Consider the following 1,064,511-nt stretch of genomic DNA (forward strand, 5'->3'; position numbering starts at 1 on the left):
TAAAGCAAGAAAATGAAGAGGTTAGTAAAATACATAAGATTTCTAACCTGAATAAAACCAATAAGCCCAGATGAGCAATCCTTTAGCTCCCACTGGATTTTGATTTCCAGATGAGCTGGTTTGGATGAGAAAAGATAAATTAAATGTGTATAAAACTGTGTTTCATTATCCAGGACAGGATCTCCCACAAAATACAACCTGGCCACTGTATGATCAGTGGGGCTACCACATATTTTCCAAAAATGCTGGACTTCTTAAGCAGGCAATGACCAAAAACTGCAGTTCTGGACCATTTCTCTAACAGGAGTAGTCCTGATTTCTTGTCATGTCTGATGTGGTCATTGCCCACAGCAGACACAAGCAAAGAACAGGCACTTTGCTGTTAACACTGCTTGGCTGGAAAAGAAATGGTACCTGCTAATGCCTTCAGTCCTACATGAGCCTTTTCTTACCCACATTCACAGTGAGCCAGGATGATCCTATATCAGCACAAAAAAATAAGACATGCTCACAGTGCCCTTGCTGGATGCATTTGAAGAAGAAACCCAGCTCTGGGACTGCAGCAGAAAATGCACTGACTGAGGAAAGCAGTGTGTGTAATAATGCACTTTTCCCAAAAACATGCCAGCAAAGACAAACTTGCCCCCAGCTTCTATCATGGCATGTTACATTTTATTACTGTTGAAAACTAGAGGTTGATGAAAGACCTTGTGCCATTTGCCCACTGCAAGATCAAATTCCTGTATTATTTCTGTTATTTCCTGCTTGTCCTTGTCTTAACAGAGTGTGCCCATTTTGAAGGGGTTGTCCTAAGTCATCAGACAGCCAGAGAAATGTGAGCTGCCTCATCTCAAAGAGCTGAAAATGGTGAAGTGAAACATTCACAGGTCAAAAATCAATATCTTTAACTCTTTCGTTTCTCTTCACTTTTACAGAAAAGCTCCCTTATCTACAGCTCCCTCCCACATCTCTCATGTGTCAAAAGCTCCAGTTCTTCTCTAATAATCTCTGACATTTTGTCTGAGACTATTTTTTGAGAATAGGACGATCAGGGCTCTAGAGAAAACAGGAAAAGTGTGTCATATATGTAATTTCGTACTAAAGAAAACATTTCAGAAGAACTGTACTGATTATGTGAGCAGTTGAAAATGAAACCACTGCAAAATTTCTAGTCTTTTGTGCCAGGGGACTGTAGAATGAGATACTTGAAAGTAGGATTTAGGACTCAGTTTGCAGCAGCACGTACATGGCCTTGACAATTAGTTTTGTGACATTCCCCTGTCTTCCACTGAAGTACATTTGGCAGAGGCATTATATTGAATATCACACTCCACTGTGGCCTGAGTGAAAGGTTTCATTAGAGTCCAAGCTTCAGTACACCCCATTGTCATTTTAAGGGTGACTTTATGAGAACAGAAACAGGCCCTGAGAAGCTGCAGGAACTTGATTCTACAAAGCCTTGAAGGGAATGAGAAATTGCTGATAAGTATCTGCAAAAAATGACAGTAAGAAAGGAGAACTTTTCTAGACAGGTTTCTTACGTGCTGTGCATGGATTTTCACCAGTGATTTTATCAGAAGTATCAAAATACTTTTATCAAAATACTGGCCCATAGGATTCACCTGAAATGGTTGTCCTGCTTTGTTAAGTATAAAATAAACCTCTGCTGTGATGACAGTCAAAACAGACAAAGTACTACAAAGTGCAATCTGTTTACAGGCATTTATATTTTTTGGATGGGTGAGAGAACCTGGAGATGATGGCAGGTGAGGTAGATATGTGAGATAGGTGGGGAAAGGCTGAGAAAGTTGGGGCTGTTCAGCCCAGAGCAGAGGAGGTTGTGTGGAGACCTCACAGAACCTTCCAGAGTCTGAAGCAGCTGATGAGGCAGCCAGAGGGGGAACCTTCATCAGGAACTGTAGATAGGACAAGTAATGGGTTCAAACTGAAAGTGGGGAAATTTAGGCCACATATATGGAAAAAATTCCTCACTAAGAGGGTGGTGAGGCCCTGGCACAGGTTGCCCAGAGAAGCTGTGGCTGCCCCATCCCTGGAAGTGTCCAAGGCCAGGTTGGATGGGGCTTGGAGCAACCTGGGCTAGTGGAAGTTGTCCCTACCCATGGCAGGGGGATTAGAACTAAATGGTCTTTCAAAATCCCTTCCAACCCAAACCACCCTGTGATTCTATTCTATGATTCCATATCTTCATTTAAGAACAATACAAGAATTGGCTCATGTTCCTTCAGTGATTATTTTAACACCTCTCAAAACTCTGGAGAGAGACCAGTGAAAGAGGTTAAATGGCAACAGCTAGAAAATTGGAGGACAAAGGGCCTGAAATTTGTGCCTGGAAAAATTAAGAAAAGACTGGTGTGGAATGTAAACAGTAAAGAGTAAAACTACGGGTTTATGAAAAATAGGTCTTGTTAAATAAGAGCAATAAAATTTTTTAATGGATCATTGGTCTGATTTATACAGAAAACTGTGCTAACAAAAAGCAAATCAAAACGTGTGCCTTAGTTTTAGACAACAGTGATGATATATAATAGAGCTGTAACCATAGAATTATAGAATATCCTGAGTTGGGAGGGACCCATGAGGATCAGCAAATAAACTGGCTACAAAATGTCTTACAACAGATAGAATGTGGTCAGAGTGAATCTTTCTCTGGGATCTCCTGTGTATCTCCAGGGGATTTCTTATTCACCAAATGCTGCTAAATTAGTAATGTGGAAGAAAACAAAAAATTATTTAAGGAAAAACATGCAGATGGCACATACTGTCAAAAATGAGGCACTTAAGTCAGTCATACAGACTAACCTGAACTGGTCTGGAAGGTGGAGAGCAACTGAGACACAACTACTTCACAACATCCAAAGGCATTATCTTACATGATCAAGAATGTAGGTCATGTGTCTGACTAGAGGAATCATATCCACGAGAACCATGTATTGAAAAGGGTTTTGGACTAGTCACTGAACAAGTCCATTTGGAGCTTATGCTGAGCATGTCAGTTGGGGTTGGCCCTGGGTGTGTAAGTGTTGCCAGGGAAGGATTGGGACACTGGTTGGTGGAGGTAGGGATGTTTGACTTCTTGGTCCATGTTGGACACTGGCCACTCAAATTTACAAATGGCTAAAAATTCATGAGCCATTAGTTGCCAGGAAGGAAGGGACATGGCTTTTCAAAGCATTTTAATCAGTTTTCTGAAACAGAACTTGGGATAGGTGGGTTGGCAGGAGAGCACAAGAGAAGCTGATAAGATAGGCTTAGACAGGAAGTCTTCCTTTAAAATGTGTGTCTGGACTTGGGCAGAAATCCAGTCTTGCTGCACTTGCCCAGTTCTGCCCTTTATGGGAGCTGGGCTTGGGCAGGAGAAAGAAGTACATAGAAAATACATCAAGATGTAGTTTCCTCCATGCATTTAAAAAAGGACACAGGACTTGTGGTTGAACTAACTTACCAAAGCAGAGGAATCTGACCTCACCCAGCTGCACAGACATGAAGAAACCTGGAATCTTTCAGGATGGGCTCAAGCAAATCATTATTTGCCCTGTGGGTGGGTGAGCATCGGATCATCTATCCCATTTACCACCATAATCCCACCATTGATTGGCAGCATGTATGGATTTTGCAGCCAGCCCTGTGCCTTTACACAGAGCAGGTACCAGCAGCCCAAAGCCCACTGGCACCTACAGTCAACCATATAGACACATATGGTGGGGTACACACATGTCCTTACACAGGGAGGTCAGGGAGCACGGGCAATGCCTCTGGGGTCAAAGAGCTTTTAGCACAAACCTCTGTGCTGGGGAAGGACAAGGCTTTGCATAACACAAATTCCATAGCCTACCCCGTGGGGTGTGCAGCCATCCTGTAAGTGTTCATTGCACAGAGTAACATCTGCACACACCCACACCTGCAGTGTGCCTGTGACCTGGTTATTATTCCATACAACTGCCTCGTTCTGGCAGTGGCAGCAGAGCTTCACCACAAAACTCACTTGCTGGAGGGGTTTTAGTTTTACTCTGGAAGTTAATCAATGCTGAACTAACTGCACCATCAATATTGATCAGCCTGCAAAGGCTTTGGCATTATAGCACTGCAATATCCTGTTACTTCCAGGCTGCTTTACATTAATTAGCCTGTGTGCATGTTAATGACTGAACCTACATGGCTTGGCAGGTTCACAGGGGGAGCCCAGCAGTGCACAATGAGGCTCTAAGCAAATAAACCTCATAGGACTTTTCTTCTTAGATGCAGAAAAAATGGAGCAATGTAACTCACAGGTCAGCAGTTCCTGCCATGAGCCCAACAGCATATTTGGCAGCTTTAAAGATGATACAGGCTGTCCATTTGTGAAAGCTTGCTTGACCCAGGGGGCCATTAGCAAGATCTATAAGCAGACTAGCCCCTCCCTCTGACTGAAAGTAAGTGCATTTAGTGCCCTGGGTTGACCTGTCACACTGAATCTCTGGTATCTTCTAATGCTGTGAAAGAATTCACTCACATAACACTCACCACTTTCTGGCTAATAAATGTCTCTTTGCTTGTGCTGCTGGTGTGACCCAGTGTGACCAGATGAGACCTACCCTTCTGTGTGTGAAGGGGGCCTGAGGATAAAATAAAACTGGTTTCACCTCTGTGTGTCATTTGCTCCCTGAGAACAGAGAGAGACACTCACGCCTGCCATTTTCAGTGCAGTCACCCTTCAGGGTAAAATGCAGCTCATCTTCAGACTACATTTATATTGTGAGTGTTCTGAAGTAGATTAACAGGAGATTGTTACATGTGGCTTTGGAAAGATCAAGGTAGCTTTAGTGATGCTTGGTGGCAGCTTAAATTCCTACAAAGAACCCTCTGAGTCTACAAGTAGCTGGACTAACACAATTTACACACCCTTGGGGTTAGGCAGATCCTCTTTATTGTGTAAACACCCATCAGGAGCTTTGTGGATCATTTCCTCAAATGTCGGTACCTAAATGTTGTGTAATCCCCCTTTAAGCATCTAAGAAGACAAGCAGATTTTAGGCTAGATTTTTTCATTATTTTAGGCTTGTCCCTTATCTAACATGCACCTCAGGTAATTTCCACCCTGGAGGTAGGGAGGTGAGAGCAAGTTCAGCAAAGTTAAGCCCCTTCATCCTCTCCCCATGTGGTCCTGGTGACGGATGAAGCCGCTCACAATTGGGGTTCACAGTGTCTGGGAAGAGCCAGGTTGGCAAAGCTGCTCTAGGCAGGTCCTGAGCCTCTTGTGCCAGCCCACAGAATGAGATCCTGGGTCCTCACTGAGCCTAAGGCTGCTTGCACCACAGGTGATGGAGAGGAAGGTAGGACACTAGTCAGTAAAGGCTTTGATGGTGTAGATAATTTGGGGGTAGGTGTGGGGATGTCTGAAAGGCCTTAAGTCCCAGTGTACAGAATTGATTTGATGTGTGTTTGCTCAGCTCACCATTTCACGCCTGAGAGACTTCAGGTGGGCTTCTTTAAACGCCTACAGAAGGAAGTTGTTCAAGGTAGGGAGTGATTCATGCCTTCCTGGAGGAGAGCTGTGATACACTGGGGTCTCAGGACAGAGGGTTGCATCTACACACATTTTTGGTCTAGCTTTCCCCAGAAACACACACATTGCTCCCACTGAGGCTGCACTGAACAGAATTGTGAGTCACAGAGAAGCTTAAGGGTTTATCTAACAGGAAAACTATTGCAGAATGAAAAGTCTAGGGTGGCTGTGATTGATGTGTTTTAACAATTACTGTGTCTTGTCAAGCTTCTTGTGCGGCGCCATTCCCATAATTAATGGGCAAGGACTTTTTAATTCTCCTCAGTGCAGCTCAAGTGCTGCCAAGACACTCCAAGTGTCCATAAAATATTGCCAAAGGAGTGGAACAGGGCTGCAAGGGCCAGCTCTAATGTTATTCCACCTCAGTGCTGAAGCCTGATACCATGTGTAATGCCCCAGCACTGATGCACCAGCCACAGCTGAGCCCACAGGGAGCCCCTCAGGGTCTCACAATTAATTAGAGATTCAGATCTGACTCCTGCTGGGGTGGCACACTGGTGACATGGTCACCATTCACCAAACACTAATCCCCACAGGTGTGCCCAACACCCCACTTATGTGCCTTATTGCCATGTAGGATAACATTTCCTTCATGACACATAAATGGGGTTCTCTCTTCTGGACCTGTCCCACTTTATACATGTCCTCCCACCATAATGAAGGAACAAGGGGGTTCAGGAGTGGGACAACAGACCTGTGGCTGCTCTATTCGGTATGAAGGCCAGCTTAGCACTTCTAACTCTTTGGCAGGGCCCTGGTTTTAAAATCTAGTTTTCAAGGCCAGCATGTTTGTTTTGTAATAGGCTCCAGACATCAGTTCTTAAATGTGGATGAGTCACTTGCTGTCTTTTTGCAGACAACAGTGACATAGCTCTGGGCACCACTGGCAAGCAAACATTTTTAATATTTTCAAGCTGTGTGGCTTCTGAGAGATGTTTACTGTCATCTTTTGATGTTAATACCTGTGTCAGAGTGATTGCATGGAGGCAATACTGGGATATGAAAGGGAATCCATGGTGCAGTGTAAGATATGCTCTTCTCACCGTGTGAGAGAGACAATTCTGTGGTAATTCATGCTGAAGGATTTCATTCTTTAGTTCTTTAAGCCAGCCAGAGGCACCTGAACTACAAATATTCTAGGTGTCTAATGTCCCTGCAGTAGAATCACTTTGAAAAATCAGATTTGCATAATACCTAAGCAGCATTACCACTGACAGTAGGTGTTGCAGTATTCTGTACACCTTAACTGGGTCCCAGATTTTTATGTATAGAATCACTGAATGGGTTGGGTTGGAAGGAACCTTAAAGACCATCTCGTTCCACCCCCTGCCATGGGCAGGGATACCTTCCACTAGCCCAGGTTGCTCCAAGCCCTGTCCAACCTGGCCTTGGACACTTCCAGGGATGGAGTAGCTACAGCTTCTCTGGGCAACCTGTGCCAGGGCCTCCTTACCCTGGGCTCAAGCAAAGAAAAATTTCTTTCCAATATCTAATCTAACCCTGCTCTCTTCCAGCTTGAACTCATTTCCCCTTGTCCTGTCACTCCAGGTCCTTGTAAATAGTCTCTCTACACCTTTCTGGTATGCTCCCCTCAGGTACTGCAATGCCACAATTAGGCCTTCTCTTTTCCAGGCTGAGCAATCCCAACTCTGAGCCTTTCCTCACAGCAGAGCTGTTCCATCCCTCTGATCATCTTGGTGTGTCCTCTGGACTCTCTCCAACAGCTCCATGTCCCTCCTGTGCTGGGCCCCAGGGCTGGAGCAGCTCTGCAGGGGGGTCTCACCTGAGTGGGGCAGAGGGGTAGAATCCCTTCCCTTGACCTGACACTCATCCTGCTTTGGATGTAGCCCGGGATACAGTTGGCTTTCTATAAAAATGCTTGCACACACACCTGCAAATGCAGAGCAGTGTCAGTGGATCCTCTAGGGAGGAGTGGAAGCCACAGAGAGGAGAAAGAACCCAGGAGAGTAGCGAGTGCAGCATCCCCATATCAGGAGCTAATGGAAAATGAATGTACACGCTATCAATATTGATTTCATACTATGCTGGTTTAGGCTGTTCAAGGTCAGTAAAATGTGATAAAGCATTTATTTTGTTATAGCTATGCCATGCATTCTCTGTCTGTTCAGCTTTGGTGTGGCCAAGCAGCCACTCAGGCATCTGTGAGCCTCATACAGGTCCTGATGTGATTCCAGCCACCACATGAAGCCCTTCATAACCATGATTTATTAATGCAGTGTTTGGAGTCCTCAGCTTGTCCTATACTTTCCAGGTTTCTCTTTGCTTCATGCAGATTAAGCTATGTGTGATATCAAAACACTGGTCAGCTGTTCACTCATTTCTCCTTCAGAGATGTAGAAGAACAAACCAGAGGACTTCAGTGTAGATTTACACACCAAAGCCCAACTTTTTATCAAAGTGATATTTCTGCTTATTTACAGGAGCCTTAACAGAACTCATGGCACTGTCTCAAAAACCTGTCTGTGTCCAGGAACAGCCAGTAGTTTCCAAACAAACAAATAACAGCAAAATTGAGGAACCTGCTCATTCTTTAGGACTCAAATGAGGATAATGGCTCAGCTCCTTCCTTAATCCCTGTCTTACATGAGATCTATGAAACTGCTGCTAGGGGAGAATTGGAAAAGGAAGAATAATTGTACGTGGTTTGTTTTACCCAGCTGTTGACACAAGGGATTGTTGAAAAACATCAAACGAGTGAAGAAGAAGGGGAAATAAAGATGATCCTAAAAGGTATCAAAACTGCTGGAAAATAATTCCATAATTTATTTTCATATATGAAATTTGGGAAACGTATTTTGGGTTCTGTGTTCTTCCCCTTATGTAAGATGATTGGAAAACTTCAGTTAGATCCCCTCCTGTGATGTGCAATGACCCAAGTACTGAGTAGAAAGAAACTGCACAAGATTAAGCCTTAGAAGCCTAATGTAAAATGAGATTTCTTTTTAATGACAGGATGTTATTAATATACAACATAGTTCAGGTTTATTGTTATAAAAGCCCAATAGTTTTGACCACTGATCTTGTGTGCACAGAAACCAGACTTCCAAGGCCAATATGCTCACAGAAAGCATGTGTGAACTCTGAGAGAAATAAACTGTTCAAGTAGTAAACGCCCCACAATTGTAATTTCCTTGTTAACAAACTCTGCAGTGTATTCTGTCTTGCCCATTTCATTGTCAGCAGGAGGATAAACTAAACTTTTGCTTCTTAATTTGTGAAGGTCTTGGCCACCTCTGGTTCTCAATTCCCATTGTTGTGTGGTGTTCAAACAGTAACCCCTAAAACTGTGGCAGAATGTGCAAATTCCACCCCACCCACCCCTGGTTCTCCACACACACTTCATGCCAAGGGTTGATCCTCCTCCTGGACAATCAAAATCAAGGATGTAATTGGTATAATTTATATATTAGTTATGAAATAGCCAAATTTCACTGCAGACATCTCAGCATTCCAGTTGCACCAGAGGGTTAAAATAAGGAAAAATCTTTTAAAGATCTGGTGAGGTGCCTGATTCAGTCTTCTGAAAACACAGTGAATCTGTGGAATGTATATCCTACCAGTGCAATCCAGCCTCTTTTTAAACAATTCCAGCAAGAGCCTCTTCTCTCCTCTGAGAGTTTTTTTCCTCTGCTCTATCAGCTCTCCATACTGGAATTATTATCTTCAGATATTCTGCTCTTGTCTTCCAAGGCATACAGTCCCCCTGCAGTAAACACCTGCATCAAAGGCAGCACTGGCAAATGTAATTTTGTGTTCAAACCAGCAAATTGGAGACATACTGCAGCTCTTGGTTCACTCTGAGAGATGCAAGCCTTGGAAAACCTGCTGTGTGTGACCACTGATGAAAAATGAATGAACCAGACAGGCTTGCATAGGGGAAAATGCAAGCACTCAAAAGAAGAACAAACATTCAATTAAAATCTAAAAATAATCAAATGTTAAAGATTCCTGAAAGAATTAAATCCTTGTGCTGGATTTTTGCCAGAGGTGTTGAGAGAACGACTTTATGATGGGTATAAAACAACTGTATCCTTCTGTGTGTTTAAGTTACCACTGTAACTCCAGTTGATGAACGTTTTGGGAGCTCTTGGATTAGTCACCAAATAAAAAAAAGTACATCTAAATGTACTTGCATAGCACATTTGCATAAAGGAACAGTTCCCTCCCCAAAGCTTAATTTTTTTCCTCTTGTCTAGCCTTTAGAAGTGAATCAAGGATTCTCTTTCACAAGTAGCACCTTTTTATTGTCAGTAAAACAAGACTGGTAGCAAAAGAAAACTCTAAATAGACCACATGAGGCCATTGGTGGTTCATGCTTTGAGATATGAATTCTTTTATTAGAGCTTTTCTGTGATGTTTTAAGACTTGCTGCAGGTTCTTAAAAATGAATAGGAATTGTTCTATTCTGAACTGTCAGCAGTTTGGAAACTGAAAACATCCAGGACATGTCTCAAGAAATCCAGTTGTTCTCTTTGATCCTAGATTAAAGGGCCTGTTGGAAATTTCAGAGCTATGTAGTTTCTTACACAGTTCCAATTAACACGACACTTGAGCTTTATTCTGTGAATGTACAATAATGTAGAAAACTCCTTGGAATTCCCTCATCAGCCATATTCTATTTAAAAATACATGTATTGGTTTTATATCAACATCCTCAGCCACATTCAACACTCCATTTATACCCTCAGGTTTAATTCACAGAACTTCAGCTTCACAGATTCTTACCAATAAAATCCCAAAATGCATGCATGGCTTGGTTTAAGAAAGATATTTTACTTGTATTTCATACACAAAAGAACTGATAATCAACAGTGGCTTAAAAAAATTAACACTACTGCACTTTTTCACAAGTGTACAAAAAAGAAATAATGAATTTACATTCAACGGTAAAGCTTAAAGTCCACTCTAATAATAGTTGCATTGACATTCACATACACAAGCACAGAATAAATATTTCAGGATTCTTATAAGAGCATACAGCATACATACAGTACTTGAATTTTACATAGGGAGTGTTAGTAGGGTCAGAAGTTCATAATCTCATAGAAAAGTTAAACTAAAATCAGAAAAGGTTGTGTGGGAGGTAACACCAAGGTACTGCACAGAGCTAGCAGGTTAATAAATCCATCTGTGTGAGGAGTTTGCTTCTGTTTCTTCATATTAGGACAGTTTGTTTGCAAAGGTGTATTCAAAGTGCAGATTAATGAAAAAAAAGAGAAGATATTCTTGTATTTATTAATACATGCAAGAGGCAGCCCTCAAGTCACCCGACAGAATAAAGCTGTTACTGGCAAGTGGCCGATATAATACAGATGTTTCAGGCAATTTTTCTAAAGCACTTTAATAGCAGCAATTGTAATTTATAATGGCTCTAGATTGACTTCTGTTTGGGTTAAAGGGCATCATATTTCTTTGACATTTACAGCTATATTTCTTTATAAATAAATATCTCAAATAACAAATAGCATAGTTAACGTTTCTTTTTTCTCTCTTTTGCATAAGTGTCGTGGAAAAACTCTGACTTTTTCAGAGACATAATGTGCAAAATAATGTTGGAGTGGAAATAGGGACACAGAGCATCACAGTTACATTCCTGGGACGTCAGCCCAGCCCTTCTTACACTCTGAGGGCTGGTCTTGCCAGGGTAATGCAGGGCTTTAAGGGACAATTTTCCCAATGGCTTGCTTGGTAAATAGATACAATTTATGGTATCTTAGAGAGCTGTAAATGTGAGGTTTCATTTAAAGCAGTGTGTACAATACGTCATGTGTAGGACTCAGTATTTCCACACAGTGACTTCTCAAGATCTGACAAGTCTGCTCATCTCCTTTCAGGTATTTTCTCCCCAGCCTGAACATCTTTGAACATTTGTGTTCATTGGGTGTTTCCTCTGCTGCATATTTACCAGCTCTTCTTGCGTTTTATAATCTGATCTCGTATCACCTAACTGACATCTGCACACAAATATTTCCAATCAGATAGAGGGTGCACAACATTAAAACTTTTAAACCTGTCCTGTAAGTGTCATCAAGACAGGAGCACAGGAACCACAGTGCAGAGTCCAACCTCTCACTGGCTGTACTGTGAAGATTCTCCTTTTCGGCGTAGGAGAAAGGAAACTTGTGTCTGCTTTTTAGATTCTGAAAACAAGCCAGAGTGGAGAAAAAGAGTTAACACCAGACTTAATAAAGCTTTTAAGACAAAACCTGTTAAGCAATTTAGACAGACACTGAATTTCCTGCTGATTTTCTCAAGTCTGTACATACAGGAAATTTTTTTAACAGTAGGAAGAAGTTGGGAGTTGCTACATAGGAGAAATCTGCCATTATTACAAAAACTGGCTAAGTGGGTTCTTTCAGTATAACCCCCTCACTGGTCACTGTTCTCAGTGGTGCTGTTGCCCTTTTCTTTTTTCTCCTGAGTCTTGTTTCCCTTCTTCTTTTTCTTCTTTTTCTTGGTCTCTTCCTTCTTGCCAAAGGTTATGAAGTCACTTTTGTCAATTTGGCTGTTTGGTGGCTCCTGCCGGATGGAGATGATTGCAGGAGATCCCGGGATAATGAATTTGTCTGGCAACTCACCAGGACCACCTTGTTTGGAATTGCCCGGTCCAAATTTAAAGGTCCAGCTGTTGCTGTTCACACCAGCTCCCACTGGGGGGGACACCTCTCCCGCCTCAGGTTCTGAAAAAGTCAAAACAGCAAGAAAAGCTTAAAGCATCATTAAATACAAGCCCTCAGCCAGCATCAGCTTCCCCTTTGAAAGCTCTGGCTTCAGCCCACAGTGGCTCCTGGTTGCCTGGCTGCTCATCTGGGGGTTACCCACTGATTCTTGCCCAGGCTGCTCAGTGTTAGCACACACTGACTCACTCAGTGCTCTGCTGGGCCCAAGAGGCTTTGGACTCTTGTGCCTTGAAACACAGTTGTTCTTCATTCTTCTTTTGAATTTGAGGTATGTGAAATAAGAGAGGGCTGTGATGCAGCCCACTGTAATGTTTTAAGGCAGGAAACACAAGCATGTGTGTTGCATGGCAAAAGAGTGTCAAGTCTTCTGGGACAGGGTTAGAAGAGTGTCCAGGGCAGCCTTGGCATTATGCACATCCATCTGGGGTATTTTAGCAAACCATCCTCTCAGCTGTGCCCAGGATTCCTCATGGAGGAAAAGAGTGTCTGAAGGGATCAGAGGATGGACCCAGGCTCTGCTTGGTGGTGCTGAGCAACAGGACAAGAGGTAACAGAAACTGATGCTCAAGAAGTTCCTCCTGAGCATGAGGAAGAACTTCTTTAGTGTGTGAGTGACCACACACTGGAACAGATCGCCCAGAGAGGGTGTGGAGTCTCACTGGAAGCAATCCTGTGCCATGTGCCCTGGGATGACCCTGCTTGAGCAGGGAGGTGGAACCAGATGACCCACTGTGGTCCCTTCCAACCTGCCCCATCCTGTGATTCTGAGCTGGTGCATCCCTCAGAGGAACCTGAGGCCAAGTAGCACATGTTTGTGTCTGTGTGTGTGCAATGTGGCTGAGCAGCAGACATGGCCCCAGAGCAAAACCAGGAGGGAACTGAACTGCCTGGGTAGAGACACTGCAGGACTCCTTCCATCAGGGTGCACAATCTGGTCTCAGAAATATCCATGGTCTTCATAGCTTATCCTGATATTTTTTACAGATCACAGCATTTTATAGAGGCCAATATAAAGTTCCGTCCCCAGATTCAGTTTTGCACTATGAAGCAAGTTTTAATTTTATTTCCATGATTTTGATTAGATTGAGTTAATGGGATTAAAATGTTTGCGTATGTTGCTCTGACAAGGACAATTTTCTAGCATAACGAATTGCAACAAAATCAGGTTCTTCCATGAGAGAAATTCTTAAAACCTGGTTGTTTTCTTTTCTCTGAAACTTTGAAAGCTTGCTGTAATTTATGTAACTCCCAATTTTGAATAGGAACGGCACAGCTATTTTAATATATCATTTTAAGTGTTTAAAGGACTCTAATCAGGGGAAGGCTCAATGTTTATGCACTGATGCTAAAGCCCTCAAATCAGATGAAAATATTCTTATCCACACCCTACAAATGCAGTATCAAAACACAGGACCTCTCACACTTGTAACACTCCCAGCCACACACAAACCCTTGCAATACCACACAAAAAATTCCAATACCATTGATTAAGTCTCAGCATCATGAATCAGAGCTGTCCAGTTGAAGAGGTAAAGATGTTTGGGGTAAGGAAGGAGGTGGGAACTGTGCTGATACAAGGATGGGTTGGAAAGCCATTTGAGAGGGACTCCATTCCCTTGGAAAAGGAGGGAAGGGCACTGAAAGAAGGAGAAGAAATGTCTCCTGCTGGTAAAAGAGGGCAGGAAGAGAAAACAAAACAGACAATATAGAGGGAGATCTCCAAGGTTTTGCCAGTAAACATCAGCTAATGGCTGCTCTGTACCCCTGTAGCAGAAATGAAGAATATTGCATTTGTTTTAGCAGCTATTTCATGAAATGAAGAGCATCTCCTCTATTTCTTAGTCTCCAATGATTCTTCATCTCCTGTAACACTGTTTGTACAATTTTTTATTTTATGAAATAAACTGTGTGTTGTGCATGCAGACACAACAGTCTCCTGGTTCAAAAGCTAAAAAAAAGCATATTCTGCTGCTTGACAACCTTTCTCTTGCCTGGCAGCAAAATAAACACGTCTGGGAAGCATGATTCCTTTTTTAAGCTTTTCTGTACTCACACAGGATGTCCAAAGTTACAGAGCCAAAGAAATGTGTATAGACAACATATTGGAACTATCCCTGAGACCATCTATGTAACAGGTTTGGCACATGGAATCTCTGGCATCTTTGAACCTCCACAGCACATGGAGGTGACATAACTGTTTTACAATGTGATATTTATTCAAGAAGAGACTGTACATTTCTTTTCCCCCTAATATCGTATTCAAGGATGAAGAAGTTTTAACTTTGAGCTTATGTCCTTTCCAGGAAGAGCTGAAGTTGTTTTAGTGACCTTAACCTGTCTAGTCTCAAATATATTTTTGAAGTTATTAATAATGTGAAAGTTCCTCTATTTTATTAGTTGTAGTTTTCTGTAAATTTCTTACAGCCTTAACTGTCAACTTCAGATTTCATGTTTCCTGTTAGTAACAGCAGTGTCCTAGAAAGTACTTTCATAATAAATGCATTAATATGAACCAGCTTTCATTCCTGCTTAATAAATTGTTTTGCTCAGGTACAATTTATATCACTTTTGTTTCTCTGAGATGATGAATTACAAAGGTGAATTTGTGTGTCTTGGCCTTTTTCCAAATTATTAATCAATTGGCTTTCTACAGCAATAAAAAAATGTGAGCTTTCATATTGTGCCTAATAAATTAAGCCCTATTTGACAAATAAATCCTTTCTTTTTTCCCAACAAGCCCATAGAACATTCATTCTAAACAACACTGGCCCAGACCCAATGCTCTTTTTCTGTTCCTGGCAGGAAAAAGACAGCTGAAGGTGACCTCAAACCATGTTTGACTCCACCCTTGCTCTGGCTGGGGAGAACCCTGCAGCAGTGAATAGCAGAAAAATTACTTTGAAGAGTACAGAGTGACAAGACTCTATGGACTGCAGGGCCACCTCAGCACAGCTGAAATGACACAGTGTGTGGCTGTGCCATTTTTATGTGAGCACAGAATCACAGAATCATGGAATGGACTGGATCTTAAAGATCATCCTGTTCCAACCCCCTGCCATGGGCAGGGACACCTTCCACCAGCCCAGGTTGCTCCAAGCCCCATCCAGCCTGGCCTTGGACACTTCCAGGGCAGCCACAGCTTCTCTGGGCAACCTGTGCCAGGGCCTCACCACCCTCATGGGGAAGAATTTCTTTCTAATATCCCATCTAACCCTGCCCTCTGTCAGTGGGAAGCCATTCCTCCTTGTCCTGTCACTTCAGGCCCTTGCAAATAGTCCCTCTCCATCTTCCCTCTCAGCTCCCTTCAGGCACTGGAAAGCTGCAATTACGTCACCCCAAACCTTCTCCAGGCTGAGCAATCCCAGCTCTCTCAGGCTTTCCTCACAGAAGAGCTCTCCATCCCTCTAATCAACTTACTAGGTTGGACACAAGATGTAAGACAATGACAGTGACTTTATGTTACCCATTTTCCCACACAAATACAGCGAAGTGCAAGAACCCCGGGTATCCCTAAGGTACAGTATCTCCTGCATGAAACCTCTTGCCAGACTAATTGGGTGCACAAACACATCTGCATCACTGAAATCTAATTCAGAGCAGGATATTGACCCTTTAATCTGGTTCTGCCTGGACAAATCCACTCCCCAGATGAAGTCAGCAACATCATGTATCCAAACACAACAAACCCATCACACCCACCCCGGAATCAGGGTTCTGTCAGACTGTGGGGCTTTGCTTCCCTTTCTGTGTGGTTTTCTCCCATACCCCAAATTATGTTTGTTGTCCATACAAACTAAGCATTTTAAAATTTTCCTTAATACTCACTAAGCCAAAGGAAACTAATTATCCCTACAGCTGTGTGGAGAGCTCACATACAAAAAAAACCACAGAGACAGACAGAACCTAATGAGTTAATAGCCATCATTTCCTACCAGTGGGGCTTCACCAGCCTCCTCAGGAAATTTCTCTTCTGCGTGATTTACCTGATAACATGTGTGTTTATCTGGATTGGCAGGCTGGAAGGTCACAGTTCAGCTGTACTAACAATGTTTAAGCATTTCAGATCAAGGATAAATGTCATCTACTACCTATTTCCAAAGCTTCCTCAAACATATCTTCTGTTTCTTATCAGCAGGAGTTCAAAACCAAAAACTTTCCACTTAGATGCTATTTTACATTTAATGGGATTAGTTGTACTTCTCTTGCATATTTTCTGGGTCTTACTGAATGCTTCAAAGTTGTTTATTAAACTTAGAGGAAAATCTAAATAAAGCAAACCTACCAGTTATATTCATAACACTTAAGACATTATACTTCTTTTCTTCCTACAGTACAGAGGATTGTACTGGGTTGTCAGTGTTCCTACATAAAAGTTCAGGGTCTGGTCATTTCCTAGTGTAACTCATAGGATTACTTTGGAGACTGCCCCTTCACTTTATTCTCAAGGAATACAGCAGATTTCATGTTCAATGACCAAATAATTAAATTTTTAAATGCTTGCATGCAGCAGAACCCAAAATCTAGGCTGCACCTGCAGGTCCTGATGCTTCTTTGCCTGTGTGTCTGCAAGCTAAAATGGGAGATGAACTTTTCACCCCTTCCATCTCTTACTCTCACCGAAATACAAGTGTCTCAGTAGACTTTAAATGGAACCCAGAGCAGCAGAGACTCTGCAGTCAAGTAGATCACATATTTAGATGGCATGAAATGACTTCTAGGTTGTCTTTCCAAATACTTCTTTTTCCATCCCGTGACTGCTGTCTGATCTGCACAGGCAGATTTACACATAAAACCCCACCAAACATACCCTAAAATCACCTATCTGAAAGCTTGAGAGAGTACAGTATGGTGTATAGCTATTTTTTTTCCTCTTCCAGAAGCATTTACTGGTCACATGCTGCAGCCCTCTACCTCTCACAGGACTCAAAAACCACAGAAATCTCGGTCAGGAGGCCCTCGTTCAACAAGCCCTAATTGCTCTGAAAGCACCTGATTTCCTACACACTGTCAGATAGAAACTGTCATATCACACTGAGAAGCTGTGGCTGCCCCATCCCTGGAAGTGTCCAAGGCCAGGCTGGACAGGACTCTGAGCAATCTGGTCTAGTGGGAGGTGCCCATGGCAGGGGGTGGAACGAGGTGAGCTTTAGGTCCCTTCCAATCCAAACCATTCCATGATTCTATGTGGATGTCATAGACCCCAAGATCCCATCATGGGGGCAGGTTGCAGGTGAGCTGTGTCACCTTGCTGAGCACCAAGCTCCTCCCCTGCCTGCTCCAGGCACTCCTGCTCTCAGCACACAAGGTTTTCTGTGGTATCTAAGTCTCCTTATACACTGTGCAGGGAGCCCAGACACCTACTACAAGGAACAGGTTTCCTAAAATTTTGCCTGTAGCAGTTGTGGGCACCTTCTTTTTATTTTTCTCAGAGATCCACAGAGTAAGACATCCCTTTTCTAAATTCAGCCACCAAAACAAAGGCACCCTCTGTCTAATTTAACTGTTGCTACAGTATGTAAAGAGAGAGACAGGCACCCTCAGAAGGCAGTTCAACCCATCTGGCTAAAATGCCTGGTTTTAGATGCACTGAATTTTCTCTGTTCCTCTCCTCTCTCTGCTGGAGCTGTATTACCTTTGCTTCTTTACAGATAAAGCCCAGCCAGAAAATTTATACTAGACAGCTAACTTTTGGATGGCTGGTGAAAAAGGAGCTGAATTCTACCCTCAGGAGCAAGCTCAGCAGCACCATGGCTTGGGGGGGTGTTGTACTAATGACCATGCCAGAATATTTCAAAAAAAAAGAAAAAGTTCCAAACTAATCTCTTTAACGGGGACAGCCACAAAAAATCCTGTGCAACTGTTTGCAAGATGAGGCCACTTTCTCAGCCCTAATCCTTTTATGGGATTTTCATTTGGGCAAGCACTGGCATGTTCTGTTCAGAAATACCTGTAAGAGCTCAGCCATGTTGTTAAGATTGCACCACTTCCACCCCTTAAAAGGCCATGTTTTAGTTCTGGCAGCAAAGACACCAGGACAGCTCAGAACCTGTGCTGCAGAACTCCAAAGCACAGGTCTGTCACTGAGATTTCGGGTGCTGCCTTCTCAGATGCAGAATTTGCAAATTCACTCAACTGAAGGGCTGGCTTCCATCAGCTTGTAAAACCACCCAGGCTGAGAGGTAATACTGAGTGATGGGTACAAACAGTCTGAAACTGAGATGCCTTCTAAATTTGGGGCAAAATGTCTGCTCATGGCACATGTCATCACTCAGCCCAGGAATCGATATCCCATCAGGTCTGGGCTAAGCCTGTAATTTCCATCTAACTGACATTTTTCTCTCTTTTGGGGAGGCCTTGTGGTTTTTTCCTGTCCCTGTATAGCCCCACAGCTCCAATCTGGTGTTTGCTAGGAACAGGTGGTGCTTGCTTCCCATAATGCGAGCTGCCCATATACTCTGAGCGTCATTACATGGGCTCTACCTCCCATGCCTCTGCTGCTTTCTTAAAGAACCTTTGTCAGAAGAAGGCTAACTCATGTTAGAACAGATGTGCCCCTGCTCAAGGGGGAGAAAGGGAGAGCATTTCTGTGCAGCTCTGTCTCCCTGCAGAGACATTTTTGACTGTGTGACACGCTCAGCCAGGACAGCAGCTTGTTTTCGCCCTGTTCCACCCCTCTCACCACTCACCACTTTGTCCCTGTCTTTAAATATCATTTAGGTAAAAGCTTTCAATCAAAACTGCTGTTACTATAAAAGCTAAGGGAAATATTTTTCAGTGTTCTTTCCCCACACAGCAGAACAGGGCGACCAAAGCCACTGTGAGACTTGGAATACCCCGTCATTAATCACAGCCCCTTCTGTCCGCAGGTCAAAGGAGCAAAAACACATTAATTAAATGAATTTATTTAAAACCGAGATCAGGCAATAAGCAGGAAGCAAATTGCAGAGAAAGCTAGTCATTAACCTGATTTCTCTCTTCCCTGCCTCCTCTGCTGATGCTGTACTGACTGCAGCCTCTGCCTCTGGCAGGCTTAATGAATATTCACCATGATAAAGAGTCTGACATTCTGCACTGATTCTGAAACAGCACATCCAATGCAAACCCCTCTCTGTGTCATTTGGAGGATCTCTGCGGACATTCTGGCTTCACTGATCATCCCTAAGCCTTTTTGGGATTAAAATGCCCATTTAATCTTTTTTTTTCCCCCCTGAAAAACGAAACAAATTAAAAAAAACCCAACAAACCCACAATAAAAGGAAGCAAATAAAAATCTGTCATCAGCATGATACAAAGACAGATATAGAACTGAAAGACAGAGGAATGATTCAGTCAGAACAAAATTGAACCGTTTTAACTACCACTTTGCCAAACAATCCCAGCCCTCTCTAGTGACTGTGTCAATTTGGAGTCTTAAAGAAACACCCAAATAATTCTCACTTTCTGTTCTCCCATCTGTTTGACCTGTTCTGCATTAAGGAATCAGAGACAGGAGGAATGAACCAAATGAAAACTTCTCCCCACAAAGAAGCCTGTAGCTTTAATCCAGTGCTTGGATTTAAAGGCAGTATTTATTAAAGAGGGTAATTATAGCACATATGTTGTAGGAGATCTGTAACCCCCCACTGCTCCAACATCCAGTCCCAAAGCAGGGGGTGGGCACGGAGGTCACTTCCAACTCACTCCCAGGTTACTGTCCATGCTGACACTGGCAATTAATGTACACAAAGATTATTTACCTCGTTATAAGAAACCAATCTTACATGGCTGTGCATTGAAGTAATTGTCTCAGCTACCAAATAGCTCTGCCAGCATATTCTGAGATATGAGAAAGCAAAATTTAATTTACTTCCTACCACAGCCTGTTGTGGCCAGAGCACAACAAAGGGTAAAAAATGGCTTCTCACAGAGGCTGAAGAAGCAAACAGAGCAGTTCCTCTCATTCTTTGTTCACTAAAAGAGGCTTTTCCTCCTATAAAAATATCAACCTTCTCAGCTAATATCCTTTTAGTGCTGTACCTGTGCCCAGTCCTGCTACCACAGGTAGAACTTGCCTTGGAAAGCACGAATTTTAACCCTTTCCTCAGCAAACTGAGGGCTAATCTGCTGCATCACTGAGACAGCATGTACACACACCCAGGATGCTCCTTGTCATCTTTTCAGCTCTAATTTAACGCTGGATTTTGGGGAGATGCAGCATTTGAATGTTTGTGTTGCATGCAGAGGTTAGCAGGGAGAGATTAGTCCTGCAATATAAGATAGATATATTTTTATCTGGGCATTTCCTCATGTCTGCAGGCTCACAGTGACTGTTTTTAAGAGTTCATAGCTGAAAATAACAAAAAAAACCCCAAACAAAACAAACCTCAAACCAACCAAACAATAAACCCCCAAAATATTTTCATCTCATAAATGTGCTGTTAATACAGTGTGGGCAGTCAAAGCACCAGCCCTTCTGCCCTTGTTTTAATGCAAACAATAAGGGAAAGAGCAGGGAGTAGCATAGGAAAATTGAATTTAGGGTTGGAGGGACTGCTCTGCCCCTCAGTGCTCTGGAAGGGAGAGGGTGGTGCGGGTAGTGGCTGGGGACAATGTACCCCTGAGGACCTGTGGTGGGTGCTGACCTCCATCTAAGAGAAAGCTTTTCTTTGCCTTCCTGTCAAACCAGGTGCTATGTAGCCTAAATGCCCTAATTAAATGTCCTTAAAGGCACTGAACTGAATGACTACAGCAGCAAGCAGCTACCCAGACCTCTGCTGAAGGCTGATTTTAGGAGTGCTCGGTGACACATCCCAAAAACGTGGACTTTGAGGCAGACCTTTAAAAATTAGGATGTCTGCTTTGTGGCTCAAATGTCCCTCTGGATGTGACCAGGAGAGGGGTGGCACTCTAACTGCTTCCATCAGGCTGCTGCTGTGGGTGGAGGCTGCCTCTGTTATATAAGGACATGAAATATTGCAAAGAGAGCAAAAGTCACCGCAGAAAACAAAGCTCTGAATGTCTGAAAGAACATGAAGACAAAACACATCTGGGCACTGCTTAGTCTCAAGTTATGGAAAGCCAATTCTGGTTACTGTGTTCTGTCAAATTTAAATAACAAATAATTTGACTCTTACATACAAGCCCTTTTATTTGAGAGACAACAGGCTCACAGAGCATCATAAATCCTGCCGTGAAGGTGAAAAGGAGGAAGCATTTCCTGGCTGCTGCTGGAGCCTGTAAGAGTACCCTGCAGCCAGCCAGCCCCCTCCTCCCCTTGCTCTCTGCTAGATGAGCTGTTGAATCGAGGCCAAGAGCACAGACTTGCAATCCCAGTCGACTCCTGCCACTGGAGGCCACTCTGCTCCTATGGGGTGAGCAGGATCAGCTCAGACTCCTGCCTGCAGCCACTGCAGCCACGTTATATCTCAGCCCCCATCTCCATGGCTGGCTGTGCTTGATTGCCCAAAGAAGGAAAAATGCAGGTTACTTGAAAGGAAGGGTTTAAGTGTTCTAGTGTTGGATTGTTTTTTACAAGGGCCTGGAGGGATGGGACAAGGGGGAATGGCTTCAAAGTGACAGAGGGTAGGTTCGGATCAGGATATTAGGAAAAAATTCTTTACTATGAGGTGGTGAGGCCCTGGCACAGGTTGCTCAGGGACGTTGTGGATCCCCATCCTTGGAAATATTTAAGGCCAGGTTGGATGGGGCTTGAAGCAACCTGGTCCAGTAGAAGGTGTCCCTGCCCATGGCAGGGGGTTGGAACAAAATCATCTTTAAGGTCCTCTCCAACCCAGGCCATTCTATGATTCTGTGATTTCCTGGACGGGCTCAGCTTGTTTTTATTTGTGTTCACCTTGGACAGTGAACACTGCTGAGAAAACTGAGTTTAATTCAGTCCTTCCTGCTTACCCTCAACAAAACTGTTTGCCATGTACCAGTCCCTACAGCTCTGAAAACCTTCGGCAGGTAATCTTACCTGAGCACAGTCCATATCACTGCTGGTGCACAAAGCCCAGCCCAGCTCCCAAAACCCAGTGCTGGAAGGCAAGAGAGAATCCCCACCATTTAACTGAGCAGAGTTAATAGAAAGGCAGCAACTATGGAAACTTGAAGCATCAATTTTAGCCTTTCAAGGCAGAATCTAATTTTAACCAACTAATTGGATGAAGTAGTAGTGAAAGAGAAAGGGACACATTTCTGTCAGTGCTCTTAGAGGCATCTATTTTAAACATGAATGAATGTGTGAGCTTCACCACTCAGAGAGGATAGAACAGTAATGGATCAGGGACACACGAGAAATGGTCTTAAAAGATAACTTTTTTTTCTCACTTTATCATCTACGTTTAGCTTACAGACTTCAGCCATTCCTATTGCAGATGGTTCCCACCCCTGCAGCCCAAACCATTGCAATCTCCAGACCAGATGATTACAGGGTAAAGCTTTCTGCTTCTTAAAGGAAAAAAAAAAAACACACAAAGCTTCAGAGAGTGGGGAATGCAGTTCCTTGTCTCTCAGAGGTTGAAGGTGGCTCTGTGCTCTGAACCTCAGAGCTGACACTTGTTCCCTGTGGCTCTGATCACAAATAAAGGGATCATTTTACTGGTATTTTATGGATGAAACCTGAAACTGGCCTTTTCTCTATCTGCATCATAAAAGGGAAGAAAGGGTACTATTACTGTTTAGTTTAATTTTGTTATCCTCAAGTGATTTCTTCATTTGAAAGTGAACTATACCAGACAGGTACACAAAATCCTTTAGCTGACCTACTTTGACTAGTTTGTCACTAAACCTCTGCAAATTCTCCTCCTCTGAAAGCCAATTAACTAAACACTATCCAATGTCTATTTTGATTCCCACTGATATGGCTGCCAGCCAGCAACCTGCCCTAAAAGAGGTCTGTCACTGTAACACCTTCCACAGGAAGGGGCTGAAAAACTAAAGATCCCACAGCCCTCAAAACAGACTTTGGCAGACACAGCCCTCTTTTGCTTCCATAATATATATGTCACATTAGCAGCTTCCTATCATCTCCTGTTAGGATCACATCCCATTATTATTCCTTTTCACTGATGTGGGATGAATGGAGCTAATAATGTTTTGCATCAGTTAAAAAGGAATCTTAATTAAATGTGATGAGTAAGTGCTAATACAATATGATAAGCCCCCTGGATAAGCATGCTGCACAATTCCTCTCTTTTTCAGAATCCCTCAAAACATTCTTCAAGAAGAAAATGGAGGTGACCTTGCAAAGGCTCCCCATATCCCTTCTCCTACTGCAGAAATAGGTTTGCTTTTTCAAGTGGTCACAAGTCCCCATTTTTCTTAGGTTGTAGGTAAATCTAAATATTGTGATCATTTAGAGTCATCTAGGTTTCTAATCCTTTAAAGCAGATTTTTTTGGTGCTGATGAGATGAACCAGCCTGACTGCTCTGGAAGTCTGGACCTACTGGAGTCAAGCTTTCTACCTGTTTGTCCTCCCCTGCAGCTAAAGGGTCTCTCAAAATTGAGCCACATGATGAAAAGTCTGCATTAGGTTTTTCAAGGGATAGGTACAGGTGTATTTGTCCTGAATTTTGACAGATCTGCGTGCAGATCCATCAAACACCAAAAACCAGCTCTGGCTGGTTTAAATGTGTTTATGAACCTCCTAACTTGTTCAGTGCTTGGTCACATAAAGTGAAATCAGGTGATGAGCTGTAAAGGCCATATGATGCTGATACAAAATTTAACAAAAAGATTAGTTGAGGGGGAGGATAATAAACAATTACGGAATATTAAGGTATGGTTATCTAAGTAAGGCTGAGATCAGAGTTGGCAACTGCTCAAAATGGATGGTACCACACTGCAACAGCCATTTTAACAGTTGCAGATGCCTTTGTGTCTTGTCTCTTAGACTACATTCTTAAATATTCATCAGATGGTAAGTATTAAGTCTGGGAGGCTCTTGGATGCTTAACACTTCCATCAAAAGTGGGCAGAGCTACCTCAGCTGATTTTTGATCACTATAACCTTTTCAGAACAGAGCTCTCATAATCCCAGTTTAAGAGTTGGTAAATTATGTGCTTTATATTTCAATTATTTTTATTTTCATTTTACAGCCCCAATAATGCTTTAAGTGAAGAACTGTTCCCTCAGTGGAACAACTGGAGAAATGGCTCAGACCTGTCCTTCCATGTAAAAGGATGTTTTACATTATACTCAGGAACTGCTCATTTGCTAATGAACCCTCTCAAGAAAGGCTCAAACAGTTGTAGTAACATATCAGAAACTTATTTATTTAATATTCCTGCCATTTCACTTCTCTGAAGGAAGTATTAAAAATGGAAGAACTGGCTTGAAATGAACAGGATGATCAAATCTGGGAAGTGAATTATTACACACAGATTGTAATGGATGTAAAATGGATGTCTGAGAGCAAAGAAAGGGAAATTAACTTCATTTCCACATTATTGCTTAATGGAGGCTGACTTAGGAAAAAATCCTACCCTGATTAAATTTGAGAAACTTTACATTTCTTATAGCTGTGATTCCTTTAAATGAGGAGGCAGGGAGAAAATCAAGGACAGACTGTATCTGGATTGATAGCACAGTTATTTTCCTTCCAGGAAACATGTCATATTCTCAGGTAACTAGGACAAGCTGTCAAAGAATAGAAACATTTAAAAGATCTTAGTGTTCACAAAGGCTAAAAGGTGATATTATTGCTTCTTGAATCCTTTGCTTCAAAAGGAATTTTAAATCACCATCAGGTGGGACCTACATGTAGAGTATTTTAAAACTATTTTAACACTGAATTAAACTTTATACTTTTGTTTTCCATATTGTACTTGTGTGTATTTTATACATACATTTAAATATAAAATTGGGTCATTCATTTCTGTGATAGATGAGGAGGTGACTGATTTCTGGATTATTACATATCAGAGTCTACTTTCCCAGCACCTCTCCTCAGTCCCACCACTACGAGGTCAGGCCATGGATTAAAGGGCTCATTACATTATGAACTCTGGATTTGGAATAATCCCTGAGTGGGCACTATGTCCTGGTCCATTCTGATCCATGCAGACCACTCAAGTTCAGAGTCCTGGTGTGTGATGCAGCTCATGTATGTCAGGTCATGTGATGATAAATGTATATTCCTGCAACACCAGGGAACACTGTTCTCCCACGTGGGGATGCCAGTCCCAGAAAAATCGACTCCCCCAGCAGCCCTCCATCCCTGGAATATTTAAGGCCAGGCTGGATGGAGCTCTGACCAACCTGGTCTAGTAGAAGGTGTCCCTGCTCATAGCAGGGGGGCTGGAAGGAGATGATCATCTTTGTCCCTTCCAACCCAAACCATTTTGTGATTCCATGGATTCTGTGTCTCAGCTTTGGTGCATGAGGTGGCCACAGCAGCAGCTTTTCATTGCAAAGGTGTGAGACCAGCACGTGCCAGAAGGGGAGCACAAAGCCAAAAGAGCTTCATTCTCAGACTCTGCAACCTGGCAGTTCCAGGAAGGGGGATTTTTTCCAGCTATTTCTCTCACTGGAAAGAGGTGGGAGGGAAAAAGGCAACTTCTGCAGCAAAATGCCAGCTGCCTGGACAGCAGCAAGAGCTGCCATTCATTAATCTTGATGTGCCTTGTCCCCACTAAGCACTAAGTGCAAATGGCTGTGATCCTTAAATTGCTTCATATGCTCTCTGTGATCCAGAACTGCAGCACAGAACCTCACTGCAATGTATTCCCTCTACACCAGACTTGAAGAAGAAATAGCTCGGGGTAGCCAGCGGAAACATAGACCATGACAACAAGGAGAAAAAAGCTCTATTTATATCTCTTCCTGCTGACACATGGAATAGCACACACTTCATTCAAGCATACACACAGCTGCTCAGTGGCTGGAATTTCTGCAGCAGCTCAGAGGCTGGAGGAAGTGCAGTCAAAGCACATACACTGTACCGAGGAGGAAAGATAGCAAAAGGATGCTTTAAAATGCTGTGCTTGATCTACTTCATTCTACCCACGAGGGAGGCACAGAATTCTCAATTTTATATTCAAAAACATGTCTGCATGTTTCCTGAAACTGGCACGAATATTTAATAGCTCTTCTTCTAAAATCAGTATAATCCTGCATGCAGATCTTCCACAAGCAGCTATCGACTATTTTTGCCTCAGCAATTATCCAATTTGCATCTCTAGTCAAACAGTGAACAGGCAAACAGATTTTTATCTCTGTGTCTGAGCAAATCTGCCTGTGGCTTAAAGCTTCAAGTGTCACTCTTCAGAAGGGGACAATACCTGGAGAGAGGACAAGTATTTAAGCTCAATAGCAAAGAGAAGGACCCTCCATCAGGATCTGTAGTAAGAGGACAAGGAGTAAAGGCTTCAAACTGAAAGAGGGGAAATTTAGGTTAGATACAGAGAAATTTTCCCCTGTGAGGGTGGGGAGGCCCTGGCACAGGTTGCCCAGAGAAGCTGTGGCTGCCCCATCCCTGGAAGTGTCCAAGGCCAGGTTGGATGGGGCTTGGAGCAACCTGGGCTAGTGGAAGGTGTCCCTGCCCATGGCAGGGGTGGGACTGGATGGGCTTTAAGGTCCCTTCAAACCCAACCATTCTGGGATTCTACTGACATGAGCCATACAGCCTTGCTTATAATACCTGAGAGAATCAAATAACAGAAATTAGTTATGATGGGTTTAGTCTTTTTTTTTTTTTTTTTGCAGAGGCCAGAGCTTTCCCTTTGGCACATATTTTTTAAAGATACAAACACAATTTAAAAAATCACGAGAGGGAAAACCAACAATACATCAATAAAACAACTGTTTGCTATCTACTGAAAATAATGTGTTAATTGCTCAGCTAAGAGTAGCTCAGCAATTCAGAGCCTCAGACTTTCACCAAAATACACCAAATGGTGCCAGGTGGGGTGGCTGCACCTTTAATGAAGGAGCTGAGATAAACTCATTGACCCAAGGCCACAGTGAGAATCTTCTGTTTTCCTTCCACCCAAAGTCTCCTGTTTGCCCAACTATGTCTGCAGCTGCACCCAAACCTGCAGAGCTTTCTTAAGGCAAAGCCCACTTCTCCCCCCTCCATAAATAACTTAGGTATCAGCTCATACTTCTCTCAAATATCCTCCCCACAGCTTTGATTTCATGCTTGTCTTCAGTGAATCTCCCATTTCCTGCCTCCTAATCCTCAACTATCACAACCCTCTCTGCAGGTTTTCTGCTGCTCCTCCAGGTAATTCTGCTTTGGGCTCAGTAAAAAAAAAAGCTGCATTAAGATAGAAAAATGCTGAGCAGGTGGCACTGCCATAGTCTAACACAGAGAGAACGGAATCAAGCTTGTTCCCTTGTGGCTGTTGTATTTTAATCACAATTAAATAATGAAAGAGCATAAACTGAGCCTGGATTTTCTCCTGTGGTTTTTTCTACCCATGTGGGATTTTTGTGACTCCAGTCTTTGCAATGCAGGATCATGTAAGGCCCGTTCACCCTGCCAGGTCACTTTACTTAAGTATCAGTAGTTTCGTGAGAATCTCAGATTTCACATGGGGATTGCAAAAAAAGTGAATTTTGGCTGCTAATGCACTAGAAAGTAAATAAAAAGAAGTCACTTGAGGCTTAAGTTTTGAGTGTTTTGGCAGCATTAGGACTGACCCAACACAATTTCATGGTCTGTTTATCCATTCTGTTCTCTACACCATCATGCATTTAATAACAGGTGCTTTCCCTTACCCAGGCATCTGGGACAAACAGAACATGTTATGCATATGCTGTTGCTGCAGAGAAAGCAACCACCTCCACAAATCTAATTCCAGTCAATGAAGAGCTCATGTCTGAGAACCACAGAACTGAGTAATCAATAACCATCTCTGCAAGACAGAAGAATATCAACCTATGGCTCCCTTCAAAGCTGTGCACCCGTTTCTGGGCTGTTTTTCAGTATTCCAGGATTATGCTGCTTCCCTAAAGGCTGTGCAGCCCAACACTGTTATCCTGCATAACTGTATCTGGCACTGACCTGAATATGTTTCTCCCAATTAGGCAGTGACATTCTCATCTGGAAACTCTGCTTGTACACTCAAACTGTTGTCTCAGCACAAAGGTGTACCCGAATTATTCTGAAAACCCAGCTGTGTGATGCCACCTGTATCTCAAAAACTGTAGTGATTAGCATCACTTGGAAGCTTTCACCTCTGGATTCCAGAATCTCCTGCACTTTATTCCTCCCAGCCCACGTGTTACAAAGTGATGAGTCTTTGTCAAGAGGTGGGAGGACAAATTCCACAGCACAAATAACAATTACATCTCTTTCCCTAACTGCCAATCTCAGCAGAGAAATGAAAGACTTATTAACACCTAAATAAGAAAAACCCAGTGGCTGTTAGCCTGGATTCTTCCAGGTCAAAAATGAAACACAGCAGGTCTGCAGAGGAGGTAGAATTTCTGCCCAGCACCTCTGAACAGGAGACCTCACTGCCAGGTGCAATAATTTCTCCCTTTCACAAATGCTAAATGTACCTCAACATCCAAATATCCTCCTTATTTTAATCCATGTTGTATATTTTTCATATTTACCAATTGCACGGTCTCAGATCACACGTCCTGTATGGAAAAAGCCTGCAACAGCTGCTTCTTTTCAAAGTAAAATAAAAGGCCATTCAAAGCAAAATCATCTCTTGTCTCCTCAGTTCCTCTGTGAAAGTAGAACTTTATATAAAGACCAGAAAGCAAGTTCTGCTCTACAGGAATATCTGTTCTCAGTATCTGAGCTGACCTCAACTGTTAACCCAAGGTATGAAGTAAATATTTGTGCTTCCAAAAGGCACAAAATAGTCACAAAAAAATTAATACCATGGAATTAACAAAGCCCCACGTTTTACCAGTAATTAATCTGAAATGCAAAATGGCCAGTTCTCTCATTTTTTGTGTGCTACATGATGGCTGCTGCAGTTTTTGAAGGCTCAAAGGCTGCTCCAGCATTACATAATCAAAGAATTAAACAAAATCAAATCTATAATCCCTATGGCTTTAGGAAAAGCCATGGGAAGGGAGGGGAAGGAAGAAAAAAATAATCAAACTGATGATATAGAAAAAAACAAACAAGAAGTTCAATTTTTTAAAAATCAGATGACCTTTGACTACTGAGCTCTGTACATGGGATTGGTAATAATTAGTTTTCATGGATCTTCTCAAGTATAATGTTCTGCACAGCTCAAAGGAAAGGTTATTGCTGTGAAGCCAAAATGGTAGAACAGAGATTTAACTTCTATTTTCTCCAATTCCTAGGCTGCACCTCAATAGTAGATGTACAGCCAGTCCAACACAATCTTGTCCACTTTTCCTAGAATCCATCAGCACGCTACCTAAATCCCAGGCAGTGGAATCAAAGACTGGCAAAATATTGGGGAAAAAAAAAATGTTTGGTCTTCCAGGCACTGTGAATCATTTAGGGAAGACATCAACTAGACTGGGTGATTTACATTCCATAAGTGAGCTAAAAATAAAATTTGAAAAGATACAGATAATTAGGGTGTCCAATTAGGAGTCTCCTTGCCACAACCTCATCCTTTTAGTTCTGGAGAGAATAGCCACTTGCTTGAGCAGCACAGAGCCTCACTTTCCACAGAAAGCACAAGACAAACATGCATGGAAGATTTTCACTCATTTCCAAGATTCAAAAGAAAATCTGGGGCTCTCCCACAACAGTAAGTGGATAACCCAATTTTTTTCAGCACAAAAAGAAAACAATGAGATCTCACAGAGGTCCAGGTCTCAGTGATCTTGGTCTAGGGCTGCTCCTAGAACATGAGACGCAGAAATAGTCTGTGCACTGCATGAACCACAACAGTTTCATGAGGAAGGGCATGACAAAACAAGGCTGAAACTCCTGGCCATGAGCACAACTGGCCATCTCTCCAGGGGGAACCAAAGCTCCTGCTCTTGGAAAGGAACCTCCAAGAGCAACAAGACTACTGTGGCTTGGGAAGGACAAGCAGCAAAAGCTGTGGTTCAAGGAGAACAAAACATAAGCATCATGTTTTCTGCTCCACAGTCAGATATTCTGTCTCCTCTTTCAAGTCAATGGTAAGGATGTTAAAAGGAACAGCTCAGTGCATGAAAATAATGCTGATGATCTGACAGTGGGATACAAGTGCATGGAAACAGCACTGGCACTCCAACAGGATGATGGAAAGAGAGAGGAAACTAGACATACGTGGATTACAAAAAAAAAATTATGGCCATCCAGATGGAGATTTCACCAGAAGTGAAGAATCAATACACAAGGATCTTCTCTATTCTGAAAAACTATCACAAAACCTGTAGCTAAAATGGTTAATAGTGTAGGAAGGAGAGTGGTTACAAGCAGGAACTCTGAACTATGAGGTTTTACTCTTTCAAGAACCTGATCTTGCTGCATTACTGCAAGTTAACAATCTGAAAGGCTTCCAGGATACCGGTAAGAAAGTACAGAATTCAAAAAGCAGCTGGTGACCCTATAAACTGCTTACTCCTTTCTTGCCCTTTGGCTTGGGCATGTCCATTCAGGCCCTCAGTCTCCTGTGGACTAGTGAAGTTTTCAGATGTTAGGTTTATTCACTACAGGACTCCTTCTGTGTTCTTCAAGCCAAATTTTCCTGTCTTGGGACAGCTTTAACCTCACTTAAATACACTGTAAAACTGAATCTGCAATGAAAGGGAGATGGTTGGCTACATACTTCCTACGCATTTCTAGGGTATGATTCTGTGATTTTTCTCTAGGCTTACTTCCTCATCCAATAAATGGTAATTCAGTGCCATTCAGATGTCTTGGAGTTCTATTATCTGCATATATCAATACATTTATTTTTCAAGCCCTAATGCCCTTAAGCACTTGCTCCCAGAAATGCCTTCCAAAAGGTGAGATGGTCAGCTCGTTCTGCCTGACAGAATACAGTCCTTGCATCACAGTCACCAAAGACTACCTTGGGCAGCTCACTTGTCCTCAGATGGTGGAAACAGCTGATATTTTTATCAATGGGTTGTCAATAGTGATTCTCAGCTTACCTGCAAAATTTTAAATAATTGCTTGGCTGTGGATTTGCTTTTCTAATTTTAGCAAATATAACAATTTCTTTTCTTCCCACTGTTCTTTCTACATGGTATTACCACAGCTGATGGCCATCTGCATTTTAGTAGTTTCAAGAACAGTGGATTCTGTTTTGACTTCATCTTGCTCTTAGAAACATATCCTCAGGGGGTGTGGGAAGGGGAGGAGGAACACGAGTTCTCCCTCCTCTCTTGTGAATATGCTCAGACAACACTACACCCACATGCAAGGCTTACTCTGCTGTGATAAATTCCAAGTAACAGTGTCTCATGCTTAGTGGAGCTCTTCTCAACAGCCTGGAATTGCCCACCAGCCATTAAATAGCTCTGATAATCCAACACAAGCACTTGGCCACGTTCTCCCATCTCGTATTGCTGCTTCTCAGCATCACTGATTGTATTGCAGCCAGCAGCACAACCCATCTGAACTGGAACTGGTCACTGAGCAGGATGCCCAGAGGGCAGCTGAATGCCTGGCAGCACTTTCTGATGAGGATATCTACTGGGAATGTCTGGATCTGCTAAATCCCACCATAGGTGCCATCTTCATCCTACCTTTCCATGTTACCATGAGGATTCCTGTACCTAGTTTGTTTTAGGCTGGATGGCTGCTGTATCCAAACTTAAATCTCTCCATCCTCAGAGTCACTGTTCATCTTTCCCAGCACAGGGCAAAGGTTACAGTCTTAACAAAGAACTCAGAAGTCATGAATCTGTGTATTTTCACTTCCATCTACAACACAGATGCCAGCATTTCCACATTTCCATAGGTTACTCGAATAATAGTGAAAAAGGAACTTGGTGAACATAATTCAGCTGATTGCTTTCAGCTACCTGCTTGAGGAAGTGACAAACTAAATGTAACACATAATTTTCTCCATCAGACTTTTCTTGAGCTCACAGGTCAGTGTGACCAGCTGGGATGACACCACTGACACCACAGGAGACTAAAGTTGAACCAAGAACCCATCCTCTGTTTTTTTTCCTGATTTTTAGTTTCTTATTTGTCTAAATTGTTACAGCATAGCTGTAACTCATTCATGCCTCCTCTCTAATTTCTAAAATCAGCGTCTCAATGCTGGAGTTCTATGATCTTCAAGCAGATTTCTACTCAATATTTTAGTTCATAAATACACTTCAAAGCCAACATATTTTAGAAGAAATAATTTTGTCAGGAGGTTACTATACTTCTCAAATCCCTTATCAAATGCTTTATTATTTTTGGACTTAGTATCTCTCTCACTGTTTGTGTTTTACTTACTTGGATAATGAAAGTCCTTATCTATCATTTCACTATCTGTTCCAATCAACTCTACAACAAGACCAGTTCTTATTTCCTCTTTGTACCTTGTTTTCACAAGTTTGATTCTCTACAAGCACAACAGCCCTTTGTTCTGGACATGCAGTTCCATGCTTTCACCCTGTGGTATCCCTAACCCTTTCTGTGCCAGTGTTAGTCCTCAGCAGCAGCTAACGGAGTTGAAAATTGATTTTTGACGAGCCTTTGCAGGTAGATCAGTTCCCTGAACCAGCTAACTCTGAGGAGAAACACTGCTGATTTGAGAGAGGACTGGAATATATGGCAAGAACTAAAAAAAAAAGCAAAACAAAAAATCCCAGCTTTCATAAGCAACCTGGATTGGAAGGGACCATAAAGCTCATCCGGTTCCAACTCCCAGCCATGGGCTTCCACTAGACCAGGTTGCTCCAAGCCCCATCCAGCCTGGCTTTGAACACTTTCAGGGGTAGACTTAGATGGGTATCAGCTGATATTGAACTACACAAAGCCCATCTATGTATCCTCACAGCCTCCCTGAAATGCAGGCAAGATCTTCCCTGCTTCAAGCCTCACTATCTTCCCTGCCAGCTGCCTCTGTGTTTCTTGGAATACAAGCTGGGTAAAAGCATGAAAGTACTCCATGCAGGTCCTAATTTGTCCTAAAGTTGAAAACTAATTCTTTTAAAAAATTGAAATTCCTTGCAGTAAGCCTGCAACACAGGCAGGACTACTGGCATCAGGACAGAGATCACCTTCCCAATGCTTCCTTCAAACTGCTTTCTGCAGCCTCTTTCCATCCTCCACAATTGTGGTTCACCACCACCAAGGAAGAAAATAAAAGGGAGGAATAGCAGCAAAAACCATCATGCCCATGATATCTGTGCATTACAGACCAGGGATTTTTATTTTGGTTTCCTAGCAACTCTGAAGGCCCACTCTGCATGATTTTGCACTGAGCACCAGATAACACAGGGTTGCTGCAGCTCTTTCAGAAATGCTTCAGAATCCTTAACTGCCTCTTTCCCTCCTTTAATGTACAAGTGAAGTACAGTCTAAGGCTGTCTGGAAGATTAATTAACATCTACATTTTACTTCTACCTACATTCTGTTCTCTGATGATTTTCCACTTCACATGAAGAAATGGTGAAGAGCTCTTAAACTAGTATTGAATCAAATTAATCAGGGGAAACGAACAAATGGAAAGGAGAATCTGCAGGTTAGAGTGAAGTTATCATCAAACAAGAACTCCAGCCAGAGCTGATCTCACATTGTAGCCATGAAGGACCCAGATGCAGTTTCTACAATGTCTGTTGAAAACACTTGCCATCTGGGAATGGTAAAAACAGGAAAACCAGGCAAGAATAACAAGCTTAATTCTAAACCTCGATGAAGACTAAGCTTTTAAAATTGTATTTGACACAGGATTTGAAGATTCATAAAGATGCATCAAGAAACAAACACTCAGAGCATCAGTATTTATGGCTGGGAATATATTTTCCACCGAGAACACAGACAAAGCTGGCAGAAACGCTCTGGGCTTCTCATCTCCCTGTCTAGCCAACATGCCTCAGAGAAGATCAGAAGTTGACCTGCATGGATTTAGTCTGCATGACCCACTGGCCTCCCTGCCAGGGCTGCCAATTAGTTTCAGTTGTGACAGTGTTTTCTCCCACGTGGCAACTTGCCAGCGGGGAACTGGATTAGGATCACCAAACTACTTGGCCTGTCAGCCCCGAAGTAAATGGTTCTCTTTCTCATGAACAGGTCTTCTGGAGGGGTTCAGCTGCAGTTTCAAAGCCTGTGCACTGGCATGGGTGGGCTGATTTACAGCATGGAACAACAGAAATGTGCTTTGTTCTGTCTCCAGACTTCGCTGCTGGAAATAGTTTTGCTGTTTAACTGCACCTGCACTCTTCAAAGGGGTAAAGGCAGGAATTGGACCACAGCATGTGTGGTCCTTGGGAAAGATCCTGTCACCTTTCTTCCCCCACAGGAAATAAGTTCAATTAAAAGCAAAACAGGATGGTCATGGTGCTTTATTTCTCCCAGCCAAAGTCTGGGAATAAATGAAGCAGATAATTTGACACTAATGTTATTCATTTATTTTAATTCTTCTGTTTCCAGCTACACATGTGGGAGACTCTGCTACCTACTTAGCATAAATTTGCAGCAAGATAATAATCTACCAAGAACAGGTGATTTTCACCATGAAGAGATGACTTTATGTATGATAACTAGTGAGAACAAATCCCCTGGAAACCAAAGGAGTAGGGTGGTGCTGGCACACTCCTCTTGCTGATAGTCTGTGCATGCTGCAGACCCAGGTTACTTTTTTGAGTGAGCTTATCCTCTACATGTGACTGAACACATTTGACTCCAGGCATTTGGAAAGGACACTGATTACCATTACAGTCTGTCTGCTTATATTGTCTGAGGTGACAACGGGAGCAGTTTGAAATGGTACTGTGAGGACAAAGTATTCAGTTGCTGCAGTTATTAATGATGACCACTTAAACACCACTATAGGCCTGCAAGTTGATTTATGGCTAAAACTACAGTCTCTTGCTCCTGGGAGCACACTGGATCATGGAAAACAAATACAGCACAAGACAGTGAAAAGCACAGAGCAGGAAGGAGGAGAAATGTACTTTGCAACCAAAAATCTTGAGATGTGTTTAGTGTCTGATGTTCCTTGGTAGTGAAAATTCCAGTTTGGATTTTGGTTCCTAAAAGCAAAGCTGTATGGTCTGCAGGCAGAGTCTGAAGGAAAGCTGGGGGAGGAATTGTTCGTTCTGTATTTTTCAGTATTATGATAGTATTTTTAACATATATTTTGCCTTTTTTTCACTCACTGTCTTTGTTCAAAACTCCTCTCATTTTATTCTGTCTTACAACATTCTTTCTAATGATTATGTGAAACAAAAATATCAGAAAATTTTATCAAGGGAACTAAAGAAAGCTCAAGACTTTCCTGATTGTTTTTGAGCACAGGCTGGTTTCTGGATTTTCAAGTGCCTCCCAAGGTATGAAAAATTTGAACGTGAAAAAAACCACTGAAATTGCTTGAAGATCAGAGCTTGCCTCTTGGAAATCACCAGCTGTTTTTTTTTCAAGGTTTGAATAACCTAGCTAGAATAAGCAGGACCAGGCAGTAGGCCAAGGAGGTGTGGTTACAGGATAAGTAGGCATAACCTAAGGCAAAATCCATTGGCCAGCTCTAGTAACCACAGGGACAAATGCAGAGAGGGAAGGGCAGAGGACCTCTCTTGTCCTTAATTGTCTAAGTGAGCCTAAGGAGATTAGCTGCATAATTAGGTATCTAATTAGTGCCACTCCCAGCCAGGGCAGTGGCCTTTCTTGTGTGTGCTTTAGTATTATACACCTGAGGTCTGACCTATAAATGGAGTTTGAACTCCTTTTGCAGCCCCTCAAATCCCACCTCACTCTGTGCAACAGGACAGCACACACCACGAGGGAGCCTGGGAATCCACTGACACAGGGTTTGCTTGCCAGCCAACAAATCTTGCTTCTTCAACAACTCCTTTTCAGAACAGTCCAAAAACAAGCAATGGGAAACAGGCACAAGACAGAAGTGGGACACTAATAGCAAATCACAGAAGGGCTTGGGTTGGAAGGGACCTTAAAGATCATCTCATTCCATACCCTGCCATGGGCAGGGACAACTTCCAACAGGTTGCTCCAAGCCCTGTCCAACCTGGCCTTGGACACTTCCAGGGATGGGGCAGCCACAGCTTCTCTGGGCAACCTGTGCCAGGGCCTGACCACTCTCAGGGAAGAATTGTTTTCCTAACATCCAATCTAAACCTATTCTCTTTGAGTTTGAAGCCATTCCCCTTTGTCCTACCCACTAGATGCCCTGACAAAGCACTTGTTCTGTTCCTAGTAGCAAACTCCCTCAAAATATAAGCAGTTTAATTTCATCATATTCAAACCACTACCAGTGAATTCTGTTCTAGCTCCTGTCTCCTTGATATCTTTGTTGTGGGATGAACTGCTGCTTTTAACTGTTTTGCTCTGGACACCTCTTTGTACCTGATCCCAGCCCTGCATGCTGACTGGGCTCCACACAGGCTGTACCAAGCCTCCCTTGTGTTCTCCAAACCTGTCCTGTCTACCTGTGCAAATAGAAGCAGTACAGTCCTTTTCTCAGTATAAACACATAGAAACAATTTCCACAAGACCACAAAGGGTTTGTGGTATGTTTTGGTTTTTTTTTTTTCTCCTAATCAACCCATTTATTTTGCTAGCTGCATGTGCATGCTAAGAGGGGATGCTTTTAGGGATGGCTGACTGTAATTATATAAGACAAGAGCAGAGAAGCTGCATTGAGATTCATTCCCTCCACAGCCAGAGCCCTGATTTTCTGAGAATTAAATCCCCATAATGAAGGGGCTGCCTTTGCGTGCTGCTACTGCTGTTTTACATCTCTCATTACACCCTCTGAGTGCACACGAGTAATGACCAAATGAATTCAGGGTTTAGCTTGTGAAGTAAATTCAGCATCTCTGGATCAACGTCACATAAATAGTCAGAATGTGTGCTGGAAAAACACACGTGGTATTGCTTTCTCTGCTTTGTGCAGCCCTCTTCTATTCTGGCAGTCCCAACAAGACAAGGATACAGCAAAGAGATCAGAGAGGTGCAAAAGAGAGAAATCATAGAATGGCTTGGATTGGAAGGGACCTTAAAGATCATCTGATTCCAACCCCCCTGTCATGGTCAGGGACACCTTCCACTAGCCCAGGTTGCTCCAAGCCCCGTCCAACCTGGCCTTGGACACTCCCAGGGATGGGGCAGCCACAGCTTCTCTGGGCAACCTGTGCCAGGGCCTGACCACCCACACTGAGAAAAATTTCTTTCTAATATCTCATCTAAACCCACTCTCTGTCACTTTGAAGCCATCCCTCCTTGTCCTGCCACTCCAGGCCCTTGTAAAAAATTTCTCTCCAGTGGCCCAGAGGAACGTGAAGCAGCCTGTGCCAACCCCTTTAAAAGCAGGAGCTGGGAGCTGCTAAAGGTCAGACTTCACAGCAAAGGGCCTATAAAGCACTGCAGTGAAACAGGAGGGCTGAAACAATAATTGCACAGTGCTCAGGGTGCCCTGACCTAATGGACTCTCTGTGGCTCAGCAGGCTGGAGAGGAGCAGGGAAGGAGAGCCCTGACACAGCCTCACAACACTTATTCTTTGCTCCCTCCTGCTGCAGTGAGAGCATTTTGGGCCAGGTGGATGCTGATCAACACCCCCTCAGAGTGATAAGAACAATTTTAATTTTTCTGTACTTTGTTTTTCCTCATTTCAAACCAGGAAAATGATCATGTCCTTTCCCTCGTGTTCTCTGCTCAGGTCAGTGGCCAGTTCCTCAAGGCCAGGCTTGTCTTTTGCTATTTGTATGGGCTTTGTGTAGCACCATCTGACCTGAGAGGCACTGCCACACTACAGCATTAACAGCAGACACTGAAGCAATGCCTGGTTACAAAAATAAACACATGAAAAATACATTTATGACCCCTCTGTACAGCAAAGTGCTGCACACAGGCAGACATCCATTAAAGGAAGGTTCAATATCACAGAGTGGTCTGGACTCCCTCAGCCTCTTCTCTCCTTCCACTGCTTGCAATATAAATACATTCCAGATCAAAATTTCTTAGAATTACTTAGAAACATCCTTATTTTACCCACATATTCTCTATCAGATAGTGAATTGTGTATTGCAAGACATAACAGGGTTGAAATTCCTCTGGGATCATAAATATCATATGTTGCTTTAACATTTACTTGAGTATGTTTTCTTCCTTAAAAAAAAAAAAATCTAAATAGAATAAAATTAAGCCCACAGCAGCAGAGAAAGAGGAAAAAAACAACCCCCAAACCATGCACACAAAAGCAAGGCACAACAGGGAGAAATAATGCAGCTGTAACCTCAAGTGGAAACAATTTGATTACCATCAATTCCCTGAAGTACTGACCAGATAAACACTTGTTTAGTTTATAAGTTCTGACAAGATCACAACCCAAGGTAGTACAGCTGCAAGGGAGTGATTTTTCTATTTATTTATTGGAACTGCTGAGAAAATAATAAAGATGTGAATCAAAATCCATGTCTTCTGTGTAGCTACAAAATAGTAGCAGTAGGCAGACATGGCAAACTCACTGGGATTGTTACCAAGATCTCAAAGAACTACATGCCCAGAGCTATGGACAGTTGCTTAGAATTGAAAATTGGACTTCAGTTTATTTACAAAATAATTTCCTACCAGATGTCTGAGAACTAATCACATCATCTGGCAAATGTTGTATTCCCTCTCTCTTTTTTTCTTTTGTTCATTTAAGAGAAACATTTTTATTTTTTAGGTGCAACTTCATCTATCCTCCATTTTGAGGAAGCCAAAGAGATTATTATAGGACAGGATGAATCAAGCAGACAAGGGGTTATTGCAGTTAAAATTTCTCCTAGTGCCTAAATATGGAAATTAGAGCCAGATAAACTGCTTTTGTAAAATCTCTTTATCACTCCTTAAAATGACAAAGTCTTGAGCTGCAGCAGCTTTTGTCCATGGTTTCACAAGACTTTTTTCATATTATTCAGTCACGGAAACCCTCTAGCCTTTTGCCCCCATTACTCTTATTTTATTCCTGGTTTTAGATATTTTACAGGTCCCCTGTGTTATTAACATTCAGCTGGAGTTATCAGTCTTACATGAACCTTCAAGAAATCTGCATTGGAACAATCACCCCACGTGGAGCTCAGAAGTTGGACATGGTCATCTCCAGATGGGAGAATTCAACAACTGGCTCCAGTCACAGACAAATGTGACCCAAGTCCAAAAGAAGGATGCACATACACAGGGGCTGGACTGAACTGTGAGATAAACAAATGCATTCTGCATTGCCTGGGCCTGATGAGAAAGGTTAATTCTTCTCACAAATATTTGCAGTAGGTGAAATCAAGGATTTGCCACAACATATATGAAGACAAACTCTTCCAAAACCATTCCCTTTGACAGTCAGAATGAAAACAAAGTCTTATTCAAATTCTTCAAGACAAACAGACCACACAGCTTAGAACTTTCCAGCATTAGCATTTTCCGAGTTCTGATGAGTCCTTCCTTTTTTTCCTTACACTGAGTCTTCAAGGACTAAGATATCACACACTATTAAATCTCTCATCCATGTCATCTCATTTACTTGGTACACTCTGCTGAAAAATAATGGACCCCTTGATAAAGATCACAAACACTATTTCAGGTCAGTCATGGGGCGCTTGCAGCAAAGACAAAAAAAACAAATTAAGAGAAAGTAAATTTAACTCTAGGCAAGTCATGACTGCAGTTGCTGTATAATATGATCTATCACCCCCTCCTTTCTTTGCTCACTCAGCTGAACAGAAATCTAAACTAAGCTATTAATTTACCTAGTCATGACTCCAAAAATTGGAAGCCCAAACTGCTGGTTCAACTGTGGTGTGGATGTGGTGAAGCAGATGAGTTCTGGTCAGAGCAGTCATCAGCTTTTAAAAATAATGATCAGCATGTCAAGCTGCATCTGTCATAAAAATATGTGGGGTATTTGACATGTTCTTTTGAAAAATCATTTTGATTTCAAAATACTGTTCTTCAGCCCGAGCAGCATTTGAAATTCTCAGTCCTCTTGAGCTTCCATCAGGCTGTCAGAAACGAGAAGCATTTATCCCTGAAAATTCTTAGTTCAGTATGAAATATTGAAAAGGTGATGTGGGGCCAAGCTGGTGATCTACATTCCAACATTCCTGGAATAACAACACAGGGGAGACACAGTGGACAGATGAGTAGGAAGAGACCAGAGTCACTGGATGAAAGGAATAAAAAAGTTATGAAGAAAAATAGGGAAGAGAGAGGTGCCTGCTTGGCAAACTAGACAGGTAACAGGAAAGGGGTGAAAATGGAGGAAGGAGAAGTGGAAAGGCCAAAAAAGCAGAAAGTATGCAGGGAATATCCTGGGAATAAAGTGTTCTGGGAGGAGGGGCAAAACTGAGGACTGCACATCATGTTGAAGGTCTCAGCAACCAGGAGGAAGAAACTTGAGAATTCAATGACCAAGATCAAAACATGAGATAAAAGGAAGGGATTTATCCTTATGTGGCCCTTGCAGAATATTTCTATTTCATTACAGTGTTGTTGCTCTGCATCTACAAGAGAAAACTGGCATGATTTCCTTCCCCAGACTCCATTGAGCTGACAGACACTGCAGCTTCAAATAATTACTTTAGTGTGCTTCATGGGGCTGATTTTTTTCCATGATACAAGAGGCTGTGAACCAAATCCCTATGATACTTTCCTATGGAGGCTTAGGAACTGATTAGGACCTTTATTTTGGGAATTTATTAATCACTGCCTTGAAGACTAATTTTCACGAGAAAGACAAATAATTTGGCTGTTCTTTATTTTCCCCATTCTGTCCTTTAAAAATACTACACAGTGTTTCTTAGGCCACTTATGGTATGAATTTTAGGGCTGGTATTTTGATTTGTAGGTATTTCTGGTTTTGAAAGTTGGAATTATGACATTCCATAGAAAATTAGTTATTCATTAAAAAATAGAGAGGGACTATAGATATACACAGCTGCATTTTCTAGCCCCTTCCATTTTAAACAGCTGCAGCATTCTGCAACAAACCAGGAGCCCAGTTTTAGATTCTGGGTTGCTAATTAGTTATCATCTTTTATAGCTTTAATCAATGAACTGCTAAAGCTAAGCCAGAGCAGTGTCCTCTGCTGTTCTTTGTAAATTAACCTTTAACAGTCTCCAAGAAACAGCTCTTTCAGGCTCTGCACATTCTTTGCAGTGACTGCCAGATGAGTCTTAATCAGACCCTTTTTCAGTAGATCAGGAAGGTCACTTGAAAAAGGTGAATAGAAACTCACTGACATTTAGGAAGAAATTGTCCTCCACTTACAGCCACAGTGTAAAGCTACAGCATATGAAATGCATTACAACTCAGGCCTCATCACTTTCTGACTTAATTTCTTAGGCTCTTTCTCTTTCAACTGAATTTTTAGAAGACTAATTCAGAGTCCAAGAGCCTTATGACAGTTCTGTGGGACCCTGTGAGCTTCCCCTGCAGTGTAGTGCCTGCCTGGTTTCAAGAACAGCATCTGCTGCAACGGTGAGAGTCAACCCCAACCAACCAAATGTTATTCATTCCTTCAGTGCTGGTGTCACACGGATTCCGAGGTGGAGACAGATCAAATGATTATTCCATGAAAAGAACAACCAGCTGCAGTGCAGCTTTCTGTCCCACTCCTCACAGCCCATTACCCAGCCTCACTGGGTAACCTCAGCCAATCTCCTTTCCAATGACCTGTGCTCAGTAGTCACTTAAAAATCCATACTGTGCCACTCCCAATGCTATCTGCCCCCTGTAGACCTTCTAATAGGTTTTTCCAATTGTTTCCCTCTCCCAGATCCTCTGTGCTCACCTTCCTGTTACAAGGTTTTGACCGGTGTCCCCTCTCACACTCTTAGATTTCTGTATTTCTTATCTGGGCCCTTCTCACACTGTTTCATTGGAACAAAGCATCTCTTTCTCATTCAAGTAGGATTTACTTGCTTGACATCCAAATCAATGTGTGAAACACAGAATTGTGTATGTCACAACTCACAGGAGATAATTATAATAATTTCTTCCCTTGTCAAGGCAATCTTGGACGTTTTTCTTAAAATTCTCACAAGAAGTCCTTTCCTTTCTTCAAAGCTTTCCCACAGTCATTTTGTTCACAACATCTACCCCAATCCAGCAGCAGAAAACTCACTAGAAAGAATTGACTTTACCTTTCAGATAACTTTGCTTATTTGCCATAATTATAGTTGCTTCACATTCAATTTTCAGTTTTCATCACTTATTCTACACCTCACGCCCCACCAATGGACCTCATCTGCATTCCAGCTGATTTGCAGCAGGAACCACCCTCTGAGAGCACACAAATCTCCTTCAGAGCAAATGTAGTTTCCAGCATAAATCCATGGCAATCTGACAATATAGAGGCATGGAATATCCCTAGCTAGCATGGAATGTGTGAAAAGGTCACGGTTAGGCAGGAGGTAAAGAATGGCAGGAAGAACTGAATAAAACCAGGAAAGCTGTAAGAAACACAAACTTCAGAGGATAAATGTTGAAAAGATTCAGACTCAGGATGATGGGATGCAGGGAGCTCTAAATATGTATAAAGATTCTCTTGATATGTAAGCATATATATACGTGTGTGTGTGTGTGTATATATATATATTTATATATATATATTTATATATATAGCACACAGAGTCCTCTTTAGACCTAGAGTTGTTCTCTAGGTTTCTTGGTTCATAGAATCATGGAGTATCTTGAGTTGGAAGGGACTTAAAAGGATCACCCAGTCCAACCCCCGGCCCTGCACAGGACATCCCAACAATCCCACCCTGTCCCTCAGAGCATTGTCCAAACCCTCCTGGAGCTCTGGCAGCCTTGGTGCTGTGCCCACTGCCCTGGGGAGCCTGGGCAGTGCCCAACCAGCCTCTGGGGGAAGAACCTTTCCCTGAGATCCAACCTGAGCCTGCCCTGACACAGCTCCAGCTGTTCCCTCGGGTCCCATCATTATAATATTCCCATGTCTTTTCAAGCAGCTATGAAACCTACAGCTAACCTGTCTCTCCTACTTATTTCCCTTAAGGAAAAGCAACCTATATTCCTATTGCTGTTTACTTGGCCAGTTCAAGGGATAAACACAAGCACCATGAATGCCAAGCATTGAGAACTGTCCATGTTGAGGTCAGTAGATTCTCACACAATAGAATTAATTGCTTTTCTCATAAGAGTGCTTAAAAAACCAAGGCTATCACCTCTCTTTCCCAGATAATTACCTGAGAACAGGAAACAAATATTACAGATATACTTAGAAAAAATGTTACCACTGCAAAATCAGAAGTACAAATCAGTGTACTTTAGGATGGCATTTGCCTAGGCAACTTTAATTCAATCCCTTGTGCATATTTGTAAGGCTAGACACTGAAATCCTAATTTCCTTGAAGTCAGTGGGCCATTTGTCATGGACTTCAGAGATGCAAGTATTTCACCCACAGCTTCACCTACACACAGATTTCAGATGCAGATTTTATCATGAGATCCTTTCCTCTGTTGTTTTCAGAGCTGTCTGAATGGAAGTATTTTATTTTCCCCTCCCTATACAGTGGTGTGTGGCCCAGTGCCTTATTTACTGCACACCCATAAAGCCTACATTGAATACAGGATTTGAATTTTCTCATGGCTGTTTTTCATCACAAAACCTTGTTATTCTCCCAAGTCTTACATGTGCTATGAAAGCATCTTTAGACTATTCTGTGAAGCACTTGCATTACCACTTCTGTTTTGTAGGTTGGAACCAGGAGAAAAGATATGCTAAAGCTCACTACTCTAAGTTCTGAATTATGCATAGTTCTGATTTATTCAGAAATCATCACTGTTTTATCTCTAGAGCAGTTTCTTTTCATCTTAGTTTCTGTTAAGAGCTCCCACCATTTCTGCACATTAAGCTCCATTTATTCTGAGTTAGGCAAACCAAAAACAAAGTTCACTCAGAATAGTGGTCACATATAAAAAGCCTGATAGAATCGTCAAAACTGCTGAAGGACATAGAGCAAAAATCAGAAATCTGTCTGCATTCCTTGGACTCACTATACAACCTGTGGGGGACAAAAAAGATGCTCCAGAGAGCTAAACTCAATGTCAGAGGGAGTTTGAGCCTTCTTGTCACACCTCATGTGGAAGTTTCCTGGCTGCAAACCTACAAACTATTGGATTGGTGCATAAGAAAATGCAAAGACAATTAAAAAATGCCAGATGAAAATTCACTGTCCCTTGCATGGGTGAACTATGTAGTAAAATCAACAGGAGTGCTGACAGTCAAATGAGGACCAGGCTTTGCTTGGGCAACACATATTTGCTGAAAAACACGGGATGTTTGAGTTCAGCTATGAAATAGGAACTAAGGGTTTACTGATTTAACCCTTGACTCGTTCATCCTTCTCAAAGTGGTCCTATGACATCATCTTTGAATGCTCTTTAACTCTCACAAGCATCTTATCCGTGGCTTTTCTGGATTGTTAAAGGAAAATGAATAGTTTAGTGACAAACTGATTTGGATTTATCGACTAAATGGAGGGTGTGTGCCCAGAGCAGACTTCGAAGTGGTTTCTAGTAATCAGAATTAGGGATTTGCAGCTGCCTCAGTATGCTGATGATAACAGAGACAAACAGGTTATCTAGGAGTTGTTCTGGACCAGGGGTGCTCCATTCATATGCAAATGTATGTCCAGAGCAAATGCACTTGTTGGCTCAATCGACTGCAATTGACCCCTAATTGAGTTAAATCTCTTCTGAAAAGCCTCACTCAAGTATGTTAAAAAATATTACAGATCTTGAATCTAAGCAAAAAAAAAAAAAAAGCAGCATTGAAAGACATTTTTGTGGGAAACCTCAGATAGGAATTTAAAACAGTGGTAGTGATTTCTTAAAAATGTGATGTACTGAGGCTAGAAATGGTAGCACAATCATTAATTCTGAGATTTCCCTATGAAACACCTGTTTGTTATTAAGGATCAGGGATATCTGTAGCTTTTGCTTACACAGAGTGGAGAAGAATATTACCTGAAACCCACTAGAAAACCAAACCAAAAACATACAAACAAAAAAAGGCCTAATTAATGTTATGTCAGGGTCGCTATTCCCTTGGGAGTGGACAAAAAACAAATGAGTCTTCATTGCTCAAGTGCCTCACTGCACCCTCATGGAAGGAAGGAGCAACAGGAGACAAGGGTTACTGCTGGTCCTCAAACAGAGAGATCTTCAGGTTCACAAAGTGAACCTAAAATGATAAAGCCCAAAAAAAAACAATAGCAGGGAGGAGCCCAGACAGTGGAACAGGGCTCTGGGACCCAAATGCCAATGGGCCTCCTGAGAAGACAGGACCATCCTACCCTTTGCATCTCCATTCAGAGGCTTGGAAATCGTAGGACCAGCAAGGAAACATCTGGGAGAATATTTGCATCTATACTGAACTTGGAATAAGGTAATACCCTAAGTGCTCAGTCAAGGATGGTTAGTGCAGCTGAAAGCCTGAGGGAACCCCTTGCAAAGGTTAGAGTGTACTTGTGGTGACATTTTCAGATGCAAGCTCAACAGTCACACACCCTTCATAACTTGCACAGGCTGTGTCTTGCTCCAAAGTCTGCACCAGAAGGAAGGGCACACAAACCCCAGGTAATTATAGCCTAGGGACCCATCATATATTAAATTAATTTCCAAATCTGCTTCTGCAAACAACCCTCCTGCAACACCACTGCAGGTTTTGCTGGGCACCATTAATTGGCTGATGTTTTAACTGTGATTGCAAAACCTGATGTTGCTCCTCAGCCTTTCATCCAGGTAAAATTCCCACTGAAGATGAAAGAAAAGTTTGCACAAAAAAAAAAGAAAAAAAAAAAGAAAAAAAAAAGGATTAAATAAAGCATCTCTCATATCTTTTCTGCTAGAGATTCCACTTGTCAGCATTTGAGCTGCCTCTCTGATATGAGCATTGCTCCTCATTTGAAGTTTGGACTGACAAAGTTCACAGAGCTGCCATACAGGGCTCACCAACCTATGCAGGGCATCCACCAAGTTTACAGTTCAATTTGGACATGACTGAAACCACTTATCACATCAGTGACAGGTTACTCCACTATGTCTCTATATTATTCCTGCTACAACATAAAAAATAGGAATATTTTATTGCTTTCCCTGTAAAAGATACATGGTCTTTTCCTCTAAACTCAATGAAGACTTTTACCAATTCTTATTGACCTCTGTGAAGTCATCAATCAGTGACTGAGTCAATGAAGCTACATTCTAAAACATGGGGTTTGTCAGTCATTTTGACAAATAAATAACAGTTTAGTTTCCATCACCATGTATTAGGGAATGAAAATAGCTAGCAAAAAAATTAGGTCTGACTTTTTCCACAGAAAATGAAAATGAGAAGAGACATTCAAAGAGACTTACTGGGTTCATAAAAATAACAAAAGGAGGGCTGATAAGCTCCTACCCCAGTTTTACTGTTCTTTTGAAAGTGAGGACAAATCAGCTCTACAATACACACACCTGAATACACACATCAGAACTGAACCATCATTCCATTATTCCATTACACAAACCAGTAACCTCCAAAGGCAGGGTCAAAGCTGGGATCAAGGATTCTTACCTCCAGTGCTCACCTGAGACTGAGTAAAGCAAAAGATGTATTTTATGCTTTATTGTTCCACTCTATTTAGATCCCACAGATTAATTGACAAAAACTTCCCTCCGAGGCACGAAACAGAGGGAAAACTAAGATGGGAGCATCAGGAGGTCAACTGCAGTTAATATTAGCTCCTCACAGGTATTCTGCATTTTCACACCCTTACCTGCTGTAGCACTGGAGACTGTTGGCCACTGCTGCTCAGGCCCTCCTGGTCCTCCACGCAGGACTGCTGCCTCCTCCATATGGACAGCACTGGATAAGCACAAATCACAGTTATATCACACAGCTCCCCCTGCCCTGGGCTTTAAAGCATTTCCCTTTCTCGCTGCTCTTCCAAGTTCATAAAACTCTTTGTCACTGTGCAACTGCTGCTACAGATTTAGCAAATTCTGCTGGAGCACAGGACAACCAGCTGCTTTGACTTGCTAAAAAATATCTCTGATTATTTACTAAAACCCAGTTGTGGCATAACCTATAAAACAAACATACCTGTAAGACACTTTGCTCTCATTGATTGGGAGTCTCTAATAAAGAAGTTACACACCTTTGCTGTTATGATCTATTAGCATTAAAGCAAATGATAAAAACTTGGTGGAGGTAGTTCTGAGCTCCTGTCTTTATGCTGTTTTAACAGATCCCACCTTCCTGGGTTACTTTCGGGAAGAAAAATACATTTTCTCAAATGCAGAAACTATTACAGCCAATTTTACAGTGTCACATCGTGAGTGCATGAAGGCACCAATTTTCACCTTACATGGAAGGAAAAGAAAAAATCTGCTACTTATAATGCAAAACTAGGCATGTATTTATATGCAGTTCCTTGGAGAGACAGGATTCAGTGACTGTGTCCCTGCCTCTGCTCATCTGCTTTTCAGCTCCCTTCCACACTCCCAGCTGAACTTCATGGGCAGTGTCAACCAAATGTGGCAGATCTCGAGGGTCCTACAGATACTAAATTCCTACAAATCTTATGAAAAATCAGCATTTTATCAACTGGGCAAGGCACACAGGCTCAGAACCTGAGATTTCAGATAAGGATGGGGGCTGCTGATGTAGGAGAACAGAGGAATACATGTGATTTCCCAGAAAGCCTCCATTAGCTGCCCTGCTTTGTGGGATGAATTGCTTTAAATAAGCCCTGACTTTTCATTGATTTTTCAAGTAACTTCAGCCAAGACCTTGAACTCTGTATAGAAAGGAACGTGGGTCCACAGGATCATGCTGGGAATACACAAGAGCATGCCTGACTCAGGACCAGCAGATAAGGTGCTCAGATGGGCAGAATTCCTGCTTCAGGATCCTGCCCCCCACACTGTTCATTCACTTTGCAGTAAGTGGTCAGGGATTACAAAAAAAATTGAAAGTCACAGAAGGAACATAAAAGAAAGAAAGCAGTTTCCCAACAGGCCACAGAGTCAAGCCTGCTCTGCCTTCTTTTCCTTCTGGTCCCTGAGGTTTAGGTTCCTTTTTACACACCTGGGAGTCACTCTGTGCCCTTACCCACATGAAGAACAGTATGACTGAATTTAAAATTTCAACCCTATGAAGATTCTTCAGCCCCATGGATAATGGATAAAGGTGATGCCTACAGTCCCATTGCACCAACAATTTTTGGAAAAGCAAACCATCCTACACTTTCTAATGCCACTAGACACTACTGCAGCCTTATGTTTGCACCTCAACCTGTACAGTTGTCTTATTAATCACATCAACTTACACCTGAATATAAAACCAGTTTTCTAATCTGCTCAGAGAGAGCAAAAATACTGTTTGATTTAGGATCTACAAAACCAAAAAAATAATTCTCTTTTTCCAGGGGTACTGAGTAACAAATTATAGCAGAGACTGCTTGCAATATTAGGCAGTGGATTTTCAAAGATGTCTAAAGAGATTTGTACAAAAGCCTCACTTACTTCTCTGAAAATCCATCTCATATCTTCAAAAAGTCCTTTCAACTGTATTAATCTTCTTGATTGCACCATGTGGTTAACAAACCTGCTGCAGGAGCAGCTACTTTTATGGTAATGAGTAAAATGAAAATGGAAAACGCAGCGGTGCTGCAGACTGCCTATTGAAACATCAGCACTGATGATTACAGGCAGCTTTAAAATAAACAAAAAGTATATAATCACAATTAAATGATTCAATAATAGGAGCAATTATGCCTTGACAATCGATGTATACAAAGGCAGGAGGTAAAACAACAATAAAAAAAGCACAGATCTACAGTACTGCAACAACAGCAAGTCAGGCTGACGCTGGAGCACTTGGAGATTGGAAGTGACAGCAGCAGAACTCATGTGCTTCCCATCTCAGCGTGGATAACATCAGTCTGGGGCATCAGAGGAACCAGAGTTTGTCCTTTTCACAGAGGACAAAGACAGAACTCCCCTCCCCTGGAGAACCACCACACGTACCTTTGCATTCCTGCCCTCAGAGATGCAGAATAGCGCCAGTCCGGGTTGGGGTGTTTGGGCTGCAGAAACAAAAGCCCAGGATAACTCTGTTAGTGTCAGTTAAATATGCTAAAAAGCACATGCATCTGGCTAATTTTGTCAGGAAACTCTAGGTGGATCTACTCAGTTTTTATGAATTGCCAAATCTTTCTATAAATCTAAAGAACCTTTCGAATGGGCACACAGGGAGCATCTCTGTAATAAGCTTGTTTGAATGCCAAGGCCTTGGGCTAGAGATGATCTCTGTGGAACACTTAATGCTGAAAACTGGTGGGCAGTTATTTCATACATTCATGAACATTTTGGGCATAGGATAAAAAAAAAACATCATCATAAATCCAGAAAACACATTGTTTGTTTACCTGATAAACCGAGGACACTCCAACTCCTGCACTGAACAGCTTCTGCTTGAGGGTGGGTAAATGCAGCCCCTCCTGAAGGGGACATGTGGGGCAGTGGCTGCTGTGAGGTGTCTGCTAGAATTTAGAGTACTGCAGAGGACTGCACTGGATGGTATCAGATCTGCAGACTGCAGCAAGTCTTTTATTACAGGCAGACATGTTCTTCCATAATACCAAAACCTACTAGATCCTCCATATTCATGAGAGGGCATAAGAGGCAGAAGGGGAAAACAGCCAGCAATACCCTTTGACCAACAAACCCCACACGTGCTGATGTGCTGCAGAGTGACCTGCTAAATGAGGAGATAATGAAGAAATCCTCTGTGGATCAAAAATTGCTCCAGAAAATCTTGTTCACGTTGTCAGGGGACCATCACTATAATTTTCAACTACAGCCAATGAATGCAAACTCAGGTCCCTTAAAATTAAGCCCTAAGGACATAGCAAGGTTATTTCTCAGGATGCTCAAAACACTATTCTGTAGGTGATATTGCACTCAGTGCTTAAGTTCAGGCACTGGAATTCAAAGACAGAACTTATGTCCAGAAACATAATGGACTACATTCATTCCTGATGTGTCTTGCACAGTGCCAAGCACACAAATAATATATGACAGTAATGGTTTAATTCTCTTCAAATTATTGGAGGCAGATCAGAAATTATTTTGGCCCCATTACTTGAAAGAGAAAAAGAAAGTGTTGAAGGTTCTGAATTATTTAAAGCCAACTCTGTCTTTCCTCTTGAGGTTTGGGGTATGCTCTTCCCTGGATCAATAGGTTTTATTCAAACAAAAATGGAGCAATTACAACTTACAGTATCACTCTATCACCAACCTTCCCAGGTCCAACATCACTCAAGAGTGAGATGCTCTTGGATGATGCACATACTAATATTCTTTACGGTCTGAGTTACACAAAAGGGAGGAGTCTGCTATTTGCAACCACACATTAAACATCTGTGCTAGCCATTTCCTTCCCATTTAGCCCCCTGTTCTCTGTCATGCTCAGGTTCTGCTGAGTTTAGCAGAAAGTGGTTTGACAAGAAGCCCATTATGCATAGTTCTAGTATTTTCTGATTAATTCTATTTTGGCACCAGTCCCAGGGATGTCAAAGCGACTCTAAAGTCAACCATGTAGTAACAGTCCATGAAAGAGGATAGAAAACAACCCACACTGATCAGATCCTCTCCTGAGCTTGCCTTCCTTGAGTATGAAGGGTGCTGACACCAGAAGAATTGGCTTTTCTTCTTCTGGGGATTTTTTATAGCAAGGGAACTGCTGGACTGAAGGAAAGCCCCTTTGTTCCATTTTGCAATTTGAGAGGTGCAGGTTCTGATTCATACAGGCTTGTAGGCAGTGTGAGGAGGAGGAATATTACCACAGTCCCAGGCAAAACACAGAGGAAGTGAGATTACATCAAATCACTGGAAAAGTCTGACATGGGTTGGGTAGAAATGAGAAAAGAGGAAAATGGCCACTCACAGGATACAGATTTTTGGGTTTCAGTTGAGAGCTTTCCAGCTCTTGGCTTGAAGACAAAAATCTCTGTTCTGTTTGCAAAGGGAACTTTCAGACACCAGTTCATAAATGGGTCATGATGGCAGGAGAAACTCCTCAGTGAGAAATTCATCATTTATCCATTTCACATGTATGGACCAAGACTCCTCATATAAGAGAAACAGCAATTAGGAGACTGTGGTACTTTCAAGGACTACTATCCAGAAGCTGTGGCATCTTGTAGCTGCTCCCAAACAGCTCTCTCTTTGCTATGACCTTAGGGAGGGCTGTAGTGCTGCTCCCAGGGGAGGAAAAGAAGGAAAGAGGGGGCAGGATGGGAAAAATATACTCTGCAGGCAAAGAGGTCTATTGCCACAGCTGATTGTTAGGGCTAGTTTTTAACTGTGAAAAGAAAACAATGTTTGTGATTTCTTTTTGAAGTCATTGCATGAAGAACAGGAGCATGAGGCACTTGGGCACCAGTCTGCCTTTGTGCAGACCTGTTTTCACCCAGTTTTACCACGTGCTCACTACTTGACTGGGTAGTTTCAGAGTTCAGCAAGAGAAACATTTGTCCCACACTTCTGTTACCACAGGTCAGTGTCCCTCAGCTGTCAAAATCAGTGATATTTCTGTTTTGTCAGCATAACTGGCTTCTCCTTTCGTTCTGCTACAGACTGTAATTCTTTTGGATCCTCTGGTCATAAGAGAAAAGTGGTTTCAATACATCTCTAAATGAGACTGGGCTATTAAAGCAAAGAAGCATGACCAGTAATACAAGTCCAGCACAGCAGAAGCAGCAAACCTGCTCAGTAATATCTTTCCCAAGCTCAGATGTATTGATTCTTACAGATCCACCAGGAATTCACAGTCTGAATGCTGGACTGGCTTATGCCTCTGGCTATGAACAGTCCACCTTTCCCAGACCACTCCCTGAAACCTGCCACATGTGTCCCACAGCACGTGGGCACTGGGACATGACATAATCTGGCTCATCTCAAAGCAGAGCTGAGTCCTCAGGCAGTCCCAGGGGACTGCACAGCAGCTCTCAGTGGGCTCCTCTGCAAAGCCCCATCACAGACTTGGCTGTGAGATGTGTAGCTGTGCCATAAACCAACACCACCAGGACAAGGTACAGTGGACAAGGAAGTGTGAGCACAGAGAGGAAGCACCAAGAGGAACTCTGAAGGTGTCCAGATGGTTCCCACTTGTACATCCCCACACTTTTACTATGTCACGCAATGCTGATGAAGATAATATTGTTCCTTTTACTGCCCCATTTCCCAACTCATTACAAGACTCTGCTTATCACAATTCAGCACATTCTTCTACTTAAAGGTAATTCTAGCTTGCCATTTCCCTCAGAGATTTTTGAAGGCCATGTAGCAAGTCCAGTAGTTCTGTCAATACCACTCATCAGTGAAGGTGAGAAAAATCACATGATCCAGCACAGAAAGAATCAACCATTCCCTGTTTCTCCCATCACCTCCTTTTTCTGATTCAGTGATAGCACACATGACCACAGTGTGAGATCAGTCAAAAATCTATCCAGGTGCCTATAGATGTGGTTGTCACCACACAAGGTGAACATCTCATGCCACCAGTTTGCTCCTGCTTGTTCTTCCAGGCACCAGGGTTACATTCTCCCAACCACATAACCACAAGCATTAATGCCACTAGTCATAAACAACCAACCCTACTGGGAAGTCTGACAAGCAAAGTGAATGCATAATATAAAATGGAGCCACCTTAAAAGCAGAAAGCCTCATGCAAAATGTCACACAGTTGTTTTCCAATGGCTTAATTGAAGAATCATATCATTGCTTTGTGGAGAAAAAATTTAGTTGAAAATATATTGTTACCAACATTATGCTCAGTTCTTTTTTTAGCTGATGCTTCAACACAGTAAGAATTTGTCCCTGGGGGGCAATTCCTAAATTTTTTAAATGTTGTTCTGATATGGGATTCACGTAAATCAATGCAAATGCCACATTTTGCTTCAGTGCTTGCTAGAACAAAGCCTGTCTGAGGTAGAGAAATGCAAATCAAACATTTACAAAGTTACCAGATGCTGAAATTGTTAAAAACATCCCACTCCACATCCATTTCTACACAAATGCACAACAGAATGACAAGGAGTATATTTATCGAATATATCCGCTTTGAAGCAACAATAAAAGCCTTTCAGAACTCTTGACCACATAAGGCTCTGCTTATTTTCCAGTGAGACAATGCTGACAGATGTGAGGAAACAGAGGCTTCTATTCCTGCCTTCCTTTTATAAATGTTTAAAATGGATTTGATAGGGAGAACAAACTATTTGAACACGTGTTTATCACACAAGAAATCAGAAAGGAAACTGGAAAAGAAGCCTGAAGATTTTCTTCCTGGCAGTGTTCAGTGTTTCATTCCTAACTCTGAGAAAACTGAGGCGAAGGGAACAGGCAAGATGCTTCTGTAAAGTATATTTAACGAGTTCCAAGAGAAGGAAAACACCTCTGCTTAATCAGGGCTGCAAATTTCTGCTGGCACAGCAGCAAACATCAAACCAAGCGTCTGACTGCCCTGAAGCACAGAGCACTGTCCCTGCTTAGCAGAGCAGGTTCAGACACTGCCACTAAGCAAAAGAACAAACATTTATAGTTAACCTTTTCAATGTCACTGTGGCTGGAGAATTTCTTAAAGGCTTAAGTCCTTGAACTGAGATTTTAAGATATTCCACCATTAATACCTTTAAATCCTCTGAGAGAAGTCTCTTGGAAGGACTGCTACAAACAATGCTGTGGGTGTACTAGGTTTAGACACTTCAAAATATGCTTGCATTTAAAGCAGTATCAAGATGTGTTCAACTCAAATGTTGCTTGGGGTTTTTTTCCATGTGTTTAGCAAGCTGGTTTTGAAGTAAAAAATGCAGAGAAAGAGCTAAAACCAGAGCAAACACCTGTAAAACTCCAATGAATCCCTGGGTCTTACCAGCACTGATGTGCAGCTCTTTTTCACTTTCTTTAAAAAGGTCCACAGAGCAACATGAAAGTTTATTTCTGAACATCACATGAAATATCATATTTTGTCAGCCACACGTGTCACCACACAAAAAAAGGTACAACTAAATGTATAATATAAAAAGTTTATATCTAGCTTTGTCAACTATCCAGACTGCCCACTCATCATTAGAAATGTGCCAGGCTGCCTTCTGGGGCAGAAAACTCCTGTTAAAACATGTTGGTTTGATTGTTATTTCCTGCACTGAAGGGAAAAAGTTGTCATGAGATGCAAGACATAAAGAATGAGCTTAACTGCACAGGATGTAAGAACAAGACAGAAAGATGAAAAGACAAAGCAAGGACCAGATGCTACCCAGACATCATTCAGCATCTTCACAGGAATATGAGGAAACAGATTCCAGACTAAAGCACTGAAACCTTTCCTCAAAAAGACAGATCAGGGCTGCAGCAGGGCCCAGTAATAAAATCACAGCTTCACACCCCCCCTTCACAGCTGTGTGCACTCCCCTTTGGAAGGGCAGGAATCCAGGCTCCCCATAACTTCACACCATGCCAGAAATGAAGCCACAGTATTTTTCCATCCCTGTATTTTGCCTACACTGCCTGTCTGGTCCCCCTGCAGTAGTTATCTGATGAGAGAGCAATACCCATTAACCCTGCATCACTGATGCTTATCACCAGCCTCCTGCCAGCAATAACTGTGTCCAAGGTTTTCTGTGCAGCTGCAATAATACATTTCTTCTTTTACAAAACACTCTTGGTTTGAGTCATACTTATAAACCTCTAAAGGACCGAACAGGTAAGCAGGGTGAACACAGAAGCAGAGCTTGTCTTGCAGAAACAAGCTTCCATTGCACCATCACAACACCAGCTGTAAAAAAGGAATAGTCACAAAAGAGGCAGAGCTTCCCCCAGTACAAAAAAATTCCCTACCTAAACTTACTGCACTTGATTTTCCCTTCCTCTGCATCCTTCTAATGACCCAATAAAGTCAGCCACAACTTACTGTAATTATTAGCATCTTTGACCTTACCAGTAAATATAAAAAGAACTAAGACCTTATTGCCCAGACTGTTACTGAGATGAATCCCAAATGACTTTGGAATATTTTGCTTCTCACTGTAGAAACAATCTTTCCAAAATATTAGCCTTTCTGAAATCCTGTGCACTATATGCACACATGGAAAACCCATTCACCTGGTCCCATCCTTGTCACTGAACAACCAAGAGGAAACCTATTTCCAAAACCTGTGGCTAAGAAAAAAGACCTGTTCACATTATCCAAAAATAGAGAGATTAACTTTCTAAATCAACATAAGGACAGTGATGCCTGGTTTTATGCTTCACAGGTGAAAGCACCGGCTTTTAAAGGCTGATTCAAAGTTCACTTTAACTAAAGAGAGAAACACAGTTCTCTGAAGGTCTAATAATACAAAGATCATTATCCTTAAAAAAGTAGAATTCAGTGTTGCTAAGCAATTGATGGCATCTTCAGTGCAAATGCTGAGCTTGAAACGGGGGAAAGACATGATTTTTAGTATGTAATTAGCTAGGAACTAGTAATTAGTGAATGCCATTACATTTGCCCATTTTCTCATGTACACATGGTATTGATGCATCTTCACAGAATGTCCTACCACAGGACAGATCAAGAAGCAGAGACCTAAGAAAAGAACTTGTGATGAGTAGGACTTGTAAAAACTTCACCTCTGTTTAAATCACACAGAACTGCTTGAATAATTGATTCCTCCTTTGGATCATAACTTCACACAGGCAGCATTCATTAGTTTGCTCTATATATCTCTCTACTTTTGTACTCCAAGTCTGGCCTGGCTTTGCTGCCATTGCCTAATCTGCACTGGTAATCAAAACCTGCTAATTCATTGCATTCAATGGAGTGATTCCCAAAATGTGATAGCAATCTGTTTGTTAAACTAATTTCCTTGGTCTTGCATCAAAAGTGAAGCCATTTTTAGTTATTGTTTCTCTTTCCTGTTCCCCTTCCCCTCTAAAACTCAGATGTAGAGTGTATATTTTGCTTTTTGATTCTTCAGCATACATGCTTATAGAGCATGTCTCACATTCCCTCCTACATCAAACACATTCCAGGAATTTTATTACACTCAGAAAAATTAAGGTAAAAAACTGTGCAAAAAGAAAAAATACTTCCTCCATGCCCTGTCCCTGTGATTTACAGAAAAACACTGCATTAATTTTAAATGCAATAATGTTGAATGGATGATCATTACTCTGTAAAAGCATTTTTATGTAAGACTTGCTAGACCTTCAGATTTGGGCATCTTTGCATAACTAAACAGTTGCAAAAGATGCTAAACACTTCATATGTGCATAAGTATAAAGAAATAAACAAATCAGTTCTATTTCCATGGCAAGAATACACAAGTCAGGCTCCTTTCTATCCCACCAGTTATTTCCCTACCTTTCCCAGCTCTGCAGGCACAGCACACATTAATATATGAAGTGCCACAATTGTAGGGTACAAACAACACACAGTAATTGCAATATTCTCCTTTTGTGAACCAGAATTAGTCTCTCCTGTGAGTGCTCCTGAGATCAGACCCAATATGTGCAGAAAGGAAACTGCACAGATCATGCAAACCACACACCAACTGCAGGCTGCCTGCACGCCAGAATAAAGCAACCATTAATTCTTCACTGTGGGAAAATATTGCAAAGGTTAATGCACCATAGGTATTAAGCAATTTTCAACAGCAAGCCAGCAGGTTGGAAGTTGTCCCTCTGTAACGTAATGATGGCAACTTGCTGTAAGTCTCTACAAAGATGTCACTGGGTTGTCACTGGTCAGAAAGTACAAAATGCAACACTGGGTAGAAGAAACATTATCAAAGGAGGGTCTGTAGTTTTCAGACAAATAAAACGTGCCCATATTAGTAAGAAAAGCATATTATTGCAGTGATCTAAATTCAACAGCCTTGTTTAGGTAGGAAATCAGCGAAGCAGCAAACATTTATAACTGCCATAATGTAACCTTTTAATTCCCAGGCTAATCACTGACTTTCACCATTTCATTCCTGCAATATCAGTTTTAGCATTAAAACTTCAAGATCACATGTGTCATTCCCCAGCACTCTGGGGCAGCAGGCAATTTTAGATCTGTAAGAGAAAAGGGAAGGACGCAATATGCTGCAAAAATGAGGTGAACCTCAAACAACAGATGCATATACTGAACTTACCAACTGGACCCTAAAGGTCTCAGTATTTACCTAGAAACAAAATGCATTGCACAGATTAGTTCCATTACAACCAAGTTTCATAGCTGGGTGTCAGTGAGCCCCAGAGGGAATATGGTCCATCTGAGTTTCCCATTTGGAACCTCTCCTTGAGTACAGATTTGCTCAGAGCACTGTGCAAACCCTCTGCCAGCTTAGCCTCACCTCATTAGGAGTCATGGAGTCACTTCTAAGTATGATCAGGTTTTGTGCACTCTGCCCACTTTGTCCTGTCAGATGCCTCTCAGTCATCACTGCAGAGGGACCAGTAGTTCCTGTTGGGCCACAGGTATTGTAAAACATGAAAGTGTCACTTCCTGATCCTGCAGTCAGACATGCCTTATAGCAGTAGGTCTTAGTGAGAGACCCATTGCCCCTCACTTCAATGAAATGGGGTTGTACTTTTAAACCTGGGGGCAGCCTAGCATCAATGTTGTTGTTGGCCTGCTTGTACAGTTCAGCAGGGCTCCGCTCTCTGACCCCACAGGACCCTGCACAGCAGGAGCTCCCATACAGACTGTATCTGTAGCACTTGATAATAGTAAGCCCAATGATTGTGAAAAGGAAAACGAAGGAGATGGCGCACAAAGCGATAATGAGATAAAGAGTCATCTCTGAGTAACTGCTCGGACTTTTAAAGTGTCTTCTTCTATCAGGGATGATTTTGGAAACTCTGTCCACCACGGCAACAGTGATGGATACTGATGAGGACATGGGTGGCTCTCCATTGTCTCTGACCTCCACCGTCAGGTTGAAAGTAGGTGTGGTGTCCTCCCCCAGTTTGCGAGTAGTCCTAATCTCCCCAGTATGGAGCTCTATCCTGAACAAACCTGGATCTGAGGTTTGCACCAGGTAGAAGAACAACCAGGCATTTTGTCCTGAGTCTCCATCAATGGCTATAATTTTGGTTACCAAATATCCAGCGTATGCCGAGCGTGGGATCATCTCCAGGGCTGCTGAAGTGTTGGTTGAGGTAGGATACAGAATCTGTGGAGCATGGTCGTTCTCATCCACCACGTAGATGTAGACAGTGACAGTGCTGCTCAGCCGTGGGCTCCCGGCATCCTGAGCCTGGACAACCACTTGGAATTCCCTTAGTGTCTCATAGTCAAAGGACCTGACAGCATACATGTTGCCACTGTCGGATTTAATGGAGACATAGGAAGCAACAGGTAGCCCTTCAATCTCCCCATCTAGTAGAGAATAGGACACATAGGCATTTTCGGCGACATCTGGGTCAGTGGCTTTGACAGTGCACAGGAAGGCTCCAAGGGGGTTGTTCTCAGGGATGTAAACTGAGTACACAGGTTCCTCGAAGCGTGGAGGATTGTCATTGATGTCTGAGATTTCCACGTGGATCACCTTCTGGGAGGACAGAGGGGGACTCCCAGAGTCAGTAGCCGTAACTGTGATGTTGTAGGCTGCTGCTTTCTCGTGGTCCAGTTTTCCCTGGGTGACTAAGGTGTAGGAGTTCTTGAAGGAGTTGAGTGTGAAGGGGAGGCCGGGGGGAATACGCAGGCTCACCTTCTTGTTCAGCCCTGAGTCCTGATCAGTGACACTCATTAGAGCCACCACAGTTCCTGTCTTTGCATCCTCAGGCACTGGGCTGTACAGGGAGGTCAGTTCCACCTCAGGAACATTATCATTGGCATCCACAATATTGACCAGCACCTTGCAGTGCCCAGCCAGAGAGACAGGGCCCTGATCAGTGGCTTGTACATAGATCTCATAGGAGGACGCCTCCTCATAGTCCAAAGTGCCATTAACCCTCACCTCCCCTGAATGTGGGTCCACAGTAAAGAGCTGCCTCACCTTCTGTGGGGTGTAGCTGCCAAAGGAGTAGATCACATCCCCATTAGAGCCCTCATCGGGGTCTGAGGCATTGAGTTTGACCACCAGTGTGCCAGGCAGGGAGTTCTCCATGAGGCTCACGGTGTAGGTGGAGCGGTCAAAGGCAGGAGGGTTGTCATTGGTATCCACAACTCGCACAGAGATCTGGGCCGTACCAGACTTGGGGGGGTCCCCACCATCCACAGCAGTGAGCACCAGCTCCTGCAGGGCACTCTGCTCCCGGTCCAGCGGCTCCTGCAGCACCAGCTCCAGGAGCTTGCTGCCACTCCGGAAACCTTTCAGGTCCAGGGCAAAGTGGCGGTTGGGGCTGAGCAGGTAGCTCTGCACAGAGTTGGTGCCCACATCAGGGTCCTGAGCGCTCTCGATGTGGAAACGGGCCCCGGGCACGGCAGACTCACTGATCTCCAGCCGGTAATCCTGGCGGGGGAACCGCGGCGCGTTGTCATTGATGTCCAGCACTTCCACCTCCACGTTGTGCACCTCAATGGGCTGCTCGATGACCAGCTCCAGGCTTAGGAAGCAGGCGGGGCTCAGCTCGCAGAGCGCCTCGCGGTCCATGCGCTCCCGCACCAGCAGCGCCCCGCGGCCCAGCTCCAGCTCCAGGTACTGCCGGCCGCTGCCCGAGGTGAGCCGCGCTCCCCTGGCCGCCAGCCGCCGCGGATCCACGCCCAGGTCGCTCGCCACGCTGCCCACGAAGGCGCCGTGCGGCAGCTCCTCCCGCACCGAGTAGCGGAGCGGCCCGCCCGCCGCCCGCCCGGCGCACAGCCCCAGCAGCAGCAGCGGGCCCAGCACCGCCGCCCCGCCGCCGCTCCGCCGAGCCGCCGCCGCCATGGCCGGGGCGGGGAGCGGGGTGCGGGAGCCGTCGAACCCGGCCCCGGCCCGGCCTCACTCCCCGGCGCCGCCCGCCCGTCTCATGCAAGCGGCGAGCGGCAGCCGCCGGCCAACCCCGGCCCCGCCGCCGCCCGGTCCATGCTCGCCGGCTGCCCGGAGAGCCGGCTCCGACCTCTCTCCCTCCGGCGGCTCCCAGGAGGAGGAGGAGGAGGAGGAAGAAGAAGGAGGAGGGACCGGGACTCGCCGGATCCGCTTTCTCCTGCTCCAGCTGCTGCGCGGGAGGAGGCGGGGGTGGACGCTAAGCCGCGGCTGGCGCCGGATCAGCACCTGGGCCGGGAACAGCGACACGGCGGGAGCCGCCCCCGCGCCCCGCCCGGAGCCCACGTGTTGCGGCCCCGCGGAGCTCCGGGACCCCTCGGGGGGCCGGGACCCCTCCGCGAGTCGGTGGCCGCGGGCTCTCGCCGCCGAGCCGGGAGGGGCGCGGCTCCTGTGCCGCCCCCGCCGCTCCTCGTCTCCGCCCTGGCTTCGCTGCTGAAGCTTTGGGGGCGCGGGGGAGCTGCCAACCGCATTCACTTGTGGACCTGCTGCTGCTGCTGCTGCAGCGCTAAAGTACACCCGCTTGAGAGGGTTAAATCAGCGCAGGGCTCCGGAAAAAAAAAAAGGGCCTCCAGCCAGGTCTGTGTGATGCTGCAGTAGGTTTGACGACCTCTTTCTTGGAGACCTGCCCCTCTCTGCTCCCTCGGAGATTCATCCTTGCTGCAGCACCATCCCCCTGCCCAACCTCTGTGGGCAACCCTGCGCTGCTTCCACCCTCCTCTACTCGGCTGAGAGAATTCTGCAAGTCACACCCATGAGTTACGAGCTTTTAAGGTGAGCCTCAGTTTCTCATCCAATACACAGGCTCAAGGTGCAGCTGGAGAGAAGATGGAACATGATCTGTTTTCCAGTTGCACTTTTTTCCTCCTCTACCCTTGTGATGCAGGGCTGACAAAAACCAAAGTCATGAAATCAAACAAACTCAGCAGTGGGGGTGAGGGTGCTGCAGCTGCAATGAGTTGTACCCAGATGCCAGCAAAGACAATAAACTTGAGCTTTCATTCATACAACACCTTAGTCACTAGGCTGACAGATTTAAGGAGACAAATCATAAGATACAGTCCTTCAGGTGAACAATTATGTTGTAGTACCTACTACCTAGTGCAGAAACTGCTTCTCTACTAGTATTTCCTTCCCCGAGGGTTTTTTTCCTTTCTTACCCCAAAAAAGTCTTTTGGAACATCCAAAAACTCCTCCCTGGATTGGGATGGTCTATCAAGGGGAGGGGGTGACCCCAACATTCAGCTAAAACCTCTTTCACTGCCTTTTGTTGGCCTGGGCACCACTCACGATGTGGGATGATTTCTGAGAGCACTACAAATCTCAAAAGTTTTTACTCTAACATATCTGATGCACAAACCCTGGAGCACAACTGCCCTAATTCTGACTCAGCACCACTAACAAACAGTCTATCAGCTTTCATCTGTGGCCACCGTTACCAGAAGAGACAACATTAAAAGCAGGATTACCACATATTGGCTGATGCTTCCTTTACTTCTCAGCCCGTTTTTGTGGCCCAAATATTTGCCCTCATATTAATTCTAATGTGGCCAGTATCCCAGTATCTCCAATTACTGCTGTCAGGCCACCTAACCCTGTTTATCTTTTTAAGTAGGATAAATGTAGGTCTGTGCAGACCAAGAAGGGCAGATAGAGATGCCAAGTGCCTAGAACACCTGGAAAACTGCCCATTTCAACCAGTTGTCAGGAGCCAAACACTTAAAAAAAAATCAACTTCAATTTTTTTTGGCTAGCTACCCACCTTCAAAACCACAATATTCACACATTCACAACAAAATGCCTTGACAGTCTCACAAAGAAAACCAAACACCGCTAACAACAAGAAAGCCCCACCCATGAGAAAACACAACACACTGCTAAAAGCTATAAAAGTAAAAGCTACAGCAGCTCTAACATACAGGGACTTTGCAGCTGTGTGTCAAACCAACTTGCAGTCATCATGTAAATCTGAAGCCTGGAGAGACACACCCTCAGTTTTCCTGACAATCACAGTGATTTCATTGAGACAATTCACAAATCACCTCTGCCCCACACCTCCCAGGTGGACACCCACAAAGTCCTCTAAACAAAGATACAAAACAGCAATAAAGGGCCCAAAACCAAAGCAATATTGGCAACTCCTAAGGCCCTGCCTTAAGGGCAGATGTTGATAAGGACTCTCCAGGAAATGGACAATGTCCATGCTAAGAGGTGGTGGAAAAATAAAACTTGTCTTTGTAGGTAACAGCTTTCTAGTCACAAGCTGATTTTACTCAGTGTGCAAATGAAACATCCAAAGGGGTTTAATACCAGCAAGGAATCTTTCACACTGTTTCTGAACCTCAGCGAGTTACTTTTGACAGACATTGGGGCCCTGCTACAGTGTATTTCAGCAAGGAAGGGCCGATGAACCCTCAAATCCTTTTCCACCTACTGTTTGCACATTCCCTCGCTTCATCTTTCCTCACATCCCATCTCTCAGTGCACAGCTAAGACTGGGCACATCCAAAGTTTTGCAAAACACCACAGAATGTAAAACTGAACAGAGATAATACACACACATTCCATAATATTCTCATTCCCATCCAACACATCCCTAAACCTCAGGTTCTTAGAAAAATTTTCTCCTGCTCTCAGAATTGTAAGATCTAGGGTTGTCTGGCCTTTTGCCGTTTTGTAAGTTTTATAGCACCAATAAAATAGTTACTCTGATATTCATTGTATATATTAATACTGTAGCTTGGCTTATTTACAGTAGCACTGTACAAATGTCACAGTCTTTCTCAAAATACTTGCTTTATGCAGTTTATGCTGACTGCACAGTTTACAGGTGATATATTGAAATGTGCTCTGTTCTGATTAAATGTTTCCAAAGTCTCTTTAAATCCATATAAAATTCATCATTTTCCACAATAATTTTAGTTATTTCCATCAGCTTCAGTGGTAATGCTGAGTCAGTTCTGCAGGCCAGGACTTTTAATTCAGGAAAAACTCCCATTGAGAAAATACATGAGGATCTGGTCTGTAGTAATACTGATCTTTCTAGAGAAAGACAAAAATTGAAACAGAGAAAAATATAATTTCTGTTTCAATTGAACTGAGGCTTGGGAGCCTCCTAGTTTTCTTTTTCCCAGAGTTTTGTTTTTTTGGAATTTCTTGAAATTTCATCTAATTCAAATCTTGAAACACCTTCAAATCTCACTAAAGACAAATGTACCCAGCAAGTTCAGAACAATGCACACAAGCAAGAGAATCAGAATTCATCCCTGCAGCAAAACCAGCTGATAAACCTGATAACCCCTGAAGTGATTGGATACTGCCTGTGTGCAGTATCTATATGCACAAGCCTCTGAGCTTTGCTGACATTCAAAAACTGCACCACTTTAATTGGCTTAGCTAAATTAAATGGTACAAGAACAAACATACAGGTGGAGCAAAGAATACACTGATTTTATCAAGTCCTGCACAAGAAAATTAAGCATTTCTCAAGACAGCAATACATTGATACATGTCTATGTAGTAATATAAACTATTTTAGAATGAAAAGTCCTCACATTCACGTGCAAGTCTTCCTTGAAACAGTTCTACATAGAGATAAGCCTGAATTAGCAGCAGTCTAATGCAGTGCTGCAGAAATATTTCTGTGTGCACATATTTCTCTTCATAGTTCTACAGTTATACACAGATTGTTCTGTAGGTATTTAGGCCCTTGAGAACGGGGGCCATTTCAAATCACACTTGCAAAAGTAGTTATTTTTCTGTAACAAGAATCACAAAAATTTGCTTGGGCAGCGTTAAATCTCTGTTAAATTTGCTTCATTGCAGAACACTGTGCAAAGTCCCTCCTCTGGCTAATTCTGAGTGTCACACAGCAAAAGGAGAGAGAAAGACATATTAGAAAACAGGGAGATGTTAAAAATACAAAGTGTAAAGTGAGGTACTCTGAGGTATTTGACATTTACTTCTTTGTAAATAATTTCACCTTCAGTAACTCATATCCCTTAAACATCAGATTCAGTGACTCAGGGCAGTGATGTAGCTCCTTTCTGAACTGGTGGGAAGACACCAGCTCCAAGCACTGGGCTCTACAGATTCCTGTATGTGCCTGTCAGCACACAGATTATTAGCAGCAATGAGATTGCTTTAATATGTATAAATACACACACAATTTCTGCCCACTGACACAACCCTGTGCAAAAAATATGGAGACAAGTCCACAGAATCCATATGGTTTAGCCATTAACAAACAGGTAAGTGGTGTCATTCTGTAGAAAAAACTAGATTTTCTCTAAATGCCTGCTTGTATGTTGGTGCCAGCAATTTGTCTGCCTTACTCAGAATTAAATCAAGACCAGAGAAAGGAACATCCATCAGTCACAGGCCAGATTATATCAACCAAAGTGGAAAACAATAATGAAAAATTGTAAGGGAATGACGAGTTTGTGGAGTTTCTTATATGAAGTTGTTTTGGGGTTTTTTCCAGTGAGATGGGCAACTGCAGCACCATCTTCTAGCCCAAAGGTATTAATGAGATCTAGGGGAAAAAACATTTTGATATTTTCAGGGGACACTCACACTTCTTCTTCAGTCCAACCCCACCTTTCACTTCATATTTTTGGGATTCCTACAATCTCCTGCACCCTACTTACTGCAGTCAGGTCCCTCCTCCACTGTTCTCTGAAGGAGACTATGTACAAAATGTTTTCTGGTGACTTCCCATGTCTCAAGCACTACCTGTTCAGGGAGATACTGCCTAGGATAAGGCAATGGAAAGGCAGGAGTGAGAAGGATTCACACCCCACAGTGTCTCCCTGCCTGACAAGCCTCCATCAGTCCCAATTTAGCAACCTGAGCTCAGAGATCCCAAAATATGAGAGAGTAGGTTCTGCAGTCAGACAGTCTGGACAGAGACACTGAGAAACTCCTAAACAGAGCCCTGCTTTCAGTGTATGGTCTGCATTCTCTGTATGGAATTTCCTGGGGACACGGGATTCCCACTTTTCCTAAAAATACTGCAAAATGCCTCCCTGAGGCAATGTAAACTACTTGTTTCTACACTCAACTTCTTTGCTCCTCTGTTCAAGTCATCTTCCACACTTGAATTACTTGTTGACAAGTCATCTTTTCATCTGGAACCTCCCTCTCCCATGTTTGAAATAGATAGGTCCTCCTATGCCAAATTGCTCAGTTGGATTGGCTCTGCTCTTTCATGTCTCTCCTTAAATCCATTTTCCCCATTGGTGTGACTCTAACTGGTGAGAATTTCTTTTTCTGTCACAAGCATCTGAAGCCAGGCTATTTAAAACATTGCTGTTATGGGAACCAAGGCTGCTAAACAGCCAGAAAAAATCCTATTTGTATTTAGGTCACAATTTCTTTGCAGTAGCATATTTGCTTGTTCTAGAAAATGGCATGTGAAGAAAAAGAAGTGGTGGGTTGGGGTATGGAGAGGGATTGGTGCTGTAAATCTGAGTTCAGATAAACCACAAAGATAAACAGAAAAAAAATTTCTTTTCTTCTCTTAATCACCAGAGTACATTCAATTATTTCTCACTTCTAGTCTAAAATTTAAGGCTGGATATCTCTGACTCATTCTGTTTGTCTTCTGCTATATTTTTCTGATGACTTAAAAATCCTTTCAGTAATTTATTGCCCATATTGTGCTGTTCTAAATGGAAGGACATTAACAACTTGGACACTGACAGAATAACTTTCACCTTTCTAAGGTCACCACAAGGCCTGTAAGTGCTACTTCTACTGCTTAATATTTTCTTGAAGGTTTTGGTTGGTGTCTTTTCCTTTATCTCTCTTTAGAGCCACAGTCTTCACCACACACATGCAGGCTGTGATTCTTCAGCTCAAGCAATCACCACTAAACTTCAGCTCAGTGAACTGCTTGTAAGACATATTGTAGTCAAACAAATCTCTTCCAAATGATTAGAATTTAATTCGTTTCTCAGCTCTGGCTACTGTCTCTCCCTGTACTTACATCCATGGGTGTTCCACACCCCTCTTTAGAATTTAAGAACTGGGATGAGGTGACAAGGCAGCTCTGACCCTCTTGAAACTTTATCTGAACATTTAACCAGGTCTGTACATATGAATTCATAAGTGAATATGAGCAACTGCCCAGAAATGAAGACTCAATTTAGTTTCTTGGTTTGAGGAGTTCTAACTCCTGTCCTCAGCTCCCTAGAAAATGCCTTAATCACAGGCCACTGGATGTCCTTTGCCTACTTATTTAAACAAGGCAAAAACTTGTGCCATTTTAGATCAGACAACAACAATATAACAAGTGTCATCCTGTATCCTAATACATGAGGTACTCACTGGGAAAGGACCAGGAGATGGTAGAAACCTGTTTATGCTCCAAGAAGTTTAATTAACTTCATACTAACCCACCTTGGGGTATAATCCACAGTAGAACTAGTTCCAGTGGTTCATAACTTTTGTGCTACTGCTTATACCCACACATCTGTGTTTGTTAGTGATGCTAAACCCTTTTCAGAGCAAGAGTTCTCCCATTTCACACTCATTTTGCCAGAACCTGATGACAACATACCATAGAATATGCACAACCAGTATCACTGTGTGTGCAATAACACCTTTTACTCTTTGATAGGTTTTGAATATTTTTTTTAATACAAATATGTTGAGCTCTACGGTTATAATGCAATTTTACTTGTGCCATGTTTCCCCTATCCAAAAAAAAAAATAATTATTAGTCAGATAGTACATGACCTGATTTTTTGAGAGCCCCATTCACACCTGTACATGAAGCATTTCTTACATTCTATTCTCATGTTCAGGAATATTTTGTGAACTTTACACTTCCTCTGAGAAGGTCTCAAATCTGAAGGGTCTATTTCCCAACTCTTTCTCTTAAAACCAATTATTCTGGAAGATTTTCTAGCTTGTCCAATTCATATATCTGCCACTAAGTCATATTCCTGAGAAACAGACACATTCTGGCATTAAGATACTTCACAGATTGCTTTATTTATCCTATTAAACAAGGTCTTCTACTAGACTTGGATGGTTCCATCAGTTCAAATCTTTACTAATGGCTCTTGAGCTCTCCTAAATGGACATCCAAATGGTATTGGTGGCTCTAAATCTGCCAGTGTTTTCTTATATATGATCTGACTCTTAAGGCAATCCTTTTTCCCCCTCTCTATTCTTTCTTAACTATTTGTTCCATATGTTTTTCTCTATTATTAGCCACAGCCTAACTTCAGCTTCCCATCTTCTATTTATACCACCATCCATTTTTTTCATTTTGGTTTCTATGCTTTTCTCCATCTTGTCTTCTTCCACTGAATATTCTCCCCCTTCCTTTCCATCTTCTACCTCTAGCACATTCAGTCATTTCCTACTCCATTTTCAGTCAGTCCTCCTACCTCTTTCACTTTTGCTTGAGTCATCCACCCACTTTCTCCCTTTATGTTGATTTTCCATATTTCTTTCCCCTCAGCATTCTAGCACCTTTGGATTTGTCCTTCTGGATAAAGTATGCTGTTGTCTCCTTTTCCCTCCATTTTTGTCTACAAAATTCAGATAAAGTAGGAAGCTAAGCAACAAACAGTGGCACAGAACCAATGGAAATGGAGATCCAGGTATAAAAATAGAGGGTGAGAATCAAAAGTACAGGCAAGGAGTAATATGAGGAACAGTCACCTTCTTCACTGCTGAGAAGGACTAAAGGCATTTTCTTTAGAGCCTGTCAGTGCCTCTCCTTAAGAGGCAAAAGAGGTCAGGTTTGCATTATAGAAGACTATACAAGTACCCAAGTATTCCCTCTCTTGAAAACACATCCTGACTTACATCTGTTAGTTGTATTTCTGCTCCCTGCTTACTCCAAAGTGCCTCTCAGAAGTTAAACCACCTAAACCTGAATCTACCTGCTTTGGACCTAACAAGGAGCTGGCAATCCTGCAGGTTTGGAATCACACTTTTAATGATGCCCTGAGTTTGCCTTTGAGTCTGTTAGAAGTGTTAACTGTCAATGCCTTCACACCTTGTGCTGGATCAGATTTTGCTTTTTGGGAGGTTGGTGTTTCCTCCTCCTCCATTTGCACTTTTCTTTCTTGCCCTCCTGCTCCCCTAATGACTTTTGCAGGTTTGTTATATTTCCTAATAGCATCTCCATAAATTTTCTTAATCCACAAAAGGACAAGTTACAAAATGATAAATTGAAGTCATAAAAGCATATCTTATGCTTTGGTTTCAATGCCTTATTTATGGAGCCCTGTATCTGGGCGATCATAGTCAGTTCAGGGCCACAAAACTGCACAAAAAGACATGGTGAAAATCTCCTTTTTTCAGCAGTTGCCCTGCTAAGGCACTAACAGGATTACTCCTTGAACAGAATGGTTAACTTATGCTTTGCTCAAAGATACTTTCAGTGTAACTTTCTTTTACAAGCCTGCCTAATCCATCCTTAGCACATCTTCAAGTTATCTAAAATGTTGCAGACCTTTCACTGACTAAAAACCAACAAACAAACAAAACCCCAAACCCAAAACATAGAAAAAACAAACACCCCTAAACAAAACCGAACCAAAACACAAACAAAAATAAAACGAAAATGAATCAAAACAAAACCAAACAAAACTTCACAACCAAACCAAACCAAACCAAACAGACCCCCCCCCCAAAAAAAAACAAAACAGAGAGAGACAAGAGACAGAACTGAGACTCACCTGTCTCACACTGCTACCACTCTCCTTCCTGGTATTTTCAAAACACCAGCTGAAGCAGGCATTAACCTATTAACCTATAACTGGGCTGCTAAATTCAAGTGCATTTTCTCCACAAAGCAGACCTGTGTGCAACTTCAGTCCCATGTGACAACTAAAATGTAGCTTAAAGTGTTTTGTGTTTATTCCCTATGCAGGAGTGCATTCCACTACACATTCACCACACTGCCTGCAGCCATTCCAGACAGCCCAAAACACAAGTAGAAAGCAAAGATGCACAACTGGAAAATGGATGGATCATCCAATGATTACAGCTAGGCTCTCTTCACGTTGCTCTCAATTTTTTCCAGCAGCTGAGTCACAGTTCTGTCCTTTCTTTCTCCATCACACATAGAATCATAGAACAGATTGGGTTTGAAAGGACCTTAAAGAACATCTCATTGCAACCCCCTGCCATGGGCAGGGACACCTTCCATTATCACAAGTTGCTCCAAGCCCTGTCCAACCTGGCCTTGGACACTTCCAGGGATCCAGGGGCAGCCACAGCTCCTCTGGGCAACCTGTGCCAGGGCCTCCCCACCCTCACAGGGAAGAATTTCTTCCTCCTCTCTCCACACCTCTACTCTGAAGCTGTATGGGAGGATCTCTCTGAGCTACAAGGGTCTGTTCCAAACCACCAAGATATTCTTACACAGCAGCAAGCTACAACTTGCTCCTGAAGCTAAATATGTAAAGCAGCACATAAAAGATGGTCAGATTTTCTCAATTTAAAATCAGACCCAAAATGCTCTTGTACTGAGCTGCACAGAGCTGCCCTAAATTTCTCAAATTAACAGAGCAAGTTCTACTTAATCAGAGTTAAAAGAGTAGCAATGACTTCCTTTTTCAAGGTTATACTTTAGAATTAACTGCTTAATTGCTCTTTTCTTGATGGTGGACAAAGTCAATTTCAAATTTGCAAGGAAATTAAATAATTAGATCTATGCTTTTAAAAATATAGAAGTGAAGCAAATCATCACCTCTACCTCTGGCTGGTGCACTCAGACATAAGTCCCATGCTTTCTGCAGCCAGAGGCTCAGTCAGAGAAGGCAGAACTGTCTAGATATCATGGAAATTCCTTGCTGTAGAATGGATGAGCAACCAAAGGAACAATGAAGGTGTTGCTCTGAGCTTCCAGAGTTCACCACCGAAAACACAGGCTGAGTACAGGTTGTATTCATCACACCTGCCACGACAGAGAAGCCACATTATGGTGTGGAATGAACCTCTGCATGTCTGGTTCCAGCCTTTCACAGTGGTCTCAGGATGAGTCTTTGTTTAGACTTGTGGTTCTCTGTATGGTGGGGAGGAAGAAACTTGACCCCAAGGACAAATAGAGTCATAGAACATCCTGAGTTGGAAGAGACCCACAAGGATCATTCAGTCCAACCCCTGGCGCTGCACAGGACACCCCTACAATCCCACCCTGTCCCTGAGAGTGTTGTCCAAACCCTCCTGGAGCTCTGGCAGCCTTGGGGCTGTGCCCACTGCCCTGGGGAGCCTGGTCAGTGCCCAACCACCCTCTGGGGGAAGAACCTTTGCCTGAGCTCCAACCTAAACCTCCCCTGACACAATTCCAGCCATTCCCTGGGTGCTGTCACTGGTCACAGAGAGCAGAGATCAGAGCCTGTCCCTCTGCTACCACTCATGAGGAAGCTGTAACTGCTCTAAGGTCTCCCCTCAGTCTCCTCTTCCCCTCTTTCCTCCTCTTGAGGAAAATCTCCATCACAGACTCTACACAGCTTTTAGCACAAATCTGAAAGACTTTGCTCAGCAATCTGGGCAAATACCCAACAACCCTCTGCTCTTACCCCCCTTGCAGCTGCATTTTTGGCTGCAGGTCTTTGCTGCAGTTCTGATACAAGTGCCATGTCTCCAGTACCCAGGCAGAAAACTAAACCCCTGCAACTATTTTAAAGAGCAGCTGAGAGCCATAAAGGAAGCAGGAGAGGATTAAAGCACAGGCCCCACAAAACACACTGAATCTGTGAGGATTTTTTTAATAAGACCCGTATGCTGCTCCACAGCTTTCTGTACTCCACGTGTCTGCACGGGAATGGCTGAGCAAGGAAAGTAGGGCAGGAAAATATTTCATTTTGTTTGCTGATTCTCAGCAGGCATTTCTGAGCTTAGAAGATTTTGACTTCAAATCCTATTACAAAAATCCTTTGGCCCAAACTCTGCTGTTCTTGGACTATTTTTAGCCTATAACCACACATATGATGGGCAAAATGTTAATACTGCAGATTCTGCTGATATTAACTGACCTCAGGACACGTCCCATTGATTTCCTTACTCAGCAGAAGCAGCATTTGACCCTGACTTACACTCTCTGCTAATGATTTTGTTTTATATTTGTGTTTCTCTTCAGGGTCCTGGCACACAGTGGGATTCCACACCCTCCTCCCTCCCAACTCTATCCTAAATAGAGATCCAAAAGCTTGTTCTATTTTCCTCTGTTGAGCTGGAATCTATGTTCCAGGCATCTCATACCCTTTGCTGTACTTCTACAATCTCAGTCATATTTAATAAGGTTATCACATTAGCACAGAGAACTGGATTCCAACTGTGCACTTACAAGTAGCACCTGATAATGTGCCAAAACAATCTCACAATAATTCTATGCAAAAATAAATAAATAAATAAATAAAAGCAAAAATTTAGCTTTCTCATTTCTTGTGAATACTTTATCAATAGTTTGAGTTCATTACCTGTAACTAATCTGAGTTTTTCCTGTCTGTAATCCATGGTATTTTGCTTGCACCCATTTATTTTCTTTCCTTTCATGTGCAGAGATTTGAAAAAAAAATATATTTACAACTATTATATAAAGATAGTGTGACTAAGTGTATGCACATGTGAAAGCACACAAAGAAAATACAAAATAAGGAATAACAGGAAAATTATGCATTAATTACTATAGAGGAGCTTATACAGAGTTTTAATCCAAATGAATATAGGGCAACAAAATGACCTAAAATAAGTTTTCAAGAAGATGGAGAAGAGAACTGGAGCCTTAAAATGCACAGCAGGGGAATACTAGAGAATTGGGAAATTAAGGAATTTTACCCCAGACTCCTAAAGGGGTGAGACAAAATGATGCAACAGATCCCAAATAGCACCTGTTCCTTAAGGGAATCAATGGCAAATCCCAGATCAGTCGATTGTCACCAGTGAATGAGACTGTGAGCCATGACAGCCAATGTCCCCTTTCTTCTGCACTGCACACAAGTGATCCTGGTCACCATCAGGCCCACAAGCTGATGCTTGGGAGTATGTGGGTGTGAGTGTGCAAAATCATTGGAAAATCAGTGGGATTGGGAAACTTCGGAGATTTTGCAGAAGAAAAACCACTTTTCGCTGCCACGAGATCTCACATTCAGTTCTGTTATATTAATTTCCTACATAACAATTCCAGATTCTTCTGTGTGAGACTGAATTTGCACACAAGGTCAGACCCTGAGAGGGTTCAGTCTGAAAGGATGAGACTCAGCAGTAGCCAGAAGATGCTGTGAGAAACCACCAAAAACACAGAAAACACTGTGTGGAAGGGCCCAGAGAAGAACAAGCAACCATCATTTTCATAACCCAGAGAGGCTTTAAGAAAGGGATGGGGGCACAGCTGTATTAACTCTCTGCTCCAAGTCCACTTCCCCACTTGCCTACTGACATCAGCACAGCTCCTGCACCCTTTTTCACAGTTCCTCCCTCTCTAGCACTCAGTTACTATTGCTGCTGGAGAACAGGACTGGCTCCAGGCAGCTGGGGAGGCTGCAAGGAGCAGAGCAGGAGGGAGATGAGATGGGAACAGTCAGCAGCATCTCTCAACTCATTCCCTGGGTGGGAAGAGCAGCAGGGACTGAGGCAGGGGCGAGCAGACCTTAGGAAATACAAGAACTGTAATGTCACATACAATATTAAAAAAGAGCTTGGCAGCAAGGCATGAAAAATATCCTGTGTGGCACAGGCTGACAGGCACATCTTGGGGTGAAACAGTGGCCAAGGTATTAAGAAGATGACAGAAAGCCACCAGTCACAGCTGCCCAGCTCAGGACCTGTATCCCCAGCTCAGCACTGCTGAGACAGCTCTGTCACATTCATCAGTGCAACAAATTCACCTCTGATTCACAGCACACAAGAGCATCTGAGAGACTTGAAAGGGGAAGCAAAGAAAAGGGAAGATTCTATATATGAGGTCAGGCAGATTATGACCTGAAGCCCAGAGGAAGGCCTGAGCAGCAATGGCTCTCATGCAGCAACAAGAAGGCAAAAAAAAGTACCCTGGAGCTAAAATGGAGCTTTAGAAATCAGGACAAGACAAAAGCAAGGTGGAAGCAGAAGCAGTTGATCATGACATAAAAGCAGGAAGTCAGGGGAGCTGGGTTCTGTTCAGTGTTACATCAGGGGCTTCATGATTTTTGGCAAGTATTTTCATTCCAAAGATGTCAGCAATATCTGGGCTCAAACAGCCACAAGGTTTAAAGCACTACTGAATACTTGGATGTTCTCAAGGAATAAGGTACATACACATATGTATAATTTATTATTTGTAATGGGTGCTGAAGGGAGGTAACTGTTTGGGGATTTTTAAGTAAGCATGAAGCAAATCTGTTTTCAAACTTCCCTTTGGAATTCTTAAAACCTCAGTGACACAAAATATTTATGATCTCAATTTAGGAAGAGTTCAATATTTGTTTCCTTGAGCACAAGAGTTCTTACTGAACAGATCAGAGTGGTTGACCTAATGAAATATTCCTTTAAAAGCTGGACTATATCCGGTGTTTAGCACAAGTCAGTGCTATAGTATTAATGCAGAACTACCTTATGCATTTTGCATGGATCATACACTGGGCAAAATCCTTCTGTACTGAGGGAAACCCACACTGTTTGTGCCTGTTCTGCAACAGCAGGCAGTGGCTCTGTGATGCAGAGGGCAGGGCATCCTGCCTGGTCCTCAGCTGCTCTTCCAGAAGGGCACAGATCTTCCAGCCTTACAAGGATACACCTTTTAGCTCTGTTAACCTCAAATAACACCTGACTTCCAGCTTTTAACGACTCAGCTGATCTCAGTGTACTCCTTCCATCATTGAACAGAGAAACCACAGCAGGACATGGGAGACTCTGAGTGATAAGCAGGGATGATGATATCAAATGTAGCCACTGAAATCAATCCCCTCTCCTTGTACTAATCAAAACATTGTCCTCCACAACCAGATAAACCTGCAGTGTCTCAGCACGATTCTTCTCACTTAATACTTTGTGAACTGTGCTTTTTGGAAACAGATTTTAGGATTGAGCATTTGGAATACAAACCATTACTGGCTACACAGTTAAGAAAAAACTAAGATAATAATCCAGCAACACCAGTGTTCCTCCTGGGCTTCTTTGTCACGCTGAACACTGGTTAAAACCACAAAGTTTAGAGGCCTTTCAATCCAGTTCACTGAGAAGGCCATATCCCCCCAGACCACTTATCACAGTGGTCAGGGTTTCAGTCTCCAGGCAACAGAGTCCAAGTTTGTGAGAACAAAAAAGGCAGCCTGATCCCGTGTCTGGAAAGCACACAGTGGGAACAGGAGACTGAGTCTGGTCCCTCTCTCAGGGGTTTATATATTTTAAATCACCATGAAATCTGAAAACATTTCTGGGAGTAGGAACCAGACGTCAGGAGAAGGTGAGGAAAGAGTTACAAGCACTGGGGAGGGCAAAAGGAAAACAGAAAGAGAGAAGAAAAAGATTTGGAAAGACAGGGAGGCACAAACCAATCCATATTTCTGTCCTTTGGGTACTTGATCCTTCAACCATGAACAGCACAGTTATTTTCTTGCTGTACATACAGCAGAAGCAATACTGATATTGTATTTTCACCAAAGACTTTCAGTTCTCCTTTAGTCCTTCATTCAAGAATTCTGGCGCATAAACCCACCCAGAATGGGAACTCTGCCAAATGATAATACTGCTGAGTTATTTCCTGGGGTTTATGCTGCTGCAATACAAAAGCCTGTACACTCTTCAGCCTTGCTAGAATCTCTCTGAAACAAAGCATCTTTGCTCCAGGTAAAAGTATTAAAAAGCTGCTAAATTTCTGAGCTATCAAATATTTTATCTATTATCTTTTATTGTGATACTTCTGTCTAATTACTACACTGTTGCATCATGCAATTACTTCAGTTAAGCTGTTCATTTATGCTCATCTTTGATACTTATTTGTTCAGTTCTCTGTTCTCAGTTTCTTACACTCCATTAATGCATTTTCAGTGACACTGAAACTAGTCCCCCACATGAAGCTTCATAAGCCTACTTGTTCAAGAACTAATGGCACATTTCCTACTGATGAACCTCCTCTGTGGGGTAACTGACCCTCAAGGCTTACAAGCCTCTCAAGTTTTAAGCCAAATTTCCTTTTATAGGAGATTAAAAAATAATCATTGTCCTTGTCCAGCCAAAACACATATCCAAACCTTGAAGACACAAATAGAGGACAGTGATGTAGTAAATACTCAATTAACCAAAGTACTCATTCCATTGTTTTTCTCCATTGATATACTTCTAAGGATTGGGGTTTTGATTAGCAATTCATCTAAAATTCACTCACATTACGATCCAATCATGTATTTCTAATGTACTTTTATACTTTTCCACTAGCAAATAAAATAGTACTTGTTAAATATCTCGAGCCTTTACCACTTATATTCTCATTTGATGGACTCTTCTTTCCTCAGTCACACATATTGCCCTTTGCAACATCTCTAGCAAATTCTGGCTGTCCTTTTTGAACATAGGTGGCAAAATCAGCACTTGCCATTCCTTGTAGGATGTTGTCAATAATCCCCCAGAACCACCACAAGTGCCTTGACTAATGCATTTTCTTGTTGGTGGGAACACCCGAGCAGCTCATGAGTTGTGCTGTGATCCACTTGTTTTCCACCCATTCACTAAATCCCACTTGTATTAAAATAAACTATTTAAATTCTAGCCCAAAATAGGATTGCATTGTTAAGGGATATCAGGACCATTCCTGCTGGGTCTCTGGAACCCAGCCCAATGCCCCAGGAATGGGGGACAACGCCCAGGCTGAGAGATGCAGCTGCTGCTCCCTCATTTGCAGGTTCAACCAGCAGCAAAGCTGAGCACGTGTCCCAGTGACACACAGACACACACAGGGCAGTGACACCTTCAGTCACACAGACTGACACAGCCAAGGGGCTGCCTTCCACCACCCAAGTATAGGACTCCCATTTCTAAACCCTCTGCACTGAAATTCTGGACCCTCCCTCGTGCCCTGGTCCTGGGCTGGGCACTGTGTTTGCTTGTTGGTTTTTTTTCCTCCCAATCCTTCTCAGTTTCAGCCCCAACTCTGGTCTGGGCCACACCTACAACTGCAATTACTGGGAGGTCCTGCCAGCTCTTGGCTGAAGCAGGGCTCTCTGCTGGCAGGACTCGGAGGGAACTGAGCCTTCCAGCTCTTGTGATTATCTACCAAGTAGAGTGAACAATAATTTCTCAAAAGCTTGTAACACAGCCAACCTTAGCAGCTCTTAATGGCTATCAAACATGACACAAAGACCACTTCCTAACAAATAACAAGTCCTTTTTCCAAAACATACTTCAACAAGGCTTTTAGAGGAAAGATCAGACACATTCTTCACGAAAAGCAGCACGGGCAGCAGGTCAAGGGAGGGGATTCTGCCCTTCTTCTCTGCTCTGGTGAGTCCTCCCCTGCAGAGCTGCCCCCACTTCAGGGGTCACCAGCAGAGGAAGGACATGGACCTGCTGGAGCCAGCCCAGAGGAGGCACCAAGATGATCAGAGGGATGGAGCAGCTCTGCTGTGAGGAAAGGCTGAGAGAATTGGGATTGCTCAGCCTGGAGAAGAGAAGCTTTGGGGTGACCTAATTGTGACCTTCCAGGACCTGAAGGGAACTTACAGGAAAGAAGGAGAGAGACTATTTAAGGGAGTGTGCAGTGACAGGGCAAGGGGGAATGTCTTCCCACTGACAAAGGTCAGGGTAGATCAGATATTAGGAAAAAAGTCTTCCCTGTGAGGGTGGGGAGGCCCTGGCACAGGTTACCCAGAGAAGCTGTGGCTGCCCCATCCCTGGAAGTGTCCAAGGCCAGGTTGGATGGGGCTTGGAGCAACCTGGGCTAGTGGAAGGTGTCCCTGCCCATGGCAGGGGGGACTAGATCTTAAGGTCCATTCCAACCTCTTAACATTCTATAATTCTACTGAAAACATAGAATTCCACAGCTCCAAGACTACCAATTGCAATTGCTTTCATTAAATAAAAAAAATAGTCATTATAAAGTTGCTCACACTGCTGAACTTCCATCTGTACCAGAGGTGAGAGTTCTCTCCAGATGGTTCATTAACCCATTCTTTGGTTTAGGCAAAATATCCCCCTATACAGAATATAGGTTTGATCCTTGAAGCAAATTTAGCTTGAACACAAGATGTAGACAGTAATTGCTCCTGGTCCAGTTTCTCTCTGTTAAAGTATTTTGAAAAACATTCCTTTTGGAAGAATTAATAGTACATTAAAAATTCATGATACTAAGTAACTGGATACTATTTATAATAGTAACTAAAAAGTGTCTTTCAGACAGAACACTTTTATATATAAAACTCTCACAGCTTTATTGGGAGCAAACGAGGGTTGAGAATTAGCAGCAGCCAAACATATACTTGGAACAATCTAATTATGCAGCATTATGGCCAATAAACAGAATAATTCTGCTACCTTTGAGGAGGTGACTGAAAGCCCTGGGTATAGAGAGATGAAATATATTATGAGATAATGTAATATACATTTGACTGAGATTTTTAATGTGTTTTAGACAGCCACAAGTTATGGAGATTTACCAGCCCGCACATAAAAAACTCTCATGCCAAGACAATGATTTATTTGGAGCCAGTATATTTTTTAACAAATGAGAAAACATATGGCAATATTGGGGGTTTTTTTGGGGGGAAACTACAACAAAATCTCAGCTATTGTAATTCCATTCTTCTACTACTTCTGTTCCAACATGATTTCTGTTCTACAGACCAGTTAGGAGAGAAGTGGGACACTTGAATTTATCTTCAGCTTTTTCAGGCTGCCATGAGATGGAACCCAAGACTCCTCAAAATCCTCCAACTCCAGAAGGGCTGATTCATTAAACAAATTATCATCTCCTTTCTATAATGGCAGAATAACATCAATGGTAGTCCTGAAAATCTGCAAGCTGACTAATCCTGAATGCTCAGTCAAATGTCTAATCTTGAATACTCCATCCAGTGTAAATCTTAAATTTCTCCATGAGTCTTACAACAGTGTAATCTCAGACAATAATCCTGTGAGGGGGCATAACAAGGCTGTGAAATGAGGTGAAATAGGGTTGCAGGTGCTCAAATGTTTCTTTATTCTCCCCACCCATACTTCACATTGCTGACCACAAGATTGTTAGAAGCCCAGTGAACGAATAAATTGTGATAAAATTAATTAGAACCTTGATGGCAAGTAGAGAAGTAAGCCTTCAAAAGGTTATTACAAAGGAAATTATCACCTCATATTTTAAAGGAGAGATTTTTGAATTATTCCAAAAACCTCCCTGTCAACTGGCAGAAGGGAAAAAGGAATTAAAAACTCCTTATAGGACTTCAGTTTGGAATGATCAGTGCAGTTGACACCATCACAATTAGCTCTCAAATGGTGTCAACGATACAGTGCAGGTATAAGCCTAGGTAAGTACAAGTTCATTTTGAATTATTAACAATGATGTCCTGTAAACAGGGTTTTATATTAAATCAGAAAAAAAAAAAAACCTGCACTTCTATTTTTCTTTTAGCTTATAGGTATTTCTAATCTGGCAGGCATCTCTACCCCATTAATTTGTCTGCCTCTTTAGCACTGCTTTTAACAGTTCACAAAATGTCATCCAGGAGAAACACAAAACATTACCACAATATATCCTCTCAAACGAGACCATTTGTAGAAAATTCAATTATTCAGCGTGTATCATGTATAAAAACTGACATTTCCTTTAACCAACCCCCTGATGACATCCATCATTGCTTCTGTCAATGAATCAGACTACAGGGATCATATATAATCCCTCTCCATCAGCTTTGCCTGGGTGCCAGAGTTACCTACAGGTTCAAGACAGAGCAACAGAACCTGTGCATTTCACAGCAGAAGGAGCAGAATCTCCTTGCAAAAGGTAACACAAGAGCTACAGATTCTTGTACAGCACACCACAAACTAAGAGCTCGAGTAGAGCCATTTCCACAGCTTCCCACTGAATCAGGATACTCCACGGAGTATTACCTTGTCTTCCCTGTTTACAGTCACCCTACAACCCTGAGTGCACATGACAAACAGCTGCTTCCAAGCTGTCACCAGTGTTGTTTTATCTAAGGAAGTCTCATTTCATAAGGGGGAGAGAGAGAAGAACATTAAAATTTTCTCAGCTGCGTGGAGCTGAAAATAAGGGCAAGATCTAGGCTTTGTGTGAGAGCTGAATGATTAGCATAAATACTTTCCAGTAAAGGAAAACAGCCATTCTACTGCAGAAAAAGAAAAAAAAAGATTCTTGCAGAAGAGAACTCAAGGCTACAATTAAAAGTACAAAGCTGGTTTCAGATACTAAAACTTTCCCCAAAGCTATGTTGTGTGGTTTTGGTCTCGTGCTTGATGGCAAAGCAAGAGCTTCCTAAACTTGTGTTACTGGGGTACAACCATCACTGTAGTTGCAGCTGGACACAACTGGATACAACCCAGCATTAGGATCCACAACAGAGGATGTCACCAGCTGTGCATCTGCCAGGGAAGGAATTCAGATGTTATGGCATAATTTTCATATTTTTTATAGAGGATTTTGAGCACCTATTAGGAAAAATACAGAACCCCTGTAAACACTTCAGCACAGCTTTTGGAATAAAGTGTCATTTTTGGAAAGGGTATAACAACTCATAAATATTTATATTTTGCCACACTGGAAAGAATCACAGAAAAACAAAGTTAGGTTGGAAAGGACCTCAGGAGACCTCTATACAAAGGGAGGAGGGCTAACCTGACAGGCAGATTAGGTTGCTTAGGATTTTTATCCAGTCAAGCTAGGAGTATTTCCATGGATGAAGACCCTCTCAGGGTCCTGTGTCTGTTTTCCAACACTGTCACAAGAAAGAATTCCTTTCTCACATCCAGCAAGTATTTCCTTTGCTGCAATTTATCATTTCCCCTCTTTCCATCATGCAATGCCTGTTAGGCAGTGGAGAACTACTGTTAATTCCCCTCTCATTGCTTTTGGGGATTTGGTTTTTGGTGAGGATTTGGGGGCAAGGGGAGAGCTTGGGATTTGGGTGGATTTTGTGGATTTGTGTGGTTTGGTTTTGTCGCCGGTTTTTTCTCCCAGTCAAGTTTAACTCCAACACTGTCAGTTTTCCAAGTTTTCCAAGAACCTCAGCTGCCTACATTAAAGAACACTGTCCCCATGCCCTAGACGATAATCAAAGCAATACAGAAGAGAAACACTTGGTGACGAACTATTAATTCATACAACAGTGGCAGCTCCAGGGCTTGATGGTTTTGGATTTTATCCAAAAATATCTGGGTCCTCTTTGAGCAGCTTGAGTGAAGAAATGTTTTTCACAAAACATTTCACAAAAATAGTTAAGTGCCTCACTACTAGATTAAGACTCCAAAATGATAATATTCTTCAGTGAACATTTGTATTCTGCAGCCATTTCTGACCACGATCAAACTGGAATCTTTCCACGTTCTGTATTAACTCAGGTTAATTTTTCCTGTAGTTTATCAAACAAGGTGAGATGCATTAAAGAGATTGAATGCCCTGTAGAGAAGCATGATGTTGTAAAAGAGAAGACAGGAACTCGCTAATTCTAATCCCCAGACAAATATATAATAAGATTAAAACAAAGATGAAAGTGCAAATAGCAGTCCTAAACCAACAACCCCAAACCCTTTGAAGCTATTCCAGCTGGCAACTTTGCTGGAAACAAGTCATTTGCTACGATGATTTTACTTCATCAGCCCCAAAAAGGTGAGACAAGGCGGCAGTTAAATCTCCTCTCACTGGAGAGAAGAAATCACTTCCTTTTTCCAGCAGATTTTCTTTCTACCAACATGATATTGAAAACAAAGAGCTTTAGAGTTTGATTATCTTTAGGGTACTCATGATTGCCCAACAGAAAGAAAACAACAAAAAACAAAATCAAACACACACCCCCCAACAAAACAAATCAAAATAACTGAAGGATTCACTTGGAGGAATATATATAAAATAGAATTGATGTAGGCCATGCTCCACAAGACTGTCTCAAGGTGTCTAAAACACACTCCCAAGACACATGGCCAACAGCCATGTAGTTCAAAAGATGAAGAGCTCACTCAGCTGTAAAACTTCCCTTGCTTCCTTGCTTCTGACCCCAACAAAGGAATTGGAAAAGGTTGTGGAACGACAGCACAGAACCTTTTGGAATCAATACCCTCAGGTTTTGTGAGGGAACATCATAAACTTTGATTTTTCAGACCGGTTGTGCAAAGAGGTTTGACTTTGTGAAGGCAGCTTATGCAGAATAAAGAAATAAAAAGCCACTAAACGTGGTGTCAAGACCCATCAGACTGGGGCCAGCCATGGGGGAGATGGAAGAACTAACAGATCAAAATATAAAAATCATTCCTTTGGAGAAGAAAGAACCCAAAGAACAAAAACTTGTTCATTTTCCTTAGAGAGGCTGCTCAAAGACCAGAGGTTACAAGCTACTTCTTTATTTCTTAATGTACCTTCTTTCTCTGATACTTAATTTCCACTTGCCTTATTGGTCAAGTTTGCTTTTATTCTACAAAATCCTCTGCTAGCACCAAATCTTTGAGCTGTTGCCCTGGCCACTTCTTTGCCTTACAAATTCTCAGCTGAATATTTTAACTCCCACGTGCCTGATTGCCTCCCTTTTCAGTTGGGATATTGGATTTTGTTGCCATTCTTTTGATTAATTGCGATTTTAAATAGCCCTCAGCAAGTCACACCTTTAGCAGAATTCCTTTTGTTACACTGAAACAAGCTACCTGCAATCCCAAAAATACAGCATTAGCACAGTTACACTGGGCAACACCAACAGGATACAGAGGATGCAAAGGCCAATGGTACAAAAACATGGCACACAATAGACCAATGGTCCCCTAGAGCCACCACCCCATCCTACAACAATTAATCTGTATTTTCCTCTATTTTCAGTATCTTGAGACTCACAGTGACTGTGTGACAAATTACTCCAAGGGAAAGGAAATCACTGTCACCAAGGCAGAACCAAAATACTGGGAGTTCATCATCCTCAGATCCCCACTACCTGATTTCCATCACTGATGTCTAAAAGAACTGAGAATTAGAAGCATAAGATTGAAGAGAATTTGGTTTGGCTTGGGTTGTTTGGGTTTTTTTTTAATAAAAACCTGTCAAGTCTGGAGTGGAATAATTGGATTGAAGGAAAGCAACTGCAGAGACAGGAATTTAGAACAGTAAAACCCAGCCTATGTGACCACAAGCCCATTACCCTGTTTGGATACAAATTTGGAGGAAGGAATAAAAGAGGGTACACGGAAAAGGAAGGAAAATACTCATAGATTTATCAAAGACAACTATTTGCTAGGCTGGTCTTCAGTTCTTTTCAATGGAAACACAAATCCATCTCATCTATTCTGATTTTACAAAAGCATTGAATACAGTGCTATGTCAGAATATTTAACACACAAGAAGTTGGGCTATTCTAACAACAATTGCAGAAGACAATCACATGGCATCATTCACTTCAAAATCTTGACACCTGTCACAGAAATGGATGACATCTAATAACCCAAAGTGCAGATTCCCATAAGTTCCTACCTCATATCAACTCATTTCAATTATTTAAAGCATTTAGTCTCAGCCTACAAACAGCACTGTCTAAACTCTTCTAAGATGAACAGGGTGAGTTGCTCTCAGCAGGTGGTTGTGACTTTTTAACGTCTAAGGCTCAAACATCAAGCATTTAGGTGGGTTAATTTAGAGAGAAGAATCACCATCTTGGGCATTAACCTTTCCCCATCCACCTCTATCCCAAATAAGTTCTGCAATAATACTTACACAACTGATAAATCAACATATTACAACCATGGAGAAGATAACTGCCCTCCCAAGAAGTATCAGATGATGTATTCCCTATGCCCTGGACTAGGAGGTATTTCTATGTATACAGAAGGTCCTTTGTCTGAAATATATGTAATTTTAGTCATATATTTGCAAGAAATATATATCCACAAACAAAAAACAGATGCTGAGAAGGAATATCGGTGTAATCAGACAAGTACAGAGGTGACCATAGGAAAAAAGACTGAAGGAGATTGACCTGTTTACTCTGGTCAAACAAAGCTTAAGAAAATATGTGGTTGCTTTCTAAACTGTGGAGAAAGCAAGACGCAGAGAGGGAAAGAACTACTTACACTAAAAGGGAATTGCTGGCACAAAACCAAATATCTACAAATTCAGAGCAAAGAACTGTTGGCAGGATGTCAAAACAGTGTTTTAAAGCCTTAGAGGAATAACTTTCCAGTAGGAATAATGGGCACAGCCTAGTGAATTTTGCAATTAAAATGATCATTTTTGCAATTTATATTTAAATCTTTGACTTTGAATATTTAAGATTAAATGGTGACATATACAGGAAAGGACTGGACTTGACCCAAATTGTGTTTTCCTTGTTCTGTGCTTTCATACAAGAATTACTCACATCTACCCTCCCTCAGCCCAGGTCACCATTCAACCTCATCCTTCCCTGCCCATTGCTGCCTTTGCCTTTTGCTTCTCTAAATAAACTCATATTACTCTCCACGTCCCCTCAAGGCCTTGTGTCAACCTACAACTTCTGCCACTCTCCTTTCCACCACCTCCAAAAATAATACTCCAAGCCAGACATCAGACAAGCAAAGTTTCAGCCCAGCCATTTGTAGCCTTTCCAGGACTCAGTGTTCTTTTGTTCAACTTCAGAGCTGCATCCTTCTCTGCAAAAGGCAGCTGAAGTGGTCAGAAAGAGGGAGATCTACAGCAGTTTCCCTTGCTGAATTTTCTTTGATATTCGCTCCTTCTAGGATTTTCTTGGTCTGACCCCAAGAGTAACTTCTGCAGCCAAGAAATCTTCTTAAAAACTGAATTCTTGCAACGTGGGCATAAGACTGCTGGTTCTAGGCAGGGTGTCATCAGCACAGACAGGAAAAAATGGGGGAGGTGCTTTCCTCTTACATTTGACTTTGTTATGGGGGCATATTCCCCTCAGGATGAGATGCAGGGAGGGCTTGGACACATGTCTGGTCTTCACTTAAGAGAGGAAACAACTGCTGCCTGCAGCAGTTTAGCCTGGATTGCCTGCCCCTGCTCCAGAGTTAAGTGTATCCATTTTTGTCACTGGAAGTGCGTGTCACATTGCACAGAATTATTCCACTCCCATTACAGATTCACGAGAAATATTCTCCATTGCAAGGTTTGCCTCTATTTCTGGATGTAACCTAAATATTGAATGTCAAGTCACAGAGAGGTCACTACGCTCCCAATGTGGAAATATCTTACAGGCCTTTTGTGCAGCACAATGGGCAACACAAGCAAATAAAAGGGCTGCAGCAATCCATGGCTACATCACAATAATAAGTCAGTGGACCACTGCTTACTTTAGTAACCACCAGTGCCTTTGTCTCTCATACAACACACCAGCGTACCACGCTTTCCATTTATCTGCCATTTATGCCCTGTTGCAGAAAGGCACAGCAAAATACTGAAAGAGATACAATTACAGTTTACTCTACTGCTATTATGGCCATACATTGAGCTATTTTTAGCTCTAACCCAAATAAAAAATGTAAAAGCAGAAAGGGTCTCGTGCGTCTGCATATGAAAAAATCACCCAAGCCTATAGTTTAATTCAGTAGCAAAAGCAGAAAAAGAACAAAGAAGTTAACCTAAATCTTGAAAATATGTTTAATTTCTAGAATTTCATTTCACTTTTCATAAAAAAACCTTTTTCTACCCTACGTGTACTGAAAACTGAAATCACTTCCTCAATTTAAAAAAACTCAACAAAATCAGGTAAAGGCATATTTAAGTTCTGCTAAAACTGTAATTTTGAAATACCTTCCAGTGCTTTGAATTATAACTATGAAGTAGCTCCCAGCACCTTTTAAATATTTGTTGCTTTCTTTTTGTTACATTTATATTCTTTGAGAGCAATACAGCAATCTCTCCTCAAAAGCTCAAAGGGTCACATAGATTTATATTTTTATCTCCAAATAAATCAGCCTGAAAGCACTTACAGACAACATCTAAAGTTAAATTTTAATTTTTTTAACTGAAATTTCAACTGGTAAATATGCATATGTAGTTAATTCTCCAGCTGGAATGCCACTGTAATTATCAGCACCAAATTAATAATAAATAACCAGTGTTATTTTGGTTTTAAGGGTAGATGGGTTTTCAGTCTCTGCCTCTGATCCCCTGCTCAGCTCAATTACTGCAAAGCCTTTGGACTTTCCATGTAGGTCACAGCTATGGTAGCCCATCCCTGTGTATTAGGAGCCAAGGAATTAAAATTGCCAAAGATGACATCTGGGATTTTTTTTCACCCACTGCCAAAAGCTCCTTAAAAAGTGTCTCATGCTACAAGTTTAAAAATTCATCTGAATGACTGAAATACAGTGAGATGTAACAAGATACATTTCAGTTGTTCTCATTATGGAGATCAGGGATACTTTTGCATATTTATTACAATTAAGTTCTTTAATGTGTTGGTAACCTGAGTTTCCAGATCTTTTTGGGAAGAAGGAAATGAGGTGTGCCAGTTTTTGACTTTATTTATATATATATAAATGTTGTTATATAAGTTTTGCAATTATGAACTACTCTCCAGGCAAGGTTACACCCCAAGACACCATCAAGATTCTTGCAGACACCTGAGTTAAGAGATTGCCAAAAAAGGTTGTTAACTCCCTGTTACAAGGGTTCTAACTCACCCTTTTTTCAGATTCTCAAAATAATTAGTGATACCCCCGAAGAACACCAATGCATTAGGAACAGATTCTTCTTTACATACTGCCAACTGTTGTTTGCCTGGACTCCACAATTTCTTATGGAAAGACACCAATTCTTCTGCTTTTGCAAGATTTAGGTATCCCACACACCCCTCCTTGCATGGTGAGAAACCCACAACACATGCAACCCTCTGCTGCTACAGAGAACAGAACTTTCAACTGATTCTGGCTTTGATTAACCAGGTAAAACCATCATGTGTAAATCAAATAACAAATATTTCACAAAATATATTTCCTTGTCAGTGGAAAAGGTTTCAGAAAAAAAAGTGGGAGGGATGGGGCAAAAAATACAACCCACAAACCTATTTGACCCTGTCAACAGAGAAATACAGGAAGGTGTGAGAAACTAATTGGAACCTCTTCTAGAGGGGAAAACTTACAATAGTGCACTACTTTGAAATTCAAGAGTCATAAAACCAAGTGTTATATAGTTGGATATGTGTTTGATTATCCAATGAAGTTACTGAACCTACCCTTACAACCCTTCAAACAGGGACTGGGCATTTATTTACATACATTTAAAGGTACATTAAATATTTCATAAATGGAAATAAGCATAATGGTTACAGACTCGGGACAAGCTCTGATAATTGTAAACTAGGTTAAAAACAATGGCAGGAAGCAGATCATACCATGTCTGTCTAACCTGGGTTCTTACAGCTTCCTTAGAAACATCTGGAGTAGCTCTTCCCACACACAGAGTACTGGCCTGGACAGAGCCAACAGGACTTAGCTACTATTATATACACTAAGGACTTTGACAGTCTGCAGCAAAACATCTCAAAAGTTCACAAAAATACACAGATGACTCACAGTACCTATTAAAAATATATAAGAAAACTGAGTCTTGGACAACTGACAGAGCAACACCCAGCAGATGAGACCTTGTAGCCCTACACTGTGATCACAGTAAAGATTCTTTTCTCCTGCAAAGTCACCTATGATGCTACTGAGAAGAAACCAGCTTGGTCAGAGGCTCAGAAGGACATTATTTCAGATTCACAAAACCTATGGATTGCTTGGAAAGAGAGATGAGCACTACAAATCAGTTTTCCTAAAAAGGTGCTAGAACTCCCACTATTCCACCTCAGACTTACCTTGGGCATTGTAAACCAACATCTTGGCTCAGCAAACTGCTCTCCCTCAATGAAAAAGTCTCACAATGTGGGGGTGGGGATTAAAAAATTGTTAAAAAAATTAAATCACAGGCTCTACACAGTGCAGCTTAGAACCACCCATGGATTAGAAACTTGCATGGACTCTTATCATGCCCCTACCCAGCTCTCTGAAGACTTGGCTTGACTTGCAAGGTATTTAGTTTTCACTTCTGTCTGAAGGTCCTGAGTGATTGTGCGGAAAAAAACCAAATCTCTATTGTCATCCCACGACCACATATCAGACAAAGAGATCCTTGGCTTTAGGAAATGCATAAAAGAAACTGAAATTTCCTCCAGGTGTCATGAACTGACACCTGCTTTCCTACAAACACCCTCAGTACATTCTGCATGGAACAACCCAGTGCAGACACAAGGCCACGTGCCTGGGAGAAAAAAAAGAGAAAGGCAGAAGTACTTACCACGAGGACAGCACTCAACCGGTCACTCTGGACCTGCTGCACTTGGATACAGGGCCCTGGCACCTGTAACCTCGAGCCACTGGGAACGTTCCCAGCATCACCATTTGGGATGCTGCTGTTACCAGGCCCGAGACCTACAGACGCCCTGTACAAGTAGGTGTGAGTGAGTTTACCCACGCCAGTGACCTCCAGCATGTCCGGTGGGAGGTGGGAGCCGGGCAGCATGTGCACACTGTAGCAATACTTTTTATAATCATCAGCTGGGCAGCAGCAGCCACAGCAGCAGCAAGTCCGGCAGCGGCACAGCCGCACGGCGGCGAGGAAGAGGAGGAACGCCGCGAAGACGAAGGAGACACAGGCGAGGGAAATGATCAAGTAGACGTTCGTAGCGTTGAGCAGCGGCACCCGTTCCCCGCTGTCATCGAAGTCGGGCAGTGCCTGGGGCAGGGTGTCGGCCAGCAGGATGCCCACGGTCACGGTGGAGGAGAGCGGAGGGTCCCCGTGGTCCCGCACCACCACAACCACCTTGTGCTTGAGGAAGTCGGTGGAGCGCATGGAGCGCGTGGTGCGCAGCTCGCCCGTGTGCGAGGACAGCTGGAACAGGGTGGAGTCAGAGGCCTGGGCCAGGTGATAGGAAAGCCAAGCGTTCTGAGCGTTGTCCTCGTCATCCGCCACCACTTTGGTCACCAGGTAGTCCTCGTCAGCCAGGCGGGGCACAACCTCCACGGCTATGGAGCCGTTCTGGCTGGTGGGGTACAGGATGGCTGGGGCGTTGTCATTCTGGTCTGAGATGTAAACATTCACTGTTATGGCAGCACTCAAGGCCGGTGACCCGTTGTCCTTGGCTTCCACTTGGAAATAGAAGCTCTTAAGCTGCTCAAAGTCAAAGGCACGTTTTGCATAGATGCTCCCATTGGCCAAGTTCACAGACAGAAAGCTGGTCAGGGCACTGCCTGCAACTGTGGAATTCCTGAGCATGTAAGAAACCCGTCCATTCTCCCCTATATCAGGGTCAGATGCCGAGACCTGGTAGATAAAAGCACCGAGTGGATTGTTCTCCTCCACAAACACATCAAATGCGTCAGCACTGAAGACAGGAGGGTTATCATTCACATCAGAAATCTGCACCCAAACAGTCTTCTGAGTGGTGATGGGTGGAGAACCCAAGTCTGTGGCAGTAATGGTGATGTTGTACTCACTGATCAGTTCTCGGTCCAGAGCCTCACTGGTGACAAGCCTGTAGTAGTTTTGAAGGGAAGGCTTTAACTGGAAGGGAAGGTTGTCAGGGATCTGGCAGGTTACTTTCCCATTCTCCCCAGGGTCCTTATCCAAAATACTCAGCAGAGCTATCACCGTGCCAGGAACAGCATCCTCAGGAATGGGACTGGAAAGGGATGTAATTGTAATCTCTGGGCCGTGATTGTTCACATCAGTGATTTCCACCAGCAGCTTAGCTGTGCTGGACATGCCAAATGCCCCATTATCCCTTGCCTCAATAAGCATCTCGAGAAGGGGTCTCTGAACAGCTAAAACGCCATTGACTGTCACCTCCCCGGTGTGGGGGTGAATTAAGAACATGCGCTGTAAGTCAGCAGAAGTCGTATTGCTAAATGAATACCTGATCTCTCCATTTGGACCTTCATCCAAGTCCGTGGCGTGCACTTGGACTACCAAAGTGCCACTGGGGGAGTTTTCCAAGATACTCGCCCTGTAGACCGAGTGCTCAAATTCTGGTGCATTGTCATTGGTGTCCAGCACAGTCACAATTACCGGGACATCACCGGACTTTGGAGGGTTCCCACCATCTTTGGCTGTAAGCACAAGTCTGTGAGTGGCTTGCTGCTCCCTGTCTAAGGCTTTCTTCAGCACCAGTTCAGGATATTTACTCCCGTCCCCGCGTATCTGCATTTCCAAATGGAAATGTTCGTCGGGGCTCAGAGTATAATTCTGGACACCGTTAGCACCTTCGTCAAGATCTTGGGCATTGGGGAGTGTAAACCGTGCCCCAGGTGACAGGAACTCAGGCACACTTATATGATATTCACTTAAGGGAAAGCTGGGGGAGTTGTCATTTATGTCCAAGACTTTAAATTCCATCCTATAAAGCTCTAGAGGGTTTTCTAACACGAGTTCATAATTCAGGAGACAGACAGACTTTAATTCACAAAGCTGCTCTCTGTCTATGGGCTCGTTAACAGTCAAAGCCCCCGTGCTGGCATTTATATTAAAATATTGCTTACTTGAACCGGTGATCATGCGAAATTTCCGAGCTGAAAGTGTAGCTGCATCTATTCCTAAATCCTTCGCTATGTTCCCAACAGACGCTCCACGCTCTGTCTCCTCGGCGATGGAATACACTATTTGCCCGTCCGCGGCGCAGCAAATAAGGCAGAAGACCATTAAATAGCCCCGCATGCTTCCTCCCCTGGCTCAGCTCCCCGCAGACCGGCTCAGCAGGAACATAATCCAGAATTTCAGCAAACACACCCCACCCCCCCCCCCAAGTTCCCGGCGGGAGGCGGCGAAGGCGAGAAGTTCTCTGCGGGCGCGGGAGGCTCCGCGGCGGCTCCGCTCCCCCCCCGCGCCGGGCCGGCGGCTGCCGTGCGGGGAGCGGCGGCAGCTCCGCAGCGCTGCGCCCGCCGCTCGCTGTGCCCGGCGCGCCGGCCCCGCTCCGTTCTTAGACGGGCGGCGGCGGCGACGCCACCCAGAGGCCGCGGCGACACCTGCGACACCGGGGGAAGGGGCCGCGCTCCCCCCGCCGCCGCTGTCCCGCCGGCCGGCGGCTGCTCCTCCTCCTCCTCCCCCCCACTCCTCTTCCTTCCCCTGCTTTTTAACGCCCCGACGGAGACGCGGGTGAGGGGAGCAGGGGGAGTGGGGGGTCGTCCGAGCCCCCGAGTGCGCGTCATGGATGTGTTTCCGTGAAGAGATGCAGAGCAGACCCCCCCCGCCCCGTCCTCCCTCGCTGCGGTCCTTGCGGGAGAGGCAGCGAGAGGATGCGCTGTCAGAGCACCGCGCTGGAAGGGAAAGGCGGATGAGAAGTGACAGGCATCGGCTAAACATGGGTCAACACAGCCCAGGCACGCTCCGGCTGAGCACAACATTTCCCAGAGGGGTTCTAAGAGCACAATTAAAGGAGGCAGTCGACTCTACCCCTGTTAAACTTCAGGAGGAAAAAAAAAGAAAAAAAGGAGAGAGGGTGAGGAGAAAAAAGAAAAAAAAAAAGGAAAAAGTCTCTTTCCTGCTTCACCTTCTGGACAAGGTAAATTAACACGGATTATAGGAGAGAAAGATCTCTGCTGTGACAGTCAAATCACCCCCAGCCACGGACGAGCTCCCATCCAGCCCACCAAAGCAGGATGAGGATGGCTCGGGTGGCGGGGGGAAATGGGAGGCTGCAGCAATCTTTACTTGTAAAGAAGTAAATATCGGTGCCAGAGAGATCTTGCACTTAGGGCATGCCCAGGAATTGGGAGGAAGGATGAGCTGATACCACACAGAGACTGCAGATCATGAGTGGGACAAAAAAAAATAACATCAAAGCTCTCTGCTCCCCCGACTTTCCGCATGCAGGGCACGGTTCCCAACTACCCCCCAACGCAGGTGGCAGAAGGCAGAAAATATTTCCAAATATCCTCCTGGAATGATTTTAAGCAGCAGCTTATACAGATGGGCCCCAAGCCCTGGCAGCACCTCCAACCTCCTCTGTTTCCAGCTTCCTTCTGAGCGCGGAAAAGCAAGAGGCTATAAATGTGTGACAAGGACAGATCTTAACCCTTTCACGGTGTTTCTTTATGCAGCTGAGCATTGCCGGGCAAGTGAAACAGAACACTTCAATTACACATAGCATCAAAACCTTTCAAAGCAGGAGAAAATCTGGAGCACGGCCAAAAGCTGTACATTAAATTTAAAAAAAAAAAAATCAATACATCTGTTTGCATCTTCACAACTCAGCAAAAACCTCCCAGTCAGGTTCCTATCCTGCCCACACTGAAGCAAGGCTTGGTCAGCTCCAGCATAACCGTCTGTGGATATTATAACTTTTAACTCCAGTAGGTTCTGGCAGTACCTGAATGTTGCATTTTATTTCCACTGCACTGATGTTACAACACCCCTTACAGCTCCAGGGGAAGCCTTTGCAGGGGGAGGAGAGGGAGGAAGGGGGGGGCCGGGTGCTGAGATTTGGAGCTGCAGGGCTGCTGTGCATCCACACAGGTCACAAATTTGTTCAAAAACCATTGCACACAGTATACAATGTAAGTACTCATGGTATGCTGTTTAACCCCTTTTTTTTCCTGATTGCTGACTGCAGAAACCCCCAATTCCCACCTAGTCACCACAGAATTGTCATCCAGACTCTCCCCACACCAAATCTGCCCTAAATTCCTCTTCTGCCAAGATATGATACCATCTACAATACCTGAAAAGTTTCTGGGTTTACTGCTGTGCAGTGAAGCAGTCATTATAAACGCCCTGAATCAATGCAATAACACCTAAAAAAGTCATAGGAAAGACTGATATATTTCCCTTAACATTGTCTTGCAGCAAGAATAAATCCATCTGTCCAGAAAGGCCAGGACAGCCACATGGTGATACCTCAGGTGCACACAGAGATAAAACACACAGCCTCCACTCACCCATCAGTCACTCGGTTTACAGTGAAGAAACACAACAATTTTGGGCCCAACATCCTCGTTTTGAACAGACAAACCCCCTCAAAGGCAGATTTTCCTCAAGTGTAATATCAGAACGACAAGCTGTTGTTATGCATATTGGTACCCAAAATACCAGCAGTGCTGGCAGAAACTGATTAATGAATGCCCAAAAATCAAAGTAATTGCACATTTACTTCTTTCCAAGGTGTACTCACCTTCCGAGAAGTATCTGGCAGCCTACAACGATACCAGTCTTTATTCTATTCATTTACTACTCATTAACCATGAAATAAATTCTTCATCTTTCTGCTACATCTCTAAGTTCACAGCATTGCCCAATGCTGTTTACAGGGCTCCAAGAGAGCCTTCAATTTGCTTTGGTTTCAACAACGTTTTTAAAGCTTACCACCCTGCTTTAGTATTTTGGCATCCCTTGTCCTCTTGTCCTTTTCCACTGTGGACAGCAATGTGTGAGGCAGCTTCACTGACCAGAACAACTCCCACTCCATCTCAAAATGCAGATCCCACCACACTGCCTTCCCAATCCAGCATGGGTGACTGCCTGATCCACCCACCGCTCAGGTAGGCAGGTCTGGATCACAGCCAAGATCCAGTGCTTAGTAATACTAAATATCCAGGGCCAGTTACACTGCAGACACTCCTGCCAAGAAGGGAGTAACACTGTTGTGCCCCGGGCACAGAATCCAGCCTTGCCCTCTGTGCAAAGCCACTGCTTTGCTCAACAGAATCCCAAGGGATGTTCCTCCCTGCCTGTTCGAGCTTTCCCTTCCACATTCAGCTGCCCCGATGGTCTCAAAGGTGCCTTTACACTCAGTTTCTCTACTCACACTCTTTTTGGGCTGCCTTTCCACCTAACTCTTCTTTTCAAGGTCTCCAATCTCACAGGGCTCCTCTCCATCTCAAGTCACTTAACCTAATTACGATCTTTTGTTGTATTAATGTACTCAGTTGCATTCAACGACTTTAATGTAGACACTTCTCTTGTAATCAGAGTGGATAATGCAAACCCTGTTTAAAACTCCCCGTCTCTGACCTCACGTGTGCCATCATTTTGCCATATCCAAAATATTCCCTATTCCCTTCCCTGGGGTTGACCGATTCTTAAAGCCAGTGTGACACGACTCACTAAGGAATTCAGCTTTCTCTGATCCCAAGAGCGTGGTCCTGGACCTCTGAGGTCTCATTCACTGCTACACGACCCCTCATCGTGTCTCACACCCCGATGTGTTCATAGAGCTCTTCCTCCACCCGACAGGCAGCCGCAGTGCTACACTTACACCACCTCAGAGCCCTGAACATCTTTTACGTGTTCTTTCTCCCTCCCCATCTCCCATTTTCAGCCAATCCGCCCCTTTTCCTGCAATAAGACATCACTAGTCCAGCCCTGTATGTTGTGCTCGGATCAACGGTGGCTGCCAGAAAGAACTATTAAGACAGCAAAGGCAAAAATCTAGAGGCGAATAGTAAAACCGGGTCACGTCGGGGCTGTGGAGCACACGGCCGCCCAACACGAAGGGACACTCGTGTTTGAACGTCATCCTTACGTCGGAGATGATTTTAAGGCGCAGTTTCCGCGGGGAATCCGTCAGAGGCGGTGCCTTCGAGGGAGGTTTGCAGGACACGTCCCGCTCGGTACCGGGACTTGGGAAAATCCCAAGGACGCCCGTTGATACTGAATTAGGACACTGCGCTTCTGCTGAAGACGGCAGAAGAGGCTGAATCCGTTCGGGGGAGCAGACGGAGCGACAGCCCTGCGGTTTTTCCTCCGAGGGGAACCGATGGCCGCAGCAGCTGTCCCCGGACCCACCGGCAGCCCCTGCTCTCATCTCCGCCTGGAAGATGAGAGCTCGCACAGCGATGGGAGCCCGACAGTAAATAGGGTCTGCCCACGGACTGAGGACGCTCGCAGTTATTCCTCAGACTGAGCCCAAATCGCAAGCGCGGAGCCACTGAAGCAAGTGCAGGGACCTCGCTACCGCCTCTCACATGGGGACAGACACGAGAGGAAAGACGGGGGTACCGCGGCGACCCGAAACACCGGGCTCCTCCCGATCGGGAGGTGTGGCAGGCAGTCCACGCTGTCGCCCGTGGGAGTCCCTCTCTGCCACTCGGAGCTCTCTTTCAGCCCCGCGCTTCTCCCGGTAGACGGGACGGACGGAATTGTGGGCAGCATCGCCAGGCTGACCCGCTCTTTTCCCGGCAGCTCCGAGCCCCTCTCCGCCAAGGCAGGCCGTGCCTGCCGGCAAAGTGGGCGGAGATGTCAGGATGCCCTTCAAAAAGCCACGGGAGCTCGCAGCTGCTCCGCGGGGACAACGGGAGCGGAGATGACTTTTAGCCATCCGGAGCCTGGGAGAACAATCTCGTAGGCAGAGGATTTCTAGAATTCAGCGAACTCTACGAAAATCCTCATTACACATATCAAGCCGCAGAAATACGGACTCACAACGTGCTATTCAGTGTATCGCAGGCAAGAACTTGTCTCTCTAACGCGAGGGCACAGATCAGTCGAGTGACTCCCAGTCAGAGACCACCGGACTTGGCGGCAGATACCGGGAAGGAATGGTCTAGTCCTGCTCGTGCGGCGGAGCAGCTCCGAGCCGAGCACGCGGTGTCTGCAGCAACTCCTCCGGCAGCCTGTAAAACCATCAGTTCTGAGGCTGCAAAACAACCTCCGGCCACCACGGCGGGCGAGCGCTGCAGCCGCTGCTCCTCCGCCTCTCCCGCCTCCCGGAGCCGCCCGGGGAAGCGCTCGGCAGCGCTCCCGAGCCGTGCGTCGGCTGCCAGGACTGCAGTGTGCCCGGTAACGTCGCTGTTAATCAGCATCACTCTCCAAAACAATGTGCGGCGGGAAGAAGAGACTGGGCTTGCAGCGACTGACAACCCTGCGCGAAATTGGTATCGTTTATTCAAGGCACTGCTGGATATTCTAGAGCTTTCTGTTAACGACTCCTGCCCAGACTACGCCACGAAGCAAAAGCATCCACGAGCTGTTTCTAAAGTTGAGCTTGCTTTCTGTTTCTAAAAGAAATACTGAAATATTTCCTGACAGTGTGCGTCCATAATAAACCCCGATAAGATCTTCAATTCAATACCGCAGTCGGAGAAACCAAGAGGAACCGAAGGGAAACCAAATCCTTCCCTGCCCAAACAATCAGCATTAAGAGATTCCACATCACCCTTAGTCATAACCCGAGGAAACCAGTCGCCTCCCACTTCGGTGGGCAAATGCTGATTTTCCATCCTCTTCTACAGAATGAGTTAAATCTGCTTATAAACTTAACTAGTTTTTCCTTTAGAAGATCGAGGTTTGCTGCGAACCATCACATGGTCCTGCCTTCCATCACATTCAAGTGAATAAACGAAAGAAATTGGCAGTTCTGTAGCACTGGGATAAACCTCACTACTCACAAATGAAGACAGTTCACCGCATACTTAAGAGGTGATGACTCAGTCCCCTTAAGCACATCAGCCACTGGCCACGATCAAAGAAGGCTAAATAAACAATCCCCAGCAAATACAGAAAGAACTCAAAGGCGGTACTAAGAGATCTAAAACAGGTGTGAGAAGGAAAGAGGAAATCGTGGGACACATTCAAACACTTTTCTGTGATCAACGGGAGAGAACCCACTCCTACGATACTTCTCAAAAAGGATATGAAGTTTTCAGCTTTCGTTGCTGTTTTTGGTGCATCTATAAACGCCATCCTTGTAACAGAAACAATGGCAGAAACAACGATCTGACATTTTATTTCTCTAGTCCATGTCCTTCGTCTGAAGAGCTTCTGTTAGTTCAAAACCCAACAAAGTATATGTTGTCAAGATATACGTACTGCGTTAAAGATATCACTGTCTTAAAAATATGGTGGTATCCAAACGGGAATCTTTGGTGAATTAAACTCGTAACACGAAATTATATAAAAGTCCTGCTTGTTATTACCCTGACAGCTTTGCAGACTTGGTTTTATAAGCTATAGGGAAAATTAAATCCGATAGAAGACATCTTCACTTTTCCCCGTAAATGTGTTCATTTTCTAACACTGAACAAGAAACACTAAACGGGACCCTAACGTCTCATCTCAAAGAGTGCTTTGAATCTGGTCTAGATGAGAACAGGGTCGACTCAGTGCCAGCAGCGCATGGACAAGATCACCTGCCTCGATAACGGTGTTCTAACAACCCAGTAATTCAGCAAGTACTCTCCACGCAGGGTTACTGAGAGAAACAGTATCGAATGTGTGTTCCCTTGCTTTTTCTGCTCTGCTGCTGGGAGAACCAAAATTTTTCAATCTACCATCCCTGGACCGTTCAACACCATAGAAACCCTCCCCTATAATTTTCCCTTAAACGCTCTTCCTGCCTCTCTCCGCTCACACCAAATGCGGACTGTACTTTCCACAGCACGTTTCTGGGACGGACAGGGTAGAAGAAACGCCACATCACTACAAAACATTAGGATCAGGTCATGTGGAAAGGTCGGGGAGCACCCCCTCCCTCAAAGAGTTTTCCATTTTTTCATAAAGCAGCCTGTTTTTCACTCCACTCCCCCACCGCACATTTTCACCGGATTTCCAGACACAGACCAGTACTCACGACCTCGACCAACATTTCTTTCCCTCGCTCCAGCCCAAATTTATCCCCTCATGTATTTCAGCTTCGTAGGAGCGGCTTCTGAACAAATAAGCCCACGAGTGAGTCGACGCGCATGTAAACACAATATTAATCAAACCAAGAGTAACCACACCTCCTTCAAGAATAGCTGCATTCAGCCTGAGGGAACATCCAAACGCCTCGGCAATTCCGGGGGGTTCACAGGTTGAAACACAATTAAAACAGGGAAACAAAATATCCGCTAACTCCCACCACTGCTATTTGACACCAAGTCGAGGGTAACAAAAAAAAATACAACAAATATGATTAAAGAAAACGTCCTACGAAAGATTAAAAAAAAAAAAAAAGAAGAGACGGTATGAAAATTTTGAAATTTTGAGAGGCCTTCAGGTAATCAAATAATGACATTTCAAAAGGCGAACACGCATGTCTAACGTGAATTATCAAGCCTACATTCAACACCACCACAAAGCTAAGACTTCGTCTTAAATATTTAACGGCAGAAAAGGTGTTTAAATGCACCGAAGATCCAGGAAAATTGTCACGTAAATAGAACAACCCAAGAGAGAAGAACTAAAATACAAGATGGCGAAGACGCTTACCACGATTGAAGTAAGAGGAGAAAGAGATGGCCCCGTCCCAGCAGAACCGTTTTCTGAAGCGGGACCGGGCGGCGGCGGGAAGTTGGGGCTGAAAACCATCAGGTCGCTCTTGGCCGCGCCGTCCGCCACGCACAGGCTCCGGCTGTGGCGCTGCGAGTACGACCAGCTGCCCACTTCGCTGGCGCACACCAGCGTCGTGGGCCCGGGCCCCGACAGCACGGCCGCCCGCGGCGCCCAGCGCGACGCCCCGTACAGCACCACGGCCAGCAGGAACAGGCTCGACACGCCGCAGATCGCCACCACCAGCCACACGTTCGTCGCCGCCGCCGCCGCCGACGCCGGCCCAGAGCCGCTCTCGCCGCCCGACAACGAGCGCGCCAGCAGCGACGACGAGCCCGCCGCCGCCGCCAGCGCCGCCTCGCCGCCCTCCACCAGCGACACGCTCAGCGTCGCCGTGGCCGAGCGCGCCGGCTCGCCGTGGTCCCGCACCACGATCACCAGCCTCTGCCGCGGCCCGTCCGCCTCCTCCAGCGCCCGCGCCGTGCTCACCTCGCCGCTGTACAGCCCCACGCGGAACAAGGCGCTCTTGCCCCGCGGCTCCCACAGCTCGTAGCGCAGCCACGCGTTGTAGCCCGAGTCCGCGTCCACCGCCCGGATCTTCGCCACCACCTGACCCGACGGCGAACCCCACGACGCCCACGCCCACAGCGTCCCCGCCTCCCCCGACACCGACCCGGCCTCCGCCCCGCCGCCCGACGCCGACAGCAGCGCCGGCGCGTTGTCGTTCTCGTCCACCACGAACAGCTGCACCGTCGCGTTGCCGCACAGCGACGGCTCCCCCGCGTCCACCGCACGCACCTCGAACTGCAGTACCTGCACCTCCTCGTAGTCCAGCGCCCGCAGCGCCCGCAACACACCGCTCTCCGCCTCCACCGACACGTAGCTCGACGCCGCAACACCCCCCACCGAACCCGACCCCCACGACCCCGACCCCCCGCCCAACGCGCCCTCCCACAACGAGTAGCTCACGCGCCCGTTGCCCGCCTCGTCCGGGTCCCGCGCCCACAGCCGCGCCAGCTCCGCGCCCGCCAAGTTGTTCTCCCGCGCCAGCACCGTGTACACCGCCTGCGCGAACGACGGCGCGTTGTCGTTCACGTCCGACACCGGCACACGCAGCCCAACGCGGCCGCCCAGCGACGGAGAACCGCCGTCCTCCGCACGCACCTCCACCTCGTACTCCGACACCCGCTCCCGGTCCAGCCACTCCCGCAGCACCAGCGAGTACGACCCCGACAACGTCGCCTCCAGAACGAACGGACCCGACGGCCACACCCAGCACCGCACACGACCGTTCGACCCCGAGTCCCGGTCCCTCACGCTCAGCAGGGCCACCACCGTCCCCAGCGACGCGTCTTCGGGCACCGGCACCGACAGCGACGTCACCCGCACCTCCGGCGCGTTGTCGTTCACGTCCAGCACTTCCACCACCACCTTGCAGTGACCCGACAGTGGCGGGGAGCCTTTGTCTCTTGCTTCTACGGGGATCTCGTAACTATCCTTTTCTTCGTAGTCTATCTTGCCTTGAAGTCTGATTTCTCCTTTGTTTTCGTCTATAGTGAACATTTCCTTAACTTCTGTGGTGACATGTCTACTAAATAAATATACAATATCGCTGTTGGACCCTTCGTCCGGATCCATGGCACTAAGTGTGATTATTAGAGTCCCGAGCTCTGAACCCTCCAAGATTTTAACTTTATAGACAGATTGGTTGAACTGCGGCGCGTTGTCGTTCGCATCCAGCACCGAGATCACCAGTTCCATCGTCCCTGTCAGAGACGGCCGGCCCCCGTCACTCGCCGTCAGCAACAACCGGTGCACAGGCATCGTCTCACGGTCCAGAGATTTTGTTAAAATAAGACCCAAAGACGCGCTCTGGTCATTATCCCCCTGATGATCAAGACTGAAGTGTTCGCTAGGGCTGAGTGTATAGGAGAGCCGAGCGTTCGCTCCAATATCCGCATCAGATGCGCCCTCCAGCGGGAAACGAGACCCAGGGAGAGATGATTCGGCGATGTTAAGGGCTTCTTCGATGGCACGGAAAATCGGGGCATTGTCATTAATGTCGGTGACCTCCAGCTCCACGTGGAAGACGCGCAGCGGCCGCTCCACCAGCACCTCCAGCCGCAGCGCGCACGGCGCGCTCTTGCCGCACAGCTCCTCCCGGTCCAGCCGCGAGCTCACCACCAGCGCCCCGCTCGCCCCGCTCACCTCCACGCTCGCCCGACGGCCCCCAGGCACCAGCCGCAGCCGCCGCGCCTCCGCCTCGCCCGCCTCCAGACCCATGTCCTGCGCCACACGGCCCACCACCGTCCCGGCCTTGGCTTCCTCCGGCACCGAGTACCGCACCTGCCCCGAGCACAGCGCCCACGCCGCCTGCACCGCCACCACCCGCAACACCGCACCCCACACACGCTCGCCCATCGCTGCCGCCTTCGGTCCCCTCCCTGGCCCTGCCTAGCTCTCCGCCGCCCCCCACATGGCCTTGCTAATATCTCCCCGGTAGGAGCGGGACGCCGCTCCGCTCTCCCGTTGCCGCGCCCGGAGCGATTCGCCGCATCCTTCCTCCCGCTGACGGCACCGTGACAGCGGCTCGGGGAGGAGCTGCCGCCCTCCCGTGTCTCACGGCGCCTTCGCGGCCAACAGCGGCATCTGGTGTCCGACCGCGGCTCCTTCCGTGGGCAGCCGCCTCCTGCCCACCTCCCGTTGCCGCTGCGGCTCCGTGCGGGGACGGACCGGCCGTGGCTCCGCCCGCTCGGCCGACGAGCTCCGAGATTTCCCTGCAGAACATTTCCCTTCCTTCAAAGCGGTAAAAATTGCTTCTTCTCTTCTCCTCTTCCTCTTCTCTTTCTCTTCTTCTCTCCTCTTTCTCTTCACCTTCCTAAAGGCACTTAAATTGATATGTACATCAGCCAAAATGTACATTAAACACCTATATCAACCCAGGAACCACACCTAGGAAGATCTTCAGTGAATAAAGCCTACCCCGCTTCTGGTCTCATGTTCCCCATGCATTGCTGAGGAGGCATAACTCAATTTCATCATTAATGTTTTCTTCTTGAAGGTATTTCAGCTATTTCCTCTGCAGAAGAAGACTTTATCCTCGATCTTCCTTCTGTAAAAGTACGCTGGTGTTCAGAACACAAAAATTCTCGTGGAATTTATCTGGGTCTAGTGCAGAGACGCTAAAACCAAATTGAAATTGCTTACCTTTTCCTGGCTCTGTGAGATGGATGTAGGTGAGGAATCCCACACACTCTCCTTGGTTTTCATACAATAAATCATAGGGTGAGACCATGATATTAGAAAAAAATCCACCTGCATCTGTCCACAACAGAATGGTTTTGCCTTTTGAAGTATAGGCCCAACAAAGTAAACCATCACTGCACACAAATTGCAAAGACTTTCAACTGCACAAGTGACTCTCTAACTCTGTCTAAACGCAACACACAGAGCAGAAATCCTCTCGGAAGGGTGAAATACCTCAGGGAACCTGAGTTCTCTCATCTTTGTATGTCCCAGGAAAAAATTTTCTGTAAGTTTTATCCCTCACTTGTAGCTGCACAATGAAGGACAAGTTCTTTGTTACCTTTAGGCAGACAGCAGTAAGGCAAAACAATGTGTCCATTACCAACGGAGATGAACAGGACACAGGACAGTCATCCAGGCATGATATAAGTGAAGACAACACCACAGTGCTGCACCACGGTTCTGGCAAGGTGCAGTTCATCTTATGACACGTTCCCAGGCTCCCACCTCACCCACTGACATAAGTACATCAGGTCGTTTTCCCTACAGATCTACAGACACTTTCTGCTACCCTTCCCCCAGGCTGGGCAGTAACTTGGAACAGATTAGTTCACACAGTTGTGAGTTGCTGGTTCTACCACAGAAGAATCAATGATGCAACAAGAGGAAAAACAAAACAAAACAAAAAACCCAAAACAAAACTGACCCCACACACACATACCAAACACTAAAAAAGTCCCCTCAATAGGTCATTTTTAATTACACCTGTTGCTCTCCTAACAGTTGCCTTGACTTATTTCTAGGTCTCCATTGTCAGGGCTGTGTTCAAGGATCACTGCTCAAAATTTCAGGGAAGCAGGGCTGAAAAAGCAAACAGGTTTTTGTCCAGCCTCTCAAATCTCAGCTGTATTGCCAGCACTTCTGTATACATCTCTATGAAGGCAGAAACAAATGAAAGCCTTACAGCATTCTCTCAAGGTAAAACTCACCTTAAGAGACCACAAGACAGTGAACCACAGTGATGAAGGGGCACAAATTTTGAAATCAAAGAGCACTATTCGGCAGCACGACTCTCACTGACATCTCCCGAGAAAGGCAAGCTAAGCCACGCTGTCTTGTGGGGGAATTGGGAGTTTCAAGAATCCCAGTTCGTAATCACATGATCATCATAAGGCACACACACAGTGAGACAAAAAAAAATAAAATCACAGTTTATTTTTATATTCTCGGGGAAGGGAAAAACTAAACAAAACAAAATAAAATAAACCCAAAGAAGTTTTAAAACCCCAAACATCCAAACAAATACAAAGCCTACAACTGCAAGGTACATGGAACCACCCAGGTCAGAAATCAAACTGAGGTGCTTCTACAAATACATCAATCCACCATAAACAAGTCCTCTAACAATACATCTTGCCCAATATAGCACTATGGTTGCACATTTTTAGTATCTACTTTGGTTCGTGTTCTTCTGCCAGTAGGTACCTTATATTAGATAGTACATTTAAATCATACTTAGAAGGGGAAAATGTGAAATACTTCTGTCTTGGCCATGTCCATAGTGATTCTGTAGTACTTCACAAACTAATATATGCCATGCAGGGTAAATAGGCAAGAACTTTGCATGATTTCTCTTTCAGAGGTGAACCAAAAAGGAGGACAGACTTCTGATTAAGAAAAGACTGGAAACAAGCATTTCCCAAGATCCAAACCCAAGAAATTCATTAGAACTGCCCTACCTCTAAGACAGGAAAATCTAAACAAATAAAGACACTCCACCCAAAATAAAAAAAGGTTGAAAGAGGCATTTAGGGTTGTGATGAACTACACGAATGGCAGTAAAACCAGACCTGATAATACCAGCAACATAAAATCAACACTGCAGTCGGGCAGAGATCTTTACCAGGAACTGTTCCATTAAATAGCTCATCAGGGGATCTCAAAGTGCACAGAGTGTGATGTATCAAAGATAAGAGGAGATATCACCCTACAGAGCAGAGCTAAAATACAGGCCTGCTGAGAACTACAGAAAGAGGTGATGACACACTCTGAAGACCTAAGAGGGAAAAGGGCAAAAGATTTTCAATGCAGGGGACTACAAAGTAGAGCAGACGAGAAAAAAGATGTGGCTTCAACAGAGACTGTGACTGATTCTGAAACAATCACTGAAGGTTCTGAAATTACATATTTGACATAGAGAAGAAAGTGATGTGGATATATCAGCTCCATTCTCAGTGCCAATCAAAAAGGTAAGTCTTATGAGATGACACAAGAGAAAAGGTATTGCATTAAAATTTCAAGAAATATGGAGTGCAGCAAGATCTGAGTATTTTGTACAGCTCCCCTTCTCAACATGGTAAGAGAAAGAGAGAAGACCATAGCCGGAAAAAAAACCCCTGCAGCCATGTAACACGTTACACAGCACGAAGACTAAAGAAAATGCAACAAGCAGCCAGAGGGTAAACAGCCGCCAAGTACCCACTACTCTCAAGTCGAGAGAGCAGAGACTGTCTCCAAAGCAGCGCCGGACAAGAAGGCGGGAAGAGAAGGGGCAGAGGAGGGGAGGAAGCCACTGACCGTGTCGAGGAGAGAGGGAGGCTCCGGTTGCGTGTCCTTGGCCGCGGCGCCGGGCGGCGGCGGGAAGTTGGGGCTGAAAACCATCAGGTCGCTCTTGGCCGCGCCGTCCGCCACGCACAGGCTCCGGCTGTGGCGCTGCGAGTACGACCAGCTGCCCACTTCGCTGGCGCACACCAGCGTCGTGGGCCCGGGCCCCGACAGCACGGCCGCCCGCGGCGCCCAGCGCGACGCCCCGTACAGCACCACGGCCAGCAGGAACAGGCTCGACACGCCGCAGATCGCCACCACCAGCCACACGTTCGTCGCCGCCGCCGCCGACGCCGGCCCAGAGCCGCTCTCGCCGCCCGACAACGAGCGCGCCAGCAGCGACGACGAGCCCGCCGCCGCCGCCAGCGCCGCCTCGCCGCCCTCCACCAGCGACACGCTCAGCGTCGCCGTGGCCGAGCGCGCCGGCTCGCCGTGGTCCCGCACCACGATCACCAGCCTCTGCCGCGGCCCGTCCGCCTCCTCCAGCGCCCGCGCCGTGCTCACCTCGCCGCTGTACAGCCCCACGCGGAACAAGGCGCTCTTGCCCCGCGGCTCCCACAGCTCGTAGCGCAGCCACGCGTTGTAGCCCGAGTCCGCGTCCACCGCCCGGATCTTCGCCACCACCTGACCCGACGGCGAACCCCACGACGCCCACGCCCACAGCGTCCCCGCCTCCCCCGACACCGACCCGGCCTCCGCCCCGCCGCCCGACGCCGACAGCAGCGCCGGCGCGTTGTCGTTCTCGTCCACCACGAACAGCTGCACCGTCGCGTTGCCGCACAGCGACGGCTCCCCCGCGTCCACCGCACGCACCTCGAACTGCAGCACCTGCACCTCCTCGTAGTCCAGCGCCCGCAGCGCCCGCAACACACCGCTCTCCGCCTCCACCGACACGTAGCTCGACGCCGCAACACCCCCCACCGACCCCGACACCCCCGACCCCCACGACCCCGACCCCCCGCCCAACGCGCCCTCCCACAACGAGTAGCTCACGCGCCCGTTGCCCGCCTCGTCCGGGTCCCGCGCCCACAGCCGCGCCAGCTCCGCGCCCGCCAAGTTGTTCTCCCGCGCCAGCACCGTGTACACCGCCTGCGCGAACGACGGCGCGTTGTCGTTCACGTCCGACACCGGCACACGCAGCCCAACGCGGCCGCCCAGCGACGGAGAACCGCCGTCCTCCGCACGCACCTCCACCTCGTACTCCGACACCCGCTCCCGGTCCAGCCACTCCCGCAGCACCAGCGAGTACGACCCCGACAACGTCGCCTCCAGAACGAACGGACCCGACGGCCACACCCAGCACCGCACACGACCGTTCGACCCCGAGTCCCGGTCCCTCACGCTCAGCAGGGCCACCACCGTCCCCAGCGACGCGTCCTCGGACACCGGCACCGACAGCGACGTCACCCGCACCTCCGGCGCGTTGTCGTTCACGTCCAGCACTTCCACCACCACCTTGCAGTGACCCGACAACGGGGGTGTCCCTTTATCTGTCGCTTCAATTAGTATCTCATACGAACGGATGTCTTCATAGTCCAGGGCACCCATGAGACGGATCTCGCCTGTCTTTGGATTTAAAGGGAAAAGGTTTAATCCCTTTTCCGGAAAAGTGTTGCTTGCACTGAACGTCACTTCACCATTGCTTCCCACATCGGGATCCGTGGCGTTCAACCGCGCCACCAGCGTCCCCTCTGCAGCGCTCTCCGGCAGCTGCACTTTATATACCGATTGGTTGAACTGCGGCGGGTTGTCGTTCGCATCCAGAACCGAGATCACCAGCTCCATAGTCCCTGTCAGAGACGGCCGGCCCCCGTCACTCGCCGTCAGCAACAACCAGTGCTCTGGCATCGTCTCCCGGTCCAGCGGTTTCGTGAGCACCAGAAACAGGGATTCACGGTATTTGTCACTCCGCTGCAAATCCAGAGAGAAGTGCTCGCTGGGGCTGAGCGTGTAGGAGAGCTGCGCGTTCGCTCCGATATCCGCATCAGACGCGCCCTCCAGTGGGAACCGGGAACCCACCAACGACGATTCCGCGATGCTGATATTTTTTCGGGCGGCGGGGAAGGTGGGGGCATTGTCATTAATGTCGGTGACCTCCAGCTCCACGTGGAAGACGCGCAGCGGCCGCTCCACCAGCACCTCCAGCCGCAGCGCGCACGGCGCGCTCTTGCCGCACAGCTCCTCCCGGTCCAGCCGCGAGCTCACCACCAGCGCCCCGCTCGCCCCGCTCACCTCCACGCTCGCCCGACGGCCCCCAGGCACCAGCCGCAGCCGCCGCGCCTCCGCCTCGCCCGCCTCCAGACCCACGTCCTGCGCCACACGGCCCACCACCGTCCCGGCCTTGGCTTCCTCCGGCACCGAGTACCGCACCTGCCCCGAGCACAGCGCCCACGCCGCCTGCACCGCCACCACCCGCAACACCGCACCCCACACACACTCGCCCATCGCCGCCGCCGAGTCCTTCCGACCCCGCACGGGCCCCGCACGGCTCCCAACGCCGCCCGCACGCACCGCCTCCGCTGCCCGGCCCCAGCCGCCCCCCCGCGCTCACAGCCGGGCTCTCCGCCGCACCCACAACGAGCCGCCCACACGCCCTTCCTCAGCCTGCAGCGACACCGTGCGCTGCTCCGCCGCCTCACACGCTCCACACAGCGCCAGCGCCGGCAACTCTGCCATCTCTTCTTACCCACCTTCTCTTTTTCTTATTTCTCTTCCTTCCTTTTATTTCTCTTCCGGTTTTAAGAGGTTTTTTCGTCTTCCTTTCCTACTGTTTCCTTTATACTATTTTCTCAGTTTTTTGTTCTCTCTCCTTTTCATTGTTGCTCTGCCGTGCCGTATTCTTTGAGCCGTTTTCCCTTCTCTTTCCAACCTTCTCTCTTCTTTATCCCCCCTGCCAGCTCCCCAGCCGCCTCCGGCGCCGCGGCGGAGGCCATCCAAGTCGGACCCATCCGCGCTAATTCCCGGGCAGCAGCACCAGAGTGCGGTGCTCTAACCGAGGCAGAGGCTGCTGGGGACCAACTTCGCTCAGCGTCCAGAGAGAAGGTCGGTATCAGATGCTCATCTACTGGGTTTTCTTTTCGTCCATTCTCTTCTTCCTTCCTTCGTTCCTTCCTTCCTTCCTTCCCTCCTTGGTTGCATACTGGATTGCTTTTTATTTATGTCATCTCCTTCCTTTATCTATCCTTTTCTTCTTCATTTTCTTCTGCTGTTACCTCTCTTCCTTCTCTTCTTTCTTATCTTTCAGTGGATTCTTTGCCTATGTCTTCTTTCCTCCTGATTTACTTGTCCTATTTTTTTCACCTCTTCTTCTAGTTCCTTTGTCTCATGTCTTTTCTTTACCAGAATTCTTTTCAAATAACCATTCCATAGTCACAACAGACATGTCCTTCCTGAACACCTCTCATTCCTCTTCCTTGCAATGATTCCTTCCTTTGATTCTTTTTTCTCTCCTCCTTTCTCTTTTTTTTTCTTTTTCTTCTCCCTTACTCTCCTTTCTCTTCTCCCTTACTCTCTTTCCTCGTTTCTTTTTGCCTCGCTGGGCCATTTCTTTGCTTTCCCTTCCCTTCTGATTCCATCCTTGTATCTCCTATCCACTTTTTTCCCTTAAGAAAATTCTGTAAAAACAGCTACACCACTGTCACCACAAAGCACAGACATGCCCGTTCACAAAAGCTTCATTCCTCTTCCTTTCCTCCTCCCACCCATCTGGACAGGGAATTACCTTTCTGCTCACCTCCCATCCCTGCACCTACAACTGACCTTCCCTTCAGGATGAAAGCCAAACATTGAGCCTTCAGTCATCAGGCAGCTCAAGGACTCAGCAGTAACACAGCAAGGCAGGCAGATGGCAAAGAACAGCTCTGCCACATCAGAAAAGAGTCCACCCACTTGGACATCTGAGAAAAACAGGTTCCCAGGACCAAAAACCCAGGAAAGTCTCTCCTTTGGGAACTGAAAACACATCCCAGCCAAGCACAATGACCCTTCAAAACAAGACTGAAAAAGCACAGGCCAACCACAGCTCCCAACCACTTCTCATAGACGTCTGTGAACAGCTTTTCTTCCTGACCCATGTCCCACCTGCACAGCCAAACAAACCCACCAAGGTGACACCAGGGCATTGCCACTGAGAACATCTGCTGCAGGCCCAACACAGCTACTCCAAGAAATACATTACTGTCAGTGCTCGATCCATCCTTGCTTCCACCTGCTCACCCTGTGCCAGGCAACAGCAGGAAAGGAATGAGAGCAGGTAATGCTGCTCCAAACCTACTGGCATTTCAATCCAGGTGACATGCAGTCCATCCAACACAAAGATACCAAACCTGAACAGGAACCAAGGTACACCTGTCTCTCACACAGAGCCTCTTCAGTTATCAGTGACTTACCTGCAGCATCACTGGTTCATTCTTCACAGAAAGAAACTCCAGCACAAGGAGTATTGATTTTCAGGGACATTGTCCTTAAATGCTACCAGCGATGGCCATTTACAAACAAGACCAAGACCTCAGACATGACTGAGGCAATGGCCTGAGAAGAAGGGCTGAATGATACACACTTCAAAAACCTGTAGTTTGGCCAACAACATTCATATCAAAGACAAACAATTAAAGGGATGAATAACTACACAGGCAATAGTAACACAGAGGACAGAGCATCAGGATATGCAGAACTACTCAAGGTCCTGAGAGGGTGCCAGGACAGAAGCGTGATGTGACTGGTCTTTACTCAAGGTTTTCCACTGGTATTCTCTATCCAGTGCCATGAGAAATGGCAACTCCACAGCTAATCTGACATTAGCCATTTCCTCACCAATTACACTGACCAAGTTCTACACAGCATCTCCATTTCCCTCAGGCAACACTCTTCCCCACCCAAACTCACCCTCCCCATCACACAGGCCCAGGCTCTACTTAGTGCCACATGCAGAATCACTGCCAAAATATCAAACACTGCTCAACATGCCTCATCTGTAACCCCCCCTCTGCAGGTGATCCAGGCCTTTCACATCCTCACCTTCCCTCCAGACCAACACAAAGGACCCATGGAGTTCTGCAAGGCCACACAGCACTTGGCAAGCTCTTCCCAGCTGCGTGAACTTCAGCATAAATGCTTTGCTCCTTTTCAGCAATCTCACATGGAAACACATCAGAGCTGTGTGGTAGAGCTCAGAAAGGTTCTGGGATTAGAGCTGTGACAGCTCTGACCCCAGTCCACACACATTTAGGTCATCAAGAGAACCACAGCAAATGCCAAAGCACAAGAGCACTCAAAAGGTCATCTGAGGGGGAGAATTTGGACCACATGAAGCCAGAGCTGGGCTGCACTGCAGGGTTTGGTGGGTGCCTGCAGATACAAGAATAAGCCATGTGTGAAAACAGGACACATCATCTCTACTGAGGCCACCTCTGCAGTGCACAAGTAGGGCAAGTTGAGCACATACAGATTACACCCACCTCATCACAGGTACGTACAAATCCCACCCGAGGAGGAGCAAGAAACCATCAGGACAACATCCAGCAGTTGTGCAAGCAACTCTGGATACCCACCACTACACAGGGACAGCAAGTTCAAGCACTCCCCTCCCACAATACCTTTTCCAAAACAAGTGGTGCATCAGACAACATTCAGCACTCTGCATCTCACCCCCTCTGACCAGCACAAGGCCTACATCAGGCAGGCAGCAGCACAAGAGACTGTCTCTGATAGGAGATCTTCAGAACCTCAAAGGACATTGTCAGAATGTAAGCAACACACACTGGTCAGGAAGGCTGTCACCTCCAGACTACTCTAGGCCCTGGGACTGGATCTTCTAAAAGAACACTCCATGCTCATATTGCCTCATGTTTTCCTCTAGGCATCCTTCCCCTCCCTCTGCAAGATGTGTTCTCAAGACAAACACCTCATCTCCCATTTCTGTCTTACAACATGGCCCATGCTCTTCCCAAGGATTTCCAGTTCTCCCACATGAGATCACTCCTCTTCCCACTGCTCAGGATCACCTTCCACATCTGGAAATGGCCAGGCCCTGCTCAGTACTACAGGCCACAGTTTTCTTACCCACCTCAACACACACTCAACTCACTCCTCCCCAGCAATAACAGCACCTTCAAAACACACAGATGGTGTCACATGCACAGGGCACAGCAGACCCTCTGCAGCTGACCTGTCACGTTTGGGATTCCTTCAGCTCTCTCAGGTGGAAAGGTGGCAGACCTGGGAGCAATACTCTTCCCAAAGCTGATGTCATGACAGCTCTAAATGGCAATGCCATTGATGTCATGCTCTGAGAGAAAAACTGAAACGTTGGTGAGAGCACCAGTGTAACACATGATGCTGACTATGTAAAAGCATGCTATCTGACATTTGGCAGTAAGTTCTTTTTCTCTGGTTTCAGGGAATTTGAATATGTTAGTCTGTTCATTGCACAAAAGAAAATTTCCACGGCTTTTAAATGATGTGGCTGTTAACACAAATTTGAAAGAATATAAAAAAACGGAGAGTGTACAAGACATTACTTCCCAGGAACACATGCCCACAACAAGCACAACAGTGGCAAGAAGAAAAGAAAAACAAAATTTCCATTTCTAACATACCTGCCTGAATACTTTATACTGAACTAAGGCTTTATACTTGCAAAAAGATCATACAAACAGGAAAATGTTACTCACACCTCCCCCTCTTTCCTAAGCAGTCTGGTGGTAGAACGAAAATGGAGAAATTCTGTCCTTGAAGCCCTAAAGGTCACCTTGCTTCACATCAATTTGTGAGCAAAATCAAAGAGGAGGAAGGCAGGTTTTCATAAGACACCAGACTAAAACCAACATGGTCAGCAAAGGCAATAAGGCAGCACAAAATACCTGGGGAACTGCAAACATCTCAACCTGTAGTTCTTCTCCTCCCTCAGTAAGATCGGGTGGAAATGCTATACACCAGCGAGCAAGTTGCCTGAAAAGCTGACACCTCGGCGCAACTCTCATGCAAAGGGCAAGACAACTCCCACCGTGAGCAGCAAAACTCACCTGTGGACCGTAACTGTTTAACAGTAGAGCAAGAACTTAGCTTCAGCCTCACCTAAGCAAGAGAAATGGAGCTACGGAAAGAACGCGGTGGCCGATGCAAAGGTGCCACTGACATCCTTAATCACCTGCAAAGCACCCACCGCCCTGCGACTGTAGGAGTTGAGCCCGGCTCCGAGTACTGCCTGCCCAGGGGGCGGGAGAGAAGGTACAGAGAAAAGGAGGAAGGGCCACTGACCGTGTCGAGGAGAGAGGGAGGCTCCGGCTGCGTGTCCTTGGCCGCGGCGCCGGGCGGCGGCGGGAAGTTGGGGCTGAAAACCATCAGGTCGCTCTTGGCCGCGCCGTCCGCCACGCACAGGCTCCGGCTGTGGCGCTGCGAGTACGACCAGCTGCCCACTTCGCTGGCGCACACCAGCGTCGTGGGCCCGGGCCCCGACAGCACGGCCGCCCGCGGCGCCCAGCGCGACGCCCCGTACAGCACCACGGCCAGCAGGAACAGGCTCGACACGCCGCAGATCGCCACCACCAGCCACACGTTCGTCGCCGCCGCCGCCGCCGCCGCCGGCCCAGAGCCGCTCTCGCCGCCCGACAACGAGCGCGCCAGCAGCGACGACGAGCCCGCCGCCGCCGCCAGCGCCGCCTCGCCGCCCTCCACCAGCGACACGCTCAGCGTCGCCGTGGCCGAGCGCGCCGGCTCGCCGTGGTCCCGCACCACGATCACCAGCCTCTGCCGCGGCCCGTCCGCCTCCTCCAGCGCCCGCGCCGTGCTCACCTCGCCGCTGTACAGCCCCACGCGGAACAAGGCGCTCTTGCCCCGCGGCTCCCACAGCTCGTAGCGCAGCCACGCGTTGTAGCCCGAGTCCGCGTCCACCGCCCGGATCTTCGCCACCACCTGACCCGACGGCGAACCCCACGACGCCCACGCCCACAGCGTCCCCGCCTCCCCCGACACCGACCCGGCCTCCGCCCCGCCGCCCGACGCCGCCAGCAGCGTCGGCGCGTTGTCGTTCTCGTCCACCACGAACAGCTGCACCGTCGCGTTGCCGCACAGCGACGGCTCCCCCGCGTCCACCGCACGCACCTCGAACTGCAGCACCTGCACCTCCTCGTAGTCCAGCGCCCGCAGCGCCCGCAACACACCGCTCTCCGCCTCCACCGACACGTAGCTCGACGCCGCAACACCCCCCACCGACCCCGACACCCCCGACCCCCACGACCCCGACCCCCCGCCCAACGCGCCCTCCCACAACGAGTAGCTCACGCGCCCGTTGCCCGCCTCGTCCGGGTCCCGCGCCCACAGCCGCGCCAGCTCCGCGCCCGCCAAGTTGTTCTCCCGCGCCAGCACCGTGTACACCGCCTGCGCGAACGACGGCGCGTTGTCGTTCACGTCCGACACCGGCACACGCAGCCCAACGCGGCCGCCCAGCGACGGAGAACCGCCGTCCTCCGCACGCACCTCCACCTCGTACTCCGACACCCGCTCCCGGTCCAGCCACTCCCGCAGCACCAGCGAGTACGACCCCGACAACGTCGCCTCCAGAACGAACGGACCCGACGGCCACACCCAGCACCGCACACGACCGTTCGACCCCGAGTCCCGGTCCCGCACGCTCAGCAGGGCCACCACCGTCCCCAGCGACGCGTCCTCGGACACCGGCACCGACAGCGACGTCACCCGCACCTCCGGCGCGTTGTCGTTCACGTCCAGCACTTCCAGCACCACCTTGCAGTGACCCGACAGCGGGGGTGTCCCTTGGTCTCTAGCTTCAATACGAAAATTAAATACATTAATTTCTTCAAAGTCCAGGGCACCCGTGAGACGGATTTCCCCCGTCTTTGGATTCATGGAAATGACATCACTTCCCCTAGAGGGAAAGAAGTTGGTTACGGTGTAGGTCAGCTCACTGTTACTTCCCTCGTCAGGATCCGTGGCGTTTACCCGCATCACCAGCGTCCCCTCTAATGCATTCTCCGGCAGCTGCACTTTATACACCGACTGGTTGAACTGCGGCGCGTTGTCGTTCGCATCCAGCACCGAGATCACCAGCTCCATCGTCCCTGTCAGAGACGGCCGGCCCCCGTCACTCGCCGTCAGCAACAACCGGTGCATGGGAATCGTCTCCCGGTCCAGAGGTTTCCTTAAAACAAGTTCAGGTTCAATATCTGGTTCATTCGATTTTTGTAAATCCAAAGAGAAATATTCGCTGGGGCTGAGTGTGTAGGAGAGCTGAGCGTTCGCTCCGATATCCGCATCCGATGCGCCCTCCAGCGGGAAACGGGAGCCGGGCATTGTGGATAACTCTGCGATGCTGATGTTTTTTCGGGCGGCGGGGAAGGTGGGGGCATTGTCATTAATGTCGGTGACCTCCAGCTCCACGTGGAAGACGCGCAGCGGCCGCTCCACCAGCACCTCCAGCCGCAGCGCGCACGGCGCGCTCTTGCCGCACAGCTCCTCCCGGTCCAGCCGCGAGCTCACCACCAGCGCCCCGCTCGCCCCGCTCACCTCCACGCTCGCCCGACGGCCCCCAGGCACCAGCCGCAGCCGCCGCGCCTCCGCCTCGCCCGCCTCCAGACCCACGTCCTGCGCCACACGGCCCACCACCGTCCCGGCCTTGGCTTCCTCCGGCACCGAGTACCGCACCTGCCCCGAGCACAGCGCCCACGCCGCCTGCACCGCCACCACCCGCAACACCGCACCCCACACACACTCGCCCATCGCCGCCGAGTCCTTCCGACCCCGCACGGGCCCCGCACGGCTCCCAACGCCGCCCGCACGCACCGCCTCCGCTGCCCGGCCCCAGCCGCCCCCCCGCGCTCACAGCCGGGCTCTCCGCCGCACCCACAACGAGCCGCCCACACGCCCTTCCTCAGCCTGCAGCGACACCGTGCGCTGCTCCGCCGCCTCACACGATCCACACAGCGCCCAAGCCTCCGCATCTCCTCTGCCGGCTCTGCTTTGCTCATCTTCCTTTTTCATGTTCTTTTTCTTTTTTTTTTTCCTTCTCTTCCTTACCGCCACTGGCAGCTCATCAGTCGCTTCCGTTGCCGCAGCGGAGACCGTGAGAGTCGCAGGCTCCAGCTCTAATTACGTGGCATCTGCACCCGAACGTGGTGCTCAGAAGGAGGCAGAGGCTCTCGGTAATGAGTGTTGTTCAGTGACTAGAGGTAAGTCACTGAGTACTGCTCACGTCCTTTTCTTTTTTCTTTCTTTCGCCTATTTGTCGTTTTCCATTCTTAATCATTTCCTTGTGTTATTCCTTCATATCATCTTATTTCTGTTTTTCTTTCTCTTGTCTCTTTCCTTCCTTTTTTCCCCCCTTCTATCTTGCCCTCCTCCCTTTCTGTGTACTGTGATAGCATCGGTGATGTACCAGTAAACTCGTTTATAATTTCTTCCTCTCTCTCTCTCTCTTTCTATTGCTTGCTTCTTTGGTTCTCTTTCTCTGCTTTGTTCCTTCCTTCTTTCTTAGTTTTCTCCTCCTCTTCTTTTCCGTGTCTTTATGCATACATACATCCCCTTCTCCTTCCTTCCTTGTCTCTGCTTTATCTCCTTAACCAACATGTTTTCAATCACTCTCGCCATGGAGCATGGACACACCCTTTGGAAAGGGTTCTCATTCCTCTCCTCTGCCACCTTCTCTCTCTCCCCACAAGGAACAACCTTCCTTCCCATCTTCAGTCGGTCCAAGACAGACAGAATGCCCCTTCACCTCCCCTTCTGTAAGGAAACCACACTCTTCAGGCCCCGTCCTCTCAAGGAAGACAGTCCACCACTCTGAAGCACAAGCCAAATCCCCAGGTACTTTGGCATCCGTGCAAACAGGCTCCCAGGAACACAAACAACCTGGAGGAGTCTTTCCTTTGAGGACTCAAACCCATCACAGCCCGGGACACCAATCCTTCAAGAAGGCTGAAAAAGAACAGGGCAGCCACAGCGTACAAGTACTCTTTATATACCTCCATAAAGAGCTCAGGCCTCAGTTTCCACCTCCTCTGTCAGATACACAGGGCAAGAACCTCCCTATCCAGGGGCATTAGTCCCCATGGAATATCTCTCACTCAGTACCATGATCCACCTGCAAAAGCCATGAAGGTAACACAGTATCTTTTTCACTGACAACATACCCTCAGTTCCCAAAACATTCACTCAGAAAAACACATTAGTGTCCCTCTTTCATCTACAATTGCTGCCACTTGCTCCCACTGTGCCTGGAAGCACAGGGCAAAAAAGGCATGAGAGCAGGTAGTGGTGCTTTGCTGGTCCATTTACAGAATCATTGGATATCTCAAGTTAGAAGGGACCCATCACGATCATCAAGTCCAGCTCCCAATCCAAGAAACATTTGGTCAATCCAAGATGAAGACACCATGACTGAAAAGGAATAAAAGTACAGCTGTCTCTCAGACTCATCTTTTTTCGGCAGGAGCGACTTACCTGTAACATCACTGGTGGCTTCTTCAGAAAAGAAACATATTCAGGGGAGGGAAACTGGTTCTGAGGGACATCTGCTTTTAATGTTATCAGAGATTTCTGTGGAAGATGGACAGGAAAAAATGACCCACATTAGAAATCACTGGAGAGAGCACAGTGCTCCCTTGTGCACTTTTATCACAGGGGAAGCAGGAGGGACACTGGAAAGCTAAGGACGTTCTCCCAACATCAGCCTCAGCTCAGGAGGCTGGAAAAGCCATTCCTCAAAATGATGGTCAACTGCTGTGAAATCTACCACCTGGCAGCTGACAAAACACAGCAGTCTGCATTTCATCCACTGTCACCAACTCATTGCCAATGTAAAAGAAGGAAAAAAAAACCTAAAAAGATGGAAGTTTTTGGTAAAAGGGGAGAAGAAAACTAAACGGTCCCATTCCACCATAAAAAAAAAAAAAAAACAAAATAAAACAAAACCTGTTTTGACAACTTCTTGATTATGGAGAGAACTTCTTCCACTCCCTATCAAGACAAGAGCAGATACATAAGCAAGAAGAGGTTCAGAGAATGCTGACCAAATGAGACGGATATTTGGAAAAGCTTCTCTTGGAAAAACACCATACTGCCAAAAGCAAGTCATCCAAGCCATGTATGACAGATGTCTTCACATCTGGCAGAAAAAGCATGGAAAACACCAAGGAATAGGGATATGCAGGGCTTCTGGAGGACCCCAAGCAAGCAACCCTGAGTGACAGGTGTCCTCACAAGGTTTTCCACTGGAATCCTCTATCCCAGGCTCTGGGAAATGAGTTTCCAGCTAAACATCCTCCTGTTCTTCCCCAGTGACACAGTGCTTGTCCTACACAGCACCTCCATCTCCTCAGTGAAGAAACTTCCCCACTCAAAGTCACCCTCCCCATGACAGAGGCCCCAAGTAAGACTCGGTGCCACTCAGAGGATCACAGCCCCAGCACCCAAACTGCCCCACCAGAACAGCATCCCCCAGCAATAAAACCCACTCTGAGCATGACCCAGGCCTTCCCACATCCCCGCTTTCCCTCATAATCCTCACAAAGAACCTACAGAGGGATGCAAAGCCACAGAATGTCAACAATCTCAGATGGAAACACCACAGGGCTACACATTAGAGATCTTTAGGATTCTGTGGTCAGAGCAACAGCTCTGATCCTGTTCACATGATTTTTTTTCTTTGAGAGAACCACACCAAATGCTGAAGCACAAGCAGAGTCATAATATCAACTGTTTGGGACAACTATGATATAATATATAATACCAGAGCTGGGCTGCTCAGGTGGGTTTGGTGTGTCTGATCAGGGTTAAGCATGACCAGGGGACACACCATTTCTACTGAGACTGACTCTGCAAGTGTACAACTACAGGAGATCACACACACACAGATCACACCCCCTTCCTCATCACATCCTCTTATAAATCTCACTTGACAAGGAGCAAGGAACCACCATGGCAAAATCAACAGCTGAGGAAGCTACTATGGGTGCACACAACTACACAAGGGCAGCAGGTTGAAGTGTGACCCTCCCACAACAGCTTTCTCAACACAAGAGAGAAATGGTTCATCAGACAATATTCAGCATTTTCAATCACATTTCCTCTTACCAACACATTCCCTCTGGCAATGATGCAGCAGCACAGATTACTTCCTGTGGTGGGAGATCTGCATAACTTCAAAGGACACTGTGGGCATTTCAATACCACACAGCATCTCAAGATCCACAAGGCCTCCAACTCCACAACCTAGGGCCTTGGAAAGTAACCTGGGCAGGAACACTCTGTTTGTCCCGCCTCACAGTTTCCTCTAGGCATCCTTTATTCCCCACTCTGGGACACGAGTTCTCAAGACAAGAGCATCATCTCTCACTCTTGTCCTTAAGACATGGCCCATGGCCTTCCCAATGATTCCCACCTTCCTTTCACAAGCCTTCCCACTGCTCCAGGTCACATCAGGAAATGTCTGGGCCCTACTGTGTCACTGCCACACCCACTTTCATAAACATGCCACAGTTCCTTTTCACTCCAGCATTTGTGAACCCCTTCATCCATGAGAGCACCAGGGAAAAACATACACATGTATCACATCCACAGTGTCCAGCACACTCTGCTGCTGACCCATCACGTTTTGCAATGCTTCAGCTACCTCAGATGGAAACATGGAAAACAGGGAGAAATACTTTCTAAAGGTGATGTTGTGACAGCCCTAAATGGCAATGGCATTGATGACATGATCTAAGAGAGAAACCAAAATGCTGATGAGATCAGCACTGTAAAGATGATACCAGCAGCACAGGAGAATTTGGTTTGGATTTTGGTGGGGAATTCTGATTATTTACATTTGTCTGGGGTTTTCCTTGTTTGGGATTTCCTTATTTCGTGTTCAGAAAATATTTCCAGCAGTCTTGAAATTATGTGATTTTTGCATACGCATTTTGTTAGAATATCAAAAGAGACTACCATATTTCATACCGTTTCTCTAGCCAGAAATGCAAATTCACAACAGAGAGGTAGAGCAGGACAATACCAAGAAAACTGTGAATTCTAACACTTACCTTGGGTCACACTCCTCTGCCTGAACGGGTAATAAGTAGAGCAAAAAGATATATAGAAAAAGATGGTAGTAAAAGTCTGTACTGCCTTTCCTACTTTCTTAATGAATCTGATGACAGAAACTAAATGCACAACTGTTTTTTCCACAGGGAGCCAAAAATTTGAAGTCTCAAAGGTAACTTTGCATCACATCTCTTGCAAGGGGAATGAATGGAAGAGGACAGTTTTTGATAAAAATCCAGACCTTATCCCAACACTGTCAACAAAGGCAATAGGACAATAAAGAGTGACTCGGGGACTGTCACTACCACAGCTTCCCTGTCTTGTATTTCTCATCAAGCTCACATTGAAACCCTACACATGAGCAAACAAGAGCATTACCTACAAAGCTGACAATTCAGCAGCTCTCATCAAAATAGACAGTGCATTCTAGGACACAACTCCCGCCCACTGCAGCAAATCTCAGCTCCAGGGTACCGTAACACCGTTATTTCACCAGACACACACACCAAGAGCCAGGGTTCTCTGGAAAGGACTGGGCGGCACATAGACAAGTCCCGTTAATATCCATAAGCACCCACGGCCCTCAGGCACCGGAGGCGGGGCCAGACTCCCAACAGCACCGGCCCAGGGGGTGGATCAGAGGGGATGGAAGAGAGGAAAGTTCTCATGAGAAGGAAGGAAACAGGGGAGGAAGCCACTGACCGTGTCGAGGAGAGGGGGAGGCTCCGGCTGCGTGTCCTTGGCCGCGGCGCCGGGCGGCGGCGGGAAGTTGGGGCTGAAAACCATCAGGTCGCTCTTGGCCGCGCCGTCCGCCACGCACAGGCTCCGGCTGTGGCGCTGCGAGTACGACCAGCTGCCCACTTCGCTGGCGCACACCAGCGTCGTGGGCCCGGGCCCCGACAGCACGGCCGCCCGCGGCGCCCAGCGCGACGCCCCGTACAGCACCACGGCCAGCAGGAACAGGCTCGACACGCCGCAGATCGCCACCACCAGCCACACGTTCGTCGCCGCCGCCGCCGCCGCCGGCCCAGAGCCGCTCTCGCCGCCCGACAACGAGCGCGCCAGCAGCGACGACGAGCCCGCCGCCGCCGCCAGCGCCGCCTCGCCGCCCTCCACCAGCGACACGCTCAGCGTCGCCGTGGCCGAGCGCGCCGGCTCGCCGTGGTCCCGCACCACGATCACCAGCCTCTGCCGCGGCCCGTCCGCCTCCTCCAGCGCCCGCGCCGTGCTCACCTCGCCGCTGTACAGCCCCACGCGGAACAAGGCGCTCTTGCCCCGCGGCTCCCACAGCTCGTAGCGCAGCCACGCGTTGTAGCCCGAGTCCGCGTCCACCGCCCGGATCTTCGCCACCACCTGACCCGACGGCGAACCCCACGACGCCCACGCCCACAGCGTCCCCGCCTCCCCCGACACCGACCCGGCCTCCGCCCCGCCGCCCGCCGCCGACAGCAGCGCCGGCGCGTTGTCGTTCTCGTCCACCACGAACAGCTGCACCGTCGCGTTGCCGCACAGCGACGGCTCCCCCGCGTCCACCGCACGCACCTCGAACTGCAGCACCTGCACCTCCTCGTAGTCCAGCGCCCGCAGCGCCCGCAACACACCGCTCTCCGCCTCCACCGACACGTAGCTCGACGCCGCAACACCCCCCACCGAACCCGACCCCCACGACCCCCACGACCCCGACCCCCCGCCCAATGCGCCCTCCCACAACGAGTAGCTCACGCGCCCGTTGCCCGCCTCGTCCGGGTCCCGCGCCCACAGCCGCGCCAGCTCCGCGCCCGCCAAGTTGTTCTCCCGCGCCAGCACCGTGTACACCGCCTGCGCGAACGACGGCGCGTTGTCGTTCACGTCCGACACCGGCACACGCAGCCCAACGCGGCCGCCCAGCGACGGAGAACCGCCGTCCTCCGCACGCACCTCCACCTCGTACTCCGACACCCGCTCCCGGTCCAGCCACTCCCGCAGCACCAGCGAGTACGACCCCGACAACGTCGCCTCCAGAACGAACGGACCCGACGGCCACACCCAGCACCGCACACGACCGTTCGACCCCGAGTCCCGGTCCCGCACGCTCAGCAGGGCCACCACCGTCCCCAGCGACGCGTCCTCGGACACCGGCACCGACAGCGACGTCACCCGCACCTCCGGCGCGTTGTCGTTCACGTCCAGCACCTCCAGCACCACCTTGCAGTAACCCGACAGCGGGGGTGTCCCTTTGTCTTTCGCTTTAATGTTTAGGTCATATGTGGTAACAGTCTCAAAGTCCAGGGTTCCCATCAGTCTGATTTCTCCACTATTTGTATCAATGCTGAAAATGTCTGAGGCAGAAGCAGGAACAACAGTACCAATTTCGTAAGTCACTTCTCCATATATTCCCAAATCCGGATCCGTGGCGTTCACCCGCGTCACCAATATTCCCACTAAGGCGTCCTCGGGCAAAACTACGTTATACACCGACTGGTTGAACTGGGGCGCGTTGTCATTTACATCAAGCACTGAGATCTCCAGTTCCATCGTCCCTGTCAGAGACGGCCGGCCCCCGTCACTCGCCGTCAGCAACAACCGGTGAACCGGAATCGTCTCGCGGTCCAGTGCTTTCATGAGTACCAGGAACAGGGACTTACTGCGCGAACTAGTATTTTCTTCCTCTATTCTAAAATACTCACTGGGGCTGAGTGTGTAGGAGAGCTGAGCGTTCGCTCCGATATCCGCATCCGAAGCGCCCTCCAGCGGGAAACGAGACCCAGGGAGAGTAGTAAATTCCGGGATGCTGATGTTTTTTCGGGCGGCGGGGAAGATGGGGGCATTGTCATTAATGTCGGTGACCTCCAGCTCCACGTGGAAGACGCGCAGCGGCCGCTCCACCAGCACCTCCAGCCGCAGCGCGCACGGCGCGCTCTTGCCGCACAGCTCCTCCCGGTCCAGCCGCGAGCTCACCACCAGCGCCCCGCTCGCCCCGCTCACCTCCACGCTCGCCCGACGGCCCCCAGGCACCAGCCGCAGCCGCCGCGCCTCCGCCTCGCCCGCCTCCAGACCCACGTCCTGCGCCACACGGCCCACCACCGTCCCGGCCTTGGCTTCCTCCGGCACCGAGTACCGCACCTGCCCCGAGCACAGCGCCCACGCCGCCTGCACCGCCACCACCCGCAACACCGCACCCCACACACACTCGCCCATCGCCGCCGCACACGCCGAGGCCTTACGACCCCGCACGGGCCCCGCACGGCTCCCAACGCCGCCCGCACGCACCGCCTCCGCTGCCCGGCCCCAGCCGCCCCCCCGCGCTCACAGCCGGGCTCTCCGCCGCACCCACAACGAGCCGCCCACACGCCCTTCCTCAGCCTGCAGCGACACCGTGCGCTGCTCCGCCGCCTCACACGCTCCACACAGCGCCCAAGCCTCTGCCCGACACATGCATCTCCTCTGACATGTCCCGCTCCCCTTCTTCTCTTTCTTTTTCTCATTCATTTTTCCTTATCGCTTGCTGTTCCCTTCAAAAATTCCTTCATTTTTTCCTTTCTCATTCTTCGTCTTTCTTCTTTTTTCTTGCTTCCTTCACTTCTCTCTTTTTTATCACGTCTCGTTTCCCTTCTTGTTTCTACTTTTTTCCTTTGTACTCTCCTCTCTTTCCTCCTTCACTTTCTTCTTCTTCTTTCTTTTTTTTCTTCTTCGTCACTGCCCTTCCCCATTCTTTACACGGTTTTCCCATCTCTTTCCATCCTCCTCTATTCATCAACCCCACTGGAAGCTCCTCAGTTGCCTCCAGTGCCGCAGAGGAGACCATCAAATCGGAGCCATCATCCCTAAATACGGGGCATTAGAGCCGCCGCGCATCGGAGCCTTCTTGAGTACCACCTCCACTCAGCATCTACAGGTAATGTCGGTGAGAGCCGGTCATTTCCTTTTTCAGTCTCCTTTGTGTTTCCATTCTGTTCTTCCTTTCTTTTGTACTTTCGTTCTGGCTTTATTTTTACTTGAATAAGTTCACGTCTTTCTTTATATTTTCTTCTTATTTCCTTTTTGTATTCCTGGTTTTACCCTTCGCTTGACTCTCTTTCCTTTCTCTTTCTTTGTTCTCTTTCCCTATATCTTTCCTGCTTATCCCTGTCTATGTTTTTTCAACCTCCTCTTCTGTTTCCACCTTGTCTCTTCTCTTTTTTCCCCGCCTTGATTTCTAAGCGCTCTCATTCTTCTTTGCACTGATTCCTTTACATCCTTCTTTATTTACCTCCTTCTTTCTACTTTCTTCCTCTTCTCCCTTTTGCTCTTCCTTTCCTTTCTTCCCTCACTGTGCCTTGTTGTTGCCTCCCCTCTCTTCCTTTTCCATCCTTCTGTTCAGCCTTTACCTTAGCAAAATATTTTTAAAATACCTAGAGCAATCCTACCATAGGCATGGACATGTCCTGTCTTTGGCAACAGATCTCATTTCTTTTCCTACCACCTCCCAACCCTTTGAATAGGGAATACCTTTCTCGCTGACCTCCTGCCCATACACCTGTATCTCCCCATCCCTTCACCATCAAGGCCACACTCTTCAGTCTCCAGCCCTCTCAAGGACCCAGCAAGAACACACCAAGGCACTCAGATGGCAAACAACAGCTCTGCTCCATCACAACACGTTCCACCACCATCTCTCACACAACCTGAAGCCAGAACAACTGAGACATCTCTGCAAACAGGCTGGAAAGAACCAACACACCCAGGGGAGTTTCTCATACAGGAACTCAAACCCATCACAGCCCAGCACCACAATCCTCCACAAAGACTCAAAAAGCACTGGGCAAAACTGCTCCTCACGGCTCTTCATGTACCTCCATCCTTCCTAATCCACTCTGTGACTCTTTGACTCTTCCCACATGCCAGGATGCTTTCTGCCTTTGCAGCAATTTCAAATACAATTCGAGTGATTAAAGGTTCTGTTATTAGAGGCATGAATAGCTCTGACCAATGTCCCCACAGATTGTCTTCTTCAAGAAGACCAAACCAAAAGCAGAAGGACAAAGTGCCAACAGGGTAGAAGAATTTCTACCATAGAAATTTCTACAGAGCTGGGCTGCTCTGTAGATGTGGAGGTTTGGTGTGTACATCCAGACACCAGAATGAGCTGTCTGTGGTAACAGGACACACCAGCTCTACCCAGACTCACTGGCCAAGAGCACAAGTAGGGGAAGAACAGAGAACAAAGATGACACCCACTTCCTCAACTGTCCTTAAATATCCTGCCTGAAGAGGAGCACAGATCCACCATGGCAGCAGCTGTGGAAGCTGTTACAGGTGCCCTACAATACCCACACACAGCAGGCTGAAGTGCTTCCCTCCCACAACAACATCCCCAAAACAGTACAAGAATGTTCATCAGTCTGCATGTTCCCAGCTCTTATCCAACACATTCCCTTTGGTGGGCTGCAGCAGCACAAGGAACTGTCTCTGATAGGAAATATTCATAACCTCAAAGGACTTTGTGGCCATTTCAAGCCCATATACTATCTCAAGATCCAGAAGGCCTCCAACTCCACAACCTTGGAGACTGGAAAAGATCCTGGGCAAAACCACTTTTGCCCATTTTACCTCCTGCTTTCCTTTAAGCATTGTCCATTCCTCCATCTGCAACATTTAGTTCTCCAGAAAAGACCATCATCTCCCAGTCCTGTCTTCTTATGACAGGGACCATGGTCTTCCCAAGGATTTCCAGTTCCCTCGTGTACACAAGTCTTCCCACTGCTCAAGGGCACCTTTCACATCAGCACATGCACAGGCCCTACTCACTGTCACTGCCACATTCACCTCTGGCACAAGTCACAATTTCACACCTCAGGGCTCAACTTTTGCTTACCCTCCCCAGCAACTGCAACACTGTAAAACCCACACAGATGGCATCCCATGCCCAGTGACCATCAGACTCTCTGCAGCTGATCCTTCGGGTCAGCGGTTTCAGGGGGAAATGTCACACACCTGTGAGTAACACTGGCTGCAGAGCTCTGCTCGGGACAGCTCTCATGGCAACGGCCACTGATGTCATAATAATAGAGAGACAGAACAACCCAGATGCTGAGGAGCACAGCAATGCAGTCCATTCCATCCCCTGGGGAGGAGAAATTGGCTGAGGGATTATTGTGTTCTTGTGGAAAACAGCAATTCCACACAACTTTTAAGGGTAATGTAAATATTGATAAAAAAATTAAAACACATGAATGTGCTCCTCCTGTCCAGCCACAAACGCAGTTTCAAAACTAAAGCTAACAAAACAAGGGGAAAAAAACAAACAAAAACCCCTCAAAATCAATAAGAAAGACCCCAAAACAAAACCTTCCCAGTTTTCATAAGGACACTACTGGGACAACCAAAATGGAGAAATTGCATTATGGAAATTGAAAATACATGAAACCACCAGTCCAAATTGTCACCCTGCCTCACATCTTCTGTAGAGCAAAATGTCAGAAGATGAGGACAGAGAAGAAACCACACGTGATACCACCATGGTCAGCAAGGCCAATAAGGCAGCACAGAGGGCTGGGGGACTGTCACCAGCACAGCCTCCTTGGTTTGCCCTCCTTCACCAAGCTTGGTTAGAAACGCTGGTCACACAGTCAGACAAAATCCGTGAAGGAAACACCACAGCACTGTCACTAAGAACATCCCCTTGACCCCCAACACATCTCTTTGGGGAAAGGGATTGTGGTCCCTCCTCCAGCCCTGCTGCCTCTCACCCACTCACGCTGGGCCTGGAACCAGCACAAAAGGTACCAGAGCAGGAAATGGTGCTTTGTTTACCCTATAGGACCAACACTGTGCTGATTTAACATAAAGATGCCACAACTGAAGAGAAGCTAATGCACACCAGTCTCTCAAACACACCCTTTTCAATTGTGCAACTTACCTGTAGTATCACTGGTTCCTTCTTCAGAAAACAAACATCTTCGGGGGAGAGAAAGAGATTTCAAAGGATATTTTCCCTTAACATTATCAGTTTCTGGGGAAGCTGGACAAAAGCAGTCACTTATGTTCCACAAAATCTGGACAGTGTGCAGTGCCCTTATGTATTTTTCTCACAGGGGAAGGAGGAAGCAGAGCTGTAAACTATGGTCATTCTCTCAAAGTGAAACTTAGCTCAGACACACAACAGAACACACATCCCCCACACCGATCAGAAATGGCCCAAATATCTGACACACTGTCACTGAGAGAGAGGAAATCAACCAACCAACCAAACAAACCACCAAAAGAAACTCAAAACTTTGGCAGTTTGACAGAGGAGAGAAGAAAAACAAAAGGTCCTGTTCGGCTGCAGTGAAACACAATTTTTCGGCAAAATCTTGAATACCAAGATCAATCTTTTCCCTGTCTATCAAAATTAAGAGCAGAGAGGTAACCAAGGAAAGGTTTAGAGAAGGCTTGGCAGCATGATCCAAATTTCAAAAAGCTTCTGTTTGACCAACAACATTCCACATCAAACCCAAGAAAGTAAGACAAACACAGCAGATGTCTTCACAAGCAGCAATACCAGAAACAACAACTGTGCCCTGAGAGACTCAGAACATCTGGAGGTCCTGACAGGATCCCAGGAGAGCAGCACTGTGTGCTGGAACCCTTCCTGAGGTATTCCATTATAATCTTCCATCTTGCACCCTGCGAACTGGGATCTCCACAGCTAAGCAGACATTCTCCTTTTCATCCCCAATGACCTTTCCACAGCCTCACCTTCCCTCTGGACTGGCACAAAGAATACATGGAATGCCACTAATCCACTCTGGGACTCTTTGACTCTTCCCACATGCCAGGATGCTTTCTGCCTTTAGAGCAATGTCAAATACAATTCGAGTGATTAAAAGTTCTGTTATTAGAACTGTGAACAGCTCTGACCAATGTCCCCACAGATTGTCTTCTTCAAGAAGACCAAACCAAAAGCAGAAGTACAAAGTGTCAACAGGGTAGAAGATTTTCTTCCACAGAAATTTCTACAAAGCTGGGCTGCTCTGTAGATGTGGAGGTTTGGTGTGTACATCCAGACACCAGAATGAGCTGTCTGTGATAACAGAACACACCAGCTCTGCCCAGACTGACTGGCCAAGAGCACAAGAAGGGGAAGAACAGAGCACAGAGATGACACCCACCCCCTCAACTGCCCTTAAATATCCTGTCTGAAGAGGAGCACAGATCCACCATGGCAACAGCTGTGGAAGCTGTTACAGGTGCCCTACAATACCCACACACAGCAGGCTGAAGTGCTTCCCTCCAACAACAGCTTCTCCAAAACGGTGCAAGAATGTTCATCAGTCTGCATGTTCCCAACTCTTATCCAACACATTCCCTATGCCAGGCTGCAGCAGCACAGGGAACTGTCTCTGACAGGAAATATTCATAACCTCAAAGGACTTTGTGGCCATTTCAAGGCCATATACTATCTCAAGATCCAGAAGGCCTCCAACTCCACACCCTTGGAACTCGAGAAAAGATCCTGGGCAAAAACACTTTGTGCCCATTGTACCTCCCACTTCCCTTTAGGCATCCTCCATTCCACACCCTGCAACATTTAGTTCTCCAGAAAAGACCATCATCTCCAGTCCTCTCTTCTTATGACAGGGACCACGGTCTTCCCAAGGATTTCCAGTTCCCTCACACAAGTCTTCCCACTGCTCAAGGGCACCTTTCACATCAGCACATGCACAGGCCCTACTCACTGTCACTGCCACATTCACCTCTGGCACAAGTCACAATCTCCCACCTCAGGCCTCAGCTTTTGCTTACCCTCCCCAGCAACTGCAACACTGTAAAACCCACAGAAATGGCATCCCATGCCCGGTGTCCATCAGACTCTCTGCAGCTGATCCTTCGGGTCAGCAGTTTCAGAGGGAAATGTCACACACCTGTGAGTAACACTGGCTGCAGAGCTCTGCTCGGGACAGCTCTCATGGCAACGGGCACTGATGTCACAATAATAGAGACAGAACAACCCAGATGCTGAGGAGCACAGCAATGCAGTCCATTCCATCCCCTGGGGAGGAGAAATTGGCTGAGGGATTATTGTGTTCTTGTGGAAAACAGAATTTCCGTGGAAGCTGTAAGGGTGTTGCTAATGTAAATACTGATAAAAATATCAAAACAAGTGAGTGTACACCAAGCCTGCTGTCCAGCCACAAACGCAGTTTCAAAACTACAGCTAACAAAAACTGGGGAAAAAAAAAAACAGCCGCCACATCAATCATGAAGACACCAAACTAAAACCCCAGGAAATCTCCACAGTCCCTTCCCAGTTTTCAAAATGACACGACTGGGCCAAACAAAATGGAGAAATTACGCCATGGAGATTGAAAATGTGTTAAACCACAAGTCCAAACTGTCACCCTGCCTCGCATGTCATGTAAAGAAAAATGTCAGAAGATGAGGACAGAAAAAAACCCATATGTGATACCCCCACGGTCAGCAGTCAGCAAAGGCAATAAGGAATAAGGCAGTACAGAGGGCCTGGGGACTGACACCACCACAGCCTGTCCTGCACACCAAGCTCGGTGGCAAATGCTACACATCAGCAAGCTTTGTCTCCAAAACTCAAACGGCGAGGCAACACAGGTCAACTCTCATCACAATCAGCAGCGATTTCATTCTATGGAAGAACAAATCATATCCACAGCAGGAAATCTCTGCTGCGAACCTCAAAGAGTTACCGGGATACCTTTATCCGATACAGATGAAAAGGTACAATTAACATCTTTAAGCACCTGTAAAGCAACCAACCCCACAGACAACGGGCGCGGAGCCCGGAGCCCGTCAAGGCTGGCCAAGGGGGGCGGGAGAGAAGGGGCAGAGGGAGGAGGGAATAAGTAGTCGAGAACAAGAGACTGTCACTGACCGTGTCGAGGAGAGAGGGAGGCTCCGGCTGCGTGTCCTTGGCCGCGGCGCCGGGCGGCGGCGGGAAGTTGGGGCTGAAAACCATCAGGTCGCTCTTGGCCGCGCCGTCCGCCACGCACAGGCTCCGGCTGTGGCGCTGCGAGTACGACCAGCTGCCCACTTCGCTGGCGCACACCAGCGTCGTGGGCCCGGGCCCCGACAGCACGGCCGCCCGCGGCGCCCAGCGCGACGCCCCGTACAGCACCACGGCCAGCAGGAACAGGCTCGACACGCCGCAGATCGCCACCACCAGCCACACGTTCGTCGCCGCCGACGCCGACGCCGGCCCAGAGCCGCTCTCGCCGCCCGACAACGAGCGCGCCAGCAGCGACGACGAGCCCGCCGCCGCCGCCAGCGCCGCCTCGCCGCCCTCCACCAGCGACACGCTCAGCGTCGCCGTGGCCGAGCGCGCCGGCTCGCCGTGGTCCCGCACCACGATCACCAGCCTCTGCCGCGGCCCGTCCGCCTCCTCCAGCGCCCGCGCCGTGCTCACCTCGCCGCTGTACAGCCCCACGCGGAACAAGGCGCTCTTGCCCCGCGGCTCCCACAGCTCGTAGCGCAGCCACGCGTTGTAGCCCGAGTCCGCGTCCACCGCCCGGATCTTCGCCACCACCTGACCCGACGGCGAACCCCACGACGCCCACGCCCACAGCGTCCCCGCCTCCCCCGACACCGACCCGGCCTCCGCCCCGCCGCCCGCCGCCGACAGCAGCGCCGGCGCGTTGTCGTTCTCGTCCACCACGAACACCTGCACCGTCGCGTTGCCGCACAGCGACGGCTCCCCCGCGTCCACCGCACGCACCTCGAACTGCAGCACCTGCACCTCCTCGTAGTCCAGCGCCCGCAGCGCCCGCAACACACCGCTCTCCGCCTCCACCGACACGTAGCTCGACGCCGCAACACCCCCCACCGACCCCGACACCCCCGACCCCCACGACCCCGACCCCCCGCCCAACGCGCCCTCCCACAACGAGTAGCTCACGCGCCCGTTGCCCGCCTCGTCCGGGTCCCGCGCCCACAGCCGCGCCAGCTCCGCGCCCGCCAAGTTGTTCTCCCGCGCCAGCACCGTGTACACCGCCTGCGCGAACGACGGCGCGTTGTCGTTCACGTCCGACACCGGCACACGCAGCCCAACGCGGCCGCCCAGCGACGGAGAACCGCCGTCCTCCGCACGCACCTCCACCTCGTACTCCGACACCCGCTCCCGGTCCAGCCACTCCCGCAGCACCAGCGAGTACGACCCCGACAACGTCGCCTCCAGAGCGAACGGACCCGACGGCCACACCCAGCACCGCACACGACCGTTCGACCCCGAGTCCCGGTCCCGCACGCTCAGCAGGGCCACCACCGTCCCCAGCGACGCGTCCTCGGACACCGGCACCGACAGCGACGTCACCCGCACCTCCGGCGCGTTGTCGTTCACGTCCAGCACCTCCAGCACCACCTTGCAGTGACCTGACAGCGGCGGCCAACCTTGGTCTCTCGCTTCAATACGGAAATCAAATATACTGACTTCTTCGAAGTCAAGGGCGCCCGTCAGGTGAATCTCCCCCGTCTTCTCATTAACAGAAATCACATCTTTTCCACTAGGCGGAAAGAAGTTCGTCACGCTGTAGGTCACCTCACTATTACTTCCCTCGTCCACATCCGTGGCGTTCACACGTGCCACCAGTGTTCCCACTGCAGCGCTCTCCGGCAGCTGCACTTTATACACCGACTGGTTGAACTGCGGCGCGTTGTCGTTCGCATCCAGCACCGAGATCACCAGTTCCATCGTCCCTGTCAGAGACGGCCGGCCCCCGTCACTCGCCGTCAGCAACAACCGGTGCACAGCCAGCATCTCCCGGTCCAGAGCTTTTGTTAAAACAAGTTCAGGTTCAATGTTTCGCTCATTAGATTTTTGTAAATCCAAAGAGAAATGTTCGCTGGGACTCAGTGTGTAGGAGAGCTGAGCGTTCACTCCGATATCCGCATCAGACGCGCCCTCCAGCGGGAAACGAGAACCCGGCACAGACAATTCCGCAATGGTGAGGTTTTTTCGGGCGGCGGGGAAGATGGGGGTATTGTCATTAATGTCGGTGACCTCCAGCTCCACGTGGAAGACGCGCAGCGGCCGCTCCACCAGCACCTCCAGCCGCAGCGCGCACGGCGCGCTCTTGCCGCACAGCTCCTCCCGGTCCAGCCGCGAGCTCACCACCAGCGCCCCGCTCGCCCCGCTCACCTCCACGCTCGCCCGACGGCCCCCAGGCACCAGCCGCAGCCGCCGCGCCTCCGCCTCGCCCGCCTCCAGACCCACGTCCTGCGCCACACGGCCCACCACCGTCCCGGCCTTGGCTTCCTCCGGCACCGAGTACCGCACCTGCCCCGAGCACAGCGCCCACGCCGCCTGCACCGCCACCACCCGCAACACCGCACCCCACACACACTCGCCCATCGCCGCCGCACACGCCGAGGCCTTACGACCCCGCACGGGCCCCGCACGGCTCCCAACGCCGCCCGCACGCACCGCCTCCGCTGCCCGGCCCCAGCCGCCCCCCCGCGCTCACAGCCGGGCTCTCCGCCGCACCCACAACGAGCCGCCCACACGCCCTTCCTCAGCCTGCAGCGACACCGTGCGCTGCTCCGCCGCCTCACACGCTCCACACAGCGCCCAAGCCTCCGCCCCGACACACGCATCTCCTCTCTCATGTCCCGCTCCCCTTCTTCCCTTCTTTTTTTCAGTCATTTTTCCTTATCGCTTCCTGTTCCCTTCCAAACAATCCCTCATTTTTTCTTTCCTCCTTCTTCGTCTTTCTTTTTTTTTCTCTTGCTTCCTTTAGTTCTCTCTTTTTAATCATGTCTCATTTCTCTTCTTATTCCTACTTCTTTCCCTTGGTACTCTTCTCTCTTTCCTCTTTCACTTTCTTCTTCGTCGTCATTATCCTGCCTCCTGTTCCCCATTCTTTATTCCATTTTCCCACCTCTTTCCATCCTCCTCTATTCATCAACCCCACTGGAAGCTGCTCAGTTACCTCCACTGCCGCAGAGGAGACCATCAAATCGGAGCCATCATCTCTAAATACGGGGCATTAGAGCTGCAGTGCAATGGAGCCTTGCTGGGAACCACCTCCACTCAGCATCTACAGGTAAGGTCGGTCAGTGATGGTCACTTCCTTTTTTAGTCTCCTTTGTTTTTCCATTCTGTTCTCCCTTTTTTTTTTTTACTTTAGTTCTGGCTTTATTTTTACTTGAATAAGCTCCCGTCTTTCTTTATATTTTCTTATTTCCTTTCTGCATTACTTTTTTATCCATTCCGGTGTCTCTCTCTTCTCTTTCCCTGTTCTCTTTCCTTATGTCTTTTTTTCTCCTTAACCCTATCCTATGGTTCCCCCCTCCTCTTATGTTTCCACCTTGTCTCTTTTCTTTTTTCCCCGCTTTTCTAAAACATTTTCCAAGTGCTCACAATGAATAAGGCGATTGGGAATAGGTCTCCACCTTCTTTCCACTGATTTCTTCATATCCTTCCCTTTTTTTCCACCTTTCTTTCTCTTCTCCCTTTTGCTCTTCCTTTCCCTTTGTTTTCTTTCTTCCCTCACTGTGCCTTGTCGTTGTCTCCCTTCTCTTCTGCTTCCATCCTTGTATCTTCTGTTCAGCCTTTACCTTAGCAAAATATTTAAAAAATACCTAGAGCAATCCTACCATAGGCATGGACATGTCCTTTCTTTGGCAACAGATCTCATTTCTCTTTCCTACCACCTCCCATCCCTCAGGCTAAGGAATACCTTTCTCCCTGACTTCTTGCCCATGCACCTCTATCTCCCCATCCCTTCACCATCAAGGCCACACTCTTCAGCCTCCAGCCCTCTCAAGGACCCAGCAAGAACACACCAAGGCACTCAGATGGCAAACAACAGCTCTGCTACATCACAACACGTTCCACCACCCTCTCTCACACAACCTGAAGACAGAGCTACTGAGATATCTCTGCAAACAGGCTTGAGAGAACCAACACACCCAGGGGAGTTTCTCATTCAGGAACTCAAACCCATCACAGCCCAGCACCACAATCCTCCACAAAGACTCAAAAAGCACTGGGCAAAACTGCTCCTCACGGCTCTTCATGTACCTCCATCCTTCCTGACTCACTCTCCACCTGCAGGGGGTCCTTGCCTTCTTCTTCAGGCAGGCACTCCCTGCCACAACAACACACCAAGAACCTCAGTATCTATGAGCATTAATGCCCATGAAATCCCTCACTCATCAGCACGATCCACCTGTCACACGGTCAAACAAAAGCCATGAAGGAAACACCACAGCACTGTCACTAAGAACATCCCCTTGACCCCCAACACATCTCTTTGGGGAAAGGGATTTTGGTCCCTCCTCCAGCCCTGCTGCCTCTCACCCACTCAGGCTGGGCCTGGAACCAGCACAAAAGGTACCAGAGCAGGAAATGATTCTTTGTTGGTCTCATAGGATCAACACTGTGTTGATTCAACAAACATAAAGATGCCACAACTGAACACGAGCTAATGCACACCAGTCTCTCAAACACACACACTTGAAGTGTGAGACTTACCTGTAGTATCACTGGTTCTTTCTTCGGGGGAGGGAAATAGATTTCAAAGGATATTTTCCCTTAACATTATCAGTTTCTGGGGAAGCTGGACAAAAGCAGTCACTTATGTTCCACATAAACCGGACAGTGTGCCGTGTCCTTATGTATTTTTCTCACAGGGTAAGGAGGAAGCAGAGCTGTAAGCTGCAGACATTCTCTCAAAGTGAAACTTAGCTCAGGACACACAACAGAACACACATCCCCCACACCGATGGGAAATGGCCCAAATGTCTGACACACTGTCACTGAGAGAGAGGAAATCAACCAACCAACCAACACAACCAGCAAAAGAAACTCAAAACTTTGGCAGTTTGACAGAGGAGACAAGAAAAACAAAAGGTCCCATTCGGCTGTATTGAAACAGATTTTTTTGGCAACATCTTGAATACCAATACCAATCCTTCCCCTGCCTATCAAGATTAAGTGCAGAGAGGTAATCATGGAAGGCTCGACAGCATGATCCAAATTTCAAAAAGCTTCTGTTTGACCAACAACATTCCACATCAAACCCAAGAAAGTAAGACAAACACAGCAGATGTCTTCACAAGCAGCAATACCAGAAACAACAACTGTGCCCTGAGAGACTCAGAACATCTGGAGGTCCTGACAGGATCCCAGGAGAGCAGCACTGTGTGCTGGGACCCTTCCTGAGGTATTCCATTATAATCTTCCATCTTGCACCCTGCAAACTGGGATCTCCACAGCTAAACAGACATTCTCCTTTTCATCCCCAATGACCTTTCCACATCCTCACCTTCCCTCATGACTGGCACAAAGAACACAGGGAATGCCGCAAATCCACTCTGGGAGTCTTTCCACATGCCAGGATGCTTTCTGCCTTTGCAGCAATGTCAAATACAATTCGAGTGCTTAAAAGTTCTGTGATTAGAGGCGTGAACAGCTCTGACCAATGTCCCCACAGATTGTCTTCTTCAAGAAGACCAAACCAAACAATGAAGCACAAAGTGTCAACTGCATGGAAGCATTTCTACCATAGAAATTTCTACAAAGCTGGGCTGCTCTGTAGATGTGGAGGTTTGGTGTGTACATCCAGACACCAGAATGAGCTGTCTGTGGTAACAGGACACACCAGCTCTGCCCAGACTGACTGGCCAAGAGCACAAGAAGGGGAAGAACAGAGCACAGAGATGACACCCACCTCCTCAACTGCCCTTAAATATTCTCTATGAAGAGGAGCACAGATCCACCATGGCAACAGCTGTGGAAGCTGTTACAGGTGCCCAACAATACACAGATAGCAGGTTGAAGTGCTTCCCTCCCACAACAGCTTCTCCAAAACGGTGTAAAAATGTTCATCAGTTTGCATATTCCCAACTCTTATCCAACACATTCCCTTTGGTGGGCTGCAGCAGCACAAGGAACTGCCTCTGATAGGAAATATTCATAACCTCAAAGGAGTTCGTGGCCATTTCAAGGCCATATACTATCTCAAGATCCAGAAGGCCTCCAACTCCACAACCTCGACACGTGAGAAAAGATCCTGGGCAAAAACACTTTGTGCCCATTGTACCTCCCACTTTCCTCCAGACATCCTCCATTCCTCTCTCTGCAACATTTAATTCTCCAGAAAAGACCATCATCTCCAGTCCTCTCTTCTTATGAAAGGAATCATGGTCTTCCCAAGGATTTCCAGTTCCCTCGTGTACACAAGTCTTCCCACTGCTCAAGGGCACCTTTCACATCAGCACATGCACAGGCCCTACTCACTGTCACTGCCACATTCACCTCTGGCACAAGTCACAACCTCCCACCTCAGGGCTCAGCTTTTGCTTACCCTCCCCAGCAACTGCAACATTGTAAAACCCACACAGATGGCATCCCATGCCCGGTGTCCATCAGACTCTCTGCAGCTGATCCTTCGGGTCAGCAGTTTCAGAGGGAAATGTCACACACCTGTGAGTAACACTGGCTGCAGAGCTCTGCTCGGGACAGCTCTCATGGCAACGGGCACTGATGTCATAATAATAGAGACAGAACAACCCAGATGCTGAGGAGCACAGCAATGCAGTCCATTCCATCCCCTGGGGAGGAGAAATTGGCTGAGGGATTATTGTGTTCTTGTGGAAAATAGGATTTCCACAGAAATTGAAAGGGTAATGTAAATATTGGAAAAAAAATTAAAACATGTGAGTGTGCTCCAAAAACAAAACAAAAAACCTCAAAATCAATAACAAAGACCTCAAAACAAAACCTTCTCAGTTTTCATAAGGACACTACTGGGACAACCAAAGTGGAGAAATTACATTAGGGAGATTAAAAATACATTAAACCACAAGTCCAAATTGTCACCCTGCCTCACATCTTCTGTAGAGGAAAATGTCAGAAGACGAGGACAGAGAAGAAAACACACGTGATACCACCACAGTCAGCAGTCAACAAGGCCAATAAGGTAGCACACAGGGCCGGGGGGACTGTCACCAGCACAGCCTCTCGGTTTGCCCTCCTTCACCAAGCTCGGCTGGAAACGCTACACACCATCACGGCAGCAGCGTTGGCTGCAAAGTGACACCTCAGGGAACTTCCCACGGCAATGGGCCGTGATTTACCTCCAGGGAAAAATAATTCACATCCGCAGCAGCAAATCTCAGCGGCAGACCGTAACCCCAAACGGATGCCGCTACACCTCTGCTGCTGGCAAGTCCTCCCCGCCCACCACCAAGAGCCAGGGGACTCCGGCAAGGAGGTGGAGGCAGATCAAAAGGTCCATTGATATCCTCAAGCGCCCGCCAAGTACCCACTGCCCTCGGGCCGCGGGAACTGAGCTCGGCTCCCGGCAACGCCGGCCCAGGGGGCGGAGAGAAGGGTCAAAGAGAAGGTGGAATAAAAAGACAAGAGCAAGGGATTGTCACTGACCGTGTCGAGGAGAGAGGGAGGCTCCGGCTGCGTGTCCTTGGCCGCGGCGCCGGGCGGCGGCGGGAAGTTGGGGCTGAAAACCATCAGGTCGCTCTTGGCCGCGCCGTCCGCCACGCACAGGCTCCGGCTGTGGCGCTGCGAGTACGACCAGCTGCCCACTTCGCTGGCGCACACCAGCGTCGTGGGCCCGGGCCCCGACAGCACGGCCGCCCGCGGCGCCCAGCGCGACGCCCCGTACAGCACCACGGCCAGCAGGAACAGGCTCGACACGCCGCAGATCGCCACCACCAGCCACACGTTCGTCGCCGCCGACGCCGACGCCGGCCCAGAGCCGCTCTCGCCGCCCGACAACGAGCGCGCCAGCAGCGACGACGAGCCCGCCGCCGCCGCCAGCGCCGCCTCGCCGCCCTCCACCAGCGACACGCTCAGCGTCGCCGTGGCCGAGCGCGCCGGCTCGCCGTGGTCCCGCACCACGATCACCAGCCTCTGCCGCGGCCCGTCCGCCTCCTCCAGCGCCCGCGCCGTGCTCACCTCGCCGCTGTACAGCCCCACGCGGAACAAGGCGCTCTTGCCCCGCGGCTCCCACAGCTCGTAGCGCAGCCACGCGTTGTAGCCCGAGTCCGCGTCCACCGCCCAGATCTTCGCCACCACCTGACCCGACGGCGAACCCCACGACGCCCACGCCCACAGCGTCCCCGCCTCCCCCGACACCGACCCGGCCTCCGCCCCGCCGCCCGCCGCCGACAGCAGCGCCGGCGCGTTGTCGTTCTCGTCCACCACGAACACCTGCACCGTCGCGTTGCCGCACAGCGACGGCTCCCCCGCGTCCACCGCACGCACCTCGAACTGCAGCACCTGCACCTCCTCGTAGTCCAGCGCCCGCAGCGCCCGCAACACACCGCTCTCCGCCTCCACCGACACGTAGCTCGACGCCGCAACACCCCCCACCGACCCCGACCCCCACGACCCCGACCCCCCGCCCAACGCGCCCTCCCACAACGAGTAGCTCACGCGCCCGTTGCCCGCCTCGTCCGGGTCCCGCGCCCACAGCCGCGCCAGCTCCGCGCCCGCCAAGTTGTTCTCCCGCGCCAGCACCGTGTACACCGCCTGCGCGAACGACGGCGCGTTGTCGTTCACGTCCGACACCGGCACACGCAGCCCAACGCGGCCGCCCAGCGACGGAGAACCGCCGTCCTCCGCACGCACCTCCACCTCGTACTCCGACACCCGCTCCCGGTCCAGCCACTCCCGCAGCACCAGCGAGTACGACCCCGACAACGTCGCCTCCAGAGCGAACGGACCCGACGGCCACACCCAGCACCGCACACGACCGTTCGACCCCGAGTCCCGGTCCCACACGCTCAGCAGGGCCACCACCGTCCCCAGCGACGCGTCCTCGGGCACCGGGACCGACAGCGACGTCACCCGCACCTCCGGCGCGTTGTCGTTCACGTCCAGCACCTCCAGCACCACCTTGCAGTGTCCCGACAGCGGGGGTGTCCCTTGGTCTCTTCCTTCAATACGGAAATCAAACATACTGACTTCTTCGAAGTCAAGGGCGCCCGTCAGGTGAATCTCCCCCGTCTTTGGATTGATGGAAATCACATCTTTTCCACTCGGGGGAAAGAAGTTCGTCACGCTGTAGGTCACCTCACTATTACTTCCCTCGTCCGGATCCGTGGCGTTCACCTGCACCACCAGTGTCCCCACTACAGCGCTCTCCGGCAGCTGCACTTTATACATGGACTGACTGAACTGGGGCGCGTTGTCGTTCGCATCCAGCACCGAGATCACCAGTTCCATCGTCCCTGTCAGAGACGGCCGGCCCCCGTCACTCGCCGTCAGCAACAACCGGTGCACAGGCATCGTCTCACGGTCCAGAGGTTTCCTTAAAACAAGTTCAGGTTCAATGTTTCGCTCATTCAATTTTTGTAAATCCAAAGAGAAATGTTCGCTGGGGCTGAGTGTGTAGGAGAGCTGAGCGTTCGCTCCGATATCCGCATCAGACGCGCCCTCCAGCGGGAAACGGGAGCCGGGCATTGTGGATAACTCCGCGATGCTGATGTTTTTCCGGGCGGCGGGGAAGATGGGGGCATTGTCATTAATGTCGGTGACCTCCAGCTCCACGTGGAAGACGCGCAGCGGCCGCTCCACCAGCACCTCCAGCCGCAGCGCGCACGGCGCGCTCTTGCCGCACAGCTCCTCCCGGTCCAGCCGCGAGCTCACCACCAGCGCCCCGCTCGCCCCGCTCACCTCCACGCTCGCCCGACGGCCCCCAGGCACCAGCCGCAGCCGCCGCGCCTCCGCCTCGCCCGCCTCCAGACCCACGTCCTGCGCCACACGGCCCACCACCGTCCCGGCCTTGGCTTCCTCCGGCACCGAGTACCGCACCTGCCCCGAGCACAGCGCCCACGCCGCCTGCACCGCCACCACCCGCAACACCGCACCCCACACACGCTCGCCCATCGCCGCCGCACACGCCGAGTCCTTCCGACCCCGCACGGGCCCCGCACGGCTCCCAACGCCGCCCGCACGCACCGCCTCCGCTGCCCGGCCCCAGCCGCCCCCCCGCGCTCACAGCCGGGCTCTCCGCCGCACCCACAACGAGCCGCCCACACGCCCTTCCTCAGCCTGCAGCGACACCGTGCGCTGCTCCGCCGCCTCACACGCTCCACACAGCGCCCAAGCCTCCGCATCTCCTCTGCCGGCTCTTCCCACGGAGCTTCTCTTTTTCTTATTTCTCTTCCTTCCTTTTATTTCTCTTCCGGTTTTAAAAATTTTTTTTTCCCCTCCTTTTCCTACTGTTCCCTTTTTACTATGTTCTCATTTTTGTGTTCGTTGCTCTTCTGGTCTTTCTCCTTTTCATTGTTGCTCTGCCGTGCCGTATTCTTTGAGCCATTTTCCCTTCTCTTTCCAACCTTCTCTCTTCTTTATCCCCCCTGCCAGCTCCCCAGTCGCCTCCGGCGCCGCGGAGGAGGCCATCCAAGTCGGAGCCATCCGCGCTAATTCCCGGGCAGCAGCACCAGAGTGCGGTGCTCTAACCGAGGCAGAGGCTGCTGGGGACCAACTTCGCTCAGCGTCCAGAGAGAAGGTCGGTATCAGATGCTCATCTACTTTATCCGGTTTTCTTTTCTTCCATTCTCTTCTTCCTTCCTTCGTTCCTTCGTTCATTCCTTCCTTTCCTCCTTGGTACATACTGGATTGCTTTTTATTTATGTCGTCTCCTTCCTTTATCTATCCTTTTCTTCTTCATTTTCTTCTGCTGTTACCCCTCGTCCTTCTCTTCTTTGTTTATCTTTCAGTGGATTCTTTGCCTATGTCTTCTTTCCTCCTGATTTACTTGTCCTATTTTTTCACCTCTTCTTCTAGTTCCTTTCTTGTCTCTTATGTCTTTTCTTTACCAGAATTCTTTTCAAATAACCATTCCATAGTCACAACAGACATGTCCTTCCTGAACACCTCTCATTCCTCTTCCTTGCAATGATTCCTTCCTTTGATTCTTTTTTCTCTCCTCCTTTCTCTGTTTTTCCTTTCCCTTCCCACTTCCTCTCCTTTCTCTTCTCCCCTACTCTCTTTCCTTCTTTCTTTCTTGCCTCGCTGGGCCATTTCTTTGCTTTCCCTTCCCTTCTGATTCCATCCTTGTATCTCCTATCCACTTTTTTCCCCTTAGGAAAATTCTTTAAAAACAGCTATGCCACTGTCCCAAAAAAGCACAGACATGCCCATTCACAAAAGCTTCATTCCTCTTCCTTTCCTCCTCCCACCCATCCGGACAGGGAATTACCTTTCTGCTCACCTCCCATCCCTGCACCTACAACTCCCTTCAGGATGAAAGCCAAACATTGAGCCTTCAGTCATCAGGCAGCTCAAGGACTCAGCAATAACACAGCAAGGCAGGCAGATGGCAAAGAACAGCTCTGCCACATCAGAAAAGAGTCCACCCACTTGGACATCTGAGAAAAACAGGTTCCAAGGACTAAAAACCCAAGGAAGTCTCTCCTTTGGGACCTGAAAACACATCCCAGCCAAGTACAATGACCCTTCAAAACAAGACTGAAAAAGCACAGGCCAACCACAGCTCCCAACCACTTCTCATACACTTCTGTGAACAGCTTTTCTTCCTGACCCATGTCCCACCTGCACAGCCAAACAAACCCACCAAGGTGACACCAGGGCATTGCCACTGAGAACATCTGCTGCAGGCCCAACACAGCTACTCCAAGAAATACATTACTGTCAGTGCTCAATCCATCCTTGCTTCCACCTGCTCACCCTGTGCCAGGCAACAGCAGGAAAGGAATGAGAGCAGGTAGTGCTGCTCCAAACCTACAGGCATTTCAATCCAGGTGACATGCAGTCCATCCAACACAAAGAGACCAAAGCTGAACAGGAACCAAGGTACACCTGTCTCTCACACAGAGCCTCTTCAGTTATCAGTGACTTACCTGCAGCATCACTGGTTCATTCTTCACAGAAAGAAACTCCAGCACAAGGAGTATTGATTTTCAGGGACATTGTCCTTAAATGCTACCAGCGATGGCCATTTACAAACAAGACCAAGACCTCAGACATGACTGAGGCAATGGCCTGAGAAGAAGGGCTGAATGATACACACTTCAAAAACCTGTAGTTTAGCCAACAACATTCATATCAAAGACAAACAATTAAAGGGATGAATAACTACAGAGGCAATAGTAACACAGAGGACAGAGCATCAGGATATGAAGAACTACTCAAGGTCCTGAGAGGGTTCCAGGACAGAAGCCTGATGTGACTGCCCTTTACTCAAGGTTTTCCACTGGTATTCTCTATCCAGTGCCATGGGAAATGGCAACTCCACAGCTAATCTGACATTAGCCATTTCCTCCCCAATTACACAGACCAAGTTCTACACAGCATCTCCATTTCCCTCAGGCAACACTCTTCCCCACCCAAACTCACCCTCCCCATCACACAGGCCCAGGTTCTACTTAGTGCCACATGCAGAATCACTGCCAAAATATCAAACATTGCTCAACATGCCTCATCTGTAACCCCCCCTCTGCAGGTGATCCAGGCCTTTCACATCCTCACCTTCCCTCCAGAGCAACACAAACAACCCATGGAGTTCTGCAAGGCCACACAGCATTTGGCAAGCTCTTCCCAGCTGCGTGGACTTCACCACAAATCCTTTGCTCCTTTTCAGCAATCTCACATGGAAACACATCAGAGCTGTGTGGTAGAGTTCATAAAGGTTCTGGGATTAGAGCTGTGACAGCTCTGACCCCAGTCCACACACAATTAGATCAGCAAGAGAACCACAGTAAATGCCAAAGCACAGGAGCCCTCAAAAGGTCATCTGAGGGGGAGAATTTGGACCACATGAAGCCAGAGCTGGGCTGCACTGCAGGGCTTGGCCTGCAGATACAAAAATGAGCCCTGTGTGACAACAGGACACACCATCTCTACTGAGGCCACCTCTGCAGTGCACAAGTAGGGCAAGTTGAGCACATACAGATTACACCCACCTCATCACAGGTACGTACAAATCCCACCCGAGGAGGAGCAAGAAACCATCACAACAACATCAGCAGTTGTGCAAGCAGCTATGGATACCCATCATTACACAGGGACAGCAAGTTTAAGTGTTCCCCTCCCACAATACCTTTTCCAAAACAAGTGGTGCATCAGACAACATTCAGCACTCTGCATCTCACCCCCTCTGACCAGCACAAGGCCTACATCAGGCAGGCAGCAGCACAAGAGATTGTCTCTGATAGGAGATCTTCAGAACCTCAAAGGACATTGTCAGAATGTAAGCAACACACACTGGTCAGGAAGGCTGTCACCTCCAGACTACTCTAGGCCCTGGGACTGGATCTTCTAAAAGAACACTCCACGCTCATATTGCCTCATGTTTTCCTCTAGGCATCCTTCCCCTCCCTCTCCAAGATGTGTTCTCAAGACAAACACCTCATCTCCCATTTCTGTCTTACAACATGGCCCATGCTCTTCCCAAGGATTTCCAGTTCTCCCACATGAGATCACTCCTCTTCCCAATGCTCAGGATCACCTTTCACATCTGGAAATGGTCAGGCCCTGCTCAGTACTACAGGCCACAGTTTTCTTACCCACCTCAACACACATTCAACTCACTCCTCCCCAGCAATAACAGCACCTTCAAAACACACAGATGGTGTCACATGCACAGGGCACAGCAGACCCTCTGCAGCTGACCTGTCATGTTTGGGATTCCTTCAGCGCTCTCAGGTGGAAAGGTGGCAGACCTGGGAGCAATACTCTTCCCAAAGCTGATGTCATGACAGCTCTACATGGCAATGCCATTGATGTCATGCTCTGAGAGAAAAACTGAAACGTTGGTGAGAGCACCAGTGTAACACATGATGCTGACTATGTAAAAGCATGCTATCTGACATTTGGCAGTAAGTTCTTTTTCTCTGGTTTCAGGGAATTTGAATATGTTAGTCTGTTCATTGCACAAAAGAAAATTTCCACGGCTTTTAAATGATGTGGCTGTTAACACAAATTTGAAAGAAAATAAAAAAACAGAGAGTGCACAAGACATTACTTCCCAGGAACACATGCCCACAACAAGCACAACAGTGGCAAGAAGAAAAGAAAAACAAAATTTCCATTTCTAACATACCTGCCTGAATACTTTATACTGAACTAAGGCTTTATACTTGCAAAAAGATCATACAAACAGGAAAATGTTACTCACACCTCCCCCTCTTTCCTAAGCAGTCTGGTGGTAGAACGAAAATGGAGAACTTCTGTCCTTGAAGCCCTAATGGTCACCTTGCTCCAAATCAATTTGTGAGCAGAATCAAAGAGGAGGAAGGCAGGTTTCCATAAGACACCAGACTAAAACCAACATGGTCATCAAAAGCAACAAGGCAGCACAAAGTCCCTGGGGAACTGCAAACATCTCAACCTGTAGCTCTTCCCCTCCTTCACCAAGCTCGGGTGGAAATACTATACATCAGCGAGCAAGAGAGTTGCCTCAAATCTGACACCTCGGGGCAACTCTCACGCAATGGGTAAAACACAGGCAATTTTATTCTAGGGCAGAAAAACTCCCACCGTGAGCAGCAAATCTCACCTGTGGACCATAATTGTTTTAGAGTCCCGCAGGACATTTATTTCAGCATCACCTCAGGAAGAGAGAAGGGGCTAGGGGGAGGACGTGGCAGGCGAGGCAAAGGTTCCACTGACATCTTTAATCACCTGCAAAGCACCCACAGCCCTGCGACTGCAGGAGCTGAGCCCGGCTCCGAGCACTGCCGGCCCAGGGGGCGGGAGAGAAAAAAAGGGCAGAGAAGGGGAGGAAGGGCCACTGACCGTGTCGAGGAGAGAGGGAGGCTCCGGCTGCGTGTCCTTGGCCGCGGCGCCGGGCGGCGGCGGGAAGTTGGGGCTGAAAACCATCAGGTCGCTCTTGGCCGCGCCGTCCGCCACGCACAGGCTCCGGCTGTGGCGCTGCGAGTACGACCAGCTGCCCACTTCGCTGGCGCACACCAGCGTCGTGGGCCCGGGCCCCGACAGCACGGCCGCCCGCGGCGCCCAGCGCGACGCCCCGTACAGCACCACGGCCAGCAGGAACAGGCTCGACACGCCGCAGATCGCCACCACCAGCCACACGTTCGTCGCCGCCGCCGCCGACGCCGGCCCAGAGCCGCTCTCGCCGCCCGACAACGAGCGCGCCAGCAGCGACGACGAGCCCGCCGCCGCCGCCAGCGCCGCCTCGCCGCCCTCCACCAGCGACACGCTCAGCGTCGCCGTGGCCGAGCGCGCCGGCTCGCCGTGGTCCCGCACCACGATCACCAGCCTCTGCCGCGGCCCGTCCGCCTCCTCCAGCGCCCGCGCCGTGCTCACCTCGCCGCTGTACAGCCCCACGCGGAACAAGGCGCTCTTGCCCCGCGGCTCCCACAGCTCGTAGCGCAGCCACGCGTTGTAGCCCGAGTCCGCGTCCACCGCCCGGATCTTCGCCACCACCTGACCCGACGGCGAACCCCACGACGCCCACGCCCACAGCGTCCCCGCCTCCCCCGACACCGACCCGGCCTCCGCCCCGCCGCCCGCCGCCGACAGCAGCGCCGGCGCGTTGTCGTTCTCGTCCACCACGAACACCTGCACCGTCGCGTTGCCGCACAGCGACGGCTCCCCCGCGTCCACCGCACGCACCTCGAACTGCAGCACCTGCACCTCCTCGTAGTCCAGCGCCCGCAGCGCCCGCAACACACCGCTCTCCGCCTCCACCGACACGTAGCTCGACGCCGCAACACCCCCCACCGACCCCGACACCCCCGACCCCCACGACCCCGACCCCCCGCCCAACGCGCCCTCCCACAACGAGTAGCTCACGCGCCCGTTGCCCGCCTCGTCCGGGTCCCGCGCCCACAGCCGCGCCAGCTCCGCGCCCGCCAAGTTGTTCTCCCGCGCCAGCACCGTGTACACCGCCTGCGCGAACGACGGCGCGTTGTCGTTCACGTCCGACACCGGCACACGCAGCCCAACGCGGCCGCCCAGCGACGGAGAACCGCCGTCCTCCGCACGCACCTCCACCTCGTACTCCGACACCCGCTCCCGGTCCAGCCACTCCCGCAGCACCAGCGAGTACGACCCCGACAACGTCGCCTCCAGAACGAACGGACCCGACGGCCACACCCAGCACCGCACACGACCGTTCGACCCCGAGTCCCGGTCCCACACGCTCAGCAGGGCCACCACCGTCCCCAGCGACGCGTCCTCGGACACCGGCACCGACAGCGACGTCACCCGCACCTCTGGCGCGTTGTCGTTCACGTCAAGCACCTCTAACACCACCTTACAGTGGCCCGACAGCGGGGGCGTCCCTTGGTCTCTCGCTTCTATACGGAAATCAAATACATTGACTTCTTCGAAGTCCAAGGCTCCCGTGAGGTGAATCTCCCCCGTCTTCGGATTGATGGAAATCACATCTTTGCTACTGGATGGGAAAAAGTTAGTCACGGTGTAGCTCAGCTCACTATTGCTTCCCACATCGGGATCCGTGGCGTCCACCCGCGCCACCAGCGTCCCCACTGCAGCGCTTTCCGGCAGCTGCACTTTATACACCGACTGGTTACACTGCGGCGCGTTGTCGTTCGCATCCAGCACCGAGATCACCAGTTCCACCGTGCCCGTCAGAGACGGCCGGCCCCCGTCACTCGCCGTCAGCAACAACCGGTGCACAGGCATCGTCTCACGGTCCAGAGGTTTCCTTAAAACAAGTTCAGGTTCAATGTTTCGCTCATTCGATTTCTGTAAATCCAAAGAGAAATGCTCGCTGGGACTCAGTGTGTAGGAGAGCTGAGCGTTCGCTCCGATATCCGCATCCGACGCGCCCTCCAGCGGGAAACGAGAACCCACCAGCGACGATTCCGGGATGCTGATGTTTTTTCGGGCGGCGGGGAAGATGGGGGCATTGTCATTAATGTCGGTGACCTCCAGCTCCACGTGGAAGACGCGCAGCGGCCGCTCCACCAGCACCTCCAGCCGCAGCGCGCACGGCGCGCTCTTGCCGCACAGCTCCTCCCGGTCCAGCCGCGAGCTCACCACCAGCGCCCCGCTCGCCCCGCTCACCTCCACGCTCGCCCGACGGCCCCCAGGCACCAGCCGCAGCCGCCGCGCCTCCGCCTCGCCCGCCTCCAGACCCACGTCCTGCGCCACACGGCCCACCACCGTCCCGGCCTTGGCTTCCTCCGGCACCGAGTACCGCACCTGCCCCGAGCACAGCGCCCACGCCGCCTGCACCGCCACCACCCGCAACACCGCACCCCACACACACTCGCCCATCGCCGCCGCACACGCCGAGGCCTTACGACCCCGCACGGGCCCCGCACGGCTCCCAACGCCGCCCGCACGCACCGCCTCCGCTGCCCGGCCCCAGCCGCCCCCCCGCGCTCACAGCCGGGCTCTCCGCCGCACCCACAACGAGCCGCCCACACGCCCTTCCTCAGCCTGCAGCGACACCGTGCGCTGCTCCGCCGCCTCACACGCTCCACACAGCGCCAGCGCCGGCATCTCTGCCTTCTCTTCTTACCGATCTTCTCTTCTTATTATTTGTCTTCCTTCCCTTTATTTCTCTTCCGGTTTTAAGAGGTTTTTCCCCCCTTCCTTTCCTACTGTTTTCTTTATACTATTTTCTCAGTTTTTTGTTCTTTCTCCTTTTCATTGTTGCTCTGCCGTGCCGTATTCTTTGAGCCGTTTTCCCTTCTCTTTTCAACCCTCTCTCTTCTTTATCCCCCCTGCCAGCTCCCCAGCCGCCTCCGGCGCCGCGGCGGAGGCCATCCAAGTCGGAGCCATCCGCGCTAATTCCCGGGCAGCAGCACCAGAGAGCGGTGCTCTAACCGAGGCAGAGGCTGCTGGGGACCAACTTCGCTCAGCGTTCAGAGATAAGGTCGGTTTCAGATGCTCATCTACTTTATCCGGTTTTCTTTTCTTCCATTCTCTTCTTCCTTCCTTCGTTCCTTCGTTCCTTCCTTCCCTCCTTTGTTCCATACTGGATTGCTTTTTTTTTTCTGTAATCTCTTTCCTTTATCTGTCCTTTTCTTCTTCATTTTCTTCTGCTGTTAACTCTCTTCCTTCTCTTCTTTACTTATCTTTCAATGGATAATTTGCCTATATCTTCTTTCCTCCTACCTGTTTTTACCTGTCCTATATTTTTCACCTCTTCTTCTAGTTCCTTTCTTGTCTCTTACATCCTTTTTTTCTTACCAAAATTCTTTTCAAATAACTATTCCATACTCACAGTGGACATATCCTTCCTGAACATCTCTCATTCCTCTTCCTTGCAATGATTCCTTCCTTTGATTGTTTTTCCCTCCTCCTTTCTCTTTTTTTCCTTTTTCTTCTCCCTTACTCTCTTTCCCTGTTTCTTTCTTGCCTCGCTGGGCCATTTCCTTTCTTCCCCTTCCCTTCTGATTCCATCTTTATATATTCCAACCATTTTTCTCCCTTAAGGAAATTCTTTAAAAACAGCTACACCACTGTCCCAACAAAGCACAGACATGACCCTTTCACAAAAGCTCTCACTCCTCTCCCTTTCCTCCTCCCACCCATCTGGACAGGGAATTACCTTTCTGCTCACCTTCCATCCCTGCACCTACAACTGCCCCTCCCTTCAGGATGAAAGCCAAACATTGAGCCTTCAGTCATCAGGCAGCTCAAGGACTCAGCAATAACACAGCAAGGCAGGCAGATGGCAAAGAACAGCTCTGCCACATCAGAAAAGAGTCCACCCACTTGGACATCTGAGAAAAACAGGTTCCCAGGAGTAAAAACCCAAGGAAGTCTCTCCTTTGGGACCTGAAAACACATCCCAGCTAAGCACAATGACCCTTCAAAACAAGACTGAAAAAGCACAGGCCAACCACAGCTCCCAACCACTTCTCATAGACGTCTGTGAACACCTTTTCTTCCTGACCCATGTCCCACCTGCACAGCCAAACAAACCCACCAAGGTGACACCAGGGCATTGCCACTGAGAACATCTGCTGCAGGCCCAACACAGCTACTCCAAGAAATACATTACTGTCAGTGCTCGATCCATCCTTGCTTCCACCTGCTCACCCTGTGCCAGGCAACAGCAGGAAAGGAATGAGAGCAGGTAATGCTGCTCCAAACCTACAGGCATTTCAATCCAGGTGACATGCAGTCCATCCAACACAAAGAGACCAAACCTGAACAGGAACCAAGGTACACCTGTCTCTCACACAGAGCCTCTTCAGTTATCAGTGACTTACCTGCAGCATCACTGGTTCATTCTTCACAGAAAGAAACTCCAGCACAAGGAGTATTGATTTTCAGGGACATTGTCCTTAAATGCTACCAGCGATGGCCATTTACAAACAAGACCAAGACCTCAGACATGACTGAGGCAATGGCCTGAGAAGAATGGTTGAATGATACACACTTCAAAAACCTGCAGTTTGGCCAACAACATTCATATCAAAGACAAACAATTAAAGGGATGAATAACTACAGAGGCAATAGTAACACAGAGGACAGAGCACCAGGATATGAAGAACTACTCAAGGTCCTGAGAGGGTGCCAGGACAGAAGCCTGATGTGACTGCCCTTTACTCAAGGTTTTCCACTGGTATTCTCTATCCAGTGCCATGGGAAATGGCAGCTCCACAGTTAATCTGACATTAGCCATTTCCTCACCAATAACACCGTGTTCTACACAGCATCTCCATTTCCCTCAGGCAACACTCTTCCCCACCCAAACTCACCCTCCTCATCACACAGGCCCAGGTTCTACTTAGTCCCACATGCAGAATCACTGCCAAAATATCAAACATTGCTCAACATGCCTCATCTGTAACCCCCCCTCTGCAGGTGATCCAGGCCTTTCACATCCTCACCTTCCCTCCAGAGCAACACAAACAACCCATGGAGTTCTGCAAGGCCACACAGCATTTGGCAAGCTCTTCCCAGCTGCGTGGACTTCACCACAAATCCTTTGCTCCTTTTCAGCAATCTCACATGGAAACACATCAGAGCTGTGTCTTAGAGTTCAGAAAGATTCTGGGATTAGAGCTGTGACAGCTCTGACCCCAGTCCACACACATTTAGATCACCAAGAGAACCACAGCAAATGCCAAAGCACAGGAGCCCTCAAAAGGTCATCTGAGGGGGAGAATTTGGACCACATGAAGCCAGAGCTGGGCTGCACTGCAGGGCTTGGCCTGCAGATACAAGAATGAGCCCTGTGTGACAACAGGACACGCCATCTCTACTGAGGCCACCTCTGCAGTGCACAAGTAGGGTAAGTTGAGCACATACAGATTACACCCACCTCATCACAGGTACTTACAAATCCCACCCGAGGAGGAGCAAGAAACCATCACAACAACATCAGCAGTTGTGCAAGCAGCTATGGATACCCATCATTACACAAGGACAGCAACTTTAAGCATTCCCCTCCCACAATACCTTTTCCAAAACAAGTGGTGCATCAGACAACACTCAGCACTCTGCATCTCACCCCCTCTGACCAACACAAGGCCTACATCAGGCAGGCAGCAGCACAAGAGATTGTCTCTGATAGGAGATCTTCAGAACCTCAAAGGACACTGTCACAATGTAAGCATCACACACTGGTCAGGAAGGCTGTCACCTCCAGACTACTCTAGGCCCTGGGACTGGATCTTCTAAAAGAACACTCCATGCTCATATTGCCTCATGTTTTCCTCTAGGCATCCTTCCCCTCCCTCTCCAAGATGTGTTCTCAAGACAAACACCTCATCTCCCATTTCTGTCTTACAACATGGCCCATGCGCTTCCCAAGGATTTCCAGTTCTCCCACACAAGAACACTCCTCTTCCCAATGCTCAAGATCACCTTTCACATCAGGAAATGGTCAGGCCCTGCTCAGTACTACAGGCCACAGTTTTCTTACCCACCTCAACACATTCAACTCACTCCTCCCCAGCAATACCAGCACCTTCAAAACACACAGGTGCTGTCACAGGCACAGGGCACAGCAGACCCTCTGCAGCTGACCTGTCACGTTTGGGATTCCTTCAGCTCTCTCAGGTGGAAAGGTGGCAGACCTGGGAGCAATACTCTTCCCAAAGCTGATGTCATGACAGCTCTACATGGCAATGCCATTGATGTCATGCTCTGAGAGAAAAACTGAAACGTTGGTGAGAGCACCAGTGTAACACATGATGCTGACTATGTAAAAGCATGCTATCTGACATTTGGCAGTAAGTTCTTTTTCTCTGGTTTCAGGGAATTTGAATATGTTAGTCTGTTCATTGCACAAAAGAAAATTTCCACGGCTTTTAAATGATGTGGCTGTTAACACAAATTTGAAAGAAAATAAAAAAACAGAGAATGCACAAGACATTACTTCCCAGGAACACATGCCCACAACAAGCACAACAGTGGCAAGAAGAAAAGAAAAACAAAATTTCCATTTCTAACATACCTGCCTGAATACTTTATACTGAACTAAGGTTTTATACTTGCAAAAAGATCATACAAACAGGAAAATGTTACTCACACCTCCCCCTCTTTCCTAAGCAGTCTGGTGGTAGAACGAAAATGGAGAAATTCTGTCCTTGAAGTCCTAATGGTCACCTTGCTTCACATCAATTTGTGAGCAAAATCAAAGAGGAGGAAGGCAGGTTTCCATAAGACACCAGACTAATATCAACACAATTGGCAGTCCGCAAAAGCAATAAGGCAGCACAAAGTCCCTGGGGAACTGCAAACATCTCAACCTGTAGCTCTTCCCCTCCTTCACCAAGCTCGGGTGGAAATACTATACACTAGCAAGCAAGAGAGTTGCCTAAAATCTGACACCTCGGGGCAACTCTCACGCAATGGGTAAAACACAGGCAATTTTATTCTAGGGCAGAAAAACTCCCACCGTGAGCAGCAAATCTCACCTGAGGACCATAATTGTTTTAGAGTCCCGCAGGACATTTATTTCAGCATCACCTCAGGAAGAGAGAAGGGGCTAGGGGGAGGACGTGGCAGGCGAGGCAAAGGTTCCACTGACATCTTTAATCACCTGCAAAGCACCCACAGCCCTGCGACTGCAGGAGCTGAGCCCGGCTCCGAGCACTGCCGGCCCAGGGGGCGGGAGAGAAAAAAAGGGCAGAGAAGGGGAGGAAGGGCCACTGACCGTGTCGAGGAGAGAGGGAGGCTCCGGCTGCGTGTCCTTGGCCGCGGCGCCGGGCGGCGGCGGGAAGTTGGGGCTGAAAACCATCAGGTCGCTCTTGGCCGCGCCGTCCGCCACGCACAGGCTCCGGCTGTGGCGCTGCGAGTACGACCAGCTGCCCACTTCGCTGGCGCACACCAGCGTCGTGGGCCCGGGCCCCGACAGCACGGCCGCCCGCGGCGCCCAGCGCGACGCCCCGTACAGCACCACGGCCAGCAGGAACAGGCTCGACACGCCGCAGATCGCCACCACCAGCCACACGTTCGTCGCCGCCGACGCCGACGCCGGCCCAGAGCCGCTCTCGCCGCCCGACAACGAGCGCGCCAGCAGCGACGACGAGCCCGCCGCCGCCGCCAGCGCCGCCTCGCCGCCCTCCACCAGCGACACGCTCAGCGTCGCCGTGGCCGAGCGCGCCGGCTCGCCGTGGTCCCGCACCACGATCACCAGCCTCTGCCGCGGCCCGTCCGCCTCCTCCAGCGCCCGCGCCGTGCTCACCTCGCCGCTGTACAGCCCCACGCGGAACAAGGCGCTCTTGCCCCGCGGCTCCCACAGCTCGTAGCGCAGCCACGCGTTGTAGCCCGAGTCCGCGTCCACCGCCCGGATCTTCGCCACCACCTGACCCGACGGCGAACCCCACGACGCCCACGCCCACAGCGTCCCCGCCTCCCCCGACACCGACCCGGCCTCCGCCCCGCCGCCCGCCGCCGACAGCAGCGCCGGCGCGTTGTCGTTCTCGTCCACCACGAACACCTGCACCGTCGCGTTGCCGCACAGCGACGGCTCCCCCGCGTCCACCGCACGCACCTCGAACTGCAGCACCTGCACCTCCTCGTAGTCCAGCGCCCGCAGCGCCCGCAACACACCGCTCTCCGCCTCCACCGACACGTAGCTCGACGCCGCAACACCCCCCACCGACCCCGACACCCCCGACCCCCACGACCCCGACCCCCCGCCCAACGCGCCCTCCCACAACGAGTAGCTCACGCGCCCGTTGCCCGCCTCGTCCGGGTCCCGCGCCCACAGCCGCGCCAGCTCCGCGCCCGCCAAGTTGTTCTCCCGCGCCAGCACCGTGTACACCGCCTGCGAGAACGACGGCGCGTTGTCGTTCACGTCCGACACCGGCACACGCAGCCCAACGCGGCCGCCCAGCGACGGAGAACCGCCGTCCTCCGCACGCACCTCCACCTCGTACTCCGACACCCGCTCCCGGTCCAGCCACTCCCGCAGCACCAGCGAGTACGACCCCGACAACGTCGCCTCCAGAACGAACGGACCCGACGGCCACACCCAGCACCGCACACGACCGTTCGACCCCGAGTCCCGGTCCCGCACGCTCAGCAGGGCCACCACCGTCCCCAGCGACGCGTCCTCGGACACCGGCACCGACAGCGACGTCACCCGCACCTCCGGCGCGTTGTCGTTCACGTCCAGCACCTCCAGCACCACCTTGCAGTAACCCGACAGCGGGGGTGTCCCTTTGTCTTTCGCTTTAATGTTTAGGTCATATGTGGTAACAGTCTCAAAGTCCAGGGTTCCCATCAGTCTGATTTCTCCACTATTTGTATCAATGCTGAAAATGTCTGAGGCAGAAGCAGGAACAACAGTACCAATTTCGTAAGTCACTTCTCCATATATTCCCAAATCCGGATCCGTGGCGTTCACCCGCGTCACCAATATTCCCACTATGGCGTCCTCGGGCAAAACTACGTTATACACCGACTGGTTGAACTGCGGCGCGTTGTCATTCACATCAAGCACTGAGATCTCCAGTTCCATCGTCCCTGTCAGAGACGGCCGGCCCCCGTCACTCGCCGTCAGCAACAACCGGTGAACCGGAATCGTCTCGCGGTCCAGTGCTTTCATGAGTACCAGGAACAGGGACTTACTGCGCGAACTACTATTTTCTTCCTCTATTCTAAAATACTCACTGGGGCTGAGTGTGTAGGAGAGCTGAGCGTTCGCTCCGATATCCGCATCAGACGCGCCCTCCAGCGGGAAACGAGACCCAGGGAGAGTAGTAAATTCCGGGATGCTGATGTTTTTTCGGGCGGCGGGGAAGATGGGGGCATTGTCATTAATGTCGGTGACCTCCAGCTCCACGTGGAAGACGCGCAGCGGCCGCTCCACCAGCACCTCCAGCCGCAGCGCGCACGGCGCGCTCTTGCCGCACAGCTCCTCCCGGTCCAGCCGCGAGCTCACCACCAGCGCCCCGCTCGCCCCGCTCACCTCCACGCTCGCCCGACGGCCCCCAGGCACCAGCCGCAGCCGCCGCGCCTCCGCCTCGCCCGCCTCCAGACCCACGTCCTGCGCCACACGGCCCACCACCGTCCCGGCCTTGGCTTCCTCCGGCACCGAGTACCGCACCTGCCCCGAGCACAGCGCCCACGCCGCCTGCACCGCCACCACCCGCAACACCGCACCCCACACACACTCGCCCATCGCCGCCGCACACGCCGAGGCCTTACGACCCCGCACGGGCCCCGCACGGCTCCCAACGCCGCCCGCACGCACCGCCTCCGCTGCCCGGCCCCAGCCGCCCCCCCGCGCTCACAGCCGGGCTCTCCGCCGCACCCACAACGAGCCGCCCACACGCCCTTCCTCAGCCTGCAGCGACACCGTGCGCTGCTCCGCCGCCTCACACGCTCCACACAGCGCCCAAGCCTCCGCATCTCCTCTGCCGGCTCTTCCTACCGAGCTTCGTCTCCCCTTCCTTTTCCGTATTGATGCGATGTGTTTCCATATATTCCTCTCCTTCTTTATTACTCTTTCTCCATCTGTTTTTTTCTTTCGTCTTTCCGGTCTGTATTTTTAATGTTTCCTTTTTTTCCTCTTTTCTCCTATTTCCTTCTCTTTTTACTCTGTTCTCTTTCCTCTGTCTTTTTCTTCTTTCTTCTCTTTCGTTTCCTGCTTCTCTACCCTCTCTCTTGCTTCCTTGCCCTGCCGTGTCCGATCCTTTTCTCCCCTTGCCGTTCGCTTCCCATGCCTCTCCCTTTTTTATCTCTGCCACCAAGTTACCGGTGATCTCTGTCGCTGTGGTCGAGACAATCACTGTCGGAGCCATCGCCTCTAATTACAGGGCATCATCGCCGGTGCGGGGGACAGTAACCAGTGGGGACATCATAGGAGATGAAATCCCCTCAGCTTTAGAAGAGAATGTCGGTGCACCCCGGTAATCTAAATATTCCTCCTTTTCTTTTCTTCTCTTTGTCACCTTCCTTCCCTAATTGCTTTTTTTCATTCCTTTTTCCCCCCTCTTTTTCTTCCCCCTTCTCTCCTCCCACCTCTCTGTGGACAGAGATATCATCGTAGTATGCTAGTAAACTCATTCAATGTTTCATCCTTCATCTTTTTCTCTCAGCTGATTTTTCAGTCTTTCACTGCTTTATTTTCTTTCCCCTTTTTACTCCTTCTCCTTTTTGTTCTTCTCCTGTCCTTCCCTAACCATCTCTTCTTCCCTCATTGCTTATTCTCTGTCTCTTTTAACACAGAATTTTCTACATGACTACATCACTCTCACCATGGGGTGTGGACACGTCCTTACACAAAACCTCTTCTTCCTCTCCCTCATCAATTTTCATCAAGGCTTGCACAGGGTTCCTGACTACTGGGGATACTGAGGTCCTTGACTCCAGACAGCATGTAGAGGAAATGTTAGTGCATGCTGGCAATCTCCTCTATCATCCCTTCTTTCCTTTCTTTTTAAAATCTCTTTCTTCCTTGCTTGCTTTTCACTTACAGAGGTTCCTTCTTCCCTCCTCCTTTCTCTTCCTTTCTTTTCCTTCTCTTCCTTCCATGCCTTTTACTTTCGTGCCTCACACTTCCCTCCATCTCTTCTGCACCTATACTTCTTTTTTTCCCCTTTACCAAAGTGTTTTCCAAACAAAATGTTTTCTAAGTGTTTACATCATCCTCTTCATGCAGCAGAGACCTGCCCCTTGACAAGAGCTCTCATGGGGGCCTTACCTGCCTCCTCATGAGGAACAACATTCCTGCTTTCCTCCAGAAAATGCAAAGCAAACAGACTGTCAGCACACCTCCTCTTCCCTTCCCTCCCCATCGGGAAGAAGGCCACACTCCTCAGCCTCCAGTGCCCTCACAGACCCAGCAAATAACACAGAAAGGCAATAATATGGCCAAGAACAGCTGTACTACACTGTGAAGAATACACTGCCCTTGGAATCAGAAGACCAAGCCCCAGGTACTTCAACATCTGTGCAAAAAGGCTCCAATGAGCCCAACAAACCCCATGGAATTCTCTCACTCAGCAACTCAAACCCAGCCCAGCCCAGCACCCCAATCTGCTGTGAACGCTGAAGAAGCACAGCACAACCACCCCTCCTGAGAACTCTTCATATACCCCGATGAAGAGCCAGAATTCCTGCCTCATTTTCCATCTGCTTCATGAAGGACAAGCTCTTGCTTCTCCTTCCAGGCAGACAAGCTCTGCCAGAACAATACAGCAAGAACTTCCACACTCAGGGGCATTAGTTCCTGAGGAACTCAGTACTATGATCAATCCAGCAAAACACATGAATGCAAAACAACAGCATTTTCACACAGAACATCCTCTCCACTCCCAACCCATCTACCTTCAGACATGCAGTAGAGTTTCTCCTCCATCTATCCTTGCTGCCAATCGCTCAAACCATGATGGAAGCAGCAAGAAAGAAATAAGAACAGGCAGTGGTGCTTTGCTGGTCCAACCTAGGAATTCTAAAATATTTCAAGGTGGAAGGGACCCATCCAGTCCAGCTGCCCATCCAGGCACTTTGGCTCCATCCTAGATGAAGATACCACGAGTAAACAAGAACAAAAGTACAGCTGTCTCTCAGACTCCTCTTCTTTAGCCAGAAGGGACTTACCTGTAGCATCACTGTTTGCTTCTTCAGAAAAGAAATATTTTCAGAGGAGGGAAACTGGTTTTAAGGGACATTTTTCCCTAACACTCTCAGAGACTACTGGGAAGATGGATAGAAAACAACTATGTACATTCTACAAAAGCCTTGAAATCACTGGAGAAAGCACAGTGCTCCCTTAGGCACTTCTATCCCGGGGTAGCAGGAGGGACACTGGAAAGCTAAGGAAGGACATTGTCTCAATGTCAAACTCAGCTCAGTAGAATGGAAAAGTCATCCTCATCCCACACACTGATGGAAAAGTACCCGAATGTTTGCAACCTCACAGCTGTCAAAACACAGCATCCCATATTAGCCAGTGTTACCAACATGTTGCCAATATTACAGACAGAAAAACAAGACTGTGAGCTTTTGGTAAGAAGAGAGAAGAAAACCAAAGAAACCAATTCCACCATGTGGAAACGCATGAAAAGAACAAACAGGGCGCAAGGACAGGCAGAACTGCTGGAGGTCCTGAGAAATCCCACGCATTGGCAATGTCTGCAGAGCCTCTTCTTGACATTTTGGACTGGAATCCTCAGTCTCACACCCTGGGAAATGGCACCTCCACATAGGCACACATTCTCCAGTCCTTCCCCAAAGACACAGGCTCTGTTCTACACATCATCTCCATGTCCCTCAGGCAAGACCCTTCCCCACTAAAGGAGTCACTCTCATCATGACACATGCCCAGGCTCCACCTGCTGCCACTCACAGGATCACTTCCACACCACCACAAACCCTGCTCTAAGCATGTCCTAGGTCTTTGCACACCCTCCCCTTCCCTTGCAATTGGCACAAAGAACACATGGAGGGATGCAAAGCCCCTCCCTGTCTGGCAGATGATCCTCGGCTGCATAAACTTTGTGGTTTATTCCTTTTCAGCAATCTCAGATGGAAACACCACAGAGCAGCCCATAAGAACTGAGTTCCTACGGATTTTGTGATACATATATGGCCATGACAGTTCTGACCCCAGTCCACATGGATTTTACACTTCCAGAGAATAACAGCAAATACCTAAGCACAATATGAACAGGACTGGAGAATTTGTACTATTGGAAATCAGAGCTAGGCTGCTGTGCAGAGTTTCACATGAACATCACAGGCATCACAATGAGCCACCCATGACAACAGGATTTTCTACCAAGGCTGAATTTTCACATGCACAAGTAGGGCAAGAAGAGTGAACCAAGATTACACCCGCCTCACCATGTGCCCTTAAAAATCGTGCCTGAGGAGGACCGAGGAACCATCGTGACAAGATCAATGGCTGTGGAAGCTACTGTAGATGCCCACCACTATACAAGGACAGCAAGTTGAAGTGCTACCCTCCTAGAAAACCTTTGCCAAAACAGGAATCCAAAAGTTCACCAGGAAATGGTCAGCAGTCTGCATGCAACACCCTCTGCACTGACCCCTTGTCTGTATCAGGCAGACAGCAGGCACTGTCTCTGGTGGGAGATATTCATACCCTCAAAGAACATGAGGGGCATTAAATCTCCATGGATTTACTCAATATCCAGAAGGCCTTCAACTCCATAACCTCAGGATCTAGCAGTGGACACCCGTGCCCATGCTGCCTCATGCTTTCCTCTAGGTATCCCTCATTCCCCACCCTGAGATAGCTGTTCTCAAGACAAGAACATCATCTCACATTCTTGTCTTCTCAGGACACGGCCCATGGTCTTCCCAGAGATTTCTAGTTCCCACAGACAAGTCTTCCCACTGCTCAAGGTCACACTTCATAATACCAGGACATGGTCAGGACGTACTCAGTGCCACTGCCACCTTCAGCTCACAATCTCCCCTGGCTTCCCCAGTCTCAGATGGAAACGTTACACACCTGGGAGAATACTATTCATAGAGGTGATGTCAGGGCCACTCTAAAGGCAATGGCCATTGATTGCATGCTGTGAAAGATCAACCCAAATGTTGAAAAACACATCAGAGCCAACAACAATAGCTACTGCATAGGAAAAAGGGGTGTTGGGTATGGGTGGGGTTTTTTGGGGGGTTCTGGGTTTGGGGTTTTTCTTTTAAAAAGAGAACTCCCAAATGTTTTTTAAGGGTGTGGCTGCTGATGCAAATATTAACATAACATGAAAACAGGCCAGTGTATGGTTGTGCCACCTCACTGGACAATCTGCCCACAATACAGTTCAGAAACACAAGAAAAGATAAACAAACCCTGCACTTTAGGTCACGCTCCTCTGCCTGAACACTTTCTACTACTAAGTAGAGTAAAAATATACTTGGAGAAAGAACACAGGGAAAGTGTGCAATGACTGCCCTGCTTTCACAATGACTCTGGAGGGTCAGCCAAACAGGAGAAATTACCACTGTGAGGAGAAAGACTGTGAAGTCACAAGTGTCATCCTGCATCCCATCTCTTATGGAGGAGAATCAAGGAGGATTGAGTTCTTGATAAGAAACCACATTTGATACCAGCATGATCAGCAACAACAGCAACAGCCACAGTAAACTGTACCCAGAAGACTGTCCCATGACATGGCCCATGGTCTTCCCGAGGACTTCCAATTCCATCAGACAATTCTTGCCACTGCTCAAGGTCAACCTTAACATCAGGATATGGCCAGGGCCTACTCAGTGTCACTACCACATTCACCTCTGCAACATGTCACTGTCTCCTTCACCACTTCAGGGCTCCCTCCAGCTTTTGTAGACCAGTGTCAGCAACAGGAGCACCACACAAAAAACACAGAGATCGTATCATGTAGACCATGTCCAGCACTCTACTCTTTCTAAAGGTGATGTCAGAACAACTCCAAATGGCAAAGGCATTGATTTCATGCTGTTGTAGAACAACCCAATCACTGACAAGCTCACCAATGTAAAGGATGACATTGTTTCTGTAGGAGAATTCAGGTTTCCCATTTTGTTATCAGGGGTTTTTTGTTGGCTGGTTGAGTTTGTTTTTTGTTGACAGCTCTCCAGGACTGTTGTAAGGACATGGCTCCTGATGCAAATATTCCAAGAACACCATAATAGCCCAGTGTATGTCATGCCACTTCTCTGGCCAGGAAGGGAAAACTGTTCCCATTAATGATAGCACATAAAAACCATACAGCTGATGTTATACACACTGTTCAGCAGACTCCCTGTAGTTGACTCTTCACATTTTCTAGTGCTACAGCTATCCCAGATGGAAATCTTACACACCACAGACCTCTGTTATGCACCTGAAGTGTTACACATCTATTTGTAGACATGCTGTCAGTGTAGCTGCAATGACACCAAGCAGTGATTTCATGCTCTGAGATAAATGCCTGAATAAGGACCACAGCCCTGTAATGGATACCATCTATACAGGTTAATTTGTGTGCTATTTAAGGGAATGTTTCCTGATCAAAAGTCATAACAAATATTGAAAGACTGTCAGAACAGGCCAGTGGCAATCTCCAACCATGAACGGATGTACATAGCACAATTAAGGCAATCGGGAAAAGAAAATTCCCTTTCCTTGGGTCATCATCCTCTGCCTGAACAGGTTATATTACTGTATAGAGAAAAAACATGCAGGGAAAAGAACATAGGAAAAGTCTGCAAAGCTTTCCTCACTTTCATAATGAATAATAAGTCTGCTGGGACAATCACAGGGGAAAACTACACAATGAAGAGAGAAACAGTAGAAGACTCAGTTGCCAGAAGAATCAAAAAGGCAGAGGACAGAGTTTTTGACAATGTTGACATCAGCACGGTCAGGACTCAGCAAAGGTAATAAGGCAGCATGTACTGCCTGGGGTCTGTAACAACCACAGCCTGCCAGTCTTGCACACCTTCAGCAAGCAACAAACAGTACAGGCTACAAAGCTGACACCTCAGGGCTCCTCTCATCGCAAAGGGCAGGGATTTCATTCAAGGCCACAATAATACACACCTAGAGCAGCAAAACTCAGCTCCTCTCAGGTGCCGAAGGACGCTTATTTCGACTGCCCCCTGTTCCCCTCTCCTCCTCCCCCAAGAGTCCTGCACAGGACCTGGTGGCAGATGCAAACATGCCATTGACATCCTTAAGCACCAGCCAAGAACCCTCCGGTCTCAGGCTCCGGGAACAGAGCCCGTGTCACAACAGCACCGGCCCAGAGGGCAGCAGAAAAGAGGTGGAAAAGGGAAGGGTCGTTGGGTGACTGGAATAAAAGCGACCAAGGAAGAGTCACTGACCGTGTCGAGGAGATTGGGCGGCTCCGGCTGCGTGTTCTTGGCCGCGGCGCCGGGCGGCGGCGGGAAGTTGGGGCTGAAAACCATCAGGTCGCTCTTGGCCGCGCCGTCCGCCACGCACAGGCTCCGGCTGTGGCGCTGCGAGTACGACCAGCTGCCCACTTCGCTGGCGCACACCAGCGTCGTGGGCCCGGGCCCCGACAGCACGGCCGCCCGCGGCGCCCAGCGCGACGCCCCGTACAGCACCACGGCCAGCAGGAACAGGCTCGACACGCCGCAGATCGCCACCACCAGCCACACGTTCGTCGCCGCCGCCGCCGACGCCGGCCCAGAGCCGCTCTCGCCGCCCGACAACGAGCGCGCCAGCAGCGACGACGAGCCCGCCGCCGCCGCCAGCGCCGCCTCGCCGCCCTCCACCAGCGACACGCTCAGCGTCGCCGTGGCCGAGCGCGCCGGCTCGCCGTGGTCCCGCACCACGATCACCAGCCTCTGCCGCGGCCCGTCCGCCTCCTCCAGCGCCCGCGCCGTGCTCACCTCGCCGCTGTACAGCCCCACGCGGAACAAGGCGCTCTTGCCCCGCGGCTCCCACAGCTCGTAGCGCAGCCACGCGTTGTAGCCCGAGTCCGCGTCCACCGCCCGGATCTTCGCCACCACCTGACCCGACGGCGAACCCCACGACGCCCACGCCCACAGCGTCCCCGCCTCCCCCGACACCGACCCGGCCTCCGCCCCGCCGCCCGCCGCCGACAGCAGCGCCGGCGCGTTGTCGTTCTCGTCCACCACGAACACCTGCACCGTCGCGTTGCCGCACAGCGACGGCTCCCCCGCGTCCACCGCACGCACCTCGAACTGCAGCACCTGCACCTCCTCGTAGTCCAGCGCCCGCAGCGCCCGCAACACACCGCTCTCCGCCTCCACCGACACGTAGCTCGACGCCGCAACACCCCCCACCGAGCCCGTCCCCGACCCCCACGACCCCGACCCCCCGCCCAACGCGCCCTCCCACAACGAGTAGCTCACGCGCCCGTTGCCCGCCTCGTCCGGGTCCCGCGCCCACAGCCGCGCCAGCTCCGCGCCCGCCAAGTTGTTCTCCCGCGCCAGCACCGTGTACACCGCCTGCGAGAACGACGGCGCGTTGTCGTTCACGTCCGACACCGGCACACGCAGCCCAACGCGGCCGCCCAGCGACGGAGAACCGCCGTCCTCCGCACGCACCTCCACCTCGTACTCCGACACCCGCTCCCGGTCCAGCCACTCCCGCAGCACCAGCGAGTACGACCCCGACAACGTCGCCTCCAGAACGAACGGACCCGACGGCCACACCCAGCACCGCACACGACCGTTCGACCCCGAATCCCGGTCCCGCACGCTCAGCAGGGCCACCACCGTCCCCAGCGACGCGTCCTCGGGCACCGGCACCGACAGCGACGTCACCCGCACCTCCGGCGCGTTGTCGTTCACGTCCAGCACCTCCAGCACCACCTTGCAGTGACCTGACAGCGACGGCCAACCTTGGTCTCTTGCTTCAATGCGAAAATTAAATACATTGACTTCTTCAAAGTCCAGGGCGCCCTTGAGACGGATCTCTCCCGTCTTCTCATTGACCGAAATGACATCTCTTCCACTCGCGGGCATGAAGTTAGTAGAGCTGTAGGTCACCTCACTGTTACTTCCCTCGTCTGCATCTGTGGCGTTCACCCGCCCCACCAGCGTCCCCTCTAATGCATTCTCCGGCAGCTGCACTTTATACACTGACTGGCTGAACTGGGGCGCGTTGTCGTTCACGTCAAGCACCGAGATCAGCAGTTCCATCGTCCCTGTCAGAGACGGCCGGCCCCCGTCACTCGCCGTCAGCAACAACCGGTGCACGGCCAGCGTCTCCCGGTCCAGAGGTTTCGTTAAAACAAGTTCAGGTTCAGTATTTGCTTCATTCGATTTTTGTATATCCAGAGAGAAGTGCTCGCTGGGGCTCAGTGTGTAGGAGAGCTGAGCGTTCGCTCCGATATCTGCATCAGACGCGCCCTCCAGTGGGAACCGGGACCCAGGGAGAGTAGTAAATTCCGCAATGGTGATGTTTTTTTGGGCGGCGGGGAAGATGGGGGCATTGTCATTAATGTCGGTGACCTCCAGCTCCACGTGGAAGACGCGCAGCGGCCGCTCCACCAGCACCTCCAGCCGCAGCGCGCACGGCGCGCTCTTGCCGCACAGCTCCTCCCGGTCCAGCCGCGAGCTCACCACCAGCGCCCCGCTCGCCCCGCTCACCTCCACGCTCGCCCGACGGCCCCCAGGCACCAGCCGCAGCCGCCGCGCCTCCGCCTCGCCCGCCTCCAGACCCACGTCCTGCGCCACACGGCCCACCACCGTCCCGGCCTTGGCTTCCTCCGGCACCGAGTACCGCACCTGCCCCGAGCACAGCGCCCACGCCGCCTGCACCGCCACCACCCGCAACACCGCACCCCACACACACTCGCCCATCGCCGCCGCACACGCCGAGGCCTTCCGACCCCGCACGGGCCCCGCACGGCTCCCAACGCCGCCCGCACGCACCGCCTCCGCTGCCCGGCCCCAGCCGCCCCCCCGCGCTCACAGCCGGGCTCTCCGCCGCACCCACAACGAGCCGCCCACACGCCCTTCCTCAGCCTGCAGCGACACCGTGCGCTGCTCCGCCGCCTCACACGCTCCACACAGCGCCCAAGCCTCCGCATCTCCTCTGCCGGCTCTTCCTACCGTGCTCCTCTTCCTTTCTCTTTTTATTTGCCTGTTTTGTCTTTCCTTGCTCCTCCTTCTTTCGTCCTTCCTCTTCCTTCTTTTATCTTTCTTTCCTTCATTAGTTATATCTTTTCTAGTTTCTTTTTTTCTGTTTTGCTCCTCTTTCCTCTTTATTCTCTTCATTCTCATTTTCGTCCTTGCCGTGCCATGCCCTTCCCTTACTCCCCTTTCCCTTCTCTATTGTTCCTCCTCTCTTCTTTACCCCCGCTGGCAGCTCGTCAGTCACCTCAGGTGCTGCGGTTTAGATCATCAAAGTCGGAGCAATCAGCACTAATTACGGGACATCAGCGCCGGGGCGTGTCTCCAAGGCGGAGATTGTTTGGGACCAATTCCACCGAGGTAAGGTCGGTGCGTGCTGGTCATCTCGACTGTCTCATTTGTCTCTCTCCATTCTTCCTTCTTTGTTTACCCTAATTTCTTCCTCGCCTTTCTCCTATTTTCTCTTATTTGTCTTCTGCTTTGCCTCCTTCCTTTTTTCCTTTCTACCTTCCTTTCTTCTTGTGTACAGTGATACCGTCAGTGCCATGTTACTGAATCAGTTTATGGTTTCTTCCTTTCATCTCTCTTTCCATTTATTACTTCATTCGTCTTTGCTTCTTTCTCTGCATTGTTTCTTCCTTCCTTCTCTTCTTTCTCATAGTCTTCTCTTCCCTGTCCTGCCCTCATTTCCTTACTTTTTGTTTCTCTCTTTGCATCTCATTTGTCTCTTTAACCAACTAGTTTTTCATACGATTATATCACTCTCGATATGGAGCACGGACCTGCCTTTTGACAAGAGCTCTCCTTCCTCTTCCCTGCTGACTTCCATCTCTCCAGATGAGGAACAAACTTGCTGCTTTTCTGCAGTTTATGCAAGACAGAAAGATTATCCCTTGTCCTTCCCTTCCCTCCCCTTTTGGAGTAACGACACACTGTTCAGCACCTGTTATCTCTAAAGAGAATCCACCACCCTCTGATAAACAAGCTCAAGCCCCGGATACTTTGGTATTTGTGCAACAAAAAGGCTTTGATTACACCAAACAACCAGAGGAGTCTTTCCTTCGGGGACTCGAACTCATCCCAGCCCAGCTCTCCAATCCTCCAAGAAGGCTGAAAAAAGCATCGGACCACCACAGCTCCCGAGAGCTCTTCATGTACCTCGATGAAGAGCTATTTTCCACCTGCGTGATGAATAGCAAGCTCTTGCTTTTCCTTTCAGACGGACAAGTTCTGCCAGAACACAGCAAGAACCTCTGTACCCAGGGTCAGAGATCTCCAGCTAGGCAGACATTCCCCAGTTCTTCACCAATGACACAATCCATGTTCTGCACAGCATCTCCTTTCCTCGGGGAAGACTCTTCCCCATTCAAATTCGGCCTCTCTGTGCCAAATCCCCGAGCCCTACTCTGTGCCACTCGGAGGGGAGGATCACTGCCACAGCACACAGATAATGCCCCGTCACAACAAAATAGCTCAGAAATTAAAAGAAACAAAAAAAGTTACTGTCTCCCCTTTCCCACCCCGGCAAAGCCGCTTGTGTGGCTGTCGGAGGATTTTTTTTACCACCACATGAAGATTCAGGGCAAAATCTTCCACCTGCTAACACAGTTCTCGTCTGCTCTCATTCACACCGGCCCCACGGCCACAGCACTTCTCTCTGCCGTCACCTCTGTAGCTCCTGTACACAAACTACGGTTCAAAACATTATTTCATACGATTGTCATACTGACCTTTTTGTGTTCCTGACGGACTGATCTCCGCGGTGCCGCCGGTAAACAAAGAAACCTGTCACTGAAGGTTGTCAGGCTTTCCGTGGACATTAATGATGCTTTGATTCCAGATCCATCCCTGATGCCATTTTTTGTCTGGCTTATGCCATCAAAGCAAAGATGAACTCTTCCTACTGCATCTTTGTAACTTACCTGCATTTCCTTTTCCCGACAAGTGACAGGGTTTTCTCCCCGAGGAAGACATTGAGACAGATAATGTTTCATATCCAAAATCCTGGTGAACTAGGCTTTGAAGATAAAGAGTTGTCTTCCCCTCCAGCACTTCTCTCGAGCAGTGCAGCCCACGGTAAAACAGCAAAAGGAGCCTCTGGCAGACACTGCTTCTGCTGAGGACTCGGATTTATTAAGCCCATTAGCACGTCCCTATGTCATTCCTTACGCCCACACGGGTTTTGTTCTTCTCTTCCATGGTTTAGGTCTGCAGACTTGCTCTCATTGCCATAGACCACAGGTAAACAGACACGAACAAACCCGTCCTACCAAGTAGAACAGCATTTGTTAACTTCTCCCAAGTGCAGGCACTTGAATTGATCTTTTTGATAACAGAGAACTGGTGAGAAAGACCCTGCACAGCACGATTTTTGCCAAGTTGATCTGGAGACACGTTCCCAACCTCTTGAATTTCCTGGAGTTTTCCGTCGGTTTGTTTTGATTTCTGTAGCAAAAGGAAATAAAGATTTGAGTAGAAATCACTGTCTTGACTCAAGGGAAAGTAGTAATGCTGGGGTAGATCTTCTATCAACAAATTAATCACATTTGCTCCAGATGAGTCCCAGACGAGAGGTGTTTAAGCAGGACAGATTTTGGGTTTTGGCTTAGTTTTTTTTGGCTTGTTTGTTTGGTTTTTTTGTTTCGTTATGTTTTGGTTGGGTTTTGGGTTTGTTGTTTGGTTGGTTGCTTTGGTTTTCATTTTTGTTGTGGGTTTGTTGCTTCGGTTTTTATTTTTGTTGTGGGTTTGTTGCTTCGGTTTTTATTTTTGTTGTGGGTTTGTTGCTTCGGTTTTTATTTTTGTTGTGGGTTTGTTGCTTCGGTTTTTATTTTTGTTGTGGGTTTGTTGCTTCGGTTTTTATTTTTGTTGTGGGTTTGTTGCTTCGGTTTTTATTTTTGTTGTGGGTTTGTTGCTTCGGTTTTTATTTTTGTTGTGGGTTTGTTGCTTCGGTTTTTATTTTTGTTGTGGGTTTGTTGCTTCGGTTTTTATTTTTGTTGTGGGTTTGTTGCTTCGGTTTTTATTTTTGTTGTGGGTTTGTTTTGTTTGGTTGCGTTTTTTTTCCTCCCACGCTTATCTTCTTGCTAAATTAATTCACTTACCTTGAATAAGTAGATCTTCTCTGGAGAAATATTTCATGCCATATTAACGGGGAGGAAAATGTAATGCTGAGGTCAGCAAATTTGATTGACAAGTATCTTTAGAGCTGTACCAGGGTCTAGGTTAAGCTTGCTGTATGTAAAATGTAGTAGGATGTTTTAAATCAGTAAAGCAGCTGTTACTGAGATGACCAACACTGGCGTCAAGGATACAGGACTCGGTGCCCCTTCTCCTGGGGTCTGAACACCTCTCTGTATCGTTTTCATATCCACCAAGTAGCAGCTTCTCTAAATGGTCCCCCAATGCCGGAGATCTGAGCTTAGCTAGTGAAAAACGTGCAGTGAAACAGATAAAGAATCCAGGATCACCTACAGGAAGAGTTGTTTCTTGCTTCCTCAAATCCAGACCACGAGAGATTCTTGTATTCTGATGAAATCCAGCTACTACCTGAGTAGCAGTGTAGTAGTGGATGACATTGGCAGATCCTTATGCACTGTAGCATTGCACTACTCCCACAGATGTCCAGTTAAGTTGTTTTTTATACCACCTGCATCTATATGATGAGAAGTCCCGAAGGTCACAAAAAAAAGCTGAGATGATCCTACAAAAAGCAACCGAGATGGTGGAAGGCTTAGTTTAGCTGCTTCAACTTCGGTCTGTCTCAGAGCATGACCAGTGCCTCTGACCGAGCAGCAAGACGTGAAGAGTGGTGATCCATACCGAGAATCTGTAAAGAAAAATCAATACAAACTACTCACCTTTACACCCTGAAAGCCTGGGCGTTGCTCTGAGCCTCCTTCGTTGGGCAGGAAGGGATGAAAGCCTAATTAAAGACCTGCAAAATAATAACCACGTGTTTCGACATCCGAAGTTCAGGTCATCCACCAAGAGCTCGCGGAGTGACGGCTGGACTCCCGGAAAAGCAGGTACAGCGAACACAAATCAGAAGGTTTGTCTTCCTGTCGTTCTTTAGACAGCAGAGAGACACACGGACTTTTCGAGGGATGTTTGGAACGCTCTGTTTCAATCCCCGATGAAATGACTTCAGTTACACCTCGAGACAAGAAATGGAGAATCGGCAAGAGACGGTAAAGCAGCAGCTGGGGGAAAATCGCTCCCGTGACAAAGGACACTTCCAGCTCTACCATCCCGAGTAGGAAAGTGCCGCACAGCAGCTCCACATCAGCCGGCTAAGGGCGACTGTCTCCGTCGTTTGGGGATCCGGAAAGAAAAGCCCGTCCCCTCCTGAAGGGCAGGCGAGCTCCGAAATCACAGCGTCGGATTTATCTTCGGGTCCTTTTCGCCTCTTTTAACGTAGTTGGGCGGTTAGAGCACGGCACAGAAAAGCCGGGGCCAGGTTTCAAAGCCTCCTGAGACCGAAAGCTTTGAAAACAGCATCTCATTAAAGAGCGCTCTAATCACTAAGAGAGGAGTTGCTCGCATGGGTCCCATCGCTTCTTCGGCGGGGCATTCCGCCCTCGGCAATGCCGCTGGGGGCCGAGGAAGGGGATGACCTGGTGACACCCACCAGGGTTTAGTCTTCCCTTCTGCACATCACCCTCGGCAACGGCCGAATATAACGGGGGCAGGCTCGGAGAGCATGGAAAGGACACTAAACCCGTCCATTTCCACCTCTGTCACGGGGATGCTGGCAGAGCTGGGGCCCCGGCCTTCCTCGGGAAGCTGCCGGCGATGCTCGTCGTCGCTCCCGCAGACGCTGCTGCCGCTCGGCCGGTGACCGGACCCGCCGCAGGACCCGCACAAGGGTCCTGCTCCTGGCCCCGAGCGGCCCCGCTCTCCTCGGGAAACCCAGCGCCTTGTCCGCTCCTTCATCCCGGCGAGCGGCCCGGCTCCCCCGCCGCCATCTGCGGGAGGAGAAGGGCGGCACCGGTCGGAAAAGGGCATTAATAAAATATATTAAATAAATAAATAAATATCAATAATAAAACAACATCAGCCACTTCCAAGGCGCTCCCCAGGGCAGCGCGTCCGCCTCGGGCTCCCACGGACCCTCCCGGTGCCGGGGCGCTCCGAGCAGCCGGCGGATCCCGCCTCCCTCCGCCTCCCTCCTCCGCCTTCCCGGCAGCTTCCCGGAAGCTCCCGGCAGCCTCAGCTCCACCTCCCGCCGCCGCGGCAGCTCCGGGACCGGGATCACCGGCGGGAGCCGCTGCCGTCGCCCCGAGCGGCTCCGGGCTCTCGCTCATCCCCCGCGGGCGGTCCAGACCCTGCCGGGCGGCGGCTCTTCCCTCGCTGTCTCCCTCTTCTGTCGCTCGAGGTTTCGTCCTCAAGTGCCCTGTATTTCGGCTGGAATTCCTCCGAGTGGCGTTTATAGGAGCCGGGATTTTCTCACGTGCTAAGGGGTTTAGGGGCATGGTGCCTGCCCAGTCCTGAGTTCTCCCTCTAAGGATATATATCTCCTTGTACATATATATGTATTAAGGATACAGATAAGGATATAAAGACAGAAGGAGGATGTCCTCCAGCACAAACGTTTTGGCTGCTCATCCCACGATGAGAGCTCATGCGATAACCCCTCCACGCCCCCAGCCTTGCTCATTTAACATAAGTGACATCCAAGCATTCACAGCGCCCCAGGGGTCCCCGTTTTCCCGGGGGACAGCCGGCCCCGAGCCCCGGCGGTGGGCTGAACCACAGAATATACTGAGTTGGAAGGGACCCACAAGTCCCTCCCCTGTGCCCCTGACGATCACCAAACACTCTTTGAGTTCTGTCAGCCTTGGTGCTGTGCCCACTGCCCTGGGGAGCCTGGTCAGTGCCCACCCATCCTTCTTGGGGAAGAATCTTTTTCTAGGATCCAACCTAAACCTCTCCTGACATTCAGGCCATTCCCTCGTGTCCTGTCCCTGGTCCCCACAGAGCAGAGATCAGTGCCTGCCCCTCCTCTTTCTCTCCCAAGGAAGTTGTAACTGCAGTGAGGTCTCCCCTCAGTCTCCTCCAGCTGAACACACCAAGTGCCCTCAGCTGCTCGTCACACGGCTTCAAATCAAGGTCCTTCTGCATCCTCGTTGCCCTCCTTTGGACACTCTCTAATGGCTGAATATCTTTCTGCAATTGTGGTGCTTCAAGCTGCCCCAATATTTCAGGTGAGGCCGTCCCAGGTCAGAGCAGAGCGGGACAATCCCCTCCCTGATGCCCTCCAGGACAGGGATGTCCCTCCTGGCTTCCAGGGCACTGCTGACTCAGGGCCAATTTGCCGTCGACCAGGACCCCCAGATCCCTTTCTCAGCACTGCTTTCCGGCCTCTCATTCCCAGTCTGTCCCTACATCCGGGGTTGCCCCTTCTCAGGTGCAGAATCCGGCACTTCCCGTTGTTGAATTTCACATGGTTGGTGTTTGCTCAGCCCTCTAATTTGTTGAGGTCCCTCTGCAGGGCCTCCCTGCCTTCGAGAGAGCCAGCAGCTCCTCCCAGTTTTGTGTCGTCTGCAGACTTGCTCAGCATCCCTTCGAATCCTGCGTCCAAGTCAGTGATGAAGATGTCGAGCTGCCCTGCCCGCCTCTTCCCTGCTCAGCGCTGGGAGGAGCTGAGCTGAAAATCCTCTGAGAAAACACATCAGTCACCGTTAGAGGTGGAGCATAAAACGTGGAGAATAATTTTTGTGGGCGGCAATTAGCACTGATCCAGAGGAAAGGCGGGCGAGATCGGCTTCCCCGCCCTGGGGTGGGGACACAGGGCACCCCTGGGACCGGGGGTCTCCCTGGACCAGGACCCTTTGGAAAGGATCTCGAAAGAGAGCCTGAGTTCCCAGGGAGCTGGCCGAGCCTGCGGGGCTGGAGAGATGACGCTGGGCCTGAATTCCAGTTCTCTGGGGATCCCTGCAGGATCCTGTCCGGGGGATGGGGGAAGCCCCGTGTTGTCCCGCTCTGGAAATGCCGTGCGGAGCCCAGGAGCTCCGGGAGCCCGGCTGAGCGATCCCATCGCCTTTCATTTGCTAAGTTCATTCCCCAGACACCATTAGAGCTGCCGCTCGGGAGCAGATGGTTCCCCTCCGTCCCGAGCTTCATCCTGGACAGATTGCATACAATTTATTAATAACCCAACAGATGCTCGGGCACTTTCCAGCTCAGATTATATTTCCTGATTGCTGAAATCCCGGCGCGGGGGAGCTGCTCATTTATCTTCCACCGTTCCTCTTTGTGCCTTACCAGCACCAGGGGGCAAAGGGTGAAATTCGGGGGTGTGTTCCCTCGCCCCAGCGTATAAACGTGTATTTATTATTCAGCGTGTAAACGTCCGGGGACTGAACGTGGTCTGATGCCAGCCTTGGTTCGGCCCTCCCAGCCTCGTGTCCTGGGGAGAATCGACTCTACGCGGTGCCGGGGTCGCCCCATTTCCCTCGGGCACAGCTCGAAGGAGCCGTCGGGACCCTCCGGTGCTGCTGCCAAGGCTCCCGTTAGCTCCCATCAGCAGCCCGGCCCGCCAGTGTCTGGCAGGAAGCGACGTGTCGTGATTCCCAGGAAAACATCAGGGACTTGTGCCCTTTACTTCCCCTCTCGGAGGTGCTTTCCGAACTGTAGGGATTGCAGTATCCAGGTGAAACTAAAACAACCCCATGAAAAAAGCCCTCGGCATGAACTCCCCCAGCCTTGGGCAGTACGGCCAGTGAGACGAGCAGAGCTGAGGGCCAGCAACCTCTTCTTCCTCCCGAACACGGGTTCTTAAGAAAGGAATATTTGTGTTTTAAGGAGGGGGATGTGTGAGGGAAAAATGCTTATGCCCTGGGAGACCCCCCTCCCGGAACAAGATAAAATGCTCTGAGCTCCAGAAAAAGCCATCACCGACCTTTCAGCAACACTACGTTCAATTTTAATGTATAAAATGGGCTTTTCTTTGCTCTGCGGGGAGAAGCACAAAAGCAGCAGGTTGTTTATCCTACTGAATAAACTAAATGCTGGTCTCTGAGGGATCTTATGCAAACCACTTACCTTGAAACACAACCCCACGGGAAAGTGAGCTATGAAGAGAGGCATGGTTAATGTTTTACATCTTCCAAGCAGCATCCAAGCGCCTGGTTCAGCACCAGTTACCATCAGGTACCACGGAAGGAAGGTAGGGGCTGTGGCTGTAATTAGGAATGCAGGAATCTCTTTTAAGGTAGCAGAGGATTTGGGGCTGGAGTTCAGTGAAGCATGGCGTGGGGGTTAACCCTAGGGGCTGGAGGCTTAAATTAAGTCTTGAGGCTGAAGGTTAATTGTTAAAGTGAGAGTTTGGAGGGTAAGTGCATTTGTTATTAGGATGCACTCCACAGTGTAGCTTTAAAATAAAAATAGGCAATCATTTCTGCTCAGTGGTAAAAGGCACTTCACTTTCTGTGAATGCAGGTGAGAGACGCTCTCAGCAATAACAGCAGAAGAATATTAAAGTCTGTTACATTTTTCATAGCCCCTGACATTTGCAATATAATTCCACTCCCTTGCCTTCACCACGCTCCCCATGCCAAACAGATTTAGTGCAGGGGGGAGTTTTCTTCATTTCAGCCTCTGTAAATAAAGTGAGAGAATTATGCAGTTGCAGGAAAAATAATTCCTTGCTCTACAGCACTAGGGAAGAGCTCCATGAAATGATGCCATGGAAAGGGGAATCAGGGTGTAAAAGCTGGAGAGGTTGTGTTAAGATGGCCAGAGAACACGATGAGAAGGAGGGAGGGTGGGCTACCAGAGACTGAGCTCTTTGCAGTTTCAGGTGGAATTCACATAATACCTTGCACCCTCCATCCATAGCAATTTTATTTCCTGTCCATAGGTTCCTCTAATAGCTCAGATTTCCTGAAATGTCCACCACAAAGGGAATGTGGGGAAATTCCAACAATGGTACAGGTTTCCTGATCAGATAATGACTTTTTATCCAGTTCTCAGTGTTCTGTCCATCTTTCTTCCTTCATTCAGTAACAACAACAACAAATATTCTCTCATGGCAGAAATTCTTAAATTCTTAAATTCTATTAAATTAGACAGATTTCTACCCATAGTTTTTTTCTTTCCTGTTGCTGCACACCAGCTGTGCAGGTCCTGAATGCCATCTCCTTTGTTCTTTCACAGACCTCCAAAATACTGATTTCCTTGATGGGTTTCCTAGGCCAGGTCACAGAATGAAGCAGAGAATGAGCAAAACCTGCAACAGCAACAAAACTATTTTCTTTCTTGATAAATGTTCTTCAATCACTCAACACTTTGTGTCACTGACAAACTGTCACCACAGTGAGTAAGTCCCGTGCACATTCTAAGGGAATGTTGTAATTATATGATCTGATGCTGTTTTGCCAATTTTCAGTCCTGACTTCCTCATTAATAAAATCGAGAAAAGGGAAATACAAGCATGGCCAAAATTACAAAATTGCCAAGTAGGACCTTGTAACAAAATGAACAAAGTCAGAAGCATTCACTTCTTAAATTTTTCCCTTTTTTTTTTTATCACAAGTGCCTTGTGAGTGAAAGGCTCATCTGTATTGTTCCACCACTTGGAGGACAGACACATCCATAATGACCAAATGGAAGTGTCCTCTGAAAGACCAGCCAGACAAACATGCAGGAGAGAACTCAGCTGGGAACTTCAGCTCTCCCCAGAGAAAGGGCATGTGGAAATGTCTGGGGAAGAGAAAAAGAGGTGAGGAACCAGGGCTCATGGGGTAGCTATTCCAAGTGGGAAAAATTAATTACCTGGTTTTGACTGTATAGATTTCTAAGCAGGCACTGGTAGTGATGAGTGTGCAGGGCTGGGCCCTGGGGGTTTTCCTTGTACAGTTTGACAGGAAGGCACAAGATTCCCTTGGCACAAATTTGCTGTATGGTACAAATCTGGTACAAGCGTCTGCCCACACAGAAAGGGTTGAATTATAAGTGATTCCAGAGGCTTGGAATTGAATTATAAGTGATTCCAGAGGCTTGGGCAGTTTGGAAAACTGCTGGAACCAGCTGGTCCTCTTCCACTTATGCTAGGTCACACCACAGTCTCAGCTAAAATTCCTCTCCCTCTCCCTCTCCCTCTCCCTCTCCCTCTCCTCTATGCCTTATAATACCCAGATTTCCAGCATTTAAGCTCAGGTGAATGATCCTGACACAGTCATGGAGACACTTTCCTCTGCTCAAGCAGTGCCAAAATTACAAGGTTGCCCAATATTTGCAGTGGGAGACCGAAAATTCGGGTGGGTCAGCAGAGCCTGGCTGGGGCAGGGCATGGCTGGGGCAGGGCACATCCAGTTTGCTTGATAGCTATGCAGAACATTGCCCTGGGCTATATGTTGTATGCAAATGTGATGCAAATATTGAAGTGTCCAAATTGCCTCATCTCCTGCTGTGGCCACAGCAACACGTCTGTCCCTTTTGGGTTAAGGAAAAGAAAAAGCTGTGAGCACAGAATCCCAGAACAGCGTTTGGAAGAGATCTCTGGACAACACCTAGTGTGTCACGTTGTGTCCCCTCCCTCTGCTCAGAGCAAATTGCCCAGGACTGAATCCAATCAGTGATTTTACTCCTCGTGTTCATTTCCTCAGGGTCAGCTTTCAGCATCTGGAGGCTGAAAAAAAGTGGATTTATTTGAAGAGCTTTGCTTGGTTTGTTTTGTTGGAGATGTGTCCGCATCATTCTTGTTTCAGAGGTCTTTCTGTGTGCATGAGCTTAAAAATGTTCCCTGTCTTTGTCAAGCCTGCTGCTCTCTGCTCATCTTTAAGGCAACAACCAGCTGTGTGTGTGCCAGAAGATTTTACTGGAAAAAAAAACCATAAAGCAGCAAGCAATCCAGTTAAGCCAATGAATGACAGCACCACAACCCCAGCCTTGAAAGCACTGAGAGCTGCATCCAGACTGATGCTTAATTTGCCACCGAAATAAATAAATAAATCAAGCCTTAAGCACCCTGAGGTTCATCAGGGAAACAAAAGCCAGTGCAGATTAGCAGACTCCTCACTTGTAACTGGGGAAAAAAAGATAACTGAAGCCTGGCTCACAACCTCAGCCTCTGTAACAAACACAGATACCACAGTCCACTGTATTTTGCAAACTGCAGAGTACCAGGGACTGCAAATTTCCATCAGCCACCATGGTTAGTCTTGCAGCATGGACACCTATCCCTGGTTTCTAGTTGTTTTTCTTCATTCCTCCACATTTTGGGCTCTTTTGGGCAGAAGCACACTCAGACCTGCCTCTCATGTCTCTGGTTTCTGCCCAGGGTCTTTGTCCAAAGGGCTCACTAGAAACCTGTAGCTTCAGGGATCCTGCAGCTGCTTTATTTGTTCCAAAGAAGATCACACAACTCTGTTTACCCGATTTTTTGCTATCACAAACTTCTTGTCAGGCTTAGCCCACTGCCTTATATACCACTTCTTTGCTTTCCCACTGAATCCCGGAAAGAAACCAGACACACAATCCTAATGAAAAGCTCGGCATGTAAAGAGAGGATTTATATTTCACTTCTAGTCTTTGCTATTGGTTTTACAAGTGATTGCTCATCAGAAACCAATTACCCCAGAAAGGCTTGGGTTTGGGTCCCTACTGATGTTAGCAGGATGAATAGCCTCATTTACAATCTCTCAACTGGAAAACAAAAAGTAATGATAATAAAAAAAAAAAAAAGTCTTTTCTAATTCTCTCTGCCTCCATTGTAATTCACAAGAAAATTAAACTAATAACTCTCTCTGTGAGCGTGTTATGCAGATGCCAGGAGTCAGGGATAAATGTATGAAACTATCCCAGGGAAAGTCCCCCGGGAAGGAACCTCTGAGCAGACAACTATTACGCCTTGCAACACTCAGAGCTTCTCCAGCAATGCAATCTGTGCAGAGGGGAGGCTGTTTCATTTTCTTTTCTTCTCCCTCCCCTCTTTTTCAATTGAATTCCATTTGCAGGCAGCAAAAACTTCCATGATTTTTCTGCTGGGCTCATTTCCCACTCCATCTCCATTTCCCATTTGTGTATAGGAGCCCTTTATGAAAAAAATTCTCCATGCCAACAGAATGAAGTTTTTCAGGAGTGGCTCCCAGAGTGGTCTTCCTTCCTAATTCCTTCAGTAGACACATAGGAAGGCTTGGGGGATGACACAAGAGTCCCCTCTGTATTCCCAAGTTCTGTGCTTTGATTTGTCCCTGCAGCTCACATCCAAGTTTTTAATTTTATTCTCTAAAATAAGTTGTAACATTAAAGCAAAGTCTGTAACTTGTTCCTGGTGATCTCCAAGGAAGGAGGAGCAGGAATGATCTTCTAGTTCCTCTCTGCTAGTTCCTCCCTGGCAAGACTGGCAGTGTCTTGCTGGTCAGTCGTGATGCCCCACGTGGATCCACCCCGTTTTTTGGACACCACAACACTGGACATGGGATGGCAAAGTAAGCACAAGCACATCAGACAGGATGGTTCTGTCCCTGCTGGGTGCTGGTGGGGTTGTGCATTGTGTGAGTAACATGGAGGACACACCATTTCACCAGGGATTTGGCAGTTTTGCGGCCAGATCTTCATGGATCTTCGTGGATTCACAGGATGACTGAAAGAGAGAGGGATGCCTGGAAGTGATTGGGTCAGCCTTCTGCTCAAAGCAGGGTCAGATTTGATCCAACCTTACTAGGAAGCCACAGCAGATATAAAGCTTGGGCCCAAAGAGAGGCAGAGAAAAGGGTCAGAGGGTGAACCCTGCAGTGACAGGAGGAGAGTGGTGGAGTCTGTTCAGATACCAAAGGGACATGACCATCATGGGGTGTGACATCTGACAGGCACTGAGGGAGCTAAATGGCTCGTGTCATGTGGCACAACCAGCCAAGAGGACTCTTGGGGAACATGGGAAAAGGATTCAGCCCCAGATGACCATCCTTTTGATGATCTCCTTACGTGCTGGGACAGCTGGCAGACTATCTTGCAGGGAGAGATTAAGAGGAAGGGGTGGTTTAGGTAAGCAAATGGAATATAATATTGCATTTCCTGGAAAGAGGGGAAAATAAACTTTAGTTTTAGGAACTGGTTTCAGGATTACATTCCTAAAGTTTGGTCTTCCAGAGGAGACTCAAAGCAAATGGCAAACCTGTTCCTCTGGTCTCTGATAAAATACCACTGTCAGACAAGTGTAAGGCTTTGTCTCCACCAAATGATATTAGAGGAAGATCAAGGGGGAGAGTGAGGACAAGATGGATCATACAGGTGGGATTGAACCCCATGTTAAACTCCTTACATTTAGATCCCTGTGTGAATATGTTCCATCTGTACTCTGGGAAGCTTTGGAGATTTAGTCAATAGAGATTGAACAACTGCAGAGCAAGTGCAGTGATAAATAAATCCTAGAGCCCTCAGCCTTCACCCTTGGCAGTACAAAAAAATCTTCCTGTTAGTTAAAGCACCAAGAAATATGGGCATGGACTTAGGAGGAGAATCATCAAACAAGCCAGGCTCCCCTGTGATGCTACAATCTAAACTAACCTCTGAATTTCAGACAGTCTTGGGCTGAAAAAATCCCTGTGTAGAGATCTGAGTTATTGTCTGCACCATGCTGAACTCCATTGCTTTTTTAGTGGAAGATTTGGATACAGAAATTGGGTGACTCATTGCAATTGAACAGAACAAATTCAGACAGCTCATCTTTTCTCTGGGTTCACATAACAATTTAACCCCGATTTTTTGATTTCCCATGCAGCCTGTTATCACAGAGCCTCTGCATCCTGGCCTAGCAGAAATCCTACTAATGCTCATAATAATTTTCTTGATTGATGGTTGCTTTTCCTGCTTCTTCTTCCTTTGTATGCTTTATTCTCTATGCAGGCAAAATGTATGATAAGATATTTCTGGAGCTATTTAATGATATTTTCTGTTGTAGGCATTACCCAAATGGACGGATTTGATGTGAAGACTTTAGTGACCCTTCTGGGAATCTTCACTCTTTCTTCATTTCTTCTGATGCATTTTTTTTTCACCTGTTGTTGCAGATATTCCTAGCAATGAATTAAAATTAATATCTCATCAGAAGTGCCTGCAGATCCTCTGGATGTATTTCTGATAGCTGACTGCACAAATGTTTTATTTTTCAATCCGTTTAACATGAACTTGTTTGCCCTGCTTCCCAGCGCTGGAGAAACACTCTGAATTCTGAATGCTGAAAGAAAAAAATCGCTGCTATTGTTTAAAACATGCAAAAATATATCATTTATTCAAATGTAAGTTTTGTAAGCCATTGAATTTCATGGGAGACGAATCATTAGTCAAAGTGCAGACTGCACTAGGGGTCATATTTAATTTATTTTCAAAGCCTTCATTTGTGCTTTTTGGTCCAGTGTGTCATAAGTTATTCAATACACAAAGGTGTCTACTTATGTCTCACAGTAATTAAGCTGATTAAGTCATATTATCACTAACAAGGAGCATTAATTCCACTTGAGTGAACGCTGCAAACAGAGCCAGTGACATTTCCACCACTTAGAGTGAAAACACATTAGAGGCGAACTGGGAAGCAAAAGCTTCCCTCAGCCCTGGCCTGTTCCTCCATCTGATCTCTGTGGTGGAGTTGGCAACTGATGTTTTCAGAGCAGTAAAGAAAGAAAAGGTGCAAAGGAGCAGAGCAAATCAGCACGTGACAGTCACGCAGATGTTTCTCAGTGTGGCAGAAGCTAAATTATTATGAGAGAAGCTAAAGGATATTCATTTCTACAAAACATGTACTGAGATCAAAAAAGGAAACAGGAGGAAGGGATCCAGCCAGAAACAGCAGAGTGCTCTGTGTGGTGAGGGCAGGGAGATATTTAAGACACTGAGACAGTTTGAAAAGAAATCAAAATGGACTTTGACCCAGTCTTGGCTAAATTAAGGTGTGTTTGTTCCAGCATCATCTTCAGGTGAGAAGAGAAGAGAAGAGAAGAGAATTTCTAGCATCTTTGGAGGCTGTGATTAACCACTGAGTGCCACAGACTGGGCTACATGCAAAACCCTCCAAGGTCCACGCACTGATCCCTGTGGATTTTAGCTCTGTCCTGCTGATACTGAGCCTTCTGGGATCTCAGACCACCTGTATCCATGGCTTTTCCCAGCCTGATCCAACTACAGTCAGGGTGCTGTGTCCCTGCTAAGGTTTCCTGGGAGATTCACTGGCTGCTCCTTGGCTCTGTGCGTGGCAGACAGGAGTAGAGCTGAGCATCAGCCTCTCTGGTTCTTTCCCTCTGGCCTCTTTTCTCTCTACCTCTGGATTCATTTTGTCTCTTTGGGATCCACTTTCAAGCCATTACAGAGATATAAGTAACGTTTCCATCCAAGCAGCCTATTCAGCAGCAGCAAGTTTTGTGCTGGTGCCCAGAAGCACTGTGTGCCTGCCTCCCATGGCCTGAAGCATTTTGCAGCCAACTGCACCACATGGCAGCTTTCCCGCTGTCCTAGAAGCAAATCTCAAGCTGGCTGGCAGGCCCCTGAAAGCCAAATTTGCCTCTGGATCTCCGAGAGAGCTGGAATGTATGAGAGGGGTATACAGCGAGCGTTCTGCTGTGCAGATCTCCAAAGGGGCTCTCGTGCCCAGTGCATTACCAGGCTCCAGAAACCAGCTAATGCTCATCAGCTGTGCAGGAGTGTAAGCACAAGGAGAGTTGTAAAAATAACTAGTTGTAGGGCAAAGACCTTGCATTTTTAATGAGACCCTGTCCCCGTGGGAGATCTTCAAAGGAGATCTCATCTATTAGATGGACGATTCTGACCAGACATGCCCTTTGAAGAGGGATAGTAGTGTGGTTGAATTAGATTTATGCAAGTGCTCTCTCCCCTGAAGCAAGTCCCTTTTTATTGTCCTTTTTGTCAATATGGTGATTGAAATGAAAGATTGAAACTGAGCTCTTGTCAGTGCAGGTTTTCCTTCAACTAAGCAAAAGGGGATCCTCAGGAAATGTGGGGTGTTGGGGCCTGAGCTGGGCACTGTTCAGCTCAAATCCCTTTTGGAAGAGACCTGACCTGAATATGCAGACCTGGGGGTCAGCAAGAGGCACAGATGTGTGTGTGTGTGTGTATCCAGTTCATCCCATGGGCTGAGAGGATGGTCAGGAGTAATGGAGAGGAGGGGGAGGCAATTTACAGTTGAAGCTCGGTAGTGGGGGTTAAAAAAAGCCAAGAAAATACACTGGAGAGTGACACACGCACAGGGAGGCGGCAAAACCTGTCCCCTTGCTTGTTCAACCCCATGATTTTCCAAAAACAGAGATGCAAAGTGTCACTTTCAAATGCCTGTGGTTTGGGGGGTCAGTTCTGAGCTCCATTTCCCTTTGGGAAGCCACACTTGGGAACCTGGCACAAAACACTGTCTCCATGAGTTTGTTTTGATCCTGGATGCCATGAGGCACTGGGTGTGCTGGGTGCTTTTGCTTTGTGAGCTGGAACACAGCAAATGCCTTGGCCCTGCTGCAGAGGGGCTGTGGCTGAGCCCCCACGAGCTCACTGCAGAGGGGCTGCAGTCCTCTCCCAGTGCCTGACCAGCACCACCTACAAATGCAGGGAAGATACTGCCAGAGCTAATCCAGGGAGAGGGGGAGATGCTCTCTGCCCCGCAGGGAGTCAGGTCCATTTGATGCTTTTATTACTTCTTGAGGCTGTTATTAATCTTATTGTATCACTTTACATAATTCCCTTGTTCTTTTGAAGCAGTGGAACAGGCTAATGCTGTACAGAGGTCTCAGGCAGTGGCTGTTTGGGGTTCTTTTTTACCCTTAGCACTCTCTAGAGACCCTTGAAGAATGCACTTGGCAGCATAAAATCCTTCATCCTACCGTCTAATTGGGACAGGGAATATTTCATCCACCCGCAGTCAGGCAGATGTGAGCTGGGACTGAAGTCACCAGCAGCAGTCAGGTCCCTTTCATGTCCAAAGCACTGTCCTCCTGGGCCCCTTTGGACTCCCACAGGGCCCCTTTGAGTGCTTCCTGCCCCCCACTTCCACTGAGGAGCAAGTTGGCCACTTGTAGACAAGGACTTTTCTGGGTTAATCCCAAAAGCCGCATTGCAGCCTCCCCAAGCCCTTGAGCAAGGAGGGGGTAAGAGAAGGACAGTCATGGAGTGGCCACCTCAGGACTTCATCCGAAGGTGAACTGCTTCCCACATCAAGCCCAGAGTAATCCCACCACCAGACACAGGCCTGCCTATCCCCAGGGAGCTGGTCCCTACGCCTGGCACACATCCAGGTTATCTCTGGCTCCTGAGGCAAGCTGGTGTGGGGTGAGCATCCAGGGCAAAGCTTAAATGAAGCAGAGAAAGCAGAATAATAGCAATGAGACAACAGTGCCAGATCCAGCCCCTCTCCCAGGCAGCTCAAAGCCCTGTATGCTCATGCCTTGGTGCAAACCCCTCTCTGCCCAAGCTGGAGCACGGAGCAAGGAGCTGTGTGACAATTCCATCTCCTTCCAGCCATGACCCCAAAGTACTCCTGAATCCCTGGGAGGAGGGAAGGCAGCCTTGAGCCCCCAGAATCCAGGGGAAGGAAATAAAATGAGCTTTTGGCATAAATGAATAAAATGCTGGTCCAGAACTCAGGAGGCCAGAGGGCCACACGTATCTCCTGGAGCTGGGAGCGCTGCTCCAAGGGCTGCACAGCCATCCCTGCTGTCATGTGAAGTTCAGGGACAGCCAGGAGCCAGGGTGAGCTATTAAAATACAATTTATTGGTACAAATCAGACATCATGAAACAAACTCAGTTTAGAAAGAGCTGTCATGTTCTGCACAGATGGATTGGAAATGAACTGTCCCGTGACCGGAGCGATTGGCAATGGTGACAGACAGACTGGGTGGACAGGTGCAGGGAGAGCAAGGCAGGGAAGAGACTGTTCTGGGGCTGGAGTCCTGCCCTTGAGGGCCCCTGACAGCCAGCTAAAAGTCCTCAAAGAGAAGCAGGGTGCAGTGGGAGAGGGCTGTCCAAGGCAGGAAGGGTCCCCAGTGCGGGGGCTCCTCCGGGCGTTCAAGACTTGGGGAAAACAGAGATCCAAGTGAGGGTGCAAGGAGGAGGGAAGAGGATGGTCACCTGTGCTGGGGCCACTCCAGTGGCTGGAAACTGTTTTTCGTTCAGGTGATGTTACCTTGGGCTAGAGAGTTGTCCAGCAGTGTGCATCTCTCACCTGCTTAAGCTAACAGCTCTTCTGGCCACCCAATCCCTGTGTGCCCATGCTGTTCCCAGAACAAAGGCTGGCTCTGTCCTGGACTCTGGTTGTGTCCTGGACTTTGGGTCTCCAGTCCTGCAAGTGTTTGGGTCAGGGTTTGAAGGGAAGCACCCATAAAGGCTGGGGTTTGCACTCACTTCCCAGAGAAGACAGACACCAATGGCTGCTCTGGACATGCAACACATCCCACTGGATCTCAGGGACAGAGCAATGGTCACTGCCCCAGTGCGTGGGGTCAGGCTTGGCTGAACCAGGCTTGGTCTGCATACACTTTCCATGCCTACTGGGACAGAGATACAGGCATGCAGCTCAGTACATTCACACAGCCAGACAAGACAAAGTGACAATGTTTACAGAGATGGACAGTCCCTAAGGGGACATGGGAATGGGTAAACTCAAGGCAGATTTGCTTAAATCTGGTCATATGGACCCCAAACAGCACCTGCTGCCAACACAGCTCTGCAGGATGAGATGGGAGAAATGCCCCCTGCTGCCCCCCCACCCCACCCAGTCCCTATAATTTTCAGTCTCTTGCTCCTTAAATCCTTTCCCCATGCTCTGGTGAGCCACTTTCCCAGCAGCCCTGCAGAATCCTGAGTGGTCCATACATGGAACTGTGTGCTGAGGGTGGACCTGGCAGCTGAAATGATGTGACAGATTCCCAGGATAGAGCCATCCAGGCTATTTCAGGTCATTGTTGATAACCACACTGTCATGCATGTCACAGTAAGTTGTCATCTTCTTCCTCTTGCCAAAGGTGGAGAAGCTGTTCTTGTTCTCCCTGCCTGGGAAGAGGGGCCCATCCTTGCTGGAAAGCAGAGTGGGGGTGCCGGGGATGTAGACGTTGTGCTGATAATCCAGGGCTGGGATGTGCCCTGGGTACAAGGGGTTGTACTGGGGGGTCCAGACGCTGTTGGGGCCTGCAGAAGCCTTCTGAAACTCTGGAGGAAAGATGAGTGTAAGACTGGCTCAGGGAGGTCACATCCACAGCTCAATGGGACAGTCACATCCATGCCCCAGGATGCAAGTCCTGTGTCAACAACCTCCCTCCCAGAGCCTGGACGTCCCTTCCAGCCCACAAAACTCTACCATTTCCAGGAACAGGGATGTGACACCCCCCCCACTGCACCTCTAACAAGCAATCAGAGGGTCTGGTCCTCCCAGCCCCAGTGCCCCAGTACTAACCAGAGACAGGAGTCACCAGTGTGCACAGCCTCTCGTGCTCCTTCTGGAGGGCTCTGCGGATTTCCCCCACGTCTTCCAGGCTCTGGGAGCTAAAGAGAAGAGGTTTGTTCAAAGTTGTATTGGAGACAACCTCCCTATCCCCACATCCCCCTTCCACCTGCTCCCTCTGTTCCCACAGTGCTGGATTTGGTACCTTTTCAGGGTAGGTCGCTGAGTGCTTGGAGGCAGCCAGTCTGTGTTGGGCTGCTTGACCTGGAAAACACAGAGAAGGGCAAGGCTGGTTACTGGGACTCTCTGTCAGTCAACCCTGGGCCCCTCTGTCAGTCAGACCAGACCAGCCCTACCAGCACAAGGCTTCAGCAGCCAGGGATGCAGGACCCCATCTCCTCTTTCCCCATGCCCTTTGTGGAGAACCAAGCAGCACTTTCCTATTTTTGGGAAACTGAGGCAGCGTTGAACCAGCCTTTTCCCTTCTGGACCTCCTGAGACATCAGGGTTGTTTGAGGCTTGCTCTTTGACTGTGTGAGGTTTAAGTCTGTCCTTCTGAGGAGGGACAGGGTATTTTCCTACTCCTGTTAGTCTTTAAAATCCCTGTTTTGCAGGTGCAATGGTGACTTAGCCCAGGTCTGAGGCACCAAATGGTGAGAGGTGCAGAAATTGGCTGCATGCCTGATGTCCCAGGAGGATTGCAAAAACTAGGGGAAAATCCCATTAAAGGAAGACAGTCCAGGAGTGCAAGGGGACATGTGGAGAGAAACTCTTGGCAGAGAGTCTTGGGCTCTCCTCGGAAGGGCTGGTTTATTAAAACTCAAACATAAGTGGATTAGACGCCTCATCACTCTCCATCCTTGTAATCGTGTTTCGGAAAGAGTCTTTCACCGGGAAAATTAGACATTCCTCATTTCAATACCTAACAAATGTTGACATCAAAATCCCACCCCCAAGACCCCCACTCCCTCCCTGCCCGCTGGCACAGCCCGGAACAGCGGCCAGGCCTGGGACAGGAGCAGTGCCGGCGGGACAGGGACCAGCCCCGGGTGCAGCCGCGGGACACTGCGGAGCTTCCCCGGGGGAAGCCGAGCAGCGCTGGAGCTCAGGCTGTCCCAGTGTGAGTTGCTCACCCACACGGAGGAGAAGCCACCCCCACCTTCCCACCTCCCCCGGGGCACCGGAGCATCTCTGTTGCATCTAATGGGTACAAAAGGCGGTGGGAAGGGATTTCCTCTCGCCTCAGCCGAGCCTGACGCTCCCCCGGTAATTAGACCCATCGGGAAGCTCGGTGGAGTTCCCGCTGCCTGACGGCTCCTAATTCCCGCACTGATCAAAGGCTCCGGTTATTCTCTGGGAGAAGCCGTGCCTGGTTTCTCCCGTGGCAGAGGCTGAGGGAGGGGGTTGGGGGGACCCGCGGAGCACCGGTAAGCACCACCGGGCACGGTGTTACCTCCTTGGAGACCTGGAGATGCTGGTCTGGCCGGGACCGCTTCCCAGGATCTTTCTCGTTGTTCCGTGGGGGGCTGCAGGGTTTGAGGAACATGAAGTCGCTCTGAGCAGACTCAGGACCAAGGCAGACCTTGTAGCAGTAGCCCGGGGGGCCGCCTGCAGGCACGTCAAGGCAGGTGGCAGCCGCGGTCCCTGCGGGGGGCTGTGCCGTCAGGTTGGAAGTCTTCAGGCCATCAGAGGAGGGTCTGGACCCAGGGCAGCAGTGGCAGCGGGGCGGGGAGCAGCTGTCACCTTGGCGGGAACGCCGCTCTCCACGGCGGCAGCGAATGGCTGTGAGGATGAGGATGGCGAGGAGGAAGGTGAAGGAGATGGAGCCCAGGGAGACAAGGAGGTAGAGGGTGAGTGGGGAGGATGAGGAGACCTCTGGGGGGAGACTGAACTCGCTGAAGTCGGAGAGAGTCTGAGGCATGGTCTCCACCACGGAAAGCAGGAGGGACACGGTGGCAGAGAGGGCTGGCTGCCCACCGTCCCTCACCTGCACCACCAGCCGCTGCCGGGTTGAGTCCTGCTCCAGGAAGGAGCGGAGGGTGCGCAGCTCGCCCGTGTCTGGTGCCACGCTGAAGAGGGTGAAGTCAGTGGCCTGGAGGAGCTGGTAGGAGAGGCGAGAGTTCAGCCCCGCATCCGCATCCACCGCCGACACTGTGCCCACCAGGTAGCCAGGCCTGGCTGATCGCGGCACCAGCTCGGTGGCCACGGAGCCGTTGCGTGGCAGGGGGGAAACGATGACCGGAGCGTTGTCGTTCTGATCCAGCACGAAGATGTGGACGGTGACGTTGGCGCTCAGTGGGGGGAAACCCGCGTCCTGTGCTTGCACCTGGATCTGGAAGCTGCGGATCTGCTCATAGTCCAAGGACCGCAGGGCATACATGTGCCCGCTGTCCGAGTTGATAGACACGTAGGTGCCCACAGGCATGCCATGGATGTGCCCATCGGCAATGGAGTAGGACAGGTAGGCGTTCTGTTGGCAGTCAGGGTCCAGTGCGCTGACAGAGCAGATGGAGGCACCCGGCGCGTTGTTCTCCATCACGTAGACGCTGTAGGAGGGCTGGAGGAAGCGTGGGGCGTTGTCGTTCACGTCGGACACCGGGACGGTGAGGGTGCTGCGGGTCAGCAGGGCGGGCGAGCCCATGTCCCGCGCCGTGATGCTCACGTTGTACTCGGGCACAACCTCCCGGTCCAGCGCCTGCGTGGTGACCAGAGTGTAGTAGTTGCGGAAGGAGGAGCGGAGCTCGAAGGGTACGTTGGGGCCAACCTCACAGCTCACGCGCCCGTTGTCCCCAGAATCCCGGTCCAGAACGCTGATGACAGCGATGACGGTGCCTGGGGGGGCATCCTCCAGCACGGGTGTGGACACAGAGGTGAGGGTCACCTCTGGCGCGTTGTCATTGACGTCGAGGAGGTGCACGAGCACTCGGCAGTGAACGGCCACGGCTGAGGGGCCACGGTCCTTGGCTTGCACGTAGAGCTCGTGGAGACTGGCCCGCTCGTAGTCCAGGCGGCCCTTCAGCAGCACCTGCCCGCTGCGGGGCTCTATGTGGAAGAGCTCCCGCACGCGTGGCGGCGCGTGCCCACTGAAGGAGTACTCGATCTCCCCGTTGGGGCCCTCGTCCAGGTCCGTGGCGTTGAGCTGGATGACCAGTGTGCCGGCGGGGGCATCCTCAGGAAGGCTCACGCCGTACGAGGGCTGGTCGAAGGCAGGCACGTTGTCGTTGGCGTCCAGCACGGTGACGAGGATGTGCGCGGTGCCCGAGCGCTCGGGGATGCCGCCGTCGAGAGCCGTGAGCAGCACCCGGTGCAGGCGCTGCTGCTCCCGGTCCAGGGCGCGCTCCAGCACCAGCTCCGCAAACTTGCTGGCGTCGCTGCGCGTCTGCACCTCGAGGGAGAAGAAGCCGTTGGGGCTGAGGCGGTAGGTGTGCACGGAGTTGGTGCCCACGTCGGGATCCTGGGCGCTCTCTAGCGGGAAGCGGGCACCGAGCACGGCGGACTCGGCCACCTCCAGCACGTACTCTTGCCAGGGGAAGGTGGGCGCGTGGTCGTTGATGTCCAGCACCTCCACCTCGACGCGGTAGAGCTCCAGCGGGCTTTCCACGAGGAGCTGTAGGTGGAGCAGGCAGGTCCCCCCGGCCTCGCACACCTCCTCCCGGTCAATCCGCTCGTTCACGAAGAGGATCCCGTTCTCCAGGTTCACCTCCAGGTGCTGCCTGGCCCCGGCCCGTGACACGATGCGGAACCGCCGCGCTGACAGGGTGGACACGTCCAGCCCCAGGTCCTCGCCCAGGTTGGCCACGAAGGCTCCGTGCTCCAGCTCCTCGGGCACGGCGTAGCGCAGCTGCCCGCCCGCCGGGGGCCCGGCCAGCAGGAGGAAGAGGAGGGAGCGGAGGAAGAGCTGCCCCCGCCCGGAGCCTACCCCGGCCCCCATGGCCCCGCAGCACTCCCGGGGACGCGGAGTCGCACCCGCGCCGCCGCCTCGTCTTCGCTCGCCCCTTACACTTCCGAAGAGTTTTAGGCTCCCGGGGGCGGCGGGGGAGGGCCCTGCCCCGGAGCTGGGGGGCCGAGCCGCGGCCACCAGCGGCCACTTAACCCTTTCCCCGCTGGCCCCGGCGAGGGGCTGCAATCCGGGTGCCGGTGCCACAGCAGAACCTGTTTACCGGAGCCGGACACACCTGGGGAGGAGATCAGCTCCGAGGAGATCCCGCTAACGGCGGTGGGAGCTCAGGAGAGACCGATCGCTGCCCGGGGCACCGGTATTACCCCACAGATGCTGTGCTCGTCCCCGCGGTAGATTAAGAGGAGCCCGGATCGCGGCGGCTGCCAAATCCCCCGGCCACGTCCCCCGCCGTGCCGGTCCTAACCTTTACCAGATGGTTAAGCCCCTCCAGACTTGATTACATTTCCCTGCACACCGTTTTCCTTGTAATGCGGAGTTTTTAATTACCGGAGCAGGGGGGATTACAGCCCTGGATAAAGCTGAGCCCATCAGCGCGGAGGCACAGAGACCCCCCCCCCTTCCCTGCCTGCTCCCACCCCCGACACCCCTCTTGCCCACAGCCCCGCGCCCCTAATCCCGCTCCCCCACCGGCTGCGCCAGTGTCAGCCCCATCGGGCTCTCGGGGCACGATCCCGCCGGCGACCCCAGGACTCACCCCCCCAGACCCCCAGCGGTCCCCCCACCCCGGGCACAAACTTTCCGCCCCCCGCGGAAGGCGAGGGGGAGGCGGGAGCGGAGCGAGCCGCGGGTCCCCCGGAGTGCGACAGACGGTGCCCCCCGCGCCCCCCCGTCCCCTCCCCGCCCCGGTACCGCTCACGGTCCCTCCGCCGGCCGATCCGTTCTCCCCGCAGACCCGTCTCCAGCCGCCGCCTCACCCGGGCAGCTCCGCGCGTCCCCTCCCACCGGCGCCGTCCCCGGGGGCGCTCAGTAACGGGACGGGGCGGCCGCTGCCCCCGCCCCGCGTCTGCTCAGGGTGCGGATAATCCCCTAACGATCTAGTTAAGGGCTCGGCGGGGCTCGGAGCGGCTTTAGCCGGGCACTGATATTTCACCGCCTTTGTCTCTGCCTCCCCTGTACCCGGTGGGAAGGGAATCGCCGGCCCCAACCGCTCCCCCCACCCCGCTCCCCGCGGGGACCCGCGTGGGAGGCAGGATCCAGGGGCGACCGGGAGACCGGAGGAGGCAGGAGGCGGCAGGGCTGGAGGGGTTTGTCGGGCTGGGGAAAGGGGATTTGGTCCCTGGGAGCGCAGCGGGACCCACACGGGACGAGCCGCGCTCGTGGGGCCGCCGGTCAGGGAGAGGCGCGGGCAGGGGCGGGCGGGTGGAAGCAGCGGCGCGGCCGGGGCACGCGTGGGCTCGGGCCGCTCACGGGTGGAATCGGGACGGCTCCCGGTAAGTGAAGCCTGGGCTGCATCGCAAGCGCCGGTCACTGCCAGCCTGTCCCCCGCACCATCTCCCACGCCGGGGCCACCCCTGGCGCCGTCGCTGTCACCCCCCGCCCCGATCTGTTTCTCTCTAACCCCCCCCAACCCGCGATCTGCCCCCCCAACCCCGCCCTCCATCACTGCCCAGCCCTCCCGGGGCTGGGACCCCGGAGGAGGGGTGGCGGGGGTAATGCTCCTCGGGGAGCCCCGCGAGGGCTGCTCAGGCCAGAGGGGGATTGGGAGGTGGGGGTGGAACTGTACAGAGAGATTTTCGGGGGTATTATTTCGCTCCCGCCAGTCCTTCCCCACCTCCTACCAAGTGCATTTTGCAAAATCCTTGAAGCGGCTCTGGTCCTATTGTTTGATTTAGATTAAAATATTCACCATCACCGCACGCCCCCACAGGTGCACCGGCAGGATCCGAACCCTCCCGGCTCCCTGCCCGATCCTTCCTACCCTTCTCCAGCTCTGTTCGGTGGTGCCCCCTCCTCGCCCCCCGCAGTTTTTCATCGCTGCTTCCTTGCAGTGGGGGGGGGATCGGTATCATGTCCCCTCCTTGCTTCCCCCCCAGGGGAGGTCACAGGATAGACCCATGCTGTTCCTTTTCCTCGTCTCCTCAGACCTTGGGGTCTCTTCCTGCCCCTTTCCCAGCCCCCACAATTCCGGGGGACCAAGGTCAAAAACGTGTGGGGGCTTGAGAGGAGGTACAGACTTGTTCGGTGGATTCCTTTCCTGAAGGAAATGGCACAGGCTGGGAGTGCTGCAGAGGGACAGGGGATCCAAAAAAGAGCCCTGTTTGGGAGGGCAACGAAGGAGTGGGATGAGGTGGACAGTGCAGCACCCCCACCATGTCCTGCAGATTTTAAGGCCCCTCTTGTGGTGCAGGGGTGTGTTCAGCTGCCAGCCCTGCTCTCTTGGGGTGAGGAATCAGGACACGGCTAGGAGCTTGTTTTTGGAAGATGCTGGAAGCTAGAAGGGGGATGTCTCTCTGAGATGCCTTGGCACGGGCGGGTGGGTGGCCGGTTGCCGCAGGTCAGCACTGACGTGCCTTGGCAAGGCCACCCGGAGAGATCAGGGTGGGATGCAGCAGGATATGCCGCAGGTTGAGCTGCCTTGGAAAAGCCATGCAGAGAGCAGGGTTGGGGGGGACCATCACCCAGCTGCCTGGGGGAACCAAACCTTGCCCAGCCACCACTGTCACTCCATTTTCCTGCCTGCTGCGTTCTGGGGCAGCACAAGGGGCTGCAAGAAACACTGTCCCTGCCAGACCACGCAGCCCTTCCCCCAGCTCCCCAGGGCTCCCGTCTGCCCAGCCGTGCATGTGGCTTCACTGCGCCCTTCTCGCTCCAAGCAGGAGCAGTTACAGTTTGTGGTGCCCAAGAGGGCAACCGTGGTGGGAGGGGGGTCTCTTGGTGGGAAGGAGAGCAGCCCTGGCCCCGCAGCTGGGGAGTCACTCCGGGGTTGCTTCTGCAGGGTCAGGTGCTGGGGGGGTTTGGTCTTTGAAGCCGCAATGCTCTGTGCAGCAGGATGCTGCTTCTTCCTCTCCAAACCTTGGTTCCCCCCTCGGGAGGAAAGCCCATGCCCTGGAGGGGATGGTGGCTGTCTTGGAGAGTTTATCAGGGCTGGTGGGCACTCTGCCTGCCCTTGGATGCTGGGATGCAAGACGTGAAACACACCCAACTCCTTTCAGAGGCAGGATGAAAAGCTAGGGGCATGAGCTGGAGGTAGGAAGTTCTTATTATGGAAAAAATCTTCGCTGTGAGGGTGATAAACACTGTCACAGGGACCAGACTGGGGCAGGAATTGCCATCCTGGAAATCCTCCTGATCTCTAGCTCTGAGCAGAGGTGGGTCAGGGACCTCCAGAGATCCTGATGGAACAAAACCCTGGTGTGATTCAGAAAGTCCCAATCTGTAGCAACCCACGCTGAGCAGAGGTGAGGAGGTCACCAAGGCAAGGGAGATCACTGCCCAAGAGCCCAAGGTCTGAAGGTGCAGGTCTCATGTTTGTCAGGAGCCATTTCTCTGCACAGACCCCATGCACAGAGGTGAATGGAGCAATGAGGGATGCTGGGACTCCATTCCCACTGGAAGTCCTTGTCTATGTGCTCTGGCCTGCAGGGTACTGGAATTGCTCAGCACCCTCCTCTTCCCCAGCAGCAGTGCAGGGAGACCTTTTGCACCAGACAGGATGTGTTCATGAAGTCCTGTGTGCTTTGTAGGTGAGAAGATGTAGCCGAGGTGACCAACTCAAGGGTCACTACTGATAGAGGACACTGGATTTTTTTGGAACAACTCCCCCAGTCCCTCTGCCTGGGACAGATGGCAGCTGAGATACAGGCTCAGCTCCAAGTGGACCCTCTGTAGCCATCACCTACTTTTGAGCATTTTCAGGACATGGGGCCCATTTGTGCTCAGCTTCTGGGGGAGGTAGTTCTGGCTCCCTGTAAGACACAGACTTCACTGGCAGCTCAGCAAGCCAATGTGTCACCTCCTGCTCCAGAGGAGGGGAATTTCTTGCAGGCCCAACCTGCAAAGAGAGCTTCTCTAATGGCTGGTGTCTTGTTGATCTTGAAATAAGAGACCAGGGACCCAAAGCAAAAGAAGGATATGCCCCCATTATCCTGAGAGTTGGGACTCATATTGCCCTGGGCATCCTCTGAGCGGGTCTCCCTAAAATGTCCTAAGGGAATGTCCCTTCTCTGCTGAGAAGGACTGAGAAGGAAGGGGAGATCAGTGAGCAGAAAAGTAAAGGTGAGCAAGAGTGAAATGATTGCAAGGGGGAAGAGCAGAGGCTCTGGGAGAGAGGAGGTGACACCTCTCCTCTGTCAGGCACCAGCGTGACTGATCTTGGAATATTACACACAGTACCTGTGCCTGAAGTTTTGAAAGAAGATTAAAAAACTGATTCAAGGCTTGGAAAAATACCATCCAGGGAGAAGCATAAGTGAAACTGCCTGAATTCTGTGCAAAAATAAGCCAGAGAAGGTTTGATGGTAAAGCCAGGCAGGTGTCACAAGGAGGAAGGCTGGGGACAACAGAGCAGTCTTAGGACTGTAGAGACATGGCTTGAGCCTGGCATCTTCATGTATTGGGCAGTGAGAGAGAATTGAGCTGCCAGGACTGTTGATGGTGGCCATATTTTTTGGTGTCTGCAGAACTGTGTGGAAAAAAAGATTCCCAAATTCCCCAGTATATCCCGATAAAATGGGAAGACTGGCCCCGGGGAGAGGGGTTCTGGTTGACCTCACCTCCTCCAGCAGAGAAACCTCTGCAGCTCTCCTCTCTGTGTGGGTGATTCTACAAGAAATTTGACCTGCTCTTTCCTGAGAAGAAGGTCCTGTAGCCACAAGGGAGTACCTTGTCAGCTCCCAAAGTAAGGGGTTACAACCCTGACACAGCCCAAACATAACCCTTACAGCTTCCCTTGGCAGAACTCATGATCCTGTGCTTAGATCCTGAAACCTCTCCTCTCCTCCCCTCTCCTTGGGCAATGTGCTAAAGAGCAGCTGGAAAAGTTGGAGCTGGGACCCCAACAAGGAGGCCAAGGGGCAGAACTTGGACTGGATGTTTACTTGTCCTCTCCCCACACACATCTTGCATCAACACCCAAACAATATCCCAGTGCCTGCAGTCCATGTTGGAGTCCCACATCCCTGGGATAGGCTGGTGGTTTCAGAAGGGAAAGGCAGGAAAAGGTATGTTTCCTTTGTCCCTATTTCTAGTTTTTAGCCATCTGATTCTATGGAATCAGATCCTGGATCTCTGGAGTAAAAATTCTAATTCTTCCAGTCTTGGACCGATATGGGAATATTTCCTGTTTCCCTGCCCCTCCTTTCACTTCATTTCTCTGTCCCCATTCCCAGGATACGGACCACCTCTACCTTCCCACTCTCTCCTGGCCTCTACCAGGGACTGTGTCCCCCCCGGGACACTCCCCAACATCCCCATCTTCTCCTGGGAGCTTTGCAGATCCTCCAGGTCTCCCTTTTCTCCCCCACCAGCCCTACTTCTTTCCTCTCTGTCTGGGAGATCACTCATCGAGGGTGTCGACGCACACGCACCCGACTCCCCCGGGAGGATGGGGAGCTGGAAGCTGGGGGTGGTGTTCTGCTGCGAGAAGGCAAAGCTGCCATCAGCAGCCGCTTTGATCTGGAGACAATTACAGACGAGTGTAGGACCCCGCTCAGCTCAGCCAATAAATAATGGAATTTGTGTGTTGACACAGACAGATTTCCCCCAAACTGTCAGAGAAGGGGAGATGAGTGAGTGAACGGGAGCCCGAGAGGCTGGAGGGAAGGGGAGAGAAGCAGGAAGGGGAAGGGATGAGGAGGGCCTGTGGGAGAACAGGGAGAAAGGAAAAAAGAGAAGTTTGGGAAGGCAACGCTGACGGGGGGAGCCGGGCAGGGAGGAGAAGGAGCCTAAGGAACACATATTTGTAGAGGGGAAGGAAAATCAAGACAGGAACTGTGGGTGGAAAGAGAGGGGGGGGAGTGCTGCATACGCAGCTGGAAGCAGAGGGGAAAAAAAAATCTGAAGGTGGAAAAGAAAGAGAAGGAGGAACAAAGGCATGGCAGTGTCCCCGGGGCTCCCTGGCTGCCTGGCAGATCACACGCTCTCCGAGCAGGGACCATATTCCCGCAGCCCTCCGCGGAGCGGCCCTGACCCCCCCGGGGCGCTCAGCGCCGCGGAGCCGGCGGTGGGGAGGCACGCATGAGTTGGTGAAATGGTGCCACTGGTGCGCAGCCAACAGCAGAAATTTGCTCTGAGATCACAAGTCCCCGAAAAACCTCCTGCGGACGCCCTGTCCCTGCGCTCCCCCTGCTCCTCCCCACCTCCCTCTCCCTGCTCCCTCTCCAGCCCGGAGCTGTTTGTTCTCTAGCTGATGATGGTTTTGTACTTTGCTTGCAACAAAGCAAAACCTCCCCTGTGCTCAGGAGCCCCACACTGAGCCCAGAAATCATCCATCCTTCCAGCAAGCCTCCAACCTGGCTGCGGCAGCAGATCCGACTGGGATGGGGGAGGCACCAGGGCTCTCTCCTTCCTTCCAGTTTGGAACACTCAAGAGCCTCGCTTGTTCAATTTTGATCCCACCTGTGGACTGAGCCAAAAACTGTTTGGAGAGTGGCCCAGCTTGCTGAGGTCTCCAGGTCAAGAACCACTTCACTGTGGGTGTCCCCTGTTTGAAAAACCTATGTCCGAGTTTCCCATCCAAGCTGCAGGTGGGAAGCAAAAACCTCCCAGCCCAGGGATTTCCCCCCTACAAGTCTCCACCCTGCCTCCCATCCCTTCCTCAATGGCCCAGAGAAGCTGTGGCTGCCCCATCCCTGGAAGTGTCCAAGGCCAGGTTGGACGGGGCTTGGAGCAACCTGGGCTAGTGGAAGGTGTCCCTGGCAGGAGGCTGGAATGAGATGAGCTTTGATGCCCCTTCCAGCCCAAACCATTCCAGGATTCTATGATTCCTGCTCCCTTCTGCAGCAACCCCAGCTCCAACCAGGGGCTGAACCTTTGCCCTTCCACAGGTGGGGCTCTCCTCTGGGGACACCTTGTCCCCCTGCATGAGGAAAGCAGGGCAGGTTACAGATTGGGCCAAGGGTTGACTGATCCAGGTGGCTCTCAGGGTGTCCATAGACTTGGAGGGGCAGGAATACTGGCTCTGGAGTTGTGTGGGATGGTGCCACAGCAGCAGATCAGCTGATGGAGCATGAAAGACCCAGAAGCCTCAGTAAAAAAGGGATTTGGTGGCACAGCCTCCTGGCACCACCGCACCAGGTCAAAGCAAGGCAGGAGGGTTTCCAGGGATATTGCCCATGGATGTTGTTTGGCTTTAACCATGGCAAATGGCAGGAATGGCTGCCTAACTGGGGCAGCAGTAGCTTGTGGCCTGAGCAGTGGGAGGACTGGAGTTCCTGCCAAGCTCTTAAACCTTTCGGGATGTAAAACTGATGTAGAGTGCTGAAAAGCCATGTCTTTTGCTAATAAAGTCATGGAAGCAGGGAATGATTCAGCTGGCCCAGGCAGAGCAACACACAGGGCTGGGCTGGGACCCCTTCTCCAGAATCACTCCAGGTCCCTGATTCCAGTCATTTTACTGGGATGGTGGGAATGCTGCTGCTGCTCCCCCAGTCCCAGGGACATGCAAAGAGTGAAGGGAAGGTGGGCTGGCAGGAGAGGGCAGGGTTGAGGAGTGCCCAGGAAGGAAGGAAAGGGGAAGAACAGCAGGATATTGGTGCTTAGCCACTCCATGAGGCCCCAGCCCTCCTCTCCAGGGTGAGGTCAGGGAAGAAGTCTGGGAGAGAGGAAGTGGAGAGGGCAAGACAGATTTGTTTTCTCTAGGGTCTGCTATGGACGCATCTCCAAACACTGCCATCAGTATTTAATAGGATGCAGCCACAGGAGGCCAGCTCAGGCTGAACATGGTCCCCAGCCTGGCTAGGACACCCTCATCCTTCCCCCACGTCCTCTGAGCCACAGGTCACGAGGAACTGCCCCATGCCCAAGGCACAGCCTTGTACCTCTGCCCAGGTGCTGGGAACAAGCACCAAGCTGGCTCCAGGTACCTCAAAACACTTTCACAGCAAGACCAGGCAGGACACCCCAGCCTGGATGTGGGAACCACGCAAAATGCCCCTCCTTACTCCACCAGATCCCAGTTTTAACCCGTGGAAGAGCTGCATCCCCTTTTGACAAGAGCAAATAGAGGACCCAGCAGGTGCAGATTACCTGGCCCTGTTTGCTGGGGTGGGAGGGGAAGCAGGAAGGGGAGGTGCAGAGCTGGGGCCTCCTTCTCTCCAATCAAAACCCCAAGTCCTGACCTATACAGGCACATCCAGCACCTTAAATTCATCATGGAGATGGTGAATAGTAATGAAGAGTCACAGAGACCCAACAGCTCTAGTGTTGGGAGCCACGAGCTAAGGGTTAACACCCCCCCAAACAGCAGTGGGAGTAAAGGGTTAACGTGGCTGGTGCAGGGAATGTTATCTGTCTCTTCTCTAAATATTATTTCCTCCCATGAAACCAGCTTTTCATCCTTGGCTAGAGGCAGCTCCCGCTGCTGGGAATCCAGCAAGAGCTTGTATTTGCTGCCGCACACACCACTGCTCCCAGCAAGCCGCCGAGACAAAGAGCTGCACTCCCCCGGCGTGAGCAGCCCCAGCACGGGGAGCTGGGGCCGGGGCTTCGGCCCCCAGGGCGCAGGTGGCCTCGGGGTGGGTTTGGGGAGGACAGGCTTTACACCCAAGAGGAATGTCGTTAATGAAAGCGCTGCACTGCGGAGGGATTTCCTCCCCGTCTCCAGGGACCGGAAGGGCCCGGTGGCAGGAGGCTGTGCAAGCCCGACCACCTCCCCAGGGAAGCTTTTCTTGGGGGCTGCCCATTTCATACCTTGCCCCTTGCGTGTGCCAGGATGGACGAGAACAGCGGGATGCTCCATGGGGAAACCAAGGCAGCAGCCCCTGGCTCCAAGGTCACAAGCTGGGAAAGAGGGAGGGTGCGGGGCAGCCCTTCCCAAGCAGTGCCAGCCGGGTTCCCGGCTGCGGAGAGGGGCTGGGTGTCTGCAGAGCTGGTGGCTGGGATAAAATGGCTGCTGCTAAATCTTCTCTGAAACATCCTAAACTTTTAATGTGTATGAAGCCACGGCAGCATCCCTTTCGCACCCCGGAGGGCACGAAGGCGCGAGCGGCTCCGCTCTCCCATTCAGCCGGAGCCACGTGCTGCAGCCTGCACAGCGCTGGGAACGTGGCTGGAATGAAAGTTGCCCTCCCAGCCCCTGTGCTCAGAGAGCCGAAGTCAAAGGATTGCCAAGTTAAAAGGGTCAAACCTCCAAGGACAGCTGTATCTGACTGGCTATATATCATTTCAATAGCATCTTCAACGGGGATTATAATCTGAATTGAAGCGGAAAGACCTGAGGCAATGAAGCTGTCAGCAGGCTAAGATTAAGGAATTAAAACAGCAGCACAACATTACAGGATTTGTTCTAGATGTATTAGAAAGAGCAGGCTAAACACTGCAGCCTTCCCCAGGCTGGAAATTTCATACGAGCACGGAGAAGGGCAAGCGCAAGGATTTCATCAATATACATAAAAAGAGAGAGGAGAGTGAGACAGAGCCACGAAAACTCAGCCATGCAAAATATAAACCTAACTGCAGACGGAAATGAGTCACACAAGGTTTGACTGAGGTAAATAAAAGCTGAAATGAAGTGGATTTAGGGGAGGGCAGAGGTGAAAAGACACTGACAGCCAGTAGACAGGAAAAAAATGGCCCTTAATATACTAAGGCTGATAAAATCTGGAAAGCAGCCCAGCCTGTCTTGGACTGCATGATGGAAATGCAGGTCCCCAGCCCTGAAGTCCCTTCCCCCTCCCAAGTTCTTACACCCTTCTCCAGAATTACTTGAAAAAACCAAGAATGATGGCAACTGCCCATCTAGGGCAGCTGGGAGCTGAGCCAGGAGAGGGGGGCACACGCCACGCCTTTGTCTCCATCGAGGTCCCCAGAAGGCCAGCCCAGCTTTGTGCTGACAGGAGACATCAGCAGCTCTTCTCAGTGGGCAGCAGAAGCTCTCAAAATAAATAAGGCATCAAACTCCCACCAAAGGACCCATTAAAAGAGTCAATTTATTTCTGGCAAATCGAACACACCTTTCTTTCATTGGCTCTATCCTAGACCAGTCGTGGGGAGGAATTTTCTCCCCTGCCTTAAAGAGAACGAAATTATGGGATAAAACACAAAGAAAAAGCAGGGAAGTCTCCCTTGCAGGTAAAACACACAGGAAAGTTTCAGCAACCCAGACTCCATGCAGCCACCAGCCCTGCTCAGCACAAGCCATGAAGATGCAGGTTGTACCGCTCACACCGCTTGCTGTGGCACATTTCCTTCCGTTACGATCCCAAAAAAACCTGGATCCCTCCCTGTGCCTCAAACACAGCCTGGGTGACAACTAGGGCCTGGCTGACAACTAGATTAATCCTGAACCAGGCCACCTGTGCAGAATGGCTGCACTTTATTGACACAAAAATGTACCCAGCAGAGCAGTTCCCGGCAGGCACATGGCCACAGAGCAGCTGAGCAGCCAGATCTAGGACACAGAAGGAGATGGGAAGCTAATGAGAGGCGGAGCTTGTTCTGCAGCACAGGTAGAGCATGGAATCACTTTTCGACTCCTCCAGCCAACTTCTACTGAGAGATTTACATACAAGTCCTCCATCAAGTCTTTGAAGAGTTATCCAGAGTTCCCTGGGTAAAAACAAACTGTTTAGAGAAAGAGGAGAGTCCAGAGCTGCTCAGTGATTCTTTTTGGTTGAGCCAAAACCAGAGAAGCCCATCACAGCTGCCATTTCATCATCCTCCTCAAAGGTCAAATCTTCCTCCGCCCGCCTCTTCTTCTCTCTCTGCTTCTCCTTCTTGTAGGCTTTGGCCTTCTCCTCCTGCAGCAAGGGACACAACAGCAACACAGTTTGCACCTCCTGAGCTGAGGGAGCTCTTCAGACACCGGGCACTGCACAGCTAAAGCCATGTCCTGCCTACGGCACCCAAGTTGTGCCTGAGGAAATAAACAGGCAGCAGAAATCCTGGCCTGTGGTCTCTGAGGAGAATGTTTCCCAGAGAATCCAGACCAGCTGGCCTCCCACCCCAAGAGTAGACCCACACACACGACGTAGCCAAAAAAAAAAAAGTGTTATGAAACTCTCTCTTCTGAGCAAACATCACAAGTTATGCCTGGAATGAAGGCTGAGGCAAGAGGGAGCTGGTTTGAAAGCAGAAGGCTGTTCCCTCATCCGACGCCCCGTGCCAGTGACTGTGATGCCTGTTGGCTCTCGGCCTGGCAGAGTGACAGCTGCTCACTGGAACAGAAGCTGAAGCTCTGAGCAGCTTTGGAGGGGGGGGTTGGCATCAAAGAGTTTGCGCTGCTCTAATCAAAGTGTTTTGCTCTGTGAGGATCACGAGCCCTGGAACAAAGCCAGGCTTGTACCAGGTGACACCAAGCATGGCTTCAGCTCCCATCTTACCAACTGCTCCTGTCATCCCCAGCACGCCTGCTGCGCCGTGCCCTGGAGAAAGCTGTGCCAGGAGTTGCTGCCCATTTCCTTGCTGCCATCCATGGACTTGGCAGCAGCTTTCCAACCCACAGCACTCCCTGTGCTGCTGGGGCACCTCCCTCCTACCCCCCCCAAACAGATGGGGCTCTGCTCAAGGGCAGAGGATGGGGCTGCTCTGTGAGCACCCCAGAGAGCTCCCCTGTGGTGAAGCAGAGCTCAGGGCTTGGGCAGGGAGACTCAAACAGGCAGTGATTTGTAATCTTGGGTTATTACATGGCTGCTGATGGAGGAGAAGCATCCATAGCAGCTCCTCAGCTGTCAGAACTTTGGTGGGCTTTCAAGTCAACTTGATTTTCATGTTTACTGACACCTAAGCCCTGGTTTGAGAGGAATCTGCTGTCTTTCACCTCCTCACACATCTCACACCACAGTACACTGCTCACAAAGCCCTTTGACACTCAAGGAGGCCACACAGAAGCAAGTGCCACGTGGAGGAGGATCCCAGCAATCCTAAGAACTGTGGAAGATAAGGGACAAAGACACGGGTCTGCTTTCAGAGCACACAAGTTCCAACACAACTAATGGGAGACAAAAAATGGGCTCGTGCCGCATTCAGTGGAAACCCGAACCACCAGAAGTTATCCTCCCACAGAAAATGGGGAAAACAGCAGCAAAAACCTTTAAAAGAGTAAATAATAAAAAAACAAAACCCACTCATAGCAGTAGACAAGAGTGATACCAAGAACAAGGCTTCTGTAGAACAAGATTAGGAAGCAGGGTTGATTTCCTCCCAAAATGTGATTCTGGGGAGCTTTGCTTCCTCAGTTTTTGCCCCAGACTCACCTCCTCACGGAGTTCCTTCATCCTCTCCTCGAAGTCATAGTCCTTCTGCTTCTCCTCCATCTTCTTCTTGTTCACCTCAAAGCGTTTCTTCACCTGGTCCAGCGTGGAACGCTCCACCCGCATGGACATGCCCAGATTTCTCTGGTCTGGAGAACAGGAGTGGGATCAGCTGTGTTCAGCAACACCTGCAGCCCTCAGTGCTCTGCACAGTCCCCATCCCTGACCCCAACTGAAACAGCACAGCAGCATCTTCCTGCCTCTCATCCATCCCCTCAAAGCAGCTTCCAGGCCTGGACTACCCCCGTGCACAAGGATTTCTTAGGTCAGAGGGTGTGGGCTTTAGGGGGACACCATAACCCAAACCAGCAGTGACCACAACAAGCCAAACATTACTTGTAACAAGACAAACACTAACTATTCTTTTAAGGCTCCCTATTTGGATGCTCCCTGTCATGTTGGTGCTCTGATGCTTCAGGAAATTTAAACTTGGACCAGTGGAATAAAAAAAGGTTGGAGTGTTGAAAAAGGAGCCATAATAGAACTGGCAGACTGGCATCTCTTGGCAGTGGGTGATGCTAAACGAGACATGAGTGGCACTCAGAGATCCTGATTACACAGGACATTGCTCACTAAAGCAGGAACAGGAAATATTAAGCCAGGCTGCAACTTTAGTGTCTCTTTAGAGCAGATTCCCAGTTTCTCACTCATGGGCAAGCCTAGGTTGGAGGGGCCATCCCCTGCAATGTCTCCAACTCGCATTCCTGGGTAGATCCAAACAGTGTGTTGACTCCAGCAGCCATTGCATGGGTTTGTCCCAGGGATGCAAAAGCACTTGGAAGCTCAAACTATACACCAGGAGTAATAAGAGGACTGCCAAGAACAAGCAGGTTTAAGCCAGATTTATGGCCTTGGATCAAAAGCTCTCAATGTACTCATACCAAGGTACTGTGCATCAGCCACTTTCCAGCCCCAGCTCAACCCTGCATCTCATCCCATCCACACAGCCATGCCAGGATTTTGGATTCCAGGCTCTCTCATATGGATTTCTTGCCAATCTCCCAACATGTCAAACAAGGCATGTCAACACCCTCCTCCCATCCACATAAAAGCACAGGGCTTTAACACATTGGGTTTCCTTTTCTGAGCTACAGAAAACCAGCCCTCAGATCTCTTCTGAACCCCCAGTTCTCAAACTGCCCCTTGTGCAGGTCTGGAGCACACCCCTCCCGGCCTTTTTGCAAAGGGGCCATTTGCTGACTTCCACAAGGAGCCAAAAACACCTCTAAGGGAAGGAACAACATGGGAAGTGTGTCAGTGTATCCTGTTGCTCCTTTAATTTCTCCACGTTCCCCCACTCTCTGAACATGCCAAGGAAAAGCAATGATCACAGTCAGTTTGAGGGTATAATCCTCTTTTTCAGGTTAAACACACTAAGGGAACAGATTGATAAACTGGGAATTTTGTCTTGTCTTTATCTTGACTTAACTGCATCATCACAGCAGCAGAGACAAGAACCAGAGTGAGGTACAGGACACCACCACCACACTGCTGGAGACAGCTCCAGAGTCAAACTGCCCCACTCCTGCCTCTGCTCATCCTCTGCCTCCATCCTCACAAGGTCTGATCTGGAGCTCAGGGACAGCCAGTTTTGAGCTTCACACTTGATTTCTATAAAGAGAAGTTTCCAATCCAAAAATGGGCCAGTGACAGACCTTACACTTCTCTAAAAATTTCATTACAGTTTCAGTGCTGTGAAAAGCCTCTCTCCAGATTTTCAGGAGACATAGGGATTTGCTGACCCTGGGAAGATACACCTAACCAGAGTACACCACCACTGTTTCTGCTGGGCTTATTCCATGAGAATGGTCCAGCACACTGGAAGGTGCCAGGAGATAAAGGCAGCACCTCCACAGCTCTCAGGAGCAAACAGTCCCCACATCCTGATGTCCAAAGCACTCTAATCCATGGATGTGTTCAGCCCTCAGATATGGGTGATGCAGGAAGGGAACAGCCCTCCAACTCAACCAACCAGAGGCAGAGAAATGATCCTTACGTTTTTTGCCATTGATGTGATCCAAGAAGTTAATGGAATCTTTCACCACACAGTCACACACATTACAGTAGTACCTGGCAGGAGAGAGAGAAAAGATTAACCCCAAAGCATGAGACAAACCCCTTCCCACAGAACAGCTATTTGAGACAATCTGCATGTCAATTGGGATATGGGACTTTTTTCCAGGACAAGAGGATCCCAGGGAAGAGCAATGAGCAGGGGCACACTCCAGATGGACAGAGACACCCCAGAGGGATCTGCCCTTACACCAACACCCCTCTGACACGATAGAAACCAAATTCTGAGCTGCTCTGCAATACCAGCCACAGCATCTTCCCCTTCCAGTCACACCCAGCTGAGTGGGATGGATTCTGTGACCTGTCCTCCCCCAGTTCCTTTACATCCCACTGCCTCTCACCTGGCTGCAAGGTGAGTCCTGCCATCCTCATCACCTCACAGAGCAACTCCCTGATCTGCTTTCTGCCCATCTCAACAGCTGCTGCAAAAGCCCAGCCAGGGGCTGCACTTCCATCCCTGGATGCTGTTCAGGGCTGCACATCTCCCTGGCACTGCTGGCCAGGGAGACACTAACAGGCTCACTCCTGAGGTGACACAAACTCAACACAGTCTTTTAGGGTGAGCTCAGAATCCTTTCAGCCTTTGGTGGAAAATGATCCACACAAACAGTGGCCAAACACCATTCCTAAGGACAGGTATCTGGATGTTTCTCCCATTCCCTGTGCACAGGTATCCAAACCAGAATCTCAGATCAGCAGCAGCCCTGGTCTCAGTGCAAGCAGGTCTGGCTAAAGAAACCCAAGCAGGTGGCAAAGATTTGCCTCCTTGTTGTTTCTACAGTTGGACAACACTGATATCAAGGAATAATGTCCAAAGGGGCTCATCCTGCTGGGTCTCTTCCATATGTTACCCCAGGAGACACAATTTAGGTGTAAACCAGTGCAGTCCCACTGCCCCAGGCTCCAAACACAGGAGGAAACCAGCTCCTGGTGCCCTGTGAGGGGTCCCTACTGTGACACAGCCCCCCAGCACAACTCTGAGACTCCAACAAGACCATGACCTACCCCCCCATCTCTGACTGAGGGGTAGTTTTGGTGATGACAATGGTTTTCCCCAGCTTGGATTCCAGGTCCACTTTGTAGTCTCGGTGCCGCAGAAGTTCCCTTTTGACGGGCTGAGCTGGTTTGCCTAAAACATAAACAAAAGGTCAAGCCTGACATGGTGGATTTGATGTTCCCCTTGGGGAAGAGGGGCCTGCTGGGAACCTGGGACCACCTGATCCATGCAGAAAGTGCACCTTTGTTTTTAAGTCAGTAAAGGATATAATTTCTTCCTACTAGAACCAGGTACATCTCTGAGGTATCTCCAGCTCTGACTCGGGTCATATTCTGAGAGCTCCTTCTTTCAGGGGCTGACTGTTCCCCTCCCTCCCCAAAGGTTCTCACTAATTCCTGTTGTCAAAAAATGCACTCAGTGGCAAACACAGGAAAAAGGACTGGAGCAAGCCAGTTTTTTCCCTTCTGGGACTTGACTTCTAGCTGCTCTCTCCCTCCCAAACTCCAGGGATTTGGGAGACTCAGTGCCAGCACAGCACAGCCTGCCTGGGGCCAGCACACCACGCACCATCTTTCTTTTCTCTCTCCTCCGTGAGCCGCTTCTCCGCCAGCTTCTCATATTCATCCTTGTCCCACTTCCTGCGGAAGTCCAGGTTCTTGGTCTGGGAGGCAAACAAAGTGCATTAACATTTATCATACAGTCTGATCACCTCTGAGGGGGGAAAGAGGTGGAATCACTCAGCCTGTGAGGCCACGGCAGTAAATTAGGGGCATTGTGTTATGTCCCCATGTCCTTTGTTTTCCTATCTAGGAATTATGGATGTGGCTTAAGAGAATCGCTCTCAGCGTGGCTCTGGGTACTTACAGAAGGATTTCAGAGCACTGAGAGAAGAAATGAGTTTATCTCAATAGCTCCTGAGACGATCATCCAGGCTTTTGCCTTGAAAACTAGACCCAACTGGGATTGAAAGTGCTGGATCTAAGACCTGGGAAGTGCCCCCTGACAGACACAGCACAGATTACACCTACCCCTTCCAAGAGTCAATTGAACCCAAGTTGCAAATAACAGATGAGGAAGCTGTGAAACACATCTGACCTAGAGAGTTTGATTAAAATGCAGGAGCAGGGAAGGCTGTTACAGGCATCAAAATGCAGACTTTGCCGTGAAATCAGAGGCATCAGTGTGGGACTTCCAAGTAGAGCAAAGGAAACCAGAAAAGGCTCTGAAACCCTGTCTGTCAAGACAGGGCTTGGAAGTACCAGAGAAGCATCTGTACAAAATGCACAGAAAGCTCCTGCAGCTTCCTACAGAAACACCTCTGAGGCACTGGGCCTTCAGCAGCTCCACAGAGCTCTCTCTGGCACTGACAGGGTAAGTTCATGGAATCATGGAACGGTTTGGGTTGGAAGGGACCTTAAAGATCATCTCATTCCACGCCCTGCCATGGGCAGGGACACCTTCCACTAGCCCAGGTTGCTCCAAGCCCTGTCCAACCTGACCTTGGACACTTCCAGGGATGGGGCAGCCACAGCTTCTCTGGGCAACCTGTGCCAGGGCATCTCCATCCTCACAGGGAAGAACTTCTTCCCAATATCCCATCTAACCCTGCCCTCTGGCAGTGGGAAGCCATTCCCCCTTGTCCTGTCCCTCCGTCCCTTGTCCACAGTCCCTCTCCAGCTCCCCTGGAGCCCCTTTAGGCCCTGGAAGGGGCTCTCAGGTCTCCCTGGAGCCTTCTCTTCTCCAGGTGAACACCCCCAGCTCTCCCAGCCTGGCTCCAGAGCAGAGGGGCTCCAGCCCTTGGAGCATCTCCATGGCCTCCTCTGGACTCGCTCCAACAGATTTCTTTTCTGTGCTGAGGACCCAGAGCTGGATGCAGCACACGTGTGAAGAGAGGCTGAATTCAAGTGAAGGCACTGACAAACACAAAGACTATTTTCTGGGGTGATTTTCACCCAGTCCCCAACGCTGAGGGCAGAAGTGACTGCACAAGAATCTCTGTTCCACCCACACCCACTCCAACCAAACCAGCTCAGGCTCTTCCCAGTGTCTGCCCCATCTGCACCTCAGGCCCCTGTACCTGGGATCAGTCATGGTTTAACTCAGCCACTTCCTGCCTCCCCTGAGCAGATAACTCCCATCTGGACAGAGCTGCATTTCCCTCAGCACGGCAGGGAGAGCCTCTCAGTTTCACATTAAAAAAAGGACAGATGTATTTAAAAACACCTCCGGGAGAGAAGGACCCCCACGCTCCCCCCGCCTTCTCCGTTCAGCCAAATCAAGAATCCAATCACAATCCAAAGGACACAAATCCCATTTGGAGCTACAGCAGCAGCACAGCCATTTAAGGTTCTCTCCTCTGGCAATCCTTCAAATGGAACGAACAACCACTGATAGGGATGAAAATGCCTTGGGGAGGCGTAGAAAAATTCTCATTTATTCCCAGAGCTTTCTTAAGCACTTTAAGGATGTCGTAACAGGTTTTATTAACCACCCTGAGCAAAAGAAAAGAAAATATCACAGAGTTTAAATTAACGTTTGGGGGTATTTTCCAGATTCTCCTGCATGCCAGGCATTATCACAAATCCCCCTGCAGAGGGGGAGGTTTATTTGCTGCTTCTCTCTCTCCTGTTGTAATAAAAGTAAAAGAGCCTTTTGCAGCTCTTTTACCAATCTGCCTCATCCAGGCATGGGGAAAGAAATTAAGCCCAACTGCTCGACAAGATCTTGCTTGGACAATACCTGAAGGGATGTTTCTGAATTGCTCTGGTGGAGGCAGGGGGGCTGCAAGCCCCAAAATCATTATCTCAGAGAGTATTTACCAAATTACTAACAACAATTAATAACCAGAAGTGCCCCACAGCTTCCTGTTCCCTCTTGAGATAGGCATCAATGATCTGCTCAGTATCAGCACCAAAGCCTATTAAATGATAGAGGAGTGTCAAGCCTGACTCAATCCAACAGGAATTCTCAGCTGGCAGCTGACAATAAACCAGAGGCCCCATCTTCCTCCTGGGGAGACATCCTGCTGCTCACCTCCATCACTGCTCACTTCATGGAACCACAGAGTGAATCCCAGAATGGTTTGGGCTGGAATGGACCTTGAAGATCACCTGTTCCAACCCCCTGCCATGGGCAGGGACACCTTCCACTAGCCCAGGTTGCTCCAAGGCCCATCCAACCTGGCCTTGGACACTTGCAGGGATCCAGGGGCAGCCACAGCTTCTCTGGGCAACCTGTGCCAGGGCCTCCCTTCTCACTTCTAGCAAGTGGCTTCAAGAAAGGAAAGATGGACCAACAAAAGCAGAAAAGGCAGAAAAACACAGCTGCTACACTGCTGGCAGCTTTGGGGTGTCACTGGAGGTGTTCAAACCACCTTGGCTGTCCAGCCAGACTGTACTCACAGCATCCCACTCGCCCACCCCATCTCAGCATTCACAGAATCACTGAGGCTGGAAAAGCCCTCCCAGCCCATGGATCCCCCCTGTGCCCAGTCCCCACCTTGTCCCCAGCCCAGAGCACTGAGTGCCATGTCCAGTTCTTCCGTGGACACCTCCAGGGGTGGGGACTCCACCACCTCCCTGGGCAGCCCCTTCCAATGCCTGACCACCCTTTCCAGGAAAAAATTCCTCCTGGTGTCCAACCTGACCCTCCCCTGGCACAGCTTGAGCCGTTTCCTCTCATCCTGTCCCTTGGTCCCTGGGAGCAGAGCCCGATTACCCCGCCCCGGCTCCCCCCTCCTGTCAGGGAGTTATAGAGCTGCTTCTCCAGCAGGACAGTGTGAAATCCAGCCGAGAAACAGCCAGGACGGCCGAGAAGCCACAGGGAGTGGGGAGACAGGGAGGGGAAGGAGGGAGACGCCCGCACGAGCCACTGCCCATCCAGGAGGTCCCTGGGGGGGGGTGGATCCCCAGGAGGCTGGGGCAGCTCAACCTCCTCAGGCTGGGACAGGATCACAGAATCACTGAGCTGGGAAAACCCCTCTGAGACCACCGAGTCCACCCTGTGACCCAACATCACCTCGTCACCCAACCCAGAGCACCGAGTGCCACGTCCGCCCTTTCCTTAAACACCTCCCGGGACAGCGACCCACCAACCTTCCCGATGGGCGCGATCGCGGCGGGGCCCTTCCAGCCCTGAACACATCGGGGCCTTTCACAGGGCCCCGAACCTCCCACCGCCCACACACAGAGACATAAAGAGCAGGCACGTGCCCTCTCCCACCGCACCCCTCACCCCCGAGGGAGCACCTCACGCCGCGGCCTGCCCGCGGGCCCCCAGCGCGGAACGGCCCTGCCCCGCCGCCCGCCCGCCCGCCCTCCCTCAGCGCAGCCCCCACGACCCTCCCCAAGCCCCGGCGAGCCCGGGAGGAGCGTCGGGAGGCGCGGCAGCTCCTACGCCGGGGGTACCCACCCCGCTGCCCGACGCCATGGCGGCCTGAGGGGGGACGGCACCGGGAACTGTCGCGCGGCGCCGTAAAGCGCGGCCTCCCGCCCGGTGTCACGTGCGCCCCCGGTGTCACGTGTCCCCCCCGCGCTCCCGGTGCCGCCGGTGTCACGTGCCGCCGGTGTCACGTGTCCCCGCGCTCCCGGCGCCCCGGTCCCGGTCCCGGCCATGCTGCGGATCGGCCCCATCGCCATCGCCGCCGCCGCCGCTTTCGCCCGCCGGGCACCGCCGCGGCACCGCCTCGCTGGGAACCGGGAGAGCATCCCCCGGTCCTGGCCGCCGGCTCTGTCCCGGGGCAGCGGCGGCGGCGGCGTAAGGGTGGTGCCGGTGCTGAAGACGCCCAAGGTAAAGGCGGGGATTGCGGGCGGCGCCGGTGGGTACCGAGCGTTCCCGCGCGGCCCCGCCGCTCACGGCTCGTTCTCCGTGTCCCGGGCAGGGCACCCGCGACCACCCTCCGGCGCAGGCGGCGCTGCGGGAGCGGCTGCTGGGCGCCGTGGTGTCCTGCTTCAAGCGGCACGGGGCGGCCGCCATCGACACCCCCGTGCTGGAGCTGCGGGTGAGGCGCGGGGGGAACCCCTCGGGGCGGGGCGGGACCCCCACGGCGGCTGTGGGACATCCCCCCCTTCTCCTTCCTGCGGGTCGGGATCCCCACCGGGGCTGTGGGACCCCCCTTGTGCTCCTTCCTGCGGGTCAGGACCCCCATAGGGGCTGTGAGACCCCCCTCTGCTCCTTCCTGCGGGTCAGGACCCCCACAGGGGCTGTGGGACCCCCCTTGTGCTCCTTCCTGCGGGTCAGGACCCCCACAGGGGCTGTGGGACCCCCCTCTGCTCCTTCCTGCGCGACGGGATCCCCATAGGGGCTGTGGGACACTCCCCCCCCCCGCTCCCTCCTGCGGGACTGGGGAGCTCCGTCTTCCCCCGGGGATTCAGGGCAAGTCTGAGGGAACTCCTCGTGTGGGGAGGGCAGGGGTGACAGTCCCTCTTGGGACCTGTGGGGGGTTGGGGAGGTGGGCCCAGGTCCGAGAGGGCTGGAGGGGGGATGTGTGTAATGGCCACCCCGGCTTGACTTGAGAGGCTCTGGAGGGGACTGAACTCTGTGCCCATCCCAGGGGACCCTGTGCCCCAGAGCCACCTGGTCACGAGCCCCCTCGTCCCTCCCCAGGAGACGCTGATGGGGAAGTACGGGGAGGACACGAAGCTCATCTACGAGCTGCAGGACCAGGGAGGGGAGCTGCTGGCCCTGCGCTACGACCTCACCGTATCCTGAGCTCCCCAGGGGATTGTGGCACCCCGAGGGGATGGTGGCATACCACCTTTGTGGGGTCCCCCTTGGCCTGCCCTGTCTGCAGGACCCACTGGGGTGTTGGACCCCCTTGTCCACCCTGCCTGGCTGTCACTGTCATGACCCCACCTCACACCAGCCCCCAACCAGGCTGGGACCCACAGCAAAGCCCCTCCCATGGGCTGCAGACCTGCACCAGTTTGCTCCTCTCTACTGGTTTTATGTCCTCCCAGTTACAGTCCCCACCTCTGCCCTGCCCATCCCACCTTCCCAGTGCTGTCTGGAGAAGTGTTTGCTGCAGGAGCCCATCCCAGGCCTTCTCCACCTGCACATCTCACCCAAAATCTCTCCTGTTCAATGTCTGTAGGGCTGTGCTGTGCACTGAATTCCCTCTGATCACACTGTGAGAGGGTGGAATGACAAGAGAGGGTCAGTGTGTGCATAGGGTTGTCCTGAGTGGGTCAGGAGGAGGAAATAGAGCTGTCCCAGTGTTGGAGGAGCTCAGCTGCTTCATTCTACTCATCTGCAGTCCAGTCTGATGATTTCCCTAAAAATCATAAAATATCCTGAGTTGGAAGGGACCCACAGGGAACATCAAAATCCAACTCCTGGCCATGCACAGGACACCCCAAAAATCCCACTATCATTGTGAAAAAAACTGGGGAGCACCTGGCAAAGGGAGAGGGAGACGGGGGGCTGGGAGGTTCAGCTTTGCAGCTCCAGGGATCTCCCTGTTCCCATCCTTAACTCCCTGGGCCCAGGTGCCCTTCGCTCGCTACCTGGCCATGAACAAGGTCAACAACATGAAGCGCTACCACGTGGCCAAGGTGTACAGGAGGGACAACCCGGCCACCACCCGGGGCCGCTACCGCGAGTTCTACCAGTGCGTGAGTGTTGGGGTGGCAGGAGGGTTTTCCTGGCTGGAGCACCTCCAGCTGCTGCAGAGCAGCGTGGTGTGCCCGGCCAAAGCCCCTCAGCTGTGCCAGGAGCCTCCGTTGCTGCTTCTGCCCCCAGGACTTCGACATCGCCGGGCAGTTCGACCCGATGATCCCCGATGCCGAGTGCCTGAAGATCGTGCACGAGATCCTGAGTGACCTGCAGCTCGGGGACTTTGTCATCAAGGTGAGGCCAGGCAGATTCTCTGTGCCATGGTGGGAGGCAGTGGTCATTGTCCCTGGGGTTTTACACAGCAGCACCTGTTCCCACTCTCAGGCCTGATCCAGGAGTTCATCCTGCCTCTCTGTGTCCTCATGCTAAAGGCTGGACCTCAGCTTGAGCTGGGAATGCCCAGAGGCTTCCTCAGTCTGCAGTTGGCAGAGTTCTCTCCAGGACTAATCACAGTCCCCTGCAAAATTCCAGCAGCCAACTAGAACCATAAAGTCACGGAATGGTTTTCATACCTCTGCATCTTCCCTTCCTGTGGGAAAGGCAGGAGGAAATGCCAGCAGCTGCAGATTGCCATACACTGGGACCAAAGGAATGACACTGGGGGGGATGTCCCTGAGCTAAGTGTGCCTCTCCCTCCCCCAGGTCAACGACAGGCGGATTTTGAACGGTGTGTTTGCTGTCTGTGGTGTCCCAGAGAGCAAGTTCATAACGGCCTGTTCCACCGTGGACAAGCTGGACAAGGTCAGCCTTGGGCTCATGGGGAGACGCTTCTGGTCTTGAGCAGGGCAGTGTCATGGCCCCTCTTGACATAAAGAGGGTCACAGCAGCAAAATTGTTGGCGTGGGTAAAGGATTCAGGGATCTCTTGGAATGAAACCTGGTGATTCCAGTGGTTTGTTAAAAATTCCTGTGAGAGAGAGAGAGATACAGATGATTAGTGAGATGTGCAGGATGACAGTCAGCAGAGTTGTGCTCATGTGGGCTGGTGGAGGCAGTGGTGAGGAGAGGAGTGGGAAACCCCACTGTGGGAAACCAGTGGGTGAGGAGAATGTCCTGCAGTAACAGATGCCCTTCTGTCCCCTCCCAGGTGCCGTGGGAGGAAGTGAGGAGCGAGATGGTGGGAGAGAAGGGGCTCTCTCCCGAGGCTGCGGATCGCATCGGGGAGTACGTCCAGCTCCACGGTGAGCACTGGGGGGCCGAGCCCTTGGGCTTGTTCTGGGGATGGAGGGTGCACAGGGCACACACACGGCTGGCTGGGGCCACTGTGGCTGGTGCTGCTGCCCTGGCACACCTGAGGCAAGTCTGGTTCCTACAGGTGGGCTGGACCTGATCGAGCGGCTCCTGCAGGACCCAAAGCTGTCACAGAACAAGCTGGCCAAGGAGGGGCTGGGGGACATGAAGCTGCTGTTTGAGTACCTGACCCTGTTTGGCATCACAGGGAAGGTGAGGAGGTGGGGGGGCAGGAGGGAGTGCTGCCCGGGTGAGCCCCCCAAGCACCCAGTGACGGGGCCGCCCTCGTGCCCTGCAGATCTCCTTCGACCTGAGCCTGGCCCGGGGCCTGGACTATTACACGGGGGTGATCTTTGAGGCCGTGCTGCTGCAGCAGGAGAACGAGCACGTGGAGGAGCTGGTGGGCGTCGGGAGCGTGGCTGGAGGCGGCCGCTACGACGGGCTGGTGGGGATGTTTGATCCCAAGGGCCGGAAGGTGCCCTGCGTGGGGGTCAGCATTGGCATCGAGCGGATCTTCTCCATCCTGGAGCAGAGGCTGAAGGTAGGTGCTGCAGGCAGTGCATTGGAGGCGGCCCTAGTAAGTCACCTATTGTTTATTAGAGATCTACAGCTCCACGGTATTCAAGGGAAAATAATTTTTGGGGTGAGGGTGGCTCCTTTCATGCCTGAGTGTCCATGCACAGAAGAAGACAGAGCCCTTTTCTGCAGCCCATCAGGATGCAGGTGTGGGCAGCTGAGGGCAGCATTCCCTAGGAAATGGCAAGGAAGTGTTAGAGGCAGCCCTGAGCTCTGGGCCTGGCTCTGAGCTTTTTGCCCCAGTCACTTTACTCCTCTCTTGCCTGTGAAGTTTCCTGCCCTGGAGATTGGGAAGTGATGAATTCGGTATTGTCTGTGACACTCTGTAATGAGGACCCCAGGAAAGCCTCTGAGAAGATTCATCCCTGTGTTTAATTCTGAGCTTGTGATTCCTGGCAGAGGAGGCCGAGTCAATGTGTTTGTACCTGGAGAATCAAAGGAGACCTTGGAAAGCTGTCCAGGTCCCATGTGGGAGGGAGGCCGAGGTCTCACAGGAGCAGCAGCACATGATCAACTACTGTGACACAATGCAGAGTCTCTGGGGAGCTCATTAAAGGTGCCCAGGTTGTCAGTCACTGAGTTAAGGTCTGGAGATGAGGTGAGGTGCTGTGAGCTGCAGATTCCCTCAGAGCCAGTCACTCCCACGAGCGTGTCTGTCCCTCCAGGCTTCTGGGGAGAAACTTCGCACAACTGAAACCCAAGTGCTGGTGGCCACACCCCAGAAACACTTGCTTGCTGCCAGACTGAAGCTCATCTCGGAGCTGTGGGACGCAGGGATCAAGGTAAAGGAACCACCTGGGCTCGGTGGTGTCATGGGTGAGGGAGGGAGAGCCTGAAGGAGCCGTAGCACAGCAAGACCAGCTCCATTAGTTGTGTTCTCTTCAAGATCTGGGCCTGTCTGAGATCACAGAGCCATTCAGGTTGGAAAATACATCAAAGATCACAAAGTCCAACCGTTAGGTCTAGGCAGGCACAGAAGAACAGCCCAGAGCACTGAAGGCAACCCCTTGCTGCAGGGTTTCATGGTGGCTGCTTTGCTCCAGTATCCATCAAAGCAAATTTGGGTTAATGATTCGTCCTTCCCACTCCCTGCTAGGCAGAGATGCTGTACAAGAAGGATCCTAAACTGCTGAAGCAGCTGCAGTATTGTGAGGACACAGGGATCCCCCTTGCTGCCATTGTAGGAGAGCAGGAGCTGGCAGACGGAGTCGTCAAGCTGAGAGATGTCCCAACACGAGAGGAGGTGAGAGGTCCTTTTATCCAGGTGTCAAAAGTGCTTCCAAACTCTGGAGATCACTGAAAGGCTCTGGATTTTCCCTCAGTGATGATGTTCCTTTGGGAAGCCATAGCACAGGTCTGTTGGGTGTCTCCAGAAAACCAGTCACAAACTGTGTTAGTATCCAAAGCAAGCCTTTGGTCCTTAGAACTGTGCTCTGTTCTAATGCTGCTACCTCCCCCTCTCTTTGCTTTGTAGGTTGATATCCCAAGGGAGAAGCTTGTTGATGAGATCAGGAGAAGGCTGGAGCCCTGAGGACTTCTCTGGCTAGAGCTGCTTGGCTGAACTGCTGTACAGCTGGAACCCTGCAGTGCCCTTAACTATTCACTGCCAGCTGAGGCCTGGTTACCATCCACCAGCCTAAGGCTCCTTGCCTGGGCTAAGGCAGCGAGAAGAGAGGAGCCAGAGGGTTTTAAAAGCTATGGGACAGCGCAGTCACCAGCTTAAAGTTCTGGTTAAGTGCTCTGGAGGACGGGTTGAGCTTGTGGGTTCCTAATAGTGGAGTCCCTGCACCTGTACAGGCATTCCCATCACTGCAGGTGGTGTTTCCATGGGCGCAGACTGGACATGGTGCAGCTCACAGAGGTGCAGCTCCAGCGGGATCATCAGGCTGAGCTCTGGAGTGGGGAGGGAGCATGTTGGGCACCCACAGGCCCAGGACATGGGGCGAGGAGGGCAGTGGAAGGGCCAGTCCCACTCCCAGCCCGCACCTGGACGCTGCACGGGGCTGCAGGACCAGCCTGAGTGGGGGTGATGCCAAAAAGTCGGAGAAGAAACTCTCTAGACTCGATATAGAAAGCCAAAAACCACACGTTTATTGCAGCGCTGGATGCATCGGAAAAAATCCCAAAGGATGCACCCCGAATCACACACGTTTCATAACTTTATACCATCCTCTAATTACAGATTCAAGGAGGGGCTGTCTCACCCCATTTTCCCCCAGAGGACGCTCCCCTCAGATTGTTTTTCTCTTGAGTGCTTGGTTTCCTGCCTTAGGGACCTGGTTCAAGGCCTAAACCCAGCCTTGCCTCGTCCGTTTCGTATCCTTTCTCGCTTTTATCAGTCTCTTCACAGCTGCGAGCGACCGCCTCTGTTTTACCGAAATTCTTGCTGGTAACGAATCTTGGCAAGAAATTCCACGCTACCCCTTGGGACCTTCCAACCTTTACTGAGAACATGTGAGCTCTACGGCTGACACTCTCCTTTTAAAGTGTCAAAACCACATAAATTCTGCGGCTAACAATTTCTAATAAAGTACTTAATTTTACGGGGGGCGGGAGGGGGGGGAAAAGCACGTGTCCCATCAGCGAGGGGGGCACACACGCGGACGCGGCGAGGGGGCCGGAGGCGCACGCGTGGAGGAACTCTGTATTTTTACGTATTAAACAAAACAAAACAAAAAAAGCCCCGAATTAAACAAACCAATTAAAAAAAAAAAACCCAACCCAATTATAAACCCGACCCGGCCCTCTGGCGGCTTTCATTTCCGGGTCGCGGCGCATGCGCAGTTCGCGGCGGGAGCGGGGCGGGCCCGGAGCGGCCATGGCGGCGCAGGAGGCGGCGGTGCGGGCACAGGCGGAGGCGGTGCGGAGGCTCAAGCAGGACAAGGCCGATCCCGACGAGGTGCCGGGGGGAGCTCCGGGGGTTCCCGGGAATGGGGTGCCTTTGGGAGAGGAGCGGCGCGGCTGGGAGCGGGGGTGCTGGGAAGACTGGGAGGGGCGGGGAACGGGGCGCTGCGGGTGTTGGGGTGGGGGGAGCGGGGGTTGCTGTGGTGGGCTGGGGTTGCTGGGCTCACGGGGAGGGTGCCGGGGGGAACTGGGAGTGCTGGGAAGTGGAGGGGGCTGAGGGTGCACGGGAGACTGGAACTGGTGGTACTGGTGTTAGATGGAAGGATGCCGGGGGTGTTGGGGTTGGGAAGAGAGTGCTGGAGGCGGCCGGTGCTGGGTGCACGAAACGGGAACTGGTGGGGATGGTGATGGGCACTGGGGAGACAGATGTGGGTGGTGGGGATGGAGATGGGCACAGGGGAGACAGATGTGGATGGTGCGGATAAGGGTGGACGCTGGGGAGACAGATGTGGATGGTGCGGATGATGATGGGCACTGGGGAGGCAGATGTGGATGGTGGGGCTGGGAATGGATACTGGGGGCAGATGTGGGTGGTGGGGATGGAGGTGGGCACTGGGGAGACAGATGTGGGTGGTGGGGATGGAGGTGGGCACTGGGGAGACAGATGTGGGTGGTGGGGATGGTGATGGGCACTGGGGAGACAGATGTGGGTGGCGATTGAGGTGGTGGGAATCAGGGAATGGTGGGGGTGCTGAGACTGGGGGGTTGTATCAGAAGTGGGAAGTACCAGAGAGGAACAGGGAGTGCCCCTCTGGTTGCTGAGGAAGTGGGAATAGTGGATGTATTGAGGCTGGGGAATCTGGGCACACTGGGAAGGCTGAGGCTGAAGGTACAGGGGAAGGCTGGGCTGGTGGGTGGGCTTACCCCCAGCTCCCTGCTTGTTCCCTTCCCAGATTGCAAAGGAGGTGGCAAAGCTGCTGGAGATGAAGGCCCAGCTGGGGGGAGATGAAGGGAAACCCAAGTTTGTGCTCAAGACCCCGAAGGTAACTGTTCCCAGCACACTCCTGTGCCTCTCTGTGTGCACATCCTCCCTCAGAACCCCCCCCACACCTTTGGGCAAAACCCCAGCACAGACACACCTGCCTTTGTTCTCATTTCTGTTTCCCTTTTGCTTTTAGCAGCAGAGGGGAGAGGGGTGGAAACATCTTTGACAGCACCCAGCCCAGATGCCAACTGGCTTAGATACTTTCTGGTGCTTATATGACAAGTTATGAATGCTGCTCACAAACAACACCATCACTCAGGTTATGGTGATGCCACTGACATAGGAGATCATAGAAATATGGAATGGTTTGGGTTGGAAGGGGCCTTAAAACTCATCTAGTTCCAATCCCCTACCATGGGCAGGGGCACCTTCCACCAGACCAGGTTGCTCCAAGCCCAGTCCAGCCTGGCCTTGGACACTTCCAGGGATGGGGCAGCCACAGCTTCTCTGGGCAACCTGTGCCAGGGCCTCACCACCCTCACAGGGGAGCATTTCTTCCTGGTACCTCAATGTCTCAAAACTGTCTCCCTTTTCCATTTCCTTTATTGTGTTCTTTGGTAAATGTATTTGTGGTGTGAGCCCTGAAAATTTGAAGGGTATTTCACTGTTTAAAGTTGTGGAGAAGGGGATTTTGCAGCTCTGTGAGTGCCAGGGAAACACAGTTGAGTTTCCAGCCTGTCTCAGCCCCATCAGTGGCAGCTGAAAGCTGCCCATCACTGAGCAACCTGTGAGTGGGGGGTTAGAAGTGCCTGGTCTCTGCTTCCTCCTGCCTGGAGGTCCTAGAGAGTGAAAGTGGAAGGTCTAGTTAGTTAACAATGATTTATTTGTTGTTGAGAGCCTAAAGGTGGTCACTGAAACAATTCAGTGACCCTTAAAAGCAAAGAAATGGGAAGTGAGCACATTGTGGTGAACCATATACAAGCATTTCACAGGTGTTGCATTTTAAAAGATGATTTTTCTCTGTGTTTGGAAATTTTAGAGCTGCTGATTGTTCCACACCCTCAGAGCATGCCTGTCCTCTGATTGTACATCTTGGGGTGGCTCGTTGGGCAGGGGTCTGGCTTATAGGTGTGAGTCAGAGCTGGGGGCAGGTCCTGGCTGCGCTGTCAGGCTCAGAAGCTCTGAACTCTGACTGTTGGATCTGTTTTAGCTCCTTTGTTTCCTGTATTGTGAAACTCCTGACTTAGATTTTCCTCTGCAGGTCATGGCAGACTCTGTCTGAGCTCTGTCCTGATGTTTTCCAATGTTTTTTGGTGCTACCTTTTACCAGTACCTGGCATCTGGACCTGGTCTCTCTGTCTCCGTTAGCAGCTTCTTCCTGTTGTTTCTGGCATCTCTCTCACTCCATGCCTCTCACCCACAGTGTCCTTTGCTCCCTCTTTCCTTCCCTCACCCCAGGGCACACGGGACTATGGCCCCAAGCAAATGGCCATCCGGGAGAGGGTCTTCAGTGCCATCATCTCCTGCTTCAAGCGCCACGGGGCAGAAGTCATCGACACACCCGTGTTCGAGCTGAAGGTGAGTGAAGGCACAGCAGGTTGGCTGAGCTGGTGAGGATCCTCCAGCTGGAAGTGTTGAGGGTTGAGTTTCCTTCTTCCAACTCCTAGGTACCCTCACTTTCTCTCCTGCTCTGAGGCTGTTCCCCTGCCACTGAAGGTGCTGTTTGTTTGTTGTTGTGTTGTAGGAGACACTGACGGGGAAATATGGGGAAGACTCGAAGCTCATCTATGATCTGAAGGACCAAGGAGGGGAGCTGCTGTCCCTGCGCTACGACCTGACAGTATCCTGCCACAGCCTGAGGGGCCTTGCCTGGCCTCCCTTTGGGGCAGTGCTACCCTGAGGGGGAGGGAGGACTCCAAATTGACGGGGAGAGCGTGAGCAGGCAGTGTGGTTCAGTGGGTGCAGAACCCTTGCTCTGTTATTTACTGTGTGGTGCTTCTGTTTGGTGAAGGAATGCTTAGAATCATGGAATATCCTGAGTTGGAAGGGACCCACAAGGGTCATCGAGTCCAACTCCTGGCCCTGCCCAGGACACCCCAACAGTCCCACCCTGTCCCTGAGAGCGTTGTCCAAATGCTCTTTGAGCTCTGGCAGCCTTGGGGCTGTGCCCACTGCCCTGGGGAGCCTGTTCAGTGCCCAACCACCCTCTGGGGGAAGAACCTTTTCCTGAGATCCAACCTGAGCCTGCCCTGACACCATGCCCCGTGTGTGTGGAGGTAGGGAAGATTTGTACTGAGTGGGGTTTCTCAGGGTACCCAGACCAGGCTGCTGCAGCTCACAGCCCACGTGAGACTGAGATCCGGCCTGAGGTGCTGCTGAAGATACCTGAAGGGGCACTTAATGGCAGCATGTGTGGTCTGTGTCCTGGACAGCTGTGGAGACCTCGGGGAGCAGTGACAAGTCCAGCTGTCTCTTAGCAGTTCTTCGCCCCACAGGTGCTGGGTTTTGAGAAGATAGTGAGGACCCAGCGCTGCCTGTGACTGGTAACTGGGGGGGGGGGGGATGATCCCTCTCTGTTCCCATCCTTAACCCTCTGTCCCAGGTGCCCTTTGCTCGCTACCTGGCCATGAACAAGATCACCAACATCAAGCGCTACCACATTGCCAAGGTGTACAGGAGGGACAACCCGGCCATGACCCGGGGCCGCTACCGCGAGTTCTACCAGTGTGTGAGTCTGGCTGATGGCAGGGGGGAGGCTGTGGGCTGTCAGAATGCAGGATCTAACGCTGTGTTACCCTTCCCTGTGGCTATGGAAAGCTCTGGAGGATTCACTAATCTTCTCCTTAGTGTGCCCTCACGAGCGTGAAAAACAGCTGGGGAGTGGGAGAGCAGGAGTGACAGCTGTGACGGGGTGTTGGTGTGGTGGGCAGCTTTGTCACAGAGCCCCCTGGTGTCACCACCTTCACCCTGTGGGGGAAGGCAGCTCCTTCCTCCATCCCACAGCACTTGCCAGCCGGGTGGAGGGGAAAAATTTCCTTCTGATCCCAAATCCTGCAGCAGTTCAGCTCTGGGTGTGTTAGCAGGACACACAGACCAGGCTAGGCCGTGGTATACACTACTTGTATGCTGTGTTCAGTCAATCCTCACTTCAAAGGAAGGGAAGAGCCAGAGGCCAAATTACAGAACAGGTAACAAAGCAATTTCCTTCGTGGCTCTCTCGTGGTAGCCCTGAGTAACAGCTTTGTTCTGCTGTACTGACACAGTCCCCAGGGGCTCATAGTGCAAACAGTTATTTTGTTTGAGAATGTTCCTGCTTCATCATACAATCTCTGGGGATACCTTCCAGCTCCAGCTTGGTGATTCCCATTTCCAAACGACTCAGGGTCTTTGCCTGCTGTCCCATCTGAAAGACAGTTCCAGGATAGCTCACTCCTAGGATAGCTAGAAATGGTCTTCTAATATCCAGGCTAAACTTATTTGTATCTGAGTACTTCTCCTTGTTTAAAGACTTCAGCTCTTTAAACACTAGCTGTCATCCCTTGATATGGATTCTTCCCCTTTCCTAGATGAACATTTGGGAAATGTTTAGAGAAATCTTCCCCTCCTTAGGCTACCTAAATCAAGCTGTTGCCTTCTTTCCCTGGAGTTATGGAGTTTTTTCCTTCTCTGCTCAGCCTAGGAGGTTTTTCTTCCTCTTTTCTTCAACATAATTCACCAGTCCCTGGTTTTTTTCAGTGAGATTTCACCTGTGCCATGTACAGTGGTAGCAGCACTTTCCTGACTGTACTTGCTAACTCAACTTCCACAGGGATTGCATCATCCCTTCTTGCACTCAGCTGATAAGGATTAACTGCTGTGATGTCATCTCTTTCCTCCTCCAGTTTATTTTGGGAGCTTGGTGAAGCCCTGTTGAAATTTACCCACTTAGTTAAAATTATTCCTGTACTCAAAATCTCACTGAAGACTTTGCATTTGGGGATTCCTGAATAGGAGTCAAAGAATGGCTCTCTTGTTGCTTCTGTGTTTTATTTCTCTCTGAACACTGATGTTGTCCTTATTGTTTTCCAGTCATGGGATATCAGCCTATTAAAGCATCTTGATGTTGGGCTTTAGTTATTCTGTGTGCTAGTTCATCTTACAGTCTCTGGTGGGGACCACTCAGGCTTCTTGATCTCATTTTCTCTCTTGGCAGTTGAAACTTTGGTTATGCCTCAGTTTTGCTTCTCTTGTCTTCTTCCCTGATCATTAACTTGATTGGCATGTGTGTTAAAAAAACCTCATCCTAAGAATCAAGGCAAAACATTTGGCATTTAGGTCATAGCAAATGAGAAGTAGTTTTCTCCTCCCCTTCCTGCTTCCTTTGTTCTATTTATTTACTGATGGCTCTGCTGGCTCCTTTCTGCATTGTTTTTTCAAGGGTCTCTGTTTCAGACTGTCACAGGGTCGGGGCAGCAGGTCACAGCATGCAAGCTCTTGGCAATGCAGTGGGCACAACAGCACTGCTGCCTTCCATGAAAGAAGGTCCTCACCCACATCCTGTCCCTTCTGGATCCCATCTGCAAGGGATGGTGCTCTCTCACATCCCATTTCTGTTGGTTTCTGTACACCAGCTGCTGTCACCAGCAGAGCTGAAGCTGTTTTGCTGCAGCAACGAGTTGCTCACTGCCTTTTCCTCTGCCCCAGGACTTCGACATCGCCGGGCAGTTCGACCCCATGATCCCCGATGCCGAGTGCCTGAAGATCGTGCACGAGATCCTGAGTGACCTGCAGCTCGGGGACTTTGTCATCAAGGTGATACTGGGGTTCTCTGTGCCATGGTGGGAGGCAGTGGTCATTGTCCCTGGGGTTTCACACAGCAGCACCTGTTCCCACTCTCAGGCCTGATCCAGGAGCTGATCCCATCTCTCTGCGTCCTCATGCTAAAGGCTGGACCTGAGCTTGGGCTGGGAATGCCAGGAGATTTCCTGAGTCTGCAGCTGGCAGAGTTCTTGCCAGTTGGACTAACCACAGACCCCTGCAAAATTCCAGCAGCCAACTAGAACCATAGAATCACAGAATGGTTTGGGTTGGAAGGGACCTTAAAGCTCATCCAGTTCCAAATCTCTGCCACGGGCAGGGACACCTTCCACTAGCCCAGGTTGCTCCAAGCCCCATCCAACCTGGCCTTAAACAGTTCCAGGGGTGGGGCAGCCACAGTTTCTCTGGGCAACCTGTGCCAAGGCCTCCCTACCCCTATAGTAAAGAATTTCTCCCTAATATCTATCTGAGCAGGTGACTCATGTTCACTGCCTGCAGTATAACAGGCTCTGGTTCAGGATCCCTGCCCTTATCCAGGTCCTGATGCCCCCTTAGCAGGGGCTGTGGTATTGTCTGCAGGCTCCTGCCTTCCCAACAAGTCCTTTCTGGAACTGAGGCATTTTCACTACCCATGGAAATGTGAATCCAGCTGAGCCTTGGCCTCAATTATCTACTATTACAGAACACAATTAAACTATGGAATTCACTATACTATCAATAAAAATAAATCCTTAGTGAGGTTTTAACATAATCAGATGTCCCTTTGCTCTTATACTGACAGGGCACTGAATTTGTCTTTTTGACCCATGGTCTGTTCCTGAGCTGTTTTTATATGTCTACATGAGAGGACTCATAGGCCCTGATGGTTTTTTGTCTCTGTTGAGTGGAGCCTTTGGCTCTAGAAGGAAATGTGAACGCTCTACCCAGGCTTGGGAGGAGTCAGTGGTGCTATTTGGTCTGCTCTGGGCAGCTCAGCTGCCCAGGAATGGGGAAAAAAAAAAGCCTTGGCAGACATCTAGTCTCTCTTGCATTCTTAAAGCTAGAGGGGAGAGAAACTGGACATGGCTGAAGCATCTGTTTGAGTCCATAATTCCTGATGTGCTTCCTCTCCCCCAGGTCAACGACCGGCGCATCCTCGATGGGATGTTTGCAGTTTGTGGGGTCCCAGACAGCAAGTTCCGAACCATCTGCTCCAGTGTTGACAAACTGGATAAGGTATGGGCTGCAACTGCTGCTGCTGCAGTCTCAGTGAGCCTCCTGTCCCCCTGTCCTGCCATGGTCCAGGAGCAGTGGCTGGGAAGTGCTGATTAACATCGAGTTATTCTTGTTCCCACCTTTCCCTGGAGGGAAGGCATGCAGGGCACAGCAGTCACACAGGAGAAGTGGATGCTCTGCTTTCTTCTCCAGTAGCTCACGAGGTCCTAATAAATGGAGAGGAGGGAGGGGAGAATTGCTCTTCATTTGGGAGGTTCAACATCCCAAACCTTCACCTGCTAAAGGTGCTGCTGTTTATGAACCAGGCTCATGAAAACCCGCACCAGACTGGGCCAAGGCATTGAAAAGCCTTTTTGACTGTATTGGGTTGAGTCAGGTGGTGTGAGGAATTGCAGCTGTGTCCTGGAGTTACAGTACAACCCAGATTGGAAGGGATCTCGAAAGATCATCCAGTCTAACCTTTACGAAAATTTCAGACTTCTGTTGCAAGGCAAGTGTGACATAAAGGTTAAATCTCTGGTAATGCAGGAGTAGAGGAGTGCAGTCCTAAATGACAGTGTGTAACAGTCTGCAGGACAGTTTGGAGGTGACAGGGCAGAGCAAAAGGGAAATCCTCACCTGAGTCAGCTGGCACAGTTGTGGTGTTGTCCAGGATCCTGCTCATAAACACTGTCCTGCAAGGTGCTGCTGCTGTTTGGTGATGTGATGTTCAGCATCCCTGGGGAGGACACAGAACCTGCAGCCCTGTTCCAGCATGATCCAAGCACCACTGGACAGTGTGTGCCTCTGGCTGTGTGTAGGACCCTCAGGAAACAGCAGTGAGAAGTGAGGTGGGTGTGTATGGGGGAGGTTTCTGTATTTTACCTGGAAACAGAGGAGAGGATTTGGAGTGAGGAGTAAGAGATCCCTGGTCACTTCATTCACCCTCTGTTGGTTTGTGCTGGTAGCACAGGTACTTGCTCAGAATAGATGTGACTGTTTGTGTGGTTTACCCAGGTTTGGGGTGACACTGAAAAGCCACATCAGTGTGCAGCTTCCCCTGTAAGGCACAAGGCAGGAGGTGCCCACAGGTTTGAGCTCAGCAAGCTGCCTGGAGAGCACTGGCTGTTGTGAGGGTCTCCAAGGGATTCAGGCCATTTTGTGGCTTTTGGGAGGAGGGAGAGGTGCCAGAGTAGGGGCAACTGATTGTCTTGGCTGTAGGCCCTTGTCAGATAAAGATGCTGGAGATCAGTCTGTAAGTGTGTTATACAGTCCTCCTCTAATAACTAAGAAAGAGAAACCTTGAAGTGAATGAAGTGCAGTCTGAAAACTCAGATTTCTTGGCTTGGGATCCAAAGTAGAATTTGGAGGAACTGTGTGTTCAGAGTCACATGGGGGATACTGTGGGCTGACTGTTTTAAGGAGTGCTCCTAACCTTCCTGTGAGACCCTGTTAAACACAGCAGCCTTGTGTCTCATCTCATGTGGTCGTGGTGCTTTGTTGAAGGGGAGCTGCCTTTTCCCTTGGAGGCCTCATTGGATGGTCAGATGAAGGCAGCTGGAGGAAGTCTCACAGCCCTGTTAGCAGGGAGATCCATTGTACAGGCATGACTAAAGGGTGGGTTTGGGGGCTGTGTATGTGTGGAAAAAGCAATAGGAAGGGACCACTGGGCTCTTTTAGAATGGGATTATTTATGACTAGGTACCTAACCAGGGAAGCCAGAGCACCAAGGTGGCTTTCAGATTCGGTGTTTTTACAGTACTGATGTTCAATTCTGGACAGAAATCAAACCCAAAGTATTTTTGTAGGGTTGGGGCACAAACAGACTGTGCAGAGGTACAAGAAATGGAATTAGGACCGTATGACTGTGCTCTGAGAGCTGCTACTTCTCTCCTGCACCCTTTAACCACGCTGAAGGGTTTCTGCCGTGCAAAGATCTGTTGGTGGCAGATGTATCTGTTCATCTGCATGTGCAGGGCCACCAGAACTGTCCCTGGGAGAGCCCACATCCCTGGCTCAGTGGCTGATGCCCTTCTGTCCCCTCCCAGGTGCCGTGGGAGGAAGTGAGGAGTGAGATGGTGGGAGAGAAGGGGCTCTCTCCCGAGGCTGCGGATCGCATTGGGGAGTACGTCCAGCTCCACGGTGAGCACTGGGGGGTCGAGCTCTTGGGCTTGTTCTGGGGATGGAGAGTGCACAGGGCACACACACGGCTGGCTGGGGCCACTGTGGCTGGTGCTGCTGCCCTGGCACACCTGAGGCAAGTCTGGTTCCTACAGGTGGGCTGGACCTGATCGAGCGGCTCCTGCAGGACCCAAAGCTGTCGCAGAACAAGCTGGCCAAGGAGGGGCTGGGGGACATGAAGCTGCTGTTTGAGTACCTGACCCTGTTTGGCATCACAGGGAAGGTGAGGAGGTGCAGGGGCAGGAGGGGGTGCTGCCCTGGTGAGCCCCCCAAGCACCCAGTGACGGGGCCGCCCTCGTGCCCTGCAGATCTCCTTCGACCTGAGCCTGGCCCGGGGCCTGGACTATTACACGGGGGTGATCTTTGAGGCCGTGCTGCTGCAGCAGGAGAACGAGCACGTGGAGGAGCTGGTGGGCGTCGGGAGCGTGGCTGGAGGCGGCCGCTACGACGGGCTGGTGGGGATGTTTGATCCCAAGGGCCGGAAGGTGCCCTGCGTGGGGGTCAGCATTGGCATCGAGCGGATCTTCTCCATCCTGGAGCAGAGGCTGGAGGTAGGTGCCTTTGGTGCTCAGCTAAGCAATGGTTTACATTTTCCCCCAACATCCCCAGTCCAGCAGTTGCTGAAGTGAATGTTCCTTGCCACAGCCTCTGGAGAAGCGAGCCAGGCCTCTGCTGTGCTCTACAGCAGGAGCCAGAGCCAGGACATAACCACCAAATCTCTGGCCTGGCAGATGATCTCTGGGGCTCCCACTGAAGGCAAGATCCTTCTTCCCACAGGCCTCAGATATGGCTTCTCCAGCTGCTGCTGTGGGAAGCACTTAAATCCTCAGCAATGCCAGGTACCCAGGGCAGGTGCCTTGGTGTTCCCCCCTGCATTAGGCATCTGTGACCTCAGGTTCTCCTTGGCAGGACAGCATTGCTCTTCCAAGGAAACAGCAGCTTCACACATCTATTTGTCCTGCCTATGGCATTACAGAGATGAGACAGGGATCAGATGTCCTAGGGCAGGAAGCAAAGTGCCTCTGAGGGTTTCCCAGATACCTTTTTCCTCTTTTCCTGTCCTCAAAGTTGCTGTACCAGTGTGTCCTCCATCCCAATCAATGGGTGTAAAATAGGTCTTTGTAAAAAGACCTCCCAAAACACTGCTGCACATTCTCCTCCCCCAGGGGCCTGGTGTTGCTTCTTTCCTGGCAGCCAGACACAACTGGAATTTCTAAATAGAAACTGAATTCCTCCCCCACCACCTCCGGTCCTGGCCAGGTTTGTTCCTCTGCAGGTGACCTTTTAAAGGCTGCTCCCTTCAGCAAGGCAGCAGGAAAATGCCACTTGGAATATCCAACATCTGCCACAGGAGCTGGTGGAGCATCTCAGTTTGCTGCTGTTAATTTAACCCCTAGTTGGCAGCTCAGCTGTAGAGCAGAGCCTCTGTCCACCTTCTGGAGGGCTTGCTGCTCCTGAACTGCTTGGAGCAGATCTCTGGGAGGCCCTTGGATGTAGAGGAACAGGAGGGAGGCTGTCTTAAGCACCCCATCATGGAACAACTGCAGGAAATGAGATTCTGCTCCAGGAGGGGGTCTGTGGAACATCCCTGATTCCGAGTTTGTGCTGTTCATCCTGCTGAGCCTGATCCTCCTCACCTGGGGTGGTGACCCCTCCTGCTCATGGAATCTCAGATCCCTCAGTTATGTCTGTGGCATCTTTTGAGTCTTGTCCCCTCTCTAGGCCTCTGAGGAGAAGATCAGGACAACAGAGACACAGGTGCTGGTGGCCTCTGCCCAAAAGAAGCTCCTTGAAGAGCGGCTGAAGCTCATCTCTGAGCTGTGGGATGCTGGAATCAAGGTATGACCCACTGGTGGCAAAGTCAGGAGCTGCCTGGTCCACTCTCTGTACCAGGAATGGACCAGATCTGACTTTGCTTTGGGAGGAAGGAGTTAGCAGGGAGCAGTTGGGGGCAGACTGTCTCTTCCCAGTGTCCCAAATCAGGTGCTCTCCAGGAAGGGCTGGGCAGCAGGGCTTGGTTAACCCTGTTAAACTGCAGGGCTGCTCTGGGTCTGGTGTCTCAGGACAGATTCCCAATGGGCACACTGCCTTGATGAGGGGAGGGGAAGGGAATGTCTCAGTGCTCTGCAGGGCTCCTGGGCCTGTAGGGACACCCCAGTGGCACGGACTGGAGCCACATCCACATGTCTGTTAACACCCCTCTAAGGGTGGTGATTCCACTGCTGCCCTGGACAGCCTAAGCCAGGGCCTGACCACCCTTTTTGGGGAAGATATTTTCCCAACATCCAACCTAAACCTCCCCTGGCACAACTTGAGGCCATTTCCTCTTGTCCTGTCCCTTGTTCCCTGGGAGCAGAGCCCAACCTCCCCCCAGGCTTCCCCCTCCTGTCAGGGAGTTGCAGAGAGCAAGAAGGTCCCCTCTGAGCCTCCTTTTGTCCAGGCTGAGCCCCCCCAACTCCCTCAGCTGCTCCTGGTGCTCCAGCCCCTTCCCAGCTCCGTTCCCTTCCCTGGACACTCTCCAGCCCCTCCATATCTTGTCGTGAAGGGCCCTGAACTGGACACAGCCCTGGAGGAACCTCAGCAGGGCCAGTACAGGGGGACAGGCACTGCCCTGCTCCTGCTGGCCACACTATTTCTGATACAGGCCAGGATACCCTTGGCCCTCTGGCCCACCTGGGAACACCTGGGCTCACGTTCAGCCACTGTCAGCCAGCACTCCCAGCTTTCCAGCCCCACTGCCACAAACCTATAGTTCTGCAGGGGTGGTTGTGACCCAAAGTGCAGGACCCAGCACTTGGCCTTGTTAAACCTGGTGCCCAACCTTCTCTCTGAACCCATCCTCTTCCCCACCACACAACCACAGGCTCACCAGGCCAGACCAGCAGTACCTGGCTGAGGGGGTGCAGTGGAACAGCCCAGTTTGATGACAGGGTCGTGCCCTGCTTCTCTCCCAGGCAGAGATGCTGTACAAGAAGAACCCCAAGCTGCTGAACCAGCTGCAGTACTGTGAGGACACGGGCATCCCTCTGGTCGCCATCGTGGGGGAGCAGGAGCTCAAGGATGGAGTCGTCAAGCTGCGGATTGTGGCAACCAGGGAGGAGGTGAGGCCTGGGGCAGCTTTGCCACGGGGTGATGGGCTATGTGACCCTTCAGCCCGGCTCAGCCCAGCCCTCCTGACCCAGTGGGCTTCCCAGCAGCTTCTGTAAGGCCCCACATTCCCATTCCTTGCCCTATTGCAGCTTCCTGGAGCTATGGAGAGCTGTTGTCTCCAACTCTGGAGAGTTTTCTGTTCTGTGATCTCCCTGAACTCCCAGCTATTCCTCACCAGGAGCCTGGAGCATGGAGGGGGGATTCAGTGGGCTTTTTGTCCACGACATAGGACCATTGATGAAGGTCCTGGAGGTGCCCTCTTAGAATGAGTGGGATTGAGCAGGACTTGTAACCCTGTAGCACTGCAAGGCTGCTCTGTGCCTGTTGTCTCAGGACAGATTCCCAAAGCAGGCAGCACTGGAAGCAGTGCATGGGTCACTGACTGGATCACTGGCTTTGGAACCAGTAGGAAAGAGTGAGAAGAGCACTGCCCTCCCAACCACTGGTCAGGAGGGGGTTTACTGGGATTGCAGGCAGGTGGTTCCTGCTCTTACAGGTTCAACTCCTGTGGGTCCTGCAGCCCATTCCATCCCCAGAGAGGGGCTGGTGCCACCCCAGTGTGACCTCCTGAGACACAGGGCCACGACTGTGGTGACACATGAAGCTGCTGGAGTTGTGTTGAAGCAACTTTGTGCTCCCCCCTGTGTAGGTCAACATCCGCAGGGAGAGCCTGGTGGAGGAGATCAGGAGGAGAACGAGCCAGCCTTAGCCCCCTCCGGGACACGTCTGCTCCTCAGTTGGATTCTGGCTGACAGATTTCCTCCTGTAAATGCCTTGGCCAGGCTGTGCAGCAGCGGGTGGGGGGCTCGGGGGGGCTCTGAAAGCTGTATTTATTCTTGTCTCATGCCCTCCCTCCCCCGGCGGGAGCAGAGGCTGTGCCGACTCCTGCGCCCTGCCCTGGCCCTCGAGAATGTCGCTGGGAAGATGTGGAGGTGGCTCTGGCAGACCCCTCTGCCGCAGCGACCCGTGGAGCCCCAGCAGACCCCGGCGGGCTTGGCTGCAGCTTCTTGTTCCCGTCGCGTTGAATAACCATCCCGGCCCGTCTGGCTGCAGGGCGGTGACCTTCTCCCCAGCAAAATGTAACGGCGCGGCTCCCAGAAACATAATAAATCTGTCTGTCCCCCGCCGTGACTCCTGTCCCTGCTCGCCGCTCGGGGCAGCGATTTGCTCACCTGCCTCGCTGAGCCGGAGCTGGTTTTAAAGGTCACGGTGGCTGTCGCTGCAGCTGCGATGTTCCCTCCGCATCCCCGCGCTGCTGCCAGGCCGGGACAGGTCCCCCCGGAGCCGGCGGGAGCTCAGTGAGCAGCTCCCCCTGCCCCGCTCACGGGTGGGACGGGACCCCCCGGTGTCCTGGAGGTGCCTCGGGGGTGCCCCCCCGCCCTCCTCGCTGCTGACCCACACGTCTGGCCGGGTGTCCCCAAATCGGGGCAGGTTTAACCCGCGGCTCCCTCGCCTGGACGGAGCACGGGGGCTGTTCCTGACCGAGAGGGTGGGCGCGGGTCCCCCAACCCGTCCGAGGCGGAGCGGGGAGCGCCGCTGGGACCTTCCGCAGCCCGTCCCGAGCAGCGGGAACAGCAGGAGGAGCTGCGGCCATGCAGGCGGAGCGCGGCGCCGTCGGGGCGCTTTGCCCCCCTTGCTCTCCCTTTCCTACCCGGCCGCTCCTTTGCATTACCTTGCCTTGCCCACCCCTCCCATGCCTTGCCTCGCCTCTCCTATCCCTTTCCTATCCCTCCCATGCCTTTCCTATTCCTCCCTTACCTTTTCCCCCTTGCCCTGCCTACCCCTCCCTTGCCCCTTGTGCCAGTGGGAGCTCCCCAAGGGGTTCTGTGGGACCCTTGGCTGGTGTTTTTATTTTATTCTGTTTTTTTTTTTTTTAATTCTATTACTAGCTTTGTGATGTTTATTTAAATAAAGGTTGTAGGGCTGGGGTTGAAATGCCATCTGTTGGGCCGGGGGGACATAAAAATGGGCACCCTGGGACTGGAGCCAGAGCCAAACCCACGTGGAGCTGCAATGGAAATGCTGGGGCTGGAGCTGAAATAAATCCCGTGGGAAAGGGGATGGAGCTGTAGCTTGGGGGCTGCAGGAGCTGCCTGGGGGGTTCCAGCCCCTCCAGTGGTACCAGGGGGCTCAATGCTGACTCTGGGGCTCTGAACCAGCACTAAGGCACCTTTGGGATGGGGGCCCTGGGGCCCAGTGGCTGTTCCCAGCCCCTGGTGCCAGCTGGGGGGGCTGTGGGCAGCTGGGGTGTGAGACCTGGAGTGGGGAAAAGGTGTGTGTTGCAGGTCAGGTCTCATTTCCCCCAAAGCTGGAGCCCCATTAGGACAGAGTGGCTGGAAAGCTGCCCTGTTGGAAAAGGCCCTGGAGGTGCTGTTTGACAGTGGCTGAACATGAGCCCAGGTGGGCCAGAAGGCCAAGGGCACCTGGCTTGTGGCAGCAGGACCAGGGCAGTGACCGTCCCCCTGTGCTCAGCAACACAAAATATGAGGCCATGTAGTGACTTCAGACACTGCCCAGTGGGCTGATTAACTGTCTGCAAACACTTGAGGAAGTGTGGGTGATAATCTGTGTTTTAACATCACAGTAAGGCAAACGGAGCTTCCTCTTCATAAACTGCCAAATAGAAGCATATCCTGTAGTCTTCAACCTGGAAAATTACCAAAATTCAAAATTAAATAATGTCCTTTTAAAAATACTAATAACACCAGGCACTAATTCTTACCTGGTTTAAATGAAGACAAATGATATCTCTATAGCTCAAGTTTGATGTTGATTCAATATTTCCCCCCAAAATAATTTATACTGGGTACTTAACTTGAGGCTTAAATGTCTCCTCGTGATCCTTTTTAGTACATACCTTAAGTCTTTACTCATCATAATTATGAGGCGGTGGAACTAATTAAAAAGAGAGCAGCACTGCCACAATGGAGGTAATTTAGACTTTAGTTTAAAGCAGTAAAAATTAGAACTCCTTGATGTAATCTTGCATCACTAGCAGGAATCCTGTAAATTACCAAAGGAAAACAGCCCATTTGTGCTGGTGATTCAGTGGTTGAAGAGTTGCAAAGTTCTAATTCCTGCACTAATGATGCAGCTGAAGCTCTTTGGTGACCTGAGGCTGCTGGTTCTGGGAAACTTCAGAACTATCTCCAAGAAATTAGATGGAGACAAGAGCAGCATGTACTATTACTGATACTCGGAATTTTAGCTGTTCATTCAAAAATCATATCAATTATTCGTGCTCCAGAGTGTGTGTGCTTCAGATTGTCAGGGAATTGATTTCCTCCACCCCCAGGCTTTCTGAGATGAGTTAGTAGTGGGTGACAGGAAAATTTAAATTGAGCATGTGTGAAGTCACTTGAGAAATTGAAACTATGGACACTTCTGCACCCTGTGTTATGAGAGAGGTGTGAAATTATTGGAGCATATTTGATAATTGCTGATAACTGAATCTGGGCTGCACAGTGTGCTCTTGCTTTTTCAATAGCTGGGAGGAAAGTGAGGGGAAAGTGGAATCATCAGGTAATATTTCACTTGATTTTTTAATGAAGGGTTTTCATAAGCTGAAAATTATTGATCAGTCACAACAGAAACCTCCTTCTCTGGTGTGAATAAAGACCTGCATCAGACAAACTACATGGATTTTTTTTTAAGGAGATTCTGTCCTTTGCTTCAGGAGCAGCACAGAGAGAAACCTTGTGGGTTTATCCCCTGAAAGTCTTCCACATACAAAAAAATCTGGATAGGAGTCAAGTTATCTGTTTTGTTATCTTAGGTAAAACTGAGATGGCCCTGCTGAGATCTGAATCTAATTCCAGCTATGGAATGTTTTCATGAGGTGTGATGAGCCTGTTTAATAGTCTTTTGATCTGCATTTTACAGATCTGAGAAGCCAGGTAGCAGCCTCAGACTGCTCTGAGGAAGCCATCTGAGTTGTTTTTTCTCTCTTTTTTTGCGGAAAGTGACAGAAGGTCTGAAAGATACCCCTTATATTGTAAAGAGATTTAGCTAATTATTGCCCTAGGAAGGCAAAATTCAAGCCAAGGAGAAATATTATGGCCCTTCTACAGGATTTCATTATTCAGGCCAGAAGAAGAGAGTCTTGGTCATCAGCCCAGCATCAAAAATTACACCTGCCACTGCATTTCTCCTTCAAGCACAAATCAAGCGAAACCAAATCCAGATCTCTCACTCTTCAGGGCCAACACCAGACAATTATGAGAGCTGTAGAATTACAAGATGGCTCATGCCTTTCTATGTGGAGTATAAGGAGTATAAGCTTTCTTTATCCTTATCCTTACACTTTCCTCATCCTTATCCTCTTGTGAACCAGTAGGAAGCTGCCCCTCTCTCTCCTTGGCAGCTCTGAACAGGGAGTGCAGCTGCACAGAAGAAATATGATTTAATGAGGGTCTAGGAACAGACTGCAGTGCTGAAACAAGCTGCCAAGGCAGGCAAGAATATCTGCCACTGCCTACACACCACCAAAACCTTTCCTCTCCTCTCTGTTTTCCCATGCTTGTCCCTCCTCTGGTCCCTCCCTTTCCCTTTCCTACGTCTCTTCCCCTAAACATCCCATATGACGTTTCATACAGTCCCTGGGTTCTGCTCTGCACCATCCCCACGTTCTCCTCCCTTGCTCTAAGTCTCCTATCTCATTGCCCTAAAGCTTTATGACATTTCCAGGAGAAAGTTGCCTTCAGTACATCACCTTGGTGGGCTTGGATGAGCGGGAAGAGGGGTGGGAAGAATTTCTGTTGAGGTTGCTGCCTCTTGTCTGATCGGTTTTTGGAAGTGAAATGTGTGTTGAACTAAGGACAAGGAGACATGTTCAGCACAGTGTTACAAGTCACTACGAGCTTGTTCCTGGTAGGGGAGAGATCACTCCTGGGAAATAGGAAAAAAAAAGGCAGCATCACCTGGTCTGGGCAAAGCAGGGGTCAAGGTGAGATGTGTGACCCCTGAGACACGTCTGGACACAGGGAGCCGTGAGCCTCCCTTGCTCCTGCCGTGTTGGGATGGGTTGGGCAAATAATGTCCCAGGGCCACAGTGCTAAAATGGGGTCTTAGAAATCCAACTAACTCTGGACAGATGCAGAAGGAAAATCCTGTAGCCAAAAAAACAGCTGCCAACAGAAGAGACAGATGTTATTCTGGAGAGCTACAAAGCTGGATTATGGAGCTGGTGCCAGTGGATGTGGGCAAGGTTAAAAATGCCTGTAGGAGAGGAGGGTGTCTCACAAAATCAGGGATGGGGTAGCCCCTGGAGTGCATGAATGAGGCCAAGTAAAGAAGCAATGCCTCGCTGGAAGAGAGGGAACAAGCATGGAAAAGTAATTTTACACTTCCAAAACCTGCAAACTCTGTGGATGAATGCGCATGGAAAGGATCAGGGCAGCTGAGGTGGCCTGGGAGGCTCAAGGACATGGGATGTATGCAGGACTACAAACCTGGCTCTGAAGAAGGAAAGATTAAGAGGCCATGACTGGACAAGCCACATAGAGCAATCCATCTTGGAATATTTCATCAGGCACCTGTAGCTTGGAAGGACTTTGGCCCTGGCAGCCCATGACGGGCTCTGTGGGGGAATTGAGGTGTACAATGAATGTCTCCAGAGCTTCTGTCCCTGAATGCTGAGTATTATCCAGGATTATCTGCTCAGGGTAGCTTGGAAAAAAGTCTCAAACTGGAGATGCAAAGCTCTTGGCCCCTGGTGAGAAGGGGAAGGTGACCAGCATGGACTTTTGGGTGCCTTCAGCACTGAGTGGTGGAGGCTGGGCACAGGTGGAGGGGAATGGGCACACCTGGGCTTGGAAGGAGGGCAGAAAATGTGGGACAGGTGTGGGTGGAATGAGGGTGATCTGTGGGGTCAGGGAGGGGAATGGAAGAACCCTGAGTGGGTGGAGGGGAATGGGATGAACCCGAGGGCACAAGAGGTTGACTCGGGCCCCTCTGCCGCACTCAAGGAACCTCCTTTCCAGCCCAAAAAGCCCCTTCTCTCCCCAGGGTCTCCTTTTCTGCCCCGACACATCCGAAAGGCCCCGGACACCCCCGCGCCTTCCCCAGCTCGCCCGGGCCAACCCCCCGCGCCCCCCCGGCTCTCTCCAGCCCCCGCCCCGGTCCCGCCCCAGTCCCGCCTCTGCCGCCGCAGCCGCCGCGGGTCCGGGCCTGGGCAGGCGGCGGCGGGGCCATGCTGGGCAAGGACTACATGCTGGCCATCGTCCTGGTCAACTGCGACGGTCAGCGCGGGGCCGGGGGGGGCACGGGCAGGGGCACAGCCCGCGGGGCCAGCGCCGCGCTCGGGGCCGCGGCCGCGCTGTGGGACCGCGCTGCGGGATCGCTGCCGGGTTGCGGGGCCGGCGCTGAGCGGCGGGGCCGGGTTGCGGGTTTCGGGGCCGGGGCCGGGCGGGCCCCGCGGGTCGGAGCGGCGGCCGCGCCCGGCGCTGTCCGCGGTGCTGATCGGGGCCCGCCCGGCCCCGCCAAGGTCGTGGGAACCCCCCCACCCATCCCCTGGGCACCTCCACCCCCGTGCCCCTCCACCCCCGGAGCACCCCGCCCTCCTACCCCCGGGACCCCCCATCCCCCGGGACCCCCCATCCCCTGGGCCCCCCTGGCCGGTCGGGACGCGCCGCCCCCGCGGGCCCGGGCTGGCTCCGGCCGTGCTGCGCCACGGGATCGTGTCCGTGCCCGCGCGGGGCTGGGGGCGCGGGGGAAGGCGGCTGCAGCTCCCCGGGGCACCACCCTCGGCCCGCACCCCGGGGTCTGTCAGCCCCCTTTCCCGGGCTGGGCTGGCTGCCGCGGGCCCTGCCCGGACGCCCCGCAGGATGCCCGGCCCGGCAGGCCCGGGATGCCCCTGCCCTCTGTGCCCCGCCGGGGTCCCGCTGTCCCCCGTGTGCCGGCCAGGCAGGTCCCGCAGCGGGGTCTGCCGCCGCCGCAGCCTGGCTGGCACCGTGCCATGTTCCCTCGCCATGCTCCTCTCCCGGGCCGTGGGCCCAGCCACGCACCCAGAGGCCACCGCAGGACCCTTTTGCTGCTTGGCAAAGCATCCCGCAGCTGGGGTGCCTTCCCTCCCCACTCTCTGCCTCTCACTCTCTATCTGTCTCTGCACAGACAATCTCTGGAGCGACCAGAGCCTGGAGACAGACCCCGACCTCCCCCCAGGCTGGAGGAAAATCTGTGACTCTCTGGGCACCTACTACTGGCATGTGCCGACGGGCACGACGCAATGGCAGCACCCTGCACGCACCACCAGCCCAGGAGGGCACCCGGAGGCTGATGGAGAGGAGACACTACAGGGAAGGGTAGGGGATGTGGGTACAGGGGGTGGTGGCTGGTGTTGGACCCCACCCCTGGCAGAAGCCTGCTGAAGGGCCCTCTGGGCCAGCCTCCCCTTGGAGCAGGCCTGTCTCTGTCATCCCAAAGTCCTGCTCAGCCCATTTCTGGCCAGGGCTAAGCCCCTTGAAAGGCTCCTGCAGACTCCGTGTTGATTTTAGGTGCATCCTGGCCACACAGAATGCACACAGGCCTGTTGCTGTCCTGGGAGGGAGGGCTCCTACCTGGTGCCTCCTGACAGCCTGTCTTGTTGCCCTCTCTTTCCTCCTGTCTCCCAGGAATGCCAGGCCCCCGGAGCGAAGCACTCGGCAAAGGATAGGCCCATTCCCAGCCCCATGGCTTCGCTGACCAGGAGGTAGGGCTGCCCTGGTGCTCTGCTGGCTTGTTTATGGGGCACTACTGATCCTTTGCCACCACTGGGTGCTTGGCCCCAGCGCCCTCCCAGAGCAGCCCCCCCGTGCTGGAACCAGCAACACCATCCCCATGGAATGCTTCCCAGCTGGTGGCATGGGGGTATGGTGGTGCCAGGGCATTCCTGGCGCTTCCCTGGGTGCCCCAGGGACCACGCAGAGGGAGCTACCCCTCACTGCCCTGTCCATCTGCAGGCCCTCGCTGTCCTGGCACGGAGAGGACATCCAGCACAGCGCAGAGCCCGGCTCCAAGGTACCGCACCCCCCGGCTCCGCTGCCGCATCGTGGGCTGGGGCTGGCAGGGGAGGAGGCGAGTGGCAGCTGGCAGGGACGTGGATGGGTGGGAGCCAGAGCAGGGGTGACCCTGCTGGCACAGTGAGGGGTGTGGGGGGAGGTGGCTTTGCCAGCGGGCACCCAACGTGTCTCTGCTCAGTGCTTTGCCGTGCGCTCGCTGGGCTGGGTGGAGATCCCCGAGGAGGACCTGGCACCGGGCAAGAGCAGCATTGCCGTCAACAACTGCATCCAGCAGCTCTCCAACAGCAAGGGCCAGGGCTCTGCGGAGAACCGGGGTGAGGTGAGAGCCTGGGATGGGGCTGCCAGGCAGGGGCCCGCTCCAGGGCTACTGCTGCTGAGGCTGGATTGTGCTGGGAGGGAGCAGGGATCAGTGCCAGAGGCAGTCTACTCTCCACACAGGGTATCCATGTGATGGTTTCAGGTGTGGGGCAGGTAGGTCTCACAGGGCTGTTCCTTGGGGACAGTGCCAGGAGTGCCTGGTGGGTCCCCACACATGGGAATGGTACCTGGGAAGGGCAGGGGTGGGAATCAGAGCTGTTCCCGTGCCTGGAGCTGATTAGGCTGGGGGGACAGGGGTGTCCCAACCCATGAGCTGGGTTCTGGGGAAGCCCAGGCTGTCTGCCAGGCTGAGGGAGCTGCTGCCCCTCTGCAGGGCCAGGACCTGGTGATGATCCTGAAGAAGGACACCATGAGCCTGGTGGACCCCCTTGATCGCAGCCTCATCCACCGCCAGCCCATCCTCAACATCCGCGTCTGGGGCGTTGGCTGCGACAACGGCAGGTGCTGGGGCCAGGGCAGAGCTGGGGGCTGGGGGTGGCTCTGCCTGCTTAGGGGGAAGGCACCCCAGCAGTGACCTGTCCCCTCTCCTCCCTCCCCGACTGCCACCATGGCTGCAGGGACAGGTAAGGGGGCACAGGGCTGGGGGGCAGTGCAGGGAAGGGGCTCTGTCAGGGTCTCACTGGCTTGCTCGTGGCCGTGCAGAGACTTCGCCTTCGTGGCCAGTGACAAGGACACCTGCGTCCTCAAGTGTCACGTCTTCCACTGCAACGTGCCAGCCAAGGGCATCGCCAAGGCCCTGCATGAGATGTGCTCCAAGGTGGGATTTTAAAGGGGCCTCGTTGGGTGTGAGCACAGCCTGGGGGTCTCGGGGGTGAGGGGAGGCACCAGGACCCCTGTCTGTTGCAGATCGTGGCCGAGCGAGCCGTGGCCAGCAGCCGCCTGCCTCGCGCTGCCACGCTGGAGCCCATCTCCACCGAGGACCTGCCGCTGCAAGGTACCGTCCCCTGGTGCTCCCCCTGCCCACAGCACACCCTCGGGCAGTGGGGGTGTCCAGCAGCCAGATCTTGGGGTCCTTGGGGATGTGGGGGACACAGCGGGGGACACAGAGGTACCCCCACCTCTTCCGTACCGGCAGTGGATATCCTGGAGGCGGTGAGGCAGTCGATGCAGACCTACGAGGCGCTGTACATCGGCAGCCTGCCCGTGCCCAGGGCCATGGGTAAGCGCCGCTGCCCCCACCCCCGCAGCGGGGGGACGCCCAGCAAGCCCCTCCTTGCTCCGTGGGGCGGCCGAGCAGCCGCGTCCCGGGGCCGGTGGGATGGGGTGGGACGGGGTGTCCCGCTCCGCAGGGATGGACGTGTTGAACGAGGCCATCGAGAAGCTGACGAGGCGCCCCGGGCGGGAGAGCTGGACGCCCTCCCTCATCTACGTGTCGGACACGGCCATGAGGGTTCAGCCGGCGCAGGTTGGGGGGCACGGGGAGCTCGGGCCGGGGTGCCCCCGGCGGGGCGGGCCCGGGGGGCGGCCAGGGCTGGACGGGCCCGCGGGGTGCCCGCAGGAGCCCGAGGAGGCGGCGAACATCTGGGAGTGCCAGGTGCGGTACGTGACCTTCCTGGGGGTGGGCCGGGACGCGCACACCTTCGCGCTCATCGTGGACACGGGGCGACGCTTCCAGTGCGCGGCCTTCTGGTGCGAGCCCGACGCCGGCACCATCTCGGAGGCGGTGCAGGCCGCCTGCATGGTGAGCCCCGGGCGGCGGGCGGGGGTGGCCCCGGGGCCGCGCCCCCCGCGCTGCCCGCCCTGTCCCCCCACAGGTGCAGTACCAGAAGTGCCTCGTGGCCGCCGCGCCGGGGGCGAAGGCGAAGAGCGCGGCAGGCCGGGGCCGGGCCGGGCCGGCGGCCGCGGGGGACGGAGCCCGCGGAGCGGCCAAGGCGGGGGGGGGCGGCGGCGGGGCGGGCGCCGGGGCCCGCAAGAGGGGCCTCTTCTCCTTCCTGGAGGTTTTCCGCCTCCGGCGGGCCCTCCTGCACAGCCCGTAGCGGGCCGGGCCGGGGCCGGGGCTGGAGCCGCCTGGGGAGAGCCCCGACCCCGGCCCCGACCCCGGTCCCGACCCCGGTCCCGGCCCGGCGGGGCGGGGACTCGCCCGGCCCCTCCCGCCCCGCCCACCCCCGGCGGGCGGAAGGGGCCGGTCCGGCCGTGACGTGGCGGGATGGCGGAGCCCTACGTGAGACCGGGTGAGGGGGCGCGGGGAGCTTCCGGCACGGGGGCACCGGGGGGGGCACCGGGACACTGCGGGTCTGCCCGGGGCGGGGACCGGACCGGCGGGACTGGCCCCTTGGGAAGGGTGTCCGTGTGCGGGGAGGTGCCGGGGCCGTGCCGGGGCGGGGGGTCCCCGTCGGTGTCCCCTCTCCGCGATCTCACCGCGCTCCTTCGCCGCCGCAGGGAACCAGGAGCGCGGCTGGAACGACCCCCCCCAGTTCTCGTACGGGCTGCAGGCGCAGGCCGGGGGCTCCCGCCGGACGCCGCTCACCCGCCGGGCCCCCCCCCCGCCCGAGGGCGCATCCCCAGGTCAGCACCGCCCGAGCCCCCGCCCGCCCCTCGGCCCCGCCCGGAGCCCCGGGGGCCGCTCCCCGCTCGGCCCCGGTGTGCGGGGCCCCGGGCCGGGCTGACGGGCCCCGCGCCGCCGCCTCTGCCCCGCAGGTGCCCCCCCGGCCCCGGGCAGTGCCCCCGCAGACCCCTCCGCGCCGCCCCCCCGGGCGCTGGGGCCGCCCCCGCTGGGGCCCGTGGGCGCTGCCCCGCGGGCCGAGGCGCGGCCGTGCCCGGAGGAGCGGGAGTGCAGCGTGTCCGCCGACACCGTGCTCGCCCCGCTGCGGGCGGCCCTGGACTCCTGCCGGCCCTCGGTGCAGGTGAGCCCGGGCCCCTCCCGCCGCCTCGGACCCCGCGGTGCAGGAGCTGCCGGTCCCCAGGACACCTGAGAGGGGGAGAGCCGCCCCTGCCCCGGGCGCTGCCCAGAGCTGGTAGGGGCGGTTCCCCCCTCTCCCAGCTCACCTCTGCTTCCAGAAACAAGTGTGCAATGACATCGGGCGGCGGCTGACAGTGCTGGAGGACGCGTGGGCTCAGGGGAAGCTGTCGGCACCGGTGAGGAAGAGGATGAGCCTCCTGGTGCAAGGTAGGGGGCGAGCGGGCTGCAGCCGGGCCAGCAGCGGGCCCTGGCTCAGGGGCACCCGTGGGAAGGTGGATCCTGCACCCCCTGACGGGTTCCCTTGTCCTGGCAGAGCTCCAGCAGCAGCACTGGGACGCGGCTGACGAGATCCACCGCTCGCTCATGGTGGACCACGTGAACGAGGTGAGCCAGTGGATGGTGGGCGTCAAGCGCCTCATCGCCGAGACACGGAACCTGCCCGATGCAAGGGACGGCAGCGCTGAGACCGAGACCGAGCCTAAGACCGAGACCGAGCCGGGCCAGGAGGAGCCCTGACACCGGGGGCGGGGCTGCGGACTGTGAGCGGGGCAGCCCCTGCCCAGGGCCGCCGGCAGGAGCAGGGACCCCGCTGCCAGAGGGAGTCGGGGCACCCCCTCTGCCTCCCAATCCTCATCCAGGAAAAGGGGATTTTAATCATTGCGACATTTTAGTGGCGATTCATTATGTTTAATAAACAACACCAACCTGCCCCCAGCCGCAGTCTGCCCGAGGGTTCTGGCACTGGCAGGTCCTGGGGCTCCCAGGGGCAGTGGGAGACAGGATTGCTGGGTGAGGCCACAAAGCCTGCTTTGTCAGGCTTGGCCAAGGGGCTCTGGCCTTGGCAGGGTGCTCCCAGCCAGCAGGATGTGAAGGGAAGAAACCAGCAGCACCTGGCTGGAGCAGGCAGTGCTGTGTGTTCCTGCTGCACTGGCAAAGCCTGGCCCTTCTGGCCTCACATTTGGCTGTGGGGTGCCTACAGCAGCCCCAGCTCTGCTGCAGGAGGGGTCCAGGCTGGCTGTGGAGGCCAATGTGCCAGCAGTCCCCGCAGCTCGGCATGGCCAGGGTTTGTGCTGCAGCCACAGCTTCTGCTCCCATCTGGGCTCCTGCCCCTGTCTGGGCTCCTGCCCCCGTCTGGGCTCCTGCCCCCGTCTGGGCTCCTGCCCCCGTCTGGGCTCCTGCCCTCCTGGCACAGTTGAGACTCGAGTTTGGGATCCAGGGACAGGGAGGTCCAGGGACAAACATGTGCCCACAGTTAGGTGTTGACTGTGCTGTTCCCACCCCACTGGCACTCACCAGCTGCCCCCCCCCCCGCCCCCAGCTGGGAACCACCCAGGCCTTCACCAGCCCCCACCTGCAGTGTCACCCCCTGCACCCTGCTGGTGCTGCTCAGCCCCCTCCACGGGGGTGTGAGAACCCCGCTGAGCCCCGACAGACACACACCAGGTCAGCACAGGGGTTTCACGGTGTTTATTGATCAAGCATGAGCTCCTAGGCAATTGCACCAGCCACTTGTGCTAGAGCCTGAGGTGTCACACGTCCATCCCCAGCATCAGAGAGGGCTGCAGCCAGCTGGTCACGGTGCCAGCACCTCCACGAGGCCCAGGAACAGGCCCAGCCATGGCCTGGAGACGGGGAGCTGGAAACTCAGATGTCCATCTCAAACTGGTCTTGATCTGCAAAGGGCATGGAAACAGGGTTAGGATGGGGCTGCCTTGGGAGACACAGGCAGGCAAAGGGGTCAGGAGCTGGAACTGGGGCTGGGCCGGGCTCTCCCCTTGCCCCTGTGGCCAGGCAGGAGCCCCGTGCCCCAGGCAGGTGGTCCATGGGTGGGGGCCACAGGCCTGGGCTGCTCACCTGGCACGGCCTCTTGGCTCTCATTCCGCTCCTTGAGCTCCTCCAGCTTGACGAGGCTGGACTGGGCCAGGGATGTGACACCGGGGGTCTGGGGCAGGCAGCAGGGAGGGGTCCTGGCCGCGGGTGAATTCTTGCACTCCAGCAGGAACTTGCGGTCGCAGATGATGCGGGTACCTGCCAAAAGCAGGGGCTGTCAGGCACTGCTGGGCCCGGCCACCCCCGCCCTGAGCACCACAGCCCAGAGCAGGGGGTGGGACCCAGCGCTCGGCCATGGCTCGGGGACACATCTGGCTCTGGAGCCACCACGGTGCTTCCCACAGGGCAGCCCGTGACACCCGTCCTGCCCAGCACCTCTTCCCCACATTGTTCCTGCCCTTGAGGCTCCTGGAGCTCTGCAGGGCTCAGCACAGGGGGTCCAGCCTCCACAGGTCTAGCCTTCCCTGGAGGGCAGGGCCAGCCCAGGGCACACAGCTCAGGCAAGCCTGGTGGCCAGGCAGCTGCAGCTCCCTGCCCAGGGCCGAGCAGGAAAGGCTGGGTGTCCCACAGGGGCACCCTGGGGATCCTCCCCTCAGCTCATCCAGCCTCCTGCTGCCTCCTGTACAAGGGCAGCAGCTGGGTTTGATGGGACACCCCCTCCTCCAGCCTGCCAGGTGTGCAGTGCCCACCTGGGGCACACGCTGCCTCCCCCCCATGCCCCAACTGCCTGCCACCAATGGCTGAGGTCACATCAGCCCATGTGCCACATCTGCTGCCCTGCCCGGCCATCCCTGCAGCTGAGCACCAGCTCCTTGCCAGGCTCTGGCAGCAGGTGCAGCCCAGGGTGCCAGGGAGCCTGGAGCTCCTGTCTGAGGTGCCAGGGAACCCAGAGCTCCTGCTTGGCACCACAAACACATTACACAGCCCATGCCTGCCACAGCCCCACAGCACTGGGCTAGGCTCCTCCACACCAGAGCAGCTTAACCAAAGGCACATGATGGAGTCAGGGCCCACAAGATGGGCACCTGTGGCTCAACCCAAAACATACCCAGCTCACACACTTCCCTGAGGACAGACAGCAAAGAAGAGAACCTGCTCAACAGCTGACCCAGGGGGGCTTTGCTGGGGTGTCAGAAGGGGGCAGGAGGGCAAGGGGGAGCTCTGTCACCCAGGGCTGCTGAACTCAGGTGGGAGCAGGTTCTTATGTTACCCCCGTGCCTCCCCCTGAGCCAGCCAGCCCCAAGGGACCAGCGCTGCACCCACCAGCCCAGTGGCACTGCCACCAGCCCACTCCCCAGCCCCTGCCTGTGCCCCCCTGCACCACGGGGCAATGATGGCCCAAACTTCGAGCAGGATCTTCCTACAAAGCTCTGGAGTTCCCTTTTCCTCCTCAGCTCTGGGCTGTCACCACCCCATGGGCCTGCCTGGGTCTGGTGTCCAGAGCAGGTGCCTGTGTCCCCAAGGACAGAGCTGCACAGGGAGAGCCCAGCAAGAGAAAGAGCTGCCCACATGAGGCAGGGCTGGGGTGGCCCAGGGCATTCCAGGGACAGCCCCAGCCCCATGCTGGGTATTGCCCTGCAGTGCAATGGAGGAGACTGTGTAGCTGGAGCTGTAGCCCTCTGGGCTGGGGAGACAAGGGCTCCCTGGGATGAGGCAGGAGGACATGGCAGTGCTTTGCTGCAGCCAGGGAGCCCACAAAAGTCAGCACCCCACCCCTCTCCTGCACCTCACCCTGAGAGCACGCACCTACTGCACCACAACACCACCGGTTTTCAATACAACTGCTGTTAAGACACGTGGCAGTGGGTTGGACTGGGTGATCTTAAAGGTCCCTTTCAATCCAAACCCTTTTCTGACTGATTCTATGTGTTTCTCCTTTGGTGTCTGCACTGTCAGTGGGGCAGCAGCAGTTCCAATTTATTTTGCATTCTTCCTCAAATACCAGGAAAAATATCTGAATATACCATCCAGTAGTGCTTCCGAGGCTGATCTGCCTGTGGTACTCAGACACTGCTTGTGCACTGTGGTTTTCAAGTACTTCCCCATGCTTTTCCTGGGGAAATTCTGCTGCTGCATATAAGGATTTGTCTGGATAAGGTGGAGGAAGGTCTCCACCTAGTCTGAGGCCACTGAGGGTGGTCCTTTAGATGGATACTATGTGCACTGTAGTTCCCTGCTTAAGGAATGGACCCAACATTCTGTGTGGTTGCTGCATTGCCTTGGAGCAAAAGCAGAAACAGGCACAGTCCAAGTGCAGAAAGTGGGGAACTGGGTCAGGAATTAATGTTCATCTTAAGCAGAGTGCAAAAATCCTCCTCTTCTTCACAGAAAAGGCTCGAGGAGCTCTTACCAGATTTAGAGTGTTACAAGAAGCTTATAATTGAATCTATTAGGTTTTCCTCCAGTGGGAAGCCCTTAGTTCCCAAGATCTGCTTCTGGGCAGCTGGTAAAGGAACGCTGCATTTACCTACCACTGCTGTCAGCCCTTGCAGCCCTGAGCAAAACCTCATCTCTCGGGCAACCCACCTGCAAAAGGAGCGCTCGAAGCAGCAGAACTAATCCAGAAGGACAAAAAGGTAACACAGAAGCAGGTTCACACCAATAACAGGCTCACAACTGGCAGGGGGAAGGGCTCTGCAGACATCAATCACAGACACCTGCGGCTCCAAACCCTCCCAAATCCTGACTGCACCCACGTGCTGGGAATGTGGCCCTGGGATGTGTCACCAGGCATGGGAGCAGCTACTGAGGACAGCAACACTCAGCCCTTTCCAAAATTCTCACACACAACCTATGAATGCTGTTTGCCTTTTATTGAGTATTCAGGTAAATATTTCACATTAATACAGGCTACATAAAGTAGAGCCACTATACGACATGAAATTTACTCAGCTTTTCCTTTTAAGTCTGTAAACAATTGGACAGGTATTTACCACCCTAAAAGGCTGAACTCATGTCATCAGCTCGTTCTCTGCTGCGTACAAGGAGCGTTCAGTAGTGTTTAGCCAAAAGCACTAGTTTTGTCTGATTTGTTAAGTTTAAAGTGGCTAAACTAATTGGAGAACAGAATCAGTTTATATAGGTAAAGTCAATTTGTTGTTATACAACGGGCAATCAAGTTTCCATTGTTACAGCCCACAGAAAATCACTTAGGCACATGAAAAAAAAACCCCAGGGTTCTTCAAGGTCATAAAGATTCCCAAACCAGGCTAAAAAAGGACAGACCCCCTTAAATCAGTTGACGTACTTGAGATGCATGTTTCCAATGTGAGGTGCCCAGGTGCCAGGCCAAATCTACAGCAAGAAATAAAAAGACAAATCTATTATGAAAACAAATAAAGGTTCCTTTAACAGTGTTTAACCACTGAGGGCGAGCGTAAGGCTTCCCCCAAAATACAACCAGACTGTCCAAAAGCAGGAGCTCTCCAGCTCCAGCCAAGGTGTGACTGACAACCTGCAAGGTGCTGAGCACAGATATAAACCCTCTCACGTGTAACAGTCCATTACCTGGCTGAGCAGTCTTGAAATGCTGCTTGTTTTACCTGGAAGGTTTGGTACTGACAGCTCCATAGATGTTTTATGAACACACACACACACAGAGTAGGGAAAAGTCATGCAAACAATCTCAAATCTAGTTTCAAAGAACTGAAAAAAACCAAGCATGTCACCAATCCAAAAATGGATATCACACCACCGCATAAAGCCCCGGGTAAGCACAGGTGGGAAAAGGCAGCCACACTACCTGCTGAGCATCAGTACATTCTGTTGAGTTCTGGACAACTTTGATCATGGGATTCCAGGCGGGATCTGGAGTATGGAGCCCGTTAAAGAGGGGCCCTCCTGGGCCATCTGCCAGCTGGGGGTGCGAGGGGATCAGGGTGCCGCCGTACATGGAGATGGGCAGGCCCTGAGGGGACAAGAGAGCACTCAGTGAAGGGTGGCTGTGGGACCACGTCTGCCCAGGTGACAGGGGCAGGTCACATCCATACAGAACGTTCTAATGGCAGGAATCTCAGCACTGTGAGGGAACACAGGGCAGAGTATGGGACAATTATGTTGTTCTGCCATGCAGAAGATCCCAAGAGCACATGCTACAGCTCCTTCTGAAACGTGCTGTGAGTCCTCTCCTCTGCCACTTCCTTAAGGAAGGTGTGTGGTACTGTGGGCATCATTTGTGCTGAAAGCATTAAGCAAACCTTTAATCAGCTTCAAGAGCTGAGCAAGCTTTGTGAAACCTTCCTGAGCCTCTGAGAGAGGAAACACTGGAGAGCAAGGGAGGCCTTCAGGTACTGACTAGAGAACATTGGCAATCTACAACCTCTGGTTTTGTTCAGATGTGCCTCCAGGCTTGGGCAGTTCTGGGATGAAAGGAGGTTCAAGACTGGGGTGGTGAGCAATGGCAGCAGAGGCACACACACATGAAGTGTGAACAGGCAGAACAGGAGATATAACAAAGTCAGTCCTTGGTCATTTCACAGACTAAATTCAACCCTTTGTAACTTACTTTAGAAAAATCCACAAAACTATTTGGCATAGGTTGGTGGAAAATATTCGAGGGAGCCACTATTCCAGAATCATCTCTCTCCATGGGCTGATGCTGAGAAAACGTGCCTGGGTCTGACAGCTGCTGATGCATTGGATGACTTCCCATGACAGGCTGAGACCAACCTGATAGGCCTTCTGGAAAGGAGATTGAAAATGGAGATTGAAAATTCACTGCAGATACTCTGGAGTAGAATTCAGCAGCTACACACACCTACATCCACCCAAAGGCTCCCTGAAAACACACAGCCAGAGGTATTTGAGGGTTCTGCTCTGGCCAGGGCAGACCTGCCACAGCAGAAGGTACCTGCAGGTTTAGGCTGGTAATCCATTACAGACAGTGGAAACACACCTGTCTGACCTGCATCCCTCTCCCAGGGATGCTGCAGCAGACTCTGTACTAAGGCTGGCTACACATCCTTCTCCCCTCCAGTCTCCCATGTACGTAGGAACATAGAAAAAAGCTACACTTGTGACAGGAGCAAAAATAGGGAAAGGGTAGCCTGGTGAGGCCAGGTAAGTTTGGCCATCCTGATCCTCCAGACAAGGGTGGAGAGGATGGGCACTACCAGGAACTGGGAGTTCCAGGTGTCCACAGCAGAACAATGAAGATCCAATGGAGCTCCCAGCACAGTCTGTGAGCACACACCAGCTTTCCTTGTAACACCACAGCAGTGATGAGATCCATGTTAACCAAAGTGTGGAGGGCTTTGCTGGAACACACAACAAATGCAGGACTCAAAGGCTTGTCTTTAGAGCTGTCAATGGAAACGCTCTACACCTCAAATGCTGCACCTCCTCCTTTCCACAAAAACTTCACTTCCCAGCACTGAGACCCGCTCTCCCTTCGGGATGCAATGCACGGGAGCTGAGTACCGACTGCGGAACGTTATTCCTCCTCAACTTTCCTTTCCCAGTCCCTCTGAGAGGCCCTGGAAGTCTCCTTGGGCTGCCCCGGGCTGTACAACACTCACCAGACACGCTGTTGACTCCGAAGGACCAGATGCCGCTGTGGCCCACGGGAGCTGTGAAGTTGGTTCCCAAGGGCGTCGGAGTGACGGAGCCTCCCTGCCGGATCCTGGCGAGTCTCTCTGTCCCGATGGGAGGGGGGACCTTTCGATCTTGGTTGGCGTTACCCGTTTTTGGCTGGCCCAGGTTAGAAGGTGCAGAAGCAGCTGAGAGGGGCGAGGATGATCCTGAGGAAACTGATGGAATAGGAGATTCACCTGCTGAAAAGAGTATTTCTTGTGCTTAATAACACACAAAGCACACACAGTGTTAAGCATAAATGCCACCCGCTCTATCCCCCCCCCCGTATTATCTCAAAGCAAATTATAAAATGTTTTAAAGGCTTTTCCTTTTTTGGCAAGCATTCTTCAAGTCTTGCACAGAAATTCTGGCTACAAGTTATTTTAACTCTCAAAATCAACATTATAACACAAATGCTTTCAGCCATCAGAATCGTGATATTCTCATGACATAGCAGTGTATCTAAATTAATTACAAGAAAGAATAAGAAACATGGAAGAGTTTCAGGAAGAGGTGAAAACATCAGCCAAAACACCATAAATATCTAAACAGCCTGGTTTTGGTATCCACAACTTCCAGCAGAAGAGAAATCAGACAGCTTCCCAAAGCCACAGGTGTGACCTAAGAGCGTAAGTCCCGCCAACTTCAGAAGCGTCACTGACTCTCCTGGGGAAATCCAACTTCCTTTGAGCACTCCTTTAAACATTTTGGTTCTTAAACTCAAGAGAGTGGCACTGAAGTTGCATGCAGTGACATGAAAAACCTCTTCAGCTAAGATTCTGAATTAAAGACCCATGTTTTCTGTAAAGCTACTTCCATGTTCTTCCCATTAGGAGGAAACCCCCCACTGTTACCTCGGATGATGCTCAAATATTTTGGAACATTTTAAGTAGAATTCCAGATCCCAATTAAAAAAAAACAAAAAAGAAAAAAAGGCAAGTATAACTTCAAACCATGGCAAACATGACATTTTCACCTAATACTGCACTCAAACTACTTAGAGGGGAATTTTTAGCTTGGTATAATCACCTCTACTCCCCCACAGCTTCGTGCCCTCTCCTCTCAGAGCCTACAATGACTTGTTTTTTTGCCCAAATATACCTTTAGTAATGCTACCAGAACTAATGGCATGGGAAAAAAAACAACCCATAAAATAGCACAGCTTGGGATTTGCACGCCATCCTCACAGCTGCGAAAAGCAATTGGAAAGCATTTTGTGCATCACTGGGTAACTTCCCCTCAAGTTAGAAATCTACTAAAGACAATAGCTATGAATTTATAGTTAACTAAGACAGACCCATGAAGTTCCTACATGAATTTGTTGCGCTTGTCCAAGGATGTGGTGAAAAATGCTGTCTGTTAAAGCTGGGAGTCCCAACAGGCGCTGGCCCTTGAAGGTAAACCCGTGCTCCTTGTATGTTTGCTGAAAAGCCTGTCAAAGGACCTGAAGAAGAAGTTGTAGAGCTGTTGGATGGATCTAGAGAGGGTAAGCCTGAAATAAACATAAATTTGATTAAATATCTCTCTTTGGGAACCTGCTTCAAAGCACCAGAGAAAGCTAGTGCTCCAAATATAATTAAAGCATCTCATCACCTTCGGGGGCATCTGCACATGGTAAGGTCATTTTACAGGTGCACAACTCTCCCTCAGAAACAGCAGAGGCATTTCTGGAGGCTCTCTGGTTTGGCCTCAAGTTTTTGCAAAAACAGCCATCCCTTTGGTCACTGAAAGGAATGATCTGAGCAGGGAGGGTAGAGCAGGAGAGCTGGGAGTGGCCAGGACCTTTGCTTACAGAAAAGCCACACAAATTCAATAGGGATACAGGGCTCTGTGAAAGTCCCAGGAGAATCCAGCACCTGGGAAGGAGTTCTCTGCAGGATGGACTTTGCCATCCCATAGGTACCTTCACGTAGAGATCAGTCAGAGCATGCTGTGGCCAGAGAGACAGGGTTGACATGGCACAGCAGCACAGGGGAGGGGGCTGCTCTTCCTCCAGGGATGTGTGAGGGGAAGAGAGAGATGGAGAAAGAGTTCAAAGTCCCACAAAAATTATTAACAAGGGGGAATCACATTTTTTTTTTAATAAGCCAAAGCTTTTAAGTACTTTTCCAAAACGCTGTAAAAGCTCTTATCACACGTTGTTACCTGAAAGCAGAAACGGGCATGGCCATATGTTCACCTGAGTTTTGGGTTTAGTTTCAAGGGCCTATTAAACAAGATTAGTTTCAAAACCATTTAAACATTTCAAAATGACCACAACCAGGACCAGCCTACATTGCTGCAGAGCGAGGTTGAAGGCTGCACCTACTCACACCCCAGCACAAACAGCAGTTGGTGCCAGGCAGTACCTCAGGTCACAGACTAGAGGGGCACCTTTCAGCACCTGGATAGTTCCTGAAAGCCAGGTCTTTATCCCCCCAGTATTATCAACCAAGTCAACCTTAACTGCTTCCAGAAGTGCCAGATCCAACCTGCTCACATGGACAGAAATGACCTGCTGGATTTGAAGGAGGTACTTTTCTCACTAGCCTAAAGGTTAAAAAGAGAAGTCTCCCTTACAGCCAAGGAGAAATACACCCCCCCTTGCTGCTGGAACACAGGGTGCTCAGCTGAGGGACCCCAGCATGGCAGGACAGTCTTCTCAGGTTTGTCACAGCACGAAGTGCAGGACCCCGTGGCTCCAAGGAGGACCCCAATGCCTGTGACTGCACTGGGGTTGACCTGAGTTTGTCTGGAGTTACAGACTGGCTCCAGCACCTGCAGCCCAGGGCTCTCCCTGGGCATCTCCCATGGAGCCATGGACAGGACACTCTGGCCAACCTTCCACCCACAAATGTGGCAGCCAAAAAGGCCCCTGTGCTGACCAATTCCACCACAAATCAAAACAGGAGCTGCCATCTGGCTGACAAGCCACCAAGGACCCTGAGTCTGCCCCAAACAGAAGGGTAACAGAGGTGCTGCTGCCCACGGGCACTGCTGGGTTCCTAAACAGAGAACAAGGCAGGGATTATGACAAAACCAGTTCTTCTGCAGGAGAGGGATGCCCAGCTGTGTCTTTGGATGGCTCAGGAGGATGATGGGTACACAGCTTCTGAAGTGCAACAACTGGACAGGCAAGACCACTTCAGCACTCCTGGGTATGTTCCATGTGCTGAAGGGAGTGTGACAGCCAGAGATCCACAAATCCAGAGTTTTCAGGTCATAAAGAACACTTTTTATCATTATCTTGTCCTTCCTAAAAGTGGATGAAAAACTGGCTCGATGTTAAAAATAGCTATTCTGAACAACAACTTACCAAATTCTGATTGCAGTAACGAGCTTCCTATTCATGTACTTACCAAAAAAGTCAGGTTTTGTAACACTAAAATCTTCTGCAGTTACTTGGGCCATGAACTCAAACTCCTCATCGTGCTCTGGAAGCATAACTGAGCTTTTGAGAGGAGTGCATTGATCTCACACAAACTCTGCTCAAAATTCAGCTTATCAAAGCCACCAGGCACTTCTGCAGATGCTGCTTATTGCAAGGGCTACCTCCAGCTTTAGAGGAACAGTCACAACACTCAGTCACTCCATGTGAAACAGAGTCCATTTCACACAATTCCACACTCAGGCGCTGTTTCTTAAGTTGGCATATTTCCAGTTTCAAGACTTCTTTTAATAAGCCAGATCTCAAACCCCTTCTTAAAATGCAGAGGAAAGAAGTAACAACTAGATTTCTTTTGGTCTTCTCCACAGCCTCCCCAGATGGTTGGGCTAAGCCTGCCCTCAATCTGCAAGCTGCCAGGACAAGAGACCTAAAATGTGGGACAAATAGGCCATTTCCAGAGCAGATCCACAGTCCATAAGATCTGCAGGGGGGGGATCTGTGCCTGGTGAACTAGTGAAGCAGAGAAAATTCAAGCTGTAGCTGAGTTTACCCACAAACAGGAAAAGCAGAGTACCCAAACTTCACCCTGAGGTGAGAATCTGTTAAGAAAAGGCTGCTTTAGTGCACAAACGACATTAAATCTCCACCAAATCAGTTTAGAGGTGGTCACCAAGGAATGTTATTTGTGGAAAAATTTCCAGGGCTCAACTGTGCAAGACAGGCACAAAAGACAGCCCCCTGCTCCCTGAGGTGTAGAGTCACATCCTAGATCAGAGGATGGGTGTCCACCTGCTCCAAAGCCATTACCATCCCCTCTCACCACACGGAATTGCCAGGCCAGGCCCAGGCTGCTCCTTGTCCATGGTGCTGCTGTTGGCCAAAGGATGAGCCAGCACTGACTGGCCCTTCTGCCCCTTCCCAAAATCTCCTGAACCCTGTCACTGAGCCCTGTGGAAACAGCCATGGGAGTTCCCAGTTCAACTCACCTTGGAGGCTGAGCTGGGGACAAGCCAGTGAATGAGATGGATGGACAGAGCACACTTGGACTCTGAGGGAAGGTGTTGGAGAAGTCCTCAGCCTACGGTGCCCACTCCTTTCCTCACTATCACACCTTCCAAACACCCCCTTCTCCCCAGGCTCCCCTAAACCTGTGTGAGGGACAATTTAGATTCTGAAACAAAGGTGATCAAAAGCAGTGGAAAGTAAAACAATGTTAAATGTATCAACTAAGAACCTGACTAACCAGTCACTCCTGCCAAGCACAATTTCAGCAGCACACCTACCTATTTGCAGTTTTTCTTCACTTTGCAATATCCTAATCAAATCCCAGCTCAGAAAAAGCGTGTTCTGTCCAAATATTTTTGAGCTTCAGTTGAGAACTTCTCACTTAATCTCCCCAAAGTCCACTGCATGAGCTCTCCTTGGCTACCTACCTAACCTTCCTAATGCAGGGGGCAGAAACAGATTTACACTGCCTTTTAAATACTTGCAGTCATTTAAGGATATATAAAGGACCCCCACAGCAAAGAGATGACCTTTGCATAAGGAAACAGCAAAATGTTTTGCTGCTGTGGGAAGTCTCAGTCAGTGTTTGCACACACAGGGTGCCATGGGCAGAGAAATCAGCAGATCCCACTTGCCACAGGCTTCCAGCCCCAGGGGTTATGTCAGCAACAGCCAACTCTCAGTTTAGAGGAAAAGCTGAACCATTGTCAAGTGTTTCTGGAGCCTGCTGAGGGTCTGGCAGCTCTTTATTAACACTCTCTGACAAACAAGGTCCAGTTACTTTACCTTCCACATCTGGGTCTGCTTACTAGGCTGAGACTGGATGGGGCTCAGAGCTCTAGGTGTGCCCTGGTTTCACAGAGCTATACAGCCCAAATCAAACTATTAAGAAAACTACAGTCATAGCAAACACCCCAGTTTTGTGGTTAAAGCCAGTCAGAGAGAAGCTTTCTGGTTTGCAGAAGTCCTGCACGTTTGTAAATGAACTGAGAGGAGCAAAAATGCTGAAAACCTTCTTTCCTCACCATTACATCTTCCAAATGTTCCCTTCTGCTTTAGTCTGAAAGTCAAACAACTTGTCCCAACCCAGCATTCAAGTTCTGTCCCAGCATCAGCCCAAATACCCAACATGCTGTGTGGTTAAGGCTCTCCAGCTACCCCAGGGCACCCCACAGCCATCATGGCAAGGGCAAAGGGTGGCACAGAATAGATCTCTTGAGTGCCCCTTCCAGCCAAATGGGTGCAGCCAGTTGTCTGCAACATAGCTGGAATGCTAAGATCCTTCAGGCAGAGCACAGCAAGGGCAGGAAGCTCAATGTCAGTGCTCCTAACCCATCTCAAATAAATCCAGATAAGCTTGGACTACTACACTGAACTTCCTAATAAAACACCCCATGCAGTAGCACACCAAATTCCCAAAGCACAAAATAAGCTTACTAAAATCCCAGAGCCGTATCAGGAATCAAAAGGCACAGAGAGTTTCCCCTCACTGAGTCAAACTGGTGTCTCACATAAACTATGGAGCACATGCATACTGTTCCAGCTGCAGCTGGAACCTCCACATGTCCTCAGGTTTGGCATCACCCCACACTGTGTTCCATTCCAACCCAAACCCTAAAATCAGTGCTATTCTACAAACTGGTGGGAGCATTACTGTGTCTTACAGAGGACAAGCAATGCAATGTCTGCAATCTTCCCAACACCTAAGAGCCTAGAAGAGCTGAAGAAGAAAAAAAATCATCAACATTTTAAAGAGCACTTGGAAAAAACAGGCCATCCTCATTACACAAGCATTCTCCGACTGTCATTTGCAGACTACTCCTCTGTCAGTTTGAGATGATCAAAGTGCAATGGCTGAAGAATTTTGTCCAGTGCATGACCTTAATGACTTACCTACAGGACTAGTTGAAACCCGCTGGGAAGGTGGCCTGAAACCAGGAGCCTTGGAGTTGTCAGGATGGACGTTTTCCACGTGTCCTAGCACAGAGTTATTCAGAAAGGTAGACTGAACAGTGAAAGATGGGTCAGCTGCTGCTCGGGTAGAGAGTGGACAGTCTCCCCATGCTTGGTTAGCTGGCACCTGGTTGCTATCAAAAAGACTACTAAAGTGATTGAAGAGCGTTGCTGGCCCAAAGGCAGGAGGCAATGATTTGTTTGCTGGGTTAATGTGCATCTGAGAACCGTTCATAACGTTCATGGCTGATGAAAGCTGCACTGCAGCAGGTGGACCTTGAGAAGGTGTTAAAGGAACTTGATTCGTAACAAAAATAGACTGAGGATCTTGATGGAGGTTTGCATTTGGTACCACTGAATAGAAAGAACCTCTGGACTGCATCCTGTGAGTAACTCGAGGTGCTGGTACAGCTACTTGAGGTAAGTTACTGTTGTCCTGATTATCTGCAACGACTGACCTGGGCGACGCTAAGCTTAAAGGAGCAGTTTCTGAGCTGGATGAGAAAGGCATCGACATGGAAGGGCTGATCTCCGACATGCTGGTTGGCAGTATCTCCTCCTGGGCGTTACTGAGCGGGGCAGGGCTGCTCGAGGGGCGGGTCTCGGTGCCCCCTGAGCTGCTGCTGGCTGACATACTGCAGCTGCTCGCCACCGAAGCTGGTGCGTTTGCGGGCGGCTGCTCCGGGGTCGGCACCTTCTCCTTGGGCGCCGAGACGGCCGAGAACGAGTCCGCTTTCAGCGCGGAATGCTGCGCCGGCGGAGCGCTGGATGGCAGGAACGCCGTGGGCACCTGCCCGTTGTTTGGGGAAGCAGAGGGAGCTGAGGGCAGAGTGCTACAGGTGCTCGTCACAGTTGAGATGGCTGTGGCTGCAGCGCTCGTCTTGGGAACGCAGGCGAAGAGCTGCTTCCTGACCGAGGAGGGAGTCCGGTTACTGGTCACGCACAGCGGCTGGGTGGAAGCAGCTACAGACGAGGCGGTAACGGGACAACTGGACGTAGCTAATCCGGGAGACTCTGTCTGCAAAACGTTTCCATTCTGGCTACCTACACGACTCGAGCTATTATGCTTTGGAGAGCTGTTTGTGCTGCCAGGGTTAACTGGTCTCACCGGGAATGGTCCCCAAGTGTTCGGTGAAGGTGAAAAGGTTCCTCCAAATTGGGCCATAGGTAAGCGAGGGTGCCGGATCTGTTGCATAGTTTGGGCAGCCAGCAAGGCAAAATGAGGGTGAGAGTAAGCGAGAGGAAGAGACACCGGAAAAGACGAGCGCACGTTGGCAGGGACATTCTTGTTCAGTTTGTTGGTAGGTTGGAAGGTCGACAGCGTCGACGACTGCGACGTGACGAGGGGCGGCGCTCCGAGAGGAAAGGAGTTCTTGTTGGAAGCAGTCGCAGTGCTGACTCCAGATGAAAAGTTTGCATGGATTGATTTGGCGCTCGAAGCAGGCGTTCTTATGTGGGTTTTAGGAATCAAGTCTTCCAGTTCCTTGGCGGGATCTTGAATAAGGGCATTGATGAGCTGCACTGCGTATCGCGTGGACTCTGTACCACCCCTAGATTAAATACAAACAGGTTTATGTTTTGCAAAAGGAAACCCCACTTTGCACAACATTCCACAGCCTCAGTTTCAGACTGATCCATAAGTCTACTGTATGTTTACTCCAGTAAGTTATTTCTTGACTTCTGTGTATCTTAAGGATTATCTCTGAAGTCAACTGTCAGCATATCTTGGCAGCAGGAATGTGTGCTCTATTCAGTACCAAGAACCTAAATAGGTCCTGCCTTAAAAAGCAAACAAGCTTCTCAAGAAATGACACCGTGGACTGACTCAAGACTTTCATTTCAAGATACTGTACCTTATAGTGATCATCCTCTCTCCATTCTTATCTTTTTGCTTATCAACATCGATGTGGGCGCCAGTGACATCTTGAATTGCCGTGATGTTGCACCCACCTCTTCCCATTATTCTAGATACGACAGAAGCTGGGACTGATAATTTCTTTGACCTATATCACAAAGATCAGAAATCTGTGAAATGCATTGTCTGACAGTGGTTGAAGCAATATTCTTAAGTTTCAGGGCAGTAAGTGGTTTTCTGCTCATACTTTCTTCACCCTTTGGAGCCTTCTCAAACTCCTCCACTCAAATTATTCATCCTCAGTACCTGACAAGGGCTCTCCAGAAGCATTTATTCCAGCACTACTGTAACACAGATATATGTGCTTCACATTGCTTCAGAAACACTTCTGGTTTTTATTTTATCTTGTGTACCCCTCCAAAGTGAGACAAACCCTTAGCTTATCAACCTAAACTTACATAAACAGCGCTGCTTCAAATATAAAAGCCTGTGGTTTAGCTATTATAGCAAGGAGGTGGTGGCTTTCCAATGTTTTCCCAGGGATCAGCTCTGTAATATCTGCTCTGTAATATGGCTGCATCCATAACCTTGGAGTATTCATCTCTTTCAGACCTCAAGATCTGGAAGCGCTGAGTCACCAACAAACAACGGTGGTGGCAGATGGTGAAGGTGTGCAGGCCTGGGATTTAGGGAGCTGCTGGAAGCCCCTGTGATGGCAGCCAGGACTTGCAGAAACAGGCTCACTGTCAGACCACAATGCTGTCACCAGAGTCAGTCAGTTTAGAGTTTTCCTAATTCACGTGGTATTGGTGAGTCAGTGCACACACACAGCATTGGGAAGTCTTGGAACACGAGCTCTGCTTGCATTCAGACCCCAGCTGTGGTCTCTGGGCCACCACTGTCCCCAAACTTTATGGTGTGGACCTTTGGCACCCATACACTGCCTTCAGGCTTGGTAGTGATGTGCCTGGCTCAACACTGAACAATTAGAGGGGATTCAAAGGGAGTTCAGAAACCACTGATCACAGTGCAAGTGCCTCTGAACATGGGACAGATCCCTACCACCCCCTGGAAAGGCTGCCAGCTCCACGGAGCTATTTCAGTCCTGGAAACTATTCCAGTTCTTGATCCTCAGGAAATTGTTTCTCACTTAACAGGACTTAAAGGAAACACCTTTTATTCTAAATATCTAAATAAATGGAAATGTTCTAAAGCATCACCTCATGTAGCCAAGGTGGTTTCTTTCGCCCTCTCCTGCCAAGACAGTACACCACAACCTTTGCTATCTCCAGAACTTCAGAGTATTCACCCAGTTCTGTCCCACAGCTGCTTCCTGCTTTGGGTTTTCTTCCCCCCCTCCAACCCCAAGGCTCCTCTCTCAAGCCAGACATCCCAGTCACTCCCTATCAAACCAGAGCTTCCATCATCACCTAACTTTCAAGAACACCCACACTGCTCACAGGGCTCCTGACTGTACCTTGGTCTGCTTCCACCTCAGCCCACTGGGAATCCCAGGGAGACATTTCTCCTCCAAGAAAGCCCACCCCAGTGTCCAGTCCCCTCCCACCCATCACCCACAGTCCTTTCCCTCCCTCCCTGCCAAGGCTGATGGTGTTGACCTGGAGAAGTGTCCCAAGCAGTACCTTTTTGCTCCGGAACAGCAGCGCCCTCCTCTCTGCAGCTGGAATTGCTCAATCGGTGTTGGCTGCAGAGTGTTGCTGGGGGGAGGGTCTTTCAAAACTCTGCCCACTTGCCTGTCAGGGGCAGAAGGGATGTTTGCATCCGTTACTTTGATAGACATCCTTTCTAGCTGGGGGATCACTCACAGGGAAAGGGAAGGAGAAGGATTCTTGTTGAGACCAGGAGAGGCTTTGGGAGAGGAAGCCGTGCAGCTCCCGGGCACTGCGACCGCGGGTCCGTGGTCACCAACAAAGCTCTTTGGCAGGACACACTTCCATCAGCCAGGGCACAGCAAACACCAGTGCAGAACTGTATGGAATGTTCCTCATGGCACAGGGAAGGAGGACAGGGTGGGTTCTGGATGCCATCTCTAGAACCCTGCCATGGCCAGAAGAGCAGACAACACCCACATGAGCAGTTGAGCTGAGCTGGTGAGACTCGAGAGCCCCAGGAGAGCTGGAGCAGCCCCAGGTCAGAGGTGGATCAGCTGCTGTCTGGAGGGTTCCTGCCCAAGAGGGGCACAGGCTGCTACCACACACCCAGCAAGGCCATGGCACTGTGGAGAGCCCCACTGGCGACCACATCGAAAGGCAGAGGCCGAACCAACTCTCCAAGGGTTCAAACACCTAAATTTTCATATTAAGCTGCCTTTTTAAACCTTTATTAAGAACAGTCTGTGGTTTCCTCTGATCTGAACGCATTAAATTCTCTGTACAATTCTGTTCTTTGCACAGCCTGAAACTCCCCAAAGTGAGCATATCTGGTCACTGCCACTGAAGAAAAGCAGGAGAGCTTCATAAGAGCAGCCAAAAGCATCTGACACCTGTATGTTTGTGCTGTATTCCTTTTTGATAAAGAGAACAAAAAGAGGAAAGCCAGATGACCATTCTAGTTACAAGCAGTAGATATGATAAAGGTTACAAGAAAGATACTGGGGTGTTAATGGCCATACAATAAACCCCAGTACATTTTCAAAGGAAAAGTTTGTTTCACAGAAAACCTTTAAATCTCACTGTACCTCCAACCACTCACATTTAGGTGAATAAATTTTCCACAGAACAAGTGATCAAGGTCACTGCTCAAAGCACAGTGAGTTCTGGCCTTGAAGAGATCATCCATCTCTCCTCTACTCAAATCCATCCTGCCCTTAGTTCACGTGCAATCATCTGCTGGAGGGCTTTTCACTGCCCTCTGCTCCCTTCTCCTTTTATCTTTACTCCACTGAACTCACAGGAGAAGAAAACCCTCGTACCAAATAAAATGTTCATGTCATGCTGACGTTAAGTTAGTGAGGAGTCACTACAAATTAGGTCTGCAATTGGTTTTCACAGCACTGCAACAGTAAGGGGGGGTAGATTTTTTGTAAGTTAATTCTGGAATTATATAACCTTGCTGGACATTCTGTATTTGAGAATGGTTTACAAGCTAAAAAGTTCACTGACAGTTTTTAAATACAGAATTAAAGTCTTTACCTTCTAACGACTTCTTTCCAGCCTTCTTCTCTTTTCTGGCCTCTTTTTGGACTGGTCAGATTCAGCTTTACATTTGGAGAGGTCAGAGGCAGGGAAACAGACTTGTAAGTAGTCGACAAGGAATTCGAATGACCTTCACCATCAAGTCTGGGAACAGAAATGTGCTAATTACAAATCACAGAATAAAATTACAGCATTAAGTTTACATTTCTGCAGCTTGAAACCAGTAGCATGAACTGTTTTTATTTTCTACCTGGAATAACTGTTAGGTGACTTTGGGGAGGGTTATTTTTTACCTTTTAGTCAAGACTATGCCCTTCCTCCAAAAAGTAGAATGTTAAAGTGAATTAAATAATACCAGAAGGACTAAGAATAGAATAGTTTGTAATAGGTGGTACACAGCCACTCAGGCACCTCCTGATTATATGTCTATATTGTGTTCTCCCCTCTTGAAAAGCAATGTTTAGACAATAAACCTTTTAAGATGGCAGCATTTTCTCTCTTTACCTTAGTAAGTTTTAGCTCTCTGATAATACACCTAACCCAAGGTATTTGAAAGTTCTGTGGAGAACCTGTCCTCAGATAATGAAAACTGAGGCAAAGAACAAGAAAATGCATGTGATAGAAAAAAGTCCACTGGGGAATATCAATACCAGAGTAAACTTTAAAAGTTTTTCCCTGTTTTATCTGAAAATATCTAGTTATTTTTCCAGAAGAGCATTGCTGTGAAGTCTGAGTTTTGGTTTCAATTACAGCAGCATTGTCATCAGCATGTCTGTGATTAAAGAGAAGAGCAATTCAGGAAGGGTAAAAATTTAGAAATGACTGTGAGACAAAGTCTGCCTAGTGCAAGAGCCAAAGAGCACCTGCAGAAGTCAATAACTATACTAGTCCCATTTACATAATGTTTGATTCCTCAGTGTACTTTATCTAACAGAAGAACCACCTCTAACAAGGAGTCAGAAGTGTGCATTTAGCTCATCCTGCTGCAGTGAACTGCACAGGACCCTGAGACTCTTGTAGCAGACCTTGGATGAAAGGGCCAAGGCTGAAAAATTCATGTTCATAGGTCAGAACAGAGGCAAATTCCAACTTCTAACATTCCTAAGGCAAGCTCAAAACACACCCCCTCAACTACAAGGGCTGATGAATCCACTACTTCTGCACCTAACTTTGAGGAGAAAAAAGGAGAAAGAAAAAAGAAAATCCCAACTCTACAAACTCCTCAGTCAGTCTGACCACAGCCCTCTCTCTTTGCCCTTTTTGATGCCACAGTGTGTGTATTTTTATTGAAGATGGGTTCTCAGTCAGCCCAGTATCCTGCAGATCATCCCCTGTACCCTCTCCCCTCCCTTAGTGCAGGAAATGGAAATTAAAAACACAGCTATGGAGGATCAGACTCGTACTAATTAGATGTAAAAATAAACAAAGTCTACAAGACCCAGAGGGGATCTATGGTTTCTGACTCAGACCAATGAGCTAATCAGAAAATGGTGTTATAAAAATTATCAGAACATTCCCTGGGAACTGAATGATCTTCCAAACTGTTCACATGGCCCTGTATATCCCCTGAGTTCTTATGGCTCTCACCTCTGGCTCGACAAGCTTAAATCAAACTGGCCATCCACCTGGCAGGTGAAATGCTCAGAGTCATCAACTTCTTCCTTCCTTCAAATAAAGAGATTGCAAGTCAAATGAATTAATGATGAAACCATAAAACAGTCAACAGGTCACAAAAACACTTCTGTAAATGGACTTCCTTAAAGTCCCAGCTTATTCACTTTAAAATATATTCTAATAAAGCTGACACTGAAACACAGATGCTTAAAGAGCACAGAGAGTCATTTTGCTCAAATAGTATTTAAAATCAGGTAGAAATGCCAAAAAGTTTTACCTTTACCATATTAAAGAGGTTGTGTTCAACACACTTGACAGTATTACTTAAGAGCTACACGAATAAAGCAGACTGAGCTCTCCAAGCTTTGGGGATGTACCCTTTGGTGGAGAGCTTAAGCTACTGGTATAGGTGGAAACCTTGTGAAGCAACAGGGAATTAAGGAATGAACAGGGCAGGCTCACCTGGTTGGTGTTTTGGAAGCTGAGGTGCTGGTTTTCTCTTCCTGAGAGGGGATGAGCAGTGAGGCATAGCGCCGCTCCGAGGAGTTCGTGTCCATCGTGAAGTTCAGCTCTTGGCTCTTCCCTCCACTGCTGCTTTCACTGTTGCAGTCTGTGCTATCCAAGTTATCTGAATCACTGTTCCCACTTGCACCACCGCCTCTCGGCTCTCCATTTATTTTATTTTTATCTGCTTTTTGCTGTGCTAGGGATATATGCTGATCTGGCAAAATTATCTGCATATTCTGAGGAGTCTCTTTTGTTTTGTTTTTCTTATTTTTTCTATTTGTGCTGGGGGTAGTCACCACATTAGCTCTCTTCTTCCCAAAGGCATTTGTGAAGGTAGTTGATGTTGCAGAAATTCCAATTGTAGTTGTAGTAGTTGCACTTGGAGGCTCTATAGGAACTTCTTGCTCCACTGAAAAAAACAGTTGATGTACAATCAGAACCCACACAGTATAGAAGTCAGTGTCCTGACTGAACACACACTACAGCTCAAGTTATGCTCCTTGCTGAGCTGTCAGAATACCTGCACTACATTTAGGTGTAAATCCTCCAAGAGTGAAAGACTCTCATGAACAAATGAAGGGGGGTAAAAAAGTGAACAAAGGAGTTTTGCCAGGAACTCAGACTGTGGAGGGAAGAACCAGGGCAGCAGCCATGCAACACTGCCACAGTAAGAGAGACCAGCTTTCAAACACATTCCCTTGACAGTTAAAAAAGGCACCCCCACAACTACATTGTTCATAGAAACACTTGTTCTTTACCTTCATCGTCGTTTTCTTCTTCATCGTCATCTTCTTGCAGTTCCAGAGTTTCCTTAGGCTTGTTTTCTTCATCTTCTTCTTGTTTTCTTTTTTGTTCCTCTTTCTTCTTCTTTCTCTTTTCCTTCCTTTTCTCCCTTTTGGCTGCAAGAGCTTGTTTTCTGCTCTCCTCTCTTGACTATGTAGGAGAAAAAGATGAATATTTAAACATTTTCACACAGACTAAATTATCCTTATAAATCAGATCTTCCCTAGAAATCTGAGGGAAGGGAGAAAGGAGAGAGCAGGATGAACTAGAATGTCACATACTGAATCATTACACAGAAACTGGGCAGACCTTATGGAACAACAGGACTAGCTGGTCCAAAAACTTTAAGGAATAACAACAAAATAACAACCAAAACAGAGGTATTACAAAAATACAGTTTTGCTGGAAAAACAGCAAAATCTCTCATCCTCTCAGTCCTTTCTCAAACAAATATTTAATAACCTCAGCAATATTTCTGCAGTGATGTTCACATCTCTGATTCAACAGCCAGTACTCAAAAGAGTATTTTACATAGAACTGCTCTAATTTTAACCACTTTTTAAATATATGGAATCAGTCATTTATGTTGCACAGCAACTGAGGTGTGTTAATACACTAATGTGGAACTTGCCAAAAATTGTAAGAACATCATAAAAGAGCCCACTAAAGAGTGTATAAGTGTTTTACTTCAGGACACTGCACAGTATTCTCAGTGAGGGAGAAGGGGATTTTCCCCACTACCTGCTCAATTCTGAACAGAACTGCACTGAAGCCCATAAAATGCTTATGAATTATGATTTACACACACATAAACACACCATGAGACTGGAGACCTCCCTTAGTCCCACATCCTCTGCTCTGAGATGATCCCAGAGAGCTTCTGCCTAAGGAAACCATTGTTAAGTCCAAGCTTTCCTAAAAAGGACAATGGAGTGGCTGAAGCAGAAGTCAATTATAATTTGCCACCCTCAGCATGTGCTTCATGTACATATTAGAGGAAGGAACACACAGTCACAGCACAAGAAGCAGCAAAGGAAACACAGCCTGTGAGTTTTCACACACAGTTCAAACCACTCTGCTACACGACAGCAATGCTTTACTCACTTTTTCCAGGTCTAGCTCCTTCAGCAATATAGTTGCATTCTTATTGGCTTCTGCAGCCTGCTGGTCTTTAGCTTTCACAATTGTCTCCACACACTGGTGACACTTTTTCAACAGGTCCTGGAATACAAACTTGTCTTACTAGACCCATAAGAAGCTACAAATTGAGGAGCGAGCCTTACCCTAAAACAAAAGATCGGCTCCCCTGCAGTCATAAACATACAAACTATTTCACAGAACAGGACTGTAAATGCTGATTTATTTTTTAAGTTCTGTATTAAGGAGACATGCAAAGAGTTCAGTTTTTGAACACTTAAAAAACTTCCCATGTATATTTTTGCTGAAAATTCAGGGCAGGGTCTCGTCCCCAGTTCCAGCTCACCTTGTCTGTGATGGTCGCTATGTAGCGCATGCACTCAATGTCTGAAGGAAACTGGTTCACTTCTTTCACCAGGAACTGAACTACTTTCACGTGCCCCTAGAACAGCAAAGAAAATTCTAATCTCTTGTATACAATTGTCAACACTCACCATCAAAATACAGGTTTGATATCTCTTAGTCCAATGCAGAAGACTCGTAATAAGCAAGAACATGTCTGGTGAGCTGCTGTCTGGGGAGAAGGGCAGTTACTGCTTGCTTGGTGCTGACAGCACAGCTACTGTTGTGCTTCAAGGTGGCAAAGACAAGCTCTTGCACAAGTTATTTCTTATTTTAAAATACAAGGACCAAATCAGGCCCAAGGAAAGAAGCAGATTGTCACATTTTTAGTAACAGCCAGGACAACACTCTTTAGACACCATCTGTCACCCGATCCACTCTTTTGCCACTCACACCATGGAACTAACTTAGACTGCTCAGTTACAAGGTAACTCTGATCAGGGAACTGAGCCACCTGTATGTTATCCTGGCAAACACATTCCTTTGCTACTGGGATACACTGTGCAACCACACAAAGGACCCAACTGCTGCTTCTGAAGTTAAGTGAAAGAAGACAGCAGTGGCATGCTCAGCACGGCTGTTTGTCAAAAAAGCTGCACACTTAGTTGCTGTTTCATTAAAGGTGAAGCAGCTACAGTGAATAAATTCCTCTGATATAGGATCCTTGCATCCAACACCACAACTGATGAAACCATCACAAAGCAACATTCTTCCTGCCAAGAAGAAAAGGCAGTAGGTGACAAATGAGCCAACTACACAAAGTGTCCCATCACAACAGATTAGGAACAGAAGAGGAGGAGCACAAAGGAATTGGCACAGCTTATTCCAGACTGGTGCTGTGTTCATCTCAAAAGCAGGACTGAAACAAGTAGTGCAGTCCAGACAGGTAGAGGGAACTATGGAAACCTCAAACTGGCAAAAGTCTCAAACGGTGGAAGTTTTTGGACAGTGTACAACTGGAAATAATAAGGTGAATATGGTTTCTGGAACAGCTTTTTCACCTCTCAAAAACTGGATCTGTGTGAAGTACAGCAATTATGATTACGTCAAGGCAGGTATTTTTACCAAAGTATTCCTTTTGCTGAGTTATATTCGATCCTTCCCAAACCAAGCGTTCAGATTCAAGCCCAAGCGAGAAGCAATGTTTTGAAAACATAAATGTTGGTCTCCTACCTTGCGAAATGCTGACATAAGAGGGGTAATTTTCCTATTATCTGCAGCATCCACGTCTGCTCCTGCTTGGACAAGCAGCTGGACCACATCGTAGTGCCCCCCGTTCGCTGCCAGCCACAGCGGGGTGTTTCCTTTCTTGTTCCGAACGTCGATGTGGGCTCCTCTGAAAACACACAAGTGGAACAGAGGGAAACAGGGGATAAGTGAAGGTGGAAGCCAGCAAGATCACAAAAGACCAGAGTACAACTGGATATAGAACTTTAATAACTGAAATATAGTGGCTAAATATGAGAAATTCTGTCCCTGAAATTTGCTGTTTCATTTCCGACATCGTGACGTGGGGATCATTGAAATCTCCCTGACAGAAACCAACATGCACTTTGTGTCACCTACTGCACCACAGGTATGCAACCAGCAACCTTTAAATTATCATCAGTGTGGTGACTAGCCATGGGACAAAGCAGCCCCTTGAGATTTTAGCAGCACACAGGGTTCTGCTTGAAAAGCTCAAGAGCTGCTTCCAGGCTTTGCCCCCCAGGTGACAGTGAGGATGAGCAGAAGAGACGTGCCACTAATCATAAAGCCAGAGATGGTTTGGGTTGGAAGGGACCTTAAAGATCATCTTGTTCCAACCCCCTTGTCATGGGCAGGGATGTCACCCATGAGATCAGGTTGCTCGGAGCCCTGTCCAACCCTTGAACACTTAATTAGAAGACACGATTTACCGATTAATGAGGAGCTCGCAGAACTTGTAGTGACCCTTGTCTGCTGCAATGGTTAAAGCTGTGTCTCTTGAGGAAGGCACAGGTGGGGCATTCACATCTGCTCCTTTATCAAGGAGAACCCTTCCAACCTCTGCATAGCCTCCTGAAGCTGCTTCCATCAGAGGTGTGAGACCAGTCTGTGCAAAGAGAACAAGTTATTCTGTGAAATCTGTACAATACACTTTGGATAAGACATAAATGATTCCTACAAAGGGAAATAAGATTTTTTTATTTAGCTGCCTGTATTTAGTTTAGGAGCCTAACTTCAAGCAGTCTCTGTCTCAAAAATACCCAAAAAACCCAACAAAAAAACCCCCAACAACAAAACAGAACACCCACACACAAACCAACCAAACAAAACCAACCCAAAAACCAGACACTCTTGGGCTTCGATTTATACAAACCCAAGCAAACTGTTCACTAAGAGCCACCAGATACCTGTCTCAACAGCAAAAGCAAAGTTTATAACAGGATCTCTACAACAGAGGTTAGAACAGATTCAAATGAAGACACAAGTGTTTCTACAAAAATACTGAGAAACTGGTTTTTATAGCTTTTCTCTAGCCTCCCTTAGCACTGAGACTGATCTGGGCCCAACTTAGTTGCCAGGTCAGACTGTTAAATAAACTTACACCAGCTGCTAACATGCCCAACTGACCATTTGAGAGCTGGCTTTTATCCATATCCCCTTTCCTCCAGCCACAGTCATTCCAGAAGCAGGCGGGGTAGACAGACACAGCAATTATTTCAGCAGCCTTAGGAGTTACCAAAAATTCCTTTGTGCTGGGGAAATCAGTCTGGCTGTCTACACAAGCTTTAAGCTTGCTTTATGGCAGGAGACACAAAGCTGTCCCAGAGCACCAAAGGATGGGACCTGTGGAGCATTTCAGAGGCACAGAAGGTCACAGTACTGAAGCCACGGGTTCTACAGCAATGTAAAATCTTTACAAAAAGTCTGACTGCACTACTTCTGTTGTAGACATGAGAATCTGCTCTACATGAGAATCAAAAGCAACACTATTCTCTTCCTGCCTAGACTTCACTTGTATGTAAAAATATCTGTTCTGTTAATGAGTATCACGTCAAGTTTAGAAAGAGTGAATCTAAGTTTCATTATGAGCTCAGAAGGACCAGTCAGCTTTTCCCTAATGCAAAAAAATTCATCACTGATGCCTTTTTTTTCTTTCTTTCTTTAAAGAAACCACACATTTCAGAACGTTTAAATGCTCTGATGTAATAACTCCTCTGAGCCGGAGAGGCTCAAAGTCACAGGAACTCTGAAGAAACTTGATGGCTCAGAGGCAATAAATCACAAGGAAAGGTGAGTGCCCCCCTTACCTTTGCCCTGTGCTCGACATTGGCCTTCCTGTCCAGGAGCAGACTGACCACCTCTGCCCGGCCCTGGAAGCAGGCCAGGGTCAGGGCTGTGTTCCGGTTGGTCTCGATCTGGGCATTAATATCTGAACCCATATCAAGCAGCAGCTTCACGGCAGGGACGTGGCCGTTCATAGCAGCCAACATCAGAGGAGAAATTCCCAGCTTACTCCCAGTCCTAAGGAAAAGAAACACAACTGCAGTGCCCAGAGCTGGAGGAAAACTCCGAGAGCTTTCCAAATGTATCCAAGAGCAACAAAATGTCAGAAAAGAACATATAACCTATACAAATATAGACACTGATCTAAAATAGCAGTATTTTTAATTGGCTAGGAGAAACCACAAGAGGAACTACATGCAATAGGCAACTGCAATTTATAAACAAGGAAAATACATTTCAGCTTTCAGACATTCTGATGGCTGAAGCACAGATAAGCCTTAAACTACATTTACTAAAAATCAAGGTTGCATCTGATTCATTCAGAGAAACAAGTGTTTCTAGCACAGCTGCAGTTTTAACTTTCTCTAGTTAAGAGTTCTCTCACTCTATCTAGTGATAGAATATATGTGAGTTTTCTTAAAATGAATGGAGAAGAGGCTTAAGAGACATAGTTGTGTGAATTTGTTCTTCTTCCTGCAAAAGGTATTTTCAAACAAACACACAGAGGTGCCCTGAGCACTTTGGCTGGTTCCTTTACCCAGTTCTACTGAAAATAGTTTGATTTCCAGATCCCAAAATGGTAGAAAAGGGAAAGAGAAAGAATAGGTTTGCAAACTATGTTATCTTAAAATTTAGGTATAAGTCAGATGAAGTTTGTGGTGGCTAAAAGCAATTTAAAAGCACTAAGATAACATGAGCATACAGGATAACATCAGTGTAGAAAGGCTGCAGGGAGGTCTGAAAGCACCTGAGATTCCAACCTGTGCCTCAGCATGGAGCCAACACGGAGTGTCTGTGCCGTGCTGAGCTCAGCTGGTGACATGGTACCTTACCTGGAATTAATTTCTGCCCCAGCATTGAGAAGAATCTTGATGATATTAACATAGCCCCCAGATGCAGCAAGGCTTAATGGTGTGTAATCTGACACATTCCTGTGTTCTTTATTTGCTCCCCGGGCCAACAGCAAATCAACAACCTGGAAAAACAGCATGTGTGTTAACAGACATATCGTGGCCTTTGCTGTTATCCAGGGAGTGAAAGGATGCTTATCACAACTTCAAACTTTCCAGTGTGCTACCAGCTTCCCCTCTCAATAGACAAGATTCCACAGGAATATCTCTACCCTCTTCTACTTGACTTTCCCCTATCTCTGTGCAGCCTCCCCAGCCCATGAGCACAGCAGCTGAGCACTTGTCTGCCAGAAAGACTGTTCCACCTACACAAGAATGCAAGGCTTTACAGTGAATCTTCCTCTGAATCTTCCAAGTTTGCAAACAAGGGATCTATCCCACTCCCATAATGTCTCACACTGAGCACCTCTTTCAGAAACTCACACAACTTTAATTCAAACGACACTTGAGCCAAGTTTGACCATCTGCTTTACAAAAAAACATGAGGTAAAAATCAGAGTGACTGATGTTAGGGGGACCAGCATGAGGAAGGACACCTCTATCAGAAGCTGCTTAAGAGAAACAAAACTGGGGGAAATTAAAACATTTTGGGTGATATATTGCACTTCAGTGCACCTCATTTTATTACTAACATAGGCCAGTGATTTCCAAATATGTCAGAAATAAGGTTGCCTCAGAAGTTGCTAAGCCAGAAATGTAAGAGGTAGATACTGGTATAAGAAAAAAAAAATAAAGAGGAAGAATAAAAGACTTGAGTTGTTCAATATATAATGCTCTCACAGGCCACACTGATCTTTTATTTGTGAGAAGTACTTTTACTGTTAAAAATTTGCAACTCAGAGGTAAAGTGGAAACTTTCCAGTTTTGGCCAACTATTTGAATCTTTAAATTACTCTAGCACAGAACCCTGGGCCATCTCCATGCCATCTTCTAAGCAAGTATGCACGTGACTGAAGTAGGAAGGATTCAACAAATCTTATTTGGACAATAACAACACACACAAAAAAATGTGACATCCTTAAAAGCCTGGTGCAATGTGCCCTGCATTACATCTGCACTCATCAGCCCCAAAGACATATAGTGCCCACACAAAATTCCAGTTCCTGTCCCCGTGTGCCTGCACCAGCTGTTTCAGTTTTGAGAGCAGGAAGATGCATAAGGGAAGTGTTCAGTGAATAAAGTTATTCAGTAAACATCCCTGCTGCCCTCACAGGAGTCCTTACCTTGTGAGGACACACTGACTGAAGACAAGTGATCACAAGTGACCACAACCATTAGCTAACAAAACTAGGACAGGGCAAGGGAGGGAAGAAAAAAAGCCTTAAATGTCTTCTTCCTTTCTTGGAAGAAGAAAAGGCCTTAAATTAGTTACACTTAACACAGGTGAAAAACCTTCCAGAAAAAAAGGAGGATTTATCATCAACAGGAGAACCCCAATTCTGTACAAATAAAACCTATCCACAAGTAACAACTCAAGCCCTTTGAGGCCACGTGTCTGTACCTCCTGGCGTCCACCAGAGCATGCCAAGGAAAGCGGAGTATCCTTTGTGCGCTCGGACTGTGCTTCGATATCCCCACCTTTGTCCAGAAGAATTTCCACGACACCAACATGTCCAGCAGTTGCAGCCAGAATCAAAGGCGTAAAACCTAGTGATGTGACATGGTGTTAGAAGCAGCCTTGAGTATCTCACAAGTGTTATTAAGGAGCAGAAATGCACAAAAGGGTTAATTCATAATGAATTCTATTGTTCAGGTATGTCTTCCTCAGACTGGGGGTTTCCTGGCATAGGCCACAACCTCAGAGCCTTTCCCAAACCTCTTTTGCCCCTGCCATGGGCTCTGATTCCAAGGCTGTGATTCCAGTGAAAGGTTCTGCAAAAAAAAATCTAGACAGTGCTTGCAATGACCAGTTTGGATTAAGTTCCAACCAATTCCCCTCTCTGGAGAAGCCATGGTTTTCTGCTTAATTCCTATTCAGTGAAGCTCCACGCAGTGACCCCATCTGCCCTGCCTGTGTTGCTGGTTGCCTGTGGTCACTGTGAGCTCCAAGGTGTGTGGTGTGATGGTTTTGCCCTCTCAGCTTTAAAAGATTTGAGATTTTGTTGAACTCTGTTACCGAGAACAACGATACCCAACCTGACAGCTGTTACCCTCCAGCTCTGTCAGCCAAGGTTGGATGGTTACCCCATCAGCCCTGGCTTCCCAAGGTATTTTTTGCAGGGAGTGAATCACAAAGCCCAAAGTGCCTCACGTTTCACAAATGTGCTTAAGATCCCACTCAGGTGAATATCCTTTCAAAAATGCAGGCAGAAGTGCACGCAGTGTCACTGGCTTTGTGTGGCACGTGAAGTGCAAGAACACATTTTTTTGCAAGCTCTGGTGACGTTCTGAAGCAACGAATCCCAAATACCATTTTGAAGTTGGCTGTTTCATGCTGCACAGTTCGTGCTCAAACTGTGCTCCTGTTCTAACTGTTTAAACTCACCTTTCTTGTCTCTGTGCTCAATGTTGGCACCACGAGCGATCAGCACGGACACGAGTTCCTCGTGCCCTCCCGCGCACGCCAGGGTCAGAGCAGTGTCGTGATTACTCTCAGTCTGCACGGGGAAAGGGGGAAGAAACAGAAATTCAGAAATTACAAATAAAGAGAACTTTAATAATTCTACAACAGCACTTAGATTAATTTTTTTTTTTTTTCCCCTTTCAGGAAGCAAATCCACTCCAACCCAGCTGCCATCACTCACGTGTGCATCGATGTCCACTGAGGGGTACATGGGGAGCACAGACTGGGAGGGCACATTGCTCGGTGCCTGCGGGCAGGGCTCGGGCGTCGGGGACTCTGTAGTGTGCGAGGAGCTGGTGGAGCCACTGGGCACTCTGCTGTTCACAGCTGAAAAGTAACACCAGGTTGTTAATCCACCCTTAGGAATGTCCTATCTTTATACGAAAAATATTAAGTCCCGTAAAACTGCAGTGGTGTGATATCAAAACAGTAACAGGGGGGGAACAAATTAAGTGTTCCTACAAACAAAAAGCAGCTTTCCAGCAGTTAAACGGTGTAAGCATCATCTCCAAACTGTGGTAAGTTAGGAAATAATTTTATGAATTAGTCTGTATGCATTACAAGTGTGAATTATGAAGGTGATTAGTTATCCTTTTTGAATTGTAACCTTCACTGTTAAGAGTTCAATCATATGCTCAGTCTAAACAGGCAAATGATTCATCACTAACACACAACCTAATGTTCAGAAATACAGACTTATTCTGGACTTTCAAAATTTTTCATGTAAAGGTTAGTGCACACAGCCTCCAGAGAAGTTTTTCAGAGCAAGATGACTGACAGCAACTCCCACTATTAATCATGTCTCAGAGTTAAACCAACCCAGGAAGGCAGAAGGGAAGCAGACAGGAGGGGGCAGTCAACAAAAACAAGAAAGCTGAAAACTGTGCTCCCTAAAATTTATTCTGATTGATGCACAGCCTGTAAAAGATGTCATCCTGAAGATCCAGCGCAGCTCAGCAACACAGGGAATGCAACTTTATCTTATTTTTAAAAAATAACAGTTTAAAAAAAAATAGATAATTGAGAATTGGATTTTTTTCCACCTAGTTTTAAATGAACAAGCAGAGAAATCTCCCTGCACTTATCCACTATGGGGCCAGGACCTCTGCCTGCCTCTGTAGCCAGATGAGAATCCAAGAAGAGCCTGGATCCCTGAAGGCTCAGCTGGGATTACCTGCCAGGAAAGTCTAACACACCTACACACTCTTTCCATGTGCTCTTTAGTCACAGTAATTCCTGCTGATAGAGCAGCTGGATTTGACAAGTATTGTCACTGCTGGATTGCCAAATGTCTCTATTGTGTGGCCTCATCAGACAGAGCACCCGGTGAGCTTTAGTTATTCCAAAACACACAGAGTATTTTGCAGTATTTCTGGAAGAAGCAGCTGAAGGAAAACACTAACAACTACAGGTCAGAAATAAGCTGCAGCATTTTGCTTTTGTCCAAGTGTTTCAAGCATTAAATGAAGATGAAGGATGAACTCAAATCTGTGTATGACTTAAGAGGAAAATCTTCCCAACCTTTCCCAGCTCAACCTTACTCATTCCATTGACAAATTACACACCAGCAATTACTCACAGGAAAATAGTGTAGGTGGCAAAGTCCTAGAAAATCCCCAACACAACCACTAATACTCTAATTCAGCCTATGTGTGACAAAGGAAACACAGACTAGAGCACAGTTAGATGGGTCCCTTCCATTGGGTTCTGGAAACTTGGGGAGGGCTGTCACTGAAATTTGGGAAGATGGCAGTTTCCAGCTGTATTTTTTAAGTAAAGCATCCTCCTCTGTGCATCAGCAAAGCCAGCATTAACATTTGGTCACCACATTTGAACAACAAAGTACTGGATCTGAATTCCCTTTACAACCTTCACGAGCAAACCAGGTTTGTAGCAAAAGTTTCAAGTTTCAAGTACAAAAGCTCCCACTTCATCTGGGATTTACCACTTACAGTAGCAAATGGGTATTAATTAATGTAATACAATTGTCTTCCTGCTCCATGCACTGAAGTGCACGGTAATAACTGGATTTCTAAAGATTATTCCTTCCAAAATACAAGACACCAAATCACCCTGTTAAGGACTTTTGTGAAATCAAGCTGGTCCTTCCTCAGGGAAGACACTGGCTCAGTGTTTTCAGATTCTTGTAACTACAGATACATGTAAAACCACATGCATGTGCTGTGCATGCAGAGCAAGGTGTGCACTGGAGCCAGTTTCAGGGTCCTTAATGTAAAATACTCAAGTGTTGTTGTCACAGGTTCCACAAATTCTCTGTATTTCACAACCATGACTGAAAATGTCCAAGTATTTCTTGCATACTTCAGATTTTCATCATGTGCTTAAAACATGTGAGTGTGTGTTAAGCACTTCACGTGCACAGTAACAACGATGTCAAACGGGAGAGAGAACACCAAAGGCAGCAGAAATGCACATAAACCCTGCACTGATACCCCAATTAAAATAGAATCTAACAACAAATATTCCTAACAATGCCCACCATTTAATTATCCCCTCTATAACTGCCAAGTTTACAGAATTGCAGGATCTTTCACACTGTCGAGTTTTATTCCCTCAGCGTGATTAGCAAGATGGGCCCGTGGAGCAAAACACACCTGAGAACTTCTGCCTCCAGTTTCATGGGGCTGATTTAGCTCAGCCCAAGTCACACAGCAAAATACAGATTTTTAACTTAAAGATGACCTTGCAGCAATGGTTCCAATGTGGCATTAACGTGGAATGGCTGTGGAACCACAGCTCAGCAGTGAGGGCAGCACTGGCACTGCCTGTGACTCCAAGGAAAGGCTGGCTGGAGGGGATAAACCCACCATGGCTCCAAGGAAAGGCTGGTTGGAGGGGCTAAATCCACCATGGCTCCAAGGAAAGGCTGGTTGGAGGGGCTAAACCCACCATGGCTCCAAGGAAAGGTTGGCTGGAGGGGATAAACCCACCATGGCTCCAAGGAAAGGCTGGTTGGAGGGGACAGACCCAACTGAGGTGGATGAGCACCTGCAGCATCTCTACACCAAATTAAAATCGGTGGCTTTCGCCCTCTGAGGAGAAAAGGGGAGAACTTTCCAACATGCAGATTGCTTCCTACTGAAGAGGTGTTTTGTCTTCACACCAGGAAGGGCACTGACACACACAATGATAACCAGGTTTTGATTAAAAATTTCAAAAAAATTCATTTTTGGAATGTGATCTTCACATATTGCTAGTTTTGTGACATAGGTTTTAGATGTTCCCATAGGTTTCAATATTTAAAAGATTTATTAAAAAAAAAAAGATATCCTACACACAACAAAATCCAGGTTTCCTCACATGCTGTGAAGGGCTTGCAATGTTCCCAAGGGTCTGTCCTTGTATCAGTGTGAAGCTGAACACCGGTCTCCAAAGACATGGATGACTATTTCCCAAAGTTATGATAAAATATCAGAGGAAACATGAGCAAAGCAACAGAAAGCAAGAACTTGGTATTTTATACAATATAACTCTGGATGCGTTTACAGAACCTGGAGCAAAGCTCTGGATGAGATTTCAGCTGTAGCCTGAACTCTGTCTACCCAACTGCTGCCGTGCCGTGAGCGTGGACATTCAGGAATACTGGGCTTGGATTTCCCCTCCCCTATCCTCAAAGGAACTGGGATTTTTAGGACAAAGAGAACCATCCTTTTACATGCCTGAGCAGCCTTTTAGCCTGTCCATGCAGCTCCTCAGTAACCTGCTGCTGCACAGAGGGTTTTGCACGTTGGTAACTGCGGCTCCTTTCATGAGTCACCATTTCTCACTCCAGATTATCCCAGTAACCAGTTTTACTCCAAACACCAATCCTAAACACAGTAACTCAGATGGCACCTTCCAAATCCTTACCATAATTCTGTATCACTGACTACAACCAGAATTTCAAAACTGAATAAGTTTCTCAAAAGACACCTGAAATTTCAGTTTAGAAACATGAGCTCACAGGAGGAAAGTGGGACAGAAGCCTAAAAATACCAACTGAGTAAAACAAAGAGAAATAAAAATATTTCAACTAAAGACAAAGCCCAGCAACAGAGAAAAGAAAGTTCCTCATCTTTGATACTCTAAACCAGAAAAAAAGCCTCAATTCAGATACTGCCAACTAAGAAATCTACTACAGTAAATGAAGAACTTGAACTGAAACGAAGCTCCAACTATGCAAGACAAGAGGCCACAAGAAACCAAATACTGAGTAATGAAAATGGTAGATGTGTTCCAAACTAATTTACTGCTTTCCCACTCTACACTGCACCATGTCTCTGTCTCTTTAGTAAACCTGATTTTGGCTTGTAGTAAGTCACATCTTCAGCACAGGATTAGGTGCAAGATTTTAGCATCAGCACATCTAAAAACTCCATTACAACCAAAACGTTCTGGAGTGGAAAGAGATGCTTTGTTTTTAGGTTTTAGCTGACTTTCCAAAAGGTACTTGGGTACCTCTGTGTAGCTTTTTGAAAGATGGGACACAGGTACATATCTGCCCATGACTCACTGCCAGGCAGGTGCCACTTTGCACTTTGACATCCACAACCTCAGCAACTCAGAGCCAGTAGACTGTACCAGCAGACACAGAGAAATGATAAGATAAACACTCCTTTTATGTATGTTTTCACTGTTAAGTTGGTCAGCAAAATACACATTTGTGGCTTTACAGAAATGCAAGTTCTCCCTTACAACTGGTCCCAACTGGGGCTTGGAAAAATTTGCCTCTTGCAATGTAAGACCACAGAATGGTTTGGGCTGGAAGGGACCTTGAAGATCATCTTGTTCCACCCCCTGCCATGGGCAGGGACACCTCCCACTAGCCCAGGTTGCCTCAAGCCCCGTCCAACCTGGTCTTGGACAATCCCAGGGATGGGGCAGCCACAGCTTCTCTGGGCAACTTGTGCCAGGGTCTCCCCACCCTCACAGGGGAGGATTTCTCCCTAATATCCCCTCTAACCCTGCCCTCTGGCAGTGTGGAGCCATTCCCCCCCGTCCTGTCACTCCAGGCCCTTGTTCAAAGTCTCTCTCCAGCTCTCTCGGAGCCCCTTTAGGCACTGAAAGGGCTGTAAGGTCTCCCCAAATCCTTCTCTTCTCCAGGCTGAACACCCCCAGCCATCCCACCCCATCTCCAACCTTGGACCATCTCCTCTGGATATCACCACTGGTATGAGCAACAGGAAAAGCTATTCCAGGGCAGAGGGAAAAGGCATTTCTGTTCCTCTGAAGCAGCCCCCATCCAAACTGGAATACTCAGCAGGAACAGAAATGTTCATACCTCTTTGAAACCCAGAGTCATTCACCACCATCACAGCAGCTCCAGCAGTGGGATTAAGGGGACAAAACCTCCCTAAAATCAAAGTTTCCCATGCACAAGCTCCTGAACCATTTTACCTGGATCTGTAGCACACACATAAAAATCAGTTCTTGTAACAGTTTCTACTGCTCAGAATTTCTTTAAAAAATTAAGGACTAATTGGCAAGTTTGTGGAAAAAAGTGCACTTTAAATACGGATCAAAGAGTTCAGAGTATGAGTAGGGAAGTTTACAGTTCGTTTTTACATGGACACAATCTTACTCTATCTCAGATTTATAATTTCCCTGGGGATCACTTTCACACAGTCTGGATTTAAAAAGTGAGAAAATTATCTATCTCCCAACAATTTTTTTTTGGGGAGGGAGAGAAGTAAAAGAAAGTCAGGAATTTCAAGAAGAAAATATATTTCAGTGAAGCAACATCAACACACTTTTGCAGAAGCCTCTGTAATTCGCCAGCTGAAGTTTCCTTGAGTTGCATTTCTGTAAATGTACTTTCTAATAGTTGCAGAAGAGGGTGCTATTTGTAGTTACTTTTGAAATCAGTAAATCTCACTTCTTAGCATAAAAAAGTCTTTAATTACTGAGCAAAAACAGTAACCAGTTTAGAAAATGAACCAATATCTATCCAAGGGGTTTTTAATGATTTTTAAGATGGTTTTTCTGGTTGTTTGCAATCTTTTTTTTGCCCAGCAGAGTTCTCACACTGCAGCACTTTTCATTGTGGGGGCATTGGATGTAACACAAGTTGCTGACCACGAGGGGGTACAGACTCCAGGGCCTCGTGCTACACACGTTCGACTCTCTGCAACTACTCCGACGATCAAGACCTCGCTGATCATGCTTTGCATTAACCATTCAAATTTTCCTCCTCACACACTCCAGTACTAAAATTTTGAGTAATAAAAATTGAGAATGTTTTAATGTTGGCTGACTATTCTGAAGAGCACCACGGAGCAGATGCCAGAACAGGGGGAACTAACACCAATGCTCTACAAAACAAGAGGCTTTACTGGAATTACACCAGCGAGCAGATGGGAGCGGTACCAGCACCCCACACTCCTCCACTGCCTGTGGGTTCCATGGGAGGTTGCAAAGTCACAGGTGGTCTCAACTTGCATGAGCTTGATGCAATTACCATTCCAAAGGCTCCCAGGAATGGCTGGCCACAGATCTCACCAACACTTCTACAGCCTCAGCATAAACTTCAGAGGACAGGGCACCAACCATGAAACGGGAAGGGCAGGGGGAGACAGACAGGAAAATAATGGGCAGGGGCACAGGCACAAGGCACAAAGAAAAGTTGAAAAACACTGAATTAAAAAAGAAAAAAAGCAAAACTACAGACCAAACAACACTGGCTATATCCTACATACCTCCAGCAGCAAACCTCAATCCTAGTCAAATCCACGAAATGAAGTGACCCAAAGTGATCCCTCTTTTTGCACGAGGGGACTCAAACACCCCGATGTGTGGGAACTCTCATTCCTCTTCACACTGTATCAACACTTGGAAGGATGTTGGGGTTTTTGCTTTTCCTCCAGCTAACAGGACACGTTTTTGCCATGTGGAACATCTAACCAGCAGATATTCCCATACAACCAGGCTTTAGGGGGGACTCTGCAAACATAAGCCATCACAGAACGGAGCACTTGTGCGTGGATCCCAGGCTGTGTTTAAGCTCCAGCAGCAAGGAGAGGGGCACATTTGTCCTTACAAGTGACAGCAATTTGGTTTTTTTTCTAGAGATGGCTATCACATGGAAGAAAGTCACTGAGGTATAAGCCTGCACAGAAAATTCTACAGAAGATACAAATCTGCCATGCTTTCTGGTTTCCTAATGGGCACTACTAATGACGAGGTTTTTTAAAGAAGCACAGAAAAAGATGAGGCCAAAGGGGCTAAAACAGGTGTCCAGTACAGGAAGTTTTGCACTTTGGAGAAAAAAAAAAAAAAAGGTATTTAAAAGTCTCATGTTAGAATTGGAAGTCACTGTTAGGATTAATAGCACTAATCAGGAACTTCATTCTCAAGCAAGTATTCCCAAACTGGAAAACCCCAAGACGTATTTGGAGGGAAGGAAAGAGAGGGAAACTGAGCACACAAATTAATGCAAAAATAGGTATATTTCTTAACCCACCTGCTATTAGGTCATCAAGAGTGTCGGTAAGCGTCTGTGCTGGAGTGGCAACCATTAATCCGTCTGGTTCTTGAACTAAGAGCCCCTGCCCAGCAATCTGCTGCTGCTGTCCTACATTCTGCTGATTCCCTAATGCTTTCTGAAGTTCAAGAGACTCTGTCCCATTATAACCTAAGTTACCAGAAAAATTACATTGCGGTGCTGGCAAAGGCTGGATGGGGACAAACTCTATTTGTTCAGCAGGTGGTGGAGACTGGTGTTGCTCGTCATCTTTAGACAAGATTGTGTCAACCTGAGGTAACCCTGAAAAGTTATCCTCTGGCAGACCCTTATCGGCTTCCACTTCTGGGAAGACCCCTGTAAGTGAGCACTGCTGCTGCAGGGCAGGTGGTGTGTCTGTCTGACCTTTGGTCTCCAAATATTCTTTGGTAAACTGCTGTTGGGTTTTCATCTGCAACTGCCTTTCCACCTTCTGCAGCTCCTTCAATATTTTCTTCTTCTTCTGTACTTGTTCTTCTCTGTTCTTTTTAAGTTCTTCAATCTTATCTTTATTTAAAGGTTCACCTTGAATTAATTCCAATGATTTAAGTTGTGCTTTTTCAATAGCACTAATTCTCTGTCCAAGTTCATTCAGCTTGCCTTCAGTCTCTTCTACTATGCATTCCAAAGGCTGGTATGGGTGAAAAGGTGGCAGTAGGTCCTTATCTGCTACCTGCAGGGAACTTGACTTCTGCTTGGATGCACCTAAGCACATGAAAAATGTTTGAAAAAATGCCATGCTGAAGATACCCCAAACCTCCCCTCTCACCCACCAAAAAAAAAAAAAGTTAAAAAAAAAAAATTTAAAAAATCTTTACAACTAACACTGCACATCTGGCAAAGCACAGAAAGGCAAACCCTACACTCCATGTTAAGACAAGAGAGGACAAAGAATATAGCTGGAATTTTCAATATTGATCCTTTGAACAGCTATTTTAATCATAAGGAACAAGGAGCCTCTACAGTTTCTGACATACATGACAATGCACTTGGGAAGGGAAATCAGCAGGAAGAGCAAGGCAATTTACATAATTTACTGAGTTCCCAAAGTTCTTCTGTGTGTGCAGAGCAATTAAACTGAGAGTATTTTCCAGAGGCTGACTTCCAACAGCAAGTTTACAAATCTATAGTTGAGAGCAGACTAACCTGACAATAAGATCAGCACTTGGAACTGGGATTTCTCCAAACACCTTTACATTACCTTTACATTCACCTTTACATTCCAAACAGAATCTGCCACTGCAAACTTAGTGCATAAAAATGGATTGTGAAATTTTAGCACCTTTTTTAAAGTTCTGAGACAAAACTAACAACAAATTGCTCACCTCCCCCTCCAGTAACAAATGAACAATTCTATTCTATTCTGAACAATTCTATTAACAATTCACTATTGAGGCCTTAAAACTAACCTTCACCAAGGCCCACCAAGCCAGGGCAGCACTGCCCCAAGTGCTGACTGTCCTCAAGGAAACTCATGGTTGCTTTCCTGAAAGCCACATTTGGGAAACTCCACTCACATCTTGCTAAAAGCAACCTATTATCTGTTAAAATCTCAATTATGACTTTGGTGTCAGAAACTTTAATTAAAAATCTGGAAGGTTTTAGCCTGATCAAATAATTCCCTGCACTAAAACTCATTTGTTATACCCAAGCAGCAATATTTGAAGCCTCAGAAAAAAAAGGAAGAAAATTTGAAGGTTTACAAAGCAGACTCATACAATTAATCATTACAAGGGAACTAAAATATGTACAGTTTGAGACAGGGTTTAATAAAGTTACCTAAACATCACACAGTTAAGTCAAAGTCTGGATGCAAGAACAAGGTCCCAGATAAGTTACCAGCTCTGGAAGGATTAAGTTTCCTAAAACACAGTTTTATTTCTCTCTAGACCATCCTTCACCAAAACACTAATTCACAAATGACTTCATCTTGCATTGCTGTCAAAACAGGAGTCACACACACCTCACTCTAAAATGAACCTGTTTTGGAGGAACTAATTCTAAAAACAAACAAAGGTGAGGTTTTTCTCTTACAGAAATAGAATTGAACCAACTCTGTGCTGAATACCTTCACCAGACTTGCTGGAGTGAAAGCAAACTGTATCTAATTTTAATGGGAAAAACAAGAACCTTACTAACCCCAGGTAACAGCCCAACATCCCACAGCCACCCTTCAATAACCCCAGGTAACAGCCCAACATCCCACAGCCACTGGAGACCCTTCAGGATGCTCCTTCTCCAGCTCCACACTCTGGGCAGGTCAGTAGTTCCAGCTGAGCACCTCTCCCCACCACTACTATTATTTTGTCTCTAAAGCAAAAATGAGTCCCCAGACCATTTCTCAGCAGAAGATAAGGAATTTGGGTGAAGTCCAGCAATCCCTTGCTCTGTGCTGGTTGCTGTAACCCAGGGCTGTTTGGCTTTGTCCTGCACTCAGAGTTTACAGAGTTATCCTTCCATTTTAACCGGTGTAACTTATAAGTTTTTGAGACCACTCTTAAAATATGTATTTGCACTCACCAAAAAAAAAAAAAAATCTCTGAAAGGCTTGTCTGTATCTTTGTTTTGAAACTAAGCTGCTCCACTGCTGAAGTAGTAGAAACATCATAGTGACCAAACTGCAAATTCCCACTGTAGCCGAGATGGGAACCCTCTGCCCCACTCTGTTCAGTGTCATCCCTAAGATTCCTGTGTCTGTCATTCCCATCCTAACACAAGGCATTCCCACAACCTGGCAGGTCTGGACAGCTTTCATTACTCTGTAGGAAAGAAGAGCTGCAGTTCAAAGAGCTCCCCAGAATCAAGTACTGATGTTGTCCCCCTCAGTTAAGTCTGACTTGGGGAGAAAACAAGCCTGGCACGGGAAAGCTTTTCTAGGAGCACAAGGGAAAGCAAAAAGGAGAAACACAACCCCACCTTGAGAGATGGGCTGGGCAGAGGAGCCAGGGATGGGCTCCCAGCAGGCAGCACATCCCAGACACAGTTCTGACCAGGAACCAGCAGGGAAAGATGGGAGAGTTTTGGAAAACAGGCGCTAGGACACCAGCAAGTGAAGAGCTGGGCTCTCAAGCTCCAGGAGAGGCAAGGAAATTTACTTTAATCAGCTTCTAATTGTTAGCAGGGCCACTTTTCAGGTTCCAGGTCACCCTTTCCAGGCCAGAAAACAGCTGCAACCTGTAACTGTGGGGAGACTGGAAGAGGACGAGGGGTAGGAAGAAAGATCTGCTAAACCTGACATGTCCACCTGGACAGACAGGTCAGACCAGAGGTGGAGAAGATATTATTGGTAGCTCTGAATATGCAAACACTGGGATAGAATATTATAGTCCTGGAAGGAGCAATTTCCTGGTTTATCCAAATCTCTCCTATATTACAATATTGTGACAACTACTGTGCCCATTTCAGTATGCAGTTATGAACAAGCCACTTTATACTTTCACTTCTGAAATACATAAGTGCAGTAGGACTTAAGAATCCAATCACAGGTCAGATAATAATCACTTCAACCTGTTTCTAAAATTTATTTTATACCTCTGTCTTTTGGGGGAAGCATCAGTCACACAACAACCTACCATAAAATCACACCTAGCAACATTAAGAAGCCAATCTGGCTAAAGCAACTGTTTTGGAAACTTTTAAAAGACTTTTTGTTTAGTATGAAAACAAGTTGTTTAGATTGAAGATCACTGAAATCCACATGTTGCTACACAGATACCACCTGCCCCCAGGTACTAGGATTACAGGACACAGAATTGTTCAGCTGTCAGAAAACCCAGAGTGGTTCTGGCCATGCCAGGAAAGCCCCAGAGGAAGGAAAGGACCGTTTCCCAAATTATTTTGTGAACAGTATTTCCATATTCCCACAGGTTCTGGTCCAACCCTGCCCAGCTAAACCTCACCATGATCCCTGCAGAGCATGCACATGTCTTCAGCCACGTTTCTGACCAACATACATGACTCAGGGTAAGATCTACTCTGCCCAAACACAGCTGCCCATCCCCTTCTCCCATGTCCACTCCCTCCAGGAAAAGACAGGTGTTTCCTAAGGCAATCTCCTGTACTTCTCCCATACACTGCAGATCATCTCCCACAGACTTGAGTTGGAACAGCCTGTTGAGCCTCTCCCAGGCATCATTCCTGGTCTCTGGAGCAGCCAGGAACATGCAGGGAGGACACCATGACCAGGTTTTAATGCCTCTGGCTGCAAACATTTAAAGGCCCTAAACATTGTGAGCAGGAGTTTGGGAAAAATACCCTTCAGTTTTGTACTCCTCAGGGTGGCTCTCCCAAGCAACTGAACTCTTCTAATTGAAATTTGCTTAGAACACATTCACTCTTTATAGTGTTGCTGCCTATAAATAAGTCTGACACCCTATTTCTTCCTGAGTGGTTATGATTCTCACAGAACTTGCTCTTCTAGCCCTGACTTATAATCCACAGAATGTCACTTCTCCCAAGATGGAACTAATTTATATGCCCTTTCAGTTTTGTTATATTTTACATTTTATGAAATGACATTCTGAGACTTGATGGTTCCTTAAGTTTCTGAAGTTGTTAAATGACAAAAAAGTGGATCCAAATCCAAACAGTTAAAGTCCAAAAGATTTTCCCAGCATAAAAAAAAACAAACACCAAAACAGTAAGAAAAAAGTCAGCTGTGTGATACACATCTGTCCATTCAGCTGGAGACCCTGTTACATAAATCTGTATGAATCACCATGTCATCTTTGTGCTCTGTTAACAGCATTGCTTGTCCACTGTTCTTGCACTTTAGGTTTTTTTCTTTTTAAAATCTGATTTCACTCAGAAGTTGACAGTTCAATTTGCAGTCTGCAATGAAAATTCACCAGCCTCATTAACAGGAGTAAGATGAACTCAATATTGAATTTTCATGCAAATACTGTGTTTAACTGTAAATTCACATCAGTCAGAAATTCAGCTCTAAGAACCTGGAGAAACAATCAGTAACTCCACATACATACAAATGCAAAGTACAATATTATATAATCTGGCCAATTTGGCAAAAAAAATAGCCTACTTTTCCCAAGTAAATTCATCTGTTACATGGTTTTTAATACATACTGAATTCTTTATAAAGAAGAGGACAAGTGGTGGAAGGCTGAATGCTGAGATGAGTTTGTATTTTCACTATGTTCCTCCTGGAGCCACGGAGTAATTTTGCCAGTCTCTGTCACTTCTGCAGCTGTTTCTATGGAAAATTGCAGGGAACAGTTGCAATGCCACCCAACAGGCAACAGCTAAATGGATAAATCCAAACCAAACTGAACTCAATTTTCAGCCATTCAAAAATTTGAGCTACTTTCCAATCTTAGTCTTCTTGCCAAGTTTCCTCTGGTGGCTTCATGGTATCTAACTGGAAAATTGCTAAGATGTAACTGAATTAGTCAGTGGCAAGGAGGTGACTGAGGCTTCAAAGGAGCAGAATTCCACAAACCACCATGAAAAGATTGTTCCACACTTGTGCTCCTGGGGACCTACACATGCCCTGGTGTTAAATCACCTGCCTGCACTGCTGAGGATTATCAGAGAAGAGCAGTAGAAGTCTTTAAGTTTACAAAGAAAGTGTTAGTAAAGTTTGAAAGCCAGGAGGCACAGACAGTGAAATCTCCCTTGGGAACTCATCCCAGACTCCTGAGCCAGCTGCTGACCCAGGCAGGAGATTTCCAGGAGGAAGTGGCAAGAGTGGATCAGATGTTGAAGCACATGAAACAACGAGCAGGCAGCTGGACTGTGCAGTTGAGAAGTCTGGAAGAAGTCAGAATGGAAAAGCAGGAATACCAGCTTGCCTTACTAATGCTTTCACCTCAATGAAAGCCATATAATTTCCTAGTTTCACTGTTAACCTGGCCTATATTTCATTAAAATCACACAATGTATCTCTGCCAAGATATGCAACTCAGTATTAGGCATAAAAGTCAGATATTGGAGTAAAAAATATTAATTGAATTTGTAGCTGTTGAAGTTACACAGAGATGGTCTTTCTTTTCTTTCTCCACACCATCAGACTGTTAGATTAAGCACAGGGATCCAGGGAATACCATATATTGAGAGACTAACTTAGAAAGCCTACAGATTTCAAAAGTACTACTTGACTTTAAGGGAACTGTGGCCTCCTTCACAGGGATTAAAGGCAGATGTGGGCAACTTTCACTTGAACAAGCCTATTTGGTCTTGTGGAATTCTAAAAAAACCCTGCACCCCAAACAAAAAACGCTGCAAGTTACTGCCCACAACAGTGGAAAAGTCTAATGACAGCATGTTGGCAGGTTGTAAGCACTCAGGCAAGGCCAATTAGTTAATTTGTAAGCACAATTCCAGAATAACTATGAACTAAAACAAATCTGGGGAAAGGCTTACAAACCCACTGATATCTCAGTGTCCAAAAATAGACTGCTTTAAATTCTGATGTGTTGAAAAACACCTTACATTAGTCAAAAGCAGGTGCAGGTGGAGCTGCAGCACAGCCCTCACAGGGTCACACAGGACAGACCCTCAGGCCTGCACACACAGCACACTTTGGGTTTTCTACCCAAAAACCTCTTTGTGCTGAGCTGCTGCATCACAATTCCTGCTGAGCAATCCACAAGGGCAGCAGCAGGTACAACCTGCCAAGGAAGGGATGTCCTGCCTCTCCCCATGGAAGCACAGACAGCTGAACTGCACTGGGATTTCATTTTACATGGACACAACAGACACATGATAAATAAAGTGTACTAAAACCAGTCCTTCCCAAGCATGTAGGAGTTGAGGTCTGGTCAGTCCCATGAACTGCTTTTTCTTTCACCTGGTTTTTTCTTCAGTTCATTCCAAAGTACTATCTTGGCCTGCAACCTTTATCTAAGCCTCTCTGGATCCATTATCAGCTCTGAAGTGTTTCTTTTTTTCAGTTGCTAAACACTGATATTAAATCCTCTGCCAAAATAATTATTCAAATGGTAATGAGCCCATATGCCTTCTTGCTTTACTGAAGAATAATACTATAATTCAAAATCAGACCACCAATTTCTTTTGGAAAACCTCATGTCATATCTGACTTGTAACAATGACACTTAAATGTGTTCAAGTTTTACATCTGACTTGCCAAGACCTCTTCATAAAACAAGATGTCACTATTGTATTTCTTGCAAAACTCACACAGGTCCCTAAAAAATAAATCTTACTGTGCTGAGGCTGAGAAGGCAAAGTGCAGCTCCCCTGACTCCCAGTAGTTCATAATTTATACAAAAACTCAGGGGCTACTCCCAACTGAAGGCAAGCAATGTCTTCTCCAGGGTAAAGTATTTTATTATGCAGGAACTTGACTGCTCCCCCCACCCTGGAAATAATGAACACACCTCAACTTTGCCTCTTGCCTCCCAAGAAGTTTAGTGCTGCAGTCTGCTGGATTGAAGCCACGTGTGGGTAACAGGTCACAAATGGCAGCTCAGCACAGCACTGCCTCTGCCCTGCAGTGAGCACACAGTGTGGAGCACAAAAACACCATTTCCCAGTAAAGACCTGAGGTACACCAGAGCTCTGCACACAGTTTTTGGGAATGCTGACACGTTTGGGATTGCTGCATCTCCCGAAATGCAGCACAGATGAGTTTTGCTGACATGCATGAAGCATGTCCTGAACCACCACTGCAAACAATGAGGTCTCTCTGTGCCAGTCCCAACACCACAGTACTGCAAAAAAACACACCTAAGGATGTGCTGACATTGGCAATAAGATGTTTGCAACGAGAGCTGTTTCCTAAACTGCAGTCAGCTGTTTGCTTTTCGTAATTTGATTAAATAACAGCAAAATTTAAGCTTTTAACTTCAGTCTTCTGACTTGGCATCAACTAATCCCTCAGTGACTCCCAAGCACCACAAAACCTGCTCCCAGAACACACCCACTCTGCAGTGCTAACAGGTATTGAACTGGAAGGGCTCATGTGCTGGATTTAGCTTTCTGCAGGTTTATTTGAGCCACAAGTTGTATATTCTTTTCATTTGTTTGGTACTCTCATTTTTATGAAATCCAAAATTGTTGTACCTCCTAGGAAATGAGACAAAGTGCATCTGAGAGGTCACACACAAGGCATGGAGAGGGGCACGGCTGGACACTCAGACACCAGCAGGTACATGATGCTTTTCTTTATTCATTTGTGCCTCTAAGGGGTTTTTCTTTGTTTGTTTGTTTGTCCTGGAAGTGCTCAGTGCTTCCTCAAACAAAGGAATTAAGCAGATCTAGCTAACAGAGCTTTGGATACTGTAGTATTTAAGATCCCTATCCAAAACTGTAGATCATTAGGAGCTGCAGTTTGTAACTTTGCACTTCAGAATCTGCTTCTCTTTCTGAGCTGACTGAGCACATGTGAAGAATTTGTTACCCAATTTGTTACAGCTGGAAACAAACTTCCTGAATGCCATTTAATGACTGCAAGTAGTTTTAACCAGTCAGTTCAACCATGTTCAAAGCAAACCCCCTGATATTATGATTACTTACAAGAGAACTATTATTAACATACAACAAAAACTCTCCTGTAAAGTAGATCTGCATTGGCATTTTACAGTGCCAACATGTTTGCACTGCTACTGTAGAAACAGAAAAAGGTTGATATATGAAGTTCATGGATAACAGCTGTAACTATTCTAGATGACCAATGCACAATATTCAAAAGTTAACACCACACCTAGAGTTTATGAACTTTTTTTTTATCAGTCTGCACTATGGCAGTTACCACAAGCATTTTCTTCCAAAAAATTAGAATAAGCATAATTCTAATAAATTAGAATGAGCATAATAAGATTAGAATAACCAGGGTTGCTATGCTGTAGAATGCAAGAAAATAAGCAAAAACTATGCACTATGAAAAATAGTTTTAAGTTATACTTCGTTAGAGGTGTTCAAGAACTGATGGGGGCTACACTATGCATAAGCTCTAATAAAATGGTCCCCAGTCTACCAGTTTCCAAACCACATATATTCTCTGAGGGGCTACATACTGACCTTTCACCACTCCCAAGAGAGGTGGGGAGTTCTCTTGAGGGGTTCTGTCAGGCTCCTGGGGAGGTACAACCATAGCGAGCGTATGCACCGGGACACGGGGAACCTTCAAACAAAGGCACAGACACACACTCAGCTAAAACACCTGCTGATGGACCAGACCTTGGGCAGTGTTAATGCAAAGATACAGATCTACAGCACACACCACTGTGCATGCTAAGCTACCTCTTGGTATGACCTGCCCCGAGCTATTTTATTGGGGATAATATGGCAAAGTTAACTGTGTTACTCTGCATGAAATCCCAAACTCCTCCAGGCTTTTATTCAACTAACTCCACCAAAAAGCTACCTCTCCCTGAAGAACTCTGAATTTACATTAAAGATTTCTTTCATATAACAAACAAAATCAGCAACACCATTTGAGGGGTGCTGTCACAAGGGCTTGGAACTGTTGAAACAAAATACTGAGCATACACAGACAAAAAATACTATTCTTTTGAGATTCTAGGTTTGGGACTATCCTGTCCAAGAAGCAGAAAAGGGAACAAAGTTCATGTCTTCTTCAGGTCCCTGCAGGTCACACCAACTCACTCTGTCATTGTCCTGCATGCAGACTTTTAAAAATGCCTTTTACTGTCTATGTTTACACCTAAATTAACTACTAAGGAAGTGCCCATTTGCAGCATTGATGGTGCTATTTTAAGGAAACCCCTCATGCCTTACCTGAGACTGATCCTGAGATGGAGGTGTGAGCTGGGACAAGTCTGCTGCAGGAACTGACAACACGTTGTTGGGGTAATCCAGCAAGTAAGAAACCACATTTGTGTGTCCTCCCTTGGCGGCTTCGATGAGCATCGTTGAGCCATCCTGAAGTGAGAATTTGGAAATAAAAAAGCCAGAAGATGAGTTTTGCTCCCTGGTGTAGCACGTGAGACATGATTCTATGGTTTAAATGTGCAAATTTACTACTCCATTAATTGAGTTCTGTGGTTCTTTCAGCAGCTGTGGTAAGGGAGAGCTGTAAGGGGATACCTTGAGCCGGTGAGTAGGATCTGCCCCGTGAGCCAGGAGGAGCTCGACCACGGCCAGGTGACCTCCAGCACAGGCCAGGGACACCACTGTGTGATCATTGTTGGCTGTAGCCCTGTTCACGTTGGCACCTGCAAAGAGATGATCTTGGAATTAGACACGAGGAAATTCTGTCCAAAAGAAAGTTTCGACAAATACTGTATTTTGCGGAATAAACTTTACTCTTCTAATCTTATTATTTCTTACACACTTCTAAAGCAAGGGATTTTGAATAACTGATTGGCTTCTACACACCCTCCTCCTCCTCACCTTGGGAAGACAAGGCAGCTAAAACAGTAACAGTGGGCTTGGAAGTGGTAAGAGAAAGGGAACACAACTTCCAAATGTTCATTCTAAGCTTTGAACAGCATCACTATGTGGTGCAATTGCTACTGTTTCAGGTTCTATTTGGTGTATTTTTTCTGAAGGAGGGAGTGATTTTTTAAAGAAACTAAAATATTTACTGTGCTTCAAATCTCTCAATTTATACAACAGAGTAGGAACAGTAACTAGCAAAATATTTTATGATTCATTTTATCATGAACCACATGAAATTCAAAAAACCCTTAAGGGTTTGACAAATGCCCTTGTACACTTAACCAGAACAATTCTGAACATGGATCACAAACATGCAGGCATTGTAAAGTGGCATTTTAAGTTTTTTAAACAGTTATTAAAACTAGTATTTTACCTTTGCTAATAAGGAATTGCACAGTGCATAAATGACCAGCTCGTGCAGCCTTCATGAGTGGGGTTCTCCCACCTTCAGATTCATGCTCCTAAGGAAGAAAAGACAGATGTACAAATGGTCAAAAAATATATCACTGTTTCAGCTTTTGAGGCTTCTTGTGATGGGACCAGAAGTACCTGTCTCAGTAGATCTATAAGCTGGTTATAATAAATATAAACTGACTGGAGTTGATTTTCATCTTACCTTAAATACTAAATTACACGATCAAAAAAAGGTATCACACCAAGAAGTTTCCCTCCTTACACACCCCTTTGTATTTCAGTGTTCAAACACTTAAAATATAAGAGAACAGTAACTTTTCTCCTCAAAAAGGAAGGAGTATTTAACATTAATATCACCCAGAATCAGGAAGTGTAAAATAACCACAAACCGCTGTGCCACAGTTTGGAGCTGCCACGTGCTGCCCCCCCCAGACCTGCAAAACTGCAAACACTGAGGAGGATCAGTAACAAAACTGAGACAAATCACTGCAGGTCACAAGAAGTCTCTGACTGAGAGGACTGGAGAATAAAGATGACAAAAGGATGATACAAACCAACATAAAGGGAATGAGCGACAAGAACAACTTTCTAATTTAAAAAGTTTCTGGATACTGGAAAGATGTGGTTGAATACAACTCTATTAGAGCAGTTACAAACCAGACAATGTGCCTGCCATGTAGACATGATCAATACCATAAAGAATGCTGATTAATGGTATCAACCCTCCTGCAGAACAAGGAGAGAGAACATAACCTTCCTGGGAACATTTGTATGTGCACTCTATATTACCCTATATCCAATAATATTCACTCTGATCAATCATATATTAGGACCACGGGTTTTTTAATAAAATATCTGGGAGGCCAAGCTCTAAATTCACTCTTTACTTTGTAATTGCATGTACATCTGAAAACGAAAGTTAACATTTAGTACTGACAGTGGATGAAACTGCTACTTACAAATACAGACAAGAAGAGATTTGACAGAACAACTCAACTCCTTCCCATAGTTTCAGTATTCCCGAAAAATCTGCATATGTCCTTTGACATATGGCTTGCTTTGGTTGCAAGCTGCACTTTCAAGTTAGTTTTCTGTTCAAAAAGTTGAGGAAGAAAGCTCTTGACTGGATGTTCTGTTGGAAACTGGCCCTGTGCATCAATCCAAGCCCATCCCAGCCCCTCTCCTGCTTTGCTCCTGGGCCTTCATGAGAGCTCCATGTTACTGTCCACCCCTGCTTTAACACATGGCTAAACCCCACAGTAGTGCTCTGATTTCTGTGTTTACTCAGTAGTAAAATACACAGGCACACACAGGCAGACAGAAAACCTTACAGACCTATTGCTGAAGCCACTTGCCCTTTTTGTAAATAAACAGATTCCCCTCTCAGGGCAATGATTGCTTGACTGTCAATAAATACCTGCACATTTCTGGACTGTCTGCATGGCAGAAACATTTGCAGGACATGTAAAGCTAATTATGTGAACATGTGGCCCTGTGATGTGCAAGAATTAGCAGCATGCCCTTGAGCTCTGATGCTTACTCTGGTATTTGGCATAGTTTTTCCTTCCTCAGCCACTGCCAAGAGGTCCTAACAAGTCAGAGGCTGCTGTGTGCCTGAAGCACAGCAAAGCCCTGCTTCTGCTGGCACATCCCTCCCAAAGCAGCTGTGGAGGCAAAGAATTCCTGACCACCACTCTGCTCTGAGCAGGACCTGGACACTGCTGCCTGAACTCTTTCATACCCAGTTCTAAATCCCCACTGATACAAAGGTGGCAAGATGCAAAATTTATTTTAGGCCATCTTAGGCGGTGAAAGCCATCCTGTATCGCATTCAGATGTAGCAGATAAGTAGCAGTAAGGTGCAATTATTTACAACATTCTGCCTTCCTAACAGACTTCACTGTTGGAAGTCTTAAAACACGGATGCCAGGAAGATTCCTCATTTAAATGCAATGCAGTGATTCTGCCCAGTTTAACCAACTGTCATTTCCTCGAGCAGGCAGAACTTGATCCTCAGCTACTACACACTTCCAATCCTTGCAGCACCACACATGCCATCAGTCCAGCCAAACCAAACCATTTGGGTGCCCACCTGCTGTAGATCTTCAAAACTTATGGCACTTTGATGGTATTTTTCACATTGGAAGGCAGAAATGCATATTTTATTTTAAGATGAAATTAATTCTCTGACTCCAGCACTCTCTTTAGCCCTAATAACTGCTTGCAGACAGCATCAACTCAAGCTTTAAGGGAAGACATCTAGAACACACCAAAATAAGAATCTGAGCCAGTGCAGTGCCTTTGTCTACTCACATCCTGTCTTTTACCTCAAATAACCATGAATTCCAAAGGTTATATATATATCTATCTATCTCTTTTTTTAGCTTCAGTGGACAATCAAAATCAGGGCAGAGAACATGAAAGTTGTCCAAAAGCATCCCCCATCACCTTTCCAATATGCTTCTTCCTTGTATTTATATAAAATATATGCAAATGTTTATTTTATAAGAACAAACCCCAGCAAATTGTCTCCACGTTAGTGTGAGGGATGCCATCAGCTGAAGGCCAAGCAACGATTCCTGCCATGACAGAAACCTGCCTGTAAAAATATTGTATCATAGGAGAAGAATTAAGAGGCAGTCTGATGTGTTTCAGGTTTTTTTGCTACTAGAGTTATGTTCAAGTCAGGTAGCCAGTTTTAGTCTTTTAAAGAAAGCCACACATGGAATTTTAACAAGTATTTAAGAGCTTTGGGGAGAGCCTGACAGTGTAAAATGAGAGAAATGCAAGGATGAAGCTGCCCTCATGGGTTTTCTTCCATCTCTCTATTTCACCATAAAAGTTCCCATACATCTTGTAGTAGAGAAAGGTAAACTCCATCACTAGATCAACTCTCCTGTGCAGCAGAGCCTCATGTACAGCTGCAAGCCCAGATTAGAAAATCCCAATTTAAAGCTCTTTCATGTATGGCCCAGTTGAGAAAAGCTGGGATCTCCTCACTGTCCAAAACAGAACAATCTCTCTTTTGCTTTCACTGAAAAAGGAAAAGATGCAACCACCTTATCAGGAGCAGTGTCACCTCCAAAAAGGAGACCAGAATCTCCTTTCATCCAGATGTGATTCTACTTCAAAAGGGAACTGAAATCCAAACAGGTCCTTTTAGTTTATTGAAAGGTAGACAGCTTAAAAGTAGGATATCAGTTCCCATTAAATATCACCAATACTCTCTGTGAGCTTTACAGTCCTTAACTCTGTTCCTGTGGGAACACACATGTACCTTGCATGTCTTATACAACCTTTGAGATGAAGGTGACTGCTAGGAAAGACACAAAGAAGAAACAAAAAAGAGAATTCCTTTAGGAAAAACTATCCTCTCACCTTTGAGATTAGACAATCCTTGCCACACAGGTAAATAAATGTATTACTGAAGTGCTGGTTATTTTTCCCTGAAGCTTTTAAACCACACGGCTGCTTTCAAAAGTGTTTTTACCAATTCATATTTCAGAGTTCCAGTCTCCAAAATTTTACTCCTACTAATCACAAAACCTAAAGTAGGTGTTCTGTCCCCCCTTAAAGTTTGCAAATAAATAAAATTTACACTGGTCCAGTGGCAGGAGCTCAAGCTGAGACCCTGGAAATCCCTAATCCTGATGAGGATGGGGGAACTAGAATGGAACTATGGCACAGATGGGATCACAGGCTGAAGGCTTCAGCTGTGCCTCAGATTAAGTCATTCATATACTTGGCAAAAGCAAGCTCATTTCAAAATGCATATATTAACAAGGAAAGGTGTAGGCCTGCCAGCTAGTTTTGCTGCAGATTTTGACAGGACAACTTTGTAAGGACATGGAAAAGATCCCTAAAAGAAGGGCATCAGAAAAGCACTCAGGAATTGTTAACAAGCCAGAGTTCAGGAACAAACAGTCACAAGGAGACACAAATTCATCAAAGTATCACAGAGGACTGAGCAGCTCTCCAGCAGACAGACACAGATGAGCACTCTGACACTGCTCATTTCTAGAACAACTTGTCACTGCAGAGCTTTACAGAAAAATTAACCACAAACTGAAGAAAGTTCATCCCAAACATCACTTTCTTTGATTTCTGGTTCTTATAAAGCCACATTGCTTCATGAGTCTAACAGAGCTCTCAAGGTCTTCACTGGTGCCCAAACTGAATTACATACTTGATACCTAGGCCAGAGGATCAAGAGTATTTGGGAAAGAAAGATCAACTTCCTTTCCTCAATCTAGAATCCATGGGTGCCATTCATCCTTGAAATCAGAGAACAGCCCTCAGCCCTGTTTTACTTTAGTGTTTAAGACTTAACCAGCATTTTCCTCAAAAAGGGTAAGATGTTGCATGTCTAAACCTCAGAGATAATGAAAGTTTCCAATGAAACAACAGTGAAAGCAATCCCAGGAAGGACAGGAGTTGCAGGATGAAAAAGGAAAGGAAGAAAAGCAACTGGAGATGTACTTTCAGTTGCTGTGTCTGAACACCAGCAGGAGAGTAAAATTAGGTGGACAAAGACAGACAAACTAGAAGTCTAAGTCCAGATCTTCATTTGATTCCCAACTTCCTGGGACAACTTGGCAGAATCATCTAAACTCATATAAATCAAAATTGAAATCTAGAGGAATAATGTCCCATGGTACTGCCAAAGCAGCCTTTTCATACCCAGCAGTAAAGTAATGCCCTTCAGAACCTTTCCCCACCCCATGAAAAGATAACAAATCTACTCAGAACAGCTCCCAACTTTCAATAATGCAAAGCAACACAAGGGTTTGAACAGAAACTTTCAAACCTGAGGCACCTCATGTACCATTTTACAGGCTTTATCCCCACTTTCTTACAATCAGAAGTCAGAACTGACAGATTTACGTGGCAGGTCTTCTTTTCAAAGCAACTTTCTTTTCCTGCCTTACTCTGTTTTCCTTGCCTGCTCCACATTTTAATTGGCAGTACAAGAAATGCAGTAAAATAAAGCTTCACTTTAGGAAGGCCCGAGATTGTCCTCAGCAATCCTGGTCAGAACCAGGTGCTGATGGCCACAAGCACTGCTCACCTGAGTGAGGGGAGGGGGAAAATGACAATTCCAAGAATTTGAAGTGATATTTAAGCAGTAACTCTTTCATGTTTTTAAAAGTTTATGCATAGCATTTTGGTTTTCTTTTTTTTTTTATTCATTTGAGGCTTTGCTCTCCCCAGTGAGATACACCATGGGTTATACCTTTATATAACCAACTACTTCAATTTCTTTTTTTTAAATACCCAATAAACCCACCAAAACCAATTCTGCCTCTAGTGAAGTGGCTGATGCTCAGTACTCAACATTGAATTGAGCAAAGTGCAGCACATGAGCCAAAAAACCCACAAACACACATCCCTCCCTCCATTAAACATGACCTTTCTCCCTGATAAGAACAAATAAAGCAGAACATTACTGCAGAATAATTAGTAAAGCCTGAAAAAAAGTATAAACCAAAGAAGAGTTGAAATATTATTCCCAATTACAGTATTAATTTTTTCACAGTTGTAAATATAAACTTTAAAAACTTCATTAAAGAATGAAATTTAAGTAACTTCATTAAGTTTATCAGGTTCAATGATAAACTGTTCTGGCATTCTTGGTTTTTTTAAAAGGAACTAAAAATCCCAGAATATCCAACCAAAACCCCAACCCACTCCCCAAACAAAATAAAACACAGAAGCAGTGACTGTGTGTGAGGGGGAAAGAGAACAGTGGGAGGAAAACAAAAAGGCAACCAAAAGAACAATCTTAAGCCTTGTTTGACATAGGCTCCTAAACTCCTTTGGAAGACTAACGTATCCATTGCTTTCTACTGATTAAAAGCCAAATGTTGTATCCCTGTAGCTGGTGAAGAGGCAGTTTGGGGTCTCCTGCTACATGATATGAAAAAAAGGCAATTAAGCAAACAACTTACATCACAGAAAATAAACACAGGGAAAGCAATGTGCTAAACCCAAGAGTTAGAATAAAAAGAGATCAGATTATGCTGCTCATTTTAAAGGCATTGCTCCATTTGGGGTTTTGTGCTGTAGTTTGCAAAAGTTAAGAGTCTAACAGTGTTCAGAGTGACATAGAGAAGCAGTAGTTCCTAATACTAAAACATTTTAAATCCAGAGCAGTGGAGCAGGTAAACTCTAATCCACAGGAGTCTGGGAATAATAAAATAGCATAATGACTATTGGCAACACAGAAATATATCCTGCTAAACAGTTAAACTTCTGGATTATACTGAAATGAATATAAACAGCTGTCAAGTGTAAGCTACAGCTAAAGCTCTTCACCAATGGATGAAAGATCACCCACAGGAACTTTTATTTTTTAGACCAAACAGAAGATGCAGGCTTCAAAAAAAACTGCTTTCATGCCTCTTTTCACACCCTTACACGAATCTTAATTGCTAAAAGTGCCTCCCTTGCTCTCTAAGCACCCAGGGCTTGCCATACAGTCTGAAACCAAAGCACTTTCCCCCCAAGCCCCAGCAGAGGCCTTACCAGATCAGCACCAGCCTGAAGCAGCACATCTGCCACATCTGTGTGTCCATTCTCACAGGCGTAGGTCAGGGCTGTGTCCCCCGTGGCTGTGGTGGCATGAACATTAGCTCCTACAAACACAACATTGGCTTCTTACTGGACATGTCCTTAGCAAGTGTTTCATACCAGATGTAGCACAAAAATCTCTGAGAACAGCTATATCCTGCTGACCAATAATCTCCATAGTCCAAGGGCATTGTTCTCATGGTAAAAACTGCTCTGATAGTAAAAATACTCTGAGGAGAGGGGATAAGCCAAGGCTTGGAAAAAGCATGACTGACAATCTAAACACTTAAACCTATATGCTCAATTATTCCTACAGTCCCTCTACAGCAAGAAGGATTTCAGTTGTTACAGCAAATAAAAGTGAATCCAGACAGTTGTCTAGACTATCCATTTGACCCGGAGCTGTATGCCAAGGGAAACCAGACAAAATGCATGTCACTGAATTAGTATTAATACAACAAGACCATACACTCCTACAAATTTCCCTTCTTCCCTGCTCTTTAAAATCATTTGCTTTAAAACCATTTTCTTGAAAAAATTTGTCTGGCTTCCCATACACCAGAGCTCTGTGAAAACCATAAATTATAAGTAACACATTATTCTTAAAAAAAGAGATGCCAACACGATTAGCCAACTTCTTATTTTCAAGGTGTGAGATATATTTAGAGACTCCCTGATGCCAAAACAAGGCTCCTCAATTAACTTTCTACACTATCAGCAGTGAAGTGCAAGCAGGGAGCGTTCCAAGGGAGCTGGTGACAGGTGGTCACATGCTGGTGTCACTGCACAAAGTGGCACAGTTGTTACTGTCCCTCGATGAGCAGGGAGCTTTACTTTCTAGAATTACAGATCCAGATAATTTTATGCTTATTCTTAGGAAAGAGCATACAAACTAACCCCTTTCCACAACAAGGAAGATTTCCAAAATACAGGTCCTTTCTTATTTGTTATTTTGAGCAAAACACTTCAGACTCCACCAACTTTAAACTGACAGGTGAACACTGAAGCATCGCTTTGCCCCAACTCCAGCAAGATTTAATTTACTACTGTATAATGTAGCAGTAAAACTCACTCATCACAGAAATTCAGCACTTCCAGGATCTGCCTTGCACACTACTTCTCAGGGCACAATTCCTAAAGAACTGGTTATTCAGGGTGGCTGAATGAGATAGCCAGGCTCAGTCAGAGCTGGAGTAGGATGCAAACCCAAGCATTATCTGTATTAAAATTTTGTCCCAAATGCAGATAGCTGGAAACAATGTTCCTCATGAGTGTGGATGCTTTCTAGATATGGAGTAGGATCCAGTGCTCCAGGAGGCACTTTCCTCTGTTAAAAGTATCAAACAATACTGAGGTGCAACATATGCTTTCTCCTTCTTGCTAAAGTATCTGAGAATATAGTTTCTTGTTACAACATCACCACTATCAAGCCCAGGTATCTTCTCAATCACACAGAATATCAAGTCTATGACCTCTGTGGGTTTGATCACTTGCACTGAACACATACCTGCTGCCAGCAAGTATTTCACCAATTCAAGATGACCTTCTTGAGCAGCTTCCATCAAAGGTGTTGAGCAGCCAAGTTCTATATCAGCTCCTGCCTTAATAAGGAAGTCAGCAACTTCAGAGAAGCCTCCACAGCATGCCAGGGTAAGGGCTGTCTCCTGTGTTTCTTCTGTCTGTGCATTTATATTTGCCCCTGGGAAGGGAAACAAAACAAAACGTTACTGGTCTGGCCAGACACAGGGTGGGAAGGTGAATGCTCATCCTCCCAAAGTCTGGGGGGCTTTGTTCTGTGGGGACAGCAGTGACATCAGAGCAATGTGATGGCAAAGGATCACACTGTGCCCTTCCCAATGGGACCTCACCCTGTGCCAGCAGCAAGGCCACCATCTCCTCGTGGCCCTCGCGGGCAGCCTCCATCAGAGGTGTGTAACCTTCATCATTGACCTCCTCCAGGTTGGCTCCCCGCTCGATCAGAAGAGCTGCCAACTCCACGTGCCCACCACAGGCAGCCAGAGTGAGCGGGGACTCGAAGGAATCCGCGGGCATGTTCACTTGGGCACCGCTGTCCAACAGCAAACGGGCCACCTCCACGTGCCCGTCCTGCAAAGCAGAGGGGAACCCAGGGGTCAGGCATCATGGAAGGTACTTGATGCTGTAGTCCAAAACACAACCATACTAGTTCTGAAAATGACCCCAGAAAGACAGAACCTTTTACTTATGCTGGTTCAATTATGACAGTTACTGTAATACTTGGATTTAACTGACACTTAGGTTTCCACCTACATCTAAATTAGGTTTAAATGCATGAGGGAAAAAGAGCTAGATATATGTTGGGGTTTTTTTCTTTCTTAAAAATTACAGGATAAGACTTTCTTAAATATCCAGCACAACCTCTGAGACACAACAGTAATAGAGATAGCAAACAAGCAACCACTCCATGACTAAACCTCAAAACAAGTAGTAGAAAAAAAGATTTTCTCTGCAGTTGATTTACAGATTCTATAGACAAAAAAAAAAGTTATAAAGCTCAGAATTCCACTAATTCCCAAAATTAAAGAATTTCTTCTGCATTAACAGAAGCAACTTCAAATGAACTACCGGTTCATCGTTCTGAACTGTCAGCCAGTAACTCAAACAGGTAACACAGAGCTACAGGAAAGGGGGTAAGAGGGAGATCAAACATGCACCTCCCATCAGTACTTAAGTTCACCATGAATCAGGTCATACATAACCTGAGACTGACAACAATCAAGGCTGCACATTAAAGACAGGCTGTTGTTCTCAGAGAGTCTGGCTAAGAGCCAACAGCCACCTCATGAAAGGCATTACCCTGAGTGTGGCACTGTCCTGACCCAAACACACCACAGTTGTGAGGCACTTCTGACAGAACTGCTGATCAGAGACCAGGCACCTCAGGGGCCTGTACCTGCCACATCCATCAGATGGAAAGAGGTGAAGGCTGGGAACAGCCACAACAACGTGGTGGATTCTTCCCTTCTGCAAGGCTGCAGCCAAACGATAACAAGGAACAAATTCCCTGTTATAGAGCTGGGACTTCAAAGGCTCAGTTTCCTCTCTGTTGCTTTTAAAGGTCAATACACAGTCTGTAGAGTCAGAACACCTAGTCTGAAACACCTAAGAGCTAAAAACATGCAGACAAACCTCATGACTGTCTTGCCCAAGCGAGGCACTTCACAGCCTGCAAGTCAAGCCAGTGCTCTGATTGTTTCACCAGGAAAGGAAAAAAAAGGGCAACAAAAAACCCAACCTAACAGAACAGTGGGCTGATGAAACCTTTAGTCTGTAGTCATGCTGCAATCTCCTTTAGGTGACAGCACATACCCACTGCAACTGTGTCCTTCTGAATTCCTTTTTGGCACCAGGCTCTGCTACAGGGAAGACTATTCAGGGATACTATTACCAGCCCGCTATGGGAAGACTTGGACACAGCTCACCATGTTATAATCTGACCTTGGTCTCTTGCATCATCACCTCACAACTGCACTGAAAGAACACTTGATCCTCCAGCTCTAGAAAGCCTGGGGGAACACTGCAGCCTGTCTTCTAAGGATTACAGACTCCTTGGAGCAAATTCCATTTCCCCCTCTTTGCTGTGCTTCCTATGGAAACAAGGTCCTTGCTCTTCCTTCAAAGAAGTTCCCCAGCTCAGAGAGCAGATAAAAGGTCACCCAAGGTCTGGGTAAAACTGGTTGCAGACATGCTCTGACACAACAGTACACTCTTTATGAAGATGATGTTCTTGGATTGGGAATTTTTTACTCAGTGAATGCTTTGCAATTAGGAGTTGGCCAAGAACTGAATGACTTTTGAAAATAAAACCGTAGGTAAAAAGAAAAACCTCACAACCCCATTTACAGAAAACTAGAAGAAAGCAAGTCATCTCTTCATGCAAAACACTTCCTGCAGTGGTGAAAGAACAAGAGGAAGGCATGAATCATCCAGCTCAGTGCACTTCTGGAAGGGTCATTCCATGATACTCTGAGACACCTTATTTATAAAAACAAAGGTGGGAATGTAACACTTATGCTTTAAAAAAACAATCAGTGACTTGGGTTCAACCTCCTATTTCACTGCACTGCAAATTAATCACTCTTACACTTCACACAGGGAGCATTGAAAAAAACCCACATTACCCCTCCCCAAAATTACAATATTTCTTCCTTGTGAGCAGTTAGACTGAGAAGCTGTGGGAGCTACAGTAAAGCCTTTCTTACAATAACAACACACCCCCTCCCCTGCAGCCCCCAATTGTTAGCAGAGGTTCACTTTACTTTATCACCTCTTGCATTCCTCTCTCCCCGAGGAGGGAGCAGTACAAACACAGGTATTTACCATGCAGGCCTCCATCAGCGCCGTGTGCATCTCGTCTGTTTTGTGTTCTTGATCAGCTCCAGCTTCAAGCAAAAAACGAACCATATCTAAATGGCCTTCAAATGAAACACATCGACACAAATGAGCATTTCACACTGTCAGCTTTTAGTAGTACAGACAATACACTGAATGAAGTAATTCAGATTTTCGTAGTTTGCTATGACAATCTTCACACATTATAACTGGCAAACTTCAAACAGCCTTTCCCAAAAATACTGCTCAGTTGACAGTGTTTTTAAAAGCTTCTGCTGAACTTTACCAAAACCTTTTTTTCAACTCAATTACAGCTTATGTCATTTCAGGCTTTGCCCCTTACAGATTTTTATCATCTCAATGAGCATCCTCCCCCAAGGCAAGACTTAGTCTTCCATAAACTGACAGGAAAACAAGGTAGTTCAACAACTATCTTGCCAAAGATAACACAGGACATCTCTAGTCAATGGAGATTTTAGATTCCATCACTCTGTTAAGTTTTAGGTCACAAGAAATAAGAATGATGCTCCGACACATCCAGGAGTGTTGTCACTGGAATTTCTCTGTAAGGAACTACCATATGCTGCAGGAAAGCCATGACAAATCCAAGTGCAAGTTTTCACATGGGTTATGCATAGTATGTGTCCTCCAATTCTAATCACAAAGGTAAAGCCTAAAGCTACTATGATAATAATCCACATCCTTAGAGTTTCTATTTATACAAAAGCAATTGTTGGGAAACAAACCTTGGAAGCACACTGGATTACCATTGTACTCTTACTTTATATAGAAGCTTTAAATAAAAGCTTTAAGCAAAAGAAATTAAGTCAGAAGTCCCTAGAAGTTCATAATCCATAAGAATTCAAAGTCATCCTCCAAAATTATACTGAAGGAAAAGAAACCAGTAATAATGGTGGCATTTTCACCCCATTAGGTATTTCTAATGGGGATCACTCATTCCAACTTCACATTTTATGAAGAACCAACAGAGATGCTTTCAGAATTCACAGGCTGTTGGTGAGGGGAACGTGAATAAAATAGGGAACGTGGTAGTGGGGGAAGGGTGTGTGGCAGTGTGTCAAAGCACCAGTTTGGACACAGCCAGTTAAAAGTTTTCATCTGCAACATGTCAAACACACGTCCATCACATCAGGACACAAGCACAGACTTAGCACCACTTCGTCATGGATGAGCATTTTGTTATACTGAGTTTAAAAGCAAAACCCAGTACTCCAAAACTCTCAAGAAAGTACTCCAAGTATGGCTGGAAGCTTTAGTTAGATGAATCCTAGCAAATAAATTCAAACAGAACCACAGAACAAGGCAAGAGACAATACCTTTATAGCATGCGAGTGTAAGTGCACTTTCTTTGAACTCGTTGGAGTGAGTGTTGATTCCTGCACCGTATTCCAGCAATACTCTGGCAACCTCCACATGCCCTGCACTGGCTGCTTCCATCAGGGGGGTGTGTCCATTCTCATTGTGGTCTTCTATGTTAGCACCAGCTTTCAGTAGCACCTTCACTATGTCCACAAAGCCCCCGGCACAGGCGTACGTGAGAGCCGTGTTCCCTGCAGAGAAGGACTTTGCATGAGAGCCCCTTCCACCACATCAGCATTTAAAACTCTGGTTAAATCCTGTCTTAATATTAACACAATCCAGCTGCAGGTTAATGCTCTCAGCAAGGTTAGTTAAGCTGTGATCAAGCACCAGCAATGTAGAGAACATTCAATGCTCGAAGAATTGTAACCCCTCTTTGGTAAAAAGCACCATGCAGAAATAACTGGTCTGGATTGGATGTGTCTTACTGGGTAATTTTGGATTGTATCAATGAGAAAAGCTAAATTTCACGTATTTTTCTGGTTATCTAACACCACAGTGGTTTTCACTGCTTTCCATTAGAGTTTATGTTAAAAACCATCTTTAATAATGGCCAGTTAAGACCCTAAACATGTCTGCTGTGGATCTGGCCTATTCTTAAGTTTCTGTCATGTTTTCTTGTGAATGAAAGTGTCAGACAAAAACAGGGCTTAAGACAGCAGTCTTACTAACTGCCCAGTTACCTGTGGAGGACTGTGCATTGACATCTGCACAGTGGACAAGGAGGAGTTTAACAATATCCACGTAGCCCCCGCTGGCAGCTGCCATCAAGGGAGTGATGTCGCCCTTATTCCCTCGATCCTCGACGTTGGCGTGCATTGCCAGCAGCACCTGGGAGAAAGTTCACCCCAGTCAGTAAATTGTAACACCCAACCTTCTGCTTTTAGTTGTCCCAGGGCAACTCGCTGGCCAGAGTGACAGCACAGGAACTGTCACTTGCATTAATGACCAGAGCACCCAGGGGTCAAGCTCAGAGGTGAACAGTTCTCTCCCTGTCTTCTGATCTGGCACCAAAACACAAAGCTTTTTGAGCTCTCACTTTCTGAGAACTATCACCTGAACATAATCAAGGCAGCACAAATTCTGCCCTTACACACAGAAGCAATACAGCCCCAAAATTAACAGAAATTAATGCAGTGTTGATAAAAATGTGATTAAAAAAAAAAAGGATTGTGTGACCGACACATGAGTTTTTAGAAGGGAATCAGTTGTAGTATTTGGGTTTGCTGCTATTTTAGATCCTCTTGCTTGGCAGAACAGCTGAACTGCATCTAGAACAATGCCAGAAAAGTAGATGCATCATAAAACATAAGATTCATTCCTCAGATAAGTCCCTTCAACCTAAAGGCACATATGACTGCATTTTCCATTAAAAACCCCAAGCAATAACTGGAAACCCATAACAAGCTGCACTGACCTATATTCTAAACAATAAAAAATTACAATAACCAGAAGGACTAAAACGTTTGCCTATCAAAGAGGCCCCCTCAGACAAAGGTTTAGTCTTGTATTTGTTACTTACTTGTGCCAATTCATAATATCCTGCTGAACAGGCCAAGCAAAGGAGACTCTCCCCTTCCTCAGTGTGTTCATTTACGCTTCGCCCTTCATCCAGCAGCTTCCGGACAGCGTTGACATCCCCGTCGGAACACGCCTCTGCCAGACTGCGGCTGCAAGAGCAGTCACCACACAGTCAGCTCAAAACACACCTGCAAGAGCTGGGCAGCTTCCTTGGGCAAGGAGGAAGCCTTTAAGGAAAGACTTATGACATGAGTACTAAGCATGACTCAAAAGTACACCTTACAGATATATAGTTTTTAAATAAAGTGTGTATATATATATTTATATACACACACACACACTATTTCCACGGGTGAAATGGAGATAAAGACTTTCCTTATGTCTAAATCAGCTCTTGTCCTCATCAGTTGCTAACTCACATATGCTCTCATACAGACCAGATGAAGAGAGGAGAAGTCATTCGTGGGGTCTGCAAGAGACAGGAGCAAACCCCTCTGATGCTATTCCCACTTCAGGGCATGCCAGACACACGTGACAAAGTGCTGACTGCAGGAGCCAAGGCAAATGCCTACTACAGACAAAGCCAAAAATCAAGCAGCCAAGTATCAGAGACCACTAATATGGATATTGCACCCAGACAAATGTCTGACCCTCATCCCTCCTGTTGTGGGACAATTTCCTTCTCTGCACTAGCCCAAAGCTTCTTTTTTTTTACTTGAAAACACCAGTTTTCATAAGAAAGAGCCTTACATTACCTAATGACACCTCAGAGGAAGAAAGGATGGAGCCTTACAGAAGTTTACTGTGTTTCTTTTCATGCACTGTTAAAAGCACATTAAGGAAGTTTTCAGAGGATGAAATAAGGCAGTAACAACACAAACTCTACTGGAACACTACTAACTCCTCCTCAAAAAGAATAAATCTGTAAGAGGTAATTACAAGCTAAGAGTTAGAAGGAAAAGACAGAACAAACCCCAAGTTCTTGGAATCAAACAGCTCAGAAGTCTATAATCACGATTTTAACCATCACTGACCTCTGGAGAGAATTGCTGTTTCCCCTGAGACATAGCAAAGGACACTAAACCAACCTTGGAAAAGGTGAACTGAGCTTCAGTTTATTTCAAATCAAGTCACCTCTCCTTTACATCTTCTTCTGTACCAAAAAAAAAAAAAGGTCTAACAGCAAAGACAACTATTCTTTCAGTCCTCAGAGAGGCATCATATCAGGTCTCGTGAACTTCTTCACTGGACTATGTCCAACCTGTTTAAATGCTCCCTGACCTGACACTAATCCAAGACAAGCTGTCCTTAGTCCAGACCTTCCCAATCATCTCAGGAGCTTGGGATTCCAGAAATTACATCTCACCAGTGAAGCTCAAGGCCAAGGCAGTATTCCCTGTCACTGGGTCCCCCATCATACTCTGATGCATACTTTTGATCCTAGGTCTGAAGTTCAACAGAAGTTCAACAGGACATGCAGTCACACCATCCCAACAGTTTCAGAACTATTTGCATCACCCCAGAAGACACCTCAGGACCCCTGGGGATGTCGTGAAATTACCACAGTGGAGGAAAACCTTTGTGACAAAGAACAAACCTGCAGTTCTGTCATAGTGGGAGTTAAAGGCTCTTCTCATTACCAGTTACCAAAAGTTATCACATAGTACAGTTTCACTTTCCCCTAAGTTCCTGAGCAAGATCCTGGGGAAAAAAATCACTGCCCTGCAAGTGTCCTCTTTCCTGCAGTGTTCTCTTTCCACTTCTAACACAATGAATTAGGTTCACTAGTTTCCAACCAAGTGTGCTGAGGTAGTAATTAGAAAGCAATCACCCTCTCTTCTACAGCTAAGAATTTAACCCTTTTTTGACAAAGAAATCAACTGTCTGACCCAGAGATTAGCTCAGATTGGTCAGAGCATGGTGCTAATAACACCGAGGTTGTGGGTTAGATTCCTGTATGGGCCATTCACTTAAGAGCTGGACTCGATGATCCCTGTGGGTCCCTTCCAACTCAGAATATTCTGTGAAATTTCTGTCTGGCACACAGAAAGAGCAGCATGTTAGAAAGTACCACTTTTTTGCACTTTTCTCTCAATAACCTGATGGGACAGCAGTTACACCTTCAGATCCAACACCTTTGCTTCCGCCAGTCGCGGAGCAGACACGTTACCGAGCACTAACAATAAAATAAACTGAACTGGAAATAAAAACCACAAACTATAGCTGGGAATTTGGGGGTGTGGGAGGGGGGGATCAGTACATACTTGTCCACTTGTCCTGTGTTGTGGTTGTTCTCGGCCCTCATCCGCGTCAGCGCAGCCGCCGCCTCGTCCAGCGCGCAGCTGACCGAGGACGTCAGTCTCCGGAGAACCTCGGGATCTGCGAAGGCTTTGCCATCGGCAGTGGACAATTTACCAATTCCTTCAGTGCCCCATCGATGGTCATCAGTCGGGTTAGTAGGAAAGTCACACAAAAGAAACGCAGAGACGCTCGTTTAGAGTTCAGCCACATGCACGATTAGTTACAAAGTGTTCGCAAACATGCCAGAAAAATCAGCTACTTAAAACCAACTGCTGACTTTTAAACAACACCTGAACATTTAATTAACTGTAATACAAGAGAAAAAAACCCACTATTTTTCAACTGGCAGCTTTGTTACTTGTCCCCAACTTACACCTTTGAAGAATTTAAGGAAAAAAAAAATCCTATCCGGGGAGTAAGGATAAATTCAGGTGTGAAACCCAAAACCAGAAGTCTGGGAAACAGGTATTACTCCCCAGGCTTGGTTTAATATTTTCTGACTGTGAAGAGTTTTTCAATTTATTTAGTTAGTTTTTTTAAATTTATTATGCCTTTCCCACCCAACTCCACCCAAGATGAAGCAGACTGAGCTCTAATATACCTTTCTAGTTCCTTTTTCTGAAGAGAAGGAAAAAGCTTTTAAAAGTTATTAGCCTAAATTCCTAATAATTTACCACTCTAGCTACAGGAACAAAAATTACTAAATGAAATTTCAAATATTTTAAGTATAATTGAAATCAATGCCCCTCCTACACAGATATCACACAGTAGAAATGCTTAGATTCAAGGAACTTTTACAACCATTTTGTTGCTCAAGTTTTACTCCACGCAGGTTTTACCCCATATAGTTCAGCACAGCCTATTTAACATGTGGAAACATCACTTCGGGGTAAGTAGGGCTTATATCTTCATGTACAAATGTTCAAATAGTGCAAACACGCCCCTCCACACCACCCAAAACTCCAAATCAATTGATTTTATGTGCTACAAAAAAACCAAATGGTTACTAGTTTATAGATTAGCCACCTTCCCCAGTGATGAGTGAAACTTCAATTCCTTAGCTGTTAAAGAGGGTCTAATTAGATACAAATCTCAGAAATAAGGCATCTTGTCCCTCAGAAGATTTGCTATTTGGTATGTGCATCTCTCTGCAGGTTTGATTTATGCCACATCTCCCACAACCCATCTTGTCATTCTTACACAATAAGTGCCAAAATCGCATTTTGAATTTGTACATTGTTTTCAGACCACGTATTGCCCCAGTTTGAGAGCGTCCAATTTGTTCCTCATTAACATAAGAATTGATACTTACCAAATTTCTCCACCCTAAAACACTTTAGGCCAGCACACAGCAGGCACTCTGTGCTCCAAGTGCTGGCTTACAGTACTGGAACATGGTGTTGCTGGAAATGATGGAGAGCCCCTATCCTGCCATTGAGACAGATGCTTCCCAAGGGATTCAGGAGTTTACTTGGCTGATGGAAACTAAGGTTGAGATGAGCTGCTTAAGAGACTTGCTCATATCACAGAATCGTAGAATCAACCGGGTTGGAAAAGATGTGAGATCATCCAGTCCAACCCTTGATCCAACCCCACCATGCTTCCCAGCCCATGGCACTGATGCCACATCCAGCCTCACCTTAAACACCTCCAGGGACAGTGAATCCACCCCCTCCCTGGGCAGCCCATTCCAATGGCTGAGCACTCTCTCCATAAAAAATTTCTTCCTAATATCCAACCTAAACCTCCCCTGGCACAGCTTAAGACCCAGTCCTCTTGTCCTACTGCTGCTTCCTGGGAGAAGAGACCAACCCCCACCTGGCTACAACCTCCCGTCAGGGAGTTGTAGAGAGTGATGAGGTCCCCCCTGAGCCTCCTCTTCTCCAGGCTGAGCCCTCCCAGCTCCCTCAGCCTCTCCTCTTGGGACTTGTGCTCAAGTCCCTTCACCAGCCTCGTTGCTCTTCTCTGGAGCTGCTCCAGCACCTCAATATCCTTGCTACCTCCCTGGTTTCAACATCCTACCTCTGGATTGCTTCAGCATTATCAAGGGGTTATGAAAAACAATTTATAACAAATGACCCACTCCACGATAAAGTGAGAAATTACAGCTTGATCTGTCCACTCCATCTGTCTGGGGTTGGAAGCCTGGCTAGTGCAGAGCAATCCAAGCACAGAGAAGTGAGGCCATGGACTCTGAAGAGTCCCTTCCACCTCCAAACTCTAGATGCCATTACCCTTCCAGCCACCGCTGTTAAATATAGCGAGGTTATAAACAACAAGCCTCAAATGCCACAGCTCACGCCTCACAAATTAGTGCAAAGTAAATTTGCTGGTGGTGTGAAGGGGATGGAAGTGCTGCTGGCTCTGCAGTTGGGGCAGGTGGGGCCGGGGGACAGTCACTGCAAGACTCTCTCAGGACACTGATTTGGTATCAAACACAGAGAAAGTGAATAGTTTTGACACAGTTCTGCTTCCCCAGGACAGCTCCCGGAGTGACTGCTGGGATGTTTACACAAGCTATTTCTGGTGGCAGTGCTGGCTTACACCGGCTCTCAGTGAACACAAAGTAATGCTGAAGGAAAGACAAAGAATTAAGTCTTCACAACCCAGCACTGAGGGCTCGTCTGGGACTGCGGCGACCAAAGCTGAACACCCTGGTGAGCAACATGGAAGAGTACTCGAGAGAAACCCACAGGACCCCTGAGCAAAGGCTGGAAGGGGGTGATTCAGCTTACAAGGAGCAACATCACTACACTTTCCCTCCACTTAGAAGAGACTCACTGAAGGAGCTGTTAACAGCCCTACTGCTGGCAAAAGAAGTGGAAGATGCAAAGTCCACTGAAAAGAAACCAACCCAGAAAAACCACCAAGACACCACCACCAAAACCTGTCACAAAGCAAAAGCTGAAGTGGTTATCTGAAACTGCACTGGGTATCTCCATTATGGCAGATCACCAAGGCAGTAGGTCAGACAGGTTACCCAGACAAGCAGAACCTACACTTGATACCCTCTCCATTTTAAAAGTTTGTTGTTAAAGCACTTATACCCGGGATTTCTGAAGGCAGAAGTCACACCACAGACCTCAGTCCTGTGTCCAGTAAAGACAAATGAGCTTCACCCACTGCAGAGCTCCTGTTTTCATGGATTACTGCTGGTGGTCTCCTGCAGGACTCACCATTCTCAGATCACTGGCTCTTCCTTCTGGCAAGTCAAAGTGCACTTCCAGCTCACTCCACATCCAAAAAAGGAGCTACAACCACTCCAAGACCCTTTGGAGGGTAAGTGGAAGATACTTTTTATTTACCTCACCAACTAGAACTCAAGCCAGGTGCCACCCCCAGCTCTTTGTTTCATACTTTCTTTGCATTGCACGTGCCCAAACTAATCAACAGCCACAGAAGAAATCAGAGCAGACATTTGTTTGGCTGAATGGAGTCAAAGGGAGACAGGCTACAGGAATTACCACTGCAGACACCCATTCATTCAGTCACTCATTCATTCACTCCCCTTCCACAGTATATATCTCATTAATTGATCCATTTTTGCTTTGCTATGATTTAGGATGACTATGCCAGAATTCCCATGCTGTAATGCTCAGGTATCTTTTAATCTCTAATGTAATTATTTTCATGTCCACTTCATAACCATTTGCTCTTGTGTCACCCTCTTACACACAGGGACTGCAACAGTCTGATTTATGTGCAGGTACTGGACCAAAACTGTTCTTGCCTCCTCCCACCCAACAAATAAGAAAGCATCCTCAGGACCATTCTGCCCACTCTTGCACACAAGTGATCACGATTTCTCCCATTATTCCAGTCTCACTAGTGTGTTACTGATCTGATATTACCTGAACTGAACCCAGTGTCTGGCATTCTGTGCTTCCTGGGGGGTAATGGAATACTTTCAGGAACACAAGCCACCACAGAGGTTGCAATACCATCTTTTCGTGGACTGATCACTGTTGCAGGATAAGTCTGGAAAGAATATATGGGAGCTACAGTTTTTTACTGAGAACAGTCCACAGTCATTAACCCTATGGAGATGGTGACATTCCTAATGCACAGTTACAGCTTACCACTAAAATTATGGAGAGCACATTCATAACCAAGCCAAAAGGAAGTGCCTTTATACAAGATGAGCTGCCATGCAAAGGCCAAAAAGGTAAATTTGAAAATAGCTTAGACAGAATTACTGTAAAGCCTGAGCCTTCTGCCAAGCTAAGAACAGTGTCCCTGAACATCACTATTTAAAGACATTCCTGAAGAACAGACAACTGGAAGGACAGAGAGAGGAGAGACTATCACCCATACTGTGATTTTGCTGCTTTTCCCTCAAATGTGCCCAGCCCATGCAGGGCCCACAGAGGCAGACACACCTTCACATCCTCTGTCGTGGGGCAGTTCTTCAGCTGAACAGCTGCTGCTGAAGCCACGTGCCAGTGTGTTGCCAAACCCTGGCAGGAACAAGGCCAGCAGCACCATCCAACAATGGAAGAGAGAGCTCTCAAATGGCCCTGGCACAGGGTGCCCAGAGAAGCTGTGGCTGCCCCATCCCTGGAAGTGTCCAAGGCCAGGTTGGACGGGGCTTGGAGCAACCTGGGCTAGTGGAAGGTGTCCCGTGGCAGGGGTGTGGAACAAGATGACTTTTGAAGGTCACTTCCAACCAAAAATTATCCTATGACTCTAACAGCTTCCCCTGACTGGTAATATATAGACCTGGCTCCTCCCATCCAACACATCAACACACAGGCTGTAGATCTCTAAACTGGACAGAAAAGTAAGAATTCCAAGATCTTGCCCTTCTATTGGGCCACAAAACACTAATTCTACAGTACACAGATTTAGGCTGCATCTGAATAGGGTACTTCACCAGTTTAAATAAGTCAACAATTCTGCAGCTGAACAGAGATGAAATGTGCAGTACAACCAACTCCTGTGTAACCAGGCTGAGGCTGGAGCAGGTGACTTTTGTTCCTAAAGCTACTATGGCACACGAAGGAACTCAGTGGCAGTCGGTGCCAGATGTTCCACACCTTAATGCCATATTACTGAACTATTTAAATTAGCCTGAACTTGATTACAGAGGTGTATTAGAACAAGAAGCTCCCCTTTCAAGGGAAAAGCTTGCTCATCCAATACACACCTCTAACCAAAACTCCAATTTCCTTGTTGACTTTCAGACTCACCAGGATATTCCCACCTTGCCACTGCCAAGGTGAGAGCTTTAAGGTGACCTGAAATGAGCTGGTAATTTCTCAGTGTGCTCTGAGTTTCACATGTCAGACACAGAGACACCACCTCAGAAAAACTGCAACAAAAGCAGGTTTTTATCTTCAGAAAACACACAGTGAAGTCCCTCATAGCACATATACTTTGGACATCAAAGGAGACTGCTCCAAAGAGACCAACATATCCAACTGTAAATGGTAATGTCCAATGATTCCCACAAAACCCTGCAGATTCAGGGGTGATTATGTTCCATTCAGAGGAACTGAGAAGTTCTAGACTGTCAAAAACAACTGCTACAGTTTTATGCCAACAAGCAGTGACTCTGCCAGAACAATATTAATTCCAGCACATCACAGGTGCCACCACAAGCCAAGAAGGCAACAAGCAGGACTGAGCATACCCTGTCCTGTAAGGTCTCAGGTGGCTAATTCCCCATACAACTAACAAAAATCTGATGATGTCAAAATAAATTCCCCAAACCCCAGCTTCATAGTACATCAGCTTCAGAGCCAGTGAACTAAATTATAGCATTGTCAGTACACCCAGCAAGACCCACATTGTTTCTGCATTAATATATCTAATTGACAGCATCAGAATGAAGGACATAAATGTATTTACAATTTTTGAATGCATTTTAAATATTTACATGTGGTTTACTGTATTCTGATTGCTCAGAATAAAGTCCTCAAGGCAGAGGCCACACATTGACTAGCACTCTTCAGATAAAGGAATTAGAAAATACTAATAATTTATTCTAGTCTACTCATCTCCTAAAATTCATATGCTTTAAAAAAATCTAAGATAAAGTGTTGTTAAAAAATGTAATTTACACTCAGTTAAAAAATATCAGAGTTACAGGGAAAGTTTACCTGTGTAAGGAAAACAAGTGTTTAAAGTGAGAGTATAGCCTGAGTGATGCCATTTGCCCTTGAAAACAAACTTCTTTAATAAAGCAGTTAAAGTGTAAAACCCTCTTTACTAAGTTAAGCACCCTATACTTAAGTTTCTTTGTGATTCTGGTGCACCTTTGAAGAGTTCACACAATGTTTACAGACCCAATGAAGTACCCGGGATCACATGTAAAAGGAGACCTTCAGCAGCTTGTAATCTCAGGATGCATCAACAAGAATCTCACTGGCATCTCGATCACTCACATAAACCAAAAACAAAACCAATCCCCCCCAAACAACAAAAAAAAAGCAAACCCAAGCCCAACCAGTTACTTCAGACACCATACTCGACTCTCTGTATTGCTAATATTGCTACATATAATATTGCCAATATTATATGTATAATGACACAACCCCTGCTCAGGAATAGCCAGTTCTACCTTGCCTTTCAAAAAAACCCACATTTGACATCGATTTTCCACCACACAAGGCCTCTCCTGGCACAGCTGCCCTTAACAAATACATTGGTAGTGAGCTGCCTTTTACCATAAGCTCTATTTTACCTCGTGTTTTGCTTCTCCAAGCAGAGCACCTGGAGTGAAAAAAGAACAGTGTTGCCCATGGGCAGCACCAGCGATCAGAGGATGATAAACTGAGTAGCTCAGGCACTTGGTGCCAATCTGAGAGCAGAAAAGCCCAGCCAAGCTCTTGGAGTAAGTCTTTGCCAGCTTTCAAATCACAATAAAAGAACTGTCCTGCAAAACCAGTTCTGCTGGATTAAGGTGACACCAGGAGCTGACACTGGTGGCCAAAAGCAAACATCTGTTACTGTGCAAGTTGTGCCCCCAACTTCAGACCCAAAGGATGCAACAACCATCAGACAATTTTAAAAAAATACTGTTTAAAATCCTGGCACGTCCGAAACACGCCCTGAAAACGGCAAAACACTTGTAAAAATGGACAAACTGGGTTTCCCTGGAGAGGAACAAAGTGGCAAATCCCAAATTCCTTAGCAGAGGAAACCTGCCAGGGAAAGACACTACACGAACATCAGCAACCACAGACTGAGAATAAACATTTTTATTATGTAATGCTGAATTATTCAGACCACAACCAACTAAACCTCACAGAAGTTTTACACCCCCCAATGGTGTTTTTTTTGCTTAGCTGACCACGTTTCAAAATTCTTTGCAAGTTCTCACTTTGAGGACATTTTTTGAGAAAAGCATTAACCAGAATGTTTCTGTTTCTCAGTGGGTCATTCCAACATCACTGCCAGGCAGGGAGCAGTGATTTGATATGGTAGAGATTATTTTAGGGATTATTTTAGCTTTGTTTTCTAAAACACTAAAAAAACTACACTGAGGCTTTCAGTCTTTCCAAGCCAAGACTCATTACCACTGAATGTCACAGTTAGGGTCTGATCTCAGCTCCAGTGCACTGAAAACTCACTGTGCCCCCACCAGTAACTGCACTGCACACAAGAACTTATCCTGTTATATATGTGTGAGACAAACTCTGACTGTGAAACTGTATTTTCCCCCGTCTCACCGAGTGCATGGCACAAACAGAACTCACTGGCTGCAATTTTTATTTTTCTTCTTCTCAATTAGTATTTGGACATGCTAAATAAACCTCATTTAGCATGAAATTGAGAGCTGCAGCTTGAGGGTTTGGTTCTTTTTTTTTTTAAATTTTATTAATTAGCATTTTACATTATTTAATGTGTCACCATCACAGCTCCCCAAAGATTTTGAGAGCAGCTGAATTCTCAATTGCTACAAATCAGATTCCTGACAGCAAACTGTGACACCCAAAAGTGACATTTACCATGCAATCTGAAAAATCACGTTCAGATAATTTTCTGGCAAAAGCAGAAATTTATTCCCCTGGATAATGTTTCATGGTCTTAACCTCAAAATATCCCTTTCTTCACAAATCCACACTCTTAAAAATAATAGGAACTCCCCCACAATACCCACTATATCCAAAAGGTATTTTCTATCCAACAGAAAGGGGATGTCTGATAAAAAGCATCACTACACACAGACACAATTGGAGAAAACCACCTTTCACTCCAGCTTCCAATTTTCACTTACTTGACACTGCAAACTCTTAATATTATATTTGCATTTGCATCTATTTCGATGCAGTTGCCAGAACAGGAACCAGTAATCTCCATCCCATTCTCTCCCCTCTCCAGCACAGCAGCTGTAGCAGTGAGATTTTCCCTTTCCAAAATCAAAAGCCAGGAAGTACTTCTCCAGCTCCAATTAGTTCTTACTGCTATTTCAGTAGCATTTTGATGACAAGGGTTCCCTTTTCGGGATCATCTCCTTTTACACCAGTGTGCTCAGATACCTCAGAATCTGAAAACTAATTTTAAACCCCACACAAACACGAATCCTTGATTAACGGGTCGATATCTGTCAGCATTTCTTTTGAGAAATTAGATTCATTGGGTTTCAATTTAGAAATTTTGATTTCAATTTAGTCTCACATCACTTTGATATCAGGTTACCCAGTCAGGTGATTCACCACCTCAGTCACCAACTTTCATTTTCAGTAAAGCCTGGAAGCCCCACAAGCAAATTCAGCAATGAAAACCATCTCCACACAGACTTACAGATGTTTCTAGCAAAATCCCAATCTCCCCAAATAGTTTGTAGTTCCATTTAATTCCTCTCCCCCAGTCCAATCCACCCATTTCCTTTGTTTTCCAAATGCAGGGAAAAATACAGATATTTGACAGATATGGAATACCACACATATTTTAGCTTAAAATATTGAAATAAGACATTAGTTTAAACCTTGTAGCAGCGTTGTTACCACATGAGACTTCAAAAGGAAAGAATAATACCAGAAGAATTATCCATATAATTACCTTCTCATACTCATCCTATTTAAAATCCTCACCATGCCAGACTTTGCTACACCCTAACTCTCCATTTTTCTGCCAGTTTGGTTTTTCCCAGACTTTTATCAGCACAGCAAGGTGACTCTGACCAGTAAAGTGCCTTTCTAGACAGCACCTGAACTGGCAAGGGAAGAGAAAACCATGGAGCCAGGAACAGAAGATTCCTACCTGATCCTGACCTTACCCAGCTCACCAACCTTCCCTGTGCCACTCACTCACAATGCCCTAATGTTTGTGCTTCCTAATCCAGGATCTTGACAAAGAAACTCAATCTTTCCATTTTTCAAGGCATTTCTTCTATTAAATCTCCACAAAGACACATTTGCCTTGCTCCAAGGTGACAAGTTCCCAGACACCATCCTCAGCACTGCTCATTCCTCGCAGGAACCACGACTTTCACCACATTATGTGCATAAAATCATGCTAATCACTCAAGCAAATGCACTTTGATCCTAACTACATGGAATATGCATAATATGGAAGCATCATGGATTACTCTGGTGTCATGATGCACTTCAGCAGCAGCAAACAGCTTTTGCACCCATCTCTCTGCAGAGGAGCACCTGGGAGAGACTCTGAGTTTTGGGTTGCCTTGTGCCCTAAAGCAGCAGCTTCAATGAGGACAAAACCAATATCACAATGAAAACTATTTCCAGCTCTGTCTGAGAGTAACAGCTAATTCTACCAGCTCCAGTAAATGGTTGGGGTTTGCTCTAGTTTGGGCTTTTTTTTCTTCCCCCCCCCCCTTTTTTTTTTAATGAAAAGAACTTTTACCCATTGGCCTCCTTCCCAACTTGCTTTTGGTTTTGTAAGAAAATTTCAGAGAAATATTCAGAACACAATGCTAACTTTAATCCAAATTAAAAGGACAAGGATGGGATTAAGCAGTAGTTTATTAACACCTAAAAGAGTCTGAAAAACCTGAATTTGTTTTGGTGCTTTGCTGGGATTAAATGGGAGGTACTGGATAGCACAGTTCAATAGGAGCTTAGCACCTCATTTTGGATTTTTTTTTGAATGACCAAGTCAGGGATTTTTTTTTTTTTTTTTTTTTTTTTTTTTTTTTTTTAGTTTTTTTTTTCCACCTTTAACACAGATAAAGGTCAGAAAGATCTGCCAGGGCAGCAAAATCATAGCAAACTACTTGGGTGCCTGATGGCTTTTCCCTTGCCAACCTTTTCGTCCTTCCCTCACCACCTCCTCCTGCAACAATCCTGCAACAATCCCGAAATGCCTTTCCCAGGGTCACAGCAGTGTACAAACTAAAGTGTAGAAACTGCATTTATACACTTAAAACAAATGCTCAGCTGGTTGTATCAGGCTCCTGCACTGCTGTGATTAGCTAAGGGAAAACTTCAGCCACAGGCAGAATTGTTGGCCTGGCTTTGTTGGGTTTTAAACTGGACACAGTTAAACGGCAGCATCAGCACATCTCCCAGTCACCTGCCCCCAGTGAGCCCAGTGGGGCGTGAGCTCACACATCCCAGCTCATCCCAGCACATCCCAGCACATCCCAGCACATCCCAGCTCATCCCAGCTCATCCCAGCACATCCCAGCACATCCCAGCACATCCCAGCTCATCCCAGCACATCCCAGCACACACATCCCAGCTCATCCCAGCACACACATCCCAGCTCATCCCAGCACACACATCCCAGCACATCCCAGCTCATCTCAGCACATCCCAGCACATTTCAGCACACACATCCCAGCTCATCCCAGCACATCCCAGCACATCCCAGCTCATCCCAGCACATCCCAGCTCATCCCAGCTCATCCCAGCACATCCCAGCTCATCCCAGCTCATCCCAGCACATCCCAGCACACACATCCCAGCTCACACATCCCAGCACACACATCCCAGCACATCCCAGTTCACACATCCCAGCTCATCCCAGCTCACACATCCCAGCTCACACATCCCAGCTCACACATCCCAGCTCACACATCCCAGCTCACACATCCCAGCTCACACATCCCAGCTCACACATCCCAGCTCACACATCCCAGCTCACACATCCCAGCTCACACATCCCAGCTCACACATCCCAGCTCACACATCCCAGCACACACATCCCAGCACACACATCCCAGCACACACATCCCAGCACACACATCCCAGCACATCCCAGCTCATCCCAGCACATCCCAGCTCATCCCAGCTCATCCCAGCACATCCCAGCTCATCCCAGCACATCCCAGCTCATCCCAGCTCATCGCAGCACATCCCAGCTCACACATCCCAGCTCACACATCCCAGCACTCCCTGCCTGCTTACACAAAGTAGTATTTAAACCCCAAGTCACTCTCTGGGAATTTACTTTAAGCTGAGGTTGAAGTGTGTGCAATATTTACCCACACAACTAGAGAGGCGACAACTCGGAAAATGATCCAGGAAGCAGAAATCATGAACTCTGTAAGGAAAGCTACAGAATGAATCCCTTACTTTGTGCCATCAAATATGAGAAAATTTACATGTTTTAATTCATTATTTTACAGAAAAATACCATGGATAATGGTAGGCAATTATTAATTTCCTGGTTCTTCGTTTCAGGCCTTATCAGAGAGAAATATTTTCTCACTTCAAGTCTGACAACTGCTTGGCTCCAAGAATCTGAAAGGTGCACCTCAAAGAGCTAAGACTGCCACTGAAACATGGGAAGGAGGAACGTGGAAATGGCACTGTCCACTGCTGGAGGGTAAGGAGTAAAGAAAAGCCTCACATATCCCTGAGAGACACCAAGAGAAGAAAAACAATTACTCAAGCCAAAGAAGGTGCACAGAATTCCTATTCTTGACTCCTGGCATTCTAACTCAGCCAAATATTTCATGCCTCATCCTCTTTAGGGCTTCTGACCTTTGAAAACAAGTTACCTTACAGACACTCTCATCTATTTAGTGGGGCAAGGAGAAAAGAGCGGAATTACTTTCTGCTTTTTGAGTAACCTAAGGAAAAGTATCACAATCCCTACAGAGCCTGACTCCAGGATACGACCCCCCTGCACAACAGAGGTGCAGGAAGATGAGAACTCAAATAACCTTTGAATGCTATTTATAGGCAAACAGCCCACTTGAACTCTTCTCCAAATTTCTGGCATTCAGTGGGAAACTGAGCCCCAGTGGGCTGTAATTGCCTTCCTGAATCAGAAAGCAGCTCTGACTCAGTACAGTACTGAGTGACTGTCTGGGAAAAAACATCTGAAAATACTATTACATTTTCAAGCAAAGACCTAAGCAAACTTTGAGGGTCAGTAGCATCACTTACTTAACTCAGAAGCCTAGATTTTTAGCCCCCAATTTTTGCAAATTAAGCACAGCAAAACAAGCCAAAATACTGAGTATTTTCAGAGGCTGACCAAGTGCACCACTTCTTCTAAAAAAAGATCATCATGCTAAAGGTGTATAGCAGGCTACTGCATGAATTCATGTTTCAAACTGAACACTTGGGAAACTGCAGACAAAACCCTCTCCTCTGCCTGAAAAGATCCACAGCCTTCCAGTGTACTGTCACCATTACATACATGCTGCATAAGGAAGATCCTGAAAGCAAGGTCTCTGAGAATGCCACAGTAGTTCAGAGCACAAACCCAACAAAACCCAGGGTGCTACAGTCTTCAGAAAGAAAATACAGAATTTATTCTACCATGACCCAACTTGAAGAAAGAACACACCCATTTACTGTTAACACCCCTCTACAGGAACAGCCCAGGGGGCTCATCCCATCCTATCTGTGCAGAGAGAAACCATAACAAGCATGAGTCCCATGGAAGGAGTTGCTTCAAATAATGAGTATGGAAAACTCCAGCACATTAAGGTTCTACCAAAGCAAATTTCTTTCATTATTTCCTCCAGGTCTTTGCTCTTAATCCGTGTTAAGACTAAAATAAAGTTGTTCTACCTCTCATTCTCTCTGTACAGCTGAGGAGGATCAGGCACTGGGTGTGCTCACTGTCAGTGAAGGCTAATAGCCACAAGCACAGCCACAGTGCAAGTTTCTCCTCTTTTCATTATTAAATCTTCCTACATGCTCCTTTCCCTTTAGAGACTTCCAAAATATGCTGCTTGCTTGGTTTTGGCAATACTAGGCAAAGCCAGCTGGAAGTCAGGCCAGGTTGGTTAGAACATTCCTGCTTGCTGTGGTCTTCTTCTGCTACTCAAAAGCCACGTCATTCCTTGAAAGCAGAGACAGAATTTTAGCCTTTTTAATGATTCACAGTCAAGGGTTTTTTTTTTAAAGGACATATCCAAACAGGACTGTCACCAAATATATATATATATATACACACACACACACACACACACACACACACACAGAGGGACACAGGAATAATATTCCTGTGTCACACAGGAATAATCAAAAGCACATACATGAAGTAACTTGTAACAATTCTTCAGATAAGTGTTGGTAGACTTAAAGTCAAATTCAACTTGCAAACCAAAGGCAAAAGGCAGACAACAAACTGAGATGTATAAACAAAAGCACAGCTTGCAGGACAGATGAAATAACACTCCCACCCTCCACGCATCAGTGGAGCTCAACTTGAGTAACGTGACTAGTTTGGGGCAACAAGTTATGAAGAAGTGAGATCACAAACAGAGATTCCAGAGGAGAACAAGAGCAGATGAAAGTCTAAATAACATAAGTTAACGGCAGAGAAAGACATTATTTAGAAAAAAAACAACAACAAAACCCAAAAAACTGAGGGTGATAAGCCCAAGTCTGCAAGTTGGCTCTAAGGAAGGCTGGAAAAGGGAACACTGAACCTGGATATGATGCATTGAACAAGCAGCCAGAGCCATTAAAAAACACCAGTTGCTTTGCTCCAGCTTTCTTCCTTTTCTTGAGAAGCTTTCCAAAGAAAGCAACTCAGTGCCCCCTTCACATGCTGTGGAGCTTCCAGCACTGGAGGGAAGTCTGTCCAACCAGTTCCTAAAGCCACCCATCAGGAATGAATTTGCCTGGGGAGAAGGAAGAGGAGGAGATAAAACTACATCTACTGAGATTTCTTTCAGCCAGATATTGGAAGGAGTTTTAAGGAGCTCTACAGAATTCAAGGGAAAGGTGATGGCTAAATGACAAGTTAGCAATTGCTGGTTTGGAGGTAATGCTTTGTTACACAGTCCTTGCAGAACTGCACTGTGCCTTTTGCTCCCACAGCCAGTGCCTTCCTGATGGATACAACCAGGATAACTTTGTGCAATGCAGTAATTATTTTTTTTAACATTTCCTAGTATGTACTGATTCTTCAGGTATTTAAATAATTCGTACTCACAAAGAATTTAACCTGCATTTTTTTGCAAGATGTTTTATGTACTACAGTTTGTTTTAAATCTAGAGATTTAAGTTATTAGCTTTCAAAATCAGGTCTTTAAAACAGCAGAAAATAGTTTATAGCAGGTAATGAAGATGCTCGTGCCCCATTGCAAAAAAAACCCACTTGATTCCCTAAGCAGAATCAAAGGTAAGTGACAGTATATTTGACCTATTTTGTTTTTCAATAACCTGGTGAAAACTACTTTGACTTCCTAGAAATAAGCAGATATTGATCATTTACACCAGGCATATGCTGTATTACCATTTGTTTTCTTAGAAACTTATTACCATTACTTCCTAAATATAAAATAGTCATATTCTGTCAAAGGTGAGTTAACAATTGAAAAAAAGCGACAGATTCATCTGTTACTACAAAGTATTGGTGACTCAGTAAATCTGTTGCATCTGACGCTTTAAAAAACCCCAAATATTTAATATTATTATAAAATTGATAGAAGAACAAAGTGTCACAGATCCACCACCAAGAGCTGCCACACCTGCCAGGTGTCCCCAGCCAGTGTCACAGCACACAAACCAGGCTGTTCAGGCAGCACCCAGCCCTGCTCCACTGCAGTGACGTTATTCCTCACAGCACAATTCCCTCAGCTCCAGGAGGGGTGGCTCCACAGCCAGCCTTACCAACCTGACTTACCAGTCTGTCCAGTACAGGGCTAAGTGGCTGGCACTGGTTACTGCCACCAGGCTTCAACATTAAGCTACAGAACACCCAAAAAAACCCTCAAAATGGAAATGATCAACTGATTCTGATCCCATCACCTGCACCCCCTGAACACTCACCTAATACTCCAACTCTGCTTTGAACATTTTATCATCATGTGCTAAGGAAACTGTGTGACTGACAAATGTAGAAAACAACCAGAAATGCAAACAGACTCCAAGTCTGTGTAACTGAGGGTTTAAAATAAACTTTTAAGAGACTCTTCTTGCAGGAGATACAAGCAAGAGACTGAGGCTTGTCGACCTCCTCACTCCTTCCTCTCTCTCCTGACACATTTCAGGAGAAGTGTTACACATTCTGCTGAACTCAAACTTGCCAGAGCAGCAACTGCTTCACTTCCCAGGGTTCCCATCTCTGCTCCACTCTCTCCCAGTATCCCAGGGACAGCACCACACCAGAGCAGCATGGACATGGACCAACGAGAACAACTCAGTCCTGGGGACATCCCATCTCAGTTCAGGCATTACACAGGACTGGCAATAAAGCACTGCTGCTTTTCTCCTTCCCAAACACTCCCCACGTTCCTTTTGGCTGAGGTTGCTCCAAACTCTGATCTAACGACAAGTCCTGAAACCAATACTGAATGGGAAAAGGTTTTTATAACCAGAAATATTCCCCTATTGGAACAGGAGAGCAAAGGGAGGTTTCTCTTACAGAAGAACCCAACTTGCATGAAAAATAAAATATGGCAAAAGTGAAATAGAAAGGAGAAGTGGAGTTAATAAAAAATATATCCTGGACTTTAAAAAAATCTTACTAAAAGGAGAATTGCACAAGTTGTTTATGGCATGGTCAGTAAGAACTAGATAATTAATGATTACATCTGAGATACATATATAGATATACACAAACATGCAGGAAACTTGAGAGACTGAGCAGTACCCTGGTCAATTTTAATATTTCACAAAATAAAACTTGTAACTTTCTGTCTTGTCTCTTCCCATTCCTCATGCCCCTTGAAGGCATGAGGAATGATACTTTGGCAAAGTATCATCTTTGCCAAAGAATTCCAAGAGCATAACTTTCAGAGGTGGTAAGGTAACTTAGCTGACTGATACCTAAAAGTATTATCTTAAGTGTTATGACAATGAGATTGTTCTTCACAGCAAAATCCAACTGAAAAACAGCTAGAAAATATGAAGCTGGTACATGTAACACACTGTCAAAGCATGGAAGTTAAATTGACCAAGAGCAGGATTAGACCAGACTTCTAATCTAAAAGCTTACTAGACTAGAAAAAAACATTTAAATCATGCAAAACCTCGGAGAATATTAATAATTTAATCACATGCACAAAATTCAGACAGTTTGTCCAACTTACTCAAAAGCACAACACCTCTGTACGTTTCACATACCATATATTCCTTCCCACTCTGAATCTTTGGATAGTGAAGAAAGAGAATGAGCAAGTCATTGTGCTGTGCCAGTATCTCAAAGGGCAGAAGTCTCCCAGTTAACAAGACAGGGGTGATTTCAGTGGCACTGCAGCAATGCCCAAAATGAAGCCTGTTCCAGCTTTCCTAGTGAAAACTGTTTCTCTTATTGGATCCATCTACTGCATCCATAGAACACCAAGAATTTCAGATCAGACCAGGGGATGGTGAAAAGCCTGTCTTGGTTTGTAAGTCATTCACAATAACTGCACTAGAGTGAGACTTCTGCCATGTTGAAGGCAGCTAAACAAACTTCAAACCTGTTCCTGCTACATTTTTACAACAAAGTTACATCTTTGCTCAAATTCCAGCAATCCTCTCTCAGATTCCCCCCAGTGAAGACCCTACTTTTCTTTTTTTTTTATTCCATAACACCAACAGAGATCTAGAAATGCCTTTGTTACATTTCATGAGTGCAGTGGTGCAGCCATTAAATTGACAAAGGGGAATTTCTATTTTCTCCACCTCCACAGTTTCAACCCCTCAGACATTTAAGTTCCTAATGCCCACCTCCATTTAAATCACAGCTTAGTTACTCATTGGCCCTAAGAAAAGAAAACACCAGGTCCACACGTGAATCCTAATGATCATAAATAACATGATCAAAGAATTTTCCCAGCCCAGTCTTTGACACCTTCCAAGGGTTCTCTTGGATGCAGGATCAAAGCAAGCTTTGGCACTGTTCTTTCAGACCACAGCTGGTAGTGCTGGATCACAGGTCTACCTTGTCACATTGAAGCCCTCTAATGGTGAGGGAAACAAATATAATTTACTCTATTTTAACCAAAAAAAAAAAAACCTCTTGCTGTTAGTGAATAATGAATAGGTTTGATGACATCACACACACCAAAAAAGCAGGTTTGGTCAATATGTTGGCAAGTGAGCAAATAGAGATACACACAGGGGAAAGCACTCAATTTTACAGTTGCTGGATCTTACACTAACCTTTCAGCTTATCCTAAACCAGGCAGATTTCACCTGGGCCCATCCATATTTTGATCTGTATTCTGTATTTCCACTAAGTAGGTGACCACTTCCACTTCTTCAATACACAACCCCACCATCCTACCAGCTTTCCAAACAGCAGTATCAGGCCTTCAGCTATCAAGATTCAGCAAATACTAACAGACAGATGTTGCTAAAGCTAAGTTTCTCTTTCACCATTTATACTACATTTAATCCCTCCAAGCCTCAAATCCACCAAACCATCTATGTGAGGGTCTCCAGCCACCTTTAATAGTGTATTTCAAGAGAAAGGAACGATGTACATAACTGTACACAGCCCTCTTTGAACATAAGGACAGACTACTCACATCTCTTTCATTAAACAAACCTTCGACTGAACATCCTCCCTCTCCAAAATACCCTCATTTTCCTCACAATATTATTATTTTATGAACAATTTATAAACAATAGTAGGAGTCCTGAAGAATTGCTGCTTACAGAACTCCCCTCTGTGTGGATACTCAAGAGGAACACCAGTGTTCTAAAGGCAGAATAAGTTTCTTTACCACTTTTCTTCTCCACCTATTTTCTGATGCTTCATTGTCAAAGTGTTTCAACGCTCAGATTGAGAAGGATCACCCTCAAAAGCTCCAGGATTTTTATTTGGCCACGTGCTTGAACCAACACCTTTCCCCATCCCCTTTAGCTGCAGAAAGAGGGCTGCACAACACAAGCAAGTCATTTCCCCTTCCTGGTGCCTGTAAAAGTTGGGAACAGAAAATGAAACGGCTCTGACCCGTCGGAATTTCCACACTTTGCCCTTTTACAAACACGTGTTGAGGGACTCATGGAAGAACTTTGCCAAGAGGAACAAGAGCTCTGAACACTCCACTGAAAAAATACATTTACTAGACACCCTTACTGAAGATCCACAAAAGAGCCATGATTCTTCAGAGCTAGATTATTATTTTAAGGAATCAACAGTACCCTCATTAACAGTGGAGCTAAATGTTCCTAGTGCAGAACAGGACTCCATTGTCAGAGCACTAATAATCTGTTTAATTACAGCCTGAAAAATGGAAACAGGATGGTTCTCATTCCATAGGTTATTTTACCTATAAATCCTTTCTTTGCTCTACTAGGAGTCAAACTGAAAGAAGTCATACAAGAGACTTGGTTTGTTTAGGATAAACCTTCCCAAACAATAGGATTCCATTGTTTTAATTTATCTTCAATTTCTGAACATGAATACAACTGATGGTCATAGAACAGTGAAGTCTCTTGGTCTCCAGACTGTAGAACTTATTTTCTTGTGAAATAATACAAACACTGACAGTTGTTTAAAGGTAGTTGTTCATTAACAAAGGGCCCGCTCTTTCACAGAATGAAGGATGGTTGTCCAAACTGAAGCTAATCAGGCTGGTTTTCAGGGGACCTGGCAAACACAAGGAATCTAATCCTGGTTTTGTGTACATGGAGATGTACACGTGTGTGTAATCACTGTTATGCCAAAGGGGGCAGGCACAACCCTCTTGGTAGAAATTCAACTTAAGGCTGTCACCCTCAGCATCCAAAACCACAAAGGAATTTAACCCCTCCTTGAAACAGAATTAACAAGTTGAACTGTGAAGAAATATCCAGCATTGCTATGGTGGGTAAATACAATGTACAGAAACATTTTCAAGCAGTTCAAATAAGCTCTGGCCTCTACATTTGAATATGCAGTGGCTCTCAAATCAAAGCAGGTATTTACAAACAAAACCCAAATCCTACAAATCTTACAGAGCACAGTGGCTGAAAACCACTTCTGCACAAGTGCTCTGAAGAAGAACATCCCATCTGGCTGCAACTGCTAGAACTTACCTTCCAGAACTAATAAACAACATGTCCTTGTGAGATCTGAGCATTAAAGGATTCAGGAAGAATAAGCAAAACTCGTTTTGCAAGTCATACTCATTAAGATCCTAATGACACAGCCACAAACCCTGCGTGTGAGAAACCCCAAGAAAGCCAAGCCACTGAATGTGAGATCGACCTTCCTCGAGGTTGGGAGGTGGAATCAAAGCCTCTCACGGGAGAGGGGATCATCCCAACCAGGCCAAACTACCCTGGGAACTGCACACAAGGCCATAACTAAGCTACTTGTTTGAGCCACAGTCCTGCCACCTACTTTTCCAAGCCATCCTTAATGCTGGGGACTGAACTGTGACTAAAACAACAGCAGAAATCATTTGCTTTTGCCAAAGTGCAAAAGAACAGAAAGGCCCAACACGAGGCTGCTTTGTTTGTTGCCATGATGGAAGCCTGGAAGCTCACTTAAGGTTAGAAAGGGTATTTTCAGCCAAACCAGGAAGATAGATCTAGTGAAGATGTTAAAATGTCTCCCAGAAACACTTAACTTTTCTTTCAATCACTGTCAAATTATGCCTTTTATTAATAAACTCCCACCTCCTTTAGGTTAGCCTGGTATTTTCAGTGTTCAAATCTTCAGTGGGAAAGACAAGTACAGCTTAACTAGAGAACTTTCCCAAGAGTATTTTCACTCCTTTGATCTCACACATCCATCAAGTGGCATTCATTTTGCCCAGTCTCTTCAGAGAGGGAGATGGGAGTACTCAAACAGAGGCACTCTGAGATTTGCTCTTCTTTCCAGAGCCCTTCTGTTCTGCCCACGTTCTACATCCCTTCACCGAGGCACTTGGGGAATCAAAGCATGGAAACCTCAGATTAAAAACAAATCATCTAATCCTGGGGACAAGTGGTCAACTGCTGCTTAGAAATCCAGAGACAGCATTCTCTCAAGTGTCACAAGCAGCAGAGGTCCCACCTGGATGGGATAAATACCATTGTGACCACTGCAGCCCCAGCACTAAGCACACACCCTGACCATTTATAAATCCAGAAACAGGCTTTGGGACACACCAGCCACCAGATACACGAGAGAGACTGAAACTCGTTTTCATGTTATAATTGAGCACTTAAAATTAAATTTATTTCTTAAAAAATAAATCAAAAGCACTTTTAAAAAGTGCTTAAAAAGGGATCAGTTTAGTCAAATTCCTTTAGTGCCCAGAATATCCCAGGAATAGTGTGTTTTCCCTGCAAAGCAAAGTTTGGCCCCCAAGAGTTACAGCAGATGGGCTGCTGCAACTTTCTGCTGACAAAAGCTATGCTGTGTTCTAATTTGGGTTTTTTTCAAATTCAAAATGCAAAAAAAGCCCAAATCCCAAATCCCTGCTTCCTTTGCTTCCTCAGAACAAAGTTCTCTTTTAAGACTGCACATAGTTCTACATCTAAACACCTGCAAATAAATGCTGTTTTATCCAGCTCTTAAAGAGTGTTCAAAGGTAAAGCCTGAAAACTCCAATTCCAACACACACCCAGGATGATCAAATGGGATTTGTTTCCATCTTTTTATCCTTGGAATTCTGAAACTGACAAATAATTTTCAAATCCACTGCAAACATCCCGGTCACAAACCCCAGGAAGATTTAAATTAGTCAAGTTATCCCTACAGAAGTAACGAATGTAGTGGCACTGTGTTGTTCATCAGGTCTGGTTCCAAAACAGGAATGTTAAATATGTATTTTCCAACAGTGACATCTCAGAACTACAGAATGGAAAAAGGTTCTTGTGAAAGCCAAAAGAGAGAAACAAGTATTTCACCTGTAAATTTCTGGAGTAACAAATTAATAATTATACATTGAAAAGAAAAAAAAAAAAGTCATTTTTAGCAAGTCTTCCTTCCATTCTCTCCCCGTTAATTCTCCCCCTGGTAACAAATGTAATCAAGTCAGTGAAATACCATTTAATCCAAATTAAGTTTTCTAACTTTGTATGTACAGAAAGAGTGGACCAAGCAACCTGCAACACCTGTAAGAACCCCAAGTTGTTTTCCACGCTCTGTTCCCCATCCTCACAATAAATTCCCAGACTTGGGAACATTTTACCGATGTCAAAATTTACAGGTTGACAGATCTATGTACAAGTAAAATTCAGACAAAAAAAACAAACAAACTATACAAAGAAAGTACCTGCTGCCTCCAGTAAGGCTTCTAGTCTTGCTTGTGTTTCTGGATCCACAGTTCTCAAGTCTGCACCTTCTGCAGCACTCGATAAGAACAACTCCGACGTGGTTTTAAGTACTGGGTTATCAAGATCTTCTTGGTCCAAAATAAATGATTCGACCTGTTGGCCAAGTTAGGAAAAAAAACCAATTTAACCATTTTTGAAGCTTTAAAGTGAATGCAAAATTTAAAAAAAAAAAAAAAATCCCACAAAAGTAATCTAAATAGAGCATCGTAATCACGTTTTAATTGCATTGAGTATAGAACACAACTGGAAAAATCATCTGGTCAACTCATCGAAATTACAAGTTGAAATTATGAAAGAAAAAGCTACCAAACCCCCAATTTATTGTAAAAATTACAATTAACGAGATCTTAAACTGCAGCAAGGTCAACTCAGATTAAATACTGAATAAGTGTTATGGATGTTTGGACAGTTAACCACCAAAACAGGCTGCCACAAGAGTGGCTGTAACATCTCTGTCACCATCTACTGTGTTATTAAAAAAGCCACCACCAGTAATAACTTTGGTACAGCTGGACCCGAATGCCAGGGAAAGATGGAATGTTTTCCCAAGATGCCTTTCACTTCTCTTTTAAAAGTAATTCCAACGAACGTAGCACAAAGATTTTGTTTGTTTTGAGCAGGACCATAATAGCTGACCAAAATTCAACACCCAAACATGTGTCTCCACGCTGGCACTGGGTACTGCCCCAGTCTTTAATGCTTTCTGGACAAGAACAGATCTGCAGGACGATTAAGCAGGCAGGTATTCCAACCAAGCAGCATTAATGCTGTCCCACCAGTGCCCCACGTGATCTCCAAACACAACCCATGGAGTTACTCAACACAACACGCTGCAGTTTTATGACAGCCTGCCAGAGTAAACAAGGATACCTGACTCACACTCTAATGAGAGCACAGCAACATTTCAGAATCTCTCCCAAGTTCAGGCATAACGTCCCCTATTTTCAGAAATATTTTAAGATAAAACCACTATTTCATAATTAAATGTTATCTGTTCAATGCTATCAGTGCTGTAGGAATAAGACACTGCTGCCCCCTCCCACTTCATGCCCCAGTCTCATCTTCCTTTCTCCATTTTCCCCAAACATTTCCCTCTATCTTTCTCACTCCAGCAGAAAACTAACCTCATATTCAGCACTATCCCACAACACTTCAAGAAAGGGACAGTTAATACTTCCAACAAAAATCAAATCAGGCCATCTGCAAATTCTTTAACGTGGTGTGAACAATGTTAACAGGATCTGGGAGCTGCACAGAGCTCTGCTATTCAAGAGCCACTTGGGTTCATTTCTTCCCTTTTTTGATATGTAAATGGTTGTAACACCATCCCCCGGTGTCCAAGCCAACCCTGTGTGCCAGTGAAATGCTAACATAGGAATATAATGGGAATCAGGGAGGAAGTATGACTTTCAGGAACACAGACCATGAGGGCCACGTCTCAGTGGATATGTGTGATCCTGGCTAAAGCTAAGGCTGCAAGGCTCTGATTTAGGGCTTAGAGAAGCAAGATTTCTAGGTTAGTCCAGGCAACAGTCCTAAAATAAGAGAACTGTCACTGCAAGAAAGAGCTGAACATTAAACAGGCAAAAAAATTAAACCAGTGATAAACATTTTTACTACAAACAAAGAAGAACTATTTACAAGTCACAGCAAAATGCATCCCTACAGTGAGATGCCCCTCAGAAGAACCCAATTTCCAGGTTAATCCTTAGACAGCTTGTCCCTGCTGGCACGAGCTCTAATGGAAAACTGACTTCTGGGAAAATTCACCCTTACCTACAGGAGTACTTCAGGGTTTTCCATTTTCTCCCACAAGACCACACAGTATTATTCCTGGAATTATTATTCCTATTGCAGCATGTTTGTGTGATCTGGTGAAGGGCAGAAAATCCCACTGTGTTCATATGTGCCCATTCATATACAGAGCTGAGAACCAGACACACGAAATTTTATTACATGCCAATGGACTTTTTTTCTTTGACAATTAGACCACTTAATTTAACAGCAGCCTTTCCTTTTGAGGACATACCAAAAGGGGTAAAAATGGTACCTAGCACTGCACTGGAGAATAACAAACACTGCAGAAACACTCAGTGGCTCCTGGCAATCCCTGGCGTTCAGCCTCAGGAACAGCCAGACAACCCTCAGGAAAAGGGGAGCTCGGCAGCCTTGCTGGGACCTGTCAGAAGCTGCCCCACTGCAAGTTGTAAAACTTCACGGTTTTGACACTTTGGGAAAGATATGGACCATTTTCTGCCCGACTGCTGCCACCGCCAAGCTCACTCCTTCATGTTTACAGGACATTACCGGTAACAATACACCTCTTGAACTTAAATCAGTGCTAATTCACAAACACTCTGTCAACTTGCAAGGAACCTCCCTCCCCCCAACAGGGAGTACATTTTGCTCGCAGGAACCTCTAAAAAAGTCTGTGTTTTTAACACTGATTATGCAAACACTACCTTTTAAAGTGAATTACAAATACAGCTTTCACTAAGGGCACAAGCTGGGTAGTACTGGTGCAGTCTGCTCTTTTCACCACCCTTTTCAATCTTCCTGCTCTCTAGATCAGCAACTGTACTCCCAGAGATCTTGCACATTTTAAAGCCTCACACACAAGTCTTGCTTCATATACAGTATTTTCACTGTAGTTTTATATCACAGCAAGAAAAGGCAGCTGCTTTCATTATTTCTGCACATGTTGAGCATCAATTTTTAGGTTTTGTTTTGATTTTTAGGAAGAGCTTTAATAACATACCCACAATACAAACACAACTTGAGTGTGAAAATACCGAAAATCCATATGCAAAATGTTAAAATAGCTGTACCACTGCCAGTCTCCCAGAAGAAGTTTCAGTGTATTCTTCAAGTCAGAACGTCTGACATTTCTGTAAATCAATGCAGTTTCTCACACACTAAGACAAGGTTAGAGAGGACAAACAGTTGGGTATCTTATCACTGATAGCAGAGTAAGAAATGGTCTAATTGATCAGATGTCTCTTGTGAATGGAAGTGACCTAAAATGATCACATAATAATAATTAAAAAAAAAAATCAAATTACCCCAAATATATCAAACAAATTTTGCCATTTAAACAAAAAATAAACTTCGTTTAAAAATCAAAACAAAGAACCCAAACAGATTTCATGTTAGCATTCCTAGAAGACATAATACACTGCTCATGTGGGAAAATTTAGGCACAGTGCTCTATTCTAATCAGATCTGCAGCACAGTGATAGAGTAACCAGTCACTGGGCTATTTTTGGATTATTTTGAGAGCTGCTTTGGGCAGTTAATAAGCATCTTACTTGGTAAGGCTCATTAGGAACACATGGATTCCAGACATTATTCTGACTGCCAAAATAACTGCAACTAGGAGTAATTCCCAATGAACACCCAGGAAAGCCACACCTGCAGGGGACTCGAGGGCTTCCCCACATGGTGTGTCCCACACGTGTCCAGGCTCACCCACCGCACTGAGGGACCTCCCCTGAAGTCCTGCCAAGGGCTGCAGCAGCTCCCAGCTCTGCAGATCCAGTTACACCTCCAGAGCAGCCCCACGGCAGCTATTTGGGCTCAGCCACATCAGTGTTTGTGTGCTACCAGCAGGACTGAGCTTCCCAGGGCTCAGGGGGAGGTGAAGGGGCTGTGCATCAGCAGCACGCTGGCAATTCGTGCGAGATGGACAATGACACGCACCTTACAGCACATTTCTAATATTAAATCTAAACTGATCTTCCCTAGGTTGCACTACTGCAGAGCACTCTTCCCAGAATAGCCTGGACCTGCTCACAAATAGCCTGCTCCTGACAGGCTACAGAGGATGGAGAAGCTTCCTGGGTAGTTGCACAGCACCATCCCCTCCTCCTGCAGCCAAGGGCAGCAGCAGAGACAGCTCGTTCTATCTGCCTTCTCCTTCCATTTGTGCCAAACCAGTGCTTCTGGGAAGCCTTTCTTTAGAAAAAGTTTTGATAGGGAAGACAAAGCTGCTATTAAATCATTTCCTCGAACTTGCATTTTCCAGGAACACCTTGAGCTATGAACACCTTCCTGGGGTAACAATACTCCTCGATCTGTGGTTGTGGAGCATCTACAATGAGGACCCAAACCCTTGACTGGGACTCCTAAACTCCTATTTTTATACAGATAAACATGATTTTCTCTTTTGTGTTAGGAAAACCTTTCCTAATTATTTATCAATTCCATTTGGACATTTGTCTAAATATATCTGAATACATGTAGAGGGACCCTGGCTTCTCTAAAGTTAATATAGGCCTGTAGTTCAGGCTGAAAGTTCATGCCTATGAAGTTGATCATCTATATTTAAACTGTTTTCCCTCCATTAATTAACAAGCTGTGCAATGCTGTATTAGGATGACACTAGAAAGTTATTGTGCCTTTGTCTGACAGTTTATGTTGTCATGTCTTTTATTAAACTGAATGCCAATACTGGATTAATACTTGCAAGTTTTGGGGAATACTAATAAGACACAGCACTAAGTCGAGACTGAAAATGAGTTTGTATTTCAAATTCGACATCAAACCTCTTTAAATTGCACATATCAAGAACGTCAGCTTCAAAACCATTAAAAACAATTATTCCAAGGAAAAAGTAAAATGCAGGACTTTGTCACTGACATGGCACTCTCAGGAGCTCCCTGTGACAAATAAATGCCCCACGACACCCTGGTGTGGATTTAACACCAGCTAAAGGCCTGGCTTTGGTTTAACTTAAGATGCATTTTTCAACACTCTTCCTCTGCCAGCCCCAACATTTTTGCACCTACTTAAGCTGCCTTCCTACACTACCATTTCAGTTGCAAGAGATGTAATAAAGGAAGAGGAAAAACCACACAGAAATGTGGGTATTTCCACAAACCTTTCCGTGGGGCCTCAGGACAGTGTCCTTTCCCGGCACTTCAAAGCCAGAGAAATGAAACAAACACTTCAGGGAGGTCCTCCAGAGTCAGTACACAGAAACAACATGGAACCATTGGGAACAACAATTCAGACATAATTAATGATGCAAACCCATACCCACTCTGCTAGGCTTGAACTGTAATTTCTGAGGACAGTTTCTTCCCTTAAAAAGCAAAGCTCCAGCCCAAGAAGACAGAAGGTACCACGACCTGTGAATCACCAAGAGAGCACTGTCTCCAGTTCTGTGGACTTTGTGATTACACAGTATCCTGCCAGCCCAGGGGGGTACAGGGTGCTCAGGGACATCACCACCTCAATGGAGAGAGGATAAAGCACCTGAAGCAGCATTTTCCAGGCATTGCTCACCTTGTGACAAGTTACTCAGCCATCCAACACTTTCACAGGTTGACTGAACACGTCAAAAAGGGAGAAAACTCAGGAGGCAACAAATAATTTTCTACCCCTTTACTAAATTTCATGGGGGGTCATTTTAAAGGGGTCTGACAAGCTGGAAGATGTCTCTTCTGGGAACAGCCAGGCATTGGATCAGCTCAGCTCCCTGTGAGTCCTCAAACCTGAGCATCCCCCACCTTCAAGCAGAGCTGTCAGTGCTCAGCACCCACAGCAGCAGCTCTGGAAGGCAGGACCTTACTGGGAGGGTGGGGAGAGAAGGGGTGCAAATCTGTTTAGCTCCAACTGCAATAGGAAGCTGACTAACTCGAGGCAGGATTATCTAAAGGACAGCCCTTATTCTCATAGATATTAAGCAATTACCAGCTAATGAAACAAGCAGCTATGGGATCTGGGCTGGGGTTGAGTTCATTTCAGAACACAGGTTCATGTTGCAGATGCTGCTATAGATACAGAGTAAATACAGGTGGACACAACTTCACGTTTTGCCACTGCAGGCAAGGCAAGGCCCTCACAATGTCCAGCATCTCCATGTAAAACCCAGTGTTCTTGATGTGCCATCACACACAAGCTGACTAAAATGATGGGAAGGCAGTGAGAAAGGCAGTGAGAAAGGGTTCACATCTTCATGGTTGCTCCCCTCTGGCACCCCAAGCCACCAGTCAGTGCTCAAAATTACAGCTGGTATTTGAAAGGTGCAGATAAAACAATACACTGGAATTGATGTTTTATGGGGCTCCTCTCCCTTTCCAGAGATTGATGATCCTGGGTTTTCAATTTTCTTGCACTGATACTGAACCCTGAGCTGACACTCCTGGGTAAGCACCTGCCAAAATGGTCCCTGTCAATTTAACCCCTTACCTGATTCCTCTCTTAAGCAACCAATTGCCACCTGATATCTTTATGCCCATTTAAGTAGTTCTGAACACTACAAACTACACCTTATCACATCTGGTCAGAGCTGTCTGACCCATGGTTCTCCCACAAACAAGAACACTGCAGTTTATTTGTGTTAAAACACTGTTTCACAACAATAAGCAACATGACTGCACCCTCAGTTAACCCTCACAAAAATTAAGCCACAGAACAGACAGGCTGAGCCCTCTTGGGACCTGAGGCAGTGTTACAAACTTTCTCTGTGTAGCAGAAAAGAAAGCTTTACTCATCTCAGTAACTGCTGGAAAAACACAAACAACTGTTAAAACCAGCCTTCAGCCATCACATATTCGATGTCTGATAAACAAAAATAATTATGACTAAGTTTTCCTGATGTACAAAACAATCCTGTGCAGCAAGAAGCTGTCATTTACCGAACTGGAACTGACAACTGAAGCGTATTCAAAATTCACATGAATCCCAGCAAATCAAGTGCCTGTTCTTGGCATTCCCAACAGTACTTCATCCTGAAGAAAACCACTGAATGGAGACCCATAAGCTTGACTAAAATAAGCATCACTTGCACTACAAACTCCTTATTTTCACATATTCTATCTCAGTCCACTCTAAATCATGTTTTCCATGCTATATCTTTCCCATGTGCTTTAAGATTCCTTCCTGCCCCATTTTTTTCTGTCTTAATAATCCTGCAGAAATAGAACCTCATCTTCATCTCAAACCAAGAAACAGCTGGTGTAACTAAATATTCTAATTTATTAGAATATAAAACAGAATTGTTGCATTGATTTAGCCAGGGCTTTCAGGATGGGGTTCTTGTTCAAGTATTAAATCCCAAGCATTAAAACAAAGTGAAAGAAACTTCAAAACAGAAGATGAATAAATGCATTTGTTTGCTGATTCAAAAGCTCACACCCAACCAAGATGGCAAGTATTCTAAGCCACCTTCTTGGGAATGACCTCTCTTGTCAATCCAAAGGGACAATGCTTAATAAGAAAAGAATCATACAAGGGGATCTGATGAATGCAAGAGTAATTCAATAATCTGTTCCCAGGCCAAGCCATACGTTTCAGACAGAGAAATCTCAACATTTAAAGTGATTAATTCAGTTATGTAGAGGCTTACAGCACACTGAAAACCATCCTGGGCTTTCTGCCCCTCTCAGAGCCCTGGCTGGTGGCAGCTATTCTCTCCAAGGCCTGGATAAACAGGTCTGTGCATGCTGCACTTCTGCCAAAGCAGCAGAAACCCCAATGCAACCCCTGAGCCATCATTTCAAAGAAAAACCATGACAGCAGAGAGCTCTGTCTGAACTGTGAGCCACCAAAAGCTCAAGATGCAGCACTGTAAGGGCTTAAAAACCTAACTATTTCAGAAGAACAATTTGCAAGGGATCACATTTATCTAAGCTATTGAATTCACCCTAACAAATCCTAAATGCCAAGCACCCACTTCAGAGGCTCCCTCTTCCCCTGGTTCCCCTGTCACACCCTGGATGAGCACTTGCTCCAGACAGGTGATGCTCAGGGGTCACCAAGGTCAAGGACCACAGTTTGGAAGCAGATCATTCAGCCCCAAAAGCCCAACTCCCCTTTCCCCTTGGCCTGAAACACGACTGACTTACAACCTCCCCACCATGTGACACCACCAGTTTTTATTCATGATTCTGGAAAGGGAAAAGTTCAGCTGGGTTAGGGATTTCCCTGGAAGAAAATCTTGGTTAATCAGTAATCCCTGTGTTTTACTGAAGGCAAAGGAGAATAACTCAGGGACCCAGCTAAAACCCAATGGTAAAAGATCAAATGTTAAAAACATATAAATAAATGTGAGAGATCAGTTGGCCCATTGTCCACCAGTCAATAAAACATCCTTTTTTTTTTCCACTGGGGAATATTTTTTCCTGTAGGATGGGTATGCAGTTGGGCACCTTTCAAAAGGTCAGAAGAACCAGCTAGACATGTTTTTTCTCACCTACCACCAGCATTCTGACAAACACAACATCAAAATTCAACCATAAGTAACCCCTCTCAGTCTAGGCCAATTTTCCTTCAGATTCTGGGATGCTTTGGAAAAGCTGAAGATGAAAATAATGTTGAAAAAAAATCTGCACAATTCTCTCTTAAAAGCAAAAGGCAAAAATTTGTAAGTGGTTTCATCCCATGAAAAGCATTTAAGAAGTAACAGGATCCAGCACAGGATCAATTCTTTCATTTATGATTTATCATAATAAGTGTTTTCTATCTGTGTTTGAGCAGAAGGTGCAGAATGCTGCAAAAACAGAGAAAATTTTCCAGTATTTTATAAAACTTTCAAATAATCCATGTCACCTAAGAAAATATTCTTAAGTAATGACTTGCAAGAGTAAAAGGAAAACATTATCCTACGATAGGATGTGTTTCCATATATTTCACTTGCTCAGCATTCCTTCAAAAATATGTAAAATGAAACCTCTGCACCTTCACAACAAAAAGGGAGAGCTACTTATTGGGGAAAAACACACAGAAACTCTCTGTATTATGTTATAATAAATATCTGTATGTATTATAAACTATAGCATATCATCCTAATTAAATAATCCCCTTAATCCAAATATTAATTCACCTGTACCCCTCTTACTCAGAGGCAGCACTGTTTTATAACTGTGGTAACGAAGTTGCCACAAAAAACAGTATTTTTTATCATTTGAAAGTTAAACTAATCTTCACTTTATCCTAGACCAAGGTCACACGAGGCATCAGTGAGAAAGTTTTTATTTGAGTTAACCTCTGAGGCCAGGCTTTGTTCAAAAACTTTCTCATTTTATCTAAGTACTTGAACACTGATTTCTGACACTCTGTGGCGTGTATCCCATTCCACACATGGACATTCCCATCAGGAAGATAAGAGGACTCTGGATGGTGTTTGCATGGTACATGGGCTGCTGTTGGGAAAGAAAGGACCCACAGAAGGCAAGTGAAAGCTCCCTCCTGAAATGAAGCTTCAGAGCTAACTCAGAGTCCTGCAAAGAGTCCTCCAACGAGATGTATTAGTTATTTTTCTTCCTTCATGAAGTTTTCAGTGTGAAACAAACCTAAGGAAGGCTCCTCTTTCCATGTATATCAGATTTGCCTCTGTTTGGGATACAGGAATCACTTATCCCTCCAGAACAGCTTCCTGTTTTAAAGGAGTCATCACAAATGTCACAAGAACCCAAAATGACCTCCTGAGGCCTCGTCACCTGCAGGGTCTGAGCCCCAGCTGTGAGCTCCAAACAAACACACCAGTTCAGAGCTGGAGCTGCTCCCAGTTGGAAAGGAGTGCCTGGGTATTGTACTGCCCTCCCCTCCACACCACCCCTCCTGCCCAGGGAGTGCTGCAGGGATGGGCTGGGCTCTGAGCAGAGGACAGTGCTCCAGCAGCAGCATCCAGCTGTATTCCAGCATCCTCCAAGGAAGGAATGGAGAGAGGAGAGCATCCCAGTATCAAGCCCCAATTTAACTGGCTAGCCTCAATTTAAATCAGAACACAAGAACTCCTGATTCACCACTAATGCTCAGATGAACCCTTCCCACCCCCACCAGACTGTAACTAGTTGACTGGTGAAACCCATGTGCAAATTTGTTCCTAAATATAGATGTTCTGCTAAATTTGGCGAATCTCTCCTTACCCAGGGGTTGCACTGCATATTTATGTAATTATACAGTAGTATTTCACATCTTTACTTTCTACACCTATCATTAGAGAACAGTTGCTGACATTTATTTTAGGTCATGTACTCAACTGGGTCAAGCTGCACTGAAGGAAGGACCTGAGTTCTGCAAGAAACCTCAGAAATCAGTTCATTTGAAAGTGTTATTGAACAGTAACTATTAACCATCACTACAGTGATTGTTTCTGGCTACCACAGGTCAGACTTGCCAAGTTACTGAGATACCTACCAAGACTTTTCCAGAAGTTAGATGCCTAATCAGGCTGGGAATAAATTAATAACCTACTAACCAACCCTCTGCATCCTGAAGAGTCACCTCAATACTTCTGGAAACCTGAACATGTTCTCTTCTTGATTTTTTCTAATCAGTGAATAATTCCTGCAAGAAAATTTTCCATCTTGTTCCATGTCTTACCTCCTCAACTTTCAATGAGCTACTGAAAACTAGAAAAACATCAACTGCTGAACTAAAACCTACATTTTTCAGAGAAAAGGCTTTTCTGCTTAGTATTATCTACCTGAATTAGCATCTGCTTTTTGCATTTCTATTTCTTATGGTAAAGAAAATGCTGCTATTTACATTGTTTCCAATATAATACAGAAAATTAAAATGTGAGCATTTCATTAACCTCAGAAGTCAAACTGTGCACACCATTTACAAAGCAGACCCACTTTAAGAAGGTTCAATAACACAGCAATGACTTTAACAGAAAACACTGCCAATTTGAAACAATTATGTGTTTACACTGAATTTAAAAGCCAGTTTAAAAATTATGAGATCTCAGTTTGGGGAGGGAGACCCCAGACAAAACCTCCAGGTACTGAAGTGCTCTGGAGAGCGTGTCATTGGACTATTCACTCTACTCCTTGTAGGAGGGATGTTATGTCTGATCTTTAATTATGCTTTATGTAAATATCCCCAGAGGCTTATGCAATAGGTACAGGCTTAAGTAAGGCGAGTTGGTGGAGGCAGCTCTGGAGAGGGAAGGAGAGCTGAGCTCACTCCATAGCCAAGGGCTGGGTGAGCTCCAGCTGTCATTGAAGGCCTCCCAGCCCCTGAATTACAGAATACAAGAGATTTGCTACATTTATACACTCCCTGCCAAAAGCCACTTACTGAACCAAGCTCCCAGATCCCCTGGATCTGTGGGCACAGCTGGCCTCTCCTGCTTGATTTACAACAGCTCAGCAAAGGCACCATCCCTGAGCATTAACAAGGCCACATTTATCACCTGCTTCACCCTTTGCTGCCATGAGGGTTTTTGGTGAGGACCTGCGTGTTCTGTGGCCAACAAAAACCCCAGGGACACACCCTGTTCATCACTGACCTCCCAGCACACCTTCAGCTTGACCTACAGCCCTCACAGCCAGGGGGGAGGAGGCTCTTAAAGGCTCGTGCCTTTGGCACCACTGGAAGTGCCAGCAAAATTCACAAGGAGTGGTAATAATAACACTTGAAGTCACACCAAAAATCTCACTCTGAACAAGTTGTGTTCAAGGCTGTGAACACGGCTGCGTTCAAACCCTGACCATGCTCAGAAGGCAACTAAAGCAATTATTTGCACTGAGGTCAAAACCACCTCATCTCTCTGGTGGTGGAAGCTTCTCTGAGTGCCCAGGAGATCCACAGCTCCCTGTTTTACCCAGGAACAGCACAGCCCTCCTTGGCCTCTTCCCTCCATGCCCAAAGGCGAGCTTTGGCTTGCAGTTGTTTCTATTTGCATGAGATAATTTTAACTGGCAATTCTAGAAAATATTCTGCACAGCTGCATTTAAATTTCACCTCGTGGACCTGATACAACTGATTTGTACAGGATCCACTTCAGCCCCTGGTATCCCAACCTGGGCACTACCACAGGAAAAAACTGAGCTAGACCAAAAAGCTTTGATTTTCTCCCAGTTCTGTGAGACAGGATAAATGTGGCACAGCCTCTTCACCTGTAAAATGGGGACAGCACTCTCCACTTGTAAAGCACCTGGAGATCTGATCTCAGAAATGCAATGTATTTTCAAAAAGGTCAGGCTAAAATACACTGCTCTTTTCACTCTCTAGATAAATGCTTCGTTACACTCTTTGTCCCGCGCTTCCCCGATGATTTTCTTTTCTTCCCCAATTTGCCATTTTGACTAATTCAATTATTTTAGCATATTAAACTCAGACTAATAGAAGAATACAAACCCTAATTACCACCCCACAGGCATGCAGCAGAGCCTACAGAATATTGTACCATTATTTTTATGACTTCAAAAGTAGAGAGAAGAGTACAGATCAAGGCAGCATGGCAAATACTCACTTTTTTTTTTTATATAATTCTCCCTTCTAGTTCTCACTAATTCCACCCACTGGTAATAGCTGAAGGCATACACCCAAATCAGTGACTCATGGCACAAGACCACAGTCCAAACAGTCACTGACTGGGTTCTCAAAGCAGCGCTGTTCAAGAATTGCAATGTTCCATCCCTGGACCTGAACTGCCTTTGCTTTGCCCCAAAAACCCAATAAATACCTCCCTCCCCTCCCAAAAAAAACTTAACCAAAAACCACCCAAAAGAAAAAACACCAACAAAACCAAAAAACCACCACTGACAACAGGTGCTTCTTTAGTTCTCAGGAAAAAAATTGGAAATAAAAAATTTCCCCCTTGGTGCTCCCAGACATTCCCTGTAGCCCAGCAGAGCAGCACAGATGTGAGGCACATTCTTCCCACTCCTGCTTCTTCCCCAGGTAACTCCCCACAACCAGAAACACAAGACAGAACTCTCCAGGCAATTACAGCTCTGAGATTAGCCCACCTCCTCTCCATGTGTTCTGGAAACCTCCAAGGGTTTTAATTCCAACTTTACTTTTTCTAGTCTATGTTTTAAGTAAGAAAGGTTTTCCCAGGTTTTTCAAAGGAGTCATTTAACAGCTGTTTGGGAACCTTTTTTTTTTTTTACCTCAATGCCAACCTCCCAGACACATTATTTATAATAGGCTGTCTTTCTTAATACTTGCTATTAGTCAAAAGAGTGCTTAGTAAACACCTTAGCTGTCCAATCTTCACATCCTTTAAATAATGGGGTGGGTTCAGAAGGGATAAGCTCTCAAAGCAGGACTCTGCTCACCTTATAAAGAGCCACAAACACCCTGATACAGCACAATTCCCATCCTCTTCCAGGTTCTATAGCTACTGATTTGTATCTTCAAAGATGCATTAAAATGTGACATGAAAGACCTCCCAGAGAGCACAAGAGAGCATCAGTTATTTGAGTCCTATTCTACCTCCAGTAGGTCTTCCAGCTCTCCAAAATAGGTATGTGCTGGAACACCTAATCCCATGTGGGACTGAACATGTATGTTCAGGACACCCATCACACAAGGAACACTCACATGCCAGGGCTCATCTGCCTGATCCCTGGATTTTTAGTTGAATTAAATGCCCTGCTGTTAACACCATTTCTAATGTAGGTTAGGTGGTCAGGAGCAAAATGCAAATGTGGGTCTGTGTCAGTTTAATCACTTTTTTTTTTATTCTGATAAGACCTGTCAGTTCAGGTTTCAAGGAAGGCTGGACAAAAGAGGACCATCAACAGAAGGCAAAAAAACATAGCCACGGGAAGGTGAGTGTGGGCTCACCTCTTCAGAAGGAATGTGTGAACTACCTGGACCCCAAATTGAAAAGGGTGTCACCTTGGCCAATTCCTTCCTCCTGCAGAAGCCCAAAACACAGGCACTGCAACAAGCCTGGGAGTGTCAGCCACTTTCTCCTGCTTTCCACTAAAACTATAGAAAGGGTTGTGATGCTTCTGTGACCTCTTGTAAAAGAGACAACAAGCATTCACCTTTTGGGGAAGGAGGAGCGGGCAGCAGTGACAGATAAAAGCCTTCCTTTACCTTCTCTCCCTGGGCTACACAAAGCAGTATTAGATTCAGTTTTACAGGTCCAACAATGCTCCGTGTGGGTCGGGATAAGGCCCCGGTCCTTCCCTCCCCCACAGCCTCCCCCTGAAACTCCGCGCAGGTTTGCAAGATCAAAGGCAGGCACCTCCATTACCCTCTCTTCCATTTTGTTGGGCAAGAGATACTGCTATTGCACAAAAAAGCGTGTGTGTGCACAGATATAGATATATATATATATATTTATATATATATAATGCAGAGAGGAATTTTATCAGCGCCTGGGCACCACCAGCCCGGGGCAGCAACAGGGGGTAGGTAGGCGGGGGGGCGGCTCCACTTTGTTCTCCTCCGGGTGCAGGATCTCTCGCCGTCCCCCCTTCCAAACCCGCCTCCAGCTGGGAGCCGCTCCCGGGCACATCCCGGAGGCAGCGGGGCCGGGCCACCCCCGGGGGGGCGCGACCCCCGCGCCCGCCGCCCCCTCCCCGCGCCCGCCGCGCGGGACCCGCCCATGGCCGCGGCAGCCCCGGCACCGGCGGGTGCGCGGCGGGCGGGCCCCGGGGAGCCCGGCCCGGCCTGTCAGGAAGCGGCGGAGCGGAGGGGAGGGAGTGAGGGCGGGCCGGGATCGCTCACCTCGGACACCTCGTCCTCGTCGCTGCCGGAGCCGCCGCCGCCGCCCCCGCCGCCGCTCCGCAGCACGGCGGCCGCCAGCTTGAAGTCGAGGGCGGCCTCTCCGGCCGCGGGCGCGCCGGGGCCCCCCGGCCCGCCGGGCCCGGCCTCGCCGAAGAGGCGCACGGCCCGCAGGCCCAGCGGGGAGGGCCCGGCCGCGGCGGGCGGCTCGGCGGCGGCGGCGGCGGCGGGCGGCGCGCGGGGCGCGACCGAGTCGATCTCCTCGTCGGCGGCGGCGGCGGTGCCGTCCGTGAGCATCGCGCTGGTCCGGGCCCGGCCGTCTCCCGTTCCCCCCTCACGGCACCGCGGCAGCGCCACTAACTTCTCACACCCTACCCCGGCCGCGGCCGCCGCGCCCGCCCACCCCGCCCGCTCCGCGCGCGCCCATTGGGCGCGCCGGGAAGGCCGCGCCGCGCTATTGGTCCCGGGGCGCGTCAGTCAGAGCCGCGTCACGCGCTCCCAGCATGCTGCCCTGAGAGCGCACGCCCAGGCGGTCAGAGCGTGCCGACCCGCCCCGCTTCCTGAACTCTCCGCGAGCTGATTGGTTTATGGGGACGTCAATCAGGGGCTTCGCCGGGGCTGAGAGCGCTGATAGGGTGAGCGCACTGTCGATCAAATCGCATCCGGGAGCCGCGCGTTTCGGTTGGTCCGGAGGGGTGTCGCTCACGACGCGCGGCGTCTGACGCCTTCCGATTGGGTGTTGCCGCGCCCTAGTACTGCCCTCCCTTCAAACCCTTCTGAGGGGCTCCGTCACGCGAGGCGCCGTCACACGCCCGCCTGCACCGTGAGTTGATTGGACCGTGGGGCTGCCAATCGAGGCGAAGAGCCCGCCCCCTCCGCTCGCCCCGTCCCCTGCCGGACGCGGGGCGCCATTGGCTGAGCGCGCTGTCACTCCGCGCCCTGCGGACACGCCCCCGTGACGTCACCGCGCGGCCACGTGTCCCGCGGTGCGGGGGGGCCGAGGGGACTTAGGGGGGCTTTGGGGGGATTTTGGGGCTCCTGGGCCCCGCGATCCCCCGCCCGGGGCGATGTCCCCGCCCTGCCCAGCGCTAGTTCACGGAGAGGTTGATCTGCGGTCCCGGGTGGTTCATCGGCTCGAGCTGCGGGGGGAGAGCAGGGCGGTCGGGGTCGCACCGCGCCCACCCCCGGGCGCCCCCCCCGCCAGCCCCGCCACCGGCCCGGCCCTTCGGGGCTCCCGGGGCACCACCGACCTCCTGGGCGCCGCCGCCCCGCTCCGGCCGCTCCCGGCGCTCCGTCCCCGCCGCCCCCGGCCCGGGCGGGGGCCCGTCCAGCCAGGCCAGGTCGTGCGGGGGGAAGACGCGCTCCAGCCCCCTCCGGATCCCCACCAGCGCCAGCAGCTGCGGCCGGGGACAGGCACGGCTCAGCACCGCCGGGGCCGGGGGACAGGGCGGCCTGGCCCTGTCACACCCCGCTGTCACCCCTCCGGGGGACCGCACCTGCCCGGCAGGGACAACCCCACGGCTCTACCCCGAGAGGTGAAGGATGGTGGCAAAGCCACGCTCTGACCCCACCAGGTGCCCCCACCCAGCGCAGCACCCAGAGGAGCATCCCGGGGACCCCACTGGGGTGGGCAGCACTCATGTCCCCTTCCCACAGGAGCATCCCAGGGACCCCACTGGTCTTGGCAGCACCTCTGACTCTTCCAAAACGAACATCCCAGGGGGACCCCACTGGGCTGGGCAGCACCCGTGTCCCCTTCCCAAAGGAGCATCCCAGGGACCCCACTGGGGTGGGCAGCACTGCTGTTTCTTCCCAAAGGAACATCCCAGGGACCCCACTGGGGTGGGCAGCACACGTGTCCCCTTCCAAAGGAACTCCACACTGGGGTGGGCAGCACTCAGCCCAACCCCAAGGCAGCGCTGCCGGTTCAAGGGGTGTCGTACCATCACCGGGAAAATAATCGCGGCCGTGGTGGACTTGAGGACCCAGAGCAGGGCCAGGCAGAGCAGCTGGATGACGGTGAAGAGGTGCACCCGGCGCAGGGGGACGTGGCGGAGGTAGGGGAGGTCTGGCTGGTGCTTGGCCGGGATCAGGAGCAGCCGCACACGGTCCAGGAGCTGCAGCGAGAGGGCGGCGGGTGGGTCACACACCTCCACCTCCCTGCTGGGCCCCGGGGCCGGCAGGATGGGGTTTTGCCCTTGTGTCTGCGTTTCAGCCCTCCTGCCCTCTGTGCCGATGCTGGGACAGGGCGTTTGTCTGCAAGACCGGTGGTCCCGGTACCACCCCTCCCCAGGCCAGGGGGAACACTTTCCAAGCAGACCTCTACAAAAGGACTCAAGGTGGCCTTAATGGGTTAATTGTGAGATAACAGCCCTTGATGGAACTCCCTACATGCAGGAAACTGCTGCAGCCTCCAGAGAACAGCTCTGGGTTTCCCAGGCAGAGGGAGGGAGGGATTTTCCCAGCCTGTTCTACAAAGCAGGATAATTGCAAGGAAGAGGTACTGTTTAGAGGGAAAAGTGGCGTAGATAATTCTGGAGTGGGGATTTTTTTTTTTTCCTCTCCATGGATTTCTCAGGAGAAGAACAGAGCTGGCTCAGCAGCAGCAAATGCCAAGGCCAAAGGACCAGCAGGTCCCCAGCTCCCAGGTGGGGAAGTCCCTGTGGCTTTGAGAGCAAGTCTGGATTATCCACTGGTCCTTCCGCTTCTCCCAAACCACCTGACCCATCAGTGCACAAGTTAATCCAGCTCCTCAGCATCCCAGACACCTCCCTTTCCCTTCCCTCTGCCCCAGAAAGGTCCTTTTCCCCCTCCTTGTCCTGGGCCTGGCAGGGGACACAGGCTGCACATCTTGCAGAGCTAAAATCTGGGCTCTGCTGTGGGAGCTGGTGCTGAGCAAACCCCCTGATCCCCAAAGCAGCCCCCACCAGCAGCCCCAGTGCAGCCCCCCCTCACCTGGATGCTGTTCAGCGCCGCCACCCCCATGTGCAGGAACACCCCGTACAGCACCGGCATCGGGATGTGCTGCAAGACAGCGGGATGGGGGGTCAGTGGGGCTGTTCCCTGGGGGGCTGTGCCTGCCAAGTGTCCTGTCCTGTGTAAAAGCCCCCATGCATGTCCACAGCCTTTGCCTCCTTCATTCCCAGCAGCCCAGCCTGCCCTTGTTGGACCACGTGAAGTTCACGTGGGCCCGTGTCCTCCACAGTCCCTTTGGATGCCATCCCATCCCTCAGGTGTGTCACTGCACTTCTCAGCTTGGTGCCACCTGCAAACGAGCTCCATCCTGCTGTCTGTGTCCTGGATGAAGATGTTAAATTGTGTTGGTCCCAGTAGGGACCCTTGGGAGACACCACTTATTAGTGGTTTCCATTTGGATGTTGGGACACTGACTGTAGGTCTCTGGACATGGCCATCCAGCCAATTCCTCATCCATCCTTCAGTTCCACGTATCTCCAGTTTAGAGATGAGAATGTTGGGGGGCCCATATCAAAGGCTGTGCAAGGGCAGCCTCAGGGGTGAGGAGAGAGGTCAAGGAAAAGGCACCTCCCACCTGCCCCCAGGTAATCCAGGGCCACTGAAGGGGCTTTTCCTACTGCAGCAGCAGGTGAAAACCAACAGCAGCCAGGCTGGGACCTCCATGTGACAGTGTGGATATGGTGGGGTGTGTTTGGGGAGCACAGGGGACCCCAATGTGCATGAGGACAGTGGCCAGCTGACACATGGTCACAGTGCCTGGTGTGCTCACCCTCCTGTGGCACAGGAGCCAAATCCTTTGCCTGGCCCAAATCCTTTGCACAGCTCCCTGCCTGCCAGCCAGGCTTCCCTGGATGGCTGGAACAAGGAACTCCCCAGCCTTGCAGGATATGGCCACCCCCTGCCTAGGAAAAGAGGCTCACCCAGCACCCAGGCTCCCTACCTTGAGCACGGGGGCCATGAAGACGGAGACTCCCATCAGGACAAAGACGGCCAGGCCTGTCAGCCTCTGCTCCCTGTGTGTGGCAGTGCAGGTGTCACAGGGGTCCCTCGGGAGCCCACCCCCTTGCCTGCCCTCCTGGCTCTGGGGTCTCTGCTCCTTTCAGCTCAGATGGGCACAGGGAATGGGAGCATCCCTGGGGAGACACCAGTGTCCCCAAAGCCGGCTCTGATGGCCAGGGTGGGCATGTCCCTGTCCCCTGGCTCTGCAGCCACGGGCAAGGGGTCCCCCCGAGCGGGGCCCAGGCTCGTGTACCTGATGCCCAGGAACTCGGGGTGCTCGCCAGGGGCCGAGGTTTCACTCTCCTTCCTCAGGCTCTCCATGTGTGCCAGGGAGATGACGGTGGCTGAGACGTACCAGGGGAGGCCGGTGACAGAGGTGACAACCATCAGCAGGGAGACACAGAGGAGGTCCAGATGGAAGCCTGCTCCTTTCTGCAGGGGGAGAGGCAGCAGGGCTGGGGGTGAGCCGTCTCCCCAGCAGCATCAGAGGGGCAGTGCTGGGGTCTGCCCACCCTACTGGCTGTTTTGGGGTCCCACTCTGCCCCAGCTGCTTCCATGGGGCCCAGCTGGGACCTGGGTCCTTTCCCCGTCCCCTGCTCACCTGCAGCTTGTACTCCCTGCGGTTCAGGATGACGGCTGTGATCTGCTGGTCCATGAAAATGAGGATGGTGACGAGGATGGCAGGCACTGCAGACACCAGGCACACCCACCACGGGTTGGCTCCGAAGGGGACGATGATCCAGCCCCGCGCTGGGTTTGTGGGCTGTGGGGAGCAGAAGGGTCATGGCAGCTGCCACCCACCTCTGTGTGGCACAGCGGGGCGACAGGACCAGCCCCAGGTGCCCAGGCTGGAGCCCGACAGGCACCCAGGGATGTGGAGAGGAAGAGCATCCTCCTTTATCCTGGGGATGCTCCTGAGCAACGTGACCTACCACATTCCCTACAAGGACATCCTGGCTGTAGCAGAGCAGGGGGTTGCTCTTGGACACCACAAGCCAGGAGCTGGGCATGTGCCTGCAGGAGCAGGTGGAAGAGGTAGCACTGGGCAGCAATGATGGTGAGCCCAGGGGGGTGGCAGCGAGCATGGGCTGCTCTGAGCCACTGCCAGCCCTGCCACACACCCAGGGCAGGGAGCCCAAGCCCAGAGGTGAGCCTGTGGCTCTCGCTCCAGTGTGAGCTGTACAGGGATGGGGTCAGTCTGGGCCTGAGCCAGGTTATTTACAGAGCATGGGATGTGTTCAGCCCCTTCTCATTTGCTCATAGAGCCCACACACCCCTGTAGGGCTGGAGCTGGCAGTGGGAAGGACAGTGACAGCACTGCCACTGTAGGGGGCACAGCCCCACGCCCTGACAGTGCCGTGCCCACCCTGCCAGCACCTTCAGCTCGCTGGGAACAAGGAGCTTGGGGGTCTCCAGGCCCAGGGCGGCATCGACGGCGCAGGAGGCGAGGATGGCCAGGATGATGGCGAAGTCGCTCACCAGCTTCCGCACCTGCACGTGGAGATGGAAAGGGTTCCTGGGGTGCCTGGGGTGGGGGCTGCTCTAGCAGCTTCCCCTGGAGCCATCCCCACACCGATGGGATGGGTGGCCATTCCACAGGGGTGGCAGAGGGATGCTCACGCCAGCAGGGAAGTAGCGGCTGCTCCTGAAGCGCTTGAGGGCGGCGCAGGAGAGGAAGGTGCCCCCAAAGAGCAGGAAGGAGATGAGGGTGACATCAGGCACGTACTGACAGCTGGTGCCCAGGAGGTGCCCGCCTCGGTCCAGGCACTGGGTCCTGCTCAGCCCCTCTGGGGTGGCAGGAGGCTGCAGGGACAGGACAGGAGGTGAGGAGGGGTTGTGTGTGGACACTTTGGGCCCACCCCAGCCCCTCGCCCACCTGCCTGGGAGCAGAGGCTGTACCTGTGGGGGGAGCAGGGGCGAGGGCAGCAGTGTGTCATTCCCTGCAGAGCTGTGACCTGAAAGGGGAAGGAGGGTCAGGGTGTTGCTGGCTCCATCAGGGATAACTGGGACACTGCTGCCATCAGTGTGGGTCCTCAGGCTCTCCCCAAGGGCTCGGGATGCTGCGTGGGGCCTCATGGGATCCTGGAGGTCCTGGGCCTGGCTGGTGCCAAGGGAGCACCAAGGGAGGATGCACCATTGTCCCCAGGCTGGCCTAGCACTGATCCTTTTGGTGTGGGCACTGTTTCCAGGGTCACTGTGGACACATCTTCAAGCCCCAGGAAACATTCTCTGGTTTACAGACTGGGCTAGAAATGGCAGAGCAAACCCCTCCAGCCCCTGCCATCCCCCATCCTGGAGCCACAGGAGCCAGGCCAAGGCTCTCTGTGCTCCTGGCACTGCCCTGTCTGGTGGCAGGACAGTTCCAGGAGGCAGGGATGGATGGACAGACCACATGGAGGGAAGTGGAGGAAGGTGCAATGTGGTCGGGCAGATGAGGATGGGATTAAACAGCCTCCTCCAGCCTCTGGCCAGGCAGCAGGTTTCCAGTGGGGTCCTGAGGCAGCAGCCTCCTGCTCCCCACCCACCTGCAGCCCTTGGGCTCACCGGGGCTGGACAAGTTGCAGGTGCAGCTGTAGGAGGTGACGTTGTCCAGCCGGTACTGCCAGTTGATGGGGAAGGCGTCTGCCAGGCTCAGCATCTTCTTCAGGGAGTCGTAGATGAATATCAGGCTGATGAGTGCACAGAAGCCTTCCTCGGTGAAGCGGGTGAAGTGCCTCACCAGGTGACTGGCCTCAGTGGCCACCAGCACCACGCCGAAAAAGGCCACCCAGAGCCCAATCCAGAGGCGGAACTCCAGGTAGTCCAGGCTGTGGTCCCTGGGGGGAAGAGTGACCCAAAACCTCACAACCAACACCTGCCTGCAGTGATGGTGGCCCGTGCCCCATCCAGGGGACAGTGGCCTGAGGATTCACCCCTGCCAGGGAACTCACTGGCTGAAGGAGAAGAGGAGGCGCTCGAAGACCAGCACGGGGCCGGTGCTGCTCAGGATGGTCAGGGGTTGGCCCGAAAAGAGGCAGAAGATGAAGCCAGCAAAGGCCGTGCCCAGGAAACTCTCCAGCACCCCCTGAAATGCAGGGAAGGGGTGCCAGGCACACGGCAGGGAGGGGGGTCCTGGGCCTGTCCCTCCCAGCAGCACAGTGCAGGGTCAGTGCTGGGGGAAGGAGGAGGATTGGGCTGATGCTCAGGATGCTCCAGGAGCGCTGGTGGGAGGTGGGCACCAAGGAGCCCCATGGGCTGGGCTGAGCACTCCGGGTAGGTGCCGGGCACCCCAGGGCTGTGCTGACCTGCATGTTGGCAGTGGTGTCCCCCAGCATGCCCCCAAAGGTGATGGCGTTGGTGACCGTGGCCAGGTAGATGTAGAGCACTGCCGAGAGGCACTGGGGGTGCAGGGCGTCGGAGAAGTCACTGCAGTACCACGGTGCCTTCCTGCGGATGTCTCGCAGCAGCCCCCCGAAAAGCCTGGGGCAGAGGAGAGGAGGGAGGTCTCAGAGCAGCCCCCACAGCTGGGCATCACCCCCCACACAGTCACCTTCCCTGGGAAACACCAGCTCAGAGGGGCTTGGTGGCCCCATGACAGCCAGTGCCCTGCCCCCAATCCGTCACCCATCACCTCGTCCCTCCAGGCACCCACCTGCCCGTCCTCTCCAGCTCCTCCCCAGAGCGTGGGTGCCCTGGGCTGGCTCTGTCCCCAGCTGCTGCCATGCCCCCGTTGCCATGGGGCTGCTGGTCTGGTGGGTCCACAGCGGTCCTATGGCAGAACAGAGCCTGAGACAGGCTTCAGGTTGGGACCCTCAGGGGCCAGCTGCACCTAGGGGACACTATAAGGGCAAAGGGAGGATGGAGAGGGGACAGGGGTGCCAGCAGGGTTGGGGGACCTTGTGTATCCCCCTGAAAATGGGGAGGAGAAAGACCAGGAGGAGGAGGAGAGACTGGAGATTGGACTAGGTGGTCTTTAGAGGTCCCTTCCAACCCAACCATGATCTCCTCCAGCAAGCCCTGGAGCCAGAGCTCACAGGACTAGTTTTGTTGGAGCAGCAGGGCAGAGCCCGGGGTGTCCTGCTCAGAGGATGGGCTTCACATCTGAGTGCTGAATCCCAGCATTCCCAGCAGCTCTTTTTGAAGGGCATATGGGGTGGTTTTGCCACCCCCTGCCAAGTGGGACAGCAGGACTAACAGCATCAGGGACTGGAGCTGTGGTCCTTGGCTGGAGTGTCAGAGGGGCTTAGCTGGGAGGACCTCCCTGCTCCAGGGCAGCTTCATCCCCATGGAGATGGAAGTTTCAATGTCACAGGTGGGGGTGTGCCCCCCCGGACCCTGCAGAGGGGCTGGCAGAGGTTGGGGTGCCCTCCCCTCAGCCCACCTCCTGCACGGAGATGACAGAGAGCTCAGCGGAGGAATTCGGGCACTGGGGTCCCATTTCCCAGGAGGAAGCACAATCAGCTCATCCAGGAACGCCTCCATCCCTGTGATGAGGTCCTCTCGGTGCTCAGCCTGCCAGGCAACCCTTTGGAAGAGCTGTGGGGAGGTGCTGTGGATTAGCCACCATGTCCCTGCGTTCAGCCCCTCGGAGCCTTCCTCGCAGCCTGCAGCCTTCACCAAGGAACAAACCCACCCACTTCAGTGCAACCAGTGCCCCTACATCCTACAGACCCACCCCAAACCTTAGTTTTCTTATCCTAGGCAAGGGAAAGCACCAGTTCACCCTCTCCTCTGCCCTCCACTGCAGCCTGCAGAGGAGAAGACCCCGGTGTCACCATCCCAGGCCCATCCCAGTCATGGGTGCTGCTCCAGGCTCACCTCATCCATCAGCAGCGTGGCCATGGCCCTGCCAACCTCGTGGTAGGCTTTCACTTTGGGGGGACCCAGCAGGATGAAGAGGAACCTGTGGGTGGGACAGCACAGCTCTGGAGCAGCCCTCTGCTCCCTGGGGGATGCTTCTCCCAGGGGAGACCATGGGGATGCTGGGGACAGCAGCTGGCCAGGCTTGGAGGGCTCCTGCCACCTTAAGGAGTGACCACCCTAAGAGGGTTGCCACTGCATGGAGAGCCCACAACATGGGATGCCAGGACCCCACTGGATCACAGGGTCTGCAGAAACTGGGGCTGGGGGTGTGCGGGGAGAGATGTTTGGGGCAGAGGAGGAGACAGCCTTGGCTGTCTGTGGGATCAAGGTCTTGGCTGGGGGTGTCTGTGGGATCAAGGTCTTGGCTGGGGGTGTCTGTGGGATCAAGGTCTTGGCTGGGGGTGTCTGTGGGATCGAGGTCTTGGCTGGGGGTGTCTGTGGGATCGAGGTCTTGGCTGGGGGTGTCTGTGGGATCGAGGTCTTGGCTGGGGGTGTCTGTGGGATCGAGGTCTTGGCTGGGGGTGTCTGTGGGATCATGCTCCCGGGAATGTTGCTCACAGGCAGGATGCAGGAGTGTTAGGGAAGGAGAGCCTGCTGGCAGCATGGGCAGCAGGTTTGACAGGACTCGGGAGACATGGGAGGAGACTGGGAAGAGAGCTCAGGGTCCTTAATAAAATATGGTGAAAATCCCACACCTCAGAGGATGGTGCAAAATAATGAGGTCTACAGAGGGACAGTCCAGCCAAATGTTTAACCAAGCCCTCCCCTCCTTTCCAAAACTGGCAGAAACTGTTACAGTCCTGGAACCCTGAGGCTGCCGAGTGGTTCCAGGACACTACCCTGAGCAAACCTTCAGAGAGGGGGCAGGGAAACTCCTCCAGTAGCATGAGTGGGGTTGAGTGGGGCTCAGCAGAACCTGCTGCAGCCCTGATGTGGGGCTGGAGGTCCCCTGGAGCCTGCTCCAAGGGGATGGGAGGTGACAGAAGCCACCCGGGATTGCTGTCACCCGGCCATCTGCACCACATCGATGTGAAAACCTTAAAACCTTGGAGATGGACCTGAGAGGGAGACAGCCCCGAGGTGGTGGCTGTGCCTTTGGAACAGCCTGGCATGGCCACCAAAGGGGATGGTACCATGGGCAAAGGGGTGGGTAGGGACGAGCTGTCTCTCCCCTCTTGTTTGAGGGGGGAAAATTCAGGGCAAAGGGCTGTCATGAGACCCTCGAGACCCACGGGGACCTGCCACCCATCTGCCACCTAGGACAGAGCGGCAGGTGGGTGGATGTCCTGCTCCTCCCAGCTCCTGCAGGACGGGTGCTCTGGGCAGAGTGACCAGGAGGTGGCAATGTCCCTCCTGATCCCCGCCTGCCTCCTCCGCGCGCTCCCTAAGGAAGCGCCCAGCTCAAGAGACACACGGACCATTTACTCTCACAGCTGCGTTCCTCAGCCATGGGGGAAAACCTCTTTCCCTTCTTCTTTCCCCCCACCCCGTCCCACTGCTCGTGGGCAGCGGGAGGGCAAGAGACTCCCGCGAACCTGCGTCCCGCCGCCAGCCCCGCGCTCCCGGCAGTAAGTGGAGAGCATCCAGAGCCTCCTAAGGACAGGGAATGCAGACTCCAGATGGGGATGACCCAGGGGATGTCCCTCCCAGGCTGCCCAACAGATACTCCGCTCTCAGCCCATCCCGAAATGCTCCTAAGGAGCTGGGGAAAGCCGAAAGGGAAGCAGTGAGACAGGATTCTGGGACTGTATGTGGCACTGGCTGCAATTCCCTTTGCTTTGGCCAAACCCTGTGTGGTGTGGGAGGGAATGGGGAGACAGGGACAAAGAGGGAACAGGGGCATGGACCATGCTCTGTTACCTGCTGGGGAGAGCAACTTCAGCCAGTGAGCCGAGGGACACCCCGTGCCTGAGGCGAATGAAGGCAGTGACGGGCTTCTCCAGGAATTCCACTTCACCCACGGCAATGTGGGCAGCTTCGGCTCCCGGTGGGACCTTCTTCCTAAAGCGGTTTCTCAGCTGAAAGGAAAGGGCTGGGCAGCGGCTGGGCACCTGGGATGCAGCAGCTGCTCCCAGCCCAGCTCCTTCCTGCCTTACCTGCTCCTTAAGAGGCGTTTTGGAGAGCTGGGCTCTGGGCTCAGACTTGCCTTTGGCCTTCCCTGCAAAGAAAGGGAAGAAACCATTCCTGCAGACCCACATGTGCAAGTGAACAGGTGGTGTGGACACTGCCCCGGGCTGGTGGCACTGGAAGGATTCCTGGTGGGATACCTCGGCAGGGAGAGAGGGTGAGCTCGGCGAGGAGCTGCAGCAGGGATTTCGTGGGCTGGTGCCGTGGCTGGAGGAGCAGGAGGGCTGTCAGGCGTTCCCTCAATGCAGGCTGCAGCTCTGCTTCCTCGGGATGCCCAGAAAGCACCTTGTCTGCAGCAGGGACAGGGACAGCCCTGAGTCCCCCTGCTTCGCTGCCCAGGGAAAAGCCCCCTTAGCTGGAGCAGCAGCCACGCCAGGTGCCCGGCTGTCATTCACCAGTGCTGTTCTACAGGCACCTCCTGATGGCCTGTCCTTCTCCAGGGACCAGCCCATCCCAGGAGATGACTTCTGCACTACCCATGTACCGATTATTTCCTTGAAACTGGCGGCATCCAGATCCAGGAGCACCGTCCCCTTTTGCAGGCATGTCCTCAGCTGGAAGAGGCTGTGCAGGGGGAGGGCTGGCACGTGGGGTGGGCTCCAGCGCTCCCCACCATCCTCCACCTTCTCCTCGAACTTTATCCACCTGCCCGGAGAGATGTGCAGGGTCAGCAGCAAAATAGTTCTGTGTCCCGTGCCAGGTAGTGGGAGCTGGACCCTGTGTCCATCTCTGAGCTTAGCATGGGGTTTGGGGGGCCCAGAGGGGGCTGCAGTGGGTTCATGCAGCAGGGGCAGGTGGGCAGCCAAGGTGGTCACATCCCCATTCCTGCAGACCCACACCTCACTCCAGTCTGATCAGGGGGGATTTCAACAGTCATGGGATGACAGAATGGTTTGGGTTGGAAGGGAGCTTGAAGCTCATCTTGTTCCAACCCCTCTACCATGGGCAGGGACACCTCCCACTATCCCAGGTTGCTCCAAGCCCCATCCGACCTGGCCTTGGACAATTCCAGGGATGGGGCAGCCACAGCTTCTCTGGGCAACCTGTGCCAGGGCCTCCCCATCCTCACAGGGAAGAACTTCTTCCCAATATCCCATCTAACCCTGCCCTCTGGCAGTGGGTCCTGTCACTCCAGGCCCTTGTCAAAGTCCCTTTCCAGCTCTCTTGGAGACCCTTTAGATACTGGAAGGGGCTCTGAGGTTTCCCTGGAGTCTTCTTTTCTCCAGGCTGAACAACCCCAGCTCTCTCAGCCTGTCTCCATAGCAAAGCTGTACCAGAAGAGCTGTCCCAGCCCTTGGATCATTTCCATGGCCTCCTCTTGAACAGGAGGTGGATGTGATGTCCTGGGGGGGTCTTACTGGAGCAGAGCAGAGGGGGAGCATCCCCTCCTCACCCTGCTGCCCACACTGCCATGGTGCAGCCCGGGATACACTCTGCTCTCTGGGCTGTGAGCACACAGTGCCGGCTGATGTCCCATCTGTCACCCACCAGCATCCCCCAGCCCTTCTCCCCAGGGCTGCTCCCAGCCCACCCACCCTCTGGCTGCGCCGGGACTGGGGGTGGCCCTGCCATTAGCAGCGCTGGCTGGAGCCAGAACAGAAGTGTCTTGAGCTGTTTCCACGCTCAGGCAGTGCCAAATATTTTAACGCCGGGCACAGACAGAGCTTCCCTTTGTCCCCCGGGGTGGGCGCGCTGCCGCGGGGCACTCGCCGTGCTGCACGGGGAGAGCGTGCCCGGCGGGGCAGCCGTGGGGGAGAAGGGGGCTGGGGGCTGGGCAGAGCCACAGCCCGGCGGATTTGGCACCCCCCGCAGACTGCGACCCCGGGGGAAGACGCACTGCTGCTCCCAGATCCCCGTAGCCTGCGTCCCTGTGCCCCTGCCGAGCAGAGGAGGGGTGCTGTGGGGTACGGGACATCCCAGCCCCGGCGCGGCTGCTGGAGCCCTGGAGAGGCAGCAGAGAGGAGCAGGAGGAAGGGCACTGTGCCCGCACAGGGTCACTGCCCGCCCTGCTTGACACCCTGCCCTTTCCCATGAAGTGAGTCAGCCCAGCGCGGGCACCGGAGCCCTGCTTTGAGGATGAGGCTGAGGAACCACCGGCTTTGGGGGATGCCCCAGGCTCCAGCTGAGCTGGAAGGCTGGGCTCCCATAGCGTGGCCCTTGCAGGTTTGCCTACCTGGCCATCTCCCTCCACTCCAGTCCCTCTGGGGTACTGAGGAGCTGGTTGAGCTGGATGAAGAGCAGCGGGCAGGTGACATCCCCTCCATCCTGCTGTGGGGCAGCACCAGCTCCTCTGGCTGCTGGGGCCATCCTGGAGGGGAAGATGCTGCAGCTCAAAGCCTGGGAGGGAGCTCTGGGGTTGCTCCAGTCTGGTCTGGGTTGTGAGCAGGTCCCTGCCTCCTGGAGAGCTGTGCCACCTGCCCCGGGCACGTGGGCTCGCATGGCCACCGGCACTGGCAGCCACAGGCCTGGGTTCCCTCTGGCACTCATAGGATCCCACTCATCCCACACCTTATAAAAGCTGTGAACTGGTTTAAACTGGCCACAAACCAATACACAGGAGCCAAGCCCAAAACAACCACCTCAAAACAGCAGGGTCAGCCCCACGGGACCCTTTGTGGCTGGGTCCTGCCACATCCAGCTGCCCACCTGGGCCTGGGACCAGGGGACCCACCTGCCTGCTCCGGGTGACCCACATGGACAAGGCTGTTCCTGGGGAGTAGAGTGTCCCCAGTCCCACCTGTACCCTGCAAGGCGTTGGTGAGGCGATGGCAGGGCCAATCCTGAAGAGCTGGTGGCAGCATCAGTGACTTTGCCAGGGTGCTGTGCAGCTCTTCCTTAGGAAAGTGGATGTGGGGACATGGCTGGGGAAGGATGTGGCACCGCTGAGCAAATCCAGAGCAGGGGAGTAAGGGTGTGATGACAAGGGCCAGGAAGGTGTCAGGGCTGCAGCCTGACAGAGGGCACCTGTGTGGGCTGTGGCGGGGGAGCAGATGGATGTGGTCACAGCCACAGCACCCTGCCAGGGATGGGGAGATGGCAGGGCCACCATCACCGTGACAGCCCCCTCAGCCCTCTGCAAACAAACCACGGGGCTGTGTGCAGTGCAAACACAGTGGCAGGACCACAAACAGGACCACAAACACCCGCACTGGCACGGGTAGGCTGTGCTGGAGCCTGCTGGCGCTGGCAGGATCTGGCCCAGGAGCAGCTGGAGCAGGGCCAGGCACCACCACAGCAGTGTTACAATTTGGGAGAGTGCAGAGGGTGGGCATGTGAGTCCTTGGGCTCCTGGTACCTGCCTTACAGGAGCTGAGGCCAAGGATCAGGCCCTGAGGTGCCCACCAGACTGTTTGTTCTGTTATACCAGTGGGTGCCATGGTGTGTGGAGTGGTGCCCTTGGCCAGGGTGGGGGACACAGGGAGACCCCTGGCAGCAGGACACGTGGTTGAGGCACCCAAACCTTCCCAGGTGTTAGCCCCCCACCTCCTGTGGGTGCTGCCCCAGCGTGGCCCCCTGGCATAAGATTGGGCATGACTGGCAGCAGGTGCAGGCAGAAAGGCTGTGAGGGGCTGCAGGAGGTGGGCAGGGGTCATGGGAGGCTCTGGGAGGCAGAGGCAGGGGGCAGGGAGCAGAGGCAGGCAGCAGAAGGCAGGCAGGATTGGCAGCCTGCACACACCCCCCACCCTTGCCCGCTGCCAACCCTCTGTGCCAACAGCCTCCCTGGCTGCTGACGTGAGCCGGTGCCTCCCTCTCCGGAGGTGCCAGGTCAGCTGGCAAATGCTGCTGGCACACGCCACCCGTGCACGCCTGGCCTGGCCCTGGGATGTGACAGGGGACTGGCAAGGGCAAAAATCCCATCTCCATTCAGGGACCGGGCTCCAGGGCGCAGGGCTGCCCAGGGACACAGCCCCTCACCCAGGCCACCCCCTCACTCTGCTGCCAGAGGCTTTGGGCTGCTGATGGCCAGAGGAGGCGGAAGGAAAAACATCCCGCAAACAATTGCAAAAGTCAAGTCTGAGCAAGAAGAGGAGGGCGTGAGCGGGGGGGTGCCAGATCCGGCGGTATTCCTTGGAGACACCAACAACAATGGCAGGAATATTTTGCTCATGCCTTGCTGAGCCCAAACCAGCCATGGGCTGGGGGCTTGGGACCTCGAGGAACCAGCCAGGGGCCATGGCCGGCCTCAACGGGAGCCAGGGCAGGACCCTGCATTTGCCCAGTGCTGGTGTTTTTTGGGCTGTCACCTGGGCTGAGGGTTGGGCCAAACACAACACATGGTTGCAAGCCCAGTGAAGGGGACAGGGAAGTGCTGGCAGTGCCCATGCACAGAGGGCTGGGATGAGGATAAGGACAGTGGCTGGCTGAGGGGGGATTGTGAGATGAGGCTGTGATGCTATCAGTCACAGGAGCTCTTTAAGGGCACAAAGGTGGCCTTGGGGACAGAGAGGGTCTCTGCTACCACCTCTGGCTGCCACCACCTCCCATGTGCAGGATGGCGCACGGATGGCAGTCTGTTTCCCATCAGGGCCAGGAGGAGGTGCAGCCCTGCACCCTGAGGTCCTGCCTCTCACCTGATGCTCCTCCTGTGAGGTGCACTCGCTCCCCTGGCACCCCCGGCCCACCCCAGGCACCCGTCCCGTCAGCCGGCGCTTGGGACCAGGGGGTGCACCGGGACCCCCCTCCTCTGCCCCTGCCTGAGGCCACGCTTCCCAGTCACAGGAAAAGGCTGGAAAGGCTGTGTCCCTCGTCCATCGCCTGCCCTCTGCGCCCTGCAGGGACCCTGCGACTCCCAGGCTCCCACCGCCCACCAGCAGCAGGGCGGCGGTGGCTGGTCAGGTCCTGTCCTCCCCGGGAGCGAGAACACCCCACGGAGCCCTGGCCCTGTTCCCGTCCCCGGCCGGCGGAACCCCCCTTGGGGGCGGTGGGGAAGCCCTTCCCGGGGGCGGAGCGGCCGGGCAGCCCCTCCCCGCCCCGCCCCGCCGCCCGCCGCCTTCTACCCTGCGCGGGGCCGCGCTGCCGGAGAGCGGGCACCGGAGCGGGGCCGAGCGGAGCGGGACAGGGGCTGGACGCGTGTGCCCGCGGGTCATGGACGGGCGGGCGGTGCTGATCCACGCGCTGCTGGCGGCAGGTACGGACACGCGTGGGGACGGCAGCGGATCCCAGCGCCGGGCTCTCCTGGAGGGTCCCGGACACGTGTCGGGGAATGGTCCTGGGCAACGCGGTCCCGGGTGGAGGGTCCCCGGGTGTGAGCAGACGGGAAGATCGGTCCCGGTCGCGCGTGGGGAGGAGGTGTGAGTGAGCTGTCCCATCTGACCGCTGTCCCCGCAGTGTGCTCGGCGGCGGCGGGCGGGCTGCGCCGGGACGAGCTGCACAACGAGGTGCTGCACAAGGGCGGCGGCGGAGGGGGAGCGCCGGTCCCGGCCACGGCCCCGCTGCTCGGCGGCAGCCCGGAGAAGGAGGGCGGCGGAGCGGCCTCGGGGGACGACTTCAGCGAGCTGCCGAGAGGTAGGGACGGGATGAGGGGTCCCGGGGCGGGATGGGGTCTCGGGACGGGTGTGCCGCGATGGGGATGGGGTCCTGGCGCGGGCTGAGCGGGGGGGCTCGGAGGCGCCAGGCTGTGCTCGGCTCAGCTCAGCCCCGCGGGTGCCCCGGCGGCAGCCCCGGCTCTGCTTCGGAGGGCGCTGCGAGGAGGGAGTTCCCGGGTACCGAGCGCCCGCGGGAGCAGCCCCGAGTCGGGCCAGCGCATGGGGCACCAGCACAGAGCAGCGGCGCTTGTGCCAGAGGCTGTCGGGGTCCCAGGGGTGCTGGGTCCCAGCTCGGTGGTCGGTGGAGGCAGAGCCCCTCGGGGGGGCCGTGCCCGGGGACCCGCGCTGCCCTCCCGCCGTGACTCACCGCCGCCCACGCCGGCTGCTCCTCATTCCGCGGCAGGGCTCGTCAGCCGGCACGGGGGCGGTGGGGGCACTGCCACTCTGAGGGGCTCCCGGGCTGGCACCGGAGAGTGTCCCGGGGGCTCTCATGGGGGTGGGACGGGGCCCATCGCGGGCTGGGGGCGTTGACACGTACCTGTACCTGTGCCTCCTACACGCGGCTCGCCGAGGGCAGTACCTGGCACCAGGAGCGTGCTCTGCCCCGTACAGCTCACCCTCACGTTTTCCCGTGTTTTACTTTGCTTTTTGGCTGTGCCAGCAGACTGTGACAAACTGGGCTGAGCCGCTCACACCGAGGGGAAAAGCAGGTGTCCTCCCGCTGGGAGATGCTCCAGCCTGCTCCTCTGTGCATCCCCCGAGGAGGGGACTCTGTCCTAGGGCAAGCGATCTGGCGGGCCTGGGCTGACCGCCGGCTGACGGGCAGGCTGGGAGGAACGGAAGGGTTTGGTGACTGTCAGAGCACTGTCTCGATGCCTCGAGCTGAGCTACGGTCAGAGAGATCTGCCCTCTGTGTGAAGGCACCTTCCCCGGGGTGCCTGAGCAGGGGGAGAGAGGCAGCACCCCCTGCCTACCCTGGCCGGATGGCTTTTCCTACCGGCAGGACCTTCCCAACCTTCTCTGGCTGTCCAAGGGACAGAGCCCCGGGGAGGGGGAGTGGCAGTGGCGTGGCTGGGGGGGGTCAGCAGCGCTGTGTGTCTGCTGGCTGTGTCCGGGAGATAACCCGCAGGGCCAGGGACAGAACAGCCTCATCCGAGGGTTCTTCCAAGCCGCAGAGTTTCCTGGAGTATCGGTTTTCCCCAGGCACAGTGTGAAGGATGTCGAAATAACTTCGCTAGGTGTGCAACCGGTGTGTGCCAGCATGGGAGGCCCTGGTTCAGTCAGGAGCCAGGAAGTGGCTGAGAAGGAATTGTGCAGGTTACAACTTGTCAGGTTGGACTCTGCTGCCCTCTCCTTCCCTGGCAGCCCCGGGGCTCAGTGCACCTTTCCCGGAGATACCAAGCGGTGGTTTGGGAGGAGCTAAAGAATCCCCCTTGGACCAGCGAGTGCTCTCTAGCATCTCAGCACCTTGTGAGATCAGGCTGGGAGCTGATTTTTTTGGGCACCTGCATATCTTAAAAACCATTCCAGTACCGTTGCTAGTGTTAGGCTGTGTCTGAGCAAGGAGCTTGGTGCTCTAGTTCCCACCAACCCAGCAGGGAGCTGGCCTGGCACCAAATACCACTGGTCACTGCACCACAATTAAAACATACCGTCGTAATTCACGGGAACGCTTCCCTACCCACCTCTTTGGCTCTGCAAACCCAAAACTTAAGCCAGGCTTGCTCTTTTATTCCTGCCTTGGGGTGAGCAAGGCATCCTTGTGCCCACGGGAAGGAGACTCCATTACAGCAATGAATAGGGTCTTAGAAAAGCCTGCGCTCATCAGGGAAATAAAGGCCAGATAAAGGGGCAATTAGCAACGTTCTGTGTTCAGTGGAAACTGGTGCATATAATAGCAGCATTTGAGATGTATAAAGCTCTGTTCCCCCTGCTCAACTCCTTTCTTTCCTTGAGAATTGTTCTTATGAATCAGAAAGGCCATGATATTTGTGAGGAGCTGAAAAAAATGCCTTTTCCCCCTTCTCTCCCGGGCTCGGGGGCAGCTCCCGGCACAAAGGGCAGTGGGAGCCAGGGCTGAGCAATTGCAGCAGTCCCGGGATGTGGCTCTGCCTTCCCTCCGGCTGGCACATGGAGCTGCTCTGACTACCCTTCTCTCCTTCCCAAATTGTTTTCCAGTTGCCTTCCTGTCAAAGCCTCAAGGTCTGGTTACTCCCAAGAAGAAAGGGAACGGCAATAAAAGAAGAAAAGGCAAAGGCCTGGGGAAGAAGAGAGACCCGTGCCTGCGGAAGTACAAGGATTTCTGTATTCACGGCGAGTGCAAGTACATCCGAGAGCTGGGAGCTCCCTCCTGCATGTGAGTTGCTGGCGTGTGCCTGTGCCGGGGGAGCCTTAGTCACGGTTCCTTCAATTCTCTGGGCCGGGCAGAGGAAAAACGAACAGGATATTTTTAGTGCATGTTCTCTGTCTCTGTGCGGGGACAGCTATGACTTGGCCTCTTCCTTGTGCTTCTTGGGCAGTGTCCATGCCCCACCAAAGCCTGTCGTGGCCCTGGATCCATCCAGCGTTCCCTGCCGGCACGGCGAGCTCCGGCTGAGCTGCTGTGCAGAGACCTGTGGTGCTGAGGGCTGCAGGATGGTGTGCAGGGCTGGAGTCTGGCAGCTGAGGGCTTCTGCAGGTCTGGTTTGGGAGACCTCGTCCTGACCCTGTCACCCTGCATCCCCCACTCAGAAAGCTTAGGGCTCCTGTGGCTGTTGGGGTGCACCGGTGCAGGTGGGATGAGCTGCTGTAGCACCAGTGTGGAGGACTGGAAGTAGCACCTTTGGGGACAGCCTGTCAAAGCCATGCCCAAGCTGTCCCTTGGCCTGATGAAGGACAGGGCTGTGTACCCCCACTTGCCCATGTCCCTGGACTACAGGTAGAGAGAAGGGACTAGATGAGGCAAGCAGAGGAGAAAGCATTTTCCTGCTGCTGGGACACCTTGATACAGGACTTGCTACCACGGGAAATACCCAGGGGTGCACATTTGATCCCCGCTTACGTGGGCAGGAGTTGAGCTGGCAGATATGTAAGAGGCTTTGTTCTTCACTATCAATCCTCTGAGCCACCCAGCCCTGAGCCCAGGGAAGATAATAGCTCCCTGGCTTATGGTGCCCACAGGATCTCATGCCCTGCAATCCGCAGGGATCAAGCTCTGCATAGCTCCTCTAGTCCCCTAGTTTCTCTCTGTGGAAGCTGCCATGAAGTTGAGTCCTTGCATGGGGGACTTGGGACTGCCAGTGAAGGGAGATCTCTGCCGACTCAGATTGTGTTGGTGACCCAGCAGAATGTGGGGTGCAGAACCCCTGCCTGGGACTGGGACAGCCAAGATTCCTGGGACTGAAGAAGACCTGGGGCACGGGCAAGCAGGAGGGATTTGGGGGTTGGCTGGGCTCTGCAGCCTGGTGGCCCAACCCTGGGTGACATCTCCCAGAGCCATCATGGTTTTTAGGAACAGTGGCCAACTGTTCCTAAAGAGGCCTCATGTTGACTGGTGTCACTAAGTTGTGGCTGCTCTTGGTGGCTGGCTGCCTGTGTCACAGGGTCTCTTGGAGTGTTCCTTCCTTGGGCTGGTCCCTGGGGATTGGGGTGGAGTGAGGATGCTGCTGGGCTGGGTCCTGCACCTCTGACTTGTGTGCAGCCCTGCTGCTGTGCCTGGGAGGTAACACTGGTATGTGCCATTATGAGCTTGGGAGGAGGGCTGGGCTAAACCCGGCTTGGACATCAGCCCGAGGGTCAGTGGTGCTGGATATAGAGGGATATATATATCTGGTCACATCAGTGGGCTGTGGCTTGGGAAGGGCTGGAAGCCTCACAGCCCTGTGGGGAGCGTTATTTCTGTTCCATGAGTAACCTCCCGAGTCTGCAGGGACGGGGCACCTCTCGGCTGTCAGGGTGTGCAGGGACATCCTGCTCTGTGGGAAGCACTGGACCAGCTACCACGCTGCTCCCTTCCTACTTCCAGAGGTGGTCTGGGCAGCCTGGGAGGGCCTGGCAGGAGACAGACCCTGGTGCCTTCTGCTGGTGGAGAGTTTAACCTTTCTAGGAGTCTTCACTTGGCGCAGGAGAAACTTAATTTATGAGTACCAGGGAGAGATACCGCCTTCCAAGGGGTGTGGGGGACACAATGACCTCCTGTGCTTGCTCACCACCAACCTTTATGACTTTCTTTCTCGCCCAGATGCCAGCCAGGGTATCACGGAGAGCGCTGCCACGGCCTCTTGCTGCCGGTGGAGCACCCGCCCAGCGCGTACGACCACACCACGGCTCTGGCCGTGGTTGCTGTTGTCCTGTCCTCCCTGTGTCTCGTCATCATCGCAGCCCTGCTGATGCTCAGGTGAGTGGGATGGGGCTGAACTCTCGGAATCTGTGTCCCTGGGAAGATCACGCGCAAGAGGAGGGTGGCAGGGACCTCTTGCCCTGAGCATCCCTTTGCTTGGCCTCGCAGGTGTCACAAGAGGGGTGGCTACGATGTAGAAAACGAAGAGAAAATCAAGCTGGGCATCACTGTGAATCACTGAGGATGCCGGGTGCTGGCGAGGTGAGCCCCTGGCTGGGCAGGGGGCAGCAGTGGGGCTGGTGGACATCTGGGGGCTCTGCTGTTCATGCTGGCTGGGACTGCTATATGGATCCCGTGCCAGAGCCAGGCAGGAGTGTTGAAGGCAGCCTAAGCCTGGAGAAGAGCCTGCCTGGATTTGGGCGGAGAACTTGGGCTGCCCTGTGGGGCTCCAACCCTCTTATCTCACCTTCCTGCCCAAGTCCCTGTTCTCTGACTACTTAATTCCTCCCACCTCCTCCTTTCTAGCCCCCAGTCCCTGCTCTGCCCCAGTGCTCCATGCTTTGGGGATGTTTGGCAGTGGGGAAGCTGCTTCTGTTTTGGTTTTTTTTTTCCCACTTGTTCTGCTCCCTCTCTGACCCTCTGAGTCACTTCCCCTCCTTAGATATTGCTTCTATTTATACATATGTGTAAAAAACCCCTTTCCTTTTCACTCCCACTCTGCTTATTACTTGCAGCAGAGCAAGTAATGCTCTTGCAGCTGGGCACAGGGGGATCTTGCTGCCAGCCCATGCCATATTCCTCTGGCTGGCTGGGTGGTGGGTGAGGTGTGTGCTCTACTCCAGGGGTGGCTGCAGGGCTGGGTGCTGAAAAGCTGTCAAACTTCCTCTGGTCTGATCCAAACCCTGACGTTAGATGTGGCCATACATATCACAGCTCCTTCTCTTCTTGAAAAAAAAAAAAAAAGAAAAGTCATTGTTCTTTGTAAAGATGAAGTAATGCCTTCGGAGAATTTCTGTCATGTTTGTCACAGTGCTGGGAGTGGGATTTTGAGCTGTTCATTGGAGCTGAATTTTCGAGAAGGAGACTCAGAACAGGGCTTTCCTCACTGTCCCATTTGCCCTGGGGGTTACTGGGGTGGATGTGTCCAGGGGGGAAAGTGCCGTGGTCCCTGGAAGGGAAGCACGGTGGACACAGGGTGGGATGTTTACCCACCTCTCCCGGGTGTGCTGGCTCCCATCCTCCCGGGTGCAGCCCCGACAGGCAGCGAGTGGCAGCTGGGGCTTGGGTGGGTGCGAGTGCTCTCCTGCCGGGCTGGGTGGGACCCAGCACCTTTACCCCACCGTGCTCTGTGGGCAGAGCAGCCCAGAACCGTGTTGTGAGCTCTCCCGCCTCTCTCTTGCAGGGGTCGGCACTAATAACGCACTTCTACCTCCTGGAAGAGGCGAGACCAGCGGGGCTGCGGCACGTCGGGGCACCAGGACGGCTGGAGCACCAGGACGGCACCCGCGGCGGGGCCGCTCGGGCAGCGGCGGCACTGCAGGAGCTTCGTGGCCACCTCCGGGGACGGGGCGGGCTCGGGGGTGGGAGGGACCGGCTGCCCGGCGGCTCTCCGTCCACTGCAGTGCCCAGGAACAAACTGTGAAAGGGAGGAGACACCGGGCTCGGGGCTTCCTTCGCCGCAGGAGGGAGGGAGGGGGGGGAGGGTAACAGCTATTTAACAAGATATTTTTCATTTTAAATTATATATTTATTTTAGATAAACTGTACATAGTATTTATATTTATTGTGGGTCTGGCCCTGCGTCCTTCGTGTAGGTTCAAGATGACAGGGGTCAGACCTCCCTTATTTTTTAAGTGCAATGTAATATTCTAATAAATAACACTTTGTAACAAATGCTTGGGTTGTTAATTTAATGATGGAGGTGGAAAGGATTCAGGATTCTGAAGGCCTTGCTGATGAGGTGCTGCCAACAGCAGCAGAGAGTGTGTGGTGTGGGCTGATGGATCAGCTTGTGCCATCCCTGGGGAGCAGTGTGGTCTGAGGAGCTGGGGGCAGGATCCATCCTCTGCAGCCAGGACAGCCCCATGTGGATTTTTTTTTTGAGATTTGCTTCATCTTTACCAGCTGATGCCCGGGGAGGTGTGTGATGTTTGTGTGTCTGCTCACCAAGCAAAGCTGCCTCCAGTGTGAGTGAAGCCACTCTGGCTGCTGATCCATTCAAATGGGATTGGTTCCTGGTTTTAAGCCAGCACAAATTGCCCAGAGAAGCTGTGGCTGCCCCATCCCTGGAAGTGTTCAAGGCCAAGCTGGATGGGACTTGGAGCAACCTGGTCTAGTGAAAGGTGGACTGGATGATCTTAAAAGTCCCTTCCAATCAAATAATTCTATCATTTGGCAAAGAAGAAGCCAGAAGTGGACTCACATCTTCCTTGTAGGGAACCCCAGCTGTCCTTGGGGCCACTGCAGGCTCCTGGGGCTGGAGTCATTCCATCCACAAAGCATCACTTCAGATGACGGCTCAGGAGCGACTCATGACTTTGCAGTAAGAGTAACCTCAAACCACTTCTTTCCTCTTCCTTGGGGGAAGCTGAGATTAGAGAGGTGCTGGCTGCTTTGAGGCAGCCCCTGCAGGTGTGGAACTCCAGTCAGCAAAGGGGAGAGCTGAGCTGCTGGGAAGGGGGAACACAGCAGTACTTGAGCTTTCCAGTGCTTGTTGTGATGAAGCTGAAGGACACAGCTGTGACCAAGGGGGAGTGACCATGGTGTTATGGTCTGGAGAGTTAAAGCCTCAGCAGCTGCAGTGACCCAGTCCCAGAGCCAGGGAAATGAGTTACTGACTGTGCAAACGTGACTCTGTGCTGTGGCGATGCCAGTTTGACCAGAGACTCCAAACTTGTCCTTTTCAAAGTCTCTTAAGCAAATAATGCCCCTGGCTGCTGTGCAGGAGGCCCTTCTGCAACCAGGGTTGTGTCCCTGCCTCACTGTACTGCTGCTGCTTCTCACCTTCCCAGAACTGCTGTAGCCCTGCAGCTTTTCTGCCTTTCCCAGTGGGCAGCTCCACTTGCCTGGGGCTCTACAGCATCCTGGTGGGAATAGCTCTGCTGGAAGGTGTCTCAGCAGATGGTTGGAACTTGTGCCCAGAGCCCAGCTGCTCTCTGCCCTCCTCCTGCCCCTGTGCAGGCTGGGCTGCCCACAGGTGGAGATTTAACAGGCCAAGAAGTGGCAAACATGCTTTGGAGATGTGGGGAAGCTGTCTGGATCAGTGGGCTGGCTCCCTGTGCCCCACTGGGCTGGGAAAGGCTAGCAGTCCTAGAGATGCTCCTTTTCATTCCACTTGCTGTCCAGCATCTTTGTTGGAGACACAGACAGTGGGATCAAGGGCACCCTCAGCAAGTTTGCTGATGAAACTGAGCTGTGTAGTGCGGCCACATGCTGGAGGGAAGGGATGGATCCAGAGGGATTTGGACAGGCTGCAGAGGTGGGACCATGTGAACCTCGTGAAGTTCAACAAAACGTAAATGTAATGTCCTACACCTGGGTCGTGGCAATCCCAGGCACACCAACAGGCTGGGAGGAGAAGGGATGGAGAGTAGCTCTGTGGAGAAGGACTTGGGGGTGATGGTTGATGAAAAGCTCAACATGAACCAGCAGTGAGCACTCACAGCCCAGAAAGCCAACGGGATCCTGGGCTGCATCCCGAGGAGTGTGGCCAGCAGGTCAAAGGAGGGGATCCTCCCCCAGTACTATGTACAGTTCTGGTGTGCCCAACGTAAGAAGGACATGGAACTGTCGGAGCATGTCCAGAGGAGGCCACTTTGGGTGTTGATAAGGGGATTAGGGCACCTCCCCTATGAAGACAGGCTGAGAAAACTGGGGCTGTTTGGCCTGGAGAAGGAAAGGCTGAGTGGAGACCTCACAGCACCTTCCAGGATCTGAAGGGGTCTACGGGGAGGTCGGTGAAGGGACTCTTCGTCAGCAACTGCAGTGACAGGACAAGAAGTAATGGGTACAAACTGAAAAAGGGGAGATTTAGGTTAGATACACAGAATAAATTGTTTATTGTGAGGGTGGGGAGGCCCTGGCACAGGTTGCCCAGAGAAGCTGTGGCTGCCCCTGGATCCCTGGAAGTGTCCAAGGCCAGGTTGGACGGGGCTCGGAGCAACCTGGTCCAGTGGAAGGTATCCCTGTCCACGATGGGGGGATGGGGCTAGATGGCCTTTAAGGACCATTCCAACTCCTCCGCATTCCGTGATTCCAAGGCAGGGACGGTTCTGCCTCCCCGGGGAAGCCCCGGCCGGTCCCTCAGGAGCCGCCGGGACCGCCCCCTCGGCCGCGCATGCGCCGTGCGGGGACAAGATGGCGGCGCCCGTGGACCTGGAGCTGAAGAAGGTACGAGATCCCCACCCGTGTGTTTGTCCCTCCCGTGCCCCCCACCGTGTGTCCTCCCGCCTGTGTGTGCTCCTGCCCGTGTCCCCCCGTCCGCGTGTGCGTTCCCCATGTCCCCCTGCCCGCGTATCCCCGCCCGCGTGTGCTCCGTGTGTGTGCGCGTCCCTCGTGTCCCCCCACCGCCTGTGTTCCCCCCTCCCCCGGTTCCTCCCACCCCGTGTATGTCCCCTCATCCCGTGTGTGTCCCCACCGTGTGTCCACTCCCCCCGTGTCACCCCCACTCGTGTGTGTGTCCCCCGTGTTCCCCATGTCCCCCCCCGACCCATGTGTCGTTCCCCATCCGTGTTTTCCCCCCCACCCGTGTCCGCCTGCCCTCTGTGTCCCCCTGGCCACGCGTGTGTCCCACCCGTGTGTATGTGTCCCACCATGTCCCCCTACCCGTATGTCCCCACCCGTGTCCTCCTCCCTGTGTTTGTGTCCCCACCCGTGTCCCTTCACCGTGTGGTCCCCCACCCGTATGTGTGTCTCGTGTATCCCCTCACCCACGTGTGTCTCGTGTATCCCCTCACCCACGTGTGTATCATGTGTCCCCTCACTCGTATGTGTCTCACTGTGTCCCCCCCATATGTCTCCCATGTCATCCCCTTTGTGTGTTCCCTCACTCGTTTGTGTCCCACCCATGTGTGTCCCACTGTGTCCCCCCACCCATGTGTGTATCATGTGTCCCCTCACTTGTGTGTCTCACTGTGTCCCCCCACCCATGTGTGTGTCTTCTGTGTTCCCCCACCCATGTGTGTCTCCCACATCGTCCCCCTTGTGTGTTCCCTCATCCCTGTGTGTCCCACTGTGTCTCCCCACCCACGTGTGTGTCAGGTGTCCTCCTCCTTGTGTGTCCCCTCACCCATGTGTGTGTCCCACTGTGTCTCCCCACCTATTTGTGTCTCCTGTGTCCTCAGTCCCCCTACCCCTGTGTCCTCCCCAACGTGTCCCCTCGGCTGATCCCCTCCTTCCCCACATCCCTGGTCTGGTTGTGCCCCTGCTGCCCGCCTGGACACCCCTCACTCCACCTCCCTCCCCTGGCCAGGCCTTCACGGAGCTGCAGGCCAAGGTGATGGACACGCAGCAGAAGGTGAAACTGGCCGACCTGCAGATCGAGCAGCTCAGCAAGACCAAGAAGCACGCCCACCTCACCGACACCGAGGTGATGATGCTGGTGGACGAGACCCGCATGTACGAGGGCGTGGGAAGGATGTGAGTACCCGCTGAGAGGGGGTGACCCCGGCTCTGTGTGTGGGCAGAGGGGATCCCAAATTCAGGAAGGACATTGGAGCAAGTCTAGAGAAGGGCAATGGGGCTGGGGAAGGTGCTGGAGCACCAGGAGGGGCTGAGGGAGCTGGAGGGGCTCAGCCTGGAGAAAAGGAGGCTCAGGGGGGACCTCCTCACTCTCTACAAGAGAGTGGAGCCAGGTGGGGGTCGGGCTCTGCTCCCAGGGAACAAGGGACAGGACAAGAGGACATAGTCTTAAGCTACACCAGAGGTGGTTTAGGTTGGACATCAGGAAGAATTTCTTCACAGAAAGGGTGATTAGGCATTGGAATGGGCTGCCCAGGGCAGTGGGGGAGTCACCATCCCTGGAGGTGTTTGAGGATGCGTTTGTGAGAAGGCTCTCACAGATCTGTCCAGAGTCAGTAATTTCCTCTGTGCACCCCCTGTGCACGGTTCATGTTCTACAGAAATGCCCTTTGCAGCGTCGTACCAAGGAATGGATCTAATGTCGTTGCTTGGATATTTTCAAACTTTTGGAAGTGAGCATAAGGCTTGTGTGGCTACTCCCAGTGCGCTAAAGATGTGCCTCATGTGTTGAGTGGCTGTCAAAAGAAACACCTTAAACGAGACTGGAGGTGCGTTGATTCATTTTCCCAACACACTTTGGTGGGACTTCAGCAGCCTCTGATACAAGACCGTACAAAGTGGTTTCAAATCTGAACCACGTGCTTGCTTGGCAAGTATCACACTAGATTTCTGTGTTTCTGATTTGAGAAACAGGATTTTTCCACTGCTGTGATTTTTCTCTCCTGTCTCTCGTGTGTTGGGTAACAGTGATGACTGCTCATCTCGGGACGTGGTTTGCGAAACGGTGGATCTGCTCTGACTGCTGCCAGAAGGGGTGATTGTATTGAACTCTCCCCCACCCTGTTTACCCCACCTTCTCCATGTCAAAGGGGATGATCACAGGGCCAAGCAGTGAGCCAGGTCAGGCTGCAAGTCCCTGATCCATTGGCCCATGCAATCTCCTGACCGAGTTGTAGGGAGGTGGCAGGACTGGGAAGCCAGGAATGGTGTGTACTTTGCCTTTTGCTGAGGCTTTTCAGGTGAAGTTGTACCCAGGCTAATGGAGCTGTTCAGAGTGACAGTCCCCTTCCTGGTTCCCACTAAATAAACTTTTCCAAGTAGGTGCATTAAGTGCTGGGTTTGGTGGGGATGCTGGTGCCTGGCACCTTAAAATGAGACACATTCTGGTCCCTTGCAAGAGGCAACTGATTGACCTGGGCAGGCTGTAGATGTAATAAACACTCGTGTTTGGAGTAGTCATGAGATGTCTCAAGAGGGTTTTTTTCTGTTTGGTTTGTCAAAGAGCAGACAGGTGAAGAGCAGAAGATAATTTAGGAGTCAACACGTTTTTCTAAGGCTTTTTTAAAATCCAAAAGTACAGAATACTTCTATGTGGAGAAGTCCCTCTAGGTACCTTAGAAGTGTGAGTGTATTAGTGTTTTGTTGCAAAGTAATCCTGCTTGTGAATCAGATGTGGGGAGCAGGGGGTGTTTGGGTGGTGGCTAAAGAACATTTTTCTGCTTTCTGCTTCTGCCTCCTCCTTAGGGGTAAGAGACACCTTCTATGTGTCCTAAGCCATTTACAGCTCCTGTGAAGGAGCTGCAGGAGCCACAGTCTTCTGGGAGTCCTGTTTTCTTTTCCATGACCAGCCAGGTGCCCTGGCAGCTCTGGCTCGTCAGGGATGGCAGAGGCGCCAGCAGGGAAAATATTTGCATTATGATAGTATTTAAAAACTGAACTCTTCATGGGCTTTGCTGTACTAGTGGCTGTGCAAATATAGATTGAGAGACTGCTCTTCTTCTGAACACTACTCAGTCACTCTGTTTTAACTTTTTTTTTTTTTTTTGTCCTGCCTAAGCTTGACAGGATATTTCTGTGAGCTCTGCCTGGCCTGGATGTGGGGCTGAAGCTGCCTTGCCAATTGGTGTGATCTGTGCCACCTCCTAGTGCAGAGAACATGAGGCACTTCCTGGAGCCCATTCCAACCCCTAGTAGAGGATTTATTGCTGAAATCTGGGCTTTTAGCAAAGCAGGCTAAAGCAGCCCTTGAGCAGGAATTAAAATCCAAGGGCAGTCTGGCATCTTTTGTTCCAAAGGAGGTGGTCACTATGGTTCTTCTGGACTTTGAAGCCGTGTTCTGTGAAGTGGAATAGCAGATGTTTTAATTTGTTGGCTTCATTGGCTTGCATGGATGTGGAGTTTGGCCACCAAAGGGATGTTTGTGATGTCTTAATTTCATTTGCGTAGTCCAGCACGCAAATGTTGAAGCTCTAAAGAGTTCCAGTTACCCAGGAAGGGTGGAGGTTTGCGTCAGCATTGACTCTGATTGTCAGAGCTCTTCTGCTTGAATAGCTCAGTTCTTTGAAATAAGTTTTCTGCTTCTATTCCTGTGCTCCAGTGTTGGTTTTTTTTTAATTTCCTTTTTTTATTTCTCCAACCCATTTAAGTTGCTACTTAGAATGTGGCTTCTGGTAGGGTCTCTCTGTTTTTTTTGTCCAGCTTTGGTGTTTTGGGCTCTGTCCTACAGTTCTGCAGGACAAGATACTCGAGGTTTTCGTGGAATTTGAAGGCTCAGAGAGCAGTGGTGATGTGCTGCAGGCTGGGAGGAACTCTGTCCAGTTGGGCACTTCCTTCCGCGTTACTTGGAAAACAGTTGTGTGGTTTTTGTTCTCTGAACCCCAATCTTGAGCCTCCTCCCTTCCCAAAAGGCTTTCCCTGCACTGCTGGTGAATGTGAAAGTCCATTTTTTTGTTCCTCAACTCGGTCTTCCTTTTTTTTTTTTTTTTTTTGGCAAATATTGCAGTTTGTGTGACAAACCAAAGCCTTCCCGGCCTCCACATGTGGGACTCAATTTACTCTTGCCGAAGCTATTTCTGGTTTGACACAAGAAATGTCAGTGCCACATAGTATGAGCTGATGAATTGCTGTGTACTGTACATATCCCTGAGGCTGGGATATCATCTGAGGGCTGGCATCTGGCCAAATACATTGCACTTCTGTTACTTCATACTCTTTTGAAAGGCCTGTTACGTAGCCTGAGACAGCTACCACTGTGCAGGACTTCTGCTTAGGCTATTTGGGAGCTGATATCATCGTGTTGCTTTGAGAACTATGTTGAAAGTTTAAGCTTCAGAATTCTGTCTGAATATTTCAGACCTTTCCCTTTACATTCTTCTACCCCATAACCTGGACAAGATCCTTATTTACAGCAGAAAAATGTCTGGCACTTGTGCAGGGCACAGTGAGGAGAGCACTGCAGTTTGTCATGCCATGCCAAAATAGACACTCAGTTTTGGTTTGATATTGCTTTATCATCAGTTTACTTGGGCTGCAAATGGGAGAATGCTTGCAAAGAGAAAATATAAGAAAGAAATCAAACAAATGCTGTAGCACAGCTTTATGTTCAAGGTTTTCTGCAAGTATAGTGTGTTATCCCAGCTGTTATCCCTATAAAATGACTCTGTGCCGTTACACTATTTTACAGGACAGCTGTAATAATATGATTTTGACTTTTTTTTTTTAAAGAGCAGTTCAGATTTTCGGAGGCTGAACCCTACGCAAGTGAAACCTGAGAGAGGATTAAATGTCCTTGATCATTCCTGGGACTTAAATGCATTGTTGCTTTTACTGTGATTCCTGGTTTTGTTTGAAAATGAGACATCATCAGTCACTGTAAGCTCTTTCCTGGACCCCTAAAGACAGCAGTCCCTGCTGCACATCCCTTGATGCAGCTGCATTTTCACTGTTTGGATGTGTGTGAGGTGTGTGTTTGATTCTACCAGTGCAGATCCCTGCAGAATGTGCTCAGCTGTGATTCCCATGTCAAAAGACTCCTAAAGAGCTGAAGGACATGCAAGGCTTAATCTTCATGGTTCAGTTACTAACTATAGGCTGGTCTGTGAAATCCGAGTGGCTTCTCCATGGCCCCTCTCCGTGGGGAAGGCTCAGTGTGGCCCTGGGGCCCGGCTGCTGAGGAGCTGACAGGTGCTGCAGGCACAGCCAGCACGGCTTCAGGAGGGGAAAGTCCTGCTCCTCAAACCTGATGTCCTTCTAGCACAGGGTAACCCAGCCTAGCTGATCTAGGAAAGCCAGTAGATGTGATCTTTTTGGGTTTCAGTAAAGCCTTTGATACTGTCTCTCATGGGATCCTTCTGGACAAACTGTCCAGCCCACAGCTGGATAAACACATCATGTGGTGGGTGAGCAACTGGCTCGTGGGTTGGGCACAAAGGGTGACAGTGACATCAGGCTGGTGACCTGTCACTGGTGGGTTCCACAGGGCTCCATCGTAGGCCCCGTGCTCTTCAACATCTTCAGAAATGACTTGGAGGTGGGACTGGAGGGGATACTGAGTAAGTTTGCCCACACTAAACTGGGAGGAGCTGCCGACTCCCTCAAGGGCAGAGAGGCCCTGCAGAGAGACCTTGATAAATCAGAGAGATGGGCAATCACCAACCATATGAAGTTCAACAAGGGGAAGTGCTGGATTATGCCCCTGGGATGGGACAACCTTGGATGTATGGACAGATTGGGAATGAGAGGCTGGAAAGCAGTGCTGGGAAAGGGCCCTGGGGGTCCTGGTCAATGGCCAGTTGGACATGAGTCAGCAGTGCCCTGGCAGCCCGGAGGGCCAACCCTGTCCTGGGGGCATCAGGCCCAGCATTGCCAGGTGAGAGAGGGGATTATCCTGCTCTGCTCTCTGTGGCCTCACCTTGGGTTCTGGGGGAAGTTTGGGGCACTACAATATCAAAAAGACATTAAGCTATTGGAGGGTATCCAAAGGAGGGACATGAGGATGCTAAAAGGTTTGGAGGTGAAGCCTTATGAGGAGCAGCTGAAGGCACTTGGTTTGTTCAGTCTGGAGAAGAGGAGACCGAGGTCAGACCTCGTTGTGGTCTTCAACATCCTCATGAGGGGCAGTGGAGGGGCAGATACTGATCTCTTCACTCTTGTGACCTGTGACAGGACTTGGGGGAACGGATGGAGCTGTGTCAGGGGAGGTCTGGGTTGGATCTCAGGAAAAGGTTTTTCACCTGGAGGGTGTTTGGGCACTGAACAAACTCCCCAGGGCAGTGGGCACAGCACCAAGCCTGACAGAGTTCAAGAAGCGTTTGAATTCAGTGCTGACATGAATTCCAGGGACCAGCATGTTGCTATCAGCCTCTGGTCAGTAAGTGGTTTATAGACTTGAAGCTCTTCCACACAGCTATTGAAAAAGGGAAGATTTATTTTCCACAGTAAGTCTGGTGTGTGTAGCAGTTACTTAGGCACTGAGCTGTGAAGAAAACAAAATTTGCATCCAGCTGCTTGACCACTGTTTCTGCTGTATGTTGGATGAGGCCAGGGGTGCTGAGAGCTGAGAAATCAAAGGTTAAATGGGCATAAGCCAAAAGGTTTTCCATCACCCAGTTGTTTTTTGTTTCAGGTTTTTCTTCCTTTTGAGCTACTCACTTCTGCAGCCTGATCTTCACAGTGTCAGGTGTGAGTGGGTCTGTAAAAGTTTGCACGATCTTTTTAGAGAGCTCTCATGGAAACCAAAAATGAGACTGATGCACACAGGGGTGATGCAGTAGTTGTCTGTACAGCTGCCTGTGATTTGGTCAGTGAAGTGAAGGGCAGCAGCTGGTTTGTCATCCCCTGTGAGAGGAGCATAGCTGGTCTGTGGGCTCCGTGCTTTCTGCTGACAGCACTGGGATGCTGGGAGTCTGGACTCATGAATTTGGTTCCAGCTCAGAAAGGGAGCTTGTTCTTGTGGGCAGAGGCTCCTTTTCCAACTTGACATCTGATTTCTCAAACACATTCCCTCCACTGCCCTTCCCCCGCATAGTTCTTGGTCTTATTCCTGCTGCCCTGGGCTGTTGGTTTGTAATCTCCTGGATATCTTGGTCCAGTTACAGCTCTCCTGCCCTGCTGCTCTACATAATTCCTCCATGCAATACCAAAACGTCAGAGGAGAAAAGATTTCCATGTGCAAGATGTCTATCTACCCTGTTCTAGGAAACAGCTGCATTTCTTTAAAAAATCAGCTTTAGACAAGAGAACTTGGACCGCCTGATAAGTCTGTGTTTGTCAAATGCATAAGCAACAGAAACAAGGGTCTTAAAATAAAAATAATAGCTAGTAGCTAGTTGAAAATAAAAATAGGTCTTTTACTTATCCCTTCTTGAAATAAGCCTGCTGGTTGTAGTCCCCCACCTACTGTGTGGGTGTTCTGATAGAAGATTAGCCATACAGCTTTTCCTCGATCCTTGTCTCCCTTGCCTGGGGACATTTAACTCTTTAGGAACATTTTTCTCTTGGGACTGGGACTATGACATTCAAACAAGTTTGTTCCATTATTTTCTTTATCCCTAACTTTTCCCCCACCTGACAACAGACAACACAGAGAAAGGAGATACCTGAGTAAACTTAGAGGGGATGAAATCTAAGTGGAGAAAGGAAGGGTAAGGAGGGAGATGGGCTGCTCCTGCAAACTGCCCTTGTTGCTAGAAGAGGCAGTTTGATCTGCTGTGATCCAGAGGCAATGTGCTGCCATGGAGATGCCAGGGCCTTCACAAAGCCTTGCACTTGTTGTGGGGAGTGAGGGCTGTAAAAAGGCACCTTGGTTTTGTCCCTGCCTCCAGAAAGAAGGAAGCTGGGCTGCCTTGCAAATACAACCCATCTGTTGGTTCAGGGGCTCAGAGTTCTGTTTGAATACATGCTAGACAAGTATTAAATGTTTTTTGAGGAGCTTAAACTGCTCCTGCTTTTGTGACTTGCTGTGGCAAATGACTGTGCAAAACCATTATGGAACATGACTGACTGATTTCTGAAGTTCTCCAAGCACTTAAAATGCTACTCTGGTATTCTAAAACAGCAAGAAGCTTCCATTTATTTTAAAATTTAGTGAATTTAAAGTGCTGTATTTTGAGTCTCTTTCCCCATTTCCTGAAGGAAATACTGGAATAAAGGGTGAGAGTCCCTGGGGAAATGCTGAATGCTAGAGCTATTTCTCTGGTTTAGCTCAGAGGATGTGGCTTTCCTGCAGCAGAAGAGAGTGGCCATATCACTGGACCAAAGAAATACTGGGAGGGTCCCCATTCACTCCCTGTCTTGCTTTGAGGATGCCCTTCCAGGTGTGGAGTCAATGGATATCCAGCCAGCAGGGAGGGTGTGACAAGGTACTCAGGGCCCACAGCTCTTGGATCTCTGAGCTGGTGTGTGTATGTCAGAATAACATACAAAATTTATGTGGAACAGCCTTAAAACAAAAGAGAAGTTTAGTTCTGAGCATCCTGACCTTGCTGCCTGTTCAAAGCCTGAAAGAAAGAGGAGTTCATTCATGACCTCTGCATTAAAACACTGAATGAAACACAAGGAAACCCATCCTGTGGGATGAGAACTGTATTTAACACCAAGTTTAATACAGAGATGCAAAAACCAAAGTGCTGCATCAAATCTTGAACCAAATGCAAGACGACTTCTGTCTCGAATTCTTACTTTGTTTTCTCCAAAACTATTTGCTGAATTAACAGAATGTTTCAGCCAGTTTGGGAGAAAAATAAATAACTCAGGCTTTCTGAGAAGAAATGATTTTCCAAAATAACAGCCAGCCTTTTTTTGGTCCCCAGATGCTGATTCTAAGAAGTTTGTTCTTGCTGATTAGGACACAGCAGTGTGATTGTTTTGGTGCTGGCTAATTTAGCTCCAGAATCCAGAAATATCTGTCTATTAGTGTTATGCTTGAATTCTTTTGGCTGGGTTATCTTTGCCTCCACTGCTGTGATGTTTGCTGTAGTGCTTTGATGCTTTGTTGTAGCAGGATTTGGGATGTGCAGAAGCCAAGGCTGTGCTGTTTATCCACAAGCTGGGTCTTCCTCCTCACTTTGCATTTCAAAGGTTTCCTGCCGGGCAAGGCAGAAAGCTTTTTTTTTTTTTAATTCTTTTATTGCAACCATGGATGGATTTGCTTTTCAAAAGAGGTGTATCCAGATTTTACTAGTTTTCCTGTACAGGTTCTTGGGGAAGGGCTGCTGCCAAGAAGGGCGTAAGTTTGCCTGTCAAAGTGTAGCAGTATCTCCATGTCACTTCATTTGCTACTGCAAAGTTCACCTTTCTGACCACAAAAGATTTACCAATAGGAAAAAAAAAATTAAAATAGAAATTTCTTTAGGATTGGTTGACCAGGGTAATCACACCAACATTTGCTTGTTTATGTTTTCCTTGGTGCATGTTCATGAAGTGTTGGAGTTTTTATTTTTTTTTAAACATTCTTCCATAGGAATTTGTGGGGAATTCTTAAAAATAGACCAGACTTTAGAAATGGATCTTGACTCCCTATTATTGGAAAAATTGTTTCTGTTTTCTGCTGCTTGCAACTTTCAAATATGGCACAACCCAGACTGCAAGAAGTCTATTTGAGGTGCATGTGCTGGTTGGAGTGTTGTTGTCCTCTGAGTTCCCCTGGCTTAAACAAGCTACAGCTCATCATTTCTACGTACTAATGAATGATATTAAAGCAAAATTAGAAGATAAAAACACCAAACCAGGACTACAGTAAAGAGAAACTACTCACAGGGATTTCAATTCCATGAACTCGTGTCGTACTTGCTGTTTTCCCACTGGTTTGGAACTCAGATGTTATGAATTCCTGTATGATAGAAGGGAGGCATTTGTTGCCTTTTTTTTTTTTTTTTGAATTCCATTTATGTCGATTGAGCCTTCTAAAAGAATTTATGATGTTTGTTAAAAGCAGACCACAGTACTATGTTATTATTTTGGGCTGTTCTATATTTAATAAACACTTAGAGGTATATTCCTGCTTGCTTTTTTTAAAGAACCAAGCATGAACAATGGTATAAATCTACCATCTAGTTAAGTGTCTGGCAATGCAGAAACTGCTGTTTGCAAGCTGTGTTGCTATCTTGGCTTGGGGTAATGTAATATGCTGTAGCTATTGACAGATCCCCCCCAAAAAAAAGTGACAGCTCAATGTAAACACGGCGCGAAGCACAACCCAAACCCCTCGGCAGGGCCGGACGCGCCGGGACGCTCGGAGCAGAGGTTTGGGGAGGCAAACAGGGTGGCACTCTTTGTCCAATTCCTTTAGCTCCTTAAAGCAAATAGGTTTATGGCTTACAGACGTTCATCTGAGTAAAAGTTACCCTTGTTGGGGCCTACATAAGCCGGGGGTTGGCCGGCGTCCAGCGCGGCTCATCCCCGTCGTCTCCGCGTGCTCCGGTGTGGCCGGCTGGGCTCGCGCGGGTCCCGCCGCCCAAACGGCTCCCGGTGCTCGGCCACCTCTCCGAGGGCAGCGGGAAAGGACACGTGAGCTGCGAACTGCTGCCCCTCGGAACGTGCTCGTGTATAATCCTCCCCATGTAAGCCGCGGGGATTTGTTTTGCTGCGGGGTATGTGGGAATAGTTGGGGTCGGATATATCGAGGGCGACCCAGTGAGAGACGACTGACCACTAAAATAGGTGCAAACACAGGGAAAGCTTCAACTCATCTGTCCCAGCTCCATCTGTTCTGAACCAGCTCTAGTTAAGGCATATGATCTGTTGATGGGAAAGTCAAAATCAGCCTGAAAAAATGTGAAACCCTTAGACATGAAGGGTGGCAGCACAAGCTATAATTAGTGATGATTTTTCTTTCTTTCTTTCTTTCTTTTTTTTTTTTTTTTTTTTTAATATTGCTTCCTTGTCATGTTTGGAACTGGGTAATTCATCTGGGATGACTAAAACTGGAATTTGCTGGGGTAAAAGCAGGGCCTGTTATGAGCTGCTTAGAGAATCATTTACAGAAGCATCATTAGACCCTGGGAGAGTGGAAGGGGACTACTGGGTTCTGGCAATTGTGCATGACTGGCTTTGGTTCAGTCAAGCTAGATTGCTTGGGATCAGCTCCTTGGAAGCCTTTCTTCCATTGGCTTTGAACAGTACTTAAAATGCAGTAATCCCCTACTGAGTCTGCTCAAGGCTTGAGCAGCAGTGCAAGTTCAGAATTAAAAAGCATCTCTAAATAGATAAGGACATGACTGAGCTTAGCCCAACTTTTCTCACGGAACAGTCTGGTGGAAGCGCTTGGTTTCAAGGAGCAGCATTTTCCATGTAAATAACTACTGTGTTATACCACAACACGTTAGGTTGTTTAGAAACACAATAAACATGTTAAAATAATGTTATGGCTTTGGAGAAAGTTGTTTGTTTTCAGTATCTTAGTGCTTAGGTTTTTGTAGAGAGTTTCCCAGACCCAAGGAGAACTGTAAAGTGACTTTGCAGTGACTCTTTATGTGAGCTGGGAGCCAGGTGAATGGACTTTTAGGTCTGTTGTTCATCAATATTCTGGCAAAATAGCACTGGACATTGCTGCCTGTAAAGTTGTCTCTCTCTGGAGTTAGGCAGAGGGCTGTGTATCCATCTTGGCATGGGGAAAGCTTAGGCTTCCCCTGGTACCATGTGCTGGTTCTTGCAGGGATCTGTGTGGAGCCAAGTGGGAAGGGTTGTTTGCAGATTGGCTGGAGAGAGCCCCGTGGTCTGTTGTGGGGCTCCTTCCCTCCTGGTTTTAATGCTTGAACACAAACTGCCTCTTGCACTGGCAAAGCAGGCAGGAGAGACACTGGAACCATGTTCCCTAAACCAGCAGGGGAGAGGCTGAAAGCTCCAGGCATAAAGGCTGAAGTTTGTTGCAGTTGCAAGTAAGAAAGTAGGGATTCTTCATGGAAAACGTGAACTATGAGCATCACTGGGACTCCACCTTTAATAACTTTAATGACTTGTATGTCATAATGAAGAGTGGCGTGTGCTGAACAAACATCTCCATAACCTCATTCATTAAGAGGCAAAACTTCGAGTATCTAATATTATGTCTCAAAGTCAAATAAACAGTACATTTTGGTGCAAACGTTATGGCTGAGTTATGGAATTACTTACACTGGGGTAACATCACTTTGTGGGTGTGAATGTGTGACACAAAGGAGCAGACAGATGATGGAGTGGGGCAGCACTGCTGACCTGATGAGAGCCCGAAGGCCATTTGGGCCAGAGCATCGGGGAGTGCAGTATAAACACTGATCAAACTAAAATTATGAAAGAAAATTACAGTTGGGAAGGGGTAAGAGGTCCCTTCAGAAGGAAACAAGAGCCTCAGAGAGCGTATATAAACCACTTTCTCTGCCTTGGGGAAACAAAATTCCTGATGTGGAGCTCGCAGAGGGAGGAAAATAGAAACAAGAGGGAATATTTAGAGCGAGGTTTCTCTTTCAGTTCCCTCGTGCTCTATTTTTGTTCCTCGTGTTGCACTTGAGAACCAGAAGTCACTGGGAGACTGGAGCACGTAGGTACAGCCAACTGGCAACCTCTTGGCTCTGCTCCATGGAGCTGTTCTTGTTGGCAGCCCAGGTTTGGCTGAACACTGCTGTCCTCGAGGACCCCACTCCTCTGCAGTTTCCTTTTCTAATTTTCTTTGTTTTATTTTTACCATTATCTGGGAACATTGGAAAAATTATCAGTTCTCTGGAATGGGGCAAATCCTGCTCTGTTTTTACTGGCCATTCCCTTTGAAATGGGTGGCCAGCTGAATCCTAGAATATGCTGAGTTGGTAGGTATCCCTTAGGATCACTGAGTCCAATTCCTGGCCCTGCACAGGACACCCCAAGGATCATGCTGTGTGCCTGAGAGCATTGTCTGAACACTTCCTGAACTCAGACAGGTTTTGGTGCTGTGGTGGGGTGAACTTGTCCATTCTGACCCAGATATTTCTGATGTTAATTTAACAACAGTATAAAAGTTCCTGTGTGAAGAGATGAGCGTTTCTAAGCTTTGTAATTACTGAACATGGTGCTGAACATGTTTTTGAATCACTATTTTATAGTGTAGGTGTCATGTTTGACAGGTTAGTGTGTGCTGTGACATTTCACTGAGAGAAGGCAAATACGAGTGAACTCACTTATCTGGGAGAAGATTTGGTTTTGATTCTGTGGACTGGAAGTACTTAAACTCCATCCCAGTTCAACATAAGAACTCAGGGAGCCTCCCATGGACTCCAGCAGAGCTGTGGAGTCCTCAGAACTTCCCATGGTTCTTCCATGAGCTTGAAAATCTGTAAATAAAATAACTTCATTTAACTGAAACCAGGCAGCAGAATGACACTGACCTATTTTTCTAGGTTGGTGAGGAGAAAAAAAAATCGTCAAGTTGGTGTATTACTTAGGGTAATTGGAAAAATGGAATTTAGATTAAATTTAAACTCTGGTTTATTACAAGTGCCCTGCAGCACTTCTTACTTAATGAGCAGAACAAGCTTCTGCTTTTTCCAGGTGCTACCATAAACCACATTATTTCCTTAGGTGAAAACTTAGGCCAAGGTGTTGGCCTATCATGTGTTCATCCCAAACTAGATGCTAAAAAACTGATGAGTTTTTTGAGTCGTTCTTATGTTGGAAAGTGAAGCCAGATTGAAATAGTTAACTGTGGATTTTGGATTTATAGCTTCAGCTTTCAAAGAACTGGCCTTTGGCAGCTTCCAGGGCAGCATCTGTGTGCTTTGGGCTGAGGGCCCTGTGGTCTCGTGGCAGGGAATTCAAAGGAGTGGCTTGAAGACAGTACTGGTGAAGACCTGCAGGATGCTGCTGGCCAAGGCAGGGACATCTGCTCTGCTTCTGAGCAAGAGTGTGAATGGACACAGGTTCCAGCCCTCTGTTTTATAGCAGCCAGAACGGGGGTGGTTGTGCTTGTGCCCGGCTACCCGCACAGGTCCCGTCAGTGCTAACTTCAGCCATCCCATTTTAATTTGCTGTCACACGTCTGCCAGAGCATTGCAGGAGGCTGGGAGGGAGGATATTTTCCCCAGTGACTGCTGTTGACATTTGCAGAATAGAAGTGAAGTCAGCCGGTTGTTTGTCGGAGGTTTTGGTGCCCGTGGCTGTTCCCAGCCGGTCGGGATCGCCCAGCGCCGGGACCTTCCCAGCTGCAGCACGGGGAAAATTGCTCAAGCTGTGTTGGTGGTGAATGTTGTTTCTTAGACCAGGGACGTCAGGGAAACCAAAATGATCAATCTTGCTGTACAATTTGGGGAAGCAAATGAGAAGGGATTCCATTCTTCTTTGCTGCCCCCACAAAAAAGGAAATAATTCAGGAAATGTTCACATACACAGGCAGGCTCGGGGAAGCGGTGACGTGGGAAGGGACTGATGGCTTTGTGTACAGAGGGCATCTTGCAGCTTTGGTTTTCACCAATGGCAGCTGCTGCAGAAATAAGGCAAAACTTGAGTATTTACCAGGCAAAGTTTGAGTGTTCACTGCAAAATCTACAGGGCTGTGTGTGTGAAGGCTGATGATTTTTATTCTGGTGTTGTAGGCTCGAGGTAAGAGCATCAGAATGATGTGGTTGCTGATGGTCCTGAAAAAAAGCTCTTGTCTGGCTCTGCATCTAATAGCAATGTAAATAACTCCTCTTTCCTGGAAGGGTGGTTTTGGACTTGATTTTCACAAGACTGGGCAAAACCTGCATTTTACTTCAGCGGCCTGGTGTGTGCTAGGACCCCAAACCATTACCACTGTGTGTACCTAGTGGGAAAAGGGAGATTGAGAGAGTCTAAGTGAGCTGTGTTGGTAAGAACAGAAGCAGATAGAGAATTAAGATGATAAAGCCAGCAATAAACATGAGCTGAGACTGGGAAGAAACAAGGAGAGATTTGAGAAAATTGCGACATAAAAGATACAGCGGAAATTCCTGTGGAAAAGAGGAGGTGAAGTGGAACAGGGAGAGAAGAGGGAGGAGGAGGAGGAGGAGGTGATCACTACATGCAGTTAATAGCAGCCCCAAAGAGAGTTTTAATTGGAAACCTGTTATAATTAACCACAGATTTGCTCCCATGCGTGTCAGGAATGTGTGTGGCAGGGAGTTTTCCTTTTGGCTGTTGCATTGCTCATGCAGAGTCCGTTGGGGTTCCAGCCAAGTGGCAGATCTGTGTTTGTGTTTACCAGGCCCTGAGCAAACACGTTAATAATGTAATTTGTGGCGGGAGATGACACTGCAAACTGATTTCAGAATTTTCTGTAGCAGACGGGGAATGTGCTCTGATTCTGCCCTGTCTAAAGCTGCTCTTTTTAACTGTTCAAGCACGAGCTCCTGTCACCTGGCAGGAAGACATTGACCCTAGTTGGTGCTGGAGGAGACCTTGACCTCATTGGTATGACCCGTGGAGGCTCCTTCTAAATCCCCTGGGGGACTTTCTAAGTAGGGAAGGGGTTGAATCTGCAGCTTGTGCATTCTTTATGTCTGGAAGGATGAAAAGCAACCATGGAGGGTTCCTCAAATTCGTTTGAACTTAGTTGTCCTTTACCTCTTTTTGGGATGACAGTGCCATGTGCTGGAGAGCTGCTTTGAATGCTGGTGCTCCTTCAGGGGCTCCTCTGAGCGAGTCAGGCAGCTTTCTGCTTGCTGGTAAGCAGGACTGCAAGGACTGAGATGTTGTGGGTGCATCTTTCAAATCCCTTTGACAATTGAAAACAGAACAAGTGGAAACCAGTGGCTGCAATTCCAGTTAAAAACAACCACTTCTCCTCCCACAGAAAAACACCTTGGCAGGTGAAAGCATGGAAATTTGGAGGTCAGTGAGGGGTGGGTTAAAGCCAAGGACTGAGAATTGGAGCTGTGAAAGCTCCATGGCTCTCTACTGGAAGCACCTCTCTCTCTATTGTCACATCACAGAAGGGTGTGGGTTGTAAAGGATCTTCACAGACCATCCAGTTCAATCCCCCTGCCCTGGGCAGGGACACCTTCCACTAGACCATGTTGCTCCAACCTGGCCTTGAACACTTCCAGGGATGGGGCAACCACAACTTCTCTGGGCAGCCTGTGCCAGGTCCTCACCACCCTCACAGTAAAACCTGTCTTCCCTATGTCCAACCTAACCCTGGCCTGTTGTGTTTAAAACTGTTGCTCCTTGTCCTGTCATGATAGGCCCTGGTCAAAAGTCTCTCTTTCTTTCATATAAGCCCTTTTTATATGTCGAAAAGCTGCAGTAAGGTCTCCCCAGAGCCTGTTCTTCTCCAAGTTGTACAACCCCACCTCCCTCAGCCTTTCCCTGTGGAAAGCTTTGGTTTTATTGTGCAGGTCTTTTCACCTTGCAAGCACTACACAGGTGATAAATGGCTTTTACCTGTTGGAAGAGTCTTCCTTGACTGCATGCAAACAACTGGTTTAAATCCCATTGAAGAGAAGATGCTGACAGACTCCCCTGTCTGTGTGCCAGAACTGCTTCCAGATCATTCAAGGACACTGAATGACAAGGGAAGATATGTGTGCATCCATGTTTGTCCTACAAGAGCATGGATGAGGTTGGTGAGCCTTTGGGACCAACCTCTGTGAGCTGGCAGAGGAATTTCTCTTGCCTCATTCCCAAACACAGGGATGAGGATGAACACTTAGGAGAGGTGGCTGTAGTTTAACTTGGTGTGTAGCTGGGTGCACACAGCTGTAAAAAACATCCAACGTTGTCTCTCTCTCTGCTTTTTTTACTTGTAGGTTTATTCTCCAGCCCAAAGGAGTGATTCATAATCAGCTCTTAGAAAAACAGAGGATAGCAGAAGAGAAAATTAAGGAATTAGAGGTAAGTTTTGGCAGGTAATAATGCTGAAAGTAGGACACTGAAGGTCAGCAAGATACTATTTGCTACATCTCATTTTTATCTGTTAACTTTCACTCTCAAGGATTGTAACTAGGGGAAACAGAGAGCCTGTTACAAGTAACCTACAAGTAACTCAGGGCACTTGGTTCCTTTCCTAGATCTACACACCTTTAGGGATTGATGGTTCACTCTGTGTCCTGATATGAAAACTGGGGGTGAGGAATTCAAATGGGGTTAGTAGGAGCAGGGTTTAGAACAAGCAAAAGGATGTTGGTGTGGTCATTTGCTGCAGATAAGTGACGTGAAACTTGGCCAGTGCTGTGGGTATTAGAAGGTTACACTGGCTCAGGACAATTGCACAAATTCATGGTAGAGAAATCCATTGAGAATTACCAAATATGTAGAAATGGCATCCTGCTCAGGAAGTCCCTGAGCTAAAAATGTCTGGAGGGTGGGAAAGTATGAGGAGGAAGTACCATATAGGCCTGTCTTGTCCTTCTGCTCTGCATCTGCTTGATGAGTGGATCTGTGAGGAGATGGGAGATGGGACTTTGTTTTGACAATGTGGTCAGAGCACTTCTGTGTTCTCGTGTTTATCTGGTTGGAGTATTCAAGGCAGAGAAGGATATCTAGGAAATAAAAAGTAGTGTCTGCGCAAGTTCCAGTGTTCAAACGAGCTATCTAGTGAATCTTGACTATCTTCTCATGGCTGCATGTTCTTCAGAGAAGATGTTCAAAATGTACTTTCCCAAGGCTGTTAGTGTGGTTTTTTTTCTTAATGCTCCTAAAGTATCATTAATACAAACCCCTGTTCATCGGTCTTTGGGGAATGACAGGGAAAGCAAAGGCTGAGTTGTGTTAAGCTGCTTATCCCTTTAGTGTTTTGGAGAAAGTGAGTGTGGAGACCAGCTAAGCAGGGACAAGCAGGAATAGGAAGTCAGTGCTCAAACCCGCTCAGACCTGTGCAGTTCTGTCTCTGTTCTCCCCTACTTACACTGAAGTAGAAGTTGAGTTTGTATTTTTTTTAATTCCTTCTTAAAACTCAGCCTGCCTGGGGAGCTGCAGAGTAAGCCCATCCCCATGGGTTGTGTTGCCTGGAGTGTTTTCTGTGCCAGACACTAAGGGGGTTTGTGTTTCTGCTTATGAGACCTCAGGGCAAACGAGTGCTCCGTGGACAGGTTGCATATTTAAGGTGGTGTGGAGGCAAGGCACAGTTATTTTTACAGTTATGTGATAAAAGCAATGGTATCCTGGCACCTGTGGAACCATCCCTGATGCCAGTGGCACTGTGCAAAGACAGCCCTGTGACTGGGGTTGGAGGACTTCATGGCAGCACCTCTGGGTTTGGAAGCAGGTGGAGTGTGGCTGGGCAGCCTCTGTTTAAAACTGCCCCTCAGGTCTCTGCCAGCTCCAGGGGCTGTGGGCAGCTTTTTGGCTACTGTGCCCTTCAGCCCTTCAGCATCTGGGTTTCTTCCTGTTCCTGATGGGGAGTGATCTTACCTCCTGAACTTTCTGATCACTGAGTTCGGCAGAATGGATGGAATTCCCCCCAAATTACAACCTTTGCCATTCTCACACAGAGCCTCAGACCCGGCTGCTTCGCAAACGTTGTTTTTCTGCTTTGTAGCTCCCTGTTGCTGAGTCTCTGGTTGTGGCCATTGAATTGAAGTTCCCAGCAATAGTGACTGTCTCAAAAGGTGGTTGGAGTGCAAAGGTTGTTGCCATGTGGGTCGGTTTTTCTTTTTAATCGTGGATAGTAGGGCTCAGTTTGCCGAAACGTTTGACAGTTTGTTTTAAGTGAACATTCAAGTCTGTCTTTTAACTGATCTGCTTCCAGCTGGCTCTGGCAGTTCTGTGAAAAGGGATTCCCCATGGAGGAGGACAAGCACTTAGACAACTGACATTTCGGGGGAAATACCTGAATCCAACTCAGAGAGTACTTATCACAGGAGCAGGGGATTTTGCTTGTCCTGAAAACAAGTTGTGACCGAAGCAGGAAAGAATGTGAAACTTTGTGACCTTGTGCTTCCACCGCATCATTGTAAAATAAATACCAAACCAAGAAAGGTTAAAGCTTCCCTCCATCCATTATTAAAGCTGGAAGGGTTTTAAAGCTTAGGTTTATATTTTACATTGTTAACTACCTTATTACTTACTCACATTTCTCATTTTGCATAGCTGAATCAGGCCTGGTCAGAGTAATCCCCCAGGGCCAGGACGGTGTGGCTGATCTGGTTACTCATGTAGCCTGAGCTTGAGGCAATTGTGCCTTGCTGTGATGACACTAGCGCCAAGGGATTGTGAAATATGTATTTTTTGATACATGCCTGATTCTGAGAAATGCTCTCCCTGCCACCTCAGTGCTGTTTGCAGAGGAGCACGGCACTGCTGAGCTCTGCTGAAAATCCATCCAGCTGCGTGGCAAGGAGAGCTCCTGAGTGCTGCCTGTTCCTGTTCCTGGAAATGTGGCTCTAACTTGCTCCAAAGGTGTGAGCTGGGTTTCCTGACATTCACAGCTGTCAGTGAACTTTGAAAACTCTGAAGGCTTTTGTGCCTGGATTGAAAGCTCCTTTTCTCCCTCTGGCAGTTTCCCCCTCTCCAATCTCTGCTGTTGCAGTGGTGCATTGCTTTCTTGAAGGCAGCATCACAAAATTGATGGGACACTGCTGGTTTGGGCCTCCTTGCAAAGCAGCAAGGACAGCCAGACCTGTCCTTGTACAGGGCTGGGAAAATAAATGTTGGCTGGAATACACGTTGGTTGTACCTGGTGAGAGGAGCTGTGTTCTGGGAGCTCCAGAGGGTCTGGATGTGGATGAGGGGACAGTGCAGAGCTGTCAGTTATTCTGCAGCAAACCCAAGGTAACTTTACCCTTCTTCTGAAAGCTGTGTGGGAAATGAATATGTAAGTATATATAGAGTTATGGAATGGTTTGAGTTGGAGGAGACCTTAAAGCTCATCTCATTCCAACCCCTGCCATGGGCAGGGACACCTTTCACCAGACCAGGTTGCTCCAAGCCCCATCCAACCTGGCCTTGGACACTTCCAGGGATGGGGCAGCCACAGCTTCTCTGAGCAACCTGTACCAGGGTCTCACCACCCTCACAATAAAGAATTTCTTCTGTATATCTAACCTAAATTTCCCCTCTTTCAATTTGTACCCATTACTTCTTGTCATATCGCTACAATTCCTGATGAAGAGTCCAGTCCCTCTCCAGCTTCCCTGTTAGGCCCCCTTCAGATCCTGGAAGGTGCTGTGAGGTATCCACACGACCTTTCTCTTCTCCCCAGGTTTCTCAGCCTGTCGACTTCATATGTACCCATGTAGCATTCTGAGCTTCACAGCTCGTCCATAATCCTTTGGAATCCAAATAAACTGCCCAGGCTTGCTGGCACAACACCTGTGCCTGCTGACAGGCTGTGCCAGCAGGGCTTACCCAAACCTCCAGAGATTTGGTGCCAGAGGCTCCCTCACACACGGACATGGGACACGTCCTGCTTAGCAGGAGCCATTGGATTTTTCCAGCCCTGATACTATCAAATTCTTGTTGTGTTTCACGGTACAGGGGGTATGTGTTAAATCTATTTTGAAAGCATTCTAAAGGGATGAGCACAGACTCTTTTTAGCTCAGCAATGTTTGTGCAGTATTAGGAGAAAAACCAAGTAATGTTTTTCTTCCCTTGTTTTTAAGGAAACATGATATGTGAGGGGTGGAACAATGCTTTGTTTCAGGAAATGTTATCCGTTTCCATTGTAGGGCTACATGGATTCTGTTTTTAAATGTGGCATTTTAAAGAGAACAAACTCTATGATGTTATAAAGACATGGAAAATTGATTCTTCATTAGGGGTGGAGAAAGTGATTATCACTGTGTGCTTTCTCTGATAATATCTGATAGTCCCCTTCTCTCCTGCTATATTCAGCTTGTTTAGTTGTCAGGCGTTGTCAGACTAAATTGCTAAAAATAACAAATAAGGGGGAGGCTCTGCTGGGCAGCTCTGTCTGCTCTGTGCCACTGAATTTAGCTCCTTCGGGAAAAGGGCAAAAGCAACCTGCAGCTTTCTGGTTGAATTGGATTTTGGTTTTAAACTCTGACCACAACATAGCTGTGTGCTTGTTTCCCAGGCAGTTCCTTCACATGTCTGTGGGAGGCTGAAAGTTTACCCCTGCAGAGTTTGGCTGGTTGGTTTCTTCTCTGGCTGCCTGGAGTAGACAAAGCTTGATCGAAAAGCTTGAGGGCTTGATTTCTAATTCAGAAATCCTTCACGTGAACCCCAAAACGCCGTGTCCAGTTTCCCTGTCCCGCACAGAACATGTCTGTGCTCTCATTCCTGGTGGGGGAAGGATCTCTGTGCCCTCAAGCACTGCTGTGCTCCACATTGGAAGTCTCAGGTGGTGTTTGAGGAGCTGGTGAAGTTACAAAGTGAGTGCTTTGCAAAGCCTTGTGGTGAGCACAGACTTCTTCCCCGGCGCTACCTGAGCTCAGACTTGCTCGTGCTGCGGCTTCCATTTCTCTAATCTTCTTTTTCTGGGAGCTTTAAAATGGCTTTGCTGCAGCCCCGAGGCGCAGTGGTGGTGCCCCCGCCCTGGAGGAGTCTGGTGGTTGCCACAGCAGCGTTTTCTTGCCCTGTGGGAACAAAGATTTCGGCAGGCGAGGTGTGGCTGGGGAGAAGCGCTGGAGCCTGGGGCAGGTATGGCTGGGATGGACCTGCTCGGCTTCCACGTGCCCCAGGGGCAGCTCTCCTTCATTTTTTTACTAAAAAACCCTCAACATGGAGGCCAATTCTGTGGGTGGCTTTAACGAGGTGAAAACAAGTCTCTTGAGATCTGTGGTGCTCTTCCCAGACCACGAAGTGCCCGTCAGGAGGTTGCAGTTGTCGGGACGTTCCTGAGTTAGCCCAGTTTCTTCCAGGGATCTACAGTGCAGAGGTTCTCACCCCCTGGTTGGCTCGGGGTAGGCCTGTGCCCAGGAATGTGTGGTGGGCTTTTTGACTAAACAGGGGGAAATAAGGAATGCTTCTGTTTGCTTTGGAGAGGAGAAGCCTCAAGAATAACCCTCTGTGCATTGGCCTGGAGCAGATTTTACTCTGGATGAAGGTGCTGTTCTCCCATTCCATTGCTGGCTACGTGCACGTACCGGGAACGGGATTTTAAACACACCTTGTCACAGAAGTTGCCCCTTGCTTCATAGACAAAGTCAGTCCCTCTGTTTGCTGTAGGGGGAAGCAGGACCCCTAATGTGGGGACAAATGGAGTACAGAAGTGAATTTACCATACATTTGGGCTTGTATGGACTTTTCAGGAGGAAGCTGTGGGAGCTCCACAACTGATGGATGTTGGTGTGAAAATGAGCTGCAGACAGACCCTTGCCAGGCCCTCAGTGGGGACCAGGCCAGGCAATACCCTGCATCTTGTGTGGCTCTGGGTGTGTGGGTGTCTGGGCAGGTTCCTCTGGACACAGACATTTGGACCTGCTGAAGTTCCTGGGAAATGTGTTTCATCTTGACTCTGTTGGCTTGTGTCCTCCAAGCCTAAGTCTGTGCCCTCACTGAGGGCTTGCTCCTGCATTTCAGGCTGCAAAGCTGGAGGCTTAACTTGCTTTCTGAGGACATGGGTGGTCCAGCTGCCTGCCTGAGCTTGCTGTCAGCTGTGGAGCATCCACAGGCACTCCTGTGGGTGAGCAGAGCCTGCATGGGCAGAACTGTTACCAGTGGTCTGCCCTCCATGAGAGCCTTGTTTTGAAGAAGGGAGTAGCCAAAGGTCATTTTTTTTTTCCTATAGGTCTGGCTGTCCTACAGGGAGGAGAATCTGTGCTCTCATTCCTGATTTTTGAAATGAAAAATACTCTGAGCAATGAGAAAAAATAGGCTTTAGAATGATAAAACAACAGTGAGGAGGTCGAGAGTGTAATGGACACAGAATTAACACTATGAGCACAAAATCCTGCTTTGTGAAGAGGCCCTCTGACATTGGGCTAGGGCCATACAAATTTAAGGTAAAAACTGGAGGAATTGGGGCACAGCTAGTGCTGCTCTAATTCTTCCTGTCTACTAAATTGACTGCTGATGGCAGCATGAAGAACAGGCCTTCACAGCTGTGAGGAATCTCTGACTTCACTTCTTAATGTTCAGAGCCTTGTGGTCTGTCTGACTGTTGTTTGTCAAAAGTGAGGGTGGCAAAAGGATTGTGTTCTGAACTTCATGGGTGTTTTGGGCTGTTTCTCTGTTGTCTGATTGAGTCATCCCTCATCCCAGACAGATGGAAGTCAGTTGTTTGCAGGGAGCACCTTGCAGCTCTTAAAGGCAACAAGTGCTCCTCAGTCCTCCCAGGGAAGGAGGTTGGTTTGTTTAGGTACCGGCTCTTACTCGTCTGTTAGATTTGTTTGATAAAGATCAAATAACACTATGTCCTGCTTTGAAAATTGTGTAAGAAGCTTGTCATGTGTTAAATAGTGCACAAACCACTGGTTACAAAACACGACTTTGGAATCTTAAGAGGCACAGGGAGAAAGAAACCCTCGCATTTCAGAGGGGATTCCCAGCTCTCCAGAAGGGTCATCTACGGCCTTTAGACCTGGGATGGCTTGTAAAAACTTGAGTATCTCACCACATTTTTGTGAAGAATGGTTGTGGGGTGATGCTGATGTGAGTGGAATGACGTGTACTTATATCATCACATGTGTGGGTATGCATTGGCAAGGCTGGATCTCCTATCTGGACCAATCATTCACCGCAACAAGTTTTCAAACTCACAGATTTTTTGCAAGCGGTTGCTTAATTAGTAATTCTTTGTTAGTCTTCCCTGCACTGCAGACTGCAAAGTAAGCACACAAACCAGCTGAGAGGGCAAAGGCTTCATGAAGGGAGAACTGGAATTTGATGACTCTTTGCTTTCGCTGTCCCTACTTTATTTTTAGGTGGATAATTGTAGATTTTAAAAGCAGGAGAATAATTAACATGGGGGTTGTTTGCTTCCTTTTAACTTCTTTTAGAGGCTAGTTCTAGACATGCTTTCAAAATAAAGGTATCCCAGAACTCGTTTTAGGGGGTTTTTTGGGGGAGGGTTGCTCTTGATTTATAAAAACCCTAAACAACTTGCTTTTCAAGGAACTGTTGCCAGTACACTCACATTCCTTTGTAATTCAGAGGAAAGTGAAATATATTATGATTAGTTAAAAAACCCACTTCTGCTGCTGGTTTTGTCCATCTAGGAGCCTACATTTAGTCATCTGGGTCTGAAAACATGTCTTGTTTCCTCTGATTAGCATTAAGCTGCTTTTATGATTGCACTGAAATTTTAACACCAAGTTGGTCGATAAGTCTGTCTTTGTCATTGTAAAGCAGGGTCTGATTCATTGTCAAAGCTCTCCTTTGTGCTTATGGCTGCAAAAGTATCCAAAGCAACGAGCCGAGCTGGATGCGGGTCCCTCTCCAAATTCCTCCTTGCATGAGTAATAGTTAGTCACAACCCCAGCACTGCTGTCCTTGCCTTAGTCACCAGCCCCTGCAGTGGCTCCTGGCTGGCCCTTGTGCCAGGCAGCTCTGGGGAGGGGGATTGTTTGTGCCCGATAAACCTCCATCCTGCTTCCATCTCCTCCTCCTCCTCCATCTCGCCTGGGGAGAACAGGAAACGATTATTTGGAAAGCGTGCTCCTGCCTGTCAGGGAGCCCTGACCCAGCCCTGAGTCAGCTTTACAAAGCCACACCTTGCTCCCAGGTATGCGGGGCAGCCCTCCTGCTTCCTGCTGGCCCCATGCCCGGGTCACCCCCTGCTCTGCTGCTAAACGGGTTGGTAGTGACCACGTGGCTGCTTTGAGTTCAGTGAGATCTGAATTAGAGGGGGGATGCTGCCTAGTTGGGAGCCGACACCATCTTTTTGTTGCTGATTTGTCTTTGAAATTTATGGAAGCAGTTTTTCATCTGAAGTGGCCTCGTCTGGCCGGGAGGGACTGCAAGGGCTGAAAGGTGTGGTGTGGTTTTTGCAAAAGTCCTGTTGCCTGGAGGTGTCCTGGTGAGCCACACTGGCTCTGCAGGACCACAGAAACCGAGGCACTGGGTTAGGGAACTTACCACATTTTGCAAGAGGCGGTTTGGTGAGAGACGCTTCCGCCGAAACGGAGCGGGTGGATTTTCAGCACCGGGGGGAGTTTCCTCTCCCCAGGTTCTGTGTGTTTGACCTGACTCTGCTGTCATAAGCCTGGTGAGGGTGCAGTATCTGACCTGGAGCAACATACCCCTGGAAACTGCTTTAAATGGGGAATTGTGCCAAGAAGGGGTGTCCCAAAAGGAATCCTCTGGGCTGATAATACATTTCTGCTGCCACCTACTGAAAGGTTCCCACCGGTTTGCTTTTGTAGTAGTTCACGTCAGGGTAGGGTGCAGGAGTTCACTGGAATAATCCTCATTTCCCAGTCACAAAGAGTAACTGTCTCCTGCTCTGCTGGCAGGACTTTGTGTCCTGTGGCTTGGAGCAGTGGGTCCCTGCAGCTGCCACAGGTTGGGGCAGAAAGTCCTCCTGCCTGCCAGCCTTTCTACCCCTTACCTTGCCCCTTCTCCTCTTGAAGATACCAAGCATGGGAGGCAGTGGGGGCTTTCCCAAATTAGCTTTTTCAGAGTGTGTTCCTCAGGGTTTCGAGGAGCTTTGATAATGGTGGGGGAAGCCCTGCTGGTTGTGCTGTGGTAGGACTGGGACGCAATAAAGGTGGATTTGCACCAGCAGTTCTGCAGGCAGGTGCTTCTGAAGATCCTCCTGAGTTGGCACATGCACTCATATGTTTGATGTCCTCTCTTACACTTAAATCCAGATGGTTCTGAAGGGACTGAGGGTCCCCGTTACCTTGTGGAAGGGGAAACCCAAGGGTCTGAATCATCATTTCTCCTCTTAGGTAAATGACATCATGATGCTTCTGTCAGCAGCTGTCGTCAGAAAGCAGCTGGGCTCCCTTCCTATTGCACATCATTCACTCTTGAGCAAACTCTGGGCAACTTCCTGAGAGCAATAACTCTGCTTGGAAAGTCTTGGAGCAGATCTAAATATTTGGTGGTTGCTGTAGAGTGCTAATTCCCAGTGTGTACATGTGCCACAGTGTTGAACTGGGTGAGGACCAGCGCTGGGTGGACCCACCAGGGCGTAGGGCTGCCTGCAGACCCACCCCACCCCGTTGCTGGTGCCCACTATTTTGGCTTCTCCTGGAGCAGGAGCAGCTGGGTGCTGTTCAGCAGGTTCACCTCCTTCCCATTTCTGGGTTCCCAGTGAAGTCCCGTTACGCAGAGGGCACGTCCTCGGCACATCGTCTCAGGCTGACTGAAATGTTTGCCTTGCCCAGGGTGCACGACTCGGAGTGCTGTTCTCTGCAGGGAATTTGGGCATTTCCAGCCCCCTTAGCAGTAGTGATGACCCCAAGAGCGAGGGCAGCTCGGGCTGCCCCTCCTGCCTGGCCCCTCGCACGTGGGCAGCACGACTTTCCTTCCTCCCAGGAAAGATCCTTCTCCAGCCACCCACGTGCTCCCAGCTCTAGCTCAGGATCTGTTGATCACTTTCCCTTGGGGAATTCCAAAAATGGTTTGAGTTAACTTTGGGGGATACAGAAGCTCTTGGCTCGCAGCAGGTTTTTTGGGACAGTGTCACAAGATGAGCTGTGTCAGGGCTCCCGTTTGAGGCACTGCCTCATGCCTGGGGACTGCAGCGTTCCTCGACGGAAGCCCTCTGAGCGTGAGAGTGGGATGCCAGAATCTGGTGGCTGGTAGCCAAACAAGCTGTGATCCATAGGGAGGTGCTCCCTGGGAAGGGACCTGCCACCTCGCTTTGTTCTCACAAGCTGGGTATAAAACAAGTCCATAGAAAAACAGTTTAAAAATCAGAAAAAACAAACAATAAAAAAAAAAGCAACAAAGGAGGGGAAGAAGAAAGAACAGGCTGAAATGAGTAGGCATGTTCCAGTGCTAGATCCTGACATTTCCATGGGAACAGTTTTGTTTGGGCTCAAGCAGATCTGTGTTTGCAGGTCAAGGGTTGAGCCTCTTGCTGAAGTGATGTGAGAGAAATGGTATTTGAAGAGCAAAAGTCAACCTTGAGTGATAAACCATGACTTGACACAGGAAACTCACCTGTGAGCAGGAGGTGAACCGCAGCATGGATGGGCAGGGCTGCTGTGCCTGTTCCCACAGGGAGCACGGGGCTGTTTGGGAATGCTGGGCCGTGCTGTGCTCAACCACCGGCTCGAGGCAAGGCCCTGCCACACGCGGGGCTGGCGGTGCCTGACCAGCTCTCCCTGAAGGCAGAGGTGTCTGAATCACAGCGCTGGAGGAAAGACAGTGCTTTGATCATCAAAAGCCCATCCAAGAGGAGCTGATTAATAGTTTTTTGTTGCTGTGGAATCTGTGGATGCTGGCTCTTTAATCTGCCAGGAATGCAAGGTCCGGGTGCGTCATCTCGTGAAGCACCAGCTTCTCCAGCAGCATGATGCAACGGGAGCAGAGGTGGGAGGCTGGAGCAGGAGGTGGCTTCCCTGCCGTGTCAAAAGGCCACGGGCCACCTCTGTTAACCACAAGTCCTTTTCTTCTTAGGGTGTGAGCTGTAATTGTGTTTGCATTTGATGGACTCTTTCCGCAGCCGCTGCCAAAAGCAAACAGCGCGGAGCTGGTCGGGGAGCGAGCACTGCTCGTGGTGGGGAGCGAAGGGCAAGGGAGAGCTGAGGAACAGGGTGATGGCAGGGGCGAGTCTCCTGGCAGTGTTTGGCTGTACCCACCCGTGCCAGGGTGTGCAGGTTGGCTGTGCTGGCACGCCTTGGTCAGAAGCGTGCACGGCGAGGGCTGGCTCGTGGTGCTGCCCGCACAGCCCGGCCCAGCTGGTGCTTCCAGGAGTGTGTGCTTCCCACACCAGCTGGGGCTGGTGGCAGCCCCCCAGAGCCATGGCTTACAGTCCCCCAGAGCTTCCTAGGACATGGCAGTGGGCGTTGCATCCCAACATGGCCATTGGATATCAGCTCCCTGCCCTCCTCTCTTCTCCCCTCCCTCTTTTCAGGCAGGGCTGGAGCTGCCAGGTCCTATGAGCAGCTGAGGGAGCTGGGGTTGTTGAGCCTGGAGAAAAGGAGGCTCAGGGGAGACCTCCTCACTCTCTGCAACTCCCTGACAGGAGGTTGTAGCCAGGTGGGGGTCGGGCTCTGCTCCCAGGCAACCAGCAGTAGGACAAGAGGGCTGTGCCGGGGAGGTTTAGGTTGGATATTAGGAAGAACTGTTGTACAGAGAGTGATCAGCCATTGGAATGGGCTGCCCAGGGAGGTGGTGGAATCACTGTCCCTGTAGGTGTTTAAGAAGAAACTGGATGTGTCACTGAGTGCCATGGTCTGGGTGACAAGGTAGTGTTGGGTCGAGGTTGGACTTGATGATATCAGAGGTCTTTTCCAGCCTAGCTGATTCTGTGGTTCTGTGGTGGTACCTTCCCTGATGGGCCCTGTGGCTCTGTTGGTGGAGCTGTTGGCTGCACAGCCACCCTTCCTCCTGGGAAGGGTTCCTGGGAGGTGCACATGTGTTGCCTGTCAGATGGGGCTGTGTGAGTGGCCAGTCCTATTTTTGGCTGCATCTCTGATGACATGGGAGGTGGTGTTTTTACTCCATGCAGCTGTACTGACCACACACAGGTTCACCCCTTGCCTGATTTAGGGAGGCTACAGGAAGCCTTGGAAGTGGGGAAGGCTCCCAAGAGCTTGAAGGGGAGAGTATGGGCCAGGTTGGTGGCACATCTGCAGTCAGGGGCAGGAGAGGTGCAGATCCCAGCTCCTGGGCCCCCAGGAGGTGGTGGGAGGCCCAGCCTGTGGGGTTGGCTCTGCTGCCCAAGGAGGAGTCCTTGGTCATGTCTTCCATCCCTCCATCCCAGTGCCAGGCAGTCATTAGCATGGCAAGCCTGCTTCCAGAAAGCAGATTTAGGTGAGAACACTTCCTTTGGGGCTGGTTTTGAGACAGATCATCAGGGCTGTGGTTTGTCTCGTTCCCAAGTGCTGCAGCCCTTCCTGGCTGGGGAAGGGACTGTTGCTGGCAGTAGGATTAGCTTAAAGAAATTGGGAAACTGTGGGCTGGGAGACATTGACTGCACTGGGTTTTTGGGGGCATCTTCTCAGTTGTTCTGCAGGAGGCTCAGACTCAGCTGGGTTGGGGCAGTGGCTCTGTGTTGGTCTCGTGTCCCAGTGCAGATGGCAGAGCCCTTTCTGTGAGGGGCAGGAGGGGATCAGGGGGCTGTCACCACAGATAAGGGAGTGGATGAGAGCTGGTGAGTGGCCTGTGGTGGGAACGTGTGAGGATTCAAGAGCTTGTCCTGTGCTGGGGCGGGTCAGCTGGCTCGGTTTTGGGGTGCGTACAAAGTGTGCTGTCCACCTGGAAATGTGTAGCTGCAATTAATTCTCCCTTCCCACGTGCCCTCTTCCATGCAGCTTCCAGCTCCCTTTTCTTACTTTGTGGGGGAGAAGCTTCTCCAGCTCTGACAGGACCTGCAGTCCCGGGTCATCCCTCCCTGTTTGAGTGAGCTGTGCCTGGGTCATGGGAACACACTGGCCTTTTCCTGGGAGCAGTGGGGGCTGGCAGGGGTTGGTCAGAGGCTGTTCCTCTGAAATAAGCTTCAGCAACACCCCACAAGTGTGTTCTGCACCGTGGTAAAATAAAATCTCTATAGCAAGTGGCCCAGGACTTGTGCCCCAGGAGGAGGAACCAGCTCCTCGCTGCAGCCAGAGCCCTCGGCTGACACATCAGCTGCTTCCTGCCGTGCCCTCCGTGTTTCCTCATCACTGCCTTGCCACACTCCCGGTGTGACTGCAGAGGGACAGACCCCGGGGCACTGCCCAGCCTCCTGCAGAGCCTGACCCAGCCAGGAGTGGGGCTTTTCTGGGAGCTCAGTGTCATGTGGCTACTTCCCTCTGCCACCTTCCCAAAGCCAGTCTCCTTTCTCTGTCCTTCCCTGGATTTCTGGGGCTTCAGGCAGTGGCATCTGGGGCTGGTTTGGGTGCCCACTTTAGGTGGCCAGAGGCCCACAGAGGCTGGGGGAAGGAGGTAGCAGCTTAGGGCACTGGTGTGGTGAGTGGGCAGGAGCTCTGGATCAGCAGCTCGCAGGTCATGCAGCCACCAAAGCTGGTGGGCCAGTGTGCTGCCGTGTCCCCTGGGGCTGCTGCCATGTCCCCTAGGTCTGCTACCCTGTCCCCTAGGTCTGCTGCCATGTCCCCTAGGTCTGCTGCCATGTCCCCTAGGTCTGCTGCCACGTCCCCTGGGGCTGCTGCCACGTCCCCTGGGGCTGCTGCCGCGTTCCCTTGGGCTCCTGACTGGTGAGCACTGGAGCTACAGCTCTAGAAGTGAAATCAGAGGCTGCAGACAGCAGCAGCCACCTTTAGGTTAATGAGGGACCCGAACCAGCAGCGCAGTTCTGGCGTTTCACTGGGAATTCCCGAGGGCTGTGGTTGCTGTGGCAGCAGAGGAGGATCCACCTGGAGGGGCAAACACACCTTCCCAGGGAAATGCATCAGCTCAGAGGGTGCTGAGGTGAAGCCCAAACCAGGGGCTCAGAGGACAAAGGGTTAACGAGAGCTGCAAGTCCAGGCCGAGTGCAGATGAAAGCTGTGAGCTGGGGAAGCTGGAGGTGGGGTTTGGGATGCGGGGTGGTGTTCGGGGAACAGATACCACCAGCCTGGCAGGTCTGGCTGGACCGGAACAGCCTCCAGCGTGACTTCAGAGCTGCGCTGCCGTGTCTCTGGGCTCTGGTGTGAGTAGACAGAGCGTGTGTCAGCCCTCGCTCGGGGAGAGACGGAGTTTCCTGTCTAGACCCCAGTAATCGCGGTGAGGAGGGGTTTGCACGCGGGCTCCTGCTGCTTCTCCGGTGATTGCCGAAGCAGAAACCGGGCTGCAGTTCCTGGGGAAGGAACACCTCGTTTGTGCCACGTGTCTCGGAAAATGTGGCGCCCGTCTGCTCCTCGCTGCCCGTGATCCGGGGGTCAGGGTGGGATCAGCCCCCGTGCTGGCTCCGGCACTGCCCGCCTGCAGGACTCACTGGGAGGTTTGCAGCCCCCCAGCCGCGGGTGCAGGGCTCACTGCACGCCCAAGTGATGCTCCTGGAGCCCAGGGATGGGACTCCCTGCAGGCTGCTTCTGGGAGGAAGGAGTAAAAGTGTCGGGTCCAGCCCAGATCCTCTCATCCCAGACTGTGTGACCAAGGAGAGCGATTGAGGGAAAGAAAAATTTCCCTCAATCCTCACCTGCCTCAGGCTGCCGGTGCTGCTTGAGTACAGAAATGGCATTAAACCCTGTGCCTTTGCCACGGGCTGTGCAGCTCTGGCAGCCCTGCTCCCCTGGGAGGGCAGAGCATGTCCCTGTGCAGGAATGGGCATTGTGGGTCCGTGGGGGACATGGCAGGGGAGAGGGCAGAAAGGCAGAACCATTTCATAGGCTAATTTAATGGTGTGAAAAAATGGTTTTAGCAATAAACGACTGACCAGAAGTCACTGCTGCCACTCTGCTCTGGTCAGCAGAGCTCAGACCCACGAGGGTTTTCCAGGCCCTGTGACCTCTTGCAGCCTTCAGGCTCAGTTCCCTATGTGTGAAATCCCTCGATGTCTGTCCGGGCAGTGTGGGGACAGTGTGGCAGTGACAGAGTCCTGCTGGTGTGTCACTGACTCACTGACAGTGGGAACCCGTGGCTGCTCTTCCTCTCCCTGTGGTTTCCTCAAAAGCAGTTCCTGTCAGCGAGAGGGACCCCGGGAGAGGGACAAGGAGCCCTTCCTTGGCTGTATCCCTGGCCCTGGATGTCACCAACAACCTTTAGTGTTTAAATGAAAGCCCTTCAGCCTTTAGGAACAGGGCTGGGAGAGTTGTCCTCATGGCATGGGCATTCCAGCTGAGTGTGCAGCCATGTGACAGCAAGGGATGGAGGGACAGTGGTGGCAGCAGGACTGCTGCTCCATGGGCTAAAGGGATTCTCAGCACTGCGGGTCCCAGCTCCTGTGGGATCACAGGAATTGGGGTGAGGCTCTCAGGGCAGCATCAGCAGTTCTTGCCCTTCACCTGTGCTTGGTTTGGGTGGCCTTTGGGGGTCATTCCTGCCATCCTGGGCTCCTGGTGCTCACCTCCTGGGAAGGTGCCCATGGCAGGATGGTCTGGGCTGAGACCTGGACTCTGGAATTTAATAACAATCCTGCCAGTGCTTATCAATACAAGCTCCCTGAGCTTGTGTGGGGCTGTGACGCCCATGGGACACTGTGCCAAAGTGTCCCCCAGCCCCTTGTGAGGACAGCAGGCCCCGTGCCAGTGGTGCTGCAGGTGCCACCGAGGGCGAGCCCAGCTCTGGGGACATTCCCAAGGCCCCCCATCCAGTCATGGAGTGGGCCCACCCCTGCTCACAGCAACGCTGCTGGAGGAGACTGTTGTGTCTGTTGTTTGGAAACCCAGAGAAAATAGTCAGGAGAGCCAAGTGCTGATTTTTCCAGTCACAGAGGAGCACCCAGACTAGCAGGAAAAAACGCTGCATGCTGAATTCCTATCTTGGGATGCACAGCTTGGGGCTGCTTCCCTGCCAAGCCCAGCCTAATTACAGATGATTAAGGAAACACACGTATTTGGTGACTATGCCAGGGAATTTCTGATAGAAAGGAGGGTCTGGGGTTAGAAAATGGCCCAGCTGGGAAAAAGAGCCTTTTGTGCCCAAGGAGGGAGTTTTACTGTGTCTCCATAAGGAGGCCTCAGCATGTCAGTCCCTCTCTGGGCTCCAGGAGTTACAGGATCTGATTTGATTTCCTTCCTTGCTGTGGTTCACATCTCCCACTTTTTTTTCAGGGGAGGTTTCACTGGGAACAAAATTCAAAGTCTGTGTAAAACATTACCCCTGCCCCTGTGCCTCTGGGAACGTGTAACCACTTTCCCCACGTGGGGACACCAGCAGGGTGGGGGCTGGCTGGGCCAGCTCTGCCTGGGTGGCCCTGAGCCCTGGTGTGTGCTCTGGGACCCTGGTGTGTGCTGGGGGACCCTGGTGTGTGCTGGGGGACTCTGACTCTCCTCTGCTTTCTGCCTTGCAGCAGAAGAAGTCGTACCTGGAGCGGAGTGTGAAGGAAGCAGAAGACAATATCCGGGAGATGCTGATGGCCCGCAGGGCACAGTAGTGGCACCCCTGGGTGCCCTGGGCTGATCCCCACAGCCTGCCCCCTCCTTCCCCTCCTCAATAAAACTCGTGTCTCTCTGGCTGCTCTCCTGGGGGGGTGTGTGGTGGGATTTGGGGTGAGGGGCCTGCAGGGAATCCTGCTGCCCTGGAGCAGCTGTACCCTCGTCCTGCAGACACCCCCTGAGTGCTGCCCAGAGTGGGCACCAGGGGAGGCTGGTGGAGAGGTCCTGCTGGAGAGCAGGGGTGGGGGGAAGAGGGAGGCTGGGAAGGCTGGCACAGGCACAGACACAGACACAGGCATGGACATGGGCACGGGCATGGGCACAGACATGGGCATGGAACACGGACACGAGCATGGGCCCAGCCAGCCCGTGCTGGGTGGTCATTCCCACTGTCCCAGGCCATTTCTGCTGTCCTGGGCCATTCCAATTCTCCTGGGCCGGTCCAGCTGTCCCGGTCATTCCTGCTGTCCCAGGCCATTCCCACTCTCCTGGGTCATTCCCACTCTCCTGGGCCATTCCCACTCTCCCGTGTCATTCCTGCTATCCCAGTCATTCCTGCTCTCCCGTGCCTTTCCCTCTCTCCCAGGTCATTCCCGCTGTCCTGGTCATTCCCAGTGTCCCATGCCATTCCCACTGTCCCATGTCATTCCCAGTGTCCCAGGCCATTCCCGCTGTCCCGTGTCATTCCCACTGTCCCAGTCCATTCCCGCTGTCCTGTGTCATTCCCGGTGTCCCAGGCCATTCCCTCTCTCCTGTGTCATTCCCAGTGTCCCAGGCCATTCCCTCTCTCCCGTGTCATTCCCTCTCTCCCAGGTCATTCCCAGTGTCCCAGGCCATTCCCTCTCTCCCGGCCATTCCCTCTCTCCCGTGTCATTCCCTCTCTCCCGTGTCATTCCCTCTCTCCCGGCCGTTCCCGCTGTCCCGTGTCATTCCCTCTCTCCCGTGTCATTCCCTCTCTCCCGTGTCATTCCCTCTCTCCCGGCCATTCCCGCTGTCCCGTGTCATTCCCTCTCTCCCGGCCATTCCCTCTCTCCCGTGTCATTCCCAGTGTCCCAGGTCATTCCCTCTCTCCCGGCCGTTCCCGCTGTCCCGGTCGCTCCGCCCGCCCCGGCGCGAGGGGACATCGCCACCGTGTGGCCCCTGCGGGAACTGCACCGGCCCGGCCCCCGCCCGCTCCTCCCGGGATCTTGGAGCCGGGCGGGAGTTTCCCGGTCCTGTGCCGACCCCCGTGCTCTCATCCCACGGGCACGCGGGTGCTGCCACACTCTCGGACGGCCCCCGGTTCCCAAACCACCAGCGAGTCCCGTGTCACCTCCGCCGGTGATCCCACGGTTGCCCCGCGGACACGGGGCCGCTCCCCCCCGGTGCTCTCACATGCTGCAGACACACGGGCAGGGAGGGAGCCCCATGCGGGAGAGTGTTTAGGAGGAATTTGATAAGCTCAGACAGACCGGGGGGATCAGGTGCTGCACAAGAGCAATGACCAGGGGGTCACCAACACCCTGCTGGGCCCCACACCTCACTGCTTTCCCACACTTCCTCCTAAAAATCACCTGCACCTTCGGGGTCTCCCTGAAACATCCCATAACAAGTCCTGTGCAATCCCAAACAGTTTGCATCCAAGTAAGTGTCCCACTCCCAGGTATCAGCCCTGTAACCCCAAAGGTGATCTGGGGGCTGCCCTGGGGTGGGTTGTAGGCTGGACATGGGGCTGCAGCTCTGTGGGGACAGGCCTGGGAAAGGCCCTGGACAAGGCATCTTGGCTGAGTTCCTGCCTGCATGTGCCCATGGGCTCTGCCAGGGCTGGGGGTGGGCCTGTGAGGGGCTGGTGGGGCTGGGAGACCCCTGGCTGGGCTGTGGGTGGGCTCCCTTCCCAGGGAAGCTCCTGTGTGTGTGCAGACCTGCTTCATCCCATCACCCACTGTGAGCAGCCACATCTGCCACTTCCCAACCTCGGCTTCTGTGTGTCCTGGTGTCTCTTCCAGGTGCTGGGGTGGGCAAACAGGTGGGCCCTGGGCCAGGTTGTCCCCATTTGGGTTGCAGGGCATAGGCCTGGCCAGGTGGGTCAGCCCCTGTCTGGTGCAGTGGCCAGAGACTCCCCGCTGCAGAGGCTGCCAGAGCTGCACCCACTGCCCTGCCCTGGCACTGGGATGGGGTGCCCAGGCCCACTGGGGACTGGCAGAGCCTGAGCTCTCCCACAGCCCAGGCAGCTGGTGTGCTGGGACCTGGGGTGGCCCTTGCTGCTGGAGCATGGGAGATGTGGTGTGCCCTGCCTGTCCCCAAGGACGGGCACTGTGGCACCCAGAGTGCTGCTGCAGCCACTTGGTTGGTGTCTGGGACAGGTGCCAGAGCAGGAAAACCGAGTCCTCATCCCCTCCCCTGCTGGGAGCAGCTCCTGCTGCACCCAAGACAGGGCAAGGAGCTGAGGGGAGTGTGCAGGGCTGAGGCTCCCTCAGGCCTGGCAGGGACAGAGCCATTCCCTTGGCTGGGAAGAGCCAAAACCAGTCTAGGGGGGAAGCACAGGGCTGGAGGGGGCATGGAGGGCCATGGGCACAGGGTAGCCCAACACTGCACTTCCCTCCCACCCACAGAGGAAGGTGAGCCAAGGACTCCCCTCCTGTGCCCCCGCAGCTGCCAAGCTGCCAGGGAGGTGACAGTGACAGGGAAGGTGACAGCACCCATTCCTGGGAGCTCTGGGAACCCAGCCACAGAGCTGAGCTTAGGGCTGCAGGGGGGCAGGCAAGGGCATTAAGGCTCCTGGGGCAGGCAGCTGCCAGGGGCTCTCATCAACCCCAAACCCCAGACCAGAGCCCCAAACTTGCACTGCTGAGCTCTGAGTTGAGGTGCACAGAGCACCAGGGCCATCTGAGGGACAGTGAGGGCAGTGCCCTTGGCAAACAGATCCAAGATCCCTGGGCATTCTCCGGGCACTGCAAAGCAAAGCTGGTGTGTGCATCAGGTTTGGTCCTGGGGGGGCAGTGGGATGCGACCCCCTGGGACCAGCAGCAGGTTTTCCCACTTTTCTGCAGACAAAAGCTTTTTATCCCTCTTCTGGCCAGGCGTGCCATGGAACAGCTTCAGCTCTAAATCTTCTGCACTAAATTAATCCATGGCCTTGTATCTTCTTATCCATTAATTTACCCCCTGCAAGCCTCTGCTCTGCAGCAGGGGATGATGGATCACAGTTTGGGATCAGTCCTTCCCCAGGAGCTGCAGCAGCTCAGCCTGTGCTTCTCCAGGAGCTGCTGGAGAGGGCGCTGGTCCCAGAAGGGGATGTGCCCGCCCAACCCCGAGGGATGAAAACCCAATTGTGCCGCCCTGTGTAGGATGAGGGGGTTGGAGGCGCCAGACCCAGGACTCCCACTTGCAGAGCCAGTGCCCGTGGGGGGCTGAGGACACACAGCACCAGGGGACACTGACCCTGCACAGACAGATTGACTGAAACAGCCGGGACCTAGCGAAGAAAATCAACTGTTGGCTTTAATTATTGCGTATGTCTTCGTCTCTAGGGCTAGGAAAATCTCAACTGGTAAATATACATTTCATCAGAATGCCTTTGGCTGAAATACACCATCAGCACATTCTTCAAAGTTACAACAAAAGTCTTAGAAATGTTAAAAAGGGGTTTTTTTTTTTCTCCTTTTTTTTTTTTTCCCTCTCCTTTTCCTTTACTAAAATAAAGGAGTTGCACCCCCCCACCCCCGACAAGGCGCTAGGACGGACAGACGGGAACCTCTTGGCTGTGCAAAGCAGAGCAGTTGATTACAGTAACAGAAAAAAAGAAGTCGGGGGGCAGGAGTGGGGAGGCTGCATGGCGTTCTGCGGGCGGCTCAGGTCAGCATGTCCCAGAGGCAGCAGCAGCACAGCGCGGTCCAGCAGGCTGTCAGGCAGGCGCTCTCGCCCGTGTCGTCCCTCCGCCGCTCCTCCACGACGTACACTGCGGGCACAGAGGGGCACAGAGGGGCACAGAGGGGCCGGGTCAGTCACACGGTATAACCACGGAGAGGAACAAGAGCCAGGCGGAGTTTTCCCAGGAGGTGCCACCCTCCCCAGCTGCAAATGTGTCTGGACCGGAGGGAGGAGCTGGTGCCTGACTCTGCTCCAGCCCTGCCACACACACACAGCTGCCGCTCCCCCCGGATGACCAGCCCTTGCTCCAGCTCTGCCCCTCCTGCACCTGAGGCACAGCTCAGGAGGTGGTGGTGCTGGAACACCCCGCTGGCCAAGGGGCGAGTGCCCAAACGCCCTAGATACAGTCACTGCCTGCTGCCAGAGGGGTGGATTTTTCCTCTTTACCCGTCTCAGTGTGGAAAGGAGGGGATCCAGATCACTCTGATTAGGCTCTCTGGTGCCTTTCAGTGGTTACCCCTTCACATCTCCAGCCCTGCTCAGCTGAGCCTTCCCCAGCAGAAGTTAATGTGGAGGGCAGTAGGAGCAGTTCCAGCAGGATTTCTCTCGTCTGTTGACCCTTTCCATAGCAGTCTGTTGGAGCATTTAGTTAGTGACACCATGAGGTGTCACCTCATGGACAGACACCACCCCAGCTCTGCCCCCCGAGGGCTGCCCGGAGGCTCCCAGCAGTCCACTGGGATTTCCTGCACTCTGCCAGCTGCCTGAGCACACAGGAGGGATGGATGGAGCTCTCCCAGCAGGGTCTCCTACCTGAGGCCAGCGTGCTGCCTGCTCTTTGTGCCAGGCCCTGAGGCCCATTCTGGACAGAGGAGCAGTTCACCTTTGGCTCCTCCTCACTGAGCCTGGGCTTTCACACCCAGAGCTGTGGCAATCTGAGGGCAGGCAGGTGATTCGCCTTCCTGGCAACTTCCTTGGGTCTGTTTGCTGTGGTCTGCATGGAAAACGTGCCCTCACACAGGAGTCCAACCTGCACACATGGTGGTGGCAGGAGACAGCTCATGGCATCAGCCTGGCCCTCCCACGGGCCTGCTTTGTGCTCAGGAAACCATTCCCTGTCACTGCTCCAGCTCTGCAGAGCCATGGGCACAATGACCCTCCAGCTCACACGTTGCCAAAACCCTGACAGCACCAGGTGGGGAAGAGAGAGGGACAGCCCAGTACCCCCAAATGTCTGCCCTCGGGTCCAGCCTGTGCCCCAGCCCCAGGCAGTCTCCCTCTCACCAACGGGAATAACAGAGGGGGCATCTGCTGTGCAGGCACAGCCCCACTGCCTGTTCTCCATGGGGAGGTGACCCAGGGGCTCAGCCTGGGCTTTTTTTTTCCCTGGTGGATCCAGGAGCTCTGAACAAGCAGCTCTTTAGTGCCTTTGTTTGCTCTGAGAAGGTCCTGTTACAAAGAGTGGAGGGAAAACACACCCCAAATGTTCCAAGAGCCCTGTGCAAGACGGTGACATCCCTGTGCTGGAGCCCTGAGGCAGCCCTGGCTTCCAGCTGGCTGCCAGGTGCTGTTCAAGCTGTCCCACCTCGGAGCCACAGGGAGCTGGATTGTTGCTGCCAGAGCACTGCCATGTCCAAAATCGAAGGTCCCAGTGCCCAGAGACATCCAGAACCACACAGCCATATCCAAAACCAAGGGTCCCACTGCCCAGAGACATCCAGACCCACATAGCCCTGTCCAAAACCAAGGGTCCCACTGCCCAGAGACATCCAGACCCACACAGCCCTGTCCAAAACTGAGGGTCCCACTGCCCAGAGACATCCAGACACACACAGCCATATCCAAAACCAAGGGTCCCACTGCCCAGAGACATCCAGACCCACACAGCCCTGTCCAAAACTGAGGGTCCCTGTGCCCAGAGACATCCAGACCCACACAGCAGAAGGGAGGCTGCCCTGTGCCAGTTACCATCAGCTGTCCGGGACTGCAGGCACACCAGAGCATTTGCCTGAAGTATTTATGATTAATCCATTAGAAGTTTTAAGCTACAGCCAAGTGTCAGGGACATGCCGACAAAGCATGTTCAAGGCGTGCATAAAGTGCTGTTATGAAACACTTGCTGAAATATTAAAGGAAATGGCTTTTCCAGGCTCAGGGCTGTGCAGTGGGAGCCGGGTGCTCTCACCATGGCAGCTCAGCTGACTCGTGTTGGACGCTGCCTCTCTGCACAAGTGGGTCACAGCATCCATGGGCATCCCCCCCCTGCCCTGCCAGCCCTCCAGCACCTCTGCTGTGGCTTGTGCTGGAAAGGGCTGCCCTGAGCTGGCCAAGGCACAGGCACAGCTGGGGGCAAGACTGGGACAGGGCAGGGGACAGCAGCCGTGTCAACGCCTTCCCAGGACTCACCGTAAGTTTGGGATGTGCCTTTCTGTCAGAAACACTGGAACAGCACTGAAAAGAGATTGTGTTAATTCCCCCTCTTCTGCTAAAAGCTGGCAGTCATTTAAACCAGCAGCACGTTGTGGCACAAGCATCTGCAAAAAAGCTGTGTTTTTCTCCATGGAGAGGGGCTGTTGTACTTCACCCAACCCACTCACCTCTCAAGTTCAAGGAATGCCTCAAAGACAACACCTGAAATACAAGTCTCTGCCTTCCAGAGCAGAGTTCCTCTTCAGAGAGACCAAGTCTCAAGGGGAGCTGGAGCAACCACTGCTGTGCTCTGAGAGCACACACCATCAACACTGGAAGCTTTCAGACTTGGAGAGCATCTGGGCAAGACTCTGAATAGAAACAACCACACATCCCTCTCAATTTGAGTTTAATAAAGCTTTCTCTGAAGCCTCATCAATGCTTCAGGAGCTGCATGTCCCACACCAATTGCCAGAGAGACTTTAACCATAGTTATAGAGAATTAATACTGAAGAGTTTTTCTCTTCAACCCCTTGGGTTTGCAGAGGAGAGGAGAGGAGGGGAGCAGAGCAGGTGAAGGGTGGTCCCCTGTTCACCTACAGCTACCAGAGTGCACAGAGTAAAAACCAGCTCCAAGGCAGGCTGGATGAACTGCTCCCAGCCCAGCCTCTCACTCGGCTGGAGACACCCTACACCAACCTGCTCATTTTGGACACTGCACCTGAATGTTGGCTTCAGAGCACCAACACAGTGACACAAGTACCCAAGGACATCAAGAGCACGTGGCAGCACCTTCACACACTCCCTCAGCCCGTGCAGGAGTGCTTTATAAACACAGGGGATCCTCTGTCAACAGCACATGAAAGGACAGTGTAAAAGCACCCCAAACCTCCTAAAATCATTTTGTTGGGAACTCTTGCACTGCATGTTACTGATGCAAGTCACCCCACGGCTTCCCAACTCGCTGTAACCAGCAGGATTCCACTGAGAGAGATCAGGTTTCCTACTGGAATAGCTTTGCCAACAAAACCCCATCCAAAATCTGCCAGCAAAGGGAACTGCAGATTTTGTGTGATTCTTGTCAGAAGCCCGAGTGCCTCCAAGCTAAAGCCACCCAGTTTGCTGTGGGGAGCTGTACTGGGGACTCCATCAGCTGCTCTGTACCTCTCTTTTGCCCAAGGCCAGGCACTCCAACCATCTCCAGGCACACAGGGTCCTCACCACCATGAGCAGAATCCCATTAACCCTTTGGACCTGGTGGTCCCAAAGATGTGAAATGGGGGTGATTTCTCTCAGAGGCTCTCTGAGACAGCACTCAGTTCTAGCCTCAAGTTTTGATGCTTCCATTGCTTTTTTCTAAAACAGGATGGGAGAGGGGATAAGCTGAGAACACCCTCACACCTTCTAATCAGTCTTAAAGAGCCTAGACCACAATGAATCACCCCGAAATGGTAGCACTCCCTGTAATCACACAGCACTGGCCTGCACAATCCAGTGCAAATAACTCCCACTTTGTTTTTAAAACAAATACTACAGTACCTTCTCATTTCATGTACAGTCTGCTTTATCTTAAGCATACACATTTTGTTTCTTCTCATGCCTAATTGATATGTTAATCATTAGCTCCATGAGGGAAAGGAATGAGCTGTACTTTTCACCTGGTTTGGTATAAACTAAAATTATGACCTTAAACTGCAGTGCCCCTTTACTGCAGTGCTTCACTGGGTCCACAAGGATTGCAGCACAAGGGCTTTGATGCCAGAACCAGCCCAGCCCATCCCAGCCCATCCCATGCCAGGGTCTGGAGCACAGGAGAGGAGGCAGCAGCAAAGGAGTTACCAACCACTGCCACTGCAGACCAAAAACCCTTCCCGTGGTATCTGAGTGGCTGTTTGCCATGGTAACAGCTGGGCAGAAGCATTACTTAACACCACAGGCTCGTCTGGGAGGGAGCACACAGCAGAGGAGGGACCCATAAGCCTTTTCCCACTTGTCACTTAAGGAGGTTTTATCACAAACCACTTCTGTACTGAGAGCTTTGTTTTCACTTCTCCAGCCAGCCAGCAAGTCTTGCTTAAAACTGCTTAAAACAACACCATCGACACAAGCCCTTGGAAAGCCCTTTTGTCCAGGATGGAGGCCAGAGAAAGGAAAGCCAGCACAAGTGCACCCAAGGGATGCAGCAGTGACAGGAAATCAAGTGTCCTCGAGCCCCTCTTCCAGGGGCACTCTCTGGGTTTGCAGACCCAGCGCTGCAGGAGGAAGGAACTCTAAGCCCTGACCTCCCAGACAGCCACATCTCCTGGAGTAAACCCCACACACAGCCAGCAAGTGCAGAAGAAGACACTGCAGGGCTGGGAACAGGGACTAAAGTTTTATCTGCCCCAGGCCTCCTCCCTTGCCCATTAGAACTCCAGGCACAGCCTGGGCACAGATGAGATTCAATTCTCTTGGCAAGGAAGGCATTTAATTGTTCTTTCTCCTCTCTGGGGGTATTTGCTCATGCTTAACAGCTTCAGGCCTGTAATTTCTTGGCCCCCCAACTCCTTCCTGCCCAGAGGCTTTCACTGTGCTCACAGTCTCCACCAACACCACACTCAGATTTCAGGAAATACCTTAGCACACTCCTGAAACAGATACCACAGCCAGATGGAAATACAATAGCCCACTTTCAAGAAAAAAAATCTTCCAAAGCTCTCAAAGCAAGTTTCACAACCCCCAGCTCCAAACACAAACTGCTACTGCCAGAGCCTCCCGAGCAGAAACCAAGTGTCACGAGAGCAAACTGCCAGCGAGCACAGACAGTTCCACCTGCAAATCCCCTCTGCCACCAGACAGCTGCTGCTGGCCCAGCCCTGATTTCAGCCTGGCTCGAGCAGAAACAACTGATCTACAACTACCCACACTGGTACTGGACCTGCCCTCCTCTGTGGCCGCACGCTGATGTCCAGCAGGTTAAGAAAATTCCTGCCTTTCCATTCCCGTAAGTCTGAGCGGCTCTTACAGTCACCCTGGAGAGCTGTCTCAGCCTTCAGGGAGCTGAATAAGCCCCACATTTCGGGGAAATCGCTGTGCAGCTGTGCCAAGAGGGCACTTTCCAGAGCCAATGCTGCGCTGGCTGACGTTGTTCCCCTCTCACACAATGCACAGGACACGACTCGGCAGCAACTGCGCAGATGATTTTCTTTCAGCTGAGCTCAGAGCTGGAAAGGGGTTGAGTTTCCTCACCTGAGCACACAGGGATGGTATTAAGAGATCCCTGAGACAATGGAAGTCATTCCAATGAGCATTTATGGTGTGTTGGTGGGCTCAGGCAGGATTCGAGGTCTCTAAAAAGCAGGGCTACGGGCACTCCTTACAGGACATCAGCACACCTTCTGTAGTGAGTACTCACTCAGGTCTCTGCAGGATGCCAGCCAGCTCTCCAAAGCACTGTAAACCCCAGCACAGAGGTTAGAAAGTTCACAGGAAACATGTCATATGAGGAACAAGCTTCCCTTCAGCTCAGAAGTATAATAACCCAGGCTTCAGACTCTTCAGCTTTCCTTTGGACTACAACAGAAGAGAGACATCTCCCAAAACTACAGAATTTGAGAGCTTCCTCTAACATTTTTTTAAAATCAGTAAAATCTTAATTTACTGTTAAAGCAAGGAGATGTTTTCAACCTAATCGACTGCAGGGCTAAGAACAGCACAGTCCTCAGCCTGAGGCAATGTTTGCACTGAAAACCAGCATCAGTCCTAGAGTTAAACAAGACCTGGCCTGGAGGCATTTATACAGCACAGACCTAAGGATTTTGCAAGAGTTTTCTGGGTCACAGACAGAAGGAGGGACAAAGTCCAGTATTGAAGCAAGGGGGACATGCCACAGTGAGCAGGGCAAAAAGACTCTCCTTGCACAGTCCCAGGGCTCGAGCACCACAGGCTGTGCAGCGCCTGGAAAAGACTGTGCAGGGTTTGCTCCTCACCCAGCCTGGAGCCCAGCTGATGAGGACTGTCTGGAACAGCAGCCTTGTTAAATTCAGCCCCCAATGGAGCCAGCCTCGGCCTCCTCAGGCCAGTCTGTCTGCAGCATGTTTTCAGATACCGGACCTGAACTGGGAATAATTTTCTTTGCACCAGTGTTTTATCAGATTACCCCCTCCCTGGGGGTGAAAAGCAGTGAAGGTGAGGTGAGACATCAGCCCTAGAACTGCACTGTTTGCCAGCCAACAGCCCCTGCTGTTTGTGCAGCCAGGGACAGAGGGAGGGATGATACAGCAATCCTGCAGGAGAGAGAATGCTGGGTTTTAAGGCACTCTACAGAATGAGAAGCAGAGAAGAAGAGGACAACTGCCAAGTGAGACTAATTTTTTTTTTGGCAGGACTCCAGCATTTGAAGTTACAGGTCCTGAAGGTACAGGAACAGCTAAACTAAATGCTCCAACAGACAAGAGAGAAATCCTGCTGGAACTGCTCCTGCTGCCCTCCACATTAACTTCTGCTGGGGAAGGCTCAGCTGAGCAGGGCTGGAGATGTGAAGGGATAACCACTGAAAGGCACCAGAGAGCCTAATCAGAGTGATCTGGATCCCCTCCTTTCCACACTGAGACAGGTAAAGAGGAAAAATCCACCCCTCTGGCAGCAGGCAATGACTGTATCTAGGTGACCTGTTTATTCTTGCAGCTGGCCAAACATTAGGAGGCAGACAGCATCACTGTGACTATTACTCTTATCGCAGCCGGCTTTGCTACAAGTAATCAACCTCCAGAAATAAGATTTCCACCCTGTGTGTCCAATAGGTCAGATGCAATACTGAGCTCTGTTTGCCCTCAGTGCCTGCTGACAGAGCCTGGCTCCCTTTGGCACAGCAGGGAGCAGCCCCATCCATTACACTGGTACATATCAATAAGGAGGGCAGGGGGGAGAAATGAAGCTGGCTGGATTGCTAACATCAGCTGGTGCTTTCAGAATTAGTGTGTCACTTCGGACTTTGGCTCCTTCCACTTCTTTTTAAAGAGTGTCATTATCAGCAGAGTCACACTTCACCTCTAAAATTTACACAGACAAGAAAGTACCAGCTGACCAGTCAGCAGTTGCTGTGGTTTCCTTATGCCAGCTGATAACAAATAATGAAAATACTGGTGAGGAAAGGAGATACTTCGTGGAATGAGAGATTTTCTTCCTCCTAAGCAAGCCCTGCTGCTCAGGAAGGTGCTGGTCCTTACGCTGTGCTCCTAAAGCTGTGTGTTTCCGGGTGTTGTTCTGGTGCAGGAGGGTTGCCTCTACCCACAGAAAACACTGTGTGGCATGTCTGCTGCACTCCAGGAACTCATGCCTGGATGGACTTTGTGTGGATGGACAGCAGGAAAACTGCAGACAGAGATCAGCACATCGTTCACAGCATGAGGAGGCTGAATCAGACACCTTTAAGGATAACGTCCCTCAGGCTCAGCATACAAATTATCAGCACTAAAGGTAAAGGTCAAGCTGTTTACTTCCAACAAACAACAGCCAAGTCAGTTGTCAGCCCCTGCAAGAGGTGAGAAGTGGGGTTTCTGTGGAGACCTTGGTATGGGTAACCTGGGCAAGGCCAAAAGCCAGATACCCAAAAAACAAAACCCAAACCCAAACCCATGGCCATGAGGTCTTCTGTGCCACCTCAGCAAGTCACCCAGGCTCTCCAGCTCACTGCTCCTTCCCCTGGAGAAGAAACATAAGCTTTGAGGCCTTTCCTGCCCTGCACAGTGGAGGTAGCTGGGGTGACCCTGAGGGGTGCCAGCTTGGACACACTGGACTCCAACCCCTCTGGGAGAAGGGACCAAGGAACACCAGCTGATGTGATCTCACCCTCCCACAGTGCTGTAACACAAGGGAGTCACACGGCCACCACCACTAAGTCTTAATGTATAACCACAATTTTTATGTAAAGCATAAAATCTAAAGTATAGCAAACCTCCTAGTTTTCAATGTGGACTTATGTCCACACTGGTTCAGAAATACTGATGTACTACTTGGAGTAGCTTAATTCATTAAATTAAGCAAAGTCATCTAGGAGAGCAAGACATCTGCTCTGGAAGGAAAGCATCCACACAGCAGCTCTTCCCAGATAAGTGTTTGGAAACACCACAGGAACTGACAAGCCACATGAAATCACGCCAGACCAGCAAGGCAGACTGCAATGACTTGATTAAATTCAGACGTCAATTTTTTACATTAGAGGTTCAGCCACACCAACAGATATATAGCACTAGTGGAACAGATTTTCAGAATTTAGCCTTTTTAGGGACATCCATTTAAATCAGATGCTCCTGGAGTCCATCCCTAAACAAAGCCTTATTGAAAGCTCTCTTACACTTCACAGGACAAAGATCAGGTTCCAGTTTGACAGACTGGCCAAAGAGGAGTAAAGGAGGGGGGGGTGAAGGGTGTTTAACAGAAGGAGAATCAAGAAAAAGCTTTTGCAGACAAACACCAAGTTACAGCCCTGACTTTATTTTGCACACATTAATAAAGGTGTGTAAAACAAACATGTGCCATCCAGAGGGACCTGGACAGAGAGGTGGGTCTGTGTGAACCTCGTGAAGTCCAAGACAGCCAAGTGCAAGGCCCTGTACCTGGGTTGGGGCAGTCCCAAGCACAAACACAGGCTGGACAGAGAAGGGACTGAAAGCAGCCCTGAGGAGAAGGACTTGGGGGTGCTGGTGGATGAGAAGCTCAATTTGGCCCAGCCATGTGCCCTGGGCTGATCCCACAGCATGGGCAGCAGGGGAGGGGGGATTCTGCCCCTCTGCCCCCTCAGGTGAGATCCCCCTGCAGAGCTGCCTCCAGCCCTGAGGAACAACAGCACAAGGACGTGGAGCTGCTGGAGAGAGTCCAGAGGAGGCCATGGAGATGCTCTGAGTGCTGGAGCCCCTCTGCTCTGGAGCCAGGCTGGGAGAGCTGGGGGGGTTCACCTGGAGAAGAGAAGGCTCCAGGGAGACCTGAGAGCCCCTTCCAGGGCCTAAAGGGGCTCCAGGGGAGCTGGAGAGGGACTTGGGACAAGGGATAGAGGGACAGGACAAGGGGGAATGGTTTCCCACTGCCAGAGGGCAGGGTTAGATGGGATATTGGGAAGAAATTCTTCCCTGTGAGGGTGGGGAGGCCCTGGCACAGGTTGCCCAGAGAAGCTGTGGCTGCCCCATCCCTGGAAGTGTCCAAGGCCAGGTTGGACAGGGCTTGGAGCAACCTGGGCTAGTGGAAGGTGTCCCTGCCCATGGCAGGGAGTTGGAACAAGATGAGCTTTAAGTCCCTTCCAACCCAAAGTATTCTATGATTCTATGACTTTTTTACATCCACTTCAGCAAAAGCAGTGCAAATTAGAGGCTCCCAAGGTGGGTTCAGAGACCACCCATGGCTACAGGAAAGCAGTTCAAGGCCAAGACTTACCAGAAGATCTTTGGTTTGTGGGTTAGAGTACTGTTTCTGCAGAACTGCAGTTGTGTTTGCTCAGGTTTCACAACAAAACCATCCCTCCTGCAGCACAAGCCTGGGCTCTCAGGGAAAGACACACTCAAACACTTGGCTACTTCTCCTCTCCAATTTCCCAGCCCAGTCCTTTGTGCTGCTCCACAGGTTTGTGGGCAGAGCAGAGGACATTCAGTGTCACCAGTTCCCTGATCCAGTTTGAGATGAGATCCTTCAAGCCTCCAAGGCAGCAGACCTGGCTCAAAGTCAGACTGTCCAAGGCAACAATCCCAGTCTCCCTTCAGCTTCTGCCCTTTTTGTGGCTATAGCAGCAAAGCAACACTGACACTTACCAAAGATGTTCAACATGGGAGACCAGGAGTTTTTCCCCTGCCCAGTACTGAGAAATGTCTCTTAGCCACCCCAAAATCACGTGCAGATCCCAGGGAAAACCCTGATTACACTTAGAGCTCCTGTGGTGGAAGTGGTGGGAAGCAGCTCCATGCTGCTGCCTCTTACTCCAAGGCAGATTTTTCACTCTGTTACAGAGAAAGCTGAACTCATGATTTACACTCAATTCAGGTTCTTATTCACTCACACCAATTGTTCACTGCTTAAATTTGGGTGCTCCCGACAGACCCACACTGCTGTTCAAACCCCTTGAACAGTCCCACCTCTCTCAGCTTCTCCTTGTATAAAGGAGGAGAAGCTCCACTCCCTTAATCATCTTCTCAGCCCTCCTCTGACAAATGGAGCCTGCTGCAAGCACTGCAGTGAGCCCCACGAGAGCTGTGGGTGCCAGAGCACACCAACATGCCATATTGAGGGGACGTGGCACACAGATGGACCAGCCAGCTGCCAAGGGAAGGTACATCCTCCTCCTTCCCTTCCCCAGAAATCTGGGTTTTTCCACAGAATGATAATGGCTTCAGAAATAAAACAACCACCAGAAAGCCCAGGAACGATTAGATCACTTGGACAGAGACTGATGGGCTGAAGAAAACCGATGCCCACTAATTCAGCAGGAATCTTACATTTGAATATTACGAGCTTTAACTGAGCAGCCCTTGGTTGAAACTTATCAAGCAAGAGACAGGTGGAATGAGACTTGTGGCAAACCTAAATCCAGCAGAAAGCCTGTGTAACGACCTCAGCACAAAGATTCCCTTAAGGAACAGCATTAAGGATGTTCAGCTGTATCTCCCAACAACCAGAGAGCTGTTGGAGACACCATGGCAAAACAAAAGCAGGAAGGCAGGCTGTAAACAAAACCACTCCTTCAAACAAAAAACGAGCTGTACAGAAAATCACTACCCCAAACAAGCCTCCCCCCCCCCCCAGCCTGGTTAGGGCCAGGCACTGGTAACCAAATGACTTCAAGGTCAATGTGTACTCGTGCAAGGAGGCAAACATACCTGTGTTTTTCGGCCCGTCGGCGTACACCGGCCCTGGGGGTGGAGGTGCATTCTGCCATCCGTACTGGGGATATCCTTGGTAACCCGGCTGGCCCGGCTGGTAGGGCCCGGTCGGCCCGGGGGGGTACCCGGGGTAGGGCCCGGGGGGCCCACCCGGCTGCTGTGCATAGGGCGGGTACGGGGCGGTGGGGCCCGGGCCGGGGTAAGGAGGAGGATTATCGTAGTTCATGTGGGATGCAGAGTCTGCCCTGCAGAGGGGAAACAAACAGGAGAACGGGTTTGCTTTGGCCTGCTCATCCATGACCACCATGCTCATCCATGACACCAGCCTGGAGTTCCGTCCCAGACTGCTCTCCAGCAGGCCCTGCTCTCCAGCAGGCCCCGCGTGGTGTGAGAAACAGACCTCGAAATACCTGGTCAGGCAGCACATTTATTTTTAACCCTATCACAGGGGCAGAGAGCGAGTTGAAGTGATTTCTTTAAGTGACATGAGTTTAGCTCCGCGGGAGTGACGCTGCTCTCCAGTCATGCATCACCTACTCACCCGAAGACCTAAGTCTTGCAACAGCAAAGCAACATCCTCTCCTTCCACTAATGATTAAACCACTTTTAAGGGAGATTTAGAAGCAATCACTTCATGTTTCTGTCAATATTAAAAAAGAAAAGCAGCCTGTTCCAGACATATTTGATAGCCTCAACAGGAGAAAGAGTGAACGTAAATGTCCATTACATTTCTGCTAATTACTAAAGCATCCAGACCAGCACTCTGGAGCAAGGCTGTATGTGAATAACTTCCTGATGACACTACCCCAGCACATCGTGTATTCTCCCAATCACACACAACTGAGTCATTAAGCAGCCACAAGGAATCAGGGCCTCGGGCTCAGCCTCATTCAAAAAGCAACATTAAAGACACCTCAGAGAGTAGATACTCAAAAACCCCACCTCATGTATTACTCATGACACAGCCATCAAAAGACAAGACTGTCACAATAACACAACTTTAATGAACCTCTAAGCAGCGTGACTAAGCAAACCACTTCTTACATTAGGCTTCTGGAGTTCTCCCTGTCTGAGAAACAGAAGCGTATATTAATATACCACGTGTTCAGGAACCTTCTTGCCTGGAGCAGCTGTACCCTGCCATTTCCTTCCCCTATTACAGGGTGCAGACGGGTCACCAAAATTCCCCTTTGCTGCACACCTCCTCCCACACGCCACAGGGAAGAATACCAGGAGTAAAATTTGCCTCCACTGAGACTCCAGTGCTGCTGGAATGGAGTGGGAGAGGCTTGGCCAGCAGGATCCTCTTTGGATGGGTGTTGGGAAGGCAAGCAGCGGGGTCAGGCTGACCTGACTGCTCAGCAGAGTGCTCCCACTCCCAGGACAGGCAGGTTTGAGCCCAGGGAGACCATCAGCACACCCAGGCGAGCCCTGGCTGGTGCAGAGTGAAGAATTTCACCTTTGTAACGCCTCAGGAGCCCAGTGTGGCAGGAGCCAGGCAGGCCCAGCCCCTGGGGTTATGTTTAGCTGCAGCAGCCCTGGCAGTGTGGAGGGAGCTGTTTGTTTACAGCTCGCTGTTTCATCACCTCACAGCACCGGCTGTGCCTCCCCAAGGAAGGATCCCGAGGCTCTCCCTTGTTTATTTACACATTGCTCCTGCAGCACCACAAGGCTCTCCCACACAGAGCCAGGAACAGCTCGACTCCAATGGCTCCGGAGGCCACTCCAAGGGAACAGGGCTGCTGTCCCTCCCAGGAGGCACAGAGAAGCCCTCGAGGCTCAAAGGCTGCAGTGTCACTCACCTGAGTTCACTCTAAGGCTCCTCTTGCCCTGCAATCCGGGTACAGTCACGGAATCACAGAATGTGCTGAGTTGGAAGGGACCCACAAGGATCATCAGATCCAACTCCTGGCCCTGCCCAGGACACCCCAACAATCCCACCCTGTCCCTGAGAGTGTTGTCCTAACGCTCCTTGAGCTCTGGCAGCCTTGGGGCTGTGCCCACTGCCCTGGGGAGCCTGGGCAGTGCCAACCACCCTCTGGGGGAAGAACTTTTTCCTGAGATCCAACCTAAACCTGCCCTGACACAGCTCCAGCCATTCCCTGGGGTCCTGTCCCTGGTCACCACAGAGAAGAGATCAGTGCCTGCCCCTCCTCTGCCCCTCCCCAGAAAGTTGTCCCAGCTTACTGCCAAGGCAGTGCTGTACCCTGCAGATTATATCTTTTAATGTCTTTGTCAAGACCTTCAATTGCTTAACTAATGCCAGGGATTAGAGGAATTTTATTTATGGGGTTTTTTTCCACTGCCAGGCCAGCCAGACCACTTAAAACAGACATGTACAACATACATTTACCTGGAGGCTCTTTAACCACTGCACTGCAATGCAATGCCCCTACCAAGTCCCCAGCAAGGAAATTCTCCCTTCAGGGAGCCTGGGAAAGGCAGGCAGCAAGCCCTTCAATGCAACCAATACAGAATTGGGACATGATGGGTCACTAATGTTCATCTAACCCAGAAAATCATCCCAAAATAGCACTGAAAAGCAAGTTCCCAGGGAAGAACAAGGCCAGAGTGAGTGTGTATGTGTATACTACACACCACTGCACGTGGTAGAGTAACCATTTGGTGCCCAGACATGGCCCAGGCAACCCCCTGGTTTGCTCAGCCTCCCTGAGCTGGTGCACTGCTGCTGTGCCTGCTCCTGGCACGGGGAGACCCAAGGCACTGCTTCCTGCCTTGTGGAAAACTGCCTCCTGCCCCACAGGGTGACTGCAGGAGGCAGGGATCAGCAGTCACCCTCCCGAATTTAGAGATGCACCAAACCAGGCAGGTGGCATGTGGTAACTCCCCACTTCAGAAGAGTGCAAGTTTGCACCCTAGGTACACATATATATGTGTATATATATATATATATATGGCATATATAAGGCATGATTTTTTTTTTCATAAGCCTTAAGAACTCTCTGGGCTCAGCTTGCTTTGATGATCACTGCCAAACTCCATCCAGCACATGGATTACTTCAGTTTTCCAAAGCCCTTCTACCTAAGAGGACAGTCAGCTCAGCCCATCCTTTCCAGTGAAGTTCAGTCTTCCCTTCTGTCCCTTCATATGCATCAATTAATTTATCTGCACTCAGTATCATTGGTATTTGGGTGCCTACAGCCATGGGGATGAGTAAAGAAAACTGCACATCAGCAACTCTGCAGAAAGTCTGAGAAAAACAGATAGAATGAGTTAACCCAATGGCTTCAGCAACCAGGGGAATGGCAGCATAGGAAACAAGAAGGAACTACTGGTGCTCTCTGTTTAACAGCTCCATGTCAAAACAGTTTCTGAAGAGGAGGCAGGTTTGGAGTGGAGGCAGTAACTGAGCTTCTGCCTGCTGATATGGGACAGGGACTCAGGGAAGAACTGGTCAGGGCCTGCTAACAGCTGGACAGATGCTTGGGCAGAGACCTCAGAGAAACAACACAACAGTGGAAAACCCAAATTAAGAAGGGCATATTCCACTGGGGTAAAAACTCTCCTCCTCAAAGCTGAGGGTAAAGTAACACAAGCGAGATTAGGCAAGATGTAAAAGAAGGGGTCCAGCAAGAACACTTCCAGCAGCCACTGTACTGGAGATTTGTCTGTGATGAGTGAGAAAACTGAAGAATTTGCCAAGGTGTTCAGCAAGCCCAGGAGGTAGTTGTGGAATTAAGGTTCTCACAAAGAATCTTTCCTTGTCCCCCACTTCCACTGTCAGTCATTGCTACACATATACCCATCTCTACTTGCCCTTTTTGAACTGTGTGACAATATTGAGATTTTTGTCACTCTCATGAACTCATATATAACATTACATACTTTCTAGCCTTATTTCCTCATCTGGGTATGCGTTTGCAAGGCAGAGCTCTGAATCACGAAGCAGATACTTTGCAGACACACCTGAGCTCTTAGTCAAACGTATCACCAAAGCTTTCCTGAGGGTTCTCACCCCAGTTAGTAATTCCATGTGAACTGCAACCAGGATCAACCCCTACAAGCTTGCATCAGGGTTCATTTCTCTGGGTTTCCCAATGAGCACCTCTCAGAGACAAAGCTCAAAAGAACGAAGCCAACCATCAGTAAAACCCTTTGTTTTCCATGGTGCTGCAGGAGGTCCAGCAGGAAGAGCTGGGACAGTCTCACTAGTGCTGAACTCAACAGTCCCTGCACAGCCTCACTCCTGCTAAACTTCATTCAGCACTAAACCCAGCAAACAGAGATTTCCTTGACTGTCACTGAGCATTTGCACTGTCTGCTGGTGGTTAACAGCAGAGAAATTGCTAAAAAGAATGGCAAACCATGTTCCTATTCCTTCCTCCCCCCCCCTGCATTAGCAGTTTTCCTAAGGGGTAAGTTCATTAATATACCATTGTTTCCTTAAGCTATCTTCAAACTCCTTTGTTCCACACCGCTGGGCAAACATTATTTCCCCTACCCCAACAGAAAGGTTTCATTTTTTCAACAAGCTGCTTATCAGACCCCAGAGCTCACCCATAAGGTCTGCAAAACAGGAGTCACTGAAGTACAATATATCACGTGGAGAATGCACATGGCACTCTATGCGCATGTACACACTGAGGTATCAATAGCCAAGAACCACAATTCTGTGTGAGATATCAGTCTTTCTACATGTGTAACCTGGCTTTGGCTAAGGCTTAGCAAAAGGTGCAAGTACACAACTATAATGCTTTGCATACACCATATATATATATATATATATATACATATAATGTATATACATATAATGATGTAATTTGTTTCTCTTAAGGACTGCTTGCCAAAATGGACAGGTTAAATTATATATATATATATATATAATATATAATATATATTTTTATATATATAATTTAACCTGTCCATTTTGGCAACCAATCCTTAAGAGAAACAAATTTCATCATTAAGCTTTGAAAACACCTCCTTCTTTCTGGTTGCTTCACACTTACTGCCTTGTACAAGGCCAGTAAACTAAGGCAGCTGCTACAGAAGTAGTTAGTCACTGCTCCTGACCCTCCTCTTCCAGCACAGTCATGAATTTATTATCTTTTTTCTTTTCTCCAGGCCTTTCTTCCCAGCTGAGGACACTCTGCTTCAACTCTGCTCCGTTCCTCGGGCAATCTTTCCACCCATCGCTGTGCCTTTGGTGTCACTGTTTGTCTGGTTTGGAGTGACCAGCACCGCCTTCCACCCCTTTCCTAGCCCATTGCCACCCACCAAGCCAAAAAACAGAGCTCAAGCTGCCCCATACCAATTGTAACTGCAAGATCCTTCCACGTGGGAATGGCTCCTGCAGAGCCTGTCACCGCACACGCACAGCCAGGACCATCGTGTGCCTCACACGTGTCTGCTCACCCAAGTGACAACAGCCTCTTCCACCATTTCACTGACTCTGAAAATCAGCCTCTGAAAACCTGGGAAAGTCTCATCACCCAACAAGTTGCCACCTCTAAAACTAGGACAAAACAACCAGGCAGCCCAATTTAGATGGTTGTCCACCACCTGCAGCATGGCCTGGTCAGGAGGTAACATGGTGCAGGAAAACAAACAAGAACAAAGAAAAAACAAGGGAATGTGAGGGAAGGAAAACTCTTCTGTCAGCACAAGGGGTGCCCAAACAAAGAGCCTTCCCTTCCTGCCAAGACGACCCAGTTTCACCCTTTTCCCTCCTCCAAAAGGCCACGTACAAGGCTGGCACTCCCAAGCATCTCTTCAGAGGTCAGAATAATTATGGCCACTATAATTATGGCAAAGTGACTGGGGACCAGTAAGAATCTGCTTCTACCTGTTGGCACTGACCTTGTAACCTTGAATAGGGACACAAAGAACCATCTGCATTTTTACAGTTTTACCATCTGCATTTTTTTCACAGCTGCTAACCCACCTGCAAAGAAATGCCAACCCCTAGGGACAGCTAACCTGCAAGTCAGATCCTTCAAAGGCAATCTCCAGTGCAAGCAAATCTATTAAATCAAGAGCTGTGCACGCTGGGGAGATGACAGTCTAACCTGGGTAGTGAAATAGGGAGAAACACCTCTTATTGCATAGGGAACAGTGAAAGAAACAGCCTTATGAAAACAAATGGGGGATTTGTAAGTTAAAAAAAAAAAAAAAAAGGAAATCAGCAGTCTGGAACACCAAAAACATTTAGCAGATTTTTGGGATTTAAAGGCAAGAAGTTTTTTTCTAGGACAGAAAAGAAGCACCACACCTTGTGCTGCCGGAAGTCAGGAGGTGTTTTGGGTATGGCAGATATTGATTCAGCTGGTCTTTACACAGAGGAAGGTGGAGGGCATGATGAGAGGCCAGACCCTGAGAAGGGCAACTGGGGCACCCTGATGTAACCCACCCCCCTTCCAATGCCTGCAGCGCTAGGAAGTCGTTTTCCAATACAGAGCTCTAATGGAAAGTACATTTAACATCAACAATCCAGCTCCTGGCAACCGGCCTAGCATTTAAATTACATTTCATATGAACAGCATCCAAATGAAAAAAGAGCACAAGTGGCTCTTAAATGGCACTGGCTCCACGTTTCCCTCTAACCAGCTTATTTGCCAGGTCCATTTAGTGATTGCATGAAAGGTATGGTAAGGATAAATTGTAAGAGATTCCATTCTTGCTCAGTTCCCTTCCAGGAAGAGCTTCCTCCCTGGTTTGCCCTCCCACTTCAGCAGCAGAGTAACACTTCCCCTAGAGTAATAGCTGAAGGGGAACTGCACAAGAACTGCCCCCACCTTTTCTGACAAAAGGTGCTCAGAACTGCTTTACTTCATAAAATACAGGTGAAGAGCCTGTATGAAGAGCAGAAGTGAAGAGCCCAGCTTTGTACTGCCAAAGCAAAAGCTAAAAACCCCTCCCCTGTTCAAACCCATTGCCTTAAGAGGTGTCTGGAGCTCCAGGACACTCCTGGTCCTTGGGAAGAGGTGTGTTTCCTCACGTTTAGTCAAGTGGCTGCCAGGCATCTCCTGCACAAAACAACTCTGCTGCCACCAGGTCAGGCAGCTCTGTGGAGTGAACAGCAGTTTGGGTGAACAAGAATTTAACCTTCTGAGTTCCTGAGCTGGGTATTCCTTCTTCCTGGGAGCCTCCAAGCCCTCCAGAGGCCTGAAGTCTGCCCATGTGTGCAAGTGGAGAGTGCACCTGATCTTTGAGGCTGACACTGGTGTCCCTACAGACTGTCCCACCTCTCCAGTCCCACCGTCTGCCCTGCCTTTTTGGCAAAGCCATGATGGACATGCACATTTCCAGGTGATTTTGGTTTCAAACACCAGGATTTCATCAGCTTTAAAGGGCCTGTAGTCACAGCAGTTTTTTGCCTCAGAGGAATTGTCCTTTGTAGAGCTTCACAGTCACAGATCTATCCTTGTTCCTCTGTCTCCACAGAACTCTCACCAATGCACCCAGGTTTGCATACCAGGATTTTCCCTTCTACAGACAAATTTCAATGTCTTGTCAACTGTCAGGAACACACAAACCTCTTCAGAAACACTATACCTGCCACTTACTGCCCAGTCTTCTTGCTTGCAACACACTGTCCACCTACATGTTCTGCATGGCAGAAGAAAAGTATGAAGCTGACACAGTGTAGTTCCTACAATAAAAACGTTAGTAAATAATAATAATAATAATAATAATAAAATCAAATCCATTGCCCTGCTACTGTTATTACACGAACTGCACCCTCATGGGGAAAAACTGTCAAGTTTTTCAGACATTTGATGAAAGGCTTTAAGAACATATACTTAAACACCAGGGACTAATAATCATAATGACAGAAAACACCACTGCACAGCCCCTTGGGTGGTGTCAGCCATGGCACTTGTTGCTGACACACCAGGTGAGACTCTGCCCAGGTACAGAAGTGCCTGTGGCAAAACACACCAAAAAGCACCTTTAAACAGAAATCACTACAGAGAGGAGCGTTAACATCTTGTTTTCAGGTTTTAAATGCTTTTGCAGGCACTGCTCTTGTTCAAGTCTTTGCATAATGTGCTGCCTTAGGTAATTCCAAAAATACATGACTATAGTTTGCTCTTCAAGTGGTGCGTTGGCAGTTTTAAGGTGAAATAAAAACCAAAACAAAAAAAAAATCAATGAAAACATCTGATTGTCAAGTTAAACTAGACCTGCAAATAATAGTTAAAGAAAGAAGCTTTGTTGGTCCCACTGAGAAGAGCATGTGAAACAAACAGTATGACTGGCAAGAAAATTAATAAGCACAGATAATACATTCATATGTTATTCAGATGGTGTTCTGGCAGCCCTCCAGCCATGGAACAGCAGTGTTCTTTCAGGGTAACCTCCCCAGCTCCGATACACTGGTGGATTTAGTGGAAGATGCTCCCCAGATTTTAGGGCAGCACACACATCCCTGGCATGGCTACTTTGGCATGTGCATGGACAGAAATACAGGCACTTTCTACAGCTGAGATTTCATCACTCAGAAGGATTGTCATGAGAGGCTGGAAGGCAGAATGAGACTGAGATTATTTTCCTCCCTTACGTTTTCTCACTTTTTCTGCTTTTCCACATCCTACTTGCTGCTCTAACAGGATGCTTTACTTTGCCTGTAGGGCATATGCAAGAATCCTCTTTAATGGCTGCTTGTCACAGGGTACAAGCCAGTTCATCCCACACAGGTTGTCACCAACCCAAGAAAGCCTTTGCCTTGCCCTGTCAGAGGTTGAAAAGCTTTTACACTTCAAGGCACTGCCCTCAATAGCTGGTAAGACCAAATAATACCTCAAGAATATGCTATAATCTTAGGGGGGAAATATCCCTTTCTGATATATAAGTGACAGAAACAGCAGCTTTTGTCCAGCAGTGCCTGGCATAAGGAATACAACCAGACACTTCCAAGGAGGTCCATTCCCTGAAGCTCCCTGCAGTCCTGGGCAGGCACTGGAGCCCAGCAGTGGGGTGGTGGCACTTCCACGTCGTTATGTCCCAGCTGGGAAACGCTCCCTGGGACAGGGGGTGAGGGCAGCCCGGCATTTGCCTGCCCTTCACGGGTGTGAGGCCAAGCACTTCGCCCCAAAATGTGGAGAAGGCAGCCTCCCAGCCAGGGAGAGCAGCCTGGGAGGCTCCTGGCTGCCTGCGGGAAGCCGAGCTGCTGCCGGCAGGATGCCAGGCCTGGCAACACCGACCGTGTGCTTGAATGACTCCGGCTCCTTCCGATCTTCCCCTGTTCCCAGAAATGACGGGGCTATTTTCTGCTCATTGAGCCACCGGGTTTGAGGTCAGAAGCAGGAAGTTGGGAAAGACAGAACACGCACCGAGAGAGTAGAAAATATCGATAGTGACGGCAGCACACGAACCCGCTCATTCAAGGCTTCAGCTGCCACGAGAAAGTTTTCAGGGAGCCCTGCTAAGCTTCCAGCCGTGCCACGGGGAGATCACAAAGAGGGGACAGGAGAAATGCGGGCCTGCTTCTTGAAAATCCAGAGTTACACAAGCTCTGCCCTCACAGAAAAAAATTAGGTAACATATTCATCTGATCATGCATAGAAATACCCCTGAGAACAGGCAGATCCTCTGCTTCTGGCACACACAGCCCTCCAGGTACTTCCATCATCCCAGTGCAACGCTGTGAGCAGGAACATCTCTGCTTACGCTCACAGAACACCTCCTGTTTTCTGAGCAGCAAACCACTGCCAATTTTAAATGTAACACGGACCTGGGCAGCAAAACTCTGGAGCTCTCTCCTCTGACTGACCCCAGGGCAGGGTCTGCTCAGCCCATGCAGAGCCCCCACCCCTGTGGGAGCCACTCCTTTACAGGACATTCTCCTCTTCCCTTCGACCTCTGCAGCAAGGACAACCACGAGCCTCTGCAGATTATCAGTTACAGCTCTCACACCACTCGGGGAATGACAAATCAGTATTTAACAAAGATGGCCTTTATAGCACATGAATAAGAGGCAGAGTTCGTGCTACCGAAGTTTCATGGCTTGGTAAAACCACTATTCTGCGCAGTAAAAGATTATTATCTAACATGCACATTAATCCCTGACTGTCCCCAAAAAGCCCTTAAACAGGATCAATAAAATTCACTGAGCAAAAAATCAGTGTTCTCAGCCTCATCAGCCTATCTGAAGTAGTAATATTATTATTATTATCATCACCAAAAGTTTCTACGAGGAGTCAGTTTTTGTTAAAGCAACTGGTGAAAAATACCCCTTTCCTGGCACAGCAGCACTTCCCACATCTCGTATCCCAACCCCGTGTTTACCACAGCACAAAGAGAAAGCAGCTGCTCAGCACAGACATTCTAACTCACCCACACTTACTACCTTACCCGGACTTACCCTATTTACAATCAGGTTGTTCACACACGTCTCGTAGCAAAGGCATCAAAAGGAAAAAGCACTTTTTTTTTCTTTCTCCCCCCCTCTTTCAGATAAAGCTAAACGCGAATCTGGGATGACGGGGACAGATCTCGGCACTACCCCGCACAGAGAGGATCTGTCCACCGCCACCAGACGGGGTGGCAGATCCATGTGGCAGAGGAGAGGAGGCGAGTAACCCCCCTTTTCCTCGTTCTCCTATTTCACCACGACACTTAATTATCCAAATGAGGTCTCCTCAGCTATAGGAACAGGAAACGTATAATCCAGGACAACCATAAAGGCTTTTCAAACACACGATGCGGCGTTATTATTATTATTAATATTATTATTTTTACTCCGAGAGCTCGCTCGCGTCTCGCCCCGCACTAAATAAGCCCGGCTTTAGCTCGAGCCGTGCCCATCTGCTCTGGATGCCCTTCCTTGCCCCCCCAGCTGCACAAACAGCCCCGCCCGGGCCCTCCCGAGCTCCCCGCGCACAGGGCAGGGCTGGCAGCCCCCAGCCCCGCCACGGCAGCCGGGAATTGTCTATAAACCGGGACAACGATCGCCTCGCTGGGGCCGCACACAGCGAGGGACCCCCGGGCTGGGGCGGGGGGAGCGCCCGGGGGGCTTCGGTGGTTCCCCCCCCCAGCACCGACCCCTCCGCAGCGCTGTCACCCACCGCGGGCTGCCAGCGGTGCTCCCGCCGCTCACCCCGAGCCTTCCTCCCCGCCCTCCTCATCCTCTTCTTCATCCTCCTCACCCTCCTCAGCCCCAGCGCGACCCCCGCGCCCGGACCCGCTCCCACCCGGGCGCGCCAGCTCCCCCCGCACGGAGCCGAGCGGAGCCCGGCCGTGCCCAGCCGAGCCCTGCCGGTGTCCCCGTCCCGGTGTCCCCGTCCCGCTGTCCCCGTCCCGCTGTCCCGTCCCGGACCCCCCGCCCGGCCCCGCAGGGACCCCCCGGTACCTCCGCCCTGCGCCCGCACCTGCTGCGCACCCCGCGCCCCTGACGTCACGGGCAGCGCTCGGGACACGCCCCCGCGGGGCGGGGCGAGCGCGTCACGGTTACGGGACACGCCCGCAAAGGGGCGTGGTCAAAGGGGGCGTGGCCGGAGGGAGCGGCCAGCGTGGCCCTGGGGACTGTCCCCGTTCGTGTTCGTGTCACTGCTCCTGCCCCTGTCCCGGCTACTGCCCCTGTTCCTCTCTCTGCCGCTGTCCATGTCCCTGACCCTGCTCCTGCCCCTGCCCCTGTCCTTGTCCCTGATCCTGTCCCTATCCCAGCTACTGCCCCTTTCCCTGACCCTTGTTCCTGTCCCTGTCCCAGCTACTGCCCCTGCCCCTGTCCTTGTCCCTGGACCTGTCCTATCCCTGCTACTGCCCCTGGCCCTGCTACTGACACACTCTACCCCTTTCCCTGCCCTTGTTCCTGGTCCTGCCCTTTTCCCTGCTCCTGCCCCAGTGCCTGCCGCTGTCCCTGTCCTAGCACTGCCCTTATCCCTGCCCCTGTCCTAGCTACTTCCCTGCCCCTGTCCCAGCCCCTGCCCTGACACTTGTCCCTGTCCCAGCCCCTCCCTTGACCCTTGTCCCTGTCCCAGCCCCTGCCTTGACCCTTGTCCCTGACCCTTGTCCCTGTCCTAGTCCCTGCCCTGGCCCTGGCCGGGTGAGTGGGGTCCAAGGGGCCTGAAATTGGAAATATCTGGTCTGACCCACAGGGTCCTGTCCCTGCCCGTGGGGAGGGGGATCCCCAACAGTGCAGCCGAGTGGGGGCTGAACAGGGGGTTAAATGAAGGACAGAGGGGTCAGAGTGGGCACGGGACGTCTCAGGGTGCAGCTGCAGCTCCACCAAGGCCTCACTGCCTGCTCAGGGCCAGGGCTGGGAGCTGTGGGACCCAGAGAGTCTCAGCCCTACCAGGAACCCCCAGGGCCCCACTACCCCCCCCCCCCCTTCTGCTCCCACTCCCCTTCCCTGCAGGGACTGGATGGGGCACCAGGCTGGGACCAGGACCACTGCAGGGGGCCTGTCCCCTTCTGCTGATAACGGGACACGTGCACGGGAAAGACAGGAGCACAGTGCCTGGGAGAGCCCAGATAAAACAGGCCAAGGACGCAGGTCGGACGCTCAGTCACCGTCCCTGCCCCTGGCACGTGAGTGGGACTCACGGTGTGGGCAGCAGTGAGGGCAGGGCCGTGGGCACGAGGTGGGGCGGGGGGCTGTGGTGGGGTGGCTGGGGACGGTGGTGGTCCCCGGGGAGTGGAGCAGCCTGGCCCTGCCCCCCTGTGTGCTGAAACCAGCTTCCCTTTCCCTGCATCGATTAGTCGATCTAATCAGGCCAGTTTAATGCTGGGTCCCTAATGAGGCTCAACCAGGAAGAAATTATTTAAATTAGTTACATGACATGCTGTGTTCTTGGGCAAGAGAAAAACAGGATCTATTCTGCTCTGTCTGAAGAACCTGAAGTGTATCCTAAATGAAACCTTCTGCTGATGAGAGGTGTTGGGGACATTAGAGAGCCCTTTCCAGTTCTCTGGATGCATAGAATGAATCACCACCTATTGTTCCACAGCCTCTTCTGCCCCAGCCATGCTGCCCTCCTCACAGAGAATCACAGACTCATTTAGGTTGGAAAAGCTCTCTAAGATCATCAAGCCCAACTGCTCCCCCAGCACTGCCAAGGCCACTGCTAAACCATGTCCCCAACTGCCACATCTACATGGCTTTTAAATCCCTCCAGGGATGGTGACCCCACCACTGCCCTGGGCAGCTGTGCCAGTGCCTGACCACTCATTTTGGTGAAGAGATTTTTCCTAATATTCAACCTAAACCTCCCCTGGTGTAACTTGAGGCTGTTTCCTCTTGTCCTGTCCCTTGTTCCCTGGGAGCAGAGCTTGACCTTACCTGGCTCCACTCTCCTGTCAGAGAGGTTCAGAAAGCCAGAAGGTCCCCCCTGAGCCTCCTTTTCTCCAGGCTGAGCCCCTCCAGCTCCCTCAGCTGCTTCTCATTAGACCCTTCCCCAGCTCCATTGCCCCTCTCTGGACATGCTCCAGCACCCCAACATCTGGCAGAACCTCCCATGAGGCAGTTTGCTCCATAAAATGGGAAAAAACTAACAAACCCAAACCAAATAAAACCCTCTGGATCATTTTGTGCCACACCAGCAAGCCCAAGTGACAAAGGGGGAGATGAAGGGTGTGGGAAAAGGGCACTTCACACATGGGCACGAGCAGGGGCTGCTGCTCCACTGCCTGGAGGTGCAGGCAATTCCCTCCCACACAGCTTTCCTTGCCCTGGGATGTTATTTACATATGCCTTTGCAAGTGATACTGCCCAGCCAGGACCTCGAAGCAGACACAATATACATTGTTCTGCTGATCTACATGGAACTCCTGGTCCTTGACTCCGTGGTCGTCCTGTTAAACATTAACTGAGAAAACAGCTTCAGAAACATTGCTTGGCCTCATTAAAATCTTCAAATGACACTTGGTACTTACAAAACCTTATTACCAGTTTGCATATTAATGCAGCACAGACCTTATTGCGTTTATTACCCTTCCAGCAGAAAGTATATATTAATTTTTGGTTGTGGCTGTCTTTTCCCTGGAAAGGAGGCTGGGATGGAATGCTATCCAACAAATTGGGACTTAGCTCCTACTGAAAGAAGACAAGCCATCTCTCCCCTGGAAAGAGGAGAGACAGGACATGGAGCAAGGACATGTGGAGGGTACATTCCCCCAGTTCCCATCAGGTGTGTAAGCACAGCCCCAGGAACCAGCTCCCCAGGAGAGGCGTGGGAGCATCCTGGAGATTAAACTACTGGGTTCACATAAGCTCCCTCACAGGCTTCACTGCCATGTGTGGGGTGGCCAGCTCTGAGCTGCAGCTGAGGGCAGGGAACTCCTGAGATGTGGAGTGGGGTTGTTTGAACACGCTGTCCGAGATGCTGGAGGACAGACCAGCTTTTGCACCTGTGAAACTCGTCCCCTTTGCAATTTTACCAGTGATTTTTGCCCTTGCTTTCTCCTGTTCCCTGGCATGACCTACTGCTATTAGCAGGTGTGGGAAGGGAGGTGTGAATCCTGTCTACTGGGAAGCCTGGGCTGCCTGGAAACTCTGGTTTAGCAATATTTATCTCCCCCCAGCCCTCCCCACGGCAGCCAAACTCGGCAGCTCCACAATAAAAGCTTTTGTCTTTGGTGTTTACTTTTTCACGATTGCCTGAACACCACCAGCCACAGGAAGGAGTCGACCTTGCAGAGGACAAATGCAGGAGCTGGACCTACCCAGGCTGTGGAGAGCAGGTGAATGGTGAGACAGGGAACAGCAGAGGGCAAGGCCGTTGCCCAGAGGACTCGCTGTGGCCACTTGCCCCCATTCCTGCTGGTTTCACACCTCTTTCCACACAGTACTTTGGTTAAGCCAGTTGCAAAAGCCTTGTGAAACAACCCCGTTGTCTTGCAAGAGGGTTCTGTGGGACTGTGGGTTGCAGGCAGGGCCAGGCAGGGCAGCTTTGCTGGGGATTGTTTTTGGTGGAGGTGTCTCCAGGGCAGAAGGGATCAGGGAGGGGATGTCCTTGTCCTTGTCTCTGTGACAGACCCAGCTGAAGAGATCCTGCTCCACCCCCACACTCCCACCAGCCTGCACCTTCCTGCCTACTACATGCCAGTGTCTCCACAAAAACACTGTTTAGGCCCCTGTGGGCAGATCCAGGATTGATATAACACCTCAAGAGGAAAGTGCCACCTGGGAGGATAAAGTCCATGGATCTGCACTCTGTGTGCTGAAATCCCAAGCCCTACCTGGGACAAAGGTCTTTCTTACCCATCACCTGTACTATCAGGAAATTTTTCTGACCTGCTTCACACAAATTAACAGTCTAAAGGTTACAATCCATACTTTCTGTCAGGGACACAGATGGCTTTGGAAGCAGGTGTTGGTCTGCCCTGCCAGGAGCTGTGTCTGGGTGTCTGATCCGAATCAAATGAAAGCTGCTGGATCTGGAGTGGATGGGGCTGGTACTCCTGATGGCAAACCATGGTCTGTGAGCAGGGAAGCAGCAGCAGCTCACGTGTGAAGTGGGTCCCTGCTGGTCCAGCCTGAATCACAGCCTCCAGGCATGATGCTGTTGAACAGATCTAATGTCCCCTCCTATCTTGCAGCCTCATCTGGGTGAACCTAAGCCCTGCATGCTGAAAACTGGCTCTGTGAGAGAGAAGTGTTGGTTGTCTGCCCCTCCTTACTCAGGATGGGTTCTGGTGAGCCTCCTGCTGACTTATGAAACTCTCCAACTGCTCCTTGTCTCAGTCGTCCTGCCTGCTGGTGAAATAGTGTTAGTGGCAGCATTACCCTCTCTGCCTTCTCCTCTTCACAGGGCTGGGAGCAGTGCAGAAAGCTGTCACATTGCTCTCTGTGCCCTGGCCTCGTGCAGGACAGTCCTGAAGCTGATCTGCTCTTCTGCATGCAGGTCCCAGGGCTCTGCCTCCTTCCCAAGCTGCTGCCTGGTGCTGGGTGTCTCTGCAGACTTGGGTCTCTGCTCTCCAACACCCTCAGTGTCCTTTGATCTCTCACTGCCACTTAGTAAAGTAAGATTTATGCTGGAAGATAAGATAGGAAGGCTGTTCTGTTTGGGCATGTGAAATTATCAAAAGCCAGGCTGATCACTCATGGAAAGAGAACAGATCACCTGGCAAGGTCCGAGGCTCAAGGACCCCCTTGTGAAGGTGCCTGCAAGGGAAACCAGAGCTGTAGCTCTCCTCCTGCTATACCAGGGTAAGAGGGGCTTGGAAGGATCTCAAATCCATTTCTCCCTGCACTCCAGTGTGGCTGGTAGAAGTAGATAATTTGCTGCATCTCTGTTTTCCTACCTGCAAGAAAAAGTTGGACACAGGACACCCCGAGAGTTTGAGTTTCAACTCATCTCCATTTGTAAAGGAGGTGAAGAAACTCGAGGCTGAGGGCTGTTGGAAGGACAACATTGTCAATACAGGATAAAGCCTGCAGCAGAGCCAGGATTGAGTCCAAAGGGCACCTGTGCTCCCTCTCTAGCTGGTGCATCCCCAAGGACTGTCACTGTGGGGTTCAGGCAGACAAATCCCTGTTGCTCTGAAGGGATTGGTTTGCTCTGTTGCTCCTGCAGCCATGAGAGCTGAGGGAGATGATAAGAAAACACCCGTGACCCCTCTGAGTGCCCTGCAGGAGCTGAGGCTGAGACATTCTGGGTCTGCTGGTTTTGGCTGGGGTAGAGTTAATTTTCTTCACTAGTATGGAGTGTGTTGGATTTGTGCTGGTCACAGGGGTGATAATGTAAAGATATTTCTGTAATTGCTGAGCAGGGCTTACACAGAGCCAAGGCCTTTTCTGCTTCCCCTCCTGCCACTCTGGCAAGGGATTTGGGGGTGCATGGGGAGACACAGCTGGGACTGGTGACCCCAAATCACCCAAGGGATATTCCAGACCAGGTGTCATCATCCTCAGTACATAAAAAGGGGGGAGGAAGGAGGAAGGGAGGGATGTTTGGAGTGATGGCTTTGTCTTCCTAAGTCACCATTGCATGTGATATGACCCTGTTCTCCTGGAGGTGGCTGAACACCTGCCTGCCCATGGGAAGCAGGGAATTCAGTCCTTGTTTTGTTTTGCTCTCCTGTGAGGCCTTTGCTTCCCTTATTAAACTGTCTTTTTCTCATCCCATGAGTTTTTCAGCTTTTACCCTTCCAATCCTCCCCCCGATGCTGCTGGTGGAGGAGTGAGTGAGGGCTGCAAGGGGCTTGGGGGTTGATGGGGTTAACCCTTGCCAAGATGTTTAAGCCAAGGGAAACCAAGACAGCCCCAGCAATAAACCAACAACAACCCATCATTCCTGGGCTGGCCTGACTGTGGTTGAGCAGAGGAATTTATATAGGCTTGGCAGGTTCGTGGGCTGAGGAGATCTGACCTGTGTTTGGGGTTTTCTCCAGGAGCCCTGGGCAACGCCCAAGAGTCCTGCTGGCTGTGTGGGACCGTGGGGAGATGTGGAGAGCAGCAGAAGTGCCAGCCTGGGATGCAAAGGAGTGGACAATGCATGGGAAGGGTCTGGGAGTGATCTTTGCAGAGCCAGAGCAGCTCCCAGCCAGATATCCAGGGGAATTCACTGTGGGACAAGGGATTTACAGCCCTATGTATTTGGGTGCCCATGGTGTGATTCCCTGCAGAATACACTGGCTGCTGGGGGGACAGGCAGCAAGTGCCATCCTGCCTGCAAGAGGGATTGTCCCCGAGATGTTCTGCTTTAAGGGGGGCCTCACAGATGGGATGACCTGTTCTTGCTGAGATCCAGGCTGTCATGGTAGGACCATGCGGATCCAGCCCTCCAAAGGCCCAGGATTTTCATCATCCCTCAGGATCATTTTTCTGATGATGGCCCCTGTACAGCTGAGAGGCTGCAGGAGGAGGTGTTTGGAGGGTGTTAGGGCAGACCAGCACTGCTCTTACCACAAACAGGACCTGCTTAGCTGAACTGGTGCAAAACAGCTTCAAAGTAGCCGTAAATCAACCTCAGAATTAGCCCAGCTGGTCTGGACCCTCGAGCAGACCCTGCTGCCTCCTTGAACTGCAGGAGCGAGGGGCAGGGGTTGGACACAACCCTGCTTCAGAGGGATGGACCTGCACGGCCAGGAGGCCTGGCAGTGCTTGTGGTGGCCTGGGTGGGTCAGCTGCTGGCCCTGCAGGGTGGGATGTGAGGGAGGATGGCCCCGTGTCCGTGTGGATGCAGCGCTCGGAGCCCAGGCGGGGCTGGGGAGGGGAGCTGGGGCAGGAGGAGGCTGAGCACAGGAGTGTGGGTTCTACCAGGGTCCTGCAGGATGGCTGGGAAGGGGGGGAGATGAGGTTGCACAGGGGAAATTATATCTTGGTGGTTGCAGTTTTGTGCTGTCAGAAGGCAAACCACCATCCTCACAGGAACTTCCTTACAGGAAAGAGGGAGCAAGACTTATTTACAAGAGCATGTAGTGACAACACAGGGGGGATGGGTTCACACTGAGAGTAGGTTTAGATTTAGATATTAGGAAAAAATTCCTCCCTGTGAGGGTGGTGAGGCCCTGGCACAGGTTGCCCAGAGAAGCTGTGGCTGCCCCGTCCCTGGGAGTGTCCAAGGCCAAGTTGGATGGGGCTTGGAGCAGCCTGGGCTAGTGGGAGGTGTCCCTGCCCATGGCAGGGGGTGGAACGAGATGATCTTCAAAGTTCCTTCCAACCCAAACCATTCCATGATTCTCTGACCCTTCACAGCATCCAGCTGCAGGTACCCTGTGGTATCCAGGAGCCCTTGGCTCCTGCAAAGCAGATGGAAGAGCATTAGACAGAAGGCAATAATATTGGCACTCTCACAGCAGTGCCTTTTGCTTCCCACAAAGCATTTTATCCCGAGAATGTCGATTGCTTTGCAAGATCCTAAATAATTAAGCCTTAAAATTCATCACTATTCACACAGTGGTGTGACCCAATGGGCAGGAGAGGAAAGGAACAACTCTCCTAAGCCCTCCAGCTCAACACTCTCAGAGTAAATCCTGAGCTGGGGTTTCCCTGAGACACCCCCAGTTCTGAGGGGAGATATTCCACTGTTACCAGGGTATGAGGCTGTTCAGCAACAGTTCTCTCTGGGTCTTGATTTCGTTCAGTGTTTTGCTGGAATGATCATGGGTTTTGTCCCTAGTCCTGGAAGAACTGGCAATGGCACGTTCCTGGAGAACAGACCTCTGCCCCAGGGCTCCAAACATGGCTTGTGTGAGTTGCCTCACGCCCCATGACTGATGCTGGAAGCTCCCTGTTACTAACCAATGGATTTGGACTCAAGCAATCCCAAACTTCACGGGAGACCCACAGGATCTGCCTTCAGCCCTTCTGTCAGCACTGCCCCACGAGACCTCCTGAAATTGGACCCTGATGGAATTGTACCTGACTGCTGGCAGGGCCCTCCCTTGCACTTGCAAATCCCATTTACATGCTGTATATCCCATGGGACAGTATGAAAGCATCTCTCCCCATCAATCAAGGGCTATGGCAGCCCCTTCTCAGCCAGCCCCCCTATTCCTCCCTATTCCTGTGGACTGACCTCACTTCCAGCTGCCTCAGCAGCAATTTAGCAGCTCGAGGGCACAGGAAAAGCTCATGCCTGTCTTTGTGTGTGTTCAGGATTGCTTCCAGCACTGGCTTTCCACCTCCCAGCATTGGGACCAATGTCATTTCAGCCTCCTCTGTGCTGGAGGGACATGGCACAGCAGCTTCTGTGCTTGAATTCCCCTTTTCTGGTGGGAACAGCATCACTGCTGTGTTGCCACACAGCTCCAGCAGGAAAAACCTCCTGCTGCTTAAAACTTGGGCACAGAAAGGTGATGGAGGGAGGGAGGTGAAGGCTGAAATCACTCTGGGATGTACTGTGAGTAGCAGCTGAGCCTGGGGAAACTCTCTGTTGTAGGAAAGGCTCCATCTGAACGACCTTCACTGCCAACTGAGCCTGTGTAGGTGTGGAGGAGCTGGCCTGGGCTCTGGGAACCTGTTCCAGAGGGGTTAGCTGCTTCCTGAGAAAACTCCACTGAGCCCAGTTGCATGGCCAGGCTGCCTGGCCTCCCCTCTCCAAACAGCAGATTGGGAATGGACCTACAGTGGGAGTTCCTCTCCCTGCTCGTGGCTCCCCCTGGGTGGGACCCCGTGGTTCCCAGGCCTCTCAGGGTGCCCAGTCCCACAGCTGACACAGGACTGGGAGCTTTCCTGCCTGGGAAAGCTGGCTTATGCAGCTCTGTTCCCTCTTCTTGCACCTGTGTTTTTCTCTGCTGGGATGCTTTATCCCTCCCAGGGCTCTCCTGTTCTGTACAGCTCCTTGTCCCACCTGGATCAATGGGACGACTCTCGAGTCCTTGAGCTTGTGCAGGGACAGAGGGTCCATGAGCTGGAGTCAAAAACAGCAGCTGAGACCTCTGCTTTATGCTGAAGGATTGCCCCTGCAGCAAAGGGTCCTGGGGTGGTGATTTGCACTGAAGTCCCTCCAAGGTGCTGCAGTTCAGTTAGTAGAGACAGGGACAAAATTTTCCATTTTGGTGGCAGGCAGGAGGCTTTCCAGATGTTGGGGTCACAGTCACAGACTTCCATGGACTGGCACAACCAGGCTGATGTGGCCCCAGGATCCCCAGCCCTGACCTGGGTGCCCCTCACTACCTCACACAGCATGCCAGGCCCTCCAGCTCATCAGAATAGATTTTGGAGCCCTTGGATTGTTCTTCCAGGGGTTTTAGTGCAGATTTGTGTCTGCTGGGAGCTCTGGAGTCGCCTCCTGATGGCATCCTGATATTAAAGCACCTTCACAAAGAAAGCAAACCCTGGCTCCTCTGTTGTGGGGTGTGTGTTTGTGATGTCCTGGAGCCCCTAACACAAGGAGAGCTTGGGTTAAGCCTTTTGGTTGGTTTATGGGGCTCACCCAGCTGGCAATGCCATGAGAGAGCTCGGGGAGGGCTGCAGGGCTGGGCCAGGTGGTTTTAGCTGCTCTCTGCCTTGCTGGGTGGGACAATGGAAGGTGTCTGAGCATGCATGAGGCTGAGCAACCTCTACAAGAGGCACTGGAGCCACTCCACAGCCCCACTTGGTGCATAGCCCTGTAGAATCCTTGTGTTGTACTGGGTTCCCCTCACGGACACCCTTTGCATCTGCTGCTCCTCTCCTGCGGCTCCACACCCGGGTGGCCTCTGGCATTTGAGCTTCCCAAGAAGGAATTCAGATCTGCATCCTGCAGCCCAGGACCCCTCCTGGGACAGGTGAGGGGACAGGCCTGTTGTGCAGCAATGCACTGGCACCCTCTAATGACACAGTTATGAATATCCGTGGGGGCCTGGGTGGCTCCCACAGCCCTTCCTGCCCTGCTGCTGCTGCACTCGCTGCTCACGGGTATTTTGGAGGCTTGGGTGAGCAGGGCCACAAGCTGGGCTCCCCCTTCTCCACCCTGCTCTGCTCCAGATCCTCACCTCAGCTCCCCTTTGGTGCTGCAGTTTCCCAGGGTGCAAACAGGGGCTGTGTGAGGGAGCAGGGAGGGTTTGTGTCTGTGCACTGCTCGGCCAGGTGAGCTGCCACCGAGGGCTCTGCTCCCACTCCTCAGCCCCAGGAGCAAAACCAGCTGTGCCTGCCCCTGCCCCTGCCCCACTGCAACAGGAGGGCTGCTGAGCCTGTGGCTGGGTCCTGTAACACCAGTTTTGGCCACACTTCCCAGCCTGGTTCAGGAAGCCCCTTTGCTCCCACTAGTCCTGCTCCAGAGATGGTGGCACAGTTTGCCAGCTTGGTTCTCCTTTCCAGCATGCTCTGTGACAAAGCCAGGGAATGTGTTGCTGAAATGAGATCATAGAAGCATGGAATGTTTTGGGTTGGAAGGAACCTTAAAGCTCATCTCATTCCAACCCCCTGCCATGGGCAGGGACACCTTCCACTAGCCCAGATTGCTCCAAGCCCTGTCCAACCTGGCCTTGGACACTTCCAGGGATGGGGCAGCCACAGCTTCTCTGGGCAACCTGTGTCAGGGCCTCCCACCCTCACAGGGAAGAATTTTTTCCTAGTGTCTCATCTAAACCTCTCCTCTTTTAGTTTAAAACCATTCCCCCTTGTCCTGTCACTATGTGCCTGTGTAAAAAGTTACTCTCCCTCTTTTTTATAAGCCCCTTTAAGTACTGGAAGGTGACAATGAGTCCTCAACTGGCTCAGATTTATCCCAACCAGTGCTGAACCTGATGACAACTTGAGCTGCACAATGTTCATCTTGGTAACATCATGCTGGGGCAACAGTGTGAGTGGCCAGTGTGGGCTTTGGAGATGCACAGCAGCTCCCTGTGTCCCTCACAGCAGCTTGGGAGAGAGGGAGAAGAGCTGGGGAATGGGCTGGCAAAACAAGGATTGTGTATCCTGGTACAAACAGTCCAGCAGAACCTTGAACAGTGAATCAGCAGCATGGGCAGGGACAGGGCTGAGTGCTCCAAGGAATGCCTTTGGCCCCTGTGACAGACACAGGTGTGAAGGGAGTGAGCTCCAGTCCATGTCCCAGGGCATCCCTCCAACTGTTCCTGCAGGAACTGCCCATCCTGCCAGGAGATGTCCCCAGAAACCTCTCCCTGTGGAGTGGGTGGTTGTGGGGAGGATGGGGGAGGCTTTGGGGACCTGTACAAACAGGAGGATAGGGGTAGGGTGGGGAGGGAATGGGGATGAGTATGGGTATGAATATAGGAATGGGTATGGGATGGGGATAGGGATAATGGGGATGAGTGTGGGTATGAATATAGGAATGGGTATGGGATGGGGATAGGGATAGGGACGAGGATGTGAATGGGGTGGGGATGACATGGGTGGGATGGGGATAGAGGTGGGGTTTATTAAATGGGATGGGGAAGGGGATGAGCTATGATAGGGAGTGGGATAAAGATGAGGAGTAAAGGGGAAGGGAGTGGGATAGAGGTGGGGAGGGGAAGGAATAGGGCGGAGATAGAACCTATATAGCTCGATAGGGCTGAGGAATGGGGCTGAGATAGAGCTGGAGAGAGGAAGAGGATGGGATAGGGGAAAGGAGGAGTCAGCTCTTGTTCAAAGAGCACATGTTCAGGCAGCAGCTCAGCCACACTGGGTACAGCAGCCTTGGAGAGCACTGAATGCCTTTCTCTTCTGCTGCTGTCCCGAGGGGCTGTGCTGCTCCACCAGCCAAACAGCACTAGCGGGTTTTTATTTTACATCTATTTTCCTAATGGCTTGGGTGGCCTGAAAACTTGAGCAGTGAATTGTGACTGCTCAAGACTGGGTAAAAATCCACACAATGGCTGTGCACTGCAGTGTGGCACCAGGGATGAGTCACTGAAATTGCAATTAGGAAAGAAAATAACAGTGGGTTTTCCAGCTCCTTTCCAGGAGCGTTGCGTTTCTCCGGAATTACGACGGCTCCTTAGGCTGGATTGTGAGACATTGCTCCATGGCAGAAAACACATGGAAATGGAAGGAGTGGCAGGTGATGTAAAAACAGCTTAACAGTGAAAGGAGGAAGGAAAAGCAGCATTGATTTTTACGGTGACAGCGTGGGTGCTTTGGGAGGGACACGTGGGGAGAGCAGATGAAACCACAGGAAAACCTGGGGATGTGGGACAGTGGAGGTGGGCCCTGACATGGAAACCAAGCGATGCAGGTAGCCTGGGCAGAAAGGGCACACAGGGAAGGAGGCCCTGGCAGTGACAGGGGTCCCATGAATGTCCCCTCCTCAGCTATCCCACCCTCAGCACCTTGCTGGAGAAAACCTCAGCCGAGTGCAGCAACCAAGGGAGGTGCATCACCCTTGGATTGCTGGAGTCCTGGAAAGCAAAAGTCAATCTTTTGGTTGTCTTCCATTAGCTTTATTTTGTCTTTCCAGAAAGGCACATTCTGTTTTGCAGGAGTGTAAAGCACTGAGTAAAGGAGCTCCGTGGGGGATGAGCACATATACAATCTTTATGGCCTCAAAATAACATCGGGTATCAGCAAGTCTGGTGGGAGGCTGATTGCAGCTCTCCAGTCCACACGGTGCCACAGAGATTTCTGACTTCTGTCCCCTCTTTCTGAAGCTGCTCCAGCACCAGGAGGAAAGGCCAGCAGCTCCCAGAGGGCTCGGCAGGGCTCGGACACGGGGACTCCGAGTGCATCCGTCGGGCTTGGCTTCACTCCCAGCTCAGCAACTGCACAAGAACCTCTGCAAAACCAGAGCCCTGGGGATTCAAATCCTCATCTCCACCCCAGTGCAGAGACACAGCAGTGCCACCCACCCCGGGACCAGGGCAGAGGAAAGCTGCTCCTCACCCTCCCCAGCCAGCAGCAGGTATCAGCCAGCTCTCGCCTCTGGGCTCTGAACAACCCTCTTCTGCTTGGATTTATGTGTTTTTAATTATTTTAATTAAACACAGAGATGTTCCAAGGTGGAGACCAGACAGATGCTGCTGTTGCTGCTGTTGGGAAGCAGAACCCTGTTTGTTGTGACCACTCTCCTGCACTGTCACTGTCCCCAAAGCAACAGGACACAACACCAGGAAGGAGCCAACAGCACAAGTGTCATTTTTCTGTGCCCTAATGCTCCTGGGCAGCCAGCAGGCTTCACTATTGCCAGTCCAAGGTGTTATTAGTCCTTTCTGTCCCAGGACTCCCAGGTGTGCTAGACCTGAGCCCCTGTTGCAGCCTGGCTTGTATCTCCATCATTAAGACCACAGGAAGGAGCAGATGCTGGTTGGTTCCCTCTGTCACCAGAGGCACTGTGCTGGTGGTGGCATCACAGCAGCTTTAACCCCAGTAGGGAAAGTCCCTCAGTACTACTTAATATGCAGCATGGTTATTCCCAAATACCTTAACTCATCCCTTGGGAAGGTCACATCACCAGAGAGGCCAGTGACCAGAGCGCTCTGGCTTCTGGGGGATGGTGACAGTCTCCTGTCCCTTAATGCCAGCTGCTGCCTGGTGAGACTGTCCCCAGTCACTGTGTGGTGACAGCTGTGCCCCACATGGACAGCCACCAGTGGTCTGTACCCCTGCAGTGCTGGGGGTAGTGGCTCTGGGCCACAGCCTGGCTCGGGGCCCTGAGAACCCAGGAGCTTCCCCAGGCGTGGCTGTTGGAGCCTTGGAAATGTCCTTTGAAGGAGGTTGCTGAGCTTTGGTGCTTGCCAGGAATTGCAGGGTCGAAGAGCAGTTACACACCTGACACCCTTTACGAGGGGATTGCACCCTCTCAAACAGGGTTTGTGTCCTTGTCCCCAGAGAAGGGCCTGTCCCAGAGTGGCAGAACTGCTGGGAAGGCTGTGAGATGGGCTGTGCAGTGCTGCACCCCAGTGTGCAAATCAGATTATGCCTCATGACATCCTGAGATCCCAAGGATGTGCTCCACGAGGGCTCTTCATAGCTTTGTCTGCAGGGCAACACCAACCTGCTGCTTTTAGGGGCACCCCCCGTTTGTGAGCAGCTCAGTGGTGCCCACTTTGGATCGTGCCCTTCTGCAGAGCCAGAGCCAAGCTGGGCAGTGGCAGACACGGCAGCAGGACACAGTGGAGGGAGCAGCAGGGTGGAGATGCTTGGTCTCTTCTGCTTATTTGACACAAGGGAAGACTCAGTCCTGGTCAGCACGGGGTGAGATGTCTGAAAACAGCTGCTGTTCAGCTCCAGGAGGAGAAAACACGGAGGGTCCGCAGCTGGTTGGACAGGTTTGGGATAAAAACACCCTGTCTGGCTGCTGAGTACCAGTGGAGACTGGAGCCTCAGGTGCCTCATCCTGAAGGTCGAGATAGGGTGAGGCAGGGACCGTAGACTTCAGGATCCTGAAGGGAAGGAAGAGGATGAAAAGCAAGAGCACAACTCTGGACTTCGGGAGAGCAGACTTTGTCCTCTTCATTGGTCTGCTTGGAAAGTGCCATGGGATAAAACCCTGGATGGAACACAGGCACAGGAGAGCTGGTGGATGTTCAAGGATCACCTCCTCCAGCCTCCAGAGTGCTCTGTCCTGACAAGCAGGAAATCAGGCACAGATGCCAGGAGGCCTGTGTGGGTGAACAAGGAGCTCCTGGCAAAACTCAGACACAAAAAGCAAACACACAGAAAGTGAAAACAAGGATAGGTAGACCTGGAGGAATACAGGGATACTGTCCAAGCATGGAATGAGGTTAGGCAAGGTAAAGACAACAGGAATTGACTCTGCTATGGGATGTGAAAAGTGGCTGAAAGGGCTTCTGTAGGTATGCAGGTGACAGAATGAAGGCCGGGGAAAATACAGGCCCATGGCTGAAGGAAAGGGGGCCTGGTTATACAGGACATGGTTACAGGGGCTGAATTACTGAATGCATTCATCACCTTCACCTTTGCTGGCATGACTGACCTTTAGGAGTGTCAGGTCCCAGAGACCAAGGGGAAAATCTGGAGCAAGGCAGACATAGCCTTGGTGGAAGAGGATCAGTCAGGTCAGGGAATAAACATATGTAAGTCCATGAGCCCTGATGGGATGCACCCATGGGTGCTGAGAGAGCTGGAAAATGCCTTTTCAAGGCCACTCTTCATAATCTTTGATCCATTATGGCAACTGGGAGAAGTACCCAAAGTCTGAAGAAAAGCAAATGTCACTCCTATCTTTAAGAAGAGCAAGAAGAAAGATCCAGGGAACTACAGGCTAGTCAGCCTCACTTCCATCCCTGGAATGGGAGCAGCTAATCCTGGAAACCATGTCCAGGTACAGGAAGAATCAGAAAATCATCAGGAAGAGTCAGTCAGTGTGGCTTCCCCATGTGGAAGGCCACACCTGGAGTTGTGTGTCCAGTGCTGGGCTTCCCAGCACAGAGAGAGACATGGACATACTGGAGAGAGGCCAGTGAAGAGCCACAGAGAGCATGAAGGGACTGGAGCACCTCTCATAAGGAAAGGCTGAGACCTGGGGCTGTCCAGCCTGGAGAAGGGAAGGCTCAGGGGGACCTTATCCATGTATATAAATCCCTGAAGGGAGGGTGGAAAGAGGAAGGATCCAGGCTCTTTCCAGTGGTGCCCAGTGACAAGAGACGATGGGCACAAATGGAAACGTGGGAGGGTCCCTCTGAACACAAGGAAAAATTTTTCCCTGTGGAGGAGACTGAGAACTGGCACAGGTTGCCCAGGGAGTTGTGGAATCTCCATTCTCGGAGGTTTTCAAGGTCACCTGGACAAAATCATGACCAATGGGCTCTGGTTGAGTGGGGTCAGCCCAGGTGACCTGCAGAGGTCCCTGTTAACCCAACCAGTAGGTGTGTGATTCCATGACTTGGCACAGAAATGACAGGGTGAGTTTTGGGGCAGGCAGGACAAGGTGGGCTGGAGCAGGAGCTGCCAGCTGTGGACAGAGAACCTACAGAGGGTCCCCAACTGTCCCTGGAGGTGGGACAGTCACAGAGTTGCTCAGTTTGATGGGTTTGGTGCTGGAACAGGACACACATGTGCATTTCTTCTGTCACACTATGAGCACTCACCATATGGGCACAGGTGTGTCCTGTCTCCTGACACTTGGACAAGAACACTGGGACTGAGCCCACCCAGTGAAGAGCAAGGTAAGCACAGGACAGTTTGCAGGATAAGCAGATTTATTGTATGGGCCAGGAGAAATGATAAGCACTTAAATATCTGCTTTAGCCTATATTTAAACAGCTACACAGCTCCTTTGAATTTTCAGAACTGCTGTGAGCTGAGCTGCTCCTGTGGGACGCAGACTGTTTGTTGAGCTGCCTGAAAGATAAATTAAAGAGGTCAGCTTTGGGCTCTTTATTTCACAGCCCTGGACTGGTGCTTCACACACACACATCTCATGTGAGCATCTCATCTGAGTGCCAGGAGCAGTGCACACAGAAATGAAGCATTGTCAGCCTTGCCCCTAATTTATGAGGCTTTCAGGTGGCCAAGTCCTCCCTGCAGAATGAAAGCTCCTGGCAGAGCAGAACCAGGTGGGAAGGGTCACTCCTCCTTTTGCTGTCAAACCAACCCACAGTTAAGTGTGACCCACAGGTGACAGCTCTGTCCCTTCCTGAGCAGTGGCTTAGGTGACCCCTGGGGCTGGAGGGGGGGGGACATTTCCTGTAGGGATTGGTGTGAGAGAGCAGGGATGCACACAAGGGATGCAGGGATGCAGTTCAAACGTGGGCAGCCCACATGTGGTGGTGAGTGCAGGGGCTGGTGGGTTGCTTTATGTGGCTCCCTGGGGCAGCAGGGACCCCCTGGGATGCTGCATCCCACCAGCACACCTCCAACATCTGTCCAGGGTCCGTGAGATCCCAGACCTGGGGCATGTTCCCCCTTAGACTCACTTTTACTTTGCGATTCCTGTTTCTGTCCCTCTCACAGAGAAGAGTAGAAAGGCCCAGTGTAGACATGTCCCTTGACAGGGAAGCTGGGTGGTTAAATATTCCTAAATATTTAATCTTGTCATTAAATATGCCTATTTCATGCTTTAGGAAGTGGTCAGGCTGGATTTTGATCCAGCTGTGGGCATGGCACATGTTTTCTGTCATATCCCATTTGTCCCCCCCACCCCGTGGTCGAAGCTGCTGTGCAGGAATCTCAGATGCTTTTTCTCCTAAAGAAAACATAACTGCACTGTAAGGTATTTTACAGCAATTAAATAGAGCAGTGAGTTGCAGAAGGAGTTTCAGGAGAAGCAGTGTTATAAAACCTGGTTTCCTGTGGTGTCTCTGAGGGCTCGTACCGTGGCTGAACTGTCACTGCAGCCCTTCCACGCTGGGGGAGCAGCTTGAGGGGTCGTTCTGCTGCCTGGCCCCCACTTTTCACGCAGCACAGGGGGAACTGACTCGCCCTGATACCTCACACATCCCAATTTTTGCTAAAATTGGCTGACATACAAGCGTCAGTGGGGAAGGACGGGGGCTGTGAGAGATCCCACTCGGAGCATCCTCAGCCGAGCGCGGCTCTGCTGCCGGATGGGGCCGGGGAGGACGGATGAGCTGACACGTGGGCAGCAAAGTAGGCCAAGTGCTCAGCTCCGGGGCTGTCCTGGCCTGCAGCACGGATGGAATCAGGGACACGCTGAGGGTTCTGCTGCAGAAGCTGGCAGTGAAGCGGGATGGGAAGCGCCCGGGAGTGCAGGGGGAGGGTCTGGCGGAGCGCAGACCGTCCTGCCGCCGGCACAGATGCCCCAGTGAAGATCCCAGGCGGATGCTGGACAGAAGAGAGAAGGGGGAAATCCCAACAACAGCACAGGGAACTACCACCAGAGGGCACTTAAATATTACTCTTGCTGAACAAATGGTTCCTAGCGAGGCCAGCTCTGGATTGCCTGACAATGCACATCCAAGCCTGAGTCATTGCTGGCACAGAGAGCAAAGGAAAGCACTCAAAAGGCGTTTGAGAAGTCATGCATGAAGGGGAGTTTACGAGCAGGACACAGAGGATTGAACTTTCCAGGCTTCTGAGGGTCTCCACCCTGCCTAGTCCAGCGAGGTGAGCTGAGCATCACCAGACCCTGGCCTGTGTGGTACCCACAGGGCTTGGCACAGGGGACAGGACACTGCTCACCCCCCAGCCTGCTCACTGTGGGTATGTCCTGTCTGCTCCTCATCGTGAACAAGGGTTACAGCCCCGGCAGGGATCCTGGCCCAGCACCTGCTGTGCTGCTCCCCTGGAGCATCCATGCCCTGCTCCATAATCCAGAGCCGGGCAGGGATAGAAATGTTATGTCTTCTGGGAGAAATTGCAGGGAATGGGTAAGGAAGGGACTGTGAAGGATCTGGGTGCCAAGCAAAGCCTGTGGATGGAGCTGCCATGGACTGAGGGTGTGAGGGCAGCCAAGGACTGCAGGTGGAGAATCAGGTTACAAGGATGGAAGGGAAGAACTTCCACCCTGGTGTTGAGAGCAAGCTCAGGGTAGGTTGTTGGAGGTAATGGCTTCTCCAGGGTCACGGTGCAGCTGCAGGTCTTGGTGCCACCCTTGGAGATCTGCTCTGAGCACAAAGAGCTTCATGAGCATCCTGGGGCCTAAGCAGCAAAAGGTGGAAGTGCTGCAGGTGTAGGGGACGGAGAACTGAAGGAGGGTGGTCTCTAGAGAGGAAAAGCTGATTGCAGACAACAGAAAGCTTGTGCTTTGTTGGAAATGCTACTGACTCCTAGAAATACCTAAAGAAAATGGGTTTAACCCCACTGGGAGAAGAGGGACCCCAAAGCCTCACAGGAGCAGCCTGAGAATCTCACTTGGGTTGACCCAGGGTGTTGGGAGGACACGATCAAGGCTTGCTTTGCCATGTGACATCTTCCAGCATGTCCTAGGATCATCTCCCCAGTGATTCTTCAGCCTTCAGGGCAGCCAGTGGCCCATCCCGGGCTTTGCAGCAGGATTTCCCAAGATCTGTGACATGAACCCCTCTGTCCTTGGGAATTGCTTCCAGGGGACAAGGGACAGCAGCTTGTGAGGAGTCACATGCCTGCTGCAGCACCTGGGCACTTCTGTCTGGGTGGGATATGGGAAGAGGGGAGGCAATGGGGTCCCCATCTATGGGGTTCTCCCACCACGACCTGCCAAGCACATTCCCTCCTCACTCCAGCCAGAGCTATCTGCTGTGCCAGGACAGGGTTCCTTCATGCTCTTAGGTTTGGCTGATTACTTGCAATTACCACTAATTAGTGTCTCTTTTGACAGTGCCTTGTCTCTGCTTCCTTGTGCCTTGCCCTTGCTGAGTGCTGGGCCCATTTCATCCTGAGGCACCTCCACCAGTCTTGGCAGCAAAGCCAGAGGGTGATTTTGGGAGTCTCTTTGACCACTGCTGGCAGGGTGGGACTATGGGAGCACTGCTGGGCAGTGCTGCCCTTTCCCAGCCCCCTGGAGCCATCCCGAGCCTTGCCAGGGGGCTGAAGCCACAGAGGCAGGTTGGTGGGCACAGGGTGGCTGTCACTGCCTGCCCCTGCTTCTGGCTCCCTGGGAGAGCCCCATGCAGGTCCTCAGGACATTAAACATGCTGGGAATTGGTGCAAATCATATTCCATAGAATCACAGAATCACAGAATATCCTGAGTTGGAAGGAACCCACAAGGATCATCGAGTCCAACTCCTGGCCCTAAACAGGACAAACCCCAAATCCCACTATGTGCCTGAGAGCATTGTCCAAACACTCTCTGAGCTCTGGCAGCCTTGGAGCCATGACCACTGGACTCCCTGGGGAGCCTGTTCCAGTATCCAACCACCCTCTGGGGGAAGAACCTTTCCCTAATATCCAAGGTAAACCTCCCCTGGCACAACTTCATGCCATTCCCCTGGCCCTGTCACTGGTCCCCAGAGAGCAGAGATCAAATATATAGAGCATTGGCTATGCTCAAATTTTTGGAGAAGGGGAATATCAGAAACCCTTGAGTGATGCCCCAGATGGAACTGAACAGGGAAAGCTGATTCACAGAGGAATGTGAATCCTACATTTTCCCAAAAGCTCCTGTATCAGACTGCCAGGAGCAAGAGGGACTGAACCCAGGATTTCTGTGAATGCCAGTGCAACCACTAGAGAATTGTCTGCTAAACCCACAGTATTTTATAGCTGATTAATCTAAAAGGCTGCACAGGAAAGTATTATCACCTCCATATCCCCAGGCTTGAAGCCTGATTGCATCGAACATAAATCTTGTGAATGGATTTGTGCTTTTCGCTGGGATTTATTTAAATAAATGAGACCTTTATTTAATCTCACAACCACTCAATGTGTCAGGGTGAGGTGGGAGATCTGGACAGAAATAAAGTGCATCACATTTGAGCTGGGGCCACGTTGGTGGGGGAGTGAGGGCTGAAGCCTTTGCACCTCGTGTGGTCTTCAAGCACCAGTGAGAAACCTCTGTGCCAGCCAAAAATCTCTTGGGAAGCAAAAGGGAGGCCCCATTCCTGTCAGGAGGTATTGGGAAACCAGCTGCAGTGAAGAAGTTTCATTTGGATGTTGCTGGGTTTGGACACAACTTGGGTGGATCTTTGCACATGGTTTTGTACGTCCGGTTGGAAGAAGAGCTCAGGACTGCCCAGGAACTGCTGAAATCCCCAAATCCTTTGTGCTTGGCTGGATTAGAGCCCTGAAAGGCTCTGATATGTATTTTTTTCAATACTCACAACAGTGTGGTTTGGTGCTTAGCAAATAGCTGTTTGACAGCAGAACTCACAGGGGTTGGCTTCGCTCGTCCCTTAGAGATGCTGAAATTGGAGAAAAAGATTTAATAGGCAGAAAAAAGAAAAGGATTTAAAAAAAAGCTGAAAGGAGGCAGAGTCAGAAAAGACACAGGCACCTCAGGAGAGCCAAATCCAGCAGGGCAGGGAAGGCTGCAAGTTGTCAGGGGTCAGAGAGCAGGATGTGCTGGTCATGTCTTCCCATCTCCGAAGTCTGGGAGCACCAAAGCCCTGGGTCGCCTCCATCTCCTCTTACCAGGCTGAGCACCTTGCAGGTCTCCTTTCCTTTCCTCTCCACATCTGCCTGGGACACCCCATGGCTGGGGTTAGGAATGCTGGCCTTGCACATGGCTTGCTCAGGACTAACTACTAAAGAGAGTGGAAAACCAGCTTTTTACCTCATTTTGAAGCTATTTAAGCCAAACGATCCTGTGGGGACATTAGGTGAGAATCACCACACTGTTTTGGGCAGGAAATCAGGTTTTCTAGAGTAGAAAGAGAAGCATTTTGTAGCCAAGCTTCTTGGTCAGATGCTGGGAAATTGGGCTGCACCCTGGGAAAATGGGCTTCCTGCAGCCTGGTGGAGGGACAGTCCCTGAGCCCTGGGACAGCCCTGGAGACCTCTCAGGTGAAGGAAAGATGCTGAGCAAAGGTTTGGCTGAGCTGTGGCTGGTGAAATATAGGTGTGTGGAGGGATAGGGCAGAGGCAGAGCCTGCTGCTCCAGGTTGACACCTTTGGGTGCCCCCTCCCAGCACTGGCTGCCCGTGGAGAGTCTGTAAATAATTACTATTAATATTCTACTTGAGCTCAAAGCCCACGTGCTGGCCAGGCACAGGAAGCAATGAGTTATTCCCTTCAAAATAGGCATGTCATTAGAAAAACCCTGCAGTGAACTCTGCTTTTCCCAGAGGAGCAGGTCTGCCGAGGGCTCACGTGTGAAGGATCCGAGCGGTGTCTGCCCTGACGCTGCTCCACAGATGGTTTGCATTTTTCTGAATCACTGATTCCCATTCTGTGTCAGGGATCTGTCTGGGCAGAAAGACCTCAGGGGGAACAACTGAAAGGCAAAAAAAAAAAAAAAAAAGCCCAAAAGCCAGTTCTGCTCTGAGTAAAGTGGGAGTCCTGAACCAGCTCTGCACCACTGCACTGCCTTCCTCACCCTCCTCTTCCTCAGGCACCACCCTCCAAAGAGGCTGAGGGTGCATCCAGCTCCATTCAGTAATGCTGATCCGGGTCCTCTCACTCACCTCCAGCAATTCCAGATCCTGAGCAGTGCCTGCCTGCCTGTCTGCCCATCACCAGGGCTCAGGCTGCACCTTTTCCAACCCCCTGCAAGGGGGAGTTTGGGATTCACCCCCTCTACTCCCCCTGAGCTGTGGTACACCCTGACATTTGCTGCTGGGTGTGGGGTTGATCATTTGGCAAGGACCTGACCCGCATGTGTTCCTGCCATGACTGGACTGAGGCTTAGAGGTGACCTGGGATGCTGGCCAGGGACACTTTGAACCCCAGGGAGTCCATGAGAAGCCTCACTGGGAACATTTGAAATTTATCCTTCACCTGGCTTCCTGAGCCATTCCTGGGAGACAGATTTCTCCTTCAGTAGGGGCTGAACAACTGGGAGGCTCAGAGGTCACTGGTTCCCCAGTCCAAGGTTTATCTCCTCCTTAGAGGAGCTTGGGTAGCATGTGGGATCTCCCAAGAGGCTCATCAGCATCCCACATCCAAAAAGAGGGCAGAAGACCATGTTGTAGGGAGTGAGTCTGCATGAAGGCCAGCAGGGCTCAGGAGACCCTGCCCAGCCCATTCCCAGTCCAATGGCACTGGAGGCAGGCCATGAGCTGGAGCTGAGAAAGTCTTTCCTGCCTGTTCCTTGTGGTGTCTCCTGCTGGGGCCAAGGGTGGTGCCAGCTTTGTGCCAGCACGTTGGCAGTGAGGTTTGGTGGCCTTAAGACTGACACAAATGTCCTGGGATGGGCAGTGGTGGTGGCCAGATGTTCCCACAAGCAGTCCCACATCTGATGGCCATGTGCCTGTAGCTGGTTTGGGAGGTGGACTGGGTAATCCCTCCCACTTCCCAAAAAGCCATGGCTGGGCTGCTTTTCCAGCCAGGGGCTGCACAGTCTATGCCAGGGATCCTTGTGTCTTAGCACTTGGATAGGGACATCATGGCCCTGGGAGGCTGGGACACCAGCAGAACTCAGGATCATTCACTCACTGAGAGACTTCCCAGTGCTGCTCCTTTCCAAGTGCTTTGCTATTGCCCAAATCTTGGTGCTCCAGAAGCTCCTTTAGGTTCATGAACTTTTGGCCCTGGGTAAAACCAGGGATTTTTAAAATCTAAAGGTCATTTCTAGGTCACTGAATAATTACTTGCTATTGCTGTACCCACTGTCACTAATTCCATCACAGAAAAGTAGCAGCTCGCTGAGAAATCCTCAAGCTGCAGGCTGAACACCAACTAATGGAAATTCACCACAGAAAATGCAAGATTAGGGGCATTAGTGCCCCTAACTGGGAGGAGAAGCAGGGCCAGAGGACACCAAAGCTGGGCACAGGAGTTCTCTACATCCCTGCTGCTCCCCGTGCTTGGACTCAGCTCATCCTGCACACGACGTTACTGTCAGTGTGCTCAGACACAGGGTTGGGCTGAACAGGCCCCTGCGGCCCCTTTGTGCTGCATCTCCATCACAGGTCTGGGCTGAGGGGTTTTGGGTGCACAGGAGGAGATGTGATGGGGAGAGCCCTGGGCTGGGAGGTCCCTGGATGCTCCTGGATGTCAGATCTAACACTGTGCAGCCCCAGGCTCGGCCACTTCTGCCGGGCACTGCCAGGACTCAGCCCAGACACAGCCCCTCCCAAAGAGCAGTGGGGGCTCATCTGACCCCAGCACTCCCTGCTTCACCCTCCATGAAACCCTCAAGCTCCCTTCCTGCTGGTCAAGGCAATGTGTTGATCTTTGGGGACATCTGCTGTGAGACAGGGCAAACCCTCACGGGGCACGGGGAACCACCAGCCAGAGGGAATGCTGTTGCTATTAACAGAATCATGGAATGGTTTGGGTTGGATGGAACCTTAAAGGTCACCCAGTTCCACTCCCCTGCCACGGGCAGAGACACTTTCCACTAGAACAGGTTGCTCCAAGCCCCTTCCAAGCAGGCCTGGAACACTTCCAGGGATGGGGCAGCCACAGCTTCTCTATTCCCACTAGAGGGGATTTTTGTCAAAGAGTGACATGATCTTCCAGCTGCACGGGATTATCTCGGGATGGATTCACTGATGGGCAGAGTGGTGGGGGCAGATCTGACCTCCCTCACTCAGAAGAGCTTCAAGGACCCCCTAAGAGCAGGCCCTGTCAGTGCTCACTCATGGAGTGCTCCCGAGCTCGTGGGAGCCCAGCAGCCACACCAGGCCACTGCCTGCCCTCGTGCCTGTCGGGAGGCCATCCCACCCCTCTGCCAGTGCAGCCTGCAGAGCGTGGCAAGGTGCTTTTCCATGACTATTCCTGGCAGGGACACTGTGGGTTCGTTCCCATGGCCAAGGTGAACAGCCTCAGCTGGGAATCCTTGAGGGATGTGAGCTGTGGTGGAGGACACAGCCATCATCACTGTCTGTCTCACCCAGCAGGGCAGGGAGAGGCACTTCAAGCATCTCCTGCTTCTGATTTTAGTACAGCTCAGTCCTTCTGGTCAATCCTCTGGCTGTGACAGATGCAGGCTGGCCCAGGGAGACACTTCTGAGAGGGAGAGCAAAAGGAGGTGCAGGAAAGCCTGTTGTAGGGACAGCAGGGCTAGGCTGGGCTTTGCTGTTCAAACCCAGTCCCTTCCTTTTCCCCTCTGTGTTTACTGGTCTCCCGGGGCACCCTTGTCGGGGTCAAGCTCTTGTGGGCATCCCCTGGCACTGAGTGCCCAGTGTAAGTGCTAACAGGGCTTGGCTGCACTGCCCTGTGGATACAGATCCCTCAGTAGTCTCTGCCTGACAAGGATCTACCCCTGAATGCCTCAGCCAAGCTCCAGAGCAGCTGGAGACATCTGTGTCCCAGACTGCCTGGGGGGTGCAGAGCAATGGCTCCCCAAGAGTCACACTGCCATCCTCCTTGCCTGGCAGCAGAAATCACCCTCTGACCTTGCCATGGCTTTTGAGTCCCAGGCCAACATAAATGCTGGGTAAGTTATAAAATAATTTAAAAAAAAACATATAAAATGCAGCAGGAGACCAGCCTCTCCCAGCCCTCCTGTGGGTGGGTACAACCAATGGTCAGGCTGGTTTCCCACTTGAACCACTATTTGATGTTACCATCAGTATTTTTGCTCCCTTTTAAGCTCCTATCTTTGCCCACTTCCCATATTTTAGACTTGGAGAAACAAATCTGGGGTGAAATAAATCAAGTATTGCCTTTACAGCTCTCGTGCTCTGCTGAGCTGAAAGGGAAGCTCTTAGGAGATGGATCAAGTTCATGCCTATGCCTCCTCATTGCAATTAAGCATTCCTGCAAATCCAGAGCAGTCTCTATTCCCAACACCTGCATGGCAGGACTGGGCAGTTACAGTTGGCTTTCGAGTCCCCTCTCCATGTGAGCAGCAGTGGTGGTGGCAGCAAAAGTACCTGCTCTGGTTTCCTAGGTCAGGAATGCCACCCTGGGGCATTTCCTTTTATCTTGAATAACCTACTTTAGCCAATTCCCAGAAAAGCCATCAGGTCCTCTGCAATGCCAAGCAAGCCAGCGTGGAAGGAATTGCTTTGGTTGGGAGCCATCGTGTGAGGCAAGGCCAGCTCAGGATGCTCCATATCTGATTACTGGAGCATCCCTTACAAACAAACATGGGCAATTACTAAAAACACAAGCTTGTGACCAGCGTTTTTGCCCAATGTCTCAGTTTGGTTTTTGTTTTAAGCATTTAAACGAGGAGAGGAGACACCAGAGGCAGCGGGATCAAAGCTGTGGGTCACTGCCATGTGCTATAGAGGGGGTGGGAAATTAAGCTAAAGTATTTTCTTCCAGAATAAGGGCCATGCATGCATTGGCAAGGTGCAGAGCAGCTGTTTCCAGCATCTTCTGAAGCACCAACCATCAGCCAGGGCTGGTGGGTATCAACTTGGAGAAGCATCTGGCCCAGATAGGTTTCCTGATGTTACTCAGACAAATGGAGCCATTTTACCCTTGTGCTCAATTTCCCCCAAACCAGAAAGCAAATTTCTAGGAATGCACTGCTCATGAACATGGGCCAGCTCACACAGGAGAAAGAGATGTGTGTAAATATGCTGTGCAGAGGAATGAGTGAGAGCTGAATGATTTCCAGTGGAACAGTTTGTGGTGTGATGGGCGAGCTCCTGGGGTGGGAGGCTCGGGGAGACCTGGGGCTGTGCCACAAGGCCCAGGGATGGACATCTCGGACCTGTCCAAACCATCAAGGGTTTGGAGGAGCGGGAAAGGGGAGTGGGAGGCCGGAGGGCTCGCTGTCCATGTGTGCGGAGCAGGGTCTGGGCTCGCCCCTCCCCAGCCGGCGGAGCGAGGGCGGGGCAGGACGGGAATCCTGCCCTGAACATGAAGCGTGAAATCCGCGTCCGACAAAAATTTCTGCTAGTGCATAACGCAAGCCTTGGATGGGTTTGCAGCCAGGGCTCTGGCGCTGGGAGCACCGAATTAAGCATGGGGTGACTCAGCGCGTGTGCGAGCCAGGCTGGGAACGGGGAGTGCGGGGACAGGTGCATTATTGATAGTTTCGTTTTCCCCAGTCCCGAACGCCCGACAGGCAAAGCTGCGTGTGCGGCGCTTGGAGGGGGACACGGTGTGGCCAGACTCGGCATTTGCAACGCCTGCCTGGCTCTTCCTGCTGCTCCTGGTACAGGGATTTCTGCATCCAGCCTCTCGCTCCCGCCGCTCTCCAGCCGCAGCCCCTCCACCCTGGGCATTCCCTACCCCAGCCTCCAGCCCTGGAGCACCAGGGAGCTCTGGGGGCTGCACAGCTCTCACCTCAGAGAGCAGCTCCTGGGGCTTGGAAGGGCTGGAAGCCCCCGAATTTGCCTTTGGCCTTGCTGATGATCCAAAGGCCTAATCTGCTTTAGCCTCCCTGGATCAGGGCCTTGAGCAGGGGAGCGGGGACGGGAGCACAGGGTGTTCCTGGAGCCTTGGAAAAGCAGAAAGCAGGACTGAGCCCTGCTGGAACTGAGCTCAGGAACTCGTTACCTTGCAGGATGATGTTTTACTTCTATCCCAGTGCTTTCTGCTAAAACAATTCCTCTCTCTCCATGCACCAGGGCTCAGCCTGGAAAGAACCACAGGTGAGCAGCAGGGCTTGGGGCTCAGAGCATCCTGCTCCACCTCAGCTGTTTGGGATGTGAAGGGGCAGCCTCATGGAAGGGGTTGGAAAACATGAACTAGCACTCCTGTCAGGCTCTGCCTCTTCCTCAGAACCTAACTGGAACCACAAGGATGCAGTGAAAAAAAAACCACAACAAACCTGCTTTGGAAGATTTTAAAGAACAGCACGAACTAAAAAAGCAGCTGCCGAAATGAATTTCCATTATTAAAAATCAGCACTGATGAGAGCCATCTTAGATCAAATAATTTATTTAGTAATTCCATGTAAACACTTCAGATTTACTAGCAAATACAATGCTTGCTGTTCTTTTAAATAGATCATTCAAAAAATAAGAATCTATTATTAATGGCAGGTTGACTAGAGATCTCCATACTACTGTACAATAAGGAATTGGTTCTCTAATGGATTTAACATCTCGATTTTTTTCTCGTTCTGCGTTTGCTTTACACAAAGCCCAAAGGACACAGGTTTGAACTGCTCCCTGACGATGCCACTGCGGGCCCGGGGTGTTTTTGGGGAAGGTCCGCTGGCAACTCCTCCCATCCTGGCATTGGTGTGAGCTGATGTGAGGGTGGGATGGCAGAGCTCGCGTGAACACTGTTCACAAACACGCCTTTTCGGTCAGAAAACAGACAGGGAACGGTGGAGAACTTCTCTTTGGGATGTATAAAAGCAACGAACTCCATCGTTGGTTTTTACTTATCAACACAGCAGTACACATACACGTATCCACAGTCTGGAAAAGCATCCTATGAGCTGGAGAAAGCAGTGGTTCTGAGCCTTGGTACACCAGTGCACTAAAACCAAAAGAATGATACCTTCTTACATAGTCAAATGAAAAATAAATATCTTTATTTTCTGCCTACTTTATTTCAGTTTTCAAATAAATTTTTTTTTTTAAATAAATCTGTACAAAGTATACTGTTACAGTATATATTCGTAAGTGAACTGAAATGCCTAAGTGTAACAACACTACAGGAAAGCAGTATAGATTGGCACATCTCTAATCAAGATTAACTTTTACACTCCAAAAAAAATACCAACGCCTGTGAAAACCCTCGAGATATTTTTGGTATTTTTAGGCAAGTTGCGTTGCAAACACATGACAGACCAATTCTCCCCTGCCTTGGAAAGCAAATCACTTCTCATGGTTCTCAGAGAACATCTTTATGATGCTAAAGGGACACCATCAGGAGAAAAGAGAGAGAGAGACTTAAAATTTTAAAAAAAGCAAAAACTTTGGTCAAAACCGGTCAGGTTTTAGTCTTTGTGTGCCCGAGCTCCAGCGGCGGCCGGTGCCGGGAAGGGCGGGATTGTGGGAACACCCGGACTGCGGAGACCCCTCGGAGCGGCCGGAGCTCCACCCCTGCCCAGGGATGAAGGATGCGGCATTCCCAGCGGCGGGAATGCTCCGGCCGGGGACCCAGAGCCTCAGGAGAGGAGCTGTTCCCCTTGTGAGCCAAAAGGAATTAACACACACGCACTGGGGCTGCGTTTTGCTTCTCCCCCCCCCAAAAAAATACCAAACCCACAACAACCCAAGAATCTAAAATTGATCTGACAGTGTCCCTTTGCTCAAAATAAAGACTTCCGTGCCATAGAGAGCAGGTACTGAAGTGAACTTGTTCACAGGGTGGAAGAGCCAAGTACATCTCAAAATTCAAGTTTTCAAATCCAACTGCAGTTTTTAGGTTCACGAGCTCTCAAAACCTCCCAATATTTCATGAAATAATTCCCAACTGGGAACTGGGGATAAATATTACAGATTAAGACCGAGAGTTTTCTCTGTTAATCTTTCCAATGATATATTCACTCGATGTTTACATGCTGAAAGTTAATCTTACATTAGAATGTAACTGGCTGCAACATAAACCTATAAATAAATCAACTACCATAGATTAAACTCTGTTAAATATTTCTAAGTTAATAAAATATTGACAGTATTATAAAATTACAGTATTTACAATAAGAAAAATCTAGACTAATATATACCTTTAACAGATCTCTTCTCCAATTTGGGATTGCAACGGAATTATGAATATATGAACAATTTATTAGAAAGTTGCATTGCAATTATCATGTTTTCCATTAGAGCTAGAGAGGGTGAGCTATCACTGCCTTTGGAAAAAAACAAAAAGTGACTTCTGATGGTGGGGTGTAGCTTTTGAGTACCAAACTGGTAACAGGAGTCCTCCGCAAGACGTCTGAAGATAAGGTAGGACCAGCCTCAACTGCTCAGATTAAGGTTGTATTACAGAACTGCCAGCAATCAGAACCACCCAGGCTGCAAAAGGGGAGGAAAGGTAGTTTTCAGCTCAAAGTGCACAGCTGGAAGGGCTCCCCTCATTCTGGACTCCAACTAAGGCTGCAGGAGCTTCAGGAACGGCACAACCCTCAGCTTGGGCTTCACGAGGAGGAAACGAGCCACGGTGCTCCTTAAAGGGACATGGTTGGGCTGCAGCTATGCCAAAAACACCCCTGACAACCACACACTATAAAACCTGGATGTTTGAGACCCTCTTTGACTTGCTTTTTTGGGAGGTTACCTTTTTGTGGGGTCAGGGATGGGTTTGGTGGTGTTTTTTTTTTTTGGGTTTTTTTTTGTTTGTTTGTTTGTTTTGTTTTGTTTTTTTTTTCATTTTGTTTGCCTGGGAGAAAAAAAAATTGGCTGGGACCATGCAGTCAATTCATTTTCTATCCCTCACCAGCTTCTCTGTTTCTGGTGTATTAGCAAAATGCTGCTGTGTTGGGGTGGCAAACACTTGTGGGGAAAGAAGCTTCAATACTCACTCCCAAGTCTATTTGTCTTGGGATAAACCAAAAGTGATTCCCACCCTCACAAATCACCAGCTGCTTTTGGGGTCCCAGACACCCAGCAATGTCCTTTTAAGGATCAGAACTTTCACCTGCCCTTTCTCCCAGCCTTGGAGGAAGAGTTTACAATGAGTTAAGGAAGGGCCATGGTCACATCCTTTCCCTCCTCCCCGTGTCACGTTTTCTTTCCAGAAAAAAAAAAGGGGGGGGGAAATAATTTCCAAACTCCTTTCCCGCCCTTCCCTCCCCCAGTCCTGCTCACTGTAAACCAGAAATGGCAGTTTTTTAGTGTATATTTTGGGATCAAATTATTTTCTCAGCCCCAAGCCTGAAGATGCTTGTGAGAGACCTACCCGCAGGCTTCGGAGAGGAGGAGCAATTTGGGCATTTGCAGGGGTTTCTACCACTTCCCGTGGTGGGCAGGAGGGAACACCTCTGTCCTTAAAAGCAGGATTTAAAATGGTAAAAGAATAATTTGTAAACTCGGGTCTACGTTACCAACAGAAGGCTCTAGGTCCTGCGGGCTCCAGTTCCCAGAGATGCAGAGCAGGAAAACTAGAAAGAGAACTCGGTACCTTTCAATCACCTGCTGGGTTGTACTGGGGGAGGAGTGGGGAACGAGAGAGACAAAATGCCAACTGACCTTATAAACAAAGGTATGTTTAGGGCTTCTGGTTTCAGGAATAAACCGATATTTACTGGTAAAAGTCTGCCAAAAAACAAAAACAGAAACACAGGATTACTGGTAAATATTGGTTTATATGGAGAAGTTCTTTTTTTAAAAAAAAAAAATAAAAAAAAAAAATAAAAAAAGATGTCATCGTGCTCCTGATCTCCACGTGCTCCCAGGCAGGAGCCCAGAACCGCCCCATGGCATCCCTGGCACCCGGACACCTCAAACCAGAAGCCTTGTGTTGAGAGGAAAGTCCTGTTTCTTTCCTTTACTCCCCTTAAACTACGTGTTTCTGGATTCCCCCCTCCCTCCTCCGCCAGGCTGGTCCTACGGGGGTTTGGTTCAGGAGATGGGAAGTCTTCTTCCAAAAGCACTTGGAAGTGAATTTGTACATAATATGGTATCTCAGCACTAAGGCTGCTGGGGCCTGAGCCTGCACTGCTCCCTGAGATACCATAAAATATACAAGACTGAGTGTATATTTTAAATAAAGCATTTTCTTGTAAGTGGCATAAACCCATTCATTTTATTTACATGCTTATTTATTTCCAAAAATAGAGTTGGTCCACATTGGACAAGAGAAATCAAGAAGCCATACAGTAGAAGAGTTAAAAGTCCAACATTTAACCAAAGTACAATGAAATTCCAGAAGTCTGTGGCTGACTTGAACCACAGAAACATACACATGAGCCACACAGACATTTGTACATAGAGCATTATATTACCAATAATATTTGCAAACATGAGGTCAAGATGGCTAAAAACCCAGCAGGACTGACCCGAGGGTCCTGGCTGAATAGAAGCGGGTGCTGAGGGGCCGTCGCTGCTGTGGGGAAACACAACTCTCCAGAGATTTTGTTTCACTTTTGGCTTTTTCTTTAACTGAGAAAGTCCTAATTTTTCTGCCCTGGGGATCCAAATTGAGGACATGGTGAAAGCCAACCCCATGGAGCTCACCAGCTTGGTGCCGGGGGCTTGGACCTGCGGAACCCCGGCTGTGCCGGGGCTGAGCCCCGCCGGGAGGGCAGACCCCTGCCCTCTGCTACTTGGCCTGAAAGATCACCTGGAAAAGAAAAAGTCGGGATTTATACCCTTGTGGTGTGCTGAGGGGTGTCTGAAAAAGGCCTGGATAGGGGTTTGTTTTGAAAACAAGGATTTCCCTCCCTTGCCGTGGGCAGTTTTTTGGCATTAGTTATTCCAGTCCTGTCTACCTTTTCTGGAAGACCACAAATATCGTAGAGGATGTTGCACTGGACAGATGAGAGAATAACTGTTTTACATTTAAAAAAGAAAAAAAAAAGGTTGGAGAATGGACAGCAGAAGAAAAAAAAAAACACAAATGGAAAAGATGCCTTATCTCTGCATGATGGTCCAGTTTGTCTGGGTATTTCCATGGACCTCACCATGATAATATCTCAGCGTCTCCAAAGAATGGAAAAATAGATTTAAATCTGTATTTTCTCCTGCAGAGAATCACAGCAAGTAAAAGGGGGAAGACAGTTGTAGCACTCCTGGTATTTCTACAAACCGCCCGCTACACGGGGTAGAACCACAGGGAAAGGGTATAAATTAAGTTTTCCTTTTTCAAGTCATCTTTGACACTCACGATATTAAGCCTAGTCCAACGTGAATGCTAGTACAGAGCTAATGTACAGAATACCAACAGATAATTATCGGTACCTAACAGGATTTAAAGGCGAGTATACTCAGAACATTTAGGAGGAAACACTATCACCAAAACGCCAGAGCTCTGACAGCAGTTACACAAAGCAGCCGTGCAGGTCTCTACGAGGATGGAGCCTTTAGCACGAGTCACTATGATCATCTGAGCCTGTGACAACTTGATCTTCTGGTTTGTTTTCTAATCTCAGATGTGAAAAAACGCTTTAAAACAGAGGTGGGCCCGACCCTGTGCAGTTGGGCACGTACAACACTCCCCACTGAAAACTCGAAGCCCAAATTCCTAAAGAGAGAGCACGAGAAATTGTTTTCTTACATCAAATAACTATCATGCAAGCAATACCACGACAGTTTTATATTGAGTACTTCAAAGTCAGCTGGTATAATTTAACTAGAAGTGAGCAATCTAAGGAATTTCTAGAGAGTAGGGACAAAGGTTGTGCCGGTGACAACCACCCGAGATGACCAGGGGGAACAGCACAGGGACACCGTGGGGGTCTAATGAGCTGTGGTACAGGCTCAGCTCAGCAGCCTCACAGACCTGGGATAGGCAGGATTCCTGTGGCAGGCTACACACCTTCACTTCATTTGCTCTGCTAACAGAGTGTGATATTCTTCAATTTTGCAGCTCACTTACAGCCTAGCAATACTGGTGGAGCATTAAAAATTGCTTCTTTCCCCCCCTTGCCTGCTGCCTCACATTTCCCAGGATCAGCCCCACTGCTGTGTGCTCACAGCACAGCCAGACATTATCGTGCTCTTCTTAATTTTCCAGCCATGGCCAGGCTGGAGTCACTTCTCCAATATAACCCAACCACTCTGCTCCATCAGCTGCCAGTTCTTGTCTTTAAACATGAACTCTGACCAAAAGCCTCGTGGTACCTGCAGTAAACCTGCTCCTGTTGCAAACTCCAACAACTTGTCAAAGCACTCACTCTCTAGTACCCTGATCTACTGGAGACAGGGAAGGTGGGAGAAGCCAGGGTATCTGTCATGGCTTCTAGACTTTCAAGAAGACTAAAATTAAGCCAGAGCAACAAAAGGTGGCTCTGGCTGAGACCAGCTACCTGTGGGTCCTCTGGGGTCTCTTGGGAAGGGAGGCAACACAGGTCTGCATGAGAACACACACCAACAACTCTCCTGCAAGGAAAAGACCTGGAAGATGCTGTCCAGGCCTCTCTCCCTGCTCCTTCCCTTTCTGCCCATCATCAAAACCAAAACCTTTTAGGATTTTTCTTGGTCAAAACAGAACTAAACAGAACATACCCACAACATCAGCTGCTGAGGCACGCTCTGGGATCTGGCAGACCTGCAAGTCCAGCTCAGGGCAGGAATTTGAACTGGGGGTGTTGCATTACAGGACAAATCCAGATCCCATGCTACCCAGTATTCTGGGCTTGTTTCTCCCCTTTGCCCAACCAGACATTGCAGCCTGGACCTAGTTGTGTCCACCAGAAAAGTTTAATGAAAATCAACCATACACCACCCAGCAACTCTGGGTTTAATGAAACCATGGAAGGAAACTCATTTGCTCAGAGGCTGAAGATGCAGACTTGGAGGCCTTTGATCACCTTCTCCAACCAGACTAGACAATTGATCAACATGAACTGCAACCAAAGAAGGACTCTGTGATATTTCTCTTTTCATTAAAAGCACATTTTTTAATGCCTTCTTGGAAGCACTTGATAAAAACCTTTTAAACACTCAAATAAAGATCAGTTCATTCTTCACCTCCTGCTATTTATCAATGTGTCCAAAGATTCTGGTAGATGGCCCAGAAAACAAGATTGATCACAGAATCAAAGAATGGTTTGGTTGGAAGGGACCCTCAAAGACCACCTGGTCCAACCCCTTTCTTTGCAGAAAGTGTGTTGCTTTCCACCTCTCACTCACTGAAGAGTTACAGCATTTCAGCTTCTCCTTCTCAAACCAGAGTTCAGGGGTGCTGATCTGTAATTCCCAGTGCCCCCATTAATACTTTAATTAAAAAAAAAAATAAGCCAACATTAGAATGTTATCTAGCCATGGAGAATACTAAGCTGTTTTTTAACAGCCCTATTTTTGCTAGAACCTTTGGTGTTTCATTCCCAAGCTCTTTTAAAACCTGTTGCTCTTCCACTTGAATTTCCTACTTTGCTCCAGCATCTCTACCTCAAACACTTGAGTTTCAGAGGGAGGCTCCTTATCTTTACTACCCAAAGGGACTGGGTGAGAGCAGGCCCTCAAACTTGCTCCTGAATGACATGGAGAAGTCACTTCAGCAGCACGAACTAGTGCAGGAAATGAACTGTGTCTTCAGTCCTGCACGCCCAGATTTTCTCCCCAGCCCTCTCTCTGATGTCCTTCAGACAGGATTCACTCCTCCAGGTCCCCTGCTCTGCAGAGCCCCTTCAAAACTGCTTTATTGCCAGATCATGGTTAGCTGCCCTACTCCATGGCTCTTTCAGTCTGTTCCTCAAGACCTGGACTTCTGTCCTTAGTCCCTTTCTTATAAATATTTTTAACAATGTTTTACTTTGCTCCTTCATGACAGAGTTCTGTCTCACCTGGATGCCTGTAACCTTTCCAGGTATCTACAGAGCTGCCTTGACAAGTCTAAGGACATTATTTTCTGATTTTCTCCCCTGCAATATTTTGTAACACAGGTAATCTTTTAGTCCACTGCCTTCTACTCCTGAGGATACTGAACCTATACTGTGGTCCCTGCTACTTAACAACTCAACAGTAATTGTATCTTGAACCAGTTCTTGTGTCTTAGTCCTAAAGCAAGGCTTACTGTAGACCAGGTTGTTACAAGACATGATCCTTTAAGTAAATTGAGATGTTTGCTCACCAAAATGCTAGCCAGCTCCTTCCCAAACAATCTGTGATAGCATGGTCATAACAGAATTTACTTTTTCTTACAGGTTTATGAAGATGCATGAGCCTTAGTTTTCTTCCAAGCCCCATGAAATCCACAACTTCCTTCTTGTCTGGAATAGAAAACTTCCTAGTACCTCCATGTCATTAAAATATAGAATTTATATCCAACATACATGTGGCTGTTTGGCCGTCACTACTCCAATTTCCTCTCAGACTTTACAGCAAATTTTAGATGTAGTGTTCTTCCCTTATGGCCCAGCACACCTGCTCAGTACAGTGTGATGGCAGGTAATGCAGTATCTTATTGATTTTCATCACCCCCACCATGTTTCAATCAGACCAGCCGTGCCAAGATGTTTTTTTCCCCACCAAGCAGTCTACAACAACTATTTTTGTCTCGTGTTTCCACACAGACGTGCCCATCCCTTAGTCCAGCCCACAGCCTGGCAGCTGGTTGTCCCTCCTGTGCACACAGCTCTGCCCTCAACCTCCACGTACCCCACACAGAACAGCCCCGACAGCCTCAGCCTCCCACCAGCGCTGTGTTCAGTCCATCCTCCCAAACCCCTGCCCACTTCCCAGGGACACCTTGGCTGAAGTGAAAACCAGCACATGCTGTGAAGCTGTGGCTCTTCACTTCACCTGCTCGTCACATCCTTTTCCCAGGCACACCCTAGGACTTCAGGAAGAGGTACCGCCATGTCCAAAATTCTATCTTCTTCCCAGGTTCCCAAATTTAGCTTCCCAGGTAACTCAGCTTCAGGAATGACAGCCTCAGGCTTGCCCCAAGCACTCTGACACCTTCCAGGACTTACTTGTCCACTCAAGAGGTGAATGAGCAGATGGATCTCCTCCTCATCAGGAGCCCGTATGTCCCACCACCAAATCCTCTGCCATTCAAACCTCCCACAGCTGCTTGCCCAGCTCCTGGAGGCATCTCCAGAACACAAACCAACTCCTCAACCAAGCCCTTAGTTATAAATCGCCCCTTTAATCCCATCCAGTTCCAAGTCTCCACAAATACAAGGCAGCCAGTGCCATGGTGGGAATGGACCCTGACCATCTGCAGAGGATTTGATGCCATCTCTTCCCCACCAGCTCAGCAGTTCTGGCCTCAGGATGCTTTCTGGAGCCTGGAGTGCCTCCACTTGTTGCTCTGTGTAGTATTTTATCAGCAGATAATCACTGGTAAAGCGTGTCCTCTCTGCACCCTTGTGTGCAGTTCCTAGTGCAGTTAAGCCAATGTATTTCAATTCCCATAATTAAGCAAAGAATTTTGCTTTATGACCATATAAAGTCCAACCTTTAAACTAAAAATAGACTGACCGTTAACGGAGTCTTTTTTTTAATTACTTTAAACCACCAATTAGAGACTTTCATTGGACAAGATAAGTTACATACGGCCTTGGAAAAGCCTGCCAGGACTCATTTTCCAGGACTTTTATTGACAGGTGCAGCTCAGAAGCCAATTTTTTTTTTTTTTTTAAAGATGGAATGAGCCTCTGAACACAGCAGACCTATCCACAAACCAAACTGTTTGCATGCATGAAAGCAGAGATGACTTTTGCATGAATTTGCAGTGCTTAGTTCAGAGTTATTAATGAGAGAAAATAATTCAAAGCCTCTAGTCCCTACTTTGCTCAGACCTGCCTGGTTGCCCTTCAGCAGCCCCTGGCAACGGTGATCCTACTGTCATTTATTATTTAAATAAAACAATCTTTTTAATAAAAAGAAATTCTGACCCCATTTAAACTCTGTACCTGACCAGACACTGGCTTCTTTCCTTCACCTCTGGTGCTGCTCACACATTATTCTTAAGCTGACCTGCCCACACAGCTCCTGATAAGCCAATGCTACGTTGCCAGCTCTCCTCAGCATCACTCGAGTGGGAGGTTTAAATACCAGATTTCACAAAATCCTTTCTCCATGATTCCTAGCCCTGGCATTTCTTGAAATACTGACAGATCAGCTCACCCAAAAGTGAAACAGGTGGACCTGCTTCTGCTGGACTGACACAGAGAGAGGAGCTGGTCCCTGAAACCCCAGTGCTCACCTCTCGACCCTCTGAGGAGCCTGGATGGGCTGAGGCTGATGTGCCAGTGCAGACTCACCCCCCAGGAGCTGCTGGTCTCAGCTCCTCTGCCCATATGGAATGCCCGAGCAAAAGGCAAGCGCAGGCAGGTCCCAAATCTCAGGAGACTGCGGGCAACAAAGCCATCAGCCTGCACTGCACTGCTGAGCAACTGGGATGGAGCACAGAGAAATAAAACATATTCCCCAGGGAGACACTAGAGCAAGCCCAGCCCAGGGGAGAGAGACACCCTTAAATGGCAGTGCTGCTCCCCAATGTCCTAACAGACAGGTCCTGCCTGATGCACAACCACTGTCCTGCCTTTCTACCCAGAGTGAGAGCAAAACCTGCCAAATCTCTAATATCCTGGCTGGAGGGCACTGCAGACACGATGGGCAGCCAGTGGTTTGGGCCCGAGTTGCACATCCAAGACATTCACCAGCAATGGAAAAACCACCCCTGCTCATTTACTGACCCTCAGCTCCCAGCAACAGGAACTACCCAGGCACGTATGACACAGATCCTCCTCTCAGCACAGTGGTGCCACAGAGGAGCTCAAACCATGCCCGTGGGGGTCACCCCACAGCAGAGCCCCTGTGCCACTGCTGGGCCCTGCATTGGTCCAGGGGGATGATGGTGATGTCTGAGAGCCCAGGCTTGGCTCCCAGACCTTCCTGCAAGAATGACAGTGCCACCTCTGCACTCTGAGGTGCATCAGTGACACATGATCTCTTGCACCAAGATGTTCACTCACTGGGGCTGTTGCACAGTCTCTGCACCATGTCCAGTATCAAATCCAAACCCACTGGGGTCAACATGGTCACAGGGCTTCAGATGCAACGTGCAAGCCACCTTTACAAGCAACTCTCTATAGAAATCAACATCATGCCTGGGATGACATTTCAGCATAAGGAGGTTTTTCCCAGGAAAGCTGTCTAAGTCTCTCCAAGACATGCACTTGCCATCCCCATGGCACACAGAGGACAGGTCCCACAACAGCCATCTCCCTCCAAGGTCTTGCTAGCCATCCTTTCTCGCTGCAGAAGTAAATCCACACCTCTCACCTCTCAGATCTCTGACAGAAAGAATGAAGCTTTTTTTTTCTTGGCCTCCTGCATATTTCAAGATAGTGTTTCAAGAAAAAAATGCTTCAGCACCACAGCCCAGGAGGCTCAGCACAAACTCCCACAGCTGGTGTTGCAGCCAGTCCTCTTTACACTTCACTTACGTGGCCTAAGACTCAGAAAGGGCTAAGATGTTTATTTTTGCAAAGCTAACATCAGGATGAACAGCAATCCAAACGATGACCAGCAAAGCCAAGGAATCATCTGAGTTAAGACAGAATTCCCTGCTGGGGAGATCCAGCAAATTCCCACTCAAACCAAGCGCTCTCCCAGCTGATGGCTGATGCAGAAAGGATCATGTCATGAACCTAAGGCTCAAGACAAGGCGCAGAAGCGGCCAGGCCATCCACCCAGGCAGTCTCCTGTTTTACCTGGGGCCATGTCTTCAGAGCCGTCAGCACAGCCAGAGCAAAGCAGTCCCTGCTCAGGACTGGACAGTCACATCTGTGTTTTGGATATTTTAATCTCTAGCTTGGTCTGATGAATTTACACCCCCTGGTAGATCTTCTCTTTTGTCTCAGTTAAACCCAAACCAGATCAGGTCCTGTGCTCCACGACAAACCCAAGCTACGTCACACAGGAACAGAACTTCTCTGCAGAACCACCCGCCCGACATGGGCTACAGAGCTACTGCAGACACTGCCACGGCCCTGGGGACATCCAGCAGAGAGTCCTGGTCACCCAAAATGAGACAACACCCCCACACAGGCAAAATCTACAGGGTTCCATCTTGGCTGGCCACGGTGCCATCCAGAGCAAAAGGCTCCTGACCAGGTAACCTCTCCAGGAGAAGGAGCATCAGCAGTATCGATCTGCAGAGGGACAGTGAAACATTGTTTGGGGATATCCAGCCATTCACTCTGTCTTGTTTTAATCAGTCAACATTCAAAAGACAGATAGCGGGGCCAGAAATCCTATATCTTTATCTTTTCTCACTTAATCTCCAGCTGATGTTTTTCTGTGAAAGCATGTCTCATTCCTCGCTGTGTGACTTCTACTCTCTCTCTTCTGTGATATTTTGCCTCAAACGGGCTACAGAGCTGGTTACTACTTTTACAGAGACAGGAGTGGCATGCTCCAACTTTCCCAAAACACACAACCACTCATCTGGCTTCAGACACAGAACTGCAGAGGTGGGACCAGCAGAGCTACCCCAGCTACCCCGTGATCCCCTGGTACCAGCTGCCCGACACCCCTCAGCTCCCTGTGGCAAAGGCTCTGCCAGAGGCTCTGCCATTGGGATCTATGGCTTCTCCCAGTGCCACCCCCACCCCCAGCACCCGTGCAGATGCTGAGGCACTCAAACAGCAGCACAGGTGCACCTTGGCCATCCACCTCTGCCAGCCCCAACCTTCCTGCCTTGCTCCAAAAGCCTTTTCCCACCCTCCATACAGACAACTCCTCATCTGCTGTGACTGCTGGGAGCTTCCCCCCTCGGACAAAGTCTTTCCACCTCTCTTGGTGGCTGCCCTGAGTCTGCTGGCTCAGGAAATGCCTTTGCTAATGACAAAGCAACACACCTGCCCAAAGCAGACCCACTCATCCTTTCCCTTCCAATGCACTCCTCCAGCAGCAACTTCTACACCATCCAAATTGCAGTAAAATATCCAGAATGCCTTTGGAGCTGTAATGCTCTGAACCCCTAAAAATGGATTATTTGGCCTTTACTCCTCTCAGTTATCTGCAGCTGCTCTGCACTAACAACACGCAACACACCACCAGTAAAGCCTTGTGGCCCACTTGTATTTCACAAGGAGCAGGTTGCATTTTGGACTCCTGTGTGAGCTGCCCTTCCCCCAGACTGCAGTGCTGCTAAAACTCAGTCTCGTCAGGAACTGAAATGCTTTGGAAAGATAAAAAGTGAAAAAGAAGGATAGGCAGGCTAAGAGGAACTCCCAGAGCAGACCTGGGACCATCTGGCACGAGCGGTGCGGGAGGAGGGAAGCAGCCTATCTGATGGGAGCAGAGCAGGCAGCCCAACTCCAGCAGCAGAGCTTCCAGAGCTGCCACATGAGAGGAGCATCCTTGAGAGGAGTATCCTTCCTGAACCATCGGCCTGTCACCCTCAGCCATCCCAACACAAAGAGATTCCACTTCACAAAAAAAAAAAAAAAAAAAAAGCCATGAACTTCAGGCCCAACAATTAGGCTCTGGGTAAAACAGGCTTTTAACAAAGGTTATAATTTTGGAAGTCCATTTAAATTAACCTTAACTAGCTTTAAACTCTATATACGTATCTCCTTGCCACGCTCACAACCCACGCACATTTCGCGGTGCCAACGAGCTAAATCATGTGCAAGCGAGCAGAGTAAAAGGAACCACAGGCTTGAAAAAAGCTCTGGGCTGAAACTCTCTTTCATTGTTGCAAGCAGCACAGGAGATGGCAACAGCAGAAGGAATCGGGAATAAAAATGGAACTTCGCTTGTTTACCTCGTCGGTTTTGTCAAAACATTGTGACAACACTCTGCGTGCAGCCCTCTCTGTTCTGCCACCAAAAATTAAGAGCCCTTCACCTGTCTTCATGCATTACAGGAGAAAGCCAAGAAGAGTAAAACTTTTACGGAGAGAAATGAGTGTGCAAAAAGTACAAAACCCAGCACGAGAACTTCAAACTACGCTGGGCTCCCCTTCCAGACAGTCCAACCACCACCACGCACAGCGACCCTCCAGCTACACAAGCTGAGTTAACAAGGAGCAGGCGGCCTACAAAGGAGGGGAGGAAGAAAGTAAAAGGGAAGTTTGGGTAAGCCCAGCAAAAAGGAAAGGAAAAAAAAAAGTTAAAAAAAAAAAGAAAGAAAACGAAATATGTAAATCGGGATTTCAAAAGTCCTTGACAGTGTGATTTTAACAGAGAAACTCCCAGCGCTCCAGGCAGAGCCCTTCCTCTCCAAAAGCCATTCAATCCAGTAAGAAGCAGCAGGTTTCTGAAGGAGCAAATTGCACAGCTGTGGAAGAATTTGCCTTCCCTGCCTTCTTTCCAACTCACCTAAGAGAAACTCGCTTTCTACCCGTCGGATTAGCAAGACTGAGGAAATTGGTTGGTTCTAGTTACACTTTGAGTTTTTGTGTTTGAAGAGAGCCCCCTGAAATGTAAACCTGTTTTAGCATTCTTGTACATTAATGTCATTGTTCTCCCTGCTGGCTCCCACAACTTCTGTCACAGACAAGTCAATCAGATTTGGTATATGCCCAGGGGACGGGGAAGGGGAGGGCTGGGTTTAAAGCAAACAAGCAACCAAAAAATAATTATGTCAGTGCTCTGCAAGGTGTTGGATCCAAACTCGGTGGATCTGCTGAAGTCTTCGATCCAAAACACTTGGCAATTTTACTTTAAAAAAGAAAAAAAAACCAAACAACAAAAAAACCCCCCAAAAAAGTATGACCTGTTGAACTTAGAGAAAAGCAAGTGGCAGACCTTTGAGGAAGGGAGACAACATGTGCGGGTGCAAAAACGTCACGTGCCGTGGTTCACCGCCTCAGAAGAAATCAGAGTTTTGCTTTGCTTGGTTTTGCTTTTTTCTGAAGTGCCAGCGAAAGGCGCTTCCCAAAGTGGGGGGGGCTTTACAGAGTTTACAGGTGCCAAGGTGGAAGCATGAAGTGCAGACATGCCAAAAACGTCAGGTTTGCATAAACCCTTCTGGAAAAAGTGCACCGTGGTTTGTTTTTTTTTTTTTTTAAGGAAAAATGCATATCTACCAAATCTCCACTGACCAGGGGCCACTTGCCCACGCAAAGTCGCATCAATTGGCAGCATCAACGCTGACATTTTTTGCCTTCTCCTTCCACCCCCCTCCCCAATTTTTTTTTTCCTTGGGAGACATTCAGCGCCACTGCATTAGAACGTACAAGAAATGAAAACAGTGAGTACGACTGATATAGATCCATTGACTTTTTATTACAAATGTACTTGATCACTTGGCTTCAAAAAAGTTTAAATCAACCCCTATTTTCTGTACGCCAGTACAAAGTAAAATCTATTTTACAAATTAAATACCTAAAAATTTGACAAAAATATTAAAGTTTGATGGAAAAAACAGTTATAAAAATCTTAAATCCCCTTTTAAGAAGATAAGAGATAACATTCCCTCCCAACCCCCACAGTCCTGTTATACAATATTAATAGTCATTTTTTTTAGAATAGGTAGGTATGTTATATCTTGCTGTTAGCATACAAGTCACTCTAATAGCTTTATCTGTATATACTCCAGTTAGTGCATGAATGTCATCTGATTGAATATAGTCAACTATCTTTAACTGATCCCTAATTTACATTTCATAGCTTGCATAGTTTGAAGGGACAAAGGTTACACTACAGCTAATCATAAAAAAAGGTGGTTACAGTGCTATTTTTAAAGGCAACAAAGTAATTGCTCCCAAAAAAAACCAAACCCAACCCAAACCAAACCAAAAAAAAAAAAAGAAGTTTTCGGTCGGCTCTGAGCAGGGGTTAAATCCCCGGCAGCAGCTCTGCCTGGCTCTCAGGGTGGGCTCTGCATCCACCCACTGCCCGTCGGGCAGCCCCTCCGCGCTTCCCACATCCCGGGACAGGCTGGGAACCGCTCTCCCGGCAGCGCTACCCCCAGCACATTTCAACCCCTGCGCGGGATACGCACAAAAAAAGTGACACTGTCAAGTATTTATTTCCTTTTTTTTTTTTTTATTTGTTTGTTTTGTTTGTTTTTTTTTTTCAGTTAAATTTTCCAATTAAAAAAAAAAAGAAAGCGCTCCGCCGCGTCCCGGCTGCGCCCGGCGGGAAGCTCGGGGCGCTCCCGACATCCCGCGGCCGGGCTCCCGCATCGGCTCCGCGCATCCCGCCCGGCCCCAGCCTCGGAGGGGACCCCCGGAGGGGTCGGGCCACAGTCCCCCCGGCTCCCGGGAAGCCTCGGGACCGCAAAGAAGAGGCAGGAATCAACAGCGGCTCGCGCTGTTTCTTTTTATTTTCTTTCTTTCTTTCTTTCTTTCTTTTTTAATTTAAATTCTCAAAGGCAAAGCAATTTAACTTTTTTTTTTTCTCTCTTTTAACAAAAAAAAAAAAAAAATAGAATTTGGATTCGGAGGACGTTTCTCCGTTACCATTAAACCACTTAAAGGATGGTTGTTTCAATGGTAAATTACTTGACAGTGTCTCTTTAACTTAAAAATAAAATAATGTCAGTATTGCAATGAATTTCAAGTTTTCTTGCACGTAGTCATTATAAAGTAGCTTTTATCATGCTCTTGGACCTATTCTACAAGACATTTAAAAGCATATCATCAAGGAAAATATAAGGCATACTTCTCAGGAATTAGGTATCTTGGCACATTTGAGCATACTGTCTTTTTTTAAAACAACACATATGGTCAAATATACCTTTCTTCTTCTAACATTAAACAGGGTTTTCTGTACTTTGCTTTAAATACTGAGATATTAGAGCCTTGGTAAAGTACCGAGCACCGCCGGGAAAATAAAAATTAAAACAAAAAAAAGCAGAAACAAAAAAAAAAGAAAATAAAAAATGAAAACTAAAACAACCAGGAGCAAAATCCCACGAATCTTTACAGTCATTTTAGTCTTTCGTTATCATTCATCAAGTCCTTGAACATACAGAACGTGCGTTAAAAGAAGGAAAAAAACCAAACCAAACCAAAAAAAAAAAAAAACAACAAACCAAAAACCCAACGAAACACGCAGAAGAAACTCCAAAAAAATAAAAAAAAAAAAACCAAAATCCGAGACAAAAAACTGACCACAAGTTCTCGGACACTGTTCACAGAACCGCCCGCGGGCTGTCCCAGGCTGTACTGGTTTGACTGGAGCCGCGCGGCCCGTGCGCTCCTCGGGTCAGCCGGATCCTGGGCAGGATCCGGGCGGCGCGGGCGAGGAAGAACCTCGGGAGCAGCCTGCCTCGCTTAGCGGTGCTCCCGGAGCCGGGAGGGACGGACGGACACTCCGCCGGGCTCGCCTCGCCTGCCGCTACTTATTGCCGGGAACGCGCCGTGGAACTACGGGGCGGCGGAGCGCGTCCGTCGGCAGCGCGACAACTTTGGGGAGGGCAGTGAACAGCGGGACCGAGACAATCAATCAAGTAGCAAAAAAAAACCAAAGCAATTAAATTCCTAACTACGTCTAGCAGCATGGAGAGTGCAGTCCCGACACATCACAGTTGAAGTACAATAATCGCTGGAACTGCCCCATCCAGAGCCTCCGAATCAGAAGCAGGTTATCAGACACATGTTTACATGCAATTGAGAACCATTTCAAATGTCACATTACGCACTCCGAAAAAAGCTTATTTCACTACTGGGAAATAGGAAAAGTGCACATTAAAGCAATTTTAAACATTTCCAGTGATTGTTTAAAAAAGAAACAGAAACACCTCGCTACCAGCGTCTCGTGTTTAACTTTCTGTGAACACTAACAGCAAACTTCTTTCAAGGGCAATAATGCATGGTACAATGGAAACAGCTTGTTTTGACACTTACAGTACATCTCAAAAAAAACCAAAAAACAAAACAAAACAAGAAGAAAAAGGGAATTATAATTTCAACTGGGAATAAAATGACAGCAGGAAATCAAATTCTTTTAAAACAAGCTTTTTTTTGTTGTTGTTTTCTCCCCACCCTTCCGAAACTCCATCCTTGCCCCTCGGTACAGAAGCGCCGGCAGCTCCTGCTCGCACAGGAGCAGCTCAGCTCTACCTGGCCCCTAACTCTGCCAAGACCATTCAGCAAAACGATTGCATCCCAAAAAAACTTCCGAGTGGAACAAGATCCTAGTTTCTCTGAAATGCTCTCCTACTGAATTCCAGCCAAGAAAAGAAAAGAAAAGAAAAAAAACAAACAAAAAAATAATAAAACTTTTGTTTTCACTGTTTAAGGCATCTTCTTTTTTTTTATAACATTTTCTCTTCACTCGCAATGATGATAGTCATGCAGCAGTTTAATGATAAAAATATATTAATATTTTACTATACAGCAGCAAGAAGTTAGTCAATTAAAAGCACACACCAACTTTCTTTTTTTTTTTTTTAAAGAAAAAAAAAACACAAAACCAAAACATAACCGGAAAACAACAAAGACAACCTGTAAAAGTCTATTATTATTCTTATTATATTATTACAAACAATTTCAATTTGGAGAACACACCTGGACACATTAGTGTTCTGACAAATCTGCGTCTCCCTAGCCTAGGCTTGGAGCAGAGCTGGGACGGGGAGGGCAGGGCATGGCCAGGTATGTAGCCAGTAATAACTAGCACCACAGCTACATGGAAATCCGTTACGGACACACACCGGCTTGGCTTTCACTGTCCAACCAAACTCCGACCCCCATGGCTCAGTGGGATCACACTGCACTGGTTCCTAACAGGCCTAGGGAAGTTTAACAGGGATCAAAGCATCGCTCCGGACCTCTCCCGAGTTCAGGATAGTGCTAGTGCCAGTGGCCACACGGAAAGACTCGCTACCTGCTGTCCGAAAAAAAAACAACAAAACAGGTGCACTGGAAACCGCTGCACGTCAGGTTAAAGTACTTTTAAGTACACAGAATAAAAAAAATATATTATGAACAATACAAGTACATCTCATATACACAATAATGACAATACGCCTACTCAGTTGTAAACCAAACAGGTGCAGAAAAAAAATATTACGGGAGGAAATTCTTTTACTTTTCGTTTTTTTCTCTTTCTCTCTCTCTCTCTTTTTTTTTTTTCTTTTCCTCTTTTCTTTTTTTTTTTTTTTTTACTATTTGAATAACTTTGGTTCAAACGTAAAAATCACAAGTTAGCAAATTTCATTTAAATGCCTTTTTTAATAATTTTTCTTCATGTTCACAGAAGTTTCACTGACCATTTTTATATGTTTAAGGTCCAGATGCAATGCATATTGTATAAAAGAGAGCACTTATTGTTTACCTTGCATGAATTAAACCTACGTACCTTTTAACTCTACAAACTTCTGCATAACATTTAGACAAAGCTCAGACACACAGCATGCCTAGCCCTCATATATATATACACATCTCTAATCACAGGTATATAGGGTGTCAAATATACTATAGTAACCTCCATGTAAGGTTCGAAATTTGGTAACAAAATGAGAAGAAAAAACTAAAAATATTATTTTACGTGTTCTAAAATATCTCTTTTCTTTTTTTTTTTTGTGCTAAAGTCAAATGTTAGCTCAACATGAAAAGGACTTTTTTTTTTTTATATAATTCAGCAATATTATAATCTTGACCATTTTTGCAAACACTTTTAATAATAATAGCTTAAACGTGTACAAAAGTTCTCGGTTAATTAGGGAAATAAACACTCAGTTCTTTATATTTTTAATCAAGTAGGAAACACAGTTCATATATAATGTTATTACTTTTTTTTTTTTGACTCTCTTTTTTTTTTTGTGTTTTGCTTTTTTGGTTTTTTTTTTTCGCTTTTTTTTTTGTTTGTTTGTTTGTTTTCGTTTTGTTTGTTTGTTTGTTTGTTTGTTTTTTTTGTTTGGAATTTTTTTTGAATTTTTTTTTTTTTTTTTTTTTTTTTTTAGCAGCTGCTTACTGTTTGATACGGTGGGTAAAGTGGAGGAACATCCAGCGATGGGTGGCGGGTCTGAGGCGCTGCTGCTGCTGCTGTTGCCGGGCGGCGGGGGGGGCGCCGGGCGGGCGGCGCGGCCGGGGGGGCTCCGGGCCGGGGGTTTGGGGGGGGGGGGGCTCCGGGCCGCCGCCCCCGCGCCCCGCCGCCGCCCGCCCGCCCCTCCCGCCGGCGGCGGGGCCAGTCCGCGTCCCGGGGGGCGGGCGGTCAGTCCTCCTCGGGCTCCTCGGCCTGCAGCAGCGCGCCGGGCGGCCCGGCGGCGGCCGCCTCGGCCTCGGGGGGCGGCTCGGCGCCCGCGGCGGGGGCGGAGGCGGCGGCGGCGGCGCGCTTGTCCCGCTGCTTCTCCTGGATCTTCTTCATCTCGTCCGAGTACTTGCAGAAGGTGTGGCCGAACTTGGCCCAGACCTTGTAAGGGACGGTGATGGAGTTGCGGTAGGTGGGCTTCACCTCGCTCACCCGCATGAACACGCCGTACTTGTTGGAGCCCACGTCGAAGAAGAAGCGCTTGTTGTCCACAGTCAAGGAGGTGCCCTCGGGCAGCTCGGCCGGCTCCTCCTCCACGCCGTAGTCGTCGATGAGCTTGGCCAGGGCGTCGCGGAACTCGATGAGGCCCTGCGCGGGCAGCGCGATGGTCTGGCCCTGCGTGGAGCCCAGCCCCGGGCCGCGGTTCACGGTCTGGCGGACGCGCAGGAAGCGCCCGCGCTGGTTCTCCTTCAGATCCATGTAGTACTTGCGGTTCTCCCGCACCAGGAACTCGCTCTTCAGCGCCCGCCGGGGCTCGTCGGCCGCCTGCGCCAGCTCGGGGGGCTGGCTGGGCCCCAGCTGCGCGTAGTGCTCGATGAAGTCGCCCAGGTAGTCGCGGAACTCGACGGCCACCGACATGGAGAGGGTCAGGCGGCTCTTGTTGCCGCCCGCGCCCACCTCGGCGATCTTGAGGAAGCGGCCCTTGGCGTTCTGCTTCACGTCCAGGTAGAAGCGCTTGTTCTGGATGTCCACCCGCTTGGAGGCCAGCTCCTGCGTCTCGTGCTGCAGCCCGCCGCCCGGGCCCCCTCCGCCGCCGCCGCCGCCCGGGCCGCCGCCGCCCGCGCCCGGCCCCCCGGCGCCCGCCGCGCCCCCGCCGCCGCCGCCCTGCTCGCTGCCGCTGTCTCTGTCCGCCATGATGCCGCCGCCGCTCCGCCGCCGCCGCCGCTCGGGCCTCGCCCGCCGCTGCTCGCCCCGGCGCGGCCGCCCCCCGCCGCCGCCGCCGCCGCCTCCTGCCGCCGCCGCCGCCTCGGCCGCCCCCGGCCGCCGCCGCCGCCTCCTCCTCCTCCTCCTCCTCCTCCTCCTCCCGCCGCCGCCGCCGCCGCCGCTGCTGCAACAGCCCCCGCGGCCACCAGCCGGCCGCGCTCTCGCGAGATCTGCCGGAGCGAGGAGAGGGCGCGGGAAGGCGGCAGAGAGCGGCCCCCGCCGCCGGCCGCCCCGGTGAGCGCCGGCAGCGCCCAGCGCCGCCGCGCGGCCGCCGCGGGTACTGCAGCTGCCGCGCCGCTCTGCCCCGATCCCGCGGCACCGCCGCTTCCCGATCCCATCGCCGCTTCCCGATCCCATCGCCGCTTCCCGATCCCACCGCCGCTTCCCGATCCCACCGCCGCTTCCCGATCCCATCGCCGCTTCCCGATCCCACCGCCGCCTTCCCGATCCCATCGCCGCTTCCCGATCCCATCGCCGCTTCCCGATCCCACCGCCGCTTCCCGATCCCACCGCCGCTTCCCGATCCCATCGCCGCTTCCCGATCCCATCGCCGCTTCCCGATCCCATCGCCGCCTTCCCGATCCCATCGCCTTCCCGACCCCGATCCCGTCCCCACCGCCGCCTTCCCGATCCCATCGCCGCCTTCCCGACCCCGCGGCACCGCCGCTTCCCGATCCCATCGCCGCCTTCCCGACCCCGGTCCCGCGGCACCGCCGCTTCCCGATCCCATCGCCGCCTTCCCGACCCCGACCCTGTCCCCACCACCGCCTTCCCGACCCCACCGGCAGCGGCCCCCGGGTCGTGCTCCTCGGAGGGAACCGTCCAGCCCTCCGCCCCCGTGGGATTACCGGGCTCCGCGGGTGGGATGTGTGTTTGTTCGGGGAGTTGGTAATGGAGTTAATTAATAGGGCTCCGGAGCGGAGCGGGGTAAAGGGAGTCCCCCCGGAGCGCAGCGGGGATGGGGATTGGGGGGGACGGGGACGGGCACACACGCCGAGCGTCCCCCCGATCCCCGATTTGGAGGTGGGTTTTGGAGGTTTGAAGGTAGGTTTTGGAGGTGGGTCTTGGAGGTTTGGAGGTGGGTTTTTTTTCAGGTTTGGGGGTGGACTTTGGAGGTCTGGAAGTAGGTTTTGGAGGTGGATTTTGGAGGTTTGAGGCTGGGTTTTGGAATTTTGGAGGTGGGTTTTGGAAGTAGGTTTTGGAGGTGGGTTTTTGGGGGTTTGGAGGTGGGTTTTGGAGGAGAGGCTTTAGCTTATAGTCCTTGTTTCCAAACACCCATCCCAAACCAGCTCTAGCCCAAATAAGCATGTTTTCTCCTGGTGCTGCAGGTCAGGAAGCAAAGTGGCAGAATTGCTTTGGGTAAAAGTCACTTCCCTGCCTGCTGCTTCCAGGACAGCTGCCTTCTGTGGAGGGCACTGATTTGCCTCAAGCATCCTAAACAGCCTGCAAGTGTTACACAACGAATGAGGTGAATTTTGGGGTGGCCCACAGGCCATATGTTTGGCACTCCTATGCCTTATTGAGGAGACAGGAATTGAACTGAGGCTTAGAGGATGCTCAGATATCATGGGAGGAACCCCCAGCCCTGCTCCATGGCTGTGGTTAAAGCCTTGGTGATAGCAACTCTTTGGGTAATTAAAAAAATAAATAGGGAAGCAGTTTCCTTTTACCAAAGAAAGACTATTTCGGAGCTGGCTGAGCTGTTGGCTGCAGGAAAGCCTTGAGTGCTTGGGATGCACAGATGCTGCCTTTGATTTTCAGCCCACCCAAACTCTCTTGAGGTGTCTGTGATGTAGGAACTGCATGTCCAGGCTGGAATCACCTCACTGCATCCATGGCAGGCTGTGGGCTGGAGCTCTGGCAACCCCTTTGTCTTGATTTGCTCTTTTTATCGTGAAGGCAAACAGCATTAAACAACCTTAACCGAGGCCTATCTTGCTAATGCCACCAGGTATCCTTATGGATAAACCACTGCTTTATCCACGTGGTAGAGTTGGGAAATGCATAACTGCTAAGGAATTGTGTTTGGTGAAAGCCCTGGAAGCACGTGGCTGGTCTGTCTCACTGGGGTGGGGTGGGAATCACTGGTGCTGATGATGCTGGCCAGCAGCAGAGGTTATTTTTTAATCCCAGCACAGGCCAGTGTTACTGTTTCGAGGGAGGATGTGCTCCAGGTGGACACCAGCAGTCCCAGGAAGAAGACATTTGTGCTTTGGTAGGACTGTGCTGGTGAGTCTCTGCTTGCCCAGCACCATTCTGTGTTGGAAGTCACAGCAACTACCTGATGCTCTGGTTTTGAGACTGACTTTGGCTAGAATACAGCATTTGGCTATTTAAGTAAAGAAAACAAAGCAAAAAAGGTGGGTTTTTCCCCCAATTTCAATGGGAACTCTTCCACAGCAGTCCATCCTGGGCTTCTGGCCATGACAGCGCCACAGGGACCTGCATGAGTCTTCCCAGTGCTAAAAACAAGATGATGTGGCCAAGGCAAGCCTGGGATGGCTGCTGGGTGAGGTGAGGAGCCAAACAGGACAGACCAAGGTGATAGATAAGTGCAGGAGCCAGGGGAGTCTCTTCATGCCTTGTCCTGGTACTGGTGGCTGAAGGCTGGATGGGATCTTGCAGCGAGCTCCTGTGTCACACACTGCCCTCCCTGCCTGTTGCAGTCATATCAGTGTCTTCCATGTGGTTATCAGGCTGCACCCTGGGCTGCTTCTGTGGCTTCTGCTGAAACCCATCCCAGACCTCTGCTCTGAAAATCAGAAATCTTTTCTTCCCCAGCCACACAACTCTCGGCTTGGGGATTTCACAAGATTTTCTCATGTTTTCTCCCCTTCCACATGTCTCTCAGTAGCAATTATATCCCCTTCAGCCCTTTCTGACAGCCTAAATAAGATCAGCTTCTGGTAGTTTCCTCTCATAAGATAAATCCTCCTTTCTTTGACGGTTGTAGTCGTAGTTTATCGCACCAGTTTCAGTTCCTCAGAAAGACAAGGGAAAATGTTTTTCAGAGTTGTGGCTGGGATTTCAGGCTTAAGATCAATGGGCCTTTTGTTTTGAAATCCAATTCAGTGGGCTTTTAAGAACATATCTGATCATTACAGCGAGCATCTCCAACTTTGGGAGCCCAAGCCTGTTATTCAGCTACGAAACAACAACTCTGCTGACTCCAAGAACTTGTACAAACATTTATAATCAACAGGGGGGAAGCTAAGAGCCATTCAAACAACAGATAAGATTAGTAACTGAAGTGGCTGGGCTGCAATTGTTATTGTGCAAGTCAAAGAAAAGGCTGTCACACACGGAGGATGTTGCCAAGAAAGATTCATTCGAGTCGCCGAGTCATTCTTCTGTCCGAATTCTCCTGCAGTCTTCCCAGATCTATTCAGGCTGAGCTGGGCGATTTGCTGGATTAGGAGGTGACCGAGTTTAGCCTTTTTGCCACGTTGTGTCAGATATTTGCCTCGGTCCCATCCTTGTCCAGCACTCCCACCACGGAAAAGGGAGCCTATTCTGATCCAGAGAACTTCCTGCACCGTGATGGGACTTGGAGCACTAAAGCACTTAAAGCAAAGTCTCTGTTGCCATCATTCAGAGCCAGAGCAAAGTTACAGCTGTGGGGGGATGTCTGAAGCTGTGCAAAGGCTTAGACCAGCCCCTGAACCGGAGCGTGTGACAGGATGGTGAAAGCTTCCTTTACTTTCCATGTGGGTCCCCCTCAGAGCCGTGCCTTTGGAGTGAGGAGTTCAGCACGGCTCACCCACTGTCGTGAGGGGTTGGTTACCCCGTGAACAAGCCCCATCGTGTGCAGGGAACAAGCAACCAGCACACAACATGTGTAAGTCATTTAGGAAGACGGGAATGATGAGCGGCGCACACAATAGGGCTGCTATTAGGATCTGTCGATCCTAATTAAAAAAATACTTCTCAATGAAAATTATTTATAAAAAGAAATCACAGTGACCCTAAATCAAATTATTTGTGAATGGTTTTTAGTCTCCCAGATCAGTTAAAACTCCTGTGTTAGTCACTGGACGTCATCCAAGCTCCATGCTGAATGAATAACATCTCTGCCAAATTTCATTTTTTTTTCACCCTCACCCAGTTTGGCACAGGACAGTTAAAGTCATTTTTCTAAATATCTTTCAGAACATCAAGCAACTGTAAAATAACAATGGGAAAGCTTGGCCACGGATAACTGCAGCCCTCCAGTTGGAACCGCTTCTCTCCGAAAAAAACAACTCCGGTTCCTTTGATGGTCTGTTTTGGGTGAGCACCGAGGCAGGGATTCCTCTACAGGGATCCTGGAGGGTCAGTGCCCAAGGGGGTCGCCCTGCCAGGGAGCCTGGATTCCAGCTGTTCCAGAGTGGGGCACAGCTGGATCCAGACTGACCCTGGGTGCAGGATTGGTGTCTTTCTGGCCACCTGCTAGAGAGTGACACCCCGAGGACACACCAGCCATTCCTTGTCCACAACAGCAGTTTCCATGGTGAGCTGTAAAGATGCCTCTTTTGCTCACTCTTAAAAAAAAAAAAAAAAAAGAAAAAGAGAGAGAAAAAAACGGAATTGGTGACTGCACAATGGCAGAACAAGTTCTTGCTTCTTGTGTCTGCAAAGATAAAGTGGCAATTCTTCTAAGCACTACGTGAAGTCCCATCCAAGGGAATTAAGTTTGGGATTGTTTTCATGATGACTTGTCCCAATTCCAGCGTGCTTTCTCTTCTCCCTTGACTGGCCTGCAAGTCTTCCCATTACTCTTTTCTCAGCAAAATGTCTTCCCCCTCATTCTCTCTCCTTCTGACCATGGAGGACTCTGCGGTGCCATCACCTGCAGAGAGGGAGGATCCTCCCCAGTTCTTGGTTCCCAGTGAAGTTAGAGGGAAGCATGGTTCTCCAGCTCCCTACCTAATCCAGTAAGTGCTGGCTGCTGTTCTGTTGAAAACTAGCAGTCAATGGCCACCAAGTTCTAACCTTGCTGATTTTCAGTGAGAAGAATTTATAAAACCAGGGCTTTTCGCTCTTTGCCTCCTAAGGGGGAGCAAGGAGCAGAGCCCAGCATTATGTGCAGCAGTTAGCAAAGGCTGTGTCACCCCTGTGTGTGACTGCCTGTCTCCCAGTACCCAGCTGGCTTCTTTGCCTCTAGTCAAAGTGGTGTGATGCCTGGCTGGGCCTCTTGCTTCCTTTCCCTCTTCCCATGCCCCACCCATGCTCCATCGCCATGGGTGTCCAGGAAGATGGGCATAGCTGGCTCAGTGGGACAGCTGCTCTGGTTCCTGGTGACCAGCTGGCTCATCCTTTTATTAGGATGGCAGCACTCCTGCCTTTTTGCTGTTTGATTCCTGTTGTTTTCATGCTGCCTTGCTGGAGTCTCCAGAGCTGTGTCCGGATGGTCCTGTGGTGATGTTCCCTCAGCCATGACCCCAGGTCCTTGACTGGTACAGCAAGGCAGCTCACATCCTCTCTGGTCTTGCTCTTCTTTCTGGGCTCATGGACATGCTGGGGTTTGTGGGCTGTGAATCCATCCCCCCAAAGCATGTTTTTGGGAAGTGTGCTTTATAAAGCACTGGCAGACATTGTCTGCAGCCTTCTGGGATTCCCAGCCCTGTCTGATAGAGGTGCATCCCACTCCTGTGCCAGAATACCTGATTTATCCTGCCACTAATTTGCAAAAACTGTTGGATCACACCAAGGGGGGTCACTGACATGTCCAAGAGCAGTCCAGCCAGTGCAGGCTCCCAGAGGAGAATGGGATGGGAGAAGGCAGTGCTCTCCACACCGTGTGGAGAGGGGTCTTGGCACTGGAGACTCCCAGGTGTGAGTGTGCCTTGGGACAGACAAACCTCCATACCTTCTCCAGCCAGGGGAGCTTCCTGGCCATTTGTAACTTCTGTTTTTGAGGTTAAGACTCCAGTCCCTCCTTGATGCAGCTTCTGGAATACTGTGATTCTTTCCCAGAATACTTTAAACTCCCCTTCCTTAAAAATTGCGTGAGGATCTTGACAAGTCTCAACTCATGGAGTAGATCTTTTACAATCTTTGGAAATGTCCTTCATATGTCCCTGTGTCCAAATAGCTTTCTGCAGCATTCAGACAACCTACTGATAGCCATGCAAACCCATCCTCTCACCCATCCTTTCTCCCTGTGAACTCAGGATGGTACCCAGGTGTCAGCCCAAAGCACCTCTGGGCCCCATGGGTTACCTGTGGCCAAGCTCCCCAAGCTCATCCACCAGGAATGCTGAGATGGTGACATTTGTCCTGTTGGCTCTCCATGGCTCTCCATCAATTGTTTCAGGCTCCATCACTGCAGTGAGTCTTTCTAGCACTTCCCAGCCCTTCCACTTTGTCCCAAGTGGTGGGATGTTTCCTGGTCAGGAGTGTCTTCTGCTGTCTCCACACGCTGCTTCCCATCTCCCTCCTGAGAAACTGCGTCTCCCAGCTCCTATCCAGCATGTTCCCAGTGCAATCCCACACTCCAGCTGCTGGAGAAGTAGAGATTAGAGCCCCTGGGGGTCCAAAGCTGAGGCAGGGCAGCCTCCCAACTTCCATCTCTCCTTGCTTTTCAAAGGTGTGCTCGTACACACACCAAGCTGTAGAAGAAAGCTGCCAATAAAGACCCTTATCTGGGGTCCCAGTGTTGGTGGCATTGTCCAGATCTGCTGCTAGAGACATACCTTCTCAACATCCCTCACCTGATGTCTTCCTTCTCCAAGTACCAGCCAAAATACTCCCTTCGGGCAACAGGGATTTATCAGGGTACTGCAGGAGGCAGAGCTGGGCAGTAACTGTCTGTCCTGGCCTTCTCCAGTCCCTCAATGAACCCAGCCCCCTCCACAGGGAGCAAGGTTGCTCACAGAGCTGGGGTGAAATGGGCTGACTGCTCCCACCCTGGGCCAAACCCCCCCCAGACACGTGCGAGGATGAGAAGGGAGATACAGAACAAACTGCAGTTTGGAAATGAGATTTAGAACAAACCACAGTTTGGCATCCAAGAAAAGGATGCCTTGGCTTTTGTTTTTTCCCCCCAAAAGAGAAGTTTCTCTCTCAGGATGCTAACCTGACTGTTGCCACTCTGAGAGGACGTGGTGAGTCCTCAGCTGGGTGGGCTGGCTGGGGCCAGCGTGGCACGGTGCTGTGGTTTAACCCAGAGGGCAGCTCAGCACCACCAGCTGCTCATTCACCCCCCTCTGATGGGATGGGGGAGAGAACTGCAAGGGTAAAAGCGAGAAAAAGCAGGGGCTGAGAGAAAGGCAGTTTAATAGGGAAAGCAAAAGCTGCACACACACAAGTAAAGTAAAACAAGGAATCCATTCCCCACTTGCCATGAGCAGGCAGATGTTCAGCCATCCAGCCGGGCACAGCAGGGCTCCATCGTGTGTAACAGTGGCTTGGGAAGACAAATATCATCACCCCAAATGTTCCCCACTTTATATGCTGAGCACGACACTGTATGGTCTGGGATATCCCTTGGGTTTTTTGGGATCAGTTGTCCTGGCTGTGTCCCCTTCCAGCTCCTTGTGCACCCCCAACCTGCTCACTGAAGCAGATAAGCAGAAAAGGCCTTGGCTCTGTGTGAGCCCTGCTCAGCAATAACAAAAACATCTCTATATTATCACCCATATTTTCAGCACAAACCCAAAGCACAGCCCCATCCCAGCTACTGTGAAGAAAATTAACTCTATCCCAGCCACAACCAGCACACACAGTCCTGGCTCCCCATCCCCATCCTCTGTGGGATTTGACTCTGAAAGGAAAACTGCCCCAAAACTCACACAACAAAGATTCAGCTCCAGCTGTGCAGATCAGGCCATGCAGAACAGACAAGAGCTCAGATCCACTACTGGGTTGTGAGGAGCTGATGTCCCCTCTTGCTGCATCCAGCTGATGGTCCCCCTGCACCCACCCGGTGATGTTACTGGTAAAGGTTTTGAATCCTTTATCCCTATGTAGCCACGAGGCTAATGGATGTATTCAAGGCTTGTTCTAGCAGTGTAAGCTCATGCAGAAGCTCAGGACCTGCCTTTTGGATCCTGGGGGCATCTGTGTGTGTGTGAGTGAATGCAGCCCTGCAGGCACAGCTGATACCCAAAGCAATAATTTAAAAGGATGCTACATATACCCAGGAATAGAAAAATACCTACCTGGAGGAGAGCAGAGGCACTGGAGCTTAATTTAAACACTTCCAACTCCCCTCCCTCCCAGTTCTAAAATAAATGGACAAAAACATGCCCTGGAAGCTCTTGTAGAGCCCAGCCAGAGATGAACCTCTCCTGTCATTTCCTCTGCCCCTTGGTGAGGGTCTGCACGCCTTGGGGTGAGGACCAGGGACCATGAGGGCCAGGGGGAACCTTCTGCCTTCCTCTGGTCCCACCCCACGCTGGGAACCCAAGTGGTTTTCCCGGGGGCAGGTTGAAGGGCAGAGCTGTCTGAGCAGCAAATTGACTGCAAGGAAAAGAGGAAAGAGCAGTTGTTTATTTTCCTGGAGCTGCAGGAGACAGTGACTGGAGACACCTGGATACCTGGTGTGGCAATTTGGGCGCTGTCAGAGGGGAGCCAGGGGGCTGTGTGGCAGCTCTGGCTGAGGAGCACAGCCATGGGTGGCTGCTGGGTGCCTTTGGACCAGTGCAGTGCTGAACACTTGGGTGCAGAGAGGAGCTGAGAAGCTTGGAGGTGATGTTGGCAGGAGGGAGCCCATCTCCCTTTGCCCTGGGGAGTAGGATCTCCTCCTGTCTCCCAGGCTTGTTGCCTCAAAACACCAGAGAGAGTTACTCTCTCTCTCCTTTTCCTGGTGTTCCCTTTCCAGAGAGGGGAGCCACCAGCTTTCTGCCTTGTCAGAGCAGGCAGACAGTCCTAGCTTGGAGTGTGGACCAACCTCTGAGCACCAGTGAGCTCCCCCTTGCAGGGCACATGACAGAGCTGCTGCCTCTCTCCCTGCTTGCTTTGCCCATATGAACAGTGCCCTGTGGCCAGGCTGCTCCATAGATCCATCAGGGTGCTTTAAGCCTCTCACAGTGTGCCTAGACAGAGAGGCTAGTTTGAGGATATTGCTTACAGGAATATTTCAGGAACTCATTAAACAGAGAATTATAGACCAGCCCTGGTGTGACTGAGATAGCATGGTTTGTAAACGTGCAGGAAACACGAACATCCTCTCAATAATTAAATTCAATTAATTGTTTTACAGCTGCTCAGCAAATACCATGTGGGGAGACACAGTGCTCGGATCCCTCAAGGTCTGGATGGAGCAGGAAAGAGACTGTGGTGTGTGGAGCACCCAGGCTGTGTTAGGGAAAGAAAACTATTTACAAAACAGGACCACTAGCAAACTGGCTTTGCCAGGGAGTTGTGGGACAGTCTTGCAGCCAGAACAGCAGCTACAGACCCCTGTTCTGCTGAAAGCAGTGCTGGGGGCTGGGAAGGGGCTCCAGCATGTACGAGGCAATTCCTGTTCCACACCTGGGAGGGGTGGTGTGAGAGAGGGGGTTAGTTCTGCATCTCAGTAGGAAAGGCCTGACAGCAAATGGCATAATAAAACAGCTGCTTTAATAAGATAGAATAAAAGGAAGGATATATAAGGGCCTGAGGGACCAAAAGGGAAGAACTTCTTTCCAAGGGAGTAATATGTGTGGCACTGGGGGAAAATCCATGCTGGGTCCATCTGATGCTGTAGGAACGCAGGGTGTCCTGCTTCTGAAGGGGCATAAGACTTACTGCATTTGATATTTCTCCTTTTACTCTGCTTTACTAAAACAGCTATTTCATCAAGCCTTTTGCTGTCAGGCATTTCCCACTGAAACTGGAGACCCTCCCACACCACCTCCTCTCTCACCCTGCCCAGGGAGTGTCCCCAAGGAACAGGCTTGGCAGGGCACTTGGGAGAGACTGCTCTTCCCCAGGTCAGAGCCACGGCTCCTGCTGGCTCTCTGGCCATCCCCAGCCTGGGGAAGCAGGAGAGATGTGCAGGATCCCTTCTCTGAAGTGGCTCTGGGACCCTCACTCTCGTCCCCACTGCTTCCTTACATGAAGAAGTGGTGACTCCTGGAAGGGGAAAGGGGTTAAGTACTCCGTGTTGAGTCACAGGAAGCCAGCATTTTCCCCCTAATTGGAGGATCAGAAACAGCCATGCCAGACTGGTTAGAGCTCATATATCCCAGAGTCTCAGGATCCTAGAAGGGGTAGTGGGATGGGAGCCCTGAAATGGTCCTGGCCGGTACTGGCACCATGACTGTTATCAGCACTAGGTCAGGATAACCACGGCCTCACTGGGCTTAGCCTCACTGAAGCCCAACAATGAAGAGCCCCTTCTCCCATGCTGTGTGCTCTCCTAGGGATACACCACCTCCCAGGAAAGGTAAGATCATCTGGATGCCCACCCTCAGCATCCCAAGCTGCACTACAGGGCTGCTACCCTGTGTTATGCCCCACCAAGGAGACTTTGGCTCTGCTGCCTTTGTACTTGCCCTCCAGGTAATTTTTGGCCACCATTAAGTCAGACCTAAACTGACCTCAAACTGACTAAATGAGACCACCTCCCATCATCCCTCCTCTCGTTCCCTAAACCAAACGAGCATGTATGTGTGATCCCAACACTTCAGGAGGGGACAGAGAGGCAGGGACAGCATCCCCTGGGGTAGGTAAGTGGTGGTGCTGTCTGTGCCCCACCACTCCTGTAGCAAGCAGAGCCTCCCACTGAAGCCTCTGCCTTGGCAGAGCTGGCCTGGCAGCCTTCCCGGGCGATGAGTTCTGGATGAGGAAATACAACTCGTTGTCCCCGGCTCTGCAGGGTTAATCTCAGTGCAGATGCACGTGGTGCCGCCTGTGCCCTCAGCTCCAGCCAGGACGTGCACAGCAAAGGGCTGAGGAGGGAGCTGCAGACCGGGAAAGACGCGTGGCCACCACTCCATGGATACGCTGGGATAGTCTCGGAGTGCCTGTGGAGGGAGGATCCGGCACAGCACGTGCGTGCCCACGGATCACACGAGCGAGATGCAGCAGATGAGCTGCCTTGCTCTATTTGTAACCTCCCACTGCTGTTGCACAGACTTTGCAAGGAGGAGAGGGAGCTGAAAATGGAGCTGAAAATTGAAACTTGAGGCTCAGATGCTTGGAGGGGCTCAAAAGCCCGACTCAACCCATCACTCCCCAGGGTAGCAGGAGCTTCTGTGCCTCCTGGGCCCTGCATCTTGCTCTCATGCTCAGCACTGAGTGAGACTTTCATGCTCCACCTTGGAGCAAAAATCATTTCCATTAACTCATTGAGAAAAGGAGACATAAAGACACAATTTATTTGCAAAGCACAGGATTGTGATATGAAGCGAGGAAAGGGAGAGGGAAGAGAAGTAAAAACAATTTGGTCTTTATTCTTTTAGTTTGCATCCCTTTAGCTGACTGAAGGAGAGCTGGGTGAGGACATGGCAGTGCCACAGTGTGTCCTGGTGGGTAGGATCCAGATCCAGCCTTCTTTCCTGGCCACTGAGCAGGGATGCTGCATTGAGGACCTTGCTACCTGAAAACTGGTTTGGACAGTCCCAGGTGGCTCCAACCTGGCTTCCAGCAGGCAGAGAAAGAGGGACTGGTGTGCAGGGAACTGGCACCTGTTCTGTGCCCATGCCCAGGCTGTGGATTTCCTGCCAGGATTCAGCACTTGCTGCCCTGGATGTTGTCTTTGGGATGTTCCTGACAAAGTCCATGCTGATGGGGAGTCACGAGGGGAACAAACAGGGCTCCTCTCCAGCCTGGGATAGCCCACCCTTCTCCTGATCCCAGCACTCCTTGCAAAGGGTAAGGTGACAATGTGAGGGATGAGGCTCCAGCACCCCTTCAGTCCCCCTGGCTCCTTGCTGAAACTGCTAATTAAAAAGTGCATTTCATCAAGTGATTTTTCTGGCGTGAAAACTTTTCCATAAGGAACTGATCCCAAATCCACCAACTCATTTCACATTTATTTTAAATCTAAGCTTTATATTGTGTAGTTTCCTCCAGGGCTTGATTATCTTCTCAGTAAAAGTTCTATTGTTCTGGTTTGTGAGACCTATATTTAGCCTTGCCCTAAGGTCTCTGCACCTCTCAGTACATGGCTCAGATGCTGCCACATGAGCTCCTGGGCTTTCCTATTTATTTGAGTCCATTAAACAAGTTACCACTTCTGTAATATCAAGGGCATTTCCCAGCCATGGGCTGCCTGCAAGCAGTAGCTTGTTGCTGCAGAAATGGTCTCCTGGATCTCAGAAGTCATTTGGAGAAAGTCCCTTATCTAAACAGAGGCAGATCATATTTAAATAGGGAATCAAGGGCAAAGCCAGACAAGGAGCCTTGTCCCTCTCTGTTGTGGTGCAACCTCAAGTCCTCCTTCCCTGTGTTTCCTACACATGTAATAAGTTACACACCCACTCAGAGTATTTTTACATCAAAATACACAAACCGGGCAAAAATGGGGGGGGACTTTATCTACGGAGGGAATTCGGAGGTGCACAGACATACCTGCAATAGTTCTTTAATACACAGGGGGGTGTAAGGAGGTTGTGTGGAGAGAAGAGAGAGAGAAACATCAGAGTGGCTGGCCGAGAAACCCAGTCCTGGGGAGAGTCTCTGCGATGGAGGGGTCTCTCACTGGGCTGGAGCGCTCGGGAGCTGAAGACACATTGCCCCTGCTGGTGCCATTTTGCACCCATTTGTCACCTTCCTGGTGACACATCACAGTGCCTGGCCAAGACAGTCCTTCTGGGGGACAAGAAGTGCTGCCCTGCTGATCACCCAGCTCTCTGCCGGTGTCCACCTCTGCCAGTCTCACCAGAGGAATCCTCCGGCCCCAGGCAGGGTGGGCAGTGGTGCCCTGCAGAACCAGGCTCCCCCTGTCTCCTCCACCCCGAGTGGGGTGAAGCCCTCCCAGAGCTGGAGGTGCTGAGGAATGTGTTGGATGCAGCTGCCTATATCCAAGGAACGGAGCGTGTGAGCGGCACGGCGAGCCAGGGATCCACAGGCACACAACCGGAATGAGCAACCGGCAAAATTTGGGTGCTGAGGCACGGACTGAAACGTCTGATTGGAAGGCTGGGAGGGAAAAGGGAAGGCTGAATTGTTTGTGGTTTGTTTTCATTCATCATTCCTGCTCATGTGGGTGGACAAGGAGTGAATGAGTTTCTCGGGGAGGGCAGCAAATAAAAGAGGCAGGCATTTCCTTGAAGGATGAGTGGCTTTTTTTCCTTCCTGGAGCCTGGGCGAATATGTCACAAAGGGACTGGAGGGAACCCTAATAGCTTCTCTGCCAGGCCAATGAAACCACCTGCTCTTGATTTTAATTCCCTTTGGTCACCATGTGCCAAGAGATAAAAGAATTTTTGGGATGAGTTTAATCCATCTTGTAAAGTACTGGTTTGTCTCCCAACAGCAAATGTGCCCAACTTTTCTTTGGGTTGCTGAGCATCTCCCATAATGACAGTGGACCAGTGCTCTCCCAGCTCAGGCAAGGAGGGGTAGCTGGATCAGGTCTCCATGCCATGATGGTTTCTTTCTGGAAAGGCAGCCTACATCTACATCCCTCCGTTTTGCCTTCCCCTGCTGGCAGAGGTCTGGCAAGTGCCATTGACAGGCAGGAGATATGGGAACACAGTGGGACAGGAGGAAGCTGGCAGTCATGCCATGACAGCATTGCTAGTGGAGGACTTCTGAGATGGGTCTTGGTTTCCTTTGGTGCAGCCATGCTGCTCATTGGAGCCTTGGATAGGCCAGTGGAATAGATGATTTTGGAGGTCACTCTCCATCCCAGTCCTTATCTGCCTGGAAGGACTGCCAAGATATGGCTTATTTGACCATGACCCTCTCAACAGCCTGGTATAGTGCAAGGTGTCCCTGCCCATGGCAGTGGGGCTTGGAATTAGATGATATTTCAGGTGTCTTCCAACCCAAACCATTCCATGATTCTGTGGTTAATAAATGTCCAGGCTGGAGTCTCAAACTGAGTGCTGGGCTTTGATATTTCCATATAATTTCTGTGTTCATTATTTATCATCTGCCTTTCTCATTTCACCTGAGGCTGTGGGGGTGTCCCCCCTGGTGCCAGGAGTCTGGTATGTCCTGGAGAAGGGCTGGATACTGCCCTGCAGGTACTGATGTTCTCCATGGGCTACACAGCCCCTGTTGCTGGACAGCCCCAAGATGAACAAGCTGAATCCTTGCAGAAAAGACATTGAGGTGGGGAAAAAAATGTCTGCAGTGGATCTGCTGTTGTTTGGGCTTTTGTAAAACACCTGACTGTCACAGGGAAGAAATGTCCCATGGGGAAGGAAAACTGTGTTGCCTTGGCTGGGGTATGAGGGGGGTGTCTGCTGAGTCTGCCATCTTCACACCAGCAGGGCTTGAGGGTCCCTGCAGGGAACCAGGATAGATCTGGTGCTGGGGAGGGCTGGAGAAGGTGGAGGGACACACTTGGAATGCACACATGGTTCTGAGGATAGCCCTAGCACAGCCCCATGCTGGATAACACCAGGGGATGGAATGAGGCTCTGTCAGAGGGGGGTAGGTTAAATATTAGGTAAAGGTTCTTCCCCCAGAGGGTGGTCAGGCACTAGAACAGGGTAGTGGGCACGGCCTCAAACCTGTCAGAGCTTTGGGACAACACTCTCAGGCACAGGGTGAGATTGTTGGGATGTCCTGCCAGGAGGGCCAGGAGTTGGACTCAATGATCCTTGTGGGTCCCTTCCAGCTCAGGATATTCTGTGGTTCTGTGCTGTGTTCCCTGTTATACTAAAAGCCCCACATCAGATCTGCAGGGGCACATCTTTGACCAGTATGGAGGAGGCTGAGGGTCTGCAACATGTGGAGGAGGCTGAAGAAGTGCAGCTTGCCTGCCTGTGCTGTTGGGGGTCAACATCTCTCCTTGCAGAAGAGCTGCAGTGTTCCCTGAGGTGGGGAGGGGCACTGGGACACTGCCCTGTGTGGCATCAATCACCAGGAAGGGCTCTGTGCCAGGAGCTCCCTTGGCAGAGGGAAACAGAGACCTGAGAGGTGCTTTGTTTTGTAGGCATCCCTGGGAAATATCAGGAGGGAAATTAAAGGGGGTAAATGAAAAACCAGCCCCCACAGCATTTGCCTGAGGGATGAAAACCTCTGATGGTGCTGCTGAATGCTTGGGGTCCTCCAGGCAGGGTGGAATCTGGGCTGAGTTCAGATGCCCTTTTCAAGATGGCAAATATGGGTTTTCACAGCTGAGAGGTAGGGGAGATTGGATAAATGAAAGCAGATCACAGACCTCCTGAGTTATCTTGTTAGTCTGTGAACAAGGGTCGAGTCTTTGCAAGGCAATTGAAGTGAGATATTTTTAAAGTATGTTATTTAGGCTCCATTCTCTCAAAGCCAGTGTCCAGGTTGGTCTGGTGACTGCACCCAGGGCTTTCCTTTATTCATTTCATGTGTCAAAATGCCCAAGAACCTACAGAAAAGAATGATTTTACATTTATATGGGAAAAGCAGCATGGAAGGGGGGAAGGGATTTAGTCCTAAACCATTTCCCAAATGATAAGAGAAATGCAAGTATCTCTGAAGATCAGTTTACTTCACAAGAGTTAGGCTGAACAGCAGGAAAAATACTGCTAAAAGGAGATGTCACCAGTGCCCTGTTTTGAATATAAGTGTTCTGGACTCCAAAATGCCCCAGAGACAGAGGAAAACATCACTTTTCAAAGTTGCCTCAGAGGCCTCACAGATATCTTGCACTGAGTTTCTCTCAGTGGTGGAACCACTGTGTCCCACTGGGATTTCAACCTGCAGAAGAAGATAAGGATTAGCAGCTCAACTGCCTGGGCATGAAACTGTCCTTTCTGGTGAGGGGCAGGGCAGAGCAGCGAGCTCCAGATCAAGTTATGCTATCAGATATCTCCTTCCTTCTCAGGCTGAACCTCTTTTGCTGTCTGAGCAAAATGTTGGGGAAAGGGGAATTTCTCAGAGATTTGTGTAAAAACCAGAGAGAAGTCGGGTGGTTTCCCTGCTCCTCTAAGCAGCTTCCTGAATCCAAAATACTGTTCTTCCCTCCTCTGCCGTGGGAAGCACTTCTGGTCCCTTCTGCCTCCACCTGCATTCCTCTGCAGTTTTGCACGGTCACCAATCAGGGGAAAAGAGAAAGCTTTCGGAAACATCTGAAAACACAAAGCCACGGAGAACCACAGTTAGCAAGAGAAAATGTGCACAAGAAGAAGTAAAGGCTCCCCGAGCCCCGCTGTGATCCCACTGCGGGGCTCCCGCTGCACCACGGCCCTGAAGCGGCAGCGCTGCTCGGGGAGCTGCCGGCATTCCCGGAGAGGGGCGAGAGCAGTGGTCCCGGCTGGCAGCGCGGGGCCACGGCCGCCCACGGCTGCAGAGCCCTGGGGGTGTGTGCTGGGGCTGTGCCCTCGTGTGCCAGCGGTGGGACAGCGCTGGCTCCCACCCTGAGCCAAGGAAACACGAGGAAAGGCTGTGCCCCGCGCCTGTGCCGGGCTGGGCACAGAGGCTCGGCTCCCTTCCCGGTTTTCTTGATGATTCTGGCTGTGCTATGTTAAATGGAGAGTAAATCCCGATCCTGACATCTGTGTTCCTCTGCTCTCGCTGATGGACTCAAAGACCCAGCTCATGTCACCTCTTGGGGTGTGCTGAGGGGTTCCCCCGGGGCTGGAAGGGCCCTTGGGCCAGGGCTGTGCCTCCGTTGCAGTCTGTGCCCAAAGCCATCGCCTCGGAGCAGGCTGAGCCCAGCCCTCCTGCCGCCAGGTCACCTCCGTGGGATGGGACTATGGCCGCTCCCCTTCAATGCAGAATCTAGTGCAACAACAACCATGAAATCCTCTGCTGCTAATTGAGCAACTCGGATCCCTTCCGCACTATCAGCGAGGCTTCGGGAGTGCAGATGCTTCAGGATCAGCTTTGAAAATAAACCCAAACAAGCACCTTTTGGAGCTTAAAGCGACTCCTCCTGGAAGCCACTGCAGGGTAAAGCACTTGTTTATTAACAAGAGGCAGCAGGAGAAGGGCATGAAAGGCGGCTTTGTCTCCCCGGCCAGTGCTGTGCATCGTTTGTCTCTATGTTAATGCCTTTCCTTCAGGTGTGCAGGGAATCTCAAGCACAAATCTCCCAGCTCCATAAAACCATCGGGCAAAGAGGAATCCCCGGCTCCTGGTCCCTGCGCATCGCGGAACCCCCGTGTCACCTGCAGCCGCCCCCAAATGAACGCATCTTTAGTGGCCTCTGCAGGGGAAGGGGGGGTGGGTGTTCTGCGAACGCCTGGGGGCCCCTCGAGGGGCTGTCTCCATAGCTAGAGGGAGGCAACGCGGTCTGCCTCCGTCCCCGGGGACCTCCAGGGATGCGGGGATCCCCCTCCGCAGCGGGCATCCCCGGGGACGGGGAGTCCCCGGGCAGGGAATCACCTTTCCGGGGGGTGCGGGGGGTCAGCATCCCCGGGGCAGGGGTTGCTGGGGGAGCATCCCGCCTCCTCCCCGCGCCGCGCCGCGCCGTGCCAGTGCCGGTGCCGTGCCGTGCCGCGCCGGTGGCGTGCCCTGCCGTGCAGCTCCGTGCCGGTGCCGTGCCGTGCCGTGCCGCCCCGTGCCGCCCCGCGTCGCGCCGCTCCGCTCCGCCCCGCCGCGCCCGCCGCGCCGCAGCCCCGCAGCCCGGCCCCGCAGCCCGGCCGCCGCCGCAGGGCCGGCGGGCAGCGAGCGGCAGCCGGCGGCATGAGGCGCGACCCGGCGCCCGGCTTCTCCATGCTGCTCTTCGGCGTCTCCCTCGCCTGCTACTCGCCCAGCCTCAAGTCGGTGCAGGACCAGGCGTACACGGCGGCGGTGGTGCTGGAGGGCAAGGTGCAGTCCGTGGGCCCCCCCGCCGGCGGCAATGACAGCCGCGGCGCCGGGCCCGCCGGGGGGGTCCTGGTCAAGGTGATCGACCTGTGGCCCCGCAACAGCGGGGGGTTGCAGCGGGAGCAGCTCATCAGCGTGGGCTCCAAGGCGCCCTGCTTCAAAGTGAAGCGCAACCACCGCTACATCTTCTTCCTCGAGCCCACCGAGGAGCCGCTCGTCTACCGCACCGCCTTCGCGCCGCTCGACACCAGCGGCAAGAACCTCAAGCAGGACGTGTCGCGGATCCTCTGCGCTGACTGCGGTACGGGCCGCGCCGCGGCGGCGGGGGGCGGCGGGGGGCGATGGCGGAGCGGCGGCGGGGGGCGGTGGCGGAGCGGCGCCGGGGAGCGCTGGCCCCGCGTCCCGGGCGGCCGCGGGGCGACAGGTCCGTACCCGCCCGGAGCTGGAGGAGGGAGCTGGGCCGGCGATCGATCCCCCGCCCCCCCACCTCTCTCCCGGTGGGCCCCGGGAGCCTCGCCCGCACCGGGGGGAGATGCGATGAGATGCGATGTGATGCGATGCGCTCCGCTGGGCCCGGCCGCCGCAGCCGCGCTGCCCCCCATCCCCCTGCCCAGGATCTCCCCGCTCGCTCGGCTCAAGGTCCCGCAGCCCCGGCCCTGCCCCGCGCCAGCAGCGCAGCCCCAAGCCCGGTGCGGGGAGCGCCCGCAGCCCGCGGCCGCCCGGCGGTGCCGCGCGGGAGCCTCCGGTGTCTCGGCGCGGTCCCAGCGCCCCAGTGCCGCTCTCCTCTCCTCCTCGAGGGTCTCGGCCGTGGCAGCCCCGGCCGGGAGAGCCGCCGGCCTGTGGGGCTCCACTGACTCCGGTCGCGACCCCCGCCCCTGATGCGGAGGGGGCCGGGCCCGGGATGCGGGGCTGGGGCAGGGGCAGCGCTCCAGGTGTGCCCTAAGAGCCGGGAAGTTTTGCCTCTTCCCAAATAACGGCCTCGCGAGGGGAGGCTGGGTTTTCTTTTGTTCGTTCCGCGCATTTCGGTGTCTCCGGTCGCGGCTCTCGCGCGGTGGCTTGTGCTGTTCCTCCAGCACCTCTGGAAACGCGGTTATGAAATGACTTCAACGGGAAGCGCCCGCCGGAGCGTCCCTGCTTTTGTGCCTGAATTTTCCTTGCTGTCCTCTGGCAGGTGAACACCTGCGATGGGCTGGGCGGCGGGGACCGGGCGAGCACAATGCCTGCATTTTCTCAGGGTTCGGATCTGAGCTGACAAAAATGCACGCCTGGCCCTCCATCCAGCCTGAATGCTGGATACTGTGTCACAAAATCCGGGGAAGGCCGGCGTTAACCCGGAGAGCTCCGAGTGCCGCGCCGTGCCCTCAGCAATGGATTGAATCCCTCGTATTTGATGTGTTACGAGGACATACAAGGTGTATCTCCGGGGAATCCAGGCTCCCCACTCAATGGCAGCAGGACACATCCTCATCAGGCTAATTGGCCTTTTGCCTCATTAAAAGCACTGTACTTTGTCAAGTTATACTTAGCTCTGTAATGACCATATGTGTACTGCTTTGTGGTGGTTGTTGTTGTGTCATTAACTGGATGTTTCTGGGGCAAGTGCTCTGCCATTCAGGGCTGATGACCCTGGATTGTCAAAGCCAGACCTGTCTCTTTTTTTAGTTATCCAAAAGATAAATTTAGAAGCTTGCGTTTCCTGGGAGAAAGGTGGAACCATAATATGTTGTTGAGGAAAATGGGCTAGGACTGCATGCGAGAAAACTAATTTGGGAGGCACTAATTTCATGTGCAACTGTATGTGGGCCATCGTGGAAAGAGAGGATTTAGTGAAAGAGCTGTGGCAGAGTTAAGAGGAAGGTAAATGGGGGAATTTCTCGGGACTGCGGTCTCATTGTCAGGGGAAAACACATCAAAAGGTATGTGGCTCTTTTTTTTTTTTCTTTTTCAATCAAAAAGGATTCCAAACTTGCGCATCTCTGAGCAGCAGGGTTCGACTTTAAGGGGAACGGAGGCTTCTCCGTGGCATCCTGGCTCAGGCCCAAAGCGTTAATGTGTGGGCTGATGTAACAACAAGTTAAGAGTTGTCATTCTGCCGTGACACCTTCTTGGAGCTGATGCTTTTGTTTCTGTGTGGCTCTGATGGGCTGACTCGGCTCCCTGGCTGAGGGATGCTGCAGGTTGGTGGGAGCGTTGTCTCAGCAGAGCTTTATGGCAGATTCCAAAGGAAAAATAAAAGCTGGTGGTTGGGAACTGTCATAGCTGTGGTTTGGGTCTGCGATGAAGATGAAAAGGGAGCCTCATCTTGCTGAACTGGTGGTTCCCTGAGCACTTCATGCTCAGGGTTCAGCTGGGAGGTTACTTCTGAAGGTGACTTTCCTGGCGGGATCTTCTGATTTGTAGCACCTGAGCTGCTGGAAAGGTGTGTGAACTGGGAAACAAGGCCGTGGTCTGCCTTCCTGCTCTGTGGTTTGTGCTGGGAGGGCAGATCTGGAGGGGTGCAGTGGTATTTCCCGTTCTTGCTGCAGATGGGGGCTGTGACAGCTCCAGAGCTGGCAGGGGGTGGATGTCCAGGCACAGCATGTGCTCCAAGGGACAGCTGGGCTGCAGCTGAGTGAGGGATGTTACAGAGCTGGGGGACAGATGTTGGGGTCACTTCTGAGTGGGAAGGGGAGACCCTGTGGCTCTGATCACTCCAATCCTCCCGCTCCCAAAGATGGAGGCCTCGCAGGACCATCTTCTCCCTGCTCTGGCTCTGTGCCTGGGTCTGTTTTCCAGTGATTCATCCCCTTCTCACTGGCTAAGATGCTGTGTGTCTCCTGCTCTTGCTGCTTGCCGAGGTCCGGGATGCGATGTAGGATTAGACCTGTCACTGGAGAATCCGTGTCTCTCTCCAAGGAAGAGTCTCTGCTGTTTGCACAGCTCACTTGGAGGACAGAAAGTGGGTGCTGAGGCTCTGCAAGGGACCCAGACCCTCGCTGGGCAGAGCCAGGAGGGCTGGAGGTGAGGGAAGGGTGGCACGGGGTGAGGGAGGCAGAACAGGAGTGCTGGTCTGTTCAGCTGGTGTGCGTGGGGGTCTGGCCTGGGCTGTTTTGTGTGTGCCCCTTGAGCAGAGATCCAGGGAGGGGGATCCTTGCTTTGGCCATCCCACTGCTGGGCAGGCTCTGGAGCCTGGAACTTCCCCACCTGCAAACCCCAGAGGTGTGCAGCCTCTGCAGCTCTGGGTTTGCATGGGTTTGCATCTCCCTGGCACACAGGGAGCAGCTGGTCCCTGGGCCTGGCATCCTGTGGGTCTCACCACCCACTTGCCCATCTTAAAACCTCTTCTGCACTGGGAGTATTATTGTTTTTTTCATACTGTTATATAACGATTCCTGTTATTGCTTCTCCTCCTGTCTCTTTTCTTCATATCTTTTAGCTCCTTAATTTTGGATGGTCTCATATCTGCTTTGTGCCTACATGCACAGATCAAGGAGGAGGAAATAGGTGCAAGACACAATACTGGCTTTCACTGGTGTGGGAGCTGGAGGCATTATCCCCGCTGGGACCACTCCTGAATCCAGAGAGGGGATTGAGGTCCTGACCTTCCTGGTCTTTAAGGGTAGCTTGTGTCAGCACCTGCTTCCTAATCTGGATGAGTCCATGCTTTCTGTGCAAAAGGTATATGTGCAGATATTTTGTACATGGGAGAGTGAGGATTTAACCTGTCTGGGCTCTTGATTTCTGCTTTCACAGAGGAACAAACATCTTCCTGCCTCCATATGCAGAGAGTTGCAAAGTAGCTTTAATTAGAGCTTGTATGTCTCCTGAAGCACCTCACCGAAAAGGCTGCTGAGCTCCAGGATGAGGTCTGTGACTCGCCTGTAGGATTAGCTAGCTTAGCCTGGGCAGGTAATCTGGTGGTGGCAGATCCCTGGGAGGATTTGCAGGCAGAGGACCTGTTGTTGCAGCAGGTACTTCTGGTGAGATGAGTTATTTATTTTTTTTTCCAGTCCAAAGGTGCATTGGTCCCAATGGGAATCAGGAAAGTGCTGGGGCTGTGGCATTGGCCTCAGTGGCCACATGATGCTGGGAGCTGTTTGTCTGCTGATCCTGGAGCCAGGTTGGTTAGAGCTGGCCTGCAAAGGGAGGAGGGAGCCCGGATTTTGAAGTGCCCGCTGGAAAATACAGCCCTCTGGATTACAGTGTAGGTGTTGCTGCCTGAAATAGCACTGGCAACTTTGGGCCAGCAGCTCATGCAAAAATATCCCTCTCTACTGTCCTGCAGATCATCGGGCTCACTCCAAGCTGGGCAGGCGCAGGGGAGGGGTGTGGGTGGGCTCCGGTCGCTGGTGACGGTGCTCTGCCTCCATCCCAGGACAGCTGTGGTGCAGGGAGCAGCAAAGCTGGATTTTCTCATGCACCACCTTGCTAATTAGAGCTGTCTGAAACTATTTCTCACCACCTTCAGAAAATCACACTTCCTTGGGTTCGCAGAAGAGTGAAAACTTGTTTCCTTCTTGCCTTGGGTTTCTGCAGATGGGGAGCGGTCACTGTGCTGCAGAGAGCGTTGACCCCTCGCAAGGACAGCACATTTCTGGGAGCTCTCTCAAATCCTCTCATGTAGGATTTGGTCTGGAGTGGACCTGGGATGGCTGGGTCCTTGTGGCCAGGTCAGGTCCTCGTCTCCCAGATGAGTCACCCAGGATCTGGCAACTGGAACTTTGCTTGGCTGGTGCTGCAGCTCCAAGTGACTTTAGTGGTACCTGACACAACAGAGGTTGTCCCCTCCCATGCACGTGTTGTGTGCAGAGCAAAGCCTGGCTGTTTTCTCAGTCCCCCTTTCAGAAACGTTTGACTAAATAAAGCATCTCCCTGAGGATCTCTGTGAGTAAGAGGAGACTTCACCAGCTCCTGAGTAATCCCAGCAGTACTGAATTCTCTATCTGGGGTTGCTCCATGCCCAGGCCCCGGCCCCAGCTGCTGCTTGGTGGCCCTTTGTACTCTGCCAGCTGACAGCCCTTAGATAGGGGCCCTGAGGCAGAACACCCTTTCTAAATCATGGGCGACACCTTGGCTTGGGTTTGGATCTGGATCAGAAACTGGTGCATGCCTGGAAGCACAGAAGCAATAAACTCCATCACCGGGCAAGAAGGAGCCATGCTCTGCTGCATCTGAGCTCCCTGCTTCATTTGGGCTGCGTAAGGCAAAACACACCTTGGTCACCAGGGCCTTGAGCCTTCAGGAACTTGGCACACCCCAAAATCTGCTGCAAAGTGCGGCAAGGGATCAGTTCTGGTATTGTGCTGCTGGGCTGAGGGTGCCTCTCCCAGCAGACTGGAGGGGCAGCCAGTTCCTGGGCACATGTGACATGGCTCCTACAGGGAGTGGATGCTCCTTTGCCGGGTTTAGGGCACTGGGTGCTGGTGCTGAAGTTGCCTCCTCTCCATTCCCCTCCTGAGTCACTGCGTGACACCACTGAGCGTAGAGGAGAGCTGTGTTGCCCTGGCATGGGCTTTGGGCCTCCCCAGGTGAGCTGTGCAGGTGTCCACATGGACACAGTGGGAAGGGTGGAGCTGAGCAGTGCACTTGGCCGGGAGGAGCTCCAGGAGACCGATCCGTGGTGGGCAGGAGGTTTGCGAGGCTGAGAGCCCCTGGGCGACTCCGGTCGTCTGAGGAGTTCTCGCTGCAGAGGAGCAAAGAAAGTGCTGGGGGGTGATGAAGTGCCCCCACTGAGCCGGGAGGTGCCGGGGCTGTCTGGCAGCTCCTGTCAGTGCTCCCGTGCCTGCTCCGTGCTCCGCTCACAGCGCGCTCGGTGCCGGCCCGGTGGGAGCCGGGCTGGGGGGTAGCAGAGATGCCACTACAACCTTCCCTCTCTGCTCACTGGAGGCTCCCAGGGTGTGAGCACACCCCCTCCCCGACTGCTGCTCCTCTCTGCCGTGCCCAAGCGGTGCTGCTGGAGGGAGGAGGCTCTGCCCCGCTCCCCGGTGGGCTGTTCTCTGCGCTGTGAGCCGCTCTGTCCGGTGCAGATGGCGGAGGACGCCTGTCCTCGGCGGGGGCTCGGCGGACGCGTGCGGCGAGGGGAGGCTCTGGAGGAAGCTCATCTCCTTGGCAACTTTGGCAGCCAGGCGTCTGCTCGCCTACTGAATGGGGTGTGGAGCAGGAGAACTCCTGAACGGTGCCAGCACCTCTCAGCACTTACCTTCTCTGGTCTGGGGGGGAGGTGGAGATGTCTGCCAACCGCCCAAAATTTTGGGGGCAGAGTACTGAGCCTGCAAGGGTAGGCTAAAGATCAAAGGGAAGATGAATCACTGTGCTGCTCTTTCTCTGCTGAATGACCGTGCTCCCAGAGCTTGGCTGCTGCAGCTCAAGGCTGGGCTGTGCTGCAAAGCCTGGGCTGAAGGGCCAGTAAAACTGCTGTCATTGAATCCCCACGGTCCAGCTCCATCCTGGATAAGATGCTGACTGGTCTGGAGGATGGAAAATATGAGGTTGCCCAGAAGATGGGGTGCTAGAGGGGAGCAGGTGATTTGCAGCTTGAATGAAAATAATACGTATAACTCCAGGCAGAGAAAGCTCAGATGGGGTCAGGCAGGGGGAGGATCACCTCTGTGCTGGAGAAGTTTATATGGAAGTCACAGCAAACAGCACTGAAGCTGTTTGGGGAGGGGAGATTTAGAATTAGGGAAGAAAAAGTAAATGAGAAAAGAAGAGGTGGAGTGAGTTGGAGGAGGATTGGAGGTGCTGCCTTGGAGACCCAGGGCACTGCTCTTCCAGGGTTTGTAGCTGTGCTTGGCATTGCTGGATGATTGCCTGTGTCAGGGAGTCCTCTCTGGTCTTCTTGCTTTTCCTGTCTTGGGGTGTTCCCTCAAGCAATTGCTCCCTTAAGGCACCTCTGCATGGCCAAGGGTGACCTTCTAGAAGTGCTCCCTGGTGTGAATCAAGGGTTGGAACTGGGCTGGGACTCATGGTGGAGGCATGGGCTGAGCATGGCCCCAGCTGGTGTGGTACCTGAGGGTGGAGCAGGGTGGGCTGATGGGTTGATGTGTGTAGAAAAGAGATCAGAAGATGACAATGGTCCTGAAAAGGCTGTGGGAAGTGCAAACCAGAGGTATCTGCCATCCCCTTGTCCCTGGTGACCTGGTCGGGAGCTGGGTGAGAGATGCTAGCAGAGAGTTTTGGCCATAGGCTGGACAGACACTCATCAGGAATGACCCTGGCATGGGTGACCACCTTGCAGGCAGGCAGGAGAGCCTGCTCAGAGGGTCTGAGACCAGGGTCTTGGTGGGTCCATTCTGTTGTCTGGTGTTGTAGCTCAGGGACCAGGCGCTTCTGCTCACAACATCTCTCCCTGGCTTGGGCAGTCCTTTGAGTTCCCTTGGATGGAGTTTGTGGCCACAGTGGTTCTCTCTGGTCCCCACACCTACCCCTTACCCATTGCCTGCAGCAGGACAGTGCCATCCTTTCCTGTATTCCTGCCACTTACTGTTTGCTGGCTACTGGAGGGCAACTGAGTTCATCCTTGAAGGCTGGAGCTTGTGCCCTGGTTTTGCAGGAAAACCTCGTCATTGGTGGCCTCCTGCAGCAGAGCTGGCTGCTGCTGTCTCTGGACACAGCATCTCTCTGGCGTGGGACATATGTGCCTGTTTTGTAGGGACATGCCACTCTTGTGACAGAGCACCCAGCTCCCACCCTGCTGACCCCCACTCTCTCCCTGTCCTGGAGTGAGGGGACTGTCCTTTGCCCTCTTAATGAAGGTGAGGACTCTGGGAAAGCCTTCCCAAAGGGTTCGGGTGCTGGAAATGAGCCTGTGGGATCTGTGGGTGGGAGCAGGGCCTCAGGGCTAATGGAGAGCAGATTTTGGATGCGATGGTTTTCTAGGGCAGGTCTAGATGGGCAGAGCTGTGCCTGATGGCTTTTGGAAAAGCTGAGGAGGATGGGAACGCTTTGCAGAGCCTGTGGAAGGACACACTGTACTACTTAGTGGGAGAGCTCGTCAGGTCCTGCCAATCTGGGGTCGGAAGGCAGGTATTTGCATTCATTATAATCAATCACTGCTCGTCCACTTTCCATAATGGGTCGGTAATGATGAAACGCTGTTCAGGATCCTCTCAGTGGTCTCAGGGCAGGCAGATGGCTTGGCAGGAGGGAGGGGACTGGAATTAGGTCTGCTTTCTGGGCTGCCTCAAAGTTGGCAGCAATGCACCAGCCCTGGCTGCTGCCCTGGCCAGAGTCTGTCCCCGCCGGACCTCGGATCCCCGCGGCCGCTTCTGCTGCTCGGGGTGGGCTGCCCTGGGACAAGCCAAGGGGGGGGGGTCAGCATCAGGCATGGCCTCTGCCAGTGTGATGTGGCCTTTCCCATCATGCAGAGGCGTCTGGGTATGTGGAGGACGATTATCAACACATTCATTAGCCTTGGGAGCATGACAGGGAGCACGAGCTGCCAGGGTGCTTGGCTTGGGCGTTGGATCTTCCACATGGGTCCATGGGATGGTAGTAACAGCAGTGATGGGAGTGGGTGCCTCTGGTCCTTGTCTTGTTCCACTGTTCTGGGTGTTCCCTCCTTCCCCCTCCACCCCTCTGTTCTTCTTCAACTGCCTTCTGTGTGTCTTGGTGCAGAGGAGAGGGGTTGGGGATGTGAGTGGCTGGATCTCCTATGGCTCACCCAGTGAGACTGACACGGACTGCTGGGAGTCCAGCTGAAGTCACCAGCATCCTTGGGATGATCCACTGCCATGTAGGGTCTCAGCCACCTTCTCCCTATATCCCTGTCTTCCCCACCTGGCTGCCAGGTTGGCTTAGCCTGGCATTCCGTGGGAAGCTGCCTTCTGAGGCTGGTGGGATCTAGGGAACATCAGAGCCTCTTCTCATGTGTCCATGAGACACTGCTGCCTGCCCAGGCTGGAATGAAGCAGATCTTCCTGTCCTGGGGGGACCTGGCATGGGTGGGTTGCCACCTGCCAGCTTTGAGGAGACCTGGAGACCCCTTCTTACAGGGCTGGAAAGCCTGAGTCCCACAGATACTTCCCCAAATCCGCAGAGCCGAGGCAGCAGGAAGGAGCTGAAGGAGTTTCCCTGCCAGGTCCTTCCTGCAGCTCCTGACTTGGCTTGGCACTCTGTGCAGGAGGAGGCAGTGCCCATTCCAGCATCCACACACTCAGCCCTGTTGATGGGGCAGACATCAAATGCATGTTCCACCACCCAGTGCTGCCACAACCTTGAACACTCCCAGAAAGATGCCTTGGTGTCAGGAAACCTGCAGCCAGGCTGGAGGTCTGGAATGCACCGGGATCGCTCTTCTCTGGCACTTTCTGCCTTGGCTGGTGATTCAAGCTGGACCTCCTGGCATTGGGAATACAAGAGGCTGGGTGGCTGTTGGTCTGTAGGGTGGCTCTTGTTCCTTCTTGGATGTTCAGGCACAACAGCAACAGTGAGCTCTGGCAAAGGCTGCAGAACCCCCAGACCAGATGATGCCCAAATGGGGTCACAGGCAAGGAAGGGAAAACCTAGAAGGGGCAAGGTATTCTGGTGGATTTGTGAGGCTCAGATGCAGCTGAGATCCTGGAAAATGCCCTGAGAGTTTTGGGCACCGGGTAGGACATAGCAATAGATGCAGGATGGTTTGGATGGGAATTAGGAATTATTCTATACCTACAAGAACTGGGGTGGTGGGAGGCAGCAGACATGGGGTCACCCAAAGTAGCTTCTTCCTCACACACTCACTGCAGGGTGCTGCTGGGACACAGGGAGGAAGGGTCAGGGGTGCTCTCCAAGGCCGTGTCTGTGTGCACAGCACAAGTGCTGATTCTGCAGATCCCCAAATACCTCGGTGCCAGAAGGGATGGGATGCAGTGGGAGAGGCACAGCATGGGCTGAGGCAGTGCTGGGCTTTAGCCCCAGGAGGGGGGCAGTGACACCCCTCTCCATTTAGTGATCAGTAATTCCTCTGTGGAGCCTGATCTCCATTACCCAGACCATGCTCCAGAGAAGAAGCTTTGGGGAATATCCAGCCCCTTTCCAGTGTGTGGACATTCTGTGCTGGGCACACTGTGCAGACAGGGGTGTTTGTATGGCTTTGTGCTCTGGAGGGAAATGCTGCAGGCACAGGGGCTGTGCTTGGATACTTGGTTCAGGTCCCATCTGTGCCACTGATCACAGGAAAGCTTCTTAGCATCCCCACACTGTGATTCCCTGCCTGGCAAGCAGGAAGGATGCTGCTTTTGCTGCTTTGCCTGCTCTGCTCAGGAAACTGGTCGTGTGGTGGGTTCCCATCAGTGTATCAGCACCAGAAATCTCCAGAAATGGAAATGAAACCCTGCCCTCCCTCCAGTGCCTGTCACTGGTGGGCCTCAGAACAGTCCCTGCCCCGGGTGCAGGGCTGTCCCCCTGCCAGCTGGCCCTCTCTGGGGGTGGCTATAAAGGAGGCAGATCCTGCAGGGCTCTGTGCAGCTGGGGGTGATCTGAGTGGGTGTTGGGGGGTGGAGGGCACCTGGCTTGTTCTTGGAAAGGATCTGCAAGGGACCTGCCTGGTATCAGCCAGCAGTGTTGTCTCTCCTCGGTGGCCATCTCGCTCCGAGTGTCTCCCTGCCAAGCTCAGCTCCCAGCAGTGTCAGATCCACAAGGGCGGGAACTTGTGTTCCCCAAACCTGCCTCTGATCCGCAGCAGCACTCTCCATCTGTGTGGGGGAGCTGTGACGTGTGAGGAGATGATTTCTGTCAGTCCATTGCTGGTGACATGCAGGCTTCTGGCATCCAGGCTGTTTTCCTGGTGCTCAGCACTAGCTGGGAGTACTGGCGGCAAGCACGGATCCCCGAGGGCACTTGATGCTGCATGATGGTGTGGAGAGAGGATTTCCCAAGCTGTTAGAGGGCTGAGCAGCTCTGTGGTGCTCGCTGTGATGAAGGATGCTCGGGTGAGGCAGGAGGAGTGGCTGCTCTGCTGAGGCTTGCAAACTTCTGTAGCTGCTGCACTGAGCTGAGAGATCAGGGTTGTGTCCTGTGGCTTGAAATCATCCTTAAAGCCGCAATCAGGACCCGTTCCCCAAGTCCTCTGGGATGCCACCTGCCAGCAAGTGTCACTGGGAGGTGATCCAAGCCCATCCAGGCAGGGGGTTGTGGGCATGTTTACTTCTGCAGGCTCTTCCCAGTGAGAGGACAGACAACTGCACCATCTGCCTGTGCTGAGCCAGCGAATCCAGGAGCCCTCCTGCCTCAGGTTGCAGACGGCTCCAGGCCTCTCCTTCCTTCCCAAGCACTGCAGGCTGGATCACCTTCTACTCCACGTCATCAGGGCAAAAGCAGGGAGCCCAGAGCTGTCACACCAGGACAGTGCAGGTGCAGGGAAGCGGAGGGAATCCTGCCTGCAGTGTGATACACCTGTCGGGAACACGGCTGAACTTGCCAAGGATGCACGTGCCATCACTGTGACTAGGCAGGGAACTGGGAATCAAACCATGGCCCTTGCAGGAAGGAGGCTCAAAAGATGTTTCTTTGAGCAAGGAGCAAAAATACCTTCCTGTGGTGAACTGTGGCTCTGGCTGACAGCCGATGGGACAAGCAAACCTCATATTTAGAGGTTAAAGCATCGAGGAGAGGAGCTGGTAACTCCCAAATCATAAATACGTGGAGAGGGTTCCGGCTTCAGGAGGACAAATGGGCACATTGGAAAGCGCATTAGGAAGCTGTGACCTTCCTAAACCTTCCTGCTGGGGCAATGGCTGTGGTTTTCCTGCACATCACCCTGGTTTTGGCTGATGCCAACAGCTCTGGGCGGCTGCAGGACCACAGCTGCCTGTTGTCCGTGTTGGATGTTGTCTGGCTGCATGGGATGCAAGGCTGTTGGTGCCAGCAGGAGCTCCTGGGGCTGGAGGTGGCTCCTCAAGTCATGGTGTCAGACTTGAGGATAGAGGGGGCTCTTGCTGCCCTCTGCTCTGGATGCCAGGGAGACTGTGCTGTGTGTGGTCTGGTGTGGGTCAGCACCTCAGAGAGAGGTCACTTAGTCCCTGCCCTAGCACAGATGCCTGCAGGGCTTGTGTCTGGGAAGAGGGATGCTGAGGCCTTATGGATAGGGCTGATCTCCATCTGGGATGTTTCCTTATGTTGCAGAGGATTTACTGAAAGCGTGGTGTGGACCTGCTGTGGGGGTTGCGTTGCTGAATGTCCTTTCCCATCATCTCTTTTGTAACTGAGTGCCCTTTCCCATCACTGCACCTTCAGGGAATTTCCCACCCCTCAGGCTGTGTCCCAGAGCCAGGAGAGCAGCACTAGCCCTTTCCTTCTCTGGGTAGGCAATAAAGTCCTTGATGCTTCACCTCCTGTGTTTGTGGGGTGTCAGGTTAGACCCGACCTGGAGCACAGCTGAGCTCTGCCAAGGCTCCAGTTCTGACCCAAAGAGGCTGCAGAGCTCAAGTTGTCTCATCCCAGGGTTTATTAAGTGGGTCAGTCCAGGGGCCTTTCCAGAGATCCCAGCAGTGTGGTCAGAGCTGGCAGTGGAGCTGCTGCTGTGCCTCCTTCGGGCTGAGGGTGTGAGGAGCAGGGTCAGTGATGCCCCACTGGGCAGTGGCTCTGCCAGCTCTGCTCCCTGCTGTCACCAGAGGTGAAATCTCGGGCAGTGACACAGATCCCCAGGCATGGCACACCTGCAGCCAGGTGGGAGGAGGGAAGAGTGGTGGTGGTGGTGGGCAGTGCCTGCGTGGGAGGACCACACGCCGTGCATCTCCTGTTAGGAACTGCTGTACCAGGCACACGATGTTCCCAGGAGAGTTATCGGATCAGTGTGGAGCCTGTGGAAAACACATCCGTGTCCTTGGGGCAGAAACCTGCCCAGCAGTGAGGCTTGGAGGTTTGGAGATGTTTGTTGTAGCAGTCACACACCTTCCAGCAAGCGAGGCTGGCGACAGGATTTTGTCTGGAGCAGTTTTATGCTGGGCTAAACTCATCTACTCTTGGAGGGTGGGGGAATGGCAGACAGGGGGGTCATCTCCTGGCTGCAGCACCTGGGGGGAAGCCCTCTCCTGGAACTCTTACTTTCATGGCTGATGTTCTTCAAAATAATGTGGATTTTTTTTTTTCTCCCTGTCTTTGTAACGGATGACATGGGAAACCCTTCTGCAAGGAAGTAAATTCTGCCTGTCACAGTGGCTTTCACTTGGCAGTGTTGAATTTCCTTCCATGCTGCTGTTGTCTTTCTCTTTTCCCCCTTCTCTCCCTCCCACACACGCTCTTCTCCATCGCACATCCTCAGCTTTCAGAATGATAATTGCAGCTGAGCGAGGAAAACCTTAACATGTTTTGAAGGGTGGCTTTGCTGCCTTTTTCTGCAGCATTCTCTGAGTCTGCACCCTGTTTGAAAATGTGAAGGTGTTTCCATGACCCTTTTTTTTTTTTCCATTTAGACCTTATTTTTTTGAGGAAATTTCCTGCAAGTTCCTGGAAAGCTCTTTCTTTTCTGAAAGTAGTTGAGGGAGCTGGGGGGGCTCAGCCTGGAGAAAAGGAGGCTTGAGGGAACCTTCTCACTTTCTAGAGCTCCCTGACGGGAAGGTGCAGCCAGATGGGGGTTGGTTTCTTCTCCCAGGGAACAGGTGGCCTCAAGCTGTTCCAGGGGAAGTTTAAATTGGATATTAGGGAAAATCTCTTCACAGAAAGGGTGATCAAGCATTGAAACAGACTGTCCAGGGCAGTGGAGGAGTCATCATCCCTTGAAGTGTTCAAAAAATGTGTAGAAGTGGCATTTAGGGACATGGTTTAGCTGTGAACAGGGCAGTGCTGGGTTAAGGGTTGAACCTGATGATCTTAGAGCTCTTTTCCAACCTTAATGATTCTGTGATTCTACTTATGGTGGGACTGTGAGCACAGTGATGCTTCTACCAGAGCACTGTGCCCTGTGCAAGCAGGAGAGCCCTGCCTGGGCCTTCTGGTCCAGCCTAAGGCTACTGCTCAGACCAAGGAGGTTTGTGCAGATGGGCTGTGCCTGCCCCAGCCCTGCTGACCTCTACTGCCAGCCTGTGAGCTGCTTTCCCAGATGCTCCTCTGGCCCAAGTGCTGGGCTGTGGGCTATCTGTGCCCCACGCTTTGTCCTGAGCAGAGCAGCCCCTTTGCAGCCCAGCATACTGGGTGTGCTTTGGAGAGCTGCCAGACCAGCAAATCCACCCTGGCCACGGCCATCTCACACTCACCAGCTGAGTCTGGCTTGGCAAAAGGAGCAGGGTGGTTTGGAGAGGATTGGACAGAGAACAGTGGGAGGAAAGAAGCCATGCCAAGCAGGTGGCTGTGGTGTCTCAATATAGGAGGGCTACCCATCACCTGCCACTGGTTCTTCTGTGCCTTGGCTGGTGCAATGTGGACTTCCTGGGCCAGCTGGCAGTGGCAGTGCCGTGGCTGCTGCTGTGGCTTCTCATCCCTCCTAGGGGAGGTTGGTCAGAGTCCTTGGAGAAGCCTTCAGAGCCACATCAGTGTCACTGTCCTGGTGGCTGAGAGGGCTCAGTGCTCAAAGGCAAAGATACCCTGAAGGCAACCTGGGAAACAGAACCCACCATCAGCCAGAGCTGGGTGCATGTTGGGTGACCTTTTTTCTCCCTTGAGCAGCCTTTCCCAGAGGGAAGTCACACACCCTCGATGCTGAGATGCTGCACTGAGACACTCAGCAGCGTGTTCTGTGTGTCAGGAGCCGCCTGCAGAGCACGGGTGTTTATATGGCAGGGAGGCTGAGACAGTCCCAAACCACTCCTAGTTCCACCTGGCTGCTTAACCAGCCGGCAGAGCCGAGGGAACCGTGCCTCCTGCCCGTGGATGTGGGGATATTTCCCTCCCCTCCCCCTGCAATCAGATGCTTGCAGAGCAGAGCTTGCAGCAAGCCAAGCATCGCTCGCACTCCACCAGACGTGGGTGTCTATAAAAAGCCTCCCTGGGGTTGCGATTGGGTGGGTTGGCTGTGCCACGTGGCCTCTCGTAAGGCCCGTGTTGCTGAGCAAGTGGCATTCCACTTATTTTTGGCGTTAATAGTCTTTAGTTAATACATAAATTCAGCTTAAATTCTGGATGGAAAATAAATCCCAAGTGGAGGCTCTGCTAATAAGACGACAGACGCTTCGGGGAGCTCGGGACGCCTGTCAGCAGAGCTGAGATGGGAGAGCAGCAACACGCACGGGCACGAGGTCCTGAGGAGTTACCACCAGTTGTCCAGCTGAATTACAGAAGGATTAGGCAGGTGGCCAAGGTGAGCTCTAACTTTAACTGCTGGAGCTGAACTCCTCACAGCAAGTGCCCCGGCGAGATTCCCCTGTCCCACCTGGCACGTGGAGAAAAGGGAGTCAAAGCATCAGTTTAGGTCTGACCACTGCAGGACACCCTTGTCTGTGGCTGTCTGCTGACAGGCAAGGCTGGCCTGAGGTCCTCTGCTCAGCTTTGTTCTTGCTGATCCACTGCCAGTCCCCCGAGGATGCTTCCCCACATCCTGGTTCATCCAGGGAGACTTCGTGCCAGACCTGGGTGTGTTGAGGACTGCATCCTTCCAGTGTCCGTGTCCTTCCAGTGGCACACATCCCTGTGGGAACCTGGCTGTGAAAACCTCGGAGATCTGACCTCGGGCTTTGCTCCATGGCTTGGTGCTGTCACCTGAAGGAGGGTCTGGCTGGGTGAGCAGATCCCAGCAGGCTGTCTGAGGGTTTTGTGGCAGTGTGCTCCCCAGAGCTGTGCCATGGGCTCCGGGAGTCTGGCAGGATGGAAGTTCACCATGTCCATGATGGCTTTGAGGGTTGAGGTTGAAGGTGACTCATGTCCCTGCCCCAGTAAGCCCCAATACCTGGGGCCTTCCTCACCTTAGTGCTGCCCACACACCTATGCAGAGGTCTAACCCATGGCTGTGGAGTCCAACAGTGGGACAAACCCTGACACATGTCCTTCCCATGACCATGCTGGAGCTATTTTGTGCCTGTGTGGCAGACTGACAGGCTGAGAGGGATGTGCTCATTCCCATCTCCAACTGCTTCCTGAGCTCCTCCCCGCTTTTATTGGGCTGCTGTGAGGTAAAGTCCAGAATATGTTGGATGCTTTTTGAGGAATGCCCTGTACTTGTGGAAAAGCAGCTTTCCAGGGACCTTTCCAAGGGAGGTGCTGTGTTGGTGGTCTGCCAGCATGCCCCACTCTGACCCTTCCTTTGGAGCTGGGGTGCAGGGTGTGTGCCATGCAAAAGGAGAGGTGTCCTGGTGACCAGGCCACAAACCACGTGGCTAAGGGACTGCTCAGGCCCTGCTCACCACCTCCTGACAGGGTCCTCAGAGTTGAAAAGGGATTGGAGGTTATCCAGGGTTTAGAAGAACAGCAGTTCATCCCAGTCTCTCCTGCCTCACCTTGTGCACGGGGTCAGCCCCTGCACACTCAACATGTGAACCCCTTGCCAGCCAGCAGCAGGACTTTGGGGTCACTCAGGCCTCAAATCAATCTTTCTGGCGAGGTTCAGGTCTCAGTTGCAGCCAGGACCAATGTTCTAGCACTGGTCTTATGAACTGAGGAAACTCTGAGGAAATTCCTTTCCCCACATTCCTTGCTGTGGATTTCCACCCTACCCTGCTTCTTTCCTCTGCACTGAAAGAGTGACAAGGGAAGGCTCAATTGTCCTGTTTTCATGGAGAAGGGTTTGCAGTCGCATTGTTTGCCCATGCTCTTGGTGCAGGGAAGGTGGGGCTCATCCTGGAGCCCGTTGGGGCTGTATGTGCTGCAGCTGGGAAAGCCCTGGCTAGTGGGACCAGTGACAACCCCTGATTCACAACATGAGGGGGTAAAGTCCCAGCTACAGCCCCTGGGCATGGTGTAACAACCTGGAGGCTTTGTGCAGGAGCTGTAGGTGGATGCAGCGATTCCTCTCCTCTCTTCCCCCACATCTGTGTTCCCATCTGGGACCTGCCTTGGGGACGCATCACGCTGCAGAGGAAACTGCAGCATGAGATGATGTGGGGGCGGCCCTGGGATGCTCCTCTCCTGGAGCAGGAGCCTCGGGGAAGTAAGTGTGTGTGTGTCCCTGTGCTTGTGCCAGAGGCTTCCTTTGGAGCCAGAAATGCTCAGTGCTGGAGGCTGGGGGGTAGGGAAGAGGAATCCCAGCATCTTCCTACCCAGTAGCCAGCAAAGAGCCTCTTGGGATTGGCCGTTGCTAAGCAGAGGTCTGGCCAATGAGGGCAGAGTGGTCCAGGCACGGCTGGGACATCCTGGCTGGGACTGGTGCCTGTGTCCCGAGAGAACAAACCATGGCAAGGGACAGCAATGCACAGGAAGGAGCTCTTGGCACGTGGGGGGAGTCCTGGCTGCCTGAGCAGAGCTGTGGGTTTGTGTCCTTTGGTTTCTTGCTCCCCAACCTGTCCCTTCCCTGCTACCCTTCTGGCCCCTTTTAATCCAAGTACATCCACTGCCCTGTGCACCCCGAGCTCTTGGGAAGCTGAGTGTCCTCCCTGCCCCTCTGTTCTGCCCCAGGCTGTTCTCACCTGGAAAGGCCCAACAACAACTCTCCCAATAAACCAGCACTTTGAACAAGGCAGAACAAGGAGTGTATCTAGTGAGTAAATCTCACATCCCTCCAGATGCAGGGCAGCAGCGTTTGTGCAGCATCACACAGACCCTGGACAGATTTCTCCCATGTCTCATAGCAGATCCCAACCATGGAGTGAAGCGCTCCCATTTGGTCAGTCATTACGTAATTTTCTTCCAAGAAAACAACTCTCAAGGATGTTTTCACAAGGACTTCTTGCTGCACTGTTAGAAAAGGGCAAGGCCATGCAGGTGGCTCAACTGCTGGGCTTGAGTGGGAGCTGCCGTGGGCTGCAGGGAGCTGCTGAGTTTTTCCCATGGCCAAAGGATGTGTGTATGGCACAGCCCAGCCTGGAATGTGCTTGATATGTCCAGCACAGCCCAGCACAGCCCAGGCATGGGTGTACTCAGGTTATAGGTGCATCACCAACTCTTCAATGCACTGTGGTCTCCTGCTCATGATCAATACACTGCTGCTGCTGAAGCACTCCTGAAATGTAGGATGGCTTCCTTGAAATGCTGGAGAGGGACTTTGGACAAAAGGGCATAGGGTGATAGGACAAGGGGGAAAGGCTTCAAACTAAAAGAGGACAGAGTTTGGTTGAATATCAGGGAGAAATTGTTCCCTGGGAGGATGGTGAGGCCCTGGCACAGGTTGCCCAGAGAAGCTGTGGCTGCCTCATCCCTGGAAGTGTTCAAGGTCTGGCTGGATGGGACTTGGAGCAACCTGGGCTAGTGGAAGGTGTCCCTGCCCAAGGCAGGGGTGTGGAACTTGATGGTCTTTAAGGTCTCTTGCAACCCAAACTGTTCTGTGAACTGTCCCTGGTCAGCTGGCTGGTTCAGGTGGGTGCTCCAGGCTCCAAACCTGAGACTCCCCACACAGCTCAGGCTCAGCCTGTGCTCTGCTTCCAGAGCCCTTGAGGTTCCAAACCTTCCCGTGCTACTGAGTGAGAAAGGGAACTAGTCTGGCATCTTACCTGTTCCCAGGTAAGGTTCAGTGACTGCTGTCACTGAAACCTGGGCTGTGTCTGTGAATCTCCAACTCCTGCAGTCTCAGGTCTCCAAGGGATGACTGCAAGTGCCACTCTGCATTTCAGGCTGTTCTCTGCTGCTGTTCCCCTGTGCAGAAGGTGTGCTCCCATGGTCCTGCCAGAGACAGCAAGGGAGGAGGATACAGCTGCAGTCTGCAGGAGGGAGTGATTTGGAGGTGGATGAAGGATTTGGGGTTTACTATGTAAGGAAATGGTTAGAGCAGAGGGGGCTGGAGCTGTCCCTCATTGCCTCATGGATAAACAATATCAGGTCTCCGTGGTGGAGCAGCCTCTCTTGCTGTTTGCTTCCTTTCCGCCTTTGGAAAGCAGGAGCCCCTGGATCTGTGTGCAGGTGTGTGGAAGCCCCGAGACTGTTGAGTTGCTTTCAGTGTCCTGGGGAAGATGCAGTGGAGGACTGGGAGAATTTGGGTGCTTGGCATGTGGGTCAAGAAGATGCCAAGAGAAGCAATCCTGGCTCCCAAAGCAGGGTATGGGGTAGAAGGCAAGCAAAGAGATGGGAAAAGAGCTGATATTGTTGGGAGAGAGCAGAGGAGGCTGATGCCACGGCAGCCTCTGTGGTGGCCCTGCTCCCAGCTTTAATGGGTTTGGATTAGCCCTGAAATCAGGGCAGGGGCACAGGGATGCAGAGAGAGGTCTGTGCATAGGCAAGGCCAGCCAGTCCAGCTCTGCCTGTGCTCTGTCACTGTCCCTGCTCCGTGGGGCTGCACTAATCCCTGCCAGGAAAAGCAGGGAGGGAGCTGCGCTTTGATGGAGACAAGGAATGGTTTAGAGGGAATTAGAAGGGATTTATGTTGGTGGAAGAAAACACAGTAAGCGTGGCTGGCCTGGCCCGGGTCAGGGCACTGGGCTGTGCAGAGGGGCTGAGCAGGTCCCCGAGGAGTTCCCTCAAGGGTTTGCCTTAAAACCCCAGCTCTCAGAGTTGAGGGACTGCATGTGAATCTTGCTTTCCCAGTAGAAGTTTTATGGTGACTGGGAGAAGCCTGAGAATATGAACAAACAAGGCTCATCCCACCAGGAAATGAGTGAAAATGTCCCAGCATTTATTAAGTATCTTTTCTGTGTGCTTGAAATTCACCTCACAGCCTGAGGTTGTCCAGCTCTCAGTTCTGCACTGTTTTGGGTTAGCAACAAGGAGAACCCAAAAACCATCTCTGTTTGTAGGTCTCACTCAAGGTTTCTCCCGGTTCAAGCTTAGTTCCAGCTGTTAGACTGTGGAATGGTTGCTTTGGGTACCAGCATCTCTCAGAGTCTGTTGTTCCAGGGCTCTGCTGTTCAGTATTGTCCTTCCCGGCTGGCTGAGTGGGATGAGGCAGGATGTGGGATGGACAGGCTGCAATCCACCATTCTGGGAACCTCCAGGGGCTCACAGGCATCATCTGTTCCTCTTGACTTGCCTGGACAGGAGGCCAAGGTTGACAGGCCGAGGTGGTGCTGATCCCGACCACTCTGGTTGCTAATGGATATGGAAAACATCCTGCTGGGCCGGCAGGTCCTGGCTGTCATCACCAGCTGTGTCTCTGCACCAGCAGCTGGGGGTGAGTTGTTGGAGCAGCTTCGCTTCACAGTTCTGAGAATGCCAGGACGTGGCAGCGTCTGGAAAAACACAGGCAGGCTCCTCCGAAGGATCCAGGGAGCTGGCGGGTGGGCGGGAGGCTGACAGCATCTCCAGCTGCCCTCAGCCTGCTGCACAGACCACTGTCACCTCCCAGGGCAGCGAACTCCCAGCCTGTCAGTGAGACGTGTCTGAGCTCCCCGTGGTGTCTGGCAGGACCGGCTCCCTCCGAAATCACAGGGCTCGGTATTGGCAGGCAGGGATTTGGGATGCGGTCGGACTGTCCTCAGGGCTCGCACCCATTATGTGATGCAGGGCCAGGAGCCCCAGGACCACTGGGGATGGGTGTTCCCTGTCCCAGCTCCTGGGCAGGGCTGCACTGCGTGGTTTTCCTGGTGCACAGGAAGGGATGAAGAGGGGAAGGGCAGAAACCTGGCATCAGGGGGAAAAGATGCAGTTCCCAGGGAGGTCTGCAGAGAAAGCTCTGGCGAGGTGCCTAGAGCCTGGAGGTGGTCCTGTGCTCTGCTCTGAGCACTGGGAATGTCTCTGCTTTGCTTCCTGCTGCTCTTCAGGAAGGGTCTTTGGGAGGAGATGTCAGGACAGGAGGGAAGAGGATAAGGGCAGCATGTGTGAGGAAGCAGCACAGAGAGAGGGGTGCAGGAAAGCTGGTGGAGATGTGGTGGGAGAAGACATGGGAACCCTATGATTATTTCATTTATGATAATTATTTCCCCTGATTCCACAGAAGAGTCAGCCAGGTAGTCTGAGTCTCGGTGTGGCTCCCCTCAAGGTCATGAAGCAAAGGCTTCCTTGGAGGAAGGGCTGGAGTCAGTGCTCTCCTGGCATCTTTAGCTGAGCCCAGTGCAGAGGGGCCTTTGCTTCCCTGTGCAGCCTCCTCTGAAGACTCATGTCCAGCACAGACCAGTCTCTGAGAGAGCTCCAAGGTGACAGAGCAATTTGTCAGTGGCCCTGTCAGATGCTGAGGCCTCATTGCACTGAGAAAGGATTTTAGGCTGTGACATGCACTCAGATACCCATTTAGCTGCCAGCTCCAGCCGGCTGCTGTTTTCCTGCTGTTGGAGAACAGGGTGAGGGATGGACTGACCTGTGTTTTATTGGATCTGCCTAATTTTTTTAGTGCTTTATTTGCTGGAGATAAAACAAGCTGGAGCTGGAACTGGGCTGCTCAGATGGGCAGTTCTTGTTTGTCTTGCAAACTGGCCCCATTGGAGTTCTCAGTACTGCAGAATGATGGGGAAAATTTGGCTCTCCTGTGCCACTGGGTCCTGGGCATCTCTTGGTGTGGCTTGTCTCAGAATCCCTCAGCTGCATTGCTGTGGGATTGTCCTCTGGCACAGAGAACACACAGCCTATGCCCATGCTGTGGAACAGAGCCACTGCAACAGGGTTACCTGCAGAGAAGGGTTCTTACTCCTGTCAGCTCTTGAACTGTGACCAGGAGTTATTTTGTCCCAGATAAAACAGTGTCAAGGAGTCTGCAACACTAGGAGAGTGTAGAGGCTTATTCCCATGCAGCTTAGTTTGCTGGTTTTGCTGTGTCTTGGTGTCTGGCTTTCAAGAGATCACAGTTAATGGCAGCAGCAGGACTGCCATGGGAAAGGGTGGGTGCTGGGAAGGAGCAACAGCCTCTCCCAGCACTATTTTCTGGGCTTCCACAGAATCATTCTGTGGGAAGGCTGTGGAAACCTCAGACTGGGTCTTCTCTCTGCCCTCATAGCACAGGACTGCAGGAGAGCCTGAAGCCGTGGTAGGTGAAGGTGCATGGAAGAGTTTTCATGGGATGGCTTCTCCATGATGAGAGCTTCAGAGTCCTTCCCTTCCAGAGGGTCTGGAGGAGGAAAAGCATCCCTGGGAGGGACCAAACTCTGCCAACAGGCTCCATAGAAGGAGTAGTTTGCTGTGGCCAAGACAGAGCAGGAGCCTAGAGCAGAGTTTGGAGGTGCTGTGAGGTGCCCCCAAGGAGGAGCTGGTTGTCCACTGTGTTCAACGTGCTCTGAGGAGCTCACAGCTGGAACACACTGTCCCAGAAAACAGAGCGTGTTAGTCCCAGAGTCTCCAAGGCCCTCACTCCCATGTAGTGACATCCAGTCACAGTAAACTGGGACAGGAGAGACCTGGTGACAGCTCTGATGTGGTGCCAGCTCGGCTGGGAGGAAATGACGGGGTCTGGCAGCTCCTGTGTGCTGCTGGTCTGAGCCTGACGTGGCTTTTCCCCATGGACCTGGGAAAAACGTGTAGAGGAAACCAAGGTAGAGAGGATGAAGGCCAGGATCTCCAGCTGGGCCAAATGGTTTATTTTTCTGTGCTTAAAAATTTTTCAGATTCTAATTGAGGACCAATTAAATGATTAGTGTCACTGCGTCTTAATTAAGGTTAAGTAGGCAGCACCTATAACTAATGGTGGGCCGTGATGGTCTTCTAAAGTGGTCTGTATCAGTTCTAACCTGCTTGGGGTGGAGCCACAGTGTTGTGGAGACACAGTCTGCCTGAGAAGGGATGTTCATCTGTCACACAACTGCCACTTGCTCTGGGAAGTGACTCTTGGGTTAAAACCATACCTGGCAATAATGACATGTTCCATTGCATTTGGTTTGAATAGCTCAGCTGATGTGGTAAAACCAGGGGACATGGAGAAATCAAGTGACTTGTCCTTGTTCTTATGTGGTAGTCCCTCATCTTCCCTGTCTGGTCTTGAGTGCAGGAGCACCCTGGGAACAAGTCTCCCAGGCTTGTTTTCTTCTTCTATGTCCTGCTCTTATTCTGCAAGCTGAAACCACCAGGATGTATTTCAGTTGGGGTAAAAATTTACATCCCTAATACTTGATTATTAAAGGGCTGTTTGAGTTTTATGGATATGTGGGAAATGGAAGGAGCCCTTCTGTGATTTGGATGGGTGTTTGTGCCTAGAATTGTTCATTCCAACACTTTTAGCCCAACTCTCCACCAAGAATCCAATGCTGGATTTTGGTTTGCCACAGGAAATGGCTGGACATGGGACACACAGCTGCTCTGTGGTCATCCTGTGCAGACCCCATAAGTGTATATATATATTAATTATCATAAGCAGTGCCTTCAGGGAACCCTGCTGACACTTTCCCTCCTGAAACAACATTTTCTGCCATTTGTGCCAAAGGATTTCCCATGGGATTTTTTTCCAGGGGAGGGAAAGACAACGGTGGGCAGAGCTTGCTGCAATGCCCAGCTGATTTCCTGTGCCCAAGCTGTACAAAGGGGCCTTTGCTTCTCTTGGTCTCCAGAGGTATCCCATGCAGGGATGCTGATGAGTGCCTCAGTGAAAGACAGTGCTCAAATACATTGTCTGGAGGCTCAAATATGTTGTCTGGAGGCTCAAATACATTGTCTGGAGGCTTGGAAGGGCCCTGCTGTGGCAGAGCAGTGCTGCAGCACTGCTGATCCCCACTTTCACCCGGATACATGGAGGCTCCTTAGGCTTTAAGCTGCTACAAGATGAGGAACCCTGTTCAAAGCCAGCTGTATCCTCTTACACGAGCACCAGTGCAGGGGAATTGCAAGAGATCGTGGAGGATTCAGGGTGGGCAGCTGAGGGAAGTGATGAACTGGGACAGGGACTTGCAGGGACAAGGGGCTGAAGGGACCTGGAAAGGCAGTGTCTGTCACAAGGGACTGCCCCATACCTCCCTGGAAGCAGGTGCTGGGAGAGTTTGGATGGAATTCAAGAACACCATGCCTGGAAGTGTTCAGAAGGTGTGTGGATGTGGCACTTGGAAACATGGATTAGTGGTGAACACAATGGTGCTGGGATAACAGTTGGGCTCTGTGGTCTTAGAGGTCTTTTCCAACCTTAATGACCCCGTGATTCTATCTCCTAGCAGGAAAGAGGCTGCTCCTTAACTCATGTTCAGTGGGGAAATAATCTGCAAAATAGGTGTGGAAGGGCATCTGGAGGGCTCCAACCTCTCCCCACAGGTGCTTGGTGCAAGGAGCAGCATCGGCTGTAACTGAGGAGACATTCAGGTGAGGAGATTGGCAATGGCAGGTACAGTTGTATGTTTGTGCAAAACCACCTGTACGACCTGAGGATTTGATCTGATAAGTCAGGGGACACTTGGGCATGGAGTACCAGCAAGTTCTGATCTGGGTGAAGGAAGCACTTTCCAGATGCAAACTGAGCTCTGGGATCAGGACCCAAAGGTGAGGAAGCTGCCAGGGAGGCTGGAAGTGTCTTGAGGTATGGGGTGGTGATGGTGCTAATGAGGCTGTTGCCTGGGACACCCTTTCTCCCCTGCTATAATGGAAGAAGGTTTGGGGATGTGTAGGGTTGGGGGCCTGCAAGCCTAATTTCTGCATGTCAGCAGCAGCTCTAACACCCAAGCTGGAATAAGTTTGCAGAACCCCTGAAAGGTCAATGGGAAGACAACACTGCTTAGCTCCAGCATCCTGACAGGATGTAAATCCAGGGCCTTACCAGACCTTCCCACTTTGGAGGCACAATCCCTCACCAGTGCCTCCTGTAAGGCATTTGCTGAGCCTTTCACAGAGGTCTTGAAGGAGCTGGATTGAAAGGTCTATAACTGGTTTGATCCTGGTACCCTGTTCCAGCCCTGTCCTGGTGAACTGGCTCCATCCACCCTCCTTTCCCCTCCCTGCTGGCAGTGCCTCCCAGCCAGTGTCCCCCTGCTCTGGCTGCTCAGGCATTGCCTGGACGTGGCAGCCATCCCTGCCCTTTGCCTGCCTGCAGTTGCCAGACACGGAGCAGATGGTTTCATCCACACCCAGACAAGGCTCCCTCTACGGGGCTGTCATGGGAGACAGGAGGGATGTGTGAACAGCTACACACTCCCTCTGTTGCTGCCTGCTTTCCCACTACTGTGCTGCGGCCAGGTGGGACCTCTGAGGGATAAAGTGAGGGGGCAATCTGTGGGATGGCTGAGCACACGGACCCCCCTGGTCCCAGCCCAGGTCTGTGGAGGCCAGTTACTGGCAGGGGCAGAGGAGGACTCAGTGGTTGTGTATGACAGGGAGTGTTTTTGCGGGGTTGCCGGTCACACACTGACCGTGGTGTTCTCCAGCTCCCCAGGGAGGGAGCAATCTGTGTCATCTCACAGCGGGCTCCCTTAAATCTCGGCCTGATTAAGCGATGGCAATATGGGCCTGATATGAAAGAGCCTCCCCTGAAAAGGGCCGATTGTGAGTGCAGGAATAGCCTGTTAATTGTTCACAGGGCCCTGCAGTTGGAGGCACATGAAACCACCGGATCCTGACTTCAGTTGAGTAGGAATCTGGAGATGAATAGTGTCCATCGGCCGCCGGCGCTGCCTTGGGTACAGACCGACCCTGTTGGCCACTCACCTGGGGAAGCTGCATTTGAACACTCTGGGGTTTTGTTTTCAACCTCAGGATGTCTGAGGGATTTGGGGAATATCCACTCAGCTTTTGACCTCTTGTCTGTCCTTGAAAAAGCAGCGTGTGGCTTTCCATGGTGAGCTACGGGCTGAAACACCCGTGGGGGCACAGGGAGGTGCTGGGGCCTGCGGGGTGACGCTGCTGGAGGAAGAGGAGGTGATGTGGTGGGTCTTTGGAGCAGTTCCTCCTGCATTCCTGTGCTAGATTTTAGACCTATTTGTGAACGTGGCCGGTGGTTTTCCATCGGCACATTTGCTGAGAGCTGTGTCAGTGCAGGTCTGGAAAGGGTTTGATACTGAGACATCTGATGAAAAATTGCTGTGTGTAGTTACGTCAGAGTTATTTATTCATTGCATGGAGATAAAAGCTTTTTTGATGGAGTGCAGTCATCTTAGCTTGTGGCTGTTGTTTTTCTTAGTTTCTTGTGTATTTTAGGGATCTAATTAATTATAGGGAGTGATTGATGCTCAGAAAAAAATACAGTTCAAGCTGAGCTGCAGTTTTCTTCGTGATTTCTTTGACTTCATATCCAGAAAGCAGTGAGCCAGGGCCTACCTTGGCAGCAGGTCTTCAGTATTCAGCAGGCAAGAGTAAAATACTGCCAACTGCATGTTCTCTGAGCTGGTGGGTTTGTGCTGAATTACAGAGGTGTTGAGACAGTGAAAAGGCCAGCATTCATCCTCCTTGCCTGGTGGTCACTTTGTAGAAGACAAATTAAGTCTGTTGTGATCCCCTGGGGATGTGACAAGTTAGTGACACGTGGACATCAGGAAGGGGGCTGAGGAGCAGTAGTTGGCAGGCAGGTGGGAAGGCCCTGTCAGTGGTGGGACCACCCTATACTCACCTGGTTCATTACCCAGCTGCCTGTCACTGCTGGGGAAGAGCACTGGCCTTGGCAGGCTGCTGCTCTGACCTGGTGCAACTCGTACCATGGGCCAGCTGCAGGTGCCTGAGCTTCCCCCAGGGCTGGGAGCAGAGCTCCAGCATCCACTGCCCAGGGAGTTTGTTCCACGAGCAGCCCCTGACTCCCACGCCACATGATGATGGCTGGCTCGAGTCCACGTGCTTGGGGATGACCCATGCTGTGTGATCTTTGGCCCAGGGCTCTTCTGGACCTCTCGTAGAGCTCACTGGCTCTGAGACACCCTCAGGAATTTCTGGGGTTTCAGCAGTCCCCCACGTCTATGATCTCGAAGAGGTCTGTCAGCCCAAGCATGATCCACCATGTGCAGTGACCTGTCACCTCAGAGAGGCAGAGCTGATCCCCTCCAAAACACAGCCCATGTGCAAAGAGCATGGAGGAACAGTCAGGGACAGACCTGGGAGCAAGAGAGGGAGCAAAGCTGTTGGGTAGTGCAGGTATACCCAGAGGGAGCCCAGCAATGCCTCAGGACCCTCCAGAGGTGGTTGTTTGAGCCCTTCTTAGCTATTCCTCTGATGACCATTGCCCTGGACTGCTTGGGCATGTGGGTCTGAGGAGACCTCAGTCTCCATGGAGGGGTCTGGTTTGAGACCCTGAGCCTATTTTGATGTAGGGTCTAGGATCTAGAGCCACTGTCTGGCAGGGGGGAAACTCCTTCTCCTCTCAAGTCATGTTTGGGTCACCTGTTTCCTTCCCCAAGACATTTAAAGCCTCTCTAGAGCCAGATGGCAGATGTTAATACCTTTCTTGGGATTTAGATGTGTCATGCTGAGGGATGCTTTCCCATGCAGGTGCCACCTGTCACATTCAGGCATGGTGGGACCAGCCCTTTGGGCTTTTACTGAGGGAAGCAGGGCTTGCCTGTGTGCAGCACTGGGGGCCAGCTGGTCTGTGTGGCCTGGAGGTGCTGTAAAGCCACTCTGGCCTCACGTGCTTCTCCTCATTCTCTCTGTCCTGGAAACAGGCTGTGTCATTTGGACTGTTCAGAATCTGATGGGTGTCACTACCCCTGGACTCTTTTAGGAGCTTATAATCCCACCCCAAACACACCTTTTTTAGCCCTGTGATGTTCATATCTTCCCAGATTCCCACCTCCTCTCTTCCCCACAGGTACTGAGCCCAGCTGCCCTCACTGCCTGCCCAAATCTCTTCACAGCTCATTACCACCAGCATCTCCTGACACGTTGGCAAAATCTGCAAAAGGAAAATGTCTTCTTCCACATTTTTCAGTTTTGCCACCAAATTTTGACAGAGCCAAGAGCCTGGAGCTGCTCCTGCTGCCCTGTGTGTGCTTGGTGATCTGGAGGGGACTTAGCCAAGTCTCTCCTTAGCAGTTCCCAAGAGATTCTTTCTCTCGTGTAAGTGCTCTTAAAATAATGACCTGGTGCTGAGCAGCTGAAGGAGTTCAGCTTTGAGACTGATGTTTACCACCATCCCTCTCCTTTCTTTCAGACTGTGCTGCTCTGGGAGGAGAGGGCAGCTCTTGGAGGACACTAGTCCTGAGGAAGCCTGTTGGATAACCACGGCTCACTTGACAATCCCCATCCCAAATTCTGCTGCTGTTAAAATAGGCAGCAGGCTGGCAGCTGGGATGTGTGAGGGAGGAGATGAGTTCTTGGGAGAAGGGCAGACAGCACTTCAAGGACCTGGGAACGAGCTGATGTTTCCTGGGGACCCTGGGGGATCTTGCTGTAGGTAAGGAGCTGCCCCAGGGAGCAGGGGCTCAGGAGGGTGTGACCCTTGGGGATGTCATTTGCCTTTCTGGACACACCTGAGTTGCTCATCTGATGTCTCAGCTTTGCATTGGGTTCATGTTTAGAGAGATGTGCCCAACCTGTGAGCTTGGACTTATAGCCTTAATGACAGGAGATTTTGGCAGCCCCTCCCCTCTTGGTGCCCTAAACTCAATGCCCATCACTTTTTGAATTTATTTCCTCTCTCCCCATTTCTAGACTTGTCTCAGTGTCACTTCAGAAGTGTTTGGGATCCAACCTAGTTGAGATTGTCACCATGATGGGCCTTTGCCTTGATTTCAGGGTGGATAATAGAGCATCCAGAATCTAATTTAATTTTTGCAGGGATTTGAGTTCCCTGGAAAAACTCCCTGGAGTGATGCTCAGCTTAATCATGATTAAGGCCAACAAAAATCTGGTGGCTGATCCTTTGAGCAAAGAGGGGCTGTATTTGATCAGTGGGTGAACCTGGGGCATCTACTGGAAAGTGATAGTTTTTGGGGGCCTTACTTGGTCTGCTTTCACCATCTGGGCTGTCCTACACTGGGAGACCTGCTGGCTGACACACCAGTGCTCATGAGGCTGCTTTGATCTGGAGAAGGCTCCATCTGTTCCACAAGGTGTCATGGTTTTCTCTTTAATATCCCAGGGATTGTTTTCAGGCTGAGGATGTGCGAGGAAGGAAGAGCCTGAGGATGCAGATGGAATGGAAGAAAATCTAAGTGATTAAACGGCTGTAGATGAGTGGAGATATGGCTTAAGAGATTGACAATCGCCCGCTGGGTGGAGAGATGGAAGGAAAAGATTGGATTCACGTGCACCAGGATTGCAAATCTACCCCCCTCCCCATCATGTTAAATCAAGTAACATCATTTGTTACTTGTTTTTAGCCTTCCCCTGTGTAGACTTCGACACAGCTCTGCACTGCACCTTTATGGCCCCATCTGCTACGTCCACCTCCCAGACCCTCTGGTCTGTTTTTGGTGGAGAAAGCCTATAAAATAAACCTTGTACAGCCACACGAGCTGTTTGCTGTGCCGGTGTTTGCTTTGGCTGACGTGGCTGTGACGTGTTCTGGTATGTGCATGACTTCGTGTGTCAGTTAATGTGCACAGAGGAGGGAGAATTGGCAGGTAAAAAATGCATGAAGGACCAGTGTTTGCCCCAGGAGATGTAATACTTTTGGGGGTCTTTCTTGGCTTTTTTCCAGGAGTGGCTCTAATGCTTTGTGGAGGCTGCAGCTCGTGGCAGAGCTGTCAGTCTCTGACCAGGTCTCTCTGTGCTCGCCCTGCGTGGGATGAACACCCAGTGACTCGACAGGACTGGACTTGATGTGATTAAGGAGCTGTACCTGGAGTAAATTCCTCTGTCCCTGCCTTGGTGGTGCTTTACACAATCTCTGGGGATGAGTGAGCGTGGGAGGGGAGCTGGCAGGACATGCCAGGCTGCTGCAGGGACAGTGTGGGAGGGGGGCTGTGGAGGCAGGGGGGTGCTGGAAGAGCCTGGCCAGGCTGGGGAGCTCCGTGACCCAGCAGTACCCAGGTCCGGGGACAAGTGGCCCTCGAGCACTTGCTGTCCCCCACTAGATGGCACTGGGAGCCCTGCTATGGTGTCCCTGTCCCCCAGAACAGCCTGGCTTCCCCTGCACCCCTCCACTGCCAGGGCAGTGCCCGTGGCTCTCCTGGACAGGAGCAGGACACAGGGGCACCTGTGCATTGCACTCCATCCTGTTCCCTGTGGGGGCTGAGTGTCATCTGGGAGGTGGTGTGGCACAGTGCCAGTCACCCTAGGAACGAGTGCTTCACACGTGTCCTATGCCTCACACACTGACCTGGCCACTCCAGGAGTCTTTGCAGTGCATGTTTCTCCCCAGAAACTGGTGTCCTGATGGACCTGGTGGGAGCCAGAGCATGGCATGTGTCCTGCCAAGAGCCAGGACATCACTGATAGCTGGTGTGTCATGTATGACACTATGGGAGCCACTGCACTGCTCATCTGCTGCTGGGAGTCACTGCATCCCCAGTGTCCTGCTGGGAACTGGAGTGTCATATGTACTGCACTGGGAGTCACTGCATCCCCAGTGTCCTGCTGGGATCTGGAATGTCATATGTACTGCACTGGGAGTCACTGCATCCCCAGTGTCCAGCTGGGAGCTGAAGTGTCACTGGCAGGTCTGGTCCTGCTGGGATCTGGTGCATTACCCATGTCCTGATGGGACACCACACACCCTCTGCTCGGTCTGTGTGTCCCACCCTGGCTCTGCCTTGCTGGGGTCAGTGTGTTTTGCACATGTTCTGCTGGCAGCTGGCACCTTGCCCACTGGTTCTGCCCTGCCAGGAGTTGTTGTGTTGCCCGTGTCCTGCTGAGAGTGTTGGCACTTCACGGATCCTGCTGGGAATCAGCTTTGTGTCTTACTGGGAGCTGGTGTATCACCAGGGTCCTGCTGGTGGTCAGTTCATCACCTCTGGCAGTCGGGGCATCAGCTGGGAGCTGGTTCCTGACACACTGGCCCTCTCTAGCTGGGAGTCAGCATGTCACACGCTGGCCCTGTCACTACAGCAGCCAGTGACACTGGCAACGTCACTACAGTGCATGCAGTGTCCCCTCCATTCTGTGCCAGGGTGTCCTGCAGGAGCCCATTTCCCCATTTCTGCCTCCTCCTACCCAGCCAGCAGATCCTCTGCTCCCATGATGAGGACCAGGGACACCCGGCCACAGCTTGCTCTGCTGAAGGCTTCCTGTCTGCAGTGGGCACTGTGATTATTTTAATTAATTTATTTTAAATATCTGTAGTGCTGGAGAATGAAATGGCATTAAATAAGCACACCCAGCATCCCTCCCATCCTCTGCTGCTGTTCCCAGGAGCAGCATCAGGTGACAGATGTCTCTCCATGCCTGTCTCAGTGCCAGTGCCTGCCTGTGTCTCTCCCACCCACCGTGTCCTGTCTTTGGGACCTGCCCTGACAGCTTTGCTGGCTTGGCTCTGCCTCCACATCCTGCAGTGGCTGGAGCTTCCCCAGCCTTCAGGGATCCTCTTTTTTTCCAGGGAACTGAGGGCGAGTGTGTTTTCCATGCAGGGAAATGTTAGTTTCATGCTCCAGGTTGGTGTTTGCAAGGATGTTTTCACCTGCTGGTGAAAGGGGCTGGCAAGATGTGCAGGCAGTTCAGTGGTACATGTGTGTGTGCTCCAGGTAGCCCTGGAAGGGGCTGCCAGGCTTTACTGCTCCACACGTGGCTGAGCTCCTGGGCCAGGGGAGCTTGGTGCCTTGGCAGGTTATTTGTTTGCAGTGGGACAGACAGGGAACTGAGTGCTGTGGTCTCACCCTGGTGGGCAGCTCAGCACTACCAGATGCTGGATGACCCCCCCACAGTGGGATGGGAGAGAGAACTGAAGGTAAAAGTGTGATAACTTGAGGGCTGAGCTAAAGAAAGTGCAATAGGCAAAGCACAAGCTATGCATGCAAGCAAAGCAAAATAAGGAATTCATTCCCTGCTTCCCACTGCTGGCAGGTGTTCAGCCATCCCCAGGAGAGCAGGGCTCCATCACAACTAACAGTGGCTTGAGAAAACAAATCTTCTAACAGTGAACATCACCCTCTTCCTTCTTCTTCCCCCTGCTTCCCATGCTGAGTGTGAGGCTGCATGGTCTGGGATGTCCCTCATGTCATTTGGGATCAGCTGTCCCCTCCCATCTTCCTGTGCACCCCCAACCTGCTCGTTGGTGGGGTGGGATGAGAAACAGAAAATGCCTCGACACTGTGCCAGTGCTGCTCAGCAGAAACTAAACCAGCCCTGGGTGATCAACTCTGCTTCCAGCACAAATCCAAAGCACAGCCCCATACCAGCTACTGTGAAGAAAATTACCTCTACCCCAGCCAAAACCAGCACAGGGGGGAATATCAACAAGTAAATGACCCCCCTTCTCCTCATATATCTGTTTATATTTCTTCTTGATTGGAAAACAGGCATGAAGGCCTGTGCAGAGCTGTTATCCACCAAGGTCTGCAGGTGCAAGGTGGTTGCTGTCTCTCAGTTCAGCTGGAGCCCTGGGTATTCACCTGTGCTACCTGATGGCCTAGGATGAGTAGAAAGGTGATTGTTATGTCAGCTTCAAGCTTCCTTTTGTTGTTTTCTTTGCCCAGCTCAAGTTTGCTTTTTTCCCCATGATGCTGTACTATCCATTTTTGTTTCTAGCTTATGGTGACTAGACCTGAGTGTAACAATCTTCTGCTGTCCCTGGAATGAATGTGGGAGCTGGAATGCTGGTTTGAGCTCAGTTTTCTGTTGCGTAGCTGTTTTCAGTTCTCCAATGTGCTTTTATTTGATCAACGAGTGCCAGCTGCAGAGTGCACACATGATGACCCTGCTCAGGTGACCGTGGTGCTTTTACCTTGAGGTCACTCTCAGCTCAGACTAGATTTTCAGTGGAGACTGGGGAAGCTCTGCAGATCCTATTAGCAGCCTCTTGAGCTTGGTGAGACCTGTGCGTGCAGAGCAGCAGCCTCTGAGAGAGCAGCTCAGGTAGGTTCAGATATGCCAAAGGCATGAGAGGAAGACCAAAATGCCAGAGAGTGGATCCTGTGTAAAAATATTGCCTTTCGTGCCTAAAAACGGCTCTTGCAGGGATGCTGTGAGTCATGGCCAGATTGCTTGAACGTGGTCAGGTTGTCACTAGAGGGAGCAGCATGGGATTTTTCCTAAATCTTGAAAAAATGACAGGATGCAGAGACCCAGCTGGTGGAGTGGTTTGGCAGGAGGGATGTAGGAGAGATGCTGCAGTGTCTTTGGCTTGGTAAACATGTGTTTTTCTGCTGCAAGAGGATCTCTTGTCCTGCTCAGCCAGCAAAGTCTGAGGGGAGAGGCAGGAGCAAAGCACCTCCAAAAGCTCGGTTTGCTAAGTGGGAATCACTTCTGGACTCTCCCTTTGGCTCTTGGAAGTGCCAAGTTTTGAAGGTGGACAGGGCCCTGGCAAGTAAGTGCAGGCTCTGCAGGGGAGAGGGCTGGGGTGGCAGGGGTGTGGGATTTGGTTGGCTTTGCTGCTCTTGCAAGTTAAATGGGTTTGCTGTGTCTGTGAGGGGTCTGGTTTGACGCAAGGAGCTGCTGGAGGTCTCCTTCCCAGGCTCTATTCCCCAGATCCTGATAGTGCTGCCACTGCACAGCCGTTCTGAGCAGGGCTGAGCTGTGTCTCTGTGCTGTGCTCTGGTGCCACTCAGAGGTACCCCCCAGGCCTAGGATCTAAATACAAGATGAGGAGCAAGGGATTAAGAGACAATGCAAGGAAACAAAGAGCCCATAATGGTATCCTGCCTTGCCTTGAATTGGACAATTCCCCTATGACTAGTTGGTGGGCAGTGGATTACTCAGTGGGAGGAAAGGGGTCTGGAGTCAGTCCTGTGGACTTCGTTCCCTCATTTGTAAAATGATGTTGCTAACATCTGGCTCACACATGGAGCGTGACACTTGGCTCACAGAGGCATATAAATGCTTTCAGATCCTTGAGTGGCTGTTGCTGAAATGCGAAGGATCATCGTTAATGAAGTCTGCAATAACACTGACGGAGCGTTTGTGTTTGCTGCAATTTGTAACCATGTTCTAACACTTGTTAACGAAGCCTATTGTGGGTTGCAATGAGACCAAGGAACACTTGAGGATAAACATGACCGAGTGGTTTTTCCTGGTTTGTGCTACCATTTATCACTGCAGGTGTTGAAACATGTCATGTTGTGCAGCAAGGCTTTAAATGGGTGAGCAGGATGAGAGGGGAGACTCGGCTACTGCGACTGCCTTTGTGGTTTTTCCAGCTGCTCCACTTACAGAGCTCACACAGCCAAATACCACCATTGCCTGATATAAGAAGAGTGGTGGGGAGCTGAATATCCATATGGCATCAGGAAAATCCAGCTGGTGGCTGGAAGTTGGTTTTAGACTACGTGGCTTGGAGTAGCCACATGCTCAGGCACATGGTGGAATTGTTGCAGTTGTGCTGTGCAGGGCCAGGAGCTGGACTTGATGATCCTTGTGAGTCCCTTTCAGCTCAGGATATGCTGTGATTCTACATAGCTACTCTCCAGGTGACTTAGGTGAGGACCTGAAGAAGAAGCAAACTGAGATTAATCAAGCAAAGGCCTGTGTGGTTGAGCAGAGAGCTCATAGCTAAGCTCAGACATTTAAAGGAGGCATGCAAGGGGTGCAAGCAGAGCCAGGGGGTCTAGGGGACTACAGAGCTGCTGTCTGATCTTGAGGGATAGACAGCAAGAGTTGAGTCTGGTGAGGAGTGTGGAGGGTGACAGAAATAGTTCTGCACGTATGTAAACAGCAAAGGGGAGACTGGGGTCACGTGGACCTGCTGCTGAACAGTGCCAGGGACCTGGTGACAACAGACATGGAAAAAGCTGAGGTACTTGGTGCCTTTTGTGCTTTAATCTCTGCTGGTAAGACCAGACTTCAGCAATCCCAAACCCCTGAGACCAGGGGAAAAGTCTGGAGCAAAGGAGGCCTATCCCCAGCTAGGGACTATTTAAGAAAACTGGACTTGTAAGTGCTTAAGAGACTGGAGCATCTCTCATGTAAGGAAAGGCTGAGAAGCTGGGACTGTTCAGCCTGGAGGAGAAGGCTCAGGGGCACCTTGTCTGTGTCTACAAATGGGAAAAAATGAAGAAGAGGGAGTTGGACTCTTCTCAGCAGTGTCCAGTGACAGGACCAAAGGCAGTGGACACAGAGGAGGTTCCATCTGAACAGAAAGAAACCCTTTTCTGCTGTGAGAGTGATCAAACACCGGCACAGCTTCCCCAGAGAGGATGTGGAGTCTCTATCTCTGGGGATATTCAAAACCCATGGGACTCACATCCCTTCCCTTCCATGTCCATCCGTGGGCACAGACTCTTGTGAAGGCTGTGACCCTCAATACCTTCTAGATCCTTCTCTGCCCCTTCTCTGCGTGTGGGGCTGACTGCCCTGCTGAGGGCTGGCATTCTGTATTCACACTGACTTAGTTGTTCCTTATTTCTTCTCCCAAATCCTTGTCTGAATGAACCCAGTGCCTGTCCTGGGATACACTGGCAGTTTCTTCTCTGCTGGTATCATCTGTGTGGTGAAACAACCTGCTCTCTTTTCTGCTATCTGTATGTAAGGAAAAAGCCTAATTAGGATTGACCCAAACCCCATTCTGTGAACCCTCACTTCCATCAGACAGCAAGCCATTTATGGCTGCTCTTTGAACATGTCTTTTCTAGATGTTTTCCCATCATACGGCCCCTGAAGCTTCCCTTAGCTTAGGAAGTGATAAGTGCTGGTTGTCTTCATCTACAAAGCCTTCTGCCTGTCCAGGGAAGCTGGGTTGTTTGAGGAGGCTGTTTTTGTTCCTTGCTTGCCTCTAGTGCTTTTGGTAATGAAAGCTAATCTAACAGGTCTGTAATTGCATAGATTCTCTTCTCTTCCACTTCATTTGCCCTCTCTGCAACCTTCTAAGGCTACTTAGTTTTCTACAGAGCCCAAACCCCAGAAACTTGCATCAGTGCCTGGAGATAGGTTGGTCAGGCACATCTCACTGGAAACCCTTCACACAGCAGAGCACTCCTTACTCTGCTCTTGCCGTATCTGGAGGTTAAATCTTGTTTTCCTGTAGAGGACAATGGCTGTGCTGCACCAGCTGCTGCTGTGTTCCCCCAGTGGTCTTTGTCACCTTCATGGTGTATCCAAGGCAGCTGATCTGAGCTTTCCAGCCTGGAGAGGTGGATGTGCCATGTCTCCCTCTCTCAGCTGATGGACTCAGAACAGTTTTCCACCCTCACTGTTCCTCCAGAGTTAAGTGTCTCCCGGTTTCAGCTTTGTCCTTTTGTTCTTGTGAGATTGCTTTGAGCCATTGCCTGTTGTAATCTAACCTGGTGTTGATTCCTCCTTCTGCACTCCACAAGGATCCCATGATTCATCTTTATTGGTCCCTTCCTTTTTCTCCTGCTTTGCCCTGGCAGCCACAGAGCTTGCTCAAAGCCCTTCTCTTTGACAAACTAGCAGATCTGTCACTGCTCTTTGTTTCTGTTTTTCAGCCTTCCAAGACATTCATGCCAAAGCTCAGAGTTTATGGTGGTTTGCTTTTTGTAAAATCAGCATTTTAGCTTTCTTGATACCATTCTGAAGACTCTGCAATCCTTTTGTCTCAATCACCCTCATCCATGTTGCCTTCCATGTCCTCCACACTGAGTCACTCTGAGGGCCTGTCATTCACCTGCACTGTTCCTGTCCCACCAGATCCTCCTCAGTGTGTTCCATTTGTCCCTTTGTCCCCAGAGCTGCTTCTCTGCACTCCTGGGACTCCCTGTAGGAGTGAGTTTTCTGTTGTCCCTGCAGCCCGTGCCTGTGTCCTCACAAACAGCATCCCCTGTCCTTCTGGAACAGGCTGATACTTTTCTGGGTTCAGTTTGAGTTCTCCCAGACAATCTGTTCCCCCTAGTAAATAATAATTCTGATCATTTATAAAACCTTCCTGTTTATTTTAAGTTGGCATCTCCAGGGCATTTGGCAAACTGATGTGAAGTTCCTTGTGCTCCTCCTATGGCAACTGAGGCTCCTCTATCAGCCTGTTCCTGTTGTCTGGACCTGTTGTGCTTCTGCTACAGTCACCCCTGCAAAGTTCCCAGGCTGTTTTTCAGAAAGAAACCTCTTCAACTCCTTTTTTTTTTTTTTTTAATTATTGGGGTTTTTTTGTTTGTTTGTTTTCTTTTATCACTTGAATGTGGAATGCTTGAAAGTTCTCCCCTTCCTGGTTTACCCTGTGGTATTTGGTGGTTGCTCTGCAGCTAACACACATCACAGAGCAAAGATGACCTTGCAACTGTTGCTCCATATTGCAGAAGCAATCAAACCATGGTCCTACCACTGTGCTGACCAGACAACCTGAAGGGTAATTGGGTTCTTCACATGTATCTTCTTCCTGCCCAAGAGGATGTTGACATCTGGCTTGTGGCACTGAAGGCTGCTCAAGGTCCCTCTAACGAGCTGGGGGATTGCTGGACACTTGACATGGAGTTGTCTGGATCATGTAGCACAAGTAACTGTGGCCCCTGGCTGGAGTGGGAGGGCTGTGGTGAAACCCTTTAGCCAAGAAACCCATACAAAGCCAACTAGAAGGTTTTTTTTTTTCTTTCATTGGTGCTCTTGTTTTTCATTCAGTGTAATGGATATCAGGCTGGACTGAGGTGGTGTTCAGCTGTGTGGGATTAGCAAAGACGTGAGATACTCTGCTGGTGTCAGTGGATCAGAAAGGCTGCTTTATAGTATGTGGAGTGAGTGGAGATCATCAAAATCCTTCTCTTTTTCCTGTCTGTATCCTTTTCTTTGAAAACCTGCTGGGCCAGGCCAGGATACCCTGTGACAGGATATCCAGGCCAGCATCCTAGACAGTGGTGATTATAGGGCATCCAGTAATTTGCATCTTGGATACAGTGGAGACTGAAATACTGGTGGGGACCCCTGTGCTACCAGGACCCTGCTATGTGCAGTTCTTGTGTGCCAGCAGCTGGGTTTGCAGTCCAAGAGCAAAAGACCCACAGGAGATGGAGCTGTCTGTCCCAAGGATGTCCACCTTCCCACCACTACCTTGCTTTTGCCAGAAGTCTTTCCTTCCCTTGAAGTCATTCACAGACCTTGTCTGCTTGCTCTGAGTTTCCTCTTATTCTGTGATCACTCCATACATTCTCCTTTCTGGTATGCCAAGCAAATTTAAAGTGTGCCCAATTAAGCTTGCTGGGATGACTCAATCCAATAGATTGTCTCTTATTCCATTAGACCGTTTCTCCCTCTGCCATTTTCCTTGATTGAAAGGTTCTGAACTCTTCTTGCAGTTTTCAGTCCATCACTTGCTTCATCTCTTGTGACATCCTGTTCTCTGTGAAGGTGCTAAGCATCCCCAGGAGAGCACTAGGAATGCCATCCTTCAGGTCCATATGCAATGGGTTGGTGAATCTGACCTTGACCTAACTCCAGCATAAAGAGAATTCCTGCCCTTTTATTGCTTGCTCTTCCTCTAAGGGACCCAGTTACTTTCAGTTCCACTTTGGCTGCGTGCTTCACTGAGTTCCTGGGTCTGAGATCACTTAATGGTGACAATAAATGTGTGAAACAGGGCTGGTATTTTAGTGTAGGTGTGAGCAGTGAGCATTAGTTTGGCTCTCAAGGCTGTTAGGTAGGAGATGTGGCTTGTGTTCCACCACAGGCCAGAGAAGTCTAGAGAAACCACTGCCCAGGGCCAGAGAGAAGGATGGAGCTGCAGAGGAGACTCTGGGGTGAAAAGAGACCACAGGGCTCTGTCACAGCCAGGTTGGAATAGGGATAGAACAGGCACTTCCCAACATGTCCACAGCTCCTCACTGTGCACTTCAGGGCTGATGCTCTTTGCAGCTTGAGCTAAGGGGGTTAATACGATAAGGTGAGCTCCCCTAAAGCACTGTGAGTGATGATACAGTTCTCCTGACACCCATAACCATAGACCTGAGATCGGGGCACCTTCCCTTCAGTCAGACCCAGGGATTGCTGGTACCAGCCACAGGTTATAAACCAATTCTGGCAGTTGGCCATAAAACTCCTCCTTCCAGTGAGACACGGAGGCGTCTGGTGTCAGCCTGACACAAACCATTTGACCAGGGAAAGGCCCCTCTCCTGGTGGGATTGCAGAAGGGCCGATGCTGTTAGTGAAGGTAGAAGTGTAGAGAAAGGGGCTCATAACCCTGCACTAATAAATATTAAATGCCTGTTATCAGGCCTGGCGTTTGCTTTGTGGCTCCAGCTTTTTCTCCTGCTTTGGTGGTTATCCACTGAAGGCAACAGGTTTATCAGCAAGTTCAAGCATGTTTGGACTGCAAGGTCTCTCCTGGTGTCTGGCACGTGAAATTATCCTAATCTGCTTTTAATATCCCAGCCTGTACTCTGGGTGCTGTGACACACAATCTCTGCCCTGCACCTCTGGTTTGGGTTACTGGCTGCTCACAAAGGGCTTTAATCCCCTCTCCATCTCTGTAAAAACAGCAGTGTGCTTATTTCCCCCCATCAGTGCAGGACTGTGGCAGGATGCCAGAGCCTGTGGGCTCACGTGGCAGCAGAGACTGAGGGGCTGCTCTGGGGAGCAGGGTGGGCTGTGCTTTTAGGGTGCATGGCAGCCCAGAAGGGAGCATGGTGGTTGTTCACCCCCACACTGCCTCAGTGCTGGTGGCAGAGACATGAGGATCTGTGTCCTTCCAGCCTGAAGGCTCCTTCCCCAGGAGGGTGGGATGTGCATCTGCAGGGTCCCCAGGGAGGTGGGGGATCTCCATCGTTGGAAAGTCCCGGGTTATGGGTGCAGGAGGTGCAGCAAAGCTGCTGCAATGGGGAGGAATCTGAAATTCAATGTGCACTTGTTGTAATCCTCTCTGGAATGGCCTCTCCTGGTCCCTGAGTCACCTCGAGCTTGTGGACAACCATGGCAGTTTTGCAAGGGTAGAAAATGAAGGACCAACCTCCTTCTGCGCTCTTGGCTGTCAGAAGATGAGCAGCACTCTGCTCAGACAGTTCATTTACCTGTGTGCTCTCAGCTTCACTTCCCATATCCAAACCAGAGACTGAGACCAGGGTGGTGGTTGCTGTTGGTCCACCTCATTTCAGCAGCTCTAAAAAGGTAAACGAGGGGAGCAAAGATCATATTTTTGATAAGGTTTTGTTGTTGTTTTTTTTTGTTTTTTTTTTGTTTTTTTTTTCTCCTGGTTTACTGGTACAAGGAAGCCAAAACAAAGCAGTTTGGAGAGAGGTGAGGTGACTTACTAAAACCCAAAACAAGTTGCAGAACCCCACCAAAGCTAACAGGTCGCTAAGGCAGCTTCCTGTCTGAACGTGACTGTGCTTGTCTGTGGTAGGGCACCTGGAAAGTATTTTCATAGTTTTGCCTTCTTCATGCTGTCAAGGAAGATGGTATTCTTGTTTCTCTCCATGTCAGGGTGTGAAGCTCTAGGAATGCTTGGGAGAGCTCTGCTTCTGACTGGTTGTTTCCATCTCAGGCCAGAGCTGCTGAACGTGGTCTGTTGAGAGGATCACTGGCCTCTAGGACAGCCCACCAGGAGAAAATGCTCCCAGGTAGGGTCAACAGCCCACTGGGGACAGATAGAGCCAGTTCAGAAATGGTTCTGTGCTCTGCCAGAAGAGTTCAGTTAGGATAATTGCAGCAGGTCATTAGAAAACAATAGGAGTGGAAAGTACAGATTAAGCCACTGCTATTTCTACTGTATATGTGTTATACAAGGAAGGGAGATAACAGTGTTAGGAGGGACTCTGGCAGAAAACACTTTTCAAATTGGCTGTGGGCAGCAGAAGGTTTGGACAGAACTTCTCAGAGGTCCAGACTGGTCTGAGCCCAATAAAGGGCTGCTTGGGGCTGGTGAGGTGGGTGAGGGCTTCAGCCTTTTCTCCCAAGGCTGACACTTCACCATCACTCTTTATCCCAGAAGGCAAACTTGAGTTGTTTGGAGCATTAGAGATCTGGTTTCTTGGTTGTTTACCAGACATCCCCTCCCTGCCTGATAGAACTGTGTGAGATGTATCCATCTGGTTGTCCCTGTGCTCTATTTGCTTTAGTCCCTTTCCATGAGCTTCTCTACCATGAGAAGGTCTGGGATCTACACTGTGTGTGTGGGGATGTGAGGAAGGGTTTTGGGTCCTGTGTCTCTCTCTAGGGAAGAACCTTGACAGTGTGGAACAAAGAAGGATGTGGTTGTCTTGAATGGAAAATGGCAGGACCAGCTTTAAGCACTCTGTAGTCCTCCAGCAAGGAAACTTAGATTTATCTCAAGCTAAAGCATAGCTCAGCCATTAAATTATATACAAGACACACAGCCAAGGGCCTGAGGAATATGTTCATATGTGCTTTGATTTGAGGGACAGTGTATTGGTGCTCATGTACGTAGGCTGATGTCCACCTTTCAAGCCTACCAGCTCACCCTTCTGCAAGACACATGCCCCTGCAACTGGTGGGAAATACTTTGATTGTTCTTAGTCCCTGTTTCCAGGCCTGTTATTTATTCCTGGCTTTTCTCTGTGTCCCAGCTCTGTGTAGCAGCTTGGAGCAGAATACATATCTGCTTGCTTTGTGTGCTGTCTCCAGGAGAGATTGGGCTCCTGCCTCCTTGTTAGGCCTCCTGCAACGTTGACATGCCCAGCCATCATCTTTTTGTGTTGTCTGTTTAGCTCTGTCTGCTGCCCAGGACTTCCTGAGCCCGTGGTGGCATCTCCCAGGGCTGTTGCTGGCAATCCACAGTGTTGCCTCTTCCTATCAAATTTCCCAGGCAGCCTCAGAGACCCGTGCAGAGGATGAGTCTCAGTTCATTCTCAGAGACATAGATGGAAAGAAAACCACGTGCATGTCGTGCTGAGCTGGGAGATGTCTCAGGGGTCTGTCTCTTGCCTCAGATGCTGTGAGATGTGTCTGCTCGTTGGGTACCACATGAGCACACAGTGTGAAGGAGGACAGGGATGAGCAGAACTGCAAAATGTGTCTCTTCAGGCCACTCCAAAGGGTATGGTGATTTCCAGAAGCTCACAGGGTGTTACAGTGGGGGGAATCTCTACTCCTGAGGGCTGGATAAATGATTTCTGCATCAGCTCAGCTCAGGAGTCTTTTGCTCAGATTAAAAGAAGATGTTGCTTTCTGTACAACCAGATCTTGGCCAGTCTCTTATTTCAAGGTAAATCAAAAGTCAGCTTTGAAGAGGGAATATCTATTGATCTGGAATCCACTACAGCACAGAGAACTGAGGCTTGGTTGGCCAGGAAGAAGCAGCACAGGCAAAAGCAGTCCCAGCTTTCCAGGGTCAAATTCAATAGGAGAAAGGACACAAACTCATCCCTGTTAACTCCTCAGTCCACGTGGCCCTGAGATTTTTAGCTGCTTTCAGCTGGCCTATGAGCACAAAAGTGATATCATGGTAAAGGAATTGCTAAACCAGAACTGCCACCTCATGTGAAGTTATTGAAGCGTATCTTATGATATATTTTTGTGTGCTGGTAATTATCATCCATACCCAGATTGCCCTACTTATGCTTTCCTCTTGAGCTGTTACTTGTTCATGCAGGATTGTTTTCCCCAGGGGGGTGTCATCAAATACACTATAAAAGTAGAAAACACCGAATTGTGTTATATAGAACATTTTGCATTTTTTTTATAGGTGGCTCCTATGCAATTAGCGTAAAATCCTTTACAATCAGAAGTTTCCTGGTGGAAGAAATCAAGTGGGTTTGAACAGCCCCACTGTCCCAGGTAGAAATTTCACCAGGGGAGATCACACCAAACAGCCCCCCTCTGCACAAACCTGTCTAGGATGGGCATGGCACAGGTGCCTGGCTCTGAAAAGTGCTCCCTGAGCTGGGTAGAAGGTGCAGGTGACAGAAGAGATGTTCCCATCGAGACTAGAACCAGAAAGAAGCAGAAGACACCAGGGGGGAGAAGAATATCTGCTCTGGGGACTGCAGGTCCTGTAGGATTAAGGAGATGCTGTTACCTGTCCAGCAGGTCTCATGAAGGCTCTCAGGAGGCAGATGTGGGTTGTGGAGAGGTGCTGTGATTCTGCAGGTTTCTGCTCTGTCAGAGGCAGGTCTGGATACCCATTCCCCAGGCCACCAGCTTGGCTGTGGGGAGTCATGAAGTGTGTGTGGACTCTGCAGGGGCCAGTACTGAGGCAAGACACAGCTGTGAGCTGCCCTGAGGAGTGGTGAGGGTGGGCATTCTCATTTTTTTGCAGTTCTGGACTGACAGGGTTGCTCTCACCACCCTGTCATCCCAACTGTGAGCCCAGTCCCACATATCAATGGCATTCTTTGTTCCTGGCCCCAGGTCTGTCTCATGGGAGAGAGATTTTTCACAAGGACACGGAGTGACAGGACAAGGGGGAATGGCTTCACGCTGTCAGAGGGGAGGGTTAGGTGGGATATTGGGAAGGAATTCCTCCCTGTGAGGGTGGGGAGGCCCTGGCACAGGTTGCCCAGAGAAGCTGTGGCTGCCCCATCCCTGGAAGTGTTCAAGGCCAGGTTGGATGGGGCTTGGAGCAATGTGGGATAGTGGCATGGTGTCTCTGTCTGTAGAGGGATTTGGAACTTGATGGTCTTTAAGGTCCCTTCCAACCCAAACAGTTCCATGACTCTCCGATCTCCCAGATGGCTGCATGGGGCTGCAATGATTAGACCAACAGCTGGGAGACTGAAAAATTGTTCCACAGGGTTGGGCACAACAGGTTCCTCCTTCAGTGGCTCTGTTGACTTTGGTGTGTTGTGTAGGTGGTGGGTGTGGGAAGAAAGTCACCTAGAAATTTACCCTAGAAGAGACTGTCAGTGAGCACTGGGGCCAGTGGACCCTGGCTTGCTTCAGGAAGATCTGATCTGGGACAAGCATTGCAATTGGTTTCAAGAAAGTTTTCCCTTCAGGTAGGCAGTTGCTGTTATGAGCTTTCCTGGGCAGCAGTGTCACAGGTAACAGCTGCAGCAGCTTCCATCCCTCTGCTTTCTCTTGGTCCTCTCCAGGATGCTTCCAGGCTTCTGTGTGCTCTCTCTTGCTCTTCCCCCATCTGCTCTCTCCTGACTTGAGCTTGTTCTTCTCTCTCTAACCCTTTTCATGGGAATTAGGCAGCTGCTTTTTGGAGGAAAATCATCACCTGCAGGGCCTGTGGGCATTTCTGCAGAGAGTTTGCATCCTTTGGAGCTCTGTGAAGGCAGCATTCCTTTCTCTTCTGGAACATCCTGGCACATCCTCCAGGCAGCCACATTCTCCAGCGAGTAGTGGGGTTGGAGGCTCCCTGGGCACAGGGGAGCCTTTGGGCCTGGCTCTCCACCTCCACAGCTTCTCACATTGCTGACTTTCTGACTGCCAGAATTGCTGCCCATCTGCTGAAAAGGAGTTGAAATCAGACAGAAGAGTCAGAGGTTTCTGGGAGAAGAAATGCAGACTCATGCAGAGCCCAAACAGTGAAATTAGACTGGTTCCTTAGGTGAAAGGGATTAAATGTTTTTTTTTCTGGTTTGTAGAAGTGGAAGGATCTTCCTTGCTGGATTGTGGGTGCAACCACCAAAGCTGCTGTTCACCAGCATGGGGCAGTTGTGCCAGGCTTGAATGGAACTGAAGGAAGGGTTAGGAGGGACTGGAAAAGACCTACAAAAGTGCCCTGATGAAGGCACTGCTCTGCTGTTGGTCTGTGTGGTGTGAGCATGCCAACCTGGCTACCGTGGGCAGTGCCTCATGGATCCTGGCCCATGTGGGGCTGCACATGTTGGTTTTGTTTCCACACTCAGAGTCTTGCAGCTTCCACAACCTATGATGTGGGAGCTTCACATCCAGCTGTCTGTGGCAACAAACCTGAGTAAGGGTTTAATTTCCCGGCCACTTCCCTTCAAGGACGTGCTTTGGGTGGAGTTTGGCCCCAGAAACTGTCGGTGGATCCTTGCTCACCCTGTTGGTAACTGGAGTCACATCAACCCTTTCCCACTGGGGGGGTGACATTGAAACCCTATCAGGGCAGGTTTAGGTTGGATCTCAGGAAAAGGTTCTTGCCCCAGAGGGTGGTTGGCACTGACCAGGCTCCCCAGGGTTTGGTCACGGCCCCAAGGCTGCCAGAGCTCCAGGAGCTCGTTTGGACAACACTCTCAGGGACAGAGTGGGATTGTTGGGGTGTCCTGTGCAGGGCCAGGGGTTGGACTGGATGATCCTTGTGGGTGCCTTCCAGCTCAGCATCTTCTGTGATTCCACGATTCCAGGGGTCTGTAGTAGAGTCGCTTGGGTTTAATCTGGACCAGCCTTGCTCCAGCCACTGACACCAGTGACCTGTGGGTTCTGCAGGTGAGGGACATCTCTATAAGCTCCTTCTGCATTAGTGAATTCCATGGACTGGATGCAGGGTGTAGGCTCAGCTGGGGATGAGAATGGATGTGGGTGTGTCACCTCCAGGGAAAGCCCATCACTGACAGCAGACCCCTGGTTTGACACACACCCTTTGCCTTCAGACCCTCCAGTAAATACCCTACCACTGGGTGAGCTGAAAAACCTCCTCTGATTGTTTTTTCTTAGTCCTCTTCTGGTGTTAATCACCATAATAATGAGCCTGTTCAAACACCCAGAAAGGGGAGGAGTTCGTTCACCCCTGGCTCTCCTGTAATGGCTTTCTGCTCTCATCCATGGGAGGTACAGAGGGAAGAAAATGACACTCTTAGGCTTCCAACACCAGCTTAGGAGGTAAAAGACAGCAGGAAGGCACTTGCCCAGGCTTCTGAGCAGGTGGGAGGACTGGAGTGGTCCTAGCCCATGTGGGCTGGTGACATGCCAACTCCCAACCCCACAGCACAGGGACCATGTGGGGAGCACATGAAGAGCTGCAGAGGGTGGTGGGACCACAGGCTGGTCCTCTGAGTTGGACTGGCTTGTTAGACACCCCTGTGAGTGACCTCTGGGGGCCCTTTGGAGAGGAAGGCACAAGTGGGAAAAGACAGGGAAGGTGCCAGAATAGGTTCTGGAGTAAATTGGCTGGCACTAAGGGAAGCTCAGGCAGTGGAGAAAGGGATGTGACTGCACTTTTCTCTGGTTTCTGCACAGTAAATGGAGTGAACTGAAGGGGGCAAGCTTAGAGCTTGACTGCACAGCGTGAAGAGAAATCAAAGTCCTGGGTGTAAAAAAAGCATGGGAAAGAGCCTTCTGGGATGAGGGGAAGAAAATTGCCACTGTGAGTTGTGCTGTGGGCGAGAGCCAAAGTTTTGAAGAGATTTATCACTCATTTTTCATTTGATAATTCCTTTTTTTTTCTTTTTATTTTTCTGAATTTAAATTTTAGATTGTCCACATTTAAGTATCCAGGCCTTGGATACTCTCTTTTCTTAGTTCTTGCAAGCACCAATGACTGTGCTGTTCTCATCAGATCTCCCTTTTATACCACCACTGAAAACTCTGTTTCCAAAACCTCTTGCTGGAGATTCCCAGTTGAATCTAGAAGGTTTTTGTGCTCTGTCCCAGTGACCAGGAACCTGACCTATGACTTCTATTCATACCTGCATAGTGCCAGCATTCCAAGAAGTCTAACGGTGTAACCATGGCTCTCCTCAGAGCAGATCCACAGCTTGAGGCTCTGGGACCTCAACAGAGATGCTGAGGGTGGATTTTTATCTCTCAAAAGACCCCACTAAAAAAAGTGAAAAACTACAAACAAGTATTTAATGCTGATGAGCAGAGCTGTAAAACAAGGAAAGATCTAAGCTAAAGGATGTGTTCTCCCCTTGATAGAGCAGAATTTTTTACCATCAACCTCTAAAAGTCTAGTACAAGATTCCTAAACCTCTACAAGAGCATCTTGATGGGTAGGTACAGCTGTTCATCCTTTGCACACAATTGCATTGAGATACTTTCACTGGATGATTGGGAAAATCCAGTTCTAAGCCCTTTGAGGGTTAGGAAGGGATCGTGTTTCTGTGCTCTGTGTGCAGGTAACTGGAGTAAAAGCAGAGGGACAAAATCCAGTGGGAACCTGGCAGAGGAAAGAGAGGTCTCAGTGTGTGAATGACCAATGAATGTGTCACAGTGCTAAGGATGGATGGTTGTGTCTAACGTCCCTGCACACCTGGAACATGCTTGGAGAGCAGAAAATGCATCTTGGCAACTTGCTTTTTTTAGCGACAGAGTTCAAACGTGAGGCTGCTCCTGCCTTTCACTCCTTGTATGTCAGTGTGACTTTGAAGTGACAGATCTCTCCAAGATATGAAAGTGTCAGCATGCCATGAGCAGCAGCCCAGAGTTCAGGTGAAGCTAGGGGTGGTGATATTTCTCAGCATGTATTTATCTGACTGCAGAGAAAACTCACCCTGCTCAACCCGTGCTTTTGAAACAAGAGGCTGATCGTGATGCTTTGGGAAATCCCCTCCTCAGACAGACCTCTCCTATGCAGGCAATAGTCTCTGCTCCTTTGTTTTCAAGTCTCCTGTGCCAAAGGTTTTCTGTCTTCCACTGTCTCCTAAGAGTGCTGCTTGTAGTTATGAACCATCAGCTTTGCTATTGCAAGGTTACAAATTCTGTGCTTGGAGGGGGGTCCCAGCAAATGAAGGTGAAGAGGTTTTCAGCCTCCTTGCTTTGGCTGGAGGGGGGAAAGAGCCAGATCTCCCCCAGGTGTGGCTTTCAGGAGGCTTCACCACCCAGGGGCAGGAGCTGATGTTCGCCCAGGGCTGTGTTGCAGCGGTGACTTGCGTGGGAGCGCAGGGCACACGCACCGCGCTCCGCCGGCAAGGCAGGCTGGACGGGACTTGTGCTTCCAGGCACAAGCTCCTGCTTGCTTCAAGGCACGGGAATGCTGCTCTCCGCGTGGAAATGGCCCTTCTTTGGTTTCCCAGCCCTCCCCCTGCCGCTGTCACGGCGGCTGCCAGCTCCTCCCGGCGGGGCTGCTCCGCGGAGCGCGCTGGAGGAGGCGGCCCGGGCATCCTGGCACCGCGGCAGCGGGGCTGGCACTCGCTGTGCCGAGTGCTTTTGTCTCCACGGCTTTGGGGAGGCGATGTGATTTGCGCTCTCGGTCACTGACAGGTCTCAGCTGACAGCTCCCTCCTCCTTTTTTTTTTTTTTTTTTTTTTTGTAAAAATTACTTGCAGAGCAGAGCAGCTAGTTTGGACACGACGGAGTTTTGAAAGAGGGAATTTCGTTTCCCACACGGTTTCATGAGAAAGGTCACGGTCCCACCCCCGGTGCCACTCTGGGTGAACTAAACACACACAGCTGTGCTCGATGCACGCAGAGGGAGCCTGGCAGGGGCTGCAGGGCAGGGGACTCAGGGCAGGGATGGGGTCGGGCTGGCACCAGGGGCTGGGGAGGGCGTCTGGGCTGGTGCTGCCTCTTGACAGGGTGAGCCTTGCATGGCAATTCTGGGCAGGACTGTGGCAGCACATCAGCCCTGTGCCCACTGTGCACCTCTGGAAAGGTTTTGGAGTAAATGGCACTAGATTAGTGTGGTGACCTGGCTGTGTGCAGTGAAGATTTCACCTGTAGGAGGTCTGAGTATCAACAAAGAACCCTGAAGCTTCTCTCACCTGGCTGATTTGACATCATCACCTCCATAAAAGCATAGCTGTTTTGAATGGTTGTAACCAGAGAGGGAAGATGGTCTCTGATGGCACTTGACCCCTGTACCTGGCTCATTTTCTAGTTCTGTACCCAAGCTGATGTCTGTCAGTGCAAATCACAAAGTGCCTTCAACTTGCACTTGCAAACAATTCTACTAATGGGGCTACTTGTGGTGCCCCCTGTGACTCACAGTGACCAGATGCTTGTCTTTCATGGCTGAACTGGTGCCCAGAAATCGATTTGACATCAATAGTTGCTACTTAGAATGACTCAGTCTGGCATGGAGTTTGTGACCCAAACAACCCAAACAACCCAAACAATCGCAACCCAGGGCTCAGTGGCTGGGGGGAGGATTCCCCTTCACCAGCAGAGGTGATCCCAGCAGCAGGTATCCAAGACTTCTCCCTGGATGCAACAAGGGCATCCACCCAAGTCAACAGAAAGGCTTTGAACCGAGGTGGTAGCCATTGCTACAGAGATCCTGCCTGAGCAGGGAGGTTGGACCAGGTGACCCACTGTGGTCCACTCCAACCTTCCCCATTCTGTGATTCTGTGATGGTTGTGAAGTCTGTCACCCTCAGGTCTGGGAAAGACCTGCTTGCTTTGCTACCCTGCTTAGGGGAGGAGGGATTTTTGTAGTGAGCCTCTGCCTCCATTGTGAACCTGGAGTGGTCACAGTGCTCTGTACTGGTTTTGAACTTCCTGCTTTTTCTGGTGGTGGCACCAAGAACAACCACATGAACTCCAGAATAGTTGTAATGTGCCTGTCTGCCAAGCCCCATCCTCTACAAGTCCCTGGGATTGTGTGGGTTTGGGCCTGTGGTGCCTTTGCATTCATTGCACTCAGAAACGTTTATATTCTGTTTGGCTGGAATATGAGGGTAACATCACAGACTCTTCTTGAAAATTTGGTTCAAATGGTGGTTCTTGGATGCTCCTCTGCTCACTGCTGCTGACTCCCTCTTGCTTCCGGTTGTTTTGGTTGCCTTAAAAGGCAGCAGAAAGTTCTCCATGCTTTCCCAATGGCACATTTTCCTGGTAAGGTGTGCCCAGAGGGCTATTAGCCTTCTGTGAATGAAAGCAAAGGGATCTGCTCCAATAGGAAGCAGATGTTCTGGGAAGTCCCATTGATTCAAGAGAGGTTGATGTGAGACCCAGTCCCTGGGGTGTGTGTGCATGTGTGTGGGTGTGTACATGTGCAAAACCTTTGCATGGTTTGCTTTGTTGTTGAGGAGCAGGAGATGAGATGAAATGATGATGAGATGAGTGGGAAGGCTTCATCACACTGAGCATCAGTCATGTTCTACAGCTGGATACTTGGGTGCTGTGGTGAGAAATCTACATCTTGTGTGCCTTGATGATCCCCAGTCAAGTGCCTGGGGATCTGGGGATCTGTCAAGTGTCTGTTCATCTGTGTCTTGGTGGCTGATCCCAGCTGAGGTTACCCAAGGTGATCCTGCCTTTTGGTGCATGCAGTGGCTCAGCTTTCCTTCTGGGGGAATTCTTGTAAGGAGGTGAAATGGGAGCAAAGTGTAGCTTGGCTCCTTTAGCAGGACTGGAGCAAAGGGATCTCAGTGCTCGGAGTGTTGGTGAGTGCAAAGGGGATGTGGGTGAATCAGAGAGCTCTGCCCCGGATGTCAGGATTAGAAGTGACTTTTATGCAAAGGAGAGGATGACTCAGGTAAATTTGAATGATCAGTTAAAAATTGTTTTTTCTTCCTTATCGAGCACTGTAGTTAAAACATAGCGGGACTTTAACGCTGTCGCCCGTTTGGGAGCTGTCCAAGCATGCAACCCATACTACTTTTTTATTCTTCTCACTGGAAAAAGCTCTCAGTTTGCATGTTCTTAGGAGCCAAGGTTGTTAAAACTCAAATAGGTCTGAGACCAACATCAGTTTCCTTCAGGAGGAAAAGGCTTTGTTAAGACTTCTGACCAGGCAAACATCTCCCAGCATGGAGAGGCTGCCCAGAAGCTCTTTTGGGTATCATGCACTTGTGAAGCTGCACTTGTCATTGTTAGGCCTGGACAAATGAGATCAAAACCTGTGCAACTAACTCCATACATCCCTTTTCTCACTGAAACTCAGTTGCTGAGGAAAGCAAAGAACCTTAGAAGGGGTGTCTGCTTTGGATGGTGGAAAAGAGATAAAACCATAGAATCATGGAGTCATAAAATCACAGACTGGTTTGGGTTGGAAGGGACCTTAAAGACACCTTCCACTGTCCCAGGTTGCTCCAAGACCTGTCCAACCTGGCCTTGAGCACTTCCAGGGGTGGGACAGCCACAGCTTCTCAGGGCAACCTGTGCCAGGGCCTCACCACTCTCACAGTCAGGAATTTCTTCCTAAAATCTAACCTAGATGTCATGAAGGATCCAGCTGAGCTCTGCAGGGCTGTGCCAGGAGGAGCTGGAGGAGTGACAGCCACTGGAAAGGAGGGTTTGGCACTGGGAGCTGCCTGTCCTACTGGGTACCCCTTCCAGCATCAACCTGGGTACAGAGGCAACGGCCTGTTGGCCACTGCCAGCCAAGCAGCAGCAGGATGGGAGGTGGCTGTGCAGAGCTGTGGGCATTGTCACTCAGGTGTAACGTTACAAGAATTGTGTGGGCATCCTCACATCCCGCTGGGCATGTTTAGGCAGATGGAAAATTCAACCAAAGACAAATGAAATTCCATAAGAACGTGTAAATCGCAGCATGATCCTCATAAAATGAGCTCAGCAGCACCAGTCAGGACTGCCCTGAACCCGGCTGTGGCACCGCTGGTTATGTCTGGGGTTTGTGTTGGGAGCCTTGCAGAAGATATTGTCTTGGAGGAGCCAGTGATCTTGAACATGCCATGTATGCTCTGCTGCACCTCGTACTTAGGGCTTGGGAAAACCTGTATGTTATTAACATAATCTGTAACTTATCATTCCTCTGGACAGGAAAGCTGTATGTGGCACAAGGGGTGAGCGCAGCGATCCTGATCGGAGCCACTGTGCGTGGGGGAGCCAGTGATCCACGTCAGAGTGACCCTGGGCACTGTGGGCCTGTGCTGGGCTCTGTGGGGTGCCCAGCGTGGCCCTGGGCTGGGCTGGGCCCTGCACAGACCCCGTGGCTGCAGGGCAGAGCCAGCCAGTCCGTGGTAACGGAGGAGCCCGTGGGCAGCTCCCACTGGGAACCTGTGATCACATCACCAGTGAGGCCCTTGCTGAGCAGAGAGAAGTTCTCACATGAACATCCCTTCTGTTTGACAGCACACACGGTGAACAGTTTTCTTGTAAGGAAACAGCAGCTCAGATGATCGAAAAGGAGACTCTCTCCAGGGGCAGGATCTTGTAGGAACATTCACCTGCACTCTGTCCAGTGCTGCAGGAATTGAGGGCTCCCAGCATCTGAAGGGATGTTAGATTTACTCACTATCAATATTTATCTTTAATTCTGTCTTATTAAAGCAACTGTTTAATTAAGGGGTTTGCTGTTGGGCTTTTCTCATTGAGCTCAAGACAACACTCTGCTTCAGTTCTCTGTCTCTCACCTCACCTGGTGCAGAACAGGTTTTATAAAGCCAAAAAAGAAACCTATTTCTCTATTTTTCAGTGTGATTTTCTATCAAACCTAGAGGATCAGCAGGCACAGAGAGCTTAGGGGTGGCTCAGCCCTGGCTCTGCAAAGTATGTGATAAGGGCCCTGGCTTTTCAGGGGATTTGGCCCTGCAAATAGTGGAAAGGAAAATAAGGTCAGTTTGAGTGAATCTGGGCCTGGCACTGCACTTTCCACAGGGTGAATGTCATCTGGATGGAGGAGACATCAGGGAGCCTGTTAGGACCTCGTCTTGGGCCTGTTGCTGTTGTATCCAGCATTTCCACTGCTACTTCAGCTGTGCCCTGCTTTGGTGGGCTGGGCTGGGGTTTCCCTCTCAGTCATTGGAACAGCTGAGAGCTCCAGGTGAGGGTTCTGGGAGAGGTCTGGTCACCAAACTGTCTCCAGCTGCTCCTTGCTCTGTGTCACTCACACATTTCCTCCCCTCTGTGTGCCTGGGGAAATAAGGCCACAAATGACTCATGCCCAGAGAAGACATTTAAAGGAATCCCCAGGCATGTGACAGCCACACATCCAACTCATGACATGGATAAGAGAGCTTCAAACTGGCACCCTCTAGAGAAATCAGCCTATAGGACCACTCGAGCCAGCATTTGCCAACTCAACTTGTACTTAGCTGGAGAACCATGAACTTTTCCTTGTTGAAAAAGGCCTTGGTCATGCCCCAGCTGCCTGGGTAGTGTGCTTTTGGCAGTGTAGAGCTGAGGCTGAAAACATCCTGGGGCTGCTGGTGTGAGCATCCATCCAGTGCTGCTGTTGCTCGTTAACTGGAGTTTGGCTGGCTGGCTGCTCTCAGAGTGACTCTCCTGTTCTTTGGTGATTCCAACTCTGTGGTGGTTGGCTTCTGCTTGGTGTTTGTAGGCTGCCCTACAGGGAGAAGCTGCTGGCAGCGCTGTAAGTCAAGCTTGATTTGATTTACACAATGTTCTGTGTTGGATCTGTAGCTGATGGGGACTGAAAATGGGTTGTGTTTCCCTCGTGCTAAACACAGTCCCTCTCAGCCAGACTTTCTAACTCCTCCTGCCCTTGGACACCCTCTGCCTTCACTGTGTGCTCTGAGTCTGGGATGTGGATGCTTGACTCTGGGATGTGGATGCTTGACTCCCAGCAGGTCTAGGGAGCCCTTGCACTGTCAGGCCAGCATGACCTGCTTCCATTCCTCCCCTCCAGCACATGGAATCCCAGGATGGTCTGGACTGGAAGGGAACTAGAGCTCACCTTCTTCTAACCCCTGCCATGGGCAGGGACACCTTCCACCAGCCCAGGTTGCTCCAAGCCCTGTCCAACCTGGCCATGGACACTTCCAGGGATGGGGCAGCCACAGCTTCTCAGGGCAACCTGTGCCAGGGCCTCACCACCCTCACAGTCAGGAATTTCTTCCTAATATCCAATCTAAAAGTCCTTCTTTTGCCTGCCTTGTCTGTTTGTGGTGTAAGCACCTTGGACCTACACAGCCCCACCTGAAATCAGAGTTGTCCTTGGAGCTGAGATGTTCTCAGAATAAACCAGTCCCCTGGAAACAGTACAGCTCTCCCCAGAAACTACTGCTGTTTCTCCAAGCTCTTTCCAGCAGGTGTATCTCCAATCCCAGTGATCAGCTGACAGGAATCTTTCTTAAGTGCAGTTTTCTGCATTGTCTTGTGCTGCAGTAAAATGGAAGTCCAGAAGAGATACTCTGCTACATACACAGGTGATCAACCACTATGTCAACAGAGACCTAAGGCAAATAAGAGTTTTTTGACTGTCATGCTCTCAGTGGATGCAGCCCTGAAAATCTGCCCCCCTGTGCCTCTTCCAGAATAAATTATTAAAATTACCCCTGGCAATTGGTTTACCCACTGTCATAAAAGAGGGTTTGATGAGGGGCAGCTTTGCAATGGCTTGTGGGATCTGAGATTTATTAGAAGGCCTCACTTTTTTTGGGTAATGAAATGACCTTGATATCAAGGTGCTCTAGAAGAGGCAAAATCCTTAGAACTTAGGAGCATCGTTGTTTCTGGGTTTTCCCGGGGTTTTCAGGGAGCTGAAAACCCTTCAGGACAAAGGAATTGACTGTCAAATTCCCAGTGCCACTCAAAAAACGAGCCATTCAAACATTCCTTCTGCCTTTTGCCTGTCAGTGCCAAGTGCTCCAGGGGCTCTGCAACCCTGGGCTTTGTGGAGGGCGGTGAAAGGGTGGCAGAAAGGCTCTCCCTTTTTAGTTGAGGCTTAACTAATAAATTCAGGCATGTTTCCCACCCTTTGTCCAAGTAAATTCATGCTCAGAGAACAAGTGCACAAGTGCCTAACCTCTAGGAAGATGCTTTGGAAGACGCTGCTCCTGTTCAGGGTTGGCCTGCACTGGGGAGCAGTTAGACACACTCTTTATTGGTCCTTGTTTCACAACCTTCCCTGGATGACTAGTTTTTCAGTCTTGTTCTTTTTGCATCCTGCAGCTGGTGTTGCAGCAAAGGGTTGTGGTGTGACTGGCAAGTATCACTTTTTCTCATGGTTTTTCCCTGCTCCTGGGGCTGATGAGTTTGTGGAAAGATGGAGCTTAAGATCCCCATCCCCAGTGAATCTCAGCAATTCCCAAAGTGCTGCTTGAAAGGTGAAACCAAGTTGCATGAATTTTCCTGGCAGAAACCTGGGTAGGGTTTGTTCTCAACCTTGGCCAGAGCTGATCTTTGCCTTTGTAGGCTCAAAGCAGGAACCCAGCTTTCCAAAAGTGTTTATAAAGTACAAAATGAGTCCCACTGGGCTTTGCTTTGCACCAGCCTCCCAGAATTACCCCTACCTCCTCATGGGGATTAATGGAGATGACTCAGTGATGCTGTCAGTAGTGGTTCCAGCAGGACAATCTGGCTTAGCACCATCTGTGAAGAGACAAAGATGTAAGTTTCTGAATGCTTTTGCTAAAAGACAAATAAATCAGCCTCTTGAAGCCAGCATATGCACTTGCTGCTCTTGCTTTCATAATGCTCTGTGCTTTTTTCTGTCCTCTGTTCGCTGTCAGCAAGAGTCTAACTCAGCCTTTCAACTTGGAAAACTGTCTTGTTCTCCTTCCCGGTGACTAAACACAGAATGTTTGTTGTCAATATTTTAAAATATTTATCTACATGAGTTGGAGAGGCCTGGCTGCTGAAGGCTGGAAGCGCTGGTTACAGCTACTGCAGCTCAACACCTCTGGAAACTGGGTTGTGTTGATATAAGTTAAAGTGAAATTGGCTTTAGGTGCTTGGTCTGATGGGAGAACCAAGATGCTTGACCTCTGCAAAGTTGTTTGGGAAGGTCTGGGAGGTGAGTGCAGGCACCAGGTCCCTCCTCAGTCGGTGACACTGCTGTGCATTGCAGCACTGGGGAAAGGAGACAATGTTTACCTATGTTTATATCTGCAGAACCTGTACAATTTTACGTAAGAATAAAATAAATATTGTTTGTTTGAACAACGCAGAATGTCTGTTATTCCGGGAATTTGGGGGGGGGTGGTGGGCAGTGAAAAGTGCTGTGGTCAGTTTAAGTGGCTGGAGCTGTGTCTGGTCTATTTGTCGTTGGATTGAATCACCCTGTGCATATCTGGACACGTTTTGGGATTGTTTGTTTACCTGAGTGAATTCCTGTAATTTGATTGTACTTTCTGATAGGGGCAGATTTGCAGATCTTCATCCTATCAGATCCCTTCAAGTGTTTTAGTGCTGGGCTGCTCATCTTAGCCTTATCTCAGCCTCTGCCTGGATGAAAGCCTTAAGAAAACAGCTGATCAGTTCATGATTTGAGATCCATCTGTCATTGCTTCCCTTTGTTTCGTGTGAGGGGGGAATTTCCAATACATTTTCCCCACTAAAGCAGGGGAGGGAGATATTCACCTGCAATGATCAAAACCTTCCCCATATAGTGAAGCGACAAGGAAAGCCAAATTGGCTGGGAGAAAATAAGAAGTAGCTGGGCTGTGCAAGAGTCAAGAGACAATGAGCAATTTTAACAATACTGGTTCATATGGCATTTTCTCTAGTCCAGGTTTTCTGGCTGGGACTCTGTGGAGATCCACACAGTTCATTGGGAATGGATCTGGGTTTCTTGGCATTACTGATTCTGCAAAGGTTTCTAAGATTATACACAACAGCAAAGGAATTGGAAAATGACCAGTGCATTATGGGGTTGTCTTTCCTCTGCTTTAAGGGGAATCCAGCTTCCATGAGTTGGTGGGGCTGGAGCAGATCTCCTCCCAGAGCACTTCTTTGGGAAGCCCAGCTCCAACACATGATGTAGCCAGGGATGTCATTTGGACAAACACCTCCGCTCCTCATCACAGCAGGAGCGCTCGGGATGGTGACAAAACATCCCTCACCCGTCTGCTGAGTGATCCCTGCCAACGCATCATCTGCAGAGGATCTCAGCCCCTGGAAAGAACAGCTGCTTAGCAAGGGGTTGAAGGATGAACTGTGTGGAAAGGACAGACGAGATGACACCTTCTCGCCCCCAGTGCAGCAGCGCTCTGGGCACGTCTGTGGGTTCAGAGGCAAAGATGAAGTGTGGGCAGAGAGGCAGAGGAAGGTGATTGCTCTGGTTTTGTTCTGAGCTTACTGCAGGGGAAGGGAACCAGCAGTGCTTGGATAGGGGAGTGAGTCTGTTCTCCGTGGAACCATCTGTGGAGCCCAGCAGTTCCAGGAGGCCAGAGACAAGTGGGTTACACAGCACATAGATCTGCTGAGTTCCTGTTGTATGGGTAGCCCTGAGGAGCAATCAGAAGACGGTTCTCAGTTGCCAGCACTGGTGTTTGGTCTCTGTGGGTTCCCCCCTTGCTGATCACAGTTTAGTGCCCCACAGGGTGGATGTGACATCTGGGCAAACATGTCATTTCATGCTGCTAGAAGTCTTTATGCTGCCACGAGTGACTCTCCAGCCCAAACTCTTCTCCTTGTGCTTCTGCTGATGCAGCAGCATGGAAATGATAGCTATTTTCAGGGTTACAGGGATGAAGCCAATGCCCAAGGCTGCACATGGAGTACCTGTGCATGCCAGCATTCCTCGCTTCCCAAGGCAGTGCAGTCATCCCCTGTCACAGCTGCAAACAAGGGCAGAGAAAGGCCAGCTGCATCCACAGGGGAGTGGGGCAAGAATTAGGACTACTTCAGTCAAGAGACCAGATCAGAAGGAAGAGCTTTAGTTGACAGCCCTACTGAAAAGAGATGTGAGCCCAGGCTTTCAAGTTAGGCATGTGTGCATTGGGAATTCTGGTATATGCAAGAGTAAAAGAGGTCTAAACCCATGAGATCAGAGCCATTGCAGAGATGCCAACAAAGATCCAGGCCTTGTCTTGGTGTAAACTTGAGCAAATGCTAATTGAGTTAGGGAGTAAATTTGATTTAGAGGCTGGGAGAACAGGGTGGAAAGAGGCCCACTTGTCTCAGGAATGAGAGTTTTATGAAGAAGGTTTTATGACAGCACCAGCTTTTTACTTCATTGGCCTCCCACACGTTTGAGGACTGGGTGTCCTGCAGAGCTTGGTGCAGCAGTGGGGTGGGAGGGTGCTGGGTTGGGAGGGCACTGGGGCATAGGAAATGCCCATTTTGCCTTGGGGACGGGGCTGTTTACAAGCTGCCCGTGTTGGTGGATTGTTTCTTTAGGTCATGGCGTGCCAAGTATTGTTTAGTTTAATAGCCCTGTTAATAGGATTATATTTGCCTGGACTATTACGTGAAGGAAAATGATTCCTACTTTGAAAGGAAAAGACACTTCAGTGGCGATGTTGCAAGACACACATCTGTCGTCAAATGCTGCTGCTAAGCTCAGATGTCTCTGGGCCAGTGCCAGGGTTCCTTCTCATGCTTTACCACTTGGGCCGGGGTGGAACACACACGCACAGCACCCGGACGTGCCGGGCCAGCCGGTCGGTATCTCCACACGCAGAGCGGGCGCGAGGAGCGCCGGAGGGCTGTGCTCCCCGTGGAGATGTCCTGGGGCAGGGGACATCAGGCTGGCACGGCTGGTACCACAGCTGGGGTCCACCCAAATGGCACCGGTCGCCCAGGTGAAGCTGAGCCGCCCCATGCTGGTGGGCTTTGTGGTTCACGGTGTCTGCCGGAGCTCCTCTGGGGCACCAATTTACTGGTCCTTCTGGGGAGGTCCAAGGAGCACAGCTGGGACCTTGGTGCAGTGCACAGCTCTCTAGCCTGAGGGCTGCCAGTCTTGTGGTCTTTTCCCATCTCTGCTAACAACATCTCTGTTCGTTTTAGTGCTTGTCTCCATGTTTCTTCTACTTTTCTCCTGCCACCACCCAAGCAGGGTCAGGCAGCTGCTGGCAAGTGTGAACTCTGACAGCTTGACATATGGGGTAGAAAGTGCAGGGAGCAGAATGGGAGCCCGGGAGAAGTGGTTTTCATTTGTGGAGCTCTAGGACTGTTTTCCCAGTAGGACTGTAGACTCCCGAGCAGCTCAGCTGCTCAGCCATGAAGTCTGGCTCTCTGGGCTATCTGGAACAGGAATCAAACACGGGCAATTCCCCAGCAAGCAGCCAGAGGAATAACGTGCCCAGGGACTTGGTCATTGATTTATGCCTGACCTTTGGAGCCGGGGCATGCGTGGAAGTCATTACCAGGTCTTCAACAGAGGTGAGCCATTGAGAAACGTGGCTTCTCAGCATGAGCTCACTCTGTTACTGTCCCTGTCCAGGCAGCCAAGAATGCCAGCGAGGGGGGGAAAAAATCCCCCTGTAGGTTGCACTGTCCAGCCTTACTCCATAAAAAAGGACTAACATGCAGCACCCTGAGGGCTGGCAAGCAGCTGGTGTTTCTAGATGGGTGAGGGTCTGCCAGTTCCCTGAGCAGCACAGGGCATGCAATTAAGGAATGAAAAAAGGTACCCATGCCCCTTTTTTCAAAGGGCTTTTCCTCCTGGGAGTTGGAGAAGGGCAAGGGGTGGAGAGGCTTTTAAACCCGATCCCCTTCATCCTTCACAATTACCCTGAATGGTCTCAGGTGGGATCTGAGTGGTCAAGCAGTGGTGGAAGGGGACCAGGTGCCTGGGTGTTGGCACCCAGAGCTGGCTACCACTTTTGAAAATACTGAAACTGGGCTGTGGGCACAATCAGAAACGTCTGTGCCATGCATAAATCCTCCATCTAGGCTAATGTGTATGATTTTAATCCCTTCCCCACTGTCCTTCATCTGGCATCCAAGTTTTCCCCAGCCCAAAGTCCCTGGTGCTCCTCTGTCCCTTCCAGTCATTCTGTTTGAGACAGGAATCATAAGTGATAAGTGGCTTGTGCTCCTCCTGCCTTCCAAGGAGTTCTCCTGGCCCTCCTGGCCCTTCACCTGTTGAACTTTGTGTGGGACAATGCCACCTTTGTGATTTTTCTCTTGGTGTCACCTCCTTTCTCTTCCCCTGGACTGTGAAATGGACTGCTTTGGTAAAAACTGGGCAGGCACTGCCTCCAAAATGTCATGAGCAGAGAACTCTGCCTCTAACCCTCCTTCGGTCACCAATGCCGTGGTTGGGCATTTCATTTTGCCACCTAATCTAAGAAGATTGTGTCCTAAGCCCTTCCTGCAGAAACAGAGACAAGTCAGGAGGGTGACGTGAGTGTGAAGTGGGTTGACTTGTCCTTTGGAGTGGCCAACATGGCATTTGCATCATCTTGGCCACCTGGGATGACTCCGAGCTCATGCGACCTGAGGACACCCGTCATCCTTTGACTTCCCTTTGGTTTCCAGCTCAGGTGTTTGTGAATTTGGGTGTGCTGGGTGTCAGTGCCAAAGGGCTGGGGGTGCAGGGAAGCAGAGGATGGTCCATCTGTCTCCATCTCTCTACCCTGTTCCATGTGACTTCAAGATCCAAGAGGGACAGAGACGGCTCTGAGCTGTCTTCTGTCACCCTGTGCCTCTGAACCATGGATTGGGACACTGAGGGAACACATGGGAATCTGTGTTTCTCTATGTGATGTGTGAGGTCTCAGGGCAGGACGGAGCCTTGGGTTATTTACATTACCAACTTTGTCATCTGCACTGAATTTGCATTTAAAATTCCCAGTGCACCTCTAGGGAACCCCAAGGACAGGACTGAGTGATGGAGTCACTCCAAGTTTGATGCCTCAGCCGAGAAGAGAAGCAAAATATTTTGTCCATGGTCTAAACAAGGGCAGATGAGACTGGCATGTCCATTGCTCATGGATCAAATTGGTCAAATGATTGCCAAAGAAGGTCATTACAGTTTTGTTATGGCATCAAACCCAATTCATTGTGTTAGACCAAAGAGTTACAGAGTCCTGAAGCAAAGACTCTGATTGGGAATTGTGGGAAGGGAAAGGAAAAGAATTTTCTCCCCACAAATGGAGGGATATATAGGATCAAAATCTGTTATTTTGCTAGATATTCTGCCATTTCTGATTGTGTGCTTTATAGAGGAAAATGCTAATTTCTGTGTACACTTACCTGAGTTAACGGAAGACTGAGATAAAGAAGAGACTTTCACCAGGATAGTGGGTATTTAACACCACAGAAAGGTGCAAACACTGCCCTGTGCCTTCTGAATCCCTAGTGTGCCAGTCTAAGGTCTCACTAGTCCTCATGCAGCACTTTTCCACTGCTTGAGCACTTGGATCGTGCCTGTGGTGCATCATGGGCTTTCACCTGAGACCCTGGCCTTTTCCCTGGGGTTCCCTCCTGCTTCCTTCAGTTTTAGTTGTGCTCAAGGAGTTGCACTGCAAAGGGTTTCCACCATGAAACTGGAGATCAGACAGACTCGTCAACCACCTTATTTTTCTGCAGTGCCATCAAGGGCTCGGGCTAAGAGGCTGTCAGCAGGGGCTGAGCAAGGCTGGCCAAGTGCTGGGGGTGCCTCCTGCAACTCCTTGGGTTGTGTTGGCAGAGTTAAAGGTCATCATTAACGGGGCTGTGCTCGGTGGTTTGAGGGAACTGCTGGGACTTGCGACCTTGCCTTGCCCAGCACACGGGCATCTGGAGCAGGAGGGGTGCCAAGGTGCTGCATTATGTAATGCAAGTTTATATCTATATAAAAATGATCGCTGCAGGGAGTCAGTGCCAGTCTCCTGCTGGGAGTGCCAAAGCAGGCACGTTAAGTGTGGCCAGGTTTCTGGCTTGCCCTGAGCTCTCTCTTCACTGGGACTCTTACCTGTGCTGGTCAGATCAAAGCCCACAGCCATGTGTTTGTGTGACCACTGCATCTGTGACCGCTGGGTGGACAGTGTGGGGACCATAACGCGTGACCTGCGTCAGAGCCTGACATTTCCTCCTGTAAACTGTGCAGCAGATGTTTATAAACATATTTGTAATCTTTAGCTGGTAAGATCAGCTAAGAAACATTTACAAACAGGAAGGAATATCTGGTTCTTCAGTGGATTTATTTGTACTTTGTAGTTCGTCCAGGTGTATCTGTGAATGGTCTCCTGGCCCGGGAACCCCAAGATACAACAGCCTTCAGATGAGTTCTGAGGAGTTCATCCTGTTAATTGACATGGCATTCCAGAAAAAAACTCTTCTTTTTGTGGTTTGGTATGAGAAGGATTTTTCTCAGCTTTAATATCTGCAGGGGGTGGTTACAAAAGCAGCTGGTCTGTCATTAAAGGAGGATAGAGGAGTCCTGTCTGACTGAGCAGCGTGTTCACTCTCCTCCATTAACTCTCTGTTGAGATCTACAACTGAGCTGACCAAATGGTGTCAAAGTGGGCTTTTTTTCCAGTGTATTCTCCTCTCCTCTTTTTGTTTAGTCTTATCAACTCTTGGCTTTCAATGAGGAAACCAGAATGCTAAAAGGAGAGACTGCTTTATGAAATGTCTAGACTTAATGAAAGCAGAGAGCACCAGGCCTCTCGTGGGAGAACCCCTTTCAGAAATATCTAGAGAAAGATGGTTAGAATTAAATTTTATGGGGACATTTAAATTCTCTTGTGGAGTACTATGCCAGAGATAAACCCATGTGAAGCTTAATAACACACTCGGTCTATTATCATGATCAACAGTTGTAACAGTTCTTTTCTTATTGCACTGTCTGTGGCCCAAGTCAAACCAGCCAAAAGCTGCACTGGAAATTCAAAATGAAAATTAAGCCTGACATGAGTTTACTCCGGATATCACCATTAGTCAGGCTGCCCAGGACATCCAGCTTTGCAGTAAACTCCAATCTGTTCTTGTAGAAAGGTCTCTTTGGTTTCTTCTGAGCCCCTTCCCAGAGACCCCCAAGGCAGCGAGGTTGTGGTGGAGTCAGCTGAGACATGATGGGTGAGGAACATGAAAGGAAGGGGCAGAGCAGAGCAACTGCAGGGCTTTGAGTGTAATTTCATCTCAACGTGTCTGGGTGTCACTTGGCTTCTGCTGGATGTGGCTTGTCAAGGAGCTGTGGTGGGACCTCAAGTGCCCAGAGATAATTTAGGCATTGCTGAGCCAACTGTTGCAGGGTGAGTCCTTCTGGGAGACAAGGTGCACTGTGGGGATGTGCTCCTGGCAGGTGAGTCAGTCACCTGAGCTGCTGTGTGCCCTCAGCCTCGGTGCTCACCACGACATGGGTGTCACAGGGCCAAGGCAGCTGCCTGGGGCTGGGAAGGGAAACATGAGGGAGAAGCACCAGCAAGGTGAAGAGAAATTGAGAATGCAATGCTGAGAAGGGGTAGAGAGGATAGTCAGGGGCAGGGATAGGCCAGGAAATGAAGCTGAACCAATGGACCAAAGCTGAAGACCAACCCAACCATTACCACCAGGCTTAAGCATCCTCTGGCCCATCCTAAATGCTCTCTCAACTTCCAATTGACCCTGAGGATTTGCTTTTGCTGCATTGAGAGAAAAGTAGGTCCTTCAGGCAGCATTTGCTGTTGGGAAGGTCCTTTTGCTGGTGTCCCTGCCCAGAAGGACCCAGGTGCTGCCGTGTGAGTGAAGCCTCCCACTGCCCCTGGCTTCTGGTCCTTTGGTGATCTCACTCATGGTTTCGTTTGAGGGATGAGGGATTTGAGGGATATGCTGGCACAAAGTGCCACTGCTCAACAGTGCTCTGTCTTGTCTCATCCACAAAATAGCTGCTGGTTTTGGGGCTGCCACTCCTACCCGTGGGGGTACTGACACAGGCAAGGCTCTGAATTCTTAGGAAGTCATGTGGTGTCTGCCCTGGTGTCGCTCTGATTACTCTTGTCTGCAAGGAGGGAAATTCCCTGAAATGCTGCTTCTCGGGGCCTGGAGGTCTCCTGACGTGTTGATCCTTGGCCAAAGCTCCCTCTGGCCCCGTTGCTGACTCACACCAGCCTGGCTTGGCCTCCCACAGCCATGTCCCACCTCCAGCACAGCCCTCGAGGAACCACAGTCCCAGTGACCTTGGGACTGTGGACTTGGGTCCAGAACTTCCCCAGCCTGCCCCACATGCCCTGTCCCCACTCAGCAGTGGCTCACAACTGCTGTGCCACCTTGAAGCATATCAGGGATGTCCAGCCAGATTCGTGGCCATTGGCATTCCTCTGGCTCAGAAAGTCCAAGCTGGGGAGGTCTGGTGCTGATCTTGCCCTGGAATGCCACTAGGCAGACCAGGCAGGGGGTGGTGGTGGCATCCATGGCACAGGTTCCTTTTCTCTGAAGGGGGCTGCTCCATGCCCAGACCCAGGGCATGCCTGTGGCAGGAAGCTGAGTCTGAAGCACGGGCTTTAGCTGGTATATGATTGCACAGACAGATGAGCCTGGCACCAGGCAGAGATCCAGTGTGAGCACAGAGCCTGCCTGTCTCCTTGTGGGATGGGCTGAGCAGCACAGAGCATGACCCCAGCGTGGAGGGTGAGGTGTGTGACCTTGCAGACACCCAGTGGAAGGATGGCACAATGCCCTGTGCTCTGCACGTGGGGGTCCCACACGGCCCAACCCCCTGAGCCTGGGGATGAGCACACAGCAGGGAGAAGCTCCAGAGCAAAGGCACCTTCCCTGACCTGAGCCAGCCTGGAGTCAGCGCTCGATCTGCTCCTGGCCAGAAAGGAGGGAGCAGTTGAGAAAATGAATACAGTGTTTGCAAGGACTTCAGGAATTGTTCCCTTGTTAATAGAACTGCAATTTGTGGAAATATGATGGAGGGTGAAGGTCTGCAAATACTTAGAGGAATAATGAGCATTGTAAGCAACAAGCACCACAGGGGAGTATGAGAAATAGATTGTACCAGACAGGCCATTTCTGCATAATTACACAATTAGTGGACTGGGGAAGACAGCGGATAACCCTTCGCAGTGTGCTGTGGTGCGGCGTAGACCGTGCTGGAGACTGGAGCACCAATTAGCTGGAATAGCTTGCAATATGTGGAAAGGCTGGATGGAGGGAGGAGCAACCGTGCTGGGCACTGTCTGGCAGGGGAGAAAGGCGAGATGCTGCCCAGGAGAATGGTCACTCCCTGCACTGTGTGTTGTCTTGCTGGTAACACGGGGGACAGGCGTGGAAAACCCCCTCGTTGTGGCGTCAGGCAAATGAGAGAAGAGAGAGGGGGGATAAAGGTTGAGAGGGAGGGTTTTGACAGTGAGCAGAAAAGGATAATCTTGGTAATAGTCTGCGAGAAACACAGCTCATACCTTTGGGCAAGAACAATTATAGGCAGAATTATGTAATGAGAAGGCGCTGTTTGGGAAGCAGCAATTTGGAGAGAGCCCTGGCTGCCTGAGCAGATCACAAGAGCTCAGCACTGCTGAGTTCCCTGCTCCAGGCACCCGAGGGGGAGAGGCAGCAGTTGGTGGCATCTCCCTGGACCAGCTGTGGCCTCAACTCTGCAATAGTGAACAAGGCAGAGGTGAATTGGCAGAGCCCCAAAAAGAGGATAATAAAGGGTGGGAGGCCTTGCTTTGGCCTGGAGGAGCCAAATATGTGGAGTGGCTGTGAGAAGAGGGAGTGAATCAAAGTCTGGAGACGGCTCCTCTGGTGCTTTGTGCTGTCTCACCTGTACAAGAGGCAGCATGTTGGGGAGGACAAAAATAATAACGTGGATTTGCTGCTGCTTCTTCCCTGCTGCAAAGGCAAAATCGTTCCCCCAGGCTCCTCTGTCTCTGGATTAGAGAAGTTATGCAAAGAAAGTGCTCTCTGCATTGCCCTGATCCTGAGGCAGCCTGTAGCAAGGCACAGATGAGCTCCCCCACACCTTGGTGGGACAGAGGGCTGCCTGGGGTCCATGTGGGCTGATCATACCTGGCTGAGTAGCCAGTGCTGTCAATTCAGGCCTTTTCATGAGGAGTTATTTCTGGGAATCACCAGGGACTCTCCTCTCGGACTGCTTCCCCACAGATCCTGGAGGAATCCCCTCAGCAGCTTGTTTTCTGTGCTGACATCACTTGGCTTCCCTGCCCAGGGAGAGCTTGTCACTGTTCTCACGGCTGTCTGAGCTCCCCTTTTCTCTTCTCCCATGGGCAGAGGCAACAGCAGATGCTTCCTCTGCCCACAGCTCTCCCTGGAGCATGAGGAGCAGAGCTGAAAGCTGTGGCCCTGCTCTGTTGCTGTCCCCTGGCCACCTGAAGCATGAAGTCGTCAGTAGGTGCCAGCAGACCCTGCCCAGGGGGAACACTGTCCTCAGCACTGCACAGGCGTGGGGAGGGGGTGTGAACACCAATATCCTCCCTGAACAAGGTCTTGGATGCTCTCCTGGGCTGGGCCTGGCAAGGATAGTGTTAATTGTCCTCCCAGAAGCTCATGTGTTGCTGTGTTACAGCTTTTTGACCAAAACAGTACTGATAACACAGTAATGTTCTAACTCTTGCTCAGCATTGTTTGCAGGGCATCAGAGCTGCCTGTTCCTCACTCTGCCCCTTCAGTGAGTAGATTGAAGGCCATGCAATAGGCTGGGAGGGAACACAGCCAGGCACATGACCTGAGCACAAAGATACTTTCTGAACACAGAAATATTCCACACCACTCAATGTCATGCTTGGCAATAAATGGGTTAATCATCTGCTTGGGATCTGGCTGGGTATCATCTACTCATGGAAGGGGATGAGTGATTGCCTTTGCATCACTTTTTTGTTTTGTTTTCTTCTCTCATCTTCTACTCATTCTTCACTATTATTATCTTTATTTTTATCCTGTTCCCCAGTTTTTCTTGCTTTTATTCTTCCTTTCCTCTTCCCTCATCCCGCTGGGGGTGGGAAGGAGTGAGCCAGCAGCTGTGTGGTGCTTCGCTGCCCACCGGGGTTAACCCACAGCATCTCCTCCATGGAACCAAATGCAGAACTTCCAATTACTCTGTTGCTTCAGGCACATTTTCACCAGGCAAATACAACACAGAACAGCATGTGCCCTGAGTAATGTGCTGGTCCATCTGAGCGTGCTCTCCACCCACAACGTTGCAGTGAGCCATGCTGTATCTGCCTTTCTTGGCCTTTTTAGGTCCTGGGAGAGGTTCCTGGGGGACAACCCTTTGCTTTTTTTAAACAGTTCTGTAATGCAAAGCTCAAGTGTTTCAGTCAGTGTCCTCGCAGAGGTTTTCCAAGCAGCAAGATGTGGTGGGTATGTCACTGGTTGGTAGAACTCTCTGGTGCTTGCACAGAACCAGAGGTGAGCTGGACCCCTGGTGAGATGGGCCTGGCTTTGTGGACCCTCGTGAGCTCTTCCACATCTGGGATGTCCTACATGCAGCCTCTTGGCCAAGATCGGATCTCTGGAAACTACAAGAGCAGCTTCTGGTTAATTTTGCTCCGGGTGGTCTCAGTTTCTCCTGCCCAACTTTTATCCTGTCCAAGTTCTCTTTTGACTGGGGGAACCAACACGTCAAATGTGCGTTTTGAGTCCTTGGCCATGTGGCTGGGGCTTTGGATGAATTTTATCACTGCAGATTTCCACTGGGTCTGGGCAGCAGCCTTGTGTCTGTAGGTCTGAGGAACTGATGGATGTATGGCACAGGGAGGGGTAATGATGGATCAGGGGATGCACAAGTCGGAGTGGTGGCTGGGAAGCAGTACCCCCTACAGACCTCTCTAGGCTGGGCATGGGTCTGGCACAACCTTTAACAGAGGATCACTCCTTGATCCACTCAGATAAGCAGCTGAGGTGTCAGAGTGCCCCTCACACGGGCTCTGCCTCTGCTCCCACTCCTCCAGCTCCAGACTGACCCTGCGAGCCGGCAAAGGGCCGAGGTGGAGAGGCTTCATGCTATCACTCAAATATAAACATTCCTAAAAGCAACTTTCCCGTTTCATTGTGGGAGGCTATAACCTGCTGGGGCCTTCAGCACTTTAGCAGAGTTGTCTCTAGAGAAAGAGAGATCATAGGAATTCATGGAATTTTGCACAAAATTTCCTGGCCTTTTCTGATCAGACCTAGTTGAAAGGCTTAGGGTGGAGGTGTGAGTGGAGGATGCCCTGTTCATTGAATTCATGTGGAAATTCCTGTTTTTTGCAGGGACAGTAGGAAGAAATGGAAACAAAGAGGAAGTTTTGAAGGAAAGGGCTGATGCATCTAGCTGGGATGAAAAGCATCCAGGAGGATTTCTGAGGTGCTGAGGGCTGGGGGCTCGGCAAGGAGCTGAATTCTACTTTTAAGGTGTCAGGGCTGGCTCATGAGCCTGGACAAGGTAACTTGAATGGAGCTGTCCTGGAGTGGTGAGTGAGTTTGTGCCAGTTCACAGCAGGGCTGCTCTGAGCAGCCTGCAAGGCTCAGTTTGCAAGACTGAAAGGGCAAATCTGTGATTTATTTAAAGGCCACTGGCTGAGTCTGGTCACACACAAGCCCTTGGTGTTGTCACTTCCAAAGCAGGGATGGAGCCTGTGTCCAAGCTCAGCATAGACTGTCTGTCACGGCTGTGGTGGGCCAGGAGCACCCATGGCCATGAGAAGTGACCGACCTACCTGCTGTGGGAGGGCACCCAGACACCAAAGGACATGTGTGAGGCACCCAGAGACACCCCACAGCACCCCACAGAGACCCCCCATAGTGCCCACCTTCTCCAGCAGTGGAGCCTGGTCTAGCCCTGCTTCACACCCACATGGAGCAGCTACAAAAAGGGGTGGGAATTGTTTAAGCTGGCAGTGACTCCACTGTCGTCAGTGTCCAAGAGATGGGCTTGCTGAATGTGTCAGCAGTCTGTTGAGGACACCTTCAGGAGGTGCTTCCCTTTCGTCCTACCTGCTTTCTGAATTAAATTCAGCTGGACTTCAATAAGATTTAATAATACATGCTCACCTTTGTGAGCAAAAACATGTATGGTTATAAGGTATAACTGCTATGTGATAAATCCTGCCAGGATGAGGATTTGGTTCTTTAAGGATGAAAAGGAAAAGAAAATGCAATGTGAAATATCCCACCTGGGCTGGCTGTGTCAGTCTTTATCAATCACCCACAAGACCTGTCTCATTTTGGAGCTGCATTTGCATGTTCAGGGGGGGTAAAGGCTGGATTTAGGAACACGCAGATGGGAACCTGAGAATGGCTAAATGCCATTTGTGCAACAGAGGGACATCAGGTGATGCTCAAATGGAGCTTAGCTGTCCTTATTGAACAGATAAATAGCTGTACTTTCTTTTCCTTCATGACAACAAAAGACGAGGCAGCAAGAGGTGCAAAAAGAAGGATGGTATATTTTTAGCTTAAAATCACCTTTCCTAGTCTGTCAGTGCCAGTAGACAAACCTATAGCACAGCTTTTGTTGAGCTGGTGGTCCAGTAAGTACCAGCATCTTATCTGCTGGCATGAGACGCTTGTGAGAAGATAATGCTCATGGTCTGATTCTTACCCTGGTCCTGGAGGATCAGTCTGAGCAGCAATGGCAGGAGGACTGTGCTGCTTTTCAGTGATTTTGCCTCAGAAAACCTGTTGTGGGGTTCTGGGTGTCTCCAGCTCAAGCAGGGTCAGCAGCCTCAGCGTTGCTGCTTTCACGACGCCGTAGCCTTTCTGCCAAGCCCGCTGTGTTCTGTAGGAACAGGGTCACGGGGAAATGGTGTCCAGCAGATTTCACTGACAGGCCAAAGGGACGCTGACAGGTACAGTCCTACTGTGCCTTCTTTTATTCCGCCTCTCCTGAAATAACTGTGCAAATATTTCTGGCTGCCACCAATTTTGGGTGGGCTCCACCGTTAAGCAGCAGCTGGCAGCTCCAGGACGGTCCGTGTACCGTGACACAGAGGCTCCCCAGAAGCTGATGGCCACCTCCTGGTGATGCCAGTGAGGGCAGAGTTAAGCCAACACTGAAAGCTTTTGAGAACGCCACGGTTTAAACTGGGTCATTGTGCTCCCAAGATTGCTGCCGTAAAAACAGCCCCAGCCGTGTGTGGAGCGTGCGCGCCTGACTTTGTTCCTGAAATTTGGAGGCTGGAGGAGCCGGGACGGGCTTTCCGTCTGGGTTTCAGCTCATATCGAGGCGCAGGGATGGCTCTGAGCCTTTTTTATTAATCTCCATCAGGCCGGGAGGTGTTGCATTAATTTTTTTCCAGATGCAAACCTCGCTGCTTTTCCCTGGAGAGCACAACTGCTGTTCCGAGTGGGAGCAGTGCCTTATATCCTCCCACAGGAGAAGCCAGAGTGCAGTGCAGCGTCTCTCTAAGCCACGGACGCTGTTCTTCACCGAACCCATCTGGGATTTTTGTTGGAAGAACTAACTTTACAGCCTCTGACTGCAGTGGATACTATGTGGGGGAAGAGGTAGGGAGGTTCTCTTCCACCTCATCTCCGTTCTGATCTCCAGGGGGATTATTATGGAGCCCAACTGGTTGGGTTTGCATTTAGGCAAATTCTAGCAAGGGTAAGGATGCTCTGCCTGGTGAACTCTCTCTGCTGCTCAGTATGCTGGATTTCGTGCAAGAATTAGCTGTGCTAAAGGTATGGCTCAGTCTCTTATATAATTGCATACCTCCTCTTTTTTTTTTTTCTTTTTTTATTTTTTTTTTTTTGCTTAAAGCTGTACAGGAATTGCAAAGACTGAAAAACCCGCACGGTGATAGTGGTTTAGGTTATGACTCTCCATGAGCCTGTTTAAAGCAATAAGCATTAAAAACTGTTTTAGAATGAAATATTAAGTGACTCGTGAGAACTCAGCTGTTAAAACACGCGCTGACCACCAGATGAGGCACCTGGGATGCCAAACTGGAATACCCTTGGCATTGGCAGGTTTTCCTGTGTCAGTGTAGCCACATGAGGACTGGAGTGGCGTGCTGAATTTAGCTCCTGTGTGTGCATGTCGGGGTTGTTCAAGACAGAATATATTCCATACATCTGTGGTGGCAAAGCTGGATGCAGAGGGGTGGATCCCTACCCTGGGACAGGGGCCAGCCTGTTGGATAAGGTGTCAAGAGGTACCAGACATACACCTGCCAAGGCAAAATTAATCTGCATGTAATATTCTCACCTGTCACAGGTGAGACTGTGGCTGTGCCAAGGTACAAAAATAGCTGTGTTGGGTGTTGCTGGGGCTGTTTGTTCCCATCACGTTTCCCAGGCTGTTCAGGACAGCAGGACCAAGCCCCTCACTGCCCCTTCTGCCTCTTAGACTTTGCAATTTTCATTTTCTGATGCTGAGCTGTGTATGGCTTCACCCTCTGATCACTAACCAGCAGTAGGGAATCTTTGATTATTCATTAATTTGGAAAAGGGGGGGGGAAAGGTAAGTTATCATCTTAGCTGAATTTGTCACCTTTAACAAGGTAACCTCTGCTAAACACAGGCACGTTTGAAAGATAATCCCAAGAACACACAGACATTGTGTCTTTAACAGGAATTGATTTGCTGGAGTGGAGGAAGAATTATAGTTTATCTTCAGAAATTATGGGGGAGGAGCTTAAAAATACAGTCTTCATGTGAAGGAACTTGTGGGAAAAGATATTTAAAGATGAAAATAAAATTGCAAAAAAAAAAAAAAGAAAGGAGGGAGGGAAATGTGTTTTTTATGAGACACCTCCATTCAGGAGACACGTGCTGGCAAGGCACCTATCCCTAGGAATAAAACATCAAAGTCTCTCCAAACTCTGTGGGTCTAACACCAAGTTAACCCACTAAAGCAAGAGAACAGGGTTAGGGCCTCACTGTGCTTGGGAAGTGCTGGCTTATTGATTTGATGGTTGTGTCAGTCCCTGATGGTTGGCACGGGGACAGTGCCTGTGAAGGGTTTCCATTCTTACAAGCTGGCAGATGAGAGCACTGATCATACAGGTGTAAGATGCTCCTGAGGATTCAAAGGAACTGATTTCCCAAGAATGAAGAAAACTGAGTGAATGTTGACAGAAAAATGAGTGAGAACTGGGAGCTCTTTGAGCAGAGGCCAAGAAAATTGAGATTTCAGAGTCAAGAAAGCAGACAAGGTTTAGCCCATAGACATTCTGGCTTGGTAGCACTGAAAGCAGCAACTGGAAGAAATAAGAAGATCAATGAATTTAGAAAAGAGAAACAGAGGTAGCAATCCATGGGCATCTGGAGTTATGGTGTGTAGATCACCAGCTAAAGACATCTGGAGGGAAATTGCCTATTAAGTAGGGTTCAAGTACAAAATTAATGGACTTTACAAAAATGTTAGCTAAGAGAAATACGGTGATGAGCCAAACAGCAAAATAGACAATGGGAATCATCCTTCATAATGACCTAAAAGACACTACTGGTCAGCAACCATTATTACCTTACTTTTGGAAAAGTAATTGTATGATGGACTACTGCTGTTCTGTGATGAAGAAATTTTGGAGGAGTCTTGAGAAGAGAATTCTTTGGGGGAGACTTTATAGCAGCCTTCCAATATCTAAGGGCGTTTGCAAGAGAGCTTTCACAGGGACAAATAGTGAGAGGACAAGGGAGAATGGCCTTAAGCTGAAGGAGGGTAGGTTCAGATTAGATGTTAGGAAGAAATTCCTCCCTGTGAGGGTGGGGAGGCCCTGGCACAGGTTGTCCAGAGGAGCTGTGGCTGCCCCATCCCTGGAAGTGTCCAAGGCCAGGTTGGACGGGACTTGAATCAAACAGGTCTAGTGGAAAGTGTCCCTGCCCTGGAATGAAATGAGCTTTAAGGTTTGTTCCAACACAAATCATTCTATGATTCCACATTAAAACAATGTATATTAGATTCAAACTCCATCAGCAAACTTGGGAGCTTTTATCTGGTAGTTCAAAGCAAATTTGCTCAGGTGCTGTCTGGTGTACACCTCCCAGCTTCTCATCAGGCTGTACCCAGTTTTTCACTGTAGTGATGTCCTCTGCTCTAACTGGAAGGGAAATGTTGTATAAGGTCCCTTATGTACCTCACACAGAGGCGAAGAATTGATCAACTAACACATATCAAAAAGCCATTGCTGTCAGGAAGTCACTGCTCCTTGAGGTGTTTCTGGTGAGATTGTCATTACCAGCAATCTGGAGGTGAATATGCTCATAAAATCAGCAAGATGACACAGACACTGATGTGGTTTCAAGCATCAATGGGAATAAAGAAGCCAGAGAGGGTAATCAACGTGTTTTGGCACACTGGCTTCTTGGAAACAAAATGAAGCTTCACCACAGAGAGTGGGGCTGTGAAGGAGCAAGAAATTCCTCCTGGTGACTTTGTCTGGCGGAGCAGGGACTTGGTAGGACCCGCAGTAGAAGCACAGTGGGACAGATTTTTCTTGTGAAGTCCAGAGCCTGATGTGGCACTTGGGGGTTAAAAGGCTGGGAATGGGTGGCAGGAGGGATTTTTCCTCTGTAGTTGCCTCTGTCCACAAGAGACAATGGAATAGCGCCTGGTTTTTGTGTTCTTAGCTTAAGTAGGATATTGCAAAATGGGATAGCCACAGATATGATCCCTGAGCTGGAGAAAATGTCATACAGCAAGCAATGGAAAAAAAGCTTGATCTGTTTAGCTTATCAAAAAAAAGAAGATTGAGGGATAACTTGATTACAGAGTGTAAGTACTTCCATGGGAGAAAATACCAGTTGCTGAAGGGCTTTTTAATCTAGAGGAGAAAACAAGAGTAAGAAACAATGGCTGGACAGTGAAGCCAGATATTTCACTTCAGAGCAGGCAGACATTGCTAACAATGAGGGTGATTAACCACTGGGAGAGGATCCCAAGGGGGCTGATACCTCGTTCGTCTCTGGATGTCCGCGCACCAGGCGGGACCGTGTCTCTGGAGGACACACTCTGCTCACGGACGTGGAACTGGATTTGATTCATGGATAACTGGATCGAATGTGCTGCCCAGCGCCCTATGGCTCATGGCCCCTTTGGGCCTTTGAAGCCCTTGGCTGCATCTGGGAATAATTTAACAGCACTCTGGGGCTTTCCAGCTGGGGATCCTGATGGATTTTTGAGGCGATGTCATCATGGGCTGCCCCACAGAAGGGGACCGGGCTGAGCCACTCATCACATGCTGGACCTGTGGAAAGGGCCTGGTTAACCCCCAGGCAGATGAGATGTGGGCTTAACCAACCACCTAGAGCTCCTAGAGATGAAGGACAGAGACGAGAAGCACAGGTAAGGGCTCTAGCTATTCCTAGCTTTTGGAAAGGCCTCCTGGGACAGCAAAGAGCTGGGTGTAAGGGCAGGTGAAGTCACTCTGATTTGTGGTGGGAACAACTATACAAAGAGGAAGGCCAACTTAACCCTTCTGTAGGGTCAAAGCAAATCTAGAATGGAAGGCAAACTCCTGCCCTTTTCTTTAGACTCCACTGCCTCTCACATATCCCTGTCTGAGCCTCAGCAGCTCCTCAAAACACGTATTTCTGTGATGCTCCAGAAGCTGTTCAGAACTTACTTTCAGCCAGAGACAGAATCAGCAAGTGGAAAACCACCTCTGGACTTCACGTGTCCAAGACACTCCTGAGTGAGCTACTCCTGTCCTGTAGCACTTCTCTCCTTACCCTCCCACCACAACCCAGGGCATCTCTTCAGCCAACTGGGAGCAGTGAGCAAACAGTTAAAGTTTTGCTTCTCCACCCAGTGGTGGGTGTTGTCTGTGTCAGAAACAATATAAGAACAGTCGGAAGTTGCAGCTGGCAAGTAACATTTGGAGTAGCAGTCGTGGGGCATATAGATCTGGTGTGGACTGTCTTTTCCTGAGACTGTAAACACTCGTGCAGAATGTCCGAGAACAAGAAAAAAGGCAAAGGAAAGAGCAAAAAGAACAAAGAAGGGAAAAAAGGGGAAAGAGAACCTGACCCAGGAAAAGGTACTTCCCATTTTTAACAAATTTTACTTGAAGGAAGAAGAGAGAAGTCAGCAGGAAAGTACTTGTGGGTTGCATGTGGGTCCAAATGCCAGGGACTGTTTGCCAGGCGAGTGTGCAAATCTCTGCATCTCATTCATATTTCGTGCTGTTATAGGTCTGCTTTTGTTATAGGTCTGCTTTCTTCTTCATCTTCTCTCTTTCTTTTCCCTTTTTTTTCTTTTTTCTTTTTTTTTTTTTTTGTTTAAATACCCAAAGCCCCAAGTATTCAGGGCAATAAACAGCAGTACTCAGCTCCTGTCACAGTGATGTGGAATTGAAGGGGTTTGTGCTAAATCTCTGGGGGTTCTGATGTGTTGTGATTTTGCTGTTTGGTTGGTTGGGTGCTTGCTTCATCCTGAGGTAAATATCAAAAGCCATTATTTTGGGGGATTGCAGGGACTGTTCCTTGAGACAGACCAACTCTCAGAGATCAGATTTAAGTAGTAGCCTCACTTTTTGAGGTAACTGCATTGACTTGTAGTGAAAGACATGTGGACTCTTTGCTGATATTCTCGTTTGTGAAATCAGGCTGTTCTTTAGAGGGGATCTGACTGTTCCTTGCTGACTGAGCAGGGCAATATTGATGATATTGCCAGGATTAAATGTTTTAACAGATATAGTTTGATTCCTAAGTACATGGGTAGTGCAAGAACTGTCTTGAAAAGACAGAGAAGATTTGGTGGTAACGCAGCCCAGTGTAATTCCTTTCTCTGTCATGGTATCAGGGAGGGATTATCCCGGGCTGTGTCTTATCTGTGGTTTATCTGGAAATGCATTCAGAGAGAGCGGCCACTCTGTCAGACTGTGTGTTTTATCAGTGTTAAAAGAGGCTACAAGCTGGACCAGGTCCTGCTCTGAGTCTGTCAGTTTAGCTCTTGCTGGATGCAGTTCTGCTCTTGGTGCTGCTGCCGTGACACAAGTGACTGTTCTTGACCTGAACGGGTTTGTCTTGGCTTTCCCCCATCCCGGCATCACTGGTGACAGGATTTGCCCTTTCCTTTGTCATCCCCTTATTCTGAACATGGGGACCACCATCCTGCTGTGCCCAGGCCAGGGGCTCCTCCACCAGCTCTGCCCCGAGCTGCCGGGGTGGCAGTGGGTGCTGATGGCACGGCAGGCTGACCTCACACGTGCTCTCCTGCTCATGACATCAGAACAGAGCTGCTGCTCTGGGGTCTGGGAGGAGGCTTTTGGGATACCTTCAGGACCGGGAGCTTGAAACCACCAAGCAGAGGCAACAGCTGCTTGAAGATGACCGGCTCTGCCCAGGGGGCTCAGGAGGGTGCAGGGCTTGTGGGCTCTCTCAAGCCATCATCAGGGTCACCTTGCCCCTGCCTCTGAAGTGCACAGAGGGGACAGACCAGTGCCTGCATCTTTGGTGCTGAGAACAGGATGGAGGGGTTGGTGGGACTGGGAGGCACAGCAGGGATGTGGGGCAGGCTGGCACTGCTGAGGGAGCAGTCACCTGCCTTCAGAAAAGGACCAGGAGTGAGCTGAGGCGTCAGACCACAGTCTGTTTTCTAGTGCCACATCAAAGCCCTGCAGTAGCTCACTGCCCTCCAGGGAAAGTGGAAAGATCCTTTACTTGTAGTTACTCATACTGCCAACCTGGTCCTCTGTTGAGAGGCATTGTCAGGATGTTTTATCACATATAGATCCTACAACTGGACACCTTGGCCAGAGTGCACACCCCCTTTCTCTGTACTAATTGATCCAGAGCAGAATTGGGGATGCTTGTATTGATCATTGAGGATGATTGCATTGATCAGCTGGTGGAGTCACCATCCCTGGGGGTGTTCAAGAAATGACTGGATGTGGCACTTGGTGCTGGTCTAGTTGACAAGGTGTTGATTGGTTAAAGGTTGGACTCGATGATCTTAGAAGTCTTTTTTGACCTAAGTGATTCTATGATTCCATCATCCTGTCTGTACCTCAGCCGAAGAAATGAAAAGTTCTGTGTTTGGCTTGGACAGCACGAACACCATCCTTTTATTGCATTCCCTGGTAACTGGATTTCTCAGATCCAGGTTGCTTGTTTGCCATGTATTGCTGCAGAGGTTGCCCACTGTTTGCTCTGTGGGTCTGTTAGAGGAAGACACTTTGCCCCTGAATCAAATCCCCCTTTGGATTGGGTTGGTTGGGCTTGGTGGAACCTGTGAGCACGTTCTCCAGCCATGAGTCACCCTTGCCATGTGGTCTAAGGGGCACCACAGCAATGGTTTCCTAACAGAACCTTTGGAAGTGAGGAGTTCCTCCTCCAATCACTTCTGAACTGATGTTGCAGTACTGGTACACAGCCCCTCACTCTGGGAAGTAGATTATCCTGTGGACTGTTTCTTCAGCTTGTGGCTGGACCTCAGACTGCCTCTCCAGCATACTCAGGCTGATGCAAAAACCCAGCCCTGGCACACATCAGGCAACTGGTAGGGCATTGCCTGGGGAATTCGTGTTCTCTGTTTTCCCAGGCTGTATAATTTCCGAGCAAACGGGGTGTGCTGACCTTTCTGAAACCAGGAGGCAGAAGAAGGACCTACAAAAGCCTTGCTCAGGTTCTGATGAGATCTGGACAGGAACACTTGTTTGATTCTCCGTGCAGGGGAGACTGAGGGAATGATAACAGTGTGCAAAGTCTTCCTCCTTCATACTGCGTCCCTGAGCAGTCTCTGGCTGCCTGAGCGCCAAACTTTGGTGTCTGTGACAGTCTGACAGTCTTGATCTACCCTTGTGCTCATAGGTGTCTGCTTGGGAAATTACCCTCAGACACCTTTTTGGGGTGTACTCTGTAGAGAGCCCCAGGACAGCTCTGGCACTGAAAAAGACTCCAGAGGTGATCTCCCAGCCCTGCCAGCTGCTCTGGGGGTAAAGCCCTTCACTGCCAGTGAATCAGAGCAGCAGAAAAACCTCTGGGAGGAAGAGAGAGCTGAAACAGTAGTTTCAGGAGAGAGCATCCATGTGCCACAGGGCGTGCTAGATTTCCCCTGAGGTCTCTCCAGCTCAGGGGAGGAGAGGATTCTTCTTCCAGTGCGGCTTTTAACACAATTGTTTTGGCTCCTGTGAATGTGTAAAAGAGGATTGCTGATCTCATGCGAAGTGCTAGCTTTGTTCTGAGGACAAGGGCTATCTTTACCCCAGACTCACGATTTTATGCCTCTAGTGATGCAGCTGTCCTAAAGTGAGTGCCTTGGCTACAGCTCTAGCCAGTGGAAAAGCCTGGGAAGGCCTCCAGAGGGAGATGGTGTCCACCTATGAAGACGAACCATCAGGATCCCTCGTTTAGGCGTTTGTGACATGCACTGAAAAATAGGCAGCCCGTGTCCCACCCAGCACACGTGGAAGGCACACCCTGTAGGGACTACGTGAGCTGCGGGATGTAGGAACAGACCCACAAATTAAGGTAAAATGCTCCCACAATGCTGGCAAAGTTCAGGTCTGGGAGAGAACCTCCTCACTGCAGGAGAAGATGTGCTTTGTCAGACAGTGGATAGCGTGGGGCAATCAAAGTCATGACACTGAGGCAAGACCAGGAGTGTGAGAGGAGCTGCCCTGGCACATTCTGAAAGATTTGGGGTGGACTTTGGGGAAGCGGGACAAATGGACCAGAGGCAACCCCAAAATTCAGAGCAGGGCTGAGCAGAGCTGTGGCAGGGGATTAGGAGGCCAGTGCACCAGCATCACTGCGTGACAGGCAGGGGAGAGGCAAAAGGGTGGAAGGAAGCCTTTGTAGTGGGGTAGGTGAGGAGCAAGTTAAAAAGGGTCTGTGTTTCATCTCTACTTCCATGAGGTCGCTTGGGGAGAAAAGACTGGAGAAATGTAAAGCATTTGGTTGGTTAAATTCTCCAGCAATTCCAGGCATTCTCTCTTATTTTTATTTGGCATTGAGGAAAACATTGCGTGTGCTTAAGGTTTCTGTTGTTCGTGCTAACAAGCTGGCAGCACAGGGACTGTGCTTTCTCTTGGACTGCCCATGGCAATTGCTGATGCTGGAAAACTACTCGGAGAGCAGGTGAAGAGTCTCTGCAGAGAGTATCTCATGTTTCAGTAGGAACCCACTTGACCTCAGTTCCCAGATGAGTCAGGACTTGGTAAAAGGTTGTGCAGAGGGGTATTGCAGTTGAAGGAGGAAGGTGTCCCTGGGCGGGAGCCAGAGGTGGAATTGCAGCAAAAGCAGGGGCACATTGGCCAGGTCTACCAGCCTGGGATGCTTTAGAGTGCTGCCACATTCACACAGAGTCTGGGGAGGGACATGGAAGTCCCCTGCAGATGCTGCAGGCTGTGTGGTGGAAGCTCATTCTGTTGGAGATACTCAACAGCAGTGTGACCAAAACAACTCCTTCACTGCTGGCCAAGGCACCTCGGTGTGAGCTGTGTCCACGTTGCAGGGTGAACATGATTTGTTCTTAGTCTTCTGCTCACAGGAAAGATTCCACTTCTAAGGAACTCATAGAAATATTGGCCAAAAGGTCTGTTTACAAGAGGGATAACCCACAGCGGATATCCTACAGTAGCACTTCTGTTTTCTATAAACACCCGGGCACACAAGGTACCAGATGTCAGCTGTGCTCCAGGATCTGTCCACATCCATGTTTTCACTAGACCATTTCCACTGGCTAAATCCATGGACTGGTGTTCCATGTGGCTCAGCACACGCATGTGGCCATTTACCACGCACTGGAGAACGTGCAGGAACTTGCTTAGCTTTGAGAACAGAGGGGGTCTGACTCACAAGCTCCAGTGATTCATGCTGGGTTAAAGGAAGAGTTTGTATGTCCCAGCTGCTTTCTGGTCCTTCCCGGAGCTCTGCTGAAGGAGGGATTGAACAGGGCATGCAGCTCTGTTCCTCCACTGTCCAGGGCTCACAGTGTCAGTTGTTAATACAGGGAGGACAGTTATGGGACAGAGACCCAGCAGGATTGAGGAGTATCCCATCTCTCCATTCAGGCAGACTACAGGGCTAGAAACGCCTGGCAGAGAGGCAGGATGGAGCAGAACTCTACATTAGTAAGTAATCCCACTGTGAATCCAAAAGCTGGTGAGTCAGCGCCCTGGGCATCCCGTTTTCAATCACTTTTTGGAGGTGAGTGTAAGTAACCTGGGAAAGGCAGTCCCTGGCAAGAGGAGGAACATCTGGAGAGGGGCTGAGCACAGCCTGGCTGCCGACCTTGGAGGTCACGCGCTCGGCTCATTCTCCTGCCTTGTTAATGTGATGGGCTCCAGCTGCAATGCAGCTAAAGGAAAGCTGTGCTGCCATGAGCAGCCTGGCTCTGTCATCCTTCCTCCTGCATCTGGCCTGCCAGCCTCCTGCCCTGAGTGCTGCCCTGATCCCCAGTCTTGGCTCAGTGCTGAGTTCTAATGGGACTGCAGCTGAAAACTGGCTGGAGAAGGTGGGATGAAACCAGGGCAGGGTGAGTGTATGGACCTACATCCCACTTCTTCTGAGGCAGCGAGAGGTGGGGAGATGAGTCTCCTGTTCCTCTGACCCATTCTCTTTTTCCCTTGGACTCCAATGAATGCTTCCAGGTGCATAAGAGGGGATGTTCAGCATGGGGGTTGTATGATCCCATGCCTTTTCCAGTACCTGGGAGCTCTGTTACTCCAGGGCCATGCTCTTGCAGTATGCAATGAATGGAGCTCTGTATAACACATGGCTCCTGCTGGAGTGTGTTTGTTTTCTTCTGGGAGAAAAGCTCCATGAAAACTCTGGTGTCTCTTGAGAAGAACTTGAAGAAATTAAGCTCAAGAGCAGCTGAAATGAAGCTCATGAGCAGGGCCCTAAATCCAGGCTGTTTCCTTTGCCTGAGAAGTCACAGAACTGTGAAGTCCCAGTAAAGGTTGGATGTCTGTGCTGGGGACAGTGTTCAGGGCAGAGGCTGCGAGGTAACCCGGAGTTTTCCTTTGGGAAAGGTTCACCTGTGTCACTGAGGACGAGGCTGGAGGCAGTGGAAAGCTGGGTGGGAGCCCCCCATCACTCCTGGTTCTCCCAGAGCTCCCTCAGTGCTGTGTCAGGCTCCTTGCCCTGGTTCCTGTCAGCTCGTGCTGTCCTGGGGGCTGGTCACAGCTGGTCACCTGCAGCTGATCCGGCGGCACCGCTGAGCTGCAGGGATGAGCTGCAGGGATGAGCTGCAGGGATGAGCTGCAGGGATGAGCTGGCAGAGGAGGTGCTTGGGGAGGGCGAAGGCCTCTCCAGCTGGGCTGGAGCTCGGACATGCATCACCTGCTGCACTGACCTCCTGTCTGGGGCAGGATAACAGAACTCACATGACTGGGGAACGGGACTCTGCCCAAGAGGGAAGGTCTCACTGGACCCACGAGGGGCTGATTGGAGCAAAACCGTTAGTTCCCTCAACTTCCAGAGCAGGGAGAGACGTGCGTGGCCTCCTGATCGAGTCACAGTCCTGGCTCTGGTGCTGTGCCCCAGGCAGCAAATGATGTTTGAACCAATGTGACCTGGGGTGGTCTCCTCTCTGACAAGGGCAGCTCAGCGTTGTTGCATTTTTGAGATGTTTTAAATCGTAACAATAAATACAAGAGATAATGGTAAAATTTAAACGTTTTAGGTAATTAATAACTCTGGTATTTAGGCTTGGCAGACTCAGTCATCAGTCCTTTTAAAGGATTTTAGTTCAGGCATGTCTGGAAGGCAAGAGCTCCTCAATATGAGGGAGAGGTGCTTTGCAGAAGAGATCAATAAGTCCCACGAGGCTGTCTCCACGCAGTAACGGTGTGATCAAACTTCTGAGGAGTCTGGTGGTCCTGGAACTCTTCTACAGCTTGTCTCATCCTTAAATTTTTGACTACACATGGAAGTCAAAGTCCAGTTTTCCTTGCTAAATTTTTATCTGTGGTGAGGGTGGGGAGGAAAAGGGAAACACATTTACTCTCCAAGTCTGACATTTAGGGGCTGGCAGCTCAGAAAGACAGCTACAAATGTGTGAGATGGACAGAAAAAGTATTCTTTGGAGAAGCAGTGAAACTTTATTTTACCTTAAAACTACACTAAAATCAGGTGCTTTAGTGTTTTGTTTTGTTTCTTTTTTTTTTTAAAGAATAGAACACCCCAAAAATTTGAAACAGATTTCGTACATCATTGGCCGATGTTTGGAAGCCCTTCAGAGAAACTTCTTTTTTTTTGTCAGAATTTGCACACTTGCTTAATTTGAGGGTAAAAATCAGGTTGAAATCCATCAGCCAGGCTCTCAGCAGATGTTCCTCTGACCCATCTCCTCCGGCTTTGTTGATGTGATATGTACCAGGTGAGCATCCAACCCTCTGGCTTTCAACAGCTTTTTGATTTGAAGGCTGGGACTTTATTCCACCCCAAAACTGTGTGTGTGTACATGTGTACATATGTTTGTGCTCACATGACTTTTTTTATTCCACTTTGAAGTCCATGGCCCTTATCAAGAATTCCCTGATCCCTGATGCGCTCCAGCCCTCTGGGGGTGTGGAGATGTAATTTTGGCTATAACACTACTCTGGCAGAGCTTTTTCTGACCCTAATGCTCCTTGTATGGTTCTTGTACATCTCTTCCTCGAGTCAGACCATCGACAAAACTTCCATGCTCGGTGTATACATCTCTGGATGAAAGCAAACCAAAAGAGCTCTTTGTGTTCCAGCTGCTTCCCACCCCTCAGCTTGACCCAAGTACTCCCAGAGAGAACTCTCCTTGCTCTGGGGGCAAACTGGTCTCACTCCAGGAGTATGCAATCATGGCTTTGTGGAGTCTACTCAGAGCACCTGGTGTTGGCCAAATTCATGATGTGAGAAGGCAGATCAAATGAGCTCAGGCCCCAGCAGGGAGCTGGCTGTTGTTGCTCTTGGGAGACAACGGGCCAGGGAACCGAGGCAAAGGTGCTCCCCTGAACCTGCCCATGAGCCCCCTGCCTGCACTGCATGTGTGTTCAGGTGCCTGTCTCCTGTGCCCATTTCCAGCTCAGGTGAGTGGGGCAGGGCTGGCAGAGAGGAATGTGGAGTTTGGGCCAGGCAGAGGGAGGGAGGATCTTCCAACTGCAAGCAGAGTCCTTCTGCACACAGGGTAACCAGCTTCAGCTGTGCCCGTGCTAACTTGCTGCTCTCTGCAGGAGGGAAACCTCAGCTGCACTACAAAGCAAAAAAAACCAACCCACCTGCCTGACTTCCATTGCAGAGCTTGGAAGCAAAAGGAATATTGGTGGGGGAAAAGGCTTGGAGACATCCCAGTGGCTGCTGCTGTGGGTTAGTTGCTCAGTTTTGGGTAGAGCTGGCAGTACAAGGTGGGGTTTCTCAACCAGCAGGTTTGCAGAGCCAGCCTGTCCTGCTCCTGTGCCTGCTCTGTGGTGCCATCACCGATGGACATGGCAGCACCAGCTCTGCATCCCAGCAGATCCCAGCGCTGGGCTCTGGCTCCTGCCACGAGCAGAACGAGCTGCAGATCTCATGCCATGAGTCTTGGTTGCCTGAAAAGGACCGAGGTGTTAAAGTGGTTCAGATCCAGAGAGCCTTGCTAACGGGTCCCAGGTCCATGGTGGAGGTGCTGGAGCAGGGCAGGATGTCTTTCCAAGGCCAGGAGTCTCCCTGGTCGCTGCTGCCCGGGGCGCAGTTCGTTTCCCTTGCGGAGATCACACGTGTTTCATCTGCTCGTTCAGGCTTTTGCCTGAAGGGCAAGGACAAGGAATGCAATGAACCTCTCCTTGGCATGGAAGTGTATTTTGCTTCACGTTTGTCAATAAATGAGATTAGCTTTCTGTGCTTGTGCTGAGAGGCTGCGTGAGAGGCACGTTTAATGAATTCTAAAATAAACTCTCTCGCTCGCTGTGGGGCAACAAACGCAGCTAAAACTTGCATCTCAGGAGAGATCCTGACATTGCAGAGATGCCAGTTATATGATCGAGCAAAAGAGAGTCAGCCCAAACCAGAAATTACCCTGGATCTCACATGAAATAATGACTCAGTACCAAAAGTATTGCGTGTATAATAATGTCCATGCTGCTTCTCTACTTGGAAGAATATTTCCCACTCAGTCCTGGGTTACCTCTCCCAGTCCTTCCAGGATTGAGTAGTCTTTGTCCAGAATCTGAACCTTTTCCCCTAAAAAGATCATTTTAGGATGATGGAGGCAGCATGAATTGCCCTGTGCCAGGGCCTCACCACCCTCACAGGGAAGAATTTCTTCCTAATATTGACTCTAAATCCACTCTCTTTCCGTTTAAAGACATTCCCCCTTGTCCTATCAAATATCTTGGTAAATATGTTGGTAGCTGGGGGAGAAAACAGTAACAATCTGGAGGAATGGTTGCAGATCCTGGTTAAAAGAACACAGGGCTGGAGGTGAAGGACACCATCCCATGCTGTGGTGACACCCATCCTGCACTGCCCCTTCCTGACCAACGAGGCTGAGGATCTGACTCAGCTTTCCTGATTCATGATTGTGCACTTTCAGGCATGAGGGTGAAGGGATTTGTTGACAACCAGAGAAAATCTGTCAAGTGAAAAAGGTTGTTAGGGGCAAGTGGTCCTTGCTCTCTGGCCTGATGTCTGCCCTGTGCCCAGGGAAGAGCACTGGTACTCAGACACATCCTGAGCCAGCTTTGCTCTTGGATACCAGTGTTGGTAAAGCAGCAGTAAAGGCAGGGTGCAATTCTGGGCTCTCAGCTCATTTGTCAAGGAGGGTTCAGGGGTGCTGATCTGCCCTGCTGATGATGATGTAGGTGCTGCAGACCTTCCCCATGGCAAATGACCTTGGCTTCCACAGGCCCCCCAGGCTTTAATTGTTTTCAATAATACTTCTAACTCTTCTCCTGGCACTGTCCCAGGTGTAAGAGTGCCCTCCCAAGTCTGCAGGCAAGCAGATGCAATGCTGCTCTTGTTGCTTAGGGCTTTCCTGAGCTGCAGTTCAGGGAATTGGTCCTTTTTGTGGTCAAGCTTATCCATTTTACCTACTGCTAATGGGCAGAAGAGAAAGCAGGAGTGGCATAAAAATGCTGTGCAGTGGAAATGTGTTGATTACAGCTTTCAAAACCACCTCTGTCCACGTAGCATGTCTTTGGTTGGTTGTTTGGATTATTAGCGCTTCTGGAGAGGTTTCCTTGTCTCTCCTATATTTAGAAAATGTGGGCAGGCCATGCAATTTTAAGAAGCAGCCTTGTGTTGGCAGGGCCACTGCTCATTTCATGTGTTGTAACATCTTGTGTTGGTAATGTTTTGAGTCGGTGTTTGAGGGAGATGGTGTGAGTCACAGCTCTGGTTTTCTTAGGGGGTTAGGTAGGTGTCTTGTTCATTTGGGGGGGCTTAGAAGGGAAGAAAGAAGAAGTTCATAATCTGACACACTGCCAGAAGTTTTGGTTTAATTGCCAGAACTATGATAATCTGGTATTTCCCGTAAAGCCCCAGGTGTCGTACTTGCTTTATTTTCTGTGACTCTCCGACTTCTCTTATCCTTTGTCACTGCAGGACAGAGCCAGGGAGTGTGTTCTTTCTGGGCCCCAAACTTTCACAGCATCAAAGATAATAGCAAGCCTCAAACACACCTCTGGGTGGAAATCTCCTTCTGTTTAATTCGAGATCACCATTCTGGAGAAGGAGAAGACTCACGATTGCCAAGTGAGAGGAGCTGCCTGTGTGTCATCTGTCTGTCCTCCGTGCCACTTCTTCTCTCCCTGGTCTTTTTTGCGGGTCAGAAGAGACACCGAGTGACTGTTGTACATATTTGCTGTCTTCTCTGGGGATGGAGAGCCCCATGTCTCTGACCCTGCCCCCTCTCTTCTGCCACATGCAGCTGCAGCACTGGGGCTCTGCCCTCAGAGTGGTTTGGGTGCTTCCCCCAGCAGCAGCGTTTTTCTGCGCTGGAGCCTCGGGGCTTGTCTGCACAGGGAGGCTCTTGCAAAACATACTTGGCCTAGGGTGTGAATTTAAAGGGAAAGAACTGTTCTGCACCAGAGTTCTGTCTTAAACCCTCTGATTCTGCAGAAAAACGCTGGTGTTTTTAACTGTCTGGACTTGGTGGAACAATTGCACTTGAACCGAGCAGCCGAGGGCTGTTGTGGGAGCTCTGAGCCAGCCTTGGCTTAGCATGGTGTGGGAGGTGAGGGGTTGGGAGGTGGAGGCTGGTTCCCTCAGGGCTCCCTGTGTACCCAGAAAAAGAGGACCACTTCAGAACAGAGCCTGCCTTAGGGGTTCTTGGTACCCTCTGGATAAGCCACACTGAACAGAGAGGCTGCACAGACCAGCCTGAGCTGACAGTCCCCCTTCCTCAGGATTGGGCCTGGATTAGCTGCTCGAGTCCAAACCTGTCAGAGCAGCCTGGGACTCAACTCAATGAGTTGCCCTGAGTCAGCAGGCCTTCTGTGGTCCATAGGAGCCATTGGAGTGCTGTGGTGGGGGCTGTGGGAGGTGTCTCAAGCTGTGGTGTTTTGCTATGGTCCTCACTGAGCTATAGGACTGGCCAGCCCAGCTGTCATCCGTGTCCCTCCCATGCCAGAGCATGAAGTTTCCTGAAACCTTCTCCTCCAATCTGCCCCTCCAGCACTGTCTCAGCCAAACCTGAGATGCTGGGAAATGGTCCTGTGGGGACCAACTGAAGGTGGTCCATGGGTGGATTGCGCCTGTTGAGCTGTGATCAGAGGCATGGGCGTGGTCCCCATCCCAAATCCTGGTGGTGGATGGAAGTCCTTTGCATTTGGGAGGGGAAAAGGGACCCTGAAACAGCTTGCACCCCACAGCATTGAAACCTGAGGTCTCTGAAAGGACAAAGGACACTGTGACACTGCAGGAAGTCATGTAAATGAAGCATTCTCTGTCTCTGCTTCCAAAGGTGGAAGCCCAAACATCCCAGGCTGCTCCCAGCCGGTTTCATTTGGTCCATCAGCAGCCCCTGGAAGTTGTTGTCACCGCAGTCCCTGAAGGCAAGAGCATAGCAGGGCTGGCAGAAAGGCAGACATTTACATGAGGCATAGGCATGCTGTCAGCTGGGTAAACTGGGCAAAAATGCACGCGGGGGTTTCTGTGCCTCTGGGCACCAGGGCAGGAAACCAGCTCTGTCCATGAGAGAATGCAGAAGACTTCCCCACTGGGAAGTATTCAAAAGGAGTAAGTGATACTTGCTCCCATGAACTGGAGGGCCCTGTCTAGCAAGAAGCATGGTCAGACCTGACGTGGCAGCCTCTCCACAGCCCGGTGGTCTTCCCTGGCTGCTTTCTGTGCCTGTCACGAGTCCCCGTGTGTCACCCAAACCTTCCCCTGTTCGTTGCTGCTGGAGTTGCCCTGCTAACAGAGCTGGCTGCTTGAGGACTCATCAGGGCTGAAATGATTTATTCCTCAGCCATTTATTGCAAATGAACCATTGGAAGGCTTTCAAAAGCCATCTTCTCTTGACCTAAGTTCAGCTGAATGTTTTAGCAGCATCAGCTTTACATAACAAGCCAATAGAGGGGAATTCTGGGAGAATAAAGTTTATGTTGATAAATAGTCCTTGCTGACCAGGATCTCCCTCTCAAAGTTGGTGATTCACTGAGGGAATCAGGAATTACAAGCCAACTGCCCCAGAAAAATGTTATGCCTTGTCTGTTCACTCTGGGTGTCTGATAAAATCCCCCGATATCATATGACAGCATTTAGATCTTAGTGAAATCTCTTGATAGAGCCCTAGGACCCCAAATTAATTCCAGTTGGTAGGGACAGGAGAGCATCACATGGGCTGAGAACTGGGTGGGGAGGACCATGAACAATGGATTAGGATAAACAGCAGTGTGTTGAATTGTCAGGGGAGTGAAGGAGAGCCCAGCCTTGGGAGATAAAGCCGTGGCAGTTGCTGCCCTCCATGGTGAGCCCCACAGAGCAACCTCTGCTGCATCTCCTTGGGCTCCTACAGCAATCCCAGGGAGTCCCTGAGGGCACTTGGGAAGTGGGATCTGTTCATTGTCAGTTCCCTGGGAAGGTTTTTTCAGAATATCCTTCTTGGGCCAGGGCCACCCTGTGATCCTGTCTGAGGTGTCCACTCAGCCTTTGTTCGTGTGCACAGAGACGCTCCCAGTTAATCTGCTGATATTTTGTCCAGATATTTATTTACCACCAAATTGCAAAGGGAGGGTTGCAAGCTGAAAAATGAGATTAGAAGCATAATAGGGTAGTCTGTGCTTAACTGTGATATTCCATCTTGATGGTCCCCTGGCTTAGGGTGAGAGCCAGGTAACCATTAGAAAAGCAGATTTGGGATGGATCCTTCATCTGTACATGTGTGGGAGTCCTGTAACTACAAAATCTGGGATGAATCCTTCCTCTCTACGTGTACAGGGGTCCTGTAACCACAAAATCTGGTCGTTGACCTTCCTCTGCACGTATACAAGGCTCCTGTAACTACAAAATCTGGGGTGAATCCTTCCTTTGTATGTGTGTGGGGTTCCTGTAATTACAAAATCTGGGATGGATCTTTCCTCTGTACATGTATAGGGGTCCTATGACTACAAGCAGCATCATTTAGATGAGGAGAAAGGCTTTCTTCTTTGCAGGGACAGGCAGGGCAGGAAGGTGATGAGCAGCCACCTTTCATGGTGTGGATACCAGTGGAAGCTCAGCTTTACATCCTGAAGCTGGGGGAAAGTGTGACCACACAGCCACAGAGCCTTGAAGCAGCACTGAAGAGTCTCTGAGCTGTGTGTGTGATAGTGGAAATCCTGATTCTCCATCCCAAACTGTCAGAAAACCAGCAGAGCAGCACCAATATTCAGGTGTCTGTCTGAGGGGGTGACTCAGGCCCCCTTGGTTTCACTGCTGGGAGCTCTTCAGTGAGATGTGGGAGGCAGTCAGCACCTCCAGAAATGAAAGGAGGGGGAGGCTGGGACTTAAGAGTGACGTTCAAGGTTTTCAAGATCATTGATTTTGCAGAGGAAAGAAAAAAAATCATCCACCTTGCAGCCAAGGTGAATTGAGACAGGAAGGACAAAGATGAGCAATTTTGGTTACCTGTGGTTGGTGGCATGGCTGGCATGGGCAAGGAGAAGAAAACAGAAAAGAGGGGCTGCATAAAGCACTAGAAGGCAAAAGGAGAATCTTTGGAATGACAGGACATCACTTTTGCATCTGGGGACCAGAGGAGCCTCAGCTCTCCATAGCTGAGGGTGTGACTGGGTTCCCCATCTCAGCTAACTATGCCCTGTACTGCCAGCCTTTCTGGCAGCGACCCTGGGCCTTTTCCCAGGAGGAATCAGCTGTCACCTGTTGGTGAGGCTGTGAGTTTGGGATCAGGTATATCCTCGAAGTCACCCAGGCCCTGGGGTTCTCTGTGTAATGTGTAGTATGAGATTGGTTGTGTGTCCTGATGTTGGTGGGTCGAATGGATACTGCAGATCCCCCCTCAGGGCAGGGATGTGGTCTACTCAACTTCTGAAGGGTTTTTCCAAGCTTATTCTTGTAATCCTGTGATTTGTTGTGCCCTGAACACTGTCTTTGGGCCTTTCCAAGTTGGTTCTGTAGACACAGAGATCCAGCCAGGCTTTTCAAGGGCAGTTCCTCAGCACCACTGCACTTTCTACACATTTGTCAGAAAGGATGTCACATACATGGGGCATTTACACTGAGGGTTTCCTACAAAAATGTTTCCCAGCAGAGGAGACCTCACTCTTGCCATCAGGTTTTCATAGTGTGCCTCAGTCCCCTGTGCATCCCTTTTTGGGTTCTGGGTGGTTGTGTTTCCCTGCATGGAGCTGTTCAAGGATGGCCTGGGGAGATGGTGAGGGGAGGGCAGTGCAGAAGTGAAGGAACAACTCTGGAGGAATTTTGCTCCAGTTGGAGTGTCTGGGCAGAAACCCTTCTTAGTTGTCCAGCTCCACTGCTTCCTTGCTTTTCCTCATCACTCCCATGTGGAGATGAGAGCCTTCCATGCTTATAATCACAAGATGAAGCCCACATTGTGCCCTGCCTTTTCTCAGGTCTTCCTTGGATCACAAGCTCCTTCCGCTTGTTGTCACTGCTGCTTAAAATTGGCATTTGTGGTGGCATCCAGAGGTCCTGGCTGCAGTATTGTTCCCCTTGTGCTATTCACAGCACAGAGTCATAACAAGAGCCAGTCCCTGCCCCAAATATATTAAGTGGGATCTTTGAGAGAGGAAATGGAAGCCCAGAGAAGGGATGTGAATTGTCCTGCTTTGCGCAACATTTCTGGGATAAAACCCAGCACTATTAATAGCCTTTTGCTCAACAACCATCTTTTGTTCAGAACTCTGCTTTTCACCTTAAGTTGTTTGTGTTGTGCAGGATCTGCTGCCCAGTTTGGTGAAATTTCCTGCTTCGTGACCTACAGCTAAACGTGAAAAAGGTCCAGTAAACCCCTGTCCAGTTTGAACTGGGAATAGTCTTCCTGCTTGGGCCACCACCATGTTGCCTGTTGTCTCTTCTTCACCCACATTTTGCTGCTTCATCACTGGTCTTTGTTTTTGGTTGCTCGTGTTCTGCAATAGCTTCTAGAAAATTGCTTGTGTCACACCTTCCTGTTCTGCTCTTCCCTAAATTCTTCCGTGGAGTATCTGGAGAGGCAGCAAGGGTTGACTCACATCACAAAGTCAAATTTGCCTTACCTTCCTTCTCACTTGAATGAATATTCTATAAAGTGATCTTTCTGTTTGTGGAAGCAGAGACTGTTGATTAAATTTTAACGAAGAGTCACAGGAAGCAAATTTTAGAATTGCAACTGTATGTTTGTGATAATAAGAGCTCTGTCGCTGCTGTCAGGGGCTAGAATTGATGCAGGCCACAAAATCTCTTTATCCAACCCAAATGAGCCAGAGTTGCTTGATTTCTTTCTTTTTTTTTTCAAACAGCAAGCCACAAACTGCTCATGAGCAATTTACAAGCCAAAAATTAGCCAGGATGGCTTTCCAGAGAATAGTTCTGAAGGAGACTGCAATAAAGCAATATTCAAATATAAAACGAGGGAAAATAAGGATAAAAAAATTAATCAGGAAGAGCTGACATCCTTGAGACTCCTGGCAGCTGTAAATCAGCTTGGTTGGGGGACATTTCAGTAGAAGCCACCCATTGCTGTGCTCCAGTGGGGGTCCAGAGCTAGTGAGAACAATGCTGGGAAGCCGCGCTCTGGACAAGGCAGGAGACACGCTGTGTTAGTGTCTCCACTGGGCAGTGCCCAGAGTCCCAAACGGAATTTACAGCTCGAGCTGCTTCCCTGCAGCCCACGGAGGAGGAGGGTGGCCCTTCTCCGCAGGGCTCGGGCCAGGGGGTCTCCGTGTGTCGTGTTCTCCTCTGCAAAGGGCCCACGGAGAGGTGGGAAGGGGGCAGAGGATGCTCCCACTGCTCCGGCACACACCGGGGCACTGGGACAGTGTTATAGTACAGGGTGGTAATTCCATCCACACTTGGTGGGGTTTGGGCCTCTGTGTATCTGGCTGCCGTGGAAAAGCTGTCCCAGGGATGATCTTTAGTTTCTTTCCTGTGTTTGGATGAAAAACAGACCTGCGGTCACTTCTGGTACCAGTGCTTTAAAGCCTTTCTTCAACTAACAGCAGAACTTTTAATCTTTCTAATATAACATTACAGAGAACAAACAAGTCTCTAATGCAAGCCCTGGGGTCTCTTGTGGGGAGATCCCGATAAAAACACGGCTTTCTGTTTTGGAAATACCCTCTGGTGGATTTGTCTCTCACCAGAGACAATGGTGAACTTTCAAAGTAAGCAGAGACATGGAAAAAAAATATTTTAATTAAGACTGCAAGTGGTTGGCTTTTGTCACGGAATGCTAGAGAATATTATTTTTATAGGTTAAAAAATTAAACATTCCCCCACCTCACTGTTAGAGGCTGCTAATCAAATTTATTTGTCCAGACTCTAAAGTGCTTTCTGCTGTGAATCCCTGCTTTGTGTGGTGTTTCACCTGGCTGTGTGTGAAACACTGGGATGTCCTCTGGCCCAGGACTTCGTGAGAAATTGAAATATTAAAACAATTTTGCCATCTGGGCTGGCACATCTGACCTTCCCTTGACCTCTGGCTGCCCTGAATTAACATCTTTGTAACCAATCCCAAGTTTTTCTCATTTTCCCCTACTTGCTGATGTCAAGGATGTTTAAAAACACTTGTTAAAGCTGCCTCTCACTGTTAAGTCTGCTGGGTCAGGGAAGGAGGAGGATTCTGTGCTGGGATTGTGCTGGTGAGGGCTGGGATGACCAGTCCCTCCTCAGTGAGGAGCTGCAGACAGGGCTCTGTGGTTATGCTCTTCCGGACGTCAGACCTCACAGCTCAGCAATTCATCCCCTCTGGGGTCCTCATCCTATTTAAATACAGCATATTGAGAGAGGAGGAAAGAGATGTCCAGAAGTGCTGTGCTGAAACTGGGAGTGCATCCCTGGCCCTTTGTGTTCCACCTGACTGTGACGGGCATGAGCCAGGGCTGGGCAGGGAGAGAAAGGTTTGTGAGGTAAATCTGGCACCTCACTCAGAGACTTTGCCTCCTTTACCCATTTGTGGAATCCCATGTGCTGATTTAACTGAGGGACTTAGAGTGTTTGGGGTTTAGCTGTACCCACACACTGCAGTGGATCCTGGTTTTGCAGGTTTACCTGAGTCACAGGATCATCATAAAACCATAGAATGGTTTGGGTTGGAAGGAACCTTTAATATCATCTCATTCCATCCCCCTGCCATGGGCAGGGACACCTTCCACCAGCCCAGGTTGCTCCAAGCCCTGTCCAACCTGGCCTTGGACACTTCCAGGGATCCAGGGGCAGCCACAGCTTCTCTGGGCAACCTGTGCCAGGGCCCCACCACCCTCACAGGGAAGAATTTCTTCCTGCAATGCTCCGTGATGGTCTGTCCTCCTGTCCTTGGGACAGCCCAGGCAGGGCAGGCTGTCTCTGATAAAAGAATTTCAGCTCCCCTTTAACTGAGCTTTCCTCCCCCTTGTGTTTTAAAGCAACCCTCCTGTGATCCATAAAGCTGTAAAACACCGAGTAGGTTTTCTTCATCACTCTCTAGAACCAATGATATTCCACTAATGGCCATTTACACTGCAAATCCTTCCCTGTAGCTTGAAACACAGCCTTCAGCACTGCCATGACGTAAGGGGTCTATATGTGGTTTCATGTACAGATTTCACAATAAACATTTAATGGAACAAGGGGGTTTTTTGCTAACTTAGATTGTTTTGTCTCCCGGGGTGAGGTTTTCAATCACTTTCCTTTAGTGATTGAAAGATGATGGATGCCACCCAGGTCTTTACCAGGGTACAAGGGCAAGTAATTTGTGCTTAGTGCTCAGTGACTGAAACAAAGGATTAATGTATTTTAAAGTTTTAGATGCTCCGGGTAATTCGTTTGTTGGCTGGCTCTGGACTGGCACTCCACACCATGTATGGGTGGGCAATTTTTCTAGCTGATTGTGAAGATAGAGATAAAGCTATATTTTATGAATTGCTGTTTCCAAGGTCATCTGGAAATTGAGCAGTTTATAAAACGTATCTTTGTTCAAAGATATATTTGATTATATAAAATATGATCCCAGAATCAATTGGGTACAAACAAGATGTTGCCTTTAGGGTTGAAAACACATTGTTAGAGGCATGAAGAGCAGAAATTGTCGCTGCTGTCTTTGTGTGGCTATTGTTTTTGGTCTTAATAGGAACAGAATGAATGACATTTTTCCACCAGACCACTTATGCTCAACTATACCTCCAGGACAACTTCCTGGCCAAAAATATTCAAAACAAACAAACACAATAGCAATTCTACTCCAATTACATTGTTTGCAAACCAGCTAGTGTTCATAGAGTACTAGGTTTGGCAAATCCAAGCACTTTGGCCCCTGGATTTTGATGTTGGGTGTCTGTGTGTGAATTATTTGTGGCTGTTGTGCCATTCAGGTGAGTGCTTGAGTGTCAGTGTGTATGGGCACCTCCAGCATTGCTGCCTAGTCTGTGATAAAAGCATTTCCTAGCTGTCTTAACAATTTGGGTGAGAAGCCTGGGCATTGGGAAGACATCCCCTTGCCCAGTGGCCAGATGCTCATTGATTTCAATGGAGCTGAGATTTCAGCCTCGAGCTCTGCACCAAATCATACACCAATTTCAAAACTTTCACTGGAAAGAATAACTAAATTTTTAACTGTGGGAAAGAGAAAGGCAGAGGAGGAGGAATATATCAGTTGCTCTTATATATGTGGAGCCAGAATTTGTAAGAGGAGGGTGAACTTTCTGGCACCTTTTCATAGAATCAGAATCATTAAGGTTGGAAAGGCCCTTTAAAACCCCATGGTTTATGCTGCTGGAGGGATCCTGTAGAGAGCAAACCTAAACCAGCAACTCTTGTAACTTTCCAGTCAACTTTCTTTGGTGATGGGAATGGTCATGGAAGTACTGATTGTTGTAACTCACAGTTTTAAATACACATATAGTGCTGTGGATTGGTGTTGTAGTCATTCCTCCTCCCTGAGACAGAAGGCTACAACAACCTGGTTAAGGAAAAAAAAACTTGTATGTTAGGAAGGTTGGAAGGAATAATATGGTTGTTCTGGCTCCATCAAGGTTTCCACGCTCCACCCCAACCCCAAGTCTGCAGATCTCAGCCTTTTCAGCATCTTCACGCTTCCAGTCATCTGTCCTTTCCACATTGCTGTCTGCCCTGTGAATCAGCTGCATGAATGTTCTCAGAAGACCCTCTGGGACCTGGAGGAGTGGTTCCCACATTGTCATACTCGTGTCTGTGGCTGTCACAGTGGCACCTCTCCCAGGAGCACAACGACGAGCCTGTGATTGCTGCTGGTGTCCCTCTGTGGGAAGGGCACAGCACAAGGTGCCTGCCAGGCAGGGAGTGCATCTCCCATGTCCTTGGAGAGCTTTGGGTTATCAACCCTTGCTGAAGCCTGTTCTTTGCAGTTACTGCACAGTGGAGGTGACATACAAACGCCGAACGTGAGCCACATCATCTAGTGCTGGCTCCCATGGTGGAGTTCCTGCCATCTGAGGGTAGTGGGGCCCCTAGCACAGGTTGTCCAGAGAAGCTGTGGCTGCTCCATCCCTGGACATGTCCAAAGCCAGGTTGGACAGGGCTTGGAGCAACCTGGGCTAGTGGAAGGTGTCCCTGCCCATGGCAGGGGGTTGGAATAAGATGAATTTTAATGTCCCTTCCAACCCAAGCCATTCTATGATTTCATGATTCTGTGATCACTGATCACAGAGAAACATGTCTATTTGTTAATTAAAAGGCCTAATAGTGTCTACAGCAAAATGCTGCCCCTTGGAAATTTAAATTTGTTTACCTGCCATGTGCCCCTGCCCAGCACCCTGAGATCTGAGGGAGCTGCTGCAAATGCTGCTGTGAGAATGTCTGACTGTCCTTTTGGCATAAACTGAAACATAAGTTGCCTGAAGCATAAAGCACATCACAGATATTACATTATATTTAATATTCTGGGTTTGGAGGCTGTAGTTACGCACTGGGGGGCTGTGGCAGAGGCTGGTGGGGGGGGATGTGTCACTGTGACACCAAGGTTCTCTCCCGCAGGCTCTGGGCTGTGTGTGGGCTGGGGACGTTGTGTCCATCCGTGCAATAATGCCAGGGTTGTTCCACAGCTTCACTTAAATCCATCCCTGTTACGTCCAGGGGTATTGGAGGGTCACAGACTCCAAGGAGTTCTTCTGACCCCGCCACCAAGGAGTTGAGCTCTTGAGTTCCAGCTGCAGATGCTTTGGGGCACAGCAGGGACTGCCTTTTGCCCTCTCTATGAAAACCTAGAAACAAGGAGGACAAACACTGGATGTATTAAGTGAGGCTTTTTTTCAAGTGGGTCCCATGTTTCCATTCTTTGTGGCACAAGGGAGCTTTCTTCAGAAAGGTCCCTTCTTTGAAGGGTTGGCATTTGCAGCCAGTACTGGTCAAAGAGTCCAGGGGGTCAGGAGCTGCTGCTGCTGCTGCTGCTGCTGAGGTTCAGGTTTGTCTCTTTGTCAAATAAAGGTCAAGTAAGACCCCGGCCAAAGGAGCATCACCTCTGATTAAAACAGTGGACAGCAAGCACACCAGAAGCAGTGGGACTGCCTCAGCCAAGAAGTGAGATGTATCAGCCCAATGGAGAGCATGCTGACCCCAAAGATATGTCTGGTGTCCCAGCTTCATGGTGATGCCTTGTGCCAGGATCATGTATCCTCACCTTGTAGTAGAGACGATGGAAATGGGAAAAATTCCTTTTGGTTAGGAGTCACTGCTTTTGCAAATGTTTCTGTTTGAATTTGGAGCAAGTCAAGGCTGCAAAATGTTTCCTATGCAAAGTTGAATTCTGGAGTTTTCCATGTGAGAGAACATTGAAAGTCTCCCATCTGAGATGCCCTGTGTAAAAGGGAAGGCCTGTGCAAGTAGTGAGACTTCAAACAGCGAAGTTGTGGGGATTCTCCAGGAGGATCTTAGGGAATAGCAGCCTTTGAAACCTGGCTGGGGCAGGTGTTGTGCCTCCAGATCTTGTCCTTCAGTGACAAGGATCCTGGAAGCCTCAAGGACTGTGCCTGTAGCATCCTTTGGGTGCCAGGATTTCTCTGCAGGAGCTGCAGCTTCTCCAGCCCAGTGCAGGAGCCCAGGGGCTGGATGGCCCAGCACTGATGTGGAAGGGCTGTCCTGGGACCAACGGCTTGGGCAGCCTGAGGAACACAAAACCTCATTTCCAGGAGAGCCCCTGTGCACCTTCACTCCCCTTCTGGCAGAGGAGGAGTGTCCTGACCCAAGGATTGCAGCTGGCTGGGGGGAGTGTGCAGAGAGCCACCACTGATATAGGGGTGTCAAGGCATCACCTGTGAGTTTGTTGTCTTAACTCTCCTTGCATCTCCCTCATTCCTGTGAGAAAACATTCTTTCAGCCTCCCTTTTCCGTGTCCAAAGGAATTCAAGCTAAGTTGCCTTTTCTCTCAGCTGCTCAGAGAGACACAGAAGGATCCTGTCCCCTCAGTTCTCCAGGTCCCCCTACTTAAACACTTTGCCACCCTCCATCTGCCAGGCAGTGTGGGGGAGCCTCCAGTGGTTCACACTGCACCCTTTGGAGGAGGCCAGGAGGATAAGTCCCATCTCCTCATGACATCAGTTGTGTGGAGATCCCAGATGTGCCTGGAGATTGTCTGCTCCAGAGGATTCCCGATGGCTTGGGAAGCAGTGCCTGTGTCTGGCTGTTACAGAGTTCACAGAGCACCTTTCCCAGGATGACTGCTCCTGCTTTTTGCTGCTGATGGGTTGTTTATGAGGGATGCTCTGTGGGTGGGATGTGGTTTTGTCACCGCTCCATTGTTGGACTCTGTTTGGGCACTCTGCCCACCCGTGATTAATGATGTTTTGAGCTGAGGCTCCGAGGTGCTTGCAGGCATATTGCAGGTACCAGAAGTGAAAGAGGTGGTGTTGTCATCAAGGTACTTCAGTGTTATATCAAATGTAATCAGAAGTGAATTAATTAAAGCAATGTGTACATGGGAGTCCTTTTATGGCGGAGGTTCAAACAACCCTTGTTGCGTAGTTTAGAGCTCACTGGTTTAGGTTTTTGTAACCCTCTTTTCCCCGTGAGAAGGTGGTGACTTGGCAGCAGTTGCTATCAGAGGATAAACCTCTCTTGAAAAGGTGTCTTGACCAAACATGGTTCCTAAAACAGTTTAGGAAATCATGTGCATTTGTTGATCCTGACCCTGGCATGTTTTAGGGTTAATTCTACCCAGCTAGTGTAGGCTGGGATCTAACAGTTGCTGGGGTTTCATCTGACCTCGGGGTGAGCAAAAACCTGTAGAAAATCTGCGTTTATTGCTGGTCTCAGCTCTACCAAGATGCAACCCTCCTTTCTGCAGCACAACCCACCCTCAGCGTGGTTGTCTATTAGAAAAATTGCCTGGAATGCAGCTGGTCCCTTTGTCCAACACCTCAGGCGTTGTGAGGCTTGTGGCTCTTCACCCCGTGGAGAGGAGGATCAAATTTGGATAGAGGAGGGGTTGACAGGACTGCAGGGTGACCAGAGATAGATCCTAAGCTGTATCTTCAGTCTGACAAGCACAACCAAAACCCTCCTCCCGTTTTGGTGAAGCTGGAGGCAGGGGGAGCCCAGCTTGGAGGAGACCATGAGCTGGCAGGGCAGTTCTGTGAGATCCAGAGGATGGAAAGCTGGAACAGCAGCTTCAGCTCAGCCTGTGCCAGGGGGATGAGGTGACTTGGGTGACCCTGGGTCAGTGCTTCATTTCTGATCCCATCTGAGCAGCAGTAACCTGTGAGGAAAAGGCTGGGGAGCTGGGAATTGATGGAAACGTGGGGAAATTGGACCTGGACCCTGCCTGGTATACACCTGAGCCTGTTTGCCTGGGATAGTGTGTTATTTTGATACGAATTAAGCTGGGGACTTTGTTTTCCTGGAGTGTTTGAAAAGGTACCAAGCAAGGAGGCGATTAAAATGACCCAAAATGTTCAGAGCACTAAATAAAGGGAACACTTTTAAGATCCTCACATCTGTTTGAATGACACTCAACGGCTTTCTGAGCTGCAGCTGTCATTTGAACAGGGCAGAGATGAGAAATGAGGCAAAAGCTGAAAATGAACCAAAATGTAAAACTTTGACATACTCCAGTGTTAGCACTCCATGTGCTGCTTTGGCCTCTCATGCTACTTTAGTTTACTGCTGGAAAAGGTTGAAAGGTGATTCAGTCATAGTTTACAAGTACCTAAAAAGGAAAGGGGTTTCTGGTTGCTAGATGGGGTTCAAATTTACCAGAGAAAGGCAGAGAGATCTCTTGGCTGGAAGCCAAAGTTAGAGAAGTTCATACTATGAGTAAGGGCTGCAGTTTAAACAATGCAAGTAAAAACCAGAGGAAAGTCTTTGGCTGGAATTAAGCAGAGTCATCAGCAGTTAATGACTCTAAATGAGGGTTTCTGTGTTTTTCTGAAAGATGCAGGAATTACGAAGTGAGGCTTTCCAGCCCAGAGAAGCCCTTCCCGGAGACCAAGGCCAGGCTTCCCTTTTGACCAGAGCATGGCTCTGGGTGCTGTGTCCCAGGCCTGGGGCTCTGCCTGCTCTTCCCACGCTGCTGTCCAAGCACAAGCCACACTGCAGAGCAGCAGTGAGGGCGCAGATGTGCTGTGTGTCAGGGAGCACAGCTCTGCTTCTCTGTGCACAGCGCTTTTCCCAGGCACAGTCCAGAATATTTCTGGGCTGGATTCCCCTTTCACTGCCCTGCCTGATTCAACTGGGGAATTACAGTCCATGACATGTGGCTTGGAGCTGAATGCACTGCCCCTGTAGTGAGACACCAAATCCATGCAGACTGGGGAGGAAAGATGTTCTCCTCCCTTTATCTGGGCAGGACTCTCTGCTGCAGGGATGGGATGCAACATGTGAGTGTCAGATCCACCTCTGCCACCCTTGGCATGTGTCTCTTTGGACCTGCTTGTTTAGGAATATCCTGGAATTTATAACCAGTGGCCAAGAGCAAAAGGTGCAAGAGGTGCAGAGATTTGGGTGAGATGTGCTTCATGTTAGTGGGGAGGAACTGGGGAATGGAGATCTTGGAAGATTTCTTGCCTGTCCTTGGCAGTCTCCTTACACAGTCTCCAGGTTTCTGGGATTTGCCCTGTTCTTGCTAGCATTTTGGGGGAGAGGGGCAGGGTTGCACACCTTTCTCTCAGGAGAAAGGTGCTTCATAATTCTGCAGACCACAAGGCTGGAAATAATATGAAGCAGATACACCCCTGCCAAGGTCAGAACCTTCCCAGTATTTAAGGCATATGGATACTGTTGGCATGGGACAGGGTGACCTCGGGGTGCAATAGGAGCAAACTGACACACACAATCAGACAGAATAAATATTTGATAGAGTCTATTTCTCTCTGCCCCAAAATAACCCCTATAAAAGCAAGGTCCTGTTTACCTTCCTGGCTCTCCATGCACAGTGTTCTGAGAAGAGACAAGCTCTCCTCTCCATTCCCTGCCTTCCCACTCTTCTGGGCAACCCATTTCCAGGCAAGGATCAGGGATATGGGCTTCACAAAACCCACGACACCTTGGGTTTTCACTGAATTCCTGAGACTTGGGGAAAGCTTGAGATGGTTTTTGGTCAGAGGCCTCTCTGTGCCAAGGCACAGTGACCTGGGAAGCAGTGCCAGATATCAGTGTGCAGCCTGCAGTGATTGCCTGCAGCTGACCAGGTGCTTTTTGTACTGTCCCTGTCCCATCAGAATCATGGAATGGTTTGGGTTGGATCAACCTTAAAAAACCTTAAAGCTTATCTCGTTCCACCCCCTGTCATGGGCAGGGACACCTTCCACTAGCCCAGGGTGCTCCAAGCCCCGTCCAACCTGGCCTTGGACACTTCCAGGGATGGGGCAAGCACAACTTCTCTGGGCAGCCTGTGTCAGGACCTCCCCACCCTCACAGGGAAGAATTTATTCTTAAAATCTAATCTAAGTCTACCCTCCTGCAGCTTAAAGTCATTGTCTTCATCCTACCAAGCCTACCCCTGCCCCCCGTCCCCATCCTGCTGCCTGTGGCATGGGTTTCTGGGGAGCCTGTAGAGGGGCTTGGGCATGCAAAAATAACAGTTGTGAAGAATATTTGGTGGGGTTTATTGTTCTATTTATTTACTGTCTTTTCCCTTGGTGTGTAAACATCCTTTGCACTCCTGGATCTTCAGTTTGCTCCTTTGCTGTGGCACCACTGGGGCTGCAGTGGAAGGTCTGATGTGCTTGGGACTGGACCTGCTGTGTTACCCACCCAGGGCTCTGGGTTTGCCTTTCAGTCACCGTGAGCTTTGCTCAGCTAATTCCTGTTACCCCAAATTGTTCCATTTCTATCTGCGTTTGTATCTTTCTGATTAAGGACAATTTAGCTTCTCCTTCCCGTGAGGAACATGAGAGTCTTCAGAACTCCCTACCACAGGAGCCTGATGATCACTGTGCTTTTTATCTTTTATAAGATCCCTTTTGGTGAAAACAGTCTTTAAATAATACCAATCTATGAAAACTTAGCTTGTCTTGAAGAACAAGACATACAAAGATCTGTAAAATAGTGATTGCTGTAATAAACCCATCCAGTTCCTCCACCTTTGAGTGCTCTGCCATATCACAAGATCAGAATGCACGAGGCAATTAGAAGGTGGTTTGTGCATGTTAGACAGAGGAAATGCTCCATTTGTAACTCATCTTAGACAAGGAAACCATCGGTACCAATACTCTCAAGGCAAAACCAGCAAGCTGCTGGGTTTTTTTTAAGGTTAATGCTGAGAATGAAAGAGGGAGCTAGAAGAGCGCAGAGCCGTCAGTTGAAAGAAAAATTGCAAGCCTGCTAATCCTTTCTTGTCAGGTTTGATATAAAGCCTGGCAGAGATTGATAAGAAGTGTCTCCCTCTCTGTCTGATGTTCCAGGTGCATGGCAAAAATCACCTCTCTGAAACACCCACATACAGAGCCAGGCTCCAGACTGGAAAGGCTGCTGGCCAGCCTGACACTGCTGGCCTAAGACAATTTTATATGCCTATATTCTTTCACTTTTCTGCTTGCAGCCTGAAGAATGATTGTCCTTCCCCTTCTCATCCTTTATACATGCAGGTTTTTATTGCAGCCCCTCTCAGTGCTGCTGGCCCTGCCCTGCTCAATGACCATAGGTCTTCTCAGCAGGCACGGAGCATCCCTGACGCATTGCTGGGGAACAGGGGACCTCTCCCTGTGACCTGCCTCTGCTCCTTCTGCAGCAAAACATTCTGGCTGGGGCTGGTGAGGCTGTGGGATTGGCAGCATGCCCATGGAAGCCGCAGGGGTCATGTAGGTGTTGGCAATCAGCAGCAGCAATGGCAGGGAACAGGGGAAAACAGTCTCTGAAGAGCTTGGTGGGAGAGCCTGGAGTGCCCAGCAAACCCCTGTGCTGGCAGGAGACACAGGAGTCCTGCCTGTGTGGGTAGGGGCAGCTATGGAGCCATCAGGGCTGGTCATGTGGAGCCCCCAGAGCCAGGGGCTCCCTCTGTTCCCCACATGGACATTTCTGCCTCCCTGCTCCTTCCCTGACCGTGCTGGTTCCCCCTGGGCAGCCCCTCTCCCTCATCACGCAGCAGTGGGGGCAGAAGGTGCTTTTCCCAGGGCAGGGGGCTCGGTGGGCTCCTGCTGTGTGTGTGCAGCCTCTGGAAGAGGCAGGTCTTACAGTGTCTCGTTTCTCTTCTTGCAGCTGTTGCCCCCAAACTGAAGAAACTGAAAAGCCCGAACGTTCACGTGGGTGAGAGGATTTCCCTGAAATGTGAGGCGACTGCCGGCAACCCTCAGCCATCCTACAAATGGTTTAAAGATGGCAAAGAGCTGAAGAAGAGCAAAGACATCCGGATCAAGTATGGGAATGGGAAGTAAGTATGACATGGGGCTGCTCTGCCTCTGCTCACTGAGTGTTTGGGTCCAGGGACTGTCTGGCTGGAGGTGCTGCTGCTCCCCCCAGGTCACTGCTGAGCAGCACTGAGGGGCTTCCTCAGAGCCACAGGCCCGTGCTCAGCACATTTACCATGCCTGGGAGAGCGAGCAAGATTCCCAGTGTCCCCAGAGAGTAGTGGAGAGAGGAGCAGGGTAAGAGTGTCATCAGAGGCAGGTGCCCAGCTACCTGGGGAGACAAGGCTTTCCCTGCCAGCTGTAGGCTGGTTGGAGGCATCTCAGCTTACCTGGGGGGGGGGTTTGGATGCAGAAGTTATCCAAACTCAGCTGTCGCCTCACCACCCACCCACAGGCCTGTGGGAGGAATTGGTTTGTTCTCTTCTGAATTTAGGTGGACGCAGGAACATCTAAGGCAACTGCAAGGATCACAGAATCACAGAATTGTCAGGGATGGAAGGGTCCTCTGGAGATCATCCAGCCCAAAACCCCTGCCAAGGCAGGGTCACCTGGAGCAGGTTACACAGGAATGTGTCCGGGTGGGTTTGGAATCTATCCAGAGAGGGAGACTCCGTGACCTCCCTGGGCAGCTGTTCCAGTGCTCTGCCACCCTCAGCGTGAAGAAGTTCTTCCTCATGTTAAGATGGAACTTCTTGTGTTTTAACTAATGGCTATTCCTCCTTGTCCAGTTGCTGGGCACCACTAAAAAGAGTCCAGCACCATCCTCTTGACACCCCCTGAAGATATTTGTACGGACTGATGAGATCCCCTCTCAGTCTTCTCTGGACTAACCAGGGCTGAGATGCAAGAGTATATCATGATACTGTCTGACCAGGGACCACAATCACCAGAGGAGACCTCGTTGCATGCAAATCCCTGGACTTCTGCATCCAGGGAAAGCTCCATGAAGGCTGCTCCAAACTCCCCATGCAACAAAGCTCTTGGGTGACTGCTCTCAGTGAGTGTCACTCTCAGGACCACCTCATTCAAGCTGAGGGGTTCTCACTGGGAATTGATATAAAAGGATCCACGTTGATATTTTTCAAGGGCAAATATTTACTCATGATATATCTTAAATTTATCCCATGATCATCCCTATGGTTACATTCATATATCCTGACCTAGGCAGCAGCAGTCAGCTTGCAACTGCCTGACCCCTTGGAAAACCTGAAACTAATTCTTTGCTAACATATGTTATATCTGAGTGTGCAAAGAGTAGCTTATTACGGACTTGATAGAGTAGCAATTTTTAAAATTAAAAACCACTAAAAAATCAGTTAGAAAAATCAGTCAGTGCTCGACTGGGACGTTGTCAGTTATTCTAATTTGATTTCAGTCCTGTTGGGTTTGATTTCAGAGTCACACCCAAGATGGTTGAACTCCTTCAAAATAACTCCAGGATTTGTTTTGGGATGAGGCAGAGGTGATCAGTGCTGGAAGCACCAGCAGATCCAGGATGACTGGATGCTGTCTACTCAGGAAGGGATGTCTGGGCTTGCAGGCAGCAGAGCTGTGCCTGCCTCTCTCCTCTGCTGCCCTCAGTGTTTTTGTGGCCCTTGTCAGCCTCATGGCCTTACTTGTTTACTGATGGGCTCTGGAGCTGGGATGCCCTGGAGAAATGTCTGCACCACCCTCTGTATCCCGGCGTGGGAAGCCCGTCCATCCCATGGACACTGCACCCCTGCAGGCAGGCAGGGGTGTTGGGGAGCTATGTCCCTCACCAAACACCCAGCAAAACTCCCTGGGGTGGGATCCTCCCACAGCATCTCCCTGCTGTGTTCCCACATATCACAGTCCTTCCTTGCCTCCTGGCACCCCGTGTCTGGCACAAACAGGGACAGAAGGGCATCCCACCCACAGTGGTGCAGGGGGGACACGCACTCCCTGGGCCAGGGACAGAAACATATGGAAGAAGGTTGAGCCTCTTTCCTCAGGACACTGCTGTCAAGTCATAATTTTGCATTTACCAGTTTCCATGGCAACACGTTGGCTCTCAGCCTTCCCGTGACAGGCCAAAGATGTGTGTGTGTGCTGGAAGGGCTTCCTGCTGGCAAAACAAGCCAAGGATAAACATTTTAAGGAAAGCCTCCTGCAGTGCCTGAGACTCCATCAGCAGCAAAGGTGTGAGCCCAAAGCATCCCTAGAATCACTTCCCATTCCAACTTCTGCTCCCTGCTGCCATTAAAATGTGCTACTGAGTGGAGAGTTCACCTGTCTTGTGCTGGGACCAGGCTATGGAGACTGGGCTCAAGCAGCTGTTGGGCAGGGACAAGAGGAAATGGCCTCAAGTTGTGCCAAGGGAGGGGAAGGCTAGGCTGGATATTAAGGAAAATTTCTTCACTGAAATGGTGACCAGGAATTGGAACAGGCTGCTCAGGGAAATTTTGGAATCACCATCCCTGGAAATATTCAGAAGATATGTAGATGTGGCACCTGGGGACATGGGTTAGTGGTGGCCTTGGCAGTGCTGGGTTAATGGTTGGACTTGATGATCTTAGGGGTCTTTTCCACCTTTAATGATTCTGTGATTCTGTGGGACAGCTCTGAGATGACAACCCCCTGTTAAGCATTTGACCCTTGTCAAGCAGTCAGCAGTGCAGGAACACTTATCCAAGCAGGTCTGTGCCTACCTGGGCTGGCATTCCCACCTTTCTCCCCTCCACTGGGTTTGCTGGGTCTCAGTGCTGAAAATCCCTCCAGGCAGAGTGTCCACTGGCATTGGACCTGCCTCATTCCAGTCTTGTCTGCATGGAACAAACATTAAAAATTGCTCAGTGCAGGCTGAGGGTCCAGGAGCCCTTTTGACTCTCATGTCCTCATTATGTAGCTGTTGGGGCTGTGTTTAATAGAGGGACACGGGATATGGGTGTAAATCATTACTTCCAGCATGTTAGGAGAGGACTCCAGGGAAGGATAAGCATCCTAAACTGTAAAGCTCTGAAAGGAAATCTTACCCTCTGATGATTAATTCAAGAATGATGGGGTTTATACATCTGCCTCCACTTAAGAAATAACACTGGTCTCCAGATAATCCTCTGTGCTTCCTTTCAGTTCCGAGTAGAGTGGGGGTCTCAGAGGGTCAGAAATGGGGCACTGGGGAGGGACCTTCACAGAGAAGGGACACAAGGCAAAAAGCTTCTCAGACAATGCAGGACCTGACCAGGTGCACAGGAACATTTCTTTAGAAGTGTGATCCAAAGACCTGATGGAGTTTTCTGCCGGAGCCAGGGAAAAGGAGCCCTCCAGGATGTGGAGGTGTTGTCCATGGTGTTTCCCTTGGCCCTGTGAGTCCCTGGCAGAGCTGGGCACAGCTCTGCATTGGAATCTGTCTGCAACTCTGTGACCCTTAGCATGCAGAGGCATGGGATGGGAGATATGAAGAGCATGGTTGCCCTCTGTGACTCATTCCTGGCTTTCCTCCCCCCATAAGTTTAAAGAGCCTGGAGGTCTCTGGAAGGCATAATTGAAGCCCTCTTATTTTATGATCAGGTTTTCATCTGATCCCTAGAGTAGGAGATCTCTTTAAAAATAAGGGATGTATGTGTTGTAAGGAGGAGAGGAGCATTTGACTGCATGTCAGCTCTTCACCTTTTCCATCAATCATCTTCCCTCCTGTTTTTAAACTTACCAGCAAAGCTTCTGGTGCCATCAGGCAGAGGAGTCAGGTTTTTTTTTTTCAATGGATATTTGCTGGAGGGAGGGGAACAATTCTGATTCCTTCTTTCTGAACTACATGTTCCATCTGTAATTAGTGTGACAGGCTGGGGCAAGCCTGGTTTGCACGAAGGAGAAACTTCTCTTTAAGGTGGAAGAAATTATTGGCCGGAATTTTATCTCCATCTCAATTTGAATAAAACACGGTTGATGGGGAACCTAGAGCAATTACCCAGAAAGAATTGCCTGTGGCAGTGGAAGCACAGCCTAGCGAGTGGCTCTCTCTCTGAGCTGCCAAAGTGATGCCATTTTCAGCTGAGTGTGGCTGTGATCTGACTGATGCCTCTGGCTCCTGTGAGGTTTAGTTGGGTTTTGACTCCCTGACTACTCTGGCAAACAGTCAAATGCCAGCTGTGAAGAAAGCCAAGGGAGTTTCTGTTTGTGGAGGTGTGGAGAACCTTCCCCGCTTGAAGTCGTGCTGAGGACTCAGCCTGGGACATGTAGATCCTCAGCTGGAGTCCAGGAGCCTGATAGTCCCCGAGCTGTGGCTGTCCTTACAGCCCCTTCTCTTTGTGTGCTCTTTCACCAAGGGAGATGAAGCAGGCGTATCATTAGGTTGGAGAGGGATGGCAGTTCAGTTTGGGACAGGCTGACCATATGACATCCCTTGGGAGTAGTGTCCTACTTTCAGTATCACCAGGAATCCCTATTGTTAGCCTGTAAGTGGAGCCAAGGGATACCCTCCTCTCCTGTTTCTGCACAGTAGTCCCTCAGGCGATACCAGTTGGAGCAGATTCATTGCTGGGGTCTTCCTTGCAGGGCTCCCAGTTGTAGATTATTCCCCACCCACAATGAATGGGGCTGTGGTCTTCCCTGTACAGCTCACTGCACTGGAATGAAGGCAAAAAAAAATAATAATGCCAAAGCAGCAGGGGAAAGAGAGTGCCAATAAAGATAAATGATTTCCTAATTAAGCCTGGAGACAAGGAGGGGCAAAGAGGACTGTTGAAGCCTTGTGGGAGCCAGAGTGAACCCAAGCAGGCTATACCACCACTCTGGCAGGGGTCTTCGGGCTGACATTTTTAAACAAAGGAAAAGGCTCATTTGACAATGGATCTTGCAAGAGCAATTCCAGATGCCTTGAAGCAAAGACTCTTCTCAAGCACCGGTGTTGTTACGATCACCAGGGGAGCTGCTGCCTTGCTAACTCTCACGATGTCATTATGAGTCTCCGATATTTGGGATTTGGTTTTAGCTGCTGAGGGCACTTTATTGGAGGGGGGTGTGAAGGAGAGAATCTCCTTTGTTTGTCTGCTTGTTGTTTTAGAGGAGATGATGGACATCATCTTGGCCAATGCACCTGGGACCGAACCAGGGAATTTGAGAACTGAAAGGAGAAGCAGTTGGGCCTTGAGCTTGAACAATCCACAAACTCTGCAAATTGGGGCTGCTGAGAGAGTCAGGGAATGGACATTTAATCAAACCTGACTGAGTTACAGTTGCTAACAAGTTATGGTCAGAGGCTGGCTATGTGTGTGCAAACATAGAGGTGGAAGGAGCTCTATTTGCCTAAAATTTTGTGTGGTTTTCACAGTGATATTGGTTGCTTTAAAAAAAAAAACCCACAACCTCTCCCTATAGACCTTCGCCCACTGTGGTTGCAAAATGTCACAGATTAGGCTGAGGGCCTCATTGAGACAGGAGCTGAAATCCCATTCACTTCTTTAAGTTAAAATGCTTTGCCTTAGGGATGAGGGCTGAGGCTGCTGGCAGTTCATCTGGGGCAGCACATCATGTACCTGCAGCCATGAATTATCCAGGTTCCCCTTGCACTTCATGGATCAGACACTGGTGAGGATCTGTCACATGTACCAGCTGCAGAAAAATGACTTGGGGAGAAAAGAATGACATGCATCCAATAGGCTCCAAACTCGGAAAGGAGACCCAAAAGTGTAACTAAATCTCTTGCACACCCCGTGTACCACCCCAGTGATGGTTCACAGAGGTTTTGGAGGGGTAGTTTCCTGACCATGTGAAGGTGCCACCCCTTTCCCATGATCTGTGTTTCACAAAATACTCTTTCTTGATCTATTTGCAGCCTGCTCGTCTCCATTCCTGGGCTCTGCCCAGGGCTATCCCCTAGGCAACTGCTTTTAGTATGGCACCTTCCCCTCCTCCTCCCTTGACTCTTTATAATTAATAGGCTTTGCTTTAAAGGTCCTCTCAGGCCTCTCTCCCCCTCTTCTGGCAATCCCTGAAGTTTTGGTGCTGCCTCTGATCTGCCCAGCATATCAGCCTCTGTCTGTGATATGATTCCAAAGCAGGACCTCTGTGCCTTCTCCTCAGCAGCACTGACCCTCTCTTCCCTCCCCACCACGGAACCAGCTCGTGGGTTGGTTCCTGAGATAGTGAGACCTGGGCACCCTGTGGGGGTCTTGTCTCTGTGTTGAGGTCATACACTTTTTGGGATAGCGAGGTATTTGTTCCACATTTGATGCTGGGAAGTCCCTGGCTCTTGGGAATCTGTTAGAGCCTTCCTGTGTGAGATCACAGGAAGCAGGGAAAGAACCTGCTCTGAGGTGGCCTCAGAGTACTGCTCCAGGATCTACATTTTCTCTAAGGAATTGAAATCCTGGCATTGGGCTTGGAGGAAACATTTGTGGGATGGATCAATTACCTTGAATTCCAGGAGAAAGTAATACATGTGACCCTGCACTGACATCATGTCTGCCTCAACCTGAACCCAAACCTCCACTTTTATGCATTTTATTGATGTCATTCCCTGGCAGGTGCCACAACCTGGCCTGGCACAGAGAGCAGCAGCACACAGAGGTTTGTCTTTCCACAGAACAGCCACCAAGTCCACTCCAGGGACTGGTGTGGCTGTGTGTCACTGCCTCTGCTGCCCTACACCTCTTCCCGCTGCCGGAATACCCGAGGCTGCATTTGAGGCTGGAGGGGGGTTGCACAAGTGACCCTGCTCTTTGGAGTGTACTTATTGATCTTTTCCCCTTGTGTTGACACTGCCCAACCCAGAAGTGACTCCAGCTCTGAGACCAGTGTCAGTGTCAGCTCTGCAGAGCGAGGACTGGTCGAGTCTTCCTCTTAAAATCAGCCTGTCCCAAGCCTGGGCACAGAGAGACCACAGCACTGCTGAGCAGAGAAGGGGCAAATCTGCTTTTCAGGTTAGAACAGCACTTTAATGTCGGGGGACAGGGGTAGGAGAGAGCAGGCAGAGGGGGTCAGGGGATGGTTGGTCCCGTCCTGGGCACCACAAGGACATGCACTGTTCCCCACTGCCCCAGCAGGTCAAACACGGAGCGGGGCAGACGATGGTGTGAGGGGAGGAGGAAGGAGGCCTTTGCCCACTGCAGAAGGGATGATGGCCAAGCTGAAAAGTCCAAACCTTCCCACCCTTACCCCTTTTATTTGATTGCTTTGCTTGAGGGCATTTTTGTCCCCTTTCCCATCTTTCTGTGGCTAACACTGAGCTGGCCAGATCACGCTCTGGAGCACACAGCAGCCAGTGTAGGACATGAGTTTTTCTCAAGCACTGCAAGCACAGCCATCTTGCCCAGCTCTGCTGTGTTCTGCTGAGAACAGCTTGAAAGGCAAGGAAGAGGTCGGGGTGGCTTCCACATGGATGGTTATTCAAGGGAGAGGATGCTCCTGGCTGTTCCTGCCCTGCTGGACAGAGGGGCTTTGCCATAGCCATCCCCGTGCTGTCCGTGCATTGCAGTGATCCCTTCTGCCTTATTTTATCCCACTGAGTGCTGGGGAAAATAAATGTGTTCCCTGAGAGCCCCTGCTCCAGCTGGTGGGGCTGCCCAGTGTTTGATGGCTGCTGGACAGCACTTGTGGATTGTAACCTGGATATTCTGAATTTTCTTGCCAATCATTAACCTGCTCTCCCGGGGCAAAAGCAGCGCGGTGCAGAGTGCCAGGACAGCACGTAGGCACCAATTAAATCTCTGGCAGGATGTAATCAGTGCATGTTACAGCCATTGCTGGCCTTCCTGCTCCAGGCAATTCCAGTGTGCCTCCTGCCACTGGCTCTCTGAGCAAACAGAGGGGTATAGAGTTAATGGGTAACCACGGTAGTGCAGCCAGTGTGTCCTTTGCAAGGGTCATGTTTGGGAATTTCCTTTTCCTAGGGTTTCAGGTGTGTTTACTATGTGCAGTGCTCTTCATTGACAATTTTGGGGCTCCATGTGGTGTAGCATCCAAATTCTCTTCATCAGCTGATTCCTTGACTTCTTCATTACTCATGTGGCAGCTACCCTATTTTTAGAAGACTAATAAAACACTACAGCAGTAGTAATCCTAGAGCTATTCTTGTCCAGAACGATGCAGAAGTGGCTGAACTCTCACAGGGAACACGGAGTCCTCAGTGTAGGTGTCTCGGAGGCAGCTCATGGCAGCTGCTCTCCTGCTCCCACGCTCTGACATGAATGGCTTTGAAAGCAGATGACCTGGGAAAACGGCCCCATTTCCACTTGGCAGTAGGTAAGAGGAGAAAAATGATTCAAGCTTGACCAAAGTGCTGGTGGGAACACGACTGCTGTCATGAGAAGTTCCTCCTTGGCTGAGATGCAAGGCCTGTTTCTTCTCCTCTGATTGCACTGGAGGCCTCAGGGTCCAAGCTCACATTTTGATGTCTAACTCTGAGATGTCTAAATTACAGCCAGTGAAGCCACCCTTCTCAGCCAGAATTTGCCAGGATCTTTGTGTAGGTCCTGGCCAAGGGCTGATCTCCCTGTTTCCCATTGTAGTCTGGAGATTGGCACTGCAGAGGGTGATTTACTCATCCCTCCAAACTGCCCTCTGGGGGACTCTTTTCTCTTGGCCAGAAAGGTATTTTGGGGGATCTTCTTTTGGCCAGGCTGAAGGTCTCCTTGTGAATCCTATCCCTCAGTGCTTGCAGACAGCATATTCCCCATGGCTTATCCCTCCACTGGCACTACAGGAGATAATTAGTGAGTGGCTAAGTCATATGTGCTGAGGGTCAGGAAAGACAATGAGGCAGATTTTCCCCTGGAGTAAAGAGATGTCAACAGAGTTGCACTGCAGTGAAATGATGGGATCTGTCAGTGACCCTGGCCCTTTCACTGAGCAAACAGCCCGGGGCAGTGACTTCCTCCAGAAGAATGGCATCCTCTGGCAGCCAGGCACCCTTGTGAATGCACATGTAGGGCTCTCCCAGGGACTGCTGTCCCTGGGAGACACACTGCCCACGAGGCTTCATCCAAAACTCCAGGGCACAGCAGAATTCCTTGGACACTGCTACTTGGTGTTTCTGTGAAATCATCCCTCAACCCGCACGAGGACAAAGTACCTGCCCTTGGGGGCAGCAGGAGGAAGAACATGACCTTGAAAAACTGATTTCCAAAGGAGTTTTGAGATGCTTCAGTAGCACTTGGAGATGGTAAAATAGAACAGAGACAGACTGGTCACCTTTGGCACACACAGATCAAGCGAGGACTAGTCTCTTTGAGATCCTTCAGCTCAGTTCTTCTTCAGGCCTTATCCATGTTAATTAAAAGGCCCTTGGCTAATGCTGTGAAGCAAGGTGTCTCTCTGGCTGTCTCAGTGCTTCCCAGAAGAGGAAAATTCTCTTTACAGTGGCTAGGCTCCACATTAAAGCTGATCCATATCTCTACCCTTCATCTCTTTTCCCCCAAGTCTGTTACCTGACATTTATACAGCACAGTGTGAAGACCAAGAGTGGCCACGCCACTGGCCTGAGGTATGAACAGCAAGAAAAAGCTCTTGATTTTTCAAGGGGATCTTACAATCCAGGAGAATTTCAACAAACTGTGTTGACAAGTAAAAATAAGCTCTTTTGACAGTACAAGTCTTGTACATTAAAACAAAATAATCCCCTTTGGTTTGACTTTGATGCTGCTATGCTCTAAATGCCAACATCACTCTTTATTCTGCTCACATTCTTCTCCAGGTAAAAGACCAGATGTCTCTCATCCTATTCTTGGTGATGAATCTGTCAAGTGTGGCCCCTTTCATTACCCTTTTGTGTCACCAATAACACCTTAATTCATATCTTTGGGACTAAAACCCCTTATCTGTAAGAGATCACTTTTCCAGTTGCTACACCTGGTGAAATGTGCTGTGGATTGAGATTATGATGCAGCCAGTTATGAGTAGAACATCTGTCCTCCAGCAGCTGAAGGCAGCGTGGCCATCAATGCTTTCAGCTCTGGCAGAGTCTCAGTGTGCTGGTGTGCCAGGGGGGTATTTTCTATGGACTCTGAGTTAGAGCCTTGCTCTTCCAAGCTGCTTTCAGCACGTGCTGCCTGCATCTCTTCCATGTGTAGCAGCAATAGCTGCAGCCTCTCCTGGGAGGGGGTGTAAAACAAATGATGTGTTCTGGCAAAAGAGGGTTGAGACAGATGGAAGAAAGTAATGGCTGGGCTGGGGACAGTCTTGGGGTTGCATGTTGTAGCACCAGGAGCCATCTCGCCCCTTTGATGAGCATTTCCACACCTGCTTCTGCCAAGGGAGTTGGAAACGTGGCCCTGAGCAGCTCAACAGAGCCCACAGCCCTCGTACATCCCGGGAAGGTGCAGGAACCCACTGCAGCAACAGGCACTGCACACCCTTAAGTGCTTTGCTGTCCCTTGGGTGCTGCTGACTCCCAAGGCAGCACAGCAGGGAGGGCCACAGTGCCCAGGGCTGTCACAGGTTGCTCTGAGAGAACATTCAGAGAAGGGAATGGTGCTGGGAGTCCAGGCAGCTTTGCAGCACCCTGAACCACCCGGTTTCTTTGGGCACCCGTGTTGGAATGTGGCGGCCCAAGTAACGGCACGAGTGGATCGGGGAGACCTGCAGTCAGAGGGATTCGAGAGGTCTTTGCACACTGTCAGCATTCATTTAGAAACTGCTCCACATGTGGCCCCAGCTCGTGCAGTTGAGCACTTGACCGCATCGTGTAAAACAGGGCAGCGCCTGAGCCCTGGCAGCTCTACCAAGTTGTCTCCAAGTGCTTTTAATTTACTAATATAACTAGTGAGATGTTCCTGCTGTGTCCTTGCGCCGTGCCTCCCAGGAGAACAGCTTGTTGGGGTGTTAAAAAGATGCCAGTGAGCTTCTGTGAAGGGCTTCCTATGGACGATGATGATTTGCACAGCCCAAAGAAAAGTCCTTCTCATATGACATGTAGCATTGCAAGTATGTCCAAGGCTAATGATTATTTTCCACATAAAATGGAATTTTATTTGCCTTCAGCAACATAGGCCACTGGGACCTCTTTCTAAAGCTGGCAGTGCTTCCGAGTCTCTAAATGCAGTGACTGTATGACACAGACCTGAGGTAAAAGATTGGGGTAAAAGGCAGAAAGAGATGTTGTCATGAGAAGAGCAGGTAGGGTGGGTTTTGATAAGATGGCTAAAATGGAAGGAAATGTAGTAAAACAGAGGGACTCATGGGAGTCCCACTGCGGTCTCATAAGTGGCATTTAGTGTGTGTTGAAGGCTCCTATAGATCTCTGCTAAACTAGGCAACAAAAGGTTTTGCCTGTTAGTCAGAGACATCCCAGGAATGAGTCATAGCCAGTGGGAAAGGCCTTCCCGCAGCGCCGCAGAGCTCTGCCGCAGAGCCGCTCCCTCTGCCACGGAGCAGCAGCAGCACAGGCTCTTAGGTGACACCTAAAATCGTCACACACACCCTCTCCTGCTCTTTCGAGGCACTTCTGGCTGGTAAGATGAGTGTGTGCAGCTCAGCCCCACATATCTGTAGTCCACTGGAGCGGGTGTATTTGGGGCAGACAAAGCACTTGCCCTATTTGTGGGCCTAGATGAAGCTACCAGCTCTGTCCAGGGCAAATCCTGGGGGTTGGATTTGCAGGCTGGAGAGGGATGAGCCCCCCTGGACCTCGTGGGTGCTTGTGTTGAGTGCATGGCACTGCTGGATGAGGCTGGTGAAGCACCGGAGTGCTCGGCATCCCTGCTGAGGAAGGTGCAGAACATGCATGTCCTCTCCACATCTCCATCTAGCAGGCAGATCCTGCTGTCCATCAGGAAAGTGGCTTCTCTCCAGTGTGGAAAGCTGGGCTGGGCTGTTGGGACTCTTGGGCTCAACCCCTCACAAGCCTTTCTGTGTGAGTGCGGGCAGGTGTCAGACCAAACCATGCAACACACCGAGAGCGCTGGGTTCAGAGGGAGATGTTCACTCAGGAAATCCTGGGAAGGGGCTTTGTCCAAATCCTGTCCAGGCTTGTGAGGTCGGGCAGGGGTGACCCTCCAGGCAGCATCCCAGGGCCAGGAATGGTTGTCAGTTCATGAGGATGGTCAGCAACCGAGTAAGAAATGTCTGCTGTACTTTTCAACAGAAAGATTTCCAGACTGCAGTTCAACAAGGTGAAGCTGGAGGATGCTGGGGAGTACAGCTGCGAAGCCAAGAACGTTTTAGGGAAAGACACCGCAAAAGGCAGCCTGAATGTGAAAAGTGGTAAGTGAAGAAGCCAGCAAATGTCTCGAGCTGTCTGCCATTCCACAGAGAGCGGGAGGTTCTGCACATGGTCTGTCTTGTATTTTGTTTCATGCTTTCAGGATATCGAGTAAAACAATCTTTTGGGAGATAAGAAAAATGCAGCTTAGCATAAATGTTTATCTTTGTTATCTGTCACTGGCAATGTGGTTAATTTACATTTTAAATAAACTTACAGTCTATGTATTTTTTTTAAAAGGGGTAAGGAGGAAAGAAAGCTGGTGGGCTTGATGTTTTCATTTTTTAAAGAATTTCTGAGAAGCAAAACTCACCAGAAGACAAGTAATTAGACCATAGCTTTGTGATGAGTGAAGTTGCTTCTGGTTTTCATCCTAGAATGTGTGCTCCATCTCTTAGAGCTCAGCGGATGGAGTCTGAGGTTAGGTGGTTTTATTATTATCTTGGTCATAATAATTATATTGCTTAACACTATGGTTTGGATGCTCCCTCCGGCTCAGAAAGTCCCTACAGTGGCTGCCAGAAGCCGTGAGGGCACAGCTAGGGAGGGGATGACTCTCTTTCCTAAGCTCTTCCTCCTGCCATTCACAACTGGCCACTCTGGCAGCCTTTGCTCTGGGCTCTGCAGCCTTTGCTGGGACTCAGTTTTTTGTGCTCTCAGTAGCATCAGCCCAGCGTGAGGGAAGGTAGCTTTCTCCTGCTGCTTTCTGGTGGTATTTTCTCCATTAACCTCTGCCTCAGCAGTGTTTGCCATCCTGAACCTTTTGTTCTGTGAAGCTGCAGCACCACGAAACCTCCCCTCGGTTATTCTGCCTGTACCATCCCAGTGCTTGCAGGGTCTGGAGGAAGGCCATCCATGCTCAGCCCTCCCTGCCTGAATGTCCCACGCCTGTGAAGTCAGACCTGCTGTTTTGCTGGGTTTATTTCTGATCGTGATAGGGAATGTGTCCCAAGAAAGCAGCTGGGGCAGTGCTCTCCCCATGCCTGGGCTGTCCCATCACCACATTAACAGGCAGCAACTCTCAGGGTTCCCTGAGGATTCCCTCAACAGGAAGACCCGCTGTGTGGCAAGGACCACTCACAGCAGGGATGGGGACACACCTGAGTTGCCCAGAAATGTGTTGAGACCTGAAAAACAGCAGAAGACACACAAAGTTTCTAGCCTCTACTTTTTCCTAGTGGGAGCTGCAGGCTGCAAGTTGCTGCAGATCCAGTGGATTCTGTGCCTGGATTAATCCATTGTCTCAGCTGCTGTGCCAATCTGCCCTTGGCTTGTTGCTCAGCTGCAGATCCAGTGGGTTTCTTGTCTGGATTGATCCATTTTCTCATCTGCCTTGCCAATCTGCCCTTGACTGGCTGCTCAGCTGCATGAACACCTTGCTCCTGTCTGCAACCCCTGCCAGCACAGCAGGGCCACTTGTAGCCCCGTGCAAAGGTAGCCAAGATGACACTGGAGTCTTTTGCAGCCCTGCCACCCCACTCTGCACTCTTTTTTCCTCTTTCCTCTGGAGCTATCCAGAGTTTGAGCAGCCTTCATCTGTGCCCAGCATGGGCTGTGCTGGAGTTTTCCTCTTCCCTTAGTGCTGGGCTTTCTTGGGATCTCCACAGCTTTTGTCGCTTCTGCAAGCTCCCTTCTTCTGTGACACCTTTCAGTAGAAACTCATCAGGGCACCTGAATCCACACATGTGTGTTCTCCTGTCCCTTCTTCCCCAGGCTCCTTAGCACTGATCCTGTTGTGGCTGAGCCTCAGCACAGCATTCTCTGTGCTAGAACTGTGAAGTTCTAGCAGTTCATAGCAATTAATCAGAGCTGGCCTCCCCTCGAGCCTTCCCCTTCTCCCCAGAAGGTCACTCCAGCTATTGCTGTCTCCATGTGTCCTGCTGCTTTATATCCTGCTCCTTTACAGCTGTTCTGTCCCTGGTGCATCAGCCTGTCCCGGGCAGGCTGGCTGGGACTGGTGCTCTGGGACCAGCTGCTGGAAGCACAATCTCTGACCTGAGAGCAGTGGTTTGGGAGGTCCTGTGATGTTGCTGTGATACAGGAGGGTGAATCCAGGACTGGGAAAAAGTCCTGAGCTAACACCACATCTCGTGATACAGACACACAAGGTTTGAGGACATCTCTGGGTGCCCCTGTAGAGAGGTGGCATTGCAAGAGGTGGCCTGAGCTGTCGAGGCTTGAGATGAGTATCATGAGGTGTCCTCAGCCCCACATGCTGTTGCCTTCCAGGGATGCAGAGGCCAGGGATCTTCTGATCCTGCTGGTGTCCTGGCTGGCAGAGAAGGAGCTCAGACAGGGAACCCTCAGGCCGTGGAAGGGAGGTCTGAGGTTCAGCCTCTGCCACTGGAAGTCTCTCAGCCTGGCCAGGCAGGGTTGCCATTGCAAAGTGCTCTTTGCTCTGTTCCAGTACCACTTTACAGTTGATACCAGTTTCAGGAAAGCAGCTTTTCAGCCATGCAGATCTGTTGCAGATCACCAAACCCACCACATCTTTAGAGAGACAGTGGCTGCAGTGCAGTGACTCCTTGGCACTTAGAAACTGTCCATCAGCCAAGCCCTCACCTCACCTCTCCTCTGCAATTCCAGTATTTCCACAAAACATCCAGATCAGAAATAAATGCTTTTGCATTGAGAAGCTTTGGGACAGTGTTAATTTCTGAGGAAATGCTTCTGGACTCAAACAAAATATACTGTTCTTTGGTGCTATTTGCAGATTTTTATGACTTTGAGGTTGATTAGATGCTTTCTTAGAAAAATGTCCCCTTTCCCAGTTCTCTTTATTGAACAGTCTAATGTTTATATCACATGACCATGATGGCACAGGTGAGATGTGACTGTTTCAGACTCTTTTCTTCCACAGAAAATTTTTAGGCACCTTCTTAACTGCCTTCCCCCCACTCCCCTTTGCTCGAACACTGCAGGAAAAATCAAACTTGTACCAAAAAATCCTCTGTGCTTTTTAGCTGTTTGTGGTGCTCTCACCCCTGTCTCTGACAGGGTTCTGCACCCCCAGCCCAGGCTCCTGCCCATGGCCTTCATCTGCTTCATGTTCCTCATCCTCTTGTTCCAGTATTAGTTTGTGCTGCAGAGCTGCACTTACCTGTGGGATGGAGGCTCTTCAGAGGATCCCACCTTTTCTTAAACTCCTCACTTTTCCCACTACCCTGTCCTGTGATCCCATCTTTGCACTCTCACGGCCATCAGGGCTGAGAAAACCTCCCACACTTTCACTTGTCCCCTGCCAGGTGAACCCTGAGCCATTTCTGCCTCTTTATTGTGACAGAGACCCTCAATGACACAAGACCCTTCAGGGTGAGGGGACAACATGTCCTGTGCCATCTCCCCCTCAGGGACACTCCTTGTCCTGCCTCTGTCACCCCGATCCCCACCTGGGCGTGCCCTAAACCAGCACTAACACCTTGGCAGCCCCCCAGCCTGTGCCCCCCAGCAGCACCTGCCCCTCTCCTCCTCCCCACAGTAGCTAAGCCCACTCTGCCCTGCTCAAAAGAGACATTTTGTTCACTACTTTCTTACCTTAATTTCCCCAGGAACAACGAAAGCACCACAAGTCTTACCAGCCTCAGAAACTAAAATAGTTGTTATGGAAGAAGAGTGTAAGTACCTCTCCCCCCCGCTCCCCCCATGCAGCTGCTTTCCCCTGATTTGTTTGTTATTATGAGACATTTTGCATAAATGCTTTATTGCCTCCTGGAACCTTCTTTAATCACTCCTTCTCTCTGATTTTTCCCGAAGCCACTGATCTTTCCCTAGATCTTTCAAAAAATCTGATTTATGTTGCTGGTGTCTATCTCAGAGAGGGAGAGGTTGATAACTATTGCAATGGCAGCTTGAAGAACGTGCTACTTCAAATTGCAACTGAATTTTAAGCATTCCCAGCTCTTTCAGTGCATGGAATTATTGATACTTGCAAGATGTGCTTGTTGCAGCCTTTGATTTAGCAGGGGTTTTTTTATTACTATTTATTTATTGCTTTGTTTTTGGGTTTGGGTTTTTTTTTTTTGAGGATAGGTGATAAAACTAAAGTAGGCTCTAGGAAGCACAAGAAAAGAGATGTGAGTCTTCTAAACATAAGTCATAAGAAAATCGCAGAAAATCCATCTGTGCCCTTCTCTCCCATTTTTTCTTGAGTCTCCAGAAAGCAAGAAGAGATTGCCCCAAACTTTTAATTTGATTTCAATGTGGCTGAAATGCTTTTCACCATTCCCTCCTATTCAGTTGTCCCAAATGCAGTAGGAAATGGGCCCACAGCAATAAAAATCAGAGCACGGACAAGGTGTGGATCTGGGCTCCCAGTGCCTGGATGTTGGCTCAAGTCTTTCTGGTGGAGGGTGTTATGTCTGTGTCAGAGGGTGTCTTCCCAGTGGGAATTCCACCAGGATCCCATCTAAAGCCCCTGGGAAGTCAGGACCAGGAGGGTATTCTGAGATCTGTGCTGTGTTTCCATCTCAGCTCCTGATGCCCAGAGCTGGCTGTGCCTCACCGTTGGCAATTCTGCTTTACAGATTTTATGGGGATGTTCCCTACTTGGAAAGCTCAGCCTTTTATGATTTTAAAGGAAATCTGATTGCAGCCACAGCAGGCACTGACCAGGTATCCTTTAAAAGCTTTTCTGATTAGAAAACTGCACTTAAAATGTGCTCTCGTGTAGTGCTCAGCCTTTCACTGCACTGGAGACACCAAGCTGAGACACAGCATCATTAATGCCGTGATCCTTCCCCAGGATTTTTCCTTTGTTTTTGCCAGGAGAGATCCATGCTACTTCTTTGCATCGTATAAGATAAATGCTATTTTCTTAAAAGCCAAATCTCAGAAAGGAAACACAGAAATTTCTCCTTTTGGAAAACTTCTTTCCTCTGGGGGTCCATCATCCCTGGCTGTTTGGCTTTTGCTAATGATGGGAAGAGATGGCAAAGTCTCCAGAGTTAAGGTTGTAATTGACTTTTTCCTTCACGTTCCTTTTTTGTGATCTCTCTCAATTGTTATCTAAAAAGCTCAGAGTCTCTCTGATTTTTATGGTGACTGATGATCTGTCATAGAACTGCACGTGTGTACAGCCTGTGGGGAGATAATGGGGAAAGCAGTGGGATATTATGTATTTTCCCCTTGGAGCACTGTCAACGCCTTTCTTACCACCTCAAAGTGTAGCTACTAGAAAATCCTGCCACATTCTGAGTGAGGCCAGACTTCCTCCTCCTGTTCTCCAGTGGCCACAGACCTCTGGACTCTGCTGCATCCTTGGCACAAGGCAGACAGCTCTCAAAGTGCAGCCCAGGTCTCCAAGGTGCTCTGTCTCCATTCTTGGGTAACTTTTTTCCCTGGAAGTGTATTTTTTGTCCAGCTGCTCTGCATCTCTGCACCTTCCCATGACAGGAGGCTGCAGAGTGCAAGGAGGCAGATTGGTACCACTGGTCCTTGGAAACATCTGCATTGTCACGATGAACTGCAGGGGATCTCTTCCCCAGCTGCTGCTCCCCTTGCCTACACACTGGAGCAGGAGCTCTGGTTCCCTTTGGCAGGGACACTGTTTGGTGTGGGCCTCACAGGTCTCATGACAGTTTGGAGAAACCCGAGGATCTCATGGAGGTTCTGGTGTAGTGACAACCCTGATACCAGTCTGGATTTGGGACCATAGACAGCACATTGGGAGACCTGGGATCTGACAGTGCTGCATTTGAGAACTGTCTGGGATCCACTCTGCCTTGCTGCCATGTCCAGCCCATGTGGATGTGACCCTATACCCAGGGTGAGTACTGGGACCTGCCAGACAGAGAGCTGGGTTTCCTGAAGCCCCCACTACCTGGTATGAGCATGGCATGAGGCATCACTCAGCTTCCTTCAGTGGTGTGTGGATCCCTTCAGATGAAGCAGAGACATTTAGAAGCTGTAGGAAGGTGGGCCATGGAGTGTGATGAGTCATAGGGGTGTAGTGTCCAGCTTTGATCCACATGGCCAGGCTGCCCTCTGAGGGCCAGATTCAGAAAGGAAACCTGCTATCTGGGCAAGTCTTTCCATGATGCTAAACATCCTGGTGACACAGGGACACGGTGACACAATCTGACACCTTCCCCTGAGTATTTTTGGTGGAGCATTGTCAGACTAGAGCAGCCCTAGAGATACTTGAGCACTGAGGTTCAAGGAGCAGTATCTGCTACTCTTACCAAGAAGTCTCCCCATGGAGCCCAGTAAACAAAGGTAGTTGCAGCAGCCCCGTCCATGGTGGAAAAGTGTTTAAGGAGGACACGTTGCCTTGTGTGTGTCACGGGCTAAGGTTGTGCAGTTGGGTGGTCACAGTGTCTCAGCTCACACGCAAGAACTTGCAGGGGTGTGGTAACTTGATTGTGTGCCCTGATGCAGAGAGAAAGGTCCTTTATGCTCATTTCAACATCCAGGGGACTCAAAAGGGTAACGAGATCCTGTCACTGGGCAGCTTGAAGCAGCTAAACGAGGTTCAGGAGTCCGTGGTGATAGACAAGTTTGGTAAACAGAATAGGAATCAGTGCCCACATTTGGAAGCATTCTGATGGAGGCGAAAGTGGAAGAAAGTTCAGAGCAACCTGTAGAGCATTCTGAGATGGAAGGTTTATGCAGGACAAGGACAGTAAAACGCTATCAGAGTTTCATTTTAAAAATTTAAGATCATTTTTGAAATCTCTGAAAAGAGCAGGTAATCCCCTCTGCTTGTTTTCTGCTGTTGAGTTCTCTAGTTTATTCCCTTGAATTCAACACAGAGGTGAAGTCTTGAGGGTAGGAAGAGAAGATAGGCTGGGTGGAGGAAGCATGGTTTGGATACTGCCAGGGTACCAGAGGATCTGCCAGTGGTTGGCAGATGCTCTAAACTAACATGCAGCTGCTCACCTGGACTCTGCTCATGCCCTAGGTTCACTGTCCAGCTGACCTGGTGAGTGGCCTCACTCTACCCTTGGCTGTGGGTGCTCAGCAGCAAAGAGAGGTTTGGGATCACAGGAGGAGGTGGAAGAGGGAGAAAGAGCAGAAGAGGCAGTGCTGAGTTTTGCTGGGAACATGAGGGTTGGGGGATATTGTGATTAATCTGAATGAGAGTTGGGCTCTCTGGACTGAGTTTTGGAGCCTTTATTTCAGCTGCTGAGGATCACAAGCCCTCCCTGAACTCCCTGTAAAGATCCCTGTGGGAGGGGTAGGTGAAACAGTTCTTTCTCTAGCGAAGTCTAACTCTCCACACACCAGTTTGGGTCCACAGATTTCGTAGCTGTCATCTTGGCAATGTCATTGGACTAAGTCTGTAGACTGATTCCTTTAGATTCACTCAGGTTATCCCTCTCCAGTTTAATACCTTCCCCAATGCTTAGATGGCTGGGTGTTGGAAATGTTTGCCTCACTTTGTCTCTCCCAGGCAAGACAGGCCTGCTGGACTTGCATGAAGGCTCAGTGATGTCTCTGCTGTGATGTGCTGTGTGAGTCACATCTAGTCCAATCAAAGCTTCAGCACACACACCACAGTAACAAGTGCCACATATGGGTCAACCAACTCCCCAAAACCTTGTCTCAAGTCCAGTCTGTCATGGCCTTTACTGAGTGACCATGTTAGTTGGCTGGTCAGTCTCTGGCCCCTCCAGTCTGAAGGCACTGTGCTCTCCAGAGCCAGCAGTGCTGCAAACATGATGCAAATGGTGCTCTTGATTTGGAGTTGAAGGGTGTCCAGCCAGCCCAGAGCATGGGCAGAACAGACAGAAGTCCAGCCATGTGGACAGACCAGTTTTCAATATTAGACTAAAAATAAGTCCTGGCGTGGTCTTTGCTCAGATAATTTAAACTCCAGGGTTGGAGGTGTGGTTGTAATTGAGCAGAACCTGCACACACACAGACGTGGGACCTTGAGGTGAGTGTGGTGGAGATCTTGCTGTCAGCCTGCAGAGAGCTGTGAGGTGGCTCCTGCCAGATCCTGGTTGTTGCTTGTTTTGCTCACTGTGTATTTTTCAAGTAGCCACACAGCTACTGCTCAAGATGTGGCGTAAAAACAAGCTGTGACTCTGAAGGCAAAGAAGGGCAGGGTGAAGGCTGGGATGGGATCTGATGTCCCTGGAAGCACTGAGGCTGTGAGCCCACGTTCAGAGCAGCAGGCTGTGTACCAGGCTCTGTCTGGCTCCATCGTGTCATCCCGGCATGTTGCTTCACTTCTTGGGCTTCAGCTGCCCCGACTGCGAAGGATTCATGCTGGCATTGGCTCTGCAGAAGGATTTTTAGGTTGCTGAACAAATCCCCTCATTGAAGTATCATGTTGCTACTATTACAATTGATGATGGGCATTTGGGAAAAGAAAATGCATTCTGGGACCCCTGTGGCAGAGAAAAGCATAGGAAGGGCTCCTTCATAAAGCTGATGAGATCATTCTGGAGGAGCAACTAGAAGCTTTATAATAACATAGGATTTTGTCCCTGCAATAGCTACCTGACCTGTGGGAACAGGCAGTCCCTGGGCACTCAGAAACCTTTCAACTTGCTCCTCAGTGAAACTCCTGAACAGTGCAGATGGGAAAGGTGGGAAATGCTACCAGTGTTGTTTTGATCAGCAGCATCTGATGCTCCAAGATGAGTGTCCTGAAGCTGTTTGTATTTTGGGATGAACTCCTGACCTGCAGCTATTGGTCTTAATGATCCCCTCAGAAATTGGAAACATGATTCCAGCAAGAGCTATTTCAGTAAAACATGGGGGTAAATATTTGGTCATTTCCAAATGAATAAACGCACAGGAGCAGAATTTTTATGAGCTCCAGAGTCCCCAGTCTGCACAACCCCTTCTGATTTTTGGTACAGAAAGCAGCAGGTAACCTCCAGGCTCTGCTCAGGTTTATTAAGAGAGGAGGTGTCATTTCAGACTTACAGAAATTTACCACAGAGAGAATGGTCAGGATCAACAGCCCCTGCATGTACTAATCAGTGTAAATCATGGGTTTAGTGTGGCTCACACCAGGATTACAGTGCTACAACTAAGGAATAACTTGGCCAGACACCTTCTCATCCATGTCCTTCTGACAAGCAGTTGGGTGAACTCTGTTGAGGGGAACCTCAGCAATTCTGTGTTTTATCAGTAAGTACATGAGGCATATACAGAGCAGGCAATCTGTATACACTCCCCAACCAGCTGAGTTCATCTGTCTAACTGAATGTCTAAATATTGAGAGAATAAAGTGTCTGTACTCTATGAATCCACCAGCCAAAGTTATTTATAAAGAAGAAAAGGAGCAGCGGAATTATCGCTGTCTCCCTGCTCTGCTCGACAGTAGCTGTAGTTCGTGAAAAATTAACTATAATTTATAGTCCAAGCTGCATTAATTAACTCTTTGCAGGGGGACTATTTCACCAGACTTCTGAGAACAGGCTGGTGAGCTGCCTGTAAAGGTTAAATGACGTGGGTGGCAGGAATTGTGTAAGAATCCCTGCACAATCATTAATGGCCTTTCTGCGTAGATGGGTTGTGTGAAGGGAAGTCCACCTGGCACAGCCCCTGCCCCTGGCTCTCCTCTCTGCTGCCCTGCCACTGATGTTAGTCCTGAATAACTGGGGCGTGTGGTGGAAAACAGGCACTCTGAATGACTCCAGTGCTCTGAATCTCTCATGTGTTTGTGCTGCACTGTCCTCACTGGCTGGGGCAGCAACAATAAAACGTGGCTGCAGATTGTTTGCAAACACATCCATCTAGAGGCCGCCCTCTTTCCCCTGTCCTCACCTCCTTACTCCCCTCTTTCCCCTGTCCTCACCTCCTTACTCCCCTCTTTCCCCTGTCCTCACCTCCACACTCCCTTCTGCTTTGTTCCCCATCCCAGGACTGATTCCAGCTGGAGATCTGACCTGCTGATGGTTGAGCTGCTCCAGCCCTTCTTTCACCCTGCAGAAGCTTTCTGGCCAGTCTGTGTGTCTCAGGGGCACCTTGCTTATTCCCACTGGTCAAAAAGAAATGTCACCACTTCCTTTCCATAGCTTTCCTCATGCACAGCTTCCTGTTTCCTGCTTTTAATTTGTTTAAGAACCAAGGGAAGCCATTGGTGCATGATTCCTGTTACTGCACAACCCCCTCATCATGTCCCACCTCCTTCATGAGTCCCATTCCACCCAGTTTGCAGCTACCACCCTAAACTGTTCCCTTGCTTATTCAGATCTCCATTTATCCCAGCAATTTTACGACTTTCAAGTCATTTGGGACAGAGGGAGTTGTGTTGGAACCTGAATGAAGGACTTATTCTGCCACACCATGCAAAAGGGGGTAAAATCTGCCTGGTACTATGTGAGCTAAGGTGGAATAGGTTTGTAAAGTAGTTTCTGGATCACCAGGCACTCCTGTCCCGTGTTTGGCACAGAGGTGAGTGTACCTGCATGGCTGCAAATAAACTGTGTGAGGTTCACTTGACCAACATCAGTCATCAAACTGCAGGTGACTCAGGATCAGGTAGATGGTTGTCAAGGTATTTCCAGGGCCCCAGACTGACGGGGGAATACAGATAAACATGAAGTAGCCTGTGAATCTGGGAATTATCCCACTAGTGTGATGGAAACCCACTGAAATCTCCCTTGGTCTCATGCTTCAGGGTGCTGGTCTATGATCTGCAGCCACGTGGTGTCACAGAGGGCCACATTTCAAGTTAATAGTTTTCAGTTAATAGTTTCTAAGTGAGACATTTTGCTTCCCTCTGTCCCCCCACCAGAGCTTCTCTCTGAATTGGCAGGTCTCTCCATCCTTGCTCCCAAAATAGTTGCCCTCATGAACGTGCAGTCCCAGCTGCAGCAACATCCCAGAGCAATCAGGCACCTTGGAAGGCTCCAGACTCTGTGTTACCACACAACAGTGAGATTCAAGGGCTATAACACATAGAGATCTGTATTCAGTACATCAAACCTCAACATGAACGTCGGGAATTCCTATGAGTGGAATAAATTTCCCATAAATATCGTGTATGCAGTATGGTCTCACCAATTCCAAGGGGAAAAACTGAATCAGAGATGAGCCAAAAAAGATATTCAGCTGGATCAACCTCTGTCTAAGAAGCTACTAAAGAAATTATTGCTTTCCAGCTAGGAAAGGAGATGCTGCCTGTGCCTGCAAGGCACCTGTAAGGCCACAGGTAGCACAGGGGAAACAAGGGGGAATGATGACTATATTTTTTCTGATACGAGAGCCAGAAAAGGGCAGGTTAAAAGGATTAAGTGGAGCTGTGCCTTTGCACACTGTCCATAACACTGGAGCTCTTGTCACAAACATTGTGGGTGCTACAAGATTAGGTTTGTTCAAACAGCAACTAGAGAAATCCAGCAAAGGCCACTGAATGTAATGACACTGTGGATGATTTAGGTTGTCTCTGAGCTGCTCATCTTAGATGGCCAGAAGAAAATTATTGTTGCATGCTCATGTTGATCTTCTTCCTCAAACATCATCCCCTGGCCACTGTCAGGGACTAGGCAGGGCTTTGGTTTGACCAGTACTGCTCAATTCACAGTCTAAAATGGACTCATTTCATGATGCTTCTCAGCAGGGAACTGGGCTTGCTGCCTCTCTTTGTGGCCTTTGCTACATCTCTGCTGCTGACAAATGCACCACAGTAATATGAGTCTGTGATTCAGTTCAAAACACTTTGTGCTTCTTTGGGATAAAAGGCAGAACAGGGTTTTTTTTGCAGAAAACAGAGATTAAAGGATAATGACATTAGCAAGATGCTTCTAGGAGAAGTGATCAACCATGTATTTTCCAGACAGGCACAGCTCTACTGAGAGCTCTCCTCCTGGAAGAGGAAAAGGAGCCTCATTCGTGCCAGGCTCCTTTTAATTTGTTTAAAAGGAACAAAATTTAGAAGGGACAAAACTGTTTCTATGGCATGAAGATGCCATGCAATCTCTAGCTGGTATCACAACATTACACAACATCTTCCCATCCACCTCTCTTGGGGGATTGGGTACCTTGTTACCTGATGTATTTTCTATGGGGAGGTTTCTGGGCTCTGTTTTTAGTTCTCCCTCTCTGCTCCTCCCTTGCTGTGGGAAGCCTTGCCCCAGAATCCTTTCCTGTAGGATTTATGATGCAAGACTTTGCCAGACGGATCGTTTTGCTTTCTACCAAGTGGTATATTTGATGGTTGCAGGGGTGATGGCTCCCTGCAGGCTGTGCTTGTTCTTCATCCATGTGCTTTTCAATTTGCACCAGTGCTTTGGTTCATGGAGTTTCAGTGCTCCCTGATCTGATGGCACACTTGCAGTTTATCAGAGACCCACAGCTCTGCTTTCCCCAGTAGAAATGTGCTGCTATCTCATAAAGGTATGAATTATACACCCTCATCTGTACAATGAATCTGCATTCCCCAAATAAATTATGTAGACTCATAATGGCTTTGGCTTCTAGTTACCATTAATCTTAACTGGAAGGGAGAGCTGAATTTCCTACAGAAGTTTGGGAGTTTTCATATTTGAGGGTTTTTTTGCAAGCCCTTCACTGGAGGCTTGCTCATGTCACCCTCTGCAGACACTGCAGTGTGTGCACACTCTGCCCACATTTGGCTCCCAGCTGGCTGGCAGGACATGCCCTCGGAGGGAGCAGCTCTCTGCTGTCCCAGGGCTCTGAGCACTTTGGGTCTTTGCTGAAGCATTTGCCATGTCTGCTGTGCAGAGCACTTTGGGACAGCTCGCTGTGCCCTGGGTGACTGTGAAAATACAGAGCCAGAGGCGATGGTTATTCAAGGCCAGGCGTGGAAACAGCTCTGCTCCGTGCACAGCCCCGCTGCTGCCAGACAGTGGGAGGCGTTGGCTTCCCTGTGGGAATGGAAGACAATGGAGTGGGACAATGCAGTGAGCTTGGCTCTGCCTTGAGCTGAGCACAGGTAACAGCGTGGGCTGCTCCAGCTGGGCACAGCCCAGGGAGAAACTCCCCATTTGGAGAAGCACAGACCCCAGGTGGGCAGAGAGTCCTAAAAGCAGGAGAGCCAGAACCAGCTTGTCTGGTTGCTCAGGTGCCAAGCATGACCCACACGTGAGAGGCTTCACAGGGTGCTGGGAGCCCTCCTTTACCTGGGAGAGCCTGGATGTGCCCAGCAGGTGCTGGGCTGGAGCCAGAGCATGGGAATGCACCCCTTGGCTCTGGTGGTGTGGGATGCAGCCTCTGAGCCTCTGCAAAGGAGGGATGAGCACAGGGGCTGCCTGAGGAGTGGGGAGCAGCCCCAGCTCCCTCCAGGGCAGGCTGTGTCTCGCTCTGCTGCTCCTCCTGTGGTTCTGAGTAGCTCCTGCCTGGGGCTCTGGTTCAAGCCTTCTTCCTCAAATCCTGTGTCAATGAGGAGTTCTGTCTCAGGAACGGGTCTGAAGTCACTGACCTCTCCATAAGGTTCATTTATGCTTTGGAAAACAGGATGGAAGAGAGTATCTCCTCAGAAACCTTGACTGCAGCATAAAAGGTGCTGGAAAGTAGGTGGTAGCCACACTGCTGGAGGTGTAACTGTGTTAGGGTCTGGGCAAGGTGGGTAGTCCAGGAAAGGGGACTGTCTTTAATGATGTTAAGTATTCAGTCGTAAAAAACCAATGCTTTTGAGTGCCCAGCCCTTCTCTGAGTTATGTGAAGATGGGTCTGCATTTCCCAAAGCTGCTCAGGTTTTTGCCTTCTTAGAAGCCTCTGTCTTACCTGTGGAGAATCTGTTTTGGGCTGTAAGTTTGTCTGAGTCATTCAGAGACAGGAATTACAGAGAAATTCTGCAGACTACCTTCAGGGTTTTGGGTGTTTTTTTTTTTGTTTTTTTTTTTTTTTTTTGTAGCTCACATGTCTGGAAAGCTTTTCTCCAGAAAGAAATTTTAGATTTGGAAAAAGCACCTGTGTCCCAGGAAACTTGAGTCACGCTGGCTGCCTCTCTCTTAGCATGAACTGGGGCTGACTGACTTCTCCTGCTGAACTTCTGCTGGGTTTTTCCCAGCAAGACTTCTCCTGCTGGACCTCTGTCGTTGAGGCAGGACAGGGAAACACTCAGAAAATGGGAGGGAGAGATGGAGCTGATCTTGCTTGTGTTAGACCTGCTCCTGGGACAAGGATGGCACTTGCTTCTGGCTCTGAAAACTTACTCCCTCCCAATGATATGAAGCAGTGCAATGTCCTCTTCAGTATCTCTGCACCTCAGTCCAGTATCGTGATGTGCTCAGGCCTCAGCAGCAGGTCACCACGAGTCTGTGACTCTCCAGCACATCTTTCTCTTGACCTGCTGCCTGCCTGATGTCCCAGGGTTCTGAGCACAAGGGGAGGGCAAGCAGAGGTGGGAAAGGGGCACTCTTCCCTGCAGCTTGCCAATAAGATGACCTTGCCCTGACATGCTGGCCGCTCAGAGGAAGATGTGCCTTCAACTCCTCACTCATTTGGCCACGTTTTCTGGAAAAGGAAAGGTCAGGTTGCAGCCCCAGGACCCGGAGAGGTGAAGGTGGGTCTGAAGGCACAGGCCGAGGTTTGTCGCTCTGGGGTTTTTACTTTGGCAAACAAACTAGCTGAAAACCATCTGAGGAAGCAGAATTGCCCAACAAAGGAAATAACAATATATCCTTTTTTGTGTGTGTTTTTGTTTTCCCCTGCAGTAACCACAACTCTCTCCTCCTGGTCCGGGCACGCCAGAAAATGCAACGAAACAGCCAAGTCCTATTGTGTCAATGGTGGGGTGTGCTACTACATCGAGGGGATTAATCAGCTGTCGTGCAAGTAAGTGAGTGGAGTTCTTGTGTCAATATGGAAACTACTTGGCTGGGGGAGAGGAGACCTTTGTGCGACTGCCAGAGGAGCGGGAGCTCTGAAATCCTCCTGGCAATTGCAGCTTGAGCTGTGCAGGTTCAGAAGGGGACACAAGAGGGGCAGGGGTGGGGGGGTGAGGATTTGTATTTTCCTCTTTTCGTGTGTGTCTCACTGTTGACTTTTCCTGGATTTTCTTCCTCTAAGGATATGTTTGTCCTGGCTGTTTCTTTTCCCCTCTTTTCCCTTTCTCCTCTGCAGCTTCAGGGAAAGTTGGGTCCCCTCTCCTCCGTGACTGGAGGTGGTCCCTGTCCTTTACCTCTCCTATCTGTATTTCCTGGGCCCAGGTTTAGCACACAGCTCTTCACCCCTCTGTGCTGCTTTGTGGCCACTGCAAGTTGTTTATTTCTCCCCTTTAAACCTGCAATAAAAAAACAGAGACACACATTATGTTATCCTTAAAATGAAATTTCTTGAGGAGGTTGAAGTGGGGCTGCATAGTCTGAGGGATGTGGAATGGGATGTGAGACTTTTTCCCCTCTGGTTCACAGCCAGAAAGCCCAAAAGCATCTCACCCCTCACCCCCCCCCAAGCCTAATAGTGACTGAATAACTAGTGCAGTCTGGTTGCCAGTGCTGGGCATGTAGGTACCCACAGCACACCTGTACCTGCCCCTGGGCTCCTGCAGAATGAGCATGAGGTGGTGCCCTGGATGTGCATTCACTGAACAGGTGGAGCCAGCTTCTGAGCTCTCCTGGTGACCCAGGCATCCCTGTGCCCAGCTTGGAGAATCCCAGAGCTGACAGTTTTCTCCCTGTGTGGCCCAGAGACCTCTGCATGGAGACACACAGCCAGAGGTGTGTGACAATCTGTGGATGTCAGCCCAGCACCACTGCCACTGAGTGATGTGATGCTCACCACACACCTCAGCTCCTCAGGCCTTGAAGGACACAGATGAACAGAACCATCATCCTGGAAGGCTCGTGGGCTGGATCACAATGAGCACAACTGTTCCCTCCTCATTCTCCTCCAGTGCAGGGCCAGCTGTGGTGGAAGGACAGGGGATGAACAGCATCTACCAGTTCTCCCAGACTTGCCCCTTTAGTCATTTAAAGAGCTGGGTAGGGCAGAAACCAGAAGCTGTGGTCCTCCACATCTCCTGTGTGTGTGAGGGGAGAGCAGCCCTTGGACACCACAGCCCTGATCTTCAGGGAAGTTGTCTCTGCCATTAACTTCTTGTGCCACTGTAGGCTCATCTTGCCCATGTTCCCCACAGGAAACATGGGGAAAGCCCCATATGATGAAATAAAGTCACAGCCACTATTCTGGTGTAGCTGTAGCCCCAGGAAGCCCCAGCAATTCCAGTCATTCCATTCTGGGAAGGGCTTGAAGCCTGGAGGAGTGTGTGAATCAATAGCTTTATCTGCAAGCAATGTAGTCATTCCAAAAGCATGAATTTCAAGGCTATTTCTTTTGGGAAGAACTTGAATCCAGATCAAGACTTTTCAGATAGGATCAATTTCTAACTGCAATAAGTTACCCAAACTCCTGCCATATGTAAAAATCAGTTTTTCCTAACAAAGGATAGATGTGGGAGTCATCAAGTGCCTTCAGCAGGCAACTCCAGCCTCATGAACAACAGCCTGCCTTCCAACCAGGCTGCTCTGACAGCTGATGAACAGAGGGAAAGCTCAGTGATGGATTCCATTAAGATTTTATGTGCCACACAAAACAGACCTAATTATTTCATATCATTTGAAAGCCTGGATTCCTTGCTTTGGCAAAATGATTTCCTTTTCTGATGAGCTCCAAGATACCACTTGCTAAAAGCAGATGGCCATTGAACAGATGTGTATGGAAGGGCAGGAAAGAGTTACCCAAATGGAGGTGCTGTGAAGATCTGCACTGTCACTGCTCATCTACCAGAAAAGATGACTCCGTGTTCACAGGAACCCAGGGGACCCAAGTGCCTTCTACATGGCACAGTCATTCCTCATCTTACTGCTTGAGAATGTTCATTCTCCTTGGGTGTTTTTATCATTGAATCACAGACTGAAGATAAGAAATCCTGGCTTTTGAAGTGGTGTAACTTTAGAGTTTCTGGATTCCAGAGGGCGACAGTTATTGGGGAATGCAGAAGCCTTTGAACTGAACATAGTGTTTCCCATAAAATGGCTCTCCCAGTGACATGGATGATTCTTGGGGAAGGCTGCTGATGGATAAACAGACTTCACCTCTGTCTGCCTGCAACCTGGCAAAGTGCTGACAATGTTCCACGGCTTCCTTGTTGCACCAAGACAGAAGACCTACTGCTGTGTTTGTGAAAGATGCCATGATGCAACCTCGGAGGAGAAAGGAGAGGAGGCAAAGATGCAGGTTTGACCTGCATTTCTGATCTCTGTAACACTGGCCTTGGTCCTCCAGCCTCCCTGTGCCTCTGAGACAAGAGCATGGAGGAGATTGGTAGGTCCCTCTGCTCACAACCTCTTCAAAGGCCTTAGAGATAAAACAAGAGCAGCTTCAGCCAGGAACAACCTTTGTGTCCATGTGCTGTTTCCACTTTACTCTTCTGATTAGAGTCAGCAGGGACTTGGGGGGTCTTCTGGCCCCTCTGTGCCAGCTTGCAGCCCTCCTTCACCAGGTGCTAAGGGGATTCTAGCTCCCCAGCACCAGCCTTTCCAATGCCAACCATCAGAAGTTTAGTGTCCTTTTTTGTTACCTGCCACCATCCTTCCTGGAGTGGATTCCATTGTTTGCAGCTGTCCAGAAGCGCAGAATATGCTTCCTGTAGATGTCCCCTCTGGCAGTCTGGAGCAAAAAGAACAGCTGAGTTCTCAAATAATTTCTTCTCCTGAAGTGGTTCATGCTTGATTTGTTGCAGATATCGACTAAATTGGCAGCTGGCCTTTTATTATTATTTTATAACAGGCTTCCCAGAAACGTGTTCCTCCTGGTCTTTTAAATTCTCAGGAAAAAAGTATTTGCTTGTAATCCCACCTCCTCCCTCCCTTTTCAATGCACTTCAGCTAGACCTTGGACAATGGTCTTCCTTTTTTTCACCAAGGAAGAACCCAGAAAGGATTTGGAGCTGCTCCAGAAATTGTGTCTTTTTTGGATTGTGTTCTTGCATAATTTTGTCCTTGATTTGAAGTAAGTTCTGCACATGGTGGTGTCAAAGGAAACCTGAACATAAAACAATCTGTGCTGTTATCCTGACTCTGCAAACAGACCACTTGGAAGCTGGATAGGAGAAGTGGGATCTGCCTCAGATATTCTACAAATTTTCTGCATAAACCTGAGAAATGACTGAACCACACACATACAGAACTAACTCCTCAGCCCCTGTAAATTAACAAGCTCCAGGCTCTCGACAGGAAGAATTTCTTGACCCTTTTCCAGACCATTTTGCTCGGAGAGGCCTTATGAGCTGGACTGGTTTCTCACCAGAACTGTAGGGAAGAGGAGAGTCTGAGTAGAGCAAATTCCAGTGCCTGCAGAAGGGATGCACACAAGCAAGTCTCAGTGCCTTGAGCTGGTCTGGGACACAGGGCAGTGATGACTGGTTTGTTGTGTCCAGTTGAACACAAGTTTGGGATGACTGGCAGCTGCTGGTCTTGGGTCTGCCTCCCTCCTGGAGCCCACTGGGTTCTTGGTACAACCCGGAGTAGCTTGAGGCTGCTCTAATCTTTTATTGCTGGTTCCATGGCCACAGGGCTGTGCTGGTGTGTGTATCACAACAGAAATGCTCTTCTTCCCAGTTAGGTCTTGGCACACATTAGGTACAGTTGGGGTCTTCCCAGCCAAACAAAGAAAGCCAAGTCTCATCATTCCACTTAAATGCTCTTCGTGACTCCTGTGTGTGATCAGAGGTGACTGGAACCCTGAGCCAGGATCTTGCATGGGATCAGCAGACTTAAACAATGCTACAGGGCAACACCCCCTTATCATTTTGGACCAGGAGTCAAGCTGAAGGATTTACAAATGCTGAGAGATAAACAGGCTTTCTGGGTTTGAGGTGACAGCACTGCATTACGTGAGGGAGTGAGGTCAGAGCACCTCAGGTGAAAAGTGTAAGTCAAAGAGAGAACAAAACCCAAAACAAAGCAAAAGAGAAAAGATCAGTTCATTTCTAAGCTACTTGATGTATCCCAGCCACCAGTTTTCAAAATCACACGTTCACCTCCTCCATGTATACTGCTGCCTGCAGATTTTCCCAGGAAAGGGAAAGGTCATTCAGGAGGGTTAGCTATGCTGGCAGCTTTGGCATGTTTTTCCCAGAGCTCCATCCAAGGGGGTGAACATCAGGCAGATCTCCTATGGCCATGGCTTGCTCAGCTCTCCTGCAGTGCCCAGAGGTGTGCCACCCCTCCCTGTGGCACTTGGTGCTCATTGCACAACCACAGGGATGTCACTTTGCCATGGATATACGAGCACTTCTGTGGGTAGGTGTTGCAACGCCCTTGGAAATGCAGAGCCCTCAGTGTTGAGCTAGGGGTGAAAATCTCCACATCCTGTTCCAAATCCCCTGAACCAGCCAGGACTCGTTCCTTGCGTTTTTCGTGCTGTTTATCTTGGGTGACGACATCAGGTGCCTTTTCAGGTTCAAGTGGCCCGTCTGTGCATCCTGCTCACTGTGTCCTGTTTAATGCACATGTAGCTGTATCAGACCCTCGAGCCCCATCAGAGTGTGGAAGCTGATCCTGCAACTCCAGGGCTCGGTGAAGACAACGGCGCAGAGCCCACGGCGCTGTTGCCCTCACCGAGCCCAGCAGTGGATGTCCCTGAGGTTTGGACTCCACTGCACAGCAAACATGCCTTGATTAGCTGCTCTGGATAAGGCCTCTGCATTTATTCTGGTTGCTTTCTTTTCTTCCCATCAGTGGTTTTGTGGAGTCCAGCCTTTTGGGGCTCTCCAGAGCCTGATCATCTGGGACTGGTCAGGGGACAATGACAGAACTGTCTTCTTTTTCAGCCCTTTGCACAAAAAAGCAACATGCTTGAAACATTTTTTTTTTTTCCATTTGCTTACATCAGTGCATTGTGTCCTTCTGCTACAGCTTCTCCTTATCCCATTATTTTGAAGCACCTGCTCATTCACATTCTTCTGTAACGTGGATTGCTTTATGAGACCTGCCAAATTTGGCATATTATTGTTAGGATCTAGGGAAGCAAAGGAAATGTGCCGACCCTTGCAATATTTAGATCAACGGCTGGGCAGTAAAAGTTTTACTTCCATCAGGAACCTTATGATAATGATGTTATCAATTAATAGCAGCAAATAATAATTAACAATCATTATTGCTCTGTCCTGATAAAGGGCAAAATGTCAAAGTTTCTCAATTTTCTGAAATAAGTGCTCTGCAAACAACATAGAAATGGCTCCTTCAAACCATTTTGGTTTGTACTTTTTGAGATGCTTTATCTGGCTAATCATCTTACTGCATTTTTGTTACCATGGAAATATTTCACTGCAATTCACCCTGAACCCAAGAGCAAAACTTTGTGGATGTTTTTGAGGTCTCAAGGTCAAAGTTGAAAGAATCGGACATTTTCCAGCAACAACAGAAAACAGAATCTGGACAGAAAAATCCCTGACCAGTTTTACAAATGGCATTTGCAAGTAAGTCTGAGATGTGGCAATCAGGAGCAGAGGGATGGAGTTAAGCCAGGGCAGTTTTAGGGTTCTTGACTCTGACTGGAGAAGGGACAAGGTGCTGTCTGCAAGAAGTTGGTGCAGCCTTTTCTTTCCCCAGGACTGTTCCTGAAGACACACCCTTGTCCTTTTCCCTTGGCCTTTGAGGAGAAAACCCATTGGGCCTCTCTGACAGCAGTGAGGGGACAAGAAACTCCAAAGGTTATATTTGCAGGAATGGTCCACCATGTGTGTAGTCCCTGCAAGAGCTTTCCAAAGAAGGAGGGACTCTGTTTATCTGGGAGAGTCAGACAAAATCTCTTGGCCTGGGATCAAATGTGCAGGAAGAAGGATGCCATGATCAAAGACCATCTCATGGCTCTCAACTTTGGTGAGCCTTGACTTTAGTGTATCCCTCACTGAAGGAGAGCTGCCCAGAAGCCCTTACCACTGACAGCAGATTCTGCATGCAGAATTCATTGCTCTTCCTGTCTGGACTGGCAGACTCTGTGCCATGCACGCTGGAAATTTCTTTCCTAGAAGTCACATCTGGAGCTACAGTGATAAATAACAAATCATCTTCACCAGCCTAGAAGTACAAGGCAGCTAAAAAGAAAGTAACCAAAAACACTGCATGGTCTCAAAGGTCTCCTGGTCACTGTTTCTGCCTGCAGCCTTCCTTATGAGGAGCCAGAACCCAGGTCCACCAGAGCGGCACTTGTGCCTCAACACTTTGCACACTAGTTTGGAAGGTGACAGAAGGTGCTCCTGTCCATGAGCGCTTTTTTTCTGTCACTTTTCCCGGTGCTGATTCACTAGTAACTAAAGATGAAAAGCCTGAGCTGTCCTAGACACAGAGAAGACAGTTATCTACTGCCTTCTGTCTAGAAAGCTCTTCTCCCCGCCCACGCTCTGCTGCCTGCAGAGATCTGAAGATGGGCTATATGGTAGCTGTCATGGCATCAAAGCTTCTTTGACACCTTTCTGTTTTGCTTTTTCATGTGTCACCAATTTCTTTCTCCGGGTTTTTATTTCCTTCCGCCCGTTTTCACTGTTATTTTCAGTCTTCCCTTAAGGACACACAGCCTTGGTCGCGCTGGATTCCCAGCCTTGGCTCACCTCTTGCAGACGAGCAAGTTTTTAGCACCTGAGACAGTTTTAGCTTGTTTCAGACAAAGCACCCCTTTTTGGGGTGGGTGGGAGGTTTGCTTCATTCAGCAGCAGCCCTGAGGACCTTCAGTGTGCTCACAACACAGGTGAAATCTCAGATCCCAGGAAAATGGGAAGCACGTTGCAAGATAAAGTGGGTTCCTTTGAAGACTGTGAATAAGTTCCTGACTCTGTCAGTGGTGATGAGTAAACTTCAAAAAGGATTGGGAAGACACCTTCTATTTTGGATGCCTTCATCAAACCCCAGTGCAGTCTCTTGGAGGTTTCTCCAAAGTCCTGCTTCCCTAGGGATGTCCTTGTGAGTATGTGCCACCCAAGCTGCCTCAGGTTTGTGCTCTTTGATTGCCAGCAGGGCATCTTCTTCACTTCCCAGCACCAGCTTCCTCTGCTTCATCACTGGGAAAGTCAAGAGGCCTCATGTCTGATGGTCACCCCTTGGGCTGGGCTTTCCTTGGCAGCTGAAATGACATTGCTGGTTGTGTCTCTCTTTCCTGTGCTCCAAGATGAACGTCCAAGAATAAGAAAACAGAGGGAATTTTTCAAAGATATTTGCCTGACCAGGTAGTCAAATTTCCAGTTTCAGAAGTGACTTGGGTACTGAGAAGCTGAAGTGTCTGGCTGGGGAGCTCAGTGCTGTCCAATGCAGAGCCATGCCCTCGAGGTCACCCAGCACACTCCCACATGGACATGTCCCAAAAAACAAATGCTGTCTAACACAAAAACCAGATTTAGTCATGGGCAGTGAAGGTGCACCGGGGTTTTTTTGCACAGTGCAGGCCCCTCAAAACTGCAGTGAAATCCAGCAAGAAATCAAGTGTCAAAGCCAGGTCGGCCATTTGGGGCTTTCCAAAGCTTGCTTCTGTGAGAGGGATAGCAGGTGAAATATTCCGTGGACCTGGAAAACCCCGCCTTGAAGAACTGGGAAATGGTTCTTTAGGAAAGGACAGGTTTGAAGCTGTGGAGGTGTTGAAGTCCAGAAGGACAATAGATGGAGAGATTATGCAGCCTTTAACTGGCTATGTCTTCTCCTTGGATCATGCAGGATTCAGAGGTGCATCTTTACACCTTGCCCTGCCTCATGCTCAGCCATCTGGTGCCTCCTCAAGCCCATTCCAGACCTCAGCTGGGTCTCACCTCTCCCATTTGGGAGTGTGTATCCCTGCAGGCCTGACTGGTGGGCTGGTGTACCCCTGGTCTGTACATCTGAGACCCCCCAGTGCTCCCTCCCATCTCCTGACCCAGATCAGTTTGTGTCCACCATGAGGTACAACTTCTAAAAATCAAGGTGTTCTGCACACAACCTGAACCTGGGCTTGGGCCTGGATCTGCCCTGCTCCATCCCACCACATGGACAGGTTGCCTGACACTGTGTCAAGGCTGCCCTGGCCTCTTGCTGTGCTTCACAGTCCAGGGGCTGAGCCACTGACATCAGACTTGGCCTCTGCTCCATGTGCTCTTTGCTGAGGTGTCTTTCAGTCCCTTCCTTGTTGACCAGTTGCAGAGCACTGAGGGACAGCACTGAGGGACAGCGAGACCTTGTGGGTGACAGCTGAGACCCAGGAAGGTCTGACGTGTACAAGGTGCAGAGTCTGCAGCTCCACTTACCCTGGGAAGCTGGAAACCAGATGTTAGGATGCTTTGAAGAGAAAACCCTCTTAAGCTCAGAGGAGGGAGAGGCTGGTTGAGAAGGGAGTGAGTTGTGGGACAGGCAGGTGAGAGCTGGGACTTGAAGAAAGCTGGGGATGCTTTGCAGGACTCTCCAAGGAATCCAGAAGAAAAGATGTGAAGTGAGGGAGAGAGACAAGTGCCTGGGGGAGAAGTGTTTGACCACCCAAGGCTGGGCTCCCACTGCATCCCAGCTTCACCTGCAGCTGTGGTGGGACACGACACAGAGGCTGCTGGTGCTGCTGCACCTTCCTGGACCCTGCCCATGTCCCTGGGCTCCAAAAACATGGCTCAGCTGGGGGGATACTCATGGGCTGGTGCCTGTACCTGGTGTCCTTCATCTGCAGGGCACCTTCCCTGCCAGTACAGCATCATTCCAATGTGGAACTGGTGGCCATGAGCTGGCACATCCTGACCCACACTGGCTGGGATACCCTGAGAGAGCCTCGCAGCTGGACAGCATGTGACACCTCTTTGGCTCAGCTTTCTTCTCTGTCCCTTTCTCTCTGTTAACACAGAGACTCTGCACATGCTTTCTCTCTAACTGCCACGTAACCCTTTTTCCCTGGAACACCCCTGGATATTTCTGGGGTGATAACAGGGACACACTTTCCGTACCCAACGCTCGCTGTCGCCTGAGCAGCCACTCACTGCTCTGTGGTGCCTCTTGTCAGTCTTGTCTAGAGAGCAGCTCCTTGGAGTCTCTGAAAGCAACATCCAGCCCATCTCAATCTTCCTGCCAGCTGGTGCTTCTGGCAGGTGAGAAGGAAGGAGGTAGGCAGAGCAGGACAGGGCAGAAGGGTTTGGTGCCTGCTTGAAGGCCCAGGTCAAAGCCAGAGCTGGAATACTGATGTTTGCAGGTGCCTGGTTAAAGCAAAGCAAAGACTAAATACACCTGTAAAGCCTTTATTTTTTTTCCATTCATCACAATGCACTTTTTTTTTTTTATTTCTGACCTCAAGAACTGTGCCAGACATGTTCTGTGATTTCTCCCCTTTTCCCCTCCAGATGTCCAAACGGATTCTTCGGACAGAGATGTTTGGAGAAACTGCCTTTGCGATTGTACATGCCAGATCCTAAGCAAAGTATGTTTGAAGACAAAAAATGCACCACACTCCTTAAAACCTCCCGGGCACAGCGGTGGATGTAGAATGGTCTAGTCAGGGATGGCTGTTGGTGTCAGCTTTGGGCTAGGGCTTAGGGCTGCAGGTAAGGGTGAAGGCTGAGAGCAGACGGATAGAAGCCACGCAAGGGACCTGGAGGGGCCTCAGTTCAGCCTGTTTGGGTGTCATTTTGCTATCTTGTTTCTCTCTTTCTGGTTTTCTCTCTTCCGGTAGGTGTCCGATCGAATTCACAGGAGACCGGTGTCAGCATTTCGCAATGGTCAGCTTCTCCAGTATGTCTCTTTCTACTTCTCTCTCTCCCTCGTTGTTGTAGCTCTGTGTCATGTCCTTAAAGCAGGTTCTTCTGTTCTCCAAGAGCCCTCTCCCTGCCTTGTGCGCTCCCAGCTCTGCTTGGCCCCAAGAGGAGCTGTGACCGTGGCCAGGAGGAGGACTGGGGGCTCTTGTTGTCTCCCTGTTTGTTGGAATGGGCTCTGCTTTCATTTCTGATTGAACTGAACGCTGCTTGCTCTTCTCAGGCAAAAGGCAAAGGAGGCCCAGGGTTATGTGGTGGGTGTGCTGTGTGAGACAAGCTGTGTGTGGAGCTGTGCCTGCCAGCACTGCTGTCCCGAGACACTGTGCTGGGCAGGGCAGGAGATGTGCATTTTCCTGTCACTCTTTGGGGATGGCAAGTGAGTCTCCTCGTACCAACAGAGGAAATCACAGCGAGGGTGTGACTGTAATGAAATCACTTCACAGTCTGTGACCCAGAGGTTACACTGGTGGCTGCCACTGCCTCAGGGCTTCCCTGCCTCAGTGTCAGGCAGGATACAGGCTAAACCTGCCAGCTGGGCATGTCAGGGAGTTCTCCATCCCTCCTGGGCATGGAGATGTTCCTGTCTCTCCCAGGGGGTTGGTCAGCCTTGCATGCTGGGTTGTGTCTCACTGCAGTGACCAATACCTTAACATATTCAACAGCTGTAAAGAGCCTTTGCACTTAATGCTCCCCAGTTTCTAGTTTCCCATTCCTACAGGTCTCATAGACATCATCAGCTCATTTTGCTCAAGGTGGATGATTTTTCCGGGTCCTTATTCAGACAGTGTCCCAGCATCAGTGGGATCCTGGTCTGGGTAAGGACTGACCTGAAAGGAGGCACAGTTATAGTGCAGGAAATCAGCCACCGTGATCCTGGCTGTGCCCCATCCTGTGACCCTCCCTGTAACCCATCCTGTCTCCATGCTGGCCACTAGGACCACCACAAGTGGTGGGTTTAAAAAGAGGCTTTTCAAAAAGAGCCACAAAAGAGGCTTTAATTAGTGGGAACAAGAAGAGAAATGCCTCTTCAGGATAACTCCTTGATTGCCAGTACCCCTCTCCCACCGCTCTGTGAGGAATCCTGCAGTTCCCATCCTGAACTGGCAGTAGCAGGAGTCTCATTAGCACGTGTTAATAGCTGGCAAGTGCTCAAATTAAACTCCCTTCCGTGGAGCATACAGACAAATGCAAATGGACTTCACGAGGCCCTTGGGACAGCTCGATGTTTTTACGTTTCCTTTTGTTCCAAATTGGCCTCCGAAGCTGAAACCTCCATTGATTTATCCTCCCAGGCTCCAACATCCAAGCAAGCTCTCTCTAAAACGACAAAACAAAATGTTCTGGTTTGATCTTTCACGTGATGCAGAAGGGTTTCTTCCCACTTGGAAGTCTTTGGTGTCAGGGCCCCTGGCTGCAAACACCAGTGGGATGCTCACTTGGTGAACTGATTTGTGTCATGTTTCATAAGGTGGTGTCCAACAGGCTTAAACATTATTGCTACCACGCTACAAAACCAAAACTGGGGGGGGGAAATGAGTTTTATGTCAGGAAAATGCCTTTTTCAGAGCATTCATTGCAGGAGTAAACTGTGTGGTTTGTTGTTTTTTTTTCTCAGCCTGCAGGATCCAGCTTTTTATGGGGCTGAGATTTGTTTTAATTTTATTCACGTGTCAAAGGAACAATGCCAGCTTTAAAACTGACACGTGTACATTTCCTACCTCAACTCTGCTTTAACCACAGCATAGTAAGGTAAAAACAGCTTAACAATCCAGGCTACCTGTCTGAACTTGGACAAAATTCACGTAAGAAGATGATTCATATGTGTTTATAGCTGTTTTCACTTTCAGGTCACAGTTGGGTAATATAAGTGGAGGCAGCACTGCAGAAAATCTTGCACTGAACTTGCTGATTTTCTGAATAGGAAAGGCATTTCACTCGAGTGTGGACCCTGCAAATGCTTACCTTCTACTTTAATCAATAATCTGGGCACAGTAGAAGTTGCTGTTGTTCTGTAATTTGCTCAGTGCTTCATCCCACATGGGTTCTGACAGGTCAAAAGCCAAAACAGATTAAATGAGGTTCAGGCATTTCCACTGGAAATAAAATAGCTCTGTCCTGATTCATGATTTGGTAACACTGCCAGCGTTTGACAGATACTTAAATAGTAAATAAGGACACCTCCATTGCTGGTGTTTTAAATGTATTTGGGGTATTTTAGGTTTCCAGGCCTAGATTGGAACTTTCTGATTCGTTAATATAAATAATAAATATTTAAATTACTTTTAGTAGGTATATCCCAGGGCTGAGGGAGAGTTTGCAGTGAGCTAAATTGCAGACACTGTTCTGAAAAGGTGTGGCAGATACTTTGCTGAATTTGGGCCACAGATGGAGATGGTGCAGCATCCCAGCATCGTGCCAGATGTTGTGTACTTTCCTTCTGGGAGCAGCTTCCTATCTCTCCAATTTAAACCCTTATTCAGATTTTGCTCATGTGAAACTCCCCATGTTCTTCATGACTTCAGGCTGTCTTTGTCTGTTTGACAGGTAGCTCTGGAGGTTTGTTTTGATTTGATTGCCCAAAACACCTGCTAGACCACTGCAGTCATTAAGATGAAAATTGGGTGTATTTAGATAGGTTTTCTTGCATGTGATATTTCTCTATGTCACTGTTACAACCCTATGAGCAGGTACCCACTGCCAGCCCTTCTGGGTATGTACCCCACTGCTTGAAAATGAAGAGGAAATGTTAAACTTGGAGATTTTTTTCCATGTCACGCTCACACTGTTGCTGTTTTCTGACAGATTGGTACAGAGGAGCTCATTAGGAGTTGTATTATTGGGCTCGGAGACCCCCCAGCCAGTCCCGACTCAGCCCTGGTTTGGATGAATAGAGTTTGCTTTTGGTAGGAATTTGCAACAGCAGGATTCAAGCAAGTGATTCAAGTCAGCAGGTGGTTCCTGTTCAGCTTATGACTTCACATTTTAGCTTGGGAATGTGTTGAGATATCGCAGAAAAAAAGTGAAGCATTCTAAAACAGCCACTTACCTGGGAAAATGGATGCAAAGTGCAAACAGACACCACAGCTCTGACCCAGCCAGGTGCCACTTCTGAGCAGAGCTGTGGTACCTGGCTGTGTCAGCTCTCTGAGCCTGCCTTTAGGCTGAGCCTGAGTTAGTCTGAGCCACCCTGAGGGTCTGTTTCTGAGCAAGGCTCACACTGCCAGGAGGTCTGAGGCAGTGTGGCTTTTCTGTGCTGCAGTGGCAAGGGTTGAGCTGCCACCAGTGGTGGACAGTAACCCAAAGCAGATGAGGGCCCCGAGACACTGAGGCATAGCAACCCCACATCCAGGGAAACCTGAAGCTGTGTCCTGTTTATCATAGGTCAGCTGTAGGGCAGTGGGGACAAATGGCTTTCCCAGAGTCATCGAAACAGAAAACCTACCAGCAGAAGGAAGGGGAGATGTCAGAGCAAACAACTGCTCACTCACTCCGATTAAAATAGTTGGAAGGCACATATCTGAGAAGAAAAAGATGTCCTGACTTAGGATGTGCTGACTTTAGCCTGTCTAGATGCCTTTTGTCAGTATGAAATGTCACTGATCTCAGCGGGTCTCTGTGCACGCTCCTCCACCCACACATGAGGAATTGGCTGATGGATCAGGGTTAGGAGATCGTGTTGTTTAGCTTTTAACTAACCTGTGAGAAGAGAGCCTTATGGAGGCTACACAATATAACTGAGGGACATTAAATCAACATTTAATTGTAGCAGCAATTGTAATGTAGACTGAAGGAGAATTAATGGCATTGAACTGAGAGAACAGTGATTGTCTGCAATTTCTACACAAAAGAGAGGAATGACCTGGTAGATGAGAAGAGAGAGAATTATTTCCATGGTGATGAGTCATTAAATCCTCTTGCTAATATGTTTTTCACATCAAGGTCTTCAAATTTCTATGTCTCCACAGACAAACTCATGGGTGTAGCTGTTAGGTGGCTCCTGGTACTGTGGTACAGGTACCTGCAGGGTCACAGGTCACAGGTGTCTCTGCCTGGCTGTCCATGCATTAGTGAGAACAGAACACATCAAATTCTTGATCCACAGCCAGAATGAATCCATAGCACAGGTACCCATGGACCATTAAGCCTCTGCAGCCAGATTTTCCTCTCTGCTGGCACACCTGGGTGAAAAGTTTAGCAACATCCAAAAGAATCAGAACTTTCTTCTGTGAGCTTCTAGTGGGTGCTGGAGACTCACCCAGTGGACAGTTGTCTCCTTCATAGGCACAGCCATGGCTGGCAGCTCTTCCCAGAAGACACAAGCCTGTCCAAATTCATCCTTCCTTCTAAGAACCTTTTTTTTTAAAGCTTGTGCTGGCACCTTGTATTTCATAGCTACCTGGTTTACATCAGATCGAGATCTAGCTCTATATTCTCTCTTCTACAAGCAGCTTTTCAGGTCTCTGTAAAATCCTCCTGGAATTTTACTAATAAATTGCCAGGCTTTGGGCTGGCTGGTTTTAAAGATTTCATGAAACACATTGGCAGCTATTTCACTCCTGGTGGGGCTGAGATACTGAAAGTTAAACGTGCTCAGCAGGAACATTTATACATTTCCTAAGTCTGCACATTCGGATTCTTTCCATTTGTGATTTATGGAACAAGTTAGAAATTTGGGGTAAAGTTTTCTATTTATGCTTGCCTCTTGTCTGTGGAAACCCAAACTTCATCTTAACTTTGCTGTTTATTCACGTCCCCAAATAATCATCACCAATCTGGAGAACAAATGTCATAGCATTCATCATCTTGGTTAGTGAAACATTTTCATTTTCTACTTTGTGACCCAATTAAAGTTGCAGTATGTAGCCACCCTAGAATAGAGCTGTCACATACAATGGCATCTAGCATATTCTTCATTTTTACCCCATATTTAATCGTGGTTTCTTTATAAATTGATTTTCAGTTCATAGTTGGAGTTTTCCTACTGGTCTGCTTGGAAGCAAAGAGCAGGATTTCCAGATATCCATTGGCAGAGCAGCTTGCTTTCCAACCTGTTCCCACAACTGGCTCCATTGCTTCTGGCTGAACTAGCATGGAAGTGGAGCAGTGTAGGTTTATTGGGTGAGAAGGATGATCCCTTGCACTCAGAAGTCACTGGCTGCAGCCAGAGGAGTGTTGGTCAGGTCATCACCCTGACATGGAGAAGTGACCCTTCTGGTGGGTGGGGTTTGGAAACCTTGCTCCTGATGCTGAGGTAAAGTGTCCTCATGAGCAGAGGGATAAATGAACCACTTCAAGCTTTTCGGGGAAGATCTTGATCTGAATTTTACCTTCTCTGTTCACTTCCTTTTTTTCAGTAGTAGTTTTCTACCTGCTGTGATTGCAATAAGCAAAAGAATACTTTATTTTACCTACCTTTCTGCTTCTTCCTCCACCTCTTACTCATCTGACCCCCAAACCAATATTTAGCAGCATTTTAAATTCCACAGACATTCTGCAGCTTCCTTTCATTGACATTATAACTGCTGACCACTGAATTACAGGGTGATGGCTATGCTTGGTGTGGCTGGGTAATTACAGAGTGTTTGTGGTTTTTCATAGCAGGGTGATTCCTCTCCCCTGGAAGCACTACAGGTTGCCCTTTGGGAGGTCCTAAAGTTAATTGCATGCTCATCCACAGAAGATTTTGAATACCCTGTTGTTGTGTATCTGGATTTTTGAGGCCAACCAAATGATTTTTATTGTTACAGTACTGGACAAGCTAAATGTCTGTGGAGTTTAGGGAAAGTTTGCAGACTTTCTTTGCTTGAAGATTCCGTGTATTGCCCAGTTATTAGCACAGGCACAGGGTCCTCTTCTCCATCTTGTCCCACTGTCCTGCATTGCTCCCTGTACCCACTGGGAGAAACCTGGATTAGGGTCCTGCAAATGCTACTCTTGTCAGTACAACTGATTATCAATAAAATTATTATCAATTTATTTTCTTGCTGGCCCTCAGAAGTCAATTCTCCACTTTGTTTCATGCCTTGGAGCATGCTCTGTGTTCCAGAGAGCGTGTTTGGGGGGAATAATGCACAGTAACTAAACATCTTATCAACATTCTTGGACAACCTGAAGTCCAAGTGAGTATGGTCCCACTTTTCAGAGCTGTTTGCTGAGGATTTTATCCTTCCTAATCATCCTACAAATCTACAGCTCAATGAGAATCATCTCGCTTGCTGCGTTACTCCTACAAGAATATTTTAGATTAAATGTTTTTCGTCTGTCCATCTTTTAAAATAAGTAAAATACGTCATAGACAAAACCTTAGTCACAAAGGCACTGCAGGTGAGGTGAATGTAGGACTTTGCCTTTTGTCTGATGGTGAGAAACAGCGTTGTCAGTTTGTCTCTGCTGCTGGGATTCATCCATTTCATTTTAGCCATCCCAAAGGCTCCCTCTGCCACGAGCCTGGGGTGCAGTAACACCTCCCCACTGCGTGGGGGGAATCCCTGTCTGGAGGGGCTGGAGGACCTGCCTGGACCTCCTGCTTCCTGCTGGGGGGTTAAGGGCTGCAGAGGGGACTGTTGCCCAAAGGTTTCTGGGCACCCCTGAATAGATCTGTCAGAGGCCACCAAGTTGATCAGAGGGATGGACCAGCTCTGCTATGAGGAAAGGCTGAGAGAATTGGGATTGTTCAGTCTGGAGAAGAGAAGCTTTGGGGTGGCCTTCCAGGACCTGAAAGGAGCCTGCAAGAAAGATGGAGAGAGACAATTTACAAGGGCCTGGAGTGACAGGACAAGGGGGCTCCAAACTGACAAAGGGCAGGATTAGATGGGATATTGGGAAGAAATTCTTCCCTGTGAGGGTGGTGAGACCCTGGTTGTGAGTGAGACAGGTTACCCAGAGAAGCTGTGGCTGCCCCATCCCTGGAAGTGTCCAAGGCCAGGTTGGGCAGGGCTTGGAGCAACCTGGGCTAGTAAAAGTTGTCCCTGCCCACGGCAGGGGGTTGGAATGAGATGATTTTTAAGGCCCCTTCCAACTCAGGTGATTTCATGACTATATGATCATGCTGAGCATCCTCTCCACCTAGCAGAAAATATTACCCAAAGCTTTTAAGGATATATTGCTCTTCCTGATAAACATCTTAGAACAGTAAAAGAGACTTCTTTCAACCATGGTGCACAGTCAAGAAAATTTTTTTTGCTCCAATCCAAAACAAGTTGTTGCCTCCAGGAGAAATTTTGATTTCTCAAACATATTTCATACCAGTTGGAATGCTGTTGATATGAAATCAGCACACACTGTGTGGTAAACCACATTTTTGAAGATGATGCCCCTCTGCTGAATGCAGAGCTGGGGCCACCTCATTAGCCTCTGTCTGGATTGCAAAGTGCTGAATTATTTTGAACAGTCTCTTCTTTAGAGAATACAAACCCTCCAAATCCCAGCCTGATCTTGAGGTGTCTCCTCCTTCACCATCCCAGCAGGGAAGGCAATACCTGCCCATGCTGGGAAGAGCTCTGAGGGATGGGAAGGGGAGAGTGACTCCCTGTTTGATGTGTTCAGTTATGGGTGATAGAGAAGCAATGTCTGTGTCCTGAAGTGATGCTGGAGAAGGGTTGAGTAGCCATGGAATCAGATACAGGAGCACAGGCTGGGGAAAGGCTTCCTCCACCTGCAGAACTGCAGGCACAGGGAGGCAGGTACACTCCAGCTGCTGTGGGGTTGCATGGTTTCTCTCCTGCTCAGGGAGCCTGTAGCTGAGACCCAGGGATCTCAGCTGTGTCTGAGCTTGGGGAGCCAAAAGAAAGACAGTTGTCGTGTGAGAGGGACAATGGGAAGGCTCAAGCTCCTCAGGCAAAAAATTCATGAAAATGTTTTGAATTGCATCCATTTGTATCTGCAGATGTTGCAGCAAATCCTGGGACAGGGAGGAAATGTGGCAAGATAGGCAGTATGCAGCTATCAGATGGACCATCAGCTTAGATTTATGGCTGAAATTTGATGTATCTCTACATGCATTTGTCAGTGTCAGGGGAAACAGTGTGTGCAATGATAGAATTACTCAGGAATAGGTCAGGGCTGGATGTGATTACCAAGAGGTTTAGAATGAATATTCTGCCCAGTTCTCTGCTGCCCACCACATTATGTCCATGTCACTGCAACTTGTACAAAATGCCTGTGAAATGCACTCTGGAGGGTTGTTTTTAGAGTTTTTAAGAGTTTTTTCCACATGTGAGATGTGAAACACAGAGCAGCCAGGTTTTGTGGCCTTTAAATTATACAAAATTTTAAAAAGCCACTCAACTCCCCCCCCAAAAAAACCCCCAAACATCAGCATTGATTTGAAGAGAAGAACCTGCTTTAGAACACGTGTTTACATGTCCATAATGATTAGTGCTAATTCCCCCCTCCCCGCCTAAATTTTGAACAGCATCGCAAAAGAAAGCCAATATTTCTGTGCAGCACAAAGCAGTTCCTATGGAAAACATAGTAACTAAATCTGGACATCTCCAAGCTGCAAATAATCTTGTGTGTATGGTGCTTGGGAGCAGCAGAGCTCACTTTTGTGTACAGCGGTAAGTATGGAGAACTTTAATGTTTGTGTAAGAAAAACTGTCTTTAGGAGAGGTCTGTAGCAGGAAAACGACTAAAATCCAGGATAGCTGTTTTTGGATAACTGTGTGGTTGATTTTTTTGGGGTAAACTCCTGTGCTTGGCACTGCCCCTGCAAGATGAACTGCAATCTCCCACTTGTTACGAATGTTAATCTGAAAGCAGGTGCTGCAATCTGGGCTTTTTTGCAGCGTGCTTGCGTTTCTAAAACAACGCAGAACCACAGCAGAAGTGAAATTGGGAAGACCAGAGGCTTCAGGGAAACTTGCAGTGCAATTTTGCACTTTCAGACCTGCGAGGGACTCCTTGCCTTGCCCGGGCAGCTCGTCCCTGGCAGCGCCGGCGGGTCGAGGCAGCCCTGAGCTGCCCAGAGCGGTGCTGGCACCACTGACACACCACCAGGAGATGGGCAGGCCCTGTGCCCGCTGACACTGTGCACCCCAGGCCAGACTGGGCAGCAGAATGGGGCTGGCAAACCCTGGGGGCCCGGGGCACACCCCACACATCTGTGTCCCTTTGGTGCTCAGCCCCCGGGCACAGAGGGGCGTGGGAACCCGGGCAGGGCAGATCTGGCCTGTAGAGAGGGAAGGAATGGGTTTTTCCCAGGTTCCTGCAGTCTCTATGTGTTTTGACCTGTCAGGAGTTGTTTCAGAACAAGTGTACCTTTCCTTTTTTTTTTTTTTTTCCTTCCCCCTGCCTAAACTGTGAATTCCATATCAGGTACTAACAAACATGGCTCATCTCAAAAGAATTCATAATTAACTGAAAGAATTCATAATGAACTTCCACTGCAATTTGTTTGGGTCTTTCTTTGCATAACATGGTGGGGGTTTGAAATGCTCTGAAGCATACAGTGTCTGTGTGACTGCTGCTGAGCCTACCAAAAGCTAACCTGCTGTAACTGCACGGTGTGTGTGTTTGTATTTTAGAGTTCTCTGACAGACCTGTTTTTCTTTTTCTCTTTCTCTTCCTTGTCTTCTTTCTGCATTGGCAGAGCATCTTGGATTTGAATTAAAGGGTATGGAACAACCATTCATTTATTAATCAGAAGCCATTAAGAGCTTCCCACATTATATTTATGGCTTTAATGGGATGATTAAAAAATCAGCTGTTCTGTTCACTTCCCTGGCACCAACATAGATGTTTGGATTGGGAAAAAAAAAAACAACAAAAAAAAGCAAAACAAAACCAAAAACAAAGCAAATCACAAATTCTAAATGTAAACCTATAAAAAAAATGTGTATTTATTTTTAGCAGCACTTTTTTCTTTGTTCCAAGCAGCAACCTGGCGTGTGTGGCGTGACTGGGATGTTACAATTGCCATACATCTCCATTCAACACCTTTTTGTGTATTTAACTGAAAAGCAGGAGTTTGTGTCCATCCAAAAAGTTGCCAGCAGGGGCAGGCATTCCTGGAACAGGAAGGCAAATTTTGGGAAGATCAAGGCTCCTATAGAAATTGCCATTCCACAAGCAATAACCTCCACTGGATCCTATGAAGGGTCAGGATGAGCTTTGCCATTCCTCCTCCCAAATTTTAGTGGCTCATTCCTGGTTCTTAACTGGGAGGAAACTGTTCCAAAAAAGATGGCATGAGATGAGTTAGTCTAGAAAATTAGATCCCAGGGAAGTCATTAGTTCCCCATGAAAGTGGAGGGTGTAATGCTGAGCACCAAGGTGGCAAGCTTGGAAAAACACTGCAGAAACTTAAATGATGTAAAAATATCCCCTTTGGGCATTTACCCACTCCTGCTCAGCTGCTCATAACCACATTATTTTCCTTCCATTCTCCTCAAGTCTTTTTTTAGAAATAAATCAAGTTACCTTTTGAGTAAGCAGTTGGGAAATCAAATCCTTGAGGTGAGGTTTCCCTGGAGTGTACAAGCCAAGAACAGGGAGGGCTGGTCAGATGAGAGTAGAGAGATTGGGCAACCTGGTCTGGTGGAAGGTGCCCCAGGGGGTTGGAATGAGATGAGCTTTAAGGTCCCTTCCAACCCAAACCATTCTATGATTCTGTGATGATTCTGTGATTTATCACTTAACTTAAAATCATTGATCCAACAGTGTCAGCCAGAGCAGATCTTCATATGAAGATGCTTCCATTCCATTTGCTGGAGATATGGGGACACCAGTCTTTCACTTCTGGATCCTAAATTGCCCTCTCAGGCCCCTGAGGTGGAGGGACATGCACTAGCTGAAGCTGGAGATGCTTATCTCCTCTAGTTTTTGCATGCCTGATCCCCCAGGACTGGTGACAGTTCCCCCCCCCACTGCAGAAAACACATGAACTTTATGGTCAGGTGTCTCAGAGAAAGCGGTGCTGCTAACACTAATACACTTAAACCAACTTTGAAATCGAGGATTTTTGACATCCCTTTTTTGTTGACCTCTTGTCCTTTTCCTCACCCATTCTCGATGTCATCACAGAACCGCACACATCCTGTTCCCAGTCTGCAGTCGTCTCTTCTCTGTCATTCGTCTGTCACTGTCATGCCTTGCTGTGACCCCATGGCTGGACTGTGATTCTGTCGGCATTGTGTGGCACCACATGGTTTGTTCATAGTGTTTGCTGCTGTAGAGTGACGATGCTGCTGATGAAGACGTGGTGTTTGTAGAGCGTAGAGACACAAATGGACAAGTCCTGCTCCAGGATCTTACCTGCTCAAATACAGAACTGTAGTGTGCACTCTCTTATTTTCTGTCTGTCGCTGTCGAGGCGGTTTTGGGCAACGTGAAGGTGCTGTTATAGAGCGTCAGCTTTAATGAGATGTTGGGAGCCAACCTGAATTACTACCAGCAGGCCATTCAATTTTTAGTTTGCAGCAGTGATGCACAGCCTCACACTTCACTGCTTCACGCAGCAGAGCTGTCAGCTCAAGACAGAGAGGCTGAATCTGCATTTCTGATGAACTGAAACATTCCCTGTGCAGTTCAGGTGAAGGTTCAGCACAGTCAGACATGTCAGAGTCAGGGTCCCATATTGACATGATCACCAGAACAGAGACTGGGATTTGAGCCTTGGGTGAAGAATTTTGTCATGTAATAGGCAAAAAAAAAAACAACCAAAAAACCCAACAAAACCACAAGAAACCATAGCTTTGATGACTTTGCTCTTTATTTCTCCTCCATGATTCAAAGATAATGATTTGTGCTTAGGAAAAAAAGTCGTTGTAGCAAAATATATTGCTGGTGAAGAATCTTTGGAAGAATTGGCTTGATGGATGAGTCCGTGGTCAAAACAGACCTCCTGTCCAGCCTCTTTTTTTTGTTAAAGCAGTTTTTGCTGGGTAGTAGCAAAATTCTTGCCCAGTGCCACCCGTAACCAGGACGTGACCCTACCTGGTTTTCCTAATTCATACAAAATCTCTGAAATTCCTGTCAGAAGGAAAGAGCTGTACTGGTAGAATCCCAGTCCCAGGGGTGTGCAAGAGCAAGAAAACTTGTCTGCCATGGTTGCTGATGCCTGCAATAGGGCACCTATATAAGGGAAGCATGTCACTGAAGGAGATGTTTCACCCCAGAGTGGGTCCTTTCCCCATTCCAGTTCCACCTGGTTCATTACAGGGAAAATAACCACAAGCAAGCTCTGCTTTGCATCTTCGTGCCAGGGCTGTCATTCTCAGCCCTTGTTCACCAAACCTTTCTCCACTCCCATTTTGAGACTTATAAAGAGGTGAACATTTTTCCTAATGCTTTTTTTTTTTCTTCCCAAAATGCTTTTTCCTTCCTAACATGGCAGGTTGGAATTGTTCTAAATATTCAGTCACCTGGGAGGTTTCATTGCTTTCCCCCTCAATTTTTTTGCTAAAAATCTGGTCCCAGACCTAGACCTGTTTCTCTTCTGGTTTTGTATTTGAGTCTTTGGTAGCACTGGGTGTTTCACAAAATCCATGCAAGGTATTTTGAGTGGTGTGGTGAAGCACAGCAACCATGGCATGACTCTTACTGACTAATCTGTATGAAATAAATATTTCAATGAATATTAAAGAAGGCACAAACCCCGATAACCTGAACATTAACACATAGTGTGGGGGCATGAGGACATCCTTCTTAGGTCCTGAACTGAAACACCCATGGCAGCTGTGCACTGAATCCTTCTCCAGTCATCCAACTGGAGAACCAAATTGCTGGATGCCACCGAGAAGAGCATCTGCTCTGGTGTAGCCACAGAGGAAGAGGTGTCCTTTCCATGGGATTACTGCCTAGGTGTAGCTCAGTTACGCTCCAAGTGATACCCAGGCATTTCCTGGGAGCTTTGACTGACGGGGATGAATTACCTCACTTCCAGCGTGGTCTGGCTTTTGACGCAAGTGACTTTTCTGGTTTGAAAGGTGGCCCATGACACAGGGTGACATTTGAGAGAAGCAGCAGCAAGCTGCTTGTATTTTGTGTGTGTGCCTCTGAGCTACCTGGTGCAATGGAATGAATCGCTTCCTAGGGTTCCATTAAAATTCCATCACTGGTTACTGTATTTTAATTAGTCCACTCCCTTTTCTTTGTCGAACGCACTGTCACTTTTCCATCCTCATGCTGCTTTTTGACCGTTCTAGGATGTCCCTTTCAGCACCTACATGCTTTGGGGCCTGTTGCTCAGTGGTTCTAGGACACCACCGAGCTCCAGGGCATGCAGCAGCTGCAAGGCAAAGGCATTCTGAGCCCGTCAGAGCAGAGCCTGTGATCAGGGCATCACAGGGCACGTGTGCTCGTGGTGAGTGGGGGGTGCTCGGGGGCTTCCTTGGTAGGTGACTAAGGCACCACAAAGGGGGGAACTGCTGGAAGGGAGAGGAGAGTCGTGGGGCTCCTTGAGATTAGTCACTGTGGGAGAAGAAGGGAAAGTGAGAAGTGTGAGTGCAGAAGGGGTGAGCTACCGAGTGAGAGAGGGCCAGGGTACAGGGAGACAAAAGGAGTGAGGGTCTTGTGAGGGGTGAGTAAGGTTGGGCCAGCTGGGCTCAGGTTTGGGGCAGCTCTTAGACGGGCAGTGGATTGGTAGGAGGTGTGCCCGAGCCCTGTCCTCTGTCTTACCCACACACAGTGCTGGTTCCTGTGCAGCCAGAGGCACCCCTGGTGTTGGACCCCATTTGTAACTGGATCCTTTTTCTCCATTTGCAGAAGCAGAGGAGCTCTACCAGAAGAGAGTTTTAACCATCACGGGAATCTGTGTTGCCTTGCTTGTGGTGGGCATCGTCTGTGTGGTAGCTTACTGTAAAACCAAGTGAGTATGGGTGGCTGGCAGACAAGAACTGGCCAGAGGTTAGTGAGTGGCAGTGTTCATGCTTCACACTCTCCTGCTTTTCACCCAAATGCTATTTTAAGGAGATGCTCTGCTGTGGTGTTCCCAGGAAGGTCTCATGCAGGAGGCCAGTGAAGCCATTTCCCAGGCTGTGCCTGAGCAGAATGCTTTCCTGGGACCATCTGCTTATCCTCTGAAACAGCACCATTTTGCCCAGCCAGGTGATGCTGTGTCACTGGGAAAAGCTGGCCCCAAGCCAGCAGCTCACCTTTTGACAGCAGAAGCACACTGGCCTGTTGTGCAGGAGTTGTGGGCTCAGCTGTGTACATTCCAGGGACTTTTGGAGTGATTTTGATTTAACAAGAGGCTTGGTAACTTCTTTTATGGTCAACCTTTCCTGCCTGGACAGCACCTTTCTCCCTACTTAGCCTGCACCTCATCTCAGTTCAGGCTGCCCCTGGGACATGGTGTCCTGCCAGGGGCATGGGTAGGCTTTGCCACTTTGTCCCTCATGCAGGACAGGTCAAGTGCCTTTCCACCAAGGTCAAGCCAGGACTTGTTCCCCCTTTTCTTCTCCTCACCTTTCTCCTTCTCCCCAGCACCATAGTGTCCCTGCCTCTCCTGAATTGGGATGGACCTTATCTTGAAAAAGGGACCCTGGATCCAGCTTCTCAAATTGCCCATGATAACAAAAGTTCACCTTTTGTTTGGAAAAGCAGCAGAACGTGGCAAGTGTTGAATGCCTCGTTCCTTCTTGTTTGCAACTTCCCACAAACACCATGGGAACATCCATGTGTTCAAGACTTGCCTCCTCTACTGTCTGTGGGGGCAGAGAGCCCCACCAGAGAAGTCTTCCTAATAGATTTTCTTTTTCCTCTTCTGTTTTAAAGGAAGCAAAGGAAACAAATGCATAATCACTTGCGGCAGAACATGTGCCCTGCCCATCAGAACCGGAGCCTTGCGAACGGGCCGAGCCATCCACGTTTGGATCCCGAGGAAATCCAGATGGCCGATGTAAGACCCTCTGTCTCCATCTCCCTGCAGGTTGTTTTCCACCAGGGGTTTGGCGTGGGTGTGGGTGTGTGCTTACACATCTGTGTGCAAGCCCATGAGGAGCTAAACACTAACAAACCCGAGCAAAGAGATGAGATTCCGCGTAAAAACATTTCCGAAACCAACATCTGAAGGGAAATGTGATTTTACTTTGAAGTACGGGATGAGATTTGGGCACTCAGGACAGGCTTGTTTTGATGAATCAAGTGTGACCCTGATTTCCACTAAGAGAGACGTTCCCAAAGTTTCCTGTTTATTAAGCTATCCCGTCAAGTCCCACTTTGTGGGATGACAAATGGGATCGGCGGGGCAGTGACCAGAGCTGACGTGGTGACCACGTTGTGCTGAAGCAGGTCATGGTCATCTGGTCAGCACTCCATCAGCCCACGTGCCCTTGCCAGGAGTTGTGTCCTGGCCAAGGTGGGATGACCTGATGGGGTGCCAGTGTCAGACCAAAGAGAATGATTTAAGTCTTTAGGACTGGATCCAGAAGGACAGTTCGGCCACTCCTGTGACTTCAGTCAAACCCCATAAACTCAATGGGTTTAAGTGCCTTGCTGGACCAAGGCCTTGGGAGGGGTCAGAAAAAGGGAAGGGGGAGGCAGAGCCAAACAAGAAGTACTGAGGAAAATGAGTCCATTGAATCAGCTGTGAGCTCTGCTGGGTCACCCTTTGGATGGTAAAATCTGGCTAGGGTGAATCCCAGCCACGAAGGAAGAGGGAAAGGGAATTCTAAGAACCACAGTTCCCTAGCCCCAAATTACTGCCTCCTGCAGGGAGCTTAGTGTCACTGTGAGAAGCAGTGCTGGTTGATAGATGGAGGAATATCTCAGCACAAATATTTGGATCACACTGGGTGTTTCTGTAGGACTCAAATCTCTGACAGATTTCACATCCTTCTCTTTTTGCTGGTGTAACCTCCTGTGGGCAGACACGTGTCTCTGCTCAGTAGCTACACATGGTACCACTGTCCCCTGGGGAGACCCTTGTCTCTCCATACCCTTCTGCAGTCCCCGTGCCATAGCCCCTTTCCAGTGTTCAAAGTGAAAGGGCAGAGAAGAGCCTTCACCCTCCTTGTCTTTTCCCGTAGGTTGTGGAGCTTCTGGGTTCACCCAGTCCTCACCTGATTTCACCAGAAATACCAGCTGAATTTCTCTGTGGCAGCATTCACAAACTGATGGCTGATCTGTGTGGTTCTTCATGTTTTACAGTATATTTCTAAGAATGTTTCTGCCACTGAGCACGTGATCCGAAGGGAAACAGAGACAACCTTTTCGGGCAGTCACTCCTGCTCCCCATCTCATCACTGCTCCACGGCCACTCCAACGTCCAGCCAGAGGTGATGTGTACCATTTCCCCCTGAACTTTCTCCTGCTGTTTGCCTTAGGATGCTGTGAGATTCAAAAGGTTTTCCTTTCACCTCGCTTTCTGTTTTCATTTGATGTTTGGCTCTGCGCTGGCATGTGTGCCGTGTCTACACTGCAGGTCTTTGCAGGCACAGCTAGATGGTGAGAGGTGTGGAAAAGTGGGATCCCGGACCTGCAGGGAGGTGCCAGCAGGAACCTGCAGCCCTGACATTGCTGGGAAACAGGAGGAAACCAAGCTGTGCTTCCATGCTTTTTGCACAGACCCAAATGGGAGGATTCATGTAGGAAAGGCTTTGCAAGTTGTATTTGCAGCACACTGGCTACCTGAGATAATTCATGAAGCACACACAGGCTGTTTCATACTTAGAATGTATTTGCTGCATGCAAGACAAAGCATACAAAATATCACAAAATGTTTTGGTCAGTTCCTCAGAGTCAGGGTCTGCCTTGGAACTCACAGGTTTTCACCAAAAAAAACCCTACTCCTGCACGATTTATCACAGTCCAGAGAGTTGTGTTAGAATCTCAGCCTCTGAGGTGGTGACACCTCTCTCATTGGAAGTCTTTCTGAGGCTTTCAGGAAAACTGGGTCTAGCAGGAGGGTACCAATATTTCTTGTGACACAGGATGAGATGTATTTTTTGTTTTAATTTCAAAATAACTGTCGGAAGAAGAGCTGCATGGCTTGGAAGCTGAACTTCTCATGGTTTTCAAGAGCATTTAAATTGCAAATAGACTCCCCTATTTTTATGATGTTAAGAAAAGTCTTTCAAATGCCCTAAGGAGAATCCTATGCTGTTTTGAGTTTGGATGCTCCACTTCTTCCTCTTACTCAGCTCTTGTGCTTCTTCCAGTAAGTGACGGTGTTTTCCGTGGAGATCCCTTGCCCTTGATACGTGACTGGCTCATGTACTTCATTAGCCTGATGGGTTTGTCTCCATTCATCCAGGAATCCTAGAATTCTTTCAGCTAAAGCTCGTAGGTGGCTCCCAGCAGGTTTCCTCAGGGTTCAGGCATTCGTCAGGGTTGAGCAAGTACTCAAGATCAACTTCCGATACTGAACTTGGGTTTTCAGGTGAATCCCTTCCAGATTCCTTTGGCTAGACCTCCAGCAAGCAGAGAGGGAGCCAAGAATGACTTGATGGGCTGGAAATGACAGATTTTTCCAGGGAAATCCCACCCCTCGTGAGCTAGACGGTGTGTTTTCCAGGTTTTTTGAATTTGTACTCTGCAGCCCAGCCCTGGATAGGTGTGTGCGAGCTTGAGCCAGGTGTGCAGAGGCTCCTGTGCTGGCAGAGCTGCACTTTGCTGGCCTTCCATGCTCGCTCCAAAGTCCTGGGCCATCCCTGGGCAGCTCCTGAAGAGCAAAGGTGTGCCTGGAGGGCAGCATTAGCACATGGCAGCTGTGGGGAGGAACCTACCTTGCGTAGCCTCTGGCCCTGGCTACCTGCCACCTAATTTTCCTGAGTCAAGTGCAGCAAGCAGGTGCTTCTTGAAGTCATGCCAGAGGCAAACTACTGGCATAATCAGGCTCCATTTTACTCCATCAGTGCCTCTAATGAGGACACTGTTTGAAGTTATAAATGAGCATGTGCCTGGAGCCATCAATAATTAACAAGTTCTTGGGAAGTCTTAATGAGGCCTGCTCTCCTCTGCAAACCCCCACCCAAAATCCTCCACCGGCACAGCTCCATCTGGTGCAGTTTGGGAGTTCAGAGGTGTTGTATTTCTGCCATGGAGGGTGCCAGTGTGGTGGCCGTGGTGTGGGTGGGACCCCAGTGTGCAGGTGGCCCCGTGTGACCCCGGTGAGTCCCTGTGGGATGTCCTGTTTCCCCCCAGACTAGGACAGGTGAGGCTCTGAGTGCTCAGAAAGGTCTAGCCAGCATATCATAGCTTTTGTCTAGCACCTTGAAAGTGTTTTGCTGCCAAAATCTTTTATAAACCAGTGGAAACTGAACATCCAGATCTCTCTTTGGTACACTTCTCTCTGCTAATTTTGAGTGGCTTCTCCTGGCTCCTCTCTGGTAGCAATTCCAAAGGGGCTGTCACTTGGCAGTGCTGGTGGCACATTTGAAGAAACTTGGCTGACTTGCCTTGGCATGGCCACTGTGTTGCTCCACACCCAGAATGGTTTGCAAGCACAAATCAGGATTGCACTGGCCTTCCTCCAGAGGCTGTCCCTTCACGGCCATTTATTCAGTGGTGGGATAAATATCTTCTATGCACTGTTTTGCTTTCTTTGTCCTCTAGTGATATCTCCAAGAAGTAGCAAAGAAAGGCAAATCAAAGGTAGGGTTGGGAAGCTGGGCACATCCCTGGCCAGACATATCCTAGTGAGAGAGAGAAAGGGGATGCCAGTGCAGAGGTGCAGAGCTGAGTGTGAGCAGTGCTCTTCGGAGAAGAGCTCGAAGGGGATTCCTTGCTCACTGTCCACTCGGGGTTTGGTCCACAGACACGAAAGCCACACCTGGAGCTTGGAGCGAACGGAGAGCCTGACTTCAGACTCCCAGTCTGGGATAATGCTGTCCTCGGTGGGAACCAGCAAATGCAACAGCCCCGCGTGCGTGGAGGCGCGGGCTCGCCGCGGGGCCACCTTCTGCATCGAGGACTCGCGGAGGCCCACGACGCAGTACCGGGACTCGGTGGATTCCCTGCGGGACTCACCCCACAGCGAGAGGTCAGACCCCACTGCTCGGTGCCACAGCAGCACAGCGGGGTAGAGCTGTGCCCTCCGTGCACAACAAAAACATGTTTGCCCTTCCCAGCCCTAGAGCAGCAGTGCCATGGTGGCACTGGAGAAACTCCAGCTCTGTCCTGCCAGAGGAGGCCACTCTGGTAGGGGCAGCAGCCAGTGCTGCATCCTGCTCACCTGGTGGCAACGTAGATTTGGAGCACAGGGATGACAGGAATGTAAAATACCTGGCTGCAGTCAGCAACTGGTGAAGAAAAACTGGCTTGAGAGTGCACCCCAGGCAGCTTGGTGGGCTGGCAGCTCAAGCAGGGTCTGGCCCTCAGGTACATGGGGACAAGGTGTGTGTCCTCAGCACAGTCCTGGATGCCCTGGTGAGCAGGATGTTGTACGTGGGCACAGCAGTTGGATAGGGCTTGGTATGATCCAGCCTTCCAAGGAGCACAACTGCAGAGCTGAGATACCATCAACAGCAGTAACAGTTGTCCTTCCCTTGGTTTGGTTCCTCATGGTGTAGAAGCACACCTCCACCCTTGATCCAGCCCTTTGCAGGTAGCCATTGGTGATGCTGGGTGGCCACATGGGCAGTTACCCTTCAAGGCAGTGGGACTTGTCCGTGGGGCAGAGGAGAAAGGCAGTGCCTCCTGCTCTCTCATTCCTGTCCCTGGTCCATTCAGGTTGACTCAGCTCGTACAGAGATCTCATACTTCACAAAACACATGGGTAAAAAGATGCTGAACTAGCCAGAGAGCCTGGGCAGATGGAACTGGGCAGAGACAACACTGGGACTATTGAGAGGAAATGAGATCTGCTCCTTAGAAAGAGGTGATGCCAAAGGAAGGGCTGTTTGGAGAGGAGCTGGACTAGACACAGATGGCCACACTGATGCTGTCACTAGAGGACAGTGGTAGATGCATTTTTGAGACATAAGATTTTTGCTAAGTCAGAGTAAGCAATGCCCAGGCTTTCCCCATCTGTGGCCTGAGCAGGAGGAAGGAATTTGGGGATCTTGCTTGGAGAGAAGCCTGGCAGCTCCAGAGGGAACAGAAGGCAGGCAGATGAGAGGCAGTGAAGCCTTGCCTCAATGATTCCAGGCGGGAGTTGCATGCCGAGTCCCTCTGGAGGGGCAGCCTGGGGATGCACAGTGCACGGTGTCCTAGTGCCCCACTGAAAGCAACAGCTCACCCTCCCTTGGCCCATCAGTGCAAGCTCCCTCCACCTGGTTCCCCAGGAGTTGTGGAACTCCAGGACTGGGTGCACCAGAGGCCTCATGGGTCCCCGGGCCGGGCGTTCGGCAAAGCGCGGGCGCAGCTGATGGTTTTGGGGGTTTTTTTCGGTGTGTCCAAACAGAGGTGTTCTTTTTTCAGGTACGTGTCGGCCCTGACCACCCCAGCACGCCTGTCGCCCGTTGACTTCCACTACTCGATGACCACGCAGGTGCCCACCTTCGAGATCACCTCTCCCAACTCGGCGCACGCCGTGTCCCTGCCGCCGGCGGCTCCCATCAGCTTCCGCGTGGAGGAACAGCAGCCCCTCCTGCGGCGCTACCAGCTCCCCTTCCAGGACACGCAGAGGTACGACAGCTACTACCAAAGGAAGACCTACCTAAACGACAGCATGGGGAGCCTTCCTTCCAGCCCCTTCCGCATCACGGAGGACGACGAGTACGAGACGACGCAGGAGTACGTCACAGCGCTAGAGCAGCCAAAGAAAACAGCCAGCAGCAACAGGCGGTGGAAAAAATCCAAACTGAACGGGCACGTCCCTCACAGAGCCAGAGCCGTCCGGGACTCCTTCTCCTTGAGCAGCGCCTCTTACAGCGAGTCTGACGAGGAGCTGGTGGCCGAGAGCACCCCGTTCCTAAGCACTCAGAACAATGAGGCGGCGCACACAGAGTCGCCACCGCTGCACCGGCCGGGCGACAGCCGGACTCACTATTCCTGCAGCAGACACAGCGCCCACGGGGAGAGTGGGCGCAGCAGCCTGGCACACGTGGCGCCCAAACCGGACCCCGACCCTCTCTAGGCACCTCCCAGACTTCGTCGCACCCGCAGACACAACCGCGTGGAGGAGGCCGGAGGAGGGAGGCGAGACAAAACAGAAACAAAAACAAAAACAAAAAAAACAAACCATGGAACAAAAAAAAACAAACAAACAAACAGAAAAAAAAAACGAACACAAAAAAACAAAACAAAAAAAATAAATATTTTTATTTTATATAAAAGAGGGGGAAAAAATATAACAAATAAAATGTTTTATTTTCATTTTAGCAAAGTTGTCTTATAATAGCTAACGACAATGACTTTTTTATAGGGAATCTCTATTTATATGTAATGTCTTGATTTACAGCTTCCGAGAAAAAAAAAAAAAAGATTTAAAAAAAAAAAAAAGAAGAAGAAAAGAAAACAAACAATAAAGTAAAAAAGAAAAGTGGGCCAATTTTTGACTACTTAAAAATAGAAAACAAAACTATCGTGGTGCCTTTTGCTGTATGCTAGTGCTGGGATTCATGCCGAGGATTCTGTTTCAGTAGCATTTTTAAGATCATAGATTTTTGTTTGGGAGACAACCCGTCACAAGGGCACTCTTCTGTCAGAAGAAAACAGCCTCGCCACTTTGCCCCCCCGTACCCTGCTATTAATGATCTTATCCTTTAAAGTATTGTTTAAACACACATTAAGGACATGAGTGGGAGCATTTCCATTATCATGTCTAACGGGGATCTGTCTTGCCCTGTAAAATACTTGTATTTTCGCTTAAATCAGGAGAAAAAGAAACCCAAAAGCACCGTGCCGAAATGCAAGAAATAACGTTTCTTTTGCCACACAGGTAGGAAGACAAAATGAAATCGTGCAGCAGCAGCAGCCCTCACAATGTATCTCCCAACCTTTGGCCATCTCACCCGTGGGTCTGGAGTTGGGTTGGCACAGATTTGTGGTCAGGCAAGGCAGACACCCGTGTGATCACACCCGAGGGGGGATCACACCCTGTCAGGTGCCGCTGAATCCGGGTCGCTGAATCCATCCTGGGCAGGCAGTGTGTGGTGTTCCCAGCGGGGTGGGCTCTGTCCAGCCCCGGTGCCCGTGGCTGTGTTGCCGTGCCGGTGCCGTGCTGGCCACAGCACCCCCTTGGCTGAGCGGTGCAGCCGCGGCGCGGCGTTGGCCGGGGCACCGTGTGCCGCGGTGCCGTAGGGCCGTGGGGGCTGTGGTGTCCTGTGTGACATCGTGAACAACATCCTTGCCAGGAGGACACCCAGAGGGTGGTCCCAAGGCGTGTCACGGCCGTGTCTCCCCCCGGCCGCGGTGCTGGGCGGTCGCCGACTGTGCTGCCTCAGGGTTCAGCAGGACCCCGAGCACTTTTGGCCCCGCTTGTCGCCCCTGCCTTGGCTGGGAAGGGCCCCGTGTGGGGCAGCCCAGCGAGGGATCCTCCCCTACCACCGTGCCATGTATTGTAAAGAAAGTTGTTACCGTCACGTCCCGCCATCGGCAGCGGACGTCGCGTTCCCAAACTCGGAGCAGCTCTGGCCATCGGCCCTGTGGCGCAAAGAGACAGTCCTGCGTGTCCAGGCGGCAGAGCACCCCCCGTGGAAGTGCCCCTCTCTCCTCAGTTCTCTGCAGCAAACCTGTTTACATTGTAGCCTGACTTTTTTCTTTTTATATTTTTACTTCTGCATGTCCTTTGCATTTCAGATACTGTAGATTGGATGCATGGTGAAGCTGTGACTGAGAAGATAATACAACAATTGACAGTGTATTATTTCATTTAACTTTTAGCAATAAAGTAACTAAACCCTCTATTCCTCACCCATGATGGGGTCAGATAGAAAACTCTGCTAATTTGTCATAAGATGATTGTCAAAGTTTGCTCTGGATTGTCTGAATGTCAGAACTCTCGACTGTTTAACACTTGAACATTTTTTTATATTATAAATAAAATAAGAAATAACAAGCTGTGGGCTGCATTAATATCAGGCCCTTTGGGGGGCAAGTGGGGAGCTGTAACAGGTACCATCCACAGAATCACAGACTGGTCGAGGCTGGAAAAGATTTCTTCCAAATTCCCTGCTACAACAGCTCACCCAGAGCCAGTTGCCCAGGCCTGTGCCCAGTCAGGGTTTGAATGTCTCCAGGGATGGCAACACCACAGCTTCTTTGGGTAGCCTCTGTCAGTGTTTGGCTCCACTCAAAGCAAAAAAGTGTCTTCTTGCATTTAGACTGTATTTACTATTTTTTTATTTTCTGCCCATTGCCTCCTGTCCTGTCACTGGACGCTGTTGAGAAGAGTCCAGCTTCCTCTTCTTCACTGCCTCCCATCAGGTATTTATACATATGGACAATGTCCCCCTGAGCCTTCTCCAGGCTGAACGGCCCCAGCTCCCTCATCCTTTCCTCATATGAGTGATGCTCTGGTTTAGCAAAGATCTTTATGCCCATAGAGACCCATAGGTAGGTGTTTTTCTACCTGGCATGGATATTTGACCGTCACTGCAGGGATTAGGAGGTGAGTGAATGCCACCCTCACATCCCTCGGGTGGATCTCATTCCTTCTCCAACTGCAGCCCAGGAGATCCTCCTTCACTCCAAATGTGGCAGTTTTTAGCTGTTCCAAGAGAGGACAAGATCTGTGGCATGTGCTACATGCTAGCACCCATTTCAGTGACTTTTGTCAGCAGAGTGGAGATGTGTTGGGTCCAACCCTGCCAGTGCTGCGCTGTCGTGCAGCACCTGCCCACCCACAAAACAGGTCCCTTCTTCAGCTCTCCCATGGCAAATCCATGTCTCTGGATAGCCTCCCTGTAGGAGACTCACTGACAACACAGTGTATCCACAGGCATCACAGGCCCTGAGGGGGAACTCATGGCTCAGCCCAGCTCAGATCTCACTCCCTTGTTCCTGCTCAGTGAGATGAGGAGGTGCCCAAAAGTCCCAGATGAATTCCCCCTAGGAGGAGAAGGATCTGCTACACACTGGTCTGACAACCCTATGGAAATGGATAGGTTGGAACTTAATGATCTTGGTTAGAACTAGATGATCTGGTTGGAACAAGATGATCTTCAAGGTCCCTTCCAACCCAAACCATTCTATGACTCTATGAATGCACAGAGCCATGAGAGAAGCCCCCAGCCCTCACAATGCTGCCCACGCTGAAGGCCCAGATAATCACACCCACAGCCTGGGCTTCTTCTGCTCCAACCCCCCCCAGGATGCCCATTGCCTTGGAGCTAACCCTGCTGGGTCACAGGCCACCCCTAACACCCATCACATGCGCTGAGGGGACTCCAGACAGACCAGAGGGCTCAGCACTTCACCCTCAATAAGGCATCTCAACACTGATTTCCCAGAAGGTTAAAGGCTGAAGGATCCTGCCCTCCTGCCACGGGGCTCATGTCACCCAAGGAGGTCTTAGATGTCTAGGACTGGGGATAAAGCACTGAGGATAAAAGGTGAGGATAAAGCGTAAAGGATAAAGGATGAAGGTCAAATCCTGATTTGGGAGATATTTGCCATGTAACCCTTGGACACATCATGCCCCACTTCTGTGCAGCCCCAAGCCTTGCTGGATGAAGGCAGTGGTACAGTGCAGCTCTCCACTCTCCCGTTACTCTTGGGACATGCTCCAACTTCCCACTGCCTTTGATCTCCCATCTTCTCTCCTCCAGTGGCTCCTGGAGCATAGAGAGGTAGACAGGAACAGACAGAGAGCACCTGACCCCTTGGAAGGGACACATGTGGGAGATCACCAAGGCTTATCCCTGAGGAAAACAGAGAAATAGAAAAGAGAGGTAGGGAGCCCTCGGGTTCCCAAAGCAGCCCTGGCTCTCCTCAGAATCTGTGAGCTTGTGAGCTCCATTCATGGAGAACTTCCCCCAAGGCTGGCACAGCAGCATCTGCATTACAACAAAGTGCAGCTCTTGAGTCTCCTGCTGGGGTGCAGAGCAACCCTGGGGTGCAGAGCAACCATGTGGCCAAACCTCAGGGTGTACTCAATGCAACTCATCCCCACCAAGCATCCCTGCCACTCTCTGCTCTCTGGGTCCCTCAGAAAGGAGCTGTGGGTTTGCCCTGCACAGGGGGATCCTTCCCTGCTCCATGGTTTGAGGGGATCTGTGATGCTCTGCATCTGCTAAGGCATCACTAGCTCAGAGCCATGGCAGCCTCAGGATTATTTTTTCATGGTGATTTCTTGTTAAACGTGCCCCTTGATTCCCATAATTGTGTGCTATATTTAGAGGCAGCTACGCTACTTCAATTTTCTCTCCGATTGCCTCCGAAGGAAGCCTGTGTATCTCTCTCCTTTTTCCCCTGACTGGTTTATTTTTAGACTCCTCATTTCCAGCCACGTGTATTCCCAGGGTTTGGCCGTAAATATTTTACAGCGATTTTCACAGGTGGGGGGAGCCACCAAAGCCTCCTGCCAGCTCTGCTCTGCGTGTGTGATGCCTTTGCTGCCCTTCCCAGAGGGGAAGGAACTGCTCTGCTGACACAGATCGGGTGACACAAGCAGGAGAGGAGCACCAGATCCTGGCTTTGGGATCACAAAGCCTCCCCCACAAAGAAGTCCCTCTGAAATGAATTTGGTGGTGTGTCCAGGAGAAGTGGTCAGGCTGAACCACCGCTGTCAGGTGAGGTTGTGTAAGACCCAGAGCAGTCGTGGTGCCTGCTAGAGGGGTTGGCACAGGCTGGGGATGTGCCAGAAAGCACATCTGGGTACCTGCAGGAAGAGAAGAGGATGTGGCTGCCTAACTCCTCTGAGATGCTGCTCTTCTCTCCTAGAGGTGGGTGGCTGAGTCCTTGACCTTCAGAGGGGGAAGGAGGGGGGAAAGAACTGTTTTCTTCCAGGTCACAAGTTGAGGATGTGGATTGGTCAAACCAGGAATTCTGGCTGTTCTCAGTGCCCTTGTGCAGATGAGATGTTCTCACCACACCTGCATGTGTGTGTGAACCTGGATCAGGACTTGTGCACTTGGCAAACTGCTGGTAGTTTTACCCTCAGAGTGAAGTGCAAGTTTTTACCCTCAGTGCAAGTTTTACCCTCAGAGTTGTCTTGCCTCTGTCTGACATCAGCTGCCACCCCTTCCCAAATCCATGGGGTGGTGAGTCTCAAGGCTTTGAGGCCTTTTCCTGGTGCCCAGGGGAGACTTTGCAAGATCCTGCTTTTCTCTGCAAGCTGAGGATGGCAGACTGGCACCTTCAACCAAGGGGCTGAGTTGCTCCTGGTGGCAGCTCAAACACACTGGAGACATCACTGCCTGCTGGAAGGGATGCTCAGAAAGGGCAGGCTGAAGTACAAAATATAGCTGGGATTTTGGAGAGAAGGAGTTAGGTCCAGGTTTCCTCCAAACTTCCACTGTGGAGTCTGGACACCAGACACTTCATGTGAGTAGGAGCATCTTGGAGGTTGCAGAGCAAGGGATGTCTGTACAGTACCTGACACGAAAGCAATGATGCCTTGGAGAAACAGCCACTCAGTGTAGCCCTGGACTCCTCCTCTCCCCCCAGAACCTGTCCAACCCCCAAGGCAGGTGTTGGTACCTTTCTACTCCCATAAATCTCTAGGCTGCACATGGACAGACACACCTGGGATGCACCAGTCGGAGAGAAGGGTTCCTGAATGTGTTCCCAAAGCAGCCTATCTTTCCACACCTGCTCCAGGGGTGAGTCATCCATCCAAAGCACAGGCAGGCCAGTGCCTTCAGCCCCCAGGGGGATGGGGGGGGGGGTTGTACCCCACTTGTGGAAAGGAATTGCCATTTTCTGGTGCTGCCTGTCCACAGAATCCTGGCTTTTGTGCAGCAGGTGCTGGTGGAGACTTGTATCAGCCTGGCCTTCTGGTGCTGTGAAATCTGGGATCGAGCCAGCACATGGTGGAACTCTGCTTCAGACCAATTCTCTTTACCAACAGATTCAGCTTTATTGTTATTCTTTTTTCTTTACATGATTCTTAGTGCATCATTTCAAATAAACTATCAAACTGTACAAAGAAACAGAGATAAAAGAAGAGGTGACAAAGTTGGGAAGAGGTTTCTAGTGTCATGAACCATCATGGAAAACAGTAGTCCATAGGCTCTCAAACATTGAAGGTCCAAATAAATCTTATTTTGTTTTTTTAAAAAAATGCTGCAAAAGATAAACAATAAATGACTGTAATTAGCAGCTACAAGATCCTTCAAAACTGGAACTTGATTACTGTGAATGCACCGAGGGGAAAGAAAAGCAATCTGAGATAAAGGACCAAACCAAACTGTGAAATAAATAAAGTGTGGGAGGACAGTCGTGGCATTGAAATGCAGAGGAATCACTTCAGCACAACAGCAAATCATTGGACCACAGACAGCAGAAAGGAACAGGAATACAATTCCCCACTTAAAAGAGTACAGCATGTGCATCGCAGGATGGAGGGATCCAGCAGGGATGGGCAGGTGGGATTGCTCCTGCACACAAAGGTTCCCTGGAGCTGGTGCACAGCTCCAATTGTGCCTTGAACCCAAAGTGGTGGATGCCGTGGTTGCCAAACAAGCAGCCACTTGGCCAGTTTGTCTGAATAAGCAGGAACAGGAGAGCGATGTATCACAGCGAAGCCAGGTGGGATTTCCATCCGAGTAAAAAAAAGGAGAAAAAGAAAAAAAAAAGATACATAGGCTACTGCAATTTTTAAAACATCCTGGTGGGCTGGTCAGACCCTCCACATCCCTAGTGACTTCCCCAGGCAGCTTTGCCTTCACTTGCACACTGAGGTTAAAACCCACGTTAGAGTTTCCTTATATATATATATTTATTTATATATATTCATATGTATATATATATATAAAAAGGATAAGGTGACAGAGGGCACTCCAGGCCTCTCCTGCCAGGGGCAGATGATGTTCCCACGTGCCACGCTGGAGACACCTCTCACTTGGTCCGTGATCAGCTCACGACACCCGTCTCACGTCACAACGTGCTGGAGGGTGCTCCCCTCGTGGGAGGGACGTGCTCCTGCCCCTCTGTGCCCTTCTCTGGGAGCGCTGGTGGTGCCACAGACCGTGTCATCTCGGCTGAGTTTCCTGCACTGCCGGGGACTGTGACCATGAACCGGTGGGGACTGCAGGGAGGGAAGGCGGAGAGAGAGGGCTGGTGGAGAAAAGAGCAACCTGGCCCTTGACGAACCAGCACATCCCTTTGTTGTGCAGGCTGCAGCAGGAGGGAAAGAAAAGCCACTGGTGCTGTTGGGAATGAAGAAGAGATGATGCTGAAATGCCAGAGCATTGTCAGAGAGTGTCAACTAAAGCTTCTTTGATTTCTTTCACTAGAGCAATCCCCATGTCATACATGTCTACGGTTTTGCTCGGATAATTTCCTAAGTAAAATTGTGCTCATCGATCTAGTCCAGGAGCGCAGAGCATCGCCGGTTCATCCCCCTGTGCACACATTCCTTGTTAAGTGTTCTGCTCTAAAATGTCCTTTTCTGCCTTACAGCTGATGGACAGGTGCCCTTGGCTCAAGGAAGGGCTCGAATGTGTCTTCCGCAAAGCAAGGTCCTCAGCTTCCACCTTGAAGAAACTGGTCTCAATTCTCTCCAGGTCATCTGTCCCCACTTTTATCTTCATGCACAGCAGGTTGATGTACGTCTCATAGCGGCTCTTCTGCAGGGAAAGAGGGAACAGAGAGCCTGGCAACAGGGACAAGCCACGGTGTGTGTGGCAATGCCATCTGCTACTGCAGGAAAACCCATCCTGTACCATCAGGATCCCACTAATCTCACTCCCCAGGTTTAACCACAGCACAGTGCCTGGCCTCAGTGTTGAAAGGGGTGTGTCTGTGTGTGTGTATGTGTGTGTGTGTCCGTGTGTCCGTGTGTCCATGTGTGTGTGTGTGTAACACTCTCCAGCTACTTTTACAAGTCTTGGCTGCCACTCTGATTGTTTAAGGACAATACTGGGGGCAAAATCAGACCAACTGATCTGCTCCTTCCTGATTTAGGAGTTCCCTTTGATTGGTTCAAATCCTTCTGCTTGTTATTGTTTCCATCCAGTGATTCACTTGCTGCTGCTGAGTTATGTCCCCATTGCTCCTCACAGAGCACGGTATCAAGGGAGGCATCTCCTCTCTGCCTGGGTCCCTCCTTCCAGTGCTAGATGGGATCTTTTTAAGGACTTGTGTAATACCCATCCTTTCTCTTAACAACTCAGAGGCAGCCTGTACTGGCTTCTTTGTCAGCCCAGAGAAACAAGCATTTCTAGAGCACATCTCATAACACAGAGGAGATGAATTATGCTCTGGAAGTGCCAACTTCTCCTCGCAGACTGAAAAGGCAGCCCAGGGAAATGCTCGGATGGAGACTTCTCTGCAGGCATCCAAAACAAGATGCCTGGAAAATGGGAGGCAGCAGCAACCGCTTGAAAGGTTGGTACAAAGACAAGGGAACCAGCAGCCAGAAGCTGTGGCTTTGGAGAGCCTGGGTGTTACACAAAAGGGTGATGCAGCCCTGGCATGAGGGAGGTGGGATATTTCCATCCTCGGAGGTTTCTGAGGCTCGGCCGCTAAATGACACACTCAGTTTGGGCTAAGACTAGGAATACTCCAACTTCCTGCTGGAAGCAAGACTAGAGGCCTCCAGCAGTCCCTTCCCACTGACACCTATGTGGCAGGAATTTTCTGCTCAACTCTCACTGGAACAAAATATCCCATTTCTCCCACAATTAAATGCCTATTAGACTTTAAAGAGAGCTAAAACTTAGTTACATGCATCCTCAAAGAGTCTGTAATCAGCTGTAATGTTGGGTTTGGCTTTATTTACAGAAATTGTTGCAGCAAAACAAGATTAATTCTCCCAGGGATTCCCTTCACTTTTTATTAATGTTGCTGCAAAAGACTGATGCACACTAAGAACTGAACCACTTTCTTACTTGGGACCTGAGGAAATGTCAAGATTTGACACAGTAAAGGAGGATTTTCTTTCTCTCATCAGTTTTCCCCTCCTCTGGTTAGAAACCACAGAGGGGAGGGAATGTCTTTTTTTAGCTTCAGTGCAAAACAGCAAGGCTTGCTCCTGTCCCAAGACACCCATCCAGCTTGGGAGCCCTTGTCCTTCTCCCTCCTTTCATGCTCTCCCAGGCTCTCAGCCTCCACCCTGGAGTTCTCAGTTCTCCTCAATCAGCCAAGGTATCATTTATCACAGAAAAGATGAAAGTTCCTTTACCTCAAATATCAGGTAATGTTCTTTGAGTCTGTATTCCTCAGCCTCTTTTGACTTGAGGCTCTTCTCTACAGGATGTAATTTATGCTCTGCTAATTCGTCTGCAATCTGCTTCATTTTATTTTCATGAGACCTCAGCTGTTCCTCCTGCCGAGAGAAGAGTTGTCAGGTATTAAAACGTGGGAGTGCAGCACCCAAGTGCACCGCCTGCCTGTGGGTGTGGGAGCTCTCTCTGCAAGGACAAAAGCTCAGCTCCTGTGCTGGAGCCAAAGGTGTGCTGTGAATTTGCAAATTCATCTGATAAGGAGCAGTGGAAACACAGGTATCTGAGTGAGTCCAAACCTCAGGGATCTCAACTGCCAAGAGCGGATTTTTTTTTTGGCATCGGGGCGTCTTTAGCATCATAAACATGAAATGCTCCACATCCTTTAACAGCCAGGCAGAACCAGCACTGCCCCAAGAGCTGCTCATCCTGTTCTTTTCAAGATAAAAGCACCCTCCCCATTTGGGCTCTGAGAAAGGTGACATCTGGCCTCATCTGGCTCAGCAGACAGGAGCTGTATCTCTGCCCTGATATTTCAGGCTGTCCTCTCCTTTGCTGGAGGGCAGTGGCAGTGTGTCCCTACTTTTTGGAGGTGCTAAGGCATGTTGGGATTTCCCTGGACAGGGAAACAAAAGCTCCTCTTTGGATGGCAGCTGCTTTTGGTTAGCTGAGCCTTTGGCAGCTGTGGCCTTGTGCACCGGGACCCCTTGCTTCCAGAAACTTCCCTACTGAGTGAGACTCAGACTCCCCCTTCACCTGTGGCTTTGCAGCTCACAAAACAAGAGGCTGTCACCTCTGAGTGCCATGATATAAAATAAACCTGGGCCGCAAGTAAGTGAAATAAAAATAAAATAAACCTGCAGAGCTGTTGGGCTCTGCTGCCTCAACTGCGGAGCTATTCAGCTCTTTCAACTCCAGCAACAGGAAGGTGCTGGGATGTGATGGGCAAAGAACCAACAGCCAAACAGGCAGGTGTAGGTGGGGTTGTTTACAGCCATTGCACAGGAAGCACTGGCCTGACACCAGGATTTTCCACGTCTGTCCAAGTCGCCTGCTCCACTCCCCTGTTCCTGTCCCGAGCACCCGAGTGTGCCCATCAGGCAGGAACAGGGGGACCTGCTGATGAGCTCAGCACGAGCTGCCTGCTGAAGGGCTTGCTGAGCCCTGGGTACTCCTCCATCACTCCTTCTCTCATGTTACCTGGCACAGCTTGGTCATGGACGAAGGCAGGAGCGGGCGGCAGAACTTCTTCATGGAGCAGATTGCAGCTGGGAAGGCTGGAGCAGAGAAAATGGCAGCAACGAGGTTGATTCGCAGGATCCAGGAGAGCATTTCTTCCTTACTCCTGTTATGGAGGAAGGGAGAAGAGAGAGGGTGTCTGTAAATGCTCCTGACCCAGGACCAGCCACCTCACAACAGTCCTGGAGCCACCTGTGCTCAGGAGGGGCATCAGTGGCTTTGCTTTGAAGCCACTCTGTGGCACCCTGGGTTGTGACCAGAGGGAAATCCTGGATAACTGGCTCCTCTACAGTGCCCTGATGATTTCAGGACTGCTGTCTGTCTCTCAAAGTCCTGCCAGTCCTGCCTTCCTCATCAGCTCTGTCAGCATTCCTGAGGAGCTGGGGAGGGGCCAGGGCCAAGGATGTCCTGCTCTTTGGAGAACAAGAGCCGTACAACAGTGGTCCCACAGAGCAGGATGGACCCCTCAGTTGTATCATTGGTGGGACATTACCCAGGGTCTCTCATCAAATTTGCTCAGGCACTGCTCCCCCAACCCTTCCAGGGGTTTTTGCTGCAGAAATTCAGGTGTCAATCTTTAGCTTGATAGCAGTCCAATCCAACTTCCAGTGTCACCTCTCTCAGCAGAAGATGTGAAAAACACATGACAGAAGAGATGACTCAATCACACTTGACACTTATGAACAGCACAACTTTCCTCTGCAATGGACTAAGGAAGGAGGAAAATCCAGCCTGGCTGAGATGTCTTCTCTGAGGAGCTTCAGACAGTTTCCCCATCAAAGGATGATGAGGGGAACCATCACCTCCTCAGTTCAATGCACCACATGGATTTTCTCCCTTCCACTGGCAATTGAAGTTAGCAGGAGGAGCCCTTTACTGAGCCCTTTTCATCCCAGCCCATCCTGCTCAGCCCAGACTGGTGACAGATGAGAAAGACTTTCAGGATTGACACAAATCTACCAGGAAACTGTGGCCTATGACCAAGCCCTTTGAACAGTCCCTCAGCTCCTTGCTCCCCCCAGCCCTGTCCCCTGATGTGTGTGCTGACCTGGGCAGGTCAGGGGGACTCTGGCAGTGGCTGGAGGTCGGGCTGCCCATCCAGGGCAGAGCTGGTACTCACGGGGCCTGGAAGAGGAAGACTCTCCAGTCAGCTGTCTTCAGCTTGAGCACGTTGGACTTCTTGCTGTAGTCAGAGGCTTTTGTGGCTAAGGCGTGGTGCACGCGGATGGCGTTCTTCAGATCCACTTCAGAGAGGTCTTTGTCAGGTTTATATTCATCCTGTGAAGAGGAACGTTAATTGGATAATGACAACACTAACACTTGCGGGCTGCTTTAATGAACCTGCCTCTCCCCCCCGCGCTATAATCACAGAGTGCCGAGACCAGGAAAAGGCACTGCTTTGTACAGTGAGTGCTGGGAGCTGATAATGATAATAATTAACATCTGGCAACTGCTTCCATCATTAAGTTCACTGGGAAGATGTGAAGAAGGAGATGAAAGTTTCAAACATAATTAGCAATAGTTATCTCTAACACGGCACACGCCTGAGGCTTCATGGGAAGGCACGAGGCAGGGCCAGGGTTCTGCAGAGCTGCCCCCACAGCTCAGAGCTCAAGCTGGGATGCAATTCCCAGTCCACAGTGGGTACCACTGAGCACCTGGCCTGGTGCTGCAGTTTCATAGAATCATACAATCATAGAATCACAGAATGGTTTGGGTTGGAAGGGTCCTTAAAGAGCATCTCATTCCAACTCCCTGCCACAGGCACTGATACCTTCCACTATCCCAGGTTGCTCCAAGCCCCCTCTGACCTGGCCTTGGACACTTCCAGGGATGGGGCAGCCACAGCTTCTCCAGGCAACCTGTGCCAGGGCCTCACCACTCTCACAATAAAGAATTTTTTTCATATATCTAACCTAAATTTCCTCTCTTTCAGTTTGAACCCATCACTCCTTGTCCTATCACTCCAGTTTTCGGGGGGGGAGGGTCTGAGCTCTGGAACAGCAGCATCCCTGCAACCAGCGCTCTTCCACAGAGGTGTGGGGTTTGCTGGGCAGTTGCCAGACTGAGTGTAGCCCACCTGAATCACTCTTGGACTCTCTCTAGTGCCCCCTTGGCATGGTCTCCCCTGTAATTCATTAGACTGGCACTTGCAAACCGCAGCTGCATTCCCTGGATTCCTGCTTTGCTTTCTCCACTGAAGGACAATTTCACACAAGTAGGGAATTAGGCAAGAACTATATATGTGTGTATTTTATAACAAGGTAGAAAATACCAAACATGGGATTCTGAAAAGATGACCTTGGCACAGCACTTTTTAGGAAAAAGCGGAGTCCAGTCAATCCTGTGTTTACCTTTTGCTTTCCCAGTGACTGAGCTCATGGCCACTTAAAGCAATATTCTTTCTCTCACTCTGCAGCCCTGCCAGGTCAACAGTTGGTCCAGCTGGATGGTGAGATGGAAGGATGGACAGATGGGTGGATACACACATGGACAGGTGATGTAAGAGAACCTGGCCTGGCTAAAGCAAAGCACTGTGCCACCACCCTGACCATGGCAGGACAGGGTGCCCTGGAAGGGCCTGCCTCGCCCTGGAAGGGTACAGTGTCACAGGACTAATGTGCTCTATAATTTCCTTTCCTTGACTGCCCTTGGTTGTCAGCACCAGGGTAGCTCTGCCTGGTGGTGGTGGTCTATCTGTCCCAGTCATATTTCAAGCCAGACCTTGGTTTGTTCTGCAGATTGGCAAAAAGATGGTTTTTTTCTGTGTCCTGGTGATACAAATCCAGCTGTTCAGGAAGAGCCATACTGCAGGCTCCTGGATGGTAGCTCTGATTAGTGAGGCTGTTCTCTGGTGTAGGGTCAGAAAGGTCTCCCCTTTGTTGCTCTCCAGAGCACCAGGACTCCACAGGCCATGGATGTGGCTCACTGATGGGAAATAAGCCACTGAAGCTCCTCTTTTGAAGCAGTCACCCCATCCAGGAGAGTGGTTGCCACACTGTGTTCATCATCATTTGAAACTTGGCATTGTGAAAAAAAAATGCCATAAGGACAACCAGAAATGTCAGGCAGGGACTCCTGGGATTGGTGAACTCCAAAGAATAGCTCTGGCTTTCCAGCAGAGGAAGGTTGGGTGCTGCAGGCACCCTGTGTTTGGGTGGGCCTTCAGCTGGGCAGTGTAGATGACCTTTCCAGGGTAGGGATTTCAGTAGCCATAGGAATGGGCTATTAGCCTTGCAGCAAAAAAAAACAAATGCTTTGCCTTGTGAGGACCTAATGTGTTACCCCACTTGCTTGAGGAAGACACTGCTGCTCGGGCCTCCTATATTGTAGAGATCCCTCAATTCATGATGTTTTTCCAAGGCTGAAGTTCTCTGGATCTGAAAAAATCTGACCATGCTGATCTCTAATTTCAAGGCAAGCTTTCTGAAAATACAGCACAAATAACTTGGCTTAAAGACACATGACAAGAAGAACCTGCCACAGCTGCAAACTGCTCTAAGGCAGATCCTCAGCTTGAATGGAATCATCAGGTATTGCCTCTATGGATTTCAGGCTCTCAGGCTTCAGTGTCTATGTAAGGAAAAACCAAATCTTCTTTTTCTAATGCTGGGCCCAGTAAATCAGCGTGAGGTTGAACGAAGTGGGTTCTCTCCACCTTCTCCCTCCCTGTTTGCAGGAGTGCAAAGTGCTGGAGGTCACTGCACGGGCTGACTCTTCCAGGAGGCTCATCCCAGTGCCTGTGGTCATGATGGTGTGGATGGTTGATGATGCTGAGGGATGTCTGTGTGCTCTTAAACTGCTCCATCCACAGACATCCCCAAGGCTTGCCCGATGCCACACACGTCTGAAGCCACCACAGTGCCCAGCACTTACACCACAGGGTAACCTACTCCATGTAGCCTCTCCCTGGAGAATAATCCCATTGCCCTTTAACAAATCACATCAGCTCTGCTCCGAAGTCTCCAGCAGCTTCTCTGCATTTTGCCTCACAGCCCTTCTGAGCTTTGACGTAAGTTTAAGTGTGTGCATAAACTGCTGCTGAGGAAGAGATGTGTCCAAAACCACAACATAACAGTGACACAGACACTTCCAGTGAAGTGATTCTGGTTTAACTCTCAAAGAAACTGATCTATACTAAAACATAAGTGGTATCATATTTGGAGGAACTGATCTATACTAGAACATAAGTGATATCACATTTGGAGGAACTTCAGGCAGTGTTCTGTCCACTATATCATATCACTAAACTGATTCCATGCTGTTATCCTGCCATGCATTTCCTGGCAAAGAGGTTGATTTGGTGTCAAGGGCCTCTAGAATTTTTGTCATATGTGTCCTGTACCATTCCCACAGATACTTGTCACTGGGAGATGGGCAAAGGAATGCTGTGCTACATCATTCCAGTTACCCTTAGCCCCCAGCCCTTGAATGGTGGCATGTCGATTTTTCCCTTGCTTCTCCAGGTGTAGGATAGTGGGGATCAGCACTTTCCAGGGTCTGGTTTGGGGATATCCTCTGCAGGAACTGACCCCCAGGTGTGGACATTTTGTTTCAGAATCCCTCTAAATTTACTTTCAGCTCCTGATGCTGATGGTGTAGCCAGATTCCCCATTCATGTGCCTTTCCTGCTGCCCCAAGGCTCTGCTTGAACATGCACGACCACCCCCTTGCCTGGGCTTAGCTTTGGCCATGGTGGTGCTCCTGGAGGCTTTGGGGCACTGTTCCCTGCTGCCCACCCCTGTGAGCAGGCGGTGGGAGATCCACCAGTAATCTCAAAGCTTGTTTGGTCAAGAAAAGGCCCCTACATCTTGTCCTGTAGGGCACCTGGATGTGGTGAGAGCCTGGTGTATCTGCTGCCCTCTCCTCTGCCCTCAGAACCAGCCCTGGGCAGTGCTGGGAATATGGACATGGAGTGACAGAGATTCCTCATGGTCTGGCTTCTGAGTGGCTTTTCCTCTTTTTCCTTTTCTTCACCTCACATCTACCAGCCTAAACAAACCATTTAATAAGGAATACTAACCCTTGTGCACTTTCCAGTTTGACAAGGACTTGGCTCTCCAAGGAGCACTATCTTGGCAAGGGCCTGCCTGCAACAGCATCTGTGGCTCAGGGCTTTGCTGGGAACCCCTTTGTGGTTGGGGGCTGCAAGGGCAGAACCTGTGGGAAGACCTGCACCCTTTCCAGTACCCCTGTATAAAAGCAGCTCATGCTTTACAGCTCTCCATCATTCTTCTCAATACCCCTCCATGTGTGGTGATTAAGGGTTATTATCCCCATTTCACAGAGGTGAAGTAAGTTGCCAAAGGCCATGGAGTGAGTCAGTGCCCTGAGCAGATTAGTGCACAGGAGAGGTGTGCCCTGCTCCCAAGCCTGCATTTCTTCCTCAAGACTGTTCTGCAGCCCTTTAGGGGATCAAGCAATTGCTCCAGCAGACTGTGCTCCAACATGCTGATCCAGCAATTAACACCAGCAAGTCAATGACATGTGACATCTCCTCACCAGCAGGTTCATGGCTGCTGCCTGAATTGTTTCTGTCAGACCCACTTCTACCTGTTCACCCCCCCCCCCTTTTGCCTGTTTTATGTTCACCTCTCTGTCTGGCTGTTCCTCCTTTTATCTACCTCCCCAGGCCCTCCTCCCCCCCTGCTTTCCCTCTATCTCTCACTCTTATTTATACTCAACTTGCTCCTCAAAACCAAATGGAGGAGAGTTTCCTATGAAACTTCTGGGAATTTACTATTAAAGCTCAGATCCCTGATTTGGTCTGAGCAAAAAAGTGGAACAGGTTGAACCTGCGCTCCCTGACATCAGGCGGGTCTGAAGGCAGGTGCTTTCTCCTCTATCTTCACATCAGAAAATCTTTCCCCAGTGATTTGTGCTCAAGCCAGGTTCTACCTTATGTTTATCTGCAGGCATCTTCTGCTGAGATCCTGGAGGCTGGAACACTGCTTCCTTCTGCATTGTGCAACTCCTTTGTTCTGCAAACCACCCCACAGGCAGGAAATGGCACCAGGACTCCACAGGGCAGGTGGATGTTTATCCACTCTCCTAGCTTTGGGAATGTTTGGAAATGATAGGGAAAAGACTTCGTCTTCATGGTCTCATCCTTCTGTCTCTGCAAGCCTGGTAGACACAGTCTGTAGCCAAGCCCAGCCCAAGGAATCCCCTGAAGAGGACTATAACACAGTCTGGCAGCAGCTCACAACCAAGAAACCCCTCTTTGCCCAAATCCTTTGCCCAAACATTCCTTAGCTTTACTTTTGTTGTTGTTCCAAATGCAGCTTCCTTGGGGCACCCTTGGCAATTCTGGTCCCTCCTGCTAATTACACATCAGTCATGGCTGTTATTTATCAGACACTTTCATTACCTAAACAAATCTTGGGTGTTTCGCTTCTTCAGTCCTTGTCCATAAAGAAAGCCCTTAGTCTTAACCACTTGCTCCTGAAGGTCACTGAGATAAGAACAGTCTTCTAACTGCCATGTCAGTCTCATCCTTGCTCTCTTTTAAATCCTGAACACCTTGGACTAACAAAATGAACTATATTAATGGGTGGATATTGCTGCAAGCCTTGAAACAGCAAAGAAACTCCAACCCCTCTGCCCCAGGAGCAGTGATGACACTCAGTGTCAGCCTCACGGCTCCTTCTGCTGCTGTATAAGCGTCAAGAAAATCTTCAGTAAACTGGATTTTGGTCCAGCATGGGAATAAAATTCCATTCTGAAAGTGTATTTCATTCCCAGTCACATAATGACAGAATATGCTGGGAAGGGACACACAAGGATCATCAAGTCCAACTCCTGGCTCTGCACAGGACCATCCCAAAGAGTCACAGCAGGTACCTGAGAATATTGTCCAAACACTCCTGGAGCTCTGTCAGCCTTGGTGCTGTGTCCACTGCCCTGGGGAGCCTGGTCAGTGCCAACCAGCCTCTGGGGGAAGAACCTTTTCCTGAGCTCCAACCTAAACCTCCCCTATCACAACATCAGATCATTCCCTCAAGTCCTGTCCCTGGTCACCACAAAGAAGAGATCAGTGTCTGCCCCTCTTCTTCCACTCAAGAGGAAATATTTACCCTCTCAACTGACTCATGCCGAGAGAAGTCCTTGGTGAAAAATCCATTCGCATCCAAAAGCTTCCTGCAATAACTGAAATGTCTTTTTTTTTGTTTTCCATGGAAAAACTGTCATAAAATTAAATGTTGATGGTAGCTCTGTACAAGCCAAATCCTCAAGCATCACCTGTGGTCAGCACGAGGACTCTTTGGTGGACTCCATGTGGAGACTCATAACGAGACAAGGACTGAGATGTGAGAAGAGTGCTGCTGACTTGAGGGGCTGGATTAGAGCTGGGCTCTCCCTCAGCTGCAGGACAGAGTGGCAGGGCTGTGAAAACCCCACTGGGCTAAGAGCAACCCACACTGCAAGTTACCATGTGCTGCTGCCAGATTTCTGTTGGCTTTTTGACATCTGCCATAGGACCTGGCAAAACACGGGAATCATTGGGGTGTGCTGAGAGCTCTGAGTCACAATTCCATGCTGCCCCGAGGACCTTTCTGCCTTTCTTATACAATCCACTGTTTGTTTACTCTCATTGCTGTGGAGATAATGCTGCAATTCCTAGGAGCATCTGCCCACGGGGAGTGCTGCTCCAGCAAGGTGAGTTCAATGGGTTACTGCTCGGCGTGTGCTGCTCAGGTAGTTCAGACCTAGTTCAGTGGGTTACGCTGTTGCATTATGAACAGACATTTGGCACCCTGGGCTGGCTTGGGATTCACATTCAAGTGAGCCCCTATCCAGTCTCCTCGGATTTTCCCGTGGAAAACTTTCCAGCAAACCCTCCTAGCATCCAAGTGTCATCCTACAGCGTGCAGGGAAGATATTCCATGGGGACTCTGATTTCCAAGAGGGCCTGGGATTTGTGCTTGTGTTGACTAGAAGTGGCTACACAACGAACAGGGGTGAAGAGAGGCAGAAAGTGTCACTTGGCAGCCCATGGAAAGACCCAGATCAGGAAGGCCATGAAGAAGAATATAAACTTTAAACATAAAATCATGGAATCACAGCATATCCTGAGTTGGAAGGGACCCACAAGGATTATCCAAGTCCAGCTCTTGGTCCTGCATAGACCAGTCCCAACAATCCCACCATGTGCCTCAGGGTGTCATCCAAACACTCCTTGAGCTCTGCCAGCCTTGGGGCCGTGACCAGGGCCCTGGGGAGCCTGTTCAGTGCCCAATAAAGCTGTGCATAATCAGATCTCTGCCTGCAAATAACACTACAGGCAGTATAAGACTGGTCAGATGATCCACCTCTTCAGTTTCCTATTGCATTTCTCACCCTTATCCTATTTCATCTATTCCATATCATCTCTTCATTCATCCTCTCCAACAGCTCCTACTTGCTGGGATTCTTCTGCAGAAATCTTGCCTCAGTGTTTCCTCTTTCATATTTCTTCCTTCAGGGTCCTCTTTTGAGGCTGTGAATAGTCTCCTTAGCATGAACACCACTACAAAAGATGAGAGCATCCTCCAGCTATAGCCTCTGGAGGAGGCCTGTTGATGTCCATGTATGTGTTAGGACATGGATTCACCTCTGCTTGCACCTACGAGACTCCTGCTTAGGACAGCAGGACTGCTTTGGAGACAGCACGAGACAGCAAAGGGGATAATCCCCCATGGTTACCTTTTGTAAATAAAGGACGGTCCCTTTAAGCACAGCATAAAATTTCTTCCAACCTCTTCTTCCTCTGGGAGCTAAAAAAAGGAAGAATGTTTAATTGTACATGTCTGCTCCTGCTGGTGCTGTTTGACCTTCCTGGCAAACCCAACCCTTCTCCTGACCCACCACAGGCACACAGTGGTGCCCAGACCTCGTACACCTCCAAGTTTTCACTCATGAGTGGCTTGTCTGCAGGGACATGTGTTTGAGAGACAGTAGGTGGGCTCTGCAGCCTCCCAGCAGGAACAAAGCAGGTCAACACCAGGGATGAGCTGGTCCAGGGGCACCACTGGACACCTGCAGGAAGTCTCTGCTCCTCTAAGCCCAGGTTCATGTTCCTTGGACTAAATGCTCATGGAGCAGAGACATTCCCTGAGACTCCCCTGCTTCTGGTGAGTTGGGCAGCTGTGCCCTGGGTAAGGAGCTTCTCTTACACTGAGGAGGGAGCACTGCCACCAGCCAGCTTGATGGACTTGGGGACAGAGAGCTTTCTGGAAGCTGGAGAGGGATGGAAGGTGTGGGGAGCCATCCACATCACCACAAGACAGTTGATCCTCCAAGTACAGGATATTAAGAAAGTGCTGGAAGCAAGGGAGGCCTTTGGTGGTAATCTCTTCTAAAGACTTTGGCTGCAGTGACTGGGCCAATCATGTCAATTAGCAAAAGGGATTATCCAAGGTTTAATTAATCTCTGCTCATTAACATTTCCCAAATATCTTTTCCTTTACCTTTCCTATAATCCCACATGCTGATAGCAGAGCTGTGGGGTGTTCTGTCCCCCAGCCAGCAGCACATGGCAGGATATGGACAGGAGCAAAGCCTGGCAGACCAGACTGTTCCCAAGGCCAGGGCTGGGGAGGACATCCTGCCCCCATTGCTCAGAGAGTGGGATTGGGAATGGGTCCATGAACAGGATGGAAGCCCAGGTCTGTCTGTGTGGGGCAGGCACTGTTAGGTTCCTTGGCAGTGAGAAAGGAAGATTGAGGCCTCCTGAAAACATTAATCTCTACAAATGCCTCAAAACACCCTCTTTTCCCTGCATCCTGGCACTTCAGGGGATGCCTCTTGTGTTCCCTGGGATGCAGTGGGGACATGCCAGGGAGAAGGGCAGGGAAAAGCTCTGGGACTGCCTGGGGCACCTCTCCCTGTCCCATTAGCACGTACTTCTCTTCCCATCCATGTCTGCGTGGGTTTTGCGGGTGAGGACCCCGTGCTTGTAGGTGACGGCGTTGAGCGCCTGGGGGATGTCCAGGAAGGGGTTGCTGCTGTCAACAATCCTCGTCACTTTTTTCGCACTGGCTCCGAATTTGTCGTCTACCAGCTCCGAGAGGGATTTCCTCAGCTCGTCCTCATCGCTTGGAAACAAAATCAGAGAGGAGACTGAGTGGAGAACACGTGAGGTGGGTCACAGAGTGCCCTGTCTGCCTTGGGTTTAGGGTTTATATTACAGGTCGGGGAAAGAAAAAGAAAGGAGATACAGGGACAATGCACACAGAGAGTGCCAGTGGTGGTGGTCTGAGCTGGGTGGCAGGTAACTGTCCCAGAGGTCCCACTGTGAGGTTACTCAACATGGGTGAGAGGATGGGGGCTTGTCTGAACACCAGGAAACTGCAGACACCCCATGCTGAGGACTACAGGCATTTCACAGGGAGATCCTCTGATTCTGTGCCCTAAAACCAGAGCTTAAGGAGAGTTTTTGCAGAAATCCAGGTGTTACCATCATTTCTCAACTGCTGAGAGGCAGTGCCTGCAGCCTCCTAAATACTGAAGGACCTTTAGGAATGTCCTCTGCATCTCTGAGGAACAAAAGCTCTGCAGACATTAGGGAGATGGGCCACTTGACCAAAAAAAAGACAAACCCTGGAACAGGTTATACATCAGCTCCCCACTTGTGTCCTCAGGGTGAGCTGGCAAAGAGCAAGAAATGCTGGTCATTTCCATAAAAACTGCTTCTCCTCACAGATCTGGTCCTGGACCTTGAACAGCAAGAGCTGAGCATCTTAGCAAAGTGTTACTGACTCCACCAAGCCTGTCTCTTCCTGTCTGGAGTAAAACCTACTCTGGTACATAGAAACTAGAACTTGTATGGGAAGTGATAGTTCCCAGTGTCCCTGGGACATGAAGGAGGAAGAGTAAACAGGGAGTTTCTGCCCTGTGTGATAAATGTCAATGTCTAAATGCCTTGAGTGGTCACATTAGGTTGCAGATCAGACTGGGACCAAACCTCAGCTGAGGAGTGACCCAGAGGTCAATCCACTGGCTGGGATGTGAGCAGTAAAACACCACACTGCCCCCCTGCACAAGCAGATGGTAAAAGCATCAGACACTTTGTGGAAGAGAAGGATGATTTCTCAGCCCTCAGCACCCACAGGAGTCCTGGGGCTTAGGCAGAGCCCAGACCCTACAGCTGGGTGGGGGTTAGTGGGGTCAGTTCTTTGGGCTGCACCAGAGGGACCCCTCAGAGTCCTCCGTGCTGCTGGGCTGATGGTCACACACCTGCCTGTCTGCTGGGATTTCTGGTCAAGGGCATTTCCTTCCTGGGATGATCAAGGACAGAAGGCAGAGGGAAGCAGGGAGGAGAGGGTCCTGCCTGTGCAAGGCTGTGCCTCAGTGCCGGGTGTCTGAGAGAACTCCCGTGCCAGGGACTCTCTGACCCAGGCACCTCATGCCAGGGAGTTTCTGCCCCAGGTATCCCATATCGGGGAGCATCTCTCAGCACTTGAGGAGCTGAGGGGGTCTCTTGATCCCAGGCCGGTGTGGGGTGAGTGAGGGGCTGCAGGGATATCACGGAGTGGGCAGAGGAGGGAAGGAGGGGGCTGGATGCTGCAGCGGGACCCGGGCGGGGGGTGACATCCCTGGGATGTGCCCGAGCAGGGAGCTGTGCTGGCGGGCGTTGTGTAACCAGAGCCCGCATCCAGTGGCAGATGGATGCACTCCTGCTGAACTCCCCTTACATAAACCATCCTGCCGGCTGCGGCTGCGGAGCTCGGAGCTCCCTCTCGCGACAGAGCCCACGCGCAGGTGACGGGAAGGATGGGCTTTGAAGGGAAATCGATGGTACCTGACCGCTAAGAAGCTCCTGCCTTCCCAGGGCTGGCTGTGGAAGGAGACACCAGCCGCTGCCATCGGGCACGGCAGGCGATGGGGGCTCCTGCTCTGCAAAGCTTGACCCAGGTAGGTGGGGAGGGAGGGAAGATCAAACCAGCTCCAGATGCTTTTCTGCTGAGGATAATATGAGGAAGAGAGCAGGTGATGGGGCTAAAGGCCCAGAAGGTCCTGTTCAGTCCCGTGACAAGAGAGGTCTGAGATTAATGAGGACAGGAAAAGAAAGGAGAGGAAAAGAAAGGGAGATGGAGGGGATGGGAGGAAAGGGAAAGAGGGAAAGGGAAAGAGGGAAAGGGAAAGGGAAAGGGAAAGGGAAAGGGAAAGGGAAAGGGAAAGGGAAAGGGAAAGGGAAAGGGAAAGGGAAAGGGAAAGGGAAAGGGAAAGGGAAAGGGAAAGGGAAAGGGAAAGGGAAAGGGAAAAGAAAAGAGGGAGAGGGAAAGGGAAAAAGGGAAAGAGAAAAAGTGAAAGAGAAAAAGGGAAAGGGAATGTCCACAGTGTTAGCTTAGGATCCCAGGTCTGTTAAGGGCTTCCCATCAGCAGCAATGAGGAGACACTGGGGCTGGGGGGCCTCACTGAGGGTCCTGACCTGTGCTCTGGGCAGGAGTGGGTGGCAGAGCAGGGGAACAAGGGCTGAGGAAGGTGCTGTGTGAGCCTGTGCTGGGGGGCACCATGCCAGCTGTTTCCAGGCTTGTTTGATCTGGAGGAGAAGACAAAGTGCATCTTATTGAGCTTGTGGATGACATAAACAAGAGAGGTACAGGGCCACTGCTGAGAGGGCCAGGAGCACCCCAGGGCTTCACTGGGGCTCCGGGTGAACAGCAGGGTGAGCAGGAGGCAGCCGGTGTGTCCTGGCAGAAACAGAGGCCAAGAGCACCCTGGGCTGTGTAACAGCGGCACGGTGAGGAGGCGAAGAGAAGTGATCCCCTGCTCTGCACTCATTGCATCATATCGTGATACAGCAAACAGTGCTGGGCCCCCAGCACAGCAAAGAGCATCAACGGGGTAGAGACAGTCCAGCTGAGGCCACCAAGGAACCCGAGGGCTGTGTAAGAGGTGACTGAGGGAACTGGTCTTGCTCAGCCTGGAGAAGAGGTGGATTTGGGGGACCTCCAGGCAGCCTTCCCTGTGTGAGGGAAAAGGCCACCGTGGTGCATGGCAGAAGGACAAGAGTCAGTGGGCATAAGGCAAAACAAAAGAGACAAGAAAACAGTGACACTCTCAGAATAATTAAGTGTTGGTTTGTTGATCCAGAGAGGTCGTGGGTTCTCTGTCCTTGGAGGTTTTCAGGATCAAACTGAACAATTCCTGGTCTGAATTCAATGCTGACCATACTTTGAGGAGGGAGCTGGAGATATCACAAGGTCCCTTCCCTCCTGACTGATTCTCTGATTCTACTTCCAGAAAAAAACCCAAACCTATGTGGAAGAGGTGGAAAGTCTCAGTGACCAAAGTAACCATGGATCTTTCCTTGTGCAGAGACTCCTGAAGCACCTGGAGAGGGAACAGTATTTTACAGGTGTAACAGTAAACAAAGAGGGCATTCCCTTCCTTTAGATCATGGATCCACAGACTGTCACCAACCTCTCCAACTTCTTTTGTGTCTAAGCCATAAATAAACTCCATTTGCCTACAGAGGGCACTTCAGTGCTTAAGGGCTTGGCAGGAAATATTCTGGGACTGAAAACATGGCTTAAGACCTGCCAGACACTTGGAAGGACACACTAGCTCTCAAATGCTTAGCACATACTTACATGGCCCACTCCAGCTTCTCATTCTTGATGGAGTTATACAGTGTCTGAAACAAGAACATGGAATTAGCTGTGTCTCTCATGGAAGTCATGCCTGGCTGTGAGATCGTCTCCTCCTCCACATTCTGCCTGTGTTCCTGGAGAGATCCCTTCCCTGCCGAACTGTCCTGGAGAGGCATTCACCAATGACCAGGACAACTGCTGTCCTCCCAGACCCCTTTTTATCTGTGTGCCACGCTGGGTATTGGACTGGGCACGTCAGCAGCAGGGGGGTCTGGCAGCCAACCTTGCTCAGGAGCCTGTATGTGACATTTTTGACTCATTCTGGGTGTTGCACCTAGTCCTGAATGAATCCTGGCCTACACAAGATGATAGAAGACTCAGGGATGTGCCACGACACCTTTGATGTCTTCACTAGGGGAAAGGAAAGGGGAGGCTTGAACTGAGGAGCAGGGGAGATATGAGTGACCTTGGGACCAGCTTTTCCAGTTCCTCCTGTGCAGAATTCCAGTGGCTTCCCTGGGGCACTGGAAAAGAAGCAGGAATGGACTAGGAAAGCAGAATGTGGAGGTGGCCCTGACCACATGGGGGGGTAGGGTAGGGTGAAAATACTCCCTTTGGAGTGTTTAACCAATATCCCATGGTACTGCACTAGTTGTGTTGGAACACTGCATCTAATCACATGGAAGTGAAGTATCAGTGCTGGATGGTCATATTTGGGGGTGGGGAGTACCTTGTTCTGTGTGCATCACACAGCTGCTGGGGGGAAAAGGGCCCCTGGTATGCTCTGAGGGTAGATATGCCCCAAATCTGGACAAAACACCACCAGGTGACAGACCTCTTAGCAGAGACATCCATGGGGGTTATAATTCTTCTCTGAAACAAGTGCACACTGAAAAACACTGATTGAAGGGCTCAGGGTGCCCCAGCAGGACTAGGTGGCACTGCAAGAATAATGACAGTATCCCACTGCCTATTTATATCACGTTACCTTCAGCAAATCCTTCGCGAAGTCCTTCCCGTCGTTCAGCCCGTCCAGGTTCGCGATGAACTGCTGGCACGACATCTTTTTGCCAATGTTCTGTAAGGCAAAGAAGCAGCTCATTAATCTTGTGGAGAGTTTTGACTTTAATCAGTGCCTTTCAAAGAACAATTTTACATGTGGTGCTGAAAGCCTGGGTTTGTCCCAAGAGCTCGAAGCTGAAAGGGCTTCTGATCTGATTTGCTGTTGGGGCTCTTTGCTTTATTTGCTCATGCCAGCAGCCAAATGTTTCAAATGACCTCTTTTTTAATGGTGGGGATAAGACACCTGAAAATAACCTCTCCAGCTCTTGATCCAAGCTTCCTAAGTGATCCAGGTTGGTCCTGGCACAAGGGCTGTGTCTCAAAACTCAAAGCAAGCACTCTGTTGAAATGGCAACGCTTGGATGGGGCTCCAAGGCTGCTGTGTGTGAAATTGTGTGAGCACGCAGTGCCAGCACCTGAGACAGCCAGCACTGGGCAAGGGAAGGCTGGTCCCTCCTGGAAAATGTTATTTTCAATTGCTGTTACAAAAAGAGATGGTCCAGATGGTACTGCACGAACTTGAGTGCAGTGGTGTGAGAGGGCAACGCACATACACTGGGAGAATCTCACAACCTGGAGCACACTCACCACCAGCTAATGCCAAGGATATTTGGTGCTGAAACTTCCAGGCCATCTGGCATCCCTGATATCATGGCTTCATCACCTGTGGCATCTGCCTTCCCAAAAACCCTTTACCCTTCACCATAGCCAGGTGAGCCCCTTCCTCAGCCTGCAGGGGTTGAGGCAGGCAGCCCTTTTCCCAAGCCTCCCTCTGCAACCCCACCTCTCAAAGGGCTGAGGTGTGGAGGAGTCAGTGGGAATTGCAGGCTTTGGGAACAGGAGTCTGATGACACAAAGGAAAGGTGGGTGTCTGCAGTGCCATGTCATGTCACACCCTGCAGTGTGAGAAGGACAGACCCCGGGTGACACTGCCTGGAGTGGACAACGGAGTTAGTGAGGAGAGTGTGAGTTCACAGCAGTGGTCCTAAGGATCCCAACAGCATCCTGACACTGGGTGTGCTTCACATCCAGGTATGGACAGGGTGGCCACCCAGGAGGACCTGGGAAGATGGCCAAGAACAGCAATCAGAGTCCTGCTTAGGGGCTCAGTGAGGGAGAGGAAGGGCCTCACTGGGTCATTGGCAGGGGATGAAGCTGCAGCAGATGATGCAGGGCAAGATGTGTCCTCTGTGGGGTGTCTTCTTACACAGCAGGTCACCTGCTGGATGCAGCAAGGTCATCACATGGGGACATAATGCTCAGGGGAATGTGTCTGCACACCTCAAAACTCAGGCCTCAGATGTTCTACATCTCTTGCTGAATTGGGACCTTTGGTAGGAAGAGCTTCATTCTTGTCCAGCTGCACTGGTAGGGGCATTTTGCTTTTCTTTGTTTGTCTTGAAAGAGACTGACACCAGAAACCTGCCCACAAACGTGCACTGCAGATGACCTGGAGGCTTCTCCCCAAATGAAAACATCAGGAAAGAGTGAGGCCTTGGGATTAGCTCCCCATGGCCCCCCTCCACCTGCCATCTGTGTGTGCAAACACTCTTGGGCTACACGGGGAGCCAAGTGCTGCCTTTGAGCAGCTCTGTCTGATTCTCTTAATTATGCCTCCTGCTGGTGCCAGCTCCAGATGAGCTGGCACCCTTGAGAGATCAAGAAAAAGAAGAATAAAGCACTGTTACAAATCTGCAGTGCCTGGGGACGTGGTTGGCACAACACAGCTCAGCCATCGCGGGGAGCCCCACGGCCCCCATCAGCCAGAGGCTGCTGCCAGCCAGGGCTCAGAGGGCACATGGGCTGCAGGAGAGCTCAGGAAACCTTGCAGACATGCTGGGATTTCAGCAGAGGGAAGAAAGATCTGTGTGCTCATTGGCCAGTGAATCTCAGACACAAAAAAGAAAGGAGAAATCCAGTGTTGTGGATGGAGAGAGGAAGGAGGGTGAAAGAGAACATTAAAAAGCACAGCAAGGAACCTCCATGAGGAGGGAAGTTTGGGGGTGAGGCAGGAGCGTTGTCTGAGACCTTGAGGCACCAAATTTACACAGAGAGAAGGTGACTACTCCCACCCCTGCCCTGAGGCAGGGAAGCAGAGTGCACAGCACTGGTCTTTCTGCCCAAAGAGATCTTGCTGTAGTGATACAGCACTGAATGCAGAGGCCAACACATTTTTGGAAATGAGTGGATACAGTGAGATAACACAAGTTACCAGCCTCACAGGCCCTTTTTTGGGTTTCTCATGTATGTGTCTGGGACATACTTTCATCCCAAGGGATGGCTTCCTTTTTATTCTGTGATTTGTCTCTTTCTGTGGTGCAAGAACGTCTCAGAGCTCACCTGAGACAGCAGCCACACTGTGGAAATGCAGCTAATTGAAAAAACGCCCTTTCCCTGACAACCAGAACAGGTGATGAGAAAGGTCCATCAAGGATGGGAATACTGGGAATCACCCTGTTGGGCAAGGTGGTTGAAGCACTGCAGGGCCAGGGGCAGGACTGAGGCTGGCTGTCAGCACAGAATGCTGGGGTGGCCCTGATGCAATAAAACCTCATGTCAGCAATATTTAAATGGTTCTCAACGCTTGCTGCTTTGGGAAGTGGGCTGGAGCCAGCCACTCAAACACAAAGCCCTGCAAGTGCCTCCACATCAACACCAGCTGAGCAGAGAGAACCAAAAAAATCACCCCAGGACAAAGACTTTGCAGCTTCTGTTGATCAACACTTGCAAAGAAACGATTCTGTGATCACAAGTGCCTCATTATCAACAGCATCAGCACCGGGGACTGCCTGAGCTTTCAAACACTGCAACAGTATTTAGCAAGTATGGGGGATCCCAGGAAAACCCCGGAAAGGGCCACTCCCAGGGTGCAGTGGGGTGTGTTCTTACACAGCACCTTCAGATTCAGCAAGGTCATCACAAGGGGACATAATGCTCAGGGGAATGTGTCTGCACACCTCAAAACTCAGGGCTCAGATGTTCTACATCTCTTGCTGAACTGGGACCTCTGAGTAGGCAGAGCTTCATTCCTGTCCAGCCTGACATAAATGGGGGCATTTTGCCTTTATTTAATGGTACATCAGTCACTTACCAGCAACAGAACAAGCCAGAGAGGCTGTTTCACAGCCACACGTAGCTACTATTCCTGATATGTCCCCCTGGCAGAAAAGAACTTTGTCCCACCTTTGCTTGCTCCAGGCCATGCAGCAAAGCATGAGAAACCAGTCAGAGTATGAGAGAGCACCATGGTGTGCTGCATGGGGAGCCAGGGAGCCAGCAGTGGATTAAACAGTGGATTAAATAGCTGAGAAGAGCTGGACACTTAGATGAAGGGGTAGAGACAGTCTGGGAATGGATGGGCAGAGGTGGATGGGTGCAGACACTGCATGGGAACACAGGGATGCAGAGACAAGGTGCATGACAGCCATAGAATATCCTGAGCTGGAAGGGACCCACAAGGATCATTGAATTCTGATCCCTGGCCCTGCATGGGACAGCCCCAAGGATGAGATTGATCTGGTGGTAGATAGACAAGGCTAATTCTGCCATCCCATCATTTCAGCCTAGTGTAACTCCCCTGTTTACACTTGGGTTCTTGCCTCCTCCTGGCCTCAGCCATCTGCTGCTGAGCTGCCTCACCCAAGATGATCACAGACCATCTCCTGAAGTGTCCAGGATGGTTCCATCCGCCTCCAGAAGACTCTGGCCTGTAGCCTGGCATTCCTTGGCTGTTGCCAAGTCCCAGCATCAGGAGTCTGTGCAGGTGAGTATGGAGCTGGGTGCTCAGTGAGAAGAGCAGGTGCCATGTGAAAGCCCCAGGAAGAGAAGGAGTTTTCCAGGACCTAGAGGGTGTGAAGGGTGGCTGCTGGAGTGCTCTCCCAGCATTCCCTCTGTGAGGTGTTAAACCACTTGAGCTTCTGGGCTGGAGGCCCTGGGAATCAAACCTCTCAGCTCAAAGTGGTGACTGCAACACATCTCCAGAGCTCCCCAGCATGAACATCATGCCCTTAGCAGGTCCTGCTTCCACTCAGGCCCTTTGACCTCTCCCAAATACTCTTCTTCAGGGGAAGACACCCAGGCAGCTCCATTTCTGCTCCAGCATGAAGTGAGGGGTCACTGTTCTGACGGGACCAAGGTAGTGGAGGTGTTCCAGGCTGCAGGAGCAAAATCACCTCCCTGCAGGGAACCAACCCATACCAAGGAGCCCTGGGCCCCACAAACCTGCTGAGGGCAGACTGGGGGCACCCTGCAGGTGATGCCAGTGGCTGCTCCTGCCTCAGAGCTCTTCAGCTCTCCTAGTGCCACTGACACAGCAGTACTGCCAACACCAACCTGTGAGCTTGGCTTAAGGAGGAGATCACAGGGTTTGTAAGATTAATGATGGACATATGGAGTCAGGAGCTGCCCAGGATCCCATGTCAAGCTTTCTTTGGTGGCCATGAGAACTGCTTTTTGAACAAATCACAATATGATTCCAGAAGCTGGGCTTTGCTAAAGTATCAAAATGCCCCCACGAGTGCTGATGATGCTCAAGTGTTCGTTTGTCATTGTCCTTTTATGGCCAGGAAGGAAAACACCGACAGTGGAGAAGGAGACATCTCAAAGCTGTGCCTCCACGGGGCAGAGATGGGGCAGGGCAGTTCTTACTTTGCCATAAGATCTCCTGGAGCAAAAACACCACCAGCAGAGCAAGGCAGAGAGTTGCAAAGACGTGGCTTGTACTACAAGGCTTGGAATGTTTAGTGACTGCTGGCTTTTCACACCAGCTCCTGGTGCTTCCATGAATGGGGAATGTCTCATTTTAAAGACAGTTTTCTGGGCAATCTGGAAACAGAGTCTGAGTGCACCTGTGGTAGGAAATCAACAGTACTAAGGGCAGGTGCAAATCTCCTGTTTTAGAGCCAGTGTTGTTACCTTCAGGCCTGGACTCAGTGTGTGTGTCACAGTCCCTGCTGGAATGCTGAACTAGACCATTCCAGGGGCACTGCTGTGGGGAACTGCCCCTTTACAGAGACACACCAACCCCCCTTTCCTCCCCAGAGGAACTTCCCACTCTGGTAATGCACAGTAAAACACTGCAACACACACACACAAGACTGAAAAAAGGAAATAAAATTAAAAGTGATATGGAATATCATGGCAGCGTCTTTAACAAGAAGGGCTGGCAGATCAAGTCACACATTCCCAGGTACACAGCAGTTTATGGAGGTTCCTTTACACCAGGAGCATTTCATGGGATGCATATCAGCTGCTAATGGCTTGCCAAGGGAAGAACATTGCACAATCACTTAGGAATCCACACAAACAAAAACCCTTACTGTTTTTAACACAGAAGAAAAAAAAAACACAAGTCAAATGCCAGTGCTTCAAAGCAAAACACTAGAATGACTGCACTTACCACCTGGTAAAGGGTTAAAGAGCAGAAAGAGAAGTTCCAGGAGCAGAAGGAAATTTAAAAAAAAAAAAAAAAAGAGGAAAAGGAGAAGAAGAAATTAATGTTATACATGCAGAAAAATAAAGAGAAGATTTTTTCAAAGAAAAGCTCAGGTATTTCCACACCTGGTCAAAAGGAAGTTATTTTTATTTTGCCTAGGTATCACGAGAACATTTCTTCTTACCAGGCCTCTTAGCCAGCTTGTCAATGAAAAATAGAAATGGTAAGGTTTTGGAGGTTTAGGTAGGTTTTTTGGCCTTTTCAATAATGTTTGTCTTCCCAGAGGCATATCTTGGATCTGTTTTTTCCTTAAAAAAAAAAAACTAGACTAAATAAGATTATTTTGGACTGAAGTCACATAGTTTGCCTTCTGCCACAATGGAAATGCTTTGGTGGAAGTATTTCCTTGGCTCCAACGGTTTTGGTAGAAGGATGAGTGCAGAGATAGGTTACTGGGAGCCATGTGGGTGGGAATGGACCCAGAGGCCAGAGTGACACTGGTCATAGCTCCCTGTTCCCAGAGGATGAGGCCATGGCAGCTGTAGGCAGCTTGGTGCAGGCCACACCTGGAAAGGATGTCACAGTGCACATCTGGACAGGATCCCCCTAAAAAACCAGTCACTCCCTTCACTGGCTGCTGTGCTGACACTGTCACTGCCATGAGGGCAATATCTGTGTTGCAGTTATGGGAAGGGTCTCCCAGGTGGGCCCTCAGGATGGCCCTGGTGAAGTTGGTGGCCTTTGCATCTTTGCCCTCCTCGGTGAAGAGCGCTCATGTAGTGCCCTCTTCCCAGCCCCACAGAAAAAGGCTCCCCTCAAACGTGATTATAAACCAGCATGAAACAAAGAGAGGTGAGTTATGGCCTTCTGAGCTCTCATTACAGGCTAATGAAGAGAAAATCAGGGCAAGCCTGTGCAGATGGACAGCAAAGGGTTACCAGCTGGAGGCAGAAGAGGAGCCTGATGACGACCTTGAAAATCCTGGGTCATGCTCAGGCTGCTGTAACAAACTCCAACCCTGTCCCCTTCCATGTCCCCTTCACCTTCTGGGGGTCTGCAGCTCCAGGTCTCAGCTCTCAGAGGGGCAATGAAAGAAGGTACCTAATCAGCCTGAGAGCTGAGGAGCCCCTCTACCCCTGGAAAGGGAGCACAGCCCTTTGAGCCCCACAGCTGCTCTACACCTGCACTATGAAGCTGGAGAGCAGGGAGGGGATCTGGGTCAGCAGTGCCTTCAACCTCAACACTGAGCAGGGCACAGGGTCCACTCCCAGAGGTGTGGCTGGGAAATGGGTCTCCAGAGGTGCACAATGTCCCAGTGCTGTCCCCTTGGATAGGTCTAATCTCCTTCCTGCAGTTATTTTTCCTCCCTCTCTCCTCTGCTCTACACATTCTGGTTGATCTTTTAAGACCAAATCCAACCTACTCCATCAGAAAGAACCTCTAAAAGGTGGTGAGAGATCTCACAGCTTCTGCTCTTCTCCAGCCACTCTTTTGGGCACTGAGCTCTGCTCACACTGCTCTTTGTCTCCAGAGGCCCCTCTGGTATGAAATTCTCCTGCTACATCTTGGGGAAAAGGAACAGCTGAGATTTGTTTCATGTTTTGGGAAGGAAATATGAAATCTAGACCTGTGTGAAACAACTGACCCCCTTGCAGCAGTTTCTGGGACAAGGGGAGCCTCAGGTGCCTGCAGCACAAGAAGTTGCAGCACAAGTGGTGCTGCTGTTCCCAGACCAACAGAGAATGGTGGGGAAGACCCCAGTGAGAGCTCCTGGGACAGGGCTGATGTGTGCAACAGGTCCTGGGGGGAAAGCTGCACTGCCTGTCCCTCTAAAGGATAATTGCTGTCAGCAGGAGACAGGCCTTTGGCTTGAGTGTGGAGTGACATTTGTGTGTGGACTGTCCCCAGGTCTGGGTCTGGCACCCAAAATTCCTCCTGGAGCTGGTCAAGTACTCTCTGCCAACCTATCTCAATTTTCCAGCAACACATTGAGCACGAGGGAAGAGACCCCTATACTGGGAAGGGACAAAGGATGGATACATCTCCAAGGACTACTTACATGGCCGTGCAGGTCTGTGTTTAGCAGCATCAGGGCACAGGTGAGGGTGTGAATCCCATCTGAAACACACAACAGTCACACAGCTATGGCTGATTACTCCCCTTCCCAGGAAGTTTTGGTGTTTGCTGTCTTGGCAGCCCACCTATTGCAGAACCAAGGCCAGTTGCTATGGCTGGGGACCTTAAAGAATACCTGCTTCATTCAACTGAGTAAGACAGTTTAAAAAATTACAAAGTCATCCTCTTCTCCCTCTAACTCTGCCTTTTCCTGAAACAATCACCAGGGAACTGTCTTTAAAGCATTTTTGCCAATTGCTTTCTAAAGACCAGACTTTCTACTAAGTCTTACTCCATTTCCATGAACCAGATGATCTTTAAGGTCCCTTCAAACCCTTTCTATGATTCCATGGTTTCCATTTTGTCCTGATGTCACTGCAGATGGGGCAGAGACCCCAGCAAACAGAGTTGGTTTGCCCCAGTTGGTCATGGTGACCTCAGGGGTTTGCCCTGAGGTCTTTGGCCATCAGTCCCTGCCAGTCTCTAAGCTCTTGGGGCTGTATGGAACAGTGACAAGTCCTGAGCACTCCATGCTCAAGGCCAAGCTCTTTTTAAGCACTTTTTAAGTCTCTGTGGGAGGTTCTGGGCCGACATTAGGCTTTGCTATATAACTTTGGTCAGGTAAATCATGTCCCACATGGCCCCAAGGTGGAGCTGGTGTCCCAAAACCTGCCATTCTCTCGCTGTTCCTCGGCTCAGTTGCACTCACTTTTTCTCTCAGCTCACACAGCTGAGAGTCAAAACACAACCAGGTAGTTCTTCCACGTCTGGGCTTCATCAGTACAGGAAAGGAATAACAAGACACCCCCTCTGGGAGAAAAATCAGGGCCGGCCCCTTAAGCAACAAGACAAGAGGAAACAACCTCAAGCTGTGCCAGGAGAAGTCCAGGCTGGACATTGGGAAGAATTTCTTCACTGAAAGGTTGGTAAAACATTGGAAGGGACTGCCCAGGGAAGTGGTGGAGTCCCCATCCCTGGAGATGTTCAGGCAATGACTGGATGTGGCATTTAGGTCCCATGGCCCTGGTCTGTAGGGTTGGGAGGTGGATGCAACAGAACCAGGGATCACTTCCAGAGGGAAGCGTTGGAGAGGAGTCAGAACTTGGCCTGTGGGATATTTCAGCTGGGGACTGCTGCTGGAAATTCAACCTGCAGTTTAATGTCTCCAGGTGCAGGACCCTTCCCAGGGAAGTTCATCTTTGGATCAGTGGGGGAGAACATCACACAAACACAGGGAAATGAAACATGGAGAGGGGGAATAACTGGTAGCTGAGAGCAGGGCAGCAGCCTGATTCCACCCATGGAGGGCATTTCCAGATGCCTTTTAGCAGGTGTGTAGAGGCACTTATCTAAGTGCAAACATGGGCATGCTCGTGTCTGGGTGTGTGTCTGTGTGTGCACACGTGTACCAGGGATGACCTTTCCCACAGAATCATAGAATCAAAAGACCTCTAAGATCATCCAGTCCAGCTGTTGACTCAGCACCGCTGTGTTCATCACTGAACCATATCTCCAAGTGCCACATCTTCTGAACACTTCCAGGGATGGTGACAGTGTAGAATTATTAAGGTTGGAAAAGACCTTTAAGGTCATCGAGTCCAACAGTTAACCTAAAAATGTCAGAAGAAACTATATCCACTTAAAAAATAATGTGGAGAGACTGAAAGTAGCTCTGAAAATCTGCAGCTACAGCGAGCCCAGAATTCTACCCAGCTGTGCTGTTTTGTGTTACAGCTGGAGATGTGGGGAACACAAATCCTGTGTGGGGCAGGCCAGCAGCTTTCCTCAATCCACATGGAAAGGTCTCCTGGCACTCAATGTCTGCACCCAGCATACCCAGTCCCTCCCAGGGCAGGGATAACAGTGAGGGCAGGATCCCAGGGACAGGGGGTTGTACCTTCAGACGTGCTCTCCTCTGGGTTGCACTGGCAGTACCGCCGGGAGAAATGGATCAGCACCCGCTCCCGCTCCTGCGTCTCTCCCATCAGCGGGAATGCCTTCAGGAACGTCCTGCAGGAACAAAGGGATACCTAGAGACCTCGTGGATCAGTCTGCTGGGCAGTGTCCATGCTAAGGAGTGAGATGGGAAGGGGTCCTTTATCCTCCCCCCAGCCTGTGCACCCCAGGCCCTGCAGGTGGGATGTGAGGGGGTCTCTGGAGCCAGTGCTGACTGTGCAGGGAAGCGCTGCCAGCTGAGCTCTGACCCACCCCTGGCTCCATGGCACCAGGACGGGTTGCCCATCCCAAGGGAAGAAGTCGCTCCCACTTGCCCCGGTTTTGTACAGGATGGGATTCCTGGGAAAGCTGCTCTCCACCACGGGGGAGCAGGTTGGGGACCCTCCCCTTGAAGTGCACTTTTGGCGGCAGCACCTTGTGCCAAACGTGCCAAAGCAAAGATTAAACGACAGCCTGGAGCTCCCCCCTGTCCCTGCTCCTATCACATGGGAGGCCCCCACGGTGCTGGGAAGCCTGGAGGAATCCCCACTGCCCTGCTCCATCCATCCCAGAGCCCAGCTCACCTGAGTGCTTTGTCAAGGGTCAGGCCAGTGAAGTCAAAGAAGCTGAGATACTCCTCTGCTACCAACTTGCTAAATTCATTGCTGTAATTAAAGAGGGAGTAGTCAGCCCTTTCATCAGGGAAGAAGACACTGTCCACAGGAGGAACAGCAGACTGCTGCCTCCTGGCCAGCCCAATCACAGCAAGACATTGCAGATGTGATTCCAGACCCAGGGGGACTTTCTCTGGGCTTAAAAAGGACAGTAACATTCCTGCAGGCAGCCCCAGACACCTGAGAATGAGAGACACTTCCCTTGTTCCACCCCTCTTGTGCTGCTGGCCAGGCAGAGCCTCCTCCCAAAGGAGGCCATAAGGATGTCCTGTGCTCATCCAACACCTACTTCTCTCCCATTGCTGGACGTGTCTCCTCCTCCCACTGCAATATTCCTGCTCACCACTCCACGTAGGCTCCCATCCCACTCTCTCACCACAGCACCTTGCTCCCATGGCAGATGGATGCTGCTGGAAACAGGAGCAGGAGGGCTCAGCCAAGCTTCTGGCCCTGCTCATCTCTGAATGCTTCTCCAGAAACCACTGTCCTGCCACGTTTTTGAAGGATGCTTGGAGATGTGTTGTCTTTAGAGCCAGAATGGGGCCTGTTGAGCTCCTCTATTTTCACAGCTCCATGGAAGTGCAAGAGTAATCAATAAAAGTGGGCAAGAAATCAGACATGATCTCAATATGCTCAGCTTTTGCCATATACAATTCCTTTTCCTTCTCCCCACGAAATGAAAAGTGTTTTGCTAAGGATTCCACATCCAAATTATGCCAAGATGTGTTAAAGCAGAATTCATTGCTTTTCATTTGGCATTATCTCATCTCTGCTGTGAGGTGGATGCTGCAAAGCCTCTGGCATGGATGCACAACTCACAGCAGGGTCGGGTAGAGCAGCAGGAAAGCTCCAGGGGAGAGTCCCAGGCTGAGTTTTGAGAGGCAGGAGACAAATATTGATGCTGGGGGTTGTGCAGGAGACTGTTTCAAAGCTGTATGAAGCCACAAGGCCTCACACTCGTAAAACAATCCTATCATTTTGGGATCACTAGCTGTGGGAAAGACCCTCATGGACCCACGGCCAAAGCATTTGTCTGAAGCAGTGTCACAGTCCCTGGTGTGCAGATTCCTGCCAGCTTCCCAGGGGGACTTCTCCACTTGTCCTGGAACTTCACAGCAGAAGGTTTGTGAAAGGAGATGTCACCACACCTTCACCTCTGTGGCAAAGGATGAGCAGAACTGAGCAAGCCCCAGACCTCCCCTGGGGTTACCTCAGCTCTGAGCCTGCAGAAGACCTCAAGCATTGGTTGTGCCAGTGCTGGGAACCAGCCAGTGCTCTCCCTGCCCTCAGTCACCCTCTCACACGGACTGTTTTAGTCTCTCAGGAGTAAAGGACTTTCCCCTTCTACTCTGCCCTCGTGAGACCACATCTGGAGTATTGTGGTGTGCAGGTCTGGGGGCCTCAGCACAAGAAAGATGTGGATCTGTTGGAGCAAGTCCAGAGGAGACCACAAAGATGCTCTGAGGGCTGGAGCCCCTCTGCCACAGAGACAGGCTGGGAGAGCTGGGGTTGTTCAGTCTGGGGAAGAAAAGGCTCCAGGGAGATCTGAGAGCCCCTTCCAGTGTCTAGAGGGGCTCCAGGAGAGCTGGAGAGGGACTCTGGACAAGGGATGGAGTGACAGGACAAGAGGGAATGGCTTCCCACTGCCAGCAAGTGGATTTAGATTAGATATTGGGAAGAAATTCTTCCCTGTGAGGGTGGGGAGGCCCTGGCACAGGTTGCCCAGAGAAGCTGTGGCTGCCCCATCCCTGGAAGTGTCCAAGGCTGGATGGTGCTTGGAGCAACCTAGTCTGGTGGAAGGTGTCCCTGCCCATGGCAGGAGGCTGGAACTGGGTGAGCCTTAAGGTCCCTTCTAACCCAAGCCTCTCTATGATTCTTCCCATGATTCTATGAGTCCTTCTGTTTGGGCATCCATTTACCAGGTGTCCTGGGAACCTGCTTGGGCACCCTGTGCCCTGGGCACAGACCAACAGCTGCCTTGTCCTGCAGCACTGCAGCCACCAGGGGAGAGCAGTGTCTGACTCCCACACTTACTCTCAAGCTGAGCTTGAAGGAATGGCCTTGCCCGAGGCTCCCTAAAGCAACAAGACTTGGCATGTCTATACCCAGCACAGATTTTGGGTGGGTTGAACTGCTTTTGAGATGTTTCCAAGGCCTACACATGGAGCTACACCTTAATTTACATTTCTAACTAGACCAGGCAGGATGAAGGTGGGTGGGAGCTCCCCTTCACCCCACACTCCCATTGAGGCAGCACAGCCTCAGCTCAGTCAGTGGGTCTTGCTGAAGGCCAGGAGTCTGTGGGGAATTTGTGAATCCCAGGACAAGTGGTCTGAGCCAGCTGCTGTGGTGCCAGCAGTCCTCATCACACCTTCCTGTGTGCCCCCCTTGGTCCCTCTGTGCCTGGAGAAGCTGCAGGCAGAGGCTGCTGGCTCCGCTGAGGGAACTGGACAGTATCACAGGTCACCTGAAGGCAGCCAGCCCCCAGGAAGCCACAAACTCCTGTGTCTAGCCAGGGGGTCAGCGACATTGTTGGGACTCTTCTCCCTGAGCTCCAGAGCCAGTTAACATGTCCCAGGCCAGGGGATGCCAACACTGGCCAGGGCAAGACCATGGCCCACAATAAGGTGGGCTCAGGTGTTTGTTCTGGTCTCCTTATTCAGGAATTGTCCTCCTCTCTCTCTGTGCCAGTCCCAGCCCTCCCTGCAGGAATGGGTGACACTTCCATCACGCAGATCAGACACCACAGAGACATTCCCACAGGAAGGCATTTCCCATGGGGACATTCCTGCCATCCTTTGGATGGTGGCCTTTCAAGGCATTTCCCATGCGGACATTCCTGCCATCCTCTGGCTGGTGGCCCTGCACACAGACCCCCATCCAACTGAGGTGAAAGGTAAGAGGAGCTCTGCAGACCTTCATCAAGCCTTTTCTGCTTGTTTGACAATGATGAATGGTTTTGGCTTTGGTTTATTTTACTTTTGGCGTTTTGTTTTGTTGTTTTCTTTTTTGTTTTGTTGTTTTCCTTTTTGTTTTGTTTTGTTGTTTTTGAGAAAATTGCCAATGACCACAAAGTAAAAAAGGGGGTAAAACAAGCTAAATAGCTTCAAAATGAGATTTCACTTTTTGCTCAGCCCTCCTACACGGAGCTGACCTCAAAGCATCACTTAAACTTACCCTGCTCCCACCACCACAGGTTTGTCTTACATTGTCTTAAGTGAGAAAGACCAACTTAACCCACACCTATCTTCATCCTTCTCCCTTTCCTGCTCCATAACAGGAGTCTGCAGCTCTGTTCAGGCCTTATGCCAGGAAATGGTTCAGATGTCAAAACCCAGCTGATTAAAACGAAACTTTTATTTCAAAAGCTGTGTGAATTCCCAAATGTGGGTCACCCAACACCCTCCCAAGGTGTGAGGATTGCAGGGGTGAGTGAGGACTGCAGGAACTAGCAAAGGAATAGACTCAGAGACCCATTGCTTGGAACTTACTCCCCCTCTATGAGCTGTCATGGCAAATTTGAAAGAAAGGAGAAGGATGTCAGACCTGAGGCAGCAGCAGCCAGCAATGCACCTGCTACAAGAACCACAGCAAAAGAGAAGGATGGGGATGCTGCCAGGTGATACAAAGGGCCCCTCTGGGAGACCAGTCCTGGGCTCCTTCTGTCCCAGGACTAAGCTGGGAGTCACAGACTCTCCTTGCTACTGAAAGGTTGGGTATTCACTGAGGTACAAGGTGTGTTCTGCTGATCTGGGCAGGAGGGAGACATTTCAAGGACAAAAAAAAAAATAAATCCCAGCAACATGGGTTATATCTGATCCAGGCAAAGGATGATGGGGATTGGTGCCTTCACACCCACTGGCATCCTAAAATAATCTGTTACTGCCACACTCATTACTGTTACTCTGTCTCTTAGAAATCTCTGCAACTCTCCCACTTTTGAGTATTTGAATAAACACTTTTTATTTCCCTTCTGCTCTACCCAGGCAAATCTACCAGCTGAAGTGCTTGGACCTCTGGTGTTGCTCTCCTGCCATCTTACAGACTGGGTTGGGAGGCTCTGCAGCAGGAAGGTTTTGGGGTGCAGACATGAAAAACCTGGGGACTGGCAGGGATCCCTGTGACAATCCAGGTCTGGATGCTAAAACCTTCATCCTGGGGATTTGCTGTAGTCTTGCTGGGCCCTTACCAAACACAGGAAGCTCTCGGTTCTGATGGGCAGCAGCTTGTGGCAGCTAATGCCCAACATCTCAGGCAGCTTGTAGGATTCATATTTTAAGGGCACTGGGCCAGTTTCAGCTGGAAGGATCTCCAACAGCCCCATCCAGCAACCAGGTTTGCCCCTTCCAGTGCTCCCCAGACCCTCCCCACCACTGTGCTCCAGGCTGCCGCCTCTGCCACCCTCTCCCACGGCGGCCCCGCTCACTTTTTGCCGAGCTGCCGCGCCACGTCGCAGCGCTTGAAGCCCTCCAGGTTGTAGAGGCGCTTGGCCAACCTCTTGGCAGCCTCGCTGTCCGCCCTGCAGCCGTTGGCCAAGGTGTCCGTGCTGCCCTGGTCCAGCTGCTCCGTGCTGCCCATGTCGGAGTCGGAGTCTGACAGGGTGTCCTTCAGGCTGGCGTCGCTGGACGGGAACAGGGGACGCTCAAGGAGCAGCCGTGTGACCCCGTGGAACCCACCCAAAAACGTCCACGTTTCCATCTCTTCTCGTCCTCACCAAAATGTATGGAAAAACCCCACGTTTATGAGGTGGGCTGTAAGGGTAGAAGACCCTTCTGGGAGGTTTATTACGAGGAGATCAGGGCTTATTTTGCTTAGGAAGACTTTCCTAATGGACTGGAAGAGCCATTTTTCCCAGAGCCAGTTTTAGATGTTTTCTTCTCCTGCATTCTAGAGAAATTCTCCCTGGTATGAGAAAAAGATAAGTACTTGCAGATATGTTTAAGGGCCCCCACACTGGGGGGATCCAGGGATGACAAAAGCCCTGAGAAAAGCAGGGGGTGTGTCTTTCACCAGACCCAGTGTTTGAAACACTGTTGAGGTTAATGTTCTTTAAGTCCAGTGTTCTCCACTTTGGAAATAAATTTTCCTACAATCCTTCCACTGCCTGGCATTTTGGGGGTACATATGCATTACCTTTCTTCACAGGACATTGGACAAGCCTAATGAAATGGCACGATTTAATTTCAAATTAAAGGCTGCAGAGAGAGTGAATTCTCCCTGAGTAATGAGGATGTATCAAAGTAAGCAGCCCCAACACCTTTTGAAGCTTCCTCTCTCTCCACTCATGTGGAAAGGGATGCCAAGCTCTTTCCAAGCTGTGGACATTCAGGAAATTCTAAGGATAGATAATATGCTTTTCAGTTCAGCTTATTTGCTGGGGAGGAGAAACTGCACTTGTACAAATGGTGTCAGTGGGACTGGCACCAAACCTGCTGTTACAGGTGGGCTGCTCCTCTCCCAGCTGCCTGCTGGCCTCGTGGCCAACTGTTGCCATGGACAACACGCCGGGCAGCCCTGCTGGCACCATGTAGGTGGGGATACAGCCCTTTATTTTCCTGTCCAAGGCCAGTTATAGCACCTATTGATTCATTTTTGAACAGTGTGACTCACTGAAGGCCTGGGAGCTGGACACAGAACCTTGCTCCAGCTCTCCCATGACCTGGTTGCTCTCCCTCATGCAGGGGAGTGCCCTGCAGATGAGCTGCTGCCTCCCAGGGGTGATGGATTGGGTCTGAGCTGGGGCAGAGGATGCTGTTCTCCTCACTGCCTGCAGAAGAACCTTTAGGGAAACTTTTACAGGGGTATCTAGTCCTAAATAAAGCCCTGAGGTTTCCCTGCACTTCAGAGCACTTCTGGGAGTGCACCTGACTGCCCCCAACCTGCCAAGGTGTCAGGCAGACGAGTCAGGGGTCTGCCCAGAGCAGCCTCAGCTTCACCTGCTGTAAGGACAAACAAGGTTAGTGAGCAGCCAGAGGGATGGTGATGCCCTGCAGAGCCAACATGACCACCAAGTGCAGAGCCTTGGCTTTTCCTGGGATCACAGGACTCCTCAGGATCCTGCAGCTCACCTGTGGTTTGGGGTCCTGGCTTTGAGCACAGGGAGGACTCAGATACAGCCCTGCTGGACTAACTGGATGAGACCTTGGTCCCCAGTGCAGTCCTAACCCACAGGTAGCAAAGCTCTTCCTGGTGGTGTTTGGTCTCTGCCACGACAACACCAGAGAGGAAGCACAAGGGATAAAGGAGCAGCTCCATCTCTAACACGTCCACTGAGCCTTGCTCCTGGACTGGGATCCCATAAGACAAGGAGCCACTGCCCAAGAAATTCCCTGTCTTACCTGATGGAGTTAATGATCTTGGTGGCATCTTCCTCCGACCCCTCCACGTGGAACCCATTTGGGATACTCTTCAAGGACAACCGGCTCAGCACATTCTCTGACCTGCTGCTGGTAATAGAGTGCCTTAGAGGGCTCCCAAAATCCCCCTCTGCTGGCTTTGCTGCTCCCTGCTCTTGCTTGTCAGCAGCCATGTGGTGAAGGGCTTCTCTCTGCTGGGCTGCCAGTTTCTGCTCCAAGAGCTCGGGGCTCTCCTTGGCCCTTTGCTGGATCAGGGGGGTGAGCGGGGCCTCAAAGCTGACACAGCTGTCGGTCTCGTCTGTGAGGGAGAGGACATCCAGAGAGTCCAGGCTGCTGTAGTATGTCCCTTTCATAAGGTCGGACTCAACAATCTTCTCAAAGGTCGAGCTGAAGCCATCCCTGATGTCTTTGAATTGAAAATGCTCCCTGTCATCATCGCTGCAGCTCAGCTTGGCATCTCCAGAAGCAAACCTGGACCAAAAGGGGAAAACACAAAAATACTGTCAAGGCAATTCTTGCCCTGTTCCACTTGGAGCTGGGAGGCAGGAGAAGAGGCAGAAATGGACACTGTGATTACAGACCCTTGGGACCTTTCTGTGGTTTAACCTGCTTGATTCCTGATTTTATTACAAGTTTCTACAGCTGAAAAAGGTAGAGTTTTGTGATGAGCAATCCCAGGGGCCCAATCAACCCTTAATTTGCTCATGTCCCAGTAAAAAGCCAGACCTCTGAACTGGAGACGTTTGCACATGACACCTGCTACTGGATCCAATGCCAGAATGGATTTAATCTTCCTTTAAGTGTTCCAATTACGGCTACTTCAAAAGCATGAAAATCCTGAAGGCTGAGGATATTTCATCTAAGTTTGGATGTCAGCAGCAAATGTCTTTGATCCCTTTTACAGGGGAGGAAAACTAGAAGCTTTTAGGGAGCAATCCACGTGCTGTAACTTCAGCCTCTTCCCTTAGATGAGGCACCCTGGAAGTGCAAGGCTGCCTCCAAAGAGTGTTCTCTCCACTGAGAGGGACGTGAAAGGTGACAAACATCCAAGCAGGGGAGGCTCCATCCTGTTTTACAGATGGCCTGGGGGATTCAGGCACAGCATTACAGGCTGTGAGATGCAAGAACCTAAAAACACAGCTTCCAGGGCTGCTGGAGGACTGTCAGCAACCCTGAATCTGCTTAGCTTTGGGTGCAGAGGCACACATTCCAGCGCACATCTCAAACAAACCCGCACTGGGAGAATTAATCTGAGTCAAATCCAGCAATAGTCTCTGACTGAGAGACCTGGAGAACTCATGGAACAGAGCAGGACCTGCCTGAGATACCCCAGGGTCTCAGGTGAAACCTGCCTCCCCACTTCCAGCAGCCACTGGCAGAGCTCCATTTGCTCTGTCACAGTCCCACATTTCGTGGGTGACACAGGTAAAAGCTACAGGAACATTTCCTCCACCTGTCATGGAGTTCACTTTCCTCACAGCAGCACATACAGTCAGAGGTGCACATAGCCCTGTTGTGGCAGTGAGGAGAGGGCACAAAGCTACCAGGCTTCTTGTTCCCCATCTCTGCAAGAAAAATGCTCATGGAAAAGAATTTGAGCAAAGGTAGATTTTCCTGTTTCTGACGTGCCAGGGTGAGAGCCACTGAAAAGCAGAGGCCAACTCTGCTCTCAGGTTTCTTATTTCTCAGTGTGCCAAGAGGCTGAGGAACCCACACAGGTCAGGGCCCATGAAATGGCTGTGCCATGCCACCTTCCCTTCTTTGAGATGCTGCAGGCTGGTCAGCTGCAGCAGGAAAAGGGCATCCCAACACAGCAGGGAGCAGGACAGACCCACCTGAAGGGCTGTGCAAGGAGGGCGACAACCACATGTGGCCTACACCAGTCATGTGGCCACCAGACCTGACAGGCCCCAAACCCTAAGGTTTTGCACCCTTTAAAGTCCCCTCTGATGTCTCAGCCATCAGAGACGCTGTTTTCAAGCCCAGCTCTGCATCCACATGGGTAAAAACTTGCATGAATCCAGAGGCTCACATAATCCCTTGATTTCAAGAGCTCAAGGCTTTAGAAAACTGTCACCCAGTTCATCAGAGCTGGCCATGCCTCAAAACAGCAGAAATGAGACAGAGGGCAGCAGTTCCAGCCCAAAGAGCCCTCAATCCCCAGGACAGCTTGTCTTCACAAACCCATCTTTCCCTGGAGGGTGAACTGCAGTGCCTGGCCATGACAATGTGGACTGGAAAGATCTCCTTCCACAAAGCAGGAGGAACCTTAAAACCTTCATCTCCTTGTGACAGGAAGGACTTCACAGCCTAAATTACACCCAGGGATGGGAGTTCTGGACCTGCCTGGCAGACTATCCAGTTGCCAAACTTCTTGCAACAGCCTCCATCCCCAGTGAACCTCCATGGTCCCTCCCCTCCAGAGGGTCTGTGTCCTCCATGCACCTAGGAAGAACCCTGGGGATTTGTGGTTTCTGCAGGTGCTCCAAGAGAGCCACAACACCACCCCTTGGCCTGCATTGCTTCACTGCAATCACCAGTGGAATGGCTTTGTGTGAGAGCACCTGAGCAGGAGGGCTCATCCCCGTGAGGCTGGGGGAACAGCAGGCGTTTCCAGGGTGCTGTGCACAGCAGCTGGGCCTGGGGGTGTTCTCCTGGGTGCTCCTGGCTATCACACCCACCAACAGCCATCAAGCCCTGCACCTCCTGGTTATTACTTAGCAGGTCCCACTGCCATAATCCCAAGACAGACAGGTCCCACCCTCTCACCACACTGAACAGAATCATTTCCATTGACTGTTCACACCACAGACCTGGCATATGCCAGACCTTTACTTATCCCTTGAGCCCAAACTCACAGCAGGCAGAAAAGGGAGAAAGTCCCAGCAAAGGCTGTGGAGATCAGCACAGGAGCACTGGTCATGGATGGGTCACAGAGTCATAGAATGGTTTGGATTAGAAGGCACTGTAAAGCTTATCTCGTTCCCTGCCATGGGCAGGGACACCTTCCACTAGCCCAGGTTGCTCCAAGCCCCATCCAACCTGGCCTTGGACACTTCCAGGGATCCAGGGGCAGCCACAGCTTCTCTGTGCAATCTGTGCCAGGGCCTCCCCACCCTCACAGGGAAGAATTCCTTTTTTATCTCTAATCTATCCCTTGTCCTCCTTCATCTTAAGACCGTTCCCCCTTGTACTGGCATTACACGCCCTTGTGAAAAGTCCCTCTCAGTGGGCATCGAGCACATCACATCTCTCCTTGCCCAGTCCCAGAGAAGACAGAGGACAGAGAGACTGCACAGTTTACACTAATCCAGGAGCACCATCTGCATCCCATACAAGGAAAGCCAGGCTAAGGTAGGAGACGGGGAAAGACCTCACTGGTGTGAATGAACCCGACGTTGCCTCCCCACGGAGAGGTGTCGCCTACTTATTACACAGCAGGGAAGGCAATTGCTCTGCTGAAATAAGGAGTTGTATATTTATGTGCATTGTAATCACAAATTTTTGTAAGTGTATTGCAGGAAGAACACGGTGTCAAATTGCCTGTGCTGCCTTCCCTGTCTCTGGAAACTCCGGTTTATTGCTTACAGTGAGGCACACAGAGCAGGGCAACCAGGGATGGCTGAGCTGAACCACCCTGCAGTTGTATGCACTGAGTTGTTTACATTTCATTTCTCACCTGTTAATTACTTGTTATAAAGTACAGCCTATCACAGAATCACAGAATCACAGCACATCCTGAGTTGGAAGGGACCCACAAGGATCACTGAGTCCAACTCCTGGCCCTGCACAGGACACCCCAACAATGTTCAACTTGCTGTCACAAGTTTGCTGTGTTGGTGGAGTGGGGAAGTCCTGCCAGAGAAGAACATGATGGAAATCAGGATATTCTTGCCTATGCGCTGCAGGCTTTTTGCAAAGTTTTTCTGAAACTTTATACGATGGAATTTGAATTTTTCGACAGCTATAGGTTGTCATGGGTGGAAATGTGTGGGCAAAGGCTGCAGTCCCAAAACTGCAGGGACTAAGTGTGTCTACAAGTCAAAGGTGGGGATTTCTCTATTAAAAGTTTGACTTTTTTGCATGAGTTCATGGGGCTGAAAGCAGACAGTATCATTCACTGGTGGGCTCTCAGTTTGACTGCAGAGCTGTGACCTCCCTGAGATCAGCAGGGCCAATGTTGGGGGCTTCTGGGAAGGTGAAAGATCTTTAGGCAACACAGCCACCAGGACAGGAAAATGGGGCTTTGACAAATGGTATATCAGTCTGGCAATGGATGCTGTGGGATAAACCAGAAAGGGGAAAAGGGGATGTGGTTAATGACAAAATGAAGCACAAGCATTAAAGCTTTGGCTGTATTTCCTGGACTTTTTTACCAACCATTTCCTGCCTTCAGCAGGGCAATCATGGTTCCTTTCTCCAGCTCCACCATGGAGTGATGACCTTGAATGACTTTTCCCCCTTTAATTCTCCACTGGTTCAGCAGGAAGAGCAGGACTCATCCTCTCCTTCTAAAGTCCTTCAAAATTCAGGGACAAAATGCATCCAGCAGCAATATGTGGACGATGACAAGTGATTTGTCATCAGGAACAAGTACTTGACTGCTCATCAGTAAAACGTCAGGCCAGGTTCTCCTGTACCCAGAACGGGTCATTGCAGACACAGCAACTCCCCAAAGGGAGAAAAAAAACCTGGGGAAACTCAGAGGTGATGTGGGATGACAGTGACTTCCCGGTGCCTCGGTCCATCTGTCAGCTTTGCTTCTGCTGACCCACGTTGATCCAGGAGAGCCAGACAGTCCATATGGGCAGGACAGACCAGCTCCCTGCTGGGTTTGGCCCAGCCACACATTTCTGCCATTTAGCCCAAAGAATGGTGGTCAAAGTCCTAACAAGCCTGAACACAGTGAGCTAAACCCCATCCGCAGGCAATAAGTGCTTTCCCAGATTTCAGATGTGTCCCTGAAGTTTTCCAGCTGCCCTTCTGCCTTTGAATATAGCGTGTGACTTGTCCCTTGTGCATTCAGCTTCCCAAAAGACTTATTTGCTATCCGAGTGAATATGTTTAGAGTACAAGATCACGGGCTGTGCATGCAGAGCCCAGTCAGGTTGCATCAGCTCCACATCCTCAGCCTGCCACTTCTCCCAATTCATGCCCAAGTACCTTAAAATAATTGCACTTGCAGTGATTGCAGCAGCATTCTCTGACCACTTCTAGCTTCCTCTTGAACTCATAGCCTCTGCCAGAGAGCCACCTACCAAGCAAATATGATTCCCTTGAAACCTGAGAGACTTGCAGATATCCAAGATCTGCCTGCATAGCTTATAGGGCTCGTGGGACCTGCCTGGGGACAGGCTCCCTGAACTCTCCACGCAGCAGCAGCCTGCACTGGACACTCTTCCCCTTCAATACCTTCAGCTGTGCTCGTTGGAACTGTGCTGCTGCTTCTTGTGGGAGGCCTTGAGTAAAACAAACCACCAGCTTTTTATAGGGGAGCCTGTTCAACACCGGAGAAGCAAAGAGGGAGGGACTCCTGCCATCAGCCCACACCCTGTGTGGCTCCCCAGCTCTGCTGACACTCCTGCCCACACTCCAGACAGTGCTCCAAACGATCAGCACAGCCTGGAGCCTGCACTGGGCTAAAGCCAGGAGCTGATCCACAGGCCACCTTGGCCACCCTGTCCTTTCCACACCTTCTCTTCAGAAGGCCATGCACCTCTGGGACAACCTCTGCTCCTCTTCTCCAGCCCCTCCTGCTTGCAGCATCTCTCCCAGCCCAGGACAGGTACACAGGCAGGGCTACAAAACTCACAACAGGCATCAACCCTGAGTGGCTACAATTCCAGAGCCCTGGCTGATTTCTGGTGGCAAAGGGAAGCATCCATACCACTCCCACAGGAATGGCACGGGAAGCACCCCACCTCACCACAGTGACCTGTCATTCCCCTCAGCCCCCAACCTTCAGATTCCCAGGGAGTTCTAGAAACTTGTGGAGGCATAAAATCTGCCCCAGCCTGGAGAGTCCTCCTGTGAGCCAGGCTGACAGCACAGAGGACTCAGGGTCTGAGGGGCATTGCACATGTGCTGGTTTGTCTCAGGCACTTGAGAATAGGATGACATTCACATCTTTTGTCTCACACTGCTGCCCCTGTGCCACCCAGGCACTGGTAACACCTGCCACAGGAGCAGCAGAGAGCAAAGCTCAGTGTCTTGCCCTCTCTTGGATGCACAGTTGTCACCTGCTAGCCCAGGGACTGCCAGAACTAGCCATGCTGCCAGAGACTTCCAGGGCACACCAATCCCCCAGACCAGCCTGGCCCTGCACCATCCCCAGGCTGTCATACTTGCCCTAAGCAGTCTCAGGTAACTCTGCCTTAAGTGCTGCAGCTGAATTCCCAACTTGTGAGACATGCTCAGAGTGAGTACAAACAGCACCCAGCACTCCTGAGATCCCAAAAGCTTCTCCTTCACCTTAGTGATTCTGTGGGCAGGCACTGGCTCTCATCACAGCTTTTCTGCATTTGTAACAGGGACAAATTGCGTGAGAAGTCCAGAGAGAAAAGTCAGAAACAGGGGAAAACTCTGTGAGAAGCCCAGAGAGAACCAAGAGTGAAAAGCCACAGTCAGCCATGAGAGCAGCTGCAGCTTTTTAAGCTGATGAGTTACACACGGAGCAGAGTAACTCGAACCGAGGAGCCTTGAAAACAACACACACGCAAACGAGAGCCGAGCCAACGCCACGACGGCTCCACACTCACCCGAACTGCTCCTCTGCCTCGTCAGCGCTCAGAGCCTCCGAGGATCCCAGGACGCTGTGCCACCGCTCCTTGCTGAGGGCCCCTCTGGGTATCTCCGGGCTGGGGGAGCCCCTCTCCCCCAAATCCGGGCTGCTCCGGCTGGGAATGTCCCCGTCCCGCTGCTGCCGCGGCGGCTGCTCCGGCCCCGTGACCAGCGCTGTGTCCACCCCGTTGGCCAGCACTGCCCCGTCCTCGGGGGCGCTCTGGCTGGCAGCGCCTGTCCCTTGTCCCCGCTCGCTGTGCCTCTCGCCTGGCTCTGTCACCGCTTCCAGATGTTCGTCCCGCGGGGCCCCGCGCTCCCCCTCCGCTCGGGAGGGCTGAGCATCATCGTGCCGGGGGCTGGCTCTCCCGCTGGCAGGCTCCGGGGGCTGGCCGAGCTGCTCGTCCCCGTCGCTGCAGGACGGCTGCGAGCCCGGGGAATGCGGCTCGCACTCCTCGAGCTCGGCGGACCGTGGGACGGGGCCGCTCTCGCTCATGTTCCGCTTGTTGTCCCGGCGCTTGCGGGATCGCTCCCGGCGCTCAGCTCAGGCTCGCCACTACCTACAAGGGGAAAGAAAGCATGTCATGGACACCGGCACGGGCTGTCAGAAAGGCACGGGCTTTTGACAGCACCGCGGTAGCGATCTGAAGCTCCCACCCCTCCTCAAATCCTCAGTGTAAAAGTAAGGAAGGACCTTAAGGACTAGTGCTCCTTACTCGGCACAGATCCGGAGAGGAAAGTCTGCTCTTGTGGCCCTGAAACATTGGGACCCGGGCACCCACCTTCTGCTGCTCTCATAACCCCTGTGGGCTCCTGCTAGGGTCTGTGCTCCTGAGGAGGGGTTCAATGGCAGGAACCCTTCCTGGCCAGCATCTCCTGCCTTCACATGGAGAGCTGCACCCATGAAGCTGGAGGAGGAATAGCTGCAGGGGTTCAGCTTGAGGCTTTGGCAGTTTACACGGCTTGCTTCTCCGGAGTTTGGGTTGTCTGTGGTGTGGAAGACAGCCCCAGCCTCAGCACAGGAGACCTGTCCCACACAGGCTGTTAGTGCCCAGGGCTGGGGACAGGAACAGGGCACAGCTGCCTTTCCCAGCCTGGCTATCAGGGTGCTATCCCCTAGTATTCCCTGCCCACCATAAATAGGTGACACAGGCAGTAGGTGTGATTTATTAGTTTTCTAACGCTTCAAAGCAGCTGTGATGTGCCAACCTGTGTGATTCTCCCTGCTGACTTCGCAGTTCTGCAGAGCATCCTGCCTGCCAGAGCACCGCTCCTCTTTTCCCGGCACACAAGTGCTGCTGAAGGGTGTCACAAGCTGCCAGCTAAAACTCTGGCCAAAGTGTCCTGATCGAATGTACCCTGGGATGCTCTCTCTGTAGGACAAGGGAAGGACGCTTGTCTCATTGCACCAAACAAGACAAGTAGCTTTTTGATTTAAAAAAGGCACTTTATTGGTAAACACGCCTGTTGATGCAAAGCTTGCAAGTCTTATGAGCACCATCCTTAGCCGTGGGCTGTAGTCCCACAGTGCCATGTAAGCTTTTCTCCATCATAATCCCCCCAGTTGCAACCAAGTGTCACCAGAATTGACCTCTTCTGGAAGCAGGAGTATTCTGTATGGCCCCCAGGCTGGGCCACTGTAACAGCTGATTTTACTTTAAAACAAGATGTACCTTCGCAGATATTTTTAAAACATTATCTGGCTTCGTGGGGTTGTCCAGCCTAGAGGAAACAAAGCTCCAGGGAGACCTTAGAACCCCTTCCAGTGCCTAAAGGGGCTCCAAGAGAGCTGGAGAGGGACTTTTCACAAGGGTGTGTAGTGACAGGACAGGGGCAAATGGCTTCACACTGACAGAGAGCAAGTTTAGATTAGAGTTTAGGAAGAAATTCTTGATTGTGAGGTTGGTGAGGCACTGGAACATGTTGCTCAGTAAACCAGAGATTATACCTCTTCTCTGAGCAGCCATGAGGGTGTCCAGGGGTCAGCAAGGGGCTCTGGGTGCTCTGACTTGCTAAGTTTCAGCTCTCATTAGCAGGAAAATCACTAATTGCTTGGCCAGGTCAGCGCTCTACCAGTTCATGGTAACAAGGAGTGCAGGGCTGCTGCTGCCTCTGCCCTTACAACCCCTCACCCTGTGGAGATGTCAGCAGCCTCCTCCCTACTGCCAGTTCCTCTTGAGCAAGGGAAAGGTGGAATTTGGACCCAAAAACTCCTCTACAGCCTGGGTATGGGCAGATCCACACAGGTATGTGCTGGGCTGCTGGCTGAGCAGGACAGATCGTGAGGGGAACCCCAATTTGTGGCTGACTTTGCTCCAGTCCCACAGCCCAGGCAATCCTGGACCTCAGATCTAACCCTCCCTCTGTGTTCTCTTCCCACAACTGGGAGGAGTGGGGAGTTCAGAGCTCTGCAGGGACGGGTTTGGGGTGGAGCCCTCCTCAAGGGTTGCACACGCCAGGGTCATGAGATGGGGCAGGGCCCTCCTGGAGGCAACGCTGGCAGTTTTACCTCTCCTCCAGGTGCATCCGTGAGCATCCCCCGCCGTCACAGCGCGTGCAGCATCGCCCCACCTACCACAGCCCGGGGCTCCCGATCCCGGCACGGCCCCTGCCTGCAACAAGGGAGCACAGAGAGTGAGACCCAGGCCAGAGAGGAGGTTCCTGCTGATCTCCTGCCACCCTGCTGCTGCTCCATATTGGGCTGTTTCCCAGACCCACCCCACAGCCTGTTCTCTGCAGAGCTCTGCAAGGTGCTCTTCCCTCGGCACAAACCTCCCTGGTTTCCAGACATGGCACTACAAGAGTATTCCTCACGTAGGACTTCTGATATCTTTCCTTATGAACCCACTTTGACCAGCTAAAGCAGAGCAAAGGGACTCTGTGGTTGCAGGTTTCAGGAGAAACTTGATGATGATCCCACTGAATGTCCAATTTCACCCAGAGAGCAAGACACCTATATTATGGATTGATCTCCCCCCAACAACCCTCCTCAGCCACACCAACAAACCAAGAGCCAGGTTAGAGGTTTTTAAGGTTTTTGTAAGCTATGAAAGCATTGATGTAGCAGCATTTCCCCTGCAGGGTGTTTTGTACAATGCAGGAATGGGCAGTGATGCCTCTCCATGAGGTGACTCCAGGCTGGAGGAGCATGTCAGGTCACCACAGGTGGTGTGGCACCTACAGACAGCTGCCTGAGGTTGTGGGCCAGACTTGCATAGAGTTGATGGAGACAGAGAGACAGGGCACTGCTGCCTGTGCGCTCCTGGAGGTGATGGGTGGATCAGGCTCCAGAAGTGCCACCTGCTTTCCAGTGGCTGGAAAGAGCCCATGGAGGAGCTTGGCAGCAAATACCTGTGTCAAGTCCCTGTAGAGGGATCTGCTTACACCTTCTCTTGGGCTTGCCCTCACAGGTCTTCAGCCTCATTCTCTGCCATCCTGACAAGAGAAAGGCCAGCCTAGACTTCCTGGGACACCAGCACTTCAGCCTCCTGAATCCCACCTGCAGGAGCTGAGCCCTCCCAAGGGAAGTCAAAACAAGCCCTCAGGTTCACACATATGGGCCAAGTCTCTTCTAGCTTGTTCTTCTGCCATCCCAAATGACGATGGAAAACCTGTAAATCTCTTTCCCACCAAATCCAGGACAGAAAATCAGTCCCAGGCACTTGGTGTTTCCATTTGCTGACAGCAGGGCCAAGCCAATGCAGCATCTTCCAGGAATTTATTTGCAAAACTACCAACACTCTCCTGAGCATAACCACACTGTAACCTCGAGAAATGCTGAAACCCTAACATGGGCCAAATTTTAACTTTACCACAGTGAAGGTATAATACAGACATGCAACATCTATCCACTGCTCAAATCTTTGGAGGAATCTTTCCAGCAAAGCTTTGCTGGTCTTTTCCTTAACATGTGGCTTTTTTTAGTCCGTTTTTTTAAAACTAGCCAGAAGGTTTGGGCTGAAATTCCCTGCCATCCATCCAAAAGCTTCAGTAGGAACCAGACACCACCCAAGCTGAATTCCAGTCCAATAGCTTGAGCTTGGCACAGCTGTATGCAACCAGAAAACAGGAAACTAAAAGCCATTAGGAGACAGGCCTGAGTAAGAAATATTGGCAAACCTTAGTAAGTGGTGTCCCAGCCATCCCTCCTAACTTTACCCAGCTTATATTTTTAATATTTAAAAAAAAATAACATTTTTGTTATTATTGCATTATGCCACTGTTTCACTCTCTGTGAAGTCTTCCTGGGATGTTTGTGGTTTGGAAGGAAGGCTGAAGAGTCAATAGTTAAACCCTTAGTCATGCTCTTCCTTGGCCTTGGTTCCTGCTGGAACCAGGGAAGCCCTGGCAGGATGCAGGGACAGACTATTGCTGAGCCAGGAAAACCATCAGATTCCAGCGTATCCAAGCTGGGAGCTGAGCAGAGCCAGGAGGAGAGATCCAGGCCTCTCACAGCCTCCTGACCCCTTTGAGGTTTGCATGTCTCCTCTTGGATCCACATTCCACTGCTGCAGGGAGGCTGCCCTGTGCACCTGAAGTCTGCAGGCAAGCTGGGTGTGTATCCACACATGACAAACTACCAAACAAGGCACCAGCTATGGATTTATGCTTGCAGTGACAGCCACTGGAAGCACACACAGCTCACGAGTGGCTAAGGCTTCCCAGAAACGCCAGAGGAACTGGGAGGTTGGGTTGTAACAGTCTGTGGCTCCATTCCCAGCTCCTCATGGCGATGCCTTGTACTGAAGTCATGTAACCAGCTCCTGGCACACACAGCCAGGCAGCCCAGCCACATCCCACATCAGCTGCAGAGGGTCTCTCCCACCCTCCAGTCCCTCCTGTGACCTGCTGCCTTCCCCATCTGCATGGGGAAGGAATATGGACAAAGGGAAGAGGAGACAGGCTGTGATGCCACAGCTTGGACAACTTGGAAGACAAACGATGGTGGAACAGCTGGTTGCAACTGTCCACATCTGCCTCCAGCAAACAGCTGAAAGGTCACCAGTTCTGGACAAAGCCCAAAACCAGTCTCTCCACATCGTTCTGCCTGCTCTGGAAAGCACTGGAATGCAGCTCAGCCTCTGGCCCAAAGCTGCCACAGCTTCAACCAGGCTGTTGGGAGAGGACACACTGCAGCACTGGGGGAAGGGATGGGGGGGCTGGCATTCAGAGATTCCCTTTTGGGGCTCCTTTCACTGCCCCAAAGCAGTAGAGCGTGGCTGTGTTGGACTGCAGGCTGGTATTCCCCAAGTCCCCACTCATTTCTTCTTGTTTCTGCTTTGCAAAGTGTTCTCCAATGCAGGTAAGGGCTGGAAGGTGATATGTGGGTTCCCAGCAGTGGATTTTCACAAGTCTTGTCCTTTCTGTAGGCTCAGGCACCCTCTCAAGTCACTGCTGCTTCCCCAGGTCCTGTGGGTAGGGTGGGCACCCCTTTCATGTCCACTGTTCCCAGCCTCCTGCAAATGTTACATGTGTTAGCATATAAAAAAGGGCTCTGGGAAGAAAAGGCATATATTCCAGGTAGGACTAGTCACAGTGATGGCTACTGTGGCCCTGCTGGGCTGTAGATATTTGGACCAGACCAGCTCTGGCCCACATAAGCAGAAGAACATGGATTTATGCTAGAAAGAGGCTGGTTTTGCTGTAGGAGATGCTAAGGGAAGCCAAGGCGTCCGTGACTCATTGCTAACCATGGCCTTTTCATCTCCTTCCCAGAGCTGGGGCTTGGTGGGAGAGATGGGACAGAAGCTGAAGGGATTGAGGACCCCATCCCTGTGGACTTTGATGCTGCCCTCTCTTGCAGGCCAGATCCAAGCAAGCCAACTACAACTGGCTTCGTTTATCAGAATCCCAGCAACGCCAGCTCACCACTGGGATGTGCTCGGTGCCACAGGACAGCACTGCAGGACAGCCACCGGCTCCCTGCTCCAGCCCCAGGTCTTGCACAGCTCCTGGACCACAAGGAGACAGGGCAGGGCTGGTTGGGAGTGATGGAGAGCAGAAATACCCCATCCCACAGTGGCTGGATTTGCGGCGGGGCCAGTGAAGCCGGGCAGGCATCCACTGCAGGGAAGCACCAGTCCCAAAGAGGCCGGGCAGAGATGCAGCAAAGTTTGCCCTGATTGTGTGAGGGGCTGGAAACCACACAGCAGCTCTTTCAGGGACTTGTTCTGGAAGTCTCCCAGCTTTTGTTGAAGCTGAATGGCTGGTGGGAAATGATTTATTTTAAATTTTCTTCCCTGCGTTCGGAACTGGAAAGGCTCCCACTTCAGTTTTGTGTAACCACTTGGCTGCTGCAACACAGGAAGGCTTGGAGAAGAATCCTGCTGCTTAGTCAAGCATGAGCTTTTCCTCAAGCTCATGCTGAGCTGGGCTGCTTCCTGCAGCAGCCTTGCTTTTCCTTGCTGCCCCGCATCCCATTCCCTCTGGCTTGGTGAAGATAGAATCATAGAATGGTTTGGGTTGGAAGAGACCATCCAGTTCCACCCCCCTGCCATGGGCAGGGACACATTCCACTAGCTCAGGTTGCTCCAAGCCCCATCCAACCTGGCCTTGGACACTTCCAGGGATGGGGCAACCACAGCTTCTCTATGCAACCTGTGCCAGGGCCTCCCCACCCTCACAGGGAAGAATTCCTTCCCAATATTCCATCTAACCCTGCCCTCTGGCAGTGGGAAGCCATTCCCCCTTGTCCTGTCGCTCCATACCCTTGTGAAAAGTCTCTCTCCAGCTCTCTTGGAGCCCTTTTAGGTACTGGAAGGGGCTCTAAGGTCTCCCTGGAGCCTTCTCCTCTCCAAGCTGAACAATCTCAATTCTCTCAGACTTCCCTCATAGCAGAGGTGTTCTGTCTGTCCTCACCCTGGTACCACAAGATGTCCAGGGGGTGAGGAGGAGGCACATTCTGATGCGCCTTGTGTGGTGCTGGGAGTGAAGGAGAAAACAAGGAAATTCTACTCATCAAAAAACCTCAGAGTCAGATCAGTCATCAGGAAGGGGGCAGTGGGGGTGTCAGGAAAGGAAAGGGGTGGCAAAGCAGGCTACCCTGCTTTGGGATATGCTGGGCTGCAGATCCCAGAGGAAGGAGGACTCTGGGACCTTCCACCTGCTTGTGTGCAGCCCTGGGAGATGCTGAGAGGGCAGAACAGGACTGACCCTTCTGGGTCTTTCAGTAAAATTGTAGCGAAAGGTCTCACCCAGAACATCACCATGCTCTGCTGGACCTAAGGTGGGGGCAGTGCTGAGAAGGGCTGTTGTGGACCTTTCCCAAGTCCTCCAGCAGCATTCCTGGTGCTAACAGGGATGAGACAGTTCTTGTGAGTGTTCTCAGCACATTTTCTCCTGGTGCACAGAGTTGCAGGCTGCCACGAAGGGGAAGACAGAAGAAGTCTGTGCTGCCACTCAGGTGCCACCAAGCCTCTTGGTCATGTGAGTCCATGCAGACACCTGGAGGCACAGCCAATCCAGGCTTCAGTTTGTGTATTTCTGTGTTGTATTGGAGGTCCAACACCAACATGGAGTCTAAATGTGGACTCACAAGCCCTGGACAGTGGGGATGGCTCTTGCCTCCAGCTGCCCTTGCTAACACAGCCCCACACTCACTTGACCTTCACTGGCATTGGCCTGGTGTTGCTCCAGCCCAGGCTCAGCTCTGCCTCTTGGTGCTGCAGGCAGAGGCTGGGAACAGCTTCCTCAGCCAGAGAAAACCCCACAGGATGGGATTTGCTCAGTGTAATGTGAATAAAGCACACACATACCAGGAGCATCTCAGGATCTCCGTCCTCTGAGGGAACCCCAGTCCCACAAACTCAGACAACCAGGTCAGGAACCTCTAATCTTGCTCTTTCTAAGTCAATTCTATCCCTGGTGTGGAAGACACCCCTTCACACCTCATTTGCTGACCACCACGAAATGCAGACCTCTGTGGGGCTCTCTGTGCCCCAGGACCTTGTTCCAGGCCATCGCAAAGATTTCTCGAGATCATAATTTCTAAAAGTCTCCTTCCACCCTCTTTTTACGTGAACGAGAAGCAATTTTTGGTGGCAGCTTTCAGCAGAAAGACATGACAGGCAGATGTTTGGTGCTTGGCCCTTTTCCTTGACATGATCCATGATCCATGCTATGGAGACAGGCAGCCACCACCAACACAGCAGCTACAGCTGGGCCACATCCCCATGTGCCTCAGCCACCCTGCCACAACTGCCTCCTGCTCTGCTTAGAGAGGGAAACGTAATGAGCCAGATCTGGTTTTCTGGGCATTTGCCTTGGGAATTATTAAGAGCTTAAAAGTCCTCTTGCTCATTCTTGTTGAAGAGAGCCCTTGAACTCCTTGGGTTAAACCATCTCCAGTGATATCCTCTGCTGGGATGGACCACGTGCTCCGAGTTCCCATCCCCTCTGAGCAGGAACAGCTATTTGATGTACAGGCTGCAGATCTCACCCATAACGTGGCTGGAGAACAGGAATGGATGTGCTTTTATGACCTGACTCATCAATGAATTTATAAAACACACATGTCACACAGTAAGTACCCTGGGCAGAGGGAGTGCACATGGACACCATGAGGTTTCTTTGAGAAGGCACCCCTGTAGAGAGATGGAGAGATCACAGCCATGGTTCTTCTTTTTGAAGTACCTTTACTCCTTCTTATGTCTCTGCTTTGACCTCTGCCCTTTCAACACGGCTGAAAGTAAAAAATTTTTACCATTCTCGTTGTGAAAATCCTCATTTATTTCTCCCATGGGCTCATTTTTATATGATTTCAAAGACCTCCATCATATCATCTCTCAGCTTCTCCTCTCCAGATTCTAGTCCCTGCCTTCTTAGCCTGTTCTCAGAAGACAGCAACAGCTTCTCCACCCCCTTGACTATTTTGACAACCCTTTTTGGATTTTCTCTAACTCTATTGCTACTACCACTCTTACAGTCTGGAGAGAGGAAAAGCAGGGCTGCATGGTGAACTGCAGATGTGGGCACAGCAAAGATTTACCCACCACCAAACTGTCCTGTACATCTGTACAGGAGTCCCTCCCTCATGACACCAAACTCCAACTCACCTGCAACATTTCTGCTGTAGAGTAGGCTCTGAGGGCTGGGCTGGGCCTTCAGCCACTCACTGATTATCTCTGAGGTGCTACTCCAAGGCAGGATAAAGACAAAAGTGGGAAGAGGTGAGGGACAGTCTCTGTTCTCCCCTTACTGTTCCTCTGACCACGCTACTTTTGACACTGCCCTTCCCTGTGCTCCCAGCACCTGCTGGACCCACAAGAAGATGCTGGACACACCAGAAGAGATCCTCCAGCATCTACTGGAGATCAGCTCTGGCTACATTGCCCATCCTGTCTAAGAGCTGAGAGCTGATGTGTGAGACTGCTCAGAGGTTCAGGTGGGGCTGTTCCTCCTTCCAGTGTCCATGGGTCCATGGAGATGCCCTTCCCTCTGAAGATACAGATGGGCTCCACCAGCCTGGGGTACTCTGAGAGGAATCCTGGCACTTTTGGTTACAGTCTTGGCTTGTAACTTGAGAAAGCCACTCCATCTTTCAGTTCCCTGCTTTGCCCCAGCCTTTCTGAGACAAGGCAGAGCATTCAGGCCTGTAGCTCTCTGGCTCCTGGAAGCCTGGCAGAGCAGCAGCGCTCCTCACCCAGGATCTGAGGCTGGAGGGAGTGAGAGATGTGCTCCAGACATGAAGAGGCTGGACAGCCACCATGGGGGGGAGGTCTGTGTACTCCACTCCAACCCACATCCCCAAGCTTTGCCATCTGGGAGGGACGTGGGGTCGACAGGAGCCAGTGCAGTGCTGTGGGAGCCACCAGGGCCATCCTGCCCGTGCCAGAGCCAAGGTGCTGGTTCTCCTGCCTGGGTGATGCCCACATGCCAGCACTCACCTGGGCTGGGAGAAAATGTGCCTCAACAAGGACATATGAGCACTCACTGATGCCAGAGTCACGCTTTGCAGAGCCCTGGGGGGACTGATGGCCCCTGCTCGTGGACAATATGCTGTCCCAGTGGTTCCCTGACAGTTTAAACTGCATCCTTCACTTCCAACGTGGAAAAGAGGCCATGGATAAAACATATCCCACAGACTAAAATAAACCAGCCACATGCTAAAAAAAGAGCCTTTGGGTAATCAGAAATCACTGTGCATGGAACATACCTCTTTCTTGAAGCCAAATCCTATAGCTCCCTATTTTGAATTTTTATTAGAGTCCCCAGAGCAATTAGGACACATTCAGATCTAAACGACTCCTGCTAAACTTCATCTTGGGGAAACAACAGCAGTTTTTTGCTTATAGAAAACAATAAAAATGAGTCTTAAAATCCTTAACAGATTTGCTGTTTTCACTCTTCTGCAGTTACTCAAACAGGGAAAATAAAAGAACATATTTAGCATTTTTGGCATGTTCCTTTCTTCATATTGACACCTTGACTACGCAGCACTTGGTGCACTGAGCCTTCCTCTAGCCCTGGGTGTGCACCATGAAACCTGACTGTTCCCTTCACAGGCAAAACAGGGTCACAGTCTCAAGCCTGTGGGGGTGAAAGCCTGGACTGTGTCCAGTTCCGAGCTCCTGAGAGACAGCAGGGACAGGGAGCTCCTGGAGAGGGGCCAGCATCCAGGCGGAGATGCTGAAGGGATGGAGCAGCTCTGGGAGCAGGAAAGGCTGAGGGAGCTGGGGCTGTTCAGCCTCCAGAGCAGAGCCTGAGAGGGGCCCTCCCCAGGGTGTGTCAGGGGCTGCAGGGAGGGGGCAGAGGCTGGAGCAGGCTCTGCTCAGGGGGCCCAGCAATGGCACAAGAGGAACGGGCAGGAACTGATGCCCGGGAAGTTGCAGCTGGACGGGAGGAAGAATTTTCCTGTTTGGGTGACTGAGCCCTGAACAGATTGCCCAGACAGGGTGTGGAGTCTCCTCACTGGGGATATTCCAGAACCATCTGGACACAATCCTGTGCCATGTGCTCTGGGATGGCCCTGCTGGGGCAGGAGGTTGGACCAGACGACCCACTGTGGTCCCTTCCAACCTGACCCACCCTGCTATTCTGTGACTCTGTGACTGCACCCTCACTTTCCATCTTGGTGAGGTGGTAGGAGTCACTTAAGCCTCCACAAAAAATGGCCAAAGCACAGGGACAGTGAGCTTATGTGTCCCAGGAGAAGTGTGAGCTTGAGGTGGAAGGTCCAGGAGGCTGATGAACGCAGACCTGAACACCCCCGTGTTCTAGGCAGTGTGTTGTGTCTGTAATCCCATTGGAATAGGCTCCTTTAAACACCATTCGGGGCTTCCTGGTTTGACTATGGGGAGGCAAAGATCCTACAGCAGTCAGTGGGGTCTGTCTGACCCTGAGATCCTCACTCCTGCAGAAGGAAACCATGACCCCCTTGGAGACCTTGCAGGGCTCCCCAAGGATTACACCTGCAGAAACCCACTGCAATTCACAGGAATCCTCCCGTGGTTCAGAGACAACCAGGAGCCTCCAGAGAGGGCACAGCAAAGGAGGGTAAGTTTTTACTGCATCCTGGGGGAAGGAGGAGAAGGGCAGCTCCCAATAGGGCTGTCGTTCCTGCCTCTCCAGGATGATGCTCCCCACGAAGTGGATCTGTCCAAGGTGGTTGTTTGCTGCAGGAGCCTGTGGTGCAGATCTAAAGCCTGCAGCTGTTAAGGCAGGTCACAAGGATACCAAAGGATCCCAATCATCCCTTCCCTGGCATGGGAGGAAAGAGGGGGGAAAGGGGCAGAGGCTTTCTGTGCCCTGGCACCCCATCTTCATGCAGCTCCCACAGCTCAGAGGAGAGAGCTTGAGAGCAGGATGCCTGTCTGGGTAACAGGTGGGTCCCAGTGGCTCAAACCCTGCCTTAGTGCAGAACAAACAGCTCAAGATCAGTCCATCTTGTTCAAGACAGGAGTTTTTAAAGGGTTCTCCCAAGCAAACCTTATCCCCGAAGAGCAGGTTTTCTTGGTTAAGCTCAGAGCTGGCTCCATCCTCACCTGTACCTACCTGCTCTGGTGCTCACCTTCTCTTGAGAGGGAGCTTTATAGTTCAGGTGGCTGTAAACTTGGCTTCTTTCCTGGTTGTCTGTAGTTTTTTTACAAAACCAGGCTGTTCATGGGGCCTTTCCACTCAGTTCCATGCAACCTTGTAAATGAATTCATTGAAACCCAGCTTTCCCCACAGCCAGGGTTACCTTCCATAAAAATCCACAAGAGCTGCAACTGCTATTCATAAACCATAAATGGAAACAGCCTTCTTCCCTTCTTTTTGCCTCCCTTTGCTTTGATCCTCCCTCCCCACATTCTCCCAGTACCCAAAATAATAAAACAGGGCTGGCAGCTGACTCAGACCCCAGAAAAGGAAATTCCTGCCATGCTGTCTGTCTACACCAAACCTGTGCAACGCCTCAGCAAGATTTCAGGAGGCAGCAGGTGAGTTCATCGTGTTTGCTCACTGGGAGAAACATCCAGGGTGATGGAGACCAGCACTGCAGAATGAAATGGAGTTTTGGAAAGGAGGTGAACTTCCCTTCACATGCCAACTTATCAATAAACATCAGAGATGAGGACTAGTAAGGCACCAGACTTTTATGGAGATGCTCTGTCCACAGAAGGTGGTAGACAGGGTGTTGGCAGACAGATGGACTCCAGCCCAAGGGACACAGGGACCAGCAGCACCAGATGCCCAGAATGTGCAGAGATGGCTGGGCACTGGCTCTGGGTTCCTTGGGTGCTCAGTGTGACCCAGAGAGCACTGAAGGGAGTAAGATCTTCCTGAGCATCTCTCCAACCTGCCAGGAGAGTGGGAAGACAGCAAACAGACTTTTGTGGGTGCTGACATCAGAGACAGCTGTTTTGGAGCCAGCTGGTGGTGTCCAAAGCTGATGTGCAGCAACCTGCAACACCAGATAACTCCTCACTTGTCAGTTAGTGTGTGAAATCTCCCTTCTCTCCACACAGCACTCCTTCACCCATAGGGAACCACCTGGAGCAACCTGATGGCATTAGAGTGAATGGGACTATGACAGCCACTCTGGAAGCTGGAGGATGATGGAGAGGATCCTCCTTTGAGAAAGAGAACAGCAAGCATTGTGGATATCATTATACACACCTACACACACCTCAAAAGGTCTGCATTTCCACCCTGCACCATCTCCAGAGAAAAAGGAGTAACTTCAGCCTCTTCTCTATGAAGAAGGGGATTAGGCTCCCTTGGCAGACAGGAATGGTCCTTGTTTTGCCCAGCAGGGACTCAGCCCTGGTCACAGAGCCACAGAATCAACTAGGTTGGAAAAGACCTCTGAGATCATCGAGTCAAACCCACGACCCAACACCACCTTGGACCCAACACCACCTTTGGTCTCCAAAGGGCTCTCCCTGCTCTATCAATCAAACACGTTTTCTGCTTGCCAGCACAGCCCTGCACTCTCCAGGCCCTACAATGGTCCCCATGCCCTTGAGAACCCTGTGTAGACAGACAACTGGTTCAAGATTCTTGGCTGCTACTGAGTGCCACCATGTCAGCCCTGCATTTCCAGCAGGGCTCCAGACCAGGAGCATTGGAACAAGGCACCCATGACTGGGTAGCAGGGATCGTGACTGCTGAAGATGTTCATGCCCAGAAGGCATCAGATCCAGAAGTGGCTAGTGGAGAAAGCCAGGAGGTTGTCCAGGTAGGACTAAGCCCTCCAACTGGTTTCAGCAAGCAAAGCCTAACACGGCTTCAACCAGTGTCCACTTTGGACCCAAGGCAGGAGAACCATCCATGAGCAAACAGCTGGGTAACTGTCACACCAGCGGGGATGTTCTATTTTCATCTCGGAGAAGGAAAGGAAGAACAGCTTCCCTCACCCAAATCAGACCGAGATGCACTTATTTGGCTTGAAAACACAGACTCAGCCAAGATTTGCTGACAGCCAACAAGGCTGGAACTTCCCTGCCTAACATTGCAGGGTGTCAGGGCACAAAACATGGCAATTCCACTGAAGTCAGCAGCTCCACTTGGGCATAAAGCTGTGTGCCCAGAGGACCTGCAAGGAGCAGTCTGGGAGAACGAGATCTAATATGAAGGGACTTTAAGACGTCATCGAGACCAAATTAAGACATTCAGGAGGCAAAAGGCAAACTGCAGAAAGGAAGCAATGACAGGGGAGCAGATGGGACAATGCTGCAGGAAAATCACGTCCTCTCAGACTGGGATGTGAGCATCAGCCCTCTTCCTAGTGAATACTCCACCTATAAGCTCACTAATTCTACAGCAGGCCATTTTTTCTGTGGTTTAGCCCAAAAATTCCACCTTTCCTGTCAAAACATTCCCTATAAAGGAAGTGGGGGCCAAGTCGATCTTCCTCTTCCAGAGGCAAAGAGATGGTCACTGAACTTCTGTAAACTGCCTGTTGGCTCCAGAACACCAAGGAGGCACCGACAGTTCATCATTCTTCCCTGCTGGAGGAGTCATACTCATTCTGTTCCCAAGGGTGTATGTTTTGCAGGTAGCACGACCACTCCCCCTCCTTTCTCCAGCATCTTTCACTCAAGAAAAAAAAAAAAACCTTGGGCACACCTACGTTTTAGGTGTGTCCATCACACCTGTGTAGTACTGTGTTGTCTCCCTCAGTCTCCCAGCCTGCAGTCTGCAGAGTGCAGAGACTCAATGAAATGGCTGAAAATATAATTGCATATTTATTCTCAGAACTCACAGACCGGGATGGAACCACTAAAAGAAAAGCAGGATTTCACTGCTCCGTTAGGATGTGGCAAGTTCTCATTATCTTTAACAGGAGATGCTAGTCAGAACTTGGATATACCAGAACTTGCTTGAATACACGGAAAAGCACTTTGAGTGGGGCTCAGCTCGCTCAAATGTAGACATCTCCAGCTGAGCTCAGCCCCCAGGGTTCAGTCAGCAGAAAGGCTGCATCTGATCTGCATTAGAAGTCTGTGTTACAACCAGAAGAGTACACTCTGCTGCTCTCTGACTGGACCCCCCAGCCTGGGACAGCAGCCCCAGCTGCTGATGTTTCTGGTGCAGACACCCACGAGGAGCACACGGCTCTCCTGCCCAGCACTGCTGACCACCCTTGGGGGGTCTGCTCTGGGACCTGAACTGCCTTCCCCAAGCACGGATGGCTCTGAGCACCATGAAATGCTGAAGCTGACTCGGTTTGAAAACTGAGCAAGTGGCCCAGAAAGTGCAACTGTAAACCCTGGTGGAGCCATTTCACAGCTCCTGTGCAGAGGTTTGGTCTGCCCTTAATGGATGTGCTGGATAACCAAGGCAGTAGGAGTGGGATTTCCCTCATGAAGGAGTCAGCCTCTAACAGACACACTCCTAAACTGATGTAAAGGTGCTTTATAGAGACAAGGATGCTGCTTCTCCTCAGGGGAACTATAAGAAGAGCAAAAAGCACCATCAGGCTGATGTAATTGCATCAGGACAGTGCACTGTTTAACTACACCTGCTCTGGGACCACGGGGCTCTCCCAACCTCCCAGTGTGCACGATGCCCTGCACTAGATCTTGTGACAAGGGTACACCAGGCTGCAGTAGGTCATTCTGCCTCTTTTTTCAGGTGTTCTCAGGGCTTTTCTCCTGCTCCTTAGACATCATTACATTTGGGCATCAGACAATGACTTCAGGAACTGATGAATTACATTCTGGACTGAGGCTTCAGTGATGCACAGAGAGGCCAGAGGGGCCTGCCAGAATGAAGTGTGCTGTAAAGATGAAATACAGGTTCAGGAGCTGAATGCTGCTCAGCCTGGTTCAGCGGTGACCCAATGACATAGTGGCACACGAGGAGTGGCAGCCGGGACTGCTGGGGGGGACACGGCCCCAGACAAGAGTGCAAACTGCACATTGTGTGTCTGGGACTGGGCATCTCTGATTTTTACAGCGTGCAAAATTAAAGGGACAGTGTCCCCAGGGTGCACTCCTTGCAGTTTGCTCTTATCTGGAGAGCAGAAGACCCCCCCCTTCCCTTCTGATTGTGCTTACAGAAAACACCCAGGTCACTAAAGCACAGGCTTCTGCTATAGGATCATCCCCTACATCTGCCAGGAGCTGCTGTAATTTTGTGCCCTTCTCCTTTGGTCTGATGGCACTAATAGTAACACATCTGCATTTCAGGTGTTGCTATCATGCTGTGGTCTTGCTGTGATCCTGCACATCCAAACCTCCTGAGTTTCACCTGGGGTTGTTACTCTGCTCCTGGTCCCCAGGCACTGCTGGGCCAACACTCCCACTCCACTGTGGAGTCAGCTCCTCTTGACACTATCCCAGTTCTCACACTGTGGACACACAGGAAATCCAGGCTTCCTGAAGCCACCCCTGAACACCCAGCTCTCCCCATTCTTGCATGCAAAACTAAAAAGACTTTGGAGGAAGCCTGTATTGGCTAAAGGAGGCAGGTCCAAAAGTCAGGGATAAAAATCTCTTGCTCTTTCCAGTCTTATGGTTTAGGGTGAGGGACAATGCCCATCCTGGTGTCCTGTGGCTCCCACTACGAGGTGCTGAGCCAGAGGCAGGTCCCAGGGTGCTCAGGTGCTGTGCACAGTGTGGGCTCTGGGGATCACCTGCAGGAGCAGCACACAGGCACCATCCCAGGCAGAGGTGGTACAGGATGAGCTCCATGGGTGCTGCTCTGGGGGCTGGCAGCTGCCTGTGAGGAGCAGCCAACAGCCAGGACCACTCAACAGAGAGGAGGAGAGATGCAAAGGAAAAGGTCAGGCTTTATTACAAAGCACATTTGTAAATAAAGGGCTAATAAATGATTAGCAAAGGTTTTCAGCACCTTGCAAGGTTCATTTCTCAGAGTGGGAACAAGCAGAGAAGAAGGTCACCAAGACACAGGGGGGCTGCAGAAGGAGACTCTCCATAGCAACAGCTCCTGTGCAGGTGACCAGAGCCCCTCCACCCCCAGCCCCACCAATGCACCCCTGGTCAGAGGCAGGGATGGAGAGGAAAGGACACTGCAGACTGAGTCGAGCCTTCAGGCTTGGGACCCTCAACCCACCCCAAGAGCCCACCCCAGCCCATCTCAAAGGTGGCAAAAGTCACCATCAGACCATGGGCCAGCAGTGCCATGCACTTGTCCCACCACCCCCTAGGAAGGAGCCACCAAAGGAAACTGCCTCAGCTGCTGCAGCAAATTAATTCTCTCTACTTCTGGAAGGGAAAACAACCCCATGATTTTCTGCTGCCTCAGTTTCCAGGCAATGGAGAAAGCTGCCTCCTGGGACCTGGGGAAGAGAGGGAGCTTTAATGTTGAGACAACACGAAGAGACCTGGACAAAAAGCCTTGAAAGGATGTCCTTTCCTCGAAAGGCAGGGTAACACTCCCAGCTGCAGACAGTCAGCTCCTGTTTCCAAGCTCAGGACTCTGGTGAGGAGTGGCTCAATAGCTGCCCTTGCCTGGTGCTGCTAACTTAGGAGGCAAAACCTAAATACTCATTAAAGCAGCACTTGGCAGAAACCCCATCCTCAATTACAAAAATCAATTCATTTTTTTATGAGTCTGAAGCCTTTGGGGCCTCATAATCTAATTAAATAAAGCTTTCTCGCTTTCCTCTTGCCTGCTCCCATAGCTTCTGTTGTACCAGCAAAGACAAATATATATTTTTAATTTAACAGAATCCCCCTGCATGGTGTATCCCCTTCTGGACAGAGATCCTTTCTGTTCTCCCCATGCCTGTGTCCTGCTTGGGCAGGCTGCATCCATATCCTGGTTGCTTTTGTTCCTAAGAAGTGCCCAAAACATCAGGGGCCCAGTCCACCTCCACCCACTCCCACTGGCTGGGTACCAGTGCCCATCTGAGGAGAAATGTGCAGAACATGGCAGGAGCAGAGCCCACGGAAGGCAAGCTTGGCCTTGGGAGGGGTGCCTTGTGCCACTCTGAGGGCAGGCCTCAAGTCTGCAAAATCCATCTTTCATGGAATATCCTGAGCTGGAAGGGACACACAAGGATCATTGAATCCAACTCCTGGCCCTGCACAGGACACCCCAACAATCCCACCCTGTGCCTGAGAGTGTTGTCCAAATGCTCCTTGAGCTGCCAGGACATGCAATGGGAAGAGGCTGAGGGTGAACTGGAGAAGGTGCCACAGAATCTTGGAATGGTTTGGGTTGGAAGGCTAAAGATCATCTAGTTCCAACCCCCTGCCATGGGCTGGGACACCTTCTACTAGACCAGGACCACCCTGTGTCCAGCACCAGCCAACACCAAGTGGCCATGCACAGAGTGGGCAGAGATCCCTGTAAGTGGACCATCCAGGTCTGGATCAGGTGCTGGAAGGAGGTGGGAAGGTACCACAGGGAACTCCTTCTCCACCTCTGTGAGGATCTTGCCCAGAACCACGTGAAATTTTTTGGAAAAATTGTTCATTGGCCGAAAATTGTGATTACAGGTCAGTTAAACCTTACCCAGAGTTGTGATGCATTTGTGCTGCAACCACTGAAGAGGTGGATTTGAAAAAAAATAACCAAAGTGTAAAAAAAAAAAATAAATTAAAAAGTTGCAAGAACTGAGCTTTATGCTTGGACTTTGGAGCAGGTAAACAAATACAGAAAACAAAAAAAAAATGCCACCCTTCAATTTAGTTTGGTAGTACAGCATTTCCCTGCAATCTTTCAATTTTTTAAGGATTTAAAAGAAGAAGATATTTGGGTCACATTTGTTTTTTCATATCAAGAAAATAATACAGAGACAAGTGCACATGGGGGAGGAGAAGCTGAGCTCACATTATTTTCCCTGGGCTTTTCAGTTCAGTCAGTGAACTGTAAGTGTAGCAGTCACCTGGGTCTGAGGTAGGTCTTCCTGCTCAATGCTGATCAGGAGAGCTCATGCTTCCAATACCCCAAAAAGGGGGCATCACTGGGCTTTGCTCCCCTAGTGCAGAGCTGCAGGTTTTTCTGTTGAGGGGGAATTCAGTTCTCCATCACAGAGCCACAGAAAGGCCACAGAGAGACGAGGGGCTCAGCTGCAGGGCCCGCAGGGGGACACAGGGTGGGCAGTGACTGCACAAGACACCAAATCCAGCTGTGAGCCCCCCAGTCCACAAAACACCTCATCCAGAAGATCACAGAGGGATCCTGTCCCCAGTGCTCTCCCTGCCATGCTCACATCACACTGAAAGCTGCAGGAGACACTGGAGGTCTCTGTGATGTGGAGGTGTCTGAGCTGGGCAGCAGGAGATACAAAACCAGTGGACCTCTGCTTTGCCATAGTGGGCTTTGGGAGATGATCCTTGGACCAGAACATGTCCCATGATGTAGAGGAAGGCAGAAACTCCTCAGATGAATCCTGTGCTCGTCCTGCTGGACAGGAAACCTTGCCCCTTCCCTGCCCCTGATGAGATGTCTCAGGGCAGCTGGCAATGTCAGGGCATCCCACTAACACTACCTTTGCTGGGAGCCACCCAGGCTGCCTCAGGGAACAAGAGGATGGAGGAGGAGATGAAGCAAGGCTGGTGGTACCACAGAGGTGACAGCCTGACCAGTTCACATGGGACCCCTCAGAGCAGCTCTGGGAGGATCCCTTCAGGTGTGGCCTCCTCCTCTGGGACCCAGTGTGAGCATGACTCCTGTGCTGGACATGGGGACACACTGGTCCTTCAAACAACCTGCCAGCCCTGTCTCCTCCACAGCCACCAGTCAGGCCCTTCAAGACTGACTGAGAAACCACAGAGCTGAGAAACCTTGAGGGGAGTATGTGAGCTGATGAGAGGAGGAAGAGGAAGGAGTGGAGGACATACAAGCAGTGAAGAGGTGGGTGACAAACCCTGTGCCCAGTGCCAGGCTGAAGCCTGCAGCCCAGAAAAAGCATGGAGAACACAAGAAGGGCCTCAAGCTCAGCTGCACCACCTCTGCTCAGGCTTCCTGTGGCTCTTATGTTTTCTGGCCCTGCCTGGTGTAAGTGAGGGAGAACTGGGACTGATCCAGTGATGGGAACAGCGTTGTCTCTAAAGGAGGAATCACTAGTGTCCCTACTTGGGCCTTGAGCAGAGCTAGGAGCTGCCCAGGGTCAGGAAGGCCAGGTTATGGGCTGCAGGGAAGGGCCTCCCTGAACATCTAAGCCACTCATCTCCTGGAGCTCCTGCAGGAAGACAAAGGGACAGCAGTAAGGACGAAGGGTGAAGTGGTTACTGCCCAACTTGGACAGGCACCTCTCCCCCATAAGGCCACCCTGCCAGTCACCTCCCCAGGGTCACAGGAAATGAGAGGGAGGCAGAACTGATCCCACCCTTCTCATCTACAATTCCTGCACCATAACCACCACAGAGAAGTGCCACGAGCCTCCTGTGCAGAAAACACCTCTGCACCATTAATATGGGTCCATCTGACCACTGAGGCTCAGTGCACCGAGCCTGCCATGGACCCTGTCCCAGCACATCCCTGCTGAAAGGGCAAGGAGGATGTTTCCATCCCCAGGAAATCTGGTAAAAAGAGGTGTGTCCACAGCAGAGGCTGTGAGGTAGCAGAGCAGCAGCAACTGCAAGAGATGTGGCCACTCACATCAGCAGATCACCCACTCCAGGGGCTGCTCACACACAACCTCCAAGCAAGCTTTTCCATCAGCAGGAATTGCTCTGCCCATGGCCAGCACTCCCCTGGCAGTAGCCACAGCTCCCTCCCAGCCCAGGGAACATCCTCCTGGCTACACCACCAACCTGTGCAAGTCAACAGGGCCACACACAGATGCCTGAGCTGATCAGGGGATTCCATCTCCTTCTGGCAACAAGTAACAGCTCCAGCTTTGGGCAGAACCACGGACACCACATGGGACACCTCCAGACTTCAAAGGAGACTTTGTACTTCAGTCCCTTTGACATGGTGGCCTGATTTACCCAGGGCTGTGTGTCCCTGGTACAAACCATGGCACAGAAGCTTGTGGCAATGCTGGATGGAGGAATCTTCACTGATGGGAAAACCCGTGGAGGAAGGGGATGAAAAGGTGTTGGGTGATGGGATGGAGAGAAGGGATGGTACTGTAAGCTGAAGCCCAGAAGAGCAGTACAGGACATTGCAGCAGGGAGATGAGAGGTGAGCAGCACCAGGGGGAGAGCAGAAAGCCAAGACACCTGTGAAGGCCTCACACTCAGAGCTGGGTGCAGCCATGAGGAGAAATGAGGCAGGTACCTCCTGCCAAGTGTCCAACTCTGTGTGAAGAGCCACATGATGAGGGCACCAAAGGGGCTTCATTTCAGTCACCCTGGGGTCAGAAAAGCATGTCCTCATCTTGGGCACCACAGGAACTGGTCTAAAACTGCCTGGCTCTCTCTTGCCACGTTCTGTGAAGCTCTCGTGAGTGGCCTCAGCAAAGCACACCCTCACCCCAGTCACCACAAACCAGTGTTACTGCTTCCCATCCTCAGCTCCCCACCGCCCCTGCAAGCAGGACAGCACCATCCAGGCACTGAACAGCCCCGGGGGCACAGGAAGGGGCATCCTGGCAGAGCTCCTGCATCCCCTGCCCCACACTGCTGCTGTCACCTTGGCAAAGCCACTTGGCCACCCCAAGCCTCAGCTTCCCCAGAGAATAATCCAGCCACGTCCTGGGGTGGGCTGAAGAACACACTGAGACAGGAGGAAACTCGGTATGAATTCGGAACTACTCGGCTTCCAGGCTCACAGATCCAAGGGTGCCTCCAGGGAAAACCACCTACTTCAACTCCACTTGTGCCTAACTTTTAGGGGGGAAAAGGACACAGAACGAGGACCATCCATTTTGTGAATCAGCCATCTCTCTGACTTCCCCTCTGGGCTCGGCCGCCCACTTTCAGACTTTATCCATTGTTTGCCTGGACTTGTACAGGAAAAAATCACGTTAAGGAAAATCCTAAATGAATCACACACTTTGGAGCACTTGCAATGGACAATTTGACAAGGACATGGGGATTTAACATATTTTTAATGCAAAAATATCTAATGATAATATGCTTCACTCCTGGCTAAAAGACATTATCTACTGGCATGGGGGGAATTTAAGCCATAATACCAGCTACTATAATGCAGGCCTGGAACTCCATGCAAATATTATCCTGATCCAACAGCTACAAAGCTCTGTTTATCCTAGTAATTAATTCTGTCTTATGTTTAGTGATACAATTAGAGAAACACTGCCATTCTGATGGGCTTGCTTCCACCAGTGCCTTTTACTATATTTACATCCCCACAATAGGCTTGGTCTCACAGAAAAGGGTGAAATTGCATTTATGGAGACAATGCCACATGCATTCCCAAAGCATTTTAGAGATGTAAAGTTAGGCTCCAAATTGCACGTTTATTGTGTGAGCACACAATGAGCTTAGATTAAATATTGACTAAAGCCAGCCTAACACCCAAAATAATGAAGATGAGCACAATAGTGAGATTTACTCCCAGTTGCTGGAGAAATACACATCTGTAACATATAACATGCCCTTCCCACAGATATACTCTTTGTATTCCAGCTAGCCTTAGGCAGGAAAAATTTCATTCTCATAAATTATGGATTTTCTTTCCCAACTGCCAACACATCCATATTACCAGTTGCAAAGCAAACAAATATGATAACAAAAAAAAAAAAAAAGAAATGCCATCCCCCTGACACAGTGATGAGCAGGTGAGTGGCTCCTTGTATCCACAAAGTTGAGGCAGCAAAATGGAAGATAAACATGGCTAAAACCAGAGCATCCTTTCCCTTTTGTCCCCCAAGGTGTGGGAGCCGGCAGGGAGGTGTGGGCATGGCAGGTACCTTTTTGGAAAGTACTCCCAGCCTTAGCTGTGCTCGGAAAACTATCTGTCCTTCTCACGCCTTCCTCCTCCCCAGACTCGTGGAAGAAATTCAGGGAGACGCTAATGGAACAATTACGATAATAACACAGCACTGAGCAGGGGCAACACACCCCCTTCCCAGCAGCTCGACCTCTAAATCCCCTAATACAGTACCGCTTCAGTCAAGATTATAAGAAACTGTAACCCAGTAGAGACAAAAAGACACAGGAGGCAAAGGCAGGATCTCACTCGGCGGCGAAGCCCCACTCCAGTCCAGATGCAGTCATATCACTTCAGCTTCTCTGTACCATCTCCATGACAACCATGTAATTTGGATGCAATAACCACTGCCGAATTGATCTTTAAATGTAGCTTTGTTATAAAACATAATACTGACCGTGTCAGGCTCAGGATAAAGAGAAGTAGCCCCCCCACCAATGAGGACTGTGATTTAAGAGCCTCCCCCACCCCCCTTTAAATTTTCAGCTTCAATAACTGCGTGGATGAGTGGATTTTTAAGGCAGGGACAGCAAACACCATTTGTGTGTGTGTGTGTGTGTGTACAGCACGCTTTAGGGTAACATTGCAAACGAGACACCACACTGAGGGCTGGAAAAATGTGTCAACGTATATCCAGGGAATGGGCATCTTCACACACACACACACACACACACACACACACACACATGTATGGGGAGGTTCAGTCTCCAGCAACTGAAGCATACAGCTGATGCATCAAATAATCCTAATAAGAATCAAACCCTACAGAACTAAGCAAAATAGGAGGGGGGATCGATGTACGGCACGACAATGAGAGCAGGGGAGCTCGCACTGGCACTTACCCGAGCAATGAGCTGTTTAATTTTTGGTCCCTTCACAAATGCAGCTCCCTTTTCTCTTCAACAATCCATGCAAAATAATCTGCAGTCCCACCGATGGAGGAGTGGCCCCGTCCCTCCCCCTCCACCACCTTCCTAGACCTCCCTGTTATTGGCTTCCTTCTCCCTCCTCTCCTGCTCTCCCTCGCTCGCTCACTGGCGATGGTTACACCTCCCAGCCTTCCCCCAAGGTGTCAAGAGACTGCTGGGGATCCAGCAGGCAGGGTGGGAGGGGACGGGGAGAGGGGGAGGAGGCAGGAGGCATGGTGAATGGACCAGGGAAAGGATGGAATAAAGCCCTTGCTGGCGAAGCCCCCGGCAGAGCCCCTGGCAGGAGCAGACCTGCTGCTGGCTGGGAGGCTCTGCTCGCCAGGCAGGAGCTGCCAGGGATATCCCCGGAGCGCTGGGGCTTGTCCCCCCACCACACACACCTGCAGAGTGCTAAGGGACTGGTCTGCTTCCTGCCAGCAAATTGTCACCCTGCAAACTGAGACTGGCTTGAAGTTTTGGGCTGAAATCCTGCCAAATGCTCACACTGCCTTTAACAACTGATGCACTCCCAGACGCAGACGTGCAGCACTGGAAATGCTTCCAGGACCCACCTCGGTGCAGACCCCAGCACTGCAGCTTGGGTTGCTCTGTGCCTCTGGGCACTCCCAGAGCACACCTGCTGCAGCCCCACCCCATCCCATCCCATCCCAGTGCATCCCACCCCATGGCTGAAGAGCCCCACTGGTCTCCAGCAGGAGTGCTGTCCATGTGCCTGCCTGCCAAGCTGGCTCCAGAGCCTCCCCCACCACGGTGGGCAGGACCAGGAGCCTGCTCACCACCCCTGATGCTTCTCCATCCTGACATCTCTTGCATGCGAAGGCAGTGCTTTTGTCTACAGGCTAATCCAGGCACCTGGCTCACCAAGGTGCCTGGGGAGGCAGTGTGGGGTGGGGAGGCACATGGACACCACGCTTTTCCTGGTGTAGGGCCCCTCTTACCAGAATTACAGCCCCTGGTGCAGGGCAAACAGTGCCTCTTGGCCACTCGTGGGTGTACAGGTGAGAGGTGGGGCACCCACCTGCCTGACACAGGGATGTGTGACTGTAGAATCCCAGGGTGGCCTGGGTTGGAAGGGACCTTAATGATCATCCAGTCCAACCCCCTGCCATGGGCAGGGACACCTTCCACTAGCCCAGGTTGCTCCAAGCCCCGTCCAACCTGGCCTTGGACACTTCAAGGGATCCAGGGGCAGCCACAGCTTCTCTGGGCAACCTGTGCCAGGGCCTCACCACCCTCACACAGAAGAATTTCATCCTAATATCCAATTTAAATCTACTCTCTTTCTGTTTGAAGTCATTCTCCCTTGTCCTGTCACTCTATGTCCTTGTCAAAGTCCCTCTCCCACTCTCATGGAGCCCCTTCAGGCACTGGAAGGCCACAGTAAGGTCACCCTAGAATCTTCTCTTTTCCAGGCTGAACAATCCCAATTCTCTCAGCCTTTCCTCATGGGAGAGCTGCTCCATTCCTCTAATCAACTTTGTGGCCTCCTGTGGCCTGGGTCCTGTGCTGGGGACAGGGGCAGAGGGGCAGAATTCCCCCCTTCCCTGCTGCCCACACTGTGGGATCAGCCCATGGCTGAGTCATGTCCAACCTCTCACCCACCAGCACCCCCAAGTCCTTCTCCCCAGGGCTGCTCTCGATCTGTTCACCCCCAGCCTGGGTTGGAACTGGGGGTTTCCCCAGCCCAGGTGGTGCCTGCCCACCCTCAGCCCTGCCCACCCTGCCAAAGCACCACGGACACACCCCAGACTGGACATTTGGGTGAGGAAGAAAGATTTGGTGTCTGCCCCAGACACATGTCCCAACACAGCCAATGGCTTCTTGATTCCGTGGAGAAAACCCCTCCCTAGGTCTCTGTGTCTCTTGGAAAGCCTGTTCCAGAGGGCACACATCGCTGAGCGAGCAGACAAATCCCCAACACCCCAAATTAAAAACCTCATTACAATGGATAACCAGACATGCCAGCACCGAGGCACAGCCATGAGGTGGAATGATGTCCTGGAGCAGCTCAGCAGAGCACGGCCGTGTGTCCTTCCAGCAGGGATACCCCCAGCACAGCACACAGAGCTCTCTGCCAGGGATAGTGTCGGTAATGAACCATGTAATGAGCCACCCTGCAGCTATACCCGGGATTTATCCAACAAAGGCAAGTGTGAATGAAGGTACTGTGCTGGAGAGACACGAGAAATGGATCCTGTGGCCACGGTCAAGGGCAGCAAGGAGCCAGGCAAATGCAGGTGTGGGACTGCAACCTCCCTGGGGGTCCCTTCCCCTGAGAGATTCACCTTATGCCATCACAACAGTCTGTCCTGCTGCTCTCTCTGATCACCTCTGCTGTATTTGTAATCAAACAATTATCAGCTGAGGGTGCTTTAAAAAAAATAAAATTAAAAATAAAAAAGCACAATTAATATTCATCAGTCTGTTGTGCTGCTCAGGTGTGAAGGCAAGGAACAAAATCCAATTTCTGAGCAGCCAGTCCTAGGAAATGACATTTTGCAGCATGAGAAAATGAAGTTCTAGTTTCTAAGAATACATCCACTAGTGGGTTCCAAATAACTGGGTTATCAATCATTCTGCTTCTGGGAATGAGCCTATCAACAGCTGGATTCAGGGAGAAACCTCCCCTCATCCCTTCAGCAGGGTAGTGGGCTTGTCTCTGCCATTGATTGGGCACTCCCAACAGTAACAGGGTACTGAGATTTCTGCTGGCACTGAGATTTCTGCTGGTACGTGCCTTGAATATGTCATAATATTTTTTAAATTAAGAAAACTCCTAAAATAGAGCAATTCTGGATGTGCTGTTTAACTGTCTGCATGTGCATGTGAACGTGCAGATGCTGTTTGCCATCTGTGACATGAGCTGTCTGGAAAAGTAGGAGCATCCTTAGGTAAGGGCACCTTCCATCCATGCCAGCATCAGGGGGGAAGCCCCAAACACTTCAAAAAAACCCACCAGGGAGCCTGGCAGGCAACAGGGAGCTGCTGGCACCAGAACTAAACACTGCAGACCACACAGCAGGCACTAAAAATTAACACCCACCCCATGCGGATCGTGGGAACGCTCCAGCCAGGCTGCTGGGAGAGGGGGAAAAAAGATGGGAGCTTGTGGTCCTGAGATGGTTCATGGTCATGTAGCCCCACAGGATCCACTGAACCTGAGCTCCAAGGCTGCTCCAAGACTGGCAGCGCCACAGAACTGGCTCTGCTCCCCCTCGACTCTGAGTGGAGAAGCCAGGACCACTTACCCAACAACCCCACAGGGTTCACTGACTTCTCCTCACCGTTTTAAAAGTGCCATAACTGCAGCTGGATGCCGAAGTTGGAAGTGCTGAATCCCTGTTACAGGTAGTTTTCCAGCCATGCCCTGCTCAGGATACTTAGTGTGGCACACAGGGATGCTCCTGGGTGCTGCTCAGCCTTCTCAATTTGCATTATGAAACCATCACAAGTGTTCTCATGTGCCCAGGAATGAGTTTGCTTTCATGTCCTCACACAGCTGTTTTTCTCAGGAAATCCCTTGGATTTCCCAGCTGGGACTCACTAACTTTCAGTACAAGTCACTTTGATGGAAGCCAGGCTTAGGGGAAAGCCCTGTGTGGACTTTGCTGTAGCAGTGGGAAGGGGGATGTGAAGGGGGATAACAGCCCTCTGAAGAAAAAGGGTCAGTCCTTGTGAGCCTTTGTCTGCACTTCTCTTGACACTTAAAATCAGCTCTTTGTTCTGGGTGATATCTGTCCTGAAAAATCTGGCCTGGAGCTGTTTGAACACACTCTGAGATATGGAAATGGTGGTTCACATCGGGGGCATCAGAGGTGGCTCCTCGTGGCTCTTCCAGGGGCTGGGAGAGCTGAGATTTGTTACCCCCACCCTGGGGGGAAGGACGACAGGCAGAAATGGTGCTTTAAAAATAATCATGAGAAAAAGGGTGCATGCATAGGGCTCCTTCAGGGCCCCGAGGCAGAGGCTGTTAACAGGTTTGTGAGTCTGGGAAGATGGAAAGGGAACAGGGAATAGGAGAGTCTCTCAGAAGAGGGTCCAGGGAAAGCATCCACCTGTATGTGTGTGATTGTGTGTCAGAGCACATGAGTGAATGCACCCAGAGAGACCCCCTGGAGCACAAGGCTTTGCTGCTTTGGGGCTGAAGCCTCAGGCAGTGATCATGAGACCCACAACTGTCTCCTCTTCCCCACTCACATCAGTTCCTGCTCTGCAGTGGCTTGTTCCAGGGTGGCTCCTGCTTGGAATAGGGTCACAGAGCCATGAAGGAACTACAATGCCATGATGGGTGAGGAGTTGGTGGGAGGGAGATGTGAAAGGAGAACTGCCAGGAGCCTCTGCTCTAACAGCCAGCTCAGAACTCTTTGGCTGAGGGGTTTGGGAAACCCAGATGAAATGTGTCCTCCAGTAAAGGAGCTGCCACTTCTGTGTGGGGAAAAAGGAGAAAGCCTCCAGCCTGCAGGTGATATTGCTTATGGCAGGGACTGCCAGATCCAGAGGCCACAGCCCACACTCCCAGAGCATCCTGCAGGAGGATGAGGAGGGGGAGAAGTTGTCCTTGCACGTAAGAGGTGGTCAGAAAGTCCACACTCAGAATTTCTGCATCAAAGTTGTCTGAGTTACAGGTGTATGGGGGAAGATAGAGAGGTGCTGAGCTACACCAAGGACCTGACCCTGAGACAAACTGTCCAACAATTAACTTGTGGGGGAAGTAATTCCAACCCCAGGACTTGCATCTAAACATCATGTCTGGTGTCACCCTGCAACCACTGGCTCTTTTTAGATACAAAAGCCCAGCTACTTCAAGAATGTTCCCTTAGTAATTCTTTTTCCCATAGGCTGTGACCAGTTCCTGTTCTAATGTCCTTCTGGATGTACATTCAAGTGGAACTTGTTTAGGGCTCCACAGGAATCTGGTTTTCTATACCATAGTTCATTCTTTGAGCTCCTCAAAAACCTTTTGGGTGCTGGGCCAGGACTCAGACTTGAGTACCAGCCTGGCCAGTGCCCAGCACAGCCACTGTGATGTCCAGAGCCCTCTGGAAGTCCCAAGAGGACACTGCACAGCACAAGTCTCCTGTGCAGGGATTAGTCACCTCTCTGGCACATTTTTATGTGCCATGGAGATATTTGATTCCCTGCCCAGCGTAGGCACTTCTGCCTGGGAAATCCCAGCCTGGAATATGGGAGGCATCATTCCTGGCATTTCAGATTTTGGCAGAAGGTAAGATTGATGCTGGATGAGCACTCTGTTCACTGGCTGCCTTCACGACAACTTTCAAATGAGTCACTGTCCTCCAAAACACCATCTTTCCTCTGCTCATGGGGGTTCACGAGCGTTTGAATTCGCACTTGTCCTCCTGAGAGCCCACTGCTGACATAAAACCAGCTCCCCAAGCAGACCAGACCACTCGCAGCATCTGACTTGTCCTAATTTCAGTAACTTTTAGTGTATGAAAACTGTATCCTCAGCAATGGATGTGAGCAAGCTCTGGGAGGTCCCACAGGGACTCTGCTGTCCTACTGGCTACCAGGGTTCTGCAGCATCTCTTCCATCTTTTATTATATCCCAGTGCTGGGAGTCTCCCCCTCTCTGCCATCCATCACCCCAACTAAAGAAATGTTGTTCTATTTTGTTTGACTAACTCCATAGGGTCACAGAATGGTTTGAGGTGGAAAGGACCTTAAAAGCTCAACCATTTCCAACCCCCTGCCAAGGGCAGGGGCACCTTCAACTAGATCAGGTTGCTCAGAGCTCCGTCCAGCATGGCCTTGAGCACTCCCAGGGGTGGGGCAGCCACAGCTTCTCTGGGCAACCCTTCTCCCACTGCCCCAGGTACCGACACACACGAAGTACAAACGTCCTAAAAGGATCTCTCAGCCATTCCTTATGAGGCCATTCAGTGTAGCTTTCTTCTAGCCCTAGATATGTACAAACATTTCAGTTTCCCAGTTGCCATTCCATGTGCTGCCTGGTTACTGCTGGAACAAGCAGCTTTCCATCACCTTTCCAGGATATGGACCCATCAGGTTGCTTTTTTCCAGAGTTATGAATCTTTGTCTGGACATTTTTTGGGTTTTTTGGCAGTATCAGAGTAGACTCTTCACCAGCTTCCTCTAAACCCAACATGCAGCATTTATTTTCCTCCTGACACATATGCCTGTAAACACACACACATGCACAGTGTCTAATAGTCCTTAATGCTGGCAAACATAATTTTCATTGACTGCTCTTCCAGATTAGCCTTCCAGGTCTCTGCGTTATGTAACAGTTAATTCATTGCTTTTGTCACCAAATCCCTTCTTGTTCTATTTGGGTTTTTATTACTGTTATTATTTTTGTTTTTCTCTTCCTCAACAATGATAGATTCTTAGCTAAGAATATCTTCCAGGACTGCAAATCTGTGTGCATGCTGTGGAGGGGACAGCATCTATCAAAGTTTTCCTAAACAACCCTCATTTAGAACACAAATTATTTTCTCTCAGTTTTTGCTCCAATCATTTCTTGCTTGTAATTGTTCTCAGCTTAGGAAAATTTACCACTTTGAAGTGCCTTGCATATGTGTTATCAATTTAAGATCACATTCTGCTCATAACAAATGCAATTAGGGTGTTTAAGCAACTATTAATTCTGAGTTCAGTAATCAATTCACTTTTATCTGTCCAGTTGAGGCCTGATGCAGAATTACACCAAAATCACTGCAATACTTTTGGTAACACAAAATTATCATCTGTCATTTTTAGAGACCATGGGGCTGTGCACTGGCAGCAACACGAGTCCTTCAGCGTCTATCCCTGAGGCTGAAAAGCTGTTCTGGGAACATGGATTTTCTTTCCCTTTGTTATGGAGCTATTTAGGGAAGGTGTTTGTCCACCCCCCTCGTTCGATCTGGTGTCTGCAGGGAAATGTCTGAACTGCTGCAACCTGGATGGGAGAGCAGTCCCTGGCTGGGTATTTGGACAAGTCCTGCATCCAGCCCTGGGATCCCCAGCACAGGAAGGACATGGACCTGTTGGAGAAAGTCCAGAGGAGGCACCGAGATGATCAGAGGGATGGAGCAGCTCTCCCATGAGGAAAGGCTGAGAAAACTGGGATTGTTCAGCCTGGAGAAGAGAAGGCTTCGGGTTGACTAATTGTGGCCTTCCAGTGCCTGAAGGGGCTCCATGAGAGTGGGAGAGGGACTTTGACAAGGACATGGAGTGACAGGACAAGGGAGAATGACTTCAAACAGAAAGAGAGTAGGTTTAAATTGGATATTAGGATGAAATTCTTCTGTGTGAGGGTGGGGAGGCCCTGGCACAGGTTGTCCAGAGAAGCTGTGGCTGCCCCATCCCTTGAAGTGTCCAAGGCCAGGTTGAATGGGGCTTGGAGCAACCTGGTCTGGTGGAAGGTGTCCCTGCACATGGCAGAGGGTTGTAAGGAGATTAAGGTCCCTTTCAACCCAAACCATTCTATGATTCTCTGATTTCATGAATATAATGTTGCTCAGAGCCCTGTCCAACCTGGCCTTGAACACTTCCAGGGACGGGGAATCAGCCACTTCTCTACTGCCTAAAAAATAAAAAAATATTGTCGATAAATAGAAGTTTTCAGGTGGTGGAAAAGGGCATTGAAATGATCTGATGTTTCATTTAAGCTCAGCAGTCAGGGCCTGGCAGGCAGAAATGGGGGCCAGAAGCACAGGGGGCCTGGGGCTCCCACACCTGGGGAGGGGCTGGGCTGCAGTGGGACAATTAGCAGGGATGAGCCACAGGAGCAGGATCCCAGCACCTCCCCTGCTCTGAGGGTTCCTGGGTTGCTGGAGTGGGTTCAATAAGAGGGACATTTTGGGATGTTGATGGAGAGATGACACAGATGCCAATGAATTCCCATTAGCTACGTGTGCCCTCAGGACTACTGTAGCTTCAGCATTTAGTTTTGTTGCAATGGCCACTGGAACTGGGACAGGGAGCGTGACCAGCAAGGCTGAACCTGTTACAGACACCCAACATCAGTTCAGCTGATGGCACTGCAAAGGGCAAAGAACAAACTACTCAGGGGCTGGGCTAAACCTCCTCTCTCAGGGGAGACTAAACCAAAACTACTTCTGATAAAGCAATTAGTTACAGCCCAGTGTTTCATCTCTTTTGAGCCAGGGGTCAGGGGAAGAGAGTGATCTTCTGCAAGTAGGGAGATGAAGAGCAGTTAAACAATGTAGGGAAAATTCAATTTCAGCAAGCTATCAGAAGAGCATTCACGATGAAGAATTACAGTTGTAACCTTTACGCTGGGATTTTTTTCCCCTGGATGGAACTCCCACAGGAACCTGTGAACTCGTTGAGCTGACAAAATATGTTTCATTTGCGAAGAAACGTTTTTTTTTAATTTTAATGTTTTCATTCCTTTCACTACCAGATATTTTGCTTGTGTTCTGGCTGAGCTGAATTTCTGTGAGGCATCAGGGAGGGACACTTTGCTATATGGGGACTGGGAAGGAAGTTGAGATAGGTCTGGAAAGGCTGTTCCTGTCCCTCATGCATTAACACATCTGCTGTTGCCATCACTGACAGCACTGAGGGCACAGCCACAACCAAGCTTCCTTTCTCCATCCTCCCAGCCATTTATACTTAATCTCACAGGGGCCCAGGCTTGTCAAAACTCTGGGTCACGGGACATGTTCCCACAGAGCTGACACCCCTGGGGCTGCCCCACACCATGGGCACGTGTCTGTAGCACAGAGGATGGAACCCTGCTTCCAACAGGAGAGTTTATCACTCCTCAGCCACAGGTCTGTACGGGACTGAGATGCAGTTAAGTAGTTCCCCAGCCCCTGCACTACTTTTTAGCTCAATTTCCATTTCCTAAACCACTGCTGACGTCTGTCTAAATAATCATTATCTCCACAACCACGCTGAGTTTTAGCTCTGCTGAGCACCTCACAGCAGATTTGGAGCTTTGGAAAGGATGCTGAGCTTAAGAAGCTGCTGCTCTGGGTGTTTTGTCCCATCTCACCGGCTGTTTTTTCCCAAAGCACACACAAACACACACCCTACATGCATGCAGCTCCCTTTCATGTGAGTCGCCTCAGCGAGTACTTGCTGTCAGATCTTCCAAGCCACAGCACATTTTTAATCAGTCAGATAATTCAATCATTCATTTCAGACCTGCTCTGCACAGCTGTCATTTGCGAGCATCAAAGCCTCTCTGTCAAAAAAAAACCCCCACACAGGCTGGGGGTTCATTCAGGCGTCGCTGTTTCAAAGTGCTGGGGGGCGGGAGGGGGGTTGCAGAGGGGAAAAAAAAACTAACAGGATGGATTAAATGAACTTATTATAAATACTTCTGAAGCTACCAGCCAAGCATCCTCGGCAGAGGACAATGGCATGGCACAAGGGCAACTCAGGCATCCGCAGGATTTGTAAGGTATTTGCAAATCTCACTCTTCAATTGCAGAGTGGGGAGAATGGAGGGGGGGGGGTGTCAGATGAAGCTTCTTGCCTGAGATGCTCAAAGCCACCGAATGGGATTTGGATGTCTGGTTCTCATTAAAATTAATGGAAATTGGGTGCCCAGACCTACAGGCAGCTTTCAAAAGCTGCGTCTCCATCTATAATTAATGTTCCCAACGGAGTGACTAAATATTTATACAATAGGTCACATTATATGCAAAGTGGCAGAGGTGCTTGTTGGTAGATCAGGGACCAAGAGAAGGAGGATCCAGTGGGGTGTCAGGCTTAATCCACGTTGTCCCTTGTTTAAAGCACTTATACTTGCAAATCTCCAGCAGCTCCCACTGGATGAGCACCTGGGTGGTAGCTCAGCAACGATGATGTTCTCAGGGTACAGTGCAGCAAATTAAAATGGTAGCTTTACAGCTTTACTGGTTTTTTTTTCTCTCCTTCCACACAGCTCTGACTTCTTTTACCAACTCATTTCACCTCTGCAAATCTCAGTTTCCAGTATGAAAAATGCACAGTGTTGCTGCAGGAGTGCAGTGGAGCTTAAGCCATGAGCCTTGGTCAGAGGTGCTGTAGGTGGCAAACTCCAAGGAAAAGACTGACACTAATCTGCCTCCAGGCATTAGCAGAGCCATGGCTGGGTCTGTACCACTGCATTTGCTCCATACTGATGGAGTAATTCAGGGTACAAAGCTTGTGGGTTGAGCCCTGAGGGTGTCTGAGGGTCTGTGATCTGGGAGTGAAAGCCTGGTGCTCCTGTAGGGGAAGTTCAAAGCAACAAAGTCCTATCTTGGTTTGTCTGTCACCTGGGCCATGCCTTAAACCCAGCCCCAGTTGATCCACTGAGAGGGTGTCCATGGATGCTTGGGCCTTGTGCACTGGGTAGCCTTTTGGTCCACACCCAAAAGAGGTCCCAGCTGGCTCAAGACAAGCACTTGGGGTGGGCCTGATGATCACAGTGCTTTATAATGCCTTCATCAAGGAGATTCCACTTCTCCAACCTTTGAAAATTTGCCTTTTAATTTTTTCTTCTGTGTCCCATCCAAAGCCACCAGATGGAGAAGCTCTGCTGACTCGGGGAATATGGAGATGGCTGCAGTCTCCCCCCATGCTTTGGCATCTCCAGGCTTGCCAAGGTCAGATGAACGTACTGAGTGGTACCTCAGAGCTCACCTGGGATTCCTCTGCAGGTCCCAAACTTCTAGGGTGTGAGTTGGAGCTCTGGCTCCACTGAAAGGACACAGAGCTCAGCTGAAGAACAAGGTCATCTGGTCTTGTGTCCGTGGACAAATGCCCTCTGTTACAAAGAGTTTGTTTCTGCCCTTTAGCTGCTGGTCAGCTGGCTCTTCTCTACTTCAGTAGAAATAATCAGTAGCTTATGCTGGCATTCCATGTGACCTTGGATGCCCTACACAGACCTTTCTCTGGTTCTCCTGACCATCCTGACCATATTTCACAGCACAACATGGGCTATGGTTGATGTCCAGGCTGGCTTAGCACAGGTGCACAAAGCTGTGTCAGAGAATCATGAAATCATGGAGTACCCTGAGTTGGAAGGGACCCACAAGGATCACCCAGTCCAACTCCTGGCCCTGCCCAGGACACCCCAACAATCCCACCCTGTCCCTGGGGGCGTTGTCCAAACGCTCCTGGAGCTCTGGCAGCCTTGGGGCCGTGACCAAACCCTGGGGAGCCTGGTCAGTGCCCAACCACCCTCTGGGGGAAGAACCTTTCCCTGAGATCCAACCTAAACCTGCCCTGACACAGCTCCAGCCATTCCCTGAGGTCCTGTCACTGGTCACACAGAGCAGAGATGGAGATGCCCCTCACGAGGAAGCTGCAGATCCTGGTGAATTCTGACCTCAATCTCCTCCAGGTGAACAGTCCAAGTGCCCCCAGCAGTCACTCAAGAGGTGAAACCAAACACGAGCTAAAGCCACATCACCTGAAGCTCAGAGCCCATCGGGCAGGGCAAAGGGGAAAGAAGGCACTGTTCCTCTCTAACACCACAGCCAGTCTGTGTGGCATGGGACAGTCACTGCTCCCTGGCTTTGCTCCCAATTAAAACAATTGGCTCTGCAAGGCAAAAATGCAAATTCAAGGCTTAGAGCTGTTGTCCCCAGATAAGATGCCAGGAGAGCACCAAGGACACATAAAGAACAAAACAGCTTCATTTTCCTTGTGATTACCTGACTGTTTATGTTTTAATTAAACAACAGCTGGGTGTAGAGTTGTGAGACAGCAGAAGGATCCCAAGACAGAGGAGATTAGGTGCTCTACACATGTGAGGATGTAAACCCTTCCCACCACGGCCAGTGTGGCAGCTGAGGCTGGCAGAATGTGCCCCATCACTGAACTAATCCCTGCAACAAGCTTCTGCAGAGGCTCTTATTTTTGAGCATTTAACCCCACAAGCACTTCTGGACCCCGAATCACAGCCAAGCCCCCATTTAGGGTTGACAGTGGGGTCACAGGATGGGATTTTAGGAGCAGGTTGGAGAAGCCTCTGTTGGCAGCAAGCTACATAAGAACTGGTCCCCCATCTTCAGGTGTGAGTGTGCCTTAGGCCACCTCTGAAAGCTCCTGCCAGCCCTGCAGGTCTGTCACTTGTTGATAGGTGTGCAGGTAACAGTCTGAAGAGCTGTGTTTTCTTATCACATAGACTCAGGGACAAATTTCCCCATCCAGAGATCCCTCAGGGCTTGGCAATGGAGGGAGGGCTGTGAACTCTGGCAGAACGTGTTGCCCTTGCTCCCAAAGAGCCAAGCCTCCAAACCTGCATCCCTCTGACTCGTGAGCAGTCACTAGGAAAAGATTGGGACCAAGGATTCAAACTGTTCAGCTGCAGTCATGCCCCTCCTCAGACCCCAAACCACTGACCCAAGGCACAGACAGGACCCCCCACTTAGAATCACAGAATGGTTTGGGCTGGAAAGGACCTTAAAGATCATCTACTCCACTCCCTCTGCCATGGGCAGGGACACCTTCCACTAGACCAGGTTTCTCCAAGCCTTGCTCAACCTGGCCTTGAATATTTGGGGTGATGGGACATCTACCAACTCTCTGAGCAACCTGTGTTTTACCACACTCTTTGTAAAAGACTTCTTTCTCTTATCCCATCTAACCCTGCCCTCTGTCAGCGTGAAGCCATTCCCCTTTGTCCTGTCACCCCATGCTCATGTCCAAAGTCCCTCTCCAGCTCTTTGGAGCCCCTTTAGGCACTGGGAGGTCCTTTTAGATCTCCTTGGAGCTTTCCCTTCTCCAGGCTGAACAGCCCCAACTATCTCAGGCAGTGTCCAGAGCAGAGGGGCTCCAGCCCTCGGAGCCCCCACGCTGGAACACACCCATGCTCCCAGGGCGAGCTGTGCAGGCTGCTGTGCTGTCAAACTGCCCTAGATTGGAGAGAGTAAGCTCCTTTCTGAAGGAAGATAATTGCTCTATTTTAAAACTAAGTGGTTCAAGGAGAAAAACACAGGCAAGAGGGCCTGAGCAAGATGCTCTGAGCGCGGGGTGGGAAACAGGAGGTGTGCAGGGCACAGCTGCTTTGCTGGATGGTCAAAGTGATGGATGAAAAGCATGAGTCAGGCTGCTGCTGAGCTCCCAGCCCAGCCAAATTGGTGCTGCTGGAGAGAACAGACCGAGGTATGAGAAGTGGGTGCCCCTCCCCAGGGTACTGAGCTGCAAGGCTGGGCACCCTTAAAAGCCAGAAAGGAAAGCATCCGGTGGAAAAAAGATCCTGTCTCCTCTCACCTGTCCCCTCTCTACCTGTTTGGGTTTTGTGGCCACAAAGGAAGTTCCCAGAACACTTTGGGCCAGCCCTTTAGGCCAGGCCCAAGAGCTGGCATTGTGCAGCCTGGCCATGCAGAGGGACAGCCCCTGCCACGGGGACAGCTCCCATGGAAGCTGCTCTGGGGAAAACAGTTGCCGCTCTGGCAAACGGTCTCCCAGAGCAAAGACCAACAAACTAGAGCAGACAACAACAGGGCCATTAATCAGGGCAAGCCTGGCATCTTCCTGGATCCCCCCCCCACCCCTGTGATCAGTGATTTCACCAAGCAAGCACAGAAGAGGCCTCTTCAGCGGAGTTTTGTCCTTGCTGCTTAAAATTCCATAGCTCCCCTTTCCAAGCGGGCAGGAAAGAAACAGTTTTTGTACGTTGACAGCCCGCCCCCCTCGTCCCCATTTGTTTGGAGGGAGCTCTCTGGCTTGAACTTGGCAGGCTCTGGGCTGCAGGGGAAGGACACCAAGAGGCCTGGAGGATCTGTCAGCTGATTCTGAGTCCTGGCACTGGCCCTGGCAGAGATGGGTCCTGTCTGAATGTCCCTCGGCTGGAGGTCAGAGAGACATATCTGGTGCTCCAGTGTCACACCAGGGATGCCTGTGAACAGCTCCCAGCCTCCCCCAGGTGGGCACCCTTGCTGATTCTCCTTCCTCTCAGGCTCAGGGGCAGAGCCCTTTCACTGGCAGGTCTTGATGCTCAGACATCCACACAAAGAGAAAATGTGCACGTGGTGAGCAAAGCCACGGCTTGCCTTCAGGCAGCATCACAAGACAACCATGTAAAACCCATTTTGGGGGGGACTCTGTGACCTGGAAACAATGGTGGAAGCACTCAGCTGGCCCCTCATACAGGAGCTGAATGTTATTTGTGTAAAATTTTGCTTTCAAGGCAAGGCTGCCTGCCCTGTCTTGTCTGAGAGCTATTTGCTGTCATTTCAGGTCAGAGTTAAGGTTACTGAGAACGTAAATGACACATTTTCTCTAGCAGAGAGCCGAGGCTCCTCCGTTGCAGAATGAGAACCCAGAATGAGCAGGAGGAGGCAATAAGTGCCCTGCAAACTTTTTTTCACCTTAAAATAGTTTTCCAGTTGAGAATCCACAGCTGTAACTTAGCACACACATCTGGACCTTGCTCGTGTGAACCCACCTCATGCCCGTGACTCCCTGCAGCCAGTGTCCTTCCAGTGTCCTGTGCTGGCCAAGCTGTAGGATTAGAATCACAGAATCACAGAATTGTTTGGGTTGGAAGGGACCTTAAAAGTCATCATGGGCAAGGACACGTTCCACTAGAGACCCAGCTTCTCTCTCAGAGATCCAGGGTCATTTCTCTGGGATGGTCACCTCCATCAGTCTGCCATGGGCAGGGACACCTTCCACTCTCCCAGGTTGCTCCAAGCCCCGTCCAATGTGGACTTGGACACTTCCAGGGATGGAGCTTCTCTGTGCAGCTGCTGCCAGGCCCTCGCCACGCTCACAGGGAAGAATTTCTTCCCAATATTTCTTCCCAAACCTACTCTCTTTCCATCTGAAGCCATTCCCCCTTGTCCTGTCACTCTGTGCCCAAAGTCCCTCTCCAGCTCTTTAGTAGCCACTTCAGGTACTGAAAGGTCACAGTAAGGTCACCCTGGAGCCTTCCCTTCCCCAGACTGAGCAAACCCAATTCCCTCAGCCTTTCTCAGAGGGGAGGTGTTCCTCTCCTGTGGCATGCAAGGGCCTTTCTGCTTTCAAATCTTTCTGACAGCCACCCCCTTCCCTCCCCATGGTCTGCAGCCCCTCTACCACAGCAGTTCATCTGGTGAGCCTTATCTTTGCCACACGCAATCTCAGTCCTTTGTCTCTCAGGACGGGGCTTAGAGAACTCTCCAAAGTTAACGAAGCGGGTCCGTCCCCTCATTAACTCCCCGGGCCTGTCTCCTTTGATTAGATTGTGCTGACTCTGCTTGCACATCACACTTGCTGCTCTAGATGCAGGGACACTGGGGCATTTCCAGCTGGGACACAGACAAAAGGAGGAGATAGCACAGCCTTGGTTACCACCGGAGCAATTCAGGACAAATAATTAGAGGCTTTCATGGCTAATTGGATCTGTACTGTCAATCCAGGACAGGAGATGCCTTAACCCACACTGCCTGCCTGAGATTGCTAAGCAGGCCATAAATAAACTGCAGTGCTGGTCCAAAGCTTGTCAGCCTTCAGCTTCCAGCCTGCGTGCTCCCTCCCAGCCTGTCCAACGGGGCACTGCCCTTTTCCACGGCTGCAGCCTGGCAGCCAGGCCAGGGAGTCCACCTGGGGCAGCTCAGAGACCTTCAGGCACCCTGACCTCAGCGTGTCGTGGCTGGCTTGAACAAGAAGCTGCAGTTTTCAAACTGAAGTCAAAGGGTAAGAGGAGGGGAAGCCAGCAAGAGCCAGTGTCGGAGATCAGTGTCAGCAGGGACTGGCAGCCAAAGACAAGGTGTTTTCCAAGGAAGGCTTGTGAGCTGGCAGTCAGGTCCCTGCAGCACCCAGACCTCAAGCTGCCAGTTTGCAGTTACAGGACAAGGCTCCATTTCCATTCCCAGCTGACTCTCAGCCCTGAGAGGGAGCTCAGCCCTTTCCTTCTCTGCTCAGACATCTCTTTCAGATCCTGGAAATGCTGGCTCTTGAAGATAAGACATATAAACAACAACAAACACCTTCACATGACTGCCAGCTCGAGCAAGGCCATTCAAGACCCTTAAAGCAAGCTGGAAGCCTGACCCTTCCCTCTGAGGACCTTCAGCATCTAATCATCTTCAAGGAGGCACTGGGTCCCTGCCCATGCCTGGTCTGCAAGGCCGATGGCTGTGAGAGTTCCTGGGGAAACACAGAAGAGGGAAATGGCTTGTACTGCTCAGGACCATGACCTGCAGATCCTCTGCCTCTGCCAGGGGAAAGCCAGGCACAGGACACGTAGGGAGGCAAAGTCACAAAAAGGACAGGGCCAGGCAAAAATAGAATAACCTACTTGAAAGTAGGACAACATCACGAAAGAGTAGGACATCTGGTCACCGCAGCAGGAGGAGCAAATACAGGGGAGGCAGCTTGTCCAGGCACACGTCTCACCTGATGGGAGACAGCTCAAGTGCAGATGTGTGGTGTGCTCAGGCAAGCAGATGGGATGATCAAAGCAGAGCAGCTCCCAGTCTCTCTGAGATGACTGCTAGACTTGCTGCTGGTAGTCAGTGTACCTGTTCTACCCCCAGAAACACCCCACTCCCAGGAGCCTGTGGGATATGTGTGCTCAAACTAACAGCTCATCCCTTCCACCTGATCTGCTAAACCCAGGGTTTTGCAAGAAACCATCACCCAAAGAGAAAATATAAGAAGATTCCCCATGTGTCCCACTGCTGTTGTTCCAGAACATGTTTAAGGCTTGTAAACTGCTTCAAGGTCCCTGCTCTGCAGCCATGCCCTCCCCTGGCTCAAGCCCACCCTCCTCTGCTCGACTCCTTGCCCCCCAGTGCCATCCCCCAGTGCCATCCCCCAGTGCCATCCCCCAGTGCCATCCCCCAGCCAAGGCTGGCTGTTCCCCAGCAGAGCACAGCTCAGACAGGACGTGGTTCAGAAGTGACTGAAGTTCATCCCTGAGCCCGAATGAGCATCTTCACAAACTCCACAGTGTCAGGCCGTGGCTAAACCAGGCAGGACAGGACTTCTGGAAGGAAACAAGAAAGTAACTACTGCAGATAGTGAGCTCACCAAAGGAGCCTCAGTGCTCCTTGCAGAGAGGAGTTAACGCCACGCTGCTGATGCTGCTCCAGGGCCCAGTTTCCTACCCGGCCTTGGCAGGACAGGCAGTTTTCTTGGCTTAGAACCCTGTGCTGGAACGGAAACCCAGAGCATCAGGTCTCAGGACACCATTCAAAACCCTGTTCCTTGTTCCTGCTCTCAAAAGAGGCAGTAGGAAACCGTCCAGGTCCCTTTGCTGAAAGCTTTAAGGCCCTCCAGAAAAGGTCTCTCTGCCAGGTGTGGTTTGTTTCTTAAACTCATACTTGCCAAAAGCTGTCTGGGACAGTCATGAATTGAGGTGGGACCCAGGGCAGCCCCCTCAGCAGACCCAAAACTGAGGTGAGTGTTTCTGGACTAACCTGATGGCTGAGCCCACCCTGAGAAAAGCTGCAGAGATCACTTTGCAAGTGTCCCCATGTCAGGTTCCTTTTAACCTGTCACCCACAACGTCCTTTTACCTGCCCTGCACTGAATTCAGCTGCTCAGCCCCTCGCTCTGGGCCAGGGGAGTCTGCACCCCAGCCTGGAATGAAGCTGAAAGGTGCAGAAAGGTTTCTCTAGTCTTTGTGAGGGCTGTTGCAGTGGCTTCCAGAGAGGAAAATTTCGGGTAGAAGGGAGGAGCAGGCAGGGCAGAATCAGGCAGCAGTAACCCAGGATGGTGGCCTGTCTGTCCTGTGCTGGAGCAGATGCCACAGGCCTTCCCAGGGAGAGCAGTCCAGGACCCTGAGTGATGGTGCTGGATGAATCCCAGGGGTGACAGAGAACATTGGGACAGAATAGACCACCATCTCCAGCCCAGGGCTGCCTGAGCCCGTTTGTGGTGCCGGGAATGGGGATGGGATGATGCCTTTGAGCCCACAGCAGTGAAATTCAGTTTGCCAGCAGCAGGGTGCAGGCTGCAGCTGGCTCTGAGCTGACTGTAGGTGCACAAGCTGGCTGTTCACAGCCTCACACCACCTCTGCCAGCCCAGGAAGCAACCCAGAACCACTGCCTCCCTCACACTTAACCCAGTAACCATGTCTCCCCTTTTCCTGCCACACTGATGCCAGGCAGAAAGAACCAAAAGTTGTCACTCGGGGACAATGATTTTTTAACTCCAAGATTGCCATTCATCCTATGCAAAGGCATTTTGATTAAAGAATCATCTCAAATCCACAAACAAGAACTCAGTTCTGAAGACGTGATCAGCATTTCCCCTTAATTAAAAAAAAAAAATATTTCAGAAAAGCAACCTAATTTATCAAACATTCTGATCCCCTAAGCCTGCCCTCTGCCTCCCCTTCAGTATCTATATGAAGGGGTGGAAGCTCCACTATGATCAACAGGCAAGGTCTGCACTACCCAGAGGGACTGACAGTGAACTGGAGGCTGAAGACATTTCATAGCATGAGAAGCTCCTCACAGCAAGAGCTCCCCATCCCACAGACACAGCATCCCATGCCTGCAAACCTGCCAAGAGGCTGCTAATTCTGCTTGCCAAGAAAGGCCTGAAACCCTCCCAGTGAAATTTTCGTCCATCAGACCAAGATGAGCTGCCAGTCAGCTTGAGTGGGCTTGTCCACATCACACCTTTTTAATTCTGCTTCTCAGCCTTCCCTCTGCTCTGGGGAACTGCAGCAAACCCAGGAATGGACGTGGCAGGGATGCTGCTCCTCTGGCTCGTGTCTTACACACCACTGGTTGAAAGGATGTTTCTGACACCCAGCTGAACCTGCTCCCTTACACAGAAGGACAAGGGAGCAGCTGGCCAGGAACCTGAGAGCAGAAAAATCCTTGCAGCAAACTCCCCGTCAGGCCACAAATCCTCCAAAACCCCTGCTCCAAGTCCTTCCCTGAGCAGCCCAGGAAGCATTGCAGCTTTGAGATAGCACGAGACCACTTGAGCACAAACTTAATCCCACAGTGCTCCATCCTGGAGGCTCTCAGGGAAGAAGAGCCAGCTCAGCGCCTGACACTTCTCCCTACACTGCTTGTAAGAGGATGGTGATCCAGCCTGGAGCACTGCTGGGCCTGCAGAGAAGTGGGTATGCAGCGCCCTGAGCAGCCTGTCCTGCACCCTACTGCTGATGCAGGGGATGGCACAGCCCGGGAGCAGCCCCATCCCTCCAGCACGGGGAGAACGCAGCTCCGGGGGCACCCCATTGCTCCAGTATGTGGGACAACACAGCCCCAGGACCAGCCTCTTCTCTCCGGCACGGGTGTGACACAGCCCTGGGACACCCCCATCCCTCCGGCACAGGGATAACACAGCCCGGGGGCACTCTCATCCCTCTGGCACAGAGATAACACAGCCCGGGGGCACCCCCATCCCTCTGGTATGAAGACAACACAGCCCGGGGGCACCCCCATCCCTCTGGTATGAAGACAACACAGCCCGGGGCACCCCAATCCCTCCGGCAGGGCTCTAACACAGCCCCGGGGGGGGGCAGAGGATAACACAAGCCCGAGAGCAACCCCTTCTCTTCGTCACGGAGGTACCACAGCCCCGGGACATCCCAATCCCTCCGGAACGGGGGTTACACAGCTCAGGGGCACCCCCATCCCTCTGGTACGAGAACAGCGAGCCCGGTGCACCCCAATCCCTCTGGGACGGGCGTAACACAGCCCCTGGACACCCCAATCCCTCCAGCACGTGGGTAACACAGACCGAGGAGTACTCTCATCCCTCGGGCACGGGTGTAACACAAGAGGGGGGGCACCCCCTCCCTCTGGATAACAGAGCCCCAGGACCACTCGCTTCTCTCCAGCACGGGGGTGACACAGTCCGGGGACACCCCCGACCCTCCAATACAGGGAATAACACAGCCCAGGGACACCCCAGCCCTCTGATACAAGGAATAACATAGCCCGGGGGCACCCCCGTTACTCTGGTACAGGGAATAACACAGCCCGGGGGCACCTCTAAACCTCCAGCACGGGGGTAACGCAGCACGGGGGCACCTCCATCCCTCCGATACTGGAATAACACAGCCCGGAGAGCACCCCCATCCCTCCGATACTGGGAATAACACAGCCTGGGGACACCCCTGTTCTTCTGGTACAGGGAATGACACAGCCCGGGGGCACCTCCGTCCTTCCGGTACTGGAGTAACACAGCTCGGGGAGCATCCCCATCCCTCCGACACGACCCGAACCGCCCCTCCGACCGCACCGCTCACCCCGAGGGGGCCCCTCTCCCGGAGACGCTCCTCCCGGGTGGGAGGCATAGGCGCACTCACCCCGTACCTCCTCGCCCTGGTCGCGCGCTCTGCCACGTCCCCGGGACACGCGTGCGGCCATGGGGAAGCGGGAGAATCCCCCGGGACAATCCCGGGACAATCCCCGGGACAATCCCGGGACAATCCCCGGGACAATCCCGGGACAACCGGCACCGGCCGCGGGGCCGCCAGGGGGCAGCAAAGCGCCCGGCCCGCGCCTCTACCGCCCCCTGGCGGCCGCGGCCCGAACTGCGCCGGCACCGCCCGGGCCGGGAATGAGCGGGATAAACACCGGGAATGAGCGGGATAAACACCGGGAATGAGCGGGATAAACACCGGGAATGAGAGGGACAAACAGCGGGGATGAGCGGGATAAACACCGGGAATGAGAGGGACAAACAGCGGGGATGAGCGGGACAAACACCGGGAATGAGCGGGATAAACACCGGGAATGAGCGGGACACACACCGGGAATGAGCGGGATAAACACCGGGAATGAGAGGGATAAACAGCGGGAATGAGCGGGATAAACACCGGGAATGAGCGGGATAAACAGCGGGAATGAGCGGGATAAACACCGGGAATGAGCGGGATAAACACCGGGAATGAGAGGGACAAACAGCGGGAATGAGCGGGACAAACACCGGGAATGAGCGGGATAAACACCGGGAATGAGAGGGACAAACAGCGGGGATGAGCGGGATAAACACCGGGAATGAGAGGGACAAACAGCGGGGATGAGCGGGACAAACACCGGGAATGAGCGGGATAAACACCGGGAATGAGCGGGACACACACCGGGAATGAGCGGGATAAACACCGGGAATGAGCGGGATAAACAGCGGGAATGAGCGGGATAAACACCGGGAATGAGCGGGATAAACACCGGGAATGAGAGGGACAAACAGCGGGAATGAGCGGGACAAACACCGGGAATGAGCGGGACACACACCGGGAATGAGCGGGACACACACCGGGAATGAGAGGGACAAACACCGGGAATGAGCAAGACAGACGGGGGGATGAGCAGGACATATATTGGGAATGAGTGGGACACAGGGGATGAGCGGGACTCTGGGGATGCTCATCACACACTCCCCCCTGGCTCTTTTGGGGCAGCCAGAGCACCTCCCGAGGGCTTTGCTGGCGGTGGAGGAGCGGTGGAAGAGGAGAAGAAGGGTGGTGGGAGTTTTGCATGTTGCTGGTGCGGGAAGGGGCTTCAGAAAGATCTGTGACGGGCCAGAGAGCAAGGCAAAGGTACCAGGCTGAGGGGCCCCACGTTGGTGCTCGACCTCCTGAGCCCCTCATCTGCTTCTCAGGGATAAGGGAGAGAGGAGGTGGGGTGTGCAGGGGGGCTGTGTTCCCTCCCTCCCTGCACTGTGCACAGAGGACAGGAGGATGTACTGGGGATACTCCTCAGCCCCCCTGGCTGTTTTGGGGCAGTCTGAGCACCTCCTGAGGGCCTTGTTGGTGGTGGAGGAGTGCTGGAAGAGGAGAAGGGTGGTGGGAGTTTTGCATGTTGCTGGTGCAGGAAAGGCCTTCAGAAAGCTGTGGGATGGGCTGGAGAGCAGGGCAGGGGTACCAGGCTGAGAGGCCCCACATTGGTGCTTGCAGGAGTGAATACTCTTTTTCCAGAAGATTTTGCTACCGAGGAGTCAGTCATTTCATTTAAGAGAGGCTTCCCTGCCACTTTCTCCAAACAGTGCTGTTCTCTTCCCTCTTGCATTCCAGAAGCTCACTCTCTGATATGGGAGGACAGAGAAGATGCCACAGGTCTTTGCATCCAGTGGGGAGAGATGGGGAAGCAGAGGTAATAAAACTCAAAGAAGAAACAGGAGGTGTGTCTTTCTCAGGCCCAGCGCTGCTTTGCAGCCTGATGCAGCTTCTCCTTTGCAAGTTTTCAGCATTCTCGTTTTCAGAATGAACCTTTTTGGATTCTTTCCACTGCCCTGACATTTTTGGGGGTACCTGCGTGTATCTTACCACACAGTGCTCGACCTCCTGAGCCCCTCTCTCGCTTCTCAGGGGCGGGGGAGAGGAGAGGTGGGTTGTGCAGGGGAGCTGTGTTCCCTCCAGGCAGCAGCTGCCCTCTGCACTGTGCACGGAGGCTCCGTGGACCGATGGACCAGACGTGTGCTCAGCATCTTCCCTGGCGTTGCTAAGAGACAGGATCCCAAGGGATTGCCGCGGTGCCAGCGCCGAGCCCGGCACATCGGCAGGAGAACCTCTGGATGAGGGGAGGGCCATGTGGGAGATCACACAAAAGGCAGCAGCAAGGCACCGTGAGGGACACACCCCCACTCCTCACAGGGCAGCCTCTGCAGCACCGAGAGAAGGGTCAAGGCCGAGAGGCAGAGCTTGGCAGCAGCAGGATGAGGATAATCTGGAGAGAGGTCTCTGGAGGGTTTCAGGTCAGGGAGGTCACACTGAAGCAAGATATTTCTGTTAGCAGCCCCTTCCCTTTGCTGGGGCCGTGGAGGGGGCAGGCAGGCAGCTGGCATGTGTGAGCTGCAGAGGGGAGGCTGAGTGGGCACCTGGCAGAGGGGAGGGCAGAGGGACACTGAGGGCAAGGATGAATGTTCTCACTCGTCTGCCCGTCCAGAGCTGGGCACTGCAGGGCTGAGCTGCTGCCTGGGGCGTTTGCATTGGTTTAGAAATAGTCACTTGGCCCTTTTTGTCTCCTCTCTTTCGATATGGCAAGGAATTCAGGAGGGGACTGAAAGCCAGTGCAGGGGATGGAGAGAAAAACAGCCACAGGTGATGCAGGAGCCAGCTTCCAGGACTTTTCCCCAGTGCTGGAAAACCACCCCAGAGACTGGACTGGCACAACAGGGCATCCCTGTCTGACACATACTCTGACGTTTTACAGGGTGAGTAGCTGCCCCTCAGTACCACAACTGGCGTTTTTCCACCTCTGTGCAAGTCTTTTTGCACAGTAGCTCCCACAAGTCAAAACTTTCTTTGCCTTTTATGCCACCACCATTTCTACCATGTGATTTGAGATTTTAAAAACATCACAAATGGTGAGTTGGCAGCACCAAGGAGGCCCCAGGAGAGAGCAGAAAGCAGCACAGAACAAGACAGACTGACCACGCTGCCCCACATCCTTTGGCATTACCTGGCTGAGCCTCCTGTGCAGTCACAGGCACCAAGTTTAAAGTCCTGGGCTGCTGTCACAAAGCATATTAGGGGATGGCTGCTCCAAGTGGGCCTTCCCAGGCCTTTGCATCTCCAGGTGGGTCCCCCAAGCAGTCCTGGGTGGTGCTGCTGGCTGGGGGCCAGCATGGAGTGAGGCAGGAATGTGGTGGTGGATGGACCCCTGTCTGCCACTCAGCCAAGCCCTGCACTCTGCAGGGACCCTTCCTCTTCCCAGGAACTTGGTGAAAGGGACACATTTACTACTCTCACTCTAATGCAGGTACATTTTGGATGATACTCCAAAGCAGAGTATCAATCCATAAGAGTCCTTCCCTTTGTTCATTGAACCTTCACCCCAAATTTCGATATTTTTGATATGGTATCAGTGGTAATTTAAAGCTGTGGACTCCTTTGACATTAGGCTGCCCCACGGTGGTTTCCAGAGAGATGACAATGCCTTACCCTGCTTGTAATTCTTTCCAGGTGGTAACTCCTCCCCCCTCATTACCCTTCTGTGCCCCCCACCCACATGGGCCATGTTTTCCTTCCTCTGGGACCCCCTCTCCCTGACCCTGTTGCCTTGGGAGGTGTTCAGCATTTTGCAGGGCAGAGCTCCTGGAAACACAGGGCTCCTGGTCTGCAGAAGTCCATCACCTTGAGCTGAGGCCCATCCAGGTTAACAATTAAGTTCCAAAGTTTCTTCCAGCCAGGAGGATCTTCTGAGAGACAAAAGGCTCCTGCTGGCAAAATGAAGCTCCTAGATCAGCATAGGAGCAGCACCTGTTTTCCCTAGTTTGATGGGAAGCTGTAAAGCTCTCCAGCTCACTGCCTTCAGGTACCTCTTGCCACCCAGACCTCCTGAGAGCTGGCTTTTCTGGGCTGGGAACTCTGGCAAGGCGCCCTGGCTTTCCCAGGATCCAAACCCTGGGATGCACTAGAGGCCTGAAGGTGCTGTTTGGAGGCCATTCTTCCCTTCACAGCACCACTGTAAATTCATGACACTGTGTGGGAAGGTCCCAGCCTGTTCCTGGGGAGAGCAGACCTGTCCCCTCCGCTGGGCACAACGCTGGTCCCTGGCTTCTGCTGTCCAGCTCTGACTCATGTTTTCCATGTCACCTTCTCCATGGCTCCCATCCACTCCTTTCTGGAGTGTGGGATCCCAGAGGGGAAGAGACAACAGCAGATGCTGGTGAGTAAGGCACAACCCTACCAAAAAGCCATGGATCACAGATAGCCCCACTGCTGCCCTGAGTGCTCCATTACCTGCTGGGAGAGGAGTCTCTGGCACATCTGATGTGCTGGTGGGTCTGGCTTTCTCTGGAGAGGTACTCCTGAACACACCAAGCCTGAGGGACCACAGGGGTACCATCCTGGCTGGACAGGTGGGATGCTCCATCCCCCAAACTGGATCATACCCAGCTATCCCCATCACCCCCAGCCTCATTTATGCAAGCTGGGCATCCCAGTTCCACCCATTTGTAGAAGGGCACTTCAAAACTCCCCGGAAAGCACCTCCTTCTTCCCAGAAACATGCACTAAACTGCACTTTGAGGACTCCCAGTCCCTGCCAGAGACATCCCTGCTCTTGGGTTCCCTCCCTCTCTGCCGTGACTCTCAGTACACGGCAAGCAGGGCCATTTGCCAATGTTTGTGTCTCGACAAACAGTCTGTCAGCGTTTGGTGCACGGCTTCAGCTGGGATCAGCTCTGCCTTCTCTCCCCATTAAATGGCAGAGCTGTGTGCAAACACCCTGGCATCAAACCATCTGGGGCACGCTCGGGGCCAACTGCAGATCTCCCAGTGCCATGTGTCAGGCACCCTCTGGCACCACGGCGAAGGATGACTGCGGGATCGGCATTCCCGGGCCACCACCGGCACAGGGAGCCAACCCCATCCCTGCCCATGGGGGTCTCCTCTGCCACCAGTCACCTCTCCCACTAGGAGTGCCTACCTGGATCCCCTTTGCTCCTGCCTGGCTCACAGGGCCCCTGGCAGGAGCAGCAAACAGCACTCCTGACTGAAACAGGCTGTTGAATAGTAGCAGAGGTCACGGAATCGTAGAATCATGGAACAACCTGAGCTGGGAGGGACCCACAAGGATCATCGAGTTCAACTCCTGACCTTGTACGAGGGTCATTGAGTCCAGCTCCTGGCTCTGCCCAGAACAGCCCCAAGCTGTCAGAGAAAACAACTTCTCGTGGCTGATAACAAACTTCTCATGGCTGGTAACTCACGAGCCCCTCACTCCCACTGCCATGACAACAAGCTTCCATGGCCTTTGTTCATGGAGCTACTGAGCATTCCCCTCCCTCCCTGGCTTGCTAGGGAGCTGTGGCCTGGGATTTGGGAGCAGGACAGCCTGTCTCCTAGGATTGCACCTGGACAGGGCACTGCCTTGCTTGCACAGACGCTGTTTGAGCTCAGTGGGAAGACAACATGGATGTAAAGGTGAGGTTCTGTCCACACTGAAAGGCTCTGGAATTGGTTTCTGGCCCAGACATCTGGGATTCTGGCACCTTTAACTGCAGCCTGACCTCTGCTCTGTCCTCCAGCCTCAGCAGTCTGCACCAAGAACAGATTCTGGCTTTTGCACAGGGTCACATTCAGCTTGGTGTAGCTGTTACAGGAGAAGAGCAAACTGGAAGGGGAGATGTGTGGGATGTGGAACATCCTGCCTGTCATCAGCTGGAGGAGACACCAGCCCCTTGCAGCAGCCATGGGCCTCCTGAGTGAGCCCAGTGCTCCCACAGTTTGTGGGGGGCACTGCTCTACAAACTGCTCTACACCAGTTTGTGTTTGCCCCCAGTAAGCTGTTGGCCTGTTCCCCTGCCCTTTCCTCGTGCATTAGTTCCTTAATTCTGAGCTGTGAAGACCTTAAATGGTACCTTGGAGAAGATTTCCACATCCCTGCTGGACACTGGTGAGACATGTGGGTTCCCCAGACTCATCTCCAACACCTGGCATGGCAAGGGCCTCATTCCTCTTAATTAGCACAAAATGAGGATGTCAGTGAAGGCCAGAAGTGAGGCTGGTGATTTATTTTATGTCTCTGAACCTCCTCTTCCTTGGAGAAGACTGGCTGTGGGTCACCATGGAGTGGAATAACTCAAAACTGCAAAGACAGGTGATACTCAAAGTGCCACTGGTGGTACCCAGAGGATAAGTCACCCTTTGTAAGGCAGATCTATGGCCTGTCCTCCCCTGGAATTCAGGGAAATCAGCCATCAGCCCCAGACACTGACTCCACAGACATCACAGAAAGCAGCACTGGCAGACCAGCCAAGCTCACCAGTCCCACCACATCCAGGTTGAAAAGTCTTCCAAGATATGTTCAGCAGCGCTTGGACAAGCTGCTGCCTCCATGTAAAGCTGGAGATGGACCAAGTGACCTTCAGAGGAGTATGTGGGTAGAAGCTGATGGCCAGAGAGTGCAGTGGGACACATCTCCACTGCATTTTACCCTGTGGATTTGTTGGTAATGCTGGTTGACAGCTGGTGGGACCCAGGCAGGGTCTGCACTGTGTCCCAGGCTGGGCACAGCACACAGGCACCACTGGAAAAAGGCACCCATCCCCTTGCTGGGCAGCTCCCAGACTCAGGGTTTGCACTGTGGGACATGTCTTGAGGCTTCATTCTGGTGGTATTGCTGGTGATGTGTTCATATACAAGTGCTATTTCTTTCCAAAATTACACATTAATGTTTCCTGGGGATACAAGGAGAGAGCAATCAGCATTCCCACAAAGAGAGGCCATCAAGAGCTGCAGATGACAAACACATAACTGATCAAAGATCAGGTTACAGCAATTATTCCCCATTTCTGCCACTGAAGGAAATGTGTGCTGCACCAATGATTATCATTAAACTCCAGCAAAAATCATGATCAAAGCAAGAGTAAAAACTGAGCCAGAGCAAACACAAGCCCCCCTGGCCAGAGCCCCATCACAGGAGCCTGATTCCCCTGCCATGTCTCCCCCAGCCCTCAGCAGAGTGCTGAGCTGGGAGTCAGTGCCTGACTCCACTGGGCAGCTTTTCCCAAAATAGCAGCCATGGCCTGCTTCTGTATCTGCTCTCTTCAGAGGGCCAGGAGCATCCATAAAAATCCAGCTCCTGGGGCTGGCCAGGAGCAGCAGCCAGGGAATGGATCATGCCCAGCACATGCTGTGGCCCAGCTGTGGATGCCTGGAGGCCAGGTCTGGTACTGGGATGTGCAGGCAGGAGCTGCCTGTCTGCCTGTGCCCCAGCTGGATGTGACACATTGCAGGTGACATCCAGGTGTCCCCCCCGCAGCAGTGCTGGGCTGGGGACAGGTTGAATCAGGTCTCAGCAGCATGTGGGGGCTGTTTATTCGTGCTCAGGTGCTCACCAACACGAGCTTGGTCACAGCCGTGCTGGGGGTGAGTTATCGGGGGGGTGGGATGTGCTCGTGGGGGAGGCAGGTAGGCAGGGAGACAGGGGTGGGAATAGGGTCAGGACTGGGGGATGGAGGTGGGACAGAGGAGCTGGAAGAGGATAAATCAGTTTGGGATTAGAAGGTGGCACTGGCAGCCTGCCATGTGACAGCCAGGCTTGCACAACCAGCAGCCCAGCTGTCAGCCTGGTGGCAGCAATTAAATGAGGTATCGATTGAGGAATTGTTGTCTGCAGGGTTTAAAGATAAGATCGATGGAGACCAAAAGGTTTAGGCTCCGTTTACTAATTAGTCAGGCACACTTGGGAGAGAAACCTTTGGAGACACGGAGAGCTGAGCTGTGTGCAGGCAGCACTGGCAGCGTGCTGGGGTGCCCCCCTCCCTGGCACCCTGTCTCCAGCTCCTGGCTCTCTGGTGCCAGAGGGTGGACGGGCACCAAGTGCCAGTGCCAGGGATTTAAATCGGCTGAGAGGTGGGGGCAGTGGAGAGGGATGGAGATTCTGTCTGTGCTGGGGCATGAGCTACTTTTCTCCCAGGGCAGGGATGTGGGAAAGAGGGGCTGAGCATGTGTTTGGTCGTGGGGAGGAGTAAACCAAGAGGAGAACTGCTCCCTTTGCATTACAAATTGTTTGGGATTGAATTGATCCGTTTCTTAGGCTCTGGCATTAGCTACAGACTGAACACATTTCTCTTCCCCCTGCTCCTTGTGCAGCAAGCCCAGGGACACAAAGGAGACAAATGTGGCACAGACTTGTTGTGGCTTCCATGCTGATTCCGCCTGTGCTCCATGGAGCTAAACCAGGGCAGAGCCAGGCGATGGCTTTATGCCCTCTCTGCTTTATTCCCTCGCTTCCAGATGATGTCCAGGACACCATGGTCAAATGGGGACAACCAGGAAATGGCCTTGCCTGGATGTGGTTTGGGTGGTCTTTGAGACTGTCTCCTTGCTTGCTCTTGTGGGAGGGGAGGTGTCTGTTGCTCCAAATCAGAGCCTTTAAAGCAGCTGGGGAGCTGGGCTAGGCCGTGTCTCTCAGGGGACGTCTCGGTGTCAGCTCTGTGTTGGAAAGAGGCATCGGGGCAGCCAGAGAATTCCTCCTTTCATCTCGGCTCACCAGGAAAATTCCAGCCCAGCAAACAGCGGAGGGTCAGGAGCTGTCCCGGTGGGTCCTGTGACCCGCAGCCAGCCTGGGGCAGTGCCTGATGGCCACCACAGTCACGGGTCACACATCCCCTCAGCCCCACTGCCCACCGCGTGAGGGGACGTGCCAGCTCTGTCACCCGCATGACCCGGCACCAGCGCCGGGGGGGACACCCGCCCGTCTGCATTCCCCGCACAGCTCCGTCCCGCTGCCTCCCAAACGGGGCAGAGGGCAGCGGGGCCAGGCAGAGCTGCAGCACATCCCGCTGGAAGCCTCGTCCTTCAGCTGGGACTGCCCTCCCCCTGCGCCTGCCATTAGCGATGCAACCTGACCCAGCCTGCCATAAAACACAGCGGGACGGGAGAGCAGCCCGGGAGCAGCCCGAGGAGCCGGAGTCACCGGGAGAGTGAACGTGCCTCCGGGGGTGGCGGGGATGAAAGGAAGGGGTGGAAGAGAAAACAGAGATCAAGGACACTGTGACGCCATGTGGCTGTTCCAGGGTGTCTCATGCTTTCGCAGCAGGGCTGGGCAGATTTATGGCTTTGTCTTGAGGGTCTGGAGCCAGCCTCCACTTATTTCATATTGAGGAGGCAGTTTCCTTTGCTTTTCCTCTTTTTCTGGCTTGTAAAGCCCATGCTGCTGGAGCAGACCCATGTCCTTGTTGTCTGCCTACAGCATCAGTGCCTGGGACAGATACTGTGTCTCTTCCAGTGCAAGAGAGAACCAGACAGGGTCTGAGAGATCATTGTTTTCCTGCTGTTGTCATACAGCTCCGTGCCACTGCAGTGTCCAGAAACTGAATTTAACAGGCCTTCTCTATGGGAGACATGAACCAGGCAGCTGGCCCAGGGCTGCCAAAGCCATAATGCTCTTCCAGTGTGGATTTTCCTCTCTGTGTTCTCCCCCAGCAGTTGGACTGACCACCCTGCTTATGGCCACCTGTCCAGCTAAGAGGGAGCAGGATCTCCTGTGGTTTCTGTGGGTTTCAGAGCCAGCAAATGTCCTTTAGACTCTCTGCTCCAGAAGCCATTCCAGCCCATGCCACCTCCTGCACATGGCTGTGATGGATGAGCCATGCAAGAGACCTCTCCCCGTCTCTCTGCCCAGACCAACACGGCTCAGACAGCAGCACATCCAGGGTCCTGGCTGGTGATGTGACTCTGCATGTTGAGATGAGATCAGAGCACTGTTTCTTAGCTGTCTCCTGGAGAGGTTGCAAGAACCACCCAAGCTGACCCACTCGTCTCCCTGGTTTCTTGTCTTCCAGCATCTGCCTCTGCCAGGAGTGAGGTTGGTGGGTGGCTGGCCATGGCTGCCCCAGGGCCACCCTGACCACCAGAACAGTTCTGGGGCACCCTTAGCTATTTTCCAGGCCTGCTGACCATGATAAGGCACTTAAAAATTCCCCTGAGAGGACCCATCTGCAGAGAAATAGAAAAGGCTCCAGAGATCTGAGTGGGTCTCCAAGCAGATGCCATGGGTCTCCTCCATAACTCATTAGAACAACCTCAACATTTTGCTTTCCACTTGGTTTCAGTCTGGTATCTTCCCTTATCAGGGCCATGTTGTGGTTTAATGCCCAGCCAGGGAGAGAATCTGAGTCCCCTGCATGTCCCTAGGGGTTGGATGCTGCTCACACACAGAAAAGCTTGATATAGATAGACCTCCAGGTGCCATAAGGGCACTTATTTCCTCTTTGTCTGCCCTGGGCGAGTAAATTTGGTCCGTGCAAGCCATGGGTGAGTGTTCACCTGCACACAGGAAATCTGGAGTCTTGCAAGGCAAAGAGAAGTGGAAGGTTGGGTTTGTGCTGGGGAGGGACAGTGTTCCTCTGCCACCTTTCTCTCCTGGCAGCCAAGGGGGGATGAGGCACAGAATGAGTGATTGGGATGCCAGGATGCTCAAACTTAAAAAACCTGTTCTGCCTCCACAGGTCACCGTGACAAAGGGGACTGCAGAGCTATTCCTACCTCTCCTCTGTTTTCTCTGCAGTCCAGAAGCAGAGAGAACAAAGAGCAGATGTTGGGAAAGCTGCTCACAGCTGTGAAGCAACAGGGAGAGGGAGTAGGACTGAGCTCCAGCCCACACCCAGAGCACCAGCAGAAGGACAGCACCTTTGTAGGCTCTTCATAACGTAATCTCAATGTGGTCAGTACTCTTTAGCAGAGCCAGGTAAATAACCCCCTCAGCATGTAGCACGTTTCTTGTCTGTGCACAGGAAATCTCCATCTCTGAGGCTCAAGGGAGACCTCACAGAATCACAGGATGGTTTGGATTGGTAGGGACCTTAAAGCTCATCTTGTTCTAACCCTCCTGCCAAGGACAGGGACACCTTCCATGGGACCAGGTTACTCCAAGCCCTGTCCAACCTGGCTTTGAATGCTTCCAGGGATGGGGCAGCCACAGCTTCTCTGGGCAACCTGTGCCAGGGCCTCACCACCCCCATCCACGGGTATAAACACCCAAAGGGAAGGTGCAAAGAGGCTGGAACCAGGCTCTTCTCAGTGGTGCCTGGTGACAGGACAAGAGGTGATGGGCACAAATGGAAACACAGGAGGGTCCCTCAGAACATCAGCAAACACTTTTTGCCCTGTGAAGGTGACCAAGCACTGACACAGGCTGCCCAGGCCATTGTGGAGTCTCCATCCTTGGAGATATTTAAAAGCCATCTGGCCATGGACCTGGGCAACTGGCTCTGGGTGGCCCTGCTTGAGCAGGGGGCTGGACCAGGTGACCTCCAGAGTTCCCTGCCAAGCTCAGCCACTCTGTGATGCTGCAATCTTCCTGGAAGCTGCACTTCCAGATCCTGGTTCTTCTTTCCAAGTCAAAGCCATAGCTTCTCTACCTCCCTCCTACTGATTTGCCCAGCTTGGTGGCTGTCACAAATGCCAAACTGATGTCTGTCCCACCTGTGTGGGGCCAGGAGGATGAAGTTCAGTCTCCCAGACAAGGGAAGGTGTTTGCCTGCTCAGCCACAGCCCTGGGTGTCAGAGACTGAAATAGTTGATGTTTTATGCATTCTCGGGCTTTTGACACACCTGCTGGGGAGTCCTCCTAAAAAACAACAACGGACCTCGGGCTTTTGACACCTCTGCTGGGCGATTAGTTACGCTGTCCTGAAAACAACAACTGACCTTGGGTTTTTGACACACCTGCTGGGCGATTAGTTACCTCTGATAGCCCATGAGGAGTCAACCTTGCAGGCTCTTGCCTATTGACACCTCTGCTGGGCAAACAACAACTGAAAAGACAATGTGCCTCTGGAGGACTAAGTCCAAAAAAGGGAGGCAACCCCTCATGCCAGGGAGGCGCCAGAGCATATAAACTTACTGGTGACTTTGGGAATTCGGGAGTTCTTCTCCCCCACCGCCTGCGAATCAAGACCATCAAGCATCGCTGGACCCCGTGGGCGGTGACTATGGACATCTATCTACTTTCAGCTTTTCTTTCCCTTACTCTCCCTGGCTCTTATCCTGCCTTTCTCTCCCCTATGCATTTTTCTCCTCCCCAGAAAGCTTATGACAGCACCCAAAGGTGTTAGTTTACCTATTGATTATGACAGCACCCAAAAATGTTAACCTATCTGTTGATACAAAACTGTTAAAATAAATCTTATTAACTTACCTGTTGATACAAAACTGTTGAAATAAATCTTATATATTTTCATACACCGATTATTTAGTGTCGCTTCGCTTTAATCCACCCCAAAGGAATTTTTGATAAAACCTGAGTTACCCCCCCCCCCTCTCTTTTCCTGGGGCGGGTCGTAACATTTTTGGCGTCACGGACAGGATACTTTGGATGTGGTGGAGTAATCGGTGTAGTCTAAAACTGGTACCGAGGGCGAGTCAAATGGTGACTGTCCCCTCGCAGTAAAATTATAGTAAGAATTTTTCTCCTCTCGGTGTGACCCGGGCACATCAGACCTGTTGAAAGTTTTCCTGGTGTGGCCTGGACCTGTTGAAAGGTTCTCTGGTACCTGGACCTGTTGAAAGGTTTTCCAGGAGAGAGTCAAACCAGCCCTCAGAGGGTTAAGGGGGAGAAAGACATTAACCTAAGCTGGGTTAATGACTGAGGCGAAGGGGATGATGACACCCCGGGTTGAGTTATATGGGGATTATTCCCTCCTGATAGCTATCCTTGGTTTAGAACTGGTTTTTTTGGGTGCTGTCTTAGGCGTATTCCTTAGAGCAGTGCAAAGGCAAAAATTAGCTATTCAAAAATCTGTAAGTGAAGTGATAGAATCTTCCCAAGAGTCAATGAGAACTTTGCAGGACCAGCTAGGAAAAGAGGCTACTCAAAAATCTACCGGTGAGGTGATAAGGTCTCTTCAAGAGACAATGAAGGCATTACAGGAGCAATTAGAAAAAGAACGCCTGCAGTTAACTGCTGAACGCCAGGCACTGGAGAAAGAGAGAGAGATTAACTCATTGCTTAGGTCAGCCCTTGAAGATGAGGAGGAACAAAATGAAAGGCTTAAAAAAATACTGGAAATGAAAAATTGTGAATTGCGAGACATCAATTCAAAATACCCTAAACCGGTAGATGTTAACAAATCCCTGTACCCCTCTGGGGAATTAGAAGAATTGAAGCAAAGTTACCCGGAGGACGGGGTAATACATATGCGTCCCCTCATTAAAACTGAAACCACTGGCCTGGGGGCAGATCGGCAAACTACCACACGAACTACCCCGTACACGGGGGAAGCACTGGCCAGAATTCAGGAGAAATACAGCCGTAAGGCCAGCGAATCAGAGACTGAATATGTGTGGAGGGTGTCCCTTACTGGGGGAGACCGAATTTTATTAAGTGAAGATGAGGCCAGAGGATTTTGGGGCCCAGGGGTTTTCCTGACCACAAATGATAACCGAGCCCCGTGGTCCCTGACCCAGAGAGCTGCCTACTGGGCAGGTGGGTTAGACCCTATAGAAAGGGGAGATCCTTACACGATTAAAACACCCACAATTGGCCACATTGTAAAAAGTGTACAAAAAACCGCATGTCTCCAGTTAATGCATACAAAATTATTAGACCCACAACGACATTCCCCAATGGAACTCGAGGCAGATCCACAGAGATTTCCAGTTTTAATTCGAGGCCTGCCTGATGCACTAAAAGTTTATGCTAAACAATTACAGGAGCGCATAAAGGCAACCCCCAGACCTAGAAGAAGGGGTGCTCCATCAGGAATAACCTGGTTGGAAATAGCCCAAGAATTAATAGCTACTGGTCAGCAGCTGGGGCTCCCTGGTACCAATGGCCAGAGAATACACTGCAGGAGGGCAGGGAAAGTCCAAAAACCTGCCTCGCCAGGTATTTGTCAACAAAATGTGTCATCTAGCGGAAGAAAGAGATACAGTCTGTGGAGAGAAGGTGTTGCAAAAGGAATTCCTCTAGAAGTGATGGATAAATTACCCACTGCTAATTTAGAATACTTGATAAAGCACTGGGATGAGATCAAAGAGCACAAGGCACCCCCTAAGGGCAGCCCCTCTAAGGAGTCCAACACTGTGATCCCCTCAGCCTCTCCAGAAACCGGAATAACCAGTTTGACCAGTTCTGAGTCAAGGAACTGGACTTACTGCCCTCAAGTAAATAAGCCAAAAAATAGCCAGTGGGTTTATGAGAGAAAGCTTACAGAAAACAACCAGGGAGATTTGGTAATCACTTTTCCTCTTGGCCCTTTTAAATCTTTAGTTACATTCATGGTAGACACGGGTGCACAGGTCTCAGCACTCCAAACTGAAGCTGCTACCCAGTGTGGCATTAAGCCAGACAAAAAGGAAATATGGGTAACTGATGCCTTTGGCAAATCCCAACCCCAATACACTGCTCGAGTGAAATGCTGGTTACCTGGAGATGAGACAGCCCCAGAAACTACCATGATTGTGGGACCACTACCAGCTAACATCCTGGGGTTAGATTTATTAAAGGATCGAGCCTGGAGAGATGCCAGAGGGAGAGAATGGGTGTTTGGTCTCCCACCCCTCTCTGTCCGTCTGAGTTTATTTGTTTTTTGGAGAAAACATGTTCCAAACTTCTCTATTATTATTGCCCTAGTAACATTATGCCAGATAAGAAAAGGAGTTGGATAAATAGATAGTTCCTTCTTTTTAATAATGGGTCTGTAGTGGGCCAGATTTGTTCTTTTGCAGAAACCTGCCAGCAGATGAGATCAAACTGCATGGAACCAATGGAGCCTCAATTACAGCAAGAGGCAGCATGAGAAAACGAAATAGCAACGAGACTGAAGACTTATACTGTTCTTAATGTTTTTATCTTAATAACTTTGTAATATGCATGCCTATATGTATTTTTGTCTCAAGTCTGCAATATGTAAAAGTTTGCCACAAACATTGTGTTTGTGCTCCCTCTACTCCCAGAATTACTTGTGTTATCAGCTTATTAATAATTGTTAACTTATCTAGGTTTTGTTTTTTTTTTATTATGAACAATTCACTGATAAGATTGTGTAGGACGAGCCATTTTATGTACTGCTAATTTCGTTTTGCCAAGTTTGTTTTATTATTTTGTTGGGGGGCAGGTTAGTTTGGGAGAAGCTTTTGAATGTGAACAACTTACTGGTAAAATTGTATAAGATGTACTGTTAATTTGATTTTTGTCAAGTTCATTTTGTCCTTTTAAATATCTCTCTCGATTGAGAAACTCAACCAAATATAACCTGGGAGTTAGTACAAGTATTTGTGCATATTTAGAGTTATATGAATATGCATTATATACATTAGCCTTCTGCCTTGAAAGGCATTGAATTTTATATTTGGTTAAATTTAACAAAAACGGAACTAAATTTAGGCCTAAAAGAAAACATAAGAAAGCCTTTTACCAGCTCCCAAGTAACTCAGTGTTTTTTGATGTATAATTTCAAATATTTGTATGTATGTTTGTAACCTCATTAATGTTAAGAAATTTGATTGTAGTCATTGAGATCCTATTACATCCCCTATGACTACTCACGGGGTGGAGAGAGTAACTAGTGCAAATTAGCTTACTATGTTATTATACAATTAGCTTGTTTTTTTTTTTTTTTGAAGGGGGGGAGAATTGTAATGCATTAGGGCAATCTCTTCCTTTTCTTCACTCTTCTGTCTCCCTGTCCACTATACGAAAAGCACCGCCCACAAAGAAGATTCACAGAGAACGACAAAAGAAGAAAAACTATTGAATGCATAAATCACGGGGTGGTGTCAGAGACTGAAATAGTTGATGTTTTATGCATTCTCGGGCTTTTGACACACCTGCTGGGGAGTCCTCCTAAAAAACAACAACGGACCTCGGGCTTTTGACACCTCTGCTGGGCGATTAGTTACGCTGTCCTGAAAACAACAACTGACCTTGGGTTTTTGACACACCTGCTGGGCGATTAGTTACCTCTGATAGCCCATGAGGAGTCAACCTTGCAGGCTCTTGCCTATTGACACCTCTGCTGGGCAAACAACAACTGAAAAGACAATGTGCCTCTGGAGGACTAAGTCCAAAAAAGGGAGGCAACCCCTCATGCCAGGGAGGCGCCAGAGCATATAAACTTACTGGTGACTTTGGGAATTCGGGAGTTCTTCTCCCCCACCGCCTGCGAATCAAGACCATCAAGCATCGCTGGACCCCGTGGGCGGTGACTATGGACATCTATCTACTTTCAGCTTTTCTTTCCCTTACTCTCCCTGGCTCTTATCCTGCCTTTCTCTCCCCTATGCATTTTTCTCCTCCCCAGAAAGCTTATGACAGCACCCAAAGGTGTTAGTTTACCTATTGATTATGACAGCACCCAAAAATGTTAACCTATCTGTTGATACAAAACTGTTAAAATAAATCTTATTAACTTACCTGTTGATACAAAACTGTTGAAATAAATCTTATATATTTTCATACACCGATTATTTAGTGTCGCTTCGCTTTAATCCACCCCAAAGGAATTTTTGATAAAACCTGAGTTACCCCCCCCCCCTCTCTTTTCCTGGGGCGGGTCGTAACACTGGGAGAGCAGCAGACTCCGTGTATGGGCCACAGTGACCACATGCAGGAAACTTCACTGACTCCCTCCAAGCTAGGAGGTACAGGCAGTCTGGGAGCTCCCACACAGCCTGGCCTTGGCCTTTCCAGCACTGTTTTGATGTGGACTCAGCCCAAGGACATATTAGAGATGGATTCTGCACAGAAAGCAGGGCTGCCCCAGGGAGCACATCCCACGCTGGGCTGTTCCTGCTGCCCAGGCTTCCCCCCACCCAGACTTCCCTTCCTCAGATCCAGGTCACTGCCTCTTGCCCTCCCATCATCAGAGATGGTGAATAATTCACTCCATTTCTGTCATTACCTTGAAGGTATTTATAGTGCGTGATCGGTGCCCTCGGAGAATTCCCTCTCCTGAGCTCCATAAATTGTGTTGTCTCGCTCCCTCCTCCCCACTGCCTGTGCTAATTGCTGCATTGTGTTTGCTGACCTTTTACATTTTGTTTGGTTTCTTGCATCCTTGGACTTCTGGCACAAAGGCTCTCTCCATCTCTCCCCAGGCTCTCCATCAGGGCCCTACATTCTGTGGGCAAACTGATCCGCAGGTAACAGGGGCACAGCAGGTGTTGTGAGACTGGGGGGTCGTCTCTCTGCTTGCTGGGCATTCAATAGATTCTCATTTGTGGGCACATCCCACATGGAGGAGAGGCTCAGCTGGAATGGTGGGATGTGTTTCTTTGCAAAGCACAGGCAGCTGGAGCATGTGGTGAAATAATGCTGCACATACAAAGTCTGGGTGGGTCACTGCTAAATCCAGCCCTGCCCCTGCAGGTTTTGGGGGCAGGAGGGACCTAAGATGATGTACAACTTAGTGTTCAAGGCCACCTGTGATAGGGTTCTGAGCAACCTGGTCTAGGGGGTGGCAACACTGTCCATTGACAGGGGGTTGGAATGAGATGAACTTCAAGGTCCTTTCCAACCCAACTCTGATTCTATGAGGACAGATTTCTCCCAGCACTTTCTGGTTTGGGCCATGCTGCACTTCAGAGCTCTCTCCTTCCATGAGGAACCCTCCATCTCTCATGCCCATGGCAGAACTCCCTCAGAAACAGGCCAAAAGTTACTCATGGTGTCCCAAACTCTCAGGTTCTGCCACCAGAGTTGCTCCAGAGGAACATGTGGTTTTGAGCTGTGCCCCACGGCTCAGGAAGCACCACAGCACTGCAAAGGGCTCAGTGATGCCTCACTGCCCTGAAGGTAAGCATAGAATCAGGGAATCATTTTGGTTGGGAAGGGCCTCCAAGATCATTGAGTCCAACGATTAGCCCAGCACTGCCAAGGCCACCACTAACCCATGTCCCCAAGCACTGCAATCCAGGCTTCCAGTACTCCCTGGTCAGCACTAGACAGCCCATAGGGATGAGAAAGGGGAGATAAAGGTACCAGGCACGTGCCTGTTTTTCTCTGGGATGCAGTTCGTTCTGGGCAGTTGTATCAAGGCTTTATTTCTGTATCCTTGGCTCCCGGCACCGCCCGTCTCTCATGGCAGGCAGTCCCATGGATTAGACTTTCGGGAAGCAGCCTGCTCCTCCCCAGCTCAATGTTAATGTGGTTACTTCCAGAGTTGCTCAAGGTCACTCTGTCCCTGCCATCTGAGGGAGGATCGGGAGCTGAGCTGTGCCGAGTCTGGCAGGTCTGAGTGCTGCTGGGGGGGCAGGATCCCGAGCTGGCCTGGCCTGGGATCACACTGGGGCAGCTGCCTGGGGCTGCACAGGGGCCCTGGGGCAGCCGTGGGGTCCCAAGGGAGGGGTCCCCAACTCCTGTGGCTGCTGGCACTGGCACTGAGCTTTCCCACAGGGAGCAGCACTGCAGAGGGGATAAAGCCCAGAGGGGAGGACGGGGCTGGAGCAGGTCAGGGAGGACAAGGCTGCCCAGACCCACAGCTGAGCTCCATCCCCGCTCTGCCCACACCAGGGGACGGGCATCCCGGGCAGCTGCTCTCCTGGGGGCTGTGCACACAAGGGCTGCTGGTCCGGCGCTGCCGTGCTCCTCCCCGGGGGTGTCCCCAGCGGTCACCGACTGTCCCACCGCAGGGACTGGCAGCGTCACCCCCGCCTGCAGCTCCCGCGGGCCCAGCCCGGATGGATCCTCTGCTCTGCTGTGCTCGGGGGATCACAGAGCGAGCGCGCCAAGCGGCACTGCTGTGTAGATGCTAAGCTAGGCCAGCATATGGTGCTGTAGGTCCGTGGTATAGCTTGTGAGGCAGCACGGTGACCTGGGCTACGGGAATTACCAGAAGTCAGCCCAGCAGCACTGGGAAAGCTTGTGGAGAGGCTGTCTCCTGTTTTGCTTGCTTTCTTAGGAGGGCAGATGTTTAAATCCGGAAAAGTCCTGGCCCCAAACGCTACTAAGCAGAGGATGAAATGTGGCTGGTGTGTTTCTGCAGTGACGCAGCTGCTCTGGGACCCTGCCCTGGCTACAAGCTGTGCCTTTCCAGTCAACCTGTCCCAGCCTGGCTGCCTGAACAGGGGGACATGCTGTGGGCAGAGGCCAGTGGGAGAGGAGGTGGGTACAGTGAGAAATCTCACTTCCCATGAGATGCTGTGCAGCATTTCCTGGCTGTTTCCAGTTTTAGAGGATTTCTTCCCAAGGAGAAAAAGGAGGAGTCCCATTTTCCCAGGGACAGCGTGCAGTGTTTCCTCATCCCACAGATCTACTGAGAAAGAGTTTTGCTGAGCAGTTTTCAGTCAGTCCCACGCAGAGGACCACTGCACCCTTGCTGCCACGGGCAAACCCAGCTCCCTGCCCTCACTTCAGGCGTGGGCAAATTCTCACACCACTACCATTTACACTCTGACCTCACGGGTGCGGATTTTGACAAGATGCTCACCTGACCCCCATCAACGTCCCCTCTGCTTTCCTGGGTGCCCAAGGGCACACCTGGAGTGTGCTTTGGGGCTCTGAGGTGGCTGAAGGAAAGGACCAGCTGCTGCTGGAGGCACTCATGAGATCTGGCTCCACACCCCCAGCTCGACGGCAGCGTGACAAGGGGTGACAAGAAGTGGAGCCCTTGCCACGTATCACACTCACTCTGGCACCACCTGAGAGCTTCCCAGGGCAGGAGGGTGTTGGTGCCTGCCAGAGCCACCCCTCACAGTGTGCCCATGTTGGGCGAGGGTCACAGCCTGGGCAGGGAGCCCTCACCAGCCCTGGACCAAGACAACACATCAGCAAGGCCACCCAAACCACCCCTCCCTCCCTTCCTTCTTCCCTCCTTCCTCCCTCCCATGGTCTGGTCTGCTGGCTCCCCAGCACCCAAAGGGCACTGATGTGACATTAACCCCGTGCTCTCCACAGCTCTCTGTTATTCCAGCCCTCCAAGGGAGAAGAGTTCATGGCTGTTGTGTGGGGGTCAGTCTCCTCCAGAGGGTGCAGCACTGGGATGCCACCCCGGGTTGCTGGGACAGCTCTAGAGCCCCTCTGCTCTCAGCTGTCTCCCCTCCATCATCCCTCTCCTTGGTGCTCTGGTCCCTGGGCTGGGCACCACTGCTCTCCCTATGGCTGGAAGCAGTGGCTACCCTCTGGGAAAGGCTGCTCCCTGCACCCTGGACAGAGGGTGCACCCAGCAGCTCAGCTCCATCGGGTGCTCTGCTCCACACAGGGATTTAAGGCTTGAGCTGGAGCCTCCAGCATTTCCCAACACCACGTTTAATGTCATCCTTTGTGCTTCTCAGGCAGGAAGAGCTGTGTGTACAAATAATTAAAGGGAAGAATCGGAGTGATTAGGGCAGATGATTATTGTCAAATTATGATTTATCTCGGAGGGAAATTAGTATCCCCCCCTCCCCCAAAGGGCTCAGCCTAGCACGGTGAATGGGCACTGGTTTTTTGATTAATAGATGCCTTTAGAAGGTCACCTACATCCATTGCAGATTAACTCAGTGGGAAAAGTTCTTTCAGTAATTCAAGCTGTTGTTCTCACAAGCTGTCAGCTCGCTGCGAGTCGGGAAGGTCCATCCGTTACAGGGCTGCTGGGTTGGAGGGGATCTTTCTTTCCTCCGGACACATGGGTGTGATATATGATGCACAGAGACATGGATGACCGAGAAAACGAGCTGTGGAAAGAAAACAAAAACAGCAGTAAAGGGAAGCGAGGGAGCTGAGCAGGGCTGGCCCAGCCAGGCTGGGGACTGGGACTGGAGGGGCAGAGCTCAGCCTGAGGCTGGTGCTGGAGCAGTGGTCCCAGAGCTGCTCTGCTCGGCGTGGTGGAGGAAGGGTTTGGATGCCCCCTTCCACGAGCTCCTCCTGCTGTGGAGGCAGTAACTCACTCTGTGATTGTTCCATCCATGCCTGTGTTTAGCCATGTCCATGGAGGTGCTGGGCAGGCTGACCCCCGTGTCCCACAGGATCTCACAGTCTCCTGGACATCTCTGGCAAAGATCCCTCAGTGTCAAAGCTTGACTATTCCAAGCCATGGACACCTCCCAGCTGATAGCTGAGGAGGAATGACCACACCAGGGTCTGACTGCCACTTGGGCATCTTCCTGAGGAAGGCAGGAGCTGGTGATGGCAAAGTGGAAGCAGGACCAACAGGGCTGGAATGAGGAGGGGCTGGGACTTGCCCCATTGCAAGTACAACAGCAGCACAAGTACAGCCTGTCCACAGACCTATGAGCAGTGTCAGAAATGCTCGTACCTCTACAAACTGCTCTTCATAGTGACTTTCTCTACATGCTCCATTTTATTTCTTTTGAGGTCCATAACCCCTGTGCTCAGCAAAGTCTGCAGAAGGGACTGCTCTCTTCCCTCCCCATGTGTCCATCCCTGCATGGAGACACGCAGGAGGTCTCACTGAGGTGATGTTCTACACAGTGACTTTGTGCCACTGGGTTCTGAACACAGCCCAGTTTCCCAACATCCCTAACTGTGTTGGGGAAATGTGATGATGGCACAGCTCCTGTCACAGTGCTGGGTGTACAGGTACCCATTTTTAACTTGTATGATTTAGGGCAAAAGGAGAGACAGGAGAGCCCCCCCCCCCCCACAGGTGTCTTACATGTTTAGGTGGAAACAGATGAACAAAACTCTGTTTCCTGATAAATAACCGTGATGATTATATTTAGATTTCTTTCCACAAATGAATGATATTTCAGCACAGTCATCAAAAATTCCCACTAACAAACGTTTCTTTTGCATCCATCCAGCCTTCATCATAAATCTATGTGCCAGGCATTAATAATATTTTCAGCAACAGATTGATTGACTAGAACACAGCGTAGTTTTCTCTAAACACTAAGGGGTTCTCAACTGATTTATTGCTTACTAAAGTCTGCACATATTTATATGTGTACCATATTCCTTGTTATAGATGTACCACTCCTTTATCCAAGCTTTCTTCAGCAGATCCATCATGATGGTGTCAATGGCCAGTGTAGGTCTGGACATTGTGTTGCCAAATCTGTAACAGAGGCTTTGCACAGTACAAAGCTGGTGTATTTTTGATAAATGACTTTCAAGGCCAGGAGAAACAATTAGATCACTCTGAGTGGTGTGGTCCAGAGGCTCTTACCAATTGCCCCTGCACAAGGTCCAGTAATTTGAGGAGACCCGATGCTTCCCTTCCAGAAAAACCTTCCGTTTTGAGGCATCAAGACGTTTGCTGGTTTGGCTGGTTTTAATGCAAGGCTTTGGATATTTGGGAGGTCTGGGGGTGTGTATGAGAATCTTGCTTTGATGTATTTTAGTTAGTTTGAGGCTTGCTGAGAAGAGCTTAAGCCTGTGGGCGACACTCTTCAGAGGGCTTCAGGCTGGAGAAGAAATAAAAACATCTCCTGGTGCAGTTTTCTAAAGCTGTGCTCACCTAGATTTTGAGGGACTGGCCATAGAGTGTATCTTCTGGGAACCAAGAGGTAATTCTGGAGTTGTCCTGTGAACCCATCACACCCTAAGGACAGGACACAACAAAATGGAAAAGGAAAGAGAAGCAGGACAGTGCTGAAGGCCAGTTTATCCTTTATAGCCAGACTCCCTGTGTTGGGTCTCCACAGCAGCACTGGTCACCACTGGGATTAAGAAAGCCAGTGGTGAGGACAGAGACAGACACCCCCGTTTTCAGCATGTCCTGCAGTCTGATTTTGGCTTCCTGTGGAGGGGGTGCTGGTGAGCTGATGAGAGGAGAGTTTTCAGACAGCAGCTGCCCGGAGAGCCGAGCACCACCTGGAGGGGACACACTCTGAGGTGGCACAGCATCCTCAAGACACCGTGTCTGTACCATCAGGAAGAAGAGGCAGCTGGAGAAGGGAACAGGCTGAGAATGTTATTTTCCCCTCTTTAATATCCTTTGATCCCTTGGTAGAACGCTGGGGGGGCCGGCTGGTGCACTGCTGTGCCCAGCTCTGGTGGGGAAGCCTCTGCTGGTGTATGTACCATTACAGTGATCACTGATGTGATTGACTGGCTGTCTAATGGGTTGTTACAGCACTGCAGAGGCTGTCTTGCTCTACAGGTTAACTGTGAGGAGCTGAGGAGATGAAGCAACACTCCTCTAAATTGGACTGTGCATTGGGAGCAGAAAGAAGGATCTCAGAAGAAACCCCACCCTACTCTTCACAAAAAATTTCTTTTATGGTCTTTCACAAGGGAGGCCACAAACAAACTGATGAGATGCCAGAAGTCAAAAGACAGTTTTTAGGTGGGTTTGTGGGTTTTTTTCTTTCTTTAAGTGGCCTGAGATGTTCAAGGCAGGTTTACTGCTCCTGAAAGTTGTGTAAGTGCAGATATGCCCAATCTCTGCCTTACTGTCCTTTGCTTGGTGTAAGGAAGCCCAGGGGCACATGAAGTTAGGGGTGAGGAGTTCACAATACAAATGTTCCTCACCAGGTACACAAATCTGCTGCCCCAGATGTTTGCTGTGAGTCACAAACACTTGTTATCCATGTACTCACATGCCCTACACAGACTCGTGGATGTCACTGGCACAAGAGCTCCTGGGCTGTGTATCTGTGACCTTGGCTATGAAATTAGCTCTCCTCTCAGCAGTATTGTCACCAGGCTCATGGTGCAGGTCATTGTACTAACCCACAGCACAAGGCCCCATCAGAGCAAGGGGCAGGTGGCCTCAGCACTGTGGACCTTTTCCCTTCCCTTCTCTTCCCACAGCAAATCCAGTGTGTGAGCCCCAAGCTGGTGCATCCCTTTCCCCCATGACCAAACCATGCAGGGTGGGGAAGGGATGCTCTCCCTGCCCTGTGATGGGAAGGGCTCGGATGGTGGAAGGCAGGGGAGTTTTGGCTGCAGGATGTCTTTGGAAGAGCAGATCCCTGAGCTCCCTGCAGCCGTGTGTGCTGAGGGCAGCCCCCCCTGGAGGAAGGCAGGAGGGAGGATGAGTCTGGAAGCAGCCTGCCTCCGGCTGGCTCCTGCAGGGACACGAGGACCATGCCGCTCCCGCTGTCGGTGCCATGTGTGGCAGGAGCACACTCGCCGTTTGTTCTGGCTCTGGGAACAGCAGGCTTTTGATTCCCCCGGCAGAGCTCATCTGCGCTTCTTTCTGGCCTCCTCCTTTCTCTGTGCCAACCACGTGCCCCCCAGCCCGTGGGCTCTGCTGTCATTGTTGGCTGCTGGTTCCACTGGCCCCAGCTTATTGCATCTGTTTTGGTTTGCTGGGTCTCGCATTCAGCCATCCGTTCAGCTTTTATTGTACGTTTCTAAGCGTCAGCTCCGGGTGGTCATCGGCGGCTCTTTCACTCCAGCCCGTGCACCAGCTGCATATTAATTGCTCCCCTTTCCCTGCTCACTCTCTCCCTCCCCGTCTCGCCACGTGACGTTTGTGGTTTGCAAACTTTGTGGGAACACATTGCGATCCAAACCCCGTGAAGGTGTGAGGAGGACTCGGCACGTCACCTTTTGCAGGGAGGCTGGGATGCTGAGGATTAAACCAGAGGCAAATCTGGCCCCTCTCCTGCAAATCCACGCTGGGAAAGCCTTTCTCTGATTGCTCTGTCCATCTGCCAGCCACCGGTGGATTACTCACTGTTGGACACTGCCTGGTGCTTTGTCCAGTCTAACTTCTGAACAACGGGGCTCTGGATCTTTCTCTGGCTGATCAGTGCCACAACAAGAAAATTCCAGCTCCTAGATAGTGTCCCTGACTATGGAATCATAGAACCACAGAATCACAGAATCACTAAATCACGGAATCATGGAATCATCGAGTCATGAAGTCACTAAGGGTGGAAAAGATCTCCAAGATCATCGAGTCCAGATGCTAAGCCTGAGGTTCCCCTTCACTGGTGCTCCAGTGGTACTGCCTAATGCCAAACAGAATTTCACTTTATACTGTGAGATGTTGTATTGAGGGGAAAAAATAAAAATAAATGCTCATGCTCACAAGCATGAGCAGGTTCCTTCCGCCCAGCCTTGTGCTGCTCCTCTGGGCTACAGCACTTTGGAGACTGGACTGTCTTGAATCATGAGCCTACCCTGGCTCTGAAGTGTTGTGTTGCTTAATGACTGATGATAATGTGTCTGTATGTAGGCTTGTAGCCTGGCTATCCATCTTTAAATTTCAAAATCTTTCCTCCTCAGCCATTACCTCCACCCCCGTAATCATTCCTGTTGCTCTTCTCCGAATTCCGCCTCATTTGTCCTTGTTTGAAGGCAGAGCACAATCAAAGCAGCCAGTCTGGGAGCCTGGGTGGGGGCTGAGGTCCCAGAGGGGTTGCGGATGAGGTCCAAGAGGGATCCACCTTCACTCCTTGGCCCTGAGCTGGCCTGAGGTCAAGAAGGTTCATCTACAGCCCATCCAGCTGTGGCAGCCTGAGGTCACCTGTGAAGAAAGGTATTTCTCCAGAGCTTTATGAGGACAGAGGCTGTAGGCTAAGAAATGCCTCCAGCATTTAACCTGCCTGTATTTGCTCACACCAGTCCCCCCAAAAAAATCCTTGCACAGAAATGGCTCAGTGTTTTTCCAGGGTCTGCCTGCCCACAGCAGCCCTTAGCAGAGGATGCTGATCTCAGAGAACACGGCCTGATCTCAGAGAACACGGCACAGTCAGCCAGACTGGGACATGAAACAAAAACAGGAAGAGAGAAGGTCTCCTGGGAGGTCTCGGGTCCATCCTGCTGTTTGGATCAGGACTGCTGTCAGTCAGACGTGGCTTTGTTTGGCCAAGTCTGGAAAATCTCACACCTCTGTGACCCAACCCAGGGCTTCACCACCCACCCAAGGGAAGGCTTTTCCTGACACCCAGTCTGAAGATTCCACCTGCAGCCGTCACCTCTTGTCATCCCGTCCAGCACTGCTGAGACCCTGTGGGTTAATCACACCGGGCTGTGCTCTGGGGAAATAACTGTCTGTTTTAAGGTGAAACAAAGCCAGACTGGCTCCCCAGTGTGTGAAGAAATGCCTCCCCCCACCCATCTCCAACTCTCCATCGTCCGTGTGAGCCGGCTGGGTCTCGGCCGGATCCCATCCCTGCTGCTGCAGCCATCACTGCTGCAGACCATGGCATTGCTCCTGGGGAGAGACAGGGCCTGGCAGCTCTGCTGAGCCCCCAATTTTTTTTTATTTTTTGCCTGGAGTAAGACTGGCACTTTTTCCTCCTAACAGGAGAACCGTGGTATCCAAATTAAGCACAAGCTGTAGTGTTCGAAGCCTGAGCAATGAGCTTTCCTTGGCAATGGGTGGGTTTCTATCATGGGGGTAGGGAATTCCTTGTCTGCCCTCGATTTCACTCCTCACCTCTGTTCATTTGACGGGCTCCAGTGGGATACAGGGATCACAGTTAAAGCCATGCTTAGGGGAGTTGGTCAAAATATTTGACAGGAACTTACTTAAATGGAAATATTGTCGCTTTTTAATAAATAAGTGGAGTTGGCATGAATTCAATTTGACATTTGCCATTTTCTGCAGAATTATGAGCATTCACTTTTTTTCAGAAACCATATTTAAACGGAATGCTTTTGGCCTAAGACAAATTTTGAACAGTTTTTAAGAAGGTTTCAATAAAAATAGACAGTGTGTTAGCAAACAAAAATTAGGGGTTTTGTGAACTTCCAGGGAGACCTTGAGTGTGTTCTCAGACAACCATTCCAACCATTTTTCAACTCAGGGAAGCTAATTTGAAGAAGCTACTAAACACCTCGTGGACATTAGTGTTAGGACAAGGGGGGATGTCTTCAAACTGACAGAGGGCAGGGTTAGACGGGATATTAGGAAGAAATCCTTCCCTGTGAGGGTGGGGAGGCCCTGGCACAGGTTGCCCCGAGAAGTTGTGGCTGCTCCATCCCTGGAAGTGTCCAAGGCCAGGTTGGATGGGGCTTGGAGCAACCTGGGATAGGGGAAGGTGTCATTAAAGATGACCACCCCCTCCCTCATGGGAGGGGGTTGGAATAGGATGATCTTTAATGTCTCTTCCAACCCAAACCATTCTGTGGTTCCATGATTTTATGATCACTCAGATACCCCCAGTTCAGCCCAGGGCCTCTGGACAGAGATGATTTTGTTCCTGCCAATAGGTAAGAAAGCTCGTGCGTTTTCTCAGCCTCCCCAGCTCCAAATAATAACTACTAGCACATGGCTTCAATTATCCAGCACAAAGCAGCTTCTTGCCAGCTCTTGCCATGGGCCAGGAGGCCCAGCAGGAGGGGGAATGTTGATGTGTGGTGCAATAGGCAAAGGGGACATGCCTGGAGCCACTTCTTCGGTCTGTACATGTAGGCCTGGCCCCAGAGAGTCAGTTCCTCTCCTCTTCTCTCTCTTCTCTCCTCCATGGTCTGAAGAAAGGACTTCTGCCATTTCCAGCCCCAGGAAGTGGAGTATTTTAGTCCCTAAATAATAAAAACCAATTAACTGTATCCCCCAATGCCTCTTGTAATGTTTGGGTTAGTGCCAACTGCAAAACCTCCTGACTTCAGTCCCAGCATCATCGAAACTTCCTCCAGCTCCAGGTAACTTGGAGATCTTGCTTAGCAGCTGCACTTGGTTTTGACAATTCCTTTCCAGATAGAGACAAACTGGACAGGACTCAAGTGGCACTGCCACGCTGTCAGGTCCTGCCAGGAACAATCTGCTTAACACTGCCTGTTGGAGCCTCTGCTGTTCAATATTGGAGCCTCTCCTGTGCAATGTTTGGAGCATATCTGATTTCTGCAGTCAGGGCATGACTCCTGGGTGCTGAGGCTGTCAGTGCACATTTTTTTTCCTGATAGTTTTATAAAGACCCCACTAAAACCTTTCTCCTGTGGACACAGTGATGGGGACACACCCAGACTGACACCTTTGCCAGCACCATCCCTGTGTGGTGTAGTCCTGTGGAGGTGAGAAGCTGATCAGTCAGTGACAAGCAAAACAAAGAACCACGGCCACAGGTTGTGCTTGAGTCCTTCTGGTTATAAAATGTCTTCTCCATGTGGGTGTTTCTTTGCCCTGACAGGTCACTGGAGAATTGGTGCTTTCAAGAAGCTGTTAGGCCAAGCCATTACCACTGACCATGGTCCAGCTCTGAGCAGACTGGACTAGAAATCTTCAGATATCCCTTCCCATCAGCATTTCCTTGTGTCTGTGATGGATGTGGATGGAGAAGCCATTGGTTTCCCTTTTGTTCAGTAACAAAGTTTGGGTGCATCAGTTTCCTTTATTGTCTCCTTACCTGGGCCCTCTCTTGGATTTCAGCTCCTGTAGAGACCTTGTGTGTGCAAAATGGAAAATGTAGAAATTATAGACACAGATCACAATTGGTTTACACTGATTTAGGCGGGATCTCAGTCAACTTGAAAATGTGTGAGAATCTCTCACACTGGGCCCTGAAAATGGGCTGATCTCCAACTCACACCAAACTTGGCATGGAAACAAAGGACACTGGAGTGTTTCTGGATGTCAAGAGCAGAAACCGTTCAAGAAGCCTTAAGATATTGGATTTGCTTAACAGATACTCTCTGCCTCTTCCCTCTTGAGTGAAGTAATACTCTCTTCCCCTTCCCTCTGGAGTGAAGTATGGCCAAACAACTGGGTCAGCGACAGAAACAGCGTGGGGCAAAGGGAGTTAGTCTGCCCCATGCACCACAAAGCCATGAGCCATCCCAATTATCTTCTCACACCCCACAGCTCCTTACCTAACTCTCAACTTGACATCTGAGCTCTCTTTACAGTCCAGCCACCAGTGTCTTCTGCTGGGACAAGCTGGTCTCTGAGGTGAGAGGTCTCCCTTCTTTGTCAAGGGAGAGATCGTATGAGTCACTTAGACAACAGACTTTTGGTTTTCTAAAGTCAGAAGAGAGTTTCACATGGTGGGGGCAGGAGAACAAGGCTCCCCAGCTGTTGGGAAACACAGAGGTGGGATCCCTCTCTGACCATGACACCGTCTGCAGGAGGGTGAGAAGATCTGGATGAGCAGATGCGGGATAGTTACTTCTCCCAGCTTCCTTGGGAACTCTGGTTGTGTCTTATCAAAGGCCAGTGGTCATGCACAGCTTTCCAAATCTGCCTTCCATCCAACAGTCCCTTTGTGGTGTCCCATCTCCTCTACTGACAGTTCAAGGACTCCTCCTGCTCCAGGCTGACTTTGTGTGTCTTTCTGGAGACCTCAGCAGCAAGACACGTCAGCTCCGAGGTCCAGGCTTCCACAGGGGATAGCAGGAGATAAGAGAATCCAGCAACTACTGTACATCCTCCTCACTGATAGGCAGCATGTCCTGACCCTCTGTGCTCAGAGTTTTATTTGCTGAGATGCCGTAAAAAAAAAATACTGTGAGAAAAGCCCGGCTGCTGCCTGGAGAGACACGGCGTAAAAATGGCACCTCCTTACTCAACCCACCAGCTCCCTTGTGCATCAGCCTGAACTGATGTGGTAATGACAGGAATAAAATCTTGCTGCCTGGCGTGACTCACAGCTCTGCAGAGCTGGGCTGGCTACAGAGGAGGGAGCAAGCAGGACATGTTTTCTGGGGAATCATCAGAAAGGGCATCTTACCCTTAACACACGTGCAGGACCTGGCACAGACCACGGAGCAGCCACGCTCTGATGGGCACAGAAAAGTGACTGGCAACTTTCCCTTTTACACCCGTCCTTTCCCTCTGGAAAATGAAGGAATGGTGGCAGGGGTGGGAAGTGAGGACTAGAAACCCTCGCTTCCCGTCCACTGAGAATGTGGGCTGGGACACTCTGGGAAGGACGGGCCCTGTCTGGGTCACTGATGCTCATGGGCCACAAAGGCAGGTTTTGCTCCACAGCAAAACAGGTCTCACAGTGTTGCAGAGGAAGAGAAAGGTCTTTCTTCCCTGGAACTGCACAAAGCCTGGTCCTTCCTTTGTGCAGACGTGCGGCTTGGAAAGACTCTCTACTGTGCTTTGCTTTTTCTAACATGGCCAGTAAGGGGTAATCACCACGGATTGGTCTCTCCACAGAACTCAGAGCTCCCCTCTGGGAAAATAACAGTGGTTTTTTGTGAGCGTGACTGTTCTCTCCAGCTGTCTGAGCCAAGGTATAGAGAGGAAGACCAGCTCTTGGGTAAACTGTGGGGAAGCATGGTCGGGTAGCAGTCATTTTCAGTTGGAAACATCTCCAAGAGACCTGGAGAAAGATCAGGGAGTCCTGCAATCAGACAAATAAGTGATACCTAAGATTGTAGAGGTTACTTATTTTCAACTCTGCATCCTAAGAGAGCATCTGCAGGAAAATGGCACAGCTAGACCTTTACAGAAGGACTGTAGGGCAGAAAAGGGCTGAGCAGGTGTTCAGTGAAGTCAGCTTTTATCCCAGAGAACCTTTGGTATGGGCGGTACCAGCAATGGAAAAAAAATTGGAATCTCAATTTCTTACTGAGCTGATGGGATGGAAAAACATCTGTTAGCTCCAGGCTGCATGCATTCGATGTGGGATCCTTGCAAACTGAAAGTGGGAGGCACCTTGGGTGAGAGCAGCTGTGAGAGTTCACAGCTCCGAGTGGCAGGAGAGTGGCAGGAGAGTGGCAAGAGAAAGGCAATGGGCTTGGGAGGCATCTCCTATGGCCTTGGAGAGCCAGGAGGTGAGGTCCCAGGGGGTTAAGGGAGACAGAGACGAGGCTGCTGACACTTCCTTACAGAAATGATCTTAAGGATACAGGTACAAAGGAAAGCAAGGAAACACAGCAAATAACCAAAGTAGCTGAATCGTGAGCTATTCACTGCTCTGAAAGTCAGGAAGTCAAAAACAAGCTGAATAACTACAGCTGAGTAATGGATAAAGAAGGGTATGAAAGCACAGGTCAAACTCAGAAAGGCTGAGGCTTAAGAAGAGGTACAGGTAGCCAGGGGACAGGACAGCAAAGTCCCTCCTGCCTGCCTGGACACGTGCCTGTCACCCACACTGAGAAGCCCTTCAGGGCAAGTTCATGCTCCAAAGCTGTATTCCAGGCTACTGGCTGGGCACGGTGGGACTTGTCTCCCACCCCTGCCAGCACAAGGTCCATAGTGCCACCAGTGACTCAACTCCAGAGCTCGTTCAGGACCCTGAAGCTGAGCAGGACCCTGCTTGGTGCAGACCTGCATGACAGTATAACTGAGCATGGGAGCTGTAGCACAAGGCAAGGCCTGCCCAGGGCTACCTGCTACACCACCTGGAAGTGGTTCAGCTGAAACCTGACTCAGTCCCCATCTGGATGCTTGGAAATGCGTTTTGGTGGGTGAGACTGGCTGACTGCTGAACGCTTGTGCAGAGATGTGTGTAAGTCAGTGCCGACCCAGAAAACTGGCAGGAGAGTGGCAGTGATGCTCCCTTCTGGCTCTGCTTGTATCTCTTTCTGTTTAGTTCAGGATTACAGAGATAAGTCCCATTTTATATGAAATAAGGAGATCTGAACCATATGTTGTGCAGGTTCACATCACATCTTGTGGCACAGATCTGCGGGGAAACTTCCACGAGTCTTGGACCAAATCAGTCCGTATCCAGGTGGAGGGTACGTCTTGTGGAAGAGGCAGCTCGAAGATAAACAAGGGCAGAGGGAGGATGACACAATATCTGCACAACAGAACCAGCACCAAGTGATTTTACACCACCCATCTCCCTCCCTGATGTCCCTGCAACACCACCAACCCCTGCTGCTGGTTTCTGCTCTGGCAACTGGGAAAACGAGGTACAGGGAAGTGACTCCACTGTTCTTTGGGACACCAAAGTGAAATGGAGGTCTCCTGATCTCCTACACTCCTACATTCTGGCCACTCCCTCTTCCCTCCAGCCTCAGGCTGTCTGTCCTTTCGGCTCAACAGAGGATTTTTAGGGGAAGATGGTCTTGATGGGCCTGTTTGTGTATGTGGCATTTTAGAGCCCTATGAGTCTTTCGTCCATGGCAGACAGAAGGTGATGCCCCAGGCATAGAGTGGCTTTGTGGGCTAAAGCTTTTGGGGTGTAATGGGTCTGGCTGGAATGAAGTTAATTTTCCTCACAGCTGCCCATATGGTGCTGTGTTTTGGACTGGTGAGTAAAACAGTGTTGATAACACACCGGTGTTCTGGTTAGTTCTGAGCACTGTTTCCATTATATTGAGTATTTCTGTTTCCCATTCTATCCCCAGGCATGAGACTGGGAGGGGACAGAGCCAGGACAGCTGATCCCAGCTTACCAAAGGGGTATTCCAGACCATATGATGGCAGCAATAAAAGCTCAGGGAGAGAAGGATGAAGCAGGGCTGTTCATGGTTATGGTGTTTGTCTCTCCGAGTAACCATCACATGCACTGAAGCCCTGAAAACTCTAGGAAGCAGCTGGACATCTTCCTGCTGATGGGAAGGAGTGAATGAGTTCCTTATTTCCCCTTTGCTACCACTCAGCTTTGTTTCACTCCTAAAACTGCCTTACCTCGACCCACGAGTTTTCTCACTTTTGCCCTTCTGATTCTCTTCCCCATCCTGCTGTGGGGAGGGAGCAAATGAGCTGCTGTCTGGGTGCTCAGCTGCTGGCCAGGGTCAACCCACCACAACAGGCCTAAAATACATGGCCCTCAGGCTGGAAAATCAGGCTCACATGCTGAGTCCACAGTGATGTTGTCATCCCTCTTTTAGAGATGGGGAGCTCTGGGGTGGAGCAGGCAGGGCAAGCTCCTCAGGTACTGCTGGATTCTTGAACCTCAGGTATCCACCACTTCCCAGCTGTCCATGAAGGTATCATTTACATCAATACCCTGTGTTTATCTACCTGCTCTCAGTTTCCAGGAGCCTGAGAACTGTCGAGCAACAGCATCAGGCAAGGCGTGCGTGGTGTGCATTTCTCCAGGATGGGCCTGGGGGCTGCTTTGACACGAGGACACAGATCAGCTCTGTTGTCCCCACAGCAAAAATCACCCTTGGCCTTCATTACCCTCCTCCACACAGAACAATGCCGACAAAAAAACAAAAGCAAACGGTGTGTTACCTGGAACACGATTTGCTCAAAGTCATCAATGCATGGACTTTTGGGTTATGGATTTTTGCATGCAAAGTCCCATTGATTTCCTATGGATCAATGGGAAGAAGCCAAGCATGGAGGAAAAAGTCCAGAGAATGATTTATCAGCCTTCGTCACTCAAACACTGTCTCCCTATTCTCTGTGGAGTATTTGTTCAGCTTTAATACAGTGCCAGTGCTTTACTTGTACCAGGGGAGGGCAGGTCCCTTGCAGGGGGCAGGAATCTGAGGTTTCCAAGTACCTTAAGAACTGCTCTGGGAATCGGAAAGGGTTTTGTTTTCCAGCTCTTGTGATGTGTTGCAGCTGCCCACTGACTTTTTTGTTTCCATCCTTGGCACGCAGAAGAATTTCATCACCACACTCTTTATCATGGAAACATGTCATTCAGTGGCATTCGTACATACTGTTCACATCAAATCAGCAGGTTTGGCTCGAACCCCTGCAGAGATGGGACCTTTCCAATTGAACCTGCCTCCATGGGTTTGGTGCCGGGCTGAACGCAAAGCCAGAAGGAGACCGATTTTTTTCAGGCAGGTTTTTCAGAGACGACAGAAGATGCATGGAAGCCTCCCAAGAACCGCCTACCCCATGAGATGTTCACCATTCAGGATGTTGGCAAACTTGTCAGATCAGAAGGTTGTGCAAGATGCCAGCCCGCTCAGGGCCAGAAGTGTTCGGGAAGTTTTGGGGACTGTCAGATTTTCGCTGAAGAGCTACCTGAGGCAGCCGTATGGCCCAACACCAAGAGCTGAATTGAATCTGGGTCTTCCTCAGGATCTGACGCCCGCTGCTCTCTTTCCCTGCTTGGGATTTGGAAAGCCAGACCTGGAACAGGATGTGATTTGTTCATGTTGGTCTGCGTGGTGCCAGCTGAGGCTACTGGCAAATTCCGCTCGCTGAAAAATTATCTCATGTAGATGAGGGTCAGATGATTAACTTTGATGAATCTTGCCACAGCTGAAATTACTGCCAGTGCTAGGTATGAGAAGGAAACATTGGCAAAGCTGTCTCCCTGCCATGGGAAGGATCGCTTTTTCTCCTGGAAAGTAAAGCAGGGGTGCTGTAGCTGCTTTAGCTGGACTCCTTAGCCCTGATGAGAGAGCAGGGTGTAGTTTCAGACCTGACTCAGAGTCTTTCCTTCTGAGGTACTTGCACAAATGAAGTATTTTGCCTGGGGAAAGAGTCCCTGGAGAAGAGATTTTTCATCTGGAATAAACAGGACAGTGGATGGCATTTCGCAACGAATTCAGCATCTGCCATGCGTGAGGCAAGGGCAGTGGGGATGGGTGGGGATTGCTGCATTTGTTCTTAGGTTTTTTTCATCTAGTCTGCCACCCAAAAAGTGCCCTGGCACAGGAAGCCCCTCTGGGGCTGATATCAGCACTGAAGGATTGATAAGGCTGGGAGATACGACCTGTCTGCCAGATTCCAAAGCCCATGCCTGTCACCAGCTCTCTGGGGGAATGGGAGGTCCTTCAGGAGGCCAGCACAAGGGTGGATGTGGGGGATTGCTTGTTTAAAGTGTCATTCAGTGGCAGCCATACTCAGTTACCACAGAATCATGGAATATCCTGAGCTGGAAGGATCGTCCAGTCCAACTCCTGGCCCTGCCCAGGACACCCCAACAATCCCACCCTGTCCCTCAGAGCGTTGTCCAAACAATCCTTGAGCTCTGTCAGCCTTGGTGCTGTGTCCACTGCCCTGAGGAGCCTGTTCAATGCCCAATCACCCTCTGGGGGAAGAATCTTCTCCTGAGATCCAACCTAACCCTCCCCTGACACAGCTCCAGCCATTCCCTTGTGTCCTGTCACTGGTCACACAGAGCAGAGATGGAGCTGCCCCTCATGAGGAAGCTGCAGACCCTGGTGAGCTCTGACCTCAGTCTCCTCCAGCTGAACAAGCCAAGTGACCTCAGCTGCTCCTTGTATGGCCCCTCCAGACCCTTCCCCATCCTCATGTCCCTTCTTTGGACATTTCTAATAGCTTTTAGTTGTCCCAGGTGAGGTCCGAGGAGGGTGAAGGAGGCTCCCTGTCTGTTACCAAGTCATGTCTGAAAGGTGCAAACAAAGGAGGTGAAGAAAAGCACATGCAGGACAACCAGCACAACATCCAGCACGATGCAATCACTGCAGTGCTCCCACCAGCCTGGGCAGATCCATGGAAGCCACCACTGCTGGCAGGAGCTTGGATTGCAGTCACACAGCAGTTGCTGGTTGTTCTGCAGCTCTTGTTTCGCTGTGGGTATCAGGAGGGCTACCCCAAAGGGCTTCTGCTGACACAAGTTCAGGGCAGCCACAGGCAGTGGTACCAGCAGCAGGAGTCACAGGGTGCTGTGGGACATCCTAATGCATGGGGTGCTTGGAGAATGGGGACAGAGAGGCTTGTAGGACCCCAAAAAGAGCAGGACCATGGGTCTAGGGGAGCACAGAAAGGCAACAAGTACTGGCTGCAGCCAAACACAGCTGGGCTCTCACAGCTTCTCCTTAAACATCAACCACTCTCTGTGATGACACCAATCAAATTCCCATCCGGTTGCCTCACCAAGGGCACCCAAAGCAAGAGCAGGGAGACAGATGAATCAACCATAGGTTTGCTTGCTGTAGCATGCCCGCTGCCAGTAGATTTCCATGTTTCCAAGAGCAAGCTAAAAGCTTAGTTCATTTGCTGAATGGAGGGATGCTCTCCCAGATTGTCTGTATTTGGAAATAGACTCATCCAAAACTTCTAGGCTGGGCACCTTTCAGAAAGTCAGGCTTCAGCTCAGCTGCAAGTTCACTGAGCATCACCTATGAAAGCTGGGGTGGGATGTTGTGCCCTGCTCTGCAAGGAGTCTGATGAGACAAGGAAAACAGTCTGTCCACGGCTCTCTAACGGGAAATGTGGCTTTACAATTGCAGAATGAGTGGGGGTTTTTTTCAAAGCAAAATGGAAAGATCATCTACTGGTGTGTTATTTTCTAATTTCTAATGGATCCACACTTTGTGAAAGCAGTATCTCGTCTACAGCCTGGGCTGTAGCTATTACAACCAAACCACTTAGGTGAGGAGAGAAATTCATGGAGCAGCCACCCGTCCCCAAGTTCATATGCCAGAAACTTCCTGATATTGAAAAGGATAGGGACACTGCTGCACAAATATCCCTGCCAGAAGCTGATCTGTCAGGGAACAGAGAGCAACTCGCTGAAATCATGTCAGAGGCAGGCAGAGACACAGCACTGGCAGTGTCACTGTCACTGATAGGAGACGGTTGTCCAGAAATAACAGCCCTGCTTAGCTCGGGAGAGTGGCACACAAAGGACTCAGAGGAAGCTGGAGAGAAAGAAATGGATAAGCCACAACTTGTAACCCCCCAAAATCACACAGAAAAGGTGTTAAAGAAAGAACAGGGAAGCACAAATGCTGTGAGGTCCTTGGTGCTGCTCAGTCATTAAGATGACTGATAGAGATATGTTTGTATCAGCCACAGGGATGTGGCTGGATCCCAAGTGAAGGAGATCCCACGGCTATAGTTCTTGTCCCCCTTCCTTTTCTGATCCTCACTCATTACAGCATGGCAGCCATAAGCACTAATAGACCAGGAATTGCTTCTTTCTTTAATTTTGGGAATAATCTGTCCTTCTTAAGCATGCACTTAGTAAACACTAATGCATGTGATTGCTCTGTCCCAAGCTGCTGTCCAGGCTCCATCCAGAGCAGAAAAGATCAGATTGTGGCGGAGGGAGGGAAGAAAGAGAGGGAAAACCAGACTGTGTGGGTTTCAGTAAGCTCTGGTTTCTGTTTGACAACTGGGGGTCAGTGTTGGTCTACCTGAATGGGCCCTCCCTGAATGTACGAGATGGATGGCTGAGAAATCCGATGGACAGGAGGTGAGAGGAGATGTTCCTGATGATGGTTTGAGAATGAACAAGACACCAAGCACCAGAGAGCTGTCACTTTCCCAACATCCCACCCTGATGAGGGGATGTGGAAGAGGAATGTTCCAGGGATGTCTTACATCGTCTGGACACCCACAATGGAGACAACACAACTAATGACCAGGCACATCTTCTTGACTCAGACATTCGTCAGGGTGGAACTGAGTGATCATTCCCCTGCTAGGTTGCCACTCTCACCTTCCTCTGCTTACAGGGACCATTCCCAAGGGAAGGGAGGGGAATCACTCAGCCCACACCAGTTCCTGAGCTCTCGCTGGCAGTGCTGAAGTTCCCTTGGGGTTCCCAGTGCCAACTGCACTGTTGTCAGACCTGCTCACTCATTATGTACAGGTGTTGTGCTGTCAGGGTCCAGCCCAGATCTCAGCTGAGGCCTTTATGTAATACTAAAAATAATAATGGAACAAATCTTGGAACAGAAAAATAGTGCAGAATGTAAGAAAATGCCATGAAAAGTGAGAGCTGCTGGAAATGATCCTGCAGGAACCTTCTTCTAGAAGAAACCGAAGCGATGCCGCTGGGGAGGCAGCATCTCTCATCAGCTTTCTGGAGCAGGGGATACATCTGTCCCTGCTATTGGCTTCATGGAAATGCACAGTCATTAATAACAACCGGTAACGAGGAATCTGGAGAGCCTCCTCCTGCACAGCTGTGTCTGCAGCACACACACATCAGAGACGGGAGAGGGAGCGGCGCTGACGGATCGGGGAGAGCAGCTCCGGGCTGGAGTATTGGCAACTCTTTAATCACTCAGGTGGTAAATGGGAAATGGATGCGGTGGAGCACACCACGAACACAGACCAGCCTGGAAAGGCGGAGATCAGCCCTTGTCTGGCAGCAGGCGAGTCCCCAGGGGTTTGCTGCAAGAGCAGTGAGGTGCCCATCGTTTGGAGCAGCAAGGACAAGAGGGAGGATGAAGGAGCTGCAGCTGTGACCTCGCAAAGGCCTGGCACAAAGTCCCAGGGTCTGGGAAGGGAGATGCTGCTGGACCCTGAGCTTCAGCTGCCCCACGGCTCTGCCACTGGGGCAGGACCACGGTGAGCAAAGGATGGAGACACACTGAGAAGAGAAGGTGGGACACACAGGAAAGTCAAAACCAGTGCCTTTGGGATGAATTAGTGCCTCTTCACCACTTTGCACAGCGGAAGGTGGTCCTGCTGCTGTGGCAGGAAGAGAGCAGCAGCCAAGTGAATGCGTGGTGCTCTGGTACAGTCCCTGTAGGAGCCCAGTGGCCCCTGGGTTGCCACACTCACCCCCTGAGGGTGTAGCCAGTACCACAAGCCCAGTGCTGTGCTGTTTGGACCATGGGAAAACAAGTTTGCATGGAAACACTGGAGAGACTGCCAGACCTGGCTGAGTCACTCACCCAGGCTGTCCACGGGCTGGCTGGAGGTCACCTCTTGCAGACTGCAGCTTTGTCACTCTCCATTATTTAATTGATAATTTATCATGCCATTCCAGACAGAGAAGAGTTCCTGTTCATGCCACTGTTTGTTCCCTGTCACATAGTCAATTCCCCAATCCGATACACCAGTTGTACTCTTATTTTATGAACCATACCTTAGGGCCTAATTAATGCAATTAATCAAACTTTTACTTAGGCAGGCATATCTTCATTTCTCCACTGACTGTCTGCTTGGACAGCTGGGTGTGTTGTCTGCATAGTATTCATCATCTTAAGGCATTACAATGCTCTGGAGTGCACTGAGGAGTGTGGGGAGGGGAGGGGACTCTTGGTGACTGAGCACTTCTGACCAGCTTTCAAATACAGACACCAAGGGCAGATCCTGCTCTGTCTGAAGCCAGTCACCATGAGGGGAAAATGCAACAGCTCAGCACCAGGGAACTGTGGGAATGCAGGAGTTGTTGGCTGTTGAATCAGGCTCTCAAAAGCAGATCCCTGCACCACCTGGAGTGTGCCTGCAGTCCCCACAGGATGTGCTCCCAGCACCTCATCCATCAGCACAGCCCCCATCTGCCTGGGGCAGCCACTGTCCAGGCTGCACACAGGGCACATTGCAGGACTGGAGATCCTGCTGGGGCAGGAAGGTGATGCTCTGATCTATTCTGCTGCTCTTGGATGCCCCTTGGAGCCAGGAGATGGGATTAGGGCCATTACTAGTCTGTCAGAAGATGAAAACCAAGGATCTACATATCTGTAGGACAGGCCTAACAAACATTAGGTGAGGAAGAGCATGAAAACTGATAAATAACTGGGATCTTTCAAGCCCCCTTACTCCTCCACCTTCAGAGCTCCCTACAGGAGACATCTGCATCCTTTGTAGTGGGAGGTGAAGGTGATGAGCTTACAGCAGAGATGGGTACTTAGGTGGCTCCACACACAGTCTGTGTGCTGACTTTCTGGCATGTCTTGCTGGATCTGCTGTTGACCACAGCTTTAAAAACGGTGTTTCAAAGGCACCCCACTCACAGCAAATGTGATCAAATCATTGCTTTCCAGGAAATCCTCTGTGGAAATATTCCTTCATTAAAATTATTGAGGAACATCAGTGTATTTTTAGGTCGCTCTCTACAGCAGATGAAAATCTAATGATAATTGGAAGTATTGCCCAGAAACATAACAGTGATTTTGTGACTAAAAGGCTCATGAAATGGAGTAAACTGTCAACTGGGACAATTTTCTAAGAAGCCATTTCACATCAGATGTCCCAAAAGATCACTTGCAAAAGACACAAGTAACCTTTCCTCTAAAACCAAATGGCTTTATTCTCTTTAATTATCTGTAAGAATCTAGAAAGTGACTTACAGGGGGTCTTATACCACCAAAAAAATTGTCATCCTCCATACTCTCCTAAAAATAATGAATAGATGAAGATGTGAGGAGAATCTTTTAAAGAGTCTTGGAAATGAAGTGAACACTTGGCTGAGTTGTAACTCACTCATATGGTGGAGTCATGGTTATCAATAAACCATGTCCAGCCCTCAACCTGGCATTCAAAGGTGACAGGACAAGGTTACCTCCTACATCTGTAAACACTTAAAAATGTGTCAGGACCCAGCATTGTGGTGAGTGCTTATCAATCAGATACTCCTGAAAGCACTGCCAGCAAACACTAACACCAGGGATCACAGACTCGAGGATATTTATAGTGTTTCCCCCAAACTGGCACCCATTCCAACTGTCAAAACAAGAGGAAAAAGAGCTCTTTCCATAGCTGGCAAGTTTATAAGGGAGAACTTTAAAGAGCCAAGCAAAGCAGAGTCATAGCTAAAACTGGTCAAAATGTGTTGCATCACCAGTTGACATAATCTCAAGGATTGTGCCTTGTAATGTGGCAAACTAGACAGAGGGACACTTCTGTACAGAGGTGACAGCCCAGGATGTGTCCTGTGACAGCATCTGCACCCAGGCTGGAAGTGTGGCACTTCCTGACACTCCAGTGGTTTGAAATTAGAAAACTTAAGACCCATTATCACACTTGGTGTGGAAAAGGCCCAGCTGGTGTTCACTGATCATGAAAAAGCCACTGGTCTGTGCATTCATTGGTTGTAACGTGGTTTTGTTCTTTGCAGAGCAGGGTAGGCGTGCAGAGTGTTTGACATCACCACGGCTGCCTCAGTAAACCTAATGAGATGGAAATCCTTCAAAGACTGAAAATACACCTCTTGGATTTTTCCAGCCACTGTGGGCTGGATCAGCTCTGTATTTCATGGACAGGAACATCTCCCTGCTCATGCAATAGGGTTAATGCTCACCAAGCAGCCCTACCTGTTACTGCCTGCTGGTGAACATCTCTGAAATACAAGTTTTAAACTATCAAAACCAGGAGGATACAAAGAAATGGAAGAATTATAACAGTCTGTGGAGAACAAGAGGCTCTTAAAACATCACTTTCCAGAGCTTTAAGAAGTTGTTCCAGTTTTTAAAGGTAACTATCCAGTCAGTCCATTGTGGCAAAATATCACTAAATGCAGTGTCCAGTATAAGAACCATGTGCAAACTTCCAAAGCCATGGTATGTGTGACACCATGAATTTCTGGGATATGCTACAAATAGTTATCCCAGAGAGGTGGCTGAAGGACTTGCTGCTGTGTTGTTGTGGGACACAGATTAAAAAGCAGCCTGAGCTGATAGGTAGAGCTAAAAACACAGAAAATTTTACCAAGTTCATAAGAAGCTGAAGCTACTATTGCTTGTATTCAGCATTAATAAACCTGCAATGGCAAGCATTTAGCTAAACCTAGTTTTAAAAGATATACTGCTGTCTGGGAATTCAGTTTCTGCTCAGACTAAACCCCACATATGTGACAGCAGTATGATATAATAATGATGGCATACTGCATCATTTCAAAGGAGCTTAAATCAGTCAGCATACAGGCTCTGCCCATTTCATGTTATCAGCAACCAGACCCCCACAGTGTTGTCAGGACCCTCTGAAGCACCAGCATGGAGAGAGATTTTGGTGGATTTCATCACTCTTGACTATGCAGGAAAAGCTTTGCTGTTCCCAGCAGTAATGGTAGGTGCCAAGGTTAGTTTTGGACAAGGAGGTTTTATCCATTTCTTAGCACACAGACATGGAGGAACAAGCACAACTAGGTGTCAGTGAACCCACTGCTTGGCATTTTGATGAAAACAGGAGCTGGAGACAAACACTTGACGTGGTCAAGTAGAGCCCCACACAGATGTCTTACAGGAAGAGAGCAGAAGAAGACACACCAAGCTGCTCTCTTGTTGTGTTTGAGGCTACACTATTTCTGCCTCTTCCTGTTCTTGCCCTTCACCTCCCATCTTCAGTTGGACCCGAAACCTGGTGGAAACCCATTAGTTCTCCCCAGAGAAGATAACTGTGACCCTTAAGGTCAAATTGCAGTTCTGGAGTGCAGAGCCCGAGGTTCTTCCCCTCAGTTTAGCTTTTTGCTAGGAATTTAAAATTGATCTCCTTAAGGTAGAAGTAGAAATGAAAGTGATGGCTGAGGGAGGTGAGAAGGAGACCACAATGCCACTGGGGACATGGCCTAAAAGTCAGTAGGAAAAGACTGGGGTATCTGTTAGCCTCTCTGGTGGAACCACAGCCGTCAAACTCCATCTAAGGGTGACATGCCTTCTGTGGACTTCAGAGTGTGTTTTTCCATGGAAGGGATAAGAAGAACAGATCAGGCTGCCAGGAATGCTTTGGGAAAGGAACCTATCTCTTTCTTAGATCCTGGTGCCTTTAACACAGGATCTTTGCAGAGCACAGCCTTAGTCCATAAACATCATGTGTCCAAGGCAATATGTGCTTCAGCAGTTTACAGCCTTTGCACACAGTGCTGAATCTGTGCCACACCGTGGTGACAAAAGACCGTGTGCCACTTGGCATCTGCCACCTTTCAGGTAAGGCCCTGAGCACTAAAGGCCCAGGATCCTATTGGCCTCATTTGCATTATCCCAGACCTGTGGGGGCAGCTTTGCCTGGGTTACTCATGTAGCATCAGAAATGTCACTGTACTTCATCAAAGCAGTGATGTCCTTCAGGGTGGAGGCTGGGAACCTCCCCTGTAGTGTTTTTACTGGTGGGCAAAGTGAGGTTTCAGGGTAGCTCTCAGTCTGGCAGATACCTCCTTGCAGGCAGGCACCCACTGTGAGACAAGCACCAGGAGCCTTGGGAAGCAGATATTCCCTGCAGGGCTGCAGCAAGGATGTACAGGGATACGTGGGAGCCTCTGGAATAACCAGTACCACCTAACTCATGAGGCAGGGGGGGAATCTCCAGGAGTGGAGCTATACAGAGAGATGGCTTTGCCTTTTCCTTGCTACTGCCAGTAAATGAGCTGTCTTCTCAGCTGCTTATTACCAGGCACACAGAAAACATCTGCATAGTGTGAGCAATTACACAAGAACAGGAGCCCAGCCCCACCTCAGGGAAGCCTTGCCATGGCTGCCACTTACAAAGGATATTTCCAGCTCGTGTTTTCAGATGCTCTGGAAGAAATGAGCTGTCCTTACTGGAAACCACCTTGTGGCAGTGTCACGGAGCCACACAGCTGCCCTGCTGCTCCTCAGCTTCCCTGCCCCAGGGGTTTATAAATCACCATCTGGCAAGAGAGGGGATGCCAAGGACGGCACACCGGGGCTGGGTCTCCACCCCAGAGCTGTGGTAGCTGAACTCCTCACCAAGGAGGCAGCAGCATCACTGCTGGTGGCTCAGGGATGGAGGAGAGGCAGAGCTGCTGTGGCAGCACCTCTGGTGCTCCCCATGGAGCAGATCCCAGCCCTGCTCCTGCCCTCACATCTCCCACTGCGAGGGCTGCAGCAACAGTGGAGCTCAGGCCGGTCCCAAAGGCCTTGGTGGTCTTTCCATCAGTTCAGCCAGCTCTGGCTCAGCCCCAGAGGGACCAGTTTTCCGATGACTCACAGCGCTGGCCAGGGTGAGATCATAGGAAAGGTGGCCAATGTGGCCCTTTCCATGACAGAACACACGCAGGCAGGCGCCGGGCAGGACCTGGGTGCAGGCAAGGCCTGCCACGGTGTCTGCAGGATGGGCATGTGAAGCCAGCCAGGTGCTGCTGCTGCCTCTTGGCTCTGCTGCCTGCAGTTCCCCTGCAGCGTGGAAACAGCTTCCTTGGAGCATGGAGGGAAAGCTGGGGGCAGGAAAACAGGCAGTGGAGGCAGGGGCAGGGAGCAGCCAAGGGAGAGTGCTGGCAACTCTGCCCTGGCTGAACTGATCCTTCCTGGGGTGGCTGCCCTTGGGAAAGATGATATGGGATCCAGGGGATCGTACATGCCCACCTCAAATGCCTGATTTCCCGTGGTCTCCCTGGTCCTGAAGGAAAGGAGTCAGTCTCTTTTAGGGTGAAAGAGGGAGATTCCTGCTGCTGCTACAGGGGCACATCCCTGCCACAGCATCCAAAGTGACAGTAGCATGTGCCAGAGGTGCCTGGACTAACCCTGGCTGTCCCCTCACTCCCCAGGCACTGACAGCAGCATCACCATATCAGGATGGGATGAAGGGCAGGTTTTTTAGCCCATGTTTCCAGGAATTTGATGTCTGACTGCCTCAGAGGGCTTTGGCCAAGGAATGTCTTGCTCCCTGAAGAGCAGAGCTGAGTGGTCAAGGAGAGGCTGTGTGCAGGAGCACACAGGATTTATGGACAAGCCTGACCAGACTCCTCCCTGTAGGACACCTCCCTGATACTGCTGCTCTTTTGAAAACCTTGTGATTGTTTTCCCTCTCTTCCCCTCTCATTTTGCCCACCAACCTCCCCGTGCAGACGGGCGTTCCCAGACGGCCAGAGGCGCCTGAAGAACTCACAAAGCACGGCGCTCACGGGATGGAGCTGCAGGAACCGTGATCCGGAGGGAGCTGCAGGAACCATGAGCTCACCACAGCCTGGGGGCCAGCACACACCGCGCGAAGAGCCCCCGCCCCACCGGCACGGCCCCCCGGCTGGCACCGGCAGGGCTGCGATGCAGAGACATCTGTGCCGCACAGCCACGGCCACGAGCGAGGGCTGGGATCTCCCAGGGCCCCTCCGGCTGGGGGGAATGGCTGTTTTGGCGCTGCCCCACGGAGCTGGGTGGGTGCCAGGGCAGGAACGGGATACAGGCAGGGCTGCAGGATGTAGGTCACACTCTCGCTGCAGAGGCAGCGGGGTCGGGGGCCGGGCCCCGAGGAAAATTGCCTGCCAAGGACTGCGGAGGGCAGCCGCCACTCGCTCTCCATTAGCATTCCGCGGCACTGCCCCCGCGCGAAGGAGAAAGCCACCCTCGTAAACACAAGGAGAGGAGATAAAAGCACTTAGTGCGGGCTGGCGAGCGAGACAGAGGCACTTCGGCTCAGGTGGCTGGCTCCTTGTCGGGCTTTTGCAGTCTGGCTGCAGCCCTCCCGAACGCGGCAGCGCGGCAGGATTGCGCCCCGGCGCTCGGCACGGCGGAGCCGCGGCTACGCCTGAGCGGCACTGGCAGAAGTTCCCCAAAGGTTAATTGATGCTGCAGTGCTGCAGCCACCCTGGAGACAGCCGCCTGCCAGCAGCTTCGCCCTGTCAGCTCTGTGCCGGAGCTTCTCCTCCCTCCGCAGCATCCTTCCCCGAGGTGGATTGCCAGCGCAGCCCTCCCGCCCACGGGGCACAGCCGGAGAGATCCGCATCTCCCCCCGGGCACGGGGCTCCTTGGCGCTGAGGTCTCTCCCAGGGCCGAGAGCGCTGCCAGCAGCAGGAATCACGGTGCCCATACCCCCTCCTGCTCCTGTCCCTGCAGACAGCAGTCTGGCAGGCTCCGTGCCCTGCGTCCCAGGGTCAGGAGGAGGGACGTGCAGCCCCGAAGTCTGCCGTAGTGCTGCCCCCACCTCACTGCCATGGGCTCCGCACCTCACAGCCCTTCACTTTCACACCTCCTGCCTCATAGGCAGGGGCAGCTCCGCTCTGGAAACACAGCCTGATGCTAAAACCCCCTGGTAAGGTCTCCCCGTAATTTCAGCGGCTGCAGAGCACATCAGCAGCGGTGTTTAACCCAGAAGAGGACAGAGGATGACATGCAGGGTGCAGCCCGTGCCCGTTAACCCCCCTCCCTCCAGACCCTCTGTATCCCCTGGTTACCCAGTGATGAGGGGGTGCAGAGATCCCGACAGCCTCAGAAGAGGGAAACATTCTGTGCATTTCTACTTGAGCAGCTTGCTGGGGGGCACAGCACAAGCCTCTGGCAGGGAATCCAGCCATCCTGAGCAGACATGAGACCCAACTGGGTAGCCCTGCCTTGGTTTGTACTGGAGTCACCATGCAGGAGGCCTCTCCTCAGCCGTATTTCTAAAATCTCACGTGATGCCAGCTTGTTTCCCTGTCTGCAGGCTTTAAAAATAAGCCCATCTTGGAGCAGTCGTTCCTATTCAGTCAGTATTTTAATTGTCCTGGACTCTGCCCCCTGTTTACCTCCTCAGAGCTGTAAAATAAATAACACTGGCCTTTCCCCCTCAAATCTGAAGGATCTTCCTTTGTTCTTCCCTCAGGGATGGTTGCCTCTCCCGTGAGAGGCAAATCATTATGCTACAAAGTCCAGCACCCCCCTTCCCACAGCAAACAAGGTCAAAATTCAAAACCCAACAGGATCTACGTGATCCTGACCGTTTATACAAGCACAATGCCCTGGATGAGGGTGGTGTGAGGGCTCTTCACCTCAGTGGGGGTGTTCCCATCTGAGGGAGCTCACAGCCTCACCTGTAGACAAGGTCCAGCCAAGAAGATGAGCCACCATCTGTGGCAGCCCAAAGCAAAACACTGTTCAACAGAAGCACCCCAAAAATGTGACGGGAAACCACCTTTTGCATCATCAGCGACCAAAAACAGAGTCAAGGAATAAAGACACTTGTTACCAGCAGCTGTACATGTGTGTGCACAGCCGTGGCCATTGCTTCCCATGTGCCAGCTGTGTTCCTCCTCTGGAGAGCTGGCATCTGCAGTGGTCACTTCTGCCAGGCCCAAAGGTGCTGTGGGGTGCAGGGGTACAGTCTGTGGCCCCAAGCACAGGGAACCACTGCAAGACCCAAAGGAGAGGCTCTCTCAGCTTTTACATCCATGAGAGCTACAGGGGTTGGCACATCCTCCCACCGCTGTTGGCACACAGGACTTTCCAGTGTGGGACAGCAAAGGCGCATCCCCGGCTGGAAAACCAGCTTCCAGCACAGGAACTCCTTGATGTGGGTGCTGTCAGAGTCCCCATTCCATGCCAGCCCCTTCTCAAAGAGAGAGCTGGCTCACCCTCCCTGTCACTCTGCTCTTCCCGGGCTCTGCAGCAGAGCAGTGCTGGGACAGCCCGGCATCGCCGGCCAATTGGGATGGGAAACTCTGCAAAAGAGGCTTTGTAAACTACACAAACACCAGCCAAGGAGCCAGTTTCTTCCCTCTCCTTTGTGCTCCCAGTGCATGCTGGCAGGAACCGGTGCGTGCATGGACTGAGGGCTGCAGCTGGTGCTGGGGGAACTCGGTCCCCCCTGAACCGCCCGCAGCTCCAGGGCAGGACAGGGAGGGAACTGAACAGAACACACAAATGTTCTGCAGCAAACAGACCTGATCCATTCACTAGGGGACAACAGCACTGAGCAACTGGAAAAATCAATAATTCTCCTGTAGAACTGAGCTCAGCCTCACCTCTCACAGGCCACCAAATAACTTGAGGGACCAGGACCTGATTCAGATGTCCTGGGAGTGTGAACCCCACTGGCAAGATAACTGATGACTGGGACAACCTCAGCTTTGGGAGCCCTGATTTTCCTTGAGGGGGTGTCCAGTCCCTGAAAGCAGACATCTTGACACATGAGACCCCAGAACCTGTGAGCTGGAGGGCCCCCTTCAGATGGGAGAAATTCCCACTGCCTGCCTCTAACACTGCTGGACTGTGCACCGTGGGCCTCGTGCTGGGAAGTAGCTGCCCTTGGCTCCACCATGTCCAAGGCACTGAAACTCAGTCCCCAAGAGATCTCCTGCTGCAGGTCTTGTTCCCACCTGGGCTTTTCAAAGGTGCTGGTTGCTACCATGGTTGAGCAGCACAGGAGGCTGATCCATTTTAAAGATGGCAATCAGAAGCACATACAGTTGTCTCCTGGTTATGACCAGAGGCAGTTTCATTCACAGAAGAGCTGGAGCAGTGTTGAGTGTCCTTGGAAAATCCCAGACCTCAAAAAGGCCAATTTGGTCTAGAATAGACCCCAGACCTTATGTCTCATCCAACCTTCCAGCCACAAGTCTCCTGTTCCTTTAGATAATGGGAAGTGATCCTCACTCCTCACAGTCCTTTGAATGTCATTGCCCTCACAGTGGGGGTCATGGAATCGATATTCCCTGTTGCTTGGGATCTCCCAGAGGGAGATATTTTTGTGCTAGAACATATTATTCATTTCCATCAAGTAGGTTTCAGTCTACAGATGCCCACAGACCTGTCCCAGGCCAATGGAAGAAGCACCTTTGTGCAACAACAGGAGAAGACTTCAGAGCCCACCATTTCTGACTGGCAGCACTGTGGAGAACCTTCACAGGGAGCTCAACAGCAAACACAGGGATTATTATGTTGTGTCAGGTGGAATTCCCAATTCAAGTAACCGAGAAAAAGCCTGAGAACAAGGCAATCTTTTATGGCCATGGGAAGGAGCTGAAGGATGGAGGCTTTGGGAAGAGGATTGAGCATATGGGTTTGGGAAGGTTTTGGGAAGAAGTGAGTACCTAGTCCTAAAGTGCATCCTGGTTTTTGAGTCTATACTTGAGCAATAGGATCTTGTATTAGTTCATAATAAAATCAATTGACCCAGTAGACCCAGTGTTATTAATATTTTTCCCTCCCATAAAAAAATAATTCTTTAGGAACCTAAGTATTATCTGATGTTTCAGGTCAAAGCAGAAAGGACCAACAGTTCAGACACTAATGAAGGGTTGTCCTTAAAGCTGTTCCTTGGTCTGTATTAAGTAAAAAAATTACACTTATTTGCTACATGAACTCTTCTGCACATGCTTTTCAGACATTCTGCAACTGCTGAAGAGCCCTGCTGCCTTGTACCAGTGTGCACAGACCATGTATAAATGTGTCTGCAGTGGAAGGGCTGTGCCAAGGAACTGTACCAGTAATGCACCCACAGAAACCAAATGCAAAATGGTGAGAGACAGGGATGGGGATGCCCCCAGCAGAGTCAGCCTGGCTATTGCCAGGGGAATATGGAGGTGCCACACAGAGAAGAGACCAGGCAGATAAGCCACAGGGTGAGCTCTCAGCAAGCCAACCACTGCAGGTACCTGGGCACACACTGGGCAGTGAGTAGCTCACACTGCTTTGACTGAGAACAGGAATATATGCATTAGCTGACACTCAGCACTGAGTAGAAAGATGCAGATGAGCAATTACTGCATCATCTAATGCTCAGTGATCAGTGTGTGTGTCATGTATTGGACTCTATCATCCAGAGACATACCAGTTCCTGCAAGATGGAAAGGTTATCACAGGGCAATCTACAGCACCAGCGCCAGCGGGATGCTCTGGGATCCTGATTTCCCAAGCACATGGGAGCTGGAGGAATAGCCTGTTAGGGCTACAATAAGAAAGAAAGTCCTGCTTTGTAGCGGGGTAACATGAGAAATTTGGACCAGAGTGTAGTGCTGCAAATATGTGACTCAGGGCAATGGGACTGGCTCTCTCTTCACCAAGCAGAAATGGTCTGATGTGGCTCAAAGCTGCCTCTCCACAGTGAAGGTAAGTTCAGCTCCTTGAGGATCTGATTCATTCCCATTTTCCTGTTTTGCCTCAAAGGAAGCTTTTGGAAAGAAGGGTAGTAGAAGAGGAGAGGGAAGATCCTTCATATAAATTCTTTTTTGTTGTTTTTGCTCTGCCTACACACGAAAAGGAATAGACTGCTGGGAGGGAGGGAAAGGAAGAGTTGGAGGTTGCCTTTAATGTTTCTTGGGCCAGTGAGAGGAACAGTGGTGAAGATTTTCCTGCAGATATTCGGGTATGAGCTCAGACTCTGTTTCAGGCTTGTCAGCGAGCTACCAGGCTGGGAAGACAAGGCAGGAATACTGGCTGCTGAGTGTGGAAGCTGGCCTTTCCCACTTAGAAAGGATACGTGAAACATGGATCCCACAGCTCACCTGGTCTGCTGTGCAGCTGCCCCCAGTGAGTTTCTTAAGACCTGAAAAAGAAGGGAGCAGCAAAATGTAGCAGCAGATCACTGATGGAAGAGCAGATGCAGCATCTGGGTGCCTTAGTAACTGTAGGGCAGATTTGAACTTGACTTCAACTTGGAGCAGCTGAACCAGACCAAGAAGAGAGAATATTTCCCAACAGGAACAAAAAATTTTGCTGAAATGAGGGAAATTCTTTGGTGAATAAGATGCATTAGCAAGGTATGGGCAAATGCCCATGGACAGAGAGAACATCACACCTTCAGCACTCTGACAGACCTCTGCTTCTTGCAACTGCTTTGCAGATGTGGGCAGTACAGGTGGTGTTCCACTGGATGATGTTCCAGTTTTGCCACGGACTCTGTGGAGGGAAAGGCTACGGTGACAATGGAAGATGGAGAGCACTGCTCACCACTGCTGGCAGAAAACACAGCCTGCTTCCTGCACACTCCCAGCTCTCTGCTCCCACTGCTCCTTGTCTTATTCTTCACTTCCCACATTTAAGTTCTTGCAGCAGGGACCAAACCCTGGACAGTTCAGGGTAGTTGAGATCTAAGAGAGGAGTCTGAAATGGTGAGGAAGAGCAGGAGGAGCTGGACAGCTATGTGGAGACACATCAGAAATGACCACTGCACTGCTGTTGGGCAGCAGAACACCCCAGGAAGTCCTGAGGAAATGAATTTAACTTCTAATGATGGCAATGGGCCAGGGATGTGGAAACACATCATGGTTACAAGACAACCCATGCAGAGATCCCTGAACACAAGTACTTGGGGACTGCAAGTCCTCCCTGAAGCAGAACAACAAGCTTACAGCCAGCCACTGAGCTCAAGCAACTTCTCTTTGTAAACTCCTTTGCCATGGTAGAAAGAAGCCCAAAAAAAGAGACCTCAATGCTTTGAAGTGAGCACTGAAATTATTGCCAAGGACTCATGGCAAAAGATCGTGGGAAAAGACTCTCTATTGATTTTTTCTTTAATTAGTTACTTAAAGCTTCCTCATCTTGGCCAAGGAAATGTAACCATTCACTATTGCCTGCTGTTCAGAATAGCTCCTGCATCCATTCATAATGTACTGGGAGATGTAAGCTACTTGTTCTGGGGTTGTAACTCCATTGGGAAAGTTTTCAGTTAAGGCTAAGGCAGCTCCTCAGCTCTGGTTAGATTATATATATATATATCTTTTTAAATCCTCTAAAGTATCTACATTTTGGATCTCAATCCCTTTTGAACAGTTGGGGCACTGCAGTTGCCAGCCAGGGGCCAGCAGCAGATGCTGAGAAGCAGAGGTGAGAACCCCTGATGGAAGAGATGTGGCACAGATGTCACCCTGCACTAGGACCCATCCCAGCCTGCACCTGGCCGGGTTGCAAAGTGGAGGTTCGTTTCCTAAACTGGTTTTACTGCTTGTGCTGGGAGACTCTGGGTAACTGTAGTTAAGTACACGAGTGCCCAGGAGAGTCAGAAAAAGCAGCATCAGGATGATCTAGGAGACCTGCATTGTCAGCCAGCTGGAGTGCTTGGGAGTGCCCACCTCTACCAGGAAGATGCTACGGGCTGTTCTGAATTCCTGGGAAAGATTTAAGCATCACCAATTCCTTTATGGGGGCTATAATTCATCTCCAAGCACCGGTGTGAGCTACAGCCCCAATAACAGCAGGCACGTCACCCAGGAAAAGGGTTTGTAGTGATGTTGATCAGCAAAAATCACTGTCCATTGAGGAAAGGGTAAGAAATTGTGTTCTGTAAAGGGGATATGAAGGGGGTATGTGGAGAGGGACAAACCAGCCTGGGAAAGTGATGGTGAAAGTGTGGATCCTGTGCCTGACTGAGCCAGTCACCTTGGGGAAGTGACCTTGGCCTTATCTACACAGAGACAATCAGGAAAATGAATCTGAATTAACCTTTGCAAATTGGATTAGCTAAACTTCATTAAACTGCCTATGTGGACATTCCTGTTCAGAATTCAAGCAGCCTCCACTCATCCCACCTTACCTCATGTCCACAATACATGAGAAGAAACCAAACCCAGGTTTTTTTTCCTTCTCGAGTAGGACTGTCCTTACAACTGTTTTAAGTGCAGTTTAACTAAACCACCGTGACATCCAACTTTCTCTTCCTTCAGGCTAATGATCCCTGGTGTTCTCACGTTTCTTTGTCTTCCTACCACGCTGTCTGTTTGGACAAGGAAATCTGGAGTCTCTGGATGAAGGAGCAGCTCTGATTGTATGCACAGACCATGCCTACTGCAGGATCAATATGATCTGTAGATGAAATGTAGCCTCAAGCTGCACCAGGGGAGGTTCAGGTTGGACACCAGGAAGAATTTCTTCACTGAAAGGGTTGTCAGGCATTGGAAGGGGCTGCCCAGGGAGGTGGTGGAGTCCCCATCCCTGGGAGTGTCCAAGAAATGACTGGACGTGGCTCTCAGTGCTCTGGGCTGGGTGACAAGGTGGGGATGGGGCACAGGTTGGACTCGATGGTCTTGGAGGTCTTTTCCAACATAAATGATTCTTTGATTCTGAGAATCTTTTGCATAAATAGTAGCAGTGGAATGGAAAAGCTGTTGCTCTGGGTAGGTGAATGTCTGTCAGGAATGGGCTGGTTTGAACCCAGATGAACAAAGCCTGATTGAGCCCTGGTCCCCATGGGGGACTTCAACCTCCCTGCCCTGGAACTGCAGAGGAGCTGGGTGCAAGCAATGCAGGAGATTTGTGGGGTGTCTTGAGGACAATTTCCTCAGGGTAACAAATGAGGTAACATGGGGATCCAGGACTCAGAAACCAGGAAGAGCCAGTCAGGAGTGGGACAGCCATGAGATGGTGGAATTTAAACCTCTGAAATAAAGATGCAAGGCACACAGCAGAACCCCAACCCCAGATGCAGAGCAAGTTTCAGCTTCTTTGAGGATCTGCTCAGCAGAATCCTGTGTGAGACTTCCCTGGAGGGCTGAGAGGCCAAGACAGCTGGTACATCTGCATGGACCACCTCCTCCAAGCACAAGAGTGGGTCACTGCTGTCTGGAGGAGGTCAAGTGAGTGGGGCAGAATCTACCAGCAGTTAACAGGGAATGCCTGACTGAGCTCAGGTGGAAGAAGGAAGTACCCAGAAAGTGGAAGCGGGCACAGGCCACCTGGGGAGACAGGAGAGGTGTTGCCTAAGTTGTACAGGATACATAGACAAAGCTCAGCTGCAGTGGGATGTGAAGGGCAAATGAATCAGTAATGGATGTGGAGGGGAATGAGGAGGCTCCTAGAAGCACGCTGGCAGCAGAAGGAAGGCTGAGGGAGACCTGGACCCAGTGACCACAGACTCAGAGGAGCTGAAGTACTCAAAGGCTTCTTTGACTCATTTGTTGTTGCTGAAGTTTGCCCTAAATCCTCTCAGATCCCTGGTTACAGCAGCAGAGTCTTCACTGGTGAGGCATCATCCATGCTAGAGGAAGGTTGACTTAGGACACACTTGAGCCATCTGCACATACACAAGCCCATAGGAGCGGGTGGGATGCACTCAAGGATGCTGAGGGAGGTGGACAATGCACTGACAAGGCTCCTCTCTGATCTCTTTGGAAGGCTGTAGCAATCGGGATGTTCCTGCTGAGTGGGAGAGGGCAAACCTCACATCCAGCTCCAGCAGGTGAACCACAGCCTGCCCAATGTCACCTCTGTCCCTGGGAAGGTGAGGGAGCAAATCCTCCCAGCAATCAATGCCAAGCACCCAAAGGATGAGAAGGGAACAGTCAGCAGGGATTTACAAAGGCCACGTCACACCTGACCAACCTGACTACCCAGAATGGCAGGAAAACTGGCTGTGAGGATACAGGGTGGATAAGAGACCAGTGGAAGTGGTTTCCCTTGCCTGTAGCAAAGCCTTTGATGCATACTCTCCTTATAGCCATGCTGGGGAGATGTGGGTCCGATTAATAGGAAAGGAGGAAGCTGGAAAATAGGTTGGACTGCTGCATTCCCAGGGTGATGATCAGCAGCACAGAGCCCACTTGGCAACTTGTTGCTGGTGAGACCCTGGGGGGACTGGCACTGAGGCCAGCACTGGTACAGCTTCACTGATGGCCTGGATAATTGGCAAAGCACACTCTCAGGAAGTTTTCAGATGGCACCGAAGGAAGCAGTGGGGAGGGGAGCACTCGACACCCAAGAGGCTGCAGCTGCTGTTCAGAGGGACTCAATGGACTGGAGAAATGGGCAGACAATGACAGCAAGTGCACAGTCCCAATGGAATAACCTCACAAGGGAACAGGGCAGGCTGGGGGACAGCTGGCTGGGAAGCAGCTTTGCAGAAAGGGAGATGGGATTCCTGTCAAGAAAGGAGTTAAACAGGAGTCAATACTGTGACTACAGCAAAGGCAACCTACACCTTCAGCTGTGTTGGCAAGGGATAGACAGCATCTCAAGGGGAGCGATAATTCCGCTTTGTTTGGCCCTTCTGAGATTGTTTCAGAAACACTGGGTCCAGTTTGGGGCTTCCTAGGACAAAAACAGCATTGGCAGATTGGAGCAGGTCCAGCAGAGGCCACCGGTATGGTTGAGGTACGAGGAGAGGCAAAACCAGGTGGGTTTGTTCATCCTGGAGGAGAGCAGGAGGAAGATCAAGCTGCTTTCTGCAGTTCCCTGAGGGAATGAGTGGAAAAAATAGAAGGACTCTTGGAGGTGCAGAGCAGGGCTTGATCTAGAGACCCCCTGAGGTCCCTTCCAGCCTGAGATGTTCTGTGATCTAAGTCTGGGTTTTGAGACCCCAGACACCATCCCAGGCTCACCCACAGGTCCTCAAAGGAAAGGGATGCTCACACCACAATGACCAATCTACTTCAGGGTTTGAGGATGCTCTCAGTCATCATGCTTGGGCACTGCTGGTGAGGGACAGAGAAATAGTCCCCCCATATCCATATAATCTCAGTAAGTGGAATAGTAAGTGTGTAATAAAGTAATAATAACAGCCCTTCTGTATTGATTAATCTAACTGCCAATTGAGGAATCAGTGTGATCTCTACCCACGTGTAAAATTGCTTTCCAAAGCTACTCCTTTTCCTTGCTCACACCTTTCCATCAGTGCTTCCATGTTTGCCCTCAGAGCTCCAGGGAACCTGTGAGATGTGTCACTGAATTCACTCTTGATCACAAGGAGGGTGAGTGAGGTTCAGAGAAGACAAGCAACTTGTTTGGAGACGTGGTGAGCACCGTGCTGGGTGGATCATCAAAGTATTAAATGCACCAGCCTTGTCTTCCTGCCTCAGGTGGTTTTACCTGATTTTTAAACCTGGGCACAGTCCATTCTCACAGCTCAGCTGATGGATGGTAACTCATTAAGCAGCAGTAATGCAGGTGGGTCTCTGAGCCCAGCAAACAATTCCCTAAGGACTCACACAGCCTCCCCTCTGTTCACACAGGGAAACTGCTTTTATTTCCCTGACTGTCCCTGAACCCCTTCTGGCTCCCAATTTAAAGTCATTTCCTGGGGCACTTTCAATTGGATGGCTGGAAAAATCAGGGGGGTTAATTTTTTTATTTTTTTTTTTTTTCAATTTAAGGAGATCATAATTATGGATATCATTGTGCTGATGCTCCACTAGACAATCAGAGAGGCTCAGCACCAAACTGCTGGCAGCAGGTGGACTGTGAATCGCTATCTGCTCCAGTCACCTGCCAGGAGTTCCCCCACCCCTCCTCAAGCAGATCCGCTGATGGGTCGTTGTGTTTTTGTTGTTGTTGTTGTTGTTGTTGTTGATCGCTGACATAAAAGAAGCTGAAGCGACACCGTTTTTAGCTGAGTATCCAAGGCGACCTCATTAACATCTCTGCAGAGGAGCCCTTTAAAAAACATCAGTCACGGCGGTCCTGAGTGGAAGAGAAACTGTTCCCTGTTTTCTTGATCAATTGCTTAAAATTCAAGGTCGGGGTGCGGAGCAGGGAGGGCTCCCCGCCAGTCACTGCGGGGTTGGGCTGAGGGTTTTTTTGGAAAATAGTGATGCTGTCGTACTGGAGAAAATCCATGCGCTCCCTCAGAGGAGCACTATTGGGAATAAATGCTGGAAGCTGTTCCACTTGAGCAGATGGCTGAAAAACTTTGGCTGAGAAATAAATTGAGTATGACGGTCTGAGGGCCAATCACAGATGGATGAAATTCTAGTGATGTCCCAAATGTCCTGAACATAGAAGGTTCTCTTCTTTCCCCTTTTGTGCTAAAAAACCATAGTAGGATTTTTAATACAGACTAAAAAAAAAAAACGCTGATGGAGTGAGACACAGAGATAACAGTTTAATGTCTTCTGGAGCAGCACCACATTAACGGGAGCCCTGAGGTTCTGCCACCTCCAGGTCAGCAGTGGAGGAGAGTGCTGATCGTGCATGGATGGACCATGATAGAGGGAGGGGCTGGGGAATGCCCCTGTGCTCCTCCAGGCACAGTCTGGTGCCCATGTGCAACACCAGGCATTCAAACATTCCTGCTGAAGACAAGTCATGCAGAACCCTAAAGCAAATTATTTTTTTCTTCAGGACCTTTCAGCCCTGCCTCAGAGTAGACTGGAAAACTGTGCTCCCAGCATGGAGTTAAATGGAGAAGTCACTAGGAACTCCTTTCCTTGGTTTCAGGCCATCTCCATAAACCCAGGGATGACCACTGAGGTATATAATCCTAATAAACCATTCTCCCTCCAGTGTAGCAAATAAAAGGAGCCATGAGCACTGGGTTTCAAATCATGGGCTCTGGGATCCAACCCAGTGCAAATCCCAGACTTCAACTCATCTCTCCTCATGCTCAGAAGTGAGATGAGCCACATTTCAAGTGGCACATGTCTTGCATGTCCTGAAAACACCCTGAGCCCAGATCCTCCCTTCCCAATTCCTCAATTGACAGGATGCCATGAGAGCTGGTAAGACATCAGCTGTTTAGTTAGGTTAGTGTAGCCTGGCAATCAGCAGCACCCGAGCCCAGCATGATTCCCCAGGGATGCAGTCCTTTACAGAGTGAGGACTGGGGCACAGAGCAGTCCTCTGAGGCCACACACCCACCCTATTCAGATTGTCCTTGAACAGCTCTCTCCCACTCACTGTTTTTCATGATGGGAGAAGCTCATGGATGTGAAGGCTGTTATAACCCAGCCACAACGTGGAATCTCACAGGGCAGCTTCCAACAGGAAACATCTTCTGTGGTCAAGTGACCAGCTGGACTGATTACATGGGGTTTAGTCATTGCTTCAACAACACAGGACACCATAAGCCCACGGAGCTGCAAGAAGGGTCCACGCTGCCCGTGGAATCTTGCTGCCAACTTGCATCAGCGTGTGCCATTTGCTGAGGTGTCAGCCCATGATCTATGGCCAGGTCAGTGACAGCTGTGACAGGTCAGACCACACCGTGAGGACTTGTCAGGACTCGCTGAAAGCTGCACAAGAGCTGGACAGGGTTACAATAATCCTGGCAGCACTGCCTGAGAGCTCTGCCTGCAGCACTGGGATGGGTATTAAAGGCTGGACTCAGCCTGCATCTGCAGTGCCCAGCAACAGCTTTATCAAATGAGCTTATCAGCAACGCTGCTTATTCCCCTCAGCCAGTGGCTGGTATGGGCTGCATTAACCACCCTCAGCCCTTTGTGGCAGATGCCCCTTTAAAAGCCAGTCTTTGTGGCTCAGGGATGTATTTGGGTTTTTTTTTTAACAAACATACATTCACACTTATATCATCTTTGTGGATTCTAGTCCAAATAACAGAGGAAACAAAAAATACCTCACTAGGAACAGTCTTCATTGCTGAGAATGTAGGTGGTGAAATTCCAATGGGAAAAGGGTGTGAAATGTGCTCTGTTTGTGCAGGAAGCAGGACCTTCCCTGCCCCTGAGACTTCAGGCCAACCTCACTGCACTTCATATTTGCAGGCTGAGCCTGGCACTCAGGGTGTCCTGCTTAGTCCCACACCAAGCTGGCAGAGGAGTTTTAAATACTGGAAAAGACTCTTCACCAAAGACAGCAGAGATGATATCCTGGGCTGGGCCTTACCTTTGCACTGTGGTCAAGCAGTGAGGGGGAGTCCAGATTTGGAGATGTTTTTGCCATGTGCTCCAAGGACATGGGTGTAGCTCCCCCAGGGCATGGCCAGTGCAAGCAGAGAGGGAAGGTGTGTGACAAGCACACCAAGGGAGATGCTCCACCCCTCATCTCATGGGATGTGAGCAGGGCCCCTCACTGCCTGTCTCCATCACCAAAATTTGGCAAATCAGGTCATGTCTGGATGTGACACAGTGGTACAAAGGCTCAGCACCGTCCTCAGCACTGACCAACATACAGGACAGGACACAGCCAAACATTTCCCCATGATATCCTTCCAGTCTGCAACAGTTTGTGATTTAGAGGCTTCCTGACCCGGAGTTAAAGTCCTTGTATTCAGTCATCCTCAATGGATTTCTTTTCCATGACCTTGTTTGTGAGTTTGTACCCCCCAGTAAAGTCAGAAATTCAAGTGCTTCATTATAAGCATTTTCTTTACCATTTCCTGATTAATCATCCCCGCCACCACGGTCATTACAGCAGTTCCTAGAGACCAAGCAATTGTAGGGCTCATTGGTCAGGCACCAGGCAGCTCACAGCCCTCACTTCAGAGAGTTAGGATGGAGTAACTGAGCAGAACCACCAGTGGGGTGTGGGCAAAGTCACATCCCCAGGAGGAGAGCACAGGAGATATTCAGCTACGAGCAGCAAGGTACTGGAGGGGCTGGGGAGGATGTCAGAGGACAGTGAGACAAGGGGAATGGAGAATGGAAGCTGGAGATGCAGATGGATTAAATGGTTAATCTGCATTATAAACAGCATAGGTGAGAGTTTGCTACTGAATCTCTTAATCCAGTTATTACCATGCAACATGGTCATTTCCTGCCATTCCAATGCACCACTCATCCTTGAGGTCTGGAGAAGCAACAGCAGCAACAACAACAACAAAAGGAGACACGAAAGAACTTTTTGTGTGTTTGTGCAGTTTGAGATTTCCCTACTGTAAAAAATGTACCCACTCCTGAAAGAGAGAACATCATGACTGCCTCATCTATGCATTCATGTTGTAGTTAATGGTCCTGAGCAACTCAGAAATGACAAGGTTGATGTTGGAGGCAAATCTTCAAATCAGTCCTGTGTGTGGCACAGCAGATGTGACCTCATGAGAATTTACTCAGGCACAGATATAGGGGGTTTGAACGGTGGTTCTGCCTTTACCCTACAACTCCCCCATGACCCAGCAAGCACATGAGAAAATATGAGGGGATGGATGGGAGGATGGAGGGCAAACTTTGAAAAAATGAGGGCAAAGAGCGATGGATCTGCTCACAAACAGAGGAGGCAAACCCCCTGGACTGTGCATCCCCAGCTGTTAGTGCCTCTTCCCATGCTTAGGCAGACGTGAGTCCCTCCCACAGTGGGAAGTGCCACAGCAGGTGTGTCCCACGTGCCATGTCACAGCGAGGTGGCAGCACCACAGTGATGGTGCCGTGGCTGCCGGGAGAACTGACCCAAGTGTGACCCGGCACATCTGAAAGGCAGCAATGGGAGAGCCCAGTGCCTTCCCCAGGGCCATGTGAAAATAAAGTGAAGACTCTCAGTTGTAGGAGAGGGGTGGTTGGCCTGGGAATGTGAATCTGTGTGACACACAAAGCCCCGAGTCCCTGTTCTATCTCAAGCTCACGCAGCCATCGGTACCTGTGCAGAAAGCACTGCCCTTGAGTTCCCATCCACGTGGTTTATGTCTCAGCTACATGCCACTGAACACGCTAAGACCTTCATTTCTAAAGAGAGCAAAGCAGGGATGTGCTGTTCCTGGAATTTCGACCAGTTCTGGAGGTGTTTGAAGGCAGCATGTCATGCAGTCCAACACAGAGACAGGAGCTGGAGGTCCAAGATGGAGTGGAGCAGATCCACCCACTAAGCTGAATTCACACAGCACATCCCAAGGAAAAGGACTGGATTTAGCTGCTTTTTCAGGCACCACCTGGGATTTCAACAGGCAGATTGATCAAATGAGATGGAACCCCCTCCACTGACAGCTCCAGAGGACACGTCTGTGTGGAGGTGCTTGACGAGTTGTCCAAGAGTGCACAGGACAAAGAGGTGCTGCTGACAGTGGTAGAGTGTCCTCTGACCCTTAGAGCACTGGAAGGTGTTCTAATATCTTCCTGGAGCCTTCTCCTCTCCAGGCTGAACACCTCCAGCTCTCTCAGCCTGTCTCCATAGCAGAGGTGCTCCAGCCCCTGGAGCATCTCCACGACCTCCTCTGGACTAGTCCATATCCTTCTTGTGCTGAGGACTCCAGACCTGGATGCAGTTTGAAGATTTCCCCTAGTGCTACCTCTGGGGGAGCAGTGATGGAGAGGAGAATATTGTTGGTCGAATTCCTTTGGTAATTCTTCACTGACTAATTGGAAAATTATGTTACCTAAAAAAAAAAATTGAAAAAACCCGCAACAAGCCACTCTCATTAGGAGGCATTTTCTCACTCCTGCTTGGGAGATTCTCCATGATTCAGCAGCAGCCACATCTTCCTGCTTTACCTCCACACAGCAGCTGATGTGGCTTTCTGAGCCCTGCAGAGACTGCACAGTCCTGGAGGGACTGGGACCCTCTGCCTCCAGGACAGGCATTGGAAGCCCCTGGACACCAGAAATCTCTGGCTTCTCCCTATCAGATTTCTGCCTTAGTGTGCAGGGTTGGGAAGGGTGTTTTCCTCCTGAAGTCCAAGGGAAGCTACCTGTGTGCAACTTTTTGAGTGACTCTCTGAACCAGAAGTTACCGGAGGCGCAGAACAAAGAGAAGAGAAAGTTGCCCTTGAAAAATGAGCCCAGCCCAGCTTGATTCCTTCAGACAAAAGCACCTGCAAACATCAGCCAAACACTTCATGTTGGCAGTGCTGCCTGGAGCTCGCAGGCTGTGCCACTGCAGCAGAGCTCCGACAGCCCCGCTCCGGCAGCAGAGCAATCCATCTCCTCCTCTTGCTGGCCTTGGCACCAGTCAATGATCCTCAGCCATTCCTCCAATACCTGCAGGCTCAGTACCACTGCTGGAAGAGCTGGTTCTGTGATTGATGCTGAAGGAAGGGATGCTCAATCCTGCACAGCACTCAGCTCTCCCCTTCTGCTGCAGTGGAGGGTAAAGCAACCCCCCAAACCACGAGAATCAAGTCCAGCACACATCAGTCTTTTGCTCATCATGTTCAACATATGCACATTATTGAAAAAGTGGGCCTTGCAGAGACCCCTTCAACACAGGAGGAGAGTGAAGGGGCAATTCTGCTCCTTTCAAGCTCAAAGGACTCAGGGCCTCCAGTTCAGGCTGAAGATGCTAAAATGTCACAAGACTCTGGGTAGGGTCAGGAGTTGCTGACACACAACTGCTGGGGCCAGTCAGCTAACTGGTTGGTGCTCAGAGGAAGAGATCAGGAAGGGACAATAGGAGACTGCACCAATTCTTGCCTCACCAATGTCATTAGGATGAAATTTTTCCTTGTGAAGGTGGGGAGGCACAGGTTGCCCAGAGAAGCTGTGACTGCCCCATCCCTGGAGTGTTCAAGGCCAGGTTGGATGGGGCTTGGAGCAACCTGGGCTAGTGGAAGGTGTCCCTGCCCATGGCAGGGGATGATCTTTAAGGTCCCTTCCAACTCAAACCATTCTGTGACTCCATAATCCTGAAAAGAAGCAAATATGGACAACCCACAACAAAGATTACCAAAAGCCCCAGCGAAGATCAGTCCCCTCCTGAGCTACATCAGTTACAACAACATTCCTCCAACCAGAGATGGATTAGTATGTTTAAACTCTCCTTGCAAATCACTCCTAATAAGCAGCTAATTTTTTTTTGCAGAGCCCAGGCAGGTAGGTTGATCCAGAGGGCTGGAGCTGCCTGCAGAAATATGCAGTCACCTGACCGGGGCCTCACCATCTTCACAGGCTGTTTGGTAAACAGTCATTATAAATAATAAATCAACAGCATGCTAATGAAATGAGCTCTTTTTAGGATGCTTTAGTGAAAGCCTCTAATTTAATATAAAAGAAACTCTAATCCACTCTGCCAAGTTATGAAGAGGACTAAACCATCTTCAAATAATGGTGAAATATTCAGTTACTGCCTTACTAGCACAGGAACTGAGGGGAAAGCACAGGCATAGAGGAGGGGTCAGTTCCCCAATCCTTGCATTCAGAGGAGAACTGTTGTACCATGGTGCCTGGAAAACCTGTTAAAACAATGATCCTGTGTCCATGAAAGTCAAACACCTGCTATCAGTTTGGTGGGAACTGCCTTCACCCTTCAGTGAATTTTAAAAAGCCTTTCTAACTCAGTGCTGCCGTGAGTTGTTCATGGCCAAGTGGTGTTTAAAAATTGAGTAAGAAATTTGTTGCTCCAGCTTGTTTTCATGTGAAGGAAGGCCCTGAGATAGCAAGGACCCAAGAGACACTGAGGTCAGGATGGAAAGGACTGGGAACAAGCAAAATGAGTTGTATGTGTTTGCAGTCAAATTTTGGGCTCATTTAAGTCAAGCTGAGTGTGTATAGAACAGAGCCCTGGTCTGAGAGCCTCATCTTCCCTTGACTTTTGAGAGTCTGTCCTGAAAATCAGAAGCTTGTTGAAATTACAGCAAAGACACAGACACACAAACATCACTTAGGTGGACAAAGAGAGTCATCAGAAGAAGGGGAAATAAAAGAAATGAGTGAACACAGAAAACTGACTGGGAGAAGGTTGCATGAGAGGCTCTGGGTTTTTTCTGTGGGGTTGAGTGGCACATGGATTTGAGAGGATTGAGATGGACTGCTCTGTACCATTCCATCGGTTCTTACGTGAGGAACCACGTGAAAAAGCTTTTCTTTAAAAGTCATTTATGGATTGATGAAAATTTCTGCCAGTTCAGCACCCTCAGCAATTCTGTACACTTTCCAACTCATCCACACTGCTCCATGCAGCCCACAGCATTCCTGGAGCTGGGAACCTGAATGCTTGAGCTGAGGAACTGCGAGGAGGAAAAGCCTGAGACATGTGGGAGGGCTGGGGAGTAAGGGTAGGTTGGCTCTGACCTGTGAGGACACAGGGAAGATCTTCACAGCTATCTCTGGTGATGAAGAACAAGAAATGTCCAGTTATAGCACAGAATCACAGAATCATTAAGGTTGGAGAAGACCTCAGATCATCAAGTCCAACCATGAACCCAGCACCACCACCACACCAAGTGCTGCAGCCACATGTTTTTTGAACACCTCCAGGGATGGTGACTCCACCACTGCCCTGGGCAGCTTGTTCCAATGCCTGACAAACTTTTCCATGAAGAAGTTCTTCCTGATGTCCAACCTGAACCTCCCCTGGTGCAGCTTGAGGCCACTTCCTCTTGTCCTGTCACTTGTTACCTGAGAGAGGAGCTCGACCCCCACCTGGCTCCCCCCTCCTGTCAGAGAGTTGTAGAGAGGGAGAAGGTCCCCCCTGAGCCTCTTTTTCTCCAGGCTGAGTCCCTCCAGCTTCCTCAGCTGCTCCTGGTGCTCCAGACCCTTCCCCAACTCCATTCCCTTCTCTGGACTTGCTCCAGCACCTCAGTGCCTTTCTTGGGGGCTAGGTCAGCTGGATGCAGAACCTGAAATCTGCCAGCACCCCTGCCAACAAATGGAGTTTTAATCAATGATCAATTCAAAAGTGCTTGACAGACACATGGGAGATGATGATATTCCACAGGATGCAACAACTGAAGACCTGACTCCGTGCACAGAAGAGTGAGCGGCAGTTGGACAGAGGCTGCTCAGCCCAGGGCATCCTGCTGGTCGTAGATGTCCAGTTAATCTTGATCCCCACCACACCACCTGAATAAAGCCAGGCAGAAACCAGTCCAGAATGTCTGGGCAACACCAGAGGGCTGGTGTTGGATCAGAGCTCCCAGTCAGTACCTCAGCTGCTGACAGTGACCTGTGGTCAGAGCAGGGCTGAGAGGAGCAGCCAGCACTCAGTGCCTGATTATTTTCTCTCATTTCCTATGCAAGTCTCTCATCATGGAGTCATCCCACAGTGACCCACAGCTGCACTGATTTACGATGCTGTGCGTGCACTGGCAGCACACACCAGGGAGTGCAGCTGCTGGGTTTTATACTCCAGCCTTCCTAGGTGCTGCAGAAAACACAAAATACAGCCGGTCCCTGTCTCAACAGAGCATGCAGCCTTCTGCAGAGACACCAAAACATGCCTCACCTTCATGCAAGTTTTCAATAGATAGAGTGCCTCTTGTCTATTTAATAAGGAACTGTCTAAATATGCATGAATCCAATCAAGTAAAACAGCTATCTGTCTGCCTGGGAGTTTGAAATGGCTCCGGGTTACACTTTATTCCTTTATTTAAATTTTTGAAAAGGAGGGTACTCCAGTGTAACAATGTCTTGCTGTATTATATTTACACAAAAGCCATATTCATAGAACCATAGAATGGTTTGGGTTGGAAGGGACCTTAAAGATCATCCAGTTCCACCCCCTGCCATGGGCAGGGACACCTTCCACTAGCCCAGGTTGCTCCAAGCCCTGTCCAACCTGGCCTTGGACACTTCCAGGGATGGGGCAGCCACAGCTTCCCTGGGCAACCTGTGCCAGGGCCTCCCCACCTGCACAGGGAAGAATTTCTCCTAATATCTAATCTGACTCTGCCCTCTGGCAGTGGGAAGCCATTCCCCCCTGTCCTGTCACTCCAGGCCCTTGTCCATAGTCTCAATCTTTCCTGTAGGCCCCTTCAGGTACTGGAAGGTCACAATTAGTTCACCCTGAAGTCTTCTCTTTTCCAAGCTGAACAATCCCAATTCTCTCACAGCAGAGCTGCTCCATCCCTCTGATCACCTTGGTGGCCTCCTCTTTACTCCTTCCAACAGGTGGATGCCCCTCCTGTGCTGGAGCCCCCAGAGTTGAGTGCTGGCCTTTGTCTGTACTGGGAATTCTTCTGGATAAAACAGGGCTGGGCTTGGCCATGGAAACAGCTCCCTGACCTAAATGGGTAGAGCCCAGCCACGCCTGTCCTGTGCTCTCAGGCACACAAGAGCCTCTGCTTCACTCCATTTGTCAGCTCTGCTGGCATGACATGAGCCAGCTCGCAGAAAACAAGATAGTCCAAGGGGCTGGGTGCTGCAGAGATACCAAACCTCTGTGGTCTGCTAAAGGAGAGCTCTCAGACCTTGGAAAGCCAGGTCAGACCTGGGACTTGACTGGGCTCTGTTGCTTTAGAGCCATTCATGACCATTTCCCCACACCCCTGTCTGCTCAGACTGTGATCTATCTGACAGGGACACATACCTAGAGACCATTGTAACAAAGGTAACAGGTATTTGTGCTCTCCTTGAAAATCTACAGCCACAGCAGCTCAGTAGCATCTTCACGAGGTTCTTACCAACACAATGTGAGACCAAGATGCTCATCAGGCACTGCTGGTCTCCAGCTGCATGGACAGAAGTGGTGCCTTTTCAAAGGTGGTACCATGACTGCCAGTGAACACAGCCATGCAAGGATCCCTGCAACCTGTGAGGACTGGGATTATTTTAAAGCAACACTGTTTACCACAGTAACAGCAGAGACTGTCTGTTTTGGGGAACTCCTGATGAGATCCCACCAAGTGCATTCAGCTGCAATTTGGAATAGCAGCAAAAACCATGGGCAAACCTTGTGGCAGGTTTGTCATCCTCCTTCTCACACTGCCTAGTTCTCAATGGCATCAAAGGTTTTGGTAGACACCTCAGAGACCATTTATCTTAATGATGAGCTGCCCTTCATGTTGCTACACTTCCTGATGCCACACTGCTTTTCTCCAACCTCAGTCATGTTCTACTCTGCCTCTAAAGGCAGGTTAGGCTTAGATTTAGGATTAGAGTTAGGAGAACAGATGCACCTCGTAGCAAGTCCTGAAGATAATTTGCTTGAAATTCATGGAGAACAAAGCAGGGTGCCCTGATGAAGTGTCAGGCATGTGGCCAAAATCACATTGCTATGGACCTTCCCGTGTCAGCCAGAAACTCTCAGCCTGCACTGCACACCTGATGCCCTCTGGGAGACAGGGAATAACCACAGCAGGCAGGGACAGAGGAGCCAAGAGCGATGGCCACAATCAGTGAGGAGACATTGCAGCACAGGAATCCTCAAGGGCAGCCAGAGCCATCTGGCAGAGGTGGCAAAGTTCATGTCCCACAGAGGTGTCTGCTGTCACCTGGGACCAAAGGCTCCACAGGCTGTGTGATGGAAATCCTCCTGAGCTCTGCAGCGTGGCCAAGCAGGTCAGGCATCGAAGGAACTGACACAACCCTTCCCAGTTCTCCCAGCCTTGCCTTTGCTGGCCACAGCCACAGCCACATGGAAGCTCAGACAAGTCCTGGGAGCTGCTGCCATGCTGGAGTTACGTGTCCACGGGTGGAAAGTGGTTATTCCACAGCTGGAAGTGGAGCATTCCTGTTCCATGGGAGGCTGAATGGCTGCTTCCCCAGCCTGACTACAAAACCCAACAGGAGACCACTGTGGTGAGAAGCAGCAGCTCTCATGCCCTCATTTGCACAGGCTGAAGAGACTGAAGAGTCTCTTCAAAGCTGATGCAGCCCCTGGGGCTGCCTTGGCTGGCTAAGACTGGCTCATGAGTCATTGAAAATTACTTTGCTGTGCTCCAGCCCACAGGCTCGAGGGCAGAGAAGAGTTATGGTGACCCAGCTACCTAAAACACTGTCCTGGAGCCACTGTTCTGCCTGTGAATGACTGAATGAAGAGCCCTGGGCTTTCAACAGGAGTAAAAACTCCATGAGAACTCTCAGGTTTATTCCGTATTCTGTCTCCCCTCTCTTTTCCAGACCTTTGCTGTCTCCAGCTCAAGCAGCAAAGTAGTCATGCAACTTTGATATTTGCTGTAAAAGGAAACCACAGCAGCAGCAGGCTGGTTGTCTGTGCTGCCCCACTACCTGTGTGTTCCTGGTGCCTCTCACAGGAGCACTTTAGTGGATGCTCCCAGCATCCAACTGCCTGCATGTTTAAAGAAGGGGAAGTTGTGATGTTACCACCATCATGACCTTCAGAGAAATGGCCTAATTGTTCCCAAGCAGGCAGCTTAGTGCTGGGCAGCTGCTAATGAACATTGATAGGGAATGAAACGCATCCAGATGCAAATTTCAGAACTGGCCGAAGAGGTTTATGGTGGAGATGATCCTGTGCTGGCTGCAGCTTCATGGTTTTGCTGTGGCTGAACCTTCCCAGATTTCTGTCCATCTCAGACACCCCTTTTCATCCCCTTCTCCACCTCCTCCCGAGCTGATTACAAACTGAGTGCCCGTGGCCATTGCAGGGAGCAGAGCTGTGGGCTCGAGGCCGCAGTTTCTCTTGCAGGGATCAGGTTTTGGTCTTCAGGGGGGTCTCAGCAGTGCAGGGGCTGAATCACCACCTGCAGCAACTGTCTTTTGTTTTGGGATGCATGGAAAGTGAGCTGCAGTGTCTCTGCGGAAAGGAGCCAAGCAAAGGCACTCCCAAGGAGGACACCACAGTTCAAAGTGCCAGGCTTGGATCACCAGGAGCCCTTGGCAACAACAGCAGAAATGCAGCAAAGTAAGGAGGGCATAATTCTGGGGAGTGTTAATGCTGTGAGAAACAGAGAGGTGGGACAGAGCAGCTGAAAACAGCCTCTGAGCTGGGCAGGTTGCAAAAGGAGCAGTTGCTGGTTCCCATGTAGCCAAACTGCATCCCTAAAAGCTGTGTGTGCTTTGCACAGAAAGCTGTGCTGGGGGCTGATTGCAATCACCACTGGCAAGACCCTTTCTAGGCATGGGAGGGGTGATAACGGGCTTGTCTGTTGTCAGCATCCTGAAGGAGCCCGGGATGCCCTGGCAGGCTGTCACCAGTGCATGCTCAGTCCCTGCTGCCTGGCTGCCTGTCCAATTCCACCTTGCACAAGACAAGCAAAACACAAAGAGGAGGTTGCAAAAAGCTCAAGTGCCCTGAAGACAAGAAGTGTCAAAAACCAGGCTGCCTGCTCAGCCTGGCTTTGGCAGACCTCAGAGTGCCAACAGGAACAAGTCTTACATTTTACAAGGGGAAACAAGCCTTGTTTGGTGTTGAAGGGGTTCAGCCTGTGGAAGGCTGTTTGATCTTTTGCTTTCCCAGTGTCTCCAGTGGGTGTCCTGGCCTTGCTCAGGGCAAGCCTCCCCAATGCTCTCATGGTGATGGAAGTGTTTGTCCCTCCTGGGCTGGGCTGTAAGATGTCTAATTCTGATTTTTGGCTGCTTGAGGAAAAAATATCAGAATCAGTAAGATGTCCAGTGTGTGAAGATCTCACCCTGCACCACCCCTGCTCCTGTGCTGCACAGGAGCTCCCAGCCAGCATGAGCACTGACAGCTCTGCTTGGACTACACCTTTGCCTCTGCTCTCCCAGTGCCTTTCCCAGAGGGCAGAGGTGGAGGGGACTGCAGACAGCACCCCTTCAAGCAGCCATTCCTGCAGAACCACTCAGCCTCTCAGGAATGTGTGACTCCATCAAGGACCAAGCTCCTACCAGCCTCATTCCCCCTTATCTTGGAGGGGACACACACGAGGGACACATCCAGAGGGCACAAGGATTTTGTCAGAGCTCATCTCAGGGGTCATCTGCCTTTCCCAAAGTGCCTCACATCCACCTCATACTATTCATGATCTCACAGTTTGCTGCTCACTCATGGTTTTCCTATGGCAGTGGCATGGCAGGTGGCAGAGGTGCTCCCTGGAGCAGTATTCCCACATGCCTCATTCCCTTGCCACTCTAGAACCCAAACCCCTCAGTCACTCATCATCAGACTTGTGCTCCAGACCCTTCCCCAGCTCCCCTGCCCTTCTCTGGACACACTGCAGCACCTCCATGTGTGTCTTGTACGGAGGGGCCCAAACACAGCACATGATTCCAATGTGATTCCAACCTGCATTGGAATGAACTTGACATTTTTAGGCATAAGTAAGATTATCAGGAATACTACTGATCAAATATCCACAAAAAATAGCAAAGGACATCCCTAATGATATCACTGGCTAAGCAGAGGAACACAGTCTGGTTAAGCAGACTGGCAGGTAAGACAGGACACCCAGAGCATCCATCAGGCAGGTACAGCTCCAAGAGCTGTTGGACTCAGCTGCAAGGTTAGAGCATCCCGGGGGATCTTCCACTTACAGACACCAAGTTGAAAAGGGACCTTGAGCAGTCATCTGCTCCATCCTCCTGCTCAAAGCAGGGCTAATTTAAAGAGTAAATCAGGTTGCTTGGAGCCTTATCTTCCTTATAGGTTATAAATAAACTGGACAATTCCAAAGCCAATGCAGAGGCAGGATATCTTCTTGTCAAGAGCATTGATTAAGTCTCAGTGTTTTTCAGGGAGCAAGAGCCTGAAGTTTCTTGGTCATTTTTGTTTATATCTGCACTAGGTCACCAGTGACAGAAAAATTGGTTGAATTGTACCTGTCAGGACTTCTAAGAGATACCCTGTTTCGTGGGAAAATGCATCTTCTTGACATAAAGTGGAACTGCTTGGTCACAGGGTGATCTTGGATGAGGAGTCAGAAGGGATAATTTCCAAAATAACAGGCTCAGGGGTGAAGGTGTCCCCTGAACTGTCTGAATGAGATCAGGAGACTCCTTCAGCAGGATAGAAACCTGTCCACCCCGAGGAACCTGGACAGCCCTGAAGTTACCAGTAGCACCAGAGCTGCCAATCCAGTAAAACTGATCTTAGACAGACTCTGCTTGGATGTTCAGGTAAAGTTCACCTTGCAGGAGGAGACAGTTCAGTCCAAAAAACTTGTGCAGTTGGAAAGGATATTTACTAACAAAGTAGTAAAGATCTAGATCTTGATCTAGAATTCCCACATAATTTCTGGCTGGGAAACAATAAGGAAATGTCCCAGTTTAAACAAAGCCAGGCTGTCTCCAGCACACTTTGTTTCCAGCAGAATTCATGTCCGTGTCACATCAGCTGGCCCTGGATTAGCTCTCTATCTGCAGCTGACCTGACTTGGGCAAAGTGGACTAAAAGAAGACGACAAGAAGTCTTCCCGTTGCCTTGAGAAGATGTGGCATCAACCTCCCATCTCTGTTTCTTGATATATTTGCCTTATCTTTTAATGTACCACATGGCACAGCCCCATTCTTAGGGACGACAGGTCTAGATGTAAAAAAATGCAGCCCATCAATGCATCTGCTTCATTAACTCTGTGCCTCAGAGTCTGCCCCAAATCCTCTGGTGCTGAAGGTGTGTGACCAAGGGTGATGTATGACAAAGAAGTCCCATTTCAGCAGAGAGGTGGCTGAGTGCTCACCCTTCACCCTGACCACAGGCTCTCCCTGGTACGTGTTGTCCACAAAACAAAGGAAATCACCACCACGGTGACTCTTTCCTGCTGGCACAGGGCTGGGTTGTGCCTCTGGAGCCCGGGCCACTTGTGTGGAACTGGGGGTGGCTGCACAGCTGCAGCACAAGCAAACTGTCCTGAGAGGAGGCAGTGGAGAAGACTGCAGTGAGTGCATTGTGATACAGAAGAAGTGTTAGAGCTAATCCATTGCCATCTGTCTTTATTTTGCTAACCCGTTCAGTTGGACGCCACAGAAGTGCATTCACAGCAGATGAGCTGGGAGAGCCGTGGCATGGCAGCTCTTGGATTACTGGCATGAAAAGAATCCTTTTGTTCACGAGCCAGGAAGATTAGCTGCTGCCACGTCTGTGTCTGGTTTGTAGGACAAGAAAGAGAAGATGCAGCTCTCTTGCTGCCTTGGCCACTGCTTTGTGGCATCCCAGCTCCAGCTCTTTTCTCACCTCCCTCTTGCTTTATCCTTCCTCTGCTCCTTCCTTCCTGCTCTCTCCTCATCTCGAGCTTTCTCTGCCTTTTCCATCTGCTTCTCTCCTCTCTTGGCATCTCCTCTGCTTCTGCTTGAGTGCACACAATATCCCTTCTCCTCTTCCCCGAGTTCAGGCGGGCAACAGAAAAGTTCAGGGCGGCGCAGCTCCCCTCCTCCGAGGTGCTTTACCTGCGGCCCCTGCTGCGAGAAAAATTGGCTCGCACCGCCTGATCCCAGGCAATTCCGTTCGCAGCGGGCGCTGGGGATAAAGCGCTTCAGCGCGAGGCGGCTGCGTCCTCCTTAATCGCGGGGCTGCCGGTGCCAGTCGGGCGAGCGGCTGCTCTGCAGGCTGCCCTCGGGAGCGCAGAGCCGGGCAGGAGGAGGGCCGGTCCCTCCAGACCCCGTGGCCGTGCGCTGCCGGAGCCTCCGGAGCGCCGTGACCCATTTAGCGGCTCCCCAGACGACCCCGGGCGCGCCGTGACCCGCGGTTTGAGAAGCGCTTCTCTCAGCAGGAGCAAAAGCCCTCTGTGTCCTTTAATTCCGGGAGTGCCACGCTGGGAGGAGATGCCCTTCAGATGCCCTCTCCGCTGTACCTGCAGGCTGTCTGCAGAGTGCAGAGGAAACCTGGTCCTCTCTGGTTTAGGGGTAGGGGCACAGCCCCAGCTCCAGGGCAGCAGTGCAGGGTTGCACATCTGCCTCCTGCACCCTGGAGGCTCGATGGGGGTGATCCTACCTCCGTCATGCACACCTGGGCTTTGCCAGTGTGGGTCCCAGCAGGACCTGCAGAGATCAGAGCTGCCTCCTGCTGATGTCTCCCCTGGAAGAGGATGAAACGTGGAGTTGAGGTGGGGAAGGGAGGTGAGAAATGTTCCTTCCTCCCCATCCAGCTGCTGCTGCATCATCCATGCCATCCCCAGCATCAGCTGCTGCTGCACTGCCCTTCCCTGAGCTCCAAGAGGTCTGGCACAATGTGCATCCTGCAATCAGGCTTGCTCGGGGACAGACTGACCTCAGGGCTGCATTCCCAGAGAGACACTGGTGAACAGGACTGTCCCACACAAGCTGTTGGGGAAATGCAGCCTTGTACCAGCCAGGATAGCTGGGGATGCTCACAACCTGCTCAGTGGTGTGCAAGAGTCCCAGACATGCTCTTGTAACTCCACCCTGTACACTGCAGTTACCAGGATCTGTGCCACAGCTGACATTCCCAAATGCATCACTGCTGCACATGCAGTGTCTTCTGCGTGGGGCTAAAGAGGGTAAAGAAAGGTGTTTGGTTGCTTCAGGTGCTTCCAGTTCCTCCCTAAGAGAGGTGAAAGCTCACCCAAGTAAAAAAATTCCCCAGAAACAGGTCTCCCAGTAGTGCCTGAAGCAGGTGCAGTGGATGAGAGCGAAGATGTGCCTCCAGGAGCCAAGCTGCTCCCTGTCCCCCCAGAGGCTCAGCCCTCCTCCAGCATCCTTCACAGCTACCTCTGACTTTCAATCCACGTTCGTGAAAAAACTTCATAATCTCTCTGACTAGGGAAGGTTTTGGGTCATATACAGATGGATGGAAGGAAATTAATTTTCTGCTTGGGCACTGAATCGTCCTAGGAGAAGACCTTCATCTCACACTGCAGCTCACTGGACCATGCCAGCCTGTTGAATTTCCTCGTGTGACACTGGGAGGGGCTGTTTGGGCCCTTTGCAATCAAATAGAAGTCAGAGATACATAAAAGATGAGAAATGAGAATCCCTGCGGCCCTGCAGGGTGAAAAAACCCCCGCTGGCAAGAACACAGTCAGAATTTGACCCCCCATGGTTTTCAAAGCTGATCAGTAATCTGGGGGTACCCAAAGCTCAGCACATTCACCAGCATGGGGGTGTCATGCTGGTCAAGTGGTTTAGGGTGCTGCCAGCCAGGTGCCTGCAATCACCAATGGTTTGTAGACTAGAAACTCACGAGGCCTCCACCGTTGCCATCTCCTGGGAGCCAAGAAGGAATCTCATGCCCTTGCACATCACATCCCTGCATTGCTCAGCAGTTGGACAATCAGGGTCCTCCCTGATCCCCACAGGGAAGCTGAGCTCCCCCCACCATAGGGTTAGAGAGCACCCAAAGAGGGGCAATGAAGATGGGGAGGGCCTTGATTTGAAGCCATGTGAGGACACTGAGGGCACTTGGTGTGTTCAGCTGGAGCAGAGGAGACTGAGGGGAGACCTCACTGCAGTTACAATTTCCTGGGCAGGGGCAGAAGAGGAGCAGGCATTGAGCTCTGCTCTGTGTGACCAGTGACAGGACCCCAGGGAATGGCCTGAAGTTGTGGCAGGGAAGGTTTAGGTTGGATATTAGGAAAAGGTTCTTCCCCCAGAGGGTGGCTGGGCACTGACCAGGCTCCCCAGGGCAGTGGGCACAGCCCCAAGGCTGACAGAGCTCAAGGAGTGTTTGAGTGATACTCTCAGGCACAGGGTGTGACTCTTGGGGATGGTCCTGTGCAGGGCCAGGAGTTGGATTCGATGATCCTGGTGGGATATTCTGTGATCCTCTGTAGCCAGGCAAGACCATGGCACCTGCAGCTTTCCGCTTCAAAACATCCTTGCACACTGACCTTTGTAAATGGTGGTCGCCTTCCCGGTTCCCACTTTTCTCTCTTTGACTTGGAAGCAACCTGTGTGGTCATGGGTCTTATCCTGCCTGACCTGACTCCCCTCTGCCCTCCCAAGGGTCGAGTCCCTGCGCAATCGGGACCTTCTCCCATGGGAGCTCCTGGCTCTGCATGTCAGATCCAGCACTGGGCAGGTGAGCAGCTGGGGCAGTGGGCACGGCTGGCAGGGGGTGCCCAGGCTGGAGCAGCCACACCAGCACTGCAGGGCTTCCAGCTGTTGGGTTTCCATGTGCAGGAGGAGAGACGTGCGGGATCATCGCTCCCCTCGCGGGCAGGGGCTGGCCATGGCCCTGCCAGCACCCCTGGATCAGATGGGAGCTGAAGGGCTGCCTGGCTCTCCGTGACTCAGCAATAATGCTTTGGGTAGTTAACATTTCATTATCATTTTTAAAGGCTAAGTGGCTTTTACCACCTGAGAAGTATATTAATGGCCCCAGTAAAACACTCCCCTGAGTGCCCTAATGCTTCTGTTATATCGATTCATTTCCCCCCTCCCCCCTTTCTTTCTTTCTTTTTTAAAACATTTTTTCTCTCTCCCTGCATGTATTCCCCCATTATGAAAAATACACACTCATTTATACGGTGCAGACAGGGGGAATAATGCCGTCCTCCAACTAATAACACCGCTGAATCCTCCCCTCCTCACTTGCTTATTACTCCCCGCAGCAGAGAGACAAGAGGCAGATGGTGACAAATTCCTTCCCTGCCCCCACGGATGATCAGCTTATTCCCTAGAGTACAAGGGGGTTTCTTGGGGTTTGGGAGTGGGATCCTTCAGCCTTTGGAAACCTCCTCTCCCATGGGTTGTGCTGCTGCTGGTGTCTTGTCCCCTCACTTCAAGAAAGACAACGAGGGGCTGGAGCGTGTCCAGAGAAGGGAACAGAGGTGGGGAAGGGTCTGGTAAGTCTGATAAGGAGCAGCTGAGGGAGTGAGGGGACTCAGCCTGGACAAAAGGAGCCTCAGGGGGGACATTCTCACTCTCTACAACTCCCTGATGGGAGGGTGGAGCCAGGTGGGGGTCAGGCTCTGCTTCCAGGTAACAAGGGACAGGATAAGGGAAAACAGACTCAAGCTGCACCAGTGGAGGTTCAGGTTGGTGTGATGGGAATGCTGGGAAGACACATCAGGAAGAATTTCTTCACAGAAAAGGTTGTCAGACATTGGAACAAGCTGCCCAGGGCGGTGGTGGAGTCCTAAAATGTAGCACCAAACTGCTCCCTCCGTTATGTAAGGTTTGAGATGGATGCTCAGGGATCTTCACACAAGGTCTCCATCCCAGGAAACGGGTGCCACACAGAATCACAGAATTATTAAGGTTGGAAAAGACCTCCAAGAAAACTGAGTCTAACCTTTGACTGATCATCACCTTGTCACCCAGCCCAGAGCACTGAGTGCCACGTCCAGTCATTACTTGAACCCTCCCAGGCATGGTGACTCCACCACTGCCCTGGGCAGCCTCTTCCAATGCCTGACAACCCTTTCAGTGAAGAAATTCTTCCTGATGTCCAACCTGAACCTCCTCTGGTGCACCTTGAGGCCATGTCCTCTTGAAGAAGATCCTCCCCTTCACAAATGCAGACCCCAAATTCCTGGATGCCACCTCCTGCACAGGTCAGGCAGGAGCCTCCCAACCCAGAGCTGGTGGTTGCTGCTGCTGTTGGGTCCCACAGTGAAGGATTTGCCACATCACCAGTGGCACACCAGTGCCATGTGAGCTCCTCTGAGCTGCTGAGCAGTGAGAGGCTGTTACACCGTGGGTTCTTGCACAGCAGCACTTCAGGCTTGATAGCAATGAGAGACTGTGAAAAAACAGGAGAGTTCCACATTCCCAGTGGAAAACTCTCACAACTCTTGACCCATGCTGAATGTGGACACTGGGAAGGGTTTGGATCAATGCACCAGGAGTTGCAGGAAAGAGGTGAGGCACCATTTGGTCAAAGCTGTGTTGAATTTGGCACCAGTGGCACCAAAGCCCACTGTGCAACAGAACACACCAGTCACGTAGCTCATTATTTCCAGTCACAAAACATAATTTTCCACTATCAGTGGGGATGGAGCTTGGGATACTTTAAAACCCTTCTTTTCTGACTGGGGTAGCAGCCACCAAGGCAGACTCCAGCTGCACAACATGCAGCCCCAGCCCAGCTGGGGTAAGAGGAGCTTTGGACTTTCCTTTTTTCCTTGAAATTTTTTTGCTGTTTTTCAATTTCCAAACTTTTTCCTAATTCCTAAGTTCCATCCATGTAAAATCAGCTGTTTGTACGGCACCAAGAGCCAGTGGACCCCACTCTCTAGCCACAGATGCTTCATTTCTAGGACTCTCAGTTTTTCCACATCCCTAAATCTGAGGAAGCATACTCCTCCCAGCATTTATTCTTCAACAAGCAAACCCTCAATTCTTTGCTGCCTTTCTAAATGACCTTTCCCTATCTTGTCATGAATCCCTATCTAAACTATGTGGGACAGGCGACTTCTTCTCATTGTCTCTAACATTTGTTGATGTAAAAGGGATTTCTTATCTCTGGTGAAATACACCTCCCCTTTCCTCATTCAGTTTTTTTTTTTTGCTATTTCAGGTGAGCTACAGAAATTAATTTCAGCAGTTTCTTGTCTCAGTCCTTTTCTCCTTCAGGAGCTCAAAGGCAGCTTCCTGCACTTCCCAGCCCTCTGGGAGGGAGGCTGCAGGCATCCTTAAGAGCCACTGAACCTTGTTCCAGCCCAGAGGGACTCAGCCCTCCCCTCCTCTCTTCCAGACCTTGACATCCTTTGCATATATATCCTGACCTCAGGCTTTCTGCATGCCAGGCAGGGGTGTGCTCCCCAGTGACTCCTGGAAGCTCTGGAGGGAGGAGCAGGGACAGTTTGTGGGGAAGAGGCACAGCAGCAGCAAGGAGAAAGGGAGGAGGGTGTCACCACCCGGGCTAGGAGTGAGTAGTGACTTTATCAGCTGGCTCCTCTCAGCACACCGAGCTGCCTCCAGAGCAGCATAACCCACCAGCTCTCAGGCATGGCCACCTCCCCCAGTTCATCCTGGAGGTTTCAGAAGCCACCCCTGCACACACCAGCAGTGGCACAAGCAGCAGGAGCCTTCCATTCCCGAGAGCTGAACCTCTGATGGACCAGTGGTTCATCATACCCTCCATTTCAGTGATTCCCTGACCACTTCCCGGCCTCTCCAGCCCCTCTCTCCACCTTGCCTGCTCCCCACTGGCTCCCCAAAGCATTACCCCCTCTCTTCCCGCTGCGTGCCCCCTTTCCCACCCAGCTCCTGCCTCTTCCATCACCTCCAGCTCAACGACATGCTGCTGGAGTGGAGGGGACACGGCTGCTGGGGGGATCTGCAAGATACGGTGAGATGAGATGAGGAAGCTGGCTGAACTGATGCCCAAGTCTGCAGACTGTCACATTCAGAGCTGCTCTCCTGGAAGTGAGAAAATTTGGTCCCGATAGTAACACTTGGATCGCTGCTTTGCACAGATGTAACTCCTTTCTCCAGCTTCTGTTTTAATACGCGCGTTCCTGCCTATTCCTGGAGATGCAGCTCGGTGCACGCTGCCGGATGGAGGGAGCAGCCCAAGACACGCAGTCAGCCTGACTCTGCAGCCAAGGGGCTTCCCATTGTTCTCCCAAAAAGCTGGCCAAATCCAGAGTTCTGCCATCCCAGGGGGGGTCACGCCTGGATCCCAGCATATCCCACTCAAAAACACCGCCCAGCCCTCGACTTCCAACCATCGCATTTCATCTGGGGACAACGAGGGCTTGACGCCACGCCCTCCTTTTTCTTCCAGCTCTACCAGGTTCATGCTACCTGTGCCAGGTGTGCTGGAGCGAGGAGGCTCAGGGGATGCTCTTCAACAGCACGTTGCTGCAGCCATGTGGTGTCCTGGCAGCCGGGGAGCCTGGGCTGGAGCGGGAAGGGCGGCTGCGCGCGGGCGGCGGGACCCGGATCGTGCTGCAGCTGCAGCAGGAGCTGCCTGGCTTTGGGGCTTTCCGATTCACAGCCCTAATGCAACATTAATGGGCTTTGCTGGCGCTGAATATTTATAAACCAGGAGCAAGTTCCTACCCATCTACCGAGAAACTGAGGGCTGCAGGGCACAGAGCAGGGACGCGGCCTCTGTCTCGCCATGGGGGGGGGGGGGGGGGGAGGGCTGGCCGGGACCCTTCCTGCCTGCCCTGCCCACCCCACTTGGGAAGGGGAAGGAGGTGTGGGCAGGGAGAACCCATAGCTGAGCTGTCTGCATCACCTCTCCCTCCCCTTTCAGTCCTACATCTCTGCCTAAAGTTGTGGAAAACCACACCAGCTCACACCAACCCACATCCCCTCCCTCTCCTGTCTCCCCTCCTAACATCCTTGTGCTGCCGAAGCCCTTCCCAAAGCCTGACTCTCCTGACTGGGGTCTCTTGTCCCCTTCCTCTACTCCCCTCAGCATCCCCTTTCCTTCCCACCTCCCCGACCAGACATCTCCCTTCCCCAGCCCCTGCTCTCCTCAGCTCTCCTTCTCTCTGATTTGACCATTTCCCAAGGCTCCTTCCCCTCTTGCTGCACATCCTGGAGATGCCACCGGGACCTGGTGGCCACATGGCTCCTTCCCTCCTCCCCCCATGTCCCTGAGGCAGCCCAGCCATGCAAACCACCGGCACAGGCGGGTGGCACATCACACCAGGGGACTGTGCCCACCAGGGCAGGGAGGAGACCCCGAGGACAGCCTCTCCCAGGCCCCTGTGGCTCCATTCCACACTGCTGTGCACAGTGGCCTGCGGTGATTGCTCCAGCCTTTTTCAGCAGGAAAAGCACGTGGAAAAAACGCCTTTTTTCCCCTTTTAACCCAGTTTCAGGGGGATGTTCTGGTTTTTGTTTGTCCCTTTAAATCTTTTATGTGGAGACAGAATGAGGAATCACCCTGTGATGGCTATCTGGCCGGCCAGAGGGAGATGCCAGGCCCCAGGGGACATCACTTTTGGGATGTGGGCAGTTTATGTCTCACCCAGCCTCCTTAAACCACTTCTTCCTGGGGTAGGTGGAAAGCCCTCCTTGGGTGTGGAGGGAAAGCCCAGGAAGCCTCTGACCCACCTGGGGCGAGGCTGCATGGTTGGGCTCTTCTCCAGTTCACTTCACCTTGCACAGGCACTGCAGCTGAGGGTGCTCAGGGGGAGTCCTGGGGGCCAGGGACATCCCCCCTCCCCATCCTCACCACCCAGGGAGTGCCCGGTGGCCCAGGCCACCTCTCTCCTCTCCTGTTTGTGCCGTCAGCTGCAGCAATGAAAGCACCTCCCCTTCCCAACCCTACATTAAAAGAGCCGGACCTAAAATTAATTTAGCCCTGCTCTTTGTTGTGGACAATACAGAGGGGATATTGTGTGTGGGGAGAGAAAGGCTTTTTGTTTGGGTGAGGAGACAGCGGCGGTCTGTTCTTGCGGACATCTGAAAACAAGGCTGGGAAGAGCGGCCCTTTAAGTTCGGCTGAAGCAAAAACACACAGCCCCATCTCACAATTAAACACAGTATCAAACCGAGAAAGGATCAATTGAGCCTAAAACAGAAAGCTCCCCATGTGACAGATTCCAGAAAGTACGTGATACACCATGCCCAGGGCTAGTACATGCCTGCTGTGTTTCCCAGTACATGATTAATTTGACTCAGGGCAGGAGGCTGCAGGCAAGGGATCTGCAGCACACACTGAAAAGTTTTAACACTTTGAAGACTGGAAGCGCGGCTGAGCGCCGGAGACAAAGGCAAAGGCGGCAACGAGCGGTGGGAGCACGGGCTGGACGGACCCACGGACGGGCGGTGACTCGGTTTTCAGCCCGTCGCCAGCACGGGGAGCGCTTCCCGCCGGAGGCCAGCACCAGCATCCCCCTCCCAGCATCCCGCCTCCAGCCCCGCGGGAGGCTGCTCCCCACGGCCACGCTCCGGGAAAGATTTGCGGCGGGGGTCCGTAGGACAGTCCCTGGGCTGCAGCCTCATCCCTTGGGGACTGACAGGGGTAGCCTGGGCAGCAGGTCTGCTTCCCTCGTCCGGTCTTACAGGTGACCTTGGAGATGCGCAGATTAGAAACAATTAATATATTAGTCGTGTAATTGCTGGAGAGTGCAGATGAAGCCAACGGGCACTTTCCCCGGGAGGCAAGGGGTGGCGCTGCGACACCAGCGGAGCAGCCTGTCCTGGTGGGGTGCAGGCTGGGGACACTGGGGTGGCATCCCCAAAGCTGCCCCCTCCCTCCACTGGCTGGCCACAGGGGGACACGGCTTTTCTAAGGGCAGGATGCGATCTTGGCCAAGGGATGCAGGCTGGGGACACAGGGGTGGCATCCCCAGAGCTGGATGCTCTCTGTCCCCATTGCCCAGTATGGGGGACACTGCCCTTCCAACAGCAAGACACCACCCTGACTGAGGGGTGGAGGCTGGAGACACAGGAGTGGCATCCCCAGCATTGGATGCCCTCTGCCCCCTCTGTCCAGATGTGGAAGATGCAGCCCTTCCAGCAGCAGGACAGCACCCTGGCTTAGGGGTGAAGGCTGGGGACAGGGGGATGGCGTCCCCAGAGCTGGGTCCCATGCCCATCCTTGGGGGATACAGCCCTCCCTCAGGCAGAGCTCACCCCAGCCAAGGTCCACACCAACAAGCCCTGCACAATCTGTTGAGCAGGTGCTCCATCCTGGTGGTCCATCCTGGGGGCAACGTGTGGCCCACAGAGGCGACAGCAATGGGACTGGGGGGACTGGTGTGCAGCATCTGGCATTGCTGGGCTAAGACAGTCCAAGTCTCCCCTGAAAGCAAACAGAGCCCAGGCTCTGCTCTCCCTGGCATGGCTGGAGACAGGACCTCACAGCTCTGCTGCTTGCTGTTGGCCTCTTTGCCCAGGCCTGGGAATGGTTTCAGCTTGAGAGCTGCTGCCCATCCTCAGTCCCAGCTCTGGACCCTGCACACTGACACAGAGGTGCTGCAGCCCATCACAGGAGCCCCATGGTTTGGGGGTGGAGGAGCCCTGAGACTGCTTGTCCCTGGGGGAATGTGCTGCACCCAGGGCTGCTCTGTTCCCTGCCACGCCGAGCCCCAAACCAGCACGACTTTGGGCAATTCAGGCTGTCTCAGGAAGGAACCAGACCCACAACCTACCAGGGAATGAGCCCCGCAGACATTTGGCACCAACCATCCCCTCTCCAAGTGAATCTCTCTTGCTAAAGCAGTTGAGGCATCTGTGTGGGGGATGTGGAGCAGGACAGAGCCGGAGAGCAGCAGGGTCAGCCCATCCTTGGGCTCCGCTCCCCCCATAAAATGCAGACACTCCTGCCTTCCTCACAGAGGGGCTCCGTTCATTATCCGCTGCAAAGTGCTCCGAGATCCTCGGATCAAAGGTGCCGTCACAGCGTCGAGCCTGATTATTATTGATTATCCGTTTCAAGCCAGGTCCCAAACGAAGCCAGCGAGCCCTGAACGCAGAGGAGCCGAGGGAGGGCCCGGCAATCGACTGGCGATTTTTACTGCGGATGACCCGAGCCAGGGAGCAATTTCTGTTCATCCATCAAGGAAGATCCAGGCGTGAGCAAACAGCCAGGTCATGGGCATTCATTTTATTATTAAATCCTAAAGGGGCCGCGGCTCGTGCAGCTGGATGTAAGTGATCTTCGTGTTAAAAAGACGAGCTTTGAATTTAATTTTGCAGCCAGGCTGATAGACCTGGGGATGACTCAGCCAGAAGAACCAGCCAGGCCTTCTCTTCAGGGAGGAACAACACAGCCAGGAAGAGTCAGGGGCCAACTCCCAGCACAGCACAGCCCTCAGGTCCCTCCCGGAGCTCCCGTTGTCCCCACTGTTCTCTCCTGTCCTCCTGCACCGTGTGCCAGGGTGGTTCCCTCCCAGCCTGGGCTCACATGGAGGGGACAGGCTCTGAGCTGTGCTGCCCAAGCATAAGCAGAGGTGGAGTGAATTGCAACAGTGCTCTGCTGGAGTGAGCTGTCCCTGGAGCAGGGGCACACACTGCGCCTCGTGTGGCTTCACTGTGCACGGCTGTGCCACACACCCTGCATGGCTGAGCCACACACCACACACACCACACCGTGCACACTTGCTTTCTCAGCCAGAAACCCTTTTGCAGGGCACTGCTGCAGAAGTGTTTGGTCATTAATGTCATTTTTCTAATTGCAGTCAGACCTGGGCTCACAGTCACCACCGGGGAAAAGCTGCTGGTGCTGGCCCAGGGGGTAGGGACAAGATGAATTTGCTCATGTAGGCTGCTTTCTGCATCATGTGCCAGCCCCACACATTGCTGCACCCATGGTCCCCGCTGTGCCAGGGAAGGGGACAGGCTCCCTGCCCCAATCCTGCGGGGCAGGAGTCAGCAAGGAGGTGCTGAGGGCTAGAAGGATGCCCGTGCCAGCCAGCCATAAGGGAATATCCCCGGAGGGGCTGCAAACGCTGCTGCAAGTCCCAGGACTGTGAGTGTGGGAGCTGAGTCCCCTCTCCTCGTGTTCCCCCGGGTGGCACAGAGCAGAGCACCCCGGGAGCAGAGCACAGCAGCCGCCTCTAAATCCCTGGCGCCCGTCCTCATCCTCCTCCTGCCCCCACAAGACTGGCTCCACTTTCCCCAGCAGGAGCCCAGGGAAAAAAAAAAAAGAGAGAGAGAGAGAGAGAGAGAGAAAGAGAGGAAGGGAGGGAAAGAGAAGCTAAAAATCTGTCTTCTTTAATTAATGAGGCAAGCCAGCCTGGAGAGCACGTTTGGGATCGCAGGCCCCCAGCCAGGGGCGAGCCAGCAGCCAGGGCCGGTGACATGGAGGAAGAGGGATGGGGGGAGCGTGGGGGGACACAGGCACGGCTTTTTATACTCTCCTGTTAACTGATCCACGGAGCTTTCCTGGCATCGGTTTCAAAGGTATCCCTTCACTAATCCGCCGGGCTGTTCCAGGATGGCGGTTTTGACCAGCAGGAAGGGGGAAGGGAGGGAGGAGAAACGGTCACAGGCAGACTGCACCTTTTCACAGCCCGCAGGAAAGAAAAGCAAGGGGGGGGGGGGAAGGAGCAGAGTGTGGTGTGGGGCCGGGGAGGGGGGGATGCTCGTGCTCTGGGCTGGGAGCTGCACACGCAGCGTCGCGGCTGCTCGGCCGCTGCTGCGGACTCGGTGCTGCGGGAGGAAACCAAACAGCACCTTCCAAATATAGCTGCCACCACGCATCTGCCCGCCCGGCACTGCGGGGATCCCAAACACGCCTCCGAACACGCCTTCCCCAGCGGGCCCGGCTGAAGATAGGCTGACCCCCCTCCCCACTGACCTTCCCTGGGGGGCCGAGCAGGATGGCTCCTGCTCCAGGGTGAGCGCCCTGGGGCACCCACCCGAATTCCCCGCAGGGCACACCTCCCACCCCGAGGGAGGGCGAGCTGGCAGCCCTGCAGTGCACAGGCACGCCGGGGGCAGGCAGGGGGAAGGTGGCCCTGTGGCATCTGTCCCTCGGGAAGGGCTGTGTGGGTGTCACTTGGCCGTGTGAGGCGGGGATGGAGCAGACGAACCAGTTCTCACATGGAAGGGGCCCCTCAGGACCTGATCACCGGGGGAGCAGACACTACCTACCATTACAAGGGCCAGGGGACTTCTTTAGCTGTAGTTCTTGCTGCTCTGTTATTTTAATTTAACAGTGCAGCCCCAGAGAGAGCCTGCTGCAGGCTGTGGGGACTCTCCAGTCAGGTCCAGTCTGCCCCAGCAGCTCCCCAGCATTCCAGAATCGTTTCCCCATCCAACCCCATGAGCTACTGCCCCTCTACTTCAGCACCTTCTCATGCCAGGGCAGGGATGCTGGACTGACCCTGGTTCTGCTGTGCCCATCACCAGTGGACGTCAGCACCCGTGGCCTCCAGGGTGGACCACTATGGAGGACAGCAGCACCTTCACGGGACAGAGAGGAGAGTGCAAGCTCAGCAAGAAACCCTTTTGCAGGGCACCACTGCAGGCAGCAAAAGTATTTGGTCATTAACGCCATTTTTCTAATTGCAGTCAGACCTGGGCACAGAGTCACCACTGGGGGAAAGCTGTTGGTGGTGCTGGCCTAGAGGATAAGGACAAGATGAATTTGCTTATGAGCTTTTCCTCCTGTTTTTGTGTTTGTTTTTTTTTCCAAGGGTTAGTGGTTAAAAAGCTCAACCTGTGTGACACAGAGAGATCTGCTGAGACAGATCTCGCACCACAGCTCTGATTTCTCTGCCAGTTTGCTAAACCTCATGTCCTGATGTGTAAGATTTGGGCAAAGTCAGGTAAAACCCTCAGTCTCCCTGTGTCTCTGAAGTAGCTGTGCTAGCTTGAAAACCAGATGTATTCTGCTCTTCAGCACAGCTACCTAGTTTAGTCTCAAAATGGCTACAAAACTCCCCTTCAGTATAGGAAAAATGTCAATCCTCCATTCAATAATATTTTTACAGCTTCTTGCTTCCCAACAAACTCCCTGACACAAACAGTGTCAGTTTTGCATCATTTTTGAAAGGCCCCTTTTTGAGTGAAGGATCGAGCTTTTTGTGTATAGAAAAAAACAAAAACAAACTGAAACAAACCCTCCTGCACAGCCTAACAAAAATCACATGGTGCTGTTTGGTGTTGAGGACTGCTCTGGCTTCCTGGGCTTTTTTAGTCCCTCCAGACCTGGCCCACCACATGGACACTTCTCCTTGAGGGGTGCTGGGAGGAGGGTGTAGCCTCATGCACAGTCCCATCTCCCAGGGTGGAGTTTGCTCACCCATCCTTATGTCTACTGGAAGGGGGAAGGGTTCTCCACACACCTGTCCTTGCCTGGGAGCCCCTAAGGAGAGAGGAAAATCCTCTTTCCCGCTAAGCTCAGCCTCTGGTGCTCCCAGGTTCCAATGTACTGAGAAGGAAGCTGCTGCACACTGCTGTGCAGAAAGTGCATTGAGGAAGATGGTGGGAAAGGAGCTGGGAAGGGGGGGATCACCTGATCCAGTTTTATACCAGAGTGTTGGACACATAAAGACTCAGTCCCACGTCCTCCAGGCAGGGACGTTTGGGTGGCTGCTGCCTCTGAACAGGAATGCCATGGCAGTAGCCAGTTCATACCCAGCATGGAGACCTGACTGACACACCACATTCCTCCCTGACCTTTGTCCATGGGCTCATTAAAATAATTGATCCGAGCCATGACAGTCACACAAGGACCCCATGCTTGTCACATCACCTCCTGGGTGGCTCCTTCCCTTCCCACCGCCCTGGCCAAATCCAAGTCTCTTTTTGCCAGACCTTCCCTCGCCCTGTGTCCCCCCCGGGGCCGCAGCAGAGCCGTGTCCCAAATGCCCCAGGATCAGCGGCAGGCTGGGTTGGCTCAGGGGGCTGGGGAAGGCGTCTCGATGCTGCCCACGGGGAGATAGAGCCGGTTGTTTTGCCGGCTTCATCTCCAGAGTGTTAATTATTCCAGCCCCAGGTGGCATTGTCCCTCACTATTACACGGTTGACCTGTATCTAATCCGTCATCATCTGAAACCCTCTGCCCCGTCCTGGCATCCCCGTTCGCCCCGAATCCCCCCAGCCTCCGCGTGCTTTATTACTCCTGCGTAAACCAAGTTACAGTTACAGGACAGAATCAAAGAAAAGCTCCTTAATTTCCATCCGGCAGAGCCCGGCGAATCTGGAGCCCCCCGGGGTGGCTGAATCCCGGCCAGGCAGGAGCTCAGAGCCCGCCGGCGGTGGCGGAGGGTCCCTGTCATCCCGCCCTCCTTACCCCCGGCTGCGAGCGGAGATGTCTCTCGGCTCAGCCTGTCTTTCGGGTTGCTCCCCACTGCGAGAGCCGCACAAAGGAGCCCTCCCCGCTGGTGTCCAGGCCAGCAGCATCTCCAGCGCATGACTTGTAACCCGCCGAGCTGGTCCTTCACACGCCGTGAATGATAACAGGGAGCTGCAGCCCATTGTCTGCGGCCCTTGCGCCGGTTTGTCAAGTTTGCGGTTGCATTTTAATCCTGACGCCTTTTCAAAGCCCAGCTGCGCATTGTGTGGGCGCAGGAATTCTTGACTTGCAAATCCCCCAGCATTAAATTCAACCTTCTGGGGCTGTGGTGATGGTCCGCACGCTGAATGGGGGGCGGGGGGGAAGCTCCTGCCCCCTGCCATGAATAACAAGCAGATGAGAAGCAGCGGAGGGGCTGGAGGAGCCTGGTGCAGCCAAGGTGACAGCAGTGGGGACCCCGAGGCTGGTACGGTGGGATTTGTACCCAGACATGGCCAGCTTGCCAGCTCCCCTCACCCCTTCCTGCCACGCTGGGTTTGGTGCCCAGAGCCGTTAAAGACCATATGGGATCCCCAGGAAAGGGGTTTCAAGCATCCCTCAGTATCAGATCTCAGGGACAGTCCTCAGAGCTGGGCCAGAGGGAGGGAAGTGGGAATCACAGAATCATAGAACATAGACAGTAAAGCTCATCTCATTCCACCCCCTGCCATGGGCAGGGACACCTTCCACTAGCCCAGGTTGCTCCAAGCCCCGTCCAACCTGGCCTTGGACACTTCCAGGGATGGGGCAGCCACAGCTTCTCTGGGCAACCTGTGCCAGGGCCTCACTATCCTCACAAGGAACAATTTCTTCCCAATATCCCATCTAACCCTGCCCTCTGTCAGTTTGTAAACTGACATCCTTGGGGGTCATTTCCCCAAGGATGGGTATGGGACAGCAAAATCCTGCTGGTGCTGCAGCGCCAGCTGATGGGTCATGCAGGCAGATTTAGCCTTGACCTGCCTGTCTGGATCTGCTCCAGGGCTTGGGGAGCCATCCTGCAGGCTGGAGGTGTGGACACTGCATACACAGAGTAGGAGTCTGCCCGGGTGGAGGGGTCTGGCTGCAATGGTCCCATCCTGTGGTTAATGCAAGCCCTTCTCCTGCTCTGCACGGAGAACAATAGGCAGACTGTGTGCGGGGACATGGGCCTGCTGCCCCACTCTCCTACGGGCTGGCTGAACTATCCTCCGACCAGTCAGGCAAGTTTTCAATGCAGTGGAGTTGGGGTTTTCATTTAAAAAAAAAAAAAAAAACAAAAAAACAAAAACAAAAAAACCAACAAAAACCACACAACAAAAAAACCACACATTTGTCAAAGCTGAAACGTTTCAGGGAGCTGTATCGTTTGGGCAGATTTTTGCCAAAAGCCAGGCAGACTTAAGATGGCAGTCTGCCCGATTTCCTAACCCTTTTCCTTGCAGGCAGCCTCAAAAACCAGGTTCCCAGGATGCCTCCAGGCTGCCAGGGCTCGCAGCTTCCCGGCCCTGTGCTTCCCGGGAGGCAGCAGGAACCGAACTGCCTCTCCCTGCTCCGGTGGGAGGACACCGACTCCAGGCACCGCTTTGCACTGGACCCCGCGCTGCAGGAATCCCACGCCTCACCCCACGTCTCTTGTCTCTTCCCTGACGTCTCTTGTCTGCTGGAAGCGGCCCCAGCAACCCTCCGGAGCCGGGGCAGCGCGGGAAGTGTCAACTGACAGCTCTGCTTTGTTTCAGGGGGAAAAAAGAGTAACACAATCCCTTCTCATCTTCTCTGGTGGCCTCGCTTAACTTCTCAGTGCCTCGGTTTGCCAGGTTCTGGGATCTTAAAGCCCTGTAAAAGGCTCGGAGATCCTGGCACTCTGGGGAGGAAGGTAAGAATTAAAACAGGAGGAACAACTGGCTCCCAGACCCCTCCACCACCTCCTGGCCCAGCACTGTCCCTTCCCCTCCTCTTTGCACGCTATCATGTACATGTGATTTCTCTGCACATCTTCACCTCCCAGAACCCATTTCTATGCTCTCCCTGTCCTGCTTTCCTTCTCTCCAAGGCCCAGGAATGCTGCTTCTGCCAGGCTTCCCTTCCTTGCTTCATTGCCCTTGCTCTGCTCTGTGCAAGGGCTTGGACAAAGTGGATTCCTTCCTTGTGACCCTGAGCTTTCCTTGCCTGGGGAGAGCCCCTGGCTCTGGGCACAGACCATAGTCAGGCTCAGCAGATCCCGGGAGCGGGGACCACTCACTGGAAGCCTGGAAAATGCAGGAATACAAATCCTGCAGAAGGAAAAAAGCCTTTAGGCTCCCCAGGACACTGGCCAGGAAGCAAGACCCTGAGCCCAGCCATGCTGTCCCAGCGAGGAGCTGCCCACTGTCTGTTGGCTGTGCAGCACTTGGAGTGACGTCTGTCCCCAGAGCATCTCCCTCCACTCAGCAGAATTCCCTGCACCAACCCGGAGAGAGAATTATCTCCTGTTTGTTTGCCCTGGTTTGTTTTTACCAAAACTGTGCTGCTGGCTGTTTATCACTTCATTTGCCTCCAGGAGATGAGGCAAGCGAAAGAGATCAGCCAGAATAAAACACGACCTTTATGGGCTCTGCTGTGGGCTTGGACTTTCCACCTACTGCCTCGATGTACCAATGGGGTCTGAGATGAGCAGATGCCAGGTGCCATGTTTGGTGCTGGCAGAGGAGCAGCATATGTAGCTCTGAGCTCAGGCCCACGGGATACTCCCCAGCGTGTGCTCATGACACCCACCCAGAGAGTTTTTGTGCCACAGCTCAAGTCACTTCCTCACACCCTGCAAATTCCTCCTCCTGGTGCCCGTCCCCCCTCGGTGAATCTCAGCAGAGGAGGGCTGAGTGCTTGTGAGGGAGCATCACACACACGAGACACCATTTCTGGGTTGTTGTGAAGACCCAGGCGTGCAGGGACTCACTCCCTGGCCTTGCTCAGTCCCCAGCTGGACTAATGAGTGCAGCATCCCTTAGGCATCCCTTGGGAACTGAGGGATTTTTCTCCCCGGATGTGCTCAGGACACAAAGGCAGAGCCTTGCACTGAGACACAAAACACAGCCACGTGAAAGATGCTCTTATTCCCATTCCTGCTGCTCCACTCAGCTCTCCAGCCCATCCTGGGACCTGCTCCAGGCTCAGGTGAACCTGACTGGCTTCCAACCAGGTCATCACCAGCCTGGGCTCCAAGCACAGCTCAGGTCTTTGCTGTTGGGAGCTGTTTGGAGCAGGCTGGCTCACCCAGCTCTCCAGCCAAGCCCTGTTCTCTCCCCAGGCCACCACACACTGCCCAGCCTTCCCATGGGCTCCTCCTGTGTCACCCATGTGCACAGCCAACCCCTCCCCATCTGGGTTTGGGGGGAAAAATTGTGGTGAGGGGTCTGGCTTGGGGGTAGAAGTGATGTCTCAAGGGGAGGCTGAGGAAGGCAGAGCTTGTACCACAAAATGCTCTCACCACCACTCCAGCCACCCAACACTGAATGCCAGCTGGGCCATTGGTTGCTCTGGGGTGCTGCTGAGCCTCCAGGGTGCCCCGCCCCTCCTGCTCAGGGATTCACACCCAGTGCTCCCACAGCATTCTCTCCGTCCTCCTCTAGACCCCAGCCTGTCTCTCCTTTCCTGTTCTCAGAGAGAGAGTGAGACTCTCTCCAGTGTCATCCTTATTGCCTTGAGCCCCAGGATGTTCTGTCCAGTGATTCCTTGGACTTGTCACCCTTTGGAAGCACAGTGTGTATAGCACATCTCTTCCAAATGGTCCTGAGAGGGGTCAGGGGATGCCTCTGTCCTGCCTTGTGGGTGACTCACATAGGAACTGAACATTCGTCGTATTTACCACAGTCTCTAGCTGTGGGAAGATCTTTTCTGACCTGTTTCTGAACAAAATCCAAAGCATTTTGACCCATGGATGCATCCTGAGTTTTGAAGGTATTTACTGAGCAGCAGTGGGCACTGAAGATGTGATGATGGACCAGGGAAAGAGTGTCCTGGTGGGGGTGTCTCTAAGGGAGCATGGGAAAAGATCCCTTCTGGCTGCCACTCTTCATTCCTTACCTGAAGGCCAGCCTGGAGAGAGGTCCCTGATCACCTGAGTATTTGGGCACAGCCTGCCGAGCTCCAGAGGATGCTCTGACACTGCCTGCCTTTCCCAGCATCTGCCCATTGTGCTGGTGGCTTCTGGGCCACTAAAGACCTGAGCCACAGACCCAAAGGGCAGCTGTGGGGACCTGTGTGAATGTGGACAGTGAAGGGGACAGTTTCGAGCTTCTGTGAGAACAAAGCCTTTTTCAATGCTGTTTCATCTTCAGCCTCTGTGTTTGGGTGAAGGTCCTGAGCTTCAAAATCCCTTGAAGCACCAAGAAAGGTGCCCTCCACCCCCACCAGCCCCCAGGCATGATCAGATCAGGGGGCTTTGGGCCACAACTAAAGGATTCCCCTTCAAGACCCAGGAGAGCCTTAGGGCACGCACAGGGAAGCAGCAGGGCACATGGGAAGGCAAGCAGCTCCCTGAGGGCATTTAGGAACAGCCTGGGAGAGCAGTGGGGCTGGGAGGTAGCCTGGAAGCTGCCCCACAGCCTGCCTCCCTGTGCTGAGTCCCTGGCAGGTAGTGACAGAAACCGAGCAGGTTTGCTCACAGTGACATTTTGGAGGATGCCTCCCAAAGATGAGTCAGGCTGTGCCTGCTGCAGAAAAACAGTGATGCAGAGTCTTGTGGGACAGTTTTAGTGGCTGTGGAGGAGGCAGGCTCACCTGAGCCAGCCTCACTGCACTGCTCCTTGGGAACTGCCTACCACAGATACATCCACTGGCTCCTCCAAGGGCACCCTGAACACCCTTCCCTTTCCTCCACAAAGTCATTAAGGCTCTTGGAAACTCCTGCAGCAGCCAGAACTGAGGTGTCCTTTCAGTGAGGTGCCCACCCAGAGGTGTCTCACGTACTTCTGCCTGCAGCATTCCCATCCCATCCTGTCCCTGTTGCTAAGGTGCTCAGCAATGCCTGCTGCTGACACGAGACCCTGGATACTGCCTATCACATTTCCCGTGAGCAGCAGAGAGCAATGAAAACAGAGATCAGAGAGCCGAGGAGAGGAGCTCAGCCTGCTAATTACAGTGGGAAAGCAACATTCAGCACCTGCTGCTGGCAGTTCAGTGCTTCTGCCAGGGGCTGTGCAGCAAAACAGGTTTGGTCGGTGGTGAGACAGGGCAGCAAAACAGGATCCAGTAGGGTCAGGAGTGGAGGGGGGAAAGTTGGTGTTACAAGGAAGGAATAAGACAAACTGGTGGGTTTAGGGGTTGCACTCGTGATCCTGCTGGTCCAGAACTGCCCCCTCCAGATGGACTGGGTCTGTAGAGAGGCGAATTGTCTTGATCATCACCCTTCTGCCGTGTCTGTGCTCATCTCTGTGCAAATCACAATGTTTTCTTCCTCCTGCCGCCCTGCCAGGGTGATTTGTGTCAGCAGGGTCTCTGGCCAAGGTGATTGCAGCAGCCTATTTTTGGGACTGCCCTTGAGAGTTGCAAGCCAGGAAGGTGGAGCCCAGCTGTTCCCGGTGTCCGTGCCCTGGGGAGGCACTAACACCTGCAGTCCATGCTGGCTGCTCTCCAGTGCCACGCTAATTGCTCCAGGGTCGTTAAATAATACAGCCACGCTGAAGGGGCTGCCTGCTGGCTCTCCCAGTGCCCGGGAGGGGCCAGAATGGCTCAGCTGGGGGCTACTTCAGGCTGCAGAAGATGGGAACACCTCTGTTCAGGCCCTGGGGTTTTGGCTCCAAAGGTGCTTTCGGACTCTGTTTGGTTGCTGGATGCCCACTGACTCCCTGGGATGTTTAATTTGGTTCTGGAGATCAGCAAGGGGCTTGTAGATCCTCATTGTTTTGAGGCCATTTTAGGTACAGAGAAGGATTTAAGGGACAGGTCTGCAGCCAAATGTATGTACATCCTGTACTGACCATGGAGATTTATTTATCTCACCTTATAACTCCAAGTATCATCCCCAGGTGCTGTCCACCCCCAAAACTGCCACAGTTCACCTGAACATGGCAGGGATCCATCTGAAAAGCTTGTTCCTGGTCCTCCCTTGATTGTCCTTGCCCAGCTGTGGAGGAGGCAGGCTCACCTACCTGGAAGTGTCCAAGGCCAGGTTGGATGGGGCTTGGAGCAACCTGGGCTAGTGAAAGGTGTCCCTGCCCATGGCAGGGGGTTGGAGTGAGATGGTCTCCAAGATCCCTTCCAACCCAAACTGTTCTATGATCTGTTGACTTGCAACACCACGAAATGAAGGCAGAGACCTGGCTGGAAGCATGTTGAACAGCACACAGCTTTGCCTTCCAGACCTGCCCATTCCAAGAACCCAATCAGTGCTTCCTGGCGTGGGTGTCACTGCAGGACCCAGGCTGACAGTTCCACATGGGCTTCCACTTCTTTCTGTGTGCTGTTGCACCTCAGGGGCTGAAATTTGCCCTGCCTGAGAACAGTGGTACTGCCAGCCCAAAGACCCATCCTGCCCAGGCCATGTGTCCAACAGCAGTTGGAGGGGAAGGATATCCCCTATACATCCTTCCCTACGACATAAGAAGAAGACAAACACACAGCACTTCCCACAGCACTTTCCCAGCCCCTCTCTGGTCTTCCTGAGCCAGAAGCCATCTGCAGAGTACATGCTTTTCCATGGATTTCTCTTCCATGATCTTGCATTGACACTAATGCTTTGATGCCCTTTATTAAGGAGTTCCACAGCACCACAGCACTTTCCCTGAAAAATTACTTCCATCCATCTGCTTCAGCTCACTGACTTTGCCTCGTGCCCCTGCTTCTCAACTGGGAGTGAGAATGAGCCATCCCTGTTCAGATTCCCTGTGCTGCTCATCTTTTCCTGGATCTCTCAGCCACCCTGCAGGTATCTCTTCCTGCTCTGCCTGAGTGGTAGCTGCAGTTCAGTGGCGTGGGTAAGAAATGCTGTGGCCTGCAGAGTCGCCTGAGTAAAGCTGTAGTCTTGTGATACCCTCCAAATATTGCTGGATTTATCTTTCCAGCACACCTGCCAAGCTAAGAAATCCTGTTCCCCCTATTCCAGTGAGGCACAGCACCGCCAGGTATCAAGCGCTCCCCTGATGCAAAACAAGGAGCTGGAAACCAGGTGCTGAGCCTACACGTCCTTGTTCTCACCTGAGAGCTGCTCTGCTAAGCAAAACAGCTAAACCAAGCTTAACTAAGCACCTGGCTTAACTCAGTACCCAACCAGCTGACCAAAAACTTGTCATTACGTTGACCAACCCACCAGTGCTGCACTTTGAGCATCTCCTGAGGTTGTCATCCAGCTCAAATGCCGGCAAAAAGCTGGAGAGAGAGGGAGACACCGCATTTCCCAGACAAAGGGAAGGAGGGGAGGGAGCAGCTGAGCCAGTGGAACTGTTTGTGCAGCCATAATCACACCGTAAAGCACAGCAACAGCACCTGGAAAACAGCCCTTGTGTAGCCTGGCAAAGAGGCCCCGGTGACCAGAACAGCTCAGCATGGAGCTGCCTTTTTGGGGGGACTCACTGCCCTGCCTGGCAGGTGTTCACACACGGGCTGCCCACAGGGGCAGTGCTTTGATCCTTTTGGGGCATGGAAGAATTGCTACCCCCAGGTTTTGACGTCTGTTTACATTCATTCAATTTTTATTTAAAAAAAAAAAAAAAGAGGAAGGCCAGTGTTTTTGGGCAGTTTGAAAAGGCCCCACCCAACAGAAATGGAAGGGAGCAGAGGATGGGGAAGGTCAGGAGGGAAGGTGTCCCAGCTCTGCCTGCAGCATCTGGCACTCCCTGCCCCATGACTGTGATGTGTGTGCCCTCCAGCTGTGCCCTGTGTGCCCTCCAGCTGTGCCACCTCCCTCTGCCCATGTTTTTCTTGCCAGGATTCCTCCTGCTGACCCCTCTGTGGGGCCAGAAGCACTGTTGGGGTACAGCAAAGACACTCAGGGCTCAGCTCTGGGACACCAGCAGGGAGCAGGAATCCAAGGACAGGAATGGGAGAGTGTGGGGCCAGACCCTATAACCCACGTGAGCCAGGCCATGCACCTCCACACTGTGTGTGGCCCAGGTGGGCACTGGGGCACACAGAGATGCTCAGATCTGTCACCAGGACAGAACTTGCCATCCCTGGCATTCAGAGATGCTCGAGTGCCATTCTGGGAGGCACAAGCAGGGACTGGGAGGAGCCCGTGAACTGAATCAAGTGGGAGAAACAAGCCAGGCTGTGCCTTTCTCTCAGCCCTGTCCCCCCCACACGCTGCAAATGAGAGCTGCAAAGACCTCTGTTCTCTGTGCTGGCCTCTCCCCCTGCTCCCACTCTCAGCAGCTCAGCCCTGCATCCAGGTTTACATATAAATAAAGAACGAGTGTGAAATCCACCCTGGGGTCTCTCCTGACTCCCACTTGGCTCCCTAATTGGAAAGTCTGCCAGCAGGAGATACTGCAATGAGCTAAGGCAGAAACAAACTCCCTTTATCCCAGGCAGAGATGATGACTGGGGTTGGGTCCCCAGCCCAAACCACACCAGCTGGGAAGGACACAGAGCAGGTTTGCACATGTTCTGGTTCTCTGTCAGGCTCTGGGGGCTTCACTGCCCTGCTGTGGCCAGGGAAAAGGGACAGGGATGTATCAGAGAGCATCCTGCAGCAGCTCATCCTGCTGGGAAAGGGCTGGTCTAGCACTTTGCAATCCCTGACCACTCGATGCCGACAGGGAGGGACATTAGGACAGGGGTGTGATCTCTGCAGCGCTGGGGAGGTGTGTTGTTCAAACACCTGCATCTTCAAAGACACCCAATTCTGAGGTTCCCCCACCTTCCCAGTGCTCAGGAGAGGGGTTTTCCCAGTGCACACACAGCTCCCACCAAAACGCTGCTGACCTGCAGGGGGGACACCCCCTCCTTTTGGTAATTCAGCCTAAAGGAATCAGGAGTCAGACTCTTCACCTCCTTTCTGGAGGGGGAAACTGATCCTCACACCTTGTGGCCTCTCTTGCTGGCCCCCAGGCCCCCTGCAGCACATGTTTGTCATCACCTTCCATGGAGGCAAAGTGCCCACACCTCCCCAGGCTACGTGGCACCTCCAACACCAACCAACAGCCAAGAGCCACCTGGCACTTGGAATGACACCTAGGAAACCTTCTCCACCAACCCCCCATTGATTTTTTTGCTGCCTCCTCTAGTTTTTGGAAGCCCTGGAGGCTCAAACATTGCCTCCGGTAGAGCTGCTTCAAAAACAACAATGATCTCAGTACAAGCAGATCAATGTCCCAGAGCTTTATGTTTTCAGAGAATATAGCAGAGATCTTCCCTCTAACACTGTGTCCGGTGTCCAGAGGGTGTATTATCCACAGTAGGATGCCATGTTCACCTGGAATCAGGGATTAAGGGAGGCACAGGTTCATTCTCTTTAGGTCTGGCATCACCCAACCTCGATGAGCTCGATAGGAGAGTAGACAGGGAAGATGCCCAGGGAGGGAAGAGGAACAAGGTATGGTTAAATATGTTAAACCAAGGTACCTTGAGCTGCAGAGCACTGCTGTTGTGCAGAACCAATCTGCTCCTGTGAAGGGCAGAGCAGAGATGGTGCTTTGTCTTTGATAGTTCATCAGAATTTCTGACAGATGTAGGACCCGGATAACTGGGAAGTTAAACTTCTTCAAACAGAAATTTCCATTTCTGGCCAGTTCTCTAAAGTGAAAACCATCCCGACCTATGAATTACCGTTTTATTACCCATGTTGTCTGTGTGAATTAAAGCCTCCACTGATGCAGCAAACAGTCTATGCCAAAACACCACCAAAATCAATAAATTCAGTGCTTTGATCATGACATTTGGAGAGAGAGCCAAAGTGGTGCAGGCTCACAGACACCTCCTGTACACATAAACATTGTTCCTATGGCCTTTGGAGAGTTTCTGTGGTCATTCCCATGATTTGCCCTCTAAGACCAGACAGACCCCTGCAAAGGCACCGTTATGTCCGTACCTTTTTCCTGGTGAGATTCTGCCAGCTGAGTACTGCAGACTCTTCCTTCTACTAATCCTACCTCCTGGAGGCACTTAGCAACTAATCTGGATTACCTATTTCTACTGTTCCGTGGCAAAAGAAACCTCATTGTTTCAAGTCCTGTGGGCTCACTCCCAGGCTGTGGCCCATGGGAACATCCCCTTGTCTTCCTAATTTGATTTAGGCTGCTCCTTTGCCAAGACCCCTCAAGTCTCACGTGGATTTAAGTGGGCCATTGCACAGGCTCCAAACACATCTCTAGCCAGGGACATTATCCTGCTGTAGCAAGCACTCAGACCTGGGCTTGCAGCAGCAGGATTATCACTATTTAGCAGTGGCTTGTTAACAGAAGCCTAAGGAAATACAGACAGCACAACGCTGACCCACAGCATGGAGCTGGAAACACCTTCCTGGTCTGATCTAGACAGGAGTTTTCTACTTCAGAGCATCCCTTGTCAGGTTTTAACCAGCCCATGTCACTGCAGGTCAGAGAATTCAAACAGGCAAAGTCCAGTTGACTTCCCCAAACACTGGAGCAAAACTTTGGCTCCAGTCATCGCCAGAAACAATCAGCTGGAGTTAAGAGTCCCAGAAATTTGTAAGCCAAGTGGGCCCAAGCTCCTGCATACAAAAGCCCCAGGGTCTGCCAGTCTTGGAGCTGTTTTCCCAGCCTCCTCCAGATCCGTGCCTGTGACTGTCATTTGTGAGGTGGGATGTGCAGCCCTGCCCACAGCGCTCCGTGCGAGGTCATGGTGACACCCCCCGCCTGTCTAACGCCTTTGTGAAACTTCTGACATCCTCCTCTGCAGTCTCTTCCGTGAAGCCTCTCATTTTTACTCACCTTTTTGGTCACAGCTGGGCTTTCAAGCAGAGGTCCTCATTGGGTTGTCACAAAATAACCCGATTCCTGGGAGGTGACAGCCAATTTAGGAGCCCTCTGTGCAGAGAGTGGCTTCACAGAGGCTCAGGATGGGCTCTGCCTCACCTTATTTGCAGCACGGGTTCTGATCTGCCCCATACAGTGTTGAGCTTGGCTGTGTGATCCAGGCCTGCAGTGCCTCTCTCTCCAATCAGCCTGGCCACCCCTCTGAACCCAACCCTCACAAATTTGGAGCAAATTAACAGGACGTGGTCTCTCTCCAGCCGTCTCTCCACGCTCCCTCACGTGTATCCCCTCGGCGCACACGAGACTTTTCACAGATGCCACTGAGTGCCATGTAGGAGGATTATTCCCAGGAAATCTCATTTCTCACTTCCACTCACACATCCTGATGGCCCCTTCTAAGGACAGCAAAAGGCCCAGCCCAGGAGCCTCCCCAAAGACCTCGGAGGAGTGTGGCAGATCTTTTATCCCAATTACGTTAGGCCGGTGTAAGAATTCATTCCACAGACTGCTCTTGGGAAGGAGCAGCCTGGCTTGGCAGCCAGGGCTGACCTGCTCCAGAAGGAAGGATGCTGGTAGCTGTACCTAAAGCCATCAGCTTGTTCACTCAGCCAGGAAAGACAAAGGCACCAGCTTGTCCCCAGCAGCAGCAGCATCATGCTGGTCATGGTGCCGCATGGCAGCTCCCAGGAAAACCAGTTCAGGTGGGCTTGTCGTGTTTGCAAGAGCTCAAAGCTGGATGTCACAAAAGCTTTTTCACCTGCCTGTCGATCCAATCCTCCCTTCCCAGGCACCCTCCAGCTGCCACTGGTTCATACATGGCTCCAGAGCTGCTGAGCCCCTTGTCTGTCCTGGTGAGTCAGCACCACCGTGGAGGGGAGCTTGGATTGATCCAACCCTTCCAGACACTGCAGCAGGATCCATCCAGCTATTCTGGGCTCTGCCCTGACTATTTCTGCTTTAGTGCCTCCTGCAGGGGGGCAGGCAGTGAATCTGGATAGCTGGGGGACAATTATCTCTGCCCTACATGGGTGAATGAAATCTCTGGTGGTAGGGCAGCACCTTGCTGCAGACCTGAGTGTTCCTGGGATCTTTGTCAGAGCAGCTTGGGAGTTAGTGAGGAAATGTTCATCCCTTTAGCACTGCCCCCAGGGGGTTTCCAGGTGGTGGCTGAAGGCATCAAGCTGGTCTCCTTCCCTGTGAGCAGGGTAGCCAGCTCCTCTGGGCAGGAGCTTCTTCCCCCTGGCCACCCTAGGGAAGAGCTGACTCAGCTAAAATTAGATTTTCTAAATATCCTCTCCCTGTAGCCCCAGAGCCACTTCTGAGGGCTGGCACTTGCTAAGGCAGCCAACCCACTGTCCCACAGCAGAGGGAAGATCCACATTCCTCCTTGCCCCCCGCAGCACATCCCACCCTGGCCTCCACATACCCCTGGCCCTGCCTGGCCTGCAAATAAACAGGACAAAGCTGCCCAGGACAGTGTCCACCAACATGATAATCCTGCTCTTGTGGAGCAAAACCCCAGCCTGTCTGGGTGGTGGGGGAGGACCAGCTGGGACCGCTGCCTCCCCTCCTCATTCCAGCACCCAGGATTGCAGCCCCAGGCGGATTCTCTCCTTGCTGGATAACTCACACGTAGCTTCCCTGCTCCATATACTCAGCTGTTCCTCTGATATGGTGCCAGTCTCAACACATGGAATCCAGGCCTTCAAAAATCTTCCATAAGCTCAAGCAACTTTACATTAGCACACTGCCGACGGTCCCGAAGCCCTACAGGCTCAGACCAGCAAACCTTCCACGAAATATCCAGCAAGGTAATGGTGGCTCTGCATGAAGCAGAATGAAATGATGGAGTTGTCCATCTTTCCAGCCACCACGTTTCTCCTGTCTGGGAAAAAAAAAAAAATTGTTATTTAACGGTAGCGTTAAATTCAGTGCGACCTGTTGTATTCCTGTGTCACCGGGACCTGGAAGGGATGTTTTTCCTCACAGCTTTCCATGCTATTTGCGAGGATACAGGTCCTAATTGCAGCTCTGCTGTGTGAACGTTTCCAGGAGTTCCTATCAGACCATTCAACACCAATCCTTGGTTTCTGGGAGTTTCCCTTCTCTTAGGAAACTTTTGCCATTCTTCTCCCAGGGCGAGTGAAAACAACAGAGTGGAGAGGGGAGGTAAGAGCATTAAATGTCTTGAACCAATTGGTCAATGAACAAATTTCTGTGATATTTTGCATATTGGGACTATTCACCTCCAGTTACTAATTCCTCCTTTCTCTTCATTATGAAGCCACATTTGTTCCCTTCAAGACCACTTTCCACCCCAACCCTTTCTCAAACTCCTGCCCTACAGTCCACAAGCAAATCTGGAAAACTATCCCTGCTCTTCAGGAGCTGATGGAGGAGAGTTGGAGGAAGACCTGGACGCAGCTCCAGTGTGGCAAGAGATGCTCCCTCCCCTCCTGTCCCTTCTGACAATCACTGAGTGATGAAGGCTCACAGTCCCTGATCCCAGCCAGCTGTCAGCAGGGTGACGAGGATTTCATTCAGCATCTCCTGGGCAAGCCAACACCCCTGTACCCCTTGGGATAGCACTGACCATTGGGTCTTGCAAATCTGGGGAAGGTTCTCTCTGCCCAACAGGATGGGGAGGCAGGTCTGGTGGGGCTGCTTGAGGTGCTCAGCACCACCACAGTCTGGTCCTGCTCAGAAATGCCCTTAAGCTCAGCTGTGGGCTGACCCACTTGGCTGGCTCCCATTACTTTACAACAGACAGCTCCCAGCATCCCAGGGCCTCTGCTCCCAGCAGACTTGCTCCCTGCTCCTTGTCCCACTGCTGGTGGATGTTTGCAGATAGCTCATCCCACCCCTGCCCTTCCAGCCCACCTGGAGTCCCTTTTCTCCTGCCTTTGTCCAGACATCAGCACCGACTGTGCCATCCCCAGTGCGCTCTGTGGGACAGCCTTGAGCTTCCTGCTGCCTTTCACCATCTCCCCCCACAAAACCCTTGGCCTAAAGCCCCACGGGCCAGGCTGATCCTCTGGAGATATCTGCCAGCACAGCCTGCCTGGACTCGAAGCTCTCCCTGGAGGCAGGTTTCCCACTGGGAGGAGGGAGATGCTCATCCTCTCTTTCCTCATGTCAGCACCCGCTGCCCTAATCCCTGGATCGTGCTACATCTGCATCCCCCGAGCATCCCCAGGACATCCCTGGAGGTCCCCACCACATCCCAGAGGTCCCCACCCCACTGCTCACAGGCCCCAAGGCCTCACATCCCACCCACTGGAGCACCACAGGGGAGGTCCCTACGTTTGATGGCTCTGCCTGGGGACAGCTGGCTTGTTCCTGTTCCAAACCCTTTCCCTGGAGCTGCCAGCCCAGCTGGGAATCCTAACCCCATCCCTCATGCCAGGCAGGGGGGTGGGACAAGGATACCACGGTGGGGAACCCCATCCTGCCCAGCACCAGGGGGGCTGAGGGCAGGCAGCAGGGGCTCAGATTTCGGTTTCTCTGCCCTTGGGAAGTCCATGCGAGAGGACGGAGGAGCTGTTTGGACTCGCCTGCCTCTCCCCGCCTCTGCAGGAGGGTGTGGGTGAGATTCCGCTTGCCAAGAGAGCCCCATGGCTTGTCCTTCTTGGCTGTTTATGGCTCGGACCAGATCGGGTTTCTAAGCTCTTCCCAAGCCGGTAACTTTGGGGGTTTTTTTTAAAAAAAAAAAAAAAAAGTGCTGATTTTCTCCTCTTTCCTCCCCCTCCCTTCCTCCACCCTGCGATTTGTGGCCTGGCCTGAAGATGGTGAACGAGCAGCGGTGCTCCAGAGCACAGCCGGGGCTGAGCCACCTCTGTGTCCACCCAGGTCCCCCTGAAAACACCCACGGGCCCAGGCAGGCAGCGAGGAAGGGGCTCAGCATCCTCCTGCTGTAGCCTGTCAAGCAACCTCCCTCTGGTGTCCTGCGTGATCTAACCTGGTCTCCCAAGAGAACACAACTCAGGAAAGGAGGGGGGCAATGCTGTGACCCTCTCAGCCCCCTAAAAGACGTTTTCTGCTCCCTGCTGAGTGGTAGGCTGGCAGCACCAGCCACCACGTGCTTCAGTCCCCCACTGCAAAAAGGGCTGGGAGCCCTTTCCCAGGGTGCTGTGGGGATGAATGCAGCAGATAGCGTGAGGTTCCCAGAGCAGGTAACGTCCCCCTAATTAAGATAAATACTAATTAAGTCTGGGACTTTCAAAGAAGCCCTGGGAGCAGACTCCAACTCCTGTTGAATTTCAATGGGAATGAGACACCTGACTCCAGAAAAACCCAGCCTCTGATACTAAGCTTAAATGGGCCCTTCTCTAACGTTGATATATTGCTGCTCTGTAACTTCCCGTATATCCGAGCACAACATCAATGTCCTGGAAATGCTAATAAGGAGCTTTAGGAGGGCAGCAGCGAACAGGCTCCAAGTCGGATGCCCGTGATCATCCTGTGCTATTAAACATTATGGACAAGCTTTGAGCAGAGCTTACCCATGTTGCACATGGAGCTCTGGCTGAGCCCCGGGTGCTTTGTGCATCCCTCTCTCCTCCTCCTCCTCCTCTTCTTCCTCCTCCTCCCCAGCTGTGGAGAGCTTGTGGTCCCTAGTCCCAATCCTGTGCTCTCTGGGAGACCCTTACTGGAATGAGTGTGGCAAAGGGACTATGCATGCCTTGGAGCTGGTCCACATGGAGCTGTGCCTGCTGGGAACAGCCTCCCAAAGACCACTGAAGGATGACAGTGGGGAGCAGACCCCCAGGCAGCCACAGAGGGATGGGAGGCTGCAGCAGATGGGACTGCCCATCCTGTGCTCACACATCTTTACCTACCCTCCCTTGTCCAGCAGAAGGTGTGGATCACCCCTGCAAGGACCACACCTTGGAGGCTGTGCTGGGCGACCACCACAGTAGGAGCTGTTCAGGGGGGTGGGGGGGATGTAACGCTGGTGTGGTGATGGAAAAAAAAGGAAAACACTTGGGATTTCCAGCGCTGGTGATCCAGGATCGTGGGCCAGCAGCGCTGAGCTCGGGCGGTGGAACCATTTGGGAACGGCAGAACCATTTGGGAATGCCAGACCGTGAGACCCCTCCGCGAGCCACCACGTGTCCAGCTGGCTCAGACCCAGCATTGTGATGGACTGGCCCTGGCCGGCCTGCTGCCAGCCCAGAGGTCTGACAAACACAACCTCTCTGTCCTCCGGCCCCGCTCGCCAGCGCCTGTTTCGAATTAGCATTTCCCCTGCCCCCACCGCCTGCCATTTGGGCAAATCCCTCAGCTGTCTGCCAGCAGCGCCGGGCGAGGGGACACCAACCCCGGGAGCCCCGTTTGCTTTCCAAGGACTTTCCCAAGTCCCCGGTACACTTTAGCAATTAGAGGGTTAAGTTTCCTCCCGGCCTCGCTGCATTAACTGGAAAGGAATGAAGTGTCAGGCATGTTCTCACCACAGCAGGCTGTTGGAAAGCAACTCCCTTCTCCACGCACACACACCTCCCACTGCTGCGACCAAATTATTTTCTATCCTCCAGAGACCCAGTATGCCAGACAAAATCTGCAGCATGACTCTGATTCATTGCAAAAGGATGCAGATGTAATATTCCCTTTTTTGCCGGGGCTTCTCGCACGCTAATTCACACGGCATCTCGGCGTTTCGAGTTTTACAGCTCTCCTGCTCTCTTTATTATTTTTTTTTTCGGAGGTCTCTGACGCCCCTCGCTGACCCTTGGCCCCACGTCCTTTCTCCCAGCACCACCAAAATAAAGACACTAAGCCTCCCATCTCCAGCGTGCAAATAGGCAGCTCTCCCCAATGTGCTAATTAGCCGAGTGTTTGGAAGTAAATAGGTAAGATTGGTGGTAATTTCCTGGCTGAAGGGGTAATTATTTGTTTCAAACAGGCTGCAAAATAACCCCCGTAAGGTGAGATAGGAAACTAAATTCAAAAGAGGTTTCCTATTCCCACTAAGCAGGATTGAAAACTGGTTTGAAATTCCTTTTTTTATTTATAGTACATGGTATCCATGGAAACCTACAGAGGAGGTCATGGTAGCTAGGCCTCCGTTTCACCCTGCTCAGGGGATTACCGTTGCACAGTGGTACGCAGCCGTGTAAGAAAGTAGATTCACAATTCCCCGCAAACAGCCCCCCCCCCGCCAGCCCCCAGTCCCAGCCTTCCTGGAGGGCTGCAGGAGAGCTTTTGGGAGGCTCATAAATCTGCTCCGGGATGGGAAAGTGATGGGAACTGTGTCTCCAGCGTCCCCCAGAAGCAGGAGGCTGCCGGGAGCGCGCCGGCTCCCCGCGGTCCCCTGACGCGATGCGCTGCGGGACGGAGCCGCTCGCGGCGTGGCAGCGGGACCAGCGGGATCAGCGGGATCAGCGGGATGCTCTTCCCCTTGCCTGGGCTCTCATCCCTGCTCCAAACCCCGCGCGAAGGGGAGGAGCACCACGGCCAACTTTTCACTCGGCTCAGCCAAGTGAGGAAAGCCCAGGAGCAGTCCAGATCCCAGATTCCCACAGGCAGGGTATCTTCTGCGTTCACCTTTCCCTGCTGTTCTCTGGAAAACCGTTGCTTTAGGGGAAGCGGGAAAAGCGTGGGGAAAAGGATGCCTCAGAAATGGCTGTGGGTTTTGGCCGTGTCCCGGGGGCGTGGTGTTGGGCACTGCTCCCCCTTGGCGATTCCAGCGGGGCAAAAAGGCTGTTTCCCAACTTTGGGAACTGTTTGGGCTCTTCCAGGTGCGAACCTTTTGCCGCCGCGGACAGGAGCGACTCCCTGTACCGGTCTGACTGCGTGTGATTTGGTGGCAGAGCACAATCGTTGCCTTTCACGCCGTATGCAAACCCCAGTCCCAGCCCGTGGAAGCGGCTGGTGCTCCACAAACCCTCGGCGCAGCCGGGAGCGAGCGGTGCAGGAGCGGGTGCGCGCTGCCAGCTCGGCTCCCCCGTGCTGGCAGGGCCACGGCGGCTGGATGTTCCCCGGGAAGGCAGAGGTGGAACGTGGAGCTGCTCCACGACCGTTTTCCACCCAGCCCAGCCCAGCCCGTCCCCCAGACCCCCCGCCGCCCCCTCCAGCTCCCCGCGCTCTGCCCCAGCCGCGCGCAGAGCGACATTACGCCTGTGACCTTCACTAATTCACTTTCCCTCTCCACGCCGCCTTCCCCCTGCTCGCAGAAAGACTCGCTTTTTCACACAGCATAAAAATAGCCTGTGCAAGGCGTTGCCAGAGGAAGCTGCGGGGCCAGCAGTGTGCAGGCAGGAGGAGGGACCGGCTGGTCCCTGGCCCCGCTCACCCCACCCCTCGCCCCGGCAGGGAGCTCCCAGACCAGCCTCCCACCACCCACATGCCCTTGGCCTCCTTAACATCTCAGCTTCTTCCTCCGCCACTCCCTTGCTGGTCTCGATGTGGCGAAATCCAAACGGTGGAGGTCAGCAGCAGGGAAATGCTGCTTCATCAACCTTCTCCCTTAAACTGAATTGTTTTTCCCCTCAGTTTTGGGGAAATTGAAGGCTGAAAGCAGCAAATTTAGGTGAATTGTGGGGCGGATTTTCAAGGCTTTCTAAACAAAGATTATCCAAACAGTAATTTCCATGTCCTTTATGGAAATGATTCTGCTTGGTATCTGTCAGTGGGAAATAGCACTGGAGCCATTACCACCATGGAAAAGACTGAACTGGTGGTATCAAACTGACTTTATGTTACCATAAACACCTCCAGCTCCTCTTTTCTTCACAGCACTTTACCTTGGTCCTTCCTCTGCCATCCCTCCAGCTGGCCTGGGCTTGGCACCTTATGACAGTGGCCACCCCCAGCCACTTGCCCAGGCTTCAAGCCAGTACTGTGGTGTTTTCCCACTTCCCATTTCCTATCACCATCCCTAATGTGCCTCCCAGTCACCCCCCTGTTCTTCAGGTCCTTTCCTAGGCCCGGCCTTGGCCTTGGGAGCATCTCATCTGCTGGGCAGGGCTTCAGCTGGCAAGGGAGGAAGCCACCACCTGCGAAGTAAACCTCTGGGCACACCTCTTGGCTGATTTGAGGAGATGATTACATCCTAGGAGTGTTCTTTTCTCTCTAGCAGTGGCTACAAATGCTGGAGACACCAAAAGGGAGACAGTGAGGCCAACCCTGCTCTGTCAAGTGACCAGCCAGTGCCACCACACGCTGCTGTGCTCTGTGTTGGACTCATCTCTCCTTTCCCTGCCCCGGGGAGTCGCACCACTCCCCACCTCAACACAAAACCAGCACCCACCCCGTGTGTCTTTTCTCCCGTCAAGTTCCTCCCCACGGCTGGTGGTTTTCTAGTGCTCACCGCAATTTTGTGCCTACCTTGGCGCCTGCTATGCTACCGCCAGTGCAGTCAATCAATCTTGCCTCGGCCAATAAGCAGGAGAGAAGTAATGTTTTTCCTGCTCCCCCAGCTCTCCTCTCCTCCCGATCTCCATCAGGCTCTCGGCAAGTTCACAAGGGCAGCCCGCTCTCCGTTTCCTTGGTCACGCACAGCAGCTTGCCCTCCCAGAGTAATAAAAACAAATGACACGTTGCTGGTTGTTGTCAGAGCCGTTGCCGGGCCCCTCCGTGGAGAGCGGATTTGGGGGGGAAAAGGAAGCGTTTGCGTTTTCAGGTTCCTCCTCGGGCAGGTGGAGGAGAAGTCGTCGGTGGATGTGAGTTGTCAGCAGATGTAATGCCAGAGTCAACTGAAAAGGATGAGCGAAGACTGGGGGATGCAAGGCTGAGAGCCTGGGGTGTGTTTGCTCATGGAGGTGGTGAAATGATGATGGTTCTGATTATCTGGGAGCAAGTGAGACCCCAGAGGGGCCTGTGCCAGGTTCTGGTGTCTGCCAGAGGGGTACAAGCCCCCATTCTGTGATGTTGCCTTGCATCCCCCTCTCCTGTCACTCTGTCACTGAATTTAGTCACCCTAACCTGCAGACACTGGTTCTAGCAAGATGAAGAACAGATCAACCCTCCCTTGTGCCTGGAGCCAAGACCTGCCCTACCTCCATTTGCAGAGTGTCTGAGTGTTCAGGAGCTGCTTGTGCCAGAAGCCAGTCTTCCTTTATCCCACACATAGCCCAGGGTGATCAAGACACTGCTAAGCTGCCCCCTAGCCCAGGAGCCCTGCACCACCTATCCTGCAAGCTCTGCATCCCGTGCCATGTTGGAATGAGCAGCCAGGCTGCCCATGGATCCTGAGAGAGAAGCTCTGTGCCTGAAGGGCTTCACCATCTGGCTGCTGATTCAGACACCGGTCCCCACTCTGGGACATTCCAAAGACTGCAGGACGGGAGGGCTCGCAGCAGCTTTATCTTTAGCTTTGCCTCTCCCTTTATTCCTATTTTTATTAGCTGGGAGACAACCCATCCTTTTTATAGCTCTGAATTCAAGGGTGATCAGATGAAAGTGGAGAGAGGCTCCCGCATGGGTAGATGAGTAGCTATAAGGTCAAGGCACCTGAAGGAGAAGTTTCCAGCTTTCACAGCCCTAGAGATTGTCCCATAAAATTACTCATAAAATTAAAGTGGGTTTTGGGTTTCAAAGTCCTGACAAACTTGAAACAGTCATCAGCCAATTCTGGTATATGGGAAGCCTCAAACCTCTGGTTACTGAGGCAGAGGTTAATGCTGAGCTGTAACATCTCCTGGGGACACGATGGAGATGGCAGTGCCTGGATCAGCTCAGGGGTTATGGCTTAGGCAGTGGGTGATAAGTTGTTTTCACTATCACGCTATGGATCTGAATTTCTTCAGTCAACTTCTTCCAAATAAAATACAGAGCCACTTCCTCAGAATCTTCCACAGGATTTATGAGGACTGGGCCCTCTCCAGTTTTCTTTCTGTATCAAAGCAATGATTTAATTAACTGATGATCTAATTTGGGCTGGAACTGAAGCTAACCTGGCGATTTCTGAATTTGACCTTGGTACAGATTAACCACGGTGGCACTTAGTGTTAGCTTAACAGCATTCAGAACAGCTTTGTGGTGATACCTTCCCTGGACTTTGTTTTTTAAAAATTAATCTGTGTCAGGGTAACTGGTGAGTGTGAGGGACAGGGATTCAGGCAGCTCCAAGCACCTCGGAGAGGGGGTAGCCCCTGGCTGCAGATGTCACTGTCATACCTGTGGCAGCAAATGCCAGCTTTGAAGCAGGCAGGGGAGCTGACCCCGCTGAAAAATAGCCCAGGCAAAACACGGGAGGGTTCCACCCGGAGGCAGATGTGTGGAGCAGCACAGGATGCAGGGAGAGGCTGAGTGGGGGAAGCCCCAGGGAGGCACAGCCAGCACTGCCCTGTGCTGTCCCTGACAGGCAGGAGGCAGCAGCTCCAGGGATGTGACCTCCAATGTCTCACGCCTGTCCCTGGTGCCAGCAAGTGCGTGGAGCAGAGGTCAGACAGCTACTGAGGCATCTGTCTGTGCGTGTTAAGAGCCTCAGTACACACACACACACACACACATCCCATGTGTGCTGTCATACCTGCCTGTAACTGCACAGGTACATCCCCTGTCCCTGCCACAGGCACAGACACACACACATGCACACACAGAGTGTATCCAAGTATGCACATGTACTGTGCACAACTTACACACAGACACACAGCCTTTGTCCCTCACACTCACACACATCCAGTGCACCCTCATACATGTGAACATGCACATGCATGTACTTGCCTGGCATATGGGCAGCCCTCCCTGTGCTCCCCACACACCTCCCACAGCCCCACTCTCCTCACCTTCACCCCAGGCCAGGGCTAAGGATGCCCCAAGACCCTGGGCAGTCACTTGGGCTGCTCCTTCCTGAACCCAGACCCATGACAGGGATTTCCCAGAGCCTCACGCCAAGCACAGGACCCCACCAACCCCCCCATGCCAGCCCCCACTGCACCAGACAGGACCATCTCCTGCCACCACCCAGTGGCTCTCTCCATCTCAGGGGGGCAATGTTTTGGGACATTCCTGGTTGTCCAAGAACAAGAGGCATTAGGCAGTGCAGCAGGACCTGTGTGAGCTGGAGTTGCAGGGTCCAGTTGGGTGGTGGGAAGGAGGAGGAGAGACCTGATCCTGCAGGGTGGTGGGGTGGAGGGGCAGAGATCTGGTCCACATTGGATGGTGGGATGGAGAGGGAAGCTCAGAGCTGACGTGGGACTGTGTGAACACTACCAGCAGGTACAGCATCCCCACACACTCCTCTTCACAAAGAGTCACCCCACGTGTCACTCTGTTCCAAACAAAGCTGTGCTCTTGGTACCCAGTGGTGCCACAGCTCCCTGTGCAGCCTGGGCACTGCCTGAGCCCTCCCAGCACCTCCTGCCCTGGTGGGTGCCACACACCAGATCGACTCTCAGGGCCTGGGGACGGGAAACATGGGCAACACAGCTCTGGGATGCAAAGGGTGTAAACATCCCTCTGAGAACCAGGATGCGATGCAGGACCTCCTGGCCAGAGCTGGTCCACAGTGATGGATGTAGAGGGGATGGTTGGCCTGGGGCACAGGCTGTGTGTGGGCTCCAGAACATCCCCAGCTGCAGGGAGCTCTGTCTGAAGGATGGAAAACAGGCCAGGGATGGAAACCAAGGGCAGGGGATGCTCTGCTGTATCAACCATGTCCTTCAGAGTCTGTGCAACACCCTCTCTGCACAGCATCTTGCTTCTGAGATGCCTTCACCCATGCAGCTGTGGGCTCCAGAGGGGCAGACAAGGAGCTGGAAGTACCTCCAGGCTGCTGGAAGCTGTACCCTACGGCACACACCTTCTGCAGCAGGGCCTGACCCCAAGCATGGGCTGGCTGTGGCTCAAGGCGTTGCAGAAGAGGCCAGCGGGGCAGGGGCTGGTGTGCAGAGCCAGGGGGAAGGACGGCACGACCTCATTTCCTACAAGCCGAGGTGCAAAGGCCCTCTGCCTGCTGCGGGAGCTCGGTCCCGCGTGGCCGTGGCGCTGCCCGCGGGCTGCCTGCCCCGCTGGCGGGACGAGCATCCTCCCTGAGCTCCCGCGGCACCGCGCCGAGAAGGTGAAACCGGCTCAAGCTGCCGATCGCCGCTGGGGCGGGGGGATGGCTGCAGGCTAATAATATTCCGTGTCTCATTATGCCGCGTATTAAGCTGAAATTTGCAGATGCTCTAATCACCGCGAGGCATTCTGCGCACACAGCCTCCCTCCAGCCCGGCAGCGCTGTGCAAACACCGGAGGAGAAGCCCTGCTAACCATCCTGCCACATGGTGTCCTGGAATCTTTACAGACCATTTCACCTTCACAAATAGCCTTGGAATGTCTGTGCATCGACAGCCCCTGCGGTAGCCAGATAGGCTCAGCCGCCTCCTCTGCAGCTCCCCGGGCCCCTCTTAAGCTTTTTCCCATCACGCCATGCAGATGCGAGGCTCCGGAATTTACACCGGGGCTGGGTAAAGCACCTCACGTCGAATGTGATCTGTGCCCCAGGCTCGCAGAGAACGTGAACTGTATTTTATAGAGGTTGAGGGAAGCTCCTGCCTGAATTGCTTTAATTTTTTTTTTTTCCCTCTCCATGTCTTCTCTCTCCCTTCTTTTTTTTTTTTTTAATGATTTTCTTTTCTTTTCCCAGATCTCTGCCCTTTGCCCTCCCGCGATCAAAGGGGGCACGCATTGAAGTGCCGTGGGAATACTGACTCCTTGAGTATTCTGGGCAATCTCACGAGAAAAGCTGCTTTTTCCCCAGAGGTAGGGAAACGCGGCTGGACCGGGCTGTGGGAAGGAGGGGTGGGTGTGAAGCCTGCGGATTCCCTGCCCGTGGGAAGGCAGGAGAGGGGAGCAGTGCGGGAAGGGTTAACCGGAGACTGTCCTTGCTGTTTTTTCCAGGCCCGGCTGCACCAGATTCTTCCATTTCTCTTGGCAGGGATTGAAACCGTGGGGCTGAGCTAAGCACATGAGCCTGGAGAGTCCCTGTGCTCTGGTGGTGAGCAGGACCCCGAGCGAGGTGCTGCAGCTCATTAGCAAAGCAGCAGCTCGTCCGGGGCACGCGGGTGTCAGGCAGGCAGCAACAACAGCAAAACAGAGAGAGAGAGGCAGGAACGCACCGAGGTGGGCAGTGTTTGCTGCTCTGGGCATGCACAGGCACACACACACACACACACACACACACACACACACACACACACACACACACACACTTACTACAGGTAAGAGGGAAACCTTGTCTGCTCTCTGTGTAGTGTGTGAGGTGTAAGGGTTTGGGCATTGGGCTCATCCCTGTGCCTGGTGCTGATTTGGGTCACCCCCTTTGGTCTCAGTTCATGTGGCATTTGGCAGCTTTTCCTTGTTAGAGGGTTGTGGTCTCCCTCCTCCATCATCCCACCCTGGAGGATCGAAGCAGGATTTTGGATGACCAGGGAGCCACATGCTGCCCACCTCTGGGCTGGCAAACGGGGTGACCCAGCGAGGCCCCTGACCCAGGAAAGGGGCTGGGAATCATTCCCTGAACGAGCACAATGGCTCCTGCCCTGATGGCTCATCTGGCTCCACACTCATTTGCCCAGGTGACTGCTCATGGAAGAGCATGCATGGCCAGAGAGGCTCCAGCTGCTGGTCCCAGTGGTCCTCACCCCCTGCTCCTCCTGGAGGGGCTGGCACTGCCCTCAGCAAACCCTCTGCATGCAGCCCCTGAGGGTGACCCCAGCACCTGCCACTGCCTACACAGCCCGAGGTCCTGTCCTGTGCAGGTGCCCAGAATCCAGACCCAGATCTGCCACTTCCAAAGAAAAATCGGGGTCAATCCTGACCGCCTCTCCTGCGGATTTATCCGTGTCAGTGTGTACTGCTGCCTCCACTGCCTCTTGCGTGGGTGCTGTGCCAGGTGCTGTAAGATGCTCTTTACTGCTTTGGTGTTGGTCTGTCCTTCGCCTAGGACATGTTTTTCCAGGTGGATCCCAAGCTGGATAGTCTGTGGTTCTCAGCTGGTCACACCAGAGGTCCTGTAACGATGGCAGGGGAGCAGGAAAAGTCATGGGCAGAGAGCCCAGGGGACCTGCAGAAGTGGAAGGATTCAGAGTCCTGTGAAAATCCAAGCAGGCATCCTCCAAAGAGGTGGCCCAGGTGCTGCCTATCCCAACATTCCAACCCCGGTCTGTCACATGCCACCTGTCTGTGCCCAGACACAGTGCACACCAGGGAGCTGAACGGCCATGAAGAGCAGCTGGGTCAGTCTGCCCAGACAGACAACCTTGTGTCCAGCCTGCTCTGTGGAAGTGAGCACCTCTGGGGTGGGGACACCAGCACCTCTAAAACAGACCATGTCCCCACAGGACCTGGTCTGGTCAAACACCCCTGCAACCTGCTCTTGCTGAGGCAGGGCAGCTCCGTGCTGGTGTTGACATTGTGATGTGAGAAAGGCCAGGAGCCCCTGGGTTCTTGGTCTGGGTTCCACCTGGTGACCACAGAATGAATCCCTGCCTTTCACACAGCCAGCTCACCATCCTTTAGGTCAGGGTCTGGAGTGCCCCTGCAGGTGGGCACAGCCACCGGAGGGGACCTGTGCTAAGCTGAAGAGGGCAGCTTAGAATCATGGAATACCCTGAACTGGAAGGGATCCACAAGGATCATCAAGTCCAACTCCTGAACCTGCACAGGACAACCTCAACAATCCCACCCTGTCCCTGAGAGTGTTGTCCAAACGCTCCTTGAGCTCTGGCAGCCTTGAGGCCGTGACACTGCCCTGGGGAGCCTGTTCAGTGTCCAGTCACCCTCTGGGGGAAGGACCTTTTCCTGATATCCAACCTAAACCTCCCCTCACAGAGCATCATACCATTCCCTAAAATCCTGTCACTGGTCACACAGAGCAGAGATTGGAGCTGCCCCTGTGCTGCCCCTTGTGAGGAAGCTGCAGACCAGGGTGAGGTCTCCCCTCAGTCTCCCATTTTCCAGGCTTCTCTGGCTTCACCTGTCCCCTCTGTGCCAGTCACCCTAGTCCTGACATGACATGACTCTCTAGGCATGTCCCTGCTCCCTCCAGCCAGCACATCTCCAGATTTCTCCATGGCAGGGTGTGCTCAGGGCGATGCCACAGAAAACAGCCCCAGCATCCATGCATTTAGAAATTTGGGAGCAGATCCAGAGACCAGCATGTTCCAGTTTGGACACCCTCGATCCAACATCCACTCTGCACAAACGCACCCCTCAGCAGGAAGAACACAAAACAAGAGATGATTTAAAAGGAGAATAAACCCTCTCCTTCTGTGGGACTTTGTCCTTGGCCAGAGGAGGAATCACCTTCTGCAGGAGTTTGACTGGGGTAAGTAATAGACCCCCTCAAGCTGAGATGATGCCTCCTGTGAATGCTGCATTCAACGGGGGACAGGCCATATGCAGAAATAAACAGGGACCCGGGACACACTGGCAGCTCTTTAAAAGAGTGTTAATAATGTGCTGTTCACGTTCCTGGGACACTGCTGCCATGATCTGCCAGCAGCAGACGCTGGCAGTCCTGACGGGAGTAACTCCTGCCATGGCAGAGCTTCGCCTGGCACCAGGCACCAGCCCAACCTGCCCTTCCCCGGCCATGACCATCGGCACTGAGGAGAGGAACATGCTCCTGTGGCAGGGACACTGCTGATCTGGGTGACACAGGGCACGGGACAACCTCAGGCTTTGCACCCAAGCCCTGGTGGGCTGAGGGAGCCTCTGTGCAGGGCTGGTCATTCCCAACATGGATCCAGGCCTCGAAAGCAGGAGGGGGTTTTGGGATGGTGATGAGATGCTGCTCCAGACCTGGCAGGAATGGACCTGCAGCTCATGGGGCCAAGAGGACAGTCCCTGGAGAGCAGGACAGCAGTGGGACAGCTGGGTGGACACACATCCATCACTCCAGATGTTTCTCACACTGCAGCTTGTGAGCCAGTGTCTCCGTGCTTGTCCCAGAGCCTGAGCAAACAAGGCCCAGGTCAGAGTGGTACAAGGGAGAGGGAAATGGAAAATCATTCAAACTGCCACGTTTCTGTTCAATCCACCTCCTCACACTCAAGTTGGCCTCTATTTGTCCCATCAGCTCTCAGCACTGGGCACAGGGATGAGGGAAAGAGCATGAAGCTTTCCCCCTTTCCTGTAGGCAGGGATCAAAATGTGTCAGGCTGGAATTCTCCCAAGAGCAGCTCCCTCCTGGGCTTCGTTGCTGCTTCCTGTTCTCGGGGGCAGGAAATACCAAGCAAACAGCTCCGTGCACGACTTCAAAACTTCCACTTCCAGCGCCGGCTGCAACATGAGGATGGAGGAGCCTGGATGGTGGGAGCAGCCTGCCCAGAGGCTTTGCTCCCATGGACCAGCCCCCTCCAACTCTCCTCTGCTCCTTGGGAAGCCAGGTCCCCAGGAACAGCCTCTTCCAGCCCTTAAGACCAGGCTCAAGAGGAGCTCCTAGGCCATCAATGCTGATGGGGTTCATTTGCTTTTGCTCTCTGCCTCCACTCGGAGCCAGGCAAACATAAATTAATAACTGCACAGAAAATGAGACTGTGCTGTGCAGCATGAGGCTGCTGTGCTTATCCCTCGTGAGCATGGCTGACCAGCACAGCACAGGAGCTTCTGCAGTCCCCACATTGCTGCCACCATGAAAAAAACCCATGGGCTTTCCCCTGTCCCCACTAGAGTAACAGCCTGGGGGAAGGAAGGGATCTTCTTGTCTCCATTCTGATTTTTAAGGGTTGGTTCAACCTGTCCTGCTGTGTCAGGATCTTCACAACAGCACAGTGACTGTTGATGGATGCAAAAGGGCTGTTTCCCCCACTTGGTTGGTTAGAAATAACAAGGTAGTGCCTGGCCAGGCTCTGACAGGGCTTCCAACTGGTCTGTTGATCACCCAGCAGACCATTAGCCCAGGCAGCAGGGAGCAAAACTGGGATGGGGGCTGATGGTTCAGGGCAGGGGCCACCCTGGGGTTCTTCATCTCCAAGACTCAGCTGCTCCAGGCTGCAGGAGAGACCAAGCTGCCTGACTGGCAACCAGGTCTTACTGGACCAAATGTGCCCTGGAGATTCCTGCATCAGAGCTGGGCTTTGGGGCTGACCCCAAGGGGTGCCCGCCTCCTCTGGGGCACTGCTGCTCCCTGCCAACACCCCTTCCCAGGATCCCCATGGGACGCAGGAGCTGGCAGCACACCCCACGTGCACGCCAGAGCCCCAGAGGTGCCCGGCACAGCCTGAGCCTGGCAGGGGAGGTCACTGCCTCATTTGCCTCCTGCGAGCTCCCCGCGCTGCTCAGCATCCCCGCTCTTGGCCCGGGTACGGATGGAGCCAGCTGCTCCTGGCGCCGGCGCTCGTCGCTGCCAGGCGCTGAGCCATCTGCCTGGCAGGGCCAGCCACACCTGCTGGGAAGGAGACAGAAGCTGGGCAACCTCCCCGCCTTTGCGGCTTTCCGGCTGGCGGCATCGCACGGCGGCTCCAAGAGGGCTCGTGTGTTTGCACAAAGAGAGAGGAGATAAGGGGAGGCTTCTTCCCACCGCCCCCGGAGCCTGGCCCTGCCCAGGCACCTTGAGAGGAGAGCGGGCACTGGTGTGGAACCTGGGCAGCACCCTGAATGGAGCCATGGGACCACTCCCTGGGCCAGCAGGATGTGTGTCCCCAGACCCCTCTGTGGGGTGTCCCATGGTGATCCTCATCCCCAGCACTGTGCAGGGTCTGCTGCCAGCACCCAGCACAGGAGCCTACCAGGACCAGAGAACTACTTCTTACTCAGGGTGGGCAGAGTGGTTTTTGCTCCCAGGAGGGCAGGGGTTTCAGAGGAACACACTCAACCAGCTCAGGACAGTCATGATGTGTCTGCTCCCAACCATCAGGGCTGGCAACTGCCCTGGGTGGTGTTCAGGGTCCACATGCACCCACCCAGAGGAGGAGAGGGGAGCCGATGGCTTTGCCCTCCCCATGGATTCACCCCATCCCGCTCCTCTGCATCAGGAGCTGTGGGAGCCAGAGATGTGCCACACACAGGGTGCAGGCTGCTTCTCCAGCTCCTGGTGCATCGAGCCCAGGCAGCACCATGGCACTGAGGGAGCAGAATGCTGCCACCAGCTCTTGCATCCCAGCCCCGCTGCCAGGAGCAGCACCAGTTAGGTGCTGGGGTGGAAAGCCCCTCCCAGTCCAAAGGAACTGGGGTCTCCTGGCCTCTGGGTCGGCAAAGCCAGGCAGCAGGACAGGCAGAAATGATGGTGACCATGTCCAGATGCCCTATTGCTGAAAACCCCAGCAGGGTTTTCTGCCCTGTCTTGTTTCTCCCCCGTGGGATGAGGAGGCTCACGGGCATCACAGGGCAGTGCTTCCCCCAGGCCCAACTGGCTTCTCCCACCCCAGGGGAGCCACAGCTGCTCTGCCACTCCAGCACCTGAGCACCATGACTGGCATCCCCTGCTGCTGCTGCTGAGCCCAAAACCAGCCTGGAGAGCTTTCTTCAGCCCTGACAGGACCAGGTCACGCCAGACCTTTGTCCACCATCCAGCCAAAGCAGGGAAGTGAGCTCTGCTTTTGGGGGGTTGGGAACACAGAAAAATCACCCTCAGGCTCTGGGAAGGCCTTGTTACCCAATCCTCCATCCCCAGCAGCTCTCCTGGGTACCCATAGCTCAGAGGTGTCTGCAGGGAGCTCAGCTCCTCCGGGGCATGGTGCAAAGACAAGTCTGCCAGCTCACCCATTCCTGGTCCCCTCAGTGGGACCAACCTTCTTCCTGACAGAGAACAAATGGAGGCACAAAAGGCCTGCCTGGATGGCTTGGTCTGGGTTTAGTGGCCTGCCTAGGACTGAGGATCTCTAGCCTTGCCTGTCTCCAGCTTCACCATCCTCAGGTGCAGCCTGCTGAGGTGGCTGCAGCTTTGCTCCACACAGGAGAGCCTGAGCTGGGCTGTGGAGAATAGAGGGACCATTTTAGTCCAGCAGATGTGGATGCCCCAGAGCAGCAGCTTGCCCAGTCCTGGAACAGGGATCATTGCCATCCCCTGCCAGCACCTCCATCCCAGCCAGTGCCATGGATCTGCAGAGAGGTGCTCTCAGGACATGGTGCCTCCAGCCCATGTCTCTGGTGACCTTTGGGAAGGTGAATTGCCTCCTGACACCCGCTGCTGATGTCTCTGCCAGGCAGAGCTGGCACAGAGGGTGTGGGCAGGCACAGCTCCCACACCACGAACACCACAAGGATTCCAGGGCTGGGCAGGCAGGTCCCATGTGTGCCTGAGGTCCCCTGGCCATGTCCTGGCCAGCTGACACCCCACAGAACTCAATGCTGGTCCTGTGCCTGCTCAAACACACGATGCTGCTCTGGCTGCAGAGGACTCAGAGGGACACAGAGGTCAAAACAGGAATCCAACTGCCCTGGGGAGCACCCGACATCCCAGCTTGGCTTCAACATGGCACAAAAAGCTGGCAAGCAGCAGCACTGAGGAGCGCAGCAGGAGCTCCTAAATTTTGTGTGAGCCCTCCAGGGGATGCTGACCCTGGCTGGGATCCTGTGGAGACCTGATGTTCTCACTCAACCCACCCAGGAGGCTGCTTCCCGCCATCCAACCAAACCAGCACCAGACCCCAGCCCGCAGCTCAAGGCTCAGGCTGGGTCTTGCCCATTTCCAGGGCTTCCTCCCTCCATGGCCACCATACATGGATCCCTGCCAGCTAGTGCCACCCCCACCTCTGCTGACACCCACCCCAGTGGGCTCCTGATGAATTTTATAAACCTCCTCCTGTGCCAGCTTGGGAAAACTTTGCTCCAAGAGACCTGCTGTGTCCTTGACCTGGAGTAACTCCACGGTGGTGGCTGCAGGAGGGGACATGAGCTCAGCATCTGCCTGATGGGAAAGAAACACACACAGCAACCTCTCTCCTTCCTTCCCTCTCTCTCTGCCATCCATTTGGTGGGCAATGCGGCCCCGCTGCAGCTTTATCTTGGTTCTTTAAAAGGCTCCCTGGCTGACATACACACCGTATGGGAGCAGTCAGCCGAGGAGAGCTGTAAATCTCCCAAGGCCTCATCTTGCGGGGCACATTAGCTGTTTTAAACTTGTCAGCTTTCAGCGATGGAAATTGACTGTTCAAAGCCGCTCTTCCCTCCGCATCCTGCTCCGTTTTACACCACAGAGAAGGTGCTGCGTCCCTGGTGTGTTGGAGGAGGGGGATGTGCGTCCCCCCCACCTGCATCCTCAGGGACTGTGGGTGCTTTAGGGATGTTTCTCGAGGTCCCATCAGGGATGTGAATGTCTCCAAGCCTTCTCCTTCCCTCCTGTCCCCTGAGATCCTGCCCTCAGCTGGAGGTGAGGATGGGGATGTGCAATCCCACAAAGCGTGCCTGTCCACACAAGGTGTCTTTCCCATGTCTGCCCATGCAGGACAATTCCAGATCCCATTGAAGCTGAGTCTGGGAAGGCTCGTGAAAATCAACCACAGCTTCGAGTGAGCTGGTGGGATTCAGTGCAGTGTGTGTGTGTGTGTGTGCTCCAGTGCCCAGCACAGCCTCGCACGCACAGCCTGGGGACACACAGCCTGGCTGCTCTGTGCCCACCTGGGGACGGTGCTCCCGCCGCCGCTGCCCCGGTGCCGGCTCTGCCGGCACCGACAGCTCTCCAGCCGTGTCGGGAGAGCAGGGCGCGGGGGCTGCGAGGACGAAAAGCTCTGCTTGAACAGCTCTCCCCGCGGCAAACTCCCACACAGGCATCTTCTCCAAAAGGGCACGTGGCCCCATCCACCCCACGGATCCGCCGCGGAGCCAGCGCTGGGTGGGCGCCCACCCCGCCCCTCCCGTGCGGGCAGTCCAGCTGAGCGCAGCGATCCCTCTCCATCCTGCCGGGCTCGAGCTTCATCCCGACAGATGCTTCCCAAGCCTTGGCGTGGGACACGCAGAGAGGAGACCCCGGAGCAGGCACAACCCTTCGTCCTCCTTCCCCTGGGGCAACCCCCCTCCCCGTGCTCTGCTTCTCTGCCGTCACCCCCAGGAGCCCACGGGGGTGTCTGAGGAGCAGCTTCACCCCCGGGGGAACGCGGCCCCCCCGGAGCAGCCCCCGCGGCTCCCGGCGAGCGGCAGCTGCGCCGTGTCTGCCGAGGGAACGTGACAGCCGCGCTCGGCCCCGAATCAGCCCCGGGTCCCTGACCCTGCGAGCGCGGGGTCAGCGCGGCCGTGACGGTGGAGGCGAGGGGGGCTCGGGGCCGCTCCGGGCGCGGGGCGATTAGCGGCGGGGCGAGCCCTGCGTCAGAGCCCCGCTTCCCCCCGCCGCTGATCCCTCTCCTTGGATACAGGAGGCACGGGGGAAGCGGGCCAGGTGGGAGGGGGGGGCATGCGGGCCAAGGGAGCGCGGGGGCCCCGGCGCGATCGGCGGCAGGCGCGGAATCGTTGCCCCCGAATTATCCGAGCGGAGGATGACGCACCGCGCTCGCAGCCGGCGGGGAGGAGGGGGAGGCCGGCGGTGTCAGCGGGCAGCCCCCCCACCCCTCCGGGCAGCCACGCGGCCGCCGGTGGGGAAAGGATGCCGGGAAGGCACAGCGGGAATGGTCCCGGCCCCCAGCTGCCGGCACCGCCGTGTCCCCCCTCCCCCGGCACCCCCGGCACGGCCTCGCTCCCCGCCGCGTCCGTCTGTGGCGATGCCCAGAAATAATCTGGCAGCGAAGCAGAGCCAGAGCCGCGTCCACCCACCGCTCCACGTGAGCCATGGGGAGCGGAGAGGGCGAGAGGAGCCAGCTGGGCCCCTCTCTCTGGCGCTGTGGCCCTCTGATAACGCTGGATTTGGGTCCTGCAGACCTGTGACAAGGAGGGTGCCAGAGTGGGAGGGGGCAGTTAAGCTTCCTATCACCTGCAGGGCAGTGCTTCCTTAGGGACCCTGCCAACCCACCTCCCCAGGGGCAGCAGAGAGGCTCCAAAGGCAGAGAGAGCACACTGTGAGTCCCACTGCCCTCGTCCCCACCACCCCGGCTGCAGGGACAGTGTTGAGAGCCTGATTTGCAGATTGCTGTTCGTGACACGGTGCTCCAGCCCGGCTGAGGCCGACGGGCTGGTTATTATATCGACAGCATAAACGTGTGGGAAATTGCCTGAATTAGCCGTGTGCCATGAACAGGTTTATGGATAATGGGATGCAGAGCCCTTTCAGGAGTAGGCAGCTCACAATCCAGTTAGACAGCTCCAGCCCCAGTCGTTCAGCATTGGAAGGTGAAAGCTCATCAGATACATGGGACAAAACTGTGCTTCTCATGTGCAGGCAGGATCCATCCCAGCTAGCACATCCTGCTCTCCCAGCTTCTGCCACCTCCTCTGTCCTCCTCACCTGATTTTTCTTTTCCTTTGGGAAAAATTTCTCCTTCTCTTCCCCAGAAGATACTTTCCCTGAGAGTGTGAGGAGGTGGATACTCCCCTTTTGTGTCCAAATTGCATAACAAGGACTTTGGGCAAAATCCCCTGTCCCACAGGGCTGTCCTTAGCTTGGATTTGGAATTAGAACTCACCAGCTGTCCTGCCTCAGCTTCAGGCTGACCAGGTCCAGGGTCACATCCTGCTGCAGCTCTAACAGGCTGTCAGGGGGGATCTGAGGGCTGGATTAGCTCTTACTGTGTTTTCTGTGCATGGATTGATCTGATCACTTTTTTTGATCTATGCTTAGTTTTGGGCTTTCCTCAAAGGCATTCCCCAGCTTCTTCCCACAGATCTGTTGGGATCGAAAGGTGCTGGGTGACTGTTGTTAAAACATGGCCATCCTGATGTCCTTGACTGGGCTTTCCTCTGAGTCTGCAGCCTCTCAGCCTGGACTGGAGCCCTTCCCAGTGTTTTCATGGGGGAGCGGGGTGTCACACCACGGTCTGGAGACCATCACTGTGGGGCAGCAGCAGGTCTGGAGGGGCCCTGGCTCGATGTGCATCCTCACTCTGCAGCCCTGCAAGAGCTCCAGCTTTAGAAAGGGGTTTATTAATGTCCACCGGCATCTCGGAGCAGCAGGCACCAGGCGGGAGCAAGCTGGGGAGAGAGACAAAGAGAAAGCCAGCAGTGGTGGGGAAGGGCCAGGCTCGCCTCCCCGCACAAGCGCTTTTCCTCAACTGAGCGGCGAGAAAGCAAAACTGAGAAGTGCCTAAAATTAGAGCTGCCAAACCCCAGCTGGGGAAGCCTGGAAAGATCCCCAGGCCCTGGAGCCTTGGGCGAGCTGCATAAAAGGCAGCGGAGGGGAAGGGAAGGGAGCTCGGGGACCGCGGCAAGTAGAGCGAGGCACAGAGGGAGCGGGGAGCGGATGGATGGATGGATGGCTGCCTCCCCCTCCCCGCATCCCACCGCCTGCTCGCCGCACTCCCCACCTGTGCCGGCTGCTCGCCCCACGCTGCAGCCCCTCTGGGGGCTCTGATGGCCCTCTGAGGGTGTCTCCTTGGGCACGTGCCAGTCCCAGAAATTCCAGCACCTCCCCAGTCAGACATTCCAGCTTGTCTGCCTCTCCAGGAGACCTATGGACCTGCTGCTGGTGCCTGAAGAGGTCCATGCACTTAGGTGCTTCTCCCTCAGCCCATGGGCTAAATAACACATACATGGCTGTTCTTCAGTGGAGCTCCCAGCCCCATACAGTGTCACCTGCCTTACACCCCACCACAAAGCTGACTGAGGTTCTGGAGCAGCAGAGATAACTGAGGAAGCTGTAATCTGGGTGACCTGGGCCACCAAGTCTCACAGAGACTTGGACATCCACCTCCACCCACCAAACTGGGACGGCAACTCTGTCACCCCCCAACCACCCACCCTGGTGTATCTTCCTGCTCAGGAAGACTCAATCAATGACTCCAAAGCACCAGCTCCGCCATCAGCCAACACAACAGAAGTCCCAGACACCAACCCTCAGCATCCCCCCAGGCCAGCTCCTTACACAAAGGCGAGAGCAGACACAGGCAGGACCAGTCCCACCAGCATCCCAAGGCTCCTCTGGATTCGCAGAGCACCATCCTGGCCTCAGCAGTGTGGGCGGCACAGCCACCAGCTGTGCACCAAATCCACATCTAAAACCAGGAACTGCAGCAGCTCCACAGCCAGCCAGTGACTTTGCACTGAATTTGGCTTCCCAGCTCCTATTTGTCATGATCAAAGCGACTGAGGTTTAGCTCCAGCTTCACTGAGCTCAGGAGATGCTCTGAAATGGCTGAGTCAAGGGCAGGTCTGTATAATTTCCTTCAGTAACTGCAAACCCCCAAAGATACCCCAACACCTGGTGAGGGCCCAGTCTTTGCCTTCTCCAGGGCTGGGACCCCTTGCAACCAGTCCACAGTCAGACCCTGGCAACTTAATTTGGGGTACCTCAGTCTCTGCTTGACATTTGTCTGTGACTTGATGGTGGGGACACATAAAATGACCGAAGAAAGAGACAGATGTGTTGGACAGGAGCTGTAGAGAAAGGGTCTTGTGGGGAGATCTGTGCCAGATGAATGCTCTGGGAATGCCTCACTCTGAGCTCATAGAATCATGGAATATCCTGAACTGGAAGAGACCCACAAGGATCATCAGTTCCAACTCCTGGACCTGTCCAGCACACCCAGAAGGGATGGGATGGGATGGGATGGGACGGGATGGGATGGGATGGGATGGGATGGGATGGGATAAACCAGAGCAGAATGGATGGTACAGAATAAAACAGAAGAGGCAACATGGCATGGCATGGCATGGCATGGCATGGAAAGGGCTAAAACAGAAGGGTTGGAATACACGGCATGGCATGGCATGAGACGACACAGAATAAAACAAGGGATAGAATGGCATGGCATAAAATGGGATAGGATGGAATGAGACAGAATAAAACAGAAGGGAAGGGATGGAATGAGACGGGATGGCATGGCATGGGAAGGAATAAAACAGAGGGCATGGGATGGAATGAGACAGGATAAAACAGGTGATAGGATGGGATGAGATATAAAAGGGATGGGATGGGATGGGATGGGATGGGATGGGATGGGATGGGATGGGATGGGATGGGATGGGATGGGATGGGATGGACCAGTGAGTGACAGGATGGACAGCACGGAGGAGGCAAGAAATCCTCCTGGGAGCCAGCTCCCTGTGGCCACGGGGGGTGGCCAAGCCGGTGCCTGCCAGCCTGTGGCAGAGCCCCGTGCTCGCCCGGCAGCCCCGGCACTGCCCCCCGTGCCCCGCTGGGCACCGCGCCGCGGGCGGGGAGCCACGTGCGGGGCCCGGCGCAGGCGTCTCACGCTTTCCCATGGTGAGGAGAATTGCTCCCTGGAGCGTGAGATCTGATTAGGGTCGTGACACACCGCGGCGTGGCAACAACGCCACGGCCGGCACCGCGCTGCGTGCCCCGCACCCGACCCGCACACGGCGGGAGGGGCACGGACAGCCCGGGGAGGGGGCATTGGAGATGCTCCGGGCTCTGTCCACACTGACACACGGGGGATGGCAAGGGCAGGGGCAGGGCTGGCTGCCAGCGAGCCTGGGAGATGAGCTCGGCTCAGCTGCGCGTCCACCGGGGCGGCCACCAGCCCTGGGGACTGCGGGAGGGGTGGAGGGAGGGTCTGAGGTTCCCCCGCCCCAGGGGGTGGTTACCCCATCCCTGTCTGGGGACCGTAGGAGGGATGGAAGGAGGGTCTGAGGTCACCCCCACACCAGTGAGTGCCTACCCAGTCCCTGCCTCCTGATGGATACAAAATGATGCTCTCCCAGCTGTAGCTGGCAAGGCAGCTGCTGTGCCATCCTACCAGGGCAGCAGTTTGCCAAGCCTCAGAGAGCCCCAGGCAACTGGAGGTCAGGGGAGCTGCCCAGCCAGGAGGGGATGCATCTCCAAAGGCCTCTCGAGGCAACAAACACTACCTGTTCTGCAGTTTACCCTTCACATTCGCTGCCTCGAACGGTTTCTGAGCAGTGCCTGCCTCTTTATTTGAGATCTTTCAACAGCTGTCTGATAGAGAAGACCTTTATCTCGCCTCTCCCGGGCTCCCATCCAACACCGGTCTCCGGAGGGGGGGAAGAAGGGGAAAAAAACCCAGAATTCACTCCTGACCGAGAGTCTCACCTAATCCAGTGCGTGTGGAAAATTACTGCCACCGCCCGGCGCCCAGCCTGGCCCCCTTCCCGCCCGCGCCAGCCAGCGACTACTCCGACGGCTTTTGTGCCGGTTTTTTTTCCTCTCCTCTTCCTGCTGGGAGAATGGGAACTTCGGCGTTCGGACGAACCCTGGAGAAAACAACTTCAGGCGTGCTCGGGGCACTGAGTCGGTTTTTTATTTAATTTTGCCTGATCCCGAGACGGCTTTGCCTGGAATCAGTGCACGGGCTGTAAAATCACCCCCCCAGCCCCTCAGCCTCCTGCCAAGTATCCACAGAGCAGGGACCACTTTGCTGGGAGCCTGCTGAGTTGTGCCAGCACTGCAGGCTGTGGCACCAAGCTCTGCCCCTCCACCCTTGCAATGTCACCAGGTCCCACTCAGCCCTGGCCACCTCATAACTACACTTCCACCCCGATGGGGATGATGTGGAAAAGCTCTTCAGGGTGGTGTCAAGCCTGATGGCAGGTGACCTCCCTCTTCTGCTTGATACAGACACCACAAGGAGAGGAGCCACCTCTGCCACCCCAAGATACCTGCACTGAGACCTCTAGAAATGAGGGTTGCCCGCCCTGGGTGCCTCTTTCATAGCAGAGAGACTGAGGCACTGCGAGGCTTCCCCTGAGCTCTCCAGCATGTCCTTCAGCATAGAATGGATTGTACCCTGGGTTCCACTGAAAGGGTGGTCAGGCACTGGAACAGGCTGCCCAGGGAAATGGTGGAGTCACTGTTCTTGGAAGTGTTCGAAAAATGCACAGGTGTGGCACCTGGGAACATGGGTTAGTGGTGGCCTTAGCAGTGCTGGGTTAACAGTTGGACTCGATGATCTTAGAGGGCTTTTCCAACCTTCATGATTCCATGAGGTCACTGCTTGGGCCCTTGCTGGCCCCGAGGGATGAAGGCACCAGGTTGTGTTTCTGCTCTCCACAGCAGCTGCCCAGTCAGCATGTCCTCTTGTCTCCAGCACGTGCAACTGCATGGTCCTATAACATGCAGTTTGGAAAACACTCAGTCCTGAAATTGGGGTTAAAGACGTGCAGGTGCAGAGTTTCTTCCCATCTGGATGCTCTGGACGGAGCTTTGCCTGAAGGAGGAGGTGCACGAAGCTTCCCACGCTGCTGACTGGGAAGAAAGGATTGTTCTCCCTAGATCACAGTTGGGGAAGTTGAGTCACAGAGCAGTAAATCTCAGAGCTCTGGGAAAGGTTGTTTGGCTAATTTTGTCTTGCCTGTGAATATCAGGCAGAAGAAAACAGAAATGCAAATTGTTTCCTGTGGCAAATAAACCCCCCAGAGCCACAAGTTTTGCCTCCTGTATTCTCTTTTCACGTCATCCAGTGGCCAGTTCTGACCAAGGCATTGCAACCCCTGTGCCGTGTGTGACTCCAGACTTCTCCTCATCACTCTGGGATTGGCTGTGTAAATCACAGGGAATTTGCCTTCTTCATTCCTCAAACGATTTTGGAGCTATAAAGCACTTCCAGCATAGCTGCCAAGCTCAACCTGTGTGATCTTGCCCCGGGCCACTGAGATCTGAGCCCTGGAGACACTCCGTGATTGATCTGAGCCCTGGACACACTCCATGACCGAATCCCTCCGGAGTAGCTGATGGCACTCACCTCACCTGAGAGCTGAGGGGAGGCAGAGGGGGAGGACAAGGGTGCAAACCCATTCCCTAATCTGCAAAGGCCACACCTGCCCGTGCACACGCTGAGCCTACAAATAAAACCGCAGCACAACCGCAGTGGTGTTGGTGCCAAGTATTTATAGTCCGACTGCACCTGAAGTCCCACCCCAGGCCCGGGAGAGGGGAGGCAGCTGCAGCCTGGCTGTCTGGGTGGAGAGAAGGGGAAAAAAAATACTGCTTTTGGCAAATAAAGCCGTGGGAGGCTGGATTCACGCTCGGGTGGGTCAGCGTGGTGCTCCCTGGCACTGTGCTTTGGAAATGCCAACCCCCTCCACAGCCTCCCCGCCGCCGGCACTGGCAGCCCCTGGAGGCACACGGCACAGGAACAGCCCACACATGGCCAGGGGTCAGCTGCCATCGCTGGCAGGATGCTCAGAGGTCCACAGACTAACAGGAAGGCTGCTGGGATAATCTTTTTGCTAACGTGGGATCATGGATAGCATCTTCTGAAGTGTCTTCAGGATTTAAGGGCCCATCTCTGCAAAGGAATGGAAACTGCAGGAATGAGGCACCTAAATAAGAGTAAGGCACCTGAAAGCCACTCTGGATCAGGCTTTTAATTTACCATTTAACCACACAACAAAAAAGCCTCTTGAAAGATAAGGGCTGTGTTGTAGAGAGGCAGGAAGCAGTGCTCTAACCTGGTCCGCCGTTTCCATCAGGGCCCGTGCCTGGGGAAGCGATTACAAATGTGGTTGGCATGTGTAACGTTTCCTTGCTCCCCTGATCTCCAGACATTCATGGAGCAGGGTTTTCTGAGCTAGAGAGGTGCTGCCTTTCTGCTTAAGAGCTCTCCATGGGTTTTTTCCTTCTGTGTTTCAGCTCTCACACCTCCCATGTGAAACGGGAGCAGCCGCTCGCCCTGTGGTGAGGAGCTCTCCTCAAGGATCCTCCATGGAAGAGACATCTCCTTGGGTTTCCTTTGAATCTGGCCCCTACTAACCCTGTTTCACCTAGATCCCAGTTGATATATGATAAAAGGAGTGAACAATCACCCTTTTTCTCCCTGATGTTCAGAGGTCTCTGGAAAGGAGCCGAATCTCCCACCACCAGCCAGGATGGTCCCACTGACATGGAACAAAAGGACTTCACACTCCTTGTCGTGGATACATTTGGATGTCATTGTTTCTTTTCCATTCCTGACCAAAACAAAGAAATGCAGGAAGAAAATCCTGTCCTGCCACATTTGCTGGCTCGTGGCAGCTCACCAGTGACCTTGGAGCTTCCCACTGTGCCGAGAGCTCCTCCAAACCTCAGTGCTGCTTCCAGAGGTGGGGAAACCAAGCCACGGGGCAATTATTTAAATTTCTTCAGGTCACACAGTAACTCCACACTAGAGGGTGAAAAAAAGGCTCCCAAAGCCTTTTGAGGTCAGTCCAGCCAACACTGCTGGAGCATTTGTGTTCCTTGCATGGACCACCACTGCTTACTCTCATTTAGTACTTTTTAGCATCCAAAATAGTGAGAGCTATTTGGTAAACTCAGGTAAACTGAGGCACCTGAGGTACTCCTGCAGCCTGAAAAAAAACCCACAGAAATGTGGTAACACAGGTGTAGGTACCTCCACACCTGGACCCCTTGCCCCCTGGCCTGGTTGGATACCCTGGGACATGGGATGGCAGTGGCTGGGCAGAGGGGGCACAGGGTGGCAGCAGCTCACAGAGGGGCTGCTCAGTACCCCAGGAGCCTGGCAGCCCAGGCAAGGATGCAGAGGCCGGGATGCAGAGGCAGGGGCACCACCAGCAGGAGCTCACCAGCCCCAGCCAGGCAGCTGATTAAAATGCAGTCCGGCCACCCCGGGCCTGTCCCCACCGTCTCCCGGCTTTAAATAATAGCTTAATTATCTCATTTACATTTGGCTCCTTTCAGGGAGGCACTGCGGTTGATTAACATTTTCCCTCCCGGTGTCTTGCTCTGCATCCCCGCTGCATCCCACCCTTCCCACGCTGCTGGTCCCAGTCCCCTGAGCACAGCTCCCCTCTCCCACCAGGCTCACCCACCACCCCCGGCCTCCAGCCCCACTCCTCCCGCAGCCTCAGGGCTCTCCAGGGCTCTGGACATGCCAAGCCTCAGCTTGCAGATGGCCACGACAGATGCAGATGCTGGAGGATGGGGATCGGTGCCCTGGCTGGGCAGCTGTGGGATGAAGGCTCTCCTCATCCTCTCTCGGTGCCCTGACATTGCTTTGCTGCCGGCGCTGCCCCTGATCTCTCCCCACGTTCCCATTTCCGCTCCTCACTGGGCAGCTTTTAACTTTCTTTTTTATCTTCTCTTTTTAAATCTCCTTTGAACACTCCAGCCAAACACTGAATTCCTTTGAAGAAGAAGAAAATGTCTCTGTGGGTTGCCCTTTCTCACCGGCTGGAGCTGTGAGAGATCCCAGTGCCCAGCCTGGAGAGCAGAGACTCTGCCCAGTGGCTCCCCCAGCCCCAGGCACATCCCCAGGGGTGTTTCTGGAGGAGATCTGCCCAGTGGCTCCCCCATCCCCATCCCCAGGGGTGTTTCTGGAGGAGACCAGGACTAGAGGCATCACCAGCCCTCATCTCTCAGATCCTCTGAGCCCTGTCAGGTTTCCCAGAAAAGCCACTTTGTGCTTCCACATCACATGGGGTCTTTGAGACAATTTGTTGGCCCCTGCCTTGCTGAAGGGGAGATTTTGCAACGAATTTGTGTGTAATTATCTCCCCAGCCCCATGGCTGTGAGGCAGAGGCCAGGAGGATGCATGTGAGCTCCCTGCTGTCCTCACCAGTCACACCATACCCCGAGCAGGGGCAGGACCTCACAGACACGGGCAGGGAGGTGACACCGCCAGAGCCCCATCCCACTGGTGCTGGGGGAGGTGGATGTCCTCAAGGCTCTTCATTAGACCTGCTTATTGCTGTGTGAGCCTGTGCCCCGGCAGCCCCTTTCCTCCCTCCTCTCATCCCCCTTCCCTGGCTCCGTGCATCCCTCCCCAGGCTTGGCACAGCCCGCCGAGCCGCAGCACAGCACTGCAGACCCCGCTGCTGAATTCCAACCCTCCTGCGTGACTGCCAGGCATTTCCAGATAGTCCTATTGATCCTGTGGAGCCTCCAAAACCCCCATCCCTGCTGCTAATTTAGCTGGGACAGCCGCGCCGTCCCTTCTGCCTTTGATCCGCTCCCTCCTGCTCCCTTCAAACAGCCCCCCACTGCCAGGAGAGTCTGTGCTCGGTGCAGAGGTGCTCTTTTTGGAACATATATTTTTAATGGGTATTTCAGACGTGGTGCAGGCACGAGGGAGCAATTCTCCCGTGCCCTGGTATTTACATATTTTCCAGCACAGGCAGGGGAAGGTTTCACGGAGGGAGCCCGGCAAACAGGAAGGAAAGAGCTTTGTGCTTTGTATCGCCAGGGCCCAATTACAGCCTGAAAGGCGAGGAGCCCATCCGGGTATTGCCCTCTCCAGCCAGTCCAAGCTGCAGTTACAGTCCTCGCCAGGCTCAGCAGGGTCTGGGAAAAAAATAGATCTCGAGAGCTTCAGAAATGATCACTAGCTCGCTCTCAGGGGCGTGGGGATTTTGGGGCACCATCTGCTCGCTCTTCTCTGCCAACACAGATCCTAAAAACTACTGGGTTTCACCTGGCTCCTGGAAGAGAAGGAAGGCAAGGGAGAGCGAGCCCCAAGGCTCCCTGCTGTGGTGGAAGTGAGGGATGGGAGTCCAGGGAGGTGGTGCTGCCAGAGGGGCTTAGGGTGGGACATGGGAGGAGATCCCACAGAGCAAAGGGATGGGAGGTGCAGAGGGAAGCTGGGATGAGGTTCCCTGATCCCACTTCAACTGACCTTCCCGCAGACGGACATGACTGCCAGGCTGGAGCACGCCCAGGCACTGCTCTGCTGGTGGCACAGCCCTGGGAGCTGCAGGAGCCCTGTGACAGCACCTGCATGACCAGGAGGGACAGCAGCCAGCCCTGTGGTACCCCTGGGGTACAATTCAGGTCACTTCTGAGGCCAGTACAAGCCATTCAGGCCACCAAACAACACCCCCAAGCTGCTCATGGGCTGGGCTGCACTCGAGGGTTACCACCATGGGGACAAAGGGTGTGTGGCAGCAGAGAGTGGTGGCATTGCTGCCTGAGGACCTGTGCTGGGAACCAGGAGGGGCAGAGCACTGCCTCTCCAGGGAACCAGTCTCCATGGGAGATTCCCTTTATGCTACAGGCCACGTGCCATTGACCACAGCAAGATCTGATGGCAACAGCATTTTCCGGAGTTGCAGGGCAGTTTCTGGGCAATGACTGGGAAAACGAAGCTGCAGAGAGAGTAGGAAGAGACAAAAAGAGCTATATGAAAAAGGAGATGGAGATATTTGAGAATCACGGTGTGATTCTTGGGGCTGTGCTGTGCAGGGCCAGGAGCTGAACTCTACAGTCCTTATGGGTCCCCTCCAGCTCAGAATATTCCATGATTCCATGATATTGTGTATTGTGCTAAGCCAAGCAAGCTCTGTTTTTGAGCCAAATCAATAAATACTGAAGTGGTGCAAGTGACTGAGCCAGGTTTGACCTTCAGGCACTTCTAGGACTAAGTAACGTTTCAAGGGGAGGGTCTGTCCCACTAAACTTAACACCTGAAGAACCACCGCGCTGCTGTCAAAGCACATGAATTCCATTTTCTTTGAAGCTCTTCCAGCCTCAAAGTCCTGCCTGGCAGTCCTACACGTTTCCAGGTCTAAATTTGTTGGCCTGTCTCTAGACATATGCTGTACGATATGATATGGAGCATTTGGGCACGGATTGCCGTGCAGCAGCGCCGTCTGCTTCCGAGCGCTCACGCTGTGGTACTCTCAGCTCTGGAAAACCTACAGATTAATATTGCCATGTACAGGAGGCTGCCTCTGTACCTCAGAATGGGCAAGGCAAGGGTAGACCCGAATCCAGAGTTGCTGGAACAGAGCAGGGAGGGGCAGAGTGCAGGACAGGGCGTGTAGTTCTGCCGCCAGAGCCAAGGCAGGTCACCCACCTCTCCCATGCTTTTTCTCATAATGTTGACCATAAACATCCCAACATCAGTGAGGAGGACAGGCACTGCTCCTGCAGTCAGGGCGTGGGATGTGGCAAGCTCTGCAGGGTGTGTTAAACCCAGCCCTGTGCCTCACTTTCTAGGGTTGTCCACACCATGAGCCACCCAGGACAGTGGGCTAGGTTTCCTACTTCCCTCTCCAGCCTTGTTCAGGATCTTTGGACACAAGAATAATTCAGAGTTACAGTGGAGCAGATCAGAAGCTGATTCTGCTTCCCATCAGTAGGTCCCAGTGTGTGCTGGTTTAAAGGTAAACCAGCAGGGGAAATGAACTCAACTCAAAAGAGAGATTATAAGTCAGAATAACAATTTAATAAAATAATACAATTATACAGACAAACAATTGGTTTTAACCTACAAAACTCAAATGTATAACCCAGCACCCTGGGGCATGAACAGAGTGGTGTTCTTTGGGCCCCCTGAGTCCAAAGTAAAGGGAGAGGGGAAAACCTGTTGGTGAGAGTGCTGGTGCAGTCTGGTCAAGGGTGGTGATTGCAGTCCAGTCAAGAGTGGTGGTCTCAGTCTGGTTGAGAGCAGTGATCTGCAGTCTTCCTCTGGATCCCATAGGTGGTTAAAAATGTTCCAAGACTCCAAGATTATATATCCTCCAGTTCAGGCAGGAATGCCCAGTACTTCCCTCAGGGCAGGGAGCTCCACAAAGGGTATGAGGACAAGAGCATCCTCCTATCTCACAGGCCTCTTAACACCCAGTTTATAGCCTGAGGAGTCAGGCTCTATGTGCAGATAGTGTAAATGGTTCATTGATAACAGTTTCTGGGAAATGGCATGGAAGGCTATAGAATACACAGTTTTGGGTTACACCCATACAATGATGAACTGGTCCCAGATGTTCTAACTAGGACACAGTGTTAACAATCAAGTTTTTATCATGGCAAAGACTCTCCATGGAAAAGCAACCTGCAGACCAGGTTGCACACCCAGACAGGGAGGGGTGATGACTGCAGCTCCCAGCACAGCCTGGATGTGAGGGCCTGCTCTGACAACATCCTGCCTTTCCCTTGGCACAGGAATCGTGTCTCTGCAGAACTCCCTCCTTGAGGACAGGTTGCAGCAGTGGTCAGGGCCAGATTTCCCTCTTTGGAGTGCACACTGAGGGCCTGACCAGGGTGACCACCCCCAGGCACACCCCAAAAGGCTTGAAGGAGCAGACAGAATTTGGGCAGGTGGAATCCTGTCAAAGTAACCTACCATTTGGCTTGGAAAGGACGTCTGAGGTTCCCACTAGACAGCCAGGCACCAAGCATGGCTCTGGGTCATGAGCAGGGCTACAGACAAAGCCCTGCAGCTCCCACCAGCCAGCAGACCACCCCATCCCTCATGCCATGCCCAGCCCTGGGAGCTCCCTGGGCTCAGGGGGCAGCAGCATCTGGCTGAGTGAGGAAGGAGGTCAATGCAGGAGCTGCTGGCACAGAGATGCCCTCCAGTGTGGAGTCCAGTCTCTGGAGCAAGGAGGTGACAAGGACTGGTTTGGAGGCCAGTTTGGAGATGCTCCTTCCTGTGCCTGGTTCCCTCTTTGGAGAGCTCTCATGGGGAAAAGAGGAAGGGCACACACAGTGCCATGGTCCTGTCTGGGGGTGTTCCCAGCAGCTGCCAGAGAGGCAGAGGTGGCCAAGCCTGACCACCCCTGCATTTCAGGATGAGTGTGGCACCCAGCAAGGTGTCAGTCCCCAGTGACTCCATCCCAGCAACCAGCAACTAGTCTGAGCCAGCTTTGCCTCCCTGGCTGAGCGTAGTGTCCAGTCCAAGGTCTCCACCAGTTTATTATCTGCCCTCTGAGCAATGTATAGGGGGTCTGAGGTTACCTGGCTCCTTGCTGTGCTCTGCTCCTCCTGGTTTGGCCCTGATGGAGCCACAAATGGTGGTGATGGTCTGTGCATCCCTTCTGATGAGTTCTTGCAGCCCAGGGAACTCTACAGTCCTCAGACTGGAAGAAACCAGGGGGTGAGACTAGAGCCAGTCCTGTGACCTCCCAGGAGTGCCAGCACTGAGAGCCCTCACCCTTGTTTTGGGGCTAAAGGGGGTCCCCAGCCATACAGTGTGAAGTATCAGGAGTCTCCATATCAGGACTTGGCTCCAAGACCCATCTACCAGGAATTTTCAGCTGAGTGATTCCTGGATCAGGTCTCTGTCCCACTGAAACCCAAGCCCCAACACCACATCTGCTGGCTCACCCCACCAGCCTGCACTCGGGGCCACGAGAAGATGAATTCCCCCCTTGAGCCCACCATGCTGCCAAGCCCCCACCTCCCCTGCACACCACTGCCCCTAAAAAAGCCAAAGCCATGTGCCTTGCTCCCAGCTGCTGGAGAAGAGCCAGGAAGCACTTCCAGACTGCGTCACCGCATTCACGGCCTCTCTCGGGCTATATATAGTTGCGTGACTGCAGGTTTTTCTGGACGTCGAGTTGCTAAAGAACCAGCACTCCCCACTCAAAGCAGAGCACATCCCGGAGGGGAGCTGAGCTGGAAGGGGGAAGCTGAGCTGGAATCAGGGTGCTGAGCGAGCTGAAGGAACCCTGAGCACCCCCCAGGTGAGGTTTGCCCTGCTGACAGGTACCTGCCCTGTGAGCAACCAGGAATTTTAGCCCTCTCCATCTCCTCAGCAGTGAAGTGCGTGTGTGCAGCCTGGGAGCTTGTGCAGAGCCAATTTTGTTTTGCCATAGCCAGCAGATCTGGAGAGGATGTGAAACTCAGTGCCAAAAGCTGCCTTGCAAGGAGGTCACAGCAAACACGGAGGGAGGAACCGCGGCTGTGCTGAGCATCACATCACACCCCCAGCCTTCCCAGCCACTGTGGTCCCCAGGTTTTTTAGGAGAGTCTGAGCTCAGAGGCACTGACTCAAGCACTGCAGCCTCCCTGTGGTCCCCCAAGGCCCCAGTGCTCCAGACTGGCCTGCAGCACAGCAGGGATGGCACTGAGAGCATCTCTCTGCATCCCACTGGGTCCCTCCGGCTCAGGCACAGTCGGGCAGCTGCCAGACCTTGTAGTTCTCCTTCTGCTTCATTCTGACACCTGGGAGCATCCTGAGATGGGACACATGCCCAGGAGATGCCATGGATAGGGTGTGGGCTCTATCATACCCCATGTCTTAGTGCAGAAGAGGAGGAGCTCAGAGCAGCCTGGTCCAGTGGAAGGTGTTCCTCCCACGGTGGGGGTTTGGAATGAGATGATCTTTAAGGTCCCTTCCAACCCAGGCCATTCTGTGACTCTGTGATTCTATGATTCTGTGATATTTGTGCAAAGGTGGAAGAGTCCCTATGACTCTTCTCCTTCCCAGAGGAGTTAGGAGTCCTTTCTCTCCATGTCTTGCTGTTTCTATAAGGGCTGTGATTTAATTTGACCCCTGCTATCCCGGACCAGATTTCAGTGATCCAGCAAGGAATTCCAAAGAACACACAATCCTTTTAGGACCCCTTGCTTTTCAGGCCAGTGTCCTGGTATACCAGTTCCTGCAGCAGCTGTTGGTCCAGCTTCTCTCTCCCTGACCTCCTCCTTGTGCTGCTGCATGTTCACTGCACCCGTGACTGCACTGGCATTGCTGTGAAAAAGCCTGACTAAAAGGTAACTCCAAAAATCACAACAGAGGAAGGGAGGGTGGGGAGGCCCTGGCACAGGCTGGCACAGAGAAGCTGGGGTTGCCCCATCCCTGGAAGTGTCCAAGGCCAGGTTGGATGGAGCTTGGAGCAACCTGGGCTAATGGAAGATGTCCCTGCACATGGGTGGGTAGTGGAACAAGATGGTCTATAGGTCCCTTCCAACCTAAATTATTCTAGGATTCTATTATATGATTCTGTGAAGCCAGTTCTGGTGATCCATGGCCTTAGCCTGGCCCAGCCACCTACTTCCAACCTTCAGGAACCCGAACAGCTGCTTGTTGGAGTTCATCTTGTGAGAAGGTGGAGCAGTCCTGCAGTGTTGCCATTCCTCTGAGCCCACCCATGTTGACCTCATCATAGTGTGGCAGAACACTTCAGGTCAGAGGGGACCCAGCAGGCCTCTTGTTCAACCTTCTGCTCCAAGCAAGGTCCACTGTAAGATCTCATTGTCCAGTAGGGGCTTGAAAACCTCAGAGGATGGAGATGGCACAGCTTCTCTGGGCAAGCTGCTCGTGCTTGGCTGCCTTCATGGAAAAGAGTGTGTCTTTATCATCAGTCTGAACTTCTCTTTACTTACCTAATACCTGTTGTATCTCTTCCTCTCACCATACACTGCTCTGAAGAGTCTGGCTGTCTTCTCAATAACCTCCTCATAGGTACTGCATGGCTGCTGTTGGATCCCCCTGCATCCTCCCCTCCTCAAGGATAAATCTCTCACTGCTGCTATTCTTGCCACCCTGAAAAGGTGAAGAACTACCTTCAGAAAGAAGAGAAAAGAAAAAAAGAAAGGAGAAAAAAAGGATTAAAAGGAAAAAAAAAAAGATAACTATTTCAAACTCTTGTGACCCTCTTCATTCCAATCCCACTAAAAGCCAAGGCAGCTGAAAGGATCCCATCCCATCATACTCTGGACTGCTCTAAGAATCAGGAATGATAAATCAGCTGACTTACCTCAGTCTGAGGTGTTCCCATCCCTCTGCTGACACTGGATAACACAGGACTGTGAATATTCCCATCCTGGAACACCTCTGAAGGAAAAAAAGCCACTGTCTGCCAGAGTTCAACTTTCTCTAGCGAAGCAGAGATATTTAGTAGGTAAAACAAGGGGAAAGGAGTCTTGAGAGGTCTCAGGTAAATCCCTTAATCCCAGCATGCCTTCATTTTCCATTCTGCTCCTGAGGAACCAGTGGCTGAATGCACAAAACACCTGCACAGAAAGGCAAGTGCTGCCTGATCAACCTCTTCCCCTGGGTGAATCATCTGTTCTGTGCTGATTTCACAGTCCCTCACAGCATGAGACAAACCCAAAAACCAGTGCTCACATAGTCAAGGTGAGCTCTCCAAAAGGTGAGTTATGGTTTTTTTCCTGGTTGAAGACAGGATTAAGAGGGGCTGGAGATACAGGATTTAGCTCCATCCATCAGAAGCAGATCTGGGTATCACCATAATCAACAACCATCAACCATCTTCCCTCTGCCTACAACAGTGTCCCTACAGTGTTTCAACCAGCACTGGCTGAGGCCAGCCCTGGTCACAGAGGCAGCAGTTCTAGACGTGGCAGCTGTGGGCAGGCAGGCTGGAGACCACGAGTGACTGGGGACATAGAAGGTGTGATGGAAATGTGGTTGAGGGAAGTGTGGAGAGCAGGCAGTGTGAGGAGGGACAGGGGATAACCAGATCTGACCAAGCAAGAGCTGACCATGAGCTTTGGATCTGCTGGAGAGAACCAGCTTCCACGACTGAAGGCCATTTTTGAGCCAGCATAAAGGTGAGAGCAATCCAGGAAGCCTTTGGAAGCCACCAGCAAGACTTAGAGAGGGTCAGGAGGTTGTAGGTCTCATCTCAAGCTACTCATTAGCCACAAGGACTCTGGCCTTTCAACCAGACTAATTACTGATTGCTCAAAGGATGACACTTCCCACAGCTGTCAAACTTGCTGACGCTGGGCCCTGGGTGTCTTCTATTCTGGGAAGGGGGAGTGGAGTCTCCTAGTGTGAACTTGTGGAGCTGGGCAAAGCCACACTGGAGCAGAGATAAAGTCAAGGACAGCTGCAGCTGCTTGGCAATCGTTCAAAATGAGCCACGAGTCAGTGACTTGGCTATTCTGGGACGAGCTGAGGAGCCAGAGCTGGGGAGGGTGGACTCACAGCCTGCTCACACGTACATGGACTGCAGCAAGCCTGGACCTGAGCAACGCCCAGCACACAGGCACGTTTGTCAGGGACCTGGTCAGGGACTGCAAAGCCCTGTCCTGGTCACCAGGGAGGAGCCATGGCTGCGGATCTGCCTTGGGATTGATCTACCAGACCTCACAGGGATACAGCAGGGCAGAGCCACACAGGGTCCCCGAAAGGCACAGAGAGAAACAGCTGCTCCGAGGACTTTTCAACCCTCCAAGTTGCTTGAAATTGGGTCAAAGCCTTCGCCTGAGGCTGGTGTATCCAAGCCCAACTGCTGCTGAAGATTGTAGTGAGCCTAGCAGAGGTTTCCCAAGTCAGAATTTGTTGGGGTTGGGGTGGATGAAGCCTGTGATATTCCCTGAATTCGAAACCAGTGACCAGAGAAATACTCTCAAATCTTGGCCTGAAGCTGGAGCCTGAGTTGTTTATGTGCTGCATTTCCCAGCTTTTGGGTGGGAGCACTGGGGTGGGATGCTCTGATGTGCCCCAGCAAAGGTCTGTTCCCTGCCTCCAGTATTCCCAGCATGGCTGGGACTGACCTGACCCCACCACACACCCCAGTACAGGTCACCTCCAGAGCTGCAAGACTCAGAGAGACAATTAAGCTCGTTGGGAGCTCACCCAAAGGACACCAGGCCTTTTGAGGTCACTCACTGCATATGCTGGAAAGCAGATATGATCTCATTAGGCAAATATTTATGATCAATATTGTCCACTCCCTGGCAATGAACAGCATCACTTGGAGCAAGAAGCTCTCCAGGGATGGATGTGGGTTGACACAAGAGCCTGGGTTGACTCTGAACCTCTGCTCACCTGGCTTGAAAACACCTACAATTATCCTAAATACTTTTTTCACGATTCACCAGGAGATTAATTAACTGCTTGGAAACCCCAGACATTAATTATTGATTATGCAAAAGATTTTGTTCATCACAGTTGCTGAGCTTGTCAGAGTGCTGTGGGACAGAATGGCCGAGGACATCAGGATGGAAGGGGAGTCTGGATAAGCCCTGGAGAGTGGATTTGCCACTCGTTTCCCACAGCGGGGCCTCTCTGCAAGGTAGAACAGCTCAAAAACAGGGGCTGAGCGTGGCAGCCCAACTCAAACACAGCCTGCCCCGAGGGGCAGGGAACTGAGGCAGAGGACGGCGTGACCCGTCCAGGGAGCAGATCCAGGACTCCCTGCACCCTGGGGCTGATGGATGGGGCTGGCTCCGGGGCGTGCGGAGGGGAGATAACCCAGCATCGCCTCCCCCTCGCCGGCTCCACAGCGGCACCCAAGGCGCTCCGGGAGGAGAGGGGTCCCAGCGGCCCCTCCTCGCCCCGGCTCCCCGGGCAGGGCGAGCCGGCAGCCGCGGGTGGCAGTGATAAACCTCCTGCAACGCCCGGCAATTAATCTTGTGCAGCGGTGAGTCAGAGTCACCCGGAGCTTCCTCCCCTCACCCAGAACCAGCCACGGCCGTCTCCAGAAGCTCTCGGCTCCGGGGAACCTGCAGATGCCACTGGGCTCAGGGAGAGGGATTTTTTTTTTTGTGCTGTGCCATCACTGAGAGGTACCAGATCCCCCTCTGGATCTCTCAGCTGCGCCCGAGGGAGATGAGACCCACTGATATCCACATGCGCTGGTGTATCTCCGCAGAGGAGTGGGGTGCTTTAGCCTCAGCCATCGGGAAAGCGAGAGGGAAATGCCATCCTCATGATAAAGCTTCAAATAAAGAGGTGTCAAAAGCCAGAGGGGGTGGAGGCGGCAGGAAGGACCTAAATAAAGCCCCCGAGAAGGAGTCGGCATGTTTAATTCCCACCAGGAAAATGCCCCCGCACATTTCCCTCCGCCCCGTTCTCCCCCCCTCCCAGATCCGCGGTGCTCCCCAAAGTTTGCCAAGCTTTCCCGGGGAAAAAGCCTCTTCCCGCCTTGCCCTAGGCATGAATGCAGTTTGCAGTTTTAACAGCAGATGTCTCTCCTATTATGATTTATAAAAATGCTTAAAATAAATAATGCAAACATATTTACAGGAATGAATTCCCGCTCCCGAGCGCGTTTGTCACTCGGAGGCTCCCGAGCAGGAGCCACTCGCCGCCTGAGTGCCTCCCGCACAGCCTCCCCGCCGCCCCCTCCCGCCGGCGCTGCGGCTGCCAGGAGCCCAGGGCAGGGTGGCCAAATCCCAAATCCACCCCCCCCCCCCCCCCGACTCACACACACCCCCTCCCCCGAACGCCGGGTCCGGGCCCACACCAGCGCTTCCCTACCAAACACGTTGTATAATCAACGCGTTAAATATTTAAAATGGTCGTGCAGGAGAGCTGGCCCGGCGGTGCCTGATTTCACACATCCTGACAATTTCACGGACCTCTGGGCTTACGTTTCTTGGCAAATAATGAAAGGCGGTGGGAGCCCCCTTCCTCGGAGGGCGCGCTGGGGAGGTTTTGCCCTGGCCGCAACTCCTTCAAACGCGATGCGACTTGTGCAGCGCCTCTCCCACCTCCGCGCCCAGCCATGTCCAATGCTTTTAAGCGTGACCTTCGCGCGGGGCGGATGCAGCCGTCACGCCGCCGAGGTGACTCAAAGGCAGAGCGGGGGGCCGGGGAAGGGGGGGTGGGCACGGCCGGGGGGTGTGGGGGGGGACAGCTGCCGCTTCCAGCGGAGCAACTTTTCCATGGCCGTTTTCCCGCAGCCCCGCTCTTTTCCCGGCGTGGCGCACACAAAGAGCCGGGCGTACCTGCGGTGATGCGAGTGGCCCAATTACCGCTCCCGCACCCAGCCTGGCCGTTTCCATAGCTTCGCAGCACAGCGCCTTCCCTCTCCCGAGGCCACCGGAGCAGGACCCGGCGTCTTATCAGCGATCATCCTGCCACGCAGCGCTCCTCCGGGCCCTACCTGCCGACGGCCAGTCTCGCTGGCAACGCAGGATAATATCTTTTTCCCACCAGAGCCGTGCAACGATTTCTTGCCGCTGTAATTTTGTCTGGCTTCCAAAGCCGCTTGCATAACCGGGGCCGAGGGAGCAGAGCACAAAGCAGGGCAGCTGTGGGAGCTCCCCGGAGCAGGGGATGGGGTGAGAGGTTGTCCCAGCCACGAGGGGCTCTGGTGCTCCCGTCCTGCCTAAGGAAGGGCAAGAGGAGACATATAAAAGGGCTATTGGGTCTCCCTGGCCAAACCTCACCTGCTACCTGTGAAGCTGAGCAGGGAGTATGAGGAGATGGAGGGCAGGATTTCCCCCCCCCCCAAGGGCCAGATCCTGCCTGGGTGAGAGCTCCATGGGAGCCCAGAACCACACCCTCTCAAAATTGGCACAGATTTTGGGCTAAAAAGCCTGCTTCAGAAGGAGAAGGGGTGTTTGTGGCCTCCTGAAGGGGTGACATGCTCAGTGTTCTGTTTTCTCTGAGGTTGCCTTGGCAAGGAGCAGGAGCACTGGGCATGCAAAGGCATGGGGTGTCTCTGCTGGGGCCTGTGTCACGGTGGAGAGGCCCATTCCAGCTGGGACAAGCAGGAAAATCAAGAACTGAATACCCTGACATTTTCCCAGTGAGGGTCCTGCATCCTTCCCCACCTCGACCAGAGCCACGGCCAGTGCTGCACATCCCACCCACCCTGCCTCCACTTCTCAGCTCCAGAGCTGGATCCACGGGCAAAGCCAGCAGGGACAATTACCTGGCACAAGCAGGTTGAGCCCATATCCTGGCCAGAGGACCATGGCTGCACTGCCAGCCATCCCCCCAGCACAGCCCAGCAGGGTGGTAGCAGCACACACAGTAAAGGTTGCTCAGCGCTCAGCAGCCTCTGGGGGATGGTGTAGGAAGGGCAGACCCCGTCATGGATCCATCCACAACTTCCCAGCCAGGCTGGAATTGTTCACACTAATAGTTTATCCACCAAAATCTCTATTTTCAGAGAGACTCTAATTATTTCTCTCTGGTGACCAGCAGTGGGACCCAAGGGAACAGCATGAAGCTGTGTCGAGGGAGGTTTAGTTTAGATGTGAGGAAAAGGTTCTTCCCTCAGAGGGTAGTCAGGCACTGAACAGTCTCCCCAGGGAAGTGGTTGTGGTCCCAAGCCTGGCAGATCTCAAAATGTGATTAGACAACACTCTCAGGCACAGGGTGGGATTGTTGGGGTGTCCTGTGCAGGACCAGGAGTTGGACTCGATGATCCTTGTGGGTCCCTTCCAGCTCAGGATACTCTGTGATTCCATGATTCTCTGATTTGCAAATTTGGGCTCCATCTGAAAGGACAAGGAACATCTGCTATCTTGGGATAATCAAAGTGTTTATTTTTTACTTCTGTGGTATTAGAGGAACTTTGCAACTTTTCACTTGCCATCTAGAAAAGTCATTTATATCAGCAGTGGGTAAAACCAAGGGCCTCCTGCTGTTGAAGCAACACTTTTTAATTTTTTTGTTTCAGAAAGAATATCTAGAACAGTTCATTTTGGGTCGACCCAAAGTGATTTCTTTCCCCTGGGTTTTTGATTTAACAGCCCAAACAATACAACCCCACTCATTCCCCCAGTCCAAGGGTACTTTTTGCCACAGATCAGCTGCCTGCTTGAAATTTTCCATGCTTTGTGGCTGAGTCAGACTACATTTTTCTCTCCTTAACTTAAGCAAAAACTCATTTCTGAGAAGACAGTTTTGCCCACCAAGCAGGACCACGAAGCTTTCCCATTGCCTTGCCTGGAATCAAGAATGAGGTGGCTGTGCTGGGCCCTGCTCCGTTTCCCAAGGAGCTGCACACACACTCGGGGGAATTACCAGCCTCTGGAAATGGTGGTTTGCAGAGTAGTTTGCACACTGGCAGTGCCACAGAATACGCTCAACTTCTGGAAAACAGGGATCTCCCAAGGAGCAGAGGGCAACCCAGCAGGTGATGCCCAGGGAAGGGACTCAGGCAGGGTCCGTAGGGGTGAGATGCTCCCAGTCCTGGTGCTGTGGCTCAAGGGCTTTGCAAGATGGAGGTGGGATGTTTGTATTTTCTGTTCTTTCTTACTTTTTTTGCCCTAATCTCCCTCTGCCAGGTTTGAAAGCTGCACCTGCAGGACAGTTCAAACTCTGGTGTGAACTCACCTGCTTCACACCTCGCCACCGGAGCATCGTCCTGGATCCCGCCAGGGGCAGATGCAGGTGATGATGGCCCATCATACATGGAGGTTGCAGGCAGAACAGCTTCCTCCAGGACCTTCCACCATCAGAAGGGATTCACTTCCCACCAGAGCTCCAGAGGCAGGTGGAGAGGGAGGCAGGGGCTACCTGGTGAAGCAAGCAATGGCTCACCAAGACCAAACACATCCATAGCACCCTGAAGGAGGAAGAGGACAAGGTTGACAAACTCAAGAGTGCTCATGTCCCAGTACAGCCATGTTTTCTAAGCTATATTCCCAAACTGTCCCATGTGCCCATCCCAGGAGCACCTGGGTGCAGGCAGGGCTTGCTGGCTCTGCCAGATGTGCTAGCCCTGTGCCTGCCCTCCAGGAGGGCTGCAGAGGGCAAGCCCCAGGGCAGGTCTGCAGCCTCCTGGGCTGACACCCTTCTGTGCTGGGCAGCAAAGGCACATCCACCCTGCCTGCACCCACAGCAGCTGCCTCACCGAGATGGGACAGGCTGTGACCTGATTGTGGGAGGAACAAAAAGGCTCCCGGGCAGCAAATGCACCAACCCAGGTTGTGCTGGGTGTCAGCTCAGCTCTGCTCAGCCCAGACATGACTCAGGACACCCAGCACACTCCTTGGGGACAGCTGGAGCAGCAGAGACATGGCAACTTAGGTCCATTTCCCTCTTTTCCCTGCCCTCTTGGAGCTCTGCCACGGCCAAGAAGGGAAGAGATGCCCCAAAAATGTGACTAGAATACAAATGTGATGTTCAGACTGTGGCAGTGGCTGTAACCCAGTTTGAACTCTCCAGCCACAGAGGTCCATCCTGCGCTGCAGGCAGCAGGGATGAGACCAGCCTGGCTGACAAACCCTCCCTGCAGCCCCAGCTCTCCACCACCAGCCCACTGGGAAGCTTCTGCCAGTTGCTGCCTGTACCCTTTTGCTTGCCCACAGAGCTTTCCTGCCTGTGCCACAGCCCGCAGCCCTTGGCATCCCCATGGCACAGCAGAGGTTGCTGGCAGTGCCTGTCTGAGCAGATGCTGAAGGAGAGGGAGTAGCCCACATGTGGTCATGCCTGGGAGAGATCCAGGCCACTGGGTTTGGTCACGTTGGAGAGCAGAGTCAGGGATGTGGATGTGAGAAATCCAACGGCTCTGAGGACAGGGTGGCTGCATCTCCAGGCAGTGAGAGGGTGCCAGGGCTGGACACCCCTGCCCCTGAGGGGGCTGTGTCTCGGGAGGTCCCCACCTGCCTCCAGCACTTTGGCTCAGAAAAGGGCCAGAAACCCCAGGAAAGGCTTCTGTGTATCCCGTGGAGCAGGACCACCTGGCCCTCTTCACCCTTGGCCCTCTTTCCATAGAAATTACCACCCTGCACTCACTCAGCTCCAGCACCACAGAGCTCAGCTGGAGAGTTTCCCCTGGTTTTCCAAACTCAACACACCTGAGCAGCAATTTGGGATGAGGCAGAAGAGCTGCACTGGACTGTTGGCATCCACAAGGCAGGACTGAGGTCCCTGGGATGCAGCATCCATGTGCAATCACCCACATGTGAGCCAGACCTTTCTCACAGGAGTTGTACCTCTTCCAGTCATGGTTTTGGGGGCATCTTGTCCTGCTTCAGACGTGGGACTTGTCCATGGCTAGAAGGATGCTCCATGGTGCTGTGGGCAGCAGAGGCTTTGCCCAGGTCTATAACGTGCCTATTCCTGGGCTGGGAGAGGGGCCGGAGCAGGGCTTTGCTCTCCACCCTGGGCAACCCATTGAGAGGGAAAAGGGAAGAGGAGAAAACTGGTTGTAAAGAGAGGCTGCTGCAGATCTGCTCAACCAGGGCTGTGGCAGCACTGGGGTGTGTGTTAAGAGCTGGCTTCCCCAAGTTTAGGAGGCTGAGAGATGCGTGGAATAAATTACTTGTGACACTGACTCCTACACTTCCAGACTCACGCAGGATTTAGCCACCAGACTCCCAGTTAAGTCAGCACCAGTTATTAAGGTCAGGAGAAGTCGGGTGGCTAAATCCTATCTGGGGCTGCGGCACAGGGCTGTGCCAGTCTGAGGAGGCATCCTGGTGCTCTGGGGGGATGTGCCCCCCAGCACCACTCCCCAGCACCCAGAGCAGCCTGGGAGTGCTCCCATTGCAGGCTGGCAGTCAAATAAACAAATTGTCCATTATTGCATCCAGTTCCTTCATGGGGATATTTGGGAGAGGAGAGAGAAGGGAGGAGAGAGGAGAGAGAGGAGAAAGGAAAGAGGAGAGAGAAGAGAGAAGAGGAAAGGCAGACCTTGCCCTGATCTGGGAACAGCCTGGTTTGTTTTGCTGCTGGTTTCTGAGTGGTTTCACTTATTCCTTTCCTCCTCCAGTACCTGAGGTTTCAAATGCTCCAGGGAGATGTCTCCATTAACCACAGTTTTCTTTGGCAGTTATATTTCATTATAGTCTCTCTTCCCACTAATCTTTCCCAGCTTTTGTTGTTGTTGTTTTTATTGTGATGATTTTTCACAAACCCCTTTGTTTCCAGCTGTACTTAACCTGGCCATGTCCCTTTAAATACCACAGCCTGGGCAGAATAGGGGATCAGTCCTTTGACAGGAGCTAAAGTCCTGTTTGATCTGGATTAGATGCTGATTTTGCTTACCAGACTAAAGACCGAGGGGGACCACGCAGTGCCTGTGTTTGCACAAACCTGCCTGGTCGCATTCCTCTTCCTCCCCGTGTCCAGCCGAAGGGGTGAGCGCGGGGCTGTGCACACAGCTTGAAATCCAAGCGGATAAACGGTCACTTTGTCTGGAGACGTAAGAAAATGGAGGTGGGAGGACGGAGGCGGCAGCTCTGTGCTGTGCTGGAGAGGTGGCTCGGGGTGCAGAGCCTCCCCAGGGTGAGAGTAGGTCAGCACCCATCGCTGGGATGCCCCTGGGCATCCCACAGACCTCAGCACTGCTCACCCTGGAGGGCCAAACTCTGTCTTGCTGCCCATCTTTGCCACTTGAGGCTTAAATGTGGGTGCCTAATGGCCCATCTCATGGCGGGACTGGTAGGATGTGGGGGCACCAAGAGACCTCAGCTGCTCCCCCCACCCAACAGATTGTGTTTTCTCCAAGGACTCCCATTCCTGCTCTGTCCTTTCCCACTCTCATCTCCTGCCTCTTCTCCTGCCCTTTTGTCTCATTCTTCCACCCTAAGGACAAGTGTTCTCCCTTTCCCCCTGCACTCCCCATCCCCTCATGTCTAGCCCTGCCCTGACCCCTTCCCCCAGCTCGGTGTCCCCCAAGCCCCCAGAGGCACCACTGCCCCTGCAGCATCGTCCCCTGCCATGGTCCTGCTTCTCCTGGAAGGGACCACAGCCAAGCTCTGCTCCAGGAGAGGTGACAGGGGCACCAGGCAGCTCAGGCGCTATCGGGCTGGAGCCGGGGGGGCCGGGAGCCCCCTTCACACGCACGTACTTGCAGCAAAGCCAATTCCTACCTCCCCCTGCGACTGTCTCGGTGGAGAAATGTCAGGACTCACGGCAGGGCAGCGAACCGTGCTGCCGGTGGGAGCCCTCCCGGCCCTCACAGCGGCAGGAGCTGGAGCTCAGGGCAAGGCCAGTGCCTGCTCCCCGTCCCTCGCTGCAGGGAGTGGGGAGCACACAGGCCAGATCTGTGTTTCACCCCGCCTGCCCCAGTTAAAAGCACGGGGAAAACCTGGAGCAAAGCCCCTGTGTGGTGGCAAGAAGGGTGTCTCTTGCTCAGGGAGGCAGAGTCTTGCTGGAGGAGCATCTCCCACGGGGCTGGTGCCCTGGTTGCCTGGCAGTGGGAGATGTGTGCCCGTGATGGCAAGGCAGAGGGTTGCTCCCACATGAGTGGGAGCTTCCAGAGGGTGACAGGGCGCAGCTGAGAGGTGCTGAGCTGTGCTGAGCACTCCTGCTCACTGTCCAGCACGGTCCAGCTCTTCCAGAGGGAGGTGCAAGGACCTGTGAGGCCTTCACAGGCATCAGTCTCCTGCCTGCTCCGCTCCCAGAGCTGGAAAACTAATTCTGCTGGAGGTGGAGAGGGTCATGGCCGTGCCACTGCTGGAGGTATCACTGCCCACAGCAGATGGAGCTTTAAAAAGCACAGGGCCAGCACGTCAGGTAAAATGCAGAAATTAATGACTGTAAAGGTCAAGTGGGATGTGCTGATGGAGGCGTCGGCCCTCGGCTCCTGGGGGTGGGCTTGGTGGCTCTCACTGCTGCTGTCCCAGCCTGCAAGGACAGAAGGCAGGTGGGCACCTGCCCACCACCAAACCCCCCAAGACACCTCAGTGGCAAGGGCAGGTGAGGAGATGCAGAAACCCAGGATCACCCAGGGCTCTCCCAGGGCAAAATGATGCTGTAATGTGGCACGTGCAGGGATGAGAGGGGAAGATAGTCCTGCTGTGTCTTTTTGTCCACAAGGAACCTTCATGGCAGGAGGTGGGCTTGTGGAACACTCTGGTCATGATTTCCCTTCAATTAAGAGAAAGACAACAGGCAAAGCCAGAAAGCAGGTGGGACCAGATGGACCATCAAGGAACTTAATGATTTGGGAGGTCTCATCCTGCACCCTTCCTGCATTTAGTATAACCTGCTCTAAGCACTTGTTGGCTCATGGGTTTGCCTACAACACAGAGAAACAGCTCCTTCACCCCTGGTAGGCCTGCCCCAGTCTCCCTTGGGCTCAGGGAGAGAGGCTGTGTGATGGGGCAGGCTTAAGGTAGAGTGTCCAGCCAGCCCAGCTGCAGGATAATCCAGCCTAAGGTTCTCAGAGGCAAGGCAGGAGAGGGCAGGGCATCCTTCCTGCCCCATGGGCATCTCATCCTCCAGCCCTGGCTCAGAGCTACAAGGGGGACTGCAGGACTGGCTGAAGGGACAAGCATAGGGCATCCTGGTCCTGTGATCTCACTACCCATAATACCATCTGGGTGCTCCACGAGCCCCACATCCGCCTGCAGCACTTTGTGGGGGGGAGACACCACTCCCCTGACTGATGCTTCTCCAGGGCTGTCGGCTCCAAAGCCCGGCTGGGGGCGAGGCAGGCTGCAGGCTGCAAACCCCCCGCTCAGCCTGGTGGTACCTGTCAGCTCTGCTAAGCCCCTGCTCAGCCGCTGTCGTCCACCCACCGTCAGCCGAGGGCTGAAGGCTCGCGCCGTGCCAGCCGCTGCCTCCCCGCCCGGCAACGCCGCGTCTTGCACCGAGTAGCCTCCTTCTGCTGTCACAGGCCGACCTATTTCTCACAAATCCTGACTGCTCTGGCCTTAAAACATCTTGACGCAGTGCTGAAACCGGCCTTGGCACAGCAGCCAGTCCCTGATCAGGCGGGAGCTGCCGTGGCTTGGCGTGGGCTGTGCAGCGCCGGGCGCTGGCTGGGAGAGCGGCGCGGACCGGGGAGCACCTGCGTGCTCATTGGCAACAATCAGGCATTGATCGTGGTTGAAAAGAGGGATACTGTGGCTCAACCAGGCCAAATGGCCCTTGCTACTCACGGCCATGGGGTGCTGGACATAGGAGTTCTCTGCTGGGGCTGAAGCAGGTGGGAGTGGAAGGGGTGTCCTCCTTCGTGCAAGCACGGCCAGCACATCCCAAGCAGTCATTCCCTCTGTGGGCTGCAGGAGTGGGAGTTGACTCCAGACCAAGACAGCTTCTCCACGGACACAGCACAGGCAGGATTCCAGCTCTGGTGCACTCTGGTCCCCCGGGCAGGAGGACCTTGGGCATTTTCTGAGCAGAAACCACCCCGTGACAGCTGCAGTGACATCCCCAGCCTCCTGTAGCACCACAGCAGGGCAGCCAGCCAAGGCACTTGGCCAGCTGGAGCCACAGCTCTGCCTTGCCTGGGACACCTGGGTTGGTGGGATGCAGGAATGGGTGTCAGCTCCCACCTACAGGGTCCTTTCAAAGGATGCTGTTGGATAAACATCCTTCTGCCCCGGCTCAGGCACAGGGAGATCTCAGTGTGATGTTAGGTCAGGAATTCTAGAAGCCTCAGAGGTGATGTGGATGTCAAGCCTTCACGGATAAAGTATCTCCCATGGTTCCTTTTCCCCAAGAAAAGCCCTTTTCAGGCTTTGGTACAGAGACAATGACAAGCACAGCATCCCAGAGACCTGGTGGGACACTGCTCCCCTGTCTCACACCTCGGCATGGGCACTTTTGGGGGGAAGAAGCCAACACTCGTTCCCAGTGGAGAATCTGCAAAGAGATGAGGGATCCTTAGCCTGAATTTGCAAACTGCAACTTTTCAGAAGAACTTTAACCAAGGCTGGAAACTGGCCCGGAAAGCTCCCATGATGTGTGTGACACAGGGAAGGTCGCCTGGCCAGCTGTGGGGAGCAGAACTTGGAAGGTTTATTTAGATTAATATTCCCAACTGAGTTGTCCCAGCAGCCCCAGGCCTTGGAGACATTCAGACAACCTGAGCCAAGCCAGGTGTGCAGTAGGGAGCATCCTTCTTGGCTGGCCATGCCTGGGGACCGCTGGCAGACCTCTGTGGGTCCTGTTCGGCTGCTGTGGGGCTGCCACAACCCGCAACCAAGCTGGTGTCAGCTTAGCCCAGGGAGCACTCACTGATGGCCCAGCTGTGCAGGAGATGCTGGATGGTTCTGACAACTCCTGTGGGTCTGGCTTGTCCCCACAGCCCACTGGGATGTGCAGTGTCCCTACCAAGGAAGCCTGAGCAGATCCCACCATCCCAACCCGCTCTTGGGGTGAACAGGCGTGCGCTGGGTCCCCTCTCAGCAACCGGCATTCGACGCTCATGGACATTCCCATCCCACCAGCAAGGTGCTCACAGCCTCCCTCGCCCAGCCCTCGGCCCCTGGCAGCCCCAGCAGCCCCCGAGCCCCGGCAGTGGGATCAGGCAGCCGGGAGGTCACGCCTGGCCGGCGGCGCTCGCGGCGAGCCCGCCATCCGGCTCAGCTGAAGCACATTTTGTTCGGCGCTTCCTGCATCCTGCCCCATCCCCACGCCGGGGGGGCGGGTCAGCCCGGGGTCAGGCTGCTAATTGCAGCCCGGGGGACGGCGGGGGCGAGGTGGCTGCCAGCCCATGGCATCAGGCTGAGACCCAGCGCGGGGGACTCGGGGTGGGTGACACCCCACAGCCGAGCCCGGCACCCCACAAAGTGCTGGGGTGCCCCCATGCCAGAACGGGGTGTGTTTCTGGCACCAGCGTGGACGTTCCAGCTCCTGCTGCAGCTCACCCCAAAATCCATCCTCGCCAAGCCAGGCCTCCCCACGTGGAAACCACCACTGGACCAGCCCCACACCAGAGTCCGGCCTCACCTGGTGTCGCTCACTGGCACCTTCCCACGCCACCAAGGCCAAGCGGGGATTGGGACATGGCTGTGCCCTCTGTGACAGCACACCCGAGGGCCACAGGCAGGTTTGGTTGCCCTTCTGCTAACTCTGTTTAATGAGGATGTTAATTAAGAGCGACTCGAGGCCAGCCCTTGTGATAGCGCCCAGGGTTGTCCCTCAGTGCCGTGCCGAGCTCGTTATCATCGTCCCAGGCACCCTGTGTCACCTGGCTGCCAGCAGGCACCCTGGGGACAGCAGCCCTGGGTGGGGAAAGCCGGGCACAGGGGCTGTGCCTGGCAGTGGTTGAGCATGGAGGAGAGGATGGGTTCACCCTCGGGGGATGCCTGAGGTCCTGCCTGGACAGGAGCTCGTTAGGCAGGGCTCCAGGCCATCCAGCACAAGGCCATCCACCTACACACACACCTGGGAGGCAAAGGGGTGCAGCCCAGCACAGGGGTGAGCTGGAAGTGGGCTGGAGGGCACCCAGCACCTCATCTCCCAACCCAGGGTTTGAATCCCACCCTGTCTCCACCTCCTTCCTTTCTCCCAAACCTGTTTTCCCACGTAGGAAAGCCCCTGCTCTCTTTGTCCCCTGCTAATGTCCATGTCCTCCCTGCCAGCACCACATGCCTGCTATGGCTGCCCTCCCCTGCCAGCGCTCATCTCCCCTCCTAATACCCATGGTCCCTGCCATCCACTTCCCCGTGCCAATGACAGCCCCAGGCACAGCCCTGTTGGGGGTGACACAGCCAGGCTAGGGTGACATTCCCAGCAGTCCCCAGCCCCAGTTGTGGGTAGGATGAAGCAGCACCCCCCATGCAGCTCTCCAGGGGATTGGGGCTGGGGGGGGCTCTGCGTGCTGCTCCCCAGGACACTCTCCCAGCATGGGGTAGGGGGCTGGCTCCTCCCGGGTGCCAGGGCTGTGCCTTCACACAGCCCCAACCCTCAGCCACAGTCGTAAAAGGAACAGCCAGACTCCTTTTTCTCATAACACCCCCCACCACATTCCTGCTAAGTGATTTCGGCTGTTGCCCGAGCAGCACGAACTGGGAACCAGCTCACAGCAGCCCCTTGCCAGTGCCACCCCGGTCGGAGCCGAGCTGGGAATGCCACTGCTGGGGCACAGGCAGGCTCAGTCTGTCCCCGCAGGCCTGGAGCTTTGTCCCTCCCCATGCTGGCCCAGCAACATTGCTGTCACCACGTGCTCCAGTCGTTCCCACAGGCACCCCTGGGCTCAGGCACTGGTGTGACCGGGGTGCCTGAGTCTGGGCTCCAAACCATCTGGGTGGAATGCTGCTGGAGGGGGCTTTTGGGGCAGTTTTCCCCAAGAACTTTCTGCTCCATCCCGGCAGGTCTCTGCCAGGCAGGGACAGAGTTTATGCACCGCTGTCACCCCCCTCTGCCGAGTGCACATCTGGCCAACAGATGCCGGTCCAAATGCTGGCTGGAGCTGGGGACAAAGGCTCTTGCTACCTCCTCCCGGCAAGGCAGAGCTGGGTCCAGCCGGATCTACCTCCTGCCAGGCTGGGATGACCCTGGAGAACCTCCTGGGGGTTGGACAGAGGCACCCAGCCCACCTGCACAGCACCCAAAGCACCAACAGTGAGCATGATGGATTGTCCGTGGTCGAGCCCGTCTGGTTGTCCCAGACAGTTCCTGCTGACCCAGTGCCAGCACAGGGCCAAGTCTGGAAAGCCACCCAGAGCCCACTCACCTTTGGCAGCTCATTTTAGACTTGTCCCAACCAAACGAGCCTCGCCGAGGTTCTCTGTGACCCACTAATAACATTATTTCACCAAAACCAATGGCACTGGCGCCGCTGGGTAAAACTCTGGGCAGGTCAAGCTGGGAAATATCCCCCGGAGGAGCCAGGTTGGCTTAGCTCAGCCACTGCTGGGATTAACTGTGGGGATTTAGCAGCCGGGGCGACTCCAGCTCGGCTCATCACACCGTCCCATCCCACCGCGCTCCGGCAGGACCACGGCACATGGGCAGGTGGGGGCACAGGGACCTCGGCCAGCATGGCTACTGGGGGGGCCCGGAGGGCTGGACAGAGGGGTGGGAGAGAAATAACCAAGCTGGAAATCATGACACAAAACATGCATTCATTTTATTCACAAAAACAGCCTGGATCGCTAAAACATTACAAACAGCATTTCAATTTAATGATGGAGAGAGAGCTGGAGAGACGGGGGGTGAACAGAAGAGAAATATCACTTTGCGTAACTGCTTCAGCACAGGTCCTGCAATATTCTGGTTTATTTTGATTTGAACTTCCGTAAGTTTACAAAAATTACTTCTAGGAGTAAACCGTTGCAATTAGGAGGATTTTCTGTACGCAGCATTTCTGGTTCTATATTAATAAACTAACAATGACTTTTTTTTTTTGACTTTTTTTTACTCTTTTTTTTTTTCCTTTTTTTTTTTTTTTGGAATTCCGCCGGTTGTGTAGCAATTGTTTTCTTCAACCTTTTATACCAACCCTCTTGTGGGTTAAACTTTCCAGAGGTGAATGGCGAGGAGAAGGGATACTACATCGCTTTAAACATATTCTCATTTATAAACATGAAGTTGAGGCATTCTAGAAACTATCCACTCTATTGTATGATGGGAAAGAATCAAATAAAAAGTATAAATGAGGGTGCAATTAAACAACTGTGCTAAATTACAGTAGTGCTTATTAGTAACTAGATTTTAAAAGGTTACTGTAAATTTACATTCCCTACACAAGTACTGCATCTTTCACACATAAACAACATCAACACCAAAACACAGAAAGAAACTGATTGTCCATACTCTGTCTATTAAGTCTTGGTACTTTACAGATCCATTGTTTTTTTCTTTTAATTATTTTTTTTTTGTTTTTTATTTGAAAAGCAGTTAAATGTCTGACTAGGACTCGAAGATGTTAAAACGAACGCAAAAAAAAAAAAAAAGAAAAAAAAGAAGAAAAAAAAAATTATAAAAACAGGAATGAGATTTGCGAGAAAATATTTTTGGTTCTAAAGAGACACAGGTGCATCCATTCATTTCAGCCAAAAATCCCTTGCCTGAGACAACACAAGCAAGCAGTGACATTGCACTTGGATGACAGAGCTTTGGGATTCCCGTTCCTACTGGAACCATCTGAACGCGGCTCCTGTAGGAAGCATCACCTTCTGGAAAGGAAGAGAGACAGGGAGGGGGGACAGAAGAAGAAGGGACAAGGCGTTAGGTCGGGTCCGGCAGGGCTGGGCACCCACCCCTCACCCCAGCCCAGCACCCCGGCCAGCTGCCTCGGGACAGATTCACCCCGGGCTCAGCACCTCCCAGTGCAGCCGTGTATCCCAAGATTTCCAACCCAGGATGCCAGCTGGAGGGAATCTTGGGGTCCCCCGACTGCCAGCCTCCCACTCTGGCAGGGCACAGGCACAGCAGCTCGGCCAATGTTCCCACATTCCCGTGTCCCTGGGACAGTGGTACAGCCCCCAACTTCCCCTCCCGTGAGCACAATGGTCAGGCCATGGGGGGTTGGCACAACAGCCCCCTTGGTGCCAGCCCCCACTGTCCCTGCTATGGATGGACAGACAGACACCCACAGGACGGGACCCAAACCAACAGATGGGTTTAGGAGTGCATTTAGGTGCAAACTGAGGCAGGGATTGAGCTGGACAGGCTTGGGGACACCAGGCAGGGAGCTGCTCGGGACACAGGGAACATCATCCCTGGCCCCAATGAACAACCCTGATTCCAACACAGCAACCCTGGGCACCAGCAGGGAACTCTCAGCACCTCAAAGGGAAGAGGGATGAGTCCCACCAGGCTCAACTTCACACCCAACAACATGCCCAACAACGGATGAGACCTCTTTGAAGCCACCTCCAGGCAATGCCCCAACAGCACTGTGGTCCTCTGGAAGGAGAACCAGGGATGCTTCCCAGCTGGATGGGGTGGAAAACCTGCACAATGTTCATGGGAACACGGGTGGAGTATGCAAGGACCACAACATCTCTCAGTGCCAACAGCCTCCAAGCAAGGCCAAGCCGTGCTAGACAGACACACAGTCCCCTCAGAGGGCCCTGCATTCAGCTCCTGCATCTCCAAACAAGCAAGGGACACCAATGGGAAGAGGCCACAGGCCGTGGTGATGGGCTCAGGACAGCACACTGGGCTGCCATGGGGTGGGGAGGACACAGCCCCAGCTCCTGGTGTTGAGCCCATATGCAGGCCTAGAACACCTCATGTAGCATCCCAAGAGTCAAACCCATGCCACATTCTGGTCTCAAACCCCACACAGGAGTCAGACTGATCTCACTGGGTCCTCCTCTTGGATCAAGACACCCACCAAGCCTCAATGAGTAACGAGGGCAGCGTCCCTGGGGGACCCTGACGTGCTCACTTCCATGGGCACCACAACCCACACACGGGGCTTGGGCAAGGGGAGGGAGGCGAAGGGCTGGAATGGGCAAGAGCTGGTGGTGCCACCAGGCTGCTGACAGATCACTCCTGCTCCTGCTCCCGGCCCCTGTCAGGTCCTCTGGGCAAACTGAGCCGGGGCAGCCACAAGTTGCAGGCATCACCCCTTCTCCAAAAGTCTCTGTGACACAAAATCAGGCATCTGGGGAAGGTCCAAGTGCCTCTGCCTGGCAATGCACAGGGCTGTGGCACAGCATGGTGGACTATCCAGCAAAGGCCACCAGCCCAGATCCATCATCCCAGGAGAGAGGAACAAGGGGTGAGGGGGCTCCTTATGGGTCTGAAAGGAGATGTCTGATAAACACCTCTGCTCCTTCATTATTAAAGGAAGCTGGACAACCAACTCTAATGTGGATGCCCAGGATTGATCCCCCTCATCATCACAATCACAGACTCACAGAATGGTTTAGGTTAGAGGAGACCTTGAAGATCATCTCATTCCACTCCCTGCCATGGGCAGGGACACCTTCCACAAGACCAGGTTGTTCCAAGCCCTGTCCAACCTGGCCCTGAACACTTCCAGGGATGGGGCAGCCACAGCTTCTCTGGGCAACCTGTGCCAGGGCCTCACCACCCTCAGCACATTTCTACCTAAATCTAAACCTAAATCTACCTTTAGTCCAACCTAAATCTACCTTCTTTCAGTTTAAAACCCTCACCCCTTGCCCTCTGGGGTGAGGGTCTCTCTGTGAGGCCGACGTGAGGGTGGCAATGACCCTCACCGGCGCTATCTGGGGCCTCAAGGCACTTCATCAGAGTTTCTCTGGATAGAGAACAGTTCTGTTGAGTCAAATCCCAACTATTCATGGCCTTTGTGTGACCTACAGCTCTGCAGACAAGCTCAGGGTGACCTGGCCAGCAGTCCCCACGGCATTAGCTGGGGTTGCTGGGGCTGGAAGAGCCCAGAGGAGCCTGGTCAGTGCAGGGACGTGCTGCTGCCTGCTCCGAGCACCCAACCTGCCTCACTGGTCTCAGAGCCCCAGGCAGCCACCACCAGAGTGGGACACCAGCAGTAACTGGTTATTCAGGCCCTGTAGATGTGCAGATAAAGCTTAATGGTGGCTGAGGGATTTAGCTCGTTTTTTTATGCCGCCATAAAGGTTTAATTCTATTTTTTTTTTTACTGCTTGATTTTAGATCAATGTTTAATCACAGCTGCGGCCCCTGTCCGGGCTCTCTGAGGACGTTCCTCTGGATGCACAGGGCTGGCAGGACAGAGCCACTGTCCTTCTCCCAGGCAATGGCACCACTCCTGACAGAGGGGGATGATGCTTCACAAAGGCCTGTGAATGTTTCAGCTCCATATAAAGGGCCACTGAGTGGCCCCTTCTGTCCCAGTATCAAGTACAACGGTGTGATGGCACCCCACCAGGACCAGCAGTCCATCCTGGCCTTCTCCAGACTGGTCTCCACCACGAGGCAGGTGCTGGTGGTTGCCCTGCACTGGCCCAACACAACATATGACCAAGGCTGGTTGACATAGGGTTAGGTTTAACAACCCAGCCATTGACCCAGGTGACCCTGGGACATAAGCTGGGGTCACGGTGTCCCTGACCCAGCCACAGTCTTGCTCAACTCTATCAAGGTCAACACACGGTGCAAGTGGATATTGTGAGAGAGGGGAGGATCTGTCCTGAAAAAGGGTTGGTGATGCCCTGGTGTGACCCACACCTACCCAGGCTTCCACCCCCACCAGCACAACATCTCTCTTCAGCCTCAACACATCAAATGTTGCGCCCAGGAGGGACGGGGACTCATCTCTGGTGAGGCCCAACTCCACCACATGAAGAGCCCTATTTCAGTGGGCCCAGTTTCTCAGCCAGTCGTGAGATGGAGAAGCCAGTCACAGGGGTGACTGTTTCACGGGCTCCTGGTGCTATTTATCACCCCTGGACCCAGCACAGCACTGGGAGAAGGGAGCGTCTCCTCCGGCTGCTGCGAGCTCCGAGTCTATTGACCCGCTTTAGGACTCTTTGGAAGAAATGAACTTTTTTTTTTTCCCTTTCTCCCTTTTTCCAGATCACTGACTCAGCAAATTAGAACAAGAATATAATTTAGCAATACAGCGGTTTTTGAAAGACACAGTCCCCCTCTCCTCATCCCCACCGCCCAAATGGATTTTTTTTCCCCTTCAGTATTCATTCAGAGCTGATGCTAATTGAAAAACATAGAACGTGGCTAAGGGAGCGGCGGGTTTTGGTTGTGTTGGGACCACCAGAGGATGGGCAATGCCCTCACGCCAGGATGCACGATCCAGCTCTGATGTCCAGGTGACTTTTGAGCCTCTGCCAGCTCTGGGGATGCGCTCACCAGAAGGACAAAGCACAGCTGATGGTGGGATCAGCTCACAGAAGAACCAAACCTGGCTTAAGCACAACACGTTGGGGACCCTGCAGACAGGCCCAGAGCACCCATGGGTGTGCAGCACCATGGGACATCCCTGCATGGGCACCCAGCCCTCACCCACACCACACCACATCACCAGCAGCTGCCCATGGCCCCAGGTTGAATTTCAGACTCACACAATAACTGGGCTTTCCCTGCAGTCCCCACATGAATGTCACACGTGGATTTGGCAAGGTGACACCCCAACCCAACAGCTCCTCCAAATCCAAGGGCAACATTCACACTGGGTCATGGTGGGTGGTGACAATCCAAGCACCATCCCAGCACCTCACCCCAGGGCACCTGGGCATCCCCAGCAGGAGCAGGGGTGCTCCCAGCTCTGCTGGGTGCCAAAGCAGGTGCACTGCCAGAGGGGACTGCAGCACTGCTACCACTGGTAAATCCAGCTGGTGCCTTATGGCCTCATCCTGACCACCCCAAATGGCTGCTGGCCCATGGATGGGACACCTGGCACAGCCACACCACAGGGGATGCTGCCCAGTGCACACTGTAGCAGTTTACCCCCAAAACCAGGGACCACTGTGCTCCTGCTCAGAGCAGGGTGAGCTGAGGGGCTGGGCTCTGGTTGCACCCCAGCCACAGGTTTCACCATCACCAGTTACTCTGAGCTTTGCCCCAAAAAGTCACCCCCTGCCTCCCCACCCCCTGGGGTTAGACACTGCTCCCCAGCTCAGGGAGCTGCCATCTGCTCAGGACAAGGGATACCACCACCAAAACCCCAGCAGAGCCCCCATTCCTGCAAAGGGGAGGGTGGAGCTCAGCATGCCCAGGTGCCCCAGGAAGAGACCCCAGCCCTCCTCCCCACACCAATCAATCCCAGTATGCAAGGGGGGACGGGGTCTGGGGGCACTGGGCAGAGCACAAATCTCACTGCGAGAGCTGTTAATGGAAAAGGGAAAAATAAAAAAAAAGTAAGAAGTACCAGGTGTTTTATTATCTAGGGCAAGATCCGAACCCAGGAGCGCAGCCCGAGGAGGGGTTAGGGTGCCTGAGAGGGGCCGGTTACCTCCAGTGCTGCAGAAGGCTTCTTTTTGAGTTCTTCACATTTTCGGAATTTGCAAATCTGGTGGCCAGTTTTGCGATTCCTACAACTGCTGCACTGCTCGCAGTTTATCCGTCTTCGGCAGGGCGGGCACATGCCGCATCTTTTCCGTTTCTTTTTCCCCGAATTGATGGCAGATGCCAACTCATTCTGCATGGGATACTCTGCCAAGCCAGCCATATGGAGCGCGCTCTCTGCCAGAAACACGCCGGCAGGGGTCATAATGAAAAGGCCTGGGTTGATGGGAAAAGCCCCCAGGTAAGGAAAATCAGAGGGGCCGTTCATTGTCTCTGCAGCTGAGACTGCCTCCATGTCAGAGATACCAGTCCCGTGCTCGCCTGCTAGAGGAAGATGCTCCTGTACCACTCTTTTGAGCATTTCTGTCGACTGAGCAAACTGTTGGAGGGCGGTCTGTCCTTCTGAGGAGAGCTCCGACATCCGGTCTAATTTGCTCAGCATACTAGAGATGTTTTTGTGCTTTGAGGTAGAATGACTTTTATCCACAATCGCATCGTTGCCATTAGCTAAGGGGTTGCCTTTCTCTGAATGTTCGCTTACCGAGCTGCTGCTACCAAAGGTGGAATAGTGGGAGAGTGGACGGGACTTCTTAAGACTTTTGTTCAAAGGTTCACTTATTATTCCACTTTTGTTCCTCCTCTCGGAGTTGACGGGGGGTTGAGAGTCATCCTGGTTATTTTTTTCCGTCTCTGGCTTGTTCCCAGTGTCTTGGTGGGAGCCCGAATTTGACATGGTGCTCGGAGCACAACAGCAAAACCAACCCCAAAATTCAAAAAAAAAAAAAAAAAAAAAAAAAAAAAAGGACGAAAAAACCCGAAAAAAACACCCCCACAAACCCCACCCCCAATGCCACAGCAAAAGACCCCCAAAGCACTTCTGGCAGCACCAGCCCGCTGGGCACCGGGGACGCTCAGACGGGAACGCGCATCAACGGGGCGTCTCCTCCCGCGCCGGCTGCGGAGGACTCAGGGCACTCTCAGTGCACAGACATACTCTGCGGCTCTGGGACACACCACGCGGCTCTGGAAGGAGAAAAGAAAAGAGAGTTAGCGCTGGCAAGAGCCAACGGGCTTTTCAAAGCGGCTCTTCCTCCCCCTGCCATGAAAGTCTCAGCGCCGCGAACAAAGGAACTCCAGGGAACGGACCTCGGTGGAGATCCGTTCCGCTGCTCTCTAAAAGGGTCGCCATCCAGACAGAAGTGGGGGGTCACAGGGGAAGTCCTGGCCTTGGTAGCAATGGCACCGCGATGCTTAAAGATTCTCTGTGCCTGGCTCTCCTCCCCCAGGGACGGCAGCCCCAGGGAAGTCACGGGGCTCATCTCCTGCTCCGCTCCAGCGGCATGCGGCCCCACAACGGATGGGACCACAGGCGCCGGCGGGATGCTCCTGAGCTGGGAGCTGGAGCTCATGAAAGGGGTGCCTGGTTCCCACCCTGCAGCCGCCAGTGTCCCCACAACCGGGTGCCACGGAGGCAGCATCCTGGCTCCCATGGCCTCCAGTGATGCTGCTCACCCAGCTCAGGCTGGGCTGCACCCCTCACCCTCCTCCTGCTCCTCGTCCTCCTTCTCCTCCTGGATCATGTCCCTGGGCCAGCACTGGGCTCGGGAAGGAAGCCACATGGAAAGCGACAGAGTCCACCTCCAAGCCCCACAGGGATCCACAGCCCCCTCCTCCAAACCCCACCACCAAGAGCTGCAGTGTCCACCTCCAAATTCCACTGGGCAGCCATGGTGTCCATCTCCACATTCCATGGGCAGCCAGGGTGTCCAGCTCCAAACCCCACCAAGAGCTCCAGTGTCCACCTCCAAACCCCATGGGCAGCAATGGTGTCCACCTCCCAACTCCCCCAAGAGCTGCAATATCCACCTCCAAACCCCATGGGCACTCATAGTGTCCGCCTCCAAACCCCACCAAGATGCTGCAGCTCCAAACCAAACAGGGAACTGCAGCATCCACCTTCAACCCCATAGGGAGCCACAGCATCCACCTCCAAGCCCCATGAAAAGCCACAGCATCCACCTCCAAGCCCCAGTGCTGACCTCCTGCCATGCCCCGGTGTGCCCAGCCCACATGCCCGGCCCCTCCGGAGGCGCCCCGGGCTCTGCGGTGACAGGCAAAGCCTTCCCGGAACGGACGCTATGCCACTGTCCCCGGGGCAACTCCCGGGCAGCTGGGCCCAGAGTGGCTGCAAACACTTGTTGTTGTGAAATTCCTCCTCCTCCTCCCTCCCGAGCACACACGCACGCACAGGCACCGCCAAGTAATCAGGCTTTAGAGGAGAAAAGCTGCAGGGCTTAGTGGAGCAGGAACCCGCGTCCCCACCCCGGCGGCAGCTGGGGGAGGGCGGCACTGGGAGGAGGCCCCTCCGCTACCCCGTCCCTCCATCCTGGCTATCCCGGCAGCCTCCTCTCTGGAGTCCAGGCAGGGATGTGGCCATGTGTGGAGGGCTCTGCTGCGACCCTCGCTCCTGCGCGGGGGTGATGCAGGAGAGCGGGGAGGATCCTTGTGCCCCCCACACCCCACTCCTGCCCATCCATCACCCTTCGGGTCCCCATCTCCAGTACAACCCCAGGAACCCCGTGACAGCCCAGGACCTTTTCCCACGGACCCAGCTCGTTAAAACGCCGATGGGGGCAAGGTCCCTGCGCCAACCACCGCGGTACCGGCTGCGGAAGCAGCCCTGGTGTCTCACTCCGGTGCCAGAGCCGGCTCGCCCACGGAGAAACCCCCCCGCCCTGGCGCTGAAAACCGCTTGCTTCAGCTGCTGCGGGATTTAAGATGCAGCGCGGATCGATGCAGGGCTTGGGCTCCAGCCGGGAGCTCGCCAGGCCACGTGGGGAGGGAGGGCTGCGGCGGCAGGACGGGCTGCCCTTCCCCAGCCCCACGCCAGGCAGGGGGATGCTGGGTGGCAGCGAGATGGGGTGCGCCCCAAAGGGGTGAAGGGGGCTTGGAGCGTGGGCGGGCTCCTGCCGTGCAGCTGAATCACCCGTCCCCTGTGCCAGGGAGGTGGGGGACCCGCCCCTGGAGACCTTAGGACGGGTCACACCTCAGTGCCAAAAGCAAGGGGCGCTGGGGCCGGAGCGGGGAGCGCAGCAGGAAAAGCACCGGACGGGAGGATGTGAGATAAAGCGCCCGGGGGTGTTATCTCACGCCTGCCCGCGGCCGCCTTTCCTGCGGCCCTGCGCCTCTTCCGCCCGGCTCCGCGCCCAGCTGGGAGCCAAGCGCCCGGCAGGATCGGCCCCGGATTTGCCACCCTGCCTGCTCGCCCTGTGGCTGCCGGGGGGCTGCGGGGGGTCTCCAGCCACAACCAGGAGCACGCTTTGCATCACCCTGGCAAAGAGCCGAGTTGTGCCGACGTAGGGCTCGATGCCACACCGAGGCGTCCCCAGAGCCCCACGGGGTGGGGTCCAGGTGCCAAAGGTGGGGAGGACACCAGCTGAAGCCACGGCATGGTCACCGTCTCCACCAGCTCCCATCTTCCTCTGGAGCCAGCCAGACCAGCCAGCCTTCCCACCCCGCCGCACGGATCGGGTGCCAGCAGCTCTGAGCCCCTCACTCACAGCCCCCCCAGCCGGGGCGATGGATGCAGAGCCTGGCGCAGGGCTCCCCTGAGCACCCACGGCTGCAGTGGGTGGCACTGTGGGACAAAGGGACCCCAGCCCACCTGGTGCAGCCCCCCCGGAGACAGCGGGCACAGAGCGCCGTGGCCCCGCTCAGCCCCAGAGGCGCGAGGCAGTGCCCGCTGTTGGCACGGGGCGCTGCACCGAGCCGTGCCGAGCTGTGCCAGCGGCACCACTGCACAATCCCGCCATTGTCCCGGCCGCCGCTTTGCCTGCGCCAGCTCCCACCATCTGCAACCACCCGGCGTTGCCCTCCGGCCCCCGGGGCCACCGCGGCGGCAGGCGCCGGACAGCGCGGCTGTGCCAGCTGGGATGGGGCTGTCCCCGCACTGTCCCCTACAGGGACCCCCGGACCCGCGTGCCGGGGGGTGCCCGCCTAGTTTGCGCAAAAGGGGGGTCCCCCCCGACTCTGACACCGCGGGACCACCCAGCACAGCAGACATCTCTGCTCCTCGCCAGCCGCTGCCCGGCCCCGTCGTTAATTGCAGCGGGGGGAGGAATTAATGATCTTAATCCCTTCTTTATGATTGACCCGAGTAAAGAGAGCGAGGTCCCCCCCCCCCTTCCCGTTCCTGCCCCTTTTCCGGCCCCCATCCCAGGGGAAGGCGCCGGGCACGTCATCTGGGTCCCTGTCAGAAGGTGCTTAGTCCCGGCCGCGGCATTAGAGGGGCACGTGATGGGCTCCCTCGCCCGGGTCTTTGCACGGGGCAGCTTAGCAGCCTGGAGGGACGCCAGGGTTCAAGGGGACACCACCAAGGTCAGGAGGCCCCAACCCACACCCAGGGGGTTCCCAGCCCTTCGCAGGACACTGCTCCTCCCCTGCAACGAACCACCCTGCCAGATCCAGGCTGAGCCCACAGGGTCTGAAAGCCAGGTGTCCCGGTGTGAGGGACAGCACCCATGGCACGGGTTGCCCAGAGAAGGCTGTGGCTGCCCCATCCCTGGGAGTGTCAAAGGCCAGGCTGGATGGGGCTTGAAACAACCTGGTCTAGTGGAAGGTGTCCCTGCCCATGGCAGGGGGTTGGAACAAGATGGTCTTTAAGGCCCCTTCAAACCCAAACCATTCCATGACTCCAAGGGTCACCCCAAAGACCTGCCTTTCACCAGCTTGGGATGCTCAGATGGGGCAGGGCAGCCATGCTCTCCCATGGTCCTGGGGGGAAAAAATGGGACTCTCCTCTCCCTGGATCTTCCCCCAGCGCTCAGCACCACACCAGCCTGCATCCCCCTTCCTCTGCCCTGGGGCTCCCCTGCACACTGCACACAGGGGACTGTGCTGCAATAGTCCTAACAACTCCAAAACAAATAAAGGTTGCAAAAGGATCATCTCTGGTGGTCCAGCACCCGGAGAAACCCCTGCCAGCCAATGGACTGAGAGTCCCCCCAGTTGCAGGCACCATTCACTGTCAGTGGGGAGCAGGAGAGAAGCTTCGCTTCTCCTAAAAAAATTACAAGCTGCAAATTCCAGCCGGCTCCCCAGCGTTTTTGCTGCATGGCTGGAAAGCCATCAGCTCCCGCCGACCTAAAAAGTCTCATCTTCAAGAGAGAACTTCTGCTTTCCTTTAATTTTGAATAAATCACGCTCCTCCCGGAAAAAACGCCGGTTGGTCAGCCGTGCACAGACACGGCGTAAAGGGAGAAGAAAGCAGCAAAAGCTGAAGCCGAGCTGCTCCCGGGCTCCGGAAACAAAGGGGGAAAATCAAAATTCGCCTTTTTTCTAATCCCTGGGCGCTGGGTGGGCACCGGGGGAGGTGGCTTTGTCTGCCCTCAGCAGACAGAGGACGAGGACGGAAGGGACCCCGGCGTCTTTTCAGCCTGGAGAAAGGCTGTAATTGTCCCCTCCGCCGGGTTTTTGTCCCCACTTCCTCCTCCTCGCCATGCAGCCGCCAGCCCAGCATGGCCCCCACCTCTCTCCACCACCACCATCGCTCCCTGGTGATGGAGGGATGGACAGATGGATGGACAGACTCAGCCATGCCATGGACAGACTGAAGTAGGGTGCCCACCACCAGCATGTGTCCCTCTCCAAAGCATCCCAAGGGAAGGTCTAGGGAGGCTGCAGCGGGAGGTTCCTTCCCCTCGCAGCGCTGGAGGTGGTTCCTCTGCTCCTCAGCCACCCTGGTCAACACCTGACAGGTGTTGTTGGGATGGCCAGGAGCACGGGACCATGGTGGGAGCAATGCATGGGGAGACAAGACACCCTGGAGGCATCATGGTGTCTGAAACACACCCTGGGATGAGACACCCAGAGAGTAGAGCAGGACCACGGCCCTGTAGCAGCATCACGAGTCAGATGGTCCAGCTGCAACCCAGGTCAAAGGCTCAGGAAAACAAGCACCACCAGAACAAGGTTCAAAGCAGCTCCGACCCCAGCACCACAACACCCGACCCAGCTCCCAGGTGCCCCATTTCCACAGCACAGTCAAACCTGCTGCTCCCTCCACCAGGTGACACAGGCCAACTGAAACAGGCCCTGATTGCACGCTCACCGACCACATGGGCACCAGCAGCAGGAGAACCAAGAGAGAAATCAATCCATGATCTCCCAGGGCTGAATATCCCTGCGGGACACCCATCCAGGGAGAACACGGTGCCTGATAACCAGGAACACCCGGAGGCAAAGACAAGGATGTTGTTTGCAAGCCATCACCTCTGTCAACTCAATAGCCCCCGAGCTCTGCTCTTTGAGTTCATCCTTCTGAAAACTGGTCCAGCTGGATAATCCACTGCTGGATGTGCCATGGAAGTTACCATCACCCACCACCTTTTCTCCAGGCCTGGGGGAGGTTTGGGCAGTGCTGTGAATGCTCAGGCTCACCCTGGACAGCTTAAGGAGTCGGAGGTATGACGGGTCAAGGTATGACAGGTCGCCAGATGGGCAACTCACACGGAGATAGTTCATCTCCCGTGCTCCAGAACATCCTTCGGAGGGCCAGTTGTGGCAGCCGCTCTGCTCGTCTCTGCTGCCGAGGTGGCACTGAGGGACGTTAAGAAGCCAACTCCTGAATTAAAAAGGCTATGGAAGATTAAATCCAGCATCTGGAGTTCGCCCTGGAAGCAGATGGCGAGTCATCATGGTGCACAGAGTGGCTTTCACCCGTCTCCTCCTCGCAGGCAGCCGCTCGGCCCCGGTGATGCCCCGCAGGAGCAGCTCCGGACGCACACACAGCGAGGGCCAGGATGTGTCCTGCCAGGTGCATCCTTAGGGCAGCGTGGTGAGGCCATGCTGCATCCTGCTGAGCAGGCAGGAGGTGATGCCACCTCCCCAGGTAGGCTCCCTACGCCAGGGATCCAGCAAGGGCACATTCTTCCCTGCAAACTGTGGCTTTTCCCATGTAACCCCATGGCTGCAGTGACCTTCTCAATCCACCAGCACGGCAAACACCCCAGAGCCTATCCCCAGTGTGCCCTGGACTTCCGAGGAGGTTACCACTGAGGGGAGGACGAGGATGTCCCCAGGGACACCACTGCCTCCACGCACATCCTTGAACCTCACCCTGTCACCCTGGCACAGCTGGAGCCACCACTGTGGGGACCAACCTGTGCCTGGGGCTGCCCCGGCCGGGAAACGTGGCTGCGTCCTGCCTCCGCAGGGTGGTGGTTACGGATTAAGGAGTCTTAAATGTCAGACGACCAGGCGCTCCCTGGAAATCCACTTATCTCCGCTGCCACTCGGAGCGGCCAGAGCCGGGCGGTTATGGAGATAACGCGATTTGAAGCGTCCGCCCGAGCATTGCAGGGCTGCGGGTGCCCTGCGGACAACGCCAGGCACCTCCTCCCCTCCTCCGCTCGCCCAGCTGCTGCCCAGAGAGCCGGGGGACGGCTCAGCCCGGGGGCTGCGCCCACCTGCACGACCCCCCCCCTTCCCCAATTCCGGGGGATGAGGGAGCCTTGGCAGCCTCGGTGCTCATCCATCCCCCCCTGTGCCAAAGCTGCACCAATTCGCTGCCCAAATCCTAAAACGACTGTAACTAAAACCTACCAGATTGAGCCTGGGGAAGGGCCCCCCCCCACCACCACCACCTCCCCGCCTCTCCCCCCCTCTCCAAATGGGATTGAACAGATCTGCTCTCGCACGAGCCCAGCTCGCAGCCAAGCAGCATCTGACATTCACGCGCCGTGGCACGGCTCTGCCGCTCGCCCACTCCCCCCGGCTTGGCATCGCCCCGGAGATGCGCCATCAGTCCCAGCCCAGCAGAACCCCCCCTGTCCTCTGCAAAGCCCCCCCCCCAGACCCTCCTGGAGGGACTCCAGCTCTTTGATCCAAAGAGTTCCCGGTGTTCTCCCCACCACCTCGGTGATTCAGGGCTGTGAGGTTCAGGGGATCAGGAGGGATGACCCCAGGGCTTTGGGGACAGGTGGATGGGGCAGGCTCTGCCCGGTGGCAGATGCCAGGAACAACGGGCATCCCAGCAGGACCCCCAGGGAGCTGGGGTGGGCCCAGGGATGCCTTTGCCCTGGGGAGACCCACATACAGCCTGCCCAGGCCAAGCTAAGACGTGTGAATTGCTCCTTTAACAGATGGGGCGATTACAGCATCAATTACCGGGGGTCTGACCGACAACCAGGTCATGGAGAGACCCACTGGCAGGTGCAGAGCAATGAGGAGTTAATTAAAAATAAGGAAAAGAGTTGTAGGCACAGTCACGTGGCAATACTGGATGGTGAAAAGCCCCAAAGCCATTAGTGCCACCTCCAAGTGCCACCTCCGATGGTGCTCCAATCTATTCCTGCCACCTACAAGTGCCAGCTCCAGTGGTGCCCAAATCTATTTGTGCCACCTCCAATCGTGCCCAAATACATTAGTGCCATCCCCAAGTGCCACCTCCAGCAGTGCTCAGATCTATTCATGCCACCTCCAAGTGTCACCTCTGGTAGTGCCCAAATCCATCAGTGCCACCTCCAAGAACAGCTCCAGCCTGGAGCTGTCCCCTTGCGCTCCCAGCTCTCTCAAAACCTCATCCCTCCACATGCCACCAGGCAGCTCCATGGTGGCAGAGCACACACCGAGGGGCTGCTTCAGATCCCAGGAAAGCCTGCAGTGGGAAGGGCCAGTGCACCCATGGCAGCGCCTGTGTCAGGGTCACCACTTGAGAGCGCCGGGGCCAGCTCGGCGCATTTGAGCTTGGCCATTAATGGGCGGTGAGGACCTCGTGGTGCTTCGTAGTGAGATCCCAAGCCACCATGATCCCCACTCTGGAAGGCAACCACTTTGGAAGAAGCACTTTTCCCACCGGGAAGGCGACGGCCCCGTCGGAAAGCCGCCGGGGTCCGCAGACGGCAGCTATTGACAGATGTCTGAGAGGACGGCGAATAATCCCGTCTTCCTCTGGGAGGATTCGGGTCGCCCTCGCCCTCACCGGGGGTTTATCCATTGTCTGGATCTGCTGGCGGTTGTTATTTTTGGTCAGCTCCACGTTTTGCTTGGCCTGGCTGGCGGGAGGGAAGCGGGAGGAAGAAGAGAAAGGGGAGGAGGAAGGCTGCTTGGCCAGGGCCTGGCAGGGGAAGAACCAGCTCAGCTCTGGGAGAGGGCAGTCAGGCACCCCGCAGCCCTCAGGGAGCTGGGTGGGTCTCTTCCCAGCCCCACAGCCTTGCTGAGCACAGCCAAAACTCACCACAGCGATGGGGCTGGCCAGCCCAGGAATCCCATTCCCCCTGGTGCCCAGGGAAATCACTTCCAGTGAGCCCAAGTGGGCCAGAGAGGCTTGAGAGGTTCTGGGGGGTGGGCTTTGGGGGGCAGGCAGTGATTAGGGTTCTTTCCAGCACCAAAAGCAAGTACAGGGGAGCTCTGTGAGGGACAGGCAGATCCTGTCTGTGACCAGCACCACATCAAGCCCTGCCTGCAGACCCACAGGTGTCTCAGGTCCATCCAGACAGGCCAAAAAAAGCTGGGGAGCCTCAGGAAGGCAGATCCCCATCCTGCCCTCACCCACCCGGGGTGTGGACCCCCATCCCTCTCGTTTCATTGCCAGCACTGCAGAATCCCAGTCAGCAGCAGGCCAGCCCTGCCGGCAGGTCCCATCCTCCCCAGTGGTTTGGGCTCACCAACACTGTGGGATGCAGCTCAGTCAGCCACTGGGATCTGCACCTGGATCGCTCTGGAGGCACTGCTGAGGCCCTGGCACAGGTTGCCCAGAGAAGCTGTGGCTGCCCCATCCCTGGAAGTGTCCAAGGCCAGGCTGGACGGGGCTTGGAGCAACCTGGTCTGCTGAAAGGTGTCCCTGCTCGTGGCAGAGGGGTGGAACAAGGTGAGCTTTAAGGTCCCTTCCAACCCAAACTATTCCATGATTCCATGATTCTATCCTTCCGAACCGGGTAGAGGGGAAGCACAGGCAGAGCTGGGGTAAGAGCATCCAAGAGGATGCTCCTGGGGAAAAGACACAAGCCTTGCCTCAAGACTTTGTGCCTCTCCCCACCTCCCTGGCAGCGACACAGGGAGCACCCCCACACGGCAGGGCTCGCCATCCTTCTCCATGTTGTCTTTCCACCACCCCCCAGTTTGCCTGCGGAGCAGGAAGATAACATAAAGCTGCCTCCCCTGCCTCTGTGGGTTCTCACTCCTGCAAGAGATGGAGGGCACGAGCACAGAAGTGCCTCTCCCGAGCTTTCCCCGTGCTCGGCACCGCTTGTCATTCAAGCAAACCCCGTGGCCTTTAAGCTGCCAAGGTACCAGAGCTGCTCTGGAATCGGAGTTCGCTCGGCTCCTGCCCTGGAGCAAGGAATCTGAAACGCTGCCACTGGAAACGAAACAGAGCATCCGTCATTTTACTTGCCAGAAATATATCCAGCCCCCAAAAAAAGAAATCCTGCCTGCGAAAGAGCCAGCAACAAAGCCCTCGGTTCCACCGGCAAGGCTGAGCCCGGCGTCGGGCATTTCCACCGGGATCCTGATTCCCTGCCCAGTTCACTGGTCAGATTAGGGCCGGGGAGGACAGGAGGAGGGTGCCAGCTCAGGATCAGGGTGGCTGGTGGGGACCAGCAGCTCTAACCTAGGATGCTACCAGGAAAACCCGTGGGTTTGGGAAGAAAAGAGGCAGGTGGTAGAGGCAGGGCTGGGGGGGATGAAAGGTGCAAACCAGCGTAGTGAAGCCCAGCCAGCCCTGCCACAGGAGTGTCCAAGGGACCCCACCCTGCCCGCAGCTGCTGCCAGCATCCTGCCTGCAATTCCCACCCCCCCCCCCTTCGGCCATGCAGGTCGTCACCGCCCCCCCGCCCCCGGCCATTCCCAGTCGCATCCCCAGGAAAAGCAGCAGCGCGTTCCCAGCCAGCCCAGCCCCCAGCCCAGGCACGCCAACCCAAATATCTGCGAGAGGCGCTCCCCTCCCTGGGAACGGCGACTCGCCGCAGAGTTCACATGCCCCAGCAATGCCTGATTAAACTCCCAAACTCCAAGGGAATACCCCTGAGGCTGTCTGAAGATAAGCTAGGAGCTAGGCTGCTCTCAGGAAATGCAGGAACTGAGAAAGAGCAATCCCTTTTTTTTTTTTTTCCCTTTTAAATCCAGAATAACACAGAGCAAACCCTGGTGCTCTCTGGCTCAGACACAAGCACTGCCCAAGCTCACTGCTGTGCACCCCAAGAGCTTCCCCTTCCCTGAGACATCACAGGTGACCCCAGCTCCAAGACAGATCCTACTGGAGGCAGTGGGGATGGAATCAGAGAGCCCAGGATAACTCCAGGCAGCACAGGAGAGCGGACTGGAAGATGCCAAGCAAGAGGACGGAGCTGGAGCCCTGAGCAGAGGGAAGGGTGCTGCCCAGGCCAGCAGGTGCCAGAGGACAGGGACACTTGCTGCCATCACCTCCAGCACTGGTGACTCTTGGCAGGTGTTCCACCATTTTCCTTCACCCTAGGGAGCACCTCAGACACCGATTTTCACTAGTCCCCAGGATTCCTGCACTCCTGTCTTTCTCCCCTCCTTGAGCTTTTCCATGAGGGACAGTCATAGCACTAGACCTGGATCTCCCGAGCCAAGCTCAAGGGCAAGGCAGTCAAGGAAACCATGTTAATGCAGAACCCAAAGCAATGGGCAAACTGGATCATCCCAGGATCAAGAGGAAGACGGTGCTCCTCCCTTCGGTACCTATTGGATCCCAGGGAGCAAACAGCAACTCATCTTCCAGGAGAGCGGAGCCACAGGGAGGGTTTGCACCACATCTTGGGGATCAGGGAGCTTTGGCACTGCCCCATCCTGGCTGATGGGGTGGGGGGGACACTGTGACATCGGCTTCAGTGGTGATCAAATGTCATAAGGGAGAAGGCCTGCCTTCTACCAGGAGCACAGCTGGGAAGGGACCTGCACCAACACACACCGTGCTCTTGGATGGGCAAACGTGCCCGAGGCCTGAGGCCACAGGTGATGGACTGACCCAAGCCAAGCTCTCCTTTGGAGATGTTCTCTTGGATATCTTTCTTGGTTCTTAATGCCTCTTCAGGAATCAGCCCAAGAGGAAGGGCATCTTCCTTCCCTGTACATGGGAGGATGGAAAAACAGCACTCCTGGGCAGTCTTCTCCTGGGAAGAGTCTTTAGGAAAACTGATGGGGTGGCAGAGCAAGGAGGTGTTGTACCAACAAGGCCAAGCTCCTCTCTTTGGTCAGGTCCCAGTTTGGCTACAGAAGACATCAGTACTGCTAGAGAACACTTGGATTGTCCCTTCCCTGGGGGTCTGATGCAGCCACGAGACCCCAGTGTGGCCTTTCCATGCATGAAGGGGGTGTGGAAGAAAAATGGAGAGAGACTTCTCACCACAGCCTGTCGTGACAGGACAAGGGGAGAGGGGTTTAAACCGACACAGGGCAGGGTTAGATGGGGGAAAAAATTCCTCTCTGGGAGGATGGTAGGGCATGGGTTGCCCAGAGAAGCTGTGGTTGCCCCATCCCTGGAAGTGCTCAAGCCCAGGTTGGATTGGGCTTGGAAGCCCTGGTCCAGTGGAAGATGTCCCTGCCATGGCAGGGGGGGTGGAACAAGATAAGCTTTAAGGTCCTTTCCAACCCAAAGCATGATTCAACAACAATTTAACTCCCAGCACTGTGCCTTACCCAAAAAGCACAAGTGACACAGGTGAAGTTGGCAGATCTGAAAGAACCAACCCCAGGACAGTCAAAAAGCAGAGCTGGAGCCCTGGGAAGGAGGAAAGGGTCATCATCACCAGCCACAGCACGAGTCAGGATGGGGAGACCCTCAGCTGAGGGAGCTGCAGGACTCCCAGTAAGAAACACAGGGGTTCACTCTATGACCTTGAGGAGAATAGCCATGGAAAAACCCATCTACAACCTGTCACAACACAGAGGAAGATAGAGAAGAGCCACAAGACTGATCCTGGGAAAGCTGGAGCATGAAGGAAACACCACATGGTGGGGGCTGGAAAGGGCTTATGAGACTGGAGATGTGGTTTGAAGGGGACTGACTGCAGGGTGTCACCATCTGTCTGGGCTTACTGGTCCTTCCTGGCCCCAAGCTTTCAGGGGCTACACTAAAACTGGAGTTACATGTCAATACTTATGCCTTTCCTCACTTAGCTGAGGAACAAGGTGGTGAGCTGGAATGACAAGGAACAAGCTGGATGTGGTTGGTGCCTGCCACATGTTGGTCCATTCCTTCCCCAGCCAGCCCAGGCTGGGCTCAGATCCCCCAGTCTCCTTCCAGGGACCTTCCTGCTGGATTGGTGGCCACTGCAAGGGAACTGCCTTCCCTCACCCATGCAGAAGGGGTTGATCCCCTCAGGGTTTTCACCCCTCCTGAAACCCAACACCCACATCCCCATCTCTCCTCCTGTGGCACTGGCAAGCCCCTGGGATGGGAGGGAAGCTCCCAGAGCACAGGGCACCCATCCAAAGGGGTGATATTCCCACTGACTGCTCTCAGCTTTCATGATGGACATTCTTCTCCACCTGCTGCTTCCTCCAACCCATCTTCCTCCCTCTTCCCCGTGCCAGGGGGTCCTGCACCTTGCGTTCAGTGACAGGATCTGTGGAGGATGAGCCTGAGCAAGGCTGGGGGATGAGCAGGGGCTGTGGAACAAGCTGGGCAGGAATCCCTCACAGATTCCATCTCCCAGTGAGATGGAACACCAGGGGATGTGGTCTTGTAGGTGGTGGATTGGTCAAAAGGAAGCCCATCCTTGTGGCTGGGATGAGCCACTGGAATTTTAGGGACTGTCCACAACATCTCCCTCAGTGCTCTGACACAGCTGTTTCCATCCCACAGGTTTCACAAAGACCTATCCATGGGGGTTTTATTTCTCCTTTCAGTTTCTGGCACTTTTGGCATAAGGCACGTCCAAGTTAAGGGTAGAAAAATTCCCCAGCAATTCTTGACAAGGTTTCCCTCGACCAGCGTGGCTTCCCCATCCTTGTGCACCCTGGATGGACCCACCTGCCCTCCCTGCACCTTTCTCCTACATGCTGCGACTCTGAACAGCAGCACCCAGAGGGGGAACATCCTCCCTTGAGGATTTTTCAGAGGAAAAATGTACTTCTTCACCACGATGCTGCATTTTAACAATGCAACAAAGCCAAACCCCGGTGCCAGGGTTGCAGCCCTCACTATCCTGAGAGAAGCAGCTGGCACCCACAAGGGATTCAGGATCGGTGCCTCCAGAGAAGACCCGCGGGCGTCCTCATGTCCCCACCGCGGGCACTCCCGCTTGGGCTCAAGGGGTTTAAGCCGAAGCAGTGCAAGTCCCTGCTGCAGCCCCCCGAGGTGTAAGGCTCCCTGAGCTCTTAATGGGCTTATTACGGAGCTGTTGGGACCAGAGCAGCGCCCGGGGGGACTTACAGGCATCCCCAGCCCGCAGCCCCCCGCGGCACCGCCCGTCCCTGGCACCGCGGGGCCGCCCCCGCCCGCCCCTTCCCGGACGGGCCATCGCTGACGGCGCCGAGCGCTCAGCCTGCCCTCAGCCCGTCCCAAATCCCACACGCCGCCTCCTGCCCGCCTCCAGGACAAAGGTGGATGCGTGTCCCCCCCAGCCCTGCACAGATCTAATCCCCCCACGGGCCATGGCATCGGTGTGGCACCTGCATCCCCACGCCGTGTGCCTGCAGCCTGTGCCCCACAGCTGTGCCCTGTGCCTGCAGCCCCACTCTGGCACCCTGCGCCCACCCTCTGCTGCTCACCCCATCATCACTGTGTACCCCACGTCCTGCCCTACATCTGCACCCCACAACTCACCCCACATCCTCCCCCAGGGCCACACTGAGCCCATGCAGCAGGACGTGGTGGGACTGTCTCTGGGGCAAGACCAGATGCAGGTCCCCCCAGCCGGCCTCAAAATCAGGCTGAGGGTGACAGGAGAGTGTGTCACTTGGCCCAGGGAGGCTGGAGGGGCCAGCACACCATCCCACACCATCCCCGGGAAATCCTGTTTTTCCGGGCTTGGATCAAGTACAGGGGACTGGGAACAACGGCCATCCAGGGAAAACCCTACTGGAAAGCTGTAAAACCCCACTCACTAAATCCCTGCTCTCAACCAGCACAAGTTTTGGGGAGGCAGCCCCCGGCAGCAATGGCTCTGCCCTCCTTTTCATCCTATTTTGGGGATCTGGACTTTGTGCCTTTGGGTTTTTCCAGAGGGGAAATATATTAAAAAAAAAAAAAAGCAAAAAAACCCCAAAACCTAAGCACGCCACTGAGCTCCTGTGAATTCCCTATCAGCTGCTGTACACGCACATGGCACAGAAAAATCCTTAGCAAATTCCTGCTGAAAAATAAGAAAAAGACCAGGAAAACCCACCAAAGGCTGAGCTCGCCGGACACAGCGCGCCAGGAGGGGCTGACAGAGCTGTTACGGTCTATTGGGCCAATAATCCACAAACTAAGACAGATTTATTGTACATGGCAGATCCTAACAGCTCCAAAGAAACCATCACTGTCTCCCGGTGCTTAAAATTCACTTTCTTGGGGGGGGGGAGAAAAAAAGGGCCAAAATATGGCTTTATGAGATAAGATGCGTGGTTGGACCACTCTGTGACAGGCAGAAGCCTGTGCAAACACATATATGGCTATTTTTTTTTTGCCTTGGTATATAAATATATAAAATATCTCGTCTTCCAAGGCAAGTGCGACTGCATTACCCGTCAGAGCGCTGTCCTTACCACCGGATTACCCGGCTTGGTTTCACCTCCCTTAGCAAGATGGATTTGCAGGGATGTTGTTTCCGCCTCAGTATTACAGACCAGAAAAAAAAAAAAAAAAGGGGGGGGGGAGATAAAAAATTAAATTAATTAAAGCCAACTTGAGCCCCTGCATCCATCTGGCTTGCTGGGATGGATGAGTTTGGGAAGGTGCAATGATCTGAGGAGGGAGATGCTGGAGAGGAGAGCAGGCTCTTCCCACCGGCACCACGCCGTGACGGCAAGCCCGGGATGGGGGGATATTTCGATGACAATAATAATAAAAATAGTAATATTAAAAAGGGCAGAGCTGGCGCTCTCCCTGTTTCTGGCACACAGGACACCAGGCAGTGCAGAGCAGCGGGACCGGGAGCGGGATCAGCCCAATCCCGTCAGTAATTGCGGCGTCTGTTCGAATCTCCGCGACGCTGGAAATCACGCCGGGCCCGGCTCAGAGCTCCCCGGCGGCTGATCGTATCGGACGGGGATCAGAGAGGCTCAGCTAACGGGTTTAGTGCGCGGCTCGTCCCAGCCGGCGCTGCCGCCGAGGGGGGGCCGGGCTCCCGCTCTCCCCGGGGGGGCCGCGGGGCCGGGATGCTCCTGGGGATGCTCCTGGGAAGCTCGGAGGGAGTGCGTGGGAGCGGAGCATCCCTCAGCGGGGCCGTGCCTGGGGGCATGCCCGGTGGGACAGCCAGCCCTGAGCCCCTCTGGCATCATATGTGCGTGGTGGGTGGGGTACACCTTGTGTTCGCCCTGCCAGCACCCACCACCCCCCGGCTGCACCCCAAAACCATCCGGGGGGGTGTGAGCAGTGGGAAGCTGGAGCAGGCGACCAGAAGAGAATGACACGGGCAGGGATGGATGCAGGGAGGGGGGTTTGCATGGATGCCCCAGCTCCAGCCCCGCGGATGCACCCTAAAATCATCCCAAGGGGTGTGAGCAGTGGGAAGCTGGACCAGACGACCGGGACAGCCACTTTTCAGCTGAACCCAGAGCCTCGGAGCAATGCTCGTGGGTAGGGATAGGTGCAGGAAGGAGGTTTGCATGGATGCCCCGGCTCCAGCCCCCTGGCTGGCAGTGCAGCAGCGGGAAGGGATGTGCTGGGACTGGCCGGGTGGCTCCAGGGAGGGAGTCGAACGAGTAATTAGAGCAGGAGGCTGTGAGTCAGCAAACGATGCGTAACCTCGGCGAGGCTGACAATGAGGCAAAAGATGGCAGTTTCGACCGAGAGCGCCGGCTGAAAGGGCACATTTAGATATGCAAGAAGCAGCGACTCCTGACAATCCCAGGGCTGGGACCTGCCCAGCAAACCGTGCTGCTCCGGAGCCACCGTCTGCACCAAGCACTCGATTCCTTCCTCCAAGATCATTGTGAATAGAGACATGGGTGGGCAGAGCAAGGCAGCGGGGACCACTCCCAAAAAAACAGCGTTCAGGGGAAGATGCCAGGTAGCCTCTGCTCCAGCACCCCATGCTGCCTGGGATACAGCCAGGCCGGGCAGCTGACCTTGCTCCGGATGCCCCGGAGAGAGGAGCAGCCACGGCGGGGCCGATCCTCCTGGCACACCCGCGGCACTCCAGGGTGAATATTAAGGTTTGGCTTGGAAGCAAACCCCAGCTCTAGCCACAGGCTCGTCCCCCTCCCCGTTTTGGGGGGGTCCATCAGGGCTGCAGGCAGGTAGGGCCCCGCCGCCCAGCCGCCCTCGGCGAGGAGAGTTTAATTAACCCCGGAAAGCGATCGTTAAACGGCCGGCCCGGGTAATCGATGCGGAAGGGGCAGCTTTGCTGCCGAGGGACCATCTGCTCCGGGGAGCGGCGGCGGCTCCTCATCCCCCCGTCACCCCGCGCCTGCCGGGAAGCCGCGGCCACGGGGCAGCTGGTTTGGGGGCCTGATCCAGAGCTGAACCCCGGCCGAGCCATCCCGGGGGGATGGGAGCTGCCCCTCGCCTCAACCCTCGCTTCCCGTAAAGCCCCAAGTCGCTGAGCCACGTGATTTCCGACACGGCACAGCCCCCCCGGCACAAAGCCCACCGGAGGGTCCCTCCAGAGCAAGGCATTCCCCCCTTCCCCCCAGCCAGGATGTGGCTGAAGTAAAGCTGGGCAGGGATGTGGCCAAGCATCCTCCACGCCCCACAGCTATTTTCACCCATGAGATGAGTTTGGGGCGGTCTCAGCCTCGAGGGCATAGACGGTTTGTGTCTTTTGGAGTGCCTGGCCCTCCCCCCCCCACAGATTCCCAGGGGATTACTCAGAGAGATTGCCCAGGGTACCAGCCATCCTGCCATGGGGCACTGCGTCCCTGCCCACCTCCCCCAGCATTCACTCGCACCCTGAAACTCTGCAGGCAGCTCCCGACCCTTCTCCAACCCTGAATTTCCAAGTTTCTCCTTATTTCCACCCAGTACATGGTGCTGAGTGCTCAGGGACAGAAGGGCTGGGTGGGGGGCACCCGCTCCCAAGGGACCCAGGAGCTGCTTCCCCCTATGGGGCACTGACTGCAGCTCGGGGATGGGGTTCCTGGACAAGTCTGGGATGGACACAGGGAGACCCCTGCTCCCTCACCTTGTGTTCACCCCCCAGGAGAACTTTGGGGGGCAGCTGGGAGTGCAGCACCCCATGGCAAAGCCAAACAGCAGATGGAAGAGCAGGATTTTGCCCCCCTGGGATGTGATTCAGAGAGGCCAGTGTCCCAAGTGGTGTCCCTCTCCTATGAGGGGACACTCCACTATCATCACACCCTGCCCAGCTCCCAGTGGCAACCCATCCCAGGAAGCCTGTGAGGACATGGCACTGGCATGACCCTGTTGGGGTGATGCAGAACCTCCTGGTCTGGGTCTGACCCCACCCACTGGGAGAAGAGGGGCCTGGGATTCTCCCTGCTCCGATGGCAGCAGCTCAGCTGGCAGGGAAAAGTGGCCCCTGCACCCACACACACCCACCCTCCCACATTGGTACCACGATGTGGGCACCAGCTTGAGGGCCACCTCTGCCCCAGGAGAGGGTCCTGGTAAATTCAATTCCTGGTTGCCAGGACCACCTGATCAGGTCAGGCTCTGGCATGGAGTTGGCTGGGCAAGGGTTTGCCAGGACACCCACCACACCTGGGGAACACCCAGAGGGATGCCAAGGTACCAGCACCCACCCACTAGGCATGGGGGTGAGGTGACCCTTCCCATCCCTGCATGTCCAGGAAGGGATGCCCATGGCAGTGGAAGAGCAGCTGGAATGCTGTGGGCAGGAGGCACCAAGGGCAGCTGAAGAGCTTCACTGCAGGAGAGAAACTGAGGCAGGGAAGGGCTGGGATGGTCCCACACACTTGGTGGAGTGAAGGGACCCAGAGCCAGCTTTTCAGCTACTCCCCATCCTGAGGCCACCCTGTGATGAGGACAGGGAGCAAAGATAGAGCAGGAATGACCCCTGCACTGGCCCCACTAGCCCCCAGCACGGGATGTGAGACAGGAGCACACCCTCAGTGGGGTGCTTGCCCCTCAGCCCTCTGAGGAAGGATCCAGCCCCTCAAACTGGGGCTCAGCCCCAGAACCAGTGCTTAGCCCCCCAAACCGCTGCTCAACCTGAAGTGGTGCTTTGTGCCCAAACTGGTGCCTGGCTTCCCAAAACAGTGCTCAGCCCCCCCCAAGCCAGCTCTGAACCCCCTGAACACCCTGGACTGGTGCTTGACCCCTGAGATGGTACCAGCTCAGCCCCCAAAATGGTGCTCAGCTCCCAGGCTGGTGCTCAGCCCCTGAACCAGCACTCAGCCCATGAGACAGTGCTCAGCCCCAAACCAGTCCTCAGCATCCAAACCAGTGCTCAACCCCTGAGGGGGTGCTCAGCCCCCCAAAACAGTGCTTGACCCCCCAAGTTGGTGCTCAGCACCCTGACCCAGTGCTCAGCCACTGAGCTGCTGCTCAGCCCCCCAGAATGGTGCACAACTCCCATGTCAGAGCTCAGACCCCAAACTGGAGCTCAGGCCCCCAAAACAATGCTTGATCCTCAAGCTGGCTCAGTCCCCCGAAATGGTGCTCGACCCTCATGCTTATGCTCAGCCCCCCAAAACAGTGCATGACCCCCAAGCCGGTTCTCAGCTCCCCAAAATGGTGCTCAGCCCCTCAAGCTCAACACCCCAAAATGCTGCTTGACCTCCAAACCAGTGCTCAGCCCCCCAAACCAGTGCTCAACCACCCCAAAACAGTGTTTTACCCCCAAGCCAGTGCTCAGCCCCCCAAAAAGCCTCATCTGCAATGGCAGGGTCAGCCACTCCATGGTCCACCCCAGGGGTGCCACTCCAGTCTCCTCCCAGTACACATACTGGTCCCGTGGTCCTTAGGACAGCCAGACAGCCCAGAGGGGTCTCCCCAGTTTCCTTTGCCCCTGGTCTCAGCATCTCCCCCCTCCCTTACCAAGGGGACACGGGAGCACCATGGCAGGGAAATCAGTCCCTTCCCACCCCCTTGGCTGTGGGAGTGAACATGTCCCCCACTCTGTGTCCCAGAGGGGAGCCCCTTGTCCCCCTTCCCAGCACTTCCCAGGGGAGTGTCACCACCAGGAAAGACAAGATTCTCAGGGCTCTGTCAGAAGCCCCCCCGAGCCCCAGGGCTGTGAAGGGTGGAGGGCTCAGAAAAAGGTGAGGTCCCTGGTTATCCTTGGAGATGGCCACGTGCTGGAATGGTTTGTGGGATGCAGACCAGTGAGCTTAAGAAGGATAAGAGAACATCCCACTTCTAACAGGGGTGGGGGACTTATTCCCTGCTGCTGGGGTGTTTTCCAGCCCTATCCATAAACCTATTGGCCTTTGGGATGAGCTGCTGAAGCCGCCCACACACAGCCCAGTGCCAGCTATTTCCAGGATTAGGCTGTCAGTGGTTATGGATATGGTTGTCCCCCAAAAAAATCCCCTCCCTAGCAGCAGCCACAGGCAGCCTGGGAACCCCCAGGGACTGGCCACTGGCCTTCCAGGTCCCCCATTCCCCTACAGCTCCCCTGTTTTTCTCCAGCTCTCCCTTTTTCCCCCAGCTGTGGCATCTCCAGACCCCCGGACCCAGCCCCCTTCCCTGCCCCATCCTCACATCCCTCCCTGCCGTCCCCCACCCCCTAATGGAACCGGCTGCCACATGGATTCATCCCAGTTTAATCTTCACGGTGCATCAGCACGGGGGAGAAAACACAACAGTTTTTCCTTTTTTTTTTTTGGGTCTTAATCTTTACCTGGGGTCAGATTTACCAATCCTCCCGCTAATCCCCCCACGCCTTCGAAAAGCAAAGGGCCCCCTCCTCCTCCACCCCGGGGAGCACCCATAGCCCCAGGATGCCTCGGGATTAGCACTCCAGGTGACTCCAATTCTTCCCAGCGAGGTGGCAATGCATGTTTTTGAAAGCTTCTTTTATTTAACTTCAATGTGAGGATGGGGAGGAGGGAGGTGATGGCAGCAGCGGGGAGATGGGGGCAAAGCCTGGGGGTCCTGGCACGATGGACGGGCTCAGATATTTGGGAAATATTCAGGGAAAGGATGAGAAAATGCTTCTGAGAAAGGATTCAGTGGCATTCCCTGCCTCAGTTTCCCCGTTTGTAGAGATGACAGGTCACCCTCTCTCCTGGGATTCATTCAGATGGCTGTCCCTGAACAACCTCCAGGTCATCCCTGGTGCTGGGGGGACAGGACTGGGAATCACCCCAGGGCTCTGCAGAGGGAGGCCTGGGAAGGGGGCAAGGGTTCCTGTGGATTCCAGGGAACAGGGATCCCTGTTAATGGGAGGACACAGAGCTCTGCAGAAGGGGGGAGAGGGGTCCCTGTAGATAGGGGGACACAGGGCTCTGAAGATGAAGGGTCAGGGTTCTCAACAGAAGGGGGGAACAGGGATATGTGAATATGGGGAGAAGCGAGGGGCTTTGAAGATGGGGGGACAGGAGTCCCTGCAGAAGGGGGGACGGGGGCCCCTACAGATGAGGGAACAGAGGGCTCTGTAGAAGGGGGACAGGGGGCTTTGCAGACGAGGGTGGGACAAGCTGGACAGGGTTCCTCACAGAAGGAGGGGACAAGGGCCTTTGCAGATGGGGGAGAACAGAGAGGAGAGGGGTTCCTGCAGAAGGAGAGGTCAGAGATCCTTGCAGGAGTGTTTTCAGACAGGAGGGGCACAGAGGGGACCGGGGTCCCTGCAGATGTGGGGACAGGAGCAACAGAGCTCCCTGCAGATGGTGAGATGGGGTCCCTGCAGATGCCGGGGGGACAGAGGTCCCTACAAACCTGCCCTTCCCACGCCGACCTCCCGCTGTGCCCCCACCATACCCCACCTCTGCTGCAGCGGGGGGGGCTGCGCGGACCCCCCCGGCAGGGTGGGAGGCAGGGGCTGCCCGCAGCCCTGCCCTGACCCCCGTCCCCCCGCGGCGGCGGGCGAGATAAGGGAGCTAACCGGGTCTGGCAGCGCGGCCCCCGCCGCGACAGCGCGCACGCTCGGCCGCGGCCGGCACTTCGCCTCGCCAGCCTGGAATTTGCAAGCTGTCCTGATGCATTAAAGCGCAAACGCCTGGCGACCAGCTCCCAGCCCCGTGCCCGGCTGTGCCAGGCCACGGCATCCCCTCCCCGGGGACGCCGACGCGGGGCCAGCTGTCCCCAAGGGCGGTCAGAGCCACCATCATCATCATCATCATCATCTTCGTCCTCCGCGTTTATTTTTCTGCCCCCAGCCCCAGCTTTAAATAGCGGGATGGGGAGGTGGTGCCAGGTTCGTGCTGTCACCGGGACACTGGGGACATCAAGAGCTGGTGCTGGGGTCAGGCAGAAGCACAGCAGTGCTGGTGCAATAGAGCCCCTTCCAGCGGGCAGCCCCCTGTGCCAACCGGGACATGGAGGGGATGGGGAGACACGGACAGACATGGATGGAGAGATGGATGGGATGCCCCAAGGATAAAGGCATGGGACCCCGGGGTGGGTCCCTCAACACCCTCATGGGCACAGCACTGCAAGGACCACCCCAGAGAGCCAGAGAGAGATGGGCTGCAGTCTTCTTGGACAGCATCCATTCCCTGGGGATCCCAGGGTCCCCCTTTCCCTGTGCCCACACTTGCACTGTGTCCTCCAGTTTCACTCCCTACACTGGGTGCTTCCCACGGATGCCAGAGGGGAAGGTGGGGAAGGACAGCCCCTTCACAGTTCAGTGTCCAGCCAGCACCCACTATCCCACATCCCCCACCCTGATGCCTATCAGATTCCCTGGGAGCCCCAAGGCCACGCATGCCATGGGATCCCCTCCAGGTCCTTCCAGGGGGCTGGGTGTGCTGAGGGAGGGCTGGGCACCCAAGGCTTTGGGCAGAGGGGACACTCTGCTCCCCAGCACCATCGGGCACTCGCCCCTCGCCCACACGCCCGATGATGCTCTCAGATCACCACAGGACCCAACAGCCACCAGGACACATCCAGGACACACAGGGAACGGGCAGGATGGGCTCAACCAGTTGTGCCAATCCCAGCGGTGGCAGCGGGATGCCCGTGGGAGGAGGGAACGGCAACAGCCGGCTGGAATCGGAGTGTGAAGAAACGGCTCTTGCGTGCTCTGTCCGGAGCCAGCTAACGAGGCCATATTTGAAATGCTTCGCATACCTCCGGTCATCAGATTAGTGAGATGCAGAAGGTAAAGCAGAGGGCAGGAGGAGCACTCCCAGCCAGCGATCCCCGGCCAGCGCTCCCACCCGCTGCGGGAACTGGGGGAAAAGTCTCCGGCTGGCAGCGGGGAGTGGGGCAGGGAGCAGCCATGGGGAGCGATGGGGGCCTGGGATCTACTTCCCTGCTGTGATCCCAGTGGTCACAGGGACACCAGGAGCAATGGGTGCCTGGGATCTACCTCTCCACTCTGATCCCAGTGGTCACAGGGACACCAGGAGCAATGGGTGCCTGGGACTTCCCTGATGTGATCCCAGTGGCCACAGGGACACCAGGAGCAATGGGTGCCTGGGATCTACCTTCCTGCTGTGATCCCAGTGGCCACAGGGAAAATAGGAGCAATGGGTACCTGGGATCCACCTTCCTGCTGTGATCCCAGTGGGGACACCAGGACCAACATGTACCTGGGATGTACCTCCCTCCTGTGATCCCAGTGGCCATGGGGACCCTGGGAGCGATGGCTGCCTGGGATGTACCTCTCTGCTGTGATCCCAGCAGGACAGGGCAGGCATGCAGGAAAGTGGAGAAGGACAACCCAACCAGCTGCCACGTCCTAGTCACCAGCCACTGCCACCCCTCACCTCACCAGGGCCCAGGTGAGATTTGGACCTGCTGAAAGATCTTTCAACACAGGGGCTTTTCACCAGGGCCTGCTGTGATACGACAAGGAGCAAGGGTTTTAAACTGACAGAGGGCAGGGTTAGATGGGATATTGGGGGAAGTTCTTCCCTGTGAGGGTGGTGAGACCCCAGCACAGGTTGCCCAGAGAAGCTGTGGCTGCTCCAGCCCTGGAAGTGTCCAAGGCTAGGTTGGACGAGGCTTGGAGCAACCTGGGCTAGTGGAAGGTGTCCCTGCCCATGGCAGGGGGTTGGAATAAGATGAGCTTTCAGGTCCCTTCCAACCCAGGCCATTCTGTGAGTCCCACACACCATCCAAGTATCATCTGTGGGCACAACTCATTTCCCATCCCCCAGGCATCAACACTCCTTGGGCATGAATGGTCCTCCCTGCTCCTGCTCCAGGTCCAGAAGAGGCTGGAGAGCAGGAACCTGCCTCTGAGCAGAAAGTGGGCACAGAGGAGGAAAAGCAAACACTTGGCACCTTTCAGGGTCGGGATGTTCAAGTGAGAAGTCAGTCTGCAGGACATTCAAGCAAGGACAGGACTCAAGATTCAGATCTGGGCCCCGGAATCCAGTCTCTGAGGGCAATAAGGAGGCACAAAGGCCACAAGGGCAAGTCTCAGCAAAAAGAAGTGAAAACCAATGACACCAAGACCCTTGGGGACACCAGGAGACAACCTGGGGGTTTAGTGGATGGAGCTGCATTGCTTGTTTGGGCACAGCTGAAGACTCCATAAGGAACACTGTGGGAGACAGATATTGCCCAGATATTCCTATGAAGAGCTGGAGCATGAACTCAAGGCAGGTTTGCAAAGGCGAGGCCAGGGCCACCTCCAACCATGGGCAACCACCCACAAACCAAGAGGTGGCCAGGGACAGCAGCACCAGAGGAAGCCAAAGGGGAACATACCCAATCTCATCACACCAGAGCACAAACCCAACCCTGGCTCCAGCCCAGGCCATCCCCAGGTTGCTCAGCACCTGCTGACCAAACCTACGCCAGGGTCAACTGGGGGTTTCACGGGTGGCAGCAGCCACCCAGACCCCACTAGAGTCACTAATGAGGCCAGGACAGCACTGTTCCCAGCCCTGCCACCACCCAGGTGACAATCAGACCCTGGGGATGAAGCCCATCTCAGGAGTGACACAGAAATGACAGGGTAGGTCCCATCACATCAAGCCCTCAGTGAAGTATCACTGGGCTGCCACAGGGCAGAGCCAGTGACCTGAGCCCTTTTCCAGCTCCCACCTCTCTGAGCTGGGAGGGTGGGGATGGAAAAGCACATCCTGCTTGGAAAATCAGAAAACAGCTTTTTTGTTGTTGTTGTTCTTAGCCACCAGTTCCAGGGCCACGGCCGACACACACCCTCCCATTCCCAGGCCACCACACCGTCACCATCACTGTGGGGAGGTGACAGGCCTTCATCCTCCTGGCACAAAGGATGTCCAAGCTCAGGCGATGGAAGATGCTTTGGTACAAGCAATCCAGGACAAGGACATCAAGCCAGACCCACACATCCCAAGGCGAGCCCACAGCCTGGGAGCCGTTAGTCCAGTCCCTTTTCCATGCCATAACGATGGATGGTGGAAACCAGGGACACCAAGGCAGCCTCTGGAAAACCTTCTGACCTCAAAAATCCTTTTATCCACATAATCACAGGCTGCCACCCATGTGCAGCAAGGGCTGTCATCTCGGACCATCAGTACACTCCACCTGCCTGAAAGCCAAGGGACAACACAAGCAGGGATGAAATCACTCCAAAGATGTAAGGGATGCACCCCCCAGCCCTCCAGCCCCCCAGAAGGAGAGACTGTGGGGCAGGGCACACCATCAGCACTGAGATGTTGACAGACCCAAAAGCTTTGTGACTGTGGATGTCGGGCACCCCAGGGCCAGTGCCAGGGTAAACATGCCCTTTGGACTTTCCCAAAGGCAATGGGACCCACGGGTCGCCCTCAGCCACTCACTGGGGTCACACTGTCCTGCTGCCTGGCTTTCCTTGGAGCTCTCCCAGGGCTCCAGCCCCACGGGTGTCCCAAGGGACACAGGACACGGATAGGGATGCAGACTGCTCCTTGCCCACATGCCCTAATGCTGCCCCAATGGGTTCCCTATGATGGGGAGTCACAGCCTCCCCACCAGGACATGTCCCTCTGCCGAAGGCAAAGGCTGCTGCAGACCTGATCCCCACAGCAGGGCCACTGCTGAGCAGGAGCAAACCCACAGTTTCCTCCCCACTGGACTGGGATTTCCCACTGGCCACCTCTGGAGGTGGTTCCTCCTCCAGTCACCCCTTTGCTCCAACACCTCTTCCCTTCTGCCCCTCCTACCCCACTGCCCCTGCATCGAGTCACAGAATGGTTTAGGTTGGAAGGGACCTTAAAGTTCATCTCATTCCATGCCCTGCCATGGGCAGGGACACCTTCCAGGGACCAGGTTGCTCCAAGCCCCAGCCTTGGATACTTCCAGGGATGGGGCAGCCACAGCTTCTCTGAGCAACCTGTGCCAGGGCCTCACCACCCTCAGCATAAAACATTTCTTTCCTTCCTATGTCCAAGTTAACTCTGACCTGTTGCAATTTAAAACTCACCCCTTGCCCTGTCCCTCCATCCCTTGTCCAAAGTCCCTCTCCAGCTCTCTTGGAGCACCTTAAGGGACTGGAAGGGGCTCTAAGATCTCCCCAGAGCCTTCTCTTCTCCAGGCTGACGACCCCCAGCTCTCTCAGCCTGTCTCCAGAGCAGAGCTGTCCCAGCCCTCAGACCATTCCCATGGCCTCCTCTGGACTCACTCCAACAGGCCCATGTCTGTCTGTGCTGGGGACCCCAGAGCTGGACGTGGTGCCCCAGGGGGGTGTCACCAGAGCAGAGCAGAGGGGCAGCACCCCCTCCTCACCTTGCTGCCCACACTGCCAGGGTGCAGCCCGGGATACACTCTGCTCTCTGGGCTATGAGCACACATGTCCCATCTGTCACCCACCAGCATCCCCCAGCCCTTCTCCCCAGGGCTGCTCCCAGCCCACCCACCCCCTGGCTCTGCCAGGACTGGATGCTGCCCCCACCCAGGTGCAGGCCCTTGCACTTGGCACGGTTGAACCTCCCACCTTCCTCCTGCCCCATCACCTGCCTGGCAGGAAAAGAGCCACTCCCACACACCAGCTGCTGCCAGCATCTCCAGCCCTTCCCAAGCCACCACAGCCCATCCATTCCCATGTCCCCAACTGGGTGGGGGGCCACCCTCTTCCTGGGATGGTGTTTCCCATGCTCCTCCCAAGTCTGGATGAGTTCCAAGAGCACCACTCACTTTGGGGACACCTGGCCCCCCGTCTCCATTCCTGGGCTCTGTGCAGAAGAGTGGCTGCAAGGGGCAGCTATGGCAACTGGGGGTCCCACAAGACCCCCCATGCTCCCAGGAGTCAAAGTCGAGTCAGGGGAAAAGGAAGGGGAAAGAAAAAAAACTAAGCCTTTTGAGTGCAATATTTTAGTTGAGCACCAGAGCATGAGTAAAGGAGGGAGCTTTTCGTGGTCTGGTGAGTTTAAGCTATGAGCTGAAAGTTTAACTATTAATACACTTAATCAAGAGGTTGTCCCTACGGCTGGGATTTGGGAAAACAAACCAGGGAGGCAGGGGAACGGCGACACCCGCTGTGGCCACCCCAGGGAATGTCCCTGCTGGGGGAGGTGAAGGGTCCAGGACCAGACAGGGCTGGATCCAGCCTCAGCCAAGCCTGGCATGGACACATCAGGTGCCAGGTGCTGGCTGTGAGGGCCAAGCGTCCTGGATCCGGCCCTCCTCCCAGCGCCTCACACAGATTTGTCAGAGGGGGCAGTTTTGGGGAGAGGATGCCACCCCCGAGCCCTGCAGCATCCCCAGGTCACAGACAAGCAGCACCTGCACTGCTGCCACCTGCCTGGAATGGCCCTGGTGACAACAGGGGATGCCGGTGGGTGAGTGAGCCCCAGGGTGGGGGATCCCCAAAACAGCCCCCAAACACACCCACAGCATCTCCTCTTGTACCCACCTCTGCCAAGGAGGAAGAGGCTGAATTCTGGGGTGCAGCACCCAGAGCCACTTTCCCCTTCCCGCCCACCTCGTGTCACGGGCAGGAGGCACAGGCAGGAGTGCAGGCAGGACAGGCAGGAGGTGCGGGCAGGGGTGCGGGCAGGCGCCTGGCAGCGCGGCGCCGACTGCCCGCATCCCCGCCACAAAATCCATGTCAAGGACGCCTCGGCCGTCTCCTGCCTCTTCCCACCGAGTGTGGGGGGGGACACGGGGATATTCGTGGTGCCCGCACAGCAACCCCCCGCCCCCTGCCCGCACATCCCGCCAGGCAAACAGCCCCCCCCGCCCCTGCCCCCGGGGCCACCGAGCCCCGAATGGCGCCGGCACCAACTTCTGAGCGGCACCGGCGGGTCCTTTGTTACTTTGCTTTTGTTGTCACACGCCGGCGCGTCCCCGTCCCCATCGTCCCGTCCCCGTGTCCCCCCACACATCCCTCCCACACCCCCCCTCCCCCGGCGGCGGCCCCGAGGTCAGGGCGCGACATCTGCCAGCGCGACGGGGCGACGCCGGTACCGGCACCGGGGAGGGGGGCGCGCCCCGCCGGGGGCACCTCCGGGGGTACCCCGCGCGGGGACACTTTTAGGGTGACACCGCCACCGACGGGGATGCGCTGCGGCGGCCCCGCGGGTGCCGCTGGAGGAGCCGGTTCTCCAAAGCTTTTCCCGGTGGGAACGCGAGGGACGGACGGACAGACGGAGCGGGGTTTCCATGCCTACAAGCGCTCCCGCTGAGCGGGACCTCGTGGGGGGGGGTGTCACCCCCCTCGTTCCCATGCGACCCCCCCTCGGCTCGGCCCCGCCGGGGGATGCAGCGCAGCCCGAGGGGAGCAGCGGGGGCCGGGGCACGCGGGGGGCCGAGGTGCGGGGGGGCCCGAGGGGGTCCCCGTTCCCCCGCAGCCCCAGGTGCGGCCCCGCCGCCGGGCTGGGGGCCGGGGGGCGCGGACAAAGCGGCACAAAGGGGCCGCTGACACAGCAGGGCCCGTTTCCAGAGAAACAAAACTTCCGCCGGCCACGGCTCCGCGCCCCAGGTAGCCGGGATGGGCATCCCCTCCACCCCTCCCCAAAACCCGGCCTCACCCGCCCTCTCGCAGCACGGCACCCCCCGTCATCCCCCCCGTGCCCCCCCGGCAGGGAGCGGCGGGGGGTGAAGGTTGCCCGGCCGGGTCAGCGCACACGCGGGGCCGTTACCGCAGGATGTGTGCGCAGCTTTGTTTGTGCGTGGGATGGCCCCCCCCGCAATCCCCATCCCATCTCCCACCCCCCCCGTTCCACCCCCCTATCCTCCTCTCCCCAATCAATCATCCCAGCAAAGAATAACCCGACCCGAAGCAGCCCCGGCCCCGCAGGAAGGACGCTGCCGGCTGCGGGATGCGGTGGAAAAAAAATTAGGAATAATAAAATTAAAATAAAAGGGGGAAAAAAACCGCAAAACACCCCACACCCCCACGGGGCGCGTGGGGCCGCGGCTCGGCGGAGTTTGGGGACGTAATTCCCAAATTCGGGCACAATCCACAGCCCCCACGGTGGCTCTGGGGCTGGCGGCACCCACGCCGGTGCGGAAGAGGGATGTTCCACGGTGCGACCGCCGTGGCTCGAGGGGTGTCGGGGTGCGTGGGGGGCGCGGGGTGCCCTCCCCGCCGCGGGTGGGGGGGAGCGGGGCGTTTGGGAATCCCGTCTGACGGCGAAGCGGGGCGGGGTGGGGGGTTAGTTGGGAACGGGAGGGGGGGGGGATGATAAAGTTGGGTGAGTTGTCGCACATGGCTGGGCGATGGCGAGCGGCGCCGCTCCCACGGCCACCCCGCGCCCGGGCACCGGCGGCGGAGCCAAACTGCGGCCGGAGCCCGGCGCACCCCGGGCAGGCGGCAGCGACCCACGCGCGGAGACCGAGCACGGAGGGGCCGCCACCAGCGCCGGGTTGGGGGTCCCCCCCCGGCGCCCCCCACGCGATCCCCGTCGCGGGTGGCAGTGCCGGCCCCGCTGCCCATCGCCTCCCCCCGGCGCCGCCGCCCCCGCCGCCCCCCGGCCCCGCCGCCACCATTGTCACCCGGGAAACCACCGGGCGCTGCCGCGGCGGCCCCGGGGCGGCGGGGGGGAGACGTGGGGGGCTCACCCCATCCCTCCCCGCGGCTCCCAGCGCATCCCCGCCGGGCTGCGGGTACCGGCAGCGGGGTTCGGCGGCGCCGAGAAAAACTTTGCTCGTTACCCCCGCCGTCCCCCCGCCATCCCTCCCCATCCCCGGGAAGCGGCGGGGCCGCTCGGGCGCCGCGCAGGCAGCACCGGCCGGGCCCGACGCGGGCAGGCGGGCAGGCGGCCAGCTCCGGCCCCGCCGCCGCCGCGGGCAGCCCGGGCACGGCGCCGGGCAGCGGGGCGAGCCGAGAATCCCCCCGCCAAACTTTTTCTTCTCCACCACCCCCGCTTTACCCACCACCCCCTCAACACCCCCCACCCCAACTCCGCCGCCCGGAGCGCCCCGGGGGCCGGCACCGACCGGCGGTCCGGGAGCCACCGCGCTGCGGGCAGCGCTGCCGGGGAGCGGGGGGCGCGGGGGAAAGGGGGGCACGAGGGGAGGGAAAGGAGGGGGGAAAGGGGGTGGTCAGCACCTGCCCGGGGGCCGGGGCCGGGGCCGGGGGGAGCCGAGGCGGGCTCGGTGCCTCGCCGCCGCCGCACACCCACCTCCACATCGCCGCTCGCTCTGGGAGTGCGCAGCCCCCGCTCCGCGCTGCACGGCGCTGCCGCCGCCGCCGCCGCCGCTGCCCGCGGCTGCCGGCAAAACCCGGACCGGACCGGGCCGAGCGCAGCGCCCCAGCGCCGCCGGACACCGCGACCGCGACACGCCGCGACCGCGACAGCGACACGCCGCGCGCGCCCCCCGCCGCCCCGCGCGCGCGCCGCCCGCCCGGCACACACAGACACACACACAGGGACACACGGACACACACACACATACGGACAGACACACGGACACACACACACATACGGACACACGGACACACACACACATACGGACAGACACACGGACACACACACACACACGGACAGACACACACACACACACGGACACACGGACACACGGACAGACACACACACACACACACACTCACACACACACACACGGACAGACAGACACACACACACGGACAGACACACACACACATACGGACACACGGACACACGGACAGACACACACACACACACACTCACACACACACACGGACACACACACACACAGGGACACACGGACACACACACACACATACGGACAGACACACACACACATACGGACACACGGACACACACACACACGGACACACGGACGCACAAATACGGACACACGGACACACACACACACGGACAGACACACACACACATACGGACACACGGACAGACACACACACACACACGGACACACGGACAGACACACACACACACGGACAGACACACACACACGGACAGACACACACACGGACACACACGGACACACACTCACACGCGGACACACACACACACACGGACACACGGACACACACACACACGGACAGACACACACGGACACACAGACACACACACCCCGCACCGACAGACCCCCCTCACCGTGTGCGTACACACCCACCCCCCAGGGTCCCCGCAGCCCCCCACGGGTGTCACCCCGCTGCGTTCCAGCTGCCCCCGCGGGTGGCACCGGAGTGTGCCCCTCGTGCCCCATCCAACCCCCCAAAGGGGTTCACCCCGCTGGGACCCTCCTCCCCCCCGCAGCTTATCTACCCACACAGGCACCCACGGGGGTAGCCACGGTGTGCCCACCCCCTCCCCCGTGTCCCAGGCGCCCCCACGAGTGTCACTGTGCTGTGCCCTCCATGGGTTGTCCACCTACCACGGGTGTTGCTGGGATGTGTCCCCCTCCATGTCTCAGCCACCTCCCATTGGGTGTCACCGTGGTGTGACCCCCTGTGTCCCAGCTGTCCCCCCGGGTGTCACTGTGGTGTGTCCCCTCGTGTCCCAGCTGCCCCCCCGGGTGTCACCGTGGTGTGTCCCCCCTTTTTCCAGCCACCCCTCTGGGTGTCACCATGGTGTCCCAGCCACCCTCAGGGATGGGATTGGACTCTGTCCCCCATATCCCATCCGCCCCCACGGGTGGCACCCTGTTTGTACCCCCTCCATGTCCTACCTGTCCCCCACGGGTTTCATCCCACTGTGCACCCCATGTCCCAGCCACATCCATCACCCCATTGTGCCCCCCACTCCCCACATATCCCCTGTGGGGTGTCACCATCCCCCCTGTGGGGTGTCACCCTGTTGTGCCTCCCTCCATCCTTCTGTGTCTTGAGCAGTGACATCCCTGTGTGCACCCCCCTACCCCAGAGTGGTCTTCCTTCTGTCCCACTGTGGGGTGCCCATCCCTCTGTCCATCCCCTCCATGGGGTACCCCCTCAATGTGCTCCATCCCTCTGTCCCCACTGTGGGGTGTCCCCCTGCACGTACCACATCTCTCTATGTCCCTTGTAGGGTGTCAATCCCTCTGTCCCTCCCATCTGTGGGGTGACCCCCAAGTGTTCCCCATCCATCTGGGTGAAGCTCCACCCCTCTGTTCCCCCGTGGGGTTCAGCTGGCAGTAGGTCCCAAAAGCAAGAGGTAGGCAAGGTGCAGGGGGGGGATTCTGGGGTTCACAGCCCCCCTATCCCACCACCACACCTGGGTACACATTGTGTTGGTCCAGGGGTCAGCAACCCCAATTCCAGAGCCCCGGAGCCCTGGGCTTGCCGCTGCCACCAGGAGAGACCTCGTGGTCCCACGGCGGGACATCGCTGAAATCCCCCTGAATAAACAGCAAATAATCGATGGCCCGATAAGTCACCGGGAGGGAGGGGACAAATCCCGAGGTTTCGCCCCGCGGGGGTGGTGGGGGGGAACATGCTTGGCCCAGAAGTTTCCTGCTCAACTTTTTGACAGGATTTTTTGCTGCTGAGGGGGAGAGTTGTTGTTGGCTCTTTTTTTTTTTTTTTTTTTCCCTTTGAGTGGTGGGCACTGAAAAATTGGAAGTTTAAAAAAAAATCGCTTCAATCCCCACTCCTCAGCCGAGAGCAGCTTTCCAGGGACAAACAGCCCAAAAAAACCCCACCACCCCCAATTCCCGCAGCCTTTTCGGTTGCCAGCAAAATACCCAAACCCTCTCAAAAGCAGAAACCCTGACAAAAATGAAACTGGGTTTGTGTTGCCGTTGATTTTTTTTTTTTTCACAGGAATGCGAAATCTCTTCCCACCCCGCTCCCGCCTCGAAAGGAAACAAAAAAATCTGCGATGGGGCGGGAGGGGAGGGAGGGGGGGCCGCGGAGCTCGGATGCGCTGTTTGTATTTGATCCACGTCTCGTTAATTATGTGCCTCTCGCATATTTAGCCACTGGGATTTGCAACCGCGGGTGCTGTGACGATGCTCTGCCTTCCCAAAAAAAAACTCCCTCCTGGGTGGTAACGATGGGGGGGCACTGCCCCCTCCTCCTGGCACCCCTTCAGCTCCTCTGCTCGCCATCCCAGCACTCTCCCCTCCTGACTCCCTCCACGATTCAGCCTCTCAGCCCCCCTCAAAAGAAGGAGCAGAGGAGCCTCGTGCCAGGCACGAGGGGTGAGGGTGACACATGGGAGAAGGGACATCATCCCACCAGCACCACAGCTGGTGACAGTGCCCAGCACACAACACCATCTCACCCAGGTGGGCTCCACCAAGGGCGTTTCCTTCGCCTGTTTTTGGCTGTTTTTAAGGACCTGACCCACTCCCCGATGCCACCGGGAGCCACAGGTTGTTGGTGTCCCCTTCGCCAAGGGCATGGCCAGTGGTGGTGGCACCTGGAGTTTGCCACCTGCCAAAGATCCCCAAATGCAGCAGCATTTCACTTCTCAGAGTGTCTGGAAAAACTTCCATGAGCATAGATCTCCTTTATTGAGGACAAGGATCCCTGAAGAGAGGGGAAACTGAGGCACAGGCCAAGTGGGGACTTGCTGATAGTGGCAGCAGCAAAGCTGGGGCTCCAACCCAGTGCTCCCCAGCAAACCTCCAGACTGCCCAGCACTCCCACAGCCCAGCCACCAGTGCTCCAGATCCAGAGGAGGGTCCCCCAGTGCCTCCAGACTGGCAGGTCCCCCGGTACAGGGCAGATCCTGCCAGGGATGCAGCCCATGAGCCTCCATCCTGCTACTGGAGCCTTTTCCCAGGATGTGCTGGGGGCTGTGGGGGACAGGAGGATGAGGATGGAGGGCAAATGGGATAGGAAAGGAGGGTGAGGGAACAGGGATAGAGGATGACAGGGCCAAGGATGGAAGGGAAGGGAGACAAGGTTGAAGAGGGGAATGGGGATAGGGATGAAGGGCAAATGGGACAGGGCTGGAGGGACCGAGAGACAGGACTAGAGAATAACAGTGCTGGAGATGGAGGACACAGGGGACAGGGATAGAGGGGACAGGGGATGGGGACAGATGGCAAGGGGACAGGGAGGAAGCGTGTCAACAAACAGCAGAGCTGGCCCTGCCCTCTGCCTGCCAGAGCCATGGGGCTCCACCAGTGGGGTCTGCACTGCCTCCTCCCCAGTCAGGGAGCAAATCCAGGACCTCTGCCTGGCTCCAGATAGGGAACCAGGAATAACTGGGGAGGGACATGGGACGTGAAGATGATGCTGGGCAGCCTGACCCTGCAGCAGTGAGGGGGGGTCACAGAGGTCCATGTGTCCCCCCCAGGTGGCAGTGGGGCACAGTGGGACAGCAGCTGGAGGGTTGCCAAGGCTGCATGAGCGGGAGACGTGTCCCAACAACCTCCAGAGCACAAACACACCTCCAAAATTCTCAACCCCAAGTTCCCCTGGCCTGGTCGCTGCCATCCAAGTGGCTTACAGAGCTGGCACTCTCTTGTCACCTCCTCCAGACAGACTGTAGGGTGTCTCCTGGCAGAGGGGACCCAAATCCAGCCAGATGCTGTGCCGGGAGCCCCAGACCTTGGTGACATTCCTGATTTTGGGGAGGGGGCTGGATGGGGGAACCTGGTGGGACCCAGCAGTGAGAAGCTGGACAAGGTCCTCTGGATGCTCTGCTGGGAGACACCCCCCCTACCCTGGCAAGCTGGGGGCAGACTGGTACAAACCCCTTGGCCCTGATGGTGCTGGAAAGCAGAGCTGGAGCTCACGGCATGTTTTGGGTGCCGACCTCCGAGAGCACGGGTCAGAGTGACCCACCATCATGCTCTGCTGGCTGCCTCGGCAGCACAGGGCTCTGTTTTTGCCTAGAAAAGCCCAGGGGACACAGCAGCCCCTTGTCCCCTGCCTGGGGGGCCATGGGAGTCCCCACCTTCCCGGCTGCACAAGCCTTGAGTCCCAGGACGGGGGTCCCCCGGGCAGCACATACCCCTCCGCCGGCCCCCGCTGCCCCTTAATTGAGGTCTGTCTGTGTTAATTTTTAACCCCAGCTGTCTCCCACATGGCGGACGCTGGACGTGCTGGCCCCGCTTCCCGGGGACATGCCACAGCGGTGGAGGGACCGGCCACCCCTTCCTGGAAAGGGCTGGGGGCGGGGGGACAAAATTCCCTGCTGCCCACGGGGTCACTGGATGGTTCACATCCCTCGTGGGAGCCCAGCGTGGGTTCCTGGGGTGCCCGGGGAGGGGGGTGCGGGTGCGGGGCAGGCGTGTGGCACCGGCCTTTGTGGCTGGGGGGTTCGGGCTGTCCCCCTGGCTCCTGTGCAAACGGCAGCGGCTGCTGCCCGGGAATGTCCTGGCAGGAGGGACCCGGGCCTCAAAGCAAACAGACGCCGCGCCGGCGGTTGGGAGAAGGGCAGGAAGCCGGTTTCCCTCTGCCCTCTCCCACCCAGGCACAGCGGAGCGAGGGGGGAGCACGGCGCGGGGAGCCCTGGGGGCTGGCGAGCATCCCCCCAACCTGCAGCAGGGAGGCACAGCCAGACCCTCACCCAAATCAGCCCCGACCGGGGGGCTGAGGAGCTGCTCCCGAGGTGCTCAGGGACACCCCGGCCACCCGCGTGTCCCAGCCTTTGGCAGGGGAAGGGCGGGTGGGCACAGGGGGTGTGTGCCGCGGGGCCGGGTGGGCTGGAGCCGCAGTCACGCCTACGTGCCAGGCAGCAGGAGAACCACGAGGACACTCGAGCTGCAGCGTTTCCACCTCCGGGGACCCTGGCAGGCGTTGGGGTTTTTTTAATTCTTTTTTTTTTTTTTTTTTTTTTTTTTTTTTTGAGTCGGGGATTCGCCTGGAATTCAGACGCCCACGTGGTCCAAAATAGCCTGGCTCCAACATCCGGAGCGCCCTGCAAAAGCCATCTGCCTGCGCAGGCAGGGCGGGCAGCCGCGGGGCTGGGGCACGTCGGCACGATCCCATCCCATCCTTTCCCGGTAGATCCTGCTGCCTACGTCTGCTGCTGGGGGTCACGGAAGCAGTGCCAGAGCCGTGCCAAGGACAGAGGGACGAGCAAGCGCCGTGGTGCGTGGCCAGGCAGGGGACACCGGTCCTGGGTCACATTAACACCAGAGTTTTCCTAGAGCCTGCGGATTTTTGGCTCACCCCGAGCTGCTGCTCAGCAGCCAGGCCTGGGGAGACACCAGTGGCATGAAAACAGCCGTTCTCAGACCAGGGTGTTGCCCTTTAGACGGGAGCTAAATGCAGAGCAAGCCAGACTCCGGGGGGGAATTATTCCTGCCCTGCTCGCGTCCTCCTACATTTTGTCCCTTGGGTAGCCCTGTGTTGTCACCTCAAATCCAGCTCCAGCCCCCTGGTGGGACAGGAGCCTTCATCCTCAGCACCTGGGATAGGAGGATACCTGCTCCACGTGTCCCTCCTCTGAGCCTTCACCAGCAGGACTGCGGGGCTGGATGGGGCTTTCCAAACCTCTTCTGCCTGTCCACACAAACAAGGAGACATGGAAAGGTCGAGGCAACCCCGATTTTAAAAACAGACGTGCAAGTTACATGATTTCCACTGGAAATATCAAGGTTACTTACGGCAAGAGCTAATTTGGGCAGGCTTGAGTCAGGAGCTGCGGAGAAAGGACGGTGAAAACTGTGCTGGCCTCCTCCTGGCCAGTGTGGCAGCCAGGTCATTGCCTCCTGCCCAGCACTCCAGGTGATCCTGCACCCAGGTGTTGCACGTACAGCCTCAGGAATGTGGGATTCTGAGGGTGATGGTGTCACCTGAGCACATCAGTGTCTTATGGAAGGCCATGGAAAAGCCTGGATTGTGTAGCAGAAGGTCTGGCTCATGGCAGCATCCCTGTGGACACGCTGGTGGAGGTGGCCAGCAGCCAGCAATGCTCAGGGACACAAAAGGAGGTACCCTGTCACCTCCCAGGGTCACGAGGCCTCTGACAACAGGCACACAGTAGGTCCCTGTGCTGTGAGATCCCCCCTGGATGCATTTTCCTCTCTTTCACATCCCCTCTTCCCATCAATGGTGCTACAGCTGGGCCTTGACCAAGACACCATGGAGGTGAGCCATGCACACCCTTCCTTGCAGAAAGGACTTTGGCACTGGAACAGGCTGTTCAGGGCAGTGGTGGAGTCACCATCCCTGGAAGTGTTCAAAAGATGTGGCACTTGGGGACATGGGTTAGTGGTGAGCACAGTGATGTTGGGTTAACAGTTGGACTCGTTGCTCTTAGAGGGCTTTTCCAACCTTCAGGATTCTATGATTCTGTGATTCTATGACTCTCAAAGGCTGCTTTCTCTGCTCAGGCTGCTCTCCTTTGCCCAGCTCCATCATCTTAGACCTGAGGAGCAATCACCCCCTGGCCCTCACACTGGAGCAGTGCCCCAAACCCACCGTGCTCCCCTCTGCCCATAACAGTGTCAGCAGTGGCACGTGATCCATGGATTGAAAGGAGCTGGCAGAGCTGACTCCATGGCTGCAGGAAGCTGTGATCCCCTAAACCCCATCCATCATCCCTGCACTGATCCTCAGCCTTTAATGGACTGGGAGACGTCAAAAAGATCCCTTATGTCCAGACCACTCCTCTTCCAGATACGAAGCTTTGGGGACATAAGATCCCTTATGTCCAGACCACTCTTCTTCCAGATAGGAAGCTTTGGGGCCAAGCAACAACTGGATATGTCTCTGTAACCACCTGAAACCTCCAAGTTCTCTCTCCTCACTTTATCTTGAAGGGACCCTTCAGCACCATTGTTCGGTTACAAGAGCAGCACCCGATTCTTGGGCGAGCTGAGGTGTGCAAGGGTGCCATCCAGGTCTTCTGGGAGACACCTTGTGCAGCCACCTGAAGAGAAGGAGCACTGGGGTGCACTCCTGCTGTGGGAGAAGCCACCTTTTCTCCAGGAAGCCCTTTGTGACCTGGCTGGGAACAGGGATCCTTACTGGGGACCAATGAGCAGCCCTTCCCCCTGCCCTATCCCACCCGGCTGCTCCCTGCTGACAGCTTCCCTGCACTCCCTGGGGGTACCTCCACAGCCCCCCAGGGATGTCTGGCATCAAAAGCCCTGGTGTGTGGAGAAGAGCTAGGCCTGAAGCTCCAACTTGTAGGCTCCATTCCTTCCGGGGCAGACACAACCCAAGAAATCGCGGCAAAGAGCCAGCCTGGAGTTGGATGGGAACAGACCACCATCTCCTTACCTAGGAAGACCAACTGGACTTGTCAAGAGGAAAGAAATTCATCTACATCTCACACATATGGTCTCATCCTAATGGATATGTATGAGCATAAGGGAAGAAGAATAACCTTCTGGTTAGGCTAAGGGCTTGGCAGTTGAGATTTCGCGATGCTATTCTCAGCGCTGTCCACACCTTGCTCCGAAGCCTTAGAAAACTCTTTATCCATCCTCAGGCCTCACGTTCCCATCTGGAAACGTGGCCGGATACCTATTTTGTGCTCGCTGCGAAGGAGAGAGGAGGGATGTTTGGGATGAGTCCCCCTCCTCGAGCTACTCTTGTTTTGAGTTAAGGAGAGCAGGCAGGAGAGAAGGGAAGAATGGAGAGCCACGAGGCATCTCTGGGAAAGCTCCAGCGCTGCTTAAGGCTGCCTGGAAAACTCAAACCTCGGTGGAAAGAGGGAAAATGGTCTTCTCCCAGCAGTCTGGGGCAGCGCAGCTCATCACCTCGGATAACCCAGAGCAAACTGGAGCTATCAGAGCAGGTTTGCATCCTTGTCACCACCCCAGATGCTGCCTGGGGTCGATGTCTTCCAGGAGGGATACACAGATGTGCATTGCCCGAGCTGGGGGGACTGCCTGGGACCCCCTTCCAGGCTACCAGACAGGAGGCAACAGGGTGGTGGTGGAAACCTGTCACTTGTCAGCAAACAAGTGCCTAAAAGTGAGCTGTTAGCTGCTCCAGGAGGATGGTGCTCACCACTGGGACCCACAGCAGCTGGTGGCCTTGCCTGAGGTGCTCTGGGGGATGAGGTGCTCCAGGAAAGGAGATGCCTCAGGAACCCTGAGATGTTCCAGGGGATGAAGTGCTCCAGGTGCCCCAAGACATCGCAGGGAATGAAGTACTCCAGGTGTCCTGAGGTGCCCCAGGACATGAGGTGCTCCAAGTGCCCCGAGATGCTCCTGGGGCCTGTGGCACCTGGCCAGGCAGGAGCTGGGAGATGCCACCAGCTTCCCAGAGGTGGATGAGGTGTCTCTCCACCCTTTCCCTGATGCTGGAAGTCTCAGTATAGCCATTCCCATGTGGGACTCACCTCCAGCCCAGCATGGGGGACCCCCCCATTACCCTGCCCCAGCTCTCCCAGGCTGCCCCAGCTCTCCCAGCTCCATGGTCACCATAGATCCTTGGATGAACCAAGGATGTCCCTCTTCATCCCTCTTCCTCCAGCCCCCATGCTCCTCTCATCCAGTGCTGGCTGGGACCCTGTTCCCTGGCCAGATGCCAGCATGGGCTCCCCCCTCCATCTCCTGCTCCTCCTCCCATGGGGTATTTCTGCAGGAGCCCCTGCAAGGAGAACACAGAGCAGCCAGAGCAGCCATAAATCCTTCCCTGCAGCCCAGGGCTCTGCCAAGCTCTCCCTTCCACCCAAATTTATGGAAAAGCAGGTCCCTGCCAGCGACGCACAGCACAATTGCGAGGTGGAACAGGCAGTGCTCGCCAGCTGCAGCAAGGGCTCCTGCAGCCTTTCTCTTCCTCTTCCTCAGGCTGTCACCCTCAGTGGCCTGAGGGTGGGCACATCCCTGCACAGACAAAGCAGCCCTGGCACAGTTTGCCTCCCCTCAGCCCCCTGGGAGCTCCCCAAACCTCAGGTAGGAGCATGAGACCCTCCATGGACAGGCACAGATGAGCCCAAACACCCCCTTGTGCCACCCCCTTCCTTATTGTTCCTCTCAGTGCTGGGGGGGGGGTGAGCTCAGGAAGGGTTGAAGGGTTCAGGGAGGGAGGCAGAGCCAGCAGCTGAGCATCACCAGGGATTTCATCCCGGTAGCAAAGGTCAGCCACGTGCCAGCCCCTTCCTCCGCTGCCACGGCAGAGGTAGCGCTGACAGTAGACCTGAGTATTTGCATTTCCTGATGGCTGCGTGCTGAAATTTGCAGTCTTAATGGAGCATTAATGCTGGCTCCTGCATTTCATTACTTCTGAGAGCGAGAAAAGGCACAAAGAGAAAATAAAAATTCCCCTCGACTCGTCCGGGCCGGCCTGGCCACCGAGTGCCAGCTCCTGCCAGCCCCCCATGCACATGGCTGCTGAAACCCCAGCAAAAACATCACTCCTTCGCTCATCCTTCACCCTGGAATGCCCCTTCCCAGATCCAGAGGTGATCAGAACCCATCCAGCCACTGACCCAGCTAGATACCCCCCAAACTCTGGGTTGCTTTGGGGAGGTGACCCCGTGGCTGCTTTCCTGTTTCTTGTCCTGCCTGCACGGGTCAGGGAATTCAATCTACTTTTTTTCCCGAATCAGACTTGGCTGCTGTTTCTTTGCTGCAGCCTGGACATGAATTTCTGGGCCTGAGCTTAAGCATAAAGCACTTGGAAACCTGGCCTGGAAGCACAGGGAAGAGGGAAGCCAAGGCTTGCACAGGAGAGCTGGAGGGAGCAGGCGCAGTGTTTGCACCAGGGATGGGGGTGGCTGAAAGGGGAAATCAGGCAGGAGGGAACGTCTGGCATGTCCATCATGGGCCAGAGCAAAGCTTGGTGCTTGCCATGCTTTCTGCAGCAGGCTTTTTGGGGTGTCCAGCACACCCACAGCCAGCACCCTCTCTGTCCCTCAGCATGTTTTTCAGTTCTGGGCCCCTCATGACAAGAAAGACATTGAGGGGCTGGAGCGTGTCCAGAGAAGGGAACAGAGCTGGGGAAGGGACTGGAACACCAGGAGAGGCTGAGGGAGCAGGGGAGGGCTCAGCCTGGAGAAAAGGAGGCTCAGGAGTTGCACTCTCTGCAACTCCCTGACAGGAGGGTGGAGCCAGGGGAAGTCAGTCTCTTCTCCCTGGTAGTAAGCAATAGGACAAGAAGTCAAGTTTGTTAGGGGAGGTTTAGATTGAATATTAGGGAAAATTTCTTCATGGAAAGGGTGGCCAGGCACTGGAACAGGCTGCCCAGAGAAGTGGTGGAATCACTGTCCTTGGAAGTGTTCAAAAGCCACGTGGATGTGGCACTTGGGGACGTGGGTGAGTGGTGGCCTTGTCAGTGCTGGAGGAATGGTTGGACTTGATGATCTTAAAGGGCTTTTCCAGCCTTAATGATTCCGTGTGTCCAAGCCTGACCCAAGGGCACATGGATGAAGTCAAGTAGCCCATGGCATGTGGAGCACCCAGACAGCATCATGGCATCTCCTGTGGCCTTCAGACCTGCAAACCTGCGTTTCTACCCACTGTGCCCTTCAGGACCACCCTCAGCAGGATGAGGTACCTCTCCCTTGTTTGAGTCCTACAAAGGTCCCAGCCATCAACACTGGCCAAGGGTAGGGGAATTAGGCTGACTGAATGTGACTCCACAACCCCCAAAACCCAATCCTTCCCACAGAGTCTCCAGACCCCCCACAACCCAAAGTGAAAGTGACCCCATCACTTCTGTCTGAGCAGCCTCACACCGTCCCCCAAGCCAGGGAGTGCTTTCATTGCCCCCATGGCATCAGGGGTGCATCAATGGGGGTCCCTTCCTGCATCCATCCCCACTGCTGGGTGATTTTCCAGATGTCCAGCCTGGAATCCCTGCGTGCTTTCCCAAACCTGGTTTCCATCTGCAAGTCCATCCAGCAGCACCCCGCTGCCCAGGCGGGCCTGCCCTGCCTTTCCTGGCCATAAAACCAGTGGGGCAGTGGAAATATTTCGGAAACACCTTTTACAGTTCTCTCAGCAGGGCTGCAGTTAACCCCTGAAGGGGCTGGCTGCCATCAGGAAAAGCAATTTCAACCCAGCCAAATTATTTCACAGGAAAAAAGCTGATTTTGGTGCCATTTTTAACACTGATGACTTCAGCATCGTCCCCTCGGACTCTGCCACCTTTTCCTGTTCTCATGTTCTGCAGTGACCCGGAGCTCTGGCATTCTGTGGATCAGAAGTTTTCCCTCTCTCCACATCCAGCAGCTTCAGTTCCTCGGGGCGTCTGTGCCGAACTGCCCTGGTTTGTGGGACTGTGGTGCTCAGGTTTGGGAGCAGACTCAGGTTTGGGAGCACTGCTAAAACCCAGCCCCTGCGGCCGCCCTCGGGCTATTTTCAAAGGCACCTACACTACAGACCATGAGGTCACAGCGACTGAAATAGCAGATCCCGGTCCCAATCGGGGGGATGAGCACACTTTGTCCAGCGTTTGCCCAGGTCCAAAGCAATTCAAGCTCCCCCCGGCCAGGAGTCCTGTCACAGCTCTCAGTGAGGACCCCGCTCACCCCACAGGTGCCAGTGGGGCAGCTCGTGGAACCTCTTGCTTCCAAGACCACGAATTCCCCAGTTCAGACCCACCTGAAAAGGTCCAGCACCCTCCACAGCCAGCTGGGGACCTCCAGTGGTGTCCAGGCACAGCGGGGCCTCCAAAAGAGGGTTGGGGTTCAGACACCCCTGGGGGGTGTCCTTTTGCTCTGCATGAACCACACAGATGATGTCTGAGAGGGGTGAAGTCAATGAGTTCAGCCCATCACAGCTCCTCGTGCTGAGCTCCAGCACGTCCCCGCGCCCTCGGCCGCCCCTGGAGACGGCAGCGCCGGGACGTGACATTCCCTCCATTTTATCTTCACACATGGGCAGTTCTCAACAAGCAGCAAAGGCCAAACTCTTCCAGCACCTGGCACATAAGCTGGGATAGGGGCAAAGCTGGGCTGAGAGCGCACAAGTCCCACAAGCAGCCAGGAAAAGGGTCACCTGGTCCCCAGCACCCGGCTCGAGCGCACAGCAAAGGCCCCAGGAAGGGGACATTTGCTGCCCAGAGGTGGAAACCAGTTCCTTCAAGTAATACCCTGGCTGTGGGTCAGATTTGTGGCTCCCAGGGCAGCTGGGTCCTCATCCTAGGAGCGGTGCTTTGGTGCTGCTTTGGCCACTGCACATTCCTGGGCCTGTCTGGGAATGGGCACAGAGATTGGCACTACTGGGACCCTGCACATGGCACTGGCAGGTTGTACAGACTGCCCCGAGCTCTCCAGGCATGAATGACCTCCAGGAAGGGGACTGCCATGTGCCCTAGCAGATTCTCCACAGGGATCCCACTGAAGACACTCTGTCCAGTTCATGGATAATCCCAAATATCCATCCCCAGCATGGGCCTGAGGAGGACACCGTAGCACCATAGAATGGTTTGAGTTGGAGGAGACCTTAGAAATTATCCATTTCCAACCTCTCTGCTGTGGGCAAGGGCAGCTTCCACTAGACCAGGTTGCTCCAAACCCTGTTCAACCCAGCATCGAGCAATTCAAGGGCTGAGGCAGCCACAGCTTCTCTGGGCAACCTGTGCCAGGGCCTCACCACCCTCACAGGGAAGAATTTCTTCCTAACATTCCAATCTAAATCTCTCCTCTTTTAGTTTAAAACTGTTCCCCTTGTCCTTTCATCACCTCTGTCCCCTGCTCCTGCCAGCTTGGACCATCTCCCCATGCTCTGGTTGGTGCCCTGGGATCCTTTCCACTGGCTGCTCCCTCCTTTCCTGAGGGCTCAGCATCCTCAACGGGTGCTTCAGAGGCAATCCAAAATTGCTATTTTTTGCCTCTGGGAAAATTCAGCAGCAATTCAGGAAAGAGCCTGGGATTTGGGCCATCTGCATGCTGTCACACATGGCTTGACTGAGTCCCTAAATCATCCCATGCCTCAGTTTCCCAACTTTAAAAAACAGAGAGGCCATTCCTTCAGTTGTCCCACTCTTTATCTTTCCTCTGGAAACCCTCTGGGTCAGAGGCTGCCTCCTGGTGCAGTGACTTGCAGTATCCTGGCTGCAGAAAGGAAACCTTGGGACATCCTGCTTAAGTGGGGTGATCTGCCTGCAGCTGGGAGATGCTTCTACCCTCCCCCAGAGTGAGGGCTGGGATCCCCTCATTCAACTCCTTGGCACTGCAATTTGCTTTCCACTTGAAAAAATGCACAGACTGTGGGTTTCCAGCAGCTGAGTGGTTGCCTGAATGCCCTGATTTGGGAAGGGGCGCAGTGAGGAGGCCAGGGATGGAGCAGGGGTTCCCCTGAAGTCAGGGGAAAGGAGGAGAAAAGGCACCACCAGCCAGGCTGGGCCACAGGGATGGCAGGTGCCTGGAGGGACTGCTGGGACTGGTGGCCTTTGGACAGGTGGGGTTATCCCCCAGCATCCCAGTCACTCCTGGAACCAGGAGAGGGTTTGCAGGCACTGAGTCACTCCAGTCCTTAAAGAAAACCCAATAGTATTTCCCTCAGTGCCTGTGAGGAGTCTCTGTAGCTCTCCCAGTTGCATTTCTCTCCCTTTTCTCTCCAGTCTCAGAAACCATTTCCTTCACCTTCTCCCTGGCCCCTCCCCGTGCCCACCTGGAGCCCAGACCCACAGTCCCTTGGAGACCAGGGCAGAGCAGGGTGATGGGTGCCCAGGGTTCGTGGGCACTGGCTGAGGGCACTGACACTGCTCAGCTTCCCGAGGGACACCAGACAAGCAAGGACCTCCATGCCCAAGAGAGCAGCTCCTGTCTCTTCCCCTGCACCTCTACAAGGAAAGAGGAAATGCCAGGGGTCTGCATGATGGTCAACAACCCCCATCCAGAGAAGGTTCCAAATGAACACCATGGAGTTTGCAGCCTGTGCCCAGGCTCACTGCTAGCTTCAGGTTCAGGAACCTCTAATCCCATGGGACCTCATGCCACCTCCCCAAAATTCCTCCCCTTCCCACTTTGGAAAGGGCGAAGGTCTCAGCTCCAGCTGAGGCGCAGGGAGGTTCGGTGTGTCCTGATGGGATGTGCCAGGGAAGAAGGGAAACCACCTGCCTTCTCTGAAACTGGGAGCAAAGAGGAGAACCGCCCCCTAAATTTGGTGAATCCCAGACCTCACCTCCCATCGCTGGTGGCCTGAGACCCAGAGGCCCCACAGGGAGGGATCAGCAGCTTCCATGGCAAGGGGCTGCCCCGCTGCGAAGCCGCCCTTTCCCAGAGCCCATCTCCCGGGGCACCAGTGGCCTGTCCCCACCATGGGGACATCCCAGCTGTGTGGGGGGAGGCAGAGGCAGAGCGCCCTGTCCCCCATGGAACAGGGATGGAGGAACCGGCAGAGTTGCCATGGAGATTTTCTCCCTAGCAGATGCTCTGGGCAGGTGCAAGAAGAGGCTCTGCCCCCCTCGCTGTGCGGCACAATGCCAGCCGGATCCTGCAGAAACAGGAAGCCTCTGCAACGGCCTGCTGCCAGCCCAACGGCCACCACCACCACTGCCACCACTGCCACCACTGCCACCACTGCCACCAGCCTCCCGGCGAGCGGGAAGGGACAGCCAGGCCCCCTGTCCGTGTCCTTGTGGGGAAACCGAGTCACCTCCTGAAGGCACCCTGAGCTCCTGCCTTCACCTCCCCCAGCCCCAGCGTGTGTGATGATGGCACATCTGGGTTGCTCCCACCCACCCATGGGACCTTCCAGCTTCCCTCACCACCTGCTCTCTGTCACCCGTTGCCTCCCTGCTGAGCAGGCTGGTCACACACAGTGTTAGCCAGTATATGATCCATAGGGACCCCCCACACTGCCAGGACACTGGCAGGGTCCTGCATGGACAGTCAGCCTATGCCAGCCTCCCTGGCCTGCCCCGGGACTGGAGGGGCACTGCTGGCTCTGGGGAGTGGCACAGGGCATCCGTGAGATGAGTGGTGCCAGCCCAGGTTTGTGCTCCATCAGTGGGGACTGAGCTCCACAGCTCTGAACCTGTCCTGGGAGCCCCCCATCCCCACCTTTCCTGCTGCTCCCAACACTTCTTCCTCTCCTGATCCCTACAGCTACTCATAAAATCATGGAATATCCTGAATTGGAAGGAACCCACAAGGATCATAAAGTCCAGCTCTTGGCTGTGCACAGGACAGCTCCAACAATCCCACCATGTGCCTGGGAGCATTATCTCACTGCTCCTTAAAACCTTCCTCTGAAGTTCCCGGTGCCACGGCACTAGACCCTGAAAAATCCCCTTGCCCTGGCTTTTCCACAAAGGATGCCTTGAAAACCACATCACCAGCGCTCTCTTAACGCCCATCTGGAGCGTGGCTCGGGACGTTCCCTCGGAGGGGGTTTCTCCCGGGCTCCGGCCAGCCCTGTTTTCCCCCTCGGTGGTTGCCGGTTGCGCAGCGGTTGGGGCGGGGGGCGGGCGGGTTCCGGGAGCGACACCCGCACAATCAAAAGCCGCTCTATCCAGCGGGGCCGAGCGTTTCCGTGGTAAGCAGAGCTGCAGGGTTGTGTACCTAACGCGAGGGCTGCGTTTCAAAACACGCTCGGGTCACTCTCCCGCTTGTGCCGGGAGCCCGGGAGGGGATAATGGAGGCAGTGTTTGGGAATATCCCGGCGCTATCGCGGAAATAACGTGAGCAGGCAACGCTCCTGCAGCTGCACCAGGGGCACTTGGGGGGACCACGGGCCTGGCTCTGCTGGGATAAAGCTGGGTGAAGCCCCCAGCTCTGTGGGTTGGTCCCCTTCCCAAAATCCCAAGGGCATTGAGGGCACTGGGGTTCTGCTCTGCCATTCCTGGCAGCCCAGGATTGGGTTGGAAGAGACCTTAGAGATCATCCAGTTCCAACCTCTCTGCCATGGGCAGGGACATCTTCCACTAGATCAGGTTGCTCTGAACCCTCTCCAACCAGGCCTTGAATAATTCTAGGAATGGGGCACATCTGGGTTGCTCCCACCCACCCTTTGGACCCTCCAGCCCCCCTCAGTGCCTGCTCTCTGTCACCCGTTGCCTCCTTGCTGAGCAGGCTGGTCACACCCATTATTAGCCAATACATGATCCATAGGGACCCCCCACACTGCCAGGGCACTGGCAGACCTCAACCGTGGTGGTGGGTGGCACTTGCACCCTCGGGGACAGGGTCTCAGGGTGGCAGGGTTGGGGGAGTGTCCCTCATGGGTGCCAAAGGGACAGAGCTGTGGTGTCGGTGTCCTGGCAGGGCACACGTGCCCCTTCCCAGGGAACAAACATGAAGGGCAGCAGAGCACAGGGCAGGGACTTGGCCTGGTGTCACACTGGGTGGCAGGAGGGTGCTGGGTGGGATTGGAGGGGCACAGTGTGGGAGCAGTGGTGTGGGATGTCAGGTGTTGGTGTAGGACAGGACAGCCTGGCACAGGGTGCCCAGTGCAGCACCCGGTGCCGTGGTGCCCTGTGTGGTGCTGTCTGGCACTGTGCCTAGTTTAGCACCTGATTCAGTGCCTGGTGTGGCAGTACCCAGTTTGGTGCAGCCACGGTGCTGCCCAGAATGGTGCCCAGCATGGTTTTGTGCCTGGTCAAGTATCTGGTTCAGTGCCATCAGAGCTCTGCCTGATGTGGTGCCCGGTTTGGTGCCTGGTTCAGTGCTCAGCCCAGCACAGCCTGATGCAGTGCCTGCTATTTGCCTGGTTTGATGCCTAGTTCAGTGCCCAGTACAGCATTGCCTGGCCTGGTGCCCAGTTCTCTGCCTGGTTCAGTACCCAGTTCTGTGCCCACTGCAGCAGTGCCTGGCACAGTGCCTGGTTCCATGCCCAGTTGTTTGCCTGGTCCAGTGCCCAGTTCTGTGCCCAGTCCAGTGACCAGCCTGGTGGCTGGTTCTGTGCCTGGTTGTTTGTCCAGTTTAGGGCCCAGTTGTTTTCCCAGTCTGGTGCCCAGTTCAGTGCCCAGTTTGGTGCCTGGTTCAGTGCCAGGTTCAGTGCCTGGTACAATGCCTGACTCTGTGCCTGGTGTGGTACCCAGTTCAGTGCCTGATTCACTGCCTGGCTCCATACTTGCTCCAGTGTCTGGATGTTTAGCCAGTCCAATTCCTATTTCAGTGCTTGGTTTGGTGCCTGGTGCCCAGTTGTTTACTGGGTTTGGTGCCTGATTGTTTGCCTGGTTCAATGCCCAGTTCAAAGCCAAGTTTAGTGCTCAGTTCAGTGCCCGGTCTGGTGCCTGGTTCCACACCTGCTCCAGTGTCTTGTTTGCCCAGTCTGGTACCTGGTTCAGTGCCCAGTTTGGTGCCCAGTTGTTTGCCTGTTGTTTGCCTGCTTCAGTGCTCTGTGGTGGTTTGCCTGGTCTGGTACCCAGTTCAGTGCCCAGTCCGATGTCTGGTTGTTTGCCCAATTCAGTGCCTGGTTCAGTGCCCAATTTGGTGCCTGTTCAGTGCCCAGTCATTTGTCCAGTCCAGCACCTGCCTCAGTGCCCAGTCCGGTGCCTGGATCTGTGCCTCTTCCAGTCCGGTGTCTGGATCTGTGCCTCTTCCAGTCCGGTGTCTGGTTGTTTGCCCAGTCTGGTGCCTGGTTCAGTGCCTGGTTCAGTTCACAACTGTTTGCCTGGCCTGGTACCTGCTTTCCCAGTCCATTGCTTGGTAGTTTGATCAGTCCAGTTTTTGCACTGGTGCCCTGTTCAGTGCCCAGTTCAGTGCCTGGTCCAGCACCCTGTTCAGTCTGGTTCTCGGTCTGGTTTCTGGCTGTTTGCCTGGTCCTTTGCCCTGTTCAGTGCCCAGTCCAGTGCCCTGTGTGGTGTCTGGTTCAGTGCCCAGCTGTTTGCCCAGTTCCATGCCCTGTTCAGTGTCCATCCCTTTTCCCTGTTCAGTGTCCATCCCTTTTCCCTGTTCAGTGTCCATTCCTTTGCCCTGTTCAGTGCCCGGCCCTTCGCCCTGTTCAATGTCCGAGCCTTTGCCTTGCTCGATGCCTGATCCAGTGTCTTGCTCAGTGCCCGATCCAGTGCCCTGCTCAGTGCCTGATCCAGTGCCCTGCTCAGTGCCCGATCTAGTGCCCTGTTCAGTGCCCGATCCAGTGCCCTGTTCAGTGCCCGATCCAGTGCCCTGTTCAGTGCCCGATCCAGTGCCCTGCTCAGTGCTCGATCCAGTGCCCTGTTCAGTGCCCGATCCAGTGCCCTGCTCAGTGCTCGATCCAGTGCCCTGCTCAGTGCCTGATCCAGTGCCCTGTTCAGTGTCTGATCCAGTGCCCTGCTCAGTGCCCGATCCAACGCCCTGTTCAGCGTCCTGCCCTTTGCCCTGCTCAGTGCCCGATCCAGTGCCCTGCTCAGTGTCCTGCCCTTTGCCCTGCTCAGTGCCCAGTCCTGTGCCCGGCTCTTTTCCCGGTCTGGTGCCCCGCTCCGTGCCCGTCCCTTTGCCCCGCTCGGTGCCCCGCTCTGTACCCTCCCTCCCTCTCCGTCCCTGTCGCCCCCGGCCGAGCGGCTCCGCGGCCGTGCGGTCCATGCCGGCTCTTCGTGCCGGCGCGGTGCGGGCGGCGCCAGGCGGAGCGCGGTGCCACCGGCGGGTCCCCGGGCCGCCGCCGCCCGACATTGGCTGGAAACTGGAGCAGCGCGGCGGGGACGGTCGATGCCGATCGATCGCGGCGCGGGCGGCACCGCACGGCACGGCCCGGCGCGGCGCGGCACGGCACGGCACCGCCAGCCCGGTGTCCCCCGTGTCCCCGCTCCGCAGCCCGCAGGGGGGGATGCTCGGCCCCCGCGACGCGGACCGGGCAGGGGGTGAACGGCTGGAGCCCGTCCCCGGGGTGTCCTGCCAGCACCGCGGGGCCGCACGGGGCTCCGGGGGGTTTGCCGGGTGATGCTGCCCCTCTCCGCGTGTCTCTGTGACCCGGCCGGCCCCGGTCAGTCCCGCACCCCAACCCCAGAGACACCCCTTCGCCCTCCCCGCTCCTTCCTCCTGCTGAAGGCACCAGCTGGGACGTCTCGCTTGGGGTCTCTCCCCAAGAAGTTCGGGAGCTGGATCTGTCCCCCCCGCTGGCCCCGCTCCATGGCCAGCTCCGGCTGTCCCTACCACAGGGCACAAAGAGCTCCACAAGGGCCGGCCGGCGCTGGGACACGGGCCGGGGCGGCGGTGCCCGCACAGACCCCCAGCTCCCCCAGTCCCCGCCAGCTCCGGGCATCTGCCGTTCCCGGAGCTGGTCGGGGCTTTGCTCCGACGGCTGCTCCCAGGCTGCTGCACAGGGGACGGTGCCCAAAGTTTCCTTCCCGGTAGCAGGGAAACCTTTTTTAATCTAGGGAAGCAGAGCGGCGGCCTCGCAGTGCTCATGCGTGGCGGGCAGCGCAGTCCGGCTCACCGCTCCCAGCCGCCCGCAGGGATGGCTGTGTCCCTGCCCTTTATCTTTCCCAGCCAGCGCCGGGTTTTCAGGGCCAGGGACGCGGTGGTGGGTGTGCAACGACGGCGTCGGGCATGGCAGCAGCATCTCCTCTGCCTCGGGGTGGGGGACACGCCGGGATCCTGCGGTGCGGGATGACCGGCCCCCGACGCCGGAGCAGGGAGAGCTACTTTTTCCGAGAGTGCCGTTAATTAATGGCAGAAAGAGCTGACGGGGCGGCTCGGCAGCGCTCGGGAAGGGGCTTAGCCCTGGAGCTGGCAGTTCCCCACGGACACCCCCTCCCCAGCGCAGGCAGCCCCCGGGCGCTGTCGGATCTGAAGTCGCTGGGTGAGGGTGGCACCAAAGTTTCACCAGGTTTTGCTCTCGTTTGACAGCGATTTCAATAATAATGCTGGAGGATCCTCTGGCAGCAGAAACCCCCCGAGGGGCTCAGCATCCGCTGGGGAGGGGGTGGGGGTGGGAGCGGGCGGCATTTAAAACCAGGGAATTGGGAAGACTTTTCAGAAAGAAAAAACCCTTCTGAACAAAATGCTAAGTCGTGCTTCTGGGTTTGGTCTCCGCGGCTTTTTGCCCCCGTGGAATTGGCAGGCGGCTGGGGAGGAGGTCACGGCGCTGTGCATCCAGGGCAGGCGTGGGCCCATCATTCCCTAATTTTCTTTTTTTTTCTTTTTTTTTTTTTTTTTCTTTTTTTTGTTGTTGTTTTTTTTTTTTGAGGAAGAGAAAAATCCCTTTATTTTGCAACTCCCGCATGAATCAAGTTAGCATTTCACAGCTATTTAACACCTGGTTACAGCTTCTGCAGCAGAACCGATGATACTCCGCTCGGCACTCACTCCGCATGGCGGGATCTGCCCCTTCCCGCAGGCGGGGACCAGCCGGATTTATTATTTCTCCCTTCCAGGCAGGGATTTAAGTCAGGAGGTGCTTCGCGTGACTTTGTCGGGGGGTTCTGCTGGCCCTGGCCGGCGGGGTGAACCCCCAGCTCTCCCCCCAGCTCTCCCCCAGCGCCGTCCAGCTGCCACGACGGTCGGGTGGGAATCGACTCAAGTCCTTAAACCCCAAGAGTTAATCAAAGTGCTTTGAATATGTAAATGCTGAGTATTGTTTATCATTGCCTAGAGCTGATACAGCAGTTTTCCTGCTCAAAGCCCCGTTCAGATGGGAGCTCATGAAAATTCACAACGGCCTCGAAAATAGGTGATGAGGATTATTACCCCCGTCTTCCAAGGGAGGAAGAGCCATGGAGCGATGCTCCCGGTGGCAGCGGGAGGGAGGACAGTAGGGGTGTGTCCCAATGGGTGTAAATCAGCTCTTGCCTCATTTCCTCTGGCCAGGCGTTTGTCCCGGGCTCCAGAGGGTGTTGGTGATGGAGCTCCCGATGGCCGGGTGTGACACGTGCTTAAATATACACACTGCTGGCGCCAGGCAGGGAATTCCGTGCAGGCAACACGCGATTTTCCATGAGGTTCTTCTGCAAGACCTTCAGCAATGAGCGCTCTGTCAGTTAATAAAACAATGAGCTTGAGTGGGATCTGGGGGAGTCTGGGGGAGCGAGGGCGAGGACTGGGGACTCCATATGAAGGGGCAGATGGGTCTCTTGGTCTTGGGAGGGCTCCCTGGGCACAGGCGTCCCCAACAGGCAGGTAGATGCCAGGACAAGGGGAAGGCATGGGCTCCCCCATCACTCAGCTCCTCCAGGTAAGGGCACTGTAGAGGGGACCATGGGGCTGGAGACCCCTGGCTCACTTCAAGCCCATCCATACCACCAGAGTTCTGCTTCCCACCAGCTCTGCCTCCCACCGGGTTCCTGTGGGTCAACCTGTTGACTCCAACACCTGGAAGAGCTTTTGCCCTCAACCCGAGCTGGGTGCCTCTGCGTCTGAGGAGATGCCCCAGTTTTGGGTTCACTTTGCACAGGGCAGCCAACCCTGGAGGCCCAGGGCAGCCTCCTGCCTCGTGAGCCATGCCTGCGGCAGAGCTGCCAACCTCAGGGGAGGCTGGGGGACAGCTGGGAGCAGGACGTGTCTCAGCCAGCCAAATTTAATCCTCCTACGTTAGCAAGGCTTAAAATAGGCTCCCTGCAGCATCGATGAGGGTGGTGGAGTTGGCCTACTCCAGCCCTCCCAAGTATTTTGGGGAAGCAGGGATGGCTGCGTTGCAGACAAGCACAGCTGGGAGGAACTGTGCCGTGCTGTCAGGACGTCCTTTGCTGGAGCCATCCCGGGAATTAAACACACCTTGTGGCACCTCCACCCCTCCAACCTCCCACACCCTCCTCTCAGGGTGCTACCCTGTCCCTTGCCATTCCTCCACAGCCTTTTCTCACTGTCTCCCATGGTCAGAGGGTTCACTTTTCCCTGCATTTCGTGGAAATGATCCCTTTTGGTCAATCTGAGCTCATAGTTCAGTCTTGGCCCACCCTCCACCAACTGCCCCCAGGAGATGCCATCCTGAGACGTGATTGCCCAGGACACGACCCTGTGTAAGGCATTTCAGTGGCCCTTGGGAGCAGCTGCCCTGGGGGACCAGCTCCTCCATGGGTGGAAAACCATGGAGGAACCCTCAAAGCAAGGCAGGGGTGGTGACACACTGGAGGAGCTGAGCTGGTGACACACTGCAGGAGTTGAACTGGCCTCTCTGAAGACATGAAGGTATTACCCAGTGGTCATCTCGTAGAGATATTCTCTTTTTGTCCCAAGCATGTTGGTTGTCTCCTGTCTTCCCAACGCGGAATCCAAATCCCTGGAGCACTGCAGGGCCAGCTCCAGCTGTTGGCCACCATCCCATGGTGAGGGGCATCCAGGTTTTCCTGCCTTCCAAGGCAGCCAGAGATGCTCCTCTGGCAGAGCTGAGCTGTTGTCTGTGCTTCCTCAGGGGTGCTCCCTTGGGAATGGGGGTCAGCACTCATGGGCCAAGGAGGACTCTGTCATTGGTCATCACCTCCTATCAGGGAAGCAGGGCTGAGCAGGAGGATGGACAGGGGATGTATGTGGATGCACAGAATGGGTACAGGTCAGTGATATGTCCCCCTCACCTGGCCATACATGTCTGCTCCCAGCACATGCCTGACAGTCTAGAAGAGATCTCCGACTGCAGCCCTAGAGAGCTCTTCCCCTGAGCCAGAAGGTCCATCAGGAGTCAGGATCCAAGCCCAGCTGGTCTGGAGCTGCTGGAGTGAGAGCCCATTCCCATGGGCAGGTTGCAGCAGCTCCCTGGGCAGGGCAGGATGGTGGCTCTGGGAGAAAGGGCTCCTCCTGCACCTCTGCCCCAGGACCCCTCTCTGGGGTGGGGGGTGCAGGGGCTCGGTCTGTGTGTTTGTGGCTCCTGGGGACCAAGCTTTGGTGGGGTTTGGGGGCTACTGGGAGAGTCCTGCTCCTAACCCAGCAGTGGCTTTGGCAGTGCCTGTGGTCACCGGTGCAGCTCAGTCACTGGTGCTTCATCCAACCCTGCAGACCCTGCATTCCTCCTGCCCGGCTCCCTGCTGGAGTGCTGGCTCTCCATCCCCTCCTGTCCAGAGGCAGGGGCTCCCCTTGAGCTCTGCCTTCCCTGCCTCACCCCCCTCCTGCCTTCCCGTGTCACCCGGGGGGGTTAAAGAAGCCGTTTTCCCATTCCTCCTTCCTCTGTGCAGCCTCTCCATGGGCCCACGCACCAGCTGGGCCCCCCACCGTGCCACTCCCACCTCCCCTGCTGTGCTGCCTGACGCCTTCCTGCCTTCACCTGGTGGGGTGAGCCCTGTGTGGGAAGGCAGGGAGTGTGGAAGGGGCAGTGGAAGCCCCAGCTCCCTTTTTGATCCCTGCAGGGCCCCAGAGCTGGTCTTCACCTACCTGGTGGAGCCCCCTGAGAGCTGCCCCTCTTCCCCATGAACCCTGCAGGGCCATCGCTGCTGTGCCATCCCCTTGGGAATCCACTGAGCCCCCCCTGCTCTGGGCTTCCCCTTGGCAAGAGCAAAACATCTTCAGGAAAGAGCACAGAGGAGAATTCCCGTGTTATCCTGAGCTTTGCTGGGCTACCTGAGCTGGCCAAGCGACGAGCTGGCAGCATCGGGATCACACCATGCCAGCAGACACCCTGGTGTTTGCCACTTGGCTTTTTCCTCCCCACATCCCCAAAGGGTCCCCAAAGGAGGCCTCCAGACTGTTAAAATCATCACAGATTGTAACACACACAGAGCCCAACCACGCCTGCTCACGTTGCATCCGTCCCCCTGGCAGCAGCAGAGACCTGCCTGTGCTTCTCTGTCTGCCTGGGGTCTCCAGTGTCACTGCTGTGGCTCTAAAAGAAAAACAAAACCCAATAAATCCCCTGATGGGTGCATCCATGTGCAAAGGAAGGGTGTTATCCCCAAGAAGTGGTGGCACATCCGTTGCTGGAGCTGGCAGGGGTGGCCAGCAGGAGCTGGGATGAGTGGATTCCAGGCAGTGGTGGATCTGCTTCTCCTCAGCTGCCTGCCCTCAGGGGTGTCTGTTAGTCTGTCCCTGCTCCAGACCCTTGTCCCAGCCTCCAGGGGCTCTCATGGTTCCACACATGGACCTTTGCCCTGTTTCTCATGGATCTGATGGATGCTGTCAGACGGTGAGGGAGAGAGTCTGCGTAAGGGAGAAGGAGTTGGTGAGGGAAGCCAAGGGATGCAGAAGGGCCATGGAAAAAAGGAAAAGGGAGAGGATTTCTCCATGGCAGTGACAAAGAATAGGTGATCCTTAGTGCATGGTTAGGGACAACTGGTGATGGTGGACATTCCCATTTGTGCTATAAGAAACCCACTGGGACACGACAACTGTTGTCCCAGGACAATCCCAAAACACCAGCGTCTCCAGGAAGACATCATCTGGACATGGTACCAGTGGCAGCCACCCAGCTGGAGGCACACAGGGAGCCCTTGGGATGCTTGGAGCCACCTGGAAATCCACGGCACGCTGGTGGTGTGGGAAAAGATGAGCATTTTGCCTGTATTTTCAAGGAGGGTGTGAGACATCCTTGTTTGTGACCTGGACAAATAACAAGCTGGAAGGAAAGCAGTGGAGCCCTGAGCAATCAAGAGGGGGAGGAGAGCGGCGTGGCTAATGCCAGCCCAAAAACACGAAGTGGGTCCTGTGGGATCCCGAGGAAATCCCATTCTGCTGGAGCTGGAGCACGGGTTGGTAGCAGGAAAGCTGCTGCCAGGACGGGCTTCCGCAAGACTTCCTCTCTCATGGCCCTTCGTTAGGGAATTAGGACGTAACGAGGCGAGCGCAGCGGAGAGGAAACGAGCGCCCGGGGAGCCGCCGCTGGGGGAGTCTCGGGGGCTCTGCCCTGGCCCTGTTTGCTCTCATTAGGGAGGGGGAAGGAAGCGCAGGCAGGCCCTGGCAGGCGACCCACGGCTTAGGCACAGCGGGACCGTGCGGGTGCCCAGAGCTGCCCGGAGGGTGCCCAGCCAAGGGGCAGCCAAGGTGCCTCACGGGCCGGGGAGGGGCTGAGCCGCTGGGCTGGTGGTGGGGAAGGGGAGTGAGTGAGTGTGGAGCTGGGGAGCAGCGGGAGCGGGAACAGCAGCGCTTGGGAGTGCAGGGTCCGCCCAGCGGGATGGAGGGTTGAGCACAGAGGGTTTGGGCTTGGCACGGGGCATTGGGCAGGGTGGCACCAGCTAAACCTGCGTGGGGCCATCTCTAGCCCTGGTGAGGGCGGGGTCCAGCACCCGTCCCAGCCATGGGCACCCACTAGAGTGGTGAGGCTGAGCCCCAAAGGGGCTGGAGAACGTGTATCCATGGAGCCGGAGCCTGTGTGAGTGGATGGGCTGAATCCCGTGTGGGTGGAGGGGCTGGAGCCTGTGGGGATGGATGTGTTCGATCCTGTGGGGATGGATGGGCTGGATCCCATGTCGGTGGATGTGCTGGATCCCATGTGGGTGGATGTGCTGGATGGGTTGGAGCCTGTATGGTTGGATATGCTGGAGCTCATGGGAATGGATGTGCTGAAGCTGTGAGAGCGGATGGGCTAGAGCCTGTGGGATGGATGTGCTGGAGCCTGTGGGGATGCTCAGAGACCCCTACCTGGCCCTGGAGTCCTGCTCCCACCCCAGCCAGCTGGAGAGGGGCTGAAGGATGTTGCTTTATTCACCCCTTCCCTGGACAGCCTGGCCTTTGCCCTTCTTGGCTGCAGCCTGGATGTAGCCTCAGCTGTGTGCCAGCTCCAGCTCCAGCTCCAGCTCCAGCTCCAGCATGCTGGCAACCAGTGGGCAACAATGCTAGCTTAGCCCCAGTGGCACTCCCTGGGGTTCTCTGGGCCTGCTGCCCCCTTCTCTGAGATCAGGAAGGCTGAATCCCCCCATGACACCCCTCCAGCCTCATCTCCAGGCCCTGATGGTCTTTCCAAGATGAGCAAAGGGAAACACCTGCCCTCCAAACCCAGCTCCCCCTGTCTTCCCCACGCAGGGGCAGGATGAGCAGCAGGGACGGCGCTTCCAGTCCCTCGCTATTTTTAATTGCTCTTTCCCAGAAAGGCTGGTGCAGGCTCCGAAAGCCGCTTCCAGCTGGGAGTTTGGAAAGCTGGTTCCAGTTAGGCTGCGCTCTGAGCTGTTATTTTTAGGAGGGCTGAAGGCAACGGCCCCGCTCCCTGGGCTGCTGCTCAGCTCTGGCCACAGCTCCTGGTCGCCAGCACCTCGCCGGACCCTCGGCCGGGGACGTCTTGGCGGCGTGATTTTATGACTGCCCCTTTTTTTTTTCTGGTGCTTTTTTGGCAGGGAGAGACTTTCATCTCCCCACGTCAAGCTGTGCAGGCAGGAAGAGCAAAGGCGGAGGATGTGAGCAGTGGTCATCCCTGAAGGGCCGGGGCGCGGAGCAGCGTCTTCTGGTTTTAATTAAAACCCATCCGCTGGCAAAGTTCGAAGGCGTGAGCGGTGCCTGGGCCAGGACAAGACCAGCAGGGAACAGCTCCAGGGAGCACCAGGGCTGGGGCTGCCACAGCACTGGCAGGGCCTCCTGCCCCATCTCCAGGCTGTGCTCCTTGTCTGGGTCCTGCCCCACACCTGGTTTCTGCCCTCACCCTTTCCCCTGCTCCCTCCTACCTCATTCCCTCTCCCAGAGCCCCCCCAGTTCCACTGCTATTCCCTGGTTACCCCACTGATGGCCGTGAGCCCTTGGAGCTCTCCCCATGTTCAGCCTCACTGAGGTGCCCCTGGGCTGCCAGGCTCAGGGGACAGCGAGCTGGGAGTGCCCTCCAGAGCAGGACACCTCAGGGGACCACCGACTGCCAGCCCCTGCCATAGTCCCCAGGCCTTTGCCATGGGTCCTATCCCCTTGCTGTGACCCCCTGTCCACTTTCATGGGGCTCATCCCATCACTGTGACTCCACAAAACACTTCCATGGAGCTCACCCTCCTTCTCTGACCCCCTTCCATGATGCTCATCCCATTGCTGTGATCCCAAACCCTCTTCTGTGCAGCTCCCATTGATGTGATCCTCCACCCCTCTCCCATGACATTCATCCTGTCTCCATGACTCCCAGCCCTCTTCAGTAGGGGTCACCCCTCTGCCACAACCCCCATCTCTCCACTGTGGGGCTCATCACCGTGACCCCCCAGCCTTCTTCCATAGGGTTCATCCAATCACTGTGATCCCCCAACCCTCTTCCATAGGGTTCATCCAATCACTGTGATCCCCCAACCCTCTTCCATAGGGTTCATCCCATTGCTGTGACCCCCAGAACAGTTCCATGTGCTCACTCTCTGCCTCAGCCCTTTTCCATCAACTTCACCTTGTTCCCATGACCCCCAATCCTGTTCCATGGGGTCATCCCATTACTGCAACCCCCCCCCCCATGAGCCTCATCCCATTGCTGTGCCCCTCAACCCTCTTCTGTGGGGCTCACCCCTCTGCCACGACCCCCATCCCTCTGGGGGTGCCCACAATCACCCCACACCCCCACCTCGAGCCACGCTGACTTCACCCCGGCAGCGATTTTATCCTCACATCAAATCCCCCCCCCCTCCCCGAGCCGGGCGCGGCGTCTCCTCGCCATCGCCGCCGCTAATCAGCTGTATTATCTGCGCCCCCATTATTCACGCGCTCGCTGCTGTCGGTGCTGCCCCATCCCACCGCCCTCCTCCTCCCGCGGCAGCCACCTCCATCCTTCCTTCCTTCCCACCCTCCAGCCCCACCGCCCCCCCGGCCGGACCGCGGCCAGCTGGCTTTGCCTGCGTTTCGGCTTCAGCCTCCCCCAAGGATTCCTAAATCTGATAAGGGAGGGGGGGGTGCTGCTTTCAAAGGAGCGGGGTTGACCTTTGCCGCTGCAACGAGAGCCGCATGGAGGAAAAAAATTGGCTGCGGCGAGAGAGGGGGGAGCGAGCGAGAGAGAGCTGCTGTGGTTTTACAATCCCTAAATAACGCCGGGAGCTGAGCTGTAAACACATGGCGGTATTGCCTGAGTGTGTCCGCACTCCCCACTTCCCCCTCCCCCGATGGAAACCCAGCCTTGGAAAACACTCCGACCTTAAGGAAAAAGAAATGGGAAGAAAACAGCTTTCTCGTAAAAAAAAAAAAAAAAAAAAAAAAAAAAAAAAAAGGCAGAAATCTCCTGAATTATTTAGCGAACGGTTCCAATCCGACGGCTAATTCTGCCGGCAGACGCCGGCGGCCGGAGCCTGGCGTTGGGAGATGATGACTATCGGCGGGAGCTGGCGGCGGGAGCAGGGTGGTCCCAGCCCGGGGGGGACCCGCCGGCGCCGCGGGGGTACAGGGAGAGCAAGGAGCCCAGCCCGATGTCACCCTGCCTGCTGGGTGTCCCTCGTTCCCTGGGGACAGGGGAGATGTTCCCACACAGCCTCTCTTCTCCGCTCGTCTCCTTTCCCGGAGACGAAAACCCCATCACCTGGAAAGAGCCCCAGCCCCAACGCACCCTCCTCCAGCACCCCCAGCCCCATGGACACCCCAAAAAGTCACCTCTCCCCCCGGCCGAGCTCCCCGCAGCGCCCCAGGAGCGAGGGGGAGCTGCCACCCCGTCCCCTCTCACCTGTTTCTTCCCTTTATTTTTTTTTTTCGGAAGCAACTAACACTTTTCTTTGAAGAGCAACAGATGAGCGAGACCCTCCCAGAGCCTTTTATGATGTTAAATTTATTGCCTGGCTCCGCAATTGCCATTTTAATGACGAACGCTCCCACGGCTTTAGCGCGGCTGAGTGCTGGCATTGAAAACAGAAGCCGGAGGGGACTCGCTGTCTCCGGTCTCCTGGAGGAGAACGGATTCCAGCCCTTTTGCTGGTCCTTGCACAAAGTTTTGCCAAATAGATAATGTGTTTTATAATTTCCAGTCGGTGCTGTGCTGGTAAGGGAGGCCCTCTGCTGGCACCGGGCTGATGGGAGAGCCCCGGGAGCCGGCTGGGAACCACCACTGAGGCATCGAGCCTGGGATACACCTCTGGCAAGGGGGACCTGGAGAACCCAGCCTGGAGAGTCACCTCCAGCAAGGTGTGCCTGGAGAACCGAGACTGGAGAGCCATATCCTGGAAGCCAAGCCTGGAGAGCCACATCCAGCAAAGCCATGCCCAAGGAACCTCCATTCCAGAGGTCCTGGAGAGCTCACAGAGGTGAGAACAGGGAATTGAGCCCATGGAAAGGAGCCTGGGAAATGGAGTGTGGAGAACTGAGCTCATCAAGCCACAATCAGAGCGCTGGGCCTGGAGAGATGTGTGTGGCCAGACCAGCCTGGAGGGTCATGTCTGGTCAGAAAAGCCCATCCCCAGCCCTGCTCTTTCCAAAGGATCCCCATCCCTGCAGCCTGTGCTGGTCCACAGCCAGGTGGCTGTGCACATCCAACAGGAGCATCCCAGCCCTCCCTTTGCTTGGGGAAAGCCTCTGTACATCTGCCCTGGGGCAAGAGCTGGGTGGAACCATGCAGGGATGTCTGGGATGCCAAGGGGGAGCCATGGCAGCTTTGGCATGGGTTGGGCTGGAGCTGCTACAGCTCCCCCTGTGTCCTAGATGGGAACAGTGGGTGGGAACAATTCCAGAGGCCAGGGATGACAGCCCCCACACCACGTGGTCCCATTGGCCTCTCCAGGAGGGCATCAGGTCCCTGCCAGAGGACAAGGGCAGGCCTGGGGCTGGCGATGGGCAGCGGTGGGGCGGGGCCAGCCCTGCAGACCCACGCCGGGGATCTCAGCCGAGGACATCGACTTTTATCAGCAGATGCTTTATTTTTTTTAATGGTGCCTGAAACTCAGCCCGGGTTATCAGGGAGATATTAAATTGCTGTTGGAAGCGACACCAGCGGGGCGGAAAAGCCGTGCTGTGCTCTTACCTCTTCCCACAAGGTCGAGCCAGCCAGCCCCGGGGGACGGCGCATTCGCCGCGTCCTTCCTGTAGAGGGGATCACATGTCAGAGCAGAACGAAGCCTTGAGAAAATTAAACCCGTGAGCTCACCGCCTTCCTGAGCGCAGGCGCCAGCCCTCCCTGTGCTCCCCGAGCCCGGGTTGCCAGCTGGGGGGATCTGGCAGCCGGGAGGATGCCACCTCCCCCGGGCACAGCAGCGGTACCCACAGCGTGCCCGCAGCTGGGGTGTGGGATGAAGGAGCTTTAAACCCTGCCGTGCATCCCTGGGTGGTGGGGAAGGACCTGCCCATGGGAAGAAGCCGTCAGCCCTGACAGGACACAGCTGGCAAAGTCCCTTGAAGGCCTTCAGCCAGATTTCCTCTGGGAATCCAAGTTCTTGGCTTGAGCAAAAGGACGGATAGACAGGTTCAACTCTGGTGAAATAGAAAAGTGTACAACCGTGTCTTGTCCTTGCCAGGACCATTCCCACACTTGGAGATGGCCAGGCATGAGGGTGGGTTTCTTCCAGGACAAGGGGAGTCCTGTTGCAGCACCCCTCTGTGACACAGGGGATGGACAGAGTCTGTGAGAGAAAGGCAACACAGTCCCCAGCAGTGCCTGCATGTGTGTGTGTGGGGGGGGGGTCAACTGCAGACCCCCCAGACACCCCAAGCAGGGACCTTGAGCAGCCCATGCCTGTCAGTCATCTGGGACTGACACCAAGGAAGGGGCACCATGAACAACACTGGCTGGGGGGGGCCAAGACCACCAATGTGGGACCTGGGGACAGCCAGGCATTGCCCAAGATGGCAAGAGGAGCAAGAAGAGGATGAAGGAGAGGTCTAAGGGAGGACCAAGAGAGGACCATCCATGGGCATGGCTTGAAAAAGCCCCAGGGCTGAGCCAGACTTCTTCCCAGGGCACCCTTTGCTCTCCTAACTTTGCTCACACTCAAAGGGGGAGCAGAAATGCAGCTCAGCCTCCATTTTCCCCATCAGCCACTTGCTCCTTCATCACCCTCTTCCTCCTCACACCAGCTCAGCTCTGCCCCTTCCCAGCCAGCCAGAAATGCCAGGGCTGGAGTTACACAGCCACACTGGGCACCCCTCACAGGGGACAGGGCTTCAGTGGACCCCTCGGCACAGCCCCCCGTTTCACCCATGGCAAGGCAGGAGGTGCACACACCCCCCCATACACACAGACCCCCAAATCCCCTTCCCTGCCACCACAGTCGCCTCCGAGTTCCCCCCGGGACCACCGGGGACACATCCAGCCCTTGGCACAGCCCAGCCTGGGCAGGGGCTGCAGCAGGGACGGCAGCAGGCAGGCAGGAGCCGTGTGGGGATGCTCCAGCAGCTGCCGCCAGCGCGGCTGGCGGATGCCCTTTGGCCAGGAGCAGCCAGGCTTTTTTTTCCAGCCCTTCCCAGGAAAAAAAAAAACAAAACAACAACCCAAGCCCCATAACGAGCTGTAGCGAAGCAGCGAGGAGGCGGCAGATAAGAGGCTGGAGCCCGCGCAGAGGCCTCACGGAGATGAAAGGCGATTGCGAACGAGCCTCCCCATCCCCTGCGGACAAAAGAGCTCCTAAAATATTAACGAGGCCCCGTGCCGCCAGGTCCCCCGGCCCCCAGCGCCGGCAGGAGCAGGCGGTACCCGCGCCGCCGGTCGAGGGGTCCTGGGGGGATGGAGGCACAGCGGGGAGCAGCGCAGGATGCTCATTAATTACCTCCCGCGCTCGGCACTGGCAAACGTGCCCCCCGCTTCCCTCGCCACCCCGGGGAGCCACTGCCACCTTCCCACCGGCTCGGCGTTTAAAGAGCACAGAGCAGGGGGCTGTGCTGGGGATGGTGGCCCCTCGCTGCCATCTCGGCGCCCCGGGGTACAGCCTCGCCCCCCCAGCACCCCTCAGGGTGAGTTTGGGAGGACGCTGGGGCAGCTCATTGGGGTATTTTCACACCAGTGTCACGGGGGGGGGGGGGGGGAGGGGAAAGGGAAGGGGGGACAGTGCTTGATCCTGCATTTTTGGTGTCTGTGTGTGGTTCCTGCAGGCCGCAGGCTGGGGACCGGGTCCCTGGGGGGCGGGAGTGGGGTGTCCTGTAGGAGCAGCTCAGCCTGTGCCCGGGACATCCACACTGCTCCTTCCCCATTCCCGGTGTTCCAGCGGCTGAGTGGGCTCGGTCCCCACCGCTCCCCATCCTGGGAGCCCAGCTGAGGGCAGCACGGCCAGGCCGTGTGCCAAGGTCCCAGCCTGGCTCCACTCCCTGGGGAGCACAGGGGGGGCCGTGACGGTGGCAGTCGAACCCAGCAGCCCGGTGATTCGGGGTGGCCCTGTGGCACAACCACCCCCCCCGAGTCCCCACAGCCGCCCTATTCCCTCCTCGCTCCGCGGCCCAGCCCGAGCGGAGCGAAGGGTTGGGTGTCCAGGGGACACCGGGGGAAGGCCGATGTTCCTGCTGCTCCGAACGTGCCGCTGGAAGGCAGGGAGGAGGAGCGCGGCAACAGCAGCTCCATCGCCGGGTCCGGAAGCGGGTCCACACGCAGATTGGGGGATTTGCATAGCACAGATGGCAGCCCAGGAATTTCAAAGCATCCCCCGTCGCCGCAGCAGCTGAAGGGCTCGGCGGCCCCGCGCAGCTGCCGGAGGGAGGGAGGCTGAGCTGCCCCGGCGTCCAGGGCCCGGCAGCCTCGAGGAGGACACACGGCACGGCATCCCCGGGACCGCTGCCCCCGGCCCAGGGTGGGCCGCAGGCGGCCACGGGTGGGGCGATGGAGGGGGGATGTGGGGGCTGCAGCCCCCGCCGGCGGGGAGCCGCGTGGAAGGGCTCCCGCAAGGGCTGGAGGGCATGACATGTGAGAGACGACGGGAGCTAAATTTACACGGCGGTGGAGCGAGCTGCCTCCAAGGAGACGCGATCACGGGCTATAAATACCTGCAAGGAAACAACGGGGACAGGGACGGTGAATTATTCACAGGCGCAAGATGGCAGGACACGGAGCGAGCCCGGCCGGGGAGGGGGGAGCTGTGCAGGGCGGGGGGCCCCCCGAGCTGCAGCCCGGCTGTGGGGCATCGGGGCAGCCGGGGCTGGGACATCCCGTGTGCCGGGAGCTCCTCAGTGGAGCTGTGAGGGTCCAGCGGGAGGAACCCCCGCCGTGGCCCCCCGAGGTGCCTCCTGCTGGCACCAGGGACGGCTGCTGGAGGGAGGGGGTGGCCAGGATAGGGGTGCCCCTGCGAAACAGGTGTCCGGGGGGTGGCACAGCCCCAGCCCAGCCCCAGGGAGGAGCAGGCGGGGCAGAGCTGGGAGCACCTCCCGCCGGCAGCGCCTGGAGCGCTGTGCTGAGGGGAGGTGTCCTGTGTGGAGGTGACATGGGACATGGGATGAGCCATGGGTTGGTGAGGCCCTTTGGGTACAAAACTAAAGGGGCTTCGCGGTGTGGTTGAGCCTCCCCAGCAGGTCCAGCATCCCCCCATCCCGGTCCCGACTCCGCAGCAGGGGACAGTAGTGAGGTGACGTCCCATGCGCTGGAGGCACCCCCAGCCTGCCCTGTCCCTCTCCGTAGGTTTCCCAGGGGACGCTGGGCAGACAGAGCGGCAGGACAAGCCCTTTGTGCCTGCAGGAGACACTTCGGGAAGGACTTTAGGGGGGCTAAAGCGTCGCGGAGCACATAATGCTCTACTCGGGCTTTTAACGGTAATAAGAAATAGAAATAACAACTAGTAACCGAACTGCTAACGAGAGCGGGTTCCTAAATCGCGGTGCCGTGCCCGGGAGGGAAGGGGGGATCCCTCCGCACCCCCCGGACCGGCCGCGCCGCTTCCCCGGCCTCTGCTGCCCTCCCCCGGCCACGGGGAGCGGAGCCGCCGCCGCGCCCGCGGGTGCGGGGGGCCGGGAGGGGGGACCCCCCGCTTCTTGGGGGGGTATTTCCCATTTTAGCCCCTGGCGGAAGGGATAATTCGTCTTTTCAGCCGTATTTTTTCACGCGCGCTGGGCGGTGGAACTGGGGGGGCACGGTTGGCAGACGGGCACCCCGCGGTCCCCCTGCCCCCTGGCCCCTGTCCTCGCCTCCTCCCTGCTCCCGGCACACACAGGGTTGGGATTGCCCTTTGTGCCCAGCTCCGCTTCCGGCTGGAAAGCCCAAATCTGCCCCGACAAATCACACCTGAGTGATAAACGCCCCTTCTCCACCGAGGTCCAGCTGCTTCTCCCTTTGGCATCCCAGCCTGTCCCTTCCACGGGGAGGAGAAACACGAAAATGCTCCGAGGGCTGGAGCCCCTCTGCTCTGGAGCCAGGCTGGGAGAGCTGGGGGGGTTCTCCTGGAGAGGAGATGGCTCTGGGGAGACCTGACAGCCCCTTCCAGTGCCTAAAGGGGCTCCAGGAGAACTGGAGAGGGATTTGGAACAAGGGACGGAGGGACAGGACAAGGGGGAAGGGTTTCCCACTGCCAAAGAGCAGGGTTAGGTGGGACATTGGGAAGAGATTCATCCCTGTGTGTGTGGGGAGGCCCTGGCACAGGTTGCCCAGAGAAGCTGTGGCTGCCCCATCCCTGGGAGTGTCCAAGGTCAGGTTGGATGGGGCTTGGAGCAACCTGGGCTAGTGGAAGCTCCAGTGCCCAGCTCAGAGTTGGTCAAATCTATGCCTGTTGCCACCACCCCCAAACCTTACCCCGACACCTGAAGGGCTTCCAACATCTACAGCCACAGTGATGGCCCCAGGTTTGTGTTTGCCACAGCCCAGAGCTGCTGTCACCCAGCCAAGGCTCAGCCAGGAGTGTGTCAGTGCTCAGACACTGCTAATGCAGCTCAGGCAAGGGCTGGGATGGACATGGTCTGGCAGAGAGGCAGCTTTGCCAGAAGAAGGGGAAAGAGACAGCAGCAAAAAGGAGGAATGGTGCCAGACAGTAGGAATTTTCATTCAGTTCATGGAGAGGTGACACCAGTCACCCCCCCAGGCAGCAGGACGGTGCTGTGTGAGAGGAACCATCCAAGCAGGGGAGGCTCAATCCCACAGCAAAGCCCCTTCAGTTTTGTACCAAAAGGGCCTCACCAGCACATTCCTAAGGCTCATCCCATGTCACCTCCACACAGGACACCTTCCCTCAGCACAGTGCTCCAGGCGCTGCTGGTGGGTGCTCCCAGTTCTGCCCCACCCGCTCCTCCCTGGGGCTGGGCTGGGGCTGGGTCACCCCCTGGGCACCCAGACAAGACTCTCATCTCTGGAAGGGGCACTGACGTGGGGAAGCCTTTCCAATAAGCCCCTGGACAAGGATTTGGGCTTTCCTGTTGGATGCCTTCCAGAGGCAAACATGGCATTTGTGAGTGGAGTTAATTGACTGAGACAGGATTTGATTTGAGGGAAGATTTTAGCATTTCAATACAGTGTCTGTGCTTACCTGCTCTATGTCAGCCCAGACTGCAATGCTTGGACTCGATCTTGGAGGTCTTTTCCAACTTAAATGATTCCCTAATTGGAGAAATTACCCCACAACAAACCAAATAAAACCCTCTTGGCAAAAGCCCATCCTCCCACGAGGCTTCCAATGTGGATCTGGAGAAGTTCCTACAGCTTTTCCACCAGCATTTCCCAAAAAGGGATTGCAAGTTGAAACACTGAGCGCTTAATGTTGGTATTTAGGGTTACAACAGGAAAAATCTCACACGGAGCTTTATACAAGAAGTAAGTCCAGCAGGGTCAAAATCCCATCACTGACTTGGCAGGATCCACACTGACAGCTCACCTGGACCTGCACACACACCTTGATCCCTGCAGGTGAGCCCCCCCAGGCACCTGCTCAGTGACAGCAAACAGCACAGGTAACCCCAGGAGCTGCTGTCCCCTCACTGTCCCTGCTCGTGCATCCTCACCAACTGCTCTGCTCAATTCCCTTTGCTATCCTGGAAATCCCACACAGTGTCAGGGAAGGGTGGTAAAAAAAGAGGGGGACAAATCAGGGAAGCCACACACAGGGTTAACCAGATTTCAGAACATCCTTCCTCCAGCTGCACAGGTGAGCAGACACGACCCCCTCGTCTCTGGATGTGGGGAAGCCTTTCCAACAAGCCTCTTGTCAAGGAGGTTGCCTTTCCTAGTGGATGCCTTCCAGAGGCAAACATGGCATTTGTGAGTGGGGTTTCTTGACCAGGCAACAGCCAAGGCCAAGCTGTAAGCACAGGGGTGCTTTCCTGGAAGCTCAGTTATTCCTCTGCTCTCTGCAACTCCCTGACAGGAGTTTTGAACCAGGTGGGGGTCAGGCTCTGCTCCCAGGGAACAAGAGACAGGACAAGAAGAAACAGCCTCAAGTTGCACCAGGGGAGGTTTAGTTGGATATTATGGAAAATTTCATCATGGAAAGGGCTGTCCAGCCATGGCACAGCTGCCCAGGGCAGTGGTGGAGTCCCCATCCCTGGAGGGACTTAAAAGCCATGTGGATGTGGCACTTGGGGACATGGGTTAGTGGTGGCCTTGGCAGTGTTGGGGGAATGGTCAGGCTCGATGATCTCACAGGACTTTTCCAATCCAAACAATTCTATTTGCCTGCCAGCCTGCAGAATTCCTGATCCAGCTGAACCAGCCACGCACACAGACCTCCCAAAAAGCCTGACAGCAGCACTGCAGCAACTCACAGAGCTCTGGGTCGAGAGGCAGAAAAATCATCACCATCCCAGGCTGTATGGGAGGGGTTTTAACAAAACTTGCTAAACACTGGCTCAGGAGAAGCCACCAGGCAGAGAATCAAAGCTCCCAAGCAGCACAACTGCTGAGGGTGCTCAAGAGGGAGCAAGGAGAGGGTTTAGACACAAACCACCAGTTTTGTTTAAGGGAAGGAAGGTCAGAAACCTGTGCAGGGGTTGCTCCATGTCCATCTTTGCTGCATCAGGCCAAGCTGCTTCAGCTGGACACAGGGAAGTTCAAGGTATGGTGTTTGTGGCTTCAGGACACCCACTGTCTATCAGAGGGACTTGGAAAACAACTCTGACACGATGCTTTACACTCTCTCCACACCTGAGAGGACACAGGGGCTGTTTGGGCTTCTTATCAGTACCAATGTATGGTGGATGCCACATAAGTCAGTATTTAATAAAAAAAAAACAAACAAAAAAGAACCCCCAAACCAACCCCTCTCAACCAAAAATACAGCACTCATATAACCCCAAGATTAGGTTGTCTTTTGAAAAAAAAAACCACGTCAAAGACCAGCAAGAAAAAAGCTCTAAAAAATGTTCAGCCTGTGCAGATTAAATTCACTCCTGACAAGACCCCAAAGGAGGAGAAGCAAAGCAGGTGCTCATGTCCAGGCAGGGCACCAGGGCACAGACTGATCCCATCAGGCTTTGGAAGCTGCTCCCTCTGTGTTTACCATCAGCTAAGAACAAGTTTCTCTCCCAGTCATCACACACCAGGGTAGAAGTTCAGCAGCAGTTCTGGTTTGATACCAGCTCTAACCACAGATGCCATTCCCAGTCATCCAAGTTCACAGAATCAGACTGGTTTGGACTAAAAGGGACCTTAAAGTTCATCCAGTTCCAACCCCAGGTTGTTCCAAGCCCCATCCAACCTGGCCTTGGACACTTCCAGGGAGGGAATGAACAGGAGTTCACCGGTTATTCAAAATGCAAACTTTTATCTACATCCCACAACTTGCTCTTTCAACCCAAAGAAACATTTAGAGCTGAGCAACAAATGGCTTTGCTCGTGAAAAGACAAGAATGGTAAATATATCCAGCTCCCACTCGCCCTGAGATGGTTTCACCCGACTGTAAACAATAAAAACTAAACATTCTCACCCAGGGCAGGAGCAGGGGAGACACTGAGAGGCAGAAACAATAAAATAGATCCTGTGGGTGCCAGATCAGAGGAAGAGTAAGCCACGATTTGTGGGAAGCCCTGAAGAGCCAAGACAGCTCTGGCTCTCTCCAGCACCACAAACACCCTGTGCTCTCGCTCCAGAGCCTGATCCCAGATTCACACAGCAGTGAACCCTCTGGATCAGGGACTGAGGTGCTGGAAGCAGCTCGTGTGGAAATCAAAGCACCAGCAAACCTGCTTTTAAGTCATGAGTTCCAAGAAGGAAAGGGACAGTGTGGGTTTGGTGAGAGCATACATATTTCTGCATGAAGATGCAGGCACATTGACCACCAAGGCCACTCCAGGTCACCCACAAAGCCCTGCCCGTGGCCAGAGCGAGCCAGGCTTTGTGGGGAGCTAAAAGAGCCAAGATGAAGGTGACTGGAGATGGTTGAGAGAGGGACAGCACAGGACTGGAGCATCAGGGAGAAGGGAGAGAGCAGCCACAAGAGGAAAGGAAGCAGCACGAGCCAAAATAAAGGGGTTAAAAAGAAAAAAAAAGCCATTAAGCCACAGTGATTTTGAGGGAATTATTTAATGATCAAATTGCAACACGATACAAGAGTACAGGCAGTGTTAGCACAGATCTAGTCACACACACTTCCAGGGGAGGGCAGGGGCAGCTGCAGGGATCCCTCCTGGAGTCTCTGAGCGCCGTCACTCACACAGGGGCTGGTCTCCATGCTTCCCAAAAGCCAGGGAGCAGGATTTGTCCTGCTTTTAACCTTCCATCAGGCACCCTCAGTGCTCTTGTCCCTGTGCATTCCCTGTTGGAAACTGCTTCTGCCAAACCCAAACAACTGAGATTTCCAGCTCTGAGCACAGACTTGCTCCAAGCCTACCCAAAGAGCCCAGGAATGGACGGCAGCAGGGAATGAAGCTCCATTCCAGCTACCTGCAGGAGAGGGAGGGAGGCTTCTCCAGTGCTGAGTGGATGAGAAGATTGCTCCAAGGTTCTGTATTTATCAAGGACAGCCTTCCTTCCACTCAGACACACCTTTGGGCTTTTATTGTCCCAGGAGGTGACTTCCAAGCTCTGCCTGGACATGCCTGGAGCCTGACCCAAGGGCTCCTCCACCTGGAGTGGGAGCACTGAGCACATTCAGAAGTGGTTTGTTGTCCTGGTTTTATAATTGTAACTCATTGGAGCAGCTTTCTTCTGCACCTCCCACATGCCCAGGTCTCCTGCCTTGCTCTCCCCAGCATTTGCTGCTCAGGGCACAAAGAAAATCCACCTTTAACTGGGCAAAGTTTCCCATTATCCTTCCTTTAGGCTCCTGACCTTCTCCTGTACAGCAGAGCTGGGAACAAGAACAGGTCTAGAGCTGTTTTGCTGCTGAAGGTGACTGAGACCATCCAAAAATGCAGCCAGGCATTGCTGTCTGCAGCCAGGAAAACCACCAGGAAAGTCACAGGCCCAGGACAGGGAAGAGTTTGCTGAGCACACCAGGGACACAAGATCATTTCCAACTCAGCCCTGCTGTTTTTGCTACATCAGTTGATGGATGCAGACTGAACAGAAGAGTCCAAGGACATTTCAGGATGCAGCTCACTTGGAAGCATTGGGAAAGCATGATAATAACTAAAAATATTTTTTTTAAAAAAACCCCTCTTGCCTTGCCAAAAAGCTGTGACAGAAATGCAGCAGCACATCCTGCTGAAGGACAAGCTGGTGTTTCAAGCACAGTAATCAGGTCTCCAGTACTGCCCAGGATCAGCTCCATCCCAATCTGCAGGTCCAGGGAGGTTGGGCTTTGAGCCATGGGAATGTTTTAAGCCAACTCAGCACTGAACTAGGAGTGGTTCCAAAATACATGGGATCATGTTCCTCCTCTGGGTCACTCCATGCAGTGGATGGGCACTGATGAGCTCAAGGATGCATCCAGGCACAGTGTTCCAGCTCTGCTGCCAGAGCTGGGGGGATCTAAGCAGCTCAGTACTTTTTAATAAAACACATTTCCTTAGCACATGTAAAGAAAAAGGGGAATCTCATGAGCAATCTATAGAATCCGCAGCGCAAAGAAAGCCATGCAAAGGGAAACAGGCAACTTAAAATACTAAATGAGAGTTTAAAAACTGGACAGGGATGCAAGAGGTTGATGACATGACAAGCTCAATGTTCCTAGAAAGGCAGTACCCAGAGCCCGTGGCCTTCTGTGCTGTTTGACACTGGAACACATGCAATGTACAGCTTCAAAGGAGCAGGTTTCTAGTCCCAAAAATAGCTAAGCTGGGTCAGGTTTTCAGTTAAATGCTAGGAAAAAAAAAAAGGCTCCTTCATCTAGTTCACAGTACAACCCTCCCAAACGAGTGGTCATCCCACACAAGGGACAGAGCACATCCTCCCTGCTCAAACATCACCAGACTTGATTTTACTACACAATTGTGGTTGTGCCAACAGCAAAAAAAAGTCTGAACTGCCTGAGCACTTCACTGCAAGTGAGACTCATCCCAACAGGAGCAGATGTGTTAATGGATCATCCAAGCTGCAGCTGTTACAGACTCAGGACTATTTCGATGCATGTATGGCTTATTAATGTCCTGTCACCTCATGGATGTGACTTCTGCTCCACCAGAAAGGGAAACCATCTCCCTCAGCTCTCTCAGTTGTCACTGCTCCTTTTTCTCTCCCCTCATACAGGCCTGTGATCTTTTTCAGCAACTTCCAATTGCTAAAGCCAACCAGGTCTGTCTCAAAAAATCATTCTTGGGAGGCTCCATTGCAAAGCAGGTAAAGAGAATCCCCCCAGAGCTCCTCCCTTGTCTTTCTGTGACCCCATGGAAAAACAGGGGAGGGCAACCCTAAGAGTAGCTCAGTTGGTCAGAGCATGGTGCTAATAATGACAAGGTTTCATCCCTGCATGGGCCATTCACTTAAGAGTTGGACTCAGTGATCCTTGGGGGTCCCTTCCAACTGAGAATATTCTGTGATAAACTGTGAAACTCCCCCACTGAGGTGTTTGCTGAGGGTCCAGCAGGAGCACAGCCTGCACATTACAACAGGTCAGTAAAGGCCAGGCTGACACAAACCCAGCCACCAGCTTGCACTCCAGGTTTGCCAATGCCACAGGTGTTATCCAGAGTCACACCCTGCCTTCCCAGCATTCCAGACACCAAGAGTTGAGGGAGGCCCGACCCGAGGCTCACAGCCCTGCACAGCAATCTCTCCCCCTCCCCTGTAGCTGTCACCCCTCAGCCAGGACACACGTGCTCCATGCCTTTTCCAGCGAAGCCACTCTGTCCCCAGGCCAGGAGAGCAGCGTTCCTGGTGCCTCTGGAGAGGGACACAGCTCCCTGCACCTCCTGCAGCGCTGCAGACACACCCAGAGATGAGACAAGCGGAACAGGTTTAGACCAAAAGCAGTGGACATTTATTCCTCGTTTGTGCAAGAGTGTCAAGATGCATTTGGGAATGGCTGGGACAGACCCTGTGGCCGGAGAGCCAGCGGCTCCAGCCTCTCCTGCCCGATGGCTTGGGTTACAATTCTACTAAGAGGAGATAAACTTGCAGACTCACCTACTGTCACACCAACGATGCTGGCAAATACACTTGTATACAAAGAAAAGTTTCAAACTACATTTTTTTTGTTTTTCACTAGATTCAAGTGAAGACTTTGTTCCAAAAAAAAAAAAAAAAAAAAAAGACACATACAAGTACAATTTAAAACTGTATGAACATTTGCAAATGTTTAGTGCAAAGTAATTATGTAAAAGCTACATTTTATGAAAGTTTGTGCTGATGTGTTTGGTAGGTTGTTTTTTTTCATTTTTTTTACCCTTTTACATCCATTTTTTTTTTTTAGTTACATAAGGTTTCACTTACCTACAGTACATATGCATTGTGTTAGGTCCCATGCAAGTGGGAGTAATACCATCAGGCTTTGTAAAATGTCACTCTGATTCGCATTTAGTAAACTGCTTATTTGGTTTAACAGTCAAGTTCCTGGCACACTACACATCCTGATTTCATCTAAGTGCTCAAGCTCCTGTTTGCCTCTTCAGGTGCCTTGTGTGATGCAAACCAAACTGCTTCACGACTTCAACCCAAAAGTTGGTTTGTTTTTGTTTTTTTAAGAGAAATCCACCGTTAGTTTAAGCCTGTAACAAACTGCTCTGAAAATTAAAAGCCTATTCACACAAAGTTATATGTAATGACTGTAGTAATCAGTTTATTACACAGATTAATCATTCTTGAACGTACAAGCTCCAGGGGAGCAGTTGGGTCTTTAAATACACACAAGTTTTCTGTCAAATGGATTTTTTTTTTTTACCCTTACATCCAGAAAGACCTAAGCAGTTAAAAAACTTAAGAAAAAAATAAGAGCTATTAGCTAGGTATTAACTGAGAAACCACATACAAACCAAAAAAAGTATGAAGGGAGGGAGAGAGTTGAAACAAATCAACATCACTTGATGCACTAATAGCTCCAATCCATTTAAATGGTGACCGGTTAAACTTAGACCTTAAACACAGGATGTGGGTACAGTTTCTCATTGGTCATAACATTTACCTAAGGTGTAGGTCCTTCAGAATAAAATGAATACAGAAACAGTTTCAAGTTCTTCACCTTGCTTTTCATAACTGTTATGAGTTTAAAAGGATTCCACTTAAAATCCTTCATGGATCAGCAACACTGTCCCTAAAAAAAAAACAAACCTCTGAGAACCACCAGGACTCTTCCCATTCCCATCTGATTACCCAATTTGAACTCAGCAAGGAATGCTTTTAGGCTCACAAAGTTATGACTGAAGAACCAGCTTTTCACACACACACTTCTCTGCTAGGAGTCAATGTTGGTACGGGGAAATACAGTATTTCTAGTTTGTTGTTCCAAGTATGTACAACACGCAGCACTGCTGTATCAGGTAAACATGTGCACAGGGGAAGATGAGGCGTGGGCTCATAGAAAGCAGTCAAATGGAAATCAAAAGGACTTTCTCTTTCAGAGTTCCCCTATCTTTATTTGTAGAGGTTATCCAATAATTTCTTTAATTACATCGCATACTTCTGAGTCCATTCCCGAGCTATTCTGTTGTACCTGTATGTACAAAAAGAGGATTTATTTAACGTGGCATCTGCACAGTATTCCAGCTCCAGCAGTCTAGTCTACACATGGCATGAACTCACACTCTCTACAGTACACTATCAACAATTTGTAACATTTAAGAGCAAAATTAAACACTGAGTAAACAGGGGGAACAAGAAAACCCAGGGTGCTTCATGGAAAAGAAACACCTGGTCATGTTTACAACAGGAGTATGAGATCTTTGTGACTGGAGCCATAAAACAGAGCAAGGAAAGGGCTGAGGGGAAAGGATTCTCAGGAAGGCTTTACCTGTGCATCCCCTAGCCCCTAGGAAAACTTACTGCAAGGTTTCATTTGGACATTCTGGAATAGATTTGTGTGTCCCTGCCATCTCCCCCCTTCTAAGTTAAACCCAATACCTGCCATTGACTCATCTGCCCAACCCCAACAGCCCTGTTCCTTGCTACATATTTGACTGTCATTTTTTGATGACAGTCAGGACACAGTGATTTGTCCATCAGAATTGTTTTAGTTCTGAAGGCACAACAATTCCCAACCCCCCCGTGGCTTTTGCACCCAAATACCCTTCACAGCCAGAGGAAGCTCAGGATACTTGTGTAAAACAAAGCAGTTATGATTAACTGCACTGATAAAAGCTTCTCTCTGACAACCAGTTGTTCTTATTCTACAGAATTAAAAGAATAAGATACGTACAGCCAGAATTTTCCTATAGTTATGCACACCAAGTTGGTTTGTGTTGGAATTTAGTCCATAGACAATATTCTTTAGCTTAAGGAATCTGAAAATCCACTCCTAACTCTCTCCTTCCCATCACTGCTCAGAGACTACTCAAGCAGCAAGTCCTTATGGTTAAGCCCAAAAATTTGTTACCTTATTTTTGGAAAAAAAAAAAAGAAAAAAAAAAAAGAGGAGTCCTGCATACTTCAAGTGCAGACAGTCAGTGTTCACTGCATCTCCAAAGAGGTGCTGCTGCTCTTGCAGCTCTCAAAAACAGGATGCATGAACTTCTCTAACACTGCTCCTCAAGCATGCAGTAGACAAAGCAAATTTGTGGATCATTTTCCCTTCCCTGACCAGATCTGGGAAGGAACAGAGAGGTAGAAAGTGTTTACAATGGTCATTAAGCTGTTAAAGTGCTCATTAGCACTAAAGCTTCTCTGTACAGAAGCTTGGGAGTCTTCCTACCCCAACCTCTACACCACTTGTTCTTCCCTTGTGCTGTCAAGTGAAGGAGAAACAGGGAGTTTTTGTTATTTCTTTGTATGATTCCAGACCCAGAGCTGCCATGGAATATTCTCCCGTTGGAGTAACTTGCTCTCCCTCTGCTGGCTATGTGGGATTAAAGCAGCTCAGAGAGTGGCATTACAGATCTCAGGGAAAAACAAAAACACCCCTAAAAAGACCACAATTAGGGCTTTGATTTGCCTTTTTTTCCACTCTTTTCCAAGAATTGGGGCCTTTCAGTTCCCCTTTACTGTGTAAGTGTAGATTCTGCCCTGTCATATTCCACATTTTTTTGGTTTCCATACTTACTTTTCTCTATCTGTTTTGTAGATCCGTGCAATCTCAGGCACTAAAGGATCATCTGGATTGGGATCACACAACAGAGAACAGATGGACAAAAGTACTGGGGAGAGAAAAGAGACACAATTAGTTTCAGTGCAGCTGAGGACACCTGCACAGGTCAGCCCATACCCTTCCTTCCCCTCCAGCCAGTAGCATCAGCAGCATTTATTTAAAATTCCCAAGGAGCAGTAATCCCAGGTACATCAGTTGAGTGATTCTGAACAGAATCACTTACCAGTGAACTACACAAAACTTCACATGACCACAATGTCACAAGGAATACCCTCCTGGATAGGTGTGTCCAGCAGCAGCCATGTCTATCTGAACCCACACGTGAGAGCATTCTGGGAAGACTTCCCTGCTTTTGCACCTGAAATTCAGCTTTTCCCTACACCAGACACCTCACTGTTAAATGACCTGGAGCAGCACTAATCAAAAGTCAAACAGCAGACAAGTCCAGTTGAGATGAATTAAGAAAGGGCTGTTCACAGCTACTTAAGAATCACAGAATGGTTTGGGTTGGAAGGGACTTTAAAGCTCATCTCATTCCAACCCCCTGCCATGGGCAGGGACACCTTCCACCAGACCAGGTTGCTCCAAGTCCCATCCAACCTGGCCTTGAAGATCTGCTAGAAAATCCACCAGTCTTGCAGAGAACTAAGAGGCTTTACCCAATTATTTTCCAAGCATAAGGAAGATTGAGATGGATTAAGTGTAGTGTAATATTCAAAATGACCCAAGAACACCCAGCTGCCTGCACTGCTCCCAACCCCAGAGCCCTAGAACTTGAGTGTTTCACTATAAATATATAGTGCCTATATCCCAGAGGCCACATCCTGCTCAGCTGAGTGACAACCTCATCCATACAAGGAGCCAGGGGACTGCTGCAAAGCCACAAATAGCACACGGACATTCCTACATTCACACCAGAGAGGGGAGGAGAGGAGAAGGCAGGGAGTTACAAGCAAAGCATATTGGGACAACACTACACCAGGCACGGCAGGGACATCTTGCCCCCCTCCCAGAAATGCCAAACATTCCCTTCTCTCTGCCTGTTTGGATCAAACAGTGCCACTCCATATGTCCCTTCACCAATGGCAGCGACGCGGAGTTGTCACAGTGCAGCCTCCGAGCAAGTTGGAGATGACAAGAGTGAGGAGTCTGAAGACACTAAAACACAAATCTGCTCCAATTTCCATCACTTGCACGAGGCAGCTATCCACGAAAAATGAAAGGAAACAGCACAAAGCCCCATAAAAACAACAAAGGAGTTAAGACAGGTTAAAACACAGGCCACAAAAAAAGATCACAGAATGGTTTGGGTTAGAAAGGACCTTAAAGCTCAGCTCGTTCCACCCCCTGCCATGGGCAGGGACACCTTCCACTAGTCCAGGTTGCTCCAAGCCCCATCCAACCTGGCCTTGGACACTTCCAGGACTGGGGTAGCCACAGCTTCTCTGGGCAACCTGTGCCAGGGCCTCACCACCCTCCAGAGAGAAGAGGTTAACAGGTGTGATATTCATTGGAAATGGAGAAGAGGTTTTTTTCCAAGTGGGACAAAAGTGAAAGCTTCCCTACATCTGAACTGAGTGTGCTGCTTGGTGGTGTGAGCACCAAGAACACAAAAAACCACTTAGTTCAGTTTCCCCCCTGTTTCTGTAGACCCTTCACTAATCAATTCTCAATTCCAAGTTCAAAGCATTTAGGGAAGGTGTGGTAATAAAGTGGCCTTGATTTAAGTGAACATATTTCTGGTTCGGAATAAAGATCAACCTCTTCCTCCTTTTCCCAATTTTCTACTGTACACCTGTGAGAGAGTTAAGGGCTCAATTATCCTCTACCATAACTGGCATTTGGGCTATTTATTGAGCTCCCTCTCAGAACACAGTTTCAGAGTGTGAGGCAGGCATGTAGAAGCAACTAGTCCTGAAGTGCTGTTCCTCAGCAAGGGACAGAGCACATTCAGCACCTGTAGTACAGCTCCAGCACCAGCTCCTTTCCCCCACATACACTGAGTAAAGTGTTCAGTAATGGGACTCTGACATATCCAGCTGCTCCCAGTCAGTTTAGCCTCAAAACAGCTGTTTGTCCAGCAATTCTCCTGTAGCTCATTCCTTTCTGTCTGTCAGACTCCACTGTCCTGATCACTTGAGTTTCTTCAGCTGTAGGATGAGTGAGACACCTCAAACCTGTCCCCTGCCTTCACCAGAAACAGCAGGAAATCCAACCCAAGTTTTCTGGTCAACTATTGTAACTATTCTCTCAAGTTTTATCTTACCACAGCCTTTAAAAACCAAGGACTTTTCAGAACAGAGTGGCTCAGAACCACACTGCAGGCCTGGCCAGTGCTCTCAGCCCACCCTAACACCCCTTTTCCCAACACTCAGCAGTTCACTTTTCAGCATCACTCAAAAAACACTGAACAAAAATGGACCCAATCATTTGGCTTCAAGCTGCACTGCCACATTCATCTGCTTTGTTTAATTTTTTTAAGTCTTCATTAATCCAAACTATTCTCATTACACTTGTTCTTGCTGGTGACTTCATTCCATTTTTATCTGTACAGCCCCAGCAAGAAGAGCATTTTTAACCAGTTATCTAAACTAGTGTAATTTTAATATCCTGCTGAACCCAGCTATCTGTCCATATCAATTCAGGAAGTTTCTCTTGAGGTTTTCCACTAGAACATTGCACATACACACCTTTTAGACCAACCAACATAAGGAGCCTCCAGACCACTATGGAAAAACCCCTTGGAAAAGGCACCTTCTCCAAGTTTCAAGTGCAAGAGTAAAGAGGAAGCAATCAAATATGTCAGTGGTGTATCAGAGCAACTAATTAAACCAACACTATGGAATTAGAGACTCACCAGACCACCCTCCTCTGCAATCAAGTATTACAGCAATGAGCTCCACAGCAAAGCCTTGACATTTACTACTCAAATGACTACTCTATTGGTAGGAGACAATAAAAAAGTTTCCAAAAAGCTTTGTAACCACAGAATCAAGCTGAATAACTACACAAGGCAGGTAAGTGACATTTTTACACCTTGTCCTACACATCCTGCATGACCATAGGCAAAGCATTATCAGCTTGACAGCATCCCTTGGAGTCTCCCACTGGAAGGGATGTACCACAAGTGTGCACTCCTTGAATTCAAGTCTGGATTTTTGTCAGTAACTGCAAAATAAACTTTACTTGCCATTGATTCAAAGGGTTCCTCCCTTGAAACAACTCTGTACAGAGTTGTTTCTCTTCTCTTCACTCCTAGCTGTCAGAGTTGCCCAGTCTGCAGCAGAACATTAAGCAACTCAGAACCACTATCAGTTTAAAGCTCCCTTTCACTTCAAAATTGGGTTTGCTTTGTTTTATTTCACTCACCAGGCAGCCTACTGACCTCCAACCTTTCAGCTGTGCTCCCTATCTATCTCTGCAGACAACAAATACAACCTAGTCTTCAGTGTGGTTCCTGCTGCCAGGAACTAGCACAGACCAAGTACTTCATAACACCAAGGGACTGGGAGAACCAAACTCATCAAGCAAACAGGCTGACAACAAAGTGGTTCTAAAAATGGGCTTAGCTTCCCCACAGAGCAGTGAGAGAAATGCACCTTCATCAGGCAGAATGATCACTGAAGAGTTAATATTAGACTGCTTGAGAAACATGCAGAATACAGTCTACAGTGTAACACAGCACAACTGGCATCCAAGTTCCCAGTGCAAGACTTGCCTTCACAAAACACTCTGAAGTTCAAGCACAATCTCTCCAGGCAGAAAATCCTGCCATGGACAGCTTGTCAGCAGGATCAGCTACAGTTCAGCACAGCATGATCCACCTCCCCTCCTCAGCAGCTGCTGTGCTCTCACACCTCCCAGGCCAGCTCACCCACCCCAATGAGCAACTTCACCTTCCTGCTTCTGCCCCACCTCAGACTGAAGGGGTGGGTAAGATGCAAATTCCACTTGTAAATTCCGTGGCTGAGGTTCCTCTGCCAGGAAGCAGCTCAGGACAACCCATGACAACAGCTCTCCACAGGTCCTTCCAGCAGTAGCCAAATGAGCAGTGTGGAACACAGTTTAAAGCCCTACTGGAACATCTATTGGCTCATCCAAATTTAAGAGGCATGTTAAAGTTCCTGGAACTCAGAGGTAAAGAGACTCTTAAAAGCAGCTGATCTCCACTTCCTCATCTTCCAAACACAACCCCCAGATGATTCACTTTGTCTGCAAAGCCTGACTGGTCTAATATCCACCACTCCAGCCATCCCTGACAGAGTACCAGCCACTACAGATACTGCTGTTTAAGTCTAGCTGGAATTCCAAACAAACCTGCTCCAGTAAAGCACTCATCCATGGGACACTTCAGGGTAAGGAAAAGCAACTGAGGAGCAATGGAATCTCCAGCTGAATCACAGCAGGGAGATGAAAAGCACCGATTTTTCCAAGGTAATGAAGCTATCCAGAAGAAACGACTGGTGTGTTCTGATCCAACAGCTGCTTGGTGCACTTACTGCTCTCCAAAGAGGAGCCAATTTAGAATCCACCCAGGAGCAAGGGTCCATCTCTAAGCAAGCACAGAGATTATTTAACAAACCCTTTGTTGGTGCAGAGTACCAAGAAAGTGCTGAGATGGTTGCTCTGCATGCCAGACTGCCAGGACAGCAGGATGACACTTACTCAGCTCTCTGTCTTGGCTGGAGTCACACAGGAGTCTCAGGATCACCTTATAATCAAAAAGGTCATGCACTGACATGGAACAGTTGGATAACACAGGGAAGCATTGATTCCTGGCCATCAGCAGTTCCCAGCAATGGCAGCAGCCCACCCCACCTGCTGTCCCAGGGGAGTGATGAACACTGTGCCCATAAGGTCTTTCTGTGGAAAGCCATTTGTCACCTCCTGGAGACCAGGAGACAGTGCTGTGCCTCCTGATCCAGCAAAGTCTCTGAATATGAAACTAACAGTGTGTCAGCTCAGGTTTAATTGATTGTGAAACACCTCTGCCAGCAGAAATATGAGCCTTGGACACAACACTGCTGAGGAATTCTGAATTCCGTGTTGGGGGGTTCATTCAGCTGTCCTGCTTCCCTCACCAGCTCCTTCACTGATGCCTGGCAGCCTCCACATCAAGGCCCACTGCTACTTCCACCTCTATTCCTCAAAATCAGGAAGCAACCTGATTCCTGGAAGGAGCATTCTCCTATACAATCACTGCTTTGGAGTTTCAGGCCCCAGACTCTTGAAACTTTTGAGGCACACAGCTGTCAAAGAGTTTTATCAGCACTGACAAACATTAAGCTTTTAACTTTAAACATGCTGAAAACACCACTGGTCCAACAGCTTCAAATGAGTGGCTCCTGGCTGTGAACAGGCAAGATGCACCCAAATAAAATTAAAGCAGCTTCAGACTCTGCTCCAGTTCAATCCTATTTCTTAACCACAGTCCCATTTCCAACTCCTCCAGCCTCTTCCCCAGCCCTACAGGAAGTGTACCTTTAAATCTGAGCAGTTTAAACTTCTGGCTTCAAAGCAACTTGAATTCCTGCTAAGTCAGTTCAACAATTTCTGGTGACAAAAGAAGAAAAGTTAAGTGTTGCCCAGTGTACCACAGACTGGTTGAGGTTGAAAAGGATCTCTGGAGATCATTTTGTCCAGCCCCCTGGCTCAAGCAGGGCCACCTAAGGCAGGCTGGCCATGACTGTGTCCAGGTGGCTTTTGAGTATCTCAAAAGGCAGGAGATCCCACAACCTCCCAAGGCAACCTGTGCTGGTGCTCAGCATTCTCACAGTAAAAATAAAACACAAAAAGGTGTTTCCTGCTGTTCAGAGGGACCCTCCTGTGCTTCAGTTCATGCCCTGTCACTGGGCACCACTGAGAACAGTCTGGTTCTGTCACCTCTGTACCCTCCCTTCAAGTATTTACAGACACTGATAAGGTTCCCCCAAGCCTTCTCCTCCAGGCTGAACAGTCCCAGCTCCCAGCCTGCCTCATAATGGGAGATGCTCCAGTCCCTCCATGGCATTCATGGCCCTTCACTGGGCTCTCTCCTGCCAGCCACACTCCTCCTAGCACAAACTTCCTTGGAGCAACATCTGGGAAGCTGCACAAGTGGTTAAACTATAGTTTTGAGAGTTGAAAAGCAAAAATGGGCATTTCCCTTACAACCCCAACTCAGCACATCATGTCACACCCATGCTCTGTGACAAAGCCACCCAGTTATGTGGGTAAGTGCTACAACAGGCAAATAAAAGTGCCAAGAAGACGATCAGAAACCAGGTTCCCAATTTTTAAGACTGCACTGTGAAGGTCCAGTTCATTTAGGTCGTTGGGTACTTGGGAAATCCCACACAGTAAGTCTCAGTTAAGCAATTCTTGAAGAGCAGCAGCACAGAAAATCCACAGCACACTGGGCATGGAAGTTTGGACAGCAGAGCTGAACTCTGCCATGACTGAGGCTGAAGTTCCTCACTGCCCCTCCAGCACACTCAAAACAGGTTCCATGAGTCACTAGTTACAACACATGGGGAGAAGTGGGACAGGACAGAGTGAGCTGTCTGACTTTCACTGCAGAAGTACTTCATGATCAACTCTTGCACATCTCCTTGTCAAGTTTAAGAGAAAGTGTGGGGTTTTTTTCCCCCAAAAGTGGTTGGGAACAGCTGTAATTGTGTTAAAATACTTCATTCTCCTGTTTATGGCAACAGGGATTCCTATTTGTACAGACTTGGAGATAATGTTTTTAATTTAAGCCTACACATTCTACTTAAGCCTTGTAGTTCAAATTGCCCACCAAGGTGTGGTTAAGACTGTATTTTGAGATGATTTATTCTCCAATATGTATTCTTTAAGGAACACTGAGTAAAGAATTACTAATACAAGCAAACCAGCTGTTCTACTGAGACACTCACTGTTGTTCCCCCAAGTCTTCAGAAGCTGTTTTAACAATTCCAGGAGGGACAGAACAAAAGCCCAAAATGCCAGTCACCTGTCATAGCCACAATCACTTTATCAAGTTGCTTACAGAGGGCTCCAGAGTGTGAGGGGCCAAGACCCTTCACCAGCAAACTGAGATGATTAACTACCACTGACAAGATTTATCACTGCCTTTTCACCAAAAAGTGACACTTTAAATCCAAAGGAAGTCACTGCACACCCCTTCCCCTCCCTCCTTGGAGGTTTAAGGTGTAAAACACGTTCATGTACCACACATTAACTGCAACATAACACCAAGCCCATCCAAGCTGCTGACAGTGCTGCCTCCCAGCTGCCTCAGGAGGAAGCTGTGCACGATAAGCTTTTTCCTAGAAGGACTGTTTCTAGTCTTTCCAGATTTCTCAATCAGTAGAAAGCACATTTTTTTTTTTCAGCTGTGCTCTAGTTATCTGCTTACAGATTTTAAATTCAAACAGCTTGCTCCCAGTAGCATCCCAGTTAAAAGGTGGCACAATTTAGGAAATACTCTAAGAAATCTACAACACAAATACTAAATTGCTGCTTTGGAAGGGATGTGAGCTTATTGCTGAATGTCTTAAGTCCTGTTACTCACTCTAAACTACCTAATCCAACAGCTTTTCCTGCTAGGAACACATCCATTCTTTGACAAGGCTGATCAGTCACTGGAGAGCTGAAACAGCCCCAAAGTCTGTCATGACACATTCTAACCTGACTGAACACAAGATTTCAGCCCTAAAAGACTCAAGTTGCCTTTGTGCAATTTCTTTACACTTGTTCCAGATGGGACCATCAGCTCTTTGCTTCTGAAGCTGAACTCTGCTTTCTGTGATTCTGAGGAAAGTATTCCCAGTTTCTGTAAAGTCACCTATAAGAATTTGCTTTGCTGTTTTAATTCCTTCAATAAATGTACCCCAAGGGAACTGGGAAAAAGATTTTCTCCCAGGTTAGAGCTGTATGGATGCTTTGCATGTGCAGCAAAGTTTGGGTACTGAATGAACTTCTCTTCAGTGAGTGAGAAATGATCAGCATTACAGAGCCCCCTGACCCCAGCAGGCACTCACAGGGGGCAGTGGAAGGGACACAGTGGCACAGAACAGCCACCCTGATCCCACAGAACTCCAGCTGAGCCAGGAGGATACAGTATAAAAGGGTAAGGAAAAAAAGGAGTCCAAAGCAGAAAACAGAAGGAGATGTTAAAGCATATTGCAAATGTATTTGGGCAGCAAAATTAACATTAGGATGTATTTTCAGTCCACTGCTGCCCTTAACCAGTCTCTTGAATTCTTGCCCCATCTTTTCCCAACTGTCCCAATTCCAGTCTATCTCCCAGTATTTTCAAGCATGCTGTCTATCACCCCACTGCCCATATGGCCACTTTAGACTCCCTAAAACAACACACATTCTGCCCAGTTATACAGCAATTAAATCAAACCAGAACAGATGTCAGTGCTTGGTGCTAACTTGGTGCTTCCAGGAGCAGCCAGTACTGACTGAGAGCACTTGTAAGGAAATTACAGCAACCTGACAATCATTTTCCCTTTACTGACACCATTTCTTCAGTTCTTTCAACTCACAACAAAGACTTTCAGCCTCGTGCACGAGCAAATTCACTTCTGACAAGAGACAAGGAGATACTGTTTTGCCTTTCCAACTGTTTCTACAAATGCCTTTAGCTGGACAGAGAAGGTGGGAACTTCTGTGGGTTCAGGGAAAGAGAGACAATGATGATGTCCAAGGGATGTACCAGAAATCACCTGCCTAAAGCAAAAACTGCCCAGAAACATCACAGGGAGTTGGGGAGAAGGAGAGGGCACAGGAAAGCCTCAGAGCAGAGACATGATGTGAAGGATAATGTCATCAATGTGGCAACTGCAGCGTTTGAGCACAAGGACAGTGTGAAGCTACAAAACAGAGGAGTTGAGACATGGCCCATGCACAGGGTAGATTCAAAATATTCCTAAATAGCCATGGCTAGACCTACAAACTTGATCTACAGTTTATAAATCTATAGTTTCATTAGCCAGAAAAATCAATAAAATTCCAACCTGGGTCTTCTTTCAAGCATTTAAAGCCTCGTATTTATAATAAATATGAATTCTGCTTTACCAGGCAAAGGATACATTCCAAGCTAACCACTAACTCAGTTCACAGGGTCCAAGATATTTTTAGCTAAAAAAAGTCAAGATAGTGCAAGCTAGTTAAGTTTTATAACATGCTTTAGCAGTGCATGTCATTGAAAGCTTTGTTTAAAAGCTGCCAACACGAAGTTATGATGTTTCCTTGAAAAAGGGTCTTTTAAGATGCCAAACAGTTAGACAAGTTTAGAACTTCTTAAAACTACAGCTGCTCCCTTACATATTTTACTTGGTGTGTATTCTGAACATTAAAGTCTTTCATTGTCATTAACTAAAAATATATAAAATTTAGCCTAGTGTCAGTGTTCAGACTCTGAGGTGAGGTGGCAGAAGTGTGTACTCAGTGCAGCAGGACTTATCTGATCCACTGGCAAAGCTGAGGAGTGTCCCTGTGCCCCAAGGAAGATGGATATCCCGAGCATCCTACACTCAGGAATTGGCTGTCAGCTCCAGGCAGGGTCACACTGAAGCAGTGACCACAGAAATGGTTGATGCCAGCAGGAATGCAGTGGTTTTTACATCCCAAATCAGTACTTCATTTCAGCAGAGTAACATTAAAATGAGCATTGGAGGTACCTTTTGAAATAGTTAGTGCTGGGGACCACTGTGACCGTAGAATATCAAGACAAATGCTGCCATTACTGTTAATATTTGGATGATAGATTCTTGTTGTAAATGCAACCTGCAGAAGAAGGAAAATTTTCAGTGTAGGCTCACAAATATATACATCAGACCACATGGTAACGGATGAATTTATGGTAGAAGCCACTCACCTTAGGTGGTTTGAAGGGATAATCTGTTGGGAAGTGAATTGTCAAGAAAAATACTCCACCTTGATAGGGACTGTCGTTCTGTTAATGAGAAAGAATCATTGCAGCTTGAGGAGTTATTACAAGACAACCCACCATAAAAAGCCATGAGCATCAATTCTCTCATACTTACTGGTCCCATTATTGTAGCTTGCCAATGGAACACTGAAAGAGAGAGAGATTTACTTCAGTTTGGAGAAGCTCAAGTAATGATCTTACTTTCTTCCAGACAAAGCAGCACAGAAAAGTCTATTTTCAAAACAAAGCCTTCTGAAAGGCTGCAGGGAAGGGAGCCAAAGAATTAAACAGACACAGGGCAAAGTACTCAATGCTCCACAGCCCAGGATTGCTGTGGTACCACACATATGCCCTGCAAAAATCCTGTGACAATTGAAATCCAGACAGTCCTAGGCAACCTTTCAGACTCAGAACTGTGAGTTTAAACTCTGCAGTTTCTAATGAAGCAGCTGAACCAAGTTTCCACGACTGCCCTGTGAGGACAAAAGGTACATGATGAGCTCATACCTGCTCTCCTCTCAGAACCCTGGTCACACAGAGAACAAGCCCCAGCTCTGTGTACACCACATGTACAGAGGTAATTTAAGCCACTGCTATCCTCACTGAACTTTTAAGCTTAGTCTCTCCACAGAGGCCTCAAGGTTTCATTAAAGCAGCAGAAAGCAATGTCTTAAGAGAATGCAGGAGCAACAGTCTGCTCCAGACTCAGGACCAGAATGTGCTAGGACACATTTTAGGTTAAGTGGACTAAAGTTAAACCTCACTCATATGCATCTGTCCAAGAGAACATAAATCTGGTCATACAGAGGACTTGTGAAGAATGTTGTCATGCTGGAAAGGAAAACAATCCAAGCTGATAATCTGTATGAGGCACATTAGGGAGTTCTTGGAGTTCCTGCATCTCCAAAGCCTCCAGTGCCTGGGCAAGGAGCACAAATTATTTGGGAAATAGGACCATGGAAGCTCCCCTCAGCATGGATGTCAGCTACATGGCACCTTCAGACTGGGAAGCTGGAGGTGACTCCAGTTGTTGCTAGGGAAGCCTTCCAGACACAAGATACGTGGTGTCTACAGCTGTCAAGACTACCTGGGCCAGAAGTTAGGAGTGGTACTACCTGTTCTAATCTAGCATGAGCAGTTTTTAATTACACATGGTACAGGCATTACAGCTGGGAATGATGTCATACAAGGAAGAAGGAAAAAGGCAAAGTGGGAACAGCCCTGCAAGGACAGAGGAAGTGAGTGTTGGGTTGGAGCAGGTTTGTTTTAATCTAGTCTTACATTTCTATAGGAATGTGGAAGTTTCTATACAGTTCAGCACTCGTGAACAGCTCAGAAATGATTCAGAAAGATCTTGGCAGCTGATTTTTTTCCTTTTAGAAAGGATACCTGAGCTTAGAGCCCTCAGCCCATTTCCCTACTTAAATATCTCCTCTCTCAGGAGCTTGGATGCAGCAGCCTTTCAGAAACTACATTCAATGCAGAGCCAGGAAAGAGAGACAGCAGATCACATGTCCATATGTGGCATTCCCCCCCTTTCAAGGGGTTCAGCCAGCTTCCCAGGAAGTGCCTGTCCAGCTGCAGGTGACAGGGAGAAACCTGGAGCAGAGGACAAAGGGGCAGCAGGAACCCCATAGGGAAGACTGTGGCCAGTCACAGCAAAACCATCAAAAAATCTCACAGGCACCAGTAGATGCTGATGAGATTTACTGGAGTGCACACAGGCACCACTGAAAAGAGAAGTTCAAATAACCATCTATCGTCTTAAGCCCAACAAGAAACCAGAAAGAAAAACATTTCCACAGTGAATCTTAACTTTTTGAAAGCTCCAACCCCAGGCTCAAGCAAAGAGCTTGTTTAACCTAAGCTTTAGATCCTCACAATATCCAGGACAAGTCTGATGAACGACAGGATGGATTTGACATGCAGAGCTTATTCCAATTGATTCTTTCCTTTGAAATCACCCATAAAAAGGTATTTACAAAGTAAGGGGGCTGCTGACTTTCAGTAGGTAAGCACAGGTACATGTCTGGAATAGCTAAGCCACTGGAAGCACACCAATGTCATCCAGTCCCAAGCAGATTTCCAAAACACAGGCCAGAGGTGGGTGGAAAAGGGCTAAAACTACATTGCCAAGAAAATCCCATTCCTACAGTTAACAAGGCAGGAAGAGCTCTTCACTTCCCAAAGTTTATGAACTACAGGGATGAGACACTTATAGCTGGGGACAGTTTGTATCAGCTGAAGTAGCCACAGGAGAGCACTTTGCAAGTACAGCATGTCCTGAACATCAGGAAATGTCACTCTGACAAGGCAGCCAAGGCACACCTGGGGCACAGGGATTTGGGAGAAGGCACTTTGCTGCTGCTGCCACTGCTATCCACTTACACACCCCCGAACTGTTGCTCTCAACAACTCAAGTCTTTCATCAAAGGTCCTTCAGAAAGGTGGCACAAGAAGAACTTTTAGTAATTTAAAGCTTTCTGTGCTCAGCAGTAACTTTCCACCTTCTCTGCCAGACAATCGTCATCACCTTTGATAAGGTTCTGGAAACCACAAAGCAGTTTATCGGGGCACAAATCACACTCGCTAATTTAAGGGAATAAAAGCCTCAGCCTGGCTCTCCATCTTAGTCATTTCTTTTCCATGAAACTACAAACCTCTTTGAAACACTATTTGGAAAGCAGAAATAAGTTGTGAAGTCACTAAAAGCTTGACCCTACTGCTAAACACTCTCAAAGCCAAGCTGAGCTTCCACTTGTTTGACAGTTCTGCTCAACAGTAACACCCCCACTAATTTCAGTATTTTCATTCTCAGGTTTCAAGTGGGTTTTTTTTTAAACTAGGTCTACATTTCTGTAGGAATGTGGAAGTTTCTATACACTTCAGAACTGCTGAAGTGTTCAGAAATTATTCAGAAAGATCTTGGTGGCTAATTTTTTCCTTTCAGAAAAGGACACCTGAGCTCAGAGCTCTCAGCAAACAGCTGGAGGGTTTCCCTACTTAAATATCCCCTCTCTTAGGAGCTTGGAAGCTTTGCTGACAGTATATCAGTGAGAGACCACATTGAAAAGCTGGATTTGCAAGTGTTCTTGTCTCACTGCAAACATCCTACTGATCTTGCTCACCTAAGCTATGACAAGAGTTTGATGGTGCTATTAAAAAAATAGTTGAGTATAATTTTAGGCTTTCTGGTGAAAATGAAGAAGATGGTACAACCTGCAGAACTGCTGCAGGTTAAAGGTGTCTCACAGAAAACCACCATAATGTACAGGGTATCAGTTAAGGTGCCTTATTCACAGCTAATAATGGCCTGGAGCTGTGTCAGGGGAGGTTTGGGTTGGATCTCAGGAAAAGGTTCTTTCCCCAGAGGGTGGTTGGGCACTGAACAGGCTCCCCAGGGCAGTGTCACAGCCCCAAGGCTGCCAGAGCTCAAGGAGCATTTGGACAACGCTCTCAGGGACAGGGTGAGATTGTTGAGGTGACCTGGGCAGGGCCAGGAGTTGGACTGGATGATCCCTGTGGGTCCCTTCCAACTCAGGATATTCCATGATTCTAATCAAAGCAGACTGGGGAACACCACTTACAACTAAGGTAAGAACCAGCCACATAAACAGCCTGAAGTCAAGTCACACGATGTATCTTGTCCTCCCCTCCCTGGGCCAAAATACAGGCACAAGATGACAGTAGATCTTCTTACTATAAATCAACATTAGATAAAAAAAAATCAGGGTAGGATTTTAAAGAGCTGCTTTTTTCCTGCTTAACACACCTCCTCGAGCTTCAAAAGGACAGAACAACTGCAAATCACACCTCGGGAGAGCAGCCTGGCACAGCAAACACCAGCTGATGTGGAGGCCAAAGAGATTGTCTGAGGTTGTCCCCTACCAGGAGCTGGCAGGGCACACTGATCTGGGCACAGGTTACAAACACAGAGACAGAATGGTTTGGGTTGGAAGGGACCACAAGGATCGTATTTTTGCACCCCCTGCCATGGGCAGGGACACCTTCCACTAGCCCAGGTTGCTCCAAGCCCCGTCCAGCCTGGCCTTGGACACTCCCAGGGATGGGGCAGCCACAGCTTCTCTGGGCAACCTGTGCCAGGGCCTCACCACCCCCACAGGGAAGAATTTCTTCCCAATATCCAACCTAAACTTACTCTCAGTCTGAAGTTATTCCCCCTTTTGCTGTCACTATGGTTCCTGATGAAGTGTATGATTTAAGGATGCTTCTCCTGCATCTCCTCCCTCATCCCTAAGCACCCATGTCCCAGTCAGGCCACAGGTTAGTCATGACAGCAGAGTTTAGACATTCTGGTTTTGCTTATTGAGAAAGCCACAAGAAGGATTCCAAACCAAGTGAAATTGCTTGAAATCCTGCCTATAAATTCAAAAAACAAAACCAAACCCAACCAACATTACTTCATGATTCAAGTTGTAATTTGTCCACATTTTCCTTCCAACCACATTTTAACCTCTCAACCTCAAGGTCTACATATAACCCTCTTCAAAAAAAAAAAAAAAAAAAAGGCAGTGTTACCCAACTGCTGTGTAAAACAGAGCTAACCCTGACCTTGCTGTACTAGCAGGAGTCCTGGGAGTAGATTGTTTTAGTTCTACAAGAACACATGACTGCACCATGTACAGTTTAGATATCCAAGTGCAGAAAGCTGTGGGCAGGTGCTTGCTGGTTTGGCCACAGAGCTACTGAGGTTTCCTAACTCCATCCAGAATTCCAGAACAGTTAACTCAAAAGGTGTAATTTAAGATATGCATCGAGTTGTCCAATTAATAGAGTGGGAGCAGCATCAGTGATACACAAGGAAGGTGTTAAAGGGATACAGAAGAGCAACAAATTTCATATCAGGATGGGGAGCAGTATCTAGTACTCTAACCAGAAGAAATAGAAGGGTTCTCCTTGCTGAGGTGCTGGACATCCTGTTTTAGGAGGAAAGAAGTGGCAGAGTGCAGGTGTCTGCTGAGAGCAGGATACTTACTGTCATCCCCAACAGGCCCTGCTGAACACTGTGCTGGAGGATCACGTGCCAGATCGTTCAACTCCTACAAAACAGGAAGAGTTCAGTTCATTTCGTTTCAAAAACAACCATGTTATTGCTAAAAAGCTGCTGGTGGCAACTCTGGCAGGGTCACAAAACTAACAGCCAGGATTTTGGAAAGTAAAGCTGCATCTTCAACCCAGGAGCCACGTTTGGCACCTGCCTCAGTGACCTGTGCAGGCTGCCCAGACCCGGAGTCACAGCAATCTCACCATGTCACAGGGTCTGCTGGGTTTGCCTGCACTGTCCCAGCATTACTGAGGCATTATATCCTCCACTGTGCCCAGGTCACAGGGAGATAAGGTGGCCTCAATCCAACAACTCTCTGTATCAGCCTTATTTTATCCCCTCTATTGTAACAGTTCCCAGACTGCTCCAGCTACAGTGATCCAGTTTATCACCTCCACAGCCTGCCTGCAGCACACACAGCTCCAGTAACCTGGGGCTGGTTTGCCTCCACACAAACACATCACTGACCACAGGGCAGGGGGAAATGGAATAAAACACAAGGCCTTCCCTACCTACAGACCTGAATGGAAACCCTCACTTTTCAGTGGCTGTGTCAGTCAAATTTTCCTCTGAAAAAAATCCTATTATGAGTCTGAGTGGGCTGAGTAATTCACAGTACTCCTGAATTATACCAAGCTTCAATTTGAAGCAACATTTTAGCACAGTTCAGAGAATTACTGTTACCAGCAACTCACATTAGCCATTTTCTCAGGAAGTGGATGTTTACTGGAAAGTGAAAATAGAGTAAAACTTTAAAGACAAACTTTACCTGCCCCATTTCTGGCTCAGCCACTGACCTGCTTTGCATGATAGGCCCACACATATCAGCTTTTTTCTGTCCTAGCTCAGTCTAGAGAGCTGAACACACACCAGACAAGGATTACAACTAAATCTAGTGCTCAGGAAACACTTCCATGCTGTCCCTGGTCCGTTGTTCGTTCAGCTTTTCACCTCCCAGCAACAGTCCACAGTGAAGTTTCCATACCAGGCTTTTGGCAGACAAAACATTTAAGGACAATGTTTAAGACAAGCTGATAGCAGGAGTGGAAGAGGTTTGTCACTTAAAGGCCTTTTGTTATTTACAGGCAGTGAGTGATTAAACTCTTGAACAGATGATCTCTGGGAATTCCAGCTTCTACTTCCCAGGAACTGGGAGGCCATCACTAAGCAAACCCTCTCCAGTTACAACCCCGGAATGCTGCCATACATCAAACAGGTAAATCTCTGGGTTTCCCCCTCTGGATGCAGTGCAGATCCAAAGCTTCACATTCCCTGACACACACACGAGTTTGGTTCAGCTCTCAGAAGCTCCCAACTGCTGAAGAGCCCAGCTGGAAATCTCCTGACTCACCAGTCTATGGGAGCTTTTGTGGAGCTCCTGCTGAGTTTCTTCCACTTTGTGGTTCAGAACAGACTGGGGCAGGAACAGGCACTGCACACACAGCACCTGCTCAAGAGCCTCCTCCATCCTGAAGGTGGAGAGAACATCTCCAGTGCTCCATGTGCCATCTCTGAAAGCCCTCTGGAGTTGCTCCAGCAGCAGCAAGCCAGGAGACACCCTGCACCACCAGGGCAGCACAGGAAGGTGCAGACACTACACACACCTTCCTCGGGGTCAGTCCAGCCAATGAAGGGAGTCTCCACATGAAAACTTAAAAACAGGAATACACCTACTCTTCCTCAAGTTGTATAGAACACAGTCCACTTCCAAATGCTACTGGACTCTAATTTTCTGGAAAAGACAATTTAATGCTACGGTATTCAAAATCACAAACACACTCATTAAAAAATATTCCTTGCCACTTCTCATCCTGTTTCATACATCAGTACAAAGCATACACTAAACTGTAAGAATCCACATTCTCCATGTAGTACCACAGCCCACCATGGATTATATTTATGAACACACAACATGCAGCTTCCCTACTATACAGGGGAAATGGTTACAAACAGGAGCTTGGACACACACTCCACCAGTTAGTAGAATACACATAAAGCTGCCCTGACATTCCCCCTGTATCCTGCTGCCCAAATGCACCAAGGGCTTCACCACACTGGATTCAACAGTGAGACCACAAGGTAACTCTCCAACAGAGGCAGCAGTGAAGTTCAGGTAGTAGCAGCTCCACTTCTCATCAAAATACTATTTCACTTCCTACATCTCCAGTTCCAGCTAGAAAGGAATACTTTGGTGCCCTGGGTATTATCTCAGTGGAAAGCCATGACTTACAACAAGCACTTGTACCACTTGTCTCAGTGACAAGGTGGCATTTCAGGTTCTGCTCTACAAATTCACAGAGTGAAACATCACAGATTAAAAGGCCCATGTAAAAAGCAAAGTATAAGCTCCCTGTGCCTAGAAAAGTTTAGCACCAACTCCCATTTCAAGCCCCTGCAACACAAAACCTCCCATATTTTGTAGAACAACAGCTTGGAGAGCAATGAGGAAGTTTAAGACCCCTCTGGAGTGCAGGCACCAGCTGCCTCTGCCCACCAGAGAGGCAAAATGGATTTCCTGGCAGGGCATGGATAATCCCTTTAACACACCATTCCCTTCCAGCTGCTTCGAAGACTCCCACTACTCCCTGGTCAGAGCTGCAGAGCCAAGTTTAAGGACAGGAATGGAGCTGCATCTATCCAGGCACACACAGAGGAGCACCCATGGCTGCTGCAGAGCCTAACCTGTCCCAGAGGTTACTTTGCCTTTTGCAGGCTCCTGAGCAGTTCCCAAGGCACTGCAAAAGCACAACACTCGACCCAGCAAGGCCTTTGCTTCCAGATGTTGTTGCTGAGGGAGGCTGAGAACCAGCTGGTTTGTGTAACTCGGAACAAATGACTCCAGAGTTCCCATAAAACTGGAGCTCGTAGCACGTGGTGGGTTCAGTTACAGTCTGGTACCATCTACACGGATCTGATCCCAAACTGTTCTATTCCCCTGTGATCCAGGAAGTCAGTGATCAAGCCTGATCTTGACCACACTGATATTAAAACAAAATCTGAAGCCAGTTCCCACTCCAGACAGTTCCTGGTCCTTAAGCACACAAAGAAGGTTTTGCTTTAGGAGCTTACAAGTGAAGGCTCAAGCAGCCTTTAGATCAAATTCCAGTTTGAGTTACTCAGCTCCCAGGGGCTCCCTCACCCCGAGCTGGGTTTCCAGCTGAAGGCATCCTACAGAATTTAAAGTTTCTGCCACCTCCCCTACAGCAAAACACCCCCAGGGCTGGGCCCACTGCTGTCCATCCTACCATTAACCTGACCCATCTCACAGCTATTAATGAGTCCCTCAGCAAAAATGAGGAAGTGGAAGCACAGCACAAAGCAAGGTTCAAGGTGTCCTGCCCAAAGGCCAAGTTGAATGCAACTACTACAACTAAATCCATGAAGGACATACCCTAAAAACTATAAAAGTCACACAAGAAACTGATGGTTAGGCTCCAAAATGAGATTTAAATGTGCTCCAAAGTTCCCAACAAACCAAATCCTACTCAGGGGTTCCATGAAAGCATTTTAAGGGAGATGGAGTGTGTTTATGCCACAGACCCCCCCAGCTGTGCTTCCTGAGTCATGAAAGGCATCAGCTGCCAGCGAGGCCTCGGGGCTCACAGGCAAACCAGTGCCACCAGCCTTGCTCAGCCCCACACTACCCTCCATCCCTCCCCTCCTACAGTTCTCCCATTTCCCAGGAGCTTGAACACTGCCTTGAAAACACACCTCAATCCAGGAGTTCACAAACTGCACAAGAAGCTTTCAAAGAACTACCAAACCCAAGTGGTTTAGGTCTCAAAGTTTAACCCTGCACATGTTTCAAGTTATAATTGTAAGCTCCAAAGACATTTGTTAGAGAAGTTCAAATTTATTCCTCTAGACAACAAATCCCTCCCCAGTCTAACACATTCCTGGTAAAACCTGCTCTGGCCAGAAGACTAGTTTTAAGGATTAAGTTAATGCTAACTAATACAGCCTTCAGTAAGAATAACCAACCTAACTGGCAACCTCAAGAAGCCAATCAGGTGAGTAAAAAGTCAGCACCCTTCAGCAGTCAGCTCCAGCAATTTTATTTGGTACATAGCAGAGCTCCTTAAATCCACTCCAACACACTAGATGTATCCCTCTAGATTTTCCAAAGTCCTCTTAGCTTGGACTCCATGGGCTTTCCACCCTGCTCCAGTTTGAGCTGCTTTCACATTCTATTTTACTCAGAGACCGCATCATTAGCTTGATTATAAACCTAATTTCTGCCTCAGGTTGCTGCTGTGAGTGAAACAAGCTTTCCATCTGCCTTTAGCAAGTCTACTTGCCCCAAGCCCCCGAACCCTTCAGCAACAGGCAGTGTAGGGTGATGTTACAAAATCCTGACTTATGTAACCAAAAAGGAACTCGCAGCCACTTAGCCATGAATTGCTCCCAGCTCCCAACAGAGCAGAGCCAAGCAATAGGGAATCAGGGCCAAAGTCAAATGGATCACACCCAGCCTCACCTCAGGACCCCAGAGGGCAGTGCCAGTCCCTGTGCAGGACCCACGGGGCAGGAGGGTGGGAACAGCCTCTGCGCCTTCCCTGGACCAGCAGCACCTCCCTGCCAGGTGCCAGAGCCTGGCTCCACCTGGCACTTCCCTCAGCTCCTCTCACCCAGCAGCACCAGGCAGTGCTCTCACGTGTGCACCAAGGTCAGGCCACCAATTCCCTGCCACATCCATAGGGGCTCTCCTGCCTGCAGACTACGATTCCCGAGCATCTGCCATTCTAATGCTGCTATCCTGATTAACAGCAGCATTTTAATCCTTCCCTTTTGACAGAAACTCCTTTTGCAATGCTTGCAGTGGCTCAGATCCTCCAACTTTGACTCCTTCCAAGACTGCAGAAGTCAGAAGGCAACTGAGCAGCATGAAAAGACTCACGATCACAGCAATAACCAAGGTAAGTGTTATAAACACACTCTGATGTAACTGTCACCTTTCCTTCTTTATTTTTTTCAAAGCCTGCACAGGAAGAAGACCAAAGCAATGTATAACTTCCTCCTGGGGTAGAGTCTGAGTATCAAAACACCTCTCCAGCTAACAGAAGCCTCCCAGCCTTCCCTGTACACAAGCTCTCCAACACAGATGGGCTGTGCTGGCAGCTCCACACACACAGCGAGGCCCAACGGAAGAACCCAGTTGCTCCCACTGGCTGCTGTACAGAACTGGGAGCACTGAAATAACACAGTTTGCTCAGCACAGGTAGTACAACTACAACTCAGCACACCAACTGCACCACTGACCTCACATCCCACCCACGGGCAGGGCTCATTTTGGCAGAAGTGATGCCTAAGCATCCCCAGAGGTCGGGCAGCTCTGGACTCCAGGACTACAGCAACTACCACCACCCTCCTCCACAGCTGAGCAGGAACTAATGGAAGTCAGAGTTTAGTTCTGTGAAGCATTACTTGGTTTTTGGGCCTCTACACTACAAGCAACAGTAATCCACCACTCCTCTGCTACAGAAAATGCTTTACTCGAGCAGGGCTCAGGCACAGCTGCTGCCTTCCCTTCCCCCTCACCCGCCGATCACATAGGGGAGCCCAGGGAAGACAATGAGCTAACCTTTCCCTTGCTCTCCCATTCAAAGAACTCCAAACACTGCCCTAGTTATCCAGTTATAGGTATTGCATTCCCTACAGATAAGCAACACAGATGGGGACGTGGCTGAATCCAAAGTGCTTCGGCTTAAACCTTAAAATGGAAGCCATTCACTCTGGCCCTCCTGTATCCCTCCCATCCTGCCCCTGGATTGCTTCACTCTGCATTTCTTATGAATTTACCCATGATAAGACAGATAATTGTTATGTACAAACAACAATTACATTGCTGCACTTCACTGTTATCCCAGGGACTCTGCCTGGCAGCCCTGCTTACACCCCAAACATGTCTACAAGAAAGGATTTCAACTTTCAGGCCTGTGAGCCAGTAAAGGGACCCAAACAAGAATCTGCAGCCCCACTGCCCAAAATACTGCAGTGAGTAACACAGGCAGCAATCTGAGAGCAGGTCTCACCCAGGCTGAGCTCTTTTGGAGCATCTGCTCAGAGAACAGCTGCTGCTCCATGCACACACATTATCCCAGCACGAGCCTCTGGACAATCCCCAGAGCAACTGTGCCACAGGGACAGGCTGGGACAGACCCTGCAGGTTCCTCTGCTGCCTCACACACCAGCAACAATGCTGTTCACCCGGTGTAAACTCCTTGTTCCGGTCCCCTCTTCCAGCCCAGAGCAGCTCAACATGCAAGAGGCCATTTCAGGTAACACTGTATCAAAGGTTTACTCTCGGGATTTTCTCCTCCTTTCCAAGTTCCCATCCCTGTGTTATCCGAGGACACAAAAATTTTGGAAAAAGTGTCACAGAAAGGCCTTTGTGGTTCAGTATAAAACCAAAACTGCCAACAGCAAGGTCCAGTGGCCAGACCAAGCCCTGCACACTGATATATCATGACTGATACCACCCTCAAAAAAAGCCAGAGAAGCAGTTTTCCCTCCCATCCCGTCTCTGTGCTCAACTCCACAGGGATTATTCCTACTCGATCCACACTCTGCAGGCTCCTGCTCTTGCCACAAGCTGCAATAGCAAAGGTCAGAAGCTGTCTGTCCCCTCGTTATCCTGACAGGGATGGCCACCACACACTCCCAGAGCCCAGAACAACCCGGAGATGATGATAGGAGAGCTCTCCACGGGGTTTAAAATAGCCAGAGAGTAAACAACCAGCCATGATTACTGGAGCAGTCAAGGCCAGACACCCACAGCAACTCAGTGCTCCTTCCAGCCTGGAGCTCCACTCCCAGCCAACTTTTAAAGCACCTGGGCTGCTACAACAGGCAAGTTTATCTACCCCCACACAGGTTTTCTGCTGGAAATGCTGCCTCCAGCCCCATCACCTCCCTCTCCTCCACAGCCATCACCACACTCACTCCACTGAAACTCCTGGTGCTTTGCAGAGCTCACACAGCACTGCTTCGTCACTTTGAAGACTCTCATAACTCTACACAGTCCTCATTATCCCTCGGGGTTCTTAATCCTTGAAAAGCAGCAGGAAGAGTCAGTCCACAAGCACCCAACGTTAACAAAGACTCAACACATCCAGCTCCTCTCCTGTCACAAACCAGTCTGGAAACACAAGTGCTCTCAGAGCGTTGACTCCTGACCCTCAGCTCGCACTGAACTACAACCAAGCAGCTTTCCCGAGTTACCTGACAGGGGATTCACTGTCCCCACAACAGCCCGGTGTGCCCCCAGCCACATTTACCATGGTCAGCATCCACTGCCACACTTCCCAGGTCTATCGACCCACTCCCGAGGAGGAAGAAGTATTCCCAAACACCTGTGAGCCCACAAACACTGTGGAACACTCCTCACAGGACCCAGGGGATCCCTAAAGTAAGGGACAGAACACTGCAGACAAGCAGCACTCAGCTGGAGCACAACTTCCTTATGTAACTCAGTCCCGGACCCTCAGCTGGAAAATCCAACACCCTAAAACCACACTCCAAATCCTCCCCTTCCAAGTGCTACCTATTCCACGAGCAAAAGCAAGGCTTCAAGCTCTCTTCCATTTTCTTCTCCACCTGAGCTTTAACCTGATCATGAAGCTTCACAAAGCCTCCAAGGTAACCTACGAGCAAAGCAGAGATGTTAACACAGACCCAACAGCACACAGAAAACCAAACAGGGCTACAATCTGAGTTTAAGTGGGTGCTGGGGGGTTGGCAGCTGGTTCTAGACAAAAATTAGATTTAGGTAGTCACTGAGAGCAGAAACACCCTGGGACGGGTATTTTCTACACCTGACCCTTGTATACAGACTCCAAACTGACAGCTACACATTTCGCTGGGAAAAGGACACAAATTCACTAAAGAAATGCAATTGGACTCCAATAACCCTCGAGTATTTTTTTTTTCCTGGTGAAAGACACTGATGATCAAGCAAACACTTTTAAGACAGCAGGGGAGCCGGGCAGCAGCGTTTTCCCAAAAGGCCAGGGCACGGAGCAGGGTTCCGGGGAGGGGAAGGCAAGGCTGTAGCTTCCCCTCGGAGCCTGCGGGATGACTCAGGCGGTAGCACAGCTCCATTAGAAGAGCTGAACCAGAGCGCCGTGTGACAGCTTCACCGTGCTCGGGGCCGCGATCCGGAGCGCTGGGACGGGCCCCGGCGGAACTTCCAGCGCGGGGAAGGGCCGGGCCGGGCCGGGCCCCCGCGGGGCCGCAGCGGCCGCCGGGCCCGCACCACCCCCGGCCCGGCCCGGCCCCGCTACCGGCGCCCCCTCGCGGCCCCCGCCCCGCCCCGGGGGGCCACGTTGCTCCGGAGGGGCCCGGGCCGGGCCCCCCTCGAACAAAGCGGGAGCGGCCCCCGCGCTGCCGCCTGGCCCGAGCCCCGCGCGGGGCGGCCCGGCCCGACCCCCCCCCCGGAGCGGCAGCCCCGGGGCCCCGGCGGGGTTATGTAAGGCGGGCGGTGCGGGGCCGCGCGGGGCCGGGCCGGGCCGGGCCGTGCGGCCCTTACCTTGTGGATTCTCTTCAGCGCCATTGTGTGCGCGAGGCGGCGGCAGGAGGGGCGCGGGCGGAGGGAGGGGGCGGCCCGCGGGACTATTTGCGAGGGGAGGGGGGAGGAGGAGGAGCAGCGCGGAGGTGGCAGCGGCGCAGCGTGGGGAGGGGACGGGGAGGGGACGGACGGACGGAGAGAGCGGAGGGGAGGGAGGGGACCGGGGCCCCCCGGGGGCGGCGGGGCCGGGGCCGAGCCGGTGTCGGGGCGGTGGCGGCCGCGGGCTCAGCGGTGCCGCAGCTCCTCCTCTCCCTCCGCCACCGCCGCTTTATGCGCTGCCTCCGCGTCGCCTGCCGCGGATCACTCCGCCGCCTCCGCTTCCCCCCCCTCCACGGGCCGAGCTGCCGGTTACCGGCGCGGAGGGGGAGGATGGGGCAGAAGGGGGAGGCCGGAGCGGCACCGGCGGGAGGAGGAGGGGCTGGGAGAGGGGCGTGTGGAGGAGGGGAGGGGGAGCGGTGGGGAACTATTTGTCGTGCGGCACCGCCGTGCAGAACTCTCCAGAAGGGGGAGGGGGAGCGCGCGGAAGGATACGGCGGCGGGCTGGCCGGGGGAAGAGAAGCGCAGAGCGCGCGCGCGGGGCGCGTGACGCACCGGCGGCGTTGTCTCGCGAGAGCAGCGGACGGGAAGAAGTCCCGGCAGGGCCGGGAGCGGCCTGAGGGGACCGGGGCGGGGTCGGGATCAGGGTCGGGATCGGGGTCGGGGTCGGGGTCGGGATCGGGGTCGGGATCGGGGTCGGGGTCGGGATCGGGGTCGGGGTCGGGGTCGGGATCGGGATCGGGATCGGGATCGGGGTCGGGACGGGACGGGACACCCCGCCCTGCAGCAACCTGGGAAGTGGCTTGGGGATGGCACATGCTGTGTGTTTAGTTCAGGGACGACACGAGGGCACAATATTAGAGATTCGTGGAATGGCCTGGGTTGGAAAGGGATCCTGGAAGTTCCATCGCCTTCCAACCCCTTGCCATGGGCAGAGACACCTTCCACTAGCCCAAGTTGTTCCAACCTGGTCTTGGACACTTCCAGGGATGGGGCAGCCACAGCTTCTCTGGGCAACCTGTGCCAGGGCCTCACCACCCTCACAGGAAACAATTTCTTCCTAATATTTAATCTAAACCTACTCCCTTACACTGTGAAGCCATTCCCCCTTGTCCTGTCCCTCCATCCCTTGTCCCCAGTCCCTCTCCAGCTCCCCTGGAGCCCTTTCAGGCCCTGGAAGTGGCTCTCAGCTCTCCCTGGGGCCTTCCCTTCTCCAGATGAACTCCCCCAGCTCTCCCAGCCTGGCTCCAGAGCAGAGGGGCTCCAGCACTCAGAGCATCTCCATGGCCTCCTCTGGACTCTCTCCAGCAGCTCCACGTCCTTGTGCTGTTGTTCCCCAGAGCTGGAGGCAGCTCTGCAGGGGGGGGTCCCAGAGGAATCCCCCATCCCCTGCTGCCCACGCTGTGGGATCAGCCTGGCACACGGAGGGGTTCTGGGTCCCAGTTCATGTGGCTGGGGCAAATTGAGTCTTCCCCTCTGTCTCAGGTTTGGGGGGCAGTGCCTGGTGATGCCAGGGCCCTTCCAAGTTGGCAGTGTTGCTCCTGAGACAAGGGAAAAAAGTGCCAGCAGCATTTCTAACCACGGTTGGAAGTCATAACACTTTCCAAGAAGGCATCAGATTCGTCCCGTTACAGGAAGGGCTGGTCTCACACAGATTTTTCTCTTGTGTGACTAGAGTTTTTATTGAATTTTGCCACAATTTGCTGTTATTGCCTGTCTTCTTCTCCCCTCACACTGCAGCAGGGTTGTTTGCCACTGCTCTTTTCTATCCCACACCTCCCCTGCACCTCTTGGCAGAGAGGCAGGAATGGCTTAAACAGGAGATTTTAGAGGTAAATAACACAGTGATAGGACAAGAAATAATGGGTAAAAATGGAAAGAGGGGAAATTTAGGTTAGATATTTGGAAGAAATTGTTTCCTGTGAGGGTGGTGATGCCCTGGCACAGGTTGCCCAGAGAAGCTGTGGCTGCCCCATCCCTGGAAGTGTCCAAGGCCAGGTTGGAGCAACCTGGGCTAGTGGAAGGTGTCCCTGCCCATGGCAGGGGCTGGGACTGGAGGGTCCCTGGTGCTGCTCCCCCTGGGACCAGGCTCCTGCAACAGTCCAAGCTTTCTGGTGTCTTTAGCAAAGGGCATGTTTTGAATTAATTTATCTTCCCTCCTTCACATTTGGTATGGCAGAAATAAACCACAGATTCATAAAAATGGCTTTTTGGGTGGGTTTTATTTGTCAGTGGTTTGGGTTTTTTTTTCCAACTACTTTGGGTCATTTTGTGGCTCTTTTCCCTCCTTCCTGTTGCCTTTTGGGTTATTGGACACCCCTTGATTGCTGAACTCCAGACAACCCTGCACAGCTCATTGATCTGATGTCCCAGCACAAGGGAGTCTTCTCCTTCCTCAGGAATGTCTTTGGAAACAACCTTCTCCCATTCCTGGGGAAATTTTCCAAGTACCTTCAAGTCACAGCTCCAAGAACTTCACATCAGCCAAGATTAAAGTAACCTTTTTCCTGTATTCTCAGGAAAGGTGTTGGATTTCATCTCCAAAAAGAGACGGGCAAATAGTTTTGTTGTGCTTCTGGTACCAGGGAAAATGATGAGCTGCTGTTTGTTGCCAGCTGGAGGTGAATTTTTCCAAGAGATGAGAAACAGGAGCAGGAAAGTCATTTTCATAATGTTTTTTCACAAGGTCAGACCTGTGACACCCAGGATTGAGGTTTCATAGAATCTTAGAACCCAGGATGGTTTGGGCTGGAAGGGACCTTAAAGCTCATCTCATTCCACCCCCTGCCGTGGGCAGGGACACCTTCCACTAGCCCAGGTTGCTCCAAGCCCCGTCCAACCTGGCCTTGGACACTTCCAGGGATGGGGCAATCACAGCTTCTCTGGGCAACCTGTGCCAGGGCCTCCCCACCCTCACAGCCAGGAATTCCTTCCCAATATCCCATCTAACCCTTTCTGCTGTCAATGGGAAGCCATTCCCCCTTGTCCTGTCACTCCATCCCTTATCCACAGTCCCTCTCCAGCTCTCCTGGAGCTCCTTTAGGCCCTGCAAGGGGCTCTCAGCTCTCCCTGGAGCCTTCTCTTCTCCAGGTGAACCCTCCAGCTCTCCCAGCCTGGCTCCAGAGCAGAGGGGCTTTAGCTCTTGGAGCATCTCTGTGACCTCCTCTGGACTCTCTCCAGCAGCTCCACATCCTCCTTCTGTTGTTCCCCAGGGCTGGGGCAGCTCTGCAGGGGGGTCTCCCCTGAGGGTGCAGAGAGGCAGAATCTCCCCTGCCCTGCTGCCCACGGTCCTTGTTGGTGAGGTAAATGTTGTCTCACTTTGCTGTTCGTGCTGTCCCTCACACACCCCCCATGGCATTTTAGGAGACATTCCTCCTGCAGATTCCTGCCTTCTGTCTCCCAGGGAGGGAACAGGTCCTGCAGCCCCTGTGGGTACAATGGTCTCTCATCCCAGGGACACCACTGTGCTCTTGGCTCCTATTCCAGAGGGAAGCACTGAGGGCTCTGCTCCCTGTGCCTGCCAAAACCATCCCGTGCCAACACCTCCTGCTCCCAAACAGCAGAGCATCACTGGGGGAGTTCTCTGAGTCCTGCCTTGTCCTCAGATGACTCCTCTCTCCATGAGCCTTTCCTTCATCTCCCTCTGAACAGCTCTGCTCCACAGGGTCAGGTTGCAGTGATGTATTAGGGGAAAAAACCTCTAAGTGATTAGGAAAGGCACAAGAATTTAAAGGAACACAAACTTCCCAGCTGAGCTGGCTAAATCTGGTTTTTTAGGCTTTGGTAAGCTTTGAGACCTTTCTTAGAAGTTGGAGAAAGGTCAGTCTAAAGGAGGGAAACACAACTGGGAAAGAAAAAAAAACCAGTGTTGGGCACACACATAATGCTGAGCAAGGTTCAAAGAAAAAAAACCTCCCTGAAAAATGGTCCAGGAGCAGCTCCCATCCCAAAGGTGCTCTGCCCAGCAGTACCACCCCAGCCATGGAATCATGCAGTGGTTTGGGCTGGAAGGCACAATAAAGCTCAACTCATTCCACCCCCTGCCATGGGCAGGGACACCTTCCACTAGCCCAGGTTGCTCCAAAAGCTGTTCAACCTGGCCTTGGACACTTCCAGGGATGGGGCAGCCACAGCTTCTCTGGGCAACCTGTGCCAGGATCTCACCACCCTCACAGCCAAGAATTCCTTCCCCACATCCCATCTAACCCTGCCCTCTGGCAGTGGGAAGCCATTCCCCCTTGTCCTGTTATTCCACGACCTTGTCCAAAGTCCCTCTCCAGCTATCCTGGAGCTCCTTGAGGCACTGGAAGGGCTCAAAGGTCTCCCCAGAACCTTCTCTTTTCCAGGCTGAACCATGGAAGTTCTGGAGCAGAGCCTTAAAGATCCTGAGATAGGTTAGCCAGGCTGACAGCTAAAAGCCTCTTGGTCCCAAAGGGAATTCAGTTCAAAGCATTTCTGAAAGGAACTTCTGAGCTTCCATACCCAAGTTACCGTGTGTGTCACGAGGAGACTCCACATCAACCACAGCTTGTCCCTCTCCTGCTGCCACTCCCAGGCTTGGCTGTATCCAGATGCCAGGGAACCATTGTCCCCTCCATCAGGAGACCAGATGGATCAGTATCCACAGGAACACTTGTCAAGGAGCTCCTTCTGTGGGGTTTCAACCCAGGGGGAAGTGCCCTGGAAATGCTCTTTCTAATCTTGTCCCAGTCCCACGGAGTTTGTGTCAGTGGAACCTGGGACATCACAACCAGGAAGAAAGTGCATGGAACCATTCCCATATTAGTTTTGAAATTCTAGGTGACTCAAATAGATGAGTCTTACTATGAAATGATTGGGTTTCTTTCAGTACTGGCACAGGCTGCCCAGAGCAGTGGTGGAGTCCCCAGCCTGGAGGGATTTAAAAGACATGTGGATGTGGCACTTGGGAGCCCCTGCTCCAAAGTGATTTCCCATTTCTGAAGTCCTTCATGGGATGAATCCAATCCAGGACTGTCACAATTTTTAAACTTAACAGAAGTAACTTGTGAAGAGACTTGCTCTTGTTCTCAGTTAAATGTGTTTAAAACTGAGTTGGTCTGAGAAAGTGTGAAGACTTTTATTCTTTAAATAAAGCCAAGATTGGGGGGATTGGGCTTTTTTATTTTTTTTTTTTAAATAAACAATGACAGGGCAGTCATGGAATGGTTAAACCTCCTCAAAGAGAAACAGCAGGAGCTTTTGGGGCAGAAATCAGTGCTGGCAGCTTTGGGCAAGCCCTGAAGTCTTTGTCCCCATGTTCCCAGGACACCCTCCTGACAGGGAGTTGTAGAGAGGGAGAAGGTCACCCCTGAGACTCCTTTTCTTCAGGCTGAGCCCCCCCCCACTCCCTCAGCTGCTCCTGGTGTTCCAGACCCTTCCTCAGCTCCATTGCCCTTCTCTAGACACGCTCCAGCCCCTCAATGTCCTTCTTGTGAGGGCCCAGAACTGACTCCAGGACTTGAGGTATGGTCTCAGCAGTGCAGGGGACAGTCATGGGACCTGGAGGGGACCTGGAGGAGCTATTAAAGGCATTTTGAAAAGTTTATTTTCAAAGAAAATGGAGCATCTGAGATGCTCCAGCCCAAGAAAAAGGTGGCTGAGGTCTGAAGCCATCAGTGATTCGGGGAGGAGGAAAGGGCTGGTTCATGTCCCCCCAGCACAAGAACAGTGACACCCAACCAACACCAGCCTGTGACAGCTCCAAAATGAGCAAAAATGGTTTCTCCACCCAACACTGATGATCCTTGTGGGTCCTTTCCAAGTCAGGATATTCCTGATTTTATGAAACTGCTTGGCTGAGTGAGTGAGACACGACGTGTGCTCGGGAGCTGGAGGAAGCAGGTCCTGCTGCCACCAGATTTTACCCAGCACACGGTGGCTCCTCACTGCACCAGAGACTGGCCTGCCTCACACACAGTATTGCAGAGCACTTTATTTTTGCTATTCTGTGTCAATAAAGCAGCCCCATCTCACAGGACCTCTGGGGGACACTGTTGGTGCAACTGCAGCACTAAAAACACCGACTGCAGCACTTTTTAGCCAGGGGACTGAAAAAAAGGGACCAAAGCCACTTTTGACACCAGCCTGGCATCAGAACCCCATCCCTGCAGGTATCCCCAGTGAAAAGCTGTCACTGGGCACCCTGCCCTTGGGGTGGAGCCAGCAGCTCTACCTGCTCTTGCAGGGCAACAGAAAAAAAGGGGATTAAAGGAAGGAAGCGCTGCTGCTGTGCCCATCCTGAAGAGCTGGCTATGTCGTGCTGCTGCCTGCCTTCACCCAGGGGAAACAGGGTGTTCCTGGCCTGGCTTTTGGCTGGGGACATTCCATGTGCATCCAGCACCTGCTCTGATCACCTTCAGCCCCCACATTGGCCCCAGCTCCTGGGGTATGAAGGGATTAATCCCCCTTGCACCTAAGGCACCTCATGCAGAGCAGTCCGTGGCTCTCCAGAGAGCAGGGCTCAGAATTTCAGGCAGATTCACAACATCCTACTGATCTCAGTGAGGTCAGCAGTGTTTGTAGACTGCTTTACAAAGTGTCAGCTTTTGTGCCCAACTAAACCTCATGCAGGTGTCAGCACCAGCCTGGTTGGAGATGCCTTGGCACTGGTCTGGGAAGGTCCTTGCTGGTTTTTTTTATACATCTAAAATCTTTCAGTGTCTGTCACTCATGACTTTTTGTTCTCTCTGCTTGAGGGAACAACAGCAAACTGGGATAGAGGGAACTTCAATCAAGGCACTATCTGGAAAAGCAAATTGTTGGCCAGAGCAGGGCAGGGGGGACAGTATGGGCAGTTTTGGTGCTGCCACTTCTTGTTGGCTGTGCAGGGGCATGGGCAGCACTGGGCTCTCTGTTCCCAGGCAAGCTCAGATGTTGCAGGTGTCCAGAGGAGGCCAGGGAGATGCTCTAAGAGCTAAAACCCCTCTGCTCTGGAGCCAGGCTGGGAGAGCTGGGGGGGTTCACCTGGAGAAGAGAAGGCTCCAGGGAGACCTGAGAGCCTCTTCCAGTGCCTAAAGGGGCTCCAGGAGAGCTGGAGAGGGACTGTGGACAAGGGATGGAGGGACAGGACAGGGGGGAATGGCTCCACACTGCCAGAGGGCAGGGTTAGATGGGATATTGGGAAGGAATTCTTCCCTGTGAGGGTGGGGAGGCCCTGGCACAGGTTGCCCAGAGAAGCTGTGGCTGCCCCATCCCTGGAAGTGTCCAAGGCCAGGTTGGACAGGGCTTGGAGCAACCTGGGCTAGTAGAAGGTGTCCCTGCCCATGGCAGGGGGGTGGAATCAGATGAGCTTTCAAGTACCTTCCAGCCTAAACCATCCTGTAGTCTAAGATTCTGTGGAATCTTATTCCTGGAGTTTAAACTCAGTTCTCAGACTGGACACCACATCTTTGCTCTGAACAGAAGTGAAAGAGGCAGAGGGAGGCTCTGTGGGCAGGAGAGCCACCAGCTGCTTGAAAGGACCTGCAAAAAGGGCTCTGGGAAGCCAGGCAGCCCCTCCACAGCACTGAAGAGCCACACAGAGCAGGCTGTGCAAGACCAGCTGGAATGGGACAACCTTTCTCCCAGCGCCGGAGGAGGAAGTCATTCTCCTGGTGTTTTATCCAACCTTTGTGTTGGCAAAGCAAACAACATGTTGGCTGTACCCACAGGCCCTCCTGGGGCTGGGAACACTGGCCAGATGGTTTGCTGGGGTTTCTAAGGTTCCACCAAATCAAGCAGCTCACTGACAGTCCCTCCTTTCCTCCCACCCTCTGGGTTTGAAAATGCTTGAATTGTGTCCAGGGAAAGGCAGTGGAGCTGGGGAAGGGTCTGGAGCACCATGAGAACTGAGAGAGCTGGTGGGGCTCAGTCTGGAGAAAAGGAGCTCAAGGGGAACCTCCTCACTCTCTGCTACTCCCTGACAGGAGGGGGGAGTCGGGGGATGGATGAGCTCTGCTCCCAGGAACAAGGGACAGGACAAGGGGAAACAGCCTCAAGTTATGTTGGGGGGTTTAGGTTGGATATTAGGGAGAATTTCTTCATGGAAGGGGTGGTCAGGCACCGGCACAGCTGCCCATGGCAGTGGTAGAGTCACCATCCCTGGAGAGATTTAAAAGCTGTGTGGATGTGGCACTTGGGGACATCGTTTAATGGTGGCCTTGGCAGTGCAGGGTTAATGGTTGAACTTGATGGTCTCAAGGGTCTTTTCCAATCTAAGTGACTCTAATATTCTAATTAAGTGTGACCTGTGGGCACATCTGAATCAAGATCCATGTGCTGTGGGCCTGCAACAGCCTGCGGAGCCCCCGGCAGTGTGGGTCTGTGGGGACTGTGAGGGTGTCCTGGCACCCAGGGGCATTCCTGGGCAGAAAGCAACAGCACCCAGAGCACATTCTGGACAGTCATGCCCTTGCTCAGCCTGTATCCACCTGGTTTGGCTCCACAGAGGCTGCAGGCGACCATGCTAAGGGTTTTGCTGAAGTGAAAGTGCTCCCTCATCCTCACAGCCAGTTTTCCTGCCATTCCAGGTAGTCAGGTTGGTCAGGTGTGACGTGGCCTTTGTAAATTCCTGCTGACTGTGCTCTTCTCATCCTTTGGGTGCTTGGCACTGATTGATGGGAGGATTTGCTCCCTCACCTTCCCAGGGACAGAGGTGACGTTTGGCAGGCTGTGGTTCACCTGCTGGAGCTGGATGTGAGGTTTGCCCTCTCCCACTCAGCAGGAACATCCTGATTGCTACAGCCTTCCAAAGAGATCAGAGAGGAGCCTTGTCAGGGCATTGTCCACCTCCCTCAGCATCCTTGAGTGCATCCCACCCGCTCCTATGGGCTTGTGTATGTGTCCCCTAATCCATTTTCCTCCAGGATGGGAATGCCTCACCGCTGCAGACTCCACCACTAGAACCAAGGAACTGGGAGGCTTGAGGGCATCCCTGGCTGCAGGAAGCCCCTGTGGTGTTGCCAGCACCCATAGGCTCTGCTTCCCAAGCTGGCATCTCCTGGAGGTGTGTGGGGTGGGGTGATCCAAGGCACAGAGTCACGCTCTCCTAGAAGGAGTTTCATTCTGTTTTGCCCCTGGCAACCTGCTGTGCTGAATCAACACAATCTCTGAGATCTGCTGCCCTTAATAAATTAATCTCAAGAGATTCTGGCTTCCTTCCTCATTCCAGTTCATCTCAGACTGTCCTGGCAGATACTTTGGGACTTTCCAGGAGGAATAAACTCACGGATATCGAAACCTGCCACATCCACCCGGAGCTCCCCAGTGCCTGGATTCCCAGTGGGCTGAGACCTCGCCCGTGCCCTGCGTGGGAGGCCTCTGGCGCGCTCTGCAAACTGCCCGCTGCTGCCACAGCTCCTTTCATTTTCACTTTTCTGGGCGTGGGAGCTTCAAAAGCCTCCGGGTCTGTGTCTGCAGCACCTCCGAGGGGAGCCACAGCTGTCCGGGCGGGAGCGCGGAGTCCCTTAACCCGCAGCCCAGGAAGCTGGGCTGGGAGCTGGGAGCTGCTGGGAGCTGGGAGCTGCTCCGGTGAGTGCCAGCGGGGCAGGGAGGGCTGGCACCGGTTTGGGAGCGGGGTGGCCAGCCAGGCTCTGCTCTGCCGAGCCCGTTTGGTGCCGGGGGACATCCCCGAGGGCGGGAAGCGCGGGGGAACCTCCCCGGCAGCGCCCGAAGGGTTGCGCGCTCCGGGGCTCCCGGGCAGCGCTGGATGCACCGCGCCTGACCCGCTCTCGCCCTCTCCCCGCAGCGCCGCGCTGGGGACGAGCCGGGGCCGACCCCCGTGTGTGGCGCGGATGTCCCGCGAGTGGCGGCGGCCGAGCCACCCCCGTGCCCCGCAGATCCCGCGGGCGCGGGGCGGGCGCGCCCAGCGCGCCGTGTACCTGCTGCTGGCGCTGTGCGCGGCCGCGCTCTGCCTGGCCGGGGAGCCCCTCGTGCCCGCCGCCCGCAGCCTCACCTTCCACTTCGCCACCCTGCAGATCGGGGCGCTGCTCAAGGGCGCCTGCTACCTGGCGGAGGAGATCTTCCACCTCCAGTCCAGGTGAGCCGTCGAGGGGGAGCGGGTCTGCCTGCCAAACTCCTGGGACCGCCCTGCAGAGAAGGGTATTGCGCCCTCCGGGTGTTGTGGGTTTGCTCTCTGTGGCAACGCTGTGCTGTGCCCTCCATCGCCCTCCTGCCTCTCTCATCTCTTCCTCCCTCTCCTCCTCTCCCCCTCTCCCACCTGCCCAGCTCCCCCGTACGTGTATGGATCTCTCCCCTCCCTCGTGTGCCCTTTACCTGGGGAACAGATCTCGGCCCCAGCCTTTCCCCACCACCCAGTACTGTAGGGCAGGGGGCTGCTGTGTCCCTCTGCTGTCCAGGGTGACATGCCATCTGCTCCCTCCGAGTCCCAGGGGTGCTGCAAGGGACCCAAGCCCTCTCCTGGGGTGCACTGGGCAGGTCCCCCAGGGCTCCCTGGCTTTGTACTGCCCTGTAAGATTGGTGGCACTGGCTGGGAGGTGGGATCATCCAGTGCCCTGTGGGCTGCAGATGCTGGGTGGGTGGCCACCAGCCTGACTCCTGTCTCCCTCTCCCACCCAGGCACCACGGCAGCTTCTGGCGGGCCCTGAGCTCGTGCTTCCCCCCGCGCTGGCACGGGGCCATGCTGCTCCTCTGCGCCTCAGCCTACGTGGCTCTCCTCGGGGATGGGCAGCCCCTCGGCCTCCAACTCGGCCTGGCCAGCCTGTGCCAGCTCCTCATCCTCGCCCTGGGGCTCCAGGTAAGGCTCCAGCACCTCCAGCCTGGCTGGTTTCCTGGGAGCCCTTCAGTGCTGAGCAGCCCTGGGGGCACGTCCCCAGCTCTGCACGGCCCCTGCACACCCAGTCCACCCACAGGCAGCCTGGCAGCAGGAGGAACACCTTCAGCTCAGCCCTGCAGAGCTGATCTCCCTGGCCCCATGCTGCCACATGCTTTGGCATGAGTGCCATGCTGCCTCCTAATGAGCACAGCCACTCCAGGGGGCTGGCAGAGACCCCCTGACACAAAGAATGGGGGTATTTTACATCTGTCAGTCAAGCTGGTGCTTGTGGGGAAAGCACACCCTGTGTGCTGTCCAGGGGGTTAATCACCAGCATGCTGTGGGGGCAGAGCCAAGCTCCACGTGCCTCGGTAGCTTTGGGAAGGCTCTGCTGTGTCTCTGCAGTGCTGGAAGGGGAGGGAGTTCACACAGGGGGCTTTGGCCACCTATCTCCACCTAAATGAACACACAGAGCTGGCAGGGGCCACTGGGAATCCTGATATCACTGGGATTTCTCCTCTCCCATGCTGGGAGCACTGGGCAGACGCACAAGTTGCATTGGGACATGTGATCCCAATGGAGGGTGCAGCCAGGAAAGTGCCCAGCTCACCCCAGCCCCCCTCCCTCCCAGCAGGGGCTGTGGGGGCTGTCAGGGGCTCTGCCCCACTTCCCAGTGTGGTGCTGGAAGGGGGCAGTGGGGGTTGCTCGCTCTCCAGACCTCACTGGAGTTCTCCAATCCCTGTGGAGAACTGACTGTCATGGAAGGGCCCAGGTGGCTCTTTCATCCCCTGGTCTGTCTGTCCTTCCCTCACAGAAGCCCTCAGCAGTGGAGGTGTCTGAGATGTCTGAGAGGTCCAAGCAGAACGTCGCCCACGGGCTGGCCTGGTCCTATTATGTGGGGTACCTAAAAATAGTCCTGCCACGTACGTAGCTGTTTCCCTGCATTCTCGTGCCTACAGATAGAAATAGCTCCTAATAACAATCCTCCCACTTTTACAGTGCTAGCAGGGAGATGGGGAGCAAGGCAGAAGGCAGCTGTACTCACACCAGGCCCCTCTGCCTGATGTTCTCTTCCACCAGGGGTGAAAAAGTCCATGGAGGAATTCAGCAGCGCCAACCCCAACCTGCTGGTGTGCAGGAAGACTTGGAAGCTCCACATCTTGATCCCTCTGAGCTGTGATGTCTATGATGACCTGGAGAAAGCTGACAGCAACATCCAGTACCTGACAGACCTCAGTGAAACCACCATGGCCCGAGCTGGCACCAAAAAGAGGGTCTACAAACACAGCCTCTATGCAATCAGGGATGAAGAAAGCCAGGTATAGTGAGAGCAGCGTTGGGACCATCATCCCAAAGGTCTTCCTGGCCTCAGATCCCAGCCCAGAAGTGGCTGTAAAGGCAGGCCAGTGTTCCCTCTCCTATTGGATACTCCCAGCTTTCAGCAGGCTGCCATGGGATGGAGAGGTCCTGCTCCTTCACCCCTTCCTCCTGGCTGCCTCCTCCCAGGATCAGCCCTTGCAGGGATGCTGGGCTCACTTAACCCCTCCTGGAGTTGATTTAAGTCCAGAAAACTGAGGAGAAAAAAGCAGATGTGGGCTACAGAGCATCAATTCCCAGGGGGTGAATGAGTGTTTCCTTGTGCTGTGAAGAGCTGCTTGGAAATGTCTGTGTGAGTCATTGTTTGGCTCCCTCCCTTTCCCCCAGTCACCTCTTTTCCAGGCTGGTGAGCCCTAAATCCCTCTGTCTCACATTGCATCCATCTCCTTCCACATCTCCAGGCAGATGGGCTGTGCCCCTGCACCCCTGGGGGAGGGAACACCCTGGTCCCACCCTGGCTGTGGATGGAGGTGAGGGCAGAGCGATGCTCCTCACCTGGGTGCCCCTGATCTGCCCTTTGAGGGGGGCTGAGCTCTGAGCTGCTGCTTTGAGAGCCCTGTCTGAGGGACCACAGAGCCTCCTCCTGGCCCTGCTCTGGGGAAAATACAGCCAGCAGTGGGATTTTCCCAGTGTTCCATCTGCCAGGCCCTGCTGAGTCACTCAGCCTCCTGGGAGCAACAGCAGCTCCGAGCCTGGACCTGGCCTGGCCCATTGCATGTTCCCACTAAAATCTGCCCCTCAGCTTCCTGCCCAGTCTCTCACAGCAACACAACACCCCCCTGACACCTGCTCCAGGACATGCTGCCAAGGCCAGGAGCTTCCTGCTACTCCACCTTTACCTGGGAATCCCACCCCTCTTCCTTCTAAGTTTATTAAACTTCCCAGTTTACCCAGTGGAAGACCTACTGGTAACCCTGCTCCTCGTTGGAATGTTTATGGCCTTAACAAATCTCTCCTTGTTTGTTTGATCAGCCTCCCTCCAGCTGTGCATCCATCTTGCCAGTGTTTATCTTCTTCTCTGCCCTCCTGCTCTCCATTAGGATGCTCAGACTTAGAATCATGGAATCATGGATTATCCTGAGTTGGAAGGGACCCACAGGGATCATCCAGTCCAACTCCTGGCCCTGCACAGGACACCCCAACAATCCTACCACGTGCCTCAGAGTGTTTTCCAAATGCTCCTTGAGCCCTGGTATCCTTGGGGCTGTGCCCACTGCCCTGGGGAGCCTGGTCAGTGCCCAACCACCCTCTGGGGGAAGAACCTTTTCCTGAGATCCAACCTAAACCTGCCCTGACACGGCTCCAGCCGTTCCCTCAAGTCCTGTCACTGGTCACACAGAGCAGAGATTGGTGCTGCCTCTCCACTGCCCTTTGTTTGGTAGAAAAGCCACCAAGAAGGTGTGATCACAGGCAAGGGGTGTCTCTGCAGGGGACCAAATTCCCTGGGGAAAATCACTCTCCAGTCTGCTCTTGGGAGCCCTGACAAAGCCAGTGGCTGCACCGTGTGGGCAGAAGCACACCTGAGCCCACCTGGACCTGCCAGGCCAGTTGCTCTTTCCCTGCTCTGCACAGGGCAGGGGGACACTGGGACCAGACCCAGTGTCCCTGTCCCAGTGTTCCAGCCCACAGCACCAGTGCAGGGCAGGCCAAGGAGCTGTCCAGGGGTCCTGAGGGCTCTGCCCAGAGCAAGTTCTCCTGACAGCCCTTTCCCAGGTCCTCCTGTCCCCACGTCTTTTCCTGCCGTCCCTGCAGCTCTGGCACTGTGCAGTGGAATATGCCACCCCCCTGCAGTCCCTCTACGCCATGTCCCAGGACGAGTGTGCTGCCTTCAGCCGGGAGGAGCGCCTGGAGCAGGCCAAGCTTTTCTACAGGACCTTGGAGGAGATCCTGCAGAGCTCCAAGGAGTGTGCAGGGACCTACCGGCTCATTGCCTACGAGGGTGAGTGAGGAGAAGGGTTGGGGTGTCCAGCACTTGCTGTGCCAGGCCTTGGGTGACCTCAGATCAGGACAAACAGGAGAAAGCAGGCAAGGTTTGAGCAGGGCTCGGCTGATCTCCCCGCTCAGGGGGCCATGGGGGTCCCTGCTGCCATGGGAGGGAGGGGCTGCCTCACAGGGAAGGGGAACATCCCCCAACACATCATCACTGGTGGGGTGAGGGAGGGGATTGTCCTGCTCTGCCCCGCCCTGGGGCGGCCTCACCTCGAGTGCTGGGGGCAGTTTTGGGCACCACAGTATGAGAAAGATCTAAAGCTGGTAGAGAGTGTCCAAAGGAGGGACATGAGGATGGGAAAGGGTCTGGAGGGACCATACAAGGAGTGGCTGGGGACACTTGGATTGTTCAGCTGGAGGAGACTGAGGTCAGAGCTCACCAGGGTCTGCAGCTTCCTCATGAGGGGCAGCTCCATCTCTGCTCTGTGTGACCAGTGACAGGACACAAGGGAATGGCTGGAGCTGTGCCAGGGCAGGGTCAGGTTGGATCTCAGGAGAAGGTTCTTCCCCCAGAGGGTGGTTGGGCACTGACCAGGCTCCCCAGGGCAGTGGGCACAGCACCAAGGCTGCCAGAGCTCCATGAGGGTTTGGACAACGCTCTGGGGGACAGGGTGGGATTGTTGGGGTGTCCTGTGCAGGGCCAGGAGTTGGACTGATGGTCCTTGTGGGTCCCTTCCAACCCAGGATATTCCATGATTCTATGATTCTAAGGACTTTTTGCTGTGGGTCTGAGGAGCATGGAGGGTGCTGGCAGCGCTAGTCAGCCCTGTTGAAGCCCCCAAAAGCACTGGGACGAGCTGTCTACCCCTGAGACAATAAGAACACTTCCTCAAGGATTAAAAACAGCAGACATCCAGGGGTAGGAGCAGCTCCCTTCCCTGCTGATGTTCCTGGGAGAAGTGGCTGGGGCTGTCGAGCCCTCCCCAGCAGTGGGACAAGTGTGTGCTGGCTCAGTGCCATTCCTCCTGACAGGGGATGGCAGGGAGCGAGGCTTTCCCTCCTTCCCATCTTCCTTTCATCCCCCATCTCCCCACCTCTGCCAGATGAGATCAGCATCTTGCTGAAATGAATGTTGCTTGTTTTTCAGAGGGATCTCAGTGCTCTCTCTGATGGGGAGGAGCATTTCCAATCCAGTGAGGCAGTTCCCATCACAACAAGCATTACTAGGAATCCAGCACATAGTGCCTGTAATTTTATTCTCTTCCCTGCACTTTGTGGTTTAATTTCTTCCTTCTGCCGTGCTGAAAATGGGAAGTAAAGGCTGTATTTTGACTGTGCAGGAAATTCTGCATATTTTGGGGCATCTCCCAGACTCTGCTCCCTGCCCAAACCCCTGCCTGGGGCTGACTGGTGAAGGTGGGATTTGTCTTTCTTCTGTTCCAGAGTCAGGAGAAGAAGAGACCCACTTCTTGTCCAGAGAGATCCTGTGGCACTTGCGGCAGCAGCACCAGGAGGAGTTCGCTGTGCACGAGGGGACCCCCCCACCCACCCCATCCACTGCCCTGGACTCAGCAGAGCTCAACCTGCAGATCAGTGTGTCAGACCTGCCCCAGCCACTGAGGAGTGACGGCTTCTGACCCCCTGCCCAGCCCCTCAGTGCTGCCTCGGGGCTCTGCTCCATCTTCCCCAACCCCCTTCCCCTTCCGACACGTGCTGCCCATGGCAAAGACCCCCCAGCTCCCACCCAGACCTCCTGTGTGCTGTGGTTGCTGGAGCAGCTGACTCAGGCCACAGCCCTGTGACATGCTTCCTGTTTTTTCTGTTGTGTACAGCTCACATATTCATCTGTTGGTGTATTATTTCTTTTATATCTGCTTTGATTTGTGTTATATAAAGCGTTTTTCTCTGGGATGAGTTGCCGCCTCCTAAATCTTGGGCGTGATTTGCCCTTGGATAGGGAAAGGTTCTACCCCCAGAGGGTGGTTGGGCACTGAACAGGCTCCCCAGGGCAGTGGTCACAGCCCCAAGGCTGCCAGAGCTCAAGGAGTGTTTGGACAATGCTCTCAGGGACAGAGTGGGATTGCCAGGGTGTCCTGGGCAAAACCAGGAGTTGGACTGATGATCCTAGTGGGTCCCTTTCAGCTCAAGGTATTCCATGATTCTGTGGTACACTGTGGTGTGGCTTTGGAAATCCCAGCACAGACACATCCAGCCAGCATGACCTGACCCATCACGTGGCTCCTGCTGGCACAAGGAGCGTGTGTGGGACTTCCAGGGTACCCTGATGGACCCACTGCACAGCCCCACACAAACATCCTCATGTTCCACCCACCCGGGATGTGGAGCCGGGACAAGAGGAAATCAGGCCATGCTGCCACAGACAGTGGCAGAGCTGTGCCATGGTACAGCTTGGCAAGGACACGGAGCAGGGAGAACCCACTGCTCCATCCTCAGCTTCCCCTTCTGCCAAGAGTGGGAGGAGGGTCTTGGTGGCCAGTTCTGCCCCAGGAGGGCAGAGGGGTAGGAGGCAGCTCAGTTGGCTTGTTACCCTCTGATGTTGCAACATCCCTACCCTTTGGTCCTTCCCAGGGCTTTGGCAAAGGATGAGGTCCCTTGGCAGGTCCCAGGTGCCTGCCCTCAGCCTGGACTGCCAGCACCAGGAATGTGACACAGCTGTGACCATCCTCTGGGATGGGCCAAGCACGGAGACCCTGGGGGACTGGGGAGCCCAGGGGCCCCAAGGAGGTGTCCTGGCTGGGGATGGTGAGAGTGCTGGGCCTGGCTCCCTCCTGGCTCCACTCTCAGCTTTGCCTGGAGCCAGACACACAAAAGCATCCTGGGGGATGCTGCTGCCTCTCTGTGGATACTGCGAGCCTCCAGCTAAGCCAGCTGCCCTGCCAGGGAAGGAGGGCAGAGCCAGGCACGGCTGTCGGGATCACAGCAGGGCACTGGGTTTCCCTGTCACTCCAGGCCAAGGGGAAAGTGTGGCAGATTCACTCAGGATGGGGAGATGCTGATGGGAAGGGCTGGTGGGTGCAGGCTGGGGTTGAGACTACAGCTCTGCTCCTGCCCTTGGCTGCCCAGCTCCTTTTAGAGTCACAGAATCATGGAATCATTAAGGTTGGAAAAGACCTCCAAGATCATTGAGTCCAATCATTCCCCCAGCACTGCCAAGCCCACACTAACCCCTGTCCCCAGCTGCCACATCCACATGTTTTTTGAACATTTCCAGGGACAGTGACTCCACCACCTCCCTGGGCAGCCTGTTCCAATGCCTGACCACCCTTTTGGAGAAGAAATTCTTCCCAATGTCCAACCTGAACCTCCCCCAGTGCAGCTTGAGGCCGTTTCCCTTTGTCCTGTCCCTTGTTCCCTGGAAGCAGAGCCTGACCCCCACCTGGCTCCACTGTCCCCTCAGGGAGTTGCAGAGAGTGAGAAGGTCCCTCTGAGCCTCCTTTTGTCCAGGCTGAGCCCCCCCAGTTCCCTCAGCTGCTCCTGGTGCTCCAGACCCTTCCCCAGCCCTGTACCCTTCCCTGGACACTCTTCAGCCTCTCAATGTCTTTCTTGAAGTGAGGGGCCCAGAATTGAACACAGAATTCCAGGTGCAGAATGTCAGGGCTCCTCCATCTTCCATCCACGTGGCAGGACACGGTGGGAGATGCCTCTCCCCAGCTCTGGCCCAGTGAGCTTTCAGAGGAGATTTGGCTGCACACTGGCCCTGCTGGGAGTGGGAATTGGAACCCATTTCAGGATCAAGTAAAACCTTAATCTGCAGCCTAATCTCTGTTGTGCTGCATCTGTGCAGCAGCCAAAAACGGCAGATGAGAGGGCTGTGAAGGGAGGGTTGGGACAGCAAAGGCCACTGTGAAGAGCCAGCGGGTTTGCAGGAGGGACAGGGATCTTTGCTGGGGGAGAGGGAGACAGGACAGCAGGTGAGGGACCTCCTGCTAATGGTAGGAGACACCCTGGGAGCAGGGAGAACACTGGGGTGTGGGTCCTGATCATCTCAGCAGCGTTCCCAAGAGCATGAAGCAAATGCTGGGAGCACCTGCTGAGATCCAAGGGGAATGTCTGGGATCAGGGCTGAGCTCAGCAACATGGGAATGGCCACGTGGGCAGCAAAGCCACCACAGCCCCAGGGGCTCACACCTCCCAGCCCACCGGGAATCCTCACTCCGTGTCCTCCCTCGTGCCCTGCTCCCTTCCCATGGGGAAGCTCCTTATCTTGCTGGGCTGGAAGTGCTGATAATCTGAGGCCATATTAGCAGGGGACAGGCTGAAAGACAGGCACAAGCCCAGAGGAAATGTGACAGCACAGCCTTGTTCCAGCAGCAGCAGAGCTGCCAGCAAAGGCTCAGCTCCTGCCACTGCTCAAGGGCACAGCCAGGGCCAAGGTGAAAGGCTCTGCTGGCAGAGGGAGCTGCAGGATCAGAGGCAGGAAAACCAAACCTCAGGACTGGGCAGCTCGCTGCCCAAGCTGGCAAACACAGCATAACCAGTTTCCCCCTGAGCTCCCCAGCAGCACAAATAGCTCAGTTTTAGCTCTAACCTGACTCAGGACTCCCAGGTTGGAGGCAGATCCACCCCTGAGCCACGGGGAGCAGCAATGTCACCACACCCCAGCAGGGTGAGCTGGGCACGTCCCAGGGCCATCCCCATCCCGGTGGAGCAGGGAGGGAGGGTCACAGCCAGGATTAGCTGAGCCAGGCTCAGCAGGGCTGCACCTCCCTCCAGCGGGGCTGGGAATGGGCTCAGCTGGGATGCAGAAAGGATGGGGCTTCTTCCAGCCCTCCCTCACAGCTCAGCTGTTTTCCTGCCAGGATTTGGTGGGATGTAAAAGCTCAGCTCCATTCCCAGCCAAAGGTGGCCGGGTCATCCATCCTTCTGAGACACACTTGGGCCTTTTCTCCTTGGGGGTGACCAGAAACCCCAGGAGCCCCCCAGTGACCCATCCATGAACCTGAAAAACTGACCTTCAGCTCAGAGAATCCCAAAATGTTTGGGGTTGGAAGAGCCTTAAAGCCCATCCAATTCCATGGGAGGGGACACCTTCCACTAGCCCAGGTTGCTCCAAGCTCTGTCCAACCTGGCCTTGGACACTTCCAGGGATGGGGCAGCCACAGCTTCTCTGGGCAACCTGTGCCTCCCCATCCTCACAGGGAAGGATTCCTTCCCAATATCCAATATAAACCTGCTCTCTGTCACATTGTCCTGCAGGAAGTGCTGGTGAGGCTGGAGAGGGGTTCACCTCTGGAGAGGAGAGTATGGAGTGTCCCCAGGGCTCTGCTGCCCTCAGGTGTTGTTTTTTACTGATATCCAAATTTTCCAAGTCAACCTTGCACTAAGTGGTGCTTCTCAAGTGTTGTGGTTGTGCTCGAAAAAAAGGCCTTTGCACTTGCATCAATTTATTTTATTTTATTTTTACCTTTCATGTAGTAAAAATCCTGCTTGAAAAGTGGCTGAGGAACTGGAAGGTTCTAGCCCACACCTGCCTGTGGATAAAATTTGGAATCTGCCAAGCAAGGAAACAGCAGCTCAGCACTCAGCCTTCAGCAGTGCTTGGACCTAAACTGGCTACTAATTAATATTTATATTCATTTTATTAATATTAATGTTTCTGCTTTGGGCTGCACCTGTCACTGCCTCCCCACTCCCTTTGCTTCTCTCTTCCTAGTGCTCAGTGGGAGCAGGATAACACACCCCGGGAATGTATCTAAATGAAGCTGCAGAGTTGCCTGACAGCCCAGAAACCTTCAGAGCCGTGTGGGTGCTGCTGCAGGACCCACAAGGGTAACACACACATAACCTGCAAAATCCCTGGTTTTAATGAAACTGTGCCAATCACCTCCTTGGCTACCTAATAAATAATTTAAAGCCATTATACGTTGCAGGGTCACCGCTGAAAGGGCTTTTTTGACTCATTAAAGAGCTCTCAACATTCCACTAACCCTTATATAACATTCCATTAACCATTACTTCTGCCTAAGCAATTTACATCGCTTCCCACACCTCGAGGCTCAACAAGAGGGTCTCCAAGATAAAGCTGACGATGGAAAGGTCCTCAAAGTCCCTCCAGTTCCAACCCTCCCTGCCACGGGCAGGGACACCTTCCAGTAGAGCAGGTTGCTCCAAGCCTTATCCAACCAGGCCTTGAACCTCTCCAGTAAACGCCCTCTAATAAACACCAACTCTGCCTTGATCTCCTCCGAGGTAAAAGGGAATTTACACCCCCTTGAGCGCCCCCGCCGTGTCCCCCACAGAGGGGGAGCGCTGGGAAGGTGGGAGACGCCCCTCCACCCCCAGGCACCCCCTGGGGTGCCCCGACCGCAGCGAGGGGCGGCTGCGAGCGCCACTATCCCTCCCCGAGGCAGCCCCGGAGCCCCCCATGTAGCGAAGGGTCGGGTAAGGACGGCCCCGGCTGAGTCCTCCAGGGGGAGGCGCCTCAACATGGCGCCGGGCGGGAGGGCGGGGGAAGAAGAGCCACGTGATCCCGCGCCGCCCAATCAGCGGCGGGCACGGCCGGCAGGGCGGGAAAGGGAGGTGTCACGTGTCCCCTATCAGCCAATCAGCGGCGGCGCAGAGAGGCGGAGGTGTCACGTGTGCCCCGCGACAGCCAATGGGCGGCGGCTGGCGGCGGCGCCAAGATGGCGGACGATAAGGTGAGTGGGGCGGACCGGGGCTGAGGGGTCTTCCCCGGCAGGGCTGGGAATCATCTCTGTGTCTCCCGCAGGACTCGCTGCCCAAGCTCAAGGACCTCGCCTTCCTCAAGGGGCAGCTGGAGAGCCTGCAGCGCAGGGTGGAGGACGAGGTGCAGGCCGGCGTGGGGCAGGTAACGCGCGGGTTCGCGGCGCTCCTTCTGAGGGGGCGAAAACAAACTCTGGGGAAAAACAACCCGCCCTGTGTCTCCCCCGCCATCTCGCCTCACTGTGCCTTCCCCCCCGCAGGACGGATCCCTGCTGGCATCACCCTTCCTCAAAGGCTTCCTGGCGGGGTATGTGGTGGCCAAGCTCCGGTTTTCCGCCGTCCTCGGCTTCGTGGCCGGCACCTGCACTGGGATTTACGCCGCCCAGAACTACGCCGTGCCCAACGTCGAGAAGACGATTCGGGATTATATAAACGCGCTGAAAAAAGGTCGGGACTAGCGCGGAGGAGCCCGGAGGCAGCAGGGACTGCGGGAACGGTGCTCCTCGGGCAGCGGGCACAGAGCAGACCCGGGGCTCCCGGAGGCACGTCACCCGCACCCTTCTTTTGCCTGGAAAAGGGCTTTACATCACAGCACTGCGGCACTCAGGGGCTGTGATGGGTGTGCACGGGGCATCACGGCTGTGGTGAGCACTCTACTAACCCACAAGGGGGCCCCGAGGGGCTGCCAGCTGCCTTTTCCCCTCACCCTCACCTCCCCCGTGTGGACTGAGGGGCTGCTGTGCCCTGCCACCTGCTGTGCCCTGCCACCCACGAATGTGCTCTGTGTGGCTCCCCAGAAAGGCTTTGTAGTTCTCTTCCTAAGGAGAGACAGTGCCCAGGTCTCCTCCTGCACTACAAATGTAGCAGGGAACATCCTGCCCGAGTCAGGCTCATTAAATCCTTGGTTATTTGGTCTCTTCTTCAGTGTTGCAGGGTGACAGTCTTGTCTGGCCTGTCTGCACTGACAGCTGGAAATGGGAATGCTTGGGAATGCTGCCGAGGGGCCGCTCCGGAGGGGGCTGTGGGCGCTGATGCTGCTGCTGTCTGTGGCCATCTACGGCTCCCACGCCCCCCTCCTGACCCTGTGCAAGGTGGACGGGGCCATCCCCTTCAGCTCCACGTCGGTGGTGGTGCTGGTGGAGCTCACCAAGCTGGCACTGTCCCTGCTGTCCCTGCTGGGGGAGCCGCCGGCGCCCGCCGCGTCCTGGCACCACGCCGCGCCCTTCGCCCTCTCGGCCCTGCTCTACGCCGCCAACAACAACCTGGTGGTGCACATGCAGCTCTTCATGGACCCCAGCACCTTCCAGGTGCTCAGCAACCTGAAGATCCTGAGCACAGCGCTGCTCCACAGCCTCCTGCTGCGCCGGCGCCTGGGCCCGCGCCGCTGGCTGGCCCTGCTGCTGCTGCTGGGGGCCGGGGTGTGCTACAGCTGGGGGGGGCTCCGGGGGCACGGCGTTCCCGGCGGGACACACCTGCACGTCACGCCCGTGGGGCTGGTGCTGCTCTGCGTGTACTGCCTCATCTCAGGCCTGTCTGCTGTCTACACTGAAGCCATCCTGAAGGCGCAGCCGCTGCCCCTTGGCCTCCAGAACGTCTTCCTCTACTTCTTCGGGGTCCTGCTCAACCTGGCGGGCTCCCTGTGGAGCGGCGCCGAGGGGGGGTTCCTGCGGGGCTTCTCCCCGTGGGTGCTGCTGGTGGTGCTCGGCCAGGCCCTCAACGGCCTCATCATGTCGGTGGTGATGAAGCACAGCAGCAACATCACCAGGCTCTTCATCATCTCCTGCTCCATCCTGGTCAACGCCCTGCTCTCCGTCGCCCTGTTTGACCTGCAGCTCACTCTGCTCTTCTTCGTGGCCGTGGCGTGCATCGGCCTCGCTGTGCACCTCTACTACGGAGTCACGTAGCCACTGCCTCCCTCCTGCATGTCCAGGCAGCCCCAGCCCTTTCTCAGGGTTGGGATTGTTGCTGCTGGGCGCCTGCACAGCTCCAAGGACCCCCCAACAAGGAGTGCTCTGTCCCTGCTTCCAGGGGGAAGCTGGGTCCTGCTCCAGCCTGGCCAAGCTCAGTGCCACGGGGTTCCCATGGGATCAGGTGTGCCCAGCCTCAGGGCGGGTCCTGAGCCCTGTGTGGGTGCCTCATAGTCTCAAGCTGTGCCAGGGGAGGTTTATGTTGGACATCAGGAAGAATTTCTTCCCAGAAAGGGTGATTAAACATTGGAAGGGACTGCCCGGGGAGGTGGTGGAGTCCCTGTCCCTGGAGATGTCCAAGAAATGACTGGATGTGTCACTCAGTGCTCTGGTCTGGTTGACAAGGTGGTGATCAGTCACAGGTTGGCCTCAATGATCTTGGAGGTCTTTTCCAACCTCAGTGATTCTGGGATTCTGTGTCCCATGTCCTCAAGCTGCTTCTCCACACCACAGTGGCCTGGGAATGCTCCGGCAGCGGTTGGCTCTGCCAGCACCCTCTGCCAGCCCAGAGTGGCACTGGTGCCATTTCAGCTCCCATGGATGCTGCTTCCCCCTTCCCCATTCCTGGTGCTGCTTCCTGGGGCCTCTCCCACTTCCACAGTTTTCCAGCCCAGCTCCTGGCTGAAGCCCTGCTGTCCTCAGGTCCCGCTTCCCCTCCTTGGACACAGTGTCTGTGTGGAACAGACAGGGAAGGGGGGATATGGGAACTGTTTCACCTGCTCCCAAAAGGGAGACACCTCCTGGATTTGTACCGAGTTCCTGGCAGGCAGAACCCACCCGGGGTATTAAAGCTGCAGTTCAACAGCATCCGTGTGTCTGTCTCTTGTGTTTGTCCTGTGTCTGCCCTCCCTGCAGGAGGGGATCTGTGTCCCCTGGGAGAGGTTTGGGGGCTGGGGTTGTGTCCAAGCCTGGTGACAGTCATGGGTGAGGGGCACCTGCTTTATTCCACATAGTCCCAGCTGGGCGTTGCCAGTCAAATGCCTGGCACAGAGCAGTTTTCCCTCCCTGGGACAGGTTTCCACAGGGAGCAGCAGCTGGAGGGGAGGGGCAAGAGGGGAGGCTGTGCCCAGGTAACCGCTGGGGCTGGTGACCCTCGTGCTGCCAGGCCAGCTGTCCCCACACCCTGGGAGGTGGCTCAGGGGGTCTGTGTGGTGGCATCCACCAGGCACCGCTGTCTGGCCTCCCGCGGGTGCCGGCTGTGCTCGGCGAGCTCCAGCGCGTCCCGGAGCAGCTCCTGCAGCAGCGCCCGGTGCCGGCGCTCCAGCGCCTCCCGCTGCTCCCCCGCCAGGCGCCGCTGGTCCCGCAGCACCTGCGGGATGCCCGGGCTGTCTGGCACGGCCCTGGCGCCGCCGGGAGGTGAGTGCCCAGCCCTCCCTGCCCACCTGCAGCAGGTGCTGCCTGCAGCCCTGCAGCTCCCGCTGGTGATCCCGCAGCAGGGCCTCCAGGTGCCACTCGGCCGCCTCCCGCTCCCGCAGCGCTGCCTCCAGGCTCAGGCCCAGCACAGCCACCTCCTGCTGCCAGCGCGCTGTGTCCCACTACGGGGGACAGGGACAACGGCAGGGCAGCTCTGGGGTGTCCCTGCTCCCTGGAGCTGCCCTCGGGAGAGCAGCACCAGGGCAGGAGACCCGAGGGCAGGGTGGTGGGTGTGGCTGTGCCCACCTCCCCGCTGTGCTCCCGGGCTGGCCCAGCCCCGGCCCCGAGCTCCTGCTGGAGGTGCCGGCAGTGCTGAGCCCGCAGCCGCTGCCGCTGTGCCCTGGCCAGGGCATGCTGGACCTCCAGGGATGGGCATGGCTGGCACTGGCTCCCCGCCTGGCACAGAGTGGAGCGGTCTGGGATGGCACCGAGATCCAGTGCTGCCAGTGCAGGGTGCTGCAGGCACTGCATGGGGACCCCGTGAGCTCCCACTCACCGTGTCACCCCTAGGCCGTGGCCGTGGCCGTGGCATTTCACTTTGGGACAGCTCCTCCAGCAGCTCCTGCCCTGCACTGGCTGGAGCTCTGCTGTCCCCTCCCTGGCTGCTCCCGCTGTCACCCCGTCCTGCATGGGGACAGGGGAGGAGGATGAGTGTGACGTGGAGGCTGAAGAAAACCACTCAAATGGAGGAGGGAGGCCTTTCCCACCCCGTAGAGCCATGCTTCGTGCCCACATATCCGCCACCCAGGTGTGGGATGCGTGTCTGGCCCCGTGCTCCGGGCCTGCTGGCTCCAGGGTGGCACTGGTCTGGGTCCCAGGCTGGCCTGGTGCTGTATTCCCTGCAGAGACGTGGTCCTGTGGGAGCAGGACAAGATGTTACAGGGACACAACCACGATTCAGGGCTTCTCCTGCACCTGGGCTGTCCCTGGGTGAGGGGGCCTGGCCTGACCTCTGCCCACCTTGGCACTGGGCTGATGCATCTCACTAGACCGGAGCACCTCAGCCGCCGCCTGCTTCTTCTCCCACCTTTGACTCTTCAGCACCTGGAAAAGGGGGCTGGCTGGGGGTCCTCGCTGGGATGCTGTAGACCTCCAGGCCTGGCACAGCTCCTGGGACACATCCCACCCCTCCATCTCACCCCCTGGGCAGCCCCAGCCCCAGCCCTCAGTGCCTGACAAGGGCCTTGGCACCAGGATGGAGCCCAGACCTCACCCGAGCAGGGGAATCGGTGCCATCTTGGTCCCACATGGATCCAGGGGTGTTCCCCCACCTGCAGCTCCCTCAGGGCTCTCCGCAGCTGGGCCACAGCTGTCCTCTGCTCTGGGAGGGCAGTTCCAGCCAGGAGCTCCATCCGCAGCCCTCGGATCTCCCTCCGGCGCGCCGTGATCTCCTCCGCAGGGTCCCAGAGCGTGGCAGAGATGGTCTTGGCCAGCCCCTTCACCCTCTCAGCCAGCCCCAGGGCTCCCAGGATCTCTTCCCTGGAGGTGTCTGGGAGAGCAGCAAGCCCTGGGTAGGGGCTGTGGGGGGACACCAGCACGGGAGGTTCTGGTACGATGGGGATGAGTGGAGCCGGTGTCCAGCTTCCAATGACCGCGAGTGTTCCCGGGACTGAGTGCCAGGCATGGGGCAGGATGGGGGGAAACATCAGGGAGGGGGCACCCCGAAGTGTGTCCCTGTCCCAGGGGCTACCTGGCAGTGACACACACAGCAGCAGGAAGGTCAGGCTGTTCCCCTCCAGCAGCCGCTCCACAATCCAGGGCTGGCAGCCCGTGTCAGGTTCCCTGCACGTGGAGTGAGAGGCACCCTGGGATGGCACTGGCATCCATGTGCCAGGCAGGCTGAGCCCCGACCCACGGGAGCCCAAGGATGGGTTGGTCACACTGGGAGGGAGCCCACATCCCCAAGGGGAGGTGACAACCCCTTTGGCTCCCAGCCACAGGCTCCCTGTGGGGTGTTTGGGTCTCTCCTGCTTCACCTCCAGGTACAGAATCCCTGCAGCCTGGAGCAGGCACATGGGGAGCTGGAGGGGGGCACGGCTCAGCCCTGGTACGTACAGCCTGGGGCAGGGCCCCGTGGCCCCCGGGGACACCAGGATCCTGAGGGCCGAGCGCTGGCACCTGCCACCCTCCAGCTCCCGCTCCACGGTGAGAGTGAAGAGGCTGCCGGCCCTGGGGAGAGCCCAGTGTGGGAGCAGAGCTTCCAGAGCCACCCCAGCGCCCCACAGCCCAATCCTTCCCTGCCCTCACCCCTGCACCGGGTGCCCATCTGCGAGGGGCTGCCGTGCACACCCCTGGGACAGCGCTGGGATGGCACCCAGCCCCCTGGCATAGGCACTGATGGCAGCTTGGGCATCGGGCACGGCGATTTCCGTGGCCTCCTCCACCATCCTGGAAGCAGAGAGGACAAGAGTGAGCGAGGAGGGCCATGGGCACCCACCCCCTGCATGCCCTGGGGGATATGTGCTCCCTGGGCATTGTGTTCCCTGCCCAGCCCTACCCTTGACATTGGGGTTCCAGCCCCCCAGGAGCACCTGCCCAGCCATGGGGCACCAGGTACCTACAGGCCCAGGGGTGTGACATCCATCACTTGCAGGGCTCGGCCATCAGGATGGAGCAGGTCCCAGGCTTTGTCGTGGGTACTGACCTGGAAAGGGGGGCTGTGTAAAGGCAGGGGGGCAGGAAAAGGGGGCTGCTGGCATCCTGCACTCCCCAGGGGCCTGGGCTGCTCGTGGCTGTGCACAGGTGAGGGCTGAGAAGGGCTGATCCTGGGGTCACTCCCAGCTTTTCCGTCCCTGGGGCCAGGGAAGGGCAGAGCCCTGGGAATGCCCTGTGTGGAGCTTGGCAGGTCCCTGGCAGCATCCCAGAGCCAAAGGGCAGGGCCCAGCAGGGTGGCAGGAGCTGGCATCACTCCTGTGCCAATCAAGGTCACACAGAGTGACCTTCACAGGGATCAGTGACTGGCAGGAAAAGCCCAGCCATGAGATGGGTAGGAAGGGGTTTGAGGTCTCCCCTTATCCCACTAGGCTGCTGGAGCCTGGGAGATGCTCCATGGGCAGCCAAGGCTTCCCACACCTGGCAGGTCCTGGAAAGAGGTGAGAAAACCTGGGATTCAAAGATCTCCAGCTCCTGGACACCCTCAGGATGAGGGTACTGGATGCCAGTATGTAATAAATACTATAATATATAATATATATAATGTAATACGTGCCCTTGGCACAGCAGGGTCTGGGCAGCTGCAGAGAGGAAATGGGACCCTCATTCCATGACATCCTGCCTTGCTCCTGCCATACCTGGACCAGGCTGACTGTCTGCAGGCTCCGTGTGTCATCCCCCAAGGCCTCCAGTTCTTGGAAGATGGTGTCAATCACCTGGGGACAAGCTGGGAGCTGTTGGTCTCACACCAGGCGGGATCGGGGCCCGTTGGGTGACCCAGGAGCCCAGCACGGCTGTGCTGTCACCCCTCCCTGTCACCTCTCCCCTGTGCCCTCACCTGCCAGATGACACTCTGGAAGGGCAGCTGTGTCCCAGGGCCGTGGGGGTCCCACAGCAGCAGGGACACGCTGTAGCCAAGGGGAACCAGGGCCAGTTGGGGTCTTGCCAACTCCAGGACCTTCTCCTGGTAGGAGAGACGTATCCAGCAGAGCAGGAATGGCATGGCACAGAGGGCATTGGCATGGATCAGGGCAGGGCAACACATGATGAGGCACACAGGTACCCCAGCACAGGTATCCCAGTATGGATGGCATGGTGTGGACACACAGCACGGCATGGATGGCGTGGCATGGCACCACACCAAGGGGGAACAGGGAAGGGATGAGAAACACCCACAGAGCCCCCCATGGGACCAAGCCCCGTGTCCCAGCAGTGCCTGTGACCCCCGAGGAGCTGGCAGTGCCCCTGGGTGTCCCAGCCCGTGGCTTGGGCCAGCACGTCCCTGGCACAGAAGGACTTGGGGCTCACAGTACCTGTCCTGCATCCAGGTGGAAAACTCCATCGACAGCCAAGCTGCTCTCCTGGCACAAGGGATAATGTTCAGCTTTCCCCCATCCCAGCACGACCAGTGCAAGGTAAAGGAGGAACTGGGCACACTGGGAGGGAGATGGCAGGGGTGGCACAGAGGGCCTGGCACAGGCAGAGATGAGGGGAGATCCCCTCCCTTCCCCTGCTGTGTGGGAACCCCCAGGAGCCCCCAGGGGTGTAAGACAGGACCTGCCCAAATCCTCAGCAGCCACCAGGGTCCCAGGAGAGGCAGGTGGTGGGACAGAGCCCCTGCTCCCACCTGGTCCCCCAGGGCCCCTCATACCCTGGATGTCCCTGTCCCTGGGGGATGTCCCTGTCCCGGCCACTCTCACCTGGGGCTCCTTCCCAGCGAAGAGGAGCTGCAGGGTGTCCTCAATGCCATCTGCCCAGCTCTCCCCCGGCCCTGAAAACGCTGAGTGTGGGGTGGGGTGGGCATTACCCCAACCTGCCCACACTCTGTCCTGCTCCCCTGCTCCCCTTGCTGTCTGGGGGGGTTCACATCATTCCTGAGCCCTCCCACTATGGCTCAGAGTCACCAGGGTGGGGAGGACACTCCCTCCCCATCAGCCCAGGCCAGGCCCACCAGTGTGGCCAGTGGTTCCGGTGCCACCACGGCTGTGGTTGCCACCCTGGTCCCCTGTTCTCTGCTGTGGGGGTTCAGGTGAAGGCTCTGGCATGTCCTGAGCTCTACCTGCTGCCTGGTGGAGTCCCACGGCCGCTCGCACGCTGACATCCTGCTTGGCCTGCTGGGATAGAGGGGAATGAGCTGGGTCCTGCCCCAGGATGGAGGAGGAATGATCCAGGTCCTGCCCTGGGATGGAGGGGGAATGAGCCAGGTCCTGCCCCAGGATGGAGGGGGAATGAGCCAGGTCCTGCCCCAGGATGGAGGAGGAATGATCCAGGTCCTGCCCTGGGATGGAGGGGGAATGAGCCAGGTCCTGCCCCAGGATGGAGGGGGAATGAGCCAGGTCCTGCCCTGGGATGGAGGGGGAATGATCCAGGTCCTGCCCCAGGATGGAGGGGGAATGAGCCGGGTCCTGCCCTGGGATGGAGGGGGAATGAGCTGGGTCCTGCCCTGGGATGGAGGGGGAATGAGCCGGGTCCTGCCCCAGGATGGAGGGGGAATGATCCAGGTCCTGCCCTGGGATGGAGAGGGAATGAGCCGGGTCCTGCCCCAGGACAGAGGAGGAATGATCCAGGTCCTGCCCCATGCACTCAGCACCCACCAGGCACTGGATGAGCCCCCAGGGAGCTGGGCAGCCCCTGGCCACACCACACCAAAATCAGGGGACAGATCCCTCCAAACTGCCCTGGCATGTCCCCCACCACGGCACTCACCTCCCCAGCGTCCATGGGCACCTCAGCAGGAGCAGCAGCAGCTGCTGTTTTGGCCAGGGCAGGGGATGGGGTTACACAAGGTGGTATCCTGTTCTCCTGCATTATTGATGGGAGTCAGGCACAGCCATATGGGCAGAGCCAGACCCAGTCCAGAGGCACCTTGTTCCAGAGGCTGAGCCCTGCTGGCCAAGGAATCAGCAGCACCACGGGAGGCAACTGGGTGCTTGGAGCCACTCACACCATTGGTGTGCTCCTGTGAGGGACCTTGGGCTGTCATGAAGGTTTTCTAGGCATGGGAAGAGACCACAAACCACAGAAACACATTTACTGGAGATGAGTCACAGCAAGAGAGCACAGAAGGAAACGCCAAAGCTGAGGGTCTCCGTGGTCTGTGGAAATACAGATGGTGGGAGACAGGAGAGAGGTCCCAGGACAGCCCCACCCCTCCTTTTGGACAGGACCAGGCACGATGAGGAGATGCATACAGATCCCTCCATTCGCCACCATTCCCCATGTAGAAGACAACCAGTGCCGTGCCTCCCCAAAACCCCCCTCACCTGTGCCTCAGGTGTGAGGGTGAAGCTAGGTGGACACAGATGGAACAGGCAGCACTGGGAGCTCCATCAGGAGCAGTACTGGAGGCATGTTGGGGCTTGGGCAGTTGGAGTTGACCATAGGGAAAACCCCCCTGGGAGGGTGCAGCCCTGGGACAGGGCATGGCATGGGGCTTTGAGGGGTTCCCCAGAACCTGGCTGGGCAAAGCCACAGCAGGATAATACTGTGGGTGCCTGGACCCCAGGCCCTGTTCAGCCACCCTCCTGCTCCAGCCTTGGGTCTTCCCACATTCTGGTTTTCCTCCATTCCCAGCCAGCCCAGCCCGTGTTTGCTCACAGGTCACATATACATACCTGTGCACAAACAGAGCAGAGAGGGAGGGACACAGAAAATACCCAGGAACTTCACCCCAGAAAATAGCCAGGACCCTAATGAGAAGGCAGAACAGGTCAAGGGGATGAAGAGCAGGGCTTGGCCAGGTGAGCTCTGCCAACCTGCAACCAGTCCCTTCTTTTAACAAGGGCCTGGAGGGACAGGACAAGGGGGAATGGCTTCATACTGTCAGAGGGCAGGGTTAGATGAGATATTGGGAAGGAATTCTTCTCTGTGAGGGTAGGGAGGCCCTGGCACAGGCTGCCCAGAGAAGCTGTGGCTGCCCCATCCCTGGAGTGTCCTAGGCCAGGCTGGACGGGGCTTGAAGCAACCTGGGCTAGTGGAAGGTGACCCTGCCCATGGCAGAGGGTTGAATGAGATGACCTTTAATGTCCCTTCCAACCCAAAAGATCCTGTGATTCTATGATTCCCCCAGTCCCCATTTTCCCATGCCTTTCCCTTCCCCACTCACCCCTTCCTTTTGATCCTTCCCATAAGCATTCCCCATTGTCCTGCATTCCTCTGCTCTCCCTCAGCACCCCATAATCAATTTTCTCTTTACTACGAGGTATTCTCTGCATAACCCAGAATAAACCCAGTTTCCTCTTTTCACAAAAAGTTTCTGGTTGAACGTCCTCAAGGTCACACCAGAGGGACGTGTCCATCGGTGCCTCCAGAGCTCGGGCCTTGGCTGCTCCTCCTCGTTGGCATTTGTGTGTGTGGGTGTTTAATTTAGTTATTTTTCTGTCTTTGTGGGTTTTCTCTTGTGCTGAAGAGCAGCAAAGCAGCATCCTCACAGACCAAACATCCTGGCCCAGGCACAGCCCCAGGTGAGGAGATGGAGGACCAGCAGAGGGGCCACAGAGGCTCCAAGGATGGCTGGAAGGGGGGCTACAAGGTGTTGTGGGGGTCTGGGCAGGGAACACCAGACCCCAGAGAGTTTTGGGGCATCTGAGTGCCGCCAGTGGGAATATGATGGAGCTGAATTCTTCTTATCCGGGGCAGGTGACATCGCAGGGGCAATGGGGGCATGTTTGGGCTTGGGGAGCTGGAGCTGGCCACAAGGGAGGGTACAGCCCTGGGACAGAGCATGGCACGGGGCTTTGAGTGAGGGGTGCCCCAAAACCTGGCTGGGCAAAGGCACAGTGGGATAACATTCCCCAGGGCAGCCAGGGCTGGGGACACCGAGAGAGCCCCTCACTTAGGGGGCCTGTGAGCCTTCCCTTGGAGCTCCTGTGTGGAAGCACTGCTGGGAAGGCTCCGACATCTCACCCTGCGGCAGGGCCTGGCCCTGAGCAGGCAGAGGGCCCCTGCCAGGCCCAGCAGGGCCAGGGCCACGCAGAGCGGGGCGACCACGGCGGCGCGGTGACACCGCAGCACCGACACCGGCACGGCCACCACCCGCCAGCCCTGGTAGCCCGGCGGGGACTGGCACGTGTAGTCCTGTGGCCAGCCCTGCCCCAGGTGCCCCATAGCTGCCAGTGCCTGCAGCCCCCCAGCCCCAGAGCACGAGCAGTTGAAGGGGTTGTTGGCCGCAGTCACGTCCTGCAGGCGCCCCAGGAGCGTCACCTCATCCCAGGGCAGCTCCGCGATGGAGTTGTTGTCCAGGTGGAGGGTGTCCAGCACGGGGTAATTCCTGAGGGAGGGGACGGCCTGCAGCAGGTTTTGGCTCAGGAAGAGCTTCTTCAGGGAGCTGAGGGAGATGTCCACGGCACGGAGGTGGTTGTGGCTCATGTCCAGCACCTCCAGGTTGGGAGGCAGAGGTGTCAGCACTACCTCCAAGCCAGTGTGGGACAGGTTAAAGACCCGGAGGGATGCTGGCCACTGGCAGGAGGAGGATGGGTCTGCCATGAGCGTGTTCTGGCTGAGATTGAGGTTCTGGAGCCCCTGCAGCAGCTGCACACCCTCACACACACTGTGGTAGGACGTCAGGTTGTTGTGCTGCAGACTCAGCACCTGGAGCTGAGGGAAAGCTCCCTGGCAGAAGGCAGGTGTCAGGCTCCCATCCCCGAGGCTGTTTTGTGCCAGGTCCAGTGTGTGCAGAGCTCTGAACACCTTTCCAATGGCACAGGGCAGGCTGGTGACACTGGAGCTGGTGACAGCCAGCTCCTGCAGTGTCTCCAGCCACGTGCTCAGGCTGGAGAAGGCCTGTTCATTGCCCATCAGCGGGGCAGATGTCACATTGTTGAAGCTCAGGGACAATATGGGCAAGCTCTGGTCATCCATTCCATGCCAGTCACCCGTGCCCTGGAAAACACAGCTGTCAAACGCCAGCTCCTTCACGTGGGTGTAGGAGAAAAACCTCAGCACACGGGCCAGGAGGATCTCAGGCACCAGCACATCAGCAATAATTACTTTCTGGATGATGAGGGAGCCCAGAGTCTCAATGGTAGAGTCATCCAGGTCCCTGATGGGGAAGGCTATGTATTTCTCCAGCTCTCCCCCCCAAAACTCCACCACGGTTGCAGCGAGGCACTGGATGAGGCTGCCCGCCGTCTCCTCGGTCAGGTTGTAGCACACACAGCGCTCCTGGGTGCGGTTGAAGTAACACCTGTTTCTTCTGCCTTCTGCCCCCAACAGCCCCAGCCCCAGGAGGAGCAGAACAGCCACACTCATGGTGAACAACCTGAAAACGAGGGGGAACAGTGAACAGCAGGTGAGGGGACTTGCAGGACTCCCATCCTGGCTCGGGCACGTTCTGCCCTGCAGAGCCACCCCTTGGGGACATGGCACTGCCCTCATTGCTTCTGCACACCCCATGGGCACCCACCTGGCTACTGAGGGCTACCTGACTGGCTACGTGACTCGAGGCAACACTCAGACCAGCAGCCAACACCCAGGAGCTACACCTGTGCCACCCTCTCTGTGGCAGAGAGCCAGTGGCACTGGTCCCATCCCACCTCAAAAGCAGGGTGGCTCCTGAGGCTCTGCACTGTCCTGCCTGGGCTGCCTTGTTGCAGGCTCCTGCTCCTAAGTGACCAGGGAATGCCATGGAATCGGGAGAAACTAGAAATGCCAAGTTATGGACAGGGAAGCCAGATGTGTCAGTCTGACCATGGGAAGGGAGAACCCCAGCTCTGCTTGTTCCTCTCTAATCTGGGGCAGGAAATTGCAACAGAGGGCTTCATGGTTTCCCTCTTCTCAGCCAGTAGTTTGATTCATCACCAGCCCCCAAGGGGATGGTGGAAAATGACCTCTGAGGGTCCCTACAGGTCCCTGTCAGCCCCAGGCACTGCTGACAGGAGAATCTGGTCACCAGATTGCAAAAAAGGCAGCAAGCAGAGATTAACGGCTCCTGAAAATGTGCTGACTCAGCTGTGTAGTGGTGGGGGGTCTTGAGGGTCCCCAGTACAGCCTCCTGCTTCTGGCAGGTCTGTGCCGGCACCAGCCCCAATCAGCCACAGCTTTTTTTGGCCACATCCCAAAATCCTCCAAGGATGGATCCCTCCCTACCTCTCTGTGTCGCGGGGCTGCACCACCCTCCCGGGGAGAAACACTCCTCCAGCACCTGCACCAAGCCCCCCTCACTTTGGGGGGCAGCGGGATCAAGGGTGAGTTTTTCCAGTGACTCACCAGCCGGCTCAGAAATGTTTCCTTCCCTCACGTCTGCTTCCTCTAACCGCTGCCAAATCCAGGGATGAGGCAGGGCCAGGCACTCCAAGTTCTCAGCTCTCTCCGGCACCTGATCTCCCCCTGCCTCGGGCCGGATGAGCCCCCGGTGCCTGCGGGGGTGTTCCAGCCGCCGATGGCGCTCCCGCAGCCCGCGGTTGGATCCACGCGGTCGGGACCGACGGACACCCCGGGGCGGGCTCCCGGGCACTGCCCCTGCGCCCTCGGCGTGACTTCCTGACAGGGCAGCGCCGGCCGAGCCGCGGGAAGCAATGCGCCGTGCAGCAGCCGCCCGAATCACCTCTGCTTCGCTGCCCCGCGGGCTGGGCAGGGCTGTGGTCCGAGTGCCAGCGCTGCTCGCTTTCCTGGGAAGGGGCACGGAGCGGAGTGTGGTCAGGATTCCCCAAAGGCAGTCTCAGGATCAGCCCTTTCCTTCCAGATGCTCTGGGATCGCTGTGCCTCAGAGCCCACTGGCAGTGGAGAAGGGTACAGGACTGTCATAGCTGGCATCCAGACCGTCCCCAGGGTTGTTCCACGTAGGATGGGGATGGGACCAGCTCCATGCTGTACAGGGCACTCCCTCACCCAAGGCAAGCTGACAGCTTGGCCAAGGAACTCATATCACTTGCCCCGTGCTCCTCTGGCAGCTGGTGGCTGTGCCTGCTCCAAGGGGTTAAGAGTGGAGACCACCAGGCATTTGGAAAGACCCAGAAGTGTTCAAGGCACAGCTGGATGTGGCACTCAGTGCTCTGGTCTGGTTGAGAAGGTGGTGATTGGTCAGAAGTTAGACTTGATGATCTCGGAGGTCTTTTCCAATATCAGTGATTCTGGGATTCTGGGATCTCTCAGGAATTTTTTTCTTTCTTCCAGGGATTTCTCTGCCTGTGTTGGATTTGGAAAGGGCTTCAGGAAGGCAACAAAGCTGCATGGTTGGACACTGCCATTCCCAGTTTGTTGTTGGTAATGTGGCATAACACATTAGTGCCACAACAGTTGGGGCTGGAGCTGCCTGTCCCACGCTCTCTGGCATTCCTGTGGAGAGGGATTCAGCAATTCCATGATTTCTCTTCTCTGTCCTTGGGTTACATGAAACTCCTCTGCACAGGAAGGATGTGGAGCTGCTGGAGAGAGTCCAGAGGAGGCCATGGAGATGCTCCAAGGGCTGGAGCCCCTCTGCTCTGGAGCCAGGCTGGGAGAGCTGGGGAGGTTCACCTGGAGAAGAGAAAGTTCCCGGGAGACCTCAGAGCCCCTTCCACTGCCTAAAGGGGCTCCAGGAGAGCTGAAGAGGGACCGTGGATAAGGGATGGAGTGACAGGACAAGGGAGAATGGCTTCCCATCGACAGAGGGCAGAGTTAGATGGGATATTGGGAAGGAATTCCTGGCTATGAGGGTGGGGAGGCCCTGGCACAGGTTGATCAGAGAAGCTGTGGCTGCCCCATCCCTGGAAGTGTCCAAGGCCAGGTTGGACGGGGCTTGGAGCAACCTGGGCTAGTGGAAGGTGTCCCTGCCCATGGCAGGGGTGGAATGAGATGAGTTTAATGTCCCTTCCATGCCAAACCATTGTGTTATTCCATCAAACTGCTGCTGTGTGCACCGTGGAAAAATCATCGCTGCCCTCTGAGCTCCCGTCACTGCCCCTTTTGGCAGCTCTGTCAGCTTCTGGCCACCAGCTGCAAATTCCCCAAACGCTTTCCTGAGGAAGCCCGAGCTCCTCTGCCCCTCTGCCACCACCACCATCACCACGGTGGAAGATTCCAGGGCCCCGAGACTCGTTGGTTCGCACTTCTGGCGAATCTTTGGGCTTTTTTTGGCCTCAGCACAGACATCCCACCCAGCACCGGCAACGCACCGCTCTCCCTGCCCGGGGCGGGCTGGGGGGCCGGGTTCCGCATCTCCCCGCCCCCGGACCGCCCCGGGAGCAGCCTTTTCCTCCTGCTCCTCCTTCTTCTCTTCTTCCTCCTCCTCCTCCCCGATGTGGGGCCGGCGGCGGGGCCGGCGCGGGGCCGGGCGCGGAGTGGAGGAGCTGCGGGCCCTGCGGCGGGAGCGAGAGGCAGGTCAGGGAGGGTTTGTGGGTCCCCCCGTGGGTGGGAGGGACGCCCCAGCTCGGCCTTGTCCCCTTAGAGCCTCCCGCTCCGTCCGGCCGCGCATCCCGCGGGGCGCGCAGTGATGGCACCGGTGGGTTCTGCCCGCTCGGGGAAGCGTTTTACAGCTTAAAAATTTAATCCCGCCAACGATTCCACATTTCGTCAGCCATCCTGCCGCGGTTTGGGTTTTCCAAGATCCCGCCCGTGTCTCAGACGGGATAAAAGGAGGCTCGGGGGGACTTTCTCGCTCTCTACAACTCCCTGACGGGAGGGTGGATCCGGACGGGGGTCTCGTCCCAGGGAACGAGCGACAGGACAAGACAAGAGAAAACGGCCTCAAATTGCACCAGGGGATGTTTAGGTTGGGTATTAGGGAAAAATTCATCACCAAAAGGGTGGTCAGGCATTGGAAGGGGCTGCCCAGGGCAGTGGTGGAGTCCCCATGCCTGGACTTGTTCTCAAAAAACAAGTAGACGGTACTTGGGCCGTGTTCAGCTGGTGGGTATTCAGCTGGAATACAGAGTGGTATTCAGCTGGAGGTTGGACTTGACGATCTTGCAGGTCTTTTCCAACCTTGCTGGTTCTATGATCCTTCGTAAAAGCAGCCTCGGGTCCCTGCTGCTGGTCCTTGCAGCTCTGTCCGGCGCTCCTGCCCGTTATCCCAGCTGTGGATTCGCACATCCCTCCCAGGCCTGCACAGGGAGGAACGAACAGTTTCTCCTTGGGTTAAGGGAGGAATAAGGGGCTCTTGGGTGGGATGAAAAAGCGTCCTGCCCTAGGCGGGTGGTGACGGGTCCTGATCCGATTGCAGCTCTCAGGAAAGCCCGGCGGGAGGAGCAGTTGGTCAGCAAGCGGCTTCTGCGGGAGGACAGCGCGGCGGAGGAGGGGGGACAGGATGGAGCAGACACCGTGCCGGACCCACTCTCCGAGGATGAGGTGAAGAACATGACGTTCTCTGTCGTAATGAGGGTCTCAGGGGTCTTCCTCAGCCTCAGCAGGTGAAGGAGGCTGGGCAGGGGTGGCTTTGGGAATGTTTCTGAGTCACTGCCAGACACAGTAAGGTTCTCTGTGCCCATCTTTATGCCCTGGGTTCCTTTGCCTCCAGGATTAATGGGAAGAAATTTTAATGCTGGTACTGCTGAAAGCTCACCTATGTTTTGATTCCGTGGCCAGGTCCTCGAGCTGCTCAGAGCTGTGCAGAGGGGCTCAGAGGACAGGAAGGGATCTCTCGGCCGCCTCCGCCGGGCTCTGCAGAACGAGGACACTCAGCAGAAGTTTGTCAGGTCAGCCCAGCTCTGGTGTGGCTGTTACCATGTCCCGAGGGGCCCTTTGTCCTGGTGGCTGGGTGGGTGAGAGCAGGGAGGGAGGTGACAGCAGCCTTTGGGTCCCACCAGGCTGGACGGCAGCATCCGGACGCTGACGGGGCTGTTCACCAGCAGCCTGGCCGACATGCAGCTGGAGGCAGCCCGTTGTCTGCACGAGCTGTCCCACTCCAGTGACCCCACCGTGGCTGAGGCCTGTCTGCCCGTGACCTCCTACCTCCTCACGTACCTGTCGGGGCACAGCGTGGAGTTCACGGTGAGATCCGTGTTCTGGCACCAGAGGATCCTTTGGTAACTGTTGGTATTGACCTCTCTTGGCCAAACCTGGCTCACGTGGGAGTGCTGGTGGGAAGGGGCCTTCTGGAAAGCCTCTGGTCCAACCTTCCCCTTGGAGCAGAGCTGTTCCCAGTGCCCAAGTGTTACAACCCACCCCTGAAGGTGTGGTAACTGAGGTTCTTGTTAATGGTAGACCCCTTGGGTGGGATTAGAGTGACACGACACTGAATGACTGGGGTTTATATATATATATATATATATATATATATATATATAAAAATATATGTTTTTATATGTATATGGCAGCTTTATTTTAGAACAATTTGATGGCAATGCAAAGGAGATGTGTAGATGTTTTGGCTATTATCTACAGAAATATAATAATATAAAAGTATAAAGATATCACTTAAGAAAATATATAAGGAAAAGAAAATAAAAATAAGAGTAGATAGTGGAGAGGAAAGATATCACCACCAGTGGATCCAGTGATGAGACTTGACTGTTGCAATTTCAATGCCCTCCAAAGTGGAAGTGATCAGATCCCAACCTGAGCCAGACAGAAAAAGAACCAACTGAAGCTGACACAGCTGGGAATGGGGTGGCTGGAGAGTCCAGCAGTATCTGTGTGTCTGAATTCAGCTCTGCCCTGCTCAGAGGAGGGTGTGGGACCTGGGCTTTGCCCAGGGGAGCACAGACAGGGTCACTGCTCTGGTGTGTTGCAGGAGCTGTGTTTGTACACACTGGGGAACCTCGTAGTAGAAAGTGAAGCTGTGAGGAAGCAACTTCTGCCTCAGGGCATCATTCCAGTGCTGGCATCCTGCATCCAGGTGGGTGAAACAGCTCAGCCACACTTCTCCTCCTGCCCTGCCCTAGAGAGACTTCTCTGGCTGACAGCCCTGAGTGAGCAGCCCTCCTTCCAGCCTGGCTGTGGGCACAGACCCCTCTGCAGGGGGCTGTTCCCTCGAGTGTGAGGGTCACTCCTGGGCTCTCCTGCACTCCATTTTTGGGGCTCAGCTCACCACCTTGTGCTCCTCTCCAGCTGAATCTCTCCCACCCAGTGGCTTGCTGATACAGTCTGTAACACAGGGAGCTGCAGGCCTCTCCCCTCTGCCTGGGTTGGGGCTGTGCTTTGCAGGTCTGCATTTGGGCTCCTAGACCCCTACAGCCACAGCCCAGCAAGTGTGGGGAGGGGGATGGCTCAGCTTTGGTGTGGCCACAGGTTCCTGTGTCCCTCCCAGTGCCCTCTGTGCCCCCTCTCCTCCAGGCACAGTGGGACTCAGCTGCTGGGTTGGGTCTGGCACTGTGGGCCCCTGGCTTTGCCAGGAGGGATCAACTCTGTTCTGTTTGATTGCAGTCCCCACACGAGGCTGTGCTGGAAGGTGTGGGTTATGTCCTCTCACAGCTCCTCCAAGCCAAGGAATCACCCATGGAGATCATCCCGTGAGTCTGAGCTTCTGAATCCTGCACCAGGATGGGCCCTGGGGCTCAGTGTGGTATTTGTGTGCCAGGGACATGGGACCTTTCCCATCCCAGTGATGTTAATAGTCTAGGGCAGAATCCCACCTGAATTGTGGGGGTTTGGATGTGGATCGTGGCACAGCACTTGGCTCCTTTCCCTCAGCCTCATCCAAGCAGATGGTATTTTGGTGAAAGCCAGTGTGGAGCAGGGTGGGCTCGCAGGGAAGTTCTGGCTGTGTTCCTCCTGTGAAGGAAAAGATCAGACTGACAGCCCTCAGTGCCAAAAATATGACCTCAGCCAAGGTATCCTGAGTGCCCCCAGGCCCTACCATGGACAGGGAGAGCCCAAGGCTGCAGCCTTTGGCTGAGAGTCTCTTCCAGGTGTTTATTGGGGGCATGTGGCTCCCGGTGCGGGGTGTGGCATCTCCCTGCTCAGTGACCAGGGTCAGTGCCTCCCTGTCAGTGTCTGCCCTACCTGTGCCTCCACTGACTCTGCTGTCTGACCCCAGGCAGGTCCTGGACTCTGTCCTCCCCCAGCACATGCTTCGCCTCGTGTGCTTCAGCCTCAAGGCTGGGCTGGGAGCAGCCGTGGAGTTTGCCTGGTGTCTCCACTACATCATTTGTAGGTAAATGTGCTTTTCTCCTCGTTTTGAGTTCCCCAGGGGCAGCCAAACAGAGGCATGAAGGCTCATGGTCCTGTGAGGGGACTGGATTTCCTCCTCTTGCCCTTTTCCCTTGGGAAAGCAATTCCTGTGCCCTCATATCTGAGCACACGTGGGCTGTTTGCAGGATCACTGAGTTCCTTTATGGGGTGGTAATGGGTGATAAACCTGAGGAGGCTGTTTCTGGTCCTCTGAAATGCTCCCAGATCTCCTCCCCATGTCTGGAGTTGTCCCCCACACTTCCCAAAGCAAGCTCCCTGAATCCTCACACTTGTGGGCTTGGCTCAGTGCCACCCATCCAGGCTGGCTGTGCCAGCAATCCCTGCCTGCCACAGCAGACAAGGAATGTGGGGGTACTCAAAGAAGGGTTGGGGCTGTTGCTTCCAGACCCATACAGATAATTCCAGTGAGTCTGTTTTTTATGGGCTTTTAAACATTCTCGGAAGCTTAGAAAAAACCCTGCTATTGCAACATGAAATAAGCCCTGTGGTAGTTCAGGAGGGTGCTCTGAATTTCCAGGCCCTGTTGCTTGGCAAGGGGCTGTGGCAGTTTTCGCTCTCCGAGCTCCAAGAGCCACCCCACTGTCCCTCCCCTTTGCAGGCACAAATCCAACACCGTGCTGCTGGGGCTGGGGGCTGTGCCCACCCTCACCTCGCTCCTGCTCCACCTGGCTTCCGAAATCCCCCAGGACGCTCCCGAGGGCCTGGAGCTGGTGAGAGGCGGGCAGGGTGCTGGCTGTTCCCGGGATTGCTGTTCCTGGGTCCAGCTGAGGGGCTGTGTGTGTCGCTCCGTCTGTCACAGCTCGTGTGCCCCGTGCTGCGGTGTCTCAGCAACCTGCTGGCAGAGACGGGCTGCCAGGTGCGGGACGAGCGCCTGCTCATCGCCCTGTTCCTCCTCCTGCAGTGCTTCCTCCAGCAGCACCCATTCCTGGTCCAGGAGTGCCTGTGGCTGCTCAACAACCTCACGGGTGAGTGTCCCCTGGCACAGCCGGAGCACTGCTGGGACCTGCCCCGGTTTTACTGACACGTCCCTTCTCGGCCCCCCCAGCGGACAGTCCCTTCCTCTGCTCCGCTCTGCTCTCCCTGGACCTGCTCCCGGCCCTGCTGCAGCTCCTGCAGTGCTCCCAGATGGCCACTGTGTTGGTAAGACCTCACCTCGTGCCTTAGGAACGGTGGGGAAGCGCTGGAGTTCCAGGAACATGAATCCCACCCTGACAGTGCTGGAGTTGGAGGGTGGATGGGGCGGTAGAGACAGCTTGGCAGAAGGTCTCCTGTTGTGACAGTCACCAGCCACCTCCCCTGAAGCCAATCCAGCTGTATTTACCCCTGGCAGAGCCTTGTCCCAGCACAAGAGCAGTTCCAAGGGAGATGCTAACTTGGAGTGAGCCAGGGGAGGCTGCTGACACTTTGCTGTGGAGGACCCCAAAGCTTTAGAGGGCTTGGGGGGACACGCTGCCAAGGGGTGGGTGGCACAGCTGGGTCTGCTTGGCATGGGGATAAACAGTGCCTTGGGGTGGGCATGGAAAGGGCTTGTAAAGAGCATTGAAAATCCAGGGGGTTGGTGGGCACATGGCTTTGGGCAAGCACCTGGCAGGACAAAAAAAGCTGGAGAGAGACTTTGGACAAGTGTCTGGAGGGACAGGACAAGGGGGAATGGCTTCACACTTCCAGGGGGCAGGGTTAGATGGGATATTGGGAAGGAATCCTTCTCTGTGAGGATGGTGAGGCCCTGGCACAGGTTACCCAGAGAAGCTGTGGCTGCCCCATCCCTGGAAGTGTCCAAGGCCAGGCTGGACGGGGCTTGGAGCAACCTGGGCTAGTGGAAGGTGGTTCTGCCCATGGCAGGGGTGTGGAACTGGATGACCTTTAATGTCCCTTCCAACCCAAACCATGCTGTGATTCCATGCCATGGGAGTTGTTCCCAGCCCTCCCCAGCCTGTCAGGAGGCTGCCCCCGAGGTGTTCCCTGCTCCGTGCAGGTGCTGACCGTGCTGTGCAATATCGCGGAGAAGGGACCGTTCCAGTGCCAGCGGCTGCTCCAACAGCCCCTCCTGCCCCTGCTCCTGCCCATCCTCGCCCTGCCCGACCCCGAGGCCCTGGGGCAGTGCCTGGAGCTGCTGCACCTCCTCTTCCTGCACTGCCCACAGGTGAGAGCTGGGGGGGGCTCCAGGGGACAATAAAGGGGCAGGAAATTCTTATTGTGGGGGTTATTATTATGGAAGGGGGATGATTATTATAGTTTAAAAAATGCTGCCCTCAGCCACCACCACACTACTCCCCATCCCTCAGCACTTCCCTGCCCAAAGGGAAACTGTGATGCAGAAGGTGGAAGCCCTTCTTGTGTCTCTGGGAAGATCCTTTTCATCAACTAGGACTGAGGTTTGGGTGGGTTGTTTGTACCCTCGGGTTATTACAGGTGGATCCTTTTTATTCCACTGTGGTTGCTTCATTTAGTGAAGACCACAGGAAGAAATTCTTGGCTGTGAGGGTGGGGTGGCCCTGGCACAGGTTGCCCAGAGAAGCTGTGTGCCCCATCTCTGGAAGTGTCCAAGGCTGGGTTAATCAGGGCTTGGAGCAACCTGGGCTAGTGGAAGGTGTCCCTGCCCATGGCAGGGGGTGGAACAAGATGGTCTTTAAGATCCTTCCCAACCAACCATCAGCATGGTGGGATTTACCTGGCTTGGGAATGTGGTGTCCATGAGGGCTCTGGGGAGTTCCTCCAGCCCCGTTCCCTGGGCTGTGGTGGCTGTGGGCAGACCCTGACCAGCTCTCACCCCTCTCCTCTGGGACAGGCTGCTGCTGATTTCACCAGGCAAGGCGGGCACCAGGCCCTGGAGCAGCACCAGAGCACCCCAGAGCTGCAGGAGCGGGCACAGGCTCTGCTGGACATGGTCAGGCAGCCCCTGGGAGCCCCCAGTCCCTGCCACACCACACTGCCTGCCTTCTCCTAGGCCTTGCCACCTCCCTGCCCTCCCCCACGCTCCAAGGGGGAATAAACTGTCTGTCCACCCCATGCCCAGCTTCCCGAGGGCTGCTCAGGGCTCTGGCTGCAGGGGAGTGCTGGTCCTTGTCACCACCCAAGCCACCAGTCCAGTGCCCCCCCAGAGCCTGGAGAGGAGCAGAGCTGAGCTGCTGCTGGTGCCAGGGAGGGTGTGAAGGGCTGGATCAGCCATTCCTTTGGGCTTCCATCCACCACGTGAAGCTCAGGGTAAGCACGTTGTGTTTATGGATTGATAAGTTAAAGATACATGTCTGACATTAAAGATCATCAGTCAAGTCTCCAGCACGTGTGTATTCACTGTCTGTCCTCATGCTTGGCTTTTCACAGCGCTCTCCAGGGCCTTGGCCACTTCATCCACTGTCAGGTTGTTCAGTGGGATGCTCTTCTCCTTCCCAAACTCTGTGGGAAACATAAAGGGTGAGATGGGGGAGGGATGTTGGCCCTATTCTGGTGCCAGGGCAACCCAAACCCTGCCTTGGGCTTCCCCAGTGCCACTGGTATCACAGCCCAGGCTCCCACCAGCACCCTTTTAGTTCTACCACTCCCCAGTGTCCCCCTCTGTGCCCAAGTTGTCATTGCCACCTTCTCCTTATTCTCCTCCTGTCCCTTGGAGACAAGCCAAAGGAGCCAAACACCTTTCCCTGCCTCTTTTTGTTAACTTTGACTGGGCAGAGACACATCCCAGAGCAACCTTTCAGCCTGCTCCCAGCAAGGTGCTCACCAGCACCTCAGTAAAACAGTTTAAAAAACTCCCTGTTCCTACAGCAGCCCCAGCCCAGGGCTCCACTTCCCTGCAAGTCACACACAGACAAGAGACTCCACTGGTCCGTGTGCTCACACTGGGAAATTTGTGCTTAAAGAGTCATTGCATCTCTTCAAAGGACAGCTTCTAAATTGTTTTGGTCAAGCCCAAATGGTTTTTGGAATAAAACAAAGCCTTTACCTAGGTGCTTTTCTGCTCCTTGGTGTTTCACTGACAATCCAGTGTAAATAAAGGAAAACCAGCCAAATTTTTGTGCAGTGAAGGGGGGGGGGGTGGGAGATCACAGCCACAGGCTGGAAACTACCTGCTGAGCCAAAGGGCCCTTTTCTGCCTCCCCCCAGGCCACTTCCCTGAAGTGAATCCCTCTCCACCAACATCCTTCACTGTAACCCCTGAACCCCCACTGCTGTATCCCATGGGAAGGAATTCCTCCCTGTGAGGGTGGGGAGGCCCTGGCACAGAGCAGCTGTGGCTGCCCCATCCCTAGAAGTGTCCAAGGCCAGGCTGGACAGGGCTTGGAGCAACCTGATCTTGTGGAAGGTGTCCCTGCCCATGGCAGGGAGTGGAACAAGATGGTTTTTAAGGTCCTTCCAACTTAAACCATCTTGTGATTCTATGATTTTCCCCATCCCCATTTTCCCATGCCTTTCCCTTCCCAACCCACCTCCTCCCTTTGAGTGTTTCATGGCCTTTAAGTCCCTTCCAACCCAAACCATTCCACGACGATTCCACGACTCTCTGGCTCCCCGCAGGTGCCTCCTCCCGGCGGGCACCCCACACTCACCGTACCGCGCCCAGAGCTTGGGCTGGACACCAGAGCACTCTCGGATGAGGATGGGGAAGTCGGGGTTCGCCTTCTTCAGGGTCACATAGTGCTTCTCGATGAACTCCCTGCGGGGGAAAGGAGGAGCGGCGGGTCCCCGGTGCTCAACCCGGGGGTCCCCCGGCTGAGCTAGACCCCCCAGCAGGGCATCCCGAACCCCATTCCCAGCTGTCCCCGGGTCCCCGCGCTGACCTGACGCCCTGGCTGCCGGCGGAGCGCTGGCACAGGTGGATGCGGAGCTCCCGCATCCTGAGGCCCAGCCCGCCCCCGATGCCCCTCACCGCGGCTGCCGCCATCTTGTTCTGCCCTCACAACAACACGGGGGGGCGGGACCGCGGGGCGCCTCGGCCAATCGCAGCACCCGCCGCGCCGCGCCGGCCAATGGGAGCGGCCGTTACGGTAGCGCCGACCAATGGGAGCGGGCGGCGTAGGGTGCGCCGGGACGGCAGCGCAGGGCAGAGGGGACGCGGAGCAGGGCCGGGACAGAGAGCGGCGAGCGCAGCGATGCCGGACCGCGACAGTGAGTGCGGGACACCGGGAACACCGGGAACACCGGGAACACCGCGACGCACCCGGGAACACCGGGAACACCGCGACGCACCCGCGACGGGACACCCGGCCCTCGCGCGGGGGGTGCTGCGGTGCGCGGGGCGGGGCGGCCCGGTGTGAGGGGGAGCGGTGTAGGCCCAGCAGGGGCTGCGGGAGCGGGGGGACTCTCGAGGGGTGGGGGGGATCCCGGGCTGGTGCGAGGGACCCCCCTGCGGGGGGACGGGGTGCAGAGACTGCCAGGAAGGGACCTCCGGGGGTGAGGAGGTCCCCGGGGCGCGGTGGGGCTGACGCCGCGGTGCGCTCGGGGCGGGGGTGTCGGGTGTTTTTGGGGCGCGGGGATGGGACAGCCCTGGGAGGGCGCGGAGCCGCGGGGGTTGGGGCGGGGGGTGTCGCAGTGGCACCGGGACACCTTTGTCCCGAGCACAAGCGGCGGCGGGCTGGGATCCACTCGGAGCTGCGGGTGGACACTGCTCCCGTCCCTGCTCTTGGGCCGAGTGGGTGGGCAGAGGGGTCAGTGCCACGTAGGCACTGTCTGAGCTCTCTCTCTCCCGTTCCCCAGATGAACCGTTTTCCAACCCCCTGGCCCCTGATGGCCACGATGTGGATGACTCGCACTCCTTCCACCAGTGAGTACAGCTCTGGGGCACTGGGCAGCACTAGGATGGGACTGGGCCAGCACTATGAGACCCCAGCCCAATGCTCGTCTAGAAGCTGGGACTCGCTGGTGCACCTCATCCTTAAGACCCCATGCCCATCTCTACCACACAGGACCTGCTGGCAAACCCACTGCCTCCTTGGAAGCTGTCCTGCACCAAAGCTCTTTGGGAATGATGGTTTCTGTTGCCTCTCTCCCTTGCAGATCCAAGCTGACCAATGAAGACTTCAGGAAGCTCCTCATGACCCCGCGGGCTGCGCCGACATCTGCGCCACCGTCCAAATCTCGCCACCATGAGTGAGTAGGACTGTTTCACAGGACCATGGGACAATCCAGGCTTGCTTTCCTGCTTTCTCTCTGAGGCTCCATGCTCAGTTCATGCTCTCCCCTGCACTCTACAGCGGAGTATCTAAAGGGGGTTTTCGTGATGAGTGTGTGAAGTGGGGAAGCACGTGGGTCAGGGCTGCTGTCAAAACCAGAATGAAGTTCATGGCTGTTAAGACACTTTGTGCAGGAGGCAGATTTGGTTTTTGTTTGGTGAAAATCAGTGCTTTCCCCTCCTCTCCCTGCTGCAGAGTGGAATTAGGGAGAGGGACTGTGCTTTTCCATCTTGGAGCTCCTCAGTGCCGTTCTGTGTCTGAGGGACTGTTCTCTCCACCTGCCATCCCTGTGGCTCTGCAGAACACACATGTGTTTTCTCACCCTTTTCCAGGATGCCCCGGGAGTACAACGAGGATGAAGATCCAGCTGCTCGCAGGAGGAAGAAGAAAAGGTAAATGGGGAAAGCATTGTATCAGGACTTGTCATTACACATCCTGTCCCTCCCATGGAAGGAGCTTCTGAGCTCTTGAGCTCTTAAAGAGGGATTATTTTGGAGCTTTGGAGAAGAGCTCAGCCTGAGGGCCTGTCACTGCTTGTGGGAACAGCTGTGGGAGGGCAGCAGCAGGATGAGGGTGACGCTTCACCTCCAGAAGAAGCAGGAGATGTCTGTGGGTGTCTGGCAGAGGAGAGCAGTGGTAGGGCATCTGTAGTGGTCACTGTGTCCTTTGGGGCACGTCTGCACAGCAGGACTGTGCTGGACCCCTTCCCTTTGGAAGGGAAGGTGGAACTGCTCTTTAGCTTGCCTCAGTACAGCACTTTCCTCTTGCCTGGTGTCCTCCATGCACACTGTATCCCATGGCAGTTTATTATGGGTTTGGGAAGGGGGTTGGGAGCAGGACAGACACATGGAGCTTCAGAGGCTGTTATCTGACCCCAAAAACATGAACGTGTCACTCTTAACCCGGAGGTGTGTCCCACCCCCAGCTACTATGCAAAGCTGCGGCAGCAGGAGATCGAGCGCGAGAGGGAACTGGCTGAGAAGTACCGGGACCGAGCCAAGGAGAGGAGGGATGGAGTGAACAAGGACTACGAGGAGACGGAGCTGATCAGCACCACGGCCAACTACAGGGCTGTGGGGCCCACGGCCGAGGCGTACGTGAGCTGGGGTGGGGCCTGGGCTCGCCAACCTGATCCTTAACTGGCTTCTAACTGGCTCCATTCTCACTGGCCAGGGATAAATCTGCTGCGGAGAAGAGGAGGCAGTTGATCCAGGAGTCCAAGTTCTTGGGTGGTGACATGGAGCACACTCACTTGGTGAAGGGTCTGGACTTCGCGCTGTTGCAGAAGGTGAGCGCAGACACCAGTGGGCTGCTCTTCTGCCCTGCCCTCTCCCACGGGCAGAGGGTGGTAGTTCCAGTTCCAGGTGCTCTGATCTTGGCAGTGTGGATTTCCCTTTGTGGGAAGGGTTGCTGAAGGGTCTGGGCACTGGTGGCAGTGGCCGGGGTTGGCTGTAATGCGTGGATGGTCTCCACATCCAGGTACGGGCTGAGATCGCCAGCAAGGAGAAGGAGGAGGAAGAAATGATGGAGAAGCCCCAGAAAGAGACTAAGTGAGTGGCTGAGGACTTTGGACTTCTCAAAAAGGATTTTGCAGCTGCCTCACAGAGAGGAGGAGGCAGTGGAGGCGTTTGCTTGGCTTAATACTTTTGGTTTCTGTTTTCATTCAGGAAAGATGAAGATCCCGAGAACAAAATTGAATTTAAGACCCGGCTGGGTAAGACTGTGTGGGTGTGGCTGTTCCCCACCTTTTGTTGTGCCGTGAATGTGGGAGAAATCCTGGAGGGTGAATGGAGGAATGAAACCCTTCAGTCATTGGAGGGAGTCCTGGATTTGAGGGCTGTAGGAAGTGTGTCGCTTAGGAGGCGATTTTTGTGTTGCTGATAAACTGAACATGCTCCATGGGCTCGTCCACTGCTCTCCCACACTTTCCCTTGCTCTCCAGGCCGCAACATCTACCGCATTCTGTTCAAGAGCAAGACCTACGAGCGGAACGAGCTGTTCCTGCCGGGAAGGATGGCCTACGTGGTGGATCTGGACGATGAGTATGCAGACACCGACATCCCAACCACGCTGATCCGCAGCAAGGCCGACTGCCCCACCATGGAGGTACCCAGCTGGCCTCACTGGTCTGAATGGGCCAGAGCAGGTTTTTCTGGGGGGGGTCCCTGCCCAAGGGAGCAGGATGCTTCCTCATGGATTTGCCTTTCAGGCTCAGACCACCCTGACCACCAACGACATTGTCATCAGCAAGCTCACGCAGATCCTCTCCTACCTCAGGCAAGGCACTCGCAACAAGAAGCTCAAGAAGAAGGACAAAGGTAGGAGCTGAAGGGAACTGAGTAGTAGGACTTCAGTGCTTGGAGCACAACCTGAGGGAATGAGACGTGTTTTGGGGTGTACCATTCGCTTGCTCTGTGAGGCAGTGGGCTTGGAGAACAGCACTTCCTGAGCACTGTGTCCTGAAGGACAGGCTGCTGGGAAATGAGAGCTGTGAGGGTGCCTCGTGCTGCTCTGAACTTCCTGGTGAAGGCCTAGCTCCCTAGGAAATGTCCCCTCTTGGGGAGGGATGCAATGGCTTCCTGAGGGGGCTGAATATGATGTGGTGAATCCTCCAGGCTTGCCACTCCAGGGGTTTGGAACCTGGACTGGGGACAGGGAAGCAGCAGATGACGTGCCTCTCACTGCTGTTGTGTCCTTGCAGGGAAGCTGGATGAGAAGAAGCCTCCTGAAGCTGATATGAAGTAAGTGTCACCCTGCCCACAGGCTGTGGGGTCATAGCTCTCTGCCTTAGGGAATGTCTTTTTGGCCCACCACGTTTGGAGAGGGCTGAGTTTGGAGCTGCTGGACCTGCAGTTTGTAGGACAAGGCTGGAGGCAAGCACTGGTTTGGATTTCGGGCTTGAGGCAGGTGAGGGCTGTTGCTCTGGGCCACAAGATGGAGATGCAGCAGCAGAAGGGAACAGAAATGCAGCAATACCTCTGACATAAGTGGAAGCCAGTTCCACATCTGCTGTCCCTAGCTCTCGGTGCTCGTGCTTTGTGCTCCGTTACCAGGTTCCAGGTCACAGGGAGGTGACTGTGGCCTCTCATCCTGCAGCACCCATAACCACAGGCTCTTTCCCACTTGTAGCATCTTTGAAGACATTGGGGATTATGTGCCCTCCACTGCCAAGATGCCACGGGACAAGGAACGGGAGAGGTACCGGGAGAGAGAGCGTGACAGGGACCGGGAGCGCGACCGGGACCGAGAGCGGGACCGGGACCGGGAGAGAGACAGGGAGCGGGACCGGGAGAGGGAGGAGGAGAAGAAGAGGCACAGCTACTTTGAGAAGCCCAAGGCTGATGATGAGGTGAGCCTCTGCTCAGGAAGGACAGTCCCACCTGACCTCTTTGGGGGTTGTGGCTGTGGGGCTGGGGGGTCACCCTGAGGGCTTTGGGTGCCCCTCTACACATGACAGTGTCAGCTCTTGCTGAGCTCTGTCTGTCCCCAGGGGTTGGTGGGTGGCTGGGTGCTTGTCCTGTCTCTCAGCAACTGAGGCAGGACTAGCACAAACCTTGTAGTGTTTGTAGTTCAGCTCTGAAGGCTTGTAACAGAGTCCTAAAGCAGAGCTGCCCATCATGCAGCACTGTCACTCGCCTGCCTTCAGCCCTCCCGGGTGACACTGTGTCTCTCTCTCTTCTTTGCAGCCCACAGACATCGACAAAGGTGAGTCAAGTGGTGTGGACACCTGAAAGATGTTGTACAGGGTTGGAGATTTCAGAACTGCTATGACAGAGGGAATTACCTCTGTGTGTGTGGACTGTGCAGAGGCAGCAGAGGCAGCAGAGCAGAGCTCATGCTGCCTGTAAGCTGAGGAGGATTCCAGGGAGAAGGCTCCAGGCTCATTGCACCCTTCCAGTGCCTAAAGGGAGTTTATAATAAAGAGGGAGAGTGGCTTTTTTTGTGGGGAGAGAAGTAATAGGAAAAGGGGGAATGGTCTTAAACTAAAAGATGATTTAGGCTAGATATTAGGAAGAAATTCTTCCCTGTGAGGGTGGTGATGCCCTGGCACAGGTTGCCCAGAGAAGCTGTGGATGTCCCATCCCTGGAAGTGTCCAAGGCTAGGTTGGATGGGGCTTGGAGCAAGCTGGGCTAGTGGAAGGTGTCCCTGCCCATGGCAGGGGGAGGAATGAGCTGGTCTTTAAGGTCCCTTCCACCCCAGCTGTTCTAACATTCCAGGTGTCCTGGGATCAGCCCTCCCCAGTCTGTGCCAGACTGGTTTGCTGCTGCTCTCCTACCTCACTTGCAGCCTGTCCTGCCTGTTACCCTGTCCCAGGGAGGTTCTGGCCAGCTCTGTGTGTATTGCAGTGACCTGTTCCTCCCCCTGAATTTAACCTGCTGCTCTCTCTGCCCCAGGACCTGGCTCAGCCAAGGAGCTCATCAAGTCCATCAACGAGAAGTTTGCTGGAGCTGCTGGCTGGGAAGGAGCAGAGGCATATCCTTTACTGTCCATGCCAGCCTGTCTGGGTGTGGGCCCAGGCTGCCCTTGCAGGCAGGCCCTGCCCCTGCACGGCTGTGGGACTGTCTTTCCTCACCTGGGAGCAGGGAAATGCTGCCCAAACCTTGCTGTTCCTACACCAAACATAAGCTCTGCACCCTCCGATTCGGCAGTGTTGGGGCAGGAGGTGGTTTTCCAGCTGGCTGTGCTCAGCCTGTAGCTGTAGGGCTTGTGGTGGTGCTTTCCTTAACTATTGTCACCTTGAAGAAGCCAGAGGACAAGAAGCAGCTGGGAGACTTCTTTGGCATGTCCAACAGCTATGCCGAGTGCTACCCTGCCACGTAAGGAACAGCGGGAGGCTGCGGGGTGGGAGTGGGGTGTGTAAAGGGGATCAGGGTGTGCAGGGGGGCTGCTGTTCTCTGGCAGCAGGAATGTGAACATCAGCTTCACTGCTTGTTGGGGGAGCAGGCCTGGCCTTGTCTGTGGTTACAATTGACTGTTAAAATGTTTCCCCAGTCTTCAGTTCTGGCAGACCTGGCCTTTTCTTAGCTGCTTCCTGCTGTACATAGCTGCTCAGAGCTGCAGCCCCTCACAGCCTGGGAGAGGCTGAAGTGGCTGGGAATGTGCTGAATTCTCTGGCAATCCATCTGGAGCTCTGGCCTCCCTCAGTGGAAGAGGAAGAGCTTTCAGCCTGTAGAGTCATCCTGGGAGCATTGGAGTGCTCTGTGGTACAGCTCACCTGTGGGGCTTGCAGCCCTGGGGGTTCTTCTCTCTGGTCCAGGAACTGAGTGCATTTGGTCTGAGGCCACAAGACAGGGCTCCCACCAGCTCAAAGTCCTGATCTATGTCCCATGGACCCACTCTAAACCCTTTCCTTGCTTTTTCCTTCCCAGAATGGATGATATGGCCGTGGACAGTGATGAAGAAGTAGACTACAGCAAAATGGATCAGGTATTTTGTCACCAGCCTTTAGGAGCAGCCAGCAAACTGGGCACTGGTGCTGGCTGAGGGGATCCCATGGGAGAGAGAAAACCCTGGAGCTGGGTGTTGAATGTCTCCTGCCTGGAGCTTTTCAGGGAGAGGATCCAGAGCCAAGGCTGGTGGGAGGTTGAGCTTGTGGCTGGGCACATAGGGCTGTGTCAGAAGCCCTGACCAGCAGGCACTGAGGAGCTCCTCTGACTTGTTTTCTCCCTGCAGGGTAACAAGAAGGGGCCTCTGGGCCGCTGGGACTTCGACACACAGGAGGAGTACAGCGAGTACATGAACAACAAGGAGGCTCTGCCCAAGTGAGTGCAGCCCTTGGGAAGGGCCACCCCCTGTGGGTGGGGTGGCCATGCTGGCCAACTTGGGTGCTGGGGGAACTTAAACAAGATAGGTGTGCCTTGGTAAGGCCCTGAGGAGGAGCTGTGGGTCCAGGGCCTGGTGATTTGTCTTTGCTCTTGGAATCACTCTCGAGGACTCCAGCCTTGATTTCAGGGGCCCAGGCCGGGTCTGGAGTGTGTGTTTATGGCTGGGGAGATGTATCCTTTCCTCTGGCAGGCTGTGAATTCCCTGCAAGCACTGAGCTGTCCTGCTCCTTCCCCAGGGCAGCATTCCAGTACGGCATCAAGATGTCTGAGGGGCGCAAAACCCGCCGCTTCAAGGAGACGAATGACAAGGCAGAGCTGGACCGGCAGTGGAAGAAGATCAGTGCGGTGAGTGCCTGGTGCTGAGGCCTGGGGACTTTATCCACAGGCTGCCAGTCTAGCCCAGGACAGCTCCCAGCTAGTCCTGCCCTCACTGTCCCAGTCATGGCTCTTTGGTCCAGCCACACACTGCTGGGGTGTGTGTGCAGCAGGGCCGGCTCTCGAGCAGTTGGATTTGCTCCTTGCAAGAGCATCAGCCAAATACTTGGGGCTTCAGTCAGGGGTTTTTTGCTCTGTGCAGAAGATGAATGTGCCCAAACTATAAGTTTGGAGCCATCCAAAGGGGCTTGGAGGGGACAGGGCATGTTTGGTGGCCCCCTGTTTGCCAACTGGCAGAGCTGGGGATTGTCCTGGCAGGATGAGCTGGCCATGGGCACCCCAGGAGTGTGGGATGGGATGGACAAGGTGAGAACAAATGGTCTGTGGTGGCCAACAAGGAGCAAAAGGGGAACAAGCTGCTCCAACTGTAGCTCAGCTCAGCTTGCTCTGGGCTGGATCCAGTGATCTGGGTGTATCTGGGACCCTCCAGCCCCTCTGCTGAGGTTGTGGACAGCCACATTCCCTGAGGGTAATGGGATTTTGTGCTTTCTCTGCAGATCATTGAGAAGAGGAAGAAGTTGGAGGCTGATGGGTCAGTACAGTTGTGTCTGCTCAGGGCTCAGCTGCAGGGGCCTTCTTGGGGTCCCCTCACCCTTCTGTGGGGTGAAACTGTGGTCCCTGGTGCTGAACTCTGGATGGGAGGGTGATGGAGCTGCCTGCCCTGCATCCTCACCACCCTCCTGCCCCTCTCTGTCTTCCAGGGTTGAAGTGAAACGTCCCAAGTACTGATATCTCCAGCATCTCCTCTCATTCCTGGAAGCCCATCTTGCTGGGTGCTGTTCCCAGAGTGTGCTGGTGTGCTCTCCTTGCCCCACACACCGTCCACTTTCTGCTCTGGGCTTGGGGGCTCTCCCCTCTCTCCACTCTCTGCTGTAGAGCCTGTGCAGTGTAAATGTTGTACTCTTAATAAAGTTACAATAAGTTTGCCTGGGCCTCTGTTTGTGTGGGCAGAAGGTGCCTGGGCTGGGCTTGGAGCAGCAGGGATGCCAGGACTTCTTTTCCACCTACCAGGCACTCTTGGGGCTGACAGGGCAAACCCTGGCTAAGGGTATTTACTGTGGGAGACTTTTGGGGTGGGGGGCAGCACCCCTGGATAAAATTAACAGATTAAGCCTATCTGGGGGCAATAATCCCAGCTGAACATTCTGTGCCTCAGTGCAGGGGGAGGAAAGGGGACCTTCAACTGGAGTACAGCAAGTGGAAGGGCCTGAAGCAGGGGATGTGCAAGCTGCCCTGACAGCTGGCAGGGGGGTGTGATGGGGCCAGCACCAGGCAAAGCTTGTCCCCACCATGCAGGGCCAGCAGGGAGCTGGGATGGCCCCTCTGGACAAGGGCAGGGGTGTTGATGGTGACCCCTGGCTGGGCTGGGGCCCCTCGGGCTGTGAAAGGAACCAAAGTGCCCTTGGGATGCAGCGAGAGGAGGCCCGTGGTGTGAACTGGGGAACCCGTGGGGCTGCCACTGGTGAACAGTGAAAAAAAGGAGGCGGAGGAGGCGAGACCTGGTGAAATGGGGCCACAAGGGCCCACGGGCTGGAACTCGCTGGGCTGGCGATACCCCGAGCTGGTGACACCCTGAACCGGTGACACTCCGCAGTCCCGCCGGGCCGGGGCCGGTCCACGCAGCGCTGGAGGAGTGCAGGCGGTCCTACATAAACAAAGAGGCGGTGTTATTCAAACGAGGGGCGTGGACATGCAAAGCACAGGGTGCCATGGCGGCCGCCATGGAGGAGGTGAGCGCGCGTGGGGCTGCGGGACCCCGATGCCCCCGAGCCACACGGCCCCGGTCCCACGGCCCCGCTGCCCCCAGGACTCCTCGGAGGAGCCGGCGGCGCGGGAGCCGCGGCTGCGGGAAACCCCCGAGGACATTTGCTTCGAGGCCACGGCCAACGCCATCGCCCTGCACTCAGAGCGGCCGCTGCTCGCCGCGGGGGACGTGGATGGCGATGTGTACCTGTGAGTGGGGCCGGGGGCGTGGGGAGGGGTCCCGGCCCTGGGCACCGCTCGGCACCGCCCGCGGGTCCCGGCGAGCACTCCCCGTGCCCGCAGGTACTCGTACTCCTGCACCGAGGGGGAGAACCGGCAGCTCTGGTCCTCGGGGCATCACCTCAAGTCGTGCCGGGACGTGGCGTTCTCCCAGGACGGGCAGAGTGAGTGCGGGGCGCGTGGGGCGGCACCGGGGGGCACGGCGGGGCTGGGGGCACTGACGCGGCTCCCCAGAGCTTTTCACCGTGTCCAAGGACAAGTCCATCCACATCCTGACGGTCGAGGAGGGGCGGCTGGAAACGCGCTTCCCCAAAGCCCACGGGTAAGTCCGCACAGGCGGCTCATCCCGGACCCCTTCCCATCCCTGCTGGAGGCGGGCAGGCAGAGCCCGGAGCGTTGTTCCCGGTGCCCCGGGAGCGGTTATCCCGCTGTGTGATCCATGACCGCGGGCTCTGTGCAGCTCGGCCCTCAACTGTGTGCTGCCCATCGACCACCACGTCTTTGCCACGGGCGATGACGGCGGGGCGGTGAAGGTGTGGGACCTGCGCAGGGGCGATGCCATCCTGGAGGCCCGGCAGCAGGAGGAATACATCAGTGCCATGGCCGTGGATGGCAACGGGAAGATCCTGCTCACCGCCAGGTACCGGGGGTCGGGCTCCCCGTGTCCGCTGGAGGCAGAGCCCTGTGCCGTGTCCCCTGCTCACAGTGTGTCCCTTCCGCAGCGGGGATGGCACCCTGGGCGTGTACAACGTGAAGAGGCGGCGCTTTGACCTGCTCTCGGAGCCGCAGAACGGGGACCTGACGTCCGTGGTGCTGCTGAAGGTTGGCGCTGTCCCCTGACGCGGAGCAGGATGCCACGGATGCATGTCCATGGTCTGAGTTTCTTGTTCTGCTTCACATGCCCAGAGGGGGAGGAAAGTGGCGTGTGGCTCCAGTGAGGGCACCATTTACCTCTTCAACTGGGACGGGTTTGGGGCCGCCAGCGACCGCTTCGCGCTGAGGGCAGAGTCCATCGACTGCATGGTGCCCATCACGGACAGCATCGTGTGTGTGGGGTCCCTGGACGGGGTCATCAGGTCAGGGGGAGTGGAGAGACGGGGTGGGGTGGGATGGAGAGGGATGGGGAGGTGTGGGACGGGGAGGAATTGTGGAGAGGTGGGATGGAGATGGGGTGGGATGGGGAGGGATTTTGGGGAGCGGGATGGAGAGGGAAGGGGGGTGGAATGGAGATGGAGTGAGGGGATTGCAATGGAGATGGGGTGGGACGGGGAGGGGGTGGGATGAGATGGAGAGGGATTGTGGGGGGTGGGATGGGATGGGGAGGAGTGGGGAGGAATTGGGGGTGGGATAGGTTGTGATGGGATGGGGATAGGATGGGAAGGGGGTGGGATGGGATGGAGAGAGATTGTGGGGAGTGGGATGGAGATGGGGAGGTGCAGGGTGGGGATGGGGTGGGAGGGGATGGGGAGGCTGTATGACGGGCTCAGCCCTGCCCGGCACACAGGTCGCGGGGGGGAGAGATGGGTCCGTGGTGCCCCATTTCCCCCCGCCGGCCCTCACCTCGTCCCGCGGTGCCAGGGCCGTGAACGTGCTGCCGAACCGCGTGGTGGGGAGCGTGGGGCAGCACCTGGGCGAGCCCATCGAGCAGCTGGCCGTGGGGCCGGGCGGGACCCTCCTGGCCAGCAGCGCCCACGACCAGAAGGTGAAGTTCTGGGACGTGTCCGCGCTGCGCTCGCTCGTGGTCGACGACTATCGCCGCAAGAAGAAGCGGGGCGGGCCGCTGCGGGCCCTCAGCAGCAAGGCGGTGGGCAGCGGGGAGGATTTCTTCGCCGACCTGCGCGACGAGCCCGAGGAGGCGGCGGCGGGGGGAGGCGACGACGACAGTGACAGCGACAGTGACTGAGTGGCCCCGCGCCGGGGGAGCCGCCCCCTCAGCGCTGCCGCCCCGCCCCTCCGCGTGGCGCGGCCAATCAGATCTGCGCTCTCCGGGAGTGCCCGCCCACAGGGCGCGGCCAAGCGCGTATCCTACAGCGTTGGTGGGCGGGGCGCGGGCGTTCTGATTGGCTGCGAGGGCTGCCACTCAAGTTGGGCGGTGGGCGGTGTCTTAAAGGAGCAGAGGGGACAGGACAGGGACGGGACGGGACAGGGACGGGACGGACAGGGACGGGACAGGACAGGACAGGGACGGGACGGGACAGGGACGGGACGGACGGGGACGGGACAGGACAGGACAGGGACGGGACGGGACAGGGACGGGACAGGACGGGACAGGGACGGGACAGGACAGGGACGGGACAGGACAGGGACGGGACAGGACGGGACAGGGACGGGACGGACAGGGACGGGACGGGACGGGACAGGGACGGGACAGGACGGGACAGGGACGGGACAGGACAGGGACGGGACGGACAGGGACGGGACGGGACAGGACAGGGACGGGACGGGACAGGACAGGGACGGGACGGGACAGGACAGGGACGGGACAGGACAGGGACGGGACAGGACGGGACAGGACAGGGACGGGACGGGACAGGACGGGACAGGGACGGGACAGGACGGGACAGGACAGGGACGGGACAGGACAGGGACGGGACAGGACAGGGACGGGACGGACAGGACAGAGACGGGACGGGACAGGGACAGGGGCGGGACGGGACGGGACGGGACGGGACAGGACAGGGGAATGTTGCCCCGCAGTGGCTCCCTGGTACAGCCGCGGTTTTGGGGTTCGGAAGCCTCCGTGCGAGGAGCCCCGGGGATGGCCTCAGACTGGGGGGCAAGTTTGGGATGGGTGGCTGAGGGTCCCGAGGGAGGGGAGGTGTCCCTGACATAGGAGGGACCTGCTGGGGGTCCTTGGGAGGGGGGAACATGGCTGGGGTGAGAGGGACTGGGGAGGACGTGAGCCCTGGTGGTGGAGGGTGGAGGGTCATGATGGGGGTCTCTGGTGGATGAGGGAGCTCTGAGATATGGGGGGGGGGGGACAGGGCTGGGGGTTCCTGGTGGATGGGGAGGCTCTGAGATGGGGGGGATGTGGATGGGGGTCCCTGGTGGGAGTGACTCGGGGGAGGAGGTCACAACAAAGTCCCTTGTGTGGGTGACCCTGGGATGGGGGACATGGCTGAGGGTCTGTAGTGGAGGGGGCTTGGCGGGGAAAGCGTCATGATTGAAGATCCCTGCTGGATGGGGTGGCTCTGATATATGGGGGGATATGGCTGGGTACCCCTGGTGGGGATGCAGGTCGGGGGGGGTGGTGGTAATTCTGGGGTTTGCTGGTGTAATTGGGGCTCCTGGGATGGGGGGGAAGGGTGAGGCACGACAATTCTCTCGAGTGAGGGGCTGACCTTGGGTGCCTGGGCTGGGCAAAACAGGTCCCTCCCTTTCCTGCCCTGCTGTCCCCGGCAGCAATTAGCCCTTGTTAACTAATTTAGACATTGTCTCTGTTACAAATAAACCCAGTGCCTTTCACTTCCCAGCGCCTTGTGCCCGTGTTGTGGCTCTGCCTCAGCAGGTGAGGGTCATGCCCCAGGAGGGCCAGATAGACCTCCAGGGAGTACAAACAGGCACCTAAGGGTGCACCAGGAGTCTCTTGGAGGATCCTGGGGGTCTCCAAAAAAAAGGAGGATGGAACTTGGGTGCCGCCAAAGGGACTTGGTAGGTCCAGATGTGCATCACAATGTGCCGTGAGTGGGGAGGGTTGGGGGCAGAGGGGTCAGGACCACCTCCAGAACTGGAATCTGACTGCAGCTGAGGCTGCACCTGCTGGGATGGGACTGGACAAGGCCAGAGGTGCTGCTGGAGCTGGGGGAGCTGTAGCTGAAAATCAGAAACGAAACTCGTTAATACCAATGTAGGAACAGGTGTTGCTTTACTGCCACTCTGGAATATGGCCCTGGATGCACAGGGGATACAGGTACTACCCTATTAGCCAGGATATAAAATTATTCAGAAGAGTGTTACAATTTGTTACTTAAGGCGGCCACAGAGCCGCAGAAATCTGTTGGGCCTCTTGATTGATTCTCTCAACATTCCACTGAATGTTAGTTCTGTGGAACTGGCAACGTGGTGACCTGGAGGATCCGGGACCTCGGGACAGACACAGACCCTCAAGAAAGGACAGAGAGTCCCCCCAAGATGGATATGGAACCCTCCAGGGTGGACACTGGACCCCTCAGGACACACAGAGGACACCTTGGGATAGCTCTGGGACCCCACCCTGGGACACAGACCCCTGCTGTCCCTCCTGGGCCGGGGAGAAGCAGAACAGCACCATCGTGTCCTGGGTCTCCCACCACCCTCGTGCCCCATTCAGGATTCATCCGCCTGGAGCTGGGCTGGAAATTCAGGAAAGGCTTCAAGGACGGGTCTGGCCCCACCATCACTGCACACATCCTTCAGTGAGTGGGACCTTGGAGGGATTCAGGGGGGAGCCAGGACCCCCAGCAGCCACCTGTCCCATCCCACTCAGGGGGGTGGTGGAATTCAGCCTGGAGACCCCTGGCCTCACTGTCTGTGTGCCAGGACTGCACCAGTACGGGGGACCCCTCCCAAAGTGGGGGTGTGAGGGGACCCTCTCTGGTTTGATGAGCAGCCCACCAGGCTGTGGAGGCTCCAAATCCCACCCTGTCCTTTTCCCTGCCCTTGCTGCTGTGGAGGGAGAGCACCAAGGTACACTGGAAAGGCAGGGAGCCGAGGATGCGGGAGGGAAAGATGATGTGACACAGATGGTACAGAATTCTTTAATCCCAAATGAACAACATGTGGCTGGACCTCCCAGTCCTGAGGAATCATTCATGGACAGCCGGGAATGACCACGGCTGCTTCCTGGACATGGTGCAACAGCAAACAGCCCGCAGGCACTCCGTTTCTTGGACAGCAGCTCCTCCAGCCCACGGAACATCCGTGGGCACCAGGATGGTCCCTGTGTGTGGCCTTGTCCTCACCTCATCCACACGTCCACCGTGCTGGCATCCAACACTGGCAGCCTTTCCAAGCAGCTGCTGCTCCTCCAGGACATGCACTGGGCTCCTCCACCTCAGCATAAACCAATGTAAAACAAGACAAACTGGGCAGAAAAACCATCATGCCCAAAACAGTGCAAAAGCTGGCTGGGGACAGGGCGGCTGCTGGGGACCAGGACAGCAGCCCCGATCCTCCAGAGCCAGCTCCAAAACCAATGCAAACAAACCCAAAGAAGAGCTGGAACAGGGCCGAGGCCCCGGCAGGGCTCGGACACCGCTGGCAGCACTGCAGCACCGGTGACTCAGGCTCAGTTGTGGCTCCGGCAGAGCAGCTCCCTATGCCAGCTGGGACTCTGCTGTGGAGAGGGGAGCGTCAGGCTCTGCTCTCACCCCAAACCCTCCTCTTGCACCCTCTGCTTCCAACCAGGAATCCCACCCAGAGCTCAGAGCCAGCAGGGGCCCATCTAGCAGGGGGTGGACAGTGCTTCAGCCCTGCCTGCCAGGCTGAGTCCTCCCCCCAGACACACACTCCACACTCCCAGGAGACACTCCAGGACTTTGGGAAAGGTGGGGGGTTGGCACAGACACCACGGAAGGACTCACCAAAGGCTCACCTAACAGACGGAGCATGTGCAGTGCCACTGCAGCCTTGGCCTCCTCGTGCCTGCTCTGGCCCTGCCCATCCTGCCGGACCCACGTGAACCCACTGAAGGGCACGGGGTACCCCGGGATCTGCACCTGGTACCAGAACTGCAGCCACCCGTTGGGGTTCACCCGGATGCACTTAGTGAGGAACAGGGGCATCCCCAGGCATTGCCTCCTGCGCAGGGTGTTCAGGTGGTCCAACATGTTCTGCACTGCTGGAGGCAGGGCCAGTGGCTTGGGCGCTGCCAGGCTCTTGTTCTCCTGCACCTGGCTGGCTGGTGGCCTCTCTTCCCACAGCTGCAGCTTCTGGTCAGGGTGCAGCCACTCCACCCTCATCCCTGATCCCCTGAGCCTCAGGTTCCCTGCGAGAGACAGGACATGCTCACCTGCCCTCCAGCATCACCCCATCCCACCCCTCAGCATCTGCTGCAGTGATCCCCAGGATTTTAGGGGCAGCCTGGCTTTAGGGACAAGGTGCAAGATGCCAAAGCCAAATGCTTCTCAGCTGGGGCACAAACAGGTACAAAACAGGACTCTGGATGTCTAAGGTCCCAGTTGAATGTCTGGGAAGGGTGTCCCAGGGCAATCATGGAACGGAGCTCTGAGGGGTAAGGTAGCTCCATCAGGAGGGTTTAAGGGATACTGAGGGATAGGGTAGCTCCATTGGGAGGGTTTAATAACTTGGTCAACACTCTGGATACCCTGGAATGGCACTGGTGATGTTCCTGCCCTGAGCAGGCGACTTTTTGAAGACCTCCAGCAGCCTCTTCATCCCACCACCACTAGGACTTGTAGATATAAGGGATCAACCACACCAAGAGCAGCTGGTATCCCACAAGACACAAGGGGTGCCTCAAGGCTGAAGTTACCTCGCAGCCAAGCCTGGAGGTGGGATCAACCCTTCCTTAGGGACACCAGGAAACCCAGCCCCAGCTGCATCCCACGGCACCACTCACCTTCCATCAGGGCTTTCTTGGCCAGGGCAGCAGCCTGGTGCGAGCTGTACTTGAGCACAGCGAGCTTGGCCTGTCTCTGGCGGGGGCTGGCGTGCAGGGTGACGCTGAGGATGCCCTGGGTGGCCCTCTGCAGCGTGGCCTCCAGCTCCTGCTGGCTCACCGAGGCGGCCAGGCCGTCCACGCTCAGCTCCCGCTTCTGCGTGCTCCAGCACACCATGATGGCGCAGCCCTGGCGCACGGGGTAGTGGTTGAGGGCGGCGATGGCGTCCCTGGCGCCGCGGTGGCTGCTGTACTTGGCGTAGGCGAAGCCCCGGTTGAGGCCGCTGAAGGTCATCATGAGGCGGAACTCGTAGAGCTTCCCCACGCTCTGGAAGAGCGGGATCAGGACGTCCTCGTACAAGTCCTGCGGCAGCTTCCCGATGTACACCTCGGTGTCGGCGGGCGGCGGGTCACCCACCCAGCCTGCGGGCACACAGCCGGGGGGGCCCGTGGGGAGAGCTGCCGTGCCCACGGGGCACCAGGGCGCCGAGCTGCCCCCCTCACATACCTGGGGGTGGCCCCCTCACGTACCTGGGGGTGGCCCCCTTCATGTACCTGGGGGTGGCCCCCTTCACATACCCGGGGGTGGCCCCCTCCATGTACCTGGGGGTGGCCCCCCTCACATACCTGGGGGTGGCCCCCTCACGTACCTGGGGGTGGCTCCCCTCACATACCTGGGGGTGGCCCCCATCACATACCTGGGGGAGGCCCCCTTCATGTACCTGGGGGTGGCCCCCTCACATACCTGGGGGAGGCCCATCTCACATACCTGGGGGTGGCCCCCTCACATACCTGGGGGTGGCCCCCCTCACATACCTGGGGGAGGCCCATCTCACATACCTGGGGGTGGCCCCCTCACGTACCTGGGGGTGGCCCCCCGTAGCGCCGCTGCCCGTTGATCTGCACCAGCTCGATGCCGGTCTCCTTCTCCCAGGCGAGCAGGGACATCTTTCTGGCCTGGTTGATGCTTTTGGTCCACTTCTGAGGAGGGAGATGATTGTCAGAGCGAAATGTTTCCAACCTCCCAGCTGGGAGCATCCCAACCCCAGGAGAGAACAGCCAACCCGGTGCCAGCCAATGCCTGGTGGAGAAAAAGAACCCCTCTGCTCTCAGGAGACTGGTGAGAGCAACACGGCCACTGCAACACAGCAACACGTCCCTGCCCCCTGTCCCAGCCTGCTCCACATGACTCAGTCCAGCAACTTCGTTAGACCCCAAGGTCACCAACAGTCCCCTACAGCCCTGCAAGGGCTTGGGAAGCCACACAGGCAGCAGCTGGTGCTGCAGGAGGGAGCTGGAGCACAGAGCCAAGGTAACCCACTGCATCACAGCAGATTTAAACTGAAAGAGAGTAGGTTACATTGGATATTGGGAAGAAATTCTTCCCTGTGAGGGTGGTGAGGTCCTGGCACAGGTTGATCAGAGAAGCTGTGGCTGCCCCATCCCTGGAAGTGTCCAAGGCCAGGTTGGACGGGGCTTGGAGCAACCTGGGCTAGTGGAAGGTGTCCCTGCCCATGGCAGGGGGGTGGAATGAGCTGAGCTTTAAGGTCCCTTCCAACCCAAAGCATTTCATGATTCTGGAATCCAGAATCCAGACTGGGGCCCCAGAAAGCCAACTCTCTTCTCCCAGCATCCCCTCAGGCTTCTGAGAATGTTAAGGAGAGTCTGGAGACACCACGCTAGGACACACTATGACCTGAGAAATGTTCATTAGGCCCTGGCCTGGACAAACAGCACCTGGGATAAGCTCCTTTTGAGCTTATCAGAAACGTGTGTTCCAGGAGCTGTCTAACAAACAGCCTTGGAAACTTGGAAACGTATTTTTCTTGCCTGAATAACAACTGAAATGGAATAATATTTTTGTTATCAAACTTTCAAAGAAGGATAGTGACCTGAATTGGGGCCAGGATGGAAAATTCCTATGACTAAAGCCCACTGTCTGTTGGCCCTATAAACAGTGGTCCAAAGTGAGACCCTTTGAGCTGTCCTGGACTACAGGAGTCTACTTTAAACCTTATGGCTCAACAGCAGGATCCTCCATATTCCTTTTTATCCTTATGCTTTTCTATTATTTTCTCCCTACTCCCAGTCTCCACACAGATAGTTTTTGGGGTTATTTTGGTTTGGACTGATCGATTTTGAATTTTTGTTTGCTTTTTCTCGGTGTCCTTTAACCACCTGGTAAGGAGTAGAGTGAATGTTGCCAACAAACTTTGTCATGCTGTTTTATATTAAATTTAGATTATATTAAACCTGTTTTTTGCCAAAACTTTTGCTGGTGATTCTTTAAGCAATCTTAAAACACTCATTCACAACAAATAGTCAGCAGGATGGCAAGTGATGTCACTGACCACTTACAAAAGCATGGAATAAGTCCAAATCCTAAGTTCTCTGATGAATTAAAATGCCTATGAAAACTTTAGGATATTGGAGAAGACACGGATTTTCTATCATTGCTCACCCACTGTACTCACTGTTACAAAAGGGAAAATGGTGGAACTCAGAACATGAGGAGAACATGAGTCAAGACCCTAATACTGGAATTAAAAACCATCTCAATCACTGGGATCAGTGCACCCCAAAGTCTCATTATAGCAGAAGGGGGGTTTGCAGAGCGTGGGACCTCCTGTGACCTGTTTTAAACTGGGCCCCAGGGACCAAAGAGACCTTTACTATTTAGTCTCCCTGCATTTGAAGTGACAGAATAGAGATATTCTGATGGAAAAAGAGACCTTCTTCTCTAGTCCAAGCAGCAGAACAAGCTTAGAAAAATACACCAGGAACAGCCTGTACAAAACAGAGGATAATTTAATTGGCTGGAATATATTTTAAAGGGCTCTGCTCCCCCAGAAGGAGTTGCACAAAGCTCTACAGTCAGGAAATGAATTCCTACCTAAAGGCAGTTGCAGAAGGAATGGAATTAACAGAAGGACCTACTAAAGTTTCTAAATTACAAATGACTATAAATGCACATCCACTGGCATTACAGCAACCTGTTAAACCCTCACCAATTTTAGGTGCACCTCCCCTGGCTAAGGGGATGCCAACAGAAGATATGTGGTTCACTGATGCCTCAGCAAAAAGGGTAAATGGTAAATGACAATACAAGGCTGTTGCATTAAACACCAACACAAACAAACAGCCGAAGAAGGTGAAGGGATGAGTAGGAGGGTTAAGAGCAGTTTTTCTAACAGCTCAGAACGGAGCAAAAATGATCTCTGTGGGCTCCTGTGCTGTTTGGGCTGGAGCCACACAGTGGCTCTGCCAGTGGGAATCCCTGAATTGGGAATTAAACAGATCTCCCATTTGGAGATCTCAAGACTGGCAATTATTATTGAATATAGCCAGGAAAACACTGGTCAAGATAGGATGGGTTAAATCCCATGCCAAGGATAACAAACCAGCCATAAACTGGAATCAAAAGATTGGTGGATTAACTAAAATCAGGGACATAAAGACAGAAGACTCCCTAAATCAGAAATGGTATCAATTGGGAGAATGGTTACATCAGAAATTTGGTCACACTGATGAAGAAGCCATTTATTTTGCTGCACAGAGCAAAGGGTGGCCCCTAAACAGGAAAACTTGTGACACTGTTCTCACTGAACGTCCTCAGCGTAGATTCGAATTATAATTAGATCACCCTGCTAAAGCATCACCCCTATATGTCAGGAAAAGAAAAGCTTTATGATCTGCATGGCAAATGGATTCCATGGGGCCGCTCAGGCCCTCTGCAGGACACAGTCCACCCTCCCGGGGGAGAAGGAGTCTCTGGCCTGCTCAGGGTACCCAAAGGCCAGGGTGGAAAGACACTGGCTGAGGTCTCCTGATTCCATCCCAAGTGATAGTGGCTCTAATTTTTCAAGTAAAGAGGTTGGTGTGGATGAATTCAAGGAAGAAATTCAGTGGAATTGTCCCCATACAAATGGAATCAGAGAAAGGGATCACAAAGGGAGTTTAACAAAGGCTTAAACTACAGGGACTGAGGACTGATGTTAAACTACAGAGCGTTAAACTACAGGGACTGATCGTTAAACTACAGGGACTGAGTGGGATGTTGGTCTCCCCAGAGCACTTCAGCGACTCAATAATCGGTGTGGAGTCACATGGAGCCCCCTGACCAGAGCTGTCTTTCCAAAACCTGTATCAGGTGCTCCTCCTTCCATTAAAAGGGAACATCGGACAGCATTGCAACCAGGACAACCTGTTATGGTAAAATTACCCCAAATTGGAACGGTGCCTCTGACTTTGACTAAACCTTGTGGCCCACTTGCTTGGGAAACTCCTGACAGCAGCGGTACAAAACACAGGATTAGTGCGTGGTGGATATTTCCTTCTTTTTAATGGGGTAACCTGTCCGGGCCAGCCCCACCCTGACTTGTATTATTTTACTTTTTAGGAGCTCCACCTAATAGCATGAATTTGGCAGAGGGAAATATAACTATAATATGTGAAACACAACCTCCAACCAAAGAAAGAGAATTTACTTACTCAGTTTGCAATTAGTGGAGGGTAAGTGGGCTAATATATTTGCACAACAAAAACTAGCATGCACATCACAATGCTCCTCCCAGGCGCCTGGAATATATCAGCCAGCAACAAGTGCTGTTTAGTCCTTCATAGTCTCTCAAACGAGTGGAATTATAAATGCAGGGTAATATCGCAATTAAACTTCCTGCTCACCATTCCTGTCTACATCCTACACTGTCATGGATGGTCCCCTCACCTCCCCAAAACCATCAAGGACAGATGTGACCGGTATTAAACAGCAGGGATGCTGAAGTCCCAGCAACCAAAATAAACTCGGTAACAAGTGATTTCTTACAAGCTTCAGGAACTAACCGATGGCCTTTATAGATATAGAATGGGAAAGGAGTTCCTGCAAGAGGTCCAGCAGCACCACCGAACGTCATAACAGAATCATCAGCCCAGTCATTAGACCCCAGATAAAAATGTCCCAAAAAGATACTCCGGATGGAAAGGGTCACTCGCTAACGGTGAATGCCAAGAGGTCGGCTGCGTGGGGTCGCAGGGAGAGGCAGGACCCGGCTCTCCCCCCCAGCACCCGGTGATAACGGGGCTGTCGGGCACCCCGCCGGCTCCGGCTCACCCCGGGGGAAGGTGTGGGATATGATGACTCCGGGAGCGGGACTGGAGCCCCTTCCCTCTGAGCTCCCAGCTGGGACTCGGCGGCTCCTGTCCCCGCGGGAAGGGTCACCCCAGGGTGAGCTGTGCCCGCACCGCGCTCCCCCCGCCCGCCGCAGTCCCGGCCGCCCCGACGGCGCTCACCTCCCTCTCCATCGCCGCCGCTCCCTCTGTTCCTCCCGTCGTTTCCCCACACCTTTCCTGTGGTCTGAGAGGGCACAGCACCGCCCTCCCGCTCCGCTCCACCCCGGGCTGGCCTGGGGGGCTTGCTTTCCCTTTGTCTCCCTCCCCTCTTGCTTCCCCTCCTTTGTCATGCTTATCTTTTCTACTTGTCCTCAAGGCAGGGCAAGGCGGGCGCCGAGGGGGCAACGAGTCCAGCAGCACCACCGAATGTCGTAGCAGAATCATCAGCCCAGTCATTAGACCCCAGATAAAAATGTCCCAAAAAGAGACTCCGGGTTTGAAACTATTCACATTGACAGCTGGAAGGCTTCTTGCTGCTTCTTCCAGTACCTACTAAGAAAGACTAATTTTGGCGGGTCAGAAACATCTGCTATGAAGAAATAATTCAAAAACTTTCCCGATGCACAGGAGAGTGAATTGCTCTAAATCTCTGCTGCATATTAAAACGAGGGTTTAAGAGCACGGGTGTGTGCGAGAGACATGGAACATGGAACATGTTGAGGCTAATGACACCAAACTCCAAACGAATGCCGGTAGTGGGGTCGACGAGGCTGATAGCTGGGACAGTTTTATTGTGCTGATGATCACCTCCCCAGGAACGTTGCATTCACACAGGACAGTCGTATTTACAGCAGGGCCGTTATCCCATTTGATGGGCCATGAGTGCTGCCAGTGAGGCGCTCCTAAACCCAAACGTTTTAATTAACGAGCTAAGCGTTTCGTGGGCTTTCTCCCGTCTCCGGTGCATCAGGACTGTGACCATCACTGTGACGCACAGACATCGAAATTACAATCAAGTGTCCTCACTGGGTGAGATCTTTCTACTCTTACCCTCCCTCTTTCTTTTCCTTATACATGTTCTTAAGCGTTATTTTTATATGTTTATATTGCTGCATTACTATAGCTAATAACCGAAGTGGCTACATACCTGCTTTCCACTGCAACCAAACTGTTCTAAAATAAACCCTACACATTTATATATTATATAAATTTATATATTTATAAAGATTGGTCGTTCAGTGCTGTTTCACTCTAATCTGACCCAAGGGATCTATTAACAAGAACCTGGGTTACCCTCATCTTCAGGGACAGTGTTATTTATTTCTAGCAGAGGAATTCAGCCCCACTGTCCAGGACCTCAAAGAACAATTCCAAACCCTTCACAACACTGTCACTTGCTGGGCTATACTGAATTATTCCATATTGCCCCTTATACAGGCTCTGCATCTTCTCTGACATTCCACAATCCGAATGCACAATCCAAAGCAGCTTTTGTGTTTCCCTGCTGAGCTCCTGCAAGCAACAGATCAGCTCTCAAAGCTCTTGCAATGAGGAGAGATCAACAAACAGCCTGTAGGATTCACTTTGGAAGGAGGCATAAGGAGGGTGCTGATCAATGTGATCCTAAAAGTCTTCAGACTGCTTTATTATTCCTGCTTTTCTTCATAGAAGAACATGAAGAAGCAGTACCATGGGATCTTCGAGGTCCAGACAATGACCAATATCTCACAGAACTATGGGAAGAGGAAAAAAATTAATACTATAAACCTTGAAGTACAGACACACAAAAAAAAATCATACCAAAGAAATGTAAATTGAATACAAAATTATAATTATAATAATAATTTAAAAAAAAAGTTTAAAAGTTTTGTCCTTTTTCCCTAGGGAGAAAAAAATAGGTTGTCCAGCCAGTCTGCCTCGAGTTGTCCTATATATTTCTAAAGATAAGATGTTTAGCTACACCACCATCTTGGTAAAAATCCAAGAAAAAGTGGAAAGGGAAATTAATGATTCACATCCACGAGGCAAAAATTCACTAGTGGTCCAGATTCATAAAGATATGAAGAAACACACCTGGATTACCTTAAAAAATGGTACCTTCAAGTGGAAATCCACATTAGCAATGTGCCTATTTGTGCACTGCTGCTATAAAATGTAATTAGGCTTTTGAATATCTTGACCAATAACTGATTTTTCCAAGAAATTAGTAGCTCTTACCCTTCTATCTAACACCCTCTTGCTTTTCTGAAATGTATCTCAGCAAACCAAAGGGTTGCCACTAGATGGCAAAATGAGACTGAATCTTCTGCATGATCTCCAATTTTATTCACGGGGTGGAGATAAAAGAGAAATACATAAATATATTTGTATCGATTTTAATCCCCTGATATTTATTTGGACAACAGTAACAGTTGAGGTATTCTACCGCATGAAAGGGAATTTCCCATTTTCCATTCGTCCATTTTAAAGCATCTTTGGAATCTTGCAACATTCACGATTTCCCCCATCTTATTATAATTAGGCAGAGTTTCTCTTTTTCCTCATGCTCACCCTGATTACATAAAGGTTTATAACTTCCTTCATAGAAATTTTCAGTTCGTATCTTTTAATACCAAACCAGATTTTTTTCGCTTCTCAAACCACCTGAAAGAGTAATTTCATTAAACAGGTGGTGCAGAAAACAAGTTCCCCCCTGTGCTGACCCATCAGTTTGTACCACACGTGCCTGTCTGGGCAAGGCTCAATTGTCAGAACTGAGCCCAGAGCCATAAGCACTGCCTAAGGCTCTTATTCTGATTAGCAATTGCATGAAGATGTTAATGAAGTGAACTGAAAAAGTGTTTTTCAGCTGATGCTGGACAACAGCTGTTTTTTTTCTAAAGGGAAAAAAATAACTCTGCAATCAGGATTATATGGCTCCCCCAACTGATTAAGTTACTAAATGGGGCAGAATATTTTCGGGACAAAGAGCTGACTGACACTGTTAATATATTAATTTTTTTGGAGGGTCAAAACACACCCATCCAACATCTCCAGAAGCCAAGCCCAGCACAGTTGTACCCAGAGTACACACGTGAGCACAGACAGACAGGGTTTGTGTGACCCATCAGGACATCTTAGACATGACCCTTCAGTCATTTATCAGTTATTTGTCAATAAGAGGGAGGTAGAAGAATCAAGACTTTTGACAAAATCAGTTCTGCATCACACAAAGTTGTGTGTTTGCTGCACAATAGTTCAGGAACAAGCATAAAACAGTTTCAGGTTTTGCCCATATAAAAAGTCTTTTTCTTATTCCTATGTCTAGTCCTCAGGGTTTCATTAGTAAATTAATAAATTCTGGAGATCCCCTTTCCCTAGTTCCCCTCTCATTCAGAGATTGAAAATGTGCCATGTCCAGAGCTCTAAATGGCAATTTTTTCATACTTCCAACTTAATAGTCTACCACGTTTTGTTAATTCCAAAATTAAGCCTCTCTCCTGATTTTGGTAACTTTAAAAAATGTGTTCTGAATCAGTGTGCTTACAGAGGCAGCTTATAAATGGTGTTTGGATGAGCAGCTCCCTGTGTTGAAGACTGCAGGCTGAAGGCTGAATGTGAGAGGTTTGTAGTCACCAGAACTTCACAACCCAGAGATGTCCAACAGAACAGCTCATGGACACTGAGAAAGAAAATCTGCTCCCAGAACCTCAGCTCAGTGACATCTGCACCCTCCCGTAACAAAAACAAACAAAACTCAACCAGCTGACCAAACCGTGTGAAAGACAAACAATTATAATTAAGAGCTGTTCTGTTTCTTCCCAGACCTGGTATCTTATATCTGGTTCACACAAATGTCCAGGAGCTCAAAGGCTTTATTGAACCTGGATAAATTAAAGAGTGATATGGGATGGGAAACAAGTGGGAGTTCTGCAGAACAGTTAAAAATAGGCAGTTGTAGGAAATTTTCAGAGCACACAGTTCAGACACTTCAGTGTCTGTCTTCACATTTCTTTCAGTGTCACACCTTGCTATTTATAAATCACTTGTAATAAAACTACCTGAAACTAATGTCTAAACATCACAATGTGTTACATTATACAGGGGATAACAGTCAAACAGGAAGAAACACATAAAAAGTGCTCAGCTTTCTCTGGAAAATGTAATTTTAATTATGAAAGTTTAAATCTGAAACACGAAGTAGTTCGCGACCCATCAGCCAGTACAGAACAGAAAAAAAAAACCCCCAGACCCAAATAAATCAAAATAAACAAAAAATCCCCACAAACAAATTAAAAAAAATAGAAAAGGAAAAAAGAAAAAAAGCCTTCAGTTACTGAAAAGCAACAGAAACAAACTTCTTAACACCGATTTGTAGATGTTAAAAAGGGCATTTTTCTTTATTCACATGCTGGAGGTTTGGAGAAGAGCTCCTCTAATCAAATGAGAGGTGAACAGGGCTTTCTATTACACATCCTGTCTACATATTCATTAGATATTCTTAACACATATTAATTAGTTCGTTTACAGTCCTTCTGAGCTGTCAGGGGCTGTACTGGCAACCCCTCATGGCAGACCCACGGTGGACATTTTCCAGCCATCCTGAGAAGTGCCCACAATCCTCTCCCCCTTTGTGGCTGTGGTTGAGGGATTGTTTCTTTCTGTTCCCATCCCAGCTTCCGTTGCCCCTGGAGGGTTTCCAGACCCGGGGTGGGTTACTGTGCTCTGGACTGCCCACGCTCTGGGCTTTGATACCCTGTATCCACTCCATCCCGGGGGAATCCGGTGGTGCCACAGCCTGATCCCAACCCTGCTGTTTAGTTTCAGTGCCTGTCAAAACGTCATCCACCTGCTGTAACAAGGCCCCACCGGGATTTTGAGTTCTCCAGTCCTCCAGTTCTTTTGCCAATTGATTTCCAAATATTGTGGGGCTCTTTTACCCCCACCCCCCACCCCGTGGGAGGACCATTCAAGTCAGCTGGTTTTTCCTCTCTGTGTTTGGGTTTTCCCATTCAGAAGGAAAAAGCTCTTGACTTTCAGAACTCAAAGGGATAAAGGCATTTTTCAAATCTAACACTGTGAACCACTTTAGTGTCCAACATAATCTGTATGCTAGCCATCAAAATCTGCTCTTCCAAAAAACTCCTCCTGGTTTTAACAACCATTTCTTACTCCATACTATCAAACAACACCTCTAACACGGCATTGATATCCTTCTAGTCCAGATCCTGGGGTTTAATCATCATTTTGAATGCTTTTGCCATTTAGTCTGGGTTATTTCACGGAGGGGAAGCCACTACCACCCCTCCTTGTCTAGCTCTGGTTCTTCCTGCAACCAGACTGAAATTCTCTTCTCTCTCTGACACATTACCTTTTCTTCTGGACGTGCTAAATCTGCCTCTTCATATGCCAGTTCCCTTGCAAGATTGGTTTCTGCATCTTGATTATCTGTTCCCCCACTCAACCTACAAGGGGGGGCAACCATGAGATCTAACTCGTCCTCCTTATCGGGGAGATGCTTAGAACAAATTTTTCCTGTGCCACGTGTTGAAAAACAACATTTTAACTGCTTCCCTTGATTCTCCTTTTCCAGGGCTCACACCAATGGGTCCGAGGGGGCTGGATTTACACCACAGTCTTGCTGCCATTCCAGATGGTTCTGCAAAGTGAAAGCCATGTCAGCATCCTTAACCTCATCCCGCTTTGAATTATAACACACATTGTTACAATTAATGCTGTTTTTAAGGTGGGAACCAATGTTCCATAATGGTTACCTTTGATTACAATACTTAATTCATTTCTCCCTGGTAGCTGTTCCCTGGGGGGTTTGTCAGTCTTCCTAAAATGCAGCCAAGTGGGGACTTTTTCAAAATGTCCCCTTCGGATTGTCCGCTACCCATCTCTGAACAGCAGACCCCAAAATGTTACAGTACAGAAGCAAATACAAATGCAAACCAATATCAATCAATAAAACAAACCCAAACACCAAAGAACCCACCCAATGTGCTGGAAAATCCACACGTCTTATATGGGCAGGATTCCCCAAAAAATGTCTTATTATCAACTGGGATCTTACCTGTGTCCCAGACTGCTCCAGGGATCTGTGGTCTTCTCCAGGAAAGTCCTGGTGCTAGCAGGAAGATCCAGAGATCCCTCAGATCCATGGCATGTCAGGCAGAGCTGTCCCATCTGGGAGGCCAAAAATGATACCAGCAGAGACAAACTTCTTAATGCCAATTTGTAGATGTTAAAAATGGAATTTTTAATGGGAGGAGAGCTCTTCTAATAAAACATGCCAAGTGACAGATGGACAGAGCTTTTTATTACACACACTCTTTACATATTTAATAGATATTCTGACTTCCTTTATATGTATTCATTAGGTTGTTTACATAGCCACACCCCTGGAAGTTCTTCTTTTGTCTTTCCGGGGCGTCTTCATTGTCTTGACCTCAGTTCTTGAGCAGGGACAGCATTGTTGTGTTCCACCTCCCAAAACTGTTATGTTTGTTCTTTATTTTGTCTTGTTCTTTATTTTTATCTTTCTTTAGTTGACATCTTCTTTGTCTGAGTACATCCCTAGCAAATTTTCTAGGACTTCTCTAAGTTCCTTGTTTGGGCATCCTGGGATACTTCGAGTAAAGGTTCTATTTCTTCTATCAGTTACCACAGTTCATTTTCTCAAAACAGTTCTGGCTCAGTTGTTCTCCCTGGATTCAAACCCACCTCTGCCTCCTCTCCTCTCTCTCTTGTAAAAAAATTATACACATGCTTTGGAAAATAAACCATCTAAAATATAAGTATAAAATATTTATCTAGTTCTTTCATAGCATAACAAAAAAGTAAACAATATTTAGTAATTGGTGATGAATTTCCCTTGAGATTGACATGCTTTTTTTTTTTGTTTTGTTTTAAATCCTGGCATTTTGAAACAAAACCAATTATTTTTATGCAGTGAAGAATCATGAGGAAGAAACAGCAACTCTGCATTTTGAAAAAGTCATATTTCACCTGGAAATTCAATTGTAGAGGAAGAGCACACATACAAATCGGAGTCTACCCAAAGTGTTAAAACATTAAAGAGGAACAAATTACTTACATTATCTTCCTCTGTATTATCATTGGCATTATGGTCATCACTATCCTTGAACCCAGGTGGAAGTGGTGGCCCAATGAATTCATCACCTTCATCCTCATCATCACCAGTATCCTCAACTGGACCTTGAGCAGAACTCTGGGATTGCTGGAAGTCCATTCATAGTACAATACATGTGTACAATTTAAAATATATGCAAAATCCATGTTTCTGAGAAAAAATATCTCCTATTATGAATACACTTATGAATACACATTTTGAACACAAGGTGACCCCGAAAATTTGAGAAGCATGGGATGTTCAAGAATTCAGCTCCTTGGAAACTCTGAACCAGTCACAGAGAGGAACATAAATATTGAAAACTAAACTAACATTAAAAACAAAACTGTACCCCAGGCGATGCTGGTTACCAGCAGCTTGTTTTCCTCCCAGACATCTATTTTCTGATCTGTGAAATTCGCTCTCAAAAACTTTCAGGATTGGCAAAATCTTCACCCGTGAAGGTCTGAAATGAGCACGTCAACGTAAAAGCTGCTGGAGCTTTTTTCCTTTGTCTCAGCATTGCAAAATCACAAATGCTTTTCTCACTGGTCAGTAAGCTGTTGAAATATTTAGAGAATTGGAAATATCCTGCTAGGATCAGAATCCACTCTGGGTTTGTGTATGGACAAGATGCCCTGCAACTGCAACATTCACTCCACAAGCCTTCCTTGTGATGGGTACAATGGCCAAAATCCCACCTTGTTGACCAGTTTACAGTGTAACTCTGCAATTTC

At 51.6% G+C, this 1,064,511-nt stretch overlaps 30 protein-coding genes and 1 long non-coding RNA gene across 92 annotated transcripts; 14 read left to right on the top strand and 17 right to left on the bottom strand.

Moving 5' to 3' along the window:
- Positions 1 to 10,337: 10,337 nt before the first annotated feature.
- On the bottom strand, positions 10,338 to 121,177 carry LOC127473831 (protocadherin alpha-C2-like). Of its 4 annotated transcripts, XM_051793934.1 has the most exons (5): positions 57,683 to 60,287; positions 49,326 to 49,384; positions 47,072 to 47,160; positions 12,163 to 12,264; positions 10,338 to 11,724 (listed from the first exon to the last, which is right to left on the bottom strand). In XM_051793934.1, exons 1-5 carry the CDS (start codon positions 60,197 to 60,199, stop codon positions 11,654 to 11,656), a joined length of 2,838 nt encoding a protein of 945 aa, XP_051649894.1. In that variant the 5' UTR covers positions 60,200 to 60,287; the 3' UTR covers positions 10,338 to 11,653. The 4 variants fall into 4 exon arrangements, with proteins under 4 accessions (XP_051649894.1, XP_051649891.1, XP_051649892.1 ...); XM_051793931.1 differs by lacking the exon at positions 57,683 to 60,287 and adding an exon at positions 118,245 to 121,177 and having other exon boundaries at positions 10,338 to 12,264; XM_051793932.1 differs by lacking the exon at positions 57,683 to 60,287 and adding an exon at positions 87,717 to 90,201 and having other exon boundaries at positions 10,338 to 12,264.
- A 19,852-nt stretch (positions 121,178 to 141,029) lies between these two features.
- LOC127473994 (protocadherin alpha-2-like) lies at positions 141,030 to 152,286 on the bottom strand. The gene is given in 4 exon segments (XM_051794281.1): positions 141,030 to 141,055; positions 142,240 to 142,269; positions 142,272 to 143,679; positions 150,998 to 152,286. Coding segments are annotated over 4 exon segments (2,499 nt in total). The 5' UTR covers positions 152,033 to 152,286.
- Positions 152,287 to 158,533: 6,247 nt separating this feature from the next.
- Positions 158,534 to 161,227, bottom strand: LOC127473832 (protocadherin alpha-2-like). The gene has a single exon (XM_051793935.1). The coding sequence runs from the start codon at positions 161,143 to 161,145 to the stop codon at positions 158,551 to 158,553; it is 2,595 nt and encodes an 864-aa protein (XP_051649895.1). The 5' UTR covers positions 161,146 to 161,227; the 3' UTR covers positions 158,534 to 158,550.
- Positions 161,228 to 179,114: 17,887 nt separating this feature from the next.
- On the bottom strand, positions 179,115 to 184,723 carry LOC127473719 (protocadherin-10-like). The gene is made up of 4 exons (XM_051793689.1): positions 182,243 to 184,723; positions 180,995 to 181,053; positions 180,802 to 180,890; positions 179,115 to 180,557 (listed from the first exon to the last, which is right to left on the bottom strand). The coding sequence occupies exons 1-4, from the start codon at positions 184,718 to 184,720 to the stop codon at positions 180,298 to 180,300; spliced, it is 2,886 nt and encodes a 961-aa protein (XP_051649649.1). The 5' UTR covers positions 184,721 to 184,723; the 3' UTR covers positions 179,115 to 180,297.
- Positions 184,724 to 194,178: 9,455 nt separating this feature from the next.
- On the bottom strand, positions 194,179 to 204,749 carry ZMAT2 (zinc finger matrin-type 2). Its single transcript, XM_051793749.1, has 6 exons — positions 204,638 to 204,749; positions 200,795 to 200,888; positions 200,236 to 200,359; positions 199,154 to 199,227; positions 197,101 to 197,246; positions 194,179 to 195,645 (listed from the first exon to the last, which is right to left on the bottom strand). The coding sequence occupies exons 1-6, from the start codon at positions 204,653 to 204,655 to the stop codon at positions 195,502 to 195,504; spliced, it is 600 nt and encodes a 199-aa protein (XP_051649709.1). The 5' UTR covers positions 204,656 to 204,749; the 3' UTR covers positions 194,179 to 195,501.
- Positions 204,750 to 204,811: 62 nt separating this feature from the next.
- Positions 204,812 to 211,354, top strand: LOC127473725 (histidine--tRNA ligase, cytoplasmic-like). Of its 2 annotated transcripts, XM_051793720.1 has the most exons (12): positions 204,812 to 205,015; positions 205,107 to 205,226; positions 205,832 to 205,927; positions 206,713 to 206,838; positions 206,966 to 207,073; positions 207,482 to 207,580; positions 207,926 to 208,019; positions 208,154 to 208,281; positions 208,367 to 208,609; positions 209,310 to 209,426; positions 209,741 to 209,887; positions 210,119 to 211,353. In XM_051793720.1, exons 1-12 carry the CDS (start codon positions 204,839 to 204,841, stop codon positions 210,173 to 210,175), a joined length of 1,512 nt encoding a protein of 503 aa, XP_051649680.1. In that variant the 5' UTR covers positions 204,812 to 204,838; the 3' UTR covers positions 210,176 to 211,353. The 2 variants fall into 2 exon arrangements, with proteins under 2 accessions (XP_051649680.1, XP_051649679.1); XM_051793719.1 differs by having other exon boundaries at positions 204,812 to 205,226; positions 206,713 to 206,834; positions 210,119 to 211,354.
- A 65-nt stretch (positions 211,355 to 211,419) lies between these two features.
- Positions 211,420 to 224,919, top strand: LOC127473727 (histidine--tRNA ligase, cytoplasmic). Its single transcript, XM_051793721.1, has 13 exons — positions 211,420 to 211,543; positions 212,442 to 212,531; positions 213,932 to 214,051; positions 214,218 to 214,313; positions 215,076 to 215,201; positions 217,157 to 217,264; positions 218,387 to 218,485; positions 220,513 to 220,606; positions 220,741 to 220,868; positions 220,954 to 221,196; positions 222,368 to 222,484; positions 223,600 to 223,746; positions 224,445 to 224,919. Exons 1-13 carry the CDS (start codon positions 211,421 to 211,423, stop codon positions 224,502 to 224,504), a joined length of 1,551 nt encoding a protein of 516 aa, XP_051649681.1. The 5' UTR covers position 211,420; the 3' UTR covers positions 224,505 to 224,919.
- Positions 224,920 to 229,905: 4,986 nt separating this feature from the next.
- On the top strand, positions 229,906 to 234,224 carry APBB3 (amyloid beta precursor protein binding family B member 3). The gene is made up of 13 exons (XM_051793763.1): positions 229,906 to 230,034; positions 230,906 to 231,096; positions 231,406 to 231,482; positions 231,733 to 231,790; positions 231,971 to 232,111; positions 232,484 to 232,611; positions 232,728 to 232,733; positions 232,813 to 232,927; positions 233,017 to 233,104; positions 233,246 to 233,329; positions 233,460 to 233,575; positions 233,669 to 233,851; positions 233,925 to 234,224. The coding sequence occupies exons 1-13, from the start codon at positions 229,986 to 229,988 to the stop codon at positions 234,144 to 234,146; spliced, it is 1,458 nt and encodes a 485-aa protein (XP_051649723.1). The 5' UTR covers positions 229,906 to 229,985; the 3' UTR covers positions 234,147 to 234,224.
- A 25-nt stretch (positions 234,225 to 234,249) lies between these two features.
- Positions 234,250 to 235,789, top strand: SRA1 (steroid receptor RNA activator 1). The gene is made up of 5 exons (XM_051793747.1): positions 234,250 to 234,341; positions 234,550 to 234,675; positions 234,808 to 235,013; positions 235,168 to 235,276; positions 235,383 to 235,789. The coding sequence occupies exons 1-5, from the start codon at positions 234,317 to 234,319 to the stop codon at positions 235,583 to 235,585; spliced, it is 669 nt and encodes a 222-aa protein (XP_051649707.1). The 5' UTR covers positions 234,250 to 234,316; the 3' UTR covers positions 235,586 to 235,789.
- Positions 235,790 to 236,521: 732 nt separating this feature from the next.
- On the bottom strand, positions 236,522 to 336,005 carry ANKHD1 (ankyrin repeat and KH domain containing 1). 15 transcript variants are annotated; one of them, XM_051793672.1, is made up of 38 exons: positions 335,619 to 336,005; positions 321,134 to 321,287; positions 299,592 to 299,748; positions 297,329 to 297,476; positions 296,490 to 296,637; positions 295,764 to 295,997; positions 294,415 to 294,509; positions 291,924 to 292,161; positions 291,563 to 291,754; positions 290,011 to 290,120; positions 283,445 to 283,532; positions 282,718 to 282,845; positions 282,409 to 282,552; positions 281,689 to 281,791; positions 272,653 to 273,396; positions 265,375 to 265,520; positions 265,116 to 265,227; positions 264,132 to 264,277; positions 262,553 to 262,695; positions 261,524 to 261,737; positions 260,147 to 260,322; positions 259,422 to 259,584; positions 258,193 to 258,288; positions 257,814 to 257,930; positions 256,685 to 256,859; positions 255,882 to 256,335; positions 255,393 to 255,470; positions 253,803 to 253,949; positions 252,294 to 252,404; positions 250,649 to 250,798; positions 248,736 to 250,345; positions 243,783 to 243,962; positions 242,416 to 242,667; positions 241,404 to 241,579; positions 240,642 to 240,806; positions 240,147 to 240,193; positions 236,924 to 237,097; positions 236,522 to 236,742 (listed from the first exon to the last, which is right to left on the bottom strand). In XM_051793672.1, exons 1-37 carry the CDS (start codon positions 335,910 to 335,912, stop codon positions 236,944 to 236,946), a joined length of 7,989 nt encoding a protein of 2,662 aa, XP_051649632.1. In that variant the 5' UTR covers positions 335,913 to 336,005; the 3' UTR covers positions 236,522 to 236,742; positions 236,924 to 236,943. The 15 variants fall into 15 exon arrangements, with proteins under 15 accessions (XP_051649632.1, XP_051649631.1, XP_051649630.1 ...); XM_051793671.1 differs by having other exon boundaries at positions 242,416 to 242,670; positions 243,768 to 243,962; XM_051793670.1 differs by lacking the exon at positions 240,147 to 240,193 and having other exon boundaries at positions 242,416 to 242,670; positions 243,768 to 243,914.
- A 138-nt stretch (positions 336,006 to 336,143) lies between these two features.
- SLC4A9 (solute carrier family 4 member 9) lies at positions 336,144 to 349,073 on the bottom strand. Its single transcript, XM_051793761.1, has 20 exons — positions 348,733 to 349,073; positions 347,044 to 347,204; positions 346,700 to 346,849; positions 346,529 to 346,590; positions 346,293 to 346,450; positions 344,388 to 344,472; positions 343,951 to 344,105; positions 343,222 to 343,338; positions 342,875 to 343,049; positions 342,521 to 342,654; positions 342,135 to 342,406; positions 341,490 to 341,545; positions 341,211 to 341,393; positions 340,968 to 341,081; positions 340,192 to 340,353; positions 339,844 to 340,022; positions 339,532 to 339,604; positions 338,571 to 338,639; positions 337,559 to 337,732; positions 336,144 to 337,012 (listed from the first exon to the last, which is right to left on the bottom strand). Exons 1-20 carry the CDS (start codon positions 349,044 to 349,046, stop codon positions 336,704 to 336,706), a joined length of 3,102 nt encoding a protein of 1,033 aa, XP_051649721.1. The 5' UTR covers positions 349,047 to 349,073; the 3' UTR covers positions 336,144 to 336,703.
- Positions 349,074 to 351,575: 2,502 nt separating this feature from the next.
- On the top strand, positions 351,576 to 358,295 carry HBEGF (heparin binding EGF like growth factor). The gene is made up of 6 exons (XM_051793748.1): positions 351,576 to 351,687; positions 351,888 to 352,064; positions 354,263 to 354,440; positions 356,304 to 356,459; positions 356,571 to 356,663; positions 357,805 to 358,295. Exons 1-5 carry the CDS (start codon positions 351,645 to 351,647, stop codon positions 356,641 to 356,643), a joined length of 627 nt encoding a protein of 208 aa, XP_051649708.1. The 5' UTR covers positions 351,576 to 351,644; the 3' UTR covers positions 356,644 to 356,663; positions 357,805 to 358,295.
- Positions 358,296 to 360,652: 2,357 nt separating this feature from the next.
- Positions 360,653 to 393,935, top strand: PFDN1 (prefoldin subunit 1). Its single transcript, XM_051793757.1, has 4 exons — positions 360,653 to 360,791; positions 361,873 to 362,039; positions 377,630 to 377,714; positions 393,773 to 393,935. The coding sequence occupies exons 1-4, from the start codon at positions 360,759 to 360,761 to the stop codon at positions 393,854 to 393,856; spliced, it is 369 nt and encodes a 122-aa protein (XP_051649717.1). The 5' UTR covers positions 360,653 to 360,758; the 3' UTR covers positions 393,857 to 393,935.
- Positions 393,936 to 394,081: 146 nt separating this feature from the next.
- On the top strand, positions 394,082 to 395,325 carry LOC127473735 (uncharacterized). The gene is made up of 2 exons (XM_051793741.1): positions 394,082 to 394,573; positions 394,671 to 395,325. Exons 1-2 carry the CDS (start codon positions 394,155 to 394,157, stop codon positions 395,179 to 395,181), a joined length of 930 nt encoding a protein of 309 aa, XP_051649701.1. The 5' UTR covers positions 394,082 to 394,154; the 3' UTR covers positions 395,182 to 395,325.
- Positions 395,326 to 397,312: 1,987 nt separating this feature from the next.
- On the bottom strand, positions 397,313 to 420,441 carry CYSTM1 (cysteine rich transmembrane module containing 1). 4 transcript variants are annotated; one of them, XM_051793754.1, is made up of 3 exons: positions 420,293 to 420,441; positions 408,956 to 409,203; positions 397,313 to 397,794 (listed from the first exon to the last, which is right to left on the bottom strand). In XM_051793754.1, exons 2-3 carry the CDS (start codon positions 409,182 to 409,184, stop codon positions 397,688 to 397,690), a joined length of 336 nt encoding a protein of 111 aa, XP_051649714.1. In that variant the 5' UTR covers positions 409,185 to 409,203; positions 420,293 to 420,441; the 3' UTR covers positions 397,313 to 397,687. The 4 variants fall into 4 exon arrangements, with proteins under 4 accessions (XP_051649714.1, XP_051649713.1, XP_051649711.1 ...); XM_051793753.1 differs by having other exon boundaries at positions 420,274 to 420,365; XM_051793751.1 differs by lacking the exon at positions 420,293 to 420,441 and adding an exon at positions 419,287 to 419,456.
- Positions 420,442 to 439,997: 19,556 nt separating this feature from the next.
- On the bottom strand, positions 439,998 to 468,234 carry PURA (purine rich element binding protein A). 20 transcript variants are annotated; one of them, XM_051793711.1, is made up of 6 exons: positions 467,029 to 468,234; positions 451,715 to 451,820; positions 450,728 to 450,793; positions 450,438 to 450,519; positions 449,263 to 449,554; positions 447,503 to 448,067 (listed from the first exon to the last, which is right to left on the bottom strand). In XM_051793711.1, the coding sequence occupies exon 1, from the start codon at positions 468,217 to 468,219 to the stop codon at positions 467,269 to 467,271; it is 951 nt and encodes a 316-aa protein (XP_051649671.1). In that variant the 5' UTR covers positions 468,220 to 468,234; the 3' UTR covers positions 447,503 to 448,067; positions 449,263 to 449,554; positions 450,438 to 450,519; positions 450,728 to 450,793; positions 451,715 to 451,820; positions 467,029 to 467,268. The 20 variants fall into 20 exon arrangements, 18 of the variants coding, with proteins under 18 accessions (XP_051649671.1, XP_051649667.1, XP_051649661.1 ...); XM_051793707.1 differs by having other exon boundaries at positions 450,438 to 450,524; XM_051793701.1 differs by having other exon boundaries at positions 450,438 to 450,639.
- Positions 468,235 to 485,951: 17,717 nt separating this feature from the next.
- Positions 485,952 to 646,928, top strand: NRG2 (neuregulin 2). Of its 4 annotated transcripts, XM_051793690.1 has the most exons (12): positions 485,952 to 486,400; positions 587,132 to 587,303; positions 599,318 to 599,436; positions 602,983 to 603,048; positions 614,014 to 614,134; positions 623,966 to 624,024; positions 633,634 to 633,657; positions 637,749 to 637,851; positions 638,760 to 638,883; positions 640,134 to 640,261; positions 642,742 to 642,966; positions 644,346 to 646,928. In XM_051793690.1, exons 1-12 carry the CDS (start codon positions 485,977 to 485,979, stop codon positions 645,001 to 645,003), a joined length of 2,223 nt encoding a protein of 740 aa, XP_051649650.1. In that variant the 5' UTR covers positions 485,952 to 485,976; the 3' UTR covers positions 645,004 to 646,928. The 4 variants fall into 4 exon arrangements, with proteins under 4 accessions (XP_051649650.1, XP_051649651.1, XP_051649652.1 ...); XM_051793691.1 differs by lacking the exons at positions 623,966 to 624,024; positions 633,634 to 633,657 and adding an exon at positions 623,637 to 623,713; XM_051793692.1 differs by lacking the exon at positions 633,634 to 633,657.
- Positions 646,929 to 650,869: 3,941 nt separating this feature from the next.
- PSD2 (pleckstrin and Sec7 domain containing 2) lies at positions 650,870 to 737,356 on the bottom strand. 4 transcript variants are annotated; one of them, XM_051793684.1, is made up of 16 exons: positions 737,215 to 737,356; positions 695,875 to 695,977; positions 693,347 to 693,925; positions 686,571 to 687,059; positions 684,659 to 684,853; positions 680,143 to 680,223; positions 679,521 to 679,633; positions 677,566 to 677,626; positions 670,001 to 670,091; positions 669,013 to 669,056; positions 665,321 to 665,511; positions 664,121 to 664,191; positions 656,556 to 656,713; positions 655,397 to 655,541; positions 654,157 to 654,300; positions 650,870 to 652,600 (listed from the first exon to the last, which is right to left on the bottom strand). In XM_051793684.1, the coding sequence occupies exons 3-16, from the start codon at positions 693,859 to 693,861 to the stop codon at positions 652,394 to 652,396; spliced, it is 2,505 nt and encodes an 834-aa protein (XP_051649644.1). In that variant the 5' UTR covers positions 693,862 to 693,925; positions 695,875 to 695,977; positions 737,215 to 737,356; the 3' UTR covers positions 650,870 to 652,393. The 4 variants fall into 4 exon arrangements, with proteins under 4 accessions (XP_051649644.1, XP_051649647.1, XP_051649646.1 ...); XM_051793687.1 differs by lacking the exon at positions 737,215 to 737,356 and adding an exon at positions 716,945 to 717,153 and having other exon boundaries at positions 670,001 to 670,090; positions 677,568 to 677,626; XM_051793686.1 differs by lacking the exon at positions 695,875 to 695,977 and having other exon boundaries at positions 737,222 to 737,356.
- Positions 737,357 to 865,901: 128,545 nt separating this feature from the next.
- On the bottom strand, positions 865,902 to 874,399 carry LOC127473749 (uncharacterized). 4 transcript variants are annotated; one of them, XR_007905580.1, is made up of 3 exons: positions 874,125 to 874,399; positions 870,179 to 870,255; positions 865,902 to 869,984 (listed from the first exon to the last, which is right to left on the bottom strand). It is a non-coding gene; the product is annotated as an uncharacterized LOC127473749 (long non-coding RNA). The 4 variants fall into 4 exon arrangements; XR_007905579.1 differs by lacking the exon at positions 874,125 to 874,399 and adding an exon at positions 873,756 to 874,081 and having other exon boundaries at positions 870,179 to 870,297; XR_007905581.1 differs by lacking the exon at positions 874,125 to 874,399 and adding an exon at positions 873,756 to 874,077 and having other exon boundaries at positions 865,902 to 869,980.
- Positions 874,400 to 885,864: 11,465 nt separating this feature from the next.
- Positions 885,865 to 922,536, bottom strand: CXXC5 (CXXC finger protein 5). 3 transcript variants are annotated; one of them, XM_051793744.1, is made up of 3 exons: positions 922,438 to 922,536; positions 891,647 to 892,722; positions 885,865 to 886,937 (listed from the first exon to the last, which is right to left on the bottom strand). In XM_051793744.1, exons 2-3 carry the CDS (start codon positions 892,430 to 892,432, stop codon positions 886,893 to 886,895), a joined length of 831 nt encoding a protein of 276 aa, XP_051649704.1. In that variant the 5' UTR covers positions 892,433 to 892,722; positions 922,438 to 922,536; the 3' UTR covers positions 885,865 to 886,892. The 3 variants fall into 3 exon arrangements, with proteins under 3 accessions (XP_051649704.1, XP_051649706.1, XP_051649705.1); XM_051793746.1 differs by lacking the exon at positions 922,438 to 922,536 and adding an exon at positions 922,365 to 922,384; XM_051793745.1 differs by lacking the exon at positions 922,438 to 922,536 and adding an exon at positions 903,403 to 903,809.
- LOC127473730 (uncharacterized) lies at positions 912,526 to 918,224 on the bottom strand. 3 transcript variants are annotated; one of them, XM_051793729.1, is made up of 2 exons: positions 915,446 to 918,224; positions 912,526 to 915,266 (listed from the first exon to the last, which is right to left on the bottom strand). In XM_051793729.1, the coding sequence occupies exon 2, from the start codon at positions 914,300 to 914,302 to the stop codon at positions 913,097 to 913,099; it is 1,206 nt and encodes a 401-aa protein (XP_051649689.1). In that variant the 5' UTR covers positions 914,303 to 915,266; positions 915,446 to 918,224; the 3' UTR covers positions 912,526 to 913,096. The 3 variants fall into 3 exon arrangements, with proteins under 3 accessions (XP_051649689.1, XP_051649687.1, XP_051649688.1); XM_051793727.1 differs by having other exon boundaries at positions 915,385 to 918,224; XM_051793728.1 differs by having other exon boundaries at positions 912,526 to 915,322; positions 915,385 to 918,224.
- Positions 922,537 to 963,853: 41,317 nt separating the features above from the next.
- UBE2D2 (ubiquitin conjugating enzyme E2 D2) lies at positions 963,854 to 990,989 on the bottom strand. Of its 2 annotated transcripts, none has more exons than XM_051793755.1 (7): positions 990,628 to 990,989; positions 982,032 to 982,095; positions 977,151 to 977,182; positions 976,982 to 977,059; positions 976,785 to 976,890; positions 967,087 to 967,180; positions 963,854 to 965,544 (listed from the first exon to the last, which is right to left on the bottom strand). In XM_051793755.1, the coding sequence occupies exons 1-7, from the start codon at positions 990,649 to 990,651 to the stop codon at positions 965,499 to 965,501; spliced, it is 444 nt and encodes a 147-aa protein (XP_051649715.1). In that variant the 5' UTR covers positions 990,652 to 990,989; the 3' UTR covers positions 963,854 to 965,498. The 2 variants fall into 2 exon arrangements, with proteins under 2 accessions (XP_051649715.1, XP_051649716.1); XM_051793756.1 differs by lacking the exon at positions 990,628 to 990,989 and adding an exon at positions 989,644 to 989,986.
- Positions 990,990 to 1,000,213: 9,224 nt separating this feature from the next.
- On the top strand, positions 1,000,214 to 1,006,675 carry STING1 (stimulator of interferon response cGAMP interactor 1). Its single transcript, XM_051793732.1, has 7 exons — positions 1,000,214 to 1,000,230; positions 1,000,448 to 1,000,738; positions 1,001,278 to 1,001,455; positions 1,002,288 to 1,002,396; positions 1,002,554 to 1,002,792; positions 1,004,603 to 1,004,789; positions 1,006,223 to 1,006,675. Exons 2-7 carry the CDS (start codon positions 1,000,494 to 1,000,496, stop codon positions 1,006,414 to 1,006,416), a joined length of 1,152 nt encoding a protein of 383 aa, XP_051649692.1. The 5' UTR covers positions 1,000,214 to 1,000,230; positions 1,000,448 to 1,000,493; the 3' UTR covers positions 1,006,417 to 1,006,675.
- Positions 1,006,676 to 1,011,361: 4,686 nt separating this feature from the next.
- Positions 1,011,362 to 1,012,382, top strand: SLC35A4 (solute carrier family 35 member A4). Its single transcript, XM_051793758.1, has 3 exons — positions 1,011,362 to 1,011,438; positions 1,011,510 to 1,011,608; positions 1,011,724 to 1,012,382. Exons 1-3 carry the CDS (start codon positions 1,011,424 to 1,011,426, stop codon positions 1,011,919 to 1,011,921), a joined length of 312 nt encoding a protein of 103 aa, XP_051649718.1. The 5' UTR covers positions 1,011,362 to 1,011,423; the 3' UTR covers positions 1,011,922 to 1,012,382.
- Positions 1,012,383 to 1,012,427: 45 nt separating this feature from the next.
- On the top strand, positions 1,012,428 to 1,014,231 carry LOC127473736 (probable UDP-sugar transporter protein SLC35A4). The gene has a single exon (XM_051793742.1). It carries the CDS (start codon positions 1,012,438 to 1,012,440, stop codon positions 1,013,365 to 1,013,367), a length of 930 nt encoding a protein of 309 aa, XP_051649702.1. The 5' UTR covers positions 1,012,428 to 1,012,437; the 3' UTR covers positions 1,013,368 to 1,014,231.
- Positions 1,014,232 to 1,020,477: 6,246 nt separating this feature from the next.
- LOC127473729 (toll-like receptor 2) lies at positions 1,020,478 to 1,024,895 on the bottom strand. Its single transcript, XM_051793726.1, has 2 exons — positions 1,024,702 to 1,024,895; positions 1,020,478 to 1,023,754 (listed from the first exon to the last, which is right to left on the bottom strand). The coding sequence occupies exon 2, from the start codon at positions 1,023,742 to 1,023,744 to the stop codon at positions 1,022,326 to 1,022,328; it is 1,419 nt and encodes a 472-aa protein (XP_051649686.1). The 5' UTR covers positions 1,023,745 to 1,023,754; positions 1,024,702 to 1,024,895; the 3' UTR covers positions 1,020,478 to 1,022,325.
- Positions 1,024,896 to 1,026,700: 1,805 nt separating this feature from the next.
- TMCO6 (transmembrane and coiled-coil domains 6) lies at positions 1,026,701 to 1,033,734 on the top strand. 2 transcript variants are annotated; one of them, XM_051793722.1, is made up of 12 exons: positions 1,026,701 to 1,026,792; positions 1,027,634 to 1,027,758; positions 1,027,996 to 1,028,105; positions 1,028,217 to 1,028,400; positions 1,029,143 to 1,029,247; positions 1,029,775 to 1,029,860; positions 1,030,388 to 1,030,504; positions 1,031,141 to 1,031,252; positions 1,031,342 to 1,031,507; positions 1,031,588 to 1,031,682; positions 1,032,518 to 1,032,685; positions 1,033,331 to 1,033,734. In XM_051793722.1, the coding sequence occupies exons 1-12, from the start codon at positions 1,026,711 to 1,026,713 to the stop codon at positions 1,033,487 to 1,033,489; spliced, it is 1,509 nt and encodes a 502-aa protein (XP_051649682.1). In that variant the 5' UTR covers positions 1,026,701 to 1,026,710; the 3' UTR covers positions 1,033,490 to 1,033,734. The 2 variants fall into 2 exon arrangements, with proteins under 2 accessions (XP_051649682.1, XP_051649683.1); XM_051793723.1 differs by having other exon boundaries at positions 1,031,444 to 1,031,507.
- Positions 1,033,735 to 1,033,741: 7 nt separating this feature from the next.
- On the bottom strand, positions 1,033,742 to 1,035,454 carry NDUFA2 (NADH:ubiquinone oxidoreductase subunit A2). Its single transcript, XM_051793759.1, has 3 exons — positions 1,035,318 to 1,035,454; positions 1,035,087 to 1,035,193; positions 1,033,742 to 1,033,938 (listed from the first exon to the last, which is right to left on the bottom strand). Exons 1-3 carry the CDS (start codon positions 1,035,419 to 1,035,421, stop codon positions 1,033,847 to 1,033,849), a joined length of 303 nt encoding a protein of 100 aa, XP_051649719.1. The 5' UTR covers positions 1,035,422 to 1,035,454; the 3' UTR covers positions 1,033,742 to 1,033,846.
- A 94-nt stretch (positions 1,035,455 to 1,035,548) lies between these two features.
- Positions 1,035,549 to 1,043,896, top strand: IK (IK cytokine). The gene is made up of 20 exons (XM_051793696.1): positions 1,035,549 to 1,035,645; positions 1,036,234 to 1,036,300; positions 1,036,534 to 1,036,626; positions 1,037,042 to 1,037,101; positions 1,037,635 to 1,037,802; positions 1,037,883 to 1,037,997; positions 1,038,189 to 1,038,259; positions 1,038,377 to 1,038,423; positions 1,038,652 to 1,038,815; positions 1,038,919 to 1,039,027; positions 1,039,411 to 1,039,450; positions 1,039,839 to 1,040,058; positions 1,040,396 to 1,040,414; positions 1,041,105 to 1,041,182; positions 1,041,446 to 1,041,527; positions 1,042,080 to 1,042,137; positions 1,042,384 to 1,042,472; positions 1,042,772 to 1,042,880; positions 1,043,468 to 1,043,502; positions 1,043,672 to 1,043,896. Exons 1-20 carry the CDS (start codon positions 1,035,630 to 1,035,632, stop codon positions 1,043,697 to 1,043,699), a joined length of 1,668 nt encoding a protein of 555 aa, XP_051649656.1. The 5' UTR covers positions 1,035,549 to 1,035,629; the 3' UTR covers positions 1,043,700 to 1,043,896.
- A 752-nt stretch (positions 1,043,897 to 1,044,648) lies between these two features.
- On the top strand, positions 1,044,649 to 1,047,102 carry WDR55 (WD repeat domain 55). 2 transcript variants are annotated; one of them, XM_051793731.1, is made up of 8 exons: positions 1,044,649 to 1,044,700; positions 1,044,778 to 1,044,923; positions 1,045,017 to 1,045,117; positions 1,045,188 to 1,045,275; positions 1,045,414 to 1,045,593; positions 1,045,676 to 1,045,775; positions 1,045,860 to 1,046,029; positions 1,046,532 to 1,047,102. In XM_051793731.1, the coding sequence occupies exons 1-8, from the start codon at positions 1,044,680 to 1,044,682 to the stop codon at positions 1,046,854 to 1,046,856; spliced, it is 1,131 nt and encodes a 376-aa protein (XP_051649691.1). In that variant the 5' UTR covers positions 1,044,649 to 1,044,679; the 3' UTR covers positions 1,046,857 to 1,047,102. The 2 variants fall into 2 exon arrangements, with proteins under 2 accessions (XP_051649691.1, XP_051649690.1); XM_051793730.1 differs by lacking the exon at positions 1,044,649 to 1,044,700 and having other exon boundaries at positions 1,044,711 to 1,044,923.
- Positions 1,047,103 to 1,049,564: 2,462 nt separating this feature from the next.
- Positions 1,049,565 to 1,056,857, bottom strand: DND1 (DND microRNA-mediated repression inhibitor 1). Of its 6 annotated transcripts, none has more exons than XM_051793738.1 (5): positions 1,056,841 to 1,056,857; positions 1,052,415 to 1,052,532; positions 1,051,513 to 1,051,974; positions 1,050,515 to 1,050,918; positions 1,049,565 to 1,050,264 (listed from the first exon to the last, which is right to left on the bottom strand). In XM_051793738.1, the coding sequence occupies exons 1-5, from the start codon at positions 1,056,850 to 1,056,852 to the stop codon at positions 1,050,220 to 1,050,222; spliced, it is 1,041 nt and encodes a 346-aa protein (XP_051649698.1). In that variant the 5' UTR covers positions 1,056,853 to 1,056,857; the 3' UTR covers positions 1,049,565 to 1,050,219. The 6 variants fall into 6 exon arrangements, with proteins under 6 accessions (XP_051649698.1, XP_051649699.1, XP_051649700.1 ...); XM_051793739.1 differs by lacking the exon at positions 1,056,841 to 1,056,857 and adding an exon at positions 1,052,616 to 1,052,857; XM_051793740.1 differs by lacking the exon at positions 1,056,841 to 1,056,857 and having other exon boundaries at positions 1,050,686 to 1,050,918; positions 1,052,415 to 1,052,607.
- Between the last annotated feature and the right edge of the window lie 7,654 nt (positions 1,056,858 to 1,064,511).

The sequence above is a fragment of the Manacus candei genome, unplaced genomic scaffold (genome assembly GCF_025592945.1).
Source record: "Manacus candei isolate 608988 ecotype Guabito, Panama unplaced genomic scaffold, ASM2559294v1 h1tg000037l, whole genome shotgun sequence".
In the NCBI taxonomy this organism is placed as follows: Eukaryota; Metazoa; Chordata; class Aves; order Passeriformes; family Pipridae; genus Manacus; species Manacus candei.

Excerpts from the sequence above, each read along its gene's own strand:
- LOC127473831 (XM_051793930.1), bottom strand. The coding sequence starts at position 60,199 with ATGGCGGCGGCGGCTCGGCGGAGCGGCGGCGGGGCGGCGGTGCTGGGC. Across the intron at positions 47,161-49,325 it reads CTGAGGGCAGGAATGCAAAG|TGCTGTCCATATGGAGGAGG; the intron begins GTACGTGTGGTG and ends GTGCTTATCCAG. Across the intron at positions 12,265-47,071 it reads AGTCTCCAGTGCTACAGCAG|AACCTGAGGCGGGAGAGGTG; the intron begins GTAAGGGTGTGA and ends TGACTTTTTCAG.
- LOC127473832 (XM_051793935.1), bottom strand. The coding sequence starts at position 161,145 with ATGGGCGAGTGTGTGTGGGGTGCGGTGTTGCGGGTGGTGGCGGTGCAG.
- LOC127473719 (XM_051793689.1), bottom strand. The coding sequence starts at position 184,720 with ATGGGGGCCGGGGTAGGCTCCGGGCGGGGGCAGCTCTTCCTCCGCTCC. Across the intron at positions 181,054-182,242 it reads ATCTCCAGGTCTCCAAGGAG|GTCAAGCAGCCCAACACAGA; the intron begins GTAACACCGTGC and ends TGTGTTTTCCAG. Across the intron at positions 180,558-180,801 it reads ACTGGTGACTCCTGTCTCTG|AGTTTCAGAAGGCTTCTGCA; the intron begins GTTAGTACTGGG and ends TCTTTCCTCCAG.
- ZMAT2 (XM_051793749.1), bottom strand. Across the intron at positions 199,228-200,235 it reads CCTCAGTCAGAGATGGGGGG|GTACTACTGTAATGTGTGTG; the intron begins GTAGGTCATGGT and ends CTCTCCTGCCAG. Across the intron at positions 197,247-199,153 it reads TCACATCAATGGCAAAAAAC|ACCAGAGAAATCTGGGCATG; the intron begins GTAAGGATCATT and ends CCTGTTCTCCAG.
- LOC127473725 (XM_051793719.1), top strand. The coding sequence starts at position 204,839 with ATGCTGCGGATCGGCCCCATCGCCATCGCCGCCGCCGCCGCTTTCGCC. Across the intron at positions 205,227-205,831 it reads CCCCCGTGCTGGAGCTGCGG|GAGACGCTGATGGGGAAGTA; the intron begins GTGAGGCGCGGG and ends GTCCCTCCCCAG. Across the intron at positions 206,835-206,965 it reads CGCTACCGCGAGTTCTACCA|GACTTCGACATCGCCGGGCA; the intron begins GTGCGTGAGTGT and ends TTCTGCCCCCAG.
- LOC127473727 (XM_051793721.1), top strand. The coding sequence starts at position 211,421 with ATGCGCAGTTCGCGGCGGGAGCGGGGCGGGCCCGGAGCGGCCATGGCG. Across the intron at positions 211,544-212,441 it reads ACAAGGCCGATCCCGACGAG|ATTGCAAAGGAGGTGGCAAA; the intron begins GTGCCGGGGGGA and ends TTCCCTTCCCAG. Across the intron at positions 212,532-213,931 it reads TTGTGCTCAAGACCCCGAAG|GGCACACGGGACTATGGCCC; the intron begins GTAACTGTTCCC and ends CCCTCACCCCAG.
- APBB3 (XM_051793763.1), top strand. The coding sequence starts at position 229,986 with ATGCTGGGCAAGGACTACATGCTGGCCATCGTCCTGGTCAACTGCGAC. Across the intron at positions 231,097-231,405 it reads AGGAGACACTACAGGGAAGG|GAATGCCAGGCCCCCGGAGC; the intron begins GTAGGGGATGTG and ends CCTGTCTCCCAG. Across the intron at positions 231,791-231,970 it reads GCGCAGAGCCCGGCTCCAAG|TGCTTTGCCGTGCGCTCGCT; the intron begins GTACCGCACCCC and ends GTCTCTGCTCAG.
- SRA1 (XM_051793747.1), top strand. The coding sequence starts at position 234,317 with ATGGCGGAGCCCTACGTGAGACCGG. Across the intron at positions 234,342-234,549 it reads GGAGCCCTACGTGAGACCGG|GGAACCAGGAGCGCGGCTGG; the intron begins GTGAGGGGGCGC and ends TCGCCGCCGCAG. Across the intron at positions 235,014-235,167 it reads CCTGCCGGCCCTCGGTGCAG|AAACAAGTGTGCAATGACAT; the intron begins GTGAGCCCGGGC and ends CTCTGCTTCCAG.
- ANKHD1 (XM_051793663.1), bottom strand. The coding sequence starts at position 335,912 with ATGCTCACGGACGGCACCGCCGCCGCCGCCGACGAGGAGATCGACTCG. Across the intron at positions 257,931-258,192 it reads TAGCGACCATCACAGACAAG|GACCTGTTGAAAAAGTGTCA; the intron begins GTGAGCTGGAAC and ends TTTGTATTCCAG. Across the intron at positions 250,799-252,293 it reads TGCTGTTCCGGAGCAAAAAG|GTCAAAGAAATTATCAGTCC; the intron begins GTACTGCTTGGG and ends TTTGTGATATAG.
- SLC4A9 (XM_051793761.1), bottom strand. The coding sequence starts at position 349,046 with ATGAGTGCCAGAGGGAACCCAGGCCTGTGGCTGCCAGTGCCGGTGGCC. Across the intron at positions 341,394-341,489 it reads CGCCCCTGCTCCCCCCACAG|CCTCCTGCCACCCCAGAGGG; the intron begins GTACAGCCTCTG and ends CTGTCCCTGCAG. Across the intron at positions 341,082-341,210 it reads GCCGCTACTTCCCTGCTGGC|GTGCGGAAGCTGGTGAGCGA; the intron begins GTGAGCATCCCT and ends CTCCACGTGCAG.
- HBEGF (XM_051793748.1), top strand. The coding sequence starts at position 351,645 with ATGGACGGGCGGGCGGTGCTGATCCACGCGCTGCTGGCGGCAG. Across the intron at positions 351,688-351,887 it reads CCACGCGCTGCTGGCGGCAG|TGTGCTCGGCGGCGGCGGGC; the intron begins GTACGGACACGC and ends CTGTCCCCGCAG. Across the intron at positions 356,460-356,570 it reads GCAGCCCTGCTGATGCTCAG|GTGTCACAAGAGGGGTGGCT; the intron begins GTGAGTGGGATG and ends TTGGCCTCGCAG.
- PFDN1 (XM_051793757.1), top strand. The coding sequence starts at position 360,759 with ATGGCGGCGCCCGTGGACCTGGAGCTGAAGAAG. Across the intron at positions 360,792-361,872 it reads TGGACCTGGAGCTGAAGAAG|GCCTTCACGGAGCTGCAGGC; the intron begins GTACGAGATCCC and ends TCCCCTGGCCAG. Across the intron at positions 362,040-377,629 it reads TACGAGGGCGTGGGAAGGAT|GTTTATTCTCCAGCCCAAAG; the intron begins GTGAGTACCCGC and ends TTTTACTTGTAG.
- LOC127473735 (XM_051793741.1), top strand. The coding sequence starts at position 394,155 with ATGGACATGGGCACGGGCATGGGCACAGACATGGGCATGGAACACGGA. Across the intron at positions 394,574-394,670 it reads CAGTCCATTCCCGCTGTCCT|GTCATTCCCAGTGTCCCAGG; the intron begins GTGTCATTCCCG and ends CCTCTCTCCCAG.
- CYSTM1 (XM_051793754.1), bottom strand. The coding sequence starts at position 409,184 with ATGAACTACGATAATCCTCCTCCTTACCCCGGCCCGGGCCCCACCGCC. Across the intron at positions 397,795-408,955 it reads CGACGGGCCGAAAAACACAG|TGTACGTCGTGGAGGAGCGG; the intron begins GTATGTTTGCCT and ends CTGTGCCCGCAG.
- PURA (XM_051793706.1), bottom strand. The coding sequence starts at position 468,219 with ATGGCGGACAGAGACAGCGGCAGCGAGCAGGGCGGCGGCGGCGGGGGC.
- NRG2 (XM_051793690.1), top strand. The coding sequence starts at position 485,977 with ATGAGGCGCGACCCGGCGCCCGGCTTCTCCATGCTGCTCTTCGGCGTC. Across the intron at positions 614,135-623,965 it reads ATTAATCAGCTGTCGTGCAA|GTGTCCGATCGAATTCACAG; the intron begins GTAAGTGAGTGG and ends CTCTTCCGGTAG. Across the intron at positions 638,884-640,133 it reads AGGAAATCCAGATGGCCGAT|TATATTTCTAAGAATGTTTC; the intron begins GTAAGACCCTCT and ends CATGTTTTACAG.
- PSD2 (XM_051793686.1), bottom strand. The coding sequence starts at position 693,861 with ATGAGCGAGAGCGGCCCCGTCCCACGGTCCGCCGAGCTCGAGGAGTGC. Across the intron at positions 687,060-693,346 it reads GAGGCAGAGGAGCAGTTCGG|GTTTGCTTCTGGAGATGCCA; the intron begins GTGAGTGTGGAG and ends CTTTTGGTCCAG. Across the intron at positions 654,301-655,396 it reads CCATGACCAAGCTGTGCCAG|GAGGAACAGCTGAGGTCTCA; the intron begins GTAACATGAGAG and ends TTCTCTCGGCAG.
- CXXC5 (XM_051793744.1), bottom strand. The coding sequence starts at position 892,432 with ATGTCAAATTCGGGCTCCCACCAAGACACTGGGAACAAGCCAGAGACG. Across the intron at positions 886,938-891,646 it reads AGCCTTCTGCAGCACTGGAG|AAGGTGATGCTTCCTACAGG; the intron begins GTAACCGGCCCC and ends CTTCCTTTCCAG.
- LOC127473730 (XM_051793729.1), bottom strand. The coding sequence starts at position 914,302 with ATGTCTGTCCGTGTCTCCCCATCCCCTCCATGTCCCGGTTGGCACAGG.
- UBE2D2 (XM_051793755.1), bottom strand. The coding sequence starts at position 990,651 with ATGGCGCTGAAGAGAATCCACAAG. Across the intron at positions 977,183-982,031 it reads AGGGCCTGTTGGGGATGACA|TGTTCCATTGGCAAGCTACA; the intron begins GTAAGTATCCTG and ends TCTCTCTTTCAG. Across the intron at positions 976,891-976,981 it reads ATCCCTTCAAACCACCTAAG|GTTGCATTTACAACAAGAAT; the intron begins GTGAGTGGCTTC and ends CTTCTTCTGCAG.
- STING1 (XM_051793732.1), top strand. The coding sequence starts at position 1,000,494 with ATGTCCCGCGAGTGGCGGCGGCCGAGCCACCCCCGTGCCCCGCAGATC. Across the intron at positions 1,000,739-1,001,277 it reads ATCTTCCACCTCCAGTCCAG|GCACCACGGCAGCTTCTGGC; the intron begins GTGAGCCGTCGA and ends TCTCCCACCCAG. Across the intron at positions 1,004,790-1,006,222 it reads CCGGCTCATTGCCTACGAGG|AGTCAGGAGAAGAAGAGACC; the intron begins GTGAGTGAGGAG and ends CTTCTGTTCCAG.
- SLC35A4 (XM_051793758.1), top strand. Across the intron at positions 1,011,609-1,011,723 it reads TGCAGGCCGGCGTGGGGCAG|GACGGATCCCTGCTGGCATC; the intron begins GTAACGCGCGGG and ends TCCCCCCCGCAG.
- LOC127473736 (XM_051793742.1), top strand. The coding sequence starts at position 1,012,438 with ATGGGAATGCTTGGGAATGCTGCCGAGGGGCCGCTCCGGAGGGGGCTG.
- LOC127473729 (XM_051793726.1), bottom strand. The coding sequence starts at position 1,023,744 with ATGAGTGTGGCTGTTCTGCTCCTCCTGGGGCTGGGGCTGTTGGGGGCA.
- TMCO6 (XM_051793722.1), top strand. The coding sequence starts at position 1,026,711 with ATGTGGGGCCGGCGGCGGGGCCGGCGCGGGGCCGGGCGCGGAGTGGAG. Across the intron at positions 1,030,505-1,031,140 it reads CTCCACTACATCATTTGTAG|GCACAAATCCAACACCGTGC; the intron begins GTAAATGTGCTT and ends TCCCCTTTGCAG. Across the intron at positions 1,032,686-1,033,330 it reads TCTTCCTGCACTGCCCACAG|GCTGCTGCTGATTTCACCAG; the intron begins GTGAGAGCTGGG and ends CCTCTGGGACAG.
- NDUFA2 (XM_051793759.1), bottom strand. The coding sequence starts at position 1,035,421 with ATGGCGGCAGCCGCGGTGAGGGGCATCGGGGGCGGGCTGGGCCTCAGG. Across the intron at positions 1,035,194-1,035,317 it reads GCCGGCAGCCAGGGCGTCAG|GGAGTTCATCGAGAAGCACT; the intron begins GTCAGCGCGGGG and ends TTTCCCCCGCAG. Across the intron at positions 1,033,939-1,035,086 it reads CAAGCTCTGGGCGCGGTACG|AGTTTGGGAAGGAGAAGAGC; the intron begins GTGAGTGTGGGG and ends TGTTTCCCACAG.
- IK (XM_051793696.1), top strand. Across the intron at positions 1,038,816-1,038,918 it reads CCGACTGCCCCACCATGGAG|GCTCAGACCACCCTGACCAC; the intron begins GTACCCAGCTGG and ends TTTGCCTTTCAG. Across the intron at positions 1,042,138-1,042,383 it reads ACTACAGCAAAATGGATCAG|GGTAACAAGAAGGGGCCTCT; the intron begins GTATTTTGTCAC and ends TTCTCCCTGCAG.
- WDR55 (XM_051793730.1), top strand. The coding sequence starts at position 1,044,730 with ATGCCCCCGAGCCACACGGCCCCGGTCCCACGGCCCCGCTGCCCCCAG. Across the intron at positions 1,044,924-1,045,016 it reads GTGGATGGCGATGTGTACCT|GTACTCGTACTCCTGCACCG; the intron begins GTGAGTGGGGCC and ends CCGTGCCCGCAG. Across the intron at positions 1,045,276-1,045,413 it reads CGCTTCCCCAAAGCCCACGG|CTCGGCCCTCAACTGTGTGC; the intron begins GTAAGTCCGCAC and ends GGCTCTGTGCAG.
- DND1 (XM_051793735.1), bottom strand. The coding sequence starts at position 1,052,589 with ATGCTCCCAGCTGGGAGGTTGGAAACATTTCGCTCTGACAATCATCTC. Across the intron at positions 1,051,975-1,052,414 it reads CTACGGGGGGCCACCCCCAG|GCTGGGTGGGTGACCCGCCG; the intron begins GTACGTGAGGGG and ends GTGTGCCCGCAG. Across the intron at positions 1,050,919-1,051,512 it reads CAAGAAAGCCCTGATGGAAG|GGAACCTGAGGCTCAGGGGA; the intron begins GTGAGTGGTGCC and ends TGTCTCTCGCAG.